The sequence below is a fragment of the Copadichromis virginalis genome, linkage group LG19, assembly GCF_057382275.1.
Source record: "Copadichromis virginalis isolate Kocher_CV1m ecotype Utaka linkage group LG19, C_Virginalis_male_GT1.1, whole genome shotgun sequence".
Lineage (NCBI taxonomy): Eukaryota > Metazoa > Chordata > Actinopteri > Cichliformes > Cichlidae > Copadichromis > Copadichromis virginalis.
Genome location: NC_140636.1, coordinates 21,699,945 through 22,794,207, shown reverse-complemented (window position 1 = coordinate 22,794,207; position 1,094,263 = coordinate 21,699,945). Strand labels below are relative to the sequence as shown.

General features: G+C 40.1%; 54 protein-coding genes and 4 long non-coding RNA genes across 112 annotated transcripts; 18 read left to right on the top strand and 40 right to left on the bottom strand.

The window, feature by feature from the left end:
• Positions 1–53,022: 53,022 nt before the first annotated feature.
• Positions 53,023–59,655, bottom strand: slc2a1c (solute carrier family 2 member 1c). The gene is made up of 10 exons (XM_085440889.1): positions 59,641–59,655; positions 59,095–59,193; positions 58,278–58,438; positions 57,949–58,189; positions 55,577–55,739; positions 55,151–55,335; positions 54,526–54,627; positions 54,175–54,276; positions 53,683–53,886; positions 53,023–53,202 (listed from the first exon to the last, which is right to left on the bottom strand). Exons 1-10 carry the CDS (start codon positions 59,653–59,655, stop codon positions 53,023–53,025), a joined length of 1,452 nt encoding a protein of 483 aa, XP_085297015.1.
• Positions 59,656–63,570: 3,915 nt separating this feature from the next.
• smoc1 (SPARC related modular calcium binding 1) lies at positions 63,571–125,981 on the bottom strand. Of its 9 annotated transcripts, none has more exons than XM_085440637.1 (15): positions 125,590–125,981; positions 103,594–103,756; positions 102,757–102,828; positions 100,750–100,868; positions 100,450–100,549; positions 97,545–97,595; positions 96,980–97,027; positions 94,138–94,230; positions 93,670–93,750; positions 80,595–80,787; positions 78,750–78,832; positions 76,151–76,256; positions 75,272–75,516; positions 74,503–74,556; positions 63,571–68,765 (listed from the first exon to the last, which is right to left on the bottom strand). In XM_085440637.1, exons 1-15 carry the CDS (start codon positions 125,689–125,691, stop codon positions 68,749–68,751), a joined length of 1,527 nt encoding a protein of 508 aa, XP_085296763.1. In that variant the 5' UTR covers positions 125,692–125,981; the 3' UTR covers positions 63,571–68,748. The 9 variants fall into 9 exon arrangements, with proteins under 9 accessions (XP_085296763.1, XP_085296767.1, XP_085296762.1 ...); XM_085440641.1 differs by having other exon boundaries at positions 63,571–68,762; XM_085440636.1 differs by having other exon boundaries at positions 74,523–74,556.
• Positions 125,982–133,692: 7,711 nt separating this feature from the next.
• ccdc177 (coiled-coil domain containing 177) lies at positions 133,693–141,195 on the top strand. Of its 2 annotated transcripts, none has more exons than XM_085440635.1 (3): positions 133,693–133,978; positions 135,198–138,576; positions 140,631–141,195. In XM_085440635.1, exon 2 carries the CDS (start codon positions 135,204–135,206, stop codon positions 137,748–137,750), a length of 2,547 nt encoding a protein of 848 aa, XP_085296761.1. In that variant the 5' UTR covers positions 133,693–133,978; positions 135,198–135,203; the 3' UTR covers positions 137,751–138,576; positions 140,631–141,195. The 2 variants fall into 2 exon arrangements, with proteins under 2 accessions (XP_085296761.1, XP_085296760.1); XM_085440634.1 differs by lacking the exon at positions 133,693–133,978 and adding an exon at positions 133,994–134,442.
• plekhd1 (pleckstrin homology and coiled-coil domain containing D1) lies at positions 140,791–152,408 on the bottom strand. Its single transcript, XM_085440646.1, has 13 exons — positions 151,971–152,408; positions 149,226–149,319; positions 148,994–149,083; positions 148,476–148,552; positions 148,218–148,309; positions 148,071–148,123; positions 147,809–147,903; positions 147,568–147,661; positions 146,741–146,931; positions 145,522–145,654; positions 144,146–144,290; positions 143,552–143,695; positions 140,791–143,122 (listed from the first exon to the last, which is right to left on the bottom strand). The coding sequence occupies exons 1-13, from the start codon at positions 152,123–152,125 to the stop codon at positions 142,968–142,970; spliced, it is 1,518 nt and encodes a 505-aa protein (XP_085296772.1). The 5' UTR covers positions 152,126–152,408; the 3' UTR covers positions 140,791–142,967.
• Positions 152,409–152,928: 520 nt separating this feature from the next.
• Positions 152,929–160,505, bottom strand: slc39a9 (solute carrier family 39 member 9). Of its 2 annotated transcripts, none has more exons than XM_085440632.1 (7): positions 159,910–160,505; positions 159,678–159,786; positions 158,088–158,294; positions 157,653–157,721; positions 157,173–157,258; positions 155,801–155,935; positions 152,929–155,558 (listed from the first exon to the last, which is right to left on the bottom strand). In XM_085440632.1, exons 1-7 carry the CDS (start codon positions 160,003–160,005, stop codon positions 155,325–155,327), a joined length of 936 nt encoding a protein of 311 aa, XP_085296758.1. In that variant the 5' UTR covers positions 160,006–160,505; the 3' UTR covers positions 152,929–155,324. The 2 variants fall into 2 exon arrangements, with proteins under 2 accessions (XP_085296758.1, XP_085296759.1); XM_085440633.1 differs by having other exon boundaries at positions 158,088–158,291.
• Positions 160,506–175,644: 15,139 nt separating this feature from the next.
• Positions 175,645–177,715, bottom strand: LOC146686060 (uncharacterized). Its single transcript, XM_085441778.1, has one exon. It carries the CDS (start codon positions 177,315–177,317, stop codon positions 175,923–175,925), a length of 1,395 nt encoding a protein of 464 aa, XP_085297904.1. The 5' UTR covers positions 177,318–177,715; the 3' UTR covers positions 175,645–175,922.
• A 3,568-nt stretch (positions 177,716–181,283) lies between these two features.
• Positions 181,284–183,358, bottom strand: LOC146686059 (uncharacterized). The gene has a single exon (XM_085441779.1). It carries the CDS (start codon positions 182,954–182,956, stop codon positions 181,562–181,564), a length of 1,395 nt encoding a protein of 464 aa, XP_085297905.1. The 5' UTR covers positions 182,957–183,358; the 3' UTR covers positions 181,284–181,561.
• A 3,571-nt stretch (positions 183,359–186,929) lies between these two features.
• Positions 186,930–189,267, bottom strand: LOC146686058 (uncharacterized). The gene has a single exon (XM_085441781.1). It carries the CDS (start codon positions 188,601–188,603, stop codon positions 187,209–187,211), a length of 1,395 nt encoding a protein of 464 aa, XP_085297907.1. The 5' UTR covers positions 188,604–189,267; the 3' UTR covers positions 186,930–187,208.
• Positions 189,268–192,578: 3,311 nt separating this feature from the next.
• LOC146686057 (uncharacterized) lies at positions 192,579–194,318 on the bottom strand. Its single transcript, XM_085441780.1, has one exon. The coding sequence runs from the start codon at positions 194,255–194,257 to the stop codon at positions 192,863–192,865; it is 1,395 nt and encodes a 464-aa protein (XP_085297906.1). The 5' UTR covers positions 194,258–194,318; the 3' UTR covers positions 192,579–192,862.
• Positions 194,319–197,418: 3,100 nt separating this feature from the next.
• Positions 197,419–207,539, bottom strand: rbm25a (RNA binding motif protein 25a). 2 transcript variants are annotated; one of them, XM_085441776.1, is made up of 18 exons: positions 207,347–207,539; positions 206,948–207,075; positions 206,474–206,523; positions 206,057–206,227; positions 205,589–205,646; positions 205,065–205,225; positions 204,614–204,808; positions 204,403–204,486; positions 201,037–201,299; positions 200,337–200,448; positions 200,122–200,211; positions 199,929–200,002; positions 199,680–199,830; positions 199,084–199,486; positions 198,673–198,977; positions 198,476–198,574; positions 198,326–198,373; positions 197,419–198,046 (listed from the first exon to the last, which is right to left on the bottom strand). In XM_085441776.1, the coding sequence occupies exons 2-18, from the start codon at positions 207,051–207,053 to the stop codon at positions 197,954–197,956; spliced, it is 2,463 nt and encodes an 820-aa protein (XP_085297902.1). In that variant the 5' UTR covers positions 207,054–207,075; positions 207,347–207,539; the 3' UTR covers positions 197,419–197,953. The 2 variants fall into 2 exon arrangements, with proteins under 2 accessions (XP_085297902.1, XP_085297903.1); XM_085441777.1 differs by having other exon boundaries at positions 204,403–204,483.
• A 6,551-nt stretch (positions 207,540–214,090) lies between these two features.
• Positions 214,091–219,465, top strand: arg2 (arginase 2). Its single transcript, XM_085441527.1, has 8 exons — positions 214,091–214,498; positions 214,598–214,670; positions 217,162–217,336; positions 217,461–217,620; positions 217,757–217,851; positions 217,944–218,048; positions 218,193–218,329; positions 218,441–219,465. The coding sequence occupies exons 1-8, from the start codon at positions 214,379–214,381 to the stop codon at positions 218,626–218,628; spliced, it is 1,053 nt and encodes a 350-aa protein (XP_085297653.1). The 5' UTR covers positions 214,091–214,378; the 3' UTR covers positions 218,629–219,465.
• Positions 219,466–221,699: 2,234 nt separating this feature from the next.
• Positions 221,700–225,371, bottom strand: vti1b (vesicle transport through interaction with t-SNAREs 1B). The gene is made up of 6 exons (XM_085441248.1): positions 225,122–225,371; positions 224,967–225,025; positions 223,920–224,114; positions 223,302–223,475; positions 222,658–222,719; positions 221,700–222,498 (listed from the first exon to the last, which is right to left on the bottom strand). The coding sequence occupies exons 1-6, from the start codon at positions 225,228–225,230 to the stop codon at positions 222,405–222,407; spliced, it is 693 nt and encodes a 230-aa protein (XP_085297374.1). The 5' UTR covers positions 225,231–225,371; the 3' UTR covers positions 221,700–222,404.
• Positions 225,372–227,614: 2,243 nt separating this feature from the next.
• On the top strand, positions 227,615–237,993 carry rdh12 (retinol dehydrogenase 12). Its single transcript, XM_085440936.1, has 7 exons — positions 227,615–227,784; positions 228,388–228,506; positions 229,582–229,737; positions 229,835–229,939; positions 230,064–230,273; positions 230,568–230,757; positions 236,974–237,993. Exons 1-7 carry the CDS (start codon positions 227,708–227,710, stop codon positions 237,074–237,076), a joined length of 960 nt encoding a protein of 319 aa, XP_085297062.1. The 5' UTR covers positions 227,615–227,707; the 3' UTR covers positions 237,077–237,993.
• A 1,533-nt stretch (positions 237,994–239,526) lies between these two features.
• Positions 239,527–261,933, bottom strand: zfyve26 (zinc finger, FYVE domain containing 26). 2 transcript variants are annotated; one of them, XM_085441014.1, is made up of 43 exons: positions 261,805–261,933; positions 260,225–260,511; positions 260,051–260,126; positions 259,741–259,827; positions 259,494–259,643; positions 259,055–259,376; positions 257,599–257,723; positions 257,240–257,404; positions 257,029–257,117; positions 256,780–256,931; positions 256,460–256,666; positions 255,528–256,124; positions 255,199–255,363; positions 254,894–255,045; positions 254,134–254,377; positions 253,672–253,935; positions 253,453–253,572; positions 253,205–253,375; positions 252,838–253,071; positions 252,551–252,656; positions 251,491–252,335; positions 251,011–251,210; positions 250,632–250,736; positions 250,361–250,483; positions 249,775–249,951; positions 248,750–248,999; positions 248,372–248,467; positions 248,096–248,283; positions 247,696–247,832; positions 247,552–247,580; positions 247,236–247,378; positions 246,772–246,992; positions 245,890–246,037; positions 245,573–245,782; positions 244,417–244,632; positions 243,730–243,927; positions 243,185–243,265; positions 242,948–243,075; positions 242,637–242,796; positions 242,287–242,346; positions 241,827–242,009; positions 241,659–241,709; positions 239,527–241,397 (listed from the first exon to the last, which is right to left on the bottom strand). In XM_085441014.1, exons 2-43 carry the CDS (start codon positions 260,413–260,415, stop codon positions 241,194–241,196), a joined length of 7,770 nt encoding a protein of 2,589 aa, XP_085297140.1. In that variant the 5' UTR covers positions 260,416–260,511; positions 261,805–261,933; the 3' UTR covers positions 239,527–241,193. The 2 variants fall into 2 exon arrangements, with proteins under 2 accessions (XP_085297140.1, XP_085297141.1); XM_085441015.1 differs by having other exon boundaries at positions 253,205–253,372.
• Positions 261,934–263,110: 1,177 nt separating this feature from the next.
• Positions 263,111–268,543, top strand: LOC146686051 (galectin-related protein B). The gene is made up of 4 exons (XM_085442106.1): positions 263,111–263,219; positions 263,580–263,665; positions 264,881–265,061; positions 267,618–268,543. The coding sequence occupies exons 1-4, from the start codon at positions 263,193–263,195 to the stop codon at positions 267,759–267,761; spliced, it is 438 nt and encodes a 145-aa protein (XP_085298232.1). The 5' UTR covers positions 263,111–263,192; the 3' UTR covers positions 267,762–268,543.
• A 2,012-nt stretch (positions 268,544–270,555) lies between these two features.
• plek2 (pleckstrin 2) lies at positions 270,556–273,816 on the bottom strand. The gene is made up of 9 exons (XM_085441157.1): positions 273,725–273,816; positions 273,478–273,642; positions 272,728–272,912; positions 272,544–272,635; positions 272,236–272,423; positions 271,986–272,087; positions 271,602–271,685; positions 271,299–271,377; positions 270,556–270,939 (listed from the first exon to the last, which is right to left on the bottom strand). The coding sequence occupies exons 1-9, from the start codon at positions 273,776–273,778 to the stop codon at positions 270,812–270,814; spliced, it is 1,077 nt and encodes a 358-aa protein (XP_085297283.1). The 5' UTR covers positions 273,779–273,816; the 3' UTR covers positions 270,556–270,811.
• Positions 273,817–275,853: 2,037 nt separating this feature from the next.
• On the top strand, positions 275,854–284,611 carry LOC146686049 (uncharacterized). The gene is made up of 2 exons (XM_085441154.1): positions 275,854–275,884; positions 281,446–284,611. Exons 1-2 carry the CDS (start codon positions 275,875–275,877, stop codon positions 282,909–282,911), a joined length of 1,476 nt encoding a protein of 491 aa, XP_085297280.1. The 5' UTR covers positions 275,854–275,874; the 3' UTR covers positions 282,912–284,611.
• A 3,460-nt stretch (positions 284,612–288,071) lies between these two features.
• On the top strand, positions 288,072–296,334 carry LOC146686048 (uncharacterized). Its single transcript, XM_085441156.1, has 2 exons — positions 288,072–288,135; positions 292,006–296,334. Exons 1-2 carry the CDS (start codon positions 288,126–288,128, stop codon positions 293,298–293,300), a joined length of 1,305 nt encoding a protein of 434 aa, XP_085297282.1. The 5' UTR covers positions 288,072–288,125; the 3' UTR covers positions 293,301–296,334.
• Positions 296,335–297,367: 1,033 nt separating this feature from the next.
• Positions 297,368–300,817, top strand: LOC146686047 (uncharacterized). Its single transcript, XM_085441155.1, has 2 exons — positions 297,368–297,428; positions 298,951–300,817. Exons 1-2 carry the CDS (start codon positions 297,419–297,421, stop codon positions 300,318–300,320), a joined length of 1,380 nt encoding a protein of 459 aa, XP_085297281.1. The 5' UTR covers positions 297,368–297,418; the 3' UTR covers positions 300,321–300,817.
• A 4,560-nt stretch (positions 300,818–305,377) lies between these two features.
• tc2n (tandem C2 domains, nuclear) lies at positions 305,378–317,315 on the bottom strand. Its single transcript, XM_085442087.1, has 12 exons — positions 317,073–317,315; positions 316,078–316,152; positions 315,829–315,990; positions 314,824–314,994; positions 314,341–314,420; positions 312,541–312,598; positions 311,881–311,981; positions 311,225–311,341; positions 310,937–311,128; positions 307,226–307,340; positions 306,924–307,120; positions 305,378–306,739 (listed from the first exon to the last, which is right to left on the bottom strand). The coding sequence occupies exons 2-12, from the start codon at positions 316,142–316,144 to the stop codon at positions 306,629–306,631; spliced, it is 1,371 nt and encodes a 456-aa protein (XP_085298213.1). The 5' UTR covers positions 316,145–316,152; positions 317,073–317,315; the 3' UTR covers positions 305,378–306,628.
• A 765-nt stretch (positions 317,316–318,080) lies between these two features.
• On the bottom strand, positions 318,081–329,732 carry fbln5 (fibulin 5). The gene is made up of 11 exons (XM_085442004.1): positions 329,285–329,732; positions 329,027–329,081; positions 328,761–328,809; positions 328,287–328,565; positions 323,001–323,123; positions 322,276–322,392; positions 322,057–322,173; positions 321,543–321,665; positions 321,197–321,323; positions 320,880–321,075; positions 318,081–318,876 (listed from the first exon to the last, which is right to left on the bottom strand). Exons 1-11 carry the CDS (start codon positions 329,326–329,328, stop codon positions 318,715–318,717), a joined length of 1,392 nt encoding a protein of 463 aa, XP_085298130.1. The 5' UTR covers positions 329,329–329,732; the 3' UTR covers positions 318,081–318,714.
• A 235-nt stretch (positions 329,733–329,967) lies between these two features.
• On the bottom strand, positions 329,968–351,919 carry trip11 (thyroid hormone receptor interactor 11). Its single transcript, XM_085441082.1, has 21 exons — positions 351,303–351,919; positions 348,199–348,275; positions 347,210–347,320; positions 346,593–346,895; positions 346,408–346,476; positions 346,159–346,324; positions 345,619–345,945; positions 345,389–345,426; positions 344,702–344,800; positions 344,261–344,461; positions 340,899–343,937; positions 340,610–340,750; positions 340,103–340,296; positions 339,522–339,685; positions 339,237–339,340; positions 337,158–337,257; positions 336,033–336,114; positions 335,336–335,450; positions 332,488–332,607; positions 331,533–331,677; positions 329,968–331,443 (listed from the first exon to the last, which is right to left on the bottom strand). The coding sequence occupies exons 1-21, from the start codon at positions 351,439–351,441 to the stop codon at positions 331,229–331,231; spliced, it is 5,949 nt and encodes a 1,982-aa protein (XP_085297208.1). The 5' UTR covers positions 351,442–351,919; the 3' UTR covers positions 329,968–331,228.
• Positions 351,920–354,351: 2,432 nt separating this feature from the next.
• Positions 354,352–361,713, bottom strand: golga5 (golgin A5). 2 transcript variants are annotated; one of them, XM_085441454.1, is made up of 13 exons: positions 361,542–361,713; positions 358,718–359,365; positions 357,137–357,334; positions 356,821–357,040; positions 356,601–356,724; positions 356,302–356,505; positions 356,007–356,177; positions 355,789–355,917; positions 355,597–355,695; positions 355,252–355,471; positions 355,028–355,127; positions 354,868–354,931; positions 354,352–354,750 (listed from the first exon to the last, which is right to left on the bottom strand). In XM_085441454.1, the coding sequence occupies exons 2-13, from the start codon at positions 359,355–359,357 to the stop codon at positions 354,673–354,675; spliced, it is 2,247 nt and encodes a 748-aa protein (XP_085297580.1). In that variant the 5' UTR covers positions 359,358–359,365; positions 361,542–361,713; the 3' UTR covers positions 354,352–354,672. The 2 variants fall into 2 exon arrangements, with proteins under 2 accessions (XP_085297580.1, XP_085297581.1); XM_085441455.1 differs by having other exon boundaries at positions 361,583–361,713.
• Positions 361,714–361,761: 48 nt separating this feature from the next.
• Positions 361,762–382,334, top strand: ndufaf1 (NADH:ubiquinone oxidoreductase complex assembly factor 1). 3 transcript variants are annotated; one of them, XM_085441460.1, is made up of 6 exons: positions 376,321–376,574; positions 378,185–378,331; positions 380,683–381,222; positions 381,419–381,604; positions 381,726–381,800; positions 381,912–382,334. In XM_085441460.1, the coding sequence occupies exons 3-6, from the start codon at positions 380,710–380,712 to the stop codon at positions 382,050–382,052; spliced, it is 915 nt and encodes a 304-aa protein (XP_085297586.1). In that variant the 5' UTR covers positions 376,321–376,574; positions 378,185–378,331; positions 380,683–380,709; the 3' UTR covers positions 382,053–382,334. The 3 variants fall into 3 exon arrangements, with proteins under 3 accessions (XP_085297587.1, XP_085297586.1, XP_085297585.1); XM_085441461.1 differs by lacking the exons at positions 376,321–376,574; positions 378,185–378,331 and adding an exon at positions 361,762–361,904; XM_085441459.1 differs by lacking the exons at positions 376,321–376,574; positions 378,185–378,331 and adding an exon at positions 379,833–379,897.
• On the bottom strand, positions 363,642–379,781 carry rtf1 (RTF1 homolog, Paf1/RNA polymerase II complex component). 2 transcript variants are annotated; one of them, XM_085441456.1, is made up of 18 exons: positions 379,697–379,781; positions 372,210–372,320; positions 371,933–372,083; positions 370,833–371,034; positions 370,495–370,612; positions 368,313–368,424; positions 368,090–368,228; positions 367,801–367,978; positions 367,599–367,681; positions 367,426–367,513; positions 367,225–367,332; positions 367,042–367,119; positions 366,710–366,831; positions 366,390–366,447; positions 365,742–365,819; positions 365,379–365,480; positions 364,897–365,011; positions 363,642–364,749 (listed from the first exon to the last, which is right to left on the bottom strand). In XM_085441456.1, the coding sequence occupies exons 1-18, from the start codon at positions 379,706–379,708 to the stop codon at positions 364,643–364,645; spliced, it is 1,962 nt and encodes a 653-aa protein (XP_085297582.1). In that variant the 5' UTR covers positions 379,709–379,781; the 3' UTR covers positions 363,642–364,642. The 2 variants fall into 2 exon arrangements, with proteins under 2 accessions (XP_085297582.1, XP_085297583.1); XM_085441457.1 differs by lacking the exon at positions 379,697–379,781 and adding an exon at positions 379,259–379,413.
• On the bottom strand, positions 382,258–394,329 carry nusap1 (nucleolar and spindle associated protein 1). Its single transcript, XM_085441458.1, has 12 exons — positions 394,163–394,329; positions 393,938–394,006; positions 393,662–393,853; positions 393,341–393,524; positions 393,153–393,248; positions 392,766–392,878; positions 392,622–392,672; positions 392,364–392,530; positions 383,128–383,291; positions 382,897–383,013; positions 382,706–382,808; positions 382,258–382,623 (listed from the first exon to the last, which is right to left on the bottom strand). The coding sequence occupies exons 1-12, from the start codon at positions 394,235–394,237 to the stop codon at positions 382,536–382,538; spliced, it is 1,419 nt and encodes a 472-aa protein (XP_085297584.1). The 5' UTR covers positions 394,238–394,329; the 3' UTR covers positions 382,258–382,535.
• Positions 394,330–394,429: 100 nt separating this feature from the next.
• oip5 (opa interacting protein 5) lies at positions 394,430–399,662 on the top strand. Its single transcript, XM_085441462.1, has 5 exons — positions 394,430–394,845; positions 396,813–396,879; positions 397,015–397,137; positions 397,440–397,521; positions 397,723–399,662. Exons 1-5 carry the CDS (start codon positions 394,671–394,673, stop codon positions 397,813–397,815), a joined length of 540 nt encoding a protein of 179 aa, XP_085297588.1. The 5' UTR covers positions 394,430–394,670; the 3' UTR covers positions 397,816–399,662.
• A 416-nt stretch (positions 399,663–400,078) lies between these two features.
• Positions 400,079–404,636, bottom strand: LOC146686038 (uncharacterized). Its single transcript, XR_014916727.1, has 2 exons — positions 404,237–404,636; positions 400,079–403,365 (listed from the first exon to the last, which is right to left on the bottom strand). It is a non-coding gene; the product is annotated as an uncharacterized LOC146686038 (long non-coding RNA).
• Positions 404,637–406,635: 1,999 nt separating this feature from the next.
• chp1 (calcineurin-like EF-hand protein 1) lies at positions 406,636–413,305 on the bottom strand. The gene is made up of 7 exons (XM_085441621.1): positions 412,945–413,305; positions 412,624–412,696; positions 411,542–411,622; positions 410,891–411,015; positions 410,752–410,813; positions 408,949–409,071; positions 406,636–408,195 (listed from the first exon to the last, which is right to left on the bottom strand). The coding sequence occupies exons 1-7, from the start codon at positions 413,009–413,011 to the stop codon at positions 408,142–408,144; spliced, it is 585 nt and encodes a 194-aa protein (XP_085297747.1). The 5' UTR covers positions 413,012–413,305; the 3' UTR covers positions 406,636–408,141.
• A 3,122-nt stretch (positions 413,306–416,427) lies between these two features.
• On the bottom strand, positions 416,428–426,105 carry lgmn (legumain). The gene is made up of 14 exons (XM_085441443.1): positions 425,990–426,105; positions 425,576–425,744; positions 425,275–425,372; positions 422,969–423,050; positions 422,766–422,848; positions 422,570–422,645; positions 422,051–422,113; positions 421,846–421,912; positions 421,138–421,256; positions 420,539–420,628; positions 420,133–420,336; positions 419,854–420,024; positions 417,966–418,033; positions 416,428–417,342 (listed from the first exon to the last, which is right to left on the bottom strand). The coding sequence occupies exons 2-14, from the start codon at positions 425,720–425,722 to the stop codon at positions 417,306–417,308; spliced, it is 1,305 nt and encodes a 434-aa protein (XP_085297569.1). The 5' UTR covers positions 425,723–425,744; positions 425,990–426,105; the 3' UTR covers positions 416,428–417,305.
• Positions 426,106–427,848: 1,743 nt separating this feature from the next.
• On the bottom strand, positions 427,849–465,206 carry pcnx1 (pecanex 1). Of its 8 annotated transcripts, none has more exons than XM_085442595.1 (37): positions 464,758–465,203; positions 463,183–463,397; positions 458,810–458,915; positions 455,925–455,961; positions 454,939–455,004; positions 453,148–454,860; positions 451,390–451,519; positions 449,432–449,625; positions 447,864–447,957; positions 447,080–447,170; positions 445,788–446,020; positions 441,045–441,198; positions 440,770–440,802; positions 439,634–439,805; positions 438,650–438,760; positions 438,346–438,437; positions 437,067–437,176; positions 436,597–436,702; positions 436,391–436,483; positions 436,070–436,220; positions 435,814–435,955; positions 435,513–435,690; positions 435,251–435,359; positions 434,940–435,069; positions 434,797–434,855; positions 434,405–434,620; positions 432,460–432,713; positions 432,142–432,372; positions 431,635–431,735; positions 431,225–431,375; positions 430,890–431,120; positions 430,518–430,792; positions 430,240–430,418; positions 429,728–430,158; positions 429,385–429,525; positions 428,971–429,105; positions 427,849–428,862 (listed from the first exon to the last, which is right to left on the bottom strand). In XM_085442595.1, exons 1-37 carry the CDS (start codon positions 464,908–464,910, stop codon positions 428,662–428,664), a joined length of 7,218 nt encoding a protein of 2,405 aa, XP_085298721.1. In that variant the 5' UTR covers positions 464,911–465,203; the 3' UTR covers positions 427,849–428,661. The 8 variants fall into 8 exon arrangements, with proteins under 8 accessions (XP_085298721.1, XP_085298722.1, XP_085298723.1 ...); XM_085442596.1 differs by having other exon boundaries at positions 437,067–437,173; XM_085442597.1 differs by having other exon boundaries at positions 445,788–446,005.
• A 1,401-nt stretch (positions 465,207–466,607) lies between these two features.
• Positions 466,608–469,875, bottom strand: med6 (mediator complex subunit 6). Its single transcript, XM_085442283.1, has 8 exons — positions 469,817–469,875; positions 468,650–468,809; positions 468,351–468,442; positions 468,176–468,258; positions 467,973–468,081; positions 467,693–467,808; positions 467,570–467,597; positions 466,608–467,266 (listed from the first exon to the last, which is right to left on the bottom strand). Exons 1-8 carry the CDS (start codon positions 469,836–469,838, stop codon positions 467,136–467,138), a joined length of 741 nt encoding a protein of 246 aa, XP_085298409.1. The 5' UTR covers positions 469,839–469,875; the 3' UTR covers positions 466,608–467,135.
• Positions 469,876–472,604: 2,729 nt separating this feature from the next.
• On the top strand, positions 472,605–476,302 carry ttc9 (tetratricopeptide repeat domain 9). Its single transcript, XM_085442217.1, has 3 exons — positions 472,605–473,333; positions 473,713–473,895; positions 475,285–476,302. Exons 1-3 carry the CDS (start codon positions 472,862–472,864, stop codon positions 475,365–475,367), a joined length of 738 nt encoding a protein of 245 aa, XP_085298343.1. The 5' UTR covers positions 472,605–472,861; the 3' UTR covers positions 475,368–476,302.
• Positions 476,303–478,059: 1,757 nt separating this feature from the next.
• map3k9 (mitogen-activated protein kinase kinase kinase 9) lies at positions 478,060–501,973 on the bottom strand. 2 transcript variants are annotated; one of them, XM_085441918.1, is made up of 11 exons: positions 496,402–501,973; positions 494,772–495,185; positions 489,132–489,312; positions 486,196–486,344; positions 485,705–485,880; positions 484,936–485,176; positions 482,961–483,083; positions 482,663–482,828; positions 482,419–482,531; positions 481,271–482,047; positions 478,060–480,317 (listed from the first exon to the last, which is right to left on the bottom strand). In XM_085441918.1, the coding sequence occupies exons 1-11, from the start codon at positions 496,787–496,789 to the stop codon at positions 479,863–479,865; spliced, it is 3,183 nt and encodes a 1,060-aa protein (XP_085298044.1). In that variant the 5' UTR covers positions 496,790–501,973; the 3' UTR covers positions 478,060–479,862. The 2 variants fall into 2 exon arrangements, with proteins under 2 accessions (XP_085298044.1, XP_085298045.1); XM_085441919.1 differs by having other exon boundaries at positions 482,663–482,804.
• On the bottom strand, positions 501,974–634,914 carry slc8a3 (solute carrier family 8 member 3). 3 transcript variants are annotated; one of them, XM_085441920.1, is made up of 8 exons: positions 634,135–634,914; positions 624,328–626,195; positions 543,806–543,912; positions 512,698–512,715; positions 509,348–509,472; positions 508,830–508,929; positions 506,880–507,152; positions 501,974–503,248 (listed from the first exon to the last, which is right to left on the bottom strand). In XM_085441920.1, exons 2-8 carry the CDS (start codon positions 626,106–626,108, stop codon positions 502,872–502,874), a joined length of 2,781 nt encoding a protein of 926 aa, XP_085298046.1. In that variant the 5' UTR covers positions 626,109–626,195; positions 634,135–634,914; the 3' UTR covers positions 501,974–502,871. The 3 variants fall into 3 exon arrangements, with proteins under 3 accessions (XP_085298046.1, XP_085298047.1, XP_085298048.1); XM_085441921.1 differs by having other exon boundaries at positions 506,880–507,149; XM_085441922.1 differs by lacking the exon at positions 512,698–512,715.
• Positions 634,915–635,002: 88 nt separating this feature from the next.
• On the top strand, positions 635,003–643,512 carry LOC146686030 (uncharacterized). Its single transcript, XR_014916782.1, has 2 exons — positions 635,003–635,086; positions 637,848–643,512. It is a non-coding gene; the product is annotated as an uncharacterized LOC146686030 (long non-coding RNA).
• A 981-nt stretch (positions 643,513–644,493) lies between these two features.
• cox16 (cytochrome c oxidase assembly factor COX16) lies at positions 644,494–649,368 on the bottom strand. The gene is made up of 4 exons (XM_085441923.1): positions 649,214–649,368; positions 647,921–647,998; positions 645,896–645,964; positions 644,494–645,326 (listed from the first exon to the last, which is right to left on the bottom strand). The coding sequence occupies exons 1-4, from the start codon at positions 649,271–649,273 to the stop codon at positions 645,213–645,215; spliced, it is 321 nt and encodes a 106-aa protein (XP_085298049.1). The 5' UTR covers positions 649,274–649,368; the 3' UTR covers positions 644,494–645,212.
• An 11,587-nt stretch (positions 649,369–660,955) lies between these two features.
• On the bottom strand, positions 660,956–718,038 carry actn1 (actinin, alpha 1). Of its 5 annotated transcripts, none has more exons than XM_085442571.1 (22): positions 717,625–718,038; positions 691,422–691,536; positions 690,896–691,015; positions 686,816–686,902; positions 686,159–686,246; positions 682,778–682,856; positions 682,403–682,484; positions 680,285–680,370; positions 676,851–676,943; positions 675,615–675,845; positions 674,641–674,788; positions 674,335–674,485; positions 673,936–674,044; positions 673,417–673,557; positions 668,123–668,305; positions 667,160–667,294; positions 666,454–666,633; positions 664,846–664,992; positions 662,673–662,753; positions 662,287–662,352; positions 661,831–661,989; positions 660,956–661,544 (listed from the first exon to the last, which is right to left on the bottom strand). In XM_085442571.1, exons 1-22 carry the CDS (start codon positions 717,730–717,732, stop codon positions 661,386–661,388), a joined length of 2,748 nt encoding a protein of 915 aa, XP_085298697.1. In that variant the 5' UTR covers positions 717,733–718,038; the 3' UTR covers positions 660,956–661,385. The 5 variants fall into 5 exon arrangements, with proteins under 5 accessions (XP_085298697.1, XP_085298696.1, XP_085298700.1 ...); XM_085442570.1 differs by lacking the exon at positions 680,285–680,370 and adding an exon at positions 681,573–681,658 and having other exon boundaries at positions 717,625–718,036; XM_085442574.1 differs by lacking the exon at positions 662,673–662,753 and having other exon boundaries at positions 717,625–718,037.
• Positions 718,039–729,418: 11,380 nt separating this feature from the next.
• Positions 729,419–745,860, bottom strand: dcaf5 (ddb1 and cul4 associated factor 5). The gene is made up of 9 exons (XM_085441153.1): positions 745,462–745,860; positions 744,315–744,458; positions 742,658–742,694; positions 742,399–742,538; positions 741,760–741,889; positions 738,456–738,669; positions 734,475–734,541; positions 733,604–733,731; positions 729,419–731,457 (listed from the first exon to the last, which is right to left on the bottom strand). Exons 1-9 carry the CDS (start codon positions 745,667–745,669, stop codon positions 730,120–730,122), a joined length of 2,406 nt encoding a protein of 801 aa, XP_085297279.1. The 5' UTR covers positions 745,670–745,860; the 3' UTR covers positions 729,419–730,119.
• A 2,198-nt stretch (positions 745,861–748,058) lies between these two features.
• Positions 748,059–811,534, bottom strand: pacs2 (phosphofurin acidic cluster sorting protein 2). 2 transcript variants are annotated; one of them, XM_085440679.1, is made up of 25 exons: positions 811,180–811,534; positions 772,320–772,407; positions 771,941–772,030; positions 771,014–771,139; positions 769,209–769,371; positions 768,845–768,918; positions 768,638–768,718; positions 767,815–767,874; positions 767,573–767,727; positions 766,084–766,174; positions 765,659–765,718; positions 765,283–765,407; positions 765,007–765,139; positions 764,435–764,539; positions 764,165–764,271; positions 763,919–764,073; positions 762,092–762,202; positions 761,127–761,235; positions 760,469–760,501; positions 757,202–757,244; positions 755,909–755,951; positions 755,287–755,422; positions 754,387–754,607; positions 753,416–753,529; positions 748,059–752,269 (listed from the first exon to the last, which is right to left on the bottom strand). In XM_085440679.1, exons 1-25 carry the CDS (start codon positions 811,296–811,298, stop codon positions 752,151–752,153), a joined length of 2,661 nt encoding a protein of 886 aa, XP_085296805.1. In that variant the 5' UTR covers positions 811,299–811,534; the 3' UTR covers positions 748,059–752,150. The 2 variants fall into 2 exon arrangements, with proteins under 2 accessions (XP_085296805.1, XP_085296806.1); XM_085440680.1 differs by lacking the exon at positions 760,469–760,501.
• Positions 756,215–757,801, top strand: LOC146686026 (uncharacterized). Its single transcript, XR_014916645.1, has 2 exons — positions 756,215–756,545; positions 757,520–757,801. It is a non-coding gene; the product is annotated as an uncharacterized LOC146686026 (long non-coding RNA).
• A 2,995-nt stretch (positions 811,535–814,529) lies between the features above and the next one.
• srsf5a (serine and arginine rich splicing factor 5a) lies at positions 814,530–820,275 on the bottom strand. Its single transcript, XM_085440886.1, has 8 exons — positions 820,133–820,275; positions 818,882–819,021; positions 818,721–818,791; positions 818,071–818,202; positions 817,458–817,527; positions 815,974–816,047; positions 815,789–815,893; positions 814,530–815,627 (listed from the first exon to the last, which is right to left on the bottom strand). The coding sequence occupies exons 2-8, from the start codon at positions 819,005–819,007 to the stop codon at positions 815,318–815,320; spliced, it is 888 nt and encodes a 295-aa protein (XP_085297012.1). The 5' UTR covers positions 819,008–819,021; positions 820,133–820,275; the 3' UTR covers positions 814,530–815,317.
• Positions 820,276–822,137: 1,862 nt separating this feature from the next.
• On the bottom strand, positions 822,138–831,911 carry LOC146686023 (deubiquitinase DESI2). Its single transcript, XM_085440887.1, has 5 exons — positions 831,811–831,911; positions 828,306–828,378; positions 827,427–827,520; positions 827,193–827,334; positions 822,138–824,564 (listed from the first exon to the last, which is right to left on the bottom strand). Exons 1-5 carry the CDS (start codon positions 831,847–831,849, stop codon positions 824,319–824,321), a joined length of 594 nt encoding a protein of 197 aa, XP_085297013.1. The 5' UTR covers positions 831,850–831,911; the 3' UTR covers positions 822,138–824,318.
• A 1,933-nt stretch (positions 831,912–833,844) lies between these two features.
• synj2bp (synaptojanin 2 binding protein) lies at positions 833,845–837,401 on the bottom strand. The gene is made up of 4 exons (XM_085442218.1): positions 837,222–837,401; positions 836,559–836,695; positions 836,287–836,382; positions 833,845–835,601 (listed from the first exon to the last, which is right to left on the bottom strand). Exons 1-4 carry the CDS (start codon positions 837,283–837,285, stop codon positions 835,470–835,472), a joined length of 429 nt encoding a protein of 142 aa, XP_085298344.1. The 5' UTR covers positions 837,286–837,401; the 3' UTR covers positions 833,845–835,469.
• A 1,243-nt stretch (positions 837,402–838,644) lies between these two features.
• Positions 838,645–843,462, bottom strand: lgals3a (lectin, galactoside binding soluble 3a). Its single transcript, XM_085440944.1, has 6 exons — positions 843,007–843,462; positions 842,626–842,643; positions 841,822–842,535; positions 840,755–840,843; positions 840,178–840,334; positions 838,645–839,746 (listed from the first exon to the last, which is right to left on the bottom strand). Exons 2-6 carry the CDS (start codon positions 842,638–842,640, stop codon positions 839,591–839,593), a joined length of 1,131 nt encoding a protein of 376 aa, XP_085297070.1. The 5' UTR covers positions 842,641–842,643; positions 843,007–843,462; the 3' UTR covers positions 838,645–839,590.
• Positions 843,463–843,497: 35 nt separating this feature from the next.
• gmfb (glia maturation factor, beta) lies at positions 843,498–857,246 on the top strand. The gene is given in 9 exon segments (XM_085440966.1): positions 843,498–843,516; positions 844,845–844,906; positions 844,908–844,934; positions 851,034–851,130; positions 851,740–851,789; positions 852,003–852,054; positions 852,216–852,296; positions 852,407–852,480; positions 853,948–857,246. Coding segments are annotated over 9 exon segments (534 nt in total). The 3' UTR covers positions 854,020–857,246.
• A 391-nt stretch (positions 857,247–857,637) lies between these two features.
• cnih1 (cornichon family member 1) lies at positions 857,638–862,102 on the top strand. Of its 2 annotated transcripts, XM_085441266.1 has the most exons (6): positions 857,638–857,827; positions 858,497–858,565; positions 858,818–858,865; positions 860,983–861,095; positions 861,211–861,354; positions 861,721–862,102. In XM_085441266.1, the coding sequence occupies exons 1-6, from the start codon at positions 857,747–857,749 to the stop codon at positions 861,746–861,748; spliced, it is 483 nt and encodes a 160-aa protein (XP_085297392.1). In that variant the 5' UTR covers positions 857,638–857,746; the 3' UTR covers positions 861,749–862,102. The 2 variants fall into 2 exon arrangements, with proteins under 2 accessions (XP_085297392.1, XP_085297393.1); XM_085441267.1 differs by lacking the exon at positions 858,818–858,865 and having other exon boundaries at positions 857,643–857,827.
• A 59-nt stretch (positions 862,103–862,161) lies between these two features.
• Positions 862,162–869,569, bottom strand: cdkn3 (cyclin dependent kinase inhibitor 3). The gene is made up of 8 exons (XM_085441264.1): positions 869,485–869,569; positions 868,448–868,547; positions 868,287–868,342; positions 868,135–868,179; positions 867,320–867,542; positions 866,158–866,189; positions 865,931–866,034; positions 862,162–864,301 (listed from the first exon to the last, which is right to left on the bottom strand). The coding sequence occupies exons 2-8, from the start codon at positions 868,522–868,524 to the stop codon at positions 864,212–864,214; spliced, it is 627 nt and encodes a 208-aa protein (XP_085297390.1). The 5' UTR covers positions 868,525–868,547; positions 869,485–869,569; the 3' UTR covers positions 862,162–864,211.
• Positions 869,570–870,207: 638 nt separating this feature from the next.
• LOC146686017 (uncharacterized) lies at positions 870,208–877,926 on the top strand. 7 transcript variants are annotated; one of them, XM_085441004.1, is made up of 15 exons: positions 870,208–870,406; positions 870,749–870,863; positions 871,073–871,117; positions 871,223–871,387; positions 871,495–871,649; positions 871,953–872,086; positions 872,178–872,298; positions 872,405–872,543; positions 872,644–872,748; positions 872,833–872,922; positions 873,037–873,182; positions 873,645–873,752; positions 876,290–876,956; positions 877,409–877,512; positions 877,666–877,926. In XM_085441004.1, exons 3-15 carry the CDS (start codon positions 871,076–871,078, stop codon positions 877,769–877,771), a joined length of 2,082 nt encoding a protein of 693 aa, XP_085297130.1. In that variant the 5' UTR covers positions 870,208–870,406; positions 870,749–870,863; positions 871,073–871,075; the 3' UTR covers positions 877,772–877,926. The 7 variants fall into 7 exon arrangements, with proteins under 7 accessions (XP_085297130.1, XP_085297127.1, XP_085297128.1 ...); XM_085441001.1 differs by having other exon boundaries at positions 871,950–872,086; XM_085441002.1 differs by having other exon boundaries at positions 870,746–870,863; positions 871,950–872,086.
• Positions 877,927–878,264: 338 nt separating this feature from the next.
• slc39a8 (solute carrier family 39 member 8) lies at positions 878,265–888,009 on the top strand. Its single transcript, XM_085441008.1, has 8 exons — positions 878,265–880,429; positions 880,973–881,135; positions 882,085–882,254; positions 882,401–882,523; positions 883,245–883,406; positions 884,904–885,111; positions 885,523–885,707; positions 887,609–888,009. Exons 1-8 carry the CDS (start codon positions 880,205–880,207, stop codon positions 887,753–887,755), a joined length of 1,383 nt encoding a protein of 460 aa, XP_085297134.1. The 5' UTR covers positions 878,265–880,204; the 3' UTR covers positions 887,756–888,009.
• Positions 888,010–889,131: 1,122 nt separating this feature from the next.
• nat8 (N-acetyltransferase 8) lies at positions 889,132–892,270 on the top strand. Its single transcript, XM_085441009.1, has 2 exons — positions 889,132–889,269; positions 890,437–892,270. The coding sequence occupies exon 2, from the start codon at positions 890,448–890,450 to the stop codon at positions 891,108–891,110; it is 663 nt and encodes a 220-aa protein (XP_085297135.1). The 5' UTR covers positions 889,132–889,269; positions 890,437–890,447; the 3' UTR covers positions 891,111–892,270.
• On the bottom strand, positions 890,782–894,549 carry LOC146686014 (uncharacterized). The gene is made up of 3 exons (XR_014916668.1): positions 894,138–894,549; positions 892,453–892,840; positions 890,782–892,343 (listed from the first exon to the last, which is right to left on the bottom strand). It is a non-coding gene; the product is annotated as an uncharacterized LOC146686014 (long non-coding RNA).
• LOC146686013 (dynactin subunit 1-like) lies at positions 892,825–925,745 on the top strand. Of its 9 annotated transcripts, none has more exons than XM_085440998.1 (32): positions 892,825–892,889; positions 900,853–901,104; positions 902,480–902,558; positions 904,871–904,902; positions 906,899–906,943; positions 910,797–910,814; positions 913,076–913,096; positions 914,337–914,507; positions 915,188–915,211; positions 915,691–915,888; positions 916,302–916,506; positions 916,709–916,787; positions 916,891–917,050; positions 917,172–917,276; positions 917,797–917,988; positions 918,095–918,211; positions 918,351–918,503; positions 918,591–918,751; positions 918,943–919,111; positions 919,366–919,434; positions 919,614–919,826; positions 919,977–920,138; positions 920,573–920,704; positions 920,808–920,936; positions 921,194–921,336; positions 921,406–921,572; positions 921,804–921,815; positions 922,448–922,575; positions 922,859–923,042; positions 923,426–923,499; positions 923,642–923,731; positions 923,879–925,745. In XM_085440998.1, exons 2-32 carry the CDS (start codon positions 900,877–900,879, stop codon positions 924,014–924,016), a joined length of 3,798 nt encoding a protein of 1,265 aa, XP_085297124.1. In that variant the 5' UTR covers positions 892,825–892,889; positions 900,853–900,876; the 3' UTR covers positions 924,017–925,745. The 9 variants fall into 9 exon arrangements, with proteins under 9 accessions (XP_085297124.1, XP_085297121.1, XP_085297118.1 ...); XM_085440995.1 differs by lacking the exon at positions 892,825–892,889 and adding an exon at positions 895,635–896,035 and having other exon boundaries at positions 906,899–906,919; XM_085440992.1 differs by lacking the exon at positions 892,825–892,889 and adding an exon at positions 895,635–896,035.
• A 74-nt stretch (positions 925,746–925,819) lies between these two features.
• Positions 925,820–938,850, bottom strand: alms1 (ALMS1 centrosome and basal body associated protein). 2 transcript variants are annotated; one of them, XM_085440991.1, is made up of 19 exons: positions 938,740–938,850; positions 937,576–937,708; positions 937,130–937,241; positions 935,167–937,024; positions 934,901–935,060; positions 933,562–934,731; positions 933,222–933,337; positions 932,163–932,814; positions 931,716–932,036; positions 931,499–931,618; positions 930,391–930,546; positions 929,198–930,159; positions 928,742–928,859; positions 928,266–928,445; positions 927,064–927,308; positions 926,721–926,886; positions 926,480–926,537; positions 926,272–926,371; positions 925,820–926,059 (listed from the first exon to the last, which is right to left on the bottom strand). In XM_085440991.1, exons 1-19 carry the CDS (start codon positions 938,752–938,754, stop codon positions 926,015–926,017), a joined length of 6,687 nt encoding a protein of 2,228 aa, XP_085297117.1. In that variant the 5' UTR covers positions 938,755–938,850; the 3' UTR covers positions 925,820–926,014. The 2 variants fall into 2 exon arrangements, with proteins under 2 accessions (XP_085297117.1, XP_085297115.1); XM_085440989.1 differs by having other exon boundaries at positions 931,716–932,814.
• A 9,049-nt stretch (positions 938,851–947,899) lies between these two features.
• LOC146686011 (potassium channel subfamily K member 5-like) lies at positions 947,900–965,609 on the bottom strand. The gene is made up of 5 exons (XM_085441714.1): positions 965,176–965,609; positions 952,444–952,555; positions 950,956–951,122; positions 950,659–950,827; positions 947,900–950,550 (listed from the first exon to the last, which is right to left on the bottom strand). The coding sequence occupies exons 1-5, from the start codon at positions 965,359–965,361 to the stop codon at positions 949,625–949,627; spliced, it is 1,560 nt and encodes a 519-aa protein (XP_085297840.1). The 5' UTR covers positions 965,362–965,609; the 3' UTR covers positions 947,900–949,624.
• Positions 965,610–996,884: 31,275 nt separating this feature from the next.
• On the bottom strand, positions 996,885–1,004,249 carry LOC146686010 (potassium channel subfamily K member 5-like). 2 transcript variants are annotated; one of them, XM_085442332.1, is made up of 6 exons: positions 1,004,184–1,004,249; positions 1,003,914–1,004,024; positions 1,002,331–1,002,445; positions 999,614–999,780; positions 999,348–999,516; positions 996,885–997,728 (listed from the first exon to the last, which is right to left on the bottom strand). In XM_085442332.1, the coding sequence occupies exons 2-6, from the start codon at positions 1,004,004–1,004,006 to the stop codon at positions 997,466–997,468; spliced, it is 807 nt and encodes a 268-aa protein (XP_085298458.1). In that variant the 5' UTR covers positions 1,004,007–1,004,024; positions 1,004,184–1,004,249; the 3' UTR covers positions 996,885–997,465. The 2 variants fall into 2 exon arrangements, with proteins under 2 accessions (XP_085298458.1, XP_085298457.1); XM_085442331.1 differs by lacking the exon at positions 1,004,184–1,004,249 and having other exon boundaries at positions 1,003,914–1,004,129.
• On the bottom strand, positions 1,004,200–1,015,779 carry LOC146686009 (potassium channel, subfamily K, member 16-like). The gene is made up of 6 exons (XM_085442333.1): positions 1,014,826–1,015,779; positions 1,013,030–1,013,144; positions 1,012,782–1,012,948; positions 1,011,779–1,011,947; positions 1,011,443–1,011,679; positions 1,004,200–1,004,257 (listed from the first exon to the last, which is right to left on the bottom strand). Exons 1-5 carry the CDS (start codon positions 1,015,036–1,015,038, stop codon positions 1,011,471–1,011,473), a joined length of 873 nt encoding a protein of 290 aa, XP_085298459.1. The 5' UTR covers positions 1,015,039–1,015,779; the 3' UTR covers positions 1,004,200–1,004,257; positions 1,011,443–1,011,470.
• A 1,050-nt stretch (positions 1,015,780–1,016,829) lies between these two features.
• kif6 (kinesin family member 6) lies at positions 1,016,830–1,093,727 on the bottom strand. Of its 7 annotated transcripts, XM_085442327.1 has the most exons (25): positions 1,093,545–1,093,607; positions 1,093,238–1,093,402; positions 1,091,401–1,091,447; positions 1,090,179–1,090,288; positions 1,087,762–1,087,836; positions 1,078,927–1,079,074; positions 1,078,669–1,078,778; positions 1,075,745–1,075,874; positions 1,072,242–1,072,448; positions 1,070,311–1,070,454; positions 1,069,952–1,070,038; positions 1,063,107–1,063,210; positions 1,060,145–1,060,250; positions 1,055,142–1,055,301; positions 1,048,369–1,048,557; positions 1,037,623–1,037,725; positions 1,033,921–1,033,976; positions 1,026,173–1,026,223; positions 1,025,456–1,025,543; positions 1,025,198–1,025,333; positions 1,023,396–1,023,484; positions 1,022,659–1,022,745; positions 1,022,432–1,022,536; positions 1,021,378–1,021,490; positions 1,019,055–1,020,603 (listed from the first exon to the last, which is right to left on the bottom strand). In XM_085442327.1, exons 3-25 carry the CDS (start codon positions 1,091,428–1,091,430, stop codon positions 1,020,587–1,020,589), a joined length of 2,445 nt encoding a protein of 814 aa, XP_085298453.1. In that variant the 5' UTR covers positions 1,091,431–1,091,447; positions 1,093,238–1,093,402; positions 1,093,545–1,093,607; the 3' UTR covers positions 1,019,055–1,020,586. The 7 variants fall into 7 exon arrangements, 5 of the variants coding, with proteins under 5 accessions (XP_085298453.1, XP_085298454.1, XP_085298456.1 ...); XR_014916914.1 differs by lacking the exons at positions 1,091,401–1,091,447; positions 1,093,238–1,093,402 and adding an exon at positions 1,016,830–1,019,000 and having other exon boundaries at positions 1,020,496–1,020,603; positions 1,093,545–1,093,727; XR_014916916.1 differs by lacking the exons at positions 1,091,401–1,091,447; positions 1,093,238–1,093,402 and adding an exon at positions 1,016,830–1,019,000 and having other exon boundaries at positions 1,020,502–1,020,603; positions 1,093,545–1,093,727.
• Between the last annotated feature and the right edge of the window lie 536 nt (positions 1,093,728–1,094,263).

Genomic DNA, 1,094,263 nt, shown 5'->3' with positions numbered 1-1,094,263 from the left:
TCTCCTACTTATCACATCACTGTGTTTGCTGACAGCACAGAAATACACACCACTGTCATTCTGCTGCAAATCATTCACAGTTAGAGCGCCGTTCTCAGCTTTTGCTTTTAGAGCTGAATATTTGTTTTTAGGCGCCCCACCATAGTCGGGCACCCCACCCAAAGCTGTGTAGACGATGAGTCTCATGGTCTCGCCCGGTCTTTGAATGTACCAGTACATCTGGCTATGAGATATATCTTTTTTGTGGCTGCAGTTCATCTCTGCAGCTTCGTTACATAACTCCATCTGTTTTCAGGTTGTTGAGTCACATCCTGGGAAAAACCTGAAAGAAGAAAATATAAATGAATATTAAAAATACTCTGAGCAAACGTGTTCAGGTCTTACATGAACAAAAATGATTAATGTTTATGTACCTTGAAGCCACAGAGATGAGAATATGAAAGCGATGACCGGTTGAGCAATCATAGTGTTATTGTGCAATGCGATGAGAGAGACTTTCATTATTTAAGTCTCCTGCTTTTTATAATGGTAGGTGGAGGTTAAAGGCTTTTCCTCACAGTAAGGACCTCCCATTCCCTTACTGGGTTATAATCACAAAACCAATGTTGGTTAGAATACAGGTGCAAGCAGCTATGAGCTGTAAGAAGACTAACAGTGAAGAAGTTTTTGTATTGAGTATTATTGTTATGTAGCACTGTGTAACTAGCAGCACAGAAGTACACTGCACTGCTGTTCAGGGTGAGATCTTTAATTGTCAGTGTGCAGGTCTGGTCTTTATTTGCATTCCCATGAATTGTCACAGTCACTCCAGGCTCTAGAAATGGGCTTGTTCCTACCATGTATCCCAGGAGCTGCAGTTGACTGTTTTCTGTTTGCTTGTACCACAAGATTCGATCATAGTTAGTTATCTTGTGTACACAGTTGATTTCAGCTCTTTGTCCTAAGGCTACGTTCACACTGCAGGCGGAAGCGCATCAAATCGGATTTTTTTTTGACCCTATGCGACCCATATCCGATCATGCTATGACAGTGTGAACGGCACAAATCCGATATTTTCAAATCCGATCTGGGTCACTTTCGTATGTGGTACTGAATCTGATACATATCCGATGTTTTAGAAAGCGACTGCTGTTTTAATGGTCATGTCGCATTAAATCCGTCTTTTACGTCACTGACACAAGACAGACAGCAATTATCAGCGCCCGATAAGACATCGCGAACGCTTCCTGGCCATCCAGTGTAGATGTCAGTGAAACTGTTGGGAAGACAACGTAAACATTTTATTTGTACTGTATAATCTGCAGATTCTGACAGAAATCTGCAACTATCCTTTGAAGCACCGCTCCTCTCTAAAACAGCAATAATTAGGATAATTATTAGTTATCTACATTATTATGTAAATAACAAAATAACTTAAAGCAAAAATTGGTAAACGTAAAGTCTGAAGTCTTTATATTAAGGGCCATCAGTCAAACAATATTGTTTGCTCTGGGTCTAAACAGAGCGCGTTGTGTGTGACATCTTCTTTTGCGCATGCGGGCCGCTTTGAGGGTTCACACTAGAGCGCGTTTGCTGTCGCATTTTATTTGTAGTGTGAATAAGCAGACAAAAAAATCGGATTTGATCAAAAAATCGGAATTGAGCATTAAGACCTGCAGTGTGAACGTAACAATAGTGAACGTAACTCTACAATGAGAAGCAGCTGACATTGTAAATATTAATGCCTGTTGTTAATTAAAACCTTTAACCTCCTATTATTATAAATAAATCTAAGGACCTCCCATTTTAGTACCGGATTATAATCACAAAACGAATGTTGGTTAGAATACAGGTGCAAGTGTCTGTAAGAGATAAAAACTGGCAATTGGAAGGTTTTTGTATTGTGGATCAGTGATATGTAGCACTGTGGTATCTAGCAGCACAGAAGTACACTGCACTGCTGTTCAGGGTGAGATCTTTTATTGTTAATGTGCAGGTCTGGTCTTTATCTGCACTCCCTTTGATTTCAACCATCCATCCAGGCTCTATTACGTCTCGGGTTTTTAACATGTATCCCAGGAGCTGTAGTTGACTGTTTTTTGTTTGCTTGTACCAGAGGATTACATCGTAGCTGTCTATACTGTGTGAACAGGTGATTTCTGCTGTTTGTCCTTGAATTTTATACATATCAGCTGGATCCTGGTGGACTCGGTCACTGAGTGAGGAACCTGTGTTTTAAAAAGCAAACAAAAAACATCAGAAACCTCATCAGAAATAAATTTCCAATATAACAGTAAATCCTGAAGACTTGAAAAGTTAAGAGTGCATTACCTGACACGAGGATAATGTTAAGGCTTATGCAGAAGAAAGTGATGATCATGTTGTGTTGCATAACTAAACTCAGGAACAGAGCTGTTATGTTGCCTGTGCTGTGTATTCAGTTCTGCTGATCGTTCATATCTCATTTCTCGTTAAACCCTCCCACCAGGAAAATGGGCAGTGATGCAGTGGATTCTGAACAGCCATTATACTACAGACATACTGCCACCTCATGAAAATAAATAGTGTTTCTGTATTTGAGTTCCACACTGTTATTTCTTTCTTTGTCTGTGAAAGCTTCGTTAACATAAGTCCAGTTCATTTCAGGTTGTTGAGTCACATCCTGGGAAAAACCTGAAAGAAGAAAATATAAATGAATATTAAAAATACTCTGAGCAAACGTGTTCAGGTCTTACACGAACAAAAATGATTAATGTTTATGTACCTTGAAGCCACAGAGATGAGAATATGAAAGCGATGACCGGTTGAGCAATCATAGTGTTATTGTACAATGCGATGAGAGAGACTTTCATTATTTAAGTCTCCTGCTTTTTATAATGGTAGGTGGAGGTTAAAGGCTTTTCCTCACAGTAAGGACCTCCCATTCCCTTACTGGGTTATAATCACAAAACCAATGTTGGTTAGAATACAGGTGCAAGCAGCTATGAGCTGTAAGAAGACTAACAGTGAAGAAGTTTTTGTATTGAGTATTATTGTTATGTAGCACTGTGTAACTAGCAGCACAGAAGTACACTGCACTGCTGTTCAGGGTGAGATCTTTTATTATTAATGTGCAGGTCTGGTCTTTATTTGCACTCCCTTTGATTTCAACCATCCATCCAGGCTCTAATACGTCTCGGGTTACTAGCATGTATCCCAGGAGCTGTAGTTGACTGTTTTCTGTTTGCTTGTACCACAAGATTCGATCATAGTTAGTTATCTTGTGTACACAGTTGATTTCAGCTCTTTGTCCTTGATTTTTATACATATCAGCTGGAGTCTGGAAGACTTGGTCACTGAGTGAGGAACCTGTGAAAAATGTCAACAAAAAATCTCACAACAATATAAAACAACAAATATGTGAGTAAAGGATAAAAAATTAAAAAGTAAAAAAGGTGCATTACCTGAAACCAGGATAATGTTTAAGATTATGCAGAAGAAAGTGATTATCATATTTTGTGGCATGATTATATTCAAGAAGTTGCATGTTAAGTCTTCCGTGCTTTCATAACTGTGTATTCAGCTACACTGATCATTCATTTGTCATTTCTGGTTAAACCCTCCCATCAAACAATGGGCAGTGATGCAGTGAATTCTGAGCAGCCTCTACGCCACAGACATACTGCCACGTTATGAAATGGCTTAAAGTGACAAAAACCTGTAACGGATTGTCCTTTTTCAGCACCTCACCATGTTATTCTATATCTCCTTGAACATCTTCATCATCTTTTCCTTCATCTATGCAGAACTATCTGCTATCTGCTCAGGAAACTGTGCATCCAGGCTTCAAGCAGCACCATTGGGTCAAAATTGATGGTGCATTAATATTCTCAGACCACACCAGTGAGTCCCAAAGTTGCTGACAGCTCAGAAGTTGCTTTTTATTTCCTTTTAAAATGATTGTTGTCATAGCTAACTCGATGCAGAAGATGTTTCCTGACCAACTGTTTCAGTAGTTTGACAGTAGATGTGGTGTAATAACTCAAAAGGCCTTCCAGAGGATATTAATAAAAAGAGAAGCATATTTTTATCTGAAATGGGAGCTCCTTTTTTTAAATCTCTTGCATGAATCATGTACCTGGAAGCCACAGAGATGAGACAACAAATGTGAAAAGCACTTGAGGAGTCTAAGGCTACGTTCACACTGCAGGCGGAAGCGCATCAAATCGGATTTTTTTTTGACCCTATGCGACCCATATCCGATCATGCTATGACAGTGTGAACGGCACAAATCCGATATTTTCAAATCCGATCTGGGTCACTTTCGTATGTGGTACTGAATCTGATACATATCCGATGTTTTAGAAAGCGACTGCTGTTTTAATGGTCATGTCGCATTAAATCCGTCTTTTACGTCACTGACACAAGACAGACAGCAATTATCAGCGCCCGATAAGACATCGCGAACGCTTCCTGGCCATCCAGTGTAGATGTCAGTGAAACTGTTGGGAAGACAACGTAAACATTTTATTTGTACTGTATAATCTGCAGATTCTGACAGAAATCTGCAACTATCCTTTGAAGCACCGCTCCTCTCTAAAACAGCAATAATTAGGATAATTATTAGTTATCTACATTATTATGTAAATAACAAAATAACTTAAAGCAAAAATTGGTAAACGTAAAGTCTGAAGTCTTTATATTAACAGCCATCAGTCAAACAATATTGTTTGCTCTGGGTCTAAACAGAGCGGGTTGTGTGTGACATCTTCTTTTGTGCATGCGGGCCGCTTTGAGGGTTCACACTAGAGCGCGTTTGCTGTCGCATTTTATTTGTAGTGTGAACGAGCAGACCAAAAAATCGGATTTGATCAAAAAATCGGAATTGAGCATTAAGACCTGCAGTGTGAACGTAACAATAGTGAACGTAACTCTACAATGAGAAGCAGCTGACATTGTAAATATTAATGGCTGTTGTTAATTAAAACCTTTAACCTCCTCCTATTATTATAAATAAATCTAAGGACCTCCCATTTTAGTACCGGATTATAATCACAAAACGAATGTTGGTTAGAATACAGGTGCAAGTGTCTGTAAGAGATAAAAACTGGCAATTGGAAGGTTTTTGTATTGTGGATCAGTGATATGTAGCACTGTGGTATCTAGCAGCACAGAACTACACTGCACTGCTGTTCATGAAGAGATCTTTAATTTTCAGTGTGCAGGTCTTGTCTTTATTTGCATTCCCAGCAATTGTCACAGTCACTCCAGGCTCTACAGATGGGTTTGTTGAATACACGTGTCCCAGGAGCTGCAGTTGGTTGTTTTCTGTTTGCTTATACCAGAGGATTACATTATAGCTGTCTATACTGTGTGAACAGGTGATTTCTGCTGTTTGTCCTTGAATTTCATACATATCAGCTGGATCCTGGTGGACTCGGTCACTGAATGAAGAACCTGTGTTTAAAACAAACAAACAAAAAACATCAGAAACCTCATCAGAAATAAATTTCCAATATAAGAGTAAATCCTGAAGACTTGAAAAGTTAAGAGTTCATTACCTGACACGAGGATAATGTTAAGGCTTATGCAGAAGTATGTGATGATCATGTTGTGTTGCATAACTAAACTCAGGAACAGAGCTGTTATGTTGGCTGTGCTTTCATAACTGTGTATTCAGTTCTGCTGATCGTTCATATCTCATTTCTCGTTAAACCCTCCCACCAGGAAAATGGGCAGTGATGCAGTGGATTCTGAAGAGCCATTATACTACAGACATACTGCCACCTCATGAAAATAAATAGTGTTTCTGTGTTTGAGTTCCACACTGTTATTTCTTTCTTTGTCTGTGAAAGCTTCGTTAACATAAGTCCAGTTCATTTCAGGGTATTGAGTCACATCCTGGGAAAAACCTGAAAGAAGAAAATATAAATGAATATTAAAAATACTCTGAGCAAACGTGTTCAGGTCTTACACGAACAAAAATGATTAATGTTTATGTACCTTGAAGCCACAGAGATGAGAATATGAAAGCGATGACCGGTTGAGCAATCATAGTGTTATTGTACAATGCGATGAGAGAGACTTTCATTATTTAAGTCTCCTGCTTTTTATAATGGTAGGTGGAGGTTAAAGGCTTTCCCTCACAGTAAGGACCTCCCATTCCCTTACTGGGTTATAATCACAAAACCAATGTTGGTTAGAATACAGGTGCAAGCAGCTATGAGCTGTAAGAAGACTAACAGTGAAGAAGTTTTTGTATTGAGTATTATTGTTATGTAGCACTGTGTAACTAGCAGCACAGAAGTACACTGCACTGCTGTTCAGGGTGAGATCTTTTATTATTAATGTGCAGGTCTGGTCTTTATTTGCACTCCCTTTGATTTCAACCATCCATCCAGGCTCTAATACGTCTCGGGTTACTAGCATGTATCCCAGGAGCTGTAGTTGACTGTTTTCTGTTTGCTTGTACCACAAGATTCGATCATAGTTAGTTATCTTGTGTACACAGTTGATTTCAGCTCTTTGTCCTTGATTTTTATACATATCAGCTGGAGTCTGGAAGACTTGGTCACTGAGTGAGGAACCTGTGAAAAATGTCAACAAAAAATCTCACAACAATATAAAACAACAAATATGTGAGTAAAGGATAAAAAATTAAAAAGTAAAAAAGGTGCATTACCTGAAACCAGGATAATGTTTAAGATTATGCAGAAGAAAGTGATTATCATATTTTGTGGCATGATTATATTCAAGAAGTTGCATGTTAAGTCTTCCGTGCTTTCATAACTGTGTATTCAGCTACACTGATCATTCATTTGTCATTTCTGGTTAAACCCTCCCATCAAACAATGGGCAGTGATGCAGTGAATTCTGAGCAGCCTCTACGCCACAGACATACTGCCACGTTATGAAATGGCTTAAAGTGACAAAAACCTGTAACGGATTGTCCTTTTTCAGCACCTCACCATGTTATTCTATATCTCCTTGAACATCTTCATCATCTTTTCCTTCATCTATGCAGAACTATCTGCTATCTGCTCAGGAAACTGTGCATCCAGGCTTCAAGCAGCACCATTGGGTTAAAATTGATGGTGCATTAATATGCTTGAATTTTCATTTCTATCACTGAATCCTATCCACTATATCCAGATTCATGAAAAAGCTACATTTTTCTCAGACCACACCAGTGACTGTGAGCTGTGTCAAAGGTGATTTTATTCAAAGGTTCAAAGTCCCAAAGTTACTGACAGCTCAGAAGTTGCTTTTTATTTCCTTTTAAAATGATTGTTGTCATAGCTAACTCGATGCAGAAGATGTTTCCTGACCAACTGTTTCAATAGTTTGACAGTAGATGTGGTGTAATAACTCAAAAGGCCTTCCAGAGGATATTAATAAAAAGAGAAGCATATTTTTATCTGATATGGGAGCTCCTGTTTAAAAAAAACAAAAAAACAAAAAAACTCTTGCATTAAACATGTACCTGGAAGCCACAGAGATGAAACGACTAATGTGAAAAGCACCTGTTGTTAATTAAAACCTTTAACCTCCACCTCTTATTATAAATAAATCTAAGGACCTCCCATTTTAGTACTGGATTATAATCACAAGATCAATGTTGGTTAGAATACAGGTGCAAGTGTCTGTGAGCTGTAAGAGATAAAAACTGGCAATTGGAAGGTTTTTGTATTGTGGATCAGTGATATGTAGCACTGTGGTATCTAGCAGCACAGAAGTACACTGCACTGCTGTTCATGAAGAGATCTTTAATTGTCAGTGTGCAGGTCTTGTCTTTATTTGCATTCCCAGCAATTGTCACAGTCACTCCAGGCTCTACAAATGGGTTTGTTATGTACATGTATCCCAGGAGCTGCAGTTGACTGTTTTCTGTTTGCTTGTACCAGAGGATTACATCGTAGCTGTCTATACTGTGTGAACAGGTGATTTCAGCTGCTCGTCCTTGATTTTTATACATATCAGCTGGATCCTGGTGGACTCGGTCACTGAGTGATGAACCTATGTTTAAAAAAACAAACAAAAAAACATCAGAAACCTCATCAGAAATAAATTTCCAATATAAGAGTAAATCCTGAAGACTTGAAAAGTTAAGCGTTCATTACCTGACACGAGGATAATGTTAAGGCTTATGCAGAAGAAAGTGATTATCATGTTGTGTTGCATAACTAAACTCAGGAACAGAGCTGTTATGTTGCCTGTGCTTTCATAACTGTGTATTCAGTTCTGCTGATCGTTCATATCTCATTTATCGTTAAACCCTCCCACCAGGAAAATGGGCAGTGATGCAGTGGATTCTGAACAGCCATTATACTACAGACATACTGCCACCTCATGAAAATAAATAGTGTTTCTGTGTTTGAGTTCCACACTGTTATTTCTTTCTTTGTCTGTGAAAGCTTCGTTAACATAACACCAGTTAATTGTACGGGATTGAAACACATCCTAGGAAAAAACTGAAAGAAGAAAATATATTTGAATACTAAAAATGCTCTGAGCAAACGTGTTCAGGTCTTAAACGAACAACAATAATTAATGTTTATGTACCTTGAAGCCACAGAGATGAGAATATGAAAGTGATGACTGGTTGAGCAATCATAGTGTTATTTTACAATGTGTTAAGAAAGATTTTTATTATTCCTATTATTTCCTATTCCTTTAAAACAAATGATTTTCTCATAGCTAAAGCTGTTTCCTGAGAAACCATTTCAGTAGTTTGACAGCAGATGTGGTGTAATAAATCAAAAGGCCTTCCAGAGGATATTTAAAAAAAAAAGAGAAGAATATTTTTATCTGAAAGGGGAGCTGCAGAAATGCATGTGGGTTTTTTATGTGTATGGTTTTGCCCTGACAATGATCTGACATTTCCATGTATAATTAGCAGACCGTGGCATGCAGTATTTAACTGTCACTGTCCAAATGCTTATGGTGGACCTGACTACACCTGCTATGAGCAGTGATGGACAAATTAAAGATAAAACGAGAAATGTAATAGTCAAGCAGCAATATAAGATGTGTTACTGTAAAATATTGGCTGTACTGCAGTATTTAAGTCAAGTTTAGTGTCTTCTGTAAGTGCCTTCTCACTCAGCATCATATCATTTAAGGAATAAACCAATGTGATATCAACAGAGCAGATATTACATAAGTAAAATGAAACTGCAGCTAAAAATATGTTTGCTTTTGATCCTTTACTGTTTAACTTGCAGAATATCAGACACTATGGAAAATGCTCATCACCATCTCCTAAAACCAGTGATTCAATGATTTGGATGTGAGTGAATACTTTTGGCAATATAGTGTATGTGTTGAGATGTAGGTCAGCCCCACCTGGTAGGAACAAAAGAGAATGCAAACATTTATACGGTCTGGAGGTCTGTCGTGTCTGCTTTTTCTACTTATGTGAATTAAAGCTGTACTTATTTTTTTCTATTTTTTTCTTTCTTCCTGGTTTTATAAACAATGCATACTCTAAATAACACGCTTAGATAAATGATAATAGAACAAGGGTATATTTAATACATTTTTACATGACTGGATTAGGCCACAAACCACTAAAGCAGGTGCTTAAGAGCTTGTCTTATCAAGACCACCAAATGTAAACAAAACAAAAAACTGTGCAGTTTTTGTAGTGTTCAGTGGGGCTTTTTGTCATTGTGCATACCTTGCTGCACAATAGTACACTGCACTGTGCTCTATTTGTGCAACTTTGATAATCACATTTGAAGAAACCACCTCCATGTCAAGATCAACTCATTTTAAGTAAAGAAGTTATTACCTCAACAGAAAAAGAGAAAATTAAACATGTTGACCTTCCTTTGATAACACGTTCTGACTTCAGATCAACTGTGTGACCTTACTGATCTATCTAAGACCTAAAAGAAAAGCGAACACTATGCTGGCTGGTATGTAAGAGGTCGGGGAACTATGATCAGTTCAAAACCATCCACTTTGATGGTTTTGAGTTTGTGTATTAAGGGGAGGGTTTTTCCTCTGTGTGCACAGTAGTACACTGCACTGTGCTCAAGTGACTTGAGGTCGACTATAGACAGAGAACCATTCTTTTCTTCCTCTCCACTCAAATCACCTTAAAATATTTTTTTTATTCTGACGTTTCGTTCCTGGGCCTACATCAAGTGTAACTGCTGCCCACATACTACTCCTATAGAGTCAACAGCACAGAAAAATCCAAGTTTATGAGCAGCAGTTTGTCACTTTGAAGATATGCAATCCAAAACAAATAAAAACATCTAATCATCTTTTTTCTTCCCTTACAAAATAATAAGCAAACTAAAGACTATTCTCTAACTCTCAAAAACCAAGAAACAAAAAATGAAGTATTTGAATAAAAAAGGGCCTCTCCCTCCTTATAAGGCAAGCTACAAAGTGCTCGTGAATACAAATTTAAAGTTTACTATTTACAAGGATTATTTACAAAATGCTTTCAGCTACTGTAACCACAAAGACTTCAGATTGTAATGCTGATCTCTCACAGACAGGCGAGAAAGCTGAACACACCCATTGTAATGGCAGAAAAAACATCACATCTTCATGGATCATGTCATTCTTTGCTGTTTTATTGCACATGTCCAGTGCACTTCATGGCTTGGGCTCCATGGGATTTCTGTCTTTCTGTGGTGAAGACCTGTTGGACTTTGTCTCCGGTTGTCTGATAAACATGATGAGCTCCTGTTTGAACCCTGAGTGACTCTTACACTTTGCCAGTTGCTGCAGGTTTTGATATCTGTATTTCTTGAGCTCCTGTGCCACCTACTGGGAGGACATGAAAGTCAAGTCATTTCCAATGTTAGATTAGTTGCCGAGCGGATGTTGTACAGCTTCTCCTGCTTATCATGTCACTGTTTGCTGATAGGACAAAAATACATGCCACTGTCATTCTGCTGCATATTATTGTAATGGAGACCAGGGGTTCCATTACCTTGTTGGCATTGTTAATGATAAATTGTTGGATTGGGAATTTAAAATAGGGTAATAAAGAAAACACATTAGTTCTTATGGAGTCTTTTATTAGGTTTATTTTGACATACGATTAAATTGACAGCTTGTGAAGGTGAAGAGACAGGGGGACTGACCATCCTACCTGTGTCAGAGAAGAGCCAAAGTTAAAACTGCTTGCAGTTAATCATTTGTCAATAACCTAAATATATGTGAAATGAGAACTTATAAAGGTACTCACCTGTCCTGGTTGCTTCTTGCAGGATGTGGATCAAAAGAGTGAAAGCAATCACCTGCTTAAGAGCTCTTGGAGCAGACCAGTGTGCCAGGTTAGGGAGTATGGTTAAAGAGGGTTTTAATTTAGATAGTAATGGGTAAAGCTTAGTCACCAGTGTGTGAATGGGTGGATGACAGGTTGTGTAAAGCGCTTTGGGGTCCTTAGGGACTAGAAAAGCGCTATACAAATACAGGCCATTTACCATTTATTGGTTTGTTTATAGTATGTGTTGGAAATATGTATATGTTTGTGATGTGCTTTAATGTTATTGTATGTTTGTTTGTGTGGAGGGTTATGTTTTCATTTTGATTAGTTAACCCCTATACTTGGGCTATTCCGGATGCTCACCTGAAAAGGTAGAGTATAAAAGGAAGCCATTTTGTTTAGTTGTAGTGAGTGTTTTGTGCTGTTATCATGCTCCTTCTTTAATAAAGTGTCAATCCATGGATGTGTTTTACTCCAGTCTCGCGTCATATTATTGGACAGAACCTATGACTGCCGGCCAAAACTGGCAAGTGGTGTCAGGAGTGCTGCCTCTAATGAATGAGGTAAATATGATGACGAGAAGTGGAAAGAAGAATAACTGTAATGACGTGGCAGAGGAAGGGGGGAAGGTGCTAGCTGATCCAGTGGCTAAAGCAGGAGCTAAACCTGGCGATAGACTGGATGAACTGACAGCTCTGGTGAAATCATTGATGCAGTCTCAAGCAACAAGAGACCAGAGAATGGACAGAGAATCAGCCCGACAAGAAAAAAGATGGAAAAGTATGCAACATCAGTTTCAGCAAATTCAAGTTCAAGTGAAAGAAATGACAGAACAGCAGCAGGAACAAGAGAACAACCAAATCGAGGAGGGAGGTGAACCTGATGAGGGGCCTAGTCTGACTGGTCAGCAGATGTGGTCTCTGCCAAGACAGGAACCATTTCACCAGAGAGATCCCAAGTTGTTGCCACTCACTCCAGATGATGATATTGAGCATTTTCTCACTACTTTTGAGAGAATGGCTCAAGTCTGCCGTTGGCCGAGAGAAGAATGGGCTGTTTGACTTGTACCTCTGCTCACAGGTAAAGCACGTAGTGCTTATGTGCATATGGACATTGCTGATTCGGAAGTCTATGATAAAGTAAAAGATGCCATTCTTGCTAAATACGAAATAACTGCCCGGCCAAAACTGACAATTATTCACATTAAGAGTTCTCAATGTCTTTTCTGCTGCCTGACTATTTGTTTTCATGTTTCCCACCAAAGAATGTGTAGATGATGAGGCCTCAGTCTCTCCTGGTCTTTGAATGTACCAGTACAAATGACTATGACTTTCAATTTCTTGCATCAATCATGTATCCTGAAGCCTCAGAGATGGTACAACAAATGTGAAAAGCACCTGAGGAATCATAGTGATACTCTGGATGATCTGATATCCTCGTGTTGGTGTTGTTCCCAGACCATTATGAAAATGTTGTTCCAGGTTCAACATTGCAAGTGACCAATCACATTGTTGTGACGTTATTATTTTGCGCGCCAAGCCATTCGTGCATTCATGAAATTCCAATGTTGCAAGGACAATATCAATTCTGCTTACTGTTTATTAAAGGGTTAGGGTCAGGGTCCGTTGATCGGCAGACAGAGGTGGTTTCACGCAGCTTAAGTACAGTTTTTTGTTTTACGCCGGTTTTTCCCGAAGTCGCAAAAGTATGACGTCACAACATTCTGATTGGTCACTTGCAATGTTGATCCTGGAACAACATTTAGTATGATGATCTGGGAACAACACCAACACGAGGATATCAGTTCAACCGTGATACTCTACAGTGTGATAGCTGGCATTGTACATATTAATGCCTGTCATTATTTATTATGGTGGGTGGAGGTTAAAGGTTTTAAATCTAAGGACCTCCCATTTTAGTACTGGATTATAATCACAAGATCAATGTTGGTTAGAATACAGGTGCAAGTGTCTGTGAGCTGTAAGAGATAAAAACTGGCAATTGGAAGGTTTTTGTATTGAGTATCAGTGATATGTAGCACTGTGGTATCTAGCAGCACAGAAGTACACTGCACTGCTGTTCATGAAGAGATCTTTAATTGTCAGTGTGCAGGTCTGGTCTTTATTTGCATTCCCAGCAATTGTCACAGTCACTCCAGGCTCTACAGATGGGTTTGTTGAATACACGTGTCCCAGGAGCTGCAGTTGGTTGTTTTCTGTTTGCTTATACCAGAGGATTACATTATAGCTGTCTATACTGTGCGAACAGGTGATTTCTGCTGTTTGTCCTTGAATTTCATACATATCAGCTGGATCCTGGTGGACTCGGTCACTGAATGAAGAACCTGTGTTTAAAACAAACAAACAAAAAACATCAGAAACCTCATCAGAAATAAATTTCCAATATAAGAGTAAATCCTGAAGACTTGAAAAGTTAAGAGTTCATTACCTGACACGAGGATAATGTTAAGGCTTATGCAGAAGTATGTGATGATCATGTTGTGTTGCATAACTAAACTCAGGAACAGAGCTGTTATGTTGCCTGTGCTGTGTATTCAGTTCTGCTGATCGTGCATATCTCATTTCTCGTTAAACCCTCCCACCAGGAAAATGGGCAGTGATGCAGTGGATTCTGAACAGCCATTATACTACAGACATACTGCCACCTCATGAAAATAAATAGTGTTTCTGTGTTTGTGGTACACACTGTTATTTCTTTCTTTATCTGTGAAAGCTTCATAAGCTCTGAAATTTGGCATGCTGTTTAGGGACAGAGTCCTTTTTTGCTCTATTCCCACCCAAATCTCCAGTGATATTGAAATGATCATGAATTGGTCTTCAAATGTGACAACTTTGAAGTTTAAAGAAAAGGTGTTTCATAGCTTTCTCTCCAGGCTGCTGCTGGTACCACAGCATCACTCTGTAGTCAGTCTTTTCATGGCCGCAGAACATCTGAACCAACATTTGTGATGAACTCAAAGGGAGACTGACGGACCTCAAGACTCTGACACCTGAATAGAAACGCTAAAAAAAACAATTTTGCTTAAATCATAACATTTACACTTTTAGATAATCTTATGTTACGCAAACAGCATATTATCTGTCAGACAGAGAAAGAGAATATGGATCATATTTTCCTCCAATTTATGTTTTTTAGGGAGCTAAATATTGGGCTTTGACTGATTGAGGTTGAGGAGAAAAGTGAAGTGAAACTTATACTGGCTGGGATCTAACCAAGATGTGGTGAGGAGTATGTTAGTTTAAAACCATCCACTTTAATGGTTTTGAGTTTTTGTATTACAGGGAGGGGTTTTCCTCTCAGTGTGCAAAGCTTGCTGCACAGTAATACACTGCACTGTGCTCAGGTGCCTTTAGGTCCACTATAAACAGAGAAGCATTCTTTGCGTCATCTCCACTCAAATCTCCACTAATATTAAAATGTGTCTTAAACGATTCCTCGTGCTCTTTGTTGTTGTAATATAAATGTCCAATGCGCTTCAGAGCCTGGTCTCCAGGGGATTTCTGGTACCACTGCATGAGCATGTAGTCGGTCTTTTCATGGCTGCAGACCAGCTGGACTTTTTCTCCAGGTCTTCTGAAAACTTCCAAAGGTGTTTGGGAAACTTTAACACCCAGACAAACACCTAGAAACAGAGAAAATGAATAATCAGCATATAAACGAAAGATAATATAAATTGGGATCCTTGAATGATAAATGTGATTACCAGTGAGCCAAAACAAACTGAATAATGTCAGCATGATGAGCTTCTGTCTGAAAACAGAACAGTGAGTGATATGAACATTTTCCCCATGCACACTTTTATTGACGCCCTCCTCTTGAAACCAGCTGCTAAAGGTTTTGATGTCAGTATTTCTTGAGCTTCATCGCCACCTACTGGAGGACATAAAAGTCAAGTCATCTCTAATATCAGATTAATTGTTGAGCAGTTTCTGTACAGCTTCTCCTACTTCTCACATCACTGTGTTTGCTGACAGCACAAAAATACACACCACTGTCATTCTGCTGCAAATCATTCACAGTTAGAGCCCCTTTCTTAATGTTTTTTTTGCTGGCTGATAGATAAAAATAGATAAAACTAGATCAAATTCTTCTTTACCTGAATAGTAATAACCTCAAACTGTTGGTATTTATACTGCACCACCTTTAAGGATCCTTAAGTACTTCATGGCATTAATGCATGTACATGTGTGCTGAGATGAAGAGGTCTTTTCAAATCTTAGCAGAAAATTTTCATGAGGCTTGTAGAGGCATGTCTGCTTTTACTACTTTTATGATTTAAAGTTGTACTTATTATTTGGACTTCATTCCTGGTTATATAAAGAGTACATATCTGAACAACATGCCTAGATAGATAAGAATAAAACATGAGTGTGTTAGCATGTTCTATGGATGGATTAAGCCACTAGACAACCACTAAAGCAGGTGCTTCAGAGCGTGTTTTATCAAAAGAGTTTTTGTACAGTTCAGAGGGACGTTTTATCATTGTGCTTTGCTAGCTGCACAGTAGTATGCTGCACTGTGCTCTTGTTGTGCGACTTGAACAATCAGATAACCTTTTTTTACTGTATTCACACTCAAATCTCCAGTGATATTAAAATGATCTTTATATTGTTCTTCATATTTGTCATCTTTGTAGTACAAATACCCAATGAGTTTCATAGCTGTCTCTCCGGGTGGCTGCTGGTACCAGAGCATCATCCTGTAGTCAGTCTTTTCATGACTGCAGAAAATCTCCACTTTGGATCCAACATTTGTGATGAACTCAGAGGGAGTCTGACGGACCTCAACACCTAGACAGACACCTGGATAAAAATATTTTAAAAAAAAAACACACATTCAGTTTAAACCAAAACATATGATGCATTTAAATAATTTGATCAGTTTCCATGTTTAGAAGATCTTATTCTAGGTAAACACGTTATTACCTGTTAGGCAGCAGAAAAAGAGAAAATTAATCATGTTGACCTTCCTTTGATAACATGTCAAACTGTGTGCCTAAGGCTTTAGGATTTAAATTACTGTGATCTGACTTCAGATTAACTGCGTGACCCTACTGAACGAAGATCTAAAAGGAAAGTGAAGTGAGCACTATGCTGGCTGGCATCTGTTTAAGAGATCACAATCCACTTTGATGTTTTTGAGTTTTTGTATTAATGGGAGGGGTTTTCCTTTCAGTGTGCACACTACTGCACTGCAGAGTGCTCAGATGCCTTTACCTGAACTATAAATAGAGAAGTATTCTTTGCTTACTCACCACTCATATTGGCAGTAATATAAAACACAAAGATTTCAGAATGCATTTTTCAGCTTTCACATTTCAATAATTTGCTTATACTCAGACTTCTCACACAAACACTCAATGCTACTAGCAGTCTAACTTCTGGCTCGTTATTTGCAGGGGAAGCAAACAGCGGGGTGAGGTGGCTGTCACCTGGAAATTAAGATGCTTCTCTCTATCCAAATATCCAATTTGTATGCAGTATTTTCTGCAAACCAGCTAACAAGGAATCTCCACCTGTCTCAGCAGAACACACAAACTCGTATGGTAGAAACAAACATCGCATAATCACCGATCATGTTGTAATACAAATGTCCAATGCACTTCATAGCTTGGGGATTTCTGTCTTCCTGTGCTTGTAGATGAGCTGCTTCCACAGGTGTTTGGTAAATTGCAACCCAGAAAAACACCTAGAAAGAAACAAATGGAATATAGATGATATGAAGGGGTCCTCCTGAATGATTAATGCAATTACTAATAAATCAAAATACATGGAAATTTGTCAGCATGACGAGCACCTGTCTGAAAACAGAACATTAAATGACTCTTACCAGCTAGCACGTTTTGATATCAGTATTTCTTGAGCTCTAGTGCCACCTACTGGAAGACAAAAGTCAAGTCTTTTCTTGTATCAGATTGGTTGTATCTGTTTGACAATCTTTAAAGTCGAGGTATCTCTTGCAGGCTTCATTTACCTTGGAGACAGCGAGACGAGACAACAAATTCTACGAGCACTCATAGTGATACTATACAATGAGATACGGCCGATATTGTAAGTATTACAGCCTGCTGCTATTTACAAAAGGCTTTAAGTCACTCTAAGAACCTCCCATTCCTGTACTGGATCATAATCACAAAACAGTGTTGGTTAGAATACAGGTGCAAGAAACTCTGTGCGATGAGATGACAAGACAGTGAGGAGGTTTTTGTATTGAGTGTCAGTGATATGTAGCACTGTGGTATCTAGCAGCACACAAGTACACTGCACTGCTGTTCATGAAGAGATCTTTAATTGTCAGTGTGCAGGTCTTGTCTTTATCTGCACTCCCATCCATTGTCACAGTCACTCCAGGCTCTGGAAATTTGGTTGTTCCCAACATGTATCCCAGGAACTGCAGTTGGCTGTTTGTTTGCTTGTACCAGAGGATTACATTATAGCTGTCTATACTGTGTGAACAGGTGATTTGTGCTGTTTGTCCTTGTTCTTTATACATATCAGCTGGATCCTGGTGGACTCGGTCACTGAGTGAGGAACCTGTAAAAATGAATAATCAGAAACCTCACATCAATATAAAATATAGAATGAGAGTAAATCTTGAAAAATAAAAAAAAGTTAACAAGAGTGCATTACCTGACACCAGGATAATGTTAAAGCTTATGCAGAAGAAAGATATTATCATGTTGTGTTGCATAACTAAACTCAAGAACAGAGCTGTTAAGTTGTCTATGCTTTCATAACTGTATATTCAGTTCTGCTGATTATTCATACACCATTTCTTGGTAAACCCCTCCCATGAGGAAATACAGTGGTGTTACTGTGTGTTCTGAGGAACCACTACCCTACAGACTTACTGCCAGATTATGAAAGGACTTGGTTCTAAATTGAAGTTTTCTTTATGACCTATATTTTCAAGTATAATCTCTGGGCATTTTATGTGATACTGCTGGATTCCTATGAACCCTATAATGTCATTTTCTAACCCACTAAGTTTTTCAGTTATATTCAATTTCTTGAAAATTTACATTTTTCTCAAACCACACTTAAGGTCATGAGCTGTGGGTAGTGACTGAACGGTATTTACCTTAAAGAAAACTTTTGCAATTTTGTTTTTCTGCATAATGCAGGTCACCAAGTAAACCTTTAATATTGTAATGCCAACAAAGTTCCAGCAACTGCCACATTTTTATTGGAAGATTTAAAAACATCCAAAGACCACAAAAGACCACCAAAGTTTGCACAAGATGCATCAACGTTTTTTGATTTTTAATTTTATTAGAAGTAAATCCATCAAAGCCAGTAAAATCAGTGGCAAAGCTGGCAAATATGAACCACTTTTTTTCTATAGTTTGTCAAAAATCTGTGTTGAGATGGGACCTGTTGAGAACCATCTGCAAGCAGTGCCTGTGCTGTTAATAAGAACGCCATGATCAGTGGTGTGTAGATAAATCGAGTTGAACTAAAATGGAATATTCACCCATATCTAAGCACATAAGAATATCATTAGTCAGTGCCACGGTTTTTTGGTAAATCATGCAACCTCTTTAATGAATATTTAATAGAAAATGCTAATCACCACTTTGTAAAGCCCGTAGGGATAAGACCATTTATTTTGATTAGTGAGATGCAAAGATTAATTTCCCTGTACCACTAAAAGAAACTTAAACTTGGGAGATTTCCTAGTTATTTCCTTTCTGCGTGATGTAATCCTTGTGTTTTAATTCCTGATATGCTCATATTTTCATCCGAATCACCGACAAAAGAGCTGTTGCTTTTAACTTTTATTGTATATTAAATGTGTTATTAGTGGGATATAATTAGAATGAACCAACAATAACATCACAGTTGAAAACAGAAACCACAAAAGCAGGTGTCTGAGATCAGTTTATTCCCTATACTTGTGTAAACCACTGATTCAAGGCTGCATAGTTTTTGTAGTGTTCAGAGGAGCTTTTTGTCACTGTGCTTTGCTAGCTGCACAGTAGTACACCGCACTGTGCTCTTTTTGTGCAACTTTGACTATCAGAGAGACGTTCTTTGCTGTATTCCCACTTAAATCTCCTGTGATATTGAAATGATCTTTATATTGTTCTTCATATTTGTCATCTTTGAAGTACAAATGCCCAATGAGTTTCATAGCTGTGTCTCCAGGCTGCTGCTGGTACCAGAGAATCACCCTGTAGTCAGTCTTTTCATGGCTACAGAAAATCTCCACTTTGGATCCAACTTTTGTGATGAACTCAGAGGGAAACTGACGGACCTCAATACCCAGACAGACACCTGAATAGAGAATGAAAACAAATTCAATTGAAATCATAACATAATGCCACATTTAATGAAACCGTCCATGTTCAGATAACCTTGTAGTAAGTAAAGAAGTTATTACCTGTTAGGCAACAGAAAAAGAGAAAATTAATCATGTTCACATTCCTTTGATAACGTCAAACTATATGAGCCTAAGAGTTGTAGGATTTTAAATTGCTGGGATATGACTTCAGATCAACTGTGTGACCACATTGAACTAAGACCTAAAAGGAAAGTGAAGCGAACACTATGCTGGCTGGTAGGAGGAGTATAAACAGTTCAAACCCATCAAAATAAATGTTTTGGGTTTTTTCAGTTTTTGTATTAAGGGGAGGGGTTTTCCTCTGTGTCCATAGTTTGCTGCACTGTAGTACAAGGCGGTGTGCTCAGGTGCCTGTAGGTCGGCTATAAACACAGAAGAATTCTTTGCTTTCCTCAAATCACCATTAATATTAAAATAAATCTTCATACTCATGTTAAACTCACACAGAGGAGAGAAAGCTTAACATACCCCCCACACTCTCTTATGGTAGAAGCAAACATCACATCATTGTTTATTATGAAAATCTTTGTTAAATAAATAAATTTTTTATTTATATAGCACCTTTCAAGACAGAATCACAAAGTGCTGCAAGTCATAAAAAGACTTAAAAAGAGAGAATAAAACAGGCAAAAAATTAACCAAAAGCAGTTTTAAAAAGGTGAGTTTTGAGTTGTTTTTTAAAAACTGCTACTGAGTCCGCAGTTCTTAATGCTTGGGGGAGAGAGTTCCACAGTCTAGGGGCCACAGTGGCAAAAGCTCTGTCACCCTTAGTCCTCCTCTTAGTATTTTTTATAGCAAGTAAGCCCTGATCAGATGACCTCAAAGACCTGCTAGGGACATAAGGCTGTAGCAGATCAAAGATGTAGGCAGGTGCCAGTCCGTGCACAGCTCTGTAGGTCAAGACCAGGATCTTAAAATCGACTCTAAATTTAACAGGAAGCCAGTGTAACTGAGATAATAACGGTGTCACATGTGAGTACTTGGAGGATTTTGTCAAAAGCCTAGCTGCAGCGTTTTGCACAAGCTGCAGACGATCCAGAGAACCTTTGCTTAGACACATAAACAGCGAATTACAATAATCCAAGCATGATGAAATAAATGCATGTATAGCAATCTCGAGTTCAGAGCGAGATAAAAGCCTAGCCACATTTCTTAAATGATAAAAACAAGACCGAACTAGAGATTTCACATGCCCGTCCAATGTGAGACTCGAGTCAAAGGTGACACCTAAATTCCTGATAGAGGATTTAACATAAAGTGTGAGAGGGCCAAGGGCTTTCACTATCTGCGATAGAAACCTATCAGGGGCGCATATGAGGACTTCGGTTTTCCTCTCGTTGCGTTGGTGTAATGCAAATGTCCAGTGCACTTAATAGCTTGGTCTCCAGGGAATTTCTGCCTTTCTGTAGTTGCAGATGAGCTGCACTGAACTTCCAGCTTCCAGTTTGAATTTAGGCGACAGACACTATCTCCACTTTTAAGATTTGGCTCAAAACTTTTCTTTTTCATAAAGCATATAGTTTGGAGGTTTGTCCTTACCATTGTCACCGAAGCGCTGTTGGGGTTTTTCTCAGTTTATGTTTTTGTTTTGTTTTTATTAGTCTTATTTTGTTATTTTGATTCTTATTTTTACAATATAAAACACCTCTGGGGAACTGTTGTTGTGATTTGGCGCTATATCAAATAATTGAATTAAATGAAACTGAATATTGTTGGCATGATGAGCTCCTGTCTGAACATCTCTGACATTTACCAACTACTGCAGGTGTTGATCGGTATTTCTTGAGCTCCAACGCCACCTACAGGAGGAGATGAAAGTAATTTCTAATATCAGATTAATTGTTGAGCAGTTTTTGTACAGCTTCTCCTACTTCTCACATCACTGTGTTTGCTGACAGCACAGAAATACACACCAGTGTCATTCTGCTGCAAATCATTCACAGTTAGAGCCCCATTCTCAATGGCTTCTTTGCTGGCTGAATATTTATTCTCAGGGGCTCCACCATAGTCCGGCTTCCCACCAAACACTGTGTAGACAATGAGCCTCATGGTCTCTCCTGGTCGTTGAATATACCAGTACATCTGGTTGTGGCCCTTATCTTTGTTGTGGCTGCAGTTCATGTGTGCAGCTTTGTTAACATAACTCCATCTGATTTCAGGTTGTTGAAACACATCCTGGGATTGACCTGTAAGAAAAAAATATAATTTAATTCAATAAACAAAATGTTTAGGCGTTAGATGGTGACAAGAAATCTTTAAAGTCCAGGTATCTCTTGAGCGGTCTATGTACCTTGGAGCCAGAGAGATGAGACAAAAAATACAATGAGGGCTTGAGCAATCATAGTGATGCTCTACAATGAGATGAAGCTGACACTGTAAATATTAAAGCCTGCTGTTATTTGTAATGGTAGGTGGAGGTTATAGGTTTTAATTCTCTCTAAGGACCTCCCATTCCACTACCGGATTATAATCACAAGACCTATGTTGGTTAGAATACAGGTGCAAGTGTCTGTGAGCTGTAAGAGATAAAAACTGGCAATTGGAAGGTTTTTGTATTGAGTATCAGTGATATGTAGCACTGTGGTATCTAGCAGCACAGAAGTACACTGCACTGCTGTTCATGAAGACATCTTTAATTTTCAGTGTGCAGGTCTTGTCTTTATTTGCATTCCCAGAAATTGTCACAGTCACTCCAGGCTCTACAGATGGGCTTGTTGCAAACATGTATCCCAGGAACTGCAGTTGGCCGGTTTTTGTTTGCTTGTACCAGAGGATTTGATTATAGGTGTCTATACTGTGTGAACAAGTGATCTCAGCTGTTTCTTCTAGATTTTTATACATATCAGCTGGATTCTGGTGGACTTGGTCACTGAGTGTGGAACCTGTAAAAATGAATAATCAGCAACCTCACATAAATATAAAATATAGAATCAGAGTAAATCCTGAAAAATTGAAAAGTTAACAAGAGTGCATTACCTGACACCAGGATAATGTTAAAGCTTATGCAGAAGAAAGTGATCATCATGTTGTGTTGCATAATTAAACTCAGGAACAGAGCTGGTATGTCTTCCTTGCTTTCATAACTGTATATTCAGTTCTGCTGATTATTCATACACCATTTCTTTAAAACCCTCCCACCAGGAAATTGGGTGGTGTTGCAGTGGATTCTGAAGAGCCACTACACTACAGGCATACTGTCAGCTTATCAAAGGACTTAAAATAGTATCTTTTACTTTGAGTTACACATTTTCAATCTTTGCCAGAACCTTTCTATGAGCTTTCAAGTAAACATACTGTATAGGGACAGTATAAGGTTTTGGCTAACTGTTTTGGCTATATTCACTTTTAATTTTTTCTCTAGCCACACTTATGGCCATGAGCTCTGGGAAGTGAGTGAAATTTATTTGTCTTAAAGAAAAAGATTCTTATGTTTTGCAATATGTTTTTTGCCTTCCTCACTTTCATCTGTATGTCATTCGTCCTCATATTGAAATGTTTAATTGAGAAGCTACCAAATACAAGTTCAACACTAAGTGTTAAACTCTTAACACTGCTTAATCTTTCATGGAATAATTAGGCAACAGGCTCACATGGTCATAAAAATGTTTGCTGGTCAATTGTTCAAATACTTTTTAACCTCTGAAAATTGGGAGCTTTTTATAAGTCTAAAAAGGTGAATGCAGTGTTACCCACTGAATCGGTCAGACATCTTGTTTGTATTAAAATCCACTGTGTTGGTTTACAGAGACACAATTACAAAAATCCAGTCATTGTCCAAATACGTATGGACATGTAGATTTCAGCTGCAACTAAAAAAATTTTTATATATAAATATTCAGTTTAGCTCTTTGTATACCATTATTCTTTACATGAATCATCCACACAATATCTTGTTTTTGACATATTATTATGTATTAAATATGTTATCAGTGTGGCATCATTAGAACAAAATTATATAAAAATCAAAAACCAAAACCACAAAAGCAGGTGTTCTAGATCAGTTTATTCCCTTTCTTATGTCAAACCACTGATGATTTCGGGCTGTGGAGTTTTTGTAGTGTTCAGAGGAGCTTTTTGTCACTGTGTTTCTCTAGCTGCACAGTAGTACACTGCACTGTGCTCTTTTTGTACAACTTTGACTGTCAGTGAGCCATTTTTTTGCTGTATTCCCACCCAGATCTCCTGTGATACTGAAATTATCGTTATTTTGGTCTTCAAATGTGACTGCTTTGAAGTTTAAAAACCCAATGAGTTTCATAGCTGTCTCTCCGGGTGGCTGCTGGTACCAGAGCATCACCCTGTAGTCAGTCTTTTCATGACTGCAAAAAATCTGCACTTTGGATCCGACATCAGTGATGACCCCAGAGGGAAACTGACGAACCTCAATACCCAGACAGACACCTGAATACAGGGAAAAAAAAAAAAAACATTTTGTTTAAATCATAAACATTGACACTTTTAGATAATTTTATGTTATGCAAACAAGTTATTACCTGTCAGACACCAGAAGACAAGAAAGGGAATCATCTTTCTATTCCTTTGATTTGTTTTAGAGTTTACTTTTTAATTACTGGGATTCGACTGACTGAGGTTTAAGAGGAAAGTGAAATGAAAATTATACTGGCAGCATTTAACAACAAGGTGGGGCGAGTGCATTCAGTTTAAAACCATTCGCTTTATTGGGTTTGAGTTTTGGTATTACAGGGAGGGGTTTTCCTCTCAGTGTGCAAAGCTTGCTGCACAGTAATACACTGCACTGTGCTCAGGAGACCTTTAGGTCCACTATAAACAGAGAAGCTTTCTTTGGTTTCTCTCCACTCAAATCTCCACTAATATTAAAATGTGTCTTAAACGATTCCTCGTGCTCTTTGTTGTTGTAATATAAATGTCCAATGCGTTTCAGAGCCTGGTCTCCAGGGGATTTCTGGTACCACTGCATGAGCATATAGTCGGTCTTTTCATGGCTGCAGACCAGCTGCACTTTTTCTCCAGGTCTTCTGAAAACTTCCAAAGGTGTTTGGGAAACTTCAGCACCCAGACAAACGCCTAGAAACAGAGAAAATGAATAATCTACATGGATACCATAAATAATATAAAGTGGGAATGGTGAATGTGATTACAAGTGAGCCAAAACAATCGGCATGATGAGCTTTTGTCACAGAGTGACTTGAACACTTTACCATGCACACTTTTACTGACGCCCTCCTCTTGAAACCAGCTGCTTAAGGTTTTGATGTCAGTATTTCTTGAGCTTCATCGCCACCTACTGGAGGACATGAATATCAAGTCATCTCTAATATCAGATTAATTGTCAGGCAGTTTCTGTACAGCTTCTTTTACTTCTCACATCACTGTGTTTGGTGACAGTGCAAAAATACACACCAGTGTCATTCTGCTGCAAATGATTCACAGTTAGAGCGCCGTTCTCAATGGTTTTTCTACTGGCTGAATATTTATTCTCAGGGGCTCCACCATAGTCCGGCTTCCCACCAAACACCGTGTAGACGATGAGCCTCATGGTCTCTCCTGGTCGTTGAATATACCAGTACATCTGGAGGTGGCCCTTATCTTTGTTGTGGCTGCAGTTCATGTGTGCAGCTTTGTTAACATAACTCCATCTGATTTCAGGTTGTTGAAACACATCTTGGGATTGACCTGTAAGAATAAAATACAATTTGATAATAATAATTTTCTGATTAAAAGAAAGAAGGCCCTCTTTTATCACATATCTTAAAATGTTCATGTACCTGAAGCCACAGGGATTAGACTAAAAATATGGTGACTACTATAGCAATCATTGTTATATTCTACAGTGAGATACAGGTAACACTGTCAGTAAGAAGCCTGTATAATGATAGGTAGCAATTAAAAGCTTTACTTCACATTAAGGACCTCCCATTTAAATGTTTCGTTCTAACCAGAAGACCAATGTTGGTTAGGATACAGGTGCAAGGGGCTGTGGGCTGTAAGGGAGAAACTGCCAATTGCAAGGTTTTTGTATTGTGACTCAGTGATATGTAGCACTGTGGTAACTAGCTGCACAGAAATACACTGCACTGCTATTGAAGTCGAGTCTTTTAATTGTTAATGTGCAGGTCTGGTCTTTATTTGCACTCCCATCTATTGACACGTTAAATCCGGTCTCTGGAAGTCCTCTGTTTGCTACCATGTACCCCAGGAGCTGCAGCTGGCTATTTGATTGCTTGTACCAGAGGATTCGGTTGTGGTTGTCGTCGATACTCTGCAAACATTGAATTTTGGCTATATCTTCAGATGTTTTGTACATGTCAGCTGGTTCCTGGTGGACGCGGTCGCTAGGAGAGAGACCTGTTAAAAAAAAATCGGAAAAGAAAATACACAAGACTTAATTCAATGCAATAAGTTAAAATACTGTGTTTTTAGCATGTTTAGAGAATTGCTTTATTAGTCAAAAATATTAATATATTTTATAAATTTCAAAAATGTCATTACCTGAAACCAGTATGGTGTTAAAAGTAGTGCTTAGCAATAAGAAAAACATTTTGTGTTTTCTAAATGTTAGTTGAAAAATAAGAGACTACAGTGTTGTTCTTATAGTCTTTTTATCCTTTAGTTCATAAACATTTATACTGGTAATTTCCAGCCTCCTTTCAAGTCAAGCTGCCTATCAGCACACAGACATGAACTCATGAAATGGGTGGGCCCGGATAAATCTCCTCTTAATGTTACAATCAAGTCAGCTACTGTGGGGCTGTACTGCCACCTTATGAAAGGAAACGATATAACTGGCTTTAAGCTTGCCTGTCATGGAGTTTCATGCAGACATGGAAACCACTATAAGGTTTTTGTATTGTGGATCAGTGATATGTAGCACTGTGGAATCTAGCAGCACAGAAGTACACAGCACCACTGTTCAGGGTGACATGTTTAACAGTTAATGTGCAGGTTTTGTCTTTATCTGCACTCCCAGTTATTGACACGTTCACTCCGGTCTCTACATTTGCCATGCTTGTGTACAAGCGTCCCAGGAACTGTAGCTGCTTGTTCTTTAACTGCTTGTACCAAAGGATTTGATCATAGCTGTCTATTCTGTGTGAACAGTAGATTTCGGCTGTATCTGTGGAATTTATATAAATATCAGCTGGTCTCTGGTGGACTTTGTCACTGAGAGAGGAGCCTGTGGGGAAAGAAACAAGAAAGAATTAGACCAAAAAAGGAGCATTGAGGCTGCCAAGATGCAAAGCCAAATTTAAAAAAACATTTTAAAAAATTGGATGAAGTAATACTTAAACTGCACATTTACAAGATTGTAGTAAACACTGTTTAATACCTGAAACCAGAAAACATTTTAAAATAATGGAAAGAAATAAGATGATCATTTTGACTCCTGGCTTGAATTAGAGGCAATCAGATACAGCAAATTGTAGCAGTTGCAATATTTATAACCTCCTGTCTGAGTAAGCATTCCCCAGCAATTTTGTGGGTGGTGTCAATATGCATCCTCCTCCACCTAAACATATGCTTTACATTCGCAATACAAATGAATATATTCCAGATATTGCAAAACAGGTGCATGGGCTTGTGAGCTGTGACATAGAGATCAAATAAAATATGATTGAGAGGTTTTTGTATTGTGGATCAGTGATATGTAGCACTGTGGAATCTAGCAGCACAGAAGTACACAGCACTGCTGTTCAGGGTGAGATCTTTAATAGTCAACGTGCAGGTCTGGTCTTTATTTGCATTTCCAATTATTGTCACATTTGCCCCAGTCTCTGGTCTTCCTAGGTTTCCTACTATGTACCCCAGGTACTGTAGATGGCCTTTTATTTTCTTGTACCAGAGGATTCGATCATAGTTGTCTATACTGTGTGAACAGGTGATGTCTGCTCTTTGTCCTTGTTCTTTATACATATCAGCTGGATTCTGGTAAACCTGGTCACTGAGTGAGGAACCTGTGAAACAAAAAATGTTAACAGAAAATGTAAAACATAGTAACATGAGAGAGAATCTTCAAAAAATGGAAAAGTAAAAAGAGCTCATTACCTGACACCAGGATCATTTTAAAGCTCATACAGAACAAAAAGATGATCATTTTTGGTTGCACACAGATTCATGGATTTATGTTGCCTGCGTTATTGCTTCTTTACTTTTGTAGCTGTAGCTTCTGTAACACTGATATCTCATATCTGAATTAACCCCTCCCTTTTGGAAATCAACTTCTTTTAGGTGGGCAATGTATTCTTAACAGCCACAACCTGTTGACATACTGCCACCTAATGACAGGACTCAAAATAACAACAACCCAGAAACACCTGGTGTAGTAGATTGCTATTTTTCAGCACCTGCTGGAAAGCTGATGGCAAAGATTTGTAAGCTCTCCAATAGTGTTTCTAAATTTTCTATTACAATTTTCTCTTCTTTCTTTGTCAGTGGAGGCCTGAACAGTAGAACGATATGGCAAAAGGTTCTGAAATTTGCGACAGTGTTTGACTCTTTTCACCAAGTTTCATGCATAAACCTCAAGTAACACCAGTGGGTCAAAGTTATACATCTTTGAGCCATATGCATACATTTTAAACATGCATCAAAGTAGTTGCCATATATCATTTTCCACCGTATTGCATTTTTCACCATATACAGTCTTGTTTTGAAAAGGTACTTTTTTTTTTTTTTTTAGTATCCACAAAGATTTGTGTCATTTTAATAACTGTGATGTACGGTATAAAAACACACCATATTAACTTTTGAAATGTTTGGCCTAAAGAAAAATCATTCTTGTACGGGTTAGTTCATTACGTGGTGCCATAATGCACTCTTCTCTTCCTGAACTGTCACTATACTAAAGTTCTGCTGCTACCTGTAGAAGTAGTCAAAGTACCGTAATACTTGACCTGAACTACACTCCAAAACCTTGGTTATCCAGTAGAATATTTATATTTTTCATCTATGTTCCTAAGCACTCTGATTAGCTGTTTAAATGAAGTTAGAAGGTCGGATAGAAAGTTAAGAGACGGGGTATCCAACATCTTGTTGTAGGATAAGTGGAAAAGAATGGGTGGGTGTGTGGATGCCAATCATTCTGTCTGGATTCAGAGAAATGCCCTGGACAGGTCACCAGTCTGTCACAGGACTAACACAGAGAAACAGATAACCGTTCATAGTCACATTCGCACCTATGGGCAATTTAGAACCCCGAGTTAACATAGCCCTGCTAATTGCATGTCTTTGGACTGTGGGAGAAAGCACGAGTACCTGGGGGGAATGTGGACTTTTCATGTTTTCCCCATGTGTTGGCATAAGTTAATTTAAGTGAGCAGAGTGACGAGTACAGATGACCATTTTAATGGACAGTACCTCTAATTAAGAACAGAGCTAAAGAGGGCTTGATCAGACCAATTGTGATCAATAATTGTGCTCTGACAAACCTAAATTTAAGAAACAAGTGTGTGTGTGTGTGTGTGTGTGTGTGTGTGTGTGTGTGTGTGTGTGTGTGTGTGTGTGTGTGTGTGTGTGTGTGTGTGTGTGTGTGTGTGTGTGTGTGTGTGTGTGTGTGTGTGTGTGTGAGAGCTGGTAGTTGAGAAGCTGAAGACCTTCATATGATCCTCTGATGTGTAGTTGTACTTGAGGTCCCCCTACAGTACAGGGAATAATTGCAACACTTGTGCCAACCATTCAGTGGGGTTTTTGTTCAGCTTTCACATGAGTCTGTATCACTGTGCTTACTGACGGCACAGAAATACCAGCCGCTGTCTTTTGGCTCCAGGTCCTTCACTGTAAATGTCCCATCATGAACCTCAGTCTTTGTGGCTGAGTATTTCTCTTTGCTGAATTTTCCAAAGTCGTGATCGTATTTTTTGGCTGTTGTTGTGAACACAATCAGTTCCATATTTTCTCCTGGCAGCTGTCTGTACCAGTACATCTGGATATAGTTAGCATCCTTGGTATGGCTGCAGTCCATTGTTGCATTATTACCCTGTTGTTCCCACAGCATGGGAGTTTGTTTGACATCCTTGGCATCAGTTAGACCTGTGTGTGTAGAACAATTCGGTTAATAATGAACATTTTTAAGTATAAAACTTTAAACCATAATCGCTTGTTTCTGCCATCTCTAAAATAAGAAACGCCATAAATGAGATTTTACTCAACTCACCTTTGATCCAAAGCAGAAATATCAAAAAAGTGAGGTGACCATATATGAAAATGTCCATGTTGTAGACGATAGGAACACATGAATAAATGACAGTTTGAATTTATGTTGATATCAAGAGTTTCAGGTGGGCGTGTCACTGCTTTGTGGGGAGCTCTGTGATCCTGTTATCTTCGGTTTCACCACTGACAGTTGTATTTGTGGTACTTGACATCCCCCTGCAGTCCATGATGTTTCTGTGTCTCTATGTTAGCCCTTCCAAAGCATAACAACCTGTCCAGTGTGTGCCCCACCTCTCATCCTGTGACCCAGAATAGGATAAGTACAAAACGGATTAATGGAAAAAGTTCATTGGGAAACACCTGATACACACAGCAAATGGATGAAACAATATGAGGAGGGATCGTTTAACCATTATGTCGATGCTGTTTCAGATGGTTTCATGAAGTACAACTGTTGATTACCACTTTTAATGATACTAGATAAAGGCTAAAGAAGACAGATTACAAGAGGCTTTGCATTTTTATGATCGTTGTTTCAACATTTATATGGCTGACTGTGAAAATCTTGACAGAAAAATGGGTACGGCTTGATTGCAGGAAGAAAAATTATGTGTCTGGCTTTATTCATAGATTAACATTAATGCTCTAATTCTTCCAGCGATTGAAGCAACTATTAATATTTGAAAAGAGCCACCAATGTGATTTCAAAGGGGATGAAAATTAGCTTCAAGCTTTCAGTATTTTTTTTCCAAGGCTAGATTTAGTTGCATACTGGCTGCAGGTGTTCAGATATTAATCTCTCTGCAGAGACATTAAGAGAGGTTTTTGTATTGCCTTTAGTGGAATCTGTAGTACCGTGCTGGCAGCACAGAAATACACAGCACTGTCAGTCACTGACACATTAGAAATGGTCAGGTTTGAATGTTTTCTGCCATCTCCATTAAAGCTGATTTTCCCTTTCACATCATCCTCGGGGATTGGGGAGTTTACATTTAGGTATCCGAGGAACTTTAGAGCTCTGTGTTTGTCTTGTTTATACCAGAGAATCCTATTAAAAGACGACACACTGTGTGAACAGTGGATCTCACTGGATACAGATTGACCAACTTTCTTAATGATGGAAGGAGGTGTTTGCTGGACCGTGTAGGTGCTAGAAACTCCTGTTGGGGGGGGGGAAGAAAAACATGTGATTTTTAAAAGGTGAAATTACCAGATGAGGGGAATTTTTCTCATGTTAGAATACTCACCATACTTCCCTATGAGCTGAAAGAAATAGATAAAGAAGACTGTGGACATCATGTTGAATATAGACCCTCCTTTGCTGTCCTGTGGAGTTCATCACAGTTAAAATATGACAGATGTGAAACCAAAGCTTTCACTTTATCAGTATGCTATGTAGATACTGTGGCATTTGGGCGTATGCAAAATGTTTGTTACATTAGTTTATTTGCTGACATTTGTCTCCCCCTGTGGGTGTGAAATATATCATCTTTGTCATCAGCAAATACAGACTTTTATGAAGTGGGACTCTCTTTGAGTGAAATATGTTTTGCTTGTTTTACTTTGCTTTTTTTAACATAATGGTTGGTAGTAATTTCAGTGTGTGTGTGTGTGTGTGTGTGTGTGTGTGTGTGTGTGTTTCTGTATGTCATATCAGTAACCAGCCATTTAAAACTAACTAAATCTATCTTTCTTTATTTCACTGATTCATTTTGTTTGTATCTACTGAATGACTTAATCACCCTTCGAATGTGAGTTTATAATCTTCTATGAATGGTTTTTCATGTGGTCATGTATGTGGAAGGTTCATATATGCAGCTTTATGATAAAAAAAAATAATGGTTTAGTCCATGGATTTGTTTTTTGATTTACAGAGATTTCTTTGAACATTATTGCAGTTAGTCATGGCACTGCAGCCCATGACGCACCGCAGAGAAATACAAGCCTGCTTTAAGAGACAGTCTTTTCAGTTACAGTTGCAACACTAGTAGTAGTCTATCTTAACAACTATACCGTAATAGTAAAGCTGAAAAGCAGCCACAGTCTCTAAGTGGCATTAAAAATAATGAGTCTAAAGTTCCCTGTGTGTGAGATTATCTTCTGCTTCCTGACACCAGCAGTGCAGGATTATTTCAAGTGTCTAAATCACTTGTTTGACTGTGTTGACTTACAGCACAGAAATGCACTGTTCTCTTCGTCCAGCACCTTCTCCACTGTCAGAGATCCAGTTTGAATGTCACTCTTTGTTGCTGAACATTTGTCCTCATGAGGCCTCCTTCATATTTTTGCAGGAGATTTAGAGACGTGAAAAGAACATACCTCATTCCCTCACATGGCAGTTTTTTAAATCTGAGCAGGTTAAAAACTATCAAGCTTCCTTTGAATGAAGATGGAATAATAAGCATGCATTCAGTAGTTTGACTGTAAGTGAGTAGTAAAGATCAAAACTTCCAGTGAAGAACATTTTTATTTTATTGTGTTCTGGGGATCTTAAACTTAAGAGACCAGAGTCTCTGTTAGTGTGTGTGAGATGGTAGTTGGGAAGTTGAAGACCTTCATATGATCCTCTGATCTGTAGTTGTACTTGAGGTCCCCCTACAGTACAGGGAATAATTGCAACACTTGTGCCAACCATTCAGTGAGGTTTTTGTTCAGCTTTCACATGAGTCTGTATCACTGTGCTTACTGACGGCACAGAAATACCAGCCGCTGTCCTTTGGCTCCAGGTCCTTCACTGTAAATGTCCCATCGCGAGCCTCAGTCTTTGTGGCTGAGTATTTCTCTTTGCTGAATTTTCCAAAGTCGTGATCGTATTTTTTGGCTGTTGTTGTGAACACAATCAGTTCCATATTTTCTCCTGGCAGCTGTCTGTACCAGTACATCTGGAAATGGTTAGCATCCTTGGTATGGCTGCAGTCCATTGTTGCATTATTACCCTGTTGTTCCCACAGCATGGGAGTTTGTTTGACATCCTTGGCATCAGTTAGACCTGTGTGTGTAGAACAATTCGGTTAATAATGAACATTTTTAAGTATAAAACTTTAAACCATAATCGCTTGTTTCTGCCATCTCTAAAATAAGAAACACCATAAATGAGATTTTACTCAACTCACCTTTGATCCAAAGCAGAAATATCAAAAAAGTGAGGTGACCATATATGAAAATGTCCATGTTGTAGACGATAGGAACACATGAATAAATGACAGTTTGAATTTATGTTGATATCAAGAGTTTCAGGTGGGCGTGTCACTGCTTTGTGGGGAGCTCTGTGATCCTGTTATCTTCGGTTTCACCACTGACAGTTGTATTTGTGGTACTTGACATCCCCCTGCAGTCCATGATGTTTCTGTGTCTCTATGTTAGCCCTTCCAAAGCATAACAACCTGTCCAGTGTGTGCCCCACCTCTCATCCTGTGACCCAGAATAGGATAAGTACAACAGAACGGATTAATGGAAGATGATGGTTGTTTCAACATGTTAGAAAAATGATTACGGCTTGATTTCAGGAAATAGAATTATGTGTTTGGCTTTAATCATAGATCAAAATTAATGCTCTAATTCTTCCAGTTATTCTTGCAACTAATATTTGAAATGAGCCACCAATGTGACTTCAAAGGGGATGAAAATTAGCTTGAAACCTTTAGTAACTTTTTTCCAAGGCTAGATTCAGTTGCATACTGGCTGCAGGTGTTCAGATATTAATCTCTCTGCAGAGACATTAAGAGAGGTTTTTGTATTGACTTTAGTGGAATCTGTAGTACCGTGCTGGCAGCACAGAAATACACAGCACTGTCAGTCACTGAAACATTAGAAATGGTCAGGTTTGAATGTTTTCTGGCATCTCCATTAAAGCTGATTTTCCCTTTCACATCATCCTCAGGGTTTGGGGAGTTTACATTTAGGTATCCGAGGAACTTTAGAGCTCTGTGTTTGTCTTGTTTATACCAGAGAATCTGATTAAAAGATGACCCATTGTGTGAACAGTGGATCTCACTGGAAACTGATTGACCAACTTTCTTAATGATGGAAGGTGTTTGCAGGACATTGTAGGTGCTAGAAACTCCTGTGGGGGAAAAAACAAAAACATGTGATTTTTTTTTTTTTCAAAAAGAAATTACCAGCTGTGTGGAAATTTCCTGAAGTTAGTATACTCACCATACTTCCCTATGAGCTGAAAGAAATGGATCAAGAAGACTGTGTACATCATGTTGAATATAGACCCTTCCTTTTCTGTTCTGTGGAGTTCATCACAGTTAAGAAACCAAAGCTTTCACTTTATCAGCATGCTATATAGATATTGTGGCATTTGGGCGTATGCAAAATGTTTGTGACATTATTCATTTGCTGACATTTGTCTCCCCCTGTTGGTGTGATATATATCATCTTTGTTATCAGCAAATACAGATTTTTACGAAGTTGGGCTCTCTTTGAGTAAAATATGTTTTGGGGTTTTTTTTTTGTTTGTTTTGTTTTTAACATAATGGTTGGTGGTAATTTCAGTGTGTGTACAGTTATGTGAGAAAATTAGGACACCCCATTAAATAATCAGCTCTTTATTATGAAGCAATCCTGATTTTAGGTATTACTGGAAAAGAAAGTGGCGTAATTGCAATTAAACAACAAAAATGAACATTTTGTGAAACATGAAAAAAAAAAAAGATATAATCAAAAATGTTTATTTCAATGGAGGAAAAAGTTAGAACACCCTACCCCCCTAATAACTAGTGTTGCTTCCTGTGGCTGACTTAACTTCAGCGAGACGCCTTTTGTATCCTTTTACAAGTCTCTGACATCGATCAGAAGAAGGATTGCCCCACTCCTCAATGCAGAATTCCTTCAGCTGTGAGATGTTTGAGGGTTTTCTGCCATGTACAGCCAGTTTCAAGTCACCCCACTGAATCTCAATGGGGTTACGATCAGGGCTTTGACTTGGCCATTCCAGGACTCTCCACTTCTTAGTTTTTAGCCAGTCCTTGGTGGATTTGCTGGAATGCTTTGGTTCATTGTCATGTTGCAGTGTCCAGTTCTGCTTCGGCTTTAATTTTTTAACAGATGGTTTCACATGTTCTTCAAGCACCCTCTGATACACAGCAGAATTCATGATGGATTCTATGATGGTGAGCTGGCCAGGTACTGCTGCAGCAAAGCATCCCCAAACTAGGATACTGTCACCTCCATGCTTCACAGTTGTTATGAGGTTCTTTTCTTGGAAGGCTGTATTTGGTTTACGCCAAACATGTCTACTGTTCTGGTGTCCAAATAATTCAATTTTAGACTCATCTGTCCAAAGAACATTATTCCAGAAGTCATGGTCTTTGTCTGTGTTCGCTCTGGCAAACTTCAGTCTGGCCTTAACCTTTGCTCTCTAAGAAAAATATTTCCTCCTTGCACACCTCCCGTGAAACTCAAACTTGTGTAGTCTCTTTATGATAGTAGAGTCATGCACTTTCACATCAATGGTAGCCAGAGCCTGCTGTAGTTCCCGTGATGACGTTTTAGGATTTTTGATGACTTCTTTGAGGATCTTGCCGTCTGCTCTGGGGGTGAATTTGCTTGGACGGCCAGACCTGGGCGTGGTAGCAGTTGTTTTGAATGTCCTCCACTTGTAAACAATTTTCCGGATGGATGGAATGGCTGATGTCAAATTCTTTTGAGATCTTCTTAAGTCCCTTACCAGACTCGCAAGCAGCCAGAATCTTCTTTCTGAGGGTATCACGCAGCTCTTTAGATCTCATCATGGCGCTCACTTCAACACTTCAACAGTCAGGAGCACATTAAACTAAATCTGAGGTTTAAATAAGGCAAGGCTCCTTTAAAATGCTGGTTAACGATGTACTGATCATATGCACCTGATGTGATACACCTGTGTGTGATTTTAGCCATTTTAAGCGGGATAATATGTGGGGGTGTCCTAATTTATTCCTCACCAAAAATTGCATTCTTTTTAAATTACATTTCACATGAAGTTTAAAAAGGCTTTTCTTATTTTTTTAATTGTTTAGTTATATTATTTGAATCCCTCAGTATCATTAAAATTGGTATTAAATATCCATATGGCCAAATATATTTTAAAATATACAGGCTTTCATAGGGTGTCCTAATTTTCTCACATGACTGTATATCGTTCTGTATGTCATATCATTAACCGGTCATTTAAACCTGTAACTAAATGTATCTTTCTTTATTTTATTGATTAATTATGTTTGTATCCACTGAATGAGTTAATCAGCCTGTGAATATGAGTTTATAATTTTCTGTGAATGGTTTTTCATGCGGTCATGTATGTGGAAGGCTCGTATATGCAGACAAAGCACTGAAAAGAGTTTGATCAGACCAGCTGCGATCATCATCCTGCTCAGAACCTAAACTTGAATGTGTGTGTGGTGGGAAGCTAAAGAGCTTCATACGATTTCCCGCTCTGTAGTTGTACTTGAGGTCCCCCTACAGTACAGGAAATAATTGCAACACTTGTGCCAACCATTCAGTGGGGTTTTTGTTCAGCTTTCACATGAGTCTGTATCACTGTGCTTACTGACAGCACAGAAATACCAGCCGCTGTCTTTTGGCTCCAGGTCCTTCACTGTAAATGTCCCATCGCGAGCCTCAGTCTTTGTGGCTGAGTATTTCTCTTTGCTGAATTTTCCAAAGTCGTGATCGTATTTTTTGGCTGTTGTCGTGAAAACAATCAGTTCCATATTTTCTCCTGGCAGCTGTCTGTACCAGTACATCTGGACATAGAAAGCACCCTTGGTATGGCTGCAGTCCATTGTTGCATTATTACCCTGTTGTTCCCACAGCATGGGAGTTTGTGTGACATCCTTGGCATCAGTTAGACCTGTGTGTTTATAAATGTTTGGTTAATAATGACATTTTTTAAAAGTACAATGTTAAACCATATACACCTTATGTGAATGAAATCTTAGTCTAATCCACCTTTCATCCAAAGAAGAAAAGTCAAACAGCTGAGCTGACCATGCTTGATGAGGTCCATGTTGTTGGAGATGCATGAATTAATGGCAGTATGCATTTACATTGACATATAGAGTTTCAGGTGGGCGTGTCGCTGCTTTGTGCCATGCTGTGTGATCCTGAATCAAAGAGAAGTTGTGAGCATTTGTGGTGCTTGACATCCCCCTACAGTTCACGAGCTTGTGTTTATATTCCTGACTGTTAAATTCTTCAGAGGACAAGACATCTAGCATAGTGGCAGGAAACACAATTATGTGTGTGACTTTAACAATTGATCAAAATTAATTCCCTGCTTCTTCCAACGATTATAACAACGCTTAAGGTTTAATCTAAGCCAGCAACATGTCTTCAAATGGGATCAAATCTGTCTTGAAACTCTCAAAACCTTAAGGCTAAATTTAGTTGCATACTGGCTGCAGGTGTTCAGATATTAATCTGCCTCAGAGACATTAGGTAAGGTTTTGTATTGACTTTAGTGGAGCTGTAATACTATACTGAGCCCAATGCACATGTTTCTGTCAGTCACTGAAACATTAGAAATGGTCAGGTTTGAATGTTGTTTGACATTTCCATCAGAGCTGATTTTCACTTTCACATTATCTGCGTGGTTTGGATATTCCACGTTTAGGTATCCCATGAACTTTTAGAGCTTTGTGTTCATCTTGTTTGTACCAGAGAATGCAATCAACAGTTGACACATCGTGTGAACAGTGGATCTCACTGGAAACTGATTGACCGACTTTCTTAATGATGGAAGGAGGTGTTTGCAGGACATGGTAGGTGCTAGAAACTCCTGTGGGGTGAGCAGAGTGAAAAGTACAGATCACTATCATAGTGGACAGTACCTCCAATGAAGCTAGAGCTGAAGAGAGTTTGATCAGACCAGCTGTGATCATCATCCTGTTCAGAGGAACCTAAACTGAAATGTGTGTGTGGTGGGAGGTTGAAAAGCTTCATACGATTCTGATGTGTAGTTGTACTTGAGGTCCCCCTACAGTACAGGGAATAATTGCAACACTTGTGCCAACCATTCAGTGGGGTTTTTGTTCAGCTTTCACATGAGTCTGTATCACTGTGCTTACTGACGGCACAGAAATACCAGCCGCTGTCCTTTGGCTCCAGGTCCTTCACTGTAAATGTCCCATCATGAACCTCAGTCTTTGTGGCTGAGTATTTCTCTTTGCTGAATTTTCCAAAGTCATGATCGTATTTTTTGGCTGTTGTTGTGAACACAATCAGTTCCATATTTTCTCCTGGCAGCTGTCTGTACCAGTACATCTGGACATAGAAAGAATCCTTGGTATGGCTGCAGTCCATTGTTGCATTATTACCCTGTTGTTCCCACAGCATGGGAGTTTGTGTGACATCCTTGGCATCAATTGAACCTGTGTGTGTAGAACAGTTCAATTAATAATGCAGATGTTTAAGTATAAAGCCTTTAATTATGATCACTTGTTTCTGCCATCCCTAAAATAAGTAACAGAATAAATGAGATCTCAGTACATCTCACCTTTGATCCAAAGCAGAAATATCAAAAAGGTGAGGTGACCATATATGAAAATGTCCATGTTGTAGAAGATGGGAGCACGTGAATAAACGACAGTTTGAATTTATGTTGATATAAAGAGTTGCAGGTGGGAGTGTCACTGCTTTGTGGGGAGCTCTTTGATCTGTGGTATCTCCATCGTCAGTTGTGAGTATTTGTGGTCCTTGACATCCCCCTACAGTTCATTATGTGAGATTTTTGTACAGGCGTTGAGTGTGGCTGTATCGCTGTGTTCACAGACAGCACTGAAATGCAAGCCTTGATCTCCTGGCACCAAATTCTTCACTATCAGTGTCCCACTGTGAGCATCACGCTTGATGGCTGAGAACCTTTTACTCATGAAGTCTGTTTCAAAGTCAGGTTAAGAGCTTGCAGTAGTAAACGCCTTTTGTTTCATTAGTTCTCCAGGCAGCTGTCAGTGACTTTTTTCTGAGGCTAGGTTTAGTTGCAGACTGGCAGCAGGTGTTTAGATATTAATCTGTGTCATAGACATTGGGAGAGGTTTTTGTATTGACTTCAGTTGGATCTGTAGTACTGTGCTGACTAGCAGCACAGAAATACACAGCACTGTCAGTCACTGAAACATTAGAAATGGTCAGGTTTGAATATTTTTTGCCGTTTCCGTTAAAGATGATTTTTCCTTTGACATCCTCCTCGGGGTAGGGAAAGTTCAGATTTAGGTATCCAAGGAACTGTGGAGCTCTGCGTTTGTCTTGTTTATACCAGAGAATCCTTTCAAAAATTGACACGTTGTGTGAACAGTGGATCTCACTGGAAACAGATTGACCAACTTTCTTAATGATGGAAGGAGGTGTTTGCAGGACATTGTAGGTGCTAGAAACTCCTGTTGGGAATAAAATAACACATGATTATTTTAGAAATGAAATTACCAGCTCTGTGATGATTTCCTGATCTTAGAATACTCACCGTTATCCCCCATCAGCTGAAAGAAAAAGAGAATGAAGACTGTGGAGATCATGTTGAACATTCCTCTCCTGTGAAGCACATCACAGTTAATGGATGACAGATATGAAACCAAAGCTTTGACTTTATCTGCAGGCTATGTGTAGATATTGTGGTTTTGGGCATGTGCAATATGTTTGCTACCTTATTTCATTTGCTGACATTTGTCTCCCCCTGGGGGTGTAAAAATCATTATCTTTCCCCTGTGTCCCCTTGGTTGGTAGTCACTTCAGCATCGATATTCCTTTTACTCATGTAAGATCAGAGCACAATCATTTAAATCTGTATCTAAAGTTATCTTTCTATATTTTACTGAATCATTTAGTTTTGTATCCACTGACTGACTTGCATTTATCAACTAGTAAAAATGAGTTTGTGTAAACTATTCTTGATGCACGATTCATACGTGCAGAGGGATCATAGATGCCACTTTGTGATGAAAATGAATGTCTGTCTTATACAGATGTTGCACATTGGTCCCTGAAACGCAGAACAGAAATACAAGCCTTTATCTTATGGCTCCAAATTCCTCAAGGTGAGCATCAGGCTTGGTGGCCTCAGTTCAAACCTTGGATATATCTGAAATTTAAGGTTATTACAAATGTAGCTGTTGTATGTTCAAAGTACATAGGTGCTTTTGGGTGTACAACAGAACGATTAATAGCCTGAGGAGCCTGTGTTTCATTTGAATGATAATCTCCATCTTCTGATTGTGAAGTACTACAAGTCACATGAAATGAAGAGTTCAGGTGGGAGTGTCGCTGCAGTATCAGCTGATAAGAGGTCCCACCACAGTGCATACAGAATTCCTCATGGACTACCAGTTCTCTAGATCAAGACAGATTTGATAACATTCAAAACGCGGATTACCTGACAGAAATGTTTCCAGCTTCAGAAAGGAAGTTTTTTTCAACTTGTTTGAAGTGCATAGAGAGCATTGCTAAAGCAAATTACTGTGTATTTAAAATATCATATTAATTGAACATGAATTTAACAAACTCAAACTTGAAAGCAAGGGTAGCTGCAGGTGCTCAGGAGCCCCAGCACTTTGTTGTTCTGTCAGGCAAATAAGGGAATAGGTTTTTGTACTGACTTTACAGTGAACTGCAGCACTGTGGCGTTTGGCAGCACAGAAATACACTGCACTGTCACTGAACTTTAGATTATAGATGGTGAGGGCTGACTTTTTACGGCCATCTCCGTCAAAGCTGATATTTCCACTCGGATTGCTTTCTTTATTCACGAACTGCAGGTTGACATATCCCAGGATCTCCAAAGTTTGGTGTTGGTCTTGCTTGTACCAAAGAATGACCTCATAATCTTTAATGCTGTGTGAACATTTGATTTCACTTTGAACAGATTCACCAATTCTCCTAATGATGGAAGGAGGTGTTTGGGAGAGACTTTTTGTGTCAGATGCACCTGTGGAAAAACAGTGTTTAAATACAGGAATCATTATGTTATAATCATTGTATTGTTATAATTATTGTTGTTTTCCCTACCTGTAATTTCTGGGAAGTGCAGAAAACAAAATATAGTGACCACAATGATCATTTTAAACGATTTATCTCTGCTTTCCTTTCAGTATAGTCGGTTCATCAGCTTTGGATGAGAATAGATCGCGGTTACCAGATGATGCACATGGGAGGTGTCAGCAGGTTTCTACTTCATTTCTTAAACTAGCAGTGGAAAACACTGTTGTCATTCGACAATCTGTGGGCGTGAAGATTTAATTTATTGAGGTCTGTCTCCACCTACTGGAGTGAGGGTACTGTAAATGGAGCACAAGCCATGTGGCGTTAGATTCTGGCCCTCAGCCTTCTATAGAAACTGACTTGGTGTGCCGCTGATTATTAATTCAACACATGTATTCCTTTTGTTTCTTTTCAGTGGGACTGTATCTAAAACGGTAAACATTATAACTGGTGAACACAATTAATTTTATAACGATGAATTGATGTGGTTTTAGCTGATCGTTGCATCTTTGCCCTGTGTTTTCCCCTAGATTATGGAGTCTCTGTGACAGACCTGTGAGTTTAACACAAACTTTTACTACATGCGATATATATTTGACACAGTTTTCCATTGAAACACTCTGAAAACCCCTGGAACTCTTACATTATTGGGAAAAATATGAATATGTTCATCAGATTATAAATGACCTGAAGTCCACTTGAAAATGAAGAATAATCAGAGGACTACCTGTTTGATGAAAACAGTATCCATGTCCTATTGGCTGCAGGTGAGACTGTCGCTATAGTTTAGAATTGATCCCACAAACACGTATTTTGTGTGCGTGTACAATGGGATGCAAAAGTTTGGGTAACCTTGTTAATAGTCATTATTTTCCTGTTTTGGTTGTTACAATAAAAAATGTCAGTTAAATATATCATATAGGAGACACACACAGTGATATTTGAGAAGTGAAATGAAGTTTATTGGATTTACAGAAAGTGTGCAATAATTGTTTAAACAAAATCAGGCAGGTGCATAAATTTGGGCACCACAAAAAAGAAATGAAATCAATATTTAGTAGATCCGCCTTTTGCAGAAATTACAGCCTCTAAATGCTTCCTGCAGGTTCCAATGAGAGTCTGGATTGTGAAATGATTGTCTGGTTGAAGGTATTTTGGACAATTCCTCTTTACAAAACATCTCTAGTTCATTCAGGTTTGATGGTTTCTGAGCATGGACAGCTCTCTTTAACTCACACCACAGGTTTTCAATAACATTCAGGTCTGGGGACTGAGATGGCCGTTCCAGAACGTTGTACTTGTTCCTCTGCATGAATGCCTTAGTGGATTTTGAGCAGTGTTTCAGGTCGTTGTCTTGTTGAAAGATCCAGCCCCGGCACAGCTTCAGCTTTGTCACTGATTCCTGGACATTGGTCTCCAGAATCTGCTGATACTGAGTGGAATCCATGTGTCCCTCAACTTTGACAAGATTCCCAGTCCCTGCACTGGCCACACAGCCCCACAGCATGATGGAACCACCACCATATTTTACTGTAGGTAGCAGGTGTTGTTCTTGGAATGCTGTGTTCTTTTTCCTCCATGCATAACACCCCTTGTTATGCCCAAATAACTCAATTTTAGTTTCATCAGTCCACAGCACCTTATTCCAGAATGAAGCTGGCTTGTCCAAATGTGCTTTAGCAAACCTAAAGCGGCTCTGTTTGTGCTGTGGGCGGAGAAAAGGCTTCCTCTGCATCACTCTCGCATACAGCATCTCCTTGTGTAAAGTGCGCTGAATGGTTGAACGATGCACAGTGACTCCATCTGCTGCAAGATGATGTTGTAGGTCTTTGGTGCTGGTCTGTGGGTTGACTCTGACTGTTCTCACCATTCGTCGCTTCTGTCTATCTGAGATTTTTCTTGGTCTGCCACTTCGAGCCTTAACTTGAACTGAGCCTGTGGTCTTCCATTTTCTCAGTATGTTCCTAACTGTGGAAACAGATGGCTTAAATCTTTGAGTCCATTTTCTGTATCCCCCCTCTAAACCATGATGGTGAACAATCTTTGTCTTCAGGTCATTTCAGAGTTGTTTTGAGACCCCCATGTTGCTACTCTTCAGAGAAAATTAAAAGAGGAGGGAAACTTACAATTGACCCCCCTAAATACTCTTTCTCATTATTGGATTCACCTGTGTATGTAGGTCAGGGGTCGCTGAGCTTACCAAGCCAATTTGAGTTCCAATAATTAGTTGTAAAGCTTTTGGAATCAATAAAATGACAACAGTGCCCAAATTTATGCACCTGCCTGATTTTGTTTAAACAATTTTTGCACGCTTTCTGTAAATCCAATCAACTTCATTTCACTTCTCAAATATCACTGTGTGTGTCTCCTATATGATATATTTAACTGACATTTTTTTATTGTAACAACCAACGAAAATAATGACTATTAACAAGGTTGCTCAAACTTTTGCATCCCACTGTATGTGCACATGTGTGTTTATATACATACTTTCTAATTGTAGATGGGATTGTAAATGTCATTTAGGATCCCCCTTAAGTCTGTAAATGGCTTAGCCAAGACTTCAACTGTTGCAGCTGGCACTGCAGATGTTCAAGGCCAAGTGTGAAACACCGGAAATGAGAATCAGCGCCTCCAAGTGCAAGACCTGCAAAATGGTGATGTACCCACAGAGGGTCAGAGTCACTACCCCAGGTGGAGAGTCTTGTTCACAAGTGAGCAACTGCGCCGACTGCAGTGATGTGGACACTGTACTGATCTGTTGTGGTGAAGAGAGAGCTCTGCGATCCTGTTGTCTGTGGTGTCACCATTCACACGATGAATCAACGTTCAGTTGTGAGTATTTGTGGTCCTTGACATCCCCCTACAGTTCATGATCTGGAGTTTTTGTAAAGGTGTTGAGTGTGGCTGTATCACTGTGCTCACTCACAGCACAGAAACATCATTTGTTTCATTAGTTCTCCAGGCAGCTGTCTGTACCAGTACATCTGGTAATAGCTACTGCCCTTGGTATGGCTGCGGTGTATAGTTGCATCTTCATTCTCTTTTTTCCATAACATGGAAATCTGGTTGGCATCACTTCCATAGGTTTGACCTATGTGTAACGATAAAAGTTATCATCTCAAATTTTGTTCATTTCTACTTGTACAGCATTAAAGATTTTTAATTTTTTAATTTTTTAATTTTAATTTTTTTTTCCAGAATTTCCTGGAACAAAATAACTGTAAGTTGAAATAAATTGTTTCAAAACATTAAGAAGTTTGAGTTGAATTGGTATGATGAATCCACGTTCAGTTGTGAGTATTTGTGGTTCTTGACATCCCCCTACAGTTCATGATCTGAGGTTTTTGTACGAGTGTTGAGTGTGGCTGTATCACTGTGCATACTAGCAGCACAGAAATACAAGCCTTGATCTCCTGGCACCAAATTCTTCACTATCAGTGTCCCACTGTGAGCGTCAGTCTTGGTGGCTGAGAATTTGTCATCCCTGAAGTCTGGTTCAAAGTCGGGTTGGGAGTTTTCAGTAGTAAACACCATTTGTTTCATTAGTTCTCCAGGCAGCTGTCTGTACCAGTACATATAGAAATAGCTACTGCCATAGGTATGACTGCATTCTATAGATACATTATCACCCTGGTTTTTCCAGAGTATGGAGGTCTGCTTGACTTCCCCCCCATCAGTTAGACCTGTGTGTAACAATAGAAGCGATCATGATCAGTTGTTCATTTCTACTAAGCATTACATATTTTTTGTTATCCTAAATCTCTTAAAACAAAATGACAGGCAATTAAAATAAATTTCTTAAAAACATGAAATGGTTTAAGTTGAATTTGTATTATAAAGTTTATTGGGAATTACCTGATACCCACAGCAATAAGAATAAAAATATGAGGCGACGTCGTTTGCTCATGATGAAGATGTCCACATTCTGTTTGGCATGACCTGTTTGAGACAGTTGTATGAAGAGTTGGAGGCGGGAGTGTTGCTCAATGAAATTGTCACTCCGGATGTAGATGCAAGCATACATCCGCTGCTGGTCTGCCTACAGGTCATGATTTCCATTAACAACAACATATGATGACCGAGGAAGCTGGATTTTAGAACATGTTGTATTTTTTTGATTGTTTTTTTGAAATTTTCTCTGGCTGACTGAAATTCTTGACAAGGAAACTGGTCCAGCTTTATTATAGGAATTGCATGTCAGTGTTCTGTCAGTGAACATAATTAATTTGTTGCTGCTTTCACCAATTAAAGGAAATCTTAAGGATTTAATTGAGCTTCAAATGTGACTTCAAAGGGGATCAAATTTCATCGGTTAGTCTGTCATTTTTTTTCAATGTCTGGATTTGGTTGCAGACTGGCAGCAGGTGTTCAGATATGAATCTGTCAGAGGCATTAGGAGAGGTTTTTGTACTGACTTCAGTGGAATCTGTAGTACTGTGCTGACTAGCAGCACAGAAATACACAGCACTGTCAGTCACTGAAACATTAGAAATGGCCAGGTTTGAATATTTTTGGCCATCTCCGTCAAAGCTGATTTTCCCTTTGACATCATCCTCAATGTTTGGAAATTCCAGATTTAGGTATCCCAGAAATTGTAGGACTCCTTTTTCATCTTGCTTGTACCAGAGAATGACCTGATAACCTGGTATGCTGTGTGAACATTTGATTTCACTTTCAACAGATTCACCAATTCTCTTAATGATGGATGGAGGTGTTTGGTTGGCACGTTTTGTGTCAGATGCCCCTGTGGAAAAGCAAAAAAAATGACATTAAATACAGAAATCTTTAACAATACATTATGTGTTTTATCATTAGTGTTGTTGTTTTCCCTACCTGTCATTTCTGGCAAGTGAAGAAAACAAAATATAGAGACCACAGCAATCATGTCAAACAATTTAAGCTAACTGTCCTTTTGCGTATTGTCAGTTCATCAGCTGTGGATGACAATAAATCGCTGGTAACAGATAACCTGAGGAGGTGTCTGCAGTTGTTTGTGTCATTGCACGTCATAGCTGAGCAGCAGAATCTTCATAAGACAGTCTGTGAAAGTGATGGTTTCATTTATTGAACTCTGTCTCCACCTAGTGGAGTAAATGGAGTTATGGCTATGTGGAGTTAGATGCTGTGGCTCAGACTTTATAGAGGAACAGCTCACAGTGTGGCTGATTATTAATTTAGCTAAATCGATTCCTTTTATTCAGTTTCAGTTAGCTGGATCTAAAACGGTAAACATGACTGGAAGTGAGCACTTTAATTATTACACGGTAGAACATTTACAGTAATTCTGAGTACTTCTTATTTTCTCTATCATACATTTCAGTCACAAATATCATGTGCTGCCAAGAATATTTTTGATCATCTCTATAAAGTCAGAATATAAAGAATAACTGTCACAGATAAAAAGCTGCAGGTGCATATATTGTGTGGTGGGTACCACAGTAGAGGAGATTAGTTGGTAAAACTTTGCACTGACAGTGTGCTGGGGTTTTTGTTCAGCTACTTGGTGCATCTGTATCACTGTGTTTGCTCACAGCACAGAAATACAAGCCTTTGTCTTTAGGCTCCAGATCCTTCACTGTGAACGTCCCAGTGTAAGCGTCAGGCTTGGTGGCTGCGAATTTCTCCCTGCTGAAATTTCCAAAATCATGATCAGGTTTTGCTGTACTTGTGAACACAACGAGTTTCATAGTTTCTCCAGGCAGCTGTCTGTACCAATACATCTGAGAATAAGTATAATCCTTTGTGTGGTTGCAGTTTATTGTTGCATACTCGTCCTGTTTTTTCCAAATCATGGAGTTTTGGGTGACATCACTCCCATCACCTGCGAGTTTAACAGAAGATATTACCGCACGCAACCTTTTATATGTAGCACAGTTTTACATTGAAACACTCTGAAAACACCTGAATAACTCTTGGTGATGGCTAAAACATGGAAATATTGCTAAACCTGTAAATCACCTGAAGTCCTCTTTAAGATGAAGCATAATCCGAAGACAAGCTGTTTAATAAAAACAATATCCATGTTCTACTTGAGAGAAGGTGTCAGCATGTGAAGAGCTGCAGGTGAGACTGTCACTACAGTGTGTGATGTGATCCCATGAGCTGCTCTATACATATCATCACTTTCAGTCTAGCTGCAGGTGGGAAACACGTGGCACTCGGTGTCCCCCTACAGTCCATCAGTGCCATGAGTTTTAGTTGTGATTTCAAACTTTAAGACTGATAAGATGTTTGTCAGCTTGTCGGTGCTGAATACAAGATGATAGCTGTCTCTGTATTCAGATAGGGGGAAAAAATGGTGTTTATTTTTTCTTCTGAACATACAAATTCTGGTTCCACACCCTGTGTGGTGTCCTCCAACATGTTGGACTTAATGTTCAGAGCTGTGGTTGCTTTTCAGACATCTTTCAAATTTAGAGTTGAGACATGTCTGAGATTTTACCCACTGAGTGGGAACTGTAAAGCTTCAGTAGAAGAAACTTGAACCTTCTTTGTCAGATGGCATAGATCAATTTATATTCACAGTAGGGCTGCCACAAACGATTATTTTGATAGTCGACTAGTCACCGATTATTTTTGCGATTAGTCGACTAATCAAATCCATTGGACGTAAAACGTACAGCTTATTGCACCAGCAGCATCTGCTCTTATATAACTATCATTAGCTTACAGCTTTAAGTGTTTAAGGTGCTAACTAAAAATAAAGACAAAATGAGAGTTTATTAAATTTTAATGAAATCTGCAGATTGTTTCGGTGAAGTTTAATAAACTCCTTGCTATCTAAAATATAACAAGACACCGGAGTAAATTCTCGAGCATCTCACACTTCTGATAATCAGCTGTCTGCTTGACGTTTATTCTGCTGTGTAAAAACTATAACTTTAATCTCAGCCAAACCGATTTACTCCGGAACAAATAAAATACTAAAAAAAGCCAAACAATAACATTTTTAAGTTATCTAAGTGACTTATATATGTTTAACCTGAGTAGCGAAAGACGGCGGTGGGTTTGAAAACGATTAGCCGGGAGTCCGGTGTTCTCACGGCGCTAGTGACCTTGCCCCCGGATAGCTATCGAGCTAGTGGGTAACAGACGTCTCCGAAAACGTCGGAGCACTTTTGAAAATATGTGGTGTCTTGATAAACTGAGCAGATATTTGAGGTTTACACAGCTACATTCTCGCCTGAAAATATGTTAAACGTTTATTTTGTGACCCAGAAAGAATAATAAGAGTAATATTAAAACTAACTAGCTGCCGCCATTGTTGGAAACTGAGCAGGGCCGCGCTATGAATTCTGGGACACAGCTTCTTCTTCTTCTTCTTCGGGGTTTAACGGCAGCTGGCATCCTTGTACATGCAGTGCTGCCATCTTCTGTTTCAGTCCGTTATTACACTCTTAAATCCTGCTACTTATTCCTGCGGCTTTTGTGATCTTACAAAGCTTCAAACGAAGCGTCGACTATTAAATTAGTCGTCGACGATTTTAATAGTCGACGTAATCGTGACTAGTCGACTAATCGTGGCAGCCCTAATTCACAGGTCTGCTTGATGTAAGGCATGAATGAGTAAATGAAACTATGAATTTATGTTGACATACAGAGTTGCAGGTGGGAGTGTCACTGCTCTGTGTGGAGCTCTGTCATCCTGTTATCTGTGGTGTCACTATTCACATGATGAATCCACGTTCAGTTGTGAGTATTTGTGGTCCTTGACATCCCCCTACAGTTCATGATCTGAGGTTTTTGTACGGGTGTTGAGTGTGACTGTATCACTGTGAATACTGACAGCACAGAAATACAAGCCTTGATCTCCTGGCACCAAATTCTTCACTGTCAGTGTCCCACTGCGAGCGTCAGGCTTTGTTACTGAGAATTTTTCATCCCTGAAGTCTGGCTCAAAGTCAGGTTCGGCGTTTGGGATAGTGTAAACCATTTGTTTCATTGGTTCTCCAGGCAGCTGTCTGTACCAGTACATCTGGTAAAACTCTATTGTCATGACATGGCTGCAGTTTAGAGTTGCATCTTCACCCTGGTTTTTCCAAAGCATGGAGGCCTGGTTGATGTAACTTCCATATGTTTGACCTGTAATGATGCACATTATTATAGGTTTTTTATTTTCCTTTCTACTATTTTTAGCATTAAAAAACTGTTTTGTTATCCAAAATTTCTTAGAACAAAATAACTGTCGATTTAAATAAGTTGTTTCAAAATGTGGGAGTGTTACTCAATAAAATTCAATCACATGGCAGAAGCTCAGTTGGATTAAGCATGTTGACCAGGTTGTGACAAACTGCTGAAGTTCAAATCAATCAGCATCAGAATGGGGAAGAAAAGTGACTTTGAACAGATGATCTTAAACTGGTTTCTTGAATATCACAAAGAGCTGACTGTACTAAAATGACCTCCACAGTCACCAGATTTCAGTCACATAGAGAACATTTGGGATGGAGTGGAAAAGGAAATTTGCATCTTGAATCTGCAGCTGAATGTTTTTGCAATTTCCATTAAAGCTGATTTTCCCTTTGCACATTGTCCTCAGTGTTTGAATAATCCAGACTGAAGGTATCCTAGATACTGTAGATCCTGAAAGAAGTTAGCTGTGAGGTGCTCAGGAGCCTTAAGGCTTTTTTTGGTGTGTTGGGCAGATAAGAGAAAGGGTTTTTGTACTGACTTTACAGTGAACTGCAGCACTGTGCTGACTGGCAGCACAGAAATACACTGCACTGTCATTTAACTTTACATTATAAATGGTGAGTGCTGACTTTTCACGGCCATCTCCATCAAAGCTGATATTTCCACTCAGATTGTTTTCTTTTTTTGCCACCTGGATGTTGAGATTTCCCAGAATCTCCAAAGTTTGATGTTGGTCTTGTTTGTACCAGAGAATGACCTGATAATTTGGTATGCTATGTCAACATTTGATTTCACTTTGAACAGATTCACCAATTCTCCTAATGATGGAAGGAGGTGTTTGGTAGACACTTTTTCGCATCACCTGTGTAAAAGTACACAAGAGTTTAAACACAGAAATCATTAAATTTGAATTGTATTGTTATCATTGTTATTTTCCTACCTGTAATTCCTGGAAAGTTAAGAAAACAAAGTATAGAAACCACAACGATCATCTTAAACAATTCAAGCTAGCGATCCTTTCAGTATAGTTGGTTCACCAGCTGTAGATGAGAATAGATCGCTGTTACCAGATGATGACCATAGGAGGTGTGAGGAGTTGTCTACGTCATTGCTTTCACTAGAAGAGAAAAGTGCTGTCATCATACGACAGTCTGTGCAAGTGATTATTTCATTTATTGAGGTCTGTCTCCACCTACTGTGGTAAGGGCACTGCAAATGAAGTAGATTCCTCTTTCTTTAGAAACTAACTCGCAGTGTGGCTGATTATTCAGCTCAGTGGATCTCCTTTTATTTTATTTTAGTTTGACTGGATCTGAAAAAAAAAGTTAACATGACCAGAAGTGGACACTTTAACTATCATATAGTAAAGCATTTACAATTTTAAACACTTGCTAATTATTTCTCTTTCATACATTTAAGGCACAAATATCATACATTTGTCTTTTTGCCTTGTACAATTAAAAGCTATAGAGACATGTTTTTGATTTATAAAGTCAGAATATAAAGAATAACTGTCACAGATAAAAAGCTGCAGGTGCATGTATTGTGTGGTGGGTACCACAGTAGAGGAGATTAGTAGGTAAGACTTTGACAGTGTGCTGGGGTTTTTGTTCAGCTACTTGGTGCATCTGTATCACTGTGTTTGCTCACAGCACAGAAATACAAGCCTTTATCTGTAGGCTCCAGATTCTTTATTGTGAATGTCCCAGTGTAAGCGTCAGGCTTGGTGGCTGCGAATTTCTCCCTGCTGAAATTTCCAAAATCATGATCAGGTTTTGCTGTACTTGTGAACACAACGAGTTTCATAGTTTCTCCAGGCAGCTGTCTGTACCAATACATCTGAGAATAGTCTACACTCTTGGTATGTCTGCAGTTTATGGTTCCATCTTCGCCCTGTTTTTTCCAAATCGTGGAGTTTTGGGTGACATCACTCCCATCACCTACGAGTTTAACAGAAGATGTTACCACACACAACCTTTTATATGTAGCATAGTGTTTCACTCAAACACTGTCAAAACAAAACAAAACATTCACAACAACTGCAAAAACATTAAAAATGTTGATCAGACTGCAGATTACCTGAATCCCACTTTAAAATGAAGAATAATCCGAGGATGACTTTGTTGAGAACTGTATTCATGTTCTGTTGGACAAAAGGTGTCAGCATCGTATATACTGTAGGTACAGAGATATGTAAAGCTGCTGGTGAGACTGTCCCTCTAGATTATATTGTCCCCAGATTCTGAGGAACTGCTCTATATGTAGCAAGACTTTCAGTCCAACTGCAGATGTAATATAATTGGTACTCTGGTTCCCCCTACAGTCCATCAAAGCCATTTTACTTATGTTATCATTCGAAATTCATAAAAAATAAACTAATATCTTGTAATTAAAAAATAAATAAATACTGTCTGCTGTTACTTTTATGTTGCTATGGGTTTTCTAGCTGTGAAATAAAAGTTTACACAGCAGTCCTTCTGTGTTTTACTCAAATCACAGTGACTAAATAGGATCAGTTGAAAGGGTGGTGAAGGTATTTTTAATAATATCCTCAAGCAAAACAAATGCATGGCTTCATGGATTCAATCTTCCTTTTTTGTTTTTGTCAGGATGGGTTATCAGAGAAAATTACTTGATATTGCAGTTTTTTTTAATACACTCATTTATTATAACAATACAGTATTGTTGTTGTTTTTTTATTTACAAAGGCTACACATAGCAGTGTGAAAACTGTTTCCTGTCTCCCTTTCACCGTGCTGTCCACTTGATCAGTTGTCTCCTCTTTGCTGCACCACTAACTAAAGCCACTTAAGTCATTTACCAACATATATCTGCATGTAGTTTATGGATTAATAACTAAAAGAGACGGTTTGGTCCAGTAGATGGCGCTGTTTACATATTTTTACACAAAGTGTTGGAAAATGGAATGAAATCCTGAATGTTGTTTTCTAAACACCCTGCTTGGTCGATCTGCCTTTTAAATCATAGTCTCTGTGGACTTTGCTTGTGTGTCTAAAAAGAAAAAACAAGCTGTCCATAGACAAATGAGAACATATCCTTTACAAGCTGACTGAGTTCTGGCTCTGTTTTTGAGATATTAGAAACTGACTTTGAATAGACAAGTACAGCATTATTCATTTCCATTTTATTCTGACCCCCTGCTGTTTTAAAAGCCAAACTTGTCCTCTAATCTCCTGGTCTCACTCCCTCTGCGGTTCCTGCGAGTCAAAGTGGATCGTGTTGGATCACATATTTATCCTCAGAGCTGTGGTTGGTTTTCAGGCATATTACAAATATACACAATTCAGAGACATGTGAGATTTTGCACACAAATAATGAATTGTAAGGCTGCACCGCTGAGAATCCAACTAAGAAAGGCTCCATAGGAGATCAGGTACAGATGGTGCCTTAAACTAGGCTGAACATTTAAAAGTACAATTTTTAGATAAGCAAAAACATCTAATTGGATCACTACAAAACCATTTTTAAGAATTACAATAATCTCATTTGCTACCTGATATTAAGTTAAGATATAACTAGCAGATTTATGGAAATAACAAGAGGGAAAGAAGTTACAGGAACTCTACTAAACATTTTGGACATGCTGGAAGTGTTCTAACTTTCTTGTTTGCCAGGCAGTGTGTCACGGTACACTTGTGTGTTAAAATTAAAAAAAGAGGCTTGGTTGATGGTGTGGAAATAAATCCAGCATTTTTACAAGCTATAAACTATGCAAAGAATGTGTTGCAAACTTTTTCCACTATTCCCACAATCTTCCCCCTAGTGCTTTTACAAAATAACAACACAATGACCACAAAATGCCTCATACATGCAGGATAAATATAAACTATAATCTACTTTTAATATCATTTTTTTAGTGTCATTTTGCTGGAGAGCCTAAAGAAGTAAGGTAAAAGTAAGAGTCAGAACCTGTACCTAATGGAGTTAAATTTTGGTGCTCTGAGTTTGAATAATTATCATTTTTGAGCTCTGAGTATTAAAATGTCTTTGCATAAATAATATCTGTGCGTGCTTTGAGTAACAGCAATTGCATTGATAAGATGGTTTGGCGTTTGTGGTTTTCTTGTTTTGTGTTAAAGATTTGTTATTTAAAAGTAAATTTTCAATGCTGTGAGCACCAGATTTATATTCAAAACAGTTTTGTAGCATATTTTTTGTTGCTTTAAATTGAATTGACTCGTTACACACTGATTATTGACCACCATCAATCAAAACTGACACGTTGCTCAGGTGAAAGTGTTGAATACAGTCTTATTGTGCAACGGGATGCCCTCTGCTCCTCTGAACTCCTCTGCGATGTCATCAAATGTACGACCCTTTGTTTCCGGGAGGCGAATCCAGGTGAAGGTGAAGGCGAGCAGAGCCACGATCATAAAAAGGAGGTAGACATAAGCACCACAGATTTTCTGTGTGAGACAGACAGACAAGAATCCTTTTTTTAATGTTTTTTATTTGACCTCTGCTTACCTAGGAATGGTCACTGGAGGTGGGAATCTCATACCACAAGAGCAAAACAATGTTAAAAAGAGAAGGAAAGAAAGCAAATACAAAAGGTATTGATTTGGTTCACTGGTCTTAATTTCATGTTGGCTGCCGTTTCTGCTGCACTATAGGGAACAGATGCTTCTTTTGTTAACTGTAATTTAATTACTTATTACATTATTTCAAGCTGGATTTAAAGGATTTAGCAATAGATTTATATGTTTTGCTATAGATACAGATGTGCAGTATAACAGATGGAGCAGATTTATGGCCTGTATTTAACAGCTATTTCTCTGAGGTGTAAGCAAACTCACAAAAGCAAACAAGAAATCCACCTTTAAAGTTTCCCCTGAAGTCTTGCTTGGTCATACAGCATGCAGGCCAATGGTATAAATGTTACGCACCAGTAATGGAGGAAAGAGAAGTGCCAGAACAAACTTCCCTCCCCAGTTGAGCAGGCTACTGAAGGCCATGGCTATAGGTCTGCCAGACTGGTCGAACAGCTCGGCAGCAATGAACCAGGAGATCGGACCTGGGCCCAGCTCATAGGCTGAAGTCAGGCAGAAAACCAGCAGCACTTGTAGGCTTCTGAGTTCTGGGACCAGATGCTACACAGTAAAATAATAAATTGGAAGGATGGTTGTAGGTTAGTCATGTAGACATGTAGAAAATTCTGTTAGGTTAACATGTAGATGGTGTCTTTCTCTCTATTGTTTAAACTTGAAGCTTCCTTTTCAAACATCCTCCAAGCTATGCCATGGTTTATTTTTCATATTATCCATTTAATCATGTCATAAGATCGGGTTCCACGGTTTGCAGAAGTTGGATATACATTCAAAACCAGCACATAACTTTTTTCTGCACAAATGGAAACAACCACACATAGATGATTTTACCAGGACAGAATCGACTACGGTCATGATTAAGTTGCACACTGCTATGGAGATGAAACCAGTCAGGAGCAACCGCCTCCTCCCTGCCCTCTCCATCAGGAAGAACTGGAGAGGAAAAAACAACACACTGGTATTAAAATGCAACACTATCCCTTTTGTGGTTCATGCTGTTAAACCATTCATGAAGAAATAATGACAAAACTTCATGCTTTCTGTGACAAAATCAACAAAATAGGGCACAGCTGATTTAATGATTATATTGAGCAACCTATTAAATATAATAAATAATATTGTTTCGCATTCAAAAACACACTGAACTGCAATATAAAGGATCAGCACTTGGTTTGTACTTACTGCTACCAAAGTGAACATCAGATTGACGGCCCCAACACCCAGTGTGAGATATTTGGCCTGGTCAAACTTGGCCTGAAACATTTTGGTGGAATAGTTGATTATCTGGAAGAAAAGCACAGGAATTTAGTTTAGTTTAGTGAGTAACTGAGAAATATTTCAATGGGGGTTTTTTTAGGGTTGAGATATTGCCTCAAGCTCTTCTCAGGGTTACAGCAAGTGTGCAAAACTGAAAAAGAAAAGAAGCCAATGTAGAAATGCCAAGTACTCCTTGAGGCACCCTCCAAAAGTGAGTAAGCCACCTTTCCATCCAGAGGAAAGAAGCTAAAAATCCCCACAAAAGGGATGGGTGTCTTCATGTAAGATGGAACTGGCCAGTCTCTGCAGCTGTCAGGTACAGAGAGACTGGTAAATAGCAGCTTAACCTGATCAGTTTGCCTGATCAGTTCATATTTTGCATCAGTTTGTTGGTGTCTTTCAGAGTTAGGTTACCATAGCATGACACCAAGGAAAAAGGTAAAGCTAAAGTTGAGGCCAGGAGCTTTTACTTCATCTATTTCAACACATAGAAAATGAGAAATATATGTCAGAGAAATATTTTTCAGATTAAGAGGATTTTATCACTAACCGCATTGAATCCAGAGAGCTGGCTTCCCAGGCTAACAATCAGGACAATAATGATCGGTTGCCTGTAGCTGCGTTTCTTGAAGAAATCCTGGATGGTGACACGACTCTGTGTGTGAGCAGCTTCCTCTTTCATTTCTTCCAGCTCAGCAAATACATTTTCTGCTCTGCCTCTCAGCCTCAGCAGGGCTGCAGGATTAAAGAAACAACTTTCAACATATTCTAAGGGGATGTTTAGGTGAAATCCACAAAGCTGGGATAGTAAACCGTAGTAAACCATTTCTGCATTTTAACTTCTGGAACCAACTTGAGAATGTCATACAAATGAATTCATCTCTTTTAATATATCATAATACAAAAGAGTAATCTCTTTAGAGAGAGGATGATTTATTAAACGATATGAACAGTAAGTCCAGTGAGTGGAACCTACCACTTTTGGCCTTGATTTCTTCTTGCCGGTTGATGAGCAGATAGCGGGGACTCTCAGGACAGAAGGGTAGGATCACATACTGTGTGAGGGCCGGGATGAGAGACAGGGACAGCATCATGGCCCAGTCATGCTCTGTGCCCAACACTATCTCGAGACCAGCCACCTGCAGCACACGAGCAGCTAGTTTCATGTCATATCCATGTATCGTATAAATCCTTATTTGTGTATTATGGGATTTTGATGAACTTAAATAAAAACAACAGATTTTGAATGAAAACAATGGAATTTGAATGAAATGAACATAATTTGAATAAAAGCAAAAGAATTTGAATGAAAACAACATTTGAATGAAAACAACAACATTTGAATGAAAACAACAACATTTGAATGAAAACAACAACATTTGAATGAAAACAACCGAATTAAAATGAAAAGAACAGAATTAGAATGAGAAGAATCGAATTTGAATGAAAACAACGGAATGTGAATGAAAAGGACAGATTTTGAATGAAAACAAAAGAATTAGAATCAAAATAATGGAATTTGAATGAAAAGAACGCAATTTGAATGAAAACAAAAGCATTAGAATGAAAGCACGGGAATTTGAATGAAAACAACCGAATTAAAATGAAAAGAAAAGAATTAGAATGAGAAGAACAGCATTGGAATAAAAACAAAAGAATTTGAATGAAAACAACGGAATTAGAATGAAAAGAAGAGAATTAGAATGAAAAGAACAGCATTTGAATGAAAAGAGTAGAATTAGAATGACAAGAACAGCATTTGAATAAAAACAACAGAATTAGAATGAAAACAACGGAATTTGAATGTAATCTGAATGAAAACAAAAAAAAATAGAATGAAAGCACCAGAATTTGAATGAAAACAACGGAATTAGAATGAAAAGAAGAGAATTAGAATGAAAACAACGGAATTAGAATGAAAACAACAGAATTAGAATGAAAACAACAGAATTTGAATGAAAACAACCGAATTAAAATGAAAAGAACAGAATTAGAATGAGAAGAATCGAATTTGAATGAAAACAACAGAATGTGAATGAAAAGGACAGATTTTGAATGAAAACAAAAGAATTAGAATCAAAATAATGGAATTTGAATGAAAAGAACGCAATTTGAATGAAAACAAAAGCATTAGAATGAAAGCACGGGAATTTGAATGAAAACAACCGAATTAAAATGAAAAGAAAAGAATTAGAATGAGAATAACAGCATTGGAATAAAAACAAAAGAATTTGAATGAAAACAACGGAATTAGAATGAAAAGAAGAGAACTTGAATGAAAAAAACGGAATTTGAATGAAAACAAAAGCATTAGAATGAAAGCACGGGAATTTGAATGAAAACAACAGAATTGAAATGAAAACAGCGGAATTTGAATGAAAAGAACAGAATTTGAATGAAAACAAAAGCATTAGAATGAAAGCACGGGAATTTGAATGAAAACAACAGAATTGAAATGAAAACAACGGAATTAGAATGAAAAGAAGAGAATTAGAATGAAAAGAACAGCATTTGAATGAAAAGAGTAGAATTAGAATGACAAGAACAGCATTTGAATAAAAACAACAGAATTAGAATGAAAACAACGGAATTTGAATGTAATCTGAATGAAAACAAAAAAAAATAGAATGAAAGCACCAGAATTTGAATGAAAACAACGGAATTTGAATGAAAGCAACATAATTTAAAGGAAAAGAATGGAATTTGAATGAAAAGAACAGAATTTGGATGAAAACAAAAGAATTAGAATCAAAAGAACGCAATTTGAATGAAAACGAAAGCATTAGAATGAAAGCACAGGAATTTCAATGAAAACAACGGAATTAAAATGAAAAGAAAAGAATTAAAATGAGAAGAATCGAATTTGAATGAAAACAACGGAATTTGAATGAAAAGAACATTCTTTTTCTCTCAACAGGTGATCCAGGAGATTCCCCCCCCCCCCCCCTTTCTCACTGTCCCTCTCCCCTTCTGTTTTTCTTTTCCTTCCTCTTTCTTTCTCCCTTTCCTATCCCTCACTCATGTCTGTCCCGTCTGTAACAACTGAAAATAAAATAAATAATAAAAACAAAGATCGATCAAATGGACCAATACGGCAATGCCACGATGATCCATTTGGCAAAATAAATCCATTGGGTATCCTTGTTGGTCTTCAGACAACAATTCTGACGGCTAAAGAACCAAATGGGACAGGCAAAAAAAAAAAAAAAAAAGAATGAAAAGAACAGAATTTGAGAACAAACAATAGAATTTGAATGAAAAGAACAGAATTTGAATGAAAAGAACAGAATTTAATGTGTCTCCTTACCAAGAGCAGTAAGAAGTAAGTTAAATGTAAGCTCAACTCACCACACCCACCAGGATGCCTGCAGCGAAAGACACCTGGTTCAGTGTAGCAAATGCTCCTCTGAGGTTGGTGGGGGAAACTTCCTGGATATAGAGGGGGTTAAGGCTCATCACCAGGCCACAGAACAGACCAAAAACCAGTCGCCCTAGGATGAGGACCTCAAATGACTCGCTGGCTTTGGAGGCAAACATCAAACATGCTCCGACCACAGACAAACCGTTAACTATCAGGATGGAGTTACGCCTGGAGGGGAACAAGCAAATTTATAAGGAGGGGTGGGGGGAAGCAAGCACTGTTGGAAACTTTACAAAAGTTAGCTTGGTTTTCTTACCTGCCGTAAGAATCTGCCAAATATTTGACTCCCAGCGAGCCCAGAAAGGCTCCAAAATCTTTAATGCTGACAGAGAGTGACCACAAGAAAGTAAGACTGTGATCTGAGATTGATCGGTTGTGTCTGGCTCTCCAGGTATTGTTGAAAAACTCTTCGATAATCTAAACAACAATGCCAAAGTGAATCAGTTTGCACTGGTAACTCAATTAGATGCAATGACATGTTTTTTCACTCACACACACACACACACACACACACACAAAAAGAGTTTACAAAGATGTTTTTATTCCTCTTTTTCCATAGATGACTAATACAGTGTTCAAAATCATTCATGTGTTGCTTCTTTTGTAACAGAAACACTTCCTCCACAAGAACTATTTCAGGAATTATTGTCTTGGGATTTTTGAGTGGGTAGAACAACTGCTTCATTTTGTAAAGTTAGAACAGTATACCTGTGAAAATGGAAAACCATTCCAAAAAAGGGAGCCAAATCCAAAGCTGAGACGGAGAGTTACCTTATTTAGTGCTTTATTGAGGCTCTGTAATATGTTTGACAGGCAGCATGCTTTCCAGCATTCCCCTCTGCATAACTGTTATATCTGGACAATGTAGGCCTTTTATGGAATATCAGCCAGACGAGAATGTCTACTTTTTGATGTCTGGAGTTATGTTTTGTTGCAGTTTTATACTTCCAAAAGTAATTCTATTGATCAATGCAGATTGCTTTGTATAGATTTTAATTTACACATCACACTTATAATACAATTTGAAACATAAATCTGTGTGCTGTCCCTCAGATGCTGCTAGCTCTGTTCACCTTGGCCGGAGCGTTGATGTTGCCAGTGTGGTAACCAATCTGCAGGGAGCCGATCACCGCTCCCAGGATGGACGTCACAAGCGTGGCTGTCAGATGGCTCTGCCGCAGAAACAGAATTGAGGTTAGCACCATTTCTTGTTTTATATCTTTTAATTCATAACTAATAAGAGAACGCTACCTCTTAATTAGGTCATTTTAACCCTTTACATTCTTGTTTTTTCTTTCTTATTTTGGATTGACTACAATCATCATAAAAATCCAAAGTAGTTATGGTTATGATTAAGCAGATAGAAGACAAATACTCAATCCATTACTGATTTCTAACCTTATGACCTCAGTTCATTGATTAACATTCCTGATCCCTCCCATGATTCCAGCAACCAGGCCAATCATATGAGTACTTGTAAAAGTCCAGCTTGGCAAGAACAACAAGGGTTTGGCGCACTGGCAACATGTCCAGAGTTTTAGTCGAGTAAGTGATACTGCCTCGCTATGTTCATTCTGCCTCATTCACTCGTTCACAGAAAAGCATTGATTCAAACAAACCTCCTGAGATGCCATTTGATTGTCTGAGATGGTGTATCACTCCCTCGGGATGTATGTGCATTTATTTTTCTCCTGGTTTTGTTATCTGTAAAAACCAGATAGTGGGGGGGGAGTCTAGCAGTTGTAGTTTAGGAAGCATTAGTGGTAGTATAGGAGTTTGCCGCAAAATGATAAGAAAAAGACTCGGCTAACAACCAGAGACACTGAGATTTTTTTCTGCAGTGCAAATTTCATATACATATATATATCAAATACAGTGTATATGACTAAATGTTTTTGAACCACAGTGCGGTTCCCCTACAGCATCACAAAACATGTTTCATCAAATAAAAATCAAGCAACTATATGAAACTATATACTTACTGCATACAAATATTTTTGCTTGTCTTTTTGCATGCTTACCTGTGTTACTGCATCAACCAGACTGCTTGATTTGTCCCGAAACAAAGTTGGAAGACCATATCATCTATATAAGATTGTCCTCACCACTGTTCCTGAGTGTCCTACGTTGATCGCTTCTTCATCCCTGAGTTTTAGATATGACTGTGTATCTAAACCAACTACCAGCTGAAACTTCACACACACACACACACATTGTACCAGTGACCACAGTGACGAAGTCACACCTAGCTGGTGAATTTGAGGTATATCTGATAAAATGGCAGCAGTGGGCCTCCTCTGGTTCTCGTGAATCAGCTGATCAACATCCTGAGTTCCCACTGACTCTGGGTCTGCAGCACTCAAACCTCAAATTGCTTTGAAAACCGCAAAACTGCCCCCAGTTAAGGTTTTAAGAGGAACCGTTTGGTGCTTTGAGTAGGCCACGGTTTATAATCGCATTTATCAAAGATGGAAAAAGTCAGGTACTTTTGTTATAGTGTGGCATGCTAAAGTTTATCAAAGCCTAAATGTCCGTGTTATCACGAGGTCGTACTGCATTCTTTGCAGGGTTTCCCATGCTTTGGCTGATATGGTCTTTGGGCACCTGGTAGCATTTTCTGTCTTGGAATCCCTCAAGTGACACACATCTGTGCATGGTAGTTTGTTTGTTTTTTCAGGCTGGAGTCTTTTGGAAGTATAAATCTGTATTCTTGTATGGTTTGCCCTTTTAAAACAAATTGCTTTAGAGAATTTAATTGAAACAACAAAGATTAACTACAATGGGAGGTTAACTAATTGGAAATTTAGGGTAAAGAACTGCTGCTGCAGAGGTGGCATGTGGATGGAAACGACAACACCCATCACACAATGCTGTCACAATTTAGGGCCTCAGGGCTTTTATTGATAATACTGTGATGAAGTATAAGCATGTATGTGTACTTTCACTCCTCTTCCTCCTGCTTCCATCAGAAGAATACTAGCACGGAAATGCAAGTTTAGTCTCAAAATGTCAGTATGTTTGCTGACGTGATAAACTCTTCCTGCGTTTTTTGTGTGTATTTACAAAGGAACTGCTCTAAAATGGTCCCTATTCATCTACTGCGCACATTACAGCGTTACCCAAAACTTTAATGATGGCAGTCAAATACAGAAACTATGCAAAGGGGGAACACGTAAAACAATAATACGTTTCTATCTGATTTTGGCATAATTGTGTCTCTCTGATTTCTAATAGTCATCCAAATAAACCTTATGATTGAGTGATTGTTATAGGTGATATGAACTCATCTCCAGTGTTCACCTTTGAAGATATACTATTCCGGAAAGCTTAATTTCATTATTCCATTGCTTTATTTTCAGTCAGTGAATTGCTCAATTCTTTTTGCTACATCCTGTTTCTTTACATGGCTCGTTAATGTTTAATCCAATCCAGTTTTATTGAATAATTATTGCACAATCGAGTATGTGCTTATATCTGTGCTCTGCGCTAGAATTCACTAAAGACAGATGTTTGAATATGCTATATGTTTGCTCAAAATGTGGGTTAAGTGTGTCTTTATGATGAAATCATGTAAGCTAAGCACACACCTGTCTCGTAAGAAATTCCACAAGCCCCCTAACTGTATTTCATTGCCGAGACTCATAAGCCAAATGAATATAAATGCTGTAAACATTTCCCACACTCAGTGCAAACCACATCATTTGAAAAAAAATTTTATCATTAATTTTAAGTTGAATACGTTCGCATAAATATTAAATGGCCCCTAGAGCGTAGAGGTGATGAAAAGCAGATCATCTCAGCTACACTGAGTCATATGTGAAATGCTTTATATTACAGACGGAGCACAATTAAACGTTATACACAAAAACAGATCTAGCTTTATATTTAAAAACTAGTTCTTGTAAGCCCTAAACTGCTGACTGACATCATAGCTTTGATGTTAACGTTTTTGATGTTAAATAACATGAGATTGCTCATTTCATACAACAAAATGACATATGTGCTTTCTTCAGCGTGAATAAGAAATATAATCCTTTCAAACTGAAACTTACAATAATTGGAACAGTTCCTTAAGGGTGCTCTATTTTTAAAGAAAGCCAATCACAATATCACAAGACTATATTTATCAGTGATACTTATATTTAGAAGTTTCTGAGCACAAACAAGAAAGAGAAGTGTTTTGGGGCATTTTAGAGAGGGGTCAAATGCATCATCCACCTGCAAGCTCTGTTCTGTTCTGTGCAGCTGAGTTCTTAATCAGCGTGTGGATACGCCCGTCTGGAATATGACCTTTGACCCCTGAGCCCTGGCCTCCTGACAGGCAACCCCTTGACCTTGCAGTCAAGCAGCTGGGCAGGTTCTGCACAGGCACACAAGGGCACAAATGGTGAGCGGTGTGCGCCGTCATCCCCCCACCGTTAATGTTTCGCTATCACCGAAGCTAATGGCTCGCTCTCTAAATTACCTGTAATGGTGGTTTTGGTCTGTTTCTAAGCGTTTCAGTGCGCACAAAGGAGGATAAAAATGCGCAAATTTACTCATCACTACTAAAACATGTGGGAAATATTAGACGGTGGCTAATTGTATTGGACAACTACTTCTTGGACTGATTTCTTCCACACATGATGCTTGTAAATAGACAGCGAGGAAAAAGGTTGAGTCATTAGATGATTACTGAAATTGTTTTAGAATGCATTCCTATCGACTGAATTATCAGCTTTGCTGTAAAACCATCACTTGAGAAATGTCGGTAATTCAAGTTGATGTCTTTAACTCCAAGTCCAGAATCAAAAGATTCTATCTATGCACTTTCTGAACTGCTTATCCTGAATTAGATAAGTGATTTAAAAAAAAAAAAAAAGATTGTCACTCAATTAGTGTTTAAAGAATTTAAAAAAATACTCACTCCTTTAAGAAAGTTAGATAACACAAAGTTGTAAAACTCCTAAACATTATTCCGCTCCTATTCTGCCCACGTCACTTTCAAAAATCCAAATTCCAGCTTTCACCTATGAAACCCCTCCGGCAACCTGCCTACCCTTCACCCCACTTTCAACAAAGGAGAAAGAACACACACACTAACACACACACGCACATACATCCCTAAGCAGCTGCGTCATTATAAAACTCTTTTGAACTTCACACTGGAAGTCAAATGCCACATGTGTCAGTACAAGACAGATGTACTGCAGCTGCCTCTTGGCTCCAATTTCATCTGTGATACCAGCCCTCTCCACCGCCTGTCTCCCCCTTACCCATTTCCAAACCACTACCACCCCTTCCTTCACCAGCAACCTCACCACAAGCCCTCTTCCTCCCATCATGCACTGATAAAATCACCAGCACCTTTGAAGTATCATCACTAAATCAGGGCAACTCACAGCGCACACAAATAATTGTGCATAATAGGTTTCCACATTCAAACATGGGGACAATTAATTATAGTCCTTTTTTAACATGGACAGGAAATTCCGCTACAAATTTCCCGTGGGATCTTTTATTTATTTCAACCATTAAAAACACAAAAACTACACAAGTCTGCAGAGAAATTCAGTAAAAACATTATCTTTATTAAAATATTTCAGTTCATGAAATTCAGTTGGCTTGCTTGATGCCGTATCATAAGTAAAAACTTGTTGTGCAGACACTGGATTCAATTTGTCAAACTCCAACCTGCAGTGAACAATCTTCACCATTTGGGGTCAATATTGAACTCCTTCGCCCTCCTTTCAGAAAATTTGTCTTCTGTTAACAGCTCTAAATGCTTTCAACTGCCCAGAAAAGTATAGTTTAAGGAGATGTAATATGGAGAGTTTCCATATTTCTTTAGAATCATTATCAAGCTTTTTAAAATACCACTGTTTATATTGTAGTAATATTAAAGTGAGTCTAATCAGTTGGATACTTAGAGTGTCACACAGTACCTCTACAGTTTCCTCAACATGATTCTGTAAGAGATATAACGTGGTTCAAGTTTTCAAGTGTCTTGTTGCTGAATTCAGTCCTCTCTGTCCATACAACAGTGAGATGTTAAATTCTTCCATATGTTGGGCAACTAGATAGCTGCTTTAAATTTATGACACACTTAAGGTAGGAAACAGCATGAAGTATCCCAAAGAGTGATACAACCCAGGTGGAAGCTACTACTGCGTTGTAGCTCATAAACTTTATGAACATTTTCTGAGCTTTGCACTTGACCGATTCATTTTGAGATTAAAAGAAAAAAGCCTTTAGCCTCTTTTGTTTTGCTTGTGTCTACTTTGACACAAGTTTGAAAATGTCAATGATTCTGAGCAGCACCCAAATCCACATGAATCATTTTTATTCAAAAATAACACATTTCAGTGTTTTCTTTTCCATGGATCTAATTTCCTTTGCTATGAATAAGAAACATTATCAAAACACATTTGAATGGTGAAGTGCAAAAACAAGTGAAACAAAAAAAAGCTGTCTTTTCTCTACCAAACTGACATGCTACAAGACTCCTTCACTACATTTTTCCCATCATGATTTGTAGTGATTACTAGCCTTTTGGGCTGTTTTAGATCTTGCATGTGATTTGCAGCTCTGCAGCGTCTGGAAGCACTTCAGCAGACACACATAAGCTCACTGTGTTCAAACCTGGATTGAAACAGGCACTCAGGAGAGACTGCACAGCCCTCAAAGAAAGGCTGGTTTCTTTTCTGGTTTCTTGGCATAACTATCCAATTCAAATTAGATGCAACTGGACTTGTGATTGTAGTATATTAAGCACCAGATACTGCATAAGTATGGTCCTGACTGTGCGTAGTGATGACGACGGGAATCTTAAAACACAAACTGAAATAGTAAACTAACCTCACCATAGTTAAAATAAACAGTCCTCAGAGCTGACAACGTGCAGTCTCGCCTAAGCATTTCCATGTTGTGAATTAGCTACTGTAACAGCCTAATGTTTGACATGATATAAACAGAGAGAAAAGTATATCTTTTTTTACAAGAAGCCAGAATGACAGTGAAGTAAGTGAACAATCATACACCCCCACAGTGACATTTAGTAAAACAAAGCTTATTGTACATATTTACAAAAGGAGCTTTTTTTTTGTCTCATAATTGTGAGCCATTGCAGGGACTATTGGGGAATACAACTCATACAAAGTATTTAAACCACAACAGCAAAGGCACGATTCTCCGATTGTTCCCAAATGTGAGGATCACATTTTTATTTTTTACACTGCAAAACTAAAAGGATTTTTTTCCCCCTTCACTGCTCATAAAATGTTAGCATTTATCAGACACCCGGGGCAGTATTTTTCAAAAGACTTACTTCAGTGTCTTACATAAAGTGGAAAAGCTCCACTATGAGTAGTTTTAAGTGTTTGAGACAACAAGACTGACATCAGCTGTTTGAGGTCAGACAGTAATTGTGTTTACATACACAATACATAGTCTGACATTACTGGGAAGGCTCCAGTATTTACTGTATGAACTGCCACGCCATATCTTGCGAGGTAAACGTGAATATGATCGATGAAATGGGCTGAGATTAACAAGATATTGAACCATGTGAACTTCTTACTCTATTTACTGGTTAGATTAGTCAACTGTGGAGTCATTTTTCTCTGATACTAATAATATTTAAAACATCTTTATTGGAATGTAATCTATTTAGAAAACTAAAATCTCCACAAGAGAGTCAAAGATTTGTTCAGTTTGGATCAGTAAACACTAGAAGGCAGAATTAAAGAAAGATCATTACATGATTGATTTTGTAAAGAACGGATACTAACATTATAATAGTGTAGTTTAACAAAACCTGCACAATTACTTTTAACACTATATAAACTTATACACAAAAGAATGGGATGCATGTATTATAAATGAGTGGCCTCCACTGTGGTAAGGACACATTTAAATTGAAGATGCATTAGTGAATGCGTCCCATTTGTTTATGTAAGCACCAATGCAATGGATTCTGATCACATAGTGTCAGACTTGGAACTTAAACAACAATTTGCCAGCTCCTCATTAGTGTAAACTTGAGATCTATGTTACTTTATACAAATCAGAGGTGCCTGGTGCAATAGCAACTCTGGAGGCTTGGGAAAATTTAACCAAATCGGTAACACATGAAGACAGATTTTGTTTCAGAGCTCAAACTTTGTGGCTCTTTTTGCAAACAGTGTGTTTGTTTTGGTATGAAATCATTTGTACAATTCTACTTGGTTTCAGAAGAGCATCTATCAAATTATCTGTCATTACAAGGTCTAGTAGCTCGCCCATCTAACATAAAGCTTCTCAATAACCCAGCTCTAAAAACACCTGTGTGGACATTTATGCTAAAATGCAACCCACAACTTTATACGGCTGTATTTTAGAGTTGTTTGTCTCTGTGTGGTTACATGCGTGTGGTTGCATTCCTGAATTCTTTCATTACTTCATATTTAATACTGTTTGTTCGTATTCCAACCTTTGTGTAAACATGTTGAAATGTCTTCCACTGGGTGCAACAGTGTAAAGTTCCATGAACATCCTGTGTGAAATCTTTTACTAGCAGCTGTTTTGCATGTTTAATTTGTCAGAATCTTTTACTATTTGTTCTATTATTATATTTGTTTTTTACAAACCCATTTCCAAAAAAAATTCAGAACACTGTGTAAAATGTAAATTTAAAAAAATGATTCCACTGATTTGCAAATATCATAAACCCATATTTTATTTAAAATAGAACACTGAAAACATATCACATGTTTAAACTGAGACATCTCATGAAAATATTCTTTCAAAAGTAAGTGGTACCAAAAAGCCAGCTTGTGGAAAATTTCACAACTAATCAGGTATTCTTGGAGTTTCTCAGAAGTAAAGATAGACAGAGATCCACCAACCTGCAAAAATGCGCATCTCCAAATTGTGGAACAATATTAGAATAATGTTCCTTTTAAAAGCGATTGAGTGTAAAGAGTTTAAATGTCATATCATCTACAGTAGATAATATGATCTTGTGATAATATCACAAGTTTCACAAAATCTGGAGAAATCTCTGTGTGCAAAGAATAAGACTGAAATCACTATTGTATGTCCGTGATAGCTGGGACCTCAACTGGCACTGCATTAAAAACAGGCATTATTTTCTTAAATGCATGTTAAAGCTCTATCATGCAAAGAAGTAGTTATATGTGAACATGATGCAGAAACACCATAATCTTCTCTGGGCCAAAGGTTATTTAAATTGGACTAAGGCAAAGTGGAAAGCTGTTCTATGGTCAGATGAGTCCAAATTTCAAATTCTGTTTGGAGAGCAAGCGCTTAACATTCTCCTAACTAAAGAGGGAAGAGAGCATCCGCCTTAATAGTGCTCAGTTCAAAAGCCTGCATCTCTGATGGTATAGGGGTACATTAGTACCCATGGAACTGGCAGCTTGCACCTCTGGAAAGGCATCATTAGTGTTCAAAGGTAGATGATATCTTGTTCAGGGAAAATCGTGCACATTTTGGCAAAACGATGCTTAACTGCATGATGAATCTTTTATAACAGCATGGCTTCATAGTATAAGAGTCTGGGTGCTGAACTGGCCTGCCTGCAGTCCAGACCTTCCACTAACTGAAAACATTTAGTTAATGGAACAGAATTCATCTCCCAAAAGTCAGACAACTGGATTGGAACAGAGGATTCTACACAGTGGTAAATATGGCTTTGTCTCAATTAATGTGAGATACGTTGCTACCAATAAATTTCAAATGAGCTTTTTCCCAGAAAATGGTACATTTTCATTTGTAAATAAAATATGGGATTATGAAATTTGCAAATCTTTGCATGCTGTTTGTATTTACATTTTACACAGCATCCCAACTTTTTGGGATTTGTTGTTGTAAATTCTCTTTTTTTGATACTACAGAATGTGAAAATAAATTATGAATAGTGAAGAAGAGTGTTTTTGCAATGTTTTGGGGTTGTAGAAAAAGTAATTGGGTAAAAAAAAAAGTGACATCCACTTAGCTACCACTGTCCGACACCGGTGCGTGCATGACACTTGACAAAAACCAGATATCCAAAATGTTAATGTATCGAGAAGGTTTTGTGCAGGATTCACGCAGCTAATTCTGTGCTGATGATCCATAGACTCAACTCACAGTTTAATTCCGATACATGCCACTCACATAATTGTTGCTTCTTCACATAGAACATTACACATTTGTTTTAGTTGTTCTAGACTGACTTGTAGAGTGCGTTTTAAATAAGCACCATTCTTTTTTTTGTATGTGACTCACAGCAAGATCCTCTTTTATAGGTTTCCACTGACCTGTGTGCTGCTTTTTGTAACAAAGGGCCTGTAATTTTAATTCACATGGCAAAAAAATGTGTATTAGTACCGCGTGAGGACACACAGAAGGAATCAAAACATCAGACTTAACACACAGAGAATTGTGGTAATATACACATACTTGCTCTTCCAGTGGTGAGCCTGTCATCTTTGCAAATATATTCTCATTCTTACCTAGATATTTTTCAGTCACTTCAAGACAGGAAAAAAACATAAAAACAAATAAAATGTCAAACATAGGGAGAAGAAAGTGCAAATATTTTGGTGCCACTTTGTTTTTCTTTTCCATTTTTTTTTCTGTTCATTTACAAAACTCAGGAACTTCTTAATTTTTCTGCTCCATCTGTCTCTGTCCTGTCAGCAAGCGCGCAGATGCCTTCCCTCTGTGCCCTCTGCTCTCATCTCAGCTTCTTGATCCTTCTCTTCTCACACCAGACGTCCTACTGGAAACATGTGCAGGAAGAAGAAGACAAAAGAAATCATTTAATAATGAAAGTGTAGGAAGTAGAGATTTGTTACTACTGATGTGGGCTGTGTTTCTGAGTACAATTAATGCAAACCCTTCAGTGCGCAAACACGTAACAATGCTCTTTGTGCTTTTTTTTGAACATGTGAAAGTCTCTGAATGACCATGTGGAAAGCAGATTTGTCCTCAGATTTTTCAAACAAAGCAGATTTTTAGTTTAATTTAATCTGTTACAGAATTCATTTTATTTTAATTTGTCAAACTTTAATTATATCTCTATATTACAGACATCACCAGCATACTGTCTGCTCTCCATCATTTTGTTTTTTAAGGTAATTAAACTACACGAGTAATATGTACTGACTCAAAATGTTATCTAGAACGGTAACATCAAATTTCCTGCAATTATGTTAAAGCCAAGCAAAATCTGTAAAGTTGTACTGTTTTGCAGTTGCATGGGACAGTGAACTGAACTGCGCATGCTGCTAACTCATCAATCAGATGTGTGGGTGTATATGTTCAGGGGCAAAAAGGGAGTAGAAGAGAAAGATAAAGAAGGAAAGAAAGAAGAACAGGCCTGGGAGAAAGCAGATGGGTCAAGAGCTTAGATTGCTTGCAGATGGCTGTCAGAATAGAGCCGAGGTCCTCCTGTTAGAGCTCAGGCTGTGTTTCAAGCCATGTGCCTGGGTGTTCACTTTTATATGCAAGCATTTCTATGCTGAGTTAAGTTTGGTTTAAATTTAGTGCATTAATAATGAAATTGTATTTCTGTATATAGGTAAATTCTTTCTTTCTGCATATTTTCTGTGCAGTGTTTGCTTGTATGTGTAGACTTTACTGGCCTGCATGAGGTGTTCAAAAGAGCAGCCTGGGGGTAGGGAGCTGCAGGTGCAATATCTGTCAATAAGCTGGATTTCATTTCTACGAAAAAGAAGCCCAGCTGATTTCACTCTAGAGGCTTCTGTAGTCTCAGATGATACATTTACAAGCAATAACTCAGTTCAGACTTTAATGCATCACAATCCTTCCACTGTCCTATAAATCAGCAGTTACATTCCACATGAGCGATCCAGCGGTGGATGTTTTCATCTATACTTTACTGTAACTGTACAAAATAAAATATTATAGCCAACTAATCTTTCCACGAGTCTGTTTAATCTAAGTGACTACCGTTTGCAGTTTTAGCTTTGACTCTTTTATGTAAATAAATATTGCTTTAGGTCCTGTATGTGACCAAAACAGAATGAATCATCTTACCCAGGTCGTAAAAAATAGTTTCTGTGCTTGAAACAGAAATACCAAAAATCTCTACTGCCTCTTTGCATGGAAGCAATGAGGTTAACGTGATCCCTTGTCATAAGATAATTTTGATTTCCATTTTTAGTATTTTATATTTGGCACCATGTCTCTGTTCTGGGACTCCCCCACCCTTCCATGTGCATACAGCCAGTTGGAGAGAACAGCAATACCCCAGCACAGAACAGGGCATATACCAGTGACAACAGATATGACTGATTAAGTCAGGCACACCATGTAAAAGAAGTGTTAGGGTATAGGGGGTTTCAAAGGTGCTTGCAGATGTGCAACAACTGTGGACAGTTGCATGTCCAGCTAAGAAATCAGCTATTGTTGGCTGGTAACAAGATCAGATGATCTTCTGGGATTGAAGTTCAGCTTGGCCTTTTTGCCAAGCCTTCAAGAGACTGAGTTCTTAATTAAAGGTTCTGGATATTGGTTTGGTTGACACATCTCAGCAACATCACCTGAAACTTGAGGACAATGCCTCTGGACTGGCAGACCAGAGTGGCGGTAACCCTTTTTAAGAGGGGGGACCAGAACATGTTCTCTAATTTCAGAGGGTTCCCACTTCTCACCCACCCCAGCAAGGTCTATGACAATGTTCTGGAGAGGAAAATCCATCTGTTAGTAAAAGCTCATATTCAGGAGGAAACATGGTGGTTTGCAATACTGGACCAGCTCTTTACTCTCTCAGAGAGAATGGAAGTTTGCCCAATGAGTCTGCATGTTGTTTGTGAACTTGGACAAGGCATTCGACTGCATCTGTTGGAACATCCTTTGGGTGGTGTTCCAGGAGTGCAGGTTGACTGGCCAGTAGCTGCAGTTCATTCAGTCCCTGTACAGTGGTAGCGAGAGCTTTATCACCGATTCCTTATAACTTTAATGGATGGAATTTGTAGGTGGAGCCAAGTGTTGGAGGATCTCTGCTCTGGTAGCCATCTGCAAACCACTTCTTTGCAGATGATGTGGTTCTCCTGGTCTCATCAACCAGCGACCTTCAACTTGCACTAGGGTGGTTTGCCGCTAATTATGTAGTGGTAGGATATGAATCAGGGTGTCAAAGTTTCAGAGTATTGTTCTTATTCAGAAAAGGGTGGAGTGTTAACTCCAGGTCATCGACAAGCTATTCCTTAAGTCGAGGAGTTTAAGTATCTTGGGGTCTTGAGTTCACGAGTGTGGGGAGAGTGAAGTGGGAGAATGATGGCAGATTGGTGTGGTATCTGTAGTGAGGCGGACACTATTGGCTTGAAGACGGAGCTGAGGGTGAAGCTGTCAGTTTACTGGTTAGTCTATGTTCCTACCTTTACGGCCATGGCCATGAGCTCTGGCTAGTAACCAAAAGAATGAGATTGCAGGTGCAAGCAACAACAATGAGCTTCCTCATGAGTTGTTGGTCTCTCCATAAGGGACCTCTGTGATTCAGGTTGGCTCACAGCGGTGCTGCTACATCTCCACATTGAAAAAGAAGCCAAGTAAAGCCTCCTGGATGTTTCCTGGATGTTGAGTAAGACAAGGTGGCCTGGGAGAGGGAGGTCTAGGTGTAACTATCGCCATGACCCAAACCTGGATAAGTGAGGATGGATGAATGAATGGATGGTTTTTCAGACATAAAATGAAGTATTTGGCTAAAGTTTGTCCTATGTCACATTAATGGATTTTTAAGTGGTAGTATTCGTTGTCATAAATCCTTTACCTTCGCAACACTAGTGGCATGTTCTACCTGTTGAGGCAGGTCCACAATATTTCCTAAGAGCTTTTTCCACTGAAGTCATGCTGTTCCTCTCTTTAGCTCAGATAAATGTCTCTGTTGTGAGAAGCTGAGCGACAGTTGTGCTGATGAATTGGCTTTGCAATTACGAGGCTCCAGAGGAGCGAATGGTCCTCTCCCTCCTCTCTTCCCAGTCACTAAGGACACTGTCTGTGCCATTAACAACACAAAGCTCTCCAGCCTCTCCCTGGACACCTTGGCCCCACTTCTGATAAAGAGCTGAAAGCAGATCCTGTCTAGCAGTGAATCGCCTGGCCTCACCTGGGACTGACCAATAAAGCCACTTGGCTCAAGAGCTGGGAATCATGGTATACCTGTGCATAATGGCAGCAGGGGGGAAATCACTTTGCTAAGACGAGAGATACACTGGCTTGAGTTTACTTTCAGTTAGGTAAAAACAGCCCATTGAATGACTTTTGTAGCAAATTCCTGAAGCTAATGATATAAAGAAGTAATGCTTTCCTGTCAGTATCCTCTCTGATGACCTCTTTCACATCAGCCCAGAATCCAGAAAGTCAAGCTGATGTCACTGTAATTAAAACACAAGTGGTGTTGGCTCTGAGGGGGCAGGAGTTCTCTAATGGCCCTGCATCCCCAGTGCCAAGGCTGCTCAATAATGCCCTCTTTTCATTCCTGCCAGACGTAGCCAGAACAAACAGGAGAAGAAGACAGGAAAGCACTAAGGGAGACAAGAGGAAGAGAGGAGTTTGACAGAAAACAGAAAAAGCATAATTCTGTGTGCTAGACTGTCTCATCTGTTTTTGTTACTCGTCTCGTCTACATAACAGCACTGAATTATTTATTTGCCTCTGCCAGGTGAAATAAGTTTATGAATACCTCCAGTGATGAGCTCATTAGTTTCCTTCCTAATCTCTGCTTAAAGACTAAAAAAAACATATTTATATGACCACAGACTTATTTTTAATTAAAGGATTATAATTAACGTAGATGGCATAAAAAAAGAAATCCTATTGGTTTTACTTCTGTAAACAAAATGAAAATAAATCCTTCAGGTTTTGAAACCACCTTCCATCACATTCCCATCATGTGATTCACACTGGAGTGACTTCAGTTTGCTGTCAATCTGACAATACATGACGTTCTGCATGATGTACAAACCATCACATTTAGAACTTGTTGATTAGCCTGTTTGTTTTAAGTGTTATAGCAAAAATGAGCAAATCCTCATTCACAAAGCTCGTGCTATTCTTGACAGCAGGTGATGCATACTGCAAACTAAGGCCTCTGTAGTCACTCTCACTAGATCCTCAACATCCTTTAACTGTGTATGACCCTGTGAGGTGTTTGTGAGCACTCATACATGCACAAGGCCATGTGTTTGCACTTACTGTAAAATGTGTTTACGTATTTCTAAATGGAATTAAGCCTTTCGGGGGGAAAAAATAACTTTGTTAACCTTGCTCAACTTGTTTAACAGTGAAACATTCTTGTGTTTTGTTCAGGAGTTATCTGAGCTTCCAGACCTGTGGCTTACCAGTTGACTGACTGTAAAAAGAGATTACAGAGAATACAATCATTGGCCTTGGCTTCATCTGTAATGACGTTTCCACTGTCTTCAGAGGATGGATGCCACTCTTTTCAGGAAATATCTCCCAAGGTATTTAGATATTTTTCCTTTGCTTTTGCCAACATGTCAGGAGGGAGAAACCTCATACAGATGAGCTCTACTCTTCCTCAAATGCTTGAAATCCTTCAGCAAAAAGCACACACTGTAAACGGTAAATATATCAAGCAAGAACCCGATGACGATCCGGAGGACAGTGCCTGATAAGATTTAAGGGCTGACAAAGGCAGCTTCACTTAAACCACTTAGGCCATTAAGGAACAGCTAGGCATACCTGAACACAATGGCTGTCTCTTAGTCAAGACAGTGAACAATGCCATATGTTCTTACAGGCTCTAGCTTCTTTCTGCAGGCTCTCTCCCTCTTCTTGTCTTTATTTCATACTTCACTTTCTCCACAATCATCAGCAGCTTATAGTGCCTGAGTGGCAGCATTAGGAGCCATATAAAGCTGTCAGGCCATTTACCTCCAGCTCTTAAGCATGAAGGTGATAGATTCAGTGACTGTAGTGAAACAGCTAGACGAGCCTCCTCTGCTCCAGCAGAGGAGGCTGTTTATCCTGGCAGCCATGCCCGGGGTCCAAGAACCCTGACGTTATGCCCGCTCAGAGCCACTGTTCTGCAGACACCGGAGGGCAGAGCCAGGGTAAACACATGACCTCAGTGTTATGTGGCGTTGAATAGGGCTGGCGGTTAGACTCAGCAGCACCAGTGGGATCAATCACCACTCACTGAGGGGAATCCCGTTAGAGTGATCAAGAGGAGAAGAAGACAGGAAGATGGAAAAGAGCAGCGGGACGGACTTAAAGGTCGATTGATGAGTTGGTCATAATTTATTTGTTGTTGCTGTGACTTACAAAAAAATGTAATTAACTAGTGGGCCAAAGTAATTTTGTGTTGATAACAAATCACACAGGGAATAGCATGCACTAGTACTAGTTTTAAATACGCCAGACTGTCACATTGCACATGTACGGATATGTGTTAATGGATTATACAACAAGCCAACTACAGCTCCTGAAGCAAGAAGCAGAGTTAGTGAAAGCGTATTAGTTTGCCTTACTGAACAAATTTGTCCCTTGCCTTGTCCCTTGGTTGCCACTTGTTGTTGAGCTACCTGCAAAAAAGAGAAACTGTGATTAAACCTAATGGGAGTGGATGTCTTCTTTTTGGGTTTGTTGGGTCTTTTTTTTGGTCACACAGCAAATGTTATATTTTAAGTGCTTAAGGTAATTTGGCTATTAATGGATATTAATGCTTAAAATATAATTTCTTAATATTCAGCACCAAGTAAAATTCTACTCTCCACAAATATTTGAACTGCAGCTGCTCTGAGAATCGTCGTTGTTGTTAGGCTTGTTTGACAAATGCTAATAGTCTCTATTAGAAGCAAACTTATTATTAGTACTTCAGTTTTCCTGCCCAGACTGTATGTGTCTAGGATTGGTTAATGCATCAGTCTTGTCTAAATATTCATTAGTGGGTGCTGAGTGCATTAGCCTTCTTTGGACTGCGAACTGATTCAACTGTTTGTCACTTGCAGTACAGTTACTTCATCTTTTACTTAAAATTACTGTCTTACTGTGACTGACTTCACATTTTTAAGCTATGAAACTATAATTATGTTTATTAAACTATGTAACAATAATGAAATATTAACAACAGACTAAAGCCATAAAAGAGTTGCAGATGAGCTCCTAATGCCAACTGGCATCTCTGTCCAGTTGCTGAAGGAGGCCAGCCATGGTCTTACTGCATGGTTGTGCTGGCACAGCACTCTCAGTCATTTTGATTTCCTAGTTTTCTCCTCAGCTTCCTTCTTCCTCTCTTACCCTCCTTGCTGACGCCCAGGCAGCCTTTCAGCTCCTGCAGGGAAATGGCTTTGTCCTTATTCAGATCACAGTAGTCGGTGAACTTTCGGGCACATTTCTTGGGTTTGGCTTTCTTCTTCAAGTACTTCTTGAAAGGCTTTAGTTCCTTCTTGTTGATGTCTTGACTACCATTGTTATCCAACTGGGCAAAGTACCAGTGCACCACCCTCTCTTCTAAAGTGTGACTGGGGTCAGGCTCCACAAACCTGAGTAGATACAACAGGCAACAGAAACTGAAAAAGAAAATCTGATGGAAACTCTTCAAAAAGTAATGTGAGGGCAGAATTACTTTTGGGACATTCACCACATCAATAGCCACAACTTGGTCAAATTTACTGTTAAATTACAGTAAAGTACTAGCAGAGAAGTTTCCAGGACTGGGCTCACATTTTGCAGTGTCTACAGTAATCCACAGCTTCTTACTATTAACAAAAAACTTTTTACTTCTCAAAAGTCCATTAAAAGAAATGCTTCTGTATTCAGCATTTTAACAACCACCCTGAAGATAAAAGCTGGCAGAAAAACACAGAACACTTATCACCAAAGAAAAATATAATGTGTTATGCCAGAAAAATGTAAAGTAGATTACAGTTGCTATTTCCTTAAAGGCATTTACAGTATTTAACTATATGGACACTGTTATTCCAAAATATCATTCAGCTCCATCATACACACATCTTTAGCACCAATGCATAGTAACTCCTGAAGTCTAGTGTCCAGATCTTCACATTGTGTGTCATAGAAATACTCTGTGTTTGCAATTCATTAAACCAAAAGGAAACAATGTTTTCCACGAACAATCAGCCAATATGTCAGTCTGTGGTATGTGACGCTACTTACCTCCCACCACCAGAGGGGGCTGGTGAGTTTATGGCTTGCACCATGTCTGTGGTGAGGGCATCTAACAAGCTTGTAATGAATTCCACTTTCTTGCCCTCAGGGCAGCCTGGTGCAAATAAAAGACAAAAATACACCAAAATTACCTACCACAACTAATTTGAGCCATTAGGCCGCAATGAAGAGCCTCTAAACCTTCAACACCAGTGAACCACTGTGACAGATGTCAAATAGAAAACGTCTGTTAGACCGTCAAAACCTTATATAGAGCTTAGTGACCAAGTAAATCTGTTAAAAGTGACCAGGTGAAAAACATGAACATATGAATGTATGCTTTAACAGAGGTGAAATACATTGTTTGGCTGTTTTGTTAGACTTCAAAAACACAGAGCTGAGGCACATGGGTGAGGTGGGGCAGAAGTGTGCTGTGATGAGAGAGCTTTCTTGAGCAGAGCAGACCTGTTAACTTTTATGGCACAATTTTGAACACCTTGGGTAGCTTTTTTTAATTGCCCAGATGTATTTTAAAAGCACACAAAACCAGTGCAAAATTTTCCCTCCTAATTGTGTCTCTTAAAGGGAAACTTCAAACGCAGCTGCACTGTAAACTAATCTTCCTATTCTGCCTTTTTTTTTCAGTCTCTTCTTTTTTCTCTCGAGCTCTCTCTGTAGATCCCCCTCCTCCCCCTTTCTCTGAGGATTTGTGGCCTCCTCATCCTCTGCACCATTCACGTCTTTTCTTTCCTTTTGTGTTAGCTCAGGACGGTCTGTGGGAGGCGGGTTGATGCCCCGCCAGGTGAATCCAATTAGCATTTCCTACAGCATGACAAGCTTGAAGAATCTCTACCTCGCTGTGCTTTAATCCAAGTGTTAAATTGGGGTGTTATGAAGCGCAAACTGTTATGTTGTATGTAGCTTATGAGGCAAGGTGGTTCAGGATGTCTGCCAGCATAAAAGAAGCTGCGGGCACATGAAAGCTGCTACAAACATGATTGTTGCAGGTATAAACATAAAGAAGGGTATTTACCCTTGAGAGACTCCAAATGAGACCCCCCCCCCCCCCCCCACTCCCCCCTCTCAACACCTAAAATGAAGTTAAATACTGGTGGGTGTTGAACAATATATGCAGCAATACTGGTATATCTGTGACAGGCCAGCTGATAAAGTCAGGCTTTACCTACAGAGCAGACACTGTAAATACTGCATTGGCGGCATATGTATGTGGATGTGTTCAACCTTTCAATTTGAAGGCATTTGCTGATTCATGAAAAGTGTAATTTTGCTTTACTGTTTGGTGGACTTTACCATTATCACATTACAAATTGCATTGTCCTAAACAATTCTATTCAAAGTATAGCCACAGGCAACTAAGGCTTTACTTTACTACAGTTGAACTTAATGGATCTCATCCTTTGGTCTCAGAGGACGAGCTGTTATATGCTCAAAAGGACAGAAGCAATATTGTCATTATGTGTAGTTGGTGAGGCTGAACCTGTAGCCAAATGCTGTTAAGCCTCACCTCTTAAACATTCTTTTTTCACCATTGCCTTGATGTGACAGCCATGAAATATCATGCTTTGTTGTGGCGGTTCAGAACATCCCTCTACAGTACATAAAAATATCTACACTCAGCTCCCTGCAGTATCCAACACCACCAGCAGCCCCCCCCCCACATGCCTTGCCACCACACCCCACAACACTAACACCTTCCATAAAACATACCACACATCTGCTGCACAGTCAGGAGTATGCTTGACTCTGTAAACTCACCAGATGGGGAATTAAACAAGAGTTACAATGCAGCCTTAAATGATGGGGAAACAGAGGGGCAACAAAAGTAAGTGAGCAGTAACAAGGGCAAAGGAGTATGAGCCTATGTTACGACCTCTGGCTCAGGGGGCAATCTGAGTCGTGCATACTTAAAACTTTCCAGGTTACATTCTTTAACATGGATTTAAAAGCAGAATTCATGTGGATTATTATGTAGGACCTGGGCTTTTTTTTTTTTTTTTTTTGCAATAGCCACAAACAGGTATACATTGACAAACCACATCTCTGTGTATATATACTATTTTTCAGTTATTTGCTTATATCATTCATCTTAAATAGCTATAAAGAATTTTTTTACATTATATTTTGGTATAGGTTTCTCTGTTTTGGCAGTATTGACTTTAAAAGTTCTCTTGAATATGATGCACCTTCCTTGTGGTGCTCAAAGTGCCAAAAAATAAATTTAAAAAAACTTAAGCAGCAATCTCTCTTTCCAGCAAAGAGACATTGTTGTGAACAGATTCATGTAAAAATCATTTTCTTTCTACCAAACCACACTTGCCAATCCCTTCATGCTACAGAAGCTTCCATTTACCCATGACAAGCAGCCAGTCCCGGTGAGAGGGAGTAAACATTGATGCTTTCCCCCTCAGCTAAGCTGTGTTGTTGGCTAGAAGCTACTGTTTTGATATTAAAGTCCACTGACAGTTATTATTTGGAAAGCAAGTTTAATCTCTAAAGCAGCTATAAAAATTCTACCAGATAATAAATGGAAAGTTTCTGTACTCCCACAACCAAATTGGATTGAACTGCAGTGAAAAAGTGAAGTGACCTTGCAGTTCTCTGCCTTGGAATGCTTCTTCTGTGTCCGAGACTCGAGATCGTGCAGCTCCATCGCACTCAGGCGTCTGGTACCTGTTACAAAGAGGCAAGCACATGGCTGCATGAGATAGAAGCCGAAGAGGAAAAGCGTAAATCTGTCTTAACAAAGTGTGAAAAATTGGAGACATCAAAGGAGTTGATTTCGAAAGATCTGAACAGCTAGAGAAGGAAAAAAAAAAATCATCACCTGAAACTAAAACCGAACCGAACTAAACAAAAAAACCACCACAATCCAATTAGTCTTCCATGATCTCATTTGCAACATGTAACAAATGATTCAAATTCTGACTTCTTCAAATTACAACCTCTTGCTCTCTTGTCTTTGATCTGTATGCTCTCCCTTCATCTCAGTTGACCGTGATTAACCTTTCTTTATAGCTTGATAAATAAATTGGATTTGAAGTGCACAGAGCTTTTTTTTTTTTTTTTTTTCTTTCAAAGCCATAACAAACTGTTCAGCATTACGCGTGGCATGACTCGTTTTCTCCTGGCTATTATATCAGTGGTTCGTGAATACGATGGAAAATGGAGCACATGTGTTTGATTTGTCTTTTTTTTTTTTTTTTTTTTTTTTTTTTTTTTTTTTAAGCAAAAGCAAGTTATCAACTCTATATTTTTTCACACAGTCTGCACAGCCACTGATCCAAGATGGGGATATCTGATGGATGACTCTGCACATTGCTGTTTGGAGAAGAGAAACTGGGATGTATGACATGAGTTCTAGTCCAAGTGTATTTTTATGTGAAGGAATAATCACCTCAGGGTTTTCATAAAAGAGCTCTGAAATGCAGATCAGAATTTGCTCTGTCTAAAGTTTCCTGTTGTGCAAGTGATTTATCCTAGGGTGTCAAAAAATAAATAAATATGCCTTCTGGTATCTTATTGATTTGAAACTAAACTTGAGCTATTGTCTATTCAAACAGAAGACCATATCTTCAAATTTGAAAAATGTCTTTACTTCAGCTTGTAAAGCATTAAGCCTTTTGGAGAGAGAGAATGACGATTCCTTTTCAGGAACAAAATCAGTTCATTTCTTCACCAGTGCATGCTTATAGTCCACGCTTTGTCTTTGTCTCGCCACTTGTTTGAAGTTGTAATATTCATCTTCTGATTACAAATCACGAAAACATTTTACAGAAACAAAACATGAGCAGTGAACACTCATTTTTTTCGAACGTGTTTTTAATTCAGAGATCCCCCAACATGAAGCTCGTGCACAAAAAATACTGTGCTTTCCTCAAAGCAATGTAAACAGTAGCAACTGCACTAAAAACAAAGTCATTCCAGAAACAGAGTGTTTATAGCTAGCTAACCGAAATTCACATAATCTTGGAACTAATTGCTTTGGCAAGTGAACTGGCAAGAGAGCTTGGATCCAAAACTTTCTGGATAATATAACTGACCAGTCTGTCAGTGGGTCCACCACTTTAGTCTGACTTACAGCAAAAAGGTGTGTTATTCTTGAGCTTCTCCTTTGTTGATCCAAGTGAATTATTTTGGGGGATTGATTGCCTCAAATTTTGGAACCAATATGTGCTTTTCAGGAATGGATTCCTAGATTGGTGATTATGACTCCATAATCATTCATTCTCAGATGCCCTCAAATTAACTACCGTAGAGCACTCTTGTTTAAAATTAGACAGATTGTTTTTAACACATTTCAGTAGTCCTGTTATTAGCATGTCAGTTATTCATATGATGGCAGACAGACATGCATATCAAATCAATTAAAAACATCTGTAACTACTATAATAAATGATATTGTTTCTTTACGTGATTTTTCTGATAATCTTACCTGGTAGAGGTTCCAGGAATGGGGCGTCCCGTGTCCACCAGAACACACCAACAGTAGCCTGTGGACTGGTGGCACTGGACGGCCTTGTAAAGGCCTCCAGGTCCACAGTCGGGGATGAAAATGGCCTCACGAGGATTCTGCAGAGCCTCTTCCAGAGCACTCTGTCTCTCCTGGTCACAAGAGGGAACTTTCTCTAAAAGTATTAGAAACACACTCAGTACAGGAAAATAACAGATTTGGGAAACCAAATACAGACAGCACATATACAAAAAATTACTACTACTAAATTAAAATGTGAAATATGTGGAACAGGGTTCTGGAAGTGTTCACTGCAAACCAGATGTTGGCCTCTGGTAACATTTTATGTGGCCTGTGAGCACAAAAAGGGAAAAAATCCATTAATGTGCATTTTATTCAGGACATAAATGACAATTAACAACATAAAGCCTTATGTCCTGACCAGGCAATTTATAAATACAAACCAAAAGTTTTAATATGGGCATTTTCCAGTGAGACTCAGTCATGTACTGACTGTACAAAGAATCAGTCACACAGGGCCTAGAGACCTGTAACCATCTCGTAACTACCGGTCATGAGGAAAATTTGTATTCTCCAACAGGTTGCAAGTGGTTGCTGAGAGTTACTATGAAATTGATTGCTGTTCTGTTAACTCAGGTCTAGAAACGAGTCGGTGATTCCCACGGTAATCATCAGTCACTAAGGAAAAGTGTGTACTCCATGAGCAGTTGGCAAGGGGTTGCTAGAGGCTGCTGGAGGTCACTAACAGGTTGCTGTGGTCATTTGTAGTTTGGATGGAAAATGCAAATATTCAACTTTTACTTTGAAGTGTGTTTCAGGTTTGCATTGCACTTTTTCCAAGTTTCACTACACCTTCAAGAATAAATGACATGTGTTTCAAGAGAAGTAAACATCGTCCATGCAAACTATAAGCAACCACAACAATTGTAAAGCCAGCAACCTCAAGCAATAACTTACCTACCAGTCGCAGACACACTTTTTTTCGCAACCTGTGGTTATCAGGGTGTCACTGACAGGTTCCCTCTGAGACTCAGACCTGAATTAATGCCATTTTCACATGTGTGGTGACATATGTTGGGTGAATGCGCCCTGCCCCTTTCTTGAATTCAGCTGCCATCCGGTTCTCCTGAGAATCAGCCACCTGACAGTATAAAAGCTAGGGAAGAGCTGCTTGGTCAATATGCGTTAGGACCAGCCTTGAGAGTATTGAGCTATAGTGGTGTCTTGTCTGAGCTGTGACTGAGAGTTTATCTGGGGGTCATAGCAGTAGATATTACCGGACAGAGGTTTATGTAAGAAAGTAAATGTTCCATTCAGTCATTTGTTCTCCCAGCACCTTTGTGCAAAGTCTGTGTGAGCCCATGTTAAAATACTGCACAGCAAGCATGTGGATGCCAGGCATACTCCCTCCAAGCATGTTCCAGGGAGGCAATTGTCACTGTTTAGTAACAACATTGGGTTACGGAGAGATAGTCACATTCTTAACTGCAGATTTTTTAAAAAAATCAAATAGGTCTTTTGTTAAATCACCAATTTTTGACCACCCCAAGAGTAATGCCATTAGCAGCAAAGTTAAATTATGGCTTTACCCACCGCAGTCTTACATGTTTCTGCTCAAAAACAGGCCTCAACCCTTGAGAGATGCTCCTGCAGCACCTTGTCTCAGTGGATGAAGAATGTATTTATATTCACATCCATTTAATCCATTGCTCACTCTTAAGCCATGTCCAACAGAGCTAACTGCTGAGATAGTTACCAAGGTGATTAAGTGTGCTTTGGTTGCTGCAAATCCATTCTTCATTTTACATTCAAGTACGCTATGATGAAGCCTTAAGCAACAATAACAGAGCCACAGTGACTTTTCTTCAAGGTGGTGACATGTGGTGGTGTTTTCACATTAAGGGGCTGACTAGTGCCAAGACAGTGCCTGCAGTCTCGGCTTTTGCTACCAAAGAATAACAGCTGTATCACACAGCCCTTGCCTATTTCAGATCAGCATCAGAGAAGTTGAGCAGTGAAAACAGAAATTAGATTTCTGGTCTTTACATAATTTAAGACCATCCAATAAAAAGCGGGTTGTATTCAACCCCTTTACGTTAGCAAGCACAATAGCAAATCAGTAGTTGTGAGCACTGCTCTGGGCATTTCAGAATCTGTTGCTGTTGATTTAAACATGTAGACATGGTGAAGTTGACCTGCTTAAGCCCAAACCAAGCATCAGAATAGAGAAGAAAGGTTATGTGAATGTAGCATGATTGTTGGTGCCAGACAGGCTGCTCTCAGCATTTCAGATCTACTGGGATTTTCCCACACAACCATCTCTAGGGTTTGGAGAGAATGGTGAGAAAAAGAGAAAATATCCAATGAGCTGCAGTCCGCTGGGAGAAAATGCTTTGTTAATATTAGAGGTTAAAGGAGAATGCCCAACCTGGTTCAAAATGATGGGACGGAAACAGTAACTCAAATAATGACTTCTCACAACAAAAGTATGGAGACGAACATCTCTGAACACGCAACACATTGAACCTTTTAGTAGACTGGATGCTACACAGGCTACCCAAAAAAAAAAAAAAAAGAAGATTGAAAGAAAATTGCCTGGTCTGATGAGTATTGCTTTCTGCTGACCGTCATCTAAAATCCACAGACTTCCTGATTATTGCAGTTAACCATGACCATACCTTTGTGAACACTCCAATCATTTCTTGGTTTCTTGTACCTAAATGGCCTCCACAGTCACCAGAGCTCATTCCAATAGAACAACCTTGGGGTTTTAGTGGATCAGGATGTGGTACGACTCATGCCAATATGGACCAGAATCTCTGAGTAACGTCCCCAGCAACATATACAATCAACATTAAAAACAATGAAAGCAGTACTGAAGGCTTTAAAAGGTCCAACCCATTACTAAGAAGTTGTACCTGACAGTAGCTTTGAAGTTTTTAAATTACACACATAATACCTTGTGTAACTCTTTTCTACATGGTTATAGACTCCCTCTCCTCTTTCCTACACCTGTATTTCAAAAGCAAATATAATGATACTATCATGGTCTTTTTACAAATTCACAATAACACAGAAAGCAGTGTTCTGGAACCTTAGCAGGAAATAATAATAAAAATCACAGTGCTGATTTAAAGGCTGACATTTAAATCATAATGCTGTGCTTAGAGTACAGAATATTATTGTCTGTTACAATGGCTGCCGTATCCATTTAGTCATAAAAACTTGTCTTTTTATGACTGAGACACATGACAGATCTACACTGGTCCCTGATCAATCACGGCTGCCATCTTTCACGAGATGCCTGATGTCACTGGATGGAAGTTCAGGAAAAGAGTGTAAACAGCCAATGGTAACCAGATAGTATTACGATACTGGCTGTCTTGTGTTTAATAGTTCCACCTAGCTACTCCAGCAACATTATTCATCTTTTGCCTTGCTTTGTTTCCAGTTTTGCAAAGCTGAGCAGGGGAAAAAGTCTAAACAGCTGGTGGAGCACTCTGTACTCACGTCAGTCAACTTTACAGAAGTGACAGAATTGTTTTGAGTCTTCCACAATTTTTCCAAGATGCAAGTCTTTCTGTGACACTGACTGACTGACTGCTGTACACGATCCTCGCTTTCATCCCCAGCTTAAACAAGTGCCCTGCTTTGTCCGCATCACGCAATAATCAAGCTGATATCATGAGCGCAAAACTTTATAGGTGGCGTTTTGAGAACACTGGGTCATGAAAAACCTAGCATGTCATTACTTCTGTTTCTTTTTGTTTTGGCAGTGACTGTGTGCAAAACAAAATACTCTCTTATCACGATCCATGGTGAAGTTAATAAAGGTGGAGATGACGGTGGTGGCAGGTTCAGCAGAAGGCCTGAGACCTAGCGGAGGAGAGTGGGAGGTGGGGAGGTCAGATTTCCTGAGCGTGGCTGCCAGCACAGAGCTAAACGTGTCCTTGCACTAAAGAACATTTTTTGTCCTGTAAGGACTCATACTCAAGTGTTCTTAGTGCTGTCCTCGCCAAGGTTCCTTCACATCCAAATTATTTGGCACTGTTTATTATACAGAGGTTATGCTGGCGCCAGGCACTAGGATTCCCAAAAGAAAATTGTTTTTGTACATATAAATGGAAAAAGGCTGGATGCTTGCAATGTAATCCTTTCAGTTTTGTGTGGACATGAAATTCAATCAACGTCATCCAGGCCTGCCTTGGATATCTGCATTTCTGCTCTATTTATTTTTTGTTTTTGTTTCTTTTTCAATTTTATTTCCCTTCCTTCGACAGGAACTGAAAGACAAGAAACACAAAACCCTCAGAAAACAAATATTGTAGTTTGGGGAAAAAAATGAAACCCACACAAGTGGAAGTCAGGAACAGTTGTAACAATGTGATCATTGTTGTTGTGATTTTCTTCAGGGCAAATTGATAATGAACAAAAGATGGCTGTCTGCAGTATCTTTGATAACACACTTGCCCCATTTTATACGTCTCACTTTGGCCATTGTTACTGAGGCTCCAGCCTTAGCAAAATAATTTTTAATCTCCTTTTTTTCTTTATTCCTATGCTTGTTGTGACCACTCTCACTTTCTCAGTCCTTTCCTCCACTCCTCTACATCTTTTTCTTTCTTTTTCTTTTACCCTGCTTCCCTCCGTCCTAATTCCTCTGTCTTTAAACCTGCTCTCCCCCCTCCGATTGCTCTCTTTTTCACTTCACTTCAATGGCTTTCAGCTGTTGGGTAATCACTGCAACATTGTCTGCCTTCTCTGCAGTTAAGATGGCAGAAATGTTAGTAATAGAGGAACTCTGTGAGGATGTATATAGGTGCATGTGTTTGTCTTTACAACACAACAAAAGCATTGAGATGATAGAGACTCATTAAAAAGATGGTGTAACTTTTGAACACATCAACCGAACAGCCGAAACCTGTTGCTGTGCACACTTATTGCCCTTTAAAGTTAAACAAGTGCATCCTGCCCTCTTGCATGACATGTAAATGGGATTACAAGAAACAAAAGTCTTTTTAAGACTGCAAATGTTTAAACAAAATCATGCGCATTAATGACATGATCGCATTATATCCCTTCAGCATTTTTGTTTTTCTTTTGTTTGCTTCACCACAAGAGAGGAGTGGTGGTTTTTAAGTTTCTGCTTCTCTGTACACTTTTAAAAATGAGCTGCATGACAGAGCGCTTCCCCCTGCTTGCAACATTTGATCAACAGCACGTCAAAGTCTGGCAACACAGCATCTGTTTGAAAAATGGACCTTGCTTTGCTTTGCCTAAGCAAACACATTTCACTAGCACAATCTCCACATCGCTCTAAATCAGAATTATTGAGTGTCCAGAGACAAAGCCTGTAAATGAATAACGCAGTTTATGTGCGTGCGGGATGTCTGCTCCATTAGGACTCAGGTTATTTCACTTTGTATTTAAAGACAGGAAGGTTTAAATAAGGACTGTTATGCCAAATCTTCTCTGCTTAGAAATGATTTTATCCAGAAGTTAATAAAGCAGTTTGTCAGTATAAGGAGCCCTGCCAGTCTCTGCCCTTGTTCTAGAGTCAAGTGGAGAAATTGCCTGGTGGGTAGAGAGATTTATTCGCTGTCTCTTCCCTTTCGCGTGCCGAATTGCCCGAGTGAGTGAGTGTATGTGTATGAATATAATACAACAATATATCACCTTGCTAGTACCCATTTGGACAGCTTTTGCCTTTAGAACTGCCTTGATTATTTTTAATTTATTTTTGATCTGTGCTGACTGGACAGCGTCACAAAGTTGCTCCAGATTTGTGACCTGCACATCCATGATGTGTATCTCCTGTTCCACCATATGGAGTTACTCTATTAGAATGACATCTGGTGACCGTGGAGGCCATTTTGAGTACAATGGACTCACTGTCATGTTCAAGAGACCAGTCTGAGATTATTTGATGTTTGTGACATGGTGTGTTATCCTGCTGGTGGAAGCTTTTGAAGATTAATAAACTGTGGTCATAAAGTTAGGCTGTGGCATTTAAATGATCAGCTTGTACTTTTTTCCTTGGTTAAATGATTATAAAAATTACAAAATTGCTAGAAAATTCTAAAGACAGAATGGATCCATGAATGAAGTATGAGAAAGGGCAGTTTTTGCAGTGAAGAAGAATGGGGTTTTAAATCTTTTTAGGGTTTTAATGTTTTCAAAACATGTTAAAAAGGAAGAAGGCAAAGCATTAAGGATATTAACAAAAGACAAACAATGGACTTTTTTTTTACTAACCAATCAGAAGACACACTGTAATTGTGTATGCTGGAGCTAACAAATTACAAATTAGTTATTTAATTTATTGATTTCCTTCTTGAGTTATCGCATTCACAAGATTTTCAGAAGACTTGACCTCTGACCTTAACCTTCAGGTTGATGCTACTGCAATTCAAATCCAGCTGAGATTTTTAGTAGATACACCTTTGGCATCAATTTGAAACTCTTATATCGCCTCGTTCTCCAGTTACAGCATTGACAAACATGGGCGTCAACGGCACCCACACCTCCAGCTAATGACAACGGTCCGAGAGCCTTTTACGGCTGATGGGTAAAAGTGATAGATGTGTTTTTGTTCCTTTGTTGCCACAAAGTCTTGTAGCTAAAAGAATTTGTGACTGATCTTTACTAGGGATGGGTACCGGTGTCCGGTGCCATGATGGCACCGGTTCTGACATAAACGGTAGTAACCAGACCGAAAAGCAGCGCACATTTCGGTGCTTTATTTCGGTGCTTTTTTTTTCCTGAGCTGTGATACACTTCTAGCCAATCATTTTACGTTTCCGAGGATAGTAGGCGGGGCCAGGTACGTACGTTCTGTTAGAGCAGAGCTACAGATTAAAAATGCCCAAGGCGAAGCGGTCAAAAGTCTGGCTGTACTTCACAGCAAAATATGCAAACTCAGCAGCCTGCAACAAGTGCTTTAAGGTGATACTGTGATACTGTCAAAGGAGGTAACACCAAGAATCCGATTAAACAGCTGGCAATGCATAGCGTTTTTTTTAAAAGCCGAAAAATGCGCTGTATTTGATAGTTTGCTGCTAGACCTCACACCGTGCACGTCGGGTGGGTTGCCAGTTATCGGACCCGGAGCAACATCCCCCAAAAACCCGAAGAATAGAGTCCTGGCCCCTAGCCCTGCCAGTGTAGCAGAAATGCAGTGGCGTGTCTAGAAAATTTTTGTTGGGGGGGCCAGGTAGGGGCACAGATTTGGAGAAGGGTGGCAGATTTAATTGGCAGATAATGTTTTAAAAAAAAATTCTACCAACCCTTAACCATAATTCAATAATCCTATAAACCTAATAACCAAATGCACTTTTAACTCTTATTAGAATGAGATTTTAACCACTACGGTGCAAAGTTTTTAGATACTGCGTTGATAAAGTACAAGAGATACAATCAGTGCTTTGTCAGTGTTTACTCAGCATTCAAGGACAGCAATATTTGCATAGTATTTTTACTGACATATACTGCACATGTGTTTTGGGCAAAAACATTTTTGAATATTAAAATATGAACATTTGTAGCAAACAATTGACAAATTAGCCAGTTCCAATGTAAAACTTTCTCTGCCTGTTAAAAAAAGAAGATAATCTTCTCACAAACTGGTGTTTGATTTTGAAACAGGAAAAAAGTGGAGAAACAACTGAAAAGACTAATATTTGAATAAAACCTGAAAGCAAGTAAATACTTTCTATGCTGCCTTATGGTAAACTTTGGTAATATTGATAAAGAACAACACTGGCTGATGATGAAATACATTCAGCTGGCATGGTGACACTGCCAGTATAACCTGCAGGGCTGGACTGGGACAGAAAATCGGGCATTTTGACTACAGACCGACCCACCAGGTATTAAAGCCATAAAGCCTTTGAATGAAAACAAACCCTGTTGTGACAGTGATGTACAGTCTTTTTGGTATATGTATGATTTCTATACATTTTACGTCAGATAAAAACTTTGGTTGTAAGATTTAGATAATTATTTAATAAAAGCTAGATATTTTAAATGAGAATAAGAAAGAAAAGTATTTCTTTGTGCCCCCTTTCCCTGTTAATGCCCTACCTGGCCCCCTGGCAAAACTTTGCTAGACCCGCCCCTGCACAGTTACCAGCTGTCAGCTACATAAAAAAGGATCCTGGTGGGTGGTCTTCACGTTTCCCTCTCACCAGATATCCAAACCGACATCATGACCAGCAGCTTTACAGCTGTGGCTCCAGCAAACATCAGCTGATACTAGAAATTAATATTAAATAAATTCTAACAACAGCCGATCAAGCTTAAACGTGCTGCTGTTGTTTAGCGTGACATCTGCTGGTTTCGTCTTTCTGGCGCAAAGTGGGCGATAAACAAACAAGAGAGAAAAGCCGATCAGCTGATCATCGATCAGTTTCATGATTGAAGTAGCAACAGGAGAGGCAGGATGAGAGAAGAGGCAGCTGTGCAGCGTAAAGACAGAATAAATCCAGCTTTGTGTCTTTTTCCATTCTAGCTGAAGTTCGGGACAAACTTCAGCTCTTCTCAGCTCAATACGAAACGTGTAATATTTTCTCTGATTGAGGGACCATTCCATTTTTTTAAGGAGCCGTTGGCAACTCTACTAACTAACCTTATGAATAAAATAAAGTTCACTATCAGTAACATCATAGCAACCGAACAGCTGTATAAAAACTCCAAGCTGGCTAGAACGCAGTATGAGTTATTGCAACTGACAGTAAAAAGTCAGCACAACGAAAATAAACTCCACCTAAACTTAGTTCATATCTGACCCAGATAGACTGCAGGTCATAACTTCTTACCTGAAGTTCAGTTCACCTGACACTCGGACTGGCGGCTGCCTCGGGGCTCTCCTCCTGCCTCCCCTTCCCTCATCCACCTGCTGCCTCTGTGGAAGCCCCGCCATAGCCACCACCAAACAACGGAGTTATTTCTACACATCGACCTGCATCTGGCCAATCCACCACCTCTCATTGTTCATGCCGTTACAAAAAAAATAAAAAAGTCAAATAAGCCCGATGGCCAGTCCAGCTATGTTAACCTGCAACCAAATCTGCAGCTCCATACAGCAATGTTACGACTTAGATTACATCTTATAACTCATAACTCTTATGTTAGCTCCCCTCTCTAGCATACTGTCTGAAATATTCCACGGCTGCAATAATTCTTTAAGTGTTATTTTTTCCTTGGTATTCTAATTTCGCCGAAGTTTACTAAACTCAACAAACTTAATATTACTTACCGGGACATTTATTCTGTCCTCATTTTCTTTCACCGAAAAATTGTTTCCTGCAGTGACGTCTTTCGTGCTTGGCTCTCCTACCTTTGCTAACGTGATGCACATAGCGCAGAAGCCGATGCTGCATTCACTTACACTCGGATATCTGAGCGTCACCGTGAAAACATAATCGGACATTTGATATTTGATTGAATTTTATTGTTTTGCCTTTGGGGTGGCACCTGGGGTGGCCAGTCTGGTTGGGGGGGGTGGCCTGTGCCCCCCCCCAGGCCACCCCGCTGGACACGCCATTGCAGAAATGATGAGGATGATGATGCAGCAGCAGCCGTTCTTCTCTGCGTGAGTAGCTTCATGTTGTTCGTGTGTAATTTACGTTGAGTAGGCTAACCACGTTATTACATTAATGCATGTAAGGTGAACTAGCAAACATCATCATAGCTACATGCGGCTGTCTTCTTGTTTGATGGCAGATACTCCCTTCACCCTGGCCAAAAAGGCTAAAATGACCAAAGAAAAAGTGGAAAACAGTTAAACATGAGAGGTTTTTGGACAAAGTTTGTGTTTTTTCCATTGATTAAGCACTTCTTCCAGCCAAGAGTGATACCATATATGCCACATAGCTGCAGAAAAGGCACACATTGTTATCTTTTTACAAAAAAAAACAGCTGAACATGAGAGGTTTTTGGACAAAGTTTGTGTTCTCCATTCTTTAAGCACCAGTTCGAGCACCGTTTAAGCACCGGCACAGTTTCAAAAGTACCGATTTGGCACCGGTATCGGATAAAACCTAAACGATACCCATCCCTAATCTTTACATTGTTGAGGTATTTTTTCCTGTTTTTTTTTTTTTTTTTGGCAGATAAAATGCACATGCAAAATGTGACCTCTGCCTTAAAAAGTACCAGCAAACAATGCTACAGCTGCCACTGTTAATGGAAGAGATGCTATCAGTACCAACCTGCTTTGCAATGAGGTAAAGTCACTACATTTAGAAGTCCTGCCCTCTCATGTTAAGTTTATTTCACCCCTAAACTGAGAGTAGCGTTTTCACTTATTGTAATATTACTAATACTTAAAGTAAAATATACTTATTTTACTTTATTGTATTTATTTCAGATTAGTTTTTACCTAATTAATTTTTCATACTGTATTATATGTAAGTTATATGCCCTTCTACATATTTCATATATGTTTGTTGTGAACTTTGAACTGCTATAACAAAGGAGTTTTCCCACCAAAACAAAATATATCTTACCTCTTCTTTTCTTTATCTGAAATGTACAGTAAGCTACATGGACAGTATAATCAACATGTGCAAAGAATTGTGAATGCTGGTATCTCAAAGTACAATAAAAAGTAATTTTTTTAAATAGGTAACATTGTAACATAAGAAATTATTTATATTGTGGATATTTTGTAACGTAACAAGTACTCTTAAAAGTAACATTACCCAGCACTGGTAACTAGCTCATTAAATTAAAGAATTACAAAAGAGCCAGTGCACTTAAGAATGTAAGCAGAAGAAGTGTTCTTGCTGATCTAGAGAAAGCATATGATGCCAAGAGAATGGCAGAGAGGGTGGTGCTGGATATGTATTGCTGGACAGTAAGACAGCGGTGAGGTGTGGGGTGGGAATGACAGATGGGTTCAGAGTGGGGATGGGATTACACTGGGGATGACACTGCCTGACAGATGAGGTCAGGCAGGAATTTCCTTGACTATGATGTTATGATCTGTGGTGAGAGTAGGGAGCAGATGGAAGAGAGCCTGGAGAGGTGGAGGTATTCTCTGGAGAGAAGAGGAATGAAAGAACGACAGGATACATGTGTGTGACTGAGAGGGAAACGGGTGAAAAAGTGAAGGAGACAATTTTAAATACCCGGGGTCAACCATCCAAAGCAACGGACACTGCACAAGAGAGGTGAAGAAGAGAGTGCAGGTGGGGTGGGTGGAGAAGAGTGGAGGGGGTGATTTGTGATAGAAGGATAGCATGAAGTGTAGAAGGGAAGGTTTACAAGATGGTAGTGAGACCTGTTATGATGTATTTTTTGGAGATGGCGGCACTGACAAAAAGACAGGCAGAGCTGGAGAGGGCAGCGCTAAATATACGGGATGGACAAGATTAGAGAAGACAGACAAACTTAGCGAGGAACGGTTGTGATTGTTTGGATATGTGCAGACAGGAGGGATGGTGGATATATTGGACAAAGGATGTTTAATATGGAACTGCCAGGCAGGAGGAAACCAGGAAGACCACAGAGAAGAGATTCATGGATGAAGTGAAGGAGGATATGAAAAGGGCTGGTGTGGCAGAGGAGGATGGTTGGGATAGAATGATATGGAATCAGACGATCAGCTGTGGTGACCCCTAAAGGGAGCAGCCAAAAGAAGAAGAGGTTTAAGTACACTTCCTCCAGTAACTGTTATTTGCTTTCCAACTTTAAATTAGGCACAGGCACACAATCTCCTTTGACAACACACACAAACACACATACGGTTTGCAATCACATGCAGATGTAGACACACACACACACACATCGCTCATGCCTCAAATGTGATGACATCTCCCCCTCACTCGGCCTTGTCGCTTGTCCTTTGAGGACACCGGATGCTAATTTGAAACGGGAAGCTGGTGTTTCCACAGAAGTTTCAAAGAGCTGTCACAGCAAATACCTCTTAGATAAAATACACCCCTCAATGCTGACCACAGTTTCCCCTGCCACATCACCATCATTCATAATCCCAGGAAACCCCAAGGTACAATCAAGTATTTGTATGCCTCATTGTTTGCAGCGTAGCATGTAAAATCAGATTTTGTGGTAAATGGCAGACAAAAAGGTTTAGGATGAAAGAAGAGTTGTGAGATTACATAGATGCCTCAACAATATTTAGATGCAAAATACTGAGGTGTGCAAGAAGACGGGCAGACAAACTACTGGTGAGATGTGGTGAATTTTTTTTCTTTTTTCCTTTCAGTATTTTAACGGCAAAAACTACGGGGCTTACAAGTCTGCAAGCTTCCACATCAGTTTTCATGGGTATTTGATTTCCTGAAAGTCTGATTAAATCATAAATGCTTTTTTAAACACTCGTGGAAACATTATAGCTCAACACCAACACAGTAAGTGCCTGATTTGCACTTTCCCCCCCCCCCCCATTTTTTCCATCTTTAGGAGATACAGTCTGAATGAAAGATTTATTATTGAAGAAAATAGACTGTTTTTAGACTTTTGAAGATTTACATCAACCCATATATATCAGCTAACCAATATATCCATCTACTCCTAATACACACATGCTCACACAGGCCACACTTCATTCACTCCTCGACTTGGTACAGCCATCAAACCGCCCAGAGTTTAGTGGACACGTCAAGGCGTAATTAAAAAGGAGACAGAGAAAGCTAAACAAATTACACCAAAGGAATGAAACCACAAAACATAACCCTGGCAGTGTAGGTCTGTCTTCAAGTTAAAACAGATTACATTTCATGGCAAGCTGGTGGTTTTGAAACTGGTTACACCGGAGCCACGTTTATATATACTTTGTTTAGGGTTCTAGCAACTTCTCTGATAGCTTTCATATCTTCCAAAGGTCAGTATGGCTAATTATTTAGCCTGAGTATGTAAAAAGTGTGGCAGAGAAGAGCTGAGTTTATCAGCATCCAACAATGCTATATTTTAAGGGCTTCACGCACACAAACTTGCAAATTAATGCATACCCCTAATGCCTTTATTTTAGAGAATATGTGTAGAATAAGCAGAAAATTTTTCTTTCACTCACCTGGTTTCCTGGAAGAGGAGCTGTTCTTTTTGTTCTCCTTGTAAACCAGCTGTTTTATCCATAGTGTTGGAGCAGTTATCTCTGCAGCGACAGAATGACAAGTTCTAGACAAATAGCTTTCACACATTTAGGTGATCTCGAGAAAATTTTACACACAGCCGTGCTTTATTTAACCTCACCAGTAGCTACTTATTTGAAAAGCAACATGCACAGCCAAGCTTTGCCCACAAAACCAAAGCTAAAATTGCATCCAAGATCCCAGTTTTTCCAAAAATATCAAATGTATCATTTGGTATTTTAACATCTGGCCTTTTCCATTTGATGTAATGGTGCATTCTTAAGACATGGGATGTAAGCACACAAAGGAGCAATGCTGTCAGCTGCCTTTAAACCTATGAGTCATTATAAATATACCATATGCACACTAATTATCTAAGCGACTGTGTAGGAGTTATTGAGGAGGCTTACCATCACCCTCAGGGGGGACATGAGTCTCCATGGTGGGTGTGGGCTTGGAGCCATCATCTGGGTTAAGGGTGAGAAAGAAACGGAAAGAGACTACTATTATTGAGGTTAATACAATCTACTCTCCAGAACTGTTGAATGGTTGGGATTTGCACATGGCCCGGCCAAGACAGACAGACAGACAGACAGACAGACTGAATAATATAGAAAGGAGAGAGAGAGAGACAAACACCCACATGTGGTCCTGCACACATGCATCAATAAATCATCCTCACACCAACATGATCAGCTGCACATTTAGCACACTCACTCACACTCGCAGTGTAAACCACACACCCAGACACTCACACGAGGAGGACACCGCTCCTCAGGACAAATGCAGTGCAGATGTAGCATCAGAAAGCTGCATCCACAGTTAATGCAAAGAGGTGAAACTGTCTGTGTCGTCATTCTTAATTGTCAAATTATGTTGTAATGTATCGCTAGGAAGTAGGTCAACTGGTTAGTCTGCCCAAAAATGTTTGTTTTTGGTGAGATCTCAAGTTCCTTGAATGCATTAAAATTTGGAAATAATATACTCATGGATGTCCAGGGAATTTACCAAAGTGAATTCGGTGATGGTCTCATCGTTAGTTTACAATCACGTCACGCTGGAAAATTACTCCTTCACACCTTGGTTAAGTAGAAGGATATATAACAAAACCAGTTTAAAATGGAATCACACGAGTTTTTACAAAAATAATACGAGGTCATTTATTCTCCCAAGCGGATACGCATCACTCAAGCATCATCCTCGGGGCAAAGTCTTCAAAACACATGAAGTACTAGATAATTAACTGTCTCGGACACTAAAATAAAAAACACTAATAAGCCACAGAAGAATCTAATTAAGCAATATTTTCCTCTTTTTTCCTTTCGTAAAATATACCAGTGTAGAAGGAGACTTAGAAGTTGTCGTGACTCCCTTGTTTTTGGCAGATGCAAATATGCAGCTCACTTTAACTACTAACCAAAACTACAAGTAATAAAATTGAAGATCACAGTATAAACGTTTATTCTTATTCATTACAGTTAAACACTGGTAAAATATTTGTGTCTCTGCTCCCACACTGAGGGCCAAATAAACGGCTGTCTTCAGTTTTCTTGGTAAATTATTAACTAAATATTTGACTTTCCTCCCTTAAACACATTAAATTCTGGCAATGCTAAAGTTCATATGGGTATAACAAAAATACAACAATTTAACTGTTAAGCAAAAACTAAAAACATTTCAAGTCCGTTTTTTTACATTTATAGATGTGATTATAAAGTTTTGCAACTCTGCCTATTAAAGATTCAAGAATGCTTTCTGGAAGTCGCCCTCTGTTATCACATGAAGACTTTTGAGTTTGCTATGTAGCCCACAATCGCACACTGTTTCAAAGTGGCAGGTGAGCAAAGCTTTTATTGGCGAGGTGAAAATACTCCTGCATTTCAATTCACTGTGACCATGTGCACAGTGCACACCTAATCTTTTCCCTCTGTGCAATATAGTAGACCTCCATGCTGTCAGTCAGATCCTATCAAGGCAAATTCAAACCCTGTGAATGATGAGCATGGTCGTGACTGTCATTTGCTGCCTTTGGATGGAAATTTCTGTCAAAAACTGCTGTTTGGTCTCAGGAGCCAGAGCCCCAGCTCTCATTCTCCACTATACTCTGCAGTGACGTAGAAGTTGATAGTTTGCTCCCTACAAAAGTCTAAAGTCCATGTTTATATACCCCTTGCAGTTAGAGTAGAACTGATTTCTAAAAACTGCAGCTGCATTGAAAGTAACCCAGGGGCACCAAAGAGGGTGACCTTGTAGGGAAAACTGGTAAAATTTAAAGTAGCTAAGCTTTTAGGTAGAGTTGCAAAACTTTAAAGGATCTCATGTAATGCTGTGAATTGAACTGCCTAGAATACTCACCCACATGCGGTATTGTAGCATCTGGAAAATTCCTTGGGAAATAATTCAATCAAAAGCAAACAACAGAGAAACTTTGATTGGAGATAAACACTAATGTTAAGTTCTTAAATCAGATGACATGTCAGTAATGTTAAAGAACCTGAGGTCAAACTGACCTATTCAGGTTGAACTGTAAATAAAATGCAGTAGTCACTGGGTCGGTCTTGGTGTAAACCCAGGTGAAACAAAGAATGAGCAGCAGCGTTTTTGTTTTGTTTATTAAATATCTCTCTTAATTTACCATACATGAGAAGTCTATGTGTAAACCCTGCTAGAGTGTGATAAGCATGTCAAAATAACCTGTAACTTACTGCAATTGTCAAGTGGTGTGAAACGGCATCGGCAGAGAAGCTTCGAGAGACTGCCCACTTTTTTTCAGTTTAAAGAAATTCCTTAAGATCTGTTTTCTGTGAGATTTCTGAAGCAAAGACCGATTTTTAGAGGCTCAGTAGAAAGTCTCCTCAGTGTTTCTTTAATTTCTTGAATTAATTCTATAATGTTCCATATTTTACCATTCCTGGAGGGTGGGGAAAAAAGCATAACTTGAGCAAAACCAGTCAAGATTTTGGACAGATTTGTTAAAACTGCTATGGTTAAAGATGAACTGTCACTTGAGGGATGCATTAGACAGTGGTGCATATATTTGAGATCTTTATAATAAATTCAGCATCATTTGCATCTTATAAAAGGGGGGGAAACATCTCTTGGTGTTGTTTTTAGATTCCCTTTAACAGTGAAGGCCAGTACGTGTAAGTTTGTGTTCTTCACAAATGTTGACTTTGCATGGATCACATGGAGTAAAATCAGGTCAAAACACTTTTAGGGTACATGCACACATAACAGCAGATCACAACTCACCTTTTCTATCTGTGTTTGGTGGCCCTGGTGGCTTATCAGTTACTGACCCTGGGAAGAGGAAGAAACAGTGTAAACCAAAGACTAGACAGTAACAGCCAGTAAAGTTAAATTTAAAGGATTTGTCTTCAAAACTGTTTTGTTTTTTTTGTTGTTTTTTGAGCTGGTAAAATAAATAAAAAAATTACCAACTTACAGCAAGTAAATATGTTTTTATTTCTTTTAAAACAGTCGACACAGGAAACATCAGAAAAACCAGCACTCCTACTGATTACCCAATCCACTGGTGTCTCTTCTTTTGGTTAGGTGGACGAGTACATATTGTTAGTACTATGCATAATTTTAATACAGACCAACGCAAAACTGAATGATCTGCTTCATCTGTGGAAATTAAACATGAAAGATTCCAAGTTCTAAATGTCATTCTTGTTTGGTGCATGCAGGTATTTGGTGTCATGCGTGGATGCACGGAGGGCAGGGCAAAATTAAATGGTGCAACCAATTACAATAGAAGAGAAAAATGGGAGATTCTATTTTAAGTTAAAGCAACTAGAAGGAAATTTACTACCTGACAATCCACTTGTCCCAGCATGAGTTCCCATAAATTCACGGAAGTTTCCTGCAAATGTATGCGAGATGATTGATTTGGGTCACAGTAGACAGGTGCATCTGAGCATGTCAAAGGTTATTCGATTGGGAAGGTATAGTAAGGGGCAGATGAGCTGGGCATGTACTGTTAAACTTTAGTATCCGGAGACACCAGTGGGTTTATTGTGCCCAGATTCAGGCACCAGTGTCATACATACCTTTGCAAGAAACAATGAAGATATCGGATCTTATCCGGGACAGAAAGGAGACAGGTAGAAATTGTGTTGTGCAATAAACTACATTTCAGGATTTTAAAAAGAGTGTATTTAAACACGATTACACGAGAATGCACTTTCCAACCTTTGCTAAGTGTAACTGCTTTTAATTAATCTGTTATCTAGACTCAAGTGTCAACTTTATTAGTGCAACTCGCTGGTATCTACAGACTGTGAAGCCATTTGAGTGCATTGTCATGTTCAAGAAACCAGTTCAAGATGATCTGAGCTCTGTGACATGGCACATTAATGCTTTGGAAGCAGCCATCAGGAGATGGTTAGACTGTGGCCATAAGGGGATTTATATGGTCAGCAAAAATAATTAAGAGAGGGTGTGGCATTTAAACTATGGTACCAAGTACCAGTTAGTACCAAGGGGCCTAAAGTGAGCCAACAAAATATCCCCAGCACTTACACAAATAGGGAAGAAGTACTCTTTTATGTTGTTTAGACCAAATTCTGACCCTATTATCTAAATGTCGAAGCAGAAATCAAGCAACACTTTTCCAATCTTCTGTATGAATTACAGTCTGTTTCCTATCTTTCCAGGCTGACAGGAATTGCACCGAGTGTGGGCTTCTGCTGCTGTGGCACATTTGCTTCAAGGTTAAAGGTGTTGTACATTCAGAGATGTTCTTCTGCATACCTTTGCTGTAACAGCAGGTTATCTGAATTACTGCTTTCTTATCAGCTTGAAGCGGTCTGGTCATTCTCTTCTGACCTCTGGCATCAACAAGGCCTAGAGAATTGCCACTAAGTGGATATTTGTTCTTTTTCAGACTATTACCTGTAAAGCCAAGAGATGGTTGTGCCAGAAGTTTCAGAAATCCTCAGACTAGCCCATCTGGCACAAACAAAATCACCTTTCTGCTTAATTCTGATGCTCCTTTTTAACATCAGCCAGTCATTTTGACCATGACTACACGCCTATATTCACTGAATTGCTACCATGTGAGTATACTGTATATCTAACAAAATGGCCAATCAGTGTATTTTGTATTTTTGGATTGTCAGAATGTCGTAGTTAAAGATATCATCCAAACTTACATCTTCACATTGCTTATTTTGTCAAACCAATCATCCAGAACAGATTTATGTCATATATGAACAGTAAAGCTCCAAATCCTGTAAGTTAAGGAACAGAACAAGCAAATATGATTTGGTGCAGCTTTGTTTTGGAGCAAATTCATTTTTTGCACCAAAATAAATTCATTTCAGTCTCTCCCTGAGTTGGCTTACAGGGGTGAAGTAAAAAATGTTTTGCAAACATTGCAAAGTGATGATGTTTGAGGAAACAGAGCCTCACGGAAAAAAGCACCAAGAATTTTCTGCAGCGTTAAACACAGAAAAGTCACAAAACTTTCAGGACCACATGTTTTGTGTGGCTGCACAAATTAATTTGCTGTCACTTTCTGTTGTGAAGGGTGAACTGAAAAATGAAGTATATGCGCCATTAAAAAACACATCTGGTGCAGAGAACAATAGAGCAAAAAAATTATAATTAGAGCTACTTTGTCATAGCATACCTTCATAAATTGGAAAATCAGTAAGGTGAGGTTTTATTGTTGTAACGGGTGGATGGAAGTATGATCAATTTGTGAAGTTTTCTTCAAAGCATCAAACAGAAAAATGTGGCACAAGTTAGAGAGACAGAAAAGAGAAAGCACAGCAGATTAGGCAGATAGAGATCGATCAAGGAACTGAAGAGAAAAAGAAAAGGGGAGGTTTGGTTGGGGGTGCTTTGTCTGCTGAGCAGTTTCAGAGGGGCATGCGACCACTTTCACCGCACTTTCCACACAAAATTTGCACCATATGCACTAGTGGCTTTGCAATCCAGCTCTGGCAAAGATCGCTGTGTATTATCTTTTGAGAGAAAATGATGGTGATTATCATAAAGTGTTCCCATCCAGGATGAGTGTGCAGAGCCCCGTTTGCTCTCTCTCCTCCAGCCTGCTGAGAGCACTTAGAGGTGGGGGGAGAGTTTGAGTGCCGAGAGGCCCCTGCATGTATGGCCATTAGCCTTCTCGTTGACCTTGCACCTGCTGTAAGCCACATGACATTTAATACACATGTGCCCATAGAATGGCTCGACATTTACAGACAGACCTTTTGTAACTGTCATCCAAATGCTGTGTTCACTCTTTATCCTCCATCAGGACTGGCAGGCTTCCTGAACATCATTTATAAGTTTAACTCTGTGTCCAGTAGTATCCTAAAATTATATAAAGCCTTTGAAAAAGAATTATTGCCAGATGTTTTTTGAATTATGAAAACTAGTTCACTTCCTAAAATGATTGACTGGCCCCAAAACCCAGTGACTTGGCTTCCAAGCACGCTTGCCTGCAAGATCCAGCAAACATAGCCACCACTATCATGTCTAAAAGCTTATTTTTCTGTTTTTCATACCGACAAGGAATTGTCAGGAAACATCCAACCAACTCGGATGCTTTGGTCATGCAGACTGTTAAAAATACTCCGAAGTAGAGCTGTTCAGGTAACACAAATAATTAACCATCACTCGTATGTGCGGTAATACAACAGATGTTTTAAGATGATTTGGAAAAGCTCCTCATCAACAGGTTACCAACTTGATTCCCCCCTATTTAGTACCTGAACACACTGGGGTCCTGTTGTGCACAGAGGAGCCACTCACTGGCTTGCCATCACTGGTAACACACCAGCAGTAACCGGTCAGAGTATGGCACTGGACCTGCAGAGGCAAGACACATGGAAGAGGTAAAACACATGAGAGTGTAAATAAAGAACAGGGGGTGGACTTTTCTGTCAGTGAAGAAAAAGCTCAATTTTGGGGTGATCTGAAGAGGGGGGATACACATGAGACTAATGGAAAGAGAAAGATGAAGCGTGAAAGATTTAAAAGGGAAGGAAAAAGGATGATTGGATACGGACCTGGGCAAATGTTCCATCTTCATTGCATTCTGGGATGAACATGGACTCTGAAGACTGAGGTCTTCTGGCTTGCTCCAGAGCCTGGTTCCTCTCAACACGACACTTGGACTGTCCTGCATCTGAAACGTATTGAAAGGACCTTCTGTTCTCAAACACTGCATACAAACCTCCAGCACTGTTTTTATGTAGTGAAGACACATGTTCTGTGCCAGTAACACTCTGCTCACACCTGTAAATACAGACACAGTTTACTGCTGTGCCTTGCTCAATGGCATGTTTTGACAGGATGGGAAAACAAACATAATTTTATTACTTTCTTCTCAGTTTTGATTTTTAATCTGACCCTTAAAACACTTAATCAAACTTTCAGCGTGTGGTTTTTCACAAATCTGAAAAAAAAAGCTCCAACCATAATAAACCTGCAGGTAGCTCAACTCTAGAGGAGGCAGAGACTTTTTAACAGTCTTCAAAAATACTAAAACAACACATTCCTCAACACTGACCACTGCTAGTGCCAGATGTAGGCTATGGATACTTCATTGTTAGTGCTGAGGAGTGCGTCATGTACTCTACATGGATATTTGGAAATGTCAGTGGAAACTGTTCGTGCAGCACCGATGAGCTTGTCCTGCTCTCGAGGCACAGAGGTGGAGGTGGCTTTAAAGGTCAGAGAATGAAGTGGGCTTCACACCAGCTGTTCACTGGTTCAAACTCCCGTCAGCGACTACTGTTTTTATTGCACTCAAAAATCCTGTGGACATGAGTTCATGTTCAACCGTTCATGTATACACAGTCACACCAGGGAGCTGACCAGTCGACCACGGTCCTCCACTTTTAACAAATATTTTTCCTGGATAAATAAAAGTTTGAAAAAGTCATCTCTGGACCTGAGTAGAGACAGACATGATGTCTCCTTTAAGCATAAAAGACTGACAGGGCCAAAATAGGGTGGTGATGTCACTGAGGAGGACAGCAATGCATGAATTTATAAATGAGACTTGTATTGTAGAGAAAATGCAGATAGAATATTGTAGTGAGACATAAAAGCAACCCCAAAATCCAACCTGAATACGTCTGATTTATGTAAATGTAAAAAGAAAGTCGAGCCCAGCAGTCGTTTGCAGGTTGTCGTCTCGTGCTTGTTAGCTGTAACAAAGCCGAAACACAGTGTATGGACACAGACAAATCTCCCTTTGAGAGACTTTGAATGATGCATAATGTGTTGATTTTAAAGCTAAATAATGAATAAGCAGGTCTGCCGGTTGAATCAGCCACAGCTTTGTGCTTGTTGTTGTTTGCGGTTGTTTGTTATACTTGTTAGCAATTTATAAGCCTCGTATTCAAATTAATCTGTGTTTAATCTGAATCTCACGCACATTTCAACGAGACTTTGCCTGGCTTTGTCGTTGTAAACAAGGATTGGTTCACAAACTGCCTGCCTAAATAAAGCAGCATTTTCATTACAACAGAACAGGCCTGCTGCATCTGCAAAGACTGCGTGAGCTTTGCCCAGCTTTCCTTCCCTTGGCACAACACTGGTATTATGAAACAAAGCCACATATTACCACACAAAGGGAGTCAGATTCACTCCAAAAATGGATTTAGTCGTACTGCTGTTTTTCTAATGGATAGAAGGGGGTCTGGAAAAAAGGGGGCTACGATGCCCGGTTCCAATCTTGACTTTAGACCTATCAATCTCTGCCGTTGCTGGGTGGCTGGCATCCAGAAACTGAGGAAGTGTGTGAGCCTGGTCTGTAAAAACTTACATAGCTACACAGAGGCAGAAAATTAAAGACATCTTCTCCATTTAGTTCCACTTTTCCCAGACTTTGAGTTGTGGCCACAGGCTGCAGTTACTTAAATATGCTATTTAAGATTCTAATCAATTAATTTTATTGCTTTTTTCATTTTTATTTTATTGCTTTTTCAGTGGCCATATTAGGTTATGATGAATTCTAAAACTGCATTTTAGGTTGTGTGCGGTGTTTAAGGTGTCACAGTTCTTACCTTTGAGCTCCACGTCTCTCCCTTCAGATATAGCAGTTGGTGTTAGAGCCACTGGCAACACCCAGTTTTTACCTGAATGACAAAAAGGTCACAGAGTCTGTGTGGTTTTGGCTGTTGATGCTCTTTTTTGTACTCTTTCAGGTACTATTTAGAGTCGAGTACAATACAAAATCTCTGTACACCTTAATGAGCAACAGGTGTGACAAGGAAAACTTAAATAAACTTAAACTAAATTAAAATCTATTAGAATATTTCAAAGTATCAAAAATCTAAAAGTACAAATCCAGCTGTATTGTTTTGACATTTCAGACCAATGCAAACTATCTACCATGGCAATGCTATAGTACACCATGTGTTTTTAGGGTGATTTTCTTTTTGATCCATTTCCTCTCCAGCCCTAGATACAGATTCAGAAAATGAGCAAAGCATCAGTATAGGTAGGCCAAGTTAACCTCAACTGCAATCCCACAGGTCAGCTAATCTTAGTACAGAGTCAGTTTTTTTATCCAACCTAAAGTTGCTATGCACCTGCAAGCTGCTTTGCAACCAACCTTCATCCCAACACCTCTCATTAGTGCTGTGTCTGACTTATTATTGTACCTGTTGTGTGCCCGTTGATGTATGTAAATGCATGTATGACTTTTACTGATAGCTGTGGACTGTTATGTGTGAGAAATGGATTGTGTAAACACAGACATCAGGAAAACATTCATGTAAACATCATCACTTTTTACATTTATAAAAAAAACAGATAAATCCTACATCTCAATTTTCTTGAATGCACCCTGAAAATAGCTCCGTGTATCTGCACAGAGTTGACCAGAGTTTAGCTCTCACCTCGACACCGGCCTCTGTGTGCTAATGTGAGTGTCTTATCTTTGCAGCGCGCCTTCTGCAATTCACAGTTGCTGTCATAGCTCCGCCCGTCTGAACCACACACCGGCTTCCCCGTCCGTGAGCAGGTGATCCCACAGTCCCTGTCTCTGTCTCCAATCAGCCACTGCAACAACAAATACAGCAACATGTTAACATAACACTGGTGCAATACACATTTAACTCACTTCAGATTTTATATAATGGGACAGACACATTTTGAGATTAGGGACTTTGGAACTTTTTTGTCATCCCTTGAAAAATTGGTTTGTTCTTACTTTTTGGCGTCTTCTCTTTCTAGCTCCCCTATGTCTGAACAAAGGCAGCATTCAGCTGAATCTGAGGTTATGCCAAACTAACGTACAAATTGGACTCACGGGTCACTTGCCTATTTTGCTCAAAACATTTCTGTTTTCTCAAACACTTGTCAGCTGCTGCCTTGCTTTTTTTTTTTTTTTTTTTTTTTTTTTTTTTTAAGCCGACGTGACAAGATTGTTTTGCACTGAAGCTTGACCTAGAGGCTAATTTATGTAATTGATCTTTGGCTGAAGACAGGTTCAACCTTGATTAAGTTTCAAAGTAGCCAAACCACACTCTCCAATAGGAATCTTTCTTCCCCTCTCCCAAGATCACTCATGATCTATTAGTGAGTCAATTATACTGTACTGTTGGAACACGGCCTTCTTTCTGACAGCAGTAATGGTCCTTGGCATTACAGCTGCCTCAGATATATTTAAGCTCTAAAGGATTTCAGGGAGTACAAACTTAGCCAGAAAGATGGAGTTTTGTGTTAGTGAGTGGAGAGAGTAGGTGTGTACTGAGCAGCAACAGAGTCCTCTGCTATGAGAAGTGTCCCAGTTGTGTACCTGAGCCAACTCTTGTTGAAATTATTTTCAGTATTCCAACATGAAAACACAAGAAGCAACTGTGTCATCTCGCTAGTGATGATTATGCTTTTTTTATTCTAAACATGTGTTTTATAAAAGGTAAAAAAAAAAAAAAAAAGAAAATAAAAATATCCTGCAGATTAAAACTTTTATCAAATGTGTTTCATACCCAAGGTCTCAAAAGTGACTAGAAGAGATCTAGTTGAATCCAACAGAGCATCAAGAGCAGGTACTTTACCAAAAAAAGGACACAGTTTTCCAACCTTCACTTGCCAACTCATATCAGACAATCTGAGGCCATTTGCAAAGTGATCTACATTGAGCTTTCATGCTTCTCTCATTGTAACCTCCCCCCCACCCCCTCCTGGCCCCAGCCTCCAACTTCAAAACGTTTTTTTTTTTTTTATTATTTTGAAAAACATTAAAAAATGTTGCTTGGAGACAGATTTTCTCTGAACGTCTAATCAGAAAGACATGAGCAAAGGGTACATTGTAACTAGGCCAAATTTCTGATGTCATGAATGAGCTGGTAGACAACTGGATCTCATATACACACCAGACGTTTTCATCAAACATACTCTAAACTCCTCTGTGGCTTTGAATTAGTGTTACTCTTGTTATCAAGGAGTGAGAACCCAACACAATCATCATCTCTGAAGTCTGTAACTTTCTGTTTATTCTGCCTTTAAAAAAAACAAGAAACTGCCAGTACAATCAGACTTGAAATATTTTCTATTGACAACAGCTTCCTAGGAATTTTGACTTATGTATACCTTAACCTTAATCTATTCTAGATGACCTGTATTTATATAGCGCTTTACTAGTCCCAAAGGACCCCAAAGCGTTTTACACAACCAGTCATCCACCCATTCACACACACATTCATACACTGGTGATGGCAAGCTACATTGTAGCCACAGCCACCCTGGGGCGCACTGACAGAGGCGAGGCTGCCGGACACTGGCGCCACCGTGCCCTCTGACCACCACCAGTAGGCAACGGGTGAAGTGTCTTGCCCACGGACACAACGACCGAGACTGTCCAAGCCGGGGCTCGAACCAAAAAATAGGCATCCCTTGACACATGCTGGTAAAACCTGAAGCATCACTTCAGCCACAGTGGCAAAATACTCTTGCTACTTGAATTTTATATTCTTTGTCATATTCTGGCTGATATTTCATTCTTTTTAGTGACCTGGAGAGAAAACGGGATTTTAACTTGTTATAACCTGCAGCACAAAGCCAAAACGCGGTGAGTAAAATGAGACGCAGGTCAGAAAATCATCCATTTGCAGTCTCTGTGGGTTTTTTACTTTACAAATACCAAACGATCGTTGCCAGCGCTGACAGCTGTGACAGTCAAAAACATTAATTTTTTAAATCTCAACATTTGAATCCAAAACTGAGTCCCAAATTCAAAAAGCAAATTATCTGCCAAGTGGTGATTTAATATCACCAGTATCCAATGCAAATGAACTAGTTTCAAGACTACATGGCTCTTTTTTTTATTTATAATAGTGACGACTATTGAGTTTTTCTGGCTTTTTTTTTCTTTTACAATCATTTTACTTCACTGCAAAATATGTAACGGTGCACAAAAAAATCACCTTTTATTACTAAATGTGACATTAATTAGATTGTTTGGACATTTTTTAGACTTACTATCATGGAAATAATCCTACATTTAGATACTTCATTATCTGCAAAGATAATTGGATTTTTCTTGAAATATAAAAAGATACTCGACATTATTAGCTAGATAAATCAGAAGCCAAAGTAAATGTCCTGAAACTGGAAGGTAACAGATTTAACCCCTCAAAAACATTGTCTTGTATTGAACGTCTGAACAAAGGCAGAAATGTTAAGTTTAATGTTGATTCTTCCCATATAGAAGAACCTTAATACAACAAGGTAAAGTAAAATTTAAACAAAGGGATTACTACTTCGGCGAGACACAAATACAGATTGCCATGCTGTAAAAATACCCCTAAAACAAGGCAGAGAGTTTAACCTGATTCCAGGCTTGGCACTGAACCGTCACAGAGAAGCTCTTGTCAGATAGTGCAGAGTGAAACTAAATCATGACGTACCTCTTTAGGAGAGCGTGCAGACAGGGAGAAAAACGTGGCACATCATTCCAAGTTTTAACTTGCGTGTCTTCCTCTTGGCTTTGGTCAAGGACAGCAATTATTCAGTAATTGGAAAAAAGCATGTATCTGCATTATATCACGTTTTATTTCCAGGCTAACCAGACATATGACTATTATTCATTATCCAGGTAGAGAGCGACCATGTCAACTTTCTTTTTAAGCATTAGCAGCGGAGAGAGCAGTTACTTGTTTCTTCCACAGGAGAAATGATTAAAAATAGTCAACTAGCCTGAGCCAAACGACTGTGGATGGAAAGCAGTTTGTCTGTGTGGTGAACTGTTAAACTGGTACATCACCATCCAAAACAAACCATTTTAAAAAAGTGATTTAGCTCTATCCGACTTCTTCTCCAGGTTATGAGCCAAAGAGTCCGGCCTCTGCCCACAGACTGACCTGTCCTCCCCTTCACTGACTCACAAACTTACTCTACCTCCACTGTCATAATAAAGCATTGGGACAGCATTGTCTGGTAGGTGGAAATAAACACTTCTACCATGTCTCCCACAGTTCTTACTCATACCGTCCCACCCAAACACTCGCCTCTGGTAAAGGTGAAACAGACACTCAAGGAGATCATGAAAAGTTTCCCAATTTATAGTTGAGAGTACTTTTAATAAATGGAAGATTTTTTTTAATAAAGTACTTTAAAAGGGTAGGAAAGCATTACTCAAGCAGTCACTGGAACATTTTACCCATTGTTTAGCTTTCAATGTGACAGCATATAAATTTATCAAGTGTGAGTTATTGTTCTGTATGTTTCAAGTAGTACTCTTGAAATTCTAAGATAAACTAAAAGCACATCACAGAGAGCAATGTTGTGATGTGTTCTTTCTCTCTTAGAGCTTTATCTGCATCACAGCGGTGTCTTCACAGTAACCTGTTAAGTAGTTTGTGAAATATATTCCTGGAAAGTTAACATAAGGTATGTAACAGCACCGATCAGGCCAAACATTTAAATAGCTGACAGGTAATGGTCCCGATGCAGTGTAAAGTCCTGCTCGGAAACCATTAGTCCAGACATTCACTAACTTTAAAAACTCCCCGCATACCGATCTGATCAAGCATCTACTGGATGCACCAGAACAGGCCTGCAAACACTGGGACTCAAAGGAAACATCATCAGTTAACTTGTCAGAGTGACTTGAAATGATTGATACCACTCTCTTGTCTCTGCGCCACGAAGCCTCAGCCAGCAGCTGACTCGTTACTGATGAAATCCTTTTGATAAGTAATTAATATTAATTACTGTTTCACAGAACCCTGAAACGCATAACTATATTTGGTAAAGAAATGTTCAAGAGGGCTGTGCAAAACAAAATCTTGACCCAACCCTTATTTTTATATATATATATATATATATATATATATATATATATATATATATATATATATATATATTTTTTTTTTTTTTTTTTTTTTTTTTTTTTTTTTTTTGCTAGGAAAATCAGAAATAGGTGCAAAGGTTTACTGAAACGTGCAAACTGTTTCAATAAATCTGTATAAAAACAGACATTGAACAACTCTAACAAGCCTCATTTCCTGTTACACAGTGTTCAGGAATAGTTCTTCAGGCTTTTTCAAGGACATTTCAAAACTCTTCTTTGAATGCTGGCTACCTTTTCTTACATTCTGTCAAGAAGTTGAGTTCTGGGCCCTGGAAAAGTCAATCCTTCACTTCAACTGTTCCAAGGTATACTTTTACTGCACTGTCAGTGTGTTTGGGATCATAGTCACGCTGACACTGGTTCACACCATAAAATCTGTGCCTTTTTTATGCTTGAATGATTCACAGGTCAGTTTGTAAGTGGCTTAACAAACTCAAAATACATTCCTCTGAAAATGGACTGGACTGGCTGAAAAAGCAGCCAATGTCCAAAAGTGTCTGGCTCCTTGGAAACAAAATATAAAGAAATGAGGTTCAGCTCATTTCTGCACTACTGCAAATTAAAACAACCACCTGAAAAATATCTAGCTTAACAGAGAATGATGAGTCAAACCCTTTGGAAAGAAGATCAAGTAGTCTGTAGCATGCTAAACTCTTTCCAATCTAATCTGAATACTCTGCTTTCTTTCACAGTAACATCTCAAACTGCGTCTTAAGGACACTCTGCAGCGGCTCTGATTTTGATTCCTCCACATTTGTCTCACTATAAACAATGTGAATGTGCTCCACATTTAAATACTGCGAAAAAAGCAGTTAATGTTACTTACTTCTTTACTTTAGCTCTAGACAAAATTTCTGCCTTCTTAATCTTTCCTTTACTCTCTGGCTTACTGACTATTATCTGAGCTGACCTGAAGTGATAAACCCCACCCATCACACAGCCTGAAGAAGTTAAAAAACAAACATTTAGAGTTATTTTCAGTCACTCCCTGACCCAGGACTATGTGACAGTGATCAGCTGATACAGTATAAACCAGGCTGACAGGACCTGGCATTATCTCCTGAGGAGAAACAGCCCCAACTGTTAGGCCCGTAATGGCTGACACTCCATAATCACAGCCAAACAAACACATCTACATTAAACAGGCTAACATATAACTGGAGCTGTTAAGGAACAAGCATAAGTCAAAGTAACATTAATTACATAAATCTTAATTACCTAAACATTATAGTGTAACAGGCAACACTAAAGGATTTATAGAGCCACATTCCCAAACAACATAATGGAGTGAAATAACGTAACTTTAACAACCACTCAGAGGCACTTTCTTTAATGTCCAAACAGTAGAACTAAAAGAAATGCATATTTTATAAATCTCGTTACACTATGAAGATGCGAGATCCTGCTTTTCCTGATGGACCACCAAAGAGATGAGGTGAAAGATTAGCTGGAGGTAAAACACCAGGGGAGTTACACGATGGTTTGGTACTGATATCTTGACCGGGAAACAATGAGCATTGACATTCTCACATTTAACAAGCCACATTCCGCCAACACACAGAAGTACACAAGCTCACACACGCATCGAAGTCAGAATAACACAGATCCCCGAGCGCTCTCTCCACCACTCGTAAAATAAGTGAAATGCAACCCCCATTGTGCAACCATTACAGCATTAGCAAAATGGTCTTTTTTACCATCACTGGCAGCTAGTCTGTTCCACTCCAACCCGCCGCAATGGAAAAAGAAGAAAAATATGATTAGAAAATGATCATTTTTATAAAGAGTAAAAAGTTGGCTATGTGAGACAGAACCAAGGTGGTAGTTAATATGCAGATCACATCTACAATAAGTGTTTTTAATTTAGTAGAACTAATTTCTTTGGACAGATTAGGAGTATTAAAAAAGCGTTAACACAACATAAACGGTTGATCCCGTTTTCACCTTTATCAGGTAATACTTTAATGGGGAACAGACTTGCTGAAGTTTTGTTGAAAAGCAACTTAGCTGATTTATTTCCCAGATTTATCAGAGCTGGGATGACGTAAATGAAGTAAAAGCTGCACAGCACAACATGAGCTGCGTGCTTACTGTATTTTATTTATAGCTTTTATTCTCAGTTATGGTATGTGCCTTAGTGAGTGCACCACCAAAATCTTTGGACTCAAAGTGAACAGTTTAAAAAACAAAAGATCTAAAAAGAAACAGAGATGTTGTCTTTTTAATTCCTTGGGTTTGTCTTCCTTGTCATAAACTGGCGCCTGCATTACCCAAATATAACCCAGCTTTCAACAGTTGCATCCAGAAATTTGTGGTGTTATGGCTGGAAGCAGCTGGACAGGAAGTTTCACAGATCTTAAACTTCACTTCTTTCTCTACATATTGTTTCTCGTATTGTTTCATCTTTTTGTAACTTATCAGACCAAGCTGCACTGATTAGTGACCTGAGGACAAGACTTTTTTGTTTTTGTTGTTTTTCACAGTACTATCTCCCAAGTATTGCAAACCCTCTCAGAGGAAAATATTAACTCATAGATAGCACCATGAAACTTCCCATCTAATTACTTACATTAAGAGAATTATTTCTTGCATGACAAAGTTGTTTTTAAATACACTATTTCCTAAATATGTGTTAATTTGCACAGATTTTCATTCATAAATACATGTTTATATGTCTTTATATATTTCCTGATATTAATTAGAGAGATTATTTTTCAGTCCAGTTTTTGGGATTTTATTCGGTGACAGAATAATTTATTTTTGCAGGGTCATTATCTTTCTAAATATGTGCTTATCATGTGGTTCCACTTCAGTAAAAGGAAAAAAAACAATAGACAACATCTAGTAAGATAAGATATGAAGGCAGTCAAAGCAGAATATGTTCACATTATTTAAAAAAAAAAAATTAAACTATTCAAGTTCAACAAACAACAACAAAAAGCTGAGTGCTTGTTTTTAAAGGAAAAGAGGTTAAAAATCTAAACGAAATAGTTTATCTTTGAAAACCGACTTCTGCATGATTTGAGGAGCTAATGTTTAACTAGCGAACTTACTGGTATGGCTGCTTGGTTCATCATTATCAGCTGTGGTATATTTTTAATACCTACTGAAACAATGACTTGTGGTGTTTATGTGGAAGATTGCATAAAAATTCAGCTTTTTTGTATTTGTTTAACACCCTTCATGAGCTGCCAAGAGAGATAAAGTTTCAAACCTGCAGCCAGGCGTTCCAGTAAGCAAGACGTTGTACTTGAGCCCAATGTTACACTTGGAAGTCACTGCCTGTAATGGTGTTACTGTTCAAACTGAGAAATATAGCATACCGGTCCATTGAAGACATTTAATACTCGTGCGTGCTTTGAAATTTTTACTGCCAACGGTCTGCAGAAAATTTGTAGTGCTGACATTTTTAAAGACATTTCACTGTGATTAGGCATCATTGACATCAGCTTTCTTATGTGTTTTCCAGAAAATTTCCTGATGTTAATTAGAGATGATATTTTCCAGAGCTGTTTTTGGAGAGCCATTTACTCCATCACAGAACAGAAGGTGATACGCTGGTTATGTCGCTGTCAAAGCTGCCTTGGTTATTAATACTTGCGAACATAAATATGTTGCAATCATGCACAGAAAGCATATTTTGGATGTTTGGCTGTTTAGTCTGTGTAGAACTTGAGCCAGCATAATACAAATACAGGCTCCAATATGGTTGCAATTATACAGCACAGTGGTCCAAATTTCGCCAGCTTCACTGATTCTTTTTCTCTGATTGAAACACACAGTAGTCAATAATCCAAACTCTTTACTTGGAAAAGCCCACGGCCTCTTTTTTTAAACAAGGGATGACCTCAGCTCTTACCCTGATAGCATAAGAGATGTTTAAATCAGATTAACTAACAGCACCATGCACCTTAACATGAATGACATCACTGCTTCTACAGAAAAGGCTTTTGCGTGCACAGATGGATTCATTACAGCCTGGTCCGCATCGGTGCACGTGTGTGAGCGCAAAACAGCGAGAGGGAGATCTGTGTGCCAGCTTCACGCTAACGTGTGATGGGCTCATTATAGCCTCCGGGCATAACAACAACAACAACAAACAATACAACACCAACGCATATATAAAGACATACATGCATGGCTATCTAATGCATCCCTGTGTCATTAATCATCAGGTGTTTTGGCATTCCCTCACTGGGAAATAAGTGGATTAGTCAAATGGAGGAAAAGGAGGATGAAAGTGAGCCAACCACAGAGGTAACAAGCCAATGAAAGTTGTCCACCAAAGACAGAGCTAATTGTGTACGGTTGTGGGCTTTTAACGGGCAGAGGTAATCACTTTTGTCCGATAATTAGCATTTAGTTTTCAGGAAATCTATAAAGTGAATGCCATCTGTCATGCTGTTTGAATTAACACACAGTGTTTAAAAAAAAGTGTAGAAAAAAAAAGGAATGTATTAAAAGCTACATCATTCTTTTTAACTTAACTCTGTATTGAGAAAGGAGAACCAGCTGACTAAATAAAAAGGCTCGAGACACAATTTTAGCATTTTAAATTTTCTTTCCCACTTTTTTGGTGTGGAAGCTTTTAAAGAAGGTGGACAATTTTCACACAGGAGGCATAAGGTTGTGAGCCATCCACAGCAGGAAGAAATGACTGGGCATGAACTATTATATGCCCTGTTATTGTAGTGGATCTTCATATTCAGCAAGGCCAGAGTTTCATACAATGGGGTCAGTAACGTTTCCTTGTGGTTAACCTCCTAAGACCCGAACTCTTTCATGGCATGCATTTTTAATTTCTCTTTGCTATTTTATTTGGTATTTACAATTGAGTAATGATGTACATAACTCTTTATTTGGTGTCTGAACACAGCAGCATTTTTCCTGGGTACAAAAACAAAATGAGAAACAACAATTGTGCCACTTTGATCAATATGGCTCATTTGAAAGCCATTTAAAAGAGCAAAATTTAGTATTGTGGTCTAGCCAACACAAAATGTGATGTCCCCATACGTGGACACCAGGTCCTAGGAGGTTAAAACACCTGAATTTATTTTTTCTGCTGATAAAACTGTATGATGTCAATAAGAGTGGACATAACCCACATACATCCAGAGTAGTCAATCTGAAGCAAGTTTCCTTAAAGGTAAAGCCACCCTTCACACAGGCCTACAGCGACAATCTGGCAACCACCTGTCACTAGTGAAAAATGTGTATTCCTTGACGAGCTGGCAACAGTTGCTAGAAGTTGCAAAGTGAACGTAGTAGCACAGAAAACCTCCTTATATTTGGTTGTTAGCAGACATTGATGACTGAAGGTGAACGTGCTCAGTTCCTGGTTTTCTATCACACTTAAGTTTGAGACACTTAACTTTAAGTTTTATTACTGCTTGACTATTCCTTTGCAAGTGTTTGCATACAGGTGGGCATCTTCCATTCAAATAAAAGGCTACTGTGGTGACCAAAGTAATCACAAAGTGGGTTTTGCACCTTCTTTGCGACCTTCAGCAACCACTCGCCAACCGGTTACCAGTGATGGGAATAATGGCGTTACAAGTAACGGCGTTACTTTTTTCAGTAGCAAGTAATCTAACTAATTACTATTTCTATCGTTACAATGCCATTACTGTTAGTGACAAGAAAATTCGGTGCAGTTGCTTTACTATTTTTCAACAAACAGATGGTTGAAGCTGTCTTTAGCTTACCACATCTTATATCAGTTGCATGGAAGTAGCTGTAAGTAATCTGGGCGCTACAGCTTTAAGCAGCTGCGCGCGCTCCCGCGGACAGCAATCACTTTCTGCCCGACGATCACTTTTTGGCACAACACCTGGAGCTAAGGGGGCAAAACAATCGCATGACTGCTGCTGTTTGACTGAGGAAGAATAAAGTAGTCGTGGTAAGCCAATGACATGACCACTTTAAGATGACAAAGCAACAAGGTGATATATACCAGTTTTTAAATTGTCCTGATATAGGCCATGTAAAACCAGAGTCATGATAAACAATATATATGCGGCGTTTTTCCTCAATAGTTTCGTCACGTTTACTGTCTAAGGACAGAGCTAGCAAGCACTCTCTGCTTATGACCAAAAAAACCCAAAAAACAAGAAACAGCCCTTTCGTGTTGGTGTAAAAGTGCACCATGTTGACCAATCAAAAATGATATGGCAATATGACTTTTGGCTGTTTAGGAAGAGGGGGAAGTTTGAGGAGTGACGGTGAGAGAAAGAGAGCAGAAAAAGAGAGAGAGGGAGTTTTGACATGTGAGAGATTTGTCACGTTTAGTGTGTTTGGAGTGTGTAGTTAATGTGTTGTCTTGTGTAATTATTGTGTAGTGTTGTGGATAGTTTTGTGTTGTGTGTCAGAACAATGATGTGACTGCTGTCTCCAGGCAGAAAAAGGAGTGATACACCTTTTCTGGAGTGGCACAAATAATTTGTGTGGCATCTTATTGAATGCAGAACAGCTGATTGTTCTGTAAATAGTTTGAAATGGTTAAAAAAAAAAGGGTAAAAGGTAAATGGCTGCAAATAACTTTGTTGTTTGCAAAACTTGTGCGTATGATTTTAAAATTGACAATTTTTATTTGCATTTAAAGTTATGAAATATGATTCAATAAACATGTTTGTGGTTGTTACAGTAAAAAATATAACTTTTTCTACTCGGATTTTATGTTTTTTGTCTGATTTTAGATCAATTGTGTTAATACAGTATGTCAAAATGAAAACATGACTGTAAATTCTGACACGTGAGGTTGTGCTGAAAAGGATGATACCAAACAAGGCAAATAAATAGTTTTTAAATGTGAAATGTAGAGGTCAAATAAATCAAAAGTAGTTAAAAATGGCCAATTATACCCTGGACCCCATGGTTAAACATTTTTTTTTAAAGTAACGCAATAGTTACTTTTCAAGTAATTACTTACTTTTAGAATCTTGTAACTCAGTTACTAACTCAGTTACTTTTTTGAAGAAGTAACTAGTAACTATAATTAATTACTTTTTCAAAGTAATTGCTGCTGGTTACATACACATAGTTGCCAAGAATCACCAACTGGTTTCCTAAATGAAACCCAACTGGAAAAGAACTAAAACAAAAGTTATTCTGGAGAGTCCAAGAATAAAAAAATATGGAGTTCAAATTAATCATAATTGTTCCCCTTTAAACTGTAGCACCTCCCCCTTTGTTTCCTTTAGTTTTGGAAATTTTTCTTGTAGAAAAGCTTCAGAGCAATGAGGTAAAGACTGAAAGCAACTTAAATACAAACACTGAATCCAATAACCTTTGCAGGCAGATGAAGTTTCTGCCTCCGCCTAAGAACCAAAACAAAGAAAACCTGCGACTTTACTGTTAACATGTGTTATAAATGGAAAAATAGTCCTGATTCATTCATCATGAGCAACTGCGTTCTGATTACTGTTGTTAATCTATTAATATGAAAATCTAGTTTATCCAGTAAATAAAGAGTTGACGACCATACCATCCTGAAATCAGATTTCCCCTTGATGATGGCCAGGACATAAACACGTGATTAATGAATGTTGAAAACATCCTTATTTTTTCTTTTGAAGTGGTATGAAGAAATCTAAATCAAAGTATAAGTAAGGAGGAGGAGGGGGAACATGTTCTTCCTTTTCGGAAATGGCTCTAAATCTGATTAACAACATTCCTTGTTTGTCACTAATGCTACATCCTGGCTAAAGAACAGTCAGCTGTCTCTGCTGTTCCCAGGAAGCGTGTGTATGTGTGTGTGTGCCCGTCACCCATTACAATAGGTTCCATGTCGCCATTGCACACTAACGCTGAGACCACACACTCACTTAAATCAAAGGAAACTTAAATATGAGGCAGAGCAGAAGCTAATCTGCTGAACCAGTTTGATAGGGAAGAGGAAGTGTTTCTGCCATCCTGATAATCAAAAGGATTACAGAGAGCCATAACTCTTTCAACAAGCAGTAGTCCTCTCAAACAAGAGTCTGTTTGTGTCACTATAAGGCCAAATTTACATAGAGTAAGTTCCCATAGTGGGATAGATTGCATAAATGCAAACCAAAATGATCACAAGGATCTGCAAAAGAAAAGCAAGGATGAATTAAGTAGCAGCGATCCGTGAGTGGAGCACACTGGCCTGATTCTTGGAACAGACTTAAGGCTGCTTTTCATTATACTGATTAGAACGCCATGAAATTGAGCATGAAATGTATCTGATGATCATGCAGGCATGAGAGGGAATTGACATATGAAAGCAATTTTATTGGTCACTTGTTGAGTCACTATTAAAGCAATCTGTTAGCGTCAGATGGAGCCTAGGTGTGCAGTCACATGAGATCTTGGCTTATGAGTGTCAGAATCAGAGGTTTCCATAAAAGTTTGTTAAACCATTTGTAATGGATCATTTTAATCATGTGGGATTCGTGAATGGTGTTACCCAAGGTCATTCTTATGTACGTATGTTTCTAACATAAATTAAATATATTTTTTTTGCTTAATCTTCAAGTGACTAGATAAGATCATTGATGTCACCAGAAAAATAATTATATTCTGCCGCAATATCCATCCATTCATTCTCTTCTGCTAAGACAGCCATCCCAGCTGTCTTTGGGCAAGAGGCAGGGTACACCCTGGACGGGTCGCCAATCTGTCGCAGAGCTAACACATAGAGAAGAACAGGTATTCACACTCACACCTATGGGCAATTTAGAATTACCAATTAACTCAATCCCACTAACTGTATGTCTTTGGACAGTGGGAGGAAGTCGGAGTACTGTGCAGACATGGTGAGATCATGCAAACTCCACACAGAAAAACCCTGAACTGATGGTGGAATTGAATGCAGGACCTTCTTGTTGTGAGGCTAACCACTGCACCACCGTTTCCCTGCTGTTTTATTTTTATTTTCCTGAAATATTTTTTTCATGACAGTTAGATAAGGCCATTTATTTATTTATTTTTTAATATTAGAGAAAATGATTCTACCATAATTTTCCACCTCTAATCGCTACATTGTAATGTTTTGCAGCGAACTATGGCTAAGTCATTCTTGCATAAAAATAATTGAACCTTAACTACAACAATATTTTAAAATATCTGTCATTAATAAAGTATGGTATACATATATACAGCAATTTGGAGTATTCATATATGTCTTTATGGTGTTGTTTGTTTGGCCCTACGACAGACTGGCGACCTGTCCAGGGTGTACCTGGCCCTATGACAGCTGGGATAGGCTCCAGCGCCCCCCGCGACCCTGAAAAGGATAAGCGGAAGTGAATGGATGGATGGATGGTGTTGTTTGTTGTTTCACTAAAATATCATATGTGAACAAAAGTACCTGGCCACCTACACCTTACACCAATAGGAGCTACTCAAGCCATGAACCTGCCAGCACACAGTCTGTGTGCTGATGTTAATTAATTAATTGAGGAGGTTTGGAGGTTGAGTCAGTAGAAGGCTGGCAACTTTTACTTGCTATGCACCTCAGCACTCGGTGACTGCCATCTGTAACTTCACATGATCTGACTCTTCATGACCAGAGATGGGCAGTAACGCGTTACTTGTAAGTTGTTTACTTGTACTGTAATCCGATTACTTTTTTCAAGTAACGAGTAAAGTAAGGGATTACAATTGCAAAAACGGTAATTAGATTACCGTTATTTTCCCGTAGAAACGCTGCGTTACTGCGTTACTAAAACCGTGATTTTTTTTTTTTGCGAGAATGTCTCATGACAGTGACGTAAGCGAGTGCGACGTTCGTGACAACAACTGTGTGCAGATCAACAATGGATAATATATCGAGTGGGGAGAGAGTATGAGCGTGCAGCGTTTAAAGCCTGGAAGTACTGACCTTTGAGTTTGATTCCATAAAAAGTGACAAAAACATTAGTGTCCGTTGTGTGTGGGAAGAAAACTAATTTTTACAGCAATAAAACCCCTAAACTTCCAAGCAAGTACCGAGTGCGCAATGACGTAATGGGAAATTCACAGAGAAGCTCGCGGATTCTTCAACTGACCGCTGCGGCACACCTGCAACAGGGAAAACCTCCGCCTACCCTCCTCCTGCTTTACAGGTGAAAATAGAGCAACAGGACCGCTGAGTCTTTGATTCCATTTATTTTCTACTGTGTTTTACTTGCATCTATTTGAAAGACTGAGTGTAAACACAAAAAATATTTTATTTTATGTGCTGGAATGTGCAGAAAATGTGCAGTCAGAGAATGTTGCATATAATAAAATTTTTGTTTGATGCATAAAGTTAAAAGATTAAAACTAATAAAACAAGTTTTATTTTATTTTTTTATTTTATATTTTTAAGACTTTTCCATTTGATTACATTTTGTATGATGGATTATGCAAGTAGAATTGGGCTGAAAGATCTATCGCTTTATCACATATTCAGGTTGTAAATCGTGTTTTTAAAAAGTAACTAAGTAGTTGGCCGTCCGACTGCGGTCTGGGGTGTGGGGCCTCCCTGCTGCTGCGGAGTCGGGGTGGTCTGCCTCTCCCCACCGCAGGGAAAAGGGTAACACCACCTGGGTCTGGGTGCAATTCCCCCCTCCAGGGGCAAGGGTACCTAGACCCGGTTTGTAGAGTACGCTTGGGGAGTGTGATTGTGTGTACAGCGTCTCTTTATGTCTGTCTCCACGTTGGTTGAGTGTGGAGTGAGTGCATATGAGAGCATGAGGGTGGGAATGGATGTTTGTGTCTGTGTGTGCCTGTATGTCTGTGTCTATATGTCAGGTTGGGTATCAGACGCCACCTCTCTGGGGACACCTCAGGCCCTCCAAGGTTTGGAGGCCTATCTCCACCCACCACCACTTCCCCTGCCGGTGGCGGACTCCCTCAGGTGTCGGTGTGTTGGTGGTTCTTTGTGTCTGGGGGTGGGCGTCCGGGTACACACCGGCTCACTCCTTGGCGGCCGCTTGTCGGGGCCTGGGGCCTGGGGCTCGCTCGGGCCCCTTTGGAGGTGGGGTGCCCCCGGCCTCTCGGCCTAGGGCTCGGTCACTCAGGCGCAGCTGGGGGCCGGCGGAGCTCACGGGCGCGTCACTGCAACTCCCCCTGACTTCTGCTCTGCGGCTGCTGAGTGAGCCCTCATCTGGGACTCTCCTCAGCTCTTACTGGGACAGTGGCGCGGCTGCCCCTCTGTTGGTCTTCCATGGTCTCTTGTGTTCTGGGGGCCTCTGGATGTCTGGAGTTTTGATCTCCTCCATACCCGCTTCACACCCTGGAGGACGGGGCTGTGGCCCCCCCACACTCCCTAGCAGATCATTACATGGAGAAACCTTTGGAATGCAAGCGCGCTGATCCACACAGGTATGCACACATGGGTATTCACAGACGCGGACTAAAGCTTTCTTGGCTGCTGCCTCAAAGCACACTGTGCGCTGTCTATCTTGCGTGCTGCACAATATCGTTTATTACTTAGTAAATACTGATATCTATGACTAGCTAGTTTATTGTGATGGTGCTTTGTTTTCTCTATTATTATGTTGCTCTTTGTTGTTTGCTGTCTCCTCTGTTTGTTTTTGTTTGTTTGTTTGTTTGTTTGTTTTTCTCCATACAGGTGACCCAGGAGTTTTGTTTTTTTTTTCTGTCTCTCTTCCCCCCCCTTCTCACCGTCTCTTCTCCCCTTTGGTTTTCTTTCTTTCTCTCCCCCTCTCTCTCTCATTCATTCCCCCTGTCCTATTTATTAAAAAAAAAAAAAAAATGACAAAGGATGAACTGAAGCTCTGCCATCACGTAATGTCGCATACTGCTGTTTCTGATGTCATTTAAAAAAAAAAAAAAAAAAAAAAAAAAAAAAAGTAACTAAGTAACTACGTGATTAATTACTTTTAATCAGTAAAGTAACAGGATTACTTTTGGGGGGAAGTAATCAGTAATTAATTACTGATTACTTTTTTCAAGTAACTTGACCAACACTGTTCATGACTGAGTTGCTGTGGTTAAGAGATATTTGTAAAAATATCACTTAAAGTTGGTTGAAAGTCATAAACTGATTTGTTAGAGATGGTTAGGTGCTTGATTTTATACTCCTGTGACAATGGGACTGAAAACTCCTGACTTTAAAGAATAAGAAATCTGTTCAAGTACTGTTGTCCTTGTAGTGTAGCATGGCTGCTGTGCAAGAATACTCAAGAGTTCAAACAACTACAGTTTACAGAAAAGGGACTGATTTGGCCTGGTGCAAGGTAGATTGACGTCTCCATACTCACTGGTAGGTTAGGTAAAGGGTAGCAGGCATCAATTTGAATTTAAGATGATGCTCTTAAGTATCATTTGCCAAATTCCACTTTTATTGCTCCAGGCTGGAGAGTAACTTTGATGGTATGATGCCCCTTGTAGCATTTGTTAATAGACTGCAGATTAAGTAAATCCACACAAGCCTTAAACCTCAGAGCCAACAAAGAATACGCAATCATTTATTTTAAGGTGAGTTATTTTTCTTCCACCACTAGGGTTCCCCCACCTCCTAGATCCCCTCTAACCCTTGATTAACACTAGCATAACCATGCAAATGTACTTTACGATACGACAAAAGAACCTCAAACCACAAGCTTCGTCATCAATGACTGTGTGCTGGGATTCTTCCTTTAGCTGCCTAATCAGAAACTGCTGTTGAACAGTCAGTACAAAGTTAATCTAAAAGGTTTGTACTTCATGACTTCTCCTCACAGACGACGGTGAAACCAAACTATGACCTTATCACTTTGCCAGGAATCTTTTTTTCCCCTCATAAAGACTAAATGAGGAAATGTGCACTGCACATCTGCATGATTATGGTCAACAGCTCTTCTTCATATGCATCTCAGTGGTTCATTATGGTTAAGGAACAGTCCTCACACTCTGGCCTTGATCTCTCTCGCTTCTCCATCTGCCACTCATAGCCTTTGTTATGCAGATGTTGTCTCTTCAGTTCTAATTATCACAATGTTTATTTACTATTGACAACTTCTTCAGGCAATTTTCTGTTATTCCCTTTGACATTTTGGGACAATTAAATTCAAATTTTCATTGTTACTATGCACAGATTTATTATACTCTAAGAGAATAAAAGCAGAACTAAATAAACTTCTTTTAATCCTGTAAATATTTAAGTTGTGTATATATTAAATTCAATGAATCCACAATTCTGTTTTCACTTTCACTTTGAGAATGGTGTGAATGCATTTTACTGATGAAAAGGCATAAAGATTACAAATGGGCCATAATACAGTTGGATAGTTAAGTTTGCTTTTTGACAACATTTCCCTCATTGCTTGACCCATAAAAGTACTTTCTTAATAAGGCTTACATGGTTTGTTTGCCTCGGGTCTTATCATATTGGCTATTCTGCATTCACCTCATTTTTACCTCTTTATCAGACCTGCCGGGTTTGATAAAGCGAGTGACTTCTCAGCTGTCCTGAATAATGACAGAATTGCATTTGTTGCCTTTCTTCATCTTTGTCTGATTCTGCTGGTATCAAACTTCTTGCTGACAACTTTGTCGTGTATATATAACAAAATATCTTGTTTGTTAAAGTAGTGAAACAAAAAATGGGCTCTCGACCAGTTTACTTGGTATGGGCTGCTCAGCCTAACCACAAAGTTCTTGTCTCGTTTTATCCCAGGGACTTCATCTGACTAAATATCTGGATTTGAACTACAAACTCAAAAATGCTGAAAACTAAGTGAATTTTCCCCAAGAAGGGAGAGTAATCATATTAGCAATTGCATTATAGGAAATATAGGATCCAATTTTGAATCTGTTTTTGTAAAATGGTCTCTTGTGAGCTTCACTTATTGTCTTAATGTGTTTAGATTTTTATTTCATTAGGTTGGTTCTTGTAGATGAAAAAAGGTCCAAATGCGTGACTATATTCTCTTTATGATTAAGATTATAAGATTTAATTTGGAATGGCAAAAGTCCACGAATTCGTAAAGATTTCATGCAGAGGACTAGGCCAATGGGTGGATTAGCCTTGCCAAACTTTCAGTCTTATTATTGGGCAGCAAATATTCGTAATATGCTGTACTGGATGAGTAATGTTACTACAGAGACTCCAGCTTGGCTCCAAATTGAGTCATCCAATTGTGGCAAAATTTGCCTATCAGCTTTGTTGAGTTCAGCTCTCCCATTAGAACTATACACCTATAAACGTAACCCTTTGTTGTATGACTCGCTCAGAATCTGGGTGCAATGTAGGAAAAGGTTGGGGTTACACTTAATGTCAATTAAAGCACCTATCTGCTCAAATCATATGTTCCCACCCTCCATGATGGACTCTGCCTTTAAAATATGGGAAAGTAATGGCCTTAGAAATATCAAAGACCTTTTTGTAGATGGGATTTTTGCCTCATTCACGCAGCTCCTGAAGCAGTTTAAGCTGACCCTCTGTGTAACAGATGTAAAGCAGAAACAGGTTCGCTCCTTCATACCTTTTGGACATGCCCCAATCTTCATACCTATTGGGTGTCTATATTTAACACTCTGTCAGAGATGTATAACGTTAAATATGATCCTTCTGCTCTAACGGCTATCTTTGGGGTGATACCTCAAGACACATTTATTTTTTGTTGTTTTGTAGGGGTTTCTTTGGTTTGTTTGTTTTTTCCTTCTCTATTTCTGTTATCTTTTGGGGTATTGTAAATACTGAACAGCAAACTACTGTATGTTCAATGTTTTGTTGTTAACATGCTGCTGTGACTGAAAATAAAATTTATAAAAAAAAAAGATTATAAGATTTAAAGCCAGATAGTTAAAGAAAAAGTTAAACTGCTGTTAACTGATAAAAACTTATATTTATAAATATGAACCATTCAGTAATAACGTCTCTCATGGACCAGCTTTTGCTAAATCTGCCTCAGATGGAGTTTCCAATCTCTTCAATTTCCCCATATTCTTTTTAATGTCCTCCAGATAACAGATGTGAACTTCATTTTTTTCCAAACTTAATTCAACTGAATTGGAAAAAAATTAAATATAGCATAAACACTGGCCAATTTTTAAGTAAATACTGCACTTAAGTATAGTCACTTCTATTTTCATGTTTAATTTTTCTTTCACTTAAAACAGGCCCGTTCTTGACCTCCATTCCTTTGTACACTGTAAGCATAATTAAGACTCCACGGCTCACCACACAGGCACCTGCACCCATACGCTGCACGCATCAGCACACTCACACCTGCATGTTTGCTGTGATCTACCTCACACTAATAAAAAGACTTTCCTGCTTTTGAACCAGAGCTCTGCTTTCCCAAGCTGAAGGTATGCAGCTTTGCTGCTTAGGCCTGTGTGTTTGTTTTAGTTTTAAGAGTCTTCACTGATGCTGTCACCGAATTATGCAAGCAGACTGCCCATAGCATCCCAACCCTATGGGCAATCTGAGACTAACAGGTTGATTTGATAAGATGGATTAAAGCTGCATAGCTAAGCTTCTATAAAAGCTAAGCATTTCCTCCCACTGGGAAAACTGATTTCTTAGTTTAAACGTTTTAGGAAATGATCCCTGCAGACCACGAGACTCATCATTCCTGGTTTTACGGTTTTAAAAAACATGAAATATCTTGTTGCACTCATAAAAAAGGCTAACTTATTATGAACCTTAATCCTGTCTCTCTATAAAGGCAGCATCGTTCATAAGAAGCTGTTTTTAAGTCCATTATCAGTTTTTTTTTCATCTAAATAATTCAGATAGTTTGTGCTTAAATTTGGTAGAATAAACAATGTTGCACTAATTAATTACAACTGATCATCACACATCCTTAGCATCCAACAGTTTATCCACCAACTCACTGTTAAACTATTGAAGGACTCATACAAGAATAAAGAAGCTGTTGGTCTTCCAAATTGCACAGACAGCAGGAACTGCAAAATTGAAAAAAGGCTTTTTAGTCTCTCAATTACTCGTGTTCCTCAGTCTTGAGGATTGTTGTGCTATTGCATCATGGAACCTCAAGAGAAATGAGAAAGGAGCAGGTCTATGCAGGGAAATTAGCTCAGCCGTTCACTCCTGATATCAACGTGGAAAGTGGGTGGTGTGAATTATGGTATTACAGCAGCTGTGAGAAATGTTAGAAGTAATCACTGTGGAGTGAGTGGGGGTTTCAGCAGGCTGACTGTTGCTCCTTGGGGCCTAATCCATGCCAGAAGGAGGATGAAGTGGGATGCAGAGGGAGTTTAATTTGATGGGATAAAGCTGATGGAGATGCTCAGATTTTCAGTGTTATCCCTGTTTTTATGAAAAGCTTTTGTCTCTAAAGAATCAAATTTCAGAGGACCAAGAAACCACATTTTCACACTGGCCACCCTGTATTTTGGAGTTTATTCAATGTGGTTTTGAAACTGTTTACCAAAGTTGAGACTGATAGACTTTCACAGCCTGGCAAGGTACACAAAATCTTTCAGCTAAAGTTACAATAGGAAGAACTTCACGATAAAAGGGCAGCTCAGAGTATCAGCCATCGTAATTTCAAAACTCATCTTTGTTTTGATTTTCTAAACACCCTAGCACGTGTAAGTGATGTAGCTATATAAGGAGGTGCCACCTGAATCAGGCCCCAAAATATGCAAAGTAACAAGTACTGCGTCCAGTTATACTGTAGGAAAGCCACACACTCCACCTTGATCCTCTCATTATTTGAACAGTAGGAAAACAGTTATAAAAGGAGCAACAAAGAAGTGATTAAGCAAAATTCACTGTGGCTCTTTCCAGAGAACAATCTTGACCACAGCACACTGTGTATGGAGGATGGGTGGGGTGGGTGGGGGGGTTCAAAGATATTGTGAAATAGTTCCAGTATGTGAGAGTATTACATATTCACCCCCTGTGAGTCAGCCCCTCGCCTCTGACCACAAATATTACAGTGCATCTGTGCACTGAAACAATGGTGTTCCCCTTCACTTCGCATCACTTATTTCCCCCTGTGCCTGGACAGGGCGAAATAAGAACCTTGAACAAGCAAAGCAGTGTGTGTGAGAGACTGAAGATAGAAAAAAAAAAAAAAGAGCGATGGAGAGACATGGCAGTGACAAAAATCTGTTCCTGCAAAAGGAGAGGTCCAGGAGCCGGGATGCTGTGCCCAAGGAAAAGTTGAGTAAGCTCAGTAAGTTATCATCGATTTCATGTTTTACAAGTTAGATTTGGCCAAACTCAAAGTGTAAAACCAGCAAATTGGTGGGATTAAGCTTTACAAGCCCAGATGGAGATTGGGTTTGGAGTGTTCTTCTCTAAACAGTGAATCAGATGAAACTTTAACACCAAAAGCCAAATTTCTCATTTGATTTAAAGTCATCTAATTTACCCACTCAGCATAAGTTTAAAAAAAAAAATCTTGAATCAACTGTTACATCTTATCTACTAAAGGCGCATTAAAGAAATATCTCGGCATATTTCAGGTTTACCAGCAGTCTGTAATTTATCCCATTCGTTCTATTTTAAGTAGAATCTAATCAGTTTGACACACTTTTACTTTCGTAATTAATGCAAGTATCGTGTTTCAAACTGCTACTTCCATGAAAGTGTGAGGCACCAGACCCACAGGGATGTACTCACCCGTGACCCAGGCTTCTGTGCCGACACTTGAGGCAGGTAACAGAGGAACAGAGGCGCCATAAAGTAGGAGACGGTAAAAATGAGGAAACTTGATAATAACATAATTGAGCGTCGGTGAGCGCAGAGCGAAGAGCGGCAGGTAGTCTGAGCGCACAGCGTGTCCGTCTGTAATACTGATGATCGACAGGTCCAAACCGAAAAAAATATATATTAGTACGCCCCAAAAAGACTCCTTAACCCTAATTTCCGGTTAATAATTCTCCTGTGTCTACTCCTCCAATAACTATTCACATAGTGCCACGCGTATGATCGGGAATCAGGACTTGGCCGTCACCATTGTGATTGGTTTTATCCACTGCGGGAGGATCAGCTGTTCATCGCGGCTTCCACAGGTTGAGTCGCGCCTGTATCCATTGCACCTTCATTTAAAAGCAAAGGAGGGAGCAGTCGTTTCTAGCTGGCACTCGGAGGACCCAATAGCAGCGGCCGGTGGCGGGAAAGCCACGCCCACCTCACCCCAAGATTAACTGTTCGCGGAGGAGAAAGACCTGCTCCGGTCAGTTAGGAGATAGGACCAGGAGAGGCAGCAGCTGCAGGAACACTCAGTGTATTATCATGAGTCTTTGAGAGCAGAGACAATGGCCGAGCAATTGTGAGGTCAAATTTTAGGTTCTCATCCCCATTCTGAGACATATAATGCTCTATAATAGCCTAGTATCCTGCTGCCGTGACATTTAGCCTGCGTACTTGGGTTACAATGGAAAACATCTATTGAGTAAAGTCAATAGCTGTCACAAGCACTGCAGGGGGGCTGTGTGTGTGTGTGTGTGTGTGTGTGTGTGTGTGTCGTTGTGGGTTTTAGTTGGCAGACGATTCGTTGTTTGATAGAGCAAAAAAACAACTGTTTGTGTCACTTTATCCCCAATTACATGGTCATAATGTAACACATTTCATAGAATAAATGGGGGTTTTTTCTGGTAGAGAACCTATTTGGTTTGGGGGATTTTTTTCAAAATAAACTGGCTGACCTTAGAGCCGTTCTGCATTGTTGCAACCCTTTTGTCACTTATATATACGTTTGGGTTTTTCACATTTAACACTTAAGTGGAAGGTTTAAGGTTGTTATGAAGCACTTTAATATCGCAGTATTGTTGCTTTGACAACCATAAATATTCTCAGTACTTTTCCACCAACCTGAGCAGGAAAGCACACTTAGTGCATTAACAAAACATGCTTCCACACTGTAATCGGCCTGCAACCTCTCAATTTCTGGCTCTCACATCTTCCTCGCCTCCGTGCTGTCCATTTCTCCATCTTTTCCTTTCAATAAATTGTGAGGCCCATTAAGAAGAGAGAAGCAGTGTTTAGTGCAGGTGTCCCGTCACCCTTTACTGGAACGGGTAACCCCACCCCCACCCCAAATCCCCTTCTCTCGCTCTTTGTCCCTATAGATATTTTTTAATTGTTGGTTTTGACAGTTCAGCGGCTTTTTGAGTGCCTCAGAGAAGAGCCTTGTAATTAGAGCTATTGAGCTTCTGGAATTGGCACAATTAGGGTCAGCATTAATTATTCCTCTGTGCTCTGGCCAGTTTCTGTAAAGCACTGTTTGCAGAAAAGATGCCAGAGGAGGGTCACTCCAAATGGGAGAGATAAAAATGGATGGGGCAGTTGTACAAAAGGGAGAAAAACCGAGGCCTAAGTGGTCTCAAGATAGTGAATTATCTGAATTCTTGCTTATCGGACCACCATAGAAACTCAGCAAAGCGTCCGTGTAGTATCATTATCAGAGCTGTGAGAGAAGGGATGCGCCTCATTCCAAGTTGTTTCCCACCACAGAGACTTAACCCAACTACCCCTCCCGCTCTGTGCCAGCTGGTCCACTCATGTCCTTGTGTGAGTGGAGTAATGCTGTGGGAGGTGAGGATGAGGAGCAGAGAGGGTCAACGGGAGTGTCTCTTGGAATGTTAACGAGATCAGTTTATATCTGCTCTTCCCTCTCACTTCAACCCGCCACCCTGAACAATGAAGACAAAGTTTTCAGGGCTGCAAAGCCATTGTAGTGAAAGCATGGCTTGACACTTTAATTCTGTTGTCATTTGGCCGAACATAAAAGAAAACCTCTGACAACAAAAACAAAAGCAGGAATGAATGGGCATGCTGAAAGAAAATGTACATCCCAATTACTGCAGTGGCCCTTCCAAAGACGCCCCAGCCGCCGGTCCCCCCACCGGCTTACACCAACTACATACGGCCGAAAATTAGCGGGTGTGTGCAGACACAGAAACAGACAGAGCAGCACTGAGGCCACCCAGAGATCTGACGGCCTCGGGAGAGGAGCAGGTTTAGCACAGATGTGCCGCAATGATGTCACGTTGCCTAAAAGTACAGTTTAGGTGCACATGCAGTTCAGATGTAGTATGATAAATGCTGAGAGGAAAACAAGTTGAAGAGAGGCAAAAACTGCTACTTGTCGTTCATTTTTCCAGTTTAATGCTAAATAACTACATTTTTGTCTAAATAAAATCAGCATTTGCATTTGTCGTGTGTTTCAGTAGATTCTCATTGTTCTTCTAATAACGAAATCCATGAAAACCTATTTGTGACTTTTATTCCAGTGTTTAAAAAGTTCCTCCCTTTGTTTATTGTAGCGATATTTCACCCTCACCTGTACAACAATAAAAAGCTGATTATTAGTTGATTTACCAGTAATTTAGGATAATCCGAAAAGGCCTACTGTAATTATCGACCAGTCACCCAACAATACAGCAACCATATACCGAATCTGTCTCTGGGTTTAGGATTTTTTTCATCCCTGAGGTTCTTCAAGTGCTGAACTTATTCAAATTATTAAAGTATTTGCAACTCCCATGTTGCTTCACTACTTGTTTGGCATTCATTTTTAGTATCTCCTACGTTCCTCTGTGAGGACATGGGGTCTCAGAAGGTTTGCTTCACTTCCCACACACCTCCATACCGATATAGTTGTTTTTTTTTACATTGGAGAATATTATTTGACTTTGTTTATTATTTGTACTATTAAAGCAATTGCTTTAATAGTACCTCCACTGCAATCAGCTTTAGAAAAGCTTTGCTTGTATTTCACTGTATCAGTAAAAATAAACCAGTTATTTCAGATTTATTAAAATGTTAAAAAAAGGAGGCATACTTCAAGATTAGTATTCTGTGCTTGCAGTTGTATTTCTGCTACTTTTACACCCACATGTAGTGTCTGAATACTTTTTCAGGCAGTGCATCTGTTTGATGAGTGTGTGATTGCACTTCAAAAGGCAGAATACAGTTGAAGCACTGAATGAAAGACAGAGAGGAGCGGGCGGCTTGTGTGCTGAAGGGGAAAATCGAAGGTCAGATACAAAGCCTTCTCTTTTTAAAGTGTCATCTGGATTTCATTTCATAAATTCCATATATTTTACATGTACTGGCCGCAATTTTCACTAGCTCCTGAAAACAAGGAGGAGGGTATAGCCCTTGGCTGGCCAGCATTTCTTATTACCCTCTTCAAGTACACACTTGCACACAAACATACACACACTGACAGTGATGTAGAAGCATGTCTGGTGATGGAAAAGCATAGCAACAAATAAATAAGCCCACAAAGCCAAATTATCTATGACATTAATCAGAGATGTGAGGGATTTTTACGCAGTGAGAGAGTGAAAGAGAAAGTGGCAACAGAGAGCCACGGGTGTGAAAAGGCCTATTGAGTCTGGAATGGGGTGTCCCGCACCTGCGCTGTCTATTCACCCCACTGTTTACACACTGTCATCCACAATTAATACCTCCTGGGGACTGGGCTGCTTGCCCTCTGCAGGGCCCCCGGACCCATCCAGGCCCTTATGGATGCCTAATTGAGCATACCACTCTCCTGATTGAATTAACAGCTATGTCTCTGGGACCTTTTCCCCTTCCACTAAGGAGGGGGACTGTTCCACACCCGCATGAGACCCCTGTACCATCCCACAGAATAGACAGCAGGGAGAGAGGGGGTTGGTGGCTGAATATAGCAAAGGGCTAGAAGCGGGAGTTGAAGCGGTCTAGAAAATGTGGCCCTTTCTGTTGGCAAACCAAGGCTGGAAATGTGAACTGGGGGCAATGAAAGGTCTCAATATTCGCAGGGCCAGTGAGTTCCAGCAGGCATGTAGTACTGTACACGCACGCACACATGCACGCACACATATTTGAGTGCTTGCGCAGCACTAAGTTTCCCAAAATCCAAGTAATCAATCTTGCATTTTATTTTGCTGTTATGATATTTCTTGTTCCTTGTATTTTCTTTGTTTGTCTGTCAGTGAGGCACAAAAATTTACAAGAGAAAGTTTCATGCAAGTTAGTGGAGAGGTAAAGCCCTCCAAAGGAAAATTGGAATTTAAATGCTGGTGCAAATGCTGCTCAGTCAGACAGGGTGCTGTGGTATTGTGTGGCCTTGGTTGATATGTTGAGCAGAGACGAGAAGGCAGAGGAATACTGAAAAAAAGCTATGCGATTGATGTATATGGTTTTGTTACTGATCTATTATTGCATAAGCAGCAACCTAATCTACTCTTTGATTGTGTTATTTAATAATGATCCTTTATAATCGTCTACTCAAAATTAACATAGTTCTCAAAATGAACATCAACACAGCAACCTGTAGTGTTTGATCACCGACTGCAACAGTCTGGTTGTAATCACTTTAAGAGGGATTTTTTATTTTTATCTTGTGCTTTTATTGATAGTGAAACAGCTCAGTCTGAACTGCTCTGCTGCAAAACTATGTGAAGTGATTTTTTTAAAGAAGAAGAAGAAAAGGAAAAAATATGTATAAGTGTTAGAATAAGTATATATTTATTCAATGATGTGATTCTGGCTTCATCAAGCTATGATCTCCAGCTTGGACTGGAGCTCTTTGCATCTATCAGAATTAGCGATTCCAAATCTGAGACCCTGTCTCTCTGTCTCTCAGTCAGTGCCCACTCTTGGTTGGGAATGAGCTCCTTCACGGCAGACTCTGAACACTCTGGAATGATTATGTCTCTTGGGAACACCTTGGTGAACCCCAGAGCTAGAGAAGGTTGCAGGAGAGAAGGAGGTCAGGGCATCTCTGCTTAGACTGCTGACCCAGAAAAGTAGAGGTGGTGTGGATGACCAGTATTGGCAGATGAATATATCAGTCATGCTCTAATATGAATCATTTCTAACTGGAAAACTATCTGGTGTTTTACAGGAAAACTGGAAAATAGGCAATCATGACAGAATAACCAGCATTCACTGTGCTTCATTATTGTGGTCGTCATTGTGACCCTTCCTGTTCATCTTCTGAAAACCTAATATGAGCTCCCATGCTGCTAGGTTGGAAACCACTACAGTAATCAGTGTAATAATATGTATCCTAAAAATTAAAAAATTATGTCCACATGTTACTTTGTTGGCATCAAGCAATAAAAAATGTTTCGTTTAGGATTTGAATTCTAAAATTCTCTAAAGCCTTTTAAATATTAGAGGAAGCTTATGCGTGAAGTAACAATTAAAAAATAAGATTTTTTTCCTAACGAGTTTAAGAAAAATACTGCAAGTTTGTCAGATCTAATATGTTTCTTATTAATTATGTTTGCTGTTTTTGAATAGGAAACATATTAAAATATAAAATGCATCCAAGAAAGCTTAAGTTTGGTTCACTGCACTTGTCTAGACAGCTGTACACACTCACTCCTTGTGTTCAACCCTTAGCAAACACGGGTACAGTAAGCTCCTGGCTCGATGCACTACAATAGTAGTAAAATATAATAATGTGGAAAATCAGAAGCTCTCTGGAGAGATGGAAATGTACCGAGGCCTTTTTATTTCCAGGTCGGTAAAAGAGTTTGCCATGTCTCTATCCATACTTGTCAAAGTTCTGCACACATGTCCAGCTGAAAATCTGATCTGCCTTTGAAGGGAAATGAAATGGGTGAATTCATTTCAGCTGAGGCTGCTGACTGTCAGAGTCATGTAGCCAAAAGTGCGTAATCTCTCAGTTCCTCTTTCGCTATAATTTCCTGGCTGGATTTATCTATTGGCTCTGTGTAAAAATAGCCTTCCTTAAGTGGCTTGAACGGGACGTAGATCCTCGTAACGGCACAGATACTGGCTCACCTGTGTTTTTATAACTGAGTTCCTAAATCGAACAGATGCTTTTGAGGATCTGTCTTTCAATAGATCCTCAAAAGCAGAAGAGCTGATACAGAATCACTTTCCCAATCAGGATATATTAAGGAAAATCTTTGAAATATTCAATATGTTGGTTGTTTCATAGTATTTATGGTATACCACATTAAAGATCTGGTGGTCTATAACTTTATTGGTTGCAAAATACTTAAAAATGTATCTAGAATAAGGATTTTGGCATCTCCAGGTCGGATCCTACATGATGTGGTGGAATGCTGGGTTCTCACCACTACATGGGCTGTGTACTGGTCTCCATGACTGCACCAAGCAGCTCACCTCTCGATGAACCCCCCAGTTCAGCTTTGGTGGTTGGGAGCATGCCCTACCAAAAACAAAAACACAAACACAAAATTTCTGCAGAGCATAACCCTGCACCAGTGAACTGTGCAGCAAGCACACCATGCACCGCTCTCCTTTGGCTCCCCTCGCAGACCCCATGCCCCCAGTTAACAAGCCAGCCAGCACGTTCCTTGTTGTCACTTGTTACCCGCTGTCCTCCCGATACAGCTTGCGGGTGGGGCCAATTAAACTCGCACTGTTCCCCACAATGGGTCAGGAGTTTAGTGGGTCATCATCAGAGCTTTTTTCACCCAGAGTTATCTAATCCTGAAGCTCTGGACCAAACCAGACCAGTCTATATGCAGAAGAGGGCTTTCAATTAATCAACTGCATTTATTAGTGGGGTTGCATGTGGTGATCAAATCCATCAGACTCACAGAGAGAAATACTAATCTTTTTCAACTTCGACTATTTGTACTAGATCTGTGAGAACAATAGTTGTGTTACTACTGATGCCAGTTGTAGTACAGTAAGAAATAATGTTAATGTTATATCATCAGTATTAGTATAAAAATGACTTTCATAGGAAGTGAAAGTAGTAGTACAAAAGGTACAAGCAATAGCAAAATGTAACTGTAGTGGTAGTGTCAAGCAGGGGGGGTTACCTGATGCATTAGTATCCTATTCAACTAAAAGCCTAAAAGAGTTCAGGCTGTGTTGAAGGCCGTGTGTTGACTTTCAAGCTCATTAGTTTGGCACAAATTCTGCTTTTGCCTTAAATGCAGTATTTTCAGCATTTTTGCACATGTTTCAATTAATCTTTGCACCCATTTCTCATTGTCCTAGAAAAACAAGAAGGCAATGAGGGGTGGCTCGAGAGCTGTATTTGTAAGAATTCCCCAACTCATTAATGTGAGTGCGAATGGGTGAATGTAAGTGAATGTGTATAAGTATCAGTCCTTTTACTTATGTAACAGAGTGTTAAAAGTCTATTTCTAAATGCTTAATTTAGGCCTGAATTAACTACATGTTGGGAATATTCTCAAAAAATGTTGTAAAACTTTTACTACACCTTATCACTGATATCATGGACACTTTAAGGTGTAAAATAGAAAAATGATTACATACATTTCAAGTACAGTAATGTTTATCCAACTGACATTAATGTCTGAGAGTAAACCTTTTCACATCAGACATGATGGCTTCTCTGATCAGAACATCAGTGATGGTTCTAAATAATTATCCTATGACACTGTGACACTGAACCAATTCAATCATACCTCTAGCTGGCACATTAGTTTCATGAGTCAGGTTTTATTTTCAGTTGTGCTTTTCCTATATGTCTTCTGTAAAAAGAAAAACAAAACATTCAGGCCTAAATTAACTGTGATCATGCTGTAAACTAGGGTGACTGTAATTTGATCCAGTGTGTCAGTTTTCAAGTGTAAATGGCCTAATGGGGTGTTTATTCTATCATACTAAAATAAAATCCTCGATAACTCAGTATTACGACTGCTTGAGGTCAGATGACCTCCCTGAGACACCCTTAGCATAGATCTGCAGTGCTCTTTCGCCCTCTGGTGTCAATTTCGAGTAATTACATGCATTTTGATTTCACGCCCAGGAGTGGTGGCAGATGTCAGCTTTAAGAGAAAGTGCTGTGACTGGTGATGAGCCAGCCACAGATTAACAAAGACCAATTTTAAAATTCCACGCCTTTTTTATTCCATCAGTATTTTGGAAACATCTCCTACAAAATCACTTCTGGAAATGGAAAATAGACACGTTTTGGAAACTGGCTAATATTCATCTTCAATGGATAAACTGCGTGCGTGGTACAAAAGCAGGCCTGCAGGAGGATCTTTGCTCGGGGGTAACATTCAGCACCATTACGCCAGTTTAAGAGCTTGTAAGTGGAGTGGACAGGCGCTCGGATAATTGCAGAGCGCACTCAGTATTTTTAGCATATTTGCCACAAGCGGGCGGAGCCAAGGAGGGTGAGATGGAGGGATGCTGAAAAGCAGGTGGCGACCGCTGATGTTTACAGGATGAACTTTAGGGAGGGAGGATGAGGAAGGGAGGAAGCTGGATAGGAGAGTCGTCGTAGTGAGCAGATTTCACCGCGAGGACGGTTTTTATCGGTGTTTGTGATCGCGGAGAGTGCACATTTTCCGCTCAGAGGCTGACCGGCTGGGAAAGGCTCCGTCTGTGTCTGTCGTGTCGCCGGAGATTGCAACGATGTGATGCACCCATCTTCGGGGCGACGGCCGAAGCCTTTTGCCTGAAACCTGATATTATGCAGGAGACGAGGCTTTCTGGACGGATTAAAGGGGAACAAAGCACCGGTTTAGAAAACGTTTTGCGACCTGGCAGGTCAGTGCATGCTTGCGCGACGCAATACCGCATTAAATTACAGCCAAATCCACCGGATTTAAGCAGCTGTAATGACTGTTGTTGTGCACCAAAGCAATCAGCAATATCTCTTTTGTCATTTTTGGAGTTTTAACCTTGAACCTGAGCTGTTGGTGTTGACAGTGCGGAGAGGGTTTTATGCCAGCATCCTGCTGATATGCAGGAGAAAGGTCTAGGCCTTCACTGTTTGTTACCAGGTGTGATGAGTCCATGTTAGTGAGCATAATAGTGTCCAGTGGTTGTTTACTACTTTCACACTCCATGATATCACATTCTTTTTCCAAGTAAGCTTTTAGGATCAGGTGCTTAATAATTCATACCCCAGACGTCTGTGCGTTAAGCATTTGTAGGTTGATTGTGTGATGTAGAGTGAAAAAATATTGCTATGAGTAATCAGATTCTCTCAGCCCAGTAACTCTGCCGAAAATAGATCCCCCCCCCCCTTAAAGGACTGTGGTGTTTTTCTGTGTTGTGTCTCTTCCCTGAAGGGGGAAAATGTCTCATCTGGTGTAAAATCAGTGAGTGCACGAATATGTGTTCATGCGTGCATGCATGCATCTCTGGACCTGTGTAATGACCCTCCCCCCACAGACTGCATCTCTTAAGCTCTTGTCTCAGTGCTATGATCCTCTAATTGAAACCTCTCCCCACTTTTTCATCTATTTTCTCTCCTGTTTTATTCTCCCCTGCTCACCCTGCCCTCTCTTTACCCGCAGCCAACTATGGTTGACCCCTCGGAGGCTGAGGAGCAGAATAAGTGTAAAGGCCCGCAATTCGACACACCAGCTGTGGCCACCGAAGACTCTCGACTGCCAGAAAACACAGATAGCACGACAACAGAGGAAGATGGGGATGCTGGTTTTGAGACGCCACCAACCGGCAGTTCAGAGCCAAGCCCCTGCCACACTGCATCTCCAGCGGCTCCAGAGGTCACCTCTCAGGACTCAGCACCTCAGCAACCACAGACTCAGACTGACAGCAATGTGTCTCCAAAGCTGCACCTGGATCTGTACAACTTTGACTCGCCGGCCGCAGAGGGCAGCCGATACGTTTTAACGAGTCCCCGCTCTCTGGAGGCGTGTGCTCGATGCGGGGTCAAGCCTGTGGAGCTGCTGCCTCGCCCGCTCTCTGACTTTGCCCGTGAGGCTCCTGGCCGCTCAATGCGTGTCGCCACAGGCTTGTTTGAAGTCTTTGAGAGGGACAGGCATGCCAAACTTAGGCAGTGCAGGGAAGAGAGGGAAAGGATTGTTAGGGAGGAAAAACGAAGGATTCTTCAGGCAACGGTCAATAGCAGCAATGCATCTTCTGTGGATAAAATGTCCTCTGGCCTCACCCAGTCTTCTAAGTCTGGGCCAGTGACCTCCAGCTCCACCCTCAACGCTGGAACATCTTCTAGAGCCACAGCATCAGGTCAAGCCTCCAAAACGGGTGCAGCTCTTTTATCCAAAGCACCTGCCTCCACTCTTAGTACCTCCCCTAAATCTTTTCATGCGGGACCAACCACATCCTCAAAATCTGGCTCTACACCCTCTACACCAGTTTCCAAGAGTGGATTTCTAGGATCTGGAAAACATCCTCTGTCCTCATCCCCTGAATTAGTAAAGCCCACACGACCACTTTCATCTGGCCCCCCACCAGTAGTTCGGAAGTCCTCTGGTGGTAAATCTTCAAACACTTTTCCTAGACCAACACCGAAACCCCCTTCCTTCCCCAGAGCCAACTCCACTTTGACTTCATCAGCGTCAAAACCTGCAGTTCAGAGCTCTGGGATACCTCTGAACGGTGTAACAGGAGGACCATTTACACAGCACAACGGACATCTTGGATTTCATTCCAAGGTACGAGGAAAAAGCCATTCACTGGAATCTTTACAGCGAAGGATGGATCCCGTCTGCTCTTCAACCTCCACTACTACGACTACGACTACATGCACCTCGTCAGAGTCGGGCGCTTCTTCTTCTTACAGTTGGGATGGTGCACGAGAACACTGGGCTAGAGTCTCCAGTCCTCGAGCTCGCACTCTGGCCACTTTCAACTCCCTAATGGGCCGCAGCCTCAGCCTCGGCGATCTGAGCCACTCTCCTCAGACGACACAGAAGGTGGAGCGCATAGTAAAGGAGGTGAAGCGCAGAGGGCTGAAAGCTGTGTCTGAGAGAGACCGCAAGATAGCAGCTTTGATGCTTGCCCGATATCAAGAGGAAGACATCATGAGCCAAACCCGCTATGTGGCTCACCTTCAGTGGGATAGTGAGCGCAGGATGGAGGAGCTGCGTCGCGAGCAGGAGGAGCGAGAGAAACAGCGTGCCGTGCTTCAGTGTCAGAGAGTGTGGCAGACACAGGTGTCGCTGCGTCAGCGAAGACTCAGCCAGCAAGAGCGACAATCAGCAGCAGCCAAAATGCGACAGGTCGAGGAGAGCGAGGAGCGATGGAGGGAGCTTGCAGAACAGCAGGAGCGTAACCGCCTGCTAAAGTTACAGCAGGCAGCGCGAGAGGAAAAGCACAAGAAGGCTCTTCAGGAGCAAAACCTGAAGAGCCTGGAGGAAGAGAGGGCTGCCATGCTGGAGCAAGAGAGGCTGCTGCTGAATGAGAAGCTCACCATGGCTGAGCTGAAGAGGCAAGAGAAAGAGCACCAGTCCCAGGAGGAGAGGCGAGGTCTGAACAAAGCAGAGAAGAGACGTCACATCGCCCTGATACAGGAAATCGCCCGTAGAGAGAAAGAGGAGAGGGATGAGGCCAGGAGGTCAGCAGAGGACAAGCTCAGCCGTTCCCTTGAAAACTACGAACAGATAGTCGAACGTCGAGGGAAGGAGCTGAAAGAGAAGGCCAAGCGCGAGGAGAAGCAGATCCAGAAAGCACGCAAGGCAGCAGAGAAGCGCGAGAGGCAACAGCAGCAGCTGCTGGAGGCTCGCGTAAAGGAAGCAGAGAAACGAGCCCAGCAGGCAGCTTTGGTGGCTGAGGAGAGGGCCAAAGAGAAAGCGCAGCGGGCAGTCCAGAGCCGACAGGAGAAGGAGAAACTGCAGAAGCTCAACAGGCAGCGCGTGGAGGAGGAGGAGAAGCAGAGGCGTCTGGAGCTGCTGCAGTCCATCGAGAGGAAGCTGGAGAAGAGTGAGCAGATCTTCAAGGAGAAGAAGGCAGTGTTAGAGAGCGCCCGATCTGTGGCTAGAGCCTCTTTTCACGTGCGAGACAAAGTGCGGGAGGAGACCAACATGCGTACCTTTGATAAAATGGCCTTGGAAGCTCAGCTCAAAGCCAGTCTCGATGAGAAATAATCATAGCTTTGTTGTGGACTCCTTACTTCTGGTCATGTGCTTGGGTCCTGCCTTCATTATGGCCTCAGTCACTCAACAGCTTTACCTTTCTACCCATAAGCACCTGCAATGTTATTTTTTCCCTCACATATCTTTACCCATCAGCTGATTTTACTACATTTTTCATAATTTTTATTATCAACACAAACAAAATAATTTTGTATCGTGGATGTAATGAGACTACAAACTAACAGCAACGCCTGTGAAACACATGCAGTGGACTTCATGATAGACATGAGAGTTTTAGGACAGCAGAAAACCCCTTCTCTTTGCCTTCTGCTCCATCGATCTCAGCTACTGGACTGAAAGCTCTGCTGGAATGAAAAGAGTCATTGTTTACCAGGAAGCACAACTCCATGACAACTGCATAGGCTTTTAAGGGAGCACTCATGGAAGAGAAGAATAAGCATAAGAAAAAGAAAAGGCAGATCGCAGATGATCCTGGACCCTCAGAGCAAATGAGAGATCCTTTTGTACATGCACTGTGACACAGCATGAAAATAAAGCCCTGGGCTGAACACTTAACCGCTGACAATGCAGCAGTGGAGGGTCATGTGCACGATACCCGTGCTGATGAAAGCATCGGAGGACACTGACTTCCGCAGCAGGGCCCGTTTCACCGCCCTCTCAAGGTAACAAGAGGGAGGAGAAGCAGTGTGCAGTGCATCAGTGTCAGGACTCTCCTGGTCATGCCGATTACAGTAAAATAGTGATGCACTCTGAAAATGCCCTATCTGGCCACTGATCTGCTCCCACAGCCACCTGGTGACCACGTCAAGGTCAACAGGTACGAGTTTTTATTGCTTCTGCAGCTTATATAATACCTTCTGTTTTGTTGCAAAAAAAAACAACAACACTTGGTCACACTGACACTGACTCAACAGCACAGAGGGAAAGAAAGACACACCGACTCGCATGCAAGCCAAGAGCAGGTTTTAAAGGCCTCTGGCTGCACTAATCCTACAATCTCAGATTAAAAAAAAGGAGGATGTGCATAGTCTTTGCCCTCAGATGTAGCTGTTGCCATAGTGACATAAGTCAGGATGAAGCAGCAGGAGGTGAATTACTGAGAAGGGAGAGTGCGTGGGGAATTTGAGGGGGCTGTCTGTGGGAAACTGGATCTTTTGGCAGCTCATTATTTGTGGGGTGTTACAGGAAAACTACTCAGTTCACTTTGTTATGTGTAAAATCTATGTGAGGCAGTGGGAAATTGCTGCAGCGTTCCCTCTCTTTACTTATTCAGAAGTCGACCTTCACCTGGAGAGTCAGCTGCTCTCCCTGCACGCAACTGCAGCCAGGAAGTAGACTGAACTGAGCAATTCGGGCAGTCACATGTTGGATATCTAAAGCCAGAATAAATATGGCCAGCAGAGGACTAACGGGCTTATGGCTGACTGATCCGCAGTGTTCCAAGCATATAATCATAGGGAGGTGATGTAAGGTCGGAGGATGAGACAGCATATCTGTATGTGCTCATGATGCGATCCAGAAGGTAAAGTCGGCAATCTAAAGTATAGTTACTGTCAAACACAGAGGGTGCTGCAAATCTAGTAATTATTAACAACAGAAATAAATAATAACTCGCCCTGGAAATATAGGAACTTGGTTTACATATTTGCCTAACAAGCCAAAGATCCCCAGTTTGATCCCATAAATCCCTTAGGGGTCGTGCCATGTGGTGCATCTGGTATAAAATGACATCTGCCAATTCAAACATGCAGCAGGCCCTGCTGTGATGACCCCTTTTGGCTAGAAGTAGCTGTTAAAGAGGATATTCATGTTATGGAGATGGTTCATTCCTGTAACACCATTTATCTGTCTGGATGGCGTTTATGTGCTATCATATTTTAAATGGTTTGCCCTTTTCTTGAATATAATGGAACCAGACGGCATTTGCCTTGTGCTGAAAGCACCATAAAAAGCCATTTGAATCAGTGTCTCTTTCCAAAATCACAATACAGTTATTCCGACATTTCCACAACCCTTGTTGTAACCAGTTTCAAGTAGGCACTATTTTATGTTTGCCGAACTACATTCACCAACCCTGTCATTACCCAAATTGTAGTTTGCCTCTAACAGCGAAGAGACGTTCACGCTAATGAGAGGTTCAAAGAATGCAAACATAGCTGACTCCCACCTCAGCTGATCAACTATATGCACACTTTTTTTAGTTAGTGCTGCAGAGCCAGTGCAGTTTTAAGTAGCTAATTGCTTTTTGTGTTGCTTTGAAGCAACACTTGAACATATATATATCAAATATATTTAATGTAACAAGTGAAGATACCATCTTTTTCTATAGACAATTAAATAATCAGTATCTGGTGTGCAAAAGATAAAAATACATGTTTTTTTGTTAAGGTAACACAATGAACTGTCTGAAATGCACATGCATGTTACCAACCAGATTTACTTCGTGATACTGAAAACGCAAACAAAATGTCTTTTAAAAAGGTATTTATTACTTGGACTTTGTAGTACAATGCTTGCGTAGACATTCTTGTTTTAGTACAAGTAATGAGCCTTCCTAAATAAAGCAGGAAATAGTATTTCACCATCAATTATATTCAAATAAAGTGCAATAACAACAGAAAAGGACAAATAATCAACCAGTTGCTTGTTGCTGAAGATGGTTCTTTATGGCTGTGTCTTTGAACTCATGTAAGTCTGCAAAGTGAATGCAGTCTGAACTAAAATGCCCAAATCTTTCATTGTACTCTGGCTTTAGATTTCTTCCTTATACTTATTTTTAACACTAGCCTTCATTAAACTTCTGTTTTACTGAAGACCAAACTGCACTGCCGATACCCACATTCATCGCCGTCTTATTTTTTTGTGTTTCAGGTCCTGGTGATGAGCGTGAGCTGGTGATGTAACCCACAAGCCTCCCGACAAAACTGTTCCTCCCACACTGAGCTTTATCAAAGTGTAAAAAAAGCCTCTCCTGGTGGAAATACAGTCTTATCAGATCTAATTTTTTAGGTTTTTATTCAGTTTGTACCCGTTAACAGTGCCAACTATTGTTCTGCAGAGAAGAAGAATCTTCCGCCTTTTACCTGCATCAGTGAAACAACGTGTGCAAGGTTCAAAAACAGCTTTATTAGCATCAAGTCGTGTTTAGTCCCGTATGTTTCCTTCTCATCTTCCCCTTACATGTGGGCTTTGTTTCTGTATCACTTCTGGTGTTGAGTTATTTAACATTTGTACATTATCATAAAATGCTTCCTTTGATGAATTACATTGAGTTACATTATCAAGAAAGGATTTTTTCAGATGTAGCAATAATGAAATGGTCGTGGATGATATCGAACGCATCTGTCAGTTCATCGTTTCCGTCAGTCCCCTAAACTGAAGGTCTGTGCATACAATCAAAAGTGGAAAAATAAAAACAAACATTTTTCAAGTTGGATTTGCATTGTCTGTGCCATCTGCTTCATTTAGTAAAGAGCTTTTTTCAGGAATACAAAATGGTAAAAGTACTAGCAGTTACACAGATACATCTTTAACACAGATATTCATTGGTAGAAGAATCAGAAAAATGTACTTCAAATATTAACAGTAAGTGTAATTTATATTTTGCATCATTTTTCTTGTCTTTTTATTTTTAAAAAACCTTTTTAATACGGTAAGGTTTTTTAATTACAGGTGGTTCCAAAACTAGTGGTCAGGTCCCTGCAGGGGTTGGAAAAAATCAATCTGACAGGTCCTGAGAAAACTAATGGCGTGGAAAGTCTAAGAAACAAGTTCCTACGTTTTTTGTTTTTTTTTCTAATTCTGAGCTTTGAACTTTCTCGGTTTAAGACTCAGTTGAAATCAGGTTAGGTCATTGTCCTACCTTTTTTTCCCCTCACATGTGCCATACAGACGAAGAACACGTGTGGATTAACAAGGATGCTACCTTACTATAGGGTGCAAGAAGCAGGACACAGGACAACAACACACTCCATGTGGATTCCCCCGAGTATCACCCACAGCTGCTCCCAGATTGGTGCAAACTGCCATGATCAGCAATGACCCAGACTTTATACTAAGGAGCTGGCGGGGTAAAGACCTTTTAATGTATGTTGTTCATTAAATGTCTTTGTTCTCACATCCACCTCTTAGGGGAAGTGACTGAAGAAAGATTCAGAGCTATAGTGCATTTGTGAAAATTTACCTATTTGACCTACAACTAAAATTAAACAACAGGTTTTCTATAAGAGGCCACAAACCAAAGACAGGGAACCACTGATTGGCAGTAAATCGTTTTAAAAACTCTTGTGTTGTTAGTTTTCAAGCATGAAAAGTAACTAGTTAATATATTGGTTTAAATTTAGCTTAAGGATACTCATATGTGGCTTTATCAGATCTGAAAGCTTCACGTGGTCATTTTCAGTCAAACGGTTCCAGAAACTGTTGACCATAAGGAACTAAAACTCAGCAGCTATTAGGATGTTTCCACTGCAAGAATTCAGAAAATATGGATATTCACACATTCTCTACGTACTGTTTAAAGAAACTAGTGACCATGAGTGACTATGACTCTTTTCTGACAGCACTATATAGTAAATAAACTGATACAATCAGCACCTATTAAATAGAAATTTCAGACAATAATTAAATAGGGTTATTACTAATGCTTTCTTGAAGGTTATGCTAAAAATAAATAACAGTAAACCCAAAAAGGAGTAGGTAACGTGGCATTCCTAGTTTAGCTTATGTGATTAGTTCCTTCTGGTCAACAAAAGACATAATTTATGTTAATGAAAAAATTTAAAGTTCTACTCTAAAATAAATCCCCACAGCTCTAAACAGCAAAACTCAAGAGCTGCTTTGGAGTCTTGTTTTTCACCTAGGCGCTTTAGGCTCCACAGTCGCTCTTATTTGCCTAATCTTCACAGTTTTCCCTGCTGTAGGAATTTAGTTCCCAATTTAACTCCACTAACATTCCTAGATCTGTTGAGTCTAAAAGACAACAAACCCATCAGACCATGAGAGAACAGAAAAAGTGGTCTTATATTTAATCTTTTAAATTTTGACTGATCAACTAAAACTTTGTCATGGTTTCAAATAACACAGCTTTCTGTGCACATTCATTTACAGCGTCTTAATGATGGGTTTGGTAACAGCATCTCTGGGTGACTCTGAGACTGAGGTGAAGCTAAGGACCGTTTCTCTTCTTTTACCTCGCTCTATCTCCTCTCAGACGTCTGTTATGTTTGTGGCGTCCTTGCGAGCCATGATCTTGTACACGCTCTCTCTGAAGCTGCTGTCCGAGGTCAGGCGTCGGGCGGTCTCCCTCAGCTCCTCGATGCTGCCGTCAGCGTTGGCTACAGCGAACGACTTGGAGTGTTTCACTGTAGCGAGACAATGAAATGTGGAGCTCAGTCAATGGAGTGCTCCATTTGGGACAACGACATTTCAGAAATGTATTGCTTTAATCATTTGTCACGAAGACAATGTGTTGCTTTTCTTGATTTTTTTAATAAATAGTATTAGGCAGAGATCTGGGGTTTTTGGACTGGTAACTGGGGCTCTGAAAAAAGATTAACTAAACAATTTCTCAGACTCTATGGCAAAACCTAAAATAATTACTATTATTTAACAGTCTGTAACCGTAATACAAGTAGAAACTCAATAAAATGGCATTGGATTTTTGAACACTTTAGAAAGAAAACTTAAACACTCCACAGAGAGAGCCAAATGTACCTGAGAGTAGGGACTTGAGAAGCATGATTCTTTGGTGCTTTATTATGCTATGATGATTATTTCATGATATTACTTACACCAGTGACGCTTCGAAGCTCGCCTCTGGATTCGGCAGCTCTTAATTCTGCGCGCAGCAGCTTTGTGAAGGTATACTGCATTCTTCATTATGGCTGGGAGCTTTGCCTCAATTTCTGCTGCACAGATACACTCCTCAAAGAACCCTGGATACACACAATCAGATGCATTCGTTATAAAGAGGATGCTCTGCCTTCAAACATGTACCCTCAGGCAGGGTCCTGATTTCATGCCTTAGTGGTAGCTTGGAAACTTACAATGACAGGTTAAAATATGGCATTGTGGTAAAAAAATTACAGAATCAGTTCTAGTACATTTATCTAGTAAATTTTTTGTCTACTGGAATATTTAATAAGAAATGATTGAGTCATATTTTCTAGTGAACATACAAAGTCACAGAGGTGTGAGAAGTGCCAAATTAAATCAGTTTCCATGGCAATAAAACGACTATCCCTTGTTCTGCGTGTGCATGATCCACCGCCACAGTCAGATTTCTCCAGCAACAGACTTAAGCTCTTTGAATTTTTCAGTGCACTTAATGCATCATATATTGACCAGATAACTACACCCAAACGGATAACAGTGCATGCACTCACTCCTCAGCTGCGTGACGTCGCCCTTCATCTTCTCATCTCTCTCTTTGCTACGCTCCAGTGAGTTCAGGCCTTTCTCCAAGTTCTGCAGAGCCTCTTCAGCCTCTTTTAGCCTCCTCTCCAGCTCCATCCGAGACTCTATCTCTGCCTGGGCAAAAGGGGGAATAGAAAGCCAAGTTTATTTAAGACCTATACTGTAGAGGATTTTTAGTCCATAGTATCCTGATCAGTTGCTGATGTGTTTTTGATGCGAGTTTGAAAATTGAACTTAAACAGAATAAATATTGATTGATGTTAGCTTTTGTCCAAAAACATCTCTGTAAAACTCAATTATGTAGACATCTATAGTGTTAGGCTATTCCACATGTAGGTATTCTGCATCTGAAACTGCTCATCTGCACTTTACAAATAATCAACTTAAGCTGAGGCCTGAGAAACAGGGATGCAGAAGGAGCCGTCTGAGCAGGTAGACTAAGGTGATTAAGCAAAGCAGGCAGAAAACAAATGTAATTTCAAACAGAGAAATTAGACAACAAATGAGAGTGAGAAACCCCGTCAATGCAATGCATACTTTAAAGTCAGGGAGATCAGACTGAGTGTGATGGGCGAGCCAGCTGATTATAGGCAGGATGCAATAGAAACAACTGACAGGATGTCATCATCACTCTTTCTAAGTCTTTAGTGGCGTTAAGGGTGTTTTTATGAGGATTTTACATTCAGAATGTTTTAATTGGCCAACATAAATAAAGGAATGTAATTATTAGAAGACTTTGAAATATTTTGAGATGTCATGACTGTTAAAAAAAAAATTATGATTTATTCCATTTAATTCCACAACACTAATACATGCTAGCTGTACCAGTGTAATTGACTTCCTGCTGTGATTTTGCTGCTATACAGCCACTCAGTAATGTATAATTTGTGAGACAGATGCCTTATATTGTGTCATTTCTTTTAGCAACAGTTATTGAAAAAGTTAGCTTATTTTTCTTATCTTTTTTTATGTGAATATAAATTTACATTTGCACTTTTGTCTTGCATTTGGATGCAATGTAAAAAAAAAAAAAGCATTTGAGTAACTTTTACAGAGTCTGTAGCAGTTGTGATGCAGTTGTTACGAGATGCTACACTGTTGTTATAGGTGTTAAAATATGATATTATGTTTCCAGCAAGCTATGCTGTAGGGTCTGAAGTGTCACACATCAATACATACACAGACTCATCTAAATATCTAAATTCTTTGGAAGTTGTGAGAGAAAAAAAAGTTCCACTCAAACTACATTTAAAGACTAAAGTCTGCTGGCGGATTAACGCAGTGATCTTTGAAAAGGTGTTTCATTAACATGCAGGCTGAGAGCTGCTGAGTCACACCGTGTTACCTTGAGCTCAGCCTCAGTCTGCTGCTTGTCCACACTGAGCTGAGAGAGCGAATGCTGCAGCGTCCGGGCCTGAGACGAGTAGTACTCCCTCTCCTGCTGCAGGACTACAGCCAGCTCCTCATTCTCCCTGATCCTGAATAAAAGAAACCACACTCAACATTAAAAAGGAAGCACACACAAAACCCGACCAACTTAAAGGAAGGGTTTGGTCTGTGGGTTTTTAAACAACACTGCCTGTATGGTGGATGCATCTGTCAGTTTTCTTACGGTCATGCTGCTCACTGAGCTCTACAGGAGACACATGAATGTACACCTCAGGTCATTTCTGGGAAGATCTGGATTTTTTGTTTAAAGATAATTTATCCATGAGTATTTAGTATCTGCTTAAAATGTATTTACTGAACTAGTTTTTGAGGTTTTGGATCCCAAAGGTTCAAAGTATTCCTTACAGAATAATTATGTTCCATGGTTTATTTCTGTTTTCTATCTGTGGAATTAAATGAATTCCTGAATGTCAAATAAAACTGAGAAAATATATACTTTCATCGTGATACGAGTATGAAAAGGGGCAAACACTGTATAAGTAGACGAGTATAAAAAAGCAAAAATGCATCTACAGTTAGTAGACATTGTTGTGAGATCCATTCATGAGCATGCAGGGTTTAAAATCTCATCAGCAGCATCCTTTATACTACATTTAATGTGATCCAACATATCTAGCGTGATACAACAAGCGAAGCAATGTATGAGAATGTTTTCAGTCTGATTATGTTACATAGTGTTCATGTGACAAAAATACTGCTGTCAGTCCAAATGTTACGTAGGAAAAATGGCTGAGTAAAGGTCAAGCATACGGAAAATGCAATGTTATAGGTTTTAGCATTTTGTAACTGAACATTAGTGCTACACAGTCAATAACAGCTGCCTGTAAAACTTCACTTACGGCCGCCAATCAATCTGCTGGTTCTTTTAGGATCAATACACATTTCCACTAAGAGTTACATCCTGTAATACATTATTATAGAAGTTCCCTGTCAGACTGTTTTTTGTGATATCCTGGTATGATGTATGATTCATCAGTCAAAGAATATCAAAACAGAACATGGTCTTATTTGATGTACCCTCTAAAAAGAATCAGAGAAATAAAAATCCTAAAATATTCCTTGCTGACTCCAACAATGCTCTGCCAGTAATCGTTTGCTCTTGAGGTTACACCCACTTATCCTCAGCCTGATCTTTCTCCTTCAGCAGGATCTTCATTTGCTCCTCAATGTGATGCAGGTCCTGCAGCAGGTCACCGTCCTCAGACTCCATGCAGCTTTTTTCTGAGCTCTCCACCTCCGCCTCCTTCTCCTCCTGCTCCTTTACTCCCAGCAGCTGCAGCGTTCGCTGTTTCTCCTGGGACAGCTCCTGATGAAAAATGAAAAACAGGAGAGATACAGATTTTGCTTACTTAAAAAAAAAAATAGTTGATTTGTCACATATACATTTTTTAAAATCCCCTATTTAATACTTCATATAAGCCAAGTGAGAATCTTTTCATTGAAATCAACTTTGTTTATTGTGTCCAACATACTGTTTTAAACCTGCCTGAAGTTATTTTAGCACTAAGTACAACAACAACAAAAACATAACAAGCAGCTGGATAGCGTGGTAGTGAGACTACACGCCTTTGGAGCGGTAGTCGCAAGTTCGAGTCCTGGCTGAGGATAACTGTATCCAGTTAGGGTCCATTCGGGAGAAGGGTCTCATGGCCTGCTCTCCCAGTTACATGAGGTACAACACACATGCTATGGCCAGGACATCAGGGGGGTATCATCATCATCCCCGCCTGACCAACACTTGAGGAGGTTGTGGTTTTAAAGTAGTTAGTTCAGTTCAGAGTAAAGTAGCTAGTAGTAGAGGTGATGTGTAGACCTCTGGAGCTGGGGAGTGGCCCCTGTGACCTGACCCCCGGATAAGCTAGAAGGTGGATTAGGTGGTCTGAAATCATGTAGTGTGTCGTCGATTCCTGTATGATACAGGAATAGGTTTTCAATTAAATACCTCGAGGGATTTTTGCAGTGTGACCGTCAAGCTGCTCAGCTCTTCTTTTTCACGCTCGACACCTTTCAGGGACTGAGCTGTGCCATCCAGGTCGCTGCAGTTCAGCACGAACAAACGTGGAAGTAAAACAAAACAGACAAAGAGATGGGGATAAAACCGTATTTAACCTGCGTTAAATCAGCACCACTACAATGATTGAGCATGGAGAATTAAGTTGAACGTATCAAGGCTGAGTGTGTACAGTTTGATCTGCTCCTGCTCCGCCTTTAGCTCCACGACCACTTCTTCAAACTTCTGTTTCTCCTCCTCCAGGATCTGGTTCAGACGCTCCAGCTCCTGCATGAACAAACAAACTGCATAACTATTAAAACATAACACATCAATGATCTCATGATGAAGGTGACTACTACATCTGCATCTTTCATTTTATCATCTCCATATAAAACTTAAATGATTTGTTTATTTACAAATCAATACTAATCTCTTAATCCTTGAAAGTTCACCTCTCTCTGAGCTCGTTGATGACTAAGCTCCTCAGTCTCTTCCATCAGTTTATCTGGAAGAAGAAATAAATATATTGCTAATACCCTGCCTTCACTTGTAAGACCTTTGAAAGGTAAATTTATTCAGATGACCTTTCTCCTGCTTACCCAGGTATTCTTGCTTCTCTTTGGCCAGCTGCAAGCCCTGAGCCTCCAGACTTTCAATCATCGCTTCCCCCAGCTGTGCATTTTTCCATGTGCTGTTGGGAAGATGCAGTGATTTGAGAAAATCAAAGCACTATTAGCAAAATTAAAACATTCAAATGCTTTTAAAAAGCTGCAGCAGACAAAGGAAGCATGTTTTTAACAGCAGAAGAAATGTGTCTCAAAAATAATCATTCTGAATGAAGTAAATGAATTACTCACACTTTCCCTGACTCATGGAGCATCTCCATCCACTGGACCTGCTCCTCCTGAGACTCAGCAGCCAGCACTATGGTGCCCTGGGGGCCAGACACACTGTGTTTTACATGTTAGCAGCTAATAAATGATCGTTTCATGCTGTAAAATGAATTTTGGCTGGGGCGGTGCTGGTAGTGTGTCTCTCTACAGCTCCAGTCAGTTAACTATGTGCAAGTTGTTTGACATGTTTATTTTTGTAGAAATTTGTTGTTGCGTGTTGTCTGTGTGCAGCTTTTTCTCCACACGCAGCTTCACAGATGACAAGTTTTAGACTTACGTGACATTAGTTTGTTAACCACTTGGGGGCAGTAGAAAAAAAAACTGTAACCACAACATTAATAATTAACATCTACCTTATTTTAGAGTACTTCATCCTGGCATACGGATTTCTAGCTTAGTTTTTGGTGTCCACCAGCTTATTTTAAATTTGATTTAAACTTGCAATCATTTATAATGTAATGGGAAAAGATTTTTGTTCTTACAGAGAAATCTTCAAGGTTGATGATGATGGCAAAGGGCATCCCCAAGTCTTCATTTGCTGACACCACACATCCTCCCAGAGGAATGACTCCCTAAGACAGGAAAAGGTTTTGTTTTTTTGGTCATTTGAGTTCATTTGATCTTTCAAAACTAAACTAAAATATCAGAAAACAAGCACATCTCTAACTTTTGCTCAATTTTGTTATTGTTACCAGAGATACTGCAGCTGCTCACCTTGGGGTGAATGTTGAAGTACCTGTTGGTCTCAAAGTTTCTCTTCTCACTTTCTGCATAGTAGAGCAAGAAGCTGTCTTTGATGATGAAGAATCTTTGTACCAAGGAAACAATGAAAGCAAGACTGAGTGAGTCCTGTGGGGCTAAAAGGAACCAACGTCTGGCATCGCTCTAAGTTTTAGTCACTCGATTGACTGAATATAAAAATGTTTTTGCTGATAACCCATTAACACTTTTCTCTGCTCATTTCTCTTTATGCAAGTTTTTCAGTCTTATTGCACACACGTCTTTTGTAATATCTTTACTTTCTCATTACTGAATCCATGCTATGTTAACACACTCAGCCTAGGGACTCAATTTTCTTTTACTGCTGCTGCACTAAATAATTTTGTGGTTTTGAAAAAGTTTCTGTTTAAACAACTGTTGAGTTGCTTTGGGTTAAATAGCAGTGACGAGTACAGTTATTTTGTGTATGAGCTGCTGTTTTCTGTCCATTTTATTTTTTGGAGCATTAAGAAGAATATTCATATTTTTCCTAAGTCCACCGGTCCAATCATCAGTCTGTTCATCACACCAATCATAACACAGAGAAATGTGTGGCAAGAGTGGAATCATTTTTTTTATGTATTAAAATGTAAAATTAAGTTTAGAGTGTTGTGAGAGCACATGTTTTATTATTACAGACATACTATAAGTATAATCTGGATGAATATAATATATAATAAACCATTTTAAACCAGTTTTTGTTATATAACATAATCCCATTTATCGATCTGTTAATCAGAGTACTGCAAACAGGTCTACACACTGGAATGATAAAGCCTTCTTAAAATAAGGATGTTTGTTTCAAAGAGTCATTACATTAAATTAAATCTGACACATATAAAAAGAGACACAAGAAAATTAGTTCATTTACAGTTCTGTGCAAAAGTCTTGAGCCTGCCTTTATATTTTGTTAGGAAAATGGGAAATAGGTACAATTATTTATTGAAAAATGTGCAAACACACATGTAAATAGAGTCTATAGAACAAAAACAGAGTTTGTGCAATTCTAACAAGTTTGAAATTAACATGAAAAATATTTGGTATGATTTATCACTCCAAAAGACCTGTTTCGACTTATTTTCAGTCTAGTTTTTATTTAATTTGGCACGCACCAGCATTTTCTCTTTGTTTTCCTTCCTTAAAAATGGCTTCTTGACAACCGCTCTACCACTGAGACCATTTCAGTAAACAGTAGATGGATCAACTGCACGGCTAGAAGCATCTCTCAGGTACCATGTCAGGTCTTTGCTGGATTTTCTTCCCTATTAAGGATGTGACTGTCAGACAGTACAGATAAAGCTTTAGGCCTACCACGTCCTCTTTTGTCCTCAATTTGTCCAGTTTCCTCACAGGACATGCTGCACACCATCTAAACAACTTTTCAGGTAGCGGCACTTTGTTGTTGTAAAAATAGTTCTTGTAAACTGTGTAAACTCAGCATTAGTTCATCATTCAATGTTTGAATGATTCATAGGTCAGTGTGAACACACAGCATTTCATCACAATACAGAAAAACACTGAAAGACCTTCAGAAAGCCTTGTAGTCTCATTCCTTGGAAACAAAATATAAAGAAATGAATAATAACTCAAGGCTTTTGCACAATACTGCACTAGTTTAGGGAGTGACTTTGTGAGTTTGGGTGGGACTCATAACGGAAATGACTGACTAAGAGATATATTTATTTTAGAAATTAATCAAAACTAGTGAATAAATTGTTAACATTTAGTTTCTAGTATGAATACATCCTACTTTTCCAACACTAGAAGATGTTCCTGTCTTTAGAAAAATCTCCTACAACACATCCAAATGTGTAATACTCGTCCTGACTTTCATTAAACTATTTAATTTTCACCCTAAAAGCAGCTGTGGAATATGCTGGACTATTAACACTTAAGGCTGATAAGTCTTTTACATACATTTCATCCCACTGGTTGGGAGATTTATATTAAACAGCTGGTAACGACAATAAAACCTACTAAACCAAATTTAGCACAGAAATCCAAAGAAGCACTTACTGAAAATTTTAGCGACCTTTATGACACAAGCAGCTGGGATAGGTTACAAATGGTGTGCTGCAAATGGACTCTCTGGATCCACCGTATATTGTCGTTTTAACTGTTATGTAAACTAAGAGCATTACCATGACTCAAGATATCAATCCAGGCATTTTGACCAAATTTAAACTGCTCTCAGGATATACTGAAAATGCGGGTGTGGATAAATATTTCCTGTTATTATATAAAGCAATCCTCTAATACAAAACATGTCAAAGTACAGTTTACAAAATCCTATTGCTCTCTTCTGGGATTAAAAATAAAGAAGTTTAATCAATAAGCATTCATAAAAGATAACAAATAAAACAATTATTGTCAATTTATAGGGAAAAATTACTCCAGATGTTTTACCTACAATTTGTAATGCAAATTAAAAGGTTTCATTTTCTCTCAGTATGCAAGAATTTTTATTTTGCAGCTGTAACAGCCAATAAATGAGTTCTAAATACAACACAGCTAATTCAAACTTTTAGTTCAGACTTTGATACAGGAGAGAAAATTCTAACCACTTCCTAAACATGATTGTTTTGTCGCTGTCAAGGGGCAGCCTGCAAACTAAAGAAAAAGCTGAGGCATCAAGAGAATTGATCACATTTAGCTGTAGGATCAAAACAAAACAACAACTTAGTCACACCTCACCCTTACCTGCGCGACCACTTGGCTGATGGCCGACCGAACGGCCTCTTCCAGAGCACGCCATGCAGCTGCACTTTGGTGCTGATGTCCAGCAATTCAGAGTCTGACTGCTCCATTGATGACCAGGGCGAAAACCGAGAGTTCCTGGATGAAGACGAGAACATCCTCTGTGGCTTCCCTCGCCCTGGGAGGTGGGACAAAAACGATCAATAAAATAAAAATAAATAAACAAAGCACAATGCAATCACTCAATAACAATTAGTCCAGCAACACCCGATAAACACACACATACACGCACGCATACACACATAGAGGTGCTGCAGGCACAGCTTCAATACAAAGCAGGAAAAGCAGAAAACAAATCCCAATAACTCAGCAGGGCGGAACGATGCAGCTGCCAATACGCTCATCAGCTGGAGGCAGACTGACTGCACAGCGATGATGAAAACAGGATGGGGGGGGGGGGGGGGGGGATACTGGAAGGCAATGGGGGAGGGAGAGAAGCTTTAGGAATGAGTTGCTAAATCTGAAGCCAGTCGATATATTCCAGCCAGTAAAAGCTGTTATTCAGATTACAGTATTTGCAGAGAGGAGCAGTTTCCAGTTATTGGCAGGTATGAACTCTCCAGTCTCTCCATCAGTCCATCCTGCACCCTAGCAGTGAGTTAGGAGGAAAGCCATGGTTCCACAACTTTCTATTAAAGAGGATGAAGAGTCAGAACAGTTGTTGTATAGCTTTAGTGTCACGGGTATCAGATTCATTTACAGAACATGTGTCCGAGTGGATGGACGGAAGATTATAAAGATACCGATAGTTCAGCCTTGAAATCCAGGACAGATAAATGCTGTGTAACTGTAAGGCAACAGTTGCAGTCTGAACCTCTGTGATTTTATTCAGACTCTAAAGTCAAAGTCAAAACATGTTACTGACCCATTATGTTTGTAAGTTAAATGATCAGACATCATCACCAATTAAAAAAACTTTAATTTAGTCATCATAAAACACGCTCCTTTACAACTGATTTTTACAATCAAAGTATGGAAATAAGGCAGACCCCTTTAGGAATGATAGGAAAAGAAGAGAAAACTGATTCACACCGACCTCCACCGAAATTAACTATACAACTATCAGCCTGATATCCCCACCCCCCTTGATTGAGATAATCAGCCCCAATATGAGCCTTTATCTTTAATCATGAAATGCATTTAGATCATTTTAAATCTGAAGGGGATGTGCCTTCAGCCAATTAAACCCCAGTATTTTGGCTGGAAAAGATGAAGCCTCGAGTTGAAATATTAATTTAAAAAAAATTTTTTTTAAATTTATACTTTTGAAACTGATGGGATCATGTGTGAACAAACTACATTCTGAATAAGAAGTTATAAAGAGATATCTTGCAGCCAACTCTAGTCTCCAAACTTTAAAGAGGCTATTTAACCATCATAAAGCTTTTTTCCCTGCAATGTTAATTAAATTTAATCAAGCCACAAACCAGACCCCACATTAAGTTTTAAGGTTTTCTGTAAGGGATGAAAAAAAGCTGTAGATTGCCGTAGTAACTCAAGTTACAGAGATATAATGGTACATAATGAGGCTGCCTACTAGTGTGCCAAGTTGTCAAGCATCACAGTGGAGGGGGACGGTTCCCAGTTCCCTTTAGTACGCACAAACAGTTTCTCAGAAAAAAAACAAAAGAGTCATGCAGCTTCTGGTCTGCATGCAATTTCACCCCACCTTCTGTCACAGTCACTCAAAAAACAAAACAAACAAAATAAAGCCTAAAACAACACGCCGTGCTTCTTCTCATACAAGTTAGAATTAATTCACAGGTCGTGTGTAAAAGCCTTAAATTTATACATAAATCAAAGACCCCTCAAGTCAGTCTGTAGCTTGTTGAGTTGGTACTGCGAAGACGAGTTCGTCGATGTCCAAAAGTTCAACATAGAAAAAAAAGAAACTGTAATTGAGAGTAAGCAGTTCTGTCTCACACAGGAAATCCCCATGATTGTGGAGGGAAGAAGTTGCTTTGTACAGTATACATACATATACAAACACGCGAGCTCTGCTGTGAGCAGGCACAGTGATACAGAGGATATCCAAAATCAGCCTACTTACATTTTAATGGTGCTGGAGCAGAGAAGTAACTGAGGCAGAGCAGCATTTGGGACCCTCTAACTTTCAGATCTTGGTGCGTGAATAACATAACGAGCACCTTTATGATCAAGACAAACCCTCTGTACACATTTCAGACTTGGTTGCACTGCTGGCAAAGAAGTGACCTGGCCTCAATTTCACCTTTTTGGTGATTATTGCTGTAAGTATAATTACTTAATAGAGAGTTAACCCAAATAAAATTCTCCTCAAACAATCTTTAACAGGTCTGTTCTCCTGTGCCCAAAAAAGTTTTACCCAATGAATGCCCTCGAGCAAGACAAATCCCTCCACCACCTGAAAACACTCTACAACACAGACTTATCCCAAGTTTAAATATAAACTAAAGACATTTTAAAGAAAAGTGACAGTTGATGTTCAGATGGGAGGCTAGTTGTGTTTGTCGTTATGCAGGATTTAAAGGAAACTGTGTCGCATAAACAAAGAGCTTGTTACAAATGATTTCTCTAGCGGTGCCGGACACTCCACTTGCTAGACAAACTCACTAGCCACGGAAAAACTGTTACAAGCATCTTGCTGGTTAATCTGTCTGACCTACTGTGAAAACATGACCTCTGGCAAGAAGAAAACATCTTGTACAAGCCAGTGTTGCTTGGGGGCCATCCTCTTCAGAGATCTGTTTCAGGCTTGCTAATATGGCACTTAATCAGATCCAATCCATCAGTATTGTTGCTAATTTATCTACACTCTATACAATTATTTTTAAAAAAGTGAGTTTCACTGCTTTTGAGATATCACAAGTTTAATCAAGACTAAATCTCACTGTGCAACTGCCATCTAGTAAAAGGTCTCTAATGAAATCAGGGCTATTTTTCGACTTGGACGAGCACTATAACGCAACACTGAAAAATCCACAGTGACCTAAATGAACTCATCTAAAAGATCCACCTCTGGCATCTTGGAAAAAAAATGATTTCTGGTGGAATTAATGCATACATACAGTAGATGCATTATACTTTGTTGTCAGTGTCATTAGATAAAATGTCATCATGTGCACTGGTTGTCACTGGAGCAACTCTGATTTTCACTCGTTCCCTGCTTCGAGTTCATTTTCAAGTCATAAGAAGTCCCTGCACAAGATCCATTAACAGACACCAAGCAATAAGACATCTGAATCCACCGTGATTGAAGTCTTTGTTTCAGCTTCTTCCTCCTGTACACCCATCTAAAATCCATCATGAGCTGTGGGTCTAATGATGGTGACCGATGGACAGCACCAGCGGAATGAGGCAGCCCAGCACCAGAGCTACCACCTCCACCTTGCTCAGTCCCTTCCCTCCGTTTCCTCCCGCAGGAGCGTGGCTGTGACCGCCGCCCCCCACCTCAGGCAGAACGTGGACCGTTGCCACGTAGAGGAATGTGCCAGCAGAGAAAAGCATGGCGACACCTGTGGCGTTGACGTCTGACAGTGCTTCTTTGCTGCTCTAAGAGGGGAAGAGACAAGAACAGTGTAAAGCTTAAAGTTCTCCTTTTCTAGTGACTCCAGTGTTGATGAAATAATGTCTTTGTAGTATTTGGGCAGTAGTGTAAAAATCACAATACAGACTAGTAAGATGACAGCTGGATATCTAGATCCTCAAAGTACTGTATTGTACCAAACAGTTAACACTGAAAACTAAACATCTAGCAAAATGAAAACAGATCAGTGCAAAAATATAATAATTACCTGACTGAGACCTAAAAATGTGAGCATGGCGAGGACTGGCGCTGCCAGGGCAAAGACCAAGAGATGTTTGCGGATACGATTTCTCTCGAGACCGGCATGCATTAGGAAGGATACAAGACCAAATGCTGCTGGCGCCTACAATCAACAAAACAGAAGAGTTTATATAGCAATTTACTGCAGCAAACAACAATCAATTCTTTTACCAGTTAATTTGTAAATTAATGCTGAAAAAAACCCTCTGTGTATTATAAACTCAGTAGCTGTACTTAAATTTAATTCATTTGCAGGCCTGCAAAAATTAAAGACACCCTTACTGCTTCCTTAGGATTTATGGAGGAGTAGTAATTGATCATCATTAAGTGTAAGCACCTCTATAAATGCAGCTGTTTTGTCAGTTTGCTCCTCTGCAGAGATCAGCAGCAGAAGCAACTGTTTGTCTAGGAAGGGTTGTAGGTCCAATTTTATACAACAACAAGCAAACATATCCATCATCCTTGAGTGACAATGATTATTCACAAGAGGAAAACATTCAAGATATCAGACAATCTTCCTAGACATAGACAACACAGCAAATTCATCTCAGGGTCAGACTGTACAGTGCCCAGATAGATTGCAAAAAACAAACAAACCAAGAGCTACATCTCAGACTCTACAGCCCTCAGTCACAATTTTAAATGTTAAACACAGAACCTATACTGAATGAGTATAGGTTCTGTGGAAGGGTTGCTAACAGAAGGAATCTTCTCTTTAAAAAGAACATGGCAGCCTTGCTTAAGTTACCAAAATTGGATCCGATCAACCCACAAGACTTCTGGAACAATGTCCTTTAGATAGACAAGACTAAAGTGGAGATGTCTGGCCATAATGCACAGCGCCACATTGTTTTGGAGAAAATCAAACACAGCATATCAAGAAAAAAACAGATCATACAAACAATGAAGAAGGGTGGTGGAGAAGTTATGATTTGGACTTGTTTTGGAGCCACAGGACCTGGACACCTTGCAGTCATTGGTAAACAAATCGAAGTATTCAAGAGTCAAATGTAAGGCCATCTGTCTGACAACTAAAGCTTGGAAGACACTGGAAAATGCAACAGAATGACTGAAAAAAAAGAATCAAAGTGTTGCAAAGTCCAGACCTCAACATGGAAAATATCCGGCAAATCTATGAGAGACTAATAAAGTCACACAGAAAATAATTACTGAAGTTATCACATCTAAAGATAGTTCTACAAGCTACTGAATCACTGGGCTTGTTAGTTTTTCACAGGCCTGATCAAACTTTATTTTTAAGATGCCAGTATACGTATACACACAAACAAAAAAAAAAAAAAAATCAACCACTGACTGCATTATATATGATGTATATTTACCTTATGCAGCATGATAGCTACAAAGACAATGAGCTGAACGCTGGTCTGAGAGGTTGAGGCAGCAGCACCCAATGCAACACCATCAGCTGCAGGCAAAAAAAAAAACAGAAAGGTACAGTAACTACTGGAACACTTAAAAGCAATGATTCGTCATTAAAACAGCAATAAAATCTGGATTAAACTACTGTAATAAAAAGAAACTAATACTGTTTGAACTGAAAAGTAACATTTGTGTATACATTTTCCAAATTAAAACAATTTAAAGCTTAATTAAATTCATAGTATTCTGAAGTAACACAAACTCAGGTACAGAATAAAATTACATCTTTTTCATGAGTTCCACCAAATGTAAATACATATTTAATATTTATGATTAAATATTAATATAATTAATTAATATAATATAATTTAATATTAAATATTATTTAATATTTATTTTGTGTACAGTAGCATTATCAGACGATATTAAATCAGACCTACCTGCAGCATGGACCACAAGCCCCAGGGTGGTGGTGATTTTGGAGGAAGCAACTCTTGCTGCCTCTGGATCTAAACCAACCAACCAAAAATAAATAAATAAATAAACAAACACACATACACAACTCAAACAGTTTGTGGCAAGGAAACAAATCAATAATCTTGATGGACCACTATGTCCACACCGAGTTAAACAGCACCACAACATTGGCAGACTTTGAAGAGTATTATCAGCTTAAATAAAGATCTCTAAAATTGTTCAGTGCAGAGTGTGGGTGCATCTGGGAAAACAGAATTAGCAGTTGAGCCATTTGGATGTGTTTTGGGTTTAATTCAATCTTATTTTTCGAGGAGAATAAGATGAGAAGAGACTAATGACGAAGCTGCTTTTGCTGCTTTTCCCTAACCAACTCTGGCTAAGGCTATTTGAATGCTTACCTTCAGTGTTGTGAACATGAGAACTACCTATCTGGTCCACCAGTAGCATAAAGACAAAGCCTAGAACCAGAGACACTCCAATGTAGGCATGGAGCTGCTCTTGATTGTGCTCATGCTTCCCACTAGCACTAAGAGCTGCCTCTGCTTCACCCTTTCCCTCGGAAGCTTCTGCAACTGCAGACTGGCCGTGACTGTGGTGTCCACCTGCTGAAAGAGAAAAATCAGCAGAAAAATGGTCTGATAAAGACACAAATACGTTAATGCATCAGAACCAAAGAAATGTAAAATTAAAATTCCATCACACAGCACAGAGACCATCATAAATACTGCTATAAATACTGATATGGAAATGACAATAAGTCAGAAATTGGCAGAAACTGATTTCATGATGTTGCACTTTACTTTCCTCTGTTTAAATAAAATTCATACTGTTACAATGTACACAAGCACATATCATTGGTCTACATGCTCTCTACTTAATTTTCCTCTGGTATATTTCAGTTTAAGCCTGTTGCAAGCATGAAGGAATCCAGCGCTGTCACAAACATCTAAAGACTATTTTAGATTTTGCATTATAAAGTGCATAAAATAAGAAGCAGACAGGAAATGAGGAAAGAACAGACACTCAGGAAAGATGCACCCCTGAAAGTTACAATTACTCAGTACTTTCAGTAGAATGACTAATCAATTGTGTAACATATAATTATCTGTAAAAAGGTTCAATCAACTGTTTAATCTACATTGCTGTTAAATGTACATAAAAGAAATTAACAAGTTGATTCAACATGATGGAAAACCTGAATATCTTTGGGTTTTGTATTGTCAGTCAAACAAAACAAACAGTACGAGTATGTCACCTTGTACAGTTTATTCAAGTAACAGATAAAATAAATAAATACATTTCATCAGCAACACAAAACAATTATTAGCTCAAGGTCTTCTAACAAGATTTTTTTTTTCTTAACTTACAGGAAGCAGCCAAAATTGTGTGTGGCGGGGGCAAAACAATTTGCTTCTCATTTGAAATTGTGATCACTTTTGGAAGTATTTAAACAACTTGTTTTGTCTGACTACCAACCCAAGAAAGATTACATTTACATTACACATCAAAGAGAAAAGCAGCAAAACAACACAAAGGGAAAACTTGGTGTCCTTTCTTGATAATTAACCGGCTAACTAATTTAATCTATCTACAATTAGGAGAGACGTTTATCACTTATTTATGTTTATTTGACTATTTCACCATGGCAGCCTCTGAAACACACTGTACATTAGAAATAAACCAATATGACAGTGGATGCCCTGAGCTTTGCAACTCATCCATGTATTTCTTAGCTTAAGGAACACGTATTTTTAAGAGCTGTAGCACATCCCGGCTGATTGTGAAAGGCATCATTACTAGTTTTCTGAGCCATAGACTAAAATAACCGAATGAGCTTATCTTCAAACGTGCACAATCCAAAGATATTGCAGTCCGTAAAAAATCACGACTATTACATTGTCTTACAGTTATTGATACAGTAGTTAATTCTTAATTGTCTGTCCATTCATGATCTGAGCAAACCTTCCATCTCCCCCAAGGAACCCTACCTTCAAGGATTTCTTCGTAAAGTGCATGGACCCCTTCTGGGATGATCACGGCAAGTGCAGTCCCACAGAGCAGCCCTGCTCCCAGCACAGTGATCAGCTTCAACTTCTCCTAAACAAAGTCAGAGACCCAGACCTTAAGCACAGTAGCTTCTTATTGTTTGAAAGTTCAGTCCATTTTATGATAGCTTGGTAGCTAAAGTTAGCTACATGCATATGTATGTCACAAACCTACCTCTGAGAAGTTAACCGCTAAAGGTATCGTCCCGGCCACATAACATCCCACCAGCATCGCAAGGGACAGCAGGCTGATCGAGCTAAAATCGTCCATGACTGCACTTTTCTCTTCGGCTAACCTACTGCTAAGCTATACCATCAAATCCAACCTCCACCTGCGCTTTTAGCACGGACCTTTGCTCGTGACGGTAAAGTTCAAGAACATTAGTTTTTTTGGTGGTTAATTCAATACACGTCACGACCCACTTTCGGTACCAACCCGGTCTGGTGCTAAACATCCACTTTATAACTGGTCAGTGTGTCGCTCACTGGCCTCGGTAACGCAGTCAAAGCTAAGCTAACTAGCGTCAGTATGTATATGCCTTTCGATATTAATGAAAAAGAAACCCGGAAACAGTAACCGTCCAGTGCAAACAACTGATACTTCGCATTTTTTCTGTCAAGTCCAGTTGTCAGAATAATATTGCAACTTCCCGATTCGGTTAGCGTCAACACACCGGCTAATTGAACATCTTCTTGTTTGGAGCTGATCAAAGTGCTTCCGGGTCAGAGTTTAGGCGACCTGCCACGTATCCGCGAGACTCGCTGGAAAAGATAAGGAAGTAATGTGACAATTTTAGCAACAAGTCATAAACATGGGGAAAAAACAAGAATAAACACCAACAGTAGATTCTGTAAGAGAATTTGCAGTTTTTATTTTTGTGCGGTTTTTAAAGTTTTATTTATTTGTTTGGCTATTTGTTTATTTAGTTATTTATTGCAAATAATAATACACTTAAACGTAAAATATGACTATAAATAAATAATACACTGGAGGAAAATTGTTAATACTTTTTTAGATTTTCAATGTAAAATTTCCAGATTGTTATATTTAATTTGCTTAATGTACATAATATTCACTTAATGTATATAATGTTGGTGGTCCCCATCTTTAAGAAGGGGGACCGGAGGGTGTGTTCCAACTACAGGGGGATCACACTCCTCAGCCTCCCGGGGAAAGTCTATGCCAGGGTGCTGGAAAGGAGAGTTCGTCCGCTAGTCGAACCTCGGATACAGGAGGAACAATGCGGTTTTCGTCCTGGTCGCGGAACACTGGACCAGCTCTTTATCCTCTCGAGGATACTTGAGGGTGCATGGGAGTTTGCCCAACCAGTCTACATGTGTTTTGTGGACTTGGAGAAGGCATTCGACCGTGTCCCTCGGGGTGTCCTGTGGGAGGTGTTGCGGGAGTATGGGGTGTCTGGCCCATTGCTACGGGCCATTCGATCCCTATACAACCGTTGCAAGAGCTTGGTTGACGGGGGTAACTACTTTGGCACAACACCGACAACATTTTGAGCATTTTCGACAGTTTGTGAAATGGTCGTCATTGGCATTACATGCCAGTAGTGTTCGCTAACTGACTTTACCGGTGATTATATTTATTATTGTTATTATTATTATAATTATTATGTATTATGATTAGTTTCCCCACCGGAAGAAGATAAGATAAGATAAGATAAGATAAGATAACCTTTATTAGTCCCACACGTGGGAATGCGACGTTCTTGCCAGAACATTCCCAAATAATTGACCACGTTTATTAACAGATCAATTTTCTCCACAGTTTTAGGGTGAGCTAGAATAGATATATGGTTTCAGTAATACGAATAAGAGCGCAACAACATAGAGACAATGACGATCACACTCATAATTTCATTACGTTAGTGCACCCATCGCTCCGCATCCTTAACGCTACATTGATGTCGAGAGTCTCTGACACAGCTGTGCTCTGCAGCACAGACACCCTGCTTATCTGTGATTCGGCCAGACTGGTGTTGAACTCCAAAGACATGCGCGGGGTTAAGTTAGTTGCTGTTGGTGTGAGTGGTTGTCTGAGTCTCTCTAATAACCCTCCAACAGACTGGCGACCTGTCCAGGGTGTACTTTTGCCCTATGACAGCTGGAATACAACCTGAATAAAATAAGTAGGAGAAAATGAATGATGTTTATGAACTGTAGTTAATGTAGTCAGACAATAAGTTACCGAGCAACAGGCCACAAGTCTTGGTGCAGAATCATACTAAGATTTAAAAAATAAAATGTTGGCACTGGTGTTTGAAACAGTATACTGTCAGTAAGACTGGAGCAACTGCACACATCTGGAAACTAATAACTAGAGTAGTTAAGTAACATTTTGTTACTGCATCCATTTAGCCAGGTATAATTAGCATGTCTACATACATGTCATTTCTAATGTGGTCCTATGTGGTATGTTGTAGGACAGTGAAGTGTCTGACACTGACCATGTACCAGTGCCTGAGAACACTGGTATGGAGGGGGAGAACGCACCTCTTTACTGTATTTGTCGGAAACCAGACATCAACTGCTTCATGATGTAAGTATATATCAGTTTTATATTTGCAGTACGTGCAGTAGGGGTGGGCGCTAGCTTCAGCAATGTTATCAGAGTTTGTTTTTTTTTAAATGAAGAGCTTCTATTTCGAGAAAACTACCAATAAGGATATATGCACGGATCTAGAAAACAATACTGTAACATTTTATTGATGCTTGCAGTTTGGAGGAAGCAGTATTTGCAAGTGTAACTAAATTCCAGGCATTTTCCATCCTTCTTTTCATATCAGCTTTTTTCTAATTGTCAGTGTGAACCAAGGTGTCAGCAGCAGCATTATAGTGCAAAAGTAGTGACCCAGCATAGATCAAATGTAAGCACAAAAGTAGCCAAGGTAGTGTTTTTCCTGGAAGTTTTAAGTGAAAGGATAAAGTATAAAGTAACTGCTTACCACTTTAGTTTAACAATGATTAATGAAATGTAACCGTGTAACTCATCAGCAGTCTGCACAGTATGGTCACATATTAAAACTGAAGAATATGTTGTACTTGTTGTAGTGTTTCATCATGGGTCCAGTTTTTACCCAGGTGCTTAAAGCCCTTCTTTACCCTCATGTAACACCAACAGTAATTTCCAACCACTATTTCCTGTTCCTGTCAGTCAAACAAACAGACGACAAACATCTTCTATAAACAGGAATAATGTCATTTTATCGGATTAGAAAACATCTAATCTAGCGTTGATATTACACTGCTGTTTAGTGTCTGGCTGATCTCAGTGTCACCAAAATATCTGCCCTACATGTCAAACAATGAGAGAACTTGAAACAGTAACATCACCTAGCAGCTTATTTTAATTAGTGCTAACGTTTTGTTTGCTGGCTAACATTGCTATTATTATAGTCACAGTTAATTGACTTTGAATAGCTTTATTTCAAAAGTAATTTTACAATTTCACAGCCATTTAGCTGTGTTAACTGTACATGCTGTAGGTCATAAGGCGTGCATGGATCATTTTTATAATCAGCCTCTTATCTTTTGTCCACCACAGACTTTGCCATGATAAATTGGTCAGTTGACAACCAGGAGCCGTACACCTTAACCTCAGAGGCCAGGACATCCAGGGGCAGTGTGAACACGCACTTGTTTAAGTGGGACGCAAGATGGACTATAGAGGGCCACCCCCTTGCCAGACAACCAAGTGCTGTCCCTGTCCACGGCCAGTGTGAGAAGGACTCTCACTAAAGTCAACCCACACAAAGCTGCTGGACCAGACAATATACCTGGACGCGTGCTCGGAGCCCGTGCTGACCAGCTGACTGATGTCCTAGCGGGCATCTTTAACATCTCCCTGAGTCAAGCTGTTGTGCCACAGTGCTTTAAAACCACCACCATCATACCTGTCCCCAGACCTTCCCAAAGCCTAATTACACAATGATTGCCTGAGCCTATTCTTGTTAAATGATGAAAAACTCAAAGGCACGTTTGGGCAGTGGATCTGTGTGAAATCAGCAGCTTGCAAAACTAAATCAAAATGTGTGCTATTGATTCTAAAAATAGAAATCACAATAAAGTTCAACATTTACTAAAACTGCCATTCAGTCATCTGAGAATCTTTACTCATGAAATTATAACGGTTAGATGAATGTATATGCAGTGATTTACTGATCAATGATAAAAGGGGAGATTTATGCAATAACGAAGACTGTCATGAAAAGTATTTGGCATCTGATCTCCTGTAACCTGCGGAGCTAAGCTGTTTTACCAGCTCTGCTCTCTGATTTTTCTTTTATGAAAAAACACAAGTTGTCAAAGTTATTTGTTTGCAAATGTATTTCAGAAATATCGACATACTTTTTTTTAATCAGCAGAAACTTTATGTCAGTAGTGCAAAAACCTGCACTGATCTGACCTCATTTCTTCCTCATCCTGATTCCTGACCTGGGAAGGGAGAGAAATATTTGTTTTTGTTTGTCTTCTTGTTTTATTTAATTCCTTGTGGGATTTGGATCCAACACGTAAAGTATGCATATTATGCACACACACAAACACACATGCAGCTATTACCCATTTCTTGTATTCTTGAATAAAGACATTGATTTGACACATTTAATTAGCAGCCAATTGTTTTTATTGTTCAATTATTAAGAAAAAAGAAAAGGTGGGGGTGGGTGGGATGTAAAGGGAGAGAGGAGAGAAAACCCCAACAATCCCCTCTGAGCAAGCACTAGGCGACAGTGGATAGGAAAAACTCCCTTTAAAATTAAAGGAAGAAACCTATGACAGAACCAGGCTCTAGAGGGGGCAGTCAACTGTCGGGACTGGTTGGGGGGTGACTGTGAAGAGAGGGGAGGGAGATGGGAGAGGTGTTAGTAGTTAAGGGGGGGGGGGGGGGGGGAATTAAGCTGGAATAGAGGTGGGGGAAGAAGAGGTGACATTGGCAGTAGTGAAAGAAGGAGTGTTCTTCCTCCAGAAGAAGCAGAAGCGTTTTTTCTGTTTCTTCAGCTGCTTTTCCACGAGCACCTTTTTCTCGAGGATGAGGATTTTCAGCTCCTCGATTGTTTCGGTGTTTTGCTTCTGCAGCTTGTTGCATTTTTTCTCCACTTCTTCTTTTTCAGCTTCCAACCTTTCTGTCAGCACTTTAGATGTTGCCTCCTGTTTTTGTAGTTTTTCATTTTCTCCTTCCAGCTCAGATACTTTGAACTTCATTTTGTTGTAAAGTTCTTGCAGGTTTTGGTTGTTCTTCTCAAACTCCTGGAGAAGTTTTTCTTCTCTCTGCTTACTGACCAGCTGTTCTCTTTCTTGAAGCAGGTCTTGATATTTGTGCAGTGTCTCATTGAACTTTACCTGCAGCATCCTGTTGTTTCCCTCCATGAGCTGGAGTTGGCACTCCATGTCTCCCTGCTTTCTGTCCAGCTGCTCTTTCTCTTGAAGGATTCCTTTATTTTGTCGCAGAGCTTCATCAAGCTTTCCTTGCAAGCTTTCATTTTGTTGCTTGATGCTCTGAAGATTGGAATCCATTTCTTTTTGTTTGATTCCTTGTTCCCTTTTCTCTTGGAGGAGCTTCTCATTTGCTTGCTCTGTGCGATCAAGCCTTTTTTTGTCAACATTGTATATTAGCTCCATGTCTCGGAGGTTGCTGTGCAGCCCTCTCTTCTTCATGCCATCTTCTTTCTTCTCTTGGAGGAGTTTTCTATTTTGTCGCAGAGCTTGATCAAGCTTTCCTTGCAAGCTTTCATTGTGTTGCTTGATGCTCTGAAGCTTGGAATGCATTTCTTTCTCTTTTAACTCCTGTTGCCTTTTCTCTTGGAGAAGCTTTTCATTTTCTAGCAGTGTGCGATCAAGCTTTTTTTTGTATACACTGTACATTAGCTCCATTTCTTGGAGATTGCTGTGCAGCCCTCTCTTCTTCGTGCCGTCTTGTTTCTTCTCTTGGACAAGTTTTTTATTTTGTTGCAGGGCTTCATCAAGCTTTCCTTGGAGCTCCTGGTTCTTTTTGTCCATGTCATGGAGATCTTGTTGTTTCTCCTCAATAATAGCTTCCTTTTCTTGAAGCTGGTATGACAACTTTTTTAGTTCAGCGCTCTTTCGCTCATTTTCCTCCATCAAGAACTTAATCTTCTCGGTGTTTCTGAGCGCTTCATCCTCCATTTCTTCCAAACGCTTTTCCTCTAGTTCCACTTGGTCACACCAAGGAAGAGAGGAAAGGGAAGAGTCTAGTGGCTCATCCCAGGGAAGAGTGTAGGGGTCAACTTCTTGTCCCTTTGGATTTGTTTGAGACATCTTGGGTCTGGATACAGTTAGAATTGCAAAGGATCCAAATATTTCAAAAGGCTTTTCTGGCGAACGGTTCAATGCTGCACACATCAAGGCTGCGAGAAACGGACTAAAAGTCGTTGCTCTTCACCCCTATTTATAGGTTTTAAGGGTCAACGGATCAAAGGAAAGAATGGTGGTAAGATTCTACGTGTGTGACGTCATAATTCTGTAAGGCAATGAGGTTGTCACGTGATATTTTTGGAGGAGGGCATTTTTCAACTTGGACAAATTATCAATAAAGTTTCAATCTCTGTTATTTTCCCCAAAAAACGTGTTGTCGCAATAATGTTTTCTACTGTAATATGTGCCAACAGATGGCGCAGTTTAAAGTTGGCTGTTACTCTGCCCAGTCTGCTACCATAGAAGAAGAATGTAGACCAATAGTACTTTGACGATGTCCGCTGATCGTTTCCGTGTAAATCTTAGCATTGCTTTAGCCGTCAAGCTAAAGGTTTAGCTTCATACTGCCATATTTGCAGAGTAACAAAATATTTAAACGGTCTCAGATCATGGTGAGTATTTGAAAAAATGTTTATTTAATGTGAAGCCTGTGATGTGGAAAGGTTAGCAAGCGTAATTTTGCCTATTGTGTTATACACGGGTGCTTACATCCGAGTAGTGTTGATCTTTTCTAAGGTCCATGGGTTTATCCAACGAGCAGCTAAGTCACCGTTATATCTGTAATTTTGTGTGCAACGTCTTAATGCAAAAAAAAAAAAAAAATCAAATCCCAAATCAACGCAACGAAGCAAAGACTAAACAAAAAAAACCCCACAATGCGTTTTTAAGCTCTCTCTGCGTTCACTGTCTCTGCAAGCGTCAAACTTCCTCGCTTTAGCTGATGCTAACCAACATTAGCGCTTACGGTTCGTATATAAACACAACTGTCAGCCCTTCACTTTTGGTGCCGACAACATTTTGAGCATTTTCTACAGTTTGTGAAATGGTCGCCATTGGCATTACATGCCAGTAGTGTTCGCTAATTGACTTTACCGGGGATTATATTTATTACAACGTTACTGCGCGGAAGTGATCATAGTGTATGCTTATGAACGTGAGTGGTAGGTGTTATTAGTGCGACTTTACTATTAATTAGTTTTCCCACCGGAAGTAGAGTTGTTTATGCGACGTGATGGCTAGAGCAGTCCCAAACAATCGATCGCGTTTATTAACAGACCAATTCTCTCCAAACTTTTAGGGTAAGCTAGACTAGAGATATGGTTGCAATAATACGAACAAGGGCGCAACAGCATATTGACAATGGCGAGAACTTTAATATTTACATTGTGTTAGTGCACCCATCGCTCCGCATCCTTAACGCTACATTGATGTCGAGAGTCTCTGACACAGCTGTGCTCTGCAGCACAGACACCCTGCTTATCTGTGATTCGGCCAGACTGGTGTTGAACTCCAAAGACATGCGCGGGGTTAGGTTAGTTGCTGTTGGTGTGAGTGGTTGTCTGAGTCTCTCTAATAACCCTCCAACAGACTGGCGACCTGTCCAGGGTGTACTTTTGCCCTATGACAGCTGGAATACAACCTGAATAAAATAAGTAGGAGAAAATGAATGATGTTTATGAACTGTAGTTAATGTAGTCAGACAATAAGTTACCGAGCAACAGGCCACAAGTCTTGGTGCAGAATCATACTAAGATTTAAAAAATAAAATGTTGGCACTGGTGTTTGAAACAGTATACTGTCAGTAAGACTGGAGCAACTGCACACATCTGGAAACTAATAACTAGAGTAGTTAAGTAACATTTTGTTACTGCATCCATTTAGCCAGGTATAATTAGCATGTCTACATACATGTCATTTCTAATGTGGTCCTATGTGGTATGTTGTAGGACAGTGAAGTGTCTGACACTGACCATGTATCAGTGCCTGAGAACACTGGTATGGAGGGGGAGAACGCACCTCTTTACTGTATTTGTCAGAAACCAAACATCAACTGCTTCATGATGTAAGTATATATCAGTTTTATATTTGCAGTACGCGCAGTAGGGGTGGGCGCTAGCTTCAGCAATGTTATCAGAGTTTGTTTTTGTTTTTTAATGAAGATCTTCTATTTCGAGAAAACTACCAATAAGGATATATGCACAGATATAGAAAACAATACTGTAACATTTTATTGATGCTTGCAGTTTGGAGGCAGCAGTATTTGCAAGTGTAACTAAATTCCAGGCATTTTCCATCCTTCTTTTCATATCAGCTTTTTTCTAATTGTCAGTGTGAACCAAGGTGTCAGCAGCACCATTATAGTGCAAAAGTAGTGACCCAGCATAGATCAAATGTAAGCACAAAAGTAGCCAAGGTAGTGTTTTTCCTGGAAGTTTTAAGTGAAAGGATAAAGTAACTGCTTACCACTTTAGTTTAACAATGATTAATGAAATGTAACCGTGTAACTCATCAGCAGTCTGCACAGTATGGTCACATATTAAAACTGAAGAATATGTTGTACTTGTTGTAGTGTTTCATCATGGGTCCAGTTTTTACCCAGGTGCTTAAAGCCCTTCTTTACCCTCATGTAACACCAACAGTAATTTCCAACCACTATTTCCTGTTCCTGTCAGTCAAACAAACAGACGACAAACATCTTCTATAAACAGGAATAATGTCATTTTATCGGATTAGAAAACATCTAATCTAGCGTTGATATTACACTGCTGTTTAGTGTCTGGCTGATCTCAGTGTCACCAAAATATCTGCCCTACATGTCAAACAATGAGAGAACTTGAAACAGTAACATCACCTAGCAGCTTATTTTAATTAGTGCTAACGTTTTGTTTGCTGGCTAACATTGCTATTATTATAGTCACAGTTAATTGACTTTGAATAGCTTTATTTCAAAAGTAATTTTACAATTTCACAGCCATTTAGCTGTGTTAACTGTACATGCTGTAGGTCATAAGGCGTGCATGGATCATTTTTATAATCAGCCTCTTATCTTTTGTCCACCACAGACTTTGCCATGATAAATTGGTCAGTTGACAACCAGGAGCCGTACACCTTAACCTCAGAGGCCAGGACATCCAGGGGCAGTGTGAACACGCACTTGTTTAAGTGGGACGCAAGATGGACTATAGAGGGCCACCCCCTTGCCAGACAACCAAGTGCTGTCCCTGTCCACGGCCAGTGTGAGAAGGACTCTCACTAAAGTCAACCCACACAAAGCTGCTGGACCAGACAATATACCTGGACGCGTGCTCGGAGCCCGTGCTGACCAGCTGACTGATGTCCTAGCGGGCATCTTTAACATCTCCCTGAGTCAAGCTGTTGTGCCACAGTGCTTTAAAACCACCACCATCATACCTGTCCCCAGACCTTCCCAAAGCCTAATTACACAATGATTGCCTGAGCCTATTCTTGTTAAATGATGAAAAACTCAAAGGCACGTTTGGGCAGTGGATCTGTGTGAAATCAGCAGCTTGCAAAACTAAATCAAAATGTGTGCTATTGATTCTAAAAATAGAAATCACAATAAAGTTCAACATTTACTAAAACCGCCATTCAGTCATCTGAGAGTCTTTACTCATGAAATTATAACGGTTAGATGAATGTATATGCAGTGATTTACTGATCAATGATAAAAGGGGAGATTTATGCAATAACGAAGACTGTCATGAAAAGTATTTGGCATCTGATCTCCTGTAACCTGCGGAGCTAAGCTGTTTTACCAGCTCTGCTCTCTGATTTTTCTTTTATGAAAAAACACAAGTTGTCAAAGTTATTTGTTTGCAAATGTATTTCAGAAATATCGACATACTTTTTTTTAATCAGCAGAAACTTTATGTCAGTAGTGCAAAAACCTGCACTGATCTGACCTCATTTCTTCCTCATCCTGATTCCTGACCTGGGAAGGGAGAGAAATATTTGTTTTTGTTTGTCTTCTTGTTTTATTTAATTCCTTGTGGGATTTGGATCCAACACGTAAAGTATGCATATTATGCACACACACAAACACACATGCAGCTATTACCCATTTCTTGTATTCTTGAATAAAGACATTGATTTGACACATTTAATTAGCAGCCAATTGTTTTTATTGTTCAATTATTAAGAAAAAAGAAAAGGTGGGGGTGGGATGGAAAGTAAAGGGAGAGAGGAGAGAAAACCCCAACAATCCCCTCTGAGCAAGCACTAGGCGACAGTGGATAGGAAAAACTCCCTTTAAAGGAAGAAACCTATGACAGAACCAGGCTCTAGAGGGGGCAGTCAACTGTCGGGACTGGTTGGGGGGTGACTGTGAAGAGAGGGGAGGGAGATGGGAGAGGTGTTAGTAGTTAAGGGGGGGGGGAATTAAGCTGGAATAGAGGTGGGGGAAGAAGAGGTGACATTGGCAGTAGTGAAAGAAGGAGTGTTCTTCCTCCAGAAGAAGCAGAAGCGTTTTTTCTGTTTCTTCAGCTGCTTTTCCACGAGCACCTTTTTCTCGAGGATGAGGATTTTCAGCTCCTCGATTGTTTCGGTGTTTTGCTTCTGCAGCTTGTTGCATTTTTTCTCCACTTCTTCTTTTTCAGCTTCCAACCTTTCTGTCAGCACTTTAGATGTTGCCTCCTGTTTTTGTAGTTTTTCATTTTCTCCTTCCAGCTCAGATACTTTGAACTTCATTTTGTTGTAAAGTTCTTGCAGGTTTTGGTTGTTCTTCTCAAACTCCTGGAGAAGAAGTTTTTCTTCTCTCTGCTTACTGACCAGCTGTTCTCTTTCTTGAAGGATTTCTTTATTCTGTCGCAGAGCTTCATCAAGCTTTCGTTGCAAGCTTTCATTTTGTTGCTTGATGCTCTGAAGATTGGAATCCATTTCTTTTTGTTTGATTCCTTGTTCCCTTTTCTCTTGGAGGAGCTTCTCATTTGCTTGCTCTGTGCGATCAAGCCTTTTTTTCTCAACATTGTATATTAGCTCCATGTCTCGGAGGTTGCTGTGCAGCCCTCTCTTCTTCATGCCATCTTCTTTCTTCTCTTGGAGGAGTTTTCTATTTTGTCGCAGAGCTTGATCAAGCTTTCCTTGCAAGCTTTCATTGTGTTGCTTGATGCTCTGAAGCTTGGAATGCATTTCTTTCTCTTTTAACTCCTGTTGCCTTTTCTCTTGGAGAAGCTTTTCATTTTCTAGCAGTGTGCGATCAAGCTTTTTTTTGTATACACTGTACATTAGCTCCATTTCTTGGAGATTGCTGTGCAGCCCTCTCTTCTTCGTGCCGTCTTGTTTCTTCTCTTGGACAAGTTTTTTATTTTGTTGCAGGGCTTCATCAAGCTTTCCTTGGAGCTCCTGGTTCTTTTTGTCCATGTCATGGAGATCTTGTTGTTTCTCCTCAATAATAGCTTCCTTTTCTTGAAGCTGGTATGACAACTTTTTTAGTTGAGCGCTCTTTCGCTCATTTTCCTCCATCAAGAACTTAATCTTCTCTGTGTTTCTGAGCGCTTCATCCTCCATTTCTTCCAAACGCTTTTCCTCTAGTTCCACTTGGTCACACCAAGGAAGAGAGGAAAGGGAAGAGTCTAGTGGCTCATCCCAGGGAAGAGCGTATGGGTCAACTTCTTGTCCCTTTGGATTTGTTTGAGACATGTTGGGTCTGGATACAGTTACAACTGCAAAGGATCCAAATATTTCAAAAGGCTTTTCTGGCGAACGGTTCAATGCTGCACACATCAAGGCTGCGAGAAACGGACTAAAAGTCGTTGCTCTTCACCCCTATTTATAGGTTTTAAGGGTCAACGGATCAAAGGAAAGAATGGTGGTAAGATTCTACGTGTGTGACGTCATAATTCTGTAAGGCAATGAGGTTGTCACGTGATATTTTTGGAGGAGGGCATTTTTCAACTTGGACAAATTATCAATAAAGTTTCAATCTCTGTTATTTTCCCCAAAAAACGTGTTGTCGCAATAATGTTTTCTACTGTAATATGTGCCAACAGATGGCGCAGTTTAAAGTTGGCTGTTACTCTGCCCAGTCTGCTACCATAGAAGAAGAATGTAGACCAATAGTACTTTGACGATGTCCGCTGATCGTTTCCGTGTAAATCTTAGCATTGCTTTAGCCGTCAAGCTAAAGGTTTAGCTTCATACTGCCATATTTGCAGAGTAACAAAATATTTAAACGGTCTCAGATCATGGTGAGTATTTGAAAAAATGTTTATTTAATGTGAAGCCTGTGATGTGGAAAGGTTAGCAAGCGTAATTTTGCCTATTGTGTTATACACGGGTGCTTACATCCGAGTAATTTTGATCTTTTCTAAGTCACCGTTATATCTGTAATTTTGTGTGCAACGTCTTAATGCAAAAAAAAAAAAAAAAAAAATCAAATCCCAAATCAACGCAACGAGGCAAAGACTAAACAAAAAAAAACCCACAATGCGTTTTTAAGCTCTCTCTGCGTTCACTGTCTCTGCAAGTGTCAAACTTCCTCGCTTTAGCTGATGCTAACCAACATTAGCGCTTACGGTTCGTATATAAACACAACTGTCAGCCCTTCACTTTTGGTGCCGACAACATTTTGAGCATTTTCGACAGTTTGTGAAATGGTCGTCATTGGCATTACATGCCAGTAGTGTTCGCTAACTGACTTTACCGGTGATTATATTTATTATTGTTATTATTATTATAATTATTATGTATTATGATTAGTTTCCCCACCAGAAGAAGATAAGATAAGATAAGATAACCTTTATTAGTCCCACACGTGGGAATGCGACATTCTTGCCAGAACATTCCCAAATAATTGACCACGTTTATTAACAGATCAATTTTCTCCACAGTTTTAGGGTGAGCTAGAATAGATATATGGTTTCAGTAATACGAATAAGAGCGCAACAACATAGAGACAATGACGATCACTCTCATAATTTCATTACGTTAGTGCACCCATCGCTCCGCATCCTTAACGCTACATTGATGTCGAGAGTCTCTGACACAGCTGTGCTCTGCAGCACAGACACCCTGCTTATCTGTGATTCGGCCAGACTGGTGTTGAACTCCAAAGACATGCGCGGGGTTAGGTTAGTTGGCTGTTGGTGTGAGTGGTTGTCTGAGTCTCTCTAATAACCCTCCAACAGACTGGCGACCTGTCCAGGGTGTACTTTTGCCCTATGACAGCTGGAATACAACCTGAATAAAATAAGTAGGAGAAAATGAATGATGTTTATGAACTGTAGTTAATGTAGTCAGACAATAAGTTACCGAGCAACAGGCCACAAGTCTTGGTGCAGAATCATACTAAGATTTAAAAAATAAAATGTTGGCACTGGTGTTTGAAACAGTATACTGTCAGTAAGACTGGAGCAACTGCACACATCTGGAAACTAATAACTAGAGTAGTTAAGTAACATTTTGTTACTGCATCCATTTAGCCAGGTATAATTAGCATGTCTACATACATGTCATTTCTAATGTGGTCCTATGTGGTATGTTGTAGGACAGTGAAGTGTCTGACACTGACCATGTATCAGTGCCTGAGAACACTGGTATGGAGGGGGAGAACGCACCTCTTTACTGTATTTGTCAGAAACCAAACATCAACTGCTTCATGATGTAAGTATATATCAGTTTTATATTTGCAGTACGCGCAGTAGGGGTGGGCGCTAGCTTCAGCAATGTTATCAGAGTTTGTTTTTGTTTTTTAATGAAGATCTTCTATTTCGAGAAAACTACCAATAAGGATATATGCACAGATATAGAAAACAATACTGTAACATTTTATTGATGCTTGCAGTTTGGAGGCAGCAGTATTTGCAAGTGTAACTAAATTCCAGGCATTTTCCATCCTTCTTTTCATATCAGCTTTTTTCTAATTGTCAGTGTGAACCAAGGTGTCAGCAGCACCATTATAGTGCAAAAGTAGTGACCCAGCATAGATCAAATGTAAGCACAAAAGTAGCCAAGGTAGTGTTTTTCCTGGAAGTTTTAAGTGAAAGGATAAAGTAACTGCTTACCACTTTAGTTTAACAATGATTAATGAAATGTAACCGTGTAACTCATCAGCAGTCTGCACAGTATGGTCACATATTAAAACTGAAGAATATGTTGTACTTGTTGTAGTGTTTCATCATGGGTCCAGTTTTTACCCAGGTGCTTAAAGCCCTTCTTTACCCTCATGTAACACCAACAGTAATTTCCAACCACTATTTCCTGTTCCTGTCAGTCAAACAAACAGACGACAAACATCTTCTATAAACAGGAATAATGTCATTTTATCGGATTAGAAAACATCTAATCTAGCGTTGATATTACACTGCTGTTTAGTGTCTGGCTGATCTCAGTGTCACCAAAATATCTGCCCTACATGTCAAACAATGAGAGAACTTGAAACAGTAACATCACCTAGCAGCTTATTTTAATTAGTGCTAACGTTTTGTTTGCTGGCTAACATTGCTATTATTATAGTCACAGTTAATTGACTTTGAATAGCTTTATTTCAAAAGTAATTTTACAATTTCACAGCCATTTAGCTGTGTTAACTGTACATGCTGTAGGTCATAAGGCGTGCATGGATCATTTTTATAATCAGCCTCTTATCTTTTGTCCACCACAGACTTTGCCATGATAAATTGGTCAGTTGACAACCAGGAGCCGTACACCTTAACCTCAGAGGCCAGGACATCCAGGGGCAGTGTGAACACGCACTTGCTTAAGTGGGACGCAAGATGGACTATAGAGGGCCACCCCCTTGCCAGACAACCAAGTGCTGTCCCTGTCCACGGCCAGTGTGAGAAGGACTCTCACTAAAGTCAACCCACACAAAGCTGCTGGACCAGACAATATACCTGGACGCGTGCTCGGAGCCCGTGCTGACCAGCTGACTGATGTCCTAGCGGGCATCTTTAACATCTCCCTGAGTCAAGCTGTTGTGCCACAGTGCTTTAAAACCACCACCATCATACCTGTCCCCAGACCTTCCCAAAGCCTAATTACACAATGATTGCCTGAGCCTATTCTTGTTAAATGATGAAAAACTCAAAGGCAAGTTTGGGCAGTGGATCTGTGTGAAATCAGCAGCTTGCAAAACTAAATCAAAATGTGTGCTATTGATTCTAAAAATAGAAATCACAATAAAGTTCAACATTTACTAAAACCGCCATTCAGTCATCTGAGAATCTTTACTCATGAAATTATAACGGTTAGATGAATGTATATGCAGTGATTTACTGATCAATGATAAAAGGGGAGATTTATGCAATAACGAAGACTGTCATGAAAAGTATTTGGCATCTGATCTCCTGTAACCTGCGGAGCTAAGCTGTTTTACCAGCTCTGCTCTCTGATTTTTCTTTTATGAAAAAACACAAGTTGTCAAAGTTATTTGTTTGCAAATGTATTTCAGAAATATCGACATACTTTTTTTTAATCAGCAGAAACTTTATGTCAGTAGTGCAAAAACCTGCACTGATCTGACCTCATTTCTTCCTCATCCTGATTCCTGACCTGGGAAGGGAGAGAAATATTTGTTTTTGTTTGTCTTCTTGTTTTATTTAATTCCTTGTGGGATTTGGATCCAACACGTAAAGTATGCATATTATGCACACACACAAACACACATGCAGCTATTACCCATTTCTTGTATTCTTGAATAAAGACATTGATTTGACACATTTAATTAGCAGCCAATTGTTTTTATTGTTCAATTATTAAGAAAAAAGAAAAGGTGGGGGTGGGTGGGATGGAAAGTAAAGGGAGAGAGGAGAGAAAACCCCAACAATCCCCTCTGAGCAAGCACTAGGCGACAGTGGATAGGAAAAACTCCCTTTAAAGGAAGAAACCTATGACAGAACCAGGCTCTAGAGGGGGCAGTCAACTGTCGGGACTGGTTGGGGGGTGACTGTGAAAAGAGGGGAGGGAGATGGGAGAGGTGTTAGTAGTTAAGGGGGGGGGGGATTAAGCTGGAGCAGAGGTGGGGGAAGAAGAGGTGACATTGGCAGTAGTGAAAGAAGGAGTGTTCTTCCTCCAGAAGAAGCAGAAGCGTTTTTTCTGTTTCTTCAGCTGCTTTTCCACGAGCACCTTTTTCTCGAGGATGAGGATTTTCAGCTCCTCGATTGTTTCGGTGTTTTGCTTCTGCAGCTTGTTGCATTTTTTCTCCACTTCTTCTATTTCAGCTTGTTTTTCTTCCAACTTTTCTTTCAGCACTTTAGATGTTGCCTCCTGTTTCTCAAACTCCTGGAGAAGAAGTTTTTCTTCTCTCTGCTTACTGACCAGCTGTTCTCTTTCTTGAAGCAGGTCTTGATATTTGTGCAGTGTCTCATTGAACTTTACCTGCAGCATCCTGTTGTTTCCCTCCATGAGCTGGAGTTGGCACTCCATGTCTCCCTGCTTTCTGTCCAGCTGGTCTTTCTCCTTAAGGATTTCTTTATTTTGTCGCAGAGCTTCATCAAGCTTTCCTTGCAAGCTTTCATTTTGTTGCTTGATGCTCTGAAGATTGGAATCCATTTCTTTTTGTTTGATTCCTTGTTCCCTTTTCTCTTGGAGGAGCTTCTCATTTGCTTGCTCTGTGCGATCAAGCCTTTTTTTCTCAACATTGTATATTAGCTCCATGTCTCGGAGGTTGCTGTGCAGCCCTCTCTTCTTCATGCCATCTTCTTTCTTCTCTTGGAGGAGTTTTCTATTTTGTCGAAGAGCTTCATCAAGCTTTCCTTGCAAGCTTTCATTGTGTTGCTTGATGCTCTGAAGCTTGGAATGCATTTCTTTCTCTTTTAACTCCTGTTGCCTTTTCTCTTGGAGAAGCTTTTCATTTTCTAGCAGTGTGCGATCAAGCTTTTTTTTGTATACACTGTACATTAGCTCCATTTCTTGGAGATTGCTGTGCAGCCCTCTCTTCTTCGTGCCATCTTGTTTCTTCTCTTGGACAAGTTTTTTATTTTGTTGCAGGGCTTCATCAAGCTTTCCTTGGAGCTCCTGGTTCTTTTTGTCCATGTCATGGAGATCTTGTTGTTTCTCCTCAATAATAGCTTCCTTTTCTTGAAGCTGGTATGACAACTTTTTTAGTTGAGCGCTCTTTTGCTCATTTTCCTCCATCAAGAACTTAATCTTCTCGGTGTTTCTGAGCGCTTCATCCTCCATTTCTTCCAAACGCTTTTCCTCTAGTTCCACTTGGTCACACCAAGGAAGAGAGGAAAGGGAAGAGTCTAGTGGCTCATCCCAGGGAAGAGTGTAGGGGTCAACTTCTTGTCCCTTTGGATTTGTTTGAGACATCTTGGGTCTGGATACAGTTAGAATTGCAAAGGATCCAAATATTTCAAAAGGCTTTTCTGGCGAACGGTTCAATGCTGCACACATCAAGGCTGCGAGAAACGGACTAAAAGTCGTTGCTCTTCACCCCTATTTATAGGTTTTAAGGGTCAACGGATCAAAGGAAAGAATGGTGGTAAGATTCTACGTGTGTGACGTCATAATTCTGTAAGGCAATGAGGTTGTCACGTGATATTTTTGGAGGAGGGCATTTTTCAACTTGGACAAATTATCAATAAAGTTTCAATCTCTGTTATTTTCCCCAAAAAACGTGTTGTCGCAATAATGTTTTCTACTGTAATATGTGCCAACAGATGGCGCAGTTTAAAGTTGGCTGTTACTCTGCCCAGTCTGCTACCATAGAAGAAGAATGTAGACCAATAGTACTTTGACGATGTCCGCTGATCGTTTCCGTGTAAATCTTAGCATTGCTTTAGCCGTCAAGCTAAAGGTTTAGCTTCATACTGCTATATTTGCAGAGTAACAAAATATTTAAACGGTCTCAGATCATGGTGAGTATTTGAAAAAATGTTTATTTAATGTGAAGCCTGTGATGTGGAAAGGTTAGCAAGCGTAATTTTGCCTATTGTGTTATACACGGGTGCTTACATCCGAGTAATTTTGATCTTTTCTAAGGTCCATGGGTTTATCCAACGAGCAGCTAAGTCACCGTTATATCTGTAATTTTGTGTGCAACGTCTTAATGCAAAAAAAAAAAAAAAAAAATCAAATCCCAAATCAACGCAACGAAGCAAAGACTAAACAAAAAAAAAAACCCACAATGCGTTTTTAAGCTCTCTCTGCGTTCACTGTCTCTGCAAGTGTCAAACTTCCTCGCTTTAGCTGATGCTAACCAACATTAGCGCTTACGGTTCGTATATAAACACAACTGTCAGCCCTTCACTTTTGGTGCCGACAACATTTTGAGCATTTTCGACAGTTTGTGAAATGGTCGTCATTGGCATTACATGCCAGTAGTGTTCGCTAACTGACTTTACCGGTGATTATATTTATTATTGTTATTATTATTATAATTATTATGTATTATGATTAGTTTCCCCACCGGAAGAAGATAAGATAAGATAACCTTTATTAGTCCCACACGTGGGAATGCGACATTCTTGCCAGAACATTCCCAAATAATTGACCACGTTTATTAACAGATCAATTTTCTCCACAGTTTTAGGGTGAGCTAGAATAGATATATGGTTTCAGTAATACGAATAAGAGCGCAACAACATAGAGACAATGACGATCACTCTCATAATTTCATTACGTTAGTGCACCCATCGCTCCGCATCCTTAACGCTACATTGATGTCGAGAGTCTCTGACACAGCTGTGCTCTGCAGCACAGACACCCTGCTTATCTGTGATTCGGCCAGACTGGTGTTGAACTCCAAAGACATGCGCGGGGTTAGGTTAGTTGGCTGTTGGTGTGAGTGGTTGTCTGAGTCTCTCTAATAACCCTCCAACAGACTGGCGACCTGTCCAGGGTGTACTTTTGCCCTATGACAGCTGGAATACAACCTGAATAAAATAAGTAGGAGAAAATGAATGATGTTTATGAACTGTAGTTAATGTAGTCAGACAATAAGTTACCGAGCAACAGGCCACAAGTCTTGGTGCAGAATCATACTAAGATTTAAAAAATAAAATGTTGGCACTGGTGTTTGAAACAGTATACTGTCAGTAAGACTGGAGCAACTGCACACATCTGGAAACTAATAACTAGAGTAGTTAAGTAACATTTTGTTACTGCATCCATTTAGCCAGGTATAATTAGCATGTCTACATACATGTCATTTCTAATGTGGTCCTATGTGGTATGTTGTAGGACAGTGAAGTGTCTGACACTGACCATGTACCAGTGCCTGAGAACACTGGTATGGAGGGGGAGAACGCACCTCTTTACTGTATTTGTCAGAAACCAGACATCAACTGCTTCATGATGTAAGTATATATCAGTTTTATATTTGCAGTACGCGCAGTAGGGGTGGGCGCTAGCTTCAGCAATGTTATCAGAGTTTGTTTTTGTTTTTTAATGAAGATCTTCTATTTCGAGAAAACTACCAATAAGGATATATGCACAGATATAGAAAACAATACTGTAACATTTTATTGATGCTTGCAGTTTGGAGGCAGCAGTATTTGCAAGTGTAACTAAATTCCAGGCATTTTCCATCCTTCTTTTCATATCAGCTTTTTTCTAATTGTCAGTGTGAACCAAGGTGTCAGCAGCACCATTATAGTGCAAAAGTAGTGACCCAGCATAGATCAAATGTAAGCACAAAAGTAGCCAAGGTAGTGTTTTTCCTGGAAGTTTTAAGTGAAAGGATAAAGTAACTGCTTACCACTTTAGTTTAACAATGATTAATGAAATGTAACCGTGTAACTCATCAGCAGTCTGCACAGTATGGTCACATATTAAAACTGAAGAATATGTTGTACTTGTTGTAGTGTTTCATCATGGGTCCAGTTTTTACCCAGGTGCTTAAAGCCCTTCTTTACCCTCATGTAACACCAACAGTAATTTCCAACCACTATTTCCTGTTCCTGTCAGTCAAACAAACAGACGACAAACATCTTCTATAAACAGGAATAATGTCATTTTATCGGATTAGAAAACATCTAATCTAGCGTTGATATTACACTGCTGTTTAGTGTCTGGCTGATCTCAGTGTCACCAAAATATCTGCCCTACATGTCAAACAATGAGAGAACTTGAAACAGTAACATCACCTAGCAGCTTATTTTAATTAGTGCTAACGTTTTGTTTGCTGGCTAACATTGCTATTATTATAGTCACAGTTAATTGACTTTGAATAGCTTTATTTCAAAAGTAATTTTACAATTTCACAGCCATTTAGCTGTGTTAACTGTACATGCTGTAGGTCATAAGGCGTGCATGGATCATTTTTATAATCAGCCTCTTATCTTTTGTCCACCACAGACTTTGCCATGATAAATTGGTCAGTTGACAACCAGGAGCCGTACACCTTAACCTCAGAGGCCAGGACATCCAGGGGCAGTGTGAACACGCACTTGCTTAAGTGGGACGCAAGATGGACTATAGAGGGCCACCCCCTTGCCAGACAACCAAGTGCTGTCCCTGTCCACGGCCAGTGTGAGAAGGACTCTCACTAAAGTCAACCCACACAAAGCTGCTGGACCAGACAATATACCTGGACGCGTGCTCGGAGCCCGTGCTGACCAGCTGACTGATGTCCTAGCGGGCATCTTTAACATCTCCCTGAGTCAAGCTGTTGTGCCACAGTGCTTTAAAACCACCACCATCATACCTGTCCCCAGACCTTCCCAAAGCCTAATTACACAATGATTGCCTGAGCCTATTCTTGTTAAATGATGAAAAACTCAAAGGCAAGTTTGGGCAGTGGATCTGTGTGAAATCAGCAGCTTGCAAAACTAAATCAAAATGTGTGCTATTGATTCTAAAAATAGAAATCACAATAAAGTTCAACATTTACTAAAACCGCCATTCAGTCATCTGAGAATCTTTACTCATGAAATTATAACGGTTAGATGAATGTATATGCAGTGATTTACTGATCAATGATAAAAGGGGAGATTTATGCAATAACGAAGACTGTCATGAAAAGTATTTGGCATCTGATCTCCTGTAACCTGCGGAGCTAAGCTGTTTTACCAGCTCTGCTCTCTGATTTTTCTTTTATGAAAAAACACAAGTTGTCAAAGTTATTTGTTTGCAAATGTATTTCAGAAATATCGACATACTTTTTTTTAATCAGCAGAAACTTTATGTCAGTAGTGCAAAAACCTGCACTGATCTGACCTCATTTCTTCCTCATCCTGATTCCTGACCTGGGAAGGGAGAGAAATATTTGTTTTTGTTTGTCTTCTTGTTTTATTTAATTCCTTGTGGGATTTGGATCCAACACGTAAAGTATGCATATTATGCACACACACAAACACACATGCAGCTATTACCCATTTCTTGTATTCTTGAATAAAGACATTGATTTGACACATTTAATTAGCAGCCAATTGTTTTTATTGTTCAATTATTAAGAAAAAAGAAAAGGTGGGGGTGGGTGGGATGGAAAGTAAAGGGAGAGAGGAGAGAAAACCCCAACAATCCCCTCTGAGCAAGCACTAGGCGACAGTGGATAGGAAAAACTCCCTTTAAAGGAAGAAACCTATGACAGAACCAGGCTCTAGAGGGGGCAGTCAACTGTCGGGACTGGTTGGGGGGTGACTGTGAAAAGAGGGGAGGGAGATGGGAGAGGTGTTAGTAGTTAAGGGGGGGGGGGATTAAGCTGGAGCAGAGGTGGGGGAAGAAGAGGTGACATTGGCAGTAGTGAAAGAAGGAGTGTTCTTCCTCCAGAAGAAGCAGAAGCGTTTTTTCTGTTTCTTCAGCTGCTTTTCCACGAGCACCTTTTTCTCGAGGATGAGGATTTTCAGCTCCTCGATTGTTTCGGTGTTTTGCTTCTGCAGCTTGTTGCATTTTTTCTCCACTTCTTCTATTTCAGCTTGTTTTTCTTCCAACTTTTCTTTCAGCACTTTAGATGTTGCCTCCTGTTTCTCAAACTCCTGGAGAAGAAGTTTTTCTTCTCTCTGCTTACTGACCAGCTGTTCTCTTTCTTGAAGCAGGTCTTGATATTTGTGCAGTGTCTCATTGAACTTTACCTGCAGCATCCTGTTGTTTCCCTCCATGAGCTGGAGTTGGCACTCCATGTCTCCCTGCTTTCTGTCCAGCTGGTCTTTCTCCTTAAGGATTTCTTTATTTTGTCGCAGAGCTTCATCAAGCTTTCCTTGCAAGCTTTCATTTTGTTGCTTGATGCTCTGAAGATTGGAATCCATTTCTTTTTGTTTGATTCCTTGTTCCCTTTTCTCTTGGAGGAGCTTCTCATTTGCTTGCTCTGTGCGATCAAGCCTTTTTTTCTCAACATTGTATATTAGCTCCATGTCTCGGAGGTTGCTGTGCAGCCCTCTCTTCTTCATGCCATCTTCTTTCTTCTCTTGGAGGAGTTTTCTATTTTGTCGAAGAGCTTCATCAAGCTTTCCTTGCAAGCTTTCATTGTGTTGCTTGATGCTCTGAAGCTTGGAATGCATTTCTTTCTCTTTTAACTCCTGTTGCCTTTTCTCTTGGAGAAGCTTTTCATTTTCTAGCAGTGTGCGATCAAGCTTTTTTTTGTATACACTGTACATTAGCTCCATTTCTTGGAGATTGCTGTGCAGCCCTCTCTTCTTCGTGCCATCTTGTTTCTTCTCTTGGACAAGTTTTTTATTTTGTTGCAGGGCTTCATCAAGCTTTCCTTGGAGCTCCTGGTTCTTTTTGTCCATGTCATGGAGATCTTGTTGTTTCTCCTCAATAATAGCTTCCTTTTCTTGAAGCTGGTATGACAACTTTTTTAGTTGAGCGCTCTTTTGCTCATTTTCCTCCATCAAGAACTTAATCTTCTCGGTGTTTCTGAGCGCTTCATCCTCCATTTCTTCCAAACGCTTTTCCTCTAGTTCCACTTGGTCACACCAAGGAAGAGAGGAAAGGGAAGAGTCTAGTGGCTCATCCCAGGGAAGAGTGTAGGGGTCAACTTCTTGTCCCTTTGGATTTGTTTGAGACATCTTGGGTCTGGATACAGTTAGAATTGCAAAGGATCCAAATATTTCAAAAGGCTTTTCTGGCGAACGGTTCAATGCTGCACACATCAAGGCTGCGAGAAACGGACTAAAAGTCGTTGCTCTTCACCCCTATTTATAGGTTTTAAGGGTCAACGGATCAAAGGAAAGAATGGTGGTAAGATTCTACGTGTGTGACGTCATAATTCTGTAAGGCAATGAGGTTGTCACGTGATATTTTTGGAGGAGGGCATTTTTCAACTTGGACAAATTATCAATAAAGTTTCAATCTCTGTTATTTTCCCCAAAAAACGTGTTGTCGCAATAATGTTTTCTACTGTAATATGTGCCAACAGATGGCGCAGTTTAAAGTTGGCTGTTACTCTGCCCAGTCTGCTACCATAGAAGAAGAATGTAGACCAATAGTACTTTGACGATGTCCGCTGATCGTTTCCGTGTAAATCTTAGCATTGCTTTAGCCGTCAAGCTAAAGGTTTAGCTTCATACTGCTATATTTGCAGAGTAACAAAATATTTAAACGGTCTCAGATCATGGTGAGTATTTGAAAAAATGTTTATTTAATGTGAAGCCTGTGATGTGGAAAGGTTAGCAAGCGTAATTTTGCCTATTGTGTTATACACGGGTGCTTACATCCGAGTAATTTTGATCTTTTCTAAGGTCCATGGGTTTATCCAACGAGCAGCTAAGTCACCGTTATATCTGTAATTTTGTGTGCAACGTCTTAATGCAAAAAAAAAAAAAAAAAAATCAAATCCCAAATCAACGCAACGAAGCAAAGACTAAACAAAAAAAAAAACCCACAATGCGTTTTTAAGCTCTCTCTGCGTTCACTGTCTCTGCAAGTGTCAAACTTCCTCGCTTTAGCTGATGCTAACCAACATTAGCGCTTACGGTTCGTATATAAACACAACTGTCAGCCCTTCACTTTTGGTGCCGACAACATTTTGAGCATTTTCGACAGTTTGTGAAATGGTCGTCATTGGCATTACATGCCAGTAGTGTTCGCTAACTGACTTTACCGGTGATTATATTTATTATTGTTATTATTATTATAATTATTATGTATTATGATTAGTTTCCCCACCGGAAGAAGATAAGATAAGATAACCTTTATTAGTCCCACACGTGGGAATGCGACATTCTTGCCAGAACATTCCCAAATAATTGACCACGTTTATTAACAGATCAATTTTCTCCACAGTTTTAGGGTGAGCTAGAATAGATATATGGTTTCAGTAATACGAATAAGAGCGCAACAACATAGAGACAATGACGATCACTCTCATAATTTCATTACGTTAGTGCACCCATCGCTCCGCATCCTTAACGCTACATTGATGTCGAGAGTCTCTGACACAGCTGTGCTCTGCAGCACAGACACCCTGCTTATCTGTGATTCGGCCAGACTGGTGTTGAACTCCAAAGACATGCGCGGGGTTAGGTTAGTTGGCTGTTGGTGTGAGTGGTTGTCTGAGTCTCTCTAATAACCCTCCAACAGACTGGCGACCTGTCCAGGGTGTACTTTTGCCCTATGACAGCTGGAATACAACCTGAATAAAATAAGTAGGAGAAAATGAATGATGTTTATGAACTGTAGTTAATGTAGTCAGACAATAAGTTACCGAGCAACAGGCCACAAGTCTTGGTGCAGAATCATACTAAGATTTAAAAAATAAAATGTTGGCACTGGTGTTTGAAACAGTATACTGTCAGTAAGACTGGAGCAACTGCACACATCTGGAAACTAATAACTAGAGTAGTTAAGTAACATTTTGTTACTGCATCCATTTAGCCAGGTATAATTAGCATGTCTACATACATGTCATTTCTAATGTGGTCCTATGTGGTATGTTGTAGGACAGTGAAGTGTCTGACACTGACCATGTACCAGTGCCTGAGAACACTGGTATGGAGGGGGAGAACGCACCTCTTTACTGTATTTGTCAGAAACCAGACATCAACTGCTTCATGATGTAAGTATATATCAGTTTTATATTTGCAGTACGCGCAGTAGGGGTGGGCGCTAGCTTCAGCAATGTTATCAGAGTTTGTTTTTGTTTTTTAATGAAGATCTTCTATTTCGAGAAAACTACCAATAAGGATATATGCACAGATATAGAAAACAATACTGTAACATTTTATTGATGCTTGCAGTTTGGAGGCAGCAGTATTTGCAAGTGTAACTAAATTCCAGGCATTTTCCATCCTTCTTTTCATATCAGCTTTTTTCTAATTGTCAGTGTGAACCAAGGTGTCAGCAGCACCATTATAGTGCAAAAGTAGTGACCCAGCATAGATCAAATGTAAGCACAAAAGTAGCCAAGGTAGTGTTTTTCCTGGAAGTTTTAAGTGAAAGGATAAAGTATAAAGTAACTGCTTACCACTTTAGTTTAACAATGATTAATGAAATGTAACCGTGTAACTCATCAGCAGTCTGCACAGTATGGTCACATATTAAAACTGAAGAATATGTTGTACTTGTTGTAGTGTTTCATCATGGGTCCAGTTTTTACCCAGGTGCTTAAAGCCCTTCTTTACCCTCATGTAACACCAACAGTAATTTCCAACCACTATTTCCTGTTCCTGTCAGTCAAACAAACAGACGACAAACATCTTCTATAAACAGGAATAATGTCATTTTATCGGATTAGAAAACATCTAATCTAGCGTTGATATTACACTGCTGTTTAGTGTCTGGCTGATCTCAGTGTCACCAAAATATCTGCCCTACATGTCAAACAATGAGAGAACTTGAAACAGTAACATCACCTAGCAGCTTATTTTAATTAGTGCTAACGTTTTGTTTGCTGGCTAACATTGCTATTATTATAGTCACAGTTAATTGACTTTGAATAGCTTTATTTCAAAAGTAATTTTACAATTTCACAGCCATTTAGCTGTGTTAACTGTACATGCTGTAGGTCATAAGGCGTGCATGGATCATTTTTATAATCAGCCTCTTATCTTTTGTCCACCACAGACTTTGCCATGATAAATTGGTCAGTTGACAACCAGGAGCCGTACACCTTAACCTCAGAGGCCAGGACATCCAGGGGCAGTGTGAACACGCACTTGTTTAAGTGGGACGCAAGATGGACTATAGAGGGCCACCCCCTTGCCAGACAACCAAGTGCTGTCCCTGTCCACGGCCAGTGTGAGAAGGACTCTCACTAAAGTCAACCCACACAAAGCTGCTGGACCAGACAATATACCTGGACGCGTGCTCGGAGCCCGTGCTGACCAGCTGACTGATGTCCTAGCGGGCATCTTTAACATCTCCCTGAGTCAAGCTGTTGTGCCACAGTGCTTTAAAACCACCACCATCATACCTGTCCCCAGACCTTCCCAAAGCCTAATTACACAATGATTGCCTGAGCCTATTCTTGTTAAATGATGAAAAACTCAAAGGCACGTTTGGGCAGTGGATCTGTGTGAAATCAGCAGCTTGCAAAACTAAATCAAAATGTGTGCTATTGATTCTAAAAATAGAAATCACAATAAAGTTCAACATTTACTAAAACCGCCATTCAGTCATCTGAGAATCTTTACTCATGAAATTATAACGGTTAGATGAATGTATATGCAGTGATTTACTGATCAATGATAAAAGGGGAGATTTATGCAATAACGAAGACTGTCATGAAAAGTATTTGGCATCTGATCTCCTGTAACCTGCGGAGCTAAGCTGTTTTACCAGCTCTGCTCTCTGATTTTTCTTTTATGAAAAAACACAAGTTGTCAAAGTTATTTGTTTGCAAATGTATTTCAGAAATATCGACATACTTTTTTTTAATCAGCAGAAACTTTATGTCAGTAGTGCAAAAACCTGCACTGATCTGACCTCATTTCTTCCTCATCCTGATTCCTGACCTGGGAAGGGAGAGAAATATTTGTTTTTGTTTGTCTTCTTGTTTTATTTAATTCCTTGTGGGATTTGGATCCAACACGTAAAGTATGCATATTATGCACACACACAAACACACATGCAGCTATTACCCATTTCTTGTATTCTTGAATAAAGACATTGATTTGACACATTTAATTAGCAGCCAATTGTTTTTATTGTTCAATTATTAAGAAAAAAGAAAAGGTGGGGGTGGGTGGGATGGAAAGTAAAGGGAGAGAGGAGAGAAAACCCCAACAATCCCCTCTGAGCAAGCACTAGGCGACAGTGGATAGGAAAAACTCCCTTTAAAGGAAGAAACCTATGACAGAACCAGGCTCTAGAGGGGGCAGTCAACTGTCGGGACTGGTTGGGGGGTGACTGTGAAAAGAGGGGAGGGAGATGGGAGAGGTGTTAGTAGTTAAGGGGGGGGGGGGATTAAGCTGGAGCAGAGGTGGGGGAAGAAGAGGTGACATTGGCAGTAGTGAAAGAAGGAGTGTTCTTCCTCCAGAAGAAGCAGAAGCGTTTTTTCTGTTTCTTCAGCTGCTTTTCCACGAGCACCTTTTTCTCGAGGATGAGGATTTTCAGCTCCTCGATTGTTTCGGTGTTTTGCTTCTGCAGCTTGTTGCATTTTTTCTCCACTTCTTCTATTTCAGCTTGTTTTTCTTCCAACTTTTCTTTCAGCACTTTAGATGTTGCCTCCTGTTTCTCAAACTCCTGGAGAAGAAGTTTTTCTTCTCTCTGCTTACTGACCAGCTGTTCTCTTTCTTGAAGCAGGTCTTGATATTTGTGCAGTGTCTCATTGAACTTTACCTGCAGCATCCTGTTGTTTCCCTCCATGAGCTGGAGTTGGCACTCCATGTCTCCCTGCTTTCTGTCCAGCTGGTCTTTCTCCTTAAGGATTTCTTTATTTTGTCGCAGAGCTTCATCAAGCTTTCCTTGCAAGCTTTCATTTTGTTGCTTGATGCTCTGAAGATTGGAATCCATTTCTTTTTGTTTGATTCCTTGTTCCCTTTTCTCTTGGAGGAGCTTCTCATTTGCTTGCTCTGTGCGATCAAGCCTTTTTTTCTCAACATTGTATATTAGCTCCATGTCTCGGAGGTTGCTGTGCAGCCCTCTCTTCTTCATGCCATCTTCTTTCTTCTCTTGGAGGAGTTTTCTATTTTGTCGCAGAGCTTGATCAAGCTTTCCTTGCAAGCTTTCATTGTGTTGCTTGATGCTCTGAAGCTTGGAATGCATTTCTTTCTCTTTTAACTCCTTTTGCCTTTTCTCTTGGAGAAGCTTTTCATTTTCTAGCAGTGTGCGATCAAGCTTTTTTTTGTATACACTGTACATTAGCTCCATTTCTTGGAGATTGCTGTGCAGCCCTCTCTTCTTCGTGCCATCTTGTTTCTTCTCTTGGACAAGTTTTTTATTTTGTTGCAGGGCTTCATCAAGCTTTCCTTGGAGCTCCTGGTTCTTTTTGTCCATGTCATGGAGATCTTGTTGTTTCTCCTCAATAATAGCTTCCTTTTCTTGAAGCTGGTATGACAACTTTTTTAGTTGAGCGCTCTTTTGCTCATTTTCCTCCATCAAGAACTTAATCTTCTCGGTGTTTCTGAGCGCTTCATCCTCCATTTCTTCCAAACGCTTTTCCTCTAGTTCCACTTGGTCACACCAAGGAAGAGAGGAAAGGGAAGAGTCTAGTGGCTCATCCCAGGGAAGAGTGTAGGGGTCAACTTCTTGTCCCTTTGGATTTGTTTGAGACATCTTGGGTCTGGATACAGTTAGAATTGCAAAGGATCCAAATATTTCAAAAGGCTTTTCTGGCGAACGGTTCAATGCTGCACACATCAAGGCTGCGAGAAACGGACTAAAAGTCGTTGCTCTTCACCCCTATTTATAGGTTTTAAGGGTCAACGGATCAAAGGAAAGAATGGTGGTAAGATTCTACGTGTGTGACGTCATAATTCTGTAAGGCAATGAGGTTGTCACGTGATATTTTTGGAGGAGGGCATTTTTCAACTTGGACAAATTATCAATAAAGTTTCAATCTCTGTTATTTTCCCCAAAAAACGTGTTGTCGCAATAATGTTTTCTACTGTAATATGTGCCAACAGATGGCGCAGTTTAAAGTTGGCTGTTACTCTGCCCAGTCTGCTACCATAGAAGAAGAATGTAGACCAATAGTACTTTGACGATGTCCGCTGATCGTTTCCGTGTAAATCTTAGCATTGCTTTAGCCGTCAAGCTAAAGGTTTAGCTTCATACTGCCATATTTGCAGAGTAACAAAATATTTAAACGGTCTCAGATCATGGTGAGTATTTGAAAAAATGTTTATTTAATGTGAAGCCTGTGATGTGGAAAGGTTAGCAAGCGTAATTTTGCCTATTGTGTTATACACGGGTGCTTACATCCGAGTAATTTTGATCTTTTCTAAGGTCCATGGGTTTATCCAACGAGCAGCTAAGTCACCGTTATATCTGTAATTTTGTGTGCAACGTCTTAATGCAAAAAAAAAAAAAAAATCAAATCCCAAATCAACGCAACGAAGCAAAGACTAAACAAAAAAAAAAACCCACAATGCGTTTTTAAGCTCTCTCTGCGTTCACTGTCTCTGCAAGTGTCAAACTTCCTCGCTTTAGCTGATGCTAACCAACATTAGCGCTTACGGTTCGTATATAAACACAACTGTCAGCCCTTCACTTTTGGTGCCGACAACATTTTGAGCATTTTCGACAGTTTGTGAAATGGTCGTCATTGGCATTACATGCCAGTAGTGTTCGCTAACTGACTTTACCGGTGATTATATTTATTATTGTTATTATTATTATAATTATTATGTATTATGATTAGTTTCCCCACCGGAAGAAGATAAGATAAGATAAGATAACCTTTATTAGTCCCACACGTGGGAATGCGACATTCTTGCCAGAACATTCCCAAATAATTGACCACGTTTATTAACAGATCAATTTTCTCCACAGTTTTAGGGTGAGCTAGAATAGATATATGGTTTCAGTAATACGAATAAGAGCGCAACAACATAGAGACAATGACGATCACTCTCATAATTTCATTACGTTAGTGCACCCATCGCTCCGCATCCTTAACGCTACATTGATGTCGAGAGTCTCTGACACAGCTGTGCTCTGCAGCACAGACACCCTGCTTATCTGTGATTCGGCCAGACTGGTGTTGAACTCCAAAGACATGCGCGGGGTTAGGTTAGTTGGCTGTTGGTGTGAGTGGTTGTCTGAGTCTCTCTAATAACCCTCCAACAGACTGGCGACCTGTCCAGGGTGTACTTTTGCCCTATGACAGCTGGAATACAACCTGAATAAAATAAGTAGGAGAAAATGAATGATGTTTATGAACTGTAGTTAATGTAGTCAGACAATAAGTTACCGAGCAACAGGCCACAAGTCTTGGTGCAGAATCATACTAAGATTTAAAAAATAAAATGTTGGCACTGGTGTTTGAAACAGTATACTGTCAGTAAGACTGGAGCAACTGCACACATCTGGAAACTAATAACTAGAGTAGTTAAGTAACATTTTGTTACTGCATCCATTTAGCCAGGTATAATTAGCATGTCTACATACATGTCATTTCTAATGTGGTCCTATGTGGTATGTTGTAGGACAGTGAAGTGTCTGACACTGACCATGTACCAGTGCCTGAGAACACTGGTATGGAGGGGGAGAACGCACCTCTTTACTGTATTTGTCAGAAACCAGACATCAACTGCTTCATGATGTAAGTATATATCAGTTTTATATTTGCAGTACGCGCAGTAGGGGTGGGCGCTAGCTTCAGCAATGTTATCAGAGTTTGTTTTTGTTTTTTAATGAAGATCTTCTATTTCGAGAAAACTACCAATAAGGATATATGCACAGATATAGAAAACAATACTGTAACATTTTATTGATGCTTGCAGTTTGGAGGCAGCAGTATTTGCAAGTGTAACTAAATTCCAGGCATTTTCCATCCTTCTTTTCATATCAGCTTTTTTCTAATTGTCAGTGTGAACCAAGGTGTCAGCAGCACCATTATAGTGCAAAAGTAGTGACCCAGCATAGATCAAATGTAAGCACAAAAGTAGCCAAGGTAGTGTTTTTCCTGGAAGTTTTAAGTGAAAGGATAAAGTATAAAGTAACTGCTTACCACTTTAGTTTAACAATGATTAATGAAATGTAACCGTGTAACTCATCAGCAGTCTGCACAGTATGGTCACATATTAAAACTGAAGAATATGTTGTACTTGTTGTAGTGTTTCATCATGGGTCCAGTTTTTACCCAGGTGCTTAAAGCCCTTCTTTACCCTCATGTAACACCAACAGTAATTTCCAACCACTATTTCCTGTTCCTGTCAGTCAAACAAACAGACGACAAACATCTTCTATAAACAGGAATAATGTCATTTTATCGGATTAGAAAACATCTAATCTAGCGTTGATATTACACTGCTGTTTAGTGTCTGGCTGATCTCAGTGTCACCAAAATATCTGCCCTACATGTCAAACAATGAGAGAACTTGAAACAGTAACATCACCTAGCAGCTTATTTTAATTAGTGCTAACGTTTTGTTTGCTGGCTAACATTGCTATTATTATAGTCACAGTTAATTGACTTTGAATAGCTTTATTTCAAAAGTAATTTTACAATTTCACAGCCATTTAGCTGTGTTAACTGTACATGCTGTAGGTCATAAGGCGTGCATGGATCATTTTTATAATCAGCCTCTTATCTTTTGTCCACCACAGACTTTGCCATGATAAATTGGTCAGTTGACAACCAGGAGCCGTACACCTTAACCTCAGAGGCCAGGACATCCAGGGGCAGTGTGAACACGCACTTGCTTAAGTGGGACGCAAGATGGACTATAGAGGGCCACCCCCTTGCCAGACAACCAAGTGCTGTCCCTGTCCACGGCCAGTGTGAGAAGGACTCTCACTAAAGTCAACCCACACAAAGCTGCTGGACCAGACAATATACCTGGACGCGTGCTCGGAGCCCGTGCTGACCAGCTGACTGATGTCCTAGCGGGCATCTTTAACATCTCCCTGAGTCAAGCTGTTGTGCCACAGTGCTTTAAAACCACCACCATCATACCTGTCCCCAGACCTTCCCAAAGCCTAATTACACAATGATTGCCTGAGCCTATTCTTGTTAAATGATGAAAAACTCAAAGGCAAGTTTGGGCAGTGGATCTGTGTGAAATCACCAGCTTGCAAAACTAAATCAAAATGTGTGCAATTGATTCTAAAAATAGAAATCACAATAAAGTTCAACATTTACTAAAACCGCCATTCAGTCATCTGAGAATCTTTACTCATGAAATTATAACGGTTAGATGAATGTATATGCAGTGATTTACTGATCAATGATAAAAGGGGAGATTTATGCAATAACGAAGACTGTCATGAAAAGTATTTGGCATCTGATCTCCTGTAACCTGCGGAGCTAAGCTGTTTTACCAGCTCTGCTCTCTGATTTTTCTTTTATGAAAAAACACAAGTTGTCAAAGTTATTTGTTTGCAAATGTATTTCAGAAATATCGACATACTTTTTTTTAATCAGCAGAAACTTTATGTCAGTAGTGCAAAAACCTGCACTGATCTGACCTCATTTCTTCCTCATCCTGATTCCTGACCTGGGAAGGGAGAGAAATATTTGTTTTTGTTTGTCTTCTTGTTTTATTTAATTCCTTGTGGGATTTGGATCCAACACGTAAAGTATGCATATTATGCACACACACAAACACACATGCAGCTATTACCCATTTCTTGTATTCTTGAATAAAGACATTGATTTGACACATTTAATTAGCAGCCAATTGTTTTTATTGTTCAATTATTAAGAAAAAAGAAAAGGTGGGGGTGGGTGGGATGGAAAGTAAAGGGAGAGAGGAGAGAAAACCCCAACAATCCCCTCTGAGCAAGCACTAGGCGACAGTGGATAGGAAAAACTCCCTTTAAAATTAAAGGAAGAAACCTATGACAGAACCAGGCTCTAGAGGGGGCAGTCAACTGTCGGGACTGGTTGGGGGGTGACTGTGAAAAGAGGGGAGGGAGATGGGAGAGGTGTTAGTAGTTAAGGGGGGGGGGGATTAAGCTGGAGCAGAGGTGGGGGAAGAAGAGGTGACATTGGCAGTAGTGAAAGAAGGAGTGTTCTTCCTCCAGAAGAAGCAGAAGCGTTTTTTCTGTTTCTTCAGCTGCTTTTCCACGAGCACCTTTTTCTCGAGGATGAGGATTTTCAGCTCCTCGATTGTTTCGGTGTTTTGCTTCTGCAGCTTGTTGCATTTTTTCTCCACTTCTTCTATTTCAGCTTGTTTTTCTTCCAACTTTTCTTTCAGCACTTTAGATGTTGCCTCCTGTTTCTCAAACTCCTGGAGAAGAAGTTTTTCTTCTCTCTGCTTACTGACCAGCTGTTCTCTTTCTTGAAGCAGGTCTTGATATTTGTGCAGTGTCTCATTGAACTTTACCTGCAGCATCCTGTTGTTTCCCTCCATGAGCTGGAGTTGGCACTCCATGTCTCCCTGCTTTCTGTCCAGCTGGTCTTTCTCCTTAAGGATTTCTTTATTTTGTCGCAGAGCTTCATCAAGCTTTCCTTGCAAGCTTTCATTTTGTTGCTTGATGCTCTGAAGATTGGAATCCATTTCTTTTTGTTTGATTCCTTGTTCCCTTTTCTCTTGGAGGAGCTTCTCATTTGCTTGCTCTGTGCGATCAAGCCTTTTTTTCTCAACATTGTATATTAGCTCCATGTCTCGGAGGTTGCTGTGCAGCCCTCTCTTCTTCATGCCATCTTCTTTCTTCTCTTGGAGGAGTTTTCTATTTTGTCGCAGAGCTTGATCAAGCTTTCCTTGCAAGCTTTCATTGTGTTGCTTGATGCTCTGAAGCTTGGAATGCATTTCTTTCTCTTTTAACTCCTGTTGCCTTTTCTCTTGGAGAAGCTTTTCATTTTCTAGCAGTGTGCGATCAAGCTTTTTTTTGTATACACTGTACATTAGCTCCATTTCTTGGAGATTGCTGTGCAGCCCTCTCTTCTTCGTGCCATCTTGTTTCTTCTCTTGGACAAGTTTTTTATTTTGTTGCAGGGCTTCATCAAGCTTTCCTTGGAGCTCCTGGTTCTTTTTGTCCATGTCATGGAGATCTTGTTGTTTCTCCTCAATAATAGCTTCCTTTTCTTGAAGCTGGTATGACAACTTTTTTAGTTGAGCGCTCTTTTGCTCATTTTCCTCCATCAAGAACTTAATCTTCTCGGTGTTTCTGAGCGCTTCATCCTCCATTTCTTCCAAACGCTTTTCCTCTAGTTCCACTTGGTCACACCAAGGAAGAGAGGAAAGGGAAGAGTCTAGTGGCTCATCCCAGGGAAGAGTGTAGGGGTCAACTTCTTGTCCCTTTGGATTTGTTTGAGACATCTTGGGTCTGGATACAGTTAGAATTGCAAAGGATCCAAATATTTCAAAAGGCTTTTCTGGCGAACGGTTCAATGCTGCACACATCAAGGCTGCGAGAAACGGACTAAAAGTCGTTGCTCTTCACCCCTATTTATAGGTTTTTGGATCAAAGGATCAAAGGATCAGAATGGTGGTAAGATTCTATATGTGTGTGACGTCATAATTCTGAAAGGCAATGAGGTTGTCACATGATATTTTTGGAGGAGGGCATTTTTCAATTTGGACAAATTATCAATAAAGTTTCAATCTCTGTTATTTTCCCCAAAAAACGTGTTGTCGTAATAATGTTTTCTACTGTAATTGGTGCCAACAGATGGCGCAGTTTAAAGTTGGCTGTTACTCTGCCCAGGCTGCTACCATAGAAGAAGAATGTAGACCAATAGTACTTTGACGATGTCCGCTGATCGTTTCCGTGTAAATCTTAGCACTGCTTTAGCCGTCAAGCTAAAGGTTTAGCTTCATACTGCCATATTTTCAGAGTAACAAAATATTTAAACGGTCTCAGATCATGGTGAGTATTTGAAAAAATGTTTATTTAATGTGAAACCTGTGATGTGGAAAGGTTAGCAAGCGTAATTTTGCCTATTGTGTTATACACGGGTGCTTACATCCGAGTAGTGTTGATCTTTTCTAAGGTCCATGGGTTTATCCAACGAGCAGCTAAGTCACCGTTATATCTGTAATTTTGTGGGCAACGTCTTAATGCAAAAAAAAAAAAATCCCGAAGCAACGAAGCAAAGACTAAAAAACCCCACAATGCGTTTTTAAGCTCTCTCTGCGTTCACTGCCTCTGCAAGTGTCAAACTTCCTCGCTTTAGCTGATGCTAACCAACATTAGCGCTTACGGTTCGTATATAAACACAACTGTCAGCCCTTCACTTTTGGTGCCGGTGTTGTGCCAAAGTAGTTACCCCCGTAATATGGATTACAGATAGGGGGGGGCACACATTTAGGCAGCCGATGCCACACAGCCTGATAAAATCTGTATCCCTCCATAACTTTTGCTGTGAATAAGACATGGTCTCCAAAGTTACTGTACTTATTGGTTATACTGAGATTGATTTTGCAAATAAACTCATTCGTGATAGCTTCGCTACAAAGTGTAAACCGAGTGTAAATTCACTGGAGAGCGACGTGTTTCCATGATCGCATCTGGTTTTACAGTATTATAGTATCAAAGTCTTTTTCTAGACAAAGTATTCCCAGCAGGTTATTTCAGTGTACAGTTTAAGGTAAACTGTCTTCCACACGGCACATTACAATGTCACGAAACTAATATTAAATTCATCAAGTCTGCTGTTTTCCAGCTTTTACTCTTTATCGCGTCGACTGCAGATCAGTGACAAGTAGCGTACAGAACGGAGCTGGGCAAGTGGCTCCTCCTACTTTGCGCGCTCCCGTGAATGGGGAAACAATTTTTGACGGGGGTAACTACTTTGGCACAACACCGGCAATAAGTCGGACTCGTTCCCGGTGGGTGATGGGCTCCGCCAGGGATGCCCTTTGTCTCCGGTTCTGTTCATAATTTTTATGGACAGGATTTCTAGGCGCAGCCAAGTGGCGGAGGGCTTTCGCTTTGGTAGCCTCAGAATCTCATCTCTGATTTTTGCGGATGATGTGGTTCTGTTGGCTTCATCGGGTGAGGGCCTCCAGCTCGCACTGGAACGGTTCACAGCCGAGTGTGAAGCAGCGGGAATGAGGATCAGCACCTCCAAATCTGAGGCCATGGTTCTCAGCCGGAAAAGGGTGGAGTGCCCACTCCGGGTCGGGGATGAGTTCCTGCCCCAAGTGGAGGAGTTCAAGTATCTCGGGGTCTTGTTCGCGAGTGATGGGAGAAGGGAGCCAGAGATCGACAGACGGATTGGGGCTGCAGCTGCAGTAATGCGGACGCTGCACCGGTCCGTCGTGGTGAAGAGGGAGCTGAGTGTAAAAGCGAAGCTCTCAATTTACCGGTCGATCTACGTCCCTACCCTCACCTATGGCCACGAGCTGTGGGTAGTGACCGAAAGAATGAGATCGCGGATACAAGCGGCAGAAATGAGCTTCCTCCGAAGGGTGGCTGGCCTCTCCCTTAGAGATAGGGTGAGAAGTTCGGCCATCCGGGAGGGGCTCAGAGTAGAGCAGTTGCTGCTCCACATCGAAAGGAGCCAGCTGAGGTGGTTCGGGCATCTGACAAGGATGCCCCCTGGGCGCCTCCTGGGTGAGGTGTTCCAGGCATGTCCCACCGGGAGGAGGCCCCGGGGCAGACCCAGGACACGCTGGAGAGATTATATCTCTCGGCTGGCCTGGGAACGCCTTGGTGTTCCCCCGGACAAGCTGGAGGAGGTGGCTGGGGAGAGGGAGGTCTGGGCCTCTTTGCTTAGGCTGCTGCCCCCGCGACCCGGCCTCGAATAAAGCGGATGAAGATGGATGGATGGATGTATATAATGTTCTCTTTTTGCAGTCGAGGAGCGTGTCAAGACAGATTTCACTGCGTGTTGTACTCCTATAACTATGCATGTGACAAATAAAGGTTCTTGAATCTTCTTCGGTCTACTGGCTCTAATGGTCTCACTTCATATTACCCTCTGCCTAGCATCCTCCTCTATCACATCACCCCGTCTGCATGTCTTTCTTCACTGCATCCTCGACTCCTCTGTGGTCTTGCTCTTCTCCTGCTAGGCTACTCCATATTCATCATCGTTTTTACAGTATACCTACTATCCCTTCTCTGTACATGTCCAACTAACTGACAGTCCCTTACTTCTATCATTGCTCTTCTCTTCAAAACTCGCTTCCACCTGCTTCCTACTTTACACTACAGAGTAGGGAGAATAGGGAACATAATCTGCGAACATCATAGTCCACAGACACTGCTGCTTGACCTTATTTTTCCACCTGCCTATCACTATTGCAAAAAGGACAGGTCTCAGTGCTGAACCCTGTGGCACCCCACTCACCCTTTCTCATACATGTCCTACACCACCATCAGGTACTTCGTCGCCACTCCAGTCTTCCACATGCAATATTACAGTTCCTCTCCAGGCATCCTAGCATATGCTTTGTCTAGATAATAAGATGATAATAAAAGATAACCTATTTGCATCGAAATAAAGTAAAAAAGGTGGTGACCAGAAAATATAAGTATGGCTTCATGCCAACAAAGAGCACTATAGACGTTTCCTTTGAGAGAGGTGATTGAGAAGAATAGGGGTCAGAAGGCGTAAACCAGGTACATACATTTACTGCAGTAATCACATCTGTATATGGAAGTGACCCCAATTAAGTTTTTGGTGTTTGAAAATAATGTCATAATTCAAAAACAGCTAATAATTATTAACAACACAATCAAAAAAAACACTGTTTTTTTGTTTTGTTTTGTTTTTTAAAAAAAAGCATGTTTATTAGTTCACACAATGGAGTAGTGCCTCCAAACAACACCACCAAATTAAAGCAGAATGTGTCCAACACATTGTAGAACAGATGGATGAAATTCCTCCTGAACGGCATTAACAAATAAAAGAATTACAACCAAAGTTTTTTTTTCCATGCAGCACATTAGTTTCCAAACCCTTTCAGTTCACAATTTTGACTTTCTCACGCACACTCTCTCACACACTCTCTCACACACACACACACACAAGGCAGCAGCTCTTTGCCGATGGAATGGAGCGCCGTGTGGGCATGTTCACAGTCTGCTGGACCAGAAAACTGCAGACAGTAGAACTGAAAGCTCAGGAAGTCAGTCAGAGTCGCGTTTACTTATTTGACCAGTCCAATCTTCTTTGCTTCTGTTTCATATATCAGTAACCTCCACATTTTTACTATGAAGACTTCTGCTTCTTCATCAAGAACCTAAAGACAAAAAGTTCAGTTAAACATACTATATATTACAAAGCTGAATGTATTCAATGAGTCAGCACATGTATACAATGTGACTGTCACCAACCATTTTAAGACAGACCAGTCTGGTTTTAAACTGACAGTTTTTCCTTTTTTTGGTTAGTCATCCACTTAATCGACAATGTGTGGTACAGACCATTCAAGGACCATTCAACTGGGTTTCAGTCCCAAAAGATGGATTACATATGTAAGATGTTTAAAGACTTAGGATCCAGGCAAAGTTCAACTTACCATAGCAACATCATCAAGAATACCCTGAGGAGTGCTATGTGCCATTACCTGATCAGAAAAGAAAAATATTAACTAGAGTGAGCAACAAGCCCAACAATTCAACACCACAAGCTTAAAGATACAGATAAACTTCAAAGGATAATAACTGACCTTGGAGCAGACAAAATCAACCAATGTAGCTTCCTCCTCTCCAATGTACTCTATAATCTTCTTATTAATCCACGGTCTAATGCGGCGATCCATCAGAGTCTATGGAAAGCAAATCAAAACAAAACATAACATAACTAATAACTAAAATATCAAGCTATGAAAATAAGTGCAATTTCAAAATATGCCAAGCCTTTTACCGAATCAACCATTGCCCAGTCCAAAGGATAGGAGAAGAGCTCTGGCCTGGCAGTGGGGATCTTCTCTATAAGGCTTTTTATGTGTTTCCGTTTCTCCTCTGTGTTAATGCTGCCTTTGGCCCCTGAAATTTCTGCTCCATCGAGCCCCAGACTCTTTTCATCATCACCATAGTCCAGTGGAACCAGTTTCCTTTTGCGAGGCTGCTCATCTGCCTCCTCTTCGTCAAACTTGTTGAAAACACTGTCCACAGTTGCTAATTTCTTTCGCTTTCCTGCGCTGAGCTGACTCGGACTGTTGGTGGCACCTGTAGGAGAAAAAAAAATCATCAGGAAATACTATTTACTCTGGGAAAAAGCAGTGCCATTAAACAACAGATCTGTATGTGTGTTTTGCTTCGTTGCTGTACTCACCCAGCTTGAGGCTGAGGCCAATCTTGGGCCGGTGTTCCTCTGGAGGTTGGACCTCTGGAGTGTTCTCGCCTGGAATTATGATGCCACAAAGAGACTCATTTCCGGGGGTGTTTGGAGTAACGTTTCCACTGGCAGAAGACACAGAAGGAGCAGTGGTGATTGGTCGCATGGCGGGTTTGAGTTGCGGCTTGGCTTCTTGTGAGTCCTCGCCGTCGCGGTAATCATCTTCATCTGCCTCTTCCACATCGTCATCTGAATGCTGCGGGGGAACTTGAGGCTCCGGCTCCACAGGCCTTCCGGACCCCCTCTTCTCCCGCTCCTTGTGAGTTTTCTCCTGGTTCACATCCTCCTCCGGTTCAAGTTTCAGAGGTGGCTGTCGTCTGCGCTCTGCTTCCTCCTCCATCTACACAAATATGTAACACATTAAGCAACCTCAGGATATTGTTGTTGACTGGTGGACTGGCATATTAATATTAAATGCACAAACATCATTACAGAACAAGCAAAAAAGCTGTAATTCTGCAAAACAAACTAAAGATCTCTGAGTCTATCAAATGTCTTTGTCAGAGGTTAGGGAAAGTTCCAGGTGGATTTACTCTCTGTAATTCAGCATCAGGATCAGGGTGACCCTCAGCGAGAAGTCTTTGTCTAATTTCCTCCAGCTCCTCCTTCTCCCTCTTCCGGTCACGTTCATCCAACTCGATCTCCTTTTCTCTGTCACGAAGACGCTTCTGCAATGCGCTGCCCCTAAAAAAAAAAAAAAAAAAAATTAGCATTAACGTAAAGTAATGACAAAAGGCATTAAAAGCATTAAAACATTTTAAAATGCAAATTAACATAATCACCTGTAATATTTCGGGTCATCCCTGTCATCATCATAGTCTTCAAGGAACTCTTTGAGCCTTTTGGCTTCTTTCATCTGATTTTATGCACAAAATGAAACAGTAAACAGTAAATCAAGCCTTCTGTTTCCACGTATCTGAAATAATAAATAGTCTAAAACTCGTATTATGCAGCGTGGCATGCATTCTTGTATACCATTTCACGACGCCTCTCTTCTTCTCGCTCAGCATCTTTGCTATAGTCACGGGCCTTCTTCCTCTCTCTGACCTCCCAATTTTTCAGGCGCTTTAAGAAGGCACAGAAAAGAAATTCCAATCAGTAATCTGTCAAACATTAACAGTAATTTGCTTATGTGCAGTTATTTAAATGAACATTTCATCAAATCAAAATGGGAGAGATGATAAACATACTTCTTGATAAGCTGCTTCCTTATCTCTAAGCCTCCTCTCAAGTCTCCGCCGCTCATACATGTCCTCCTCATCTTCTTCGCGGTCTCGTTTTTTATCGTCTCTAGACCTCTCTCTGTTAAAATAATAATGGGTTACTGATCTGTGAAGTTCATCTTTATATCAAATGAAGTTGAAACGCAATCATTTCAAGGGTATTTGCCCATAGCCAGTGCCAACTGCTGAATACATTTCACTACAGTGTTTTCATTAGTTATTTTGTGATATGGATAGTTTCTACAAATGATCAACTGAACACAACACTCCCCAAAAATAAAAAGTTCCTTAACAGCCTCCAACAAATCCTCATTGGTTTCATTTACAGCTACCAAATGAGTCTTTCATTGTAGCGTTAAAAAAAAAAAAAAAAAAAACTAAAAAACTTGCAAAGCCCTAAAGTGGGGAACAAGAATTCATATCTAGCATATCTTTAAATCACAGATAATGAATTATGTTACCAGTATTATGCCACATGCATTGATAAGTCATAACACATGTGGAGAAACTTATGAGTGGATCTTGAGGTCTGTTGTTAGAAACAGCTGGAGCCAACGACCTTTTGATTTCTCAAAGTCCAAACCGTTAGAATTAAGAGACGGCCCTTTAGATGAGTCACAACCGTTTGTGTGTGAGCCAGAACAAACCATCTTGCATTAGAACTGACCTCGATCTGCTGCGAGCTTCACTGACATCTCGACTCCTCTCCCTCTCCCGCTCCTTCGTCCTCTCGCGTTCACGATCCCTCTCTCGCTCACGGTCGCGGTCCCGGTCTCTTTCCCGCTCCTTGTCCCTCTCTCTCTCCCTTTCCTTCTCTTTCTCGCGATCGCGGCGCTCCCTCTCCCGCTCCCGCTCTTTGTCTCTCTCCCTCCTTTCTCTCTCCAGCTCCAGGCGTTCCTTTTCTTTTTTGCCTTTTTCCTCCTCCAATTTCTGCAGGAGCCCACATGGGAAAAGAAAATGAAACTGCATTAGAAGATGCAAAAGGTGAAAAAAAGATCATCATACTAAATTAAATAAACAAGTTATCGGCAAAAAATGGTTTACACTGCCGGTTTCAGAAATGCTCACGTTCTACCATGACTCATTGTTTGGGGGGAGGTTGGCTGCTCCAAGTCAGGAAGTGGTTTCCTCCAGGAAGAGTGGTCCGCAGCTTGAGCAGGTTTAATGTATATACTGCTCAATTTCAGGACACACTTATATAAAACCATAAATGACAGTATATTCTTGAAATACCTAACAAACTGGGGATGTCACAGCTCATATGAGGGGTTTCACCAAAGAAACATTTCCAGTGTTATTGTAAACACTTACAGTCTTCTTTTCCTGTGCAAAGAGATAATTTCTTGTTCTGGCTCCAGTATTTGACCTCCCTTCTTTATCAGATTTGTACAGAATAAATAACAGGCCAACTCAACCTCTGCTGTTACGATGGGCTCTATGGTGATCTGGGATTATTATCTGATATCAAAAGGCAAATAAGTACTGGTCAAACCAACATCTGAATGTTTTCCAATTCAAAGTGTACTCGTGACTGCGGATAAGGGACAGATTTGGCCTGAAATGCATATGCATAGGATTTTACTGGAAATGGGGTTTTTCATATGGCTTGTGGTAAGTAAAAAAAAAACAAAAACAACAAACTGAAGCCAGCTTTGAACCTTTTTTAACTTAAGGTCATGAAGATCTAACTATAAACTTGAGATCTCCACTATATAATGCACTGGTTGTACCTATAGGTGCCAAGTGGATTAAAACAAGCCTAAGCTTAACACGGCAAATGGCGTAACTAAGTAAATTACATAATCGGCCCCCACGTGTTTTCTACATGGTCATTTGAGAAGGAGGAAAGCAATGCCTGACTGCAGTGCAAGTGATCCCCTAGAGCAGTGTGGGACTTCAGTATGAAGCCAAACTACTAAATAATAATTTGAACACCATTTTATTTATCTGTAAAGGCAATCACAGCTCACTGGTTCTCACAGCCGTCCATTGACAATCTCAGTAAACAAAGTTTGACCCATTTTTCTACATTCTCACTAGATAACATTTAAATCATGTTCCACAGTCTGTTCTGGAGCTACTGGTGCAAAACTTACAGATGATGAACTAGGGTTTCAGCACTTCTCTGCCCCTACACATCCTACAGGCTACATGTAGAAGGAAAAGCAGGTCAAGAGCAAAGTCAATATAATCAGGAAAAAAAAAAGAAGTCCAAACGATTCCTGCGAAGCAGTTTCATCTTATTACAACTCATCCACATAAATAGCATCCACATCTGTTTGTTTTTAAAGTCAATGCAAATCAGATACTGCATTTCATTTTGCCACAAAGAAATTAGTGAAGCAGTCTTACCGCCAGGTTGTGGTGTCTGTCTGGTCTCACCAACCCAATTTAAAAATAAAAAATAAAAAAGGAAAAAAAAATAAACCCTTCAGAGTCAGACCCACAGTTCAAACAGACCTGTGGCTGATTTAAAAAAAAAATATATACCAGCTGGTAGCTTTGTGGATCTGGACTGGTTAACAACATAAACTACCACATGTTAAATGTGGGTCTGACAGCTATTAACTAAAAAAAAAGAAAAAAAAAAAAAAAAAAGGACCACAGAGGAGGAAACTACAAAACTGTAATTTAACTCAAGTCTGCTAAAGTCTGCACACCATTTTAGCATTTCTACCTTCGCTCCGAAGGGAGGGCTTTGACAGATACACATTATTTGTTTTGAAACAGTTTTTCCCTAACCTACCTACAACTTACCTCCTGTATTAAACTAGTTAGTAGTGAGTTTGAAACATACTAATTGGAAAACAATTTTAAAACATTGCCATGAGCAGGTTCCTAACATACTGTGTGTTTGATGTGGTGTGAGGCTTGTTCCCCTTTGTTGATGGAAGTTTTTTTTAGTATATAACATCAATTGTCCTCAGTTCCAGTACAAAGTCACAACGTTTTGGGTTTCGTTAGTAGCCCTATAACTTCTTTTAAAAATACTGATAAGAGAACCTTGTTTTAAAAAGCGACAAAGAAAACAGTTGAATGGTATTCATACTAAAATATCCCTGCAGCTTATTCCTCCTTATTTATGTTTGCATACTTTATTTATGCATTGTCTCATTGTGGTGTAAATTTCTAAGGGTTAACAAACAAACAAAAAAAACAAACAAACAAAAAAAAAACCAAAACAGAAACAGCAAAGCAATTACTTACCTTGCAAGTCTTCAGACCGCAGAGTGCTGTGAAGGGGCGCTCCCTGCTTCAGTAATACTACAGGCTGCAGTTCAAACTGCTGCAGTGGTTAGGCTCTTTCAGGCTCTGTGTGTTTTTCAAACACGCTATTTATCATATGAGGACATGCAGAGGTTCACTGAGCTGCCCGACCTTCTTAAACATGATTCACTGTAATCACAACCTGCTAGGAATTTGTCCAGCATCACTTTTTTTGACAACCTTAGTGCAAGTCGACTGAGAGCCAGCTGCCCCTCTGCAAACCCTCCAGAAGGGAGCGCCCAAAATGAGTAGAGAAGAAATAAAAGATCATACTTACATCCTATCCTCGCAACTTTTTCCCAAAGCTGAGATTCTGAGATTCATCTTGCTCTAGTCACCAAATGAACTCTACCATATTGGTGGGGTTTAATCAATAGATTAGCTTTGGTTGGAATTTCACATTGTGTCCATGCACTCTGTGTGATGAATTTAGCTTGTGAAGAGCGAAATATTTTAGTCTCAATCAGTACTGTGAACAGTGACAACTCGTGGCCAGTTTGGAAATACTGACATGTACTATAAAGTAATCAATCGGTGGCTGAAGTATTAATGGATCATAAATCAACATCAACTACGTTCTGTACCCTTTGAATTCCACTAGCTACTCTAAGAACTTACTGACTACCAAAAGACTTTGTTTGACAGAAACAGAATAGTCTTAAACTGCAGATCCATTTTGCGTTAGAGGAATTTCTACTAACAAATGTGGAGGATTTCTTCTTCAAAACCTAAATTACACAGTAACAAGAGCAGTCTGATACATTACCTTGTGTGTGTCCCGGAATTTACTGATCTCTCTGGAAATCAAGTCTCTCTTGTCATCCTCCATCTCCATGGCATTGATATCCTCCTTACACAAAGTGAAGAGAGAAAGGAAACAAACACACTAAGCACTCCAAAAAAAAAATTTAATACTACAACAGCCAGAGCCATGCTCCAGCCCCTTCTCCTCCCCGTGTGCATCATGCAAAGACTACCTCCTCTTTCTTCTCTTTCCGCTTCTTGATGCGAGGCTGACTGTCAGGATCCTGTGAGGGAGCATTAAGCTCACTTGCATACTCTCGGATGAGGACATCTATTGCCCCCTTCACAGCCTGGTCTCTACGCAGGGTTTCTTCATCAAGAACCTCCTCTTCGTCTTCATCCCCGTTTTTCCCGCTGCCACCGACTCCCTATTGATTAGATCGAGAAAGATTTGGAGACAAGAGAGGTAAGGCTGCCAGCTTGCTAAGTTGGAAGGAATAAAAGAGGAAGACCTCAGAAGAGGTTTGTGGATTTAATAAAAGAGGAAATGGAGTGGGTTGGTGTGAAAGAGGAGGACGCTAGGAATACGATGAGATGGAGGCAGATGAGCCACTGTGGTGACCTCTAAATGTAGCTTCCAAAAGAAAAGGAAGAGTCAAAATAAAAGACAGATGAGCAGCATACCCCATTTGCACTCCTCTTCTTGGCCTTCCACTCATCTAGCTGAGCCTTAGTCTTGGCATCGACCTTCACCAACAGCTTCTTATCACCCAAGAGCAACTCATGCAGGAGTCTGAGGGCTCGCAGTGTGGATTCAGGCTCCTTATACTCACAGAAACCAAAAGCTTGCAGGAGTTAAGACGAAAACAAAGTTAGTTCACAAGGTTTTCAAATTCAGCCCACGAAGATATTTGATAACTTTTTTTTGTTAGAAAAAATGGAGTAAACATATGGGGAAAAACAAGAATCTGACATTCAATTTCAAATGTCCTAATTCTCCAAATCACTGATTGACTGACTATACCAGAGAAATGACCAAAAACCACATACATAAAATTAACATGTGAAAATAGGTCTTTAAGCATGATAAATAAGAGGGTAAGTATGTTTAACAGGATATAAAATTCTAGGAGTGTCATCCCTGTGCACCATCCCATGCACAAACACCAAAAAAGGTTTAAAATGTGCTTTTGTTTTTGTGCTGTTACCTTGAAGTTTCCCAGAGGCACCCTGGACCCTTTTCCAGCTTAGAACAATACCACATTTCTATATTCAAAGAGAACAGAAAACAAGGATTTTTTGTGTTTAGTAGTCCAGATAATTACAATAATTAACAAGTAAATGATCACATATAAAACACTATTGTTGTATCCCTATAACAATACTTGTGATCAAATATGATGAAAACCTCACTCCTTTTTACTTTTATTATACGTTGGAGATTTGCATTTGACTAAAACAAGAATAAATGTCTGTCACCTGCAACTCCTGAACCACTGTCATCTTTTAAATATTATTATGACTGCAACCTCTAAATATTTAAAGTGCTCTCATAAAAAAAATAAAGATTTGTCTAGCTGCAGACAGATTTTATTCCAAATTGATAATTGTTTCACATGAAAAGATCACTAACGTACATTAACCGGATTATTCCAGTTGAGTAACAGTAAACTTACAGCCAGAAGCTGCCTGACCAACATGTCAGATGCCTTTTCAGAAATGTTGCCCACAAATACAGTGGTGGTGGGGCCGCCACCATCCTCCGTATCCTTGGCTCTGATCGTGCCAGGCTCTTTCTTCGGAGTCATCGGCTTCTGTGCTACAGCAACTGTGGCTGGAACGAGCACCTGCAAAATAAATTTGATGTATGCAAATGTCACTCTTATTCAGAGTAACACCAAAGCAAACCAAAAAAAATGCAAATACAACAAGCAACCGATGGCGAGCATAGGGGTTTTATTCTTTAACAATATAATATAATAATAATATTAATAATAATAAAAAAAGAATTCCACCAGGCATCATTGTTAATATGTGCAAGTATGTTTTTAATAGTAGGTAGGTTATTCAGAATGCTCCTGCTTCGAACTCACTGTGGGTGTGGGGGTCACTACACCCATATGAACCGGTATCATAGGAGTCCCTGAAAACAGAAACAAAATACAGCACTCAGTCAGGTGTTATGTATATTATAACAGATAATATACATAACTGCATGTAAAATTCCCAAAGCCAATAACAAAAAAAGTGATCTGCAATTTTAACATTTAATTTTCTGAATATTAAATGTTAAGGTAATTTTCCTGTAACATTCCTCAATCTCTCTCTCTCTCTCTGGGGTATTAAGTTGTGTCAGTTTATTGGGCCTTTAGGTATCTTACTTCTCAACAGTTATCTATGTGCACTCATTTTCAAAGAAATTCTACCGTCAACTGATGCTTCACCCACATTATGTGGTTGTAGATTTAGATCACCCTGCTGCTTTTCCTTGAATGTCACAGAGCTGCCACTTCACAGTGTGTTCCTTAAAAAGGCTACAGAGCAAGTTTAAAAAAACTTTTCAATACCTGGTGGGACTGCAGGAGCAAAGCCTGCATACTGTGGAGGGGGGATCCTAGGTGGTAACTGTGGGATACCAATCTGCTGGCGGTTTATCGGAGGAGGATACGACATCCTGAAGACTCCAGAAACCTACCTACAGAGGAGAAAAGATATTTAGCAAATTAGCAAAACATCAGAGGAACATTTCTTTATGTCCTCGGGCTTTTGTTAAGATCATGACAGTAGTATTTTTCACAAGGATAGACAAAATGATCGTTAGTATGACCAACTGAGCAGGTAGGATATCTGCTCACCCACGTAAAAGCAGCTACATTAACTAGCTAAATTAGCTGAGACTGGCTAACGCTACTCTGTGGCCTTGCTGCTAAATATTAGCTGCAGCGGTCAAGCACGGATTTACCTACCCGGTACACCAAGAGTAAAATAAAACTGGAGCCTAATTACGGAGTTAATTGTCCAAATAAAGCCCAGTTAAAGTCAACTGACAGAAAAGCCCAACGCTAATGATTAGCGTTGTAATTTTCATCGGTGAGCAACGAGAACCTCTACGGATACAAATAACTGGGACCGATTCTTTTCCGAAATGAATCATGGGAAAACATCGTCACACGTTTTCTTTGTTGCCCTGTTTTTAGTCTGGCAGGCAGGAAACACACCCGCGTGTCCTAAATAAAAAATAACGGGACTTTACAAATGTGCTAAATAAATAAAAAATAAAAAAACAGAACAGTTATCTGAACTTTGCTTTCAATGTGGAAAAAAATAGAGAGGGAAAAATATGACAAAGGATTCTAAAATATAAAAAGGGGTTGATCATAGAATTAGAGACATTAGCTTATAGAACAAATTAAATATACATATTTATTTGTGTAGTAAATGGTAAATGGCCTGTATTTGTATAGCACTTTACTTAGTCCCCAAGGACCCCAAAGCGCTTTACACTACATTCAGTCATCCACCTGTTCACACACTGGTGATGGCAAGCTACATTGTAGCCACAGCTACGCACTTTGTAAATGTTTTCTATGAGAAATGTGGATTACATTGTTAGTTAATGAAAATTAAGACTGATACAATCAGAATAACATTTATAATTTGTTGCAAATTACTATACACTATGTGTCTAGTTATATACAGTGCAAAAGCCTTGAGCCATCCTACATTCCTCTGTATTTTGCATCTAAGGAGGCAGATTTTATTGTAATTTTTAATAAAAAATAAAAGAAAGAAAAAAGAAAGAAAAAAATCCCAAAGATAACACAGTTTGACAAACTTAAACAGCAATGATTTACAAAAAGATATATATATTAGCTGAAAACTTGGCATATCTCTGCATGTTTTGCAGAAAATCTATCTAAAGCAAATGAACAGTATCTGAATATCATGTCCTTAAGAAACAGATAAATAATTCCAGCAAAGACCAGATACAGGACCTGAGAGACGCATCAAGCCCTTCAGTTGATCCAGCTGCTGTTCACTGAAGCCTCATCAGAAAATATCTCAGTGGAATGGAAGTGGAAGCCGTGTGGGATCATTTTGACAGAGAACAGAACAAAAGTAGCCGACATCTAAAGAAGAACTTTGAATGTCTTTCAAGAAACCTGGAGAACTATTCCTGAAGGCTACCTAAAGAAATTACAAGAAATCTTACCTGAGAATGTTCAGCCTGTGTTTAAGAATAAAGGTGGTCATACAACCCCACAAACATGTAAGCACATTAGAATTGTACAAGCATTTATTTTTTTTAAGTGGACACATCATGAATGTGTGCTTTTAGGATGCCCTGTCTGAGTTTCTGAGCTTTAGTTTTGTATACAAGCACAACAAGTGCAACAGATGAAGAGTACAGGAACTCACAAGTGCTGCTGAAAACAACAGGTTCCTGTACAGAAGACACAGAAGTAGAAAAAAGCCTGCCCATGAAAATAAATCGGCAAGGGCCCACCTAAAATTTGTTCCTAATGGTCTGTAACTAATGATACAGTCATTGCTGTACTTACTTCTCATTTTCCTAGTAAAATATGAAGAAATTAGACTTTTGCACAGTACTCAAAGTACAAAGAATTTTCAAGTCCCAGCTTGGGTTTGTCCCTAGTCTCCAATAATTGTCCAAATAGGACCCAGAACATCAGGATGAAATCCAATCCAATCCAAGGTTTTTCCTGGCAAGCCTTACTGAGGGCTAAAAAAAGAACAATATAACTTTTGTATCTCTACTTTTAGACGCTTGGTGGCGCTAAAGTCTTACTTTCGTAAATTTGTAACTACAGGACCCTGTTTTACAAGAACCAGTCGCTTACGGTCAGCCTTACCAGAACTAGGAAGATGATAAGATGAGTATCTCAGTGGCATGACTGACATGAAATAGCATGTCTTCATGTGATGTTACAATCGTACTTTCCCTTTCGTTTCCTTTATTTTCTTTCAAGAGCAAAATCGTGACCGTAGACTATTTGCTGAGAGAAAACAAACATGTTTCGGTGCCACCCAAGTGTTCATTTCGATCACGTGAAAGTTCCTTTTAATTTGTTTGTGAAACGACAGAGAGGCCTTGGACTTTTTTTATTTTCACTTCCAATTTTACATTTTACTGAGGATAAGAAAAATATTTAGGATTCATCTTTATTGCCATTACACATGTATAAATACAGTTTACATCTAATCGGACGTGCAAGAGCAGTAAGTGCAATAGAAGAAGATTATATAGTAATCAATCAGTAATCAGTAATCAATGTGACATAGACCGCAGCCTCCAGGCTGGGCACACAGCAGTAGGGAGGCAAAGAAGCCCCCCAGCCAGGCTTCACACCATAGACAATTGCCTTCAGATGACCCCAAAGATAAAAGTCTAAGGGGGTCAGATCAGGAGACATTGGGGGCCATTTAACTGGCCCACGACGACCAATCCACTTTCCAGGAAACTGTTCATCTAGGAATGCTCGGACCTGGCACCCATAATGTGGTGGTGCACCATCTTGCTGGAAAAACTCAGGGAATGTGCCAGCTTCAGTGCATAAAGAGGGAAACACATCATCATGTAGCAATTTCAAATATCCAGTGGCCTTGAGGTTTCCATTGATGAAGAATGGACCCACCATCGTTGTACCCCATATACCACACCAAACCATCACTTTTGTTGTTCCAACAGTCTTGGAGGGATCCATCCAATGTGGGTTAGTGTCAGGCCAATAGCGGTGGTTTTGTTTGTTAACTTCACCATTCATATAAAAGTTTGCCTCATCACTGAACAAAATCTTTTGCGTGAACTGAGGGTCCTGTTCCAATTTTTGTTTTGCCCATTCTACAAATTCTGTGCGCCGATCTGGGTCATCCTCGTTGAGATGCTGCAGTAGCTAGAGTTTGTGAGGGTGCCATTTGTGAGTAGCTAATATTCACCGAAAGGATGTTTGACTAATGCCACTTTCCAGTGACATGCGGCGAGTGCTACGCTGTGGGCTCTTGCTGAATGAAGCTAGGACAGCCACTGATGTTTCTTCATTAGTGACAGTTTTCTTGCGTCCACATTTTGGCAAATCCAACACTGAACCAGTTTCACGAAACTTAGCAAGCAGTTTGCTAACTGTAGCATGGGAGATGGGTGGTCTTGTAGGGTGTCTTGCATTGAAATCTGCTGCAATGACCCGGTTACTGCGTTCACCAGATATCAACCCAAGTTCGGTCCGCTCCTCACGTGTTAACCTCTTCGACATGTCAATGGCTGTGAACAAAGAGAAACTTGTAAATAACTCATGAAAGAATAAAGTTACTTTGAAACCAAGTACACCATTGTTTTTCTTGTGACATTACCAATAATTTTGATGTGTCACATGGCCCTCTTGTATCAAAGATGGCCGACTTCTAAATGGCCACCATGGTCACCACCCATCTTGAGGAGTTTGCCCCCTCACATATGCTAATGTGCCACAAACAGGACTTTAATATCACCAACCATTCCCATTTTATTACGGTGTATAAATGGCCCACCCTGTACTATCTGAATGCGGAGCTACCGTATTAATAAAATTAAGCTTGTTTAAAGCCCGTTAAGAAAGCTGTCCATCTATTCGAGTTAACAGACAGCGATATTACAACAAGAGAATCTAATGGTTCACAATCGAGTATTTTATTAAATGACAGTTTAGTTTATATTACCCCAGCTCTAGCCTGGGTGTCTGCGTCCAAATTTTATGTACCCTACGGTCTGCAAGTACAAATATATGCTTTAGGATCATAGGATCAAGTTATCTTGGACGCAAAAAAATTAGACGCTAGTGAAAATTTATTACTTTCCACACACATCTGTGTGTGGAAAGTAAAAGGGACCAAGAATGGTGAGGCAATTTTCTGCAAACTTGACTGGGAAGTAGGCAGGGATTTCATACTTGCTCATTAGTTACCATAGTGATATACCCTGTTAAGACGTGAACCTCCTTCATAGTACAGACACCACAGGGTTAATCGCAAAGTTACCTTAATATTAACCTCTGTTTCGTAGTACAGTATGTTCATTTTTGTTCACTGAGTCATGCCACAGTCATGCATCTGAGGTGGGCTAATGACGTCAGAAGAAAAACTTGCACTTGATTCGCCTAGAACCGCTCAGTGGGTTAAGGTGAGGATTAGGGTTAGGATTTGCAATTAGGCTTGAAGTTTAGAAATGCACTACTTTGCAGAGGTGGGACCAAGTCATTGTTTTGCAAGTCTCAAGTAAGTCTCAAGTCTTTATCCTCAAGTCTCAAGTCAAGTCTCAAGTAATGTCAGGCAAGTCAGAGTCGAGTCTCAAGTCACTGGTGTAAAAGTCCGAGTCAAGTCACAAGTCTGAAACTTTGAATTTCAAGTCCTTTCGAGTCTTTAAAAAAAAAACGAAAAAATAATGTTGCAGTTATGCTAAATGTAAATATTAGACCATGTAATTTTTTAATCTGTGTTTTTCTCAACACATGACAAAATAGTGAACTTAGAAAATATACACAAATTGTGAAATTGCACCTCTTTAAAATGCAGCTCAATTAAACCTAGCTCCAAGAATAATTTTCACCGACAGTTCTGAGATAAGCTGCATGTTATTCTTGGATGCGGTTGTAGGACCGGCTTTAAAATCGCATGACAAAAATATCATACATATTAAAAAAAACTGCATCACCAACGTAGCCTGGAAAACATTTGCTAGTTAGATGAAGTCAGCTATCTCATCTTAGCATATTTATATGCATATTTATAATCATACGGTTCTTGGAGTGAGTGCATACACTCATGAAGTTTAGTAACTTCCGGTCACTGCAACAAGCCCAGGTACAGTTTACCGACGGATGGGTACAGGACCTTGAAATGCACCGTGTAGAAAGTAAAGACCATCGTACATATCATAAGTTTACCAGTCTCACAAATCGTCGTCATAAATACACATTCGTTAACCGTTTATTAATAGGACCTTTGAGCTCAATGGTAATTAATTAGTAGTGGAAATAATTTCTGGTACCCATCACAGAAATGTAGCAGTGACAATAATACTGTATGCTGTAATCGTACTGGACAATTAGTGATACAAAAAACTGTTTTATCCTGTGAATAAAAGTATATGTTTTTGTCAATGTACCATAATAACAGAAGCGAAACGCAATATTGTGTCAGGACAATTCACTATTTATGCACAATAAATAAAGGAGCATAGCGCGACCATTTCTGTTCAGCGCCAGACTTGCTTGTAACCTATATCACCAATTATGTTATGAAAATGACGTATTAAGTACTAAAAGACACTGACCTTCGTGTAAATGCTTGGAGCAGACTAACCTGTGAGCTGGAGTGTTCTGGGACGTTATATTTGATCTTTGAATGGCTGCAATCCAGACCATCTGTCGCGTCTTTGTTACTTTGGAAACATGGCTCGAACAATTTCTCTTCAACGACGTAATCCGATAACAACCGATCTCTTTACTCGTCGGCTTCCCGTGGCTGTCATGCGACCGGCTATTGCAGTTAATAATACAACGGCTTCTTGACATTTTTGTGTTTCTTTTTATCGCTGTGTGACTGATTTCAATTGAAAGCCTGCGTGCGCTAGTACCGCTTGCCACGAGCTCCCAGAATCCTTTGCGGTTCTACCCGTGAATGACGTCACATTTTCAATCTCTATATAATATGCATGTTAAATTTTATATTTGGGGTAAAATATCAAGTCTTTTCAAGTAAACCGGTTCAAGTCCAATTCAAGTCCCAAGTCATTGGTGTAAAAGTCCAAGTCAAGTCACAAGTCTTACAACATTTTTTCAAGTCAAGTCTAAAGTCATAAAATTAATGACTCGAGTCTGACTCGAGTCCAAGTCATGTGACTCGAGTCCACACCTCTGCTACTTTGTACCCACAATAGCCCATGTTAATGATTCCGAGCTATCTTTGTGTTGCCTGTGATGTAAATAATTTCAGCTGAACGCCGTGCATCGTGCTTGGAAGAAAATCCGAGTACATAAAGATAAAATATAGTGGATTCATCATAGCTTGACAAGACTACAACAACGAATTAACAGTAATAAACCGCAGTTTCACGTTAACGACAGGAAACAGAGTAAGTCCGCGAAGCACTGTGTTCCTTTACTTGTAAAATAAAATTATAATTATAAACTAACTGCAATTCATCAAGTAAATACACATAAATAATAAAACAATCGCTCGTTATATTTATTAGAAATCTTTGCTGTTTAAGTCCATTTTACTTTCAGTTAATTGCCTATGATAACTTGCACTTGAGATTCTGTTATTGCTTTACAGTGTGAAATTTCTTGCGGTGGTGAAAGATAAACCCCGTAATAATACACTAACCCAGATAATAACATGTTTTTATGTTGGCCAGAAATCAAGTGGGATATGTTTTGGCAGGAGCTTTAGAACACGCGTGGACAAACACCTCGGTCAAGAGCGTTTAATGTAAACAAGCGGATCATTACACTACGCTGCGTCTGTGGAAATTTCCACTTTGATGACACTGCAGCAGTGCGTCCCAACATTTCACAAAATACCCTTGGCCCACATCAGTTTCCAGGACACGCCTAAAAGCGAACCCACTTCCTTCCATAGTTGCTATTGGCTACTACGAAGGTGTGTCATTCAACCTGACGTCAGACGCTGTATATATATCAAGACTTGCCTCGGTAATAAAAGCTCATAACACATTGCAAACGCTTAAAAGAAATTACGCTTTTTATGGTAGGTGGCAGAGTTTTTTTTTTTTTAATTTTATGACTGAATTAAGAGGAGATCTCTTCGTATTCGTTGTCGGAGTCACAGTCTCATAAATATTCAGTAGATTGACGAGTCAAAAAGACCGCCTCTCCTGCACCAACGACACATTCAGCATCCTCGGGCGCAACATCTCACTGAGCTTTCGTCAGACTCCGAGTCGGTTTCATTGTGACCGGGGCGACTTTTAATTTCCGAGAATGGCTTTGAGAGGAGCACTTTCCCGTCTTTCCCACTCTTCCCGTCATTTCAACCATACTTACCAGCAAAGCAGAGCTCATTCGGTGGCCGTGCTTGGCGCTCCGTTTTCAAAAGGACAAGTAAGATATTGAGTTTTTTTTTTTTTTAATATTATCATTACTTTTAAAGAGCCTATCATCTTTAACAGTTTAACAACTCCCATGTTTTCTTCCCTACAGAAAAAGAGAGGTGTGGAGCATGGCCCTAAAGTCATCAGGGATGCGGGGCTCATGGAGAGGCTTTCAAATTTTGGTAAGTGTCGTAATCTTGGAGCTGCCGGTGGTGCTGGGTTATGTAACTTGTGGGTGTAACCTGCAGCTTAACCCGGCAGACTTTTAGACAGACATATCTTCAGCGCTCGGTCGTCAGTCAGTCTGTTACATAATCGGGAGAAAGTAAATATAAACAAATGATATGTAACCAATGAGAGAGATTTGGTGCACATGTTTCGGAGAACAAAGTGATTTACGCGCGAGTCCAGTTTGAGGCTTTCGTCATTAGTTTTACAGGATAAAACGTCGTGTAATAAAATAGGATGTAAAACTAGACTTATTTATAGGCTCCCGAATGTATATTTGTGCATGCTTAATGCCATATTAAAGCCAGTCAAAGAGAGAAACCTCGAACATCCTCTCCGATGTTTGATGTTAATCCTCGTCGAAATGTTATTGTATAATGGCTACAAACTCATGCATAGGACGGAAAGACGAGACAATACAGGCGGACATTGTGATAACTGTCAACATGGCACGCCGGCGTCTCGCTCTTCTCATTCATTCTTCATTCTTGCCCCCAACCCCCCACCGCCGTTCTGGCACATGCTCGTAAGAGCCCAGAATGAAGATGACGGTGTTATTTCCATTATCTCGTCACTGCAGTGACAGACACTTTTACTTTTTATGTGGTCCAAATGAAAACTCCCACGCAGTCCGGTGTGAAAAGAAGTGGTACCTTTAACGTGAAAGGCACAGCAGGTGAAAAGAACCCCCTCTGTGCGCATGTCAGCGAAGTGCCATTGTTATTGAAATTCCACTAAGGATTCATGAATAAAGAGAGGAGGGCCTGCCAGTTCTTAACAGGCCATGATAAGGTCACAGCTATCCCAGGGTACTTAAATTCTATCTGTGATCCAGACATAGTTAATTACCTTTGGAGTGATCAGGTTAATGTAGATTAATATTGTGCATGGAACAAACACAATGTAAATCATGATGGCCTCCATTAATTATTGTAGTAAAGGTAGTTCAAATTAATCTGTTTTATGCTTAATAAATATACTCAAAATGTCCAAAGTAATGTCTTGAAATTTTGCCCAAAAAGTAACATGAAATGGAAATCTGCTGTCGTGATACTTCCTAGCTCACCAGAATCCCCATTTGCACCACAAACTGCTCCTGCCTCTATAAATATAACAGAAAAACCAATGAAGGTGTGTGACAATGGCAGCTTAATGCAGGCCTTTAGGTTGTAACTTCCTAACTTCCCTTACCTAACTACCCAGGTAATCCAGTTTGTTCTGTTCCACACATCAGCTCATGAGGTGTAAACATGTTGTGCAAAGGGAAGAGCGCTCCCTTTGTGTTACACATACATTATACAGTGCGTCACTGGCTTACTTTCAGTTTCTGTATGGCCACTAAGTGGATCTGCACAATATGACTATATTGTCCAAAATACCTTGAACTGTATCAAATGAGTGTATATATATACACACACTCATCAGTTTGTTCTTACGTTGCTGAATCTCAAAGATACTGTTGTAAGTTTTATAGTAACAACCTTGATGTTTATCACAAGGTGGTTTATAAAAAGTAAAATAAAACCTGAATATATGTAATCTAATGTAAAATGTTGGCCAGGAATCAATTCCCTGGTGGCCAAATTGGCAGCAATGAAATAAGATCTAGCTGCTATGTCACTAACAGAGGAGGACACATGAAACCAAACACTAAGAGAAGTAGCTGCCATGTACTCTTACATCTTCACACTCTCTAGGTTTCCTGTCAATTTGTACAAATTGTTTAAATTAAAAATATATAGATATAATCAAACCAATAATCACTGGCATTTATAAACATTTAACATGCCTTTACATATGAATAATAGCGCTTGTAATCTTGCATTTAAAATTTAAAAGCTCATCCCTTTGACAAACTTATGAATTGTCTTGCAAGAGATGCTCACTGTTGCATCAAACAAGGGCTATTCCTGTCCTGTCTACGAATGGTCATGAACCGCATTGGTCACCCTTGGATCAGCAGAGTAATACTACACTACCGTCAAGGCTCATATAGCTGGATGAACCCTAATATGGTGAAACACTTCACTTGTTTACTTCGCTGTCTATATCTAAACTTTTAAATCTTCTGCAACCACGTAGTATAAGGCAAACTACAGTCACTGAAACCTGACCCGATGTGGGAAACAAGACTAATGGAAAGTGCTCCGTCACTAGTTCCACTGGCATTGAATGACTCAAACCCATGAGAGTGCAAGGTCAGACAAACGCATGTTAAGTCACGGGAGCTACGGATTATGTAGGCTGCCTAACTGACACCTGCACATACCACGTCTGCTAATTACAAATCCTCAGGCTGTTTGAAGCCGTCAGGTTACCAGTTCCTTTGTTCAGATTTCCTGAGAAAATAGTGCACTCCCATTCAATGAGTCATTTTAAACTGCAGCAAATGTGACACAGCGCAAAGTAGTTTAAATGTATGGATGTTTGTTGTTGTGTTTTTAGACTTTTCTGTCCATGACTTTGGGGATCTGAACTTCCAACACCTGGAGGAGGATGAGCCCTACATGGATGTAAAGTTCCCGCGGACTGTGGGTGCAGCAAATAAAAAGCTGTCTGCAGCAGTGAGGAATGCTGTCAGTGCTGGCCACACTCTTCTTATGCTGGGAGGTGATCACAGGTAGGAACAGAAAATATTGGCAATACTACAAGATAGCCTACTCTGTACAACAAGTCCAGTGTTTGTATTAATATTATGAATCCATTGCACAGATATCTTTAAAGCTGCTCTACATCTGTTATAGCCTTGCTGTTGGATCAGTGAGCGGCCATGCCCAGCATAGTCCTGACCTGTGCCTTATCTGGGTTGATGCTCATGCAGATATCAATACCCCTATGACCTCCCCTTCAGGAAACCTCCATGGCCAACCTGTGGCATTCATGCTCAAAGAGCTGCAAGACAAGGTGAGGAAAAACATTCAGCTTCACTAAAGATATATTTAAAAACTACTTACAAAAGGGATTCTGTTAATTTAAAAAAGTATTATTGCTTTTTTAGTATCCTGTATGACATATTAAACAACCTCTTTTCACTCACCAGATGCCAGATATCCCTGGGTTCTCCTGGACTAAGCCATTTCTCAGCTCAAGAGACCTGGTGTACATTGGACTGCGGGATGTTGACCCTGGGGAGTAGTAAGTACTTAGATTTAAAACGTTTTAGTAAACGAAACTGGGGTGCACTCTGAAACATAGGTCTTGATGTGTTTTAAAATTGTGCATTGCAGCCAATTCCTCAAGAGCTTCGGTATCCAGTATTTCACCATGAGAGATATCGACAGACTAGGCATCCAAAGGGTCATGGAAGTCACTTTCGACCATCTTCTGGCAAGGTATTATTATTAATAGATTGTGATTATAATAGATTTTAAAATGATAACACTAAAAATGTTCTTAATTTTTCAATTTTTAATTTATACAAAAAACAGTTATAGATGTTTGAACTGAGATGTTGAATTTTATTACCATCCTGACAGAAAACAACGACCAATACACTTGAGCTTTGACATCGATGCATTCGACCCGTCTCTGGCTCCCGCCACAGGAACACCGGTAAATGGAGGTCTGACCTACAGAGAGGGAATCTACATCGCAGAGGAAATTCATAACACAGGTACAGATCACTACAGTTATGGCTTTCATTTCCTTTGGTCTTTTCTAGATTTCTTAAAGGTCTTTGACTGTCTGGCTTTTGAATCTAACTTGTCATCATCTTGGTGTGCAGGTCTGCTGTCAGTCATGGACATGGTAGAAGTAAATCCTGACCTTGGGGCAAGTCCTGAAGCTGTGGAGGCTACTGCCACGTTAGCAGTTGATGTCATTGCATCATCACTGGGACAGACGAGAGAAGGCGCTCACACATCCATGGACGAAATTCCCCCTGGGAAAAACGACACAGAGCTTCGCCTCTAAGGGCATGAAGCAAAGCTATGGACTTCAACACTGTCATCCCTGACCATTCCACAGATTTAAATACAATACTGCAAAGACTATATCTATTTGAAAGGTGACAGTTTAAAGCTTTTTTTTTTCCTATTTTTCTGCTGCTTGGTCTTTCACTTTGAAAGCTAAATTATGTCGGGATTCATGAAACTACGAAAGGGCTTTGCATAATCTTTCTTCATATTGATAATGCTGAGAAACGTCTTTGACAGAATTTAGACACCAATACAGCTATTGGGGATACAGCAATACTAACTTATTTTATTATTATTATTATTATTATGTGTAATAACTTGTCTGGCTATCTCTGATAGCACACTGCAAACCTCCAATAAGTGGCTAAGAAATGATGGGTGGGTGGTTAATCTTAGGTGTGCGTTGCCACAGCTGCCAAGTATCTATCATGTTTGGTTTATGAGAGAATTAGCGTGCATCAGCGGTACAAAAAGTATTGAGTATGGACGATTGAAGTTCACAGTCTACTTTAGACTGTTTTGTGGCTGTGCCAGTTAGTTAAAACTAGAAGTATGCTATCACTTCTGTGATAGTTGTAGTTACTGTATTTTCTTTAGAGTTTACTTTTGTATTTTTACTGTGAATCAATACATGGACTATAGTGATTTGTGCACCACTATTTCAGCATCCCTGGAAAAAGTATTAACTATTTGAATCATTATGCGTGAACTAAAGTATGGCTTGTTATCTATGTTTAGTTTAATTTGGCTACTGAATGACTATTGTCCTTGTAACAAAGAGCTTCTATTTTGGTCTTCCTTTAATATGATTAAAATTTTTTGTTTGTTTCTACGTGTGTCTTATCTCCTCATTATTTTGTGATCAAAGTAATATATTGCTTTAATTGATGAATGCAATAAATGAAGAACCAAAGAATCACCTTGAGGATGAACATGAATGCCTACCACATGTCACGTTAATTAACCTAAACCTGAACCTCATGGTTACTCTTCTATGGTGTACATTGGACTGGAAGAGTAGTCAACACGCCCCACTGTGAAATAGAATGATTAAATAGAAATCATTACATTTCCCCACCAAGCTGGGGATTTACCAAAGATATTAGTCAGAATCAGAATCAGAATGGGTTTATTGCCAGATGTTGAGGTTTACAACATTAGGAATTTGCTGCGGTGCTTCAGTGCAAACAATAAGAATTAAAGTGCTATGTAGAAAGAAAGATATGTGCATGAGATATACATGAGAATAAGAATTAAGAGTGCTACGTAGAAAGATATATACATGAGTGCAGGTGGTGATCAGTGCCAAACATGAAATGATGCAGTGACACAGCGTAGGGTCATATGTTAGTGGCGGGGACAGTCATGTGGTTATTGTTCATGTGTCCAACAGCAGAGGGGAAGAAACTGTTCTTGTGGCGAGAGGTTCTGGTGCGAATGGACCGGAGCCTCCTGCCTGAGGGGAGCAGGTCAAACAGACTGTGTCCAGGGTGAGAAGGGTCAGCTGAGATCCGGGCTGCACGCCGCAGTGTCCTGGAGGTGTACAGGTCCTGCAGAGATGGGAGTCTGCAGCCAATCACCTTCTCAGCAGAGCGCACAACACGCTGCAGTCTCTGTTTGTCCCTGATAGTGGCTCCAGCGTACCACACAGTGATGGAGGAGGTGAGGATGGACTCGATGATTGCAGTGTAGAATTGCATCATCGTCCGTGTTGGCAGGTTGAATTTCTTCAGCTGCCTCAGGAAGTACATCCTCTGCTGGGCTTTCTTGATGACGGAGGTGATGGTGGGCTCCCACTTCAGGTCCTGGGTGATGGTGGTACCCAGGAAGCGGAATGAGTCCACAGAGGTGATGGGGGTGTCAGTCAGGATGATGGGGGGGAGTGGGGCTGTGTGCTTCCTGAAGTCCACAATAATCTCCACTGTCTTCTGGGCATTCAGCACCAGGTTGTTGTGGCTGCACCAGGACACCAGACGTTCAACCTCCCTCCTGTAGGCAGACTCATCCCCGTCAGAGATGAGCCCAATGACGGTGGTGTCATCTGCGAACTTGATTAGCTTGACAGACTGGTGGGTGGAGGTGCAGCAGTTGGTGTACAGGGAGAAGAGCAGAGGAGAAAGAACACAGCCCTGAGGGGAGCCGGTGCTGATGGTCCGGGAGTCCGAGACATTCTTCCCCAGCCTCACGTGCTGCTTCCTGTCCGTCAGGAAGTCAGTGATCCACCGGCAGATGGGATCAGGCACATTCATCTGGGAAAGCTTGCCTCGGAGATGGTCTGGAAGGATGGTGTTGAAGGCAGAGCTGAAGTCCACAAACAGGATCCTGGCGTAGGTTCCTGGGGAGTCCAGATGCTGCAGGATGAATATTAATTCTTTAAAAAAAAATAGCACAGGAACATAGTATTTTTCGGGTAAGATCTTTCGTATTTCAGAAAGACCATACCCAAACACACCCTGTATGTATGACAGTAGCATATGTATCCGTACCTACTCGAAAGTGCTAAACCAGCCAGCCTGCAATCCAAACATGTCACACTGAAAATATTTGCCATATTTCGTTGTTGGACACATGTGAGCACGGAAAAAAATGGAAAAGTTATCTGAGTATTATTTTTTAACTAAATCACTGCATTCTGTTCGCATTTGTATTTTATACAGCATCCTGGCTTTTTATTGAAAGAGATTTATTTTAAATTAGGTTATAAAACCCTAGAATGTTCCCTTTGTGCTTAAGAAGATGGAAAGGATTTAAAGAAATTCGAAGGTAATATTTTAACACATTAAAATTATATTTCCTTCTTTCTACAATGTCCCTGTCATACATAACCAGGTCACCAAACTTGTTTGTATACTCTAGAACACACCAGGCGGGCATGATGGAATAGAAAAACATTGCAGCAGGTGTACCGTTTCCCTTAACACCACTGGAAATCACCATATGGTCAGTTATTTGAGAATCAACTCTATGGTAACAGGTGCTGTTTACCCTTTATTACCTGATCAGGGCTTCCACAGAGTATTTTTCTTAACTGTTTGGCTTCCTTCCTTAAAAATATCAGATGCAAACTGAGGTTAAAGATCAACTTTAATGTTGCAAAAGACATCAAATCGGAAACCAAAAACCTATTTATAACAGTGATTTTTGAATCGTACAGTAATTTTGCATGAACTGTATTAAGACATTGCATTAATTTATTTCACTGATATATCTCATTTAAAACTTAAGTCCTTTTTTTTAAGCACACAACCACTTAAACACAGAAAAGAAAGTATTTTGTTAGGTGCTTTTTCATCATATTGTAAAAGATATTCATACATCAGCAGTTGAATTTGAGCAGTTTTGTAACCTAATCTGAGACTCATAGCTTTCTAGAACTTTCAGTCACATTTCACAAGTGCTTTCACCCAGAGAGACATGTGGGCTCAATTAGCTTGTTTTCTGACTCAGCTAAGATGCTACAAAGAATCATCCATGGGATCTGTAACAGCCAGCAGACAAGTCCAGATCATCATCCTGCAGGACATCAATGGCATCAAGTGACAGTGCAAATCTAAGTTCAAAGAGCTTCTGTAGGTTTGGTCCATTAGCAAGTTGGCAAATTGCCATTCACATCAAATAATGGACAGAATGCCCTGTCAGAGTTCAGGCCTTCATTGCCATCACAGACACAGATAGCTGAAAACAGCAGGACAGTGTTATTATTGCTACTGGATAGTCAGTAGAGACAGAGTCTGAGTTTGCCCTGGATCCACAACTTAAACGTAAGTCTGCTCATTTTCGGAAAAACTTCAGGTAAATCACAGCACCCAGAATGGCCAGTTCCATTAAAATGATGATGCCCAGTAGCAACTTGTTTGTCACCAGCCTGTAAGACAGAAAAGAAGCAACAATAAGATGCTTACACTCAATGTGCTCAAATGTTCCAAGAACATTTAAAAGAGACCCCAATCATCAGGATCATGAGACGCACACAAAAAAATAAGGAACTGCTGTGGTGTAAGACGTCTTTGTAGGGTGCACTTACCGCCTTGACATGGCACGAAGAATTTTTCTACTACGACTCAGGTTCTCTCCAGTATTCGCAAGCTACAAAAACAACAAAACAGAAGAGTTTTAACAAACCTACTAATCTCAGGTCATCATACAGTCCTGTGCCAAAGTCTTGAGCCACTATTCGTTTCTTTATAGTTTTGTAGGAAGGAAAGAAATATATGCATCGATTTATTAAAACGTGCAAACATGCATGAAAATACAGCACATAAGGTAAAAACAGAGTTTTTAAAATGCTAATGAGCTTGGAAGTTAATATTTAAAGTTTTAGTTACATTAAAATTTTTAAGGACTGCACAGGATAGTGAGATATGTCAAGCTGACAGCTAGTAGCTCTTTGGAAATCACATTTTTAGTGCAAAAATACTATTTTATGCCTGTTGAACTGTGTTATATTTGGCATTTTTCCATATTTAACTAAAAAATTAGAAACTAATAATGTGTTTTTGTGATAAGTTGTCACGTGTAGACACATCAACACTGGTTCATCATTTGATTTAGGTGCCTTTTTAAGCTTAAACGATTCATAGGTCAGTGACAAATAGACATCACAGGTGGCTAAAGACTTTTGCACAGCACAGTACAAGAATACAAGCGTAATAATGATTCTCAGCTCACTCTGTTTCTGCTTCGATCCAGCTGTTCCCTTTGTTCTCCCAACTCCTCGATGATATCTGTGCCAATTTGCTCCGTCTCAGCAGCGATGCGCTGGCTGCGCTCAATACTCTGGCTGGCGTTATTTAGAGCATCCGTACCTTGAAGAAGCAATGCTCTCTGGGACTGCAGGTGTGTCTGCAAAGATGGGGAAAAGGGACAAATGAAACCAAGTTTAAGCAGATTTATTCTGGAAATACAGTTACATAGACATCCACAACGATCACTAGGAAACAGGGTTGACATTTTTCTCAGTCTAATACAGTCTGGATCTGTAAGTGCTGCTGAAAAATAAGCCTTAATAAGTTCAGAGGATTTGGTTTCAAATTGATGAAGATGTTTTCTTGATTTGTGTGTCTCCTATTTGCATTTTTTCTTATGTTACAGCGCACTGATATTCTTCAGCAAAAAGAGGAAGAAAAAAAAAAAAACACACACCCAGAAAAAATCTTACCCTAGAAATGCAGTTTGACATAACAGCAGCAACATAAAATAATGTTTTGTGCATCGAAACAGACGCGTGACGGGGCCTGTCACACGTCTGCAACAGCAAACCCAAGCACCCCAAAGCCCCTAACTCACACTGTGCTGATTTTGTGAAGAGTAGATGCCATGATTTCCTGGCACTGTGTTGTACGAGGAGCCAAAGCCAGGTGCTGAGTTTTTCATGTCCCTCTGAAGCTTGCCGAGGTCTCGCCGGTACATACGCAGTTTTGTGCTCATTGAATTTCGATAGGACGGAGGGGCAACGCGCAGCTCCTCTTCCATTCCTTGTAACTGGAGAAAGACAAGAAAATGTTATTGTTTGAGAAAAAGACAGAAAAGGATCTTACTCTATAGAAACAAGCATATATTATCAATTTATTTACTAGTTTAGGCTTAACCTTCGTAAGCCAGAACATTTGAGTGACATTTGAATTCATGCACAGTTAAAAATGGGGCATACTTAGAATACTAAATTTAATTAGAGGTTCTTCTATTTCGATTTTATTCTTATACACGTGATGGCCAACATATTAGAAACACCACTCAGATTTTAATAATATAGGTAACAAGGTCAGAATCTTGGAGGAAAAAAACAAAATATGTATAAGTAAATATCCAACGCTGGTGCTAGCACAAGACTCAATCATGAAACATCATCATTGCCATGTCACTCATTGTCCCGTCCTTTTCCAGGTTAAACAGGTATTGGTAATAGGTTTGCACATATGTTGTGGGACATAATTTGCAGTGCATAATTCTTAAATGACTACTTAAAATATGTTGATGTTAAAAGATGGAATAACAATTATAAAAGGTTTGTGTCAACAAAATGAAAAGAATAAAAGTTGGTTTTTTTAACTTCACTGTTTGACTTGAAATGCACTGTGGTTACCAGAAAGACTGGACAAGCGAAAAATTCCTTTTGGGGGGTAAAACGTACACTATGTTTCCATTTTGTATTGAACAAGTGTTATTTGCACAACAAACGCGTGTATTGTTTTGATAATTCACTATTTCCCTGGTGGAATTTTTCTTAAAAAGTTCATTTCAAGCTCAATTTAAGTGTATTCACATGAAAATGTCATAGCTAGTAGTCAAGTGAACTTTAGCTAGCTGTAATGGGGAAAAAGATAAACAGCTCACCACTTCTTCAGCCTCCCCATGTCTCTCATCGAAGGTCCTCACCAGCCTCTTCCTCTCCTCTGCAGGAGTGACAGTACAAGTGTTACTTAAAAAGCACATAACTTACATTCTAAGGCGTAGTTATTTTGATCTGGGCTTTATGAGCAAGCAATTACCTCCGTGAGATTTCTGAGCCTTATCTGGCATCAGCTTCAGCTCCTCGTACAACGATCGGTACATTTCGTGCAACTTCTCGAATTCCTCCGACGACATTTTGCGTGTCATTTAAATGTCCTTTCTTGTGAAATTATTTTTGTCTTTTATTGTAAAATACAACACTTTTTATGATCACAAGTTTAGGTATCTAGTTTTGCTATGACGATAATCAGATTCTCGGGATTCTTCTTCCGGATGGCTTTCGACTGACCGTCGTAACTCCGGAACAAAACGCAAACGTACTAAAATGTCATTATTTTTACTAGATATGAAATTGAAAAAATATTTTAAAAAACACAATTATGTAGGAATTTAAAACAAAATAGTGAAATGTTGTGAAAAGCGTGTTTTAAAATAACCTGGATAATTATTTAATGATTATTTCATTCCGGCGCTACAGAGACGACGTTAATAGGGCTTTCTGGGAAATGTAGTTTTTAAACCGAGCTACTTGGGAAATGTTTGTGTTTATTCTGTTAATGAAACTACATGGATTCAGAGTTCCCCTTCTTGAAGATGGAGAAATTTCCTCATAGTAAGCGTCTATAACAAATTTTAAAGTACAGATCTATTTTGAATGTATAAATAGCCTGTCTAGCTAAATAAATGGGTGATTAATCATTGATTAATGTTTCAGAGAGCAGGGGGAGTATTATTTCGGGTTTATTGTTTTGTTTTGTTCTTACCTAAGCCATCAAAACATCACTGTCAAAATAATTAAAATGTATCTTATTGAAAGTTAAAATGGCACATTATGAACCTCGGGATTTATTATATATATATTCGTGTATAACAAATACAACTGTTTAACACTGCCCTCACTACTATGTCATAAAAACATCCTCATAAAGGTTTACAAGATGGTAGAGGGGAATGGTTTGGAGACAGTCCTGCGAGGTCTGCGAGGCAGGAGGAAAAAAGAATGACCACAGAACAGGTGTTCCCCACATTTGCTGAAATGGCAGCCTAGGTGCCTTTACAGTCTTATGACCCCACCAACCCTTGTGTTGATTTGCGTTTTAATCTCAGTTAGGTAAGAATAACACTACACACTTCAAGTGGTATCTCACATAACCAGTTTAGAATCACTTGTTAACCTGAAACCAAATTCTTTAGGAGGAGGCCAGGATACCTTTAAAACACACAGTTTCAAGTTCCTAGGTGTGCACATAGACACAGACTCCCAATGAAGCTCAAAAACCTCGGCGGTTGAAAAGAAAGCCCAACCGTGTGTCCATTTTCTAAGAATCCTCAGAAAATTGGACCTGAAGGGGGAACTGCTGATTGTCTTCTACTGTTGCTACATTGAAAGTGTGCTGACATACTGTATCTCTGTGTGGTTCTCCAACTGCACCATGGCACACAAAAAGGCACTTCAGAGGTTCATTATATAAATAAACTTGACCTTGACCTGTGTTTTGTTGTGTTTAGTATCGAGGGGGGACCGTTTCCAAATTCCTTGTACTATTGCACTAGGACTGTGCAATGACAATAAAGAGTTATTTTATCTCTTATCCTAACTTATCTTATATTACCTTGGTGCATTCGCTTTGATCACTTTCACTTTTACTATTTAATTGTTTAAAAGACCAGCAGATCGCTGTCTCTGCAGAAAAATAGACAGTTCTTGTAACAATGTGCGAGAACTGTCCCCTTTGAAGTCCATCACCGCTTTCCCACAAAAAAAAATACACAAAGATGGCATCTACAGTTACATAAAACCGCAATTTTCCTTGATTTGACCAGAGTGGTGCATCTAAAACCAATTTGAATAGATGAGGGTCTAATCGGGCTACCGTGGCTCAGGGGATTGGCAACCGCATCTGTAACCGGAAGGTCGCTCCCCGGGCTTTCTGTCCTGGTCGTTGTGTCCTTGGGTAAGGTACTTTACCCTACCGCCTACTGGTGTTGGGCCGATGGCGCGATATGGCAGCCTCGCTTCTGTCAGTCTGCCCCAGTATCTGTGGCCTCCACCAGTGTGTGAATGTGAGAATGAATGGTATTGTAAAGCGCTTTGGGTGCCTTGAAAAGCGCTATATAAACCCAATCCATTATTATTAATTTGACCCACAGCAGCCTCGATTTTTCTTTATTTTAGCAAAATGGATTAAGTTTCTGGCTTAAAATGACATTTAGGGGATTTTTACTGCTATCAAATGGCTAAAAAAAAATCATTAAATTGACTTTCTGTGCGTGCTTAAGAGGGGGCAGATGAATTACATTTAACAAAAAAATTAGAAACATTTGAAACAAGTGACTCCGTCTTTGTCTTTTTGTTGTTAATAATTTATTAACTAAATGAGCTTAATTTACTTTTATGACATTTCACTTTAAAATCACTGCCCCTAGCTGCAAACTCAGTGGACCCTGTTAAGCAGTAGCCATCTTGTCACGCATCGAACTACAATCCCATGATCCTGCGCGTGGTTCAACCTTCACCCCATCCGTTTGCAACTCGCACCCCCATTCCTGCTTTGACATCAGCTGTTCCGCCTACACTTCGGTAGCATCCTGCTGGAAGAGGCAGAGGAGCGCAGATCCATAGCATGATGTTCCTTTTATTAATTATCGCGGGCCTCGGAGTGGTGACGCTGCTGGTGATTTTATTTGCGCCACAAATAAGGTAAGCGCCCACTTCACGCGCTCAGTCATTAGAATTTAAACGCAGAGTTTAACACTGGATGTCAGGGCAGGTTATTACTTGGTTAACAAGACATTTAGGTGGTGTGGTGTAGTTATTACGATGAGGATCAGTTTGATTAATGAAGCCACATGATCGTTAATTGTGAATGCTTTACGTTAACGGTGATTTCACACGAGGCTGCTGATCAATGAAATAGAAAAATTGAGCTGTGGGAGGGTGTTTTTTTTTTTCTTGCACAGATGAACCGGGTGTCTTCTGTCTGAGCTGCTCGGGCCTATCAGCAGCCGGAGCGTGGGAGGAGTTATATATGCATACAACACTCCGAGAGAGCTATTGGTTATGTGGCGGCCCTGCTCACTGGCGTGTGTTTCGCACCACTTGCACACTTCACTATGCAAGTTTTTGTGTGAATAATTAACCCGGTTTCACCACAATGCCAGCTTTAACGGGGGCATAGCATTTAGAGACTGCAGAAGGAGCTGCTAGTCATTTAAATGGAGCTGTCTGCTGCATTTGATGATGCAGAATTTGTGTGGTATAAATCAGCCTTGTGTGTGTGTGTGTGTGTGTGTGTGTGTGCAGAAAATATGCAGCAGGAAGAGTGTGCAAGTCCACAACTCGTCTTGATGGGAAGACGGTCCTCATCACTGGAGCCAACACAGGAATTGGGAAGGAGACTGCCCTGGATCTGGCAATTCGAGGTGCCTCTTTAAACCCATAACCTGCTGCTGAGAGAAATCAGCAGTCTCTTAAAGCAGTAAGACTGAAATCAGCGTCCTTGCCCCATTTAAAATATTCATAATAAAATGGACCATGGTGTGACACAATTAGCTGTTGTGGTCTCAAGGAAAACCTCGCTTTAAATGTAGTCACATAAATACTTGACTTGTTGTTTGATTATAATATGGTCAATATACCATCAGTCTGGGTTTGGAACAGGTATAAAGTTTTATTTTGGTTTAATTAAGAAAAACAAACAATTCAATCCTATGAGGTCATGACCTCCAAGCGTAGCTTGAACCCTAACTTCGTGTATTAGGTGCGAGTGAAAGCGATTGATGCATGTCAGTTAGAATGATTCATTTTTTCTCACCTCAGTCCAAATACTCAGGGGCGTTAACAAAATGTTAAAGAAATATGTAAAAAACACTTAAATATTCTGAAAGCACAGGATTAGCGACTGGGTTTGTCGCTGATGATGACTCACATGCCATTAAAATCTTAAGAATTTGAGATAGAAGGCAACTGGACTTCTTTAAAGTTTGTGAAGAGGCTTCTTTAGTTCTGAATTGAACAATTATTTTTTTCACTTCCAGCCAGGTCAGTTTAGATTGCTCCCCCCCCCCCCCCATTAATAAATTAAATAATCATTTAAAAGCTGTTTTGATTATATTTAAGCATGACAAATGTGCAGAAAAAATCTGAGGAATCAGGATGGGGAAAATGCTTTTTCCATGGCACTTTATACCTTACAGCATTAAGTCACTCTTTAATGCTTTTTAGTGGATGACATTGTAACAGATTAAATCTTTCAACAGTCTCAAATATTTCCTGCGTGTGGGACTTAGTAATTACTTGGCCTTTAAAAATAAATTGCATTCTCTAAAAAGTTCTCTGAGTCATCAGTGAAAATGCTTTTCTACATCACTGACTAACAGGTCAGCTACATAATTTCCCTAAGGATTAAATCTGATTCTTCCAAACCACACACCAAACCTCTATTTGGCTTCATCTCTTTGTTAATAGTTTAGTTGCTGCTTCTTTGTCACCTGGTAGGAGCTCGGGTGATCATGGCGTGTCGAGATGTGGAAAAGGGTGAGGAGGCTGCGGCCAGTATACGAGCCAGTTACCCCGAAGCACGAGTGGAGGTCCGGGAGCTCGATTTGGCAGATACGTGCTCTATACGAGCCTTCGCACAGAAATTCCTAAGAGGTGAGCACAGGTTAGCGTTTTAATACTCACATCTACAGAGCCCAAGTGTGTGGTTATTAAATAGGTTTTTTTTGTGTGATGCGCTCTTCTTGTTCAGAAGTCAACCAGCTACATATCCTTATAAACAACGCTGGGGTGATGATGTGCCCCTACACGAAAACTGTCGATGGCTTTGAGATGCATATCGGAGTCAATCATTTGGGTAGGGCTTTTATGGAACCTGTTGGAATCAGTGAATCGTTGCAATTAAATCAATTCGTCTCCAATGTGGGGAAGGTTATTTCCAAAATAAAATGCACTGAAAGGATGATTCTTACATGTTGCAGGCCACTTCCTGTTGACATCCCTTCTAATCGGGCTTTTAAAGCGCAGCGCTCCGGCTCGGATTGTGGTGGTCTCCTCTCTGGCACACAACTTTGGCTGGATCCGCTTCCATGACCTTCACAGCCAGGGCAGCTACAACAGCGGATTAGCATACTGCCAGAGCAAACTGGCAAACGTACTGTTCACCAGAGAGCTGGCTTCCAGACTCAAAGGTACACAAATACAAAACACTGTAACCAGCAACACAAAGTGTGGGAGAAACTATGTGATATTCATATCCGAGAAAGGAATGACGAGCATTTGTGCCAAGGGTGATCACGAGGTGTTCTGAGGCTTCTTAAATGGAAGACTCAACTCTTAAATGTGACAACACAGTCTTTCATAAACACGCTTTTGAAATGGAAGCATGTCGCTAAAGCCACCATGAAAATTTACAGAAGAAATGTTTTTACCTAAAATTTAAGCTGATAAAATTGTGACAAAAAGTTGGTGCATTTCTTTCACAGGAACTAATGTCACAGTGAACTCTGTTCATCCGGGGACGGTAAACTCTGACCTGACCAGACATTCAACTCTGATGACGATATTGTTCACAGTCTTCTCCGTGTTCCTGAAAACTCCACGGGAAGGAGCACAGACTAGCATCTACTGTGCCATTGCAGAGGAACTGCACTCTATCTCTGGGAAACACTTCAGGTAGGACCAAAGAAAGACAAAGGAAGTGAAAAATCTGTATAAGCACCAACCTATAATTTGTTCGTGCTACCAAACTTTCCATCCTGACCACAGAGCATTTGACACCTTAATCTACACGAGTGACTCCAACATGGTTTTGCCATTAAAGACTTTGTCATTGTTATTAATTTATCAGCCTGGTTTTACACTTAAAGGAAATTTATTTTTCACTGCTGGGACCTTTTAGATGAATATTATATCACAACTTTTGTCAAAGGACCTTAGAAAATCCTAAAACGTAGGCAGGAAGCTGGAAAAGGCTACAGTAGCATTTCTGGGTAACTAGTTTGTCCACACCATAATGACACACACTGTGTGTAAGAGTGAGATGTTTTTTATATTGTCATTTGTGCTTAGAAACATATAATCATTTGTATGCTGATAAAAATCATATCCTTATTGGGTCTGATAAGATTCTGTGTGCACTTGTGTACCATGAGATGATAGGAAGCAGTCTCGACATCATAAAAACCAGACTGTCCTGTTGTTTTCTTAAAAGTGCAAGAGCCACACCTTTAAATGTGCATTTGAGATATGGCCTTTTGCAAGTCCCTGTTTTTATAGTTTAGCAAGACGCTTACATCTGCTTTTCTGCACTCAGTTTAAGTTCATTGAAAGGCCGTATGTCTATGTATAGTATGGCTGGAAACACACACGCATGCACCTACACACACCCACACACACAGAATACAGACACTGATGTTGTTCAGATATGCCTGCTTAAGAACGCCACGTGTATTTGTAATTGCATGTCCATGAATGATTGCTTGCTGACAATAAAAAGGGCTGTAGCGAAGGAATCAGTTGGAGTTGCTTGGACAGGCGAGTCGCAGCACTGCTCTCCAACGCTCCCCTTGCAAGTAAAATGTACACTGGTGTCTGTGTGCTTTCAGTAACAGGTTCTGTTTACCAGCAGGGTTGACTTAAACCCAACACTGTGTACAAGTGGAGGATATTTAGAACCTTTGCTACTTATCCTTAGTGTGGTGCTCTGTATACACCAAGATGACAGTGTGTAATACCAGGTTGGAGCCCCTTTTGCCTTCAGAGCTGCCTTTATTTTTCATGGCATAGATTCAATAAGGTGCTGGAAACATTTGGTCCATATTCACGTGAGAGTGCAGTGAACATACCGTCAGTCATAAAGGGATGGACATGGTCCGCAGTACTCAGGTAGGCTTTGATATTTAAACTCTCAGCTGGTACTAAGAAGTCCAAAATCTGCCAAGAAAATATTCCCCACGCCACATTATTGGTTGGTATAAGGCAGAATGGAACCATAGTCTTATGTTGTTTATACCAGATATTGTCTCTAACTTTTGAATCTCACGTCAGAAATCAAGATTAGATTGGAACAATCTTCTATTGTCCAATTTTGGTCAGCCTGTGTAAACTGTAGTCTCAGTTTCCTGTTCTTAGCCGATAGCCGTGGTATCAGGTATGGTATTCTGCTGCTGTAGGTTCAGCATGTTCTGTGCTCAGAGGTGCTCTTCTGCATACCTTGGGTGTAACAAGTGTGATTTGAGTTACTGTTGTCTTCCTATCAGCTGGGAGCAATTTGGCAGTTCTCCTCTGAGCTTAGTTTGTGACACTTTCACTCGGTGAACTGCTTCTCACTGGATATTCTTTCGTTTTTGGACCATTTTCTTTAAACTACAGAGATAGAAAATCCCAGTAGACACCAGTGGTTTCTGAAATATCAACCAGAAACTTTCAGAGTGACTTAAATCACCTTTCTTCCTCATTCTGATGTTCAGTTTAAATTTTATTTCATGTCTGCATCCTTAAATGCATTGAGTTGCTGTTATGTGATTGGACAGCTGTACCTAACAAATTAGCTGATACTCAAGTTTGCATAAGTCCGCCCGGATATTCCACAACAGTTATAAATTGTTTTGTTGCCTTAGAAAAAATATGTAGAAATGCAAAAATGTTAAGTTCGGAGTAAAAAAAAGACAGCAACACCAGAACCTTGTCCGCGCTGTTAAACTGGTTAACACGGCAGAATGGTTTGAAACCTGTACGTCTTGCAACAATTTTTACAAAACTGTAACAAATTTTACAGGGTAGTCTATGATGGGAAGTTTAGAAGACGTTGTCTGATACACAAAACAAGCATGCAGATAAAAGAACAATACATGGACGCTAAAAAGGGAAGAAATGGTCAAGTCAAACCATGTACCTTAAACCAACAAGGGTGCTGTGGAATGAAATGAAGAAGAAAAACAGTGAACTGAAACAATTTTGCCAATGTAATATTCACAGTTTCACTTTTAGCAGCCACACAAAACATCTGATGGAAGGTGTTACCTCTATAAGAACATTCCAGAATTACTTGATTCGTCTGTTAGTTTTGCCAGCCTGCTTTGCAAGTTCACTGAACACGTGAGAAGTACAAATGCTTGTCTGCTATTAGTTTTGTCAGTTTGTTTTCGGCTATAATTGTAACATTGATGAGCAGCTGAATGTTTTTTATGTAAACTAATGCCAAAACTCTAGTGAACCTAAAGGTTTTCTTTTTTCCCTTTGCAGCTTGACTTTTTTTTTTTTTAACTTTTTGAATTTTGATCAAAAATAAGGACACATGTACCGATTGGATTTAATATTTGTTTTGTAGTAGAGACTTTGCAATCTTAACCACTAATGTCCACTACCTGATGACACCTGAAGAAAAAATAATACTTCAGAAGTCACACAGAATTTCAGCACATGGAGAAAGTAACCTGTCGAATCAAATCCAGAAAAAGTAGGAGAAGCACAGTTTCAGCTCTAGTCAAGTCAAGTCAAGTTTATTTATAGAGCACATTTAAAAACAACCAAGGCTGACCAAAGTGCTGTACAGTAAATACAGATAAAAATACAATAGAACACAATTTCGTAATAACACCTCGCTGATAAAAATAAAATAAAAATATATAAAACAAATAAATTAAACCTTTCTAAAAGCCAATGAAAAGAGGTGAGTTTTAAGAGCGGTTTTAAAAGTTTCTAGGCTTTTGGAGAGTCTGACGTGAGGAGGTAAACTGTTCCACAGTCTGGGTGCAGCCACAGCAAACGCCCTCTCTCCCTTTGTCTTTAATTTATACCTGGGAACATCTAAAAGCATCAGGTCGGCTGACCTCAAAGATCTCCTGGGGCGATAAGTACTAAGGAGTTCTGACAGGTAAGAAGGTGCAGTGCCATTTAAAACCTTAAAAGCCAGCAATAAGATTTTAAAATCAATCCTAAAGGCAACTGGGAGCCAGTGGAGAGAGCAGAGAACCGGAGTGATGTGGTCTCTTTTTTTTGAACCGGTCAACAGGCGAGCGGCAGCGTTCTGCACCAGTTGAAGGCGATGTAGACAGGAACGATCTAGGCCAGCATAGAGGGAATTGCAGTAGTCTAGCCGTGAAGTAATAAAAGCATGGACCACTCTTTCTAGATCGTTCCTGCAAAGGTAAGACTTGACTTTGGCTAAAATCCGCAAATGATAAAAAGATCCCTTAACTACAGAGCTAATTTGTTTATCAAGTTTAAAAGCATTGTCAAAAATAACACCAAGACTCTTAATGGAAGAAGTGCAATCGGAGGTTAGGGGTCCCAAAAAGTCAAGAGAGAAGTTGGGATCTTTAGGAAGCCCAAACACAATGACTTCAGTTTTGCTTTCATTAAGGTGTAAGAAGTTAAGAGTCATCCAAGTCTTAATGTCAGACAAGCAGGAGAGTAGCGGCTGCAAAGAAACATTGCAGTTCAACCTCAGAGGGAGGTAGATCTGAATATCATCGGCAAAGATGTGGAAGGACACATTATGTTTACGGAGCACATCGCCCAGAGGGAGCAAGTACAGAATAAACAACAGGGGGCCTAGTATGGACCCCTGAGGTACGCCACAGGTTAAAGGAGCTCTGGGAGATGACAGTTCACCAAGGTGAACAGAAAAACTCCTATTATTCAAATAGGACTGGAAAAACTTTAAGACAGTGCCCTTTAAACCGACACAATGTTGAAGGCGGGATAGCAGTATGTTGTGATCAACAGTGTCGAAGGCTGCTGTCAGGTCCAGGGTTACTAAGACAGCAGCACAACCAGAGTCAACAGTTAAAAGCAAATCATTAAAAACTCTCAGAAGGGCGGTTTCTGTGCTATGCCGAGCTCTAAAACCAGACTGGAACTTCTCATAGAGATTGTTATTGTCAAGAAATAGCTGGAGCTGCGTGAGGGCGGCTCGTTCCAGTACTTTAGACAGAAAAGGGAGGTTGGAAATGGGCCTATAGTTAGAGAGTAGGGATGGATCTAGATTAGGCTTTTTAAGGAGAGGTTGAACAACAGCGTGCTTGAAGGGTGTTGGAAAACAACCAGAACTGAGGCAGGCATTGATCAGGACCAGAAGGAAAGGTCCGACTGAGTCCAGAACCTGCTTCAGAAGCCGAGAGGGGATAGCATCGGTGGAACAGTTGGTAGTCTTAACCTTGCAGACTATTTCATGCAGCTGAGAGAGAGAGATTGGTTCGAACTGATTAAAGGCAGAATGGCACAAAGACAAAACACAGGGATTGGAAGGTGAAGATGGAATGACAGACTGCAGGGAGGAAATCTTGTTTACAAAGAACTTTAGAAAGTCATTACAGAGGGTGGCAGAAGGTGTGAGGCTGGTGGATGTGTAAGGATTTACAATGGAATTTAAAACACGAAACAGAGTCTGAGGTTTATGGACACTACTGCTAACCAGGTTTGATATGTAGGAGGACTTGGCCTCTTTAACGGCTTTCTGATAGGTTGAAAGAGAGTCTCTGAGGATATTAAAAGAAATGTGCAGCTTGTCCTTTTTCCATTTTCTCTCAGCACACCTACAGGTGCGCCTGAGAGCACGAACAGAGTCTGTAATCCAGGGTTCAGCGTGAGCTTTGGGACGGAGTGTTTTTAGGGGAGCGATGAGGTCCAAAATAGAAGTACATGTTGAGTTGAAAAGAGCAGTTAAATCTTCTGCACACAAGGAATCAATCCAGTCCACCGTGGAGAGCTCAGAGTTGCTAAAAGCAGCAGAAAACTGAGATGGTACATGGGTATTGATGATCCGGTGACGGCGTGAAGGAGGTTTAACTGCAGCATCAGAACAATGTGCAGTGGCAGAAAATAGAACAGGAAAATGATCGGAGATACACGCACTCTCACAAATTTCAGAGATGTGGATACCCAAGCCGTGAGACATGACAAGGTCCAAAGTGTGACCCTTCTCATGTGTGGAGCCAGACACACACTGAGTAAGGTTGAAGGAATCCAACAGTGAAACAAAGTCTCTAACCAGGGGTTTAGATGGACAGCACACATGAATATTCAGGTCACCAACAATAAGAAAATGATCGAAATCTACTGAAAGCCCTGAAAGGAATTCCCCAAACTCACTGATAAAGTCCTTGTTAAATTTGGGAGGACGATATACCACTGCAATCAGTAACGGAGTGGATGAGTTTAGTTTAAAAAGCTGTAGTTCAAAGCTGGAAAAAGAGGAAAAAGAAATCTGATGGCAGTCATAAACAGATTTAAAAACACAGGCGAGGCCTCCGCCTTTGCCAGAGGACCTGGGAGTGTTTAAAAAACAACAGCCTGGAGGAAGAAGCTCAGAGAAAGCCACAGTCTCACCAGCGCGTAACCAGGTCTCCGTGTAGTGGGTGTAGTTGTGTGTTTTTTTATTTCCATCTTTCCATTCCTCCTTTCTCTTGCACTTACCCATTTCAGGGTTGAGGGCCTATTCCGGCTGTCATAAGGCAAGAGTCGGGGTATACCCCTGCCAGGCTGTTGCAGGGCTAACACAGGAAGCCAGACAACCACTCACAGGCAATTTAGTGTCACCAATTAGCCTAACTGAACCCTGAAGGCCCCAGTCTGGTGGATTTGAACCCACTACCTTCTTGCTGTAAGGCACCATTGCGTTGGTTGTGCTTCTTTGCTTTTATTTTTACAACTTTGCACATAAAGATGTTCGGTGTCTTTGTAGGCAGACCGAGCACTGGATCCAATGTTTGGATCTTAGTAACTGATACTTCTTATGACTTAAAAAAAAAGCTTCTTGGGGAAAAAAAAAAGATAATGCTTATACGATTACACAAGCTAAAAGAGATCCTTGTATCCAGGGTGATGACTCACAGCATCATACAGTACGTTCTTATGTAATAACCACTCCTCCTCCTTTCATTTCAGTGACTGCACCCCTGCCTTTGTGGCCCCACAGGGAAGAAGTGCGGAGACCGCGAGGAGACTGTGGGATGTCAGCTGCGAGCTTCTTGGAATCGAGTGGGACTAATTAGGCTTTCGACCGCCATCTATCTCAGCTCTCGAAGGAGTCCTTAACATTAAAATTTTTCATTGATTTAATTAATTCCATTATTGTTTTGATGTTCTGTACTTTCCTACCTAATAAGCAGTCAGGTAATTTAAGTAAGAGGTACTACAATGTGAAGTTGCTTTTTTGTGTAATAATATATTAATTACATTATAATAACTTGAGTATTTTGGTGCTCTGCAACAGCTTCTCAAACCAAAACCACTCAACCATATTATCATGTAAACACAAATACCTTTTCGACTTTATATTTTTTGTGAGACAATGTGAATAGTGTAGGCAAAAAAGCAACTTGATGTGTTGTAATGCTGTAGGATACAGTAAGGAGTCAACACAGGGTAAAAGACCAGCATCTTTATCAAGTATTATGTTTTTTCCAAATGATTTTTGCTGAATTCGCAGTTAAATTGCTTGACTTTAGTGCCAGCATTTCTTAACAACTGCAGGGGTTCTTACAGCGTTTCCAGGTTGATTAAAATTTATTAAAGTATTAAACATGTGCGACAGTCTGAGCCAAAATCACTGCTTAAATAGCATAAATGTATTTTGTCATAACTCTAATAGTCGATGTACAAGATACGATTTTTTTTCTATTATAGACAACGAATAGTTGAGATTACATTCATATTTCCAAAGATTGTTTTTGTTTAGTTTGTTTTTTTACCCCCTACTCAGTGCGATCTGCACATTCCTGTAAGAACTAGTTTGAAATTTATAAGGATCTCTTTAATCATGTTTCCTTTGCAGCATTCACATGCAGGTTTGCCAGGAGTTTACATTCTGTGTTTTATACAAGTCAAAACATGCCTTTTACTACATTTACATTCATGTTACCAGTTGAATGTTTACATTTTATGTAAATAAAACTGAAATATTACTAAAAAGTTTGTCATCTTCTTTAGGCTGCTCCCTTTAGGGGTCACCTGCCTCCATCTCACCCTATCCCTAGCACTCATCTGTCGCACCATCCAGAAACCATCTCTGTGGTTTTCTTCCAAACTGGGAGGCCTGAGTTCAACATTTGTTGTCCAATCTCCACAGCCTTGCCTCTCCAACTTTGTCTTTCATTTTTAATCCTGCGTCTCCTGGTCACTCGCAATGAAAATCTTCAACTTTGCCACTTCCTTGAACTCTTTTAGATCCAAAATTGAGAGAATGAAATGCACGAGTACCTAAGATTAGGTGGACAAAGATGATTTACACAACACATGCGAGTCAGGTTTCATCACACTGTTACTGTTAATAAATAAACTAAAAGGGAAAATATTACAGGACTTAAAAAAAAAAAAAATGCTGCCACATTTTTGTTAACAAGGTAACTATCCGGGGGCCTCAAAGGTCAGAAATTTTGCTAAACTCCATTCCCCATGTCAGTACATTCAAATCATCAAAATCTTAAAGCTATTTAAAAATAACGGCAAACGCAACACATCCAGTTTTGAAACAGAAATGCTCGTTCTGTTTTTAAAATAGGCATGCTCATTTTTAATTTGATGTCAGAATAACATAAATAAAATAAAAAAATTAAAGAAAGTGGAAAAGTTGTGTAACGCTCAAACAAAAACACCATTTAAAAACCATCCCATAAGTGATTTGTTGCCTCATGTCATAACACGACTGTGTTTAGAGGATCTAAGAGCTTCAGACTTTTACCACAGTTTAACAAATTTAGAATAAAGTTTCTCAGTATTAAACTATGAATAAATAAACAGCAATTTTATCATATATTAGGCATAATATCACTAGAATTTAAACGAATTGTGACTTATCTCACAATTTTATTTAAGAAGTATGTTGTACAAACATGGGTAGGTTGCACATCTGTGGAGGCACTGTTAATTTTGCTATATGCACACACTCCACAGTTGGAGCAACAGTTGCTGGATGTTGTTTTAACGCAAAGTATTGCAAGATAATGCCAAATTACAAGTATAACGCTCTGGAGTGAGAGGGTCAGCGTGGGTGGCAAACTGGCATGCCTGCAGCCAAACCCTGTCAATAAACAAATACAAAGGAAGCACCAAACCATGGGACACTAAAAAAGCTACAGCATATGATCTCCTCCATTTTCTTACACAAGGCGCTAGTTTTTTGTATTTTGAGACAGAGTTGCTTTGTTTTTTTCTATATTTACATATCCTAATAATGGAAAACTTTTACATTTAAATTACTGAATGTTGTTCTAAATCATCTATTAAATATATTTGTTAAACGTTTGTTTTTACATGATTTTTAACAAATTTTGATGTTTGCCTCAGGAAACAGTGCATAATTCCAGGAAGGCTAAAACTAACAGTGGCTTTCATTATTTATTTATCTCACAATCTTCTTCTTTAATAATAGATTGATTGTTCAGTGAATAACCCAAACTCTAAAATGATGAAAATAGAAAAAGGCACAGCAGTACAGTGCAGTGTTACATATTTTATTTTATTTAATAAGGGATGGCAAAACAACTTACATTTTTGAACCATTAGTCCCTGCATCATTAAAGCAGTTACCATATTACATACCTTCAAATTTTTCAAAATATTTGATATTATTATTTATAAAGTGCGGCAGTGATGAGACAACAGTCAGAATTAGGGAGAATGAGAGTGGCTCTCAAGTCTAAATTGGCTTGACACACTCACAATAACAGGAAACTGGTTTTAGTCTTCTGACTAGTGCAGCAGAGCGAAGCAAGGCAAACAGACACCACAGTGTCAGATCTAAATGAAGACACACTTCACCACATCACCATGTAATCAGAACAGTTTCAAAGAACACATGAAAGGCAGCTTGAGCAATTTGGGTGATTGTCACATTATCCAACAAATTGCGTTTGTGGTGCTATAAGAACATCACAGTTGCTCTTTTTCTTTCTCCAGGTTGCAGATTTGTGAAATCAAAAGGGAAAAATGCATATCAAAAGAAATCTGGCAACAGTACAATCCCTTTTTCAAACATTGTTCAACTCATCTGTATATGTCAGTCTTTAGGAATTTAAATTGTTGAGACATCTGTCGTTCACATCTACCGTGAGAACGAAGCAAAAAGCATATTTTACAATCTGCCGCCCTCGGGATAATTATTACCAAAACACACATTAACAAACAAGAGACCTGAATTCTTGGAAACAAAGCAAACAAAATGCCCTCCAATATTTCAAAGTAATGTTATTATTATTATTTTTTTAATCAAAAAGAAACTTACACTAAAAGCTGGCCACAAAATGTGCTTCACATGTACAACACGTAAACATCTTCATTATGGTTACAAAAACAAGACAGTTTTGAAACATGTAACTTCTTGGCAGACGACACCTCATAAGTAAAAAGCTCACCTACACACAGATACCTACAGGTAATAAATTTGTCAGTGGCCTTCTAGTCAATATATTTCCCCTTTAGGCTGAGGTAGGAAACAAATATTAAACATATACAGATTTACTATGAATACGTTTATATATTTCAAGGGTGTAACTGTACCTATTAGCAACAGTTAGCAGTTCTGTTGTGTAATACCGGTTGAGCTCAAATGCAGTAACTTTTTCCCTCACAAATACTGTGCAGATGAACAAAAAAAGCCAGCAAAAATATTTCCAGAATGGAAATAAAGCACAGTGGTGATCCGTTTGTTTTGCAGTGGCATAAAGATCACTCAACCAAAGAGTGAAGCTGATATCAGGGTTTTAAAATAACCCAGTTCTTACACATTTTTCAGATCTGTTCCAGGTTTAACTTGCATTTCCTCCACATTGAGACTCCACTGTGCCATGCCAACTCAATAGCAACACACATTAGAGTGATAGTAAGGGTCTAGTACAATATTAATTAATTGATAATATAAATAATGTCCAACTAAATATGTAGTTTTAGTGTGAAGTACTGGTACATTTACACAAAATGCAATGCATCATCTAAAAGTGTATGCTGAAGTGTTAGCAGGGCAAATCTGGAGCCAAAAATCTAATAAGAGGATTCTTTAGTAAAATGGCAAATGTGATAAGCTCTGTAAGTTGAATGCTCTCATTTGTCCTTAATGGGGGCTTATCTGTGCGCTCTCTGTACAATCCCTTGTTATGTCCACTGTGCCTTTACCTGGTGCGCCCCTGACGCGGTTGAGATGACTTGTTGTGTTCAGCCAGCCACTGGCGGCAGATATTCTGCATTACTGAGTCCTGTGCTTCTTCAGCGGCCTGAAGGACATCCTGGACCAACGGGCCTGCCCGGCTTGTCTCCAGCTTCACTGCCAGCAGGTACGCCGGCCTTAGCTTACTGCACATCAGGAAGGCTTTGATCTGCAGAAAGACCAGCGATGAAATTAAAAGGGAGCTTCCCCAAAAATTATACTCACTTAGGTCCAAAGATGCTAATAAAGGTAAAAAAGCCAAATAACGACAAACTTCAGAGGAAAAAATAAAGCAATATCGACTGTAAGGAAATACAGAGGAATACAGTGAGGGTAGTTTTTTTTTTTTTTTTTTTAAAGCAGCCTCTGGCAAGAAAAGTAATTCCAGTGGAAGGCAAAGAAGGGTAAAACAAGGCAATTATTACTCTACCTTGCTTTCTGAGCTTTTTATCTCCAGAATGAGACTTTCCAGCTCCTTGGCCTAAACCATATCAAAGAGAATAGTCCTTAGGATGAGCGTTCAACACTGTGCCTGAAGTATAGTTAGTATAATGAATATCCCTATCACATGCATCCCCATAGCAATTCTGTCACTCACATCAGCTGGTCCCTTTTCTGCACAGGAGATGTAGTTGAGGATGAGGGCGTCACAGTCGTTTTTAGTGGCAGTGCCTGATTCGCCCACACATTTGAGCAGCTGCCGCACGGACGCGTACTGCTTGCGTCGGATGAGCCACTGTCCAGCTCGCACATAGACAGCCTGAGCCTCCAACTGGAAGTCCTGAAGGAGAGGGAGACAACATCTATATTTTCATCTTTTAACTGAGAAAAAGATCACATCAGTAACTTAATTCTTCATTTTGCTCAGTTTTTGCTCCTGCTGGCTGTCTACACCAAGATAATTAAATTAATTATTGTGCTATCTCAGCTCGACTGGTGCTTACTTCCAATACTTATGTTGGCAAAATATTTCAAAGACTTCTGCACACAAAAAAACTGCTGTGTTTGCAGTCTTGAATTTTGGCCAAAAGCAGTTCTGATCTCAGACATGAACATACCTGTATGACTCTGTAAGCAATGCCGAACCCTTCTTCTATGTTTTTTCCTCCAAGCATCACCTGCAAAAACACATAAAACACTGTCCTGATTTTATGTAACAACAATGTACAAATACATAACATACAAAACCAGTTCTAACAAAATATTTTGCATTATTTTTAGCTACATACATATTCATACACGCACATTAAGCGCCCTGTGGCAACTGTTGTACACATTTTTTTAAATTAAATATATAGTGCTTAATGAGTAACTTAAATATGCTAAATCGTGTTTTTTAGATTATCGATATCAGAAGATTATCACTTTATAAAATTCCAAAAAACCCCCAAAAAAACCGCAGCCTAACCTTGCAGGCAACTTCTACTTTCATAGGGCTTCCTCCAAAAAGCGTAGGCAATGAACTGGGTGAAGAGGGATTGGTCTGCGGGGCCTTGGAGGATGCCGCATTCTCACAGCGATGGAGAAAACGGGTTACCTCCAGCTGGAGCTCAATCGTATTCATGTGCCTAAAAGAAAAAAAAAAAAAAGAGACGAAGATCAAAAGCTTGAAGTAAACATAGTAATAATGAGGCATTTTAAATAAAGTTTTTTTTCCAAACCATTGGTAGTCAAAAGTAGATTTCTATTTCATTAATTGTCATAAAGCTCTTAAATAACCTGGACACATCACTGGATGACATCATCTTCCTGAAAGAATTGGGGTGTGACCGTCTCCTCCCAGAACCCCGACCTTGCTGCTCCTGCAAGTACGTCCTCAGGTGCTCTTTGGCTCTGACCAACCAACGCTGTGCAAAATAAAGTTCAAGTTCATCTTTCCCGTGTAAGAAGAGGAAATCAATTTAAAAAAAAAATATTTTCTTATTGCATAACTGTAGAGGAAAAAATAACAGATACCTGTTTTTCTCCCAGCTGTAGGTATGAACTGGCTCGATGTGTGAAGAATCGAATACAGGTCATGGCTGCACGCACGTGATCCTGTGCAGACAAACACAATTTTGAATCTTCCCCACCAAGAATCATGAGGACCTCAATTTGCAATCCTAAAGAATAAAATGCGTTTCGGCTTGTGGCCTTCATCAAGGTCACAAGCAGAAATAAAACTGTTCCTTTATTGACTGACCAACGCGTTTCGGCTTGTGACCTTCATCAGGGTCCTGATTAAGCCGAAAGAGAGATGGGCATGTAAACTGTTACTGGAATTGCAGGTCCATCAGTAAAAAACAGGAAACTTGACAATTATATAGTACTCAGCCTAATTACTAACCTGCTAGGATGACATTTTGAAACATTCACATTGAAATATAAAGGTTCCCCCCCCCCGCTTGGAATAATAAGTCAGTTAAGTCTCAGACCATCCACCTATCATTTCAGTCTAATTATTATTTTAGTAGTTTGTAAAAAATCCTAAAAATGAGCATGAAGAAAAAAAGTCCTCAAACCGTCATGAACTGCTGAAACTGGTAGAGAGAGTGATAGTATCCCCGTCGCTGAAGAAACTGGCAGGAAGCAATGAGGTACCGGCTGCATGTCTCCAGGCTGGGGTCCTGCTTTTCCAGTATTCCCTGGAGCTTGCTCAGATGGCCCCGTTCCAGACTGGGCTGCAACACACCCTCTAGAAATACTTCCTCTGGACACTCCTGATCCACAATACAGCAAAAAGAAAAAAGAAAAAAAAAAGACAAGCTTGGATAAAACTGATGCAATGACACATTCAGCAATAATTTCAGGCAAGTGAAGTCATGTACTACATGTGATGGTGCTTACTCAAGAAACAAAGTACTATTACTCAATGTACTTTGTTGACTGTAGACCAAATTGAAAACGAACCATTGCTAATAAATCAGTGTCACATAGACCTCATTGCCCACACATTATAGGTAACCTAACATCCTGCAGGATCTGAGATCTTGGCAACAGATGGGTATCAAAGAATACCCGAAGGAGAGTTAGATAATCTCCTGACCACACAAAAGCTGCATCACAAAAGAGGACTGAGATTTCTGTTTTTGGCTTGTACCTTGTGCTGTTCACTCCTTTGACTTCTCCAGTTAAATGAAAGTAACAATAGTTTAATATTGATCCAAACATGCAAAGGATATGGACACCTTTAATAATTTAGGCCTCACCCTTTTAAGAAGGTATGCCAGAGCCTCTGTTACATAATCATGACGCATATAGAAGCTGATCAGTCCCAGGTGAGTGCCGTATGTATTCAGGTAGTAGAGACATTCCTGGTGGAGAACACTGTTCTGCATCAGCCCCTCCGGTCGCTCCACAGGACTGACGTCACACAGAGAGTCCTCTAGCTCCCGCAGGGATGCCAACACGTCTTCACCATAAGACTGATATATAGAAGAATACAAACAACAACACAAAGGTTTATGCATTTATTGTGTATAAAAGCAGGTTAAAAAAAACCCAAAAAAACTTCTGTGTATTTGTAGTTTGTCCTGATTTAACAAAGATTTTTGTTGTGTTTTTGACTGAAAAGGAAAGGTGTTCCTGAACTGAGAAAACAGTTTCTTAGGATTACTCAACATTAACATAGGTCTGTCTTTACTTTCTTTTAGTCTGGATTCTAGATGCACTAGAATCCGACACGTGTAGTGCTTCACATGCCAGAACTTACTAGGTTCGTCTAGCATGCAAGAAATGTGCTAGATGCCTAAGGTGTTAGGTAGCACAGCTAGTCTAGTCTTTCTGTCTGAGGATAAACTCTGCCTGACACTGCTGTATGCTCTTAAAAATACATGTTGGTAAAATTATAGTTTATTGCATTATTTTAAAAAGTGAAAAAACTGGAAATTATCAGAAAATGTTTATGGCTATATTTTTTTAATGTTTTCAATTATTCTATTGCTACGTCAGACAGGCATTTGGTGTATCCTAATACATTTGTGCATGTGCTAGTGATCTTTTCAAATTCATTTAACAGGCAGGCACACATAGTAGTGTTTATCTTTGTGTGCAATACTGATTGCAAGAATGTAGCTGCTACTGTATACTTTCTTAACCATGACAGCTTCACAAAATGCCAGCACAAATTTTTTCTTGAACTTCAGCATTTGCATTCGTGTACAGTTTGACCTTTTAGATGCATGCAAAGCAATGCACTTATGTTAAAAATGTTAATATGGTTATATATCAAACTTTGAGAAGGAAGTGTTGTGCGATGACCTACTCTATTTGCAGACGGGAAGCATGTTACACATCTGCCCATTTCTTCCGTTTTTAATATGTTGTGGGCTGGAGGCTAGTGCCACCATGAAAGTAGCTACCTACCATAGCCAGAGAGGGCCGCACCATGGTTTCCAGGTGCTGGACAATCTCCTGTAATAATAAGGGACCCGAGTTGAGCTGGTTGCGGTCCACTGGAGGCTTCAGGCAGCGAGCAAATTTCTCCCGTGCCCCTGAAAGATTTCCTGCCTTCAGAGATGCCATTCCCCATGCCTGCCACACACCACCAGGGTCAAGACCACTCTTGGTTGACACCTAGCAACCAAACAAGAAGAGATGACAAATGCTTTGTGATTTAATTCTCTGCAATTTCTCTGTAATGTCTTTGAAATTAAACTTTAATTTGAAGAACAGCCTCTAACCTCCACAGCTAGCTGGTAGTGTTCTGCTTCTAGGAGCTGATTGCGGAGCCGTGTGACAGCGGAGGTCTCCAAAATGTCATCCAGAGAGGGAACATATTTGTAATTGGCTGTCACCAGAATTTTAAGCACAGCCACTTTACTGATGTAACTGTTGAAAAAGAGAATAAGAAGCACAGTCAGACACCTGCTTTCATAATATCTTGTATTAGTCTGGTGAAATAAAGGGCTATCCACTGAGTGCTGGTAACCGTAAACTACTTCAGCATACTTCCTGTGACCTCATCTGTCCTCATTTAATGACAGCGAATCATCTTAAATCCAAACAAATGTGCCTGTATTACTCAATATTTTCAGAGCAAACACAAGTCATTGGCCAGGTGTCTTTTATGATGCAAACAATAGCGCTATGGCAACTTATCTCACTGTTTTGAAATGGGTGATTAAAAGTATAAAAAGTATAAAAAAAAAGAAAAAAAGAAAAATGCACAGAGCACATGGACACATGTATACATATATAAATCACTTACTATGCTGTTATGTATCTGTGTGTTAATATGCTGTTCTGCATTAGCTGGTTGGTTTGTTAGCTGTATCAGCTCCATAGGTTTTATCATTTTCTCTGCATGTCTCTGGTTGAGCTGTGGTTATTCTGCCCACACACTCTCTAACCACTAGTCATGAGTTCTTTGTTTTCTGACTTTGCTGCATCTACTTTCGGTTCCTTATTAATGTGAAAGCTAACCTACATACATACATATACTCATCTACATTTTGCACAATATCTCACGCTCTTTCTCATCACCCTAATGATTGCACAGTGTACATAATAACATGCAATTCTCAACTGCTGGTTAATCTAACTTACACAGGGTTTCATCTTACCTGTCACATAAGGCGAGGTCATGGCTGCGGCCTACTTTAACAAACATCAACTTGGCACTGAACAACAGCCGCCGCATGATGTCAGTGAGCAGGCAGGCATCCACCTCTGGATTGGTCAGTTTACGAGACAAGGAGCGGCAGTGGCTGATGAGCTGATGACCACAGGCAGTTTGGTCACTATGTAGAGATAAAATGGCCACGCAGAGGTATGCACTGGGAGCCTACGTGTTTTAGGGAAAGAGCATTATTACTTTTAAAATACTGACTTGGTTAATTCCACTAACTGAAAGCTATTAAAGTAGGCAGAGACAGAAATCACACAAAATTGTCAGCTAAATTTAGGCACTAGTTCAATATAAAGCTTTTGCTCTTTAAAAACAAAGTTACCCTCAATAAGCTGCTAATGACTAACATGTAAAGGTAACCTGCGCACTGGGATGGATGGTGACTACACAAATCCAAACCTGTTCATAGTAGAACTCGTTCCGCAGATGCTGGTCCTGTGCAGGGTTTGTGCTGAGGAGAAACTGCCGATGGACCACTTCAGGCAGATGCAGCATCCCATCGAGGGGAAACTGCTCCGTGACCACAGGGCTACCATCCAATGCTAAAAAAGAAGAGAATACGTCATCATTATAGTCTACATTAATTGCGTATTTAAGAATGGCTGCATGTAAGTGGCTCTCCACCGTTTTAGCAAATTCAAAATGTTGTAAAACTCTAATATTGCAAAAACCCAAAAGAAAGCACCAAAACACAACATAAAATTATTTAATTTACCTTCAGCAGGTTCCCACTCATCATCAGTACTGCAAATAGAGACAAATTTATTTTTTAGTTATATTCAAACCCTTCTTTTCCCTTATTACTCGGTTTCCGTAATTCATATGCATTTGGAACTAGTAGCTCTGATAAATGTCTTACTCTGGGTGAAAGTAGGTGTAACACTGATCACAGACTCTGACTTCCTCTCCTGGACAACCGTCAACAGGCATCTTCTTTTCCGAACACGCATTACAAACAAGACGGCCACATCTCCGACAATGATGACGTCTGTTGAACTAAAACCAGAAAAGCAAAGGAAAAATCCCAGCTGAGCACACATGAAAACTGTATTTCTGTAATCTGTCGAGGAGATCCAACATTAACAGTCATGTTTTCTCCATAAAAATGTCATACAGAGGCCAATTATTCTTCACATCAAAGAAATGGAGAGTGAAATGGAAAAGGCAGGATGACCAAAAAAAAAAAAAAAAGAATAAATAAAATAATACACTTGAACTTGAGCAGGTAACTCTCTTTCATTGGTAACTACATCACTCACCATGGTGAATCTCTCACGCTTGCAAACCATGCACACATGCTGCTGGGTGTCTGGGACCCAATCTTTGCGGGCTGGGGGTTGATCTGGAGGCCTGAACTTTGCAGGTGAGTGACGTTTTTTCCCTGCTGAACCACGATCCTTCTCTCTGTCTGTGCTGCTTCCCGAGGCTGAGTGTGTAGGGGTACTGCCTGTAATTAAAAGAAACACTCACAATGATTAAAAAACAAAAAACTAAACTACAGCAATATCATCATTAAACATATCCAAATATCTCACATCTGGAGGGTGCTGGCGATTCAACTCGACTGGAAGAGAGCGAGCTGTCTTGAGCAGGACACTGTATTAGCGCTTCCTGAAGACTGATTACAGAATCTGGAACATAAAGTGTTATGTTTAGACACAACCTGTTGGTAAGGTGGATGGTTCTTTACCCATCTAACAAGTGAAATATTTATTACAGGAGTACATAACCAAGACAAGAATACATAAACTAGAACTGTATTTCTCCATCAATTCCACCGAGTCTCACAACAATTCAGTTTAGTTTTCAGCAGTTTATTAAACCTTTGCATTACAAACATTTAACTCAAGTGGCTGCCCATCTCTGATATGTTTGTCTACTTAGCAACCGTATGCTGTAAGATTAGCACTGACCAGATCGAGCCCTCTCTCTGGGGGCGCAGGAGAAGTCGAGAGCCTTGCCGGCGTAGTCTGCTAGAAGCGTATCAATGTCCTCAGCACTGAAGCCAGCCTCCTGGCCAACCAACAAGCTCCGCAGGGTCCGCACCGCCAGATCAGCCCAGTCTACCTTCAGATTCATCAACAGCTGCTCGAGCATGAGCAGTGGATCTGACAGCAAGGGGAAGTAGTCCTGCCTGGCAGCTGGAGGCAGAGTCAGCAACACCTGGAGGAGGATGTACATTTAATAAACCCAAAGATAGGAAGCAGCTCAATTGGAGAACAGTGCAGAACAACTTAAAAAGTGTAAAACTAAAATTTGGGGCCAGATTCATTCAAACCTGGCAATAGTAACATTACTGTGATTATTAATAAACAGGTTTAAAACATTTTCAGTGTTACGCAAAAAAAATTATTATTTATTTATTTAAAAAAAACACACACACACACACACACACACACACACACACACACCAATCACATGCAGACATCGACTGGTCATTTACAGAAAAAAATTCAGATTTGGAAAACAGGATCACGTTTTTAACTGGATTACTTTGTATTAGAGGAATATTCTCTACATATTAAGATATTTTTCTCATTAATTGAAAGAGCTTATGGTTTCCTGTGAATCTATTACAATTTTAGAAAAGTTGCAAAAGTATTTTCAACAAACGAAGGTTTACAGAAATACGCAGACTTGTGGAAGTCTCTATTGTAAGAAGGGAAATTTACAAACAGCTGAGGGGAAATTGCAATTGACACAAAGACAATGTTCAGTATTACAATCATTATTATTATTGTTTTCTGATTATGAATTACTTAAAAGATATTTTTGAAATTAAACAACACATCCAAAAGATGTTTTTTAGAAGATTTTACCCAAGTTATGATTGTTCAATGGTCATTATGCACCTCAAGTCTACTAATTACTAATCCTGTTTATCATTTATTTATCGTCTTTATGTTAACATACTAGTGCAAACTTCCCAATCACAAACCTTAGAGCCAAGATGAAGTGCGTGGATGTATCGGCGACGTGCAGGAGACACCTGCTTCTGGAAATGAAGGGTGAGGTAGTCTGCCAGGAAGTGGCATGCATCCAGTCCAGGGCGACGATCGAGGGCACGCTCACAAACATCTAGACCAGCTGCAAAATCTGAGAGCCCGTCGAGTAACTAAACAAACCAAGGGAGGGACAAAGGATATTAACACATAGTAATAGAGGAAAATGGTTTGAGAGGGTAAATGAGTTCTGAAAATGTTCTGAAATGTTAAAAAAAAAAAAAAAAAAAAAGTCTTCCAAGATCTTAGAAGACCTTAAAAAAAAAAAAAATCATATGCTTTCTCTACTTTATGTTACGTAGAAAAAAAAAATGCAAAGCTAATTAGTTGCAAAAGAAGAGACACAAGCATATGATGCTGATTTTAAGTTAGTATTACATAAAGAGTTTTCTGTGTTTGAACAGAGCTGAGTTATACCAGTTCAAGGATAGATTTAATGATACATGACCACACTCTAACAAATGTTTATACATCTCAAAATGGACTTCAATCTAAATTTCCAAGAAGTTGAACAATCTGGACCTGAAAAGCCTCATTTGTCTGTTCCTTTTCCAGTAGATGAAGCAAATGCTCAGTTTGCAGCTGCAGTCTCAGCTGATCTGATACAGGATACAGCTCTGTCCACTGTGCACAAAGATGAAATTCCTGCAAAACCATAAAAACCAATTATAATGATAAGAATATACATAAACAACTGCATACTATGGAGAATAAGGTCTGTGTTAAGTTTTGGTGATAGTAATTTCCTTTCTAATGTCCTGACAATAAATTGTTATAACTAAGCTGCACCTACCTTTGCCTCGAGTATCATAGATAACACCGACTCAGAGTTTGTCTTGGATTCATTTCTCAGCTCCTGCCAAGTGCCCCAGGGCAACGAAGGCTGTAGATTCAACATCTGTGACAAGGAAGAGGACCACAAACAGTTGGCAGGATAGAATGGAAAGTCAAATAAAGTGTCTGAGTGATATATTATATAATACATGTACACCATGCTGAACTCCATTAAGAATCGGAGTCACTAAACTACCAAATACTGATTTTCAAAGTTGCAGAAGCCTTCTATAAGAAAGTCTACAAGCACATGTCTAAACTGTATTTCTGCAACTACTTTGTTAGAATATAGATTTTTTTTCCCCAATAACAAAAAAAGTAACTAAATTCTGCACTACCTGGTGGTAAAGGTCCAGTTCTTTCTTCTTGAGCTCTAGATCTGTTTTCAATGAGGTCTCTGTGCTCGGGTCATTAAGGCAAAACTCGAGCAGCTCCAGGCAGGCAAACAGTGGCCACCGCTCCAGAGCCTGCAGGGCAACTCGGGCTCGCAGATTAGGATCCTGTACTCTGAACAGATGACCTATACCTTCATCTCCATCTGAGCAAAAACAACAAGCATTTTAGTTAAAGTTGAAACAAATGGTACATTAAATTAGTATATTTTTAATTTTAAGATTTTTATGCTACATGGTTGCGATTACTAAATTTGACCTCAAGTATTTAATAAAATGTTTTATTCTCTTCGTATTCTGTTGATGCATAAAAATCTAACTTTCCAAGAGGCATCACTGGTAACTTAAAATGTTTAGTTTTGTGTGAGCAATAGTCACAAACTTTCTCTACAAATATAATAAAAAATGAGAAAATTTGTTCCTTACCTTCTAAAGCAGCACATGCAAGCAAGCGGTCTCTTAGCGCCCCCTCCTGGCTGCAACTCTGCCCATAGAGCTCCAGCAGACTGAGGGCTCGGCTCAGGTCTCTGGAGGCAAGAGCCTTCTGGAAGGCGTCAGCAGCAACACCCTGAGCAGCAAGTTCTTGCGGCCCAGACAGCAGGAGACTGATGAGTGGTTTCCCGCAGACAACTGCCCCAAATCCAACGGAGCTTTCCTTATTCTCGCTTAATGACATGCCCAGCACTGGTTCAGCCATGGTGTGAAGGTAAGCCTGGAGAATAGGGAACTCCCTCAGGAGGTTATCAGCTTCACGAGAAATCTGCTCACCATCTAAGACAACTTCTTTACGTCCGCTGCGGAAATATCCAGACCATCCAGAAGATTGTGTCCTAGCAGTTTCTCCTTTACAGGCACTTAAACATGTCAGTGTGGCCAGTAAAGGGGAGCGAGACTTAAGGAAAGACAGAGCCGATTGTGTGAGGAGAAAAGAATTCAAGGAGGAAGAAGAAGAGGATGATGAAGACGAGGGTGGAGATGTGGAGAGGTGTGTGGGTGTAGAAGAATGATCCTCCACTGAGGCGTCAGACTCGGAGCTCACATCAGACTGAGACTCAGCAAGTCCCAGGATTGTCATGTGATCCTGAGCATGGCATTGGAGTAGGTTAGACAATGCAGCAACACCAAACACACCATCTTCTTTCTTGCCCTCATCTGACTCTTTTCCATCATCTGGACAGGAGATCCACAGAGGAAGAGCCTCACAGCATCGCTGAACAATCACTTTTTGGATGCTCAGTCGCAGCCCTTCCTGTTCCAGCAAGGACAGTACTCTGGAAACATAACAGGGTATAAAAGGTCAGCATGTTGCTCCTAATAAAAAAAAAAAAAAAAAAAAAAATCTATCTATCTATCTACATACATACACATATATACACACATATACATATATACACACACATACATATATACACACACACACACACACACACATACATACACACGTGTATGTGTGTATATAGTGATGGGGAATAACCACTATACATACTTGTCAGGAGAAACTTGTCGGTCAAAGAGCAGGTGAGAGAGAAGTTGAAATGGGGCTTGAAGCAACACTAGCAGTGGGTTCCCAAGCTTCACTTCAGTGTTCTGGTCTATTAGAAACAGCAAGAGATGCAAATCAGAGCAAGACCAGGGAGTTGAAGAGAAACACTCTACTTTCACAATTTAGACAGGACTTAAAAGCTGTAAACATCACTCTAAGAATCAGAGATAACAGGTGGTGGAAGTAGGTATCAAGTAGTTATGACTGAAATGTAAAAGTCTTCATTTTACCTTCTGAACTGAGGCTACGCACTAACACAGATGCTAGTGTGTTGATGTAGTCAAAGAAACTGCGCACATAATCTGGTCTGCTAAGGTCTCTATCTGGCTCAAAGGGACAGAGGCTGTCAAGAGAACGAAGTAGCTGCTTCATGCTGGAGCGCACCGGATGAACATCTAGTTCTGACTGCTTCAGACTGGCCTGCTCCACCAGAAGTGCCAGTAGAGCGCTCCCCACACTGCCCTCTATTATAAGTTAAAATGAGAAAACAAAAAACAGGAGAATACTCGTTTAGCTTTTTAAAAATAGAGGGGGTTTTAAGTTAAATATTTAAATTAAACTGTTTGATCAAATGTAGCATATGTTAACTGTGCCAACCTGTGCCATCTGTAGCAGCACTCAGATTGTGCAAAGTGTTTTCCAAATGCTGCACCAGACTAAGCCGAGCAGAAATAAATTCTTCACTCAGTGTTGGATAGCAACAGAGCAGTACTTCCTGGATGCAGCAACCAAATGGGCTGGCAAACACCTGGTCTTCCCCAACAGCTTCTACGAAGAAGAGTGAATCAGTAACAAAGACACTATTCTGCAAACTCAATTCATTCAGTTAACTCAAGTGTATTCACCTGTTTTTATAGAACTTTTACTGGTGGTTGAATGATTTAGGATTTTGTTGATCTGTTGTAATACCATGGGAAATCCACAGATCCCCTCAGAATGAGGCACTTTAAGGTCAACTATTACTCCTGGGAAAGCAGACAGGGATAAACACAAGACACCATTTGCTCTCGTTCCCATCACCATGTCAAAATTAATTCTTCCAGATAGAAATTTGGGCTTCATACCTCGACCCTCCAGGCTGCTGTTGAGTCTGCGTTCAGCTGTGTCCAGCAGCTGTCGAGACGTCTTCCAGAACTGACAGTGGCAACACGCCAGGTCAAAAGCAGCCATGGCTGCTGGACTGAGCTCCTCCAGCAATGTGTAAAGAAGGCCAGAGGCATCTGATGAGCACTGACTTAGCCAGTAGCCTTCCTCCAGTGAGGGCAGTTTGTGAGCATGGGTGCTGAGGAGACGGTCTGCTATGTCTGAGATGGAGTAGAAAGCCACTCCTGAAGAAAAACATATGCATGTGTCAGTTGTCATGGTGCACAGATGCCTGTAAGTCTTTGTTGTGCTTTGCTATACTAATCTCTTCTAAAACCAATATAAAAAGAGGCCAGACTACTGCAAACAGGTATACCAAGTTAAAATGCACACTCGAACTGAAAAGCAAAATGGGGAGAAAACTTTAGAACAAAAAGTCAAACCTGCAGCAGCAGCACTTCCAATGGCCTGCAGTGTCGATCGGCCACTACTGCCCAGCCGACTCCTCCCTGTCCCTGACCCAGCTGCTGTCCCCAAGCCCTCTGATGAGGATGAGGATGAAGACATGGATTGACTCTCCATCTTTTGCTCCACCTGTGCCAACTCCACCAGGACTTCTTTGTAGCGCTCCATGAACACCAGCTCGCCACAACAGGCAGACGCTTCCAGATCAAAAACCACAGACACCTGTCAAGAAGCAAATGTTGTTAACTGGATGGAAAAAACTCTGACAATACTTACAAACGTCGCCAGTGATCAAAAATCAGGTTAATCAAAAAAGTTATTAACTGTAGTTCTGGTAAAGTGTAAACATGGCTAATGACCAACACAAAAGTGAACTTCTAATGTGTTATAAATGATGCTTGTAATCATATAATTAGTATGAGTGAGGTTGGATTTAATAATAGTATAATGTCAATAATTTGAAGTGAGATAACTGCTCTAACAATAAAAAAAAATGGTAAATGGCCTGTATTTATATAGCGCCTTTTCTAGTCCCTAAGGACCCCAAAGCGCTTTACATATCCAGTCATCCACCCATTCACACACACATTCACACACTGGTGATGGCAAGCTACATTGTAGCCACAGCCACCCTGGGGCGCACTGACAGAGGTGCCCCAGGGTAAAGAGGAAAATGATTTTTTTTTAGCTTTGTTAAAACAAATAAGCAGACAGTTGCATTCAAATTTTATTAGAGACCTGATGAGCTTCCATGAAGTTTCCTCGTCGGATGCAGGACATCAGCAGAGACTCTGGAGGGGACAACATGGCAGGAACCAGCCAACTGTGGGGACCTCCACATGGACAAAACTCCAATTCCACAGAGCCTGTTGTCATTCCTCCTCCACCATCTCACAAAATATTAATAAATGATAATAAATCAACAACAACATAAAAATGACTTTGAAGACAAAGGCAGACAAACAAAAATACATTTCTCCTACAGCTTTAAGACTTTAAGGATTATTTACATATGTAAAGAAGAGCCAGATATTTTTCCTTACCTGATGTGCTTGTGCTGACCTCTCCATTGTGTTTTTCTGTGGAGGAGTGTCTCTCTATGGTATGCCTTCCTGGTTTCCTTCGCCTCCTCAGGCTCGAGCTCTTGCGGGGTCCCAGAGGAGTGACAGTGCAGCCTACTGTTGAAGTTGTAAGAGGACTTTCTGAACCTGCGGTTAAAACAATGTAACGTCAAAGCTCCAAGAATTTATGATGAATAATTACCTAAGTATTAACATAGTCATATGTACTGGGTACAGTACATATGTCAGTTCCCAGTCAAACATGTTATTTAAACATACAGAAGAATAAAGAAAATAAATTGCTAGCTCACCATTTCCAGTGCTCTGGTTGCTGGTAATAATCTGCAGCCTCCACTGAGCCTCTGCAGTGCGTTTGGTCAACCTTTGCAAGCGTGACCCAAATGACTCAGCAGTCACCGAGCAGCCCAAAGTTGCTGCTGCCTCTGCTTCTCGAGGCAATGCTCTTCCTTCCTCCTGTCCATCCTGCTGACCCACCACACACATTCCCTCCAGTCCTTCCTTCAACAGCTTTAAAAACCCCTCCATGCCAGTCACATCAACCAGAAACCCCTTGCAGCCCTGGATAAAGTGTCCGAGGTCCAGGTGACTAGAGTCTGCTGTTGGACTTGAACATAGCTTTTGATTCCCCTTTTTTCTCTCCTCAGTGTTATCCATCTGTCCTTTGTTTTCTGAATCTGTATTTTTGTTTCCTGTATTTGGAAAGCAAGTGTCATTCCCTACATTCTGATTTGAGTTTGCATCTTTTTGACTCTGCTGAACAAAGTCACTGGTGGACAGAAAGAGGAGAGAAAAGATATTTTCCAGGAGCTCCAAGCGGAACATCGCCGGCACTGCTTCCAGATAGAGCTGACACTCAGACAGGTAGTGTTGAAACACCAAATGGCAATCTGAAAAACAACACAACCAAAAAAAGTGAAAACATTAGTAAACGATAAACAACCTTGATGGCTTTAATACGTAGGAGTGGAAGTCCTTGTTCTGGGTCCCAGCTTGACCTTTAATGCAATTTCCTGGTCTTTCCCTGTGCTTCCTGTCTATATTTCTGTACTTCTAGAAGAAATTTGCCATTAAAACTTGGTTTGTAAACTGTAATGTGACTGATGCAGAAAAAATGTGTACGTTTTTGCCAAAAGACTGTAATGAGAAAACAAGAGAGAAGACTTTTCTATCATCTATTATCAAAGTAAAGCTTCACTTTATAAAAGAAAGACGGCCTTGTTACCTTCAGAGGAAGCTGAGGTTTTATTTTGGTCCTTTTCTGCATCAGAGGACTGGTACTGTTGCATGGGATCACACTTGGTGCAGTTTGAGTATTTATGTGCATTTACACAGAGTGCATAGATGGCATACTTCATGGCACAGAACCCCTGGAACAAAACTATGTTTCTTTGTACAACAGGGCTGAGAGTGCCAACTGCCCCAGCACCCTCTGCAAGAAACACACAAATAAAAGAACCACAGACACCTTTAAATGTAAATACTATGCAGCATCAAATTCATTATTTTTTACTCATTTGAACAAACAAAATGCATAACGCAAACCTGCTTCTGGTAAATTTGGCAGTTGCTGTAATAGATCTAATATCCTGCGTTCTTCAAACTGAGCCAAAGGAGTCAGAGAATGCAGGATATAGAGGGATGAGTGGTTGTCCAGAGTGTGAAGCTTTGCCAACAATGCCTCCATGGAAATCCCTCTAGAGACACAAAACACAAATATATTAAAAGCTAAAGAGTAACTAGTTAAAAATGAAATGACAGCAAGACTTCAATCTAGAGAAAGCCAGTGCTTACGGATTGTTATTTTTACACCATTCAAGTATTCCAAGCTGAGTTGACAAAAGATTAGAAAACTCTTGTAGAACTGAATCATTGGCTGCTGCCTGAAAAGGTGAAAACAGAGTATCAGTAAAGCACTACCGCCAAATATTAAAAAGATGGAAAATGTCTTTAGAGGTTGAGGTGCATGTAGATGTGTGGAGAGCTAAATGATTCTGGCTGTGACCTGTTCTTTGTGAAGGATGCTGAGCAGCTTTTGAGCCGAGCTCAGACTGCGACACTGTGTCCATCCCAGCAGCAGCAGCAGACGGGACAAGGGCTGGAACTCCAGCTGCAGCAAGTTTTTCAGCTGACTGAATTCCTCGTGTTTAATCAGGTCAAGTGCAGTAACCTACAGGAAGAACCCAGCTTTATTACATTACTCGATTTTATCTCATGCTGTTGGTTTACTAGACCATCAACATACAGTATGCATTATAAAAATAATACCACCGAAGCAACACTCTGTGCACTTTTTATTACATCTTGGAGGAATTTATATCTGGTTACTAAACTAGTATTACCAGTTTCCAGTTATTTACGTACCAAGACTTGCTCCAGGAAGTGCTTTCCACTACTAAGGCACTCAAAGTAGATGGTCTTCCAAATGGATGGACGATCTTTGTGGCAACATAAACTGATGGTAAGTTGCTCTGCTTCAGGCAGCTCAACTAACAGGGGAATATAAAAATAGCAATTGAATTCATAACAGAATGAAAATGAATTTTTTTAAAGCAAACCATAAAAAATAAAAATAAAAGAAATCCACACAACCCTGACTTTTACAGAATTTAGTAAAATGTTTTTGATTAGATTTAGTGGGTTAAAATACAGCTAATGCACAAGACAAAAACAATTAAAAACAAAACAACAACCCTATTTTAAGTAATAATAAAATCTAAATCACAATAGTCAAAACAGAAACCAACAAAAACAAAAGAAAAAGAAAAGAGGAAATCTTCTTCAGAGCCAGTTAAATCTGCCACAGCTTTACACCCACAGATGCAGAAGTGTAACTGAAAGAGGAAAGAGGTGATGCTAGCATTTCTCTTTGAGCACAATAAAGCAGAGGATGTCTGGTTTTTAAACTATAAATATATCATCAGTATCAAAACTATAAAAAAATTAAATAAATGTCAAAGTACCACAAAAACAGCTCATGGGGGAACTGACTTACAGGAACATGTGCTTGTACTTCAAAGCAATTTGTCAAACTAACCAACAAGGAAACTGCTTAAAGTAATCACATATTCTAGCTAAAACCAGTAGTTTTTTTTGGATTGCATTGGCCATCATACTGATCCTAAGGATCAAGCTAGAATACGTCTTAATGCATGCTCAATATAAACCCTTAGTGATCCTCTATGTATCAGGAGTATCGAAACAGTTGAGACGCATTTTTTCTAAACACTGTCTCCATGGCTTTTAAACCCCCAAAACACGCTGCGCCAAAAAAAAAAAAAAAAAAAAAAAAAAAAAAAGGTCCACCCCAAGGATCGGGTCCCCCAACACAGAGTAATACAGTGCCCGCTGTTAAGTGCCAGAAGGATTGCCATGATTTATACAGTGGGGAAACCAAACAACCTCTGGCGAAGCAGATGGCACAACACGGAAGAGCTAACTCATCAGGCCAGGACTCCACGGTCTATTTACACTTAGAGGCCAGTGGTTTCTTTTTCAATGATGAGGATGCTCACATCCTGGACAGGGAGGAACGCTGGTTAGAGCGGGGAGTCAAGGAGGCCATTTACAAGAAAAGGGAAAGGCCACCTCTGAATCGAGGAGGAAGCCTAAGGATACATATTTCGCCTTACATCAGTGGTTGTTGATTAATGGTCATGACAATTTGCATACTAATGATTAAGAAACTGACCTCACAGCCCATTGTTCTTTCAGTGGGCTAGTTTCAGTTATTGTGCAAATGTACTGTTTGTAAGATTGGGGAAAGCTGGAGGACATGGAATGGTTGGCAGAATAATGTAAATTTCCTTAAACGGACTACCTTGTGTGTGAGGTGAGCTCCTCAGCAGATGATCTCTCTGCAGCCTGAGAGCAGTAGAGCAGTATGTCGAGACAAGTGCGTCACATTGAGGGCGAAGCAAGGAGCTGAGGATCCTCTCCTCTTTCAGGGGGCCCACTCTGGCTGCCCACAGTGCTTCACAAAGTGCCTCCAACTGCCCATCGCTTCTACGGGAGCTCCATGGCATCACAGCCAACACAGCGTATATCTCCTCCACCCACTCCTCCACATTCTCTGGCCTTCTCAGTTTCCTTATCAAGTGCTGGATGAATGCATTCTGCAGAGTATGGTCCTCTGTGCATGCCTGGTCAATGGATGAAATTAGGAAAACCAAAATATTTTTTTTAAAGATATGATAATTGCACTGATACATTTTTCAGGTACTTTTACTCATACATGGTAACAATATATTTGACTTTACCTGTAAGAAATGTGCTAAAGATTGAGCGAGTCTTTGCTTTTTTTTTTCCAACAGAGTTAACAAACAAGACTCAACAGTAGCAGCAGTTGTTCTTGAACTCTCCACCACCTTTTGCTCAGACTGTTTATCCAAGAAAGCATGTTGCAATTCCTACAGAAAGATTGTGGTCATATAATTACAGAATAGCAAAAAGTCTTTATTGTCAAATGTAAGCTCGACTCTAGTTGGCAATAAAAAGCAAATTAACCTTGAGAACAGTCTCGGGTATGCCCTCTGACCCCAGTTCCTCCAGAAGTAACAAAAACTCCAGCTCTCTTCTGACATTAGGAGAAACCTAAAGTTAAAGAAAAAGTTTTATATAGGTGTTTTTTCTGCTCTCATACTGTTCAGCTGTGATGTTTTAAATGCCTTTTCACATTATTTACACAACAAAATATTATCTCTTTTTTTGCAAGAGCAAAAAATTTATTTTTTAATGTTCAATATTAGTTAAAATAAAATAATAACACAACAGAAATTTAATTTTTTTTCACTTTTATTATATCTGTGACAGTTACCTGTTCTTCTGTCCATTTCTCCAAGACCTGCAGCCAAAACCAAGCCAGTCTATGTGGACTCCCTACTGACTCCCATCTACAAAAAACATTATTGGCACTCAATCATTTAAAGAAGCTCAAATACAAAATGTCTTCATAGCCTTTATTTCTTATTATAGTTTACTTCTGACTCACTTTAAGCTGTAAGGATGGCTGACAATAGCCTTGATCATGTCCCGTAAATTTTCGGAAAGTCCTCCCTCAGAGTTAACCAGCTGTGGTACACATGCCCTTGCCAGCTCCCACTCTCCATGCTGCAGGCACCTCTTGAAGTACTCAAACAGATCCTGAAGCGATGTCTCGGCTTCACAGCCAAAGGGATGCATGGTCACTTTCCCAGTGACGCTTTCTGCTCAGCAGTCACACCTGAAGACCCAACCTCACTACCAGGTAGCCAAGGAGCACCCTTGAGCTTTCTTTACCTGAAACACACAATGATATTTATTTAGGTTTTTCATGAATATTAATAGTAACAGACTATTTGTTACATTAGTCCAAAAACCCACATCGACTGTTCTCTTTTAAAACAGCTGCAAAAGCATTGGGACAACACTTCTGTATTTCTTCATATTTTGCTCCCAAGGAGGCAGAATTTCTTGTCATTTTTAACGTGGTCTTGAGGAATAGTTCACCACATTTTTGAAGGTTTTCTTGTGTTTTTTTCTTTGGCTGCCTTTTCAGTCCAGTCTTTGTACCTGAATATTTTTACAAGAATGTTTCAGTGTTTGTTTGGTTATAAAGCCACTTCACAAAAGTGGCGGTCAAGAAGCCTTAAGGAAGTGAAACAGAGAGAAAAGGCTGAGGTATGCCAAATTACACATGGACTGGACTGAAAGTGAGTGGCATCAGGTCTGGTGGAGTGATGAATCCAAATGTGATATTTCTGTTTTAAAATGTGTAATACTACAGAAAAGGCCTGGGGGGAGTTACAAAAGTGAGTAGCTACAGCCATCTGTAAAACACGCTGCAGCTGCTAGAAAGCCAGTGGTTAATTCAGTTAATGCAAAGCCATTATTAATGCAGAAAAGTATCATTAGATTTTGAGCCACCATACCATCTGATAAGCAGCAGCTTCATTTTTCAGCATCACAATGATCCCAAACACACTGATAACGCACTCGAATGCAGAAAAAGCACACCAGAAAAAACAGACCTTGGAAGACCTGCCTTAAGCCCGGAATTTATACATTTTACATACATTTTAAACGGTATGAAAGAAGAAGTTAAAACTGTACCGACCCTTTTACATAGAAGATCATGAATGGCAGAACACAAGCAAGAGATAAAAAGAAAGTTTGTTGTGGGTCTCGAAATAAGTCTTAAACATTTATGGGGCGCTTACACGTTTAATTTCAATAGTAGTCTACTTATCACATTATTACCTAAAGTGAATTTATATGTTCTTCACTGACTCAACCCAAAAGCAGAATTTATACCAAATGTATGAAAAGCTACAAACTGTAATTAATTAAGCTGTACATCTTATTCGCTGTAGAGAGTGAAATGCTTCCCGTCCAAAGTGAAAACGATAACTTCGCTTTACAAAACGGTTTTCTTCTTTGACAGTTATCCCACTAGTTAGCATTAGCTTTTGTTAGAAATCAATGTGATTGGATGTAGCTTAAAAATGTCGGATAACTTCCGTAACAGTTGGCAGGGCCGTATCGTTGCACTCACATTAATTATTGAGAAATAAATTCAGAAAAGTTACTTACTCATTTCTTTGAGCCGTTTTTTGTTCAAACTGGGTGCAAGTTACTCCTACCTACGACTTTCTCTCGGCCTGTTATGCTAGCTGCATACAGGCTGCATAACGAGAGTCATGTGATCAAATCAGCTGACTCTCCTACTCCGGTTGGGCAAAGGTTGGTTCGAAGAGGGCGTTACGGATTGTTTTGGGGTTTTTTTTTAAATTGATGCCTTAAAATGCAGTCGGAAATACTGGCACTTAAAAAAAGGCTACTTAAAAAAGGGCGGGGGTTGTCATAGGGGAGGTATTTGACTTGGAATAATATTTCTAAACCAATCATGTTCTCAGCATTTAAGCTTTTTTTTTTTTTTTGTAATAATATGATGCTGTGATTTGGGCTACAAAACACTGCAGTCAAGAAAAAGCCTCAGTGACTGGAAAAACTTTGTGATTATTTCTTCTTTCAGTTAATCCCTTTAGGGGTCACCACAGCAGCTCATCTGCCTTCATCTCACTCTTATTCACAGCATCCTCCTTTGTCACACCAACCCCCTCCATGTCCTCCCACCCAAAATCCATGCTTTTTTTTCTCCATTTCTATTAATTAGCCTTCTAACGTTCAAATTTCACAATCAGGATGGTATGATTATTATTCTAAATGAAGTGCTTGATTATTGTATCCAATATAAATTTACTTATCAAAAAGACACAGCAGAGATGATGACAGAAACTTCCTCACACCCTGGACAAAACCTGTTTCAGTGCCTTCTCTCTGGTATCAACCACTGCAAATCAAAACATCTGCACAGGTTCTTCCCACAGACCGTCACTCTGATTGAAATTCACATAGTGTCTGTATCTAAACATCATACCTGCTGCTCATGTATATACTGTATATATAGTAACAGGCTATATGCTGTGATTGTCACTTTTGTCTGTTGTTTAGTCTGCTACTGACACTGAGAGGAAAGAAATAACCGGAGTCCAACTACATGTATGTGTACACATACTTGCTCAATAAAGCAGATTCTGATTCTAAGGTCTGTGGTAAACCATGGCCAGTAAACACATCGGCCTGAGGTTGATCAAGCTGAATACTTTGTCATTAAAAATGTTGATAGGGACCTCAGACATCAAAGAGGAAGAAAATTTGTGAGATAACAGTCAACAGATACAAGAAAAGCTGACTGACCTTTAACCAGATTCCTTCATTATTAAAAAGAATGAATGTATGAGTGTGCATTCGGCCGCCCCATCCCTTACTCTCTGTCTGCCTCTCCCACTATCATCACTGGGAGCCAGTCTCTATGACAACGTAGTGCAGGCGGGGTTTGCCAGCTGGAGGCAGAGTCAGTCCGTCCTCAGTGTGTATCGCCGCTCCAAACCTCCACACTGCATCACGCCCTGAGTGGAATGGAAGAAAAGGACAATAAAGAAAATGTACGTAGCTTTCGTTTTGCTTTCGGTTTTTTCCCCCGTTCTTTTAAGCAGCTCGTGCATTGTGACATATCTGCATGCAACAGTATTATTTGAATTAGGGCACGCGGTAGATATACAAATATAGTTTGTGCAGCTGAGTCACTGACTGTTTAAATCCGGGATCAATAAAGCTATTGTTCCGGCCGGTGCAACAGACTGCAACTGACCGCAGATTAAGACATCAGCACGGAGCAGGGATTAGGAGACAGCTTTTATACACATGTATCCTCCGAATAATAAACTCAAGGAGACTCAGGAGAAAAAAGAGCTGTCTTTTGTATCGCTATAGGCCTCATCTGGCTCATCTCTATTGTTTCACAGGGGGAGTATATCGGAGAGATAAAAGGTGGGCTGCGGCCTTCAATGAAACTGGTTGTGATGGGAATTGTTGACAAAAAAGCCAAGAGGTTAGTGCACACCTGTTTTCATTTTAAGCGTCTAAATGTAGGGGGGGAGTGATTACATTACTATTAAGCTACTGTTGCGCACATTTCAGAATTACCAATGAAATTTTAGAGGGAAAGATGCTCATTTAAAGCAGCTGATGTCTGCAAGTGCTTATGCCAGTCAGCTAGTTCCTGTTTTGGGAATGTCTTGGCAGTGCCAATGCATTTCCTAATTAGGGTTAGTCTGTGAAATGTGCGTGGGAGAGGAGCAAATCCCATGAAATCTAAAGAGTCACTGGAATTTCTTTTGGTTGATAACATCGGCTAGCTATTTTTCCTTAGTAATTTAATAGCCTGAGTGCAATAAGAATTAAAATAAATAGGACAGATTTTACAGTAAGATTAAGCACAAAATAAACTGTGACAGACTTTTTTAAATAAGATTTTTTTTAAAAGTTATTTTTGGTCGAAGTATCTTTAAAGAGCTTGAGGCCAAATGCTGTTAAGTTACATCTTTGTTGTCCATTTAAGGCTATAGATTTTCTAAGCTTCCCTTGTGGATTTATCCAAACAAAGTGCTAATACACTGCGTCCTGATAATAAATACTTCATCATCATCATCATAAAAAAAAATACTGATGCCACACACACACTTACTTTATTATGCTGGTTCCGAGAGAGTATGGAAATAGATTTAAAATGCTGAAGGCAAAATTTAAATTGTCACTGACGCAAAGTTTTGTTGTTTTTTCCACACGAAAAAACGGATTTGACTCAAATCTATAATTTAGAAAACATACAGTTTCCTGCAGGGATTAACTAGCATGCCTTTTGCCTGTTTTCTAGATAGTCACTATGTTCTGAAATGGTCTAACACTGATCAATACACTATGTAATTCAGGAGTGGGGACTTATTTTTCCCAATGGATCACATGAAATTGTGACTAGCTAATACTATTTTTTCTGTTTATGAGCTAGTGGTGCCAGTCTCTGCAACAATCTCAGTTTCTTATGTGGCCCCTTGGGAAAATGAATTGCCCACTCCAGATGTAATTTGCTATTCAGTTATCTCCTTCTTACCTTGTTGACTAATACAACTACTTGTAACAGAGACCAGAGGATGTCACTGTTCTGCTGATGACTGAACTACTTCCTTTAGAAGAAAAGATGACAGAAAATCTGTCACTCCTATCTTTAAACATTGTCTTTGTTTATGTCTGATTTGGCTTTCTGCAGCATTGAGGTGACTCTTTCCACTAAGCCACAGGAAGAGGAAACCGAGGGTGATGTGGGTCTACAGTTAAAAGTCAACTTTAGAGATAAGGCCGTCCAAAGAAATGCGCGCTTGGACGGAAAATGGGGCTCTTCTGAAAATACCCTCTCCTTCTTTCCCTTTGCACCTGGAGAATCCTTCAAGGTAAAGGTCAAAGAAAAGATTGTTGGGACAAAATTAAGGAAGGTGCTGGACAAGCACAATATTATTGATAACTTTCAATCTGATTTTAGAAAGTTAAACTCAATGGAAACAGCTTTCCTGAAAGTCTTTTGATGGCTACAGATGAAGTGATTGCTCAGTCGTTGTTTTGCTGGACTTTAGCTCAATTGCCATTGAAACAACTGATACTAATTCATCAGTTAAGCCACATGGTGGGGAACTCCAGCCCTGTCTTGGAGTGGCTCACATCACTTTGGGTCACAGCTGGAAATTTTGGTCTGATGTGGCTGCATTTTCATATGGCGTTCCACAAGGATCCTGTTTAAGTCCCTTGTTATTTTCAATTTTTATTAGTTCTTTTAACCCCATTTTTTTCATCATCTGTATGAAGATGACATTCAACTGTACCTCTCTTTTAAAGCTTGGATAAGCTATCCATTTTAACTGACCGACCTAATGCTATGAATAGTTTGATGGCAAGTAATCTTTAGCGAGTTAGCACAGGAAAGAGACAGAGTGTCTAATTCTTGCTTTGGAGAGCGTTTTCCCCAAATTAGAGAATGTCTGGGTTCTATCCACTGCAAAGCTAATCCACAAAATCTTGGGTTCATTTTTGAAAAATTGCTAAACTCAGGACCGTTGGCTAAAAATGTGAACTGGAAAATCTTGTTCATGAGCTCACCTCCTCCCACTTGGATTATTGTAATGCTCTATTTTCTTGTGTGTCTAAAGCATCTATTAATCACCTCCAATCTGTCCAAGATGCTGCCGCTCACACTCATAGATTCTCTAATATTTCCCTATTCCTAAGGTGTCTACAATGACTTCCGATTAGGTTTAGATATCAGTTTAAAATCTTGATTCTTACTATTCTGACTTTACAAAGTGAGACCCCCCACTCACATCAATCTACTCCATCCATATTCTCCAAACTGGAGACCCACAGATGAGGTCTTCCCGTCATCTGAAAACTAAGGGAGATTGTGCATTCCAAACCTTAGCACCAAAACTGTGGAAAAGCCTATCTTTCTCTGCCCCCGCTACCTTGTGGCACCTTTTTTTATAAAAAAAAAAAGAAAAAAGAAAAAGAAAAGAAAAGCTGAAAATACATCCATTCAGACAAGCAGAGTAATGTTTCTTTGTTTTGTATTGTTTCACTTGATTCAGGTGTCTTTATTTGACCTTGTTTTTGATACCCTTATAAAGTACTCCGTGGCAGCTTCTTGTCTTAAAAACTGCTATATAAATTAACTTTACTTACTAGGATTAAGGATTATCTCTGGATTAAGATTTCAAGAGTTCAATAAGCTTCAACGCTACAATGTTAAATGTTGTCTAAGTTTAGTCTGTAAAACAGCATCCATGTATTTCATACTGCTGCACCCAAAGGTGAGAGTGAAACATGGTTCATATGTTTACACAGTTTTATCTTTCTTTTTTTTTTAACTTGTTGCCATAACAACACTGAATCTTGTAGTAGTGTGTATGATCTGGCAGTTACTTTTACCTTCATTTTGCATAGTCAGCATTTAAAGCTGTATTATAGCTGTTTGTTTTGCTGCCTCAGTAACAAGTTACTGTTTGCCACTGTTTCCCCAGCATGAGAGAGTGCAAGAGGGGATATGACTGATAGAAAGAAATGCCAGTTATGCTTCTGCTCTGAATTTTCTGCATCATAAAACATTTACAAAAGATGTTTGTGCAAGACTTTGAGTCATAATGCATGGTTGTAAAAATGAATGGGAACTGGACGCTAAAGCCAAAAATGGCAACTGTTCACTTGAATAATAATAATAAAAAAAATTTCTAGCTTCCAGGTTTGCTCATGTTGGTGACTTATAAAAAAATACTCCGTGGGCCACAGGGCATTTTTCCATTGCGATATTGGATATAGGCTGAATAGGATGGATATTTTTAGAATAATTGGATTGTGGATGGCCTCTAAATTGGTCATGGAGAGGTGTTATATATTTGTAAAAAGCTATATATCTGTAAAAGCTTAAAAACCAAACACGTTAGCAGTTGAAGTTATTGTAACAACAGTTTTCCACACAGTGTCTAATGGGATTCCCCCCTGTAATATAATGAATGGCAGCTGGAAAAAAATGTCTACAACTGATCCAGCTTCCTAATCCATCAGTGGTTGTTACATCCAGGGGTCTTCCTCAGTCCTGCCTTTGCTTACTGTTTCTTGGCACATTACTGCTACCAGCTGTCAGTACAAAAAGAAGTAACCATCATGTGGCTGCATGCTTGTGCATACAAGATGTACAAGGCAAAATAGGCCCTACTAACAAAAAGAATTCTCTGCCTTGCAGATAAAGGCTGATAGCGCTAGTGAGTTTAAGTTATAATAAATAGATTTAAATGTATTAATCATCTTAGAGTCATATTAGCAGATGTCATTTTCTGTGAATGGTATTTTTCTTATTATCTTCTCTGATGCAGCATTAGTTTGTGGTTCAGGCTCTAGCAGTTTGTTTTTTCACATAAACCTACATGTAAAAACTAACTTTGACTGAATCTATATTTTCTTAGATGGAGATCGTATGTGAACACCAGCAGTTTCGTATTTTGGTGGATGGGCAGCCTCTGTGCGGCTTCACTCACCGCCTCTCCCAGCTCGCCTCCCTCACAGCCTTAAGAGTTTTTGGCGATCTACAGCTTACCAAGGTGGCCTAACTCCAGCGCCTCATATGCAGACACCTAACATGAGGATGCCCTGGGACAGTATACTATACAATAAATAAGATTAGAATAGACTACTACTTTCTGAGTGCATAAATTTCCCCATGAGGGGAATGTTGTGTTTCCAATTTCAGACAAAGTTACACCTGCCTCGTAATCACATGTTAAGACAAAGTGCCTTCACTAAGATTACCTGTTTGGAGACTTGAAGCTCTTGACTGAATGTACCAGTCATCGATCTCTCAAGTCAAATGAGGAATGTGATTTTAACTAAAGTGAATTAAGTTATAAAAAATGCGATCTGAGCTCTACTATTTTTCCTGAACGTACATTTGTACAAACATGATGTGTTACATCAAAAATGAAGTTTTTGTGATCTAAAAAAAAAGAGATTTCAGGCATTTTGTCTTTGATTTCTCTGTTGTTAACCTTTGAAAGCACTTATGTTTACGAGCGCCCACATCAAGGTGAATGTTTCTGAAACTGAATACCTAACAAAGATTGTCATTCTGTGCCAACGAAGTACTGTAACAGGAATAATAATGTAAAACAAAAAAAGTTACCCTCCATTACTGCATGCTAGTGTGACAGTGTGCTTGTGTCTTGATCAAACACAATGGTGGATGGATGTGAGTCTGTCAAACCTTCAGTTTTTACCAACTTTGGCTTTGAAATCACCCGACAGTTTGTGTGCTTCATTTACAACTAGCACTTTTTATGTGAATGTCTCATAATGACTTTAATTCATTGCAATAAATCAAATTTGTTGTTATGTTTTTGATGTCTGGATTTTTTCCAAAACACATCATCATCTATACAGCTTCATATTCCTGTAGAAACTGCATCATGATTGCTGTGAAAACAAGCATTAAAACACCGCCACCTCAGCTTGAGTCATTCAAATAAAGGCTCGAGTCAGCTTGCTGAGTGGGAGTGTCTGTCTATGATTCCTGGGAGTGTCTCATGCATGCACCTCTTGAGGCTTTTCTAGTCTGTACTTGTATTAAACTTCCCCTTGATGTCATACCCTTTACTTAAGAAAAAGCACCATTGAAAAACAGGCTCACTATTTAGGGATTGCCAGATTAGATTTATGACTTTTTAAGAAAATTTGGCACAACATAGAATGTAATTTAACGCCAATTACACGCTCATGTGGGCCTTCGCATGAAGCTATAGCTAAAACCAGTTATAATGATGTCCTCTATAACTGTTTCCGAGCAGTATGTTACTATTAAGTTGTGCACCTGGACAAACTGTAAGAATAAAGGACAGTGTTTCCAATGAAAAGGACTGATTAGTCACCTTTTTGATAAAATACACACCTTTGATACAATAAACCTCCACTACACCGGCAGTAACTGTGATTCATACAGGTCTTATGGTGCTGATAGAAAATGATTAAACAGGCTCTGTAAGCACCATGCACTTGCACGTGCTTTTAGTTTCTTGTATGTATATAACTCTCTCCAACAGTATGTGCTTTTTATATGTAGTTTATTTTATTTCATTAAACACTGTTTAATAATGTCTAAAGAATTTCTTGAAGGCATCAAAGTCCAAACTTCTTGTTCGGGCAAAAATATGTTTGTTTTTGACTGATATGTTATCATGTGATGCATGAATAGGTTGTTTTTCATTGTTACATCAGGTCTTTTGAAGCTATTCCAGGTGGAGTAAGCGTAATGATCTATTACACAGGTAGTTTAATCCAGTGATTCACAAAGTGTGGGGGTTAGGCCTTATTTACTTTAGTCACAAAGTAAAGCCGAGGCAAACTTGAAACTGTTCAAGCAGTTTGTTTTCCTCTTAAGGCCTTGGCTGTTATTCAAATTAAATAATCTGAGATGTTTGTGACAGCAAAATGTCTCTCAAAGACCTCTATCAACCTCAAAGTCGATCATGGCTTTCACTTTTGCAACTGATTAAATGTCAAAATGTTCAAAACCACTAATTTTTTTAATTTTAACTTTTATTTATATGTTTTTAAGAAATAATCTTCACTTGAAAACCAGTCAAATGTAAAAGGACAAAATACAACCCCAGTTTTTTAAAAAAAAAAAGTAGTGGCACTGTGTAAAATGTAAATAATAAACAAATGTAAAAATGAGCAAATCTCATAAACCCATTTTATTCACAATAGAACGGAGAAAACAAATCGAGTCGAATCAAATCAAAATGTACCAACTCAATAAAAATGTTGGCTTATTTTCAATTTCATTGCAGGAACAAGTCTCAAAAAACTTTGGACAAGGCCATGTTTACATCCGTGTAGTATCCCTTCTTCAGTTAACAACACTTCGTAAATGTCTGGTAACTGAGGAGACCAGTTGTTGTTTTCCAGTTTTTCCTCAGTCATTTTAAATGAGCTTTGGCAAGGAAAAGACGACGGGATTTCTGGATCATATTTACATACGGTTTCTTCTTTACTTGATTTTTGCTGATTAGTTGCCGCTTCTTTTTAGTACCACTTACTTTTCCAGCCTTTTGTCGCTCCTGTCCAAACTTTTTTGAGACACAAATGCTGCCATTTAACACAAAATAAGCTAATATTTGTCATGAAATTGTAGAATGCCTCAGTTTCAACATCTGATATGGTTTCATTTATTGTGAATAAAATGCGGTTTATTAGAAACACAATGCAAAATATTGCATTCTGATTTTATTTATGTGGCAGAAAATGGAACTGAGAAAAAAAGTAAAGGAAATGTACAGTAAAATTTTTTGTAAATGTACTTTTCACTACTATGTTGTATAAAATTCAGCAAGAGACACAATGTTCATATACTTATGTTTAATCATTTGCATTTTATTAACACGTAAAAAAAGGTTTAACTTAAACTGTTTACAAGATACACTGCTACAACTTTCAAAACATTCATATCCATTCGTATACTCACAAAGAAAACAATCAAACCAAAAATTGTATTATAGGCACAAATGTACAGAAATGTTATGGAACCAGTAGCTCTGACACTGCTACACATTCTCTGAATATTTAACTTGAATCGTCTTCACCTGCTGAAACATGTTTTTAACATGAATCAGCACTGTGATCTCATTGCATCTAACCAGTCCATTTTCTCCTGGTGAGTTGGCGCCTGGATGAAGTAATGTGTGTCTGTCTGAGTTATAATTTTAAACAAGTTGCCTTGAACGTTGCCTTTAACACCTGCATGGGAAGAGAAAATAAGGTTGGTGAAGTGCATCTGCATGGAAATATCAAACCTGATTTGGATGGAGAGACTGGCAAATAAAACAGACAAAAGCTTAAAATGCTTTTTTATTTCGCTGAGCTTTTTGATCTTAAATAATATAAAAGATAAGATAAATTTTATTAGGAGAACAGGTCTGTAATTGGATTACACAGAAACTTAGCATTGATACACAGGAGGAGTAGGAGCATGTTAGCACACTCACCAAAAATGACAAAAACTTAAACAGTCTTATTTAAACTGCATTTCTGATAGTTGTTGGTCCTATTTTGTAATTGTTTGACAAAATGAAACTAGATATTAGAGGGTAACTCACCTGAGGGAATGCCGTTATCCTCTAAAGATGACACAAGGCACCCTCGCAGTGAGAAACCACCAACAGGGCTGATGTCATCCTGCCAAATGACATAAGACAGGAAGTAGATCAGACTGAGTCACTCATGTAGAAGAATTATTGCTAATTATGAGTAGTTACATAGTTTCCAACACATGAAAACACAACAGTTTGGGCAGTTCGGTTTCTCTTATCAAACATATTAGAATTTTATGTCTTTCATTGTTTAGCTGATTTTAATTTTCTAACAGGTATTTTTCTCATTAGCATTGACTTTGCACTCACCTTGGTTGGATCATAATAGTGAAGGAAAGCAGGTTCTGATCGCAAAACAAACAGTCTCACTTTCCAGTTCTTTCTTCTGTGTCCCTGCGTTTAAAGATGAATAAAGTTTGACTAATTCATTCAAACACAGTGCAAACAAATGACCACCTTTAAGTCAAAGTACATGCACATGGTGCAATGCTAATTTTTGAGCTGCTACGACAGTGTTAATAATATTAGTGAATGGTTGATATATTTAGTTTCTTCAGCCTATTCTGTGCCCTCTTTCTTAGGAATTATTAAAAGGTCCAGTCACCCAGCGGTGTTTTCACAACCTGACAACTCAAAGTTCATAAATATTATTATTTATAGCATCTTAACACATCTTCAATACAGTAGTTTTACCTGTTTAAGCAGATATCCTCTTTTTATCACCTTCCCACTTAGCTCCACTGCAGACAACGATGTCTCTGCTTTCACACTGCCTCTCTTCTTTAAGCTGTCAGACTGTAATAAATCACAAAATATATTCTAAACCAAGAAAACGCCAAGTTTTCATTTACTCTCTCAGATCAATGTGATTAATTAATTAACACTAAAAAGCCACACTCAGTGTTTAGAGCCTGCTAGTTTGCCATTATCCAGTGCTACATACAAAGCTGTACAGAGCAGTGGAGTCATCCATGAATTGCGCGCTGAGGCCGGCAGTGCGAAGTGCCTCCACACTCTTCTGACCAACAGTTCGCAGGAAACCCTCCTCCAACAGGGCCGAGGCCAGCGTCACAGCCTCCACACGGGTAAGAACCAGCTGCATGAACACCAGCCAGTCCACCACTGCTGAACCTGTGGGAGGATCACACATGATAGCACATCCGTAGTATAAGATCAAAAGAGCTTTGCAATTAGTATGAGGCTGAAAAACATTGCAGAAGGTCAAAGGTGTGCCTTGTTTCAAATGCTCACCTGAGAAGCAGTTACTATAAGTGCTGCCCTGCTCCACATGGTTGCTCAGCTTGATGCCACTGTGCACGTCATACATTGAGTCCAACACCTTGCTTTTTGAAAGAAGACAAAACAAGATTGAGACATTTGGAACAAAATATACTAAATAAATTCAATCAGGAGACAGTGAAAACTTGTTTTTTACCTCAAGCTAATGTTGTTCAACTGGGATTCAGCCGGGTCTGGCTTGTCTGTCTTGGACTTGCCATTAGTTGTTTGCAGATTGTTGACTGCAGCATTGATATCAGCTGCCCACTCATCTCTCGCCTCCCTGGAACAAGCCTCCAAATAGTGATCCACCCCATGCTTTGTCTGGAGCTTCATCACCAACTATTACAACAACAAAAAGAGACAGATGTTTGCTTTAATTGGTGCCAAAAAAGAAACGAAAACAAACTGTTCTCAGCAGAGGATGGAAATCAAGTCCAGGCAAAAAAGAAACCTGGGGCAATAAATTATCTCTCTGAGTAGGGTATAAGCCTCACCTGGAGAAACACACCTTCAAAGTGGCTTCTAGCTATAAGGAAATGAACAAAGGACTGACTAGAAAATTAAAGAAACAGTACTGGGAACTATGATTTAAAAAGTACAATATTATATGAATGAACATTAAACTCTTTGTGCATATTAGTCCTCTATCTGCACTTAAAGCAGACTTAAATTTACTAGTTAACTCCTATGTTTTTAATAATTCTTATGGCAATTTTATTATTACGTTAAAGTTTGGAACTTTATTTGATCAATCCACACACATATTATGTCAGAGAACATATTTTTTCAATCTTTAAATGAAATGTTCCCTTAAAATCAATTTTTATTTTATCTATTTTGTAATCTTTTGAATTTTTTGCAACTCTCTCATTTTATTTGCAGAACGCAGTTTACAGTAACCTACCGGCCGATTTTCATACTCCAGGAAAGGACATGTAATCACACAGTCCTTCAGCAGGATTTTCCCTCGCTGGCATGAGTCCCTTTTACTTCCTTCATATTTGTAATACAACAACTTGTCTGGGGTCAGCACAAACCAGCGTGCCTTCCAGTTTTGTACAACATGACCCTGTGAAGAGATCCAAAGTTGGAGTTAAAGTTATTAATCATGTCTTATGTGCCAGAGAGCAACTCAATGAAATCTGTCTTACCCTTTTCACCAGAAATCCTTCTCGAAGAATATTGACTTGCTTGTCTGTATCCATGCTCCTCAGTGGGATCTCAACAACTGAGCTTGCCTGTACATGTAAGCTCAGGCTTTTAATGCAGACGGTAAATGTGTCACCCGGTCTACACCCACATTCACACCCACACACTGAGCTTGCTAAACAGTGTGAATAATCATATATTCTGCAATTTCTACGCATTACCACATGAGGGTACTCTGACTCACTTAGAAACTGAGAGACAATGTTTTCTAATGGTATCCACAGATTTAGTTTTCCATCAGTTATAGTATGTGAAAAATTCAGATTTAAGACATGTGACTGTAGGGAACATCCTCCTAACAGACCAGAAAATTTTATCCTATTATGATTTTAAAAACACCAGCTGGTGGTCCACCACAGCCCTTAGGAGCAGCTGTGCCCGATAGGAATAGAGTTTCATTCAAGTCTCCTACAGATGTTTATTACTGCACAGAGCACATCTGCCCAGTTAATGAGACTCCAAGAAACAAGCATTTTACTCAGACCCCTGCTTTCACAACCATCTGTGGCACTGTCTGCTTCATTTTCCTTTCCTGATTCCTGGTTGTAACAAAACTGATAACCTTTGTGGCGCTTTGGAATACATACATTAAAATGATAATATAGTTTGTGTTTATTTATTTAGACTTAGATGTATTATGGCTGTTGTAGTTCTCTAATGAATCAAAATGCTATATATACACACAATATAATAGGCATGAAATTCCAGAAAATTACTTTTCAAAAATGATTTATTTAATATTGTATTAATAAGTGAACAAAGGGCCCTTTTCACATTAAACTGGTGAAGATGTTTTAGGAAAGATTTAAGCTAAATATAGACCTGGGTTTTTTTTCATTGTGACTACTCAAGCTTGTTCTACACAAGTGGGGACTTTATGAACAGAAAATTTGGTTTTGAATTGTATTTGTTGTAATTTTGCATTTTGTATTAGATGCATTGATGTGCAATATTAAACATTTAGTTGAACTTCTGATCATTCTTTGAAAATGTTTTGTTATATTTTACTATTGAACTCAAGCAGTATGAAACCTGTAAAATGCAAATATTTATAACACTTACAGTATTTTAAAGGAATCAAAAGTTAAATAATCGCCATCCATTCACACCAATGGCCAATTTAGAATGGCCAATTAACCTGACCCCATGCCTTTGGACTGAGGGAGGAAGCCAGGGTACCTGGAGGGAAGATGCAAACTCCACACAGAAAGACCCTGGCGTAGTGGAATTGAGCTCAAACTTCTTCTTGCGAGCCAACAGTGCTAACTACCATGCCACCATGTCACCACATAAACTAAAAGGACTAATAGAAAACTGCCCTAGATCTCTTGTGGCTTGGATAAAGCTTTTTGTAACCCTTTCAGCTGCTCACTTTAGGGTTCATCATCATCTGCCTTCATCTTTTCCTATCCCTGCCATTCACCTCTGTCACGTTGACTCTCTGCATCTCGTCCTTCACCCCAATGAATCTTCTCTGTGCTTTTCCTTCTGCCTGGCAGCAACATAGTCAACATCTTTGTCCCATGTATTCACTACCCACTAACCATCTCAGCGTTGACTCGCTAACTTTGTTACCAAAATGCTCAACCTGAGCTGTCCCACTGATGATCTCGTGTCTAACCTTGTCCATTTCGTTTGTCCAATTTTCACATCTTCAACGCTACCTCCCTTCTTTTTGTCAGTGCAGCCATCTCCACCCACTCTGTCACGCTTTAACTATGTTCTGTACCTCTCTTATGCACTGTCTGTTGCTTTTGAAAGTTAGATCCGAGGTTTTAAGTCAACTTTCACTACCTTGTATCTTCCTAATATTTATTACAACGTTTTTGTAAAACTAATAAAAAACACCCAACGTAAATTACGTAATCTACTGTCTTTCTTGCTTAAATTGGTCAATAGAAGAAAACTTCAGATACCAGAAATCATGATCCTTGCCTACAGATTTTGCACATTCGTATCACATCCATAGTGCGTGTCCAGGGCTTTTATTATGAAAGGTAGGGGCAGGAAACATGTTCTCTTATCGACGGACCGTCATGTTTCCGGTATAGATGCAGGCTCTAGCCTCCAGATGTGTTGTTGACGCTGTGTGATGGCTCCAGGTGAGTCTTTTAAAGATGTTGAAATAGCTGACTATTAATTACCTAGTTGGTGCGTGTGTTGTTAATAAAAATCACAGCATACGCTTCGTAATAATTACGTCGGGCAGCATTGACCGGTTGTGCTATGCTAATATATAATCAGCTACACGAAATTGGCTGCAAAGGGAGGCGACTTTAGCAGAGATGCAGCTCGGAGAAGCACAACTTTGGTTGAAGCATAATTATTTTATTGTGAAAAAGATCAGGTTTCTACCTAGAACAAATTGAAAAAAACAACAAGGACGAATCCAAAGTTTAAGATAAGTGTGCATAGCATTTGGAATGACTTTCATATTTATCATAATGCTGATGAGTATTTTCAAATTTGGCTCTAACCCCAAAAACTCTAGTGCAGAAAGTGTTGCAGGGTTTTATATACAAAACTTGAAATTTCCCTCCAGTATAATTCTTGGAATTCACCATGAATCATTAATGGCTCTGCCACATTGCAGTAAGAATGGACAATGATGATTGCATTATTATTATTATTAAATTCCATTCATGGTGGTCGACCAATTTCGATTGGAAAGTGTTTGGCTTATTGTCTCAGACTTTTTGCAATTCCTCCCAGAGAGATTAATGAAGGTCTGCCCATGAATTGCCATCTAATCTGTAACCACAGAAACATTAGCAACATGTTGCAATCAGTTTGAGTCACTCTACAGTGAAGAGTACGACTCTGTGTGTGGAGGAATTTTATGAATTTCTGTGTCAGATCTATGATATCTAGCTTTACTCTGAATACAGATAGTTATCGTTAATTTCTGTGTATATAGACTGCTACAGATTTGCAATTTATGCTTATTTATCACAGCTAATTTTCATATTTTCACAAACAGACTGACCTCATTCGATAGTAAACTGAGTCCATCAAACTGTCTTTTTTATCAGGGCTGCAGTTATTGATTGTTTGAGTGATCAAGCAGATTATTGCATCAAATAAATGTGACATATTTAAATCAAAACAAGAAAACATTTTCTTAATTGCAAAAGTAAATAACTTATAATATCAGTTATAGTTATGTCAGTATATCAGAAATTTTAAAAACGTAAGACATACATACAGCCTAAATTAACTAATAAATTAAAGTAGTTTTTACTCTGTCTTGTTGGAAGGCTTTCTTATATTATTAGGGGGGGGAAACTTATAATATATGTTTTTCTGTTTAGATGTGCTAATAAATGAGCCTGTATGTGTCTGTAAACCTTTAAAGGGTCATGTAGTGGCTGCAGTAAAGAAAAGTGAGCATATTAACTTTCTCAGAACTGAGGTTTTCCCTGTGCAACGTTCTGATGGTGTACATGTTAATAATTAATATTAATAATAACTTAGAGTCCAGCATCACAGCCCCAGGTCAGTAGCTCACAGTTTTACTGCAGCAGAGATGTCCTATTTTGAAATAAAAATATGCTTTAATCAATATAATTTATTGATATTTTATTTTTATATTTTATATGTTCATATCATATCATATTATATTATATTTTGTTGGGCTGTCTTGGTTGACACGCCTCTACAATGTTGCGGTGCTATGGTCCTCAGCTGGAAAAAGGGTGGAGTGCCCACTCCGGGTCAGGGATGAGTTCTTGCCCCAAGTGGAAGCGTGACTGGAGAAGGGTGCGGGAGAACAACAGACGGATTGGTGCTGCGGCTGCAGTGATTCGGATGCTGTACTGGTCTGTTGTGGTGAAGAGAGAGTTGAGCGTGAAAGCGAAGCTCTCAATTTACCGGTTGATCTACGTCCCTACCCTCACCTATGGTCATGAGCTGCGGGTAGTGACCGAAAGAACGAGATCGCGGATAAAAGCGGCAGAAAAGGGCTTCCTCTGAAGGGTGGCTGGCCTCTCCCTTAGAGATAGGGTGATAAGTTCGGCCATTCGGGAGGGGCTCAGAGTCGCCAGTTTGGCATGTGACAAGGGAACGCCTTGGTGTTCCCCCGGATGAGCTGGAGGAGGTGGCTGGGAAGAGGGAGGTCTGGGCTTCTCTGCGTGGGCTGCTGTCCCCGTTACCCAGCCCCAGATAAGCGGAAGAAGATGGATGGATATTTTATATTAATCTTAATCTGCAAAATAATGTTATGAAAGCCTTAAAATAAATATGTTAGCAGAACGTGATGCCCCCACTTTAAACTCACCCCTGCTTGCTTCAGGTGTCACTGCGATAGAAAGTTAAATAAATCCTCTTTTTAAAAACACAACAATTTGCAAACTTTTTATTTACACTTCTGCAGCATTACTGTTGATTTCTGTCATGTAAAACAAACAGCAGCTGTTGTAGTTTGTTGAACAGGTGGTTTAAATTAAGGTTGCAAATTACAGCATCAAGTCCACCTGAGCTCAGAGTCTCGTTAAAGGCTCCTCTCTTTGCACTGCACCACATCGTTGTAGACGGTCTCTGGCTCCACGTTAAACTATGACAGGTTACTACTGCTATTGTGTTATACACACACACACACACACCTCGGTTTCTATAGCAGGTTGATATTTAGTTGTAAATGTGGGTGAAATACTTACATGGTGACAGCTGTGCGATGCAGAGTCGTGGATTTTAAAAAAAAGCATCGAAGCAAAGAATTTGCATTGAGGATTTTTTTGCAGTTTTTGAATGAGTCGAATGGTTACAGACTCGCATTTCATCGGCACTTTGCACCAAAGTCTCTGTGAACACAGCACCTGATTGTGAGTGGTCGTGGACCTGAAGCAACCATTTCAAAGACAACAAGATCACAAGTTCACTGCACACGCCACAATAATTTTGGTGTCTCCAACCTCTGCTTTCCCTAATCTGACTGTAGTGTAACCAAGCTACAGTCAGTGTTCATGAAAGTTTAACTGTGTCCACTAGAATGTTTATTAACTTCTTTAGCTCAGAACAGTATCTTCAACAGAAATCTGCATTGTTTGCTGTTAGTTCAGGTTACTTTTTGATCATTTAGCAAGAAGAAGAAGAGTGCATATATCGCTGAGTAAATTAAACATCAGGTACATCATAACATTTTATTTCATATTGGCTAGGGGTGAATTTTTATTTCTAGAGATCAATTCCAGCTGTATTTGTGCACTTTTCTTTAGTTGAGATGAAAATACAATTTTTTGAAATTAAATTGTTTAGTGATTTTGAACTAACAGGGCTCTAGACTAACTTTTTGCCATGGGCGTACCGGTACGCCTAACTTTAAAAAGTTAGGCGTACCGGCACAAAAGTTAGGCGCACACAAATTTTATAATAATTTATATAATATAATGTGTTTCAAAGCATTCAAAGATTGATGACACCGTGTCAGAGCACTGGCTATGAATTTCAGAAGGATCAGGCCTTAACTTAACAGAAAAGTTAGCAATAGTTCTTTTCCTATTACAGCTACATCCACTTTTGTCGTGCCTAGGCTGCTCACTAGGGCTGGGTATCATCACTGATTTCTATAATCCATTCGATTCCGGTTTTCAAAGTCCCGATTCGATTCAACTTAGCCTCAGACAGTCAGAAATATTATAATTCTGATCATTTATCAGTACTGACTTCATCAGAATTGTGAACATCACAGATGTTTACGTCTTTGTGTGGAATCCGTGTACCTGCTCTCATTTGCTGTTTGGTTGTTGTTGAAATGGTTTTGTGAGCTTTAACCCTTTAAGACCTATCATAGAACCAAGTCCGCCAGAGCTTATATTATATTTTTACATGCTGTGGAGCCATTTTTGGGAGCATTTCAAGTTGCTATACATCAATACAACCATTATAGCCCAAACTTTAATAATATGTCTGCATTAGGTGCATAGTAATTACATAAATTGCAAAAAAGTGCAATAAACTACAAAAAAATTGAAAATTGTTTTTGTTTTTTTAACATATATTTCTAGTTAGAGAAATTTAAGAGGCTCATCCCTCAAAACTGTAAATACAAAAAAGTTGCACAAACTAGTTTCCCACCACAGGAAATTTATTTTGAGTGTCTTCATAGTTTTATTTTTGAAATACACCAATTTTTATATACTGCAGGAAAAACGAAAATAAATATTATAGTGCAAATTTGCAAAATAACAGTATAAGCATCAAAATAAACTATTTCCAGCAGTGCAATATGAGTCCTAAGCATCCCAGAAACGACACAGAAAGGCATAAAGTCAAACATAACTTTTTAAAACACAAGTATAGGCTCATAAGGCCCCGATCGTAAAAAAAACTACATTTCCGCAAAATGACGTCACTTCCGGTTTTGGGCAGGTCATGTGATAGTTCGCGCTGATGGACATAGGAAGTGTTACAAACAGCTGATCGGATCGGCGAAGCGTGTTTCTGGAATATCATGTTTTTGTTGCTGCAAGTGATTTTTATGCAGTTTTTGCAAAGCTTTATGTGGAAGGAAACTGTGACCTAGGACAAGCTGATGGCATAAGATGTAAGTACAACTCCTCCGGTTTCATATGCAAAAAAAATTATTGCGCTAGCTTACGTGGTTGCAGTGCTACCGGGATTTAAGAATGGAGTGTGCCCGCTCCGATCGGCTGTAAAGGGTTAATCTTAGAATCTGACGTTTCTGGCAAAACACAGTTATATTTAAAAGTCGATTCAGGATTTAATGAATTGATATCGCTTTATTCAAGCTACTCACCTCCCACTTCCACCTACACTTTCAACTGGACTACGGCCAATCAGAGAGGTCCCGCCCCTTACTAGCTCTGATTGGTTTAGTCCACGATAGGGGCAAAATGTGTGTCTGTTGTTGACCACAGGGAAGGTTGCAGTTTGTTTTTTTTGTTTTTTTTTGCTACCCGAACATTTGGTCGCACAGGTGCAACCAAATATTTTATTTTAGTCGCACCACTGAAAAATTTGGTCGCATTTGCGACCAAATTGGTCGCACTCTAGAGCCCTGACTAAGGAAATATATAAAAGGCAGCCAGTACGGCCCAAATATTTTCTACTGTGGGTGAGAGTGTAGGCCAAAGGGAGCTAGATGGCATCAAATGAAAGGCAACAACTATGTTGTGTTCATTCTTAGGCTACCAAACAGCAAGTTAATTTTTAGCAATAATACTACTAATATTTTAGTTTGAATATTAGGGTAATCATATTATTAAGAAAGCTTCTGGCACCTCACAGAATTAACTGTAACACTTAATTTCCTCCTTCAGTCCAACACTAAATCCACCTTAATCCACCATGTAAGTGAGCAGGATTACTATTGCATAAAAACTCCATCAGTAGAGTAAAATTAACCTGTGTCACAACATTTATAAGGCCTGTGCTAATCTTATAATTCACTGGTGGAAAACCTTAAGTGGTCAAGTTGCCTTCAAATCATAGTTACTTAGGAAACATTGTTACGTTATTGGTGGATTTCATTTTGGCATTTTAATAGTTTTTGCTTTATTGGTTTCTACAAGCAGTTTTATTTAATTTGATCAAATTAAACAGTACTGTGTGTTTGCAGTAGTCATTGAACTCCATAACATAAGGTAATAATACCAGCATGATTACAAAGTTGCCATTGTTCATTATGAGTGTGTGTGTGTTTCAGTGTTTCCTGCAGATGTCCAGCAGCTGTTGGTGATAAAAGAAGAGATTCCCTATGAATGCAGCCCTAATCTGGACCATCATGACTCAGAGCTTCTTCACATAAAGGAGGAACAGGAGGAACTCTGGAAAAGTCAAGAGGGAGAACAGCTCAGTGGGCTGGAGGACAATATCTCTGGGTTCCCATTCACTGCTGTTCATGTGAAGAGTGAAGATGATGATGAGAAACCTCAGTTCTCAACGCTTCATCAAAGCCAAACTGAAAACAGCAGAGAGCCTCCAGCTAGCAGCTCAGCTGAACAGATAAAAACAGAAATCAATGAAGAAGACAGTGGACCACCAGAATCAGAACCACATGCAAACTGTCATTTACAATCTAATACTGATGGAGAGACTTCAGAGTCTTCTAAGACGGAAGTCAGTGAGGACGATGATTGGCAGGAACCTTTGTCAGATTTTGGACCAGAAACTGATGACAACGACAGCGGGTTAAACAACAGCAGAGGGTCAAGTGTAAATAAGGATGTGGGATTTAAGATTGCAAAACAGTCTTTAGGTTGCTCTGAGTGTGGTAAACAGTTTGTCTGCAAGCAGTCTCTTCGGAAGCATGTGACATGTCACTCAGAAAAAAGGTCTTCCAACAGTTTGGTTAATGAGAAACATTGTAGAGTGGATCAAAACTGTGATTCTCATATGACCGTCCACACAGGAGAGAAATCAGTTAGCTGTGACGATTGTGGTAAAAGATTTAATCAAATGAGAGATCTTAAAATACACACACGGGTCCACACAGGAGAAAGACCATTTGATTGCAGTGAGTGTGGCAAAAGATTTAGATATCAAGGAAGTTTGTATGTACACATGAGACTCCATGGTGGAGAGAAACCATTTTCTTGTAATAAATGCGGTAAAAGGTTTAACCTCAAGACAAATCTTAACAGACACTTAAGATCCCACACTGAAGAGAAACCGTTTAGCTGTCACATTTGTGGACAAAGATTTAACTATAAAAGAAATCTTAACATGCACATAAGAGTGCACACAGGAGAGAAACCTTTTAGTTGTGACGATTGTGGACAAAAATTTAACCAAAACAGAGATCTTAGGAGACACATGAGAGTTCACACAGAAGAGAAACCGTATGTCTGTGGCGATTGTGGTAAAAAATTTAGTTATCAGTGTAATCTGAAGAGACACATGGCACTTCACAAAGGAGAGAAACATTTTACTTGTGGGGTTTGTGGTAACAGCTTTAACAGAGAGGGGAATTTAAAGATACACATGAGAGTCCACACAGGAGAGAAACCATTTGGCTGTGACACTTGTGGTAAAAGGTTTAACCAAAAGATACATCTTGAGACGCACATCAGAGTTCACACAGGTGAGAAACCTTTTGACTGTGAGTTTTGTGGCAAAAGATTTAGACACCAGTGTAATCTAAAGATACACATGAAAGGTCACACAGAATAGTTTAGTAATAGATACAAATTGAATTTCAGCTGTTCCTTTATTCGCTAGGGGTTGCCACAGTTTTTACACATACCCTTGCTTACGCAGTTGTTCCACATTTTATTCATGTTACAGTTTTACTTCAAAATGTATTACATTTATTTTTCACCTCAAAATTCTACAAACAATAATTTAAAATCAAAAAGCAAAATATAAAATGTACAAAAATACTCACACCCTGTGCCGTGACAATCAAAAGGAAGCTCAGGCAGCTGAGAGATTATGGAAAAAAGGCTTTAGTCAGGGAGGTGACCAAGACCCCAATGGTCACTCTGAGAGAGCTCTAGTATCATTCTGTAGAGAGAGAAGAACCTTCCAGAAGGACAACCATTTCTGCAGTACTCCACCAATCAGGCCTTTATGGTATAGTGACCAGTCAGAAGCCACTCCTTAGTAAAAAGCAAGTGACTGTCCACCTGGAATTTGTCAAAAGGGACCTGAAGAACTCTCAGACCATGAGAAACAAAATTCTCCGGTCTGATGGAACAAAGATTGAACTCTTTAGCCTGAAGGTCATGTGTGGAGGAAACCAGCCACCAATCATCAACTGGCCCATACCATCCCTACATTAAAGCTGCTAGTGGGGGCAACATCATGATGTGGGGATGTTTTCAGCGGCAGGAACTGAAACTAGTCACGGTCAAGGGAAATATGAATGCAGCGGTGTTTAGAGATACCTTGAAATGAGGTGAAGATTGATCTTCCAACTGGACAGCAATCCAAAAAGACTTGAGGCTCTAATTGTTGCCAGAAGTGCTTCAAGGTATTGAAGAAAAAAATGTACATAAGTATTCACAGCCTATGTTTTTCATTTTTTATTTGCAAGAATTTTGAGCAAACATTTTTCACCTTGTCATTATGCGGCAGTGTTTGTCGAGTTAAGAGGTGAAAATGAATTTGTAACATAACAACAAGGAGCAAGAAAACCACTGTGAATGCTTTTCAGGTGCTCTGTGTGTCTCTTCCCAGGATCAAATCTGAAAACCACTACACTATGGAGACATTCATAAATTATATAGAGTAATATATATATGAAGCCATTTGGTTCTGTAGCATATTTTGAGAAACTCCTTCAACATTTTTAACCTTATGTTTTTATGAGTGTGTGACACCAGATTATTAAAGCAACTTCAGATGATAAAGTTCTCTCCAATCTGTATAGGATTGAGGGTCTAGAGAGTATCAATACTTTTTGTAACAGCCTTTTATCTTAATGGAATGATTTCAAGTATCTTTCAGTCATAATTTGTAGGTATTTTGTTGTTTGTAGCACATAAATAACTCATATGTTGTTCATATGTATATACAGCATGTCACTATTTTGTACATTTATGAGACATTTTGCTTGAATTGGGTTGTATTCATTTTACATGAAGTAAAGTTAAATGCTGATAATAAAAGGAGAGATGTGGTAGTAGGTGAAGTGTCAATAATGAGATCAGTGGCGATGTTACACTGAACAGTAAATAATGTGTTAGTTTCAAACCACAGTGTTGCCATTTTAATGTGTCCTGTGTAATATTTAGAGTATTTTTTTTACTGAATTTGAAATGTGTATTTTTAAAGTTAATATTTGTATATTATGTTTTGAGAGTCAACCTGGAAATTGCACACCAGCAAACTGCATGTGCATCACCTGGGAGACCTGGTCTTCTCTGATTGGTTATGTCCATAGCTCACTGTTTAAGATTAAGACAGAGGCAAATGAGGTGACGAGTGTAAAAAATAGTCAGTGCTCCAAATCCATTAAAATATTTATATTTCACTGTGAGATGTTGATACTTACAGATATTACTCACCAGATTTTGGAGTGAAATAATGCGCTCTTTACCTCACTACACTTACCCGACAGCTGGGATATTAGGAAAAAGTTATGGCACATTACTATTACTCATTTATTTCTCATACCTAACACCTGTTAATATTATTCGTATGAGGTATGAATGATTAAATAATATTTATTAATTATTCATATGGTAGAGTTATATGAATACATATGGTGTATGTTCTTTTTGTTTGCGTCAGCAATCTTTCTTTAGTGTTCTGTGGGTGTGCATTTGCACATGTGTTTTGTTAAATCTTTGATTAAAATGACAACATGTCTTTAATACATGTTGAGGAAATCTGCTCATTATAATTTCTCAGTTTAAATCATTTTAGGTGGGAAGTCATTAAATATAACTTAATATTTATTACAGTTTTCATAATAGAATTTTTTTCTTCATTTTTTTAACAAAACATAAATAAATGGCTCTGTTGTACCTCATGCTGGATGATGTTCACAACGTAAAAAAAATCTGTAGTTTTTTCACAGGAATATTTGTTATTATTTTTTAATCCCAGAAATATCTGTAAATTGCTTTAACAAACTTCTTCTTCATGAGAGTGTTGCTTTGGTAAACAATCAGTCTGGTACTCTATTACTTCTGCTTAAGTACAAACATGAAACTGCAGAGACAAAGCTTCAATCCTTTTGGTCTAGCCTGTATCTTCAGATAATGGATAATATATCCAGATTGTTTAAAATACAGATAATTTAATCCGGTTGTTCAGTTTGACGTCACTAGCCGTGTCTGGGTCTAAACTCCGCTGCAGGTCCATATATCAAACGATCACTGTGGCATTACTGAGAGTTGAAAAACTGTCTAAAGTCTTCATCTTTAATAAAATGATCAGCGTTCTGCTCTACCAGGTGTAACAATTGAGTTTAACATCCAGGCATCCATGAAAACGGAATTTATGACATTTAACGGAGTTAGAAGTTAGCAGGAAGTTATCAAATCAAATCACAAATCACTTTTTATTGTCACATCACATGTGCAGGCACACTGGCACAGCACATGCGAGTGAAATTCTTGTGTGCGAGCCCCACAAGCAACAGAGATGTGCAAACACAACAACACAAACGAGCAAAATACAAGAATGGCCAACCTGAAACTAATAAATATATGTACAATATATAATAGTGTATGCATTTCTGGATGTGTATACTAAATATTTTCCTACGTGTGTGTGTGTGTGTGTATACACATTTTTACAAATTAAATAGTAAAAAAATAAAATAAAATAATAATAATAATAATAATAAAATATATAAAATATACAGAGTTGAATATGTGCAAAACAAGTGGCATTTATATACAGTGTGGAGTGCAGTTAGCTCGCTAGCTTCTATCTAAATACAATATAGCATGTCCTGACTGCGGGGTTTTGGAAACAAATTAAAACGTACATCTCTGTTATCACTTCCAACATAAATGAAGACAGAAAACGAAACAGTAGTGACGTTTGTAGGGTTACTGAAGTTTGGCTAGCTGGTATATAATGATGTGCTACGTGACCACTAGCGACACAGCTATGTTAGCATAATATGAACAAACTAACTTTTTTTCCACTCGATAAAAGTTAACGTGAGTGTTGTCGGTGGTCAGGAACAAATGTAATCGCATGGCAGGATGCTGTAAAAGGACCAAACTTCAGCCAGGAGAACAACTGAAATAATCCATCCACAATACGAGGTTAGTCATTCATATACTGCTGTATGGGCTGGGCTGTAGTTACATCCTAAGGTTTTAAAAACTGAGCTTAAATAAATGATTAGTGGTAATAAAAGCCGAGGGAGGTCAACAGTGATCACTGACTGTTTTAGGAGCTTTTTGAGATCAAATAGAAGAAAATACATAGCATTAAATATGTTAACAACACAAAAGCCATATTAAACGCAGACTACTTTAGACCCGGAAGTAGGATTCGTCGCGTCATCACTGAACAACCGGATAGTCATCTATTTCAAGCTTGCATTTTGACCTAATTCATCTCCTTTGCTTCACACACACTTTTTTTTTTTTATGTATGTGTTACCGGCACCAGACCTAGGGGAATCTGGACCGGCAGCAAGCGGCACACAGGCTAGAGAGCACTGCGTAGCCAAATATGAGCAAACTGTGGATTAATAGAGAGGACACCGAAGTTAGCGTCTTGCTCAGGCCGGAGCTCATTTATTTCTACATATACACAATACAAATCACACTAGACCATGCATTCTTCCCATAAAATAACAGAGTTCATAAACATAAATAAAGTTACAAAAAGCATTCTCTCAAAAGCAAAATAAATACAAACTAATTCAAAATGACTTTACATACTCACAACTTAAACAAAACACTCGCGGTTAAAGCATAACATCATACCAAAATAACCCATCTCACATTCACACAACCTTTCCCCACATTCGCGCCATATACGCTATTACTTTTGAACATGGCGTCCCCTGAACGCAACACAACATGGCGGCAGACGACTGCAAACGTTGTTTCACCAACAAAAACCTTTCCCCTTAATACATGTACTCAGTACTGCTTGGCTAAAACTAAAACAAACACTAAAACACATTTTCGGAAGTCGCAGGTTGCCACTATCATAGCATATACTTATAGTGCTACGTAGCATTATAGCATTATGCCGATGATACACTAATACTCATTACAACAAAATACCACTCTCATCTCAAAATATAGCCGAACAGTTGTTACTCAACTTACATGACATTTATTACCAGTTCGGTAACATAAAAGTTTGTTTGTCAGTACCTGTGGATTAATAGAGAGGACACTGAAGTTAGCGTCTTGCTCAGGCCGGAGCTCATTTATTTCTGAGCTGCGCATGCGCAGAGCCTATAGCTAGAGTCTCTCTGGTAGTTTCACAGCAGTGCAAGAGCACCATCTACTGGCATAATGAAATATAACCATGGTCTGGCAACACATAACAATGTCAAAATAAGTCACAATAATAAACAAAAAATAAGGGGGTAATTGGTTTTCTTGCAAAAACAAACATGTAGCTTTTTCAACCTGCTACATATGCAGCAAAAACCTACTTAAACGTAACTGGTCGAGAAAATTACAAGCCAACTACAGGAAAGCTCATGGTACAAAAAGTGATGGTAGTTTCCCTTAGACAGAGTGTTTTCCTGCTCATTGTACAGAAGGCGATGGTCTTTGCCATACAGATTCACTAATACAGTTTAAGGATAGTAAAGAATGTATCTATGGCTTTTATTATGAAAAATAGACCGGAAGTATGTGCATTATTGCACAGGGGAAGAACAAGTTGTGTTTCCAGTGCGGGTGCGCATCATCAGGCAGGAGCATCCAGAGGTAGAGTAGAAGGTGTATAATGGCTGCGGGTGAGTGTTTTGAACTTGTTGAAAGAATTACCGGTGATCTGTGAGGTCAGCGGGTTTTTTGTGAATGAAAATCTCCGCATATGGCTCCAAACAGTGCGCAGCTTGCCACGTTTGCGTCAGTCTGAACAAGCGTCCCCCTAACATGTAGTCAGCTACATGAACTGATACCTTCCAATAGAAGGAGAGAAGGAGCTAAGGGAGGAAGCTAAGCGACACACGGACATTAAGCATGGTCGTATGGGAGCAGTGAAGGCAGATACTCGTCTGATAGATACAACCCCATTTCCAAACAAAGTTGTGTAAAATGTAAACAAAGACTGAATGCAGTGGTTTGCAAATCTCATAAACCCATATTTAATTAACAATAGAACACAGAAAGCATACCACATCTATAAACTGGAAAAATTAACCGTTTTAAGAAAAGAAATGAGATCATTTTGAATTTGATGGCAAGTTGGGACAGGGTCATGGGCACGAGAGCATAGGAACAAGAGCAACCAACTTTGACTGAGGGGCATTTGGCTCAAGTAAATTTACTATTCCATTAAAAAAAAAAAAAAAAATTAAAGGTGCTTGCTCTCACACACAGCCTGCATAACTGCAGCCATGCATGTACACTCAGAGAGCTGTAGCCACAGTTATAAAAGTGCATACATGTCTTTGATTGCAGAGGCAACAAACAACAGAGACATTATCTGTGCAAACAGCTGACTATGAGCTAAAAGTATCCTCAAAACATTAGCATTTGATTTGCAGAATTTTAGTAGACTGATACTTTAAAACTAACAGCACAAGCTGATGTGTGACCTCGTTTTAGAATCAAAGACAAGTCTTCCCAAAGTCTGACCTGCACCTGTCCATCAGCTCAGGGTCCCCCTCGGTCATGCTCGTTAGCACTATTGCTGTACAACCATTAAACCACTGTTAACCAGATAAATAATCTAAGCTCGCAAAACATTTAGCTGTGACATTTGACAGGTTGTCTGTGTTCTATTGTGAATTAAAAAAAATGTGGATTTATGAGACTTGCAAATCTGTTTTATTTACATTTTATGCAGTGTCACAACATTTTTACAATTGTGATGGCATATGCAATTCCTCTAATATTGGATCATTAGCATACAGATTACAGAAAAATTGTACACAAAAAACTTCATAAAATGCAGAAAGTTGAAGTATTAAAAACAAGAAATCCAGCTGTGCAAAGAAGTCAACGTCCATCATTAGCTTGTCCCAGAGGAATGAAAATACTCAGTGAATGTTACCTGCATTTAAAAATATGGAGAAAAGGACCACTTCAAATGATTGATTTTGTATTTCCTGGTCTAAAATGTTTGCCAGTGGATGATCGTTCTTTGTGTAATGGTTAAATGTTAGCTAATCAATCAAATGGTTCACCCTGACAGAGAGAAAAAAATACATTTATAAGTATTCCCTGTTAACTGAAACAGTTCAGTAAAAGGAAATCTATCCTGCTGATTTTTATGTTATAGGTTAGTAGTAGGTAGCAGTAGTGGGTGTAATATTCAGCAATAGGAAATGGTGGGGTGAGAATAAATTTGGAGTATTGTAAAGGTGTATGATACCAATAGCTGTACACAGAGGTGGGACCAAGTCATTGTTTTGCAAGTCTCAAGTAAGTCTCAAGTCTTTATCCTCAAGTCTCAAGTCAAGTCTCAAGTAATGTCAGGCAAGTCAGAGTCGAGTCTCAAGTCACTGGTGTAAAAGTCCGAGTCAAGTCACAAGTCTGAAACTTTGAATTTCAAGTCCTTTCAAGTCTTTAAAAAAAAAAAAAACGAAAAAATAATGTTGCAGTTATGCTAAATGTAAATATTAGACCATGTAATTTTAAAATCTGTGTTTTTCTCAACACATGACAAAATAGTGAACTTAGAAAATATACACAAATTGTGAAATTGCACCTCTTTAAAATGCAGCTCAATTAAACCTAGCTCCAAGAATAATTTTCACTGATAGTTCTGAGATAAGCTGCATGTTATTCTTGGATGCGGTTGTAGGACCGGCTTTAAAATCGCATGACAAAAATATCATACACATTAAAAAAACTGTATCACCAACGTAGCCTGGACAACATTTGCTAGTTAGATGAAGTCAGCTATCTCATCGTAGCATATTTATATGCATATTTATAATCATACGGTTCTTGGAGTGAGTGCATACACTCATGAAGTTTAGTAACTTCAGGTCACTGCAACAAGCCCAGGTACAGTTTACCGACGGATGGGTGCAGGACCTTGAAATGCACCGTGTAGAACGAAAGACCATCGTACGTATCATAAGTTTACCAGTCTCACAAATCGTCGTCATAAATACACATTCGTTAACCGTTTATTAATAGGACCTTTGAGCTCAACGGTAATTAATTAGTAGTGGAAATAATTTCTGGTACGCGTTACAGAAATGTAGCAGTGACAACAATATTGTATGCTGTAATCGTACTGGGCAATTAGTGATACAAAAAACCTGTTTTATCCTGTGAATAAAAGTATATGTTTTTGTCAATGTACCATAATAACATAAGCGAAACGCAATATTGTGTCAGGACAATTCACTATTTATGCACAATAAACAAAGGAGCATAGCGCGACCATTTCTGTTCAGCGCCAGACTTGCTTGTAACCTATATCACCAGTTATGTTATGAAAATGACGTATTAACTACTAAAAAACACTGACCTTCGTGTAAATGCTTGGAGCAGACTAACCTGTGAGCTGGAGTGTTCTGGGACGTTATATTTGATCTTTGAATGGCTGCAATCCAGGCCATCCGTCACGTCTTTGTTACTTCGGAAACATGGCTCGAACAATTTCTCTTCAACGACGTAATCCGATAACAACCGATCTCTTTACCCGTCGGCGTCCCGTGGCTGTCATGCGACCGGCTATTGCAGTTAATAATACAACAGCTTCTTGACATTTTTGTGTTTCTTTTTATCGCTGTGTGACTGATTTTAATTGAAAGCCTGCGTGCGCTACTACCGCTTGCCACGAGTTCCCAGAATCCTTTGCGGTTCTACCCGTGAATGACGTCACATTTTCAATCTCTATATAATATGCATGTTAAATTTTATATTTGGGGTAAAATATCAAGTCTTTTCAAGTAAACCGGTTCAAGTCCAATTCAAGTCCCAAGTCATTGGTATAAAAGTCCAAGTCAAGTCACAAGTCTTACAACATTTTTTCAAGTCAAGTCTAAAGTCATAAAATTAATGACTCGAGTCTGACTCGAGTCCAAGTCATGTGACTCGAGTCCACACCTCTGGCTGTACATATCAGAAGAGGAGCTGCATGGCTAGTGTTGAGTTGTGTATTTCTGGCACAAATGAAAACTGAATACTCAGTCGGACACTCAGAATTGAAATGATTTTTTGAACTGGGAGAATATACGGGCATTTGTGTACCCTTCAGCCGTAAAAGCCTGATAGGGTATTGTCGACACCCCACCTGATAGGTGGACGATGTGGACACCCAGGTTTGTGCATGTGATAAATCGTCATAGAGGTGATGTATTGTTTTTGAAATTCATAACGTCGGCACATCAACTGAAAGATTACACTAACTTCAAGGTCAAGATGAGAAGTCAACTTTTCTGAAAACTACCCATGATTTTCCAACTTATAACATAGGTTCATCTGCTAAGAGGCTGAGGGGCAGCACTGCTGGCTGGATGGTATTGGATGGCAATGTCATTTTCTATTAGGTGGTCACAGTTAAGATTAATTTAGATTATATTTAATAGCACTGTCTATCCACAGTCATCTCAGATCTCACTAACATGGAGTATTAGTACCAGTGATAAGTTATGTGATTATAGAGTTTTTGCTCTTAATTATGAGTGTGTGTGTTTCAGTCTTCCCTGTAGATGTCCAGCAGCTACTGGTGATAAAAGAAGAGGTTTCCCATGAATGTGAATGGAGCCCCAGTGTGAACCATCCTGACTCAGAGCTGTGGAAAAATCAAGAGCGAGTTCACTGTAATGGGCTGGAGGAGGATATCAAGAGGTTTCCATTTACTGTTGTTCATGTGAAGAGTGAAGATGAAGAAGAGAAGCCTCAGTCATTAAAGGTTCATCAAAACCAAAATAAAAACAAGATAGAGACTGAGACTCAAGCGAGCAACTCCTCTGAACAGAGGAAAATGGACCGAAGTACAAATAACAATATACAAACAAATACTGATGGCGAAGCACCGGAATCTTCTGAGACTGAAGTCAGTGAGGATGGCTGGCAGGAACCTTTGTCAGATTGTGGACCTGAAACTGACGACAGCGACAGCCAATTGAATGACGACAGAACACCTGAGTCAGGTGTAAATAATGCAAAAAGGTCTTCCAGTTGTTTGGTGAATGAGAGAAGTTCTAGAGTGGAGCAAAGTGTCGATTCTCAGATGAAGCGATTTGGATGTGATGATTGTGGTAAACGATTTAACCAAATGAAAGATCTTAGAGTACACATGAGAGTCCACACGGGAGAAAGACCATTCTGTTGTGCAGATTGTGGTAAAAGATTTAGATATCAAGGAAGTCTGAATGTACACATGAGGCTCCATGCTGGAGAGAAACCGTATGCTTGTGATAAATGCGGTAAAAGATTTAGCCTAAAGACAAACCTTACCAGACACATAAGAGTCCACACGGGGGAGAAACCATTTAGCTGTGACATTTGTGGACAAAGATTTAACTATCGAAGAAATCTTAACATGCACATAAGAGTGCACACAGGAGAGAAACCGTTTAGTTGCGACAATTGTGGGCAAAGATTTAACCAAAAGATTGAACTTAGGAGACACATGAGAGTTCACACAGAAGAGAAACCGTATACCTGTGGCGATTGTGGTAAAACGTTTAGTTACCAGTGTAATCTGAAGACACACATGGCACTCCACAAAGGAGAAAAACAGTTTGTTTGTGGTGTTTGTGGTAACATATTTAACCAAGAGGGGAATCTAAAGATACACATGAGAGTCCACACAGGAGAGAAACCATTTGGTTGCGATTTCTGTGGCAAAAGATTTAATCAAAAGATTCATCTTGAGACGCACATTAGAGTTCACACAGGGGAGAAACCTTATAACTGTGGATTTTGTGGCAAAAGATTTAGACACCAGTGTAATCTAAAGATACACACCAAACTCCACAAGGAATAAATAAGTATTGAGAGTCTCAACGGGATTTTTTCCCGTGACTGGGAGTAGCGATGCCCATCAAAATTATCTCTGCAAACACAATGATGTGCAAAACAGTGTTCTTATCAGTGCTGTTTTTATTTTTGACAAAGCTAGCCATAGGGCTGCTCGATTATGGCAAAAATGATAATCACGATTATTTTCACTGAAATTGAGATCTCGATTATTTGACGATATTTATTTAACAATAACAATGTATTGAATAATGACTTTAAAGATTGTCAAAAAATAATATAAAATAGTGTGCAAATACTGATAACAGTGCAAATGTTTGCAATATAAAAAATAAATGAAAAATGTAAACATCTATGTTTAGTGAACTTTGCAGCGTTGCTCTGTGGTGCAGCTACGACACTGTAGCAAAGTTTACACACTATGTCTACTTGATCCACGTCTGACTCCGCGAACCCATAATGTTTCCACACCACTGAAGTTTTTTTTTTTACCTCTCTTTTCAACCAATGGCAGTCACTCTCCTCTCCAAATAACTTCTGCTTAGCTTTCCGAGCTTCCCTCGGGTCCTCTTAATCAGTGGTCCCCAACCCCCAGGCCTCGGACCGGTACCGGTCCGTGAGTCGTTTGGTACCGGGCCGCGAGAGTTGAGGCTCAGGTGTGAAATGTATAGTTTTCAGGGTTTTTATCGGTTTTCAGCGTTATTTTGTTATCGTTTTTATCGTTTACTCGGTTTTCCTTGGTCTTTTCACGTGTGTTATGAATAAATCTTCTTTTTTTCGGTACCGGTACTAGTTTTATTTTGTTGTATTTATCCGCGACACCTTAAAGGCCGAGTGTTGTGCCAAGTGATTGCCTGCCAAAAACTGATTTCCAATGTTTCTGTTTATTTTTTTTACATGTAATATCTTTACGTATGTTGGTAAATAGACTTCGGTGAACAGGGTTTACGAAGGGGTTATATATAGAATTAAAAAATTATCTGTTTTTCAAGTATCTTTATAACTCTGTGTTATTGTACTTACATTATAACCAATCTGGTCCTTTATCCCCACTTAAAATATTTTTACAGAACTATTGTAATATTTGCTGCCATTTCTGCTGTCCTCTTGGCCAACTTACTCTTACAGAAGACATTTTTAATGTTAATGAGATTTTTGTAACTGCATAAGTAAAGGTTATATAAAAGTCACTGCCAAAAACTGATTGTGGCTTCTACCTTGTTACACGAATGTTGCTTGTGGCTCAAGATGACTTTATGTCATCCATGAGGGATGCATTTGACACGTGTTTCACATGTTATAGCCCAACAAGTTACTTTTAGCAGTTTAAATACGAGCAATCAGTTTTTGGCAAATACCGGAAATCAGTTTTTGGCAGACAATCACTTTTTGGCACAACACCGGTCCATGAAAATATTGTCGGGCATAAACCGGTCCGTGGCGCAAAAAAGGTTGGGGACCGCTGCTCTTAATTGTTGTGACACGTGTTCGAAATGCAGAGAGGTGCGCTCGATTTGCCACACGGAGCAGCGCGAGTAAAGCACGAGGGAGGGGCTAATAATCGGCTCAGTTATTTTTAATGATCGTTGAAAGCCCAGATCGTAATCGTGATTAAAATTCGATTAATTGAGCAGCCCTAGCTAGCCACAACTTCCAATTTTCAAAGGTGGAAAATGTTTGTCATTTTGTTGCCAAAATTCAAAAATGTGTTTGTTTGATTGTTTTTCCTTGACATAACTGTGCTTTTCTTACTCATTAATTTTACTGATCTACTGGTCCAATTCTCGTCTTTACGCAGCAACAAACTGTCCTTGAGAGTTCAGTCAGACTTGTGCCACATATCAAACACACGGTTACCACTATAAGAGATCCTTTTCATAATATATATTGTCTTCATCATTCTGGTAAGTGATAGCAGTCTGTCAGTCAGACGTGACAAACTTTAACACTAATACAGGCATCATTAATATAATTGCTGGTGTCAATAATTTCAGAGTCTCAGCTGAATGTTCACTGCTTAGAATAGTTTTCATTTGCTCATTTCTTAACTTACTTATTTGCTTTATCACACAAGATCACCAAAACCCAGATTTCCAAATGAACAAGGACCGGAAATCTTAACACCAGTTATCAGCCTTCACATGTATTTTGTAACATGATGGAAAATTCAGATGACGTCACATTGCAACTACTTTAAACCACTGAAGAATGGAAAGATAGCCTCTGGTATTTTTAAAACTGTTAAAATGATATTTTTGTGTAGTATATAAACATACTACATGATACTGCACAGTCCAAAAAGTACAGTGGCACTATTGTGTAGTGATTAAAGATTTGCCTAACACCTGAAAAGTCTGAGTCAAGCCTGGGAGGAGACGCAAATCCCAAAGAGGGTTGCATCATGCAGGACACCTGGTGTAAAAATTGTGTAAAATTCAGTATGAGTACAAAACTTCTTTATGATAAGCATATTGTGTATTTGTGGTAGAATATTCTTTTTATTGATTGATTTCTACTCATTTCCAATAGTATATTTAGCTCATTCAGCCAAAGGACCTGTGAACTTTTCGTTACTCATTAGTCCTCCTATAGAAATGTTCAAATTTACACATAATGGTCTTTGGGCTTTACCTTACAATATAAAGCGTCTCAAGATAGCATAAATTCCTTAGGGATTATTAAAGTATTCTGATTCTGATTGTGAAGATCAAGGTTACGTTTGTCACTTTACAGGCAATAATCTGAATTGTGAGAAAACTGAGCTGCTGGGTTATTGACATTATGCTCTAGTTTTTGGTACATTAAAAATATGTATATAGAGTATATTCCACTTTGACTTTTATTTAGTACGTTTATGAGATATTTTACTTGAATTAATCATCACTAATTTGCACAGAGATAACTACTTTGGCTTTTTTAAATTCATGTTCTTTTACTGTGCTGTAAATAATGTTTAAACCTGGATTATAACAGCACCATGAGGTATGAACAGTGAAATTTAATGGTGATGTTACATTAAACAGTGGTTTTTGTGTTGGTTATTTGTTAGGTGTTACCATTTTTATTATGTACAATAGTGACAAGGTTTTTGTTTTTGATTTGTTAATCAATCTAAAATTTAAAGTCAAGCCAAGTTTATTTATATCACTCATATCACAACAGACATCAACCGAAGTGCAGCACAACAATCGGTAAAACAATTTAAAAGACCGATTTACATAGCATTAGGAGGACATGCTAAAGAGAAATGGTGAGTCTTCAGTTGAGGTTTGTAAGCTGTTATTGAAGCAGGCAGTCTGACCTGGAAGGGGAGATTGTGCCAGAGTTTCAGAGTTACGTCTTTATACCCCAGTCTGATAGATACTGATACTTGTGTATGACCGATGCAAACATTTACAAGTGAACTAAGGAATTTTATAGTGAACTCTAAACTGCACAGGTGTAACGATGCCAAGGCTGGTGAAATGTGTTCATGTTTTTCTTTACCAGTCAGATAAGGCATCTGGTGTAAAAGATGTCCCAAATCAAACATGTGGAGCTACCCACTTTGGCAATAAGAGAACAGTCAAAAGTAGCTGCTTCAAATTTCAGACCACAAGTTTTTACCAGACAGATGTGGAGCACCGTCTAGAATTAATTCTTGGTGTCTAGCATTACAATTGCATTAAAATCCACTGATAAAATCCTATGATTTGTTCAGACAGACACTTCTAGTCTCTCTCACTCATACATTCTGAAACTGCACAAATATCAATATAATACATTTTTAGACCAGGACATTTCAGACTGTCTAACGTTTTGCATAAACATCGCTGTGGATTCAATTCTGGGACAGTTTGTGATGTAAGAAACCACAATATAAAGTTAGGCTAATACCCACTGCTCTATTGATTGTTAAAATCCAGATAAATTAACGTGAATGTTTCTCTAAAGAAAAAATTCCATTGAATTTTATTTTGATCTCAATAAAGACAGTTTTGCCGCTCATGATCCAGCAGTGCGTGTATCTATGACTTTTATTTTGACAAAACAGAGACCGGAAGTTGTTGAATTATTGCACAGGGGAAGGACGTGGCGTATTTCCGGTACTGGCGGCATATCCAGAGGTAGAGTTGAAGCTGTCTAATGGCTGCGGGTGAGTGTTTTGATCAAAAAATTTACACCGAACTGTGAAGCCAGCGGATTTTCTGTGAATGAAAGTCTCCATATGTGAATCCAGTGCGCAGCTTGTCACGTGTGCACATATCAGACATTACTGTCATATTATGCTGTGGCAATCTGCGCTAGCTTCCCCCCTAATATTTAACCAGCTACATGAGAAATGCTGCTTTCAAAAGGAGGAGAGAGCTGATGGAGGCAGCTAAGAAAGCGCTGCAGCAAGTTTTGATCTCTTGTAGTTTATTATTAAAACTGGGAGCTGGTTTGACAGAAGAGGGGCCTGAAAGCTGAAGGCTCTGCTTCTCATTCTGCTTTTAAAAACCCTGGGATCTACAAGTAAACCTGCCGTCCAGCGTTGCCAACTCCTCAGTAAGGAAAATCGCTATCGGCTGTCCTAAAAGTCGCTAGAAGTCGTCAAATGACGTCATCGCCTAATTTGCATAATTGGTCATGCTAATGTCATTGTAACCTACGCTGTTGGAGAGAGAAATAACATCGTAGAAGAGACATAAAGTGAGTAACAAACGTCCTAAATGCAGTTAGAATTTATTTAGAACTACAAATTAAATTTCTTTTAGCAATTATTGTTTTTTTAATGTCACAATTCCAACCCTGCTCCTGGACCGGCAAAAGTGACCTGAAATTGGCACTCTGGTGGAGTTACTTTGTGTGTGAGAGTGTGTGTTTATAAGTAGTTTTTAACCTTGTGATCCACAAAACAGCATAACAGTAAAAGAAGAACTGACTGCGTTACAGTCAGTGCGGGAGCAGCGGCTTCGCTCATGCGCGATTCATTTGCTGTTCGGACGCACAGGTGTGAACGTCTCCTGCTCTGATAGCAGCTGGGGAGGACTATCCTCTGCCTGTGAGCACTTTGGCACGGGTGAGGTGCCCAAGGCAGCACTGCTGCTTGTTGAGAGTAAGAGTGATACGCGTTTTCACGTCAAAAAGTCGTCATAAATAAGTCTCCAATAATACCAGAAAAAGTCGCCAGATTTGTCGCTAGTCGCTTTTTAGAAAAAAAAGTCGCTAAGGGGGTCTGAAAACTCGCTAAATATAGCGACAAAATCGCTAAGTTGGCAACACTGCTGCCGTCTGAGAGCAAAGAGCTCTATTGGGATGATACGGTATATGAGGTCATTAAGGTAAGATGGGCCTGATTATTTAAGACCTTGTATGTGAGAAGCAGGATTTTAAATTTGATTCTGAATTTAACAGGGAGCCAATAAAGAGAAGCCAGTATAGGAGAAATAAGCTCTCTCTTTCTAGTCCATGTCAGTACTCTCACTGCAGCATTGTGGATCAAATGCAGACTTTTCATGCAGTTTTTAGGACATCCTGATAATAATAAATTACAGTCACAATACATACATGAACTAGGTTTTCAGCATCACTCTAAAACAGGATGTTTCTAACTTTAGAGATATGGGACTAATGAAAAAAAAACTGTTTAACATTGAGCTAGCTGCCATTGTTCATTATAAGTGTGTGTGTTTCAGTGTTTCCAGCAGATGTCCAGCAGCTTTTGGTGATAAAAGAAGAGGTTCTCCATGAATGCAGTCTCAGTCTGGACCATCATGACTCAGAGTTTCTTCACATAAAGGAGGAACAGGAGGAATTCTGGAAAAGTCAAGAGGGAGAACAGCTCAGTGGGCTGGAGGACTATATCTCTGGGTTCCCATTCACTGCTGCTCATGTGAAGAGTGAAGATGATGATGAGAAACCTCAGTTCTCAACGCTTCATCAAAGCCAAACTGAAAACAGCAGAGAGACCGAGCCTCCAGCTAGCAGCTCAGCTGAACAGATAAAAATAGGAAACTATTCTTCACCAGATCCAGTCAGACACCCCCATCCAGATACTCCTTTACAATCAAGTACTGATGGAGAGGCCTCAGAGTTTGAAAAGACTGAAGTCAGTGAGGACGATGATTGGCAGGAACCTTTGTCAGATTGTGGACCTGAAGCTGATGAAAGCAACAGCTGGCTGAATGACAGCACATTAACTGAGTCAGGTGTAAAAAATGATGTGAGATGTAACGCTGCAAAAAAGTTTCTAAGCTGCTCTGAGAGTGGAGAACAGTTTGTCTGCAAGCAGTCTCTTCAGAAACACGTGACATGTCATTCAGAAAAAAGGTCTTCCAACTGTTTGGATAATAAGAAAATTTGTAGAGTGGAGCAAAGTGTTGATTCTCAGGTGAAACGATTTGGATGTGACGATTGTGGTAAACGATTTAACCAAAAGAAAGAGCTTAGAATACACATGAGAGTCCACACGGGAGAGAGACCATTTGGTTGTACTGAGTGTGGTAAAAGATTTAGATATCAAGGAAATCTGAAGATGCACACAAAAGTTCACGCAGATGAAAAACCATTCGGGTGTGATGATTGTGGACAAAGGTTTAGCCGAAAGACAAATCTTACCAGACACATGAGAGTCCACACGGGGGAGAAACCATTTGGCTGTGATGAATGTGGACAAAGATTTAACCATAAGGCAAACCTTAAACTACACATAAGAGTACACACAGGGGAGAAGCCCTTTAGTTGTGAAGACTGTGGACAGAGGTTTTACCACAAGACTGATCTTAAGAGACACATGAGAATTCACACAGAGGAGAAACCATTTGTCTGTGATCACTGTGGTAAACCGTTCAGATATCGATGTAATCTGAGGAGGCACATGTCAGTTCACTCAGGAGAGAAACGGTTTGTTTGCAGCGTTTGTGGTAACACGTTCAACCGGGAGGGAAATCTAAAGATACACATGAGAGTCCACACTGGAGAAAAACCATTTGACTGCGAATTTTGTGGTAAAAGTTACAGACATCAGTACAGTTTTAAAACACACATGAAAATCCACGTAGTGTAGAAACTGCACTGTTGCACTTCATTAAAACAACACATTTCCTAATATATTTAGTATATTCTATTTAAAATATTTTATTCTTTATTTAAAAAAGATAACATTTGATCAGTGTACGTTGATCTGTGTCACGAATACAACCCAGGAGTACGAATGCTGCATGTTAGTTAGCATGAAAGGTAGAGGCACTGACAGTCAAAGATGGTGTGGATTTAAAGAAGAAATGAGGTGTGTAACAGTCAACTGTTTTTAATGTGCTTTTTTACTGTTTTGTGTACAATGTGCATATTCAACACCTGCATTAATTTAAAATGTACAGTATTATACTGATGTCCAGAACTTCTTTACACTTCTACTTGTCTTAGGTATCCCAAAATAATTTCATAATGCATATTGAGATACACACTGCTGTGGTGTCCATAAACATGGAGTCTTTGTGTTTTATATGCGTTGCCAGCAACAAAAGAAAAAGAATGCTGGGACTTCTTCCCCTACTGTGTCGACTCTCTTTGTTATGCGCATTCTGTCTGTAAACATAGTAGCTCAAAAAGTTTTGGATGAATTCTGATAAAGACTTTGCAGGGGTGTGGAGTCATGTTAACAATCCATTAAAATTAGATTTACATCCATTGAGGTCTTAAAGGCCAACGTAATAATTTATTGCTTGAAAATTAGGGCTGTGCGATATGACCAAAATCTCATATCCCAATATAAACCATCTATCAGCCGATAACGATATAAATCACAAAAATTTAACATTTTCTGTAAATTCTGTGAATCTCAGGTTGCTGAACTGTTTCCAGCTGGGCGTCGTGTACATGGAGTTGAGTGTTTTAACCGATGCATGAAACTACACATTTTTAGACATATGTTGTATCGGCTGCTGTTTCCTTTGTGAGTATTTATTACACAGCGTGCTGCGGGGGAAAGCCTGTTCTAACGTTTGAGTCTAAGGTTTATTTTTTAGCACCACACCTCCTTTTTGCTTCTCATCTGTAAATGCTCTGCATACTTTTTCACGTGATTCCGTTTATTTTGAAAAGTCAACAGGATCTTGAGCTTTATTGTGAAAGGTTTATGTGGAAAATAAACAAGCGGACATGCGATGGTTTTACCGTTGTTGTTGCTAACGACAACGCATAAAAACAGCCGCTTGTCCGTCTGTAGTGTAGTTATATTAAATATAAGAGAAAGAGAGAACTTTAATAAATTAATATAACCACTACAGTGACCATCAAAACGATGAGAAAATATTGCCGTAAACAGTTTATTTTGTGACACCGCGAAACAAACGATAGCGTAAAATGAAACGATAGATGTTTTTATATCGTCATCTGATATATATCGTTATATCGAACAGCCCTATTGAAAATTAGTAAAAGTTTTAAAACTAAAGTATAAAAGTATAAATCTAAATCTAAAATATGTCACAATTGACCTCTGACCTCTCCTTCAAGGCCAAAAGATTGATATGAAGTTCAAAGTGATTAAAATGTTAAATAGGTTTTTACCCCACAGCCTTAAAACACTGATGGGAGATTTTTTACCTTGCAGGGCGGGCGCGCCGTGTGGACACCTAATTTTGTGAATGCGATAACTGGAGAACAAGGCGAGATTTTCAAATTAATTCAAATCTCAGCGACAGGTGCATGTACAAGAAAGCTTAGGGAAAATTCATCAGCCACCAGTATCTTTGTAAGACTTCTTTAAAAAAAAATGCCTTTAAAGCAGTTCTTAAAATTCTACTCCCTTTGTTTGTATTGGAAGCATTTAGGAAATGATATGGGGATTCTAAATATCACATTATAGTTTGCATCCCAATAGCATGTCATGTTTCACCGCTGATCTCAGTTTTACATTTCATGTCTGCCTTTCTGTCAGGTTTACTCCAGAATGTGTTATTTGTACAAACAAAATCTCCTTCCAGGAATTTGCTGACATCTGTTAATCTTTATAATCAGGCAAGAATTATTAATCTCTCACTGAGAAAAGTAAAATTAAAAAACTGTAAATGCAAGTGGGGAAGCTGAGGGCTGCATCAATGCAATGTGGAGTTGCATTCCCATGGAAGTGCACGTGAGGTTACTGCATAGATTACCTTGTAGGTTTTCAGAGCATTTGCGGTTAAAACATACCTATTGTCATGGTGAGCTGTGTGGTAGGCCATGGTTGGACTCAGGTGCAGGACTCAGAGACGAAATATTTAACTTAAAGGTGGCAGTTTTTATTCACTGGCAGAAAACAAACCTAGAAACACAATACATAGGCACTAGAAACAAAACCAAAATTCAAACTAGGAAGGATGATCTAAACTGGGAGTTCATTACGTGGCATGACATAACCTGACAAAACATGACAACTGAGGAACACACAACTAACGCAGAGGACGCAACAACAGGCAGGGAAAAACACAGGGCTTAAATACATACTGGCGTAATCAGTGAATGGGAGACAGGAGGGAAACAGCTGGGATAATGCACTCATGACGAGACACGAGGAGCAGAACTGAAATTATAAACATGGGACAAAGACTACCAAAGTAAAACAGGAAACTGAGACAAAGCACCAAGATGCAGACTTGACACTAAGACGCGGAAACATAGGAAGCTGAAGCACAGAGATGATACAAAACAGAAACCACAATCCAAGGACTAAAGATGTAAGCTAAGCAGAAAATCATAATAATAATCAGAACTATCAGTTCACCAATAAACACAAAGCACTGGGTCTGTGACCCAGTACCGTGACAACCATGGCAATATTAACACAGAAGTGTAAATCCAATGAGCGACTTTAATCAAAAGCCAGACTTCCCAGCATGGTGCAGGTGGTGCACGGATGTGATCGATTGCTCCAGCAGAAGATGAAGGCACCTGAAAAATGCTTTCAGTAAGAAATGCATCAAACAGCTGACACCAAGGTGGATTTCATTTATTATATTGTGTGTATCTGAGCTTATGTCTAGCAAATAAATCATTTTTACTGATGGCAGTAAACAAAAAAAGCTGCCCAAGAGAAAAACTAGAGAGCTCAGAGACTTGATTTTCAAATAGGACTGAATGTTAAGATTGTGTTGTAAAAATTCAGTGGACTGTTAACTCTTTAATTGTATATATAATATACATATATAATATATAATATCTTGCAAGATATTATATCACAGATCTACATTCGGTCAGTCAGCTTTTTCCATAAAGGCCTGCCATCTGTGGAACACACTTCCAACCGAAATCATATTGATTACAGACATCAGATCCTTTGCATTGAAGGTTAAAGGGAAATCAGAGATGTAGTCATTTTAACTAATGATTTTAATTTTATTTGAAATTATTATCTATTAACTGTAATTGTATTTATGATGTTATTTGGCTTTATGAAAATGTATGTTTTATTGTAAAATGTACCTATTTTGATTGTAAACCCAACAAGGGACAATTGTTGAAAATTAGCAATAGCTATAAACTTATGTGCGTTACATCAGTTTCATGTTTCGTACTTGGACTATGTTAAACCGCACTGTCCCTTTTAAATAAATAAATTCAAATTCAAATATTTTTGGGAAATAAACCTAAAAATTTAGACAGCAAAGTTCCTCCAGATTCCACTAAATATCCAGGTAGGGCATGCCCCTGGACCCCTATATGTCACCTTCTGGACCAACTGGTACAACTTTTACTGCCTTTTCAGGCTTTTTGGGGGAGGATCACTCTCTTATACATAACCTGCTATTCAGTGATAATTTAAAGACTAACAAAAGACCAGAATTAGAGCACAAATTTCTTGGACAGCCTGTACATCGAAGGAAATTCTCATATTCTCATAATTCAATTAACATGATCTAAAGAGCACAAACACAATGGAGAGCTTTAGTTTAATGACTCCCAGTTAGTGAAGTCTAGCAGACACCGATTGGCTACAGCTGCTGGAAAGCTTCATGAAAAGCACCAGGATTTTAGAGAGGCTCTGCTCTTTAATTCTATACGCCTATAACCTCTCTGCTGTCTCCCAGGTGAGAAAACCTGCACAGTTAAGCATGCATTCATGAGAAAATGGGAATGTGCTGTGGACTCGGGATGGCAAGCAGCCAAAGGAATCTGTTAAGCACACAGAAGACACAATAACAGCAAATCCTGCTTTTTCAGACACAAGCACCTTACTTAAGTCAGACTCAAACATACTTATCTAAGATAAAAGCCGAGCGTTAAGCCTTTTAACACATAAGAAATGTCCGTCTGAATTTCCTTCTGTGTAACATTAACCATAAATCAAACATTATTTTCCATAAAATGACAATGTGTTTTGGCACGCCAGGATGTGAGACGCTCTGACGCAGGTCAGCCCACGTGGTGCGCCCGGTTGTCCTGGTCACACACACTTAAGCACAAACACTCGCTGTTTTTTTGGTTCACAGACTCTTTGTTCGGTGGGTGTGTGTTTGCGTGACCACAGCTGGTTACACAGAACACATCGCTGGTCAAGCTCATGCTTTCTGAAACAGAGAAAGGAGTTCCCTTTGGGATGATAAATGGCACCAATTCACATGCCAAAAATGCTACTGATTATTTAATATGCAAATTAGCATTTCTTGCTATTAAATAATTCAAAGAAATTCACATACTTGTTTATTTTTCTTTCTTTTTGGGCACATTTGCTTGGAGTAAAATTTCAGTGCCACAGGAAATTGTTGTCCTTTTTCCACCAACGACAATTGTTCCTTTCTGTAGTCACTCTAGAGATAAGGATAAAATTGGCCATATACAGCAGTGGCATTAAATTACTTTCCAATAACAGTGAAATCGGGGGAAAAAAACAGGATGTCCCTGTCCGGGAGGACACTGTGGATAACTATCTTACTGTTTGCTTTGACAATCTCTCAATCATAGGCTTCTTCAATAAAAAGTGACAATAGTAGCACAGTGGTTTATGGTTGTTGACTTGTCTCATAAGTACTGCAGAGTGTGTGTAACGAGTGTAATGTGCAGTACATGCTGTAATCCAGTCTGTTTTTTTTTTATATGTGCCACTTGTATTTAAACCTGTTTTTTCAATCAACACACTTCACATTTTCAAACAATATGAACTTTTTATTACACTAAACTTTTACATTCAACACTTTTTATTTACATTCAATATATAAAAAAAATCAGAAGCACAGAGCTAATGTTTGACACAGAAGCCGCTGTTTTCTCCAGTAACATGACACCCTGTGAAGTTCAATTATGGTAAGGGAAAACCTTCTAGCTCACATTTAGGGAATTTTAAAGGAAGTACATTTTGTTTCTCCAAAAATATTTAGTAAAGTGCCGAGAGATACAACTTAAAATTGTTTTTTCTACAAAACACTTGTTCATTCCTCAAGTTAGGTGCCTGATTTATTCATATGTCATTGTTAGAGCCTAATAAAATAAAATAAAAGCTCCTCTGAAACTGGTCAGGTACAAGAACTTGACTAAAAATGAATAAAAAGCAGCCAGTGTCCAAAGAAAAGCTTTGAAAGGCTGTCTGAAAGCCTATTAAAATTACAAGTAAGTCCATGGAAGCAAAATATAAAGACATGATGAGTGGCTCAAAAGTTTTGCACAGGACCAGAAGAAAAATACTATTTTTGTAGGTTTTATAATTATTTTATATTTCATTTTATGCCTAAAACTATGAAATTTCATTCTGCTGTCGTCATGCTAGCCAGCTTGCTTTAAAAAATATAAATGACACTAAATATTTCTGGCTTTTTTAAAAGAATTTTAAAAGATCTTTAGTTAATAAGTGACTGAATAGCAGACTTTCTATGGTTTTAAAAATACAGAATACCACCAACCTTACACTATTAGATGAATCTTCTTTACAGTCTGAAACCACTAAAGTAAATATGGTTTTCCTATCACCTTTCTCCTGCTTGTAAACTTTCTTTGCAAAATGAAGCAGACTCATAAAGCATGATACTTCCACGTCATGCAACTTGCAGAAAACAGCTTATGTACAGTACAGCTAAATGCTAAGCAATTGAATTGTTAATTTAGGAAATGCTCTACTGTTTTTAAGAAATATCCTTCATTTAGTCTACAGTAAACACACACACAAAAAATAACCTTTCGACCATCTACATTTTGTTCGAAACCCTTATTTATAACTGATCACTGAATACGTGCACTGCCTCTGTGGAAATTTCCCAGAGAGCACGTTCAGCAGTTTACAGTCTGGTCAATCAGAGTTGACTATGTCAACGTACAGGACTGTGGCTGGCCAACTGGAAAAGTAAGCAGGCACAGCGAGATGTGCAGCACGAGAGCACTATGTCAGTAGCTGAGAGAAGAGGTTTAGGAAGAACTCAGCCTGTGCCACGCTGCCACCACTTTCTCTGGATGAGCCATTGTGTCCTTCCACTGCTCCACAGCCTCTGGAATAGGGCTATTGAGTCCCAGCTGAATCTGCCACAGACGCAGAGGAGGCAACTCCTCAGTTTGTTGCAAATAACTTAAAAACATTTTGATTTTCAGGCTAAAATAGATGAAATTGTATTCATTATATTAGAAGTAATGAAAGAATAGGCTAATAAAATACACCAAGGGACTCATAACTAAAAGTAAAATCTTTGGTGCTTGACAAACTCACCTGTCCGAGATATTGTTTCCTCCTGACTGAGCTGCGACTGTAGAGTTTCACTGAGAGTGAGTAGGCGTGGTCTAAGGTGGCCAGATGGAAGTGAAACGTCTCAGCCCACTGACACTGACCTCCAGAGGCCTTGAGCACTCGGGTCTTCTTCTTGGTCACCTCCTCTAACTGGGTCATCTCCACTTTGACAAAAAAAGCTTCAGAGGACAGGTGCAAGAGAAGACAAGTTACCATTAAAGCTACAAAGCTACTTATTTTAGGGGTTAAATATTGAAAAATACAGATGTGTATTTTACAGGTACCTTGAGTGAGCGGTGAGGAGGACACTGGGAGGTTTTGAGCAGCAAGGACCTGGACCTGGATGCGTCCATTCACCGGCTGAAAGCACGTAGTAAGATGCAGCTCAGAGTGGCACACCTGTAAGAGAATGGTGTCAATGAGCTTTTACATTTACTAACATTTAGAAAGAAATAATAAACCTCTTGCGAGCCACTGTCCTCAAATAAGAGCATCACATTTCTGCACCTTATAAGTTATAATTACGGTAAGTAAAAATCCATTAGCTGCTTTCTAGTAAATTAGACCCAAAGTAGCTCCAGTCTTGCGCATTTGGAGCTTTAACCACTGTTCTGCCTTTAAAGTAGTCAGTGCAGGTTGTCAGGGCATGTTTTAGTTGCACTCATAACATGAAAGCTTCAACAGATTGAGCTTTAATAATGGTAAAGTGGCTACAGTTACAGTATAGAGTATGCTTTTGGTCTTATCAACAAGGTTTTAGACTACAAGGTGCTTTTACTGCTTTTTCTTGTTACAGGACATATTTCAAAGAATTAAAACAATATAAAGGCTGTTTGTCAAAGGAGGCTATGTAGAGTCATTTAATAATCCAAAATAAATAAAACAAGTTAAACACTGTTGCTCATAAGGCATTTGGTTTGAAAGAACAGCTGTAAAACTGATGCAGTGACACCATACAGGTTCCTGTTGAACAGCTAAAAACAAAGAAGAGATTGACACGGTTACTTTTCTTTCATTACTCAGTGTTGTGGTTTTTCCCCTTCACTGCCGTCTCCACCATATTGTCAACACTGAGTGCCACACCAGCGCACTGAATCTCATCATGCTTCACAGGCATCTTTGCAGAGCAAGTCCAGCCTCAATGCCAGCCTGGAACAAAACTTACTTCATGGTCTGGAGTAGTACTGGAGTATGAACCCTAATGACCTGATTTCTTCTACATGAAGTGCAATTTTGCTTCATCTCCTACAAATATCCTGAAGTGACATCACATCAGCAGCAGCTGTACTTTGTGTTTGGTGCTACCGAAGTTGACTGAAGGGTAGTCTTCTAATAAGATGAAACTCATAGTCTATAGATGATGAGGTGGGAACATGTCAGCATGTTTACATTATCACCAACACTCTTAACAACTTTTAGACATTAATACAGTTTTGACAATGAGATATTTTGGGACAGTGAAGTATTTTTGGTCATTTGTTTTCTGTACAATAGTCAAGATGAAGTGCAGATTTTGGGCTTTGACTTTAGGGGTTCAACAAAACTATTTCAGTAACTAGTCTGTAATTACAGCCTTTTTATTTTACTTTTCACAGGCTCGAGAGTAACTGGACAAGCTGAATAATCTGAAATACAAGAGATGTTTTAAATACTTGGTTGAGAAGTCTTTGCAGAAACCACAGACCTAACCAGAGGCTGCATTTCCTCTTAAAGATGCTCCACCAAGCTTTTACTGGAGCCATCTTTAGCTGCTGATTATTTGTGGATCTTTCTGCCTTCAGTTTTGTCTTCAGTAACAGAAACACTGCTATGTTGGGCTGATGTCAGTGGACTGCTTAGGCCATTGAAGAACATCCCATTTCTTGGGGTGCTTTTACAGGATGTGTCAGGTCATTATCTGTTTGTACTATGAAGTGCTGTGCAATGAGTTTTGCAAAATTTGGTTGTATCAAAGAGCACAGCCATGTACACTTCACAGTTCATCCTAACCGTAACCATTCTGCCTCTATAAGCAGTCACGTCATCAATAAACTCTAGTAGCCCTGTTTCATACATCCATACATCACCATGCCATGTTGCCTCCACCATGTTTGGCAGATATTCTGGGCGGTAGGGGAGCTTTGGATCATGAAATGCTAAAGAAAAGTTAATCTTGGTAAGAAATTTCTTCTGTCCTAAGACTTTTCCCCAGATCTTTGCTGGCTCTATTAGGTGTTTTCTGACCTTCCTGTTCTTGAGTGTATCCAGTAGTTTGCAGCCTGCTATGAACACCCAACAATGATAAAACCTACTTCTTTGAGTGTGTTCTTAGCGTTGTTAGATGTTGTGAAGATGTGTTTTTCTTAAATAAAGATATGAGGTCAACCAGGCTTTCAGGCCCTTTGGTGTTATTTTGCTGGCCAGTTTATTTCTTCTTGTTGACTTGCCCACTCCACCGGGAGGAGGCCCCGGGGCAGACCCAGGACACGCTGGAGAGATTATATCTCTCGGCAGGCCTGGGAACGCCTTGGTGTTCCCCCGGATAAGCTAGAGGAGGTGGCTGGGGAGAGGGAGGTCTGGGCTTCTCTGCTTAGGCTGCTGCCCCCGCGACCCGGCCCCAGATAAAGCGGATGAAGATGGATGGATGGATGGATGGATGGATGGATGGATGGGTGACTTGCCCACTCTTAAAATCCTTGTTATCTCTCTGACAGGTTTTGGTTTGCAGAAAAATAAAGGGACAGACCTTACCTCACCAAGAAACTCCTTAATAGTCCATTTTTGATCAGTAGGCAGAAGGGGACTATATAAAAATTGCTGTAATTCCTAAACAGATGATGCAATTCTTTTACCAAACCCCTTGAACTGAAGCTAAAAATCTGCAGTTCAATCACATATTGATTGTTTAAGATCAAATCCACTGCAGTGGTGTACAGAGGCAAAACTACAAAGCACATTTCAGTGTCCAAAAACTTATGGGCCTAACTATGGGCTCTCAGAACTCCTAAACATGCTGCAAACCAGTTTTCCCACTTAATAAGTCTACTTTTTTTCTTCATTGGGTTCAGCTGTCTTCAGCCTTAAGAGCCCCCCCTCTGAATGACAGTGATTTGGACAATTTTGCTCTTTTGTGTCCAGCAGATGGGTAAAATAACCGAGTGAATCAATTTGTCCCTCTGAAATCTAATGATGAGTCACCCTCTGATTTTCCAACTATACAGACAGTTTGTATTTTACCATCACTGGCCAGACATAAATCCATTTATCAACAAAACCACTCTGCACTGGTAAAGTGGTTTAAGGTCTGACCTACTTTCCATGTCTCACATTTCCAGGACATGCTTTCTGCTTTTTACTCTCTTATTGTTAAAGCCTGTTTCCTTATTCCCTGAAAAATGAATTCCATTTCTGTTTTTCCTGTGATTATGCAACAAATTCAGCCACAGCATTAATATTTTTCTGTTCAGGCCAAGAGGATAGTGTGTGTCAGTGGACTACCATGCATCATGGGGACAGTTTTATGAGGCACCTATAGCACTATTTCCTTATTTTCTATACTTTTAAAAAGAAGTGACAAAGGAAAGCAGCCAACACAGGAAATGGTGAAGAATAGGTAGTAAAAATCCAGGGAATTCCCACACAGAGTTTTTGCTCTTGGCCAAAGGAGTTGGAAAGTTGTGGCCAGGTACAAATCACATACATGGTAGTTAACACTTTTCTTATTCTTTGCTTTCAAATAAGTTACAATCTTATCTAAAACTTAGAGCTAACATAAAAGTAAAAACAGCTGCAGAATTCATGCAAAGTACTGATGCAACATTGCCCTAAAACAGCAACAAGATTGGCAGAGATAGATACAGAATAACAACTTTCTCTCTCTGTATACGTCTTTCATTGTCCTGTATTACTATTTAACACATCAGTGATGGAAAGCATCATGGAAACAGCAAACAGACTCTGTAAACCAAGCTTCAGCGCTACAGGCCCACCTAATGAACAATGTAGTGAACTCCTACCGAAGATTTAGACGGAGGGTTGAGTTCAAGCCAGTGCTCCGTCTCCTGAGAACCGAGGTGTCGCAGGGAAAGGACACACTCTGCCACCGTACGTTTTTTGGGGTTGTGTGTCTGCAGTCGCAGCACCAGGGCACTGCAGCGCAACAGCTGGAGATGCAGCGCAAACACAAAGGTCTCCATGAAGGACACATCCTGAAAGCAAAGAAAGGTTAAAGTAGAGATTAGGCAGTTCTGCAATAGCGGTTTAAGGGCCTATAAAAACTTAATAAATATAAACAGCATCAATACCTGACAGTACTCTCTAACTGAGCTCTTGAACTGTATGGGTTTGGGGGTGGTAATGATTGATTTGAAACCAATCATTTGCTGCTCCCCTCCATCCGGATGAAGGTTGAGGTCTGAGCACTGTTAAAAAAAGAAGATGTGGTTCAGTCTGTGTGTAGAACAACAAAGGTTTTATCCACGGCGCTCTACTTGGAACAAAAGATGAAAAAAAAAAAAAAAACAGTTCAGGTTTTGTTCTAAGAAAGTCATCAGGCCAGACATTAGTGGCAAGATCAAGTGCCACTAATGTGACCTTAGGATAAAAAACAAACCCAAACCAACAACAAATCCCAAATCAAAGCTGGCAGAAGAGTACACCTTATGGAGTTAGAGTACATATCTGCAGTAGAAGTTTATTTAGTGTAGGGTTTTGATTTCTGAATAAACATACACTTCCTTAGACGATGTTGGAACTATTGTAACGTCAGTCAGGACAGTTCAGTTCCCTTAGAGGAACTTTTCCTTCTGAGTGTCTGAGCCGGAGTTAATAGAGCATTGAGAGGAGCTAAAGGAGAGCTGTATTCTGGACGCACAGAGGGTCCATTGAGAAATGCTACCAGTGACCACAATAGGGCTTTTTGTCCCTGAATCCCCCTCCTCCATACTGCATGTAACCTTACCTGAACCAGGGTGATCCACACCTGCTCCAGAGCCTCCTGATAGTTCAGCCGGACACACACCTTCCCCAACTCGCGCTCATCCCCAGACAAGGTGACAGACTCTGCAACATTTGGAAACAGACAGCAGGATGTGGCGTTAGCATTTAAATACGAGTTTATGTACTGTATAATATGATGTTTTAAAGATTTTAAAGATGATGCTTTTCAATTGTTAAACTCAAAACTCAAGGCAGAAAGATTTACAAACACACAGTAACTCAAGATTGCTGCACTAAAGGGTGAGAGGAGCATCTCAAGGGAGGAAACACAGAAATTGGTGATGTCCATGAGTTCTAAATTTCAAGCAATTATTTTAATTGTGATATTAAAAACAATCCTTATATTTGGGATTATAATTGTTTTTCCAGCTACTTTTGAACCTCTGAAAATTCCTAAACAGTAAATGCTACATTTTGATTAAACCCCTTAAAAGTCTCCACTTCAGTCACATCTTGATTGTTTAATTTCAAAAACTGTGCCTTTGTCCCAAAAATGATTTGCTTGGCTGTATGAAAAAGCCAGAAACATTATATATCAGGAACTAAGGTTGAAAGTCACTTTTTCTTTTTACATTGGGAAACTGCTAGAACAAAAAGGTTTGTTTGTTTGTATGATGTTTACCCAGGCTGCTTGTCATGGAGCTCATCTTGGAGGATGCACTGCTGAGGGACTCAAACCGCTGCAAGGAAAACAGAACAGACGACACGTGTGAGACCAGACTTTCTGCAGTTTCCCCCTTCTTGATCCCACACCCCCTTTTTTTCTTAGCAAATGTGTCACACTTATCATTAAAGAAATTTTAAGAATACAATTTCAGTTATTAGGGGTAAAAAGCTATCCAAACCTACCTGGCCCTGTGTGGAAATGTAATTGCTTCTAAAACAATAACTGGTTGTTCCACCCTTGCACCAAGAACTGCAACCAAGTGTTTGTCATAATTCAAAATGAGTCATTCGCATCATTGTGTAGGAATTTTGGCTCGTTCTGCTTTCCTGAATTGCTTTAAAGAGGCCAAAGTGGAGGAGTTTTTGAGTGTGAACGACCCATTTAAGGTCAGGCTAAAGCATCTCAATCTGATTTTAGTTGAGATTTTGACAAGGTCAGTCCTTTTTTTTTTTTTGCTTTTTTTGTGTGTGTTTTTTAACATTCGTAGGTGGACTTGCTGCACTTACTTTCAGATCATTGTGCTATTACATAACCCACATGAACTTTAGCAGGTCCTGAAGCAGCAAAGCATTACACTACCGCCACCATGTTTGACTTGTTTGATGTTCTTTTTATAAAATCCTGTGTTTGTTTTAAACCACACATAAAGGGGCTCAAACCTTCTAAAAAGTTCATATTTTGGCTCATCAGTTTAAGTTTTCTTTTACAAAGAATGTTGTTCATTTTATAAATTGTGGTGCCATTTAGAGTAAAATGGAGAAAAAACATAGTATGATGTGGTGTGTAGCTCCCCTGTGATTGCCCTGCAGTATCCTCTGGATTTTCTGCCTATAAAACTTTTGTTTGCTCATGATGGTGTCAAACTAAACAGCTATGCTAATTTAACTGCAGTTGTGCATGCAATGGATGCCGTAGTGAGCCATCAAGCCAAAAGAAATGCACAGAAATGTATCTGTGTTAGTTCCCAGGAAGAAACTGCTCTGACATTTTTCACACCGTGGGCTCTGAATGAGGTTTTGTAATGTTTATTTAGGTTTAGGGAGTGACTAGATTGATTGTAAGAGACAGTCAACTATTTATGTAAAGTAACAAGGAGCTGATGACAGGTGTGTCACACCACATCCTTTATTGAACAAAGAAATCCAACCCAACCTGGTCTTTTTTTAAATTGGCATTACTGATAAATGGCCACTTTATCATAGGCAATCAACAGGTATGTTCAATCAAAACAGCTGGAGCTGAATCACATGTGGAAGTAGATTTTATCATAGCTACTAAAGTGGAAGAATAAGCCCAAAAATGAATCACAACTTTCAAATTCATCGTCGTAATTTTAAAACAAAATTATAGGCTTATCTTAGCCATAGATTATTAGTTGAGACTGAAGGTAACTGAATGCTTTAAATGAGGTCTACTACCTAAATAAATTACACAGTTACATAACTAAACGCGACTGTAAACATCATCTAAAGAAGATTTCATCTTTATTTCATTGTCAGATCAGTTGATAACTACTACTTGGCTTAACTAATCTCAGAACACTTATTCTCACTTCTTTTTTCTACCAAGTGTTATGGGACAGGAGTCATACCAATCTCATGTCTGTATGGTAAATATAGAGGTAGCTGCATTACACAGTACACATTGCACTCTTTGCTGCTGAGGACAGTGGAAACTATAAAAACTATATTTAGTCTAGGTTGAGACAAGGTGAGAATTCTGTGTGAATACAGATTAGATAGAGGACGGTCTCACCTGCATGTGACCCTGGGGGTTGGACAAATCAAACATGGAGCTGCTCAGTCGCTCCTGGCCACCTAACTTCATATTCCAACCTGGGAAAAAAGATAAAAAGATGTTTTGAAGCTGTTTCAATCCTGAGATAATTCTGGTTTTCATGCTTCACTCTGCAGCAATCTGTTGATGAGTTCAAGTAGAGCTCAGTAAACTACTGAATAAACTGCTCAGTACTAAGATGAAACATGTGTCTATGTCCAATTTTGTCATTATTTAATATGTTTACCACAATTTTAGTTAAATCATGCCCAAATTCTTGTTTCATATTCCTTTCATCCATCCGTTTTCTTCCATTTATCCAATTTAGGATCATGTTGGAATTGGAGCCTGTCCCAGCTGCCATTAGGCGAGAGGTGGGTATGGGGTACACCTCGGACAGGTATTCAGTCTGTTGTGTTTCATATTAAACAACAAAATACCACTTTTTCTGGTATTTGGTACCTGGGCTTTGTGGACCAAAGCTTCTCTTCTTCATTGTGTCTCGGCGGCTCGAGCCGGGGGAGATGTGCTCTGCCATGTGACCCTGATGGAAGAAGGACTCAGGGTAGTAGATGAAGGGAGTGGTGCTGACCAGCTCTGCCTTCCTTGCTGCATATGTGCACCGGGCTGAACCTGCAAGCAAACAGCGCAGCTGGTTGTTATCATGCTTCAAGCACATTATTGTTCTCTGCATCTCTAACAAGTATGAATAGCTATTCATCAAGAAACAAAGTGCCTTCACTTCAGTGCATTGAAGAGAGCCGATAATATCTTAATAACCCCTGAGATAGATTTACTGCAGCTTAGATTCTGTTTGTTTGCCGTAGCCTTTGCGTCAAACTAACCCTGAGTTGAGGCATGTTATGTAACTTTCACTTATCTGTCTTGTGGGGCTTCTTGTTGAATTTAAGAGTGAATTAAAATTAAAAGTAAATGTTTCCACTTTTGGCAGTAGGATCCTGCACTAGTTGATCATACCCCAGGTGTAAACTTCCAAGTCAGCGTAGTCATACGTTTTGTTGTGATATTCCCTGGGATCTGAGTGTAGACGTGGGCTGAGTTGAGCAGAAATTCGGCTTCATTTAGAAGGAATTCAGCCCAAATGAGCCAGATTTGGCAAACAATCACCAGCAAAAGTCATTTTTGTTAACTCACATTCTAGTACAGCCAGTCAAATAAAACAGGTACAAACAGCAGTTTTTATTTTATAATTTGTCTGTTAATTTATATGTTTTGCTTTTAGGATAACTCTTAAGGCAGACTGCACATATTTAAATATTGATATGAAGCAGAACCGAAACCAACAGTTCAGTCTCATTACTGGAAGTATCATTATTTACCAGCCCATCCTATAAGTCATCACTATCCTCTCACACGCTATAACTAATTTGGATCACCACTGTTTGATTCTTTAAATCATATACACACCTTAAGACTTAAAATGTACTAACTGATACAAGTACGTACTCTGTGGCTCAGCCTGTAAATTAGGGTAGCTTGGTTGGACATAGGTCGGCACAACAAACGGAACCTCTCTGCCGTCTGGGGGCATCTTGGAAAGTAAGTAATCTTCAGATACATTTGGTCCTGGGACTGCTGCTGTGTTAGGGGGCATCTTCAGTGCAATCACTTTAAAACAGAAGATATTATTCAGTGAGACACAAGTAGGTCTGTTGAAACCTGTCTGATACACATCTGTGCAGGACGGCAGCTTACCTTGGGTCTCCCGCTCCTGCTCGTTCTTCTTCATGAAGTTCTTGCAGCAGTTTTTGATGCACTCCATGGCTGAATCTGGAAATATTTAAATGTTGAAATAGTAAGTGGAAGTTGCAGATTGCATGGTAAACAGTAACAAGGTGGATAACAATGAAAAGCCAAAAATTATTCATGGAACATGCCAAAATGACCTGGGTTTGCTACTTCTAATCTAACTGAACACTCAAAGCACTTTGATCTGTAAGCCTCAGTCACTGAGTTACTCTGACATTCATGCAAGCATGCAGACTCAAGGTACCCAGGATTAAACCAGTGACCTTCCAATAAGTGGATGACCTGCTCTGCTTCCTGAGCCGCAGTCACCACCTTTAAAACAAATAGTCCGCTTGCACAAGTCTAATACATTTTAGGAAAGTCCCCAAAACGTGCTGAACTTGTTTACCTGCTCTGCAGTTGCCACAGTGTGGTAGGCTATTTTATATCTGTTGAATTCCACTCTTTGATATGATCTGAGATCTCAAGGTCCCCTCATATCACCCCCAAATTTAATTTGGTAACATGTCATTTTTTGACAGTGCTTAAATGTGGTATAAGTACCTGTTGCTATGGTGTGACCACACTTTATAAATCGGATACATTAAAAAATATATGTTATCTGTTATATGCTCAAATTAGGAGCACATAAAAAAATCATAAGTCACATAAACATAAGAAAGTTCAGTCATTCCACACCACTTCTACAACTATTCTAGTCCCCAGAAACAAACAACTACATTCACTGCCATGACTTTCTTCAGGGGGCTTTGATTAACCGGGATTATTGATTAACTCACCGCTTAAAACTTAATAACTAGTTATTTAATAAACCAGTTGGGCTGCCAGTGGATGGAGGAATTTCCCTATGGCGCACGCTAAAAATAGCATATCATCAAACATCACTTTAACTTACCAAACAAAACACAGATACAAAAAAAGTTTATAAAAAATAAACTTACCGACGCCTTGTTTTCATTTAAAGAGGATCCGCTTCGACCACCCAGGCCTGAGGTTCACACTCACCGGCAGGCGGGAGAGAAATGCCACCGAGCTCAGGTTTAAGGCTGACTTTCGTTACAGGTCTGGATCCCTCCCTCTCTTACTCCCGCCCACGCTTCTCTCCTCTGTCATTCCCGGACTGACAGTGGCGCGCGCTTCCTTCCCCGAACAGCTGTGATCACAGCGCTTTCTATTATTACCTTTTTGTTTTTCACTTATCGCTGTGTGCTCACTGTCATTTGTTTCTTTTCATCCTCGGTCGATATGTTTGCATTGTGTGCATCATCCCAGCAGGAACTTGGCCATCTCCCGGGATCGGCGCTTACTGACAGATTTACGGCTCCTTGCTGAGATAACAATGACGCAAATAAGAAATTGAAAGAAAACACGTCATAACTTTCTCAAGCTACTGTTTTCCTTCTAAGTCGCCTATACTTGACATATTACCCACCGATTAATTAATGTAGACTGAATTCGCTGATTGCAAAACATTTGCTGATATGTAAATATATACATTTTTTTCTTTATATACCTAAAAACCGTCATGTGTGCCCAAATCACGCAAATTTTCTCAGTCACCCCTCAAATCTATTAACAGTTTAGACCCTGAAAAAATTTACAAGAGGTGTTAAAAATGTGGTTCCCCATATTCAAATCAAGTGTTGCTATAACATCCATATTAAGTAACCCTCACATGGTATAGCACCCAATGGTTTATTATATGCCCTTTTCACAAATTCTGATACCCAAATAAGTGCTGCTATCAACCCATACTTATCCCAAACTGACACTTTTGTATATATGTGTAAATGCAGTAATTCAAAATGTATCACAGTCCCACATTATAATCCATAAATTAGCTGTTGTTTCAGGAGTTTTTGCTAAAGTGACCCCTAAAATGCATTGATATAATCCCACATTTTGTTATAGTGCCAAAAAAAATCCCCATCCCAAATTCCCCAGAGTATCCACAAAACCAGGTGATGCATTAGTCTGGGAGCCGCCTCATGCCAGGGACAGCTGTTTGTGTGGTGAAGAAGTTTATTGGTCAAAAAGAAACTGTGATCAATAATTCAATTAATGACTTGTTGTTACATCATTTTAAATACTGCCTCTGTAAAATGCACATTTACACTTCTGCTTCGGATAACTGGCTCTCCTCTTGTCAGCTAAGATCAGATGCCACTTGAGAGGAAATGACAACATAAAACTCACAGCTTATGTGAAGGGATGAAGGTTCACAGACAAATGGACGAGCTCGTGTGTATATACACCGATTCTCCGTGATGTTGCTGTTGTCAGGTCGTCCTCTGAAATTGTACACCATAAATATCCCTGCATGTCTGTGTGTGCGTGGGTTTGTGTGTTGAAAGTCAATATCGTAGTCGTAAAAGCTCAGTGTCTATTAAACAAGGGTGGAGATTCCAGCACGGGAAAGTCTTCCCGTCAGCTGTTCTCAGCGGAGTCCTGTTGTGTCTCTACCGAAGGTGACATAATGAGGGGGGAAGGGGGGCAACAAGCAAACTATTACATCAGCTGCAGGTGAAAACAGCTGCTTCATGCTTGACTTTCTTTTGTGGCAATGAAGTTCATTTGGGACCCTCAAAACGGATGCTCTGATACAAATATTGTCAGACGGATGATGGAGCTGCCTCTGAAGTTGATGACATTGTTGACCGTGACCATCTCCAGGTCCAGCACCACCTTCTTCGGCCCCTTGATTGGCCGCGATAAGACGAGCGTGGCGCTCACATTACTGGTTTGCTTTAAGAGAAAGAGGACAGAGACAAAAGGGGAATGTGAGGAATGAATTACAGGAAACACTACTGCACACAGCGGAAGAAACACGTGGCTCAGTGCCTGGTTATACAACTTCCAGTAAATAAAACAAGAGCACACTTGTTTAGAAAGCCAACTTAGCAGTTTCTGATCAAACTCAGCTTCTCAGATACATTACACCATCTGCTGGGTGCACTCTGCATTGTCAGGTTCTTACAACTCATTAAACCTGTGGTACACACATATATATATTTATAATTTATTCAAAATAAACGGTATTCCGTAGCCAATCTTATCTAAACACCTGATATTTCTTTGAAGTGTATCTAGAATTTGATCATAATCACAGCTACAAAAAAAAAGATCTAACCCTAACTTTAGCCCAGGATCAAAACTACCATCTTTTTCTTTCCGTCTCTGAGCACAAACTCGAGTCCTTATTTTAAAACGTCAAATCAGTCCTGTGCAAACTGTAAATAAAAACAGAATGCAATGATTCGAGAATCTCATAAACCCACATTTTACTCATAAAACTACATAGAAACCATGTCAAATGCTTAAACTGAGAAAATGTATCACTTATGAGCTCATTTTAAATTTGATGACACCAACACATCTCAGAAAAGGACAGTGCTATGTTTACCACTGTGTAGCAGCCCCCCTTCTTTTATCAACAGTCTGTAAACATCTGGGAACCGAGAAGACCAGCTGTTGGACTTTTGAGAGGAATGTTGTCCCATTCTTGTCTCATGGAGGATGTTGGACTGCTCAGAAGTCCTCGTATTTTTGGTTTCACGATACTCTAGTGTTTTCAGCCAGTAAGTCACATGTACTTTTTTACAGATTGGTCAACCTCTGTCCATTTACTTCTGGGTATAAAAAGAACATCAGCTGACTTGTTCCTAATTAACCTCATTAGTCGCGAATTGTTCCTCGAGCTGTTTCTTTTTAGCACCACTTCCTTTTACAGCCTTTTGTTACCCCCATTCCAACTTTTTGAGACATGTTACTGCCACCACAGTCAAAATGAACTCTTTTTTTTTTTTCGAAATAGCAAAAGGTCTAAATTTAAAATGTCATGTTTTCAATGTTCTATTATGACTAAAATATGGGCTTATTGGATTTTCAGATCATTGCATTCTGTTTTAATTTACATTTTACGCAATGTCCCAATTTTGGGAGAGAATATGGTTTGTATTAGAATGAAGATCAAAAACTTTGTGTAATTATTTGTTGTATTTTCGGTTACATGTCACTCCGTGCTGTGGGTGAACAAATCCCGATCATCTCACTGTGTAATGATACGAGGAAGTGCTGATACTATTCACTTAGATAAGTGCCAATACTAGATGGAAATAATAAAGCATTACAAGGAAAGGTGCTCCAGGTGGTCTTACTTAAATCTCAGATCAAACGCCTATTTTGTTACATTATATCATATTACTGAATCAATAAGATGGATTACATTAAATGTATCTTTTAGACAAAAGTTTTTGTAATGCACTTACATAATTCTTTCAGTTGTTTTCAGTATTTCATTATGAATAAATTTGTATTCATTCATCTTTTTAGATAAATGTCAAGCATTGCATTACTTAACCTTTAAGATAAATGCAATACAATAAAAAGGAGATTTTCTTGCGTCGCATGGTATCTTCTTTGCAGTGATTCTAATATGTTTTTCTCACTATTAAGCTGGTGAATTATCATCATCTAGGACAAGTCCAAGACTGATTTTGGAAACATCTTTGGTAACTAAACAGTCACAGCTGTGGAGTTTCTGGACTGCATTCTTTAACAACCAAACACTACTGTCATTTCCTTTCCTGCCTAGTTCTGCAGTTTCCTTGAATTTCCCCATCTATAGAGTTTGAGTTTCTGTAGGAGTGGGGGCCCACTTTCATTTATTGTGTTACTTTGCATTAATATAGTGCACTAAAGTCTTCCATCTGCCATATCTTCTGTTGATGGGTCTCTGAAAAACGTACCCTCATGTAAAACTCTCGCCCATCGTTGCCCGACTTTATCTGGAAGATGTAGAAGGCGCCGGGATAGCGCGTGGTGGCCTGCATCTGGAAGATATCTGCAGGCACACTGCGCCCCGACGACATGTCCATGTGTCGGTACAAAATGGTGAAGGGCTTATCCCTGCAGGCAGGGTTCTCAGCTGAACACATACACTGACTGCCAAGGAGGAGACACGGTCACTTTAAGCTTTAGAGGATATTTTAAACAAATAAGCAGTGAAACAGTTTAGAATTTGGTGTTAAAAGGCGTCTAGAGAAAGCGAAGAAGTAAGACTCACTTGTCACTAACTTCGATGTAAGGAAGGTTGCACTGTAAAGGATTCAGGCATGTATAGCTTCCCTGGAAATTGAAACACACTTGTGCTGTTGTACAGGTGTTGTTACCAGTGTCACATTCATTGACATCTTTAAGAATCAAACACACAACAATCAAAGTCAGTTTAAACATAATCATCACGAGAGAAGAAGAAGAAGCTTCAACAATGTTGATATTAAAGAAAAATAGATGCATGTGTCCTGAGTCAAGAGAAGTATTTAACTGATAACAATAATAACTTTATCACATAAACTAATGCATTCAGTTAGGAAATGATGTATCTGTGTGAGAGTTCCTCATCTTCTTACCCTCACAGCTCCTGCCGTCCTCATATATATAATATCCAGGTGGACAGATGCAGGAGTAAGAACCGGGGATGTTGACACATCTGTACTGACACAGAAACTCAGAGAAACTGCACTCATCCAAGTCTGCACGAAGCAAGAAACAGAATTAACACCTATCAGAAAAGGACATCAGCACCAACAGTGTTCAGTGTTCAAGCTCAACCAAGCCCGCCTCAATATGTCTGAGTGAAGTCTGCATGTTTTGCACGGTGTCAGTCATGCAGCTTGCTCTTTCTAAACTGTGTCGACCTAGCCTGTGATAAACTGGAACTAGTCTCATACAGCACACCTGCTCTCTGTGATCCTGCTGCCAAAGCAAACATTTTTATTCTGTTCAATTCACCTCTGTCATACGACTTTTTGCTCCTTTTTACAAAAATGCATCTCAGTTTCTGGTTCTTTACCGACTCAATTATTCACACTGCTTCAAAGATAGATTAATATTGATATATCAAAAGAATAAAATCTTCCTCACCGATGCAAGTAGTACCATCAGATGCCAGCTCAAATCCTTCGTCACAGTTGCACATGTAGGACCCGTAGGTATTCAAGCAGCCATGACTACAAGGTTCATCTGCACACTCATCCACATCTGGAACAACAGAAGCTGGAAGCTGACAACACTGGTACACGATATACAGGTGTTTCTTTTCCTGTTGTAAAGCCGTGGCCCGGTGCTTGTGAATGTGTTTACCTTGACAGGTCCGGCTGTCTGGATTGAGGATGAAGCCAGGATTACAGGAACAAGAATATGAGCCGGGCACGTTGGCACACAGCTGCTGGCAGTAACCATAGCGACATTCATCAATATCTGGTACCAAAAAAGAAAAAAAAAGAAGAAAATTTAAGTAGAAGGTAGTCACTGACCATAATACATATTGTGCTGTAGGCAAGTTTACTGTAAGTAAATATACGATTAGTGTTTTGATTTGAACAGACTCTGCTGAGCTGCATTGCACCACAAAGCATGAGGAGGGCGCTGTTCTTCTTTTCTAAATGAGGACAAGTACATGCAGGGACTTTTCTGCATTATCCGACAGTGATCATAAAAATTGACATGACCTCTGATCTATGCTTTTTACAGTGTTAGTACTAAGATATAATAGATTGCTGGTTTTGCATGTCCAAGACTACATTTGCATTTATTAGTGCTTGAAGAAGAAAATCAAAGCTTTTCCATCACTTGGTAATTCCAGAAAATATTGAATTAAAATGCTCAGTGCTTGTTTTCCTAGCTTCCCTTCATTTGATAATTTGCACAAAGTAATGGCAAAATTGAGCGATGGCTGAACAATAATAAACTGACTCTGAGTTCACTTTGTAGAGTATTTGCAGTGATGCAATGTGAATCCCATTGGGTAAAGTGTATTGTTAATATATGCTAATGTTTAAAGAAGTTTCAGGGAAAAACTGGCTCACCCTGACACTGTCCACCAAGGAGCCAGTAACCTTCAGTGCAGGAGCATGTGTAGCCACCTGCTGTGTTGATACAGACCTGGGTGGGGTTACAGTGGTGAGAGTTTGTCTCGCATTCATCAATGTCTGCAATTAAAAAAAAGAAAAAAAAAAAGAGGAGAAAAAATTAACAAAATTCAACAAAATTAAAAAGGACGCTCAAAGAGGCAGAAGCGACATAAAACAAAAAAAAGTTCAGCACATTAACACAAAAAACATGTTTTTCTGTTACATTTGGCAGCCAGCCCTTCAAATCTACACAAAAGTAACACCCAGAGAGACACTTTCAAAGTTTATTGAGAGTTAGGAGAAGAGTATCACGTATCATCTAAAGTATTTCATAAAGTGAGGCATGGATATTTTTAAAATGACATCAAAGTAAACAGATGAGATAAAAGCACACTGATAATACTGATTTCCATGTGGGAGTTATGCTTTTTGCACTTCTCGGACGTCAGTAGATTTGATTCCAAACATTTAGGTTTAGCCTTCACCTCACCTTTTATTGACTAACTCCAATGCAGGATTTGATGCTCATGTGCCTTGCTCGAAAGCACATCAGCTAGGGAACTTTTTCCTGCTGGCTTGAAGATTGCACCAGCAATCTTCTGTTTGAAAATCAGTTTATCCAACACTCAGAGTTTCATCGCCCTGTGCTTAAAAAAACCCCAAACTCTTAACCAAACAGTTATCATTTCAGCGCTTATGATCGTTTCTACACAGATTTGCAGATTTCTCAGATTACAATCTGAATTCCATCAACGCCCCTGGAGCAGCTCACAGACTAAATCATAATGCCCTTATGAGGATACGACAAATCGCAAATTCCAACTTCTGTTTATGGTTCTCAGACAATGAAGTCACCGATCTCTAGAAAACCGGTGGGGGGAAGTGGGTGGGAGCCTGGTTTTTTGTTTGAACAGGCAGCTATGATAAGCGATAACGTCTGTCTGTGGGACCGTTGCCCTTTATGCCAGCTGGGACCACTGGCCCTTCACGAGGGTGGAGGAGACCCAGTGCATTAGGCCACCGGCCAAAAGCTACACAGCCACGGCACCTGCTTACAGTTTCCAGTGAAAATCTCCCTGAATGCCCCTCATCTGCACCCCATGTGTAGACCTTACTGCAGATCTCCAACATATACACACACAAGCCGCAGGAGCGTTTCAGTTCACCTCCTTATATAGGCTGTTTTATGAGCTGCCCACAAGTTTTTGGAGTTGCTGACAGCCCTGATCAGCTTCAGAGAAGACATGACAGGGTCAGATGTAGATGCAAAAAAAAAACCAAACTCCTGTGCAGAAAGATCTTGACCACATATGGCTGCACAAACTGATTCAAAATAACAGTAAGTGACACAAAACCAGCTTGCTTTTCTTTATCAAGATTCCAATGAAAATATTATAAAGGATAAGAGTTTATAGCTTCACTACCAGAAAAATGCTCTGTTAAAAGATGAGCTGTTGTGCATTTTTGAGTTGACCCACTGGTTTCGAAAGTGCATAAGGCTGGATACTTTTCTCCAGGCACAACGGAGCATGTAAATCCCTGGACTCCAGTAAAAACCTGAAAATCCCTAAAACTGAGTTATGAGCTGTAATGAATATTACAGTCTCTAGTGGGATGAAAAGCACAGCATCTGAACGTTAATGGTTTCTTTTCTTTTTTTACTTGGTAGAGAATAAAAAGTGTGCTTAAGCAGTGACAGTTTTGTACAGATTTTCAGCAGGTGTCATTTTTATAATGTTAATTTGATCTATCCTCATCTATCCTAATTATTGTGTGTTTGTCTAGAAAGTAAACTGTAAGCACTTTTATTATGGTCCATTTATTAGAGATAGTGTGGTTAAATAGAGTGAAAGCTCAACCGTATTCAACACCTTCAGGATGAAGCTTATCATTTCTATTGTTCCCCCAGACTGGTTCCATTTGAAACACTGACATACCATTAACTCAGAAACAAAACCACAATTGTTGCAGGTTCAGACGGGAAGTCGCAGTCTGTGTATTTTCTGCCCCACAGCAGCATCAATCAGCAACTAATTACATCACTGCACACACAGTGTGCCAGCCTTCAGGGGTGTGCTGAGTCGCTGCCTCCACAGAGGCATGCCTGTTCTCTTGCCCTGGCCTGGGCACAAATTTGGCAGCATATGACCTCATTTTTGGCACTCACATAGTGTAGTTTACCCAAACAATGTTGCGAGCTGATTCCCTCACAGACCTTCTCCCCTACAAAGAGGGGAAAAAAGTCCATATTTGTCCATGAGCGAACTTCTAGAGCTCTCTTTGGAGGGGGAAAACTGTACCACATATGTACATTTTCCTCCTCCCAGCACAGTCATGGCTAATTTATCCAAAATGACAGGAAAACACCCCAAATGGACCTTAAGGAACCCATTTTTTAACAGCTTGTCCCTGCTAGACCCGCCAAGGAAAGTTTGTGAAGTGTTTATCTAACAGCTGGGAACTCTTGAAGTTGTGAAATTGAAACAGCTCAATTAAAAAAGATGACATTTATTCGCTTTGAAACGTTAAATGGGCCTCTGGGTCGGTGGGGTGACAGCAGACAGGCTGCGGCACAAAACACTAAAAAACATCTGTCCCTGTGATGCGATGGATTCATGTATTTCTCTGGATTTTAACCACACTGAATTCCTATTCTTTATCTTTTCCCACTGATGTTACCTCGTTCATAGCTTGACTCTAATATCTGATAAACAGCAGCAGGTGGCAGATGTCAAGACTGTATTCTGCAAAACATTCAAATTTTTCAGCCACTGCTGAAATCCAGTTAAGAGCCTCAAGACCAGAAACAGCTGCAGCCGCGGATAGACACCTTCCACCCTTATATCTCCTGCAAGCAGTGAGACAGTATAAAAATGAGCTTTGGCAGAGATGGGTTGCAAAGCAACTTGCAGATGTGCAGTAACTTCACACCCTATGATGAAATTTGCCAGGTGATTTCTGATCAGCTAATCCACAGGGATCCTGGTTGAAATTTGACTTCATAACTTGCCTGAAGTAACTTTAAAGATGCATTAGAGTGGCAGCAAAGGGAAAAGCTGCGATTGTGTTAAGAAAAATACTCCAGAAAATCAAATATGACATTCTTATGTCAGTTAGGGGGTTAGAATCCTCTTAAAGGGTAAGGTAATTAACAAGAGAGGTTACAAGATGACCACACATTTTAATGGAAATTTATGAATAATTATGTCTTCAGTCCCCAAATAGAGTTGTTGAATTTCAGTGTTTTTCTTTGTTTGTTTGTGCGTTTGTTTTTAATAGAAAGGCTGGGATCTAAACCCTGCTTGTGGTTACATTCCCTCACTGTGATGAATGGGTGCAAATGTTGACCCACCGTGAACAATCAAACAAGCGCTTTGTCAGACTGATGTAAGCAAACGACTGAAAACAATAAGCAACTTTGAACTTTCGGGGACTTCTGATGAACACGAACAAAAGACTTGGCTCGAACAATGTTTACTTCATTTTTGAAATTGGCTTGAACGGAAGAATTGTGAAGTTTTCAGCAGAATTTTTTATGAGTCAGTCTCGTATGACTGAACCGAAGCTACGGGAGTTCTCCTGAGCCCAGAGTTAATACTTTCTGCATGCGCAAATATGCAAGCATCCAAGTGACATCAATTTCTAATGGATGCTAATTTTGTCATCAGAGGTTTTACATGATGATTTGCGCAGACAACCACATACCCTATGATTATCAGGATTTAACCCATTAGCAATTACCAGATCATTTCTAAATAGAGTAGTGACTGCACTGGCTTCCTCCAAATGGACAAAAAAGGTTGTATAATAAGAAAAACTGTAAGTATAATCCTGGCTTCAAGCAGGTGACCAGCCCCGTATAGAACAACTGGGGAATGAAATCAGACTGAAAAACCTGCAGTACAATGTTGAGTTACAATACTTTGCAAAAGTCTTGAGCTGGCTCTCACTCCCTTATATTTTGCTTCCAACGGGCCAGACTTTCTTGCCTTTTTTTAAGGGTTCTTGAGCAACAGTTCTCCATCTTTCAGAAGGTCATTGTCTGCTTTTTCACATGAACATTTTCAGAGGAATGTTTTTTGTGTTTGTTTGTTAGGCAACATGGACCTGTGTAATTATGTAAACAATTATTCAAACATAAAAAAGGCACCTAACTCAAGGGATAAACCAGTGTTTTGTCTACAGATCATAGACAACTGAGCAGGCACTTTGTTAACAGCAGCCTGTCTCACAAAAACACATAATTTGTTCAAACTTCTTTAGTTGAATTCTAGAAATTCCAAAGATAAGGCAGTTTGACAGACATAAAGAAGCACTTTTGCACTATTAACTACTAGCAGCTATTAGTTGAAAACTTGTCACACCTCAGCATGGTGTGCAGTCTTTCCTTTAAAGAAGGGAAGCAGGGAGAAAAGATGGAGGCATGTCAAATTACATAGGAACTGGACTGAAAATCAATGGGAACAGGTCTTATGGAGTGATGAATCCAATTCCCCCCCTAAAACTGACAACAATTTGAGGGAAAAATTTGAGGGAGTTGGGGAGAAAGGTACAACAGTAACCTGTGAGCCATCTGTAAAACACGGTGGAGGCTCTGTCATGGTTCGGGGCTTTGTTTCAACCAGTGGTGTTGGAGATCTCATCAAAGTTGATGGAATTATGAAAACTGAAAAGCACCATCAGAATTAAATCCAACATGAAATACCATCTGGAAAGCTTCTGGTTGACAATAAATTCATTTTTCAGCATGACAATGATCCCAAACACACTGCCAATGCAGGAAAGGCATATCTGGACAGACGAACACACAATACTATCAGTCATAAATTGGCCTCCCTAGAGTCCAGACCTCAAAGTTACTGAAGCAGTGTGGGATCATCTGGACTGAGAACAGAACAAAAGGCAGCCAACATCCAAAGAAGAGCTTTGAATGTCCTTCAAGAAGCCTGGAGAACTATTCCTGAAGAGTACTTACAGAAATAACAAGAAATCTGGCCTAAGAGACTTCACACTGTGTAAAGAATAAAGGTTTTCATTTTAAATATTGACTTTCAAGCTTATTCAAATTGTACAAACTGTATTTGTGCCTTTATTTCTGTTTTAAGAAATTATTGCAATTATTTCTCATTTGCTTCTCAAAATATAAAGAAATCAGGGGTAGCTCAAAAACACATTACTATATTCTACTTGTGGTAGTAAATATCTTAGACCAGTGAGAACAAACTGCAGAATCCTACTAACCGTTACAGGTGCCATCCTCTGCAAGAGTATATCCCAGGATACATTGCGCAGTGCTGATCACTCTTGGGTAGCTGGGCTCCACAGATCTTGGGGGAGATGGGAGGAAAGAGTTTGGAAATCCAGCTGAAGGGTCCGGGTAAACCGGCTCAGGCACTATGGGATCCGGTCTGTAAGGCTGGTTGTACAAGTTCCTTGGGATGCATAGGTAACCTCCGTTCTGGTTCACACAGCGCATGTCTCCTCGGCAAGCATCTGGCATGGTACGGCACTCATCCACATCTGGAATACAGAGCCGTGCACTGATAAGGACATTCTTGCATCCGGAGCATGTGTGAATCTGTGCTACAACCCATCCCGGTGCTTTGGGATTTGATTTTCTTGCGCACACTGTGTTTGAATTCCAGACACGTCTCTTTGTTCTATAAATGTAACTTTTCGATGCAAAAAAAAAAAAACAGAAGTGATGCCACTCACCTATACACTGTCTTGTTCTGGGTTCATATGCGAAACCTTCTGTGCAGGTCTGAAGAGAAGTGATCAAAATGCGGTTTGAGCATGTTTTTTAACGCATTCATTTGCTGAGATGTCAAACTAGTATGAGAAGAATATATGTTATAATGCATAAATATATTAGCTTGCATCAAAGACGCATTTGCATCTTTATTGGCTTTGGTAAGTTTCAGAGCAACTTTTTAGTTAAGTGATCACAGCCTTAGACTAAATGGATGAAGGTGTCTTACCTGTCCGCGCCCAGGCTGGACACAAAGCAGAATAAATACCAGAGCTGTCAGCATCCTGCAAAGAGGAAATTTTACGTTTTTAGGCCCTTCTCGGAAGGAGTTCGCAGAAGAAAACAGGAACTTGATACAGGCATTTGTCACATATTCATTCAAACATGCAACGTAAGTTTAAAAAAAAAAAAAAGAAAAGAAAAAAGAAAAAAAAAAGTCCGTTACGCAAAAGATGCCTGCGGAGAAAATAAAGTGGAGACTACTGACCTTGAAGGAGAGCAAAACCTGAAGCCACGTCCCTCTAAATGCATGGTTTACGACTCCAACTGAGTTCTCTCAAAGGAAAGATTTGAAACAACCCGTAAATTTGAATCCCCTCGCCACTACTCAGCAGGACTCTCACCACCACCCCCAACTATGCGCCTTTACGCGAAAGCCGACACCAGGTTTTCATTAACCGCTGCCTGGTCGAGCTGAAGCTCCAGTACATTGACCAAGTGTTGGAAGAATGCTTTTTCAAAATGGACTGTTCTGCTTCTTCCCCGCTCTGTCGGCGCTACAGATTATTTAGCAATGCAAATTAACGGGCCCCCTCCGAGCACTTTCCCAACAGCTGGATTCAATCAGGAGAGCCAGCCCCCTCCAGTCAGAGCGCACGGAGACGGCGGCCCCACAGCGGCGCGCTCACTCCGACAAGCGGCTTCTCCTGGGCGGTTAGGAGGCAGAAAAGCATAAAGCTTACACACACAGTGTCTGTTTTCCAAAGATATAAACAGCCCACCCCCTCACCCCCTTCCCCGGGTTGAATGACACTGCACATCTGGCGCAGGAAACGTACGCTGTCCGCGCTGTAGTAGCCACATGTGGTTCAGATGCCTAAAATCTGGCGTTAAAATAAATTTAAAAAAACAAAGCAAAAAACGGTAAAAATGACAAGATGCACACAAACATGGGGTCAGCAGTGGTACCTTTATTTGATGATAAAATTCCAATTAATTCACGGGTACTAAACTTAAGTAAAGCTCATCAAAGTCCGAGGCAACCCGACTCCTTTTAGACGCCCAAGTGTTTCAGATTTTACATCTACAAAAATTATTTTCAAGGAGGATTTACAGTTTGTACATTTAATCATTACACCTGGAGAAGCCCTGTAACATTCCTTCTGCAGCAGCTGATTGATGTCTATACAAAAATGTAGAGCAGCTTCCGCTACTGTGGTCCTTCTAAATGTGCAATTTTGTAAATATATATTTTTTTATATTATTTTTTACAATCCTGATTATACAACTATGAAATTAGGAAAAAAGACAGGCACTTTTTACTTCCACAACATCCTCAGTGCCTATAAATAGAAAACAAAATAACACCACCCATTTTTACACATATATATAACTATATAATAGTACTGTACTTAAACATAAGAGCAGTCTCAAGCTTCCGATCAACCACAGTCAGCAGTTATAGCCATAATTACAACGCTTATTGCATATCACAGTCTAGCCGTCTGGAAAAGACAAGATTTCTGCAGAAATGTCTTTATGGTTTTAACAGATGTACTGAACCACATAAATCTCTATGCAGGCTGCTGCTGCCAGAGTGTTTCAGGCGAGTCCTGGATAAGAAACAGCTCACTGCATTGTTGAAAAGAAAAATAAAAGTATTCAACAAATAAAAAGTTGTCCTGTGAAGGACGTGTTTCCTCTTGCTAACAGAGGTGATGACTAGATTCAGCCCACTTGTATTGTACTGCGCAGACGGAGCTGAAAAAGGTCACTTGTGTTCAGATGTGGTGCGATAAATAAAAATCATAATGTAACTCAGATGACCAGATCTTTGAAAATTCTCACTCTGAATGACTCAAAACTTTAAAATGCTCCGATCCTGCATCGTTTTTGAAGGTAGTCTCATCATTGATCACTTATCAATAATTCTGAGTGGGAAACACTTTCACTGGTGTGTAAAGGGAGAGTCTGTTGCATAGAACAGTAATTGCAAGTGAAACAGAATCTAAAAAAACCAAAGAACTTCCGTTTTAATCATCTCCCCGAAATAGTGACATTAAGCCTTTGTGAACGCTCTGCTCATTTATTTTTGCAGAAAGTAAAGAAAGCAGCAAAAAGAAGCAGATCTGCTCCAAAATCTCAGTCTTTGTAGTGTAAAACTTGTGTTGGCTAAATTAAGACATCTGTGTTGCACTCCTCACAGGGCCGATCACTGCTTTAACAAGTCTTTGAGCACGGCTCCACCGCTGGCCTCAGCTGAGACCGGCACAGGAGTGAAGGTGGGCAGGGTGTCAGAGATGGGCTTCATCAGCAGGTGGCCTCCTGGGCCCCCAGAGCCGGAACCAGCCAGCAGAGGCACCGCTGCAGAGCGAGGGGCCAGGAAAGGATTGGAATCACCGGCTCGCTTCTGGGAAACTGGAGCCCCTGAGAAGAAAGAGGCTTAAATTTAAATAAAGCTGGATGCATGAAAGGAAATAAGAAGCAAGTGTTTTTCTTTTAAGTGGGCCATTTACCTGCGGCCATGCTGGAAGTGCCGCTGCTGGTTCTTCCCGCGGGTGGGGCGCTCAGAGGCTTGATGTCATGAACCGGAAGCTTTGGTGCAGGCAGAGAAGGAGTCGACTCCATCTCCAGAAATTTCACAAACATCTCTGAGAAGGACTGCAACAACAAGGAACATGACAGCGAGTGAATGAGATATTTTACTGAGCCAAATGGGGAAATTCTTCCTGAAAACCAAAGTAAAGAGCTAGCATCACAGTAGCATCCTGGTAAAAAATAAGATGAAATTTTCAAAAAGAAACTTGTTTTCTTATTCTTTAAATGTGGATTCTTCACAAGCACTAATATTAAAAAAGCATTTATTTTGCTAAAAAGCAGTTTTGTGTTGTAAAGGGTTTTATTTATAATTGTTGCTATCATCTCAGCCTTTTGCACATTTCTATATCATTCTGTTCTGTCTGGTGTTGCACTGTCTTTGTTTTTTTTGCAATTTTTGCACATTGCACTTCATGTAGTCCTGTGTTGATTGTGTGTTATATGTCATATGTGGCACCATGGTCGTGGAGGAACGTTGTCTCGTTTGTGTACTCTACCACTGCACGTTCTATACATTTTGAGGACATTTTAGAAGTTAAGACCCTGGATCAAGTCTGCGGACTGTTTTCTGTTTAAAACAACTAAAAAGTCATGTAAAAATAAAAAATAAAAAAAAAATAGTAGGACTGGGGGTTTGTGGGTCCATGTGTGGTCTTCTGCCAGAATCATGACTTTTCGTTATTTATTGATTTTGTTTGAGACTAATTGTAATTGTGGCTATTAAGTACAGAACACTTGTCAGTATTTCTCTTTAATGAATCCTGTGTCAGTGCTACACTGCATGGTGATGAAAGACAGTTTAAGGAACTGTTGGGCTGGGTTCTATTCTTCAGGGCAAAATATATACAGTGAGAACTGTGAATCATGTCTTACAGAGTTGAGCCCTTGTCCACTGGTGGGTCTCTGTGGAGTGTTTGGGACACTTTGTGCTCCTCTGCCTCCCAACCAGTTCGATACCCATCCAGTAACACCGTGGCCCCTGTCCTCCAGCATCTGCAGGTAGGAGAAGTGCAGATAAATATTTGGGATATTTAGAAGAAATACACCGATTTGCTATGATCAAATACACAAAATAGACTTAATTCTTATTTAAACAAGCACAAGGATGAACAGTGCTGGCAAAGAAAAGGTGACACTGATGATTCAGGCTACTTTTTGGGATTTTCTTTTGTCACAAAGTTTTTTTCCCCCTTACAGCGCTTGCCAAAACTTTCTGGAAAGTTACCCCCTGTCACTCACTCCAAGTCCACAGTTTGTAGAAGAAGCTTTACTCACTGTCACACAGTCCTACCTAATCAGAATCATCAGTTCTCTGGCAGGATTTAACTGGACAGAACCCATATAGACTTTATGGATGACAGCATAAGACTTAAAAAGGGGACAAGAAAGGGGGTTAGCTTCTCTACAGAGACAGATTCTGAAAACTTGCCTGGTTTTGTGGGACACTTGGCTCCCATAAACACGAGTTGAGTGGAAAATTTAAATAGCATTAACAGGAAATGAAGAAGGGATGAGGAAAAAAAAAGCAGAATGATTTCCAACACAATAAAATGGCTTTTCTGAGGAGTTTTAATCGCATTGCCCCTCACTCTGTATCTGTTTTCTTTTAGGAAGGTTGGATAATATACTTGGAGTACTCTGGCGGGAGCCCTGTGGGAATCGCGCCAGAGTACTTCAAGATCTGGACAAGAAAATGTTTTTTTTTTTCCAGGGCTGAGCTCCGAGAGGATTTTCAGGGACTGCTGGAGTCAAAAGAAACTGTTGGACAACTTTGTAGTTGACTGAACGATATCTGAAGGACATCATTACCCAATTCATCCTGTCAAAAATGTAAAAAAGGCCTGTTGACAGAGTGTCAGTGTGACCTGTGACGGAGAACGCAAATAACGGAATCAGCCACTGAACTAAACTAATATTGATCAGCCTGACATAAATGTAACATTTTGTGAAGCTGACATAAGTAAATGTTTTTGCCAAGTGTGCCAACGCAGCGTTAACGGTGCAACATTTAAAAATACTACACAGGTGCAATTTTGCTGCAATTAATATTTGACTCATTTTAAACTGAACTTGCTGGAGTTTCTTCTACAGAAAAAGGTGTCGCTGGAGAATCTTTTTAAAATACTGATGGAAGAGGGAGTACAGAAGGCTCTTTTTTTTCCCCCCCTACGGCTTCTGCAGAAATTCTCCTTTTATTTTTCCTACTGCTACATTCGTCTCCCTCTGTAAGTGCTGTCTGGGAGTCCCATCATCCCACGTGGAAGGAGATGCTCACAAACTCAAGCCTGCTGGACTTTGCATATGCAACTTTCCTGTTATCATTATTTCATCAATTGTGACAAGATCCCCGACAGCACTGCCTGAAACGCAGCCCCAAACCATGACAGAGCCTCCACTGTGTTTCACAGATGGCTGTGGACACTCACTGTTGTTCCGCTCTTCTGACCTTCTCTGTACTTATTGTTGATGACTGAGCCAAAAAAAATCAAATTTCATCACTCCATAAGACCTGTTGTTACTGATTTTCAGTCCAATTCTTGTGTAATTTGGCAAACCTCATCCTTTTCTCCCCCTTTCCCTTCCTTAAAAAATGAATTCTTGACATTCACATTTCCACTGAGACTGTGGTGGCGGGTGTGGTTTTGGCTCGGCTACAGGAGGAGATGTGGAGAGGAAGGTTCAGAGGTTCAGTGTTAAGGAAAAGCTGAGTGGCACAGCTGTCGCCGATCTTTTAATCAACCTCATCTATTTATGCAGTAGCATGTTAGGCATGGACACTCATGGAAGTACCGACAGCAGCTAGCTGATGAGTCTATGAATGCACATAAGAGTGAAACACACCTCGCTGGAGTATAAAGTGTAAATATAATAATAATAGTGAAAAGATGAGTTCATGTGTGAGTGTTTGGGAACCCACAGTAGACAAGAGGCCAATCTGATGAGGCTTCAGTGAACAGTAGATGGATCAACAAAAGAGCCATGTGTCATGTGTCAGGCCTTTGCTCGATTTCTTTTCCCATTTCTTAAAGACATGACTTTCAAATACTGCTAGTAACAAAATGTCTAAAGACACTGCTTTGTTGAATTGCCTGTAATGTGTAGACAAAACTAGTTCATCCCTTGAATTAGGTACCTTATAATGCTATAATGGTTCATAGGTCAGTGTGAAGTGGCTAAACAAACATATACACACAAATACATTCCTCTGAAAATGTTCAGATACAAGGACTGAAAATGATTGAAGAAAAAAAAAAAAAAAAAGGCAGCTGATGTCCAAAGAAAAACTTTGAAAGGCCTTTAGATTACTGGAGAATTATTGCCCAAGAGCATTTTAAAATAATTACAAACTGACTCCTTGGAAGGAAAATATGAAATGATGAAGGGTGGGTCGAGAATTTTGCACGTATAAATCTTTAAACACTTAATTAATTTGGCAAATAACCAATATTCAAGACCTTTTAGTGATTACTGCAGGAAGCATAAGGATGTTAAAGAGTCAGTTTTATTTTTAATTAAACAGACTTTCATTTTTTGGTTTTCTACTAATTCAGAGTTTTAAGAGAAGCAAACCAGCTGCTACCAGACAGACGCTGTCGCATTGGTGTCTTTTCTTTATCAACAATGCTTACCAACCTTTTAGGTAATTGGACGTTTTGCAAAAAAAAAAAAAAAAAAAAATCAATGAAACAAAATGATTATTGTCAGTCCAGAAATCTCTCACCTTTTCAACATCTTCTCGGTTTAGACCCAAGACACTTCCCATGAGCTTCAGCACATCGGCACGCTTGGTTTTGGGTGTGTGGAAGTATCCTAAGAACAAGTTACGCATCAGGACCCTGCAGAAAGAACAACATGGGCAACAATGCTGACTGATGATGTAATTTCAAGGTTTTAAAAACAACAACAAAAAAAACCCAAAGATGTGGCTATGATCCATTTTTATGCAGCTGCATGAACAATACCTAAATTCAAAATGCATCAATCTTCATCAAAGCTTATTTATAGCACTAAACACTAGAGTGGCTAGAAGGGTACATTTCTTTTCCATAATTGCTGCAATCCTTTAAGACCACGTATCTCTAAAATAATCCAGTTTCTGTGAACTTAGTACAATTTGGAGGGATTTATGTTGCTAAAGATGGAAAGTATTTTTTTCAAGCTAGAAAAAAAAAAAGGATTCAATCACTTCAGTTTAACAGAAAAGGTTTAGTTTGATTCACCTGGTTTTCCCTAAATGGGAACAAACTGCTTCAATCATAAGCTTGATCTTCTCAATTTCACAGTTAAAAAAATGAGAACTTGAAAGTGGGAAATCTACCTGAGGATTTTATAATAATCCATTAAAAACAATGGAAAAATGTGATCATAATCTAAATAGACTGGAACTAATATTTAACAGAAATGCACTTGAAACTTACTTGTCTATTTTACCCTCTGTGCTGTTCAAAAGGTTCATGAGTTTCCTCTGTGCCTCTTCCAGCATCTCCTGCCTCACATCCACTGCAGCATGGACACAAACAGAGCGACAACTTTAACAGTAATGTTCAGGCCTCTATTGCACATGGGCCACTTTGTGCCTCTTGTGTTTCAACATCTGCAGTGAAACCACAGTGACACAAGTTACAGACTCCTCTAATCCTTCTTGATTAAAAATATAACAACGACTGCACAAATACAACATTTTTCTCTCCCGTTTATCAACAGATGTAACAACAAATGGCAAATGACAAGGAATAAATTGTACTATTTTGTAGGAAATTAGGATAACACAACAACAACAAAAAATAAAAATGTGTATGTTTTCTGGCTAAGGTGGAAAATACAGTGCAAAAAAATGTTTGGCAAAGTCTTAAATGAGTCAGAAAAACTTTCAACAAGCTGTTAGTGTTGCAAAAAGATCTGGATTTACAAAGATTTCAGGCTATTTACTTTTCTGAATCTCAGATATGTTAATCTGTGGTTCAAATGACAGAGCAATGCTCCACAGACATACCAAAGCTCAACTGTTCAGTGCGTTCTCAAAGTTAATCAACTATTTTTAGACACAATGTAAATTTTCATATAGGTGACTGATTTGTAAAGAAAATATAGCGCCTCGTATCAGGTCTGGACAAAGTCTGAACAGCCAGAGAGCAGTAAGGAAAAAAACAACAGTCTGAGAATTTGCTGTGATGTAATGGTCATATCTGATAGGAATGAAATCTGCTGCAGAGTGTGAAACAACGAATGGCTTCCCACTTCAGAGAATTACAGTTTCACTCATTTGGTCCTTTTCTTGGCCTATGCAAGCGAAGTAAGTGTTTCTTCAAAGGCTGGCAGGTAGATGCCTTCCACACGATATTTACAAAGTGCTGTGATCTTTAAACCGACAGCAGTTTTACTGCAACCTCACATTTTTCAGTAAAACTGGAAAGCTGTGTTTTATACAGTCTGATAAAGACACCATTAACACAACATTTATAGTTGAGATTTTTAAAAAAAATAAAAAAATAAAATAAAGACATGTTTAAGTCAGTAGGTGAAAGTGCTTGGCTGAAGCTCACCTTGTTTTTTCAGCTCCTCAATTTGTTCCTCCTTCAGATCGAGCTGATCCGTGAGACGAGATGCTGAATCTAGAGCAGCGTTGGCTTCATCCAGGTTTATCTGACAGAGAAAGTTACAGCGTTACATAACGTTTGTCTTACTGATTTTTATTAAAGTGTGACATCCACCGTCTTCAAAAGATTACCGTATTTTCACGACCATAAGGCGCACTTAAAAGTCTTAGATTTTCTTCAAAAAGTGCGGCGCGCCCTATAGCGCGGTGCGCCCTATGTGTTGTAAGGAGGACGTAGTAGAGAACACCATGAGAACGTTAAAGGGTGAAGTGTGGGCGTTGATCGTATATACCGGGACAATCGCACATACCTGTATAAAAGAACAGGTATGTGCATTATGCAGGACATCGTTGTTTTAACAACCCTGAAAATGGCAAAGAGACACGCTTACGAAGCACAGTTTAAACTGAAGGCCATCAGCTACGCGGAGGAACATGGAAATCGAGCAGCGGCGAGAGAATTTAAGATTAACGAATCGATGGTTCGCAAATGGAGGAAGCTGGAAAACAAGCTCCGGCAGGTCAAGAAAACGCAGCTGAGTTTCCGCGGACATAAGGCGAGGTGGCTCGAGTTGGAGGAAAGACTCGAGCGGTGGATCATCGAGCAAAGCGCGAGCGGGAGAAGCGTTTCGACGGTCACCATTCGGCTAAAAGCAGTTTCACTAGCTGAAGAGATGAACATTGAACATTTCCAAGGAGGTCCGTCTTGGTGCTTTCGTTTTATGAAACGGTGCCATTTTTCCATCCGGACCAGGACTACGGTAGCGCAGCAACTTCCAGCGGATTATAAGGAAAAGCTGGCCATCTTCCGCTCCTACTGCAGCAAACACATCGGCGACAAAAACATCCAGCCCAGCCACATCACTAACATGGACGAGGTCCCGCTCACTTTTGACATCCCGGTGAGTCACACTGTGGAGAAGCAGGGGACCAGCACGGTAGCGATACGCACAACGGGGTATGAAAAGTCTTCTTTTACTGTTGTGCTTGGCTGCCATGCTAATGGACAGAAACTCAAACTATGGTGATTTTTAAGCGAAAGACTTTGCCTAAAGAGAAGTTTCCAGCAGAAATCATCATTAAGGCAAATGAAAAGGGCTGGATGGATGAGGAAATGATGAAAGAGTGGCTGAGGGAGGTGTATGTAAGGAGACCAGGTGGTTTTTTCCACGCATCACCATCGCTGTTGATCTGTGACTCTATGCGTGCCCATCTCACAGCCGATGTGAAAAAACTAGTGAAACAAATGAACGGTGAGCTTGCTGTCATTCCGGGAGGCCTGACAAAGGAACTCCAACCGCTGGACATCGGTGTGAACCGCCCGTTCAAAGTAAGGCTGCGAGCGGCCTGGGAGCGATGGATGACCGGTGGAGACCACAGTTTCACTAAGAGTGGAAGGCAGCGCCGGGCGAGTTACGCCACAATTTGCCAATGGATTGTAGATGCTTGGGCTAACATGTCTGCTGGCACTGTTGTTCGAGCTTTCGCAAAAGCCGGCATCGTTTCCGAGGAGCTGCACGGCACGGAAAGTGACTCTGACGGTGAAGACAGTGAACCTGGCATGTTTGATGGAGATTTAGCGCAGCTGTTCAATTCAGACACAGAGGATGAGGACTTCGATGGGTTTGATTGATGATAAAAATGTGAGTACCAAACTTTGTTTTGCTCCTGCTTTATTTTTAAAAACGCACACTTGTATGCTTGTGTGTTGTTGATGATGACGATTACCGGCAATAGAAATGTGAGTAAGGTACCGAATTCAGGGTTGCTCCCGCTTTATTTTTAAATACGCATACGGTACTTGTATGCGCCCTATGGTCCAGTGCGCCTTATGTGTGTGTTAAATACAGTAAGGGCACACATAACTGAGACTGCGCCTTTTAGCACAGTGCGCCTTATGGTCGTGAAAATACGGTAATATGAAATTCTGATATCTAGCAACTTAAAAAAAGAAGAAGAAAAAAATAGCGCTACTGATGCTAATCACAGAAATGATTCTCTGACAGGTGATTGGTTGCTGGTTTACCTGGAGAGCAGAAGCTTGGTCCTCCAGTTTCAGAGCTTTTCTTTTCCACTCCTCTTTCTCCTTCTTGTGCTTCTCAAGTTCTGCCGAGTACATGGCTTTCTCTTCTGTCGGAGAAATGCAGATAAAAGTATTACTAAAAGTAATCAAAAAAGGCATTGCCGGGTACACCAACTGTAAAGTGCTATGAGGAAAACACAGTTTTAAATATTCCAGGATAACAGACACACTTATCCTGCTCGAGTCTGGTCTAAACAGCAAAGATCTCTTTGAAGCCCTCAAACTTGCCTTGTTGGAATTGCTCTAGCACCATCTGCAGGTTGGAGAGTGATACTGCATACTGGTTGACTTGTTCCTGAGAGGTTCTGAGTTGGACCATTGCATCGTCTCTCTGCTTCACCACCCCAATTAACTGCTCCTGCAGAGACTCTACCTGCATGCTGGCCTGTTGGCTGGAAGAGAGAGGACGGGTAAGTAGAAACACAAAAAGAATGACACAAATAATTTTAAAACATTTTCATGCAAAATTATTTTAAGGTAAACAGCAATGTTGGATCCAAGTGAAAGTAACACAGTTTTATAATCAGTAAATAATTAGCTGTCAACTAGTGGTACAAACAACATTTTAGTTTGACAAAAAATATTTGATCCTACCAGGTTTAAACATGTTATGTAAAAAGGTCAAGGGTGAGGAAAGCCTACTGTAGATGTGTTATTTCTATGCATTTCCGCTTCCTTGTCAATGAGAACAAAGTGCAATATACATAAAGAAAATACCTGAACTAATTACAGTAAATAACGAAGAGTTCCTGGTGATTTTATCAGTCTTTAATCAAACATTTTAAAACACACATTAGTTTTATGCTAACCTGGCACTCTCCACAGCACTTGAGGATGTCGCCAGTCTCTCATCCAGCAGAGCCACCTTCCTGCGCAGCTCTGTCTCTCTGTCCTCTGCAGCGAGGGCTTCTCTCGTGTATGAATCTTCAATCTCCAACAGGTGATTACGCAACCGCTCTAGCTCCAAGTTTAGGCGGTGCTCTTTGTCTCTCACATGTTGGAGCTGTAAACAATCAAACAAACAAAAACAAAAAAGATAGCTTCAGCAGAGTGCCATTTAATTTGAAGCAGCCATGTGTTATTATCAACAGACTAAGTATTTACTTGACTATACAGTTATAGGGTATATATACACAATGGTTGAGCGACATGATGAAGCAGAGATTCTATACTGCAATAGTCTGAGTATTTAATGAATGAAAACAGAGCATGTATAATGATGCCTGATAATTAAACTTGGTAACCTGGAGGGTTCCATATGAAGTTACAATACCACAAGTAAAATTAAGGGCCATGGGTGAATATCGTTCTTTTACCTCAGACTGTAATGCCGCAGTCTCCATTTGCTTCTGCTTGAGTGCCATCATCACCTGATCCCTCTCCTGCTGAAATGCCACAGCTTTGTCCTGCATGGACTTCACTTCGTTCAGGAGCTGATTCAGCTCACCAGATCTACCCTACAAGAGAGCAATAAACAGTAAATCATAAACAAATTTTGAAAGAATAAATGACAAAGTTTCCTGTCTAAAATGACGCTGATGGATACATTTCATTACTAAAATGCGTCAGTATAAATTCAACTACCAAAAAAAAAAAGTTACTGACCTGCTCTTTGTCTTTGAGCAGTTTCTCCACAGTGGCAGCCTTCTCGCTCATCGCACTCAGTTCAAACTCCTTCTCTCGTAGCAGGAGGGAAACCTGCATGTTAGTTTCCTGCAGAGCTCTAAACTCTGACTCTTTCTCTCGAGAGCGTGCAGCAACCAGCTCATTCTCTTCCTTTAGCTTCTTCACGTCCATCTCAAGAATGAGCGCACGCTCTTTGAGGTTGGTCACCGCCTGCTTCAGAACCTCGTTGTCATTCTCACGGTTACGCAGTGCTTCACTTACTTGAACTAGTTGGTCTCCTTTGCTTTTGATGAGCAAGTCTTTCTCCCTCACAGACCTCTGCAAGGCCTCCAGTCTCTCTCTGACCTGTCGAGCCTCCTCTGCCTGACTTCGCTGCTCGCTTTCTGAGGCAGACGCGGAGTTGGAGAGTCTGTGGTTGTTTTCTTGAAGAGTCCTGATCGTGTTTTCTTTCTCAGTCAACTGTGCTTTTAGTTGAACAACTTCTTGCTGCATCTTCTCATCTTTTACAGCAGAATCTGGCTGATGGCTTGGAGCATCAGTACTGAGAGAAGAGCCACTACACTGAGTGGCTGTGACTTCAGGTGTCTGTGTGACGCTGTCCAGTTTCCCTAACAGGACATCCTTTGTGCTGCTGAGCTGGGTAATAGTTTGTTGAACCTGTGCGAGCTCCAGACTCAGACTTCCCAATCTCCTTTCCTTCTGCTCGTAATTCTGGACCAGTCGAGCGTAGTCCACTGAGAGCTTTGAGCTACAGTCACTGTCGGCAGAAACCTGACTCTGCAGTTTGATCAGCTCCTCGTGCAGCTGAGCCGACTCGTGCTGCATGTTCTTGACTGTTGTGATGACCTGCTGCTTCCACTCCTCCATCTTCTTCACCTGCTGCTTCAGTGTGTCCCGCTCCTGCAGTAGCTCCTCAAACTGGTTGCTGCTGACCCCTCCAGAGCCAGCACCGGGCTCTCCTCCTGAGGACTGCAGTACGGTCACCAGCGTTTGGCACTTCTGGGTCAAGGCATCGATCTCTATGTCCTTCTCCCTAATAATTCGAGACAGATTCTGGATGGTCTCCTTGAACATCTCCTGGCTTCCCGAGGGATCGCTCATGTTAGAGAGGCGCTGATTTTCCTGCTGAAGCTTCAACAGGGCTGCTTCCTTTCCTGCCATGATATCCATGAGGCGGTGATAGTCGGACCGAAGCTGGCTGTTCTCTCTGGTCTTCTCGTTAAGCACGGCAATCACTTGCTCTCTCTCCACAGCGTATGCCTGTAGCTGCTGCTGTAAGAACATGACATCCTGGCTGTGTCCGCCTCCCATGGAAACTCTGGCATGAAGTGCCTGAATTTCCAGGTCCTTCTGCATGATCATCTGTGAGAGTTTTCCCACTTCATCACGAGAAACCACCAGCTGATCCAGCTGCCTGGTCAGTGAGAGGTTCTTCTCATTAAGCTGGGTGATCTCAGTCTCTTTCTCCTTGATGCCCCTCACCAGTCTTTCTATATCTACCTTAGACAGGTCGTGTTTCTCATTGCCATTCTCCTGATTTAGGGTCTGAGTCTTTTCCTCCTGCAAGATGACCTCTCCCTGCACAGACGGAGAGTTGGCTCTGCTCTGACTCTCACTAAGCTGCTCTACATTTTGCTGGAGGCGGGTTATCTCTTCGTCTCTGGCCTGGATGAGTCTGTCATAGTTTAGCGTTGTCTGCTGATGGTGAGCACGGGCCTGTTCAATCTCGCTCTGCTGAGCCTGCAGAGACTGTTGAGAGAGAAGTAGAGAAGCTTGCTGTTCCTCAGTGGTTCTCCTCAGAGTCTGGACCTCCTCTTCCAGGGCATTACGGGAGGATTTGAGTTGGGTGATCTCCGTCTCCAGCTCTGTGATGATGTCCAGAGTCCTGGGCTCAGCCAGAGGTTGAGGTCTGCTCTGTTGATCCCTGAGGCGGTCAATCTCCTCTTTCAGATGGCTGTTCTCCTCCTTCATACCTCCCAGCTGCTTATCCTTTTCATCTAGCGACTGTTTGAGCGTTTCAACTTCCTTGGTGAAAACTGAAACCTTATTATCCAGCTCTGTCTGTAAATCTGCAGCATTTTGTTTTAAAGTGTCCATAAAGACATCTTTCTCTTGCAGCAAATCCGTCAGCTGCTGCTGCCCTGCAACTGTGATCGATAGCATCTCATTGGTGTCTCTGTGGTCAGCTGCCACCTGCTCCACATCTCTTTTCAGCTGAGCAATCTCCATGTCTTTCTCCTGGTTTAGTTTGATGGCACGTTCATGCTCAGTCTGCAAAGCAGAGGCGTCCATAGATCGAGCTCGAGTTAACTCCTCGATGGTCTGCTGGTACTGTTTTACCTGTTCTTTTAGTTTGTTCTCAGCCTGCGTCAATTCACCTTCGAGCTGGTATTTCTCCAGTTTTAAAGCTTCAATACGAGTATCCTTCTCCCTCACAACCCTGTTCAGAACACCCTGGCTTTCCTTCAGCTGCTTGGTTAGTTCTTCCACTTTACCCAAGGTCTGCTCATTGTCCGCCTTGAACCTCCTGTTCTCCACCTTCAACTCATAGTCTTCAGACATCACCTTCTCGTGGGAGCACCTCATCTCATCCAATTCTCTCCTGAGGTCTGACAACTCTCTCTCCTTCTCTGCTAGCGCCTCATTAGCACCCTGTGCCTCACTTGCTCTCTCCCCTCCTTCATAAAGTTTTGCTTTAGCAGCAGATAACAGCTCCTCTTTCTCCTGCAGGGTCTTCTTTAGCTCGGTGACCTCTCTGCGTGCATCCCGGCTCTGCTCCTGTGAGTGTCCCAGTTTGTCTTTTAGCTCTTTCACTGTCCGTTCCAACTGTTGTTTTCCCATATGCAGCTCGTTAAGGGTAAAAGCACTCTGGCTCATTTTCTCTTTTTGGGTCTCCAGCTCTTGCTCAAGTGCCCTTTTCTGGTCACTGGATGTGTTGAGCTCTGCAGTCATTCTTTTCAGCTCTGTCTCAGCCTCTTTCAGCTGTCCAGAGAGCTGCTCTTTCACTGAGATCATATGCTAAAGTAGAAAAACAAAAGTGTTAATGTTGTCTCTACTGTTGGGCTTTGTTGTGTCAAGTTGGACTGTATTTTAGTTTTTGTTTTGTTTTTTCAAAACGATGTTTTTTCAGGGTAAACCATACAGACTTCATATAACTGCTGAGGAAAAGGCTGAGTTGTTTATTGTGCATTTTTCTAATCAAGTAAAAAATTTTAAAAGTCCAAAATGTGTCAAGAAATGACAATCTGAGATGCTAAAATGTGACACTTGATATCAATATCTCTAAATAAGTTGCTGAAATACAAATAAACAAAGAGATAAAGCACCAAAGTCATGCAGACCTGTGTAGCTTCCTGGTTTTGTTGGTCTAGTTCCTCCAGTTCAGACATCAGCGTGTCCCGCTCCTCCTCAGTAGCTCTCAGGATCTTTTCTCTCCTCCCCAGTTCTGCCTTCAAATCATCCAATGACTCCAAATCAGACTCGGCTTCATTTCTGCTGACTAGTTGTTCTTCTGCCACTTTAAGTCTTTCTTGCAGATTAAGCTGTGGACAGAAAATCTGAAACTTACTTACAGAGGCTGAGTACCTTCCGCAACCCATTATTGGCAGGAACCAATCAACAAAACCACCTTTTGGTTTTCTTTGGTGACACTGTGTTGTCTAACTGAATACTGTTTTTCTTCTTACCACTAACTGACACAATTACACAGAAAAAATTCAAATAAATTAATGCGACAAGTTCACGGGTGACTAAAATAATATTTATGTACAATATAAACAAACCTTTTCTTGTTCTAAGTCTTCCTTTTCTTGTCTCAGTGCTCCAATAATGGTGTTCAGTTCTAAGATGTCTGCATGCTCGACTTCTTCCTTTGGTTCTGCCTAAAGTTAAAATAAGTCATTAAATTAATTGGAGAAGCCTATGAAGGTGACTCCAGCCATTAAAAGCAAAAACTGCACACCATTTAAATGTATCTGTTGTCCCCATTTAGGTCTTCGTCTTGTGCAACTCTTTTGAAGGTCGCCTTTCTTTGGTGTCACATTTGACATGCACTAGATCTCCTCTTTCTTTTTTAAAGGAATGGTACACAACCTCCTTAAATTTGGCAAGCCTGATCCTGTTTGCACTCCTGACCTGATGTGTTGATTTTGTGCTTAGACAATGCAAGCTTTCCACTTGAGACTGCTGTTTGATCTGAGTCACAGCTGGAAACGCAAATCTTATCATCGGTGATGATCTTCAACAAGAAAGCTGAATCAATGTGACTGAAGTCCATCACAAAGTGTTCAGGATTGAAAATCCAGTGTAAACAAAAAGCAGCATAAGCACATGAAACAGTGCAGCACATCACTAGATGACAAGATTAAAAGAGAGGTAGCCAAACTTGCACACAGATACAGTTTTTGCTTTTATAGCCAGAGTCACTCAGTTTATGCAAACATGTGCACATTGCTGATCTTCATGCTTACCTCCAGGTTTTTCAGTCTCTCTATTTCCTTTTCTGCAGCTAGAAAGTGGACATTTGAGTTAATATACAGATAAGCAATGGCTTAAAATGTGACGCCTATGACAATTTTCTGCATCTACATGTTCCTACAATAAAAAATAGAATTAGCAATAGCTGCAACATCAATAAAGAATGTTAATTAAGCAGATAACACATCCATATGAATAAGCCATAATTTAACACAATGAATACCTTCCAAGCTATTTCTTAACATTTGGATCTCATGGTCTAGCTGGGCTTTTTGCAAAGCCTTCCCCTCCTGCTCTTGTACTCGTGTCTGGAGCTCGGCCACGGAAGCCTGCAGCCGCGTGTAGTTCTGCAGGAGCCCGGTATTCTCTTGCTGAGCATCATCCTTCTCAAGCTGTAGTGAGGCTTGTATCTTCTGTGCCTCCTCCAAATTGGCAGACAGTTCGGCCAGCTGCTTCTCATGCTGCTCCGCTGCTTCTTGCAGGGACTGTATGGTTTGATGGAGTTCATGCAGCTTGGAGGTGTCTGACACAGAGGTGGGCTGACCGCCACCTGGAGAAAATTATTAAGAGGACCAATTTAATTTGTGTGCGACACCAGAGTTGTGCGACTGAGATACAACTATTTTACATCAGATGCATTTACATATGTGCCTTGCTCTAACACACTGTAAGAATTTAGGTCATAGCAGATCATTGTTGCAATAAACTCTCAAAACTCTCTAATGGCCCAAGCTTCCCACAGTTATTCCAAAAATGAGCTGACCACTCTGAATCTGTTCCTCCAGCTCCTCTATCCTCTCCTCGTACTCTGCCAGCTCCTGCCTGTGTCGCCGGGTGACATCTGCCAGCTTCTGTCGCTGGGCATCTTGCAGAGCTGCAAGTTCATGCTGGTGTTCATCCACCTCACGACTCATCTCATCTCGAAGCTCCTGAAATGAAAATCCCACAGCAGCAAAGTTAGAAAAATGCAATATCATTTGTACAGACAACAATAACAGACCATAACATTTACCTTAATAGTCCTTTGAAGCTTGAGAATCTCACTGTGGTTGCCATTACCAGCTCCTGTTGCTGTTGATGCCTGTTACAAAAAACAAACAAACAAAAAAAAGTGTGTTCATGTGGTTATTTTTAAAAAAAATATTCAAAAGGTAAAACCATCTGTTCCATAGTCATTTAATTATTCTGTAGTCTTACCTGAGACATTCGTCGCCAGTGTGCTACCTCCGACTCCAGACGCATGACTTCTGTCGACAGCCTGTTGATCTCTTGCTGCGACCAGATCACGTCGCTGAGGTCCATTTCTTCACCATGGAAGCCATGGTGAGATCCTGGGTGACGTGACAGGAAAGAGGAAGCAGAAGAGGAGGTAGTGGACGATGACGTAGTGGTTACGGGCAACATCGCAGGGCCAGCTGAAGCAGACTGGGCTGATTGCTGCAGCTTCTGGACTTCTTCTTGAAGCCCACTCTGCCGAGCTTTCAGGTGACTGATCTCCACCTGAAGGGACAAAAATGACAAGACTTTCCCTAAAAGACTTCCAAATGAAACTGGGTTTGTCTTAGTCTAACAAAGCACAAATGCCAAGTTTGATTTAGGCTAGACATACATGTCTATTTAGAGCTAAAATTCCTTTCATAAGTAGCTTTCCATTGCAGATAAATTCCCAGTGTTATTGCCACATCTGCAAACAAGGTTCACATGTTGGTGCATACAAAACCTTTTAATAAATCTAAAACTGAAATAATGTGTCTTAACCACTTTTCAATCTTTTCTCACTTAAAGCCAACACTGTTAAATTCACATGTACATACATCTTTCTGCTGCAGGAGGGTCCTGTATTCTGCAGACTGACGCTTGATTTGGATCTCCGCTGCCTCCAGCTTCTCCTCAAGCTCTGCATGAAGCTTTCGCAATCTCTCATGCTGCAACAAAGACATATCAAGGAGTAAAGACTGAAATACAGAAACATTCAGAAAATTAGAATGTATTTACAACTTTTACAGGGATCACAGTCAACTACAAGGCAGACATATTGGATCTCAGAGACACTAAAATACTGCATTTTCGCCAAAACTAAACCAACAATATTAACCCATTTCTGTCTACTTTTTTCAGTCGCACTGAGCTCCAAGCTTATTTAATCCTTCCAGAGACTTAAATCTGTTTGTGACCATAAAAAGCACATCACAGAGTACATGGCCTTATGCTTTTATAGGGTTAAATACTGGCCACAAAACAGATGGGAACAGCTGTAGCTTTGAGCAACTGTTACTCAAAAAGGAAGATCTAATGTAGCACATTTGCCCAGGGCTATATTTAGCCACAGATTACAATGCATTTGGAAGAGTAGTGAAAGCAGCAGGATAGTGTGTGAGGGACTCAAAGTCAACTATAGCTTGAGTCATGGTAAGACAGAAGCATACAAACAATGTTTTTCACTAATGTGTTTTTAATAGTTTTGTGGGAGCTCAATGTCACAGAGGAAAAGCAATATGAAGCCTAGAGACAGTGCATGCTACTAGGTCAAATTCACTGTTGGCTTATTTATCTTAATTGGCAGGAAGACAAAATACAGAATGCTGCTACTTTTATTCATTAAGGAAGGACCTATTGCCATCTTTAAAACATAGTTCGATAGTACTGATAAAGTTCAACTATGATTATGGAAGTTTGATGACTTGGGGTATGAGCAAAACAGACAAACCAAACAACAAACCCACAGTTAATAATATTAGTTTCACATTTCCTGTTATGAAAGTGGCCAGAAAGGTTTAAAGTATTGCAGACTAAAAAGACTAACCTCAGATTTCTGAACACCAAAAGCAGACTCGACTTCAGCCAACTTGGAATTGGAAACCTGCAGTTCCGTGGCAGCATCTGTAGTTGCATGTGGGGGAAAAAAACATTTTAAAAAAGTAGCAGTTCCAAAATTATTCATGACTCAATGTAAAAATCACGCAGCACATGATTTAAATCTGTTGCATCATTTTAATGATACAACTACAATAAACACAGTAAAAACACACTTGTGCATTACTTTTCTTTGTATTGAGAGGGGCTTTTCTGCTTTATTCATCATGGTATATGTAGCACATTTAAGTGATTCTAACTGGAGCCTAACCTTGCTCACATGATAAACAAACACGCTTGGCTGAGCAGGCTGAACATTCCTCGCCATCTTGTCTGAGTTATGTGATCTAACAGCTGAAGGAATCTCAGCCAACACATAACATTCACACCAAGCCTCAGTTAAAGATCCAGCAATAAAAGTTTACTTAAAAGTCCCTCCTGCAGTGATAACAATTCACACTTCTTGTTTCTGTCTGGAGCTGTGAGTTGGATATCTGTGGCCAAAGTTCTCTTTCTGTCAGTGTTTTATCATTCATCACTGTTTGCTTTAGTAAGATGACACTTCAGGGTTTAAGTGGGTAAGGTTGATGGGGCTCTTCTAATCCAATCTCTACAATAACTGCATTTTAGTACTATGCCCAAAATTGGCGAATCAGCAATCAGTATTTTCATATTATGCAGTAGTGTAAAAAAATATATTAAAAAAAAATCAGACTCTTTGCTCCCTTTTTCATATCTAGCAACTGATGAGTTCAAAACAACACTGACAGGAAAATTGTTAAACACCGACTACAGTTTAACTCTTGGTGTAAACAACAAAGCAATTTAGTGAATGATGATGAGTTCAAAAACTAGATATGAACACCCAAATATGAGCAATTCCGGAAATCAAACAACGCCTCTCTATCAGTGTTGACGATATGCTGCTAAACCTCAGCTGACAATGAAAAACAGGGCCCATGTTTGCTTAAGTTTGCACCTAAATGAACTCAGAGTTGGAGCTTTTACTTCGCAGATAGCCTCAGAGGTGAATCGAGTCGCATATTTGGTAACATGCATTTGTAAAAAAATTAATAAATAAAAAAATTCCAGTTGATAAAATCAAAGGCTGATGGGGAATTAATGTGTTTCAACATACAAGAATGTGTCTACATGGAATATAAATAACCAGTGGTAAAGCTGAATAATCCAGTAGTGTAACAGGAAAATAACATAATGCATAAGAGGGAAAAATCCACTTTAGGATTCTAAAACAAAGAGCTGAATCTACTTTACAGTTAGTTCTTGAATACTGAAGATAGTCTGACCATGTTCTGATAGCAGATTATGCTGCACAATAGCCATCAGTCTAATCAGGCAACAGTCAGTTTGAAACGAGACACCTTTGTAACTGCACCACACCAAAATCACTGGTACAGACTTTTGTGTTACAACAAGTAAACTGCTGTGTTTCTCCGACCCATGTGTCCATATTCAGCTGCTCTCACCTGGAATTTATCTGTCGGTTTACAACTGAATTATTATTTTTAAATTCAGATATTACTGACTTTAATGTACCATTGAGAAAATTTTGAGTGTAATAAACACAAAAGGAAATTTTTATTTTTTCAGGAACTAGGAGTTCTTTCAGTCAACACATGTCTGTCAGAAGCTCAACCTTAAATATAGTGCTGTGGTGGTGTGGGAATGCAAGTATGCAAGTATGCTCTAAAACCTACACTGTAAGTCACAGCGGCTGTTTCAGCCCTTCAACAATTTGGAAACTTTTGGAACTTTTAGTTCACTGCTAATGGATATAAAACTCAAACACTGTTATCATACTAGCTGTCCCACTCATTCAGTGCCAAACAGAGGAGCTCCTTTTAAGATCAAAAAAGTTGTTTAACTTTTATAGACTAATAGCACATAACTATAATTATATACAGCACAGCATGGATTGTTTTGGGGGGGGGGGGTTGTTGGGATTTTTTACATCTAATGAGGACTCACAGTCACGGGTGTCTAATTAGATACGTAGATATTTTACTGTAAATACACAAGAATACAGGAATGCTTGCAACTTATTTGAACTTCTAAAGACTTGTATGACAGGCCTTTTTAAATTTTTAGTTTTGAATTGCATTGTATATTGTGCTTGATACTGAATTCAAATTTTTCAGAACTCTTAATAAACTTTCAGAAGTTTTAATAAACCAATTTGTTTATATTTTATCCTGCATTTTGAATCAATCACCATTTTGAAAGGTATGCATCCCCGTTTAATACATAGCTAGGTATTTCACTGTCTATATTATGTGCTGCTGTAGAGCACTAATGTTATTATTTATTGGAAATGGCCTATATCTCATTTGAGATTAATTCCAAGCACCTAACAAAGTAAACTACATTTACACACTGATTTGACAATTTATAGCAAAACTAAGCTGAAAATGACAGACTTTAACACAACAGCGCTACTGTAATCGTGATGTCAGTTAAGTTTAAATCTTTATACAAAGAAGATGATTCAACTTCAAGTTGAAGTTTGTGATGGTGTTAGAGTGAGCTGTGCGGCAGTGCAACTCGTTTCTGATCCTGATATAAATGTTTGTATAAGCACGGTGCAGTACTATATTATTTTCTCAATTTCTTTCAACAAAAGTGAGTTGTGTCTGTTATCCGTTGTGTCATATCCAAAATGCTCAGTGAAAGTATAATTCAGAGCTGAGAGGCCACCAAAAAGTTCAGATTTTCTTTGTGATGATGTCTATTTCGGCAAGTATTATCTTGTGTGGGTCAGGCAAAACAAGCAATTTATGCATTTCTGCTCTTTCTGTCACATCTGAAAATTAGAAAATGCACTGCAATATAACCAGTTACTTCAAGTCAAAACTTTTGAGGGATTACTTTTGGACGTTTATGAGCTTTAGTAGCAGTTTATTAGAGTGAGGTTATAGGACATATACCAAAACTGAAAATCATGTCCCTACACGTGTAGAAAAAGCCTCACTCAGGTGTGCTCTAAAGGTGATGTGGACATCGCACGGATCAAACCAGGAACACAAACAAACTTACCTCCTACTTCTTCTACACCCTCCAGCAGCATGTCTTTGGTAAAGTTCGATATCTGCCCGGTGAAAGATGACAGACTCCCGCTAACCTGGCCCAGAGACTGGCCGAGGCCGGAGCCGATTCCCCCCAACCACGATGACATCTTCGGAGGAGACAAAAACCAAACAAAAACAAAGCAGGGCCGAGGAGAACAGGGGAGCTAGCCTAGCGTAGACTCGAAAGATAATACAGCTAGCTCGCTCATCAAGCTCAGCTGGAGACTCTCAGCCACGGGGGACCCGTAAATTCTAAAATCCAATTTCTTTCCTGCGTGACAAAGTCGCTTTCCAAACCGACAGAAGCTCATTTAGCAAGCCCACAACCCGGCTAATGACAGCTGGTCGTCCACACGAAGTAGTTCCTGAAGACCGGCGGACATAATATCGAAGTCTGACAGCTAATACCTGAGATGACGACTTTATGTTGGAGTCTGTGTCGTCTGCGGTCAGCCTGAGAGGAATATTCAGCGGTTTTTTTGGCAAGTCTAAACACCACAGCGACCCAAAAGTGCCACCTCGACTGCAGCCATTATCGACTCGACCGTAGCGAAGGGTGTCAAGTTTGACGTGGACACCGCACACGACAGCGGTGCATTGTGGGATACTGGAGGACCAACACACTGAAGGTGCGTTCAAGTCCCGAAGAACACCAAGCGTTGCAGTTCCATTTAAATAGTTTATTATAAATGGTGTAAATTCCACAAAATACACTATACTACTACCAGTGTTGGGCAAGTTACTTTGAAAAAGTAATTAATTATAGTAACTAGTTACTTCTTCAAAAAAGTAACTGAGTTAGTAACTGAGTTACAAGTTTCTAAAAGTAATTAATTACTTAAAAAGTAACTATTGCGTTACTTTAAGAAAATGTTTAATTGGCCATTTTTAACTACTTTTGATGTTTCCTCTACATTTCACCTTTAAAAACTATTTACTTTGCCTTGTTTGGTATCATCCTTTTCAGCACAACCTCACGTGTCTGGATTTACAGTTATGTTTTCATTTTGGCATACTGTATTAACACAATTGATCTAAAATCAGATAAAAAACATTTAACGTTGATTGAATAATATTTCATAACTTTAAATGTAAATATAAATTGTAAATTTTAAAATCATATACACAAGTTTTGCAAAACAAACAAAGTTATTTGCAGCCATTTACCTTTTACCCTTTTTTTTTAACCATTTCAAACTATTTACATAACAATCAGGTGTTCTGCATTCAATAAGATGCCGCACAAATTATTTGTGCCACTCCAAATATTTCTGTCCACTATAAAGGAGAACATCACAGCCTGATACCTGCAGGTCTGACAGCAGCAGGTGTATCACTCCTGTTTCTACCTGGAGACAGCAGTCACCTCATTGTTCTAACACACAACACAAAACTATCCACAACACTACACACTAACTACACAAGACAACACATTAACTACACACTATAAACAAGCTAAACGTCACAAATCTCTCTTCCTAAATAACCAAATGTCGTATTGCCATATCATTTTTGATTGGTCGCGCGCAGCTGCTTAAAGGTGTAGCCCCAGATTACTTACAGCTACTTCCGTACAACTGATGCGGTAAGATGCGGTAAGCTGAGCACAGCTTCAACCGTCTGTTTGTTGAAAAATAGTAACGCGACCGCACCGAATTTTCTTGTTAGTAACGGTAACGGCGTTGTAACGATAGAAATAGTAATTAGTTAGATTACTCATTACTGAAAAAAGTAACGCCATTATTCCCATCACTGACTACTACTATATCTTCTTTTCATAAAATGGAAAATATTATTAAGATAGTTGATTAATTATTGTCAAATAAGCAATAAGTTAGTTTATTACAGTGCTTATATCTTCCACTCAGTATTTTGAGAAAGAGCTTTATTGAAATGCATGCAAACATATCGAAAAACAATTTATAAGGGATAAGCAGAGCTTGAAACTCAGTATTTGGTCTGATCACCTTTATTCTTCAAAACAGCCTGAAGTGTCTTAGGCAAGCTTTATTATAATTTCTTCAGACAGTCTTCAGTTCTCCAGACTTCTTGAAGGACAGTCAAAACCCTTTTTTGGATGTGGACAGCCTTTTGCTCCATTCTGTTTAAAGATGATCCCACACTGCTTCAATAATGTTGATGCCCAGGCTGTGGGAAAGCCAGTCTATGTCTGATAGGGTTCCACTATGTGTTTTCCTATCCAGGTATGCTCTTACACTGGCAGTGTGTTTGGGATCATTGTCATGCTGAAATATGAAGTCGCTGCTTATCAGATGCTTTCCAGATGGTGGCATGGTGGTTCAAAATGTGACTGTACTTTTCTGTATTCAAAATTCCATCAACTGTAACAAGATCCTCAACACCACTGAATGAAGTGGAGCTCCAAACCACAACACTCTGTGTGAGCCTCCACTCTGTTTATGGGCACTGTTGTACCTCACTCTTTGCTTGTGGTGCACAACAATGATGATTTCGACCAAAAACTTCACTTCTGGATTCATCACTCTATTAGACCTGTTGCCACAAATTTTCAGTCCAGTTCTTCCTTAATTTGGCGTATCTCAGACTTTCTCCTTGTTTACCCTTCTCCAAATGATTTCTTGACACCCACCCTTCCACTGCAACCATTTGTCTGGTCTTGTGCCAGGTCTTTGCCATCTTTCCTGTTTCTGAAGGACATGACCTTCAGATACCGTTTGTCTGCAGTTTTGTCAAACTTTTTAAGGATACATTGCTCACCAAGTCAGGATATGCTGAGTTTTCAGCTAACAACTCTTTGGAAACCATCTTTTTGGTGTGAAAATACTTGTTTGTCAAACCGTGTTATCACATCATCCTTCTGTTCATCCATTGTGTTCTTCATAGCCCGCAGAATTTTGATTCTGTTCATCTGAACGTATCGTATTCAATCCTCAAATACTTTTAAACTGAGTGTTGTGCAGAAGATCTGTGAAGGTTCCATTTCTGTTGCTTTGTGGCTCAAACAATGTGACAGAGAAGAGCCAGTCTCTGTTTTTCCTTCTAATTCATTTATTAAAAGATTATTTTTTGTACATAGTGTTAAATACAATCTCTCAGAATTCTGAAACCAACACAGTTTTTGATTCATGTCCATTTAAAAGACCACCGAGACAATATCACTCTGTAATTACTTTAAAACTCAATGCTAACCATCTTGATTTGGAAACAATATAGAAGAAATTAGAGGAAATGTCTTTTAATTCATAGCATATTTGTGCAAAACAGGGAGAGGTCCCAGAGCCCATATTCCAGCAGCTTCCTTACATTAAAGGCCAATGAAAACATCTTTAAATACCCAACCATAAAACTCAGGCCTTCTATCTTCCATCAGGACGACCATGCATTTCTGGTGTGTAGGTCAGAAGAACAATCATGACCCACAGGTGCAGTACCGCCTGCAAAGAAAGAAAAAAGATCATGAATAAACTATAGATGTTACAGACCACTTTACCAGCTACTGAGCACTCTCTCATTGAACAAAGGGTTCATATCATTTCAATACTAACACTGACCATGTACAGGATGACAAAAACTCTGGCCATTGGGTAGCGCCTCAGAAAGATTCCCAGTCTTATGCTGTTAGAAATAAAAGTATTGGTCACAGTGAACAGTTTTTCACTTGTAAAACAATGGAACTGTTGCACAGTAAAACGGTGAACAGTGAAAGCTTACCTGAAGCGGTCAATTGTGCTGGCTGCCTTACGTACTTTTCCATACACTCCTGGACTGTCCTGGTCACTGAAGAGCACAGGTGTGTTTCTTTGTCTTGCCCCTGACAGTCCAAAACAGAGAAATGTAAATGCATATATTATATATTAGGGTTTTTTTTAAATAAAACAACTGTTCAAAACAGGTCTCATTTACCAAAACAAAAAGAAAATGACAGCTTCTCCTACCTGCTCCCTCTAAACCGCTCATGTTGATTGCCGGCCCTCCACTTTGTCCTCCCTGAGTATTCTTCAGCTGCTGCTCCAAGCGCTCCAGCTGAAAGACGAGGGAGTTTTTTTCCGTGCCAAGAGCTTCCACCATTGTCTGCTTCTGGATCAGTGTCTCCGTCAGCTGGTGGAGCCGGTTCTCCAGCTCTGTTTGGCTGTTGCTGAGTGTCTTGTTGGTCAACTGCAAAAGGAAATTCATCAGACATTATTATTCAGTGGTTTTAATAGACACAAAGCAAATGTTCCCTAAGTTCTGATCTGGGAAGGAGACTCCTCAATTTTTTTGTATAACTTTAAGGTACTGACCTGGTTCCTGAGTTTTTGGATTTCATCTTCTCTGTCTTTGATTCGACTCTGCAGAGTGGTTTTGGCTCGATGGTGCTCTTCCTCAAGGTACTGAAGCTCCTATAGGCACAAAGATTAAGTTAGTCAAAACAACAGCTTGTGCACAGCTTTTATCATTTTTAGCCTATTATTATTATTGTAACTCTCTTTTACCTGTTTGTAGCGCTCCACCTCAGCCTCTACCTCCTGCTTTGCTCTGTTCTGTAAGGTCTGCTGCTCCTGTAACTGCGCCTGCTGCTCCCTCCACGTCTCTGCCTCTGCCAGCGCCTGATTCTCCAAATCCTGTAAGCAAAAATTCAACCTCCACTGAATTACTGGCCTCTCTCGCTAGTAAGTAATTTTGCTTTTTCCTACTGCATATAGTATCTCACCTGTATTTCAGTCCTCAGAGTGAGAACTTGCCCCTGCAGTTTTTGGATCTCCTCCCTCTGCAGGTCCTTTTCATGACGTAGCTCCTCAAGCTCCAGAGCCATGGTCCCACTGCCGTCCAGGGTGTCTAGACCAGATCCCTCCTTCAGACTGCTGATCAACTTCTCTTTGGACTAAACAAACATTTAAAAGTATTAAATAAAAGTTCAAACATATAATAATGAGATTTACTCCACTTTACTCCAGGGTAAAGCTTTCAATGAAATCATTTTTCGGGAGAGCCTCCACAAGCCTTACTTGTAGGATGCGTGAAGCTTTTTGCTTATAGTCTTGTAACTCTTGCTTGGCAGACTCAGCTGCAGCTTTGGCACTTTTTAATTGGTGTTGGAAGTCGTCGACCTTGAACTTCTCCTCTGCTGCTCGCCGCTCAGCTGCAGTCACTGTTTCTGCAAGGGTTTGCCTCTCGGCCTCCAATTTAGAGAGCCGGCCAGCATATTCAGTCTACACAAGAACAGAGAGTTAAGTCTCATCATTTCCATATGACCAGTCTATATTTAACCGTTGTAAATACAGAAAATGAATGGCATCATGTGCACCTGCATCTGCCGGTAGCTGTCCTGTTCTCTTCTGAGCGCCAGTTCAGCCTCTCGCAGCCTCTCCTGTAAGGTTTCCAGAGCTTGGGACTGCATGCTGTTCCCTTCTGTGTGGTCTTGCATAATTCTAAAAAAATCAAACAAGACAAGAAAATGCTATCTAAATCAGTTCTTTATAAGTTTAGTGTAATTTCTATTTAAGACTTTGGCTCCAAAAGCATACTTTGACTTTTCCTTCTGTGCCTCCTCTAATGCAGCACTGCGGGATTTTAGAAGCTGATCGGCTTCATCGAGTCTGATTTTTAGGACTGCAAGCTGACCGTCTTTGGCTGAGAGAGCTTCTGTTAGGTCATCGACTTGTGACCGAAGTTCTCGTAACGTTCGGTCAGTCTGGGACTGCTCCGAGTTCCATTTGTCTGCACGTAGACGGGCCTGGTTTAGCTCTAAGAGAGAAAAAAACAAATTAAATCATAGGAAGAGGTGTAGCCAGGTGAATGTGTGCCATTTTCGGGTTTCAGTATTGGCTTTTTTTTGCTAACCATCTTGTAAGTCTTTTGCTCTCTGGATAACTGAAGCCATCTCTTGATTCAGGGAGGCCACCTCACTGCGCAGCAACTGGTTCTCTAGACGCAGGCTGGACAGGATCTGGTTCTGTGGTTCTTCTGTTGGTGGAGGAGGCTCTTGCCTGCTGGACTCCAGAGGGACAGCCAAGCTTGAGTCTGAACTCTCAGGTGTATCTGTGGTGGCCAGGCAAAATGGTAAATGGTAAATGGCCTGTATTTATATAGCGCTTTACTAGTCCCTAAGGACCCCAAAGCGCTTTACATATCCAGTCATCCACCCATTCACACACACATTCACACACTGGTGATGGCAAGCTACATTGTAGTCACAGCCACCCTGGGGCGCACTGACAGAGGCGAGGCTGCCGGACACTGGCGCCACCGGGCCCTCTGACCACCACCAGTAGGCAACGGGTGAAGTGTCTTGCCCAAGGACACAACGACCGAGACTGTCCAAGCCGGGGCTCGAACTGGCTTGGACAGTTACAAGAGTAAAGAGAAAACAGCATTTACAGATATAAGTGTGGTAGCTCTTATGTTATACTTCTAAACAGCAACAAACTGGCATAATAAAGCATTAATATAAAATTATCTTATTTCATACCATTGTACTTTAAGGTTCCCTGTCAAGTTTTGGACACCAAGTGGGTTAATTCTTTAGTGGGGCGTGGTAAATTTACCATTTTAAAAAGGAGTCCCACAAGGTTCAGTATTAGGTCCCATGTGGTTCATATTAACAATATTGCACCTTCTCTCTATAAGAAAATATACCATCCATCTTTATTCAGATGCTACAGTTCTGTACTGTATTAATAATATTCTTTACTCAGCCACTGAAATCCAACAGCAAGTCTTTCTAAATTGCAAGAACCACATAACTTGAAATTAGCTTTGAAAGCAAACAAGTTATCAAGAGCTTATGAGAGATTATGGAGACTATCTGTAAGTACACCTCTGACTCCATTCTTAAACCCCCTTAATTAATTTCAGCTCTTCAACCAAAGATTTACTAATAAAAACATTGATTCTTGTTTTTACTGGGTTTCATATAGAAAAAGCTGAGTTATGACTGTGGCACAGTAGTCACTGGTTTTCATTCACTTTCTTTAAAGACCTTTATTTTGTTGTAAAATATTTTTATCCCTTCAAGCAATTGACTATTTCAATATGCAATTACAAACCAGAATGTTCTTGAAGGTAACTTTTATCTTACCAAGTGACTAATTATTAGTTCCTTTTCATGTGTTTATTCACTCCATTTTCACTGTACTCTTTAAATCTTTGCAAATTAGAGCATGCTATCACTGATTTATTTAAACAAAGGCTGCTTTCATGTGCACCTGCACATAATTTTTCTCTCATAGTCATGAGAGCCTATCAGTAGAAGTAATGTGACAAAAATGCACTGATGCGCCAATAAAGGTGAAGAAGAAGTTAAAAAAAAAGTGTCTTAACTGTAAGCTGAAATTTTCTTCTCCTGTGAATAAAGTTTATTGTTTATAAAATGTTTGAGTGTTGTTAATTAGTCAGACAGTGCGCTGTTGGCTTTGCTCATACCTTGGCCTTGCTCTTTAGCAGAGTTCTCCTCTGTTTTGATGCTGTGAGCAGATAATGAGCTCATGCTTGAAGCTCTTGATACACCCCGGGTGGAAGGGGGTGTGGAGGGGACTGATGGGGTTGTATGAGAAGTGGTGGAAGCGGGAAATGTTGGGTTTTGGGCCTCTACCACTTTTACAAGGTCCTTTCTTGAATCTCTCCGATTGCTGACTTGAGGCTCAGAGCTATTCAGAAAATCAAAGAGCATGTCATCGTCCACATTCTGCTCACTCTTTTTGGGCCTCACAAACCCAGATGAAGTCTTGCCAGTGTTGGGGGCGCTGCTACCAGAGCCCAAGGGTGTACTGGTCACGTTGGCAGACCCAGCCAGCATGGTTGCATTAGATTTCTTGATGTTGCCAGCTGCAGCAGAGATGTAGCCCTGGGCATCATGAGAGGATGCATAGGTATGATGTGTCACAGCTGGGTTGGTCTTGTAACCTGCAGAGTTGTAGTCCGTTTTAGCAGTGGATTCTTCTCCATAGGCTATTGAGAAGGAGGAGGATTTTTCCTGGCCTTTACTCAGGGCAGTAGCAGCTCCCTGGTCCACTTTATTAAGGAAGTCTTCAGCTTTCCCAGCCAAGTCAGTAAACCAAGACATTTTGCAACCTAGCGATAGAGACAAACAGCAACATGTAAAGATTTATTTGACGGATAATATATTTATTTACTTTCCAAGTTCTTGGATTTCTATTTAACAACATAAGGAAGGTCAGTGGTGGAGTAACGGTCACTATGTCAATGACAGACGCTAAATCTAGACACGCAGTTTAACTGTAAATAGCATTTCACCTCCCCTCATCATTATCACCACTGAGATACCATCCAGTGAGGCCTTCAGTTTCGAAAGCTCAGGATACACTGCCTAACTGTACCTGTGCATGACAGAGCTACTTCTGGTGTGGCTACTATCAGCCCAGGTAACCATAGCAGATCTTCTGCCTTCATCCCCCTCTTTCTCTAAGGCTACGTTCACACTGCAAGTCTTAATGCCCAATTCCGATTTTTTGATCAAATCCGATTTTTTTGGTCTGCTTGTTCACACTACAAATAAAATGTGACAGCAAACACGCTCTAGTGTGAACCCTCAAAGCGGCCCGCATGGGCAAAAGAAGATGTCACACACAACGCGCTCTGTTTAGACCCAGACCAAACAGTATTGTTTGACTGATGGACCTTAATATAAAGACTTGTTTTGGACTTTACATTTCCCAATTTTGCTTTAAGTTATAAAGTTATTTTATTATTTACATATGGCCTAATAATTATCCTTATTGCTGTTTTAGAGAGGAGCGGTGCTTCAAAGGATAGTTGCAGATTTCTGTCAGAATCTGCAGATTATACAGTACAAATAAAATGTTCACATTTCTCCAACGTTGTCTTCCCAACAGTTTCACTAACATCTACACTGGATGGCCAGGAAGCGTTCACATTGTCTTCTCGGGCGCTGATAATTGGCGTCTGTCTTGTTCAGTGACGTAAAAGACAGATTTAATGTCTGCCGGTCTGATTTTTAGGACTGCAAGCTGACCGTCTTTGGCTGAGAGAGCTTCTGTTAGGTCATCGACTTGTGACCGAAGTTCTCGTAACGTTCGGTCAGTCTGGGACTGCTCCGACATGACCATTAAAACAGCAGTCGCTTTCTAAAACATCAGATATGTATCGGATTCAGTATCACATGCGAAAGTGACCCAGGTCGGATTTGTGCTGTTCACACTGTCATACCATGATCGCATATGGGTCGCATAGGGTCAAAAAAGTCGGATTTGATGCGCTTCCGCCTGCAGTATGAACGTAGCCTAACAGTCTCCTCTGTTACATCACACCACTGTATGCCCTCCTTCATTAGATCTATAATTCTACTCTGATGTCTTCCTGTAGACTACAGGAAGAGCAGAGCAAACCCCCTCCCCCTGGCTGTCAACAAAGGCTGTGTAGAGAGGGTTTCTCAGAACCTTTATTGCTGACAACCTCACCTGGTCTGCTAACACAACAGCTGCAGGTAAGACAGCTCAGTGGCGCATTCGCTTAATAAGGTTCCTGAAGAATAACTGTCACGGATGAGAAACTACTTTTGGTAACACTGCAATATGCCAACTGCTTTGCAGCAGCTATACATGTTATCCACAGGGTTATAAAGACAACAGAAAAGATCAATGCCTGTGCTCTTCCCTTTCTCAAAGCAACTGCAAAAGCAAGAATCCACTCAAGAGGGTCAAAACAGCTCTCACCCTGGGCACTTGCTGTTTGACCTGTTGCCCTCTAGTAGGCACTACTGATCCAACAAAGCAAATGCAGGCAGTTTTGGGTTTTGTTTTTTTTAATCCAAGTGCATATTGTCCAAAATAAATGTGGCAATAAATGCATTCTGAGGATAGCATTGAAACTAGACAGGACCGAGCTAGATGGGAAGAAAAACTGCGAATTGATCCATATTAAATAAACAGGATCGCAGCAACAAATTGTAGACAGTTAAAGTTGGGACTCTTCCAGCTTTGTGAGCAGCCTCTCAAGTTCGACTCAGGACTAAAACGGTCCCTGCGACAAATGCTGCACAGCTAGCATGCTATAACAAAAAACTAAGCAGCGAAATTTAATCAGCTATAATTTTTAACGACACCACGCTTTTTTTTTGTAAAACGTAAATGAACAAATGGGGGGTTATTGGTTGTGTTTTAACTCTAACGTTATCGTAAAACGATGTAAACACAGTTGTTCAGGATCAACTCCATCAGTGCTGCGGCTAACAGGCTAGCTGGCTGTTAAAGGAAACATTTAAAGGTACCGTTTGACAAGAGGTATCAGTCTCAGGGTGTCTCCAGTCACCTGGCTGCCGCCGAGGTTAAACAGATCAGAGTGAAAGAATAAAACTGCTTGGAAAACGAAGTCAAATATCATCATCTGTCAAGGAGGATGTTGGTGATCCTCTCAATACGTGGACCAGGAAGCGCTGCAAATAAGGACCCGACAACAGAGCGCCCTGAGAAAAGCCTGATCGAAAATTAACCAACGGTGTTTCCAAAGCGCAGAACTCACCTCTGTTAAGGACTTTACTTTACTGTAAATAAAAATAAATTAATGGAGAACAACAACAACAGCAACAATAATACTAAGAAGAAGGAGGCGGAGGAGAAGACCTGACCAACTGGTAAGTTGTTTACTGTATTTTTTAAAGAAAATTAAACATAGTTTTTAAGTTTAAATATGATCCTATTTTAATTAATATTCGGATAAACACGTATAAAGTACTCATCTTTGGATAAAAGCTTGCCGTTTGAAACAAATGAAGCTAAACACTGGGAAAACTACTATAAAATAAAAAATAAGAAATAAATTACAGACTATGGCCAGAGTACTTTATTTTGTTAAGACAATCGAGATATTATTGAAGTGCAGACTTTCAGTTTTATTTCAAGGGGTTTACCAAAAGTTTTATCAATTTTGTAGATTGTACCTCATTTTCAGAAGACCAAAAGTATTTAAGATATTAAAAAATAATTGCTTGTTTGTTTGTTTGCTTTAGTCCACTAACCTTAATTATGGAACACATGGACGTTGCCAAGTAGATGTTCTGCTAACCCTTTACTACTGTCACCTTCCAGTCCTTGTGACACTTTCCGTATTCAGTTTTTAATTTTTTTTGCTGTATGCAGCTGTATGGGTTGCCTGTGAAGGTTCTCAGTCATCCAGGTCATAGTAGTCTAAGGAGCTTGGAAAGAAAAGCCTCTGGACTTCTTTATGTTTCTTCAAGACGTTTCACCTCTCAACTGAGAAGCTTCTTCAGTTCTAAGACCAATTGGTGGAGAGTCCCTTTGAGCTATTATCCATTTGCACTATGAAGCACTGTTCAATGAGTTTGGGAGTATTTGGCTGAATCTGAGCAGAGAATATAGGTCTGTAGACTGTACATTTCATCCTGCTACTTCTATCAGCAGTCACATCATCAGTAACAACTAGTGACCCGGTTCCACTGACAGCCACACAGGCATATGCTGTAATATTATTTCCATTACATTGGATGCGGTATGGTTCAGCTGTTTCTGTGCTTCTTCGTACTTTTCTCTCCCATCATTCAAGTGCAAGTTCTTCTTGGTTTCATCTGTTCAAAGATTTTTTTCTCAGAACTGCACATTTGAGGGTTTTCTGGCAAACTAATCTGTCCTTCTTGTTCCTGAGTGTAATCAGTGTTATTGTAAACCTTCTCTATACATCTCCTAAATGTAGATCTTGACAATGATATGCCTACCTGCTTGAGTGTTCTCAACTTGGTTAGATGTTAAGTTTTTCATCTTAACCATGGATATAATTCTTTTACCGTGCCCTTTAGCGGTCTTGTTTTTTTTGGGCCATTTAATGTTGCTGAGCTGCCCAGTGCATTCATACCTTTTAAGAATTTACCAGAATGTTGTTATGCAGTTCCTGTGACATTCAGCCTAAGGATGACCTCCTTTGCTTGCATCTGCATGTCTTTGGACTTCCTACTTAAGAGTTGTCAAATACAAATTCAACATTTGGAATCAGCTCCAGCCTTTTTATTGGCTTCATTTGTCAACAAATGGTGAACACTTGTCAGTTAATTGCCTTCTTACTTTTGAGTGGGGCACTAGCATACAATCGAATGCGACTGTCTTCTTTGAGGGCACAATTCATTTGCTCATGTCTTGGCAGCTGTATCCAGACAAAACTGTCACTAGTTTTCTTTCCAGTCTTTGAAATCTCTCTCTTCTTACCTCTGCTGAGCTTGTTCTGTACTTGAAGGCTCTCTTTAAATTTCTTGATTACTTCTAACTCCAGTTCCTGAAACTTGGAAACATTGTTCTAACTTTGTATATTCACTTGTCCTCATCTGTAGTCCATGCAGAAGACAGACAAAATGACACAGAAGTTATGAAACAGTGCCCCTTTATTTTTTTCCGCACTCACTCAAAAATGCATATTTACATGGCATGCCACATCAAAACAGGAACTGACTATGGACACAATCAATAACACATAGAATCTGCTCTGGGAGTTGAGGGCATGGGAGTTATCCCATGAACAACCAACCGAGGGAAACCAAAAATGAAGCAACACTTAGAATAAGGTCGGCCATACAAAAGAGTTCCTCTTTATTTAGGTTGATTAAAAAGTGACAGATGTCCAGCTGACCTGTACTGAACGTTTTACATTTTTCATGAAGGGCCAACACTGTGGTTAAGTCAGAGATGATGATAGTGTGAACTCTGCAAATAACCACAATGCTGTTGAAATTTAGGATGGAATGCAAGTACAGATGTTCATACATACAGAGGGGGAAAATGTACTATTTTAATTTATTACTGATGAGAACAAGCTGGTCAAATCTGAAGATGTCCATAGACTTTAAAATGCCTAAACAACCTAAATTTTCTAAGATAGGTTCCTTGTTCAAGGTAATAATCCACAAGCGTCATGTTGTCTTTGTCCTCTTGGAGAAAAATTTAAAAAAAAAAATTAAAAAAGGGAGTTGACTCCAGAAGATCCAGAAGAGTAGGAGAGAAGTTAAATACATTAAAAAAAACAAACAAACACACAAACAAACTCCGTATACAAGTTTGTCTGTGAATGCAAAAAGAACAAAAAAAAAACAAAAAAAAAACAAAAACCCAAAAAACAAACATAACTGGACAAGGTTTTCTTTTTTCTTTTTCCCGAGAAAGATCCTTTGAGAAAAATGTTGTCTCCGTTTAATCAGTATTTCCTTTGTGTTGGATGAACAGTCTATTTTATCATCATTCAAACACACATCCTTCAGGACATTCTCGCTCTTGCTCATACATACAAACACCCAGTCTCTCACTTTCACTCACACACACACAAACTCTTGCTTACACATGCAATGTGGGTTCTCGATGAGGTTCTGCCACATCAAATCAGCCCCCTCCTCTTCTTGTAGTCTTCCAGGTTGAGGGACCTGCGGGGAGCGCCGTCCTTCACTGGCAACGCGTTAGAGCTCACAGACAGAGACTTCGCCTCTGCAGACGAAGAGCAAAATTACACAACTTCACTATATCACTGTGATACACACTGGCATTCACCTTGTGCTCCAAGCAAGCAGAACATCTAGGTCGTATAGCTTCAACAGTACCACAAAACACACAAGGTTAAAACGAGGGTCTCACCTGCATTGGGAACCTGTAGGTCAATCTTTACATCAAAGTCGTGAACTTTAAACAAGTCTTCCGAGAGGTCAGTGGTTGGCTTCGGGACATCTTTGTCTTTCGGGTTTGTTTGACCCTAAAACAAACAAAGTAAAGATTTCTTCAGGATAAAGAGCTACAGTTCAGGTTAGTACTCATTTCCAGTCCAATCTCTTTTAACAAGACCTCAAAGAAAAATACATTATTTTCTGCTATAGTTTTGCCATATTCTAAAATAATAGTTTTGTTTTCATTCTTTTAAATATGACAGCTTATAATTCATGAATTCACCAAAAAACAAAAAAAACAAAACAAAAAAACAAAACAAAACACTACAGTGCTGAACTCAGTTTAGTCTTTCAAAAAGTTGAGTTTATCTCAAAATGTCTTTCCTTGGATAAAGCCAAACTTCAACACCAGTTTTGGCATAATTTTTATGAACTATCAGAGAGGGTCCTGCTTACCAGTTTGTTCTTCTCTGGACTTGAATTGTCTGGTGTTGAACCAGAGCCATATTTCTGGTTTAGGTGAGCAAGAATAGCTGCATGGACTGACGGATCTCTGGCCTGCCAAATTAAAAGAATCACAGTGACAGATCAGATCAACGGAAGTAGAAGTAGTGGTAGTTTAGGGACATTTCAGACTGCTGTTATGCTGCGTGCACATAATTAAGCATGTCTTCAGTCTTATTTATAACAATTCAGTCATTTAAACTGTCACCTTCATGATTCAGGTATAAGTGTTTGTGAAAATGAGGCACGTGTTATTTCAGTGTGTTTAAACAAGCACAATTATCCAATCTGATAAATTTATTATAGAATACTTACATTAGACACCATGGTGGGTTTGCACTGTCTTCGTGTGAAAGGATCCATTTGTTGGTTTTTGGCATTTTGTCCTTCAGCCTGTTGGAAAATAATTAATAATATAAAAATGAATAAACTAAAAATTAGTATATAGAACCCCGCACTATCAAGGTGATGTATAATCATGAAAGCTGCATTAAAATTCATAGGTATGTTATTTTTACTACACATGCAATAGGACGTGACGGTTTTAAGCCTCTGCAGGTTGTCTTGGACATACAGGTGCTATAGTATAAAACTCTTAGGCTGGCAGATGCCTGAAGTGAACCACAGTGATACTGAACACGGTCACAGTAAAGCAGCACCAGATTAAGAAAACACCTGACATGAGGAAGCACTTTGAGGAAGATTATGAATGTACCTTTTTTATAAAATGCTGCAAAAACAGACTCCAAGTGTAAGAAAACAGACTTTATAGCCTGATGCTTGAGTCATTTATGGTTTTCCTATCCATAGATGTATTAATATGGTGTTATGCTGTCAATATTTTAGCATAAAGTTATGAATAATGAGTAATTGCATTATGTAATATAGCTTTTTTTTTTTTTTTTAGCTCATCTAAGGTTGTGATGACTGTCTATGGTGCTGTTTAAGAAGGTGAACACTTACCACAAGAGCTTTCTCAGATTCAACAATGTTCCAGCTTCTGTTCCTCTGATTAATGTAGCTGGGTGGCAAAAGAACAGTTTAAGGTCATTACAGAGTAATGATAAAGGACTGTATTTACATATCACAAAAAGTTTTTTTAAACATAATACCTGGCACTACCAACAAAACACAATTTAGCTGTTTTTCTGTAGTTTCCAATAACTTTATTTAACATTAGGTTTACTAAAACCAGTGTTTTAAACTATGTATTTTAATTCAGGAACTTTGGATAAGCAGTTTTATTAAACACAGTAAAACGTTTATAAGTGTAGATTGTGTACCTAATAGCAGAGATGTTCTTGGTCCTTTGTCTGTCGAGGGCTTCTGCCCTTTCCTCAAGCTCATTCAGTTCATCCTGGATCACTTTCACTCGTTCACCATCTCCACTTTCCTCTGCCATGGCCTTCAAACCAAAAGAGAAAAAGAAATGAAAAGGTAAGCCTGATTAGCCTTTGTCTCTCATCAAAGTTCAGTTCAATGACATTTGCTGTCAGTGTCCATGTTTTGTTGGTACAGATTTACAGGTTATCAGGGTGACATTTAAAGGGCTACGATAATTCCACCTTAACTTGGAGTTTAAAAAAAAAATAAAAAAATTCTGGTTTTCTTTTACCTTATCTTTGAGTAACTGCGTTTTCTTCATGGCATAATTTGGTGGTGCTTTCCGGAATCTGTCCTTTTCTTTTACAATCTGCAGAGAGTTTAGACAAAAATTTTTATGATCGCTCATAATTAATGACGTCAGAAAAAAGAATGAAGACCTAGTAAAAAAAACAACAACAAAAAAACGACTTACATCCTCAATGTCTTTATCATTGAACTTGTAGTTGAGAGCTTCTTTGATGGATTGCTCCTTCTTGGTGATTTCATCCAGAGTTGGTACTTGCATTCCAGCAGCAATCATCTGAGAAAAATCGATGAAACACATTTCAGCATCACTTTATCGATTATATATTTAGGACTGTTTAAACATTCTTCTTTTTTAAAAATCACCTACCGCCTCTTTCCACTTCATGAATTCACTTTCTGTGAACTCTTGATTTGATACAAACTCAAGCCTGAAAACCCGTGTGTCACCACCATGCCTGTAGATGATTTACAACATTAAGAGTTGTGTTTTTGGAAACCAGGACAACTAAATGATCCATGTATCCATGACAGTATGCCTACCTTAACTGTAATCCCTTGTTTGTTCGTGTTGATCCAAGCTGGTAAACCTTCGCCGTCTCTACTACATCAACAATTTCAGCAACCTTTCAACAACAAGGGAACAAGAAACTCAAACATAAGTAAAAATACTTCCAAAATAAATAAATAAACCTTACAATAATATATTGGTGGTAGAGGAGATGTAACGAGAATATAAGCTCACCCTATAAACTGGTTTACTGCTGCTGTTCCCGATTCCTATCCTTACAAAGCAGCCAGTCACAGTCTTAGCAAAGAAGGGCATGTGGCACCAGCGCTCCAGCTTGTGTCTGGACAGGCGGATCCTGTTGAGTTCATCTGGCAGGGAAACGGGCTGTGACTTTGGTGGAGTCTCCTCTTTTCTGGTAGCAGAACACAGTTTAAAAAGTTACTCAGAATCAAGAGAAAAGCATCAAACTTGACCATTGCTCTTGTGATGGCACTGTGGTGAATGCACTGGTTGATACACTTACTCGTCTTCATCGTAAGATGATGAACGGGAGCTGCGATCGCTTTTGACAGATGACTTGTCATCATCCTCCTCCTCTTCTTCCTCATCGTCAGAGTAAACCTCACTCGTCTTCAGCGGCTGACGCTTAGCCAGCAACTCCGCTGTTAAGAGACGACACGTCAGCGTTTGAAAGACAATCAGATTGGCACAACAACCTGTCACAAAGGAGTACAAGGCATGCCAACCTGTTTTATTTTTCTTCTTCTCTCGTTCAGCCTTTAGTTCTTCCATAGCCTGGGATTTTTTGTCAAGTTTTTCATCACGCTTGGATCGTCTTTCCTTGTTGTGGGACATGACCTGTAGACATGAGCACTTAGAGGTTAGAATTAGAAATATGATAAAGACAACGTGTAATGCCACTCCTTCTCATACCAGGCAGAAATGAGAAGCAAAAGAGGAATCTGATTTCACTTAAATTACTGAGTGAAATTAAAACTTCAGTTCAAGCTCCTATTTAGGCAAGACTATCAATTATTGATAGAGGCTTCATTAATCCTACACTGGGGAAAATCAGTTGAATTAGACACCCTAAAGTATTATAGAAGTGTAATTTGTACTATATACAGATTACTACTATATACAGTAAAAGGCACTAAAAGACGTCACAGAGATTTTTTTGTTGTTGTATATATTATAAAGTGCAGTGGGAGTACTAATATACTCCCACTGCACTAAAAACATATTGCTAAAACAATATGTTTTAGCAGGTACTGATACACACTGTTGTATAGTATGTAGAGCAGGGCGATATGGCCAAAAATATTTCGCACGATTGAGTGGAAAAGTGTTAGCATTCATCCTGCAGCTTCACTGTGTTTATGTTATGCTAACATAGCTGTGTCGCTAGCGATCACGTAGCACATCATTATATACCAGCTAGCTCACCTTCAGTAACCCTACAAACGTCACTGCTGTTTAGTTTTGTCTTTATTTATGTTGGAAGTGATAGCAGAGCTGTACGTTTGAATTTTTTCAGAAATCTCTCAGTCAGAACATGCTATGTCATAGGGCTGTGCAATATGACCAAAATCTCATATGCCGATATAAGAATTCTATCGTCCGATAACGATATAAATCACAAAAATTTAACATTTTCTGTAAATTCTGTGAATCTCGGGCAGCTCGACTTGCGTGAAGTGTTTCCAGCTGCGCGTCCTTCAACCGGAGTCGAGTGTTTTAACCAATGCATGAAACTATACATTTTTAGACATAAGTTGTAACGGCCGCCGTTTTCTTTGTATTTATTACACGGCGTGCTGCGGGTTGCCTGTTCTAACGTTTGAGTCTAAGGTTTATTTTTTAGCACCTGGCGGCTCTTTTTTAATTCTCATCCATAAATAATCTGCTCTTTCACGTGATTCAATTTATTTTGAAAAGTCTCAACAGGATCTTGAGCTTTATTGTGAAAGGTTTATGTGGAACATAAACAAGCGGAGACGCGAAGGTGTTACTGTCATTGTTGCTAACGACAACGCATAAAAACAGGCGCTTGTCCGTCCGTAGTGTGGTTATATTACATATAAGAGAAAGAGAGAACTTAAGAAATTAATATAACCACTACAGTGACCATCAGAACGATGAAAAAATATTGCCGTAAATCGGTTTATTTTGCGACACCACGAAACAAACGATAGCATAAAATGAAACGATTGACGTTTTTATATTGTCATCCGATATATATCGTTATATGAACAGCCCGACTATGTCATGCTTAGGTAACTAGTGAAACTAGCGAGCTGACCTCCGCTAACTTCCTGCTAACGTCTAACTCTCTTAAATGTAATAAATTCTGTTTTCATGGATGCCTGGATGTTAAACTTAATTGTTACACCTGGTAAAGCAGCAGTGCTGATCATTTTATTAAGATGAAAGAATTTAGACAGTTTTTAACTCTCAGTGATGCTGCAGTGTTCGTTTGACTTTGGGACCTGAAGAGGACGGAGTTTTGGTCCCAGATTACTCCCAGATTTACGAGCACCTTAGTCCGACAAATACAGCAATAACAACAGCCCGCTTGCATGTTGTACAAAACAATGTGCTTTGGTGGGTATCTGACAGACAAACACTAAACCAGTTCCACATCACTGAAGTTGCAACATTTTTACAAACCAATTCTGTTTCATCCGTTTCACTCAACGATCCGCTTTCCCCCCCCCTTCTCATTCTCAGTTGCCGCCATGCTTTTTCGGCCATGTGCGTATGAAAACAAAGGCACTGTTCATGCGCGTTTTACCCATTTTCTATCACGATATTTTATTTTCTTATCGTTGCCCAACATTGTACCGGTATTACCGTGAACAGTATAATATGGCCCAGCCCTAATAGTGTGTCTAATATTGTTTTAGATGTGTGTGAAACTAGACTCACCACTTGTGTATCTTGAACCTGAGATTGCTTCCTTTTTTCTTGCTCTTCTTCCTGCTTTTTCTTCTTCTCCTCCTTCTCCTTCTTCTTTGCTGTCTTTAGTTTCTTCTTGATTTCAAACCTTTGAAAACAAGCAGAATCCTGAGTGAATAAACTGTGAGCTCACGTCATAACTTAAAAATGCCACGTTTTTGCATTTTTTGGCAAATTTGTTGAAGTAAAATAGGAGTGCTCTAGTGTATTTTAACAAATAACTATCTTGTAGGATTTTTTTTAACAACTAAGAAAAAGTTATTTATGCCAAGTACAACTTTTTTTAACGATTTTTATTCCCCACTCACCGTCTCTTTAGCACCTCTCTTTTCTCAATTCTGTTGAACAGCTCTTGTTCTCTCTCCTTTTCTGTCATCTGCTCAAGTCGAGCTCTGTCCTCAGCATCACCCATCAAGTCATCATCATAACCATCCCTGAACACCTCGTCCTCAGAGGAATCCGAGTCAGAGCTGGAGGACGAACTGTTGCTCTCTGAATCAGACACCTCGCCTAAAAAAAAATTTCAAGGAACCAGAGACAGGGAACACAAAAAAAGCTGTTTTCAAATCAATTACAAAACAAAAAGGTAGACACGTCATCAGAGAGATTTTAATTCTCTGGGAAATTCGACTTTTTTTTTGGAAGTCGAATTTCCCAGAGGAACCCACCCGAGGGATTAATAAAGTTCTATCTTATCTTATATCTGACTTTTGTCTACGAAATGTGTCATAAACAGCTTTTATAAGCAGAATTTGGAAGGGAAGCTTTTAACCATGAAGCAGTTCTAAATCCTTTTAACATTGGCAATGTAATTAGGTCCCAAAAAAAGTAAATAAATAAGTGTAAATGGCTTAGTGAAGTTGTACTGTAGGCTTTTCCTCACTCAATGTAGACCGTTTCATGTTAGTGGATTACCAAAACTGAATTGGATTTGTGAACAACCACAAATTCCCAGGATAATTTTTTTCCAGGTTTTTCTTAATGCTGTCAGCCAGTTCACACCAGGACAATGTGACAAAAATAAACAACAGCTTAGATGCTTTGCTGTGAGACACCTGAGATAAACAGGATGAGTGAGTGAGTCATGTAATCCTAACCTCTTGAAAAACCTGTGGATGCAGCACTCTAGTGATGTATAATCTACAGTTCGTAATATGTCTGGATGTCCCGCTCTACACTTCATGGAACATGTTTTGAACATGTTTTGAACATGAGAACGCGTGCAAGTCTGTTTTGCTCACCAGTTTAGTAGCATTTCAAGGATACTAAACTTATGAATAGATGTGTGACTTAATAATAACTTAATCTTAATAATAGATTTAAAAAAAAAAAAAAAAGGCTGCAAAGAAGCCTTATTTGAGAGCAGGGAAAATCTTTTTCAATGTGAACACTGAATTAAGAAACCCACCTTCCTCCGGTGCAGAGCTTTCAGCTGAGCTGTCCCCATCTGAGCTACCAGACGCTGTCGCTTTATTAACCTTCTTCTTTGTAGCGTTCTTCTTTTCAGACCCTTTGCCCTGCTTAACCTTCTTTTTGCCTTTGGTGCCACCGACCGTCCACTACACAAAAGGAATGAAAATGTAACTTTTGATTATATAATTGACAGAGAATTGAGGTTTAGTCTCCTGTGCCTCACATGTCCAAAACTGTAAGGTCTTTTAGAGTAAATACTAATAGTGCTATACCTCGTCATCACTGTCAGATGTCTCAGAGTCTGTGGAAGCTGCTGCTTTGCCAACAGGTTCTTCTTGCTCACCCGAATCAACCCTTTTCCTCTTTGCCAAAGACAGCAGCTCCTGAAAGTGACAAAACAGCGATGTGGTTCACCTACAGTGAGGGAAATAATTATTTGATGCCCTACTGAATTTGTAAGTTTGCTCACTTACAAAGAACTGAACAGTCTTTAATTTTGTTCCACTTTAATGAAGAGACAGAATATCAATCAAAACATCCAGAAACAACACATTACATAAAAGTTATAAATTGATTTGCATGTCACTGAGTGAAATTAGTACTTGTTTGATTGACTAAAGCCCAGCCAGAATTAAGGCTCCACAGGTTAGTACTCCTGCCTACAGAATCAATTTCTTCCATTCTGATCTCATGACCACCATAGGTAAGACCAAAGAGCTGTCAAAGGATGTCAGATATAAGATTGTACACCTGCACAAGGCTTGAATGGACTACAAGACCACCAGCAAGAAGCTTAGTGAGAAGGTGACAACTGTTGGTGCAATTATTTTGATCTGAAGACAGTTGGGACCACAGTCAGTAAAACACCATTCGTAACACATTACACATAATGAACTGAAACCTTTCAGTGTCCACAAGGTCCCCCTGCTCAAGAAGGCACATGTACAGGCCTGTCTTACGTTTGCCATTGAACATCTAAATCACACGTGTCAAAGTCAAGGCCCATCAAGTATGGATGTACTATTATTGTTATTCATGGCCCGGCGATATGAGGCGCTAATAATATACAAACTACATATCCCATAATGCAGCGCTGCAGCCTCCTTGCTGAACGCTAGGCTAACTGGGAACATTCCAGCGTCAATCAAGTCAAACTTCTGTTATTGCGAAGCTAGCCGCTCACAATGGTGGAGAGAAAAGTTGATTCTGAAAGCAGAGCCTTTCAGCGCCAGTGGGTGACTGAATATATGTTTACAGACATTGCTGGTAAACCCGTGTGTCTTATTACTGGAGCTAATGTGGCTGTAATTAAGGAATTTAATTTAAGATGGCACTACGAGACAAAACGTCAGGATAAGTTGAAAAACCTAAATGCAGAGCAGAAACTACAGAAAGTAGAAGAGCTAAAGAAGAATCTGACATTTCAGCAGACGTTTTTCACCAGAGCAAAATCAAAGTGAAGCTGTTGTGAAAGCAAGTTTTATTGTAGCAGAGGAGATAGCCAAATCAGCCCGGTACCACTCTGAAAAGCTGCATGATGAAGGTGTGCAGCGTCTTGTGTCCAGACAAAACGCAGATTTTGGCAAATGTGAGCCTGAGGAGAAATACGATTGCTGATCGGGTTTGGCCACTGATTTAAGAACACAGTTAGAAGCAAAAACTTTATTGCATACTCTCCTGCTGTAGATGAAAGTACAGACATGATGGACATTGCACAGCTGGTCATCTTCATCCGTGGAGAGGAAATATTGAACATTAAATCGATGCACGGGACGACGACAGAAAAAGACATTTTTTAAAAGGTATGTCAAAGTGTAACCGACATGAAACTGCCCTGGGACAAACTTGATGGACTTACAACAGATGGAGCGCCGGTGTTGTGCGGTGAAAAAAGCGGACTAGTCAGCAGGATGTGAGTAAAGATGCAGGAGGAGAACTGTACCGGTGAGTTATCAGCATATCACTGCATCGTACACCAGGAAAGGCTGTGTGGTAAAGTCCTAAAAATGGAGCATGTAATGATCACTGTAACGCAAACCGTAAATTTCATCTGAGCAAAAAGTTTAAATCACCGTCAATTTCAGTCTTTATGTGGGAAATAGATTCAGAGTTTGCCGACATTCCTTATCACACAGAGGTCCGTTGGCTGAGTTGGGATAAAAATGCTCAATAGAGTTTTTGAGCTCAGCAAGGAAATCTGTCAGTTCATGGACATGGCATGTATGATGCGGTGAAGGCATTTCAAGTGAAGCTGCCACAAATGCACCAGTGCAACCTGCCTCACTTTCCCTGTTGCCAAGTAATGTTGAACCAAGTCAGCGGACTTTGCTGAACTGCACCTGTGCAGATTCAGATGGAGCTGCAGTGTAATGATACACTCAAGGCAAAGGACGACACTGAATGGCCCACACAGTTTATTAGTTCCATTCCTGAAGCAATGCCCAGCTCCGTCTATATGCGTCTCGAACCTTGCGTATGCTTTCATTTATTTTTTCGGGGGGTTTTGGCAGCATGTTCATATTTCTAACTTGCATAATTTTGACAGGATATATTTTTATTTTATTTAAAGTTAAAGTTTATTTTTTTTAAGTTTATTTAATCTGGAATAATATTCCTGTCTGTTTTTATTCATATTTATGTTTAAAAAAACATTGTTTTAGTGTGTTCAATAAATGTTTATCTTGTTTGGCCTGCGACCTAAAGTGTGCCTTGAGTTTTGGCCCCTGTGCAATTGAGTTTGACACCCCTGATCTAAATGATTCACAGGTTTGGTGAGAAAGTGCTGTAGTCAGACAAAACCAAAAATCAAGTTCTTTGTCATCAACTCAACCTGGCGTGGTTAGAGTAAGACAAATGCCAAGTATGATCCAAAAAACACCTTGCCCACAGCCAAGCACAGAGGTAGAAACATTACGCTTTGGGGCTGTTTTTCTACTAAGGGTAAAGAACATCACTACATTGAAGAGTCAAGTACCAGAAGATTTTCTGGTATGTGAAGAGTTTTAGATAAGAGACCCTTTCCGTCAGGCAGAACACTCCGGAGAGGTCGTGGATGGGTCTTCCAGCATGACAATGGACAAAAGCATACCACCAAGGGATCAGGAGTGGCTAAAGAAGCAGCAGATTAAGATAATGCAGTGACCTAGCCAGTCTGAAAAGTGTGAAGGGAGCTGAAGCTTTGAGTTGCCAAGCAGCAGCCAAGAAAATTAAAGAACTTCTTTATAAATGAGCAAACATAAAAATTCAGCAACGGGGTCAAAAAAAAATTATTTACCCATACTGCAGTACAAATGGACAGAACTTCTCAAGCCACTTGAACTGAAATTCATATAGTGGGACAAAGTCAGCAGAAGTAGAACACTTTAAATTTAATGATCAAACCCATGGAAAGCTTCTCTTTCTTATTATTTAGCAGCAATCTGTTTCCCAGAAGTAAAATTACATGTGCCTTGTATTTCTCAAAACACCTTCTGATACTAGTTTGATGATTAACTTGCCTCATTAATGCGGTTATTCAAGACAACTACTCAAACAGACCTGATAACACACAAAAAGAAAGTGAACCTGCATACTCCACTACTATAAAATGTAGAAAAAGAAAAACAAAACTATGCTCTCTCTCTCTCTCTCACTTGAGAGCTTTCATTAAATATAATTTCTTTCCCTGTGACATAATATAATGCAGGGAGGATCAAGTCGGGACACTGGTCAAAGATGGTTTCTCTCGTGAAGTTCACAATAGCAGCTTGCTTGTTTAACAAAGACTCCATTTGGTTTATTCAAGGTTACCGATTGTATAGAGCAGCAAAGAATGTAAAGCCTGACAAAACTGCTATATTCTCACATGGATGAAGCAAGACATGTGGTATTTGTACTAAAGAGCAAGCAGCGTGGAGAACATTCGCAATTCAGCTTAGAAAAACAACCGCATTTTCATATACAGCTCCTGCAGTTAATGTTAAGATTCACAGCCACATGCCTGTGAAAACAACCTGTTATACTATAGCTCCTCCAAAACACTGAGGGCATCTCTTTAGCTTTACATGCATTTATTAACCATTGCTCCATATCATTAACAAGTCCTCTCAGTCTTGCAGTTTCTACTTTTTACCTGTACCCAAAGAAAGCCATGTACGTCTGCAGTTATTGTCCTCAATAATTTGGCCAAACACATATCCATTAACTCTGAGTCTGCTTCTATTGGAGGTCTCTTCTTGTTACAAAGGAGCTTTCCTCACCGCTGTCTTGAAATGTTTGCTTTGGGGCTAATTTGAGGGTTCATCTCTATGTTAAAAAGATCTAGAAATTCAATTTGTAAAAAAAAAATCAAAAACCTTAACTTAAATTTAGCTAATTTAAATTTTCCAATGACCTGACTTATTTGGGTTCGGAAACTGCTGGCTCTTCCAATGAAAACTCAAATTCAATCTTTGGGAGACTCAAACCAAGTTTCTTCAGCAGCGATTATACTCATTGTGAATTTTGCTTGAGTGTTTAAGGTCCATGGCGAAACTTTTAATATCCACACTGAAGTGCTCAGAAAAGGAGTTCCAGGAACCAATCTCAAAATAGCATTGCAGGAAGAACCAGCGCAGAGACTGGACATGAGAAGAACGGCGCCTTGGCTACAAAATAAGGTTGGTGAATTAGAGGCTTATTAAAATGCCTTCTCCTACATGCATGTTCTGGCTGTCATCTTTGACACATTGTGCCACGGATTCACAGACGTCTTACACATCCATTTTCTAGTGCAATTACAAAACAAATTTGGTTATTCAGACCATGAGGGTACTATTGAGAAATACCAACAACACTATCATGCTGTAAACATGAATTGATGCATGTTGCTCAGATTAATGTCAGGCTTAAACAGCAGCAGCGTTGTCGTCTTTCTCACAAACTGTGTAAACAGGCATGCATGACAATGAATAACTATGGTTACAGTGTGACGCTGTGAAGCTCATGATTGCCAAGAAAAGATCTTAAATTATTATGCATACGCAAAATCAAGTATGAACCTCAGTGCTTACGTTTAAGTAATATGGATATATACTCTGTGGGTGGCTGTAGCTCAGGAGGTAATCACAGGGTTGGTAGTTCAATCCCTAGCTGTTCCAGTCTGCATGATAATATCATTAGGCAAGATACTAACCCCGGCTTGCTCTCAGATATATCCATCGGAGTGTGAACGCTAGATAGGAAGCACTTAACCATAGAAAAGGTCCTTTTATGAATAGGTCAATGAGACAAGATGTATAAAGCGCTTTGAGTCCTCAGAATAAAATAGTGCTATACAAAAAACAGTCAATTTACTATGTAGCATAGATTACCTTTTCAAACATAATATTATTGACACAAAACTATATACTGTGTGAATAATCATATTTTAGAAGGAAACAATTAACCATCTGTGTGCATTTTATGTAACTTACCCTATAAACATTTGTTGTGCTATTCAGAGCTATGCATGTCTATTTATTCAAAGTGTGCCATAATAAGAAGAATATTTGAGTCTGATTAGTGCATACTGATTCTTTTTATATCCTGGACAGGAGGAGAACTGATTGCGTACTTAAAAAAGAAAGGCAGGCTAACACACTTGATTGCAACTGTTACAGAGTATGATATTTTACTATAATGTCTAATTAACAACTTTAAAAAGTTGCTGTTATCAAGTGAAAATCCAAAATATTTCTGGGTCCTTTTAATCACCCAAAGTTTCAAGACCCGAGCAATGCCTCTGGTAACATTCGACACCTCATTCCTCAAATTTAAGGCTCACCACAGTGGATCATCTGCCTTGAGCTCACACCATCCCTAGAATACCTGCATGTACTCCTTTACTACATCCATGAACTACATCTGTGGCTTCTATTTTTCTCCTGCCTCACAGATCCATATTCAACACCTTTTTTTCCAATATATCCACTATCCCTCATCTGCATATTTCCAAACCATCTCTAACCGTCTCCAAACTGCTCAATCTGAATTGTCCCTTTGATGTACCCCCCCTTAAATCTTGGCATTTTCTGATCACTCCCACTGATCAGTGATCATCTCTACCTACTCTACCCTGTCTGCACTCTCTTTTTCACCTCTCTTGTCTGTTGCTTTGGATGGTTAACATCAGGTATTTAAATGCATGTATCTTCACTACCTCCTTGCAGCTTTAGTTACACCTGTTTCCCTCTCGTTCACATACGTTTTCTGTTTTGGTTCTACTGACTTTTATTCCTCATCTCTCCAGATTTACTTCCATCTGCTCCCAGCTCTCAATACAGATCACTATGTCATCTGCAAACATCTTAGTCCATGGAGACTCCTGCCTGATCTCACCTGTCAACCTGTCCATCAACACTGAGAAGAAGAAGGGGCTCAGAGCAGATCTTTCAATGTAATCCCATCCCCACCTTAAACCCTTTCTCTTACCACACACCTCACTACTGTCTGTGTCCTTATACATTATCCTGCACCAGCCTCACCTGACTTCCTCATGCAGCACCACAGATCCTCTCATGGCACCCTATCACACGCTTTCTCGAAATCCACAAAGACCGTGCAACTACTGAAGATAACTATATTAATCCGCACTTGGTCAAAAAACACGCACGATCAAACCTACTGACGGTTTGAGCAACCAAAGAAGCTCGTCTTACTGACCCAGTCTGATCTTCTGTGGTCACAGTTTCTGTTTTCTCGGGGGGAACAAACGGGTCAAATACACGTGAGTTTACAGGTGATGTAAACAGCGTTGGCAGCTCTTCAGACTGACATGTTTCTCTGCCAGCTCCAGTTTGACAACAACACCACCGAAATAGAACTTCGTCTCATGACGTCATGCAGGAGATAATGTTCTGACTAAAGCAAACGCGACTCCAGAACGATTTCACTTTATCAAAAAACAAACAAACAAACAACACACTCCATTCCAGTTTAGTCTGAACGCTAACGCACCAATTATTCAACAGAGCACGGCTGCAGTCACGCAGCTTACGGCTCGAAACCAGTCAAAGGCCCACGGCGCGGCATTTTCATGGCTACTTAATACTGCATGATTGCAAGCGTTGGGTACCTTTCATAACTTAACGAGCTGGCTCTGTTCAAACTCAAACACTTTCCATTTTATCCAGTACCAACCCGTAAACGCTTAGTAGAAACCTAGCTCCGTGTTAAGATTTGAGTGTTTTATCACAAAGGAAACAGCGGTTGTAAATAAAATAGGCCCACTCAACGCAATCAGCTAGCACACATTAGCGTCAGCCTGAAACTGTTGTCAACTTCAGAATCCACCGGTGGGGAAAAGGGTAAAAATAACACCTACCTGATCTAAATTATCGTCACTAGCGCTGTCTTCGGAGTCAGAGTCAATAACGACTCGACCTTTCCGCTTCTTTACATTCACCATGATTAGCTGCAGAGCTAACCCACTAGCTACCACTGTGTCGTCTAATGTAATGTTCTCTACGATAGCTGTCGCTGCTACCTGGCTAACTCCGGAGTCGATCACACAAAGGCGGCACTGCGCATGCGCGCCTGTATTACCAGCTTGATTAACGAAAACATGTTTAAGTGAGATATAACAAAAATTTCTGTTCTTGGTCCCTGTGTATTAAATACGAAGATTCAACCAAAGAACATACCGCAGAAACGGAACCGCTGGATATAAGAGCATATACAGTTAGCAGAGAGAGGAACCATATATGAGTACAGGAGTCAGGACAGTAATCTTTGATGCACGGAAGCTGTGTTGAGTGATTACCTTGTGGCTCATTCAGTGACATTTCTGGTCGAAGGTTTGCTGAAGGAATTTCAGTCGTGTTGGTTTACCTATTTTTACTAGGACAGCGTACACCGGCAGTCTATATATTCTTTTGTACCTCATAGCATAGTGTATGATGAAACCTAACCCAAACAAGCCCTGATGTATCTACGAGACATTTGCTTCTACATCGTGGTCAAGGTAAATGTAAACAGTTTACACTGTGTTAAGTTATTAACTGTAGTTTACGTCATGTAATTCTTTCCACGAAGTAAACAGTTTCAATCATTCCAGTATGGTTAAGCTTTTGATTAATTTGTGTGTTTAGACAAATATAATTCGAAATGTATCTGACAGTCATTCTAAACGAATAGCACGCAATCAATTTTAATTCTAAGGACTTAGAGGTAACAGTCTTTATTCACCAACTGTGTAGACAGAAAAAAGTAAGTAAACCTCCTCATGACCTCTCCCGAAACAACCTGGAGTCAGGTGATCGAATTAAGAAGTGAGAGTGTGATTATAGAAATGCCCCTCCCTATTCTAGTAAGTGTCTTGGGTTGAATTTCTCTGTCTTTAATGTTTTCCCTGTTGTGAATAATTTTTCGCGTTGTAAAACCCTTCCAGAAACCTCTTTATGATCTTTGCTAATGTCATTTTTCATCAGCATTGTGTTTACACACATGTGAATGCTCCAGACCAGCAAACTGCCAAAACTTCTGCTCACACTTGCCGATATGTGAGCAAGTGTGAAAATGGGATTATACGTAAAGAAAACCCATGAACACATAATTCAAACAAGAAACCTTTCATTTTTCTACATAAATATAGTTGTTTGAAGTGGGACATTTTAAATGCCCTCTATTGGATAATTATACAAAACGATATAAATATTGTTTTAAGTGTGTCAGGCCATTATTTTGTTTTTGAGAAACATATTCTTATTTATATTCATTTTGACTCTGTTACTCTGTTTTGTATCTCAGCAGTGAAACCTGCAGATCAGCGTTGAAATGTCCCTGCCGAGGATCACACACCTCCCTTCTGGGAGGCTGCTGAGCACCATCCTCCACCACCAGCCGCTTCTCCCCTCCATCATTCCTCTCACTGTGCCCAAAAGAGCTGTGATCCAGGGTGAATACAGACGACCTGGCCAGCCCAAAAAGACCAAGTTTGCCTGGCAAAAGATTAACTTTAATTTCTCAAAAGGTTTGGAGGGGATAAAGAAACATTTCACACTCCTAAAAAAGGAGTTTACCGACCGCTGGGTTGGCCCTGAGGGTAAACCGATTGTTGAGCACATGCTGGAGCAGAACAGAGTTGTATGGGAGTTCAGAGGTCCAGAGAGCCTGAGGGAGTGGACGGTGTCCTCTGATCGTGAGATTGGAGGCCATAGTGAAGCTTACCTGAAGCTGGGAAGGAACAATAATACCTGTTTTCTGTACGGGACACTGAGCTCTACTCCCCCACGAGATGGAGAAACACGCTACAGTGGATACTGCACTATGCGCTCAAAGCAGCCTCTGGTTAGTGTTAACTGCTGGATACCATGTTTTTGTTGAATTCAGTAGCGCAGAGAGAGATTAGTCTCCCTCCCGTGATTACTTTTCATTTAGAACATAATATAGGATGGATGCAGAGGGGAGGAGGGGGTTCCCCCATTGCAGTTTATCAATGAAAGTTTATGTAAATGCCAATTTCCAAGTCTTTTGTGTCTTCTAGGCTTCCTTTGACAGAAAAAAACACCATGATTGGAGCAGTTTTAACACTCTGCAATTACGTGTACGTGGTGATGGTCGCCCATGGATGATTAACGTCTCAGCAGAAACATACTTCTCTCACCAGAAGGATGACATATACTGTTATTTCCTATATACCAGAGGAGGGCCCTACTGGCAGGATGTTAAGGTGAAGTTTGTTTGTTTGTTTTTTTAAAGTAAAATTATTTAATAAATCTATATAGGTCTGTTTAAGAGGCATGATAGTATCAAATACGTTGATCAGCCTGACTTCAAATGCTCTTCTGCAGATACCTTTCTCCAAGTTCTTCCTTACACATCGAGGGAGGGTACAAGATGACCAGCATCCTGTCTGGCTGGACAAGGTAGTGCAAAGAAAAATTCCCTCACAAAGTGATGATAAAACTGATGTATCATTACCCTAATCCCTTTTTAGCTTGTGGCCTTCACATTGTTTTTCATATTTGTATTTACAGGTTAACACCATTGGGTTTACTTTGGGAGACAAAGCTGATGGCCCATTCCAGCTTGAAATTGATTTCATTGGTGTTTGCAAAGATTATGCACACACAGAGGAGTTTGCCTATGAAGCATACAAGAGGAACCCAGAAGTCTAAGAACGGTTAATGCTGCAGTCAGACTGTTGGGAAAAATTTGAACTTATATTGACACCATTTCTGTAATGTCATTATAGATTTCAAACTATTAATATTAATGACTTGTGCAGACCGTTTATTATTAAATTATGTATTAAATACCACAATAGAACAAATATAAAAAGACAAGATCTTGGGTCTTATGAGTGCCTCAATTCTAGCAAAGTAATAAAGCAAATGAAATTTTTAATTAGTAGTTTCAAAATGCAGCAAAACAGGACAGACTTATATCACATCAAAATATCCTTTTAAAAAAGGTATTAGCGTTTGAGCTAAAAGTATTTAAAAGAAATGCAGGATTTGAACCTCAAAGACGCTGGACAGTATATGTAAGCTTCTACTACTTTTCTATAGGGGCTACAAAATGCTGAAACTGAAGCTGCAGACAATGAAATATTTACACTTCAACAGGGTTTACAAACGGCCCCAAGCAGGCACAATATTTTATGCCATGACAAGGCCTCTTCTTGCCCCAAGCATACTTTCTTTCTTCTGCTTCCGATCTTGTATCTGCTTTGCTCTCCTGCCCTGCCTAAAATAAGAATAAAGATATTCAGAGATGTGGCATGAGCCAACTGCAATGGGAGAATTTTCAGCATCAATTAAAAACCTACCTTGACTGGACTTTGTGCTGTTTGTAAGCTTCCTGGTGCGGATTTGAGACAGACTTGTTCATGGCCGTGTTTTCTTTGACATCTTCAAATGGCTTCAGTTTACCTATGTATAAAATAAATAACTCAATGCTACATCTTGTCCAATCAAATGGTGTTTCACACGAACAGGGAAAATGAGAACATTTTTATACCTTTATGAGGCTTGTAGGTGAGGGGACGTGACAGACTCGCCTTCAGATCAAAGCTGGGTTTCTTGTTTGTGCCAGGCGTTGTTGAAGTGCTTGTGTTGCCAGTGAAAACAAATGGTCCTTTCAGAGGGGGGGAAAAAACAAACAAAAAAAACAAACAAACAAAACATAATCATCTACTTTTTAGAAACATACTTCAAATATATCATTCCAAGGGTTGAAAGGCCAAAGTACCTGGAGTTTTTGTTGCAGAGAACGATGCAGTTTTGACACTGCTGGGCTTTAATCCATTGGCAGTCGGTTTCTGCGGGGTGCTGGAAGCCACGCAGGGTGACATGCGTGCAGGTGTCTTCACCAGTGACCTTTTATATTCATTGTCATGAGTAGCTTCTGAGAACCTGTATGTAGACAGTTCTCATTAAAACCCCTTAGCAGTCCTACAAATTTTGCCTAAAATTTGTGAAAAAGGCATATCCAAAATAAATTGCATGCTGCTCTTGAACCATTTGGAGTATATGCATGGTTTTGGTCTCTTTTGAAAGGAGACAATCTGTAGTTTGTTCCTGAGGTGTCAGAATCACTTTATGTCATACTGCTATTGAGTAATAGAACTTTGAACACACTAAAAAAGAGAGAAAAAAAAATCCGCCCAAGTTTTTTTTTGTAAGGAATGCATGCAGATGCCTACCTTGTGAGGTATTAGCTGGAAAACACAACAGGATCAAAGCATGAAGCCTTACCAAGCCACAATTCAAATTTGATAACAATATCTTAGAAAATGAGTGTTCTATGCAAGTTTATTTAGGTCTATGTATAGGCGCTACCCAAAAAAGGCCACTTGGAGACTCCAAATGGCCCTTTGTAACAATCAACACATAAAAGGCTGTAATTCTTGAATGCTTTTATGTACAGTCCTAATTTTGGTCTCTAATTAAAGGTTACACTCAGAGCTATTCTTACACTCAGAGCTATTCTTACATCCAGATTTATTGTCAATACTTTACAAAATTACAGGAGCATAAACATTATACAGTGTTTTTTTTTCAATTTCAAAACAAATGTAAAGGGAAAAAAAAGTATTATGGCATTAAAACTCACTATATATACACATTATGTATATGCATCTGTGGGTGTATAAATATATATATAGTTTTTCACACAAATGTATTTTTACAATTATATTTTTTAGAGATCATTGGCATCATGCCAGTCTTTATAACAATCTCGACTTGGCAAAAAGCACAAAGGCACATCACAGGAGGAGCACTTTACTGGTGTCTTTGCCTGGCAGTGTCTGCACCTCAGACGACCTGTGGTGCTGTGTCCACTGATATGCACAGGCTTGTGATGTGCTCTGTTTGGAGAGGGTGATGGTGCGGGCGATGGAGCAAGGCTGCCAGCTGCCGCTGCCAGCTCCTCAATAAGTGTCTCCCGAAAAGCCTTTTGGTGCATGGGTACCTCTCCTTTACCCTTTGTGATGCTCTTGTGAAGCAGGAAGGCATTCACAACAGCAATGTCCAGAAAATGATAAAAAAATGTCTTATACCACCTCTGAGTCTTGTGGATGACTTTATAGTAGTTTATCAAGGCATCGGAGTGGTCCACCCCACCCATGCACCTGCATTGACAGAAAAAACAAGAACAAACAGAATTGAATAACAAGAACAAACAAAATTGGATTTCCAAAAAACAAAATAAATAACATAATAGTTATATAGATTGTTGAATATAAAATACATACCGATTATACTCCTTCACTGCTGGTGGAACAGAGATGTCTTTCAGCACCCAGTGTCCATCTGCATCTCTAACTCTCCTTTGAACAGTGTCCCCAGCATGGGCTGTGTGGAGGGTTGAGCACAGGAACACATCCCTTGTGTCTCGCCACTGAACGAAGAGAAGGGAGTCCTTTCGGATCCATCTTATGCTGCCACGGGGAGATTTAGAGTCCAGGCAATTTTTTTTGGTTTTTGGAAATCCAATTGTATTTGTTCGTATTGTTCCACATGCCCAGATCCTCTTCTGAAGGAGGTCACAGAAAAGGGAGGGACTACTATAAAAATTATCTACAAAAAGTTTGTATCCTGTGCCAAGCAACCGTGTATCGATAAGCTCCATCACGGATTCATAACCTAGTCCCTTGCCACTGTTTCCCTGCAGCTTCCCTTCATACACGAAAAAGTCCCATGTATATCCGTTGCTCGAATCTGCCAAAACAAAAAGTTTGTATCCCCAGCGAACAGGCTTATTTTTCATGTATTGCTTTATTCCAATACGTGCTTTGGAGGCAACCATTCGCTCGTCAATGGAAATTTCTTGGCCAGGGTTATAGTTTATTTTACAGACCTCCCTCATCTCCGTGTATAATGGTTTTATTTTGCAGAGACGGTCAAAATCTGCCGTACCTCTTCTCTGCTCATTAGCAGCATTGTCCTCCAAACTGCTTAGGTGAAGGGAGCGGCAGATCCTTTGAAACTTCTTACCAGACATTATTTTTTTAGGGAATGGAAGGCTGTACAGTTTACTACCTCGCCAGTAATCAGTGATTGCAGGGAGTTTGACCAGACCCATATAAATCACCATGGCCATAAAAGCATACATGTCCTGTAAAGTCAAGTCAATCCATGGGTTAGAGGGCTTGTGGCATGTTGATCCAAAGTCATTTGTGTTTTTAATTATTGTCAGCAACATGGAGTTTGTGAAATAAAGTTGAAAAAGCTGTAAAAGTGTGTATGAAGCTGTAGGTATGATCTGAGGTCCTGGTGATTTGATGGGCCTGAAGGTGGGCTGTGGTGGTATTATGTCTGGAGCATCTGTATCATTCCATCCCTCTTCAGATGTACTGGCTGGCATCTCAGCTTGACTGCTGCCAGTTCTCCCTCTTCCTCTTCCCCTCCCTCTTGGCCTTCTGCTTCCAGAAACTCTTTGGAAAGTGGAAGGATGTGGCTCCTCTTCTGACGAAATGCTGTCATCGTGTTCCTCTGTACTTGTCTTTTTACTGGCTGGCTCCCATAGTTCATCTGATTCTGATGATTGTCTGTGATATACAAAAAAAACAACAACGATATAAGTTAGCAGGAACACCTCAAAACACACACAAAAAATATATATATATATATATATATATATATATATATATATATATATATATATATATATATATATATACACACATACATACATACATTATATAAAGACACACGACGTGAGTTAGTAAGAACACAATCAAAACACAAAGATGCACACACACAAACAAACAATATAAACACAGCAGGAGTTAGTAAAAACGCATCAAACACACAGAGGAGCAGGCGCGCACACACACAAAGGCGCACACACACACAAAGGCACACATACAAACAGTAATATCATTGTATGATATAATAAACACTTACATGTCGAGAGTAGCGTCTCCTCCATCCAAAAAAATATCCTCTGCTACCGAGTCAACAAAGGAAACATCACTGTCTTCTTCGGAAATATCTTCCTCCGACTGATCACTGTCACGCCGAGTGCATTGTTCGAGGACTTCTTCCAGTGAGAAGTAAGTTTTCCTCTTTGCCATTTTGTACTTACAAAGCTCCTTTGGTCGCAAGTTCTCTCAAAATGCTGTATGAACACAGACGCTGTCGTCGCTATGAAAGTTTACGCAAAAGCGCACGAGTGACAAAAACCTTTTGCGCATGCAAATAAAAGGGGAAAAACAAGTGTCCTCCCCCTTAAGCTGCATATCAATCTTCTTTAAAGATCATTGGCTATCTGATACGCCAATCATTTTGACACTCTGCCACAATTGGAAGAAGTTACTGCCCATCAAAGGGGGGCTGGCCAGACCGCTGACCACCAGCTGTGTTTGGCTATCGCTGCTTGTTCACTATGGAACGCCAGGACTGCCATAATGAATTAATTAAATACACCATTAAATAATTAATTAAATGTGGCAATAATTAATTAAAATTGGAATTAATTAATTAAATAAATAGTTATGACACATGTAATTAATTAATTATTGACACATTTAAATTATTTATGTATTTCACATTTAAATTATTTATGTATTTCACATTTAAATTATTTATGTATTTCACATTTTAATTAATTATTGACACATTTTAATTAATTATTGACACATTTTAATTAATTATTGACACATTTAATTAATTATTGACACATTTAATTAATTATTGACACATTTAATTAATTATTTAATGATATATTTATTTATTTCATTTTGGCAGTCCTGACGCCTGGCTCTCGTCATGAAATAATTTTATCTGTCAGCCTCACCCATCAAACTCAGGGGGCGGGGTTAACGCTGCCCATGCAGCTTCTCTAACATTTGATTGGTTGCCGTGCAAAGTAAGTCAAAACAGGTCGATCCTAGATAATCGATTGCTTGTGTAGACTTGGGGCAGCCAGGTATCCCAGAATGCAGATCAAATCACAGGCCGTTTTTCTGTCACCAGCTACACTTTTAACAGTGTTTTAGCCGCGAATGTCGCGCCGTATGTCTGGTCAGGTTGTCAACATAGAACATGTTTGCAAAAGTGCTCAGATGTTTTCAGAGATTTCACTAGCTCTGCTAACAGTTAGCATGCAGAGTGCACCGAGGGGGTACATTAACCGGTTTGTTTACATATTCCACTCTCCGTGTTCCACATGTTGCATTCGCAGATTCTCATTTTCACCGAACGATCGTCTCTTTCCGCCTGGTCTTGTGTCTCTGTGCTTCTGTAACATAAAGAACGAGCTGACATTTTTCTCACGAAACCAGCGATCAGCTCAGCAGACCCTCAGTTTACCTGCATGCATCTGTCAGCTGTTTAACACCTGCTGCTAATTCAAGAAACACGCCTAGTTACCTGGTGATAGTCACAGTTTAACTGCACAAGATAAGTAAATATAGTATTTTCCCCGAGCGCAGAGCTGCTGGAGCTTGTTTCCTTACAGAGCACTTTATAGGCGAACAGCTTCATCAGCGGCTGATGTCCAATCACCAGCACACAGCTTTCAAACCTCAGCTGAGTTTTAGCTCTCAGTGGTTAAACGCTGGACTTCATTCACTCAGGTTCTGTCTGTCGGGTCACGTTTACTTCGCTGTTTTATTTACAACTGAGCAAATCGGTTTGGCTGAGGTTAAAGTTACGTTTCATAACTGCATAGTTTCACAGACGTTTAATGAACCACTGGCACATGTGTTAGACTGAACTATCATCTAAATATCATCTGTTTTTTAATAGTTATTCAACTGTATTCTAAGCACCAGCTGTCTGTTAGAATGTGATTTTTTTTTTCTCTCTCTGTTGGCAGAGGTATAAAAATGCGCAGGAAAATCTGACGTGCATGGCAAACTTCACCGACGATATTTAGGGAGGAATAAACACACATCAAACATAAATGAACCATTTGCCTGTCTCCATAATTGAGAGAATTTTCTCTTCTTATGTCAACACTCTTTTTTTTTTTTTTTTTTTTGCTTTTTCGGTCATGTTATGTTTACCTGTCAAAGGCTTGTTACAAACTATGAAACACATGGTGCAGACTTCTGGATGTTAGAAGAAAACGAATACTGCTCATGAATGAGACTAAAGGCAGGAAGGTGTCCTTTAAAACTAAACATGTTAATAGGACCTCCCTGTTTATATCATAGTTTATGATATAGCACGTGTATTTCAGTAATAGCCTGCTGAGGCCACTATACGTGCTGGCCTCATATCAAATGTGAAGGCAGACTGAGTCTATGTTTGACGTTTGTTTATATCTAATCTTCCTTTTCAAACATTTAAACAGCAGCGAGTCTGCAGCTGAGGGAATACAAATTCAAATTGTCGGAACAGGTTTGCTCGTTTCTTGGATTCATTTGGTGATTTATTAAATGTATAACTGTGTGGTGGGGCGTGGTCTGCGGTGCCGTGCAGGGAGGGCGGACGCACCTGCACGGCATCCTTAATCACGCCCGCCTAGTTAAAAACACGGGGACTGAGGGGTTTGGGGGTGTTGTGGTGTGGTGAGATGTAAATAAAGATGACTCTGAACGTTGCTCCGTGGTCCCGCCGTGTCTTATTCACGCCACATTGGTGCCGAAACCCAGGAGGCAGCACGGCGGGTCCATATCGGAGCCAGGGAATGGAGGAGCTGGCCCAGAGGGTGGCCGAAATGGCGGCCGCCCAGCGGGAGCAGGCGGCGGAGGTGCGTCGCCAGCAGGAAGAGCTGCAGGACCAGTCCGAGCGGCACCTGGAAAGGATTGGGGAGCTGGCGGCGCTGCTCTGGGCCTGGGCGCCACCCCCACAGGTGTGTCCCGAGGACAGTGAAGCGGTGGAGGAGCCGCGTGAGGCACCTCAGCAGCCGGAGGTGGCAGACGAGGCGCGCGGGGATCTGCGCCTGCCGGAGGAGGGGGAACAGCCAGGTGAAGGGCTGCTCCTGCCGGGAGTGGTGGATGAGCCGCTCCAACTGGAGGCGGCAGACGAGGTGCGCGAGGGTCTGCGCCGGTTGGAGAAAGAGGAGCTGCACGAGGGGCTGCTCGAGCCGGGAGTGGCGGCGGAGGGAGCAGTAGTGACGGAGGAGTCGCGCTATGGGCTGCTCCAGCAGGGAGCGACAGCGGTGACGGAGGGGCCGCGCAAGGAGCTGGAGGTCCCAGTGCCAGGGGAGCTTGCTCGAGTGGAACTGGCGAGCGAGGTGGGCGCCACGCTTGAGATCGCCGTGCTCGCCAGACCGGCCTCACCACCACCAGAGGCCTGTACACGCCACACCTCTGCCCAGCCACCTGTGAGCTGGGGCTCACGCTTGTGCCGGCCGCACCGGGTGCACCTGTCACGTGTCCGACTTCCGAACCAGCTTTGCCTGCGCCGCTGGATTCGCGGGCGGCCGCCTGAACTCGCACCTCCCCGTCGCTTGGCCGGGGCCTGGGGGTGCCAGCTGTCCGGGCTGATTCCCTCTCCCACTGGCGGTGGGGGAGTAGGTTCGGCCGGATGGCTCCCCGGCCTCAATCGGGCGATGGGGGTATGTGGTGGGGCGTGGTCTGCGGTGCCGTGCAGGGAGGGCGGACACACCTGCACGGCATCCTTAATCACGCCCGCCTAGTTAAAAACACGGGGACTGAGGGGTTTGGGGGTGTTGTGGTGTGGTGAGATGTAAATAAAGATGACTCTGAACGTTGCTCCGTGGTCCCGCCGTGTCTTATTCACGCCACAAACTGTTATTCTAATCTGCTGCTGAGTCTCTTACACTTTTCTTTATGCTGTATATTTTCACGTCTCTGGAATAGTTGGCAGTTAGTCAGCTGGGAAACTTTGTGTTAACTCATGGAGCTGAGGATATCGTGGATATGCTGACCTCGCTGCGTGGTGTACAGAACGAGGTCAGCATGATTAATATTCACAATAAAAATATTAGCCGAACATCATGAAGTCTGTATGTGTTTCATAGTGTCGAACAACCTTTGTACAGTTAAAGCCAGCAGTTACTACATGACGGAAACACCAACGTTATCTCTTTTATGTGTTTATACACAGGTCACGCTGATTACTGAACAAAAACCCAAAGATCAGATGTTAAACAGATTTATTTGCTCTCTCTCCTCCTTAAACATGTTTTTAATGTTAGTTATAATTCAGAATTGGCGACTGAAACACGTAGGACACATAAGAACATCAGGAAATAAAACACTGATAAATATAACCTCAGTAAAAGAAGTCAGCGGGGGTTACTACAGCTGTGTACCGGGGCCTGCGCTTTGTCGGTGGGATTGCTTGCGAGGCGAGCGGGTCTATCCCACGCTTTGCCGTGAGACTGGGCAGACATCTCCGAAATCATCGAAACACTTTTGCAAAGAGGCTGTATCTTGACAAACCGACCAGACACATGAAGATTAAACCACTACATTCTCGGCTAAAAAAAATATTAAAACGGTATTTGGTAACACACAAACAGGGTTTTTCAAAGCTCAGTTCTGTTAGCTTCCACATGCCGGTTGTTGTGTGCTAGAAACAATGGCCACCAGGCCAAAGCAATGGTTTTGACTCGATCAGCGTTAACCCCGCCCCCTGAGTTTGATGGGTGAGGCTGACAGATAAAATTATTTCATGATGAGAGCCAGGCGTCAGGACTGCCAAAATGAAATAAATATATCATTAAATAATTAATTAAATGTGTCAATAATTAATTAAATGTGTCAATAATTAATTAAAATGTGAAATACATAAATAATTAATTAAATATGTCAATAATTAATTAATTAAATATGTCAATAATTAATTAAAATGTGAAATACATAAATAATTAATTAAATGTGTCAATAATTAATTAAAATGTGAAATACATAAATAATTAATTAAATGTGTCAATAATTAATTAATTAAATGTGTCAATAATTAATTAATTAAATGTGTCAATAATTAATTAATTAAATGTGTCAATAATTAATTAAAACGTGAAATACATAAATAATTAATTAAATGTGTCAATAATTAATTAATTACATATATCATAACTATTTATTTAATTAATTAATTCCAATTTTAATTAATTATTGCCACATTTAATTAATTATTTAATGGTGTATTTAATTAATTCATTATGGCAGTCCTGGCGTTCCATAGTTCACACCTGTGTGAAGCACCCATTGGTTCAAATGAGGTGTCAATCGAAAGTGCAGAGGTCAGCGGCCATTTTGAGATCAAAATACCCGGAATATTTACATGTCAAGAGCTGCTAATGCTTCAGGAAGCACCGAAAATAGGATTATTCGCCGGCTACTTTGAAACAATACTATTACATTCAGTGGATGTTTATCAACATATAAATGTCTCAGAGACTAAATATTGGACTGATTTGGATTGCCTGGACTCTTGGCAGTCTAACTACACCGTTTTTGTTGGAATATTATGAACCAGTGGACTAACAGGTGCTTTATATGTGAGTACAGACCTTATTGTTATTGTTTTTTTTCGATGTTGGCAGCCTGACATAAACACTAATTGTACCTGCTATGTTGATTCTATCTTGAAATGCTTTACATCGTTCGAATCACGAGAATCTCAGCTTTCCAAATATATATAACATGTTTAGCTTCTTTTTTGATAAGTTTTTGTACGTAACCAATTAGTCCCCTAAACCATCCAATGTACCGTGGGCGGTACGTCCGACTGCTAACAGGTTAAAGCATTAGATTTAATACAAAACTTAAATTTGAATGTTTCCACTTTGCAATACCACTTAAAGTTTATTTTGGAATATCCACTCTTGAATTCAGGTTTATCCTTTAGAATGAACCATTATTTAACAAGTGTTTGCAAACAGAGACTGCATCGCTAAGTCATAAGTTTTATACACCTGTGCGAAAGTGATTGATAACTAATGAGAAGATTAAAAGACTGTGGCTCAGTACTTTTGTCCATTTAAAAGACACAGATCCCGAAGAAATTCATTAGATTTGTTGTATCAAAAGGCCAGAGGATAAAACGGTGACTCACCGAACATTGATCCTGCGAGTAGAAAGAACAGACGGCCTGAAGGAGGTGACCTCCTTTGAAAGAGGTTTTTTGGTGGCTGAAAGCACAGTGTGCCTGCGGTTTTTGCCACCTGGTGTCTTGTTCACTGGGGCAGGGCTGAACATGGAAGCACGAGTTGGATTTGCCCTCTGTGGGATTATATACATGTGTCATTAGTGTGCTTCAGAAGTAATCAATATATACATCAAATGTGGGTGACCAGTAGATGGTGGTGCTTACCACTTGATCTTTGCCATCAACTTGCAGCAGTTTAGTTTTGTCTGACAGACTCTACAGGTAAAAAAAAATAAAAATAAGACAAAGTTCAAGTAAAAGTTACCTTTAATTTTTCCTGAATAAAACTAAGCCAAGATAATTTGGCACCTTTAATTCCTTCACTGAATTTCTGTACGTCTCCATCTGTTTCGTCTTCCGCTGAACATAGGAATCAATGGACTCCATCTTGTTGAAATGAGCCTCGTGAAGTTTTTTGAAATCTGGATAAACAAATAAAATGTATAACATATTCAAAGATTTATTTATGCATTTTTTTTTGGGGGGGGGGGGGGGGGGGGTTTCTTTTTAATCGATTAAGGCTTTATTTACTCAAGCAAAATAGTTGTGCATCTATAGAAAACAGGAAAATGTACACATTTCTCTGAAATAAAGTAGGACAGGCTCTGCTGTACATAGCAGAGACTCCAAAAAAGCTTTTGCTGAATCAAGCACAAAAAGAACCATATCATTGAAAGAGGAACAAACAAAACTTACTGGGGGTAACAGGCTTCAACAAAGGCTTACTCTTCTGCTGGAGACGAGGAATTCTACCAGCTTTTGCCCCTTTTGGTGCCTTTTCTGGACACAGACCTTTAAAGGTAAAATTTGTGCAAAAGTACATGATCGTAAAGTCCAAGGAAGAAAACATAAGTGTGTATCAGCTTTTATCAACTATTGCTAACCTGTTTCAGCAGTCACTGGTGCTTCATCCTTAATGGCAGGCTGTAGCTGCTGCTCCTCACGGTCAGCAGTCTGGATCTTTTTAGGAGGCTCATTTTTTTCTTTATCGTTTGTAGAGGACACCTTTCTCTTCTTACCACCCCTGGCATTGCAAGGTGCAGTAAGTGCATCAGCTTCAGTGTCATCCTTAAAAAGAAAAATAAGCATAAAGGTTTTAAACCTCCAGAATGCAAAGAACTTAAACAGCTGCAAAGCAACCCTATGCACAGGGATATAGAGTGCTTCAGATGTATTTATGTTGAATGCAGTGTAATGTATAATACCTTTGCAGCAACTGGAGGCATCTTGGCATCGCTTTTAGTCGGTGTCGCAGTATCAGAGATTTTTCTCTTGTTACCCTTTCCTTTACCTCGACGTGTGTTCACAAACCCAGTAGTGCTGGAAACTTCTTCCTTGCAAGCTGAATCCAGGACAACCTCAGATTTCTCCTGAGGTTCCTCATTAATATCTTGCCCCTGGAACAGTCATAAACGCATTAGCGCTGTGCACATGAGATGCTGACAACAAAGCCAATACATTACAAAACAGCAGTAAGTTACCTGCTCCTTCGCCTCTTTGTTCTTTTCTTCTTGATAATGCTGCTTTATGGCCTTCAGAAGTTTGTCGGCCTAATGTTGCCGAAAAAAAACGGGAAAAAATGCATTTGAGTGTAGTCTGCCCAACACACGTTGACGTTAGAGAACAGCCAGCTACCGTTAGCGAATACAAGGTAAGTCTACCATAACCCCGCTAGAAGCAAATTTTTAAAAGTACCGCTTCATTACCTTCATGTTCGCCTTGAGTCCCAGCTCCTTAGCGAGACTTCGCAATTCTGCATATTTCATAGAGTCCAAATCCATGCCGGTATGACAGTTTATTTCGCTTTTTTTAAGAAAAAAAATCCGCGCACACGTCGGTGTTTCTCCTCACCACAAACGGCGTCGGTTAAAACTACCCTCCGATTCAAAACACAGAAGCGCGACACATTTGATTGGCTCTTCACTCTAACCGGATATGCCTCTCAGCCAATCAGAACAACCGTGCATTTTCGGGATTTTGTTTTTATCCCCGATGCTTATTTTTTCTTTCTAAAATCTTATTTTTTTATTAGACATTTTATACATTTAAAATATTAAAATTTAATCAGTCACAATTTTTTTGTTAAACTTGTAGAAAAGTGTTATTTGGTATCTTGCACATTTCTTTGTAAGGGCGTGGTTACGCTGAGGGCGTGCTTTCCTCTGTTGTTCAAATTCGCGAGGAGGCCAAGTTGCTGGCTAGGCACCGTGAAGCATGGAATTTAACGACAGCTTTTTAATTAAACACACCGATGACTTAAAGCTGCCGGTCACAGGAACAGTGCACAGACAGCAGATGACTTTCCACTGTCAGCAGTGCAACGCCGTCCTGGCGGACTCCACAGGCGTCTGTGGAGAGATGAAAAGCATGGACTCGCTTATGTGCTTAAGTAAGTACACTTCATTTCTAAAAGCTTGTTCGCTGAGGCATTGGGCTTGTGTTAAATGCAGTATCAGTTTACAGTGCTAACTAAACTCATAGTAGATGGATTTTGACTTGTTTTTATGGCGACTGTTTACATCATATGACCTAATATGTTCGAGTAAGATAATCAATGAGATGATAAATACATTATTCAATAGCAATATGGTAGTATGCCTGGTGATAGATGCCTTTCCTGTAGCTGCAAAGCTGAATCAGTCTTTTAGAGAGACTGCCTATTCAGCACAGTGGTGGATTATCAATGATGGATAAGTTTCATCACAATATCCTCAAAGTTTCCAATTTACAGCCAGTTACAGAGTCAGCCTTTATTCAGTCTTCTCCCCCAGCAGAGTTCAGCCTATTGTTGATGCGGACACCCAGGTACCTGTACTCCTCCACCACCTCAAAAGGAACCTTCTGAACTAGATCACATTCCCTCTGGTCTTATTCATATTCAGAAGCAGATGAATCCTCCCAGGCCATGACACAAAATCATCCACTAGTGCTCTCTACTCTCCATCCTGCCTCTAAAATCAAACCGTTGCATACTCATTAGAGTATTTCTGTAGGTGCCACAACCCAGAGCTAAACTCCTCAGTGTCTTAGGTGTGCAAGGTGAACAACAATGGAGATTGCAGAGTCCCCTGCAGAGCTCCTGAACTGAACATCACCAAACACACGGAGTACTTCCCCAGTCTCATGTGCTGTGACCTGTCTGTCAGTGGATGTGTTTCCTGACATTTCCTGTAGATTCTCTCTCAGTAGCAGCAGATGAAATTGTGTTAAATGCACTTGCGAAATCAAAGAAGGTAATCCTCACTGTGCAGCCATTACTGTCTAGATGGCAGTAAGCTCCCTGCAGGATGTAGTGCAAACTGCTGAGGGTCAAGAGATGATTTCGCCTGTGGTCTCAGCTGGGCCAAGATTAGTGTCTACAGTACCTTTGTCACATGCCGTGAGGGCAGCTGTTTGATAATCGTTAAGCTTTGGCGATGTTGACTTCTTTGGTACTACTTGGGCCAGCGCACTTGCTCTAGTGTAGTTTCTTCTGCTGTCTGTTTGGGAGTGGAGGGGATGGAATAGTATCTCGGGGTCTTGTTCGCGAGTGATGGGAGAAGGGAGCCGGAGATCGACAGACGGATTGGGGCTCCAGCTGCAGTAATGCGGACGCTGCACCGGTCCGTCGTGGTGAAGAGGGAGCTGAGTATAAAAGCGAAGCTCTCAATTTACCGGTCGATCTACGTCCCTACCCTCACCTATGGCCACGAGCTGTGGGTAGTGACCGAAAGAACGAGATCGCGGATACAAGCGGCAGAAATGAGCTTCCTCCGAAGGGTGGCTGGCCTCTCCCTTAGAGATAGGGTGAGAAGTTCGGCCATCCGGGAGGGGCTCAGAGTAGAGCAGCTGCTGCTCCACATCGAAAGGAGCCAGCTGAGGTGGTTCGGGCATCTGACAAGGATGCCCCCTGGGCGCCTCCTGGGTGAGGTGTTCCAGGCATGTCCCACCGGGAGGAGGCCCCGGGGCAGACCCAGGACACGCTGGAGAGATTATATCTCTCGGCTGGCCTGGGAACGCCTTGGTATTCCCCCGGACAAGCTGGAGGAGGTGGCTGGGGAGAGGGAGGTCTGGGCCTCTTTGCTTAGGCTGCTGCCCCTGCGACCCGGCCCCGGACAAAGCGGATGAAGATGGATGGATGGATGGGGATGGAATAGCCTGCCTGTAGTCCTGTCCTCAACACCATTGAACACTTGTGGGATCAACTGGGACGTGCTGTTCGTGCCAGAGTGACAAAAACAACCACATTTGCTCCCTAATGCTCTTTTAATGTCTGTTTTTTCAGGGGTACTATACTTAAACTCCACTGATGATTTTCAAAAGTTTTATGCCAATATGATATTTCTACCTAATGTCTTTCTACCTAATTTTCTTTAGGAGTAACCAACGATGTAGTCATTAGTGACAAGATGGAGTCAGAACATAAAGGGGAAATGACTAATTGGTGAGTAGGGTTAAGCTGCAGCGTTTATTGACCTTGTAGAGGAAATTTGTTTTGTACCACAAAGCATTGTCATGAGCACAGCTTAGACTTTAGTAGTATAGACAGGTTGATAATGAATGTCTTGATCACTCCCAGCATCTACAGCTCTTTAAAATGCCGTGGCTGCCGCTGTGCTCTGGGGAAAGTCATTCACTCAGCACCCTCACGTTTGGCTCTGATTCGGTCCATCTTTCTCCTCTACAAAGCAAACATCAACTGGTAAGCCCTCCGGTTTCTACTAACCACACGACCATATTGACTACTTGTGTACATGTTTGTCTGGGGAGGGTAGAATAAACATGTGGCTTATGAGCTTTCTTTGTTCACTTCATATTGTGAGCTCAGGTCAGAGATGAAACAAACCCTGTATATGTTGTACACTTGATGAGTAGGTTTAACTATTCACTTTATAAATAAGTGTGTGTGGTAATTATATTTTTCATTCTTTAATGGAAACCATTTCATTGAAGTTATTTTTTGCATCCCTCGATCTTCAAGAACTTGCTTAATTCTCTCTGCAGTTACATCCTCAACAGCAGCTCCTTGGTGAAGGCATCCACACTCACATTTGATCAGAAGCCGCTCAGACAAAGCATGAATGAGGTGGGACACTGAAATAATAATATCATGTCGGAGCAAGAGAACCAATTTTACTTTTTTCATTGGGTTTTATTGTGGTTCATCAGTGCACACACTCACTTCACAATAGAAGAGATTAGTGCATAAAGCAATCCAGTTAGGAATGAAATAAATTATAATTGCCTCTGCTGAGCAAATAAATGTGTTACTTGCTTTCCGTTGCAGGTGAGACAACAGTTTGAAGCACAGCTGGAACAGATGTCACGCATTAAGAACAGACTGGTAGACAGAAGTGTTACCAGTAATATGGTCAACTAGTGTACACAGGACACCCAGCTCAACCTGGGATTAGGGAAAATATGTTCTTCAGTCTGCTGCGTACTGTAGATGGTTTTTGGTGATGGTGGCATTTATGCGCCTCCATATGCTTGTAAAGAAAATTATATCACTAATAATGGATTAGAGCTGAAATGTGTTTGTTCCATCGGAAAATAAAGGGAAGATCAGTGAACACTAATATGTCAGATTGTATGTAAACAATGGATGCAGCTCCAGCATTCAAGAGTGTGAATACTTAAACCGGACACAGACCTGCATTCTTTAGAAGAACCAGCAGAGGGCGCCTCCTCATTAAAAAATCAATTCTTAAGGTAAAGATGGAAAAACCCTCCCGCTTCTTTGATCTGCCGCTTTCCTGTTGAGTTTATGGCCTCCGTCACTATTTTTATGTCTTACTGAATACAGCATGATTGTTTTATTTTGTAAATTATGGCCCCGCTTAGGCTATAAGGATACAAAACAAAATGGTATGCTTTATGATAGGCTAGTTGCTACTGTGTGACCATGAAGTGTCCTTGGTTAATCTGTCAGATTCACCCCTCCCTTCGGATGTGTTGCTTGCTGACCAGAATGCTTCAGAACTGGACCTCACTGTGCCAACATCCATCTTTTATATACAGTCTATGTTGACAGCTACTAAGTGAAATTACTTTTTATTATTCATTTTCTTAATTGTTGTAGGTTAAATCAGGGCATTGTTGTGAAATATAAACGTCATTCCACCTGTATTGTTACTTTGGTTCAAAACATTGTTGCTGGTACCCTCACAAGGTATTTGTCTAAAATGGCAGAATGCAGATATTAACAATTGTTACAGATGATAGCAACAGTTGTTGACACAGCTTCTCAGATCCCTTCTCTGCTGCTGATAATGACTTCTTGCCAACGTTTGAGATATATGGTCAATGTTCAGTCACGCTCAGTTCAGTTCAATTAAAATGTCAAAGTAATCTTGATTTACTGTAGTTTGTTTGTAATGGACAGCATACACTCAGTGGCCACTTTATTAAGTACATCTTGCCAGTACTGTTTTTGCCTTCTGATCTACTCTAATTCTTCATGGCACAGATTCAACAAGATGTTTGAAACATTTCTCAGGGATATTGGTCCATTTAGAGATGATAGCATCACACAGTTACTGCACATCCATGTTGTGGATGACCTGTTTCACCACATTCTAAAGGGATTATTGGACTGGATTGAGATCTGGTGACTGTGCAGGCCACCACTACCAGTCTGAACCTTTAATTATGAAAGTGAGATCGATCCATACTTGCATATTGTTTATGCCAAATTCTGACCCTACCATCCTCTTGTTCTCGTAACTTTCTGTTGTTCAGTTTTTGTAGCCTGAGTTTCCCATTCTTAGCTTTGCCTTAATTTTCTTATGCTTGCATAATGACAATAAGACAATCCCCTCTTACTGAGAGGAGTGGCACCTGCTGCGATCATCTCTATCTGCTTCAAGGCTGGACATATTATGTTTTAAGACATGTTTTTTTTTTTTGCATAGCCTGAATGGGTGCATAACTGCTAATCTAAATTATTATTGTTGACAGCAGTTTCTGCCATACTCATTCAAACAACCATGTCACATTCAGTGTCAGTAAATTACTTTTTCTCCCCGCTCTGACGCTCGGTTTAAACGTCAGTAGATCATCTCAACAACAAACACAGCCCTCAATGCTTTGAATTGCTGCCATGTGATCGACTGCTTAGATAATTCTATTATAAAGCAGTTGAACCTAATAAAGTGGCCAGTGAGTGTATATCTCATGTATTTGCTGTAAATGCTATTTTGTTAATAAAGTTAATTGTTCCCACGATTTTAGGATCAACAGTTCAGTGAGAGCAAAGGTGGTTTTGTTCCTGCTTACAATCTTCAAACCAAGCTAGAATTAGGTTCAAATCTTCCTTTAGTAATCATTTTCTGGTGTGTAACCAGCCTCAGAGTGGTATTAAGGACAACAAACTTTTGGTTTGTTGGTTTGTGTTATATGGCATTCAAACTGTAGTCGACACCCAAAAATTTAATTGGCACCATGCTGCGTTTTATTGCTTAACTTCTGATACAGATTCTTTTTTCTTTTTAAAGTTAATACAAAACCAGACAAGAGGCTCACACATAACAAGCATGCCCATTTCCTCCCTCTGGAGTGCATAGTTTCTACACAGTCCACGTCCTCTGTGGGAAAAGTTGATCAACAAAGTGATGTCGTTAATCTTACCTAAGCTCTTGATATTTATTTATTTTTTTTCCTTAATGGGAACAAAGGTTGATTTGTTTTTCAGCTGCACTGTGGCTACACTGTCAGGTCATATTTGACACAATGGAGAACTACTCTGTTCTTTACTGTATCAAACTAGCAGGTAGTCTGTAAAGCCGTTGTGTCAAACAAGTCCTGACAGAACATCCAAAATGAACATTTCAGTTTCCTAATTACACTCATTCACATTACAAAGTTGGATTATTGCATGCAATACAAATCATTCATTATTCTGCTAAGACATGCATATTTTTCAAACCCATATATTAATGTTGCTAGATGTCTACTTGCTTATAAATTTTTGATTACAAATTCCAAGAAAGAGCATTACAGGGTTGTTAGAACAAAGTATCCAAGACAGGGTGGAGATGATGACGGTGCAAGTCAGTACATAGAGAGAGAAAGTGCTTTTCAAACAAGTGTCAAGTTCGCTCAGTGAGGCCTTTACAGTTACAGAATTACTTCAATATTTATTTCTAAATAAGAAGTGGGCTTTGAATGGATGTAAAAATGCTACGATTGAAGTTTAAAGCATCTCTCGTGTACTGATGTAATAACATGACGCTACAGCTGTTCTAGAATACACTTTGTTCTGCAGAAAATATCCTAAGCTTTCAGTGATAAATCCATAACTCCCCAATGAAAGAAGTGTAATCGACTGCATGAGCAAAAAATAAATAAAATAAAAACGGGTGAATATAACCCTTTCCATGTGATGCTACAGAAACCTTTAAAACACTTTCACCCGGGCACTAAACTCATGCATTATTGTAGGTTATTGCTTCTAAAACTCTAATCAAATACAATTTTATGGAATTAAATATAACGCTCTGAATCCCAAAACTATGAGGTAATATGTACAATGTGATGTCATTGAGAGATCATTATTCTAGGACTAAAAGTCAATTTCAGATCCTTACCAATCAGATCCAAATCTAGGATTAAATTTAATCTCATTCCCAATAGAACATTTCTTCGTCACCATCACACGTGAGACTTGAGAGATTTTTGGCTTTTGCATATTAACTAATTCTTTTAATGCTTTATAGTGCATAAATAAAAGAAGTTACTTATTTTAAGCATATATGCTATAGTAAATGACTTGTTTAAATACTTAACTTACCCTGATTGTGCCTTACATTAGTTGTATTTCGATTGCACAAACTAGCCATGTGATGAAAATGAGATTTTGCAGTAGAGTTTAGAGTAAAGCTGTGTCTCTATGCAGTGTATTTAAATGTACCTAAGTCTACCACCCTTTAACTTCGCTGAAATAGTTTCCAAAGTTTGGCGCTCCAGCTTAGCCTAGAAATCGATTTCACTATTCCTCATGAAGCAAGCATCACTACTGGTCATGCACGGCTACTATAATGTTGGCACCACAGTCCCGCTAAATAAGCTAATGCACATGAGTCTATACATATCTTAATGGAAGACATTGGTGATTTTGTTGCTTTCAAACAACTTGTCACTTGTTTATACAATATACAGTTTGGTCAACAACATGACAGTTAGGATAAAATATTGCACAAATCCCGGTAAAATGTGATTTTTTTTCCTTTGAAAAATCACAAACGTGAACAAAAGAAAGAAAATGCACAGAAGCAGCATGCATTCACTTGAGGAACAATTATGCATTTCATTAGATTACGTTACCATTATCATGAGAAGCTCTGACCAGCCTACTCTTTGCCACTTGTTTATGCTTTCAAATAACATACCTGAATGCAGTTTAGATGCATGAACATCAACTGAGCTGCGAAGAATTTTTTTGTTCGGCTGATCCTAAAGAAACACCATAATGTCCGACAGACCAAGATGAGCTATCTACCTAAAGAAAAAGCTACACTAGATTAAAATAAACAAGCAGGACTTTGTTTGATTCCATTGGGTGGATCTCTAAATTAAATGTAAAGCTTCTTCTAGGAGTAATTTCACTAATCTCTGAAATCTGAGATAATTACCTGGGTAATTCAGTGGGAAACTGTCATTTTCTTCCTCAAGTGACTGCATTTTACTTCTGTTAAAATAAAAAAAGAAAAAGAAAAATGAGACCAGGTTTTTGGATGAGATAAAGCATGTTTGATAAAGAAAATCTGATTGCATCTTCTCACAATTCCTTAAAAGAAATCAAAACTGAAAATCTATCTCAACCTGAATGTCCCATTATACACGCCCTACATGCAGGAGGGGGGGAAAAAACCTCCCAGCAATTTACATGGGAAAAAACTAAATAAAAACATGTTAAATTGAAAATTTAAATTGAAAGAGACCAGATGAAGGAAAACTGAATCAGAATGCTTCAGGAGACAAATCTGAAATAATACAAGTTGCCAGATTTCTACGTAAAGGACTCAACATTAAAAGGAAAACTTCCCAATTTTATCTCTATGTGCTATTTGTAAAGAAACACCTGCCGACCTGACAAAGGAGAGCACAATACAATGCAAAACAGATGCATAGGAGACCACAGTTTGAGTGGTTCAGTGGTTTTTTGTTTTTGTTTTACCCAAAATGAGTGAAAGTGTGCATCGTGTGCTTGTGTGCTGCTCAGTCTTCTCCCATTTACAACCTCACTTTTTGACCCCCAGAAACAAAACTAATCATCCAACATTATACAACTTTCTGTGGCACTTGACAGCCTTTTAGCTAATTCACCACTCTCCTCGTCCATGCTGTTGGACTTCCCATGGCAATGAGGTAGAGCAAAAAACAAAACATTAACACACCCAATGAGTCTAATGAAAATCACAGGCCTTGATCTTTGCTACAGTATCTTGTGTCTTTTGCTATGTTTCCCAGAAAATTGGGAGCAGTTACTTTGTTCTTTATCAAACTGTTTTTTGTAACTGTGGTGAAGTAATTTTTTCCTTTCTTACTATTTGGGAAGTAGAGACTATGTTTACATGCAGCCTGACGAGAATGTCACGCGTATTTCTAAAGGACTTTCAGGCAGACAAAATAATACTAGGCTACATGTAGGCATAAGCAGTGTGCATCATGCAAGTCCGACCGCCCAAAATTTCAACAGATGGTGTTCACTGATGATCCGTGGGATGCTGTGGAGGAGAAGTGGTTAATGTCCCAGCAGGAAGGAGAGCACCAGTGTCCCAGAAGCCCAAATGAGGTCATCTTGATAGTGTCCGTTTACCTCCAAATGTCTTGGTGGTGGCGGATGTTACATGTTGGTGTTGCTGGGGTAAATTTGCAAAGCAATATCACTTGCAGAGGATTCATGACTCCATTAAATGACGGTTTATTCCTAAAATAACAATTCACATGTTACCTTCATAGAAGAAATATGACCATTATTCATAATTATACTCAGCACATTCTCTCATTGCATTTGGAACAATTAGATATGCAGTGATGTACAAAAATCTTAAGCCATTCTTGATTTCTTTATATTTTATCTCAGCAAATGGTAAATATTCAATATTGAAGTAAATTCAAAACTCTTCTTTGGATGTTCACTGCCTTTGTTTTGTTCTGTCCCAAAAATCTGTTTTATTTTCTCTAAGCTGTCTGTTATGTGTAAACAGAAGAACACAGGTCATCCCTTGAGCTAAGTGCCTTTTTTGTGCTTCAATGACGAGGTGATTATTAAATGGCTTAAACACTTAAACAAATAAATGAAATATCATGACTGGATTGAAAATGAGTGAAAAAGCAGCCAATGTCAACCCCCCCCCCCCCCCAAAAGAAACATCAAACAAGGGAAACAAGGAGGGAGAGAAAGCCTGAAGCCACTTTGAAAAATAATAATAATTTAGGTTGACTCCGTGGAAAAAAAATTCATAGAAATGAAGGGTGGCTCAAGAGTTTTACACAGTACTGCATAATGAATGCATTATATAATGCTGCAATCGATTCTGCTCCTTAAGTTAATTTATTCGATTACGAATCATTTCAGCTTTAAACAGAGATTACAGTAGAATCTTATGGTGCTTAATGGACACAGTGTCATTTAATGCAGACAAACAATTTTCGATGGTGTGACTTTCGGTTAATGTACAGACGACTCCTTAAAATAACTCAAATAACACAACGTAGAAGTCCGCTGGCATGCAATTGTCATCAGTTTTCAAAAAGTGAAGACAGAGGTTTAAGTAAAAGCTGACCGAAGCACTGACCTTGATGCGAGTTAGACCGAAAGGATGCAGAGATATTTCCTCTGTGGTCTGAGCTGCAGTTGCACACAATGGTAAACAAAAGCCGTGGGGAGGAGAGGGGGTTTCTTCCGCTACCAGGACACATTTAGGACTCCCAAACGAACGACTGTCTGATTTATCTTACTAAGAGAAACCGCAGCGGCGAAGAAATAAAGTTCTGGACCCTCTTCTTTCCCCGGTTACCACAAACGAGGAGAGAAGAAGGTCCTGTCGTCCTGTTCTCCTGAACACCTCCGCTCTACGCCATTTTCGCTCCGCTACTACGAGCTAACGGGAAAAGGATTGCGCTGGATGGCTGTCAATCAACATTAAACCCGCCCCGGAAGTTGTTCTTCTTGTGTCCTGAACATGGAACGCTTCACTGCCGCTAACTGGGTCACCCAAAAAACTTGAAAATAATCCATACAAACAATAATAATAAAAAAATATGTTGGTTGTGTGAATTACATTTGCCCCAAAGACAAAATACTAAAATTCAAACCTATTTAATATAACAAATAATTAACACAGAAAAAGGGATATGCGGTTAATCTTCGGAAAGTACCAAACTCACAAATTTATTTACTCTAGTTTTTCACAACGTTTAAAAAGGAAACTGCGTATTACATTAAAACCACATCTGAATTCAAAAATAATAAATCTCAGTATATTTCTTATTTATTTTATTGCTATCGCCGTTGACTCCGTTAATGACTACCAGTGTTTATTGTATTTGCCAATATTTACGATTTTTTAAACTCCTTGAATGCCACATGTCATATCTAACATCTAAAATAGTTACAAATCCACGGTTCATTTTGTTTATACATGTTTCTTGTTGTTGTTTTTTACGATTGTTAAACCACTTTTACTAGAACAGTAATCATGCACTGCTTGTGGTGTTCCTTCTGACTAGAGTGTCACGCTAACCAATGCGACAATATTACCCATAATTCCAAAATAAGACAAGGTAAAGTTTCCTTCCTTTATTTACATAAATACACTTGTCCTTGACTCCCACAGTGCATTACACTCCACAACTTGCTTCTGTTTTTGAGAAAACACCAATATTAGCACTTATTGCAACCTTGTTACCGTGCATACTGAAATCAACTTTATAAAAACACGTTAAAAACATATAAAATACTGTTAAGTAAAATTTCTTAAAATGTAACCATGTCACCATATCATTTTCAATAAAAGTAAGCAAAAATATTTTTATTAGCTCACAAAAGGGTTTAATCTGTTGCCTTTATGATAAATGTATTCATTATATTGATAGTGTATTTAAGCATATATTTGAAAATAAATACAGAAATTACTGAGGGAAAACATGTGACTATTAAAAACTTGGGCAAGGATGTCAAAAGTTGCTTGAATGAGTGAAAATTCTCTATTAAGGTGATTTTTCAGGTTCTAGGGCATTGGTAACAGGGTTGAGTGTTGTTTAAACCATAGCTGCTTCCCACCAGCCAGACAAGAGAAATGGCGGCCTTGTGCTAAATGTAAAGGTACAGTGCTTTTACAAATTACAATTTTCAAAGACCACCATCCAGAGCTTTATTATTAGCAGAAAACAATAATAAAGCGTGTTATTATGTTTTGATTGAGATGATTCAAATTTCCACATAATCACTGTCTCTCCTATTCAGGGCCTTAGTGCACTATAGCAAGTCTAAAACTCAGCAGGTGATTATTATTTATGAATATCTGCTGTGTGCCTGCATCAGTGTAACATGATGATCTGTTTCCTGTGTCAACTGTTGATTAGCTTTGTGGGGGCAGTGATCTGATAAATGTCACCTTTAACATTTCCAGAATCCTCCCATAGATTTTTATGGAAGATTTTTGATATTTCTGGGCCATCCACTTATAACTGGCTGCTTTAACTCCTCTCCCTTTGAGGTTCCACAGATAATACAATTTTCTTCTAAATGGGAGATCTGTGCCCACGGTTGCTGAGATGACCGTATTAAGAATACCAAGCGTAAGCAGTCCAAAGTCTAAGAGTTTGTTAACATGGGATCACTTTGTACACACTGACCTCATCATGTGGAAATCTGGATATGGTTAGTATCCACAGTTCTAACAGTATGTCACACAGAAAAAGAAGGAAAACCATGATAGGTCCACTTTATATCCCTATAAATATAGTAAGTATATCTACAGTATATTATTTGTCACTGTTGTCATTGTTATCAGCCAAATATTTAATCCAAGAAATCAACATTAACATATGAAGTTGTAGTCTGTTATATTCTAATTTTATCACACTCTACAATTTTTTAATTCCTAAAGAATAAATAAATAAAATTGCCAAGCTGGATGTAAACTGTGGCACAAAAAAGTGTCATAAGAACATCCCAATAAATGAGACAAAGAAGCATGGCACTTATTTTTATTCAAATCAAATTCCTGAATCACTTTGATAATACCTCGACCAACATCACATAACGTGATTCACATCTGACTGATGATCACAGAATGATTGATAAAATGGTTGAGCTGTGTTTCCTGCACTGGAGGGTGCTCTAGTAATGACTTCACAGACTCACATTAAAGATTTAAAAGGGGTCATGCACAGTGACATGTCCCAAAAAAAATAATAAGCCCAATGCATCAGGCGCTGGTCAGTGAGGAAAGACATTCTAAGAAATACAGAGCAGAGGAGAAATCAGCATTTTTCCTTAGCTGCAGGGAAACTGATCAAATGAGTAAAAGCACAGTATGTTATCTTTGCCTGCTCTAAGTCTACAGACTAGCTGATCCCACAGCCCAATTTCCAAAACAGTACTTATAGCAAGGCCTTCTTTAAGTCTTAAAGCCTTTGAGGGCTGGTCCAGGTGGCAGATACTTTTTGAGGATATCAAAAAAAACTGCTGTGAAAGTCTCACATACTGATGAGACACCAGCATTTTTGAAATCTCCATGCCACCGTTCTCACCTCTAATTGAGTGAGGCACTCCAGTGGCTCCAACAGGCCCATAATTTGAGTCTACAGGTAGCAGTTGATCCACGGTGTAGTGGTTTGCACATTCATCTAACAAATGAGATTCCAGGGTTTGAGCCCAGTCGTGAAGGGCATCCGGCTTAAAAACTGCCAACATCAAACATGTGGTCCTACCCACTGTAAATACGGGAGCAGCTAAAAGTAGCTTTAGATTCTACTGGCAGCAGCTCTGTTAATTATATGAAACCGTACACACACATGGCCATGGGTTACTGTTTAGCTAATAACTTACAAAGGGGAACCAGACACTTCAGTGAATTACACAAGAACCTGAGGAACAGGTCAGTCCGATTTTGCTTCAAGAGACAAACTCGGATTGGCTGGTCTGGCTCGCTCAAAGGAAACAATTCATAACAGATGGCATTAAAACACTGACATTTTGAAGTGGAATCACACAATTTTGAATCTTTGCATATTTATATGGACAAAGATGCAGCATGGGCTAAATATCAGTGGAGCAGCATAAATAAACTTATAAACTTACCTACTGCGATAGCAAAAAGTTAATCTGCCACGCTATAAATATTTAAATGTTCATGTGAAAAATGAACAGAAGTGGTAATAACTACGATCCTCTAAAAAGTTTCCTAATAAAGAATGTATCATTACTGGGGAAAAAAATACATAGTGACATTGCATAAAACAACCCAAGGCACGCAACGTTTCCCTTTGTTTACAGAGCAGTGCAAAGGCCGAAACTCAAGATTTATTATGGTATCCACCCAATGCTTGGCCTGAAGGACTGAACCCATAGCGTGGGCCACAGCAGCTCGTTGAGCAGCCGGATGAGATTGTGTCTTGAAATCAACGGACATGTTCAAGCGCTACTCTAAATAGAATTACAAAAAAAAAAAAAAATGATAACAATAATGAAACTTTAGTGCAGGAACCGGATGCTCATCTTCTGTTCCACATCCACCTTTTCCAAGACCTGCGAATAAACAAACAAAAACAAGAAAAGTTTATACTACAGAAAAATGTGCTGCTCTAAAGTTTACATTTGCGGCTGGGCCTTAAAAGAACATCTGTTTTAAATCAATCCCAAAAACAAGTCAAAGCTCTCCTGCCATTTCAGTTAACCATCACCCCTGTCCTGGGTGCTGGTTCACCCATTACACCACTACGACTTCAGTCCCACACAAACTATTTAAATCTCAATGTTACACAGTGTGACATTTTTGTCCAGCTACCCCATAAAACACCTTTAACTGTCACTATAAGCTGAAAATAGCACATTATATATTAACTAAAACAAGTCTTTAGAAGAGTTAGAGGTTGAGACAGTTTAACTTACTTGTAAATGTCCACACAAATCAAACTGTGAAAACCAAGGCCTGAATTAACTGGGATTATTTCATCCTCATCCTCTCTTAATAACTAACATAGATACACAATCAAATTTTTGTCCTCTGGAAAACCATGCTCTGCTATGCAAAATGCATGCTTGATAGATATATATATTTCCTTCTTTTCGGTGGTTAGTCTTGGGTTCTAGTTTGTGTACCACTGAGGCCTCAGATGCTAAAAATATACCTGCACATGGTAGTGGTCAGTTTTTAATTAAAAAGAATCCTTCAAACAGCATCTGTTATGTCATTTTAAGTTTAGCAGCAATGCTTCAGTGGTTAACTTAAAAAGGAAACCACATAACAGTACAAATATGTATGTTGACCACAAAGCTTGCCTTAATAAACTCATTGAAGGAAATGCAGCTATCTCCGTTTGTGTCAGCCTCCTGGATGGTCCTATCAGCAATGCTGCCGAGTTGTTCATCTGAAATGTTAACTCCAACCATCATCCGCAAGACCTGGAACAAACCAGCAAAATCTATTTTTAAGAGTCACCAAATAACAAGGTGACGTATATTTTTGCAAGATCACACAAGATCATTTGTAGCTATTTTGGTTCATTGGCAAAGCCACACTTGACTAGGAAATACATGATAATAACTGATGGTGCACGCATAATGAGTGAAAAACGAGTGCACAAATAGTACATTTAGCCCTACAGGTTCATGCATTACACAAAGCAGGTGACACAGTGAAATGTTTTGCGCAAAACAAGAGGTGTGGCTGAGTCATTAACCCTGAGCTTATAGCAATTACAGGTCAGAGAATGTCACTGAGCTTGACCCGCTTTAAAGCGGGACGACAAATAACACAGAGGGAGTGCAAAGGAAGCCAAAATACAGGATATTAGACTGTCTGGGAAGGATCAGCCTGTAGTTAAGGTGAGATATCACATCATTATCAGCACAAGGGCAAAGTCTTCTTTGATGGTGAAATCCTCCTCTCTGTAAAACACTTTAAAACAAATGTGGTGCAATAGCACTTGTTCATTTGTCAAACATACAGTCTGTAGATATAAATTTACAGAAATAATAACTGATATTCACCGAAAGAAAAAGTAGCAACTGAAAAGGTCTTACATTCTGTAATGTACAAGCAAGAAGGTAGGTATGAAATCATATCCAGACTTTATGAGGGCTTCCAAGAGGCCTCGGATGCAAACAGCCACCATATTAAAGACATATGAGAATTTGAAGTCAAAATAGTTCTATCTACAGGGGACTGGGATTAAAATGACACAAATCTCAACCCAAATACTGTTTCACGTACTTGGAGTGGATCCGATTAGAAAAATGTTGACTTTTATTTTATTACTCCTACCATAAAAGACACCAAAGAGTAGGAACAAAGTGCTGGAGGTTATACGGACTAACAGTAGCTAATCATTACCATTAATTGCGTTCTGAGTATCTATCTGGGAACATTTGAGCACAGAACATTCAAGCTAAAGAAGACAAATACAAATAAAAATACATGGAAAGCAAAAGCGAAATAAAGATGTGGTTACACGCTGAAGGCTGGCTCAAAATCATTTATGAAATCTACGTAAAGGAAGGAGTCATTTGCTCACATTTACAGCAGGATGAATTTATGGAATTGTGGTTAAAATTGATTGCATTCATCACCTCATTTAGATCAGATTTAGCCTAAGTGGAAGTCACAAATTATCTTTCACCGAGAGAAAAACAAAAAAAATCAACTTAAAACTTGTGTGTGAACTGCAACAAGAATAGAGAAGAGAGGGAAGTTTGACATCCTTCTGTTCTGATGTATTCTAGTGAAATTATACAGAAAAGTAAGTTAATATGACATAGAGGTTTCTTATAAATGTTACAGTTTTTGCTATATTAACAGACGACAATCCCATGCATGTAAAATTTAACCTGTATGCTGATGTTTTTATTTGGGAAATTACAATTTGACCTCGGAAAAATGATACATGACGTCTCAACTAAAGAATGACATCACAGGGCTGACTGAACTTCTGATAAATGGGTGTAGAATTAGAGATATTAATTTTTCTTGTAAGCCCCACAGTTGCCAAAAGACTCTGTAATGTTTAAACACACTAATTATTCACTGTGTGACATACTGTGTGAACCACAAACTACATGATGACTCCAAGTCAATCCACTCACCTGCAGGAGCTCATCTCGGGAGATCTTGTCATCTCTGTCCAGGTCATACAGACGGAAAGCAACTGAATAGAAAGAAACAGGTAAGTCACATACTCTTAAACCGACGCCAAGATGATACCAGTTACACCCCAACACTCACAAAGCAGCTTGTTTGTCCTGCTGTTCAGGGGCTCTGTAGCTGGGTTCTTGTTCTTCTCATTGTCTTCGATTGGTCTGAAGTGAGCCAGGGTCCGCATGAAACCCCGGAAATTTACCTGGTCCTCTCTAAAAATCACAAGCACGAAATATCTACTATAACTCTCTGGAAAGTTCAGTCAGATTACCTTTGTGCTCAAATGCGTATTGTGGACACCACAATGAGCTAGTAACCTAACACCAACATGCAGATTGGAATGGTTTCTACATAAAGTTGTTTAAAACAAACAGGCCAAAACCAGAGAAGCCAGAATCCGTCTGAAACCATTAAAACACAGAGCTGCAATTACAACGCCTACACATGTGACCTTTTAGAATTTTAATGATATATCTAAAGACATCTGTTTGGGTTTTTTTTCCCCTCCCACAGTGATGAAAACATCCAAATAACTGTCAAGTATACAACTCAAAACCCCATTTGATTTACTTCCACGCAGACTTGGCAGTAAGGACTGAGCTTCTCCAGCCTGCAGTCAGGAAACCACAACTGAAAGCCTGGTCCAGCTTTGTGGCGATGGTGCTGGTGACTCAATTTTATAGTAGTGCAAAAACAAGCTATCCAAACTACTGCAGAGCAATAACACAGACTACTCACCCCTCAGGAAAGAATGCATTGATGATTCTATCTCCCAGAGGGTTGATGGCCAACTCGGGGATTCTCTGGAAATCTTCTCGACTGTAAAAATAAGGAGACGTGATCAAAGTTAAATTCTAAACTCAGTATGTTTTAACTGTTCATTTTTACCTAACAATTCACCAGTCTTATACTGAGAGTTGATGAGCTTTACTAAGACATGACACATAGCAAAACTTATGAGGTCATGTGATGAGTGATATATGACATAAATCATCATTTGTTTATTAGAACAAAAAAAAAAATTTGTTAAAATCATTGTTCAGATTTGTTACACACTGAAAAATTTTCTTACTCCAGTTGGTTGGACTAGAAACAAATCTGTGAAATCTCACTGTTGTGAAAACTAATGAAACGATAAGGAAGTCACACTGAACAAACGTGACTTCTACTGTGACTGGAAGCACTTGAGCAAGGAAAAAAAAAAAAAAGTATAGCCAGGAACTTATTATCTGTAAACACAACATCTTTCATATATCCAAGTTGAATGAAACCAAACAGAGTTGTGTGTGTGTGTGTATGGGGGAGGAGGGGGGGGGGGGGTTCCGTCTGCCCTTGAGAAACTGACTGTCCTTTCCCCTTCAAGGAATCATTTTCAAATAACCAAAGGGCCATCAAATTTAAATTTTAGCTGCTTAATGATTACCAGTCTCTTCACCTATCAGTTAAGACAGAATCTGAACCAGATGAATAGTCAGTGACAGGAGAAAGATTCATTACATGATTTCATCACTGAAATGAGACAGATCTCACATTGCCCACCTTTATCTCAGCACAACACTTTGTCTTAGACCTAATTTATTAATATAAATACCACATTCAGAGAGGCAAATTTGGTAAAACAAAAAAAAAATATATATATATATATACACACTGTAAGATTTTCTCAATTTAAATACCCTTGGAGGTGTGTTCATTCTCAAGTCAACCAGAAAACTTAACTGCTTAGGTGACCTCTATAACGGTGTCCTTGTAGTGTGGGCTGGTAAAGGAACAAAACAAATGAGGTGCAGCTTGTGGCTCCTGTTTATGTTTTTGCTCACCTGAGGGTGCCGTTTTCCCCTTTATCCAGGCTGGTGAAACGGCTGTACAGGCGAGTGATCTGACTGTGGGAAACTGCGGCGACAAAGATTTTGACTATCAGATGAGCCAAAGATAGCTGATACACAACTGAATCCACAATAACCCCTCACCGATATAATGCAACAGATTAAACTAGCAAAATATAGAGAGTTAATGAGTACAGCCTCAATCAGAAAAAGCATTCAGCCAAAGGCATCTCAATATGAGAGTACAGCAATCAACTAGCTAATGTCCAAGAGGTTTTGTCTTCACACAAGGACTAAACTCTGAGCTCAACTTACAGCCAGTTTCCTTCTTAATTTCTTCAATTTCCTCTTCTCTGAGTAATCTGGACGCTCTGGATCCCATGGTGAGATGTTAACGGAGGTCGAGATGATTCTTGCGCAAGCTCTCCAAGAGTCTCTATTAAAGTTAGCAAACAAGCTAACTAACCGAGCTAAAAAGCTGCTATGTTCGGTTAAAAGGAACGCAGCTGGTGTTGAATCTAGAAATCTGCTGTTTATCTTCCTGCCGATGTAACGCAGCTGTAAGTCTGTCTGCTGCTACTGCTTTTCTCCGGCACACAGCGACGTTTTGACGTTACCAAGACGGGTTTCGGTGAGGTTATCTTCCTGGTTTATGGAGGAGGCGGGGTTAGGGAGGCCGCCTCCCCGTTGGGCCGTTCTCACCGGGGTTAGGTGGCAGACTTGATGCCTGCCTAAAAATGTCAAAAACGGCGATGTGTTTATACACAGCGGTGTATAAACAATAATTACAGTTTTAAAGCTTAACAATTATAATTAAAACTAATAATGGACAGGACAGAGCTGGATATATAAATGCTTTTAAAAATTGTATAATTTGTGGAAAATGTCGACAGGTTTATTTTCTGGCTGAAGTAAGAACTAGTAAATAAATAGATAAAAATAAAAATAGTTTCAACTTTTAACAGTTCCAGATAAACACACGCAAAGTGGATATCACTTCCATTATACATTATACTATACCATTTTTAAACAAAGTTCACTATGGCTCATAAAATTAAAACAAACAAATAATAATGATACTACTACTACTACTACTACTAATAATAATACTAATAATAATACGAAGAAGAAGAAGAAGAAGAAAATAATTTCAAGTTACGTTTCTCAAAATTTGAACTTTTCAACATACTTCCACATACTTTTTTGTATGATGAAATTTTGAATACCTTACTTTAAATTTAAAGCTATCAAATCAAAAATTTAAGAGGCCTGAAAAGAAGAAGTCCGATTTTTCAGGTCAGTACCCACAAACCTGGGCATTCTTCATAAATCAAATTGGGGTTTTTTTATATCTCCCACAAATAACAAATAAATAAATAGACATGTACATACATACTGATGATAATTCCAATGCAGAGCTTATACAGAGACATACACTGCTGTTCAAAATGAAGGACTCAACCACCATTTCTTTCAGTTTTGCTACCAAGGATCCAGATGTTCTTCTAAGTTTTGTGTTACGCACATAACATCGACCTGGGAATCATTCAAGCATAAAAAGAAGAAATGAACCAGTGTTATGTCTACACATAACAGACAACAGAAACTGTTTTAATTTTTTCTTTTGCCACTTTGTAATCATCAGCCTGTCACAAAAACACATAATTTGTTCCTGCTCCTTAGCTGAATGAAAAATCCTGAATTAACCAACTGTAAGGGGGAGGGGGGAGAGAGAGAAAAAGGTTTGCACCAACAAGGCGATTCTAAAAACTTAGCAAATCTCAAGAAATTGGACAACTGGAGGATAAATAAAGAGTGATTGCGTGTGTGTGGATTATGTGCAAGTGTTGTCTGTTATGGTTGTATTGAGAGTGTGCATATGAGAAAGGATGACTCACGACTACAGATCTACCTTTGAGTAAGTAAGGTGAACCTGAAGATTTGTCTGCCCTAAAAAAAAAAAAACTATCTCCAGCACATGTCTGGAATGCATTTCATCCAGCGGTCATGAAGATCTTATCAAAATGGGTGGAATCATCATCTTGACGCAGAATAGAGAACAAAAGCAGAGGTTTGGGTGTCCTTCAAGAGGCCTGGAGAACTATTCATCCTGAAGACTACTTAAAGAAATTACAAAAAGCTTGCCTAAGACGGTTCAGGCTGTTATGAAGAATAAAGGTGGTCATACCGAATATTGAAGTTTAATCTCGTTAAAACTCTGCCTGATTTACTGTATTTCCACGAATGTTTGCACATATTTAAATAAACTGCTGCCCCTTATTTTTCAAATTTCCACGCAAAAGAAAGCCGTAAGTGACACAAGGGTTTCACACAAGCATGTCAATAACAACAAATACGGGGGCTGAGAAATATAGTCAGTCAAAAATTAAAGAACCCAAACCGAGTATAATTTTAATTTTAACATGTAAGTAAAGATTTCACCACTAGATGGAGCAATTTTATAGTTTTTCCGTCACACTAGTTCATGCAGTTTTAAGGGTTTCGTGTTATGTTCAAAACTCAAAGTATACTTAGAATGACATTATCTTTGATGTGTTATAAATAATATCAATAAATAACAATAAACAGCACTTCCGGAGGAGCTAACTGGAAGGTAATTAGCTCTTCCTAATTTGAGGTAATCAGCTCTCTTCTTCCTGGAATCCATCTCTTTCGTTTTCTAAATTATAATTTTTAAATTATCACAGTTTAAACATATGTTTAAATATATATACATAGGTTCAAAAATTCTTCTCAAAATGAGAACTTGTCAACTAGACTTAAAAAGCACTGATATTTATAACAACAGTCTCCACTGAACTCTGGAGAGACAAAAAATAGTAAAGGAAATGTGACTTCATTAGGTTCAAGTGTTCGACTGTTTGTTTTTTAGGCAAAATCACTAATCAGCCAATCTCATGGCCTCAACTCAGTGCTTGTAGGCATATATGGCCAAGATGACCTGCTCAAACTGTTCAAACTGAGCTTCAAAATGGGAAAGAAGGTAAATTAGGTGAATTTGAAAGTGGTATGGTTGGTACCAGATGGGCTGGTTTGAGTATTTCAGAAACTGCTGATCGGCTGGGATTTTCTCACACAACCATGTCTGAAGTTTACAGAGAAAAGTCCAAATAACAGAAAATATCCATTGACTGTCAGCTGTGCATGTGAAAACTCCTTGTAGATGTCAGAAGTTAAAGGAGAATGGCCACAAGTCTACTACTAGAATGGAAAACTGAAAGTCCCACAGGCTCACCAAAACTGGACAGCAAAAGATTGGAGAAACATTGTCTTGTCTAATGAGAGCGACATTCAGATGGCAAGGTCAGAATTTGGCGTGAACATGAAAGCTGATCCATTCTGCCTTGAACTGACAGTTTAGCCTTCTGGTCGTGGTGTGAGGGAGTTTTTCTCAGCAATCTTTGGCCCTCTTAGTACCAGTTCAGCACAGTGTTTACCCATCTTGTGATAGCTGCTTCCAGCAGGGTAACATGTCATAAACCAGTTTCATCTGAAACTGGTTCCTTGAAAACAGTTTACTCAAATGGCGTCCACAGTCACTATATCTCAATCCAACAGAGAATCTTTGGGACATTTTAGAACAACAGATTTGCATTACAGGTGTGCAGCCGACATCTGCAGCAACTATGTGATTTTATCATGACAATATGGACCAAAGTCTCTGAAGTTTGCTTCCACTACCTTAATAAATCTGTGCCATGAAGAATTAAAACAGCTCTGAAGGCAAAAAAAAAGAAAAAAAAAAAAAAAAAAAAAAAAAAAGAGTCAAAGCCAGTATTAGCAATGCTTAGTGAGTGCATTTTTACTTTATTTAGATTTCTTTCTGCAGTGGAAAATGAGGAAATTCCTTTAAAATGTTTTTAAAGGAATTTACATAAATCAATGACACTAATAGCCCCAATGCTGTAGTATAAACAAGTTTGTTTTTAATTGATCAATCTCAAGCCCTTCACCTGATCTCTGATGACCCCACAGTCCCTGTTCTGTTTCTGTAAATATAGACCTGCTCTCGGGCTCATTGGTATCCTGTAATAAACTATCAGCTTTTAAAAATCAAGATCACAGGGAGTCCAAAATCCTGTTAAAGCTCACAGCAGTTCACAGCCAGAGGATATGGGTGCATTTATGTATCTATCACACAGTGGTGTGCAAACTTAAAGGTTTCTGATCATAGGAAATGCAGAATTATCTGGAAAAGAAATCCTTCTGAGGTTAGCTGCTGAAACAGTAAACAGCAGCTATTAGAAATATCATCCAGAAAGCATGTCACCTTGGCTCCATCGGATTTTATTCCCAGCAGTGTCACAAAAAAAGTCTCTTGAGGCTTAACATTCATTGTTTAGTGGTCTGCCCTTGGCAATACCACAAATAAAGCTTAGCAAACAATTTTATTTGCAGTCCATATTATAATTGTGTATTTTGTTCTAAAAACAAAACGGGTAGCAATAAAAAGTCTCGCACGCTCTTCACTGTGAAGTCATCATAAAAGAAAAATCAGTAAAATCAAAAACGACTTTAAAATTTATAGTGTGCTCATAAGACAATAAGGTCAGCTCCACATCCGACTGATTCCCAAGTGGTGCAAAGAGAAGCTCAGTTTTCGCAGCTTCTCAAGCGGAAGAACCAGAGGCTTTGATGGTTTCACAGAAATCCTTTTAGTGGCCACACACGGTGTCCATGGCCTGCTGGATGCTGCGGAGAGACAACAAAACAAGATTACCTTAGTATTAGATCACAAAAAAAAAAAAAAAAAAAAAAAAAAAAAAAAAAAAAATTATAATAATAATAAATACATACATACATACATACATACATACATACATACATATATATATCCACAAGAAAAAAAAAAAAGAGTGTCTTTATCACTTTTCAGTAAGAAATATGACTGATTATCAGCTATTGATTATCTGTCAAAAATGTTATTTTTAAGGACTGATGTGAAAAATTCACTTCATATGTTCCTAGAGACCAAGATGATTTATTCAAACAGCTTTCCCCTTGACAAAAACACAGCAAAACCCACTGTTAACAGACAGGACAGTCATAAACAAACAAACAAAAAGCCACATTTAAATGGTGCAAAGGTTTTGTACTAGTGTATAGCTACTTCTATTTACAAGAAACAAATCGACTAAAATCTGAGTTAAGATCAGCTTGAATCCACATACTGTGTGTGCACACACACACACACACACACACACACACACACACACACCTAATCAGATGACTGACACTGAATTACAGAGAAAAAAAACCCCAAAGACAACAGAAACTCAGGTAACTCGTTACATTAAATGAGAAGTGGTCTATACCTCTCTGCAGGATATCCTCCCTCACAAAGGTTCACCAGCGCATACAGATGTCTGAGTGCGTATTCGTACTGCAAAGAAATCAAATCGTCACACGTCAGAAACGTCACCACAAGCTGTGTTTTACACGAATCTTCAAATGTTCACCAGCTTCCTCTTTTTTTCTTTTTTTATCTGATGCCCTTAAACGTCAGAAACTGTCCAGAGAAAACAAAAGAAGATTTTCAGAATAAAAGCACACAGCTGCATGAAAGCACCTGGGAAAATACTGAGTTTAAATCATGTGATTAAGGGCTTTCCCAGTCACTGAGATGACAATTAGTGTTACGGAAGTTACCGATACATAAATTAAACTGAATTGAAGTATTTCTGATCATTCACTGCCAGATGGTGTGACAACCACGATGAACAGAGAAACAATTTCAATTCAACAAGTTCAATTCTGTTTTAAAAATCCAATTAATACTAATTTTTTTTTTTACATGTAATTAACATATTTCTCAGTATTATTCTTTCTTTCATTATTTATTACTTTATCGAGTGATATTACTTTTAATTTACCTTATTATTTATATATTTTTTCCTCCATTTACCCTTATCCTGAACCTAAATAATCAGAGATCACAGTGGGCAATATGCTTACTGTGTGAAGCTTTTAACATGGCTTTCATAGAACTGTGAGTGGGAGTTCAAGCTTATTCTCAGAGTGTCTGGATTAGAGTCAGCTGAATGCAAAAGAGCAGATGAATGCGAGTACGATACCTGCTGATGAATAGCATGTGAAACTGGTCTGGCACTTCCCCTTTACAAGGAGAACCAGAGTCCAGGCATGAGAACGAAATTCTACTATAAGCTTGAAATGTGGCCACAATGGTGACTCATTTATTAATGGCTTTATATGAATCACAGACACTCTGTAAACTGCAATGGGATGTCCCGGGTCTGTTAAAAAGGAGCTGAAAGACTCATAGTGTGTGGCTCTACGTCAGAAACATCAGAAACTGTCCAGAGAAAACAAAAGAAGATTTTCAGAATAAAAGCACACAGCTGCATGAAAGCACCTGGGGAAAATACTGAGTTTAAATCATGTGATTAAGGGCTTTCCCAGTCACTGAGATGACAATTAGTGTTACGGAAGTTACTGATTGTAACTTTGTATTCTGGTGACGTCTTTCCCTTATAATAAGCGCCTTGAGGCAAATGCTGTTGGGATTTGGCAATACATAAATTAAACTGAATTGAATTGAAGTATTTCTGATCATTCACTGCCAGATGGTGTGACAACCACGATGAACAGAGAAACAACATTTACTGCTCAATTCTGTTTTAAAAATCCAACTAATACTGATTTTTTTACACGTAATTAACATATTTCTCAGTATTATTCAGCAAGTCAATCCAATATCTTAGTCATGTGATTTTCTTTCATCATTTATTACTTTATTGAGTGATATTACTTTTAATTTACCTTATTATTTATATATTTTTTCCTCCATTTTCCTTTATCCTGAACCTAAATAATCAAAGATCACAGTGGGCAATATGCTTACTGTGTGATGCTTTTAATATGGCTTTCATAGAACTGTGAGTGGGAGTTCAAGCTTATTCTCAGAGTGTCTGGATTAGAGTCAGCTGAATGCAAAAGAGCTGATGAATGCGAGTACGATACCTGCTGATGAATAGCATGTGAAACTGATTTGGCACTTCCCCTTTACAAGGAGAACCAGAGTCCAGGCATGAGAGCGAAATTCTACTGTAAGCTTGAAATGTGGCCACAATGGTGACTCATTTATTAATGGCTTTATATGAATCACAGACACTCTGTAAACTGCAATGGGATGTCTCGGGTCTGTTAAAAAGGAGCTGAAAGACTCATAGTGTGTGGCTCTACCTCAGGTTTGCTCCAGTTGAAGCAGTTGTGTTTGAAGTGCTTCACTGCCGCCTTGTAGCACTGATGCTGGGAGAGGTCAGCTCTGCTGTTTACCATGTCATTGGCTTTGAACGTATTGCCGACGACTCTCTCGACCACTTTGCGCATAGTGTCGGCCATAATGTCCCTGAGCTACACAGACAAAGGTTCACACACTCTTTAATGGTAAATTGTCATCAAATGGATTTTCAGTGTACTGGCACACTGCCACAAACATTAGAAAGCTTTGTCAGTCTTTACCTTGAGGTGGGCACTGATCTCCATGAGCAAGCCCCGTGCCACACTGATGTCATTGGAGGCCATCATCTTCCTCTTCAGGATGGCCAGAGGAACATCAGGGCTCGGGGTCAGATCCAGGTTTGTAATTGGTGGCAGGTTCATCGGAGCTGGACTGTCTGCTTTGTGATTACCCTGAAACTGTATAACTTTCATGTGGGCCAAAGTCTGTAGAGAAAGATGTACAAGCGTTAAAATAGAAGGAGGAAACAAACTTTGTTTTTTTTTCACTCACATACATGAACACATTCTGCAAGTCATTCCAACTTTAAACGAAACACTACTTCCCCCTCAAATTTCTTTAGTCTAGAACTGACAAGTGCTCATTGAAGCATTTCGTTCACAGTTTGCACAGCCTTCTTGCTCTAACCTTGTTTCCGTACTGCTGGACGTGGCTCGTGTCTGTGTGGTTCTTCACAATCTTAAACTGCTGTAGCAATGTTTCTTTTCTCAGATCCTCCTGGATGCACAAAGACAGAAAAAAAAAGTGAATGTGATAAAATGCTTCCAAAATAACAGTCACATGAAGAGTCAGTGAATTCGTTCCGTAAAATAATGTGTGGCAGTTTGACTGTCTCATGGTCAGGTTTCTGTTCTACTGTTACACACTTATGCAAAGTACTCGGGGCTGGTTAAAGACAAAAGTTCTGCTGCTACGTTTGGAGACGTTTATCACTTCCTTTTCCTGCCAATCTTAGACGTTAACCGTTTCTTCCTTTTTCATTCTCTCAGTGGATTCATGTTTCTGGATTAAATCTACATCTACACCATAATCCGATGTGCACCTCTCCCTGCAGCCTGAAGTCTAAACATTATAAGATGTGTTAAAGCCACCACACAAGATACTCTGAAGTTCAGAGTCACAATATAACAGACAACAATTACATTTTTCTTTTTAAAATATTTTTCAAAAATGAATAAATATTAGAAGCTGTGATTTGGACACAAATGAGGAAGATAATCACACACCACATCAGAGTCCTCCATCCAATTCACGCTGTACCAGTCACCCAGGTAGGTGTCCCGTTTCTCATCATAGTAGCAGGCATAAGAGGACTCCTCAGCGTTGGCTGCTGTGGTGGCATACACTGAAGAATACACAGAGATTCTCATGTTAGGAGACTTTAGTTTTACACTAGGCAGATCTAAAGGTCGCTCGCTAATCTGTTCAACAGCCTCAGAAAAATTTGAAGGTTGTAACTGAAGATCTAAACACAAATTTCAGTAACTGCTTTACACTTGGACACATCAAAAACAGACATTAATTGAAAACAATCAAAGAAGAATCTTGATCAATGTCATGTGCAGGTCCGGTTCTGTTTATCACTTGATGTCCGACACAGTAACTGTGCTTAAAGATGACCACAAGCTGGGCAGCTGACCTCAGCATTTAATGGATTCTTACAAAAGACTAAAAGTCAAAAGCAGAAGTCCTCAAACCACGGACCTGACATCTGTCTAGTCAACATAACACGTAGCGTAACGCAGGGCTGATTTAAAAAAAAAAAAAAAAAAAAAAAAAAAAAATTAAAACATGAAAAATAAAAATCACATGATCCTAGTCTGATCCCATCAAAAGCATAGACCAGCATCAGTTTCGCTCTCATCACTTGATGCTGGTTCATCATTTTTTTTTTTTTTACAGGAAAGTAATTCTGCTGATAAAGTTCAACTCACCATCAACGTCAGTAGGCAGGTGGTTCATCATTGACCCTGACTCACATGCTTCAATGTAGAACACCATCTATGTGTGTGTGTGTGTGTGTGGACCAAACACAAATGTTATGACCTTACACATCAGCACAGCTACATCAACACTTTATCAACTGAATTTTAGACTGCGGGACGTGCCCACACTTGTACGGTACATATCAAACATCACCTTTTTGTATTTCTTGTTGTCGTGCATGTATGTAATGGCTGCTTGAAGGTCTTCAACATGGAGCTGCAGACAGAGAGGTGACAAATTTGCATTAACCACAATTATACACTAGTGTTTCTTAGAGCACCGTGATGGCATGCACTGCAAACATAAAAACTGATTTATCAGCAAATTAGGAGATATGCAAGGTCCCAAAACACGGTTAGTTTACTTGGTGAGGATGTCTTCCTGGTTTGACAAGTTAAACACTAACAATGCTGATTGCAATGATAATGTTAATGTTCAAATTGTGTTAACCATTTGTGTTTGACCTCAATGCGGCGACTGCTATCTTTTCATAATATTCCATCTAATAATTAGATATTTCACCAAATTGCAAAAAACAAAAAAAACAAAAAAAAACCCAACCCAGACATATCAAAGTGATTGTGAAGCAATAAGGCTCTTTGTGAATCTGGTGTAACCTGTCTGTGGTTGTTGCAGTGCCAGGAAGTTAAAAAAAACAAAAAAGGTACTCACCTCATCGGCGGGAAATGCCAGAATACCAGGTGCTCCGTGATCGGTGAAGTAAACAAACACATGATCATTGGGTCCACTGCCAGGAAAATGAGAACAAAGTTAACAGGGACAAAAAAAAAAAAAAAAAAGTATATAAACCAGATTTATTGTTGTTTGGCCACGCGCTCGTTACTTCCTGTCTTTTTTAACCACTTACCTCTTCAGCACTTTTCCAGAGCCACCTTTGACTTTTGAGGCATCACCCTTCAACACTGCCAGGAAGTTTTCTGGGGTAACATCCTGCAATAACAGACACATCAACCCACAAAGTTTGCTTTCAGCAGAGAAGCCTCTTCAAACAATCGTCTGGAAAATATTGAAATCAGTTGATCTTTTATAGAAATGCACTGAAGCACTCACTTCCCCGATGTAGTCTTTAGGAACTCCCTTGTACACATCACTGCCATTTGGTCTATTGATCAGTATCCCAGGGGTAGGATTCCTGGAAGAAAAACATGATTCAGACACACAGAAGGAAGTGCAAATAGCTGATAAAACACTTTGTGAGATAAAAGGGAAACAGATGGATAACAATGATTCACTCATCTGGTGACAGAGCCACAAAACAATATGACACCACAGATGTTAAAATAAATCAATGAATAACATTTATAGTGAAATGTTATGGTATACATATCTGCGCACAGATACGTACAGTTTGTCTTTCTTTTTTACAATTCTGTAGCTAGATATTTATTAACCAGATGCTCAGTCTGTGATTACAATGGCAGTGATACAAGCGCGTGACACGGATATTAAAAATTTTTTTTTTTTTTTTTTTAAATCCCATATTGCATAATGTCTCTCAAACTCTCAAAAAACAAAGCAGACTGACATTCATGGAACATTTTAAGGTGTGGGAACAGTTAACAATGACAGCATTACTCAGCGTGCATCGTGCCTGTCAACTTGAATAAACATGTCTACACATGGGTTATGATCCAAAATAACCAAAAAAATAAGGAACATATGTCTCCCATTTTATCAGAAAGTTCTATCAAAAACTTTACTAAATGTCTGAAATGAACCTGAAAGAATGACTCGATTGACTGCCCGGTAAACTTCAAGCAAAACACAGTGAAAAGTCTTTGTTGTAAACAGCTGCTAATATATTAAAGTATCTCTAATTAAAGTAACAGCTAACTGAAATTTAAGTAGCACAGGCCAACTCTATCAAATCACTGCTAAAGCTGGGTTTTACATCGCGTCCCACTATGTAACTGCCATTGTGATTCCCGCAACCAACACATCTCCTTACATTACCCCTCCTCTGCCAGTAACATAACTCCGAGACTATTTCTATGGAAGCACCTTCCTCGTGACTCCTCTCAGCACGACTCATTCACTCAACATGTTTTTCTGAGCGATGCAGGGCCCTGCAACACAGTGACAGGAGGAATGCCAATGCAGCTTTTTGATCTGATTGGGAAATTCCTGCGAAAACCCTGAAACCCACCACTATCTCCAAAGATGATGCCAGCAGACTGTTAGTTTTCCATGAGATAGACTAAAGATGTTCCATCAGAATCAAAAAAGACAAAGACAAAAAAGTAATGACTGACAATACAACTATTTTTATTTTTTGAAAAAGTAGATCCAAGAGTAATTTAATCTTCTGAGCATTTTTAAACATCAAGAATTCATTCATTAAAAAACAAATCCTGTTGTTCAGTGTCTACAATGGTTGCTCTGATTTGTTTGTTTATGTCAGTCAGTCACCAAAGCTGAAGGCCATTTAAGGTAATTTAGCAAACAACTGGATTGTCAGCAGTTACTTTTTGTCTTTTGTGATCCTGATGAAACAGTGTTAGTCGGTCTTTACAGGGAGGAGATTCACAGTTTGACACCATAGAGAGCTGGGGAAAGTCTCCAGCTTTAGGTTCCTAGGAGTCACCATCACAGAGTGCCTTTCCTAAGCCAGACTCCTCCAAAAACCTGCTTAACAACTTCTATAGATGCATCCTCACAATCTCCGGCTCATCTTTAGCCTACTCACTGTGCAAAGAGTGAAGGGGAAATCCACAAAGACTCTGAAGGTGCTTCAAAGCTATCCTCACACAGAGACTTGAAGATTATTTCAGGCTTCTTGCTGAACATAGCTGTCAAATGACTTTATAACCCTACTGTGATATATTCTCCTGCTCAATTCCACATGTTTATGCTCCTCAGGAATATATGGATACATTTATACGTTATATATTTAGTAACTCATGTAAAGTGCATTATCCTATTTTTTCAAATCCACCCTAAGATATATACATTACACATATTTATATACAAGTAGTTTATAATATCTCATATTCAGTGCTAACGTACAATATTCTTGTGTATACATGTATTTGTATATATATATATACACAAACACAGCAGATACACGTGTCAGTATATTTATCTGTTATGTAAATGTAATGCAGCATGTGAGATAGTAAAGCTAGACTTTTGTTATGGATGCATAATGACAGCAGAGACTCTTGAATTTGAGTCAGATGTAACAGGGCCTACAAACAGCCTTTTCTGGCTTAAGATTGAGTTTTTGTGTGCTATATCTTACTAATAGTTAATAGCCTACTAAGGTCAACAGCTACTAAAATTAGGATGAGTTTGTGTCAAACATTTTAAGGAAAGAAGAAGTATGAACAAGCAGAGAAACAAAAGTGCCAACTCACTGTTCATTTTCAGCCAAATCATCGTACATCATGACCACAATCTGCTCGTCGGGGATGCCATTCCTGTGGACAATCTGGTAGGCATGGCAAGCATCGGCCTGAGCGAGCAGGAGAGCAAAAGATTCGGAGGTCAGCTCCACATTATCACAGTATGCAGCCTTTTAAGCAGCGGGAGGAGCACTTGGAAAACATGCATTAGGGAGGGGAAGTTAGCTTATCAGAGCTTAAAGCGGTGCTTATCAAAAACCATGAGAGAAAACTATCGAGTCATGCACAGCTCGCACGGTGGTCGCAGTTTCACCTGGTGCCTGTAGTTGTACCAGCCGTTGGAGCCAGCCACAATAAGCACCCAGTGTTTTCCGCCACTGTTTTCCTCTTCCTGGGTGGGAAACCCAATAACGAGTCCGGCTGTCAGACCAAGCAGGGCGAATAGGACGGACCGACACATCTCCTCGCTTTCTGTGGGATTCCTGGATGGATGACAGTAGGGAAAAATATTCAGATCCTCTTCTAGATTTCAGCTATGTTTACCGAGGTGGCAACAAACACGTAAACGTCTCACCTGATAATTCTGGGAAGCTAACTAGCCATCAGTAGCACAACAAGCTTCGCAAAACATGGACTTTTAAAAAAACACTCGGAGTGAGTTAAAGCTATTAAGACACACCGCTCAGTCCTAGAAGTTTTAAAGGAAGACAAAAACATATTTTATTACCTTTTCTTTGCGTTGTTAGACGAGGAAGGGGGCAACAACCGACTACACTCAAATCCTCAGCGGCACTCCAGTTATATTTAATGTCGGGGGGCAAAACAGTTGGCATCGTCTTCTACGGGAGCCAATCAGAGTGCTCTGGGGCGGGGCTAATCATGTGAGTAAGGTAACAGCTCTCCGTCATGTGACACTATTATGTTATAAGGCTATAACACAAGTATAAATACATTTATGTTTTGGATGTAATTTCAAAACACCATAATCTCCTTGGACATCGGTTTTTGTTATTATTTTTTATTATATTTTAATTTGGTTTTGAGGTAATTTTGTGTTTCCTTTTGAATGATCACCTCTACTTCTTTGTCGTATTTTCTCTCTGTGGTTACTATCTCTTTCACTTCATTTTAATCACCCTTTTATATACTACAGCAAAACCATAAATATAAAATTCAATCCACGTGCTGATCACAAGTTTGATTTTATGCTTACTGACACAATTATGACTGCTCAGCTTCTGCTTAAAAGTGGGAATTTTACCCCATATTTTCCATATATGGGGTATAATGTTAGACTCAGGCTTGTTGCAGCCCGTCATTAAGGTTGGAAGAGCAGGTAGGTGGGCTTGTTTTCACAGTTAAAGCGGTGCCCTTAACATTATCAAATTAGTGAAATCACCGCTCTTTAACATCAGAGATCCAAATGAAGAAGAAAAAAAAACTTTCTGAAAGAATGATTTTAACCCATACAATTCTATCAAGCTTCAAATATTTCCTATGACCACCTTTGTTCTTCAACAACCAGAGCTCTCTTATTGTAATTTCTTATAAGTAGTATTCAGGAATAGTTATCCAGGCAACTTGAATATGGAACGCCAGGACTGATATAATGAATTAATTCAAAGCTCTTCTTTTGATGTTGCTGCCTAGATGATACCACACTGCTCCAGTAATGTTGAGGTTTGGACTCTAAGGATGTCAGTGTATGACATCGCTCCACAGCACCTGTTCCCACTGATTTTCAGTTTAGTTCTTGTTTAATTTGGCATACCACAGCCTTTTCTGCCTGTGCCTTAAGAATGGCTCCTTGACAGCCATCCTTCTATTGATGAGGCTTCAGTGAACTGAATAAACAGAAGAGCTCTCCCTCAGGGCCTGTGTTAGATCTTTGCTGGATAACCCCCCCCCATTTATTAAAGACATCACTTTCTGACACTGTTCATCTGCTGCAAATATATTTTTTAAGACTGTAGGTAAAGGAAGAGCTGGCAATTTTGTTTGATTTTTTTAAAATGAACTGCACACCATAAAATATGCTAATTGTAAGCAAACAGGTTTTTGGAAATCACCTTGTTGGTGCAAAAACACTATTTTATCTTTGTCCAACTGCATTTCCTTTGGCAATTTTCATAGATTCAGGTAAAGAAATGGGAACAAAATCTGCTTTTGTGACAGGCTGACAGTCTCAAAGCGTACAAAGACAGAATTTAAAATTGGTTCTTTGTCAAGATGTCCGTTATTTGTAAACAAGACTAGTTTCAGCCTTTAAATTAGGTGCCATTTTTATGCTTGAATGATTTATGTAAAATACTGATCTGAAAATGGTCAAGAACAAGGATTGGACTGAAAATAATGAGTGAGTTTCACAGAGTGAAAAAGCAGCCAATGTCCAAATGAAAAACTTGAAAATGAAAAAAGAAAGTCTGTCTCCTTGGAAACAAAATATAAAAGATATGATTGGTGGGTTGAAACTTTTGCATGGCACAGAACAATTAGCAAAGCAGAAGAGAGCTACTTTAATGATAAAGTTGTTTAGGTTGTTCTTTTGAAAATAAACTCATGAATAAAATCATTCAGAGTATCAAAGACAGCAATAAATCAAACTTTTATTTCTCCATATAGAAAAGAATTAAGTTAAATAGAGAAACAGTCCACTGAAATTGCGGCATCTCATTTTCAACCAATGGTCCTTTGTACATTAATCTTTGTCCCAAAATGAAAAAAAAAAAAGATGTAACAAAGTGTAAATACCGTATTCACAGTAATAAATATTGAAAACAAAATCTTTTATACATTGACATTATATATATATATTTGTGTAAATATATATAGATATAGATATAATCATATACAGTAAAAAGTTATTTTCAAGTTTATCAAACATAAAATATTAAAATAAAAATGGCCAAAAACAGAATAATGATTGCATTTTTCTTTCCATTCCCAAGGCATCTGTAACCATGGCCATTCAGAATCTGTAATAAATAAAATGTGAATTTATCTAAAGATTGTAGTCCATCACTGTAAATTAAAAAAAATATATATAGTGCAAGTTCTTTTTTTCTTAGGCGTAAATTAATCTTGCAAATTTCAAACTAATCCAAACGGAATGACAACAATGAAACAGAGGGTGTTGAGGACAACATCGAGTCTCTGACTTCTGTCAGTTCTGCACCACAACTTTCTTTGTAGTCTTGGCAGCAAAAAACAAAAAATAAAAAACATAAGGATTTCACATGTATGAATCCATAGCAGATATTCAATAAACTTATTTGGCAAATAGAGGACAAACAAGAAAGAAGAAAGAGCTCCACGAGCTCCTTACACTCAGCTCTGTCAGGATTTCCAAAAGAAAAAAAGAAAAGGAAATGCATAGAAATTAATTACCAGTAGCAAGAACTAACTTAAGAGTTGTTTACTGTCATGCAGCATTTCTGAGACGCAAAGCAAGGCAGATAGTGTGGATGTGAGTGTCGATGAAAGCATTGGATAAATGTATACTCTGCCTGTGCTTGCACATTTCCCTGGCTTCCTTTCCCCCTCAGCAGTAAGGAACGGGGGAGGGGGGAGAGCTCCCATTTCCTGTTTGTCTCCAGCCTCCTGTTAAAAGCCAGAAGAAGGTCTGACTTCATCTCCACGCAAGCGCGCAGGGGTATATGTGTGCGTGCAAGTGTCTGTTTGTGTTTGTGTGCTTGCTTATCCTCAAACCTCTGCACCCAACTCAATGACCCCAGTCTCAATAATGGGCACTAGCTTATCTTCCACCTGTACCAGCAGGATGGTTTTGTCTATATGGGAGCGATTGGCTGGGTCTCGGCTACAAGGCACCCACCGGTGAATCACCTGCAGGGGGCAATAGAAGAAACATCCAATAAAATTTATGAAGCATTTATGACAGAACAAGTAGGTCAGAAAGGGTGTTACAGGGCAAAAAAATAGGTCATGTGCAAGCATGATAATAACTGCTAAATCACATTTATAGCACCAGAGGTGAGTGGGTGTGTAAAATGAGTGTATGAGGCAAACTATAGCCACATATTTACATGACCTAGAGTTTACTTCATCTGTGTGTGAAAATAAGTAAAGGTGCTGATTTGGTAACATCTGTGAGAACACACTTACATGCCCTTCCATGCCCTCTAAAGGGCTCCAGTCTCTCCAGCAGGTCCTTCCTGCTCTCAGTCTCATGGTTTCGTCTGGCCACTGCAGCTCTTTCCGCTTCGATAAGTTAATGTTCTCCAGCACCAGACTCACGTCCACAATCTGAGGTGAAGACACGGACCGACAGTGTGTAAAAACTTATGCAACCACAAAGGAACTGAGGGCTTTTACTAGAAAGAAATCACTGACACTGCACGCACAAACAAACACACAAAGGATAAAGTGGAGAACAATAAAAAATAAAAATAGTTATATCAGGACTTTTTTTGCTGTTGTGGATACACAGAACAGAGTATTTACAAACCTGCACTCTGTAGGAGATGTCATCTCTCCGTACTGTGGAGACAGTGGGGTTGTGTTGCTGTAGGTGTTGATGATGGTGATGGTGCTGGCTGAGGGGGTCTGTCACAGTGTTGCAGAGGCCATCATTGCCCAGTAGGCCAACCAGTGTGTGGCGTTTGCAGGGAGGTATGCTGTGGCTGGAGAGGGAGGCCGAAGGGCCAGCGGGATCAGAGGTGGAGCCCAGCCGGAGCTGCAGAGATGTAGGGAGCGTGCGTAGAGACAGCTGGCTGGTAGAGGAACGTCGACAGGGCTCCAGGCCGGTGGTGGAGGTGCGAAGCGAGGAGTGGCGGCTGCTGCCATAGCGGTATGATGACGAATGGCTCGCCACGGAGGCCCGGGCGGGAGAGTGCCGCACCAAACCCGACTGAACCGACTGGGAACTTTGACTGGTGCCTGGACACAAAGGGGAGAATTGGTTAGTTTTCATACTATGCTGTTAAAGGCAAAATGTGACAGAGGAGCAGTAGTTCTCACCCAGAGTATGTGGCTGGTATGAGTGAGGAGGGGGAGGTCCTGAGGTGCCCCCCTGAGATATTGAGCTCTGCTGAGAGTCGCCACCTGTCCCATTCCCACTGCCGCAGGACAAACCCCCTGCATCTGAATCCTCGATATTTCCGCCACTATTACAGCCTGCACCACAACCTTTCCGTAATCTGACAAGAGAAATCTTCACATTAATCTCAACGCAGATCCAAAATATACAGAAGAAATACTCAACAGAGAAGAACAACACAATAGGAAATCCAGCAAACCTGTGCCAGGTGCTGACAATAAAGTTGCGGATGTTTCCGATGCTGATGGGACCTCCCAGGATGTGTCCGAGCTGCGGGTGTGAGTTGCAGTAGGAGGTTGTCAGCGGGGATACGTAGATTGGATATCCAATAGGCTGGTCGCAAGAAGAGTTGATCATGTTACGCAGAGCCTGCTTGGCGTTCTGGATGCTCCCACGCTCTGGATTTCTATTTCTCAGGAACACTAACTCCTGCTGCTGCCCTGCCCAAAGTCCTCGGACACATTCTTTATTTACCTGCAGCAAAATTCACAAGTTTGCATTAAATAACCCGGCTTAGAGTGAGTATCATTAAACCGTTCTGTGCAGTCTGTTGACTCTGTTGCAGACCCACCTTGATAACCCGGAAGCTGAGGTATCGCCTATTGAGCATTATAATTTTATACTCGTTGGTTCCTTCGTCCAGGACGTGGCGCAGAGCTAGGAGCGACGGGGCGTTTGACAGAACGGCACTCCTCCAGGCAGGGTCCCCTTCGTGAGCGATGACCAGGTTCTGCTGGTGAGAGGAGATGGCCTCGAAAAGAACTGCTGGCTCATCGTACTCGTCGGGGGACGTGAAGTGGTCCTGAGAGGGAAAAAAAAAAAGTTGAGAAGATAAAGTTGAGTATAGGGTTTAGGACAGTTTTTGTCTCAGTAGGGGGCTCAGTGGGGCCACATTCAGGGTCTCACCTGGTGTAGTTTGAGAGAGATTCGGATACCAGGCACCACAACTTTCCTGAGCAGTTCCATGTCTGCAAAGATCCACTCATCTCGCACTGAAGAGATGCGAAAATCTCCTTTAAAAAGAGCATGAAGTCCATAAAGGAAAGACTCCAGATTGCTGTGATGAAAAGAAGAAGAAGAAGAAGAAGGAAAAAAAAAAGATTAGTCGGTACTCTTTATCTGGCTCACACAGACAGAGAGAAAATAGGAAAAGACAATGAGTGCATTTATGCTTAGAAAGATGTGCTTTTGAAAGCTAAACAGGAAAACTACAGGAACAATTGTCACAACAAGTCAACCTCCTGTTACTGTTTACTCTCAGTTCATGACACATTTGAACTCCTTCACTCACAATACAATAACAATTACTAAATAACCTGGACATATGATGGGCTGCAGTTCCCAGAGCTCTCCTTCCCAGCACGCACAGTCCAAAGCAGAGCAGCACCAGAGGTGAGTCTTTCTCACTGTCCAGTGGCTACAATCCAAGCAAAACATGAAAGATTTTAGAGGGCAGCTTTTATCTCCAAATACAGATATTTTCAACATGTCTCTGTGATCCCCCACATAGTTTTTTATTTAAAAAAAAAAAAAACAACCCCCCATATCATCTGACAACAACTGACGCAAATACAGGACCCCTTTGGGCAGTAACAAGATGCAATGACTTTTTAAAGAGTGATTAAAATCAAACTGCTCAAGGGATTTAAAGTCTTTGAAGATCTTAAGTTGCCACTGTCATGCTATTAGAATATTTTTTTATTTATTGTGACAATGCAATGAAATATGCTTTGCTTGTACAGCTGGGGGGAAAAAAGACCAATAGCCTGCTGCAATTTGGGGGACAATAACTGTTCCACAAGCAGAATTGAAGGCCTTATTACCTTGGCCCTTCGGGAGTTGCAGTACTGGATCCAGCCCAGATAGACACCACAGAAACTGTCCCTGGAGATGCCCGCAAGCCGGTGGTCATAGTCCTCATCAATGTTGGGATTGAAAGTGGGATCCAGATCGACATAGTTCCTCTCTCCACATCCCCGCAGGCCATCTTTCATGGTCTCATTGGCCAGCCATTCCTCCAGTTTAGGAGAAGCAACTACATAGTAGATGATACCCTGAGCACAGAAAGGGATGATGCATTTAGAACTTTTAGAAATCCCACACTGCACTAAAACATTCTTCTCTCGTGTCATCCCACAAACCTTGACATAGTAGGTGGTGAGGATGCGGCGTAGATCGAACACCTGCAGCATGGAGGCAGCGCTGTTATCAGTGATGCTGTAGCCCTCCAGAACATATTTGGTGACCAGCACCTCCCACGCCAGCCAGCGCTGCCCAAAGGCAGCATTAAAGGATAGGATGTGAGGGAGATGGCCTGGCTCGCAGCAGCAGCAGCCCTCATCTTCCTCCACCCCTTCAGTGATGGCTTCGACTTCCCTCTGTTGGCAGTAAGTTCCTGTGGAGGAAAAGTCAGCATGTTATTGATGCTGTGTGGGACACAGGTCCGTTCCAGTTCAGTCCGGTAAAGTGCAACGAGTGAGAGAATCGTGATTATCATTAATAGTTCAACCTATAATTTTCTGTTAACTAACTCGTTGATTAATCACTTTATCATTGGAGCATTAATCCAATAAACCGGCAGAAGGAAGATGCTCTGTAATAAACACAAAGCTGCTGACAGAAACTGGTGATGAGTGTCATGCTTTGGGGTGTGCCTCCAATTCTATAAAACGTTTACTCCGTCACATGTTCTCAGCTAATGTTTCAGCAGGTTTATTTGCAGCACAAAGCTTCAGGCTGAATAAAACAAAGTCACGCTGATGATAAAGCACGACCAGGTGTGTTTGGGAAGGAGATAAGAATGACTAAACAAATACAGTGGAATGCCACTGATGAAATATCTCAAGTAGTACTTGTAAATAATTCTCAGGGTTTAGTTTGACCTCCTTAAAAAAAAGAAACAAAAAACAAAACAAGTGCACAAATATGAATGGAGATTGAAACTGCAGATCTATGAAATGCCAAACACACTTGAAAGCCAATACGTGTCACATTTATTTTGCTCTATGGCAGATCTACGATGGGAACTGGCTTCACAATTTTAAAGTTAACTTTGTGCTGCTACACTACATGGACAAACATACTGGGCCACCTACACATTACTCCTACAGGAAGTGTTTGGCCTTGGAAACTCATGTCATGAAGCTCCTTGTCCACAGTTTTCATGCTGATCGTAATGGAAGAGGAGGTTTGGAGCTCTGCAGTTACTGAGTCAGCACAGCGTTTGCAACTTTTACACATTACATGCCTCAGCGACCCCACCCTGTAACTTCATGTCATCAATTCATGGTTGAGTTGCTGTGGTTCTTGCACGGTTCCCCTTTGCAATAATACACTTACAGTTGATTGTAGAAAATCCAGGAGGGAAGAACTTTCACAAAAAGATTTGCTGCAGCAGTGACGTCCTTCTACAGTACCATACTTGAAACCAGTGAGTTCTTTAGAATGACCCACAAACGTTTGTTAAGACAGATGGCTAGGTGCTTAATATTATACACTTATGGCCATGGGACTGAAAAGGCCTGAATTATAAGATTAAGAGGTGTGGGACAATACTTTTGTTCATGTGGAAATATAAAAATCTTGTAAATAACAGAGGTCAGACCAGACAAAATAATAATTACACAAAGAATATAAAGAATATGTTGACACAGCTGTCCAAGCTCTAAAACTAACTGAACGATACATACAGCCTGTTTAGTGTGAAGAGTAAAAGGAGAGATGTGATATGGGCCACAGGTCTGACCTGACACTTGAAAATAATGTTTAATGAGGTACACTAAAAAGTCATAAAATACATTTTTACAAACACTTACAAAACGTTAGACCACATGATCTTGGTTAGGTTGACAAGACCCAAATAAGGTTACGTTTGAAGATTGTTTATAATATTTTAGTCACTTGGGATTCTACTTGGAAACAAATAAGACTGATCATATTAGCTGTAGTGAAACACCTGTTTTCTGAATTTCTTTTAACCTTCAGTTCTTGCACTACAACGCATTTGTTAATAATTAATTGTCATTAATTAGTGACTGAATTCCTGCAACAGCTGGTTCAACACTTTTTACAAATGGATCTCCTCACCTCTGAACTCCAGCCCTCGAAGCTGAAAGGTAACAAGGCCGTTACCAATTTCTATGAGGTGCACCAACGCGTTCAGGTAGTCAGAAGCCAAAATGAAACAGTCCCCGGTGCTGAAGTTTCCCCAGCGGCCCAAGAGGAGGTCTCCACAGAGGCTGTGCTGCAGGGAGCGGGTCAGGTGCTCATAGAAGATGGAGTTCAAATTGTTGTCGTCAGAGCCTGAGGACAGATGAAGGAAGGAGTAAAGTACATTAATAAATCACACGTCACTGCTTTATTGTGTAACCAGTGTGATCACTAGGACACAATGAGGATTTAAGTCTGCCCCAATTAAATATCAACATTTAAGCAAGCAATTCTCTGGTTACAGTTTTAACCAAAAGACATGTCGTCACCTGGATTTCTGTCCAACTGAGAGGCCAGTCGAGTGTTTGAGTGATCCACTCTTTTAGTGCTGCAAGAAAACGGAAAAGAGCAACACATTTTAGAAGTGCAAGAAAGTGTCAGAAAAATGTTTAAAAACAAAAAAACTCTTCACTTGTAGTCTCTCTCCCAGAACTTGACAGGACGGACATAAGAAGTGATGAAAATGGCGCTGCCCAGAAAGGGATTGAGGGGGGTGGAGAAGATTGCTGACACTACAGCCTGGACAAACAGCATGGCAGAGTCTGATGAGGCCTCAGGTCAAGGTCATTTGACAACTTGCTACAAGAAAAACTACAGCCTCAAAAAACAAAACACTTAACATGTTATAACAGGAAGAATTTACTGCAGTGCTGCAGACCAACATAAGAAACTGCTGACTCAGTCTATAGTATGCTGTGATAAGAGACAGCAGTGAAAGGATACGAGGCACGGCAAAGGGCTGAGCAAAGGCGTGGAAGGCTGAACCCCACGTGATCTGCCAGGGGGCGATGTAGGTGTAAACAAAGTGCAGCTTATAGAACAGCTCCCACATCTTAAAAAAACAAAACAAAACAAACCCCCCCCCCAGAAAGAAACAGTCAAGAAACCAGTAATATGAATCATCCACCTGTGATATGATATGTATGCATGTGTCTTGCAGTTAATCAGAATATTCACTCAAATAATTTAAATACATTTCTCTCACCTTGCTGAAAATGATAGACATCAGGAAGAGGTCAAGCAACAGCGTCTCTGACAGTTGACGGTAGTCAAAGGTGAAGAAGAGGACAGTGAAGAGGATCGTCACATACTGGTAGGTAGGACTGCTGTAGCAGGAGCGAAGCAGTTTCAGGCCTGCCACTGTGATCATCAGTGCGCCGATTCTGGAGCAACAGCAAAGAACATTTTTTGTTTTGTTTAAGTACCACGCATTCAAACTTGCATCACTCTAAAAAGCTGATAGAAATCAGAGAAAGAGTCACAAAGAGAAACAACGGAGTCCTCACTCGGTGTCGAGTCTTTTCGGGCTGGCCAGCTCTCTGGCGCTGCCGCTGAGCTCGTTGAGAATAACGAGTGGATAGAGAACGTTCTTTTCCACAAACAGCAGCCACACGTGCAGCTTTTCAAACCACATTACATGTGCTGCATCTGACAAAAGAGAGGAAGAGCATTTGAGATGATGAAGAAAATGAAGAAAGAAAAAGACTAAATAAAAATTATTTTTCTGATTTCCCCCATGTGACTCAAATTCACTGTACTTACCCCTGACTTCAAACTGGTAGTACTCCTTGTTTTTTAAAAGAGGGTGAGAGAAGCAGTACCAGGGTAGCTGCTTGCGAACTTGAGGCAGCAGGTAGTGGGTGAGCAACCCCACCGTCCCCAGCAGAGCATACAGGACATAACTGAGGAAAGGCTGCGGAAACACAGAGATGCAATAATGCTTACAGTTTGTGTTTGCTGGTTTTAAGAACAAGAAAAAATAACTGCATGGATCATCATGAGTGTTAAAAGAATATATAATGTAACAATACAGCACACATTACATTTGATTTTCTGTATTCAAAACCAAAGAAATGACTGTACCTGCAGCGCTATGAATACTGTGCTGACGTGGATGGCGAAGTAAAGGACAGCAATGACCACACAGACGATCAGGTCGGACTGCAAACGCTCATTCTAAAACATTTGAAAAGAAACACTTAAGGGATCAAAGAAACAAAAAAAACTATTTTAGACTGAAAATTAGAACTGTGCAACAATTTTAACAACTAAAATTGATGTATACTCACCACTGAAGACCTAAGTTTCTCTGGCAGAGGGTCCTGGACCTCTGACAGGGGGTCTTCTGGATTTTTGTCTCTTAAATTGGGTAAAATCTTGGACTGTACCAGTGAGCTGTAAATCAAAGAGATGAAAATATTACCGGTTTGAAGGCCATCAACCTCCTGTGAGGGATTATACAATCAGAAGGATCGCAGAGTCAACATCTGTTAACACAACTATTTGGTGAAGCAGTGTTAAGCTATTTGAACTGATTTCAGGAAATCCATATCTAAGATAATCCACAGAATATGTTTGAGTAGAAAGTTCACACTTAACTCTTAACGGATGAAGCAGTTAATGGAAAATCCTTATTTGAACCAGATAAGGCATTTTCACCCATCCAACCATTAGGACCAGTTTTGGTTTTAAAAATCATGTAATATGTGAATTTTGCTTTAATACAAATCAAAGCTGTGGTGCATGTCTGTAAACTTACAGGAGGACAGAGGGGTCACTGCTCTGCCGGCTCAGGTGGTAAGACACTGCCACCAAGAGGCCACAGAATACAGAAAATAGCACAGGGATGTGATGAGGCTCCCAGGTCTCCTGAAACACAGTATCAAGGATTTAACACACTTCTGGGTGTCTGACCTTATGTTGCTGGTATATTTACACATACAGTTTGTTCATGTAGATGCCTGATGTTTCCAAAACTACTGGATGGACTACCATGAAACAGTCCAAGACGAATCCTGACAATAGCTTCTTTTCAATATGCTAAATTATGGTTCTGTGTATCCTCTATCCTGCCATGACCCACAAATCTCTTCCTCCAACATTATGACAGATCTTTTAGCAGATTAAAAAGAACATAGAGAAGAGGCTTCTGGAGAAGCTAGGAGTGAGCAAGAACAAATGTAGCCTATATGTGGCATAGACTACATCTGCATAATTTTAAATGTTGCTCTTCCACATGTGATGCAGCTTATTCCCACGAGGCTTACTTTGTAGTGCTATGGATAAAGACCAGCAGCCAGTATAACAGAACATAGCGACATAGGGAGAGTCTCTATACCTTCTTGTTTCATGTGTTAAATCTAACACGTTTGCAATGTGGTTTGGCATCACGGAAAGCAACAGTTAGTCTTATTTTTTATTTTTATATTTAACACCCACACCTTTATGTAGTTAGGTATACTGTACAGTAATACTTTACTTATATATGTGAATAAAAAATACGTTTTATGGACATTTGTACTTAACCGTTTTAAAGGTAATTCAGATGTGCAAAACATCAATACAACGATTAAAACTGATGCTATACGAGTAAGAACTCGTATAGCTCATAACAACTCAACTATGGATGTGTCTCTTCATCACATCTCTCTCCCATCCTCACCGGGAGGACGAGAAGCAAGTGAGGGAAGCGAGGAGACATGGAGAATTAAAGGATAATGAATTAGGACAATAAATATCAAGTAGTGTATCCTGGTGATTCCACAATAAATTCTCTACTGCAAACTGAGCATCACAGTTTTTAGTGTCGAGTGATGTTGACAACAACTAGTTGGACTGAAATTCGACACAATCATTCATGTTTTCCTCAAACGCCAAGAACAAGAATCAGGTACTTCTTATTTTTTCCATTTATTGTCACCACCTCAACAAAATACATTTTTTTTTGTATTTTTAACATTATAGATCAAGAATACACTCCTCCTTGAGCGTCACTTGCACTTTGTGTTTAGTCGTTATTAGGCATTGTTTGCGTTCACCTTCAGAGCTCCGTAGCAGAAGCCGTAAAGCAGAGCGACAGTGACGATGCTGCGCAGGATGCTGTACAGTGCTGACAGAAGGCTTGTAGAGGCTGCAAAGGGAACAGGGAGGATGCCAGCAATGAGAGCACTCAAACTGACAGCAACAAGGGCAGGCAGAATTGAAATCAGCACAGTGGCCTCTTATGATGCCTGGTATATCATAATGTATAAGGTAAAGCAACGTGGATAAGTGGCTGACGTCTCATCCTGTAGAGGTCAAAGTCACCCCTGCAGAAAAGTTGTGTATCTAAAAGTTACTCACCATTGCCCCCGAACACATGGATGTCCAGCTGCTCGAAGAGATACATGACGAACGTGTTGACTTGTGGCAGCAGCCCCACAAAGAAGATGATGGGAAAACACAGAGTAAAGACTGCAGGGAGAAGCAAGCAAAGCAAAATTAAACACATTTATCATCCTATAATTCTGTAATTTGCAGGAATCACCTTTCACACACAGGAAACAATACCCTGAGGCTCACTTCAAATATTACTGGTTCCTAATAGTGTACAGCAACGTCTCCAAAGACAATGCAGCAATAATTATTGATTATGGGTTGATGAAAGGAGCATTTAATATCTATATAAACCAAAAGAAAAATTTTGTTTTTAGTAGAGATTTGTTGCTCACACACAGTCTGCACTTTATGACTGTTGCAAAATCAATGGATCAGATCCCAGAAACCTATTTCATACATCTTATTAATGGTGGCAAACGTTAGAACCATTTGGATTACTTTAGAGATTTCTGAACTCGGGCTATTTTGTCAGTGCTTCCATAGTTTAAAACACTTTCAACATTTCATGATAGCTGCTGGGTTGTTTGGTTATTACTGCTCACACCAGGAATTCTACATCAGATGAGTCCTGAAATTTAACTCTTAATATTCTCAATAAATTTTTCCAAAAATGCTTTTGTCAGCCTTGAAAGTTCCTTATTTAGTCATTAATATTTTATCAGATAAAGTGCTTATGGCCACTTGCAGGATAAGCAAACTTTTTAGGGCCCTTAATATGTTTACTTATAACTTTTAAAGCATTTCCTGGCCTGGATTCAGCCTCCAGCTTTCGCACACATACACACCCAAACTGTGCTGCTCAAAGTTGTCTTGCTACGTCACCCCCTTTCATTAAATCACTTCTAAAACATCCAGGATTTAGCATTTTGGCATGTTTCTCTTTGACTTTCCTTTAAACACTGATTGTTATTCACAGAGTACAAAGAAGTAACAAGGTAGTGTACTCACCTATGACGAGGTCCCTGGCAGAGGTGAGCACCAGGGAGCTGGTGAGTGCGACTCCATACAGGGTGAAGCGAGAGGAAGTGGTCCGCAGGCTGCTGTAGTGGAGAAGCCAAATGAGGCCACAGCACAGGCAGAAATAGACAGGCCGGCTGTATGCTATGATACGATTATGGCCCTGCAGGGACAAGGGTATGAGGATACAAATGGATCATTAAAGAAACATTTTTTTTGTGGTTCAATATAGCTCAGTAAGACATACCCTGTGTATTAAAATAAGAAAAAAAGGAGAGAAATCCTAATGTTTTACATTTTTCTTTCTAAATAACAATTGTCTGTTGTCATAGTATTTATTAAGCAAGATAAAAAGCCATAATGCTAGCGTGCGCACTTGTTTTAAACCTTGGATAACAGCAAAAAACAGTAACTGCCAAGTGTAATACAACAATCATTCTAACAATCGTTCTTTAAAGGCATCAGTGTTATATCAGCCCCATGGAGAGTGACACAGGTATAAACAGAAATAGTATCAAGTGTAAGGTTTCACAGGAGAAGGAGGATGCATATCTGCAGCGTGCAGGTTGCAACCCAAGAGGCTATAAGATGTCCTGCTTTTCTACTCTGGGAGGCAGCGACAGCTCACGCACCACCAATCAGATTAAAAAGACTTTTTTTTTTATCTCCCCACCCCGAAATGTCGAGAAATGGGAAGGAATAAAGTCCTTGAGGTGAGATGAGAGGACACCCAGGGGGAAAGAGAGAGAGAGAGAGAGAGAGACAGAGACAAAGAGTAAGAGAGTGAGCTGTGGTCTAAACTCTGACCAGCTATTTAAAGCTTGTGCCTGCAGCTGAGTATGAGCTGCATTAATAAACGACACCGTTTCAGAGCAGGCCACTGACACAAGGGAGGGAGGAACACCCAGGCTCATAAGGAAGGGGTGGGGGGGTGGGGGTGGAGCAGCATCATCTTTCAGGACCACAACAAAGCAACAAAAAGCTGCTGAATAATAACTACAGAGCTTCAAAGTACTACTGACTTTCTACTTTTTCTACTTCTTATATAAAATCCATTTAATATCTTGTTTTGATGTCATTTCTCAATAAGTCTCCCTGTTCTAATGATTTGCAAATGACATACTTACATGACGAGGGGAAGAGGAGTCTGGTTGAACACTCTGTCGATAAAGAAAGGCACAATTAAAATGATAATGTTGACATACCTCGTACGAACATGTTATTACAAACTCTCCTAAGTAAAGAAATAAATCATTTTTATTTTTGCACCAGCTATTCCCTTAAAGGCATAACAAACCTCTGCAGGCATGCCTAACACATTTTGCAGCTTTTAAACTGCTTCTTTGCAGCAGTGCTCCTCTGTTGCACTTTAAGGTTGAGTCCTGTACACCCAGCTACTCACCTTTAGTAAGGAATACTGGCAGCTTGCAATGACGAGGCAGAACTGAAAGACCCAGATATCAGTGAAGAAGCCGTGAACCAGCAGCACGGAACCCAGAAAGGCCACAAGGACAGCCAGCACCACTGCCAACACATTCTCTAAAACCTCACGGTTCCTGTAACAATTGGGAAAAAGTCAATTCAAAAATTATTTGGAAGATTTAACAGAGAAGAAAAAAAACTGTTCCAAAGACTGGGATCAACAAATAAATAATGTCAACAGCTCTCCATTTAAACTGGCAGCATGTGGTGATGGGTCAGCAAACTGGAGCGACTTAGGAGGATAATATTGACTGCAGAGATCCACGTGGTGCTTTAAAAAACAACAAATCATAAATCAATTCTTTCACTGCCAACTGTGGTTATTCTTCTTGCTGCTGTTGAGAAGCTTACAGCTAGACAAGTCTGACTGAGTAACTCCCACATAGAGATAATTACAGGCAAGTGATAGAAAGCAGAGACTCCAAATCCCCAAGCAAGATGAATGATTTTATTTTCAAAGACTTAACAATGTGGCTGATGTTCTTGCTGGATCCAGAAACAGAAACAGAATTGACAACAGTGCTGTGCAAAAGTCCTGAGCTATCCTGTTTTTGAAGAAGAAAGAAAAAGAACAAAAACTCTCTTAGGCATGCATTCTTAAGGTCTGGGTTCTGGGGAAGCCAGTCCATGACCAAAGGTGTTGCATTGTGTGTTTTTCCATCCAGGTATGCTTTTAGTGCCCTGGCAGTATGTTTGGGATAATTGTCATGATGAAAAATGAAGCTGCTGCCAAAAGCTAATCAAGGTTAACCCTTTCTTCTCTTTTCTGATCAGAGCCATTTCTGTCTGGCCTCCTTCCAGAACATAATCAATGGGTTACTGAGGGTGATCTCTGCCTGTACAGCTTACTACAGCTACACTTGGGAAAAACTTCAAACATAGTCTTCATTGATAGATATTGAGGTGTCATAACTTGTCATTAGGGAATGGGGTTGTCGTCAAATATCATCTTTATCGCAGGAAGGCCTCTTATGTTCTCTGTTATGTAAACACACACAATGCTTGAATGATTCAGAGGTCAATGTTAATTGGCTTTAAAAAATAAAAATAAAAACGTGAAGTGAAAAGGATCCCATGTCCAAAGAAAAACTTTGAACGACCTTCAGAAAGCCTGGAGAACTATTCCTCAATTCAACTTTGGAAACAAAATATAAAGAAATAAGGTGTGGCTCAGGACTTTGGCTCAGGACTTTAGCACAGTACTGTCGATTACCATAACAGCTTTTGAGTTTACTATTTGAAGACAAGACTTTTGCAGGAAACTGCTAAACAAAAATGCTTACGACAGAAACTTAATATCTAACATCCTAAAATGTTCACAACAAAAGCTGACAGCAGTATAAAGCCAATGTAATCAACACAAATTAAAAATTACGGCAAACAAAACAAACAAAGCGATCCCACCAAGCTGTTGCTACAAAATGTTTCACAACAAAAGCACTGTTAATAAGCAGGGATTGAACGATCTGATATACAGTATTGGCCCAGTAATGACCTAATTTACTGGATCGGATATCGGGGAGAAATAAAAAATAAATAAATAACCCAATCCATTAAATATCACAAAAGCGCCTCACAAAACTTGCGACATGGTATAACCCAGGTCATGACCTTAGCACGACGGAGGAGTGTGCGTCACGTGATTGCGTGGCTAGCGTGTGCGAGATCAACTTAAAAAAAAAGTTAATCTCTGAATGTTTGGAAAGCATTCCCATGTTAAGCTTAACAACCAATATCTGGAGCTCGGACGTCTGTCCGATGTCATTGCTAAGTCTGACTGTACAAAGGTACTGTACAATAACAAATGTGTTATTACAAGAATGTTTTTTAGTTGTTTTTTTAGGGTTTGGGCAGCTACTGCCTTTGTCTGCTAATAGTGCACTTCATTTGTTTTTCAGAACCAAAAGGGTTTTTGAAATTTGCACTTTTAATTTCTTGAATATTACTTTATATACTTAGATTTAAAGTTCTGCATAAAGCTGCCCACTTTCAGGATGGATGTTTGGATGCCGGTCACAGATAAATGGTGCTAAAGTTTAAATAAAAAGATCAGTATTGCTGGACTGAGATATATTTTGGGTGCAGTGTATTTCTTGCATTCAAGTATAATAGCTTTAGCTAGAATAGCTTTACTGCTTTGTCCTCTTAAATTTGTATATGAACTAATACAAAATGCAGCAACACATAAAAACAAACAAACAGTTAAAAAATAGACTATAACAGATTCATATCAGTATCAGGAGATATCCAAATTTATGATATTGGTATCTTGCCATCTCTATTATTAAGTAAAAACTCTGATCTAAAATTGTTACATGAGGTGTAGCAGCCTGAGAGGTCATGTCGGTGAGGATCTGGGTGTGCTTTAGCAAAGCTTATGCTATGACCATAATGATTCACTCCAAGCTTGTTCAGACATTTTTACAGTTTGTTTGCACATGCTGTGTTTCATTTACCTTTGCATTAAATTAGCAAAGGTCATCCCTGTCTTAGTGGAAACAGGTGTGGTAGGTGCAATACTCTGCTTAACCGTAAAACACAAGCTAACCTGTTGATCTCTTTGAGTAGTGAATGTAATGCTGTAATTCTGACTGGACAATGGAGAGCAGATTGTAGTTTTGTTTGTTTGTTTCAATTAAAGGCTTCTTGTGTGATTTAAATAAAGGCCTGTTTTTTTGTATTTTGGACTAGTAAACCTCAGCTAATAATGCACAGATAGATGTTTTTGCAAGCTGAGACAATTTCAGGTATACACTTATAAAGCAAAGTAACATCAAAAATTATTTCTATTGAATTTCACTTTATTCTTCAAAAGCAGGCACAAAATATCCTGCAATGGGTGACATTTAAGGAAAATTTATACATGTATGTGCTAGAGATGGACCGATCCGATATTAGTATCGGTATCGGTCCGATACTGACCTAAATTACTGGATCGGATATCGGAGAAAAATAAAAAATGTAATCCGATCCATTAAATATCACGAAAGCACCTCACAAAACTTGCAACACGCCGTAACTCACCTCAGAACGTTAGCACGTCGGAGCAGTATGCATCACGTGATAGAGCGGCTGTGGCATGCGGGACCTGTGGTCTGGATAGCATTTGGAGCTTCGCTAGCAACCTGGCATTTCATCTCCGACAAAGTTATCCCCGAGAGAAGTAAAGCAAGTGTGTAAGTCCATCTCTGAATGTTTGTAAAGCATTCCCACGTTAAGCTTAACGAGCGACTGCCTCTCGCTCTCCGGCTGCTACTTCAATCGTGAAACTGCTTAAATGATCAGCTGATCGGCTTTTCTGTCGCGAGTCCGTCTTTGTTTTTGGCCCACTTTGCACCAGAAAGAGGAAACCAGCGGCTGAACAACAGCAGCACGTTTAAGCTTGATAAGCTGTTGTTAGAATTTATTTAATATTACTTTCTACACCAGGATCGTTTTCTACGTAGCTGACGCTGGTAACTGTGCAGGGGCGGATCTAGCAAAGTTTAGCCAGGGGGGCCGATAGGGCATTAACTGGGAAAAGGGGGCACAAAGACATACTTTTCTTTCTTATTCTCATTTAAAATGTCTAGCTTTTAATAAATAATTATCTGACACACAAAGTTTTAATTTGATGTAAAATGAATAGAAGTCAATTACTGTATATAGTGACTATTAAGTCTAATATATATACCCTAGTAAGCTATAGTACTTTTTCCTTTGGGAAGGTACCATCTGTGCAGTCTGCAATTTTGTTGAAGAAAGATGTTGAATCTATTTAATATTTCTTGAAAAATAATTGATTTCTGTGCATTTTTTTTCACACTGCATCAAATTAAGGTTGATTACGTCGATTAAGCATCATGAGGTGGCGCGTGAGGGGTGGTTCCCTATTTTTTATTTATTTATTTTTGTTGTTGCTGGGAGTTGGAACCCTATTAGTTAGGTTGCTTAATATTTATGCTAAGTACTCTTTAAAATACCAGAATAGGGAGGATGGTGTAGGTTTAAGTTTATTAGATTGATCAGTATTGCTGAACTATGAAATATTTTTTTTGTATACAGGTATAACAAAATAGCTTTAGTGTAGTTGTTGTTTTAAACTTGAGTATGAACTTGCAGACTTGCAAAATGCAGCAAGATATTTTAAAAAACAGTTTTGTTGATTAAAAAACACTATATCGGATTCATATCGGTATCGGCAGATATCCAAATTTATGATATCGGTATCGGTATCGGACATAAAAAAGTGGTATCGTGCCATCTCTAGTATGTGCTTGAAATACAGTTAGGTAGTTCTTAAGGAGCCGAATGCTCTAGGAGAAATGTCAGTCTCAAACTAGGGGATCTCTTTTCGTTCATTAGTCAGACACTGCTGCAACCCACTTGGCCTGCTTTTTAATTTAATTGGAACTGATTAAATAAATGGCTCATGCTGTGATAGGCAGACATTTCATAAAAAGAAATATCAATTTTCTAAATAATCTAATTTATCTAAAAAACAAACCGGTTTTCTAGTAGAAAAGTTCTAGACAAGTCCAACATTCAGTATTTTTGAGTCCGACTAAATTGTGATGAAGTATGCACGTGACACACCGAATTTAAAATTTGCATTGAGGTCACCAATGGTGCTTTGTAAAAATAAAGCTGAAGCAGATGGAAATGACCTGATGTGAAGCCCTACCTGTCGAACAGCGCCAGCAGGGTAAGTCGGTCAAAGTGCAGGCCGACCCACAGGTAGGGGAGAAGCCACAGACGGTAGTACTGCTTCGCTTTCCCAGCTGCAGCAGAGCCCGCAGGATCCTCTTGTCCCAGTGGTGCATCCTGAAGCTCCGGACTCAGATCTCCGTCCTGCTGTTCCAGCAGCTCTGGGTCCATAGTCAGCAGACGGTTCAAACGGATCTGAGGGAGGGAGATCTATCCCACAATCAGACAAATGTCCAAAAGACATGATTTGGAATAAAGAAGAAATTGATTACATTACAACAAGATAAAGAGATCATATAGGAGTAATAATAAAGCTTTAACAGCATTAAACATTTTCTTTTAGTACAATTAAATATTTGATTTTGACACAGGTCAAAGCTTGCACCATCACATCCCGTTCACTCTTCAAACCCTATGAGCCCTTGTTGCATACTTGGTTAGACAACACCACTGAAGACATCTTTGTTGCATATTGGCAAAAGAAGCAGAGCACATACAGTACTTTGCAAAAGTCTGTAGCCACCCTTCTCCTGTGTCTTTATGTTTGGCTCTCAAAGAGCCAGACCTTTTAAGTCTTCTTTAGCAATAACTTTTAGGCTTACATAAAAAGGCACCAATCTCAAAGGTTAAAGCAGTGTTGTGTCTACACATAACAAACAACTTAGCAAAGAGCCAATTTTAAAGTGTACCTTGAGACACCTGCCTGTTGCAAAATATACAGTTTGTTCCGGTTTCTTTAGTTAAATAGTTTAACAGACAGAAAATACTTTTTTGCAACAACAGGGTGAGTCCTAAAGAGCTATTTGCTGAAAATCTGGTAAGTGTCCTAAAAAAAATTTTTTTAATAATGAAAACTGCAAAGGGAATGACAAAGAAAAGAAGTGGCAGGGTTAAAAACAACTAACAGCAGATGAACAATCTCAAAGTCTTTAGGAAATAAGAAAAACTCCAGCTGAGACCTGAGAAAAGATTTAACAGATGTATCTGTCCTTTCATTCATGGACTGTTTGGTGAAACCTTCTCAGATACATACTTGCCTAAGGGTTGTTAGAATTACGTAAACAGTTTTTTTTTCTTCTTATGTACTGAATTTGCACACATGTATCAAATTGTAAATTGCTTCACCTATTCCCCATTTCCTGAGCAAAACAAAGAAACGATAGGTGGCTTGAGAGTTTTGCACAGTACTGTATAACCACGTAAAACCATTTTAAACTGGTCAAGTAGACATTTGAGATGTGAAAGTCTCCTTTTTTTTCACAAACATACATGCCAAAAGGAGCTCACTGGTTGGGTACACACCAGGTCATGAGGGTAAAAGCGAACTGAGGTAGAACTGGAGAGGTGGGAGTCCGTATCCCTGCGGGGTATAAAGAAAATGAGAACACTGATGAAGGAAAAGCATCTGCTGCAATTACTGTATTAAACCATGATTCATTTCCTGATGACCTCAAACTAAATAGCCAATAGGCAATTTGCTGTGTTTTTGTACTGTACAGTCATGTTTTCCTTTTAAGCTAGGGTTCCATTAAAAATAACCGTTGGAGACATGAGGAACTCACTGCAGCGACTAGCAAAACACTACAATCAAGAAAAGGTCAGCAAGCTAACTTGACAAAGTTAGTAATGTATTTATTTCAATTTAAATCAAGGTAAGTGATCCGATTTCAAAACTCAAAAAATGCTGACCAAGCAAAAATCATCAGGGCATGTGTTATGGTGTTTAAATCCTTCAAAGCTTAATGAGAAGATTAAGACTTCTTCTCTTTCAGTGGCATTTTGTTAAATGTGAAGCTACTGCCATCAGAAAGTTCTTGTATTTTATAACAATGGAAACCAGGGAAAAAGGTCTAGCATGGTACAGAAGAAAAGGTAACAGAATCCACCCACGAGAAACCTTAGAGGTACTGGTAGATGCTTTCGTTTAACCAATCATTTCGCAGCTCTTTAGAGAAAACTGCTACCTCCTGATTAAAAACACAAAAAGCTCAGGGTTTGTATCCCGTCGTCTAAAAACCCACTACACAAATCAGGTGATCATTCTGATACTAACCATATGTTATTGGAGGCTCGTCTGGTTGCAGGTTCAAAATTGACCAGCGACATATCACATCCGCCAGCCTCATATAAAGAGGGAGTGAGCTTTCCTGGAGGCACACAACAAAAAGAAAGAGACGCAGAGTCAGTCCATGGAAATCACAAGCACAGAGTGGCGTCGTCTGTGGGAGTAATTTCATTAAATTACATGTTTATATGTGGAGAATTAGATGGATTTGACAATATTGCTGTATTCATCTGAGCTAATGTGATTATGCAGTGAAAGTGCCTCCTCCCAGTGGCTGTAGGCAAGTCACTCATTTCCTGCTCAGTCTTGACAAGTGGTCAGATTTTTCCTAATACATGTCTGTTGCTTCAGAGTAGTTTTACTGCACTTTTTTGTGATGAGGTACAAAACACCACCCAAAAATTACAGATGTACTAAGCCTTTCTATCAAATCCAAACCCTCCAGTATGAATCCACTGAATGTAATGGGTATTAAAAGTGTGGGGAAAACGCAATTAAAAAAAAAAAAAAAAAAAAAAGCCTCGCTAGACATTTAAAATATTTTACGTACATTTTCTGACTCTCAGTGATAGAAATTAGGATTCCAGCAAGACAAAAAAAAAAAAAAAAAAAAAATCACTTTCAGGAATTTGTTACAACCCATTTCTATTGAAGTCCTTTCTGTTAAGGACCTGACCGTTTGTGCAACGCATATCCTCCTGAGAACCAAGTTAAAGAAAAATCTCTCAGTTTAACTTTTTTTTTTAGTCCACTACAGAGAACATAACGAATAGGCGGGATCTCAGGAGGACATGGCATGATGAAATTTTCTGAAAAATTTCGAAAGATAATATACTTCATCTAGTTGTTCACAGATGTTCCAAAAACCACATCTTCACTTGAGTATTCTTTGAATCACCTTCACATCTAGAGTACATAAAAACCTGCATCAGACCACTCTCAGTCTGTCCTATACAGACAAGACAACGGGACAAGTGTACACACACACACACACACACACACACACAAACCATGCAGCATGTCACAAAAGTAATCTGCTTCTAGTTCAATTATGAGCAGGAGTAATAATCCATTCATCACTGGTTCTGGTGAAGAGTGCATGGCAGCCCCTACACAACCCCTTCTTTTCCTTGATGTAAGTGTTTAAATAGACATGCTTACGTATAGACATCTATACCAATCTGTTACAGTGCTGTCAGCATTGGGGTATGTGCTATGATGTGACCATAAGGTAACATTAATATCCAAGTAAGGTCAAGTATTAGCTACAGACCACAATATCACAGAGATAAATGGAGCATGGATAATGGTGCCAGGCTTTGACTGATTACAACAGTCCACCGACTGTGGAAAATAGTGCACTGCTATGACTGATGGCCATGGTCATATCTGCGACAACTCTTTGAGCAAATCCAAAATATCAAGCAGCAGCTTTCTAATCAAGCATGAGGAAAATACCACAAAATATAGGTCTTATGACAAAAATGACCAGATCTGTCACCTCTCCCCAAAGAAATTCTTTCCTAACTGCTCAGCTCTGTTCATGAACTCCCTACCGAAGTCCTCCTGCAAGCTGGTGGCACCAACAGTTGAGGCCTTGTCCTGAGAACCCTCCAGGTGTGCGCTTCCATTCCTGGCCAGCAGGGACGCGCTAGCGCTCAGCACTGTAACCTGGGACGAGGTTCTGGATGGCTGACTTTTCACCTGGGAAGTAGAAGGCTGGGAGGCCTGGTTGAGAGCCTCCTGAAGACTGTTGGGAGGAGAAGGGAAGAAGGGGAGGAAATGAGTGGTGGAGTCCAAGGGGTTGGTATTGCTGGCACATAACGTCAAAAGGTGAGCAGGATATGACGTGTAGTTTTGAAATGGTGGGATTTGATGCGGAGGCTACAGACTAATTTTTGCTCCTCACACAATAATCGTTTTTTGTGATGGTGTCAGACATGGTTTAGACTTGTGAATGAAGAAGTTATTTCTTATTGTTTCTCAAGTTACAATCATTTATAAAGCTGTGTACCTAACTCCATTCTTTTAATTCTTCTTAGGAAAAAAAATCTACTAAGACGTGAATGTCCTGTCAAACTTTAGATGGAGATTATCCTTAATGAAGCTGATAAATTCAGGCCTCTGATTACAACAACAGAAATCAGACTAATGAATGCAGACAATTCAGAGGATTTTCATCAAAATAATAAACTCAATTGCTTTCCCTTATAATGTTGGATTAAGAAAACTACCTGAGAAGGCAAAGGTGTCTAGTGGAGCATAAGTACATAAAGTAAAAATGTGCTGGGAGTGAAGGGACAGTGAAGGGTGGAGGAATCAGTGAAAGAGGGAATGATTTTGCAAGTTTATTGACCCCTGGCAGGCTGCACGCTTGCTTTTGTTGCTTAAGGCTCAGCATTTAGCAACGTGACCTTGTAAGATAGATTAAAGAAAACAGAGCTTTGCCTAGAGCACAAGTAAATGGGAGGGGGTTTAAAGAGACCTCGGAGGAACCTGATGTGCATCCACAGAAATATATCAGTGGAAGATTAACATATTTTTTCTTTGAGCATCGACACAACTGCTACTTTACATCTCTGAGTGGTTTTCTTCCTTTTAATCATTCTACAAACCGAGGAGTAACGGTTCATTTGTAGTATTCTGCAGGGAAGCATGGAGCACAGAAAAGATTAATACACTCCAGACAGTACTCTGATCTAATATAAAGGGTGCTAGAGACCTGCTGAGTTTGACACTTACTAAACTTGTGTAAAGATGTGATTTGCCCATGTAATAAAATGAATAAAATGTTGCATCAGGGATGTGATCGGGACAAGCCACAACATTGGAATTAAATTACATAAAGGCATTTTTTTTTTTTTTTTTTAAAAGAGCTTGAATTTAAAAGAAAAAGGTGGGGACATTAAAACATCTTTGTCCAGTGTGCTGAAAAACTGTCAAAACTGGGCTCTTAAAATCTAGAGAAGAGCAACTGGGAGTATCACAGATAATAAACAAACAAAATAAAAACATTCTATCGTCACATATTATTATTTTATCATGTCAGGAAAGACTGCAGACCTAACCTGTGACTTTTTAATGATCAGTATAATCAGTCTCTCTCTGCACAGAAAGTTCTTTCTGAAGGGCAGAGCAATGTGATACAGCGGGGCGCCTGTATTGCTTAACAAATCATGCGCACATCTGAGAGGAGACGGCGTGTCAGCCAAGTAGATTAGTCAGATCTTGTGGCCTTGTGCCTTTGAATTTGTAAGGACTCCAAGTGGAATTTAAAAGATTGGATGGGATGACAACAGGAGGAAGAGAGAAGTCTTGAGAAAAGGAGGACCAAAGAAACCACATGCAGAGTGGAGAAACCAGTCCAGTCATAAATGATGTCCCGTTTGATGTCATGCACAGCAGAAGACCGAAATTGGTGGTGATGTGGCACAGGAAAGAGCGCCACCTGGTAACATGCTCATACCAGGCAACACAACAATAGAAACGACCCCCTGCTCCATTCACGGCGTACCTGAGAGGAGATCCAATGATGGAGGTGGGTGGGGTGGGGTTACTCCCTGCGTTGTGTCGCCGCCGCACAGCCTGCCGACGAAATGTGCTACGTTCGCGGCGAAATATGACCGTCTCCTCACTTCCTGGGGCTGTCGTGATGAGAGACATCATTGGCCAGTTAGAATGGATAAGTTTCCTCTCTTTATGAGAGCTTTATGTGGACACGAGGACATGATTTTTCCGTGTGTTATGGCTGCTTTCAGGTACATTTTAAAACGGTTACAGAGCAACACCGAAACACAAATTAATGACATAGTCACTGAAAAATGAACCTGGTATGCATATCCTGCATCTTACTCTCTAAAGAAATTGTCTTCCTACACCTTTATTGTCACAATAAAAGGTACAAGAAAATATTCCCCAATATATACCAAAATGTGAAATATTTTAAAGATGGAGGTGCAGTATTTAAACCATATCTGATGAATTCTGCTGACAAGCACATGCTCTGGTCATGTGGAACTGGAGGCAGGATGATGGCAGAAACAATGAATTTTGCTTTTACGGCGCTACTTGATCTGTTATGACCAGCAGCTCCTTTTAGCTAAAGTTAGCACATCCGCTAAGTAGGCACAGCCTGTTTACGTCTTATGCTCCATCAGATAAAACACTCCAAGGGTCGATGGGTGAAAGACTAAAAAAGTATGCCAAACAGATAAGGGCAATAAAAGCAACAAAATGACACAGCAGCTCCTAGCTAAACTTAAGTATCTCCTACTAAATTTAGTTAGCATTGGGTGCAAGTCAACAAGGAGTGCTGCAGCAGCAAAACCACCCAGTGTATCAAGATGAGCCAATGTGGCCTTTTGTTTGCATGATAAATAATGCACAACTTATTCACTGAAAAAGTACTTAAGCTTGTCACAGAGGTAGGGTTTGAATTCATCGGCTTCTTCCAAATCGGCCAAATCTCCACTAAAAACCACCACTGATAACTTCAAGTGCAGTCACGGACTTATATTATAACACCAATAAATATCCCTCGACTGACTGTGATATAACAGTGTATAGTGAAGTTATGACATGTTTCTAGCCAACCAGTCATATGCCCTGGCATATCCTGCCTCCAATACTGTATCCAATCCCACGAGGTGTACACTCCAGAAGCCAAAAAATAAGAACCCAGACAGAGCAAATGTGAGATCAGGTTGCAAATTTGAAGAATGTGGAGTATGGAATGTCTATTATACTATCTGAGCTTTACACTAATAAGAGAGCTGCTGCTTGTCTAACCTCAATACAAAGCACACACTGTGCCATCATGCTAACTGATCTACACAGGGAACACTATGCTTGCCACTCCATGGTAACTTACCATGGCTACACTGAACGAACAAGAGAGACAGCATCTTGTCTGCAGTCTTGTCTCACGCACTCACTCCCACACAAACACACACACAATTTTGAGGCAGCTGGACGACTACACCTAAACAGATTAAAGTTGATCAACTTTACCAGTGTGCTCCTGTTTCATGTGCCAGAAACCATGAATATGACTAAAGGTTTCCAGCGAAGCAATGTTCACTGTGTTCAATACATATCCAAACCATCACCAGCGATTATGTAAACAATTTGCAAGGCAGGTAAAAACAAAACCAGACTAATAACCCTTAATTCTGTCTGCCAGCATAAAAAGTAGACTAGTCATGCATCACTAATGCAAACCACACAGAATGCAATGTGTACAGTACATTGGAGCTCAGTGTGTGGTACATACCCCGTAGGGAAGCAGCATTAGCATCCTGAGGCTCAGCGAAAGCTGCCTGGTTGGGCAGACTGTTTCTGGAGCGAGTCACTGATTCCAGCTGGGAGGCCCGACCCAGCAGGGATGCCGCATCCAGGACTTCCCCTTCTTTGGCTTCCAAATCTGACTTGGAGGTGGTAAGAGGTCGAGGTCCTGCTGGAGCTCCTAGGTGGGTGGGATCATTAAGGCATGCAGCCGTACCGCTGTCTAAGCTCAACACTCTGGCATGTGTTTTGGCACTGCCTGTGCTTGGAGTACGGCGGGAGGTACGCCGCTTCCCTCCGTTTCGAACTCCTGTCTCAGGTTTTACTGTGGTGGAAGAAGAGGAGGAGGCGTTGGCTGAAATGTGCTTGGCTTTCAGGGCCCTGTAGTGGCTCTCTGGTGAGTGGCAGGAGCGGGAGGTGGTGCTAGATGAGCTGTCTGTGCTTAGGTGCTTGGTGGAGCGGAGACTGGAGGCACAGCTGAGTTCACTCTGATCACTGGAGTCATCCTCTCCACCACCAGTGAATACAGCACTACAGGGCTTGGCCATAGCACGCGTAGAGATGTAATCCCGGTGATGGCTGGCATCAAAGCTGCTTGCTCTTTTCTTTCCAGTCCGCCGGCGTCCACTGCGACCCGCTGATAGAGAAGAAGTCCTCTGAACAATGTTAGCTGAGTTTGGTTGAACGTTGTCTTTCACCTGCTCCTGCTCTGTGACAGCTACACCTGTTGAGCCATCAGCACTGGTCCTGATGCCAGGCTCTTCGGCACACTTGACAGGTTCCACCAGTTCTTGGGTTGCAGGTGACTGAGTGTCCGCAGTTTGTTTAGCAGTCAGCTCATTGGCATGTGGGTTTTTATTGGCTTCCCTGGAGGGAAGATTACCGAGACTTCGAGGTCTAATACTAGAAGTCCTGTCGTCTGCAGGAGCAGATACTGTCTCTCCCGTTTCCCGTGCACGTTCATCCCCTGAAAGTGACAGCAGGCTCTCCACATGTGTAGAGCTGGTCTGTTCACTGTGGAAGCTGCTGACAGTGCTGTTGGTGTCTCTGTCTGTGCCACTGCAGTAACTCTCAGTGGAACCACTACTGCGAGTACTCAGACTCCTCAGGCTATCGGCACTTCGCTCCCCTCCTTGGGACTTTGCTCCTCCACCAGAGGCTTTTCCACCACCACTTCCTTCCACCTGGTAAAGTCCTGAGCTACTCTCCCCTGCTTCCTTAGAGGCTGAGCGAGCAACCCTGCGTTGCTCTTTGTGTCTGTAGCACTCTACTCCAGAAGTTGAGGGCACAGCTTGGTCCTGCTGGTGCAGGGGGTCTGCCCCATCTCTGTCACACAGCCCTGGCCTGTGTGGTCTGGCAGTCTCCAGCTCACGCACAGGGTCAAGGCCACCTCTTCTGGGTGGAGGATACAGAGCAAAGTCTGGCAGACTCGGGTCAGGGAAAGCGGAACCTGCCGAGCTAGAGGTCCGTGGCAGACCTCGAGAACGGAGCTCCTTCCTGAAGGTCTGAGATTGCATGGATGAATGAGAGGTTACCTCCGTGTCACAGGAGGAGTGTGACAGGCTGAAGTGATAAGCAGCAGAGTTACAGAGATCAGCAGGCTCCCTGGACAGCTCTGAAGGACACAAGGAGGTTGACGGCTGCAAGGAGGCGAAGGAATCATTGGGAACGAGGCAGTACATCTTTGTGTCTGAGAGCAGATCTAAATGGATACAAAGAAAATATACATTGAGGAAAATACTGAGAATAATTGTAATAGCATATGTGACTGTGTGTTTACCATGATCATGACTACAGCTCTCAACAAGAGTCAAACTAATGTCATCTGAGGTCCTTCCACAATCTCCTGAAAATATAGGAAAAACAGTTTTTAAGAAAACCATCATCTTTGAAAACCTACACGTAACTGGGAACTACAGACTACATAACAGAACATTATGAATACAAACTGTTGCCTTGCACTAAGAAATGCTTTTTCTGGGAGGTTTCCCTAATTGTTTATGGGGAAAGGCCACACTTAATGGAGGTATGAGCTAGTCTGAATAGATTCTTTGAATGCTCTGATGACAGCACAAGATAACAATTGAACAAAGATGTAACTGTTAGGATTTGTCTTGGAAATGTTAAGGTTTTTTTTAAGGAGTTGCCATGACTTCCTGGAAGTCTGTGGCAAACTGTCTAAGTGTACAGTAAAGGGGAGGGGAGATTAAAAAACTAAATCCCTGCAGAGCCCTTGTCCCACTTCAGACCATTTAGTCTCATCACAAACTGCCAGCTAATTAGAATGGCATCGAACAGACTCACTGAATTATTCAGGCAACGCAGGCGCCTAACTCAAACACTCAGTACAATGGCCCCCTAGCACAGCTACAAGTTCAGTTGTTGTCTTCATCTCTGTGTTTCAATAATGTGCTCTCAGAGAATGACTCCCATGCTGGGTCTTACAATGTATAACCCCCCTTCCCATTTTTTTCAAAGCCAGCAGTGCCTGTCGAAAGCTGCCTCATCATGGTGTGACTGTTGAGGTCACAGCAATGCTGAGTCAGGCTGCATCTCCTGAGCAGCTTGGGGGTGTGTGTGTGTGTGGGGGGGGGGGGGGGGGGGGGGGAATCATGGTTACGGATGTGGTTCTTTCACAGTCAGAACATGCATTAGTGTTACATACAAAGGATTTTTTAAACCAACCCTACTTGTAACACGTCACTTCTTTCTCTTTTGCTCTTTTTAAGTTGAATAGGCACAGAAGAAAGCTGTGTGGCATATTACCTTTGGCAACTGTTGCTCTTCGATGTGAAGATGCTATCTGAAATTTGAATGAAAAGATAAGTTAAGCTATTTGTCTTTCAAAAGGAAAGGTGGTCAGGATATCAGAGGCTTATTTCTGCAACAACATTTTCATCAAGAAAACTGACAAGGTGTGATCTTTACAGAATATCTCTAAGAAGAAGACATCTCTAAGAAGACACCGTTTGTGTATTACAAATAGCTAATTGCTGTGTACTGTCAAAAGAAAAAAAGTTTTGGGTTGTCTTCCAACTTGCCACACAGCAACTGAGCAGAATGTGTAGGCTGATTAGAGACTCAAGGACATACAGTACAAAGACACAGAACACAGCACCCATGGGGATTCAGAGGTTAAATATATCTCACAGAATAAGGGAGCTAAAGAACTTTGAATATTAAAGGAGATATCAGCCTGACAGCAATATGTAAAAAAAATAAATAAAGAAATAAATCATTCCTAAGGAAAACACTCTAGTGCATATGCACACACACACACACACACACACACACACACACACACACACACACACACACACACACACACACACACACACACACACACACACACACCAACAGTTGCTTCCTCTAGTCCAGCAACAACAAAAGTAAAATAACTTAGCATGCTCAGAAGACCCATATGAGGAAAACATCGAGGGAACAGTTTACCCTGCCCGGGATAGGGTTACCGGGGGCCCGCCCTGGAGCCAGGATCGGGGAGGGTGCCCGAGGGCAAGCGTCTGGTGGCTGGGCCTTAGTCCATGAAGCCTGGCCGGGTACAACCCGAAAAGGGGACATGGGCCCACCCTCCTGCGGGCCCACCACCCGCAGGATGCGCCCTAGGGGTTGGGTGCATTGTGTGCCGGGCGGCGGCCAGGAGCGGAGGCCCTGGCGGACTGATCCCCAGCTACTGGCAATTGGAACATGGAATGTCACCTCTCTGGTGGGGAAGGAGCCTGAGTTAGTGTGTGAGGTTGAGAGGTACCGGCTAGACATAGTCGGGCTTACCTCTACGCATGGCTTGGGCTCTGGAACCAGTCTCCTGGAGAGGGGCTGGACTCTGTCTCAGTCTGAAGTTGCCCCTGGTGAGAGGCCGCGGGCTGGGGTGGGTATTCTAATATCCCCTCGGCTTGCTGCCTGTATGTTGGGGTTCTTCCCGGTGGATGAGAGGGTTTGTTCCCTGCGCCCCAGGGTCCTGACTGTCATTGGGTCCTGACTGTCATCTGCGCTTATGCGCCGAGTGACAGTTCAGAGTACCCAGCCTTCTTAGAGGGCTTTCACTTCGGTGGCCTCAGAATCTCATCTCTGCTTTTCGCAGATGATGTGGTTCTGTTGGCTTCATCGGGTGATGGCCTCCAGCTCGCACTGGAACGGTTCGCAGCTGAGTGTGAAGCAGCGAGAATGAGGATCAGCACCTCCAAATTTGAGGCCATGGTCCTCAGCCACAAAAGGGTGGAGTGCCCACTCCAGGTCGGGGATGAGTTCCTGCCCCAAGTGGAGGAGTTCAAGTATCTCGGGGTCTTGTTCGCGAGTGATGGGAGAAGGGAGCCGGAGATCAACAGACGGATTGGTGCTGTGGCTGCAGTGATGCGGACGCTGTACCGGTCTGTTGTGGTGAAGAGAGAGTTGAGTGTAAAAGCGAAGCTCTCAATTTACCGGTCGATCTACGTCCCTACCCTCACCCTATGGCCACGAGCTGTGGGTAGTGACCGAAAGAACGAGATTGCGGATACAAGCGGCAGAAATGAGCTTCCTCCGAAGGATGGCTGGCCTCTCCCTTAGAGATAGGGTGAGAAGTTTGGCCATCCGGGAGGGGCTCAGAGTAGAGCAGCTGCTGCTCCACATCGAAAGGAGCCAGCTGAGGTGGTTCGGGCATCTGACAAGGATGCCTCATGGGCGCCTCCTGGGTGAGGTGTTCCGGGCATGTCCCACCGGGAGGAGGCCCCGGGGCAGACCCAGGACACGCTGGAGAGATTATATCTCTCGGCTGGCCTGGGAACGCCTTGGTGTTCCCCCGGATAAGCTGGAGGAGGTGGCTGGGGAGAGGGAGGTCTGGGCTTCTCCGCTTAGGCTGCTGCCCCCGCGACCCAGCCTCGGATAAAGCGGAAGAAGATGGATGGATGGATGGATGGATGGATGGATGGATGGATCTTAGCATGCCCTGCTAAATAGCTCTGCTTACTAGAAGCACAATACAGATAACAATAAGACAATCTGTAGAAAAAGTATGTACATGCAATATCAGAAACAGGCATGTTCTGAAAACCCTTGTTCAAAATTCACTATTGGGACCGTTAGGAAAGTAGTGCTTCTGCTGCTTCTGTGGTTATTTCTTTTATCATTCAATGAAATGTAAACAAGCTCAGCTGCGATGCGGTGCACTTATACTGGTGCATAAACACATTGCTTTCCCCATGCTGTAAATAGGAAATAAACTCCCTGCTGTCTCCCTTCTCTTGAATATAACGCCACACAATTAGTGATTTGCTTTATAGCAGTAGACAGTATTACATGAGTTGAGTGCAACATTGCACTGTATTCCCACTTGGCAGCAACACTTTCTGCAGCCATCATATGTAACAACTTTCCTGTGGAAACCTGGAATTGTTAATTGTTTAGATTGAAAAATGTCCAAAATATGCTGTACAAGCTAGAATCTAAAAGGTTATCATAATAAGCCGCAACATGTATTAACTTGGATTTGAATAAACAGCTGGTAGGAACATTGAAGATCAGCAAGCTATTAAATATAAATCTAATGAAAGGTCTGCAGAAAGTAATACAGGGGGCAAAGGGACTTGACAATCAGGATCCTTTTATTTTCAGCTAGTTATGGAACACAGTGTACAGCAGGCCAGTGCTCTGCTTACCTGCTGGTTAGACTCCATCCCAATATAGGAGTTCCTGGAACTGCAGTCCACTGGTGGAGTCTCTTGTCGGATGAAGTCTGCCATCTCAATACCCCCTCCAGGGTCCCTTTGCAGACACACAAACACATGCACATCGATGGAAACTACTGAGTTCACCAAGATTGTTCAGCCCTGTTACATGCCATTTATCTCCTTCAGTCAAACAGAAAGAAGATGGCAGCAGCTTCAATTTAGGGAAAACACACCAAGTGAACTTCTTAAACAGGCCTTTATTTTAAATATTTTGCACAGGCTTTGAAATTCCACAGAGAGAAAACAGATGAAAGCATCCATGATTTTTTTCTGGGTCTATATTTAGCCCAGACGTGCTTATTTAACCAGATGGTATGTAGAAACAAACAACTTGCCAGGGATATAAATCATTTCCATATGCCAAAACTGCATCATAGCAGGTCAGACCACAAAACAACACTTAAAGAAATCAACCACAACATGTAGCACCAAAAAAAAAAATACTGGAAAAAATGGAGCAGGAAGTGGGGAAATTGAGTTGGTGGTGGAAGAGGAAATAAAGAAGAAGAAGGAGAAGAAAAAACACCTTAATGAATGTCATCTGAGCTTGTCGGCTTCACTGCAAACTCAAACAACCTGGAATGCTGTTCCAGATGTGTGGGCAAAGCTATGACTGGTTGAGAGGTCTCATTCTCTTTTTTTTTTTTGCCTCTCCCCTGTCCCAGCATCCTGCTAAGCACTGCTTCTGGAATGTGAGTATGAGTCACTTCTTCAAGTCATTTGCAGTAAAAGGCTGAAACCTCAGTGGCTTTTGTTCACTGTGAATGAGAGCTAAACCTAATGTCAGAAACCTGGCATGCGGCAGCTAAATAATGCTCAACTGGTACTAAGGAGCCCGAAAAATATCCCCCACACCATTACACCATCACCACAAGCCAAAAACCACTTATACAAGTTAGGATGTATCAGTGGTTTTTACACCAAATTCTGACCCCATCTGCTGAATCTCACAGGAGAAATTGAGACTAATCAGACTAGGTTAAGTTTTTCAATCATCTGTTCTCCAATTTTGGTGGGCTTGTGTAAATTCTAGCCTCAGTTTCCTGTTCACAGCCAACCAGATTGGGCCTTGGTGTGGTCTTCTGCTGCTGTAGCCCATCAGTTTCAAGGCTCAAAGTGTTGTGTGTACAGAGATGCTCTTCTGCATACCTTGGTCAATTAGTGGTTATGTTAGTAGTTCATGTTGATTTTTCTTTATCTCCTCTTAACTCTGCCACCAACAAGGCATTTTTAACTAGTAACAAAGTGGTCAGTAAGTGTACTCCTACAATGTACTACTGTTTCTTAGTATTAACACTGATGAAACGTATCCCCACAAAAGGTGGGGATTAATTGAAAGCACATATACACCTGTACTGTTAAAGATAAGTGTAGATTTATGTGGCCAATGAGAAATAATCTTAACATCTTTTTAGTTTATGTCACTGTGAACACTGAAATTACATTTAAATAAGATAATGCTTCAAAATAACTAACCAAATAAGTGCCTGAAAGCATTTCAAGATGGCTGCTGAATAATGACGCTTGCTTCAAGAGCTTTGCCAATATGACAGATCCAATAAATTGGGAGGAAAAGAAGTAATAAAACCCAGTGCATGCTGTGTAAAGCACATGGCAATAACTGTAAAACCTCTATTTTTTGTCAACTGGTAGCCTTCTGGAGGTTTTTCTTTTTCCCTTTAAGGAGTACTCCCTCGTTTGGTTTGTACTTTAAAGCAAACATGTGGGAGACATGATGAATCTTCCTGCCAACACTTTCACGCCACTTCACTGGCCTACAAGTGCTGGTAGTGTGCCAAAACAAAACCAACACACAAATGAACCAGAAAATGGAGGGGATGAAACAGACTGCTAATGTAAGTAACACTAGTTTTACAGACAGAATTAAAAATAAATAAATAAATAAAAAATCAGCTTCATAGAAATTTATGGCCCAGAAAATGCATCCAACACATTTGTTAAACTTTAAAGAAAAACACAATAGTTCTGGATGAATCTAAACTTAAGTGTTGACAATATTATTGAGACGGACAGAAAACTCTGCAATGGTTTTTAGAACAGCGCCACATAACAGATGTTTTAGCTGAGGAGAAATTAAAAGTCACTAAACAGTTTGTTTAAAAGTAACTTCCTGAAGTGGTGTCAGCATGTATGGTTTAATAATTTGAAGTCACCCTAAAGCAGCTACCCAGCTAACCTTTGAGTAACTTGTGTGTTTTCCAGAGTCATCACTACTCTAGACCTCCTTCCTCAGCTCCATTAGACAATGACAGATCACATGAAGTGACTGATCACTTAAAGTCAGTCACACTTTCTGATCACTCATCTTCAGTGTTGGGTAAGTTACTTTAAATTAGTAACTTAGTTACATTACTAGTTACTTGTATCAAAAGTAACTCAGTTACTTCAAGTTACTCATTACTTTCAAAGTAACTAGTTACTAGGGAAAGTAACTTTGGTTTTACTCAGAATTCTCTTGTTAATGTGTTGCTTCCATAACTTTGCCAGTCTTCTAGCTTGCTTACTTGCCACAAGTGCACTGTGCCACCTACCAATAGAAAGAAAAAAATAATGTGAATATTTCCACGAGAGAAATCCCACGCCTGGACAGTCATTGACTGCTGCCATGATTCTAGCGTACGTCACAGCGTCATGTGCGCTTTTTACATCCAACACAAAATCTGCAGTTGTGGTGCTTTCGATTGTACTCAGAACTCGGAAATTCTGCCTTCTGAATAGGAAGATGTAGGCAACACCAGACTGCAGATGAGCTGCATACATGGCTGGACTGGGACTGAAAATTGGCCCGGGCATTTTGACTAGAGACCAGCCCGCCATTATAGGAAAAATCATAAAGCCTTTGAATGAAAACAAACGCTGTTGTGACAGTGATGTACACTGTTCTGATGGTATATATGTATCAATCTATCAATCGTTTGTTGTAAGACTCAGATAATTATTTTTTAAAAGCTAGACATTTTAAATGAGAATAAGAAAGAAAAGTACTTCTTTGTGCCCCCCTCTCCCTGTTAATGCCCTACCTGGTCCCCCTGGCAAAACTTTGCTAGATCCGCCCCTGCACAGTTACCAGCTGTCAGCTACCTAAAAAAGGATCCTGGTGTTATTTGTCTCTCAGAAACAGTTCATAACTTCCCTTCAACTCATTCATGTCACCTAAAAGGTCAACCTGTTTCTCCATCACAGCTCTGATGATTCAGTAAGGACATCTCCTGGTTTCATCTTCATGTTTCCCTCTCACCAGATGACCAAACCGATAACATGACCAGCAGCTTTTACAGCTGTGGCTCCAGCAAACATCAGCTGATACTAGAAATTAATATTGAATAAATTCTAACAACAGCTGATCAAGCTTGTGCTTGATCAGCTGTTGTCGTGCTGCTGTTGTTTAACGCGACCTCCGCTGGTTTCCTCTTTCTGGCGCAAAGTGGGTGATAAACAAACAAGAGAGAAAAGCCGATCAGCTGATCATTGATCAGTTTTCATGATTGAAGTAGAAACAGGAGAAGGAGGGTGAGCGGATGAGAGAAGAAGAGGCAGCTGTACAGCTCCAGCTTTGTGTCTTTTTCATTGTAGCTGAAGTACGGGACAAACTGTGTTCCTTTTCACCTCAATACGAAACGCGCGATATTTTCTCTGAATATGAGACGATTCTGTTTTTTACGGGACGGTTGGCAACTCTAATAATTAACCTTGTGAACAAAATAAAGTTCAACATCAGTAACATCATAGCACCCACCCAGCTGTATAGAAACTCCGTCATGCTAGCTAGTACCCAGTACGGAAAAAGTCAGAATAACGAAAATAAACTCCACCTAAACTTGGTTTATATCTGACCCAGAGAGACTGCAGGTCATAACTTCTTACCTGAAGTTCAGTTCACACTCGGACCGGCGGCCGCCTCGGGTCTCTCCTCTTGCCTCCACTTTCTCTCATCCACCTGCTGGCCTCCACCACTTGCTAATGTTACTGAATATGTGGAAGCTCTGCGATAGCCACCACACGAAGTAACGAGTAACGACCCTATCTAAATCCCAGTAACGACTAATGCGTTCCTGATTTTGGCATAATAACTAGTTACCGTGCTCGTTACCACAATAATAACGTAGTTACTGTAACGCATTACTTAATAACGCGGTAGTCCCAACACTGCTTATCTTACAATGCGATTTATTTCTGCTTAATGATCTTGCACATCCTCTACAGAATATTTTATCAGTTGTGCACTACAGTGCTCCATCTCCAGATAGTAAATCCGCCAACAGACTATAACGTGAACTTACCCTGGGCCATTGCTGTCCTCCCTTCGGGTCACGCCTCCATCAATAGCCCCCTCTGTGCCACCTCTGCTCCCCTGATTCTCCTTAGCCTGATGCTCCACCACCTCCCCCTCATCCAAGGCATAGTGGAGGCGGTAATTCACCGTCTTCAGCAGCAGGAACATGGCAGCAATCACACCACAGTAGATTCCCACTATCACCATGGTTGGCGGTAGGGCCTGGAAGTAGAGGAAGAAGTAGGGAAAAAGGTTACATAGACAACCCTCTAACGGTTTCATTTTTACCCATGTTACAGCATTTTATATCCATTTTCTTTCCTGTGTTTATCTCAGCAGCCCAGGAGTGATGTTGATTAAATTTGGACATTCAGACATGACACATCATTTATAAACCCGTGAACTGGAACCAAGCACTGCCACAGAGAAAATGAGCTCTGCTAAATGCAGCTAAAAAAGATAATTACATTATTGCACCTATTGTCCCAATTATTTATGACACATCTGCAGTGTCTTAAGATTTGATTATGAATTTTATGTCTGCTTAGTGCAGCTGACAAGGAGGCTATTACAAAAAGAGGTGACTAGATGGGCTCTAGGCTCTCTCTTGTCCTTGAGATATCCTCCTGCATCTGCTTGTAGCTCTCACAAACAGCAGCAGCGCAACTCAAACTTGCGGCTCAATATAAACCACAGAGCTGACCAAAGCATTTCCACTCCAGGAATAGAAAGGAAACCACAAACCTATTTCAAACACCCCAGTTTCTTTATATAGAAGTGAGCACACAGACATTCATAATCACGTCAGCAGTTATAAATGTGCATTTTATGTGTGCAGGACATAAAGTTTGGCAAGCAACCTTTTATTGACGTGCCACAGAAAAGAGCACCTTAAGAAAGTAAAGCCGTTTAGGAAACCCGCAAACAAAGACATTTTGAGATGAAAAAACTGAACAAGCAGCTCTCAGCTATATGATTTTGATTCCTGGGCTTTTACACGGGGAAGATCACTGCTAACATCCTTGTGAACTGTGCCCCTACAGTCACAGCTGGTAGCTTCTGAAAACTGGTGATACCGAAAATCACTGCCGACCGGAGGACAACAAATAGATAAAGATGGGGGAAGGGAAAATAAATTCACTGATTACAGCCTCACACAGTGTAAATATCCAAGTGGACCTTAACCGAAACACAGAATATGAACAAAAGAGCGTTTAGGTACGATCTAGTTGATGGACAGTAGACTGAAACCTGAAGGAGTTAAAGGCTCTTTTGTTAACGTCTCCACCAGAATAAGGTTTATTTGCTAAGAAATGCTTTTGCTTAATGGATAATTTGGATAATTCAACTATACTTCAAATATTCCACTCCGTTTTCTTAGTTTAATATTAGTGTACGTTGTCTTCGCTCCAGATAATAGACCGAGACCGACCGTTAGTGAGCTGTGGCTGCTAACCTAACGGACAGTTGGTTTGGTTAACTTAAGCTGTCAACAGTCATGACAAATACATAAAGAAATACCAGTCTATGAGGTAAAAATAAATAAAATAAAATAAAATAAAAAGGAGACAAAGCGGCTCACCATGTACAGCGTGAAGGGGAAACATAGCAGAAAGAGCCAGATGTATAGATGTAAAGCGTTGACGAACGTATTCTGATCGGGGTCGTAGTACCATCCGCCTGTGATTGAAGCCCAGACCCCCTGCCTCAGGATCTGCAAAGTCTGCGACCCCATGTTGTTTTATCCCCTCCGACGAATCCAGGCGGAACCGACCGACACAACAACCGGGGTGACACGCTGGGGCTAGTCGTCGTTCAACATGACAAACGGCGCTCTGTTTTCAGACACTGGCCTGAAAATCCCCTCTGCAGCCATCTTCTCTCTGCAGCTAGCCAGCCAGCTGGGGCACTGTTCAGTCCTCCACTGAGGAAGACTGCTATCCCACCACGCCCTGCGAGGAAGTTCTTCTTCGTGGCATCGGTACTGTTTACACTAAATATAAGACCATACGTATAAGCTTTGTGCCTTCACCCTTCTGGTTTTCACTCGCTCTCCTTATTGGAAAATTATATTTTTCAGTGAGTAGGCACGTTTATTTGATTGTGACTCAACAGGGTGATGGCAGAGAGCATAAACGTATGAAATAAAATTTTAAAAATCAGCCACATATATGGAGCTTTATACTAAATATGACTAAATGGCGACACCTGTCGGTTAAAAAAATACCTGCTACATTAAGGATGCAAAATGGTACGCGAATCCTCTCCCATTAACAAAAATCCTGGTCCCACATGGTGAAATATGGCATGTCTGTTTTTCTGTGGTAACTAGTCAAGGTGGGGTGACCTCCAACCACTTTTAATATATATGGTGTTGTAAAAAAGTAAGAAGCCTTTTGTTAAATCATGAATTAACTGCACATTTTTTTGTTCAATTTCACTACTTATACCCAGGTCTGATTACAGCCAGACCTGACGAATTTAGAAATCACCAAAATAAAACATATTTGACAAACTGAAGTAGGTTAAAAGATCTTAAAAAGCAACATATCATGTCATGATCTAAAGGAACAACTGAGAAACAAAGTCACAGATATCTGTCAGCCTGGAAAGGATTACAAAGATATTTCAAAGGCTTAGAAACTCCAGCCAACCACAGTGAGAGCCATCATTCACAAATGGAAAAAACTTGGAACATTGGTGGACCTTCCCAGGAGTGGCTGAGGTACCAAAATTACTTTAAGGGTTTGATGACTCATCCAGGTCACAAAAGAATGCAGCATATCTAAAGAACGGCTTCCTGTAATGATCGAACCATGAACTCCGCGCTATACCAGAAAATCCTGAAGGAGAATGTCCAGTCAGTTTGTGCACCAAAGCTCAAGCGTACTTGACTAATACAGTAAGACAATGACCTGAAACACACCAGCAAGTTGAGCTCTGATTGTGTTGTGGTGAAGAGTGGTTCAAAAATCCTCCACAGAAATGTGAAGGACTCGTTGCCAGTTATCACAAATCCTTCAAAATTAGTGTAATCAGGTACAAAATGGGACGAATGAATAAACCTACAACCACCCATGAACTCAGATCATGAGATTAATAAGAATCAGGCACAGATACAGTAATGTGCAAAATTCCACCCCTCATTTCTTTACATTTTGCTTCCAATAAGTAAAAGTGTAAAGTGTCACACAAAACACACAACAAAATCCCCAGAAACCAGATGACGCAGTGTGAGATCATCTTGACAGGGAGCAGAACAAAAGGCAGCCATCATCCAAAGTAGCATGATATAAAGAATTCAGGGTTGACGCAAGACAGGAAAAACGCTACAGTGCAGCAAATCTTAATCACAGGTTGAAATAAAACAGAAGAAAAACGGATCAAATAAATGTGAAGCCTGTTAAATGTTAAGAATTAAACAGATCAGAACACATTAATCAATACCATTTAATGTATATTAAAAAAAACATACAAAAGCAGGACATTTCTTCCGAAGGAGATGAAAGTGTCTGAAACGAACAAGCCATGTTCGGGTCAAGAGGCCATTTGCTTGGCAGATGAGATGACACATCTTGTTTGTAAAGCAGACAGCGAATTAAATGATCCTCTGAAGTCACTACAACAGAACCATTAGCATGATGTTGACAGTAAGCTGACACCGATGCTGATGTCAGCTTATCATCATCAAAAAAAAAAAAATCCTCCCCCACTTCAAATTGCTTGTTTGTGCTACAGCTGCTTGAAGCCTATCAAGGGCACAGGACTAATGCTGCAGCGTAAAAGGAGTCTCAGCACTTACATAAACAACTGACTCCTTTTATTTTCAGTATTCTAAAAATCGATCAAATAAGCAGAGAGTTGGGGAGGTAACACAAATGTCTCAAGTCATTTTCCCAGTGAGTGATGTAGGACTGCAGAGCTGTGCGCAACCTTCCCAGTGTCTGACAAATATGGCTGTCACTGCAGTCTTGCCCTTTTCTCAGGAGGTGGTTTGTTAGGTGGAGCTGGGGCAGAGGACTTGGTTGCCTGCTCCCTCTCCTCTTGCTTCACTGTTTCTGTGGGAGGTTCAGGTTCCTTTTTCACCTCAACTGCAAAACAAAAGCCTGTAGTTAAAAGTAAACTCAAGAATTTGGCCTTGAAGGACAGACATTAAAAACGAAACTTAACTGATTTTAAAATTGAAATATTCAGCAGAAAAACTAATTGATTTTCTTTTAGTTTAATCAAACAACATGAATTCAATTCTGAAAGTAAAAGCAATGCTTCACATATGAAAATAAATTAACATATTAGTAATCTGCAGAGTGTTAAGCACTTCCAGACAGACCCTGATAGACTCTTATTATATATCATAATGATCTATAAACAAAAAACAGTTTTAAATATCATACCTGGAATGGGCTTCTCACCAGGCTTAGGCTAAAAGTTCAGAGAAAAGCAAAACAAAATCAATACGATTGACTCCTCTTAGACTCAAAATTCAAATGAACAAACTGGACAATAGCTGACAGTACCTGATAGAAAGTTGGTGGAAATTTTGACCTCAGGTCCAAAAGGAGTGTGTCAACGCGATGCCTCTGAAACAGAGAGCTAGGCTCCTCTTTCTTCTTAGTCTTTGGTTTGGCTTTTTCTGTATAAGAGATTCATGTTAATCACTTTCTGTCAAAGTCATTATTTTAAATAAACAAGGAAAACAGGTTCTGGCTCCTCCTTTGTTGCTAGTGTTTGTGATCACATCACATAACTGATAATCAGAACTTTAACATCTAAATTGTAAACTGCCAAACTGCTTACCTCTCTCCTCATGGTCCTTGAAGTGCCACCAGTATCCCTTGGATGGGTGATAGCGACAATAGGACATGGCCTCATCAAAAGCAGACTGGATTCCATGTACAGCGGAAAGCTAAAAACAGATATGATTAATATAAATAACACTGATTTTTTTAATCAATGTTACACAAACCTATCTTTTACAGAATTACAATGAATATTTTTACCACTCTAGAGCTGATAACTGTTCCCAGGTCTGGAGCCTGATACACGACTCCAGCTATGATGTAGTAATCAGCCAAGGGAACCACTGTAGTATGAACAGAGAAGCAGAAATTCAACTGATGTGAAATGAAGACTTTACAAATCTAACAAATAACGGCTTGAGTGTTTGGAACTCACCTTGAGTCGGTGACTGCCTCTGTTGTTTACGGATTATATAAAGAATTGGCTCCTGAGCATGAAGAAGGATGTATTCAACTCCCACCATCTGACTGTAAATGAGACAGAAGCAATGTTTTCACAAATCGGCAGATGTGGCAATATTATAATAGTATTACTTGTCTGTGTGTGTATGCGTTTGGGCTCTACTTGACAATATGATTTTGATCAGAATGTCTCCCTTCATAATACTTAATGTAATATGTTTAAAAACCTTTTCACTGCTCTGTATCAAATTTCCATCTATAAAACAAACTTACTTCAGATGATCCACGGTAAGCCGCTGCATCTTCACTACCTCATTATTGCAGGTACGGTCATAGAAAGGGTTGCTTCTGTCAGAAAAGTACTCCAGCACATTTCCAGGATTAAGACCTGGTACCCAATTGCTGTCCACCCAGGATATCCCGAGAAGGTTATCTGGAAATTAAACAAGCATTCAATTTATGAAATTATATTATTAACTGATGCTGCCTGAGAAATAACTGTGAGTGCATTTATATGTTAGGGATGAAATCACATCTCAGCTTGACATGGATATTGTCAATACTGATAGCATTTTATTGATGAAAATGTCTTGTTAAACAACTATAGAGATGCCTTCTTTTTGTGTGCATGTGTGTGTTTCTGTGTGTGTGTGTGTGTGTGTGTTGGGGGGGGGGGGGGGGGTATGAATATAATTGAGGAACTGAGTCAGTATTAACACAACCTGATAATGAAAATGGGTCAAATGTTTATGAAGGAAACATGACGGTAATTCTGGTTTCCTGATTAACATGATTAGGCTTTTGATAATAAAAGGTTCTATTTCAGGTAATAACAAGACACTCTATTAACAGATGACTTATCTCACTGTGAAACCCGCCTTTTGTGAGAGCCGAGTTCCTCAACAGATCCGAAATAATGCTCAAACAGAGCAGCTATTTGTATTTCTTGATTTTATATCAAATAAAATCAAACTACATAATATAGCTTAATCTTTTATATGCTTCTCTATTGCCAGTATATCTATCAGATGTTAGGATACATGAATAGAGATAATGAATAAATATAACTCGGAACAGCTAAACGGACCAGTGAGCAGCGTCCATATTACCAATAATGCAGACATCACTTTACCAAGGATGAATAACCCACTATACTGGAAAAACTGAAGGCTACAATGACTTGAAGTTGTTTTCTGTTGTAACCACCACCAAAAGTCATTCTAAGGCTCTGGCAGACAGCATAAGCTATGCTAGCCGATATGCTAATAAAAAGCGAAGGAGACGCTACTCGTTAACAGATTTTCTTGCAGCACAGACGAATAAGCTTGAAGCTGCAGAAAAAAAACAATCAAGGCGCTGTTTCGAAGTTATAAATAACATGAGATTTTTATACTAATTAAACTGCACATCTAAAAAAAAGAATATAATGGATTTAGCTACCTCTGAAATCCACCGACGCCATGATATAAACAAATGGTCTCCTAAAGATTACGTCTCTGGTCTTTAGGTCGTACTTTGATTACGTCATTGTACTTTTCGGCTGAGAATGTGATTAAGAGATGAGAAATGCTTTTGCTACAGCAGCTGAAATGGTGGTGAAATATTTCTGTTACTACTACTACTACTAATAATAATAATAATAATAGTAATACGAATAACAATACTAATAATACTAATAATAATGATATGACAGATATATATGACAGATATATAATGTTAAAGAGGGTGATGGCATGTGGTATGAAAGACTTTCTCTGTTTTTGTGGCAGCAGAGCTGAATCAGTCTGTCAGAAGAGATGCCTTTTAAATAATTTATTTACAATTTAATCAGTAACCTTCTCTTCACCACAGCTTTACTAGTCTCCAGTTTACAGCCAGTCACAGAGCTAGCCTTTATCATCAGTTTATTCAGTCTGTGGGTGTGACCAGCTCGATCTCAGCTTTTTTGGAAAATAGTTTAGCTTGTGGATATAGACACCTAGGTATTTCCTGTCCCAGGATAGACATAGTTCATTTGGTATTCCTCTTCCTTCTGAAGCCTATCTCCACCTCTAGTCTTATTATTCACAAGCAGAACTCCTCCCAGACCACTCATCAAAAAAGATCCAGTGGTGCTCAGTAGTCCTCCTCCTGCCCATCACTAATACATTCTGTAATTGGCACAGCCCAGAGGTGTACTGAAATTCTTAAGTGTAAAGCATGAGCAGGACTGGAGGCAGCACAGTCTCAGTGGAACTCCTTTGCTGCTCATCACCAGATCAGTCAAAAGCACTGCCCAGTCTCACATGTTTTGGTCCGTACTCAGTAATCCATGAGATCAATCAATCAATCAATCAATCAATCAATCAATCAATCAATCAATCAATCAATCAATCAATCAATCAATCAATCAATCAATCAATCAATTCACTTTAGAATAAATATGATCCTCCCAACCTACCAGTCATTACTATCTAGAGTGAAATAAGCTGTATACAGTATGCAGATGATTGCACCGTCCACTCCCAGATTTTGTGTTTATGCAGACTGCAGAGGGTTAAGAGATGTATTTCACCTGAGTGTTCAGAAATAATGCAGAATAATGAATGTTTATTCATTATGTATTTAAAAAGTGCATGCATGAAGTGGAGTGTAGGACAGAAAATTGTGCAAAAGTGTTTTATTATTATTTTTGATCACAGATAGAAAATATGCTATGATTCTAGGATAAAATAATAATAATACCAAGATAATGTTACCCAGAATCTACACAGTCAATGTAAGAGTCCAAATGTTAACGTATAATTCTTGTGATGGGCAGACCGTATTTTCCATTAGGTTCCCATTGTATAGACTTTATAGACTTTATAAAAAAGTTCATACAAAAACTTATTATAAGATTTTTTTTAACTAAAATTATGCTTTATGGAATATCTTATTGTAAATGTACGTTTTGTAATTACCCCATGCTAATTTTAACTAAAGCGTTCGCCACCAGAGGTCAACATTTTGCCAGTAGATGTATTGAAATGTTTTTTGATGCCTGCCATTTTTCTTATAACTTTTCTTTTCTTTTTAGGCCTAATTCAATTTCCTTATACCCTCAGTTATACTCCATTGTGGACGTGTGCACAGACTTCTGGAGGTATAATAATAAGGCAATCTGTTTAGTTATTTGGTAAGATTGTCAGCTAGTTTTTAATATATATATATATATATATATATATATATATATATATATATATATATATATATATATATATATATATATAAAAATAAAGATCTTAATCTTAATATATATATATATTAAGATCTTAATCTTAATATATATATATATTAAGATCTTTCAGTTATTACAAACATGCAATAACGTCGCATATTTTCGGAGTGTAGATTTAACTGATCTCATTTAGTATTTAGTATTGACTTAAAACCTTAAATTCTACCCTCACTTTCAGTGCATACAAACTCTTGTAGTAAGGCTAAGAACTGCAGAGACATTTTTACACGTGTTCGCACTTGTTGACAGCAGCATGCTGTAGATCCCAGGCGCGTGATAACGATTTCATGGGTTACATGGTCTTTATTTCTGATCAGCAGCATTTGTTCAACGCTGAAATTCCAGAGACACACCCAGACAGACAGCTGACTTCATTGCCCCAGTGACAGTCACAGGACAGACACGGTGAACAAACAACCTGACACAATGGCCAGTCAAAATGAAACCGTATGCCCGAAAATGCTCCTACACATGCCCTTCCGTCTTCATAACAGAGACTAATAACACTATCATCCTGCAAAAACCCCATCCGAATGACATCATAGTTTGTAATTAGGAGTCTGTAGTCTGTCAAGAGTAGCTGCTCTGGCAAAGCTGCTCTGTAGAGATAAAATGAGCTGGATGAGCTTTATCTGATTCATCTGAGTAGAGATGACTACATTCCTCCACTTTAAGACAAGCGTGACACCAACCCCCCCCCCCCCCCAAAAAAAAAATAAATTATATTCACTCCGATCAAGTCTTTCCATGGGGTATATGGCTTAGGAAGGATGAAATACGGCAATTTATTACACGGTCATTTGGCCTTATTTAGAAATACAAGAAATCCCCGATTGGGCCACAAATTACCACTGGCGTCTGAAGGGGAAATAGAATAACTTCTTCTTTAAAAAAAATGTTAATTCAAATACAGGACTGTAACTTCCCTCTCATTTCTCACAGGTTGCAGATAAATTGATAATGATATTAAACCTCTTCTTCCTGGTGTGGGACCCCCATGGGACCACTGGCTCTGTGTGTATCGACCAATCGGCGCGTTTGAAGAGAAACATACGAGAGCAGGCTACAACAGAGGAGCGCGCATCGCGTAGGGGTGCGCACACAGACGTAGTTGCGACACTGGCGAGGCGAAGGCGCGATACAGCCGAGAGGATGCAGTGAAAAGCCTCAATTTCCCAGCTAATTTACAGCCGGGCAGGGCAGCTATAATAGAAATAACGTTGAAGATGAGTGTGATCCAGGCTGCGCACGACGGCAGGGTGGATAGTGGCAAAGGCAGCCACACTGACAACGCCTGCGGATCCCCACGGCTTCAGCAGTGCGCTCACCCCCCTAACAGCAGCAGCCGGACCAAAGATGCCAGATATCAGCAGCAGCTCCAGCAGCAGAAGCATCATGGTGGGTCGATGCTGAAACAACCATCCTACAACGAACCAGCGGACGTCGTGAGACGGGCGCTGGACTTTAAGAGCCAAGGCACCCAGTGCTACAAGGATAAGAAGTACCGAGAGGCAATCGGCAAGTATCACCGGGCTCTGCTCGAGATTAAAGGGCTGTGCAGGGTTCTGGGGGATCCGGACACAAGCTCCAAGTCACCCTCCTCCCTGCTGCCGACCATCAGCAAGTCCACCACGCTGACGGATGAGCAGAAGGGGGCAATGGAGAACGCAGAGCTGGAGTGTTACAACAGTCTGGCCGGTAAGAGACATTTCTCGCATACATTTCCCACAGATGGACACAGATTCCACTTATCAGCTGTCTTTTCAGCAGAGGGAAATTCTGGGAATACTCCAGAGCTCATGAATGATTCACTGCCAGTATGAGTCATTCTCAGGCTTACCCCACAATCCGCCTCACTTTCTTTTTAATTATCACTTTGCATAAATGGTATATTTATTCACCCCTTGGCAAACGTATAATATTTGCTATATGTTTAAGATTTAACCAAAGAATCAGCTGTGTTTTAGTCCCTGACAGGACATATTAGTAGTTCAGTAAAATAATGCAAGTCTAACATTGGGTCTTGCAGTGTGATCAGGAGTTTCGCCCTCTCTCCCCTCTTTTAATCTCTTTCTAGCTTGTCTTTTGCAAATGGAGCTGGTGAACTATGAACGAGTAAAGGAATATTGCCTGAAAGTGCTTAACAAGGAAGGAAAAAACTTCAAAGCTTTGTACCGATCTGGAGTGGCCTATTACCACCTAGGAGACTTCCAGAAAGCCCTGTACTACCTGAAGGAGTCAAACAAGCAGGAACCTTCAGGTAAGGATTGCTGGTTCATGGCAAGGAACATTACACTAATATCTGAAATACACAATACATTATTTATGCAGCTTGCTGACTGTGAAAAACATTTAAGGGTGATGAGATGACTAGTAGAGAAAATAAAATAAAAACAAGTAGGAGTCATCCTTCATCATGCTTCATTGCAATTCAAAATGTGGGTGAGATTCAGTATTTCAGTCTGGACCAAATAGAAGATATCTAATTTAGTTGCTTTGAGCATTTAAAGAAACGGAGTTCTGGGACAAGGTAAAAAGACGGCATTAGTGTTGTAGTGGCTCATTAGTGTAGTGGTTTATACATTTGCCCAAAAAACAAAAGATCCCTGGAGGAGACATAAATCCCTTTGGGGTTGTATCAGGAAGGGCATCTGGTGTAAAAAAACAAAAACAAAAAACATGCGGAGCTACCTGCTGTGGTGACCCCTGTGAACAAGGGTGTAGCTGACAGTAGCTTGTGTATCATGTAAAAGTGTTTCACATGAACATGAACAGGTGCACTGCAGAGATATTTGTGGACTTCAATAAATAAATAAAATAAAACAGGTGACTGTTGTGGTATAGAAATGGAATAGCAGGCTGTTGACTGGCACTAAACTGACTTCATGCAAAAATATCAAGTGCATTGCAGATATGACAGTGAAACCACTGAGTGACATGTTTAACATAGTACAGAGTGCTTGAGACAGAGGTAGCTGGACTTCTATTGAGTTCCTGAAGATGTTTCACATCTAAAAGCTAACAGGGGGAACCAGGTATTTGATTAATAATATGAAATTTACAAGATTAAGAGTAAAATTATCACTGTGGGCTTTTGGCCTATTTGTGATTCTGTTCCTAGATGTTATTTAAATAATTGGGCAGAAATCTGGTGCCTAAGATACGTACAGTGAATCAGATTTTCTAGCACAACCTTGGCCTTTTCAATGTGGGTGCTTCATTCATGTCACCCAACATTAATCAGAGCTACAGAAAATAACACAGGAAAACTAGTCAAGTTAGGTAATATGACAACTTTAGAGGTGTATTTGTTGCTTGAATGGCAGGTGGGAAAACTGTAGATGAAGAGGAGTCTGCAAACAGCCTCCTTCACGTGGTTAATATCTATTTGTTATGTGTATGTTTGTTTATTTATGTACTAAGCTAGTAAGATCATTTACAAAAAAAAAACCTGCAGATACACAAGATCTTCATATGGAGCTTGTTTTGTTTTTGCACTGCCAAAAAGCTGTGGTATAAATGACTTCTAGCTGCTTTAATTCCATGTACTACAGAGTTGTGTTTAAATGGAAGATTTACGACCTTATTGATGCACCGTTTCCTGTCTGAGCAGGAAATAAATCAGCCTTTTCCTGCCTTTGTTTTCCAGACACCAATGTCATCCGCTATATTCAGCTGACAGAGATGAAGATTCGGAGAAATGCCCAAAGGGAGAAGAAAGAGGCCACATAAGCATTCGCTGTCCGATGACTTCTCTCTCGTCATAAATTTCAGCCCTACTGTGTGCCACCCAGACCTTAAACACCACGGCTTGGAGGTTTTGGTGTAAAATGATGTTTGCTCGCTTTTGCCTTGCACAGCATCTGGTTGCCAGTTACGTGATTGAATTTCACTGTTGTGTGCTTGAAATGTTTATTTTTATTTTTTTTAATTGTACAAGGTATTGTGTTTCAAACTTCCAATCATATCTAGTATGAATTTATCCTGAGTATGTTTTACCCATTCCAATCTGATGCACTGCCAGTCCAAACATCGCACATACAGGCCATAACTTGTGATGGAGACAGGAGCAATAAAGGTGAATCCAGCATGTCTGCAGGCGAGTATAACTGTAAATTAGCACCTGCCCTCGCACAAGATGTCTTTTAAATGCCTTGGAGTAAATGAGTAACAACCACCTACACTTCTGTCACCATACTTTGATTTTGAAAGCACTACAAAACTCACCTTTTTATACTCCCAATTATACCTGAAGTAAAGGTGCTAGTCGTAAGTAGGTTTAAAACTCAAAATGCTTGGACAAGGACATCAAGAGCACATGGTTGCTAACTGCGGTATGAGACATATGAGACATATCACAAAATGTAAATAGGCTACTTTATAAAATCACAAGAAGATATCCTGTAGAGGTGAGCTTTTTGTGTTTATTAATGCCAAAATGAAGCACTTCACTCACAGCATTTACTGTATCTTAAAATACTGTGTTTACTGTAAAGGTATGGTTGTAATGTGTGTCTATTGATTGCATTATGTTTTGTGGTGCTGCAGCATTGGATTTCTCTTTAGTTTTCCTTTTTTATTTTCCTAATGAGCTTAACTAAATGAATAGAGAAAACATGATGAAAGCACACGTGTAAATAAATAAATGAAACAATGCTGGGTGGAAAGAGTTAACGTTTTTGTCTCGGTAGTTGACATTGTAAAGCATAATGTTAATTTTCTAGAGGGATGGTATCAGGATGCAGAAATCCTGACACTGGCAGTTATTTAAGAGTTAATCAATGCTTTTCATTTCCACCATTTTAGTTGATATGGCTAATTTCTTAGCCCCAGCTTTTAAATCTTTATATATTAAGAGTATTATCATTGACAATACAATAAAGTATAAAACTAACATTTACTCTCTTTTATGGAAAATAAAATTCATGTGCTAGCTAGCTACCAACTTATTCTATCTTATCTTAAATGCTGGATTTCGGTCTTGTGCCTGTATCAACATTAGTTACATGTGAATCAAACCATTATCTGTTTAATGTTTGGCAAAGGGATAGCAGCAATAGCCCATCCTGTAGCATTAGCTGCAACAAGGGACAATGATAGCTTTCCTGTTTTAAAAAAAGGGTTTGCAAAACTACAGAAACTGTACTGAAAATGTTTGCATAATCACTTAGGAGAAATATTCAGTCCAACACTCCACATACAAAGATTCTTTAGATACATCATTTCAAGTTGGTGGCTAATTGGTTGCTTGCTAGCAGATGGGTAACAAAGAGTTGAAAACTCGATTTTCTTTCTTCTTTTTCAAAGTTTTAAATTGAGGATTTATAGATATTTTTGGTCAATTTAGACCCTTAGCGGATTGCAGAATCATGTTTCAAACATTATTGGATATTAAGTTACATTTTTCTTAAGTTGCAATTTGATGCTAATGCTAATATACATAAAACAAACTGCTACTCAGTAATTTTTCAGCAGCTTGTATATAATTTTGTCTATTGCTTGCATCTGAGAAGAATTATGGTTTATAGTATATCTTTTTTAATAGTTTCCACTGTTTTCTTACATTTTTAGAACAGTAAAGTTACTGGTAGAGAATAATAAGTTTAAGCTGACATGAAGCTGAGGAGACCCAAAAACTTTGGCTGCCAGGTTTGTGGGACAAAAGCACCAGTGGCCACATGGTTGGGGATTATCAGAGTGCATTGGTTTTCATCTGCAATCTGAACATATGCATGAAAGCTTAAATGGTGATTCTAAATTGTCTGTAGGTGTACTTGCAACAAACAAAAAAAATGTCTCTCTCTCTGTTTGCCCTGTGATTAACTGATGATCTGTTCAGGGTGTATCCTGCATATCCCGTAAAAAGCTCCAGCCCTACCAAGAACCTATATCAGAGGTGGGCAATTAATTTTTCCCAATGGGCCAAATGAGAAACTAGGACAGTTGTAGAGGGTAACACCAATAAGCCGAACTCAATCCTACTCAGTATTATTTTTATCTTATCGGCGCAGCCCCCCACAACAGTCCCAGTTTCTCATGTGGCCCCTTGGGAAAATTAATCACCCATTCCTGCCCTAGAGGGAAAAGTGATTAAGAAACTGGATGAACATTGTGAGGCATGCACAAAGGAGGCTGCAGAGAGTATTACAGCACATCGGGTGTGTCATCATGAGTAGCATCAGCGTGTATGTGCTGCTCTGTTGTTGGTTTGGTATGTTTTGGGTATAAATTGAACATTTCACATAAAATCTACATATTTTTTTACATGCAAAATAGTTCACTGGGATAAGCAACACAATTTACTCTTGAGCTACTCAAACCCTACTGACTGGCCTAGTGAATACACGCTTGTGTTATCATCATCATGGCCCATAGTCACATAAACAATTGTAGAGCCTTAACAAAGAAATACTGATCCAGTTAAATAGTTTACTATGATTTTACTCAAGTGTGTTCCAGTGCAATACAAATCAGTCATTAACAGTATTGTTCCCAGCATGAGCAACAGTTCAGCTTATTCGTGGTAACGTTTCAGACATGACACCTTAAGTTTGTTTCAACTACTGCCCATAGTTGAAATACCGTGTTTCTACATTGAGCATGAGCACATTCTGAAAAAGCATTCACATACACAAGTACATCGGGTCACACTTAGAATAAAGAGAGCTGAAATATAAGAGGCCACTTAACATTTGGAAATAAAATGAGAGAATCAGGCATTGAGACTGAAGTCAGAGAATATTTCTGTTCATTTTTTTTTCACATAAGTGTTGCTCTATTTTAATGTGGTAGATTTACAGTCAATTAACAGGATTAACCTCTGGCAGAAGCACAGTAAATCATTCCTAAATATATTTTATTTTGTTATAAACTGCCCTGTCCAGGAAATTAAAACAAGTAGAATCTGTGAGGAAAATCCCAGTTTAAATGCATTTAGCACCTATTTATTTCAAAGCTGCTACCTTGTTATTTTTTATTTAATAAAATGACTAAAAATTGTCATGAAATTAATTTTGATATGTAGCTGTGGTCATGAAATCTGTTGAATAGTGCAACATCAGATCAGACCGAGTGTTTATTTGCACAGATACTGAAAACCCTAAAAACATTTATGGAAATCATTAATAAGTGTCAGAAGGCAAATAAAACAAATTATATAAAAATAAAACATCAGATAAATTAATTAATAAATGCAATGAAATAAACGCAAATATAAAAATAACCGAGGCTAAACTTCCACATGCCACCAGGGCCTGATTGAAAGTGAAGTCTTTCATCACTGAGGCTCACATAACCTAAAAGCCACTTTGTATCCCTTATTACATCATCTTCCTAATCAACAATTTATGAGGCAGACAATTTACATAGTTACAAACACAAAGTTCCCTTTTTAGTTTGGAGAAATGTTTCTCTTCTGGCTGCTCTTGCAGGGTTACACCAAATAGTAGACAGGAGAGCGAATGGTCTCTATTTTGAACCCAAGCGGTAGTGACATTCTTCTTTATGGTCACCATACAGAGCTTGAGACGACGTCAGACATTAGTTAACGGAGACCGTTTCTAGACTGTAGGTTGCTAATACAAAGAAGTGCACATATTATACTAGAACATCCCCCATCACTGGGATAGTGGAAGTGACTGGTGACAACAGGTGGTCAGTACAAAACAGGAATCCATCTGCCATGAGAACAGGAGTGGGTGATATACATGAACAGAGGATTTCACATAACACAATGCTTTTACAGACAAGCAGAGCCAGAGGTTTTTGACAGTGGGAAAACCTGATGCTTTACATTCATGATGCTTTTCAAAAGTGCACTTTATTAAATGCACAATCTTTAACTCAATCTTAAAATCAACACAAGTATGCAAAGCTTTATGTAGGTGAAAGCCATTACTGACTTTAGTCTGAAAGAAAAAAATAAATGACACATGAAATCTCTTTCCTCTAATGAACAATCGAGCAGGCTTGGGTCGGATTATATTTTCAAATTCTTTTATTTTTTTGTTTGAGCAGTTTTGGATGCAAGATTTAAAGATTTACTGCAGCAAATGCCAGAAAGGGAGTGTTTTCACAGTAAATATCTTCCTAGCATTTACGACCACTGTGTAGATGGAGAAAGGTGAAGAAATTCCAGATTGCCAACTGACCCAGATTTGTGGTCATCCAAAAGCTAACAGCAGGTAGAGTCTCCATGTTGTGTTGGACCAGTGAGGGTCAGGCTGGGTTATGACCAGAATCCTGGTTTGTAGCGGTGAGGTGAGTTTTTAGGAAGACTCGTCTCCGGTCTGCAGAGTGGGATTGTTCCATCCCGATACTGTCCCTCATCCAGCTGATCCAACAAATTTTCATTCCGGCGTGGGGAGTACGGTGTTGGGGCCTCCATGGGTGTGGGTAGCACTGTTGAGTCTCTCCCGAACTCTACAGTGGGTGGAGTCTCTGTGCTTGAGGTGTGGGCAGGGGAGTCGCCGTTACCTAGGGTCTGTCCGTTTCCCCTGGGCCTAGCTTCTGCCCAAAACACATCGGAGCGCGCTCGTGGTGAAGGCCGAGGTCGTGCCACAAAGTCCAAGGTTTTGGGGCGTTCAGGAGGACAGCGACGGCGGGGTGTTGGTGGGAAGACAACATTTGGATTGGGCAGCCGAGGGACCTCTGAACAGTCTTCTTTTAACACTCTGAAGCCACCTGTTGTAGCAGAATAAAAGTTGGCTAATTGTTTGGCAAAAAATTAGGATATTATTATTAAATATCAGCTAGTGGGAAATGATTCTAAACAACATCATCCGATTAAGGATGCTTTACCTACAGACTGTATATAAACGATGGACATAGTAGAAATGCTGTGACTCACTCATTAACTTTGCTTGAACAAGACATTATGAGGTCCGACTGGGAATTCACTTAATCACAGGAAAGGTTTTTACTGAGGTAATAGAGCAATGGCGCAGGTTTTTAGACTTTGCAACAGAAAATCTTTTAGCAGCTACACATTTTTCAGAATGGAGGCAGTATATAGCTGCAATCTAGCATCTCTTTGCAGATTTGTAAGCCACATCCACATTTGTCTTTGGTTTTACCTACTGAGAAAACATTTAATTAAAATAAATATGATTGTTTAAATGTTGTCTTTTCCACACAGTTTGTTTTTTTTCAGCTAATGGCTAATGCAATGATCACAACATAATAATAGCAACATGCTGGTGGTGATGCTTAATTAACACTGTTAATCCTGATTCCCAGGCTTCTGTCTTCCATAGATTTATGTTAGACATCATGGGAACCAGAAAAACAAATCCAATTAGTCCACAAAACATCATCCATCCATTTTCTTCTATCTATGTAGTTCAGACTTGGGGGAGACTTGGAACTTAACCCAGTTGCCATAGGGCGAAAGGTGGGTTACACCCTGGACAGGTCGCCAGTCTGACACAGGGTTAACATAAAGAGACAGGCAACCATTCATGCTTCATAACTGAAGAAGTTTCTCAGATGAGAGGTGAAACGTCTTCAAGAATCTTAAAGAAGTCCAGTTGCTTTTCTTTCCAAGCTCCTTAGATTACTAAGACCTAGATGACTGAGAACCTGCACAGACCATTCATACTCATAGTCACAACATGGCAACACAGTCAACACTTTACCTGCGTTTTCTAATGTTGTTTTTTCCGGTAATGGCTCCAGATTATTAGGTGGGCAGCTCTTCTTGATGGCTCCGTCTGATGGCGTTCGACGGAGGCTGCGTGAGGAACTTGTGGTGCAGGGAACATGTGTGGGTGTGAGCGACTGGCGTGGGTTGCGCTTGAAGCTCTCAAGGTGTGTGTTGACCAGTGGGTTGATTGGAGTTTGGATGGCCTGATGCTGTGAGACATGAGAGGGAAGAGGAGGCTGTGTGGGCGGTGAGGCAGGGCGGCAGACCAACAGCTCCTCGCTGTCAGAGCGCAACAGCGAGCGAGTGGAGTTGCAGTCAGACACTGATGATAAAGACAGCAGTGTGTATGAGGAGGGTAAGCCTCGTTCAGGTAGTGAAGGTGCCGACGGTTTGAGCGGGCTTTCCCGCCGGAATAGTCTGCGCGTCGGGGGGCTTGTGCTTCGCCTCTGGCTCCCCGTTCTGTGGAAAAAGCCCTCCCAGCGGGGTTTGATATGCTCTTCCGGTTGGGCCAACGTTAGCAAGTTGTAGCCCAGCCCGACGGCTGCAAGCAGAGCCCCACAGCCCAGCAAAACCAGTTCAGAGCGTCTGCTTCCACCTGGGCTCTTCCTGCATGGTGGTGTTCCTGGCACCTGACTGCTGAGGCAGTATTCATCTCCATCACCATCAGCAGTGGCAGCAGCAGTGTGGGTCTCCTTATGGAAGGGAATGCAGAGGTAGGACTGACCAGGAGCTGCTCCTGGTTCAGTAGTGAAGCAGCAGTCTTCATTTTCTGAAAAAAAAAAGTACCATGTTTGAACTATAAAACTTATTTAATTGGTTAAACAACATAAACATAAAACTAGTTTCTTTCTTGATATATTGACAGAAACAATAGTGTATGTTTAATAGTGGAAATGACCTGAAGTCTATTAGTATTTCAACTCCATCTTTCTAAATTCAGTTTGCTGAAAGTACATAATCTTCATACAGCTGCAAACATGCACATCTGTGAGTCTGCCAGGCCAACCACTAAGAACTGTGTGGGAGTGAAATAGCTCACTTCCAGCCAGCCTGCCACCTTTAAGCTACAGCTCCCTCTAATATAATGTGGAGTGTGCATATGTCAGACAAAAACAGATCTACTACGCTCTTCCTGCTCACCCATCTCCACAAGGCTTGGCACTCCAGGCACTGCTGGGCTGTGTCTAGGGGATCTGCGGAGGTTTGGGGCACTGCAGGACCGTTGTCGGCTGCCCTCATGGGGAGGCTTCACACTGTGAGCAAGAAAGGGTTTTGTATTCCAAATCATGCCTTTTAACTCTGGAAGCAATTCCAATATTGGAATGCAACAAAAAAAGTATAAGCCTTACTCCACAAAACCTCAACAAAACTACAGTCTCCTCACCTTGCATCAGCGCTATGCTCCCTGTAGGGGCCACATCCACGAGTTCTGCCCTTCTTTCTTGACCCCTTCCTCTCACTTTCCTCCTCATCAGGTTGAAAACAAGTGTTGCGACCCCAACCTGTACAACCTTCCCCCGGCGTGACTGCAAAATGACATATTGCTAAATCTTTAGAAAGAAAATGCAAAATGGGTTTTAAAGAATAGTAACAAATAAAAAAGGAAACTACACGAGCCAATAACAAGTTTGATGGAAAGTTAAGTTATGGAATTTAATAATAAAAAACTGTATTATGCTTACGCTGGATGGCTCTCAGGCGAGGCAACATCGGTGGACTAGTGGGAGGGCTGGAACCACTGCTAAGCAAACTCCTCCGTCGATCATGGGAAGGAGATGCCTGCACAGTGATTTTGTGCTGAAAATCTAAAATATTTAATCAGACTTGCATTAGTTTTTCTAATTGTGTATGCGGTACCTTAGTAAATGCAAATCCAAGACAAAAAAAGTAATATGAATTATAATACATGAATAGCTGGCAGCAGTAATGGAGAACAATTTTGATTAATCTTTATTTCTACAATGTCTGGACTGATAATTGAGTGCGTATGTTATTAAAATCATTGAAAATTGTCAGAGTTGTACAGCATTATGCACAGATACTGTATAAAAGATGGACATCACACATTCATTTTACACATTCACTGATTTGAGTGATTTTTAGAGGTCCCGATTGTCTGATTACAAGCCAGTCCGTTTCATGCATGTGCACATTCACTCTCTAACAACATGTTAGCGTGTGGCTATGACCATTAGCGAGTTCTTCATTGTGAGTGAAGAAGACACAGTTCGTTAAAATAGGGCTGTAGGGCGGGTTGTTAAATATGAGTCCACTTTTAAAACATGTTTTAAAACCCATTTTTATTCTTTGGCCTTTGACCTCAGTGAGATTTAGTTTCTCTTGTAATGAAATTAGTTATTAACTAACTAATTAAATATTTTTCTTTTATTGTACTTATTGTAATTTTGTTATTTAGTTAGCTGTGGTTATTTTTTTAAATGCTGCTGCTGCTGCAGAATTGACCTATCAAAGACTCCAATCCGGCACACTGGATGCCATTTGAAATTATGAAGGCGTACACAGATTTACAGTTTTATAGATTTTCTATTAATAAATACACCCTCCCCCCCAATTTGCCATCCATACTGCAATCAAGTAGTTTCACTGGTCCATCCCACTAATGATCAAAGTCAGTAGTATGTGGCCCACAATATAAAATGCATTTCACATCCCTGTTGTAGGGGGACCACCACGAAAATATTCATACCAACAAACCTAAATCACCCCCAGCCAGCTGAGCATAAACATTTCAGAGACACTAACAAAGGAAAAGTGGCTAAATTTCAAGCTATCCAGAGCTCAGAGCCAGCCACACGCCAGTAGCCTTGGTATGAGCCTCGGTATGAGCAATGAAAAGACAAGTAAAGAAGTGAAAAAGATTGATGTCCTGCTGTTTGGTGAAATTAAAAACATACAAGAAAGTGAACAAAGACCCTGTCATTTATTTTTTTTATACAAATCTGTCAGAACTGCTTTTGTTTTCAAGATAATATATGTCAAGTAAAGGTAGGTATACCCCAACCCATTTTCTTTTAATTATTTGCAGCATGTTTTCATTTTCAGTTGTTTCAGTGAGACAAGTTCCTGCAACTTACTCCATTTCAGGGAAAAATGTAAGAATTTCTGTTATCATAAAGAAAGGGACTTACTGGGACATACTGCCTTCACTTGTAGGGCTTGGAAGTGACACCTATCTTTTATATATAGTCTGTGATTACCCATGAGGAAACTATTGCTATTATCTGTCATCTGAGTGTGACGCTACACCCCAGCTATGTTGACTCAAGTGACAAAGTTGAAGACAGCTCGAAGCAATGTCTCAGTGTCATCACAAGGCCATATAAAAAGCTTTTTATGAGAAAAATTCCAACTAAGAGCAATAAAAGCAGCAAAAACCACACATTTGTTAAAGATCTTGTCAGTATGATTTACTTTATTGATCATGTGACACTGTGCTTGTCATGCTGATGGGAATGAGTCTTTATGAACAAACAAAAATATAATTGGTAATAATTACAACTATTTGCATAAACAATGGGGCAAAACATACAGGCGGAGTCTATAAATTCATTTCAGCTCGCTATAATCAATCAAGGGTGAAATATTGTATAGTGCAACTATGATTTTTGTTTAAGTACCATATTTTGTTTTCATTACCTGAAGGCAAGCTGATCCTGTTTCCATCCTTAAGTTTAAGACGGTTGCGGCGGAACTTGCCCTGCCTGCTCTCCACATGAGGCTTTTCCTGGTAGAGCTGGTGAATGATGATATTGAGCTCTCGCTCCAGGATGTGGATCTCACGTTCAGCTAGTTCCTGCTCCCGCCTCCTCAACGCCTCCTCCTGATACTTCTGCTGCAGTGCCGCTCGGGTCAGCTCCTCCTCCCACGATCTCAGCTCCTGGGAAATCCAAATACAAGAGGTGAATTTAAAACACCAACACTAAAACGTACAGCAAAAACAAAGCTGTATTTACAGTGAATGGGAAAAAGAAAAGCTCAGGACATCCCAAAACTGGGGTTGTTTTTCAGGAGTTTGGCTCGGCCCCTTGGTGCCAATGAAAGGAACTCTTAATGCATCAGCATAACAAAACATTTTGGACAATTTCATTCTTCCAACTTTGTGGCAACAGTTTGGAGATGGCCCATCCCTGTTCAAACATGACTGTGCATAACTGCACAGAGCAAAGTCCTCGAAGACATGAATGAGTAAGTTTGGTGTGGAAGAACTTGACTGGCCTCCACAGAATCCTGACCTCAACCCGACAGAACACTTTTGGATGAATTAGAGGGGAGACTGTGAGCCAGGCCTTCTCACCCAACACCAGTGTCTGACCTTACAAATGCACTCCCCCCCCCCCCTCAAATGACTGTAAATCCTAACCAGCAATTTTCCAAACTACCTGCATCAAAGACCTCTCATCTTTACCTTTTCCTTGGTCCTCAGCTGATCAAACATGTCCTGGATCTCCAGTTTCCAGTCATCTTGGAGAGAGTGGAAGGATTCTGCTGGCATTTCAAAAAAGCCTGACTCCTCAATGGCCGTCAGCTGGTCTAGGATAGCTGTGAACTGTGGCCGAGAGTGAGGGTCTGGGCTCCAGCAGTCTGTGGCACCAGATGAAACACAATCCAAGCAAATTTGCTCTTTAACTGTTTCCAGAAAGTAATAAAATATTCTGTGCAAGTTTGATGCTTGTAAGTTATGGTTCACAGAATCTGAACACACAGGAATCTTGTAGTTAACCATCTCATTTTTAATAAAATAAAAAAAATAGAAAGAAAATCTGTGGTATGTTTGGGAAAACAAACTACCATCTGGTTAACATATTTGCTTCTGAATCTCAAATATATATGTGATTCCTTTCATCTAAGCTGAAGGGCGACACTTCACATGAACATTAAATTATGTTCTTTTCTTACCCTCCATAAGACGTGCAAATGGCTCAGGACAGGTAGACGGGATTGGCAAGGCCATTTTGTTCATCGCCACTCCATAAGCTACTGCCAGACCATCGATACCACGAAATGGGACTTCTCCAGTCAGCAGCTCCCACAACAGCACACCATAACTTTTAGATTTTTTAAAAAGGAAAAGATAAAAAACAGTTGCTGAAAAAAAACCCAGAAACTGAAAGATTCACGAATTCAATTTGGATATATAACTGAAAAAAACAACAACAACAACAAAAAAAACATCAACAGGTTCTCTGGTGTGCTCTCAGGAGAAAGGAGCTTAATGTACATGCAGAAGTACTTGCACAATATCTGTCAGTGTGCCTCTAAAGCTAAAAGTGTGTATGAATATATGAATGTTAAGTACGATGCTTGCTGAAAGAGACTGTGAGTGTTCACCAAATCCATTTTATTTGAATAAATGTCAAAAAAGATTAGTGTGGCACTGCATTTGTGCACCACTCATGTAAATACCAAGGTGAGATATAAAAAGGTCAAAATGAGAAAATGTCAACAGGACAGAAAAGAAGCTCACAGATCCATGTGACTAATGCTGGAGCTAAATAACCAAGAAATCAAATAAATCAGGAATGCGTGAAGATCAGTGTATGACAGGTTAGTCTTCACAGATTTAAATCAGAAGGACTTGGAAGTAATGACACAAACTATGACCTGACTGTCTACACAGTTTGTTCACCTATATAGCAATTAAACAGGTCAAAACAGACCTCTGTTCTTAGGAATTACTGTATTTGATCTGTGTTTATGCTACATCAGGGTGGAACATTGATTAGGAAGAAGAAATAATTCCCCTTTCTTGTCTGCACTCTTGAGAAAAGAGTTACTTTTATAATGCATACTTCTTGGTCTTGGCTCCCACAATTCTCACACTATATGTGATAACGTGAACAAGTTATTAATCCAATAACGTCAGGGAACTTTGAAAATTAGCCATTTTTAAAGTCTATTCATTCATTCATTCATTCATTCATTCCTTTAACTGGCTTTCCAACCAGGGTGACAGAAGGGTTGAGTCTATCCCAGTTTTCATTAGGCGAGAGGTAGGGCTGCACGATTAATCGTTAGAAAATCGCGATCTCGATTCATACTTATGTGCGATCTCATTTCCAAATGACAACGATTTAAAAAAAAAGAAAAAAAGAAAAAAAAAAAAAAAGAAGGACGACGACGACGACGATTGTACCGCATTTTGATCCGGGACGTACTCTGCATGAAAACAAGTGCTCACTCTTCCTGCTCAACAAATGACAAGGGCGGAGCCTTATACCACGTGATACAGAACATTTGTTGTTTTTATGTTTATTTATTGTTTTTATGTTCAGTCTCAACTGTTACGAAGTTGATGTGCAGTTAATAAGTGCAATAAATATTTATACTGGAAAAGAAAATCGTGAGAGAATCGTGATCTCAATTCTAAGTCAAAAAATCGTGATTCTCATTTTATGCAAAATCGTGCAGCCCTAGCGAGAGGTGGGAGACAGCCTGGACAGTACATCACAGGGCTAACACAGACAGACAGTCAGCTGTTTACACTTCACCCCTACACATAATTTAAAAATAACTTTTTATCCTGACATGTTTGTGTGGGAGAAAGCCGGAACACCCAGAGAAAACGCGTGCATCCATAAGGAGATCAAGCAAAATCAACACAGAAACGCCCCAGGTGACCAGCAGGCTCAAAGCTGACGGTGCTAAACCCACCACCAATATGCTTCCCACACTGAAATGACATACCCAAATTAGACATTCAAAGTGGAACAATTGTCATCTCATTTACATACACTGATGCTTGAGTTGGTGTGACTTGGCTTCAGACTGCTCTTGGCTCTGTATGATATCTCAGAGTGGGGATATCCTCTTTGCTGTCACTTCAGGAGTACAGCTCTGGCTGAGAGCACAGACTACCCACCCACCCACTGTGTAACCCTTCTGTTAATGAAGGGCAGCCAATCAGAAGAAAGCTGGGTTAAAGGGTTTGTGAAGGAAGCTAAAAAGGCCTATTTCAGATGCATGAACTGAGAGGATTCACCAAAGGACAGCACAAAAGATAAATTTAAATTATTTTGACCTGTAAATCATGCAGTTACTCGAGCACAGTTTAAGAATAAAAGCATGGAGATGGAAATGAGGATATAAGGCTAAATCATGATATCTAAATCCTCCAAATAAACAGGGCATTGTTATGTATTTTATTAAATATTCTGCTGATTATTTCCAGACAAATATTCCTTCCAGTTGATCAGAACATCCACTGACATCTTCAGATTGCTAATTTAGTATGACCAATGATCCAGACACCCAGTGATACACCACTGGAGACAAATATTCATATATTAGAAGCTAAAACCACCACATGCTTGATAGTCTTGCTTAAAACATGACTGCAAAGTACTGTAAATCAATCAACTAGATGACCGGCCTTTTCAACTTTTAGCATAACAAATAACACTGAAATGAATGTATGGGACCTCTGCTCTCACATTAAATATGGAAATGAAAACACATGAGCTAAGTATGTGCAGTATATCTTAGCAGTTATGGGTGTGAGGGTTGCAGGTGTTTCTCTGTACACATTTCTGTAAATCAGATATGTGATTGCAAAAATATTTAAAATATTGATCTTTTTTGCTTCCTCATTATCCGTTGGCATAAAACATCACAGTGCATAAAGCTACGGTTACATGCACTGCATTTGTATACCCTTCTCATAAAACTCAACATAATGTTCTTGTTCCCATGTGTCAGTCTGTGCTTTGTCACTATGGCAACTGCTGCCCGGGCTGAACTTTTTTCTAGTGCGTGGTGTTTTAACCGTTTCAGACCAGTTCCACAACATGATGCTTTTGGTTTTTTTCCCTGCAAAAACACCCTCCCCTGCCCACCTCCAAACGTCGCTACCCTTGGAGAATGTAGATGAGCGGATGACTTCAGGAGCCATCCAGGCGTAGGTGCCGGCAGCGCTCATCTTGGTTGTGCGGTGCCACTCTCGAGCCAGTCCAAAGTCTGTGATCTTCAGAGTCTTGTTGCTGAGATCTTCCATCTCAACCCTCTCAAGGATAAGGACTGGACAGGGTGGCAATGTAGGAGGGGGAAGTGATGAGGGAATTTTATTGCATGATGGGGAAGAGGTTGGAGGATGTGGGAAGGGGAGGTATACGTGCAGATTGGTGGGAGGATTGACGTAAAAATAAAAGGTTTCAGTAATCGCCATCAGAAATGTTTAAATGTTGGGGAAGGCAGCAGCAGGAGTACCATGATAAAACACAATGCATGTGGAAACGCAAAAAATTGGACATGTAATGATTGAACAAAACAGGGTGCGGTTGGTGGGAGGCCATGATGAAAGGATTGGAAGGATAAAAGTGGAGAAGAGAAAAGGAGAGAACAAACAGAGAAACCAAGAAATGGTGAGCTACTCCAGTAAAGCAGAGATGAAAACCACCACCCTTGATCAGTGACAATCCTCTCATTATGTATTTTAACAACACAAACCTCAAATAAACACTGATAATATGCTTAAACTACACAAATACCCTGCTGTGACACACCCATTTTCACCATTAGGCATTAAAAAAAAAAAGAAAAAGAAAAAAGAACCCAATCCCAACATGCGCAAGCCAAACAGGACTCCTCCTAACCACATGCTCCTTCTCCCCCATTCAGCTCTGCACTGCCAGACCATCTGCTGTGGCCGTGCCCAGTGGAGGGTGTGTCTGCAGGCTGTGGTGCACATCAAGAACCCCCTTCATCTGGTGCTCATGTGGCTCTAATGCTAGACGGGCAGTTTTCAAAGAAACTGAAACCAAACACATGGCTAAAGTAACTCCTGATAGGGAACTACAACATGAAACAAACACAGCTGATTCCCCTTGAGGCCAAAAATGCTCCTCTCACTGTAATGCACAGTGCTTTAGATAAGAGCATCTACCAAATGGCTATGAAGGAGAGGCCAGAGAGGCAGTGGAAAGTGTTCAGATATAAAAATGGCATACTGCCTAGTGGGATAGAATGAAAAGCAAAGCTATGTGTCATTAAAGCAAGAGTTGCAGTTAAGCTGGTTTTCAGGTCAGCAAACGATGGAATATAAGGTTAAAATAGGATGTGGTGGATTAATAAAACTGTTTTTTAAAATATGGGCCAAGTTTTGACCATGTTTTGTAAAAACAGTCATACCAAGTACACTTCACGCTAGAAGAGAAGCTTGAGGATGGCCAAAAACACAAAGTCTCTGGAGACCAAGAATGTGCAATAGTTCAAGGAACTCCCAACTTTCTTTGTAAAAAGAGTTATGCAGCTCTAGACCAGACAGTTATCTGGCCAACACTTCAAGTAAGACTGAAAATGAGACTTCCACATAGATCAGTTCCTGTGTTACAAAAAGAAATCTTAACTTTTCTGCCTTTTTGGGGGATTAGTTGCATGATGCTGCCTTCAAACCCTTCATTACCACAGCAGCGTGTGACTAGGCAGTGTCTCACTTCTCTAATCACTATAATTCATTTGTCTGGATGTTAAAGAGACCTACTTTATAGAATAAAATGGGGAATTTTTCATTGGGGAATTTCTTAAACTAAACTCAGATACATGTACCTAAATATGCCCTAATTTCTGTTTAATTTACTATGCATAAAAAAGTTCTACAGACAACATATCTAATGTTGAAACGGAGAATAACTGTCTTCATTTTAAGTAAGTGTTCATTTTGAATCTAATAGAAATAAAGTTGACGATGAGTATCTTTACTGTTGAATTGTATCATATTTAATCCTGAAGAAACTGAAGAACCTGACAAGACCAGTTGGTGTAGTTTGGAAAATGAAATGTTCTCCCATGCTCGAAAAAGGATTTCAGTTGCTCAACTGCAGTTTAAAGCTGCAGTTACATGATATGTACTGAGAGTTCTTGTGTCGTCAAACCCAACTTAACACCAGAGCCGAATTTATATTTAAAACGGTCAGGGTTGATTTAAATGAGTGAAACAAATGTTTGCATATGAACCAGAAAGCATTTTTTTTTATTTCAACAGCTTAGAAGCCCCTTTGTTGTATTTTTTGTTTAATAATGTGTCCCTTTTCTTTTCAGTGATGCACAGGTGTGGGCTGTAAACCAGTTAGCCTTGCACCTGTAGCCATGATCTCCCAAAATGTGCAGAATATGTTTTTGCATTGTCTTCCTGGAATAAGCAAAGGCCTCGCCTGGAGATGTCATCTTGATGGCAGCATACAGTCATTGCATAAAGAAAATACACCTACATTAACTTCTACAGTTACACATATTTATTTACCGCTTATTATTTTTGAATGTTACATAGTGGTTTTTCAAAATATATATAAATATAAATATTTGGTTCTTAGCAGCTTTACTAAGCCAAAATGCAGAATGTGAAAAACTCAGTACACCCTTACTGCTTCCAGTAAGTAGCAGCCAGTTATGCTAATCAAATACACGACTTGATTAATTGATCATTAGCATGTGTGATCTCCCCTATAAAAGCAGAAGTTTTGGCAGCATTCAAGTATATGTCAATGCAATTCCAAGGAGGAGAGATACTCGGAATGACCTTAAAGAAGCAATTGTTGCTGCCCATTAGTTTGTGAAGGCTAATAAGACCATTTGCAAACAATTTGAGATTCATCGTTCTGCAGTGAGAAAGATTCACAACTGAAAAACATTCAAGAGATTTGCCAGTCTTCTCAGGAATGTATGTCCCAGGACATTCAGCTCAAGGTCAGACAGTGCCATGCTCAGAGAATCCAGTGTCAGACTCTAGCATTTAACATGCTAACCAAGCTTGTAAAGTTCATGGTAAGGCAAACAGAAAAAGAATGAAAGAAGTTCGGCTTTAAGTTTTTCCAGCAGAAAGCTCTTGTCTCTAAAATGAATGTGGCTATCATTAGCATTGTATCATAGCTACAGTAAGCTGTGCTGCAATGGAATAATGTCCTTTGGACAAACGAGACCAAAGTGGAGATGTTTGGCCATCATGTATAGCGCCAGTTTGGGAAAAACCAGGCACAGCATTGGCACAAGCACCTCATACCAACTGCAGAGCACTGTGACAGGTTGTTTTTTCCTGCCACAGGACCTGAGCACCTTGAAGTCATTGAGTCGGCCATGAACACCTCTGTTTACCGAAGTATTTGAAAGTCAAATGTGAGGCTGAAGCTTGGCTGAAAGTGGGTCATGTAACCTGACAAGCACAGGAGCAAATTTACAACAGAATGGCTGAAAAAGACAAAAATCAAGGTGTCACAGTGGTCGGTTCAGAGTCCAGACCTCAACCGGACTAAAATGCTGTGCTAGGACCATCAGAGTGCTGTGCATAAATGAAGGCTTGCAAACCTCAATAAACTGAAGCATTGTTCTGAAAACACGAGTAGACCAAAATTTCTCCCCAAAAATGTGAGATAATGATAAAGTCAAATGGAGAGTGATTACTTTATGCTAATATTACTGAAGGTGTTTCTACAAGCTTTTGACTCATGGAGCATACTTAGTTTAAAAACACTGCATCTGCATTTCTGGCTTAGTTTTTGTTAAATAAATAATGTAATATGTTGACATATATCATGTGCATCTGAAGTTATATTTACTTCAGTTTAAGACCTGCTAAAGACCAGATATTTTTGTTTTTTCCCGATATGTGAAAGCTTGGAAATGCCAGAGGGTGTACTTTATTTTTAAATGACTGTAGGTTTCTGACAGTAAGCTCAAATTTTGATTTGTTAGACAAAAGGACAATTTTCCATTCAGCTCAGTACATCTTAAATGAGCTCAGGCCCAAAGCAGCTGTTTGTGTAGAAACAGTGTAGAATACATACAAAATATAACTGAGCATTACAGTATAGGCCTTTAGGCATTCACTCAGAAACCACAGCACTGAAAGGCGAACAGTTTGATTGTTAAGAATCAAATTAAGAATTAAAGAATCAGATTAAGGAATCGCCAAGGTTTTTACAATTCATGCCAACAGTGATATGAGTCAGCAGTGAATTAATTACAGAATTTTTACCTGGGAGCCAGAAGACTGCTGCCAATCAATTATTTTTCAGAGTTCTCCTGTGCATCTAGAGAGTTCTTCAAATTCTGAAGTCCTCCATGTTCTATAGACAATGAACTCCCCTGAATCTTTTTTTTTTTTTTTTTTTTTTTTACAAAATAAATATTATTCTTTCACTGTCAAACTATATGACCATTCTGTCTTTTGCAGACTGATGGACCCCCCCCCCCCCTATTACTAATAAAAAATGTAGAATCTGTGGGATGTTGGTTTGGTGCTTAAATTCAGTCCTGTAGCAGTCCTAGTATCAAGGTCAATGACTTCATGTGTTGTTTTTGTAGTAGTTTAAACTTAAATATAGGGCTTGAAATTGTTTTATTTACATTTTAGATAGTATCTTAACTTTTTGGAAGGATTTTGCAGTCTCTAAAGAAAAACAGATAGATATTCTTTCATGTTATGTATGTCTTTGCTAGGTAAACTAAATTTTGAGTCACAAGAAACAACGGAGGGGGGAAAAATAATCACTGGCATAACTCTGAAATAGCTAAATGACAACTGCGGTGTCCTGCAGCGCTCCTGTACCGTGATGAGGACATGGGTTTTCCCCTAATTTCCCAGGATGGTAACCAGTTAGACTGACTTTAACGCTTTAAAGCACCCTATTGAAGTGCGGCGTCTGAGCTGATCACTGCAGAACAAGCCAATGGCAGGGAAGAGGCTTGGGCTATGTATTGTCAGAGCCTCCAATAGGCAGTCTGGGACAGAGCATTGGGCAAATCCTCACTAATAGGCTTGGGATTTAGGTGATTCAGTTGAGTAAAATGCAAGATTACAACTGCTCCATAAACACACACGAAAACTCCTTTTCCTCTCTACTCTCATTCCTGAAGTGAATACAAACAGTGCAGGTCACAGAATGAGCATTACTTTCAAAATTCATTTCATGTGGTACTTGAATAGTGCATCAGCAGAGCTATTATTGTCCCAGAAAGACTGTAATATGATATATCTTTGGGTGAGGGCTGTTTGGAGGTGTTAAGCACCAGTGATTAGTATCAGTGACAAAGTCATGTCAGTCTTTGCAATCGTGGCATTGCTGGGTGTAGATAATAACTTCTTGGCCTCTCTTTTGTTTGGCAATTACATTCCTTATCGTATCTAAATACTGAAAACTAATGCTGTCGACTTAAATAAAAGTCCATTTCAGCATATTTCACGTTTTGCCCACACATATGGCAAGACTTATGATGTATCACAGACCTTTATTGCTTTGAATGCTATAACTTATGCATGAAAGTTGTTCAATTAATTGAATATTTCACAATAAAATAGTAAGCCATGTCTCTAAGAACAAAGCCAGATACTCTTTTCTTTCTTTCTTTCTTTTTTTTTAAACATGTTCTCTTCAGGAAACCTGTTTTTCAGATCAGACACACAATATGAAAATGGGCCTTTTTCACCATTTTTCAGCATTGGTTCTTAAACTTGGTAATAAAAAGCAAAGTGAGATGACTCTTACTGTTGCTGGACTTGAGATCCCGGTGAATAATGGGGACAATAGCCTGGCAGTGGAGGTAGTGCATGCCTCGGGCAATCTGCACAGCCCAGTCAACCAGAGTACATGGAGGGATGCGTTTCCCAGCTAGAGCCCGGTTGAGAGGGCCTCCTCGGGCATACTCCATTATCAGGCACAGGTTAGGCTCCTGCAGACACACTCCCAGCAAACCCATAATGTTGAGATGGCTGAGCATGGCAAAGAGCTTGGCCTCCTGGCGAACGCTCTCCATTGTCTGCTCCAAATCTTCATCGGGGTCCCGTCGTGCTGCCTTCACCGCCACCTCTGCACCCCGCCACATTGCACGGTAGACTTTTCCAAAACCACCAACCCCGATAATTTCTTCCAAGGTGAGCTCTGAGAAATCAATCTCAAGAACTGAGAAACAAAGAAGACACATATGAGACAAACATAAACATCAGCTAAGTGTATTTGTACTTACAGCCATCCAGTGACATTAGAAGTCAGGGTCAACCTGTCTGCAGCCTTTAGGATTTCCCCATTTTGCTTTTCAACAAGGTACATGCTTGCTAGCAAGGATCATAAAAACAGGTCATTGAGTTGAAGGAGGCCTTCTTAGAGCTCTAAGCCACCCTGCTGCCCCAAATTCAGAAACTATCCCTCTTGCTGTTACACAAGGATACGCATCTGTCCTAAAATCTGGCTAGAATGTCTGGAGAAGGAATAAATGCAGGTTATATAGAAAAGAAGGTCTATGTGCTGATGTGAACAGACTAAGTGTTTGAGGCTGTATGTGCTCATGTTGTAGAGTCCTAACAGTAAGCAGACTGACCTTGATGAATATTTCAGGTGTGTGAAAGTAGGCCAGCTGCCTCAGTATGAAGACATGAAAGCCAACAAGACTCAGACAGCTGCTAACAAAGACAGCTGAGGTGGTTTGGTCTGCCCAAATAGCATGTGATAGTTTGTGTTTTATTACCTTAAAACACCTGCATATGCTCACATGCAGATTTGTAGTTATCAGTCAAAAAACAGTGGCTTTGTACCGGTGTTTGGAGCATCTTTATTGCTTAAAGGCCAATAAGAAGGAAGAGTATTTTCATTTAGGGCTTCACAGTTTAGTACACATAGCTACTTGTAATTATGCTCAGTGTATCTTTCTGAGGCATTGGCCCTACATTTCCCTCCAGAAGTTACTTTTTATTTTTCCCTAAGAGAAGAATTTTACATTTCTTTCTCTCTTGCACCTGGACACTGGACAAAAAATCCTTTCTGAAGCACATAACATCATTCAAATTTCATCTAAGAATATCTACAGGATTCCAGTTCTGTGACAGGCTTCCTGCCTTGTATCCTGCACACTTTGTGCGTTGTAATTTGAGAACTGAGGTGGGGTGCATCACTGTTTGTTTGAAAGGCCGTGTGATGAATAGCGGTCCTGAAGCTGTAAGGATGCTTGGGGCATCCTGTTTCTAGGCCAACAGGAATGCACTGCGCCTACCATGACACAGCACTCTACGTGGTTTTCCCCCTCTGACAAAAGATAGGAGAAAAGACTGCAGCCCTGTGCTCCTTTTCAGTGATAGCACATTTATTTCATTAGCAGAAGTATGAAGCACAGTGGGATACTCACGGTGCAAAGGAGGCACGGGGTACTGCTGTTCTGAAGTGGCCCGTATTTCCTCCGGAATGCCGGTGCCTTTGCTGACATAATTAGACGGGAAGATGCCTACCCGGTCTGCTATCATACCGGTCCACCATCCCTCATCTCCTGACACCAGGGAGTCCTTGGACAGGACTTCCACCAGATCCCCCTTTCGAAGGCTGAGCTCGTCGTCCGCAGTCGCTTCATAGTCGAACACGGCCGTCCAGAAGCCCGGTGCGGCTGGTCCCGTATCCGGCGCGGCGCTGATGCCATTTGCCGGTGTGGGCCAGCGAAAGACATCTTCCTCTGCTTCTTCCGTTGAAGAAACGCACGCCTTAGGACTACTACTGTCCAAAGCGGGTTTGAAGACATCCATGGACGCGATCCATAGGGACTACCTGGATCACTGCAGGCGCATCCACCTGGCGCGGCTGGCTGGAGGCTCGGTGCGCCCTGCTTCTACAACACACACACACGGAGCTAAGTAGCGGCTAATCCGGCACACAAACACTGCAGGAAACCACCATCCTGCTGCATCGCACGCCCCTCAGTCTCAGCTGGCTGCTATCAAACATGCAGCGCCTGGTTATTTTCAATGCACAATCCTACACCCAATCATCGCTGCAACTTCTCGGACGCAGTGGTCTTTATTCTAAGCCAATTGTGCCAGCGTGGGAATCATCCCCGGCGTCCTATTGGTGCACAGACACGTCAACAACACTTTATTTCCCACCCTTGTCCCAAGACAGTGTCCTTTTATTTAGTCGTTTGCCTTCAGAAAACCAAACAAACCAGAACAAAAATACTCAAGTTAGGGTTAAATTCCATGCGCAATTTCCTGAAATACAAAACAAACAACCCCAAAACAAAACAAAAACAAAAAGAAAACAGACAACATAACAACCCTCACTATTTTAGTAATGTGATTAAAGAATTAGTGTATATAGATAGCTGAAATCCAATCAGCTGGCATTCTGCAACCCACTTTTATATTGATTTAATTAATTCCAGCCTATTTGCAAAAACTATAACTATCCTTAAATGTTATATTTTAGAAAGTCTCCATAGTGGAAATGCAATAAAAGTGATCTACTTGTTTTCTCAGCCTGAATGGAAACCACAAGTGAACAAAAGAAAACAAGTGTGAACAAGAGTCCTCTGCTTCAGTCCACTTCCTGACACGTTTTATAAGAAGCTGCTTGCAGTTTTAATTTGCACCCTGTATTTGCACGGATGCAACATGGATGTAAATAAATAATGTGAAAACACGATGACTGACATGATGGAAACCCAACACCCAAACATAAGAAAAGACATGGAAAATATAAACAGCATTATTCAGTTTCGATATTTTTTTTACTTAACATGTCAAAAGCAGTTTAAAATTAACCTGTAAGAATGATAAAGTCAAAAGCACGAGGCTAAAACTTAAAATCTGACCTCACTAAATAAACAATATGAAGTAATAGCTGGAAAGATTAAAGAATAAAAAATTATGGCCTAAATATTGTTAAAAAATCATCTGCATCCTTTTTTCCTCCTTTGGCACAAAAGAGCTTCCATATTTTGATATAGTTGAAAAAAATATTATGCAAGCTTATTAGACAATTGCTCTTTCTAACAGGCTTATTTTTATGAAGCAGCAAACAAAGACTTCATTTATTTTGTGAGTGGGAAAGAAAATGATGGATTTATTGAACTAAGAATGATACAAAGAAAAGAAAACAAAAGAAAAGGGAAAAAAGAGTTTTAGATTCTCAAGGAGGCTTTGATTTAATGTTTTCCAAAAAGAGTAATATACAGACATTGACAATAATCCTTGTTAGAAGTTGCTTCTTATCTGCTTATGGTTGTGTTTCCTCAGTGCTGACTTTAAGAAGTGTCAAATATAAATTTGGAAGATTCTGAGGTTTAGAAAAATGCTAACAAAGCAGTTCCTCTACTGCCGGCTCTTGGTTTCTTTAACAGCATCAGGATAAACATTAAACCATAAACAGCAGGCAATTTGAGGTGTGGCTAAACAACCTAATACTCGAAATATGCTTTAAAGCTGCAGTTACATGATATGTACTGAGATTTCTTGTGTTGTCAAACTCAACTTAACACAAGAGCCTTGAAATCTTATCAGAATTCTAATGAAATCATTGGTTTGTTGCTGGATTCCTGGTGATTTAAATGAGTGAAACCAATGTTTGCATATGAACCAGAAAACATTTTTTTTATTTCACAGAAAAAAAGAACAAAACTGTTTAATCTCAAAACACTTTGGAAATTTGCTTTTTTATTTTTGACATCTCATTGCAGGCCAGGAAAACATACCCATCCATTAAAACGTGCCCCTTTTCTGTTACACAAAAACAAAGTTAAAAGAACAGTATTCACCTCATCATTGAAACCTTCCACAGTGTCTTACAACATCATCAACCACTAGTCCAGTTACTGCACGGTGATATTTCAATGCCATCCTATAGACAGAGAAGAAGAAAAAAAGACTGGTGCCTTCAGAAGTGATTTGTATGATTATGTTTTTAAAAAAAAAATAATTTTTTTTTTACAGACTTAAGACATGTATTAATACGACAAAATGACAGAACCAATTTTGAGTTGCGTCCCCGTGACGACAACAGCATCATCATCGGCGTGCACATCATCTGTGCACACGGGTGTGAAGAGGATGCGCAGCCTGGCTTCGGCACGGCAACATGCACAGCACACAAACACACACTGGCCAACGTTTCAACTCAATAAGTCCTGGCAGATAAAACCAAAAACACAACCAAATGAACAATATAAACAGCCACTAACGGCAGGGATAAAAGGAAGAACACTGGCACTTCCTTTTGTTCATGAATACCTGTTCAACTGAGGACCAAAATATTTCCTGTTGCAGGATTTTTACAAAGGGACAGATAACAAAGTGACCCCCTGTGACTTGCAAAAAAAAGAAGAAGAAAGAAATAAAAACTTCACACTTCCACTGGCTCAGACGAAGCGACTGCAGATAACCTGTAGATGAGATGTGAGAGTTGTATTGTCATGCTTTTTACCCCCCAGGACACCCAAACTGTGTCTATGTAAACATACACTGAAAGTTATGTACATTATCTGTTTTGTGTTGCATCTGAATTGGGACAGCAAGCCCCTCCAACTGTCCTCCCTATTGTGCAGCAGTGGACCCATCGCTCTTCATTGAATATATGCGTATGTGTGTTTATATGTAAGAGAGAAATAGTGTGAGAGAAAGAGAGATAGCGTGAGGTGAGCATGTGTGGTCCAGGGCCAGGAAAAGAGCATCCGATTCAGCCACGAGACGTATTTACAACACTGCTCACCACAAAGGAAGAACACTGAGGAAGAGGAGGAGAGTGCTGAGAAATTAGAGAAGGAACAACCACAGGGACTGGAGATTGACATCCCCCTTGTGGAAATACAGTGTTACTGCCATTTACTGTCGCCTACTCTAAAAAAACGTTTTTTCTTTCCAATATATTTTTTCTTTATATACTTTAAAACAGATGTTGCATCCCACCTCCTCTTTGGTAATCTCTTGGGTGATTTTAAAATTAGCCAAGAATCAATTCCCACATACACTTTCAAATTATTCAATAAACATGTTTTCTGACACTTTGGGAGTTTCTGTAGTTTTTTAAACTCTTGTTTTAAAAACAAAGCACCAGTCATGTGTTAAACGTAGTTCATTATTAATATCGGGCTACTTTCAAATCCAACCTGGAGCTACCTGCTGCTCTCACGCCCACACCAACAGCTCTCGATGCTGAGCAGTTTCACCCCAAACGGAGAACCGCTGACACTTGCTCTTTACATAGTGACTACAGCAAAAGGAGGCCAAAATTATGCAACACATACAAAACTAATACAGTAATAATAATTCTAAGGAAGGATACATTTGTAGACTTTGGCAAAGAAACATTTAATTACTTCAAAGCTGCACTAATGACCATTTCTTAACTATGAAATAAATTTATGGAAAGTGTATTGAAATGAAGTATTTTAGCAGTTTTAGTAACTGAACATTTGTGCTAAATGCCTGCAATTAATCGGAAATGAAGCTAGCCTTCTGCACACGTCAGGTAAACAAATTTTTCCTTTAAATATTCAGTGATAATTCAAAGAAAGTGAAAACTCTAAAGCTATTACATACTTTATTATTTCAGCCTTCAAGCTCAAGTAGATTATAAAAGATGGTCAAGTCCATGCATGAACTGACCAGCAGGGGGTGACTTTTGTGGATGTATAATGAGCAAGAAGAAAAAATAACCCTGAAATCCTCACTCTGTAACCCCAGTGAACACTTAATGATGAATTCATGGGCTGATTGCTAGTTTCAGGTAATACTAAATAAAACATGAAGTTTATTCTCTGAGTTATCGATGGGGGATTATCCAGGATATCAGGAGTTTGCTGTCAGATGTTTGCTCATCATCTCCTGGTTTGAAACACAGAGAAGACAACAGCAATAATGCCCAGCTCATGTCATCATAACGAGACCAACCAATGGATGATGTGAGGATGGATATGCCCATCATTAACAGTCGACGATGGGCGACATTGCACTCACAACCTGGTGGCTGGTTGCAGATTAGGTACCTAAATGTTCCACTCTAAATATTAGACTTTGTTTTTTATTGGTTAAAGTAATTTCAAGGGTGTCTGTAGACCTCTGTAAATATATGTAGTTTGAATGCTTGAAGGACCTAAAGCAGGGATGTCAAACCCATTTTACATCATAGGCCAAACATAGCCCATTCTGACCTCCAGGCTTTAGTTTGACACCTCTGCTCTAAATGACACGGTTGACATGGATGGATTATAACTCTAATAATAGTCTTTTCTAAACTTAAACTTGTCTGCTTTAACCAAAGTGTCACAGAAAAAAAAAATCAGTGAAACCCCACAAAACCTATTACCTTTGAAGGACCTTTTCTAATGTAACCATGTGATGGTGAATGAAGGGCATCTGGTATAGCTAAAAAGCTAAGCGCACAACCAATCCATAGGAGAAAGCTTTTTGTGATTGTACAGATACCTGAAAGAGAGATCTTAGCCAAATTCAGTGGGTATGTGCTCCTGGAAAGCCCTTAATTCCATGATTCCAATCAATTAATGAAGCTTAAAAAAATAGATAGATAAATAAAAGCTCATGCACCATATAAGAAGGAAACGCTCACGTTCTTCAGCAGAGCAAAGAGCTGGTGGTTGTGGGCAGCTGCAGCAAACGCCTTTCCCTCCACAGGCACTCTGTTCAGTCCATAACGACACCTTTTTATTGGCCTTTTGCACATGTACAAGTAGAATTCTCCAGAAGTCGAACTATACAGCAAAGTGCATGGAAGGAAAAGTACAAAAATACCTCTGAATTTATCTCTGCAGCAACACGTTTTTTTGTTTTTTTTCCTATTTTCAGATTTCTGATTGAAAAGGTGAAAACTTGAGTGAGACCAAGATATCAGTAAATAAATAAAATACAATGTCATACTTTTACCTAGGCAAGATACATAACTCTTAGAAATGTGAAGACATCGTTCCATTATATAGTTTATCCCCCACCCTCCCCTCCCACTTAGCCACAGCCTCTGTTGTTAGAGCAGAAGGTGACCACATTTAAACAAATATTCAAAATATACAGAAAATATGGAAATATATTATATATAGATACGTTTAGAGTACGGAAGTAATGTTCAGGGCAGTTTGACCATGTTCACGGTGTCCACCTCTTCCCCTCCTGTTTGAATGGTGACTCGTCTGCCAGTATGAACGGACGCTGTCGCTGCTGATTTTCCTCTTCGTGTAATTTCTGACAACTCTGCCGTGCTCCTTAGGAAACTATGCAAATAAAAATAAATACTATGAATCCATCCCACTGTCACTCAACAACATATTCCCATTTTCACTATAATCATTTGTTACTCCATAGATCTGAAAATAGTTCTTTGATTCCTCTTTGTGTCCTTGTGTGTTCGTTTTTTGTTTCTTTTATTTTTTGCATTTTTATCCCCAAAATACTTTTTTGTTTTTTAAAAAAAGTCATTCTCGTCAGATGTTGAGAAAAATATAGACCTCTGATTAACTCAACCCTCTCCGGATATAAGACTGCAGTCTCTTCCAGTGGAATGCAGGACCACCTATTGGCATCGCCATCTTCTGTACTCGGTGGTATCCCAATCCCAACTGTAAGCACACTCACACAGGCTCAGGGTCGCTCTTTATCAGCCAGGCCTGTCGGCACTAGAGGGCAGGATACACACCTCCAAGCATCCTTACAGAAGGGGTTGAGAGAGGAAGAGGAGTAGGGAGGTGTAAAGGAAAACCCTCTCCTGTCCTTTCCATACAAGATTGACCTAAATTCCACAGTGAGAATTCACTCTTTTACCTCTAAAGTTGTACTTTAAACCCCTGTATGTTTGTATTGTGTCACACTGGAGTCTTTTTTTGTTTGTTTAGAAGCCCTCTATATGACAGTAGGCCTCCAGACTGGAGAAGAGAATGTAAAGAAACCAGAGGCTGAAAAGGAAGGCTGATGTGGCCAGTCTGTGTCCCCGGGGCCCGCCCAGTTCTCCTCCGATGTGGGCCCGGCGCCGGTAAAGCAGCACCGAGATGGCCAGGAAGGCGAAGATGGTGAAGAGAGTGACAGAAAAGGCCAGCGAGCCGGCCTCCACCACAAACGGCTTCCCTTTCATGTGCCAGTAAATGGCCGCCACTGACCAGGCCATGCCGATTCCCAGGAAGACATTGACTGCGTTGCTGCCAGTCACATTCCCAATGGAGGCGTCTGCGTAGGTGTCCTGGACTGCTGCTACTTTACTGGCAAAGGTGTCTGTAGAGAGAAACCATCTGTCATGAATATTTTAATTTGATGTAATTATTTTAAATGTTGTGGATAAATCACAAAAGCTGTGATGGTGAAAGCAGCTGAATTTAAACACGAACTAATTGTGCTGGTGGGCAGCAGATTAGTGACGTAAAGAGGAAGGTAAGTACACTGTAGACCAAGTTATTTCTGCTCCATATGATACCAATCAGTGCAATATCCCCACAGCTCTGGCTATGAGTCATCCACATGTTGTTTAGTCTTTTCAGAGGTTTTGGAGGGGCAGCCAATCAGAAGAAGGCTGCCTTAATGGGAAGGAGAAGGGAGCTAAAACTGCTTATTCTAGACAGAAGTTGAACTGAGGGGCTGCACTAAGGCTCAGTGTAAGATAAATAAAGAAATGAGAATGAGCACAGGACAATGAATAGGCTTTAGAGTTAATGCTCTCTCCTCATTCATTTATGGTAATGGGAAGGCATTTTCATAGCCCTTTTCTAATCTTACAAACCTTTTGAAGCGCAATACAAAGCTCTACAAATTTGATCCTTTTCACATATAAATTCATACAGCACATTTTCTATGCACTTAAGAATTTTATCTATTTGCATTTTGAATTACTAATTAACCTGAGATGCACGCTCTTTATTTTGGACTGTGGGAGGAAACTGTGGCAAATCCACACAATAACAAGGAGAACACGCAAACTCCACAGTGTGAGGCTACAGTGTTGATCACAGCAACAGCTTCAAATAAGCGCAGAAAAAATAAAAACATTTTATGGCATTTCATTTATACGTTTTCTAGAGCAGTACATATATGTGGATAAAAGAGTTAAAAGAGTCTTAACAAAGCTAATCTTAATTGCTTTGACTCAGTACTGGTAACATTAGATTTTGATTGAAATGCTGCTAAATCAGGTTTGATGGGCAGAACTACATGAAGTCAGCTTTTTAAGCAAATCCAAGCATAAACCGAAGGCCCAAAAATAATGACAACAACAGCAAAACACAGAAAAGAAACACCCTCTCAAAGCTGCTGGGATTTCCTGATTATACATAAGGTGTCCGCTGGAGTAAATTTCCTGACGCTGTGGGTAATGACACAGTCGGTAAGTGTTACTTTTCAGTTTGCAGAGTTAAGGCTGCAAAAGAGTGTATTTAAACCCAAACCATGATCTTTTCCTAAACCTTCAGTCCTGTCTGACAAACATCTGACTTACTCCACCGCAACCCTTTCAACTTCTTAAAGCAGACTTTGTAACTCTGCAAAAAAGGCAAAAAAGGACAAAGTAAACCTTGTTAATAACTTCATGTAACAAATCAAAGCATCTGATTTTGATGAAGATTTCTGAGCCGTGTTTAACTGTCATCTAGATTCTTGTAGAATAGCAGTTGATATTTTTAAAAATGGAAACTACGTTTCCCACAAATTGTGAAAGGCTCTTCTGTGAGCCAGGCTTGGTTGTTTTAAAAAAATTTATATCTATCTATCTCTATCTCTCTCTATATCTCTCTCTCTATCTCTCTCTCTCTCTATATATATATATATATATATATATATATATATATATTAGGGGTGCAACGATACACAAAATTCACGGTTCGGTTCGATACTTTGGTGTCACGGTTCGATATTTTTTCGATACAAAAAAAATGTTCATGCATTTTTAATTTGTCATTTATTAAAATTATAAATATATATTTTAACTCAAAAGTACAGTTTTTAAATTTAACCCTAACCCTTGTGCGTGTTTTTTATTTTGACAGCGAATGCGCACCTGCGGACCACTTATGTGCAGCCCTGGTTATTTAGCTCGTCATATTGCAGCCACAGAAATTCTTTTGTCCATGAAACCATAAAGCTGCACTTTCTTTTTGCCTTATAGTCTGATTTGTCATAACTTCTCCGTTTTGTGGTAAGCTTTTCTTTGGCTGTCACTTCTTCACCCTGACCTGTCTTATTTGGCTCAGCAGAACTGAAATATATATCCTGCTGCTTTTACACAGGCACTCACATAAGCTCAGCGATTCTCTGCGCGATCAACCTCTCACATGTTTAAGCTTGCTGCGGGAGATTTCACTTGTCATGTTTGCATAGTAAGCTAACGATTAATAAGACGATGTCAGAGGAATTGGTGCACAAATTATCATCACTCACAGATCAGTGCTGTTGCTCTCTATACACAGTTCGCACGATTGCAAAGTGAAAGCAAAAAAACAAGCGCAAATTCAAACGCGATTTCAATATGTCACATATTGACAGTGGCTCACCGATGCCAATGACATAATTACCCAGCTACATTTCCGAAAGAATGCAAAAGCATTGACATATATTTTTCCTTCCTACAATAGCCCGACGGGCAGGGAAGAGATAGATTTTGGTAGCCCGACTGAAAAAATCGCTATCCCCAGGACGTCGGGCTAGCGATATTGCAAGCCCTGTATCTGATTGAGGAATCACTCATCTTTGGAAAAGAGAGTTTATTACAGAGAAATGTCTCTTTCCAAAATAAAAGCTATACTATCCGCTTCTTCTGGGCTATATTCTCAGCAGCATAAGGAGAATCATGTGCTAACAGCTGTCTAAATGACTCGGCTAAAGTTAGTAGCATGCTTGTTGTTTTTGTCTTTGCACTAGGATGATGTCGGCGTAAATGTGCAGTCATATTCGTTGTGTTCCCACTAGTGCTTTCAGGTTAATCTCGTTGAAATGACCTTAACGCCACAACACGGCAAATCTCCGTTAAAGAGCTACCGCCCATCGCCCCGTGCATGGGGCTAGACTGCGCTAACACACTAGTTCCCACCCATGTAATTGAGCATTGCACGGCACATCCAACATACTGTTTTACTTTAGTCCATGACTCGCTTACCTTCAGGGTCATACGTCACATGAAAACCAAAATAATTCCAAACGCCAGATCTGAATGAGGGTGGGGGAGGTCCATGTTACAAGGAGAGCTTAACTTCTGTCTCGCTAGCTTGCCCTGCGCTCTTCCTTCTGACTATGCTGTCTGTGTGGAGCGCTCAGTGGATCTGCGCTCGACAGTGCAGCCTAGGCGGAGTAGTCGAACGCAGATTCACTGAGCGCTCCACACAGACAGCATCGTCAGAAGGAAAGTTGATAAAATAAATTACAAATTTTGTATTGTTCGATACATATGCGTACCGAACCGAAAGTACTGTATCGAACGGTTCAATATCGATACGAATATCGTTGCACCCCTTATATATATATATATATATATATATATATATATATATATATAAGGGGTGCAACGATATTCGTATATATATATATCATATATATATATATCATATTAGTGCCACATATAGGACCTTTAATAGCAGAAAATGCTGATGCAGTGAGAGTTTTTGGTGACATATTGTTCCTGTCAGGGTGGAAAATGTCATTTTGGAGTAAATAAGATCAGCAATCTTGATGACAAAGCATGTTTACTGTTGGAGCCCATGAAGTCACAATTTTCATAACAAAAATATGAACCACATATCCATCAAGCGACATAACAAATAATGAACACAATTTCAGAGCCCAGATTTGTATGTAATAAAAATTTGTGTATTGAAAATGACACGTGCTTTTCAAAAACAGTTCCTTCTGCTACTCTTGAACTCACCTGGGACTGAGGTGCCGAGTGCCACAAAAACCACAGCAGTGACTGAGTCCTTTAGGCCAATAGTGCAGCCGAAGTGAGATGCCAGGTCGCCGATGACGGCTGTGAGCAGGCCGATTATAATGATAGAGATGGTGAAACACGCCCAGCCATTCATGTAGTCCGTGGGAGGAACACAAGCAAACAGGACCTTCCAGAAGACGGTCAGGAAGTGCATGACGTAGTCAAAACAGGAAGGAAGCCTTTCTTCCCCTGTGTCATCCTCGTCCTCATCTCCTGGGCAGAAGTGGGGCCGAGCAGGGGGAGACAGAGGGGGAAAATAGGATGACAGGAAGGAGCGGAGGGAAAAATAGCAGCATATGGACAAGGATAAAGAGACAGCCGTGAAGCAGGAGAGGTAAATATTAAGTGAGGAGACAGGGAGCAATGAAGAAGAGAGAGACAGAAGATGAAGAAGCAAAGGGGAGTATGACACAGAAAGAAGGATGACAGATGATGAAGCAGAAAGTTGAGAGAGCGAAGAGGATAAAGAACCAAGAGTTGGAAAAAAGGGGTGAGATAAAGGATCCATAAAGTAAGCAGATAAGGGATGACAGAGGGGAAAGAAGAGAACAACATTTACTTAAATGACATCTCAACTTATTTCTCAGTGTGAGACAGAGAGAACCATCTATCTGTTTGTCTGTCTGTCTGCACAGTTGTTTACATAACTAATCACATGGAAGAAACTTAATACATTTGGACACTTAGACATAAAGACAACCTGCTGAAGCTGAAAAGGACGAAAGGACAACAGGAGCAAATACAAATCCAAATTTTAATATTCCAGAGTGATAACGGAGGTCAAGCAAATGCAGACTACTAACACAGGTAGTGCAGAAAACTGGTGGGAAGGGAACAAATTTCAGAAGGATGGATGAGAACTGATGATTACAGATTAAAACAAAAACCTATTGCAACAATAACGTTAAAAAAATTTCAAAACTACATTAGATATTAGAAAACTCTCATGAACTCTCCCTAAACCAAACTACGAAGTAATTCTGGGCAGGTTTTAACAAGGTTTCAGATTTACACTCGAAATGTAATTACGTTCTGGTTTGAATGACATGTTTCAATCACACTGTGTTTTGGTCAATTAGATTTGATGTTTTCTCTTGTTTAGTGAGCGTGTCAGAAGTGTTACCCAGTTAACAGTGACATGGATGTAAACTCTAGCATATTAAAAAAGCAGTGCACATAGTACTATAAATCAGCTGCCCTTGCAGAAACTCTGGGGTAACATAAGAGGGATTTTCAAGGGATGAACGCAGCCCTTTTGATTTGCAGGATGGCCAAGTGGCCAGAGAATGCTCCTTACGAGCGCATTCGGATAAAAGTTTCATCTCAGCAGCTGAAAATGTCCGTGGATACCCTCCTCAGGTGAAGGAACAGGGTACTCTCTGTGTCCCAGCGCCTCAAAGGCAACTTAGCAGAAAGGCAGGGACACTGTCAGGACTCAAAGTGTCAGACTACGTGAACTGCATGCATTTTTCAGCCAGTGGTGGATCATGAAAAAATAAAGAGCATTGCAGGATTTAATATTTCAGCAGCAAAGTGACAAACCAAGGCCTTCATGGCGCTCACTGTTGTGGCTTGACGTGATAGATGAGGTATGTGTTATGTACAAGACATTATTCAAGAGCTTTGCTTTCACCGATATGAGTTTTTGCAAACGAATAGTGGCGTCTATATTTTTAGACTGAAGACTGCGGCAAAGCAAACAGTGCTGCCAGAGTCTTCGCCTGATTAGACTCTTTCTTTATGTTAAATAATTACACAGAAAAACGCATAAAAGATAAATGGCTTGGCTTTGTATACCTTTTGCCTTTATTGTCATACATAGTCACATATAACATCTCATACTGAAGTAAAGTTTGGGTTTTACAGCCCACTAAGAGCGGATTACATTACCTGCACTGACTGTAATGGCCTCCATGAACTGCTCTCTCCAGGAGTTTGTTCCCACCACCAGAGCCAGGTTGGTCTTCTTGATAAGCTTATCCACTGTGCTCTGCATGACACGACACCAAAACACAAATCAAATCCATCCGTTATTTAGCCCCAGAGTTTTTACTCTGCATCCATGGAGCCTCCTGAAGAAAAATACTCGAGCTTCACCACAGGATGGCAGTGCTTTCCAATCCCTGATGACAAAAACCCGTTTAAAGCATGATAAAAACACACACACACACACCAGAAACAAACATGGAGGGTATATTTGGAGGGCAGAGGATGCATTAAAACCAAATCACCTCCAGAAATAAATCTATGTGGGATGGGAAGCCTCGGAAGAGAAGCTGAAATTAGAAATATGTAGCTGTTCTTTTATGCAAGGTCGCAGCTATATTAGTTATTATGATCTCTGTCTTACTACAACAACCATGTATGCGAAGCTATCTTCACCTTGGTTGAAGAGTAACCTTTCCCACCTTAAATTCATACGATTCCTCAATAATGACTTCTAGCTTGGAGTGCTCTCCCAGCACCGGCTTCCCCATCTCCGCGATGCGCTTGGCTTCCTCCTCGTCAGAAGTCAGCTTCCTGTCTGGTACATCTGAGCAGACGGTGCAGGAGGGAGCAAAAGACAAAGGAATCAAAGTGAGAAAGATGACAATCAGAACAAGCAGACGCACAGCTGAGCATCGTGTGGTGTTGCACTTTGGAGCGCACAAACAAAAGATCAGAAGGTTGCTTTATTTAGAACTTTCATATTATGCTCAGAAAACACTTTTTATGTGCGGTGTTCAAGTTACTTCTGTGTCAAACTAAAACAGTCATTGTGGCAAAGCATTAAAAGTCTCTCTGCACTGCATTTGGTGGTGAGCCAACTTAGTTGTTTAAAGGTTAGACAAACGCATTCTTTATCGATCACAGCAAAAACTCAACCCAGGCAAATATTGGGTGTAAACATTTTCCATTTTGCTTTCAATGATTCTGTTTTTATCCACATGTGCTGGACTTTACAGCAAATTTCATACTATAAGTCAGCACTTCATCAGGAAATCTGTCATGCTTTCTTATTAGTCTTATAGGTATTTACTGTAAATTCCTCCATCTCCAAAAACATTGTAGCTTTTGGTGAGCTTTCAGTCTCACTTAAGCTGACTGCTTTATAATCAGAATCAGAATCAGAAAGGGTTTTATTGCCAAATGTTGAGCCGTATTTGACGTATAGACGTATTTGGTGTATTCCAGGCTTTAGCACTCAGTATTTCTTGTATTTCAGAGACACAAGTCTCAAAAGCTCAGCATAATAAACCTAATACAGTATAACTCTGCATGTAGCTACATGATATGAGAGGTGAGAAAGGGCATTCCCTGCTCAGTGTCCACATACTGGCTTTAAATGATATTACATGATCTTTACATGGCAGAGTAGAGCTTGTTCAGTTGTCAGTGAGATGGATGTTGTTGGTCTGCAAATTCAGTGGCTGATATGATTTTTACAGTTGGGAAAAGGTCAGCAGATTCATCTCAATGACAACAGAGTAGATCCATACACCGACGAAGACAGCTTGATATCGAAGAAAGTTCACGAAAATGAGTGAGTCTTAAGTTAGAATTATTTTATCAACCTTAGGAGGAATAATGAACTTTTAAGGATTTGACAGCTCAAGCTACAGCGCTCTAACAACAAAGTCCAGTAGGACGCTTTTAGAAGTATCTATTCTTATTCCTTGCTGTATTTTCTGTTATCCACACACTGTTCCACTGGTGGATGCTACAAACATGGCTGAAATTCCACAGAAGTGCAAGTAATTGAGAGATAAAAGCTAAAAACTAAACTTTATCTGACACATTGTTTTTCTACTCCTGTCTCTGTGTGATGACAGTGATAGTGGATATGCTTAATACAGTAGAATACAGATTCTACAAGTCTCACTTAGTTCATGAAACTACAATCAGAAAAAGGCTGAACAAGTATGGCTTATTTGGAAGGAGGACACCTCCAAAGAAGACCATGGCAGGACAGCTTAGGATTGCAAAGCTGCGTATGACAAAACCAATGTGGAGATATTTGGATGATGAAAACCAAACACAGCTTATCAGCACAAACACCTCCTACTAAGGCATGGTGGTGGTTGGGTGAGTGTTTGGGCTTGCCTTTCAGCCGCAGCTCCTGAACACCTTACAGTCACTGAATCAACCTGAATCAACCATGAACTCCTCTGTATACTGAGGTATTCCAGAGTCAGATATGAGGCAGTCTGTCTGACAGCTAAAGCTGGGCTGAAAGTAGGTCATGCAACAGGACAAAGATCCCAAGCACAAACAGAATGGCTCAAAAAGAAATGAATCAAGATGCTGCAAGGGCCCAGTCCAGACCTAAATCTGGCTGAAGTGCTGTAGTGAGACCTTAATAGAGCTGCACCTAAATGAATGCTGGGAAACCTCAATGAACTGAAGGAATCTTGTAAAGAAGAATGGGTCAAAATTCCTTCACAACATGAGCGACTCATAAAGTTATGCCAGAAACCATTACTTGCAGTTACTGATGCTAAAGGTGGTTCTGAGTTATAATCAATCATGGGGATGTACTTAATTGTTTTTCACAGGAGTGCGTGGAGTTTTTTTGAAAACCTTCACATGACTTCACTTTCCAGTTTTTGAGGGACAGTTGGTTTAAAGAATCAGCAGCTAAGAGAGCTTGACTGAAGCAGAGGATAAACTGAGGGGCTCCACCAGGTCCCAGTATAACATAAATGAAAAGTTTTGCAAGTAAAGCTGAAAGAGCAATAAACATGGAGATGGAAATGAGCATGACAGGTCCCCTTCAACTGTAATGTGGAAGCTCTGATGAATTTGCTTCCAGTCCGTGTGTGCCTGCGTGCCTTTGCTTTGCAAAGAAGCAGCAATGCTTTACTGAGCTCCTAAGTACATTCCATCAAGCCCCATAACATCAGTCCTGTGCTGTTCAGCTCTATCAGGAAGGAGCCCTTGTGCATCCAGAGGCCTCTCATCCTACTCTGCGTATGACACCCCCACTGAGCCACCTGGTGCAGAGACCCTGTCATCTTTTATACGACTTCAGAGTTAGCCCTGCTGCTCTTTGCTGACAACATGCTTACCATTAAATATTAACATTACCATTAACGATCACAGGCAAGTCCCCTTGATAGGAGGGCGCGTTTGCAAGTGCACACACGCGGGCATGCATAATATACCAGTGCATGAGTGCCTGCCTGCACACACACACACACACACACACACACACACACACACACACACACACACACACACACACACTTTTAAGCTAAATCAATTACACATCCAAGACAGTGTGTACCCTCAACTCCTGACAGCATTCCTTTTGCACAGTGCTGCACCTCTACATGACACAATTTGCTTGACAAGGATGGGAAATATAATAATAACAGAACCACAAAGAGGTAATTAAATTTCTAATTTCAGGACTGTAGGTTTTTATCTTGATTGTTATCAACTGTTTGTACCTTGCTCTTGACTAGAGAACATAATTTATGGATTTGTGATTAATAATCCTCTGATTAGCATGCAAAACCATCATTAAGTGAAGAAGAGCGCTTCAAAGGAGCCATGTATTGTTTGTAACAATGACAAGAGAAGAGGACACGAGCGTGGGCATGCAGTTTATTTATACCAAACCTCTCAAGTATCAGTTCAGACTCAACATCTTTGATGGTGACAAAAAATTGTTGTGATTTGGATTTCAGATCATTAAGGCCTCATGTTAAGACCACAGCACGCACAAGAGGTGATGTTAGTGGAGATTCTTATAGAGAAGGAATGGACAACTTACCATCCGCTAACAACAGGGCTGTTGATGGAGAGGAGAGAGGGAGGAAGAGGAGGAAGAGGGGAGGGAGGAAGGCATGGAGAAAACAGAAAATGCAATGAGCAATGGAAATGCAACAAAGAAACAAACAAGAAAGAAAAATGGTTAATAAGAAGGAGAGAAATGTGATGGCCTCGGAGAATTACTTTGTACTGACCCCGAGGTGCAACCGAACGTTCGATTGGCTGATGAGGAGGAAGGATTACGGCACTTTGTAGCTTTTTACAAGCATTTATTATGTTCATTAGGGAGGAAACTGTTAGAAATCAACAAAGCTGTTGAAAGTTTTCCTTCCCCGCCTTTTTTTCATGTTTTTTACTCTCAGCTTTGGTCAGATAACTGAGAGTAAAGAGATGACAGTTTCACATGAACACATATTTAACAAGAACGCTCATCTCCTAAACTACTAATGACCTCTCCTCCTCTACAAGCCCTTTAATAAACAGAAATAGTACGGTAAATACTAACCCCTGAAACAAATTAATATATGCATCAATTGCAAAAGTGCATTTGCTGTGGGCATCTGCAACTCGTGAAATGTAACACTTCTATAAATACTGTATTATGTAAAAGCTAGATTCACTACTGTCAATATGGTGGAGGGGAGGATGACAAGAATTTATTTGGCAGCTTCGGTTAGGGGGTGTGGGCCGTGAAACAACAACAACAAAACCTGCATCAACCTGTCGTGAATAGCTGCCAGCCAGCCTAAAAACCCAATGAGTGTTTTAAGGAGTGTGTCACGAAAGCCTGCACGCTGCTTTTAAATTCTGCAGAGATTCAAAACTAAACACTAGCAGTTCATGAAAATTCCCTGAATTTAAAGATTTTAGTCATTTTAGTCATTTTCAGTTTAAACCTGCATTAATTGGTGCTTGGCCCCTCAGCAATGATAAATAATTGTCTTGTAATACACATGTGTGCATCAGTATCAGCAATCATTAATTTCTACCTAGTTGTTTGTGGTCACCACGCACTGCTGAGAACACTAGGTGGTTTTTCAGCTGCTAAACTTTCACCTTTGTGAACAAGCTAATCATAATCCAAAACATGGAGCCCATTATACTCAACTGCCCACATTGTTATTGAGTATTTTCGTAATAACATACTTGAAACTATGAGCAAATATCTGTATTTAAATCTCTTTTTGGGCCGATCAAAAAATGTCACAGGACGAGGAGGCTGTGATAAAAAAAAAAAAAAAAAATACACTTCTGCAGTATATGTTCACCTAGAATAAGCAAGCAGGCACTTGTGCACTTGCTGAAATATTCTTAGTCAGATGTGGTATTCTGTAACACGATGATGAAAATGTCTCTCACAGCTGCTCCAAAACATCACTCCCCTTTCCCCACGTTTTGATTTGACTTTGCCTGGTTGTTTATCTGCATGCCGTAGCTGCGGATCACTGACACACTCAGATGCCCTCGGGAAAGTTTAAACCATAACAAAGATGAAATCATAAAGAAAAAAACTGGGGGTTTGTAAAGTAATTTGGCAAGAAAGATAATTGCATGACAAATTTTGCCATTAGTGAATGAAAAGCGAGGAGAAAAGCGTCCCTATGGCTTTCAGCCTCTAGAGGTTCACAGTGACAGCTCTACCTTTTGACATCTTCACGGTCAAATTCTCCTTAAATTTACAAACCAAAGATTTCACATGACTTTAAAAAAGGAATAGGACGACAAGCAGGAAGAAACTAAGCTGTCTACATCCAACATGAATGGACCGGCTGCTTACTGAAACCTTTTTCACTGAGACATGATACTAATTGACCTGTTTGTGTTCAGAGGCACCTTATCAACTCCCGAAATCAAATACAGTCCACAGTTAATCATGATTAGAAGCTAAGTGCATTAATTGCTATGGGTGACTTGCTTCATTATCATTAGTGGTCGCCGAGCTGTGTTGATCTTAAGCCAAATGTGGTGGAGTGTCCACACCACACTAAGTAATAATAGGATGACATTTAAAAAAAACTGAGAAGGGAGCGTCTAGCATTCACACATTCAGGTGCAGAAAATACACTAGAACAACTACACATTGTTAAAGTGGGTTTCTTAAAATCTCTAGCATGTATTAATTCATCAATAACTGTTCTGAACACCAGAATGATATCTATAAAGTACAAATGTTGTCTTTGGTGAACAAAAATTCAATTCAATTTACTTCTAATTTATTTATATAGCGCTGCCAAATGACAACAATAGATGCCTCAAGGTGTTTTATATTGTAAGGTAAAGACTCCATAATAAATAAATAAATATTTCCAGGTAGGAAAGAAGTGTTTTTGCTCATTATTTTGTTCATAATGATGTTGATAATGTGGAATGGTACGAGGAAGTTAGCTGCATCTAAATGTTCCAATTTTCATGACATAAATTTACGTTTTATTAATCCAGAACAGCCATGTTTTGATTGCAAGGGCCACTGCTCATTTTTGTCTAACATGCACACAGAGATCATTGCTAGTTGGTCTCTTTTTATTAGTTGTTTATAAAAATATATAAAATGAACTATGTGCATGTAGTCATAACTAGGGCCTCCAGTGAATGAAAGGCTATAGTGACATGCATGTTCTTAGGCCATGAAGCCCTCATGAAGTAACAGCTCGGGGGGTTTAGACAGATTGACAAAATACTGGACTCTGATGCAAAAAAAAAAAAAAAAATGCTGTTTATTTGTGCAAATGCTCAATTACTTTAAGAACAAAAATGCCCAGAATGTCAACATGTGTAGGAAGCCTCTATCCTGTATCATTTTTCACTTTTGGTGGATAATTTCTGAGGCATTTTCAGCGCAACCATCAGCGTGTGCACCCACAGTCATGCCAAAAAGGGAGCAAACAAGCTCACAAATCTATTATCAGACACATAAACAGGAGTGTTTTAAAGGCAGTGGGCTGGCAGTACTGACTGCACTCACAGGCCAGAGTGCTGTCATTTTGCCAGGAATACAACTGCGATAGGGAAGATTAACCTAAGAGATGTAATTGTAGAGGTGGAGGAGTGTGCTTGTGTGTGTAGACAGTGAATGTGTAAGTGGAGGGCTAGGATATCTGTGTCTCTGTTTAATTGCCATCATCAGCATGCTCTTTTGTGTGCTCTGCCTCATCAGATCTGTCCGGCTACAAAACAGTGAGTCCTCCTCTTGATGTTGCACACATCTGGACTCTGAGACCGGCATCAATACAACACTAATGGGGCGCCTTTTCTCTCTTTAGCTCATTACGGAAGAATCATCATTTGACTTACTGGGGCTACTCTGGTTGCCAAGGACAAAGTGGCTGTGCTGGGAGTGTTGTATGTGAATACATGAAGGAGTGGATGTACGTACGTATGGATTGGGGAAAGCAAAGTATGGGAGATGGGTAAATAGATTTATGAGGCAATAACAAAAGAATAGAAATGAGCGATTGGTGGAAAAAGGAGAGTAGCAGTGGAAGCAAGGATGGAGAAAGAAATTGAGGAAGCAAGGGGTATTAAAGGATAGAATCTGAAGAGATGGATGGATGAACACTGGCAGGAACTGCTACATGCGGATAGACAGATGAAGGGAGTAGTAGATATGATAATAAAAAAAAAGAAAGAGGGATTATTGAGTGGAATGAAAGGAGTGGGTGGTTGGAAAAAAAGATGGGATCAAAGATGAACAATCTGTTGGATGCAAGGAAGAATAATAATTTAGTGAGTAGTTTAATGGAGGGATTGGCAGAAATGGGAGGGCAAGAATTTACAGAGCAACCAAAGATGTGAGGTTGAAAAAAGGAGGAGGAGTGGAGGAAAGAATACATAGGCCACAGCCAAAACAAGGACAACTAATCTAAGGAATATGAAAGAAAAAATGGGAATCTCAGCAAATGAACTAATGGACAGGAGGACAGATGGATGTTTGCGGGGATTGAAAGGATGGATAAAGGTACTAACAGAGCTAGGATGAGTGATGCATGAGTTCTCTGATGGATAGAAGAGGTACAGAATGAGCACCATTGATCTATATACAGAAAGATGGATGGAAATGGAGAAAGAGACTGCAAGAACAGGCTATGGAGCAAAGAAGGGATTGCAGATTCTTGATAAGAAAGAGATCACAGCTTAAAGGAAAGGCTGGAGCATACAGTTGGATGTGATGTTAACTTGTCTGCATTTCGCATGTGTGACAGTCATGGTTCAAGTGAATAAGGTCCCATTCACACAGGTTAACAAACAACATGGCAACCACCAGTCATGAGGGGAAAAATGTGTTTCATAGCAGTTGCTGGAAAATCAATTGCTAAAGCCCCAAACACACAGCGACCACCTGGCAACCACTGGTTGCCATGGAAAAATGTGTATTCCCAAACTGTGAGGCACAAAACCTGCTTAAGATTGCTGTGGTCACCTGTAGCTTGCATGACTCATGACGACTTGTCTACAAATACTCGCCAGCTGCTCTCTGAGTGGTAGCGAAACTGGGAAAAGTGCGACAAACCAGAAACAAAGGCCGCTTGTTCCTAATGCAAAAAGTTGCATCTTTTAAAATGTGTCGGCCGACTTTTACTTTGAAGGTAGGCAATCTCAGTCTCCAGTTTGCGTTGCACTTTTTCAAGTTTTTTCTACGACTTTGCTTGGAATTCATGGGTATTTTCAGATTCAGAGCTCCTTTAGAGAACTAAGCTATTACAAGTCATCTTAAGGAGGATATCTGCAATCCATGTTATTGTTATTGCAAAAACTTCACCAATTTTTTCAGTCTCATGGTGCCACTGGAGATCAGGAAAATTATTAGGTCTCATCAACCACACTGTTCAAACAGATAAATAAAGACAATCTGCAGGATGTAAGCTAGAGACCATACAGCGACATGCTCAGGCAATAAAACCTCAGACTACACCTGCCGTTGAAAATATCAGAAACGGGTACAGATACCTCATATAGAGGGCTAGAAAGAATATGAGTCAAGGGTGTAAAGTGGCCAATCACCTTCAAACTTAACTTTTATGTGATTTAATGTGAAACTTTTGCGACTGTATGCGACTATGACAGAGATGTGATATCCCTGTATTGGCAAAATCAGTTCAACACACACACATACACAGAAATGCGATCAGATAGGACAAAAAGGATAAGTGGAAGGCTGAAGATGTGGACATAGAGGGAAGAAAGGAGGGTTGAGTGATGTTCATCTGTTTCCTGCAATCGTCCAATCATGAAGAGACATTATCTACTGTACTGAGCACAAGTCATCAGTCTTCATAAGGCACACATTTGCATTTGTGAAGATATCGACACCCGTACTGCACATCATTTACACACACACACACACACACACACACACACACACACACACACACACACACACACACACACACACACACACACACACACACACACACACAAAGCGACTGTGAGAGAAAACGTGGTGCACAGGAATCTCAGCAGACAATCTGAGTGTTTCCTGCAGCTCAGAGTGATTCGTTAAATAATAATGGTTCAGGATTGCAGCTGAGTGGCCACCGTCTCTGGTCTGCACCGCTACTCAGCTTGCACCAAACACACGCACACAATTGTCAGCCTGTGAGAGAAACAAGATGACAAAGACGGATGCTTCAGCTGCCTTTATTATGTTTCAATATGCAGGCTGTGTAACGCGTCCATCATCTTGTTATGCTGTATCCATGTTTCTGACGGTGTGGAATCGGAGGGAGTCAAAATGCTGAGCACACACCATGCTTCATCTTCTCAGGCAACGCTGCTAGACTGAATGAACTGATAATTTAACTGAATGCTGGATGATTTCACTTGAGCATCCTGATAGAGGTCTTTCATGGATGAAAAGTCATGTTTTTAATCTTGCTGCGCTAATTAATGCCGCTATGAGTAACATTTTGACATAAACAAATCGTCGGCACATTAATTTTGAAATATTATAGTGATTACTGTAAACAAATACAATCATTGGCAAGAAGATTGGCACACCCTACCACACACAACACTGTGCTTAAATAACATGCAGCAGGCAGCTGATGGTGGTCTGGTTTACGACAAATGAGGAAGAGTTTTGTGTTCTCCCATCTTCCTATTTATTGCGTGTAATCCATCTTATATCATATCACAGCATATAATATGTTGATTAGAGATGCTGGTAGGTGAGTTCTGTTAACCGTGAATACAACAAAGCCAGCTTCTCCTCTCTGATCCCACTCTTTCTGCTAATATAGGTACAGTAATGATTAAAGTGGTACTCACTTGGTAGAAAACACTAATTATGGGGATTTCCCCAAAAAGCCTAACTGTTTCTTTAAACATTTGTAGGAGGAACTGATCAGTTGCTAGGTTCCATATTTGGTTTAATCTGCATCTCTAGATAACGGCTGCTTGGTAAAGCCCACAAAGCCCCAGACAGTCTGCCTCGGTTCACACCAGAGATGCTCCTAATCGGCACATATGGCGCATTTCGCTTGGGACGTTTTTTTATATTAACAAGAGTCTTGTTCCTCTCACTATTACTGCCTTATCATCTCTTTGTGGCCTTTCCCTGTCTGTCTCTGGATCTTTGCCTTCAATCCTTCGAATGTTTTCTTTAACATCTTCTTTCTGTGCCTCATGTGCACATCTACCTCTGTCTTTATTTTCTTGTTTTCTTTAGCTATAATAACTTGGTAGGTGTGAGGTTTAAAAGGTAGTGATTTTAACTGATTTTCACTGTCATTTTTTATCTATCATTTATATTTTTATAAGGGTAAAACTAATTGAAAAATTAGGGTCACCGGGCTTTACAGTCTTTCTGTCTTTTTCACTTCCTTTTAAATTAAAACTAGACTACGTAAAACTCAATGCAGGTTGGATCTTCCTGTTGTAAGTAAAAAAGAAATTTCATGATTTTACATAAGCTACATTCAGCTCTTCCCTTATTCAAAGGGGGTCACCATAGCAGGTAGCTCTGCGTGTTTTGCACAACCCCTTCCCGACGCAACCTCAAAGGGATATACGTCTCCTCCCGGGATTGAAATGAATCTTTCATTTGTTAGGCAAATGTTTGAACTAGTACACTAATTTCCTGCTTTTATGTATGAAAACAATTTCTAAGACTTATTAGAAAGATGTTCTGGTTCTGGATCAGCTACTGGCCAGCTTTACTGATATTTGGCATCAAAGATATCTCACAGAGTCCTGGATCACTAATATAATTTTGACTGCTTCGGTTTTCATGACTCTTGAGCATTCTTAAAATAGTTTTTAATATCATGCGGCGGCTAACATTTTGACAGGAAATATCAGAGTAGCAGTTTCTGCCTCTGTAAAGGCACCATTCTGAGCTTCTGTGGATTGATCGATGTGTGGAGGTCTCTACCTACGCGCGACGTGTGACTTGCTGTGCTGCAGTGGTTTCACATGATCCCTCTGACTGATTGCGCTAAACAAGCAGGAGAGGATGTAATTAATGTGGGTTTAAAAATCAACTTTGAAAAGATGTTCTGGTGAAGCAAATGAAATGAACACAGAGGAAACACGTTCGTTAAACCTCAACGATGCACAGTGCATTTCCATGTGGAACACTAACACACTAAGCAAACTTTATTTGCTTGCAAGGAGAAAAAAAACTATTATCTCAATCGACACCTTTCAGCTGATTTTGTATTCTGCAGCTGACTCTAGAACGTTGCTACTACTGTACACATTCTTGGCCTCCAATTTTACTCTGTGTTCTGTATTTGTTTACACGTTATTTGATTCTTTGATCTGGCTTTGAGGACTAGCTGCCCATTGCTTGTAGAGATAGCATAATTCACTATTTTTAAAAAACAGGCCATATTCTGCCAAATAATGCCACTGTTACAACAGCACCACCTCTTGTCTATGTTCATTCCCTACACATCCTCCTGGCCTTTCTCCATCCTGCCTCCATATTTTATGCATCTCTTATTCCTCGCCTCTGTTTTTCTCTCTCCCCGATTTGTCCGGTCCAAATTTCACGCTGAGCTGCGCGGATCAAGTGGAGACGAGCTCCCTCTACTTGTTAACACTCTGTTTATTCTGCAGCCATATCAGCCTCTCTACCGTGTCAGCAGCAGGCAATTACAGAGCAGATTACCAGCTCTGATAATGTCATCAGACCAAGGCTTCGACACAAACACGCGCAGTGAATACACACATATGCATGCAAACAACTAAACACTGAAGTTCACCAACATGTAGAGGATAAGCAAACTTACACCTGCAAGTAAACAAGCATTCCGCAAGTGTGGAAAGAAAGTTTATCCCGCTACATTGTAACTGACAGCTGTATGTGATCATTTATAATAAATTGAGTAATTACATAGAGTAACACAGTAGTTTAAAACTAACAGTTCACAGGTTCCTGGTTCAATCCTGCCACCTGGCTGGGTATTTTCCTGGGTCTACTGCAGCTTTCTACCAAAGCCCAAGGACATGCAAGTTAGTTCATTATTTTAAATTGGTGGTAGCTGTTGATGTGAGAGTGTGTGCTTGTCTGTCTCTCATTGTTAGCCCTGCGACTGGTGATCTGTCGAGGGTGCACCCTCGCCCAAGCAACCCTGGATGGATATCGTTTCTTTATAGCCAGTGTTGCAATGGACGTATGCTGAAGTACAATCCAAAAATTATTTTATGCTTCTTTCTACTTTAACTTCACTATAGTTTGGGGGAAATGTCCATTACTCTGTCTATCTGAGAGCAGTAGTTACGTTACAGCTAAAATATATTATTAATGGTATACAAGAGGAATCATTTATCATACAGTCAAACAGGATAGTGAATAATAGAACACTGACAAAGTCCTTTTCTGTAATAGTTTTATACTCTATGTTTGCTGATAACAGTTTTACTTCAGGTTTAGCAGCATTTTTACTTTAAACAGAGTTATTTAAAATTGTAGTTTTGCTACTGGTTTGAGAATGTCTTCCACCATTGCACCAAAGCAATACTGTGTAGTTAAGATAAGATCAGGTGACTTGGTGTTCAAACTGTGTTGCTGTCACACTCCGATGACTAAGTCACAGAGACAGAGAAGTTTTGTTAAACTGAGATGCAACTGCTATGTTGCAGAGAAGCTTGTAATCATGAATCATGTTTAGCGATATCACTGGATTTTAACCTTTTGCAGTCTGGCAAAAACATCTGCATTGTGTTCTTATCTGTTTAGCGAGGACTATGCATTGGTCTGCAATCCACCAGAGGGTTCTCTCTCTGGAGACTGTGTGTTGGAGATGTGCTGAGTTCATCGGGAATCGAGGGGTCTCTCAGCTACTCGATTTAATCTATTGTGGCCACTGTGCTTACTGATGTTACCCTGAGAGCTGATTAACTGCCTTGCTTGGCCTTTGCAACCGCACAGGCAAAGCTGCAGCCGCCACTAAGTCGTCTCATCGGCTTTTTAAAGCCCAAGGGGTCCTTCTAAAGCCCTCAATATCCACTTATCATATACAACATTATTATCTGCACCATTATTATGCCTTTTCTACTAAGCACTAAACTGGAAGTAACTTTTTTTTGGTTGTTTTACCCTCTGGATATAAGACAGCCTGCATATGAATATTTCAACATGTGTATTTTGTCCCTAAATGAGACATCTTTCAGAATAGCTGGCACCACACAATTAAAACAAATGATTCAGCAATGTTACTCATTTGTTGACACAAAAAAGAACAATTTCTTAGACTAAGCCAACTGAGATTCAATCTAGAAATACTGAATTTTTACAGGCAAGTAATCTTGTCAAGAGAAAAAACCTAATTTCTGCATCATTTTATGTATTTATGGTACACTGCAAAAACTCAAAATCTTACCAAGTATATTAGTCTTATTTCTAGTCAAAATTAATCTCATTACACTTAAAATAAGACACAATCAGCTACAGGGTAACATTAGAGACTAGAGATTTTTTCCCCTTTTCCACTGGCAGATTTTTTTTCACTTATTTCAAGCTAAAATATCTTGTATTAAGTGAAAAAAATCTGCCAGTGGAACAAGTGAAAAATCTCTAGATGACACGGATGACACGCTCCTCTTCTTTAACTTCCTGTGCCTGATTGCTACAGTGGATCATTTGCTTTCATCCTCTTCTGTCACACCAACAACCTGCATGTCCTCCTTCAAACATAAACCTCCTCTGTGGTCTTACTTTTCTCCTCCCAGATAGTAACTTCATCTTCAACATCTATCCACGGTCTCTCCTCTTCACATGTCCGAACCATCTCGACCTTGACTTTATAACCTGATGTCCATCCTGGTCACTCCCAATGAAAAGCTTCACATGTTCAACTTCGCCACCTCCAGCTCTGTGTCCTGTGTTTTTGTCAGTGCCACCATCTTCAAACCACACATCACAGCAGCTCTCGCTGCCTATTAAATAACTATTAAATGGTAATCTAAGTCACCTGTAAAGATTTCAAATAGTTAGCCTAACAGCTTCTGCATACATGTAGACCTACATTTCACTCACTTTACTCACTTTTAGACCAATAGGGATCCAATTTTCTATTGTGTACATTCCTGTAAATTTATGGCTGGTTTGATGATACAATTTTGTAACAGTATTTGGGTTGAAATGAAAATGAAAGCTACAATGTAGCTGCAACAGTGAAATCTGGTTTAAGCGCTTTCTTCAGCTGAATTTGGTCAAGGAAAAAGAAATCATTCTTTCTTTCTTTTTCTTTTTTAGGGAGGGTACTATACATAGGAGCATGGACACACAACCACACACGTGCTCCTCACACGTCCGAGGTGACTGCTGACATGCCCCAAAATAAACTGGCTTAGTCAAAACAAATCAAATCAGAAGTCAAGTGACTACTGGGAGCCATCTAGCATTAAAGGGAGGGACCTTCCCTAATGCAAGAAAAAGCACCTGAGCTGCTCCTCCTGTTAGGTGTGTCAGTGAGGGGTGAGCTTGGTTTTCGGGAGGGTAGGGGCAACACAAGGTCATCAGCGACACAGACTTTAATGAGGGCCCACACAGAAGCCGGTGCCCTTGCCGGTCCCCCCGTGTGTTAAGACAGGCCTGACACTGTAGTGTGCCACTGGCATGGCAGGTAGCAGTGCAGCTCATCCATATCTCTGTGCTGAGAACAGCCCCTCCACACACCTCTCAGGAACAATTACTGCTCTTCCAGCTCCTCATCACAGATGGCGAGGGCTTTCAGAGCGACCCCCGCCCCTCACCGCCTTTCCTCCGCGTCTCATTGTATCTTCGGTTGACTGTGTCTGTCTCTCTCCACCTCTCTGTCTTTTTTTATTTATGCTTGGACTATTTCTGTCTGCTTCCTCCTCCCTCTGCTTCTATCCCCCTCCTCCTCCGCCTTACCCCTTTGCCTCTCCCAGCTCCAAACTCAACAGTTCAATTTAAATCCATTACACCCAAGCCCCTGACAGAGTGTGGCATCCATGGTAGCCATTACTAGACAACATTCTCGCTGTGACTCTGCAGCAAGGCCACCGCTGGCAGGGAGATGCACTGAAGGCATGTGGGGCCTTTTGACGTAAATGCCTGTGTCATTTGCTAAGTGACAGGTCCCGTCCCTCAACCGCAACCCCAATGTGGAAGGGGAAAAGATCACACCATAAATCATATTGTGCTGACGGAATGAAACATATTTGTTTAAAAGCATGACAATTCAAAGCAGAAGGATGAATCTAATTTGATAGCAATATGGCATCCTTCTATTGTCATTCCCTGTGCATGGCTGCCCCTGTAGCCCTCCTATCTGCTGAGCATGATGCTGAGTAAACATGGGTAGGAATTTAGCAGCAGTGATGGCTGAGGTAAACCTGCTCCAAGCCTCCGTCCTTGAAGAAAGAGTAAAGACACGCTAAATCACCAACACAGCATCTCACATCCTACACTAACTATTGTACAAAACCACAGTAATCATAGCAGAGAAACTCAGCTCTGACCTTTCCACTTGGAAGGCGGTGCTGTAAGCATACACTGCACTTCCACTATTGTCTTGATCCATGCAAAGTTGGGCAAACAATGTACATAAAGATAAAGATTCACAGTGAAAATATGCAAGGTTATAATCACAATCAGAGATAATTAAAGGGACTGCTCATGCAGTGCTTCCCACAATAACACTGCATCAATGAATTACCATTTAATTGCATGTTGATACAATCAATGCTGCTGTGACAGTTAGCTTGGCGCTAGCAGAAGGGGAAAATTATCATGCATTTCTTCACTATAATGGAAGGAAACTGTAAAAGAAGACATCTGCCTTTTAAAATAAGTGGCAACTGTTCTTGGAAAATGATTGCTGCCATCATGCCATTACAGCTGTCTGAAAAACTTTTTGTGGACTTGATGCAAATTCTGACACTGTTTTGAAATCTTTATTCTCTGCAATAGTCATTCCGTCATTCTGTAATACCTCCTCTGCTGTTACTGGTAGATTTAGCTGTTACTGTGCTAGATTTAGAATAAACAGGCCTCAAATCCAAACACAGAAAACGAAGAGGTGGGACTCTGGTGTGGTGGTTATCAGTGTCACCGCAGAGCATAAATGTTCTGGGTTGGTACCTGCGAGTCTGCTGGGGCCTCTGAATCTGCATTTTTTGCAGGTGCTCTGGTCCAAAGACAAAGAGCACAAAGGTTTGACAAAAGCGGCGTACGCTAAAGGTTTAGCTTGCTATTGTGCCCTTTTTAAAAAACATATTTTAATAGGTGGCCTTTTCACCACTTTTCTAGCAACGGTGAGCTGCAAGGTGGTCGTTGTCCTCCAGAAGCTTCCTTCTTATTCTTCTCACTAAGCTCCAACATGTACCAGCTCAATTTAAGTTACGGTATTTTGGATGCTGAAATTCTTGCTTTTTTTCTTTATTTTTGGCATTAGCAGCCAGTTTCTCTCTTAACAACTTCACGGCTGTCTTCATGGCACTATGCAAATTGTAGATAGCAATCAAAGACCTGTCAGTTTGGAATGGAGGTCAGAACAAACCAAGCTGGTGGACACGTACATACATTTTATGGTAATGATGATTTTTTGGGCATTTTATGCACACATTAGGAAACAAGGCACCTTGTGAAGCATCTGAAGAGCCATAGGTGACAAACTCAAGTTAACTGCTTATTATTAACTTTCTTTACAAAACTTGAGTTTGCTTGGCTGCACTATAAACAGATGAACCAACTAAATATCTGTTTACGTCTGCCAAAGCAGATGTGGTTTTTTTTATGAATCTTTATTGATCAAAACTTCGATAGCTCCAGTTTTCAGCTTTTAATTGACAATTTTCTGTGTCGAAGGTATCCCAGTTATATAGACAGTACATTAACTCTACATAACCTTCATTATCATGTCACACCCTTCCTCTGACAATCTTCTCAATGACCCGAGAAAGAAGTGGAGCTTTAATGAAGTCAGGGTCTGCGAATGCATGAATAGCACTGGACTCCCATTTGAATTAAATCTATTCATCCATGCCAGTGTGATTTCTCTGTGGTACTGAGGAAACCGAAGGCCCTCTGAGTCGTGACATTTGTGCCATGGCTGGTGGAGCAGGCTGGGAGGTGAACACCCATCTGCCTATATCCCTGACCACAAATTCCAAACCCATTGCAATACACAGACTTTGCCTGGAATGAGAAAGATAAGGGGAAAGGAAATCACAGTGTAATAGGTTTGTGACCAGGTGTTTTAGCAGACATGTATACATGTGTCTATTTGAAAGAAAAGCAAAAACACATTTCTTACAAGCAAACACTGTTATTCTTCCACATACACCAACAAAGGAGCATCCAGATTCACTTCCTGCAGTGCACCTGTGACACACAGTCTCTGGGGCGTATTTTATGATTACATAATAATCTTTACTTAAATCCATTTCTTGCATGGGAATTAGTATCAGTGTCACACGATTCTAATTTCAGAAGTCTCTCGACATACTAAAGTAATCCCTCCCAGATTTCAATATTAATTTGTCATGTGTATTCAAAGAGAGCCTTGCACGCTTTGAAAATGAGCTGAGAACAAACCAAGAGACTTTGCTGACAACAGAGAAGGGATTTAAATGATTTTAGACAGGGGGAGGTCAAACTGTGAAACCCCCACCAGGACTGACGCAAGTTCATAAGACAGATGTGCAATGTGCAAAGCAGATCTCCAGCAATTAAGACAAGAGAAAATAGCACATCAGAGATATAAGAGATGTTCTCGAGGCTGATTTCATTGCTCAAATGTCAAGGTACTGATTATGAGAAAGAACTGCAGCACAATGCTGAAAACACAGTTTTATACACTGTAGTCCATGCGCTATTAGTATTATTAATAAAGTGGACCTATCCTACTTTTTTCCTATTTTCTGTCATAACTATGAGCTAAAACTCAAGAGCAAAAATTTATTATAAAACTAGCTTAAAGGGAGAGGTTAAACTCAGCAGCTTCACCAAGTCCCATTGTCAGATAAATACAGACTAGTTATTATAGAATCTGCACAATTACTCTAGCAAAGAATAAAAATAGGGAGCTGGGAACGAGCTTGATATGCACCTTTTACACTCTTATTAAACATCATTCACACCACAAATCACCAGACTACACAAAGCATCAAGTCCAAATTGCAGCTCATTATCATTTTGTTGAAGGACTGCTGTGTTAACTCGTATAGTAAATCTGAAATCTGACAGTTTAAGCCAAGATAATGATCAATAGTCAAAGCCTACTGCTGTGCTCCCATACTATTTAATTAATCACTGTGCAATGTTTCAATGGAGATTGTCTTTATTTTTAATTCAGGGCACAAAAGAGTTATTTAGTAGCTCCATTTAAAAAAAAAAAACTGGTCAAATCTATTGTCTCGCTTTGTTTTTGTGCATTGTTTATTGTGTCAGTGGTCTCTGTGGTAATGCCATTTCTGCAAAGCTGTCGAATACATTGTAACTTAAAGCGAAACACTGATCAACACAGTCTTATTTGATAAATATAAAGTCACTTTCACTGGCTGATTAGCTTAGCACAGATGAAAAAAGCGACTATGTTGCAGAAAGCCCTGCTCCCAGTCTAAAAAAAGAATCTAAAGAGTCCATAAAAAAATAACAAATTATTTTTCATGCACTATAGCTATCACACAGATGAGGTATAAATTGTTATTTTTGTAAGTTGCAGTACTTGTTTCCTTAGTCTTTGTGTAAACCCACAACTCATTTCTTTATATTTTTCCAGTAAATCTGGAAATAGGTGCAGCTATTTATCAAAATGTATGCAAAAATAAGGAGCATATGAGGGAAAAACAGAGTATGTAGAATCTAAAAAACTTGAAGGTGAATGTTTGGTATGATGACCTTTATTCTTCAACACAGCCTGAACTCCCTTAGGAAAGAGTTCTGTCATTTCTTTAAGTAGCTTTCAGGAATAGCTTTCCAAGCTTCTTGAAGGACATTCAAAGCTCTTCTTTAGATGTTGGCTACCTTTTCTTTTGTTTTCTTCTTCTAACGTAGTTTTCAGACAGTACTTCATGGCGAATCAAAATTTGATGGTACATTTCTGCGTACATTTTCCAAGTCCACAACACCACTGGCTGAAATGCTGCCTCCACCACATTTACACCTGGCTGAGTCTAACCTCAGCCTTTTCTCCCTGTTATTCATTAAGTATGGCTTCTGGACAGTCCCCCTTCCACTTACAGCATTTCTGGTGAGGCTCCAGTGAACAGGAGGTGGATCAACAGAAGGTCCAGATGTATCTCTCAGGTCTTGTGCCAGGCAAATTTGTTCCTATTTCTTCAGGACATAAGTTTCACATATTGTTTATCAGCTTCAGATTTTTAGGCCTGCAAGTTCTTTTTTTCTCTTTTGTCCAGTTTATTCGGTTTTGTTTTTCGAGATATGCCTTATGCATTTTCAAACTTTATGTACAGGAACTAAGCTGATCTTTTAAATTAAATTCTCAGTGGGAAAGCAAACAGAAGGTGTTGAGGATTGTGTAGTGAGGCAAAACTCACCTTAAATACTTCAATTTGAAGCCTGAACATTGCTTGATGTTACAGATCTTACTGTAATTGTCAGCGTTCATCCATCTCTGCCATCACTCCACCCACTTTTCTTTTTTTCCTAAACTGAGCTTCATTAAGAAAACAGACTGAGGTCCTAGGGTCACATCCCTGAATTGTTTGCCAACAGGTGGTGAGGTTGCTGCTCCTGCAGGGAGCGGCAGCTGTTCCCCATCGCTCACTCACCAAGGTCTTGCTGTTTCTGCCATCATTCGTGGAAACAAGGGCAGAGCTTGATGAGCCTCTGGAAAACTGATGGCAAACGCACCGGGAGACAGCTAAAATGGCAGGTATTAGTAGATTAGTGGCTCTTGTGTGTCATTAGCTAAGGTAATAATGGAAGGCTTTGTGGGAGGTTATGTTGTGTAATGATGCATATGATAGCATAAGCCCTTATTAAACTACATTTCAGGCCTATACTGACCCACATAAAATGTGTCATTTGATCAGTAAATGGCATCTAATCCATGGATTTTCTGATTACCACTTCCTGTGCGTTCTTGTGCGGACTGCAGCCGTCGGTTCTCTGCACACCTGTTAAATTGTAGGAATATTTAATCCACCTTTCTCAGAGGATACCATGAAGGGAATGTGTCCTTACATGCTCGTGGTTCCGTGGGAGGTTCCACTGCACAGTCACATAAATGGTTGTTCAGTGTAATCCAGCTCACGCACCTATGCAAACCTAACCATGCTGCAGTATAAGTCTCCCGTTTTGTTTTTTTTTATCTTAAAGAGCTTAACACAAAAACACAAAAGAGAAAGGAACAGGAAGGTATTTTATGGAAATACCCGCCACAGGCCACCTGTCATCCAGACAAATTGAACTGACGTAAAATATAAATAATTTACGCTGAACAACATAATCCAGAATCTGTTATGCTGTGCTACTTTACTTCCTCAAAACTTGAAATTAATAAAAGACATATTAATTCATAATAAGTTCATAATAAGTAGTCATACAATGTATAGTTGTGGTGTGCGTACAGTACACATCCTTTTCCTCAGATTTCCTGGATTACTATGAGATTGCCAAAAAACATGAACAGCTTCATTCTGACATACTGGCACATCCATTGGGAGATCCCCAGTGCCATCTGTAATGGCTGGTGGGGCTGGTGATAAGGAAAGTGAGTCTTTATCTCAGCCCAATTAGGCAGCTAATTGATTCAATACCAGTCATTTAGACCTCCTCCAGGCTCAGGATTGAGCACTTCAAGCCTTTGAAAAGACATCAGGTCCCCGCAGGGGAGCAACCAGGGAAAGATTGTGTTTGACCCTGCAAAGGAGGTAGATTATAATCTAGATTTAAATCCTCTAACTAGGAAGAAATGGGTAAATCTGACAAGAGATTCAACCCTTAATATTAACTGTCACTTTAATCTCTGACTAGTTTCATTGATTATAAGACAAAACTGTTTCATTTTAACTTCGCAGTGATCAATTAGCATTTTTTTTAAAAGATATTAGAGTATTTTTATGGGTGTTTATTGGAATTATTGACCAATAGAATGTTAATAGTAATATAAAACATGATATGCTTCAAAATGTGTCTATTTTTGTGTGGGCTATTGGTTCCCAGCCAAGTGTAAAGTGGATGGAATGAGAGTTAGCGCCTCCAAGTCTGAGTCCATCGTTCTCAGCTGTAAAACGGTGGAGTGCCCCACTCCGGGTCAGGAACAAATTGCTCCCCTAAATGGAGGAGTTTGAGTATCTGCAGTGATGCGGTTGCTGTACTGGCCTGTTGAGGTACAGAGCGAGCAAAGTGTGAAAGCACTGTCAATTTACTGGTGAATCTACATTCCTACCTTTAACTATTACCATGAGCTGTGGGCAGAGATCATGATTACAAGCAGCAGAAACAAGCTTCCTCTGCAGGGTGGCTCAGCTCTGCGAGATAGGATGAAGGAGTCTGGTCATTCATCTTATCTCCTCCACATTGAACGAACCAGTTGGGTTGGTTCAGGTATCTGATCAGGATGCCTCTTGGGCGCCTCCTAAGTGAATGGGGAGGAGGCCCCAGGGGAGAATAACTCTTGGGAATTTCTTGGGGTCCCCCCTGGATGAGCTGGGAAAAGTGGCCCGGGAGAGGGAGGTCTGGGCTTCTTTGGCCTTATGACTCAAACATAGATAAATGGAGTGGAGACCAGAAAACACGGGAATGCATAGATTTTGAAAAATGCAAGACAATAGGGACAAAATTGCATACACAGCAATTTTGTCCCTATTGTCAACGTCTGTAACAAGTACCACCTATCATACATGCTTATTACAAACTGCACAATTACTATAAAACTATTTATAAAAGAGCACTGCAGATTAACACTTTCTCAAATCGAAATATTTAAACAAATTTTTATCCATTCTATTTTCTATAACACCTGGATTTTCCATGTAATCTATCTACATATTTCCATAATTCTATTGATGTGCGATCAGATTAGGTGCAGATCAGGATCAAACTGCAAAGTGGGACACTGCCCTTGATTGAGAATATGCTCTCTTAGTGTCCTTCTGAAAAAAGGATGAGCCTACTGAGCCTATACTTGCAACATAAGAACAGTGCTATTTACAGAGATGGAGGTGGCCTTTCATTTCCCACGGTGCTAATCCAGCACTGCCTCTGGCTTTCCATTTCACTTTTCTGAGGAGGCAAATAACTCTTTTTCTTGACATACTGAAAGCAGGCGATTCATTTGAGGTCAAATACAGGTTGGCTGCTAACAAAGGGATGATAAGCTTGACTTTTAATGCAAGACAAAGAGCAGGTACATGAAATTCATTGAGTCATAGAGATTTATGCAGCCCGTGACCTCAGCAAAGGGAACGTAATGAGCGTCAAGTTCATAAGTGGTATGCTCTTGGTTCTATCACGTAGGACAAAGCAGATATTATTCATAGGATGATGACATGGAGGAGACTGTGTGGAGCATCACGTGGTCTCTAGTGGTTAGTCTAGTGGTTATGGAAATAAAGCAAATCTCAAAGAGATGCCATTTTAAACAATTTAGTCTGGGTATAATATTACAGTATTGTGGTCACATGTAAAGGCCTCATCCACACATACACTTAGTCTTGCTTCTTTAATGAAGACAACTTTTTCCCTTTACACACAAAGCTCGTGAGTAAAACATTTTAGATGCAGGTATCTTCAGAAACACAGAGAAGTGCAGGAAAATGTCGATGGCTGGAAAGCTGGTCACAACTGAAATAATCTGAAATGGTTCCCAAACGTTTTGAATTAGTTTCTAATCAAATGGTGTCTAGCTGTAACTCACCTCTTAAGTTAGATGTCTTTAGCTATTTCTGGGTGCAAACTCAAACAAAGACTGTGGCATCACTGAGAGTTCAAAACGGCCCCAATGCTTCCATCTCCAATAAAATGTTCAGTGTGGCTGTTGTCCCGCATGTTAGTTTAACTGAAAAAGAGGATTTATACAGTTTAACAGAGTAAGAACTTAGCAGGAGGTTAGCTTGTTGGATTTTTTGACAATATTAAATTACCTCTACAACTTTTGCATATTCACTGTTAACTACCGTGCCACTCACAGCTAAAACTGCTACCAAAGCCTACAACCATGGCCAATGCTAATGGTACTTTTTTCTTCTTTCTACACACACTATTCCTACCGCTAGTTAGTCTCCCAAAGGCGAACTGTGTTTGCAAGACATTAATTTAGAAAACACACAGCAGATGTTTCAGATTTGGTTGAGCATCACATTTAATTTCTGGCTCAGGCTGATGTCAGTTTAATTTTGTGCAACACATAAGTGTCTCATACCACATCAAACACCTCCTATATATGTATTTGTATTCAACATGATAATGTTCTACAGCACAAATGTCTTTATATTCTCAGAGGGCACTTGCAGCAACATTTTAAATTGTCTATTTGAACTTCACGTGTCCTAGCGTTGGTGATCTGGCCTGAGCATCCCGCCACAATATAACTCACCCCTCATTCGGAGGTAATGAATGTGTGTGCGTGTGTCTGTGTGAGATGGAGAGAGAAATCTGGAAGAAGGACCCGGCCAAGCTCAAAGAACAGCATGTGAAGTGCCCTTAGATGCCACAAGAGCTCACTCTGAGCGAGGCGCCTGACGGGTGGCACATTTCCCAACGATGGGCATGATTTGAATGAAAAGTGGCAGGGTTGGAGATGGATTACCACAGGGAGGAGAAGGGAATTAATCCTCTAGCCACGCACGCACAAACGCATTAACACATGCAACAAATGTAGGGGATAATAATATACTTTCATCACAAACACGCTAAAGCCAGGAATACTTTCTCCCTGATTCTGTTTTAAACAAATGCAAGAAACACACTCAAGTGTTTGCTCCTACACAACACACCACAGTACATGAATGATGACACTGCCAGCCAGTGCTTTGTAGCACACTTTTTGCAGTGTCATTTGAAGGTCCCACACTTTCAAGTCTACCCAGGATGCTCCACCCCTCCTCCATCCCCTTTGCTCATATACTGATGTTTTTCCTGAAACATTAAAGTAGCTTATTGTTTCCTCTGTCCTTCCTTTCTTCCTAAACATATCAATTATTATCACGTCTTGACTCCAACTGGCCAAGTTTATAATGGCTTTAGATGTCAGGAAGCAGACTGTTTGGGTATGATTATTAATTTGCATCTACTTACCGTAGAAAGCTAGATTAATTAGTTTGGCCAATTTTATTTGCAACTAGTGCTCAAAAGACTTGTTAATTAGTCTTTTAAAAGCAAAAATACATATAATGTGAAGATGTGACCTTTTTTGTTGTAAATATATATCTTTGTATTTTTGGACTGTCAGAATGAACAAACTTGACATTTACATTTGACATTTTTGAAACATGCTATGAGTCTGATTGCATAGAAGTCTATGAGAAATTACTCTACAGCCACTTTGATGTAATGCAAGAGTAAAACCTTCCCAGCTGGTCGCAGTTGGTACTTTCTAGTCAAATTTTAGTACAGCAGGATATTCGTTTTGCAGATTAAGCTTCCATTTTGTGCAAAATAGACTATTAATCAGGGTATGAGTTAGTGCATGGGTACCCTGAGATTGACAAGTCACTAGTACAGGTAATCAGTATCCATTACGTTTTTTCCTAAATCTGTAAAACAGTGGTTATTAGATAATCAAACCAGAGGCTAAAGGTGAAAATTAGCCTTTGTTGTCTCAGCAGTGTAAAAGTCACACTCTATGCTGTCCTGTGAAAACTAAGTGCACCCCAGCTGCTTAAACAGGAATTAAGAGGGTAAGTAGCCAAGTGCTTCTTCATTAATTGATTATCAGCTAGTCTCACCATCTCTATAAAAGCAGAGGTGCTAGAATCTTCTCAGGAATGGATGTGCCAGGAAATTCACCCTGAAGTCAGACTGTGCAAAAAAACCCCAAGACCTACATTGCACAGTCTACAGGCCTCGGTTAGCATGTTCAGTGTTAAAGTTGATGACAATGCAATTACAAAAAAGTCTGAACAGGTATGGCTTGTTTTCAAGTATTGCCAAGAAAAAACTCTTCCCTCTAAAACATCTGGCTGCAGGGTTTTGGTTTGCATAGCTGCATCTGAACAAACACAAAGACCTCTGGAAAAGATGAGACCAAGGTGAAAATGCCACATTTAATAAAACCAAACACAGAATATCAGCACTAACACCTCATACCAACAGTCAGCACTTTGGTGAAAGGGCTGATCATTTGGCTTGTTTTGCATCCATAGGACCTGGGCGCTCAGTTATTGAGTCGACCACAAATTCCTCTGTATACTAAAAAATTCTGGAGTCAAATGTGATGCCATCAGTCCAACACCTAGAATTTGGAGAAAACTGGGTTATGCAACTGGACAATGAACCCAAGCACGACAGCAAAATTACAACAGAGTGGGTGAAAAATAAAAGAATCTAGGTGTGTAATGGCACAGTCACAAGTCCAGATCCCCAAAGACTGGAATACTGTGGTGATGATGTGAGATACTGATAAGCCAAGTTACTGTAAAGCTGATTTTAAGTGAATGCTGCTAAAGATGGTTCTGTAAGTTCTTGAATTCTTGAGGTGTACTCAGTTTTTCACAAGACTGCATAAAATCTACCTTTCTGTTCTTTCTACCTTGCTGCTAAAGCTTTCATTCCTGTGAAGAAAACTTGAAAAACATCTGATTATAAGCAGCACTCCACAACAGAAACCGCGCCAGGTTCAATAGTGATGTCTCCAAACGCGACTTACTGCTTTCTATCAGATGTATTTTACTGCTTTGGCCTGGATTGCTGCTAATTTAATTAACGTCAACAATCCAAAGATTTGTTACTTTATATAATTTTAAATAAGATTCCATCATTTTTGAATGTTACAAGGGACATTCAAGTGAGTTTCACTTGAGTTTAATAGTTTAATGCTGCATATTTATCTGGTTTACGCACATAAAAAATGGCAGAATTAACAATTAATACTACTTAAATCAAATGTAACATATGCCAAAAAAAGGCAAACATTTGTGCCAAATCAACGACAACAACATAGCTTTGTTGCATATTACAATATGTGTGTTTTAGGTGAACATCCATTCTTTATTATTCTACAGAAGCCCTGGCCTAACGTCTCCACACATGTCTGACATGAATATCGACATGCCTGAAATAAAACTCAGTGGACTGGGAAGTGACAAGTCCTAATTCTGCAGCTTGTGTTGTAGCCGCGTAAGTGGACTGGCTGGACTGGCCACCTCACCAAAGGTGCTAATGGTATTGACCACTTCATTGTGAGTTAGGGAAGGGCATTGCTAGAGCTGGCAGTAAACAACTCCAGACTGACAGGTCAGGGTGACTGTTGGCTTGATTGCTTTCATTACTCAAACACTGTCCAAAGTCTGACCCAGCATCAGCGCCCAGCTTCAGCACCCCCAAAAATGAATCAAAGCACCCCCAAAGATTTCTTACTTTTTTGACAATATTTGCTGTTTGTGTGACACACTGCTAAAAATATAAAAAAGCATACAGTACTTTGTTGAGACATAACATTTTAGTATAGATACACCCCCCCCCCCCCCCAAAGCTGCATTTAACCTTCAGTTACTCTTTATATAGTTAGGTAGGAGTCAGACCATGTTTCTTTTTAGCTGAAAAACATTACACCAGGTAACCTGGGTGTAAAAAAAACAAAACAAAAAAAACCTTTTCCGGCGATGTTTGCTACCCTACAATCTGTCCTACACTGTAGTAAAATCAGCGACATTTGACCATCCTGTTGCTCCCATTGAAATGTATACAGCCTATTTAAAACCTAAAACTTAAAATTGTCCGTAGCCTACTGTTGTTACCACTGTCCTGTTTTAAGGACAGTGGTAACTAACTAGCTAACTAACTAGCTAACTGACCGAATGCCCATTAACCTTAGAACTCCTGTTGTGTGTGTGTTTTGGGGACACCCTGGGGCGCACACATGTCAGTGCGCCCCAGGGTGGCTGTGGCTACAATGTAGCTTGCCATCACCAGTGTGTGAATGTGTGTGTGAATGGGTGAATGACTGGATGTGTAAAGCTCTTTGGGGTCCTTAGGGACTAGTAAAGCACTATACAAATACAGGCCATTTACCATTTTTTTTTGTACAGAGAGACAGCCAGTTCTGTTGGCTTCATCGGGTGATGGCCTCCAGCTCGCACTGGAACGGTTCACAGCTGAGTGTGAAGCAGCGGGAATGAGGATCAGCACCTCCAAATCTGAGGCCATGGTTCTCAGCCGGAAAAGGGTGGAGTGCCCACTCCGGGTCGGGGATGAGTTCCTGCCCCAAGTGGAGGAGTTCAAGTATCTCGGGGTCTTGTTCGCGAGTGATGGGAGAAGGGAGCCGGAGATCGACAGACAGATTGGGGCTGCAGCTGCAGTGATGCAGACGCTGCACCGGTCCGTCGTGGTGAAGAGGGAGCTGAGTGTAAAAGCGAAGCTCTCAATTTACCGGTCGATCTACGTCCCTACCCTCACCTATGGCGACGAGCTGTGGGTAGTGACCGAAAGAACGAGATCGCGGATACAAGCGGCAGAAATGAGCTTCCTCCGAAGGGTGGCTGGCCTCTCCCTTAGAGATAGGGTGAGAAGTTCGGCCATCCGGGAGGGGCCGAACGAAAGGAGCCAGCTGAGGTGGTTCGGGCATCTGACAAGGATGCCCCCTGGGCGCCTCCTGGGTGAGGTGTTCCAGGCATATCCCACAGGACCCGGGGGCAGACCCAGGACACACTGGAGAGATTATATCTCTCGGCTGGCCTGGGAACGCCTTGGTGTTCCCCCGGATAAGCTGGAGGAGGTGGCTGGGGAGAGGGAGGTCTGGGCCTCTTTGCTTAGGCTGCTGCCCCCGCGACCCGGCCTCGGATAAAGCGGATGAAGATGGATGGATGGAGACAGCCAGGTTCATAATGGATATAAGGGAGTTTTTGGGTTTTTTTTTAAAAAAAGGAGCCACATTCAGGTAAAAGTGTAAAATCAAATGATCCGTCAATCAAGAATAATGTTGGATCAGTGTTTCAATATTTTTTTGTATTGAATTTATATTGAATATTTTATATTTCTTTATACTTTTATTAGATGTTCATGTGGTTTGGTTATTTTCCTTTTGGTTGAAAGTAAACTGAGAGAGGACTTTTTGTTAGTGATCTTAATAGTATTTTTTTCATATTAATGTAATTTTTCATCTAATTGAATACAATCTATTTGTGTATGATTGTCAGTCCAAAGAGGAAGAGGAGAAAGAGGTGAATGTGAGGAGAAAGTACAAGGTCAGGAAGAACCAGGTAAGAAAACAGACAGGGAACAGTGACAGGCAAAACAGAAACTATTAAACTGACAAAGAGAAAAAACCTTATTTTACTCATACAGTCTGGAAGTTGTGTTCTCCCTATATTAAAGCTGCTATACAGAATCTGCAAAACAAACTGGTTTGAAACATTTTTGACCCTCTTTAACAACATTCCAACATAACATTATAATTGATCACGGAGATTAAAATTAATAATATATTTATATGTGGTTCAGCCACAACTCTACTAAAACCTCAGCCAGTAATAGGTAGGCCAACTTTTGAACCATCCAGTTGTCTGTATGACTGCCGCTGTCACGGTCCTGGGTCGGATTGACCCAGCATTTTGAGTTTTTTTATGTCTTGGTTTATTTTTGAATTATGGATTGTTCTTTATGTTTCTCTGGTGCTTTGTTGGGTTTTATGACGAATCTGTGTTTCAGTTATTTTGGTGTGTTTTTGCATTATGGATTGTTTTCTTATTCTCTTGTAGGGCTTGTGGTGGTGATGATGATTATTAGTTTCATGTTTCTGTTTATCCGTGTTTAAGGATTTGTTGTTGCATGTATTGTTTGAGTTGCATGTGTTATATTCTGTCTGCGTCTTTGTTTAGTGGTTTCTTATTTTCTGTTTTATTGTGAAGGTCTGTCTCATGTGAGTGTGTTCAGTTCTACTGCTCCCCCTGTCTCGTTAGTCCAATTTCTCCCAGCTGTGTCTCCCTCCTGTTGCCCATTCCCTGATTACCACCCTGTGTATATTAGCCCTGTGTTTTCCTGCGCTCAGTGTCGCGTCGTACCCTCAGATCCTGCCTGTGTGTTCCAGTTAGTGGGTTCATGTTTGGTTTCTGTTCTGTTTTGTTTGGTGCCAGCAATAAAGCTGAGGTTTTCAGTTACATTTCCATCTCTGAGTCCTGCACTTGGATCCACACCTCCACCTGCCCGCACACAGAGCCCTGACAGCCGCAGTACGTGCGCCACATTTGCGCGCTATCAGAAAGTGCCAAACGGTGCCCTGGTGGAGTGAGGAGCTGTAAGGAGAAGTAGAGTGCTCTGTTTATATTCTAAAAATGTTTTAAGCTAGCTTGTTTCAGAGATTCTGTACAGCAGAATGTGCACACATACTTTTTACAGTGTGTACCACCTGATAAAAATGTCAAGCTCTCCTAAGTACCACTATGAAAGAATGAAACCCATAAATCTTACAGCACAAAATTAGTATTATTAAATTAGTAAAATTAGTGTCTGCAGTAAATATTTTTATTTGTAATAATTTATTCTGTTTTGGGAGTGTTTTTTATGTATCTGTATTATATTATAAATAAACATTAAAAGAGAATCTCTGTCCAAAAAATGCACTCAGTTTACTTTTTACTCACTATGAGCATCATTCACTATTCTCCCCCAGTAATTAAGGTTAGGATATGTATTTTTTCTTTTTATTCCAATCCATTCTTCTTTGGCAGCATTTAAATAACCTTTATCAGATTTGATGGTTTTGTTACAAACTTTTCAAAAAAGTGTTTTGCTTTTCTTTCACAAATGTGGGGATTAAATTGTGTTAAAATGTACAAAACAGTGATGTCATGTTTTGAGACAAGGACCCAAGGACAGAGAGACTTGATGAATTTAAGAATCCTATGATTTATCTTGCCTGGCTGGGCAGCTCTCTGGGTGCGCAGCACCCCCAAAGCTCTAATCCTAGAATCGCCCCTGGCTGCAACAATGAGTGATGTCACTGTGAAGATCAAAAATCTAACAGTTGTTTTTTTGTGCTCCTAGTTTGATCATCATGGGAAGGAAAGAATAAAGAACTAAGAGCTAAGTTTGTTGTTTGATGCAAAGGCTGCGAGGAAAATGGAGCAAGGCTGTTGCATATGAAAAAAAGGGCAACAAAACAAAGACTCTCATAGAATATTCATCAATTCTGCTCCTACACTACAGCTTTAATAAGGAGAAAAACAAACCCAATCAGCCCCACATCAGCGGTTATGAACAACAATATAATCGCTACATTATATATGAAAACGGAGAAATTATCATATCATCCATATCACTGTGATCCAGCAGCACCTACTATGGCAGCAGGAGAATAGTGTATATGTAACCTCTAAAACACTGGTGTGTGCTTTCTCTAATATCAAATCAAACAGATTTCATCAGCACGGGCACATTCATAAAAGATAATCGTGCACGGGAAATAAATAGAGAAAAGCTTTTTCATTACCTCCTCATCACATATAGATCAAACATTTATTACCCTTGATCAAACATTCATTACCCCGTGCATTTAAAAAAGTAAGTAGACAGAGCTCACATTACTCACTGTCAACACGGTCTGCACTTTCATTGTGTTTTTATCTTTCTAGTATCAGAATTAGTAACACTTTAATCAGTCTGGCAATAAGTATACACGAGTATGTTTAACAGAAAGAAATTGAAAGAAAAACATGCATTGAATATTTTATAATCTGCATACAGAAACCACTCAAAAGGTTTCACTTTCTTTCCCTTCAGCCTATGGCCCAACAAAGCAGCTGTTCTGATTTCTTTAGACTGAACCTGGCCATTGGCATGTGTCCTCCTCAGCTCCAGCCGTCATTATCCATCTTCATCTCTCCCTCCATCTGAGCAGATAGCTCGCTCTTCCTCCACTTCCTCTTCACCTATTCTGTCTGTAACAATCCTCACTTGTGTTCACTGCAGTGAACCCAGTAGTCCTGCAGTAGACCTCGACCGTTGGAAGCAATAAAAAACAAACGCACAAGTGATTAAAATTTTTTTTTTTTTTTTGCATTAAAGCACCAGGAGGCACCTACTGCAAGGTCTAATCATATTTACAGCAATCTATCAAAATATATTTATTTTACCTGTCGATACAAATGCTTCCAAACGTCTTTACCTCCTTTTAAGCACCTGTCTCTTTAAAGTTTTTGGCTTTTTGTTTAATTTTACTCATGTTGGAAGAAATATTATACACTACTAAATATATTTTTGTGTTGTTTTATATACTAAATGCTAATTTGTGTGACTAATTAGTGAAATCTTGTTCAGATTTGATTTGATACTAATGAATGTATGTGTCACAGGTTTTATTGACAGCTTACGTGTGCATGTTGAAGCTTATTTTATTAAGAGAATATTCAAAAACTAAGAGTGGACGTAAAGGAAACGTTATACAGTAGATGCTTCACCAAAATTTTGCACTAACTGTTTGGGAATTACACATTGTTTTATACAGAGTCTCTATTTTCAGAGTCTTAAAATGAACTTGACAAGCTAACATAATTTTACATATAAGAACTCTTTTTAATCATCTTTGCATTCAGTGACTGTCTGACATCTGTGATGCTCTGCCAGGCTTTTACTGCAGCCACTTTCAGCTCCTGTTTGTTTGTGGGTCTCTGTGCCTTCATTTTGTCTTCAGCATGACCTTTCCGTTTTTTGCCTTGAGAAACTCTTGGGTTACTATTACAGTATACTTTGGGCCATTATCCATTTGTACTGTGAAGCCCAATTAGTTTTGCAGCATTTAGCTGAATCTGAGCAGAGATTATATCCCTGTACACTTCAAAATTCACCCTACTGCTTCTATCAGTAGTCACATCATCGATGAACATTAGTGGCAGCCATACATGACAATGCCACAACACTGCTTCCACCATGTTTGAATAATCTTCACCTCATGAGCTGTTCCTTCCTGTTCTCTATGCTTTGGTTTTCCCATCATTTTGATACTGGTTACTCTTGGTTTCATCTTGACAAAGATTTATTTATTTATTTTCATAACTGTGCAGACTCTTTTCGATGCTTTCTGGCAACGTTTAATCTGGCCTTCTTGTTCTTGAGTGTAACCAGTGGTTTGGACCATGTAAACAGACACCCTGTTGTGTGTTTACAAGGCCAAAGATCATCTACCAATTGGCAAGTCCGTGGTTGGCTCCCTTCCTGCATGTGAGTTTGTGAATATTACATTAAAAGTGCTTATGCACAGAGAAAAGCACATAAGCGATTGAAGATTGTGGTAAAAAGTGCTTTGGTTGATCAAATAGAGCAGAAAGACATAATTAGGGATGGGTATCGTTTAGGTTTTATCCGATACCGGTGCCAAATCGGTACTTTTGAAATGGTGCCGGTGCTCAAACGGTGCTCAAACCGGTGCTTAAAGAATGGAGAACACAAAATTGGTCCAAAAACCTCTCATGTTCAGCTGTTTTTTGTAAAAAGATAACAATGTTAGCCTTTTCTGCAGCTATGGGGCATATATGGTATCACTCTTGGCTGGAAGCAGTGCCTAAACAATGGAAAAAAACACAAACTTTGTCCAAAAACCTCTCATGTTTAACTGTTTTCCACTTTTTCTTTGGTCATTTTAGCCTTTTTGGCCAGGGTGAAGGGAATATCTGCCATCAAACAAGAAGACAGCTGCATGTAGCTACGAAGGTGTTTGCTAGTTCACCTTACATGCATTAATGTAATAACGTGGTTAGCCTACTCAACGTAAATTACACACGAACAACATTTAGCTACTCACGCAGAAAAGAACGGCTGCTGCTGCATCATCATCCGTCATTTCTGCTACACTGGCAGGGCTAGGGGCCAGGACTCTCCTCTTCGTGTTTTTGGGGGATGTTGCATAACAGGCAACCCACCCGCAGTAGATGCGCTCGGTGTGAGGTCTCGCAGCAAGCTATCAAATACGGCGCATTTCTGGGCTTTTAAAAAAAACGCTATGCGTCGCCAGCTGTTTCATCGGATTCTTGGTGTTACCTCCTTTGACAGTATCACAGTATCAGCTTAAAGCACTTGTTGCTGCTGAGTTTGCATATTTTGCTGTGAAGTACAGCCAGACTTTTGACCGCTTCGCCTTGGACATTTTTAATCTGTAGCTCTGCTCTAAAAGAGCGTACGTACCTGGACCCGCCTACTATCCTCGGAAATGTAAAATGATTGGCTAGAAGTGTATCACAGCTCAGGAAAAAAAAAGCACCGAAATAAAGCACCGAAATGTGCGCTGCTTTTCGGTCTGGTTACTACCGTTTATGTCAGAACCGGTGCCATCATGGCACCGGACACCGGTACCCATCCCTACATATAATTATAGTTTATTTTTACTATTACATTCACAATTGGGATAAGCTTAAAGGCAATCTTACAAATTTAAAACAAGATGCTTGACAGACAGCTTGCATGTGTGCGTATGGGGAAAAAACCCCTGCAACAACACAGAAATGGAATTTAAAAACAAGAAGCATCACAGAGCAGCGGCACAGTGACGCGGCTGTCACTCATGGAGACCTGCGTAGTAGCTGCTCTTCATCATGACTCTGAGAACATGGGAAGCTGGCGCACAGACAGTGCTGCCAGACCCAATAACGTAAACATAATGAGCTGTAGTGTTTGGAGGGAACAGCCAAGTGTTAGTTTCTGCACCCTCCGCACCAGCTTGTGAGCTTCTCCCGTTGCCTGGCCTTGAGCATGGTTAGATAACACTGCATTAGATAACGGTGCACAAAACTTGAGAAAATGCCTGTTGGCTTCTTTCAGCACACATTATCAACAACAAAAGGCAACAAACAAAACTTATGACGAAAACTTGCTCTGATTTGGATTCTTTTATCTTACTTTTATTCTCTTATTCACCTTGTTGCAAAAAAAAAAAAGTTATGCTTGTTATACAGGAGAAGAAATATAAGAAGCTAAGAGATGCACATGTCCTCATTATGAGATGCTATGATAAAAAACAATGTTTAAAGCTCACATAGTTTCAGGTAAACTATGAAATTCAAAGATTCCTGTGAGTTATTCTGTCTCACAGCAAAACAAAAACCGGCAACGTAATTTCACCAACAACGGCATGCTTGCATTTTTCACTCAAGCAAGAATATGGTTAAAAATAGCTACTAGTAAAACGTGTCTTTGCATAATAATGGCTACTTGCTCCTTTGAGAAGGTAAATGAAAGCAGCTCCTAGACTCCCTGTTCTCTTTTTATGCAGATGATGATGCTGTCTGGGGAGACTGTCATTACAATAGCGATGGTGTGATTTTGCAGCTGTTTTTATTTATTTATTTTTTTGAAAGAATAGCTGAGAATGGGCGTAAAATAAAAGGAGGGTGTCGTGAGGTGAATAGGGCGCCAATGTCGTAGAGTAGTGTAATGAAAGAGTAGGTGAAGCAAGAGGACAGATAAGCAGGGAGGCTATAAACAGTGAGATATAATACAATGACAATGTAAGAAGATAGCAAGAAGAAACTGAGGGAAAGAAGGGAAGTGGTTAAAAAATAAATAAATAGAGACAGTACTGCACCTTTTTGCAGACTCATGTCTACCATGCGAGGTTCGGCCAGCTCCAGGAAGAAGTTCTTGTTTTTCTCATACTCCTCATCATCAATTATTTTCACGTGAACAAATTTGCTGCAAGAGGGAGGAGGGGAGGAGGAAGGGGGGGGGGGGGGCGTGAGAGAAAAAAGGACAGAAAAGGAGAGAGAGGGGAAAGAGAAGAAGAAAAAGGTTAATTTGTGATGGAGGGACACAGGAAGTGTGCTGTAAGTAGGATTAATAATCAGCATGGAAGAAAGGTTAGGAGGTGGAAGGTCAGCTTGCTTTGGACCAGCCTGTCTGTCAGCAGCTGGACATGACACACACACTGGTTTCAGTGAGCTCATTGGCTACAACGGGTGTCATGACAACCACATTTATCACGTCGCCAGACACAAGTGGAACGAGTACGAGGGAGGTGGGGGACGTTGAGAAGCACTCCACGGCAGGGCAGATAAAAAGAGCACAATGAACTGAAAACAGCAGCGTGTAATCACTCGGGTTGTAAAATGTGTAAACGAACATTTCGCAAGGGCAAGAAGGTGAATGAAGGATAAATGAAAAAAACTGCCACTACTACCTAAATTGATTTTTGCGGCTCAGTGTTTCAGTCAGAACCCCTTTAAACGAGATGGCCGGCTGGACACAGCGAGAGCTCGGCCACCTCTCGAGGCACAGACGTGGCAGAGGAAAGAGAGAAGCAGCTCGTTGCTGAGTTCACTGCTCCGGTTTGGGGAGAACACCCCTTTAATGAAGTGGAATGTCTGGAGGGCTCAGGCTCCTTCTCTGGAAAAGGACTGCTTGTGACTTCATCACACAGAAAAAGCTCAATATGGCACCTCAGCCCCAGCAGCGTTCTCACCACTGATCGCCCTAATTGATCTTTATAAAGAGTTATCGACAAGCGCAGGCAATTAAGTGGTCAGTAGGTACCCAGATGCCTCAGTGACTTGCCATATCGCAGCACGAAGCTCCTCGAGGAAAAGCTCTGTTGGATTCAACGGGATTCACGAAAACAGCTCATCGCACATTGTCTGGTGCTGGAAAATATAAGCAAATTCAAGTCTTGCTGCATTCACTACATCAAGGCCTTGAAAGCATTCCCTGCAAGCACAGACAGGTCAACAATACTCAACGGCGACGCTGCCGCCCCTCAGATAGGGATGACACACTTCATTATGCGTCTGACATCTTCACAGGAAGACGCTTTTCGTCTTGATCGGCCAAAAAACACAATTTTCCGCATGTTATTTAGGGAAAGTACTTGGAGAGCAGGGGTTCAGCTAGTAAGATAAGTAGCAGGGAAGCATTCATTATGGATAGCTGCTCATGTATCAAGTCAAAAAGCAGCTCCCTCTCCCAAAATCCCGCTGATGTACTTCCAGCACCATGACATGTAGCGCCGCTTGTGTCAGTCAAAGCACTGACACGCACAGAAGTCTGCCGCACAAACCAGCATGCTGCACACATGCCACGCATATAAAACTCCTAATCCGAGCATCTCGAGAGGAATGAAAATGCATAAGTAACCTTGCTGTAATGTATAGCCAAATTCCTGTCTCTGCCCGGGGTATTTTCTAGATCTGAATTTGAATTGCTGCGGGGTGTGAGCCTACAGTTTCAACCTGTTAGCACAAAGAAGATCCATGTTTGTCTTTCCCCCTCTCCTTTCACATTAGATCAGCAGGTGAGACGTCTCCAGTGCTGTGAAAAGCGCCTCAGTTGTCATCAGGACTGAAAGAAGAAAGACCTGGAGTCTGATGAGCAAGTGGAACACGGCAAACACACACACACACACACACACGGCCTGGCTGCTGTAGGCAACGGTAATCTGGCCTGACATTCACAGCGAAGCTACAAATGCAGCGTCTCGATTAATCTAATCCCACATGCAAAAACCCCAAAACAGCTACATAGTTAATGACGCTGAGTAAAAATGATCTACAGGACCCAGATTCCCAACTTTCTCTACGCACTTACTACAGTTTTCAAGCCAAGATGCTATCCTTGCTCTTAGATCCTTAGGTTAATTTAGAAATAGGCAACAAGTAATTAGACAAGTGAATTTTTTTATGCCTTAAACCTAAAAGAGTCACATTAGACACAATAATCTTAAAGTTATTGGATTTCTGCACTGCTTAAACCTAATATAGTAGAAAATCATCTGGAAAAAAAAATCATATTTAATTTTCCATGAGTTTGACCAACCTGACAAGGGACTGATGCCAATGAAAATGATCTTCTAATAATAAATGACCATATTAGTGTTATTGAATAACTTCTCAAAGAATGAGTCACATTTAGCAGGCAAATGAGTAAATGAGATCACAAAATTAATTTCTTTTTGTTTGTGTTGATAACAGAGTAAGCATCATGCTTTTGGAGCCTCTTCAACTGAAGTCAATAATAACCTTTCTGCATATTGGATACTACACTCCTGCAAACCCAATAGGCTCTGGTTTTAGGCTTTTAAAAATCTAGGCCAGGGGTCTCTAACTCCAGGCCTCGAAGGGCCAGTGTCCTGCAGTTTTTAGATGTGTCCTTGATCCAACACAGCTGATTCAAATGGCTAAATTCAAATGGCCTCAACATGTCTTGAAGTTCTCCAGAGGCCTGGTAATGAACTAATCATTTGATTCAGGTGTGGAGACCCAAAACCTGCAGGACACCGGCACTTGAGGCCTGGAGTTGGAGACCCCTGATCTAGGCAATGAAAGGAGATTTTATCCAATCACAAGCCTGTTTAGACAAGATCAGTACAAACCATAATATATCCTTCAGCATAAATTAGTACAAAGAGGAAAGAACATGAAGAAAGAAAGACTTTGTAGTGCGGTGGGTTAAGTAGCGGACTTTCACCTGGAAGAATGGGGTTCATTTCAGAACATGTGTTCATATGCCCAGGCTCGTCTGGTGGGAGTGTTTTATCTATGTTTTGGCCTATAGGATTGCTGCAACTTTTAAATGGCAAATGTTGAGGCTCATTGGTTGAGGCTCAAGAAGTAGCGCCCCCTGTATTAGAGTTTGCAGGGATGGTAATAGCATAGGACGAAGGTAAAGGGGCAGCTATGGACTATGGTTCACTCCTCTGCGAAGTTATACACTTTTCTCACCTGCTGGTTTAAAAAACTAAAAACGATTTGTTTTTTATTGTAAAAGACTGTGGTTTGGTTTTAAACACACACCTTCACATCAGTAATGCTTTATGTTGACAAGTTAGAAGTGACAGCCCTGTCTCACTAATGCCACAACCTAGTGTGTCACGCACCACCACCAAAGGACACCTTGTGCGTAAGCGAGACACAGTGAGCAAGTGAGAAAAAGAAGAGGAAGGGTGAGAAGATAAGAGATAATAGAAAAGGAGTCCATACAATAAGTCCTTATTATAAGTTTGTATATGACTGGTGGCAAAAAAAAGGAAAAGAAAATATCTGTGTCCTGCAGTGTTCCCTTTTTCTAATTTAGAGTAATATTCACACCCATGGCACACACTTCACAAAGCATCGCAATCATAACTGCCGACAGGCTAAATATATTCACGCACAAACCTATACAGTGCTTAACAAATTTATGTAAACATCTGTCGTTAAAACAAGACAACAAATGTTTTGGAAATCTGTCAAAAACTCAGTCATGTCCAGAGGGCCGGCTCAAAATTTGGTTATAACAACATTAATTCGGTTTTGTTATTTGCAAAATAAATACCATTATTTTTAGTTCTGAACAAGTCAGAAATGAATCATACATAACATTCAGCCACTAAAATGACTCACACAAACAATTAATTTTGGTAAGTAATTTGGCATTATAATAAAAAATAATAATAACACACTCGACTATTTTTATATGCATTTTTTGCAAAATGGTAAATTTGAAAATTCATGGATAGCATTAAAAATGTCATTCAGATTAAAAGACTAGCACACACTAGTAGGTTAAACATTATTTTGGTAATTACCAATACTGTAGGACAGCTGTGGCATAAACCTTAAACTGGGTGGGGTTTAATAAATTTGTTAGACACTGTGCATGACATGAGATTTGTCTGTGAAAATTGTCAATAATTCGTTCATTCAGGCAGGTTGATACAGTTTGTGTGAGTGCATTGTCAAACATCTGCTGTGCACACTGACGCAAACCAGAGTGTTTAAAGAGAAGTTTTAATATCGCCTTTATCTACAGGGAGTGGTGTAACAGCAAAGCTTTGGATTGATGTGTTGACATAAAAGACACAGAGGGTTTGATAAAGTGATACAGTATACACAGACACACAAAGTACTGTAAGCTTCTGCTGCTCTGGTTTTATTTATAGTTTTTTGATACATTTTTTGAGTATGAGCTGCTGTGATATTAGTTTTTCGGAGGTGTAACAGGTATTTTCATGAACCAGTTGAGATGTGATTATCTAAACACTTATCTTTAGTCAATCTTTATGCAGTTAGCTTGACATGCACATTACAAAGGAGAAAAAAAGCAGCAGAAGTACAAAGACAAATGCATAGTGTTGATATGCAATTTCATATTAGTAATTTACTATATTTACTGACATGTAACAGAGAAATATGTGTGCAAAATACCAAGAAACAACAATTCCATCTATTAAATATAATAAATGACATGAGAAAATGGTACATGGCTTCAAATGAAGCTGCATGACATGGAAGTAAATAGTGGATGTTATTCTACCTTTAGTTATAAAAACAGGCTAATAGTGATAACACAGGGACAAAGGTGGCAGATGGTGGCTTTACACATTAGCACAGGATGCTATAGCTTAATATACAGTAGTGTGCAGCAGTCTTGAGCCACCCCTCATTTCTTTCTATTTTGCTGCTAAGGAGCCGGACTTTTTTAACCTCCTAGGACCTGGCGTCCACATGTGTGGACATCACATTTTGGGTTGTCTAGACCAAAATACTAAATTTTGCTCTACAAGTGCCTGATTATACGAGGACATTATACTGTCACTGTTCTATCGAAATTTAAAGCAAATGTCCTCATGTGGATCTCATTGTTCTCAGAAAATACAAAATCAGGTTAAAAATAATTAAATTAATCTTTGTTTTTACATTCATCAGGTCCCAATCAGTCCAAAGAGCAAAGAGACATTAAAAATGCATGCCATGAAAGAGCTCAGGTTTTAGGAGGTTGTGATCTTGAGCGGTAGTTCTTCAGGCTTTTTGAAGCATTTTTTCTTTGGACATTGTCGGCCTTTTCACTCATTTTCATTCCAGTCCTTGTACATGATCATTTTCAGAGGAATGTTTTTTTGTTAAGCCACTCAATACTGACCTATGAATCATTCAAGCATAAAAAAGGCACCTAACTCAAGTGATGCACCAGTATTGTGCCTGTATATTACAGTCAAAGAAACAATTTTAAATGTTATCTTTTGGCACTTTGTTACCAGCAGCCTGCTGCAAAAATGTATAATTTGGTCCCTTTTGTTTAACTGAATCAACGAAAAATGACAAAGGTAACACAGCTTGACAAGCATAAACAAATATTTTTGCCCCAACAAGGTGATTCTTAAAGAGATAACAGCCAGTATATCTCAGTATACAGTATATCTCTGCATGGTGTGTAGTGTGTGCTTCAAAAATATTATGAAACTGGTCAAGTGGAGGACAAAAAACAGTGGCAGTCCTGAAAAAAAAAAAAAAAAAACTATCTAGAGTAGATGAGTTTCAGAACAGTATCTGAAAGGTATGTCCTCGATGGGGAAAAAATCCAGCAAAGACCTGACACAGGACCTGACAGTTGCATCTGGCCCTTTAGTTGATCCATATACTGTTCACTGAAATGGTCTCAGTGGAAGCATGGCTGTCAAGAAGCCTTTTTTAAGGAAGGAGAAAAGGGAGAAAAGGCTGAGGAGTGCCAAATTACACAAGAACTGGGCTGAAATTCACAGGTAACAGGACTTATGGAGTGATGAATAATTTGAAATCCAAATTGTCAATATGCAGGAGAGAGATACAACTGTGTACAGCCATCTCTAAAACACGGTGGAGGTTCTGTCATAATTCTTGGCTGCTTTTTAGCGAGCGCTGAAGAGATCATATGAACACAGAAACATACAATCAGATATATTAATCCACCATCTAGAAAGCATCCGATTGGCATTTTCATACTGGCAGAGCACTTAAATATTATAGAGAAGGCAAATTTACTGATGAGCAGGATCTGAAGGTTTATGTATATGGTGGGGGAAAAAATTAAGTAAATATTAATAAGCAGTTTAATGTCAGTCAGAAAGGCTCTACTTTTGGTACATGACTGCGAGCTGCGAGGCTAGAGCAGGATAGAACTTATGACTCAGGAAACAAAGTTTCTGTACTTCCTGTAACTCTCAACAGATTGTGGTTCTGCACTGTACTTACAGTAGAAAGGCAAGTAAGCAAGACAGTCATTAAGTATATTACCTATGATGCCAAACTAATCCTTCAATGATGCTATCTGTAGCAAGTGGCTTTGATCCTTGTACCCCCTTACTGCATCCCTTTACTGTTCTACTTCTATGGAAATTGTGTTTGCTCTAAAATGTGGAAAAAATAATAAGTCATAAAGCTCAAGTATGAAATTCAGCAAAAATAACATAAAGTTGAATCTGCTCAGTTCTGTGTCATTGAATATGCATTCTTTGTTATGAAATAAGAAACACATCATGCAGGAAAGTACAGCAGAGTAAAAATGATGTCAGTCTTCGCACCAGTGTCCTCATTTGTTAAAGTGAATTACCCTAATGTGTCAGAATTAATGTGATAATGATTTATTGATGCTAACATACTAGACATGACGCCCTTAAGTTGAGTATTAGTGTGGGAAGTGCCAGTGGGTAATGACAGACGATTAGAGGGTTCACACCTCCGCTGCACTGGGCTGCCGGGCGGCCAGCAGTCTCTGTGTTCCCCAAGTCCAAAGCAGATGGAGAAGAGGAAAAAAAGAGGGATGGAGGGGGGGGAGGAGAAAAAAGTAAAGGGAATGAGACATGAAAGTGGAGGTGGTGCAGGGAGCCAAAGAGAGAGAGGGAGAAGAGATGGAGAGGCTGATACAGAGTGCCTCTTTCTCCCTCTGTTCTGTGGCCAAAATCCACACTGCGGCTGAAATTTGCTTTAGCTGCCACCTCCTCTCCATTTTCAGATGCCTCTTCTTCGACAGCAGATTTACTGTTTTGGTCTCCTCGCTGGCTTCGGTTCCACAAACACTAAATAATACAACCGCTCAGAGTGTGAAGCCACTGTGGTGGAGTAACACATCAGAGGAGGTGATATGTGAGATGTGTGATATCCAATCTCCAGTTTGACTTTTTGCTTGTCTGTTGGTGCAGACTGACCCTCAGATTATTGCTCAGCTTTTCAGCAAAGTTCTCTCTTTTTGAGAAAATCTTTGGAAAGACTCGGGTACTCAGGCAGCTGAAAGCATTGCAATTAAATGTGACCCTTTTTTTTTCCAGGGTCGTCCTTCTCTATAAAACACCTGCTAACACCAACCTGCTGTCTTTCTGGTTTAAACTAAAGACAGTGTGTCCAAAATGTCTTTCCTCTGTTTCCATCGACTGAGTTGCTTTTTCACCCTCACGCAAGGCTGCTTTTACACAGCATGCACGAAGGGACTCGAGCAGGGTTTTTAAACAGAACCCATTACTTCTACTTCAGTGGAGCAGCCCTTGTTGGTTGTAGGATTGTGAGAAGTTCACTTCCTAAAAAGTTTTTGTAGTAAACATCATTTGAATATTGCTAGAGGTAAAAGCAAACATGTCATAAAAGATCAGTAAAAACCAAATATTCCAAAACCAATCTCTTTTCCTTCGACAGATCTTGGAGACATCTCCGCACAAAATACCAAATAAAGCGAAGCCTATAAAGTCAGGGCGAGGACAAGGGGGGTGAAAAAAAGGCCCGGTGCCCTGTGGGAAATCAGTGCCTTAATTAAGCAGGCCTGGTTTCTGTCACCAAGCACAGGGATTATGGGCCTTACTCATTATAGTCCTGATTATTGCTTTTCCCCAGCAATCACAGAAAAAAAGCCAGTAAACACATTTGTCAATGATTTCTTGCCAATCTGACAAGCTCACATCAGATTTAATACTCCACACCCAGCAGGCCTACATGACTGGTCTTCCTCTTACCCTCATCTTACTTTCATTCTTTTCATCCCTAAAAAGAGATCAAACTATACTTGACCTACTAGTAATCATCCCAAAGAGCAAAAGCCTTGATAAACAAAGAAATTGTGACTGACCTGCTTGAGTCAGACATCAATCTTATACAAAATCAAACAAAACTGAAAGTCTCTAATTGGCCGCTTGCAAATTTGCTGGACAAACTTTAGCCAGATGAGCTTTGAGTGGGAGTTGTTTAAGGGAAAACGCATCAGAGTTCGTGCAGTGGTGCCAGATGTTGTTTGAATAATACATGCGTCAAAGTGACTCCCAGTTTAAACAGTGCACAGTCGATTCAGGAGGAGGGAGAAAGCAATTTGGCCAAATTTACCAATACTGAAGATGTGATGTACTCCCTGTTATGTTCACTCAGTGTGAGGGGAAGGGTTGGCCTTGTATGTGAGAGACAGTCATTCATCCTGAGAACCCAAAGTCAAGCCCCCGCTCTGGCAAACACCCTCCCTTCTTAAGTGTCCTTGAGCAGTTCATGAAGGGTGTGATCACACTAGAGGCAGCGGTTGTTTGTAGAGAGAAATTGATTTCAGTGTTTATACAACTAATGTTTTAAAAGGGGCATAACATTCACACACAAATATGCACTCTGTATCTACAGTACTGCCAAGGGACTTGCGTGGTGATTTAGAAATAATACAATAATCTTTAATGAAAAAAAGAAAATGTTTTTGAGTTTCTAGTTTAATAATGCATTGTAGATTTAGTTCAGTCATTTGGACCTCTGGTGGAACTTAGCCCTGTAAAGCCAGTTCAGGTCATTCTATTTTAAATCAGTTCAATTCAGTTCCCATTCTATTTAAGTCCAATGTATTTATAAAGCACCAAGTCACCAACAAGAGTTGATGTACTATAAGGTAAAGAGCAGACCCCAGCAATTAGAGGACCCCCTATGAGCAAGCACTTGGTGACAGTGGGAAGGAAAAACTCTCTTATAACAGGAAGAAAAAAAGGGGCAGCCAAGAGCAGTTGGGGGTGAGGGGTAGAAAAAAGGACAACAGAATGGATGAACATCCTTACTAAGAAAAAAAACATCAATTTGCATATATGAGTTTAAATTTGTATATAATTTTTTAAACTGTTTTTTCATCCTAAACAACAACAACAACAACAACAACAACAACAACAACAACAGCAAAACATCAGAGAGTTCGAGTTAAAAAAATCCCACTGATGATGTCGAGATCTCAAAAACTCATGTATCAAATATAACACACTTGGTGCTACAGGTTTAAATTGATCAGAAACAAATATATCAGCGCAAATGATTTGAAAAAATCCTGAACTTTGTTTTAATCACTGCTTTTAAAACTCATCAGTTTCGCTCAGTGGGAATCCCGGGTGACTCACCTCTGTTACATTTTTTCCTTAAGTATAACAAAAACACTTTATATCCAAATTATGAGATGTTAAGCTTGAACCTAAGAACATCCTGGTGTGCAATAATGTGTAGAAAGAGATTTTGCATCATATCCACACATCTAAAGTAAGTACAGAATGGGAACATCACCAAACTGCCCCAAAAGTAAATCTCATGCACACCATCTGGTTGCAAGATCTGTGGGAATGAAAGAATCTGCTTGGGAAGATTCCCCTGATCCAGTCTCCTTCTATTTCCACATGGAAATTTCCGATCTCAGAGTGTGTGAATATGGAAAACTTGGACACTATTATTCTTTTTCAGCAGAAATGGGGAAGACAACTGGAACTTCTAGGGTTTTGACCTCTGCCTTATGTTTGTAGTAGTTTTTCTTGTGTATCTCATATTTCTGTTCCAGGATATTGTGTAGATTCACTCACTTCCCATGATTTCGATTATGGACTACACACTTTACACCTTGAGAAAAAAACTTAATAATAACTTCATAACACACATCGTCTTCATTGTCTGAATCACTTTTATAAAATAATCTGTAAAATTTCTTCCAAGATAAGACAAATTTATATTTGCAGATAGCACCATTGCTTCTACAACACTGTATCCTAAAAAGAAAAAGCATTTTTGCTAATAACGTATTTGGCATATAACAAACACGTTGTTTACTGTTTCCTTCCCTGGAGAACTTTGATTATTTTGTCTTGTACAATATTCAGTTGTATGGTTACACAACACTTATTTACATAAAATTGAAATCCTTCTCCAAGCTTAGCCAAAGATTGTAGTTTGAATGGAACACCAGTCTCTGATGTATTAAAGTTGTGCTTATCATTGACCCCAACGCCCTCCTGCGGATGCAGGTCATAAATATGGAGCTTCATTTATTGCAGGTGAAATCCATCCATCCATCTTCCACTTATTCAGGGCCTGCAGCCTACATGGAAAATCCCAGACTTCCCTCTCCCCAGCCACCTCCTCCATCATATCCAGGGGAACACAGAGGCATTCCCAGGTCAGTCAAGAGATGTAATCTCTCCAGCGTGTCCTGGGTCTGCCCCGGGGCCTCCTTCCAGTGGGACATGCAATAGAGGGGTAGTAGCTCTACTCTCTCAAATGACTGAACTCCTTTCTACATTCTTTAAAGGAAACTAATTTCTGCCGCTTGTATCCACAATCTCTTACTTTCGGTCTCTACCCAGAGCTCGTGACCATAGATGAGAAAGTGAAAAAAATCCAGCCAGTGATTACGATGCCACAAAAACTGTGTCTAAGAAAATAATTTAGTTATCTAGGAATGTAATTTCTCTGTGACAGGGCTGCTCAATAACACCACAATTCTTTACATAAGGTGTAAGAGGTAACCTTGGGTTCTGTAGTCCCTCAGATTGGTATTTTGGACAACTATCTGATACCTTGACTAATAAATGGAATATTAAATCATTCCAAGCCCCCAAACTAAGCTCTACTTTGGTTTACTCACTCCGCTTTTCTTCTGATGCCTTTAAAACGACCACTTAGAAACCAGCGGTAGATGTCACTTTCACCTCGTCCACTATTATTTATTGTCAGTGGCTTCAAAAAAAGAAATGCAGTGTGCCCAGCCTTCACCCTGAGCAATCACGGCAAGCTCAGGGGACACAGCTGCAGTTAACTCTGGGGGAAGTGTCATGGGTCATGGCAACAGACTGATCAATAAAGTATTACATGACTTCACAATATCAGGTAGAGGACGTAGGGGAGGGAACGTTTTATCAGTTGCAGGCGCATATGCAAACACGCACGTATACAGAAGCAGATGGAAAGGTGACGCCTCGCAGTGAGGTACACGTTCCTGCAACTCACTGGGGTGTAACTCATGTCGAGAGCTTGCAGTGAGAACGCAGCCAGGTTTATTAATACTGCTGCAAAGAGGAATCATGGGTAGTCACGATGCTGGACTAGGTGTCAGATTTTATGGATTCCATGGCAGGACTGCAGCTGTCCCTTCTCAGCCCTCTCGCTTTCTTCAGCATAGCCTCACACACCTGCATCCATCTTTGTGGGAACATTATATCTCTCATTTATCTTGCCTGGTGGGCAGCTGATCAGGTTAGAGTGTGTGTTACATTTAAGAGAGGGGTGATCGTATATGCCCTCACAGACAAGACACGTATGAAATTCTCCAGCCTCGGATAGAAATGTGTAATGTAAAGAACCCGCTCCCATTTGCTGCTCTTGCTTTTCCTTGTTGTCATGGATACAAAACCCCTTCACCAGCCCGACTCTTCTTTAAATGCGATGCGTGACACACGAGCACTTTCTGCAAAACTTTTCCATTCATTTTCTTTTCATGTGAAGGCATCGAGCTAAGCAACACAATGAACCTGTCCCTGGAGGGAATAAAGACCCCTAACAGGTTTACCTCTGTCTGCTGACACACACTCCATTACTTCATCTCCGACCTGCACACACATTAACCTCAGCAGCTGTTGCAGGTGGCAGGAGGAAGGACCAGGAGTTCACACAGTGGCAGCTTGCTTCCTGTGCCCTATTGGATAGTTACTCCAGCACTTAAACCTATTGTCCACATTAGTAACAGCTGAGATTTCATAGTTCTCTTGGCCCTGCAGAGGGCACAAACAGCACGTACCCTACTCTTGACATGCTCCTTAAACATTACGTTCAGAACGTAAACTGAATCTAACAGTCAGGGCCCATGGTTCTGAGAAAATGGGATGAGCTTTTTACTATTTCATGTCTTTTTATATCACATATCTGATCAACAGATGGTGGTAGCACGGCGTTTGGCAGCAAAGATGATGACTGAGAGTGAGTAAGCATTAATGTAAACAATGCAGGCTTTCAAATTCAAAAATGAGGAAGGAAATCCGCTTTTCAAAAATTACAAGAGGAAGGATAAAGTATCCATTGTCTGTCTTTAATCTACATGTCTGCATTATCAATTTAAAACAAATGTGTGAAAAATAAATACAATCCTTCAGTACTTTTGGCAATTGGGTTTTAACTACTTTTTTCCCCCTTTATTTGCTTTGGAAGTTTAAATTGTGAGCAGATTATACAAGTATGTTTTGGCTACAATGATCATGATCACTCTAGTTTATTATTAGAAAATAGAATTGCTTCATTATTAATGTCTGAATAAACATTTTACCTTTTTTTACCATAGACCTTGATTTATTGGAAAGCTATGAAACTGGGTAACAATCATTAACTGGACCTCAATCAAATTTTTAATCTTAACTCTTAACGCTTTGCGCAAAAAAATAGCTCTCATTATGCATTCGCTAGCTTAAGTCATAGGAAAGGGAAGATTTTTCCTAATAAGATTCGAAGAGAAAGGCCAGGGTACGGATTTTGGACAGAAAGCGGGGAAACAGAGAGCTCTGATAAACCAGGAATACTAAAGACATGAGGGACATGGCTGAGAATGAAATGTACTTTCTGGAGAGGCAAGAGACTGTCACTGATCTAAAGAGAGAGGCCTGGATTGGGAGGAGGAGGAAGAGTGGAGCTGGTCGGCTTCACTTGTCATGCACCCTTGCAACACTGTCTCCATAAAAACATGATGACTGCCAGCACTGAAGGAGAAAAAGACAAAAGAAGAAGATTAAAAAAGGGAGAGGACACTCAAAGGTGAGCGAAAGAACGGGGGAGCAAGTGAAAAAGCAGACAGCCATGCTCCATATTTTCTGAGCAGAGAGCAAGGCGAGCATCGGGTGTGGGATTTGGGGGGGTGCACGCTCTATATTTTTAATTTTTTTGTGGGGGGAGGAATGTCTGGAGCAGGCCCAAAGGTCCTCCTCAACAAGGACACAACGCAATAAAACACTCAGAGATGAAGTGTCTGATAGGGGGCGACAAGGGAAGGAGAGGAGAAAGAGTAAGTAATAGAGGATGGAGTCAAGCCTCCACAAAGAAAGAAAGAGCACCAGCCTGGTGGGGATGAAGGAGATGGTCGAGCTGAGGGCAAGAAATGCACGAGTGTTATTCTGGGTGTCTGGTGTGGGTCCGTGACAGCCCAGAGAGCCGAAGCAGGCTAAGTTAAACTGCCGGCAGCCAAATGACAAACACCATCATATATGAGTGACTTGGGAGAATGAAAAGCTCCCATTGCATCAGGGACGAGTAAATCTTAGAAATGCAGTGCACATAATAAAGCATAACCTTTCTTGTCAGAAACAAGGCAAATTGTTACAGTTTCGGAAAAAGAAAGCTGGTCTCCGCTGTTGCTCTACTTGCTCATCCGTGGGCCTGGGTCAAGACTCTAAAGCCATTAGATTCTTTGACTGTATATAAACAGTCAAAATATGTAGGTTTGCAAATAACTGTAAATTGCCTGTTATTTTCTCTGTTACTTATTTGATGACTTTAAAAATTATTAAATTTGCTTAACATACACAGTATAGTAGACTAAGTTACTCCATTCAAGAAGTGCATGGTGAGAATACTGGTGAAATACGTCTGCCGAGGAGAAGAGCCAACATCTAGCTTCAAAGCAAGAATCTGATGATGGTGCATTAGTAACACAGGATTGGTAACTTCCTAGTGCTAATCGACGTACAAAGGTACTGGAGCAATAGAGCATGATGCCATCCAGATAATATCATTTTCAGCAAAGGCTTGCTTGCTTATTTTCAGCAAGACCGCAATGTGCATGATTCTGTAGAAAGAGTTCAGGTGCTAAATTTGCAAGTGAAAATAGATTTTTTTCAAAATATGTAAGTAATAGTATCCTGTTGCTCTACTGATTAAAGTGTACACGCTGTATTTTTTCCTTAACTTTATTTCTTCTTAATTTCTATCAGAAAAAGGAAAAAAAATTGTGGCTTCGAGTCTTTCTCCACTTCTTGTCACACTGTCCCACATCACTATCTGAACAGTAATAACCTTAACATATTCTTATTATTCATTAGCCCAACAGCCTTATCAGTTGGTTTTTCGAATTTAATTTAGACTTGGGATACGAGGCTATTGAGCCTCACTTCCAGATGACTGAGAATAATTTCCCCACACTGTCGCGGCCAGTGTCAAAGTTGTCAGCAAAGATAAAAGGTAACTTAGCCTACTGTCTAATTTATTTCTGCCTGCCGGTTTTTCTTTCAGCATGACCACAGTCGTTCGCAGAACATGACTGTTCCAAGATATCTGACTCCCACTGAACAAAAAATAATTTAGCTAGAAAGCAAACATAAAAGTCATGTTAATGTCCACAGGGACTAAATGTCATACATCATTGATGGCTGTACAGAAATTCTCTACTCCCCTGCTCTCAAGGAGGACACAGCACAGAGGACCTATTTTAGAAGAAAATGTGCAGTTGTTTAAATATTTTCCCTCACACTCTCTGCAAACATAAAAAGTACAGTGATCCTGCTCATGAAGAAATACGAAGAAGAAATCTTAAACAAATGGTTATAGTTGATTTATATCATACCGTATATACATATCATTATTCATCTAGCAAAACTAATGAGTCCAAGTCCACGAACGCTGTCAGAACTTGGGCCTCAGTCACAAAAGCCTAAAGACCAGTCGGTGACCACCTAGCATCGCGTAATTCTGCAGTAGTCACCAAAAAAGAGGGTGCAAGGAGATCTGAAAGTATGAAACAAAGAACTCTTTGGCCTGAATGCCAAGTGTCATATCTGGAGGAAACCAGGCACTGCTCATCACCTGGCCAATACTATCCCCACAGCGAAGCAGCATCATGCTCTGGGATGTTTTTCGGTTTTATCTTCTAATAGGACAACGACCCTAAGCACACTGCCAAGATAACAACGGAGTGGCTTTGGGACCACTCTGTGAATGTCCTTGAGTGGCCAGAGCCAGAGCTGTGCTCCATCCAAACTGATGGAGCTTGAGAGGTTCTGCAAAGAAGAAGAACGGGAGAAACTGCCCAAAAATAAGTGCATCAAGCTTGTAGCGTCATGCTCAAAAAGGCTTGTGGCTGTAATTGCTGTCAAAGGTTCTTGAACAAAGGTTGTGAATACCTATGTGCATGTTATCCTTTTTTATTTTTAATACTTTTGCAAGACTTTAAAGCAAACGTTTTTCACTTTGTCATTATGGGGTATTGTGTGTAGAATTTTAAATTGAAAATATGAATTTAATCCACTTTGGAATAAGGCTGTAACATGACCAAGTACAAATGGGGATAAGTCTTTCTGGGTGCTCTGTATATAGCATTATTATCACTTTAACCTTCAAATCAATCATTGTCCTTCAAGGAGAGGTCAGAGGTCAAATGTGACATAATATTTTAAATCTTTATAAGGTACTTTCTATGCTCTGACAATACAAACCACACTTGCAAGAATCACACACTTAGCTTATAACTTGTAGTTATAAGGCTTTTTGTCTTTTTTTTTTTACCAATAAATCCTTAAGCTGGCCTTGAAGACCTCGGTGGATGTAACAGAAATCCACTCTACGCTCCTACAAAGTTTTATCAGAATTCCTTCAAACGTTTTCGAGCATTCACATTTACAAATACATGCGAATGCTACCAAAAACACGGCCTCTTTGGCAGAGCTAATGTAGCACAAATTAACAGTTATAGTACTGTGCAACAATAACACAAGTGATCATTGTCAGTATAACAGTTAAGACAAACAGGCCTGTACATTATAAATAAAGCCTAAAATAAAATCTAGTGTGCCCTCTTTGTTATGCACAGTATGTACCAAATAGAGGTATCATCACGTATCGAATGGTGGTTTTCGAGCAGTAATTTAGACACCTACTAAATGATGATCCCTAAAGTTGGGTCATCATAATGAAATCCTTCTCTGTAATTACTAGGGCACGCTGTCACTACCTGTAATGTCTGAATTAGAGCTCCAACCACACCTGTCTGTCATGTTGGCTTTTCTGTGTGTTACACTCTAGAGGAGCTGGGCAGCAGACCAACCCCAGCACAGGTTTCACACATAAGGCATCCCTTCCTCTGCTCCCGTTCTGCACATTAGTGTTATGTTCTGCTTCTTTTATTTTTTCCTGCACCAGGAACAGAGGAGACCAATAAAAGAAAATAAGAAATAAGACACCTCAGCAAATCTCTAATCAAGCAAAAGAAAGCACATTTATGAGTGTGAATATGTCAGTTGGCGCAAATGTTCCTGAGCATTATGTCAATTTGCGCATTCTGTGGATGTCACCATTTTTACAGCTACAGTGGAAAGAACAGATGTGGCAGAGGGATTGAAGTTTTTTGCATATGTCCAAATGTTGCTTTTCTTAGCAGGATAAATGGTGTTTTAAATATTGAGAATGAGGACGAATGTAAGACGAGGGCATTTTTTAGGGAGTGAACCGTCTGAAGAATAAATCAGTATTTCAAAATGTCAACAGCTTAGTTATTCTTGTGACTACAAAACCGATTTGAAAACAACTTGCTGCAAACCTACAGTATATTTGGCTGCCACAGTGTTACACTGCTAACACATTTCACTGCGTGTTATGCTTGTATAACTATGCATGTGATGAATAAAGAATCTTGAATCTCATAACCATTATTGTATGAGTGCAACATGAGGTAAGGGTGCTGTTGTGATATTTATTCTACTCGTCCACTGTAACCTCCAAATTTATTTAATTCGAGGGAACATCAGTGGTCCTGACAGATGAACTCCTCCAGAAAAAAAAGTTGAACCTGGCTCAAAACTTGGCTCAGTTGCACTGCGTTAGCCAATGAAATACGGGTGCCACTGAGTGTCATTCTGCTGCTTACAATTGGTAAGACAGAAAAGAAAGGAACTGCAGCAGTGATGATAAAATCCTGTGTCTTTTGAAGGCGGGCCCTCATGGCTAGGGGTTATGGCCACAACCATGAATGTCACCCTGCATCTCTCTCATATTATTTCTTATTTGCTGAGATTTGGAAGCATCACACGATCAGACAGGAGCTGAAGCGGTCAGAAGATCATAGAGAGCACACAGTTTCAGCTGTGTTTTTCAGTCACCCAGCTACTACATTAACCAATCCCAGCTGTTCAGGTGCACATTATGGGTTGCCTTTTTTGTGACCTGAAGTTTTTTGGGGGGGATTTCACCTTTTGAGTACATAATTTGGGATATGGCCACTGTGAATTGGGCTTTGAGTGCTCCCAAAATGCAGATGACCTACAGATCAATATTGTTTTCAAATTCCCACTGTTTGGACATACACTGGTGCTAATGTGCTGCTCACATTATGTAGACACAGAGTAAACAAACCGTTTACTCAGTTTACCGAAAGAGAGACAGAGGTGTGAATGGTAAAATTTTCAGCTATCTCTTGTAAACAGCCATTACTGCTGACTTCCTGCTTTTATTAGAGTAGCATGCAGACAATTCTTGTGTGCAATGATGGGTTGTTAGTAATGTTTGGGCAGCCTCGCTCACAGAATTATCTCTAAATGGAGATGTTAAGAACAGTGCTCTCCTGCCTCGAGGTTAAGATGATCACATTTCTAAAATCCTATTTTTTTCTTGCTAAATACAAAGACTTTCGGTATACCCCCTATGTGCCATAAAGTAAAACAGGCTGAAAAGACAAAAATCATGTTTTGATTGTACAAAAAATAGACCACTCTTTAAGTAGATGTGACGTGTCTTTGATTTCATTTAAAGCAAAAACAGGGTGAATGAGAGTCCTAACAAGAACTACAGACGTGTGTGTGTGTGTGTGTGTGTGTGTGTGTGTGTGTGTGTGTGTGTGTGTGTGTGGGGTTTGGTTTCAGTGGGGGGGCTCATTTGATTCGATGCAGACATTGAAAGACATCACTGATTGGGAAGCGGATCGCACAGGGAAGATGCACACATTTCTAAAAATAGTCAGGGACATGGATTCTTTCTGGCAGGGTGTGTGTGTGTGTGTGTGTGTGTGTGTGTGTGTGTGTGTGTGTGTGTGTGTGTGTGTCAGTCAAATACCTCTGTGTCTCTGACATTTAATGACTACAAGCATACACCCTATAATACAGCAACGCACTTTAACTCACATGAACACAAACTCTTGAAAACACCATGAAATTGTGATCACTATTCAGAGCCTGGGGTCCTGCACACACAATGCTGCCATACAAACTCCACATACGCATACATAACATGCTCATAGCTAGGTTTAACTCTGCAATTCTCTACAGTACATCACAGCTTTCTAACCTTAGGGCTGGCAACCAATGCAGTGTCTTCTGATGTTGAAATGGGTCCCTTGATAAATTCCTAATTATACAGAAATGACTGTGGAATGTCTTCAAATGGCCTTTGGGCTGCATAGAACAAGTATAAAACGTCACACAGCTTGCCAATGAATTTCCATTGACCGGCTTATGAGAGCAGCTTTATTTCTGCCCTCTGGAGCGTTAAAACACTCCTCTACTGTATGTAGTCTACAGCCTCAACCTAAACATTTCCTTCAGTAGTTACTGGGGTCAATGTGTATTTTGGTCTCAACACAGGGCTGAATAGCAAAAACTAAGATTCTGAACCTTACATAAATTCATGCCCCTGCTGTTCACGTCTTCAAATGTAGTGCTGTGAGGCGAGCAGGTGCAAGGTTTCTTCAGCTGGCATGAGGGTTTGGGTGGAGGAATAGGTTGTTAACAGCAAGGTTAACCTCTAAATCAATCCGGCCCTATTATAATATACAGTATCTATCCTTGTCTTCTAGGTGCTGAGCGATAAACCCACAAGAAAAAAAATGAAGTCAGCTTTGGAAACTGAGCACAAAGGGTAGAGAAGACTGCTGGCTTTGTCCCTGAGAGAGGATGTACTGCATTATGCATTGTATGTTAGTGAGTTTAAGAGGTTAAACTCACTATCTGCCCATAAATGTGCTTGGAAGTCTGTTTTTCCAGCTCCAGTTTATGCAACAAATCCAAGCATTTTTATTTTTTCATAAGTCACCATTAAATGAAACTGATATTAGAATATTGTTCAGATGTTCATTAAACATTTGCACAATTTAAAATAAAGTTTGTTAGCTTCCATATGTGAGTTAAGAAAGGTGAAACTTTAGCAGGAACTGCAAAGATATTAGTAATATGCTAGTGCTTTTACTGCCAGTTTAACTGTGTATTAAATTCAATCTTATATAGTGTCACTTCCCAGAAGTTATCTTATATTAAAGGCAATCCAATCACAGAACTCAACCTCTTAGCCACCTTTGTGTTGTTGGAGCCTCTTGGAATATTTTTAAAGGGCTTTATCACACAGATACTATGGCCTGTTGGAAGATAAAGCTGTACTCCAGTTTTGATGAATGGAATTCACATATTATTGTATTAGTCTCTAGAACTAATGCATGACTACCAGTCCAGGCTTCAATCCAAAGCGCAGTATTGTGTGTATGTTACTGACAGTCTCTGGCTGGGCACCCTACTGTCCATACAATATAAGTAGACTTTAGGGAGATTTCTTTGACAGTAAAACAGTACAACAAATGATAAAATAACTTAAACTTTACTGCCTGTGCTTAGAGCGGTGGTGAAGACTTGCACATCTCCCATTAAGAAAGAGAAGTTAAGGGATTTCATGTAGCATAAGAATCATAATCTGACACTATATACTGTGCATATACACTCACTAGCGTCTTCATGAGTTGCACCATGCTAGTACTGGGTTGAACTGTCTTAATTCTTCATGGCATGGATTCAACAAAGTGCTGGAAACACTCCTCCCAGAGATCCGTGAGATTTTGGTCCATGATGAAATGATAGCATCACACAGCTCCTGCTGATATTTGTCTTCTACATATCCTGGTTCTAACAAGTGATTATTTGAGTTATTGGTGCCTTCCTATCAGCCTGAAACAGTCTGGCCATTCTCCTCCGACCTCCGACATCAACAGCGTGTTGTCTTCCAGAGAACTTCTGCTTATTAGATATTTTCTGTTTTTATACCATTCTTTCTAAACCCTACAGGGTGGGGAAATCTCAGTAGATGAGCGTGGCTGGCACCAACAACCACATTCAAAGTCACTTAAATCACCTTTTCTTTTCCCATTCTGATGCTTAGTTTGAAGTTCAGCAGGTCGTTTTCACCATGTCTACATGCCTAAACGCATTGAGACACGACCATGTGTTTGGCTGATTTGAGAATTTGCGTTAATGAGCTGTTGAACAGGTATAACAAATGAACTGGATAAAGCATTACCAACTTCCAACAGGTATCACAGTGTTGTGATTAAAACTAATGTTAGAAAAGCCTAACTAGATTACTTACTCTTAAGCGTTAAAGTGGTAAAAAAAAAATCTGTTTGTCATATTGTGTGTTTTGGACAATAAAAGACTTGATTATAGTGAACAGAATTTCTTCGAAGTCTGTCAGGGTTAATGTGCACTCTGTATTCAAAGACCTGTAAATGCATAATTTCACAGTATTAGGGGTATTAGTGTTATTTTAAATATGCATAGAAATCTGAAAACAAATGTGCAGAAAGGCAGTACGATCACTGTGTGTTTAACAGTTACTGAGAAGATGTTTGTCCTGCCAGCGTGCTGTTTTCTGTCTTCACTTCAAAGCACAGCTGACAGTTTGTTACAAAAAAAAATTAAAAATCTTGAATTTCCTTCACATGTACTCTGTACGACTGATAGTTCCCTTGCCACATTACACCTTTCTATAATGCAGACAAGGATGCTTGCATACACACACATACACACACACACACACACAGAAGATGAATGGCTGCATGGCGTATTCCCATCTCGCGCACACACATAGCAACAGGGAAAATAGGGGTGGAGGAGTAACAGGAGAGGAAAGAATTGAGATGAGCCAGGAGAGGAGGATGATTCAACATGTAAGGGAGGAACTCGCCTCCGTCGCACTGTATGTCCTCTGGTGTCTGATGAGATTATTGGGTGGCTCCTCCCTCCCTCCTGGCCCTCAGCTGTGTTGTCTTAAAAAGATTAACCACACCATTGTCTCTGCCAATAATGACGGGATAACAGGGCCTCTGCCTCACAGGGAAAGTTGAAATGCTCTGCGCTAATTCCATCCCATGGAGCGTGTTGCCATCATCCGTCCTCATGAATCCTGATTACCATTAGCTAACAGCGCAAGAGATCGGATTGGGTGCCCGAGTCGCGCAATCTGTCCCACTAAGCACAGCCCAGTGCTGGGGAGGTATTCTACCTGTTTGGAAAAGACTGAGGCCTCTTTCCCCAAATTTACTGGCAGCAGCAAACAGTTAACAGGCCGACAGACCACACTGTTACCCGTGAAGCCAGCAGATTATAAATAACGAGCTGTGTGGGCTGATGAGCTGCTGATATGAACCTTCTCACATCTTATCATAACGCCACGTCAAATCATTATCATTTCACAACTGAGATCCAACAGCCTCTGGGCAAAACTAATTACGTCTACCTGAGTTGGAACACTGAGTACAGCATCATCTTAAAAACAGCAATCACATATTCAGAAATGACTCCTTTATGATATTTTATACTCCACAGAGGTATAATTATAATTATCCATTTTCACTAATTTACACACTATTTCATTTATAATAAAGCATAAAATATGTAAACGCTTAATGTATTTGTATTTTTCATGACCTGAGAGATGTTGACTTTCCGATCATAATTCTCTAATGTCTCTGGACTGAGGTATGCGTCTAGTACACCCTGGTCATGCAGTTTTAAAATTAACTGAGAGTTTAATCATGTTTTTAAAGTAACGTTATTACCCATAAAGTCTGCAGATCCAACAAATTCAGGGGCGCAAATCAAGTTAAACCCAAATCCTGGCTTACCTTTGCGGTCGGAAGCTACCTATAGATCCTTCCATAATCTGGGAATGCAACAGACCTTCAAGTTTTCTGTCTGTCCTTTGGATAAATTTAAAACAAGGCTTTTGAAGCCTTGCCATGAACATCAGATCTCTGACCTTGAGTGCTTGTTATTAACTTTAATTGTTTTGTGGTGCATAACAAAGAAAAATAGTGGCACCAGCTACACAGTCATCCACTTTGTAGGAACCTTCAACATACTTCGGATGTCCATCTACACTATCACTCGTAAGATTAGATCCAGCATCCTTTGCTGCATTTATGATGATGATGACCTTGTGAGCAGCAGGATATCAGCCAGGTAGAAGGAACATGCAAATGGCAAGAACCAACAGTAGAGGAAGTGGGGGGGTGGTGAAGTGCTGGTGCGCTGTATGCCTCGGGGAAGAGGGGAAATGAAGAGCATGTAGCCAGTCAGCCAGTCAGTGGAAGCATTTAGGTTCGCTGAGGCAGAGATGGGAATGCACAAATAGCAGGAGAAGTGGGGGCAAGGGAAGAACCAGCAGGAACTAAACGATCGATACCGTCCTCCGTCACTCACCTCATTCACTATGACATTTGTTGAAAACCTCTCGAGGACAAGCTCTACAGCTGTACATGCCTATTCGATTAAGATGCCTGCCTGATGTTTTGCTCGCATTCCCCTCTGTGCCTCCTTTGGCATGCCCTATCTTCATCTCTGTTTCCCCACATTATCCCTGTTTATCTCTCTTGGCTCTTATGTTTTTCACCAAAGTTAGTTCAGGGACTAAACTCGCGAACTTAAAGCTTCTTTTATGTATTCTGTGTATTCAACTAAACATGCCACACAATCCCTGAAGTCTTTGTGACGTTGCACACAAGTTATTATCTCACAAGCACAAATCATTTATTATTTGAGCAGTGTTAGATGTACAAATGCATACACAGAAAGCTAGGCCTTCTGTGTATGCATTTCTAGTTTTAAGCTCAGCACTTTGCTGTAGCTTTGTATTCCCAAAAAAGTCGAGTCCATTCTTTTAAAGATCAGTTGCATCTCCAGTTCCTTCTGTTGGCAACACATTAAAGACATTTCATGTTTGCTTACAGTGTGAATGATTGTTGATTTGTGTTTGAACACTAAGCAGCGTGCAGTGCTGCTAACTTGGCCTGCATTCCAGGGCCCACCGGGAGAAAACGCCCACTAAGCTGCTCGTTTTCGGGGGTTTAGAAGTTAAATTTAAGAACCTATCTCAGGTGAAATGCAGACATAGTCCCTAAGTTCATAAAAAAGGTTGTGTTCTGGAAAACTTCTGGGGTTGAAAAGAGTGTTTTGTCGCCTGTCACGACAGAACATTCTGTTGAAATTTATTTAAATCTTCACTGTACTCGAGCAGCCTCCATCAATCATGTCAAAGCAAACACTAAGAAGTTATTGCAAATACCATCTGACCCTGGTATGACTCTGTTTCATATTAAACCCCCTTCCCGTACTATGTGAGCTAATCCCTCTTTACAGTATGTGTCTTCTTTCTTTCTCTCTTGTTCGTCGACTTTCTCCTTTGCCCACCCTGCGTGACCATGTAATTCAGCCTGAACAATACAGCAATGCCTCCTGCAGCCACTGTTCCTTAGGAGCTCTGGTTTTTTTCTCGTGTCCCCCCCTGCTGTGTTTGTCAGGAACACAGTGTGTCAGCACCTAAGGAAACACCTTAACAAGGTGTTTCCTTAGGTGGAATCATGGAGATATGGTTTGCCCCATTCAGCCACCTTTTCCTTTTTCCATCCTCATCGTCTCTCTCATTTTTCCCCACTGTCTTCTCCTCCCCTATACGCTCCTTCTTTCACTCTATGTATATCTTCTACCTACCTTCTCTCCGGGCCACCCTTGCGCTCATCATATCCTCCACTTCAGCAAATGCTTCTGCTTTCATTTACTTTATTTTCCTGTCCACCCCCAGTCGGTGACAACATTATTTTTAGACACTCTTGGCAGTGTGTAGCAATGTTTGTGTGTGCAAGTTTAGGAAGCTGACCCGATTTCCTAGTCATCTCAATGCCAACTTCATTCCTAACATCTCCTTCAAGTGTGGCCCCCGACAGGGAAATAACACCTGTTCACGGCACCGTAGGTGTGCCAGCTGGGCCAAATACAGAAGAGAAGCAGGGAGGAGGTGAAATACAGGGATCGAAGGAAGGAATGAGATATTTGGGAGGGGAAGTGAATGTCCAGCAGCTGCCCAGACCCCAAGGGAGCATACTTGGGGTATTGACCTCCATCAAAAACAGCTCAGAGTCCCTGAAACACTGTGACAAGCTGGGATTAAAAGCGTGGATTTGGTAATAGTTATGACTGATAACCACTGAAATAGACTTAACTTTAAGATCTAACATTGATGCTCACTGCATGTCATCAGTGTCCGGATCTGAAGAAGTTCTGCCTTTTGCCCTGGCTCTCTTTTTTCATTTATAAGACTTTGTTTGTGCTAATGTTTAATATGTACAGCTGCACTCAATACTGGCAGTGCTAGGGTCAAAACATGTGTGCTGTTATTGCAGTTTCTAAACAATATCCCATCTCAAGCCACCATCTATGACAGCCACCTCTTTACTTTCCAGCATACACGTGTTGGCATTTGCTGTGAAGAACATTCGACTTCTAAGGTGGTCGTAGAACAACTGTCCAACTCACGATGAATATTAGAGGTTTCAGAGGAAGTCACGGAAACATGCAATGTGATCCACAGGTGAACAACATCTGAATGACTATTTAAAGTATTGGAATGAACCTTTTCTAACCTTTTAAATCCATTCAATTTGCATCTAGAACAAAAAATGTAATTTGTCCAGCGTAGCCTGGTGTTTGAGTCATGACTAAATACCTCATATAGCTTTTATTAATGCCTTCATAATAAATAAATTATTGTAGTAGTCAAACAATATCATAGTCATGGTTGAGGTATGCTGAAGGTCAGAGCTAGCCTGTTAGATGTGAAAAAAATCAGAGTTGTAACAAGTGCAATTCATTAATTGTCTCTGTATGCTTGATCCTTTTCAGTCTTAAAAGATTTTGGGAATCTTGGGCTGGGATTACCAGTCCACTGCAGAAATAACACAGACAGGAATTTGCAATTTAAAATCTCAATCCTTTCTGACCTGCACGTCTGTCTTCAGAGTCTGTAATGAAATCCGTCTTGAAGAAGCCCAAACGGCACAGGAATAATGCAGGCCTGCATTAAACCCAATTAAATTATCCATTTATTTTTTTATTTGCTTCAACTGGTATCCTTAAAATGCATTGAAGCTGGAAAGTAACAGTAAAGCTGAAGACAAAGGAAACACAAAATGACCAGCCTAATCCACAAGGACCTCTCAGCTGTATCTGGCGACCTTGTGGAGGGAAGTAATGACTATTTGATCATTAGAAGATTAAAACAATACAACACCACAATAAACTTAGATTCACATCCATGAGAGAATAGGTCAGGATCATTCAAGTCTTGCATTAACCCATAGTCTGCTGTGTCCTTGATCTCACATCCTCTGTTTTCTACACTGCTTCCTTCCCATCATCCCAAACTCATCTCTGTTCAGTCACCAGCTGTTCACACATCCAAACCTACGCCTCTTTCGCTTCAAGTCTGCTGGGGAGGTGCACAGATCGTCTGCCTGCTATGTCCTTCTGGCATGCAGCAACCACTTGGATTCTCTGCTTCTTGCTTGCACACAGCCCTCATTCATTCAATTTGAGTCCACTCCACAGCCAGGCATCATTAGTTGGTAACCATTAGATTTATCTGTCTGTCTGTGTGCAGGAAGGCCGCAAGACATAGACTGATGTAAATCAATGCAAACAGGGATGACATATGACAAGGTAAGGAAAAAAAATGACATAGGAACATGGTAGACAAAGCGTGGCCCACAGGGAAGAGCTGGCTGACATGCTTTAAATGAGTGTCATCTGATCAGGGCAGAGAGTTTGTCCTTCAACACGCTTTCCCCTTTGGACACAACAGCACTATGGATAGTGAGCAAACATGTTTAGGCTACTGAGTAAACAGTTCTTCCAAGTATTCCACTTCTTAGCCAGCACTGCTGGGAATCGGAGTTTTGAAACTGGCATTTTAGGACATACAGTAAAAGACACGTAAATTATATAAGAAAAGAAAACACTATTTTATTATATTACAAATGTGCAACTGAATTACGTCTTAAATCTTAATTTATATAAATATCCATTTAAAGTCATAGACTGCTCCACAGCATTTTTTCTCCCTCCCACAGGAACTGAAGTCAGCTGAGTATGCAAAAAACTAAAAGACATGATGGATGTTTTTTTTCTGCCTATCGTCCAGGTGATTAAGGAAAAAAAATGTAAAAGCATAGTTGTTTAATTTGAATTTAGCACAACAAAGATGTAAAGAAAAATGTATTTAAAGTAATGTGCTACTGTGGGATGTGTTACACCCAACCAATTTAGACCAACAGTTTGAATACACGACTATCTGCAGCCCTGTGAAAAACTACGATTTAGTAACTTGGAGAAGCACATTTAGCAGCAACAGCAGCTTCATTAGTCTCTCACATAGTTGTGGAGGTGTTTTGTCCCACTCTTTTCATTGAGGTTTGCAGAGATTCATTCGTGCACAGCTCTCTGAAGGTCCCGCCACAGCATTCAGTCCAGCTGAGGTCTGAACTTTGGCTGGACAATTGCATCATCTTGATTCTTTTATTTTTCAGTCATTCTGTTGTAGATTTGCTGCTGTGCTTGGGATCATCATCCTGTTGCATGACCCAGTTTTGGCCAAGGTGTTGGATAAATGGCCGTACATTTGACTCCAGAATACTTTGGTATACAGAGGATTTCACGGTCGACTTAACGACCAAAAGATGCCCAGGTTCTGTGGCTGCAAAACAAGCCCAGAACAGCAACCCTCCACCGCCATGCTTGACAGTTGGTATAATGTGTTTGTGCTGATAAGCTCTGTTTGATTTTGTGCATTATGGCCAAACATCTCCACTTTGGTCTTGCCTGTCCAAAGGACATTGTTCCAGAAGGCTTCGCAAGCCATTTTCTTGGCAACCCTTCAACAAGTCACACATTCTCAGTCTTTTTCTAATTGTACTGTTGTGAACTTTGATATTTAACATGCTAACATACACAGCTAATCTGAGGCTACAACTCAAGAGCTGTAGCTCTTAAGTTTCGTGCAATCTCTCTAAACATTGCAAAGTTGAAAGATGTCCACTCTGGAAAAGATTGTGGATTTGCATTAACACACACCTGAATGGTCCAATCTAGCAACATTTCTGCTTTTATAGAAGTGCTCACATGATCAGTTAATCAAGTATATTAAATTAGCAGCAAGTGGCTGCTACTTACCCTTTTAATTCCTATGGAAGCTGCAAGGGTGTACGCAGGTTTCACGGAACTGCATAGAGTCCTGTGGAAACTTTCTTTTTCACATGACTGCAGGTCAATTTTATATTACTCGTGACTTCATAAATAAAATATTCGTATTATTTAACGCAAAAAGATTCAGTTCAGCCTTGTAATGTGTTAAAGAGACACCTAAATGAAATAGTAAGATCACATTCAAGTTTTACAACAAGACAAGAGAGCTCATACAGAGAAAAAGTCAACACTTTCAGATGCTGTAAGATTGTTAGAAGTGCAGCCTTAAAGGGGCTTAAGGAGTTCAGAATTTCCTACACAGTTATATGCTACTATAATAAGTCATTTCTGGTTTGTTTAAAAACTGAATCATGCATACATGCTTTTAACATGTTGTCCAGGGCTCATGTTGTCCATTAAGAACTCTCCCAAGTTATATAAGGTATGCAATCAGGTATCTTTTGTTTACACCTCATGATTCACCTTTTACCACACAAGCATGCAACACACCACATCTCTTTCTTTATAAAAACAATTAAGAAAAGTTCATTTAATTTGCATAGAAGATTGATGAGTCATCCAGAGCACCCCTATGTTTAGTTGTCAGTTGTGGGAGGCGTTCACTAAGTTTGACTGTGCCTTGCCTCTCTTCTCACCAGTGAACACTCAAAACTGCAGATCAACACACGTTTCAAAAGGACACGCCTTTTCATTCATGTCAACCTTTTTCATCCTGAGAAATCGAGAAAAAAAAAACCCCCACTCTGGCATGAATAATTTATCTTACCAAACAGATATGAATGAACTTTGACTGGGAGCCTCTGTCTCACAGCTGAACAAACAACGCTGCTCACGTGACCAAAACCTGAGCAAACCACCATAGCCACATGGACTCTATCTCTCTTAACTCTGCCCTCAGTGAAAGTACTGTAGCAACAGAGCAGCACACGGCGAACCATCAACATGCAGAAGCACTTTAATGAAAATTGGATGAAAACTGGGTTTAAATGTGGGTAAAAAGCAAATAAATTCTGACGGTTCTTTCAGTGCCAGATGCACGGTCATTGTGAATGCGAAATGTAAACTGTGTGCCAACACTACATCTTATATTGCTCTTAACATTTCTCACCAAAACTACTTAATTTTGAGGCTAAGCAAGTGCATCCATTCTAATAGAGAGCTTTGAGAGCAGCCTTATTTTTAGTGAGGTGAAACGGCCAGTTCACCTCACTTTCCTCCTAATCACTGCTAACTCTTTCTGGCCTGAGGAGGTTGAGGAGATCCGTGCCTATCACTTGCACCAGCTGCTTCTTTTCACGCAACAATGAGATGCTTTCACCGCTGGGAAATGACTGGCTGCACGTGGTCATGCTATCCTACCATCCCAACCAACCTAGGTAAGTAAATGTTGAACCAACATGGCATCAGGAAATGTGGATAATACACTCTGAAATACTAAACCTCTGTCTTTGTTGTTTTGCTTGCTCCTCTTCTCTGAATACGTGGACACACACTGATATAATGAATGAAAACTTATGACTATTGTATAAAAAGATAATACAATAACAAGCTAATAAAAGTAAATGGAAAGTTATAGATATAGAAAATCTTTTAAGGAAAATTACAGAAGGTCATTCAGCAGAATATAAAAAAAACATCACTAACTGAAGCAAGTCACAGCCATTAACCATGTTCCACAGTGGGAAATGATCACTTTTTGATGTGTGCTGAATAATTTCCAAGTAAGTGGACTTTGAGAACAATAATCTTTTTTTTCTGTCTCTGACCAGTGACAAATCTGGCTCTGGACTACACATCCTGACTCAGAGAGTGACACAACGTCATGTGACCAAAATGGTAAAGAAGAGGAGGGAGAGAGAGGAAGAGAGGATGAGGAGGTGGATGATGTCACCCTTAGTGACTTTTCTATTAACAAACATGAGTAATAGACTACATATCTGATCATCAGAAGTGCGGCCATTCCTAAAAAAACAAAGTTAGAAAGAAGCTGAGGAGGAGGTGGTAGGGGGGCGGACAGTTGTTTCTTTTGACCAAAGTCTGTGCAGCCATGCATAAGGTGTGCATGCATGATTATATAAGAACATCTGCTAAACCTTTTGCACATGGATGTATGCAGGTACACAGACATGCATGCACGCACACACCTAGACCTTGTTTTATGTTTGTGCGCATACTTAAGATACATTTGGTGAGCTCAGAGAGGAAGAGTAGCAGCATTAGAAGGCTCATTAGCATAATGCAGGATGCAGGGAGAGATGCCATGTACTTAATTTGCTTTTGCCTGATCCTGTCTGATGGTATGTGTCACATACACCCTGAGCAACTCCCCAAGCTCCACCGCCACACATACACATCTACCCAGTCTGTCCTCCCTACAGTCCCATCTCTCCCTCTCCTCTTTTCATTTCTCATCTGTCTTACTATCCAATAACACCATCCTCCTTCCTCATTCTCCTCTTTCTCTCTCTGCTATCCTCCCATCACTTCTTACCTCATGACTCTTCTCTTATTCACTTCCTCCTTTCTCTTATTTGGTCCTTTGTTCTGCTTCCAACACTGGACTTCAGATTTTGGACAGTCTGATAAAAATGCACATATTCTGACACATTTTATTTAGATTACATTATATTAAAAAGTGCTAATTGGAGGTTTATAACAGGTTGTTGACTTTTGTTGCATGCCACTTCCCTCTGTCTGCACTTATTAGCAGCAAAATGCAAAGTTTTAAAATAAGAGCAGACAATCAGAAGTCTTTTAGTGTTATATTAAAGAATAAAATGAGTTTTTATACAATGCTTTATCAGCCTTTAATATTATGTTACTGTTAAGGCATAAATGTTTTACATATTCATGGTTAGACTCAACTAAGGTTGAGCAAAAGTATTTCTCTTTTAAATGTAGAGTTTAAGTACTATAAAATGGAAATGATTAAGTAAACTACTACAAATACCTCAAAATTTTAGTGCACAGGCTTAAATGTACTTAATCACAGAATGTAGCAGATAAATCTAATCATCTAAATAATCTGTAGCGTTATATCAGCTTTAATGTTCCCTCCTCATGCTCTTCATACATCAAACTTCTCTTCTTTACCTCCTGCCTTATCCAGGGACTCCTCCCCCCATTTAATTTCCAGGCTTCCTCCACCGCCTGTCATGGCTCATCTTTGTCATTAAAAATTAAAATGTTGTCTGCCTTTTTGCTCTCATTAGAGATCACACAGTCTGGGGTAAAAAAAAAAAAAAAAAAAAAGACAAAAGGAACGTGAGCGATGCAGGATGACAAACCTACATGAGCCTGATTTAAACCTGCAACACTACAAATTCATGGCACACCCCTCACTCGGGTGAACTATGAAGACACCCCGTCTAATTTCTATGGCTTCCTCCGTTGCCTCTCGTGGCCCCTCTTCGTTATTAATCTGACACTTTCCTTCCCCCTGAGTCAACACTTTCCCGGCTCGATATTGCCTTGCCTCGCAGCCAGATAAGGGGAGGGGGAAAAAAAAAAAAAAACGCAAACATGCGCTTTGAATTTTGACAAAGAATGGCATCCCAGACTAATCATGTCCAGAATATTAGGTCAGTCTCGCTTGAATGGAGGGATGAAATTTTTTTAGAAAAGATACTAAAAGCCTTGGCATGACAGGAAAGAGATGTGGTAAACAGCATCTTCCACACCTGTCATCGACTTTGGTTTGCAGTATTTTAAATCAACATCACTCTGCATGGTCCTGACAGTACAACCAGCCGCTTCATAACACAGATGAGCGCAAAGCATTGAAAAGGAGAAAAACAGCAAATAAAGCTCTGTCTTAAGGGAACTAAATCCTCCTACCAGCACTTCTAAATCCCTAAATCTCAATAATAACTAAGGTACAGTGGGGCAAAAAAGTATTTAGTCAGCCACCGATTGTGCAAGTTCCCCCATTTAAAATGATGACAGAGGTCAGTAATTTGCACCAGAGGTACACTTCAACTGTGAGAGACAGAATGTGAAAAAAAATTCCATGAATTCAACTGGTAGGATTTGTAAAGAATTTATTCGTAAATCAGGGTGGAAAATAAGTATTTGGTCACCTCAAACAAGGAAAATCTCTGGCTCTCACAGACCTGTAACGTCTTCTGTAAGATGCTTTTCTGTCCCCCACTCGTTACCTGTATGAATGGCACCTGTTTGAACTCATCATCTGTATAAAAGACACCTGTCCACAGCCTCAAACAGTCAGACTCCAAACTCCGCCATGGCCAAGACCAAAGAGCTTTCGAAGGACACCAGGAAAAGTATTGTAGACCTGCACCAGACTGGGAAGAGTGAATCTACAATAGGCAAGCAGCTTGGTGTGAAAAAATCAACTGTGGGAGCAATCATCAGAAAATGGAAGACATACAAGACCACTGATAATCTCCCTCCATCTGGGGCTCCACGCAAGATCTCATCCCGTGGGGTCAAAATGATCATGAGAACGGTGAGCAAAGATCCCAGAACCACACGGGGGGACCTGGTGAATGACCTGCAGAGAGCTGGGACCAAAGTAACAAAGGTCACCATCAGTAACACACTACAATGGCAGGGAATCAAATCCCGCAGTGCCAGACGTGTTCCGCTGCTGAAGCCAGTGCATGTCCAGGCCCGTCTGAAGTTTGCCAGAGAGCACATGGATGATACAGCAGAGGATTGGGAGAATGTCATGTGGTCAGATGAAACCAAAGTAGAACTTTTTGGTATAAACTCAACTCGTCGTGTTTGGAGGAAGAAGAATACTGAGTTGCATCCCAAGAACACCATACCTACTGTGAAGCATGGGGGTGGAAACATCATGCTATGGGGCTGTTTTTCTGCCAAGGGGACAGGACGACTGATCCGTGTTAAGGACAGAATGAATGGGGCCATGTATCGTGAGATTTTGAGCCAAAACCTCCTTCCATCAGTGAGAACTTTGAAGATGAAACGAGGCTGGGTCTTCCAACATGACAATGATCCAAAACACACCGCCCGGGCAACAAAGGAGTGGCTCCGTAAGAAGCATTTGAAAGTCCTGGAGTGGCCTAGCCAGTCCCCAGACCTCAACCCCATAGAAAATCTGTGGCGGGAGTTGAAAGTCCGTGTTGCTCGGCGACAGCCCCAAAACATCACTGCTCTCGAGAAGATCTGCATGGAGGAATGGGCCAAAATACCAGCTACTGTGTGTGCAAACCTGGTAAAGACCTATAGTAAACGTTTGACCTCTGTTATTGCCAACAAAGGTTATGTTACAAAGTACTGAGTTGTATTTTTGTTGTTGACCAAATACTTATTTTCCACCCTGATTTACGAATAAATTCTTTACAAATCCTACCATGTGGATTCATGGATTTTTTTTTTCACATTCTGTCTCTCACAGTTGAAGTGTACCTCTGGTGCAAATTACTGACCTCTGTCATCATTTTAGGTGGGGGAACTTGCACAATCGGTGGCTGACTAAATACTTTTTTGCCCCACTGTATATCGATGTATACCTGTACAAAGAATTTTCTTTAGCATTTTCTATTTCTGTTGTGTGAGTGAAAGATGCAGTGCTTTGTAAGGAGATTGACCATCTTTCCATACTTTTTAACTGTGTATCCCACAAAGGTTGCAGAGGCTATCAAAATATATCCTTATATGTACAGCTATGTATCCATGCAGCTGTGTTTGTATAGTAGTGTGAAGTGAATATAAATGTATAAAAGGTCAGATTCAGTCACCAGAAAATTCACAGTGAATCAAACTGCTCGCTGGAAAACCCAACGAATGGATTCCAGAGGAGATGTGAACCCAGAAAGTTAATGAAAGAGTAGACAGTACAAACACGACAGGCATACAATCCTAAACATGCATCCACATATAGAGAAGAACATAGGTGCAGGGAACTCAAAAGCAGCATAAAAGGTCACTGTTGCTCGCACTGCCTTGAGCAAGATGTAATGATGTGTCACTGAGCTGTCAGGCAGAAAACTACAGCCAGTGGAAAACCCTCTCTGCGGCTGCCTGTCAGTCCCCCCAAAAAGCCACGTCTGAGCTGCACAACACCTGCACACACAGACGTAAACGCTCCTGCATTTCACATATGGGGTTTTCGAAACGTAAACCTGGCTAGCTCATGCATATTGCCTCAAAATCCTTTTCATACATACAAACGCAACCCCCATCTGCAGCAGACTGTGACCAAACATCACTGTAGAGCAGCAGAGCAGTCCCTCCGTGATGCTCACGGCTGTTTCTCTCGACTCAGCTGCAGCAGTGAACATCAGACCCAGCTTCGTACAATGACTGAGCAGGATGAAATGACTGTGAGTGCAACAGAAGCCAGCGCGGGACTGTCGTTACCAAAAAGCTGTATCAACAACAGTGTGATAGGTCATCGCTTTGCTGCCTCGCTCTGTAATCCAAGATCAACAATAATATTACACTGCTTTGTCCACGTCTGCCATCATAATGCCTGGACGGGCGCCAGATGTAATTTCCTGATTGACCCGAGAAGGTTTTTTCATATTATCAGATTTGAGAGCTCGGGGTGAGCATCCAAGGTTTTTACACGGGATAAGGTCAAGATAACAATGTGGAAAGGGGCAGGTTTCCTAGCAAGCAGTGCACACATTTGGCAAAAACATAGTCACTACTAGCTGAATTTACTCACGACAGGAAAAACAGGAAAAGTTGAATCATTCAAAGAATTTCACATGTTGTCAATGACTGTCACGGTCCGCTGTGACGGACCGAGTGGAGACCCAGGTGCGTACACAAGTGAACAGACGGGAGTGAGCTTTAACAGAAGGCGAGCCTTTAATATGGCTGAAAACAAGGTGTGCAAATACAGCAGGGATGGCGTGGCTAAACAAAAACCTAAACTGGAAACAAACTATGGTGAGGCTATGGCTTGGAAGACAACAGACCAGGCATGGAAACACGGAGGGTGGGAACACAGACGACGCGACACAGACTGTAAGAAACACAGAGACTAAATACACATGAGGGATGATCAGGGGAAGTGGCCACACATGGGAACGCAGCTGACACACATGAACTTAACGACAGGACAGGAGGAGTGAGCCGAATACACAGACAGTGAATGCAGGCCTTCAAAGTAAAACAGGAAACATGAGACATGAACCGGGGAGACGTAGTACAGGGGGAGGTGACATAACTGACAGCATGAACTTGACAGTACAAGACACACAGACATAAACACACGAAGGGCAAGGGAGACGTAATGCAAGGGTAACATAATTACAAAAAGGACTGGACTACCTTAAAGAACCTAAGCAAACAATAAACATCAAAATAGGTTAAGCATAACACACTGGGTCACACGACCCAGGACCATGACAATGACCTTCTTTGAAGAACCAATTTACGACCCTACGTCACCAGGACTGTGAACTTGCATTTGGTGAGTTGCATCTTATGTTGTTTTTTTACATTATGAGTAAAAAAAAAAAAAAAAAAAAAAAAAAGTTAAGGGGAGTTAAGGGGAAGCAGTTATCCCCCCATCAAACTCCAGAAAATTATATCTAAATTATATAAATGTAGTACTAAATTATACTAGCATACATTTAAAAGAGGAAGTGTTATTTCCACAGAAGAACTACAAATGCACTAAGTTAAATATGATATTATGACATGTCATTTGGGACAAAACAACAGTTATACTGCGTTGAATGTATATTATTATTTTTTTCTAGTTTGTGGCAATTTTTTTACTGAACATGTTCAAATGTTAAGATGCAGGTAATTGTTCTCTATTACTCTTTTCTATTATATAGCCCAGTATAAGCCAACACTACAGTAATGACTGGCTCTTTGTGCTGTGGGCAAATAAAATTGCGGTAAATGCAATATATGTGATAAAAGTGGGTCATTTTAGCTGGTTGCTAGGTGGTTACTAGGCATGTATAATTCAGTGTGGATACAAATGATGTTATTGTAATGCAATTAAAATGAAAGCATGCTTTCATAAGGTTCTGTAGGTGCATAAAGGGCTAAAAACAGATCATTATAGCCCCTTGTTAAGTGGTTGCCAGGCAGCATAATGGCGTCATAATATATCACGAATAACTCGGTTTTTGTAGATACAAATGAAATGATATTGTTGTGAAATTAAAATGATAAGATGGTTTCTTGAGGTGCTGTAGGTGGATAAATGCTAAAAACAAGCCATTTTAGCCTGTTGTATGGCGGGAGTGAGGCAACATGGTAACATCATAATCTCTGAAGTACATGTACACATGTGGCTGCCCAATTCCTGATGGTCTAGCAGAAGCTTGAGGCCGACGAAACAGACACAGGTTTTGCATATTATAAGATGAAGGAATTCTGTGAGTTTTTATCTCTTTTTACAAAATGTAAACAAAACTGCATCATTTAATTAAATATTTAATCACAGAGTATATTTAATAAAGTATCTACTTTAAAAATCAAAACTATTATGTTACAATGGATGTGAATAAAAGTAACTCTGTTACAAAGTATAACAATGCATGTTACTGCAGAATACATACAAGCATATCTATACCCGTAAATTACTACAAGTTCGATAGTTTCCACTTAAAGTAAAGTGAAACAGTGTATATTAAGAATTAAGTGGGTGGTTTAGCTAACATAATAAACACAAATGACTTTTGACCAGTGACTAGATTTAAATCTTGTCTTGTCACATCGAGCTTAACTGACCTGGTTGAGTTAAAATATTTACAAGTGACTAACATTGATTTTAGATCGATTTTAATGCCTCTTCTAACTCTGGTTGGGGGTGAAATGCCTGACTGTCTGTGTTGGATCCAAAAGTGTTTCCGGCTGAGGTCCAGCAGATAAACCATATGGTTGTGTGTACAGTAGTCCATTAAAACTCCTTGGTTAGGGTGAGGGTTAGGAAAAGGTGGAGTGAAAAGGAAAAGGTCAGTAACTCCTGAAATCAGAGACAAATCAGACCTCGACCAAGAAGCGGTGCAATCCTCAGTTTATGCCCCCAATCATAGCTGCTTACAGTGCCTCCCTAACTACAGTACAGTTACTGCTTGAGATGCTGACACGACCAAGTGTCAAGCAAAAGTAATTAGAGATGATAGTGTAAGCATTTTTCCACAGCTGTACAGAAGTGGGATGCTGTGCATACATGCAGTAGCTACTGTTACTTTTTGATGACTCCTCGGATGTGGCATTGATCCACTCGTTCGCATCAAATACACCTCGCCGTACAGCAAAGACCAGCAAACATGTAAATCCACAGAGAGGTCATATACGGGTAAAGCTGTGATTTGCTGAATATTACGGGAGTAAGGCAGAATGGGTTATTCCCACCAGCTTGGCTGCTGGCCTTCATGAGCCCACTCTGCCTCTGATCCCACTAACTAATCCTGAAATGTCATCTATTTTCAAATTACCTTAAGGAATGAGCTCACGCAGACGGGGAGGAGGGGAAAAAAGGGCTAAACAAGAGTGTGGATCACAGCCCACTTGGGATATGAGTCTTTAAAAGCAGCAAGCAAGACTGTCAGAGAGGATCTCTGGTCTTTGAGAAGTCTTTGTGCACTCTGCACCACCTTCTTCTAATTCTGTAGTGTTACAATCTGTTTACTCACCCATTTCTCTCTGTGTTCTCATCGTGTCTCTATCTCTTTTGCCTTACCATTTTTTCTCTAATTCTTTCTCCTGCTACATTGCTCTTTTGCACCCCCCGTTAACAAGACTATAGAGTGCCATAGCAAAGGTAGAGATGTCTGTGTGGCGAGGATAAAGAAAGAAAAGAGAGGAGAGGCGAACAGATACAGATGACAGTTGTGGGAAAGACAGAAATGCACGAGGAGAGGAAAAAAAAAAGGAGAAGATGTTGAGTCAAATATATAATGAGGCAGGGAGCATGGGGGGACTAGAGACTGAGGCCGGAGAGATGGAAAGAGGAGTGGAGAAACAAGAAAATACCAGGAAAGAAAAAAAAAAAAAAAAAAAAAAAAGCAAGAGAGGGAACACGTAGGAGGAAAAGCAGAGCAAATTTGGCAGATAGGGGCTAAAGGAAATACAGGAGATGTTTTCCCCTTCCTTTTATTTCCCCCTAGTGTCACCCTGATTATATAAGCACCACGTGCTAAAAATAAAGCCTGCAGTACAAACTGTGAATGTGAGGCTCTGTGTGTGCGCGTACCAGTGTGTATCTCCCTCTTGTGCACACATGCCTGCACTTGATGCTCACAGAAAAACACACACACACACACACACACACCAACCGAACGGCAGTTACACTTCAGACGGAGGCACACATGCAGCGGCGATGAGCCGATGTGTTTGCGCACCACACATTCATGCATGCGCACGTACAGCCCAGCCCGGTGAGCCGGGAAACGGGTGCAGATTCTCGCTCGTTGCCATGGCGACGTAGCCTCCTTCAAATGGAGAGGAGAAGTGCTATGACTTCCTGGAGGGACAGAGCAGAGCAGAGCAGAGGCGCTCCCACAACCAGCATGCATCACATCATCCTCCTTGGCCTTCTCCCTTTCCTTTCGCTTCTGCGCCTCTCCTCTCTTTCTCTCCTCTCTTTGTCTAATTTCCTCCTCTCAAGTCCTCGCTAGTGTTTCATTTGTCTTATTTTCCTCTGTGTGTTTACTTGACCCCTCCAGCCAACCCCAGCGTATTCATAAATCCCATCATCAGCACTCCAGAGAGCCCTCACTGACTTGGGGCCAGGAGCCAGAGGGCTGGGGCTGCTGTGCCTCTGGAGAGTCAAGGATGAGTCTGCCACTCATCCCCTTCACACCTTCATCAGTAATCTCCTCATGTGCTGCTTGTGATGCGCTCCCCTCCATCCATCTCTATCAGCGCCTGGCAGGGGTGAGACAAGGGCCTCTTAGAGCCGCTTTCATCTGTTTTAGCAGCTCCACTCCTGCAGCCGGGGACCACATCACATCAGCTTCCATCAGGAGGACGCCCGGGGAAAACGAGGGTGTCCAGAGATAGAGTGGGAAGGGTACAGTTACTGGAAACATGTGATCCATCCAGCTGACACTTATAACTGTGGCAAAAGAGCAGCGACCCAAACACTATCTGGGGCTCGAGAGATTTTTTTCCCCCTCACATTGAGAGCACGTGCATTCACACGAATAGCAACACTCCAGTCAGTAAAGCACTAGCGGTGCATTCCCCAAAATAATGATGACACAGGTACAATCTACACACACACTAGTGATGTGCGGATCGATCCTGAAATATCGATTCCTCCGATACCAGTCATTTATGTTCTAGAATCGATTCTCCCATTAAAATATCGATATTTTAGTAATTTAGGGTAAATATCTAGTTTATCATCAACAGGAACACAGTGGATAGAAACTATAACATTCGGATTATCTACATTTGAAGGAACTACTTCCTCTTCCGCCTTTCTTAGTCATGTGCGAAATACGGCTGTATAAATGTCTCGCAGCCCCTTGGCGTGCGCACTTGCGCACTCAAAACAATGGCCGAACGCAAGCGAAGTCATGTGTGGACATATTTTACCTCCACAAACAGCCAAGACGCGGTTTGTGATGTATGTGGCAAGACAGTGAGGTGTTGTGGCAACACCACTAACCTCGTAAAACACCTCAGAATTAATCATAACACAGAATATGATCAGGTCATGTTGAGGCGAACCGAAGAGGAGGAGAGGAGAGGGACAGGTGCTGCTAGGGCGAGACAGACGTCTCTCGCAGAGTCCTTTAGTGCTGCAGGCAGGCACTATCCAGGTACAGAGGAGGAAAATGCTGGGTACACAGGCTAGGTCGCATTAAAATATAAAGAGTACTTGCAGTAAAACAGGCATTGTAATCTTTAAAACATAAAAATTCAGTTGAAGATTATTTCATAGATAAGAGAAACGTTTTATAGATACTATTATTATCTATTAGCTTTATTATTATTTTCACTCAGTTTAATTTTTTTGGCTGAGTTATTTGAATATTTTAAAATGCAGGTATTGACAAACTTATTTATTCCTTTAATTATGTATTATACTGACAATTTCATTCACACAGCATTCTATGTAAAACAGCAAGTATATGTAAACTATCAATTCCTTTCCCCTTAGGCTATTTTAACAGACTGCATACATGACTCTAAAAAGATTAAACATTCAGTGCAGTATACCCCATCTTTTGTTTTGCCCTTTGTATTTTCTTTTCTTTGTAGATGATTCCCCAAGAGCAGCAACACTCACAAGATGCCTTGTAGAGATGATTGTGAAGGACCTCCAGCCTCTGTCCATAGTGGAGGACCAGGGTTTCCAGGGATTTGTGAGCGCTCTTGACTCAAAATATAAACTCCCAGGAAGAAAATCACTGACTGAGACTCATCTTGTAAATTTGTTTGATGAATGTAAAGACAAAGTAAGAGCATCTTTGCAAAATGCTTCCAGTGTTGTTCTCACCACTGATATGTGGACCTCAGTGTCCACAGAGGCATATTTGACTGTAACATGCCATCTCATTGAAAACTGGCAAATGAGAGAATTTGTCCTGGAAACCCACTCTTTCCATGGGCAGCATACAGCAGATAATATCAGCTCAGCACTTAAGCAAATCACAGAAGAATGGGGCATAACTGAGAAGGTGGTTGCAGTTGTCACAGACAATGGTGCAAATATGGTTGCTGCAGTGCACAAAGCTGGATGGAGGCATTTTCCATGTTTTGCGCACACACTGAATTTAGTTGTAAAGGACAGTGTAAAAGCTGTCCCAGAAGTGGTGCAGGTGCTGGAAAAATGCCGTGCGATTGTGTCCTTTTTTCACCACAGCACAAAGGCTACTGAGAAGCTTAAGGATATTCAGCAACAGTTGAAAGTGGCAGAGCACAAGCTAATTCAGTCAGTAGATACCCGCTGGAACTCTGTCTTTTACATGTTGGAGCGGCTCTGTGAGCAAAATGAAGCCGTGACCACAGCCCTCTGCCTTTTAGGGAAGAATCAACTATGCTTAAATGCGGGAGAATTATCCCTGATCAAGGAAACAGTTGTTGTACTACGGCCGTTTGAAGAAGTAACACAGGAAGTTTCATCTGAAAAACATGTTTCAGTCTCCAAAGTGATTCCACTTGTGTCACTCATTCACAGGGCTGTAGCAGCCTGTGAACATCAGGGCAGCTCCCTTGCCACACAGCTGGCACAGCAATGCCAGCGCAGATTCAGGGGTATTGAGAGCATTCACTGTCTAGCTGCAAGTACATTTCTGGATGTTAGGTTTAAACACCTTGGTTTTCGTGACAAAGACAATGTTGAAGTATTAAAGAAACGTCTCCACACTGAAATGCAAGAAGTCTATCAGACAGGACAGTCTGCTCCCACTCTAACTGTAAGCTCAACGCCTATTGTTAGCTCTGCCTCAGGGCCTTCTACTTCAGGGTCTATCCCGAGTCCTCCACCCGCAGGTCCAGCTGCAACAAAAGGAGGGATATGGACAGATTTTGACATGCAGGTTGTGTCAAGCCAACATCACCGGTCAGCTTCCAGTGATGTACTCATTGAAATACGCCGGTACTCAGAGGAAAAATTGATTCCCCGAGATAAGAATCCATTGGTTTGGTGGCAAGAACATGAACAAACCTTCCCATCCCTAAGCAGACTTGTAGTGAGATACCTAGGAATTGTTGCTTCTTCTGTACCTGCAGAGAGAATCTTTTCAAAAGCAGGAGAGGTTGTGAGCAAAAAACGGAGCAGACTTAGAGGGAAAACTGTAAATATGCTGTTGTTCCTAAACAAAAACCTGTGAATAAGGGAAAGTGTTACTGTCAAATGTTTTTGATGACATGTCCAGACAAGTTAAACGTTAAATGACATGTTAAATTATGTTGAATGTTTTTGTTGACATGTCCAGACAAGATAAACGTTAAATGACATGTTAAATTATGTTGAATGTCTTTATTGACATGTCCAGACAAGATAAACGTTAAATGACATGTTAAATTGTGTTGAATATTTTTGTTGACATGTCCAGACAAGATAAACGTTAAATGACATGTTAAATTATGTTGAACGTCTTTATTGACATGTCCAGACAAGATAAACGTTAAATGACATGTTAAATTGTGTTGAATATTTTTGTTGACATGTCCAGACAAGATAAACGTTAAATGACATGTTAAATTGTGTTGAATATTTTTGTTGACATGTCCAGACAAGATAAACGTTAAATGACATGTTAAATTATGTTGAATGTCTTTATTGACATGTCCAGACAAGATAAACGTTAAATGACATGTTAAATTATGTTGAATGTTTTTGTTGACATGTCCAGACAAGATAAACGTTAAATGACATGTTAAATTATGTGTTCAAATAGCACACAACTTCAGGTTTTTTTATATGTATATAATAATTCTGCATTATTAAACAGTAAAAAAAAAAAGTAGTCTGATGTTCTGTAATCAATTTGAAGCTAAAATTTGAAATACAATGTAGAAAAACTTAATGTTAAAAAGTATCGGTATCGGATCGGTATCGCCAATACCACCCTGAATTTTACTTGGTATCGGATCGAAAAGGAAATCACTGGTATCGCACATCACTAACACACACACAGTCACACACACACATGCACTTTGTAGAGATTTTGCAGTTTCAACATAGATTCCCTAGCAACAACGGCTGGGCTGCTGCCATCACGGAGTACCATGAGAGAATTGGCTGTGCTCAAAAGAACATCTAAATGTAACAAACGTGAAACCTGTAAAATACTTTTGTGCTGTCAGCTCCATGTTTCCACTTTAACACCTGCCAGGTAGAATCTATTTGGCAGGGAAATCACATCCCAATATTTCAATCCACTGATATTTTTTTTTAATTCATTACTGATATCTACAATGTAGTGGTTTACACATTTGGCTAACAACAGAAGATCCCTGCTTGAACTCGAAAGCAGACACAGATCCCTTTGGACTTGCATCAGGAAGGGCATGCGCCCTGAAAGATCTGCCAAATCAAGCATGCAAAGCTACTCCTTGTGAATAAGGGAAAAGCCAAAAGTAGCTATCGAAACATCTGAACCCTCCCTTAATTACCCTGCAACAGGTCCAGGCTGCTCAGGGCTTCACATGAATTTGGTGTTGTGTGTGAATACAAGAACTTAAATATAGTCGGTTACTCCTCTGTACCATAGAACTCAAACAATAAATGCCAAACATGTTCTTTATCACAATGAGCACAGGCGTCACAGTTTATTTTGAGCCAATCTCCCATAGATTATAATCACCAGTACATCAGAATTGGTCCATCAAGAACATCATGCTTGTCCATAAACATGTCATTTGCAATAAAAAATATTAAGAGAATACCCCCCATCCTACAAAACTCTATCTTTGATATCTTAGATAATCATCCTTTAAATGTTCAGCATGTAAAATAATTAACTTTTTAAGCTCTTTAAGGCAGAGTTGCTGTTTTTTAATATCCTGGCTTAAATTTCTGTGGATCATTGAGCAACGACTGTTAGTTTCTACCATCACCAGTGTGCCCTGAGGGCAGACTGAATGTAACACAGATTCAGTTTCTCACTGTGAGATACAAAGTTGCATTACATGAGGATACAAGCGAGTGCAGGCTGGTTAGCGTGCTAAATTCAGCAGAGATTTCTGCAACACAGTACATACATATGAAAGTCAGCATTTGAAATGACTGCCGTTATTCATCAAAACAACCTGAATTATATCTGAAAAACTTTCTTTTTACTTGTATTTGATCATTATGAAAATGTTGAGAAGGATTGCACAGAAAATGAGTGAAAAAGCAGCCAATATCCAAAGAAAAGTGTTGACAGACCTATCAAAGTATTGCCAGATACCTCTTTAAAAAGATTTAGACTTTCAAGACGTTTGCACAACCCAGTACTCTTAATAATTTTAGGTAATTTTGAAGGTTATAAACTATTTTTGAACTAAATGTCTAACATATTGGATCTTTAAGTGCTCGCAAATTACGTGTAGTCATCTTGCACTGGTCCTGGTTTTACACATCTACTTCTCTTATTTTGACCTGCACATTCAGTCCATTCAAAGAAAAGTCTTGCTTCTTAGTTTTGAGGAGGTATGCGACACACTGAGCGCTAAGCTCGGCTGCAGAGAAAGTAGCTTTAATGACTGAAAAGCAGATTATAGAGCAGCCTACAAACTCTAAGAGCCACATTTCAGAGCTATTCCCACTCCAAAAACAATTTCTTTAAACTTTTGGGGTTCCTGTGTTTGGCACAGGAATGAGGATATTTCTATATAAACTTTTTTTAGTTAACCAGTTAGTTAGAAAAATTTGCTAACATGCTACGATGATCAAATCAAAGCTGATAAGATGTGTCAGAAGCAAAGTGATCAGCTCCCAGCTAAATCAGTGCAGAAATTAGCCATGTCAAACACAATTTTCACTCCAGACAGCCACGACTTTCATGTCTTCACTTGAGAAACCCAGTGTGACATTCACAGTCATTGTTGCCCATGACCTCAGGACCTCTGTCACGACTCCCAGAAGGGACATTACATCATCTGAAAGCTTCCTACAAGCATGTGTACTTATGTACAACTCACAGAAACAAGCTAGTGTGATATAGTCTTTGTGGCGGAGTGTGGTTTGTGGCTCAGCTACAGGGGAGGGGTGGAGCGGTGGGTTTGGGGGACAGTGCCAGAGAGGATGGGCCGGCACAGCTGAGGTACATCACGTTAACCACGCTTTCCCTATTTCAGTAGCTGCCAAGGCCCGGAAGAGGTGTGTGAGGTTTGGAGAGGAGAGCAGTGGACTGGAGCACGCTGGAAAGCGTACAGCTGCACAGGTGGATACCTGTGACAGCAAAATAAAAATGAGTTTGCTAAAACAACCTGCAGAATCTTTGGGTCCTTGTGTCACAGTCTTACTTACAGTTTAAGCTTTTTTTTTTAAAAGCATCATTCCTCACTGCTCTCTCACTGCTAATCTCCTCATTGCATACCACATGTATAATGTATCCTTGGGTGATATGATCAAGGCTTGGTATAAATTCAGACAGAAAACTAATCCACATTTGGTCTCAGGGTAACTTTAGATGGATTGTAATCCTATAGCCTCCAACGAGGCCCCTGAAATTCATGGACATTAGAGGAATGTGCTGGGTCTCTTTGGCAGATAGACATATACAAATAGCGTATTGACACAAACACATTTGGAGCCATTCACACACGTATCAACTTCTTACAAGGTTGCACCAGCTAACTAACCATCTAGCTCATCTTGCAAAAATCCCCTTCATCTCTTGCCACAAATAAAAACCTGGAGGGCATCCCAAAGGCCTTGTCACATGGGCAGCCATCTACACGTTTTATTGCTCATCCCAAAGTGCCTTCTACAGCCCGTAAAACGTGGTCACGCTATCAGGCAAAGACACGTACTCACGGGCCACATTGGTACGTGTAGGATACAGCAACTGATCTCTTTCTGTGTTGTTCTGTTAGTATTACTAAGATATTCATTCAGAGTGTTTCACAGCATGTGAACAATGCAGACAGCCTGTTATGCTTAAGCTGACATTGCTTGGCTGACATTATGACAGTCTGACAAAAATAAAGAAAATAGATGCTTAGATTAGACGGTCTAAAAATACCTGATTTAGCATGGAAACTTCAAGCTGAGGGGGAAACTTGTACCCCACCGGCAGGTCTTATTTTTCCTATTTCCATGTCTCAGCGTGCAGCTTTCACATCACAGATTTGCTTTCTCTTTCTCTCTGCCTGGGTTTCTCAGTCAGTCACAAGCCTGTCTCCAAACCAAATCAAGAGAATGGAGAGTCCCACTAGCTCTCCCTTGTCGTCCCGTTGCTTTTGTCAGGCTCTCCAATTATTGCTGCGTTCAAAGAACAGACTCTCACCCAAAGAGCACAGTTCCATTTTCCATTCGTTTTCATTCAAAGCCACTTTAAGGCCTATGAGAATTCACTGAGAGACCCACGTAGTTGTTGTGCTCCCTTTTTTTCCTTTTTTTTTGTTTGCATATTTGTCACACTTACATGTTTCAGATCATCTAATAAATTTTAATAATAGAATTGCTCTAAATGGTCGTCCAAATTTTTGTAATATAAGTGTAGACGCCGTCACTGTTCCGGGATATTTATCCTTTTGTAGTAAAGCCATACCTCTAAAGTATGGAATATTTTACAATAAATGTTTACAGTTTTCTGTCCAAGATTATAAGGAGACAAAAATTTGATTTGATTGTCATTGTGAAAAACGTCCAAGCTGTACCTGAACTCACGACCTTCAACATACAAGTGAGAGGTAAGAGAGAGGACTGGCTCTTCCCTCAAAGTTGATGGGACTTCATCTCCAGAAAAAGTAAAATATTTCAGAAACAGTATGAAATTTAGAAAATCAAAGCCCGCAGTGCAATGGTCATTTTCTGGTATGAATGATGTGATTATAAAAAAAAAGAGAAAACATGGCTGATGACAATAATATTAACAGTATTAGTATACTGATTGTTTTCCTAAAGTAATGATTTGTATGTGAAACGTTCTTATACACAATTTGCGTGCAGATGTGTGCATATACACTGTTAGTGAATGAGTGCTATTGAATGGATAACAATATAATAAATATCAGTGATATGGTATCATCCTGTATACCAGTGGTTCAGCCACTTTTAGGAGCAGACAACAAAAGGTCATGTGCAGTAACAATAACCTATGCACGCTACACCGGTCACCAAGTGTTGTCTTTTTGTATCATTAGTCTCCTGTATACAGGAAATGACCACAGCATCTGCATTTATTTTTGCTAGTGCCAGTCTGTTGTTGCTTAGTAACTTTAACCATTATATAAAAGTGAAGACAGCAGGTGTTAATTTACCCTTATTACACAAACTTACATTGCCCTTAGTCCACAAACTGAAACCACAAGAAAATCTCACCATCTTTTCTTGTCTTTGCCTCCCACAGCCCGACACTACTGTACATGGGCGCTGCAGGTAAACTGAATATATTTAGCAGCACATTTCTTCTGAAATGGACCACAAACATTATGCATTCGGTGTTTTTTGAGTTATCTGTGACTATCAGCACAGATATTGCATCAGAAGAACTAACAATGTAGTTTTAAGCTTTAAGCGTTTATACATATGAAAGAAAAATGACTTTTCAGTTCAAAATGAATCAGTGGTAATCAATTACTTATTGTTTTTATTATTAAGCAAATATGTAAAATATTGAGAATTGAGAGTAGCAAAGCATAAAGAAGCTGTCTGTGCAGGCTTTTGGACTGTAATGCCTATTCATTTCTATTTCTTTTTTTAACATTTTTGAACTAACAATGAATCAGCTGAGCAACAAATTATTCGTAAGACTAATCAGCAATGAGAAAAATCATTAGTTGCAGCCTTGGAAACAGCAGACCAAAGGACAATGTAAATCATGAGCCAAGCACATGAGTCAAACTCAGATGAACACTTGGGCTAATTCTTATGCATCTACTGCCGGAGAGGAATCGTTGACACTTCAAAAATAACTTGTGTTTTCAGTTCACAGTGGAGATTAAACCACACCATCACTTTCAGCGCTGACAATGAGATTCATCAGCCTGAGTATTCTTGGGGTGGCAAACACCTGCACTAATCCGAGCCTGAATGATGTCCTCCATCCATTATACGATGATTAAATCATTACCACCCCCCTTTCCCCCAGTCACATCACTGTTATGAACCAGACATTCATCAAGGTCCTGTCTCGGCTTTTTTGGCAAGAAGGTGAGCACTGGGAGACTGAGGATGTAGAGGAGCATCTCTGCTACGCAGCCAAGCAACTCCCAGAAAATGAGGCATGATGGGTAAAGACCCAGTGACCCGTTAGGCCTGCGGTCACGCACACTGGCACTGATGCTGAAAAGCCAAAATGAGATTTAAACAAAGCAAGCGTACTACTGCTTCAGATATCACAGCTTCAGATTAGAGGATGCTGTGAGTATTTCAAAACGTAGGTCAGCCAAATAAACACAAAGTCATACGATGACCATCTTTTTCTAGAAATACATGAAAATAGCTGCAGATTTTAGGATGTTCAGCTTGCTTAGCTTCCTCCGTAGAGTCTTAATTTTACATATCATTACTTCCAAAGCCAAGGGAATGTTTTTCCTACATACTACACAGTAAGATTAATGGTTACGGAAGTACTGAGGATAAAGTTATTTAATGCCATGAAGTTGGCTGGATCATCATGGTAAGTTATGGCGCACACCTAACCTGCTCCAGAGGAGGTTATATTCAGTTTCTGTTTACAATCGGCTTGTAGGGTCATATTTTTTAGGTTCCATTTAAGATTCTCTCAGAGTGAAAATAGATTCTCAGCTGAGATGTGAAAAATAAAATTAGTAATGGCACCAAATTAAACTATATTTACTAGGGGTGCAACGATACACAAAATTCACGGTTCGGTTCGGTTCGATACTTTGGTGTCACGGTTCGATATTTTTTCGATACAAAAAAATGTTCATGCCATTTTAATTTGTCATTTATTAAAATTATAAATATATATTTTAACTCAAAAATACAGTTTTTAAATTTAATGTTGCTGAAACAAAAGTAATTAAAAAAATAAATATATCTGATTGAGGAATCACTCATCTTTGGAAAAGAGAGTTTATTACAGAGAAATGTCTCTTTCCAAAATAAAAGCTATACTATCCGCTTCTTCTGGGCTATATTCTCAGCAGCATATTTTAGCGGGTCAGGGCTGTTCGGGGTTCTGTTTGTACAGTTATGTTTTGTTTATGTTGCCATAGTGACGGGTGACGCCCTCTCGCTGCGACGGTGTGTCCTTCCGGGGTCAGAGGGCGCCTTGTGTGTTGTTGTTGTTGCTGTGCGGTTGCCGCGCTGAGCAGTTAGCTAGCGGCAGTGTTCTTCTGCAGATGTCAATAAACGGCTGTGCTCCCTGGCTAGCTCACGGGAAGCAAGACCAAACGACACATCCGTCTCCTCGTTGTCTGAGCTCGCCACATTGGTGTCAGAAGTGGGATGATGGTGGCACCCCATGTTCTGACCCGAGTGCGCCAAAAGAAGGCACTTGGACATTTGCAAAGTGAAAGCAAAAAACAAGCGCAAATTCAAACGCGATTTCAATATGTCACATATTGACAGTGGCTCACCGATGCCAATGACATAATTACCCAGCTACATTTCCGAAAGAATGCAAAAGCATTGACATATATTTTTCCTTCCTACAATAGCCCGACGGGCAGGGCAGAGATAGATTTTGGTAGTACGGCTGGAAAAATCGCTAGCCCCGGGACGTCGGGCTAGCGATTTTGCAAGCCCTGTGTTACAGGCATGGCCCTTTAAGGATGAAGCCTGATGGGAAATGTATTCGGGATGTGTGTAGCGGGACTGCCTGGTGTGTGTGTGAAGAGAGAGAGCGGAGCAGGGGAAAAGTAACGGTTAGCTACAGAAGAGACGAAAAGAAAATAAATAAAAGGAATATAATAACTCCCTCGACAGCCAGAGTTGTGTCGGCGATGCTCGCTGTGAGTAAACTGTTTCAGCCCACTGTACGTGGTGTTCGTGCCTTAGAGAAGAAATAAAGTTCGGTGAAGCAGTTTCCTAAGCCTCCTTCGATCTTTTTGCTAGCGGAGTTGACCTGTATAGTAAGCTGTTGCCGGCTACGAGTCAGTTACGGAACCTTCAAGTAACTGCCAGAGGTTTCCTTACTACGGTTCGGGGCCGCGGATCTGGCGCGGTAACACCTGTATCTGATTGAGGAATCACTCATCTTTGGAAAAGAGAGTTTATTACAGAGAAATGTCTCTTTCCAAAATAAAAGCTATACTATACGCTTCTTCTGGGCTATATTCTCAGCAGCATATTGTAGCGGGTCCGGGCTGTTCGGGGTTCTGTTTGTACAGTTATATTTTGTTTATGTTGCCATAGTGACGGGTGACGCCCTCTCGCTGCGACGGTGTGTCCTTCCGGGGTCAGAGGGCGCTCTGTGTGTTGTTGTTGCTGTGCGGTTGCCGCGCTGAGCAGTTAGCTAGCAGCAGTGTTCTTCTGCAGATGTCAATAAACGGCTGTGCTCCCTGGCTAGCTCACGGGAAGCAAGACCAAACGATACCTCCGTCTCCTCCTTGTCTGAGCTCGCCACAATATTAAACATATCAGGTCCCCATAAGGAGAATCATGTGCTAACGGCTGTCTAAATGACTCGGATAAAGTTTGTAGCATGCATGCTTGTTGTTTTTGTCTGCTTCCACTTGTCTTTGCACTAGGATGATGTCGGTGTAAATGTGCAGTCATATTCGTTGTGTTCCCACTAGTGCTGTCAGCGTTAATCTCGTTGAAATGACGTTAACGCCACAACACGGCAAATCTCCGTTAACGAGCTACCCCTGCATGGGGCTAGACGGCCAACACGTTAACGAGCTAACTGCGCTAACACACTAGTTCCCACCCATGTAATTGAGCATTGCGTGGCACATCCAACATACTGTTTTACTTTAGTCCATGACTCGCTTACCTTCAGGGTCATACGTCACATGAAAACCAAAATAATTCCAAACGCCAGATCTGAATGAGGTTGGGGGAGGTTCAATTTGCCATGTTGCAAGGAGAGCTTAACTTCTGTCTCGCTAGCTTGCCCTGCGCTCTTCCTTCTGTCTGTGTTGAACGCTCAGTGGATCTGCGCTCGACAGTGCAGCCTAGGCGGAGTAGTCGAACGCAGATTCACTGAGCGCTCAACACAGACAGCATCGTCAGAAGGAAAGTTGATAAAATAAATTACAAATTTTGTATTGTTCGATACATATGCGTACCGAACCGAAAGCACTGTATCGAACGGTTCAATATCGATACGAGTATCGTTGCACCCCTAATATTTACAGGAGTGTGCTGTGATAACTGCATGTTGCAATGGAAATTGAAATTGACACATTAATTTTAGCTCTGGAACCATTGTAAAAAGCAAAACAAACAAACAAACAAAATAAACAAACAAACGAAAGAAAACAGAAATTTGTAGAGTAGATCATTTAACTGTTTATCTGTTACTTAATAACTTTGGCCATGGGGGAGGTCTTTATCAGCAGGAAAAGCTGTAAAACTTAAAAAGAACAAAAAACAAACTGTTAAAAGTCCAAAGTTTAAGCCATATTTTCCAAAGCCCTCTAGTGGGCCAAATTGAAGTCTTTTTCTAGCCAATTCTGACCCCTGAGCCTTATATTTGACACCCCTAGTATAAGACCTGATTATAATACTTGGTTATGGTATAAAACTGTATAAATAAACAGCAGGAGGTGTCAAAAGAGCTCTCAGTGGTAAAATAAATATATTTAATCACATATATACAAGATTACAGTTTTTCTATTGCCTTATTTGTGTTGCACTTTTCAACAATATTTTTTTTTATATATTTCCGTGACTCAGGGGACAAGACTTCAACTCAAAAACAGCTTTAAAGTAAAAAAAACAAAACAAAACAAAAAAAACGAACAAAATAATGGCCACGGTGGAGCCAGGAATTCAAACACTAAGAATCCAGGGGAAACCACAGAACAAGGGAGCACACAACCAAGAGGGAGGATATGACAAAGGGCAAGAAGAGAACTGAGGTATAAATTCACACAAGATAATGAGGCAGAGGGCAAACCGGTGGGAGACACAGTGGGAACAAATCACAGATAACAAGACACAAGAGGAAAACCAAATGCAAAGCACAAAAGACACAGGACTATCAAAATAAAACAGGAAGTAACTACACACAGAGACAAGACTAATATAGAAGTTGACACAGAAGGACTCCAGGGAAAGGTTAGGAAAATATCAAGGCTATACCTGATGAGCCCAAAGCAGAATACTAATGAAAATAGCCATTTACATAAAACAAAGAGCTGAGATTTAGGAACTACTAATTAATCATGACTGAACTAAGAACCAGAAAAGGCCTGGTTATGTTGAACTTGCTATTGACATAACACGCTACTATAAACTTCATTAGCTAATCAGCTAGCTTGGATGCTGACATATAAGCAAGAAACGTCTTATAAAATATCAGATATTTACACTTTAAGTTATATTTAAAATGCCTTTTACACTGGGTGTAACAGACTTATAGAGCACATAACTAATTGGCAAGCTAAAAAAGAAACAGTATTGTAATCTATACACATAATATTCTTTGAAATGTTACTTCTGTGCTGCTAGGTTTCAGGTGAACTTTTTTTTCACAAAACAGCTTTGCCGTGTTTTGAAATGAAACCTTTCAACTGTTCTATCTTCCTGCCACTCCCATCTTGCCTCTGACAGCAATTAAAGCAACCGAGTCTCCTGTTCAATACTGGCTCTTCCACAAGGCACTCCTTTGAAACTGTCACTTTTCTGTGCGCACGTCTCTCTGTCTGCATGTAACTGACAAAGACTGGGACACACCAAAAAGAAGAAGAAAAAAAAAAGATCCAGGAAAAGACATAAAGGCGGGCAGAGTGAGACGTAAAGAGGAGATGAAGGGGAGGAAGAGAGTCTAGCCAAAAAAGAGAAGAGAGAAAGATCTCAGACAGGTTGTGTTTGTTTGCGAAAGGCGAATCCCTATTTATGGGCTACAATTACCATCACATAAGACCTCAATTATTCAGCTGCAGTTCTTTTAAGCTTTCATCTGTTACACATAGGCAAAAAAAGTTCCAATCAACTCTCAAACTCACAACAAGTAAATGTCTGAGTTTCCACTCTGGCCAAACACGATCGTCATTGTAGCTCAATGATGAACAGTGTGTGTGTGGGTGGGGGGGGGTTGTATTGCTGCTTTTGTGACACAACTCTGTTTCATACCTGCAGCTCGAGGGAGAAAATCTACAGCTTCTCGTGAAATCTCATTCCCAGCGAACAATCCCTCATCAATCTATATCTCCCCCAAGTCGGAGTCGGCCTTCCCTCCCCTTTGGGTGCCACATTTGTTCTGTTCTCCTTTTGCTTGCATTCATCAGTAGGCAACAGAAATTCTATGCTACTCTTTTTTCCCCTTATTGACATTCTGATGAAATGGCCTGGCCAAAGATGACATGCAACAGATTCCCATTAGCCAGGGCTGCCACGCAGCGCGCTGCCTTCCGAAGACACGATGTCCCATGTTTAACCACGACCCATCAACAGAGGAACACCTCCACCTCAGCTGTCTCCTGCACTCTTTTTCTCTCTCTCACACACACACACTTCCTATCCACAGACTTTTTACTCCATCTTTAATCTAGGCTGACTCAGAAACAGGCCAAACTTCAAACAATCAAAGATTAAAAGTGTCTGCTACTGCCTTTATCTTGACGCCAAATTACCTTGTCAGAGTTGGCTGGGTTGTTCCTGCAAACGAGCTAGTGGATCACTTTAAACTTAGGGTGTTTAAAAAAAAACCAGCATAGCATTACAACTGGTAATTTTGACAGATCGACACTGCAGTAATTGCTCAATTAACAGTTTCATAAATTGTGGCAAAAGGAATTAAAGCAATTTTGAGGATGTCAAAACATCAAAGGATGGATTTCCAAAAGAGAACACATGGAAAACAACAGAGGCTTCAGAATGAGCCGTTTTAAATATCTCAGAGGATTGATGCCTGCGACGTGAAAGCAGGAGGGAACAAGAAGACCAGAGATGACCCTTCCCGACACGTTAGGAATGAGAGATGCATTTCTGCCCACTTCCATGTTGACGTCTGTCAAGCTAAGTCAAACAGAAAGTGCACTTTGAAACAGCTATTAGCGTTTCTGTAATTTAATTCTTAAATAATAGCCATGTGATTTTTTTGGCTAATATGTTTAATATATTTTTCAAGCCTATTATGTAAAGTTTGGAGTCTAATTACCAAAGGAGTTTAGAGAGTCCGATATGCATGGGAGAAAGGATTAGCATCATTACTACAGTGTAAAGCAGGGTTGGGTTCAGTTCACTTTGCAGTTTAGGGAGTAAATTATAATCTACTCTGAAATCCCTAATGTTTTTGCAAAGTTTTAATTATTATAATTAATCTAGGAAGAAATTACTGAAAATGAAGGCATTATTTAAAACCTAGAACTCTGTGTTTTTATTGCAAAACCTATAGAAAAACTAATTTATATCATAAAAACTCCAAACGCTCTTATTTGCTTTCAGACAAGAAGATAGATGATGGAATTAAGAGATTAATACCATCTCATGTTTATGAACTACCTGCAAATTTACAGCCCAGCCTGTCTAGCCCAGTGAAAAGACTTGAAACCTTCAAAATGGCCTTCAAAGTTAGATTGTAATTTACTCTACCTTAACTGACAGCCAGTATTAGTTTTACTCGCCTGAAAAGCTGAGTTAATTTCAGACTAAAGTAGCATCAGCACAGCAGAGAACAAACTAACCAAACAAAACCCTGGATACGGATGCTTGCTGCACAGAGGCCTTGTGTATGGAGAATTCAATTTGAAGAGCAAAACATACACTCATTGTTAGGTACACCCATTCAGCTGCTCATTAATGCAGATATTTAATTAGCCAATCACATGGCAGCAACTCAATACATTTAGGCACGTGAACAAGGCAAACTGCTTAAGTTCAAACTGAGCATCCGAATGGGGAAGAAAGGTGATTTAAGTGCCTGATAGGCTGGTCTGAATACTTCAGAAACTGCTGATCTACTAGGATCTTCACACAAAACCGTCTGTAGGGTTTATAGAGAATGGTCTGAAAAAGAGAAAATATACAATGAGCGGCAGTCGTTTGGGTGAAAATGCCGTGTTAATTCTGGTGGTTTAGAGGAGGATGGCCAGACTGTTAATAGGAAAAGTAAAAGTAACTCGAATAACGACTCATTACAGCAAAGTTATACAGTGGACCATCTTTGAACGTACAACACTTTGAACCTTAAAGTAAATGGGCTAAGGCAGCAGAAGACCACACCGTGTACCAACCCTGTCAACCAAGAACAGAAAACTTAGGCTACAAATGACACAAGATCACCTAAATTGGACAACAGAAGATTGGAAAACATTGCTAGTCTATGAGTTTTAAGTTCTGCCTTACAATTTAAGGTCAGAATTTTGCGTAAACAACATGATCCATCTCCATTTTATGGATCCATTCTGGTTCAAATCAACTGTTCAGGCTGGTGGTCATGATGCAATGATGTGGGGGATATTTTCTTGGCAAACTTTAGTACAATCTGAGCATCTCAGCCTACATGAGTATTGTTGCTCACCGTGTCAAACCCTTGACCACAGTGTACTCGTCTGTTCCCTGGTTTCTGAGTCACTGCACTCAAATGGCCCACACAGTCACCAGATTATATTCGAATAAAGCAACTCTGTTATATGGTGGAATGGGGGATACACATCATGGATGTGCAGCTGACAAATCTGCAGCAACTGTGTGACGCTATCATGTCAATATGGACAATATGTTTCTAGGACCTTGTTGAATCTGTGCCATGAAGAGTTACAGCAGCTCTGAAGGCAAAAGTGGCTTTTTAAGCTGTTTATTTCTCACTTGCTAGCTATTAATAGGTTATAAGTACTACTGATTCAGCCAAACCCAAACATAATAATCAAAGCTTAGCCCTACCCACATTCTGCTGGCTGACTTAGAAACAGTTAGCTTGGCTCATTCCAAGCTAAGCTAAGCAGCTGCTGGGGTAAACCTCATATTAAACAGGTACATATAAAATTGGTACCAATCTTCTCATCTGACCCTCTGCCAGAGAGCAAACTTCAAAGCATTTCTTAACTTATGCGAAGAGATTCAAAGTATCCCTGGGGACTTTCTTAAACTCGCAGTACATTTTGATCCAGTTCTGCTACAATGCACTTGCAAAATACTACAAAATGTCTCATCTGAATGCACACATATGTACATCATATATACCTGTACTTGGAAACCTGCTTCTGTGATTAACTCAGAGAACTAAAACATCAAGAGAGTTATCAATTGCCCACGAAAAACAGCAAAGTGACCATTATTCTGATGAAAATAACAATAGAGGAACAATAAAGAGACTCAAACAAGAGGAGATGGTGGGTTATAGGACAGAAGTACAGAGGGGAACTGCGACATTGAAGCCCATCCACTGGGACTCTATAGAGAGATCAAAGAGAATTCATAGCATTGGAAGTTTTAATTAGGCTTGTCTAAAGCCTCGCTGCCTTTCTCTTTATGAGGCCTCTGACAATGAGAAGAAGAAATACGTGCTTCCTGTCTATTTCTGGTTTCAAAGACCTGGCTCTTTGCTGACACCCACTTTGCTACAGTTTTGTGTAGTTCAATTGCAAGCGTATAGTATTCATTTCCCACTGGAGCCACTTGTTGTACAAATTAATACACTCATAGTACAACAAGCTGCAGTGTCAACCTAATAACATCTGTTATAGGTGTCACAGCTATATGATCTGCCAGAATTCCACCACCTGACTGTTTGATACAAAAAGTTTGTACATCTACATACAGCCAACTAGCAGCACTAAGAGCAGTCACCTAGCCTTCCCTTATCAGTACAGATGTTTTTACACATGAATGTCTGGAGAGACAAAGCCCCAAGGTTTTAATGAACTAAAAATATCTTGGTGGATATGATTTTATGACTGACATACCAAAAAAAAAAAACAGTCCTATGTTCTGTTACACCCCCCAGGTGGATGCTGTTTTCTCTCTTGCTAAATAATCCCTCATGTTCTGTCTAGGCTCCGCCGCCTCTGTCCTGATTGGATGCTGCTCAGAGAATCCGCCTAATTGCCAATCAGCAGAGCACTATATAATCCATGGGTAGCTGTGTTTCTGGGCCCTCTGGCCATTCTGACTGCCATACTTGTGCAGGCTTGCATGCCTTTTGACGTGTATGTGCATTTTGTGTTTCCATATTCAGATTGCTTGTAGGGGAGAGCTGCCTTTTGTTTTGATCGCCTGTTGTCTCCTGTTTATGTGTTGTTAGGTAGGTTATGGTTATAGGTTGTATATTTTGTTTCCTTTGGAGTTAGGCAAGTTTCTTTTATTTTCGTATCAGCGATGTTTTGTTTGTTATGTTGGCCTTGGCTCTCCCTGAAGTTAATCCTCAGTCTGAACCAGAACTTTAATGCTAGCAGAAAATAAACATTTTAAAACTACCATCTTGACTCCTCCTTCACTATTTTACCTTTATGTTAGTCTCTTCTAACCCCTAGACTAGCCTGGGGATGTAAAAGTTCTAAAAAGGTAACAGATCCTCAACAAAATCAAGCTATGCTAAAAAAAAAAACAGTTTCATTCCCTGGCCTGTCACATATCTGTTGTTTGGCACAAAAGTGTAATGGATGACGAATGCAAGGTAAATATTTTTCCTACAGACAGTTACGCATGCTTCTGACATTCATTTGCTCTGAAAATCCACAATAAAAAGTGCCAGTTTGATCAAATGCCACTAACTTTTAACAATAGCTAAATAGCTATAAATTCAAAGTCCTCTTGCTCAGACGTTCTAATTTTAGTTATCAGGGTTTTTTTTCACCAGTTTGAAATGGCGCTGAAAAGAACAACAAAGAGAGCATTGATGTGCTGAGCAGGAAATTGTGTTGTGGTTTTTTTCAGTTTGTGATTGGCTCAACCAAATAATCTCGCTCAGATTATCTCGCTGATCTCACTCAGAGATCTGGCTGGACTTCTCTCCTTTGTCTCCTAACGATGGAAGATTTTCAAAGTGTCCGGTTCAATAATCAGTATTGATTGTGAGGAAATTCAATCCCCTCCGTTGTGACCAAAACACTGCTTTCCTCCTCGTCCTGTTTCCTCAGGCCTGGTCAGAGAACATCTGTGGGTTCCTCTCTCTTCGCTTCTGTCTAGTATTTCACTCTCCTTCTCAAACAAGCTCCACTTTTGTCTCTGCCCCTCATTCTTTCTTCTTCTCTCTCCATCCCTCCTTTTTTGTCTCCATTTCTTCTGGCTGCCTGCATGTTTCATTTCACCGTCACAACCTCCTCCACCCCGCTGTCCTCTTGTTGCTGCAGTTGGTGGCATGTTAAAGAGCGCTGCTAGACCAAGTTGGATGAAATCCAACATGACAGTTGCCTTGACTATTGCAGGAAGGCAATGTATTTTTTTGGAGTTTACATCCAGAAATGACAGCCTCTCATTTCCTTTGACACTGGTCTGAATGTTTTAAAGGCTTCATTTCCTATAAATAACCACTGTGTACATAGGCTGGGAACACCCTGAACTAGATTCTAGTACATCACAAGTTAACAGCAATATTTTCTGAGACTGCAATACACTTACTCTTCCAAAAAAAAAAAAAAGCCAAAGCTGATACATCATTTTAAATGTAAAAAAAAAACAGCATTAAAAGAGTTTCACAACAGCTAAACATTAGAATTAACAAAAAATAATAAAACTACAAGACATCAAACGATGAAAGTGAAACGTTTGAATCTGATGTTGAAAAAGTGTCAGCGGCATGTTTACTCCTGCATTGCATCACCTCTTCTTTTAATAACACTCTGTAAGCTTTTGGAAACTGAAGGAACCCACTGTTATAGACTTGAAAGAAAAATGTTTTTCCATTGTTGCTCGATAAAAGATTCCAACTAGGAGAGAGATCCGAACAGAGCCGGAGGCCAGTTTAGCACCCATATTCTTTTTTAAAGAGCAGTGCTGCTGTAACATATACAGCAAGTGGTTAGACATTGTTTTGCTGAAATAAGCAATTATTTTACTATATATGTAGCTTTACCCATGCCATGTGCACTACTATACCTCACATCTAATGAAAGCCAGTATTAAATTTAAAAACTGAAATAAATAAAATGAATGAAATGTATCTGTTTGTCCATTTCATAGAGTCCTTAAATAGGACTTTATTTGCTGATGACACCAATTTTTTGGTATAGAGGAAAATTTCAAGCATCTTTTGGATACTGTGGGAAGTGAAATACTAATTGCAAAAATGTGTTGACTCTAAATCTAATTCAAGTTATCTTCACCTTTGATAAACAAAATGTATAACATTTGGAAATCTTACATTATATACCCAAAGAAATGTTCAAATGAATGAAATTGGCAGGTTTATGTTTATGTTGATAATAAATTAAATTGGAAATTGTGAATAAACTTGTGCAAAGCAAAATGTTTAAATCTGTGGTAATATTGTACAGTGTATTTTAGATTATTAACTTATTGTTAGATATATCACTTACTATGTAAATCTGTGGAGAAACAAAGATAAAAATAAAAATCATAATAATCAACTCAAATGTTAGTCAAAAGAATTTAAATGCATCATAACACACAAACAGCGCCTATGGGTGTCACGGAAATTCAACAATTTTGCAAATTATAAGATATTTCATTCTTATAATGGCTCTCTTTCACAGCATGTTTCTATCCTGTCTTCATTCGCCCTCCCTGAGCCTGGTTGTGTTGGAGGGTTCTTCCTGTTAAAAGGGAGTTTTTCCTTCATATGATTGTTGGGGTTTTCTCTGTTTTTTTGCTGATGTATTATTGTAGGGTGTGTTATTGTGATTTTTTTAGCTAAATAATTAATGTAATAACTCAAGAAAGGGGGGGAAGAAAATGATTTATCAGTTGCAGCTTAACATCATGGTCTTTACATCCAGTGGGAGAATGTACTAATTCACACATCTCAGTTCACCAGAAATGATCTATTCTATTAAACTGTGCGTGACCAGTTTGCCCACAAGTTTAACACCTCAGCCCTGATGCTGTGACACTCTAAGGGACATTGGTGTGAGCAGCTCTCAGTCCAAAGCACAATTACAGGTTGAGACAGAAGTAGGCCAACATCTATAAAGAGGAAACGGCACATACGGAGGCACTGCTGAGGGCTTAAATAATAAATATGAGCAGTGGGAGGGTGAGAAGAAATAAGATGGAATTAGAACGACTCAAATGAAAAGAAATTAAGGCGATATAAAGAGGAGGAGGATGGAGAGAAAATAGAAACCTGGGTAAAAATGTGAGAAAGGTTGTTTGAAAATAGGCTTGCGGGGATAAAACAGAGAGCAGCATACAAGGGAGGGGGTGTTGGGGAGGGGGCATAAGTGAGCCAGGAACAAGGATCCCCAACACGATAAGGGACAGAGGAACTTGAGGAGAAGAAAAGGAGAGGGTAATGAAAGGGGCGATAGTGAAGGAGATTAGGCTGAGTGTTGTAAAGGGAAAGAAGTCCTGCAGGCTTTGGCAGAGCTGTGATCCAAACAGCGTAACCTCTTCATCTTTCGCCAGCTCCCTCAACATGACAGCTCTTCCCGTCTTTGGACCCCAGAGGGGCAGCGCAGGCACGTTTGTTTGCCAAACTGACCCTCCTACCGACCATGCAGTCCCATTACTAAGCCTCTGGCAGGTCTGGCCTTTGACATACAAGTGGCCAAAATGTAAGCATCTCAGTTTAAAATTATTGCACAGACACTATGCATTACAGGCATCTGAATTTGTCATTCGTTACCAAACTTTGTTTGCAAACCTGTAAAACAATGCCAGTGAAATTCCATCACCTTATTAAGCTGCTGTGAAGAATGTGTAAGCAAATAGCAGCAACAGCAGCATTTATTTGGAGTAATTTCTGGCCAGCTCATGAATGTAAAGCTGCATCCAGGAACGACTCGCTGGTCGCTAACGGATGTTGCAGTCTTCGGTTGCCTAGGTAACCCTCTAATGTATTTGCTACCCTGTCATATTACAGTATCCTGCACTCTCACTGGCTTCAACCGCTTGCATCGAAATTGACAGAAGTTTCTCTCGGGATCCGCCTACTTTGCATCACCATCCATAGTCATTGGCTTTCTGTGGTCTCTGGTTGCCATGTCGCTCCAAGGCGCTTAAAACCTTTTTTTTGTCTTTGGCAGCTGTAAAATGCTGCACTTTCTAATAATCCCACTGTACAGACATAGGCAGCTATTTATACAGCGTTGTTGCATGTGCATTATCGTTTTATGTTTTCTAATTAGTTTTTATTTTTACTTCATTTTGGATTTTTGTTTTTAATTCGGTTTAGTTTCAGTTTAGTGGATTTTCGTTTTAGTTTAGCTTGTATTAATTTTAAAAACACTCTTTTATTATACAATAAAGTCGTCCCGCCCCCAAAACGATGTCATATTGTTAAAGCACACTGGTTGGTCAATTAGGCATTCACAACAGGACGTACTCACTAAGGTTCAAACCTTTAAAAGCATAGTTAAATTGCATACAGGTGGTCGATGGTGACAGTTATCAGCTGGCAGCGGCTAGAAATTCTCTGCTGGCGCTTTAATTCTTATCCTTAGCTTATGGAAATGTATTTTACAATCTAAAGAAATAAAAAAGCAAACTAAACCTTATATCTGGCTACTGCTATAATGAAAATTTACAGAAGCGTTCCACAGGGCCTCAGTTATTCCAGACCATCCAGTGGGAGTTCTTTGTAGTTATCCACAGTTAAGTCAGATCAAACAAACAGAAATCAGTGAATTTCAGAAAGAAACCTTAAATAAGTTTTTCCTAAAAGTTCAGCAAACAAGTAAACAAGTGGTTTTTTTCCCCCTTTTTAAAAAAAAGGCTCTACAAGTGAATTGTGATTTCTTTTTTTTCGGGGCGGGGGGGGTAAATGTAGACCCTATACGTGGGAGGCAGCTTGTAATGCTGGTGTTTTGACGTTATGTTAAAAATAAAACACAAGCGAGGAAAAGAAATTCAAACTCCAAAGGTAAACAAAACTGACAGAGTACAAACAAGCAAGAAAAGAGTGAAAAACAGCACCCCACAAACACACAGACTAAAAAAAGAGATGGCAAGCAAGTGACAAAAACATCAGAAGTGAAGAAGCACAACAGACAGGGAAACAAACACAGAGTTTATCTCTATAGACAAAACTCAAGTTCTGTTGAATGTGGACCTGAAGATGTCTGCATTCACCAAAGCACATAAAAATGTGATGTCTGATTCCTGGGGCGGGCAAAGCAGACACAACTTCTTAGAACTAAGAATGTGCAGGCTTTTTAGAATGAAGGCTAAAAACACATAAAACAAAAGAGGAATATAAATATAACTCCACAGGTAGAGCCAAAAAACCCAATGGGAATTACAAAAAGGAGCTCACCCAGAAAGGAGACAAAACAGAAATGCTGAAAAAAAACAACAAGACAGAAACAGACGCCAGAGAAATGTACTGATAAAAGATAAGGGACTGAAACAAAAGACTAGACCAGAGGTTTCCTGGATTCGGGATATCTTTCTGCTGTTCAGCAAAGTTCATCGGATCACCCGCAACCTTAGCCGACCCGAGGCTTATGCTTCCTGTTCCCTGTCGTGATTCATATTGTGCTATCCAATAAATCCTTGAGGAATATAGTTATCAGGCAACTTTCCCCCTGTTGTGAGCCTAAGTGGGAGGGATTGCTGCGCTATTACCACATTCAATTCTCAACCTCTTAAGGGATGTGGCACACTGCATAGAGGATGCTTTATTTTGCACCTACTGTTGTGGGTTTGAAGCACGTGGAAAGCCCTGAGAGCAAACCTTCCCTTGGTGCAAAGCGTACGTTGTCTAATAAGTCTGCCACTCGAGTATCAACAGGGAGGATTAGGAGGAACACAAGATCTATTTCCTCTCCCTCTCTCCCACCGGCACAGACGCATCAGGGAGAAATTTCACGCATACAAACACACACACTCAGTCTCACAAACGCACCCCGACAAGCATTCAATATGTGTCGAGCATGCAGTCTGTCTTCAGCTCTGTCCTCGAGGCACCAGGGAGAGTGTTTGGCTAGCTTTTGCCTCAGGGACCGGATTGTTTTTTTCCTCAAGGGGGAAGAAGGAAAGTTGAGACAGACGGGGGGGGAAAGGGAATTGGACAGAGAAGAGATGCATAAAAAGAGAAAGAAAAAATATTTTCCACTGATTACAAGTCTGTCTGAGCTCAGATTTATCTGTCACAAACGAGCACTAAGACACACTGCCTCTCATCAAAGTGATTCCAATCAAAAGCTGGCATTTTCTTCCTGTCTTTTTACACACAGTGTTGCTCACCAAACACAATGAATCTATGATAGGACTGTCTGAACCACACTGCCAATGTTTTTTCACCAACTTGGAAAAATAAAAGCACTCATTATGCAGCGGGATAGTCACAGGCTGTCGGTATACATATTTGTGGAGCATAATTATGGCTGGGCGATATATCGGTCTATATTTTGGGAATATCTACACCTGAGATTTAGCTGCACTGTTTTAACTAAAGTATCCTAGCACAACTTTAGCATGGCTTCTCCACTGAAATCCAAAATTAGACTATTTCTTATTATGGTGAGGTAAGTTGAACATTCATCTGTGTTATTCATTGAATTAACTGGATTAACTGACTTTCTGATGTAACAGTTTTATCTGCAGATGGTTTCCTAATTTAAACTCAGATGAATGATTTACTCTACTGCGATACATCATAGTACAAGTATTGAGCTACCCCTCATTTCTTTATATTTTTGTGAGGACAATCAGAAATCAGAAATAAGAAAAATGGAAATTTAATATAAAAGACAAGAACAGAGTTTGTAAAATTCTAATAAGCTTGAAAGCTAATATTTGGTATTGGCCAAAGACTGCAACACCACTGACTAAATTGTGGCTTGAGCCTCCACCTTGTTTTCTCCTTGTTTCCCTTCCTAAATGGCTTCTTGACAGCCACCCTTCCACTGAGACAAAGCATCTCTCAGGTCCTTTGTCATCCTTGCTGAATTTTCCCTCCTGTTTTGTAAGGACATAACTTTCACATACTGTTCATCTGCTGTAGTTTTTATTTTATTTAATTTTTTTAAACCTGTCACTTCTTTTTTCTCCACTTGTCCAGTTTCCTCAGATTTTTTTAACGCCACACTACACGCCATGCTGTCTGTTAAACTGCCTTTTCTTTTCTATTTTTGATAGACTGAGCTAAAGAAATGGGAACAAATTATGTATTTTTGCAAAAGGCTGTTAAAAAGTGGCTAAACATACAATTTAAAATTGATTTTTTATCAAATGATCTGTTATGTGTAGCCATAACACTGGTTCATCCCTTAAGCTAGGTTCTTTTTTTTATACTTGAAGGTACAAAGACTTGAGTAATAATGAGTGAAAAAGCAGCCAATGTCCAAAGAGGAACTTTAAACGACTTTCAGGAAGCAAAAATATATATTATTGAAGACCACGTTTTAAAAAAATAAATCGAGAAAGCAAAAGTAAAATATAAATAAAAAGTAGCTCAAAACTTTGCAGGAAACTGTATAGAACAACTATATAAATTGATTTGATCCCTGTGACCCTCATATACTGATGGATAAAAGTGTAATATAAACAGGTGAAATGATTTTATTATGTGGAATATTGTAAAATAACCAGAATTGATCATATATATGTTAAATGACTGTCTGCAAAGTAAGGAGGAACTATTGCAGTCATTTAAATTAAATGCAAAGTTTCCTCCTGAAAGGCAGTGCAGATAAAGTACTGTAAAATGATAATGTCTAAGTAAAGCACATGTGCTTAAGTGCAGAAGCTGAGTAAATGCACTCTCTGATTCTCCACCTCTGCTGTTTGTAAAAATGATCTGACAAATACAGCTGCATAAGTAAGATGAAAACAAGAAAAGGCAGACGAAATGCTAAATAATACAAAGCATGTAGATAATAAAAGTGGATGGATTCATGATAACAAAGTGCATTTATGACACAACATTCACTTTTTCTTGTTCTGCATTCTCACTGAGATGTTGTCCAGCTATGCAGTTCCTCACAGACACCAAAAAATATTTAAGAATCAATGTCTCCAGTCTTTTAAGTTAAATATAGAAAAGTCCTGCTGGCTCTGCAAAGCAAGATTCACTGCCTACCCTAATTTAGCTTCGAAACACAAATTAAGCAATTCTTTTAAAACAGCTGATACGTGAATGTTGAGGTCATGCCTGCTTTTGCACCAAAGAGCTGCTGCCCCAACAGGAAAAGGATGAAAAAGGAAACAGGAGAAATGGGAGGCAGCATAGGAAAGAGATGAAGGGTGAGGGTTGACATGCAGGAACAGGAAGAGGAGCGAGGAACTACTGATGCATTCTGGCGTATTTTCTGCTGCAGCATCCAGGGAATATTACGGAGAAATGAGTTCCCCCCCCAAAGAAGGTCCCCTGAGCTGCTCACAGAGCATGCTGGTCCAGCCTGAGAGGAGAGGAGAGGAGAGGAGAGGAGAGGAGAGGAGAGGAGAGGAGAGGAGAGCTAGGGGACTGTGGACAGTCTACATGGTAAAACTGGAAAGAGATCACAACAAAAATCTGTTCGGGGTGTTTCAAGAGAACGAAAAACCCACTGCAGGGACGGTGGACTTTGGCAAGAGAAGACTGCTACAAGTTGGATAATCAAAGATGAAAGAAAGAAACACACACACACAGCTGAATGTGAGCTTCCTTGAATGCTCTGCATGGATCGCTACATTATGGCACGACAGTTGTCTGAGTTCGGGGAGTGAATAATGGACCTGAGGCTGATGCATTTCACTCACTGACCTGACCAGAAGATAACAGAGATCGACTGGACAGATTAGCAGAAAGAGAGCTACCAAAGTCAGTTACTTGTAATACAATTACATTTTAATATTTTAGCACCAACGTGCAGTTCCTCTACTGGCCACTTGAGGTCGGCTTCAAAAGTAAGCACACAGGGGTGATTTTATTTATAACTCACAGTTCAAATTTTTATAAGCCTTAAGTTTATGTAATATTGTGGAAGCTTTGAGTGACATGTCAGCTAGGCCACTAGCTCATCCATCCATACACTTCCATACAGCTCCAAAATGTTAGATGATGGACCAAGATGACAGTCAGATTGCTAAATTTGAGGTTTCCTACCAGATGTTGACAAACCATCGGGTGAAGTTACAGTGATCTAAAAATGGTAATTTACAAATTCCCATTCAAAAAGTAATCATGCCTCAGTTACACAGGCCTAGAAAGATCAGCACTCCCCCTGCTGACCTCGAGTCAGGGGAATAACCGTGTATGGTTGCTGAAGGTTGCGCTGGTCGCAAGACACACACTTGTCTGCAAATATTTGCCGTTTAATCTCAGAGCTGTACTGAAATTTGAAAAAGTGCAATACAAACTAAAGTGAAATAAAGCTGTGTCTGCAGAGCTGCAGGAACGTGTTTCAAAAGGCACAACTTTTATTTTGAAGGTCAGTGTTTTCTGTTTCCAGTTCTCGTTGCACTTTTCACAGTTTTGCTACTGCTTGACCAGTAGTTTGTGATAGTTTGCAGACAAGTGGGCATCTTCCATTCAAACTACAGATCACCACAACCACTTGCTAGCGAACAGAGCAATAGCAGGGAGGTTACTGAAGCAGCATATGGCTATTTTCAACCAATTCCATGCCAGCAACCAATCAATAACCACTCTACAAGCTGTTGCAGAATACAATATTGGACTATAAATTACCAGTTAACTGACATATAAATTCAGCACTTAATAGAAAAGGAAGGAAACACAAGTAATAACTTAAAAACAGAAAAATGGAAGCTGTCAAATTATTCTGCAGGACTGACAGGTGATCTCTGGGAAATGAAGTACTAAAAACTCACAGCAATTAACAGTCAACACCAAAGACACCTCCGCAATAAGTAAAAAGGATGATGCAAATTCCCTGCTTCTTTTCTTTTTGCAGAAGGAAGGGAAATAAAGGTGAGAAATGTTTACAAAAAAGACCTAATTCAGATTCATTCATTCAGCTTTACTGATTCTCATCTGCCTCCGGGGTTGCTCAGTGAAGCACTTTGTATATTGGTCAGACATCAAATGCCAGTAGCCAAATTCACATATTCACCGTAGTACATTTGAACATTTGCAAACACATCCCATTCTCTCATATCCTTTTCTATTGTTCTTTAAGGTACTACAAAAATAAGACAAGAGCAGGGGAGGAAAAAAAGCTGACATCTTCTCTCATCTCCTTCAGCCTTTTGCAACCTTAGCTCCTCTCTCTGTGAGCCGTATCGATTTCTAGTCCTAATGCTGCTGCGCTGTGCATGGAGGAAGATGCTGTGAAGCGAGACTGACCTTTATCAAAGTATGCAGATGCTGGATGTAGGTGCAGGGGCAGCAAGGGCACCTCCACTGGCACCACAGACCGCCGCCCTGGCAGGTAGGGACCAAAATGGGAGCAGTGACCTGTATTGACCAACACTACTCTCCGTCCCCTTTTTTCAAGTTCAAATCTACATCCAGACTTACACACAAAAAAAAGACATCAACAGCAGTGTAAAACTAAAGAGGGGATAAACACAGTCACATTTAGAGATGAAGTGACGGGCAGAAAAATGAATTAGTATTACTAAAAAAAGAAAACTATATAGTCTCTTAAAAAGCTTTTTTCCAAGACCATTGAATGAGAAGATTGCTCCTTATGAGGTCCAATATGAAGTATTAACCTGATTAAATGCAAACTGGCATTTCTGATAATGTCACTGCAATTGATTATTAGGAGAATAATTCATTAGGTGCAGTCGTATAGCCCTTTCTTATCTTAAAGATCTTAAAACTTTTGCCTGTATGCAAGTTTGTTGTATTTGTTTATTCTTCCAGTATTTAAAGTGTGAGAACACATGGCTCTGTCTTTGTCAACATTTTTGAAAAGTGCTCTATAAATAACTAAAAGCTAAGAGCTAGCACAGCCTCCACAAGTCAAAATTGAAGCAGTAACGGTCAAAGCGTCCTGACTTTTATAGTCCCTGTGGGTAAAGTATCATCCATTGTGCTTAATGGTAAACAGCCTTCGACCTCCAGTTTACCACTTCCACACTTTCAATAAAAATGTGCAGCTTCCAAATCGAAGCATAAAACAACCTGGAAACTTTTTATTTTTTTTATTTATTTATTTATTTTTTTACAGACTTTAGAAAAGTAATACTTCTCTAAAAACTTTACTAGATCATCATGGACATGTTTTTAATATTCACTCTTTTTTGTCTTGCCATTTCTGCTGACATACTTCCACATGTTTTTATGTCAAGCTGTAGATATCACAGCCAATGAAGAATTCCCACATATCCTACTTGTCACCTCTAGGAGGCCAACATCAAATGTTTTTCCCAGCAGGCAGTTCCTATTTACAGCACATGTTATATGACTGAAGGCAGCCTCAGAGTGCTTGAATAGTCGACTCACAAACAAGCTCGCACTAATTAAAAACACATATCTAATACCGCAGCACGCTCAGGTTTCAGGCTGCATATGATCATAACATCAGCTATGATGTTGCTGTGCTGAACAGGATGCGTTTAAGGAGGATCTGCGTTATATATACTACAAAATCATTAGTATTTTGTAGTATTTGGTAAGAAATAAATGTACTGGACACTTTTTCACTTAGTAAGTCCTGGGATTATCTGTTATTAAAACCTAACCTGCCATCAAGAGTTTTTGGATATCTCTATAGATAAAGGGACATCAGTATGACTACACTGCAAAAACTCATTTCAAGCTAAAATATCTTGTATTAAGTGAAAAAAAAACTGCCAGTGGAACAAGTGAAAAATTCTTCTGGCAGTGTACAGTGGGGCAAAAAAGTATTTAGTCAGCCACCGATTGTGCAAGTTCCCCCACCTAAAATGATGACAGAGGTCAGTAATTTGCACCAGAGGTACACTTCAACTGTGAGAGACAGAATGTGAAAAAAAAATCCATGAATCCACATGGTAGGATTTGTAAAGAATTTATACGTAAATTAGGGTGGAAAATAAGTATTTGGTCACCTCAAACAAGGAAAATCTCTGGCTCTCACAGACCTGTAATGTCTTCTGTAAGAAGCTTTTCTGTCCCCCACTCGTTACCTGTATGAATGGCACCTGTTTGAACTCATCATCTGTATAAAAGACACCTGTCCACAGCCTCAAACAGTCAGACTCCAAACGCCGCCATGGCCAAGACCAAAGAGCTTTCGAAGGACACCAGGAAAAGTATTGTAGACCTGCACCAGACTGGGAAGAGTGAATCTACAATAGGCAAGCAGCTTGGTGTGAAAAAATCAACTGTGGGAGCAATCATCAGGAAATGGAAGACATACAAGACCACTGATAATCTCTCTCGATCTGGGGCTCCACGCAAGATCTCATCCCGTGGGGTCAAAATGATCATGAGAACGGTGAGCAAAGATCCCAGAACCACACGGGGGGACCTGGTGAATGACCTGCAGAGAGCTGGGACCAAAGTAACAAAGGTCACCATCAGTAACACACTACAACGGCAGGGAATCAAATCCCGCAGTGCCAGACGTGTTCCGCTGCTGAAGCCAGTGCATGTCCAGGCCCGTCTGAAGTTTGCCAGAGAGCACATGGATGATACAGCAGAGGATTGGGAGAATGTCATGTGGTCAGATGAAACCAAAGTAGAACTTTTTGGTATAAACTCAACTCGTCGTGTTTGGAGGAAGAAGAATACTGAGTTGCATCCCAAGAACACCATACCTACTGTGAAGCATGGGGGTGGAAACATCATGCTATGGGGCTGTTTTTCTGCCAAGGGGACAGGACGACTGATCCGTGTTAAGGACAGAATGAATGGGGCCATGTATCGTGAGATTTTGAGCCAAAACCTCCTTCCATCAGTGAGAACTTTGAAGATGAAACGAGGCTGTGTCTTCCAACATGACAATGATCCAAAACACACCGCCCGGGCAACAAAGGAGTGGCTCCGTAAGAAGCATTTGAAAGTCCTGGAGTGGCCTAGCCAGTCTCCAGACCTCAACCCCATAGAAAATCTGTGGCGGGAGTTGAAAGTCCGTGTTGCTCGGCGACAGCCCCAAAACATCACTGCTCTCGAGAAGATCTGCATGGAGGAATGGGCCAAAATACCAGCTACTGTGTGTGCAAACCTGGTAAAGACCTATAGTAAACGTTTGACCTCTGTTATTGCCAACAAAGGTTATGTTACAAAGTATTGAGTTGTATTTTTGTTATTGACCAAATACTTATTTTCCACCCTGATTTACGAATAAATTCTTTACAAATCCTACCATGTGGATTCATGGATTTTTTTTTTTTTTCACATTCTGTCTCTCACAGTTGAAGTGTACCTCTGGTGCAAATTACTGACCTCTGTCATCATTTTAGGTGGGGGAACTTGCAAAATCGGTGGCTGACTAAATACTTTTTTGCCCCACTGTATGTGAAAATCTTCATTCAGCAAATTTTTGAGCTTCCAATGGGTCCTGGAACCTGGGCTAAACAAGTGATTTGATTTAGTGAAGTGATTCACGACCTTACAGGTTGTGCACTTTAAGCATTTCATAGCATGGTTACCCAAAGCACCGTGACTATACTTGCAATCATTGGTTGTTGGACTCACAATGTCCAGTTGGAGATTATTAACATATTGGCAAACCCATTACAGCAATTTAATTAGTCATGGGGGTAAACACAGATCTCTGTCTGAACTTAATTTCATAAAAATCAGCTTCTTCAGTATTTTATGGTGTCTTTAGAGGAGATGATCATCAATCTGGACCAATGAACCTAAAGACTGATACTGTCATGAATCGCTGTGCGGCAGGCAGGAGTTGGACCCAAAATGCAGGACTCACAGACTCAGGGGATGAACTCAAAACACAGCTTTATTTGCTGGCAGGGAAAAAACATACAAACTAATCTAAACTGGGAAACCACAAACTAAGAACTCACAGAGAGACACAGGGAGATCCACACAGCATGAGGGACGACGCGACACTGACTCAGAGAAACACAGGGTTTAAATACACTGGGAAGTAACGAGGGGAATGAGACACAGAAGGAGGGCACAGCTGGGAGAAATCAGGACTGACGAGACAAGCAAAGCAGGACACATTCATATAAGACACGGAACTTCAAAGTAAAACAGGAAGGATCACACAGAGACGCGAACTTGACACAGTGGAGACAGCAACTAAGAAACACAGAGACATAAACCATAAGGCAGAGGACTCTAAGAATCGAGAGACACAGAGGGGAACTCAAACATGCAGACACAGACTACACAGAACAGAGGGGACACAGAGAAACATGAAGGGCAAGGGATCGAAACTAGAAACCATAAAATAACTCACACAAGTACAATATTACAAACATCACAAGGAACTAAAAACGCTGGATCAGGGGACCCAGGACCATGACAGATACTGCACTCCACAGCAGCCATTTTCAGTCCTATAATTCTCAGAAATTAACCCTTTTTTAATGAGCATTTTACTGTAGTATGCATAATAGAAAATGTTCACATGGCTACACAACAATAGCGTTTATCTTTTTTTTTCCTTTCCTTTTTTTTTTTTAACTGCTCGCTTATTAGTGCAATCTGTTAATTTTAGCCTCTAACATTAGCTGATGAGAGTCATTTTCAAGTGTGTGACACCTTAGAGTAAACACATTCTTGGGGTTAATTAAAGGAGGCATTTTTCTGAATTATTTAAATTTTATTATTGCTTTGAATACCTGCAGATTTAAGGTGAAATAGCCCTACAATGCATTGCTGATTCTGGTCTCTGAAAGAATTACTGTTCTGTTGAATGAGCACTTAAAATTACAAAGTTGCACTATTAAATCACCACGTATGAATAGATCTCTATAGCTATGAATAGTCATCTGTTATAGAATGAAAGCAAATTGTAAATTAGTGCAGGGTGCCTTTGTTAAAACATCTGCAGCTCTGACAGTCAAATGGGTCAAACTGATGCACTTACTTCCATCCTAACTCCATTAGGCTGGAGAAGCTGTCAAAAGTTTGGGGAGCCTGAATATACAATCCCAGTCAGATTTACACACTCTGGGGGTGGAGGATGGTTGGGGGGGGGGGGCTCAGAGCTGGTGACACGCCCTGCACTGAACTGTGTTATAAATAAGCTTTAACTTAATTGCATTTCCCCAACTGAGAGAAACAAACGCACAGGCAGCATATTTATTACCACTAAACCTGTACGTGATTAAATGTGTTGGTGTGTGTTTGTATGTGCGTGTTCCTCTACGGTATTTGTAAGTAAGACCAAAGTGCAAAAGGTACACTAAGTTGGCAGAGGAAATGTTTTCATGAATCTTTTGCTACTGTACGTCTGCGGTTGTGGTTAGAGCCTGTGTGAAACATTTGTTTGGCCTTCGTTTCACTATTTTATACTTTTTTGTAATGTTATCCAATCGTTCTGATTATTTTTTCTTTAATAATAATAATAATTTTTTTTTTTTTTTTCTTTACAGCTCAGACTCTCATCTGTCCTCCAGTAGGCTGTTTCCAGAAACTATTTATATCATATTTTTATTATTTATGACCTTTCATGACTGTGACTGGATGGAGGTGTAGCCCTGTATTTACCTCCAGCCAACTGGAATACACCTTAATGAATAATGCAAAACCTATGTAAAGCGCGCTCCTTTCAACTTAAGCTAATACAGCTTCTATGAAGCGAAGACTGACCCTTGATGGTAAAAGGAAACATCTAACTGCACCAATTACCACTCAAAAAGACAAATTTTCTGCATTGCAGCCACAGGTAGGTTAGCTTTAGCATAAGTTTTGCTGCGCAACACAACCACTTGGAAGGAACTGAAGGAAAAACTGCCTCCAAAAATTAATTTCAGCCATTCCAGATGTAATTTTTCATCCTCATGAAAGCTCTTTACAGACTATTTAGCTGCTGACAAACAGGCAGAAATACCCTTCAATGCATCACTTGTCATCTTAGCACACTGCAAAGCAAACTCTAGTTATAGAAGTTATGTGCATACTCACTGTGGCACTGGTCACAACAGTCCACTTCAAAATTGCTTCATCTTTCTAGGAAGATGGATGTTTAACAATTTGTCATCATAATCTAACCCAAAGCGTCTTGCTCTTCTACAAAGAACTGCTACAAGCACTGGGGGCTGAAGCACAGCAATTCGTGTCGTGTTGTGTGATTCCCAGATTATTTCCCTAGTGTCACAATTAGGTAAAAAATCTTTGTCTCCTGCAGAAGTTTCTTGGCTGGATTGGCATGAAACTTACAACAAACACTTGTGATTTGCAGAGGACGCTTCACTGACTTAATTCTTCAGGTGAATATTCATTTAATGAGAGAAATATTTCTTTATCTGCAAAAAAAAAGAAAAAAAAGAAAACATGGAATGGAAACACCCATCGTCCCCAAGAGGATGAACTCTAATAGTATTGGTGACCTGTGACCTTTTCAAAGGCCCGCCCATAACTACTGATTTATTGGTGACATGCAGGTCAAGACTTAGATACACAGGCTAAAATTGGACTCAATTCGGGAGCAAAGATGGCTGATGTAAGCGCCTTGAGGCGACTTTTGTTGTGATTTGGTGCTATATAAATAAAATTGAATTGAATTGATGTATTATCAACATTGAAATTTCTATATTTAGAGCAGGGGTCCCCAATCCCAGTCCACGAGGACCGGTGTCCCGGCAGGTTTTAGATGTGTCCTTGATCCATCACAGCTGATTTAAATGGATAAAATACCTTCTCAACATGTCTTGAAGCTCTTCAGAGGCCTGGTAATGAACTAATCATGTGATTCAGGTGTGTTGACCCAGGGCGAGATCTAAAACCTGATTTAGAGCAAGCTTCACTATGAAATACAGCTATAATATAAATACCTTTTAAAAAATATCACCTTTCGAACCAAAAACGGACTGATGTTAACCTACACGTGAGGAGAATTTTTCCCCCAAGGAGGAGGTAAAGCTGAGTGGTCAGCAGGATGAGGATCAGTGTGGACATGTGTTCTGTCAGTCATGGCACCCAGAGGGGGTTACAGCTACACAGTCCTTAGATATTAAGGAAAAATGTTGCATGAGGGGATTTAGGGGAGGTGGGCATTCATCTCCTTATGAGCACAATGCAACCCCCAATGCAATGTTTTTCATACAAAAATATAAGGCGAGTTTACAAGCACAGAGGCGTGCTCACAGAGGCGTAACTACAGTGGCAATTACTGTAGGTGATTCAGGTCTGTCTGCTGCACACCACTCATTTGTTTATTAATCTTTCAGTGCCTGGTTAAACAGCCGTCTCTCCGGGGGATGGAGCATCTCCACTTCACAGCTGTGTTATCTTTAATGGGTCAAAGGAAACAGAGGCCTACATTTATTATTCTCAGCAGCTTAATACCAATGGCTCCTGAGCTAAAGATAAGAACAGCCACCCCTCAAAGACACAAATGAGGGGTCACAAAGGTTTACTACCAATTAATATTTCAGTAATTTTCTTGATTATTCATTTGTCAAAACAAAAATTCAGTCGAAGACAGAGAAGTCTGAGGTGTCTTCTTTAACACACATGGATATTCAGGTCAGGGAAGCAGCCAATAGTCATTTTTCTTTAGTAATTATTCAAACTCAAGGACTTGCTTTGAGGATAGCTGCTGAATCAGGAGATGATCAACCAATGTGAGGTTTTGCAAATACGTGAGCATAAGATAGTAACTTGTCCATCGTTTTGGACTGTGACAGTTACGCTGACAGTCTAGGATCAAGTCCATAAGGTCTCATGTATATAGGACTAGAGACTGGACTGTGACCATCAGTATTCCCCAACCGGTTGTGAGTGATTGGTGGAGGTTGGTGACTGCTGAATGGTAGCGATTGCTGGAACCACAGTAATGCAGGTTTACAGACTGATCAGAGAACCATTTGTCGCTAAAGTAAATTTTTTATTTTCCAACGAGTTGCCAAAAAACTCCTTTTGATTGCTTGGTTTGCTTGCATATGGCTGCAGTCATAGTTTGAATTGAAGTGACTTATTTCTCTCCAAACATTGCCCAGCTGCTCTCTGAGCTGTGGTGAGACTGTGTGACATAAATTGGAAATGGAAACCATGTGCCTTAAAAGCAAAAGTTGTGACTTTTGAAACATGTTAGCTGCACCTCTGAGGCATAACTTTTACTTTAACAAGGAACTTTCTTTATTTCTGGTTATATTGCACTTTTTCAAGTTTTACTATAAATGCCGGCAATCACTGGTTTTGTGCCACATTAGGGCTCCCAAATTTCTTATTATGTTCATCCTAATCAATTAATTAATGAATACAACTGCAGCATTCACTGATCATTGCTTAATAATTATTGATAAATAATCATATTTCTAACATATATAATTAAACTTAATATAATCAAATAATATAATTGATTAAATTAAATAATTATTAATTTAAATGAAATTAATAATTTAATAAATAAATTGTTGTAACATTGTAAATCAAATACATTTGGATTGTATTTGGGGTCTGAGTGTTGATTAGGAAAGATTCTTGACTGTTTTTATTGGAATTTTTTAATCAATTAATTCATTAGGAAAAAAACTAAAAGTGATACAAATCAATTTATGGTAATGGTTAGCTGCAATTATAAATGAGAGATGTAGCTACCCACTGGTCTGTGAATTCCTTTTATGAATTTCTGAAATGTGCACCAGTTAAATTAGCCAAAATTAATAATTTATTAGGAAGCAATCTTGGAGTCAGAAGTTACTGAGCAGTTTTGACCACCAATTTAAGAGGTATAATATAAGACGCTTATGTTATCTTGATGAGATTCATACCAGTTGGCTTGGCCCATAATTACTGGCACCAATAACTGAACTATGACAGCTATTGTCCAGCTAAGAAGTGAAGTGATGTATTCCAGAGTTCCAGATTAGGACTCTAATACATTTCCAGTCTGGTTGTTAACAATGGGACCAAAGTATGTCAAAAGAAATTGAAAGTCAATGCCTCATAAAACATGAGGAGAACAAAAGGAAGAGTGAAAGAGTGGAAGCACTATGTGGTCTCATTGCCCTATAGTGCCCTGCTCTTTAGACTCTGCCCTCACTCTGCTCGGCTGCCACAGTTACCAATGAATTAGCGTCAGGAGCGTTTTTATATGCATGCCAAACAGGGAATCCTCCTGCAAAATGGAAATAAACAGAAGATTCCCATTTTTAAATATAAATGTGAACGCAAAGGAGGGAAATAAATTCAGTATTTTTTCATGTAAAGAGCATGAAAATGACCCTGGGGAGAGCTTTCAAGGCAGTAGAAGAAACATTGTTGTAATTATGCCTTTAGTGAATATTCTACACATTCATCCCTTTTGTTTTGTACATGGAAATGTTCTCATGAATCTTCTGGTATGCTTCTGGATGAAGCTGTCACTTCCACTGTCTTTTTCTGTCTCTCTGTCTTTTTTATGGATACACACCGAATCTAATTCATCACTACCCAAGTGTAATTATGGAAATTTCTGGAGATTTGTTGGAAGTTCTGAAACAGCAGTCTGCCATTCTACAAAAGATCTAATAGTCTCTGCAGAGAGGAGCAAAAATTTTCATATTTGTTGATGCTTTTGACAATTTTCAATATTTTAACTGCTTAACTGAAAATTCATTCAACATCTGTCATTACTGCATACAAGTACATTCATCAACACTGACAGTGTTCAATACCTACGATGTTTCAGGATGTGCTTTCGCAACAAAAGTCTTATTTTGTAGCCTTCACTTCGGTACAGACTGACACACGTTATGTCTATATAACTGCAGGAAAACTGACTTTTTATTTGCGTACCATATAATTCCTTCCTTAAAGTGCACAGCCTCTTCTTTCCACTGCCAGTGAAAACCTCAGAGTTGATATTTATCACTGATTTAAAAGCCAGACTATGATTTTAGAGCTCGCTAAAAGAATCAAGGGTTGACTTTTTTCACTGTCCTTAACCTTTGCCTCATAATTCACTGCAAAATGTTGACACAAATTTTCACATCCTGGGTGCATGTATAATAGAGTAAGGCTATGTTTCAGAAGGTGTTTTGGTAATTTATTTAGCTCTTTCTTAGTTTAAAATTAGTTTGAAAGAGAGGGTGCCAAACATAAGGCCCATGGGCCAAACGCAGCATGCCAAAAAGGTCCTGTTCTGTCAAACTGAGGGGCTTTGCAAAGTAAAAGAAATAAAAAAGAAAATGTACTGAGATTTCTGATGTGGTAACAATAAAGCACAGGAATGGAAATGCATGGACAGGCGGACGCGTTTCTAGATCACAACAAGTTGCTTGAATCATAGAGACGTAAAGTACAAGTGCTGATGAGTAACAAAGTGCTGATCTGATATCTGGATCAGATATCGGACCGATACTGACCCAAAAAGCTGGATTGGCTATCGGTGACAATGAGCCGATCTATTCAGTTCAGTTTTATGCTGTTCCGAGTTTACTTCATCACTGGACGGCGGGAGCTATCGGCAGAGTTAATGTAGCATGGAGGAAGCTAACAGCAGAGGGACAGCAGTTTGGAGGTATTTCACGCTGCTACACCAACAGCTTCTATCTGTATGTTTGCAAAGATTTTTCACTTCACTGCAAACTGTGGTCAAAGTGAGCTGACAAGAATGAAAAGCTCCAACAACGGGATGCTGTCTCTCTCTCTCTCTCTCTCTCTGTCTCTCGTCAGTCTCTCCCTCGCTTGTTTATTTTACTACTTACATTCAGTCAGAGAAGAGAGTTGGGTGAGTGCAATACTTGTTGTTGAGCTATTTATGGTGTTGTCAACAGTATTAAATATTATTTCACTTCAGTTGTCTCCTGAGGAGAAAGTGCACTGGTGTCACTTCAAATGACAGCAGTTTGAAATGACACCAGTGCACAATAATGCAAATAAATTACTGTATTTATCCTGGGCCTGTTTTCATTTATTATTTCATCAATAAATACAAAAGAAAAAAGCTCTAAATTTATATTCTTGGATATATTTATATTTGTGACTTCCAAGCTGTTTAAGAATGGTTCCTAATCTCTTCCTGACAGCCAGATTATTAATATGATATAATAATTAATACTGACACTCGGTAGACAGTATTGGTATCAGATCAGATACCAATTTTAGAGTGAGAGTGTTCTGTGAACTGCATTGCAGATATAATACCAGGAGAGTAATAATTAAGTGACATAATAAGACCTAATGGTTAATTATTGATAAATGATTTTTTAAAGGCCATTTTTTGTTAAATATACAAGTTATTACATATTGGTTTTAACTGCCAAGCCAACTTGACCTTAAATTGGTCTGCATGTGACATAAGAACTAAAATTACTTTAAGTTAACAAAGCGTTAAAAGTGTTTCCATTTTGCAAATAAAGCCTTTCATTCTGTTACACGGGACTTTTAAAACTGATAATTTATAATTTAGCTACAACTAAAACACAAAGAAAGAAACAGTTAAAAATCCACCATCATGTAAACCCAGATTGTTCACCCCATGCGAAGACAGATGCTATAAAGAGTATTAGTGAGCTTTACAAATGCTTGTTAGGAGGATTTAGTTAACATTATCCGGTTGTTCAGTCTGACGTCACTAGCCGTGTCTGGGTCTAAACTCCGCTGCAGGTCCATATATCAAACGATCACTATGGCATTACTGAGAGTTGAAAAACTGTCTAAAGTCTTTCATCTTTAATAAAATGATCAGCGTTCTGCTCTACCAGGTGTAAAAATTGAGTTTAACATCCAGGCATCCATGAAAATGGAATTTATGACATTTAACGGAGTTAGAAGTTAGCAGGAAGTTAGCTCGCTAGCTTCTATCTAAATACAATATAGCATGTCCTGACTGCGGGGTTTTGGAAACAAATTAAAACGTACAGCTCTGTTATCACTTCCAAGACAGAAAACTAAACAGCAGTGATGTTTGCAGGGTTACTGAAGTTTGGCTAGCTGGTATATAATGATGTGCTACGTGACCGCTAGCGACACAGCTATGTTAGCATAATATAAACAAGCTAACTTTTTTTCCACTCGATAAAAGTTACCGTGAGTGTTGTCGGTGGTCAGGAACAAATGTAATCGCATGGCAGGATGCTGTAAAAGGACCAAACTTCAGCCAGGAGAACAACTGAGATAATCCATCCACAATACGAGGTTAGTCATTCATATACTGCTGCATGGGCTGGGCTGTAGCTACATCCTAAGGTTTTAAAAACTGAGCTTAAATAAATGATTAGTGGTAATAAAAGCCGAGGGAGGTCAACAGGGATCACTGACTGTTTTAGGAGCTTTTTGAGAAGAAAATACATAACATTAAACATGTTAACAGCACAAAAGCTATATTAAACGCAGACTACTTTAGACCCGGAAGTAGGATTCGTCGCGTCATCACTGAACAACCGGATAGAGAGCCTGGCTCGCTTATCAGCCCCTTTTCCAGTGTTTATGCAAAGCTAGGCTTGCAGGCTGTGGCTTTAAGCTACATGTTTCGATTAAGGGTAAACATTAAAAATTATAAAAAGCATTCGTTTAATTATTTCAACATGGATTCTCATTTTTATACCTGGCTTGTTTATATTGTGAGATTGAACGCATCCAATATACAATAACGAAAATAGTTTGGACCATTTTAAAGAAACGTTTGCTAATTCTGCTTCTAACACATGACTGGTCTTTATCAATTTACAGTGTTGTGCACTCATACTGAAGCTGTGCCGCACTGTAAGAAGCTCGCAGCATGATGCTCAACACAATGAGCAGATCGATACGCTAACATTCCCTCACAATGCCGACAGCATCACAGCAGTCTCTCTCCGCATTTCTCCCTTCTAACTCCCTCAGCAGCCCAGCTCCAAAAAAGCATCTCTCACATAAATCAAGCAAAAGCCTGAGAGCTCAACGGGCCCCGAGAGCATGGTGATCACCCCGACACCCCTCCCCCCGGTCCCCTGGGCTGCCTCAGCCCTCAGGAACCCACAGCCTGGAGCACAGTCCCTGCCAGTCCGCCACGGCACATTGAGTGGGTCCTGATTGGTGGCGGAAGGGAATGTCACAGATGCATGTCACTTTGATTCAGTGCCTGCAGACCAATATGTGAGAGGCAAACGGATGCAAGCTGTGAAATAAGCAAATCAATATTTTTTAAGAGCCACTGTTTTGTGTACAATCCAGTATCCTAGAGAAGTGCTTTGTATACATCTTTTTTTTTTTTTTTTTATGCAGCAGTGTCATACAATATATGGCCCTGATAGAATTTCTGCTACAGTATGGTATGTTGGTGTTATTGCAAAAACCGCCAAAAATGCCCACTCATTTGTAAGGCTATGTGTTTTTGGGGGTTTTTCCGTTGTTGTTGTTTTTGGGCAATATTGTACACAGATGGTACAGCTGACAAGGCTACACAACACACACAATTTACGTAATTGTACTATCTAAAATAAATTCAGGGGTTTTTTGTTTTGTTTTTTTAAATCGGGGCTGCCTCATGGAGGAATCACACCTACATGTCTCATCAAATCCCAGAGTTTGACAAAACAAAAACAGCAAGGATTAGAGACGAATTCGTGTGACGAATCCAAAAGTTGAATCCCTTTTGCATGCGACACACACGCAGGATTGCTACCAAAGCACTGTGATGACAGCAAAATCTCCTGACGGGAAAACAAGGGGATATAGAGTGCACGCTCAGATGAGAGGATACATCACCCAACCATGTAAAGAAAAAAAGGCATTTAAAGGTCACAGCTTGATGAGTGCAAGCTACACATGAACAGGTTATCAAAGTATGCTCCAAACTAAATGATGTCAACAGGCAAAGAAGACAATATCTCTTTTCAAAGCAAATGCGACGAGCTTCTCACAGCCTTCTCGCAGACTGCTGAATATCTTTGAAGCTATCAAATAGTATATTATTTCTAGAAAGGTACACCGGCATCAAACTGAATTTCAAAAGCAAAACATAAATCAGTGAGTTTAAACTAACCCAAAATTATCAATGACTCCTGGGTGCATTTCATTTTGAATAAGCTTGCTAACTAAAAATACCAAAAACACAATAAGAAAAAGCAACTCCTCTCCAACCACACAAAGAAAATGTTGGTGCCTTACCAGGTTTCATCATTTTTGAACTCAAGCTCTCCGTACGTATCTTCAAAGTCCTCTCCTCCTCCTTTAGCAAGTCCCTCCACAGTGCGATAAGGCACGATGACCGTCCCCCTTGCCCCAGAAGTCCTCAACACTTTGACTTCCATGATACCGATGCTCTCACTGACATGGGCTGAGTTACTCTCAAAGGTGAAGATGCCTGAATGATCATCGTCCAGAATGGTCACAGTAGCCACAGTGGGGAACCCCAACACCGCCTTTGGATATGGGAGACTGTTGGCAGACAACACCTCATCCTCAGTTTCCAAGACGCGCAGATTACTGAGACGTACAAAGAAGTGCTCGTCCTCTTCGAAGATGTCATCATCTATGATGCCAATGCTTATTTCCTTGATCATCTCTCCAGGTTTGAATACTACCATACCCTCTGTGAACTCATAGTCTGCCCCGGCATTAGCCGAGCCATCCTCCGTCTTATAATCCACGTAGATAGTCTTATTGATGTCGCCTCCTTTTCTGGTGATGGTCAGAATAACGGCCCCGCAGTTCTCGAGGCACTGGTAAACAGCAGGCTCAAAAGCGATCCGGGAAACATACTCTTCTGGTTCCTCCACGTGCACCTCCTGCACGCTGGCGCTCTTTTTCGCCTGTTCTGCTACGTGTTTTTTCAGGATATTTCCAGCTCCGGTCATCATGCGCGTAGCTTGAATGCGGTAAAAGGCACGGCTCTTTTGCTGGTGCGAGAGAGCGTAATAGTTGGCCATCTCAACAAGCTGATCCAACTCTTTCTCCGGGTGCTTCTGCTTCAGGTCTTTCAAGATGCGAATCATATCGCGTCGGGACTCATCTACCTCTTTGCTCTCAATCAGACCAATCAGATTGCTGGTTGCACCTCCATCCATGAAGTGAGAGTTAACCATCTTGCCGTCCATTTCAATCCCCTTGGAGCGTTCGGTCTCGGTCTCAATGATGACACCCCTATGTTTTTCAGTGCGGTACTTCTTGTGCATGAACTTATAGAAGAGCAGTCGTCTGTCTGCCACCCATGCGAGGAGTACACATATGGGGAAGAAGGCCAGCGTGACTAGACCCTCCCAGACTTGGACTTCATTGGGAGAAAAAACAGCCAGGATCATGTAGAGCCAGATGTAGGCAAAGATACTCCAGCCTGCAGTGACAAAGAACACTCTGAGGTGCTTGACCTTTCGTACCTCGCCTTGGGGGATGACAGACACGCAGAGGCCAATGATGACAAACATATTGAAAGCTGCACTGCCAACGATTGTGGAGGGCCCAAGCTCACCAGATTTGAATTCATGTCCACAAACTTCGATTACAGAAAGCATGACCTCAGGAGCCGACGAGCCCAAGGCCATGAGGGTAAGGTTGGAGACCGTTTCATTCCACACACGGATCGTGGTGGTGGTTGTTTCCCCATTGGGCCTTTTGATAACAATTTCTCTCTCTTGGGAGGTGATGACCTCAATGGCGGCCATAAAACGGTCAGCAATGATGGATACTCCGAGGAACATGTAGATCAGTGCCACGAAATAGACAATGACCCGTGCAATCTTGTCTCCCATGGAAGGATCCTCGGGATACCAGATGGGCAGGATAATCCCTGTATGACACTTTGTGTTCCCTTTGCAGGTGCCATTGCTGGGGCTGAGCAGAGGGCTCGGAGTGGTCCGGGCCTCTGTACAAAGGAAGGCTACAGCCACAGAGACCAGCCCCAACCAGAGGCAGGCTGAAGACCCTGGTTTTACAGGCTTTGAGCTCTCCATGCACCCTCCTTCGTCTCAAGGGTCCTTACCACACTGAGAGTCGCTCTGGGATCCAGCACTGGGCTGTGTCTTTCCTCCGCCCACCACCTAAACACACCAGACAGAAACAACAGATATTATACAGTTTATTACAAGAATGAAAGACTTTATTTTCAGCCTTACAAAGCAACTGTCTCACATTGCTTTGTAAGCTTTTTTTTTTTTTGCCTTGAATATTTTTAGTACCAAATAAATATTATTGTACTAGAGTACAGTGCATTCTCAATAGTTGCGTAATAATTTAATATTTAATGTAATGACATAATGGAAGGAGTATCCAACCTCAGGGTATTTTCACATCGTTTTAAACTTCAAGTGGTACAAGTCTGCAAGACTGTGTTTGCATTTCACAGGGAGAAACAAACACGAACTGAAGCAAGAAAAGAATTTCTTAATTTTAAATGAGCGCAAGAATTCAAATTATCCAACCATCCTTCTGTGCGGCTTAATTGGGTTTCTCCTTTCTACTTCAAACACCATTTTCATGAGATCTTTATGTTATCTCCGAAAATGCTCAGCGATTCAGGTCGGTAAATGAATATGTGAGCAATGCAGACAACATTCGTTTAATAAAATTACAGCCTGCGGGCTCATTTCCAATCATAAACTTTATTTTGATTTGAGATGTGGATACATGCAACAAATAATGTGGATTTGAGCATGATTGTCTGAAATCTCTCGGGTAATACACAGCTCTGAACCGAACAGCTCGCTCAGCAGGCATGCAATGTTGCCAAACTAAGCACTGTCCAAAATGTCGCATTGGCAAAAAAAACAGCAGCAGGGAGGCAGGAGATTGTCAAGAGGCAAAGTGAAACAAAGGCTACAGATGTCCCATCCAAATTCATTATACACTGAGCCCTAAACACGCACTTACCACTTCTGCAAGAGAGAGCAGCATTACAATAGCAATGCAGACACTGTCCAAATTCATAAAAGCCCTAGCTAAGCATTTTACGCACCTCTTCAGCTCTTATGAGATACAACTCGACCATCCTTCTGATGCCAACAGCTGGGGCCTAAGGCAGCAGGAGCATAATGAACAGTTGACCACCCCAAAACTTAGATGATATAACACAGGGGGGAATTATTATAAAGGCTCTCCCCTTGGTGTTACCCGATTGTTTAACAGTTCAGTGAGTTGGATGGGACCCTCTATGCAGCCTCCACAACACCTCCGGACCTCCTGAGGCTCACAGGCAGTTTAGTCTGAATTAAAATGATCTCTTAAGAGAGATACATGCAGGGTAAGTTAATAACGCTACCCAAAATTCACCAGAGGATTACATTTTTGTATTACTGTCACACTTCCCTTTGCTTTTTTCGAACTAAATCTAGTTCAAGTCATTTTTCAATTTGTACACAAAAAAGTGCATTCTTAGGTTCTGATTCCTGCTTAAAGGGTTGATTACCTCTGGGGCCACCCTGCACTAAAAGGTGTACAATACAAACCCATGGCACTTTAAAGCACTCTCGGGAAAAAAAAAAAGAGATCCATTAAAGGACATATTTTATGCAATGTAATGCACCTTTCTTATTTGATTTAGCTCATTCAATCTGAAAGGCTCTTACAATAACACCAACTACTTGAACTCCCAGGTGATGTTTTTGGATATGATATCATCCGGGTGGACCGCTGGCTAATTTGGAAAGCTGAAAAAACTTTTATTGGAGGTGTGCATAGCAAACAGTTGGTGGCATATTTTAAAAAGTACACCAATTCAAAAGCCAAATATTGGATAGGACAATGATAACCCACACCTTCTGTGAAATCTGCAAGAAACTGGGAAAATCTCTGTCAAGGTCTTGTGTGCAAGCGTTGATAAGATCAATTCATCTATTCTGGAATAAATTATCCTTAATATCTCTAATTTAATGGTTCACAGGCATAAATAATTGCATCACTTGCAAGACTATAATGTCTTTTTGAGAGATCATAACCTCAATAACATCCACAGAGATGAGTCTTTTTAGAGGTGATACAGAGGCGATCTCAGCTCGATATAACAATCCTCTGATGTTAATGTTAAAAAAAAAAGACGTTGATTGCAGCACAGCACACTGATCTGGAGGACAGAAAATGGGATGACAGCAAACGGCAGCAGAAGCTGGAGACAAGGAACTTAAATTTAACTGAATCAGCAGCGCCATTTATATGGATTGGAGCCAGCTATGCAATCCCTGTGAGAACCAACAGCGCCGAGCACAAACAAAACCAACAGGAGAATAATTGAGTGACAAAGTTATAACTTAGCGAGAGAAAATTTGAATTTAAAAACTCAGGTTTTTGCCTTTGTTTGGACCTGGACACTGATGAGAGTAAACTTGGGGGGCAATTAAATAAAATATGTGTGCATTCCCCTTGTTAGTGCTATAAATCTCTAATAACACGTACTAACCATTTAATTTAAAAATGTGAAAATGGTCAAACTGACAAGCAGGTATTAAAGAGCTGCTGAAGCCACTGAGAAAGGCTTAAGGAGATGCTTCTTCCTGTTTTAAAATCAAGAGCAGTACTGCTGAGCTGCTAGCTTCTCCTTGTCTTTTTATTGCATGGTGACAAGCTGAGGTGGAGGGGTAAAAACTGCAATGAAGCACACAGGATTTAAGATTGCAGGGTCAGCCTCTCTGCATGATACATGTTGGGAATGGCAATAATTAATTCACACTGCTGTTTCCATAAAGAAATAAAAGCTGATTTGAATGAACAGTTATACCAAAAAAAATTTAAAAGTTTTAAGTTTTATTCATTATGTCGCATTACCTCTACTTTTAATAACACTGTGCATGCTTTAGGAACAGGCACAGACAGGCCAGGTGAGTTTCACACCTGGCCTCTTGCAGTGGGGCCATGCTGTTGTAATGCATGCACGGTGTGCTTTTGCGCTGCTAAAGTAGTCAAAGCTTCCCCTGATAAAGATGTCAAATTCAAAATCTCTCTGATCAGACCATATTTAACCTTTTATTTAACCTGCCACCATAAATGAGACACAGCGGAAGCATTTTTGGAAAATGTTTATGCATGTTTTTCTCTTTCAGTGAAAGAGTTTTAACTTGTATTTGTGATGCAGTGATGAACTGTGTTCATTGGCGCTGCTTTTTGGTGATTTCCACAACAGAACGTTGGCTGTTTTTAAAGACGCGCCATCTGAAATCCCAAAAATCAAGTCCACTTTGTTTTGCAATAGAAATTTTTAAGGATTCTGTGAGTTTTGTTAAATTAAATGATTCTGTACTTGTTAAACTGTCATTCTTTGTCAAATACCACACAGCCTGGCTGCTGCTATACCCTGCCCTGCTATTAGACCCCTTTGCAAATGTAAATTCAAACCTTACAAAGACAACTTGTTTCAGATTCCCAAAACAGTTTTTAGCCTTTTAGATGTCACCAGATTTCCTGTTTTATTTTAATGATTTTATATACTTTAACCCTTTAAGACCTACCATAGAACCAAGTCCGCCAGAGCTTATATTATATTTTTACATGTTGTGGAGCCATTTTTGGGAGCATTTCAAGTTGCTATACATCAATACAACCATTACAGCCTAAATTTTAATAATATGCATGCATTAAGTGCATAGTAATTACATAAATTGCAAAAAAGTGCAATAAACTATAAAAAAATTGAAAATCGTTTTTGTTTTTTTAACATATATTTCTAGTTAGAGAAATTTAAGAGGCTCATCCCTCAAAACTGTAAATACAAAAAAGTTGCACAAACTAGTTTCCCACCACAGGAAATTTATTTTGAGTGTCTTTATAGTTTTATTTTTGAAATACACCAATTTCTATACACTGCAGGAAAAACGAAAATAAATATTATACTGCAAATTTGCAAAAAAGCAGCATATGCATCAAAATAAACTATTTCCAGCAGTGCAATATGAGTCCTAAGCATCCCAGAAACGACACAGAAAGTCATAAAGTCAAACATAACTTTTAAAAACACCAGGCCTTGATGGCCTTGATGGGAAAAAACGACATTTCCACGAAAATGACGTCACTTCCGGTTTCGGGCAGGTCATGGCGGACATGCGATAGTTCGTGCTGATGGACGTAGGAAGTGTTATGAACAGCTGATCGGATCGGCAAAGCCTGTTTCTGGAATATTATGTTTTTGTTGCTGCAAGTGCTTTTTATGCAGTTTTTGCAAAACTATATGTGGAAGGAAACTGTGACCTAGGACAAGCTGATGGCATAAGATGTAAGTACAACTCCTCCGGTTTCATATGCAAAAAAAATTATTGCGCTAGCTCATGTGGTTGCAGTGCTACCAGGATTTAAAAATAGTTACGCAAAACGGAGCATGTCCGCTCTGGCCGGTTTTAAAGGGTTAATTAAATCCCCGAAAACTCCTTTCCATTTGGCTATGCAGTCTTTCACAGAGAGATGAAGCCCACTCATCTTTACCTCTTAAACGCTCAGGCTCTCTGGGATGATTTTTATACCTTGTCTTGTTACCTATTAACCTGCTTTGTTGTGAAATGTTCCACCAGGTCTGACAGTCTTTTGTTGCACTTCTGCAATCTATTTTTTTAAAATGTGCTGCTTGCTCAAATTTGCCCTAAGCACATATTTTTTTTAAAAGAAATAACGATAGCGTTTCAGCATTTGATACTCCGTCTTTGTGTTATTTTCAGTTAACAGACTTTAAATAATTTGAAATCCGCACACTGTTTTTGCTGTGTATCATCTTCTATTGTGTCAACTCAAAACAGGTCATGAATTTAAAAAGTACATTGCCTGTCCAACTTATTACTATAATAACTCCTGTGGGAAATATATTATCTGCTAAATGCTGCATTATATATCATCGCTGTTTATCTCCAGTGTTGTGCTGAACAGGTAGAGCGCAGCTGGTTCTCTGAGCTTTTTCACTCAAATCAGCTGAAAATTACACTGCAAGAGCTGTGCAGATTACACCGCTCTTATGGGGTAATTTTCAACACTTTCAAAACGATAAAACCAGATCACGACCAACAAAAAAGGGGTAAAACGCTGGTGTGATGATTAGCACTGTCGCCTCACAGCAAGAAGGTCCTTGCCTTTCTGTGTGGAGTTTGAATGTTCTGGCCAGGCCTGTCTGGGTTCTCACTGGGTACTCTGGCTTCTTTGCAAGGCCAGAGGTTAACTGGTGATTCTAAATTGGCCGTGGTTATGAGTGTGAATGGTTGTTGGCCCCACGACAAATTGGCGACCTGTCCAGGGTGTACCCGACCTCTCAGCTTGTGACAGCTGGTGTGAGTCTCCAGCCCCACTATGACCTTGAATTGGATAAGCAGAAGAAGACAGATGGATGGACCAAAGCAAGAACAGACGGGCCCTGCAACTGATAATTTGCTGTTGATTTATTGCTACAAATGACGCCTTTCATTCATTGCAGTTAATATAAAATTATTGATTCTAGCTGCTTCCAATGAGCTGTGATCCCCTATGATTTTAACACTTTGCTGTCATTTCCTGCAGCTTTAATTGAGGCAGCGGCACTCTTGTGCCTCCAAGTGTAATGTGTGTGGAAGGGGAGTGATGAAAAACGCTCAAATGTGTTCAGTCACTCTGCCTTGGATAAACAGAGGTAAAACAAAATGGCAAACAAGCCAAATACCCACGAATCCAAGAGCAAACTACCAGGCTGACAGAGAGGGTTTAAAGATATAATGCCATACAGTGACACTGGACACAGAGAGTCAATTGCTTGGTAACTGCCTCCTGTCTTATCCCATTAGACTTATAAATTTCACAAGCTGAATAAAATCATGCTCGGAAGAAATACTTCAGCTGTAAACCATAGTCGTGCTCATTTTCATGCCTCCCAAAAGACAAATAATAAACACTTGTACTTTTCTAAGCTGTAGATTTTGCCGTTTTAAGGGCACAGTCATTCCTTATGCATGTAAAAATTCCTTCCTCGCATTTGCAGCCCTAAAAGCGAGGAGCTGATTGATTGACTCACTGACTGACTAACCGAAGACACAAAAGTACATAATCTTAAGGAATAAAGTAAAGTTCATTACAGTAATTACATTAAGCACTCAGAGAGACTGTTCAGGTGTATGACCCCGCGAGGATTTTGTTTTTGAAATATTGATTTTCTATCTTCACACAAATTGCATTCGGGGGCTGTTAAGCAGTGGAGATTTAACCATCCCATTACTCTACGTGCATCACCATTAGAACCGTGACCCCTAAATTAGGAGCTACACAGAACAATTTGCATACTAATTACTGTTTTAAGGATTGTATTTTGCATTGTGAATGCAGGGGCATTTAATCGAGGCCGTTCAGCAACTCCCGGAAATGTGCTAAAAATGAACAGATAAGACCAAGTTATTAACATATGCTGGACATTAGCATAGGAACCACATCACAAGTGACATTTCTAAATTAAGGCTAAAGATCAGATTTGACGTTTTCCAATTAAATCCAACAGTGACCTCTTCAACCACAAACAGTTAAGAGTGAAAACATTTCAACTCCATTCACACAACTTTGAAACACTTTTTACTTCAAGAAAATGAAGTTCAAGTGATATTCTGAATATGCAGAGTTCTTTGTGTATGTATATAATTGAACTTGATGGTGAAAAATCCAAACGTCTGATCTACATATGCCAAACACATTTAATAGACGAGGCACTAATCTAGATAATTAACAACAAATATTGAGTCATACTATTGTTGCTACTGCAGATTAAATGCAAACAGATTGTTGGCTTCATTTTGAGGAGATTTTAAGCTGAAACCTACAGGCCTGAAAACCAGGACAACAACAGCATAGCATAAAACTGATTTCATTTTGCTAAGATTAGGCAGTCCTGTCAACTTTTAGCAACAACCTTTAGCAAAAGTTGTCTAAAACATGAACTGAAAGTGTTACAGATATTTATTATCTGTAATGGGGAGCCTCCAGTTAATCAGCACACAGGCCAGTGTTGCACAAAATCATCATTTCAGTGTTTTTTGTTCTTCTTGTTAAAGCTTCTAAAAATGTCAGTTTGTTGTTTTCCTTAAATTGAACAGAATATATTTGTTAGTTTTATTTTGAGCTTTTTCTTAGATGTCAAATCCGTTTTTTAGTAAACAATTTGTGGATTATAAAACAGTTTTTAAAAAGTATCCAAGTATACCATGCGGGGTTTAACAGAGAAATGCACATTTTCTTATCATGTGCATCATATAGTAATCACTGTGCACCCCCTTCTATATGTCCTGACAGATGCAGATAGCATTATGGACGAGACAGTTGCTCTTTCTCTATTTTGGGAAGAGGGGTCTTGTTTAAGGAGGCTATCTGAGATCCGTGAAACATGGACTCAGCAGACAGGGAGCCGCAGCTGTTGCTGATTAATCATCAGAAGGCCGTTTCGCTCTCCGTACCAGTGTCAGTACTACCTGAGGGGGGAATCCCTGCTGGAGAGACTATAGGCCCGCAGTTTAACTTATAGTGTGCATGCAGGCCTGGGCTGCACATGTCTAGGAGACACTCGTCTTCAGATATTAACTCCCAATTGAGACACAGCGTACAGGAGAATCCGGGATATAAACGTAAACATAAAAGCACATACGTGAAACTGGAAGTCCAGGTGTTCCGCCAATCACCAGCAATGATGAGCTCGGCAAGCTGTAACAACCGGTATCCTTCAGTTGCGTTGCCAGACGCCAATTATTTTAATGGCACACCCATTAGAGCGTATCACGAATCCATTTCAGTCCGTTGCAATGGATCATATCTGCACAATCACGAGGAGCAGTGTGAGCGGACAGACAGGTTAAAGCCTGGGCAGAATGAAGCGCTCCGGAGTGACAGACCGCATCCAGCTATCGCCTGTTTTTGCATCTTAAAACGCATGTAATGTGATTCGTGTTCAGCAGCATATTATATTTAAAATTCTGTCTTCTGCATACCAAGTTGCCCTCCATGTCACGAAGACTAGGTTCTATAGACATACCTGCGAGTTTGAATCATGCCTTATTCATTGTAACCTACCTGGATTTGTATTCCGGGGAGTTTAGCGACTGCGAAATAGCTCCTGTCCGCCCCCTTTATTATTGTTTTACCGCGCAGATCAGCCTGCCAACAGTCTCAAAATAACCTCGCTGTTTGGATCTCTTTAGTCTAACGTGCTCCTCGGACCAAAATCCCCCAGTGATGCCGCTGTCTCGGTCTCCAGCCTGCTCGAGATTGGCGATTGGATCAAACTGGTCAGAGGTGATCGCCTTTGGTCTTCTTCTGCCTTGGCGCCCTCCTGCCCAGATCCTCCCCGTCTGACGGATTGACCGGGTCGCAAAGCTGTCAGTGACAAGGGAGGAGGAGGAGGGGGGTGGTCAGTATTTTAAGGTTGCAGCCTTGGTGGAGATGGATCCTCTTAGCCTGTCCGCACGGCTCTCCCTCCTCCTGCAAGCCGTGAATCAGCGCTCTCCTCCTCCTCTCTCGGCTGCGGTAGCGCAAGAAATCTGTGATGTAGCTGTTAGAGACACTGGCGTAAAGCTCCCCGCCTGCTGTCTTCGCTACAGATGTGACATCGTGTGTTCATGGAAAGCTCAGCTGTGCATCCAGCTCTCTGAGTTGCCAGGGCTCTCTGCTGGACTTGGCGCACCATCGGAATGACCGCGGTGTGTCTCCTGTGCGCTCCCCTCAAAGTCAGTTTCTGCAGCTTGCAGTAAAAGCTGGAGACGAGCGTGCCGTCCTCGCGTGAGTAATATTTAAAAAATTTGTATAGTTGTCAATATTAGAACCACTCTCACGCGACGATGGTGTGAAATGGTTGCGCCCTACAGCCCTCCGCCCCCCATTTCTAAAAGTCACACAGACAGACTCGGTTAGGCGCGCAACTACGTCACCATCAGCTGAGAGAAGAAACCTGCAACACAAACCGTGAATCTCTTCCAGACCCACAGTCCGCTGCTGCTAAGAATGAGAGGAAGGGGATAATCGAGAGGTAGGAAATCACAAAGGTTTTGACACAAAAACTGATTGCTGTTTTTTCCTGTTTGTTTTTCTTTTTATTAGTTCTTTAGACCATTTGTTAACTCTAGCAAATACAATATGCCACAGAAGCGAGATGAAAATTACTCTGGCTGGCTACATCCCACAGATACTAATTATTATTATTATTATTATTATTATTATTATTTGGTATTCCTACAGAAATAACGCGCGGATACGCTGGATACGTGTATATGATACGATGGTCTAATCTTAACAATTTCTTTCCATCTTATGAGCATTATTATATAACCTACAATGGCTGTAGGCATGCACTTAAAGAGCCAACTTAAAATACCAGCAAACATTAAAGGCCCAACACATCAGCACACGTGTTTTACTCACACAAACTCTTAACTTACTTTGTTATGTCATGATGGCTGATCTCAAAGACGAAGTTATCAGCCAATGCTTCCCAGCTTGGTTAGTAGAAGCTACAGCTGAATCCAAGCAGGGCAAGTGACAAAAATGGCAGTTCCCCTAGGTGCCACTAGAGGCTGCCTGCAAAAGGGAGTCAATCCTCCTGGATTATCATGTTAAAAATGGCTACCTCTACATCATTCAGAAAAGTTGTGGGGGGAGGGGAATTAGTTTTATAACTCTTCCACCAGAAGGACTGAGTCAGTCAGATATCTGTGTTGAGTGACAGGTGTCCTTACCAGGCAGTTAGAACCATTCGTTAGAGCCATGGCAGCAAGACGGCAATCAAGTGTTTTCTGTAACTGACACAGACTCTTTCATACTGCTGTGGAGGAATTTTGGCCCACTATTATTATTATTATTATTATTATTATTATTATTATTATTATTACTATTAAATAACAATTATTCCATAATTGTTTTAAATCAGCCACACTGGAGGGCCTCTCTAGTATTACAGGCTTTCTAAGGTCATTCCAAAGCATCTCAATATGATATATTCCAGACTTTGACCAGGCCACTTCAAAACCTTCATTCTGTTGTTTTGGAGTCACTCAGAGGTGGACTTGGAGTGGTGGACATCAATCCATCTTCTACCAACTATCTAAGTCCGGGTCGTGGAGGCAGCAGTTTACGCAGAGATGTCAAGACCTCCTTCTTCCTGACCACCTCCTCGAGCTCCCTTAGTACAGTTAATTATGATTTGTGAAATAATGACATTAAAATTTGCTCCAAAAGTAACCAACAACTTAATCTCTGTCAAGAGGTCCAATTCAGTGACTCAGTTTAGCAGCCATCTGTTGCCTAAAGACACCTGTGTTCGAAGTGGCAAATATTCATTAACACAAATAAAACGTGTGAGATTTAAAATACAATACTTTTTTGAAGCTGTCTGCTGTCTTCTTAATTCTTGTTGGCGTTTTAGCATGGGTATCTATAAAAAACAAGCCTCAAGTGGCCATTGGATGAACTGCATGTTCAGTGACGACATGGTGCTTCTTGTTGTTATTTATTATGTTTCATATCAGGCGACAGAAGCTTTTTCATAAGAGTCTTTGCTGGACGTTTATAATACAGAAGTCCCTGAAAAATAAGCAATAAATTGATGGCGCCACAATCTGTCGTTCCATTTACCACCCTAATTAGTATCAGCATTAGGGATAAAGGCTGCCTTTAGAGGTGTAACATTAGAATAGGATATATTCTATTAATGATCTTGAGAAAATCAGATGGAGTACATGAAAACATACTGAATGTGTCAGGGCACAAAAGGTGTAATTTAACTATAAGTAACAAAACAACAGGGCAAAAAAAGCTTTTATATCATGTTTGTACTTATATTGGATGCATGTGTTTATAAATGTATCAAATCACCAAGGAATTAGAAATATTAAAACATATAACATCAAAAATGAGTACTAATACGTATAATTCTTTCATAAAAGGAAACTCATTCAAGTTATTTGAATATGGTTACCATCGACAAGGGATCACTTGGTGGTCCTGCTGAACACATTCTCAATGATCTCTCATCAGCTCTTCTGTGTTGTTGTGCCCATTGTTTAGTTGCATTGCACAACCCGATGATCTCTATCTCCAGTTATATGCATTACTAGTCAATAAGAGCTTCGCTGGGCACACAGTCCTTGATGCAGCACAATCACCCTGCTGACGAGACAGACGAAGCCCCAGAGACGGGAGCAAAGCAGGAGGATGTTGACACCACCACCACCTCTAATTATAGCATCATACAGGCCTGAGGCACTGTGAGGGAGGGGGAAAAATCCTTAAACTCCCAGAGCAAACCAAACTGTATGTAAAATTAATTCCGGTATTTAAGTCTTTTAAAATAATTAGCAGTTAATCAATAATGAATAATTATTCCCCTGTCTAGAAACAACACGGATAGACTCTTACTGCAGCATGCAGAGTCCCTCTCTGTTGGGACGGAGCCTGTATGCAAAGCAGGAAAAATCAATTGGATCCGATTTTAATTACATAGTCCGGCACTGTGGTACAGAATCTCATTAGCCTCTTCAGATTTCCATGCTTGTTGAATTCAAGTCTGAGATTCAAAAACAATCACTCCCCAAATGGACAGACTGTGTTTTTGTGTGCGTGCGTCTGTGTGTGAGGAGTGCGGAGGTAAAGAGGGGGAGGGGTGCTATGATGAGCCAATCTGTCCAGGTAGTCCAAACCACTAGCACTCCCCCATCCTCCACTCCTCTACATGCAATGCTGTAATTAGTATGGAGACTACAGTTGGATTTTTAATGAAGTTTTCTTATCTGCAGGAAAAAGGGTGGAGGCTGAGAATACACTGGACATACTGGTGGTGCTTAAGTGTACCTGCACCCAGCATGCATCACATGATTGGAATTCAATGCCTGCTCTTGCCCCTCTCATCAAAGTCCTCAATGCATTTAGTGATGATTAATGGATTATACACCAGGCCTGCTTGTGCTACCCACTGAGAGGAGCAGCACTTACAAGGGGGAGGGTGGCTTGATGGTCTTAGCTCTGAAAACTGACTGCTGACATTGATTCTCAGAATAAGGCAACTTTTCTCCAGCTCCTCCTTGCTAATTTCTCTCTTCACTGTTTTACCACAAGAAGCTTGACAACGGCATGCCACACCACGCAGGAGCACCAGCAGCAGTGGGGAATAAAACAGCATAGCAGGAGAGAATAGTGCTGCACTTGCATTTTCTGATTCGTAATTTCACTCTCTCTCTCTGTGCTGCACTCGGCACTTGCTGATAATTTGTAGGATTGAGATGCAACAACTTTGCCCACCCAGGCAAAGGCACTGTGGGAGCGGCCAGAGAGAGAAACAGGAGGGAGCGGTCATCAGGAAAGTTAACATCAACATCACCCCCTAGGCGACGTCCACTTACAATAGGTGGTAATGAACGGTGAACCTGTGAAACAAGAAAGGTAGAGAGTCACCTTGCATCAGGATCGCAGGGATGGCAGTCACTCTGAAGACTTAAAAGATGCATGGAGCGTGATTTAAATCAAAATATGGCTAGGCTGAAGGGTCATTTGGTTTTCACTGCTTAGCTAAATGGCTGTCTGGCATTATACATTAGTTTTAGTGTTATCTACCATGTAGACATTTGATTGTAGCATTTGTAATGTCATGAGAAACCTGTGACCACATCTGGTAGCCCCTTCTATCCTTGAGATGAGCTGACACACACTACCACCACCCAGGATGTATCAGAAGAAGATCTATCATCTAATTCTGAAGAAGTCCAATCAAGGACTGGTCGTCTTCTACCGTGAGTTTTTTCTATCCAGGCATGCTTTTACTGCGTTGGCAGTTTGTTTGGGATCATTCCCCATGAAAAAATTAGGTCAGTTGACAGTTAGTTCATTTCAGATAGTATTGCATGGTGGATTAAAATCTGATTGTACTATTCTGTGTTCATAATTCCATCAATTTTGACCTCCTTCGTGCATGACGATGACTTGAACAAAAAATTTAGAATTTGGATTCATCACTCCATAAGACCTGCTGTCTGAGATTTTCAGTCAAGTTCTTGTGTAATTTGGCACACCTCAGCTTTTTCTCCACACTTGGTTTCTTGAGAGCTACCACCATCCACTGAGACCTCTGAGGTCCAGGATTCAGATGAGGCTTCGGTGAACAGTAGATGGATCAACCAATGGGGAAGCTCAACCTCTCCTATGTCCTTTGTCAGTTTTGTTTGATTGTTTTGTTTTTCTTAAGGACGTGACTTTAAGACATAGTTCATCTGCTGTAGATAATTTTTAGGCCTGGCACTTTTTCTTTGTCCTTCTAGTTCCCTGGACCCTGCTGAGATATGCCGAGTTTTCAGCTAATGGCTGTCTGGGACAAAACAAAAATCTATTTTATGCCCAGCAAAGTGTTATCTTTGGCATTTCTCATATATTCAGCTCAAGAAATGGGAACAAATCACACCATAGGGCGACCAGCATTTTTATTCCGCATCTATGCTTACAAATAACAGTAGATTGCTGTACAAAATGTGCTGCAAGAATTTGCTCAAATGTTTGAATATGTTTGCCATATAAATATACTCACAATGTTGTAGTCCCAGAAGGAAAAATCCTAATATAGTAGAACAGCTCACACCTCCACTGCACTAGAAATATTTTCTTCTTTTTGTGGCATCTAGCCAAACACCATCACCTTTATCCCATCATCCAGACATACATGCTTTGGCTTGATTAGGTGGGGATGCACATAATCAAATTGAGAGGACGAGCTGGTTATTTTTTCTATAATGCAATAAAAGCTTTACCACTGTGCACCAATAAATCCTCTCAAATAAAAACCTGACAGTCCATAAATTTGTACTGAGTGCAGATAGAGAGGAACCACTAAGCTTTCCCAAATATATGATAAATGCACTTTTACTTCAGTATTTGCTCACATAGTGTAGCCTGTCTATGAAGAGTGCCACCTCCGCAGCTGCAGCTATTGGAGCTGAGCATTCAGTGGTTCACTGGTCCGGAATATATTTGCAGGGGAAGATGGGTGAGTGAGGGATACCCGCACCGAATCCATTACATCAGAGGGACGGTGCACAGAAGACGAGTGTAGGACACTGGACTCCACATTCATCTACTCGTCTCCCTTGTGCCTTATGGTGCTGAATGAAAGACAGAAGGACAGGATGGAGGGTGGAGCATCAAAAGTACGGGATGGCGATATGAAGGAAGACCGGATGAGACACAGATCAAGGCGGAGAGGTCAGTTCGACTGAGGGACTTAGCGTCACATCGCCCGGGCCCCTGTGCCCCACAGCCACATCTCCATGGCAACTTGTGGCCCCTGCCTCGGTCGCGGGGAGAGTGGAAGTGACGGCGGCGATCTGTGCGTGTTCCGTCTGGCTCATTATGTGGCGAATGAAGTGAAACAGCCAGGGGGTGCATTTGTTCTGCGTGGACTACCCCCTCAGCTGCCAAGCGTCTGTCTATTTATAGAAATGAAAGAAAAAGAGAGAAAGCGGGCCTAAATAAAATAAGCACAAGGGCCATTTCTCGACTCACTTTTCCTCCTCTCTTCCCCCTCCTCCAGGTAGTAAAAGTCTCTATTTTCTGCATCTCTCTGAGACTCAGAAGGGTGATGAAGGCTCTCCCTAACTAAAGACCATTTTCATATTTGATAAAACTCTGTTATTTTCCTTTAATGTATAAAATTTCACAGATAAAACATAGAAAATCCTGAAACTACAAACTGATACTGACTGGAGTCTAATACCAGGCATCATCATGAAACAAAGTTTAAGTTTAATAATTGAGTTATTAACATTTTAACTGATAGATGACTGAATTTAGACAGAAAAATCAATGTTTCTTTAAAATATATAACTCTATATTGATATATTACAGTGAAAGCCTTGTATCTGTGATGATATGCACAAGTTATTCTTCCATGATGTTAATTATTTTGCCCCCAGCCAGGAAGAATATTCAAATCCTCAGTCAATTATAATACAGAGGACAATAGACAGTTAGCGAGTGACTACCCTACTAAAAAGGACATAGGCATGCAGGAGGGGTTTCCACAAGTACTAACTAAACTGGCCTTTTTGAACTTATTGCAGAGAAAATGGTGCCGAAATCAAATGAGTGCAATACAGATGTGTGCAGTTCTTTGTTTGTTTTGCATGAACAAATTTCTGCAAATCTCAATGAATTGAAATAACAAGAGCAAAGCAAAATTCCTCCACATTGATGTGAGAGTGATAAAATCAAACAGAAAGTTATTACTGCAAGTTATTGCTGCTAAAAGTGGATCATGGTGTGTACTTGGCTTTTTTTTAACTAAATAACAACACTCTGTAATATGTGTTGTTGTTGTTTATAATATTGAGATATTAACACCTGGTGAGAACTAGATATTATTTTATTATGTCCAGATATGTCAAATCTGGACATAGTGGGCATACATTCTTTTTTTTTTTTCTTTTTTTTTTTAAACCATGCCTGTACATCAAGTTCTCTAAAAAGCAAATTCATCAAAAATCCGAACATCAGTCTCTGTGACTTAAAGATTTCAAACTTTCTGCTTATTGCAGCTTTAAAACAACAGCATTGATGCTAACGTCAAAGATCACATTAAATACAGTTCCTGGAAAGAATCAATTCTCCAGTGTTTACTTTGTGTCATCAAAGTGACACAGTATTTCTTTTAAATTTTCTGGTGATGATTTTTAATCAAACTACCATTCCCTATATAAGTGACAGTCTGCTGGTTAAGCTGTCACTGATTAGCATTAAGTAACAAATATCAAAACGTTGTGATTTCAGTCTGGTGTGAGAATTCACCCGATGATGACAAATGAGATATTATATTCTGCATTTCTCTCACTGAAGTGAATAGTCATGTCTGCAATCCTTGTGAAAAATGTCTTCTCATGAGATAATACCAGTGGTAATTAATCATCATCTGGGGAATGTGTGAGTGAATCTGCGGAGAGGGAATTTTTCATTCATCAAGGGCCAAAAGGACTGTGAGCAGAACGCTTTTTCTGCAGAGTTTCCACATCAGAGTTGTGATGATTTGGCAGATTAAAAACCAGACTTGCAGGGCTGCTAATTAAAGGGGGAATCGACTGATGGAGGGGCCCCAGAGCTGAATAGGGCCACTGGAAGATGCTCAAGATTATTTTGAGAGCCCCAGTTGTCACATTGCCCAGAATCTCAACCGACTCCACAATTCTTGTTTCTCAAACTTCATTAGTTCTCATCAAACAACACGGTAAATATTGAATTTCATTTCCCCCTTGTTTAGCCTTGTCCACTTAATATTTAATTGCATTTAATTGCATTTTCTTGCATTCTCTAATAAAAAATTGATGTGCATGTGAATGGGCGTATGTTTTTCAAATATGGGCTCCATCTCATAACACATCTTGGCAGCTCACTTACGATAGCAAGCCCTTCCAGGCTGACCTATTTTGGCCTCTGATGACTACACCCCCGCTATATCTCCTCATCGTAGAACTGTAGAGCTGTAACATGTCTTTTGCTTCAGCGCTCTTAAGTCTTCTTCACGTGACTCACTTGAAGTAGGCTCTGTGGAAAAGCTGCGAGGCTGTAGAGCCGTACACAATTAACAAGGTTACACGGTTCACCAAACACTGAGCTAAATAACTTCCATATAATGTACAGTGAAGTAGGACAGTGTGGAGGAAATAAAGAAACGGCTAAATGAGTGGGATGTTTAGCTGAAAGCAAAGCCACCTCACCTAATTTCACACATCATTTTGTCTTCTAGAGATTTCCTTGCTAGCAAGAGAAGGGCCCACTTTCCTAGACATGTGTTACACTTCGTCCAAGAATCTTGTTTCTTTTTGTTTTTTTTTTTTGTTTTGTTTTTTTTCCAGGACACGGTGCAATCTGTGTTTAGGAGACCGACGCCAAAAGTCTGCAGTGATGAAAGGACATCTGTGAGGAAGCTAACTGCTAATACTATCATGCTGTGATCCATTTGTTACCATGTTAATATCAACCACGTTCATGCTGACAAATATTTATCATGTCCACGGAAAAATCTTGAGCTACCCCCATTTCTTTATATCTTTGCTTTCTAGGAGCCAGATTTTTAATTTTATATTTCGTTATTTTTGGAAAAAATGATCATGAGTAATAGTTTTCTAGGTTCTCTTAACGTCTTTCAAAGTTTTTCTTTGGACACTGGCTGCTTTTTCATGAATGTTTTAGGGTTTTTGGCTGCATTTCATCCAGTGATGTTGATGATCTTGTCAAAATTGATGGAATACTTTTCCGCATCACGAAAAAACACACTGCCAGTTCCCTTTCTACCACAACTGTTTGATTTGTTTGTTAGTCTGATTGTAGTGCTTCTTTTACTTAGACTTTGAATGTGTCACTTTTTATTGTATCACATTTTCAAATGTTCCTGTTATTTAATAAAGAAAATAATATTTTTTTCCACCACCACAGCTAACCCCTCAGTATATTGAGGCCAAGCTTAATGAGCATCATCAAACTCAATATCTTTTCTGTCCCAAAGAAACAGCAGCATCCTCGCTGTAGTTCTTATTTCTAGACAGTATTCATCTAATCAAAAACAGCCCTGGAGCCACCCAGTGGAGCATCCAGCACGAGTGTGTGATTCACCTCTAAGATTACAAATGCACCAACATGTGGCTATTCTAATTTTAGAAGCCTCTTCGCAAAACACCAGACATTTTTATCAACCCTCCGCCTGACGCAAGAGCTTTGATGTGATCCACTAATCCTGTTATAAACACTTGATTACTCCGCTTTGTTATTCAGAGGTGTTTGGCGGATAAGAGGCGATTGCTACTTCATGGCGCTTTGCCACACATTCAAACAGCCTATGACAAAACAGCACTCTGAGCAAGATGTATTTTTGTACAACCTGTGCATGGGAAAAATAACCCTCACATATGATCGGCTGTTTGTTTCTTGAGCCCAAGAACACTCTGTATTAAAACAGCTCAAAAGTCAGGAACGTAAAAAAGGGATTGCGGAAAATGTATCCCAAGACATTTTCATGCACCTGAAGAATATTCATTACATCTCATTTCACAGCTGAATGAGATGAGGCAGCACATGCATTATCTGTCACTCACCCACACATTACCTAAACGTACGAATCTAGGGCCATTGTTGCATACAGAAACTATCATGTTCTTTTGTTTTTAGGACCAAAAAAGCAAAAAGGTAATACTATTTCTATTATAAGCACAATAAATCCACTGCAGTGCAAAGTAATAACTGTCAGAAAAACAGATTACTGTCGAGAAGTATAAAGCCTGAGGAAAGGCTGGACTGTTCTCTTATTTATTCCTTTATGCTTCCAACTGGTAAATCAATGCAATACCATTGTAAACAAAGACCCACCACATCCACCAGCTTTTGTCAAAAACAAAATGAAAGTGAAGGCAACACTGTGGATAAACAACAATAATTTATTGAGTCATGTAAATCATACATGGATATATAATCCTTTCTTTGTGGAAGATGCAGCAGGACACAGATGGGCCACCTGCTGGCTGAGACAGGTGACACCTGATTTATATTTGTGCATTAAATTATAAGTATCAACTTTTTTTTTTATTATAACACCAGTTTTGCTTCTATGGCATAATAATAGTAGTAATGGACAGCTTGAGCCAATCACAATGCTGGTATTTTGGGTGTAAAAAAATGATGATAAAGTCATTGTCTATCAACTTCCCAGCAAATCAGAAAACACCGCTTGACTCTGCACCACCACGTATTCAGGTGTGAAGCCTACTCTGCTCCACGTGCTGAAAACAATGGAGACAGCATGTGTTTTATGACTGCATTATATCTATATAAATATATATTAATAATAATATTACTTAATATTGGACACCACATGAATCTGTGAACGCAGAAATGGTCCTGATGATACATCAGTCTGACTAATAGCTGTGAACATGTTACAACCAGAAGAAACCATTATCGCCTATTAATGTATATTCCCCAAGTCTGAATTCCTGCACAAGCAAAGACAAAAGAGTCCAGGCCCTGAAGCTGCAGAGACTACCATAACTGAATCTCAGGTCTCTCCACAGTTCATTCTTGTAATGTTCCCGGTGTGTATTTGTGTGTGTGCCTGCTCAGCCTGATGTCCTCCAGTCTCAGTCTTTATTGCTCAGCTTCCTGCGCTGCTGCTCCTGGTACTCCCTGGAGTCCTCCCAGGGACGAGGGCCACGGATGTTCTTCCATTCGTCCAAATTCATCTCCTTTAGCTTCTGCAAAGCAAAAAACCCACAAGAGGCAGAGTTAAACTCCAAGATGCCTTGAATGAAAAAACAAACAAAAAAATATAAAAGAGGATCATCTGCCCCCATCTCATCCTATGCTAACATCCTCCTCTGTCACACAAACTCTCCTCTTGCCTTATTGAGCTCCATATTTAACATTTTTGTCTAATACATCCACCATCCTCAAACCATCTCAGCGTTGTCTCCAAGCCACTCAATCTGTGCTGTCCCTCCGATGTACTAATTTTCAATCTTGTCCACATCCAAATCTTCACTTTCTGCATCTCTTCCTCTGCCACACCTCCAGCTCCTGTCTTTTTTGTCTGTGCCACTTTCTCCGAACCATACATCACAGCAGGTTTCACTATCTTGTCAATCTTTCCTGTAAATTAACCTGGTACTTAAAATTTTTAACAATGCACCAAAAATTCTGTCAGTGAGGCATTTTGACACTTAAAAGCATGATTTTTGCTCTCCCAGCTTTCTTGCAGACACACTACACAAGTCAGAGTCTTTGATCTATTCCACTGCTAGTCTCACAGCCTTGTTCCCCTTACCTCGTACTCTTCTTCCAGTATGACCGGCTGCCTCTGGATGTTCACTTTAGCCTCCAGTGAAGGATCCAACTGCAGGATGGGGGAAAAAAGAGGGGAAACAAAATGTTTACTTAGCTGTCACAGCGTCACAGAATTAAATTCCAACAGTAAGAAATAAAGAGATTATGCAAAGGCTCCCCTTGCTTGAATGACTGATTTGTAGATAGTTTGTTAAGAGGAAATTAAAAGTACTAAAATGAGGTAAGAGAAGGTTTGTATAGTTGCAACTTGCAAATGAGGTCACCATTTCATTTCCCACAATGTTATTAAATATTATGTATTATGCTATTTAAAAGATGACATATGCAGAAGAGGTGAACTACTTTCCTTGTGACTATAAATAGAAGTAAGAAACACTCTACACTTTGTCTCACCGGTGTAGAACTCTCTAAACCCAGAGGGAGGATCCAATTTACCCTGTTTTACTGTACAAATTGTTCTCCTTGAATTGCCATCAACATTACCCAGTTCAGTTACATATACACACACACACACACACACACACACACACACACACAAGAAGGTTATCGGAGAGAGAGTTGAGTCCAGTCGAGTTATGAGGACTTTGCAATTCAAATTGATTTTGCCTGAGAATAGGGCTGAAATGAATCCCATTCCGAATCATTACTTTTAATGAGTTCTAATATTTCACAGCAATAATGCTGCAGTTACACAGCTGACTGATGAATTTCATAACACCATGATTGATTTACAATTAGACCTACATTACTACAGCCTATTAATAATATATAGAATATTCTAGAGCATTGACACCAGGGAATTAATTGCCTAAGTTAGTCAGGTACCTGCTGTGGAGGTGTTAGCAGCTGAAACTGGGTACAAACTGGGTATGCCAGAAATAAAGAAAGTTCACAAAAATCTGAACAGGGAATTAAAAAAAAGGCATTCAGGTTCATCTCTGCCAACAGGCTAAATCAAATCATTGAAGGGAAGATGCAAATTGGATCACACAGTGACTTACTCTGAGTGGCTTCACTGACTTAAGTGAGCACTTATCTGCGAGAACAAAAGAATGAAACTGGCCAATAACAGGCAAGCTAAAAACAGTAAGAGTGGTTTTAATCATGAGCATACAACTTTTTAGATATGCCATGCATTAAATTATACATGCAAACACACACACAGCAGAGTTCAACATTTACTCCACAGTGTCAGAGAGAGAGGAACAAGATTCTCTTTGCTGCAGGCCCAATCAGAAGAGAGTGATACGTGTGGGGGCTGCTGCACAGGCACAGTGCCAGGGGCCCAATGCCCTCCTCCTCCTCCACCATGATGATGATGATGATGATGATGATGATGATCATCATCATCAGTCTAGTGCTGCTTCACATGGACAGTAATAAGAAAAGAAGCCCCTGCTATCTGGCTCCCACCCAGGTATCACGCATCAACGTATGTCGAAATAAAATAACACAAAACTTGTGCTATTACTTCCCCTCACAGCCAGCTTATCAGACTGTAATGCCTTCTAATAAATGCCCAACCTTTTATCATTTTAATGAATTGGTTGTCATTTAATGTATTATTAGAACTTGTTCTCCCAGCTTGCTCTTCTACCGACTCTACCGCTTGCCTGAAAAGATGGGTAGACTAAGTATTCAATTCAGATGTCTTAAAACTTGACCACACTGTACTAATCTGTAACAATCCAGGAGTCTTAACAATGAGACAAAGTGTGTTTTGTTTTGACACCTTACACTTGGGAGGAAATCTGCTGCAATTACAGTTCCAACCACTGGGTGGAGAACTTGCACACTGTCTACTGTATTGTACAGAGAGAAATTATTTTACCCGCTAACTGTACACTTAATTACATTGTATAGGAAGGGGTCTTCCCACTTAACAGTTTATGTAACCATAAAGATCTGGGAGTTTAAATGTAACTGACAATTAACTGACTTTGAATAAACCTCGACCAAATCCTTTTTCTTCTTCTTAAAATACAAAAGGAATCAAACTACAAACCCTTTTTCTGATCTTCTGGGAATCATACCGGATTTGTGTGAACTCCCGCAAGCCAAAGGAACCACCAACTACCAGCAACTGAAATAAGAAATATAAGAGAATGGAACCATAAGCATTGTGGTTATCTACAGCACCGTGCAAAAGTCTGGAAGCACTCCACACTTTGTAATATTTTGCTAGGTAAATCAGTAAATAGCAGCAATCAATTTATTGAAATAAACACACATGTAAATACAGTATATAAAGCAGAAAAAATGAAGCTGTTGCCGATCACGTGCTTTCTCATGGTGGATCAAATCTGATGGTAACTTTCTGTGTTCATAATTCCATCATTTTTGAGAAGATCTCCAAACCATGACAGACCTCTACAATGTTTAACGGATTGTTGTACCTGTCTCCTGAGGTCCTCTGCACATATTGGTGACAGTTTGAACCAATAATTTGATAAGATTTCTATTCATTACTGCAACAGACCTGTTGTCACTGATTTTCAGGATGACTCCTGTTTCCCTTCCTTAAGAGTGGCTTCCTGACAGCCAGTGACACCATTTATGATGAGGTGAACAGTAGATGGATCTGAAGGGTGAAATGCACCTGTGAGGTCATCTGTCATGTCCTTGACCGATTATTTCCCTTATTTCGTAAGGATGTGACTTACGAGGAAGGATAGGCAAAATATAAAGAATCCAGGAATGGTTCGAGACCTTTGCACAGTACTTTATGGTATAACTTAGGTATTTCTCGTTAAAGTGGATATAAATAAATAAGAAAATAAATGCTGCGGTCACTGTAGCTTTCAAGACTTTCAAAACAGAACAAGAATTGCTAACTATCTAAAACCTTAATGATTTAGTCCACTGTATGGGCCTGTATGCCTACCAGACGAACAAATACAGCTTCCTTCCTAAAACTGTCAACAAAACCAAGCACTACAACCTTTAAGATGCTTCGACTCACATTTGTATACCTAACTATAGAAGCCTGGGATTCGGTTTGAAATACTGTTAAACAGTCACGATTAAAGATAAATGTCGTTACAGCAAAGAAAGGAAATGCCCAAAATGGGCTTTAACACCCAATTTAACTATAACTAAGACAAAACGAAAAAACAACTAATACTATTATGAAGTTCCAGATACAAGATCTTACTTCAATATTAGGAGTGAACTGGTTAAAGAAGTCATTTACACGCACCACGGTGGGGTCATGTATTCATAAAACAGCTAAGCTGCTAGCAAATATTAGCTCAAACTGCTTAGTCTCCGTAAATATCGTCGCATAAAAGTTACTTACAAGCATAGGGATTCCATATTTCACCGTTTTGTTTTTCTGCAGCAACTTTAAATTAAACATAACTCTCCTTCAGACTACAAGCCCATGTTACAGGTTCAAACAACAAACAGGTGACATCTGAGATGCATTTCCTGGAAAGGTCCCACACTCAAACTGGTCCGTATAGTTTTGAGGGCACGCTGAATTGTTCCGTTGACTGTTCGTATAAGGGAAATGAGTTTGTCACATTTTTTCTCGTTGGTTTAGATAAAAAGTAAAATATCAGATCTTTACTCATGTCGCTCAACCAGGGGCTCTATAAATGTTCCCAGCAGGATATTTTGAGCACCAATCATTTTATATCCTGTGAATTTGTAGCATGAAACTTTTGTTGAAATATCTTTATAAAAATAAAAATAGATATCTTTCTCTATTATGCACCCTCTAATTTCTAACTAGGCAACCAGCCAAATTCTTTAAACAGATCAGCTGCAACAAATTTGAGACTGATGATGTTGACGATTAGTACAGATGATCCAAATTCAATTAAATAATATAAAATGATTCACAGAAAGCTTTGGAGAGTAGTGGAAAGGGCTGCTGTCAGGTGTAACAAAACTGAGTTCTATCCAAAATATCCAAAGGTGATCTGAAGTAGTTTATATCCCACAAAACCAGATGAAAATTATTTTTTTTAAAGATACACCAACTGAAGTTTATTCTGCACTGAAATAGTTTCGATTAAGCAATTTACTGATAAAACGTTTTTTGTTTGATGATTGCTTACACAATAATGAAAAAACATCTCTGAGAATTTCACAAAGTGACCTTCAAATGTTTTCAGTTCAAATGTATTCAAATAATGGCAAATTACAGCTCCGTCACTGATGAAGTAAATGCAATTCAGTAATTAAAGGTGAGTGGCTATAATTGACTATGTGTGTATACTGTATCATAAGTGGACAGACATGGATGTAAACCACACCTTAACTGTTTGGCTGAGGCAAAACAACCACAAGGCAGTGATTCTAACTTAAAGGTACTCTGGTACTCTGTAAATGTGAACATATCGTTAAAAATGACATTTATTGTTTGTTGGGTGTCCTGTTTGAAGAAAACACTTGGGAGCCACTTGAATGAATGTATATAAACACATTTACATGAGAGGAACCTGATTTCAAGGAAATGAAAATGCTCAAATTTGAAAGTTTCTGAGTTATTTTGTTCATGTCCTCGTGTATTAGCTGTTTAGTTGTTTTATGATGAGATGGACGCTGTCATTATATTTTAGTATAGTGTTTGAGTTGAGGAGAATAAAAGAATATTTAACATTAATTGTTGTGTACTAAGCACAGATTAATTTGATAAGTTATAATTTACGCATTTTTGAGCAAATGGTGTATTAGGTTGTAATTGTATGTTTAAGGATATAAAGAAGTACATTCACACAAAACACAGCAGCAAACAATATAAACAATATCTTATATGTAAAACAAATGAGTCATAATAAGTGAAAAGAAGTGCTTGGAAATGGTAATATAAACAGAACTTTCAATTTTTCTATTACCAGAAAATATCAGTTAATAAGATAAGATAAGATAAGATAAGATAAGATAAGATAAGATAAGATAAGATAAGATAGAACTTTATTAATCCCTCGGGTGGGTTCCTCTGGGAAATTCGACTTCCAAAAAAAGCACAGCAACGACCGAAGTTACAGTTACAGAACTGTTATATATATATATACACACACACACACACACACACACACACACACACACACACACACACACACACACACACACACACACACACACACACATATATAAATACAGAGACAAATATAAATAAAATATACAAAGGGGATAAATAGAATAAATAGGAATAAAAAATAAAAATACAAGTGAATTGCACATTTCAAGTATTGAGTCTATTGCACCGTTGACTATTTACAAAAAGTATTGCACAAGGTATTGTACAGTGAGGTGCAGAGGCACTGCAGCTTAGTTGTTCCCCCCTCCTTTGTCCTCCTGTTTCCCCTCCCTCTCCCCTCCAGAGAGGAGTTAAACAGTCTGATGGCGTGTGGGACAAAGGAGTTTTTAAGTCTGTTAGTTCTTGTCTTGGGGAGAAGCAACCTGTCACTGAACAGACTCTTCTGGTTGTTTATGGCCGTGTGCAGAGGATGCCCAGCATTGTCCATAATGTCCATCAGTTTCTTTAATGTCCTTTTCTCTGCCACTGTCACCAGAGTGTCCAGCTTCATGCCGACCACAGAGCTAGCCCTCCTGATCAGTTTCTCCAGCCTGGATGAGTCCCTCTTTGCTGTGCTGCTCCCCCAGCACACCACAGCATAGAAAAGTACTCCAGCAACCACTGACTGGTAAAACATCCTCAGGAGCTTCCTGCAGATGTTAAAAGACCTCAGCCTCCTGAGGAAGTACAGTCGGCTTTGGGCTTTTTTATACAGGTGCTCTGTGTTGCATGACCAGTCCAGTTTATTGTCCACCCACAGCCCGAGGTACTTGTACTTGTTGACCACCTCCACCTCCTCCCCCTCTATCTGAACTGGCAGTGGACCTTCTCTGGACCTCCCGAAGTCCACAACCAGTTCCTTAGTCTTTGAGGTGTTGAGTTGCAGGTGGTTTGTGTGACTCCATGCGACAAAGTTCCTCACCAGACTTCTGTACTCCTCTTCCTGATCATCCTGATAATGACACAAAACATTTATTCAAAGAGTTTTTGAGTTCATGTGTGAAGCGCTTGTGCACAACAACTGCTGTTTTCTTATTGTCAGGGACCTGGTCTGTGTTGGCATCAGTCCAACACTTTGCAGGTCCGTTAGTGTAAAGCTGCTGTGCAATGGCTATGTGTTTGAGAATTATACCAGGGAGTCAAGTACTTCTGATTTGATGCTCTATTTTTCCCTGGTGCTATATATATATATAGCACCAGGGTACACATATACCACAAGATCTAGAGTGTGATTAAAGTGGTGGGTGGGTTCTTTTACATTTTGAGAGAAGCCAATTGAGTCTAATAACAGATTAAATGCTGTGTCGAGGGCGTCATTTTTAGCACCTACATGAATGTTAAAATTAGCCACAATAATTATTTTATCTGAGCTGAACACTAAATCAGATAAAATGTCTGTTTTACTCTTTGGTGCAGATGTGGATATTGTTCTTTCTTTGTGATTTTTTATGTTTAAGTTGTTTTTTTGGTGGTTTTTAGTTTATTTTTTGCCTGTTTGCGAGCTGCTAAAGGGATGGAATTTTTAGGGGGATAACAGGAGGAGAGAAGCTGCAGAGAGGTGTTTAAGACTGCAACTTTGCTTCCTGGTCCTAACTTTGGATAGTCACATGTTGGGGGATTTAATCAATTTGGCCAGATTTGTAGAAATGAGAGCTGCTCCATCCAACGTGGGATAGATGCCATAACTCCTAACAAGACCAGGTTTCCTCCAGAAAGTTTCCCAATTATTTATTTATTTATTTATTTGCCTGTCCCCTTGGATCTTTAGCCATCAGAATTGTTGTCTGAAGGCCAAGAAAGATGCCAAGCAGATTTACTTTACCAATTGGATGTCTGTGAAGGTTCTCAGTCATCCAGGTCATCGTAGTCAAAGGAGCTTGCAAAGAAAAGCGTCTGGACTTCTTTAAGTTACTTGAAGACGTTTCACCTCTCATCCGAGAAGCTTCTTCAGTTCTGAGGTCAAATGGTGGAGAGTCCCAGATATAAACCTAGTGGGAGTATCCCCCCACAGAGGGACAAAAGGACCCCCTGATGATCCTCTAATCGCCTGAGCCAAGGTGTGAAACTGGGTGTGGGTCCCAATCAGCCAGAGTTTCGGGTGAGTTCATTGTGAAACCTGGCCCCACCTTATCATGCGAATTCCTGAGATCAGATGGCCCAGGATGTGAGTGGGCATTAAGGCGTCTGGGAAGGGATTCCCAATTATTGATAAAACCCACATTGTTTTTTGCTCTTCATAGACTACAGCTCTGCATTTAACACCATAATTCCCTCCACACTCACCACCAAGCTGGAGCATCTGGGACTCAGCTCATCTATGTGTCAGTGGATCTCCAACTTCCTAACTGGCAGACCACAGGCAGTAAGGATGGGCGGACATGTCTCAACCTCCACCACTCTCAGCACTGGAGCCCCCCAGGGGTGTGTTCTGAGCCCCCTGCTGTACTCTTTGTACACATATGACTGTGTGGCCACTACCAGCTCCACCACCATCATCAAGTTTGCTGACGACACCGTCGTGGTGGGCCTGATCTCTGATAACAACGAGACGGCCTACCTGAAGGAGATTAGGAATCTGGAGAACTGGTGCCAGAGGAACAACCTCCTTCTAAACGTCAGTAAGACAAAGGAGCTGATAGTGGACTTCAGCACTAAGCAGGAGAGGAACTACCAGACCCCTGTCATCAACGAGTGCCCAGTGGAGAGAGTGGACAGCTTCAAATACCTCGGAGTTCACATCACGCAGGACCTGTCATGGTCCTGTCACATCAACACCGTGGTGAAAAAGGCCCGTCAGCGTCTCTACCACCTCAGACGCTTGAGAGACTTCCAACTGCCCTCCAAGGTGCTCAGGAACTTTTACTCGTGCACCATAGAGAGCATCCTGGCGGGAAACATTCTAACCTGGTTCGGGAACAGCACCATGCAGGACAGACGAGCTCTACAGAGGGTTGTGCGGTCAGCTGAGCGCACCATCCGCTCCGAGCTCCCTGACCTGCACTCAATCTACAGCAGGCGGTGCTGGACCAAGGCCAGGAAGATCGTGAAGGACCTCAGCCATCCCAACAACAGACTGTTCTCTCTGCTGAGGTCAGGAAAGCGATTCCGCTCCCTGAAGACCAACACAGAGAGACTGAGGAGGAGCTTCTTCCCGCAGGCGATACGGTCTCTCAATCACACCACCACACAGTACTGACCCACACATATGGTTCTTACACACACACTGGACATTCTGGACATTGTTTTCACTTCATCACTTAAATCACTTTAAGCATATTTGCACTGCACAAGACATAATGTGGATTGCACAACACTGGTCACTACATTCTTCATTTCCGGTTAATACTTGTACAGCTGCTGTTATTGTGTATATATTTATTTATATTTCTTCATACATTCTTATATAGTTCTATATTGTGTATTTTGTTGTACAGTTATTTTATTTTCAACTTTAATTTATATATTTTATCTTATTCTTTCCCAGTTAAATTTACCCTTCATTCTAATTTGTGTTGTACAGTTATTTCATTTTTAACCTTAATTTATATTTTATTCCTTCCTAGTTAAATTTACCCTTTTTAATTTTTCATATTTATTTCCTATCTTATTCATAGCCTTTCCTTTTTTTGTTTTCTTTAGGTCACGAGCAGTTGTCCAAGCATTTCACTACATATTGTACTGTGTATGACTGTGTACGTGACAAATAAAATTTGAATTTGAATTTGAATTTGAATTTGAATTTGGACTCCACTCAGACAGACAGAAATATAAGGAGAACATGTGGCTAAACATGTGACTCCTGGTCCAATTGGGGAGGGGACCAGAGAAAACTACAGAGCCCGATATTGTTCTGGTAAAGTTACACACCAATTCAATATTGATTTTCATGACCTCCGATTGACGTAACCGGGTGTCATTACTGCCTTTTTCATTTTACTGAATTTACATTTACCCTCAGCCAGCAGTTTTAAATTTCCCTCACTGTCACCTGCTCTGGCTCCTGGAAGACAACTGACTATGGTTACTGGTGTCTCTAGCTTCACATGTCTCAGAACAAAAAAAGAAAACAAAAATAAATAAAAACAATTCTTCCCTCTGAGGGAGCTGCTGGGTCCTATTTGATTACTGGAATGAACTTCAGGGTTCCTGATGTTTCTGACATAATGTCTGCCTCATCTGGCACAGGACAGCTGTGATGAAAGAAATGGAGTACGTTTCTACAAAACACTAGACCAATCAGTCCAGACCCAGCTAGACCCTGTTTCCTTTGCTTGATTTCCCCAGGGCAACTGTAGCTGTTGCATTGTAAAATCTAATTAGTTCGTAGAACTTAAAAAAAAAAAAAACTATGCAAAATTGTTGCCTCAAAAATGATTGCTGAATGTTAAGTTAAAAATGTTGAATAAGCTGATATTCACACAGAAGTTTGAAAGTTGAAAAGTAGCTCTTTTGAGTAATGACAAAAGAAAAAAAAAATAGAGTCAGAAAACATCTGAACATCTCAGTGTCCTTTTCTCCCTGCTTTTAAATCAGATGTCACTCTGAACATAAACACAAGCTACATGTGATGTCTCTGATTGGTACCTTTTTCTGCCTGTGCTCATGCTGGCATGATTAAAGCTAGCCAAGCAGCAGTAAATATGTGAAGCATGGCAGAAGGATATACTCATAAAATGAACAGAGTCATAAGAATATAAGACTATGAGCACTGCAAATGTAACAAATATATGTTGACATCAAATGGTAGGTTATTTGAAATTTATATATGAAACAATGAGACATGTATTTTTTTCCAATATTCTTTTTTCATTTGTTTTAATTAATTTTATTCATTATTATAAGGAGAACTAACGCAAATGTGTTGTAAACTTCCATCTGCAGCTGTTACGCTCTGTTATCAGATGAGGAATGACGCCAAAAGAATGGCACAGATAAATACAGCAGCAGCAATTAGGAATTTGAAGGCATCATCACGCCAAAAACCCCTTGGCCTCCTTGCAATCTGCTCGAGGATTTCGTTCATACAGAACTGAAAAACCTTCACAATTATTCTGTCCACAGCAGGATCTGGTGTGGTAATTGTGTTTTTCAGTTTCTCAGCAGTTAGTACCTTTTGAAGGTCACTGAGGACAGCCCTGCTGATCCGTTTGACGACATTTTTTGACATGTCTATGCTCTTTGGGAAGCTGAGGCCCTCCATTATCTGGTCTAGCAGCACTTTAGTGTGGGTGGCATGCTCGTCTTTAGTGCAGCTTTGGAGAGCATTACATTTACTCAGGACTCTGACCAATACAATGCAAGCAAACAGCCGGTGCTGCTCTTCCTTGGCTGTTGTTTCAGGACCTGGCTGTGATCGGTCAAATATATCTCTTGCCAATGGTTCCATAATGTAAAGGGTTTCTTGTTTTTGTTGTCTTCCAACTAATCTCAAAACTCGCCAAAAGTTCACTGACAATTTTGGTGAGTTTAAGGTCCCTTTATGTGCCCTCGCGAATTCTCATATTTGTGACGCATCAAAGGTTTACATTCGCACATGCGCACACCCGCACACTTATAAATCATAGTTTTTTTGTTTGTATTTCCAGGTGAATTGATCGAAATGGTTTTATTTACATATGTAAATGCAGTGTCCCAAACGTGTGTGTGGAAAACAGATTCTTAAAGTTTAAGGAATGCCTGCAGTGTCGCATTCAGTCCAGAAATGCGATAATGCAGAAATGCTTAATGAAACGAGGGAACAACGGTTGAGTTGCCAGGATCATATGGTGATGATCGGTAAATAATGTGTTAGTATCACATCCGATAGGTCATTTCTAAGTAAGGAATACACTGGATCTTTAAGCATTTTTTTTTTACAGTGTTTTAATTGTTTTTGTCTAGAAATTGTTCATACAATAACATATCCAAAATGTTTTCTTCACCACAATAAAACTAAAATCGGCTGCATTCACGCAGTCATTAAATAATGCTGCCATTAATGTACTTTTATCATTAATATTGTACTGTAAGAACAATAATCCGGACTCTTCTTCAGCTCCGTTGCGGAGCTTATTTCCTGTAAACACTGGTATGCTTCCGTCTCTCTCATTAACTCAGTAACCCTCATTAACTGCAAATTTAACGCTGTATTGTGAAAATGTTTTCACAGTATTTGTGGCTGAAACAAACTGTTTATAGAATCGGTTTCATTTTATAGCAGGTATCTCAGTTGGTTGATGGCATAGCTGATGTCCATAAAATAAAAGAAACCTGCTAAATTTAAAAACCAACAACAATAAAAATAGTAAAGTAATATTTATGTGTTGAAACCAAATGATGACATTTTAGCTTATTAAGTCAAAGTTGTTGTTTTTTTCAGGAGACTCTTTTTTGGGGGTTCTTTGGGGTTTGTTTGTTTTTTCCATATATCAATACTAAAAATCTGTCTGCATCGTTCTTTTATAACTATAACTTACAATTGTTCCAGGTCCTGCACAGCTCCTCCTCACCAAGAAATGTGTTCGTATGTGTAGAGAAAAGAATTGTTATTGGGAGCAAATAAGGTCTACAATTAAGGAGAACTAACGCAAATGTAAATGTGGTGCAAAGAAGTGGTCAAGATGTGATTACTCACACCAGTTCCGCTTCTTCTTTTTCTGTGGTTTTACTTCTGGTGGGCTCTTAACCTCTGGTGTCCTTTTCTCCCGCAGGCTCCTGAAGAGACATGAGGTCTGTGTCCTCTTTTTCTTCCTGTTCTTGTTCTCCGGTCTCTTTTTCTTCCAGAGGTTCCTGAAGAATGGTCTTGTTGGAGCAGAGCTGGGCTTTCAGGTGTCTGATTTCCATTTTGAGTGTCTCCTGGTCCTGGCTATGTTTAACTACCTGTTCTTGGAGTTGATTTTGACATGCTAGGAGCTGTTTCTGGAGCATCTCTATCTGATCATTTTGGTTCCTACACTGGTCCTCCAATTCAGCCTCCAAAGCAAACTATAAGTTTTAATAAATGTTTGTTAAAAAAAAAAACCTAACCAATGTAGAAGACGACTGTTTAGTGGAAAAGTATTTGACATTTGAGAGATTCTCACACATAATAACTTATTTTAATCACGCAAACTAGGACATTTAGAAAACTTTCATGTTTAGGGAAAGATATTTATTAACACTATGCAATGACTATTACTGAATGTCTGTTGGCAGTGGGATCTTGGTGGTTGCCAACGCAACAGAATGTCAACTAAGTTTTCTTTTAAATTCAGTTTCATTGCTGAAACTTTCATTGCTTCATTGCTTTTTTGACACATCTATGCTCTTTGGAACGCTGAGGCCCTCCGTTGTCTGGTCTAGCAGCACTTTAGTGTGGGTGGCATGCTCGTCTTTAGTGCAGCTTTGGAGAGCATTACACTTCCTCAGGACTGAGCTATACGATACAAGCAAACAGCCGGTGCTGCTCTTCCTTGGCTGTTGTTTCAGCATCTGGCTGTGATTGGTCAAATATATCTCTTGCCAATGGTTCCATAATGTAAAGGGTTTCTTGTTTTTGTTGTCTTCCAACTAATCTCAAAAGTCGCCTGACTTTCACTCACAATTCTGCTGAGAGTTACTTTATTGACAGCTCTAAAAAACATAGATCTACGTCCTTGTTGCTTAAACTGGGCTCAACCTTAAACATTCCATAAAATTTAAGCAATTTCTGGAGGATCACAGTTTTGTAAGTATGCGCATTTACATGTAATAATGGGTTTTTCATCACACCCAGTAGGTCAGCTGTTATACAGTGGCTTGCAAAAGTATTCAGCCTACTTGAACTTTCCCACATTTTGTCACATTACAGCCACAAACATGAATCAATCACGTGAAAGACCAATACAAAGTGGTGTGCACGTGAGAAGTGGAACGAAAATCATACATGATTCCAAACATTTTTTACAAATAAATAACTGCAAAGTGGGGTGTGCATAATTATTCAGCCCCCTTTGGGCTGAGTGCAGTCAGTTGCCCATAGACATTGCCTGATGAGTGCTAATGACTAAACAGAGTGCACCTGTGTGTATTCTAATGTCAGTACAAATACAGCTGCTCTGTGACGGCCTCAGAGGTTGTCTAAGAGAATATTGAGAGCAACAACACCATGAAGTCCAAAGAACACAGCAGACAGGTCAGGGATAAAGTTATTGAGACATTTAAAACAGGCTTTGGCTACAAAAAGATTTCCCAAGCCTTGAACATCCCACGGAGCGCTGTTCAAGCGATCATTCAGAAATGGAAGGAGTACGGCACAACTGTAAACCTACCAAGACAAGGCCGTCCACCTAAACTCACAGGCCGAACAAGGAGAGCGCTGATCAGAAATGCAGCCAAGAGGCCCATGGTGACTCTGGACGAGCTGCAGAGATCTACAGCTCAGGTGGGGGAATCTGTCCATAGGACAACTATTAGTCGTGCACTGCACAAAGTTGGCCTTTATGGAAGAGTGGCAAGAAGAAAGCCATTGTTAACAGAAAACCATAAGAAGTCCTGTTTGCAGTTTGCCACAAGCCATGTAGGGGACACAGCAAACATGTGGAAGAAGGTGCTCTGGTCAGATGAGACCAAAGTGGAACTTTTGCCAAAATGCAAAACGCTATGTGTGGCAGAAAACTAACACTGCACATCACTCTGAACACATCATCCCCACTGTCAAATATGGTGGTGGCAGCATCATGCTCTGGGGTGCTTCTCTTCAGCAGGGACAGGGAGGCTGGTCAGAGTTGATGGGAAGATGGATGGAGCCAAATACAGGGCAATCTTGGAAGAAAACCTCTTGGAGTCTGCAAAAGACTTGAGACTGGGGCGGAGGTTCACCTTCCAGCAGGACAACGACCCCAAACATAAAGCCAGGGCAACAATGGACTGGTTTAAAACAAACACATCCATGTGTTAGAATGGCCCAGTCAAAGTCCAGATCTAAATCCAATCGAGAATCTGTGGCAAGATCTGAAAACTGCTGTTCACAAACGCTGTCCATCTAATCTGACCGAGCTGGAGCTGTTTTGCAAAGAAGAATGGACAAAGATTTCAGTCTCTAGATGTGCAAAGCTGGTAGAGACAGACCCTGAAAGACTGGCAGCTGGAATTGCAGCAAAAGGTGGTTCTAGTATTGACTCAGGGGGCTGAATAATTACGCACACCCGACTTTGCAGTTATTGATTTGTAAAAAATGTTTGGAATCATGTATGATTTTCGTTCCACTTCTCACGTGTACACCACTTTGTATTGGTCTTTCACGTGATTGATTCATGTTTGTGGCTGTAATGTGACAAAATGTGGGAAAGTTCAAGGGGGCCAAATACTTTTGCAAGCCACTGTATATGTCTGAGTTTCTATGTTTTTAACAGGAATATTCTCTGTGGCTTATTGTGGCACTCTATGTCAACTTTATCATAGAACCATCTCACTCACCTCTAGGCCATGACAAATAACGCAAGGATAATTATTAATAAGCGAAAGCTGCCTCTGGCTCTTTTCCGGTGTGCCCTCTTTTTTCCCTACTTTTTTTCTCCATTATTTTTCTAATTTGTGACATCGAGAATAATTTTAATCATTTTATGTACATCTACGGTAACTAAACTGGCTGCTATATGGGGCTTTTCTACTCTACTTGAGCAATCAAAGCTCTGTGTAAAAAATCTCATTCACCCATTCATTCGAGCACCATTTCTAGTTTCTGTGTAACATTCACATACATTCATAATCTGATGGATGCATCAGAGAGCAACCTGGTGTTCAGTGTCTTTCTCAAGGGTACATTGGCATGCAGACTGGAGCAGCCAGGAATACACCAACCTTCCGATGAGTAGATGGCCTAAAAATGTCTATATATATATATACGCATATACACATACTGGCTACCAGCTTTTCTTTGGATTTTAGGAGTCATACAGGTAGTTTAAAGATGTAAGAAAATATACTACAGGCACAAACTCCCCACTTAACCCTCTTTGGGGAAAAAAATGCCACTGATGATTCCTGGAGCAAACAAAATTAGAAGAGAAAGTATAGCATTTTTTTCTTTATTACAATTGTTGTCTCTTATTTTCAATCAGGTGAAGAAAAATACCTTTTTTGTTCAGTATAATAAAATATGTTAACTTTATTCATTTCATGAAGAAAAACAATGACAACAAGAAAATAAAAACAGAAAAAATATTTTTTGTCTCTCCCTCTTTGTAAACCTGGAGAGCTGCTGCATTGCGTGGGAAGCAAATACAACGGAAACAGAGTGTGAGGGAGCGGTGGAGAGGCTGGACAGGTGGAGGGGGAGAAAAGCAGGAGGAGACATAGGATAATGACAAAAAGATAAGGCCAGAGACATACCAAAAAAAAAAAAAAAAAAAAATGAACAGGAGGGTGGTGACTGGGCATTTTGGAGGACGTGGCGGTTGATTAGAGTAGGCTGGTGGTCCCGCGCCAGGACGACTGACAGTGTTCAGAGGTCACTCTCTCCATACAGGGCGGTGGAGAACGACATGTAGTCGAGGGCTCCGGGGACACCGTCGGGGCCAGTGTACGGGGCCATGCGAGCGATGCAGTACTCGGCCTGGTCTGGGGGCAGCTCCCTGCGGAGCTCATCAGCTAGGATGTAATTCTAACAGGCATGACAAAAACAAACAAGAGATGTTACAAAATTAGACAAACATAAGATAATAGAAAAGCCAGGAAAACAAACGATGATGGTCAAAAGCTCTGCAGAGCTGAGATGTATTGCAGATAATCTCCTGTGTACTTATGGTAGTCATGCCATTCATTGTTAGCGCTCAGTTATTAACTATGACCACTTTAAGTGCAATTCTAAAGGATTAAGCTTCAGAATTATCTATGTTTAATTTTTACCAATATATATAGGCTGTGTATTGTTTAATATAATACTTTACCTTATCCCCTGCCAGAACTTTGAAGGAGGCCATGACTTGGTCGGCGGTGTCTGTGTCGGCTGTTTCGCGGGACATAAAGTCGATGAATGCCTGGAAGGTGACGAGGCCCATTCTGTTGGGGTCCACTATGCTCATGATGCGGGAGAACTCGTTTTCACCCTGTGGTAACAGAGAGGATGTATGAGAGACGATGCACAAAGCACAGCAAATGACTAACACCCTGCATGCAGTGATATATTTGTCCTACTGTTAATGTGCAAGTATGTAATAAACAAGCAAATTTTAAGCAGTTCAGAATAAATTGAATTGCACTTAAAAAAAATTAGACAAGTCCAAAATAACATCAACAGCACAGTATTTGATCATATTTAAGGTTAAAAAAAAAAATCTCATTACCGCTTCTTGTTACTAACACATAAACAAATGGTCATACTTGAAAACTGCACATGGCTTTACCAGGTTGTAACCCATGGAGATAAGGCAGGTTTTGAAGTCTTCAGGGTCCATGATTCCTGTTCTCTTCTACAAGATGTCAGCGAGGGAAAAACAAAACCAGGCGGAAAAGAGAGAAACAGAGAAGGAGGGGCAGGGATAGCCATGTGAAGCATTAAAGGTTAAAAAAAAAAAAAAAGAGTAGAATTAAGGAAGAAATCCACACAATTCGCGATGTGGATGTTGCAAGGTGAGGGGGAAACCACAGAGGGACATGTAGAGAGGAGGAAGAAAAGCAAGAATAGAATCGAAGGGGAGGGATTGAAGTATAAGGGGGAAAAAGCCAAAGAAAAACAAAAAAAGAAACCAGTTAAACCTCTCACCGTAAGGGCGTGGTTACAATTAAGTACCTGTGCATCGTTGGCGATATCGAAGCCCAGGCTGATCAGGCAGGCCTTGAACTCCTCCGCGCCCAGAGTGCCCGAGTGGTCCTGGGGTGTGGGAGGCCAGTGCCAGGCGAGGCGTCGGGGCCACAGGCCATGCAGCAACACATACAGGGGTGTCAGTGGTGGTGAGGTGAGGGAGTGGTGGTGGAAGGGGGCAGGACAGGTGAGGTGGTGTTGGTGGGGAAGGAGTAGAAGTGGGTGGGGGGAGGGCGTAGTGCACCATGCACGGTGGGGGCAAAAAGAGGTGAGGGGGTGAAGAGGGCCATGCACAAGAGATAGAAAACAGAGAACACAGTGCATATTCATTAGGATCTGGCAGGTGAACACACGGTGGCAGCAGTGCTGCCATGCTTGGCGAGGCATTCAGAGGCGTTAATGTGCAGTGTGGCAGGCAGACTACAGGACCTTGTGGAGAGGTTATCGATATCATTGATGGCACATGTACTTAGCAACACAATGGTTATCCTTCTTAGAAGCAGAACTTTCTTTTTACAGCAAAACACTGGAGTGAGCACGTCATAAAACAGTTACAATCATAAGTCTTTTTTTTTTTTTTAAATCACAAAATCAGATGGTTTAAGAGCGTCAGTTTGGGTTTCGAAAACAAACATTTTCAGTTTAATATGAGAGAAGATGAAGTAAACCTCAACTATTCCCATTTGAGAAGCTGTAACCACCATCATTATTCAGTTATTTTTTTCAGTATTGGCTAATCTGGCTTAATATCTGGCTAATCAAGCAATGTCAGAAAAGCTGTTCATTAAACATGAACAAAGAAAATCTTCAGAGAAAGATGTGAATCCTGAGACAACCAGGAAATACTTTTTGCTTTTATCCTCAGTAGAATTTAAAAAGCAGATAATTGCAGCACTTTAGGTCCCCATCACATCTACCAACTCGTGTTTAGCTGAGCTTTCAGCTAAACATGTGTAAACCAAAGCAGGACGAGGTCTACATTTGTGCTCCTGTGGACTCTGATTGTTGAGCTCGGGTATTGATTAACAATAGGATGGCTCCGGATGAAGGCATGAACTTATGGTAATGTGCGGGGGTGGGATGGTGGAGATAAATAAAATCTCATCCATAATTGATGCTGCTCCTGACATGTCTGCGCCAGTGTAAACACTAAGCTCTGGAGGTAGGAGAAGGAGCTTTACAGAGGCAGCTATGCAAGGAAAGCCTGTAATGTGAACTTTAATATTCCTCTTCTGTTCCATCTTAATTTCACGTATCACAAAAGCATCCAGCTGAGCCTTGAGGCTCATTCTGCCAGACTACCACTTTTCCAAAAATGTCTGAAAGCTTTTAAAGATGAATGTTGCGTCACTGAACTGTAAGTCTCTTTTCAAGCCAGCCATAACACTTGGGTGCACCCTTACGCGTTCCACAAACAACTCTACTCTACACACTCATTTTCTTCAAGTTTCTGGTTAAAGGATTGCTGTTAGCCACACGTCGGGCAGCATGACAGGATAAAAAAAAATGATCTCAAACCGGTTAGGTTATACAGCCTCACCTCATCTTCTTTGCTTTGCTGGTGATGTCTGAATATACAGAAAAATGAGTGACTCCACATGCCACAGTGTTACTTAAATCTGCAGAAGAATAGTTTGACATTTCGGAAAAATGCATTGTCTAATAGTAGAGACAGTACATGGTTAGCCTAGAGCTCATAAAGCTCACAAAAGGGCACCTCAGAAGTTCAGAGTTTTTCCTGCATAGAGGAATTTTTGGCACTTCCCAAAGAGGTTTGAGGTTGTTGCTATTGGTGCGTGTATGTGTAGAAACCCCAAAGACCTGGCCAGGAAACAGTCTGAGTTAATACCCTTGTCAAACTGTGCAACTTGCACTTTGAAACCTTTTCATCTCATTTGCTGAATGCAAATGAGGTACAGCATGCTAATTAACCAGCTAGTGTCTGATGTCGGTTGCTTGAACATGCAAAACCGTTTTTCTTCTTCTGTGTTTAGCTGGTTTAGTCTCACATTTATCAGACAAACATGAGAGGTGCATCAAATTTGTTAGTGAAGGAACCTAAAAGCATATTTCCCAAATGTCAAAAAAAGTTTAAAACAAACTAAAGCTGTCTGCAAATGTCCGGACCTCTCCAGTGTGCCTGCACAGTGCGAGTACTGACCCTGTCGAAGTGGTTGAAGGAAGCCCGGAACTCGTTAAGCTGCTCCTGGCTGATGCCCTTGGCGTCTCGTGTCAAGATCTGGTTCTCGATTTCGTTGATGGTACGAGCGATGGTGGTGAGCAGCTGCTCCCAGCCCACACGGATGTGCTGGAGGGGAGAGAAAGATGAAGACGAAGGAAGTGTTAAGGTGGGCTAAAGAAGAGTTTCAGAGGGACTGGTTTTAGCTGAGCTTTAGCCGAGGTGGTTTGTAGATTGTTTTATGCCCTGTGTAAAGAGAAGAGGAAAATTGCAGCTCAGTACAAGGCAGATGTGTCAGATATAGACTGTAAATTGAACTTTTGAAGAATAAAATGTTAGAACTATCTGAATGCTGATAATGCACATTCTATTATTTGTCTGCCCTTTTGCTCTAACAGGTACAAAGATTACAGTGAAAAATGATGGCTGTCTATCAACCGCACTCCAGACTGAGTACAATTCACTCAGCTGTGTATAAAACAGCATCCTCCAAACTATGTTCATGTCAACAAAGCCCATAAAAACAGCAAAACCATGTTTATACCATCTCTCAGCACTGATTTTACAGCGTGTGGTACTCAGGGTTCAAATCCATTAGATTCTGCTCAAATATGTGCAGCTAGAAAATGGTCAAAACACAAACAAATATGCAAAATAGTTTACTAAACCAGCCGAGCATGGCAAACATTGCAACAGGAGCCAATATTCTACTTGCTGGGGACTAGTTTCAACTGCAGATCAGTGCGTGTAAGGCAGGGGTGTCAAACTCCCGTCCTCGAGGGCCAGCATCCTGCTTGTTTTTGAGATATCCTTGCCCTACCTGCAGCTGATTACCTGGATCAGGTGTGCTTTGCCAATAAGAAGCTACAAGGGCAGGTTAGTTGGAAAACAAGCAGGAGAGCGGTCCTCGAGGCCTGGAGTTCGACACCTGTGGTGTATGGAGAGGACTGTATATACGGGACTGACCCTTAAACAAAGGGCGACATCACGGCTAACAGATGTGTTTCTTCTCTAATTTTTGGACAACAGTAGAGCTCGCTGGCACAGAAATACACCAATGAGCTTTTAGTGAATTTATTGCTGGTTTTAATATTTTCATGTAATTTGTTGTGTGAGACAACAAGAAAGTAGATTAAGAAGAGATCTACTCTCATAAGAAAAAAAGAATGTCCTTCATTTACTAAAAAACAGTAGACGAGGTGCTTTTGTTGCTTCCCAGTAGCTGATTCTGGACAGATGCCTACATAAAAGTTTGGAAAATATGTCTGTAATTATGCAGACAAAATACAAATTAGTTTGGCTTGTAAAAGCTATTCTTGGCGGGGATAGTTCCCCAAAACTTGGCTCATGAGCCAGAAAGTTGATACTGTACACTGAAGACCAGATGGTAAACCGCCAAAAATTCCATATTCTTAAAGGCTTTCTTGTGGGCATGTAAACATACCGCCATCTATTGTTCTGTAGTGTTTGGAAACCAAGAAAACCAAAGTATTCACAGGACACAGACAAGTCAGACAGACGAGTCAAAAAGCCGGAGTGAAATTAGGAACAGTAATGTGAATATTTGTTGGCGCCAGAAGAAATGTTTACCTCCATGGTGTAGTTAGTGTGCTTGTTGTCAAAGATGAGAGCTTCCTGAATGAGCTGGTGGTCTCCCTCCAGCTGGTCGATCTTTGGCTTGTAGTTGACGATGCTTTTCTCGTACTGGCGGAGGTGCGTCAGCTGGTCCTCCAGGGTGCCGTGCATCTCGATTGAGATGCGGCCAATTTCCTGTGTAAGCACACAGAGAAGGTTATGACACCTTTTAATGAGAACAATGAGTCACAGCGGAGAGGAGGACATGCACACATGAATCCATTCAAGAATAGTCAAAAATCAAATACCACAGCCTGGCTTTGAAGCTTTTCGTTCATCAATTTATTTTATTTTTATTTTTTTAAAAGGACAGCATCTCTGCTATTTTACTGAATATAACATATGTCACCATTATGTAAGTACCGCCTGGATCAAGCTTTCAAGAACACGAAAATGTCTCCTTTATATAAGGCTACAGTAGCTCCCACATTTCAAAGTGTTATCAAATAATATTTTAACACCAAATAAGAGCAACTATCAAAAAGCCAAAACTAAAGTCTTATATATTTTATCATTATTTAATATGAAATTGAATATGAAATTCTGTGACAGGAAAAAAAACTAATAACCTCTAGTTCAGACCTAAAGACCAAACCATCACTCTGGCCTCATTCTCAACTTATAACGTGCTCCTCCGACTGCGGTTTCTGCTCACACTGACCTCCATCTTGGTTTGGATCCAAGGCCCGATGACATTGGCCTGGTTGGCAAACTGTCTGCGCAGACGCTCGTTGTTCTGCTGCCGGGCGTGCTCTTCAATCAAAGCCTGGTCGCGCTGCGGCACCAGCTGCCTGACCTACAGCAGCCGGGAGATTGATGGAAACACCCAAGTGCGTTAATACTGAGTCGTGTGGCTATAATAAAGATGGGAACAACGCAACCTGTAATGAATGGAGAAACTCTTTTTCCCCCCCCATTTTTTTTTTTTTTTTAAAAGATCTTCTCTCAGCGCTTCACTCTTTTCATAACACAAGTTCTTATTCCCTTACTGAATATAAAAATAAATCTCTTATGCCACTAAAGCTTACCAAAGCATGAATTTGCTTTGACTGGAGCTGCCATACTCATTTTACGTTACTTTAAAGAGCTCACATTTTCTTTGTTGTCTCTTTTGTTGCCTGCCTTTTTCTCCCAGTCTTTTGTTCTAAATTTAATTATCTCTGAATTATTACGGTATGCAGAATTGTAGGCAATAAAATGTGGGTTTGTATTCTGACTGATTAAATATTAAAAAGTAATAAAAACCAACATGACACAAAACAAGCTTTTCTTTCCCTGATGTTTTTCTCTTTACCAATTGTTCTCCCAAGACCTCTATTATTTACTATGTTATGCCTCATCCAAAGTTTTTGTCGTGTACATTTTTGCTTTTATTTCCTTCACAGGCTTTCTTTCTTTCTTTCTTTCTTGTTTGGATGTATGGACAGTCCAGATCACTTAAAAATCTGGATTAAGAAGGGAATGGATAACTGAAAGGGGAAAAAAAAAATGCACTAGACCCCAAATTTTCACTCATCATGCACAAAAAAAAAAAAAAAAAAAAGGGGGGAAAAACCCACACATGAAAACACCAACAAATGAAAACAAAAAACATAACATTTTACATGTTTATTGATTATATTACCTTGTCCCATTTGGCATTAATCTCCTGTGGGTTGATGGTAGTATAGGGGTTGGTGCCGGCAATATTCACGTGATAGGTCTGCACAATTTTGGCAATCTCATTGTGAATTCCCAGGATGGCCAAGCGCTCTTTGTCAGCCTCTGGTAGCGTGGCTTTGAACTGCTCGTGGGCTGTGCTTAATCCCTGAGACACAAAATGTAGACAAACAATTAGGACGACTTCTTTGAACATCAGGACTTGGAAATGTTCACAGACAGTGTTCTCTGCTATATAAAACACTGCATAGACACTGTTACAGCAGTCAAATGGATCTGGGCTTATCCCAACCAAAAGCCCTGGATGACCCGGGAGGTCAGGCAGCTGCTGAAGGAGAGGAACATTGCGTTCAGGTCTGGCAACAGGGATTACTACACCACAGCCCAATCCAACCTGAAGAGAGGCATCAGAGAGGCGAAGGGGGACTATAGGAGGAGGATTGAGGACCATCTGAAGAGTAATGCCAGCCGGCAGGTGTGGCAAGGCATCCAGCACCTAACCAACTATAAGATCAATCTCGGAGCTGCGGACAGTGACCTGGAGCTGGCAGAGGAGCTGAATATCTTCTTCGCCCGCTTTGAGACCAGGGTACCGGAGGTATTGGAGCCACAGCAGCAACACGCCACCCATAGCAGCACCACCCTCACCCTGGAAGAGCACGAGGTGAGGCGCATGCTGCAGGCTGTTAACCCGAGGAAGGCGGCGGGTCCTGATGGTGTGCCAGGTTGAATATTGAGGGATTGTGCAGAACAGCTGGCTGGGATCTTCACCAGGATCTTCAACAAATCCCTCGCACAGGCGACTGTCCCACTCTGCCTCAAGTCCTCCACCATAGTCCCCTTGCCTAAGAAGCCCCACATCACCGGCCTGAATGACTACAGACCGGTGGCACTCACCCCAGTGGTAATGAAATGCTTTGAGAAGCTGGTCCGCAGACACATCACAGCAGCCCTGCCCCGCAGCCTGGATCCACACCAGTTTGCCTACAGAGCAAACAGGTCCACGGAAGATGCTGTAGCCACAGCACTCCATGCTGCATTAACACACCTGGAAGAGCATGGTAGCTATGTGCGGATGCTCTTCGTGGATTACTGCTCAGCTTTTAACACCATCCTTCCACACAAACTGGTGGCCAAGCTACAAGACCTGGGGCTTCCATACAGCACCTGCATGTGGATCAACAGCTTCCTCTCGGGCCGTAGACAGAGAGTCAGAGTTGGCCATCACACATCCTCAGCCCTGAGTCTCAGCACTGGCTCACCCCAGGGCTGTGTGCTCAGTCCACTGCTCTACTCTCTCTACACACATGACTGCACTCCTCGCCACCACAGCAACATCTTTGTGAAATTTGCAGACGACACCACAGTGGTGGGGCTCATTTCCAAGGGAGACGAGTCTACGTACAGAGACGAGGTGGAGCAGCTGACGTCATGGTGTAAGGCCAATAACCTCCTCCTCAACACTTCAAAAACCAAAGAACTCATAATAGACTTCAGAAGGAAAAAGGCAGAGATCCAACCACTATTCATAAATGGGGACTGTGTAGAAAGGGTGGCAAGCTTCCGCTTCCTGGGAGTCAATATAGAGGAGAACCTTTCCTGGAGTGTGAACACCTCCGAGCTGCTGAAAAAGGCCCAACAGAGACTGTACTTCCTGAGAATTCTCAGGAGGAATAACATCACACAGAGATTGCTGGTGTCCTTCTACAGAGCCACCATTGAGAGTGTTCTAACTTACTGCATATGTATTTGGTACACTAGCTGCACAGGGGCTCAGAGGAAAGCACTCCAAGGGATCATTAACACCGCCCAAAAGATCACTGGCTGCCCTCTCCCCACACTGGAAGTTCTACACAACGCCCACTGTTTTAAAAAGGCCCAAAACATCATAAAAGACACCTCACATCCTGGCCACTCCCTGTTCGAACTGTTGCCCTCAGGCAGACGGTACAGGGCAATCAGAGCAAGGACTAATAGACTCAAACACAATTGTTATCCAACTGCAATAACACATCTGAATACTACAAAAAAAAAATGTCCATCACGCCACTCTGAAACATGTGTGGGAATGTATGTGAATGTTTCACTGTTACATCTTATTAGTATTTTAAGTATTCTATTTTATTTATTGAATTTTATTGGTTTATTTATATTTTGATATTGCTAGGGATGATGCAATGATCGGGGACCATTCTTAATTTCGTTGTTCTCGTGACAATGACAATAAAGTTTCTGATTCTGACTAGCCTTTTTTGTGAATTATGAAATATAAAAAAATTTGAGTTTGAATTTTTTTTGCTTAAAAACTGTAGTGATATGGAACTTATATAACACTGTGCAGAGATATTAAGAAAGATTTATTTTAAAAAGAAGCAGCCAAAACCAAACATGTAATATAAGCTTCCTCAGTCTGATGAAGTGTTGATTCAAACAACTGCATTTTCATTTTTGTTCTCTTGATTGATTCATTAGTTAAGACAAACTTGCTTAGGTCTGCTTGCATCTGCTTTTATGGTTTTATACCAGAATCTGACAAAGTCAAACTCTGATATTGTGTTTAATTGCATTCCTGCTGTGAGTGAGATGAGAAGATCCATGTCTGTGTGTCTGTGTCAAATCTGTTTGATAAATGTTAGATTTAAGTCTAAAGCCCATCAGAAGAGAACAACATCCACCTGCTGAGAGTTTTTAATTTAAAAAAAATTCAGTTTTAAAGAGGCCCCAGACAGTGCTTTATTTTATGAAAGCTTTCTGTTACAGCCATCCTATCACTGGGCTGGAATTCTCCTCTGTTAGATCAAATATGATTTGTGGCAAAGAGGAAGTACCTCACACAATAGTGCAAACAAACCTGGAAGTGCTTAACTGTTAACAATAGGCTCCCTAATGCAATTTCAGTGCTAAGCAGCTATAGAGAGAAATTCAAAACAAACAGTCAGCTCATGTTATCGCGGTTTAATCATTAAGTAGCAAAAACACCCTGCTTGTTGTCCAGTTCATAATTTTCATATGATCTTAGAATACTCCAGGGGTCCGTTCTTCGTACCTCGCTAAGTAAGTTAGCTGGATTTGATTGTTGACGATTTCGCGTGATCCTGGATCGTTCGGTTCTCCGAAGCTCATCCGGGACTTGCTGTCATAGCAACAGATCCGTAAGCGTAAACCTGCTTGGGAGCAGGTTTACTTTATGTAAACAAGATTAGATCGCGGCCACTCAGGTATGTCCGCTTCATTTATACGAAAGCAACAGCGATATTTTACCACTGTTTTACCATAAATAAATATTATCAATGTAACTAAAGATAATGCAGTACTTGATCCTTTCATTGATTTCATACAGATACATACAGGTCATTTCCTAAAAAAAGGGAAATGTACTATTAATCATTCTATTTCATGTATTTGATTATTACAGATGTAATTCATATTTCAGAGTAGTAATTGTAAATTACTTCGTGTAATCAAGATGAGAGACCACGGCTATAAAAGCGAAAGTGGATTTGGGAAGTCTGTCGCAGCCATGTCCTGTCCGTATACGCGAGCCACCCATTGCGGAAGGTGCAAGATTGATAAGGAGAGTCCTCAGAATTCAGCGTATATTGCGGGACAGACAGGATCCTTTAGCTCAGCGCGACAGTGTGCTCATAGAGAGATATCGATTTTCCCGTGAGGGTATTATTTACTTAACCAACTTGTTGACGAGGGGGTGCAGGACCACCACCTGTCTTTTTTTGCTCTGCCCTTTTCTTGGTTGCTGTTATAAACAAACAAACAGATTATTCCAGGGTCTCTTTCCAAGAGACGACAAGCAATATAAGTGATAAATATTACCATTCTGTAGAATATTCTTATATTTCACTTTTACTTGTTCCCATGTTCTAGTGGGTCCTGTCGTGGCTCTAATGTGAAAGAGGATATAATGTAATATAATATAATATGATATAATGTAATATAATATAATAAATTACTTACAAGTTTAATTTGTCAGAAACTTTCTGCCAGCCCTCTCTCCTTGCTTTTGCAGCCTTTGCAGTGTTCTCTTGCGTTTTAATTAAACTCTGAAACTCCTGAAATCCCTCAATCAAGAGTTCTTGCTCTGCTGCCAAAAAATACTGAGCGCGCTCCTTCGACATTTTCGCCGACCAATCAAAGGGTTGCCGATCAATGTTTCTACTATCGATGCATAGCCCCTTTTAAGCCACCCAGTGATCTCACATTACTTCATCCAGCTGTACTAATCGTCAACAACAGGTGTGTTCGGAGAACCGGAATAGCGAGCTCAAAGTTGGCACGATGATTTGATCTTGGATGTAGTAAGCGAGGCACGAAGAACGGACCCCTGGAGTCATTTGACCTTGAAATTCAATTCAATTCAGTTTTATTTATATTGTGCCAAATGACAACAGCAGTCACCTCAGGACCCTGAAATATTACAGAGAAAACTCCAATAATCAGATCAAGTACTTGGTGACAGCGGGAAGGAAAAATTCCCTTTTTAACGAGAAGAACCCTCTGGCAGATCCAGGCTTAGGAAGGGCAGCAATCTGCTGCAGCTGGTTGGGGGTGAGGACAAAAGAGAGCCCATTCCTGTTGAACTCTGCTGTTGCTTCCTTCCCTGTTCTAGCCCACAGATCAAAGGCTCTGAATACTGAATGGAACTGAAATTAATGGAATTTGTTTTTTGTGTGACAAGTCGTTAAATATTTAGATAATGGTAAATCGTACACCAAAACTTTACAGAAGCACACTTTGCACAATTGAGCCGGTCATTTTAGAGTTTGATTGATCTTTCTAAAACAGACGGTGTTGGACTAGCTAGGAGCAAAAGTTTTGGAGAATTTGTTTCCATATAATAATGTAGTCATGAAATAAAACCATAAATCTTAGCATATTTATGATTTTAGTAGTCTCACATCATAAGAAGTACTCAGCGAAATGTAAAGTAACAACCATTATGACTTATCCAAAGCATCTATTTAGTTTGCTGAAGATATATCAACTTGGTCATATGTTCATTTATTACCATTATGTACCACTAGAAGGTGCAATATGCTGTTATGGTAGCAGGCAATATGTTGCTTCTTCACATTAACTTGACATAGATGATAGCTGCTTAGCCAACGCTCATCAAGAAAGTAAAGAAGCACCAAACGAACAAATACCTGCGTTAACTTCGCAGCTACATAACCCCTGCTGTGTGTTTAAAGGCTGACAATTCTATTTATTCCCTAAAGTCGCATGTATTTTTCCCCATCTCACCTGGATCTCTTCAATGGTGTGGACAATAAATGTATCCTGCAGGTCCTCCATTGCACCCTCCATCCAGTTGTTGAACGGAGCCGCTCTTTTGGCAAACTCAAGGTACAGCTGGTCGATGGTTTCAAGGAGCTTCTCTGTTCTCTGTTGAGCATTAAAAATGTGATAAACATAAATTTACAGGGTTTTTATTGACCTTCAAAGTCTATTTGGGTGAAATTTAAGAATTCGTGGAGGCTTTTTTTTTTTTGCATGAGCATTCACAGAGCTCAGAGGGATTTGGGGGGTTATATCTTCACAAATAAAGTCTCTAAACTTGAAAGGCTTTTCAAGGCCAGCAGAAACTCTGAAATTGTCGTCACAGTTTCTCACTGTGAGGAAAAACTCTTTCATCTCTAAATTTTTGCCCTCACCGGCATAAAGAAGGACAGGGGGAATTTAAAACACTTTAAAGCGAGTCAGAAATGTGACTCTTTGCTAGGTTGTTTACTTTCGATTCCCTTTGGGCTTGTCCCATGTTACCTGCAGAGCCTCGCTGCGTTTCTGGGTCAGACCTCCCAGAGCGTCCCATTGGTCGCAGATCCGCTGGCAGCGAGCGTTAACACTGGGGGAGTCATAGTAGTCCAGCTCACTGGAGCACAAAAGAGACAGGAACACAAGTGGTTCGTTATCTGCAGCAGAGCAGCTTTAACTCACATTAATCATCTTTCATAGATAAGAATTTTGTTCCTGTTTGTCTGTCATCTTGATTGGTTGATTTTGTGTTTTATGTGGCGTGAAATAAGAATGAGCAGAATGTCCTAGTTGTAGGCTCAGCTCTTACTGTGCAAACAGGCAAGCTGTAAATGCACAGGAGCCCTCAAATTATCCAACTCTACTTCATCCTTTTATTGATCCACAGAAGGTGTTCACTTCTCTTACTTTAACTCCTGTGCAATGGCTGCAATCTGCTCCACGCGGTCCTGGTGTGCCGCCAGGTCACTCTCAAAGGCCTCGTGTTTTTTCAGCAAAGCCTTAATCTCTGACAGAGAGGCCGTCTCATAGTCCCGCTTCTGCAGCATGTCCTCTTTACCTTCAGGGGGAGACACAGAAAGTATATCATTAAAGCTAAAATATCTCCCACCTATACTTCTGCATTTTTACTTTACCTCAGCCACACAGCACTAAACACAGGAGCGCTCTGGTTCGTTATGTTCATATGTGCACTTTTTTCAAAACAGCAGATACCTTCAGTCCAGGCTTCGTGGATGGCTGCTTTCTGCCTGAACTTCTCTGCCAGGTGGTCGAGTCTCTCCAGCCTGCGGATCTCGTTGAGGAGCCATTCTTCGTAGCCTTTCTCTGCTCCCTCTAGATTTCCCCATGCATTGTTAATGTCCTGCATGAGGCAAAGGAGAAACAGTCTAAAACAGGCTGTGACTTCAACGGATGAAAATCTGAGCTATAAATCCAAGTAAACAAAACAGCTTTCATGTTCTGCGACTACATATATTATTTTACAAATACACACATCCACAACATAACATTACTTTACTTAAACCTCACATTTACTTTTATGGCTCACTGTCTTAAGTCTGTACTTAGCAACTGTATATATTCTACTTAAGGAGTGACGACTTATTCTGTTTAGATCAGTCCTCAACGTGGAGCTGAGACTGCTAAACCTTGAGTGTAAAATGTTAAGGTACTATTTGTTGCACTGTTTGAAAATGCTAAATGTTTTACATGCATTCAAATTGCTTGGAATTTGCATGTGCAAATGTTGAGCACCTTAATTACACAAAAATGGTTTTAGAAACTTGGTTTGAGCCATTTAGAAGTTCAAAAGCAGTTGTTACTTTTGTCTGGCTGTATTTGAGCTTTGATAAATGCTTTGCAGATGAGGCTTTATTGCCTTTTTCAGTTAATAATGAAAGCTTTAAGACTGAACCAAAAGGGAATTGAAAACAGTGAAGTTACAGTTGGTGGAATCTTATTCGATTTGTTCGTATACTATTTATTTCACAGTTATAATGGGAAAAATGCCTCCTGATGTTTTGAGACTTTACAAATTGTAAAATGTTTATGTAATTGTTGTCACGGCGTAATTATTCATATTATGTAATAGTAGAAAATGCAAAATTGTTAGAGTAAAAAAAGTTACAATGTTTTCTGACATCTCAAACTTTTTCAAGTTTGTTCTTTCAGAAACTGCCCTGACTTACCGAGACCATCTTTCCCTCAGAGGGCATGAACGCAGGCCTGTTGCTGAGCCTCAGCTTGGTCTGCAGGGTGTTGAAATTGATCTCCAACTGGCACTTTTCCTGCACTTTGGGCGGCTTGTGGAGGCGGCGATAATCTCTGAAGTCCTCCAGCTTCTGCTGCATGGCCTGCATGGTGTTCTCCGGCATTCGGTTCTCCAGCCAGGGGATGGTGCGACGGATCCACTCCAACAACTGGGGTGTTGTGTAATGTGTGGAAAAGTGTATGTATGTATGTGTGTGTGGTAAAGGATGAGATTATGAGGAGGCAGATGGAGGGAAAATGAGTTCATGGAGATGAATGGGGAAGAAGAACCATGCAAATCACAGAAAATGGAGCGTAATGATCGTCAGAGAGGAAGAAGATGAGATGTGTTGGATGTGATTGACATGTGAAGAAAGAATATAAGGTGAGATAATTAGTTGACTAGTTACGTTTTACTAACTGATTGCAACGAAATGTATGTTTTGTGTCTTTTTGTTTTCTCTCATTTTCTTTACCATTATCTATAACACAGCATCAGATATACACAAATATTTTTGTATTGAAAGTTCACTTATTTTAACCTGACTTTACAACAAGAATGCACCAAAAATAAGTCTTTTTAAAATAGTTTTTAATAAACAGTTAACTTTTAAAAATCCACTGATTTTTTCAAGGAATTGTTCATCATTTGGGGAAATAGACATACTTTCTCTTGTCATGAGAGATAAAAGTCTCAGCTTCAGTGGCATAAAGTGCTAGCCTGAACCTGCCCACTGGTACTGTGGTAGGTAAATACGTAAGGATAGAATGAAATAAACACGTTAAGTTCATATCTGTTTGTTTAATCTGTGACAATTTACATAACTGTAAGGTAACTCTATAATGTTATCATGCAGCATGTACTTTACCAATCTGGTCTAATTCTCTGCTACATCAAAAAACCTCATTTATAAGCAAATGGTATAAAATGAGAGAGAAAACAGACCGACTACCAAAAAATCTGATTTTATCTGGTGCACTTCTATGCCTAAAACCTGTTTGTCTGGCCGCTGGTTATCTTGATCTGCCATGTTTATACCTGTTTAGAGCACAAAAACCCCCAGGGGTAGGAGGTGAAGGAGTGGTGCAGTAAGGGTGGGGAAAACAGAAAGGGGGGGGGGGGGGAGTAGAGAAGTTGCAGGGCAATTAAAGGATAAAAACTGGGGTGTGCTCACATCACTGGCCAGCTTCTCATAGTCCTCCATCAGCTGCTCATTCTCTTGGTTGACAGCCAGCACCTTGCAGATCCTGTTGGCCGCTGTCTCTGCCTAAATGGCGGGAGCGAGGGGGGGGAAACAGAGTGAGACCCACAGCTGAGAGAGACAGAGCAAATTTTGAGCCTTGGTGTTATGCAGCTATCTCTAATGTTCCTTGCATATCTAACTGGTGAGTGTGCCACAGGTGATATATTTGATCTGACTGCATCCATCCATCCATCCATCCATACTGCCTACACAGAAGCACTCCAAGATTTCCCAAATGAGTCATTTTTAGGGAATGAAGCAATACATCAGCAACAGCTCTGCAGGGAAGTAAAATCAGGACAGTCACTGCATGTTACCATACCTATAATGTATAATGATGCCTGGACGTGTGTGCTGTACTGAGAATGTCAATGAAATGCCCCAAGATTAAATAGAGTCCAGCCTGTTTCCAGCAGGCACGACTCTAGAGAACAACGGTGACAACTCAGAGAGCTGTAACAATGATGCATTAAACTGTACCTGCCATCAGGTGTAGGGGCAGCGTTCTCTCTGCAACACTATCTTTTTATAGCATAGCAGCAGCAAATAGTGTTATTTTAGCCTCTCAACCTACATAAAGAGAGCTCTGACTGGAGAAATGTAGAGTGAAGCCCAGTGGGGGAACAGAGGGGCTCATCTCTGACATAACACCTCTCTCAGTCTTTAATACTGAATGCACAATGTATGAATAAGTCACTGTGACGATATGTAGTCAGGTAACCTGTTGTGTGTAAGATGAAAATGCTGTAAAGAGAAAAGAATTCTGAAAGAAAATACAAGCAGAAACTGAAGTGACATGCATAAAGTCTGGAAAATATGCAGCAGATTTTAGCTGAGAAATGCAGCACACCCAGACACAGTTTTTAGAATAAAACAAGAAACTCCATCTGCGACTGCAGCAAATCAAAACCATTGGCAATATACCTCTGAAGTGCTTGACAAGTAAATGTATTGATTGAAAAGGCAGCACAGCCTTGCAGCAGTGTCCTTTTAGAGGGTGCACAGTCTCAGTAAGCTAAACCCGAGTCTCCCTCCTGCCCCATTTCATAGTTCACAGCCTGGCATCCCACACTGAGGACTGTTACCAGCCTCTTTTGTTAAGAGATCACAGGGGAAACTTGGCTCGGTCAGAGACATGCTCCGGGGGTTCCACCAGGAGTTGCCTTAAAAGGAGAGCCATGATGTGCAGGTCGTGCTTCTGTGAGCAAATGTTTGCATGCTGGGCCTGTTTAATGAAAGGCTCGACAGCCAGGACCTCTTTCATGAATTACTTTGTTGTGAGATCACAGCGACCAGAGGGAAGGATTATTAAGGTGAAAACCATCTTCCCATTTATCTGCGGTGCCACTGTGGACACTGCCCTATTTTGTGTCTCTTCTGTATGATCAGCAGAAGCCCCACAGACCTGCTGCTCAAACCTTCAGGTCAGAAGAAAGTCAACTCGAAGAGATGGTTTGTTTCAGACAGTGGAAAAACTAAGGGGGCGCACCAAGACTTGATATAACAAATATTTTTAATGGAACAATTAAAGGAAATTTTATCATAATAGGTCCCGCATTAAAACCTAGAGATCATAGTTCTTTGATTCTTTTGACATTCCTTTTTTGATTCAAGCCCTTAAACTTGCAATTACTAATTTTTAGCCCCTTTGGGATAGCAGAAACACTCATTAAACACCACAAATTTCTACCAAATAACAGATTTTGAGCATGATTGCAATTTTCCCTCCCGTTCCCTCCTGTCTCTTTAGCAGCTATAAATGAGTTCTTTTGTCTAGTGTGAAGTTTAACTGAGCTTTTCACTTTAAACATTTGACAACACTGACTGAGAAACAAAAGAAATAAACTGGCATGTCTGACAGCAAAACTAAGAGCTGAAAGAAGCTAAAACAAAGCACAGAAGAGCGACAAACTGTGATAAAATTCTGGGCACTCTCCTCGCCACACAGACTATGCACTAATAAAAATGGACCATGTGATCCAATGTTAATAATGGGGCCGTAACTTAAAATTGGACCTTAAAGAAGATGGAATATGTGTGTAACTACAAACTCCATCAAAGCTCAATGAAACCTCCACAATGAGAGAAATAACTAATAGTTTTTTATATTCATGTTCCATTGTCATGTAGCAAACAGGTGATACACATGTGTCTCCTTGCTGCCACCTTTTTTGAACAAGGGAGAAAAAGGAATAACAACATAATCATGTAGCACAGAATCCATTTTTGGATCAGAGACTGAATTGTAGCCTGATTATCAGGAATTACACTTCCTTAAAAAACAATACTGTTATTTAACTTTGTGGAGTTAATGTGAGGATTTCCACGTGCAGAGCGTTCCAACATAGGAATGTCTAACTCATAGTGTTTATTGCTAAATATCTGCCCTAAAGGGTGAAATCGGAGGTGTTAAAGAGAGGAGGAGTAACTGTTCCTCCACCCATTGTTTCTGAAATCTACGCCAGAGCTGTAGACTGTGTGCCAGCCAGCAGCAGTTTCCGGACTCCTGCTTCTCAGGAGAGCTCCATTAAGAAGTGGATCCTAATAAAGATTTTAAGTACAGGAGACTTAGCGGATATCCTGCATGTGTGATAAGTCTCTATTACTCGCTGCGGAGATCTTTAGCGGATTTGGCATGTCTTTGGAATAATATATTCCACTGAGAGTGCAGGGACTAGTTGCAGGGGTGTACATTGTATCAGGGATCAATATACTGCTGAAAGAGAGGAGATAAGGAGGCTCTGAATAAGCCAAGTCTCCCAGTGGAGCCACCCACAATAAAAATGCATCAAGCGATAGCACTTCGAGGCACATAAACTCAATTTTCAGATAGCAATGATGTCAGCAATGCAAATATGTGTGTGTTTCTTGGATTGCTTAATGTTTTAATATGAAGTCAGAGCAACCAGATATCCTACTCCCACCTAGTCTATAATCAGGGTTTGCTGTGCAGAGAGGAAGAACTCTGGGTGCCCTGCCTTTACTGCAGGACAAGAGAAAATGCTCTTTAGAAACTTATGTTATTGTAGTAGGAAACGTGACACTTTACATACGAATTCAAAACATAGACCCTGCTTTTAGCTCTATTTTTCATCTCCACAGACTTCCTGTTAGCTACTGAATGCTCCATTATGTTAAATACGTAAACTCTTATTGTTTCTGTCTGCTGTCTGAAGCTGGACCAATGATGCATTGCTATGAGGGAGGTGTAAGTGAATGGAAACATGGAACTGTATAACCCAAACAATGAGCTAAAAAAAAATGCTAAAAAGCTTCAGAGAACTAAGACAAAAAAAATACTGCCAACCAGTACAGCAGGTATTTTGTGATTTTTTTTAAACTTTTTATTATGTTTTATTTCTCACCTTCTGTTTGCCTGAGAATGCGTGGTAATAACACGACACATAAGTCATGACGGCCTTCTCATCTGGCCTCAAGGTGCTAATGATATCTGCCAAGGGAACAGAGGAAAAGGAGAGAGGACAGGGAAGAGAAAAAGGCACCAGTGTAAAAGTGTGCAGAGACAAAAAAAGGCCAGCAGGGGGTGCAGTGACAAGTTATCTCCAGTTTACCTGCAGTTGGTCTTCAAGTTAGCTTGTTATTAGCGATTCTTAATTTTTCTCGTGAAAAGTGAGATGCTTGCCTTGATTCAAAGTGGGAGGTGGAAGCATGAAGTGAAAACACATTCATTTTATAAGGAGTAATGGTTTCTTGAGTGTTTTAACTTTTCATTTTGTTGCATTGAGAGCCAGCTGTATGTCATCCCACACCTCCTTATCTATGATGCAATCCAGAGTCCAGCTGTAGTTTAACTTCTCTCAATGAGGCACACCACTCTCTCCACTTATAAACACAGACGTTTTTAGTGCACGTTGCTTAAACACAGCTGTGGTGAAGTGCTCTCTCTACTGCTGGGCCTCTTAGATGAACCTGGCTCTTATATAACTTGTGCCTCATGATGCTGCAGAGGTGCAGCACAGTCTCACATTTCCTGTTGTATTTCTATGTACGCTGTTGTCAAACTAACAGACAGGAATTCGTTATCCCACTGAGAAACTCCAAAGTAGCACTTCTTTCCTGTAAAGAAACAGGGAAATGGACTCCTGTGTGTAACCAGCTGCCACATATCCAGCCTCCTGCTTGACTACGAAGCACCAGTTTTAATTGTATTCATTCCTTCACTCTCAATTTAAGCTGTCACTCCGAGGGCTGAACATAATCGTCCAATTAAACAGTCACATATCCCCTTCTGTAATACACTTCAGGCTAATTTGTGTCAAGCCATTGCTGTTATCACAGCCAATCACCATCACTCCGATCAGATAAACGTCGCCACACTTCCCACTCTGCTTTTGCTCAGCACCATGAAACCCTAATGAGGGGTGGCTCCGCTAGCCTGCAGTGCCATTACAACAAGGTAGACGGGAGACACACTTGCACTCGCTGCCTTTAAGAACAGCGTGTTTTTGTCCCATCATGCATTTGGTAGTGTGAACCATGCGGAAAGTAAAGAAGACGACCCCTGCAGGGGGCGTTGTGCACTGCAGAGAGAAGGATACTGTTAGGAGAAACACGTGGAGGTGGAAAAAAGGGAAAGAGGGGAGTGAGGCGAAGAGGAGAAGGAGGAGGAAGGAGACGCTGCATCCAGGATACCTTCTGAGCGCCTGAGAAGGCGTGGTAGAAGCTAGAGACGTAGGTCATGATTGCCTTCTCGTCCGGACGGGCAGTGCCCACAATGTCTGTGGGGAAGAGAGGACGTCAGGGAGGGGATGGAGGTTAGGGTTGAGTGGGAGGAGGTGGAGGTTGTTAAACACAGAACAGTTAAATGAAGAAACAGGAAACAAAACTCATCACATAAATAATATTTAGAACGAAAACAAAATCAGTGGTATGGACCAGATGCGCTTATGGGCTTTAGCTACATCTCTTAACAGAAAACCTCCAGTTTTCAAATCTAAAAACTACTTGGTGAGCAAACCATACTTGAAGATACAGGATGACGTCAGTAAGGCTTAATTTATTTGTAGAGAAAGAACTGAATATTTACATTTAGTAGAAAATAGTCTCCCATTGTTTGCACAGCTGCACAAGTGAATGCTAAGGCCAAAATATACCCTCTCAGGAATCAGGATAACGCGCACTTGTTGAAAAGTTGGTCATTTAAAGTCAAAGCAGAATGTCATTACCAAAAAAAAATTCAACAAATAGACAGAAAAAGTGGTATTTTTTGCATTCCTCCACTCTTTCTGAAGGCACAGTAACTCTCACAGCTGTAAACACTAAAGCAGTTAGAGTGGTTGAAACTTGAAATAAAGTGATGCAATAATACAAAGATCGAGTTAAGGTGACACCGAGGTCTTCAAAGAGCTTTCAGATTTCTGAAGAGGAAATCTAAGAGAGCAGATTTTTGCTTTTAAACAAAGAGAGGCAAGAAATCTGCTCTTCGTGACGTGATTTTACAGTTTGACTCCCTGCCTGCTCACCTTCTGCGTCCAGCATCTTGGGGATGTCCAGGTACTTCTCTGCCACGTCGAAGGCTGTGTTCAGGTTGGTCATGGGGTCGTCCTGGCAACAGGAACAACCAGCAGATCATCAAGACTTTTACATTGCTTTTAACTGCACCATAGAAATAGTTAACATCATCATTGGAGATATAAGCATGGTAATTAAAGTTAGCTACAGGGGCTGGCAACCACTACAGAAGAAGGTACAGCTAGAGTTTCTCGTTAATTGGTCAGAAGACAATCATGTTACTTCCTTGTCTTATTTTCAGAGTTTATTTGAGGCATCTGAAACGCAGTGACTCCTGTCTACAGCTCCAGTTCGGGGTTTCCATTGCCTTTGAGCAGCACACTCACCTTGCGCAATTTTCCATAGTCAATGAGCTCTGGACGGTGTCGATGAATGAGCGCGCAGAACCCCAAACCATCTTTCCAGCTGAGAGAACGAGGCAGAGAAAGAGTGATCAGGAAAAATGGCAGGAATTTAACTTTAATCAAGACCATCCCCATCAGTCTGTCCTCCTTAATCAGCTCTGTGTCAACCCCGAATCATTCCAACACCACGTGCCATTTTACTGTCATCTTCTGCACCAAACGTGCTCAAACAATAGCTCTTAAGAAATTCAATGTTTTTTATCCTTTGCCATGAAATTTTCCTTTGTGCTTTTGTTGCAGAATAAGAAATAAGACATACTAAGACGAGACAGATGTTCAACGTGTGTTCGGGACCCAAGGTGGGGCTTTTGGTGCTTTTCAAAAGAGAAACTGTTTAAAACTCGGATATCTGTTGGAATTTGAGCGCCAGAGCCTGGAACACATTCAAAGAAAAAGATATTCCTGCTCAGACACTTTTGTACACTCAACAGACATGATATCTTGGTACTGGTTTTCTTTCATTTTCCAGAGCAATTGTCTTGGCAAGCGATCTCACTGCGACTCACTAACAGATGTTACGTGGTTCGCTTTTTATTGTATGCAGAAACCAACTGGCTCTCTTCTGCACAAATACAATAGAATGCCAGGTTTTAGTGACTCATATAAAGTTATTTATAATTCATCTTCAGCATTTACTGCATTTTGTCATATTTAAACGATGCAGCACAACAATCTTCATGCAGATATTCTCTGCCTATGCTTTCCCTTTTGATGAGACTGGCAATAATGCTAACATTTGGCCATTTGATGATCAACATGTTATATGCACTAATATACTCCCATATCATCCAGATGCTGGTAATGTAACCATGTGTTCATAAGACACCAGATGGCCAGATCCTCTTTTACCCAGAACATGGGGTGTCTATGATTTTCAAAAGGAATTTCAAACTTTGATCACACATGCTTACACTCCACAGGTGTTTTTTTGTGTTGTTTTATTTGGTTTTCTTTTGTTTTATTATATTTTGCCGTTTTCACTGCCTTAAGGCACCGTTAACCTAAACAGGACTTTAATCCTCTGTGTTCAGCACATCAGGATTGTGTGTAATAAAATGTGCTTTATAAAGGAAACCGTCATTGCCTTCAACCTAAGTAAGCCTAAGCACAAAGAAGGCCTTTGTATACAAATAATTCTCAATCATTTAAAACTATCATGCACTGTGATGTAATCTGAGAAATAATTCCGTATCATATTACTGAGCTATTGTCAATTGTTTTGTTTTGCTCTTATTTATATTTCACTACTTTCCAGCCTTTCGTATCTCCAATATGTGGAGAAAAGCCGACCATGTGGATATTTTGCGATTTTAAGATTAGATATTAGACTTGAAATTATTTCCAAGTCATTGCATCCTATTATTTTTGGATCCCAGGTTGTAAAATCCATACAAGGCATAGCAGCTAAATCTGATTTTGATCGTGATTTTGTTTCTCTGAAATATATTTCTAGCTTGGCCTTCTGTGGCTCATTGATTGGTGCCCTTGGTGCTGAAACCAGTCGGTCTAAATGCAGCACAATATCATCAATCTGGGGAAGCTGGAGAAGGTTTATTAGTGCTTTCTGGCTCCAAACAACAAATTAGTGAGATGGGATGCTTAATGTATTATTCGCCATAAAAAAGTGCCTGCAACGCACAACAGGAGTTTTTACAAGGGTGCTCATTGCTTCTTATACCTGAAGCAGCAGTATGTGAGCGTTCAGAGAGAAAAAGCAAACTCTGTACTCTTCCCTCCTCTTCCATCTCAAAAGCCCTGCTATCATCTCTCACAGTGAGACCACATCAAAGATCGGGACTCTGCTCTGGCAATCCCATTCTCCTGAAATGACCTCATCTCCACCTTCTCATCTCAGCTTTCATCCACATCTGAGGATCACAGAGGTCTTCTTTCAATAATTCAACATACATGGAGGCATTCTGTGTCATGGATCCAGGCCCAGCCAGGCCTGAAATAGGGATGCCTGGGTAGCATCCTCACTTGTATTTTCACATTCAGAACTTACAGCTGTAATTTGATTAATTATTTGCATGCAACATGTCTATGGATAATTACTTCCACTTCCTGCGTTTCACAGTATACTTTACGAGGATGTCTACTGTCTGTTCCTGGTTAAGGGTGTGCACTCTGCTATTTCAAGTCTGATCTGTTACCTATCAACGCTGTCTGAGGCAACAGCTCTCATCTGCATCGAGTCTGAGCTATTTATGAAATTATGTGTTTGTGTAATTCGGGTGTTTTAAAAAATGAACTCCACATAAAGACCTCACTGAAACAGCCAAGCTGAAAACCACATTTTAACTGAAGCAGTGCCCTTTGCCGATATTTGGAGAAGGATTCATGCATAAAAAGCTTACCAGTAGGAAAGTATCATGTGTCAGTAAGGGGACTTCCAAAATTTAAAAACACTTCACTGAAAGAGGCTTATGCTTTAATTTTTTTGGCATAGGTGGCAACAAATGGTTGCAACAGGATACCTGAAAGTGCAAGTCCTCGAACACGAACAAAGACTAAACCCAAATACAGAATTTAAACACATGATGAAGCATCCTGTCAGAGATTTTAAAAAAAAAAAAAATCTCTAACAGGTTGTCTCACAGCTGGGACGCAACCTAAGAATCTGTGTTGCATTAAGGTTATTCATAGTTCATAGTGTTAGAAGAGATCTAGATCACAAGGTGACACAAATACACTTCTGTTTATGTGTGTGTGCACCTGCCAGTCGAGCAACAACATGCCTCAGGTGCTTAAGCGTTTCATCGTCCGCCCATGATGAGATTTGTGCGTTTGCAAAGATTTGTTTTTCCCAGAGTTTCCAAAACAAAGACGAACAACAAAGACAAAGGTAACATAAGCCAGAGTGGACGGGACGATATTTAACCATCCTCCTGTAATCCAGCTCTGAACTTTTGCTCAGGTAATATCTGCTTACTGTATCTCCTGATTGTCAGAAATATTTCCAACACTAAGCAACAAACTGGGCTGTTTTCCTTTTTCCCCTCATCTTATTTTAAGGTTTGCTTATAAATGAGCATTAGAACAACGAAGAGCCAAAAGCAAAAATGCACAAAAGGTAAATTTTTCCACTGAGGTTAAGCTAAAACTGTTTTTAGCTGAGGTGAAGGCACCCCTGCTCGTACACATTCTTTAGTCTAATTTTCCCTGTTTGACATCAAATTTTGAGCCTCCGATAGTTATGTTTATGGTTCCACAATCTCATGTGATTAACTGCAACTGCAGCTTAGCATGTGAGTAAAACAACCATCTGTGTGGCTTAATTTGTGCTCCTCTCCAGCCTCGTACCTGATGTGAAAGTTTTGGATGTTAACATTCTTGTATGGCGCAGTCTTCCTCTGGCACCACAGCAGGAGGCCCTCTTTGGCAGATGTCTCTGTGGTTGGAGAGAAGGGATCATTGTGAAGTTGGAGGAACTCTCGGGCTTTTACTTTGACCGACTCTCCACTAATCCCTGTTTAGTGCTGGATTAAGTGGAGGTGAAGAGAATGGAAAGCATGTGTGACTGCTTGGAGGTTTCATGCTTTCCTATTTCCAGTCAATACCAAATGGTGTCAAACATCCTCTTTTAGCAAACCAGTAAAGCAAAGTTCACTAATAAACACAGTGTGGAAATGCCGCACAAAGCAAACTTTACAAACGTCTGGCGTTTAAATTGGATTATCCTGTAAATGCATTATATACGTTAACCATGGGCAGGACCACATCGCAAACGTTTCCACCTTGAAAAGAAAAAAAAAGAAGCTTTTTTAAGCTCAGTGCAAAGGTCTTAACACTGAGACACTGTGTCAATGAAAAGTGTTTTCAATTGCAAATGAAGACAGTGAGCTAGGCTTCTTTTCAATAAACCAAATGAATAAGACGCGTGTGGAAATGTTCCCACAAACACAACCACACACACACACACACACACACACACACACACACACACACACACAATGCTACCTTCCACAGAAATGTCTTGAATGGCAAAGCGGAGGATAATGGTCCAGATCATTCCCAGGGTCATCTTGGCGTTGCCATCTACGATCTCTGTAAGAGGGAAAACCAGTAACATTTCAGGACTGATGCATTCAGCAGGCACTTATAGTATAATATATTTTTCTCACATCTGGCTTGTTTGGTGGTTTTCAAGCAAAGAAAAACTAAATTTTTAGGTTTAAAAGCTGACAATTTTGTCCATGGCTCTAAGGAGAAGGCAAAGCCCTTTGGTTTCATCTATTTAATGGATTGCCATAAACTTTGAAACTTTGCCACATCAGGCTTTACAGACTGCACCTATTCTTAGTCCCTTGATGTGGATTAAAAACACTCAATAAAACTCCTTCAACAGGGGGGAAAAAAAAATAGCAGAAGAAACTCTCAGGAACGCAGACACGTTTAAAAACAAACAAACAAAAAAAACCCATCATATTGCTCTGTGAGACTTGTACAGTAATATTAGATGTTAAGATTACTTATAATAGCTTTTAAAAGACTATATTGCTATTCTGTGTTGTATAGATACAGGCATTTACTGTAAATGTTATTGCAACAAAACTTATATGTATTTTGGGTGTTTGGAAAACATTTCCATTAAAATTATCATATTTTAAAGATGCTAAAAATACAGCACAACAATTGGATGTCATCCTAAGGCACCAACATCCCAACTATGAGTAGTTTCTTATACTTAAACTACTGAGTGAATGCTTGTGAGGCCAGCAGTTTAACAGACTCACATAACCTAACATGCACTTGCACACAAACCAGCTACCAAAACAGAGAGTGGAGACGCTCAGGTTACAGCTCACGCGCAGGGAGGCTGATCTCATTTGCTGCTAAGAACTCCACTATATTTTGATCCCTATTTAGTAAAACAGCTACTTGCTGAGATATCAGTGTTCAAAATCTTTTAATCTCGATGCTTAGATTAGACAACAAGATAACCAAGAGGTCAACTAAACACTCAACTCCACTTTAATGATTTCCCTTATGTGTGCAGCAAAGCCTTTATGAATGAAACATGTGATGATTCAGTGATTTGAGCCAAGACCTGTTAAGCTGTCAATCAGCTGTGTGCCGGCAGCTGAAGGCTGTGAACGAACTGCCTGTGTCCAGCCCTCTCTGTGTTGTCGATAATGAAAATCCCCTCCAACAGGTCACCCTGTTTGCCCGCCTTCAATAATTATTTGTTTCTGCCTCTAATCCAATAAGGCTTGGAGCACGGCCGCTCGACTGTGACAAACTCAGACTGCGAGATGCCAGTCAGATGTCTCTGCGTGTAACGCGGTGCGAAAGACGCCCGCGATTGAATTAGGAGGCAGAAAAAAGTCAAGCTCGGTGCTTCAGGCTGACACATGCAGATACATGTTGAGATTAGCTCTAATGAACATGACTGATCCACCAGGGGAAGAACAAAAATCCTTCTAATTCCATTTGAAACTGCATCCCCCCGTCTTTTATCCCTCACCCACAACAAACCCCCTGAGGAGTCGCAAAGACCTGAGCCTTCGACTAGTCACTTCCCACCAACACAGCTAGCAGAGCGGCAGGACCAGGAGGGGATTCCAGGCGGATAATCTGTCTGGAATGTTGGTCTGGCTTAGGAGTTTTTATACTATTACTCTGGGCAGAAAAAAAATCTCTAGTTAATTTCAAGTTATTTCAATTAATTTAAATTTAAAATGCACCTGCCCTGTCTCAGTTGTGATTATTCGCTGGTGTTCTTTGTTTGTAATCAAATATTTTTGACTTTCCTACTGCTGGTCTCATTGAACACATAACTGATATCTCTCAAGCTAAGGAAAAATGACACAACCAGTTTTTTTTTTTATAGTTTAGACATTGCAGATCAGGTCTGTCAAACTCATCTACCCCACAAGTTTGAGCTCATGTGGGGTGGACCAGAGTAACTAATTATTCCCCCTAATTGCAAAAATCACCTAAAATCTTATTCAGTTGCTATATTTTAAAATAAAATAATACTATAAGCCACTTAAAAAGTTGACATTTATACAGCTTGTGAATTAAAAATATGTTAAATCAATTTTTCATTCAATCCATGTTTACGCAGATGAAGCACAATTGTGACTTTGTCAGATTTTGCGTTGCAGCTCAGCTTTTGTCATTAAAACCTTCTCAAGCTAAGGAGTTCTTTGCAAGATTTGTGCACGACGCTGACAGAGACCGGCTTATGATGGAAAGACAAGAGATTCTGAACAGCAGGCGTTAAGACTGGTCAGAGGTTAACCTTATTAAGGAAGGGAGGCATTGGGGAGGGACAGTAATGCCCGTCTTAGCCACCGTCCAAGGGATCATATTCATTAAAGGGACACTTCACAAAAACATTAAAACATATAATACATATTTAGTCAATACAGTTATAAATTGAAGGAGAATCTATCAACCTTAAATTCTAAGGCTTTAGTTTTGTTTATTTTCAGTAGAACAGACTCTGCTAGAGTGCTTTTTACAGTTAAAATTATTCCTTATTCCTGTATTTACCTTCAATTGTTCCTTAATGAAGAAATTTTCACTTGTCTCACTTTAAGATTAACCTCACTTTGCACATGCAGGTTTGTGGGACTTCTGTTATCATAGGCAGAGCTGTGTGGCTGAGTTGACTGCATTAGGCCTCAGTCACACAGCCCTAAAGACCAGTCAGCAACCATATGGCAACCAGAAAAAAATCCCACTAATAGGTGAGTGGCTGCTGGAGGTTGCTACAGGACCCAAAGAGATATATGGTGCTGCACTCCTCCTTGGGATTTCTTTGTTGCTAGCAGGTCGTCACCAGTAGTTTACCGCAGAAACAGAGAACATACACCTTCAAAGTAAAAGTTTCCCCTTTTGAAACCTGTTGATTGCAACAGTAAGGCAAACCTTTTACTATGAAGTTGAATTTTCCAATTTCCTTTTCTCTGTCCCATTTTTTCACGTTTCCAGGAAAAAAGGAGATTTTTGGGTGAAGCTGATCTTACCCAGCAACCACTTGCCAAAAGGCTGGGGGATACACATTTATAGCCACTGACTATATCAGGGGTAGGGGACTCCAGGCCTTAATGGCCGGTGTCCTGCAGGTTTTGGATGTGTCCTTGATCCATCACAGCTGATTTAAATAGCTAAATTACCTCCTCAACATGTCTTGAAGTTCTCCAGAGGCCTGGTAATGATCTAATCATTTGATTCAGGTGTATTGACCCAGGGTGAGATCTAAAACCAACCCTTGAGGTCTGTATTTCCCCCCACCCTTGGACGATATATAGAAATACCTGTTTCCAACTCAAGAACCGAAAACTTCATTTGTAAGCAGATTTCATAGGGATTGCAGTATGTGTTCAGGAACATAAATGTTAAACTGTTAACAGCAAAATCAGCACACCATCTTTAGTAATTCTGGGTAGTTTTTAAAGCCATCTTTCAGCGTTTTGAGGAGCTCTGCAAAATATCTGTTTACTTTCACTCTAAACTAAACAGTAAGCCAAAAAATATCTGACAGTATATGATTTTTTTCAGATTATCTACAGCCATTGACAGACTTCCTGTTTGTTGCAACACATGTATGCAAACTATGCATATGGCCAAGACTGGGCAGACAGTCAGAGAGAGTGAGAGAGACAGAAAGTGAAAGTCGAGTGTTTACTCTGCTAAAGACTTGTTTACTCTCAGATGGGAAGAGGGTGGACATCCCCAAGTTATTTGTGCTGAACAATGAGCAGCCTCAGCCCCAGAGGGGATTGCTGATCCTAAGATCTACTCTCAGAAAATGCACTGCAAAGCACAAGCTCTGCCCGAGCACTCGGCAATAAGGATCTCATTAAACCGCACAGCAGCCTGTGCCACTGCCATGGTAACGGGTGAGAAAGCGAGAGGGAGGGCCGGAGGCCACATTATACATAACTATTTACAACAGAACAGTAGCTATTGATTTGGCTGATGACCTAATTAAAATCAACAGGTGACAAATGCAAACTAACTACAGAGAAGGTCATTCTGGGTTTTGTGGAAACTGTCTGACCTTTGCTTTGATGTGACATCACTCACCTTCAGCTCCAATAGAAACCAGCTTCACTCCTTTGCTGGCGATAAAGTCGAGGGCTTTGTTAACATTGGAAATCTTGTGGACTCTCATTTTGCCTCTCTCTGGTTTGGCCAAGCGTTCGCCTGGACAAGAAACACATTTTCAATTACAGAAAAATGTTTTTTGATTAGCAAAAATACATGACATCTTACAAAAACAATGTAATGTTATTTTAATACTTCATTCTGAACTCCACCTTCAAATTGACCTACAGCTCTGGTTTCCATCTGCATAATCAAATATGAAGGCCTTAATTTAAATTCCTCTCATAACCAGACACATTATAGAAGATAAAGCTGTTAAAATTGTGTTTCTTTAGTTCAAACAAACACGAGAGTGTTATCTACACTATGATTTAGCTGTCAGAAATACATTTTATACAAGCATACTGTTGGACTAGTCCTGTAAGGGGAATTCTGGTAGCTAAAAATCAACAAGTGCTGTTTTCATTCAGGTAATCTTGTTAAGCAAGGAGCTTTTTTCCCTCACCTGAGATGACCTCCAGCAGCAGCATGAGTTTCAGTCCATCCCGGAAGTCCTCTTCGATGTTCTCAATCTGCGTGCCTGCTTTCCTCAGGTGAGAGTTACACCAAGCTGTAAACGTCTATATGATGGGGAAAGAAATCAGATAAAAACACCGTCACATGTGTGTATTTAATGTGCTGCAAAATATACACCAAACATGAGCCAACCAGGTTCTTAAAGGGGCAAGTTTACTTATCAAGCAACTAGAGTTTCTTTGTTTGCATTGTATTGTATTGCAGGCTTATTCAGTTTTACAATCTGATGATATTGGCACTAGTTCAAAAAAATCAAGCAAGCAACGGTGACAATATCATCAGCAGGAGATTATTTGGATTAGCAGATTTATTTAATTAAGTGGGTTTTTTTGCATTTTCTCAGCCTTCCAGATCACACACCACTTCCTCCTCCTTTCAGACCTCATCTGCCCTTTCAAAGTACACACTGTTGTTGTGTCTTGAACTGTAACCTTTTTGCTGTAAGAGTAACGGGCACAGTGGATGGTGAATGCCATAAATCCTGCATTTTTGGCTCATTGCACTTGGCATAAATAATGGGACTAAATCTTTCTCTGACATATTAAATAACACCAATGTGGGTACAGTAGCGCACCAGAATTATCAGCTGTAAAACAAAGAACAGCTCACAGGAATGCTGTTAGCTTTAGGGCACAAATTTGGTAAAAAATAAGAGAATCAACATAGTTCATCTTTTGGGAACTACGAATGTTTGTACAAAATTTGTGCATTTTCTGAGAATTTGAAGTAGATGCTGACATTTTTCAGTCTAGCCCAACATTGCTATCCACAGGGAAAAGCTGCCAGGAAATCATGTCTGGTTAGGATATCTGTGAACAAAATACTGAAACACTGCCAGCTCCGTTTACAGTTTATGAGGGATAAGGAAGTTCTCCTACAAGGACTAATAAACCACAACATCGGGACCTTTAAAAGTTACATATCAATGGAAATCTGTTGATGGACAGATGCAATCCCTGCTCCCACACTTTCACCTTTTCCTGTGGTGCCGACAAACTTGACTTCTGGATTTTCTTCACTCAACACACACACTGGACCATTGTATACATACAGTAGGTGTAGCAAGCCTTGGATTGTCTGGCATTGCTGGCATGCAAACATGCTAATGGAAACCATCTGGAGCAGGACCTCAACCGCCCAACAGGAGCTGGCATGAGGACTGGGCCCGTTATGCACCCTGTTGCAAAACGCCTTTTTATGAGTTCCCGGGTTAATTGCATCCACTGTGCGCAGATCAGACACTGTGTTTCCTCCAGAGAGCTGAAGGAGGACCTGCAGGAGCAGAGCCAGGCGTTTATGAAAGCCAACACTGTCTTTCACTGGCTTGCTTTCTACTGCTGGGGAACAAAAGCCACTTAAAAGTCATTGGCGATCTGGTTCGAAGCACTTGTGGAACTTCCGTGATGAGATCACGCTTAAAAATGGAGTCGCGTGAGGTTTACACGGCTATCAATAAACTACAGTGTGGAAGAGCTGGGTTTAAGATGTGTGCGAGGTTGATGGCGTGTGGTGGAGTAAGAAAAAAAACTGGAGGAAACTCTGTAGATACTGTAGAAGATGTGAAGGGAAACAGACAGATTATATGGTGTTTCATCCCTAAGGGCAGGACTGACGGAAAAAGACCAGCACTGAAGATTTATGTGCAAACAGCAGGCACACGCCCTGAACCCAGAAGATACTACTTTCCAGCAATACTACTCATGATTTAAGTCAAGCTCCAACAGGCACTAAGATATTTGAAATAATTCTAATCAATAGTCCCTTTAGGGGCTTTCCAAATGTTTTAAACAGTCGAGGCAGAGCTGTGCTGTCAGCAGCTTGTGTGAATACTGTGCAATTTAATCAAAGAGTGTTTGCTGGCTCTGCAGGTTCAGATTCTTACAATGTTCTGTCTCTTTTTTGTCTAAGATGTCATTCTTGACAAGTGCCAGCTCTTTTGTTCCCTCCTCTTTGTGAAACACCTTCAAAATAACAGAAAGACGATCTAAATTATATCAGGAAATTTTGCTAACCACCTGCAAACAGCTTCATGTTAAAGGAGAGCAAAAAAGACAGGAAATGGTGTGAAGTACAAAGTGGAGTGTTTTGTATGCTCTGAGCAGAATAAAATGAGTTTTTACCTAAAACTCGTGATTAGTGCAGGTTTATGAAGACCAGAGTGTTGAAAACACTCAGAGTGAAGCTGCAAAGAGCACAGTTGTGAAAACGACTAAAAGTTCCCAGAAGGAATGTTAGCTTGTTAAATGTCTTGGAAGGAGGGCAAGTTTGGCTGCTTCGGGTTGGACGACAGGCCTCCTCCTGACAGGAATTAGCCGGCCCTCCTGCAGTTTCTCTAAGTCTCTGGGTCACTGTGGAGTTTGGCAACAGCACACAGTCCAGGCTGGCAGCCACCTGCACCCTCACATGACCCCCCTCTGGCTGCGCTGTGGACTACACTCCCAGACACCTTCAGGTGTTCTGAGGCTCTTGGCAGGGCAGGGCTCAGAGTTGCTGCTCCACTGATCACAGAGAGACAGATTACTGCACGAGCAGACAGCCAAGCATGGCTTTGACCTGAAAAGCTCTAGTCAGTCTAATCTTACAAAAAAGAAAGTTAATAAAAGAAATGTGCACATTTTGTTGACCCAAGATCCACTTGAGGTCACCGCATCTGTGAGACTTGCCAGCGACATTACCCAGCACAGTTCAGTCCTCAACCTAAAAGTCTTTCTATTGTAATGTTAAAAATGAAGATATACTATCTGATCTGTTTCAAATTTTCCATCAATAAATTGTTAGGATGATAATTTATTTTCCTGGAATAAAACACTTTATCCTGGAAGACCAGATTTAAGATCCACTTTGAAGGATTCTTGGTTATAGTTGCTTGTCCAGCACCGACTGCTACAGAGTGGAAAGGTCACGTTTTCCCCATTGCTCCTCCTTGGGATTGAATGTGACAACTGTGCAATGAGTTTCCATATGACTCAAGCTCGTCTTTGCAGAAGATTGCCAACCCAACTTAATTAATAGCCGTGGTGGACTCCCTAAAGAGCTAAGAGAGAAAAACCTCTGAGAGTTACCTAAGAGTGAGGCTGAAGGGCTTTCCCTGTGCTTAGCACATATATATTTATAGCCTGAGGAGGACGCAGGTTGAGTAGCATCGTCAAAAAAAAAAACCTTACACAGTATCATCAGGCACAATATGATGTGACATCAATATAATATACTTAAAACTTCAAGACTTACATTTATTTAAAAAAAAACAATATTAAAGAAAGCCCATGTTTACCCATCATCTCAACTCTGTAGCTCACTGAGACTGTGTCTCTACTACCGTCAACTTCTCTCTGTGTGATTGTTGAAAAGCAGGGACTGATTTAAAAAGAAAACAAAAAAAAAACTGTGTCATTGTTTTTGGATCTGCAACAAAAGGACAGAGTTGCCCACATCAATACAGCAAACTGACCAAAAACTCATGCAGCTGTGAAGCACCTAAAGCAATTAAAAACTGCTCATTATATGAATCCACGGTGTGGCGTGTCTCGTACTATTCCTCTGCACTCCATGTGCAACTGTTTGGTCCTTGTACAGTTTGTGTCAGTACAGTATGTGCTGTGAATCTCTGTAAGCTGTTGACATGTCTGCTCCAGAGTCCTGCCAGTGCAAAATCGTTCTCATTACTGCCGTTTAACGCAGTCTGTTTCAGCTTCAGCATCATAACGTGTAACAGAGCAAAGTGAAAGCATGACTGAAGGGCTGAATGTGTCTGTGGGAGGAACTGGAGGGTCGTAAAAATTGGAGGCCTCCCCCATTCTCTGCTCTCTCTCTTTCTCTGTCTGGTCTCAGCCTCCCAGAACTGAGGCAGGCTGTAAAAACAACAGGGGTCAAGAGTGGGAGAAATCTGCTCCACATCAACTTCGGGGAAGTCTGCCAGTGAGCATCATTGCATGCAATGTTTGTCCCATGGCAACCACCGAATCCACAGTTCAGGACCCTTGAATACCACAGGATACTCAACCTGGATAACCTGTACTCAGTGGTTATAAACACTCTATAATAATTTATGTCACTGGGTATTTTGTTAACCACCAGCACCAATGAAAGAAATCTGACTCAGGTTTTAGTAAAATACAGCTAGAGATCAGTGAGCAACCATCTAGCAACCACTGGTTGCAAGGGAAAAATCTGTATGCAGTAGCTGTAATTACTATTCATGCAGCCCTAAAGGCCGGTCGGTAACCTCGTGGTAACTCCTGGTCACTAGGGAAAGGTGGTTGCTAGTAGTTACTACTATGAAATTGGTTGCAAAGAGTGCTATACTGAAAACTTTCTTGTGATGGCTTGCAGGTTGCATGTAGTTTGCATGGCAGATGTCGGTTTGGCAGATGCTAACGAAGCAGAAACAGAGAAAATTCACCTTTAAATTAAATGTAACCAACACATTTAAAAAGGTGCAACTTTTACTTTGAAGGCAGACATTCTTAATATCTGGTTTGAGTTGTACTTCCTTAAGCTCAAGTCTTTTCCCTTGTGACCATTTGCCAGATGGTTGCTAACCAGTCTCTAGACCTGTTACATAGAAGTTCACAGACATGTACTGCATGAAATTTTTATTTGTGATTGTCAAAGCCAACTGCTTACCCACAGATACTCTTGCTAAAGTTATTCTGCTAATATACTGGTAAAACTTTGTTTTGTTACCGTTTGCATTTGCTTGGTGACTGTTATGCATAAAGAGGATATGAAACAGCTCACTGCAACCAAAATAAAATGGACTATTAAAGTCAATAAACATGCATATTTCTGTGGGTTTGGACATTTCTGGGAACATCTGGGGCAATGTTAATACATACAGATGAATAAATAAAAGAATAAAACTGACCAAGTTTAACTGCAGGGAGTGGGGCAAAAAGAAAAATGTATTATATAAATAAATAAGCAAATAAATAAAAGAATTCTGTAAACTTAAGAGCTTTTTCTTTTGTTTCAACCATACTGCCATTCTTTAAAGTGCTTTTTACAAAGCTGTTTGGATTTAATAGGTTCACTTATATGTAAACCTCAACCTGTCAAACTACCAGGAATAAATGATAATACTGATCATATATTGCAAAATGGGAGAAAAATCCCTAACAGACTTACAAGAAAAAAATCTACCAATATAATTTGACTTGATTTGGGAATTTTAAATATCTAATGAAGGTCAGCTCGACTGAAGCTTGATTATAGATGACACAGATTAACTTGTTTTAGCAGACTCATCCTGACATATGACATTACTCAATTAAAAGGTGACTGTGAGTAAGCCACTGTTGTTTTTATTTGAAAAAGCACTAAAGAATTAATCAGGTTTTGAAGCAGTGACTATGATTAATACACTATGATTAGTAACTACAATCATTTCTCACTGTATAAAACTCTCACATATTTCCCTCTTCTTTAAAAACCCACCACCTCCCCTCACTCCTCTTCCTCTACTCCCATCCTCCCCCTTTTTGCCCACTCTCTCCTCTCTCCCACTTCATTAATCACCCTCACTTAGAAAAAAGATTTCCTGCCTCTCTGCCAGTTCCATATTAGTACAATCCTTTTAGTGAAACAAGCCAGCTCATGAGTGCGAGCCCCTGCCATATCCAAACACACAGGCAGGGTGAGTTTAGGCGAAAGAGGAAAGGCAGACTGTGCTGGCAGAGCCTTTGACACAGGAAGGCGGTTTTCAACACTGCGACCGGTTTCTCAAGCCTCAGCCTCCAGCTCAGGGCCTCTCGTGTCCCCACGAAACCCCAGAAACAGGCAGATAAACTGCAATGAAAAAAATAGAGTCTAGGAAAATATCTTTCCAGCATCTCCTCCAAAATGTTTAACAAAGATGGTTAAAAAAGAAGTAGTTTTTCTGTTTTATAATCAAATCCACAACATGAAAAATTGTACTGCTGCTTGCAGCTCCTGCAGTAATGAGAATAAATACTGTCTGGATGAGCTGACATGGAAATGGGCCTCTGTAGATCCTAGGCAGGTAAAAACTGTCATCTCTATCCTAAGTATTTCTCCTACCTTCACTTCACACTGGCTCGTGGGGCAGGAAAGTGCTGATGGAGAGAGTTTTTTTGTTCCAGGAAAACTGAGCTGCTAACAGTCATACAGCACTTTCCTCCTCCTCAGACCCCCAGATGATTTCCTGATGTGTGATGGATTAGGACATTGCATTTAACCAGACATGCTCACAGAGAGCACATTCTGATTTAAAATGGCACCCCGGAGGAACAGCTGTGCAGGAGAGGAGTGCCTTGCTCAAGAATACGTGAGCAGTAAATGATAAAAGGCTGAGTTGTTCCTCATTTTCCCGTTCATGGGAAACAGGAAAAAAGCTTAATCGTAGCTGTGTTTGTAATTTTATTTCCAATAAATTACAGAAATGTGTAGATTCAGACATGCAAAGCATATCAGTACAAATAATTCACGCTTAATTAAAATTTGGTGAACTCTGACAATGCCGTTGAGGAAACTGAGGTCCAAGGAGACAAAAACACAGGGCCTTGTGGTATAAACTGAGCCCAAAGCACATCCAAGAGAAGCCTCTATGTGGCCAAAAAGCCACAAAACGCGAATGAAAACCAAGCTAAAGTTAAACCACAGCTGATGCTTCCCTGTGCATTTCTGACAATGCCATAATCTGATATTGGCTTCATTTATTTGTTACATCCTTCCATCCAAAACCCAGAACTGAGAATAAAGGTCTGGCAGAGCAGATCGGATAAGATTCGTGTTACTGCCGTCTTCAGTTTGGAGGCATAGCGGGAAAAAGAGCCTTGCAGGACGAGCCAAACTGCTGTCTGGATGCTCTGCAGACTGCTGCGCTGTGGCTCCATGCATCTGGCATGCAAGAAGGCTTAAAACCCATCTCAGAAGTTGAGGGGGAGACAAAAAAGAAACTGATGGTACAGAGAGGAATAACTATGTTATATGTTCACAGACAGAGACGATGAAGAACAGCCAGCAAGAGTTACTATCTCTAAGCCTTTCAAACCATGCCCAGCTGGTGGGGGGGGGGACCCCAGGTAGACCCATAACTCACTGGAGAGATTTTAGATCTTGCCTGGCCTAGGAGTGTCTCAGGACTCCCCAGAAGGATCTGGAAAATGTTGCTGGGGCTTAGACAACTGCCATTGCAGTCCTACTTCGGAAAAGCAGATGAAAACTGTTGGATGGTTGGAGATTGTAGGCATTCACCACCAGCCAAGTTGCAGTTGTATGAGGTTTACATGGATGTAGGGCTGTGCGATATGACCAAAATCTCATATCCCGATATAAGACATCTATCGTCCTGATAACGATATAAATCACAAAAATGTAACATTTTCTGTAAATTCTGTGAATCTCGGGCAGCTCGACTTGTGTGAAGTGTTTCCAGCTGGGCTTCGTGTAGGTGAAGTCGAGTGTTTTAACAGATGCATGAAACTATACATTTTTAGACATAAGTTGTAACGGCCGCCGTTTTCTTTGTATTTATTACACAGCGTGCTGCGGGGAAAAGCCTGTTCTAACGTTTGAGTCAAAGGTTTATTTTTTAGCACCTGACGGCTCTTTTTTGCTTCTCATCCGTAAATACTCTGCATACTCTTTCACGTGATTCAGTTTATTTTGAAAAGTCTCAACAGGATCTTGAGCTTTATTGTGAAAGGTTTATGTGGAAAATAAACAAGCGGACACGCGATGGTTTTACCGTCGTTGTTGCTAACGACAACCCATAAAAACAGGCGCTTGTCCGTACGTAGTGTGGTTATATTAAATATAAGAGAAAGAGAGAACTTTAAGAAATGAATATAGCCACTACAGTGACCATCAAAACGGTGAAAAAATATTGCCGTAAACGTTTATTTTGCGACACCACGAAACAAACGATAGCGTAAAATGAAATGATAGACGTTTTTATATCGTCATCCGATATATATCGTTATATCGAACAGCCCTACATGGATGTATATTTTCAAAATTCAGAGTAATAATTTAAAAAGGAATTCAATAGGTGAGCACCACATATAAAACATAGCTGCAACCCCTCCACCCTTCAGTTCCTGAGTTATAGCATTGCGCAATGACCAAAAACAGTGTGATGTCACAGTCAAGCTGACCTTTGGGATATAAAATGCTTCATCATTTCATTAATCATTTTACCAACTAAAAAAGCCATTTATAAAATTCTAGCAGTCTTTTAGAATGATTCAATGGATTTGCAATCAGTCTTGACATTGCTGACCTTTTAGGGAACACAGAGTAAACTGAGGAAACCACGCACTAAAATTAAAGTCTCACCAAAGCATGCATTTTAAAGAATGAAGCAGGGGTTTCAGTCATTTGTCAGGAAGTAGCTGATTGACTGAACTCACTGTGTAAGCCAAACAGAGCTACTACAACATCTTTCATAGCAGAAATGAGTTCAGTGTTGTCACTTTCTGGGCTCAACTCCTGGATCTGGGAACATGTTTTTGTTTTTTAAAGTCTGGCCCAGAGTCTAGTCTTACTGTCTATCAACATCTGATCACTGAGCTGTTATCTCTTCTGCCCTAATGCAGTTTGTTGTACTAAAATCCACCAAAAGCAATGAATACGGTGACCAGAACTCCCAACAGTAACATGAAGCTGTTACTATCTATTTATGTCACACGTGTACTTAGGAACATTGATGCTACCGGTCAGTCAGACAGGTAAACAAACACACCCAAACAGAGGCTCCTAACATCCCTGCACGGGTGTGTAATAAAAGCCGCTGCTCCATCCATCCTGCTCAGAGTGAGTCATGCACATGAACAATATGACCTTTCTGACTCCTGAACCCGGAGGAGAGATGAAGGGAAGGCATCTGCTTTACTCTCTCTCTCTCCCCTCTCTCTCTCTCTCTCTGTTAGTAGTCACAGTGCTCTCTCTCCCTAACAGAGGAAGGGCAGGAGTGCCAACGAGCAAAGGGAGTGTTCTGAGAGGGTCAAAGGTCATCATTCATCCCCCTCTGTCTCCTTCCTTCAAAGCGCACTAGAGGATGCAGCCTGACTACCCACACTGATATTTAAGCACTCACTTCTCTGGCAGTGAAAACTGTGAACCAGGCCAAGGCTGAGGCTGCAGGGCACATGTGAGCCGCTGGTCCAGTTGGCTGAACCAAAACTTACCAGTATAATCTAGCGGAGTGGGAGGAAATATCAATACAGCATGCTATCGCAATAATTTGCATGGCAATATTGTATTGATACAGGACACCAATATTTTATTGAATAAAAAAAATTAATAATCTGGGAATGCTGTGAAGAAGAGGGCTCAGCTCTTGCACTACCATCCTAAAATAACATTAGCCGAGCAAAAAACACCTAATGCTGGACATGACAAAGCTACCTCCTTGTTCACAGCAAGCTAATGGCTCAGTCACACACACACAAAAAAAATAATAATAATAATAGAGCAACCTCCTTACATCTATGAACAAATAAATAAATAAAGATAGTGGCTTTCTGGTGATTTTAACCACTCTTAGAGAGATTGCTGAAGGTCTGCAAAAGGTCTTGCTGTCTAATTTATAGATGCAGACATGGCAGCATGTTGCAATCAGTCTGAATGACTGCCAGCTAGTTGTATTCTGTTTATTTTTCTATAGAACAGGAAGGTTGCAGAGAACAATTTTAACAGTTAACTCTGAATTTGTGTCTATGTAGACCGCAACAGATACGTGATTCTTGATGGTTTATGAGTTAATTGCTGTATCATTAGAAATCGATTGCATGTAATTGCCAACTTGGCCCCAATTAATCACAGACTGATAGCAGACTTCCATTTTACGGCAGATTTTACGGTTGATGTGCTTAATAATCTCATTTGACAGTAAAAAAAGAAAAATAACTGAAGTGAGATAACTTTATCTTATCGTATATCAACAAAGATTAACTTTGAGGACATAATCTCAATCTTAATTTACATCTCAACATGTTAGTGCAACACTCAGCATCCCACAAAATGCTAAAAATCACAATAATATCATATAGTGCTTGTAATATCGTGATAGTATAATCTCTGGTATAATCCCAGCACTGTTGTTTCCCTAGTATGTCCCCCTAAGAGCTGCATGACTAAACCACTCACTCTCACTTTCTTGTTCTCTCAGTTACTTCCTGTATTACAGCTCTCTACAGTTTCTGGATGACAAACACAACAAAGCCAGACTGAAAATTAAGCGAATATCACAAAACTTCTGGACAAATATTCAAATAAAACTGAAACTCCCTCACCTTCAATTAACTGCCCAGTTGTTATGCCTATAAAATGTTGATTAACAGCTGAAAAGAGCGGTTATTGTCTACGGACGGTGTCCTAAAATCTCCAACTAAAAACTGGAAAATATTCCCCTGACAAAAAGCATCATAATGAAGTTTTACTTGAAAATGATCTCAGAATTGTTGCCAGCGTTTCTGTACTCAATCTGCTAAGCTTTGCAGTCCAGTTAGGCGGTACTCAAATATGTGCACGAGATACCACGAAATATGTGCACGATGTGTGCATAAAACTACAGACTAAAGATCTAAAAAATGTCAAATATAATGCATGACACTGAAGTATCTGCAAAAACATGTACTGTAGATTAACACAGCTCATTTCAGTCCAGCCGTGCGATGGCGTGTGAAAGTCTAGTCTCTCAGGTGCAGCATCCATCCAACCAGGCACTCAAACAGGCTGTTACTACAAACTGCCAACTCAGCAAAGTCATCCCATTACATTTAACTATTGCCTTGGCTGCTGCTTCAGCATGCACACATGCAAGGAGGCAAGTGTGCCTCAGAAAGAGAGTGCAAAAAAAACCAGCATGCGACACAGGAACACATATAGCCAGTGTGCAGCTGGTGCAGAGAGATACTGTATGCTGTGCAGGCAGAGGCACTTTGCACACATGCATGTACACGCTCCTCACTGTTCCCGCGCGTGCTGACCAAGCTGTGGACGAGCCAAAAAGCGCCAACTGACAAAGAATAGCAGCCATTGTGACCGGTCGACTGATATTTACTCTCTCGTGGCCCAGAGCTGCCCTGCTGCATATTCATGTGTGTGTGCGTGTCACAATAGAAAGTCAAAGCGTGGCGATAGCTCTTTCCTCCGGCGTGTTCATTTAACAAAGACCGGCTCGTCTGTGAAAATGTTGCAGAGTGCCCGACACTGGGCGGTTGCTATGACAACCATAAAAGCCTGGAGACCCGCAAACAAACAGCTCGGCTGCTCAGAGGCTCTTAAAAAACAGAGTCCACACACACACTCTCCCCACGCAACACAAGTTTATGACCACAAAAGCATCTGTGTTCAGTGCGTGGCTTCCTCCCTGGATGTCAGCAACGTTTTAGAGATGATCTGTTGCACTCCTGAAGTTCATGTAATCTCGCTCAGGTCATAATAACACAGATGCTGCATCAATTTCCCATCAGATTTAGATTTCTAAAGGATGCAACAGTGATGTTATTTAATAAAAATATGTTTTAGATGCAGACAGTTTATGCAGCAGATACACTTACCTTGTAGATTCAAAGATTTTCACCAGAACATTTAGTCAGTTAAAAGTATATCCTCACAAAATGAATTCAAAGGAACATCCATCCATTTTCTTCTGCTTATCCGGTTCAGGGTCATGGTTGAGCTGAAACCCATCTCAGCTTTCACAGCGCAAAAGGCGAGATATACCATGGTGACATCGCCAGTTTATCAAGAGACACAAACCACCATGCACGCTCACATTCACACCTACAGCCAGTTTAGAATGACCAACTAACCAAACCCCATGCATGCCGTTGAACGGTGGGGGGGATAACCAGAGTACCTGGTTAGAGCAACACACAGGAAGGCCTCAGCCAGCTGGTTAGGTTCGAACTCAGGACTTTGTTGATGTGAGGTGACGGTGCCAACCATTCCACCACCGTGCCTCCAAAATTAAAGGAACATGTTTTTCCATTAAGGCATCTCGATTGTTTTTTGGTGGGAGTTACCCAGTATTTGAGATATCGGCTCATTTTTCATATATAATGGAACTCAGTGGCACTCCCTCTGTAGTGTCCAAAGCACCAAAAACTTACCAGCAAGGTCACATTGCAGAAATCTACGAAAGCTTTTTAGCCACTGAAATGTTTTTCCCCCTATCGAAGCCACATTTTGACTTACTAACTCAACCATCTGAGATAATAACCTGAAATTTTGACTTACGAATGACAAAAAAAAAAAAAAAAGATTTTCTTTCAGCTTCCATAGAAATCAGCTGAGTTCTTTCCAAAACTCTTATTTCTACCAAATTACACGAGGATTTGTCATGATGCTCAAACTTCAAACTCCATACGACACCCAGGAATAGACACTGCTTTCAATACCGTGGGCAGAAACTGAGGAAATTAAGGCAGATTTTGGTTAGCAATGATTGGAACTACAGTGGCTCTTGCAGCAGCAGTTCTGTTTATTTTCTGTGCTTCTGGCACCATATTGTCATTGCTGATGACAATATGGTGACAAACTTTTCTCTGCTTCAAACTGGGACTTTAAGAGAAACATAACACTTCTTAGACACAAATAATTGTGTTATCCTATTAATGTAGCACCATCTTGTAACATCACAGACACAAAGGACTGACAACACTTGTTGAAACGAGAGCTTTAGTGAGGTCTCGAAATTCTCCATAAAAAGCGTGAGGTCAACTTTAAGGTACTTCACAGAGTTTTTGGTGCTCATGTTCATGTTTGTGCTGCCATTCTGCAACAATGCTGTCAAACCTGCTGCAACTCCAATTTTAATCTTTACTATCAATTAGTGTCCAAGTATCAATTTCTCTGACAACCCTACTCGCTACCTATAGCATTGAAAGAAGTCCCACAGCACTTTCAAAATTTTGGTATGGAAAGTTACCATAAGTAGAGGCTCTGGCGACATCCCTAATTACAACTGTCAACCACATCACTGCACAGAAGGAAGCATCTATCTGTGACGGCGTGTTGGGAGGTAAATCAAATGGCATTCAACCTCAGTTAAGCTAATCTTTAGCCAGATGTATTATGACAGAAAGAAAATGGTTTCTAAATAATCCAACAGTTTCTCTCTGTGCCATCTCCTCACTAAAGACAATCAGGCCTTTGATGTCATTGCATCTGGGCGGCCTTCCCTCATAAAAAAAAACCTCTTCAAGAATTGTTGAAATCAGCTGTACCTAGTCTCAGTTGCTTTAAGTCACCTCTGAGGTCCCTCACGGTTTGGTCACTGTAAATATGATCTATTCCTCTTTTATTTACCACAGTTGGAATTTAACATTTTTATTCTGACATTCTGACTAATTTTCAAGTTATTATCTTTACTATATTGTCTGTGTGTGCATGTTCGGTGTTGTGGGTTCTTGGAGACGTGGATTGCGAATGAAGGTATCCGTTCAATTCAGTTTTATTTATATAGCACCAAATCACAACAACAGTCAAACGCCCCAAGATGCTTTATATTATATTTAGGTACACCCTACAATACATACAGAGAAAAACCCAACAATCATATGTCGACAGTGGGGAGGAAAAACTCCCTTTTAACAGGAAGAAACCTCTGGCAGAACCAGGCTCAGGGAGGGGCGGCCATCTGCTGCGACTGGTTGGGGTGAGAGAAGGAAGACAGGATAAAGACATGCTGTGGAAGAGAGCCTGTTAAGCACTTCGGGTTGGCTAAAATATGCTATATAAAACTGACTTGACTTGAAGCTGTACTCAGCAATTTTGTTTGAAATTTTCGCACTTTGAGCACCACTTTTCCTGAAAGATGCATCACCATCTAACCCTTTTGCAGCTTTTGAATGCACTAGAAATAAATAACTAAAAACATCTTACAATATGTAGTTTTATTTCTTCTTCCTCAAATGTACAAAGTGCAAACTTTGAAGATATCCATAAAACAGCAAATACCTTCTATCTACTTCCTGAATTTTACATATTTGATGAGACTAAGAACAAGCAGGTTTATATCCAGACAAATGTCTGAGTATGACGCAAGCTGATAAGAAGACGCAGCACTTCTGATGATCTCACAGCACACAAATTGGATGCAAATCTATGTGCAGATGCTATTCAAATAGACTCTGGGCATCAAAGAGGCCTTGCTGAGCAGCGAGTCATTGAAAAGCCCAGCGTGAACATGTATCTCCCCACTTCGCTGGCTCAAAGCAGGAGTCTCCCACCGCACAAAGGCCACTCTGTGACGGATCCCATTTCACTGCAGCATATGTGTCCAAAATGAAAGTACAGCTTATGTTCCTAGTACTTAAACAAACATTAAGGTCTGTGTTTTTGCAGGAGGCTGAGTTTACAGCATGTGCATACACTTGTAGTTTGAATGTTTCTTTTATATGCTTGCGTCAATTAAATTATATTGTTTGTTTGCAGTGTTAGTATCAATACAATTTTGTTTTTAAAAAAAAAATACAAATTTACGAAGATGCTGACACTGTAAAGAGAACTTATTATCACAGCTTCGAGTCCTGAGTCATGCCTGAGCTGTCTCTGACAACAGTTGGACAGCAATGTAAACAGATATGATGAAGCACAGTGGCCGGGTTCAGAGTAATCGTGAGTCAGCTCGAGCTCGGTTTGCCAGCAGCCGTCGTGTGATGGTAGGTAGCCAGTCGTGGTGCTGCTTTGTGCCGAAGCAGCGATTTTCACTGCTGACCATCACCTGACTCAGAGAAATGCTGAGCTGGGGAGGAGCTACACTGCACTCAAACAAAAGACACTTTCAACTCATCCACCCATCAGCTATACTGCACATGTCCTGTTAAGGCCAATGCACTTCTGCAGTAATTTTCTGTGCACCAAACTAGAAGCTTCCAGGAAAACAGACATTTCTCTCCAAGTTCGCAAACAAAATATGCTTTCCCGATTTATAATTACTTGAATTAACATATTTAATTCTGCAGGTAGCCAGAGCAATGAGTCAGTGTGTCTTTCACATGTCCAAAAAAAAAAAAACCCTCATATCTGTAGTTTTTCGCTTCCTCTTTCTACCTTTGTAATTGTTTCACTGTGGCAGACAGCACAATTCACACAGGAATAGATTTGTTTTTGGTGTTTGTTGATGATCTGTTTCCAAAGTTGTCCTCAAAAATGCTGATTTGTTCAGTGTTTTAATGTTAATGGGAGAGTCTCGAGGGACGCTATGTGACGTGGGCCACATGAGGGTGTTTCAAGCCTTTAATAGGTTCTTTGCTTGTTTTTCTGTGGCTAAAAATGTTATCAGTGAAGCTCCCCACGTCAAAAAGGGAAAATGCTGAGACCTGTTCATCCAATTTCTTATATTAATGTAGCATTAAATACGGCATTACATGGGAAAAAAAAAAGAAAGAAACTTGCATGCACACATCAATTTATTGTGTATAATTCGGTTGAGTTTCAGCACTGAGCCATAAAAACAATGCAGTCTGATGCTGTTGATAGCCAGACATACAAAATTAAACTTCGTGTTCATCAGTTCCACCTGCGAGTCAAACACAGAAGTGGTAACACTCTCAGTTCAGAAAAAAAACCTGAACTGAAAATTTTCTTCAACAGAAACGAGCACTGCCAAAGGTCCAAGTAATACATGCACCCAAACCTTGGTTACAGCGTCCTTGACCTATACAGCTCAGCTCCAGGGGCCACTGACCTGCTCTAACATGAAACAGCCCCTTAAAGTGGTGCCAACCTGCTGCTGACCCCAAAGAACATCAGAGTTTAGCTTAAATATCAGTTTTTCAGAATAAACGTGGCAGAAAAGCTCCAATCAAACGCTTCCATCTAAATATGTGCACCACATATTTTCTGTGGCAGTTACATTTGTAATTGTACACATAATCCTGTATGAAGTTTATGAAACCCTTTTTAAGACTTATGATGGATGATTTGCTCATTGCTCGTTTAGAGAAACAGCAAATAGCAAAAAGTCACATGGTATGGGGACTATAAAAATAATTTAAATGTGGGCTCATATTCCCACATCTGGAAGAATGACCAAAAATGGCTACACAAGCCTAGATTAGACTGATGCTGCAAGCTGAGATAAATGTCCTGGAGAAAGTGCAGAGAGCTATGATGGAGGCACACCGGCCCCACATGAAACACTTTAATGAAAGTATTGAAACGAGCAGTGGCCTTTCTTCTTTCTTCCTTTGGAGTCTCATCTAGTAAATGCTCGGCTGAGATGACCTTCAGCTGGATCAGTGATTGATTCATAAATCAAAGCCATCAAACGCACCAAGAAATGGATAACTTGACTTATTAGAAAGGATGAATGTACCCCATTTTACCCAGTTTAAGTTCTTTTATTCCTATTTTTGTTTTGCTCCTGAGAGAAACTCTGTGCTCAGGGCAACACAGCTGAACCACAATTTATCATCAACAGAAAGGAGAGAAAACTTCATACAAATAAAACCATCCAACACCAGTGGATAAAGTGATATGTGATATACGTTTCTCCTCTGGCTGTTCTGAGCTGTATTGGTTTTTGGTCATAGAGATTATCCTTCAAAAAAACTGAGAAAAACAAAGTGTGGGAAGACTTTTATGGGCGTTCAGGAGGACACACGCGCACACACATCTGCCAAGACTACAACTCAACTCCACAGTTAGCTACTGTGACGGTTGTACCACCCTCCCTCCTAAAGTCCATCCACCAGCACCAGCACCTGCCAGCACTTCATGCAGCTTAAACCACTCTGCTGCCCCACCGCTCTGCCGAGGGCTCTCCACTACACACCAACAAGCAGCAGGCTGGCTTTCCTCCTGCTTTGGGTTGCTGGGGTGGGGCCATCAAGGGGAGGTGTCTGTTACAACTTGTAATGAGATCTGCTGCGAGCACTTCACAGAAGCTGCTGCTGCTTACCGTCATAAATGAAGTGACGTCAGGAGGTTGCAGGCTAATCCTGCAGGAAACTGACAAAAGAGAGCAGGGCAGGGAGCCGAGGTGTCGCTCAGCCCTCGCTGCTACTGTGCAATTTAAACGCGTATCACAAACAGCTCAGAGTCGTCAGACCACAATGTGACGTGCCTGCAGGGAGTCCGCTCTAGCTGACCATGAGTGCCGGTGGAGCACAGGATCAATAGCAGCCACTGATTGAAATTCAGACGTTCAATACTTGTCCCACTTTAGAAGAGTGTAGGAGTACAACAGAACAAATAGCCCCCGGCCTCAATTTTACCCAGTGACACTCCCCACGCCAAGAACTCACTTATTATCACTCACAGGATCATTTTCATCTTCATATTTACTTCCTCTCATCTCTTTCTGGCCACCTAGGAAGGCTTAGTCACTGCAGTGAATTTGACTCCTTCTGAATTAGACTTAATTGCCCACAGTGTAAATAAAACACTAAGAAACATCCCGCCTGTATTGTTCAAATGCTCCAATTGCCCATTTACTACACACAGTGCAAACAGTGATGCACCACCCTGTGCGCAGTGGCTTCCTGATAAAGCTGGAGGGAGATTTCAACATGCCCAGACTAAAACAAGCACGGAGGAAAAAAACAAAACAAGTTTTCCTTAAATCCATTGCCACCCACTCAGCCACACAAAGGGGGATAGATAGTGGAGAGAAAGTAAATAACGGGAAGCGAGGGAGAGAAACGGATGAAAGGAATGAAAAAGAAAATATAATATGATGGATAAGATGTTTCAAGCTGATGTTATGGAATGATGTTTGTAGTGATTGTTTTTAACCCTATATCTGATGAGTTTTTCACATCCACTTTGTCAGTGAGCTTCCAAAATCAGTTAAGCCATCCAAGAAACAATTTTACATCATGTGGGAAGTGATCAGCAAAAGCAGATTTTTGATAAAGAAAAAAAAAATTTTTTTCTGTAAAAAGGGTGGCAAACTGCTTCCTGGAAATCCATTTAATTTGACCATGTTCTTAGCTAGTTTGCTAATTAGGAATGTCCTTCCTGTTTTTTCCCCTCAGTCTGGAAACTTTGCAGCTGGTCATTAAGTGCTATGAGTCCTGTTTTACCATTTCTTTCAATGTTAAATGAAGAACTCAAAAGCAAATTCTAGAAAACAAGGTTACCTGCTATCTGGTATAGATGTAATGAGGAGGTTTATATGCCTTACATGTCTGTCTATTAAATGTAAAAAATAAAAATAAAAAAATAAAAAAGTAGCTTGGTTAGCTTAGCTAGAGATTGCTTGGCAACCACATTTCTCTCAGGAAAAACATGTATTTCCCAACCAGTTGTCAAGCAGTTGCTGGACATCGCTGGGCAAAATCTTTCACAATGAGGGTGTGACACTTTTTGCAGTTGCTCTAGGACTGGATGAATGAAGCTTTCCACAGCGACTGTCGGCAACCAGTTGGGGAATACTAATTTTTGCCCTCATAACTGGTGGTTAGCAGGTGGTCACTGACCAGTCTCTGGACCCATGTGACTGTACCATACCATCTTTTTTTTCCTTCTACAAAAACTGAGGAATAGAAACAAATCTTCTCTTTTATTAATCGGTGTAGGTTAGCCGTCTCCCCAGTTTCCAGTGTTTATGGTAAGCTAAAGCACCTGAAGAGGGAAGTCATTTGATAGCTCAAACTCTAACCTTGCTGATGATGATGAATTATTGAATCCAGGTTGACAATGTGACAATAGACGGCCTCTTGAACACACTCTCTTTGTCCCGAGCCCTGAAAGCTCCTCTGTCCGAGTCTCTTCTTCCACTCACTGCCTCCTCCCCCCCATGCTCTCCTTTCTCTGCCCCTGAGCTACACCCACACAGATGAATGAATGGAAAGGTGTGCCTGCGCCCTGTTTTTACCATGGTGTCTGTTTACTCAAAGCTTTTTTTCCCCCTTTTTTTTCTGTATAGGAAACGCACTACAGCTGCTCCCATGAGGAGGCTTAAAGCTAATACACTAGCATGTGCACAGACCTTCTGAGTACAGTACAAACCCCCTCCTGGCTTCAAAGCAGTCAGCACATGCACTTGAGAATGCATGTGGTGTGATTAATAGCATTAGCGGAAGAAAGACTCGACTACATCCTTCCCATGTGGTGCATGAAAAAAATTCTTGGAAACATGCAGACAGATCACCTATAAACGCCCCTCTGGGTCGTACGGTATTGAAAACATGTGATCATAAGTGTGCAGTGGATCCACACATGGTTGCATATTGGGTATTGAGCAGATTTATTTTTTTGGGATCGGCAGTGTCGTCTCCACAGGAAAGCACCTTGACCCCAAAGCTCAGAGTTAATGCAGAATCTAAAAAGTCTGGGGTCTCAAAGAGGCTACAATAACGTACACATAACAACAAACTGCAGTCTATGCAGCATTAATTGTCATTCATGAAACTTCAAATGAAGCAAAGCAGTCAAACGTATCCAAACCCGTGAAACTAAGTAATTAAAATTCACTGAACAATGGGTCTTGAAACTGTTTTAATGACCGATGGCTTGGGGTTGACTTCTATATACGACGTTTCTAAATTTGGAGCTAGAGAAAAGTCAAGAATTTGCATCAGGGCCTGGGCCTTTGGGAGCTGCTCAGATAAGAGCCTGGTAATTGCTCACATTTGACTTTTCAAACAGTGGATTCTTACAAACTAAGATGTACTGTTCAGCTGGATGAGGATAGATTAGCATGCACCTTCCTGAAACAAATAAAGGAGAAACTGTTCAGCGATGAGAATTTCACCGACAGCATGGAAATGTTTTTGCAGGCCAAGAACGGACGAGAAGTTGTGCAGCGGTCTGACCTTCTTTCTTCAGACAGCTGGAAACAACTCTCTCAGTCGCTGGCTCTCACTGCATGGTAACACACACACAGAGGAGATACATCCACAGTGCTGCACATGGCTATTCAGATATTCAAGTTTAAACTAATTCTTCCAGCAGCATCTGATCAGGAAAATCTGTATCCAAGGAAAAATTCAGGTGAAAAAAAACTAAACACTAAGCAATGCTCCAAATGCAGGGACCTAAAGCACACTCATGCCAGAAAAAAGATCCCACCACAATGCCAGTGAGTTCTGAGAAAATACTCCTGCACTTCATAAGGAAACTAGACATAAAGTGGGAACTGACATTTGCCCCTCTGATTCCAGCACTCTTTACTTTGAACTAACAAAGTTTCATGCCTTTACCTTGCACAGTTGCAGTGTTATTTCCTTGACAAATCCAGTCAATATAAACTCAAAAAAGCCTGTGCGGTTGAAGAAAGAAGGTGTCGTCAGGTCTCAACTTTCCCCTGAAGACAAACACACACAGACTCACAAGATACAGACAATACCTACTTCATAGCATAGCTGGGAATCATGAAAACTCATTGAGTTACATCTGAGAACCATTAATGTCCAACTGTGTGCCAGTGCATCCAGTAGTTCTTCCAAAAATTATGAACTCAGTAAGGGAACATCACATAAGAAGCAATTAAAGTAAAAACAGCTCCTTCAATTTGACATTTCCTGGGCAAACAGTGACACCAGTCCTCCAACTAAAGCCCCAGCAGAATAAAACACCTTCTTGAGACGCAGAGTGGGGTTATGTAAGAGTCATTAGACACAGGTCAGTCTTCTGACACACCGTACATCCACCAAAAGCTTCAGGCCATAAAGAGGAGAGGGTTTCCTCCAGACTGAAAGCTTCTCATTAGCAGCAGATAACAAGATGTTTCAGCTAATTATGAAACAGACTCCATCAAACCCACATTGCGTTCACGCCGGATCAGTTTACAGGAAGATTTTACAAAAGAAGAAAGGAAGCAGTTTCATGGCAGGAATCTTGTTTTTGGTTTGAATCCCAAATGAGAAAACTGGAAGAAACATGGAAGACATTCAGTTTTTCATGGGAACGTGCATATGGCATTCAACAGGTTGACAGTAAATGCTTCTTTCATGAATAAAAATCTATTTCAGTCAAAATTATAAACACGTCTGTGTCATTAAACCACTGCATTTCAATTCAAGATAAAACATCTGCTCTTTAATATCTGGAATATAAAATTTGCACAACTCCTCTGAGCACACCCCTCCAGCTGAGCTAGGAGCACGCACATAAAACTTCCTATGATGGGGAGAGTGGATGATCCTGTGCGCTCTCAGCCTGGGTGTCAGCATGTGACCCCATCAATACAGAAAACGAGACAGAGCCCTGAGAGCCGTGACCGGGGTATCATGACTGCTTCTCCTGGGAGCCCCTGTTGGGATTTATAGTCTGGCGGCAGTAACCACAACAGTTGGATCCACCTGGGAGTTCCTGAGTCTTCTAATAAGATATCTTTCACTCACATATTGAATTTTGAGACTTTTTAGTGCTTCACAGGGAGCTGCAGCCACCCTGACAGATGACTAAGTGACTGAGAAAAGGATGCTGAACCGCCTCCTGCTGACAAACAGACAAAAGGTTGCTCACTTCCCTGAAGCATCTCTGAATCAGATAAAGGCCGCATTGGAGAAACGACCGGGACTTCACAGTCTCGCAATAGTTTTTTTTTTTTGTTTTTTTTTTTTTTTAAAAGTCCTCTAAATATAAAGATACATCACAGAAATGGGAGAGTGGCTAACACATCCCAGCAACATGTCACATCTCGTCTTCTTAACCTTGGCAATAGCTCTCCAGGCTTTCTGAAGGTCTTTGGCTGCTTTTTCCACTGACGTCCAGTCTCGTAATCAGAATCATCAAGGGAAGAAAACTTTCCTAAGAAAGTTCAGGCTGCGTGAAGAATAAAGATCGCCATACCAAATACTGACTTTCAAGCTCATTAGCGCTTAAAACTCTGTTTTTACCTTATATTCTGTATTTAAATCCATGTTTACATACATATTAATAAATGTTTCCCATTTTCCTAGGAAGATATAAAGAACATTAACACAAATTCATCTTCCAAACTTGGAAACGGTTTAGGATAAACCAAGAAAATGTCTTTGCTTGTATTTTTTTGTAGCCTGTCTCACCCCGAGGAAGCGGATAACCTGAATTTGTTCACATGTTAAACCATGACTGTGGACATATTTTAACACTATAACTTTGACTATTGCACATTGTGCAAAGCACATGCTGGGAATGTTTTACCTCAAAGCTGGCTGAGCAACAACTCTTCCCATTGACTGTGTGTGTTTGTTTCTGTGTTTGTAGACCGGAAATAGTGCAAATATTATCCATATTATTAGATTGTATTGTATATTTAAACAAACTAAATTCACATGTGTAAATTTGTTCCTAAACTGACCCTCACAAGTTTAAAAAAAAAAAAAAAAAAAAAAAGCATTTTCTCTTTTGTTGTTCATATTTTCTGCATATCTCAGTCCTATCGTGTGTTTCATTTAACTGCTATTATAAGACTTATAACTGTTTCTCTCATAAGGTCACTGACAAAATGACATTTTACTGGCTCAAAATATCATTCAAGCGCTATGTACACAAACGATGATAAGCACATGTGAGTTTAATCATATGATTGAGTGCAGTCCTTGGTGGCAGTGGTCATCAGGGCTCAATGACAGGCCGCAGCAAGGAAAACATGACACAGACGGGCAGTTTACTGAAAATGGAAAATAAATGTGACACACTCTTCAGCCTGCTCATGTTTTATGTAGTGAAGAGGAGCAACATTTCAGCACTTGACGCCTTGATCAGTGTGGAGAGCAGAGCTGCCTGGGAGACAGAGACAGAGAGGAAGGTGGGTGGCTGGAGGGTTTTTTTACTCTTTTGACATCCACCGCTTTGTCACCAACGATCTGACACTCTTCTCCTTTTGTTTAAAAAAAAAAAAAAAAAAAAAAGGGTTTGGAAAGGTGCATCATGGGAACAGAGGAATTTGATGACAGGAAGCATTTTGAGAGGTGGCCAGAGCTGACATTACACATCCTATTATGCAATGTAGCAAACAGCTGCCAGTGTGGAACAAAACACTCATCTCTTAAAGGTTTTCTTACTAGAAGTAAAACGTCACACCGTCATTCATGTGTTGAGTCAGTTTCCTGAGTGATGAAACTTGATGTTTTTTAGGACACGAGCAGCCAACAGACTTGCTTATTTACAGAACTAAAATATCCATGTATGGTGAAGGAAATCACTCATGGCCACATGGGAAAATCTTTGAAATTTTTACTTCAGTTATTGAAATTATTGCTTATCAAATTAATCGTGCTACTTCTTCCAGAAGAGGTTGAGTGACTGTACGTGGATGTTGGTCAGGGTGCCGAATTGGGAAGTCTGCTGCCTGTGACAGCCACGCCCAGTGCTGATTGATCACAGTGGTGACTGATTCGCTTTACAGACACTTCCCACATATGCATCACACAGACAGGCAAGCCTCTGCAAAGCCTTCCTGGCCACATAGCACATGAACTCTCTGACATCACAATTCAGAGAAATCTATTGATCAGCACGCTGATTCTGCTGCCGGCAGTCATCACAAATTAAAGAGACACACCACTTTTCTGCTCTTTGCCTCAGAGAACAGGTATGCTCTGCGTCTGTCTCCACTTTATTGGCGAAGGTGAACAAATCGTGAGATCAGAGACTCTGATCTGTGACCTGGCTTGTAGAGTCTGGCCAGGGGAATGTGGGTGTGGGTTGGGAACACAGAGTTTAGGGGTGTGTGAGATGGGAAGTAGGAGGCGGGAGGTTTACAGGCAGATCTGGTGGAACGTGCTGCAGCTCATACCCTTATAAGGACAAACCTGGACAAATTAGCTAGAGCAGTTAACACCTGAACTCCACCTTCCAGCTACAGAAAAACAAAATGACCAAAAATTAAAGGAGCGCGACGATAAAGTTCACTCAGAGTGATCACTAAGGAATGTATCATGTGATAAAGGTGACAATATGTGAGCTTCATGTAACCTTTGGCAGAGGGCAGCAGACACCTGGGTATGCAAAGACATTAGGATTTCAAGATTAGAAGATATCTTTGTGCGTGTGGGAGTCAGGTTAAGACTTGTATCGGACTCCAAATATTTTAAGCACTCTCAGACACGCCAGGCTTTTGTGTGTGTGTGTGTGTGTGTGTGTGTGTGTGTGTGTGTGTGTGTGTGTGAGAGAATTGCAAAAGAGCCTGGAAAAAAAGCCCTCACCTGTGTAATGTGCTCTTTTTTTGTACTTTTGCACTGTTAAAAAGTTTAAAAGACACTTGAACAGTAAAGAGACACCCAGCATGGACACATATGGCCACTTGGACCCAAAGAGAATTAATTTGGTTGTAAATTTTTTATCCACCTAATTATCACATCTTGGTGGTCTGTATCAGTATCCAAACAACAGTGAGTTTAGATAACTCCAGTTATATTCTACAACAGCAAAAACCTTCAAATAATCAGCTATCGTTTCATTTTATGTTTAAGTACAGTGACCAACATCTTAGATGTTGAAGCACTTAAACACTAAGATCAGAATAAAGAAAGTTATGAGGGAGAGACTGAAAGGCTTCCTGGTTATCTGTACATCAGCAGTAGAGCTGATTGCTGAAGCTTGGGAGGAATTTTTCAGTGCTGCGTGCACACATGCACACGGAGAAGTGTGCACGCGTGTGACAGTTATCCATGCCCTCCTTGGGGCAAAGGACAGAGGTGCAGGCCTGCAGAGGAAGGTGGGGGCTGCTGTGATCCCTCTCAGTCTGCAATTGTGTCTGGTCAGACCTCAACATAACCCATCATCAGTGCTCTGTCAGACAAGGGGAAGTTTACATGAATAAATATCCTTGCTCTCTGCTGGATGATTAGATCAATGAGGGCCATGCAGGCACAGGAATGTGCAGGTTATCACAGGCAAGTGTTTCACCACAAATTCTGACTTGTTTGCGATATGGGCAGAACAAAACAGCCAGGTGAAACTTGCCCGTTTGTTGCATGATGACCTTTATATACCAAAAGCCCCTAAAGGAGCACCAGCAGGAGACAATTACCTACTGATGTCCGAAGCACTTCGGTCTACTGTTCACACCTGACATCAACCCCGCATACCTTTCCTTTACTTCCCCTTTATCTGCTCTCGACCGGTAGCAGCCTGCCGATGACATAATCCAGGAAACCAGAAGCCGAGAGCTTCGTAGAGCAAGAAAGAAACTCGGGGAGAAGTTTTCCAACAGCAGCGAGAGGGGCCGATTATTACCATTTTTGGGCACGCTTGCTCCCATCCAAGCCCAGCCCAAACCAAACCACAGCTTACTCAGATTCCACAGCGTTTTTCTTCCCCCTTTTTCAAAGCAGAGGACAAGTATGGGGAACAGGGAGGGGAAAAGTAGCACCCATTCTCGAAACAGACCATTCATATTCCATTTGGAAAACGAGCAGCAGCTGGGAGACGCGTGTAGAAGATCCGGACTTGTTAAGACGTCTTAAAGCTCTTTATTGAAAATATAAACCGTGTGTAGTTCGGGTTACAGCGCTCATAATCACTCAAAGGGGAAGAAAAGTAGTGTCAGAAGTCAAATGGCTAACTTTCTATCACTGGTAATAACACCGCAAACAACTTCCTAACTAGAAACAAGTACTCCTTTGTTAGTGGCGCTAGAAAATACGTAGAATCCGCGCGTAAAATGGCTAAATAAAGGGGAGTCGGAGGGAATTATGGTGAGTTTACCCCCCTTCTCACACAAATACACTCCATCCCCGGGTTGTTAATCATGGCCTAATCCACGTCGCATCATAAGCCAGATGACAGGAGGGGCCAGGTACACACCATATGCAGTCAAGCGCATGGCTGACATCTGTTGCGCTGAAAAAGTGGCCGTCCCGTCCGCCTTCTAATTGTCCCTCCTCATACGCTTTCCCTCCTGCTTCACGTAAAGTGCTGTTCCTACACACGGTCGCTATACGTCTACAGCTCTGCGGGATATCCGCAAGTCTCTCCGAGATCTGTAGACGAGAAAAGTTTTGGAGCCGTATTTAAAAGTACCCAAAGAAGCCGTACAGGTGATTTTGGCCGCGATAATGAGCCTGATAATTAAAGCAAGCCACTGCCAGCTGGTTTTTGGGGCTGCCGTTGGTTGTCTGCTGGCTCCACTAACGGATCGATCTGGAGCCAAAGTCGCCAAGTGCACATCCAAGCGGATGTGTGGCGATCATATTAATGAGCTGTGTTATTAGAGCCTAATTATTATCACAGGCAACAATCCCACTTCCGCACGGGAGACAGAAGGAAGTCAAAGCCCTTACCTTTCTCTGCTGCTTCTCCCATGCAGGATCCAAGAGGAGATCCCGATCCCAGTCATCTTCTTGTTGCATATAGTAATTTTCTTCATCATAGTGTTCCATATTATACATGTATATATAAAGCTTTATATATAGACGCTCTCTGCTTGTCTCGTAAGTCCTCCGGTCCTCGGCGAGGTGATGTTTTTTTACAGCAGCTCAGTCTACTCTCCTCCACGCATTCAAGACGGTGTGTGGATGAAATTAACGGTCCACCCCCGGCTTCCCTCTCTCGCTCTCTTTTTCTCTCTCTCCCTCCAACTCTGCCTCTTTTCTTCTTCTTCTATCTGCTCTATTTTTTTCCCCAAGCAGGAGCATTCAGCCCTCAGTAGGCAGGTCTAGTATCGAGGAGCGACGGACGCAAAAACTTTGCCTCAGACAAATTGGAATCGATAGCAGACCCAGGAATCCGATTGGACGCCTCTGGGACTCAGAAACCGCCTCCCCGAAGCAGACTGGCTGCTTGGGCTGTCAGTGGTGAGGCTTTATAACCAAGGTTGACTGCCTGGGTCGAGCCAAATATCTTTCGGCCTGTAATCTGACTAAAACAAGTGTACTTTTTTTTTTATTTCAATTGTTTTATTTAAATAATTAGAGGTAATAATCTTTCCGCAAGTCAAAGTATCAAAAAGTAAAATTAAAAGCTGTGCATTCAAAGTGAAGTAGAGGAAAGTAACCTAGAAACAGGGGCGTTTCTAGATATTTTTCTTTTTCAGCGGTGGGGGCTCCCCAGAAAATATTGAAAACAGAAATAAAATTATGGTAGAAAACAGGCATAGTAAACATGATTTTCGTGCTCATGTGCAGCCCTGTTTCCTGTTTCAGACTTCTTATGTGAAGAGTGGAGCTTCACAAGAAGGCATGTTGGATAATTGTTCTGCTAGGGAGAATTTAATGCATTTAAACTTTAAATGCATTAATGCAAGTAAAACCTATAATCCTACTTCAGTAGCTTAATAATGCACAGGTTGTATAATCCAAATATATTCCCAATATTTAATGCATGTATTATGTCCAGTAACACTTTTCAAAATGATATTATTGGATTATGATAACAGATTCATTGATGCATGTATCTCTTTAATGTTCCAGCTGTTGATGATTTTAATCACTTATTTATTGTTCTGTAGCTTGATCTACAATAAGGCAATTAATCTGCAAAAACACTAACTAACAAGACCTTTAAAATAATGCAATGCGGTAAAAGCAGAAAGTAGCATAATATGGAAAAACCACGTGTCTAAGTAACAGTACTCCAGTCCAGTAGCTTTGGTGGATGGGGCACCAGGGGACCAGTCATATTTTGGTAGGTTGTTTTGCAGAGTGCATTGCAGTTATACCAAATGCCACACTTTGAATTTAAAAGGCTATATAGGTATTAAAAGTAAAGTAGTCCCCTCATTATGCAGAATATCATGTACTGGTACTGCTTTAAATGTTTTCATTATTGTTCAGGCAGTAACACATAAGCAGGATATCTTTAAAAATATTTACTACATTTATATTTTAAGCAAACTGGAATTATTTGTGTGACTGTAAAGCAAACATAAAGGAGTGGTTTCAAAGAGGGCTGCATTCATGTTGTGGTGTTGTGTTAAAAATTTCGGTCACTATTGAGATGCTTTCCAACAGTTTTGATATTATCCAGCAGGAACGAAGCTCCTCTTTCAATCTGTTTAGTCATAAGTTGGGATCCAATGACATGAACCAACTCCAACTAAAGTTTGGAGAAAATATTTGACATCCAAGAGGAGGTCATAAGATCGTACAGTCGCTTAAAAATGAAAAGAAGCACAATCCAAGAGAGATCATGCATAAATAATAAAATCATTGCCAAAACTGATGCCTGTTCACACATCACACTTGGCAAATGCAAAGAATGATGCAAAGTGTGGATGAATGAAACCAGTCTGACACTCCATGCAAACGTGTTGTAAATTAGTGAGTGTGGACAAAGAAAAAAATGGTCCTACTAAACAGGGACAATTCTGTGGCTCAGAAACACTTCAGAAATTAGCATCTGTGACACAGTTCACTTAGCCATCCACAACTGAGAGTTAAAGTTAAAGAAAGTTGATTTTAGTGACTTTGAATCTGGTATGGTTATTGGACCGAGCTGAGCTCACTGCATTCAAATGGCCTTCACAGTCACCAGATCTCAATCCAACAGATCACCTTTGGGAAGTGGCGGAACAGAAACTTCTCATCATGGATGTGCAGCTTACAAATCTGGAGCAACTGTGTGATGCTATCATGTTAACCAAAATTAGAAAGGTGCAGAATGTTTTCTGCACCTTTGTAATTCTATGCCACAAAGAATTAAGTCCATTCTTAAGTCCAACCTGGTATGAGCAAGGTTGGATAACAATGAGATGTAAAAACAACAAAATTAAATCCAACATCATGCTATAAAAATAATAGATTATTGGACAAGGTGGGTAAGGGGGTTCCTTTTGTCTGAGCCCCAGTGCTGCTAATCTCATAATCCATCCATTTACTACAGTATGAGAGCTGTGAGTAGAAAGATGAGTCACCACAAAGCTCCTGCAAACATGTGAAGAGATGGCCAAGTCTGTCTGCCTTGTAAGGTAAAACCGGCTATATCTTTCTCTGTCTCTCTCACACACACACACACACACACACACACACACACACACACACAATGCAGGAAAGCGGGATAGACCTGACAGTCTGGAGAAAGTGGAGCTCTTCCATATATGGACAACCTTCCAGTGGTAAGTGTTTGGAAAAGTGATGTCACAGTCAGAGAGCAGGCTGCCAGCTCACTGCCTGCAGTCCCCAGCCAAAAGGAAGCTGCCTGCCACTGCTCTGCACCTACAAAGGAGCAGAAAGAGGCATGCAGCAGCAGCTCTGTGGCTCAAAGATGGAGGCAGTTGGCTGCAGCTTTTACTAAAGAGTTTGGACTCATACACACTCCCATTAGCTAATTAGCCTACAGCCATTTGAAGAGCAAAGCAATTCATTACATTTACTTTTAATATAATTCCAGAAACAGCTGGCTAAAAGGTGAAACAGTGGTTATTATCTATGTGAACTAACTCTGTTTGATAAGTCATTTGCAGACTAATGATTTAATTAAGAAAGCAGAGCCTGCAGCCACACCGTTTGCATCTTCAGGTCTTGAAGCTAACAGTTATATGCTATCCAATGTTAGTAAGCTGATACTTTATATTTAGCATGCCTGTGTAGGTTCTCAAAGTCAGGGCTAAAATTCAAAGCAACTGGACTTCTTCCCCCACTCCTAAATTTTGGATCACATGAGCCAAGATCTAAATCTTGGGGCATTCAATTTGAATTTAGAAATCCGAAATACCAAGTTCCCAATCAGAATTTTCAACTGGAAACCCCTCCCACTTGAGTTGGAGTTCCAACTCCAAAAGTCAGAGTAATGCTACCCCACCCCAGACTCCACAACCCAAGATGACAGCAGTGCACATAAACAGCAGTAAAATTCTACAAAGTCTGTACTGCTACTGTTGTATATTACTCACAACACAGACCAGCTGCTATCCATGAGTGTGCTGAAGCACAAACAAGTGTTACACCATATTGTTAGTGAGCATGGCTCTAGTGGTGCAGTGGTTAACATGTTCATTTAGCAATCAAAAAGGCATCTACTTCAGTTTCACCCAGAGATGAAAATTCTCTTTAGGGTTGTGTCTGGAAGGGCATCTGGTGTAAAAAGCTACCTTTGTGGAAAGGCAGGAGCTGAAAGTAGCCATCAAGCTGTATTGCTAGTAATGCATAACTGGCTCTGCTTTGCTAAGGAGTAGTCAACGTGCGAATGATGGGGAAAGAGATTTCAAGAGTGCATTATAGGTGGCTGATATTTTGTGTCCTATAGGGCACCACCTCTTTTCAGCGATGGTGTCCTTTCTCCTTTAGGTGCAGATTTAAAGCTCAGTCTTGCTTTGAGGAGCTGTTTCTATGTAAAGGCCCAAACTCTCTTGCACAGCATATGTTTTATTGTTTAGCTTGTTTGTGTATTTTGTCCTTGGGATGAACCAGATTTTGTCCGAGGCTGTTGCTGGGTCTGAAGCACGCCGAATGTGATGTTTGGACAAAATTTTGAGTTTTTCCGACAAACCTGCCACATAAAGAACGCCAGTGTTGTTCCTCCTGCTGTTCTGCTTCTCCCTGGTTAATATCTTTTCCAAGGCCAAGTTTAATAACCACATATTTTAAGTGCTCTCTTAATGTGCTGTGTGTCCCTTTTCTGTCCCTCGTGCCTAAGAGGAAACACTCTCTGCTCAGCAGTGCGAGGTCATGATAACCAAGTTTTTGTTCCAGTGGGCGGTGGGAGTCCGAGAGTTTTTATATCTGAAGAAGTCTCTCAGATAAGACGTGAACTAAAAAAAGGAACTCTGGTTGCTTTCAATTAAAGGACCAGAACACACAATGCAGCCAAAATGATGGGAAAGTATATTTTGACCCTGAAGGGAAGTTGAGATTACTTATGACAAGCTTCTCAGTCTCTTTCCAGTTTTATGATGTCCTCCTCTTGTAACATGAACAAGCTTTCCAAACTTTGAGAATGATAGTGAAATCAGCTAAAGTGTGAAAAAAATCCTACCTGGAAAAAAAAAAAAAAAGAGCATTTAAGAGGACATTTGTTATTAATGGATGCTGCTGCTATCAAATTCATGGAAAAAAGAAAGTAGACATTCTTTAAATTCTATGATTTCACATTTCTCAACGTAATAAAACAAATCATCTTGTCCTTAGCAGGTTTTATAATAGATAAATACAGCCTCGCTGTGTCAATCAAATAAACTTCCTCAGAGAGTGTGAGCTCCTCTATAAAACACAGATGTTTTGGCAGCTTTCTAGTCTGGAGCATCCAGATATGTGTTGTTCTCAAGGTCTTTCCAAACAACTTGAAGTCCACCATTCCACAGCGAAAAAGAATATAAACAAGTGGAAAACATTCAAGACGGTTACCAGTCTTCACAGGAGTAGATGTCCCAATTTCACCCCAAGGTCAGACTATGCAACACTGCAAAAAAAACAAACAAACAAAAACAAAAAAAAATCCAATCCAAGAGCTACATCTCAGACTCCCCAGGCCTAAGTCAGCATGTTAAATGCTAAACTCCACAAAAGCACAATTAGAAAAAGACTGAACAAGTATGGCTTGTTTGGACAGGATTACCAAGAGAAAGTGTCATCTGTCTAAAAAGAACTGCTTAGATTTGCAAAGCTGTAAGGGATGAAACCACAATACCTCTGCAACAAAATTTTAGACAGATGTGACTGATTTCTGTCCATAATGCACATCACCATGTTTAGTGAAAACCAAAAACATAGCATATTAGCACAAACACCTCAAACCAACTGTCAGCACGGCAGTGGTGGTGTGACGATTTGGGCTTTTTTTGCAGTCACATGACCCGGGCACCTTGAAGTCATCGACTTGACCATGAACTCCGCTATAGAGGAGAGAGTTTGTCTGGCAGCTATAGCTTGGCTGAAATTGGGTCATGCAACACGACAATGATCTCAAGTACAGCACTAAAGAAAAAAATGAAGGCGCTGCAATGGCCAGTCAAAGTCCAAACCTCAACATGATTAAAATGCTGTCGTGGGACCTTAAAAGTGCTGTGTATAAACAGATGCCTGCAAACCTCAATGAACTGAATCCCATTGAAAAGAAGCCAAAATTCCTTGAGGGTGACGTGAGAGACTGACAAAGTCTGCTGAAGGTGGTTTTACCAGCTGTGGCATTATGGGGTGTACTTTTCACACTCTGTTGCAGTATTTTGACTTAATTTTTCTTTGATAAATAATAACATCCAATATGCCGTATAGTGTTGTCCATCTAAAGTTGGATTTAAATCATTTTAGAATCTGGTAAGGACGAGACAATTTTTATTATGACCTGAAACCTTAGACTTGAAAGAGGGAGTATTTTATTTTATTCTCCAAAAATCAGGACACTTTAAGTTGTTGAGCCATTTCAAACTAGTGAACTGACCAACATTGTGATCTCTACAGCTATACTGCTAGCAGGGCTAATAAGGTTTCTATTTTTATGCTTTAAAATACAGCCAAAACTAATAGAAGTCCACCCCAGAGAGCAGCAACAGGAGCTCTAATTGGCCGTCTGACAAAAGAGGCTCGTCCTCTCAGTGCTGCAAATGATGGCTTATTAAACGCATCAGTTAACCCATTTTAATTAACCGCTGAAATATGTATAATTACTCTGGTGGCACACTCCACGCCACACAGTTTGGGTGGGCAGACAAGGGGAATTTCTGTGCGGTCCGACTGCTTGACGTCAACATTCAGCAGAATCCCAGAATATCTTCTGAAGAGTTAGTGGTGCAAAGACGCTCGGGCCTGCTTTCTGAGGCACACGGGTCATGTGAAGAGCTGGTGCGTTTGGCTCAGTCTGGTCTCTGGCAAGTTCCCAAGGTATTCCAGTCATGTCGGGAGGGGAATTCTTAAATAGCTGTCCTTGCTGTTAAAGCTGAGCCATGTATGGGATACTGCAGCACAACCATGATAATCCTATTGAGTTGTACATGTGTTTGGGTTTGTGGTCAAACATCAGGAGCCAAAACACCATCTGGGATCAAAAGAAACATACTGCAGGAACAGGATAGAGAACAGCACGACTCGGTCCAAAACAAAAGGTTGGTGCTTTTAGCGTACAGATTTGCAGCAACTTGCAGGAGCTGATTTTAACTGAGAGCTCAGGATCAAAAAAACGACATTGGACAAAGCTCCTAAAAACATGGTTTAAAATCTGTACCTCTTAAACAAAGCAGGACCAGTGTCCTTGGATAATTATGCCTGCAATAGGCCAAGTTTTTAGGCAACTTATCTGAATAAATCTAAAAAGGCTTAGCAGCTCAATTAGATTGATGTTATGAATTAGAAAGTTGCCACCTTGAACAGTGGCTAATGCAGTTTGCAGATTTAAACCAGGGGAAAAAGTGTTTATTGCCTGTAATGTCAGACCTACAGAAATCTCATATTTCAAGCATTCAACAGCCTGATTATGCCATTGAGACTGAATTTAGTTGGTTTTAATTGGACTGAGTTTCCAATAAATATATATATGGAGATATTGCTAAATCCTTACTTGATGATGAGAAAGACAAAATATGCAAGATGCATTGAATATTTCTTTTTCAGTCACCTTTCTAAATCAACATGTGTTAATAAACCTCTCTGCATTGAATCACACTTGTTAATCTCTGTTTCTATTCCAAGGCATGTCTTTTATCCTGTTTTCCTTCTCTCACCCCAACTGGTTGCAGCAGATGGCCCCGCCCCTCCCTTAGCTGGGAGGTTTCTTCCTGTTAAAAGGGAGTTTTTCCTTCCCACTATCGCCAAAGTGCTTGCTCATACCGGGTCATATGATTTCTGTATTTTTTCTTTGTATATATTATTGTAGAGTCTACCTTACAATATAAAGCACCTTGAGGCAACTGTTGCTGTGATTTGGTGCAATATAAATAAAATTGAATTGAAAATATAGAAATCCCTCATCAGAAACGACCAAAACTGTCAGAAAAAGATGTTTTGTGTAAGAGCATAACACTCCACAAGGAGGCTAATGGGAAAATTAGATTTTCAAGACTTTTATGTAACTTAAACTGACACGGTGTCTCCTCCCAGGCCAGTACAATACATGTGATTAAACCCATTCCTGCTCCAGTGGAAGTCCTCAAAGGCTTTGGCTCGAGTGGCCCTCTATGAGGGAAGGAAAGGGAACAGAGAGCCAGTTAACCTTCCCTGAACAAATACAGATAAAGAGTTCACAAACAAGTGCAGTTCTCCTCCTAATGTGACCACCCAAGGACACTTGAGTTTTCTGTGACGTGTGTGACCTTTTTCGGGTTTCTTAACTGTCCACATAATTTAGATTGACATCAATGTGTGAAACAGTACAATTAGCTCATAAAACAGGGAAAGCCCCCGTGTGTGCCTGTAGTCTGTAATTAATCATTAAGCAACATGCACCCAGCAGGCGCACGCCTAGCAAAACAGAAACAGCTCCAAAGCATATAATATTGCAACTTGAATACTTGTACGAGGAGAAGCATGGGTTAAACGAGGGTGTCTACTTCCTGCAGATAAGTGACAGCCAGTAGTAAGAAGAAAAGGAAATTATTTTGACAAGAAAGCTGTGCAGGCAGCTCGATAAGCCTGCCCTCAGATTACCACTTCACCACCAGCCCGAGACTGTGATGCCTTGTGTTGTGCTTTCTTTTGTAATCTTTCTCGACAGCTGCCGGTGAGCCCTCTGTTAGTCTGCTTTCGCCTGGCAGAAGAGTCTCATCGTTCAAGCGGAGACAGGATGCCAGTTTCCTCAGAAAATAATGACGTTGCATGCTTCATGGACAATCGCTACACTGTTAGAAGAGCTGAGTGGTAGTCAGAGGGGGCGTGGTGTGGCTATCTGCTGAAAATATTTGGGCATATGCTAAAATAGACTCTCCTTTTTGTCTATTTCTGGCAAAAAAAGCTCTAAAATCTACCTTAAAGTTCCTGCTCAGCACCAAACATCTGACTAACACAGCTGGGAGCTGCTTTAGACACAGTGAACCAACCAAGTCCATTTTTGGAGATGGTAGAGACCAAAAACAGAGCTACAGGAGTGTGACGAGACCATTTATATGAATGATAATGTTGTTCTGCAATGCTGGATATACAGAACTTTCTCATATCGGGTTAAAAATGTCATGCTTTACCTCCTGGGCTGCTGATTGATGTCTACATTACAGTTTAAAGAACACAAATATAATTTATTGTATGCGAAAAAATCTTGGTGTTTGAAAAACGGACAGTTTCTGTGTATAAAGAATGTGATTGTGGGGACACTGTGTTTAGGGAAAGATTCATTAAGTGGAGCTTAATACAAACAAGAAAATCTCAGGATCTGAGTCCATCTCTTGTCTACCTCATTTTGGTGGCATGTTGCTTGGCACTAAAGGGTACAAGCCAGATGGGTGACAGCTGTGGCAGAAACCACGACCTGTATCAGAAAGACAATCTAATTGTTTCTAAATGTGAATCCTCACAGTAGCCTGAAAGGCAGAAAACCGCATTACTCATCTTCTTCCGAGCATAAAAACATATTGTGGTAATTATCCAAGTCCATACAAAACTTCCAAAGCCATAATGAGTACCCCACATGGCTGTTTTAAACTTTCTAATGCTGGTTTCCCGGCTGGTATCTAAGCAGCACGAGGCTTAATGAGCCTACTGCTGTGAAACGATTTCAAAACTATTTCAAAAGACGATACAGGAACAAAAACAAATTGCCTATTAATTGCAGTACAGCTTTTTCAAAGTATCTTGATCATGTCCATGACTGAGCTGGCATTTTAGGTCTTGTAAATAATAAAAAAGGTCTAATTACTCAAATTATATATACCTGATATGGCTGTTTATATATAGCCAGATCCCTAGAAATCTGCATTTCTGATGTTTTGGGGGGGGGTGGGGGGGGGGGATTATGCTCCAATGGAAGCTATTGATGTAAAACTTACCATTTATGAAACACTACTGCCTTTAATGACTACTTTTATTACTTTTCCCCAAATCTTTCTGTTAGCACAGAGTTTGTCAAAATGTTGACCAGCTGGGAAAGCAACCTTTTAAATATACTCAAAGGTAGACATGGCCAAAGTACAATAAATTGTCAATGATCAGTCATACAATAAAGTGTAAAGGTAAGCAACAAACAAGCTATTCTGAAGCTTTTGATTGGTCAATGTGTTGTACGCGGATAATGGGAACAGCAGAGAAGATCATCGGGGTCTCTCTCCCCTCTATTGAGGACATCTACACCACATGATGCATTCGCAAAGCCACCAGCATTGTGGCTGATCGGACACACCCCTCTCACACACTCTTCACACTCCTGCCATCTGGAAAAAGGTACCGAAGCATTCGGGCACACACATCCAGACTGTGCAACAGCTTTTTTCCCACAAGCCATCCTTCTCCTCAGCAAAAAGGGACTGACTGATAAACACGCACACATACACACATACACACACAAACATTATCACTCAGCTTAACTCAACTACCTCAAAACATTGAGACTGGACTGACTAATCAACACAAGCGCAAACATACTGACCTACACCACCAAACCATCGTACACACCAACCTGTAAATGCTCTTTTGCACAATATTATTACTGGACTTTCTGCACTAACTTCTGCACTTCCTAATTTTTGCTGCTACACTAAGGAATGTTTACTGTTCCTCCACTACCTCAATTCATCATCACAAAACCTTATTATTATGTTACGTTGTGTTTTTTTGGGTTTTTTTGTCACACTGTCACTTGCTGCTCTTGTTTGCACATTTGCACGTGCACTTTGTTGTCTGCTGTCTGATAACAAAAAAAAAGTCTTCCTTAGATAGTTAGATAGTTTTTTGTTAATTTATGTTGTAATTTATGTTAGGTCAGTCTGTCTTGTCTCTGCTAGCCAGCTAACTAGGCCTCTTAGTTAGCTAGTTTAGAGTTTTCTGTTAATTTATGTTGTAAATTTATGTTGCATGTAGCACCTTGGTTCCTGGAGGAACGTTGTTTCGCCTCACTGTGTACTGTTAAACTGTATATGGTTGAAGTGACAATAAAGCCAACTTGACTTGTCTTGACTTGGCTCTCTAATATCGCTTATATTAAAATTGATAACATTTTTAAGTCAAGGTGGATGAAAAGCCATTAAAACATTCAGAATACCGGAACGTATCCATGTGCCAAGTGGGTAACACATCATGTGACGTGAAATAAGAAACATGGAGCTTGTGGTGAATTTGTGTTGTTAGCTGTGTTAAATGCAGCTTTAATGCAGTTGTTTTAGGGGTGGTTTTGGCTCAGGTGGTTGAGTGGGTTGTCCACTAATTGCAGTATTTGCAATTGCCCCCCCCCCCCCAGTGGAAGTCCTGGCTTTTTTTTTTTTTTTTTTATCCCTCCCAGAATTTAAGTCAGACTTGCTGCAAATCTATTTTGAAGACAAATCAGAATTCTGAGAATAGTGTTTTGTGATAAAGTTGGACTTCTGTGGAAAAAAATTGTAAATAAAGTCAGAATTCTAAGAAAAAAGTCAAGTCTGTGAAACAAAGTCATATAATAAACTGTCTTCTGTGACTAAATTAGACTTCCACAGGAAAATATATAGATATTTAGAATTTGGCTAATAAATTCAGACTTGCGTGGAACAGAGTCAGACTTTCATGTGGGAAAAATTCTGGCTTTTTTTGTAGTTCTGTGAATTAAGAAGAAAAAAAAAGACTTTCTTCTGGCATTTTTCCTCTAAATTCTGGAAATTCGTGGACTGAAAATATAGTTTGTTTGTTTTTTATCCTTGATCCCAATCTAGTTCCTTAAGAGTGAAATCCAAGACTTCGGTCCTGTCCCACTCCAGTGTTTTTCAGAAATTAATCACTTGTGTTGACATGTAAATCTGCAGTATTAGCAGACTGATCATAATTGACTGAACTCACTCTCCTAAATAAATGCAGCTTTTTGGTTAAGTCAATAAAAGATTCTACTCGGACTGATACGGTTTGCACAGGGTCACGTTTCTTTCACGGGAGAGTTGAGGTTGCGTTGCCATGGCAACTCCGTAAGCTCACAGCAGTAGAGTAGCCGATATCTACAATAAAATGACTCGTTTTCCATTACCTCAGACAGACATGTGTCAGAAAGAGTAAATGTTTCACCCATCGGCGAGTCAGCCTTAGGAAGACGCTGTTGCTTTGTCACTAGAGAACAAATTATTCTTTAATTGCAAGAAAACAAAAGCGAGCTGGCTTGTAATGGTACCCATGGGCTGGATAATGAGACCAAGAACAGCTGGTTGAGACAATGAAAGCATCATTTCAATACACAGCTTATACAAACGGTGCTCCTCAGGATTTCTATGGAGGCAGTCAATTCTTCAGGCCCCCCTGAAGCAGTCTGAGCCGAGAATCACTTAAAAATGAGAATAAGCCTAACCAGATTTACACTCAGTGTGAAATCACAGAAATTAAAATTCCGCCAAGCTTCTTTCCTACAAAAGACTGTTTTGTTGTTATGGTTGGAAGAGCTCCAAATCCAGGGTGGAGTTTTGTGCAACAACCAGAGCTTGAGAAAGAAACACTGATGATGCATGAAAATAAATGCGTCTCACTTAAACACGTCTCACTGTTATCAACAATATTAAGCTTATGTTATACATCTCTTAATGTCATCTGTGGTTCGACCTGAAGAATGACGACAACGTCTGACTGATTTGTTCTCAAACAAAAAACGAATTACTGTCATTTTTTTTTAGCTTCCTAGCGCCTTCTGCTCGTAAGCAGTTAGTGTGTGTCACATGACAAAAAAAACAGAGGAGAAAAGCCGAGTTGTAAAAACGCATAGAAAACCCACTTCCCAAATGAAGTCTCTTAACAGTTTCTTTCCAGGGCGAGAAAGCATCACTATGTTTTTAGCTTCTTTTCTGAGGGCGAGGAGGCCGACTCTGCTTCGTCTGATCCCACGTGAGTCCGCTTTAGAGCACTCAGTGCAGGGACTTTTTCTCTCTGTGGCCACTTGTCTTCAGGTGGAACGCCAGTCTCTTCCTCTGGATCTGAGGCAACATGTGGGCCCTCAGTCGTGTACTCTCCCATTGGTGCCACAGTCCGGTGCTGCCCGTTCACTCCGAGGGTGCATCGGCTCTGGGAGGTGCGGTCTACAGCCGGTGAGCTGCCACACGCTTCTCCGCTATCAGAGCTGTCTAAAACTGGCTCTGTAGCAGCCCTCCCTTCAGTCCTGCATCCATCCAGTGACTGAGGAGATGCAGCTGGATGTCTTTCCAGCTCAGTCCTGTCACTCCCTTCCTCATTCTCTTGGCTCTCAGGAGACATTACTGGGCTCAGACACACAAAGTCCGAAGGGCTCAGACATTTTTCCTCCTCTGTGGCGCCGCCGGTTCGGGGCTTGATTTCGAGGGCGTTTTGTTCCTCGCCTGACGAGGAGGAAGACAGGTCATCGATGGAGATTGATGGGTAACTGCAAGAGTCGATGGCGGAAAAGAGAGCTTGCACGGACTCGGGACGATCCCCAGCTCTGGAGACAACATGCATGCGTCTGCGCCTCATGACGTTACGCCGCCTCACGGCGCTACGGCGCTCCTCGTCGTCGCTGCTGGAACTGGAAGTGGATGTGGAGGAGCTAGAGGCTCCAGCGGGAAGCGAAGGAGAGGAGGTGGGACTGGAAATTGTGGAGTTGTCCCTGGGGCTTGGGGATCGAGGCCGGGGCATTGGGTCGAGCCAAAATTCGCTGGAGTCTGAGTCCTCATTCACCAGGAAGCCAGATTGATGGCGCTGATGTCTGCTTCGTCTCCTGGGTCGTTCCTCCCCCTCGTCTCCGGCTTGCTCTTCCGCTCCTGAAGCATCAGGTCCAGCCAGGGAGGAGGAGGAGGAGGAGTTATCAGAGTTGCTGTGGTGACCCGCAGCAGAGGCAGCAGTAGGAGCGGTTGGTGTGGTTCGTGTGGAGCGGCGTCCCCGGGCGTGGAGCTGCATGATGGCCTCCTCACTTAGGTCAGTGTCAGAGTCTGAGCTCCAGCCCTCAATCTCCCGACGCACCAATGAGTCGAAGAAAGCCATCATGCGGGGGTCCTCCTGGATAGACTGGCTGACATAATCGTGGGACAGACCACTGCCGCTGTTGAGAACCAGGGTGATGTACTCCTCGTGAGTGTAGAGGCTGCGGGATTTGTCCTCCACACGACCCTCCAGATCTCCCAGACTGTCAGGCTGCTGGTAGGGACTCCACACCTAAGATGGGCAGAAACATAAAAGGGTAAAGGTGGGTGAGTGGAGGGTGAAGTAGAAGGAAGGAAAAAGGAAAGATGCAGTTAAAAAACACACAAAAACATATGAGATGACAGAGAGAAAGTGAGGAGTAGGAAGAGTGAGCCAGGATCAGGTTATAACACCTGTACCTGTATCGACTTCCACTCAGAGCAGTGACGTACAAGTTTGTGTAACCAAAATAACAAAAAAAGAGAAGCTGGCTTTTGTCACCATCAATGACAGAATTTCTTAAACCGAAGAAGCCATTTTTAATTTTTATATAATATATAAACTAATACAAAAAGTTTAGAGCTCAGCTAGGCTATGTTGTATGCTAGCAGTCTGCTTATTATCATGCACAGGTATAACTGTACTGTGCAAAAGTCTTGAGCCACTCCTCATTTCTTTATATTTTGCTTCAAAGCAGCCAAACGTTCCTGAATCATTCAAAGTGGTGCTGAGCAACAGTTTTCCAGGATATTGGAAGGCCTTACAAGGTTATGCCTGCTTTTTCACTGCAGCTCCGATACCCAACTATTTTGAGAGGATTTTTTTTGTTTGTTTGTTTTTGTCAAGCTACTTAACACTGACCTCTGAATCATTCATGCAGAAATATTGCACAGAGCTCAAGAGATGACTCAGTATTGGGTCTGCACATAACAGACAACTTAGCGAGACGTCTGTTTTAAATTGAAATAATTGTATGTGCATTTGTATTGTTTGGGGTTACAGTGGTGTTGGGAGGTAGTGTCAAAAATAATGTAAAACATTTTACATCCAAAGAAGAGCGCTGAATGTCTTTCAAGAAGCCTGGAGAACTATTCCTGAAGATTCTTAAATTACAAGAAAGCTGCCAAAGAGAGTTCACACTGTGCTGAAGAATAAAAGGTTTCACTTTCTAATTTGCCTGATATGTTTGTTTCCATGAATGTTTGCACATGTTTAAATAAGATGATGCAACCATTTTCAAAACAAATTATAAAGAAATAAGGCGTAGCTCAAGATTATTGCAGAGTACTGCATGTTTACAACCCCACCTCCTCTACTTTCAGGATTTTTTTGAGAAACACACATCCAAGGATGTGGACCACTTACACACACAAGCAAAGAGGATAAAACAACCGCTTCTATGGGGAGAAGCAAACTGATGATGCAAAGCTGTGTTATTAACTTTGAGACATGAAGCAAACTTCAAATACTGCTTGCCTGGTTTACTGAGAACATGAGCAGCATATTTTCTCATAAGATAATACAGAAACGCAGCTCTAATTCTAATATTATAAAATCATGCTGTACCAAATGATTCACTATCTGCAGACAACCAGATTCGATGTGATACACAGATGAAAACAAATGGCTTCAGCAGACTGAGAGAACTTAATGAGAAGCCTCAGTTTTTATTTTATTTTAACTACAATATTTAACTGATACTGCAGCTTAATCAAGCTTGAGCTCAAGTGAAGAGTTTAACAATAATACGTGTTTATTTCAACGCTTACACAACCTTTAGCTGCCTTAAACTGCAAAGATTTTAGAAAGCCTTGTTGTATTTCATAATATAGTCTAGCTCTGGTTTCAGAAATACTGTATGTGTAGAACCTCTCACATCTTTCATGACCCACTTTATGAACACCGCCCAACATCATCTGCTTCAGTCGACAATAGTGATCGGGGAAATCCATCCGTTTTCAATCCCCACTGCACAAGCGGGACGTTAGAGCTCAGTCAGTTACTCAGTGGTGTCATTGGAGACCAATGTCTCACTTAAGGGCACGTTTGCTGTCCAAGCAACAGATGATGCTGAGACTCGGATGTTGGGACAGTCCACTAACAGGATCATTTCTCTAACCGCTCGTCACCCTGAAGCTGCAGAAAATGGAAGAGACACATCTGTGCACCAACACGAAGCCCGAAAGAAGAGCTGACGCCAAAAACTGCAGTTCCTCAAACGTCCATTTGAGGTGGGCTCAAAGAGCGAGTCAATCCCAGGAGATTCCCTGTTAAACTGCCTGTTTTATTTTATATTTACAGCCTGGTCAGAATGTTTTAGTGTCTGCAGCAAACATTTCTTATATGCAGTTAGTAAAATCAGAAAAACAAATCACAGTATAAAGGTTCCTTTACTTACCTTGATGACTTTCTCCACACCGGAGGAGCAGATCATGTATGTGTGAGGGTTGAAGCGGACCTGGTTGACTATGGAGCGGTGACCCTTCAGGACCATGAAAGCTCCGTTAACAACACGACCAGGGCCTCCTTAAAAGAAAAGCTTTGTTAACATGTTACCGGCACACAAAACACATCGTTCAGAGCCACAGAAATGAAAGACTACAACAGGGACTCATTAAAGAAGAAAAACATTCGGTTATACAGCAATTCAGCCTGATTCTTGATCTCCTGAGACAGAAAATGCAGACTGTGAAATATAGCAGTTCTAATCTTTATAATATACCATTAGCCTGACAAACAAAAAGGCTCTGTGTGCATATTTCAAATGTGAGTAACTCCTTGAAAAGTCATAAATATGGCAGGTGGTGTTACAGAGCTACAAATACCACATTCTTGGATTGCTGCATTTCTGGGGATTTTCCTCCTGGAGTAATTATATCTGAGGCATTTTCACTGTAAGAATATATCGAGCAGTAATTTCTAAATTGTTTTTAGTTCGTGTGAGCAGGTGGAAACATTCAACGTTAATTTGACATTGCATTGAAGCTTAGCTACAGGTTATTCTGTAGTTACTCGTGCCTGGAAAGTCTATTATAACCAAATGAGCTGAGGGTAAACCACAGTCTGCCCTGATGATGTCTCCAAATGCAAAACGTTGTCAGGCTTAATGTGCTGACTAGACAGAAGACAATCTCACACTGGGATATAGATTATCAAATCATTTCACTTCTTTTGTTGCACCAAAATGTCAAAAATGCAATAAATCCTGCTCAACATAACAGCGCAAAGACATAAATATGCCATCGGTGCAGTTAGATCCAATAACTCACCTGCTTCTGGATCCTTTGGGATTTTCCACATGTAGAGGTTGAAGTCGTCTGACCCAGACAAGATGTACTGAAGGAGAAAGGGGAAAACAAAAGGATGTTTAGATTGCAATCTGCCCCAGTTTGTATGACGTAAACTTTCCATTTCAGCTATAAAGAGAAAATTGCTGACATGCGTATGTATGCTGGGAGTAATGAACCATGGGGAATTTGGGTGGTTGGGCAATACGTAGCACAAAAACAACCGATCTTATCGCGACACCGTGTCTCATAATGTGCGATCAAATGCCGCCTTCACACGACACGGCAGTCTGACCCCAACAGAGCTCCTGCTGCCCGTCTTGACTGTTGTTGGATTTTGGGAACAGATGGTTCCACTTGAACCTGTCGCTTAAGGTAGGCTTTGACAGAGTCGGGGTGGGGGTGCTCTATGTTCTTATACGTATGACTTAAAACAGCATGAAGAAGGAAAGACTAGAATGAAGAATTACTTTATGGTTAAAACCCATTTACAGCTAGCATATCCACTGCATTACATGTCCTGGTGATGTTAACCAGACTTTAGAGTTTTAGAAAAAAGAAAGGGATTTGTGTAGAGTAAGCTCTTTCTAATGTTCAAAAAACCTGTTTCAGATGATTTCAGCTATGTGACAAGTCACATTATCCTGCTGGAAAAAGCCTTCATAGAGGAATGGCTGTGATCCACAACAGTGCTCAGGTAGGATGTGGCATTTAATCATCCTCACAACCAGCCTAAACCGATGATTCAAGGCAGGAGGGAAAGATGTTTTCATGTTGTTTATGCCAAATTCTGACCCTAACCTGTGAACAACGCAGCAGAAATTGAGCCTCAGACCAGGCAACATTGCTCCAATCTTCTCTTGTCCAATTGTGTTGAGTCAGTATGACTTAAATCCTCAGTTTCCTGTGCTGAGCTGAGAGGAGTGAAAACCAGTGCGGTCTTCTGCTGATGTAAGCCGTCTGCTTCAAGGTTTTATGGGATGTTGATTCAGAGATGCTCTTCTGCATATCTTGGTTGTAATTACTGGTTATTTGAATTACTGTTGCCTTCAGCAGTTTGGCCATTCTCCTCTGACCTAAGGCATCAACAATGCGCTTTCATCCAGAGAACAGACGCTCACTGGATATTTCCTCTTTTTCAGAACGTTCTCTATAAATCCTGAAAATGGGTGTGTGGGAAAATCCCAGTACATCAGCAGTTTCTGAAGTATTCACACCAGTCTGGCACCAACAACTGCACCAAGTTCAGAGTTACTTAAATAACCTTTCTTCCCCATTTTGATGCTCAGTTTAAACTTCAGCGGGTCATCTTGACCATGGTTACAAGCCTAAATGCATTAACTTGCAGACATTAGATTTGGCTCATTTTTGCATGAACAAACAGCTTATAAAGCAGCCAGTGAATGCATATTTTGCATATGTTACCCTATTCAGGTAACCAGCAGCAGTGTTCAAAGAATCAAAAAAAAACAAAATCTACATCTTTGCATTTCTCTTTAGCAGATTTTTATTTAATGGGAATGGCTTTCAAGCCCCATTTTACAAGTGGAGGCAAATTCTTTTGTGATAAAATAATTCACATTCGCTTTAAGGCATCGTCATCTGCTCCTTACAGTCTGTCAAACTGTGGAATATTTTTGTGGTGTTTCATCAGCAAATTACTTTAAATGAATGTCTTCAATTTCCTTCTGTAAACATTCTGCCAGTCTGCGCCGGTGCATTTTTCTTCACAGGGTTTTACTGTCCACTGTTTTTACAGTTCTTTTCCAACATTATATGCATGCTTTCAGAAAACCCATGTCTTCATCTAAGAGAAGTCCTACATAAAATGATCAACAGGGATGAAAAGTAATCATGCCTGAGGCTGAGACGGTGAGATTAGTTTAGCTGCTGGGCATGGACACATTTTTAGCTCAACACCTGTGTGCTTTGCCTCCCGTTCCCAGAGGACACATCAGGAAAGGAATTTTGTGCCCAAAACTAACTCCCCTCTTTCCTTTCTATCAGCTTCATGCAGCAAGTCACCACTCAGCTCTTCTGCTCTCACACCATTCTGAGAAAATCCTCTACTACAAGCAGAGCCTGCATGAAAAAAAGAGCTACTCGGTTACAGCTGCTACATTTGGTCAAACCTCCATCACATCCTGTCAGTTGCTTGGTTTCTTATACCACTTCTTCTCATTATCCTCCAACATCCATTGTGTAATTAGTACACCTAGTACAAGAAGCTGAGAGTATTCTACTTGGCTTAGGAAATTCTCAAACTGCACTCACACACCTGTAGCTCAGGTGGCAGAGCAGGTCAGCCACTAATCTGAAGGTCGGTAGTTCGATCCCAGGCTACCTCCTGGCTGCATGCCAAATATCCTTGGGCAAGATACTAACCCCATGTTTGCCTACTGGTGGTGGTCAGAGGGCCCGGTGGCGCCAGTGTCCGGCAGCCTCGCCTCTGTCAGTGCGCCCCAGGGCAGCTGTGGCTACAATGTAGCTTGCCATCGCCAGTGTATGAATGTGTGTGTGAATGGGTGAATGACTGAATGTAGTGTGAAGCACTTTGGGGTCCTTAGGGACTAGAAAAGCGCTATACAAATGCAGGCCATTTACCATTTACTCAGAGGCTCAGTAAACTCAGTTTTAAAATATCAATGTAATTATGATGCAGTGCTTTTCCTGGAAAAAAAAAAGATAAACTGATTATGGCAAAAAATAGCTACACAGATGGCTCACTGTGTATATAATAACCCTTTGCAAGATGCCTTCTGCTTTGTTTATGTCAAACAAGTCAGCAAGTAAGTTTTCATGAAAACCTGCTAAATATTAAACACAGGGAAATGATTTGTGATTAAACAGGCCCAGAACAGCTGCTGCACAAACAGGTTAGTACAGCTCAGGTCATGATTATGTGAATGTACACCTGACAATTTGAAAGTCGTTACATCCCTGATTACAAATTAAACATAGTTGGAACCTAATGCATGTTATTACTGCATATGTAATTGTTTTCCAATAAAGTGAAAGGTTGATTTTATCAGTAAATTTTGAGAATAGTTCAATAAAAATGAATCATCTTAAAATATTATCTGGAACTCTGCAAATTCTAGATTAATGAGTCCACTAATGAACTCTGGAAAATATCAGAAAGAGGCAGGAAGACTGTTCAAAGTCTGTTTTTCTTCTTGAATTTTGACACAGAGCAGGAAACGGTTCCTGTCAGATGCATTCTCGCTGGTCAAAAATCAAGCAATTTAGGCAACAGTGTTTTCTGAGTGGAGGGGGTTGAAGCAGGACACAAGAAATACACTTACAAGCTGTGATTTCATTGGACAACTACCTGCACTGATCTCACATCTGTGCAAATCAGAATTTACAGTCTTTGTATTAAGGAGCTAGCAGGTCAAAGACTTAGATATCGGACTTGGCTGGGTTGGAAATTTGCCTCCTCACATGTGCCTTCATCAATTAATGTCTAGAAAAGTTCGCGACTGCTGTGTAGGTATTAAAGAAATTCCATTCCATCAGCAGCTGAGGAAATTCAAACCTTATTGTGCTGTCCTGACCCGATTCTGCACTCTTTGAACTACCTTCAGATCTTTTTTAAGCCTTTCTGAGCCTAACTGACACCAAAGGCAAATGTTAACGTAATAAACATGACTAGAGGCTGATGTCATGTCTGAAGAGGACCAACAGGAGGATCAGTGACTGAGGCCAGGGGCTTCTGGTGCTCCTCCAGCACTCAAAAGTCCCAGTTTCACAGAAGGAACTAATATATTCTATTTTCATTGTGTCTCCAAATACCCTCCTTAAATTTCATTTGAGGTATCCACAAAGTCAGTTAAAACAATCACTGTTCTATGTTTCGTACGTGCTTATTGTTTTAGGAGCTAAATCCCACTCGAGAAAATCAGCTGTCCCGTGTATCATTTAAAACACGGGTCGGTAAACACATATGATCTGTTTACCGACCTGATCCTTGTCCCCGGCGAAGCAGCAGCTCTTCATGGTGCAGGAGTTGAAGTAGCCCTGGTTATCGAACTGGAAGCTGGGAAGCCGGGAGTGCAGCTCGTAGAGGACCGGCGGCAGGCGGCGCCGCAGAGCCAGCAGCTGGGTGCCGGTGCTGTTGAAGCGAACACTCATGGCGCTCTGCAGGGACATACTGCCTCCATAACGGAGCAGCGAGCTGAGAGGGCGAGAGGAGAGAAATGATAATACCCGTCTCATTGTTCACAGTACTACAATCACAGAAGACAGCAAGAATATGTAGGTAACCGCTTTTTTAAACAACCAGATGAGGATAAAACAAGGTGATTTTCACTACATAAGTAATCCCAAAATAAATATCTTGTAGTTCCAATAATGAGAGCCAAAATATTTAAGTATTTATTTAAGAGAAACAACAGTGCTGATGAGTCATTATTCAGACAGATGAATAGCACAACTTTTTCTTGTGGTTTAACTTTAACATGCTGTGAAAGTTTACTAAAACAGCATTACACAATTTCTAAGTACTGATCTTCATACTTTTCCACATACTTTGGCACCTTTGAAAGAACTCCCCACGAGAAAACAGCGAGAGAAAGATACAATTCTGTGCAAGACTTGAGTAAATTCTTTATACTTTGCTAAGAAAATGGGAAATGGGTGCAGTGACTTACCCAAACATTTGCAAATATACATGAAAATACAGTATATAAATCAAAAACTGCATTTGTACAATTCTAATGAGCTTGAAAGTCCATATTTGGGATAAACACCTTTATTCAATACACCCTGAACTCTCATAGTCAAGCTTTCTTGTAATTCTTTATAGCCTTCGGGAAAAGCTCTCAAAGCTAGTCTGTGGATGTTTGGATGCCTTTAGATGATCCAAAACTTCAATAATGTTGAGGTTCAGTCTCTGGAAAGGCCACTGACTGATAATGTTCCACAGTGTGTTTTTGTATAAAAGAAAAAGTTAAACTTGGATCCCTCACTCCATAAGAACTGTTGCCACTGATTTTCAATCCAGTTCTTGTGTAATTTAGCAGATCTTAGCCTTTTGTCCTCATTTCCCTTCATTAAGAACGGCTTCTTGCCATCCATCCTTTCACTCACTCCATGTCTACTGGGGCTTTAAGCAAAAAGATCAATCAACTGAAGGGTCAGATACATGTCTCAGGTCTGGAGTCGTTCCTGAAAAGTTTCCTTTTTGTTAAGGACATAACATCCATATGTTATTCATCTGCTGTGGGTTTTTTTTCTTAAGGGCTACCACTGGACATACTGGACACAATGAAGACAAATTGAAAGTTTTCAGCTAGTAGCTCTTTGGAAATCACCTAGTTGGTGCAAACATACTTTTTTATGTCTCTCAAACTTTGTTATCTTTGGCAAATGGGAGCAACTGCTGTGTTTTTATGACAGGCTGCTAGTTAAAGATACAATTGAAAATTGGCTCATTGCTAAGTTGTCTGTGTACACAAAAAAAGATTCATCCCTGGAGTTAGGTGCTTTTTTAGATGGGTGAAAACATTATTCTGAAAATGGTCACATACAATGACTGGACTGAAAATGAGTGAAAAAGCAGCCAAAAAGAAAAACTTTGAAAAACTTCAGAAAGTCTGGAGATTACAGCTAAAAACCACTTTAGAAATTATAAGAAAGTCTAGCTGCAAAATAAAAAGAATGAGGGTGGCTCAGGACTTTTGCACATTACTGTACATCATAATCTCGATGAAAATGACATCATTAGAAAGCATGTCTGCACTTTAGCCAAGGGGAGACTGTTAAATTACTCTGGCTAAGGAGCGTCTCTAAACATCCCCCTCGCTGCAGAGAAGCAGAGCCAACACCGGTGGGGGAGAAATGACTCAGTGTTTACTTTTACTGGCCATCATCTCTGCGCTAAAATCCCAAGTATGTCTAAACTCACACTCAGCGCCATTCAGTTCAGTGTTTTCACAGACACATTTTTATTGGTGCAAACATTTGTTTTTGTTTTGCAGTGGGAGGAGAGTCCTACGGTGGCCCTGAGAGGCCAAACGAACTGCAACTTGAAAACAAACAAACAAAAAAACACCAGCAAATAGAAAAATGCTGTAAAAGCACAATTTTATGGATAATTAATGCCAGTTAATCCACAAACAGAAGGTGCTGAAAAATGCAGACAGGTTGTGAATGCTAGCATTACTCGCTATATAAAACTCCTGTTCCTTTCAAATCTTTGTTATCCTCAGAGTCATTCTTTTATCTGGTGTCTGGCGAGCAATGAGCCCTGTGCTGTAGCTACATCCTAAGGTTTTAAAAACTGAGCTTTAAAACGTGCTGCAAATGAACAGCGGTAATAAAAACCCAGTGAGACCGACAGTGATCACTGACTTCACTTTTCGGTGCTTGTTCATATTAAACAGAATAAGATACAAAGCATTAAAACAAGTTAAAACAACAACATCCTTAATGACCACAGTGTAGTTTGGACCCATACCTAAAAATAAATGTCACTATTTCTTTTTCTTCAGTTATATGAATATGCCTGGATATGGATTAATAGTATAGCTGTTTGTTGCATGTTATTGCTGCAGATCTTAATATGCTTTATATATTTTGAGGCAAGTTTATCTATAGTGTTACACCATATATTGTAAGGATGTTATGTGTTTGTATCAACTGCCTTCTAAGCCCCATTTAGCAAAAATTAGCTTCTTTGAGCCTCTGATATCCATTCTATATGAATTAAGACACTTATGTTTACTGGTAGCTTTTCACTTCCAGATCTGATTCATCAACTCATTTTGTTTCCACAAACACTTCAGTTTTTGTCGCTTATTTTTTTATAACCTTTTGTTTTATATTTTTGCAGCATTTTTTTTTTTTTAATTTGCTGGTGTTTTCTTAAGTTTGAGTCCGTTTGGCCTCTCAGGGCCACCATACAGTTGTGCTATTGGAAGAGGAAAAGCAGGCGTTCGTTTAATGGTGATGTTACAGTGCCATCTGGTGGAGATTGTCAGGTAAATCTGTTACTTAATAATTTTCTGGCTTAGACTGCTTTATGTGAAACCACAAAGATTTTTTTTTTTTTTTTTTTTTTAAAGCTAGATTCAGGTTTTTTCCATTTCAGTAAAAAAAGTTTTACTGCATGAAAGGCTCTTACTACAATGGACAAAATACAAGCAGACGCCATCTTATTTTTATGCTTCAACATCATAATAATTTCCACTGCTGAGTCAATTTATTCTTCGAGAAGAACAAATGTTAATCTCTTAAAGACAAAGAAAAGAGAAGCATGTCTGACCTGCGCGGCTTGCGGATGTCCCACAATCCAACACCCTCCTTGGAATTGGCCGTGGCGAGCAATCTGGGCTCCACGGGGTTAAACATTACACTGTGGAAGGCTGAGGGGTAGCTGGCCAAGCAGAAGGGCTCTACAGGGAGAGAAGATTTTCATATTCACAGCAGTTTTTAATAAAGGAATGTTACATTTCAAACAATCACACTCAATCATTCAAATAGCAGCACAGGGCTTTCTGCATACAGTGGAAATTATGATTGGATCCATCATGAGAGGAACGCAAAAACATTTTTTTGGACTACAGCAGGTGAAAAAAAAGCCTGCAGGCAGAAAAGGAAGCCCAATGTTGCTAAATGTATTATCAGGCCAACTTGGTCACAAGGAAGGCTTCTAAAATAGCAGGATGGAGACGTCATGCAAGATGATCCACTGCATTTGTAAAAATATCAACAAGTCTCACCAAGACCCATCACACACACGCACTTAAAATACACCGTGTGACTGGATATTAGCAGCTTTATCAATTACAACCATGACAGCAAACATAAGAGATCGGTGTCTGAAACGTCCAATGTGCGAAATGCATGGGATTTCGAACTGATCTATACAAACTTATTCATCATCTAATCCAACTGCTCTTACCTCCATGAGGCGGTTCGCGAGTGTCCCAAATAAGCACCCGTCCGTCATCGGATGAGCTGGCAAACACATTGTCATTGACCGGGCTGACGGACAAGCTGTACACAGCATCGATATGCAGGAACACGTTCAGAGTTTCCCTCCTGCAGGAAGTCAAGCGTTAATCATTTTGTTAGCGCGGTTAAATCGCTGACCTTTTCATGATGGCTATGAGCTCATCAAAACATTTTGATACTACAGTAACAAGGGTCATTTTACCCACCTCTCCACATCGTGAAGAATCACCTGTTCATCATTTCCTGTTCAACAACAAATACATAAAGCAGGTTACAAGGTGAAGGAAAAGAATACATTTTAAACTTCAAGCTACAGCTGTAGTCAGAAGTTAACATACAGTCACATGCATGAATGTCGTAGTAATTTTGAGCTTTAAGTCGTTTCTTTGAGCTGTTCTTTTTCCCAGGGTGGAATGATTGTATAGCAAATTTGAAAGTGATTTGAATGTTCTCCAGTCCACACAGGGTCAGAGTATACATACAGACTCAAATATGTACAAACACTGCTAAAAAATATTTGGTAAATGTTCGAGTTGCACCTCAACCACATGCTTTCTAAAGCCATGAAAAAGCTTTTGGTAGAATTCTGGCTGGATATTTAACCACTCTCCTTGGTAGAATTGGTAGAGTTCATTTTAACTGGTTGGATTCCTGGCACAGACACCTTGGAATGGTTATTCCAGAAGTTTAATGTTAGCATGTTTAATTTACTCCATAACCAGTTTTGATGCATGTTTAGGGATCATTATCCTGTTGGAACAACCAATTGTGCACAGATTTCAACCAACTAGCTGTTGATCTGAAGTGAAGTTGAAGGATTTGGAGGTGGCCCTCCTTCATTATTCAATCCACTTTGGCAATTTACTACCAGTAGGAGCAAAACAACCTCAGAGAATAATGCTACCACCATCATGCTTTAGAGCTGGTGTACTTTACACAGGTTTCAAAGCCTTACTTTTAATTATCCAAAAATAACTAGCTATTATTCTGTAGAAGGCATCTGGCTTGTCCATGTGGGCAGCTGGAAAGTTCACTCAAGCGTGAATAAGTCCATTTTGGAGTAGGGCCTTCTTTCTTAGTCGACACCCACCCATGACGATGTAAAACTCAGTTTTTGAACTGATGATTAGAGTCTTCAGTTGTTTAGAAATGACTGGAAGAGACCTTACCAATGTATAAATCTGCAGTTCTCCTTCTTAGATCAGCACAGAGTTCCTTGGACTTTAACATTGCTCTGAGTATTGGTCAGTCCAGTGAGTGCTGTGAAATAATTCCTTTTTTATGCTGCAAAGACAAACTACTAGTTGTAATCAATCTTGATCAGTGATTGTAGAACCTTCAGCACCACTTATTAAAAGATTTAAGTAAGTGTAAGATGTATGCTGTACAATCATTTCACTGAGGTAAAGAACAGTTCAAAGAAACCATTAAAAGCTCAAAATTACCATGAAGTTCATGCCCATAATGACTGGATGTAAACTTCTGACCACAACTGTAGTTTTCTTTTAAAGGGTGTGTTAGATACTATAGTTATTTTATTCTCAAATAATAGCTCAGTAAAGCCTGACAGAACTTTAGAGTCTCTGGACTCTTTTGCATAGCAGCCAGACTGAAATCAGCAACTCCTGCAGCTAATTTAATTTTTTCCCCCCATCTATTATTTATACTCAACATCGTTCATGTGCAGTGAATCAAGCTCAGCCTTTTCCACAGTGCACATCAAAGTCTCTATTAAACATTTTATCTGTCTGAATACTTTTTAAATTCTGTTTGCTGTACACGTCCCACAAACACTTCCAGCTCAAAGGTTAAAAAGAGTAGTTACGTCCAGCAGGGATCAGATAGTACTTGTCTTTTTCTTACCACCAGAGAAGACTTTTTTGTTGGTGCTGTCAAAGGCCAGACAGAAGATGTTAGAGAGGTGCTCCCCCTTCAGCTTCACAGGCTTGGAGCGGCCGTGGATGGCTTTCTCCATGTGCCACAGAAGCACCCGACGGTCATCTCCACCTGCAAGTAAAGATGGAGCATTACGACCAAACTTTTAAAAAACAACGCTTTCTCACGGGTTCCAGATAAATGAGCTTTCAGGAAAGAAACTCTTCGTGAAATCAGTGCAACAAGTAACAGAATAGTGACAGAACTTTGAGCAAAAATACTAGATAAAATAAAAATATTTTCTATATGTTGTTTAGCAGACCAAACAAAGTGCTTAGACATACATGGCAGTATTGTATGAATGTATTGAGACTTGCAACAGAAAGTGTTTGGGGTACTAAACTAAGTAGACATGAACTACATATTTACCCTTAACACTAATCACATTTTGCCCATGCGACCCCAACAACATGACTGGACCTTGCTTGTCCTGGAACCACTGTTTCCCTGTTACAATATTTTCCTTATCCAAATTCACAGGATTGCAATGAGATACATTTGTCTCCCAACTCCCTTCAAGTCTCTATATCACCGCCTGCATACCAGCAAGACTAAAACACCAGTGATTTGCATTTCATGCAAGAACCTTACATACTAATTAACTCTAGCCAAGTTTGTGTTGTATGCATCTTTTACTTTTTATTGTGGCAGATAAACAGATGCGTGTCATAAGGCAGACTCATGCTAACATGCTGGAATCCCACGGTGCAATGTAAACTGTAGACTCAAAATGGCAAGCCACAGGCTGTCACGCTAGGCCAGATGATTGTTTTTAATCCTCTCAGGACACTAACAGCTTCCATGAGGTCGCCATGATTTGACTCATGAGAGGGAAAAATGTCCACTTCAGAGCCCACATGGGTCGTCTTCTGCACTGACAGAAGATGGGACCGGTCCGAGGTAGCTGCTGCTGCTGCCCCCTCTGACTGTTTGACTCCCACTAGCCATCAAGAAAAGCTAGGCTAACTTAGCATCGGCTACGGTTACAGCTGACTGCCTGGCTAGCTAGCGTTAGCATGCTAACAAATTAAAACAGTGCAAGCTAGAGGAAGAAGAGGAGGGTTTGACAACTTACCAGACACCAGCCATTCCCCGCCGTTGTTGGAGAACTCAATGGCGTTGACACAGCCGAAATGTCCGAGCATATCCTTCTTGTAGAGGCTGGTGCAGCCTGCCAGCCTGCGCCTCTGGAATTCCTCCTTCAGGAGCGGCTGCCCAGTCAGCTCTCTGCGGGACAGAAAGCCCAGTGAGGAGCGCATAGCGCAGCCCTTCAGCTCCTTCATTTTCACCGTGCACGAATACGGCCCGCTCTGCTTTTGTTTTCACTACTGCACCCGGGACATCTGCTCACACTGTGGGGAAGATGTGGCGCACTGTTGGGTCTACATTATGGTGGATACCCCGCTGCCTGCTGATGTCGACGTTATTTCGCACCTCCTCTGTCTTCTCGCCAGTCCCAGCAGCAGCTTCCTGCTCCGGTGGAGGAGGACCTCTCTCTCCCCCTGGCTGTCACTCGGCACCACCAGCCAGCACTCCAGTCCCTTTAATTCACACCATTCAGCTCACATTTTACCATTGAACTACCCTCTGTCAAGTTTGTACCATTTTAATATTTTAGTTTGCTATCCATGTGACGCACAAATGCCGCTAATTATTCTTATTATTCTTATTACAGGTTAATAATTAATGCAAATGTTACACAAGAGAGTGGCAATTAATTAATTGAGATCTTTGTATTTACTTTTTAGTGCTTCTTATTCTGGTACTTACACTATAATGGTTTATCTATTCCCGTATAGGTATGAAGTATATTACTTTCTTCTTATTGCCAAATTGATCAGTATATTTATGTATCTATTTATTATGCAATACCTTGTTATAGATCAAAACTGTGTAGTTTTCTGTAGTTATATTCCAGATAGACAAGCAGCTGCCGGCCAACCAGCAAGACGCAGTGGTGCTTGACAAGGAGCAGAAGACGTAACAATCCCAGCATACAGAAAGGAGGAGTAAATAGAGGGTTATAAAGAGAAGTACAGGAAACGGAACAACTGGCGTATGTGGAAGGTGAAGTCCAAAGTGATCTCAGTGGTAATAGGAGTGTTTGAAGCTGTAAACCCCAAGTTGGACAAATAGATCCAGCAGATTCCAGGTCTCTGTAAAGAACAGTACAGTCCTAGGGAAGGACTCCCAGGAGCTGAGCTTTAGAAACACATGCATATATCATTGGCATACCCCAGCTTTTCCTCCCTATTTTCCTTCCTTATGAATGGCTTCTTGACAGCCACCCTTCCACCCAGATCGTTTCTCATTTCCGATGAAGCTTCAGTGAACAGTAGATGGATCAACTAAAGGGTCAGATGTGCCAGGTCTTTCCTGGATTTGTTCCCAATTCTTATGCACACACTCCCTGTAGTTCTTTGTATTTGTATCACTTTGCACTTTTTCCACCACTGCTACTAACAGACTGGTGCAATAAAGATCACCAAATTTTTTCTTGCACTTTCATTCACATGGTCCTCACCAGATATGTAGATCTTCACATTTTTGAGAAGTATAATGAATTCTTGGTTTTGAGTTTATTATAGATGTTGAAAACAGCCCCTCAGTTTATTTGGTAGTTGGTCTGTTAATAAAAATTATCAGGTTTGATTAACAGGTAGATGCCTTTAAATAGTTGTTTTTATTAAATAAACAGTGACAAAAGTGTCATCTTTCCCACCTTAGATTTTGAAACACATTAGTAATATAGCTCTTTCTGCATTATTTCCACCTACGCAGGATTTGTTAGCTGTGCCCATTCTTTATAGCTAACAGTTGTGCTATTCTTGTACATGCTCTGGTTGCATCTCGTATTGATTATTATAATTCTGTCCTCTCCATCTAACCTTACCATACAAACTTCTTCATAGACTTCTTCTGCTCGTGGCATTACCAGAATCCCTTCCTTCCTTATTACTCCTGTCCTCCTCCTGTTCCTGTGTAATATCGCATTAATCTTAAGATTCCGCTCCTTGCTTTCAAGTCTCTCCACAATCTCACACCTATACATCTCTATGATCTTCTACACATCACCGTCCCTGGCTGTACTCTCAGATCCACCTCCTCTACCCTCATTGTAGTATCTCCCCACCTGACCACCATGGGTTTAAGAGCTTTCAGCTGAGTGGCCCCCTATGCACCACATACAAAACGTAGATCGCCTCGCAAGGCCAACCTTAAAACACAAGGTTTTCCTTTTCTGTCTAATTTTATTTTTATCTTCCATAGACTGGTTTCTATACCATGATTTTGTTTTTTAATGGCTTGTAAGGCATCCTTGAGTGTCATGAACAGCACCTAGAAATCAAATGTATTATGATTAGCTAGTTATTGTGAATGCAATGCTAAATCTGAAAAAAAAAAACCCTGCGTATTGTGTTGAAGATATCGAGGAAAGTTGAACTAGGGGTGGACGGTACTTTTGTTTAAAACCAGTTTGTACCACAAGATGGTGCAAAAAGTCCACGTAAGCTTTATCACATGGACATTTATATATACAGTCGCAGCCTTTTATAGGTCCTATTAAGAAGTAGGGCGAACGAGATATATAAAGTTTGTAATCACATATTCTTATTTTAAATGTATCAGTTCTGGAGCACCAACCAAGTCAAGTAACCCACACATGAAAACTACATTTTAGTGTGTATAGTAGTTTTATTACTCCCAGTTGTTGGGATTACAGTGGTAGTCTTTAGGGAACTTTCAACAAGCCTTTTCTGAGACAACATGGAAAAAAAACATCTAAAATATTCTCTAAACAGAGAAACAACAAATGTATGCTCGCCATGAATGGACCGTAGTGTTCTTTAAACTACTGATAATCAGCTGGTCAAGCGTGACTTTACTTCCCACCGATGCACACCGCACGTGTTTGTGTTGCGAAATCAATGTGCTGTACTGAGATATTTTGTTGTTGTCCGGGCTCGAATCAGCACCATTTCAGCGAGGGATATTTACTTCAGTTGATTTGTCAAAATTAAGCAATTTAGGCACTTATCAAGAAACTGGTAAAGGTTATGATAACACTGCTACTGAAAGAAATTTAAGCAAAATACTACTCAGTCTTAAAAGTGAATTAAAGATGGAGCAAAATCTACAGACGTAATCCACATACACTTTCTAGGCTTACCTCACAGAACATGTAACTAAAATCTAAAATAGTTTGACGAGGCCTCAAGCCGAGCATGAACTTTGCTTTTACAGCACTGAGGAGACACGGATGCTTGTTTTACTTTGCTCAGACATAACGGCAGACAGCCAACAGTACCTGCAGGTTCCCAGGGTGTAACATACTAATCTATACTGGACAAACATTTAAAAGTGCTTTACATTAAGGTACCGTCAATACATTCACCTCTACATTATGAAGTCATCTATAATACCACACAAGTAATGAGTGAGCTGCAGTTCTTGAGTGTTTCCTTTGGCAAAAGTAACATTTGCTTTTAGCGGAACATATGGAGTGTATGGAGGAGTGTGGGGCTCAAGGAGGAAGAATTCATGAATGTAATGTAATACACTCTCCGCTTTTGTTTCACCTTGTATGCTGATCTTAAAGGACAGTTTGGCATTTCGAGAGATATGCTGTTTTGCTTTCTTTGCCGAGTTAAATGAGAAGATCAGTACCACTGCCACAGCACCACACATTTTGAGATGAGGTGACATTAGTCTGCACCATGCCTAAATATGATTAATCATGAGCGTTGTGCACTGGTATTTGACCTGCCTGCAGATTATGGCTGCTGCATACACACCAAAGAACTGTGATGACTTCTGTTTAATTTAAGTAGGATTCTTGTGTCATACATGGCTTCATTAAGAGTCACATTTAAAAGAGTGATACTGGTTTCATTAAGGAGTCGTGTGTGAAAACATTTTTGCAAGACTGGATTTAATCATTTTTACACTGTTTTCTTAATGACTACTATAGAGTTTATTGACTTTTTCAGGGTTCATTCACAACCAAAATCTACCCTTAGGGTAGGGGTGTCGAACATGAGGCCCGGGGGCCAGAATCAGCCCAGCGAAGGCTCTAATTCGGGCCACTGGATGGCTCTGGAATGAGTGAAGAAGGGTATAAATGTAAAGGGCATATATGTATTTTTGTCCTGATAATGACCTCTCCCATGGCTTCAATAGATTATTTATTGATTTTATTATAGTAAAAAAAAAAAAAAAAAAAAAACTAAAACAAAACAGGAAGTGGTCAATTTTTTTCCAATAATCAGTGGGGCATTTCCTAATTTTGGCTGAGCTGATGTGTGCCACACTTGTGCAGAGTCTGATTCATTCAGATAACTCTTAGGAAACACAGTGGACATTGGGCTCCAACTTTCTCAAGTACAGTACTGTGCAAAAGTCTTGAACTACCCCTCGTGTCTTTATATTTTGCTTCCAAGGAGACAGATTTTCTTGGAATGTTTTTTAAGTGGTATTGAGAAATAGTTCTCCAGAATTTCTGAAGGGTTTTCAAAGTTTTTCTTTGGACATTGGGTGGTTTGTAACTCCTGTTCAGTTCAGCCCTTGCGCTTGATTATTTTCAGAGGAACGTTTTTTTGTGGTATCAAAAACTGAACTATGAATCATTCAAGCATGAAAAAAAATAAAATCAAAATTTAAGGGATGAACCAGTGTTGTGTCAGAACATAAAAACAAGAAGTTTTAAATTTTTTGAGGCCCTGTGTTACTGTCAGCCTGTCATAAACACATATTTTTTTTCGAATTTTCTTTAGCTGAATCTATAAAAAGTGAGTTTATCCATCTGCTGTTTGCTTATCATCAGAAATGTTGGAACGGTGGTTGTCACGAAGTGATTTATAAAGAAGGGAAACAGGGAGAAAAGGCTGAAGTAAGTCAAATTACACAAGAACTACACAAAAAATCTGTGGCAACAGGTCATATGGAGTAATAAATACTCTCAAATATGTACAAAGAGAGAGCAAAGAGGTACAACTGTGAGTGTCTACAGCCATCTGTAAAACATAGTGGAGGCTCTGTCATGGTTTGGGGCTGCATTTCAGCCAGTTGTTGATGGAAAAATGGAGGGAATTATGAACACAGAAAAAGTACAGTCAGATTTTAATCCACCGTGCAATATCATCTGGAAAGCAATGTCTACATCTAGAGAAGAGCTATGAATGTCGTGGAGAACTATTCCTGAAAACTACTTAAATAAATGACAAGAAATCTTGCCTAACAGAGTTCAGGATGTGTTGAAGAACAAAGATAGTCATACCAAATATTGACTTTCAAGCTCATTAGAATGATGCATATTCTGTTTTGTGCTTCGTTTTTCAATAACTCACTGCACATATTTCTAATTTTCCTGCAAAGTATAAAGAAATGAGAGGTGTCTCAAAACCTTTGCACAGTACTGTAGTTGATACCAGATGTGTAAGCAGCCAATTAGCGTAGCTCAGCGCTGCAAACAGAGCAATAGCTACCCTGTCTCATTTTCTATGTGGATGTTTGATAGACGGTGAGATCTGGAGATGCTGGTAAGAAGATTTTGTTCCGTTTGTTTAGAGCCGGGTCAGTCATTAACCATTAGCTTAGCTTTATATAGAATGTATAAAACCTGATTTATTTATTTTGTGTGTGTTGGAGGGAGGGTGCATTATGTGCCAGCCATAAAACCACAATGCCCCATTCTTACTCTACTAAACATAGAAACGGTTAGGTTGGCTCAGTTTCTATAGGGGTTAAACATACAAGATATAAGGTTTTAATTAAGTGAGGTTCAGAAGTGCTGGTAAGTAGTTATTCTTTTACCTTTCAAAAGAACAAGGGTACCTATTTACTCTACTGTAAACAACTATAGCTTCAAATTTACCATAAAAAATAAGAGAGGTATTAATCTTCTCATTCAATTCTCAACAAGATAGCATTTCCCGAAGTTTTTCCTGTAAGTTTGTGGTTAACTGCGCTCGTAATTCTAATATAAAAAGCTTCTCTTCAAACCTTGAACTAGTTTATCAGGAGGGTAAAGTAAAGAAGAGAAGGGATGCAAAGAGTGAAAATCACCACTAAGAGCAGTGTGAAATCTTCTAGCAGAATCGCATTCACACAATATTTCGTCTATTGCACATTACACTTCTTCACGGAGGCCGTTTATCCTTTCTCCCTCTGGCTTAAGACAATGAACTGCCAACAGTCTCTGTGGCTGCAAATCCAAAATTTCTTCTCTGTAATTAGAAAATATGACCTTTATTATGAGGCAGATGGCTCTATTTTATAATATAGCTGTGATTAATTGTGCTGGCCAAGTGTTTAAAACCATCCTCATCGAATTTGAAAAGGAAAAAAACAACAACGAAAAAACTGATGGCCAAGTGAAACCAGGGCACTCATTATGTTAAAGGTTAGAAGTCATTTCTAGTTGTTATTCAATTAATGTTTTTTCCTCAAAAGTCTATAAAACGTCAGCAGGATTTTTGTTTTAAAAAGCCAAGTAAAGAAATATTCTCATAGCAGCTCTGCCTTGAGATGTGTTTACATAAATAGAAAATTAAAAAACAAAACAAAACAAAACAAAAAACACGCAAAAGATTAAATAACGGGGACAATGCAAGTGTGGAAAGCAGGAGTTTAAATTAAGACAGCAGAATAGGAGGAACTGTGCAGGCGAAGGTAGGAGGAAGGGGGTTAAGAGCTCTTGGCACGAGGGAGGGAGGCAGGGAGGGTGGGTTTGCTGTCCTCCATGTTTCAGTCTCTTAGGTGCTGCTAATAAGGGCCTTTCGTGTGTCCAAAGATCCCAATGGGGAAATGTTTGACGTGTGAGGACCACTGAGCAGCCAGCTGGAAAAACTTGACATCGTTCCACTCGACGCCGTCGATCAGCACTGCGGAGGAAGAGACAAACGGTTACACGCCGAAGTATTTCTACCTGCAAATCTAGCAAGAGGTGACACACTTCACCCATTCATGGCACTTTAGGGTTTTGAGTTAGCAGCTGAGTGAATGTGTAAAAGCACATGGTCGTGGTCTTCTTTGGAGTTCATTATGAAATGGCTTTTTTTAAACTCTTAACGAGGGTCCTTGAATAACAAATACTCCTTCTAGCTATGTGCAAGGCATGCATTATTTTGCATTATCCAGTACTACTCTTCAAATAGCTCACAATTTTTATGGATTCATTTCCTGTTGATATGAGTGACGCTAAAGTTTGGGAATAAATGCTGAACAAGTATTCCTCTTGTCTTAAGATCTGAATCACCAGATATGAACGCCCCCTCCCATAAAAATAAACATTGCTTTTCGCTGAAATTCACACGGTCCTCTTCATGATGTAACAGGTGTTACTGCTTTCAAATGTACATATTAACTGCCAAACTGCCACACCGCAGTACACGGAACAAAAAGTGCTCTCAGTATGAAAGTGGTTATTGGTCTCAGTTCCACGGCTCATGCAAATTTTAAACTTTAAACTTTGCAAAGTTGCTTATTGGAGCTACAACAGAAGTTAATAAAGTAGTTCCACAATAGACCAGATAGATTTTTGCATTGATTAGGTTCCCAGAGTTGGGGACACCCCCCCCGCACACAAACATCCTCCAGCCACACACACCCATATTTTGTTGTAAAACTCCATTGCGGTTTATTTCACACCTCAAAAATTCAATCAGGTAGTAATACACTACTAACTCTTTTACGCTAAGTCCACACCTACACGGGCATCTTTGAAAACGCAGCTGTTTCTATGCGGATCAGTAGATCGGCAGCTTGTGGAATACTCAGACCAGCTTGTCCAGCACCGACAACCATGCCATCTTGTCATCTTGAACATGTCTACATGCCTAAATGCCACCATGTGATTGACTGATTAGATATTGATTAGTACGAAGTGGTCGGCGAGGAACAACTCCTGATCTGATCTTTTTAAAATGTGAGTAATCAGTCAAAATAGAAGCAGCTGTGGTCTGTCTGAGGATGTCTGGGCCGCTGAGCAAGAAGAGTAAACCGAGCAGGAGGTCTGTGCAGAAAATTACCTCTCAGCATGGTCTGCTGGTGCTTGGCAGTGCAGATGAGGCGGCTGATGCCCTCAATCACTTGACTCTTTGACTCCACCTCCTTGTCTTTGCTCTTTTTTGGCAGGAACATGACTGGTAGAAGGGAACAACAGAGATGCACACTGTGATCTCAGAATCTTTCTGGTCTCTCAGGAGTCGTATGTGAAAACATTTTTGCAAGACTGGATTTAATCATTTTACACTGTTTTCTTAATGACTACTATAGAGTTTATTGACTTTTTCAGGGTTCATTCACAACCAAAGTCTACCCTTAGGGTAGGGGTGTCAAACATGAGGCCCGGGGGCCAGAATTGGCCCAGTGAAGCCTCTAATTCGGGCCACTAGATGGCTCTGGAATGAGTGAAGAAGGGCATACATTTTGGACTTTTAAATGTATTTTCAACCTGATTAAGACCTCTCCCATGGCTTTTCATATTACACCAAAGTAATTAATCAATAGATAAACAATTAAATTATAGTAAAAAACAAAACAAAAAATGTGTTCTATCAACTACAGAAATTCATTTTCATACAAAGGGACTACAAAAAAGAATATGACTATGATTTTCTGTGAATTAACAAAATATTTCTGTTTTATAGTTACAAGGCGGTCTGAACAACGAGCTACTATTTTCTGTGATTTTGCACATTTATTTCTCAGTTTAAGCCCGAGGAGTCATGCTCACAGATCTCTTTCTTTGCCACAGCAGCTTTTTCATGTAGAAAACCCGAGATTTATGTTTGAAATTGTGCTTTTTTTATACTAAGATATTATGTAGTTAAACTTCTTTATACTGACAGAAAGGCGGAGTTTCACAGGACCGGCCCCCTTACTGTAAGATCAAAGTGGGCTGTTTGCAGCCCACGATGCAAAATTAGTTTGACACCCCTACCTTTGGGCTTCCCACGACTGCCTCAGCGCACCGTGACAACACAGTCATACAACATACCCTTCTTATTCTTCTCCTTGGTCACCACAGTCATAGACATGGTGGGCTGGGAGCTTGGCTCTGCGCCCCCCAGTGGCAGCCGGCTGACCTGCAGCGAGCGGAAATTGCACTTGAGAGTGTTTTTGGAGGAGGAGTCTCGCTTCTCCACATCTTTCTTCCTTTCTGTCGGAGCCACCCAGTAGTCCACCTGAAGCCCCATGAGCTCCACCTGACCACCAGAGCTGCAGGAAAACAGCAATGTTGATACTGTGAAAAGGCTTTAATTTTAAACTTTATTGCATAAATTACATAAAAACAATATGAGATAATATAGAGAATTGAGCAGTATCGTATAGAAGGAATTCACGCAGTCATTGTCTTTAGGAAAATGTACATAAATACAGCACTATATAAGTACACGAACATGGTATTCATTTTTAAAATAATTAATCTCTCTAGTTTATTCACACTGCTTCTCTCTTTTGATTCTTTGTTAAATAAACAATGACACACTCAAATATTTCTACATTTTAGAAGCTGCAAAAAACCAGATTTTTATATCCTGATATGTGAAACTTCAGACTTTAAAGGAAAGATGTGCTTAAATGAAACAAATGAAAGACAAATATACAGCTGTGGAATACACGTACAAGTCGTAAAACGTTACAGATTTTTGTAAAGAATTTGCATCAGTAGCTTTGAATCTGAAAGCTGGGACCCCTCAAAGAGACTGCGTTGCATAAAGCTTCTTGCAATGTGCCAGTTTTGCTCTTAGACTTTGTATAGAGTCTCAGAAGATGAAATATCTTCTGGCTCAAACATTTAATTTTAAACTTTGTGCAGAGACGTTGCTTTGATTTACCAGGACATTAGTAAAAAAGAACTTGATGTAATTTCCCTCCAGCAGGCAGCACATCTTACCTGTAAGCACAAAAGCTGGTGTTGACAGAGGGAGACGAGGGCGGCGTGGGCGATGCCTCTTTGAAAGCGGGTGATACCTGTGGAGGGGTGGAGGAGAGCAGCGAGGAGCCCAGAGGCGCTGCATCATCAGAGTCTCCTGAGAAAGGAAAAAGCAAAAAAGAGCTGTGAAAGGAGGCAAGCAGCATCAGGAATAACAATTTCTTGCAATTTCTTTTGAAATATTGTTAGATTGCATCATACCTACAATCAGTAAACTAGCCATCTCTCCATTTAAATGACTTTAAACACAAAAATGTCTTCTTGTTGACTTGCAACACTAACATGAAGCTTTTTATTTATTCAAAGTCTCAGCATAACAAAGATGATATAACATCAGGCTCACAGGATTAATTGCTACAGTATAAATCAACAAGTCCTTCTGGAATTGATTATTAATGCCTTGAGAATATATTTACATCTAATAAGCTCATAAGGATCAACAGGAATGTAGATATGGCAATGCTGCTCACTTCATTCAGTAAAGCTGTCTAATGAAGTCTTATATAAAGGTTTAACATGCAGCCTATGACAAAACATCTCTTTTAATATTCAACAACCACAAAGTGGCCAAACAGTGGTGTACCTGATGTTGCAGCTGTTTGCTCCACAATGCCAACTTTCACCATCTGAAGAACAGAATGGAAAAGCAAAGGTTTATCACTTTAAGCACCACTTCAAAGTGCCACAAAAACCCACAGATAAACTGAAAAGTGCAGCATTTGCATCAATCAGACATAACACTGTGACTGCCTGGTTAAAATTGTGCTGGTCACTCATTTACTGCTACAACAGCCCTGAGTACTCGAGGCATGGACTCCAGTAGACCCCTGGAGGCATGCTGTGGTATCTGTCACCTAGATGTTAGCAACAGATCCCTCACACCTACACTTATTTGTCCTGCACATCACACAGATGCTCACTTGGATTGACATCTGGGGAATCTGGACGTCAAGTCAACACCTTAAACTCGCTTCTGTGCTCCTCAAATCATCCCTGATCAAATTTTTTCTCTGTGGCAGGGCACATTATCCTGCTGAAAGAGGATGGGAATGCAATTTCCATGAAAGAGAGTGCATCCTCTGCAGCAATGCTAGGTGTGGTACCTGTCCAAGTAACATGCACATGAATGAGAGAAGCCAAGGTTTCCCAGCAAAACATTGCCCAAAGCATTGCATTGCCTTCGCCTGGTTACCTTCTATTCACAGAAAGATGTTCCCCAGGTAAGCGATGCATACACACCCGGTGATGCAAGAGAAACTGTGATTCATTAGACCAGACCTTCCTCCATTGCTCCGTGATCATCTTTTGTTATTCACTTGGCCATTGTTGGTGCTTTCACCGGTAGACGGGGTCAGCAAGGACACCCTGACTGGTCAGAAGCTATGCAGCCTCACGCATAACAAAAATACGATGCACTGTGTAATCTTTGACACCTTTCAATCAGAACCAGCATCAAGTTTTTCCACAACAGTAGCTCATTTGCGGTCTGTTGGACCACACGGGCCAGCCTTCACTCCCCATGTGCATCAGTGAGCCTTGGCCACCCATGACCCTGTTGCTGGTTCACCACTGTTCCTTCTTTGGATTGCTTTTGATAGACACTGACCACTGCAGACCAAGAAAACCCCACAAGAGCTGTAGTTTTGGAGACCCAGTCGTCTAAGCTTTCACAATTTGACCTTTTGTCAAACTCGCACAAATCCTCAAGCCCTTTCCTGCTTCTAACACATCAACTTTTAGGACAACATGTTCACACGCTCCCTGATATATCCCACTGACTAACGTGTGTCACGATAAAGAGGTAAACGTCACCTGTCAGTGGTCATAATGCTATGCCTGATCAGTGTATTTAGGCAGAGAGAGAGATAATACTTACCCCGATAAAAGGAATGAATTTCTGACATGAATCCTCATCTGGGCTGTAACGAGTGCAGGTAACAAGAAGGCACAAGGAGAGAAATTAGAGTTTGATCGAAATAAAGTAGCCAGCTCTAAAGGGAATACATGCTACAAGCATTTCCTAAACTTGGCTACAAAGAGTACTAAAAGAAATTAAGATTATAATTTGAAGAAATGTAAATCTAAAGTTAGTAACATTGAAATCTAGTCATTAGTAGCTTGTGCATAATGACTTTGGGTGATGCTGATTTCCATTGTTTTACATCTGGAAATAACTGAGTCCTCTCTTGCATAGGGGACTATGCAAAGCTCAGCTGCACATGCTGCTTGGATTTAACCTCCACTAAAACGGGTTCACTTCCTGACGGCAGGCCTCTGATTGGAGTTGGAGAAGCAGAGAGCAAAACATGCAAGCTTTTGGCCGATTTGGGGCCTCGAGCAAAGCCATCAAATCACTGCAGCACCAGACTGGATCGACCCAAACAGAGTCATGAGGGCGTTCAGCAAGGCAGCAAGTCCATCAGGGGAACAAGTCAACTAGAGTCATAAAGGAGTCGATGAAAAGGAAGAGCACCAACCTAAGTCCAAAACCTTTTGGCTCCATGCACTACCTGTCAGAGGTAGTGCATTACAACATTTAACAAGCCTTCTACTGTGTGAACTATTTTCCCGGAAATACCCAGAAAAATAGCCGGAATAAAGTTCTACTGTTCTGTAGGTCTACGTGTTCTGAATGTAAAGATGTTCAGCGACACGAAAGGTCGTTGCTCTTGCCTTGAAGAAACCTGCCATCGCCCCCCCAGGGAAGAAACAGAGAGACTAAAGAGGAGGGGGAGAGAGAGAGAGACAGCCTACAGTAGGTAACAGTTTGTTTTTCCAACACAAACACATCTCTGCTGTAATCACTTCAAAGCAGCCGGAGAGAGAGAGAGCCTGATGTCTGCCTGGTATGGACCACGACAGAGTACGTGAGTATTGTTTGAGCCACTTCATCCATTCATTAAATTTAATGTTTGATATCTGAAAGATGCACATGCACATCAACCCATGTAAACAGTTGAAGACAGCTGAATTATGAACATGCACTTTATAGAAGCATTTATACTCCTCTAATTAAAATAAGCTTTTTCCACGTCCAAGAGTGGCACTTCTCAATGATCTCAATAATCTCCAAATATTTTCTTAATAATTCTCACTGAAACAAATTTGCACAATTTCCAGTAAGTTATTAAAATTATTTATTGAACATCCAGCAGGATCGTCTAAAGATTTACCTCAAATTTGTGCATGGATATTTACCTACAGACAAGCGCATAGAAAGAGTGATGCTCTCCAAAATAAATGGATATATAGTTGTGCTTATTGAGCTATTCCATTAAATAAAATAAAAATAATCAAATCACCTGAGCCTCTCCAAGACACAGCCTATTAAAATAATTTAGAAATAAATAATATTCATACAATAAAATGCCTGTTTAGCTATTAAAGCCCTACAGACTTGTATGTGTAATTTGTGTGTACATGTATAAATATGTTTGTCCGATATTAAACTGGATTCAACCAAACAATGTTGTTGGTGGTTGCAGCTCATAATTAAATAAAAGAAGAGTGCATCAACATAACACCCTATTTTTACTGACAGTATCCACATCTCATACATCTTAGTAGATAAATAACAGACAGACATGATTGGCCGGGAAGCATGAAACAGCAGGGAGGGAGAAACAAAAGAGGCTGATTGTAAATGTTCACCTGCCACTTTAACAGCACAATTGTTCCTTGAAAATTACGGCGGCTCAGCGCTGAGAATGAATTGTTCTGTTTCAGCAAACGCCTGCATACATGCAGCACTAAAAGCTCTTCAGTGGATGCTGATAAAATTTAATTATTAAAACATTGGTCCAATCAAAAGGAACCGAATCTACTTCCTGCACATTAAAAGTTCACTAATTAAAATATTAAATCATGGTTATTAAATCCATACCAAACCATGCCAATTCCTGGTTTGACAGAGATTTATGTGCAGGGTTATTACTGCTGTAACATCCATTTAAAACAGTTTTCGTTAGCTTTTAGCACATTTAGCACAGAGATGCGCTCAGCTCAGTTTACTAATCACCCAATAGTTGTTTCTTTATGAGCAGATAGAAATGATATATAAATCGTCCCCTCTCTATTACTACAAAATGACTTTTGACTGTTGTGTTAAACACTGCACTACGAAGCTATTACTCTCTCTACCACAACAGCCTTGTTTGCAAAAACAGTGGGCAACTAAAGAATGAGAAAGTAAACAGCTATTCCAACATCTACCACTAAAGTTGGTCAATTAATTAAAGAATTTAGGGTTTTTAAACATCTGATTCCAAGAATCAGGGGAAATATCAAGATGCAAGGCTAAAAAAATTATCTTCAGATGGCACTGCATTAAAAACAAACATGCACAGCAGTGGAAATAACCACATGGTGTGAAAAGCAGTTCTGAAGAACCGTTAAACCTCTACATGTTAATAAAATACATGAGGCAGTGCTCATTTGATATATGTACCAGAAAGTCTTTTGGCCTGACCAATCAAAACTTGAATTCCTTTTTTTAAATTGACGTCCTCTGGACCAAACAAGAGGGGGACCCATCTGGCTTTGTACGAGTTCAGAGCTCAAACGAGAGCATGCATATTAGTAGAGATGCTATCACATTAGTGCACCAGACATAGGGAAATATGCACATGTGTGGAAGCTCCAATGCTGAATGAGATACACATGTTTTTGAACAACCTATGCTGCCAGAAGGGAGAATTGCAACAAAGGAGGATCTGAACTGAGAAATGGGGAAACATTTAACTTTGAAACTTATAGAAAACACACACAGTGGTCACCGTGCTCCTGTTACATATATATTTTACACAACATCCTAACTAATGTGGTTATTTTATTTATTTTTAAATATCTTTATATGCTGAGAAATGTAATCAGTGTATAAAGCTCCTTTGCATCCCACTGGCTGATTTCATAAAAACGTCAAAATCAAAACTTCATCTGGTGCAGCTTCAAACATCTCATACTGCTTCTGTGTCGTTGCAGCTTTACTCTGGAAAGCTTACATTGAAACTTTTGATAATTTAGCCAGCTGTTAAAGCGACAAGATCCAAAAAACAATGAGAGGGTTCAAGGAGAAATGCGTGAACCACAGAGAAAGCGCATGAATCACCAGGCTACATGAGAAACAGACTATCGTTCACAATACCTTACTGCAAAATCAAAATGAAAGCTCTTTTTCCTTCAAAGAAAGAAAACATACAACACAAAGATAAATCATGTTATTCACTCACACAGTGATGGAAACACAGTGATGCTTAGAAGACACACTACCCACCCCCACACAAACAGACAAACCCTGCAACATTAGTGAAACTATTCACTCAGTATTTCTTTCAAAAAGGGGCTGAATGGAAACCAGAAGGTGCACCTCATTTCTGTGGCCTTTAATCTTCGCCTGAGCTAAGCTGGCTGTTTACTACTAGCAAATGTCTAATAATCTACTCTCCGTAGTTAATGTTTGCTTTAAAACCTTCTTGTGCGTGTGAGTAACTTGCACCACAGAAGCATACTTACAGCATATACGTAATAATATATGCAGTGCAGGTATTTTTAATTCAATTTGTAATGTTCAGGGAGATTCTAGTAACTTATCACTGTGGATTTCTCTTTAAATAAACATTTGAAACCCCGTTTAAAAATACTGAAAGCTCTGCATTAGAAGCATATGTTAGAGCAAACATAGACTCCGATTTTTTGACTGTAACGCCTAAAACAAAGGCTTCCATGCATCTCTGATAACAACTAGATTGTAACTTTATTTTGTCATTAAATGAGGGTGAAATCCTGAGAAAAAAAGCACGTACCTCTTCTGCTTGTAGGTGAGCATGGCCTCTGCGATAGGGAGCTGGTGAGCTCCGTTAGCTCCCACCATATACTGTGTTACCCTGGAAACTACATCTGGGTTCTCCTGGACTGTAAAGGAGACGGTGATTAGTACCTGATTACAGAGTCAGCAACATACAGTATTCATTCACCAGCCATTTTATTAGGTATACTTTACTGGTACCGGTATGGGTCAACTGTTGCCTTCAGAATTACCATAATACTTGTTATAGATTCGACAAGGTGCTGGAGATTTTGATATGTGGGCTACACACCCCTGATGAGAAAGTCCAGTTCCCCCACATCTCACAGGTGCTTCACTGGACTATGATCCAGTGACTGTGGAAGCCATTTGACTATAGAAAACTTTCTGTCATGTTCAATAAACTCCTTTGAGATGATCTGAGCGAACGTAGGAGCTTAAATTGAGACCACCAGACACGCAGCATTCGTCTGTTGTCCAACTTTGGTGCAAACTGTAGCCTCGGTTTAATGTTCTGAGTTGACAGGAGAAGCATCTGGTGTGCTCTTCTTCAGTGTCTGGCGTGTTGTGCATTTAGAGATGCTCTTCAGTGTTACTGTCCAGGCAGCTCAAAGAAAATCTGCCACTCACTGGATGTTGTTTTTTCTTTTCCCTGACCATTCTCTGTAAAACCCTAGAGATGGTTGCATGGGAAGTAGATGGCATCATCGACCATGACACATTCAAAGTCCCTTAAATCCCCTTTCTCCCTCATTTTGAGTTTAAATTTTGAGCTTCAGCAGGTTAATGCCTTATTAGATATTTGTGTTAACAAGCAAATAGGTGTACCTAATAAAGTGGCTAGTGAGCATGTAACATCATAATTATGTTTCTGGTTAAAATAATTTCAGTGGCTCTTTAAGAGCTCTTTAAACTTTGAACAAATGAGTGTTATGTTGTTCAAAGAAAAGCGTGACAGCCCACCAACAACTGGAGCCTCTGATTTGTGAAACAGGTCCCTCCAGGCAGCATCTTGGAACAAACTGTTGTATCGATAGTCAATAGTGCCGAGATACTTGGAGACTGGATGTGCACCTAAAGCCAATGGAAAAGAGAGAGAGTCATGATTTAAAAAAAACAGTGCAGAGCTGCTGCAGTTTGACATCAATATCACCACCGCGTTTCCACTACAACAAGGTTAAAACTAATATTAACAAGCAGCACTGCAATTTACACAAATACAGCACTTTTAAATATTGAAAAATTAGTAGAGCACAAGACCTCTGAAAAAGCTGCTGGTCTGCTTTTCACAAATGTGCGAATATGAAAAAAAACAAACAGAAAATTTGAAATATCCAGACGGCTCATGAAAGTTTTTAGCTTTAGTGGTCAAATCCCACAAAGTTGCTTTTGCTTCCTTACAGTGAGGCCCTGAGTGCACGTCGCTTTCTCATTTCTGTCATTTGTGCCTCCTTGTCTCCTCTGTCCTCAGTCCTCCTGCCTGTGCCTCTGTATGCCATGCTAAGAGACGTTACTGGATCCCAACATCTATCTGGAGGTCAGAGGTCGGAGGACAGAGGAGGCTTGCCTGAGGAGATATAATTGAGGATGCACACTTACATCCTCTGCAGAAGTATTTTTGCAGCGTATAACAGAGTTGCACACAGCTGGGATATATAAACCAGGGAAGGAGCAGAATAATTTATGTCTATTCATAAAGTGTTTGAGTTATTTATAAATTGGTCAACTATTTGATTTTTATTAGAAGTAGCCTTAAAAATAAAAAAGTCACAAACACAGTTATATCAGGGATACAGCAGACTTTGAAGCAAGGATGTCTAAGGATTTTGATAAATGTGTGTCGCCTCAGCTCCTCTCTCCTTCTTTCTTCCCTGGTTGAAGGGACTAAGATGTGAGGAAAGGAATCGAGAAGGCACAAACTGAGAACTGAGAAAGGAGCCTTGTATGACTTCCTGTTTAGCAGCTTCACAGCTGATTCTGACTGACTGACAGAAAATGGGTCTGGAAAGCAAAACCCAATAAAATAACTTATGTGAGAAATCATATAAAGTAATTTTTTCCAAGTAAGTAGCAGTAGTTTCAGTTTGCAGTCACAAATGAATATATCTTTAAAAAGTGTTTACAGCTTATAGAAGGCAAAGATTTCAGCCGATTCTGCTCCAATCATATGGATATGAAGATAATAAATTACATCATTTTAGTATGTAATGCTTCTAGCACATAGGTCAGCATGTTGTTATAAAAACATAAAACATCAACGTTTTAGTATAGCCCTTCGAGGGAAGCTGCGCCTCCTCTTGAAGAAAAGTGGAAGCATTTAGGAACCACAGCAGCTCAGCTCAACTGCAGAGTGCTGAGGTGTAGAGTGTGTAAACGTCGCCCAAGCTCTGCTGAATCTCTAACTGCAGAGCTCTAAAGCAGCTCTGGCATTAACATCAGCACAAAAACTGTGTGCCGGGAGCTTCACAGTATAGCCTCGCAGTTCCTGTCGGTGTAATGTGTAGGTGGCCCAACGCTTCTGTCCATATAGCGTACGTGATGGTTACATGGATAATCTTGCTTAACAGTCTAGCTCCACCTCTAGCCCCCAGTCCTCCACCCATGCTAACCATTTGCTTCTGCTGTAAGTGCCACCTGAAGTTTAATGGGCCTCCGTTTGTCCGTGCTCGACCTCTGTACCAACTTTAAAGAAAATCATCAAAGTAGTTTTTGCCTAATCCCACTAAACAAAAACATGACCTCACTGGTGCACCTAACAACAGAAGAGACGAGAGCTACGCCGTCACAAACCTAGAGGGATGATGAGGAACCTCATGTAGCCGAGCCAGTCAGGAGTTTTGTGGGACAGGTGGTCCACAAAAAGCCTCAGAACTGCACTGAGGTAGTGCTGCGCTCCGGCCACCGCTATCTTTATAGGAACAGGCGTCTGGGAGTTACAGTTGCAGCTAGGGAGAAAAACGAGCAGCGCAGCTCTGCATTACTGCAACATTAATCCAGAGTGTGCATGCTTTCATAAAGCATGGGAGGCAGACTTACAATCTCTGTATGCGGGAGACGATGGTGTTGAACGCAGCTTGGATGTCAGCCGTGGTGCAGGTGCAGACCACTGGCAGATGGTGGTTTTGCAGCATGTCTGAAAGATACTGAGAGAGGAGGGACTCCATTATAAACCAATAATTAATGCTCTGTAAATCTTTAAACACTTAAAAACTACTGGTCAAAGAAAATTTAATTAATTAAATGACCTAAATGAAAATTGTATACAAGTAAGTAAGACCTTTATCTTTGAAAAGGCCTGCTGCTTACCTGGCCCTGCCAGTCAGACGTGTTGATGAGGATGATACTATCAGGGAGGTGGTTATCAGATACCAGGATGTGGTTAAGTTGGTCATACACTGTCTTTCTGGGAATCTAGGGAAGTAAAATAGGTAAACCTTAATGTTAGGTTCATGTTAATGTAAGATCTCATACTTTTCTTTTCCGGCACAATCTATTAGACATGTCTATGAATACATTAACACACGGACGGTCATTACAATAAGCACCTCTGTCCTATACATATATGCTGCCAAAACAGTGACTCTCTTGCCTGAATTGAGAATTATCTTCATATTAACTGTTTTAACATTCCTGTGCACTGGCTTATGCTTTCTGGCTGAAATTAGGCGGCCTGGTTTTGAGTTCACCCTGCTACCCTTTGTTATGTGTCTTCCCTCGACACGTTTTCCCTCCTTTCTTGTCTATTTTTCCCCGCTGTCAAATAAAGGCTAAATGCCAAAATCTTTAATATTCAGAAAATCTTTCCCACGCCTGTGAATACAAGAAAACTCATAGTTTTTGGTTTGTTTTTGGTTTCCCCTGCACTTCTACCCTCCTACCTGTAGGTGGCATCTGGTATCCAGAGACCGCTCATTGTCCAGGCTGTTGGCCCTCTCATTCTGGGGCCTGCTGGGTTGGCGCTCCTTCAGCGATGTGCTCCTGCCTCGCCTCCCTGCCAACTTTGGTTCCTGCCTAAAAGCAAAAAAAGCAAAGGAAGAGAGAGACAAGTTAAACAATTCTTTGCATTCAGACATGAAGAATCATGCGTGCGCATTTACAGCGTTGCCTTTACAGGCTTGAAATAAGTGTGTTATCATTAAATTATGTATATTTACCTGTTGGATGAAATGATAAGAGACTCTGTTTTGGTCATTTTGCCACTCGGTGGGAGTCTCTCTAAAAACGTGTCCATGTTGTCCATCTCCAGCTCTGTGGTTGGGGTCACCGCCTCTGGCTGCTCCTGAGGGGAAACAGAAGCAGAGAAAAACTGGAACAGTGTTTATGAGCTAAGAGCTGGCAGATGTGTTTCTGCATTCTTGCTCTTCAACACTTTTTCACATCTTAAATGCCTTAAGGATCGTCTTTGGATTACAGGTTTTATTGACAGTCTTACAGAGAACACAGGAGATCTTCTTTAGCCTTTCTTACATATAATAAAAATACAATATTGAGTCAGTGCATCAATCTGAAAAAGCTTAGATTCACACTCACAAAAGGGATGTTATCAGACACGCCGTCATCCCCGGTGCACTTGGTTTTATCTGGGTCAACCTGGAGTGAGGTTGTGGGAAGAATAATAAACATCACCTGGATTTGATGGACTCTGGGAAACTTTAATTTCAGAGAAAGTAAAGCATTGTCTGACTCGACATATCATCATGAATTGTTAGTTCAACTGAAGCCCTACAGTTTCGCAAACAGGCAACCAGAGGGATAAACCTGAAGGCTGAAGGAAAAACCTGAGCCGGAGAAGCCATCAGAGCAGCTCACCTGCCTCCAGCTGTTCACTCACATGTTACTTAACTCATTTGTTTAAGTGAAGGAGGAGATTTGAAATCAATTAATGTGGAAGATAAGCAGAAACTACTGGAGGCCATTTGGTGTTTCACAATGTGCTCGTGTGTCGGGGGTCTCACCGGGCTGGGAGGCTCCCTGTGGCTCCGAGTGCTGTGGATGCTGCCAATCTCAGTCTGAGAGCTCGAGAGGGAGAGACCCTCGAAATATGGCCTGAAACAGAAGAAAAATACATTTGTTTCACATCATGTAAATATACCTGCTGAGGTTTATTGACTTGGCAGTCTCCTCTGAGTGAGGGGGTAAGTACACGGCCAGAAATGAGTTCAGTCTGTCAAGCATCCATTCCTAAGAAAGAGAAACAGGGCGAAACGGCTGATCTATGCCAAATTACACAAGAACTGGACTGAAAATCAGTTTTATGGAGTGAGGAATCCAAATCTGAACGTTTGAGTTGTGCAAACTCTGTTTTGACTTGCATATTATATTTCCAAGTAAGTTTGCACATGTCCCAATAAACTCTGCACCTGTTTCCCACACATAAACACATGAGTCTTTTGGACCGTTTTATAAATTGTTTTTAAACATTTTCACTATTCAGAATATTTTTGGAAAAATATGGACCAACTGTAACAAATTAAAAAGAATTTCTGCCAACGTTACATTAGAGCAGGTAAAATAGACGCAGCTGCTGTGAACTGGTTTGCTGACTTACACAGAGAAGCCAGATTTGACTGATACACCAAGTAAATCGCAGATTCACACCTTGTCAGTCACAAAGAGGCCACATCCTAAAGCGCGCCCCTCCTTTGTTGTCTATTTTAAGGAATATTTGAGGGAATATCTTGTAAACGGGAAAACTATTTACAAAATAAACATTGTGCTGTATTAACAAAGAGCTGAAACTTGTAAAGGTACGGTGGCTCTGAGAGGCCGAACAGACTGCAACTTAAGAAAACTCCAGGGAAGTGTTTCTGGGGAGACAATAACCCGACGGACCAGTTGCAGGAACCCAAAACATAGTAGGTGTGTTTTATCACGATTCATATAATACTGATGACGGATTTTTAGGCTAATAGTTAGGCTAACACTAACTTACCTCTCATCTTTTCTTTCCTCACAAAACCAATAGATCCTCCACTTCTTTTAAGTGTCTCCCAGCGCAATTATTAGCATATTTTGGTTCCTGCAACCGGTCCGTCGGGTTATTGTCTCCCCAGAAACACTTCCCTTGTGCTTTTGGAAATCTGTTTTTTCCTATTTCTGTTTTGTTTTTTCCTATTTCCGTTGTCGTTTTTCCCATTTGCGTTGTGTTTTGTGTGCTTTTGCAGCATTTTTCTTATTGCTGGAGTTTTCTTAAGTTGCAGTCCTTTTGGCCTCTCAGGGCCACCGTACAAAGGAGAACATAAACTCAATTGAGGTCACAGATTAAAGTGAGCAAAAGGTGCTTTTCTTACAGATTTATATACAATAAAAGATATGTCTGCAACAAGAGGACTGCCCCCTGCTGGCGATTAGAAAGACCAGAAGCTACATACAGAAGCTATATACAGTCCATGTAGTCTAACCAGCAGGAAATCCATGAACACCATGGATAAGTATGTCACTCACTTGAGTTTAGGTTTCGGCGTGCTGAGGACGCTGTCGTCATCATCCATGTCTGGGCCGCTGTCGCTGGGGTTCTCAAACTCCACGCTGTCCAGGTCCACATCCTCCTCCTCCACATCGGGAGGTGGCTCTGCAGGATCTTGCTCCGAGTCCAACACCTTCACAAATACAAAAACATCACATATCCGATGGCTCTGCAGCTCCACAGTCAGACGACCAGACCAACGCAAGACAGTGACACTCACCTCATCTGAAACTCTGAACCTCTTCAGAAGAGCCACCACACGCTGCTTAAAGTTCTGCTGCTAAAACACAGGAGAACAAACGCAGAACCGCAAGTCAGATTGTGACCTAGTTCTGAATTACTTCGGCCAGTACAAAAAACAGCTGCAGCCACTGCTGAGCCCAACTTAGTAATTTTACCAGCAGTAGATACATTTGCAGTGTTGGCCGGGTATCGATTTTGCAGTGTGTGCTCATGTAAATCAATAATCAAGCAACATCATCCTCCATCTGCTTCCTGAGGCTTTCATCTGCTGCTCTGGCTTGCTGAGCCTTATAACATCCATCATCTGCTGTTTAGGTTTGTTGAAAAGCAGCTAATTATAGGTGTGGCGCTTTTTTTATAGCAGTTTTCTGCATCCAGAACCTTCTTGCACTATGTAGTAGTTTTACCTCAGGTATAAACAAATGAAAAGTAAAACCCACGAGTCAACTGGACTCCCAGGCCCAGTGCAGCAACAGAGCTTCAACAGAATCTGGAATAATTTTTTTGCGGTTCAGGACACGTGCCAAGATAAAGAAAGAAACTAAATTATCTTTACAAGAGAAGCCAATTAACCTTGGTTAAGCTGTTAGAGTGCAGAAAGGTGAAAATGGCGACAAAATTAATCTAAAGCTCTCTAATTAACACGGCTTTCTTCATCAGGCCAAACTCTTAAAATTTAAGTTGTCACGCTGTGGTTGGATGGAGAATTAACCACACATTCACTGTCACAGAGAAAGCTTTGTTTCCCTGCAGGCAGGATGTTCAGAGTAGATCTGCAGTTGCTGTTTCACATCTCTTACTCTGGTGATGGAGGGAGTCCTTACAATCGACCTCCTTTGCTTCTTTGGTTTTCTCACGTCATACTCGTCATCCTCGAGATCCTGAAAACATGAAGGACACATGTTTAAACCAATACAGAGAGAATACAGACTGACCTGAATAATGTAAAACATGTTATCCCCCCAAACTGCAAAAGCCTTTAAAAATAAACAAATAAATAAAATCACCTGTGGCTGCACGGCGTCATCGCTGGCCTCCTGCTCTGAGGAGAAGCTCTCGTACTCTTCTTCTGAGTAGTTATCTGGAGACAGCAGGCAGATTAAAGACTGAGTGTAGAAGATGCTTCATACATTTTTCGATGACCCCTTTAAAATTTGACAACCAGCCAGTTTCTAAATATATGCATGATGTTGCATGCTACCTGGATTTTATTGCTTTCATGGTGATTAGAGAAAGAGAAGTGGGGGAAAAAAACACTCTAAACCCTGTGAAACGCCACTCTGTTTAACTCATCAAGCATATTAGGTGATTGTGATGGCGTCACGCTGTTTTTGCCTCAGAGCATCAGGGGTAATGAGAAGCAAAGCATACCAGAGCATTTGATCTTCTGTCCCCCCTGCAGGGCTGCCTCCTCATGGTCTATTGGCTGACTGGACAGGGAAAAGATCCAGATCTCTGCCACTTTTCCAAGCATGTCTTTCTGGTTGCTGCAGAGAGGCAGAACCTGGCCTCCCTCTGTCGGGTGCTGCATCACCTGCGAGAGGCCAAACATCATGAGCGAGAGAGGAAATGCCCAGTTCAGTCACCTCCTGCAGGTACTACACTACCTAAGAGGCTTCACACGAACAGCTGAAGGTCAAATGCCTTCTTCCACAGCACCTAAGCAGAGAACAAACCCAGGTCACTTAAGGACAATACTGCTGAAAATCAGACCGATCCTTTCTGTTCCAACAGTCTCACGAGACTGCATACATCCCCTTGCAGCAGCTTACACTGTATCCTATGTGGTAGGTTTTGTTCACAGATTTAAATCCTTTAGCTGAAACTGTAGGGACTGTTTCTTTCTTTCGAGTCAGTACAGCTCTGTGCTTCTTCTTTCCCCCCCCAATCTCAGCTGCATTAATGCTTTTTTTATCCTTCTCTCAGCTGCCGAGATGTGACCTTAATAAGCTCCGCTGAGCTTTGTCAGCCAAATGGGAACTGCTTGGTGGATCAGCATCATGTGCAGTGAAATCAAGCCATTCATTTGTGTCTTCAAGGTTTTCTTAAAACACAAAAAGCCTGTTTCTATTTTTTCCTCCATTTTTAGCGTCTTTCTGATGCCGCTGTACATATGTTTGATGATTTTACAAATGCTTAATATCTTATGCAAAGATCATGGAACTGCACCTAAAACATAAAAGATTCATCTACTAAAAGTATAAGAGAATAAATGCATTAAACCTGTGTTATTGCTATTAAACTGTCAATTTTCTTCATGGTGGTTACAGAAAATTTTCAAAGAGAAGTTACCTTCTTTTTATTTGGATTTTGAAAAGATGGGGGGAAAAAAACAGGCCTGCTGGACAACATTCAGTACAGAGTCTGTGAAGCAGCTGTTCACTACCACAACGAGGTACAAGGCATGACAAAGATATGATATATTACTGTACTCAGCCTCAGCATAATTCAAAGCAGCAGCAAAGAAACTCAAAATTATTTAAAAAAAACTGCTAAGAAATCCAAAACTGACTATAAATTCTCACCATAAACACAAAAAGAAACTAAAAAATGCCTACAAACAACAACACAATGCACAAAATGACTTGCAAACAACAAAGACACAAAATTTATTAAAGTAAAAGCCAAACCACTGCAAAGAGAATGACCACAGACAACCAACGCAACAACAACACCAACAGCTTGACTTGTGGTTTGAGATTTGAGGTCGCTGTGTGTTTCTTTAAGTTTGAGAGTCTATATAGGACAGGATCTTTTACAAGTCTGTGCCAAGGGCTCATAATCAGTCACTTGGTTTTTGGATGAGCACAAAAAGCTGCCCAACATCTCTTTGGGTTATGAGCCCTAATTCAGAAGATACTTTTATTAGAACTTATAAGCCTCTAATTTGAACAACAATAAAATGTGTATTTATTTAATAAAAATCATAATCTGGGTTGAAACGGGGGAAAAAAAGAACTGTATCCACACAGAGGGACATGTTAAGGATAATTTAAGGCTTTCAATTATTACTTATTTTTAAGTGTTTTAAGTGTTTTGGCACGATGGTAGAAAAATGACCGGCACTTTTCTGCTATTAAAGAGAGTCTTCAGAACACAAGTGCAGCAGAGCTCCTGAACCCACTGTTAACACTTGAGGCGAAGAACATGAGCATATATGCAGGGCAAGACTGTACCTCTGACATATCGATAGATCCAATCGCGAGAGTCTTGTAGCCTAAAATGGTTCGGTTCTTGTATCTTTTCCGCCGCTGGAGCATGATCTGCAGCTTGTTTCCTTCCCGCTTTAAGAAGTGTGGGTACTGAGTGTGAGAGAAACAGGAAAACAAGGAGGAAAAAGTGTAAGTTACTCATTCATACTTGGACCCACAGCTTGGAGTATAGATTTGAGCAAAGGTCTGTTGATATTCTATATTTCACTCAAAGTCCATAAAAAGACAAAAAAACAAAAACAAATACATAGAAAAAGCCAGCACTGGTGTTCGAAACCATCAGCGAGGCAAACTGGAGCACTGCGGGACAGTTCCTTCATTAGAGAGGTGCTGTAGTTTTCCTTCGAGTCAGCTGCACATAATCATAAACTGATGAACTGTTCACTTAAAATGACAAATGCTAATTACTGCATTACGAGCAATTCAAACATCCTCAATTAAAAGTCGCCTAATCTGCCTCTTCATCACCCTGTGGGTTTGTTTTTGAAACCGAGCTGACTGAAAATAGTCCAGAGACACGCCATTAAAGTTTGCCTCAGCCTCCAGCTTGTAGTGAACGCGTGTGCGTGCACAAATTGATGCAGATTTTGTTGTTGCCAGGCTTAATATCTGTGCACGCTCAAAGACTAATACATGCTTTCAGCACTGCGGAAAATACATTTCTTCATTTCTTACAATACTCAAAATGATCTATAATGGAACTGTGTTACCATGGCAACTATGGCAATAAACCTCATCCCACGCATAGTTAACAATGTCAGATGTTACCTCGGAGAAGAAGAACAAATGCAGAGTTAAGACCTGTTCCCATATGGTTTATTTGGGAACATATGTTTGAGTTTTCTCATTGTTGTTTTTTTTAAGGTGATGATTTTTTTTTTTCTCCTTTACCTGCAGCGAGAAGGTGAGAGCCAGATCAGTCTCCACAGACCCACTGGGTGGCAGCACAATCTCATGGGACCTTAAAATCCGTTTGGAGCCCTGCAAAAACACACATGAATATTTAAATAATTTAAAAAATACTAACCCTTTGGTGTTTCATTTAATGAGCACTATATGCTGAAAGTATGCACTCTCTCTGAAAGCTGCTACTTACTTTGCAACACTTTATAGAGTGTGCATATGAAGGACCTAAAATGATGCGTACTACCATTTAAAACAAAACATTTCTTTAAATGACCAAAATGAGATCAATCAACATGACTACCTCAACCAGGACACACAAACCACATTCTGTTGTGTTGTGTTTATAACTGTATGTAGAGCGTACCTGGATTTTTACTGCTATGACCACAGAAATCAGCTCTTTATCAAGTTCCCTCATGACGACCAGCTTCTTCAGGGTCAGACTGCACAATCTAAACACAGACACGCAGAAAGAGATGAAGGCAGGAAAACATGTTTAGTTTAGTACTGCTGGGGTGTTTTTAATAAGCACAAACACATGAGTCATTCACAACAACCCAGATGGTGAGTTTACTAAACACGCTCAGGAAAAGAGATGACGGCCAACAATTGCACAGAACACGTACAGAACTGCGCAAAGGTCTCGAGCCACCCTTTACTTCTTCAGGTTTCCATCCATGGAGTCAGATTTTCTTGTAATTTATAGTTCCCCAGGCTTTCTGATGGTCTATCAAAGTTTTTCTTTGAACACCGGCTGCTTTTTATCTTATTTTCAGATCAGTCGTATAACCTGTGACTCATTCAAGCATAAAAACTGCACCTAACTATTAAAAAAAATGCAACACATAACACAGTTTGACAGGCATAAAAATAAGATTTTTGCACTAAGATGATTCCCAAAGAGCTATCTCCAGCAAATGAACAGTATCTAATATTCATGTCATTAAAGGAATAGGAAAAAATCCAGTAAAGACTTAACACAAGACGTGCAAGATTCATCCCGCCCTTCAGTTGATCCAGCTAGTGTTCAATAAAGCCTCATCAGAAATTGTCTCAGTGGCTTTCAAGTAGCTATTTTTATGGCTGACGTATGCCAGATTACACAAGAAGTGGACTCCAATGATGGAAACAGGTCTTTTGAATCCAAATTTTAACTCTCCTGACCTATTAATTGTTATCAATATGTGTGTGGAGGAGGTCAGGAGAGACCGTGAATGTCTGGTCGAAGCTCTGTCATTGTTTGGGGCTACATTGGACCCAGTGGTGTTGGGGATCGTGCCAAAACTAATAGGTTTATGAACACAGAAAAATAATGTCACACTGTTTTTCCATGTTTGTTTGAACACGTTTCAAAAATTTCCCATTTTCGAAACAGAAAGGATCCTCTGTATTTTGCCCAAAGATGCTGCCGGCGTGATCGAGCCACCGACCCACTCTACCTCCTGAGACTCTGTAGAAACGTTTGTGGGTTGTAGCATTGACACATTTAGTAGAAGAGAAGAAGAAAAAAAAACTGCCTTTAGGCCATGTTGCCAGAAAGACTTTCATTTAAACTTCTGTTGACATTTTTCTTTTAGAACTCTTTAACTTTGACTTTAATGGACATCTCCTGCATAATAGGCACTCCTGCAAATATTAATAAGTCTTCTTAGAGCTGTAGCTTTCTAGAGTGGGGGATTAGCTGCCATTATATACAGTGTACATTAGACACAAGTGTATGATCATGTTGATTTTTACCACAGATTTAATGACATATCAGTACAGAAACTCGGGGATTCACAGATTATGCAGAGGGAGGTGTTGCAAAAGTATGTCTTTGCTTTGGGTTTTCACTTCCAGTGCTGATGTGTAAAATTTGTCTGAAATCGAGACGTGCACGACCGGCAGACACGGCGGCTTATAACAGCTAATGTGATATTATTTTGATGTAAGCCGGATAGCGGGTATTATGAGCCCCTTACTCTTCTATTTGATCCAAGTGTCAACCAAATATTCACATTTAGGAACTTTGGCTTTTTAATTAATTTCGAGGTTGCAATCAAACATGTGACCAGAAGTGGCCCGTGAGCACCTAAAAGTGATCTCCGTTCAGAATAACGACAAAAGAAAATCCCATCTAACTGAAAGTGAAGTTCACACGAACATTTTCCTACACTTCTTAGTCTAACTTGAAGGGAACCAAGGGTTTTGCAGCAGGCTGAGCTAAATCCTCTTAGTCGTCATCAACCAGTAGAGCAGAAGAGCAACAGTGAAGGAGAACAGTGGCGGGGTAGCATTGTTAGGGTGGTGTGTGTTGAGGAGGGGGGGCTGCTTTAACAAGCCTGTCACGACTTTTTTCAGGCACTTCCTCAGAAAACGTAAGAAGAAGAAAAGTTTTGTGTGTGTGTGTCTGTGTTTTTTCCCCCTAAAGGAGCCATTCTTTCGAGGCACTTTGGCTGCTTTGACTAAATCATTCAGAGCAGGCTCAGTCTGGAGGTCAACCATTTATCATCTGGCTCTCCTTTTTACGGCAAAATTAAACAGTGTGTTCACAGTGCTGCTACTTCGAATGACATCACTCCTAAATTATTCGGGTGCATTCAGGAGTAAAAGTAGCTATTCACCAAGTTTTGTTGGTTAAAACAGCCATGGGAGGCACGGAAGAGAGAAATGTCTGAGTGAAAGTCCAAGGCGACTGCATTATTAAACCATCAACCATATTCAGTATCGTTTAGCAAGACAGCCTCATTGACCTTGTAAGTAATCTCAATCCTCTCTGACTTTCCTATTTTGAGAACAGGAAACGAAGAGGTGAGGCGGCACCGGTATCAGTCAGAAGCTTCCAAACCGCACAGTCTGCTGAGCGACAATTATAAAGTCGTGTCTCTGCAGCGGAGAGGTATCAATCATCCTCGAGGGAAAGGAAAACACTGCGACAGAGAGACGAGATGCCACGACAATGGCAGGTCTGAAGAAGCCCTAGCAGGCTGAATGAAGACTTTTCTGTTCTTCAGCTGAGACAGGACCCAAGAAATCCCAGGCACAATGGAAGCAAACCAAATGAAGGCTCGCATTGTGTGCGAGCTGCCTCACACACAGACAATATGCAGCATTCTTGTACTCCTGTTTTGTATTCTACCCTGTTCCCATTGGTCCCAAGCCAACAACAGCATCTGTCTGAGCTATGCTATAGGTGTCTAGATGTTGATTTGAGTAGGCACTAACAGCTGAATGATACCTGCTGCACAGACTGCACATTTGGCTTTTTTGTCCTATTTTGCAGCATTGGGGTCAAATCTACTTAATGGAACTAAAGTCAACCACTGATATCACACGACTGGTCAAACAACCCTCTGACGTTTGTTTGACTTTCTTCGCTGAGTAACAGTGGTCACATTTTTGGCCCTTTCACTAAGCAGTGGAGTGAAAATGTATAAGCTTTGCAAATGTAGAATCTATTGCACAGCTGTTGCATTGGATTGCATCGAATCTGAAAAAAGTGTACCAAATATACCCATCTATATACAGTACTATGCAAATACTTGGACAACCCCCATTTCTTTATATTTTGGGATAAAAACGGGAAATAGGTGCAATATGTATTAAAATGTGCTAACACATGTGGAAATACAGTATATAAGGCAAAAACTGTTCTGTTATAATTTGGCATTAATCGACCGTTCCCCCCCTTTCCCTACCTTAAGAATGGCTTCTTGTTGACAGCATCCCTTTTGAGTCCTGTGGTTTTTATTTTCTGTTTCTTAAGGACATGACTTTTAGATACCGTTCACCTGCTGCAGATAGTTTTTTTGTTTGTCTGCCACTTCTTTTTTCCTCCACTTGTCCAGTTTCATTAAAAATTTAAAGTCACCCTGCACACTCTACAAACATATGCCAAGCTTTTGACTAATACTTCTTTTGGAATCACCGTGCTTTTGAAATAATAATATTTTCTGTCTGTCAAGCTGTTATCTTTGATAGTTTTCAGAGATTCAATCAAAGAAATGATAAAAATGAGGGGTGGTTAATGACTTTTGCTCTATACGTTAGATACTATATGACAACATTGTGTTGTTCCTAAGAAAATGTATTGTATTTATTTTCGCATAATTCCCATCTCTGCCTGAGCAAACTCCATGTAGCCTGGTACGAGACATCTGTGGTACCGCCTACATATGTCTGATGTTCTGCTCATCCATGTTTTCCCCCCATCGCAGAACAAAACTAAACAAAAAGACAGAAAAGAAAGACTGGAGCGGGCATCTTCTTAGGCCTGAAACTGCAAACCTATTACTACAAAGCCAACAAAAATGCAGCACTTAAGATGTCAAGCAGTAAATCTAAATGCAGACGTAAACGTTACCATTCACTTTGTCCACTTTAGTGTTAATTGGGCCATTTTTACATTATGCAATCCCATTACCGCTCTGTGCTATAACACTGTGACGTATGGGCAGGAGAAACTGTCGTCAGCTCAGCCTTGAATGTTAAGTGCATAATTTCATTCAGTTGAGTATGAAGCCAGGACTAAAAAGGTTAATAGCTCTGTTTCTGTGCAGTGCACAGACTCTCAGGAAGCCTTTAACAGTGAAGCACTGTAACATATTGTAAATCATGATCTGATAATTGCCCTTTCAGAGGGAAGCTTCCAAGTGAAAAGTTACTGGTCATTGATGCTAACAAGGAAAAACGATAGACGTCATTTTTATAATTTCTGAATGTCATATGTTGTAAAGACATAAAGAAAATCGACAATTGCACCGGACTTAATAATGTTAATTGATAATTAATATTAATACAGTGGTTTTACCAATAACATAACTCCAGGAAGCTTCCATTAGTTTGCTTGAAGGCTGTAAAAGTTGGTGAGGCCGTGAGGAGTATCCGACTCAGCCTGAACAGCTTCACTGTTCCAAAGAACAATATATGACAACAATGCACAGTGCTGGCGTTTCACTCAGCAGCTGCTGCCTTTTTCACTCTGCATTGAACTCGAAGGCGTTCCCACCACTTCGCCATCTCCCGCAAGTGAGTGCACACATCGACACTCGTGCTCACACACAGCCGTGCTGCTGGCGCTGGAGCAAAGAAACCTGTTCCCTGTTCTGTCCCCTCTCTGTCACCCCAGGGGAGACTCCGGCCTTAAGAAACACACGGCCTGCTGCCTCGAGCGTTGCCTGCCAAATCCCGATCCAGTGGCCAAGCTCGGCACAGATGCTCTGGCAGAGGGAATTAGCATCGGGCCCAGTGTGGTGCTGTGATAGCACCATCACATTTGCTTCTTCTGCCAACAGCAACACTCCGACAGGAATTTGTTTTGGTGTCACTGAAAATAAACACCATTCACTGGTGAAACAGGACAGAATCATATTGATACCACACACTACAAGAAATGTCCTGAAATGTGTCTATTATGAATCATGAACTTTTTCATTTGGATCACTGAACCTACCCTGTTAAAAAAAGAATAAAGGAGCAAAATAACAGGATAAAGACCCTGATACTGCATAGTGGACAGAAAATCACATTTTCAGATGGAAAGATGTTAAAACCACTTAGTGTAATACCATCGTTTTAGCTACATTGCTCAGTTTGCATCTATTGTTGCCATGACAATGTCTTATTCAAGATATGTGCAGTATCTATCTCAGTACTCTATAACTGCTCTGTTTGTATAGTTGTAAATCTTGTCCTTGAAGAAGGTTCTGGCTGATACGTATCTATGAACTTTATAACATTTAATTGAAAATTATTAAATATCCTGGAGGATCTTTCTGACTTCTGTGTGTGGATAGTACAGATGGATTTTACCACCCACTCCTCTAAGCATTAACATGCCATCCTAAAACAGAGTACCTATTTCCAGGTGCTGATCTTATACCCAATTTGCACACAGAATTAAAGTGTAGTCTATTTGATATTTATCTTTTATTGCTCTCAGGGCTGCAATCAAAAGAATAAAAACTAAAACTGTCCTTTAGACATTAGTTTAATGAAATCCTCAATTTATAATCCATCAGATTCTCCTGTCATTTAAAGATAAGGCTGTGATCTTGATAAGTCTGTTAACTTAGGCAGTTGGCATCTCTTCTCCAGTCTCACTGACCAAAGCACTTAAATTGCTCACTCATTCATTCAGCACTCTTAATGTCAAACTACTGCACACTCTTCCTCTCACCCCAGCTCTTCTTCATTGTCTGCAGCAGCTGTGTCGCTTTCACTCTGTATTATGTGTTTAATCTCTTCGTATAGTTTTTTTTACTTCATTTGTAACATCAGCTGCTCTTCTGCCAGTGAACTTACACATAACTGTGATTGATCAGATGCTGCCAGCATGACTCCTTTCATGTGTACGCTCTGGGGAAATGCTCAGTTAATTTATGGAGGTGATTGCTAGTTTTCTGTGACTGCCACTCTGTGGTGGAATGAGTTTTGGCTGAACATCCTCCAGGAACTGGTCAGCACTTTATGGAAAGGGTGTGAAGGATTGTCCAATACTGTCTGTAATTTGCACAGCATGCTCCTTTCTGACTCTGCCATCACAGTCAAGCTCCACACACACAACATTACTGGCACTGAGGATCAGTCTGCTGGTGTGTGCTGCTCTGACTGCTGGCCCAGCACTCCACAGCATAGAGGATCTCCACAGACTAATAAAACATCCAGAAAATCGCCCAGCAGATATTAAAAGACCTCAGTCATCTGAGAAAGGAATGACTTCAACCCTTCTCGCAGAGGGCTTCTACTTTTTCCAAATACTGGGGTATTTGTAATCCTTCATCTCACACAGACCCCTTGGATGGAAACAGGGGGTCACTGCTGTTCTGGTGCTCATCAACCAGCTTCTTCTCCTTAATCGAGACTATAAATAACTTAACAACAAGCCAGCAAACACTGAGGTTACTCAGAATTTTTACAAAATTCTCAAGCACAACTCTAACAAATACTATACAACTGAATATACAGCACTTTGCAACTTTCAAAAAGGAGCTAGGTTGCATTTTATTAATAGACGCAGCTGCATATTGGCATCTTTACACGGGAAAGCATTTAAATTTTACTGGAATTTAAATGAAAGCTGATGTTTTGTTTCTTTAGTCGAGCACAGCATTAGCTTAAACAGGCAAAAGACAAGTTAAGTACAAACGTGGCAGATCAGCTCAGAGAAGTATCTCTCCCTCTTTTTTTAAAGGCTCTGCAAGCCACTTTGCAAGCCGTCCTAACCCCAGCTGCTCCTTTCATAATGTATCTGACTTTTTCTGTGTCATTGCTTTCACCGAGTCCCGCTCTATTATGTGTTCAGAACCGCATCTCAAGATAGAAATAATTGTGTTATGGATTCAGTGAAATAAAATCTATAATTTCTTTTAAGGAATCATTTTAAAACTAAATTCTTTTAAAAAAAAGCACACTCACGGAGGCAAGGGAAGAGCACAACAGCAGAGACTTGAGGTTCAGTTTCAACTCCTGGATTTTCACCTTCTGTTAATAGTGTGAATTGAGCAACTGGACACTGGGAGCTCTGCAGCATTGAGCAGCAAACTGCATCGATAATGAGATTTCCTATTTCACACTGTGACTTCCTGCCCTTTTGCCCCACATTCCACCCACACACCAAGGCACTTAAAATAGATGGTAGAGCATGATATAGGAATTAGGTAACAATATCAGATTTCTGATTTCATGAGTGAAACAATCTCAGGGGTCTGGTGGGTTCTACAAGACAGTGGGTACTCTGCCTTCGTGTAAGCTAATACAACGTGTAAGCTAATACAATACAATCCAGCTTCAACAATAATGTACCACATGCTGCTTTTGTAGAAACTGAGTCTTAGACCATGAAGCAAATGACAAAGTAAAGGGTTTACCATATAGCAGTATGCTTTTTTATTAAAAGCTTGGAGAGAACTCAATATTTTTCTTAGAGGAGCGGTGGAGAATCATTTTTCCCCATCAGTGCAGAAATTTTTTATGGTGAAACACAAATTCACTCTTAAATAACAAGCCAGTCAATCTCATCACACGACACAGGCCATGTCATGCTTTCTGCATCTTTCAATCACTAAGAGAAAATCCAATTTCTGAATGTGTCGAACTGATAATGGACTTGAGCCAGCCTTGTAATGTTCACACTTCAGGGCTGAGCAGAAAGAAGGATTTCAAAGCTGCACAAAGCACTATAGCTGCAGCTCTTCTACACCTTCAGCACTCCAACCTCAGGCTGGCTGAGCCAGCGAAGCAGACTGCACCAAATTGTACCACAAAACCTTTCCTTTCCAGTTCACAACGCAGTCTTTTCCTCAGAAACTGAAATCTGATCTGGGGTTATTCTCCAGGGTAGTATTTATTAATAAAAAATAATCTCATTACACTCTAATTCCATTAATTGTTCAGGTTTTATCATATTTGAGAATCTACAGGCGGCGGTGGAAAGAAGAAGCCACACTTGTCAGCTGTCTTTACTCAGCGTGTGGATTTGATCCGTGTTTGGGATTCTTTCCTCACTAATAAAATGAGTATTTAACTCACAGCTGGGAGCCAAAGGGAACGACTTGCCTCTGCAGCATAAAGCAGCATTTTTTTATTAGCAACACTTAAAAGCATTTCACCTGCAGTTTGGCTGTTGTTCAATGTACTACTGAGCTCTCAAGACACAGAGGAAGCATGCTGTATCCGTTTGCTTGTATACAGGAGGGTAATTAATGATCTTTAGATGGAGATAAAGTGCATGGGTCTTAAATTTTCTGCCTGCAAAGTTGGTGCATTAGCCCGCTCCATGCAGGCAGACCGAGCCAAACATGCGACAGCTGCGCAAGCATGAACCCAGGACTGATGGGAAACAAACTGATGGCAGTGGCAGTTGGACAGTCTCTGATAATCCTTTTTAATTCAGACACTTTAGTTTGCAGCATGAATTTTCCGGCCTGCCAGGGAATTGTTTTGTTTCTCTGCGTCTAATGTAGGTTAACAGGCAGCCATCAGTTATGAATAAAGTAGAGTGCAGACCATGCGAGCGTGTGCGTAAGCAATGATTTTGAGTGCTCGCTGCTTTGCAGGCTGGAATGCATTAAGAGCCAGTTTGATGTGCGTCATACTGATGCACTTCTCCTGGTCTGACATTTCTATGAGTACAGCCAGCACTGTGAAAGGCTTAAGCGAACAGCTGATATCATATATTTCACTACAGCATTTATGTGTCCTATGTTGCATGTTTATCAAAGTAAATCTGTTTGGAAACTGACACATCCTGAAAGTACCAGTATCTACAAAAAACTTGGAAAAAACTAATATTGGACAAAGTGTGACCAGATGCTACACTGAGGTTTATCCTGTCTTGGTGCAGAATGTTATCCAAACATGTAACTCCCAACTATTTTTGTTAGATATGCTCCCACGGGCCTGTCTGATAAGCTCCAACACCCATCATGCTTCAAATGTATCCATCTGATTTCATATTAAACCAATGCTACCACAACTGAATCAGCTGAAAAGTCAAAGTTTGGATTTTTATTGCTGCAGTTTGGAGGGAGAACAGTACATTATATTTACAGAGTAATTCATGTAACTTTATGTACTGTTCAATAGGTTTTTGACTGTTTCAACCATTTATCTATTTATAGATAATTGGTATCCATTTATTTAATTTTTTAAGCACTTGCAGTTCTGTGCACAAATCCTTATATTTCACTTCCAGGGAGTCAGACTTTCTCATATTATACTAAAGTGGTCTTGATCAATAGTTCTCCAGGCTTCATGAAGGTCTTTCGAAGGTTTTCAGTCCTTGTGCCTGACGTTTTCAAAGGTCAAACGAAATCATTTAACCCTGACATGTGACTCATTAAAGCATAAAGACTACACCTAACTTGTGTTGTGTCAACACAAAATATTTTAAACTGCATGTTTAGATGTTAAATGTTTAGACACTTTGTTATTAGCACCACTTGTTTTCATTTTTTAGTATGAATATGTGTGAAGAAAATGCAAAATGTAACAGTTTGACAGGCATAAAAATTATATTTTTGCAGGAAAAAGATTCCCACAGAGCTTTTAGCTGAAGACACAATGTGCAGTATGAGGACAGTGTTCAAAACACAGAGGATATTATTCAATTCAATTTTTATCACAACAACAGACGCCTCAAGACACTTAATATTGCAAGATAAAGAGCCTACAATAATACAGACGACACCTATGAGCAACCACTTGGTGACAGTGGGAAGGAACCAGGCTCAGGGAGGGGCGCATAGACCTCACTGTTACACCTGCTAGTAAGAGAAAGTTTGCACACAAATAATTTTCTAGCAGCTTTTCCAAAATGATTCAGACATCACAGGCAATCAGATAAAAATAAAATAGAATTTAAATGTGTGAAATGATTAAAAAAAAAACTAAAAATGTTTATTTAAAGAAAAATGTGATCTATATTTCAGGCGTTGTAAAAAACGTTCTGACCTGACCTCCATTCTACGTGCAAATAACATCCGTCTGTCTATGGTTCAGTTTTTGCTGTCGTATAATGACTTTTTTGACCGAGGAGATGATATCAGGGTTTCAGCCTTGTTTGTTTGCAATGGGCTAATGTGTCTAAGCCAGCTGGAGAAGTTTTAGGTGGTTATTAACCATGAACAGGAAAGGTTTCTACCCGCTGCGGTGGAACCCTGTTGTAAATTATAACTGTTCTGCGATGTGAGCTCAGCTGCATTGTGTTAATGTCTCACTCGTTTCACTGCCGCAGTGACTTTCCATGTTCAAACTTGCTGTATGTGTGTAGCAACAGTTTAAAAAAAAACAACATTTTTTCTTATTTTTTTCCTCTTTTTCCCCTTTTTGGGTGTTTCATCCATGGTACCACCCTGGCTATGGATTTATGTATTATTTTCTGGTAATTACACAGCTTTCGAGAGAATACAAGAAGCAAGACAACGTGTAGGCCTACCGTAGTTTTCAGGTCACAAGCCGCTACTTTTCCCCACACTGTGAACACTGCGGCTTATACTGACGTGCGGCTAATGCATTTTTTTTTCATGCGGCCAAAAACATTTTGCCTGGTAACGACCAAGAAAATTGATAAGTAGTATATATACGGTATATATTTTTACCGGTTGTTAAGAGACGTAATGTTTGTGCACTGTTCCGTAAAAAACCATAAGCTACGTAATTGTGTGTTACTGATACGTACGTATACTTAAAGGTAGCCGTGTTACAGGCGCTGTTCGAGGATTTGCAGTATGTATTTTTGTATGTTACCATAACGTTTATGTTACCATGTTTATGTTACCTTACGGATTAAATTAAACGTTAAAAATCCTCACGTGTAACATTTCTGTGTAAATATCTCATATTACGAGTGAAACGCATACAGCTTAAAATCCGGTGCAAGTACAAAATTGATTTTCTTTCTAAAATTAGAGCATGCGGCTTTTAATCAGGTGCGCTCTGTAGTCCGATTACAGTAATTCTCCTGTTAATTCTCCAACCTACCAACCGGCCCTGGAGTGAGAGGGTCCCATGATCTCCGACTCATGTTTGCTGAAAGGGATGAAATGCGAGTTTATTTAGGAATATGAGCTATAACTAATATTTTTATTGGTATTAAAATCTGGTTTTAATGTGGAAGCCCTCCAAAGATTTGATTCTGAAGTAGGGAGAAATGTCGCTCCCCTGTCCTTTCACTCGTTTGCCATCTACCTCTGCACAGTCCTTTCTGACCAAAGGTCCTGAACACTGTTTCAATGGCAGTTGTTTGGGGTTTTTTGCAGTCGGTACATTTTTCTTTGTGATTAGGAACAAATGGAAATCTGACTGTTTTCGATATTCTCCGGTCTGGCATAAATACGACCGTATGTGCTAGAGAACATCACGGCCAGGTCCCTGCCTGTCCCAGCCTCTCGTGCAGTGTTGATTTTCCTCCCTGTGTACAAATGCTGCATGTCACAGGGCTAGATTGACCTACATTCTCACGTCTCCCGGGATTCTGGAAAATCCACGTCCTCTTGTGTCAGCCCATCCTTCTTTCATTAAGGTAATCATGCTCTCCCTCTCTCGTTCAGTTAGTCACACTCAACCCATCTCCAGCTTTATGACTCATTGAGAAAGAAGTCTGCAATCACCAACACAACTCCTCAGCTGGAGAATGCTGTGTGCAGTTTAAGAAAGGCAACTGTCGGATGCACCAACCGCACACCTTTCACCTGTCAGAGACCAAAAATGTCACATGGGAGGGACCCACGGTTTACGCTTCATTTTTTTTAAGGGTACTGCCTCGTGTGGCTCTGTTGTTTTCTTCCCATTGTTAGTGTCTGATTAAGTTCACCTGTGGAACATTAAACCTCCCTGTGGCCCAATTCCAATCCGGCCCCTGGAGCCTCTCCCTCCACACACTCACTCTGTGCTTTGAGTGGAGGATCCACCAAATTAAGTGCTCTTTAAAACCAAGTAGTTCTGTGGAAGTGTTACTTAACCATCAAACAGCGAGTCTGCACCGACACAGGCTTAACAAGGCTTACCAACCACAGTCTGGGAAGGTGCAGCATCTGTTTTGTGTGTCTAATAATGCAGGAAACTACACACTACACACAGAAAGAAATGCCTCATTAATTATTAAAAATTAAACAGGTTTTGAGAAATGTTCTACACGTGTCCATATGTCGTTTTTTTTAAGGTGCCAACAAATTAAATATATTATTATTATCATTATTATTAGAATTATTATTACTGGAAGTTCCTGCTCAGTGCAAGAGACTCACAGCTTGGTCATGACTATCTTCCAAGACAACTAACTGATTTTTATTGTTTACCATTTATTTTATTCAGTTTTTGTTTTGTTGCTTTCTTATCATTTCCACAAGGAAGACACTGACACCATTACTGTTGTCCAATCACCTTCTTGCCTTCCTTCTTAGAGCCAATCAGCCACCACTCTGTGTCGTTTAAATCTGTGCTCTTGGTCATTCTCCCTTTCAAACTCTCATCTCCACCTCACTTCTTTAAAGTGAACTCTCCTTATTTAACCGTTATTGTTTGAGAGCTACACTTGAATTTCCCTGACGGAATTATCTGGATCTATGGATGTTGTTCCATCTCATTTAACTCTACTTGAGTTGGTGTTAAATGAAGGTAAATCATGTTTTTCTCAAATGGCAAAGAGAGCCAAACCATTCAAGGGCTTGATCACTGCAGGCTTTTATTTTTACCATTATTTTTTTATTAAGAATTTATCAATCACCTCACCAGTCCCTAGAGAGTTTGGATGCTGCCCACAAAAAAAACCCTGCTTTTAAATACGTGGACCCAATTTCTTGGAATAATCTACAGAAAGAGCTGAAATTGTCAGAACCAAAGGCACAGACTGGTTACATTCTCGAATGTAACCAGTCTGTGCCTTTGGGTCGGTTTGACTACTTTTAATGTCTGGTTAATGCTCTTGTAATGATCTGTTACTGCACATGATTTGCATGTTTGCGGTCACTTGTCTGAACTGACTATCGGTTCAGGTGCTTTTCTTTTTTTGTTATGTTCTTATGTCCAAGGCCCTCTTGAAAGAGAGATTGTAATCTCAGCGAGACTCAAGGATAACGACCTATATATCTAGTCTTTGTGTTAGGGCAGTGATGGGGGCAAAAACTAAAAAAAAAAAAATCATAGCTCATAGGTCAAATCCAACCCTACATCAAAAAAAGATGTGTTTTATTATTAATTTTTTTATTTGATATTCCAGAAAAATACTTTTTCCGACAGTGCAAATACATAACATTTCGATCCTAATAAATACAACCTCTTAAAGCATAATGACAGTCAATTCCTGACACACAAATACAGGGCAGCGTAATAAAAACAGTCTGCTGAAAATGCATTTTTTTAACGTTAGTAACAACATTAAGAGCAGCACTTTCCATCAACGATGAAAGAAAATGGTTGAAGATCGCTCCAATTCGCTTTTCTTTCTCTGACACATAAGTACCACCTGTGCGATCGTATTAAAACTAAAATAATTTCGGAAGAAAAAAAAACATCCACTCAAACCACTCAACAAGTCAATCTGCAGTCTAACAGGTAACAAAAGGAGCTTGTTTGGACTGAATAATCATGTTTAAGTGTATAAGAACCTCAGCAATGGACAGCTGTATGTTATTTGCAGGGAAAAAATGTAAACGGTGAACAAATCTGTGCAAAGAGTATTAATAAAGTAAAAACTTATGGGAAAAAAAACTATTTTTATGTTTTATTTTCTTTGAGTAGGTCGCAGATACTGTTCAGAACTTTTATCGACAGACTTTCGAGGTGCAGCTGTGGGGTGGAGGGCTTCAGATTTGGTGGTCTCAGCACCTCGTCTCTACTTTTTCGCTTAATCGAGTCATGGCCTCCAGCTCACACTGGAGCTCCGAGTCTGTGGTTGTGATTCTCAGCTGGGAAAAAAGTGGAGTGTCCACTCTGGGTCAGGATTCCCACGCTTGCTCATGAGTTGAGCGTGAGACTGAGGAATGAACTGGTCCACCGTTGGCAGTGTTGCGCACGCTCTAACAATCTTTTGTGATAAAGAGCTGAACGTGAAAGGTGGCGATTTGCCGGCCAATTTACATCCCTACCTTCACCTGGTCATGAACTCTGGATAATGACCAAAAGAGTGAGATCACAGATACAAACAAACAGATACAAGCTTCCTTTAAATGGGGTCTGGGTTCCCCCTTAGCGACAAGGAGAAGAGCTCCACTCTCCCCTGGTTCGGAAATCTGACAAGGAATGCCTCCTGTTTGTTTCAGCCATGTCCTACCGGGAAGAGGTCCTGGGGAAGACCCAGAAATTGCTGGAGTGATTACATCTCTCGTACTTAGCTGGAGGAGGTGACCCAGGAGAGGTAAGTCTGGGCCTTTCTGCTTAAACCTCTTGCCTCTGTGACCCAGATCTGGATGAGCAGCAGCAAATGGATTGAAGATGGATTCTCTGAATCCCTCGTCCGTATATTTTTTGATTTTTAACACATTTTGAGTCATTTTAAACTTTTATATGAAGTGGGTTAGAGATTTGAGTTGCTGACAAGTCGAACCTAAACCTTCATTAAAGTTATAGTTACAGTCTTTAATCTTAAGTGGTCCCACCTGCTTACAAAGTTGTTGTGAATGAGCTAATGTTTCTTCCAGCATCTTACAGAAAGAAAATCAATCCTTTATTATTAGCCACACATCTGTGAGAAAATGGCAGACTTCATAAGATGCAATCCTTTTTTAAATGCCTGTGTGCCTGAAATAAACATTTAGGGTGCGATTGTAATTGCTGCTTGTTCATCTCCCCAACAGCACGACTGGTCTGTTCACACATCTGCGTCTCCTCTCCGATGAGGCGAGGCGGCCACTTCATCACATCCTTTCAAAAGTTAAGCGTTAGATTTGACGAGGATGCGTCTCGCACCTGTCACACTCTGAAGTCAGACATGCAGCGGCTGATTGGTGGGTTACTGTCACTGAGGGCACTGGGATTATACATACTGCAGCATATGGTACATGCACAATACAGTGTAAATACTGAAAGCAGATCTGTTAGCGTGCTGTGAAATCAAAGAGAGAAGAAGCAGCAGCGGTCACAGGGGACACAGTGTCCTGCCTGTCTGCCAGGCTCACAACGAAATCTGAGACACATACGTCGCAGAGGAATACTGCATTCCAGCTATTTAGATTCCCTCTGTACACACACACACAGTTGGGTTTGGTGTCATCCTACTGTAAACATGCCACGCACAAGCTTCTGTAACACCACAGGCATCACCCCCCCCCCCCCCCCCCCCCCCCCCACACTCCCAACCCCCGCATGCCTCACCCGCCTCTGTAGTCAGAAGCTGAAGCTGGTAAACAAGACTGGATGATTTGGATTTTCTAGACATTTCTGGTTGGTGAGCATTACAGACAGGAAAGATGAGTGAGAGTGGTGGATTTATGACAGGAATGATCGACCACGCTTGAAGTTGTTGTGTGTATTCCCCCCCCCAAAGAAAAACCCCCCACAAAATATCAAAAACTTTTGTTTATTCTCATCTAAACAGTGTTACGTGCAAAGACTCAGATTATTGACTTAACAACTGACTTAGCAAAAATATAATTTCAAAAAAGATGCTTTCGGTTTAAAGTACAATATTTGGAATATTTCTGCCTACCTCAGGTTTAAGTCAATGCTAAGAACTGAAAGTTCAATATCCATCCTTCATTCAAAAAAAAGAACAAACCTCCCTCCAACCATTTCTCATCACTACCAGCGAAGCTCTTATTGTGAAGTCATTTTAATTATAAATTAGTTGCAGCAGGTAGGTTCAGCTTTTCTGGCGTTTACATGTTGTAGCTGTTTACTGCCACCAGGGGGCAGTGTCACAGACAACTGGACTGTGGGCTACTCTTGCTTCCCTGTTGTTGGTCTATCAGCCAACCACAAAGAAGAGCTAAATTATTATGTACAAAGAGCTGAAGTGAAACAGAGAATTGAAAACAATCTCCAAAGCGGTGTCATCTGAGCTTCTCGTGTATTCTTTATGATTTTCATATAAATCTCCATACGATCAGACTCAGTTGGCCAGTTCACTGACCAGTCTATGAGTAAGGCTTTAGCAATAAATTTCACAGCAAGTACCCTCAATTCCCAGCAACCATTCACAACCAGTCGGGGAATACTGATTCTTCCCTCCACGACCACCAGTTGCCAAATGGTTGCAGACTGGTCTTTACCCCTGTGTAACTGGGACCTTATTCACTTGATCTTCTTCTTCAGATTTGACAGTTTCTTTCTCTATAATAAAGTTCACCACTATGGAAGCATGACATGAGTCATGTTTCAGGTTATGGACGACTGTATGTAAACTCTGACCTTTGTTAATTGCCATGTTAGTGTCTGTCTGCTGTTTCCCCTCAAAGATGAATCAGCTCCAGTTTTTAAATCACCCAAAGCAGCTGTGAGACCGAATGCTTAATTTGTAAAAGCTATAAACCAATTCAAGTCCAGAAAGAGAGTGGTTCAGACTGATGATCAGGCAATTTCTTCTTGTTTTTCTTCTCTCCTGTTGGATAGTATTATCCTGATAGAGTGAGGCACATGGTGAGACGCCAGGAAGCCTTAGGATGGAGGGAGGGAGTCCTCAGCTGGATCAGTGCCCAGGCTGCCCCCTAAAACACTGCTTTTACATCTCTGAGCTTTACAAATGTGCATGAGGCTGCAATTTTGGGAGAGAGGCAGGATGAATTTATACTCAGCGAGACCAGAGAAAGGAGAGAGAGAGAGGGAGAAGGGGGGGGGAGAGTAAAGCTAGAAAAGAAAAGCTTTATAATGAGAGTGAAAGCACACCAAAGACAGAAAGAGAAGGAGGGCAGTGCTTGCACAGATGCAACAACTTATTTTAGATGGTGCAAAAACAGATTTGACAGCCAGATGCTCTTTCTCAGGGTTTTGGTTTCAAGCACTGACATCTGCCAGCCTATAACTCTCAATTACTGCACCTTCTTGAGGAAACTTAAAGCAGCAAGTCAAAAATAAAACTTTGCCAAGAAAAGGTTATTTTTCGCTCAGTCTGGGACTACTCTGGGATTTACTGCTAGGATAGCTTCTGTGGCACATGAGGCAGCGACAGGCGGTGAACTAAAGGCTGACCGCAGAACATAAAATACTATAAAGTTCGAAAACCTCCACTGACTCCTGTCCGTTATTAGCCTTGTTGAGTCCTTCTTCTTCTTTCAGCTGCTCCCTTTGGAGGTCACCATGCGGATCATCTTCCTCCACCTCACCCTATCCCTAGCATCCTCCTCCATCACGCCAACCCCCTGCACGTCCTTGTTGCATCCTTCAGTCAAACTATTTGTTCAGTAATTGTGAAAACAATGCATATATTCTAGGAAGTTACACTAAAAATCGAATATACACAAAACTAGATGTGCATACATGAAAACCTTGCACACTTTTGCATAAGTATTATCCAATGAAGAAGAGTGTGTTGCCCTGCAAGTGTGTGAGTTCATGGTTTCACTACCATTTGGTGATTAGTTTGGAAATAAGAGGCATCTTGGATGGGTGACAATGGCAGCCTGGTAGCGATCAAGATAGCCCAGCTTGTGTGACTGAGGTCTAAGGGAGATGAAGTGATCCACCATCCCAGAGAAGAGAGCCATGTAGTGGCTGATAAAGACTGTCAGATGGAGCTGAAGCTAAAGAGACAGAAGATCTAACGAACTATTCAAAGTCAGTGATTGTGTGTAGTCGACGACTATGTAAATTTTCTACCACAGGTCCAGTGGTTACCTAACTTCAGAAATAAAGCGCATACCAGCTTAAAATGAAATAAGTAAGTTATTATGTATTAAAAACTGCAAGTCCCTTTTAAAGTGTGTATTTGCTTTTAATGAGTGCACAAACAAGTTCTCACACAAACTGACATACAGCAAAGTTTCTGGCACATTGAGAAGCATCTGGCAGGTTGTTGGAGACACTAAAGCGAGTCTCACTGGACATGACAACCTTTTGGGTGCTTCAGGAATGAACTGGCAGTGACTAAACCCACAACATCATTAGTTCAGACATCAACCATCAACTGTACAAGCTTACAGCTGTCTCCGTTGACTACACATTCACTCAGAGAGTGTAACGTTAATCCCGGATGTCAGAATCAGAGCAGAGAGCAAACCCTGTGGGCTCCCACTCGGGCTCATAATAACATTTAGTCACGCTTAAATGTATACAGTAAAGCATGAAAACATCAGTGCAGTGATTTAAGAAAGTCACTAGTTTTCATGCAATGACAAATGGTTAGGAAAGAAAACATCCTCCATCCCCGCATGAAGATTGACAGCCGCAGTCGGAGAGATAAGAGGGTAATGGATGTTGTCAAAACTTATTAGTAGGATTGAGGAAACCCCCAGCTTGTGCTGTACTAGCATGCTGCAAAGATGCAGCCTGTCACTTGTGCTGTGGAACGACTTGTAAAAAGAAAGTTTCTTTCCAATGTTTGCATGCCTTCCCACCAAAGAAATATGGATTTCTTGTTTTACCCACAGAGTGCAAAGTGTCTTATTTTATTTGGTATTTAATTGACCACAGATACAATTTTCATGCACCATTGAGTCCTTTGCTTCTGTCATGACATCTAAGAAATGCCTGGGAACATCATGGCGCTGCGTCAGCACATTTTCAGTTTGTTAGCCTGTTGGGGAATTTGTCCTTTCGACTTCTCTGAACTGTTAATTAGCAGCAGGCAAACACTGTGCAGAGCCCGCTTCAAGTCTGAGGCCAGCATCTTGGGCGTGGAAAAAGGTTAGAATATTACGAGTAGCCAATCAGGTTGGAGATGTTCATGTTATTCATCATGTTATTTTCTAAATGGAGAGCATACACACAAATGTACAGGATATAATACAAATACTGCTAGCTGCCCATGGACTGGCTTCCAGAAATTGACAAGACACATAATACAGAAGCTGTGTAAAGCTTAGGCCTCAGTTACTCAAAAACAGGTTCGCAATGCCCTGGTAACCTTTAGTTGCTAGGGAAAGATGAGCATTCCTCAACTGTAAGGTGAGATTGTTGCAAGTTTCTGACTGTTGCCGGGTTAAATCAGGTGCAAAGTCAGCAATCACTGAAAAGCGAAACAATCCCATTGCTTCGCTTTTCAGTGACTGCTGACTTTGCTTATGGTTTGCATCTAAGACGCTCAGCTGTTTGCAAACACTTGCCTTTTTGCTCCATTTAGCTGTAGTAAAACTTGAAAAAGTGTGATGCAAACCCGAACGGAGTTTAGACTTCGCCTCAGTCGTCTGTTTATTATTCATGAGCAGCTTCAAATGCCTTTGAAGTAAAGTTTACACCAACACATTTCAAAAGGCCAGCTTTTACCCTGATGGCAAACGTTACTGGTTTCCAGTTTGTGTCCAAATTTCAGTGTTTGACTACTATTTCAATACCAGTCTGGACCAATGGTTACCACATGACAGAGCTCTTGGCCTGTGTGACTGAGGCCTAATCCAGTGAAGTCCCACAATAAATTCATATAGTGTATAAAGATAAAAATGAGTGCAGCAACAACTGAAATGATCAAAGTATCTGCCGACCAAGTAGGAGCTGAATCTTATCCACTGCAATGTTAGAGTACCTGATCAGGAGATACTAACACCCTCATTACAGAGTGTCACAGATACATATATGGAAGTTGTAAGTTTCTATACACAATAAAGGTCCAGAGTTTTGCCATGGTAGGCAGACCAAGCAGTCACACCACGCACGCTATAATCAATCTGCTGCGGTTCTTTGCCATTATTCAGGCGTGTGCCGGAGGCCCTCGAGCGCTCAGCTGCTCATGCAATATTCAGCTGCGGGGTTTACTGGCTGGCTAAGGAGAAGATGCAGTGAAGTGACAGAGCAAAGCCTAGTAGGTGTGTGGGTGTGTGCGCGTCTGTGTGTAAGTGTGTGTGTTGGTCATGAAGCTCAGGACAAACAGAGCTTAAAATAGATTTGACTTCAACCCTTCTGACAAGAGAAGACAGCTTTGACAACAAGAGTACAAGTCTGTGAATGAATGAGCGCTGAAGTGCACACGCACGCACACAAACACGCCAAGTTAAACATGTTGGCGATGAGTTAGTACAGAAGATGAACATCATCCTCATCTCTATCTGTTAAACATAAAACTAGCAGAGCCGGTCTAAGATCAGCCATGTTTTTAAGTATTCAGTAGTGACAGATGTGCAGGACACAAATGGAAACTGTGATCAGATCATTCCTCATACAAGCTGAACCCATACAGTCCACAACAAAAGCACACACGCATGTACTCATACACTCATACACATTCATCCCTTGTTTGAAGTCGCTCATGAATAATAAACAGACGACTGAGGCAAAGTCTAAACTCCATCCTGAACCTCCGCGCCCTCCCTCCATATAAATCACGCTCGTATTTGCTCAGTGAATCTGTGTCAGTAGATCATTAAGCTTTGAAGGCCAGCGCATTCAGCTCTGCTCTGGCTTCTTCACACCTCCACTTCTGTCTGCACAACAGCATGCTTTTATCATGAAAGGTGGTGAGGAGGAAATGCTGGCTGAGGCTCTCCTCAACACTGCCAAACACAGGAATGCCATTACTTATTAGGTCGAGGAAAAAATAGCGAGAAAGAGCACTTCAGATTTTTATCTTTACATGGCAGTGGGGAAAAAACTGTATGCTAGGATTGTAGCTTGGTATTTCCTAATTGGCTCAAAGGGAGGACACGGCATAAAGGGAAGCCAGTAGGAGTGAATGGGTGCACATGAAAGATAAAGTAGAAAGAAAAACGAAAGCACGAAAACATAATTAAAGTAGTATTTCTGCATCTGGTTTGGACTAAATAAACTGGAGTTGTGTTAGTGATTGTGTGAGAGAGAATTTAAATTTTTAATTGCACAGCAGGGTAATAATGAGCACAAAAAGTAATTGCGCAAGCTTCAAAAGCGTAACTCCCTGCCGTGTAAACCGTAAAATTCATGTGAAAAATGGAACTGAAAGAGAAAAACAACAGTTAAGTCACAGCACTCACAGCTAAACCGAATTAGACTGAAATGAAAGCAAAACTACTTTAAAAACAAACCAAAGCAGCAGCAGCAGTCGCAAACAGTTTAAATGCAGTTTCATTCATTTTATACATGAAATATGAAGAGAAGAGGAAGAAGGCGGATTTAATTTGGGGACTAGTTTATGCAGAAAAAGGGGGAAAAATGTAAAAGAGGAAGGAGAAAGAAGGCAACAGAGTGCTAAAGGTGACAGTCTCTGAGGATAGACACTCCCTTTTCTACTTAAAACTCTGGCTCTTCGCCTCCCCTTAGCCCTCCAGCTCGTGTCGTCCCAAAAGTCATTTTGACAGCTCAATAATTGACTGCTTATCTTTTATTAATAGAGAGATCCATTAGGCCACGAGGCCACGTCGGCGCTTCACTGTGTGTGTGCTCCGAGACAAAGCACCGCCGGCCTTCACACGAGACACCTCTTTCTTATTGTCTCATATTCTGGCATCTGCTCAACGCTTCACTGTAACACGGCCTCTTAATTAGCCTCACGCACAACAGAGGAGTCTTCACCGTCACTGTGGTGGTACATGTTAGACAGTGCAGAAGCAAGGCTATCATCACAGAAGCAGGAGGGAATGAATGGGTTCATTTCATTTCCTGAAACGTCTCTTTTGAGGTTAAAAAAAAAAAAGAGCTGTAATCATATTTTGCAAAGGCTGCAGAGACTGAGGCAGGTTTGTGTATTCTTCAAAGGGGCTGTAGATATCAAACATATTCCTTCAGCAAAGTAAAGCCTGTGCCTCATTATCTCGAGATAACAAATTCGAGGTTTGCCAACACTCACGCTTGATTGCTTCACTGACGTTGTCCCAGTTCAAGCTGAAAGAAGGAGCAGAGACAAAGGGAGAGACGGCCATCGATCAAAGAGCAAACTCAATCACTCGTGAAGGCTGAAAGTCGACATTTAAGGAGGTGTGATGGGGGACAAAAGAAACAAAGATGTGCTTTTATTACATTTTATGTGTATATTGAGACAATTAAATGGGAATGACTGCGTCAATGACACAGTTATGCCTGCAATCATGCACAAACAATTCTTGCACTGTCCAAAGCAATACTAGCATCAGTGTGAGCACTGTATTAATAAACTCTTGAGACATTCTATATTTGTTTGGATTTAACAAGTCTAAGCTGAAATCACCTCAAACAAGCATGACCGTTTGGTTTGATTTAGGTTTTAAATCATTTTAAATCAAACATCAGTGAGAAACCCCGGGGTGTGATCATTGAACATGTTAGGGGTCATCCTCTGGAGAACACGAATATCTTGAAAAAGCTTCACAGAAATCCTTCCACTGGTTTTTGAGATTTTTCATCCTGGATTGACAGACGCTGCCACCCTGACATACACACCATTTCTAAAACAGAACAGCAAAAATGGATCCTTACTAGGTGTAACCTCAAACGCATGATGCTATGAAACACTAAATGAGACTGACATGGAAGTTCAAAGTTGTAGTAACAGCCTCCTCGAATAAATAATGCATTACTTTCTATCAAAAAAGGCTTTGGATGCACATTAACTAGCTTCCCAACTGACCAGCAACAGCCAATAGTTGCACTGTAAATTTGTGAACTTAGAAGACAGTATTGAGCAGGCTAACCTTCCCTGCACCCTGAAGTAAAAAAGCCCCACAAAGTAATCAACAGCAGTCTCCCTCCCAATCTCCCAGTCTGTGTACACTGGACGTCAGGCTGATGGTGGTTTATGGCTTTTAGTACCTGCAGACACCAGAGCTGTTGAATGAAATCACAGTAAACCAGCGGGGAGAGGTTCATGCTCCCATAAAAGCATGGGAGAAAAGGTGCACTGAAACAAGAGCACACATTTAGCCATCAAGCTGGCCAGAAGACGTTTTTGGACAAAAGGAGGATCAGATATAGTGCGCAATAAATAGCTTTAATATAAATTTCAATATATCGCTCTTGAAAAACAGCCGCTGTGTAATACTCACTGTTGACTGCTCTTTTGTTATATATCATCAGACTTTCATTATGACAACGCAAGCAGCGGGCTCCAGAGAAGTCTGACGGAGAGTGAAAATCCCCGGAAACTCCAAAGTCAGACGATGTTTCGTAATTAATTTGCTCGACTCTTCTTTACAATGTTATTTCAGTTCATTGAGGTTTGCAGGCATCTATTTGTGCACAGCTGTCTCTACAGCATTTCAGTCAGATTGAAGTCTGGACTCAAAACACCTTGATTTTTTTTAAAATTTTCAGTCATTCTGTTGTAGATTTGCACTTGGGATCATTGTCCTGTTGCATGACCCAGTTTTGGCCAAGCTGTAGCTGTCGGACAGATGGCCTCACATTACACTCTAGAACACGTTGGTATACAGAAGAGTTCATCGTCGACTCAATGACTGCGAGGTTCCCAGATTCTCTGGCTGCAAAACAAGCCCAAATCATCAACCCTCCACCACTGTGTTTGACAGCTGGTATGAGGTGTTAGTGCTGCATTGGTTTTCTCAAAACATGTTGTGTGTTAGGGCCAAACATTACTTTGGTCTAGTCTGTCCAAGAGGACTTTGTTCCAGGTGTCATGTGGTTTGTTCAGAAGCAACTTTCCAAACCTAAGCTGTGCTGCCATGTTTTTCTTGTTGGTGTGTTTTTGTTTTTTTGTTTTTTTTAAAGAGGCGATCCTTCAACACAATACACACTTCTTTAGTCTTTTTCTAATTATACTGTCATTAACTTTAACATTCAATATGCTAACTGAAGCCTGTAGAGTCTGAGATCCTGTTTTTATTGCAGTTTCTCTAAGCATCACACAGAAATAGCACACTATAACAGTGTGTTGCCTAATGAAGGGCCAGACAGACAGAAACGGCCCAATAATCAAATTTTCTCACATCTGCTATCTACCCCACGATATCCTCTACCATGAAATTTGATGGTCGAGTGAGAAAACACTGACCTATTAGAGCTATATTCACAATGTTAAAAAAAAAAATCTATAATAAATGTGCTCCATTAAATATGCAGGACAGGAAGATTTGAATTCTATGTTTTACATCAGCTCAGAGTCTGAATGACCTAGAAACAATTAAAAGCACGATGGATACGAAAACCGATTTATCTCCAGGGAGATGTGTCTGCTTTGTAAGGAAGAGTGTCTGGGGGAAAAAATGTGTATGTATAAAAGGATAAAGTATATAGGTTCTGAGTTGGCTTTGAGGTACAGAACAGCAGACAAACATGAAGCAGGCAGCCCAAAGCAAAGTCTTTGTTTCATGTTTTGCAGCCAAAGTGCAGAGAAACTGATGCACTAAAGAATAAAATGATCTGTGGCCTCTGGGAGCAGGAAAAAAAAAGATTTGTATGCAGCAACGTGCTGCACACACTCCTCTTATGATGCCAGCTTTCTGGACACCCACTTTAATCATCTCTAGGCTGTCAAATCCTGGTATTTACAGCATGTCTGAGACCAGTGTCCATATCCAGGACTTTTCAAAACAAGATGATCTCGTGAAGTCATTTTAATCCACACGAAACTTTCAGCTGCCACACTACCGCAAAACATTTGCATATGCTGTGTGAGTCTGGCCTGTGGGCTTATCTCTGATATGAAAATTTCGATTTTGGTACACTGAGACAACATATATTGCACAAGATTGTTGTCAGAGTCTCTGCTAGTCCAGAAGGACGAAGAAAAAGCAACTTTAAAAACAATCTGGCTGCTCACATTCAGCCACAGGAGCATTAGTGAGATCCATCACTGATGTCTGGCAGCAATGCCTGGCTCCCACTTGTCCAATTCCTCCCAAAGGTGTTGGATGTGTCTGAGGTCTGGAATCTGTACAGGCTAGTTAACGTCTTGCACAACAGGAAAAAGATCTCTTTAAGTACTTGGCTTTGCACAAACAGGAATGGCAATGCAGGAAAGGGGAAAAAAATCACAAATTTTTAGTTTTTGCAAAATATGACTGAGAATGATTCACTCAATCCTTTTTAAAAAGCCTCAGATCTTGCCAGAACTTTCATTTCACCATGCTGGGGTTAAAAATCCAATCTAAAGATGCATTAAACAAACAGCAGACACTTCAGATTCCACTGCAGCCAGTCTGAAGTGTCCAACATAATGATTTTCATACCAGTCGAGAATTTGGGAGCTCTTTCGCCTGTGTAATTATGGAGCAAATTAACTGCGCAGTCACAACAGAGAAGGCACATTTGCTGTATTCACCATGTTCTTCAGCTGAAGGGCGCTTTCGTGCAGATCTCATATTGTTGCTCTGACAGGTTTCTGCATTATAGGGGAGCTGAAAATGGACGAGCAGGGCGCTCTGTGCAATTATATGAATGTTTTTTGACTGAAGTGGCTGAAAGGGTCACACTGTGGCCACCTGGACCTCTGACTGTTTTAGTCAAATGGCCCGTGAGAGTGTATGAACTGCACGCGAGTGTGCGTTTTGTGGCTAAAGTGGATGTTGAACGTAACGCAGTATGTTCAGAACGCCATTTGAAAATGGATACTCCAAATAAAATAACTTCTGGATATAAATGAGAACGAAAGACTGCTTCATTTACAGAAAAAAAATCCAGCAAACATCAAAAAGAATTCATCTTATTAAAGCACAGAATGCACAAATTTAGTAATGATAAGAAATAGAAGTCTTCCTTTAGGGAAGCTCCTCCCTGCAGTAGCTGATAATAGCAGATGCACAACAGATCTCATGAATTCAGATGGCCAAATGTTCCAGTCAACATTTTAAAAGCATGCTTCACCCTTCTTCTCACCCTCTCATAAAGTCCTGTATTTTTTGAAGAAGAATCAAAAGCTGCAGAGTATTTTGTAGTAAACTAAAAATAGATATTTCAGAGTTGGCCGATAGTAAAAAAAAAAAAAAAAAAAAGTACTTTAAAATCACACACAAGGAATAAAAGTATAACATATAACAACTTAAACAAAAGACTATCTGTATACAAATGTTTCAGCTGCTTTTTAACAGACTCAGTGGAGTCTGTACAACATAAAGGCTGTCTGAAAAGCCCGATCCTCGCCAGGAAAGCAGCAACCTTTGAGCCAATGACGCAAGAGCTCAGGAAGAAGAACGAGGCTTCAGCAGGTCAGAAACATACTGGGAGGCTCGACCACGTAGGGCTCTAAAAGTTAAAACTAACATTTTAAAATGAATTCTAATAATTAACTGTCAACAAACGAAGAATAGCCAAAATATGTGAAGTAAAAAGCCCGTTAAAGGAGTTTGAATGAGAAAAGGTAAAAGCATGAGCAAGTTCATTTTCAAAGCTAGGAAACCTCTGGAATCCGTGCTAAGTGCTATTAACTCAAGCTCAGTGCAACTGTAGTTTTCTGTAACGCTTAAGACAGCTTGTGTTGCATCTAAATGTAGAGAAATTTTAAATGATAGAGGAAAATGGCAACTGAAGCCCACTGGGATCCAGTACTTTTATCTGGATATAAGTAGTCATCAAAATAAACAACCAGTGGTGCAAACTGTGCAGTGGATCACTGGAGAAGGTTAGCATCAAAATCTGCGAATCATTTAAAAAATTACCTTAAAATCTGACTTTATATTATTTGACAGCAGTTCTCATTCCTGCAGCCAATTATTTAGCAAGTTTTAAAACTTTTTTGCAATATAGTCACTTTTTTCTTCAATTTTCTGATTTTCCAAGACAGGAAAGCTATGAGTAAGACCTGCATTAAATGGCCTCGGGGTGGATTTGAACCTTATGGCATATGTGTCATCTGGTGTACCCGGTGAGCTAAACAGTCATCTCCGTTTCATTTTTATAGGTCACCCTCTGCACCATTTTTTTGGACAATCGGCTCTACATTTGTGACTTGCTTCAGCTTCACGGAGGCTCAGCTGCCTTTTGTCAGAGCACAATATTTCCTTTATGGGGTCACACATCACACGGTAACCCATTTCAAAGAACGAGCCTGTCTGAGCTGTAAGAGAAGCTTTTAATGTCGTCTGTCTGCTCAAACAAAAATGGATTAAAGAGGTGAAGCGCTATTTAACAGTCAGGTCAGAGACTAAAAATCCTCTCCTTCTGGACAAAACAAAGCTTTTTTTTAAAAAAAATATCATAGCAGACTTGATGAATAATTTGAATCACTGATCTCCGTTGTTAAAATCCCCACAACTTTATTGACCATCCGTACTGGAGCAGATTAACAGGGCTGCGCTGTCGAAGCTTGCTCAGCGTCCAGGAGGTCAAAAAGGTTATGTTCACAGGCTTGTCAAGCTACGCTTTACTTTTGACTGGCAGTGATAATGAACGTTCATTTCTACAGTTATCCAGGGACACATGAGAGGTTTTAGCTGCTAGTGCCAACCTCAGGATTTTCACCGTGTCCATCTGTCCAGCCATCAGGGAGGAGCTCGGTGGAAACACGAACGAGGTCATATGACTCAACCACCCAGGAGTGCGATGCCAGATGTGGCATAGCAGCTTTCCTAATTACTACAATATGTAAAACCTTCTAAGCTGTCCTCACGGCTGCAAGTTTTCCAGAGAAACCTGACCTACATTTCTCCTGCATGCTCTGAATTCAGAAAAAAAAGTTCTTTAAGTCTCTGTGAAGGGAGAACCGAAATAGCAACTGCTTCTCACGCCAGGTGCTGCAGGAGCCACGCTCACAATACAGCCTACAGGGTCCTCCTGCAAAACCGCAAGAATGAAAGGGCGCGCTCATGAGAGACCGCGCAAAAATGCAGGGAAGGAAGGCACGAGGCACATATGACATTAATGATCAACAAACAACGTCAGATTTACCTGCTGCCAAAAGGAAACGCGACACAAACACTGCTGCTAAGGAAATCAGTGATTAATGTATTACGAGGATTTCCCTGGAAGCCACTGTTTGGACACACAAATCAAAAACCACACAGCTACACTGGAAATAAGGTCGTAGTAAGAAACAATAAGTCCGTTCAGCACAGAAATTCACTTTTCTGCAGGATAAAAAAAAACCGAAAACAAAAAACACTAGCATGAAAACGAGGGAACAAATCAAGTAAATCAAAGCTAGGTGCTCGATGAATACTAATGCCGCAAAGAAGCCAAAGTGTAAATATAAAACTTCTTCAGACAGACACTAGCGAGGCAGAAAATTTACTTTAAGCCTGAGACATCGATTCTTGTTGTTAATTTTCTGTACATTTTTGTGACAGTAATGATTAAATCTGCATTTCTGTTGTCTCGTTAACCAAACTTTATCACCCTGATTAGAGGAAATAGACTAATCAATATTTTTCCTCTGGGCTACAAAGACATCTTGAATCAGAGCGGGACGAGCTGAAATCTCATCTACATCTAGCACAAATTTTTGACATGTCTCTCGCTCTATTTTCAGCCTGTTAACCTCTTTTTTTATTCCTGCATTACACATAAAAAAATAATACTGGAACATGGGATAAAGTAAACAGGCCCCATGGTGGCCTGTGTAATCACGGAGCTATTTCAATAATTTGAGCCACATTTGGAAATAAGGTCACCTCCAGCAATCACAGAAAATCCAGTTTTACACAGTGATGTTCTTTAGAAATGGAACTCATCTATTAGCAGAATTGTGGATTTGGGTGCAGAAACGAAGCGGGCATTGTTGTAACAGAATGGAGCATTATCACACTTACATAACAGGGTATGAAAGTAATGAGCGCTGCGTAACAATGTTACCTTTTCAACAGAATTAATCAACTCAAGGCCCGGAAACAAGCGTCTTATAGGCTTAAAAACTATGCAAAGGCTAATGAAGACAAGGAGAAACTCTGCAAAAGCAAATGAAGCTACAGGAAACTGTTAGTTTAACCAAAGTACAAGAGCTTTAGTATTGTGAGCCACCCCAATTCTATACATTTTGTTGGGAAAATGGGAAATGGGTGCAGGAACAGATCTTCAGGCTTCCCGAGCCCTTTAAAATCTCTTCTTTGGAAGTCGCTGTCTTTTGTTCTATTCACTGTCAAGATGATCCCACACTGACTCAGTAATGTTGAAGTTCGGACTCTTTCACTCTTGTGATAATTATCAAGCTGAAAAATGAAGCTGTTGCCAATCAGGCACTTCTCAGATGGTATTGCACGGTGGATCAAAATCTATTGGGATCTTTCTGCATTTATAATTTCATGAATTTTGACACAACTGGCTGAAATGTAGCCCGAAACTATGAGATAGCATCCACTGTATTTTGCAGATTACTGATGTTGAGTCCAGTTCTTGCGTAATTTGGCATACTTCAGCCTTTCTCCTCGTTTCCCTTCAGAAACTGCTCATATGTTGTAAACAACTTTTTTTTTAGGCCTGTCACTTCTTCTTTTATTCTCCACTGGTCCAGTTTCCTTAAATATTTTAGGACAAACAATGAAGAAAGATTTCAAGTATTCCTCTATTAACTCTTTGAGAATAATTTTTTTGGTGCAAAAATACTTTCTGTGATATGTTTCATAGATTCAGTAACAAAGCGCCAGAAGATATGTTTAAAACTGCTAACTTTGTCTGTTATGTGTAAAAACAACACTGGTTCATCTGTTGAGTCAGATGCATTTTTTAAGCTTGACTCATAGGCCAGTGTTAAGTGGTTCAACAGCAAACAAAAACATTCCTCTGAAAATGGTCAGGTACAATGATCGGACTGAAAATGGGTGAAAAAGCAGCCAGACTCTGAAAGACCTTCAGAAAACCTGCAGAACTATTGCTCAAGACCACCTTAAAAATGACAAGAAAGTCTGGCTCCTTGCAAGAAAATATAAAGTACTGTAAAAGTTCAAGAAGTTTAAAAAAATGTATTTACACCTTCAAGAAATATGAAAAAAGTCATTTATGGCTGTTCTCAATATAAAATCCACAAAGTCCACACTTACAGGAGAAAAGCCTCGTGTTACTAAAGATCAAGCACACACAACTTCAACCACAACACACTAGTTCCCAAAGGGGATATTGAACACACAGTTCACTACTTTAACAAACACTACTTCTAATCGCTTCTCACTTCCTTTCACAACATTAACCACATGTTGCAGGGCAATATTTCCCACCAGCAACAAGCTCCTCCTCCATCCTATCTAGGTTATCACTGCGGTGGGTGTTGCTGACACCATCATAGGATTTCAGAAATGAATGATGAGGGCGCTCACCTCACCGTCACCTACTCTGAAAAGAAAACTTTTGCGAAAGTTGCAAAAGATCAGTCTTTCAAATGATAAAAATGCCACATTCAGATACATTTATCAGTCTGTGTGGAAATCAGTAGTAGACGTAACATTTCCTGTGCCAGTTTTGCTGATATTGTCTTATTAAGACATTTTTATTATGTGTTGGGTTCAGCAGGACACCGTTTAGTCTTTAGACATCTTATTTAGACTAAAAGACCCGCTAAAGACAACGCTGTGTCCCTGGACTGAAGATTTCAAGAACATAGATGGCGGCGATGGTTGGTTTACATTTGTTTCATTGGGGCTCGCATTTTCTTGCAAGAAGAGCCCAAGAATTGTAGAAGAAATGTAATTTTCCATGTTCTGTTTCCCGGTTAGCATGAAATTCATTTGTGGCGCATATGTTAATGCGACATCAGTGCTGCGGGTGCATGCAGCATATTATAGCAGTTTTTTTCTCCTAAGCTGTCTTTCATTTTTGAGCTACCCTACCAACCTGGGTTACATTGGGCCATTTACAGTAATTTGATGTTTATGTCTGCACTTTATCATCTTTCTTCTGCAGGCCTTGACATTTAACTTGTTCTTTAACACAGGCTTGTTCTTCCACCATCTAGATTCAATGTAAGCAATCCCATATTGTGCAAACAGAACCTATACAGGCTGCCATGCAGCATTTTTTTTCATGCTCGTAATCTCATTCTGCAGGAAAGCAAAACAGATATTATCAACGCAGGTTCATAGAAATCTAATATTGTCTGGGGAAATAAAAGAGGAGCACAAAAAGCAGGCAGTCAAGCATGGAGCTGGGCGCTGAGGCATGAGTGAAGTCAGCTGTAGGCAAAATTGATCGGCCTGCAGAGTCACAAAGCATCTCAAATGTGTGTTTGGAGGGTGTGTGTGTGTGTTGCAGTGAGGAGACAACTGCCCTTTCCTGTCCTGCCCTGTCTGTCCTACAGGATGCTCTGCATCAGCAAGATTCAGGGGGGATCTCTTACATAAGACCTTCTAAGTTAACATTCAAAGAGCATGGTAGGAGAATGACTCTACAAAGGTGTCTGTTTAAAGTGTGGAAATCATCAGAGCATTTGGGGCTCTGTGTATGGCAGTGTCAGTCCACTGGCGCTCCACATCTTTGCTTTTAAGATCCTTTAGCAGTAGAATCTGCTGCACATCAGTATTGCTGCACTTCTGTCTTCTTTGTTCCCTCAGGGCAGCTTCTCAGGCCTCAAACACAGCTCCTCTCTTTAATCCAGCCAACCAGTGCTACCAGCACAAGCTTTCCCAAACCTGCTCCCCAGCTTCCCATAACACTGCAATAAATACAGTTTCTAATTCCTGCCTCCTTTTCTGTGCCTGTGCGCCTGGCATAAACATAATCAACCAACTGCCAAGAAATTTAGTTCATGGTTTGCACAGGTCTGCCTGGCACCCATCCGCAGCTACAGGAAGATTGTGTATTCCCCAAACAGTTTGGCAAATGTCTGCAGGAGGCTGCCTGCTGATGCTAGGTGAAACTAGATGTAAAGAGGTATGCGATGCTGCGCTGAGCAGCACCTGGTGATTGCTTTCGTCACTAATAGACATTTTAAAAGTTGTAAGGTTTAAAATGTTGATTTCTACAGTGAGGTACAGTAAGACCTTTATTTTGAAGGTGAACTTATGTCAAGTCTGTCAATTGTGTTGTTTAACTGCCGTTCTGTGGTTCAGTTAGCAAATATTTGCAAGCAAGTCGACATCTCCTGTGCAAACTATGGGTGACAGCAGCAATCTGCAAGTGACCATCGCAACCCAGAGATGATTCGTAGTGTAAAACCCTTTATGTGACTAATTTGTATCCAGTGACATCCAGTGATCTCCATACTTTCCCTAGCAACGAGTCTCTGGGGCTGCGTGACTGAGACCTAATCTACAACCACCACTGGGGTGAGATTTTGCTATTTTTTCTTTTAATGAAATGTCTCAATGACTGTTCACACTTTTGCCATGAAATTGGTTCATTCATGGTCCCAAGAGGATATATGAATTATATACATTTTCTGAACATCTGGCATTTTATATATCACCACAAGAAACTTAAACCCTCTGACTTAACCAATAAAAAATGGCAACACTTGCAGGAAAGAAGGGACAAATGTGCTCCCAGATGATGAAACCTACTTTTTGTTGAAATGTTTTGAAGTTGTTATAATAAGAAAAAAATTCCAGTTGTTACCCTCAGAATAAAAACCATTTGCTAACCTCTGCTATTGATTTTATCACTCTTGCATGCAAAGCTAGGATGGTAAACACTATACTTGCTGGAGATCCGCACGCAAGCATTGTTATTCTAGGCACGTTATCATTTAGCTCAAAAAACTTCCTAAGCACAGCTTCACAGGGCTTCTGGCATAGTTGCAGCCTCTTAGCCTTGTTAAAACTCACAAACATTGGTACAGAACAAGCACCGAGTGCAGGACAACAAGAACAACAAAGGGAACAAAAAACAATGAGAGGCTTTAACTACCCCTCATTCATCCTACTCTAAATTCCCGCAGTGTGACCATCCCAGGCAGCCAGGGGACAAAAGAGCAAGTGTCTCGCTGCTGCTCAAAGCGACATCTCAGCAGTCTCGCCTCCAACAGGCCCAAATATGACTGCCTACTGGCTCCAGCTGCCATTCGAGGGCCCGTTCAATCCCTGCTCTGTCTCTGAGATTGGCCCCGTCTCTTGTAGCACTTAGCCACACGCCTGTGGGCTGATGTGCAGAAATGCAGCTGATGCCCACTTCAAAAATACCAAAATGAAACACAGCTCCTTGCCCTTGGCTCTTAAGAGCAGATGTAGCATCAGCAGCTGATTGATTTTACATGCATGATAGGGGTCTTAAGAGGCTCTTAGAAGACACAAGCATCTTTAGGAACAAGTGTGCAATTATAGCACAGCGTTCAGATGCCCTGAGCAATGAAACAGTGCATTTGGTGCTCATTCAAATGCCTCTCACGATGAGGTGACAGGACTTACCACTACATTTCACATTCAGAGTTGGGATCACTTAAGGAGGATGCTGAGAATATAAGAGGAGCCTTCATTGTACCTATCATGTTCTTTGCTTCCTTTCTTAGCATTATTAGTAAGCACGGATCAGAGCCTCATAACCACTTAGTGCTACCTCATAAAAACTGCGGCCACTTTTAGATCTCACATCTGGATTTTCACAACCCACCAACCTCTACGTTATGTGTTTAAGGCCCCCTACCTCTCCTGAGGTAGGTGATTATGAAGTATCTCAGCGTGGAGAGGCACGTGTCCTGAAGTGACTCTAGGAAACGTGAGATCAGTGCCGAGGCAGCACTTCTATAAGCCTCCCAGGCTAATAGCCTTTGGGCTTCAGAGACCTCCGAGCCACTGCGAGCAGTATTTGTGGAAGGATGAGGAAGGTACAGGATAAAATGATAAAAATCAGGAGAAGAGCACATATGCTAGTTCAAATTAAAAATGCTGCTTGGTCCCATGTTACAAACAGTAGCTTGGCTGATTTTTAGAAATGTAATGAACCCATGTGAGGTAAAGGGATGCCAGGATCTGATTAGCACTGTATACAAGTTTACTAATTTAAATCCTCATTCTGGCAACAGAACAGTATAATGAGTACAGCTCTGTGGAACCATGTTACCGACTCTCTTCACACCAAACCTGATTTCCCCATAAAAAATTAAACTCTGGCTCCTGAGGACTAAAAAGGAGATGTGTTTACAATTTTAAAAAATCACTTTTCATGCTAAGTACTCTTCCCTTCATACTACCTCTGTCTCGCATAGAGAATCCACTAACTTGTCATGGTCGCTGCTGACAAGAACTGCACTGTTTTTCTTATTACAATGCATAAGCTGAAGGCTTGCTTGTACAACTGCAAAAATTAGGATGACAGATGGCAGTTAATAAAACTTAACATGCATTCAGTTTTTATTGAGAGCTCACATTTTTGAGAAAGGAAGCAAATATGATAACAATTAGATTTCAGTCGTTTACCATAGACTGTATGTAAAAGATGTACACAGCTACCATCATCCACTAGTTTGCAGAGTTGCTCTTAACATTTTAGCTATCGACAAAAATATTTCTCAATTTTTGTCACGAACCGGCAGATACTAAGGTAAAGACCCTACAGCATTAGAGAAAAAAAAACCCTCTAAATTTGATGATTCTCTAATAAGAGCTCTTTGAGAAGGTGGGAAGGAAAAACTCCCTTCTAAACAGGAATAGACCTCCGGGAGGGCTCGGGGAGGGGCAGTCACCTGGTTGGGAGTGGAAAATAGAAGATACAATGCTTGTAAGGGAATTTTTTAGAACAACCTGATAATAATGAATTAAATAGCCACACTAGAAGCAATTAATACATTAGCTAGAATCAAATAAAAGCAAGCAATCTTAAATAGTTGTTTAATGTGCATGGTGAAGGATATATCCTGATTAGAAATGACTGAAAGTTTCCTCACAGCGCTGCTGGAAGCCAAGGCCTATCTACAGTAAGTATCTGGTTAGACATAATGTTGCAAAGATTTTTAGTTGTGTCTATAGTAGGAAATTGGCAGTCATCAGAGGCTTTATAGCTTTAACTGAGCTAATTTATTTTGGTCTTTCAACCTCATAGATAAATATAAATGGGTATCATCTGCATAGCAGTGAATGATGAACTCTAGACCCTGACTGATTTGTCAAACATAAAGTGCCCATGCCCTAAAGCATACAATTTACAAAATGAGCATTAACACATTTCATGATCTGAAGCTACCGCTGAAGATTATTACATTTAATGCGAATGTATTTACTGGTCTTTTCTCAATCAGACTTCTTTTTGTAAGTGGAAAAAAAAAAAAGACCTCCTGCTGACCATTAGGGGAAAGAAACGCAGGTTTAAAGGTCTTCTGCATTTCCCGATCCATCTTTTATATACAGTCTATGTTTTGGAATAAAAGAAACAACCAAGTTCATTTTTCACACTATTTATCCAAAGCTAAATTTTTAATTATCATAACCATGAATTATACTACATGAAAAGAAAACTGAAAGAAGAGCCTCTCCATTGTTTCAGCAAAAAACAACTAAATACTAAAAGAAGTAGATAGTAGTGCAGGCAGTGAGGCGTTCAGTTTATTTAGTTCCCGTGTGAGACTGACAGAGGAAGACAGTTGATTTGACACCTGGTTAACAAGCTGAGTTCCTCCTGTCTAAACTCTGACAGACAGCAGTCAATAGAGAGCTACAGCCTTTAAAGGTCTTGAATTCACTTCACACTAGCAGGCGAGTTGCTGCAGTGTCTGAGCCCACGAACACATTAAGCGAAGTAAATCCACTCTGTAAAGCAGCTTCATACGCCAGCCCACGCTGCTCTTGTTGCTGACAGACGTGCAGGGTCGGTGCAGATTGAACCCGGGACTTTTTAGTTACAGGAACCTTTTTATCCACTTGTCCACTCAGCTGAATAACATCTCGACTATGCTATTCCTGGAAATGAATTAGTTTTATTTCAGCTAAAAGCCATGCAATTTAATGCCCACTGAAGGTATTAACTTAAGAGGATAGATCGAGGCTGAAGAGAGAGAGTTTTAAAAAAAGTAAATAAACACACAAACATACTCCTCCATATTCTGTATCAGTTGCAGCGTTTTCCCTCTTCTCTGCAGCCTGACAGATGCTGACCGAAGTCTGACAGCCGGATTTTGTCTGTGTTGCATCCAAGTGCTGAATAGTTACCGTATTTTAATCTGATATACGACCATTAAAAAAAAAGATTTATTTTCTGACCTCCTCTAATGAGGTTTTGGCTCTGATTTTATGGGGGGAAAAATACAACTTTATTTGATTATATGCCTGTAAACATAGATTTATTTACAGTTATACTCGTACTGAAATGCCTCATATCTGTTTTTAATTCAAAAAAATATCTAACCACATTACATGCTTGTGCTGATAGTTACAACATTAAATATCGGAAGAGATCAGGTTTAAAGGATAGTTTGTAGAACTGCTGACCAAGGTTTTATACCAAGGCTGTGGTTTAATTCAATGCCACTTCATAATCAGACCGACTATTTTGTGCGATAACCCAGCGTTTGAGCTCAAGGTCTGACACTCAGAATTATTATTCTCAAACTGAACATTTGCATTAGGCTTTCAAACACAGAGTTATAGCAAAACGAAAGTAAACCCTCTTTCAATTATAAGGTTTTATGCATAACGCCACAGTGAACAATCAACTGCTCCTTAGCTGGTCTTAAAATTAGGTAACTACAAGCCAAGATGAATGACAACACATGACATATTACACTGTGTCTATTGAAACAGCATCTGAAAAACTAACAAAACTAAGTACACCCCATGATTCAGTAGCTTGTTGACTCACTTTTAGCAGCAGCAACTTCAAGTAATCAGTTTCCTGTCTGACTTTATCAATTTCTCTAATCATTGTGGGGGATTTTTGCCCACTATTTTTATGTCATTTCAGTTCATTGAGGTTTGTGGGCATTTGTTTATGAACAGCTTTTGTAACGGCCCATCAAAACAATTCAGTCATTCTGTTGCAGATTTGCTGCTGTGCTTGGGATCGTTGTCCTGTTGCATGAAGTTTTGCCCAAGCTGTAGCTGTTGGATAGATGGACTCACATTTGACTCCAGTATACTTTAATATACATCTGAGTTCATGGTTGATTCAGTGACTGTAAGGTCCCAAAGTCCTCTGGGAGCAAAACAAGCCCAAATCATCAACCCTCCACCACCGTGCTTGGTGTGATGTGCTTCTGCTGATGTTTCCCTTCTCTTTTCACTATAACCAGTCATAACTACTTTGGCCTAATTTGTCTTTTGGACGCTGCTGCCAAAGTCTTGTGGTTTGTTCTTTTTAGAAATGCTTTCTCCTGGAAATTTGTACCGTTAATAAGTTTAACATTTAACATAGTAACTAACTTCTTTTTTGTTGGGGTGAATTTGCTGGGATGCCCGTCCAAACGTCTTGTTTTCCACTTGTGAATAATCTTTCTCATTGTAGAATGATGGACTTCAAATCGTTTGGAAATGGCCTTTTAAACAACTTCCTGTCCATCAATCTGTCCACCCAGATTGATGAACAGGAAAGATTGGTTCAGTGGTGATGTAAATTCTCTTTTAAACCACACCTGAATGCTCCAGACCACCAAAACTTTAGCTTTTATAAAGGAGCTCACGTTTACTGATGATCAGTTACTCAAGTGCATGAGTCAAGCTGATAAATAAAAGCATGATAGGTCATGCGTTTCTGTTCACCTGAAGTTGTATTTACCAAATATTAAGACCTGTTAAGGGCCAGGATATTTTTGTTATGTCCTGATATGTTAGACATTAAAACTGTACTTTCTTTTTACCATGACTATATATGGAAAAGCCTAACAGACAAATATATTCAGAGGAGGAGGAAATCTCATATATTCCTGTATTTACTATAGCCTTAATTATATACCCATGTTCATTTGAATAATGAATGAACCGTTTACGCTACTGTAATTAACTCCAGCATCAGAAAAGTGAAAATTTGCTGGTTTTTTTCTCCCTTTTGAATCACCGTATAATTAGACATTGTTGGGTTTTAGGAGCGCAGTCCAGTAAAACCACAGTGACACTCCAGCTGAGAACAACTACACAAACACTGCTCTGTTCTGTTTGCAACCTGAGGGCAAGGCATAAGTTTAAAAGAACCAAACACACCTACACAGAGCTTTTTTTGTTTTGAGTATTGAAAAACAAATAGGCAACAAAGGAAAATTAAAATTGCTTGTTGCTTTTTCAGCAGCTGCACACACAAATTTAAAGAGAAGTTACAGAAATGACATTTTGAAGTTTCTTGGCTGTTTTTTGTTTTTTACAGTATGTTTACATAGTGGGACATATGAGGCAGTAAACTAAAAACAATGCCAAAGCCTCCAGAGACTTTGAGATATTATTGTCTGTGAAGGTATTAAACTATACTTTCTGGCAGAAGACAATCAATAGTGAAAATTGTTGTGAGCTGCTCTCCTATCATGGGTGAAATGTTACCAGTGCTGAGATGAGGAACACTAGAAATCATAGAAATGCACCCAAATCGGGGCAACCTTGGAATGCACACTGCATTTAAGTCTCCTCGAGGGTGGAGGGTGGAGGATGGGGGGGGGCTCACAAGAACCCAATGAACCCACTGGGTCTCCATGATGCATGAAGCGGGGCACAGTGATCTGGCACGGGGCTGGTTACCTTTCATTCTTCTGCAGAACACACACCTTCACGGTGGGATGTAACCTTGCACTGAACGTGTTTGTTTTTGTAGCCTACCAACAAGGCACAGTTTACCCTCCCTTTGCAATATTTACATTCAAACAGTGCTGCAGATGGATGGAGGATCCCGGTGCAGGGCCTGCCTGCATGGGCATCCACTTGGCATGATGATACAGCTAGCTGGTGCAAGCGTAACGTTAGCCAACTGACAACTGACAGCTTGCGCGTATGGCACGGTGCAAGCGTCGCATTTAAAGTTTAAAAGGACACCGAGATACGGCGCCAGCCGCGTTTTACCTCGGGATGCAGTTCGGGGACGATCCGTCTATCTCCCACGTTGCAAACAGGTTCATGGGAACCGGTCTGTTGAGAGCCCCGCTCCCGGGGAAACTCAGCCGGCCGCTTCTTTCCGCCATGGTCCGAGCTGCCGGTGGGACTATCCGACACCAAGCTGGGGGGGTTGGAAACAGCAGACCGGTGCAGGTCCTCTGTATACGCGTGTGTTTCCGTGAAAAAGAGCCGTTACGCACTCACGTTAATGCAGTGCAGACGGCGGAGGACGAGCTCATTTCTCCGGTGTGGTCCTCTGTGCCAGGGAGGGACTGCAGCGGAGCCACCGCTGAGCTTGTTGTGCCTACCACGCTGCTCTGAGTGTATGGAGGGCGATTCGTGCCGCCCTGTTGCGGGAGGGAGGGGAACGTTTTACCCACTCACACACTTATTCACAGCATTCATTGCATTGTTTTTGTTTTTGCACCAGATAATAAAATGTGTCTTGTAAAGGAAAAGCATGTATGATATGACATATGATGCCAGCTATATGATAAAACTGTGGTAAGAGAGCATGCACTTGTATAACTGCATGTTAATGTAAATATTTAATCAACCAATCAGATGGGAGTAACTCAGTGCTTTTACCAGGGGGCCCTAGTTGCTGAGGTGGGGTGGAGTGAGTGGGAGAGACTACCTAAGGACAGACAGTGGCAGGAGTCCTCCAAAGCCTGTTTTGTTTGCAGTTTTGCATTTCCATATTTAGAGATACAGATTTGAAATCCACCAGCCTGCTGGGCCTTTTCTCTGTGGAGTTGTATGTTAGGTTAACTAGATAAGTGGAAAAGGATGGATGGAAACAGATGGTAAAATGGTTTAGTCCACCCCACAGTTGGACTCATCTTTGCAGTACAGTAAATTTATTTTATCAAGCCGAGTCCTGCAAATATGCACCACGAGTCGTGTCTTTCTCCAAAAAAGCAAAATCAGTGTATCCATAAACAAAAGGAAATTAAATCTATCAGCAGCTGTTAAACCCAGTACACCAACTTCAGATAGAACACTATAACTATCACAACCTTACATCACGAAACCCTCCAACTGATGTGAAACCATAAAAGCTCAAATAGTGGCGTAGTGGCAGTTATTCCAGATAATCATTTCTACCGATTGCAGTTCAGCTAAAATCTTAGCAACACTGACATCAAATAGCGTTAAGTTTTATTGTATGTTGGATCAGTGTCGCTGTGAGATAAACGAGGCATTTTGAGGAAGTTGGTGCGTTTCAGACTGATGAAACAGCATTTTGTAATACCACAGTGGCACTGTTTATTTAAAAAGGAAAGTGTTAGGATGTTACTTATACAGCAAGAGATGTGTGTTATTTAGTTTTTTTCAGTTCTAATGACACATTTGGATGGTAGGGCCAGAATTAGACATAAACAAGATGAATACCTAATAAAGTAAGTGTTTATTACCATATAACAAAGACCATTTCCTTGAAGGCAAAACGAGTGTCTGAGTATCATACTTCCTCCACTGAGAGACTCAAGGAGCTTTATTACTGCAAAGATACTGCAGTGGTAAGAAAGCATACAGCTTTTAGTATCTCACTAAGATTAAGTCATTATATGCAAAACCTTTGTTTTTGTTTTTGTTTTTAAAATATGGCATTAATTTCCTTCTATAAGTCTGGCACTTAAATTTGACTGCCTTTGCATTCATTGCGCTTCAACAGGGCATTAATTATCCCTCATATATTTCTCTCCAGAACAAAACGTCACCGCAGGACTTCCTTCCCTGCAGTGGCAGGTAGAGTGATACCTGAGTGATACAACAATAACAACAACAAAGCTTTGCTGTGAGAGCAGCTGGGGGTGGAGCAACATTGAACTACAGATAGATAATCATAGATAGATAGATAGATATGCAAAAACTCCATGTTAAATTCCATTTCAACGGCTCGAGTTGCGTGATTACATCTTTCACTCTTAAAATCACAGCAGTTTACCTGCGTAAATTATTTCCATTCATTCACCTGGAAAATCATGTCCTGATTATTGTCATCCCTAATGGTGGATCACTCATGTACAGCCATGCAGCGACTTTGCAATGCGAGTAGACACTGCCACCATGTGGTGACCACGATGAATGGGATTAAAGCCAAAGTAATAAAAACTGCTTGCATTTAACCAAGACCGCAACAAACATGTTTTACTCTTTAACGGTGAGTAACGTAAAGAGAAACCACTCATCTTTAAAGCACGTGGCCACTTTAAGGATTAGCATGAGCTCCTGGATAAGCTGTTACTATATTAATCCTCAGAAAGCTTGTCTATAATCATATTTGCTCAGTAATCGCCCCTCTGTCCCCTTGAACAAGCGAAAAAATGAACTTTAATTAATTTTTTACTGTTCAAAATCAGGTTTTTCTCAGTATAAAGGCCGTCAGAGCCAAAGACTGTACAAAAAAGTGGATGTAGTCACCACTGGAGCCAGAAGTGATCATATGTGGATGAAAGGGAGGAGCAATAAGTTATAAACTGCAAAATGCACCAACAGCCCAAACATAGCAGAGAGGTCCAGTTAGCACACACCAGGTACAGATGTCTTTGTTGGAACACCTGTTAGTCAAATGTGTGCCCAGTATTCAGATGTATTCCAAATACATTTGGCCCCATGATGTCGTTATAGTTAGCTTTTATAATCCTGTAAAGTTGGGCCCTTTAACATGGAAGTCTATGGGGAGTGACTCGCTTTTGGGACCAGCCCCAAAAGTCAAAAACAAGTGCTCCTTAAAAAATAAGAGTTGGGTGCACAAGTTTGCATTTATTTAGGATTTGGCACTGCATAAAGCAGGTGGTATAATGTACACAGAAACTTCACCTCAAATCAAAAGCTAGATGGTTGAAACTTCGACACAATCTGGGGTTCCAAAAAAACAATGATCCCAAAGATACATTCAAAGATACTGGTTGTGTAAATGCCTATGTGTGTATGTAAACTTCGAACACAACTGCAGTTTTATTACACCTAAGAGCCATTGACTTTCACCCTGTGTGCCTCTTCATTGTACAATACATAGAATATCTAAACAAAAAGCCTTGAATTGTATCAGAGGACTTGAAATAAAGTCAAAATCTTAATACAACCCATAAATGTTTGCACTTTGCTATATCAGCTTCATTACAGCAAGGTTTGAGCCACACGTGTTCAAACAGGATCTTGTGGTAGTTATGAGCTTGGCTTAATCTTCACTCTCAAGCTTATCCACTACTGTATGTGCACACAAGAAAGCTGCAGCACCTGCACTGCAAACCCTCCAATTTTAATTAATGTTGCTCAATACTGACTTGAGAAACGACAAACGAACAGAATTAACAGTTGTGAAGCTTTATTGAGTTCAATCGCAGAAATTTTAATGCGTATGTGAATCTCTTGAACCACATTCACAAAGTATTTTAAAAAACTGACATAAAAAAAGGAAAGGAAATGCAGTGGGCATTTTATTAGTATCAAATTATAAACTTATTTAGAGACAAACGTGTTCAGGCCCTCAACACCCAATAGGGTGGAGATTAAGAAAACTCAGCAGGTGGAATAAGGCCATGATTTAAAAACAAATCTAAATCCATTACAAAAATGAAAGAAAAAAAATCCAGACAAATAACTAGCTGAAGTCTTTGCAGATTCACATATCAGGGCAGTGAATGAAACGTGTACAAATACGTCATCACAAGCGTAATCACAGCAACAACCGGGAGCTCGCATTACCAAAACATACTCGTCAACATTTTGGAGAATCAATGACGTGACCAAAAGCCACAGAGTGCTGGATGGAATCAAAACATGGCAGACAGCTTAGACTGTAACGGGCATCATCACCAACTGAGTATTTCGTATATATGAAATGCCTGTACAAAGATGGGATACATAAATCTCACAAAAACAAAACTTCCTTCTACGGAGACGCATCCAAAATTAAGATTTACAAATAATAAACACGAAAGTGTCATTAATGACAGTCTTTATTTCAAAAGAAGCCATATAAAAAGGCAATGCATCCCCTTCACTAAAACAAAGAAGGAAAAAAAAGAAAGGAAAAAGACTTAGACCCACACCGAGCAACTACAAGTCTATGTTACAACATACAGGTGTACCCATCTCAGTGTTTGCTGTCTGCTGAGGCGGAGCGGGAACGAGAGCGGGACTGGGAGCGAGAGCGAGAGCGGGAACGAGAGCGGGGAGACTGTTTGTCCTGAGCCGGTGCAGGTGAACGCGAGCGAGATCTGGAGCGCGACTTGGAGCGAGACTTGGAGCGGGACGGGGATCTGGCTGAGGCCTTGCCCCCTCCTGACGTCTTCTTCTCGGGAGTCCGGCTGGCGGATCTGGATCGGCTCCTGGAGCGGTTGCGGCTCCTGGAGCGACTCTTTGAGCGGGAGTAGCTGCGGGAGCGAGAGCGGCTCTTGCTGTGACTGCGGGGAGAGAGAGAGAGAGAGCGCGCAATTACAACACAATGTTTCGGCTTTTCAAAATAAAATATTAAATCTCTTAACAGTTTGTCAAACTGACTTGAAACCTCGCAAATTCCTGAACAATTTATGGATACAACCTAAAATAAATTAAAAAACCTTACTTTCTGCTGTCCTCAAACATCTTCAGCTTGCGACCATTCAGTTCTGTCCCATCAAGCTTGGATATGGCATTCTTCATGTCACTGCGGGATGCAAACTCAACCACCCTGCATGAAAAGAGAAATTAGTGGACAAACAGTTCACATTAGGAATACAGAAAGGCTCAACTCAAAAAACAGCAACTCACCCTTCGTTTTTGGTGGGTCTGTGAGCGTCCACAAAGGTAACTTCCCCTGCTTTCCTCATCAGGTCCTTCAGGTCCTATTTTTAAAAGCATAAAGGCGGGTTAGCAACGGGGAATGAAACCTGAGGTGTCAGTGAGAGCCTTCTCAGACCTGGAGGGAGAGAAATGAACAGGCAGCAAGAAACCACTGAAACTTGGGTCATCTAGTCCTGACGTTTGTCACTTAGTGATAAGCTTCCATTTCAGTGGAGGCCACGTAAACAAAAGAGCCACACAAATTGCATTTTGAGAGTGGACAAGTGTTGCTTTTTCATTTATTTATTCTTTTAAATTCCTTTTGTACCCTTAAATTATATTTTTAAGCACATCAAACAAAACCAGATTGAATTGTATTATAAAACGCCTGAAGGGTAACATAGAACTGTGTTTGGTTTTTTTGGGTGAACGGATGAATTTCTGTATGCCAACTATTTATACGATTGAGATAATGCTATGTACTTACAGGCAAAACTATGGGTAGGTGGAAAAAAACCCTAATGTGGACTTCCTTTTTGTTGATGTATTAGTTCTAAAGAGATTTGGCTCAACAGAGATACACTGTTTACGTGAGTCCCCTTTAGGACTGTAACTCTACACCCCGTTACCACCCGACCCTAAACAAACCCAATCACATGAGTTTTATGCTACTTACCGCTCCATACCCAGGAAGATATTAGCATAGAGCCACTTGTCCAAATAGCAAATGGGAACCAATGCAGTGTTAAGCCCTTGAGAAACGCCCTCGGCCTTGACTCAGCATCCGGCCTCCACAAGTAAGGAACCACCAGAGATCAAGGAGGAGGGGTGTGCGCCCGACCCAACACCCCCCACAGCTCCATCAGCAACAGAAAAAGACCCAAATGGGAGAGTGTAGGGACCGTGGATTTGAGGGGGGTTACATCAGTCGGGAGTGCCAGCCCACAGAACCTCCAGACTGTGGCTACGGACCTCCTAAGGCTACCGTATCCTGCGCTAGACCACTCTCACCCGTTACTGGGCCCAGCCAAGACTTTACATCAGCGGCAACTGCGTGTAAGGAAAGGCACCAAATGGACACTATTCAGAAAAACAACCAGCAGAGGGCGCTACACACTTGTGACACCCAGTGGAGGGTGTGCATTTACCTCTGATACAAAGGAAACCATATCAGAGCAGCTGTTTGAAAAAATAAATAAAAACAGTTAAATGTTTTTGTTAGAATGCCTGGCATCAGTAATAACATGTGCTTTTGTGTGGAGAGAAAAAAAAAAAAAAAAAAAAAGAGTGTTTAAAAGGAAAAAGTATTTATAAACACTAGGGGGCTTCCTATAGTAAATAGAAAATTGCCTGGTATGTGTTGTTTTCTGTACCTTGTGTGTTTAAAGAAACTGACCCGGCCAATAAAATTAATTTTGCTCCTTTACAAAACTAGGTCATTTTTAAAAAGCTTGTGTCCTGTTGTCTCTTACCTGCCAGCTCGTCCGCGAAGACAAGTTCTCCACAACGAGTCTGTGGTCAGTCCGCACTGGAGGGCCATATCTGCAGAGGCAACAAACACCAGCACAGCTTTGATTACATTTTCTGTAAGGAGCACAGATCCGGTGAATGCATCCACATCCGGATCTGCCTTTGTGCCTGAAAACACGGCTGGTGTCTCGTCACGTTCACCGTCTACCTTAGGGTTCTGTAAATATTTGAGTTTGCTTCAGAGGTGAAACTCAACACTGGCCAATCCTATTTTAGTGTAGTCCATTAGAGACTCTCAATCCTACTTTCCTGCCACATGTATGCAAATTTGTATGTGTATCTTTCCAGCTTGTATAATATTGGTTGAGCTGTCACAGGACTGTATTTGACTTTGGACCAGATAAACTATTGTCACACCCAGTTTCCACGTAACAGGATCTGTTATCACGTGTCAGAGGTTTACAACCTAATATCAATATTTAATCTGCATCTGTCCATTTATTAGAATTTTATTTATTTAACATCATTATTTCTTTTTACATGAATATTATCTTTAAGTGCTTTTTATAAAATTATTACTTTGTTTTAAAGGAAGCTACTGAAAATGTGCTGTACCTGGATCCACTGCTGCGAGACTGACGATAGCCGCCGCCACCACCACCACCACCACCGCCGCCGCCTCCGAAACGTCCCATTCCAGGGCCGCCACCTCTTCCTCTTCTGGAGCGAGCATGCTCAATAGTGACCCTGATGGGCAAAAAAAGAGGTTCAATCAGTGTTATCAGATTATATACAAAGTAATTATATCTGATTAAATGTGTGTGCTCCATGTGACTCAGGCATGCGACAGCTCCACCACAGGGAGCCTGACGTCATTATTTTGCGATAAGCAAGACTGAGGAAAAAGAAGTTATCAGCTCAGAGAAATTATTCTTAATAACTAGGAACTAGTTCTCCTTTCCAGCCACTGTCTGAATGTTTACTTCTTGTTTTGAAGGGCCTCCTGAGTTGTGTCAAACACTCACAAATGAGCCTTTAAAAGGTCTGTGGCAGTCTAACAGCACAGAAAGAGGAACCGGGACCAGCCAAGGAAATTTACTTATAAAATGAAGAAGCTGCTCGGTCATAGAGTATAAACAGCTTGTAAGGTTCTCAAAAAATAAACTTAATAAGCTGCGATAAAGTAGCAATTATATCTTGCTGGAAAAAAGTCAAATGTAACCGACCCACACCCACCAAATAAGACATAAAGACAACATCATTACCGTTCACTACACAGTTCTTTGCCATTTAGCTCATACACAGCATCATCTGCATCTCTGTGGTCATCAAATTCCTGAAAGGAAGAGGAAAATGTGATTATGTATAAGCAAAAACACTTTGAAAACTCTCACTTTGCACAAAAAAAAAAAATGCTCAAACTCACCACAAAGCCAAAACCATTCTTCAAGTTGATCTCACGGATGCGACCATAGCCCTTGAAAAACTTCTCCACATCTCTCTCTCTGGCGTGAGGACTCAAGCGTCCAATGAAGACACGGCAGCCACTCATGATGATTTTATCAGCTGAGATGAAAGAGTAATTAGTTAACAGCATCTAGCTCAGCGCTTTTACCGCACAAAGTGTTTACTCGTTGCTTTTTATTTATGTGCTAGTCATGTGCTGCCTTTTATGGCCAAGATAAGCAGGCCACACCCCTTGAAACAAAGGTCACATCCGCTGCAAAAATACAAGTTAATCAACCAATATCTAAATTAAATATTAACCACAAAAAGAAAAAAAAAGCAGATAGTTTAAACTACATGTATTTTATGAAACTTTAGCTAAATTAATTATGTTAATCCGTTTTAGATTTGCATGACAAATAACGTAAAGAGACTTGCAATACACTCAAGCTAGGGTGAAAAACAGGCCCCTGGCAAACTGAACAAAGCTCAACAGGATCGGAACACGCACCATGATCCCTCTCCGGTTTAAACGAGTGTAGTTTAGCTTGTAAGCAAAAAAAAAAACTGGGCTTAGCGTACCCCGACGGTTCGCAGGCTATTTGCATCATCGAGCTCAAAATGGAAAACGGTTTTGTATGGAGCTATTGACTGAAACCGTACAATCATTCTCACGGCTAAATTGTAATTTAAAGCGCGTTTATCAATATTTACAGGTATTTCCACACATTTTCTTCTTATGCGATATGAAATGTGCAGACAGCACAACAACGGCGATCAAGGGGCCCGTTAAAACAGCTCAATGGATCTGCATCAAAGGAGAAAAAAAAGAGTCCGATTGCATTGCAGGTAATCAGTAATGATTAAATAATCGATTCTCTCCGATTATGAGACACCAGAAAAATGACTTGGGGCCTTGCCAATCGGCCTCAGATAAACCATCGGCGTCGATTATTATTGCAATCCTACCTTAAATTAGAGGATCGCTGGTAAGGGGATGTAAAAGACTGCGGATCTGACAAATAATGTGCTATATTAGCTGGGTAACAGTAAGCACAAGCAGGCCTCATCACAATTTCGCTCTTGACGCTCGCCTCGAGGTCATCCCCAGCTAGCCGAAGCTAGCCTGTGACCTAACTTCGGTTTCAGCGCGAAGAACGCGCCAATTTAACGTTTGACAAAAATCGCAAAATCCTTGAAATAACACAAATACGCTTTAATAACCGCTCACCTGTTTCTTTGTTCCTAATAGAGCTGCTTGGGCCTTGTTGCTTTCGCTGCTGGCTCGCTCCTGCTCAAAGTAGGTCACCGACTGTGCTGAATCAAAATGGCGAGTGAGCATAAAAAGAGCAGAGACCGCAAAATGCGTTGCTGCCCTCACAGTGTCACGTGATTGCAGCAGGTAACGCTTAACTAGGTTTACGCTGTTAGAGCCATGGGCTTTACCCCCAGTAATATTTACAGCTAAAATAATAAACCATCCACATAAAATAACAAAGAATGTGTGCAAACGACAAACGAGTACATGCATTAAGGTTAGCGTCTTCGAATACTTGAAAGGAGGATAAGACACAGATTTGGCAACTCATATCAGCCTATTCTTGGGTACGCAGCGTTCTGCATGCCTTAATCTTAAGTAATTTTCATACTAGTTGCAATGATTTTACTCCTTTATGATATTATTTCCTTAAGGATTATTAAAATTTGTACATAATATATCACAAGTAGGGTTAGTTTTCAAGAAAATTAAAACATTTTTTCACATCCTGTATCGCAAGCCCTACAGGCCTCATTTCCTAACCGTGCTGAAGCACAAACCTAAGCGTAAACTTGCCACTCACAAAACTCTTACTCTGTTTATCAATATTGAATTTGTTCTTTATAAACCAATTTATAAGTACCTCTTACCATGGCATGAACAAATGAAAGCCTGGCTGTGTTAGGAAGTTAAAACGCAAGTCTTTAAAATAATTACTACTACTAATAATAATAATAATGTCAAACACGTTTTTCCAAAATACCAAAAGGCAATGCATACAATTGCAGTTAAAATAAAATAATAAGAGTAAAAAATAGAATTGCATGTAAAAATACAAAATACTGCATGTAAAGGCGTAGACTTTGACCTTTTAATTTAAATCTTTTTCTTGTATTCCTTATTTCATATCAAATCTTAAACTAGCACACCTTTCATTGAAAATGACTTTTTATTGCAATCCACGTTCTTTTTTTTCTTTAACTTTATCTGGCTTCCTGTTTATTACTTCCACGTTCGATATTATTTGCATGAGTGCCTGTCATTCTGTCTGTAAACAAGACAGTTTGAAAAGTTTTGAATTAATTCTGATAAAACTTTGTAGGGGTGTAGAGTGAGTTCATGTTAATGATCCATTAAAATCTGTCTCACATCCACTGATGTCTTCAAGGTGAACTTAATGATTTATTGGTCAACAGCTGACAAAAAGTCTTGTAACCTGTTTCGTGTGTATTGTCGACATATAAAAAAAATACCTTAAAAGATTTGAAATATTATGTCACAATTGACCTCTGACCTCTTCTTCAAGGTCAAATATGGCCAGACTTACAAAAAATGACTTTTATCTTTAACACTATGCTTAAAATCCCACAGCCTTTCTTTGTATTGGCAACATTTAGGAAACAATACTGGTAAACTGGGATTCTAAGTATCACATGGATTGTCCCAATTGACCTCTGATCTCTCTTTTATTTTCACATATGCATTTCTTTCAAGTTGACCAAAAATGTGTTATTCTTACTGCACTGCAAACATTTTTAAATTATTTTTCTTTAACTATTAACACTCCCGTGGAAACATTTTGGAAAGCTGTGCCTTTTTTCTAACTTTCTCTTTGTTTGTTTCAGTTTCTTCAGTCAGACCTTCCTTCCTGTCTTTTCTTAATGGCTTCTTTCTTGCAACATTGTCATCAATTTCTCTGCTTCAACAAACTCATTAAAACTGTACAAACCCTGTTCTTGTATTTCCATGTATCTTTGCACATTTAAATAAATTGCTGCACCTCTTTCACCTTTTCCTATTAAAATATAAAGAAATGAGGGGTGGTTCATGATTCTTTCACAGTACTGAACATCCAAAAGATAAAAGAATAAGTATTTTATACTAAAAATGTGAATGATAATTTGAAATATACAAATATATGTGTTATGGTCCTCCAGTGCCCATATTTTGGACTATAACAGAAGAAGCCAGGCATCACTTAGGATTCCATCTCTTTTATTCTAGCACTATCATCATTGTTAAAATTGTCCTGGGTTAGGAAAAACAAATACAAGGTTTAGGTTGACACAGTACAACAGAAAAAAAAAAAACCTGTCTGGTTTGCTTTGTAGAAAGTGTTGAAGACTTTTGAGCATGTAGTACTGATCACTGTACACTCCCTCTCCCTATCAACTCAAAATGAACCAAAAAGTTGATCACAGCACACTTCAAAAAAACTAAGAATATGCCAACATATAGGGAGATACGGTAGCTTATTTATGAACAAGAAGAAAATAAAATGAAAAAGTTAATTTGCACTTTTGAGCCCATTTATGAACGGGATGACTGTCACTACTACAAGTATGTGATTTCCTTCCTGAGAAAAGAAAGCTGTCCTTCAACGCACCACAGCAGGAGAGGTGGGGAACAAAGATTCAAACACGTGGCCTCGTCTTCTTCAAGCAAGGAGCAGGTCTTCATCGTTGTAACAGTTTCTTAATCAGGGTCCAAAGTCATTGATGTCGTCTTTTACTGACATGTATGCTAAACCTGCAGTGACTGGAACTAATTTTACGACATCACAATTCCCCCCCTCTGAGAACGTGAGCTTCTCTCTCTCTATCTCCTCATAATGACTCATTATTTTAAAAGGCTCAAATACTTTCTGTAAAAACATCACTGGGGAAATCAATCAATATAATATGTACTTAGTTAACAGTTTTATATTAGGAAAAATGCTCTTTTATACTGTTGCGATATTATCACCAGTCTAATGTTCATAGGATTCATATCTAAGAAACTGTCTACCTCAGTTTAGCATGACAGGAACTAGTTACAAGGACTAGCATGGTTCTGTAAAAAGGTCACATAATCCTCCGCTAACACCTCTAACATGTTGTATATGGCTTGTTTAATACTCACAAACACTGTGTGTCTCTCTGTGACTGGTCCCAGTCAAGAAAAAGACCCACAGGTCTTTTTTTCCAGTCCTACGCCTTAGTCTGATTAAACAAACACAATATAACTGTGAGCTTCAGTGATGTTTACCTGCTGGCTGTAACTCAATATTAACTGTAGAGGCATAACATGGACTTTATGTTGTATTTTAAATCTAGGCAAGAGAGCCAACGGGGGTATTTAAAAAGAACATTATCTTTAATGACTTCTGCAATTTAGAGGAAACACTGAATGTCTGTCGTTCTTTCTCGTGGCAGCTCGGTCTCAAAGGTGAAAAAGATGTCATCCAGGGGAAATCTGTCTGTAAATGTCTATTTTCCCTTTCTGTAAGTTAACGCACCTTTATAATATAAAGATCACTTGGATATAAAAGTATAGACAAAATGTGTTCTGGGTCACAAAGTCAATATTTGTCAGAGTAGCAGCTTGACTTTCTTTGTGTTTGTGTCTCTGAGATGTTCACAGGTCGTGACTGGGCTGTCCGAGGCTGTGTGCACAGCGGCACTGTTTGCCCTTGATTGTTTCAAACCGTCTATGTTTAAAACAAGCTTGAACGAAGGTAATCGCTTTAAAAAATAGAAGAAGGAGCTTCTATCTGAAGTAAGTTAAGTGGGATCTTTTGTTAATTTCTTTCCACATGCAGGACTTTTACTCACTCAGATTGAACTCAGGGAACAATCAAATCTTTTTCCTTTTTTTTTTTACCCGTTAACCCTCTAAAATGGCCAAAGAAAAGTTCCAAACAAAGAAAGCCGAATCAACAACATCAGGCAAAGGCCACATAGAGGTTATCGAACGAGAACTTGTTGGAGTCGAGCAGATTCCTGCTGACGTAACCATCCAGTGTCTATGTGGTCATTCTACAAAAGCAGCTCTGAAGGCAGGGCAGGGAACAAGGCTGACAAAGATTTCAAAGTTTGTGGAAAAGACTAATAATAACATACTACAAACTTCAGATCTACAAGTAGTCACTGTCAAAATCAGACACGCACTTCAGGGCTCAGGGAAAAGCACGCCCTCGTCATGCTGTCGTCTGCTGAAAGGACAAACGGCTTCTCTGTAAGTCTGTAGGCCTGAAGTCTCTGGCAGCAGCTCTCTTTTCAAAAAGGAAACTCTTCTTTTCCTGCCTCTTTTACGCAGAGGACAAACAGTATGAGGTCAGGTGGTTGTTCAAGCCTACAAATGCCATCAGAAGCAGTGGTGAGAAGGTCCAGAGGTCACGTCACACTCTGGTGTGACGACAGCTGTGGGAGGAGCCCGAGCCAGCGGCTGTGGCTCCAGACGGCGACGAAGGGTCCTCGTCGCTCGACTCGTTATGCTCCTCTTTGTGAAGGCCGAGGCTGATGTGGCTCTGCAGGGCGGCCGGGGTTAACCACTCCTTGGGTAGGCAGCTCTGCAGGAAAGGGATGCAGGAGCTGAAGTACGCCAGTCTGTTGACCCAGCGGGGGATTTCCCGTCCACACAGCAACTGAAAAAAGTTTGAATAAGTGATGATAAGAGCTGTATCCCACATACTGTCTTTGTTTTAGCTGTTTTAGAGCATAAGGCATTTAAACATTAGAAGAAAATGTGGTTATAGACGGTTATGTGGATGTGTTCCTTATTTCTCTTTATGTATAATGAAGTTAAAGTCTAGCGGCTGACTAGCAGACCTCAGTAAATGGACCATGGCCCAAGACCTCAGTATGGCCTAATAATTATCCTTATTGCTGTTTTAGAGAGGAGCGGTGCTTCAAAGGATAGTTGCAGATTTCTGTCAGAATCTGCAGATTATACAGTACAAATAAAATGTTCACGTTTCTCCAACGTTGTCTTCCAAACAGTTTCACTATCTACACTGGATGGCCAGGAAGCGTTCACGTTGTCTTCTCCGGCACTGATAATTGGCGTCTGTCTTGTGTCAGTGACGTAAAAGACGGATTTAATGCGACATGACCGTTCAAACAACAGTCGCTTTCTAAAACATCAGATATGTATCGGATTCAGGACCACATGCGAAAGTGACCCAGGTCGGATTTGGACATATCAGATTTGTGCTGTTCACACTGACATACCATGATCGGATATGGGTCGCATAGGGACAAAAAAGTTGGATTTAATGTGCTTTCGCCTGCAGTTAGTATCCTACATTTTGTTTTGATGCACGCTCAATCATCCAGGTAAGGAAATCCCAATTTTTTTTTGAGATTTCCTTACAGCTTTTTGGGGTACATCCTACATTTCCCAAGATGCAGCTTGACCAAGTAATGCAATGCTACTGCAGGATGTTTTTTCTTTAATTGGGTTTTTATTGGTAAGCCACCAATAAAGAGGCAGAAAAAACGACTAAGATTAGTGCCCTTAGCGATGCTCACATTCATACAGGGATTTCTTTATTTTGTCCACTTTAAGCACTTTATCTACTTCATACCTCGAAGCCAAAGGAGCTTGCAAAGAAAAGCGTCTGGACTTCTTTAAGTTACTTCAAGACGTTTCACTTCTCATCCAAGAAGCTTCTTCAGTTCTAAGGTCAAATGGTGGGGAGTCCCAGATTTAAACCTAGTGGGAGTATCCCCCCACAGAGGGACAAAAGGACCCCCTGATGATCCTCTAATCGCCCGTGCCAAGGTGTGAAAATGGGTGTGGGTCCCAATCAGCCAGAGTTTCGGGTGAGTTCATTGTGAAACCTAGCCCCACCTTATCATGCGAATTCCTGAGATCAGATGGCCCAGGATGTGAGTGGGCGTTAAGGGGTCTGGGAAGGGATCTCAAAACTGGATTATAGATGGCAGAGAGTTGGTGTCGTAAACCACCGCCTCTGTTCAAAGATGGTCGCTCACAGTGGAGATAGATGGCTTCTTTCACTCCTCTTTCAAACCATCTGTCCTCTCTGTCCAAAATGTGAACATTGGCATCCTCGAAAGAGTGTCCTTTGTCCCTAAGATGCAGATGGACTGCTGAGTCTTGTCCTGTGGAGGTGGCTCTTCTGTGTTGTGCCATGCGCTTGTGAAGTGGCTGTTTGGTCTCTCCAATGTAGAGGTCTGGGCATTCCTCGCTGCACTGTGCAGCATACACCACATTGCTAAGTCTGTGTTTTGGCGTTTTGTCTTTCGGGTGAACCAGTTTTTGTCTGAGCGTGTTGCTGGGTCGCTTTTCTTTGCAAGCTCCTTTGACTACGATGACCTGGATGACTGAGAACCTTCACAGACATATTTCATACCTCGTAGTTAACTTTGCAGGCACGTGTTTGAAAAGAACATTTGCATAATACTACACGAACCCCAAAACCCCAAATTGCTGACCTCATAATGGTGCCGGAGGAAAAGGACAGCAAGGGTTGTCTTCAAAAAGTTCCTACCTCAACAAATACCATTTCATTCATGACTGAAATTCCTAGTGTGGATTTTGGTGGTATGACTGCTTGACACGATGCTTACAAAGCATTACTAAAAAATTACAAACAGGCAATGTGTTGTTAAACAAAACATATTAAGTTATCTTAGCAAAGGTGATAACCTTCTATCTGTCATAATCCTAGGGTCTTTGCTATTTTTCGATTATTGTGACTCGGGACTTCTTGCATAGCTTTAATTTTGAGTGTCTGTTTTTCTTCCTTTATAGAATGCTTCTGTTTTTTAAATTATTCTTTTACAGACAGTGTTATAGTCTAGTTTCCATGGAATTACAGTTTCTACTTTGAGTTTATTGTTCTTCATGTGTTTACTTCCCTCAGGGTTTCCCTAATTTTTCCTTCCTCTGCCTCATCCTTCTCTTTTGTCTTTGACCTGCAGGCCTTCTTTGTCTGTGTCTTCGTGTTAACGTCTGAATATCTTTATCTAGATATAAAACCCCAAAGCTGGATGCTTTACAACTACTAAACTGTTTGTCCTTTTATTGTTCTTCTCCTGTGGTAGTTTGATGCTGAATGAACCTCCTGAACCACAGAAGGCACTTTTACAACTTTCACTAAGACTGCTTGTAATGACTTAACTGACCTTCGATGTGTAGCTCTAAATGTATTCCTGTGCACAAATTTTCGCTTGAAAAGGAAGATTTCTTTTGTCTTTTTTACAGGTTTTTACTTAGACCTAGAGGAACATAGTTGTATGAGACTGACCTCAGACAGCGAGGAGGAGAAGTGGTTGCAGTTTTTGTGCATTAGATGGTAGGCGTTCCCTTTGAACTCTTTACCGAGCTCCTCCATGATTTTATCTATGTCCTCCTCTGTGAAGTCAGTGGTGCCCAAAACAATGGCCTCCCTGTTTAAAAGCAGAAAGAGTTACGTGAGCACACTCACCTCCACCATTAACAGCATCACAGTGCACTGTATGCTAAAATGGAGCACGCTCACTTGAATTTGAATGTCTCTCCCAGTTCGGCAGCATTGCCGGGGTTGATTTCAAAGATGCCACTGAAAGGGTATGGATGGCCTCCATATGCAAATTCTGTGTGGCAGAGGACAAAGAGGCAAAACACAGGTTAGCGCTTTGAATGAAAGCACTGAGCAACTGTAATTACACAGAAGCACACAATTAATCACAGACACACTGTTCTTAAATTATTAGGCCTGTTTAATTGCAGGTCTCTCAGCCCTTTGTTTACAGCCTTCTTAGGAAAAACTGTGATCAACAAAGTATTGCATAGAGATGCTTAAACATGTAGCTAAATGCAAGTTAGTAAATACTAAGTTAACTAAACTACACCAATAAAACCTCCACCTGATTTTGTCCAAAAGATGGACTAAATGCAACCAAGTCTACGCGTTTTATACTTTATTATTAGGTCCAAAGTAGCGTTAGATCAGTGGCAGTATATTTAATTCATGGGTCATTAATTCAAACTCAGGTTATTATGAGTAAATTCCATTAATGGAGTCATTTCCTCTCCTAGTAAAGCCCATATTTTCGCTATCATCATATTTCTCTGTGCAGAGAGCCAATATTTCCAGTTGCAAGGATGTAATGGATTCCCAGTGATCTGGTTTCATGCTGGTTTCTGCCTCTATTTTAAAACCAAACACACACACACACACACACACACACACACAGTGAGTCAGTGATGACTCAACCCAGGGAAATGGGGTCATGATATTAGGAACATAACCCGTTATTCCATTTTTAAAACCAGACTTCATCTGTGCAGTGATGCACCGCTCCGAGTTTCCACTCGTAGTGTTATTCTGATGCCACTAACTTGGATTTCAGAGACATACAGGAAGCTCCGTTCTTACCTCTCCCATAAATCTCAATGCCTGAGTGGAAGACACCAATGCCCAGATTGGACGTGTATTCGTTTATCCAATACTGCAGAGAAACACAGAGAGAAGGAAAGAGTCAGGAAGGAGAAACCATGCGGCTGCCCTGCAGAATCACACTGCGATCTATAATAGCACTGTCTTATACTTTATTACCAAATAAGAAGTGAACGGCTTTGACTGCACATGCATGTTTTAGTGCATTTTGGACATTTTTCAACTTTCTTGGCATTTTTAGAATACACTTACTCTCTGTACTGTTTGTATAGGCCTGTGCAGTAAAGCTATACCAGAAGCTTGCTCTGTACAAAGGTGACGAAGCCTTCCCGCCAGCGGCTCTAAAGTTCACTTTTTTATAATGTTCGATTAAACCAACAAATGTGCAGATTTAATTTGCGTGTCAGTGATGTGAGGATTCCTATTAGCACATGTCTATGTGCTTTATTTCTCCATGTTGTGTGCAGGTCATCTGACTGTTGCAAGGTTTTTAGTTTAGCATAAAATGCCTGTCCTGTAGCAGAATACTCCTCCTACTGTTGGTAGAAAGTATTTAATTTAATTTACCTACACTTTAGAGCACGAATCAGTGCATTTGTTGGCTTTACCTACACATTTATATTCAGATTGCAAAAGCATTGGCATACCAGCATCCACTGAGAATGCCCAGTGATGGATAGATTGGCCACAGAACAGCATTGCGATCAATCACAGACTGGACTACGGGAGGAAATTTTACCCATCATCCTTTGATGGTGGTGTTGTGAGCCAACCTGCTTGCCCTTCACTGCAGACAGTTATGAGATAATTCACTGAAGGTCCAAAGCTCCCTCACCCAACACCCACCGACACTCCCCTATCCTCAGACACCCCAGGGAAAACATGCTAAGAGCCATCTTTGCTACCCCAGCTGTCCCTTATTAATAATAAATCATGTTTCCGGACGTAGAATAATACAATAAAAGCATTTCCACCGCACTGCTTCGTGTCAGCAGGCTCTCCTCATGTTTTTGCAGTGACCTCCTGCCTTTTAGCTCTCACATGAGGGATGGAAGAATAATACAACCAGAAGGAAACAGTCTACAAGGACAAACATGTCCAATGACTTGACTTCCCCGAGAGTGCACAAACAACTGAGTCCCATTAGCGGAGCTTTCTTTTATTTCCTGCCTTTGCAGATAAAGCATGCATCGCTGCACACATCTACAAATCGCTTAGATTTCATTTCAGAGATGATTGATTCATCATCCTCGTCGATTTACTCTCATCCTGCTGCTTCCTCTTCTTGTCGTGCTGAATTCCCCACAAATTATTTAAGGCTGACTTTGGCTGTCACCGCCCTCGTGATCACTTTCTCCCAGTTTAACAACAACAACATGACCTGTTAAGTCCCAGCACAGTGGAGCCACCACCCTGGAATTTAATCAGCTGTTTAAGCAGCTGTTACTTCTGCTGTCACAATGAGATCCTCATCTGTGAGATAGTTTGAAGTTATCAGGAGGAAGCTGCCAGGTCCAAAGCTGCACCTGGCTTCGTTTGTGGTTGTACGCAAGTGCGTGCCAGTATACACTCTCAGTTCTGGTGTGAATCATGACTGTATTCCTTCTCCAAACAGTCTTAAAGCTTGGAGATGAAAGCACTTGTTGAAATATTTAACTTCACTAAGAATAGAAAAATGTGGGATTCAAATACCTAGTGGGGAAATTTCTTGCTTTAAATATAAGCTCTACAGTTTTATTTTACAAGTGAGAACCTTCTCTTTAAGAAATCTTCAGGAACAGTTCTCCAGGCTTTGTGGAGACCAGTCTATGACTCTTGCATGTTTTTTCTATCCAGGTTTTTACTGCATATACAGTGGGATTACTGTCATGCTGAAAAATGAAGGTGCTGTCAGATGCTTTCCACGTGGTATTACATGGTGTCTCACAATATGATGGTACTTTTCTCTGACCTGTGTCAGGTCTTTGTTGGATTCCCCCTAATTCTTAATAACTTTCACATACTTTTAATCTGCTGTAGATAGTTTTTAAGGCTGACACTTCTTTTGTCCTCCACTTGTCCATTTATCTTATTTTTTAAAGAACACATTGTACAGCATCCTGAGATATGACAAGGTTTTGACTGATAGCTGTTTTGGTGCCTTATTAGTACAAAAAATGTTATGCCTGTCAAATTGTTTTATATTTGCCATTTTTCATAGAGTCAACAAAAGAACAATTTTTTTCATGACAGGCTGTTAGTAACAAAAGTGCCCAAAGATACAGTTTAAAATGGGTTCTTTGCTAAGCTGTCCGTCTGGTTCATCCCTTGAGTTAAATGCTTTTTTTATGCTTGAATGATTCATAGGTCTGTGGTAAGTGGATTAAAAAAAACAAAAAACACTTCTGAAAACAGTCGTGTATAAAAAGTGGCCTGAAAATGAGTGAAAACGCACCAAATGTCTACAGAAAAACTCTGAAGGACCTTCAGAAAGCTTGGAGAACTATTGCTGATGACCACTTTAAAGTTTACAAGAAAGTCGGGATCCTCAAAATATAAAGAAATGACACATGCCTCAAGATTTCTGCAAATTACTTAATTACTCATGAATGTTTTTTTATATATATTTTTAAAATTCTCTTCTGTCCTGGCTTTGAGATGTAGCTAAAGTCCACCATTTTGCTTTATTATCAAACTTTGTCTTGGATACTGAGTGAAATCCCTGAATTTACAACACATTCTGTGTTTGTTGTTGCACAGAATCGTATTTTATTTGTCTGCATGCTGCTAAATGATAACATTGTTTCAATCTAAATGGAGGAATTCTGCATAAGATTCACACAGGACACTGCTCAGCAGTACAGTATGCGAAAACAGCCACTGGGTCCAAGTCTGAATGAGGACCCTTGTCCTTTGCTGGTGTGTTTGTGTATACATATGATGTGAATCCCAGGCACAGAGACAGAGGTCAGAAGATTGAGGGAGTCTCTTGTTTCACAGGTCTGTGGTTGCCTAGTGGCCTATAAAACAAAATTTTCCTATCATTCTTCTTTTCTTTCTTACTTTCTTCACTTTAAATGTCAGAGATAAATGACTCCACCTGCCAAATGGGGCTCACAGTTAAATAATGCCTAGAATAAAACAATGTAGTCACGTCTGCAGCAGACCAACCTACATGCTGAGCGGCTACGAAACCACCCAGGCTCTTCTTCACTTGGCGTTGCAGTAAATCTTTGAAGGTGGGTGTAACAGCAAAAAATTATACAAAAAAATGCTTTGTTTTAGTGTGACACTACAAGAATGTGAAGTGGAAACCTCAGCTTTAAAAGTGATACTGTAAGAGTGGACTTTGCTGCAGGTACCCCACTCCCTGGTTTTCAAAGCATGAGCACATGTGGATTCCTTCACTCCCCAAGCCATTGTTCTGAGTGTAAATACCAAACAGAGGACAGTGACTAAAAAGAAAACAGAAAGTGAGTGCACTTTGGTTCAGGTGGATCCTTACCATATCATACACGTTAAGGATGACGGGTTCATTAGCCATGGTTTTAACCTGAGCTGGAAAGGCAAACCTTAGTCCGCGTTTTAAGGTTGTCAGCACCTCCTCACCCGGTGGAGTCACAGGGCCACACGGTGGAAGGCAGGAGCTGCAACGGGCAGACCTCTGCAGGAGGGACGGCCGATGCTCATTCCCCCACAAGGCAACAAAACTGCATGGACGCAGCTCCGCGCGTAAAAGTCTAAAGAAAGTGGGCAGCTGAGGGCTGAGATAGATGTCACAGAGCCATTACGGCAAGTACGGTCAGGAACTCAGATCCGAGCAGGGCAAAGCGAGGTGCAGCAATGAAAGAGGCCCATCTCCGAGCCCCGAAATATAATCAGCTGTTAAGGGAAATCGATGGTGGCAGCAGGCGCCTTTGCGTAATAACAGCAACCACGGCACTCAGCTCACAGCATCAGATCAGGGGTGATGATGTGATCCATAGTCGACACGAAGGCCCTGCATGCGCTGAAATCCGAGGCGGGTGCCCTCCTGTCATCATGAGCGAAAAGGCGACAGCTAGAGCAGATGGAAGTCGAGGATGGAGGCGGAGTGCGGGCCATTTTCACGCGGAGGATGATGGAGCAACTGCGGGAGGGAAAGACTCCTGGGCCATGGCGGTTAATTACAGCTGATAGGGGAGTCAAGTTCAGCAGGAGCATCCCCAGCCGGTGCTGCTGCTACTGCTGGTCAGCATCAAACATCCTCTTCGTAGAGAAGGGAGGACAGCAGACTCAAACCTCCGCGATACGACCCCCAAAACATCGCCGATCCTCTCCCCGAGACCGCTCCACGAAGGCTTCCAAATCGGTTTCACCAAGTCCCGAAGCGGCCGAGATGCATCCGTATTGTGCGGCTATTATCCAGCTCTGGCTCTGCCTCCCCGGTTGATTACATCATATGTGCCTGCAAGGCATCCTCCAACAGCTGATGGGAGACAGAGCCGCTGGTGGGAGTACAGGAGCACATTTTGTTACAAAAGACACCTCTTTACTATTTCTGTCAGCCCGCTCGACAGACTGAAATGCTCTTAATGTTCCACCTCCAACTTAAACCGATTTAGGGAACACTCGGTTTAAAGTGAGAGAAACAATTTCAGCGTTTTGTGTACTTAAAAAAAACTCAACTGGTGCTACACTTTGACACAAAAAGGAAAAAAATACTCTTAATATTCGCAAATCCACTTTTACTTTGAAAAACAAACAGACCACATCCGGTGTTGGTCAACGTCCAAAATTCCAACCAAAAAAAGAAATAAAAAGGAAAAAAGAGATAATTTATAATTTCTCTTTAATGTCAAATAATGAAATTATTTGTTTTCGTGTTTCGGAAATCTCAGTTTTAAAAAAACGAAACTCACTAACCAATAACTTTAAATAAAAAAAACATGAAAAAAAAACTACTTAGACTACATTAAAAACTTAAGATGTGCACGCATTCCTAATTTACTATCATTTTAGAAACTTAGAAGTAAATTTGGATGAATAAATTAATCCGCTTATGATAAAGTATAATGGCTGGATGGGCACTTTGTTTGGAACAAATAAATACAATTACAGATCAAACTATTTTCAATCTACAGAGAGGATTACATGAAATAGGATAGCACAATTAATACACATGCAGATGATGATGAAACATATACTAACTTGCTATATTTGCTTTAAACGTATATATTTATATATATATATATATTAAAACTCAACCTCCCCCTTGAATTAGTAATTCACCTGCTTAAAGTCACCTCAGGTTTGACCCTCAAAGCTAAACACAACATTGTAGTTTATAATTAAATGGCTCACAATTCTAAACATCCTGAATTTGCAGTTCTCTCTGACGTTCCTTATTGAGTACTTTTTATTTTGTGCAATCTTCCACTAGCGTCTTGTTTTTATTCACTTAAGTAAAACATTACTTGCCTTAAAGATCGACCTCCACCCCCCAAATAACCCCAAACTAAAAATCACAACCCCCCCCCCCCACACACACACACACCAGTTAATTCTTCATGAATTTTAATAGTTGCCTGCTGGATGACAAACACACAGTATTTGCATATTTTATTACACTTTTCACATCTCTTTCTCTGAGATACTTTACATCCTACCGTCTCACTCAGCAGAGCAACATGAAATGTATTTACAGACCACACACCACCACAGTGGACACGATTCACTTCTTCTTTACTTGCACTATGGTCCTTAATGGAGGAGTTGCATGATTGTGGCTAGTGCAAGAAGAAACGTAAAAACATCTACAGAGGCTGACAGCAAATCGTTTCTTAGCTGCGTTTCAGTGTCGAGCTGCTGTTTGGTCCGTCAGACAAATACAAACAATTTCTTTCGCATGTTCATCTATGTTCAAGCTCAGCAGGAGGTTTAGTGTCTTTATACACACTGGCCTCAAATCGCAATAAGACGAGTGTTTCAGCCTGAAGAAATGAGCCTGATTTCAGATCAGCGGTTCACCCTGAGTGGCCTGACCAAGAGTTTTTTTCTAAGGTACCAAATTCATACTACTGAGTTCATATTACCAAACTGTGGACAAGTGTCACAGACTAATAACCAAATATTAGGTGATTTCACTAACCCATCTTCTCATAGGTTAGCTGTCTGAGCCACAGGGCTCTACGCTGTCATCCAGCTGCTCTGTTGCACCAAGTAATGTTAATCCCACACACAACTTCCTGTACTTGGAATGCTCATTAGAACACTGAATGTGTATTCATCTGCAGCTGAAAACAGTCCCCAATAAATACACCATTTCCTCCTGCTTGAGTAAGGTTTTCAATAAATTTCAGTCACCAGAAGTCTTTAAATAAAATATTTTTTTTTATGTAATAATATATCTGATGTCTATTTTTAAACATTTAAGAGAGACGACTGGCTCATTATAGGTTCTGGTCTTTTAACAGGCTACAGTGAGGGCGGATGGGTCTGATTTTCATTTTGAGAGCAAAATGAAGCAACGCAATCTCCTCCGTTTCTTTGCAAACAGGAAAAAGGCACACAAAAAAAAAGTCCATTATGAGCTTTTATCACAGCAACTGCTTTCATCAGTTGCCACAGCTCCTGATAAACACCACATTAGGGTGCTGCTCCTCCCACAATTCTGTGCAACACTTCAAAATGAAAATCAAACCTATGTGTGTGAAGCATGAAGGTAGAGTTCAGAGAGATCCCCCATTCAATGATGGAGGCTTAGATGCCTACAAGTGACTGAACCTAAACACTCTTTCAGTTTATAATGATCAGGTTCAAGCAGTCAGACTCTATCCAAAGATTAAATAGTTTTGCATATACAAGCAGCCATTTTTTTCTGCCTGAGAAACTCAGTCCAGCAGCAGGAATGTATACACCCTTCTTTTACTTACCATCGTAAAGCTACCTAATAAAAGTTATCTCATCTCTGTGGTAAGACTTTTTGCATAGGAGGGGTATCAAAAAGCTATCATTAATCACAAAATATGCACGTATGTGTGTGGGGGGGGACCTCATCAGTGACACCAGCACCTGCTAATCGCAAAAACAAGATCTACTTTTCACATTTTGTTCCCTCTCTCATGTAGTTGGCATTTAGCAATGGTTTTTGATCCTAAAAATTATGTACAGACATTGCGCTTTCTAAGCGCGCCGCCTGTAAATGTAAAAGAGGATTGCGGCAGCTCCCGTTAACACTGCCAGTAATCCCAGAATAGACGCAGGAGACTGGTGTTCGGACTCAGAGCCTGTGGAGCCGTTCATGTGGTGGGATTCCTGCAAGACATAAAAAGGAGCAAAGATTAAAGTTGCACTGAGGGGATACTGACACAAATGTTTGTGGTGGACAGAGAAAACTTATCTTCTGTGGTTGTTTATACATGCGTGCACATACGCACACTTATTTTAAGCTCAACAACCGACGGAAAGTAAAACTCTCACGCGCAGTTTAAAGATGCTTATCTCTACAGGTATGTTCATGACATCACTGATTTGCATAACCGTCAGGAAACAGTTTTAACAGAAAGGATCTGATACGCTTGGAGGCGCACTGTACTGCACTAACTGGTAGCAGTTCTTCTTTATGTTTTGGTGTTTTTTGTTTGTATTGGCATTGCCAGACTTATTTTTTGCTTATTTCTCACTTTGAATTCAAGAAACATTAAAAGATGCTAAAGGGCAATCAGCAATTTAAATTCCTCCAGCAGAGCTATAAACTTTTACAGACTTGTTTTGCATGATGCACCTCTCCGTCCTCCTTAGCTTGCAGCAGTGAGACTGTTTATAAAAACCTGCTGACACTCGCACATCACCACTACTCTTGTTACCAGTGAAATTCAGAATTAATTTTAAAATTGTCTTAATAACATAAAGCTTGAAACAATAATGCTCTAGAGCTACTGAGACCACATAACAAGCAGTCAGTCTCTCTGATCTGAGAGTGTAGCTCCTGACTCCTGACCTTTTTCTGTATAAGGAGCTCCACTTCCTCCCCAGCTGTCCGAAACAGCTCCACCACGGCTTTGTGTGTCCGGCCTTCTAGCACAGCTCCGTTTATCTAGAAATATTAAAGTTAATAAATAAATAAAAGCTCACTTCCAACCCGTTCTGCAGCATATATTTGGTTTCATTTTCTATTAGTGAGCTGTTAAGAGAAAAGGCCATGGTGAATGCATGACATCTCTTCAAATGTGTCTTTTTCAGTCCAAAGCAAAAACATGACGCTTTTATTACCGAGAGGATCTTGTCGCCCTCCTGTAGTCTTCCGTCCTGGCCTGCAGCTCCATCTTCTTTGATTTTAGACACGTATACACCACTGTCATTGTACACATACTGCTGGTCCACGCCCCCAACTATATTGAAACCCAAGCCTCAAAAGAAAACACATTAGTGTAATCAGTATATAATCAGGTTCACCAGACCAGCAGCTGCTGACCCAATCAATAATATTTATCCAAGTAGATCAAAGTTCAAGAGGAAATCTTCCAAAGCTGCACTGCTACTTAGACGAGCAGATTAAAAGCAAGACCAACCTGACAAAATGTTACATAACCGAGTGTAAGCGAGTCTGTAAAATAAATAAACCACTGGTGTCTATGAACGAGCTGTCCATCAGCGTGATAGGGCCGATAACTTTTAAAGATTTTAACACTGGGTCAAAGTGCATAAATCAGCTTTTCCTTTGCAAATAAGGCAGCTGCTAATACTCAGTTGGCCTCGATAATCTACTTCCTCCATTTACGCCACAACGACGCGGAGGTTTGGTCGCTTTTATTTGCAAATTAGCCTTTAGCTTCAGGACACTGAGCACAGCCTGACAGCGATGATTTTTGCTAGCTTTCGCAGCTAGCTAGTGGTGCTATCCACTGGTAACAGTCCCACTAATTATCTCCTTACCAGCCGGTCCTCGCTTCAGCCTTATGGTTTCCACTTTGGAAGAAGTGTCCAGAGAGCCGTTCATTGTGTCCAAACGTCAACCTGGTAAAATAAATCTTTAGAGAAGAGGGACAAACTATGTATCTGAAGGTGAACTCATTGAGGAGTTTCGATTTGCTTTTTGGCCACCACCGGCGCAGACAGAGCTGTAACAGTGCCCCCTGACGGCAAGAGGCTGAACTCCAGGCTGATTTTCGAATTACAGGGCAGGGAGGCAAATCAGAGACAAGTTATTAAAAAATACTCAATATCAGAGTTAATGAGTGAAGGGAATGGGCTGAGGAGGTGCAAGGAGTGCTTTGAGGAGTTGATGAATAAAAGACATAAAAGAGAAAGGAGGGCAGATGGAGGTCAGTTAGTGAATCAGGGAGTGAAGAGAATTAGTAAGGAGGAAGTGAGAACAGATGTAAAGAGTGGAAAGGGTGTTGGTGACATACCTGTATAGATAGCTAGGCAGTGGAAAATGTACTGGTACAGATTTCCACGAATAAAAGTGATGTGCAAAGCAGTGTTGATGGACAGGTTGACAAATGAAGTCCAGTAGCAGGCTCTGTGAACGATGAGATTGTGAGCCCTACTGAGAGTAGGAGGCCAGTGGAAGAGAGTCTGGAGAGGTGGATGTATGCTCTGGTGTGATAAGAAATTAAAGTGAGTAGAAGCAAGGCAGAATACATGTGTGTGAACGAGAAGGAGACAGGTGTAACAGTGAAGCTGCAAGGGATAGAGGTAGTGAAGTTGGATGAGTTAAATACCTACAGCCAACCATCCAAAGCAATGGACGGTGCACAAGAGAGCTTAAGAACAAAATGCAGGCAGGGAGAAGTGGGTGGAGAAGAGAAGGGATCGTGGACACATTGGACAAAGGACATGGAATATGGCAGAAAACCCAAATAGAGAAGGTTCATGAATGTAGTAAAGGAAGATATGTAGAGGGTTAAGATGATCTCTGTGGTGACCCCTAAAGTAACAGTTCTGCTCTCTACCAGGAAATCCTGAAGGAGAACGTCTGGCTATCAGTTTGTGCCCTGAAACTTAAGCTCACTCGGGTTATGTAGCAGCACTGAAAATACCAGAAAACTGTTAACCTGGATGGTCTTTCTGCCCACGGCATGAGGCACCCTGTCATTAAGGTTCAATCAGGTTCAACACAAATGGCGGTTACTGCTGTGAAAAACATCAAATTTGATTTTGAGTTTTTCATCTCAGAAATTAGGTAAAAAATCATCTTGAATGGTGGATGTTTCTGGTCTAAATCCTGTTATAGATACAGTAGCAACCAAAACATGATCTGCAATGTGTGGCCCAAAGACAGCCATGAAGACACAAGAAATACATGCAACACATACAAGAGTCCCTCGTGAGTTGCATAAGTAAGCAAAGTGTCCAAGGTTGAAATGTTTTTATTTTGTACTGAGTGGCATAACTGTAGTCAAATCTATTAACATCAGAATCTGGCACTTGCACCACAGGGGGCACGATATATAAATTCAGTCAAACACACAAACTTACACCATCAGTAACACAGGAACTGATTCCCTGGCTTTAGATTCAGAAACACTACATGGGGTAACCTGTATTTATTATAAGTGCACGTCAGAAGCTCAGGGGAAGTAAACAATCTTCTTCCATCAGTCATTTTTCTTGTTTGTTGCTCCTTTCAATTTATAACCTCAACAGTGTCAGTGCTGGCAACAAACAGAGACCCCATCCCTCCACATTTTTCTTTAATACCAGCCTTTAATATGTCTTTTTACCATCAGGGTTTTGACTTCAACATGAAATCATAATTCTTTAAATCTTTTCTTGACCCTCCAGCCTGAGTACACATTCTCTTTATATTACTCTGTGCATTTTAAGAAACCTCATCATTGTTCCACTGTACAGCACGTCTGCAGGCCAGCAGATAAAAAAGAAATGATTTTCAGCATCACACTCTCATGCAATTACAGAGACTTAGAATGATTACATGTAAACGGAAAAACAAGATACCAGTGGAAAATATTTGAAATGTTTGGGACTTGTCATGCCTTTCTTCTTAGCCTACAATCTTTTCATTAAGTATAAATTAATTTTTCTCCCAAAAATACCTATTTTAAATGCTTTTAAACTCTTTTACCACTAAAAATTCTCATATGTGACCAAATTAATTGGATTGGAGCAACTATTAAAAAAAAGAGAAAAGGATTATGGCGTACAGCTGTTCTGTGACAAATGTGCCAGGTAGGCAACGATTGCGCTTTGCAATGCGACCAAGTATTTAAAAAGGATTTCAAATACAGTGGTAAAGTTTGACTCAGGTCGCCTGTACAGCATGTGCTTCAGCCGTGGGTTCAGATCATGCTCGGGGCAGCGCTGTAGAGGACGAGGTCTCCGCACACTCGCACGAGGTTCACTTCCTCCAGGCCACCGACTCTGTGCTCGTACTCCAACAGGTGTGTGCCGTCCACCGCCACTTTGAACATGTCTTCTTCCACGAGGATCTTCAGCTGTAGGGGACACCAGTTGCTAATTAATTGGTTGGTAGACTGACAGAACGTAGCTAGTATGTGGCTAGAGTCCAGCAACGTGCATAGTATGCTTTATCTCCCCATTTAACATTTGTACTTGTATCTTTTCATCATCATATTTTCATCAACTCCTTCTCCTTATGTCTCTGTCCTCCATTATTTCTACACCACCCACTTCTTCCTCACCTAAAGCCTCACTTTCTGCACTGAAGTCAGAGCTCTACCACATAAAAATGTGCATAAACATGCTCATTTATGCCCATATCACACTGACATGAAGGAAAAATTATACTGGTGTAAGCTGAACAAAATCCTTGGTTAAATTCAAGGGCTCTGTTAAATGTCATCTCCCTAATCTAATCAGCTAATTTTAAAAAGAAAGAAAAGAAAAAGATTTTATACTAACTTACCTCAAAACGTCGTCCCTGAACAAATGGAAACCCTCCTTCCCGCTCTTCAGGTCCCCAGTATCCGCCTAAGTTGGAGTTTCTAACAACTGTTTGCTCGTTAAAACGAGGGTTGAAGTGAAAGACTACGTCTGGACCTTTGATAAAGTCAACATTGAACCTGCAAAAAAAACCCATATAAGCAAAGCATTAGCAGAAAGACATGCTGCTGCTAATCAGTTTAACATAATATGGTGGTAAACATTTTAAAGAGTATTCCCACAGTGCAAATCATAGATGTGTTTTAAAGGAGACCTATTACACTTCACTTCATATAACATGGTCATATAAAGGTACCTGCTGTTCAAACAGGGGTAGCCAATCAGAAGCTTAAGGTGTTAAAATAGATTTATCCTATACCAAGGCTCAGTACATGACAAATAAGGATTGTTTTGAACTATTCTACTCTAGAAGCGTCCAAGAATAAACATTTGGAGCTGAAAATAAGTATACTAGGTCCCCTTTATTATGTAAGTATGAGTTGAAGGAATCAGGTTTCGGATTGCTATTAGCAGGCACAGATGTTGGATGATTACTGTACCTGTCTGCACAGGGAAGAGGCTCCCCTATTATTGTGATTAAAAGTCGCGGCATTATTCCAGCATGAAGAGGGAGATCGTAGGGCACCATCTGCAAGAAATACTTCCATTTTAAACCGTGACAATATATGTACTGTTCTCAGTGTAGATATTAAGTTTATGTGTCACAATGCAATTCTATGATTTCCAAGAAAAATATGCACATATAAAACATTTGATCACTGAGTCTTAAATTGGCAATTCACAGCAGCATGCCGAATGACGTATAATAGAGAATTTTATTTAAGCACTGTTCAAAACTTTGACCCTGCCCACATTCCTACAGCAACACCCAAGTGAGTCATTATATCCTTCGGTTATTCCAGCACTATTACACAAGTAGCAGTGACGGGTCATGGCAATGACAGAAAAGTACATTCACTATATTTTTACAACAGCTGAGCAAAGTAAAAGAAAACAAAAAAACCCCATTTATTATTATCATGGAAACAACTTACAAGTGTGTTTTGATCAATTCATAATTTTATTAGAGATCATAAAAGGCGTCATGATGCCGTAAACACGGGTCAAGTAAAAGTGTAAATTATATCATATTGCACTTAATTAAGACAATACATTGAGCAATTTAGTTGAATATTATGTATATATTGAGTCTTTGGCACTAATCAAACCATATGTTGATTCTGGAAGTGATGTCCTTGTCCAACTGAAAAGCTGAGTTCATTGCTCATTGCTTAATACGGTGGCCTATATCTGGGCTGAAAGACAAGAATACATTTTTCAGAACTGCTTCTGAATACTGTATTATTCTGTTTTATATTTGTTTAGCACCCCAGCAGAGCCAAAGAGACAGAAATAATCATCCCAATTCCGCCGTTATTGAAAAACATAAATAAATACATTAACCCTCCTTCAGCAGCAAAGAAATAAGACTAACTTCCTTTATCCACCACTTACAGGATTATGTTACTCTAAAAGAATTTCACACCAGATGCTCCACTGCACACCAGAGAAGCACACAAGCAGGAAAATGCAGCAAGCAATATTGCATTAAAGTACCAGTACTCACCAGTGTCCCTCCTGGGGCAGCAGGCCCACCATATGGACCCATAGGCCCCGGACCAGGGCCAAAGGGACCAGGGGCAGCTGGGAAGCCTCCACCTGCTGGTGGTCCCCAAGAACCGGGTGGTATCGGGGGAAAGCCTCCGCTGGGGAATGCAGGGAAAGCACCAGGTCCAGCTGCAGGTGGGAATGCACCTGGACCACCTGGCCCATACATGCCATTGCCTCCTGGCTGGCCACCTGGGAAAGGCACACTTGGATAAGGGCCAGGGGGAGCTCCGGGGCCCGAAGGAAATGGTCCCATTGGGTAAGGAGCAGCGCCTCCAGGTATCTGTCCTGGAGCTCCTTCTGGTGGATACTGCCCAGGGTACTGCCCAGGAGCTCCAGGGCCAGAAGGAAACTGACCTGGAGCTCCTGGTGCAGGTGGATATTGTCCAGGTATCCCAGGACCAGGGGGGAACCCACCAGGTGCTGAAGGAGGTCCAGGGTATTGCCCTGGTGCTCCAGGACCTGAAGGGAAGGGAAACTGCCCTGGTGCCCCTGGGCCAGATGATCCACCGTGGTAGTCGAGTGGAGCAGAGGGCTGGGTGGGGGCTCCAGGAGCTGAACTAGGCCATCCTGGGTTTGAAGGAGGTGCAGGATTGCTAGTGGGGGCAGATGGGTTGTTGTTGCCTATTTTCTTAGCCTGGCTTGTAGTATCATCTCCTAAGGCATCTGCTAGCTATAAAAGAGTAAAAGGAAGTGACTTGTACAATAAACTGTAAGCTAATTGAACATAATAAAAATAAAATGTGTATTTGTTTGAACTCACCGAGAAATCATCCATGATCTACAACAAAACAAGAGACAAGCTTTATTAGGTAGTTATAACAACTGACAATAACAAGTTGTCAAACAGTGGTGGCACACAAAGGCTCTGAGTAACAACACACTCAATATTTCCATCCTCAAAAACCTTTCTGACAAAACTCCAGCTCAATGAAAGATTACTAAGGCAAGACATACAGATGTTACACTGAGTCCAGGCTACAAATCAGGGCAGAGAGTCACAAAAACTGTCATAAATTAAATTAGAGTTGGCTAGCGAGCTAGCTGGCAGCAGCTAACTGTTAGTTAACGCTGGCTCGTTTGTTTATTTTTAGCTTCATGGTGCCTGAGGAAAAAACTGCTGAAAGCTAGATTTTGATGCTACCTCGCTAGAAGATGGACTCCTCTCCAAAGAAAGACGGCGGGTAGCAGCGAGGATTTCTTCAGCTGTGGGAACCAGTTAGCTCGCTAACTTAGCCTGCCGAGGTACACAAGTAGAAGCTAACGATTTATCTGCTTTCACAACTACAACTCTTGAAAAGGAGGCACGCACACGCGCTTCACTGATGACGTATTGTGAAGGGTGGGCGCGTTCAGGCTGGAAAACACACAGACAGCCGGTCGCCTTCTATCTTTGTAAGAGCTCTCGCTGGTACAGTTTACTCCCTAACCCCTCAACATCACGACCACACATACCTAAAACAAACCAATAAACTAACCCTAACTAAACACGATTGCAGACATAACTTTAAAACTCCGTGTCAGCCTGTTAAGGTGTGTCAGGTTTGCCTTCTAAAGCTGGGGACGACACAGTGAGAGCCAGAGGAAAACTAGTCTAAAGGTTAGGGGACAAATGTCGTCAGTTGTGTTATGTGTATGTATTCTAGGAATTACGGTAAGAAATGGTGGCTTTCGAGCACAAACCAGCACACAAATTGGTTTGCGTTGTGTGTATATACTAAGTTCTACGGCAAGAGAAACTGACACCCGATTTCAAAACAAAAGCAATCTTAAGGCGAACGTGAGTTTAACATTAACCAACACGTTATCAATCATATAAAAAAACATAACATTACAGAAATGCAAATATTACAAAATATCAATTTTACTGTCAATCAAAATTACTGTTTTCTGTTTCCACAGAAGACGTCAGTCTGGTTTTTAATTTTAAAATTAGTCTGTTGGACAGTGGTTTTACTTGTAATTGCCGTACACATCTCATTAAATGTTATTTTTTAAATGTGATTATAGTTACTATGTGTAATATTCAAATATTTCTGTTATTTGTAATATCACCTTTTTTAAAATAATTTTTATTTCTCTATTGTTATTTATTTCATGATTATAGGATTCATATTGGACTCATGTAAATGTGCTGGTTAACCTAGAGATCACTTTTATTTTGAAATCGGGTCTCAATTGCTCTACCGGGATCTCTAGTATATGTGCGCACAAAGCAAAACAACTCAATGTTAGCATTAAAAAATTGATGTTATGCTTTAGCGGAAACTGTGTGGAATCTGGTACTCAGCTTTGATTAAAAATAATTAAAATATTCCACATAACATTAAAATATAATAAATTAATAAGTTTATTATTATACTTTGATTAATAATATTACACTCTGAAGAGACTGAGCCTGTAGACATAAAAGGAAATAGTTTTTATATAATGAATATTGTTCTGAAGTGTGGCCACAGACTTGCTGAGCTAATATAAAGGAAATATTTCCTACCACCCTCTATAAAACTACAGAACACTTCTCCTTTTAGTTACAGTTTGAAAGCCTCACTTTTATTCATCCAAACACTGTTTGTCATGTCTTAACATAATTTTTAAGAATAAGTAATCTCACTTTGTTTAAAATAATTACCAAATTAATTTAGTGAAATACTCTGAAGGTTCTAATCATGCATTCCAAGTAAAAGCATAAGTAATCATTTCTCAGTTGAGGTCATATTGAATTAACTACACTGAAACATTATTGATGTCCCAGCAGGAAATACAGCCTAGGTGGAAATCAATAAGCAGAAGTATCAACTGTTATTAAATAGTAACGAGTATGAGTCGTTTAAAAATGACTTAGCAGTGTTTTTAACGTAAGACGCTGGATTTCAAACTCAAATTTAACTCTAAATTAGACTGAGCACAGATTTACAGGAAACTTTTGAAGGAGGGGGCGCCTGTATGGGATTGGTCAAACCAGTCACAAGATGATGTGAGGTGGAAAAAAACGAAAAAACACTGAAAGCGTCCCTACCATTCAGAACAGCCGCTGCAGCTCCGGGGGAATTTATTAACTCCACAACAATGGTAAGTTACTCGGTTTTCTTTGCAAGTGAGCTGCTGCGAGCTTCGTCGTTGCGTTTTAATCGTGTGCTGTTGGCAGATGCGGAGTTTATTGAGGAAAAAGTAAGGTCGCAGATTGGCTAGCTTTAGCCTGCTAGCATGGCATTAGTTCCACCCTGTCAAGTCAGCCGTAGCATAAGTGACGCGTTTCCTGCCATGAATTTCAAAATAAAAAACCCAGAACGCTGTGCCGTAAAATAAATTGAAAAATATATTTTAATTTGGGTCATTATTAGCATTTCTTAATCTAAACGAATAAATAAATGGCACAAATGGCCGAAAAGGTGAAAGATGAACCTTTATGTACTGCATATTCTAAATCTCGACACTTTTTAAAACTAGATTTTGACACTAAGTATTAAGAATAAAAAATAAACTAGGACAAAACTAAATATTACTTCTCTTTTACCTTTAAAAAAATATAATTACGTTGTAAATAATACAATACTAGGTCCTTATTCCAGTTACTCTACACGCTTACCCCTCTAACAGATATACATCTTTTGTTTTTAAAATATTTTTATTATTTATTTTTTTCCTTTTTTCAGGTGACCTTTCCCTCTGAATTCACACGTTGTCTTTCTATTTTCACACAACATCTGAATCCAGTTTGGATCAAGATTATTTTGTGCTTTGTACGTTTTCACTGTGGTGCTTATCTCCACTAAATTATGAATTTGTAAGACACATAGTCTTAATTTTAGCACTCAATGATTAAAATTTAACTTTCTTGAATATACCACTTATTAAATACAATAACAGTTACAAAAATTAGTCCAAGGGACTTTATATTTTAGTGACTTTTCAATATTAGAAAGAAACCTCAACACTTGGTGACCGTGAGAAAGAAAAGCTCCCTTTTAACAATAAGAAACCTCCAGTTAAACCAAGTTAAAGGAGGGCCAGCCGATCTGACATGATCATTTGGGAGGAGGGGAAGGAGACAGGGCAAAAGACAAGCTGTGGAAGAGAGCCAGAGATTAATAATAACTAATGATTAAATGCAAAGTGGTGGATAAACAGAGAGAGTGAATAGAGGTGAATGAATAAGAAATACTCAGTGCATCCCTCAGCAGACTAACTAAACCAGGACTCAGGGTCACCTGATACAGCCCTACATATATGCTTTATAAAAAAAAAGGAAAGTTTAGAGTCTAATCTTAAAAATGGACGGGATGTCTGTCTCCTGATTCCAAACAGGTAGCTGGTTCCAAAGAAGAGGGACCTGAAAGCCGAAGGCTTTGCCTCCCATTCTACTTTAAGAAACTTTGGGAACCACAAGTAAATAAGTCGTTTGAGAGTGAATTCTGGATTTAACAGGGAGCCAATCAAGGGAAGCCAGTATGGGAGAAATATTGTCTCTCTCTCGCTCTCTCCCTCGTCTCAGTTAACTTATTCAACTGAAACCTTTCCAAGGACATTTTAGAGCAGCCTGATTATAATTCAGGAGAACATTGCAATATATTTAATAATAACAATAGAAAAGGCACAAAAAAAAGAGTAGTTTAAGTTCATGAGGTGTAGAAGTGACGTTTCTTTGGTTTTTGTTTTTAATTGTCAACTAAACATTTGTAGTTTAGGTGTTTAAATGAAGAAAACAAGACATTATTTAGTATGAGGTTAGAGCAAGTTTGTGCATGTTTATATTTTGAAGGCGAAGCTGTTGCACTTCCTGCAGCTGGGCGCGGGTGGCTTGATGCAGCAGTCTGCATTGATGTGCTTCAACACGTCTGGGTTTTGGGAGCTGCCTTAACGTTAGCTCGGCTGTTTGTCCAGATGAATCTCGTTTCCCTCTGGGTCTTTCGCTGCGTGTCATGGCAGTTCAGCTATCTTCATTAGAGCAGTGTTACTGATTTACTGCATAAACACACCGGGTCCATTATTAACTGGTGGTTTAAGTTAACTGGCTCTCATTTCCTGGTTGAATTGGCAGCCAAACTCATGAGCTAGCTGTCATTGACTGGAGGAATTTGAACCAGAAGTAACCCTTTGGCCATCCCCAGCTTTCATTGTCCTGGCTGTCCCTAATCCCTTCCCCATGCATCCTGTTTTTAAAGAGTCCCAGCAGCGACAGACACTCCAGCCTCCTCTTAATCTATGAAGATCTTTCCTTGAGCTCAGTGAAATCCCGACTCCCACCAGCCATCTGTTCTCCAAGGTGTAATTATAGATTTCAGAGAGTCTGAAGAGACTCGTGGAGAGTTTATGTCTTTATGATGGTGTTATGTAATGTTGTGTGTGGACGTGACAAAGGTTCAGAGAAATGAAATCCTGTTCAGGCTGGTGCATTGATTTTTCATTTAATTTAATCGATTTATTTGTTTTTTGGATGAAATCCTGTGCATCATATTGGACTTTTGCAGGAAGAGACATGCTGATTATTCGGTGTTCTTAAAAAGCCTCTGTTTTATAATTTTTTCCTTTCTTTCTCTATTACACTACTATACACAAACACAGGATAACATATCTCACAAAGACACAGCAAAGTTAAGCAGAGGTCAAGAAGACGTGAAGCTCCTCACGAAAGTACAAATCTTTTAAATCCAAAACATGGAGTTTCCGTTTTGAGGTTGGAACTGTAAACATGACAGAAATATTTACACAAAACAAAAAATTGCACCAGCATTGGTGGGTTTTTTTGTTCTTTTTTTTTTTTTTTTTTACCCTGGCTCACTAATTCAGGATATAGCTGCTATGACAAAGTAGTAAATTGCATGAAAACCACTTAAAGCCACAATCTGTGACTCTGCAGCTGTCTTTCTTACCGATAAGCTGTCTTCAAATATTAATTAAAATTAACACATACAGCAGTAGATTAGGATGAATGTAAAATTTCTGCTGATTTCATTTTCTGCTTGAATGTCACAGTGTGTAAGATGCTCTTTATATGTACTACTGCAACTGTGTTTTGTTACTAATATCACATCAATGCAGTAATAGCGGTGTTTTCTGTTTTCCACTTCATTATTCAATTCAATTCAGTTTTATTTATACAGCACCAAATCACAACAACAGTTGCCTCAAGGCGCTTTATATTGTAAGATAGACCCTACAATAATACAACAGGTAAAATCATATGAGCACCTATAAGAAGCGCTTTGGCGACAGTGGGAAGGAAAAACTCCCTTTAACAGGAAGAAACCTCCAGCAGACCCATGCATCATGGGAATCCCCCGGCAGTCTGGAACTATTAAACCACAGTATCATTGACTATATAAAATCATCTACCTCACATCAGGAAAAAGTCAATCATATATGAATGTTCTGACTTCATCATGGCGCTGCTAGAATATTTGCTTTACAGTACTTTAGGCTGCCCCCCTCATGTCTTTATGTTTTGTGAAACGTGAAATGTGTGTGGCAGTTTATTGAAATGTGCAAACATGCATGGAATTACAGTATGTAAGGCAAAAACAGAGTTTGTACAATTCTAATGAACTTAATTATGTGAATACTTAATACTGCCTTTATTCTTCAGTCTGAACTCTTTTAGCCAAGCTTTCTTGTGATTTCTTTTAGTACTGTTGTGGAAATTTTAATTACCAAAGCCTGCAGACACGATGAGTTGTAACAACACCTTTATTTCAGCTATCTCATGCCTAAGGAGGGAAGTCAGTCAGGGGGCACTGAAAGTCGTCTCTGACAATGAACAGTTCAGGTCCTTTTACAGTCACAGAACAAAAGGCTTTTACAGTTGCAGTTCACACCTTGGCTCTAAACAGACAGACTCTCTATCACCTGTGTGAATCTCCCCCACTCTGGGGTCAAGCCTTCCTGTGTGAGCTTCCGCATCCTGGGAGACATTCACCAGTTTCTCACCGTCTGTTTCCCAGCGTGAATGAGGTGTGAACCAGACATACTAACTAGAGATGGACCGATCCGATATTACGTATCGGTATCGGTCCGATACTGACCTAAATTACTGGATCGGATATCGGAGAAAAATAAAAAATGTAATCCGATCCATTAAATAAGCACCTCACAAAACTTGCAACACGCCGTAACTCACCTCAGAACGTTAGCATGTCGGAGCAGTATGCATCACGTGATAGAGCGGCTGTGGCATGCAGGACCTGTCGGTGGTCTGGATAGCATGTGGAGCTTCGCTAGCAACCCGGCATTTCATCTCCGACAAAGTTATCCCCGAGAGAAGTAAAGCAAGTGTGTAAGTCCATCTCTGAATGTTTGTAAAGCATTCCTGCGTTAAGCTTAACAAACGATATATGGAGCGACTGCCTCTTCTTGCTGCTACTTCAATCATGAAACTGCTTAACGATCAGCTGATCGGCTTTTCTGTCGCCAGTCGTGTCTCTAGTTTGCTTTTGGCCCACTTTGCACCAGAAAGAGGAAACCAGCGGCTGAACAACAGCAGCACGTTTAAGCTTGATCAGCTGTTGTTAGAATGTATTTAATATTACTTTCTACTCCAGGATATTTTTCTACGTAGCTGACGCTGGTAACTGTGCAGGGGCGGATCTAGCAAAGTTTAGCCAGGGGGGCCGATAGGGCATTAACAGGGAAAAGGGGGCACAAAGACATACTTTTCTTTCTTATTCTCATTTAAAATGTCTAGCTTTTAATAAATAATTATCTGACACCCAAAGTTTTAATTTGATGTAAAATGAATAGAAGTCAATTACTGTATATAGTAACTATTAAGTCTAATATACCCTAGTAAGCTATAGTACTTTTTCCTTTGGGAAGGTACCATCTGTGCAGTCTGCAATTTTGTTGAAGAAAGATGTTGAATCTATTTAATATTTCTTGAAAAATAATTGATTTCTGTGCATTTTTTTTCACACTGCATCAAATTAAGGTTGATTACGTCGATTAAGCATCATGAAGTGGCGCGTGAGGGGTGGTTCCCTATTTTTTATTTATTTATTTTTGTTGTTGCTGGGAGTTGGAGCCCTATTAGTTAGGTTGCTTAATATTTATGCTAAGTACTCTTTAAAATACCAGAATAGGGAGGATGGTGTAGGTTTAAGTTTATTAGATTGATCAGTATTGCTGAACTATGAAATATTTTTTTTTTGCATACAGGTATAACAGAATAGCTTTAGTGTAGTTGTTGTTTTAAACTTGAGTATGAACTTATACAAAATGCAGCAAGATATTTAAAAAACAGTTTTGTTGATTAAAAAACACTATATCGGATTCATATCGGTATCGGCAGATATTCCAATTTATGATATCGGTATCGGTATCGGACATAAAAAAGTGGTATCGTGCCATCTCTAATACTAACTAAGTAACATGAAGGCATTTCATCAAGACAATACATTAAAGAGAGATCCCACAACCCATACTAAACTAAGTAACATGAAAGCAAGACAATACATTACAGGACAATACACTAAAGAGAAATCCCACAACAGTAATTTTCGGAATAGTTCTCCAGGGTTATTGAAAGTTATTCAAAGCTCTTCTTTGAAATCTGCCTGCCTTTTCTTCTGTTCTCTGCCATGATGATCCCACACTGCTTCAGTAATGTTGACAGTTCCTTTGGGATCATTGTCATATAAAAAAATCAGCTGTTGCATATCAGTTGATTTCTAGATGGTAGGATCAAAATCTGACACTAACACTTTTGACAACATCACCAACACCGTAGCTCCACCGTAGCTGTTTTTGTTAGAAATGGTTTCTTGACAGTTGCCCTTCCACTGAGGCCATTGCTGATCAGGATTGAGTGAAAAGTATGAGGATTCAGGTGAAGGGCCAGATGCATATCTCTGGTCTTGAGTTACAGGTCTTTGGTGGATTCTTTTCCTGTTTCTTTAAAATACCATTCATCAGCTGTAGATATATGATAGTTCTTTGCTAAGTTGACTGTAATTCCTTCATAGGTGCCCTTTTAAATGCTTGAATGATTAATATGTCAACTGCTTATCACACAAAATAAAAAATAAAGATAATAAACTTTTGTTTAACTTTGCATCAACCCCCAAAGAAGTAATATACAGTTTAATTTGTGTGTCGAGTGACTTGTATATTAAATTGTTAATGTATTTGAAATTCATTTATTTGTTTCCATTGCCTTGTTTTCCCACACCGGATCAGAGTGAATCACTGGTAGTGTGTGAAGTGGATGAAGATCTGGTTAAAAAGCTGAAGGAGTTTCGTTTCCGGAAGGAGACCAACAATGCAGCGATCATCAGTAAGTCACAGACTCTGAGCAGTGTCTCTCCTGAATTTTTAATCTGAGTCATAAAAATCGGAGTAACTTGAAATTCGTTTTTTGTTTTCCACTAGGGAGCTTTTAATACTCGTAGAGCTTCTAGATTGCTAACTTGTGTGACTCTTGAGATTCAAAAAAGAGTGTCCTCGCCAAGATGGGCAGCAGTTCAATCAGCAGTGGTTACAACGTAATTGTGAGCATTCTGTGGTTTGACATGGATTGTACAATTCTCTGTGGTTTGTTGCAGTTAAAGTCAAATGTTATAAATATAGCACAAAAGAAAATGTTCCTGGTATTAGATACAACTTTAAGGTAGCTGCTGTTCTGTATGCAGGAAAGAATGAGTTGCCTCCGAATGCAGCAGGCTGTGTGTATCAAACCTGATCCATCTCTGGATCAAAATGTCAAATGGGATTAGCCGTTTGTTTGCACGACATGGACTCAGACTCACGGTCACGTTTTAGAGCTTTGCAGCCCAAAATATTGATTTTTCCCCCCTTGATCATCATCATTTTTGAAGCACTAAACAACTGCTTGTAAAATGTGACTGTTTTAATGCAGCTTTTATATTCTTGTTGTACCATTCAGTGAAGATTGATAAAGACAAGCAGCTGGTTATTCTGGAGGAAGAGCATAAGGTGAGCTTTATATTACTCTATCTTTCAAATACATTCAACAATATTTAAAAATCAGGTTTAAAATTTAAATGTTTAATTAGATAGCAGTGTATGGTTTGAAAGAAGTGACGGTGAACTCATTAAGCTCTGACCTGACAGCCTGCCAGGTGCTGGATGTTAGTAGATGATTGCTTTTCTTGATAATGTCAACTGAACTCTTTCTGTTTGTTTTAGGATATTTCTCCTGATGATCTAAAGGACGAGCTGCCAGAGAGACAGCCAAGATATCCTTTGAATAGATCTTATTTTAACAATATTTTATCAGCATAAAATGAATTATAATCGTTGTAAGCAGCCTATATGTCACATGGAACGGTTAGGCGGTGGGTTTGTCTTACATGTGATCTATCTATGTTGGTTAGTTTCAGTCCTTAGCACCAGGAACATTTATCGTCTACAGTTATAAGTACGAACATGACGACGGGCGTGTGTCTTATCCCCTCTGCTTCATCTTCTCCAGCCCCGTGGGTATGAACCTCTCTGAGATTACTTTTTAAATATACGTACACTTAGAGCAAAACTTAGGTAACTACTGTTTGCTAAACTTTTGTCAAAGTTGCTGATTTTGTGTTTGGCAGGTTGCAGACCAGAGCAGCAGATGATGTACGCAGGAAGCAAAAACAAGCTGGTGCAGACTGTCGAGCTGACCAAGGTTAGTAAAGGTTTTAAATAAGACTGAGTTTTGATATTTTTCTTTTGTTTCTGTGTTATTTGTTTTCTATTTTTCTGTATTTTTCCTTTTCTGATTTATTCAATTTAGTTGTATAGCACTTAGGTCAATCCCTGTTGTTTCTAAATGTGCTTATATATAAATTGACTTGACTTTTATGATACACCAGTTTAATGTCACTTTGCTGACATCAAACTGGTGAAATGATATAGCCCACTCTAAATGTAATGTGGCTATTTCCTCTACCTATGAAATTATGAGGGCTCAAAAAGAAATAACACAAATTAAAATGTATAAAAATCCATGTGACTTTGAGACCTTGTAAATTTTTAGAAATGCTTAAAACACTGTATTTAAAAAAATCAACTTAAAGGAGGAGGTAGTTGAGAATATTTTTTGTCCATATTTGGGATATGTTTTTTCATGAAATGAGCCAGTGTCATGGGTGTATTTGGTGCAGCTCTTATATTCTTGTATTTGCCACATTAATGTTTAAAATTAAATAAACTGGTAGTATACATTTGAATTACTTCTATCAGTTGTGTTAACTGCATAGATCTATCGACGCGCAGTGCAGCCCACCACTGTGGTCCAAACTGAAATATGTCAAGAACTGCTGTGTAGATTGCCATGTGCCATGTAATGTAGTCATATGAAAAAGAAAGTTTCACAGGGTCTGTGTAGCCTTGTGAAAAACTAAGTACTCCCCTACACACAGAGTAAGTGGGGAGTGCTGCTAATCACTTGATCAACTGATAGCAGCAAATCTGATCAGAGCATGCGATGCTAAGAAAAATTGCAAATAAATTAAGAGCTACATCTCAGTCCATAGAGGCCTCACTATGCATTTCAAATGTTCATCAGAGAAAACTGAAAAAGTATGGCTTGTTTTGAAGGGCTACCAGGAGAAAGCATCTTGTCTCTAAAAAGAACATGGCAGCACAACTTATGTCTGCAAAGCAGAATCTAAAGAAATCACAAGACGTCTGGAACAATATCCTTTAGGCAGAAAGACACACAAACACCTTGTACCAGCTGTTAGCACGGCGGTGGAGGGGTGATGATTTGGGCACCTTTCAGTCAGTGGGTCTGCACGGTGAACTCCTCTGTATGCCAAAGTATTCTAGAGTCGAATGTGAGGCCATCTGTTCAACGGCTAAAGCTTAACCCAAACTGGGTCATGCAACAGGACAGTGATCCCAACATCAGCAGCAAATCTACAACAGAATGGCTGAAAAAGAAAAGAATCAAGGCGTTGCAATGACCCAGTCAAAGATCAGACCTTAACTAGATTGAAATGCAGGGAAATGTGGGGTGGGAGTTTAAGAGAGCTGTGCATAAACTCATACCTGCAAACTCAATAAACTGAAGCAATGTTGTAAAGAAAAATGGGTGAAAACTCCCCCACAGCCGTGTGAGAAAGTGATAGTCCTTCCTTTTCTTTTCAAGGTGTTTGAGATCAGAAACACAGAGGACCTCACAGAGGAATGGCTTAGAGAGAAACTTGGATTCTTTCGCTAAACCCATCACCTCCTCCAGGGGTCTGGGATACGAGGAGAATCCTGATTGCACAACTCGTGACATCTCTTGGAGACAACACACCACAGTTAACCTTTCCCTCCTCCCTGCATCAGACCTGATTTAAATAGTGTTTGCAGTCGTCTGTTTTAGGCCTGCTCGGTGGCGTTTAACGCTCAGTACAACTCATAAGATGCCAGAAGGTGCACACAATTACAAGAGTTTGAATGCTTCTCTGTGACTGCCAACATTTCTGGCACTTATTAAACCTCACCGATCTGGCAGCCTAAAACTGACCATACTGTTTGAAGCAGGTCTGTTATTGTCTCCATACAATCTCTCCATATTTCTCTTACGTGTCTGTTTTGAATTAACGAGGGCTGCCCCCATTAGTCAACCAAAGACTCAAGTCATGATTAATTGACACTGACACTCAGTTATTTGTGCCAGATACTATTGTTTACACAGCTACTCCCTGAGCTCTTTGGCTGATAGTTGCATATTATGAACAGGAAATCTAAAGGGTGGGATTACTTTGAGATAATAGGATAAGTGTTATTACTGTGCTATCACTTTTCTTTCTCAGCCCTCCCTCCTAAAATACACATTTAAATACTTAAATTAATATGAGAAACATATAATTGCAACTTCTACTCGACTAAGAAAGTCTTTGTTTGGGGGGGCAGCCCTAGAATTAATGTTCTCATTGCTCTTCAAGTGCAGAAATTGACCATTTCTACAATTCAAAAGAATTCGAACACTTTTTAACAACACTTTCTGTTTCTTCTAGATGTTTACACTCAGAACCTCCTAAGTTTTACCGTTTTATGTTCATTAGATTTTAATAATCTGAGAGTCTTTTTTTAATATTTAGTTATTTCTGGTGTCTCTAGGGTTAGCTAAGTATATACTTTATATTCATTTCATTTCTTTTATTGTGAAAGACAAACTTCCTGCCAGAACCTCGGAACAATCATAGCTACAATTCTGTTTTGTTTTACTCCGTCTCTCCTTTAGTCAAGGGCATTTCAGTTATAATTTACAGTAACACTAATACATCTATCTATATGATATGCGTTGCACCTTCTCCTGTGCACAAGAACACAAGCTGGCAGAAGCCCTTGAGTGGTGCTTATTTAGCTGCAGATGTAACCCTGTTAGTCTGTCATCAGGTTTTTGTTTTTTTAATCTCTGTTTAGAGGAGAGAAAAAAACAGTGTGAATTGTGGGTAATGCGTTCGACCTGCATGTTTATTACAAGAATCCAACACTCCAGGAAAACGATATTTTTCCACTGAAACATTCCAGATGTGAACAGTTACACACAAAAACCTCTGTCTAGCGACCATGACAGTGATGATTACACTGCATTACACAGGGCGGTAGTTCCCGCCCTCATTTTAATCTACTGGGCGACTCTGTTTAAATGGGTTACTGTGTCTTTAGGGTGATTGTTAGCTCCTATCGTGCATTATAGCTCTTACTGTTATTGGTGTTTATGAATGTCGTACTTAAATCCGTATGTAAAGCCACGTGAATTGCTTCATGGTTGTCGCAGCCTTGAGAATGACGGCTGCGATTTCTCCAAACGCCAGATGTGCCAGAATTGGCAGGTAAATGACAGCATCTGGCCGATTTACATTCTCCATGCAGACGCGGGATTTGACCGGTGTAGCTTTTTCTTTGAAAGGCTGATATTTATGTATTGAATGTGCCAGCAGCTCATTTTTGTGCCAATGTCTAATATCCTCAGCTCAGTCTGTAGTTTTTGTTTACCCAATTTTTCTTAGCTTTGAGCATTTTTAAAATACATTGTGCTGGAGCACACAGCTCAAACACTTTACAAACGGATGTATTTGGCTTTTCATGCCCCAAAGGGACAGCATTTTTTCCTGGCTTTTGGTTCCCTGCTGAATATTGTCAGTATTTAAGCCAGTGCAGCACACTACCCAAAGGATTAGTAGCAGCATGACCAGCCCCAGATAGTTAAAGCTGTATAAGAATGTACTATGCATGTATTGCAGATAATACAGACTGGTTTTATTGTGATAAAACAGGAGTAACCTCAGTAGTAAGTGACCCGAGTAGCAGACTTCTTTTTTTTATTTATAATACTACAAATGTCCACTTTTACCCTGAATTATATTGCTGAATTAAAGCCCAGAAATTCTCCAGATAGTGCATGATATTATATTGCAAAGGCTACCATACCAAGGCCATGCTGCAAGGCCAAAACCTGTTTTTCTCTGATGGCGTCTATGCCCTCATAAACAACAGAAACTCTCCCAGAGATCTGGCTCAAAGATGTTTTCATACAATCAAACTGCTCCACGTGCATCATTCGTAAGGGCAGGGTTTTATCCAACAGGAGCAAAGGGGACATAAGTGTAATCACTTGTTTTAATGTCTACTAATAGCAGAAAAACACAAATCCACTAGATTAAATGACCTTTATATGACCTGAAAAACCCTTCAGAAAGTCTGTAAATTCAGGAATATGCACAGCTTGAAATGAACACTGTTTATTCAATGCAATTGAAATGTGCAATGTACTGGGTTAGATGTGAATATATTTATCTTTCTAAATTCTAAAGACCTCTAAAATGTGGAGAGCTACTGTAGAAGAAGTGTATGCTTTAAAGTAAGTAAGCCTTACAGAAGGCTTTACCGATGCTTTCTGAACAGCTACACAAAGTCTCTGACATCGTTTATTTGCACATGAACGCTATAAAAGGTTCGCATCACAGTCGTCAGGTGTGATATCTGAAGTGTGCCCAAACTGACATTAATTTCTCTAAAAGAAAGCCTCTGCTGTTGCTATTTTAAATGGGATGTATAAGAAACTGTCCATTCATCGTGTATCAAACTCAGTCTCCCTAATGTAAGGTCCAGTTAACTAAGAGCCCCCTTTGGTTATGAGCCATGTATCTGGTTATGTCCTGTGGATCTCTAACAGCTTTTTATCTTTATGTGGTGAACGCATATAGTTTTTGGCCTCTAGTGGTTTTTTTTGTTTTTTTTACTTTAACCTGCAATTGTGTTGTCAGCGCTCGGTGTCCTCTGATTAAATGCCTATTCTATTTTCTTTCCTTTTTACTAAAAAAAACCACCTGAAACATCTGTCATAACCAGCTGCCTCGTGGCATCAGTGAAACTTGAGATATTTGTATTTTCCCATACTTTATAAAAGTGTCTTGTCCTGTTGTCCAAATAAAATGACAGTGATGTTTACCCATGTGTTTCCAGAGACTGCTGTTTTCAAACTGAAATGGTCATATGAGCTTCATCAGAGATGGTCTTGGTGTCTGAACACAGAAAAGTACCATCAGAATTTGATCCATCATGTAATACCATCTGGACAACATCTGATTGGCCCTGACTTCATTTTTAGGCACAACAATGATCATAAACACACTACCAATGCAGTAAAAGCATACCTGGATAGAAAACCACACAATGGACACTATTCCTGAAACTGTGGGACTCCAGGAGATAAAGAAAACACCGAAGTTCAGAAAGAAATTCCAGGAGATGGCGCTAATGCATGTTAAAAGTGATTTCAGATAAGTAAATGGTCCAGTAGGTGGCGGTAACGCACCCTGCTGTAAGATGGTTGACTTGCAGCCACTAACACTCAAAGAAGAAGGGGAAGAAGCAGCAGTAATCGGTTGGGAACCTGCCTGCATCATCTGCCGATCGAGCCAGGAACCGACCAGCAGAACCGGAGAAAAATGGCGTTCACATTCGCGGCCTTTTGCTACATGCTCGCACTGCTGCTAACGGCCGCGCTTATCTTCTTCGCTATCTGGCATGTAAGTACACATTTCTAGGTCGCCTGCCAAACGGTGCGGACGTAAAAGTAGAAAGAATGAGAAAGACGGGCTAACAGTGAGCTAACGAAGCCTGGGAATGAATGGCACACACCCTGTCCGGTCGGCTAGGACAACAAGTTAGCAGTTTTAACACCAAGACGTGTTTTTAATAAACTATTTCCCATCATCCATATAGAGCGCAACACCACTTTTACATGTTTTATACCCCTTTATTTTGTTTGTATCGCTTGCCAGCTCAGAGTGCAGTGTTGGCTAGTTAGCATGCTAAGCTAACGTTTGGCTGTCATGTGTTTATCGACATGTCACATCTCTGCATTGTGTAATACCGCCAGGTTTTGCAGTCACAACCCCAACGTAAGCATGGGGAGTTTGGAGCACATTAAACTAGCTGTAAATAATTAACTAGCTGTTCAGTCATTTACTAGATTGAGGTAATCAGTGACGTGGCTTGGGATAAATAATAAATAAATAGATAAATAAACTTTCCAGTTTGGATATCTTCAGTTTTCTGCTTCTGCTTCTGCAAATTTTATTGTGAAGGTATATAAGAGCAGTATGGGTAGTGTAACCTGGTAAAATATTATTGCACCTGCTGTCCTCTGAGTCTCTGTTTTTAACATTTTACCATTGATCACCTTGGTCCTTCAGATAATCGCTTTCGATGAGCTGAAGACTGACTACAAGAATCCTATAGATCAATGTAACACTTTAAATCCGGTAAGTGATCTCACCTCTTCAGCTATCATACCTTCCTTGCATGCAGATATGCTCTGATGAAAGATGTTCTCTTTATTTTAGTACAACTTTATCCACCTATCTGTCTTTTTCTCTCATTTCTCTGCACTGTTATGCTAAATAACCTGCCTGTTATAACTTCAGTGATCTTGTCAGCTGTCAAACTCTAACAGCCTTTTTGTTTTTCCTTATCTGCTTTTTTTTTTTTTTTAAACCACTTTTAACGACAAAAAGACAGTTGAAAAGGTCAAAAAGATTAAAAGAGTCAAAATTGCATTAAAGGTTTGTACCAATCTTTAAAATGCCCGCTCAAGTCCAACTCAGTCTGCAGTCTTGTCATTTTGCACGGGGAAGTGTTTGCAAACGTCTTTTCAGTTAACTAATCTTTAGGTCAGGGTTCAGCTCGGGATTAGACAACATGCCACCTGTGCCTCACCTGTATCCTTTTTATTTCCTCCCCCCACCTACACGGTCGTTATAGTTTTATTTTTGGCTTTTCAATCTCTTCTTTGTATTTCTCTCCTGTACGCCTCAAAGTTCAGCTTCAGACTGATTGCACTGGCTAACAGGCATGTTTTCAGCTTTCTTTAACTACCTTTTTTTGGCCGTAGAAGCAAATGGATATCTAACAGTGGGTAAGCACTATACTCTTGGACGAACAGTCCTCCTTATTGATTATGAATTAAGAATAGCTGTTAACTGAAAAGACTTGCAAATGCTCAAAACATGCATGATCTTTACTACAACCTACCCTTTGTTTGCATATAGTTACAAGTATAGAGTATTCCCAGGAAACTCTGAGAGATGGGTATCTTGTTTTCCATTTGAAACAGCAGTTCTGGCAGAGCTTGCACATAACTGTTAGGATGGTATAGAATCACAGCAGCCCGAACACTAGTCTTTTGATTTTGTAAAACCCCCCCCTTTTTTTTTTTTTTTTTAATACTTTGCGTGTTTGATTTTTCCAAGACAGCTTGTTTTATTCTTCAATCATCGGTTTTCTTAAATGCATGTCACAACTTGTTTTTCTGCAAGGTGAATGCTACAATTTGAGTCAGCAATTAGCAGACCTAGGCCACTGTTTATGATCTCAGTGTTGGCTCTAACCCGCATCACCTGCGGTTCAGAACAGATGGCTGCAGAATCCAAACACTCTCCAGCTCAGCAATATTTAGAGCTCCTGATTGGTCAGTGATTCGTAGCTGAAAAGTGAAGGTTCCTCTACGTTTAAGCCTTGACATGCTCCACAGTCCGATTTGCAGTTTTGGCCTCTTTTTTTCTCAGCTCAGTTGGCACAATAAATTTATTTATTTTTTTGTGCAGTTGTTTTGTATTTGGCAGCACAGTGCAGGATTTCAGCACATTTAAAGTCCGTCCCGTCCTTCCTGCAACTTCCTCTTTCCCACATACCCCTCACCCTTCCATCTGTGGGCTGTTGGTTGCCCCCTCCTCTCCGCCCTCTGCTCTTATTTTTAATGCATGGCTTCCATGTGGCGCCTCCATCTGCCCCCCTGAACCCCGCAACCAGCTCGAACTCTGTCAACCTGAGGCAGACTGCTGCATCGACAATGCTAAGCGTGCTCACAGCATGGTCCTTCTCTGGTGTGTTGTCCAGTGCGCTTGTCAGGAAGTGGAATGATCTGTAGGTTCACCCTCACTGCAGAAAATGTCGATGTTGGGATGCGCAGATATTCTTCAGAGCAATTTGTCCCCCTTTAATTGTGGTCACACTTGATAATGCATGACATAACCAGGGTGGGAAATTAACCATGTTCTCTATCCATTTGCAACAGTTTATTAAAAAAAAAATTATGCAAGCACCACATGTTTCTTCAGTGACTAAAAGAGGCGATTATACAAATTAATTTTCTCAATGCGTAGCCACATATGGCTTCACTGTGGCACCTTTTGTAAGCATTAAACAAGTGAGGAATGGCTTAAAATCTGCATATGGATGATTTTAATTTTTCACCCTGTTTCATGTGTTAAAATAAGGCAGTGTTTATGTGTTTTACATAATATAAGATGAAGCTGGACCTCACTAAAGGCCTGTATAGCACATGTAAAGCACAAAATTATAGCTTAACCAGAGTTCATTTGTGATTCAGTCCTTCTCTTGTATTCTTTCAGCTACTGCAATTTTTAGACGTCTGCTTCTTTAAATAGCGCCGCTTTCTCCTTGTAAAAAGGACTCATTACCTTTGAGGATTCGTTACATCACATTGTGTTGTCCTCTGATCAGTGTGCTTCAATTTCTAAGTCTCTGCATTTATTCCACACATTGAGTGGATTGATTAACTTTGTTTAGACAGTACATTACTAAGTCAGAATTAGAACAAGAGAATTGAAATATCAGCTGTATGTGAATATTGACATGTCTTCTTCCTTGGCTCCTTTAGCTGGTGCTCCCAGAGTATCTTATCCACTTCTTCTTCTGCGTGATGTTCTTCTGTGCGGCCGAGTGGCTCACCCTCTGTCTCAACTTACCACTGCTGGCTTATCATGTCTGGAGGTACGTATTCGAAAACACTGATCCTAGAGTCAACACCTGGTTTTACTTAACTAAACCTTTGTAAACAAGTCACATCTGCGTGTAACTCGCTGCTTTCATGTTTGCCTTTCTGCAGGTATATGAGCAGACCTGTGATGAGCTGTCCAGGACTTTACGACCCAACAACCATCATGAACGCTGACATCCTGGCGTACTGTCAAAAAGAAGGCTGGTGCAAACTGGCTTTCTACCTCCTGTCATTCTTCTACTATCTCTACGGGTATGTTTTTCACTTGTATTTTTCTGCTCTTTACTTTACTTTTCATTTGTATCTGCTGAGAGAAGAATCTTTGAGACTTAGACTTCATTACGGCGGCTATTGTTTGCAGTGCAAAAAATGTGTGGATATGAAGATATGTTGATCCTGGGGTAGTTTTGTCAGAGAGGCGGACACCACTTTATTTGTTCGTTGAAAGGTAGAGGCAGTCAGTAGTGACAGGAGAGCAACACAGCATGGCTCTGTCTAAAATCTGCCTACCAGCAGCTTTTAAAAAGGCGCTCAGTCTTCCTTTGTCAAACAACAATTTTTGGATTTATGTACCAGTCTTGATGCTTATTTAGATATTCCTCTTGTTCTCTCCAACAGGATGATCTACGTTCTGGTGAGCTCTTAAATGGTGCGATGAAGCAAAAGGACCTGCATGTACAGTAAACGACCAGACACTATGATCTTAGTGCTGGAGCACTGGACCTGCTGGAGACCACCTTTCAGCAACACAAGACGCCATTTCCAAGTGGACAAACCTGTCATTTCAGAAACATTTAGCCAGTTTTAAGAGAATCCTGGTTGCAGTGTTCCTCTCATAGCACTATAGTTACAAAGCTTTTATGGAAAATACGGACAGACCTGAATGGACACATCTTTCTCTCTCTTCTTTTTTCCCTGTTTTTTTAATAGTGTTTTTTTTTTTGTTTTTTGTTTTTTGTTTTTTTATGCTTGGGATTGAAAATAAAGTTTGCTTTTTTTTTCATCACGTTTCCCAACTGTTGAGTGTTTACAGACTAGGTAGACATTTTCAGGTGTGCATTTATCTGTGAGAATCTAAGCTGTGTGCTGAACTGCATTAGCTTTTTCTGTGAATAAGATCCCGGGCTTTAAAAGCCAATTTACACCTGCCACGTGACTCATTACCATGACTAAAATGAACAGCGGAGTGTAAAACAGACTTTTGTTCTTGCCCGCAGATGCAGAAGGTCTTATAACGTGACACTTTGAGGGCTGAAGTGCATGTTAACGAAACGTGTCGCACAAGGACGGTAGTAGTCTGGTTGTCGGTTATCACCTTTCAAGCTATCTGATGTATTGTTTCCATGCATCCCTGTCAAACTATTGCTGATATGTTTTCTTAAGTGTGGACCGCCATGTGTGTGATCTGTAGACCCGTCCTTGCAGGTATCTGTAAATAAAAGGTAGACTCAACAGTACTATAATGCAGCGGTTCCCACGGACTGGTTTGAGCCCGACAATATTTTCACGGACCGGCCTTTAAGGTGTCGCGGATAAATACAACAAAAAACTAGTACCGGTACTGAAAACAGATTTATTCATAACACACGTGAAAAGACCCAGGAAAACAGTTAACAAAAAAAATGATAACAAAATAACGCTAAAAACCCTGAAAACCATACATTTCACACCAGAGTCTCAACTCTCTCGGGCCACGGACCGGTACCGGCCCGGGGGTTGGGGACCGCTGCTTTAATGTATTCACCGTTAGGAAGGAACACTATCCTCCTCTTTCCTTTCGGCATTCAAGTTTTGATCGACATCAGCTGATGTGCCATACTGTTGAATGTACCTTTGAATTTCTTTTTGTCGTTGTGCGTTTTAATTTCAACGCCAAATATTCCACATTGTTAGAAGATCCAACGTTTTATTTTTCATGTTTTCAATTTGACCTTTTTTCTTGTTTTTAGTAATTCTTCAGAATATCAAGCACTCCTTGCAGTATCGCTCATCTCCAGAATCAGAATCTAGACTGATGTTTTAGGCCACTGCAAAAAAATTTTCATTCATGTTAGAGTATTTATTGTCATGTTTAACATGTAAATTTATCAGGGAAAAGGATTATCATTTGTCACATTCAAATAAAGAAGTTTTTATGTGTTCGATCACATCAAATTACATCTAGGAAATTGTTTATTTAAATCTAAATAAACTATCCTGCTCTGTTAATGTGGACTGGAGTGTTATTTCTATGCAAATGTCAACAAAAAACCTTAAGACAGCCCTCATGTCTTTATATTTTGCCTCTAAGGAGCGAGACTTGTAATTATTCAAAGTGGGAAGCGTATCTGTAACCGGAAGGTCACCAGTTTGATCCCCGGGCACTCTGTCCTGGTCGTTGTGTCCTTGGGCAAGACACTTCACCTACCGCCTACTGGTGTTGGCCAGAGGGGACGATGGCGCAATATGGCAGCCTTGCTTCTGTCAGTCTGCCCCAGGGCAGCTGTGGCTACAACTGTAGCTTGCCTCCACCGAATGTGAGAGTGAATGAATAGTGGCATTGTAAAGCGCTTTGGGTGCCTTGAAAAGCGCTATATAAATTCAATCCATTATTATTATTATTATAAGTATAAAAAGGCAGCAAGTGTTGTCCACAAACAAGCCTAATTTTATCATTAGATTTAGTTCACAAAGACCCCATTTGAGTAATTTCTGGTTTCAATGAAGAAAGTAACTTAGAAATTTTAGAAATAACTGATAAGCTTCACATTTAGAGACAGACTTGATGTCTGAAAAGCTGTTGTGCAGTTTTATTCCCCTTAAATAAAAAGACCATTGGAAAGTACACACATATATTGCCCAGCTGACATAGCACTTCTAACACACACCATTATTTTATTTGCAATATAAATGAAACAACATTTTCCATCTAATAACATAAAGCAGTATCTCCTCATCAAGTCTTTAATTAATTATAATGAGGATGATAAAAAGCAATATATTACAGTGTTCATTCTAAAGTGCATTTCTCAATATAATCATACCACCACACAATCAGGAAAGCATCACTGGCAAACAAGCAAGCTTGAGGAACTCGAGACTTTTCCAGCTCTGTAGAAAGGAGCAGTAATCACCGAGACACCGAGCGCTCCGAGCGAGCTTCACTTTCACTTTGGTAGGCTGTGTACTTTTCCCGAAACTCGTGAAGGAAGTTGTATTGCTACAAAAAAGTAAAAAGATGCTGGTAAATGGAAAATTAGGGATCACACAACAGAAAGACTAAAGTTTTAATAAATCAGAGACTATATAATGCTGTGATGATACTTTCTTCATGAATTCAGAGGCTTTATTTATAATTTATGGTGTTTTGATTGACTGGCAGTTGACACAGCCATCTCTGGGGTTTACAGAGAATAGACTGAAAACAAAAACAAATCAAATAACCACATCCAAGGAATGTAGAAAAGCATCTCTGACAGTGTACATCAGCAGAAGACCACACTTGTCACTTCTCTTTATGTCACTTCTCTCAGCAGGACAGGAAGTGAAACTACAATTCACACATGCTCACACATCGAGAGGACTGTAAAAATGTTGCCTGGTCTCATGAATCTCAATTTCTGCTGCAAGATTCCTGGGGTAGGGTCAGAATTTGGGGTAAACAGCATGAAAGAATGGCTCTAGTCTGCCTTGTATTAGTGGTACAGGCTCCTGGCGGTGGAATAATGGTGAACGGGACGCTTTCTTGGCACAATTTGAGTCCCTTCATACCTGAATTATTACTGACCATGTTCATCCCTATATGACCAGTGTACCCATCTTCCAATGAGTGTTTCCAGGATGACACCATGTCACAAAGTGTCTTATAAAGGTTTCTTGAACATATCATTGAGTTCACTGTATTCAAATGGCCTCCATAGTCACAAGATGTCAATCTAATCTCCAGGAACTGTGTCAATGTGGACTAAAATCTCTGAGAAGTGTTTCCAGCACCTTGTTGAATCTGATGAATGAAGAACTAAGACAGGTATGAAGGCAAAGGGGTCCGTTGCAAGTACCCAATATCAGGTACTAACAAGCTGTACCTAATAAAGTGACAGTTGGGTGTAAATTGATTATTTTACATAAGCAACATTTTTTCTTTTTTTTTTCCATTTATAAATTAGATCCCCAAGACTCTTCTAGCAGCAAGTTACCTGAAAATCATGAGGTTCTGGTTTTAATCACTAGTTACAGATCTTATTGCAATCTGTTTAGAGTAACAGTGACATAGCAGTGAATGATCAGACTTAGAATAAGGTGAATAGCAAACTGCTTTCATATAGGTATGTAACAGTATTTACAGTTTCTCATCAGATCCACCGCTTGCTTGCGACATCTGCCAAAGCTGAGGCTGAGGTTGGAGGCTCAGTAGCTACATCCATTTTTTACATGCAGTTCTTCCACGTTTATGCTTTTCTTTTCTCGAGCAGATTCAATTGAGCGTTTTGATGTTAGAGGTAATTTTTAATTACAATTTTGTTGTGCCTGTACAATGACAATAAATTCTATCCATCCATTCTCTTTTCGCTTATCCTTGTCAGGGTCGCAGGGGGGCTGGAGCCTATCCCAGCTGTCTGTATAGCCCGCTTAGGGGGAGAGGCAGGATACACCCTGGACAGGTCGCCAGGCTGTCGCAGGGCTAAAAAATTCTATTCTAATCTAATTTATTAATCGCAGCAATTTTAGACCATCAAATGTCTCTGCAAGGTACAAACCAACAAAAACACGAGTTTATAATAAACTAACAAAAGCAGCAAAATGACCCCTTAAAAACTACAGATGAAGAGGAAGAAAAGCAGCGACTCACCCTCACTGTTTGTATTGCTCCTCCTCCTCTGTGGTGCCTGAGGATTTCGATGGCTTTGTTTGGCGTCATTGTGGAAGAGAGCTGAAGCAGCAGGCAGGCAGCGACTGCAGGGCAAACAACAGCCATGTGATGGGAGCAGTGACATTAAATTAGGTTACATGACATTTCTAATGTTGGACAGAGAATGTTCGATAGAAAACTTCAAAATAAAAGAATAATAATCTTACTTAATGCTGAGCGTCCCAGGCCCCCGTAGCAGCTGAGGAGATAGGGAAAAGGAAAATGACAAAATCCAATGAAATTGACAGCTAAAGAAAAAAAAAACTGTTGTATTGTATAATGAAAGGTGTCCCGAGGAGCTAAAAACAGATGTATTTGTGGTGATATGATGCCATTTGGCACTTCAAAGTTTTATGATACCAAGGTGTCCTTTATTGGACAGGGAATACTGTGGTAGCGATACCTCTCAGCATTAAAATTAAAACCCACTCATATCATACAAGTTCAGGACAACCAGTTTCCTCCTGTTGCCTAGCGAGCAGCTTTATAAGCTCTCTGGGAGAGTGGAGAGCTTCTCAGGGGCCTTTTAGTAACAACAGTAAAAGCTCTGCTCACTTCAGATCTCCTGGTTTTATAGAGCGACACAAAAACCTCTCTTTACTATCCAATCTGATCTGCTTTTGTAGGTAACTCTGTTTAACCCTGGTCATGTGTAAAAAGTGCTTCTTTTTCACTCGTTTTGAATCCAGTCCTTGTACCTGAACATTTTCAGAAGGTTTTCTTTCATCATATCTACAGAAAATGCCAAATATAACATAATTGCACCAACAAGGTGAGTCCGAAACAGCTATTAAACGTTACACAAGGCAATGATCCAAAATACACATCCATAGCAAGAAAAGTATTCTTGGATAGAAAAGCACACAGTGGAACACCATCGGTCATGGATTGGCCTCCACAGAGCCTGGAGCTCAACATTTTTAAAGCAGGGTGGGATCATCTTGACACAATGGAACCAAAGGCAGCCAACATCGAAAGAAGAGCTTTGAATGTTGTACAAGAAGCCTGGAGAACTCTTCATGAAACTACAAACAAGATATTTTCCTCAAGTTAGCTCAGGATGTGTTGAAGAACGAAGGTGGTCACGCCAAATACTGACTTTCGAGCTTGTTCAAATTGTACAAACTCTGTTTTCTTCCTCTTCTGTTGTGTTTACATGTTTCACATTTTAATACATCCCCCATTTTACTAGCAAAAGATTTTAAAAAAAATCTTAAGATTTTTGCACAGTACTACATGCTAACTCTCCTCTCTGCTTTGTCTGTATTAATTAGCAGGTAGACATCACGCACTGTGTGGAACATTAAACTGAACTCAGTTTTGACTTACTGGATCACCGTCCTCCTGTCATTCTTGAGGCTGATCTGCAGCTCATCAAGGATCTGGCAGCACTGGTTCAGCTCAGGTGCGTCTCCATCTAGAAAAGGCATGTGGTGAACCCTGAAGCCCCGCTGCTGGTAGACCTCCAGCAGTGAGGGAACCCTGTATTTGCTAAGCTCTCCTCTTGTGCAGAAAACAAACACATCCTGCACCCCCTGGTTCTGGAGCTCCTCTGTAAACAAGAAGAGAAGTTTCTCTTGTAAAACGGGAAAACCCCAGGTTATCCACATTTTTTCCACCACTTAAGGCTAATTTCTGCATAAACATACTATTTATAAAATACTGTGAAAAAATGAAATCATAAATCAGATAGCTAAGCGAATAAAATGTTTTGCATAAAGTTAAAAAAGCATCCACTATCAAGTTTGTGCTTGACTTCTGGTGAGTTCAGTTCTAGTATTTTATAAAAATTTTAATGTGCGCTAATTAGAAGGTATCTATACAGTTAATTACTGTAGGCTGTATAAGATGACAACACTTACTGACTGACTTTGACTCAAAAAAAAAACATACTCAACATGCTCTAAATTGACAGATTTTTGCACAGACAGGGTTGCATTCAATACTATTGTACATGTGCAATGACAACAAGGATTGTTAATTATTATTACAAAGTCAAGGTTTTCTACATCTTACAGTAAAGACTATTTTTCAACATTTAAAATATATGTTGAAATCTTGCTTCTTAATTAAGTGGTTAGATTCAAACATCTGCTTGTGAATGCTAATTACATCTGGTAAAATCAGGATCAGCACCAACTTACCAATATCTCTTTGCAGACATCTGCGGATTTCTTTGTATTTGCAACCTTTAGTCAACAAAAACAAAACAAAAAAGAGCAAAAACAAAAAAAAGTCAGAAAAAAACCAAAATTCAATATACGATGCAGTAAATACAGTAGACAAATTGTTTCACCTGGTAGTGCACATATTCCAAGAAACTGCGGGCACCCTACTATGGATAGCGGCAACCTTAAAACCAATGAAAACCAATATTAGCAGGGTGATATTTGTTTGTGTCCATGTCAGCAAGAACACGTAGACATCCACACAGCTTTTAAATTGATCAAAACTTACCAGGAGATGTGCAGTGGAGTCAGCTCCTCTTCTCCGACCTCATCTTCAGATGAAGAGTCAAACTCGCTTGTCCTCATTTCTTCAGCCCCCCCCTAAACAGCTGAGAAGCGACACACTAAAGTTTACTTACGTTTGGCAACTGACACTTTACCGGTCCTGATAATATTCAACAATATATCATGAATTATACCGTCTTGAATAATCGCCACATAAATTCACATCACTGTAATGTCAGACATGCAGAGATTACTAAAAATTTCCATTGCAATACCAAAATGTAATATATTTACTGCCATAACAAGCTTGCTGTAGTAGGTTTTTTTGTTTTCAAAAAGGCTAGGCTCCCTGCTTTTAGTTGAAGAGTTTTCCAGTGTCACAATGGATTTTTTTTCAGGTGGTGACTAACTGTGTTGAGCATTATCAAAACCCACAGTAAAGGTAATAAATGTGTGTAATCATTTAGCAGAACTCTATGCATGATCATGTTTTTTCTGACCATTTTATTAACAAAAAATATATCTCCACGTCAAGTCATACTGCCAATGATGATGTAAAGTAAATGATATTCAAACACAATGCAACTGCCCTGATATTAGGCCTGCCATTATTAAGGCATTTAAGAGGTTTATGTAGAAGTCAGGTTAATGTGTGGATATAATTTCCTTAGGGATTAATAAAGTATTCTTATTCTGATATATGATTCTCTAAGGAGGCTTCAAACCAATCCTTCAGCCTCAAGGTAAACAAAATATCTACACACTTGATTCTCCAATATTTTGCAGGTATAAAATTTCCGATAAATATTGGAGTTTGATTTATTATGAACATTATTATCAGAACTGACGGTTTATTTCACATCGAACCCAGCTAACGCTAGCTGTGCAGCTCATATCAGAACACGATAACAACAAGACCAAAATTAAATAAAACCACCATCTTACTGTCGCCCAAAATAAACAGAAAGCTCCGTAGCTTTAAGGAAATACATGTCTGTGAGTAAGTATTCAGAATATCGGAGTAGTGTCGTGATTTCTCACCAGTCACGCGATCTTCCTCGCGACTGTTTTGACAGCCCTGTAAGTCTGTCGGCAGCTGCAACAATTTAAAAACTCCATGAAGCACGCAGCCAATCAGATTCGAGCAATGACCCTTGGCCACACCCCAGTGCAAAACAAAACAGGGGCTTGTGCGTTCGATTTAACTAGAGGAGTCATCGAGGCGGGCGGAATAAACATACGACTAGAAATGACACAAAATCGGATATTCTTAGAATTAAACAGACTGGGTCTTACAGGGTGGGGTGTACAGTATATACACATATAATATTCCCATACTAATGTTCATATTTCAGTTAAGCGTATTTTCGTAATGTATTGTACACACAATGGGGTAGGTAAAAGAAATTGTGGCCATTTTCTGCATTGTGGTGAATTCTTGTGCGCCAATTTCTGCATCAATTTAACGAGGAAATGTTGTTATTTACTTACTGTAAAACACACACAACAGGCACCAGGTGGCAGCCAGGTGCGCGAAACACATTTTCGTGCTCTTTGCTATGTCAAACTTTATTGTCCCTTTTAAATGAACAAACAGATAAAAATTTGTAATTTTTCCATTTACATATTGAAAACCCTTGGACGTATATTTAAGTGTCATGCCAATAAAATATAGGCATTACAACAATTTAAATATGTTTAATAAATTGAAAAACAGAGCACATTTGCACAACAGCACCAAACGGGCAATCCACTATGAAGCAACACTTGCTTCATAGTTCACTGAGCGTCACGCAGGACATCTGCTGTCTGCACAGAGCAGCACACAGAGCCTCACGACCCTTCACGCTGCAAACCAGTTCTGACGTTAGAACAGCAGAAAAGCGGAGACCTGGAGGTTTTTAGGATTTACTGGACCTCTTTCGGATGTCTGAAGAAACACTGTTGAGGAGCTCTGACTAAGGTGAGCTGCTTTAGCCTTCTTTTACATTGTTTGCTTCAATAATCAGCTTTTCTCTCATGTATTGTGAGTGGTTTGATTGATGTTTGGACATCCCTAACATGTATATGTGTTCATAATTTTTTTTAAATTTTTTTTTGTTTCTGTAAATCACAGTCTGGCATCCTGGAATAAAAAACCCATGATGTGCATTATTTCAAAGAATTAGAAATAATTATAAGGCTATAATGAATCTCTATAATAAAGTGATCGTATCTGGTTTATTTGATATTTAAAAAATGAATCCAATGCATGTTTAATTTGTCTTTTTTTTTTGATGATCCCTGCCTCTCCTTCTGTCAGCAGACTTATAAGGAGGGATCTTGGCTCCTGCAGCCATTTCCCCTGCAGGGCTGAGCTCTTTGGCTGGCTTGCCACTTCCTTAGCAGAGGGACTGCTGGCAGGGGCAACATCTGAGCAGGTACCACAAACAAACAAGACGCAGAAGTTATTAAATCAGGTTCTTTGAATAATAAGAAAAATAGGTTTAGTTTGCTGAAAGAGAGATAGATTGACTTGCGTGCTTGGTCTCCATCTGAGTTTTTTTGGATTATGTAAATCAGAAAGATGACTGTGAGTGTCAGCAAACACACTGATTATTAATGTGTTTGTGTTTGTCTCCCTGCACAGGTCATGAAGCCTCAGGAGGCAGAGCTTGTTACTGAAATCTCCAAGGTACGCTGAACCTTCCCTCATCAGCCAGCCTGGATTTGTGAGACATATTAGTTGAACTTTGATGACCAAAATAGCGTTTAGACGATACTATGTCATCCCCTCCAGTTACAATGCATGGTCTCGGAGCTGAAGTCGGGGTTCACCAGCGCTCTGCTGGAGCTCAGTCAGATCCAACATGGAGACACATACCTGAGAGAGGAGCTGGAGGAGAACAGGAGGAGCTGTCAGAAAAAAGCTTTAAGGCTGGAGGCTCTAGTCGACTCACTGAGGGTAAGACTTAAAAATTAACCCGAAGGGTTTCTCATATTTCTCCACAAGTGATGATGCTCAGCTACTTCTAGATCGAAAGCTCAGCGTCAGTGCTTTGTCAACTACAGGAGGAACTCAGTGTGATGAGGTGTCAGATCGTGCAGCTGTACAGCAACAGACACAGACCTCAGCAGGATGGAAAAAGCTCCACATCCAAGCAAAGAGAAAGGTACACATGTACCACGACCCTGGAAGAATGCATTGCTATTGCTGACATACCTCGGTAAAAAATTCAGCATGGTATCATTAAAGCACAGCTCAGATGATTTTTAGCCTCGAACAGTCCATCATTAACCTCATCCTTACATCTCATCTTTGCCTCATGAGTCGTTTGGACCTTTATTAGTCAATGCAAGCTCATTTCTCCAACATTTTATCCATAGGAGTAACACCTTTTTCCAGTTTTGCAAACCTTGAGTTATAAAGCAATTAGATTCATGATGTGAATGCACAGTAGAGACTGTAAACATTTTTAGGTAAGATTATAAGTAGTAAATGCTGTCATTTGTTCATTGCTGTGCAGCAGCGATCCAGCTGAGCCGCAGCGTGTACAGCGTCAGTGTGATTGTTCATCTGCTCCACCTGCCTGTCTGTCCAGAGGAAAACTGCTTCTTCACTGTTTCCTGCAGGGCCTCAAAGCTGGTCTCAGTGAAGGCACAGGTGAGCTCACACGTCACTTGTATAGATGCAGAGTATTTTCTTCTGATTTTGCAGATTCATCATCCTTTTCTTTTTTCTTTGGGTTTTACAGATGCACGCCATCAGGTCACGATGCAGCTCCTGCACTCTGAGTGGGAATATGTGTCAACCTTAAACCAGCTGTATGACAAATACAAGACCCCACCGGCTCACCACATGACTGCAGAACCATAGTAAGTGCTGGAGAGGATTTGTGACCCTTTTTTCCACTGCGAGTTACAGAAGTTTCCATTTGTGGTAAAAGATTCTGTGTATGCGTGTGTGTTTTCTGTGATCCAGTCAGACCTATTTGAAGTTTGTGGAGCAGCTGTTACAGCGCCATCTGCTCTTCAGAAATACACTGCAGGAGCGGTTATCAGCTGAACACTGGAAATCTCTGATTGGAGACATCCTGGTGCAGCTTATTGGCCACAACGATGTAAGCCTATGTTCTGTTGTGACGTTTTTATGATTTAAGTCTATCTTTCATTTCCACTGATACACAGGTTTTCATATTCTTCCTCATTTGTGTTGTCCAGACAGCTTTTTCAGACATGTACCTCGGATACACAACGACCCTGGCGTCATTCCTCTCACTTGAGTTCAAGAGACTCAATCATCCTGACAAGAGTCAAATTTTGCAGGTATTTCAAGAGATTTACCATTAACATTGTTCAGCTAAAATCCACCAAGGACACCAGAAAGACGCTTTGTGTCTTGTTTTACAGGGCAGCCAGATGGAGAGAGAGGAAATGAAACTGCTCTCCTTGCTTTTGGCACCTGTCGCGCGCATACACAGCTACCTGAGTCACATTCAGGTGAGTCAGCAGCCAGAGCAAATCCAGTTTTGAAGATCTACAGATACTTTCAGTGTATTAATTTAAGTTAATTTAGTAAGGATTTGACTTGACAGCTTACTCTTCCTTCTCCAGAACCTCTTGCAGTGGACTGGTAAAGAGCATCCTGACTGCAGCCTGTTGTTGGGAACTGAGCGAGCTCTGAGGAGCATTTTATCCCGCTGTCATGTAATTCTCGAGGAAGACGTCCGGTGGGAAGAAGGAGAAGTAGCTGGACAAAGGTAAGAGCATTATCAAAGATGTCAGATTATTTGTTTCAGATTTGGGTTGCTGATGTGGAAGTCTCACAGAGGACCTATTTGCTAGTTTTCATCTCCATGTTTTTATTTTTGGACTTTATTAGACTAGTTTTGCATGAATCATAGTTCAAAATATTATTGGCTGCCCGCTGTAAACAGGTGGTTGTGGTTATGTGCCCGAGATGATCGTAGTAAGGATATCCACTGTCATTCACACGATAAAGCTCCATGAGTAGAAAAACTGTCTAGAAACAAGCATTTGGTGCAGTGCTTTGAGCTTTTCACTCACAGGGATTCCACATATGCTGACCTCATTATCTGAAACTTTTTCCATCATAACACAGTACATTATATGTGTGAGAAAATACAGAAGAGCACAATAGCTCCACCTGCATTTGTCTGCATTTAGAGTTTTGCAAGTAAACTTGTTCTTTGCATAAAAAGCACCTCTGATGCTGGGGCTGGCGTTTCTGCTGCAAACTGTTGCACGAGGAGCCAGCACACCAGAGAATCTCAGCAGGCCAGGGAAGAGTCAAACGCTGCTGCTCAGAGGTCAGTGACACCCGCATCGGACGTCAGACAATACAGCATGCACGAGAACAGCTGTGGCACAAAGTGTTGCTCAAAATCAAGCAACAGCCTATTTCAGTGGCATTTATCTGCAAAAATGTTTTGCATGTTTTTACTTTAAACTGTACAGGTTCACATTGCTGTGAAAAGGCATTCGAACCTTTCCTCATTTCCTTTTTTTGTTTGTTTTTTAGATATTTGTCACACTTACATGTTTCAGATCATCAAACAATCACATTTTAACACTAGACAAAGATAACCCAAATAACCACAAAAATTAGCTTTTAAATGATGTTTTCATTTATTAAAACAAACCCCCCCCCCCCAAAAAAACCCAAAAAACCCCCAAAAAAAAACAACACAAACAAACAAACAAACAAACCAAAAAAACCCCACCCCATCTTGATCATCCCTTAGACTTCTGGGAAAATGTCCTATGGACTGATGAAGCAAAAGTTTAACTTTTCGGAACATCTGAGTCCTGTTACATATGGTGTAAAACTAACACAGCATTTCATAATAAGAACATCATCCAGCCAGTCAAATGTGATGGTGGTAGTATGACAGTCTATAGCTGCTTTGCTGTTTTAGGACCTGGAAGACTTACAGTGGGGCAAAAAAGTATTTAGTCAGCCACCGATTGTGCAAGTTCCCCCATTTAAAATGATGACAGAGGTCAGTAATTTGCACCAGAGGTACACTTCAACTGTGAGAGACAGAATGTGAAGAAAAAATAAATAAATCCATGAATCCACATGGTAGGATTTGTAAAGAATTTATTCGTAAATCAGGGTGGAAAATAAGTATTTGGTCAATAACAAAAATACAACCCAATACTTTGTAACATAACCTTTGTTGGCAATAACAGAGGTCAAACGTTTACTATAGGTCTTTACCAGGTTTGCACACACAGTAGCTGGTATTTTGGCCCATTCCTCCATGCAGATCTTCTCGAGAGCAGTGATGTTTTGGGGCTGTCGCCGAGCAACACGGACTTTCAACTCCCGCCACAGATTTTCTATGGGGTTGAGGTCTGGAGACTGGCTAGGCCACTCCAGGACTTTCAAATGCTTCTTACGGAGCCACTCCTTTGTTGCCCAGGCGGTGTGTTTTGGATCATTGTCATGTTGGAAGACCCAGCCTCGTTTCGTCTTCAAAGTTCTCACTGATGGAAGGAGGTTTTGGCTCAAAATCTCATGATACATGGCCCCATTCATTCTGTCCTTAACACGGATCAGTCGTCCTGTCCCCTTGGCAGAAAAACAGCCCCATAGCATGATGTTTCCACCCCCATGCTTCACAGTAGGTATGGTGTTCTTGGGATGCAACTCAGTATTCTTCTTCCTCCAAACACGACGAGTTGAGTTTATACCAAAAAGTTCTACTTTGGTTTCAAAGATCGAGGGAGATTATCAGTGGTCTTGTATGTCTTCCATTTTCTGATGATTGCTCCCACAGTTGATTTTTTCACACCAAGCTGCTTGCCTATTGTAGATTCACTCTTCCCAGTCTGGTGCAGGTCTACAATACTTTTCCTGGTGTCCTTCGAAAGCTCTTTGGTCTTGGCCATGGCGGAGTTTGGAGTCTGACTGTTTGAGGCTGTGGACAGGTGTCTTTTATACAGATGATGAGTTCAAACAGGTGCCATTCATACAGGTAACGAGTGGGGGACAGAAAAGCTTCTTACAGAAGACGTTACAGGTCTGTGAGAGCCAGAGATTTTCCTTGTTTGAGGTGACCAAATACTTATTTTCCACCCTGATTTACGAATAAATTCTTTACAAATCCTACCATGTGAATTCATGGATTTTTTTTTCACATTCTGTCTCTCACAGTTGAAGTGTACCTCTGGTGCAAATTACTGACCTCTGTCATCATTTTAAGTGGGGGAACTTGCACAATCGGTGGCTGACTAAATACTTTTTTGCCCCACTGTAATATCAGCTGATGGAACCATGAAATCTGCAGCAGGTCAACTGTGAATGGCTAAAAAAACAAAACCAACAACAACAAAAACAGCATGAAACATTTGTAGTGCCCTAGTCAAAGTTCAGACTTCAACCCAGTGGACATGGCTTGATGTAAACAAGCTATTCATGTTTGAAACCCACCAGTGTGGCTTTATTAACACAATTCTGTATCAGAGTGGGCCAAAATTCTTCCACAGTCGTGTGACACTCTTATTACCAGTTATCACAAATGCTTGATCGAAGTCCTTGTTGCCAAGGGTAGAACAACCAGTTATTAGGTTTAGGGTGAAATAATCTTTTCACATAGGGTCAGGTAGATTTGCATAGCTTTTTTTCTCTTAATTTTTCTTTAAAAAAATAGCATTTTGTCATTTGTCTAGGTCATATTTGTCTAATGTCTAATCTGTTTGATAATTTGAAACATTTCATTGTGGGAAATACACAAAGGAAAAAAAATCTTGTTAGAGCACTCTACATGAGTACCACGCAGAGTGCTTTCTTCCAGTGGATGTAGATGTCATGGTGGGGTCATCTTATTACTTTTGCCAGCAGAGAAGAGCAGATAGCTGTCGGCCTCAGCAATGGCGTGAATGGCTGCCAGTCAATGCGTGTGGAGTGTTGGTCCTGCAGCCCTGTGAGAAGAGACCGAGCCCTCCTGAACCAGCCGGCCCATGACTGTGGACATGCCTACTGCTCCCTCCTCACTCCAGACACAGCAGGATGGGGAGACAACAGCGACTCAGGCCAGGGCACCTTCAGCCAGCCCACGGGGAAAGGCACCAACGAGCTAGAGGCACCTCGCACGAACCACAGCCTGGAAGACTGTGAGACAGACCCCGATGACACCTCTGCCTTTGACTATTCCTCAGTCACCTCATGTAGCCCTGATGGCACTCTGCGCAGAGAAATGACCGGTAGCAACAGCGGGGAGGATGAAGAGGAAGACAGCCAGGTGCCAGTGCTGTTAAAGCCCTCATACAGTCAGCAGCAGCAGGTCAAAGAGACACCAAGAGAGAGGACTGTGTGTCTGAGGTGGCAGATTCCAAGACTGACCCCTCACCCTCCTCTGAGGAACCCATCAGGACCCCACATGGACGGGCCAACGCCGTGTCTCGTCAGCTCCTACGGGAAGAGGTTAGTCAGCGTTAGAAAGGGATCGCCTCCTCTTCACCCGAAAAGTGCCTTCAGGCCAATCTGGGATGATCCGTCAAAGCAGGTATTCACTTTTAATTTAATACACCTTTCAGTGCTGTTTTTTTGCAGAGTTTGTCCCTTCCAGGCGGTATAGTGCTGCAACAGCTCCCACTGAGATCATCTTATTCTTTATTTATGTGGAAAATGCTATCAAAACAACCTTTGATATTCTGCACATAGTGACCTCGATCAAATAGGGGATGAGAAAATTCTCTATAATGTCTTAACGATTTTGCCATTTAGAAAATCTGTTGGAGAATATATCAATATCAATAGTCAGACCATCGATCAAATCATTCAGAACTGTCAATTTGTTTGGGTGTCTTACCTAAACAGATGTTAAAGACAGTCATCTGAGGCATCATCGTGAAATGGTGGAGAATTGTTTTAATTTGAAGTATCTCCACATGACTGATTCTCCAGCCTGTTAATGCTTTAATATATACCTGCACTTCACGTGTCTACATGACGCAGGCTGATTCAGCCCCAGAGAAAGACAACAGGCAAGGTTTCATTCCGATTCAGGCTCCAGCGAGGCAAAACTTTCAGAATTTCAACCCGAGCAGAGAAAATTTGAGGTAAGAGTATGAAATATGTGATACCAGTGAACCTTTCTCCAAGGCAAGTTGATCAAACATGCTCGGGGAAATTGCACTGCGATTATTTGCGATTGAATGAATCTAAATATGATCACTAAGCTGACTTTCCTAACACATTTCCCATCTCTTCAGGACAGGGCTGGCTCAGCAGCGAGTGAACCATGCAGCAGCAGCCACGAGCAGTGGAGGATTGTGGGATGACAGTGAGGACAGCGAGGGACCCTGCAGCACTGTTTGATAACTGCCATTTAAAAAAATCCAAAACCTGAGCACAAGCGTTTTTCCACAAGGCCTCTAAAGTTGTGAAGTGCATGAATGAGCAATGAGCAACTAACAATCAGGGACTGTTTTTGGATTTGATGTTAAATTAAAGCTTGATTGAGCTCTGCAGAACTCTTTGTTCTTTATGTCTTGTCTTTTCAGGATTACACTTTTTTATGTGGGCAGGATCACGCTTAAGCCCAGGTTCAACTCACTGTGGAAGAGAAAGAAAAAACAAAAAGCAGCAATAATCAGATGTTTCATCAGGATTTCATGCTTGAAAGACTTTAATGGTCCCAATGAGACAATTTAAACAGGTTGCATAGCTTAAAAAATGATTTACTTTAATATTTACCTAAAGTCCTTTACTACATAAAAGAAAACAACTCTCACTGACCTGCTAATATCTGTGGTCTTTTACTCAAGTCTTGTACAGCGCTGTAAACCCTTGGCCTTCTCTTAATGAGCTTCATGTGCTATTTGAAAACTGTTAGAATTCATATTATGGCAAGAACCAATCAGCTACTTAAAGAGAAACGACAGTCCATTGTTACTTTAAGAACTAAAGATCATTCAGTCCGTAAAACTGCAAAAACTTTGAATGTGTCCCCAAATGCAGTTGCAAAAACCATCGAGCGCTACGATGAAACTGTCTCGCATGAGGATGGCCCCAGGAAAGGAAGACCAAGAGTCACCTCTGCTGCTGAGGATAAATTAATCTGAGTCACCAGCCTCAGAAATCGCAAGTTAACAGCACCTCAGATTAGAGCCCAGAGAAATGCCTCAGAGTTCCAGTATGAGAGGAATCTCTACAGCAACTGATCAGAGGAGACTGGGGGAATCAGGCCCTTATGGTCAAATAGCTGTTAAGAAACCACTACTAAGGAGAAGCAAAGAGCAGAAGAGATTTGTCTGGGCTAAGAAACACAAGGAATGGACATTAGACCAGTGGAAATCTGAGCTTTGGTCTGATGAGTCCAAATTTGAGATCTTTGCTTCCAGTGGTACTGGTACATTGCACAAGGTGAAGGGAATAACGACTAAGAAGAACTACCTCCAAAGCATTAAATTTTTACTTAGATCAGTGGCTAGATGTTTAAAACTTGGACAAAAATGACAGTCATGACTAAACCCATCAAAAGTGGTTTTGAAATGGATCAAGCAGGCTAACACTAAGCTTCTAGAATGGCCTTCCCAAAAGGTACATGCCAGGAACCCAACCAATTTAAATAAATGATCTCAATTCCTTCAAGAAGGATGATCAAATATCCAAACAATTATGTCAGAAGCTTGTTGATGGCTACAAAAAGCATCTGATGAAGGTGCAACTTGTTATAGGACATTTCACCAAATATTAGTGGGCGGAGTTATGAGTGTATTTGAGTTCAAATACATAAAAATCTCAACTTCTGCACCTAATTCTTGTTTTTTTAACAACTGTACCCATTATTTAGTTACTGTATAGTAAAAAAAAATCCAGGATGAATGAGAAACCATGTCGTAACAAATTATATTGGTAAGTTCTCCCAGTTTGAAGATGTGGTAGAGGATAGAGAGGCAGACACAACTAACAACAAATTATCATTTATTGAAATTGTAGGTGGAAAATTCAGATAAATAAACTGCACCACAAGTTAAAAGTCCAGCTGTCTTTCTCCAGATCTCCACAACACAAATGTTTTTTCTGTACCACTAAAGCAGTGTTAAAGTGAGGTGGCTCACGCAGTATTCTATCACTCGTAATTTTTTACATATTACAAACTTACTGCCTGTATCCTGCGTTGTTCATCAGATGCCACCGGAGGGCGACAGAAATACCTAAAAAAACAAAAACAAATCATATGTTTATGTTTACCTCCAGCTGTTTCACCATTGATCAAAAGGACGGGGCCACAGCTGTGAGCTGAGCAACTCTGAGTAAGATATCCCGCATGCGCTTTCTAACAATTCACTGTTACCTCACACAGATAGTCACCGAGACAGAAACACACTATTTTTCCCCTCTTGCGTGTGTGTTTGTGTGGCTCTGTGGGGAGAAAGTCAGTCACAAAAGAAAGTACTCAAACAGTGAGCGCACGCTGTCGACCTCCACCTCCGTTTTTTCCTTTCATGGCTGATCTTTGAACCTCGTTAACTCCACACAGATTACTCAGAGCACCGCAGCGGAAATTGTACCTCTATAATAATTTAGGCAACTGGATAAAACCCCGATATCTCCGACCCTGGAATGGATCTGCCTCTGCGCTGCGTGCGGTTTCCACGGACAGCCTAATTCTTATTTCCTGGAGGATCGGTGAAATGCTTTGAGTAAAGCAGAAGTAAAAAAAGAAAAAAAAAGAAAAAAGATTTATGTCCACTAGAAGAAACTACATCGCGTAAAAGTAGAAACTACATCGCTTAAAAGTAGACAATGTTGAACCTCATATGTTTTCTAACGTGCGTCTTGGCTTTTATCACAACTTCCCAGAGTGTGCGTGGGAATGTCACTGATGGAGACGCGTTTTTGGAGAATATTATCCACTACTATAGTGAAAATAATTCCATTACAACAACGAATCTTGAAGATTTACTGCTGTTGATCTCAGCCAGACGATCTGACTTAATAAGTAAGGAAAATCCACTGGAAGAGCAAGAGGTACAAACGTATTCTATTTCCTATATACTGCAGTTTTTATTATTTAAAGTTATTGATCATTAAAGTTGCTTACGACCAAGAATGTTTCTCTGGGGCTTACAACCACACACTATTTGACCTTGCATGTAATCCTTGAAATATTGTGTAGCAATGATATATGAGTAGTCTTGTAGTGTAATTACTCATTTCTTACCCCCATATATGCAATTATAGAACATTTTAACCTTTATTTTATTACTTTTTATTATCATTATTTTTTTTATTTTTTTTACATTTTTACTCAAGTCCTCAAAGTTTCTCCATGTGCCATATGGTATCATTTCTGCCTTTAAAAAGACTCTAAATGACCTTAAACTTTCATTACTGAGCAGAATTGTCTTCAAATATTTCTTTACTGCATGTCTCTTCTGCCACTTATAATGAAAGTTTTAATTACACAGCATATCCAAGTACATGCATCACAAAGGGCTTCAGAAAAGAAGCCGGTACATTTATATTTAAATGCATGAAAATTATGTCTAATAACAACTTTCTGTCCCTCAGTGTCTCTCTGCAAAGCAGATCTTATCCCAGTTTGGCTACAATAATGTCAGTCAGCTGACTGTGGAACATCTGGAGAAGATCTGCCCTGCTGTGTTGACCCAGGTGCTGCTGCCTTCCTGCCCTTACATTGCCCCCGAGGAACTGCTTCATGTGGACTACTCTGGTGAGCCAAATCATCCCAACGTGTCTATTTGTCAAGACCTCTGTAAATTAAATAATTTGCCAGGGTTTGCTTGTTTACTTGAATTGGGTCAAGAAAATTTTTGTGGACAGTCCCATTTATGGCGAATGATTTTTAAAGCTGCTGTTGATAGGTTTTTTTTCTTATACTGACCCTGATAAAGAAAATGTGGGACATTCTTGATTCTGATTGCTTAGAGATGGTTTGAGAATGGTAATAATAATTTATTCCTGCTGGACAGTGCAGAAGAAGAATGTTGTAGTTGTGAAGCTATAACGCGCCACATTGTCGGACTCACGGAGCCACTGACCTCGCAGATATCGGCCATATCAACAGTCCTGCTCAGTGCTGTTGACACAGTTATAGCCAACTGTGACTGTTGTTCAGCATATTGTTCCCGAATCATGCTGTTTCCTCTGCTGGCCTGAGAAGAATTTCTCTCAGGCAAATAAATAGTAATAGTATGTTTTAAAATCTCGAAATAAAAGAGGCCTGGCACTGAAAATAAGAAAATCTATTCACCATTAGATTATATTTAAGAAAAGTAATTTGTGCCCACATTAAAATAATAACTTATATCGTCATATTTCACTAAATAGCATTATTGCTGGTCTAATAACAATGTCTGGCACATTTATTGAAGTTCTTTTAAAAAAAACTGGCAATTTTTCAAAAACAATAAAACACACACATTTGCAGATGGTGTTACAAATGCATTTAAGAAGGTATATTTATTTCTGCAGGTGAGTTTGGTTAGCTAGGGTTTAATACTGCAGTGTTTCACAGGTTGCACATTCCAGGTTCTTGTCACATTGCCAGGCCCCATTTTAGTAGGTATGTTGGAGGTATCGAGGCTGCATTTAAGAGTCCAGAAAGAAGTAAAAACCTTGAATTCTCGAGAACCTTTTCTTTTCGTTTTGTGCCGTGACAGTGTGGGGTTATGGGTTTCTGGCCGTTACTGTGATCAACCTGGCATCCCTGCTTGGTCTCCTGCTCATCCCGTTCATCAAGAAGCCTTATTTCCCCAAAGTGCTGACCTACTTCATTGGTCTGGCCATCGGGACGCTTTTCTCTAATGCTGTTCTTCAGCTCATACCAGAGGTTTGTAAATGGATGAGTGAGTAAAATTAAGCTTGTCACTGGTTTTTTGAGAGATGTTTAATTGTTTCATAGAATAATACCTATGAATGCACACACACACTCTAGAAGTCTTCTCTGCACCACTGACATTCTCGTTTTTTCCATAGGCCCTGGGGTTTGATCCTAAAGTGGATCACTATGCGACAAATGCAGCTGCAATATTTGGAGGGTTTTACCTCCTGTTCTTTGTGGAAAAGATACTGAAATTATGCCTCCGGATGGACCACGAGGTAAGATAACAGTGCAGGAAGTTTCTCAGGTTCAAAGAACTATAATGTTCTCATTCCCGCCTGTTTTACATCTGACATTGAGTATGTCTGTTTTATTGGATAATTTGATCACTCTAATAACACTTCAAGGTAGTCATGTGTACATAAATAATTTCTTATCAGAAATGACACGCGAGATATTGAAGTTCACAGCAATTAGGTGCATTTACAGTTTGGACAGTGACACAGTTTCTGCAGTATGTGCACATTACAGTGACTAGACTGACTGTTTTAAAATACACTATGATGATGTAGTGAGGCAAATCTGCAAAATAAAAAATGTGTCATTGTCTCATTATTCATGGATCTAACTGCATGCTGACCTTATTATTTGAAACCCAGCCCATGTTTAGCACGAGTAATCGTATATTTAGGGCACATTTAGGGCAAAAGTCCAACACTGAAATCTTTATCTTTTGGGTCATCCACACATGATCACTCAAAGAGTGTTCAAAGAGCAGTCCAAAAGTTGTACAAAAGGAGAAAAGATGTGGAAAATAACAAAGCGGTAGTATGCAAAATCGAAACTAGAAGAAAAAGAAAACATGAGGAAACCCACCAAAACCATAAATCATGACACAGATAACAAGTAAACACCTAAAATAGCCTAAATGTAATGTGTTTTTAAGTTCCTGAAGTGGAAAAGGCTTCTTTAACCTGAATTTGATGTCTGTCTTTTTAGCACGGCCACAGCCACTTCACACTTTCAGAGACATCTCAGGAAAACTCTATCCACAACGGAGACGTGGTGGCAACAAAGGACTCCATCATTTTAACTGCCATCACCACCGTCGCTACAGACAAGAGCAGCCCAATCCTAGATACAAACATGGAAACTTCTCAGGTAACATTTGACACATGATTGCTCTTTAACAGCAGAATAAACTGCGCAGGTTTGGAAGCCAACAGGTATCAGCTCTAGGTCACATCAACCTTTGGAACAATCAATTTTATAATCAAAGACATTTTATCTAGAGTAGCTCAAATGTTTTGTTTTTATCAGCTTATGATAAGCTTGTCAATCTACTGAACCTCCGTTGAAATTATATCTACAGCATGTGTTTGATTGATAGAGACTTGCTGTCCAGCAAATTTTGCTATAAAAGACACACCTCACAGGAAGCAATCATGATATGCTGTTAGGATGTGTGATATGCATAAATAAATTGAAAAGGTAGGCAATATTTAAAAATATTTAATAAGTAAACAGCGATAGTTTTTTTCCTGGAGCCGTTTATTGAGCTGTTTTCAGGCTGATTGGCGTGTCTGTTAATATTTAACAACATTTCTTGTGCCATATGGAGGCCAAGCAAACAGACTTGCTGATGACAAGAAGGGACCGAGCAGCGAAACCAAGCTTCAGGTCTTTCCCCTCGGTCTAAACGCTGGAATTGTCAAAGGAGCACAAAGACTCCTTGTGTGCCCACTGCTAGTAAAAGGGGTTTATTGTTACTGCAGAATGTCTTTAATCAAATCCCAAAGGCGCTGTTTGTGTCCGCATGTTCTCAGGTTTCCTATTAACAGCACGCGTGCCATTATATGTGTAAGCGAGGAGTTGTGTGAGTAATGCAGTGCATCCACTTAGAGAAAATATTTCCTGTTTTCAATTAATCAGTATTATTCTGTGGGTTAAAGATGAAGACTCTTTCATGATTAAAGCCTTTAGTACCATCTTTATTTTTGGACTTTCTAGCTGCGTTACTCTTTCTATGACTGTGTAACTATCGCTCAACCTTGAGATCCAACTATTAATAGGACTGCTGATAAATTTCTTAGAAACACACATTCATTTAGCATCATGTCCATGTTCTGTGGTAAATGTCGTAAGAACTGGATGCAATCGTTTAATATCAAGATTTGTGTGTATCCTTTACAGTGGATTGCAACAACATTGGCATTAGCATCATAATTCAGTCAGAATTTAACATTCCAAACTAAGATGTCAAACTATATTAACGCTTAGTTTACTTTTTATAATTATCCGAAACATTCACCAACAGGGGGCAGCATTTTCCTGGTGGGTGTGTTTAGTCTTTGATATGACTTTATAGCTATCCTCATTTCCTCAAAAGACTATGGCAGGTTTGTAAATAATAATAATAAGTTCTGTTGTTGTTGTGTTCTTATTCATGTGAGGTTCTATTTATCTGATCCTGTTAGAACAAGATCATTTTTATTGTGTCATGATAATATAAAACCTTAGAATTGAAAGAGGATGTGCTTTCCTCTCACTGTGAAAGTATGTGATGTAGCTACATGTTGTCTTTCACACTCACTATCAAAACACAATCTGGCATTAGTCGTAGCCGTGTATGTGTAACTTCTCCTGCCACTCTTCCAGGATGCCGAGGTGCCTGATGTCATGTGCCGCTGGTTGCGGGGCCAGCGCATCCGCAGCATCAAGACTGTGGCGTGGATGATAACTCTAAGTGACGCACTCCATAACTTCATAGATGGTCTGGCTATCGGCGCTTCCTTCACAGTGTCTGTCTTGACAGGGTTCAGTACATCCACTGCCATCGTGTGTGAGGAGTTTCCCCATGAGCTGGGTGAGTGATATGTAGCGGAAAATCAGTTTCAGCCTCCTCATGAGTCATTCCAAACTCTGCTGTGCAGCCAAACTTTGCATTGAATGTGCCTGTACATCCTGTATCTATGGGCATGTAGAGACAAGCTGCAGAAGTGCCCCAAGAATACATGTTCTTAGAAATAATGGAAAATATGACTTGCAACTAAAAAACTTCAGAAAAGACATGAGTGGAAGGAACATGTATATATTTACAGTTAGAGTTCAAACTTGCTTTCTGGGTATAAAAATGAAAATAAATCTTTTCATGAAATATACTGTAGCTCGCTTTAAAGGGGGAAATGTGACTAACAGACAAGACAGAAAGAAAAAATGTTGCTTTAAGTATAATGTTCAATCTGCTTGTGTAAAAGAGCTATTTTGTCCTCTCAAGGTGACTTCGTCATCCTGCTGAATGCTGGAATGAGCATCCCGCAAGCCATTTTCTTCAACCTGTTGTCAGCCGTGTCGTGTTACATCGGCCTTGTGTTTGGCATCCTGCTCGGCAGCAACTTTGCCCCCAATGCGATCTTTGCCATTGCAGGAGGAATGTTTCTGTATATCGCTCTGGCGGACATGGTGAGTTGAGTTCTCTTGATGGCAGATACAAAAAAAAGCAGAACCAACATTTATTTAGTCAGTCACTGGACTTCCCCAACATGTTCGAGGCTTCCACTCTATTAAATTACTGATGGGTTTCATGGTTGTCTGCATGTAGTTTTTTATGATCATTCAGCTCCATTGTCTTTGTTTTACAATGCACAACTTTTCAGCTTAAAATCGCTCGTGTTGAGTTTATCAGTGTTATTCCTAGAAAAAGTTGTGTGCTATCTGTGTGAAGCCTCTGATACCTGTAAACTCTGTGTACACTCCTCCTGTTCAAACACGCTGTGACCAAAATGGTGCATTAAGACAAACATTTCATGTGAATTAAAAGTAGAGAACATATTGGACCTATCTTTAGCAGATACTGGAGAGACTGTCAGCTGTGGATGGTTTGATAAAAAATTCAGTATGCCAGCTTATATAATATGATAATATATGTCAGTTACACTCTGTGACCACTATGTTAGGTACAGCTATTCAGCTGCTCGTTAACCTTGATTCATTTAGGATCAAAAAAGAACTGCTGAAGTTTAAACCCAGCATCTGAATGGTGATTTAAATTACTTTCAATGGTATGAGTTTTGCAGAAGGTGCTGATTTACTGGGATTTTCCTCCACAACCATCTCTAACATTTAAAATAAAATACCTTGTTGATATCAGAAATCAGAGGAGAATGCTAAGAGTTCTTCAAGTTGATAGTAAGGTGGCAGTAATTCAAAACCAAGGTATGCAGAAGAGCATCTCTGATAGTCTTTAGAAACAAAAGGCAAAATGAAAGAACAGGAAACTGAGCCTGCATTTTGTGTGGGCTCACCAATATTGGACAATAGAAAGGAAAATCTGGTTGGAAGAGCATGTCAACAACTTGAAACAACTATTAACAACTTGAAAACAGTGAGTTTGTGCACATATACAACTTGAAAACATGGGAAGGTGAGGGAGAACATTTCTTGACTCCTTAGTACCAAGTGAGCATTGTTTAAACATGGCAGACTACTATTGCCAACCATCTCCACCCCTTTATGACCACAGTGTGTCCATTCTGATGATGGCTTCTTTCAGCAGGTTAATGCACCATGTCCCAAAGCTCAGATCTTCTGAAACTAGTTTCTTGATCAAAACAGTGAGTTCTCGGTACTCAAATGTGCTCCACAGTCAGAGCTCAATGTAACAGAACACTTTTAGGATGCGGTGGAATGGGAGATTCATATTATTGATGTACAGCTGTACAGCTACAACTGTGTGATACTGTTATGTCAATATGCACCATAATTTATGAGGAATGTTTCCAGCAACTTGTTGAATCTATGCCAGTTTTTCTGAAGGAAAAAGACGCTGAACTGGTACTAACACCTAATACCTAATAAAGTGGCCAGCAAATATAGCAGTATCCTGGTAATATTCAAGTGTAGGTTTAAAATTAAGTCAAAAATACATATTTAATTAAAAGGTTCAGAAATGTGTATGGCACCAAATAACCTTATATTTTCCTGTATTTCTGTAAGCTGTCAGTGCCTTTTCTACCTTTTAAGTTTGGTTAATTAAGGCCAGTGAAATAAAAATATTCACTGCAGTATTTGGTAATATAAGTACAATGTGTTGTGTGAAGAACTTTGTTTTTGTTCCTGTTTTGTTAATCAACTCAAACCTTCAGCTGTTTCATGTAAAGGAACGTATTTAAGAAGGGCAATTTATTTAGTTTTGGTTTTCATGGAATTTGTTAACAATGAGAAAACTTCCCTCGTTTCATATGAACCACATGAGAACAATATAACTGTAGCCATACAAACCTGAATATTTACACTTCTTCTTTTTATATTGTTGCTTCCCAAATCTAAACCTCAACCTTGCTAATTGCTATTCCTCATTTCAGTTCCCAGAGATGGACAGCATAGCACGGGAACAAAAAAAAACTTCTACGAAGATTGTTTTCTTCCTGATCCAAAATGCAGGGCTGCTAACCGGGTTTACCATCATACTTCTGATCACCATGTTCGCAGGAGAGATCAACCTGGGCTAGAGGACACAGAGACACAAGCTGGAAATAAAAATAGATTCGAGCTGCTTCTGTTTCTGCTCACAGCTCACAGAGCTGGACTGCAAAGTAAATTTAAAGTGAAATCCTGATGTTAAAAGTTAAAACAATACTTTTCTACCTTTGTACAATCAATATAGTGGAAGTGTTTACTCCATAAAAAGGGAATACCTTTACATCGTCATGTATGAAATCTAGATGTATTTTAAGGAGACAATAAATTATTTTTTCAGCCTTCATGTATTGTGAACTATTTTATTTTTTAACCTTTTCAGTGCTACACTGTAAACCAAATTTTTTGTTTCCCTTTGTGGCAGGAAAATGAAAATGTTTGACCTCTCTGACCTTTTCCAGGTTGTGTTGCTGCGGCTGTATTTCAAACGTGCAGATTTCTTTTCGCTGCCCTTTCTCGTTTAGGGATTTAACTGAATGATAATTACACCAAGACTGAACTGTGATTGATATAGCAACTCTTTTAATACAGCAATTAATGTAGCACAATATAACCTAGTTATTATGCTCCACTGGACAAAGACATATAACAAAAAAGCTTATCAGAATATGTTTTCTTACTTTTTTATGAGCTCTCTTCATTATCCTCAGGGTGACCTGACAATGGAGTGATTAGGACACATAAGACATGGGAGAAAATGCCTTCAGTGGTGGTTCCTGTTTAGCTGGGCTGTCTGCTCCCCTATCCATCCTCTAAATACCCTCATTTCCCATCTCTCTTCACTGTCTTTGTTAAGTTAAAGCATTCAAATATTTTCAGAAATGAAATAAAAAGTGATTATCGTAATATGTGTGACACTTTAAAAAATAAATTACTTTGCAATGAAAAATTTTAAAAACGGTTTCTATATACAGACTATGAAATCATGAAATGTACAAAAAAATGCTGATTACATAAGTATATGTGTATCTGAGGATATAAACAGTGATTGAGCAGAAGAATACTGCATATTAGGGCTATACATAGTTGATGTGTGAGGACATCTTAATTTTTTAACTCATGAAGGTGAGTCTTCAAAACAATACTCTTAAGCAGTAACATGTATATGCAGTGTACTTCTGAATCTGCAATACAACTTACACATCACAGAGAAGGCTAGGGATACTATTTATCCTTGTAATGTAGTGAAGTTGTTTGGAAACGTAGCAGGAAACCTGGCAGTGCACCACTGCAAAACTGTGATATTACAATGATATTGCAAGTAAAGATTTAAACTTTACCCAACATTATCTCCATATCTGGAACAATATCTCCAAAAAGGCTGTAGCAACAGCCTAAAACAGTAACAGTAAAAATACATTAATACATTAAATGCATTAATATCAACCCTAAAACACTTTCACGCCAGCTTTCAAAGTTCTTCCGACGATCCCTGAATGTAGCACGGTAGACATGAGGAAGTAGTTTAGGAGCCAAGCGAAATGAAGGGCTTTTGACTTGGGTAAACTGAATTTACACTCCACTTTCAAGGACTGGCATAAAACAGGTAAGTCGCATTTATTTTGTGGTTTTTGTGAGTCATAAAATATCAGAGCAAACTGCAGTCCAATCCTCAGCGCCTTTGTGAAGTTAGCACTGATGCTAGCTTCTGTTGGCTAATCTGGATTGTTTATTCACCTTTTCTGAAAGGACACGACGAGTTTAATATGTGAACGTGTCCCGTCTAATATCTGGTCAAATAGCGGACAGTTAGCATTACTAAAGCTTATTTCGGTTTTGGGCTAACTCATGTGATGTGCCTTCAGGTGTGTTTAACGGACATTTCGATCAGAGATGAAACTGTTTAATTTTTAAAATAGCTTCCAACTCCAGCCACACCGTGTTTGTTTATTTATGTTTACACTGTTTATTCTGGTGCATACTTTACGAGTCATTTAAGCCAGCAGGGTTTTCTTAATCTTTGTGATGGTCGACATTTTCGCTTATATTTGGAAATAGACTACAGTCAACAGGATTTATAAAGGGGTTGCATATGAAATAAAGAAGAAACCTGTTCTGCAAGTGTCTTAATGACTCTGTTATTGTACTCACATTACAATAAATCAAGCCATCCGATGGAGGATTTCATTATTATTAACATTTATTTCGAGAATAAAGTCAAAATGTGGAGATTGCATTTGTTGTTTCAAGTGCCACGGCTGTTTTACCCTGTACAATATGCCTTGTGCAGAAGAGTTGGTGAAACAACGTGATCAGCTGTGTCTTAAAAAAGAGGTAACGGAACAGGGCATTTGCATCACGGGTGTGCGACCGATAAATCTGCAACAGCTGTGTGATGCTGTCGTGTCAACATGGACCAAAGAAGAAGAATTAAGGGAATTCTAAAGGCAAATCGGTGTCTAACCCGATACCAGAAAGGTGTACCTAATAAAGCAGATGTTGAGTGTATTATCTCACTGAAATATATTGGTGTCTGTATTTTTAGGTTATAATTTCTGCAAAGACAAAATATATTTTTCTGGAAATTGAATTGCATTCAAGTGTTGATGATTAGATGTCTTTACTACCACTAATTACTACAGAAAATGATTGTTTTCGCCTGAGATAAAGAAAGCTTTTGTCAGAGTGAAAAAAGTGATTTTGTATTGCAGATTTGTTTGATCCCTGCTTGTATTTTGACATCTCTCATGTCTTTACCTCTGTGATTGAAAAGCTGAACGAGCCATGGACAACATTCAGATCCGGAAGTTTAATGATGAAGATGCTGATGTTGTGAAGGAGCTCTTCACCTTGGGGATGAGTGAGCACGTGCCTTCATCCTTTGTGCACGTTCTGAAGCAGCCGCTGACCCAGATGGTCCTCATGTGCATGTTCTGCGCTCTCCTGACCAGCTCTAAGTCCTTCTTGCTTCCCGTCTTGGCCGTCACCTTCTGCCTGGCTGGAGCCCGGCAGATGGTCGTCTACATGTTCAACAAATACATCGAATCCACGCTCAGAAAGGACCTCAACAACATCAGTGAGACCTACCTGAAAGGGAAAGACTCATGCTTTTGGGTGGCTGATAGCGATGGCCGGGTAGTGGGTTCGGTGGCTTGTCTTCCTGCTGAGGATGCTCCTGGTTGCTTGAAGCTGAAACGCATGTCGGTCCGCCGCAGTCACCGCGGGATGGGCATCGCAAAGGCTCTGTGTCGTACAGTGGCTGAATTTACTCGCGACAGGGGTTACGGAGCTGTAATACTGCAGACTTCTGTGGTGCAGACAGATGCTCAGAAGCTGTACGAGCACATGGGCTACAAAAAGATAAGAGAGTTTGTCGTTCCAGAGTTTCTTGCCAAAATCCTAAACTTCACCCTGCTTGAGTACAGACTTGATTTACAGCAGGACTGAAGAATGGACTGAATCAGATATAAACACTGACAACCATTTCAGGGCAGCAGTACAACACATTTATCTAGTTCCTCCACTCTGTGTTTTCCCAGCATGTATTTGATTGAGGCAGAAACACTCTGGACAGGTCGGGCATGGGGGGTTGAGATGGGGGCGTGTTTACTCAACACTTGTAGAGCTGGTCCAGTTGTGTTTTCTCCTGTTTCAAACACACACAAGATCGTTACTGTTTTATTTGTGTGTAAAATAGTTGGTTCCACAAAATGTTAAAGTAGAAAAACTCAGCTTTTGTTAAGGGTTTTGTGTTGATTTGTCATTTTATTTAACTTCTACATGATTTTAACAATAAATGTATACATCTGAACACAAAAGCTGCGATCACTTTTGCAGTGTTATTTCAAATCTGTTGTTTTTGCTCAGTTTGTGATGCATTGATCCAATACAGGAGATCACTAGAGGCCCTTTTAGTAACTTAGCCACAACAATCTCTGGTGTCATTAAAATATTCATAATAGTTTGGTTATAAATTTCTCTCACTGTACTTTTCTGTGTTCATAATTCTATTAATTTGGACAAGATCTTTAACATCACCAGATGTTAGCTAGGTCCAAACAATGAGAGAGCCTCCACTGTTTTTAACAGATGGCTCTACACTCTCACTGTTGCATGTCTCTCCTTACCTCCTCCATATATGTATTGAAACATTTTCTAATTTGGAATAATCTCTCCATCATCTCCTTCGACCTGTTACCACTGATTTTCAGTCCAGTTCTTATATCATTTGCCATACCTTATCCTTGACAGCCACTTTTCCACTGGTCAGGTACAAAGACTGGACTGAAAATACATGACAAAGCAGTCAATGCCGACAGAAAACTTTAAAAGAACTTTAGAAACCTTGAAGAAGTATTCCTCAAGGCCCTCTTAAAAATGTTAAGATAGTCTGGCTGCTTGGAGTAAAATATAGATAAGTGAGGGGTAGCTTAGGACTTTTGCACAGTGGTGTGTAATGTTACAGTGCATGCACTACTTCTGTTTTATCCAGAAATACACTCATATATGTACAAATCACTTAATACCTCTATGCATGGAAAACTACCTGAAGTCATCTTTATTTCTATGGTCCTCTGAGCAGAGTGTTGAGACTATAGATTGTACTGCTGGAGGCCCAAAAAGGAAGCTGACAGCTGTTCAGCCCAACAGTGTCTACTGTGGGCCAGGGGGAGGTTGTGGCTGCAGGGTGAAGAACCCAAACAGATATTTTGGGTCACTGCTTTGGTTTGAGTTTATTTTACATGCTATATGCCTCGCTGTAAATGACTACCACCTCAATGATGCTCACCTGTGTCAGGTTGTTGTTTTATTCCTTAAAAAAATAATTAAAGCTGTGAAGAGTATTTTTGTTTCATTTAAAATTTATACTTAAATTGTGATATAAGGTACTTTTGTACTTGCCTGTAATCAGGAAATAAGTACAAAATAATGCCACGATAAATAGCACAAAAATGACAGAAAAAAGCAAAATTTAAATTAAAAAGTTATTTCATTTTTTATTGATATAGCCTCAGTCTGTATGTGTTTAAACCGTGTCATCTTTGTGCTGCTGAGCTCGTTTAAATACTTGAGTTTTCATCGGGCCCCTGAGTTTGTGTCAGGCGGGCTGAGTCAGGCAGCAGCTCGGCCACCTCGAAGCGGATGTGTCCGGCCAGACCTCCATGGATGGATGTAGCCTGTCAGGGACGAAGCGGAGCAGTTAGCCGGATATTTTGACGTAAGCAGGTAGGTATTAGTGCATATTTATCATCTGACCGTCGGGGTTTTAACTCAGAATACACACACACACACCTGTCTTAAACTATAAGCTTGTGGGGTTTCTTAATATTATCTCTTGGATATTATTATTTTTATTCATTTATTGAAATTGCCAAACGAAGCTAACGAACGTTGCTGCTAGCAGCTGATCAGGGAGTGTCTGCCTGACAGCTGACAGCACCAAATGTGAGCGTTAAAATTAAGGTTTAGTATTAGTTACAGCTGTTAAAATTAAATGTTCTCACATTAAAACGACTAATAATGAAGAACATGGCAAGTGTAATGAGCCTTGCTTGCTATTAAGGCGGCTGTGTCGATATCCAATCCTAAAGGGATGATTATTCTCGGTTAAATTAAATAATCTTCTAATCCAGATTGTTTTTCTTAATTTGTCATCCAGTTTGGTTAATCTGTCGGGAGAAAATGTCCTGTAGGGCTTCAGCCACACCCATGCTGTGATTTATTGTGATTACCAGCAGAAGCAATACGCAGAAATGTATATAGTTATTATTTTAATGTGTAGTAGTATCTTAATTCTTTCCCAGTAATACATGTATAAATAAGATATCATTGTATGTCCCGATTATTGCAGCAGAATTTCAGCCTTCAGTAGATTTTATACACACTAGATGGCACCAGATTACATATGTAAACATATGGTACAGACTATAGACATGCACACTATAAATACTTTATACCAGTTTATACTAAGGGTGCTTTGTGTTTTATGCACTCAAATCCTAATTGAATGCATACAGGGTTGAAGTGCTGGCTTTACACAACTATTCAACTGATGACCTACTTTTCTTTTATGCATTGCTCAGTGATGAGACCATCCTGAATATCATTGACATGCAAGCATTACAGGCTGTAATTCCCCCAGTATTCTCCAGCAATTAGACACATTTAAAAACATTGTTTGAAAAAAGGTTTGCATGGTCACATCTGCTGTTTTAATCTCACTTCAAATAAACTTGAGTGACACTGCTCAACTACACTGATTACAATTTAAATGTATAATTCAGTGACTCAAGTAAGTCCATTAATTATGTTTGTTATTCACATAAAGATTAATAAACCAAGCTAAAAATAATCACAGTAACCTCAATATTTCCTGACCTAAAATGAACAAATTATTTATTCAATTTATTTCAGTTAGTTTCTTTTCTTTAACGTAGTGTCTCCTTTTAAAAATGGTCACCTCTAAAACTCTACCTGGATGATGCTGCAGTTTCTTTTTCAGTCGACCGTCAGCTGCTGTGTCCATATTGGCAAAATTTGTGTCATATAAGCCAAGCTTGTGCTAAATAAAAGCTGCCTTGGAGCAATAGTTATGCTCGTTTTTACCTTGTTGAGTGATATTGATTTGTTCCTCCCGGACAGACAGACAGAGGTGCAGTGTGGCTGTAATTTTCCTGCTTAAAATCCCAGAGTGTCACCTCTGTTCCTGCGTCCTTCCCGTTCGCTGGTCTGAGTGGGCTCAAAGCAGCAGCACCGCCTCTTTCTCAGTTTCTCTTCCATCATCTTCTATAAGGAGGACGAGCTTTGAATTAGACTGTCTGCTAGTCTTTAGAGAGATAAGAGGCTCCCCTTCTCTATTTCTTCCCACAAATGCCCAACACCCCCGTTTTTTGGTTCTGCCTCCATCATTTGCATAAAAGGGTGCAAAGACACTGCAGAGGTTTGTTTTGTCCCTAAACATCCCCAGCTATCCCCCAGCTGAAATATTAGTCTGTGGATTGCATATATGGCTGGTTTTTGTTGTTATCCTGGCCCATGTTTGTTGCTGAAGCTTAATATGTCCTGCATCATTTTGAAAGGAAAAATATTCTCCTCTTGAAGGCTTGGGTGCCAGCGTTTCTCATCAGCCTCTAAGCTGAAAGCTTTTACACAGAAACCCTGCAGCGCTTGCTTCCATTGCAAAGAGATGACAGCAGAGAAACAGAGATGACTGGGAGTTGAAAAGCTCCAGCCATGCAGTTAGCAGATAAAAGAACTAATCCTTGCTCTGTGATGGGCCACAGTTTTAGGCTGGACCCTAATGCAACCTCTGCTGCTTTTTGCTTACAATGTGCTGTGTTATGGAGCATCACCTGGACCTTTTGTGTTCAACCACAATGAAACAGCAGTTGATTAACTTGAACTGGTTCACCTCCCACTGGATGAAAAATGCTTAGCACCTGTTTTTTTCTTGACTTTCCCCCCCTCCCAGTTCTCACTCTAGCAGATGAAAGAAAGTGGAATGCTTTGTAATAAAAAAAAACACACAAAAAAAACCCTGGAAATCCATTATAGGCTGCAGTGCAGCGAGAAATTAGGTTTAGTGTAATTTCAGCCTTTTCTTTTGATGTATTTACGACCCCGTATGTTTTTTCTTTTTCCATTCCCTGACTGATTAATCATAACTTGAGTCAATATTATTAATTTTTACCTTAAAAGTCTGTGTTGCCGAGGCTGAAAGTAGCCTTTGATCAGTGCACTCATGATAAGAAGTAAAAAACAAGCCTGAACCTCTGCATCATCCTAAACAATGAGGGCATGCACGGGAATAATAGCTGTCTATTTTGAGAAGCATGTCTGCAGGCTTTAGGACCCAGCAGCACTGTCTGGGCCTAAACCACCCTCCCTCCTGCAGAAGCCAGCTTAGACACAGCACAGTGCAGTGCTGCCCCTCAGCTGATGCGCTCACAGCAGACCCAGCTTGGCTTTATTTTTTTCCCCCGTCTTCATATCGCTGCTGTTCGCCTTTGGCACCTTTAATCAGAGGGCTGGATTGGCAGCATCCTCCCCAGCAGAGACTTCCTGATATGGTGAAAAAAGCTCCCGCAGACTTTGGCTTGTGGGCAGCAGAGAGGCGGGACGGTGGAGTTTTGGGAGCTCGGGCTGTACTGTGAGCAATAGGAGAGGGATGGTGTGATTCTGCAAGGAGACAGAGAGGAAGAGGGAGACGCTCCGGCAGCATCACTGAACCCCACTCCCCTCTCCTCGACCCCCTTCTGTCTGGCTGACGCTCTCCCCAATAACACGCTCTTTCAGTCAAGACTGGCAGTTTTGAGTGGGGGGCTCAGCAACCAGAAATCATGTCACACACTAGGAGGAATACGTACACCCGGGTGAGTGGATATATATATACGCTCAAGGTAGTTGAATGAACGGTCTGAGTGGCGTTTAAGTTTGTCCTGCTCAGCGGGCCATTGTTTCTGTAAGGTTTCTTTGATTTGTTTCACTCTGTCATCCCCTCCTTGTCAATTCCTGCCTTCAATAGGAGGGTTTCTAATCCATTTCACTGCTGCATTCCTCTGTCTGAATTGTCGCCTCTTTGTTCGGCTCAAATGCCCCTCTGGGGCAATATCAACATTGCTGCTGCGATGTTGAGAGCTCATACCTTTGCTATGACTTGACTCTGACGACCTGTGAACTAGTAGGTAGGTAGTTGGCTCGCTTTTTGTTATCAGCTAAACACACAATCCATGAGCCCAGAAGACTTCCTGTTTGTCATCCGTGTCTGAGTCAGGCGACTTTGCTGTCAATGGGAGGGATGACATCAGTGTGTGATCTTACATGTCAGCTTACTAAGCAAAAATAGCTCCTAGACTGTATGGATTTTAACTTATATGGAGGCGGTCTGTGGCAAGCACGCATATGACAGCTTTTCTTGCTTAAATACAACATCGTGCTGACAATCAGAAAGCTACATGCGTGTTTTTCATCTTATTTCAGCTTTAAAGTCAGTGCGAGCCTTGCGTGTGTTGTAAGAGTAGAGTGGCACTAAATAATTCAGCACGCCCTCCTTGGGTCTTCTGCCTCCAGCACATGGCAAACGGTTCTAAGCAATGACTGAACATCGGTGAATACATCATTACAGACTCGTTAGCTTTCAAGTTTTCATTATGACTTCAAGTATAATCCCCTGATGGATGTGTGATTGCAGATTGTTGAGCTGTGTTGCCCTGTGAAGCCATGTAGACTGAAGTGATTTGACGTTTTAAGTAAAAGCTTCAAGGACTCAGCTGTGACGTAGAAACTGTGGAAGCATCATTTATTGCTCATGACTAGTTAAAATGTCTCGCTCCATGTTGGTCATGAATTATAAGAGGAGTTAATTCGACTTTAAACAATTAAGGGGATCCAGGCTTTGAATAAAAGCTGCCACTTAAGTGAATATCAGCAGTGACTGTCTGACTTTATGTGTGAGGAGCTATGGTTGTTTATAATAAAGATACATGTATGTAACTTTCATTCAGTGTGAGGTGAGTGCCTTTAAATCATTGAAACACCAACTTTATACTTAAATATGTTTTTCAAGCCAGGATTTTATGACCATTAAAATTCTTGGAGTGATTGTGCAAAGCGCTCCTTACTTTACAGCATTCCAATGTATACTTTGCAAAGTTTCAGTGACCTTACATTAGGGTACTGATTGTCTAAGACCTTTAGGCATGTGGTTTAACCAGATTTTATGTTTTAATGTTTTCATGAATACTGAAACTCAAGAATAATGCACAATGTAGTGGAAGCTTCATGCTTTATGTGGAGCAGATGATCAGATTAGATTTTGAAGACCTAAAAGCTAACAAGTTCAAACTTATACCAAATATGTAGTACGGTAAGCCACATGTTTGAATAAAGGGGTTTCCTTGAACGCATGAAATTATAATCCAGTTAACAAAATGTGTGTCTTGGTCCATAAATCACATCAACTGTTTTTGAAGCTTTTGCTATCTGAAGAACAAATGGCAGTCCAGTGTACTTGTGTTGATTTCTTTTGAAGAGAGTAGACACCTGTTCATAATACGTTTTGCCTTTATTGAGGACCTTCACTGTAGACTTAGACGCCACTTTAATCACCATGCAGGCCAGAGAGGACATTAACTGAGGCTCACTAAAACAGGACTGGAAAACTTGTTCAGCTGGTGTTAACTGTTTGGACATTTTTGGAGCGAGTGTGTCACAGAAAACAAGAAGTAAAGTCAAATGTTTGAGGTTTATGTTTAGAACTAGAATGACCATAATGTACATTTGTGTTCAGAAATTTACATCGACTCATTGTGGACATACATGTCACAGGGCTTTGAATTATTTCTTTAAATTGTTCTTTTTGCAGAGTGGAATAATTGTACAGCATACATCTTCATTGACTTTAAAAGCAAGAACTGGGAACACAAGTTTAAATTTATTTTGGACTTTCTCTATTCCACACAGGGCAAAAAAAGTTACAACCACCTCCAGTTTGGTTAAATGTCCCTTAGCAGGTTGCACCTTGACCAGGTGCTTTGGCTGAATATTTGACAACATTTCTTGGAAAAATTGGTAGAGTTCATTTACATTTTAAACTGGTTTATTGCCTTCCTTTTGGGAAAGCTGTTCCAGAAACTTAATGTCAGCCTGCTTTTTTTAAATTCCAAACCAGTTTTGATGTGTGTTTGAGATGATTGTCCTGTTAGAATACTGTGTTCAAGTTTCAACCGTAGCTGTTGATTTGAGGTGAAGTTGAAGGATTTGGAGGTAGTCCTCTTCCTTCATTGTTCCATTCACTTTTTTCAGTGTACCAGTACCACTGTCAGCAGAACAGCCCCAGAGCATGATGCTACAGTTGGTACAGTGTACTTAGGTTTGAAAACCTCACCTTTACTCTTTCAAACATACCTTTTGTCGTGACCAAATAGTGCTGTCTTTGTTCTGTCTGACCAAAAAACCTTTCTCCAGAATTAGTTTGATTTATTAATGTGGGCAGCTACAAATTTAAATCAAGCTTAAAGGTGTTGATTTTACACAGGCCCAATGTGTAGTGGATTTGAAGCAGAGGTTTCTTTCTTGGGTGGCACAAAAGATGGCTCTTAGTCCATTGCAACGTGAAACTGGCAGACTCAGAGACCCGATACTGACACGGTACAGAGGGAACTTAGACAGGAGATGTGGGACCAGGGCAGGCACCGAGACACAGACTAGACACTAAACAGAGGGAGCACAGAAATCAAACCTAGGAACTAGCAAATCTTAATAAGAATTAATCAGAAACATAAGCAACTCTTAATCAAAACAAAAACACTGAGTCAGCAGTCCCAGGACCATGACAGATGCTGGTGTTCCTGTAGTTTTCAGCTCATGGCAGGCTTGAGCCTTGGTGGTTCCTGGGTTGATCCTAACCAATTTTCCCACAACTGATGATAACAGTTTAGGTCTTTTTCCAGACAAAGGCAGAGTGGTGACTCATCCAAATAACATCGGGATCATCAGGTCAAGCAATTGTACTCATTCTTCGATCTTCACTGAGTTTGTTCGACTTTAATACTGTGCCTATATGACTATTGGGCAGTCCAGTGAGATGCAGACAAAGCAAAACTATCAGTTCCTGTCAGTCATGATCGCTAACGACAAGTTAATAGGGCTTGGCATTATCAAGTTAAAAGACACAGACCTCTTTTTAGAACCTTCATCACCACTTGTTACCAGATTTGAGCGAGTTTATGTATATATTTAAGGCTGTATACTTTTCAACATGCGTAGATTACAGTTATTCCAAAATAAACTAGATAAAAAACTTGTGCACGCAACTCTTGTTTGTTAAAGTCAGTAAAGATGTACGATGTACTATCATTCCACTCTGAAAATGAACACTTCTAAGAAATCATTAAAAGCCCCAAATTAACATAACAGCACAGCTTCTTGCAGCAGTAGTGACAGCAGAGGATACAGTGTCTGTCGAAGAGTCTTCATGCTATAGGTGTTTTTCTGTTTTTGGTTAAACTTTCACAAAGGTTTTTGTGTAGTTTAACCTTTAAGTTAAACAGCAACACATAGACAGTGTGTGTTTAGCTGAAGCAGAGAATGATATCTGCTCCTCTCTGCACTGTTCTGCTGAGTCACCATCAATTCTAGGACATTGCTCTGTAAATTGGGTTATGCAGTATTATTTGATTACAAAATATTGTAGCTGAAGCCAATTTGAAAACGTTCTTGTGTGCATTTTGTTCTTCACACATCCAAATTGCATTGTGACGTCTCAGGTGTTTGTTGCCATGGAATTACCATAAAGTTTGCCTCCTCAGCTAGAAAGAAAGAGCAGTGCTGTTCAAGCGTGCACTGACATTTAGAGAGAGCAGCATCAGGATGAGGCCTGGTCCTCTGTCCCTCAAAGGTGAGCCACTGTGTCTCATAAAAGCACCCGCTGTTGTATCACCCAACCAACCCTAATCCCTGAGCTAATCGGTCTTTGCTACAGTCACACAGTGATTGAAAACAGCAACTTGACCAAAAATTACTATTAACATGTGCAATCATCTTGCAATATTGTTGCCTGTTAAGGTCGGCAACCACGCCTGTGACCACTCGCGGTCAGTTACTCTCTTCTAAGGGTCTTAGGTGCATCAGGAGTGCAAGAAAATAACAATAAGACTGAGTCAGTTTGCTGTCAGTCTGCTATCAGATTAAATTGGGTTAAGTTGGTAGTTACATGCAGTTGTTTGTTATAATGTGATGATTAACTGTGATAAATTGGGGAAAATCACAATTTCAAATTCATTTGAACTTTTTATTTTATTTTTATTTTTTAAAGAAATTCAGACGTTCCCTCACAAATTGTGACAGAGTTTCTGCATGACTATGATTTAACTGCAAAAGGACACAAGTGTTTGGCGACCTTACTTTTATATAGAAATATAACCAGAACACAACCAGTTCAGTCATCTTGACAATCTATTGAATGTGAAACATCAATTTTTTGCAAACCTTTGCCAACACAATGTGGAAAATGGTTCTTTCAAAGTAAACTAAACAGTAGCATTTAACATAAATACATTAACCTAAATCTAATGCTAAACATTAAATACCTCTTAATACCACTCAAACTAAATCACCTGTGATGTTGAGCTGATTATAAATGCCTGTTTTAACAGCCCAGGTCTGTGTTTTCTTTCCTCATCCCACCCAGACCACCAGCAGTGGCAGCAGCAGGATGAGCTCAGACGGGGGCGGGCGGCCCGTCAAAGTGGGCTCCCTGGTGGAGGTGATTGGGAAGGGGCAGCGTGGCACAGTGGCCTACATCGGGACCACCCTCTTTGCCTCTGGAAAATGGGTGGGGGTCATCCTGGATGAAGCCAAGGGCAAAAATGACGGCACCGTACAGGGAAAGCGTTACTTCACCTGTGAAGAGAATCATGGGATTTTTGTGAGACAGTCACAGGTAAATACAGGTGTATTAAGTAAATGTCTTTACCCCAGTTATTTTTTTTAACACATAAGAGATTTTGTTTTCCTTTTATGTGGCACAGTGTGCTGTGTGTGTGGGCTGATATTTTCCTTTATTGTCTTCTGTGGTGCTTTTGGTTTTTGTTGCTTCGGGGTCTTTGGTTATTCTTTTTGATCTGCAACAGCTCCGAGTTTCTCTCCCTCAAAATTCTGCATAATGTGACCATAATTCAACTATAAATCAGAACTCTCACAATGTATTCAGGCATCCCTTTATGACTCAGCTCAGCAAAATAACTCTGTTTTACACAATCAAAGGTTTGCAGGCATAGAAATAAAACAAATACAAACTGATGACTTCTTTTCTTGTGTTTGTTTATAATTTCCTTCAAAATATACATACACAGACCAGTTCCATGTTTGGGTTTAAATTTAAAAAATGTATTTATCCTGCAAAAGTCTTTCTGAAATATTATACTGGCTAAGGTTATGGACCTGTGATTATTACGATGGCTTACTTTACCTGTTTTATCCTTCATAAGTAGCGCTAAGAGAATAGGCCACACTGAGTCTGGCAATAAATAAATAAATCTGTTTGGGAGGAGCAAGTTTACAGTGAGGTTTATGTTAATCATATGACTGTAATCTACATCTCTAGGGTTGCCAACCTAATGTGGAACTGGACTGTTACTACTAAAAAGAAAAAGTCAAAAGATTGGAAGAAATGGTACCTGCAGGATATCTCTTATGTGCGGGCTCACAATAATAAACAGTCAGTGTAATGTAACTTGCAGTATTGTCATATCGGTCTTTGTGACTGTCAGTTTAATTCTATTTGTTTTAGTGCTGGGACAAGCACCATTTTACGGTAGCTTATTATGATCAAATTACACAAAGTTGTTGCAGTCATCAAATCAGAACGAGATGTCTACATTGCTGAATCCAAACACATCAATCACTCTTTGGCTGCTCGTCAAATCCATCCACTTCAGGGCTAAAAAATCATTACCAATTAATGTGATGGTGGTTGTACTTAAATGTTAGCAGAGAACAGTTTATACTTTGTGTGTTCTGTTACAGTTACCAGTAACTGTTAAAGCTTTTTACCTTTTGACTGTGCTGAAAAAAAGTGATACGAATTTAATGCTAAAAAGAAACATCAAACCTATGTAGAATTACACGTTTATGCATAAGATTCAGCTTTACTGTAGATTAGCAGTTGTGTCACTAATCCTCTTCAGCGTGTCTCCTGCTTGGCTTAAAAGGCTCGCTTGTGCCTCTTCTTCTCTGTCACCTCTTTCATTTAACAGCAGCACTCACAGTTGTGTTTTTGGAAGACATGACTAAACGTCTCTCTCCCGCTGTCTCAGATCCAGCTGGTAGATGATGGGGCAGACACAACGTCTCCTGAGACACCTGAGCCCGGCACTGGCAAGGTTCCCAAACGAGGTGAGAACGCACACACACATCCAGATGGTCATATTTGCAGGTCGTCTTTAGTATTCTGCTGGTACTGCTTTATCAGTAAAATTAAAAAAAATGCCCAAACACAGTAAAATCCAGTCTATCCTGTCCTTATAGAGCCTGATAGTAAGTGTGCATGCCATATTTGAAACCAATAAGCAGGGTTTATTCTCACCTGCTCTCCTGCTGTAGTTTAGATAGACAGCTGAAGATCTAAGATATAAAAGCACTTTGGTACATTTAGTATCTTATTACAGGGATGCTGCCTGGTTTTACTTATGTGATGAGTGAATAACAAGTAAAAATTGTGGATTTGAATCCCACGTACGGTAAGTTAGCCACCACCAGATGTCAAAATCTTTATCGGTGGTTGTTTTAAAGTGCTTTATAGATAAAGGTGATGATCATGCCACAGTTTAAACAATAGCTGTGTCTTTATTTAAGAGTACTTTGCTATATCTTGAGCCACCCCTCATATCTTTGTATTTGTCTTCTAAGGAGCCCGACTTTTTTGCAAATCTTTTGAGCAGTAGTTCTCCAAACGTCATTTCTCTGGCTGTTTTCAGAGGAATGTTTTTATATATTTATTTTTTTAAAGTCACGTAACACTGACCCGTAAATCGCTCAAGCATAAAAAAGGCACTTAACTTGTGTCTATGTCTCTACGCATTACAGATAACTTGGCACAGAACAAACTTTAAATTCCCATTTTATGCATGTTGTTACTAACAGCCTGTCACAAGAACATGTAATGTGCTCCACTTCTTGAATCTATATAAAATGTTAAAGATAACATAGTTTAACAGGCATAAAATTGATTTTTTTTGCACAAATAAGGTGATTTCGAAAGACTTATTAGCTGAAAACTTGGTGTGTAGCATGTCCTTAGAAAAATTAGGAAACTGGATAAATGAAGGACAAAAGAAGTGGCAGGTCTAAAAAACATAAAACGATCTACAGCAGATTAACATTACGAGGAAATATGTTATCATGTCATGTCTTATCAAGTGAGGGAATTATGAATGTGGATCCCAATGTGGATTTGAGATCTTAACACACACATATGTGGATAACACATTATTTTCTCCCCACTAAACTCGTGATGTTTCAGTGGTAAACACTTTTTTTGTGAGATTTTTGATGGACATCTGGGCCATGAAAAGGCAGATTAAATGAGACTGGACAGTTGATTCAGATGTAACCTGGCAACAAGACACTTTTTCATTTAAAGCAGTGACGCGAAGAAAAGGCCTTGAAACGCTGAGTGCTTCTGTAAATGCTGCTATGCACCAAAATGCAAAGGGAAAGATGAGCAGTAAGTGTAGCTGACAGGTATAAGTAATAACATTCAAAAGGCTCCAGTCTATTTAGGTGAGCTACTTTTTTTTTACACCCCATAAATATATTTAAAAAATGTCTGTCTCTTGTTCTGGTACCTTTTTCAGTGAGTTTTATATCCACTCTGGCTTTACCGTTATCCATTCAATGTTATTGAATTCTTATAACATGCCTTCCCAAGTCTTCCCATATTACATCTTCATATCTTCAAATATATTCAGCCACTGTGGGTCTCAACTTTACAGTTTTCTCTTGTTTTGCCTGTTGTTGCTAATTTGCGGCAAGGCACATTGTACACATTGTAATTTTACCTCTGCCTTATTGCCAATATTTTCTTATTTTTAAACATGAAGGGCCTCCAAGACACAAATGAAATCAATCAGCCAACTGAAAACAAGAAAATATCGGCATTGGAACATCCGGTTCTGTCGCCCTTTCATAATAATCTCTGACACGCAAGTTTGTAAACCACAATCACATTTCTATTAGTTTTATTTTGTGTGAGTGGAAGAAAGAGACATTATTCAGATTATTACTATTACACAAATCTTCCAGGATGCAGATTTTTGTCTCTCTTACCTGCTGCTGCAGCCATTATGTGAGTTAGGGCCTTTAATTTGGAACTCTGCCAGCCTGAAAGCCAGAAAGAAAAGTTATTGTCTTACGATCTGGCTTTTGTCTGAAAGTAAATGGGGCTCTGAAAGTGACGGTGAGATCACCAGCATGCAAATAACACTTTCCCTCAATAACTTGAGTAGGGAAAAAAGGGCATGGAGAAGTGAATTTTAAATAAGGGTGCATACAGGTTTCAACAGCTGCCAGTCAGGTTTGACCATCTGGTGAATGAACAATAAATTATGTTGACTCTGTTTGCGCCATAGCCTGCTGTGGGACTTTTATAACTCTTAAAGATTTTTATCTTAATGTTCTGGGAATGTGTTTCTTCTTTATCTCGTCAGAAATCCTGGAGTCAGCCAAGTCTGCTAAACTGGTGAGTCAGATAACGCTGCACTGTGACGCAAAGTTTGCAGGAAAGCCGAGGCAAACGTGCCGCCTGACACCTGAATACACACACACCCACACTGCACGTACACACATTCATGCATACAGACTTCCACCTGCACACACACACACACACACTCACACATAGACGTACTAAAGTAAGTGCTATGTGTTGGTGTTTATTGTTTGGCGATTTGCACTCTGCAGGGAGATTCATATGTGAGATATTTAATTTATTTCTGACGGCTGCTGTTTTGTTAGGTTTTGTTAGGATCAGGTGTTTGGGGAAAGTGCCTGCAGTAGATTAACATTTAATTTGGCTTCATCATAGCATGGCTGGGAATTTAAAAGGTGATTCCTACATGAAACTAGTGTAACATAACACTGTGATGTGGTAATTAGTTTTAATTTACAATAAAAAAAATAAAGTAATGGGATTATTAAACAATATGCAATATTATATGAGGCTCTTGCATATTTACATCTGTAAATATTTCCATTTAATTCATCTTAATGCAATTACAGTTTAATCTGAGTTTACCAAATTCAGAAATGTGCTAAACCAAATTGTAGCTCTAGAGCTGAATGAGTTATCTCTGTCCAGTAGAGGGCGCCGTTTACTCACGTAAGTCCAGTGTTACTCTGCATGTTTGGTAGACACTAAGAAAAATGTAGAAAGAATCCAGCACATCAGAGCCATGACTCAGGAGTAAAAAAGCACTGATCTAACTAATAATTTATTTAGTGTGCTTGACTTTTGCCTTCACGTCAAACTGACACTTAAATCCATTGCAGTAATTTTTCATAGGAATTGTTATATGTTTTAATAGAAATCTGGTGCTGAAGAGAAGTATACTGGTTAAATTTACCTTAAACCTGCAGTCTGTTAATATGGTGTGAGTTCACTTTTGATGAAAAGAGCAAAAGCAAACATGGTTTATGGATGTGACTATAGTGATGTATGGATATCTGGATTTAAAGGAATTTTGAGAAGTTTTGGGTTTGAATTAAACTTTAAAGTTGTACACATCAAGGAAAAAAAAATCTCTTTGCTGTTAAAGGTTAATCCACTGACAGTCCTGGATTCAAATGTCAGCATTTTGAGAGAATCTTTGCACAGGGAATAACCTGTAATGATAAGTTCACTCTGTCAAGTGGAAACCAGAACGGAGGCATTTGATTTAAAAAGTATATTCCAAATTAGTCACATTTAAATGACTTTTTTCTATGACCAGATATGTTGTTTTATTTATGCAAATTGTACGGTCATTGTAAAAAGAAAGTTAACTGTAAGGTTTCATGTATGAGGACATAATGAAAATAATCTGGTCCTTAGTAAGTGATAAAGTGAAAACAGTCACTTCAGGTTTTTGTTGCTGTTGGTGGATTTACAAGGTACTGAATCATGGGGTGTGCTTCTGTTTTTCACAGGCTGCTTCTGATTTTTCACTCAGTTTTTGTTAAATATATTACAATTTGTACTGTGTCCTGTTTATTGTTCATCTCAGGTTGTGTTGATCTAATTTTAATACCTGGTAATGACCAGATAATCTTTTATGTCCTAATATGTAAAACCTTACCCTTGAAAGAAGTAGTACTTCATGTTTACATATACTGTATTTGTAGGATCTCATTGTTTCCATTTTTATTGCTTGTGTCATAGAAAATGGAAGAATAATTTTTTTTGTTGACCAGCCATGGGAGAATGGCTCAAATTATTTTAATAATAGGCAATGAAAATATTTTTACACGAAAGTGTAGTTTAATGTGTTTTTAATGTGGAGAAAATGAACAAAATGAGAATGAAGAAGTGAGTATGAAGAGATTTGTGTTTGTGAAAGTTATTGAGGTCCAACACACAGGTCCAAACCACCACAGTTCCCATCACCTCTGGCATGCTGCTGACAAACTCCTGATCTTTAACCTTCACCCTCCCTCCCTCCTCCTTCCTTTCCTCGTCTCCTTACCTCCTTTGACCGACGCAGCGAGGAGTGAAACCCAAAAAGGTGCTGCATGTTTCTCTAACCTCGGTACAGTGGTAATGTTATGATGATGACCGTAGTAACCGTGGTAACCGTGGCTCTGAATGGCCTCGCTGCTGCATGGCAACAGAGCCTCACCCCTCATTTTACCCATGACTCCTCGCAGCCATCTCTGGTCTCTGTACTGAAGCGCTCTGTGTTTGTATGAATGAAAGCTGTGTCCCATCACCTCACCGCCCTCTCTGCTCTCTGTTCGGTGCAGCTCTGTCCAACATTGTCTGCTTGGTCTTCTGCTTTCTGTGCACATTCAAACATGCTAAGTTTGCTAAGTGTCCAAAGGTTTTTCAGAGGCTCTGTGAACGTGCAGTGGTTCCTGCATGGAACCATTGTTTTTTAACAATAATGGTTACCACTTACCACCTACTTCCTCTGCAAGGTTGCATCTATAAAAGTAAAATGACACACACGAGCTAACAAAAAGGACAAAAAGCAGTCCATCATTATCATGTAACTATCTTAGGCTTCTGACCAGGGATGTCAAACAGATTTTACATTATGCACCACATACAGCACTTTTTGGATGGGCCACAGTGGTGAAAATCCTCTTTGTGTCGATGTAAAGAAGTTTAACTGCACATTTAATCTCCGCAATATCAAATTAAGAAAAAGAAGTATGATTTTAACAGTATGTCTCAGGTTTTCTACATGATAAAGAAATCTGTCAACACAACTGTTACGATCTCCCCCCACCCGTTAAAGCCATGGTCTGCTGTTTGGTTTGTATGGGAGGGGAGGGTCACCTGTGTCTTACAGGCTGTAAAAGGTGTAGAAGTTGTGGCAGCATGTTACCCACACTGTCCTGTAATTGTAAAGCACAATGTTTTTGTTAATTCACAGACACACTTTAAAAAAAAAAAGTATAGTAGACAATGAAAAAACAGGAAATTGTCTTACTTAACTGTTTTTCTATTGGTTAATTACTTTGGTGTTGAATGAATGGCCATGGGGAGGTCTTTGTTTAGTAGGAAATGTTGTAAAAAATACTTTCAAAAATGTATATCCTCCGTCACATTCTCCAAAGACCGGCCAGATTTGAGTCTTTGCCAGGCCGTTTCTGGATCTTATGTTCTACACCTTAGCTTTGGACTTTTTGGTTGGCAATAGATATTTTTTGCAGCAGATTAATTGCATGAAATAAAAATAACTGTAAAGATCAGGACATGTTTTGGGGTTCATGGGTTTTGGTCCTGCCCTCTCATTCACTCCTCTGTCACTTTTGGGATATTTCTGCTCAGTCTAGATACTAAGTTGTATATTCACGCATTTTTGATAACATTAACATATCTTGCAACCTATTATGGAAGTTAACACTTTTATATTAAACCCTGAAGTCTCTGTTTTTGTGAATGAGATGGATTAGTTCGGTTGTTGTTGAAAAGTCCAGTGATTCAGCCTTTGATTCTTGAATGAAAGCCTTACTAAATCACTTTAATTTATTACTAACTAAAGCATTAGTATTAAGAGAACAAACTAAATTAAACCAGTCTTTGGTGTGACCGTCACCAAGTTTCCAAGGTTGTTTTAAGCATCTTAGAGAACTGCAGTTCTTCTGTCTTTTCATGTAATCCTACACTGACTGCATGATGCTGACTTCACTGCTCTGTGAGGGCTGGACCATCTGTTGCACCACTCCCTATTACTCTTGTTAATAAAGGTCTTTATTAAAGACAGGGTGGTGTGTACATTATCCTGTTACACAATAATTTTGAGACCAGCCACAAAGTTAGAAAATATAATTTCCTTATAATATTGTATTTGTTCCCACACGTCTATCATGAGATCCAAGCTGGCTGTCCGCTGCTCTTTGTCATTCCTGGCTGACTCATACATGCAGGCGTTCCTTGAAAATGTCAGAATGCGACTGAGGTGAAATGAGCTGCCCTCCTGCCTGCAGTAACCTGCAGAGTATAGATTTCCCGTCAGCTCGGTTCTTCTTTATCGTCTCCTGGTCTGCATCTCCTCCTTGGCAAGCTGACTTTGAACATCAGGAGGGAACTTTAAAGCAGGAGGATCAAATGTTCAGTCACAGAGCCGGTGAAACTGAGGAAGAGTAGGAAATGTTAGACAAGACCAAAATGGAAACTCAGCGAAGGAAAAGCAAAGTAAAATGCTTTTGTACTGCTGTTCTGAAGCTCGACCCATAAGCCATTATTTTTCTCAGCTAAGGTTTTGGGCTTATTTATGCTTTCTGGACAGTAATTTTATCTCCTTTCGTTTCGTTGAAGCTGCATTGCAGTGACCTCGGAGGCAGCGATCCTCCCTCTGTGTGCTGGGAAAGCAGGAACCTGATACATCTCCACCCATCTCCGCATCCACTCTGTCTGTCGGCCGCTCTCACTCCATCGCTCTCAGAGTAGCACTTAGTCTGTGTGCTGGAGAGAATTTGAGTGGATTATGAAAAGATATGTTTAATATTTGAACAGGACAGTTTTCTCTAAGCTGCTCTGTAATAGATACGCATAAGCTGTTTTTCTTTCTGCCTCTGCTGCCTGACGTCCTGTTGCTTGTTTTGTTTTTTTCTCTCCACAATCAGATTCCTAATACTCTTAAACATCGCCCGTTTACTAAAACCTCATTGGACATTTTCTCCCCATGTTATTTTTGCCCATGACGTGAAAGTATTCGAGGTTTAAAGCTCACAACTAATCAGAGTATCTTATACTTTGTGGATTAATCCTCTTAGATATCCCTCTCTCTTCCTGCTGAGCTGTTGGTGCAGAGCAACAGATTAGTGAGGAAGGTATCACGATTGCTTCCTTAGACGGCTCTTTAGGAGACTGTCGAACTATTAAATCTCCCTTTTAAATAAAAAAAAAAATCCTTTTGCTACAGTTAATGTTACTTTTAAAGTTCGGATCTTATCTCTGGCTGTCATGATGTTTGCATTTCTGAGTTTTTATGTGAGGCTTTCTTAACCTCTGTACTCTGGGTATGTGTCTATGTAAAGCACGGTTAGGCGCAGTTCAAAAATAGCAAGACTCACTAAGAAAGGTAGACCTCATAAAGCCGCTCAGGTGTCGCCCCCCCCCCCCCCCCCCCCACCCCTTTTGTTTTCATCAGCCTCATTTTAATGAACCTTTTTGAGGATCTGCCAGCGTTGCTAGGAGATAAGAGAGGCTTGCATCAGCATGGCTGCTCATTTTCCCCTCTCACCTCCATTTACAGTCCCGCCCTCCTCTCCCTCACATCATCCCTTTCCTCCCCTGTCTGTCCCCAATCACCACTTTACACCCATCCCTCCCTCCCCCTCTCCCTCCCTCCCCCCTGTCTGTCTGTGTTAGAGGTGGTGATGAGTGGGTGAGCAGCAGGGAGGGAGGAGGGCACACAGTGATGTAATGCAGGAGCAGCTGACAAATCCCAACAAGCGAGAGAGAGAAGAGGGGGGGAAATGAGACAGAGGGTTGGAGAGAGAGGTTAGGGGAGGAGAGGCGTCTCCGGTGTAGCAGGAAACGGCAGCAGGCTGGAGGCTCGTGGCAGAGGGATGTTCGAGTCCTAATCAGAGGCGAGAGCAGAAGAGAGGTGCTGACAGAGGGCGCCGGCAAATGGATTATGAGAGAAAGAGGACATAAAGGAGGACGATAGCAGGAGGAAGGGACGAACAGAAGGAGGGAGGGGGAGCCTGGGAATAAATCGCCGCGGCCATTTGCACCACTGCAGCTCCCCGGCCTGAGCCGCTGCCTGTCTGACTGTTCAGCTTCAGCTTTCCGCCTGTCTGTTCTGAACCCGCTGTCTGTGGATCTTTGCCTGTTTTATCAGCTTCCTGTTTGTGTGTGTGTGTTTGTATGTTTCTGGGTGACCGTGTGTGTGTATGTCTTCTTCCCTTGCAAAAATGATGAGACAGACTCCTGCACCCCGGAAGGTACAGAACTCCATGTGATGCTCTTTTTCTGTTGGGTTTCTTGTGTTGATGTTATCATCCTTTTCGTTTTGTTGGCAGAGCTGTTGTAAAGGTCATGTGTCCTCATTTTGTTTAAGGTGGAATTGCCTTTTTTCCCATTTTTTTTCCCCAGACCATTGATATTTAATATTCCCAGCATAAAAGTAAAAGTGTTTGCAGCTCAGCTGTGCTCTTTCTTTGACTTCTAAGTTTATTTTGCCCATGCTGTCGGTAGCTGTCCATGCTTCTACATGTGTTTGCAGTTGTTGAGTTGCCTTGTATCATATTTATTGTTTTATTTAGCCTCATCATACAGAAGCTATGTCTTACTCAAGACTATACGTTGATTTCCATCACTGTTTGCAGATGTGGCAGGCAGGCAGATGTGGTTTGAGTACAGTTTGTTCTGGCAACTATAGCACAACATGGTGGTTTAAGAGGACTGACAGATCTTAGGTGGTACAGCTATAAGCTTGGGCAAGTTTCTGTTGGATGGTAGTGCTTTAATCCAATAAAGAACAATAACAAGCCAAAGCCCAGATGGAGATGGATATTGATTGAGTGTACTGAGGGCAGATAGTGGAAGATAATTGGATGCAACAGATCATTTTACATGAATATGGTAGAAAGTATACAAGTGTCTGGTCAGGCTTGGGTTAAGTTTAAATCATCATCATAGACGTACTTTAATATGAAGTGATAGTCACAAGAAAAGATTAATATTGTTAACTGTAGATTTATTGTAGCAGTGCCTGAATGCTTCAGAATTTTCTGGTATCGTCAAAGATTGTTTCCTCTGTAATTTAACACTAATTACAGGTAACAGAGACAATGGTTAATTGGTACATTTGTAATATATTAGAAATCTTTTCCATGTGCAAATCTAGACTTACTAGTCGCAAGACTTACTTCCAGGATCTTTAAAGAAAATAATTTGAACTTTAGTATGTTGTAGAAAAACAGACTATGATTTTAATCTGCTGAATAGCGACTCAGTTTCTCAGTTTCATGTCGCTGGAAAATAATTAGGTCATGTAACCTGGGCCTAGAGATCAGTCTATGAAGCCCTGATAACCTTTGGTTAGTTGGGGAAAAATGTATTTCTACCAGTCGAATGTTGGAGGTTTTTTGCTGTTAGTAGGTGAAGTTGGGTTACAGTGCTGTACCGAGCACCTCCTTGCAGACTTATGAAAGATGCCAGCTTGTCTGCATATACTCCCCAAATACTTGCTAAGCAGTCGTAAAACTACAGAGTGTAACACAAACCATAAATGGAGACCACCAAAGTAAAAGTTTTAAAATGTATTGCTTTCAATCTCTTATTTTGGAGGCATTCCCAGTTTGCATAAGTTTTACTACTGGTAGTGGTTAGATGGCAAGTGTTTGCAGACAAGTTGGTATCTTCCATGAAAACTGTAGTCGGCCGTGGTAGTCTGCTACCAAAACCAATCACAAGGGCATTTGTGTTGCAGCAACTTTGCAACTGGTTTCAAAAACCACTCTCCAACCCACTGAGGAATACACATTCCTCACAGGGGATTGTTGGCTAGTCTATAGGCCTGGGTGACTGAAGACTTGTGGACAAGTTACCAGGGAATCTATAGTTTAACTGCATTTGTCATTGTCATCCTCGAGGTAGGAAATCAAAAATAGTGTAACCCATGTGTGTTATACAGTGCAAAGTGTTTCTTTACAAGCTCAACTGCAAATCTTGTCATCCACCCTGCGGTGTAGCATGTCTGAAACACATGTTGTACCTGAATGCTGCTGTTACCTCAGCAGTATGAGTGTAGTTCGACATAGATGAAGCTAACTGAGATACAATGCGGTCATTGAGGTCACAGCGGCAGTACCAGTCAGTGTCTCTGTTGTTGCCAAGACTGTGGTCATATGGGTGGATGAGATGAGGCCCAGAGATGAGTTAAGACAATAAAGATCATTAGAGAAACAGAGCAGAGATCTGTGTAGATGTTATTATGATAGATGATAGTAATATAAGTAGGGGCGTCTTGTCAAGAAGAATACATTAACAGGGTTTCAACTGTGAGTGAAGCAGCAAATATTCAACAATGGCCTAAAGTCATATCAGCTTCATCCACTCATTCTTACTTTTTATTTTTTTGGAATCTTTCTTTACTATGACTTTGCCTTGAATTACTAACCCTGGTTGTTTGTTTCCTTCCCTTCCCTCCTCTCCTCCTGCTGCCCTTTGACCTTTACCTGCTTCCTCTCCTCTTCTTCAGACCACGGCCAGAAGGCCAAAGGTGAGCCCAGTCTTCAACATCATCAGGGTTTCCACCTTTTGTCAGCCTGCGTTATTTGAACATGCGATTATTATTTTCACTTCACGAGGCAGATCAGATTTATGCACATAACTCATAACACGAATCATATTTTTGTTCAAAAGCATAAAAGATGGTCCACTTTAATCTTACAGATTTTACACTTTTTAAAACATCTTATGTTTATGTCAACACTACATTTATTCATCTAAAGTTTGCTTTATTTCTTATTGCTTTCCGTCTGCTGCACACCTTTTTTCATATATTTTTAGCACTTCTCATTTAGTATTACATCGGTATTTGTTTTCTCTATTTTAAGGTCTTAATTGTGTCTGAGGTCACTATTGAGTTCTACTGAAGAAGGGCCCATTTGTATATTTCTTTGGGAAATTTACAACAACTCAGTCAATTTTTAGATAAACTGAAATTCTCTTTTTAAGGTCTGAAGCTAACAAAACAATGAGCATGAATAATCAAATATCTGTTAATATACTGTATAGACATTTAATATTATACAGATGTTCAGGTCTCAGCTAGTAGAATAAAAAAATGTAATGATAAATAATTTAACAATTATTTTGATGTAGGTGATTTTATAGAGAAGCTAAATCCAGCCCCAAAGTTGAGTTAAATTAAGAGCACAGTGCAAAAGTGGTGAACTTTACCCAATGTCTTTACATTTCGCTTGGAAAGAGAAAGAGGTGCAGTGATTAATTAAATCATGCACAAACATGAAAGAAAATGCAGCATCTATGGCAGAGTTCGTACAATTTTAAAGACCGTGTTGTTATGACCATGTTTTATTCCTCAACATATTTATTTTATTGAGCTATACATTTTTTTTGCAGTCTGTTAGTAACAATGTGCTTAATGGTACAGTTTAAAAGTTGTCCTGTTTAATCGGGATCCTTGGAAAGAAAATATAAAGAAATGAGGGAAGACTTTTCCACAGCACTGTAACTCAGTCAGATGCAGCTATTAACATTTCTCATGGTGCTTCTTCTCATGTTGCTTGTAGACACCACATCCTGAATCACAGCTGTCAAGCCAAAAAAAACCCAACTACAATAATTAAATGCAGTCAGCTTGCAGAGGGACACCTTTTTTGGCCTCATCCACACAAATGATTTACTCTTAGCTGCTTTTTGCAAAGTGTTTCTCTCTTTTAAAAAAAAAAATGTAATTCTTGTTGTTGATTGGACTTTTTTCTTGATTCCTTCAGCAGCCCAGCCGACCTGCAGGAGGGAAGGGGGCCGCGTCTGGCTCGGCTTCAGCCTCTGCTGGGGAGATGAGCAGCAGCGAGCCCAGCACGCCGGCACAGACCCCCCTGGCTGCTCCGGTCATCCCCACCCTCCACTCCCCTGGAAACCCTCCAGCTCCCATCCCCAGCAAGGTCAGTGTGTGTCTGGATCAGAAGTTCTATTCACCCTGCGTTGGACAGATCTGATGTGTTTTACTGTTTATCTATACATTTTTCTTTTCTTTGAATGCTTATTGACCCATTATGAAGGAAGCTTCTGTGGCAGCACTTAGTCCACAACAAGTATTTATGCGAATGAGCAAAGCCTGCTTAAAAAGGCACTACCCATAGTCACATTAATTCATTCATACATTTTGTTTAGCAGGATTTAATGTACCACCACAGTCAGTGGACTCTGAGTATAACCCACACAAGCCCAGCGAAGGAGTAAAATCAGATGTGACAACGTTGTCAGTATCTCTCCTCTAAATTTAAGTGTATTTTTTGACCCAGCTGTCACTTTGTGTTGACATCATCCAGCAGAGTCAGAACGAGAGCCGAAGGCCTGAAACGCTTTTTAGGCAACGTGACAGAATTTACCTTTGTTTTTGTGAATTATCTGCCTGTTAATGTGCTGATAACAAATCAACACCAAGATTTTATCTGTGTCTCTCGTTTTCTTTTGCATATTAAGTTGTATTTAAACATCAGAGATTATCACATCAACCTTTTGTAAAAATCGCCTTCTGAGTGTGTTGTTTTTTTTTTTTGTTTTTTTTTAATGAAATGTTAAAGTCGGAATAATCAGTCTAATTGGTATTTTGTCCCCTCAGGAAGATGTCACTATGGAAACACAGGTGCAGCGAGGTGGTGTGATGTGATGTTTCTGCACTTGAAGTATTGAAGTGTTGTTCTGCTCTCACTAACGTTTTAATCAGCTGAGGCGTGGCTCCTTTTTTAACCTGTGTGTGTGCAGTGATTGTCTCTGCTGCACGTTTATCACAGGATTCAGAGAGTGTTTAGAGGAGTGTGATTATCTGTGTGTGCACACTGGATGTGTAATACAGCATGTGTGTGTGTGCGTGTGTTTTCTCTCCACAGGTGAATTTTCTGCAGGTTTAATATTTAATGCGCAAGTGCTTCTAACACAAGACTTTAAACCTGATTCACTGCTTTCGGTCTTCACTCTGAAGAATCATTAAAGAGAAATGATTCATAAAAAGAAAAGAAAATGGAAGTTTGAATCCTCCTTTTGTGTTTTAGAGAGTTTCCTCTAATATGTGTTTATTTAAATCTCACTTTTCCCCTTCATCTTGTCCATATAACTGTTACCCAGGAAGAGGAGGCGCTGCGTAATCAAGTGAAGGATCTGGAGGAGAAGCTGGAGACCCTGAAGATGAAGCGCACGGAGGACAAAGCAAAACTGAAGGAGCTGGAGAAGCACAAGATCCAGCTGGAGCAGCTGCAGGAGTGGAAGACCAAGATGCAAGAGCAGCAGGCCGAACTGCAGAAGCAGCTCAAGGAGGCCAAGAGGGTAAGGAGCCACAGATGGAGGAGGGAGGGGAGTGTAGATGCTCAGGCTCAGCTGAAAAAGTGTTAAAAAGCAGCAGTTGACTGCTAACAAAAACTATCCAGCAATTGCATTCCTTCCTTAGCTTCCAATGAACTACAAATTTAAAAATCTTATTAATTACTCTTAATTTAAGTCTGTAGGTTTTGAGATTATTGGGCCTAAACTCATCTCAACCTTTATTGCAGATTATTTATTTATTTTGGTGAAGTGTTCACAGTGTGTTTGATTAACAGCACCTGGCTGCCACATACCTTCTTACTTTCTGTAAAATTATTATTAAAGGGGAATAAGGGGAAAAGTATACGATTTGCATGCAGTTTAAATAACATGCAGTTATGTAATACTTTGTTGAAACTAAGCTTTTCTGTGTGTAGGAGGCTAAAGAAGCTCTGGAGGCAAAGGAGCGTTATATGGAGGAAATGTCGGACACAGCGGACGCCATCGAGATGGCGACGCTGGATAAGGAGATGGCTGAGGAGAGAGCAGAGTCTCTGCAGCTGGAGGTGGATTCCCTCAAGGAGAAAGTGGATGAGCTCACCATGGACCTGGAGATCCTCAAGCATGAGATTGAGGAGAAAGGTACTGAAGAGCTGATTTTATCATTGCAGATGTTGTATCCAGGCCTCATTTCTGTTAAATCAGGACATGAACAATCAATACAAATACTGAAGTTTGAGTCTGGGTTTTAAAGTATGTAAAATGAACATCAATTTAGAGTGAAAAGTTTGCAAGCTTTAATGACGAGCTTTTCTTTTTTGTATTGTTTTTGGGTTTCTGTCAGGCTCAGATGGTGCCGCCTCCAGTTACCATGTGAAACAGCTGGAGGAGCAGAACAGCAGGTTGAAGGAAGCTCTGGTCAGGTAGGTCCGCTGATGTCTTCATGAAAGCCACAATTATACTGAACTGAACTTTAATTCAGAACTTTACAAGCTCCAAAACACTGATGCGTGTTTTTGTGTCCAGGATGCGTGACCTGTCTGCGTCAGAGAAGCAGGAACACGTGAAGTTGCAGAAGCAGATGGAGAAGAAGAACGTGGAACTTGACTGTTTGAGAAGCCAGAAGGAGAAACTGCAGGAAGAGATGAAAGCGGCAGAAAAGACCATCGATGAGCTGAAAGAGCAGGTCAGTGGACCTTATGACTCAGCTGTATGTAGAGGAAGTGAAAGGTAGCTCCCCCCAGGCCTGTGATCTTTTAATTCGTGGGATGGATAACAGCAGAAAAACAACATGTGCTCTGTTTCAGGTGGATGCAGCCTTAGGCGCAGAGGAGATGGTGGAGACTCTGACAGAGAGGAACTTGGACCTGGAGGAGAAAGTCAGAGAGCTGAGAGAGACAGTCACAGATCTGGTGAGTGACAATCGCCCAGAACAAACATGGCTAAAAAAAAAATCCCAAAGTGATTTTCAGTCCATAAACACTCTGATTTATTTCTCACTATCTCGTTTTACTGCTCAGACTGGCCTACCTGCATACATTCATAGTAATAAGGTCTGAAAAAATTGAAGTATTGCTGTTTGCTGACTCATTTCATTAATAATATGGGGCCGGGGTCATTAATATGCATTTGGAGCCATCTGGTGTTTGTCATCACTGCAGCTTTTGTTGGATTAAAGTGCTCCTTTGGTGTGCACTGACCTAGAACAATGATCATATGATCCTACACAAGAAACTCGTCTGTCTTGTGCCTGTCATTAAAGAACGTTGTTTTTTCCAAGAATAAACAAAACATGAGTTTATACAAGCTGCAAAATCTCATTATTATCCCACAAGAATTAATTGATCTAGAAAAACAGAGACAGATTTCAAAAATCAAATTCAAAAAAAGGAGGTGGCCCTGATTGTTTGTGTGCACATCTCCTTTGTGCAGGAAGCTATAAATGAGATGAACGACGAGCTGCAGGAGAACGCCAGAGAGACGGAGCTGGAGCTGAGGGAGATGCTGGATCTGGGAGCAGCGAGAGTCCGAGAGGCAGAGAAACGAGTTGAAGCCGCACAGGAGACCGTAGCCGATTACCAGCAGACCATCAAGAAGTACCGCGAGCTCACAGCTCACCTACAGGTAAACATGTAGAGGAAATATGTAAAATGTGTTTTCACATCTAACCTGTTAATCACGTGTTGGTGTCCTACAGTCAGTCACGATTGTTCTCATGTGTTTGCTGCAGGAGGTGAACAGAGAGCTGACCAGCCAGCAGGAAGCCTCAGCAGAGCTGCAGCAGCAGCCGCCAGCAGAGATGTTTGATTTCAAGATTAAATTTGCAGAGACGAAGGCCTACGCCAAGGTCAGAAACAATCACAGGGTTTTGGTCTGAATAATAAGTAGCTCTCATCCTCTTTTCACGTGTTTACAGGTTTTAAATCAAAACTTCTGATTTTAACTTTGGAGCTAAACAAAACTTCTAATGTCTGTGTATGCTTTAGGCTATTGAGATGGAGCTGAGGAAGATGGAGGTGGGTCAGGCCAACAGACACGTTTCTCTTCTGACCTCCTTCATGCCAGAGTCCTTCCTCCGTCACGGTGGAGACCACGACTGCATCCTGGTGTTGTTGCTCATCCCCAGACTCATCTGCAAGGTAAAAGCCACTGCATCTTTTAGAAACTGGAGACTTGCTCTTCGTGAGGTTTAAATATGTTTTTGTAACTGTTTACATGTCTTTTAGGCCGAGCTGATCAGCAAACAGGCACAGGAGAAATTTGACCTGAATGAAAACTGTGTGGAGCGAGCCGGCTTGAAGGGAGCTTTGGGTGAGCAGCTGAGCTTCGCGGGTGGTCTCGTCTACTCGCTCAGTCTGCTGCAGGCCACGCTGCACAAATATGAGCAGTAAGTTTCACCACAGACTCTAAACTAAAGATTAACAACTATTCTATCAGTTTTTTAAGTTGTAACTGTATTTTCAGTGTTAATGTCCTGGCTGTGCCGGACGCTGTTTCACTGCTTCCAAATAAAGAATTTTTTCAGGGGTTGCTTATCATTAGAGTAACTCCTCCATACACTCTTCTTGTGCTTGTCAGAGCTCTGTCTCAGTGCAGCGTGGAGGTCTATAAGAAGATCGGCTCTCTGTACCCAGAGATGAGCGTCCATGAGCGATCTCTGGACTTCCTTATTGACCTGCTGCACAAAGACCAGCTGGATGAGACGGTCAATGTGGAGCCGCTCACCAAGGCCATTAAATATTATCAGGTACACACAAACAAACGTAATGCGTGATTACTGCAGTTTAATATAACTGTGTTTTATTAAAACATAAAGTATTTAATGTCTAATATTCTGCCTTATTTTCATTATATTTATATTATTTATTTTTATACTATAATACATTTTCAATATATTATGGTATATTTTTCTATATTGTATTACAAAATTCATTTGCATTATGATGAAAACATGCAATTTATACTCCTACTGCTTGTTTAATGATATTTGTCCTTTTTCAGCACCTGTACAGCATCCACCTGGCAGATCAGAATGAGGACTGCACCATGCAGCTCGCTGATCACATCAGAGTGAGTATCGACATCACCTGCAGTCTCCGAGGAATCTGTAGGAGGTTTATAAACCCCATCGGCCCTCAATCCAGCTTTGTTTCAATCTTTTTTCATGTATTTTTATTAAGATGCTTCTGTTTCTGCTGCCTAAAGAAAATAGACTTCACTGGTTACTCGTGGCTTATGTTCATGTGCAGTTTACCCAGAGTGCCTTGGACTGCATGGCTGTGGAGGTGGGTCGTCTGCGGGCATTCCTGCACGCGGGTCAGGAAAAAGCCGATCTCGCCGTGCTGCTGAAGGATCTGGAGACATCCTGTAGTGACATCAGGCAGTTCTGCAAGAAGATCCGTCGCAGAATGCCTGGAACTGACGCGCCCGGCATCCCAGCGGCACTTAGCTTCGGACAGCAGGTAACCATAGTGACCAAACCATCAAGTTAAAAAAAAAAACCCCAAAACAACAAGAACCCCAGATCTATGGTGAAAGTCACAGTAAAAAAAAGAATTTTTTTTAAAATCTTTTTTTCATTTCATGTTCGTTTTTACCTTTTTACCCAACAGGTGTCAGACACCCTTTCAGACTGCAGGAAACACCTGACCTGGGTGGTGGCAGTCCTGCAAGAAGTGGCAGCAGCCGGAGCTCAGATGATGTCACCTCTCGGTGAACAGGAGGGGCTGTCGGCCGTCAAACTGGAGGACGTGGCGTTCAAAGCTGGAGAACAAGTACATTACATTACATTAGTACTTAATTAATAAAGGCCAAGTGACCTGACTGAGACGTATGTCCAGGACACTGCTTAGAGTCATTTGTAATTCAGAATTGTGGCTGACAACAAAAAGTAATATTGATTTAGGTGCAAAAATTCTTTTATAGCAGAATATTTCAATTAAATGAATTAAAAACAATGCAGTGACACAGTGACAACAGTTTCCATTAGAAGTCATCTTGCAGCAGGAATTATTGGAAATTTTGCAAGCCAGCAATTTTTTGAATGAACTCAATGTGAGCTGAGAAAGTGTTTATGTAACGGAAACTATTATAAAAGTCTCACCTGCTAATCGAGGAGTTCATGCACTTTGACTTTTGTTGTGTGTCTGAGCATGTTTATGGACAACTGTTTTGACAGCCTCCTGGACAATCATACTTTCGTTTTCAGATCTATGGATCCCAGGGTGCCAACCCCTACGAGTATCTGCGACAGTCCTGTAGCATCGTCATAGCAACCATGAACAAGATGGCGACTGCTATGCAGGAGGGAGAGTATGACTCAGAGAAGCCTCAAAACAAGGTAATTAGCTCAGTCTGGGGCCACTGTGAAGGTGTGTCGGTATTTTAGTTCTGGCTTTGTGAACCCAGAATATTATTTTCATATTACTCCGTTTTTCTTCCAGAACCCTCCGCCAGTAGATGTGCGAGCGGCAGCTCTTCGAGCAGAAATCACAGATGCAGAAGGACTCGGCTTGAAGCTGGAGGACAGAGAGACGGTCATCAAGGAGCTGAAGAAGTCTCTCAAGATCAAGGTAGAGAGAAGCAGCAAATTCACTGTGAATAAAAACATTAAAAACACAGAACTGCCGAATCTTTTGTCAGGTTAGAGCTCATGCAGCTGAAATGATAGGTATGTATCTGGAGTTTATTGTGTAATCGTGTTTTCTGAACTGGTCAACGTTCACATCTGTACACACTGAGGGAATCTGCTCCAAAATATCTGAAGAAAAGTCACAAATTCTGCAGAGACACAGTGTTTTGATTTAGGGGGGTATGTGTGCTTTTTCAGGGAGAAGAGCTGAGCGAGGCGAACGTGCGTCTCAGTCTGCTAGAAAAGAAGCTGGACAGTTCATCCAAAGATGCAGACGAACGTGTTGAGAAGATCCAGACTCGACTGGATGAAGCCCAGACTCTGCTGAAGAAGAAGGAGAAGTAAGAATAAGAACACGTCTGTAGATTACTGAGATCTACAATTGTGTGATGTTGTCCTCTCCTCTGCAGAGAGTTCGAGGAGACGATGGACGCTCTGCAGGCCGACATCGATCAGCTTGAGGCAGAGAAGGCTGAACTGAAGCAGAGAATCAACAGCCAATCAAAGATGACCATCGATGGGCTGAGAGGAACCGGGCCGTCAGGAATCGCTTCCATTGTCACAGGAATGGCCGGAGGTGAGTGAAGCAGCTGCATAACATGCTCTTAGTTTGGTGGTTCTCTGGTAATAGATAAATTCCCACTTTAACTAACCTACCTGATAATCACACTGCAGGATTGATACTGAATTTTGTGGTTATATATCATTATTTTAACTCCAGTTTAATACCTTTCCTCAACAACCAATGATTCTTCTCTCCGTATAACTCTGCTTTAATTCCTCTTATTTTCACCTACTCATTCTTCAGAGGAACAAAAAGGTATCTACTTGCTTCTATTGGCATCTGATGTGATGATGCATGCTTATTTATTTTATTTTTTTACCTTTAGTGGTTCACTCGCATGATATGAGAGGAGTTAAACATGACATGCATGTGTCACTACAAATAATAATACCACTAAACCAGGACGTTGTAGCACAAGAAAGAGCTTTGAATTAAATTGAAATAAATAATCTGACGGTGGATCAAACAGCATCATATTGTTTGTGTTGTACTCAGTATCTAAAAGTCTTAGTAAACCTTGTAGGAACTCATTTTTGTGTATATGCATTGTTTTGGCATGCACACCATATCCCTCCCATGTCTTTAAGGACATCTGCTTATTATTTATGCATATGTTTGTATGCAAGTCAGTCAGAATGCACAGGAATGGCATCTGCCAAGTAAATGCAGTGGAATAAAAAGTCAAATGTATTTTTGCTTCCACCGCCGTGCACCTCTAGCATGCAAGAGGATTATTTACTTTTTCATCAGAACTCAATGTTAAAGACGAGAGTGCAAAGCTGTGGTCAGAGGGTCAAACGAATGTGAAAATACTGCCAACATTCAGGTTTAAATAAAGCTTTGGCTGCACTCAAATACTCATAAGGCGTTCCTGTTATCGTTCACAGCAAACATGGTGTCAGGTGTCGGCTCTGGATCGGGCGTTCAAGTGATCGACTCACCTCTGCTGACTCAGCAGATCGAAGCTCAGAGGCTCTGCATCAAACACCTGAAGAACGAGAACAACAGGCTGAAGGTAACGAATGCCTCTCCACCACCTCAGCATGCGACGGATGCAACAGTGAAGTCACACTTTAGAGGTCAAAGAACCTGCAGAGGCTACACAAATAACTGAAGAGTGAAATTATTCCTTCATTAAACACAACAAATATGGTTAAAAAAAACCCCAAACTTGTAGATTTTCAAAGCTGAGATTTTACTTCGACTTCCACATGGTTTGAGGCTTTTTGAGTTAAGATCACCACACCTAAAATTAGATGGATTATTTTTATTCACCATCAACATGTGTTCTCCAACAGGCGGAGAAGATGCGTGCTCAGCTCGCCTCTCTGCCTCCTCTCAATGTGACCAAGCTTCCCTCCAAAGACGGACGTCCTGAAGTGCTCTCCAGCGCCCTCTACCGTAAGACCGATCAGCTCCTTGAGACACTGCTGCAAATGAGTGCCAATGTCAAGGTGGTGGACATCACTGGAAAATCTCCTGGTATGTGACATTTCTTCCTCGAGGAAAGGAATTCATAAATATTTGACACGACAGTGTCAAAAGCAGCACAGTTAGACTGAATAACTTTTAGCTGAGTGAAGAATTAATGTGCAAAGAAAACTAAAATGTTCTCCTACCTGATATCTCACCACCAAGAGTAATTATTTTGATTAAACTGGCATTTTCCCATTTCTGTAGGCTAAAGCAGGTTAGGTAACAGGAAGTCTTCATAATATTTGCCTTGTATTGTTTGTGTTGTCTGCTAAATCTATAGAATCCTGGATGATCTTAACTTAATTACACCAGAAATCATGTGCAAATATTTAGAACTGATTGTTGGGCACTGATTTCAGAGATTTTCTCATTTTGTTTTTGCCCTGCAGTGACCCCTGGTGCTCAGCTTCTGGAACAGACAGCTAGACTGCAGTCCCTGAATGACACTCTGGACAGACTGAAGGTGCAAATAAAACACAAAGCTGTGAAGCACAGAGAGAATAAGCTGATAAAAATGCACAAAAGTTACATTAAAACATTACTGTTCAAGCTGATGCTGAACTTGAAGTACTCACCTTAGTCTTCACCTCTTCTGCTTCTGTCAGGACGAGGTAGCAGAACATGTCGTCAACCTGCAGCCCGGAGCCCGAGTCTCATCTGATTTCGCCACGTTCCCTTCGACCTCATTTGTTAAGGTAAGTCTGCTGGTCCATGCACTCTGGTAAAGCTCTGTTTTGACTTGGAGGTGGATGAATGAAAGCTTTTGGCGGTCTCACAGTAGCAACAGGGTACAAATACTTGTGAATTTAAAGTTCTAAAGCCGACTGCTTTTCTGTGTTTAGGTGAAGGAGGAGAAGAAGGGTGACACTGTGCTGGTGGGAAGGGTCATGGTGCCGTGTCCCCGCGGTCAGGAGCAGGTCCACCGCCTCGTCCTGTCACAGTCGGAGCTTTGGCGAGTTCACAGTCTGCTGCGGACCTAAACATCACATGCCCCGCCTTCCCACCAGCCGCACCAAAACACTCCACCACCATCAGCTTTTTCTCCAGGGCCAAACAAGTCAAACCAGGAGGCTTTTTAGGTTATTAGCTATGAGATTACAACCTGCAGCTCTGGCATCAAAGTGCACAGGTGAAGGCTAAAACGTAGAAATATAGAAGTCTGAATTTGTTAGTCGACTGACAAGCAGCTTATTGGCAACTGTGTTAGTCATTGTCACATTAAGTTTTGAAGACTGAGAAGTCTTCCTCAGATTTTTAGCGTTTTTAAATGTCGAGGGTTTTCATGTGTTATTTGAATATCAGTGGAATCTACACTGATGGCTTGAAAAACATTTATTGTAATTATTCCTATTTTAAGACATTTTAAAAGAACTGAGAAAATAACTGGGGAGATTAACTACTAGTGATTACTTTCAGTCCAGGTCAGAGGCTAAAGAGAAGGACTGTTCTGTTTTTTCACACAGCCAAAATCAGACTGCACATCTTTGCACATGTGACTTGTTTCAGGCAACTCTGCATTTGACTGAGGCCTTGCTGGCTGTAAATTGGAACCTGGATGATGAGATTGTGATGCCATCCTTGTAATTTACGTCTAGATTTTGTTTTATGGCCAGAAAAACAGAGATACAAGCGACAATGCTCTTGCATGCTGCCCAGATTCACCAAATCTATGTAGTAGAAAATGAGCCAGCCTCCTCCTGCACCCTGGTGTGGTTTATATTTGGCCAGAACATTGGATGTTGTTTCATATTTCCCGTTTGCAGTTATTGCCTAACGAGATGTGAAGAATCATGAGCCTGTGCTGTAAACTTTCATGAGGTGTCACAGTGACGTTCTCCGTTTTAAGAACATTGCTGTAAAAGGAAAGGAGCACTGAAATGATGGATTTGCCAGTTTAAGTGAGCGGGCATTGACACGGTTTTTTTGGGGGTTTTTTGCACATTTAATTTAAATACTGAGCCTTCTGAAGTTAAATACAAACTGAGGGTTTTAGTGTTTACCTCTGTGGCTTTGCTGGCTGCACAGAACAGAAAAATAAAACAAAAACATTAAGCTCAGTGGTTTTCCTGAAATTCTTCTGCAGATTTACACACAATCTGGCTGCACTTTAGCCAGAGCATTACATGGTTTAAATGATTTCACATATACTACACTTTTGGTGTAACCTGTAACTGTGTACTTTATTGGCTTGGTATAAATGACACACTGGTCGCACTGGTGATATTCGACTGCATTGCTTGTGTTCTGCCGAGCTTCCCGTTGCTGTAGATTTTGTAAACTTTGTCCGAGCCTTAAACCTGCAGAGAGCCTTTTGGTAAAGATCGGTCACCTGCCTTATTTTCAATTTGTTTCAACCAAACATTGTTTAAGCAAAGCAACATCTTTGCCAAAGAGTCTTTGTTTTTCTTCTCTTCACATCTGCCATGTTTGATTTTCAAGGAGCTTTTAATTTATTATTAATTTGTCTAATAGACTGTTTTGTTTACACAGTGCTGTCATAACTTGAAGTTTTATTTATTAATGGGAATCTAAGTAACTGTAGTTAAAGAGGGAAATGCAGACATCTCTTATTTATTGGTTGTAATATTTATCTGTGCTCTCAGTGAGCAGCTGATGTACTGAAACTGCAGCTTGTCTTACCTTTTTCCTTGTGTGGCTTCTTGCTCATGCACAACCAATAACTGATCAATAAAGACATTAAAACAAGCATTTCACCGTCTTGAATCTACTGTGGGTTAAGCAAAAACAATAATTTACATCTAAAACATGTAAATTTGTTCAAATTTTGTTTATTTTAACATAAAAACATTTTCTAGTTGCGAATTTGACCTTAAAAACAAACAAACAAAAACATCAGAGATGTTTCCATTTAAATGTAATTCTAATTTCAACATAATCTTTAAATTAAAAATATGTACATTAAAAGTGTAAAAAATAGTTTCACGTCGTTGATTTCAATATCCAGTCTCTTGTTCTGATTATTGCCACGCTGATCTTCTGCCCAGGAGTCTGTTTGTGATTCTCTAAAAGAGACACAAAACACAGTCATTGATTCGATTCACACAACGTTACAGTTTGACACAGCAAGCAGTCTTAAAGACATCTGTGGTTTCAATCATACAAACTGCTTTAACACACAACTTTCTTCTAATTTGAGCGCGTGAGGCTTATTTATAGGAACATGTAATTGGAGTGCTCGAAGCACGGACACATGAATGACAAAAGGTGTTTGTACCTTGTTGAAAAGTTGTGCATTCAGTCGGTAAGTGTGATACTCTGCTTTCCTTCGTTCCTCCTCTCTCCTCCTCTGCACCTCTGGCAGATTCTCGTATATCCTGACGGAGAGACAGTGTTCAGTAGAAGATAGACTGACACTGATACTGTGTGAGGTACAGTTATGGTTCTGATGTCGTCACATAAAATGAATCATAACAGCAGCTTACTGTTTGGACCTCTGGATCATCTCCTTCCTGGGAACGGCCCTCTGGAGCAGAGCAGCGCCTTCAGAGAGAGAAACAAACCATAATTAAAAACTAACTGAATAACTCTCTAAGCTAAATCAAAAAAGACCTTATAGTCCCTCAGGTAACATTTACTGGATATAAGAAGGACAAGTGGACAGATTATCAGCTCAGTAAACTAAAAGTTCTTTGAGCAGCATCCATCCCCTCCGCTGTTTGGTACCTGCAGGCCTTGGCAGCCTCCCAGCTCCTCCTGGGTGGTTAAATAGATCCCCCCTCTCTTGGATTAAAGCAGCTTGTAGCTTCCTCTCCTCCACCTGCAGAAACAGACGATTCACCCTCTGCATGGACCGGGAAATAAACTCTGGACGATGCATCTCCAAGGCCTCCTGCAAAGTAACAGGAAACCGACAGTGTTACCTTTTTAATTGGTATTATGATGGTAAAGTTTATCTTGCTGACACCCATGATAGAAGCCTTTAAGTAGGTAAGTTACACGTCTGAAATTCAAATCTTTTCATACAATTCCTACGACTATAATTCTCTAAAGAGGAATATAAGCTAACCTGAAGTGACATGTATGCTGGACCAGAAGACATCATGTGTTTAGGATCAGGCTCCGGCTCCAGTTCAGGCTCAGAGTGATGTTTGTTTGTGTCCTCATGCACTTGTCTCTGTCTGAGCGGCTGTCTCCATGGGTTGATTCTGCTGTACGGTTCAAACCAGGCGATGTTTGGTCTCTCTTCCTCCGGCTGGTTCTCCTTCCTTGCCTCTGACAGCAGGCCGTCAGCAGAGATGAACCATGAAACGGCTGAAAAAGCCCACAGAAAAAATTTAACCAAGAATAAAACAGGGATTTAATTTAGAAAATGAAAATTTACAGTTAGCTACAAACAGGGATGGGCACCGGTTCTAACATAAACGGTAGTAACCAGACCGAAAAGCAGCGCACATTTCCTGAGATTTTTTTCCCTGAGATGCCGTACACTTTTAATTCTAGCCAATCATTTTACCCTTGCAAGCGTAGTAGGCGGGCCCAGGTACATACGTTCTTTTAGAGCAGAGCTACAGATTAAAAATGTCCAAGGCGAAGCGGTCAAAGTCTGGCTGTACTTCACAGCAAAAGATGCAAACTCAGCAGCCTGCAACAAGTGCTTTAAGGTGATACTGTGCAAAGGAGGTAACACCTCGAATCTGATGAAACACCTGGCGAAGCATAGCGTTATTTTTAAAAGCCGAAAAATGCACCGTATTTGATAACTTGCTGCAAGACCTCACACCGAGTGCAGGTGTGGGGTGTGCACCTGTTATCGGACCCGGAGTTAGCAACATCCCCCAAGAACCCGAAGACGAGAGTCCTGGTCCCTAGCCCTGCCAGTGTAGCAGAAATGATGATGGATGATGATGGCAGCAGCAGCAGCCGTTCTTCTCTGCGTGAGTAGCTTAATGTTGTTCGTGTGTATTTTACGTTGAGTAGGCTAACCACGTTATTACATTAATGCACGTAAGGTGAACTAGCAAACACCGTCGTAGTTACATGCGGCTGTCTTCTTGTTTGATGGCAGATACTCTCTTCACCCTGGCCAAAAAGGCTAAAATGACCAAAGAAAAAGTAGAAAACAGCTAAACATGAGAGGTTTTTGGACAAAGTTTGTGTTCTCCATTCTTTAAGCACCGGCACCGTTTCAAAAGTACTGGTTTGACACCGGTATCGATAAAACCTAAACGATACCCACCCCTAGCTACAAATCGTTGCTAGTTTACAAACCTTTAGGGTAAGGCTTTGGTGGGGTTCTCTTGCTCCTCCTCCGCCCTCCTCTTTCTCTCACTACGCTGGACGAAGACAACGAGATCTGCTTGAAAGCTCTAGCTCCTCCCGGGGAAGGGAACGTGGTTCCAACATCTCTGGTGTGTCGTCGAGTCCCGTTATGAACAATCTCCAGGTCACCTGTGTGAATTTGGACTGAATGTATATTAACTCCATCACATGTGCTTCACTCGTGTTAAAACACACTCCTGCCTTATTTTCAGGAGAAAGCCTTAAAAGCGTGACAAACACAAATGAATACATTTTATGCCAAGGAATTTTAACAGAAATGTAATCTTAGCACAGACGATTTCACAAAGATTTTACAGCACCAGCAGCTGGTGCCAATAAACCTTTACAAAAAGGACCAGAATGTTCTTGTATATCACAATTTTAACTAAATCTGATGAATCAGTGGGACATGCGTCTTCTCTGACCTGCCTGGATTCTTTTGTTCACCAGTTTAATGGCCTTCCTACCCGGCAGACTCCGGGAAGGCCCGTGGTGTGAAGGGACGCTGTAAGTGCTGGTCGACGATACAGAGTCAGCAGCAACCTGAAGACGAATACAGTAACATCAAATGTTATAAAAAGTTATAATTTTTCACTCACCTGCCACTTTGTTAGGTAATGTTCAACTACTCATTATTGTAAATATCTAATTAGTCAATTATATGGCAACAACTTTGTGCTTTTAGGCATGTGGAGATGGTCAAAATGACTCGCTGAAATTCAAACTTGTTGGTACCAGACGGGCTAGTCAAAGTATTTCAGAACTTGCTGATCTACTGAAACACAACCATCTCTAGTGTTTACTTTTGCTTTACAGATTAGTGAACATTCCTTAAGATCGGTTTAATAATCTCTTACTCAGCAGCACGCAGATATACATACCGACTGATCAGTGCTGGTTGTCACTGACAGTGCAGAGGCGTGAGGAGGCTTTCTGTTTCTTCCTCCACTGTCCTTCCTCTCTTCTTTTTGCTTGTTGATGGTGTTGTACAGTTTACTGAGGCTTGGGGCGCTTTTCAGGTGCTGTACTTTGTGGGGGCCAAAGACTCGGATCAGTCGGGCTGTGTCCACAGTGGACATGGAGCCAGACGTGGTAGACAGGGTCTCCAACACATGTCTGTCTCTGGGAGAGGCGTACTGGCTCGGGGAGGAGCTGTGGGAGAAGCTGGAGGTGAGGGAGGCATGGCTGCCATCCTCTGTAGACCGGCAGGTTTCATCAACACGAAAGCTCAGTTGAATGGGAGATTCAGTTTTTCTCTGTCCTCTTAATTTACTCCCATCTTCTCTGACTTCACCTCCTACACTCCTCTTAATCTCCCCCAAAGTCTGCTTTATTTCTTTCTTCCTCTTTGACACATCCTCTCTCCTCCTCTCCTGTTCTGGATGATAACCAGTCACCTTCTGTGCATCACACACATTAAATCCCCTTGCACTTTGAATAAGGCGAGAAAGGTGCTCTAAACGCTCCAGAAGTGATGCTTCTCTGTCACTGCTGGGATGCAACTCCTCCGTGGTCCACTGATCGCAGAACTTTTGCCACAACTGGTCCAGAGGGTGCTCAGAACCCCTCTGCTGCTCGCTTCCTGTCTGAGGCTCAGAGGTTTGGACCCAGTGATTGTTTCCTTTACCGTAGTCCATTTCAGAAATAAACGGCTGAAACCTCTCAGGGTGAGACTCGCTTTGATGGTGTTGGGTGAACTGGATTGGGCTGGTCCCCTGGTCTCTCTTGAAGGTTTCTTGATTCCTCAGTAACGATTCCTCGATAAAAGTGACAGAAACCTGAGAAGAAGGCTTTAGTCTTTGGCTCACAGTCTGCAAGCTTTTATTCGATGTTGTAGAGGCATCTGTCAGGAGACACACACACAGAAAAATTACACACAGTAACAGGACACCAAGAACCAGCTAGTTTTCAGACACAAAACTGTCCAACTTAACATTTACAGCAACTTCAAAAAAATTAATGAACTCACATGATTACCTTTTTTCCACATACTAGTAACATAATGTTTCAGAATCAAACCAAAGAAATAAAGGAGGTATCCAGTGTGAATATGCATGCGTCGTGTTCAGGTTACCTCTCTTCCTATTTTCTTGCATGGTCAAGTTGGCAGTTTTCAGCCTCTTGCTGTAGATGCCCTCTGTGTGTCTGATGGTCACTCCGCGGTCCAACCCTGGGTCATTGTTCCCGAGGACGTCACTGCTAAAGTGAGGAGGCACGGCGTCGTCTGAGCCTAGTTAGAATTCAATACTCTCTGTTATCTCATGAGGAGTGGCATTCAGAGCAAAACACGACTATTCTTCTTGTAAAAGCAAAACAACAACAAAAAAAAACAGTTAAAAAAAGTAAGCGAAATATTTTGGGTAAATATTTTGAAAAGATGTTCAGGGACAGCCTGCGCTTGTCGTCTCAGGGTCTCAGCCCTGCCTTTGTTTCACCCAACCCCTGAACATGAATAATTAATGTGCTGCTTGGTGTACATTACAAAGAACCAGCTGCTACCCATTCAAGCACAGGAGAAATGAGAGCTCACAATTCAATTCCCAGCATGCCTCTGAATTCTTATTTCTAATCCTTTGAACATGTTTTACAGCTTGCAGTGTGATTTACGAAAGCATTAAAGATGCAAAAATGGCCCCAAAAATTCACGTTATAGACATAAATAATATATTTTATTAATAATATATATTAACAGACCTCTCTGCATTGAATCATATCTGTTATTAACCTCTGTCTCTCTTCCACAGCGTGTCTTTTATCCTGTCTTCCTTCTCTCACCCCAACCGGTCGCAGCAGATGGCCGCCCCTCCCTGAGCCTGGTTCTGCTGGAGGTTTCTTCCTGTTAAAAGGGAGTTTTTCCTCCCCACTGTTGCCAAAGTGCTTGCTCATAGGGGGTCATATGATTGTTGGGTTTTTCTCTGTATCTATGAAGCGCCTTGAGGCGACTTATGTTGTGATTTGGCGCTATATAAATAAAATTGAATTGAATTGAATTTTGTTCAAAGAAAAGAAAAAAACCACCCTAAACTCACCAGGTATGAAACTGTGGTTTAAGATCTAACAGTGTGAACAGACTACAAGCTGCGAGCTGAACTGCAGATGTTAAAATCCTCATCTTGTGACACTTCAGCACAGCAATATGGGAACAAGGCTGAAAAAGAAAAAAAAATCTGTGATAAATGTACCTGTGTGGGTGCTCTCCATGGTGGTGTCAGATGCCTCTGTGGAGGAGAGATCAGCCTCTATGTGAGGGACATAGAAGACCTCCTCACTGCCATGAGGTTTATAAGGCAGCAGGACAGGCACTGAAGTAGGAGGGAGATGCAGTTGGAATCAGTTGGTATTATGACTGATGTATTGCTGAAATTACAGACAATTAAAAAAGGGAAAAAAAAAAACTACCTGGGGTTTCGGTGTTAAAGGGTCTTGTTGAAATTTCAGATCTTTCACGTGGTGTAAAGGCCTGTGCAGACGTGGTGGTCATCCTCTCCTGAGGCACAACAGTTTTAAAAACAGTAGAGCTGTTGGATCTTTCAGGCAGCCGCTGTCGTGATGGCTCTCTGGTGTCGCACCACTCAGGTGGACTGGACAAACCGACACCTTCATCCGGACTGCTGGCGGCTGATAAAGAATTTGTCCCCCTGAGACATTCATTAGGTGGCAGCCTTGAGATTACATCAGCCTGACTGGAGTAGACTATAGAGGTGAAGCTGGGATCTGTAGCTTTGGGGGGCAGAGTGAGATCGACATGTGAGCTGTGACCTGTATGGGCGGAGGTTTCAACTACAGATGAGCCTGTGGCCTGATCTAAAGCATGACTAACACCCATACCAGAAGCAGATAACTTACTATCTGGCCTGAATGACTGTGTGCTGTTGTATCTGACAGTCACATCTACTTTATCTAAACCCTGTGAGGGAGGAAGCGGCTCTTCAAACTGGCCTCCCTCAGTGTCTTGCCTCTTCTGATTGGCTGGTGCAGACTGAGTCACATTTTGATTCGTGCTGTGCAAACTGTTACTAGGTCCATGCACTGATGATTGTTCCCTGGTTGTTGTTTGTAGTAAATCAACCCCATGCTCTTCAGTCAGTTGCCTGTCTGTTGTTGTGGTTCTGACGGCTCCTGATGAGAGCTCGGTCAGGCGGAGGGGCTCTGGGGCTGGGCTGATGGGAGGTGGGGAAGTGGAATTTGAGGGGGAGGTGGAGCTTCTGTGGGTGGCGATAGTGATGGATGTGAAGACCTGAGGTTTTTTAGTAGGAAGCGTCACTCCTTCTCTGGCAGCAATTTCACACACTCGAGCTTCTAGGTCTGACTGAAGAGCAGTTTGTAGCAGTGTCCTGGAGTCGCGGGTGGTCCTACTCAGGCTGTGCAGCAGCTGGATTGGCTCATTTATAGCATCCCTAGGAACAGCAAACGTCTCCGCAGATTGAGATGGATCAAGCTCCCTCGAGATTTTAACACTGGATGCTACACTGCTCTCTGTATCTGTGCTGAACTGGCTCTGAAAGAGGCAAAAAACAAGTCTGTGTCAAATAGGGAGACCAGGAAAGGACATTGTTGGTGTTATACGTGTTCTTCATTCACCACACATCAAATATTTTTGCACTGCAAACCTGCATGTGAACCATAACTGGTGACAGTTTTATTATTATTATAATTTGTCTACAACAAATTAACATTTGCCCACAGCAGTCCTGCAACACACCAGTTACCTTGAGTATGAGAGCTGTCCAGACACGTTTAGCAGATGATAAATAAACGTTTACACAAATTTAGTTTAAAATGCATACAAACGTACGTATTTACATTTTATAATTCACTATATTTAAGTACATTGCTACAAATTACATACGGCGGTTGCCTACTTTGTAAAGTGCAGTAATTAAGAGTCGTTCTTATAATAATTACCTTTATGGGATTTTTTAACAGCAGTTCTCGCTTGATCTCTTCTATCCGCCTTCTATCTTCTTCGTCCAGCTGCAGAGGCTCACACTGCTGTCCTGATAGCTTCAGCTTAATCCATTCTGCAACATTAAGACACGCTTTTTCATCTGACAAAGACGTCTTTGATGTCTTAAGCTACAATTTAAATAGGATCACAATTTAAACTAGATCAAATCTAAACAAATTTGAAGGGTCAAGTTGTGCAGCTAGTGGTCAGTGCGGCAGGTGAATTTTTGAAATTATCTAAAATGTTAAAACCTTAGATGTAAGAAACTCATTCATGAGTGTATGTTAATTGTTTTACCTCTAGCTTTGCTCTCCTCTTGGTCTGAAATGCTCGGTGTACTGGAGACCATGGTGGATGGAGATTCACTCTGCAGCAACTTGGCCACTCTGGCTGTCAGTGAGCTTTCACAGCTCCCATCACTCATCACTCCTTGATCAGCATCCTTGAGGATGGGTGAGGAGGACCTGCTCTGTGAAGCACCTTCAGAGGGAGTGTTTTCCTCCTCCTCCTCTGGGACATCAACTGAATCTGTAGGCGTAGAAGTGAGCTCTTGTGTACTCACAGCTGGTGGAGGTTTGATGGCCACCGGCTGTGTGGGGGCTTTGTCAGGAGGTGCAGCACTGCAGCCCTCAGGCTCTGTCCGGAAGGCTGATTTGGAGAGGACAAGTGACATCCCTGCACCATTAACATTGCTATCTTGTGGTGTTTTGTATGCCACTTTGGTTGGTGCAGTAAAAACAGCTTGTGTGGATAAATAATCAGATTGCAACAATCGATTTACACCTTTCTGACCAAAAGAGCTTTTCCTCATCTTCTCTGAGGTCAGCATGGAGTCAGAGGAGGATCTGGTCCAAAGCAGTGAGGAACATGTTCTTTGGTCTCCAGTTGTAGAGGACGAGGACAAATCCTCAAGTCTGCTGGTTTTCTTCTTCAGTAATGGGGATATGTCCTGATCGGGGAGAAGACGGGGGCTAATGGGGGAGGTTGAGGAAGCCGCAGAAGACCCAGTGGACATTATGGTCTCTGTATGAGAGACCAGTTTACGGATTTCCAACAAGGCCTTGGAGCTAACGAAAGAATCTTCTGCACTTTGATCTGCACTACGACTCGTTTGTAAAAGCAACTCCAAGCTTCTTTCTCTGTGCCTCTCCTTGACAGCTGGTGGCATGTCAGGGTTAAATTTGTCTTCTACCTGGCTGATTCCCCCACTGCTGCTTAAACTGCTGTCCTTCTGCTGTTGGCAAGGCTGCGGTATGGAAGAACGAGTGTTTTCATTGGGTGAGGTGTAAGGTGCCAGTTTGTGTTTACTCTGTCTAGCTTCTGTATGTGATGTAGGAGAAGTCCACCTGGCCTGCTCTGGGATAGTTGCCGCTGGACAGAGACTGTCCAGGCTGAACGGTATGGATATGCTGGAGTCTACTGACAGAATGCTGGACTGGGAAAACTCCTCTTTGTGGGGACTGCCACCTGAAAACACAATACCATATTTCAAACTGTAAAACCCCTCAAATTTGGGTACTTAAATGGGTGTGTGAACAGGATATATGACCATATTTTCATTGCCTGAGGAATTTTTAAAATCTCAACAGCTTTTCATAAAAGTAAACTTGTAATAGTAATTGTTGAGGTTAGATACCCTCGGAGGGTTGAGTGCTTTTAGTTGGGGTTCCAGTAGATCCTTTAATTGTGCAGAACTCAGTGGGAGAGAATTCAGGCTCTCTGATTGGTCCCCTGGGCACAAACGGAGTCAGGATTGTAGATGGAGACTGGTCTATACCCAAGTTACGAAGATACAACTGGAAAAAAAAAAAAAAAAAACAGAGAGAAGACCAGATAATAAAGTGTAAGTCTAAACATAGAGTATTTTTCCCAGGTTGTTTTTTTTTTTTTTTTTAAATTTACCGGAATTCGTTCATCAATGTTGAGCTCTCGAGGCTTGGGGAGAGGTGGTGTTGACAGTTTTGAAGTCCACGAGGGTACGTAGTTATCAATTTCTAGGCTGACAACAGATGACGTCCCAATGGAAGTTCCTAACTTTACTCCGCTGCAACTATCTTGAGAACTCGAAAGTGTCAAGTCTCGATCAAGTGACACATCACTGAAGTGACCGAGGCTTGTGAGATGTGAGGTTTGAATTGTATTGGTTTGATCATGATGATGAGCATCATCATCCTGGTTTTGACTCTTGTCTCTTTCTGAAGGGCTGTCGATCTGCTGATCTTTTTGAACTGACATCACAACTGTGCTAAGAGAAGAGTGAGACTGTGACCTGCCTAGGGGTGAGGCAGAGGGTGGTACTGCAGACCCCGTGTTCTCCTCATCAGCAAGAGCACTGCCCACTGCCTCCGTTCTTCTTGGAGAAGAATAGCCAGAAGGTGCTGTTGAGGAGGTCTGTGTGGCAGCACCTGAAACAAGAGGCTGCTGTAAACTCCTAATCTTCTGACTAACCAGTTCATTCAGGCTGCCAGATACTGCGTCATAACCTTTCTGTTTAGAGGGGATGCTAGAAAATCCCTGCAGTGACAGTCTATCAAACAAAGACACCTTGCCTGAACTCTGATTTGCCCTCCACGCATCTACTTTCTGCATATAGTTTAGACTTGGGAGGGACTGGACTTTTGCAGAGGCAGCATCCTCTTGGCACTGAGTGGCTGTGTTTGTGTTATGGGTGCAAACTACAGGAAAAGCTGGTTGTTGAGAAATTTTTGTGACTGACTGATAAGAGTTCTCTTTACTAGATTCAATGGAGGAAAGGTGCCCCAATTTATCCTTAACACTGGATTTGGTTGGGGCATTAAAAATCCCTGGAGTGGACTGAGACTGTGGAAGAAAACCCAGGTAGGAGCCATCCAACCCTGTATGGTTTCCTGAGGACCAGAGGTCTTGCTCTCTGCAAACCCGTTCAACACCTGTTGAAAATGGCCCTGTCCATTGCATACCAACCACATTTGTTCTACTCGCACTTGGCTTCCCCTCAGACATCTGTTTGAGATTAGGTGTGAGAGATGGACCAGGTGGCGTAGGACGTTTTTGCTGTTTGTTTTTGGATTCAGCTTCAATCCTGCTGCGTTTCTCTACTTCAGAGAGCAGCTCTCTATGTAACATTTCACTACTCTCATCAGGCTGAGTACTGCGGGAACCCACAGTGATGTTAGACACTTCAGATAACACTGTTTGTGGTTGGTCAGGATCTGAAACTTTGTGCTGCTGTTGTGTCTGCTGCTGGGGAAAAGAGACTTCACCTGGAGGGTGTTCTCTTACATCAGTAGTTTGCTGAGTGGTCAGTTCACAAACCTCAGTACTTTTAGACTCTTCTGTAGAAGGCTCTGTTCTCTTCACAGAGGTTTCAGAGGCAGAGGAAGTAGCACTGCTATTGCTGCTAAGCATCCCAACATCTTTCTGCAGGAGCTTCAGAAGATGCTGAGCAGGTATATTCTTACTCAGAAAGAAAGTCTCATCTTCAACAGGTTCTCCTTCTAGCTTTGCTCCAGGTTTAATCAAGGTCTCTAGGTCCTTCTCTCTGCTACTCATATCAATGACAATCACTGGGGGATGAACCCTTTCCTCTCGTTTACTTTGCTCCCCTGGTGATAGACTGTGCTGAGAGAGGGAGCAGCAGCTGCTTTCTCCTTCTTCAGAAAGGATGCTTGCCTGGGCCAATGGGTGCTGGGATAATGAGCCACGCTCAGAGGTACAAGTGGTGTGATCCTGGGATAAAAACTGAAACCGCTCTGAAGCCATGGAAACATCAGGGTATGCCCTTAAAACGTAAATAATAATTATCCATCTACATGTTATACATTCACACAATATGTAGAAAACTATGCACACAGAGCAAGCGATTAAGATGACTTTTTTTTCTTACCTTAGAGGGGCAAATTCTGTCTCACTTTGTTGTAATAAAGAAAACTCAGTGAGGTTGTGATCAACTCCAGGTAATAGGGAAAGGGCTGGAGACATGTTACTGTCCTGAAAATCTAACAGAAAGTGCAGAATGAACACACACAAATAAAAAAAGCAGCAATCTAACATAAAACTATGGTAAGACCCATCAGTGTTGGCAGCCTCCTGTTGTCATGAATAAATCATACATCAAACAAAATCTGTTTGATGACAAAGTCAGAGTTAAGTGGGCTGAGACACTTGCAAAAGATGAAGAGATTAAAGCTCTGCTGACACTCCAGTAGTATACAATCTGCAAACTCTACTTTGTCTATACCAAATCTACCAAATGTATCATGCAGAGGAAATAGGGGTTTAATATACTGATAGCATTGCAATCTACAATCATTACTGTGTTAATATCCATACCTAACTGTAGAGCAGGTGTTCTTGGCTGCTGAAGTTCAGAATGTCTTTGTGTTCCTAGTTGGCTTATGTGTGTTTGTCCAGCAGAACGGCTCACATCTTCATCTGCTGTCAACTCAGGAGATGCTGCCCTCCTCTGTGAAAAGAATCACACTTTAATTCTGGCAGCATTTCATTACATTACACCAGTATTACACTGTTGTCAGTCAGAAGTCAGAGGAAAATTCCCAGACTGATTTGAGCTGATAGGAAGGCAACAGCAACTCAAACAAGTGTTTGTTACAACCAAAGTATGCAGAAGATGTACAATACATGAAACCTTTAACAAATAAGCTACGGTAGGACCAGCAAGACCAGACCACGTGCCTTTGGTATCACAGGAAAGCAAGAAACTGAAACCAAAGTCTGCAACGGGCTCACCCAAACGGGACAAAATAAGACGAGAAAAACGTTGTTTGGTTTGGTTTCAGGTGGGTCCTTTCTTACCAAATGAGCATCATTTAAACACCGCAGTTTACCTGAGTATTGTTGCTGATCATCTCAGTACATAATACAATTATCGACACTCTTCTATTTTGGATAAAGAAGACGCTCTTCTCCTCGTTTCTTCATTCGTAAAATTTTTGGAGTTCTTCCTTTTAGAAATGATGGTGGATAGCTACAGACTGTAATGATCCTCATAGCAAGTCTGTGTTTTTTTGGGGTTTTTTTAAACTATATAAACAAAGCATTATTGTAATCTAACATCTCTATCTCAGTTAATTTTATAAACAAATCTGCGGTTTTTCGAGTCGGCACATTAGCAGCATTTAGTCATCAAAGTGATTTATTTATAACTAACAGACTAAATGGACTGACAAACTAGAAGCAACAGGTTACATTTAACCTGGTGTAACTCAAGAGACTAACCATTGACTAATGTGCATATTCTTTACGTTTGTTGCAACTGGACATGGAACAAGGAACATTATACTGGAGAGACTTGGGTAACGTTAAATGCTAGTTAGCAAAGCGGTTAGCATTTAGCTAGCTAGCCAGCTAGCTACTAATATCGCCAACACTGTGATTATATTCACATTTCCCGCCTTGAGAATTACTTTAAAGGCTCCCGAACCACGAGTTCCAATATTATCACACCAGAAGACAAGCTGCAATCGTGCAAATTACCTCTGGAGGTTCCATGCTGTCGTTTTTGTTGTTGTTGTTGTTGTTACTGCTGACAGTCCGCCACAACGAGCGCGCCTCCACCTTTTCCTAGCAACAAGGGGCGTTGCTAGGAAATACAAGCTCCTCAGCAAGGGACGTTCTTCTTCTTCTGTGGTGTTGGCACTTGGCACTTTACATCTCCTTATGTTATCTTACTGCCTCCTTTTGATTCTTTCAGTCGTAATTTATATTCGTGAAAAAGTCCCATTCCCTCCACTGATCCATAGACAGACGAGCTCACTTTTAGATTGATGTCCAGTATCTCCGAACTTTGTATAGTTGGGTCTTGTTTTACAGCACTCAGGAATGAAGACATGCTCCTGATACATGTTATAATAGTCATAAATGATTTTTTATTATTATTTTTTTGTGCATACTTGTCCCACTTACATTATTCAGATAATCAAATAAATGTTTAATATTAGACAAAGATCTATCTCTTTATCTGGTAGTTAATTAGTTTGAGCAGCAGGTGGCGGTGCTGCATAAAATAAATGAATTCACCTAAGACTCAAACATATTTCAGCTCCTATCCTTAATAACTGGTCCCAAATCAATTACAAGTCATGAATTAGCCCGCTTAAATGATGAGACCAGCTAATTTATCAACACTAACACAGCATTGTAAATCTGAATATTTCTATTTTAAAATCTACAACATTATGAGTAACTAAAACTTTAATAAGTTTACTCAGAAACTTTTCCTTTTGGCTTGTCAGAGTAAAAGTTTGATGTACCAGATGTAACATCTGCTACATCTTTTTCCAAAACAGCAGCCAAGGGCTGTGAGTGAGCTAAGGGGTAAATTGAGTTAGCAGTTCACCTTATCCCACCATAAGCCACTGAAATTGAATTAAATCTCAGAAATATAAACTGGTATTTTAATGTAATATCACATAATTGGCTTGGTTTTAGTAATTTATTTTAGTTTACTGGGTTTATTTGATTGGGACAGAGCACACATACACCAAACTCCTCCTGTCATGAGAAGCAGAAGATGCTTTGAACCAGATTATAATCATAAATACATTTCCACCTGTAGTCCTTAATAGCCTGACAAGTTAGATATGACAGAAAAGCTATTGTGTTAAGAAACTAAACAATAAAAGACTGGGGTTCATTGTCCCTTTATACAGTCATTGGTTTGAATCTTTGTCTACTAAAGCTGTGTGACTAAGAATCAGCTGCTTTTTTTTTTTTTTTTGCAGGTTGTAGGCCCTTGTCTGTATTTTTTCCAGCCCTTGTAAGTTTATAAATCTAAGTGATAGACACACTAAAGTCTCAGGGTAATACAGTGCAATACACCAGTGATCAGCTATAATCCTTAACTTTACTAAAGGATTTATGCAGCACATTAGGTTCTTTCAGCGTGTTTCCTTTTCTGCTTTTTTAACTTTACTGAAGACATAGAGCATAATTTCAGTGAGGATCTTGTCAGGTCAAAGGTCAAAGCTGCCACTTCCCTTCCTGGAAGCTTGTGGTCAACATAAGCAGCTGTTACCGGCAGTGTTGAAAGCTGCTCCATTTCTTTCTTTCCCATCCCTTTCTTTAAAAAGCACTGGGCAACGTGCCAGTGTACTTTTTGCGTCTTCATTTGCACTCTCTCACATCCACAGCACGCTCGCACACTAACGCCCGGTGGAGTGCATGAACACATGAGTACACACATGCAAAGCAAGCCCCCGAGGGGTGCCCAAAAGTTTCCGGTCCGGAAGGCCGGACACAGAAACTCAGGAAACAATTGGGTGTCAGAGAGGTCCATGGAGTATTCGCTCCCTCCTGAAGTGTCGTTGCTGTTTTCCAGGCAGCAGAAACAACTCTCCATCTGGTTCCCCGTCTTCCTTTGTTGACAGGAGAGCGTGCTGGCATCATTCTGTCTCAGGATGAATGTGCTGCTGATACACAATGGAAGATGGCATTTATGTATTTATACATGCTATTAGCCACCGCTTTGAGCTTTTGGCTTTTGTTTTGCAGGTTCTAGACAAACATGTGTAACGTCATAGGTGCCATTCAGACTTTTGTTGTGTTATTAAAATAAAACAAAATAACTAATTTTTTTTAATGGCATGTTAAGTTGTAATCTACCACATTTTGGGTTGGAACAATGTGTAAAAAGTAAATAGAGGTAAAAAAACAAACAAACAAAGTTTTTTTTTATCACTTTGTCATTAAAATTCCACATTTGATTTAAAACAGTAAAAAGAGAATGTGTAAAAATCTGAAACTGACAGAGCTATAGTTTTATTAAATAATGTACACTCTTTGTTCTAGGTTTACTTGCTCATATGCTCATTGTTCTAAATGCAGTATGTAATTGCATGGCAGCAGCTCAGTGCATTCAGGCATTTAGACATGATTAGTCACATCTTCCTTCCTCATCTGCTTGACCTCCAGTTTCCTTCATGTTAGTTTTGTTATGCCTATTTCCCATGCTTTTTTTCAACTCAGTATTTTTGGTGTAATTACTTTTGGTCTTTTTTGTATTTGGCATCCTAGTCTGCCATATGATGGCCCAATTTAAACTACATCTTAACAGGAAGACGTCTAAAAACCATTGTCAGTGAGCATAGTCCAAAATTTAGATTCAAACTTTAGCGTGCAAAGGGAAAACAAAGACTAAAAAGAACATGAAATGCTATCAGCCACCTTCTCTGGAAACACGTCCCATGGATGCTGCAGAAAAGGGACCAGCTAGCTTGTTATCAGCATTGGTGAAGGTGTGGCGGGTGGTCATTAGTACACTTTTCATAGATAACTTGTACATCTGCGAAGGCACCATTAATGCTAACTGATGTGTACAGGTTTGTGGGGAGCATATGCTACAGATGTGTTTCAGCAAGACAATAATAAACTTAATAATAAAGGTTTTCATGCATTCTGCACAGTAAAAGACTCCAGGCCCATAAGAAACATTATACAAAGTAAGTAAGGACAAGGGAGGCACCAAACTGTCAAGCACCTGATATATCAAACAAGGTAAAAGTACAATACCAAGCCCCCACTTAAACAACTTGTTTTTTTTTCTATTTACCCCCCCCCACACACACACACACACACTATTCTGCTTAACTCCAAACCCGTTTTGTAACGAGGTTACCAAAGGTTTCAGTTTTCTGACAGAAAGAGCTTGCTAAGCAGTCTTTGACATTTCACAATCGTTTCACATGAAATCTGCAATGTTGAACAAAAACCTTTTAAGGAAACTCTGCAGGGTGCAGGTCCTTGCATAACCATATCACAACCATATAATTATATAAAGTAAAAAAGCTGTGCAGCTTTTAGGTGTTCTTGAGTCTCTTCATTTGAGTATTTAACCTGATCTTTTCTTTGTTTTCTGGTCTTTTGAAACAGCTTCAAATAACTGTCGCAGCAGTGCAAGGAAGGAAGCGCTTTTGAAATGAATAATAACATTTCAGCTTCAGTCTATGATATGCTGTCATTATATCTTAAATCACTCTATCTCGCTTGAATCTGCATTTTACAAAGCGGGTAAACTTTGTAAAAGGTGATAGGCTTCAGTGTGATTCTAAATGTTTTCCCAGAAGTCTTGCAGCTGCTGTCTTACTGTAATCTATTACACAAGCTAATAAGGAAGCTGTGCCAGAAGGTGCTTTGCTGATGGGATAGACAGAGGAGGCTTTGAAGCGTGGTTTAGGTCATTCTTGCATTATCGTACTCCCTAAACGAACAGCACAGAGCACACCCATGAAGAATGGAAAACATGCAGGTCATTTGATGTGCTAAACAAGGATAAAGTTCAAGTTTTACTGTAATATAGATATAATTATTTGAGTATTAGCAGTTAAACTTTATCTCATCATTGCTACTTTGTGGCTATCCATGGAGGACCGATACAGGTTTGATTTTCCACCACGCCCTCTACACCTAGAGAAAGGTGTTTGTGTTTTTAAATTCTCTTATAGTCTTGATTTGTTCCACTGTTTCATGTAGAAAGTAATTTTATGACATTATATAGAGATATTAACTTCAAATTGATACACATGATTTCTTTTTTCCATGATGTGATCAGAATATCTAAAATACCCGCTGAATATTTGATCCTGTTTTGTGCGTCTTTGTTCTTTATGAGCTTATAAAAAGCTGCAGGAATGTAGATTCAAAGGTCAGACTCTTTTATGACAGGTGAACTCTGAACTTTACAAGTTGAGATTCTAGGTGACAAGTGCCAATGTGCAACCCTTTTGCTTTATATTACTTCTAATTATAACATAAACTTTATAAACTTTGGACCATAAACCTTAGGGTATTTAGTGTGGCTCAGATTCAAGTTTCCAGATAGAGCCAGCACACTTGATGGAGGCATGTTCTATCTAAAGTGCAAACAAACCTCTCACCCTGATCTAATCTGACTCCAAAAATCCCCTAACCATATAAAATCTTCATGGCTGACATTGTGATAAAATGTGTGAAGCGTAAGCACCATGAAACCAAAGACACGAGACCCTCTGATCCTCCTTCACCTGTCCTTTTTCTAACCCGGTCACTTTTTGTTACTCCCCCCTCACCGCCTAGACCCCTCAGGGGAACGTAACAGTTATCGCCCCATGAGCATGACGGCACACACAGCCACCAAACAAGCTGCTCCCTTTTGAGCCGAGTGCCAGACAACACTGACTCTTTGAGTCCGATCACAAAGACCAACTGAGACTTGTCTCAGACCAAATGCCAAGTATCTCGAAGGCATCTTGCACATTGCAGTTACTCTTATGATGAAGAGAAAAGCCTTGAATACACTCTTTGCACACATTTGTACTGTGATGTTCAACACGTGCTGCCTCTCCACAACTGCCTGGTATTCCTGGCTCTAATAATAAAACCATGAAATAATTGCTCACGTACATGCAGTACGATTGAGGCTCTTTTAGCTGCACATTCAGATGGTAAATAGACAGTATTTCAGACTATATTTTTTTCAGACTTGCAGACAAAGTGCTGTTTTTCTGATCGTAGCTTTTAAAAACCTTCCAATTCAATTTTGTTTTTGTAGCAATAATTCATAAGAGTTGCTTTCAGGTAAGAGGATCAGATCAGTCAATCAATCCACTTTGAACAGCAGTTGGTGACAGTGGGATGAAGAACTCCCATTTAACAGAAAGAGATCTCCAGCAGAGGCAGACTTGTGAAGGGCCAGCCATCTATAACAACTGATTGGAGGGTGAGGGCAAAGAAAAGAGAACAAATGGATCATTGAATAAATGACATTAATTGATTTTCTTAATGAATATGTCTAAACACAGGAGGAGTGATGATGTTTCTCCATTTCACAGCTTTATTTGCAAGTGTTAAACGATGCCTATTTTAGAATGGAATCACAACTGGAGGATAGCCGGGTAACAAACTGTAGGTAAAAATGAGGCCTTTCATATGATAGAACCTGTTTTAACCAGCAGCCCATCTCATATGGTGATGTGACCCTTGAAATGCACTTTTTGAATCTTCCTTCAGTGCATATCAGAAACTGGATCGAACATCCAGAGCACCAAAGCTTGTTTCTGTTACTCCATCTCACAGCCATTATACATCATTGCTGTTTAATGTTTATGTTATAGCCCATTATTTTGATGCTTCGATTTATGGTGACGATTGGAGTGAGTGTAAGACTTTTTTTCTCCCTGATTTTTAAAGCGATTGAAATCTTTTTTTTCTGTCCTGACCTTTTTCATATGGATAAATCATGTACTTATTAACTTATAAAGGACTAGATCTCTAGAAGTGGTAAACTTTTACCTACTCTTGTTTGGGTATAGTAGCTATATAATATGTAAAAGTTTAGATTTGAGATATTTAATAGTTTGTTACATATGGCACAGGGAGTGTAAGCATTTACGCAGATGGTACTTATATTCCCCTTTGTTTTAATTTGACTTTGAATTTGTTTTCTTGATATGAAAGTATCCACAGAATAAACCAAGATAAAACAAGAATCTAAGGCTCAAAAATACTCAAAGTTTGAATGAAAAAGTGGAACATTTCAAGCCACCCCCGTATACTTCTGTGAGTTAGATATGCAAGAGTTATTGCATAGAAAATGTGCTTATTTAGAGGTGGCAACATTTGTTTTAAGACTTTGTTGATTTTAATTGAACTGACCACTTAAGAAATTGATTCAAAAAACTCAGACTGAGTCGTTTTGACGAAGTTGCAGAGTGATGATTTAAGTTTTGCTTCAACCGCACTGTAATAGGAGACGTTTGTGTTTCTGCCACGCTCAGCACGTTTTCATGCTGAGCTCTCCTTTTAGTTCGGTTCAGTGAGAATCATCAGTGCTCAGCATCGGCTCATATTCAAAGTGTGAGCACTTTCGGATCTTTAAATTGTGTTTCGGCTCCGCTACCCAAACGACAGATACGGGAAATCTGTCACAGCTCATGCAGTAACTCTACAGTGTAGCAGATATGTATGAATAATAATCTGTTCTCACGTTAATAGTTTATCTAAGTGTTTGAACGATGAGTATTATTTCAGTGATTTCATTAACTATGTAATTACACTTGGTGCCACTTGCAACATTTTCTCCCATCAAGTGAGAAAGACAGGTGTTACGACCCCTCCCTTGTCTGTGAAGTATAGGGGGCACACTGGCTGGCCACAAAACAGGAGAAACAAACTACGTCCCACAAATTTGCCACCTTAATCTTCAATAACAACTGAAGCTAGACAGGACTAACGCAACACTTCCCAGCACTTAATGGTTAAAAGAGAGGGCGAAGCACTTGTTGCTAGAGCTATATGTACTTTTCCACAAATGATCTTGATGCTGCTCTGCTGTGGCAAACGGGTGTGGTAACCTGGAACAGAGAGGGAGGGAGGGAGGGAGAGCAGCTCTCTTCTAAGAAGAGGCTAAAAGGTCAGTGGACATAACAACAGTTAAGAAACTCATTATTCTCACTTCTGAGTAAAACCCCCTGTTATAACCTCTGAGATGGTGGATTTGAACCCATGACCTTGTTAATATGATGCAACAGTTCTAACCACTGCTCCACTATTGCTCAGTGTCAGTGTGCTGTTTTATTAATTTCCCCCAACTACATGATGTTCATCTTACACCATTTTCACACACCTTCAAACGGAGACGCAACAAAAGAAAAAGAAAAAAAGTTTTAAATAGAGATTAAAAATATCAGCCGCTGTCCGTTTTAAGCCTTTTCTACAACTTTTTGGAGGCTCTCTGAGCAGATTTCTTGTAAGTGGAAGACGATCATAGTTTCTGTGGGCGACTGTGCCAACAAAAACTGGTTGTCAAGCAAACATTAACCTTATGTTCTTTTAGCAGATCAGGAGATGTCAGCAGCCTGGCTCCACCCTTATGAATAAATTGAGTGTCATTATCATAGCTGCTTTTATTGCTTTTAGCTGCTGTGTCTGTGTTTACTTGTTGTCTGCCAGCATGACCATGACCCTGTACAGACTGAATTAGTGTTTCCAAAAAAAGGGGGGAAATAACACAATTACAGTATTTTTAATACTGTAAATGTAACTTGAAGCGTTACGTTCTTATAATAAAGGACAGACTGTAGAAGATGAAATGAAAGTATCATTAAACCTTTGAAGGATACTTAAGATGCATTCCAATATGGATTCAGTTTAAAAGGAAGTCATTCTGCTCATTTCCAGAGTAGCTTTGCAAGATTCACAACTCAAAGTAAATTATCAATTTAGTATTATTTATCTCATAATTTTATTGAATCCTTAGTTTAGTATTTTAAGCCAACTTTCTTCTGATCGACTGGCTCTCACTATCATAAGATAGAACAGAAAATGGTTGGAACTAGTGAGTGTCCTTGACTCACTCCATAAATTAGGTGTTGAGAAGGAAAAACAAATTATGCCCACTTTAATGGATAGTCTATGTGTGCTACACAACTTCTGGGGCTGCATAGCAAAGATGGTGTTAAAAACATGTTTGCAATCCATTTTTTTGCTCCTAGCATAGATAAATAACAGAAGAAGAAGAAAGCTATAATGGGTGCACAATGCCAAAAGCTGGACTTTTCCCTCTAACGGCCACTTGAGGCTGGCTCCAAAAGTGAGTCAATGCCCAGACTTGCGTGTTTAAATGTCCAAATTTTGCAGCATGCAACACCAAATGCTTTAGATCTCTGACCAGCTTATATTTAGGCTTGAGCTACAACTGGTATGAAATTGTTACAAAATGGGAAATGGCAGATTACACGGTCACTCATCATTGAAATGATGCCATCCCTGGAATTTATTGTCTGCAAACATGGAAGCATTCAATTCATTGAGGATTCACCATCCAGTTTAATTTTGTCATTCATGGAAGTGGGAATACTGTGGAACTCATCTGGCAATTAGCATGGCTTGCTGAAGTATAAAAGAACATTAATCCAAAATTTCAACTTCTCTCATAAATACATAGGGGTAATTATTATTTTTTTTAAGTAACTTGCCCTCTGAAGTACATTTAGTCGAGCAAGTGTTACCAAGAACAAAGCACTTTTATTTTTAGCTATACAACCATAACCTGCATGTTATGGTTGCCAAAATTTTACAACAGCACAGTTTTTAAAACACCGTTCGTCTATTGTGGCATGACTCAAGAGCTGAGACATGAAGACGTGAGGAAACCATCTGAGATCATTTCATGATATGAGCAGGAAACCCCCCCCCCAAAAAAAAACACACACACACAGTGGGGTGACCAGGATAGATTTGTGGTCATTTTTGGGCAGCATACACAAAAAATACAGGACTATTTAATCCCCTAAACCACCCATGACTACAACATTTGGAATGCAGCTAGTGATGGAAAGGATATTTGGTGTATCCAACTGTTTTTCCTTATTTGTGAAAATAGGGTTTACAAATGTAGCATAATTTGAACTGTGTATTACTACCTGCGCAGAGGAAATGCCCTTCAAAACAAAGGGCAGTACAAAGTTACATTCAAAAACTTAGAATATCTGCACCAAAATGCCCCCCCCCCTCCCTCTTTCAGTTATATGATGCATGGCCACAGCCAACCATGAACTAAGAGCTACCTCATACCTCCACCACTGGAAAAGACATCAATGCATTACCAGTCCAATAAATGGAGGGGGAAAAAAACAAAAAAAACAAAAAACAAACAAACCTCAAGATTTCATTCAGTGTTTATTTTTAACGAAATATACAGTTTTGTTCAGAACTCATATACAAAATTTACACAAAAACATGAATAACTTAATCATAACAAAAAGAAACTTACAGACGAGTATAATGGAGTTTTATTACACCATGGAGCAACATTAGGAAGGAAACAATGAACAATGGCCCTAAATCTACCTAACTTGTTCTTAAGTAATCATTTTTTGCTAGAAATTCAGTCCACACACACACACACCAATGCTGCACTAACACATCTCAGAAAATGTGAAAAGAAAGAAAAATAAAAAGTGGCTCTGATGAAACACGAGAGGAAGCAGAACTTATTTCCTCATCTTCTTTCACCCAGTGTGAAAGAACTTTTCAGTGAGTCACATTCAACAGATGTTACAGTGATGTTCATCTACTGCTTCACAGTGGATTTAAAGCCATTTCAGGTGATGGCGGTCACCTGCAAGGCAGTTTTCATGTTTACATGAGGAAAACAAAACAAAACAAAACGTTTTAATGTGTATTTTATGAGTTTTTAATGAACTTTACTAAATTTAGTTGGCTTTAGATTTAAAGTAGCCCTTTGTGGCACTGGATCTCTGCCATTTTACCATTCGGAGTAATACTGTTTCAAGTTTGTGTGCCAGTTCACGTGCAAAAAAGGCAGAAATAATTAAGGCTGAGACGCATCAGACATCAACAACTGACAGGCCTGTGCAGGCACGGCTGAAACATGCGTCAAAGAGGATCGATCTGCTCCGAGTTAACCTTGGCTCCCTTTCACAAGTGGCACTTCAATCATTGACGGCAGTGCGAGCCCCCCGAAGGCAAACATGAGTAGCAAGGCCGCGTCCCAAGCCCGAGCCATGTTTGAGGCTACTGACGGGCCTTCAGCCAATATTTACATGGCAAATAAAAATCGTGTAAGAGTGGTAAGGAGGAATGTTTTTACTGTTAAAGGCTTGTTCCAGTCAGGCAGCGCCATCCCAAGTCAAAATACCAACTTTAGGAAGCAAATGCCTAAGGAGGCATCGAACAGATGTGCACAAAACCACAACACCGCCCCACAACTTCACAAGTTTGGAGTCTGTTCACAAAGACGTTTGTTCTAGGACGCATGTGTAGCAGAGTACAGTCATATCTGTTTCTTACAGTCAAAATAAATTGAAATCTCAGACACAGCAATAAGATTTGGCCCTTCATTTTTTTTAAGACATGCTTGGCTCAGATTATATAAAGAACAATGTGCACTGGGATGAACTTTGGTCTATCCTCACTTGGTGGAATTGTGCAACGGGAAACAAACCCACGTAGCCACTGAATAAAAGCTACCCTTTCCTTCATTTGAATAAATATATTAAAAACCAAAACAAAACACCAATATGGTGATTATAAATACATGAAAATACAGGAAATCAGAAGAAATCCCATGTGAAAGTAGAAAAAAACAAAACAAAGAAATACTTGCTTCTTTGGACATGACAAAATGTTGCTTATAGTTTTTCCAAACTGTATAAAACAAAGAAACAGATCAGTCGTTAAATACTCCTGGGGTTATGTGTCACGTACTTTGCAGTTCAGATTCAGCAAGACAAAGAACACATGCTCAAGAGTTTGATTTGAAATTTGATCTTGACTTCTCATGATCAGACCCCTTCAAAGTGCAATGCAACTTTCCTCTCAAACACTTCACATTACAATGCTTCGCGTGTGTTGCCTTCACGTGTCAGGAGTCTGTGTTTTCCTCCTTTGCATATTCCTCTACCAGTTTCTCGTACGAGTGGCTGTGTTCTGAACCGTCATTCGTGAAGACAGATCCTTCGGACTCGGAGCTTTGCTCCTCCTTGGAGTTCGTCTCAATGTTTTCGTCGCACGTGGTGATGGAGAGTTTTGCTTTAGAATCGTCATCGTCGTCCTCGAGCTCCTCAGAGTTATTGCTGAGGAAGTTCTCCTCGTCGATAAAGGTGATGTTGGCATTTTGGAACATTAGAGAATGGTACTCCTTGGAGTCCCACGCCCTGTGACCGACTGATACACATTCTCTCTCTCCTCCATTCTCCAGATTCACATCCTTGTCAAGCTGGTTCTCAAACATTTGATCATGGTTTAGTTCTAGGTCACCCTCCACCTGATCTTCCTTTAGCAGTAAACCATTGTCTGAGCCCAGGAGGTAGTTCTTAGACTTAGAAAATGCAACAGTGACGCAGTCACTAAAGCTATAGCGCCTCTTTTGACGTGGCGAGCGGTCCAGGCTGAGGATGGTATGGCCGTTAAACATAGGAGCATCGGTGCAACTCTTCAAGCGACCGATCTCTTTAGAGTTACAGACCGTTTTGCTGCCATCTTTTTTGCTGCCAATCTGTTTAATCAGGTCATTGTAGCCTTCCTTCTTCTTGGACAAGAAGCTGAAAATGTTGACATCATTCAGAGTGGGAGGCGAAGTAGGGGAAACTTTGTTAGACTCTTTGTAGTGGCGGAGCTCTTCGAGAGATAGCTTGCGCAGCTTGCGGCGTTTCTTCAGGGCTTTGTGGGCTTCAATCACCATCCGAACTTTCCAGTTAAAGAACAAAGAAAGCCAGGCCAAGCCTAGATAAATCCAAACCTCCACAAAGTAACGATACAGAGGTGGATATTGTTTGTTTGGATCCACACCTGCATGGACAAAGAACAGTGTGAGTGATTTGCATTGAAGTTCAAGGTCATCAAGAGGCACCTTTTACTATACTAACTTAACTGTCTAAATTTTAGAAGCCAGCTTACCTGCCACCATGTCTCCAAATCCAATTGTGGTCAAGGTAACAAATGAGAAGTACAAGCCATCAATGTAACTCCAACCCTCCTGAGACATGAAGACTAAAGGCGGGAGGACTAAATGGATCAGGACACCCCAAAGAAGAAAGATAGCCGTGCAGGTAAACTGAGATTTCCTCTGGAGGGAAGAAAAAAAAAAGTTACTTCAGCTGAACAACAGATTAAAGTACTTTTCAAAGAAATTAAAGAAGGGAGTGAGGGGGAAAAAAAAAAAAAAAAAAAAAAAAAAAAGGAGTATCAGCATACCAGTGATAGGCCTTTTTTGGTTAAAAATAGGCCCAGGTGCTTGGCTCTACCGCCAAAAAACTTCCCCAGTTCACTGATCCAGGTAAGACACAAAGGCACACCAAACAGGCCATAGAAGATGCAAAACACACGTCCTGCTGATGTTTTCGGAGAAATGTTCCCATAGCCTTAAGAGGGAGAGAGAGAGAGAGAGAGAGGGGGGTAAAAAACAAACAAACAAAAAAAAACCCCAAAACAACCTCCATTGTATTATACAAATAAGTGGCTCATGATCAAATCTGCAAAACTATGCGGACTGACTACCGTCAGAGTTACAACATCTGATACTCCTGTTGGCTAATTTGTAAATAATTTGTTTTTCTGATTTATCTTTGAATTTACTTTTATTATCATTCCTAACAGCATGCTTACATTTGGACAACCTATTGGTTCCTGACTACTCCCTGAAATGTCCTGCGTTGTATAATCAGAAAACAAGAGGCCATTTAATGCAACATGCAAAGATAATTTAAGAGGATTTGAGAGTCCTACATTAGAGGTAAGCAAGTTATAAAAGACTCCAAGACGCCACTTGAGCATCTCTTACAATTTGAAGATAAGCACACTGTTGAAACGTTTAAAAATGCATGATGTAATGTTACTTTCAAGCAATAAACAATTTTACTGTTCACATCTGAATGGATTGTAAGTTGCTCTGTTGCCTCCAAGAGCTTTTGGACTAAATTCTGTGTAATGGAATCCAAAGGATGTGAAGCTTTTAGGTTTGTTCCCAAGTGTCTCTTCCACTTACAGCTTCAACAGTGAGCAACACTTCACTAATCACAAATGCGAACAAACATTCAGCTCCCGGGACAACACGAAGTCCTTAAAAGGACAACACTAAAAACATAGATTTTGCTAAAATGTTAGCTAGCATCTGCCCTACCAACTCAGCTGCCCATTTTCCAGTCACCAAAAGCTTGCTGGCTCACGATATCACCAGCAAAAGAAAAAGCATATCCGAGTGGAAACACTAGTTGACTAGTTTGCCAAATTACTTCAATATTTAACTCTACAGTACTGATTTTAGAAATCACGTAATGGCACAAAACAAAGAAAAGCAACTAAAACTGGCTTTCTACAGCAAACTGTTACCCATCAATCTGTTACTTGGCTACATAATCACAAAACCATCTGAGATCAGTAGCTTCACAATGTCCAAGTAAACTCTGCCGTCAATATGCTGATACTCGGCTCAGTCTCTAAGTGGTTGCATGACATACACTACAAACAGGACAGACTGTATATCTCATCGCTTTGACTGATACAAACGAGCACGATCTGGTGTCATTAATAACTGTCCTCTAAGTTTACACGGTGCTCCTTTAAGATTAAATTTGAGTGTAAATATAAAGACATTTAAAATATAAAAACCACCAAGAGCCCAGCTCTAAAGTGATCCTGCATCCGTTTTATAAATCCAGCTGTCAAACATCCAGAAGAACTTACCGATGGTGGTAATAACTGTAGCGGCAAAGATAACGGCATTTGGCCAGTTCCAGTTATTGAAAGTCTTATTGCCTGTTATTGTGACCCCTTGGCCTGCAGCATCTGACACCACCTGGGGACAATAAACATAGACTGTGCATGAGAAAAGGCTGGACTTTGTCTTAGAGAGAATTAAAGATAGAACAACAGATGGGTGCTATCAACTAGCATTTAGAAAACAGTCCACCGAGCTCAGTACAAGAACGCAGGAAGTGCATCCTGTGCAACCTGCGTTTCTTCTAGCACATCCTTCCTGTGATATGCTGACAGTATCTAGAGTACTACTGATGAGCTGAAACGTCACTCTGGCACCCTTGAGACTCATCTTTAACCTGAGGGCTTCTAAGTCTAAGCCTTTGCTTACTTTGGTAGAGAAACAGGAAGGCAAGCACTGCAAACCTAAACACCCATTTCATAATCGCATGATTATGCAGCATTAAAAAGATCAGGTAGTTTGAAAGCAGTTCTTTTGTTGGACTGTTTTTCCTTTTCCCAAGACCCAAAAACCCGGTTTAACCAAGTTATGTGTGGAATATGTCAGCCAACTCTTTCAATGACATTTTGAAATCCAGATGATGAGGCAAAAGGCGCTTAATCAATCATCCCCAACCATACGTGTCCATCCGCAACCACAACAAAAACTGAATTTTTCCTCCTGGGAATTAGCAACACCCAACCATGTGTGCCGGGACAATGCACTACCCCACGCTTTCTCTCCCCGAGGGCTGAAAAGGGGGGAAATGTGCAGGCGTTGGCAAAATTCACATAAGCCCTCAAGTCCTGAAAGATGCTTGGTTCTCTAATAATAACAGGCCTGTTACAGTTCTCCTCTGTAATTACCAGAACAAGGGGAGGCCAGTCTTTTGTCTTCTGAAACAACACAGTTGGACTGTTGGGCTTTAGGATGACAGCGGTGATGACCAAGTTTGTTTTCAATCCATGACTAGAAATTAAAGAGGAAAAACCTCAGTCGTTTGCTGTTCGCTTACGCACTTTTGCCAATCCTCCCAGCAACCCAGCACATCTAATGACTGCTTACATTTATATGCATGAGGTAAACTACTTATTGGCCATGTTGAGGCTTAAATTTTGCTTGCATAAAACTGATTACAGGAACTGCAACTGCATGTACCAGATGATCAGAGCAAGCATCTAACTTAGAGAATAATCTACCTGCATAAAAGAAAGAAAATGTAGTATTGTATCTAGGGATGGGTACCGGTGTCATGATGGCACCGGTTCTGACATAAACGGTAGTAACCAGACCGAAAAGCAGCGCACATTTCGGTGCTTTATTTCGGTGCTTTTTTTTCCTGAGCTGTGATACACTTCTAGCCAATCATTTTACGTTTCCCAGGATAGTAGGCGGGTCCAGGTACGTACGTTCAGTTAGAGCAGAGCTACAGATTAAAAATGTCCAAGGCGAAGCGGTCAAAAGTCTGGTTGTACTTCACAGCAAAAGATGCAAACTCAGCAGCAACAAGTGCTTTAAGCTGATACTGTGATACTGTCAAAGGAGGTAACACCTCGAAACTGATGAAACACCTGGCGACGCATAGCGGTTTTTTTTTTAAAAGCCGAGAAATGCGCCGTATTTGATAGCTTGCTGCGAGACCTCACACTGTGCACGTTGGGTGGGTTGCCAGTTATCGGACCCGGAGCAACATCCCCCAAAAACCCGAAGAATAGAGTCCTGGCCCCTAGCCCTGCCAGTGTAGCAGAAATGATGAGGATGATGATGCAGCAGCAGCCGTTCTTCTCTGCGTGAGTAGCTAAATGTTGTTCGTGTGTAATTTACGTTGAGTAGGCTAACCACGTTATTAAATTAATGCATGTAAGGTGAACTAGCAAACATCATCATAGCTACATGCGGCTGTCCTCTTGTTTGATGGCAGATACTCCCTTCACCCTGGACAAAAAGGCTAAAATGACCAAAGAAAAAGTGGGAAACAGCTAAACATGAGAGGTTTTTGGACAAAGTTTGTGTTTTTTTTCCCCATTGTTTAAGCACTGCTTCCAGCCAAGAGTGATACCATATATGCCCCATAGCTGCAGAAAAGGCTAACATTGTTATCTTTTTACAAAAACAAAACAAAACAGCTGAACATGAGAGGTTTTTGGACAAAGTTTGTGTTCTCCATTCTTTAAGCACCGGTTCGAGCACCGTTTAAGCACCGGCACAGTTTCAAAAGTACCGATTTGGCACCGGTATCGGATAAAACCTAAACGATACCCATCCCTAATTGTATCAGACTCCTCTTGGTTAGAGGTAGGAAAAAGAGTTTAGGATCTAAGAGGATTTTTAGAATATGTGTCACAGATAAACAGGCTAATTGGCTGGATATAAACAATGTTTGGTCAAGTCTACGGTCAGCCTTTTTTTGGGCACGTATAAAAATATGCTAATTCCATCATCCTTTTTATTTTGCTGACCTTGAGTGGAGAGCTGTACACCTACACTCGCGTGCGACTACAGTGCGATCCATTTTTCTTTCACTTTTGTCCACTTTTTCCCCCACAATCAAAAGGATCCCTAAAAGTTTGAGGATTTTGAATTCTTGCATGCATTGCACATCCATGCTTGTGCAACATATCCCCAATCGCTGCACTGTCGGCAAAAAAAACTAGAAAGTTTTAACACATGTTAAAAAGCTATTACGCAAGCTGCCAGGGTGGAGAGATCTATGTACAGATCTCCTCTCTCGATGAACAAAACAGGTGGCACCGAAACCAGCAAGCTGAGGAACCTGAATAAGATGAAGGATGCTTTGCAGCCTCTAAATGAACAGATGGGAAAAACACATGGTATTAGCTAGCTTACCAGGCATGTGAATCATGTTAGAAAGTGTAACAGAGACTCCCACATAGGTGCTTTGTTCCACAGTACTACTCACTAATCTTTTCAAAGGCTGTGTCATAGAGTGTATTAAAAAAAATGCACCTATTCAGCTGATCAACAAAGGTCTCTTTAACCTTATAAATTCTAGACACAGATATAACGTGTCATCTTCTAGATGATGACGACGACTCTCCAAGAATCTAATATGCGCAACAAACACAGCTCTAATCTGAGCAATGCACTTTTTAGACCTGAAAAACCTGTCTGGTTTTTGTTCTTTGTCAGACTTTGATAGCTTGGGCTGCTTTAATGCAGAGTGATGGCATTTCTAATAACACAGCTAACTTTCTGGAAATCATGGTGGATATTTAATCTCAAGATGAAGCAATAAATAATAAGCGATTCGTTCATTACTCTGAAACTGATGTGAACTCTTCACCTCATTCTCGCATTATACAGAAGATCTGAGGATGTTCATAGTCTGTCTGGCAGATATACATGGCTCAAGTTTAGCACATATAAAGCTACTGATTCACCTGAATGGAATGAGCACAGCAAAGGCTGACGCATGGAAGCAAGTACCACATACCTCCGGTGTATGTCAGTCAAATAGAAAATGTGATGACATCTAAAATTAAAGCAGACTGAAAATGCAAGTCTTCAAATTTCTTGTGTTTCCACAACTAAACTTTCTCTCGAACAAGCTCTGCAGAGCTAAAAGTCCGTGAAAGGTTAAAAGGTCAGCCAGAGGCCACCTCAGGTCACTAATGAGCATGAGGAATGAGCAAAAAGCACAAAAGTGTGTTTGTGTCAAAACGGGACCAAACAAGCTCAGGAGGAAGCTGTTAAACTGGCTTCATCACATGTCTGCCACTGTCCAAATAGTAGCTAAACCACACAGATTAAACTCCCACGGGGCAGCTTATTTTGCAAATAAAGTGATCACAGAATGTAAAGTTTATTTATAAAACGTTTATCTCTAAATGCACAAATTTAAAAAAAAAAAAAAAAAAAGAAAAAAAAAGGGTAAAATAAAAAGAAATTTGGCAAATCTTGTTAAGCAAACTACATTTTCCCCAATTTGCACACAGAGCACATGACAAATTAAATGAGGGAAAATGAATAAAATGCTGCTTTCAATAAAATGAACCACACAAAGACTTCATTTCATTACTGGACTATAACATTAATGACAGCAAGATGCTTGTAACTTTAAGCAGGTTTAACATGCTTTAACGCCTCTCTATCATGATAAAGTTTTATGTGAGGAATTCTGAATGGCACACTTTTAGTTAGGTCGGAATCAAAGACTGCTTATTAATTAGAGAAAGAACAAACAAATTTAACTACTGTGGAGTTGGGCAATATCTTCAAATCTTCCAAATGGAGATCTGTGTGCGACCGCTCTCCCCACTGCCTCATTCACAAAATGAGAGAGAGAGGAAAATAAATAAAAAAAAAATCAAAAAAAAAAAAAAATCCACCCCTTGCCAGAACCGTTTTCACATAACAAACAAACAAACAAAAACCCATGGCCCAGAATCAGCCCATGGACCATCCTAATCCAGCCCCCTGAACACCCAAAAGAAGGAGTGAAACACCTCAATAAAAGAAAAGAAAAAGAAATGCAGCTTTATGTTAATGCATCTTGAGCTGATGGATGTAATAAGTCTGTATTCAACTCCATTTCAACTGAAAGTAGCCCAGTTATATGCAAACAAGCGCTTTCTGTAATGAGCAACCACACCTTGACTTTAATGACAGAACTATTGAAAGCATTAGAGTGCATCGTTTTACGTCACAATATACAAATAACTAACATTACCATTTGTGTCTCTCACGTAAAGTTCCCGGACCAATTATCTGTTTCACCAAAATTAGAGAAGAGCATAATTCTGTGTCTCACGTTTTCAGTGTGCCATTTTTTTTGTTTGTAATTCAGAGCTACAATCTTGTCCACTGAAAAGACAGAGATGAAATCTTTAAATATTTCAAATTACACCACTGTGTCACAAAAAAAAAAAAAAAGTAAAAACAAACAACCCAGCCCAACACTAACACTCATCACACACACATCGCATGACAGAACACAGTTCACTCCTCTACTAAAAGCTCCTTTCATTTCTGTATAACTAACTGAAGGTTTACCACTCTGCTGCAGGACACAGATAACAAAAATAACAGTTAAGAAAAAAAAAAAAAAAAAAAAAACCCTCCACAATGACAAACTGTTATCAGGACAGCGGCAGCTCAACATGCCACTCCAGCTCTTCTGTGTTTTTCCACTTTCAGTACAACAGAAGCAAACAGCAGTGTACAAAAGCCCTTTCTGAGCTGCAATTAATGAAGAAACTGAAGCTCTTCTGTCTCATTATGTATTTATTCCTGAGGAAGAGGCAGATAAGCTGCAAACAATGCATCTGAGTAACAGTACTGACATCTGACTGCATGTACGGTACTGCAACCAAAGATCCAAGCATGAGGAAAAACAACAACAACATCTTCAAACTTTTTTAGGATAAATGAAGTAACAGTAAAGGAAAAAAAGGACTATCCATCTTTTTCATGGATTTAATGAATGTATAAAAAGGGGAATAAAATTGTAAGCCAGTAAAAGTGAAAAGATTTTTATATCCAAGATGGTGAAATCAAGATTTGTGAGTGGTTGCTTTGAATTAGGTTGTTACCATCACATGAAGCAGGCTTGCTTTACTGACACCACAGTGCGTTCTTTATTATCCAATTTATTGAGTTTATTAGTATTTAAGTAAATTAAACCAGGCTCACTGAAGGTTCAGAGGAAACAGGCCTTATCTGGAGAGAGGCTGCACTGACCTAAATGCTGAATCAGCATGTACAGACACTGTATAGTATGTGCCGTTATCTGGATAAACGCTACAGATTATTTAATCCTTGCTTCAGCAGGGTTTCCCCATGCTATTACTGCACAACACAACCCTCAAACCTTAATGTACAAATTTCTGTTGAACTACTCTGCTTGCCCACATTTTCTTTCAGATATCCTGGTGAAACGGCAGGTTTTCATATTAAACATGGCCAAAGTTTAAAAAAAAAAAAAAAAAAAAAAAAAAAAAAAAAAAAAAAAAAAAAAAATTTGGTCCCACTGGCACCTCTGTCCATGTACACAAACAAACAGATCCCATTTCCACGAGATGTTATGATGCTGTGCTTCATTAGAGAATGAATACTGTATTTGTTAGAGCACTAGATAATCACATGTTTTGATTTTGTTTTTGAATGAGTCAATGACTCCATATTTTTGGCCCTAATGTTAGTCAGCGCAAACAACTACCAACTTTATGTCACACTTGAAAATGTACAAATATTTAAGACTCAAGGCTCCTTTAGATCAGTGTCTACAACTAATCATGTGCTCACCCATGATGGAGAACAATCCTGGCTTTAATTGGGACTCAGCTCAGTTTAACCTCCTGGAGACTAATGTATGAGTTTTGAAGAGCACCTAAAGGGAGTCACCGACACCCTACAGAAACTTACAGGGCCGCACCCTGTGATTTCTTCACTTTCCAAAATGAGGAACCAAGTCTTGGTTATCACAAGTCAGTGACCGGTGGACAACATTTCCAGGCACATGACAAAATAAGCTGTCCCCAAAAACAGAGAGCCACTTCTCTTTTCTGCTTCTTTTGAATTTCTTGCCAAACGCGTGAAAGCAGGACTGGGCGATATATCGAGTTTTTAAATATATCTTTATATTTTTATTTGAGATATAACAATATAGTTTAAATCGATAGTCTATGTTACGTCATAATTATACTTGTGGAGACGCAAGTTTGCTTCTCTTTCGTCTACTTTTGTCTCTCCCACACACGGGGGCTGCAAGGCCTAAAATCCTTTCATTTTCTCAAAAATCGACAGCGAGCCTTATGTATGAATTCTGGTTGTGCTTACTGACCTCGAACCGATTTTATGTGGTGCTCAGCAATCTGTCAAAAAATGTTTTAGTACGACTTTGGTAAGCTGCGAAGTCGCACCACTTGATGGATTGTCGGAGCATTACGGCTATCGTAGTCAGGAGCCTCGCGGAGTGATACGTACTGTGCTTCAACGTAATATTACTGTATTGTGTGCATATACGGACCACAAATGGCACCTGTAAGAGACATGGTTGCAAAGAGGATTTCAAACTCAAGGCTGTCAGTCACACAGTAAAACTTGGGAACAGAGCAGCTGCGAAATCGGTCTTTGTTATTATGCTCAGCGTCTTTTAGTTTAGATTTAACTGCACAGTTCTGAGTTTTTTGTTATGCACAAAAACATTATTTTATTTATGGAGCATTATTATTTAATAAATGCTGATAATTTATTTCTGAGTAATTTTTTTCATGTACATCTACACTGTATGTTAATAAAAGTGCCTGTGTGAGATCTGGGACACAGCTTTGACTAAGAACTCTTTTTGTTCTTACTTTATGGCTTTAAAAAATAAATATCAAGACAACGTATATCGTCCTACGTAAAAGCGCTAAAAACGTCTTGTTCAGACTCAAATTTCTTTCTTTAAAAGTTAAAAAAAAAAAAAAGACACCCCCCCCCCAAACTAAAAATACCAATTTTCTTAGCAAGAAAAAGAGAAAAACAAAACAAAAACAAAAACAAAAACTTTCCATCAGAGACTCAAAAATACTTAAATCTTAAAATATATGTTAGTGAATTTGCTAGTGTGGATGGCTGTGTGCCTGCCAGTTTCTTTTAAAACTCGGACTCATCCATGGAGAGACTGCACTTTAAAGCACCAACTACACATGCATTCTTCAAGTGGACTTCAAAGAGTGACCACTGGTCTGGTTATCTGCAGTTTTCCATGTTTACAACAGAGCATAATCCCACCTTAGACTGAAGGTTAACCTGGCAACGCAGCAGATAATCAGAGGATACAAGCACTACAATTTGTATGTTTGTCTGGAGCCAGTCATTTGAAACAAACAAAAATCCTGTAATTCACTTGCATTTTCAGGAAGTGGACACCTTTTTCCAAGATCATTTAAAGTCATTTTACTGCAGAATTCTAACCACACAGAGTTTGAGTGGAGTGTTTTTTTTTCCCCTTCTTTTTTTTGGGGGGGGGGGATTGTGGGGAGTCAGATTTATAGCGTCAGTTTATTTTACTCATGCCAATGGGAGTAACAACTGAGCTGTACCTCTTACCAAACTATTTAGGGGCTTCTGAGTAATGAAAGACTTCTAAAAACATGACTTAACACCAAAGCCGTTCCAGTCTGGATGATTTCATCTCAAGATAAATTTTCTTCCAAGAGATGTCACATACCTTAAAAATGGCTGACTTCTTGATTTTTTTTTCAGAAGGCTAAAAAGAAAAGGCCTAAAATTGTTACCTGTTGTGCTACATAGTACAGTTTGAAGTAGAGATGGACCGATCCGATATTACGTATCGGTCCGATACTGACCTAAATTACTGGATCGGATATCGGAGAAAAATAAAAAATGTAATCCGATCCATTAAATATCACGAAAGTACCTCACAAAACTTGCAACACGCCGTAACTCACCTCAGAAAGTTAGCACGTCGGAGCAGTAGGCATCACGTGATAGAGCGGCTGTGGCATGCGGGACCTGTCGGTGGTCTGGATAGCATTTGGAGCTTCGCTAGCAACCTGGCATTTCATCTCCGACAAAGTTATCCCCGAGAGAAGTAAAGCAAGTGTGTAAGTCCATCTCTGAATGTTTGTAAAGCATTCCTGCGTTAAGCTTAACAAGCGACTGCCTCTTCTTGCTGCTACTTCAATCATGAAACTGCTTAATGATCAGCTGATCGGCTTTTCTGTCGCGAGTCCATCTCTCTGGTTTGTTTTTGGCCCACTTTGCACCAGAAAGAGGAAACCAGCGGCTGAACAACAGCAGCACGTTTAAGCTTGATCAGCTGTTGTTAGAATTTATTTATTATTACTTTCTACTCGAGGATCTTTTTCTACGTAGCTGACGGCTGGTAACTGTGCAGGGGCGGATCTAGCAAAGTTTAGCCAGGGGGGCCGATAGGGCATTAACAGGGAAAAGGGGGCACAAAGACATACTTTTCTTTCTTATTCTCATTTAAAATGTCTAGCTTTTAATAAATAATTATCCGAATCTTACACCGAAAGTTTTAATTTGATGTAAAATGAATAGAAGTCAATTACTGTATATAGTGACTATTAAGTCTAATATATATACCCTAGTAAGCTATAGTACTTTTTCCTTTGGGAAGGTACCATCTGTACAGTCTGCAATTTTGTTGAAGAAAGATGTTGAATCTATTTAATATTTCTTGAAAAATAATTGATTTCTGTGCATTTTTTTTTTTTTTCACACTGCATCAAATTAAGGTTGATTACGTTGATTAAGCATCATGAGGTGGAGCGTGAGGGGTGGTTCCCTATTTTTTATTTATTTATTTTTGTTGTTGCTGGGAGTTGGAACCCTATTAGTTAGGTTGCTTAATATTTACGCTAAGTACTCTTTAAAATACCAGAATAGGGAGGATGGTGTAGGTTTAAGTTTATTAGATTGATCAGTATTGCTGAACTATAAATATTTTTTTTTTTGCATATAGGTATAACAGAATAGCTTTAGTGTAGTTGTTGTTTTAAACTTGAGTATGAACTTATACAAAATGCAGCAAGATATTTTTAAAAAAAACAGTTTTATTGATTAAAACACACTATATCGGATTCATATCGGTATCGGCAGATATCCAAATTTATGATATCGGTATCGGTATCGGACATAAAAAAGTGGTATCGTGCCATCTCTAGTTTGAAGTGATCGAGAAGCCATCTCAGTGTATATGATAGGCAGGATAATGATGACGTAACTGGTTAAAATCTGCAGACTGTACATAAAAGATGGATATAGCCACTGAGATGTAACCGACTGGTTTGAGAAGGCAGGTTTTGAAACATCGAGCTGAGGGTGACAAGTAAGGTGTGAACCTGCCTGGCAAACTAAAAGATATTCATATGGTAGCAAACTGTCAATCTCAAGTTAGCACTGTCATAAATCACATCCTCTTGACGATAATGTGATCTAAAATTAATATCACATCGTATTGCATAAGACTTCAAACTTGCAAGCCTGTAGATTCATTTAGCTAATTTTCTCAGACTTTTGTACAATATGATTTTTGTTTACACCCGTACGTTACCCCCTGGGTGGCCATTAAGAAGAATGCTGATTGACCACATTACGGCACTGGATTCATTTTGCAGACCAAGAATATGCATCACACTTTTTTAAAACTTTAACACTTATTTAATATTGTGTACACAGGCCTCAGGGCTACACATGGAAATTGTACATCTTTTTTCTTACTAGATTAGTGTATAGTGGTGATGAAGAATACAACAAAATGTGCTTCTATTTGTGCCATAATTGCTTAAAGATAAAAACCAAACCCGAGCAAATAAAACACCACTTGCTGCAAATGCAGCTCAGAACACTTTTTACCTGCATGTGTAAATTTCAGCTCCTCCTCCTCTTGTTTATTCTGGGCTGTAACAGAAAGCACACTGCTTCCACTTCTCTTATAACAGCTACTGCTTTCAGGAAACTTCAGTCGTTTTTGTGGGAGAGATAATGTTCACCCCCCCCCCCCCCGCTGAACTTTTAGCAGCCTCTCAAGAGCCAACTTTGATGGGCCATAAAATCCAATCTGCAAACTGTGACCACTTCAAGGCTCCTGCAGTTAATAGTAAAACTCCTTGTTAATAAAACAGAACTTTTACAATAGTGTTACAGTCTCTCGTTAAGCTTGCTTACATTTGATTTAATCGTTAACGAGCTGGGCAGAGTTTCCACAGTGGAAATCTAATAGAATCTGCTTCTTAAAAAAAATCTTGTTATTAAAATGACTGTAATGCTTTTGCAGCAGGTGTTTCAGCAAACAGCAACAGAGAAAACATAATACCACAAGAGGAGAACAACTGTCTGCGCAGCTGGGGGAACATGTCAATGTGACCCCCCACCCACACACACCATGTTGCCTAAGACTTCAGAGAGAAAACAGAAGCAGGAGTCATTTCTGCTGCAGCTGAGCAGCTACTAACACCAAATAAACTTCTCACTCTCAGCTGATTTATAGCAGCAGCTGCTGCTGAAAGGGAAACTGCCAAAATCTCTCAGCCATATTATTCTCAACTACATTCATATGCAGATTTGGCCGCTTCAGGGGTTTTGGCTGTTTGAGACTCTTTCAACTGCCCACAAAGAAGCAGAAGGAGGAGAGGGGGGGGAGAATCCCCCCAATACTGGAAGGGGGGGGGGGTAGAAACAGGTTGAGACATGTTCCAAGTGCAAAATGTGAGAAACAGGACCCAGATACCATCTAAATTTGCACCTCTGGCAGATGGTGAGGCTTCTCTCCTTTCTCTGATGCGTCCCAGAAAACAATGAATGCCTGGCCCAAATATGGGAGTATTCTGTGGCCTTTATTGATGCTCCCAACTCTGAAATAATCTGAGAGATTATATCGGCCACTTGTTGGGTGTGTTGGCACTCAGGATGCGTCAGGCCCTTCCACCCCTTTCCTGCACTGAAACAGAGCTGAAAGTGCCACAAGTAGCCTGAATATGTCCCAAATATGACTGCTATGGATTGTGATAAAGCATGTAATGATGATAAAACATACTTTGAGCATTCATTTTCACACAGCACAAATTCATTCACAGTTTAGCTCATCTAAAGTGTCAAGATGACAAAAGGAGAAGCTTTGGTCTTCAAGATCCTTCTAGAAGAAGTGTGTTTCTGCAGGTGATCCTTTGGAAGGACTTCTAACGCTGGGAGCATTGCATGCCAAGAAAAGGTGTCAGTTGGTGGCTTCAGCTCACCATCAACCCCTGCCCAGCTGCCTTGCTGTTCTCATGAGGAGCACGAGTTCAGTCTTATAACCCATGCTGAGCCAGCATGGGTTATTCCCAGTTTTGGGGGGCCCAAATGCAATTAATGAAAAATCCATTTTAATCGATGAAGTTGGATCTTTGACTGATTCAAGGAAGCTAGAAAACTGCAAATACGGGCCAAACAGTTTGTTTCAGCACTCTTCTTCTCCAGTGTAGGACTTCCCTCCAAGTTCAGATTCAACAAATGGAAACCAAAAGGTCATAAAGCTCTGACAGTCAAAGTAAATGAACAAACAGCATTGCGTGGGGCAAACAAACAAAAAAATTACATGATTGTTGACATATTGTGGTCATTCCATGCTGACGGGGGAAACCACAGAGGTCAGTGGCCCCGGTTTTTTGGTAAAGAAACTGCCACCGTGACAAGAAAGTAAATGGAACAACAAGTACTGCAGATTTTAAGATCTGAGGTCACAGATTAGGACATCCACACCCACATAATCACTGCTTTAGATACACTGTCACGTTTACAAGTAATAAAATAATTATCCTAATCATTAGGCATGGACAACAGGACGCCAGCAAAGATAATAAGACGGTTTGATGATAATTATTACATGAGTTCTGGTCCTGTAAATTTTAAGATTGGGGGGATGTAAACAGTTAAAGCTAAGTTATCTCTCCTGCTAAGCTTTTTCCCTGCATCAATTTCTCGTGGAAATTTGTTGCTTTATGATTTATAAAGGACTAAAAATAGGCACCGTTTAGTAGTGAATTTATATATTAGTGAAACTGCGCGAGCCAGTCTGACAGCAGCTGGTTAATCAGGCCAGGAGGTTTGTGTCGTAAAAGCTTACAAACCAGCTGGGGCTCAATAAACACTCAAGTGTCCAGTGCCTTCCAGTAAAACTAAACAGGAAGTTATCTTCATGCAGCTGTGAAACACAGAATGAAACGTTTGAATGAAGATGTCCATACCTCCAATATTCTGTCCAAATCCCCCCCGGACAAGCACGGATATTTCTCCAATATTTTGTCCTTCTGGGCATTGTACTGCTTTACAGCCTGGTTCCAGTTGGGCTCCTCTAGCACCTGAAAAATGGCTGCCCCGATGGACAGGTAAAAAATGATGGCAGAGGTCAACAAGGGACCTTTATCTACCATACTTCTGCACAAAGGCTCGGAGAGCGCGCGGGACGGGGGAAAAAGACAGAGGGAGGGGGGGCAGATAAGAGCAGGAACCGAAACTATGCAGAGCTCATACTCTGCAAGTTTACCAAAAGTTTCCCAGAAAGACCAGCTGACAGCATCGGGCTCCGGACAGGGAAAGCTTTAAAAAAGCGCTTCAAAAAGCTCGTTGAGCGTGCGCGCGCGTGGAGCTGCAGGAGTAGTAATGTGTCCACGTGCGCAACCAGTGGTAAACTGAGCACTGAGAGCAGCAGACTGCAAATGAAGAACAACGGGACCGAGCACCGCCCACGAGTGAACCACTCTGAAATCCGCTTCCTTCTTTCCCTGTTTTCTTTTCCTACAGGTGCACTCCTGAACACCGTTTACACATCCAAACCTCTTTAAATCGCAGAAGCTTCAGTCAAAAAGAATGAAAATTTTTAAGAGATCACCAGAGCAGGGGCGTTTCCACGTTTTTTTTCGTCTTTTTTTGTAACAGGGTGGCCAAGAGCAAGGGAGGAAGGGGCCCCACAGGAAATTAGTGTGGAAAATTGGTGTAGAAAAAGTCTGGCTACGATTTTCAGGGTCGCCTGCAGGCCCAGGTCCTCACACAGATGGTTTTATTCAGTGTCAGGTTATTATGTATTTTATTTTATGTATTTAATGTCAATTTCATTGGCATTTCCTGTTTTCATTGTCCTACTTGTGGCAATGCCAATAGATACCTCATACATTGTATTGTGGTAAGCACCAAAACACCTAGAAGATTCAAACCCAGGGCCTTTCTGTTCCGGTTGCTTTGGACTCTGAATGTGGTACAATTCACAGTCGTGAAGTCAGCTTGTTCCGACAGTTATTATAGTAAACTAAGTAAAAGAAAATTTATTCAATTCAATTCAAAATTATGCTAAAAAATAACAATTAACCATTAATTAAAACCACACCGTGCACTTGCAAAACAAGCTAAATAAAATAGAAATAAACAGTTAATGTCTTAGTTTTAGAATTTCTGAATGGGATCAGATTCTTCAGGTTTTACTACATCCATCTACATATGACAGATGCACGCACTTTGCCTTCAAAATAAAAGTCCTCAATTGGTTTCAGCGTTAACATTGAAAAAGAGCCAGAATTCTAAATAATAATGTGTATAAGTAATAAGAAGAAGAAGTAAAAGAAAATAGCTCTTTAAACACAGTTAATGTGGCCTTTGTTATAACATTGTTTGGCTCACTATCTATGCCTACATTCCATCCAGTTAAAGATTACTTATTTAATCCATTTATACAGACAGTTTGGTAGGAATTTACATGGATAGAGTGATGTAATTGTCATGACAAGTTCAAGTTAAATAAGCTTTCTGTCACAATACCATAGACTTAAATATACATCCCAAACCTTTATAAAATACAGAAACTGATGAATGATCTCCCCCACAGGCTATCAATTTTGCAAAAGGGCAGTGTTTGAAATAGCTGATTTGTATTCCAGAACATGAATTTCCCATCCTTATTTTTATGCCATCTCCATGTGCACAAAATTTATTTTCCATTTTTTAAGCATTAAAAAAAGTCCGCATTTGGAGAGTGGTTGGGCTAGTGTTGGAGTGAGTTATTTAGCAACCGCAGACCCAACTTTTACACTTCATTTGAATTTTTTTAATCTGTCATTCATTAAAATATGTGACTCCGTTGCTTCATTTTTCAGCTCTGGAGATGCATGCTTGGCTCTAAAATCGAAGCCACAACCCCTAATGTGGGGTTTCTTCTTTCTAGTGTTGGTTATTCAATGTTATTTCTTTGCACCAGGGGCAAGAAAAGCATGAAATTTGTAGACGTCTTAAATGTGGTGTGCTATGGTTTAAAAGTGAGCTTCTCTCCTGCCTCGCTGTAAAACCAGAAGACTCTGGTTTTGGGAGGTTTTTTTTTTACTGCTGCTACAAAATTATCTTAAATCTGATGCACATTTTTACACCATGACTATGCCTATGTAGGCCTGTTTTGACACGTTTCAAATGTGCAGTCAGTTCTGGTTGAAATAAACTTTCTCAACTACTGAAAACAAAATGGGTCTGAATGCATCTTTGGCATACTGATGGTCTTTATTTGCAATTTTTCCAGGAGGTAACAGGACAGTCACCTCTAGGAAAAAGCGCCAGCACAGCGTAAAGACATAAAACGAGGACTCTGTCTTGCAACATGGAAAATTACTGTTTTGGAGTGAACCTAAATATTTTAAAGAAGGACGCTCTTGTGTATAATTATTTTAAGTGTGTGTTAATGTAAAATGTCAGTGACATTCTTTGACATGATGAAGGTGTTTTTTTCTGCTACTTATTACTATATTTTATTTCTTCGGTATAGAAATCAAACAGGTTAACACTTGCACTGCCAGCCTGCACAAAGCTGTGTAGCCAGCCAGATATTTCCCACACTTTCAAGTGTTATGCCATGAGAAAATGAGCTATGGATAGGTTTGCCAATCGTTTGGTGCAGCTCTGAGTACAACTGTTATGTTAGGAAACTTAATATGTCTCTAAAAATCTTTTTACTTTTTACTGCAGAAAGCAGAGCTCTAAAAACGTGTGTGTGAGTCAAGCAACCTAAAAATAAACTGAGTTTATACCTAACTTGTACTTGCTCGAGCATAAAACCAAACACACTCAAGGAAAAAAAAGCCTAAGGCTAGCAGTACATGACTGATCCTGATGCAATACCTGAAATTCATTCAAGCTGAACTCATATACTCAGTATAAGTTACAAACTTGTAGTGTTTTTACCACAAGCTCGGTAAGATCTGACCATCCCACAAACAGTGTTGATCTTGATTAAGAATTTCAGAGCTGCAGGTCATCCTAGTACGTTTTGAGCCTTCATTACTTAATCACAGTAAGAAACGAGTGCAGGAACTAACCACGTGAAATGTTCAGGGATCAAGGCGACATTTAGTTAGCCATCTCTTTTCAGTGACTTTGAAAAATGTCTTCAGAACTTGATTGATATGATGCAGTCACGTGAAAAACAAAGGACACCCCATGTTTCAAAAGCTTGTAGAACCACCTTTCATAGGAATAAACTGAAATAATCAATTTCTGTTTGGCTTTATAAGTCGCTCCCATCAGTTGGGGGGAATTTTGGCCTACTCTTCTTCTTGCATCAGTTTAATGTGGGCATTTGTTTTTTCACAGCTCTCTTAAGGTCACAACACTTCAGTTGGGTTCAGATCTGGACTATGGGCCATTTCAACACCTTAATTTATTTCTTTGTCAGCCATTCTGTTGTGGATTTGCTGTTGTGCTTGGTGTCATTGGCCCTCTATATACTTTGATATACAGCAGCGTTCGTGGTTGAATTGATCGACCGAACATGCTCAGGTCAAACAAGCCCAGATCATCACCCTTCCACCATTGTGCTTGCTGACAGTTGGTATAATTTGTTTGTGCTGATATGCTGTGTTTGGTTTTTACCAGACATCTCCACTTTGGTCTTGTTTGTCCAAAGGAGATTTTTCCAGCAGTGTTGTGGTTTGTTTAGATATAACTTAAGCTATGCTGCCATGTTTTTGTGAAGAAAAGAGGCTTGCTCTTGCAAACCTTCCAAACAACTCATACTTGTTCGGTCTGTTTCTAATTGTACTGTCATAAAGTTTAACATTAACATGCTAACTGAGACCTGCAGTCTGAGATGTATTCTTGGGCTGTTTGCAGTTTCTCTGAGTATTGCATGGCTCGACATTATGAATTTGCACATCCTCTTCTGTGGCATTGTGCTAAGATACACCTGAATACGCCAGACCAGAAATCTGCTGATTACTAATTAAGTATATCTGATTGGCAACACCTGGCTGCTGCTCTCTTAGTTCCCCATGCAAGCAGAAAGGGTTTACTTTTTTTTTCCACAACTTTGTGCAGATATATGAAAATGTTCTTTTTTTTACAGGGTTACATGTCATAAAAAATGTGAACACCAATTTTGTTTCTCAGCTTCACAGCTGCAAGCTGCATTTCTGAATGTTATAATGCATAAAATATTCTTTTTGGATCAGAAAACATACAAAACATCCAGGGTACCTTAACACCATTAAACTGATGCAGGCATACTACTGCAGCTCTGACATATTCCATGATATTGAACTTTAATTAGAAAAAGTCATAAAATTTTCATGTGACTATCTCCTGTGTTTCTGAAGTTATAAAGGCTCTATACTGTTAAAAAAATACTACAAACACCCATATTTCAGTGGCCTTAATATAATGAAGGTAAAAGCTACTTTACCACAACACCCCAGCTAATTCTAAGGATCTCTCGCAGGAGCTTTATTCATATTTTGTTAATTTTACACGAAATAGCCCAGCAGTGATTTTGAAAAGTCTAATTGGTGTAATTTTTTCATCTTTCAACCTTTAAAACAAACTTCAGACTCACATATAATGATAATAAACCCTCCTATCTCTGTCTGATCGCCTGAAACAGAACAGACATACAGATAAGGGTTCCTTTGTTTGATCTTTGCTCCTCTCAGTATCAACAAAGAAAACAGAGAGCATCACTTGAGCAAACATTTAAGAAGTTCATATCTGGACACTGACACATGTTACCTTTAGCCTTCCAGTGACTGAGTGCGGTCATTAAGTCATTTTTTTCAGCAGTTTCTTTTTCACCTTCACTTCTTTATTTGCATGTCTGCCACATATTGTCCTGATTAACAGTATCTTTCCAAACACCCTGAGGACATACAGTATACAGGCCACACCTGTCAAACAGGTTCAGGTACTCAGTGGCTCATCTTCAGAGACACTTATACTACATAACTGTTTGTGTCTCTAGTGGATTTTTTAAAAAAAAATTTTTTATTTTTGAAGTGGTAAAATCTAAAAACCCAAATAAATGAAATGTCTTTATACCTTTGAATGACATGATGGGAAACCTGCATGTTCTCTATAGAGAGGCAGAGGCAGCACGTTTTCTCATGTACAGTGGGATGCAAAAGTTTGGGCAACCTTGTTAATAGTCATTATTTTCCTGTATAAATCGTTGGTTGTTACAATAAAAAATGTCAGTTAAATATATCATATAGGAGACACACACAGTGATATTTGAGAAGTGAAATGAAGTTTATTGGATTTACAGAAAGCGTGCAATAATTGTTTAAACAAAACCAGGCAGGTGCATAAATTTGGGCACTGTTGTCATTTTATTGATTCCAAAAGCTTTACAACTAATTATTGGAACTCAAGTTGGCTTGGTAAGCTCAGCGACCCCTGACCTACATACACAGGTGAATCCAATAATGAGAAAGAGTATTTAGGGGGGTCAATTGTAAGTTTCCCTCCTCTTTTAATTTTCTCTGAAGAGTAGCAACACGGGGGTCTCAAAACAACTCTGAAATGACCTGAAGACAAAGATTGTTCACCATCATGGTTTAGAGGGATACAGAAAATGGACTCAAAGATTTAAGCCGTCTGTTTCCACAGTTAGGAACATATTGAGAAAATTGAAGACCACAGGCTCAGTTCAAGTTAAGGCTCGAAGTGGCAGACCAAGAAAAATCTCAGATAGACAGAAGCGACGAATGGTGAGAACAGTCAGAGTCAACCCACAGACCAGCACCAAAGACCTACAACATCATCTTGCAGCAGATGGAGTCACTGTGCATCAACCATTCGGCGCACTTTACACAAGGAGATGCTGTATGCGAGAGTGATGCAGAGGAAGCCTTTTCTCCGCCCACAGCACAAACAGAGCCGCTTGAGGTTTGCTAAAGCACATTTGGACAAGCCAGCTTCATTCTGGAATAAGGTGCTGTGGACTGATGAAACTAAAATTGAGTTATTTGGGCATAACAAGGGGCGTTATGCATGGAGGAAAAAGAACACAGCATTCCAAGAACAACACCTGCTACCTACAGTAAAATATGGTGGTGGTTCCATCATGCTGTGGGGCTGTGTGGCCAGTGCAGGGACTGGGAATCTTGTCAAAGTTGAGGGACACATGGATTCCACTCAGTATCAGCAGATTCTGGAGACCAATGTCCAGGAATCAGTGACAAAGCTGAAGCTGCGCTGGATCTTTCAACAAGACAACGACCAGAAACACTGCTCAAAATCCACTAAGGCATTCATGCAGAGGAACAAGTACAATGTTCTGGAACGGCCATCTCAGTCCCCAGACCTGAATGTTATTGAAAACCTGTGGTGTGAGTTAAAGAGAGCTGTCCATGCTCAGAAGCCATCAAACCTGAATGAACTAGAGATGTTTTGTAAAGAGGAATTGTCCAAAATACAGGAAGGGTTTAGAGGCTGTAATTTCTGCAAAAGGCGGATCTACTAAATATTGATTTCATTTCTTTTTTTGTGGTGCCCAAATTTATGCACCTGCCTGATTTTGTTTAAACAATTATTGCACACTTTCTGTAAATCCAATAAACTTCATTTCACTTCTCAAATATCACTGTGTGTGTCTCCTATATGATATATTTAACTGACATTTTTTATTGTGACAACCAAAACAGGAAAATAATGACTATTAACAAGGTTGCCCAAACTTTTGCATCCCACTGTATTTATGTTTACCCACTCCAGTTAATATTGCAACCTTATAATGGTAGTAATGTTTGTGTATTCCAGTGATCCCAGAAGCTATGCTGTCAAATTGCTATGCTGGCAATTTTCATTTGGGTAGGGTCTCCCATGGCAAATAAATCCTGGGTGAGGGACCAGACCTGTGATGACCAGAAGACCAAGAGACCAGTTCACCTCTCCTGAGACGGGGTTACTGGAGTCCTACCCTGGCATCAGGCCTGGAGTAGGGACTTATCATTTGATCGCTGGGACTTAGCCCATGGCCCCCAGCTAGGCTTAGCCAGAAGGAGCTACACAGTGTGGGTGCTCCAGCTACAGGAACTCTAGTGTCAGCAAATCATCACCTGGTGGTGAGTTGGATCAGGTAGCAGGGGTGCAGGTGATTCTGATTCTGATTCCCTGAGAAAAGCTGGGGACATTGAGTCTGAATGGACCATATTCCACACCTCCCATGCTAAGCCTGCTGCACAAAACTGCGGTTACAAAGTTACTGGTGCTTGTTCTGGTGCTAAACCCAGGAGTTGGAATTGATGCTCTCGTGACACAGCAGGAATAGAGTGCTGCTGCGGCTGCTGAGAATATAGTCTATATAGTAGTCAACATATATAATATAGTCTCACTGAGAGGAGTCTGTTGAGGTGGCTGGGAATCACCAGTAAACCTAAGCCTAGTAATTGCTTGTTTGGAAGCTGGAGTACCTGGAGACAACCCACACAGACACAGGGAGAACATGAAAACTCCATACAGAATGGATAGATGGAGGATTCAAACCCAGGATTTCCGTGCTGTGAGGCAACCGCGCTAAACAACGTGCTACTCTGACTCATTAACTCACCTGTTTAAATTGTTTTAAGGCTTAAATTTTAAATCTTTGATGGAAACAGGCATCGTAGCTGCTAGCTGTTTGCCAGTCACTGGCAGTTAATTGGAAAATTAAACTGGACCTGTGCACTGTAATTTTTTTTTTTTTACTGTTGGTCTCTTATTTTACATTCCTGTGCTTTTCACATGGTTGGATTTTCCAGTTTTCCAGTTACTGAGATAAGCTAGCTAGCTTTCCAAGCTAGAGCCCAGCTGTCACAGGATGAAAGACAAGTTAAACCCTGGACAGGTCGCACGAGGTCACAGGAGAACCTCATTTAACACGCTGAACTGTGTCATGTGATCTGTGCGCCTGACAGAGCATCTGCAGATTCAGCTTTTTTTTTTTTTTTTTTTTTTAAACGTAATGCTTTTGCACAACTTTCCTGCATACATGGTTGAAACAGTTTCAGTTCAATTCAGTGCAGTTTTATTTATATAGCACTAAATCGCAAAAACACTCAGCTCAAGGTGCTTCAAAGTAGGGAACCTACAACTGACTGCTGCAAAAAACAAACAAAAATTAGAAAAGAGGTTAATGTTGTTTGCACAAATAAAGAAGGTCCAGTCAGGCCGCATTTAATAATTATATAACAATCGTTTCTTTTATTTTTTAAAAATATACACACTTTTATGTTATTTATGTATATCTGGAATAAATTAAGTCTCATTGTGTGTTTCACTGCCTGACTAGTGTTTTCATCAGCAAGTGGCAAGTTTGAGTCTTCCTTGGGTGATTTAGCTTTTGCAAGTTTCTGTCATTGTCCCAGGTTGTTTGTTGTCTTTTTGATGAGTGCATTGAATTTTTTGTTCTGGCTTTGTAATGAATTAGATTGGACATACAAACAGAAATGAACTTCCTCTTTAGGGTGTCTTGACTCTCCCTTAGAAATGTGTTGAGGAGCTTAATCATTCAGGAGAGGCTCAGCGAAGAGCCACGACTCCTCCACACTGAAAGTAGACAGCTGAGAAAATTTAGGCAACTGACCAGGATATCTCCTGAATGTCTCCTAGATGAGGTGTTACAGGATAAGGCTCACAGGAAGATACTTACATCCTGAAAGAGAGATTGTGTTTTTTGGGCTACTGTGTGTCACGGTTCTGAGTCATTTTGACCCAGCATTTTGAGTTTCTTATGTTTTGGTTTATTTTTGAATGATGGATTGTTTTCTGTTTCTCTGGTGCTTTGTTGAGTATTATAATAAATCTATGTTTTAGTTATTCTGATATATTTCTGTATTATGATTAATGTTCTGGTTGTATTTTGTTATTATTGCAGGTTTAGTTCAGTGTCTAGTCTGTCTCACCCTGTCTAGTCCATGTCTTAGTTAAGTGTGTCTTGTTTCCTGTTTTACTTTGAAGGTTCCTGTTCATGTCTGATGTCAGTGTTTCTAGCTTTGTTCCCCCTGTCTCGTTAGGTCTCATTCCTTCCAGCTGTGTTCCCCTTCTGTCTGTAATTCCTTGATGACTTCCTCAGTGTATTTAGTGTTTCTTTGTATTAGTGTCACGTTGTACCCTCAGAATTGTGTGTGTGTGTGTGTTCTTGTTTCATGCCAGCAATAAAGCTGAGGTTTTCAGTTACAATTCTGTCTCAGAGTCCTGCATTTGGATCCTCATCTCTGCCTGCCCGCACAAAGAGCCCTGTCACTGTGACCCTTTTGGAAGAACTTTCCAAAGCAGTGATTTTGTAAAAAAACAAAACAAAGCATCAACAACATTTAATCATGATTAGAAACAAAAATATAATCTTATCAGTCTTATCACACAAATTGTGTTTTGGAATTTTGGCCATGTGAATGAAACACATCACATATCCATTTGTTAAGGAGTAAACACTGAGTATTTTCACATGCCGTGAGAAAAATAGGGAGAAACAAAGTCCTCTGATATTGACGTCAATACTTATCTCATAAATTAAATCTGATAAATCTTTTGTAAATGTTGCTCGATTGGTCCCTTTTGGCTGCAGTTGTATGAAAGCCAAACATGAACAGATGCTGAAGGCCATCTTGTTGGTTTGTGGTGAAAAGAGCTTTGGGATATGGGGGACTTCCAGATTTTCCGTCAACCCAGATAAGACAAGCAGAAGCGCCACATCAGATAAAACAACATCCACTGTGGGTGAATTAAAACAATGTTTCATTTGGAGGAGACAATCTTTGTAGAGATCTGTTTTGACATTTAAAAAATAAAAATGGTTTCTGTATTTACTGAGAAATGTTAGTTTTAAAGTGCACAATAACAGCTAAAGTACGCCATTCAGCTGTTATTTCTTTTCTCTGATCTCTCAAGCTATCGCACAAATAGTCTGTCAGATTTGCAAATAGAAAGTGAAAGAACCTTCTTTGTGGAAGCAAAAATGAAACTTTGAGTTCAAAGTTGGATTAGCTGGCACTGTGTGTACTTCTTCCTCATTGCAAAAATATCCTTTAGGCACAAAGCTCACCCTCCTGTGTAATCAATTCACAGTCAACGGTTATTTCCTTTAAATAGAAGAAAATGAAATACTTTATTCCTAAAGTTGGGATCTTATAGAAGAAGCGATTCAAAAAAACTCAAGTTACTCAATAAGGATCCTAAAAATCATCGTAGGTAAGATGAGAAAATGTTAGAGAGAATATTTAGCTGCACAGTAACCAGTACAGAGGGTGGTTAGCATCTCTTGATTATCCACAGCAGTTACAGTTATTTGGAAGTGCTTTTTGTCACCTGATGGAGGAATCCAAACAGCGTCGATTCAAACAGCAACAACAGTGAATGACGTGGATGCATACCCAAATTTAGTGGCTCAATATTCAGGACATAGAACCTACCTCTTGACAGAATGTCATCTGGGGTCACATCAGTTTTCCACATTTCTTCCTATTGTCCAGGTTAACATCTCTGTCAATGTTCTAAAGCCAGGTACTGTCAGAGGATTGGGAAGTGTGACTGTGTCACATTGCAACGTTACATCGAGGGCATCAAGCGCCACTCATCCTAATCAGCTCACCGAGTTTATTGATATTATTTTTGAAACATCCGCTATGATGATTACTTGAACAGCTCCAGTGCAATGAAACCCTGTCATTTCCTCTTTAGGTCCTCCAGGATTACAGCCCTCACTCAGGAGGCAAAACAGTGAGCACGATCAGCTGGTGTTGCCAACAATGTAATATGACGAAAAAGCACCGGTACACTTGTAAAAATAAACAAAATCGCAACAAGCAAGAAAAACCAGCCTTTTCCAGCAATAAAGTCAAAATTTTAAACTAAACAAGTAGATAACTACAAAAAGAGCTGCTTTAACAGACTGCCACTCAGCATGACACCAAAAAAATGGACTGTGATATTGTTTTATGCTTTTATAAACAGTAGTGACTGAAGGAATGAAATCACAGATACAAGGGAGGTTATTTGAGGTGGTTCAGGCATCTGACTAGAATGGAGGAGGCCCTGTAGCAGACCCAAGACATGCTGGAGAGATTATATCTCTCAGCTGACCTATGAAGACCTTGGTGTCCCTCGGGATGAGCTGGAGGAGGTATCTGGAGGAGGAAGGTTTTCTGCTTAAACTGCTGCCCCCATGAAACCGGGCCTCCGGATAAGCTCCCAGGGTAACTATTGGTGCATGCGTGGATGGATGGAAAATGTCCAGTCCTCCATTCCTTTGGCGTAGTCGCAGTGAGATTCTAGATTTATAAGCTAGTAGTTTAGTGCCAAAACCCCACAGAATAGTTTCTAGTTGTAATAGTTTACTGTGTAAACCTTTAGTCATTTTACTTAACAAAGTAATTTTTAGTGGATAAACCTAAACAAGATGTTGCTTCATTATATTGGCAGCATTTTTGAGCAGTGTAATATCATCTTTTACAGACTGTAACAAATGTAAGAAGATGCATGAGACATATCTGTCAGTGTTCTTCAGGTGCAATAAATGGCATGTCATTAAAATCTTTACTACAAAAGGATGAGAAAAAAGAAATGATATCATCCAAAAACTACCAGTATGGTGTCGGTACCCGTGACTGGGGACAACCACCAAACACAGGAGGAGAGGACAGGGTCAAAATAAAAGCCTACAGTGAGCACAACTACTAACACGACTCAAAACAATCCAACTACACTGACCATCCTAAAATTAACAGCAGTCATTGCTTTCCCTGTAAACAAACAGAGAATTAGTAAGTAAATATAACGTACAAATACAGAAATAAAAACATTACAATAAATAAAACATGAACTTATTAAAGTATCTTTGGGTCCAAACCATATAGCGAACCCAGCACAGTCGAGGAACGTGCACGATCTGATATCCTCGTGTTGGTGTTGTTCCCAGATCATCATACTAAATGTTGTTCCAGGATCAACATTGCAAGTGACCAATCAGAATGTTGTGACGTCATACCTTTGCGACTTTGGGAAAAACCGGCGTAAAACAAAAAACTGTACTTAAGCTGCGAGAAACCGCCTCTGTCCGCCGATCAACGGACCCTAACCCTAACTGTAACCCTTTAATAAACAGTAAGCAGAATTGATATTGTCCTTGTAACATTGGAATTTCATAAATGCACGAATGGCTTGGCGCGCAAAAGAATAACGTCACAACAATGTGATTGGTCACTTGCAATGTTGAACCTGGAACAACATTTTCATGATGGTCTGGGAACAACACCAGCACGAGAATATCAGATCATCCCGAGGAGCACATAGCTGAGAGCGCCTATCACCTATTTAACACTTTGTGCCTCACCTCTGATTGGCTAGTCTCCCACTTAACATCCCTGTGCAACAACACTATAACTCATATTCAACAGGCTAACAAGCATCTGCCCTGTTAAACAGTCATTATGCAAGAAGAGCACACTGCTCTGTATCTGTCAGTGACCTGTGATTTTAGAACAGTGAGCAGGAGCAGTTTCTCAGTACCATTAACTTTACTACACACTCAAAAAAATAATTCATTGGATGAACGTAATTTTATCTTGCCACTTATATTCCATCTAAACAAATCGTGTTATATTAATCCATCTTGATTGTGTTGTGTCAACACGATATATGTGTGTAGGTTTAACATAATATTAACATTAACATTCAATTAATTTGACTTTTGTTCAATCAACATGTTTGCACCACGTTAGTCTAATTAAATCTATTTAAATCCATCTTATATTGTTTAAACACTTTAGCACATCAAAAATCAGTCTTGTTACATGAACTAGTAAAATAGTTGTTTGTTACACCAATGATAATCTTGTTGAATGACTGAAATGTAACTTATGTCTGTAGTACATGTTGTATTCATATTAAGTAATGTTCAACCAAAAAAAATCAATGGATTTACAGCAACTTCCAATCCACCCATCTTCTTAGCTTTATCTGGGCTGCGGAAGTGATAGGGCAAGAGGGACAGGGTACATCCTGGACAGGTCGCCAGTCAATCATACAGAGACAAACAATCATTTGCACTTCAACACCTTTGGGCAATTTAGAATAACCAGTTACCCTTACAACTGCATGACTTTTAACTGTGGAGGAAACCAGAGTACGCAGAGAGAACCCACTGCAAACTTCGCCACATTGTGGATTTGAACCCAGGATCTCCTTGCTCTGAGGCAACAGCACGAACCACCATGGCATTAATCTGTCAATACAGACTTAACAAAAGTAGGAAAGCTATGCTTGATGATGCTTTATGTTGTTGTTCTTGACAAGTTAAACCATAAGAAATAGTAACAGCATACACGTGGTGTGGTTGTCTTCCTCTTGTAACCCCACTGATTTTCCTGTGGTTTGACATCTAATGTGATCTTGTGAATTTCGTGAGTCGACCCCCAAAATGAAATTGGGTGGTTGTTGCATGCATAAGATCCAAACTTGTAATTTGAACTAAATAATTCCATGTTTTTATGGTGACCGTAATTAAATCATGTAGGCTCTGCATGAAATTCAGCAACTTAATTTGTTCTTGTTGAGATGACATCATACAATCTAGTAAGAGCGGTTAGTTGCCTGGATCCAGGCACTCTTACTAGTTCAAATTACAAGTTTGGATCTTATGCATGTAACAACCACCCAATTTCATTTTTTTGAGTGCAACAAATAATTAAATTTGCAGCTGAAGTATTTTTGTGAGGACATTAAAACAAAATTTAGTTTCCTCTCAATCACTGAAATGTCTGTTTATGGCAGGTTCTTCCTGTTTGTTAATTAATATTGTACGCCAGCCCTTTGTAAAGTGATATTTTTAGCACGTCCGGGTGTATAGAGTGATTTTACCATGTGTAAAGAGTGAGAAACTGCTTCCTACTTTCCCATTGTTTGATGTTTGTCTTGTGTGTTTTCCAAGCTTCTTGATAGGAAGGAAAGCGGCACAATCAGCAAGCTAATTTACCTGGGGTTTGTATGAGTTTCTGTGAATGCACATCGTTACTGTATGTGTTTCCAAACATGAAATAGAGGACAAATGGACAGAAGCTCCCAGGTTTTTCACATAATACTTCTTTAATTAAGTCTTAAACTTTGGGGCTACTAATTTAGCTTATGCTATCACGCTTTCTATATTCAACTGTAAAACAGATGAGTAAAAACTCGTTTTACCAGCTAAGTAGACAGATTTTTAAAAAAGTAACTACTTTAAGACTATTATAAACTACGGCCTTGACTCAGGGCAAGTTGTTACACTCTGTTTACTCCTGCGGTTTCTCTGACTTGTTGCATAACAAGTTAGTTCATCATGCAATTCTGAAGATTCCTCTTCTCGAAGATTCTGGTCCTTTGTAGCAGGACATAGCAGGAGTAGTGCAGTCTAAGTGTTACTATTGCTCCTGCAGATTTTTCTGCAACGTGTTTGCTTGGAAGAAACTCCAATTTGATTTTATTTAAAAGCTATCATAGTTAAATGCGCTCTGTACAAGTTAGCTTTTCATACTAAACATTTTCCAAGCATATGCACTAAATGCACAGAAGCTAAAAGAACACTTTTTATTGTGTTTGTCTGAGAGATTCAAACATTTTGGGAAAAGACCTGAAGCTATGTCTGCTTGGTTTGATTCTATAGAAAAAAATAATACTCACAAATATATTAAATGCCCAAAACACTAAAAGCGTTGTTATAAAACAACAATGTTGCACACTGTGCATGGCATACAGCATTATGAAATAACAGTGCAGAGCAGTCTGTGCATGTCTCATCCCTGTTTGGGCTGATGGTAGTGTGGAGAGGGCATTCACATATGTAAGAGAACGCGAACTGCAGTTCACTGCGGGTGTCATTAATAACAACGGTATGTCGAAGTTACACAAAGCTAATTTAAAAATGTGGCAAGAGTGTTTAAATGTTCTCAATGTGAAGGGATATTCATGGGACAAACAGACTGCTTCAGTCGGACTGAAAAATGTGAAGTCCTGCTCATCTAGTTTAACATGGGGTGTTTGATTCTGGACCACACAGTGGGAACATAAGCAGCTGGTAATGAAGTACGCATAGTTTCATAGAGAGAGTTAATGGGAACTTGAGGCCTACAGACACACATTCATTGTTCCTTATGAACATGTAAAGTGTTGCATAACTGTAATTATCATGGCATATGAGAATGCACCGAGCAACAGGTTGGCACAGGCTACTAAATGTCTATAAATAACACACTGAGAATCTCAGCACTTTAGTGGCCTTCATTGCAAAGTGTCACATACAAAAAGGTTAGTTTATATCGAGATGTTTGGTGTCAGTAGGACGGGCGTTAGCTTCCTGTTTATTACTGGGAGGCTTCAGACTGAGATAAAATTAAAGAACAAGCTGTCTCAGTGACGCAAACAACTTCTGAGAGCACCTAGCTGCTGTTTGTACCAAGCAATATCCTGGATCAAAGTGAATCTTATTCTGCCATTTCCTTACTTTTGGTCGTATATACACTGTCGCAGCAGTGGGTGAGCATCTTGCACAAGGTCAAAGTTTCAGATATTTAGCTCATCACTGGTCTGAGGGCTAAACCCACAGAACATGTAATATTTATGTAAATATTGTGACTTCCAGAGGCACACAGATGTCAGAGTGATTTGAATAATTTTAAAAGGCTGTAATGTAATTTAAAAAGGAAGGCAGTAAACAAAAGTAAATGATTTAAAGAAATATTCTAACACTGCCACTGCACAAATGAAAAGGTTTACTTATTCGGCATTTCGTGTCTTTGAAGTTCAAAGGTTGGATTTTCATATTAGACATAAACAAAAACTAAAATGTGTATATATAATATTCATACAGAGAGAGAGAGTGACACTTTAAGAGGGGCAGCGAATCAGACGATAGTTGTCTTTAAGTGAGCCTGACCTTATAAGGGGAGGAGCTAATAGCTTGTTTTGACAGAGGGGCTAAAGACATTAGAATGAAGTCATTCTGTCTGTTCCTCCATTTACACTTTTGTGGTTGTCTCGTTTTGATAAAGCCCATTGTTTTATTGTTTCATTCTCTATAAGTAGAAGTGATGCAGAGGTGCAAAAGGAGATAGGCTTGACTTCTATTTATTATTATTTGTTTGTCACAGGTCTCTAAATTTATTCCCTTTGTCCTTTAATTTCCTGTCAAATGAAGGACAAGAGTTGTGATTACGTATCAGACCACTGAAGGTCAGTGTAGTAAGTATTTACCAGGCTACACTGCAACGAGAAAAGTATATCAAATCACAAATACACTCCATATGAAAACCAGATATAGATAAGGTTCCTGAGAATGCTTTTCAAACACTAGTACTGGGAAAATGTATTTACTGCCCAAAGTTGTAAGCAATCTCCCAAGAGGCTTTAAAAAAGCCAAGCAGAGGTGCTGACTAAACACCACAGGTTGTTTATGTTGCTGTTCACCTCTCATGCACAGGCTTGTCCACGCTGAAGAGAGGAAATGCTCTGGGATGAGTGAAGGCATGCCATTGGCTTGAAGTATAATCTCTAAATTCACCTTTATGAGATTCCTGAAAAAAGGCATGACAGAGATTATGGTTTCCCGTGTATTAGAAGTGCTTAATTCCTGGAAACCAAAACTCAGCTTCCTTTATCGGAGTTCAAAGTTTACTTATATTATCACACAGCTTCATTATGTGTGTTATTTAATAGCCAGATTACATTAGGGTCACCTCTCACCTGCCCCTCCGTAAATCACAACCTTATCATTGTGGAGGGGTTTGTGTAGTCTAGTGATCCCAGGAGCTGTGTTGTTGAGGGCAGTCTGTCCCTGATAAGGTTTCACAAAGGAAATGGTCGCAAGTGGGGTCAAAAGTTTATCATGCACCTTCTGTGCTCTGTGCCCACCACCTGCAGGAACCACCATAGGGATTTCATGTAATTAAATGGCATCACCTCTCACGGGGAATGAGTCTAAACTAATGCATCGGGTTTAGAGGTGATTAGATATAGTCTGAGCCCAAGAGACGGCCACACTCAATGTTTAAACTCTGTCAAAAACTTTGACCAAATCCATTTTACATCCACTGCACCCAAGTGTCTTTTCTTTTTGAATTAATATCATATCAGAAATGGTTCATTTAAATTATTTTGACCCATAAGGAATCACAGCTACAAGAGTAGGCAGCCATTGAAATGTAGGCAATCCAGAGACCCCTCATGTGGGCTTCATTTTGACTAGTTGCCTGTCAAACATTTTGATATAAGTCTTCAAATTTTTGTGGAAAGCATTTTTAAAAACATATCATCCAATGAGTTACCAGAACAGATGACACATCCAGGAGGTCAATGGCTGCTTTTGTTTCTCTACTCCATAGACGTCAAATTGGTGCAGTTTTGCTATTGCAACTATAAAATACTATGTTAATACAAAAATATCATTATAGAAATTTTTACAAGGCTTCAGTTAATATGCCTAAGACCATTTAAGATTTTAGACCCCCTGGACTTTAAATATTAAAACATTATGAAAAAAAAAGAAGAAAAATACAGTTTTAAGAGTTGCTTTTTAAAGGTCACTGGTACAAAGCTTTCATTCAGCTGTAACAGCCAGTAATAAAGACAGCAAGAGTTTTATTACAGGCTCATATGACAGCAGTCACAAAACAGTTAGTGAATGTCAGTAGAGGCGCCTTTATAAATCTCTGCCCTTTACTGTGAACATGTGAGCAGCAGCCGGAGGAACGCACCCTGTAAGGATGCATTAATGTCTTAAAAATATTTTATTCACACAGGTCTTATTGAGAGTTATGTGGCATGAGTTCAGTAAGCGACGAGGAGGAATGTGCAGTGGTTTGAGTTAGTAAGCTCATCGGAAAACTTGTGTAAACTTGTGGATGATTCAGTTTGCTTTACCAGAAGCCTTTGCAATGCAGCTTGCACAAATTGTGACATTTTGTGTTAGAAAGGAAGCGGACTCTGTGTCTGCAGACTGGGTGTTCCTTTGAAAGATGTTGCACTGTTGCATTTTAGCATTGTGTCTGAACAAGTTAAAGTTCCAGCAAAATTCATAGTATGATACCCAGTTTTAGCATGTTTCACCACATGGGCTTCATCAGGGTCTAAGACAGGTTATCCAATGGGTATTCTAGGCACTTGCTCAGGGTCCAATCCAGAAAGAAGGAAAAAAACTAAAACTAAACTAAACACACTTTTATTCTCTTAAACTTTAGTTCTTGTAGCCAGATTATTTATTTATTTATTGTTAAAAACATGTTTGTACTTCACCTGCCCCTCTATCCCCACCCCTACTGAGACTAACACTCTCTCCAAACTCAGCTATCTATTACACAATGTTGACAAAATGAATGACACTAACAGAAGAGTGCTCACATGACAGAAGAAAATATACAAAACAATGGGGATGCATAACCTTTATGAAAATTGCCATTTTTTTGTTTAGCCAATTCAGAATGAAAACACAGCAGTTGATGTTATAATTGTTGAAACATTATTCGGCAAAATGACACTCAAACTCAGACAGGGAGGAGACAACAACAGGTGTGTGCATGTTATTGGTCATCTTGTTCATGACCCTGAAGTACACACGAGGCTGGATTTAAAAATGAATGTCCACAAACATGAACAAATAGATTACTCCTTTGTAATTATCTTTTGATAGGAGAGTGGACTGTACACGTCTAAATGTTAGCATTCTTTTTTTTAAATGTAAAACAACTGTAGGAGACCAGAGGACATTACTATGCTTTCACATTGACCTCATTGAAGATGGCCTGAGACCTCGTGGAAAAAGTTCCTGTGGTCTCACCAATCAGAAAAATCATGGACGCTGCATCCTATGGGCTAAAGAGAAGAGGGATTATCAGCTTGTTATCAGCACACGACTCATAGCCAGCATCTGTGATGGTATGCGGGGCCGTAAAGCACATGACAGGGATAGCTTTCACATATGTAAGGGCCCATTAATAGTGAACAATATATAAAGACTTTGGAGTGACGTATGCTGCCAACCAGAGGATTTCTTTATCAGTGAATAACGTGCATTTAATAAAAACTGTGTCATTGTAATTATTTGATGTTTTATGTTAGAAATGAGAGGCTCTGAAGACAGTAGAAGAGGAAAAAAGAAATTCATCCAGTGGTTGAAGTTTTGTGGTAAAACAGTTGTTTCTTAGGCTGAGAAATGTTGGGGTCTTTAAAAAAACACCCACACACACAGGGGCCTAATAGTATGTTTTTAAAATGACTCTTGAGAGACAAACACACATATTGTCACTTTTGAGAGATTGCTGTGGTTATCTTCTCCGCTATTACTATGGATTGCACATCCGGATTTCTCTGATACGCAATTTCTTCCGCAGTCTGTGGTGAGTCAATTACGCACACATAAACACGTCTCTGCTGACAAACACACAGTCTCAGACAAAAGTCGTGTTTTTGTGCGCACGCCGTGTAGTAAGTATGTTGTGTGGGTTATCAGCGAGTGTGTAAACAGATCACTGTTTCAGCTCAGTTAACCCAGAAAAATGTTGACATTTAGGATTGAAGGTCAACACAAGGTCAGCTTTTAAGGAAGACTTTGGGTGCGTGCCAAAGACATTTTTCTGTTTAGTGGTGATACTGGTGTTTAAGGTGACATAAAATGAGCAGACCCAGAAAATAGAGACGTCTTTCTTTCTGGTGCAAACCCAAGATAACAGACTAAAAAAATGTCACTTTTTTCTTTTCTTTTTTTTTTCAGACATATTAACTTTATGATCTCATGACTTTTCCTATTTTTGGCATCATCAAATTACAGTTTTAATTGGCAGATTCTATATTGGGCACAGTGACCTTATATAACTGCTATTAGTGTCATTATTTGTTATTTTCTGGCAAGTTACTTCATTTATTCCAAAGTGCTACATAAATACGCTCAGTTCTAAGTCAAATATGTTCTAGTTTTGGAAATAGAAAGGCTGTGTGTAGAGTGCCTTATCTTGTTATATTAAAGAAAGTTATCGTCACCAAGTTTCAAACCAGGTTTACGCTCCAATGTTTGTGAAAAGCATTGTCAGATGGGCAATAAAGCACATTATGGCTTTTAAGCCATCATCATGTTAAGCCTGCCTTGATAATTAAGCTGAGTGAGCTTTGCAAGCATATACAGTGTTGTAAATAATTATTCTATCCCATGCTGTATTTGTAAGTTGGCTCATGTACAAATGAACAGTGTAGTTTCATTTTAATGGAGAGAGAGAAAATGTCATCCATGAATCCAGAAAAAAAAAGATCTCCAAGTAATGCTTCATCCCTTTTTTCACACCTTGGGTCATGTGATGATGCACATGATTAATAGTGGGTCAACAAACACCTTTAGAAGGTGGTATACCTGAGACTCTCCACTCTTTGATAAGAGGTGATCATCTTCAAAAAACAAAAACAAGTCCAATCACCTTCTTTTAAGCTCTTAACAATAAAAGGAAGTTCAAAATAATCTCCTTTAACAAAAGGATTAAATCAATAAGATTTGGACCAGTTTGTAGCTTAGCCAGGCGTTATAAATTATACAAATGTTCACCCTCAGTCTCATTCAGTTGGATGAATTTTGTGGCTTGTTTAACTAAGCTTGCTCTGTTTACATGTTGTCTTTTTGGAGCCCGAAGGGTTTATACTAAGACAAGAGACCAGAGTGCAAAGGAAAAGTTGATATCCCAAGAAAGGTAATTGTGGATGAAGACTCACACAGGAAGAATACAAATGATCCTACAAAGACTCAGAAAAAGAAATACAAAGATGTACAAGCATTATAAAGTGTATATACAAAGAATATAGAGAAGACACAGGTGGAAGTAAAGCATAGATGGAAACAATCGACCAAAACATGACATATAAACTATCAAATTAAAACACGGAATATTTCGGATTTTCACTTGTGCATGTATATGTTGTATGTTTACCTTAGTCAGGATGGCTCATTTTAAAGCAGACTATTGATTTTCAATCCAGTTCTTGTGCAATAGAAGCCTTTGATCTCTGTTCTCTTTCCTTAAGAATGGCTTCTTGACAGCCACCCTCCCACTGAGACCATTTCTGATGAGAACAGTAGATGGATCAACTCAAGAGCCAGATGCATCTCTCAGTTCCTGTGTCAGATCTTTGCTGGATTTTTTCCTATTTCTTAAGGTCATGACCTTCAGATACTACTCATCTGGACACACTGAACACGATACCAAGATATGCCAAGTTGGTGTAAAAGTATAAACTGGAATTGTGTTGCCATTCACTGTAGATTAAACTAAGGAAATGTGAATGAATCTGTGTTTTTGCAACAGGCTGGTATTAACAAAAAGCCTAAGCAAAGAAATTTAAAATGAGTTCTTTGATAAGTTTTCTGTCATGTGTAGACACAGCACTGGTTCTGTCTTGAGTTAGGTACTGTTTTCTTGAGTCAGTGAGTCATGGTTAAGTGGCTTACCAAACAAACAAAACGAAAAAAAACATGCCTCAGAAAATGGCCAGGTACAATGACTGGAGTGGAAACCTGGAGAACAATTGATCAAGACCACAAAACTTCAAGAATGTCTGGCTCCTTGGAAGTAAAACATAAAGAATTAAATAGTAAAGGCTTTTACACAGCACAGTGGTGCCAAAAGGTTCACACACAGTAAACTACAGTACAGTAAACACATTTCCTGCTGAGGTAAACAGTTGGAAGTGGACAGACGTGTAGCTTTGGCTCAGTGTGTATGCAGACAGACATGTTTTGACACATGTGCTGTGAACAGGGGAGAAACGGAATACATGTACCAGCGTTACATATTTAAAATACGTAAGGTGAGGTGAACTCTCATGTTTTGGGCAGGTCAACTTGTCCTGGGAACTTTATCTGTCGACTCTGCTCAGATAGTTTCAGTGTGACCTTGCTCAGAGCTCAGTGTTTGTTGGGCCGTCAAAACGCCCGTTTTAATGCCAAACATCCTGCTTTCACACGTTCTCTTTCGCACGTTTTGTGTATAGCAGGCGCTCTGATATCAGGGTAAAAGCAAAAACACAGATGTGTAGAGGGCTGGCATACACCCAATACAAAAGCCACACTGCAAAATTCAGCCATCAACATGGAAAAAATTATAAAGATGGGAAATATTTCTTAAAATAAAGGAACTCCTCGAAAAACAGAACAGAAAATCTTTTAAATCAAAACCATTTCTCAAAGAAACCTCAGATTAAAAGTATCATGGGGATACAGAAAACAAGATCAATTGATTGGATATAGAAAATTGTTATAAATTATTAGAATTATTTACAGTTGTCTTAAAAATGAGTTCAAAGGTATATCATTGAATATATTTTTGATAACACCCTTTAACTTTTACAATAGCAAAGCACCAACACAGCAATCCAAGTATCAACCTCTGGAGTCTGCAGTTCCTCTAATGGCCACTTGAGGCTGGCTACAAAAATTATTAAATCCTTATAAACTTTCATGTTAACATTTTAGACGTTTGCAGTCAGATTTGGTAGCTTTTCCCCTTTAGATCTATAGATTTTCCACTTATAACAGTTGTTTTTAATCAATTTTATTAAACCTCAAAAGTCAGCATTACTGGTGTGGTGTTTTCAAGTTATGGATGGATGCAAGCACAAGTGGATATAGCACCTACCTATCTGCTTTGATGCTACTGAAGTAGTCTGAGTCCTTAAACCGGACCAGTTGATGCCTCTTGGAGTAAATTGAATGCAGTTATCCGATACAAAAATAAGGTTTACTGTACAGTTAACTATACTATTTTTTTTATTTTATTTTTTTTTGTGTGTCCCGTTTGGATCTTTAGCCATCAGAATTGTTGTCTTAAGGCCAAGAAAGATGCCAAGCGGATTTATTTTACCAAGTGGATCATCATGGCCTTGCCATATTGGTCCATTTGATTGACCTTTATTATAATTATGAATTTATTTTATTTTCAGTTGCTACAAACGGGACAGACATGACTGGGAGATAGGACAGGGAGAAAGAATGAAAGAAAGAGAGGGAGAGAAAGAAAACCAAAGGGGAGAAAAGACGGTGAGAAGGGGGGGAAGAAAGAAAAAAAACAAAAAAAACAAAAAAAAAAAACACCTGGGTCACCTGTATGGAGAAAAAAAACAGAAGAGAAAGCAAACAACAAAGAGCAACATAATAAAAAAAACAGCACCATCACAATAAACTAGCTAGCAGTAGATATCAGTAGATACTAAATAATAAACGATATTGTGCAGCACGCAAGATAGACAGCGCACAATGTGCTTTGAGGCAGCAGCCAAGAAAGCTGTAGTCCGCGTCTGTGAATACCCATGTGTGCATACCTGTGTGCATACCTGTGTGGATCAGCATGCTTGCATTCCAAAGGTTTCTCCATGTAACGATCTGCTAGGGAGTGTGGGGGGGCCACAGCCCCGTCCTCCAGGGCATGAAGCAGGTATGGAGGAGATCAAAACTCCAGACATCCAGAGGCCCCCAGAACACAAGAGACCAAGGAAGACCAACAGAGGGGCAGCTGCGCCACTGTTCCAGTAAGAGCTGAGGAGAGTCCCAGATGAGGGGTCACTCAGCAGCCGCGGAGCAGAAGCCAGGGGGAGTTGCAGTGACGCGCCCGTGAGCTCTGCCGGCAGCCAGCTGTGCCTGAGTGACCGAACCCCAGGCCGAGAGGCCGGGGGCACCCCACCTCCGAAGTGGCCCGAGCGAGCCCCAGGCTCCAGGCCCCGATAAGCAGCCGCCAAGGAGTGAGCCGGTGTGTACCCAGACGCCCACCCCCAGACACAAAGAACCACCAACGCACCGACACCTGAGGGAGTCCGCCACTGGCAGGGGAAGTGGTGGTGGGTGGAGATAGGCCTCCAAACCTTGGAGGGCCTGAGGTGTCCCCAGAGAGGTGGCGTCTGATACCCAACCTGACATATAGACACAGACATACAGGCACACACAGATACAAACATCCATTCCCACCCTCATGCTCTCATATGCACTTACTCCACACTCAACCAACGTGGAGACAGACATAAAGAGACGCTGTACACACGATCACACTCCCCAAGCGTACTCTACAAACCGGGTCTAGGTACCCTTGTCCCTGGAGGGGGGAACTGCACCCAGACCCAGGTGGTGTTACCCTTTTCCCTGCGGTGGGGAGAGGCAGACCGCCCCGACGCCGCAGCAGCAGGGAGGCCCCACACTCCAGACCGCAGTCGGACGGCCAACTCCTCCTCCTAGCCCCCCCGCTCCAGCAGGTCGCAGAGAATGGGGGTGAGAGAAGACTCCAAACCGCCCTCCACCCGCTCATTGTAGTGTTGATGCATGTGTGTTGTAAGGTGCATTTAAAACCCAGGAGGGCATGGAGCTACCTGCCAGAGAGCAGCAGGTAAGCGCATGGTCCCTCCTGCTAGCCCTCCATGTCTACGTGTATTCAGTTAACTATACTAACATACCACAAACGAGTCAGTGCTCCAGTTGTGGCAAATTAAATCCTAGCATTTTATTACAATTATAAAAAGACTGAACAAGTATGGCTTGTTTGGAGGGGCTACCAGAAGACAACATCTCCTCGCTAGAAAGAACGTGGCAGCATAGCTTAGGTTTGAAAATTTGCAACTGAACAAACTACAAGACTTGTCGAACAGTGTCCTTTGGACAAACCAGACCAAAGTGGAGATGTTAAGTCATCATGGCACAGCACTACATTTTGGCAAAACTCAAACACAAAACACCACAAAAACACCTCAAACCAATTATCAAACACGGTGGAGGAGGGGTGATGATTTAGGCTTGTTTTGCAGCCACATGGGGGAGTCACTCAATTGACCAAAGTATTCTAGACTTAAATGTCCAATATCTAAAGCTTGGCCTAAACTGGGTCATGGAAAGAGCATTGATCCTAAGCTAACCAGAACCTCTACAACAGAGTGGCTGGAAAAAAAACCCCAAGAGGTTGCAATGGTCCAGCCAAAGTCCAGACCTCAAGCTGATTAAAGATGTTAGAACCTCAATAAAAGGAGACAGAGCTAAATTATTAAAAAAACAAAAACAAAAAAACCCCAACAACTATTCGGTCATATAGTGTAAATTCAGAATTAATTTCTCTGACTTGTTCAGTTTACCAGAGGCTATCCTGGTTTGGCTTTATCTTTGCGCTGCAGTTTTTTAGCAGCAGCGCACACTGTTGTTAGCTCCGTTCACCTGATTACAGTAATTGTTAGGATTTGTGTGAAGTGCAGCTTGAGCCGCGTAAGTAAACAAGTAGGCCGGTCGATCAGACAGGTTCAGAAATGCACACAAACAGAGGTTAGGTATTACGTCATAGGTGAGAGGTTAAAGGAGGGTAAGTGTGTCACAGCAAGGCAGATCTGGCAGAGGAGGAGGGGAAGGTAAGGGAAAATAATGCACTTTAGAGGTCGAATATGCATTTTGTCTTCTCATTGGCTCAAAACAGTAAGCTGAGGTCCAATGAGTAGGATGGAGAGAGGGATACGCCTAAGGCAAACATATCAGTTGACTAATATGAGAGCCAGCTTAGGTAGATAAATACTGATCATTGATCATACCTTCAATAAATATCCTCAAACACTTCTGAGTTTATCTTTTATCTGTCACAGTTTTGGAGTTTTACTGCAGCGTTTGCCCTTTGCAGCAGTAAAAGATTTATCTTTATTACCCAGAGTTATCTGCATCGAGTTCTTTCTCTTTTATCACCATGATTAGAGCAAATGTTCTGCTGGTCAGTGACTCATAACCACAGAAAAGTTTAGGCTGGCTGTGGAAGTAGAGCAGATTGTCTACTAATCAGAAAGTTGGTGGTTTGATCCCTAACTGCTCCAGTGTGTGTGCCAAAGTATTCTTGGGCAAGATACTGAACTGATACATGGAAGTGTAATGGCGAATTACATGAGGATAGCCTTGTCCAGCTCTTCTTATGTAATTCGCCATTACATGAGGAGAGCTGGATAAGACCATAGAAGGACATCAACCCACCAGCAGGACGAGCATCTTTTCCTGTGTGTTAAGAGGAATGACCCACAGATTACTCACATGTATATTTCAGACCAAACTGTTAGAAACAGACTCTATGGATATAGCATGAGGGTCTAGCAAGCTTTAGTGTAGTCTTTCTTCACAGCCCAGCCACTGTGCAGCCTGATTTGCATGTACCTGAGAACACCAGAACCTGTAGGTCTGCTGTTGATGCCCTGTTCTTTTATCCATATACATTTTTTCTTTGGTTTAGGTTAAGCTACCAAAACTGCTCTGTTAAGTTCAGGAAGAGGCCATGATTAAGGGTTGAATTAGATGTTTTCACAATGATTATTAGCCAACATGGCCAGTCTGCAAGTTAACGTTTCCTTGGGCAAGGTACTGAATACCGAGTTGGCACACTGAGCGTTTGTGAAAGTGCTCAGAAATAGATAAAAGTGTTGCATGAATGTGTGTGGGAGACTGGGTGAAAGAGACTTGTAGTAAGAAAGCACTTTGAGTGCTCAAATGAGTAGCAAGGTGTTGTATGGGTACCAATCCAATTCTGCTGAAAAGTTGGATGTGTTAACATGGGAGTCTATGGAAACTGACTCACTTTTGGAGCCAGCCTTAAGTGGATATTAAAACGTCTGCAGGTTTGTGACATTCCTCTGCACGTTTAATAAAGAAGTCAAAACTTAGCAGCAGTGTATCCCATTGAGAAATATTCAGGTTCACATTGCTGTCGGTTATAATAACAGTGTCACCTGGTTTTTGCAGCCTGCAGCCTTGTTTGTGCTGTAGGAAGCAATATAAGCAAATGATTTATAAGCTTTAATCACTTACTGTATTATGTGCTTGAGTGTATTTACATAACAGTAAACCCCAAGTTTGCCGTCACATTTACTGTTTAAACAAAGCAGAGGGTCTGAGTGGGGAAAAATGTCTCATGTCTTATATCTGTTCTTTTTAAAATTGGGTTTGGGGTTTTTCAAAACAACATTTCTCAATGAGGTGCCAGAAAAGGCCAAAGAGAACATCAAGCAGGTCACACACAGGAGCACTGAGAGCAAATCTGCATGATGAATAACCCTGGTCTCATGGAAAATCACAAAATAGTCCCGAAATGTGATCTGTTTGTTCATGCACACAAATTTTCCCTTTCTTTGACCAAACCACAACTAACCTCCAATGACCTACCACCTAAAGAGAAGTACTGGGCAGCAGACAGTACTGTGGAAAAAATACCCGTTCTGTTATGGAAGGCTGAAAGTGTCGAAATCAGAACTAATAAAGAAATGAAAACTATTAACTCCACTGCAAATTATGCTAAAATAATTGTGGGCATTCATTAAGTTTACTGAATGGCCATCTTTGAATGACATTCCTCTTATTTACATAGTTAATTAAGAATCAAATGTAGAAAGAAATAAAGAAATAAACAGGTTAACTGCATGTATATGTATGTATAAATAAATAAATAAATAAATAAATAAATAAATAAATAAATAAATAAATAAATAAGAGAAATAAACTGGGGGAAAGAAGCAAATAAGAAGCATTTAAGTGATTTTGATCAAGATGACCAAATGTCATATTTCAGAAATGATTAAATATCTAAAAAAAAAAGTCAATTTATTTTTTATGTACATTTATTTGGCATATTTATTTGTGTCAGGGAAATTTTTATCCGTTATATGATTTTGGCTGTTTTGGTCCTCCATACATATATATTATGACGTCAACTGGAACCTGAAAACTAACATGGCATTAAGCAAGCTGAAGTAGCACTCCTGCATAAAAATAAAAGTAGCACGTAGGGTCTGGGCGACACAGATGGGCTGTTACAAATGAAAAATAAAAGGTGAAATGTCTTTTTTTTCTTCTCCAGGCTTTTATCACTTCATTTAGCCTAATTATAACCATGAATTCCTGTGTTTCTGTTATAAGTGTAACAACATAGACAGCTATGTCACAAAAAGCTGTTTAGTAAAGTTGTCTTTAGCATCTGTTTTTGCTACAGGGAGAAAGAATAACTGATAACATCAGGAGATAGGTCAATAATCCCGTCATCTTTGGTCACATGCAGACATGTGGTCCACACAACACAACAAAGGTAAATGATACTGCAGCCAGCTACTATAACTAACACTAAGTATCAGCTATTAATAATTACCACACTTTTAGTGTTCTACAAAAGATTCAGGGCACAGAATACTTTATCTGTGAATGACTCAACAAAATATGACTACCCATAGTCATATAGACAACAAGCCCTAAAGTGATTCTCATTGCAGTTATATTCACCTTAATTTCTCAGGTTTTCTCCCACTGCTAGCTGGATCGTCTGATAGAAAATCAGGAAGTGCTTCCCATCTGAGCCAATCAGAATAAGCAGATTGTCTTTTTGGAATTTCACTGTATAAACTGTATTTCGTTACCCTATATTCATACATGTGTAATGACAATAAAGTTGAATCCTAATCCTAGTCAATGAGGCCATGGCTATTAGGTAAAATTTGACACTTTTTATTGCCGTATTTCTCCAGCTGCTATGTAGATGTTGCCTGAAATTTTTAGGGCCAAAAACGATATTTAAGCTCTGTTAAAAAATTCCACCAAAAGCGCCACTCGCATAGCTCATTGCAATCTAAATCCAAAATCAAATCTTGTCATTGATATAATGAGATTACAATAATTTCAAAAGCAAAACTGAATCAGCTTAATGTTTATGATGTACAGTAATAAAAACAAGCAGCTTTAAGGGTGCAGGGATTGGCCCACTGACCTTCAGGCTGTTAGACGTGGATACCTCCTGAGCTACAGCTGCCCATGTATGCATCCACCCCTCAGCCTGCTTTCGTGTCAAGAAATTATTTATTCTATTCAAAAGAAATTTAACATAAAAAATAAAACTAAGACATAAACTAGTAAACAAAACTGAAATTGGATAGTTTCAAACAATAAAAGGTAAATGGAAACTAAATAGAGCCAACTTTAACTTCCACTAGTGGGATTGATTGTTTTTCAGGATCATAGCCTGAGCGTGTGTGAAAGTGCTTAGAAATAGATAAAAGTGTTGCATGAATGTGTGTGGGAGACTGGGTGAAAGAGACTTGTAGTAAGAAAGCACTTTGAGTGCTCAAATGAGTAGCAAGGTGTTGTATGGGTACCAATCCAATTCTGCTGAAAGTTGGATGTGTTAACATGGGAGTCTATGGAAACTGACTCACTTTTGGAGCCAGCCTTAAGTGGATATTAAAACGTCTGCAGGTTTGTGACATTCCTCTGCACGTTTAATAAAGAAGTCAAACCTTAGCAGCAGTGTATCCCATTGAGAAATATTCAGGTTCACATTGCTGTCGGTTATAATAACAGTGTCACCTGGTTTTTGCAGCCTGCAGCCTTGTTTGTGCTGTAGGAAGCAATATAAGCAAATGATTTATAAGATTTAATCACTTACACTGAAGCACATAATACAGTATTTACATAACAGTAAAATCTCAGTCATATATAAAATCTGCACAAACCCGAAGTTTGATGTCACATTTACTGTTTAACCAAAGCAGAGGGTTTGTGTCAGGGAAAAATAGGTCTCATATTTTGTTTGTTTGTCTCATATGTTGGCTACACATATAGCCAACATTCTGGCCAGTGTTAGCTGACCCTAGCTGACAGATGAATTGCAAGCTGTTAGTCTGTAAATCAAGTAGTTTGTGGGCATCTGATTTTGTTCTTATTCTGCTAGTAACATCACTGAGATGTGTATAATTCCTAAAAAAAAATAATCCCAAAAACACTGTTTGAAATTTTCACTACAGTGACCAGGTGACACACGAACGTGAACCACACCAAGATAACAGGAAGAAGAGTTGATCGTGTCTTCATCTGTGTAACTAGGCAACACAGAACCCCTGAGACTTTTCTCCATTTTATCTGAGCTCATGCTGGATTTTGTGTTTTTCCTTACATGAATAAATGCAATTACAACATAAACCTGACCATAAAGTGATACCATCTGATAATAACATTACATAACAACTGGTTCTCAGATGCGAACATATGTGGGCTGAATTTCAAAAGGCACCAGGACCAGCAATGGAAAGAAAGAAGTAGGACTGGGGACAAAAACTCACTCTGGAAATGAACTTAAACTAATCTCAACTGTATGATAAACACTAAAAATAAAAACTGATGATCTAACATGAAGCTGTCATAACTCTGGCTCCAAGTTTGGGGCCCAACTATTTTTGATTTTTCCTTGCAGAAAAAAAAACCATCACTGCCTCCTCTCCCTCTGGGGGTTTTCTCACTTTCCCTCAGATATTTATCCTTTTTCCATCACCTCCATCCTTCACCTTTAATGCCAACACTTTTCCACGCATTCAGTTTTCCTCTCCACCATCTGTCTTTCTCATTGTCTCCTCCTCAGTGCTGACTTTGTATGTGAACATTAGGATACTGACCGATACTGTATGCTGTGCTATGGCAGCATAGAAAGCATGAAAGGAAGTGAGGAAACCAATGTGTTTTGGTTTGTTTGCCTTTAATTTGACAGTAATTTCCCTCCGCACTTTGTATTTGTTGCTTTGCTTCTGTTTTTAACAGCCAGTTTGTACACTATTGGTACAGCGGCGCCACCTAGTGGACATAGACATAGATGTGACTTGCACCCATACTCATGTTTCGTCTTTCTAATCACTTTTATTTCCATTTAAAATGAAGTGAAGACAAGATGTGAAGGAGAATTTATGAAGAAGTTCAGAGAATCTGACAGTACTTTCAGAAATTTCCTAAATTATACTGACATATGTCCGCTGTGGTGAAGCTACAATACCCTGAAGATAGACTAAAAAACCTTACCGTGCTGTTTCATGCAGGTCCTACAAACATTTCATAATTAAGGTTGCAACTTTACAGAAAAAGGAATAATTTTTCTGAATAGCTGCTCATGTTGTCCATTCATGTTCCTAATGGAAAGGTTATCCAAAGCAACTCCTGCTTTCACAAAGGACTCCTGTTAGTGAAGTCTAAAGTTACTCATGTCTGTAACTAATGCAAACTAAATCATGGTGACCCTTAATTTTACTCTGATTAGCAATCTTAATTTACAGAATTGAATAAAGTAAATCAGTTTTATTCACCTATGGAATGGATTAATCTGTCCAGCTTTAATTATCCCTACTGATATTTCAGGGTAAATTAAACTCAGTGAGGAAACTTCCTAAGACTGACTATCTGAACCTTGCCCAGATCCCAAGAGGTAGACTGAAATGTGACATATCTAAAACTAAATTCATGCAATGAACCATGCCCGTTGCAGGTTTTGCATTTAACAGTAAGGAAGATTATATTTTATTTAAATGCAACTTTCCCATCTCTCTCCCTCAGTAAATAAACACATTAAGGATCTAAAGAAGCTAAAGCTTTTTGTTACATTGTTCTGTTTGTATTTTTATATTGCCTTTGACCATCCAGGCAGCTGTTAAAACCGATGGTAACTCTTACTTCCTCTTAATTCCACAGTATAGAAATTGACTGCAGCTGCAAAAAACTAACAAACAAACAAAAAGGATTTTATTGTAATTAACAGCATCGATCACTTGTCTGAATGCATTATGAGGCGGTTGTTGGAGGGACTTCTGTTCTAAGAGTAGAATAACTGTGAACCTCAGCAGTTAGAGCAGTCTGGCAGACAATAAGGAAAAGCAGAGCAGGTCCCTTTTAATAAATATTTTTAATTTGGTTTGGAAGTGTTAAAACAATACTTAAGACAAAAACTTTTTACACCTTGACAAATGAAATAAATTTTCCTTCTCTTGCTCTTCTGTAAGGCCAGTTAATTTACTTCACTGTATTTTATAACCTAGGAAATTCCACCACCTCTTAAAATATGCTGAATAATAATAATCCCCAGGCCTCTGTGGGCCACGGAGTCCCTATACCATACAAAGTAGATCATTTTAAAAGACTGTGGCTTTGACTACAGCCAAGCTGGTGCCACGGAGTCGGTAAATGACTTGTGGTCAACTAATTAAGTATAGGAAACAGGCTGACTGTCCTGTCTACTAGACCACAGACGGACAGAAGTGCTGAGTCCTTCTCTAAACTTTAATCTAAAGGGTTTTAGATTAACAAGAGGCACTTAAACAGTGCGTGAATGCTGCTGTCACATAAACCTGACTCATCAAAAATGAGCCAATAGTTTAGTGGCAGTTACGGAGAAAATGTCTAAAACTGACAAACAATAACTCAGGCACGTATCAAATCACCACAAACAGATGTAGGTAACTCTATAACTAGGTGGACTCAGTAACTGGAGGCTGGGTGATCTCGTCTTCCTCCTCCATCTGTGTCTCTGGGTTTTTATCAGCTGTACCGTCTGCCTCATCCCCCTGTTGATTATCATTCTTTTTGAACTGCTTTTTAAAGTAGTTGTTGAGCCGCTCCAGGATTTCGATTGAGTGGTTGATAACCAGCGCCAGCCAGGCCATGCCAAAGAAGATCCACGAGGCTATGAGGAAGTTGTACCAATTTGGGTGATTTTTGTCTGGATTGCTATCTGGAAAGAAGAAAGGATTTGGGGATTTTACAAGATAAAATTCAGTTTGAGTCGAGTATACAAAACAGATGTGATCAGAATGCGATCATTTCTAAAACGTGGCTTATACTTTTTCAAGGTTTTCTCACTGTGCACCACTGAACCACTTTTCCTAAATCACTTCTTAGAAGTCCTCTTCTAACTTCCTCCTAAACGATGTCCCTGGATTCCAGAGAAGAGAATCAACTTGCATAGATGCAAATTTGATAAGCAGGGTGAAAGGTGAGCAAAGCGTGCTCAAGTTTCTAAACGTAAAATGGGACCCAGAGCTTTCACCTATCAGACTCTTCTCCTGTGTATTAAGTTTGGATCCAGAAACTCTACTCAGCTTTAATATTAAACTCAGATTTTTTTTTCAATAAACCTTACAGTTAGAGCCCTAAACCATCCGTCAACTATTCTTTTATAGGCTCAGACTGATGCATGACTTAATGTGATTCACAGAGTTCTTCTTCTCTCACTTGTTTTCATTTCCAATGTGTTTATACACTACTAGGGCATGCCAGTACATTTCTGTTGTTTCTCTTCCCGTTAAAAGGGAAAATTTAGAGTATTCAAGTTGGCTTTATAGTGATAGTTTTTAAAAGCATTAGCTAACTCCTTAGCAAATGATAGTTGAAGTGGTCAGTTGCAATATTTATCCTGGCCCATAATTATTATGTTGATATAGGAACAACACCAACACTGGGATGTTGATGTGTCTCATATCCCCGTGTTGATGTTGTCCCACATCATCCTAATAGTATTTGGGTTACAGTTCACTATTAATACATATACTATATGTATTATCTGTCATCCACTTTGTATTGGTAATTTCTTAGAGTGACTGATTTAGCCAATGAATGAGTTCGAGACTTCCTGTTCTGGACAGCGAATGCAGATGACATTTTTTTAGAACTGGAAAGTATAAAGATACTTTACTGGTTATCCATTCCATTTTTATCTGTGCACAAACAAAGCCTGCTCAAACAGGCTCAAACAGATTAGTCAGTAAAACACGGACTGCAAACAGGAACCCAGAAGCTCCAAGTACCAAAGATCTGGTTCCTTGCCAACAAGAATTCTGAATATACAAGTACAGAATTAATGAAATGATATCTGTGAATGTTGATAAAAATTATGGAGTAACAGTTTTGTTAAAATTATAGGCGGATGTTAGAGACCCAGTGTTGATCAGCAGTGCTGAATGATTTTAAAGTCAGGCCACTCTGACTCTAAAGTTAATATTTACCCTCTGCACACGTTTGCCTATGATTTTACCATCAATGTCAATGTGTTAAAATAGGACCGGAAGAGGCCAAGAGGTGCATACAAATTTCACACTAAATATGAGACCTTAAATTGCGAAATCAGGTATGACTTTCCATTTTTACAGGCAATTCTATCTTGCAGAAACCGAGCAAATGCTGACAAGTCTTACGTAGGACTGCTATTTAAGCTCCCTTAGTCTGCCTGGAGCTGCTGCTCAAGTGCAAGCTGTTTTAGTACTCATCTACACCACAGCACTTCTTTTTTCATGCTGTTTCTTGACTCGATTGGTGTCACATCTGTTCTAAACAAAAAACACAATTCTGCTTTACCTGCCACAAAATCTCCAAAGCCGATGGTGCTGAGGCTGATGAAGCAGTAGTAGATGGCCTCTGCATGTGTCCAGTCCTCTTGCTGCTTGAACACAATCATGGGCATGATGAAGAAAAGAACCACTCCGCAGATGTAACATACAAAGTGGATGAAAAAGCGGGTACATGTCTGCAGCAAGACATGGGAAAGAGAAGCAGTGTTAGTCATCCTCTACAGAATAATCGCTCCTTTTCAAAAGGTTTATCTAAAATCAGGACATCCTTACTTTTCGACTAGTCTTTTTCTCGAAGAAGTCTGAGATGTTCCTCTCTATGGCTAGGATGTACTTGCCCACTCTGTTGAGAACCACAATGTTGAGTGGTATACCGAAGAGCGCAAAGAACACGCAGAAGATCTGGCCACCTGTAGTGCTGGGACATATGTTCCCATAACCTGAAAAACTTTAAACTGTTACTGTGGTGGAAGGAGAATGGTACTATGGAGGGGTGTACTGCATTGTTTAAAGCAAACCTTTAAAGTTATAGTGTTCAAAATATCACAATTAGATGTCTGTAGATCGCAGTCATATCGCAAGTGCAGGGGGCTACTGTACCTCATAAAGGCATGTTTCTACTGCTATCTTTGTTAAAAAAAAAAAACAACAACATTTTTTGTGCACACTATATTTGAACATATTTAAATAACACTTACACAAACTAATACAGTCAAATATTTTAAATATTTTTTTGGTATTTTAGGTTTCATTGGTAGTGAGTGCACTCAGATAACAAAGTGACTCTAGACCAGATCTGCCCGGGAGTTTTCTCTAAGTTGTCGGGCCACTTTTTACCTCAGCTGTCAATGCCGGGTGAGATGCTCAACTAGTTACACGATAAGAGGCTATAAAACTTTGCAAAAGGAGTCCAAAATGAGTCAGTAAAGTTAACGTCTGCCCAATGAAAGCGATACTAAAATGGTAAATAAATGGCCTGTATTTGTATAGCGCTTTACTAGTCCCAAAGGACCCCAAAGCGTTTTACACAACCAGTCATCCACACATTCACACACTGGTGATGGCAAGCTACATTGTAGCCACAGCCGCCTTGGGGCGCACTGACAGAGGTGAGGCTGCCGGACACTGGCGCCACCGCGCCCTCTGACCACCACCAGTAGGCAACGGGTGAAGTGTCTTGCCCAAGGACACAACGACCGAGACTGTCTGAGCCGGGGTTCGAACCAGCAACCTTCCGATTACAAGACAAGCTGCCAACTCTCCACGATCGACAACTTTTCTGTTGTTAAGTACAGCTGTTAGCTGCAGTGAAGCCGTCTTTGACATAGATCTTACATTGTTGTACTCTGACACTTCATGAATAAACTCTCATACAATGTGACAATGTAATCGATCTGTTTCTCAGAGAGAAAGTGCCTATAATATTAGCAGGAATAACATTAGCTTGCAACCAGTTGTTGTTATTGTTTAGTGGGCTTCTTGTCAGCTGTCTGGAAATCGGACAGTCACATGCTAAATCTGCTGACAATAAGTAACAGCGAGAATTTCAAGAATGAATGCGCACATGTAAGCAGGCTGTCATGTATTAGAGCCCTGGCTTTAGTTCAGGAGATCAGGCTTGAGGTGAGGAGGTAGAGGATGACATTTTACCAAGATATTGGTAGCACTGTCCCTTTCCTTCACATTTTTGCTTCTTTGGTGAAGAGGACCCCTTCACTTTTCTTTATTTTTACTACTTTCTACACTGTAGATACATACTGAAGACATCAACTATATGAAGCAAGATGGAATTATGTATTATGAAAAAAGTGATAAAAACTGATAGAAAGATTATATAAAAACTCATATGGCAGGAACCAATAAGCTAAGTAAAGAGGAACCACCGTCCATTATTACTTTAAGAACTGCAGTTGCAAAAACCATAAGCGCTACGATGAAACTGGCTCACATGAGGTTAGCCCCAGGAAAGGAAGACCAAGAGCCACTTCTGAGGATAAATTCATCTGAGTCACCAGCCTCAGAAATCACAAGTTAACAGCACCTCAGATCAGAGCCCAGATAAATGCCACATAGAGTTCCAGTAGCAGACACATCTCTACATCAACTGTTCAGAGACTGTGCAAAACAGGCCTGTATGGTCAAATAGCTGCAAACAAACCACTATTAAGGAAAAGTAAAGAGCAGAAGAGATTTGTCTGGGCCAAGAAACACAAGGAACGGACATAGACCAGTGGACATCTGTGCTTTGGTCTGATGAGTCCAAATTTGAGATATTTGGTTCCACCCGCCGTGTCTTTGTGCGACACAGAAAAGGTGAAGCATGGAGGAGGAGGGGGTGATGGTGTGGGGGTGGTTTGCTGGTAACACTGTTGGGGATTTATTCAAAATAAAAGGCACACTGAACCAGCATGGCTACCACAGCATCCTGGAGCAACATGCCATCCGATATGGTTTGCGTTTAGTTGGACCATCACTCATATTTAAACAGGACAATGACCCCAAAACATCTCTGGGCTGTTTAAGGGCTATTTGACTAAGAAGGAGAGAGATGGAGTGCTGCACCAGATGGCCTGGCTTCCACAGTCACCTGACCTAAACCCAATTGAGATGGTTTGGGATGACATTAACTGCAGAGTGAAGGCAAAAGGGCCAAGAAGTTCTCAGCATCTCTGGAAACTCTTTCAAGGCTGTTGGAAAAGCATTTAAGGTGACTACCTCATGAAACTCATTGAGAGAATGCCAAGAGTGAGCAAAGCAGTAACCAAAGTAAACGGCAACCATTTTGAAGAATCTAAAATATCAAACATGTTTTGAATCTTTTCATACTTTTTTGTTTACTATATAATTCCATATGTGTTCATTCATAGTTTTTAGCCTTCAGTGAGAATCTACAATGGAGATAGTCATGAAAATAAAGGAAAAACATTTAACATTTAAATGAGAATGGGAAGAAAATATATATATGGTTGTTCCCTTCCCTCATAGCTGACCTATAGTTGTGACCACAGTGGCAGCAAACACAGCTGAGCTGGTGAATTTCCAGAAGCCGTCTGCCGTGTAGTTTCTTTTCAAACTCAGGCCCACCTTTGATGCGTCTTTAACAACCTGAAAAACAAATTAACAATAATAGAAGTAATAACTATAATAAAAATAATAATGCCCACATTTTTATCTTGGTTTTCACTAGTTCTTGACCTGACAGGAACATTTCCCATAAGATCTTATGAGTCACAATTACGTAACTGCTTTGCATACTGGTCCACCTTGTTAAAGAGGTATTGAAACACAATGACCTTGCTATCAGACAGAAAGCAGCAGAAGGTAAATCAATAAGAATATAAGTTAAAATTAAGATAAAGTAAAAAAAAAAAAAGATATGAAATGCAATATATATATGTATATATGGCAAGAATGGAATAAAAACATTAGCAACTAAAAACAATCAACAAACCAACTTTACAAGCTGTCTGCATTTGCTTTGACACAATGCAAATCAAAGCAGCTTACATCAACAGGCAGAAGGTTTCAGCCATTTATTACATTGTGATTACCATTTCTACTCTTACATGCAGTATAATATTCATTTTTGAGGACAACTTTCTACCTTTAAATTAAGTTTATGAGTTTCATGGGGAATTGAGTATAGAATGTAAAGCTTCATAAATGAAGTCTGGTCAAATTCACAGGCAAAGCAAGTGCAGCTGGGAATGTCTGAAGGAGCTGCTATTTGCATGTAAGCTTGTTTTCCTTGTCACATGAAAACATGTTTATAACTCAGGCTCATTTTCACCTGTTTTGACCCATTACTGTTGCCAGTCACTTAAATAATTTACTGAAGGTATAAAAGACTGAGCACATAAACATCCTGCACATCTATTTTGAATGTACTTTTTCGAATTACCCTCTTCAAAATGTAGGTAATTCAACTTTCACCACCAGGGGGCAGCGTTTTACCAATGTGTGCTCAGTTTGATGGTACAAACGTTTTAATAGCTCTAACAATATTTTATCATACCTATACAATTTTCCTTACCCATGACAGCAATTGTAAAACATTGCAATTAACTATAGATAACAATGACTTTTATCCATACAGGAGTAAAATAAAAATCAAACAAACAAGCAAACATGAACAAAATATAATTATTACGTATAGTTACAGTGTATTGATTAGTGTAAAATTACCACAAATTACCATCAAATTATTGTAACAAAAAACATAAAAATGTGTTGAAGTAAATTAACAAATTTATGGTAGGAAACATTTTCAAAGTTCACAAACAACATATATCAATATATACTAAGCCAGTTTAAGCATATATTTAGATCTAATCACTGAATAGTTCCAAAAAGCAAACTGTAATAAATTAGTTCCTTCTGTCAATGTATTCAATGTTCCACAATGGTGGACTGTCGCCATAAAGGAATATAAAAATGCAAAATCATTATGGCTGTGGTTAAGATGTAAATACAGTGGTAGAGAAAGCTGCAGAAAAGGTCTATCAAAACGCGCAATCATAAATTGCAGATATGTATAAAAAGTTTGTTTCATTTCCACATTTTTGTTTCTCACCTGAGCTACGGCCTCCAGGCCAGCTTGGTTGAGACATGGGTATGTGCTAAGGAGCCTTTCTTTGTTTTCACGCAAGTAGCTGACGTCCTTCATTCCGAGGTCTCCCTCCAACTTCCAGAAAACCACCCCACCGATTAGCACATATGCCACATAAACAAAGCCGAGCACAAGAATGGAGGGGATCTGCATCACACTTAACTTTTCCTTTACTCCCATCTTGGCAAATGTCTCAACCTATGCAGCCGGGGACAGACACTGCTCAGGCTTTACCTGCTTTTGGCTTCTCGTGCTGCATTGCAGGCAAATGAACCTCCACCTGTGCTACTGTTTCAATCACACCAGGCCTGCCATGCAAATCCAGAAGGACAAAATAAGAAAAGGCACATGACAAAATCTTAATCTTAGCATTTCAGACCAAGTATGTAGAATTTGCTGATTCATTCTTTTTACCTTAATATTACAGAGAATGGCACAAATGGTAAATGGCCTGCATTTGTATAGCGCTTTACTCAGTCTCTAAGGACCCCAAAGCGCTTTACACTACATTCAGTCATTCACAAATATGATAGTTCAAGGTTGTGTGCTTGTATGGCTGTATTTCAACATGTATTTAATAAAACTACGGCAATTTTACGATTGGGGGGATTTCAACACCATGCTTTTATTAGAATACATCAAATTTAGCAAAGATACAATAATGGATTTATTTAAATCTACTTAAGCTCTCACAGTGCATTAAAAATACTTTAAAAATTGGACATTGAATTCTGCTTTTCCCCCTGAAAAGTGAAGACGTCATAAAACTGACAAAACTGCAGTTCCTTTAATGGCCTCTTGAAGCTGTCTTCAATCCCCATAGACTCCCATGCTAAATTCTCAGTTCACTTCAATTCAGTTTTATTTATACAGTGCCGCATCACAACAACAAACACCTCAAGGCACTTCAGATTGTAAGGTAGACCCTACAATACAGAGAAAACCCCAACAATCATTTGGCCCCCTATGAGCAAGCACATTGGCAAATGTGGGGAGGAAAATCTCCCTTTTTAACAGGAAGAAACCTCAGTCAGAACCAGACTCAGGGAGGGGCGGCCATTGGCCGCGACTGGTTGGCGTGAGAGTAGGAAGACTGGATAAAAGACATGCTGTGGAAGAGAGCCAGAGATTAATAACAAGTATAATTCAAGGCAGGCAGGTCTGTTAACACATAGTGAGAAAAGTGGCTAAAGAAGAAATACTCAATGCATCATGGAAACCCCCCAGCAGCCTACGCCTATTGCAGCATAACCAAGGGAGGATTCAGGGTCAGCACCTAACTATATGCTTTAGCAAAAAGGAAAGTTTAAACTTTAAGTAACTTTAACTAAAAGTAGAGATAGTGTCTGTCTCCTGAATCCAAACTGGAAGCTGGTTCCATAGAAGAGGGGCCTGAAAACTGAAGGCTCTGCCTCCCATTCTACTTTTTATTACTCTAGGAACAACAGGTAAGCCTGCAGTACAAGAGCTAAATGCTCTAGTGGGGTGATATACTATAAGGTAATTAAGTTAAGATGGGGCCTCTATGTTTAAGACCTTTATGTGAGGAGCAGGACTTTGGATTCAGTCCTACTTATTTCTTTAATATGTGCATTGAAGGACATATCCTGGTCAAAAATGACTCAAAGGTTCCTCACAGTGATACTGGAGGCCAAGGTAATGCCATCCAGTGTAAGCATCTGGTTAGATACCATATTTCTAAGATTTTCAGGGCCAACTAGTTTAACTAATTGGTGTGTGCTCTCTGGCTTCATGGATAGATAAAGTTGGATGTCATCTGCAAAGCAGTGAAAACGAGAGTTTGATCCCCGGCACGTGTGGTGCGGAGTGAAAAACCCGGTTAGACACACAGACACCAACAGGTTGGTGGTGTACCAGGGGTTTCTGTTTAAGACTACGCTTCCTCCTTGCCGTCAGTCAGCCATCCTGCTTCCCCGGCTGCTCGGACAGTCTGTCGGGGGTCAGCTAGCGGGGCCTACGCTACCTCCTGCCTTAACGGCTACAGGGGCCTGGCTAGCTACGAGTTTTTCAACGGTGCGAAGCCGAGTCTCCAATTCAGTGAACCTGGCCTCCAGAGCTGCAGATAGGCTACATTTATTACAAGTATCGAGGCCGATGATTAACTAAACATCTGACACAATGAGCAGAAGAACAGACAGGTGAAGAGGCCATGCCGCTAACGAGTCGGCTACGAGCTAAGGTAAGCTAGCGAAACCCTAAAGACCAGTGAGTGAATATTGTCAACATTATTTTGCGAGTGAATACACAGAGTGTGCTGCTAATTAAGCACGTGGAAATTACACCGTGAAATAAGAAGTTATCTGTTATCTGTAAGTTTTTTAATTAAATTGCTACACAAAAATACAACTATGTGCTGAAACAGGAAGTGATACTCTACCGTAGAGAGTGACCAAGTGACAGTGCCACCGTGCGTGGAGGGGTGATCATAGCTTATTTCTACGATCGATTCGATTCAGATTCACAAGGTCCCGGTTCAATTCCATTTGAATCGGGGAAATTTTGCCCCAGACAGTCAGAAATATTATAATTCTGATCATTTATCAGGACATATCCATATTTTTATATCTATAAAAAGAAAGCTGACGCTTGCGAGACTTTATCAAAGGTGAATGCATCACATCAGATGTCTTTGTGTCAAAGTAACTGAGCATAAAACACAGAAAAACATGGAGATTTTCCTGGCCTGGCTTTTTTATAGCAGATAACCACCTTAAAATTTTCTGCAGTAACATTACCTGATGCTGCTGAAGTGAAGCAGAGCAAAGTTACAGAGGTTTAATTAGAGACACAACTAATCATTTTGCAATTTCATGTAATTTTAAAAAGTTTGCATTTCTTCAGTATTAAACAGCAGAAATGAGACTTTTTTTTTGTCGGAAGTGAGTTAAAAAAAAGCGTCCGACAGCGCTGTACATAGACTGGTGGGTAATAAGCAAGCGAATAATGCAGAAAACAGAGATTTGACATGGGAAACTGTTCTTGAAGTACACTGAGAGGGAGAGAGAGAGCTGTGCATGAAGTGTGATTTTTATTTATTTATTTATTTTTATCGTGGTGGAAGCAAAACATCAAAAGTAAGAGGGAATTCACGACGATGTTTACAGTGGGATGCAAAAGTTTGGGCAACCTTGTTAATAGTCATTATTTTTCCTGTATAAATAGTTGGTTGTTACAATAAAAAATGTCAGTTAAATATGTCATATAGGAGACACACACAGTGATATTTGAGAAGTGAAATGAAGTTGATTGGATTTACAGAAAGTGTGCAATAATTGTTTAAACAAAATCAGGCAGGTGCATAAATTTGGAAAATAATGACTATTAACAAGGTTGCCCAAACTTATGCATCCCACTGTATGTGAAGCGAAATGTGAAGAGTAGTTTGGATCTTCTTTTGCTGCTGGTTCAATAAATTTTGGCTGGAGAGAGACAAAACCTACAGCTTCAGAATCTAGCGCAAAAAAAGCCAACCTTCTCAAAAAAAGACGTAAACACAAACATATATATATATATATATATATATATATATATATATATATATATATATATATATATATATATATTTTATTTTATTTTTTTTTTTTTTTCAGTGTTGAATGGATTTATTTTTTTTCTTTTTTCTAATAACCATGTTTTCAACCTGGTACAAAAACCTGTTTGGACATCTATACATATACAAATATATGGGGGTAGTTTATTCTATTATTAGTTTTTTAAATTACAGACTGTTGAATTACAGGTGGCTGAGGGCTCCAGCTGTGTGCTAGTGTTTACGTCAGCTATCTGAAACCAACCTTGTTTTCATTTTACTTCCTTTTGAAGCTTTTTTTTTTTTTTTTTTTTTTTTTTTTTTTTTAAATTGAAAGTTTTGTAATTATGACAGTCATCTACATGAAGAAAACAAAAACAGCAAAAACAAACAAACAAACAAAAAAACAAACAACAAAAAAACCCAGAAAAACAACCAAACAAACAAACATAATACGCACTGACAATAACATAATGGCACAGTGAAACTCTCAGATCTGCCCGGTCTGGGGGAGCTCCCCTCCACCTCTTTACAGGTCCCATGTCGTCAGGTTTTTGCTACTGTCCACGCAGCACTTTACAGTCCATCCCTGATGATATTCGGAAGGGTATTTCCAGTCTCTTTTATGAGCTACCTTATAAAAAAACGTGACCACGTCCTTAGCAGACCTTCCTTCTTTCAGTAGTTGCGTGAAAATACTTAGTTAAGCTCTTGTTATATAACCCACCACCCCTCATCCCACATTACCACCTTCAACAAATCTCTCCCACTTCCTCCAGTTTTTATGAAATTGGTCCATTTTGAGGTTAAAAAAAAAGTAAGTTTTTCCATTCTATATATTTCCTCCATTATTCCTATCCAATCTTTCTTTGTTGGGGGCTCTTTCTCCAGCCACCTTCTGGTAAGCGCTTTTTTGCCCGCTCCCAACAGGATGTTTATCAAATATTTGTCCTTTAAGGAGGCTGCTGATGGGATATCGCCCAAATACACAGTACAGAAATCCAAGTTTAATTTGAGACCAGTCACCAAGTAAATTGATTCAACCACTTCACTCCAGTATGGTTGGATTATTGGGCATTTCCAAAATATATGAAAATGATCTGCCATGTTTTCCCCACAGTTTCTCCAGCATTGTCCATCTGTCAGTTGACCTTTTTGTTTGTATTTTATTTTGGGTGTTATAAAAAACCTAATAAAATTTTTCCACGTGAATTCCCTCCAGTAACCCAAACTAGTAGTTTCCATCTGTGTCCTGCATATATTTAACAAACTGTCCTCTGATATGTTGATTTTAGCCTCCGTCTCCCATTTAATTTTGATATAATTGGTTGATTGATCCTTAAGTGATTGTAAGTTCTGATAAAGTTTAGCAATCAATTTATTTTTAATCTGACCTTTATAAGCTTCTTTTATAACGGGGACTAGGCCTTCACTATGTTCTTCTGTAGTTTTTATATTACTATTGAAATAGGACCTGACTTGGAGATATCTGAAAAAATCTTGGTTTTCCAAACCGTAGGTGTCTCTTAATTTTTCAAAACTTTGTAATCCTTCTTTTCCTAACAATGAGCAAAATGGTCCGATCCCCCTTGTTAACCAAGTTGTATAACGTCTATCTATTTGTGCAGGGATAAATTCCTTATCATGTGTGACCCATCTGAGTTGTTTGAGACCAGCTCCTGATTTAAGACTTTCACATTCATCAAACCATATCTTTAAAGGAGTTTTAGTCCATTCGTTTAAATTATTTTTCTGTTCCAAATATAATTTTTTATCTCCTAGTATTGTCTGTAGTGGTAATTTTAATTTTGTCACATCTAAATATTTTCATTTTGCTTCGTACGACGGATCACACCAATAAATTAAATATCTTAATTGTGCTGCTTTAAAATAACTTTCTAAGTTTGGGAGGGAAAGTCCACCTCTTTCCTTAGGTAGTTGCAATGTTATATACCTAACTCTGGGTTTACGGCCCTTCCATATAAATCCGAAATCATTCTGTTCCATAACGCAAATTGTTTGGCTGGTATGTGTACTGGTATAGATTGAAAAAGGAAAAGCAGTAGCGGAAGTATATTCATTTTGATCAGGTCAATCCTATTATACAGATCAAGTGGCAGTAGGCTCCACCTTTGAATGTTTTCTTTCAATTCCCTTGTAATTGGTGAGTAGTTTAATTCACAGATTTCTGTCAGTGTTTTGGGAATCTTAATACCTAAATATTTAATTATTTTATTTGTATGAATTTAGACAGATTTTTGATCTTTGTTGTGGGTACATAATTGTATGTGATCACCTGTGTTTATTTGAATGTTTATTTTATATCCGGAAAGTTCTCCAAACATTTCCATCTTTGACCATAACTTAGGTAAGCTTCTTTCTGGGTCTGTGAGGGTCAGCAAAACATCATCTGCAAATAAACCCATTTTATATTCCGTATTCCGTATCCATATCCCTTTAATTTGTTCATCCTCCCTAATAGCTTGCGCCAGCGGTTCAATAAATAAAGCAAACAAGGCTGGGCTAAGCGGACATGCCTGCCGACATCCTCTCTGCAAGTCCACTACTCCAGTTAAGCTCCCATTTATTTTTATTCTTGCTGAAGGTAAATAATATAAATTTTTAATCAGTTGAATAAAAGGGTCTCTGAAACCAAACCGCTCCATAACCAAAAATAAGTAAGTGTTGAATGGATTTAAAACAAACTAAAAAGTGGGACAGGTAAAAGCCATCCTTTTTTTTTTTTTTTTACAGCTCACTTCACCATTTTGATTAATGTGTTTGTCTAAGATAGCCCTCTGCATTCAATTCACCTGAATTTTCCATCACTACACAAATGCAGACATGCTCTCAGAGAAACGCACACACACAAGAGTTAATAAAAAACACAAACGTGTAGCAGAAAACATGATTTCCGCCTGAGTAAACACATTCTCTACTAGATCATCTAAGAATATGTTGAAATAATGTTTACAAAACAAGAAAGGCTCTAATGCTGAGAGTCAGCTCATTATGGCGGCGCCTTTAATTGTTTTATGACTAACACTGAAAAAGTTGATCTTCTTAACTTGTGTTTCTGAAGAATGGCTACTTTTTATTTTGCAAGTCACATACTTACATTTGTTTTGTTTTTTTTTAATGGCAGTCAGTTCTTGGAGAACCATTACCAACCAATCACACTGGTGGTACTCCTGAAGATTTCAGAGCTGAAGCTAAGTAGAGCGCTAATAGGAGGGATGTTAACCTATACTGATACCAACACATGGAATAACATGGGCAAAAATGTGAGCTGACCCAGTAGGGACTTGGGAGCTACCATGAGTGCAGTATGAAATATCATGGCATTGTTACCACATTCACACTGCCTCTAGTGTTTTACAGCATGAATGTTCCCTTCAGGTTGGACCCATCAGTGCAGAGTTCTGGAAGAACATCCCAATTATTGTGAGGGAGGAAATGTGACAAAAACATGAACTGTGTGCAAGAACACCTGCACAATCTTAAGATGCCAACTGACTCACTTGTCAGATTTTCCATTAAGTTTTGATTTTGACAAACTGGAGGAGATCACAAAATAAAGGGGGGAAAGGGAAATGAGAAGACTTCTGCAATGAGATCTAAAATCTGTCCAGAGGTGCATGAGAAAATAGTGCTGAATGGGAGATTGGCCACATTTAAATGAAGTCAGGCTTTTGATTTTTTCCCCCTTCTGTCAACCTGTTCTCATAACTTTCTGAGCACACTTTGTATATAATATGTAAAACATTTTGCTCTCAGTGAGAATAATTAGAATTAATTAGAACAGTGTTATTTGTGTGAACTGTTTGCATTTTATGACAGTTCAACGCAAATATTTAAAGCACCGATTGTGTGGCCTGAATGAGGTAGAAGTCATCCTGCTTTGTCTATTTTAGCACAGTCTCGCTAAATATATTTTACGCACTATATATGGTGCTATCTGCAGTCCATTTTCAGATCTTTGATGTGGCTTCTATTTCACTGGATGGCATGTTCTCTGCCTCCCTTTGTTTCCTGAGGCTCGGGTAAGTCTGGTCCAGCACATGCTCCATTATACTAGCTGCCATGTTGAAGATGAGAGCGAGCCAAGCGAGGCCAAAGATGATCCAAATGCCTGCAACACTGCGGTACAGATAGATGTAGGTCTTTCCAGGGTTGGTACCTGCAAAGACATTACGTCCAAATGCCTTTTACAGTCCACTGGATAGAATCACAAAGGTTAGGTTGACTTCTGTGCTGTTTGTTTGCTCTCTCTACTCACCCACCACATAATCTCCAAAGCCAATGGTGCTCAGGGTAATGAAGGCGAAGTAGAAGCCCTCGCCATATGTCCAGCCTTCCACGTAACTGAACAGCAGAGGGGGGATGACCAGAAACAGGAAAGTGCCAGCGATAAAGAACAAACTCGCTGCAACAGCCTCAAATGCTTGCTGCAAAGGACAAAAGGTTTGATATTATACACAGAGATAAAGGCTATCAGCATGCTGTGGCCTACACATCCAATCAATGCAACAAATGTTGATGTCTTTTTGGCAGCACTTTAGTATTTGATAAACAAATGAACAGAGTAGTTAGAGTATTTCTGTAATCTTTTGTTTAAGCCAGTATTTGCTTTCAGTATCTGAAGCAGGTCCAGAAATGTGATGCTTGGCTTGTAATATCTGCCAATTCACATGGGAGCTGTGTAAGATTAGGTTTTGTCAAAGCTGTTAAAAAAGGTATAGTTTCAGAAGCTAAAAGAAACATTTTGGTGTTAGAGGTTTTAGCCAGGAGTTTGTTTGTTTTTTTTAAAGCTTTTCCACTTCGGTGTTCCAAAAGGCGCAAAATCTATAAAAAGATGTGATTGTTTACCAAATTTTAACCCTGTTCCTAGATTGGCCAGCAGTTACCTGGTGAAGGTTAGGAAAATAAGTGGTATGTGAAAGTGTGAGGGCACTTATCACCTGTATTGCTTGTTTACATGGGCTCCCAGCTAGTTTACCAAAGAAACAAAAATGCTGGAAAGTTGGTGACGTTTCTTTCTATACATGTCATTTTTATGTCGTGGTGACCACTGATGGTGCTGATAAGGTTCTTCACATCAGAATCTCATCAACACTGGACATTTTAACACCTCATTTTTATTCTTTGGCTTTTTCACTAGACTGTACTAGATAATAGGCCAACCTATGTTAGCTTTAAATGTGCTTATAAACAATTTTGATTTGATGTGATCCCTAAAAAAATTTAACTCCATGCTGTAGCTAATGGACATGAAGCGGTACCTTGTGAGGAACAACTGAGACCAGTCCCTTCTCCAGCCTCCCCAGGTGGATAGTGAAACACTTCCCCAGCTGTTTGAAGAAGGCCAGGTTCAGGGGAATCCCACAGAAAGCATAAAACACACAAAACACCTGGCCAGACACAGTGCTTGGGGAGAGGTTTCCATAGCCTGTGAACCAGATAAGGAGCCGTTATTAAGCGGGGCAGGCATTTCCCACAAATGGGAAAACTGAAATGTGAAAGTGCTCACCGATAGTTGTGATGACTGTGCTTGCAAAGAAGAAGGAGCTGCTGAAGTCCCAGTTACTGGGGTTTGTGGAGTTTCCTGAAGGATTTACTCCATTTTTCTTGGCATATAAAATGACCTGTGTGTACACACACACACACACACACACACACACACACACACACACACACACACACACACACACACACACACACACACACAAATGCAAGCACAGAGATAGTAAAATCAGGATTAAATGTGCCTGAACATTTAATGACTCATGACACTAAAGGGAGCCAGTAATCTCACTGGCAAATATTTTAGATTAGAACACACTAAATGACGCATTAGGTTAGGTTACAGTCAGCTATTATTACCATGTATTTAACATAATGGTGGGGCCAGCAGCTATAATCCTGTATTCACTGTGTCCTGTATCTGACAACAGCAGAATCTATTTTTACATAATTTAACTGATTAATGTCCGTTGAGATGCATTTAAGGCTGCATCTTCTAAAAGCGTTATTGTCATGATGTTAAAAAAGCTTGTAGTGTAATAATTGATTCTCGTGTAACATCACTAGATATGTAGTTCATTGCATTATTAACATTTATGGTGTTGATAGACATTTATCATGGCACTAGATCTGATGCTGAACACATTTTGGTAGAGTCTGATAATGTAAAGATGCAGCACAAACTTAAAATTGGTAGAAAAACTACTCACATATATTAACTCATTCACTGCCATTGACGTCTATAGCCGTCAATTGCAGTGAATGAGTCAATGGGTTTAACTCATTCACTGCCAATGGCTGGCAGTGAATGAGTTAATTAGCCAGGCAAGGAGGCCTGAATTTTTTAAAAACTGCTGACAATCAGTGATCCACTCTCCAGGATCACTGATTGGAGAGTGGTGAGAAAGCATTTGTTATAACCAAGGTTCACTCTCCTCAAATGACCTCACCAGATCTCAATCCAATAAAACGTCTTTGGGATATAGTGGGCTGGAATCTGCATCAACTGTGTGATGCTATCATGTCAATATGCACCAAAATCTCTCGTGACTGTTTCCAGCAACTTGTTGAGTCTATATCACAAAGAAAAAGGGCAAAAGTGGGTCCAACCAGGTGTATGTAATCTAATCTAAAGTCTCCTGCATGCATGTGTACGGCTCAAGAGCTTGGTCTTATTAGCTACATTGTGGATGTGAGGGGTATGGGTGTAGCAAGAAACTGCGTCCATAATCATACAATTGTTCATTCACTTTCTGTTTTTGGAAGCACTACTGACCTCCCAGTACATTCTTAACCATCCAGACCCATCAGGTTGTCTGTGACAGTCTCCTAGGATAAGTAGCCAGGCAAGTAAATTACAGTTTTCTAATCAAAATGAGCACTCAAAGCTACTTACTGTCAAGCCTTCAACTCACATACACACACTTTATTCTATACTCAAGTGCCTTATCTAATGATTTATTATTGCACTGGAAGGAACTCAGGGTTAAGTATCTTGATGACTTCCTGAGCCACAGCCACATCATTTTTAAAACTATGATTTAAAACTATGGAGAAGAAGCATTCATTTTTGGCTTTTTCTATTTGCTTTTCATTTCAGATTATTTTATGTTAAATTACATATATTTCAGTCTATTTTCTATCTAGAAGGTCTTACATTTTTGTAATGTTGCTCATTTTACATGAGTACCTTTTATCTTTTAATGTAAAGCACTTTGAATTGCCTTGCTGTTGCCTTGCCATCACTGTGTTGGTAAAGTTGGGACTATCAAACACATGCTGACAGTGTAATAAATGCCAGACCTTAACAAAGTACTCCAAGGCGTCTCCATCCAAGCAGGTGTAATTTGCTAAGAAATTCAACTTCTCCATCAGAAAATGGTTTCGATTGTAGTTTTCGGCCTCTCGCTCCAGTATTCGGAAGATGGTGGCTCCAGCCAGCAGGTAGATGAAATGGGACAGAGCCAAAAGAGCCGTCCAGCTCGCTCTGACCCGCACCACGTGAAAGCTCGCCATTGACCTCCCGCCACCAACAGAAAGGATACGATACCAATCAACAAACTTGTTGGAGGAGTTGGTTGTTTTTTTTCTTAGTTCAGAAAGAATTGAAAGACAAACCCTCGTTCAGCGTGAGATTCTTTTTGAAAACAGGCAACGAAAGCGGTTTGCTTAAGGAGAAAGCATTTCTACATCACAGCAGGATGAGGGCAGGCTAATGTTTGGTGAAGCTCTGAGTCGATAGGTTATCAGGTCTCATTCTGCTTGGTCAGAGTCCTGTAAATTTATGGGTTATCTGGGTAATGGCCAAACTTACTTCACCTCCATTAGTGACATCTGGGCACACACATACACTTCCAACTGTTTCCACTAATAAGGGAGCAACATCTTGTCAGCATAACAGAAGTTAATGTTTGACCAGCGGCAGCACAGGCCATCTGATCCCAGCCTGTACACAAGCCCAGACTCACCTACCTCTATAACTTTGGGTTTCCCCACATGCCTATTCCAAGTTTCGGCTCTGACTGTGCTCATTATGATTATTAAGGAGAAACTTAAACAGGATTTAGTTTTTCAGTCACGTAGGTTACAATAATTAAAAAAAATGTCAACACATCAAGAAAACAGCATCAACCATTAGGCATATATGGCTTACACACCCAAAGGTTACCAATTATTTAGAGGCATCTGGAAAAAATTAATCAAACAGATGTCAAATATTTGCTCTGTTTTGGTTTCTGTCATATAAAAAACGGACTGGATGTTTTGTGATTTCCTGTTTTAAAGCCAAGAGTTCAACATTTTTGTCGTCTTGAATTTTGAACTGATATTACATGGTTATGAAGGAGCACCACCCTTTTATCCTCTTTATACTTTACATAACAGTACCATCATTTACAAACTGAACATCATGTTGTATTTCATTGGAATAACACTAGTGACTAAGACCATAATCTCACTAGGAAAGTATACTGATCTTACTCCAAAAATCAAAGCAGGAAAAAATGATGCTTCAGACCATTTTTCTGAGATTTCACTCCAGCAAGTTAAAGGGACTCAGTGGTTTGTACAGTCCTCATGTTCTTATATGCATGCTTGACAACATCAGGGCATGCTCATAATTAAATAGTATTCTGGGGGATCTCCTCCAAGATCTGGACCAGGGCATCTTTGAGCTCCTGGACAGTCTGTGGAGCAACTGGGCTCCACAGTGCAGGGAGCACAGGGCCCTTTAAAGGATATTGTGTCATCAGGCCACCTCATGAAGTCTGTTTTTGATTGTCTGGCCTGCTGGAGTTTATTTTGTAGGGTTCTGGCCTGTTCTTCCTTGCACAAAGGAGCAGATACCAGTCCCGCTGATAGGTTCAGGACCTTCCATACCCCCATCCAGCTCTCCAAGACTAACCTCCCGTCTACTGGAATCTCCTCCTTGTTTTGTGGGTTGTCTCATACAGTGCACCTGTTCTTAATTTAGTTAAAACCAGACACTGAACAGATCAGTATCCCAAAGTTTTAACTGACTTGATGCTATACTAAAATTTAAAAGTTGTCCTTTTTTATGAGCAGTGTACGCAAAGTAAAACAGCTTCTAAGGAACTAGTGCATTCTGGGAAGTGCAGCAATCCTAGCACATCCCTTAAAGTGTTCGGTGGGGGGTGTAAAAGAAGAAGAAAAAATGCATGTCATTGTTGGTCAGAAGATTTTTTTTCCATGACCAACTTTAGATCAATCTTTAGATTATTGTATTCTCTGCAGATTTACACAGTTTTCACATTTTATTTTTATTAAAAAAAAAAAAAAAAACATGCTTCAGCTCTAATTAGGCAGTTTTTCTTCCTGGGAACACCCTCTCTATTACAATTACCAGTGAACCCAGTGATCGGAAGTGATGTTCCCGAGGGAAATAACAGGTGTAATGACGTGACCGAAAAAGGACCTTGCTCCAAAGCCACTCAGCCTCGATGCAAAGCGTGCATGTGTCAAACAAATTGATGCAAAACCATGTAAACCTGTTGACAGGTCGTCTCTGTTTGGACAACTGGCTTTGAGGTAGCTAGGTAGGCAGACACAGCTTATTAGCTGATGCTGATGGAGATATTGATTTTTTTTTTTTTTCAAAACTGACAATCTCCCTGAGATAGCAGTAAACAAGCCTCAAGTTAAAACTTATATTATCGTTGCTTACTGTGGAAATAGGTGCAGTGATTTACTAACGTGTAGAAACATGCATGTAATGACAGTATATAAGACAAAAACTGTCTAATGAGTCGGTATTTAGTAAGAAAACCTTAATTATTGAACACAGCCTGAACTCTCTATTTTAAACTTCCTTGTCAATTTTTTATGGAGTCTTCAGAAATAGTTCTACGGGTTACTTGAAAGACATCCAATGCTCTTTTTTGGATGGTGGTTGCTTTTTTTGTTCTCTGGCAGATGTAGATGATCCCACACTGTTTCAACAATGATGAGGTCTGGGTCACAGCAGGCTAATACATGACTGACTGTGTTTCACTCTATATTTTTACATGCATACTTTCACATTAGCATTTGAAATTTGGGATCAGTGTCATGTTGAAAGAGGAAGCTGCTACCAATCAGCTCTGGATTTTTCTTTTCAAAGGACACGACTTTCAGATAGTGTTCACCTGCTATAGGTTTTAGGCCTGGCACTACTTCTTTTGTCCTTCGCTTGTCTAGTTTCCTCAAAATCTTTAAGGACACACTGCACACCATGCAAAGACATGGCAAACTTTTACCTAACTAGGAATTACTGGAGTGAAAAAATAGCCAATGGCCACAAAAAAACTTCAGAAAGAACTTCAGAAAGACTGGACAACAATTTCTCAATTCCTCCTTGAAAGTATAATATAAAGAAATGAAGGGTGTGTCAAGAGCTTTCGCTGTTCTGTGTCTAATAATAACTATTTAGTTCAGAATCCAACAAGAAGAGTTTGTAACACAATCTGAATAGAGCTTTTTACCGACTGGACACTTCTCCATGGGTGTTTCTTTACCTTTGGCACAGTGCATGCTGGCATCATTTCCCTGAACAGCAGCTCAGATCAGCTGCAGTTCCTGTAGCGTCCACTTGGTGCTGGCTCCAAAAGTAACTCCTATGTTAATGTCAAACTTCATAGCAGAAATAGATATGTTTACAGCCTGTTAACATGTTAAGGCCTAAAGTTTACATTAATTAGAGGTGTGGCTTCCTTAGTGACAGGTGAATACAGACACAGGTGGCTTTAGGTGCAAAGGGAAGGAGGGGCTCAGGAGTCAACCCATGTAGACAGCAGCCCAGTCCTGCTGCCAGTCTTCCAGTGCTGGACAGATCTGCCTGCCTAATTTGGATGGGAGTAAAGGTTCGGAGGCATTGGGAGGGGGGTGAGTGTGTGTCTGTGTACATGAGAGATTTGAGTGTGTGTGTGTGTGTGTGTGTAACCAGTGTTCAACTTGAAAGAGTGTCCTTTCACCCGGTTAAGCAAAAGTCAACAGTCCTCCAGGTGATGCAGGTGACCTTGAAGTATAGGAGCAGATAGTCAAAACACAGTCCTGTTATCAGGGAAATTTGTTGTTTTGGGCAGTCTTGGCCTTGACAGTCTTGAGTAGCTGCATGAAGGAGATGGTTATTTGGGTTCAAATTAACAACTGCATTCCAATTTCGCATTTAGTCTAAATGTCCATCACTGGTCATCAGGTCTCTCAATTCCCGATGCAGAGCCGTGAGCTTCTCCAAGATCTTATCAATATTGCGTTCAGTAAACACAGTCTGAGTACTCACGGCTTGACCATGGTCAATCGTGTTGGCCAACCTTGTGGGGTTTTGAACAGCTGTAACCGCTTTTTTTGTTCTTCGATAAGCCAGGTCCGCTCCAGCTCCAATCAGCCAGAATACTGTTATCATGGTCCAGAACAGGTAGATCTCGTTCAATGCTGTCCAACGAGAGTGTCGCCAGGAAATGACGCAACAGCAGCAAACATCTCTGCAGGAGAATCGGGCTCTCATAAGTCTTTAAGTTTTAGAGAACAAGACTGAGAGACTATCTGAGGGTCCGAGTGAATGCCTGATGTAATTTTAAATCTGCTGCACAAAAACTGTTTTTGCTTATATGATCTCATACAGATCATCTTCAAATTTCAGGGAGACCTAAGAGATACTCTAATTTTTTCAGTACAGCTGTTAGAACTATAGTTGACAGTGGTTTTCCACTTTTCCAGTTAAATTCCAAAGTGAAAAAAAGCCACTGTTACACCTATTACATATTATCAAAGAGAAATAAGGAAGCACTCATGAAAAAAGATTTATTACTAATATAAATGGCAAAAGAAAATGAGCTTTGTGCATCAACAGCTATGATCTGTGGATTTTAAATCACAAGGCAGGCAGAGTGGAGAGTTTAAAACTAATACACAAAACAAGAAACTCAGAAGTAAGAACAGCAGTAGTGTGTGTCATAGCATCGCACAATTCTGCTTCATTTTTTTTGTACATTTTAAATAGGAAATGTCCTGATATTATACACTTTTACACCCCTTTTGAATAAAGTAAAATTAGATGGAAATATGAAAGTTATTTGTTTCTGCATCATTTACATAGTTATGATTCATTACTTCCACAAACTGGAGGAGCCGGCTTCCGACTGGCCGCTCCTTCTTCTGATATCTTGAGACAAAATTTGTCAAACAGTCGGAGCAGGCTGTGATTTCCACTCATGACCATTATATCACGTCATTACCAGGAAGAAGCCAGTAACTGAGTGTGCACATTTGACAGCAGGCATAATGTGTGCGCGTGTGTGTGCGTGTGTGTGTTGTATTTCTTGGAGAAGCCTAGTACCCATGTACCGGGTCATGAGTAATTATTTCAACTGGTAGACGTGGTGTCACGGTTCTGGGTCAGTTTCCACCCAGTATTTTGAGTTTATTATATTTTGGTTTAATTTTGCATCAGGGATTGTTTTCTTGTTCTCTTGTTGTGTTAATGATGATGATTATGATGTTTATTATTAGAGTTTCATGTTTCTGTTTGTGTTTAGGATTTGTTCTTCGGTTGTGTCTGCTTAGTATATGTCTAGTTCCATGTGTCATTTTCTGTCTGTCTCTCAATGTCGAGTCTGCGTCTTAGTGTGATGGTTTCTTGTTCCTGTTTTATTGTGAAGGTCTGCGTCTCATGTGAGTGTGTTCAGTTTTACCTCTCGTCTCGTTAATGACTCCGAGCTGTGTCTCCCACCTGTGTGTAATCTCCCTGTGATTCTTTGAGTGTATTTAAGTCGTGTCTTCTGTGTTTGTAGTTGCTGGTTTGTCTGTGTATCCACCCTGCTTCATCTGTGTGTTTCCCTGCTGTCAATCGGTTTCTGCTCGCTCTCGTTCATGTTCAGGTTCGTGTTCTGTACTCAGTTTGTTCCCAGTATAGTTTAGTCTTTGTTCGGTTCGCCTTTTGTCCATTTTTATTTTGTGTTTAATAAACCACCATCACACCTTTACCAAGTGCCTGCGTTTGGATCCTCCTTTATTTTCCACACGGCTCATCTCACTCGCCGTGACACGTGGAGGTCAAACTTGAAACACATCACTGCTGATGTTTGCCTGAAATTCAGAAAACAAAGAAAAAGTTAGAATAAGCTATTGTGTGTCGATGTTCAAATGCCTTTGCTAGTGTTACTACACTTCCCAGAACGCACTAGTGTCTTGGAAGGTGTTTTGGGAAGACGTATACATAAATATAGAAAGAGTAAAAATTGACACTGGTAGTGCCCAAATAAAGTTGAGGAAAGAACTTAGTAAACATTTAGTGGCGAAAGCTATAATGATGGAAGAAAAGACGAAGAAAAACAGTTTAATAAACTAATAAAGCAAGAAAACAAGCAAGAAGAAAGTCAGCAGTTATTTTCCTGATAACTCCTGAGATTAAAAATCTTTTTGCAACAGTGTCGTGACCAAGAGAGATAGCATTCAAGTAACACACATGAATCCATACAGCAAAAATACTGTATTCAATATTAATGTTCAAGCAATTATTGAATTAATTCAACCTCAAATTCGCTCAGTAAGACTAGCTCCCTAAGTTGTAGTGAATGTAAGCTGGTAAGTAAGGTTTGTAATAAACCTCAGGGCTTTGTGAAAGGAGTGTCCACCATATATGTATGCTGTCTGTGACCATAATGCAACACTGTGACAGAGAAGTGGAAGCAACAAGTCTCTTTATTCCCTCAGTGGACAGAAAACGAGGATAAAGAAAGCTACGAAAAGTCCTGAAAGAAGCTAAACTTTATTGTCAGGCCAGCAGAGGGCGGTGTTGAATGCATAATGCATACTGTGCTTAAGGTGCGTTTTTTGCATGTGTGTATCTGCGTGTGTCACCTGCCCTGCTGACGAGATTCTGCCTAGCCCTGATAAAAGCCAGGATGTCAGCATCAGTTTGCTGGTCTCCAGTCAGCGGAATAGAGGATGAGACTGTGGCAGAGGTGAGGGTCCTGAAATGTATGAATAGTTACTGTGACAGGCAGCCATCATCATTCATTGCTTTAACAACCCAGCAGTCCTGTTATTCTTGACTATTCGTAATCCAGAGGTTTATAAGAAACAGGTAACAATGCAGTCTCTGCTGGTGGAACAAAAGCACGAGTGTTTAACTGTGATCGTAAAAAGGTAGCTCAGGCAGCAGTGAGGCCTGTTTGATTTGTTAGCACAGTTTGTAGACATTACTTCACAAAGATATAAAAAATCATAGCCGTGCTCATGACTGAAAAAAAACAAAAACACTGCAAATCTATAAAATCTACACGTCTATATACAGATTTAAGTGCTTCAAAATGTCGACAATAAATCCAAAGAACTTTCAGTTTGTTTTAAAAATGTAAAAAATAAACAATAGACAATACAAGGACTGTGATGTCTCTTATTTCTAAAGAGATATGAGTGAAGTCAATAGTTCCTCTGAACATGTTAAATGGCAGAACTCTGAGAATATACTGGAAATAAAGCTCTGTCACTTTATTCTTTACAAGTGAAACAATAAAATACATGCACCCCCATAATTATGTTCATTAATCTGTATTAAATCTCACAGGATCTCCTGTGAGATTTAAGAAATGTAAGCATTTTATTTGTAAGTATTAGTTCAACGATGTCATCAAAACTAAAAACATAATAAAGATTGAAGTTAATAATAAAGATTCAAAGTTAAAGGGCACACGATAATGATCATAAAAACCCCCACGTAGCTACATGTGACAAAAGAAAAAATATTTTTTAGTAACATGTATACAAAGTTATACTTAACAAGGCTGTGTCACTGACACTGTAGGGCCTAAACATGTTGTTCCAAAGGATTATTTTGGCCAGAAATAGTTTAAAACTCCTCTTTTGATTGTAATATTTGTCAACCTTTGTTCCAGGCCACTGATTCACATACTTCCACTCAGAAGAAGGGGTGAAGTCTGTCACCTTCCTGTTCACAGGGTTATTCTGCCACGCTGGCACAGCTGGTCCTGGAGGTTTGCTTTCAAGGGTAAAACTTCTGAAATTCAAAGAATCAGTGTATGTGTATATATATAGTGTTACATATCGTATGGCTACATGCAGTATAACCCATCAGTACCCAGAGCAAATAAATGAGAGGATCAGTGAAGCGTAGCTGACCTGAGCTCCTGAGCAGAGATAGAAGGATCTGGATTCAGGTGTCGGCCTGCTGGCGAGTCTCTCACAGTACTGCTGAGAGCAGGAGCCCTAATTAAAATTAGAAGAGTATTTCATGAAGACTGACAACAAAATACCACAGAACATTATATCATCTGTAGGAAATGTATGCATGTACATGAGCCAACCACCAGAGGGCGCTACAACACAAAAATAGTTTGTAGCAACATTTTGTTAATGGAGTTTCTGCAAAGTTCACTGAGTTAAAACTAAAGCTGCCATATTCTCAGCTCCATTTTTCTAGTTCTTGTACTATATTCCTTATAAAAAATGGTGGTTAATAATTTCTTTAATCATTTTCAACATTTGTGATGAAGTTTAGGTCTTTTAGTATTGTTTGTATCTTTCACATAAAAACATTGTTTTATTGATTTAACATTGTTCCAGCAATTGTTTGCTATTTATTAAAGTAAAAAAAGGTTTTATAGAAACAAGCTGCAGGTTGCTGGCTAAAAATCAAGTGTTCAGGCACGGAAATGAAAAGGAAACTATAATATTATTAATAAATCAGTAAAAAGAGAGTGGTTCTCATTATAACTTCGCTAGTTTTTATACGTGTATGAGCTGAATAGAAGCTAAAAATGTCTATTTAATACACAGTTAATATTAAGAGTGCATACCAGCCAACTGGTCAGACCTTTATTACATCTTTTGCAAGGCTGGGCAAAAAGCAATCTCACCCAAATCCCGGAGCTCGAGGTGTAGATGGCTGTATGGTCCTGTTCAGTGTCCCAGTGTGACTTTGGGCTGCAGCCTCTGACTCAGACTCCTGGTTACAAATAATGAAAAGTTAATTTACTGAAATATTTCTGTACCACTTCTCTACAAACAACATCATGCCAGCCTGGTAACAGTTAAATGCAATGTGGCCATAGTTCTCTTTAAAAGGACCAGACAACCTTAGGTATTTTGTGTCTTCTGGCTTTGTCATAACACAAAGTTTAAGCGATCACATGTGTGCAGAACAATAAACGTGTGAACAAAGCTGATGAATATATACAGGCACGAAAAAGGACGTCCTGCTTTGTGGACTCAAACTGCATGTGTAAGGCCCGTCTGTTGGATTTCCTCTGCTTCCCATTCGTCACTCAGTGACACATTTCCAAACTTTTCTCAGATGTGAATGAGATATTCTTCTCCATTCATAAGATCAAAACCAAAGAGCGGCAGCCAGCGACGTCTGCTCATCACATGTTGGTGCCTAACATCTTCTATGCAGTTGGTTTCCGAAACCAACCACATGACAGCCATCAAGGCTGAGGAAAGCGTGCAAGTGGAGAGACAAGTCTAACTTGGTTTTAGACATGAAATTTTATCAGCTTTTCTCTCTTTAAACTTTTGCACAAGACTTATCTCTTATTACCCACAGACAGATATAGCCATGTAGATACTGGTAAAGTACTTACACATCATACGGTAAAAGCTCAAAAGTTGGTTAAAGGTACAACTGAATGAACTATATTTGAATTTTTTCTAGTATCTATACTGTGAACTTTTTCACTGTGACTTTGACTGGACCATCGCAACACCGCGATGCTTTTTCTTTTTCAGCCGTTCTGTTGCAGATTTGCTGCTGTGCTTGGGATCGTTGTCCTGTTCTGTGACCCAGTTTGAACCAAGCTTTAGCTGTGAGACAGATGGTCTCACATTTGACTGAGATGTAGCTCTTGGGTGTTTTTACAGTTTTGCTGAGCGCTGAGTGCTCCGGACCTGGGGTGAATTTCCTGGGATGTCCACTTCTGCGAACACTGTGGCATTGTCCCGACACACATCTGAATGCTCCAGACGGCAAAATGCCAAGGCTCCTGCTTTTATAAACCTGCTCACACATCCTGATAATTAATTAGTGAATTGGATTATCAGCTATTTAGCCTCTGAATTCCTATGGAAGCAGTACATAGCTGTATGGAAACTTTATTCTTCACATGTCTGTTAAAGACTGTTAGCCAACAATTTCAATAGCTAAATCTTTAGCTACTAAGATTTATGCAATATTTATAGCGTTATGGCAACTGTTCTCCACTATGTTTAGCTGGCTGCCTCCACTGTGTGACATTTTGTTCCTGTTAATGCTATCTGCTGGGACTGTCCATCATCTGTTGCTGTTCCTCTAAGCTGCTTTCCAGGCTCTTGTTTGGGTCACAAAGAGTTCCATGAAAATGTCTTTGTGTGTATTTGCCTCCTACATATCTTCCCCCCAGGACCGACTGAGCATGATGTTGAACAGAGGCTGCAAGGGTCACACTGGTGCCATAAAGGCCCCACAAGTCAAAGACAGATGCATATCAACTTACACGACCACAGAGCCCTGCATTCAGAAAACAAACGAAAGAAGACATCCATAAACAGAAAGACAAAAAGCCAGAGACAAGGCTAATGTCAAACACGTCTTTAACACTCTTCCCTGGACTTTACATCAGGCTCCCAGATGCTTTATGTGGTGTTGTCACATGGATAGGTAGAGGAAGGTAAGCTCAGCCACCTGCAGACTGGAAGCTTCCTGGCTCCACCACTTATGGAAGTCCTTCTGGAGCTTGACCTTTGACCTCTCCAACAACAGCTGCAGATGCTCAATCTCGGTCCTCAGCGCTTTTAGACGGCCAACGATGCTCTTGTAACTGACAGGAGAAATTAACGGTACTGAATTCAACTTTTATCCACGTTACGAAGGATCTGCTGTATCCAGTCAATGCAAGCAGGGTCTGCCATAGTAATTCATTAAAAAGCACTACAAATTCACCCTTTTTTTTCTTCCTCAATGTGCTTGCAGAGGTTTTCTTCAGCTGGGTCAAACTCCTCCTCAGACCCTGTGTGACTTTCCATGACACCTGTGGTGTAGAATTGATAGGTTGCAGAGAGGACAAAGGAGTTAAAAACAAAAAAGAAACATGGTCATGTTTTATATAAAATGACAAGTGCAAGATTAGAAGCTGAGAATTTGTGTGTGTCATGAGTCCATTGGCTTCAAAGAAAGCATTTAAACTTTTGGCCTCGGATAATGGAAACCAGGCTGCTGTGAAGAGCTCTCTGATGCGGATCTCCAAATAACAAGAAAAGCCTTTGGGTGGGAGGTGTTTGCATGCTTTAGAACCAGGTTTCCCCATCAAAGGTTTTATCTCACTGATCAAAACAGTCAGAATGGAGCAAATGAAGGCGTCTTAGAGCCTGAGCCGCCCAGTCTTTGGCCAGTAAGCTTTCATTCACTGAGGCTTGCTGCAAAAGCTTTGAAGTGGCCACCAGTAACAGTTGAAAAGGGGCCACAATGTGCTCAGCGTTTATCATCCTGTTTTGAGAAGAGTTCAATATCAAAAAGATGATAATAAAAAGACCTGATACTTCCTCAAGCTGCAATCCCAATGCAAAGGCAAGAAATGTGCAGAAATGTGGTGAATTTTAATTGCTTCACATGTTTGTTGTTTAGATGTTGGTGTGGGCAGAAGTTATAAATAATTTTTACCATAAGCGGCTCTCTGTCTCCTCCGCACATCCAGCTGCTTCTTCAGTTCAGCTGAGAGAAGGAGAACGACAACAAAACTTTTTAATTTCCATCAAGAGACTCAAAGCACATCAATCTCCAAGGCCACTGGGCTTCATAACTTAAAAAGAGTCGCCTGGTTCCACATGATTTCATAAAAGTCAAGCAAGTAAATGCATGACATTGTTTATGAAGAAACATTTTGGATTGTCATTCACCTACTTAAAACCCCTGCAATGCAAAACGGTTAAAACCCATGTGCTGCCTAATACAGGGAGTCCTCATTATAACCCAGAAGAAAAAACATTATTTCAAACATTACTCTTGATGATCGGCATGTTTGATTTGGTAAGACATTCCGAAAGCTCTCTCCCAATTTACCTAGGATTGAGAGTGGCACCAGCTAAACTTCTATCCATAACAGTTCTTTCAAATCTCACACTTCGTTTTTGTAATTCAACTGTAATCAACAATCTCACGCAAATCCTAAAGCTCCCTCTGGAGTTGGCCTGTCAAACTCTATTCTTCTTAGACATTTGAACCTATGATTTATTTCCAGATGATTAACCTTTTCTGCACATTTCTAACTTCTTATTTTTACTCTTGAACTCTACTAGACTGGCTTTGCATGACTTACAATTCAGAATAATTCATATTTACCTTATTTATCTTATAAAGTGCGTGAGTACAGCCCCTCAGTTCATCCTCTGCCTAATATCTATATGATCATCATCATCATCATATCGAGCCAAGAATAGAAAAAAAAAACTGTGAAACAGTGTTTGGAGGAGTATGAGGCCTCACAGGGATTACTTCTATATACAATGACCTCATAAGTTGAAAAATTTCCCAAGTTTATTATGATTATCTACTATACAGTACTGCAGGAAATAAATCAAAACAGAACAATAGTCAAGATGGTGCTGATTTATAAACTTCCATAGTCCTCTAAATGAAGTCTTCAGTAAGCAAAGAAGCAACAAGAAGGAGGCATTCGGGTGAATGTTGATTCTCGTGGCTATAGTGCAGTCTTTACATATGGGCAAGTCATTTACTGTTGCTGAACTGAAGTGTTTAATTACATTGTTGGAGAAATTGCTAATAAACCGCTTCGGTAGTAGAAGACAGTTGTAAGTAAAGGGACAAAAAATGTCCAGGGATGCTTTTGCCATAAGACGAACACAGGATACAATTTCATGTTTATTTCATGTTTAGATCAGAGCCAGGCTACGAGATAAAAGCAGTGTTGAATGGCAGTATCTTCTGTGGTGTTTCCATTAAAGTCCCACAGGTGTCATTCACTTATAGACGCTGCTGTGCTGCAGCTCTTTGTATAATACAACCCTATCTCAAGTGGAAATCAGAAAATGGGAAATCCAGATGAAGTATGTGGGGGGGAGGAGGGGGGTGGGTTTCTGTAACACCTCACATGACGCCACAAAATGGTTGGATTAGAGCTCTTGCTCGGCTTTCTCCTGTGGAATACTTTAAATCTGTTTGCAAAGTGCCCGTGTAACCAGCTCGTCTTCCAGGACCACTTTTCTGAGGGTTTCAGTAGACAGCAGAGACATGAATGGATGATGTGAAACATTACAAATGAGCAGCCCTGACACAGTGTGCCCATGATGACAGTGTTTTTCCAAATGCCTATGGAGTATGAAGCTGGGTTGTGTGTGGATAGCTGAAAATGTAGTTGTACTGAGACGCCCTGTGGCTTCGCGTTGTGGTGAGGTGGGCAGCCTGAAACTTCACTAACAGACACAGCTCTCTCAAACATGACCCACAACCCCTTTCATAATAACATAAAAGGATTAAAAAATATTTATGCCATGACCACGCTATGATGACAGGGTACAAAAAAGGGGCAGGGAGCACGTGAAGGCAACATAAAAAGCACTTTTTTTTTTTTTGGTTGGCTTTTGTGTTCACTCTGATCCGTACATGGTCATGGCCAAAGTATTCTTTAACAGATCTGTTATATTCGCCCGAAGCCCCTGCATGGCCCCACCCTTTTATTTAGCCATAAATTTTCCAAATATCTTCTGTGTAAACTCGTCACACATCTCTCTTAAAGGCTCATGGACTGCACCCAAGCAACGATCTCTTTAAAATGGGTTTGAAAAATAAACTACAAAAACTGCAGTACTTCTAATGTCCACTTGAGGTGGGCTACAAAAGTGAGTACTGTATTGACTCCTATGGTACAAATCAAACTTTAAAGCTGAACTAACCATCTTTGCAGCCTAGAACAAACTTTTTAAAAAAAAACTTACTTGTTTAAATTCTTTTAAGGAATAAAGTTTGTATTATTAGGGACGTAGATTCTAACGCAGCCAGTGTTTTTGACACCTTTCTGAATACTTTTAATGCAGCTGTCGGACAAAAATATGGCTCATTTACAGACAATCCAAGAAATATGTTAAGTATGCTCCAGTTTTAGTTGGTAAAGTTACTGTCTATAGATCCATGTCTTTGTCTCCTGCCTTCCTCCGCTCACCCGGTCACGGCAGATGGCCGTCCCTCCCTGAGCCTGGTTCTGCCGGAGGCGTCTTCCATTAAAAGGGAGTTTTTCCTTCCCTTTGTCGCCAAAGCTCTTGCTCATTGGGTGTCATATGATTATTTGGGTTTTGACTGTTTTCTCTGTATTATTATAGGGTCTTACCTTACTACATAAAACACCTTGAGGTGACTGTTGTTGTGATCTGGCGCTATATAAATAGAATTGAATGGAATTGAATTAAACTGAACTGCATGTAGCCATCCAAGCTAACCAGTGTCCCATTCAAACATGGTCACTTCTGGCTCAAACACAAAAAACAAAAACAATCAAAAAACAAGAAAGCAACAGGTAAAAAGCTCCAAAACAACACAATAGGTGACAGCACCACTGCTACATCTAACTTTTATGTACAGTCTGTGCCTGAATCAGACAATCTGATTCAATGATTTTGACCAGGATTAGACAAATAACCTAAACAACTACCGGTAAATACCATACCACACCTACCATAAATGCAGCCAAAGTTTGAGATAGAAAATGTTCAATAGTGACTGTGTGAACTGTGTTTACAGTAAAAGACTGAATACTGGCCAAGGGACAAATATCTCTTATTTCTTCAGGATCTGCAGGGTATCAGTGGGAGGGAGGAGACACCATATACCCAATATGACTCTGGTTTCAAAAGGTTTAATGTACAACAGATTTACTTTTTTACCTGTCCCAGCAATGATCAGAGAAATAAAAAAGAATCAAAACTTTTTGGTCACAAAAGCCAGTTCAAGTCCCAAAACAGACCAAAAAAACAACAACAAAAATCCAGGATATTTGTCAAGTAAAGGTGGGGTGCAGACTTCAGTGCTTCTATTCTCCATCCAGGACAAGATTGTGAGCTCAACACCAAAAACTCTTCCAAACCACACAGGGTTTCCCCCCCACACCACCGTCAGTAGACGTGCTGTCGACTTTAAAGGCTGGTTTCAAGCTACAAGCCTCAATAAATATTTGGTGATTTTTGTGGCCGGGAGGTTGAATGTGATATGCCACATAAATACCAAAGTGAGGTGAGATTTGAGCACCATACTTGCAGCCCAGCTTTCCAGCATCTGACCTATGTGTAGATGAAGAATAATATCCACAAGTAATCTGGTAAATGTTTAAAATTCACAAGACAAATAAAGAACCGCAAGAACACAGGAAGCAAGATTTGTTTCTATTAAACAGAGAGCTGCACTAAACATTCTCCATTTTTGTAGGACAGCTGGGTTCATGCTGCTGTTGACTGAGGCTTTGACCTAAACTATGGACTTTTTATAAACCACTTTAATATACGGCTAATAGCACAGGAATTAATCACAGAAACAGTCAGCGCAGTAAAATGCAGCTCATGTTAACAAAGACTACAATATTTCTCTTCTGGTATTTGTTCTAAAAAGTGTGGCACATCTCCGGCTCCATACTCATTTTTCCTGCATCTGTGGGTCACTTCAGCGAAGGTGAAATCAAAGTGATACCAAAGACGGTGTCACATGCTTGGCCCAAATTCCTCAACAAAGTAAGAAGCAACAGAACTGCCCCACCAAAACTGGTGTAAAAACAGGTGTGTGTTTCTAGGAACATTATATAAGAAATCTGGAATTTAGAAATTTTTCTCAGGAATAAATATATAACCAAACCACTTGAATATTCAGAAAGCGCTATTGATTTTGATTTAGGACAACCTCCTGCCTCCACAAACATGCATTTGGAACTGTAGCTGCCTTGTAAAAATACGGCAAAGTATTACTGTGCTGCAGAAAACAGAAACACAAAACTGAGACATAAAACAAAACACAGGAAAACTGAAAGGCATCACCAGAATAACTATGAAGTAAAACAAAGAATGAAAAGACTCAAAGATGTCACAGAAAAGCTTGCAATCTGGTAGAATAAAAGAAATCAATACAGTAATCCAAGAAAAATCCAACAAAAACCAAAACCAACACTCCCGGACTATGACAGCTGGGGTTCTTCTACAGTAAATTCAAATAAATAAGAATGTTCAGAATCTACGTTCTTATACAGTGGTTTTACTGATCTAGGTCAAATCTGCACATACAGTATCTATAGCAGCGTAGCATTGGGAACAGACTAAACAGGATATTCCAGACGTCCATCTCCCTAACAAAATGTTCTGGTTCCTCCAAGAATTTCCCAATCCAGATAACATATATAATTTCTCCCTTTCCAAATTGGGAATGCTCAGAAAACCTCCAAAGAAACAGAAGAGCAATAGCTTTATTCTGAGCTCCATCCTGATGTCCAAACTGTTCACCCTATGTGTAAACCTGCATTCATGAGCTCACTTTCCTGACTACTGCTCAGATCTCAAGTACCGATGATGACTGAAACATAGATTGACAGGTGTATCAAAAGCTTAGCCTTCTGGAGCCATGAAACCACGGTCTCAGACTTTGAGGTACTGATTCTCATTCTCGCCACTTCACACAAATTGCTTTAGTGGGAGCTCAGAATCACATCAGTCTCATACTCCTGCTACAGAAGATGTGCATCTGTGACTTTCTAAATAGAAATCTCTTCTTTCGACCTATGGTTTCAGAATGCGTCTCTGCAGTAGGACTGATCTCTAGAGTCATAGTGAGGCCAAGAAATACAGCATAAACTAGAGACTGATGCTTCCTCTAACCCTCAAGTTGGGTCCTTTAGAAAAAAGCACCTCATATTATCCTAAAAGTTTCCATGTTCTCCTTTAACCATGAGACACAGGTGGTGTAAAGTTTCCGAGCAAACCCTCCAAGATGGCATTAAAACACAGCGAGCCACTCTCCAGCCACTAAAAACACCATCTCTCATCCAGGAAGAATGCAGCTCTGTGCACCTAAAAATGTAATAAGCTTTGACAGCATTGAGATGTTTGACTAAGATGAGGAATGTGGATAAATTAGTAAAAATCCAGTTTTTCCTCGCTTCAGCCTCACTGTGTGGTCTGCAGAACACATTTAAAGAGTTAATAATCTGCATGCTGTCAGGGTTGATTTCTGCATGACATGTGACAGATTCGTCTGTGTCAGCACCTCATGCAGTGAAGGCTAAAGACAAAAAAAATGAATTCAGAGGGTGATAAGTGTACACTGGCATGTGTGGTGCTAACGGGCAAATGCTACTAAACCACTGAGCGTGCTCGGAGGCAGCGCTGATGCCAGGCGTTGGTGTAAACCTATCCATTTCAACGGCATGTGAAATGAGCCACAGACAGAGCAGGGAAATTTATAAATGTAGCTTGCAGTAGTAAACGCAAACCAGATAAAAACACATTTTAACTGCTCTGAGTTTACTGGAAAGTTCAACCAAACATTAATATCATTTAAACTCACTGCCAGCGGCGACAGGACTCGGCTTTTAGTGTTTCTGTAAACAGCAGCAGGTTATGACACAATACTGAGCTTCTAACAAGGCATCTTTTATGATTTCTATATTAAAGTGCACCTTCTCTGCTTTTCCTTTTTTTTCTGTATGGAACAGCTCTAGGAGTTTTTAAAATGAAGGGTTTTTTTTACCTGCACAAAACTGAAATGGAAAAAAAAAGCAAAAAATAAAGAAACGCAAAAGTAACAAAAGAAAAAAACAAGAGAGATCAGTAATAACTAATAGTTAAATGCAGAGAGGTGTATAAACACATAGTGAGTGAAGAAGAAGAAGACGAAGAAGAAGAAGACAAAGAAGACGAAGAAGAAGACTCAGTGCATCTAGCCAACATCAAGAAAGTTATCACTGGAATGTTTTCAGATGTCTGTTGCTATTTAACGTAATTCTTTTAGCTCAGTTCCTCAAAAGGCTCTGCATTCTCAGAGCGTTGTTCTTAATGGAAGCCTCATCTTGTGTCATAGAATGTCGTGTTACATGGAAGTATGACAGACTCCTAGTTCAGCTTGTTTCAGGCAGAGAATGAACTCATAAACCAAGTTTACAATACATAAGAATTATTTTGAATTATGACTCAATTAGAATCCAGAAATAAAAATATTTACTTGGAAATAAGAAACAAAGTGCAAATGAGACAGTCTCTGTCTAATCTTCACTTTGGGTCACTTGTGGGCATTTAGAAGACACACATTGTGTAGTGAATATAGTCCCAGACTAACAACATAAGGCTTAGAACCACTAAGCTTTGGCCTAAGCCAATGCCAAGTTTACCCGTTATGGATATCACACAGAACAGCACAAGAGTGACAGCCAAGTAAAAAGCACAGGTTGGAATCTTCAGTAACCGGAAATCCAAATGTGGAAATCTTCAGGCTGTTTCAAATGTATTAATATGGAACTTGTTAAAATAACTGACCAAAATAACTAAATTGGGAAATATTCAAAAGTAAAGACACAAGACAAATCCAAGAAAAATAAAACTGCATTATTGTCGCCTATTGTCAGAAAGAAACAGGTGAAGTAAAATATGAAACTAGTTAAATATTAAATATCAATCAAGCTGAGGACGTTATGTTGCCATAGTAACAACAGAAGCTTCCCAACATCAAATCAACGCCCTTTCAGCTTCTTCCTATACAGTGGTATAAAAAGTCTTTGTCCCCTTCCTTATTTCCTATTTTTTTTTATATTTGTCACACTTAAATGTTTCAGATCATGAAACTAATTTTACTATTAGACAAAGATAACTTGAGTAAACACAAAATGCAGTTTCTAAATAAAGGTGTTTCTTATTAAGGGGGAAAAATCCAAACCTACATGTGAGGAGCAGGGGCAAGCACTGTTTTTACACCACTGTATCTCCGAACACACAGAAAAAGAAAAACCTTTTGAAACATATAGCGAAAGGCTGTTGCTATCGCAGCATGAACCTCCAAACTGCTCGCTCTTTGGTCTTAGCTTGCTTCATGCTATGTTAGCTCTTCTGCTGCTGATGTGTGGTAAAGTAAACACAGAAGAACACACCACAGAACTCAATGGAGCGTCTTATCAACTGTATCTCAGTTTCCATTAGGATGATCAAGTCCTTTTGCACTGCTTCCCAGCAATTTGCTCTCCGATGTGTGCCTTTCTCTTGTTTTGTATATATCCCTCTCTTCTGTTTGCTATTAATTCCTGATGATGTCTTTACTATTTATATCTTTCTTTTGAATAGAGGGCTCTATTCTATTCTATGACAGAAGACTGCGCACCTGAACATTACGCAGCTCTTGAGTGCAATGTGTTTTTCAAAAAGAATGAGAAAACTTACTGATTCTGTTTCTGGCTTCATTCAGTTCCTCTCCAAGTTTCCGGGCCTCTGCTGATCTGTTCAAAAGAATCAAAGAATTAAAAGCAAAGTTCACCCCCAAAATCACATTTACATATGCTTCCTCTGGCCTGTTGTGCTGTTTATACATCTGGATTGTGGAAATGTCTGGCATCTCTTAAGGATAGAAAATCCACTGAAAAACAATACAACAATAATGTGTCTTTACTAGAGATGGACCGATCCGATATTACGTATCGGTCCGATACTGACGTAAATTACTGGATCGGATATCGGAGAGAAATAAAAAATGTAACCCGATCCATTAAATATCAATAAAGCACCTCACAAAACTTGCGACACAGCGTAACTCGGCCCATAACCATAGCATGTCGGAGCAGTGTGCTCATGTGATAGAGCGGTTGTGTGTATTTGGAGCCTCCTACCAAACCGGCATTTCATCTCCGAGGAAGTGATCCCAGAGAGAAGTAAAGCAAGTGTGTAAGTTAATATCTGAATGTTTGTAAAGCATTCCCACGTTAAGCTTAACAACCAATATATGGAGCGACTGCCTCTTCTCTCTCCCTCCCTCTCCTGTTGCTACTTCAGTCATGAAACTGATTAATGATCAGCTGATCGGCTTTTCTGTCCAAGTCCGTCTCTCTTCTTTGTTTTTGGCCCACTTTGCGCCAGAAAGAGGAAACCAGTGGCTGAACATCAGCAGAATGTTTAACCTTGATAAGCTGTTGTTAGAATTTATTTAATATTACTTTCTGGACCAGGATCTTTTTCTACGCAGCTGACGGCTGGTAACTGTGCAGGGGCGGATCTAGCAAAGTTTAGCCAGGGGGGCCGATAGGGCAGGGAAATGGGGGGCACAAAGACATACTTTTCTTTCTTATTCTCATTTAAAATGTCTAGCTTTTAATAAATAATTATCTGAATCTTACACCCAAAGTTTTAATCTGATGTAAAATGTATAGAAGTCCATTACTGTATATACAGGGAGTGCAGAATTATTAGGCAAATGAGTATTTTGTCCACATCATCCTCTTCATGCATGTTGTCTTACTCCAAGCTGTATAGGCTCGAAAGCCTACTACCAATTAAGCATATTAGGTGATGTGCATCTCTGTAATGAGAAGGGGTGTGGTCTAATGACATCAACACCCTATATCAGGTGTGCATAATTATTAGGCAACGTCCTTTCCTTTGGCAAAATGGGTCAAAAGAAGGACTTGACAGGCTCAGAAAAGTCAAAAATAGTGAGATATCTTGCAGAGGGATGCAGCAGTCTCAAAATTGCAAAGCTTCTGAAGCGTGATCATCGAACAATCAAGCGTTTCATTCAAAATAGTCAACAGGGTCTCAAGAAGCGTGTGGAAAAACCAAGGCGCAAAATAACTGCCCATGAGCTGAGAAAAGTCAAGCATGCAGCTGCCAAGATGCCACTTGCCACCAGTTTGGCCATATTTCAGAGCTGCAACATCACTGGAGAGCCCAAAAGCACAAGGTGTGCAATACTCAGAGACATGGCCAAGGTAAGAAAGGCTGAAAGACGACCACCACTGAACAAGACACACAAGCTGAAACGTCAAGACTGGGCCAAGAAATATCTCAAGACTGATTTTTCTAAGGTTTTATGGACTGATGAAATGAGAGTGAGTCTTGATGGGCCATATGGATGGGCCCGTGGCTGGATTGGTAAAGGGCAGAGAGCTCCAGTCCGACTCAGACGCCAGCAAGATGGAGGTGGAGTACTGGTTTGGGCTGGTATCATCAAAGATGAGCTTGTGGGGCCTTTTCGGGTTGAGGATGGAGTCAAGCTCAACTCCCAGTCCTACTGCCAGTTTCTGGAAGACACCTTCTTCAAGCAGTGGTACAGGAAGAAGCCTGCATCCTTCAAGAAAAACATGATTTCCATGCAGGACAATGCTCCATCACACGCGTCCAAGTACTCCACAGCGTGGCTGGCAAGAAAGGGTATAAAAGAAGAAAAACTAATGACATGGCCTCCTTGTTCACCTGATCTGAACCCCATTGAGAACCTGTGGTCCATCATCAAATGTGAGATTTACAAGGAGGGAAAACAGTACACCTCTCTGAACAGTGTCTGGGAGGCTGTGGTTGCTGCTGCACGCAATGTTGATGGTGAACAGATCAAAACACTGACAGAATCCATGGATGGCAGGCTTTTGAGTGTCCTTGCAAAGAAAGGTGGCTATATTGGTCGCTGATTTGGTTTTGTTTTGGAATGTCAGAAATGTATATTTGTGAATGTGGAGATGTAATATTGGTTTCACTGGTAAAAATAAATAATTGAAATGGGTATATATTTGTTTTTTGTTAAGTTGCCTAATAATTCTGCACAGTAATAGTCACCTGCACACACAGATATCCCCCTAAAATAGCTAAAACTAAAAACAAACTAAAAACTACTTCCAAAAACATTCAGCTTTGATATTAATGAGTTTTTTGGGTTCATTGAGAACATGGTTGTTGTTCAATAATAAAATTATTCCTCAAAAATACAACTTGCCTAATAATTCTGCACTCCCTGTTAGGGATGGGTATCGTTTAGGTTTTATCTGATACCGGTGCCAAATCGGTACTTTTGAAACGGTGCCGGTGCTCAAACGGTGCTCAAACCGGTGCTTAAAGAATGGAGAACACAAAATTGGTCCAAAAACCTCTCATATTCAGCTGGTTTTTTGTAAAAAGATAACAATGTTAGCCTTTTCTGCAGCTATGGGGCATATATGGTATCACTCTTGGCTGGAAGCAGTGCTTAAACAATGTAAAAAACACAAACTTTGTCCAAAAACCTCTCATGTTTAGCTGTTTCCCTCTTTTTCTTTGGTCATTTTAGCCTTTTTGGCCAGGGTGAAGGGAGTATCTGCCATCAAACAAGAAGACAGCCGCATGTAGCTATGATGATGTTTGCTAGTTCACCTTACATGCATTAATGTAATAACGTGGTTAGCCTACTCAACGTAAATTACACACGAACAACATTAAGCTACTCACGCAGAGAAGAACGGCTGCTGCTGCCATCAAATACGGCGCATTTCTGGGCTTTTAAAAAAAACGCTATGCGTCGCCAGGTGTTTCATCGGATTCGAGGTGTTACCTCCTTTGACAGTATCACAGTATCAGCTTAAAGCACTTGTTGCAGGCTGCTGAGTTTGCATATTTTGCTGTGAAGTACAGCCAGACTTTTGACCGCTTCGCCTTTGGACATTTTTAATCTGTAGCTCTGCATAAAAGAACGTACGTACCTGGCCCCGCCTACTATCCTCGGAAACGTAAAATGATTGGCTAGAAGTGTATCACAGCTCAGGGAAAAAAAGCACCGAAATGTGCGCTGCTTTTCGGTCTGGTTACTACCGTTTATGTCAGAACCGGTGCCATCATGGCACCGGACACCGGTACCCATCCCTACTCCCTGTATATGTAATTTGAATTTTACTCAAAACTATTGCTCCGTGTTTATGAGGGCAAAGAATCATTTTCCTGAGTGAACGTGACTTTGTTAACCACATTCATGTGACCACTCAGACTGATTCCTGGTGTTAGAGAAAGAGGTGCCCGAGAAGAAAACGATATCCTTGAAATGCTGAACTTTGTGGTACTGCTTATACGTTGAAGTAGTCTGCCTTAATTTGGGCATTATCAGGATAATATTTTGTTCTACTAGTCATTAACCTCTGTTTCAGCAGACTCTTGTTGTCTTCAATGGTTAGGTGGTCTTCATGGTCTCTTATGAAGATCTCAAAGGCCTCTTGTTTTCCCATTGACAGCTTGGGGCCTGAAAGAGAGAGAATAAAAATCAGCACTGAGATGCACAGTGTGCTTTATTTTATGAATCAGAAACACTGTGTATATCAGCAGCTCCACGGTAAAAAACATCATCTAACTTGAGCACTCATGCCAGGTCCTGCTGTGCAAATAATAATGGATAATAATGGATTGTATTTATATAGCGCTTTTGAAGGCACCCAAAGCGCTTTACAATACCACTATTCATTCACTCTCTCATTCACACAAATGTGAACATGTTCCCACATTCACCGGTACTCTACTCCAGTCTGGGAGCCAGATGTGCGCTACAGAGCTCTACTGATATGGCTGATTATCGCGGCATTTGATGATTAGCGAGAACATAAACACAAATATAAACAGCAGTTGTGAACATGTCAAGATTACATAGAGGATATACCCCACCCCTCGCTGCTCAACCTCAGCAGTGCATCGCACATCAGGAAACATGATGTTGAACTTCCTGCTCACTGCTCAAGTTTTTATTAAAGCTGTACACATCTGCTTTAAATACTGCACTTCCACCAAGGGGATAAAACACAACACAGCAGAGAGCGTTGATTTGGTCTCCTTCTGAAAATGCAATTGAATTAGAAAGGCTGGATTGTAAATTTTATTCTCAGGAAGGTTCCTAAAGGAGTGAAATGACCCAGAAGCATCTGTGTGGTAACCATTATGCACCATCTCTGTGTCCAAATGCACCTGGAGTCTAACTACAAAGCTATGGTTAGACTAATATAAACACATTAGCAAAGGAAGGATGTTTATTTGTAGGTTAAATAGTTCTGAATAAAAGTTCTTGTTGAGATTCCTGATGGGCAGAGGCAATTGTCATCATATGGCAGAAAGAAGACACCAAAATCGGACCAAACTCGACCTAAGAAAATCCTTGAGAAGAGCCCATCCACAAGATAACGTTAATATGTCACTGCATGGTTTGGATTACTTGGGGAAAGGGGAAAGGATCAGTTGACAAAGAGCGAGCGAGTGAATTCGACAAAGTCGAAAGCTGACGGCAGCTCGCGGCCCTTGCTGTCGAGGTAGGGCTTCATGTGTGACAGACAGTAGTCTGCCTGCTCTTTAGTCAGGTTCTGGTAGAGCTCCTCTTTAGTGACGTTCACATCCTGACCTTAAATACTGACACTGCAATCTTAGTCAGTCAACTGTGATTTTTTTCTGTTGCCTCCTTAAATAACACAATGAGATCAGTACAGATTATATTGGTATTAGAGAAAAATCTTACAATTAGCGCACTGTTATTTTTCATGCTATTACATGATAATAAATCTGTTGTAAAAACTTTATTTCTCTTAGTTTAACACAAAAAGCTAAACTTGTATGTAGACATTAAATGACTGGGAGCTATTTATTATTTATAAGTGCTGCATGTATCATGGTGACTGGAATTCACTCTATTTTTTTCCTGTTTTATTAAGAAGGCGAAAAACAAGTTGTTGTTTTCCTCTCTGTTACCAACTGTTTTCCAACTGTTCCTTGGAAAATCCAAAATGCCACCATGATTTCCAATAATCCCTGCACCCCCCGTTAAATCTGTGGACTTATCCGTTCTAACCAAAGACATTCGTACACAGGACACTAACTCATGTGAGATTAATCGTGGGACAGTTAGGAATGCTGTTTCTTTATTTTTGGAAAGTCCTGATTAAAACCAACTTAGACGTGCGCTACAAGAGCCAAACTCTACAAATCAACATGAGGGGATCTTGAGGGGAAATGCACTCCGGTCGACTCTTGTAAAAAAGCAGCATTCCAGGAATATCTAAGGGTGATATAACATCATATTATGTTGTGCTCACAGAATTTGTGGGGTAATGAGATCACACGGTCCTCAGGCCAACTTTCCTCATTTTTCTTTTCCGTGCTCCAAGTGCAGACAAACCACAGAGGTTTGAATGTGTTGTGACTGTTGTTGCTGCTTCAACAAATTTTAGAGGTGAAATGCCAGCAAAGAGAAGAAGCTAGGAGCTTTCACAATTATTTTTGGGTGAATTTTATGTTCCTACTGCACTTTCTCACTCACTGAGGTGTCTCCATTTGGTCCAGATCACAGAAACGTGTGGACGGCCTGCTAGAATCATCAGCGTCTCATCACAAGCTAGCCGGATTTACGTTAAGATCTAACTCTCACTTAAGACTCGTCTCATTTCTGGTTAATTCAATTCTTTAACAGTCTGAGCCACAACAGGAACACCTTGTCTTTCTATCAGCGCTCTATGAAAAGAACAGGAAGGAGACACTGTACATCTGTACCTTCATAAGACTCTAAACACTCCTATTAGTCCTGTTTTCATTGTACAGCAAACGCAGCAGAAATCCAGCTCTATGACGTAATGTGCGCAGAGTGCTTCTACAGAGACAGTGGTAATCAGAAAACCCTTCCTAATGTCCAGGTTCTATTATGTGTTGGCTGAGCTAGGAGGCCAAGAACAGAAGGAAAAAACAGAGTCTGACAGTATGGCTTTCAATCATCACAAATGGTTTCCATGGAAAGTTCATCATCATTATATTTACAGTGCATCTTCAGGGGACAGTGATTTTTATCCAGCGACTGCAGCAGCAGGACCCAAAGATTAGACCTAATTGAAATGTACATAAACAGTCAGCGACCCTCTGAGCATGCGGACATGATAAGTGTAGCGCATTTGTTTTAAATTAAGACAGAATAAAGAACAATGATCTAATGTGCATATAGTTTGAGTCTCCAAGTGGGTCATGGAAACCAGCCTCTGCAGATGAGAAACATATGATATCTGCTCTATTGTTAAAGAACTGCGTCAACTGTGTGTCCCTCTGGTATTCTGCTCATTCTGTGTATTTCATAAAAAATGTATTTAGAGCACACATAAGAAGACGCACAAGGACAGCTGTATTTTTCTTATCCTTTTTTCTCAATGCGTTACTTTTAAATCTATGGGTCTAAAAATTCAATAGTTAGGTACTGATTTACTACTGTGGCATATTAAATAAAGGTAACAGAAATAGTAAGGTTATTGGAAAGAGTGCTAAAGTGCTTTGCAAAGAATAAGAACATATATAATAAATAAATACAAAGGAAAAAAAACAGATACTATAAATAAATAAAGCTATACAAAAAGTTAACTGTCAGCTAATAATAAAATTCAAAAATCCTAAAATATTCTAAAGATGGAAAATAAATAAATAAATAAATAAACAAACTGGGAAAAGGAGGTTTCTAAAAGATATATATTTAAAGGCACAGGCAAAAGTAGGAATAAATCCGACATTTTCTGATATGAAAATTGTAACTATTAGGAAGAAAACCTGTGAAATGAATAATAATAATAATGATAATAAAAAATACACAGATGAAGGGAGGCAACATTCTGAAAAACAAAAGGATGAGATATGTAAGATTAGACTTCAATTTACATGAAAAAATTGGACATTTAGAAAAATGAAAGCCAAAATAAATAAAGATAAAAAGCTGAAATTCTAATCCACCAGCCTCTGTAAAACTGCTGTTTTACTGCATGAAACTGCAGAAACAACAGATGTTGCACAAAGCTCGTCTAATTCAGTGTGTAATTATGTTCTGAATCCACCCATTTTATGACAGTGTCTCTTTAAAGCTTGAAATTCGAGTTAGAGCTACAGTTATCAGGATTCCCTTAGTGAATTTGACTGCAAAGTGTAATCTTTTTTTGTATATTTTTTTCTAGATAATCTACAAAATATTGTGCATTTTCCCTCAAAAATCTAATCTCAGAGTTTGAGAGTTTTTCTCAGAAATGGTCTCTTTTTAAACAGAGAATAAAGAATGGACCTCATAAATCTTTGTAGAAATGCAGCATGAACACCAAAGTCTAAAAAAACCAAATAAATAAATATTGACCCCACCTGTGCTCCACATAAAAAGCATTACAACTGTAGGAAATGTCTTCTCTGATTCTCCTGTAAGTACTCAGTGTGGTCTTGTGCTTCCCAAAGTTACAGAGTCTCCCTGGACAGCATCAGGCTGAAAGAGTCAGGAATTTCTCATGAAGTGTGAGAAAATTGGTTGAACATTCCTGAGTGGACGTGTAACTACTGCAGGATCTGGAGATTTCTGGGGGTGTGCAACTTTCCCCACAACAGAGTGGACAGTACTAATACTGTTGGCAAAATTAAAAAATGTAGTCATTATATAGTCTGGTTTAAGAATGAAGTCATCTACAAACACCATCTCAGTCTGTGACTCCACAGCAATGCTAAATCAGTCTTGGTCAGCATGCCGTCCACCATTGTTATAATCCTCCAGCCTGGAAAAGGGCACACATTTTATTTTCTTGAGGCAAGAATGCTGCAGCCTCCTTATTTCTGATGTAAACCAGAAGTGCCTCTTTCTTCTACAAAGAGTACAAAATGCTACAAAGTTGCTTAGGTCGTCACCGATGATGACTCAGACGTATGTAGCACCATACCTCTGAGTCTTTATGTAGCACCAAATCACAACAACAGTTGCCTCAAGGCACTTTATATAGTAACGTAAAGACCCGACAATAATACAAAGAAAACAGAGAAAACCCCAACAATCACATGCCCCCCTATGAGCAGGCGCTTTGATGACAGTGGGAAGGAAAAACCTTCCTTTAAACAGGAAGAAACCTCCTGCAAAACCAAGCTCAGGCAGGGGCGGCCATGGGCTGCGACCGATTGGGGATGAGTGGATGAAGACAAGACAAAGACATGCTGTGGCAAAGAGCCAGAAATTATTAAAAACTGCAACAACATAATAACTAATAATTAAATGAAGAGTGGTGTATAAACACATAGTGACTGAAAAAGGTGACTGTAGAAAAAATACTCCATGCATTTACAAGGGGTCAACCACAGTGGTTAAATTTTCATATTTAACTTGCCACAGATTTTTACACCAGATGCCCTTACTGGCACAAGCATCCCTCCAACGTTGCTTTGTGGAGAAAAGAAGATACTTCGAGAAGGAAAGCCATTTCTGCAGCACTCCACCAATCAGGCTTGGATGGTAGAGTGGCCAGATGGAAGCCACCCCCCACTAAAACTTTGTCAAACTGTGACAACCGACATGTAGTTTGCCAAAAGGCACCCTAAAGACTCTCAGACCATAAGAAACCACATTGTCTGACCTTATGAAACAAAGACTGAACACTTGGGGCTGAATACAAAGCGTCATATCTGGAGGAAACCAGGCACCACTCATCACCTGGCCAATACTATCCCTACACTGAACATGGTGGTGGCACCATCAAGCTGTGGGGATGTTTTGTTTTTGTTTTTTTTTTCGAGGGAAAGATGAATACAGCAATGTACAGACATCCCTAGCACACAGTCAAGATAACAAAGGAGTGACTTTGGGACCCGTCTGTGAATGTTCTTGAGTGGCTCAGCCAGAGACCAGACTGAACAGCTCTGGAGAGATCAGAAAATATCTGAGCACCGATGGAGCCTGAGAGTTCCCAAAAACAGGTGTGCCAAGCTTGTAGCATCATACTCAAAAAGACTTGAGGTTGTAATTGTTGCCAAAACTGCTTGAACAAAGTGTTGAGCAAAGGCTGTGAATACTTATGCACAATAAGTATGCGAACCTCAAGAAAACACTTTGTCACTGTGGGTATTGTTTGCAGAATTCTGATGTGAAAATTTGAATAGAACTGATTTTGGAGGCTTTAACATGACAGCTGTGGATCAGCTGTAGTTGCAATGATCTATGTTCATTAAATTTATTTTCACAGCTGTTAATATACCTGGATGGACTGCCCAAGTAAAACTAAGAGGAACCAGAATCCATGGAAGTTCATGTCTCACAAGAGAGAAAGAAAGAAATAAAATGGCCTTTTGAGGCCGAATGAAAACAAATCTTCTGCTGTGACAGCCCATATAATAATGTTAACTGCATATCAGATAATCTAATACATATGGAACATCATTTATCAGTGATTTTAAAAACCCCTGTTCATGGTCTTTGTTCCTTCTATAGTCCTTTATGGACAGACTTGAAGTGTGTATTTTGTTTTCAAACAGGCTCTTCTGGTCTTATTACTGCACTGGGCACCATGACACAAAAATGTCAGAGAGGATGAGAGAGCTGTGGTTAGCAGAGACAAGAGCGCAGGCTTGGTTTGATGAGTTTCTGGCTCATACCGAGCCTGATGGCTATGACCAAGCTTGTTACAAAGGCTCAAGTTCATCATCACTCGAGGCTCCACTTAACCAAAATTAAGCAGGAAAAGCCAAATAAATGCCGCCTTTGGCTGGAGAGCTCATCCAAAAGCTTAACTTGCTTAACCTCAGCATTCCCCTTACATTTAAACCAAGTTTATGTCTAAAGAAGTTCAGCTGCAGCTGCAGTTTCTACTTCTAAAGCTGCCACCTTTGGGTCATTGTTATCATGTATCTTTAAACTTTTAGTTCATAAAGGCTGTCAACCACGCTTAGGCTGCCAGTTAAGTAAAACAGTATGGTTCTTTATTATGTACACATTTGCCAAAACGAAAGAGTAAATATCCTCTGGCATATTTACTTATGTATTTATGCATACATTTTTGGATTTGAATTGAGAACTACAAACAAATTACGTATTTGGCATTCATAGACAGGATCTCAGGGCACACTCAGAGTAAGGAGGGTGTTGGTTTTAAGAATCTAATGCAGTCCTTTTGCCTTTCTGAATATGACTGTTAGAACGCACAGTTACAGTGGGGCAAAAAAGTATTTAGTCAGCCACCGATTGTGCAAGTTCCCCCACTTAAAATGATGACAGAGGTCAGTAATTTGCACCAGAGGTACACTTCAACTGTGAGAGACAGAATGTGAAAAAAAAATCCATGAATTCACATGGTAGGATTTGTAAAGAATTTATTCGTAAATCAGGGTGGAAAATAAGTATTTGGTCACCTCAAACATGGAAAATCTCTGGCTCTCACAGACCTGTAACGTCTTCTGTAAGACGCTTTTCTGTCCCCCACTCGTTACCTGTATGAATGGCACCTGTTTGAACTCATCATCTGTATAAAAGACACCTATCCACAGCCTCAAACAGTCAGACTCCAAACTCCGCCATGGCCAAGACCAAAGAGCTTTCGAAGGACACCAGGAAAAGTATTGTAGACCTGCACCAGACTGGGAAGAGTGAATCTACAATAGGCAAGCAGCTTGGTGTGAAAAAATCAACTGTGGGAGCAATCATCAGAAAATGGAAGACATACAACACCACTGATAATCTCCCACGATCTGGGGCTCCACGCAAGATCTCATCCCGTGGGGTCAAAATGATCATGAGAACGGTGAGCAAAGATCCCAGAACCACACGGGGGGACCTGGTGAATGACCTGCAGAGAGCTGGGACCAAAGTAACAAAGGTCACCATCAGTAACACACTACAACGGCAGGGAATCAAATCCCGCAGTGCCAGACGTGTTCCGCTGCTGAAGCCAGTGCATGTCCAGGCCCGTCTGAAGTTTGCCAGAGAGCACATGGATGATACAGCAGAGGATTGGGAGAATGTCATGTGGTCAGATGAAACCAAAGTAGAACTTTTTGGTATAAACTCAACTCGTCGTGTTTGGAGGACGAAGAATACTGAGTTGCATCCCAAGAACACCATACCTACTGTGAAGCATGGGGGTGGAAACATCATGCTATGGGGCTGTTTTTCTGCCAAGGGGACAGGACGACTGACCCGTGTTAAGGACAGAATGAATGGGGCCATGTATCGTGAGATTTTGAGCCAAAACCTCCTTCCATCAGTGAGAACTTTGAAGATGAAACGAGGCTGGGTCTTCCAACATGACAATGATCCAAAACACACCGCCCGGGCAACAAAGGAGTGGCTCCGTAAGAAGCATTTGAAAGTCCTGGAGTGGCCTAGCCAGTCTCCAGACCTCAACCCCATAGAAAATCTGTGGCGGGAGTTGAAAGTCCGTGTTGCTCGGCGACAGCCCCAAAACATCACTGCTCTCGAGAAGATCTGCATGGAGGAATGGGCCAAAATACCAGCTACTGTGTGTGCAAACCTGGTAAAGACCTATAGTAAACGTTTGACCTCTGTTATTGCCAACAAAGGTTATGTTACAAAGTATTGGGTTGTATTTTTGTTATTGACCAAATACTTATTTTCCACCCTGATTTACAAATAAATTCTTTACAAATCCTACCATGTGGATTCATGGATTTTTTTTTCACATTCTGTCTCTCACAGTTGAAGTGTACCTCTGGTGCAAATTACTGACCTCTGTCATCATTTTAGGTGGGGGAACTTGCACAATCGGTGGCTGACTAAATACTTTTTTGCCCCACTGTAAAGCTGACAATGAGGTGACAGAACATAGTTAGCACCATCAATGGGAGACCATGATTCTCATCCAAAAACAGGAATGGACAGCTGCCTCTGCACTAGAGGAGAGTTGTTGCCAAAGAACTTGAGTATCGTGAGATAATTACTGATACATACACGTTCATCTTATCAGGATATCTCCTAGTCGTCTAACTTTGGATGGTCAGTTGGGAGGAGACCCAGACTAAAGAGATTATACAAGATGTGATCAAAAAATTCTTGGATAGATCTATTTAAAAAAAAAATCTAGATTTCAAGATCATCTCTTTGTTCAATTCTGGACAGTATGGCTGCTCACTCTGCAAATGTTCACTCATACTTGTGCCTGTGCAGTGTGTGCTGGATCTCTTCTGGATCTACACAGAAGTATAGAAAGTTGTAGGGAGGCAAATTTGGCAAGTGGTTCAGGGGTGCCTGTGAAGATTGTGTTAGTGTAGTTAAAAAAAGCCTTTCTCAATGTGTTTTGTACAAGCATTTGATGGCAAGCACCACTCTTCGATGTCGGTTGACAACCTCACCCTGAAAGACAGTTTTATAGTGCACAACACGCATGCTTCTTTTCTCGCTGCTCAGCTGAGTCACTGGTTTCAGAATTGTAAACGGCTTGTTTGTAGCAAGAGCTCCTATCACCGTCATCCGTGGGTGTTGTTTGTTAATGTGCGTACCATGCTTGACTTTGAGAACCGTGGGCGCAGAATACAAATATTCAAATCGGGACTTCCTGGATGAGATCTGGGCAAGCAAGAGACAGCGATCTTGAAAAGGAGATTAAACATATTTTAATCAGGTAATCATGAAGCTCATCTGGCTTGGCAGCTTCTCGTGATACTGAGGATGAACTGGATGTAGAAAACTGCGAGCAGGACTTCTGGAATAACCCTTTTTGGCCTGCTTCACAAAGGCACAGACATTCTGTCTCTAAATTAAGTGGATGCTTTCTCAAAAGTTGTCAGTCTAGGTTTAGTGTCCTGGTCACATCTGCATAGCGTCTCTTGTATTTACATTGCAGAAGTCTTGGCTCACGGCCTCGGCTTCACGTTCCAGTCAGTATTACAGGTTTTAAACCCATTAGCTTTTCACCAGCAACAAATTACAGGTTTAAAATACCATACTGTCCTTTTAATACATATAATCCTACTCATGGCATTGTGTAGAAATAAAGAAAAGGGTTCTGGTATGTCAGACCCTTACCATGCAGTAAAATCCACAAATCAGGAATTTGTTATGGCCCAGAGACACACAAAAGGCACAGTGAAAATCTAAGACCACAAAAAACAGCCTACATTCCAACCGAGAGAGATCACCTGTCTGTAGGCTTAGCACCTAATTTTTCAAAGCTTAAAAAGAGCGAGTGTGACGCTTAATGGAGTCAACATCTGTGAAAATTTGATTTAATTCATACAGTGCTTTATTAGTCCATGTGGGACAGGACCTGTTCTGATTATTTTGGTAAGCGTGAACAGCATTAGTACTAGGTCAGCTCTATTTCTGAGGAATATTACCCAGCCAGTTTTCAGTTCTTACTTTTAGTCTTGAGCACTGATAGCTCACATATATCAAATACCACACCAAATGCAAAAATGACATTGGTTTCACTCTCAACATGTGGACAAGTGGACACTTGTCTTTAGAAACACTGAAATGCTTTGGAAATGCATAATACTTTAACACACACACATGATTAAACTCTTTTCATGTATTAAATGCTTTTTAAAGATATTGTAACATAATGTAAAACAATGAAACTGTCTCTAACAGGCCTCTAACAGCCTGGACTAAAAACATTCCATTCTACAAACAGTTACATTACTAGTTAGTTGATGGATGTTTTTCCTTTTAATTTGGGTTTTTTTAAATAGTAGAAATACTATTAAAAAAAAGACATTTTCTATTGAAAGTAGAAAAATCTAGAGAACATTAGACAAGAAAGGAATTACATCAGAGAATGTTTGCCTATGTTATTTTTTCCTTGAAAGTACAGACAGCTTTTATTGAGATAAGTCCCTCTTAAATACCACTAGTTGTACTACCTGTTCTTTTTTTTTTTTTTTTTTGATAATTTGGCTCAATGAACTCCTTTTGAGTTGGTTGAACCAAGCTATATGGCCTCATTTTAAGGCCAGAAAATGCTATGTTTAGGAAAAAACATCTGAAAGAAGCTGGACCTGATTCACACTTTGACTCTATATCACAACATATCAGCAGTCTTTCAAACACGATTTTGCATATGTAACAAGTAACATGCCAAATCTTTCAATATTGCCTTTTAAGAAAAGGGGAACACCTTGAGGTTGACGTACCTCTTTTCATGTACTGTATAGCTCGTCCTCTGTGGTCTGCTGAGATGGTCTCCATACTTCCTTCTTGTGACAGCTCCACCGTGGACACACTCGATGTACTCTGACTCTGGCTGTTGGTGATGTTTGCAAGCTGAGCAGCAGCATCCTGGGCTCTTTTTTTCTCCTTCTTCAACATCTTAACTAGGATGCCTGTCGCAAGGAATTAAAGAATGCACTTGTCTTTGTTTTGGAGGTAAGATACTGCAAGAAAATCTCCCTCAATTCAATTGGACAGATCACAAATCAAAGAACTTATGTCAAGCATATATGAGGACAGTTAGGTAGCTGCTCTAGAGTTAATTTTTGACAAAATTGTTATAAAAGTATTCCCAAATGTTTCAATATTTGATAAAGGCTGTGCTATTTGATAAAGGCTGTGCTTCTGTAGAGATTTCCTAAATGACATCCGACCTTAGAGAAACGGGAAGGTGCAATGTCTGGCATGAGTCAGTGGAGAGGAGCCAAAAGCCTGCAGAGATGACACTGCCAAGAATTTCTTGGGAGTCTTTTCCCACTGATGTGGTTGTCTGCTCAAGAGTATAACTGAGAATAACTGAGTGACTGTACTGACTCTTCTTAGATCTTGTCCCAGGGCTGGTTCGAGCTGACTACTCTTAGGTCCAAAAGTATTTGGACAAGGCCTCTGGCCTATAATTTAGGAATTATAGCAGTTTTTATAATGCGTCCCTTTTAATGGGCTCAAAACTAACTGGACACATTAGTTTCATGGCCTGCTTTATTTTTGGCAATGCAAAGGTTAACAAAAAGAAAAGCTTATGTTAAACTAGGAATTAACTCTGAGGGGGAAACAGCACAACACAGAGCTAAGAAACACACTACCATGTGAGGTGAGGACATGACAAGGGACAAGGGAAGGCTGAGACAATAAATACACAGCAAGTAATTAGGAAGACTGAAAACACCAGGGAAGACAGCTGCAGCATATCAGGGGAAGTAAAATTCAATATGAAGCACACAAGATATAAGACTATCAGATTAAAACAGTAATTAGACGCACGCACACACACACGCACATACAGACTGAGACCCACACTAAGACGTGAATCTGACAAAAGATAAAAACAGAGATAAGATGGGAACACAATGAGAATACACAAGGGGAAACGGGAATGGAAAGACCTGAGAAGAGGAAGGCCAGTTTAGAGTTTAGCAGAAAACAAAGAAAAGAGTCTGCACAGTTTTACAAAAAAGGACAAATGAAACCAAGATTTACTTGTATAATGGGAAGAAAACAAGTATGGAGAAAGACAGAAAGAGCTCGCGATCTTAGGCATACTACATTATCAATCAAACATGGTGGAAGCAACATTACAGTATGGGCATGTATGACTGCCAGTGGAAATGGGCCACTGTTTATTGACGATGTGACTGCTGATTCAAGCAGCAACACGGACTCTTAAGCGCACAGGCCTATAGCCTTTGCTCAGATTCAACCAAATGCTGCCAAAACTGATTAGACAACGCTTTACAGTGCAAATAAATAATGACCCAAAGCATACTGCAAAAGCAACCAAAGAGTTTTCAATGCAAAGAAATTAGATATTATACACTGGCCAAGTCAGTCATCTGATTTCAACCATAAAGAGCATTTTTTTAAAAAAGTTATTTACTTTAATACTCAAAGACTCACAAGAAGGAAACAATCAAAGGTTGCTACAGTGAAGGCCTGGCAGAACATTTCAAGGGGGAAAACAGCATTAGTTGATGTGCATGGGTTCTAGACTTCCTGCAGTCACTGACTACATAAGAAAAGTGTAGAAAGTTATCCTTATAGTTAAAATTGTTTTAAAGGGATTTTATTTTATATTAGTAATATTTTCATTTCAACGTGTAACCATATTTTGATTTATTTATCCTGTGAATGGCCCTTCCCCTAATTTATTAGTCAGCATGAAATAAGAGTTGCCTACCCCTAATTTTGAGTCACACAACTAACAATGAGATCTGCAGACATCTCACTATAGTCAGACTATAACCGCGGGGGGATTTTTAAAGACAAAATCGGCATAACTTAACTTTTATTCCCTTCAGCCATGACAAAAGGGGATGTCAGTGGAAACAATAATATGAAGAAGTAGTCTCTAATTACAATTTCCATTGAAATAAAACATACAGTGTTCTCAAAACTGCCAAAATCTAAACCTAACACACTTCCAAATGACCTACTGTAGCCAACATTTACAGAAAAAGAGCCTGTTTCTGTGGGTCCTGTGTCATTGATTCAAACAAGTCATTACTTCAAACCGCTGTTCATCAGGTTTTTCCATTATTGGCATCTGATATCTTCATTTATGCACAAAACTACCACAGAAGTCTAGTGGAGATAAAAACTTCTATAGGAGCAAGAACGTGAGATCTGTGGGCTGTTTCGCATGCCATGTGGTGAAAATGCTGCGGTTAGATTCAGCTCATGATGTTCTTCTCCTCCTCGGCTTTTTAGTCATTCTCTAATATAATTTCCAACAAGCCAGACATTACAGGAAATACACAAAATGCCTTTAAAATTGCCACACATGGCAGATGTTTGATTTCATTCTCAATGGTGCCACAAACTACTCCAGTTTCAATGTACCACACAATGTATGCAATAAAAATTATAAGGAACAATTTGTTTCCCTACTCTTTACGTTTACGAATACAATGACAGTATTCAAGGAAAGGAAATTAGTGCAAGCAAGTGGAACTCGTATCTTTTGGCCAGCTTTGCCCCCAAACGGGTCAAATATTTCTGTTTCTTGCCAAAATGAAGTGTTAGTTTCTTTAAAGCTCGGTCATGACCATTCTGTAAAATATTTGGAGCCATGATATTTTCCTGACCAAGCAACCGAGTCCTCTCTGGGCTCAAAACCAACCAAGCTTTAATGGCCCTAGCCCAAAGATATTTTTCACATTTTCACCTAAGTAAAAGGAGACCCAAACAACTCCAATTACAACATCTTGGATGAATTGAACAGCGTAAAACTAATCCAAGTACAATAAATGATCAAAAGCTGATGTTCTCCACCGAATGTGTAATAAGTGACACCCTATGGTACTGCTTTAACAAAGACAGGGCATCAGCACAGGCCTGTCAATTTTAAGTTGTTATCACAGATACAAAGTGAGAGACTATAGTTACTATCAGGAATGAAATTAATGCACAATACTAACATGAGGTTTTTTTTGGTTGTTTCCACGTAGTAATACATGATGCTTTGAGGGCTTAGTATTTACACCAGTGAAGCCATGTTGCTTCTGGGTAGATAAGTCATGAGATCTCAACACGATACACCACCCAGGTCTAACTAATCTATGTTCAGTGGTAGCTGAGTATAGCTTTACACAAGTTTTGAACACCTTTGATATATATCATCACCCACCACAGTATTTGAGTCACAAATGAGACTGTCAGTGATGTTGTCGCTCATACAGCTCACAATTCATCACAGTTCACAGGTTATTTTTTACACTGCAGCCATGAAGTGCACAAAATTACAGGTGGGTCTAAGTATTTTTGAGCTGGATGCTGCAATTTGGGAGGTCAAGGACACAAAATTTCTTATTACCAAAGAAAAGGTGAGAGTTAATTGGCTAAAGCCACCCAATTGTCACTTTGATTATTGTAGAACATGTATTGGATAGGTCATGGGGCTTAAATCCAGACTTTCTGATGTCAGTTTAGATGACCGACCACCGAGAAGCTGCTGTAGAGATGGAAAAACTGGCACAATGCATGACAGAGAAGTGTGTCAGCATGCATTGATATAAACTACAATATATACACTTTGAGTTTAACTAGCATAAACTTTGCTTTAAAAAAAGTGTATAAATAAATAAATTAATAACACTTTCCTGTTAGGAAAACTCGGGATATTCAAGCCCCACAGAAATCAGGTCAATATTTTCTCTATAGGATCATTAGCATGAAGTTTGAATTCTATTGTTTTATATCTCATAAATTCAGATTTCTCTGAAATTTGCCGATCCTTTTTAGTCATCGTTTTTAAGGTGCAATGTGACCACATGAGCTGTCCTCAGAAAACCTTGTCATTTTGACATCGGCTTGTTTTATTTGTCACCCTAACCACTGTGCTTTCTTCGTTTGTTTAAAATCTGCTATGTTTGTTGCTTCTCTGTCATCATGTTACTGGTGGATATCTATTCACTCTTGCAGAGTCAACTAAGCAAAACCAGGTGCCCTAACTCTTGCAGATAGGATGCCCCCCCTTTGTTTTACTGGGAACTTTCCCATAATAAACCCTGTGAGGACTCCTCAGTGTCGCTGTAGAGCCAAGGGCGTAGGACATTCATACAGACATGGGCAGCACAGTAATTAGCTAGCGGATACAGGTTTGAAATCTAGATAGTTATTAGTGATCTGTTTGGAAATAATGTCACTCTTACAGACTATAATGTTACAAAGTGCAGACAGACCACCCTGACTGAAGGATTGACAGTTTAGGCTACTGCAACCTTATATACAAACTTCACAATGAAAGAAGGCAACATGGTCAGGAGAGCATGTACATTAGTGACTGTAATATGCGCCTTTAGACACGTACAGGGGCACTTTTGGCAATTACACGTGCATCATGTGAAAACCAGTATGTGACAATTTGAGGGGGAAAAAATCAAAGAAGAAAGGAATTTACATTCCAAAAAACAGGTCCAAGAAATACTACGGTAAAATATCTGTATGATAATATTCGATTTGTTTAGGAGACCTGCGAATTTTCTGGCTAAATAATCAAGCAGACGTCTCAATTTTCCAGCTAATGTGCAGTGATCTAACGGCAAGCCACAGCAAAAGGGGCTGAGGGTGGAATAATCCCATAAAGCCATTAAAAATATCGTATTCACACACCAATACCATTATTATGATTAATAGTAATTATGATTAACAGCAGTCATTAGAATCTGTGTTTTTGTGGTGTGCTAGTGATGAATGTTAACCTACTTATATTTCACAGAAGTGCAGTAACCCAACCGTGCAATAACACAGACACATTTCCTATAAAGACCTTTTTCCTAATGAAGGCTTTACTATCAGCAGTAAGTGTGATTAAATGCTGAGGTGGGATGCAGAAAGACTAATTTAAATTGAAATCCACTCTGCTCAATTTATTTTCCACCCATTATCACCCAATTTAAAAAAGCCATTTCCTTAAACACTGTAACTCTTGTTTCAGCTAAGCGTGAACAGTGGAAGCTGTATATTAGAGGAATGAGATGCTGTACATCTGGATCTGAATCTCTGTGGTTTGAAATTGCACCAAATGTGCACGCAGTCCTATCAGGTCAATACAGCTCACCAGTCAAGGTGATTTTTGCCTCATTTCCCTACTGATGCATTAAATAAATATCATTACATGTAGCATCTTGACATATAACTGTCACTTCCAAAACAGATGAGTCTGGGCATATGTGGGTGTGCTAACATGAGTTATCTCCTGAATGAGTTAGTAAAACTGTAAGGTAAAGAAGTAAGAAGCCAGCAAATGTTATGACTTAATATTGTTTTAGATGTTCAGCATCTTCTACCAGTTAGAAGGTTGACAGTTTGCTCCCTGGCTCCTCAAGTTTGCATGCCAAAGTATCCTTGGGCAAAATACTGAACCCACAGTTAATGCCAATGCATCCATCGGAGTGAGCGTGTGTCTGACTGTTAGACAAAGTATAGCAAAAAAGAGCTTGTATGAATCTGTGTTTGATTGGATGAATGAGGCTTATGGTGTTCGAGTATAAAAGTGCTATATAGGTACCAGTGCATTTACTGTATTTAATGAAGCCATGCAAACTTTTACCTTTCTAAGTTACAGGTCTTCAAAGTAATTAAAAATGGGTCAAAGTTTCAGTTTTTAAGTTGTTTTAATGGTACTTTTTCCAGCATTTTTGATTCTCATAATAGATGAAAGAGTTCAATTAAAAACTGAAACCAAATCAATTTTAGACATGCTCCAAGTCTCACAGCCTAAAGCCAAAATCTTGATTTTATTCAGCTTGATTTCTCCTATAACAACTTGGAACTTCAGTATCATGGGATACATCATAGCTTCAACATCAAAACTGCACCAATTTAATGTCCAAGACGCAGAGTAGCAGAAACAAGCAATGGTACCCTGGATGATTGTTCTCTTTCCTGATAATTCACAGGAGAGATCTTTGAAAAGTACATTTTGGGTAAAAACAGTCATTTCACCATATGGGATAGGTAGTTAGTCAAAATAAGTTAAAACACATAAGAGGTTTGATGTTTCATACCAAGGTCCCTAATTATTTTTCCTTTGTTTGTAAAACAATTTTTTAGTACAATCAGATTTTTATTGCTTCTTATTGACGCTCAGTCCAGGAACCTGGCAACTATTCTAATGACTAAGCTTGTGGATGCAAAAGCCAATTTTGCCAAGTTTTCTTGTGCAGCCAGAATATCAAAATAACGGAGAACAGAAATGTAGGCCAAGACGTTGTGTTCTGTGTGCCTCGCTGATTGTTAAAAAAAAAAAAAAGTCAGACGGTAGCTGATGGTTTTGAAATTGCACTTCAGAACATTCAATCCCTTATTGCCTCTCCACACAGGCTTTGATCTATGTGCAACCAATGCCCAAACATGATGGATCAATAAAACACAGACTAGAAACAGAAAGAAAAAAGTCTTCCGGTATGAAATATCAGATATTTCTTTATAGAGATTAACTGGAGCTGAAGTAAGCTAGCTGCAGCAAGCCAAAGGATACTAATCTCGTTATCACGTTGCCCGAGCATCTCTTTTAATTTGGCCACCTCTCCTGCACTTTGGTGGCTGTGTTGAATTTCTTCTTCCCTCCCTGTTGCTGCTGGTGTTGCTTTGTCATCACTGGATCTGTTTTTTCCTCCCTTTTTGTCCCAAATAATTACCTGTACACACACACACACACACACACACACACAGACACACACACACACAAAGACAGTTACAATAAAGATTTCGTGATTTATTTATTTTTTACCACAGGTGCTCAGACAGGGTCTTTAAATCTGAAACATATTAGGGGAAATGTAATTTTTGCAAATGCAGAAGGCACAAAAGAGGAGTGAAGCTTGACCCTGAACATTTTGCGCTAGGATGATGCTCCCCAGGCTTGTAAAATAACTTTTCAGTTTCATGTCATCACTGTGGCACAGAAACACAAAAGATAAACTGTTGAACAAAAGCCTGAAATGGTGACAATCAGCGCTGGGAACAAATGAAATGAAATGAAATTCAAACCGGACGAACTCTTACAGGTTCACTGGAGTGCGACTCGGGTGATGCTCAGAGGAATGTAAACTGAACGGGAGATAGAGTTTGCGGATCATAACAAACTGAAGGAGAGATAAACAGACATTCAAGTGGGGTCTGGAACAGCTTCTGGTGGCTGCTCAAACTTCAACCAAACCAAAGCCCAGGGACGACGTGAGTACTGCAGCATTTTCCCATTGCTCAGCAGCAGCAGCAGCAGCAGCAGCAGCACGTCATTGCCTAAGACTTTCTCCATAAATGAGAACTTTTCTACAAACATTTTATGCACAACATACAAGGGCAAACTGAGTAGATAGCCAAAGCAAAAAGAACTGTAAAAACACAAATTTTCTAACAACAACTCATCCAAGTGTTTAGTTCAGTCTGAGCACCAGCTGCCAGATATTAAATACAACAATACTTCTCTGCACAAGTCCAAACCATCTCCGCCTTGCCTCTCTAACTTTGTCTCCAAGTAACTCAACCTGTGCTGTCCCTTTGATATACTTATTTCAACAAACATCTCAGGAACCCCTCCCTTTAAAGATACTTTCTGGGATTGAAGGATCAATCTAAAATCTTCACCACCTGGCAGCACCAACCACCTTCACTATTGTGTATGTTTTTGGTATTTCTTTTTAGCTACCGGCATTTCAGCAAAAGGCTTTTTTTGCCTGTTTTCACTGAAAATCAATGTTTCTAACGGTTGAATAAATGTTGTATTAACACAGTGTAGCATCTTGTAATACAAATTGGTATTGCACTTAAGTACAACCCAACCCTATTTAAACTTCAGTTGATATCGCTTCAACACCATATATAAATGTTTTGGACATAAGGTCATGACAGGTGTTCCTTCAAAAGTTTTAAATCATTTTTAAACACATGAATTTATACTTTTTAGAACATTTAAGTCACCTTTTTTAAAAGGTTTGAAAAGCAATCGGAGTTCACAGCCAGAGATATGTGACTCTGTAGGGTACAACATAACCAGTGCCAGGCTGATAGCCACCTTACTGACACAGCAGGAAGTCAACACTGATTGTAGATGAATGCCGACTATCAAGTATATTTAGCACATGTATGATTAAAAAGGCTTAAAGGAAGCAGCCCAGTGAGCATCTACAGGGAAAACCACCAGCAGTTAAAAGTACATTGTCATAGTTGGAGCTGCAGGTTCTCCTCTATGAAATACCACAAGCATCAAACAGGTGGCGGTGCTACAGCAACGGCGAAAGAGATTATTTTTTCTAGAGTTGACAGCAACAGTGTCATTACTATAATCACAATCAAAACCTCCACAGGTAAAGAGCCCTTTATCAGATCACTTCAACTAACATGGCACTCTTCAAGCTTCATGTTCAACAAGCTTGAACATGAATAGATGCAATCTTTTCAGCTACTCCCACTATTTTAAAATAATGACAGACAATCTGAATTAAGAACAAGTTAAAACCAGAAGCTTTCTCTATGGAAACTACTTGCTTATTTGACACAATCTCTGACCAACAAGATTGCCTCTCTCTCTTTCTATCTGAGATACCTGTAGCATGCAGGATGTCCAGTATTTACTACATTTATTTTAAAGCTTACGTTAACAATTATTTTGCAGATTAAGACTGTAAATATAAAGGGCTACCGAAAACTCATTGTTACAGGTTAGTTCTTCTTTAATTAACCCCTTGTTTCACACCAAATGTTTGTAGGTAAGCGTAAATGCATGTGGGAACACATCCTCGACTGTATGCTTAAATGTATTGTATAGTTGTTATGTACGCTTCTCAAATGTATGGTTTTAATCCAAACTATAAAGCACTCTGTAACTGTGTGTTTTAAACAGTTTTGTTTAAAGTTATAATTATTATCCTTATCCTCATAAATTTCTATTGCAAATCTACTGCTAATATAAATTGAATACATTTTGCAGTATTATTATTGATTAACTTCCATAGAAAACAATGAAGATGACCTTTTTTACAGGACAGTAAATATACAAAAGTAGCCAGGATGTAATCTGCTCTTAATGTTATGTTGGTCACTGCTGTACGGTGGCCCTGAGAGGCCAAACGGACTGCAACTTAAGAAAACACCAGCAATAAGAAAAACGCTGTAAAAGAACACAAAACATAACAGAAATAGGAAAAACAAAAACAAAAATAGAACAAACAAAAACGGAAATAGGAAAAAACAGATTTTTCAAAAGCACAAGGGAAGTATTTCTGGAGAGAAAAACAGCGTTTTTCTTATTGCTGGTGCTTTCTTAAGTGGCAGTCCGTTTGGCCTCTCAGGGCCACCGTACTGCTGTGATATTTCCACTCTGTGACACAATACGTAGCCAAGAATTTAAAAAAACAAAACAAAACAAAAAAATAACGGTGTAAAACTGAGCATTTAGAGCAGTTACTATGTGAAACTTTGACCATGTTGGAAAAGAGCATCTACTATTGGAACAGGATTATCAAGGGAAATAAAGAAAAAGCCGAAGAGATCAACTTTAATATTTCATGTAAATATGTTTGATCTCAGTTAACTGTTTCCTTAACTGCTTATCTAATTCACTGTTGAAAGTAATCAAGACCTCCTGAAAAGTCTCCCAGGTTGTCACAGGGCCATCACTTTCATGTAGCTAGAAAATTTCATTAAACTGTGAAAAATACACAACACATCTTCAAATGGCAGTGCCGCTGCCTTCTAGTGACTCGGGTTAGGTGAGTGGGAAAGAAAATGGCATGGATGAGTTTTCAGATGGGTTGATTGCTACGATCAGGTGGAAATTCTTGGAAAGTTTTAACTTAAAGACGTGCATTAAGGGCGGCGTGTCAACATTACACCTAGGATCTAATTAAATGGCAAATAACTGCAAAACTCTGTCTTCAGACTTTAGCCAGGCTATGGGAAAATCAGCCTTCAGCCATCAAAATCAACAACTCTGAGTAAAATCTGACATCACTAAGAAGTAAAACATTTTCAGAGTGAGATTTAGCAGCCACACACAATACCAAAAAGATATTTCCCGTGACTGCGTACAATACAATACATACAATACATTCCTAGTTAATGATTTTAATGTTGGCTATTTCAGTGAAATTACAGTGATAAAATTCTGATTAGTAACCTTCCACAGAGCCTTTAATTGCTTGAAAGCAGGAAATTAATTTAAATAAGTTTCAACCATAACTCAGGGGGTGACAGCTGGGCGAGCAGTTCAGAAGATGTGGGTCACCTGGTCAAAGCTGAGGTGATGAATGGTGGGAAATAAAAATTTTGGTGGTTTCATTAATTCAGTAACTGAAATGTGTGATCAAATTAGTAAAATAATTGCATATTTTAACAAACATGACAAAAAATAAATGATTAAATTTATGATGAATTCACTGAAAATCTGTTGCTCAAATCAAAAGAACCTAATTTTAAAAAAGACATTAACACCAGATTATAGGGCTGGTCGATATAACGATATATATTGGATGACGATATAAAAACGTCTATTGTTTCATTTCACGCTATCATTTGTTTCGCGGTGTCGCAAAATAAACTGTTTACGGCAATATTTTTTCATCGTTTTGATGGTCACTGTAGTGGCTATATTCATTTCTTAAAGTTCTCTCTTTCTTTTATATTTAATATAACCACACTACAGACAGACAAGCGCCTGTTTTTATGTGTTGTCGTTAGCAACAACAACGGTAAAACCATTGCATGTCCCCTTGTTCATATTCCACATAAACCTTTCACAATAAAGCTCAAGATCCTGTTGAGACTTTTCAAAATAAACTGAATCGCGTGACAGAGTATGCAGAGTATTTATGGATGAGAAGCAAAATAAACCTTAGACTCAGACGTTAGAACAGGCTTTTCCCTGCAGCACGCTGTGTAATAAATACTCACAAAGAAAACGGCGGCCGTTACAACTTGTCTAAAAATGTATAGTTTCATGCATCGGTTAAAACACTCGACTCCAGCTACACGACGCACAGGTGGAAACACACAAATCGAGCTGCCCGAGATTCACAGAATTTACAGAAAATGTAAAATTTTTGTGATTTATATCGTTATCGGGACAATAGATGTCTTAAATCGAGATATGAGATTTCGGTCATATCGCACAGCCCTACCCAATTAATGAAAATTGAAAAAAACTGTGTCTAACTGTCCCGTTCACCAGCTGAGGCGACTTAGCAGGACTGTGCAGATTCTCAGTCCTCCAAGTAATGGTAGTCTCACAGTGATTTTACCGAATAATACGGGTAATGACCGATGCCTTGTTTCACACCTTGGGTCATGTGACAAGGCACATGATCAATAATGGGTCAACAACACTCTTAAGGGACAATCCCCAGTTTAAAACTCTCCACCATTTGGTTTTAAAACTGAAGAAGACTCTTGGATGAGAGGTGAGTGTCTTCACAAAACTTAAGTCCAGTCACTTTCTTTCCAAGCTCCTTAGACTGTACACATAGGTTACTGTGAATACATTACCTTTAGCAGGGAGAAGCAGTGCTGGATCTTTCTCATGTCTGGTCCCAGTGACAGTGTCACATCTGGATCGGGATCATCCAGATAAGCCTTAACGAGCTCCTCCAATCTAAACACGTGCACATAAACACACAGAGACCATCTAAGCAGTGCCACACTCCCTCTTATATTCTTCCTCACTCAGCACTTAAACAGTTAAGATATACATTTGAGTAGTTTAAAATGTGGGTCTGGTCAAAGAAAACTATTTACTTAAACTTGTGTTTCAGCTCCACTGGGCCGGACTGTTGATAAACTATCATTAAACGATAGTCCAAACATTAGTTCTTCAAGATCTGGAAGCGGCCACAGGAAAAGAGCAGGAGGTAAGTGCCCAAACCCATCCAATGTAGACACGACAGTGTGTGGTTTTTATTTTTTGTTCAACACAAGAACATGCAAGGTTTACATGATGAAGGACTTAAAACAAACGCAGCGGTCCTGTTTCAGGGTTCTGCAAGACATCAGTGGTTTCATGAACCTTAAGAATGCCCTTGGATGCAATGTTCCATACTTTGCAAGAGGAAAGAAATACACACTGGAATCGGAAACTTTCCAAGAAGTGGCTCAACTGTGTGTGATGTGAGCCGTTATCAAGCAAGTGTAGCAAACTAACACTGCTTGTTAAAACATTTACTTTGACTTTAGCTTGTATAGAAGTGGACTGACACAGAAGTGTCTTTTGGAAACACAAAAGCCCAGCAGTCCCGAGGATGTGTGTGCGTTTGGAACTGTGACAGTAAATAACCCAGGATATGTGCAATCGATCAGCGCAGGAAATGAGTGGGGACATCAAATAGAGAGGAAACAACAACAAAAAAACTCCAGCAAATGTGGTCATAATAGATACTATTAAAGATTCCCAGTGTGAGTTTAGCACAAACAGAGGCAAATCAAGGATAATCACCTGGGTAGAGAGGAAATAATAAAACGGGTGAACTGTGGGGGCGAAGGCATGGGAAATGCATCAGCATTTGAGGAGCAATCTGCCAAATCCTCCATGAAACCTCTGGTCTGAACCCTGGCCCTGCCCGACTGCCTGGGTCAGTCTGCCACTTGAGTACAGCAGCAGAAATAAAGCAGCGCTGGGAAACGCCATGAGATCTGGTTAAGCCGCACTGAGCAAGACTTCAATTCAGCACCAATGTGAAGCCAGCACCATAAGTTATATACGCACATTAGGCAGTCCCCAAATACTTATAAATCACCAGACATTTTTCCTTAAGAATCTGTGGGTTTGAGCTTTGCAAATACAAATTACAGTTCATAAAGTATACTCTGCACTTTTCTGTGTGTCTGAGGATCAACACAGCACTCTCTAGGCCTGAAAATGAAGGAAACGCTTCAGTGAAATGCAAAACGACTATCCCAACAGACCTCAATGTTAAATATTCAGCTTTACATCAGAAATAGACATGTTCACAGTTAACTACAGAAAATAGTTTGGTCTCCACTCCAATGATCAAATTAATAATTATAATAATAATTTGATTATAATATTAGGGGCTGATGAAACAATGAAATTGTTTGTTACTTAGCATTAATTAGCAGGTACCTGTACTTCTGTGTAGCACCTATACATACATGCCAACCCACCTGATTTTTCCGTGAGAATCCCGAATTTCAGTGCCCCTCCCGAAAATCTCCCAGCACCACGATTCTCCCAAATTTCTCCCGATTTTCTCCCGATTTTCCACTCGGACAACAAAATTGAAAAACTATATCCCAGATTGGCCCAGCCAATTCCAGTTTCCAACAATGGCTACTACTACTGCAGCTACTTAGCTCAATATTACTCTTTACTCTTTTACTTTTAGCGTATTTTCAGGCGAGAATGTAGCTGTGCAAACTTCAAATATCTGAGCCGACGAGAACAGCAAACTCCCAGCACATTGTTTTCAAATTCGGTCTTTCGCTACTCAGGTTAAACATGATATATAAGTCACTTAAATAACTTAAACATGTTATTGTTTGGCCTTTTTCAGTGTTTTATTTGTTTATGAGTAAATCGATTTGGCTGAGATTAAAGTTATTAGATTAGATTAGATAAAATAAAACTTTATTAATCCCTCAGGTGGGTTCCTCCGGGGTTTTCACACAGCTGAATAAACGTCAAACAGAAAACTGATTAAACAGAAGTGTGAGATGGTCGAAAATCTACGCCAGCGTGTGGTTATATTTTAGATAGTAAGGAGCAGACGGCAGAGTTTCACTTCACCGAAAGATCTCGTGATGTAATTCTGAAGGCTAGACCATCCAATTTCACCGTCACTCATTTCCAGTCTACCCAGCTTTCGGAGGACCTGGCCCACTTAGAGCGCGAAGGCCGGGTCCGGTCAGGTGGACGCAGCCTCTGAATTTGGACACCCCCGCTGTTTCCGGCCGGACAATGATAATGGTGTCATTTAACTTATTTTATCCGATAAATAAACATTGTAAAATTCAAGTGTTTTGTATATATATGTATATGTATACCACCCCCCCAACAGCCCTTTTGAATGTCTCCCTAATTCTGAGGTCTCAAGGTTGGTAAGAATGCAGCTATACAGTTTGTTGATGCAGCTTGCAAACAAAACCGCTTAGTGTTTGCGCTTAACCTTCCACCCTCTAATCCAAATATGGTCATATCTGACTCAGTGAAACTAAATGGCACGAAGATTTTAACTAAGCACTAATTAGCAATATCTGTGTCTGTGTGATCTTCATCTGATCATCTTCTGGCACAGAAAACAACATGATGATGGTGATAACACTAATGCAGAACCCACATATGTGACGTCACACCGGCTACTTCCATCTTTTACATACAGTCTGTGGAGCTTGGATACACGTTTGAGCTGCTCTACATTCTTAGTTAACTCGAGAACAACATCTGACGATGCAACGATTAAAAGTACGAGGACTTTAAAAAGTAGAGGTGACGTACTTCTGGATCTCCTCTGGAGTTAGTCGGTCGTCTCTCTGCTCTCCAGTCACCATGGCCAGCTCCTCCTTAAGAGACAGGATCTCTCTTTTCAAACTTGCTATCAGCTGAAATACACACCATATACACAGAAAGTGGGGATTAATGCACACATTTGCAAGTACAGTACTCCACACAGACAGACGCTCATACACAAGCACGTGCAGACAGAAACTATCCAGCTGCTGCCAACTGATGAGACAATCCTGCTGAAAATAATCTTGCGGCTTATGTTGCTGATGCTTTCTGAGGTCAAACTTAAGTGATTCCAGACAAGTGGATACTCGAAGAAGAAAAATGCAGAAAGCAAAACACAAAATAGCATTAAACCTCAACGGTGGCTGTCTCTCCACACGTGTTTGGTAAGGACTCAGCAAGCCAACAGGCTGCTGGCTGTCCGGGTCTGGTTACTCTATATATACGTATAAAAAGAAAAGTATGACACCAAGCCCAGACACGGATTCTTAAATAAGTACTTAGATAGCCAGGTTTGGGAAAAAAATAGTTACAAGAAGAATTTATATTAATGTTTAAAAAATCATAAGCCTGAGAAACACTACTGATCAAAAAAGGTGTTTTTATTTAGAGCAAGAAGCCTCGTTCGAGTGATTTACACTGACAGCAGTATGCTTGTTTATCACTGAGAACCAAGGCTCCTAGAGAGATTTTTTTGATTAAAGAGGCTCAATAACAAAAGATAAAAGTGAATTCACCACCACAACCTTTACTCTCTGGAGATAAGTCTGCCTCTTTTGAAAGGCTCTATGCCTAAAGAGGTCAGTCTAAGCAGCCTCGTGTCAGTCTAGCAGAGGATTAACTGCCATCTGGCTACCTAACACGTAAAGGATTAGTCAGTCAGTGATCACAGATTTGGACACTGCTCATCTCATGGGACAGTGTCAGTTCAGCTTGGTTTCATGAATGTGTTAATGCTCTATTAACTCTGATTAATTCACTAAAACGCGAGATACCAGTGACTCTGGTGATACTGGGGATAATGGTATGATGAGACATGATTTGGTTAATCGTTTAAGGTCCTCTGAACTAATACTGCCAATCACCCACAAAAACATTTTAAACAGGAAATGTGCTTCTTATCCTTAAAGTGTCAGACTGATCAGGGAATTGGCTCCACACGAGGAAAAGATTTGTGTGCAGAAAGAGAACAAATTGTTACAACTTACAAAAGATTTTACTGCATGCTTGCATCATCTTAACACCAAAAGATAGATAAACATTTGACTCTGTGCTACTTTGATCAGCAGCAAATTCATTTTTTATCCATTATGACCGTGTTTCTCTATAAAAGTAAAAAAAGAACCTCTACTTTGCAGATGTGTAATAATGCAATGACATGGGACCAATTCACCACAACAGTTACATTGTGCATAGGCAGTACAATATTAAACAGAGAGAAGAACACTAATCAGGTGATTTCCTATGAGCAGCACTTGGGGACAGTGGGAAGGAAAAACTCCTTTTAACAGGAAGAGCTCTCCAAAATAACCAGGTTGAAGGATGATGAGCAAGAGGTCAGAGGTGAGTCCAATTCTCATGTGCCACGACCTAACGTAAAGTGCTATGGTAAACTGAAAATGTAGATCCGGACAGCAAAAACATTGTGAATGACTGGCTCAATAACTTGGTATTTACACACTGGAAATCTGTTCAAAAAGAGGAAACAGTCCCAAAAGAGAAAAACAGAGACATGCAATTACATGTTAATGGTGGGGAAAATAGTCAGTCAATGGATCATGAAATTACTGAAATGAAGCCAAACCCACTGTAATAAAAATTTTACATAAATCCCCAAATGAAACAACACACTAAACCCTCTAAAAACACAAGTGGCCATTGTTCTTTTTGCTAAAACCCCCTTACTTAAGGGTAAATCCTACTTAAATATCTCAACAGCAAAGAGCAAAGGGAATAGAAATTAGCGACTGTGTGCAAGTGTTAGTCAGTGCCACTCCTGACACAGAACTGCTAAAGAGTTAAAGGTCAGTGAGAATTAAATCAAGGACAAAGGTCAGACTGAGTGTCAACCTCAAACTGAAAAGCCAAAGCAGCCAGACACTCGAACACAACTTGAGACGCTTCTGAAAAGAAACAGATCTGTTGTGTGTTTTTGGAAAGGCGTGACTTTGCTGTTTCAACCTCGATCACCCCACATCATCCCATCCCTGTATTTATTGTATGCTTTAACACCAAACACCACATCTGACCACTCTTCACCAGAGCCGCTCCCTGTATCTCCTTTTTGGAGCTCGTGGTCTGATGTAATTCTTCCAGCTGCATCCCCAAAAGCTGCCCACCAGTTGTTGGTCAGCAGAATTGCGCAGTCTATTTCAGAGCGCCAAGCCCACACTGGCACCACAGTTTCAGGGCAGGCTCTGAATAAAAACGGACTCAAACCATGTGACTGATGATGTCAGCAAACCCTATGGAAACCCAACAACACAAATCTGATGATAGAAGAAACATCTAGATGTTCATTTTCCCTCTTTCTCTCTACCTTTATGTCTGTCACAGTCTATGTACTGACAAACACAATTAACTTTGAAACATTAAACAGGCCTAACTTTAAATTATACCTCCTCTTCTTGAAAACATACCCTCTATCCTGTGCACATAACCACCCACACTAAAGTGTAAGCACTGCAGTATAACCCGCAATATAACCACAGGTTACACCTTAAAAATGTATATGTGCAGCGTTACGCAGTATGCCACTCACAAACATGCTGCTATTATGGGGCCTCTTTTATAAAGGAAGATTAGGCAAAATTTCCCATTACAACTAACTGTGTGCTAGGTTTTCATCCTCCACAACAAAATGCGAACACATGGGCTGAATTTCTTGTGTCATATGGCACTACTTTGGTATTACAGACTAAAACAAGAAGCACTGCACTGAACCAGTGATTCCCAAGCAGGAGTACGAGTAACCCAAGGGGTATACTACTAAAGCACCAACTTGGGGTACAGCTAATCAGAGCTGTCTTTTAAAGCTGGATGTTGTTTGCGTTTTTGTGAATACTGGCTTTAAGTTTAAGAGGGCCCCTAAGTTAACCTCTGCACAAATGCATAACCTCAAGCCAACATTTTTAACCCTTTTAAGAATTAAAGAAATATAAATAATGGGAGCATTAACACATAAATGCATCAGTGCAATGTGACTGTTACAATAGCTGCTGACAATCTCCACTGATGAATGCAGATTGGGATCAGCCGGGTCTAAATGAAGGATTAACGCCAACATCAGTGCTCTTAGAGGAACTAACCGATGCAGCCTTATATGGTGCGGCCACTGTGGCTGACTTAATCATCATCACAGGTCACTTTCAACACCTCATTCTTTGCCTGTCAGTGAGAGACGTGTTCAGTGTTTTGTCTGGTCTGGCTGGTTTCCTGCTCCTCAGGATTTGAAGCCTGCAGGCTACAGTATAGGACCAGGACCAGACAAATCATTGTGAAAAGCAAACTTCAGGTTTTAAATCACCAAAGCCAGCGACTCCAAGACACAGTGCGCCTTCAGACGGGGCAGGCCAAAAATTGGAGTCAGTGTGTCCCCCCCAAACCACAATAAATGACATCACTCTATTCTGCATGCTGCGCTGCTGCTTGCTTTGCATTTTCCTCAGTAAACTGGGCCGAGAGATAGATGAGACAGAAGCAATGAACATAAAATGAGAAATACACTAAAAATCCATAAACAGAGACAAGAGGTTTGCCCATGGAGGTTGGGTTTGCCTGGAGCTGTAACTGTGCCGGACCCGACTGGGAGCAGCCAGACACTGTCACAATTACTGAGCCGGCCGCAGACTCTCTTAAAAATACCTCTGTGGGGTTTGCAAGTGGCCAGCCAACTCTTAGCAGCAGCAGTAATACAGTAGCTGTCGATAGGTTGGGAGCAGAGGAAGTATATACAGGAGTGATGACTCGCTACCATATATCTGCCCATTAGGCCTTTTTAACAACTACCAGGTTTGCAAACTGCAACAGTGGAAGGTGTGACAGGTATTCCAAAGTATCTAGTATAACTAGAATTACTATTTTGTTACTGTTTTTGAGAATTTAAATAAATTATTTCTGTGAGGCAAAGAGTAGCTTTGTTAAGAACAGTGTTATATAGTTTACCACAAATAGTGAAGGAGGGGCATCGTGCCAGAGGTTAACCTGGCTGTGATTATGTGATTTCCTATTATTAGTGAATGAAATAACAACAAAAAAGCCCCCAAGAGCTCAAAGCAGTCTCTAGGCTGCATTACCTTTTAAGCTAATAGTTGTTATGATCCTGGGTCGGTGATCCAGCATTTTGGTTTTTTGTGTTATCATTGAGCTTTGTTTTCTTCTAGGTTTTGACTGATAGGTTGATGGTTTGTTTTGTATTTCTAGTTCTCAGGTCCCTGTTTTCTGTCCCCTCTGTGTAGTTTCAAGTCTGTGCCCTTGAGCCAGGTGTATTTCTTGTTTTATTGTGAAGGTCCGTGTCTTATGTCAGTGTGTTGACTTTGCGTTTCCTCGTGTCTCCTTAGGTCTAATTTCTTCCGGCTGTGTTCCCACCTGTTCCTCGTACCCTCATGTTCTTGCCTGTGTATTTATAGCAGGTGTCCCCAATCCCAGTCCACGAGGGACAGTGTCCCTGCAGGTTTTACATTTCACCCTGGGTCAACACACCTGAATCATATGATTAGTTCATTACCAGGCCTCTGGAGAATTACAAGACATGTTGAGAAGGTAATTTATCCATTTAAATCAGCTGTGATGGATCAAGGACACATCTAAAACCTGCAGGGACACCGGCCCTCGTGGACTGGGATTGGGGACCCCTGATTTATAGTGTTTCTCCTCATGTGCTCGTTGCTGATTTGTCAGTGTTTTTTCCTGCATCATTCTGTGTCATCTCCCCGCGTCTCCCTGCATTTCCGTTCAGGTTTCAGTTCTGCGTTTTGTTAGTTTTTTCCAGTTTAGGTTTTGCTTAGTTTCCACACCTTCGCTGTTTCTGTTTGTATCACCACCTTATGAATAAACTCACTTGCATCTCAGCTGCCTGCATCTTGGGTCCTAATTCTCCACCTCCACACGTCTGCCACTGCGGACGTGACAGTAGTATTGTATTTTCTATATATTCATGTTGTTTTCATTGCTTTTTTTAAACACACGTTTGTACTGATAATGACATGACTATTAACCGCACTGTTAACTGCAAGCTTTTTATACAATATTATGCGACAATGTATTTCTAACTAAGTAGATAGCTCAATTGTTTTCACTTGACTTCTTTCTTCAAAGGTATTTTGGGATCAATTTAAAAGAAAGGCACATGTGAAATGTGATAGTTTGATGCAAATTATAACGTGATAAATAGAATCCCCATCTGCCAGCACCATCTCCTACAAAAACAAAGGCAGTAGAATTTTAAGCAAAGCTTTAAAGATAAAATACATTTTAAGAAAGTTTGACCTTATTTGACCTTGAAGAGGTCAGTGATCCAAAGTAATGTGATATTTTGAATTGTCATATATCTTTGTCTTTACCTTTCCATATGTTGTCAATACAAAAAATGACAGTAAGAAAATAGCTCTATACAGCATTGTCATCATTTTGACCTTGGGATCATCTAGTGACCTTGAAAGAGAGGTCAGGGGTCAAATATGAAATGAATATGAATATTACTTGTAAGAATCATAGTTTCTAGCTTATTATGCTTTTTGTCAGTTTTAAACCAATAAATCATTAAGTTGACCTTGAAGACCTCAGTGGATGAAAGGCAAATTTCAATGGATTGTTAACATGACCCCACTCTCAACACGTTCTCACTCCCAAAGCGTAACATTTTACGCTAGGTGACAACTCGTCAATATATTACGCTTCCGGGCACCCAACACGTCCCTACATTACGAGATCGGAAAAATGAGGAAACATGAGAACCGTTTGGAATGAATCTACGCATGTACGTTCATTTTACTTAAATCGCTTTGGAAAACACTATGAACGCGGACGGTCACCTTTCACGTTCCTCAGGAACGCCGCGGGACTTGACAAATCGTCAGTATATAATGCCTCGGGAGTGAGAACGGGCTGCCACTCTACACCCCTACAAGTTTTAATCAGAATTTATTCAAAACTTCCTGAGGTATTGCTTATTCCTTGCTAAATTAATAATTACCAGTACCACCCCTGAAAAAGTATTATTAGTTAATCCCAAATATATAGATACCAAATAAAAATAATGATGTTCAGCTGACTACCCACTCTTGGTTTAAAAAAAAAAGTCTCCTCATAACTACATCTGGGGAAACACTACTCAGTGAGGAGTGCAATGTGTAATTTCTGCTTCCTTGCATGACTGTGTGAAGGACATATGTATACACCAGCTGAATATTTTCTCAAGAGGCTGGGAATTATTGGGAGAGAATATGCCATAACAGAATTGGAGGCATGTAAACAAGACAGAGAGAGATTGCAAACAGGACGTGTGAGCAGTCTAAATATCACAAGATGGACGGGCGTCCACATGTTGAGGGTGGAAAACGGCTTCTTTCAGACTGACTGTGTCACAATGGAAAAACTAACTTGGTGCTGGAAACCCAAAGAGGACACTTAAGCACATGGTGGGTTACACTTAGTTTAGAAACTGGATTCTCACTGCTGTTCATTTGCCGATCAATTTAAGGTCTGGAAGCTTAAGGGAGGGTCTGGCCAAAATAAAACGGCACATTAAGTCATGGATCTGTGGTATGATTGTGCAGCTCAGCGTCAGAATTCCGAGGGCCTGGCGAAGCAGCGCGAGCGTCTGATTGTCTCACCAGCGCAGGATCCAGTTCTTCGTTCAGTATCGCCTCGTTCTTGATGACAGCCACACGTTGTGCGAAGCGACACGTCGAGATGGACTCCTGAGGAAAATAGTTTGAAAAATCTGTCAGTGATCTGATCTGTCAATAGGAGGGGGAAAAATGAATACCCCTGATTACACCATAATTTAGTAATCATGTGATACTGTACATTTCCTCAAAGGAATGCATGCAGAGACTCAACAAAGGTAACAACAGTTTCTCTACGAAGCCCACCGACAAAAGTAGTGTCCTAAAACTACAATAAAGTATTGTTTTTTGAGGGAATCTAAGAGACTTGTGTCTGAACATGTCCTCATTGTAACCATGCTTACCTCGAGGTTCCTTCTCTCAACTGCCATAGTGGCAATCATGGTGGTCATGCAGTTGCCCCCAAGACTGTCCCTCAGAACAGACGTTAACATGGAGTTTCTGTAGGGAATATGGGAACGATTCTTCTCTGACAGTGCTATGATGACCTGAGGAAGAGAAAAGTGCTGACATGACTGAGAAATACCACGCAAACCAGGGAAAAGTTGGCACACGGCTCATGATTCAAAAGGCTGCCATTATTTTTGCATTATTTCTACAGTGTTAATCACATCTTCACTACATGAGACCTTTCTATCTGTACGCTGCTTACAGAATTCTACTGGCCAATCAGATATACATCTGTATGAAGAGCCGACGAGGGACGAACTGCAAAACAAAAAGCTTGAAAACAAAAATCGGGCATTCTCAGCCAACAGTTTAGCTTTTTAATATGTAGACTGGAAATGTCCACGCCCAAATCCTACAAATATGGGCCAGAGACTAAAAGACTACATACACAGAAAAAGGGTAAGAGTCATGTGTTGAGTAGCATTGTTGGGTTTATTACCAATGGGCTTAAAAAGCTTAAAAATTAAGCCACTGATGAAGTGGCAAAAATTGCAGTTTTTCTAATGGCCACTTGAAGCTGGCTCCAAAATCCCTTTAGACTTTCATGTTAAGATTTCCAACTTTACAGCATTAAAGAGCCTATTTAAAGCCTGGCCTCTTTTTTGACCTCTATGGATACGTTTTAACATTTGCAAGTGAATATTATTTATAACTGCTTAACATGGATAACTGAGATAGGTGTGCTGACACAGTCTGCCACCCTTCATCCATTAGTTTGGCCATTAAACTACATCTTTACACAGTGTTTGTGTGTGTGTGTGTGTGTGTGTGTGTGTGTGTGTGTTTGTGTGTGTGTGCGTGTGTGTGCAGTTGATGCCATTTGGAGCATTTTCAATGGCTTATCTGTGGTATATAGCAGCGGTCTCCAACCTTTTTTGCGCCACGGACCGGTTTATGCCCGACAATATTTTCATGGACCGGCCTTTAAGGTGTTGCGGATAAATACAACAAAATAAAACTAGTACCGGTACTGAAAAAAAGAAAATTTATTCATAACACACGTGAAAAGACCCAGGAAAACCGAGTAAACAATAAAAACAATAACAAAATAACGCTGAAAACCGATAAAAACCCTGAAAACTATACATTTCACACCTGAGCCTCAACTCTCGCTGCCCGGTACCAAACGACTCACGGACCGGTACCGGTCCGAGGCCCGGGGGTTGGGGACCGCTGGTATAGCGCATCCAAGCAGTCTATGCTTCAGTTTAGTGAGTAAAATTCAACCATTTTATTAGTCCTTTATTTGTTACCTGTTACTCAATATGTGTGTCTGCGCATTGCATCTGTTCAGTTTATGAATGCAGTTTGCTAACCAAACTGCCTCCATTCTCAACAATGTAATGAATTGTACATCAATTGTTACTCTTTAAAAAAGCAATATTCTACACTACTTATTTACTCGATGTAGAAAGTAATTTATTTCTCTACTAGTTTTGCAGTACTCTGCAAAATCTCCAGGGATAAACTGTCAACCTGGCGGAGTGTGCACGATATCATAGGAAACACACTGCAGCCACTCTCAGTATATGAGTGCACAGTGTCTTTGAGTCAGCCCAGGGCTTCAAAACGGGCCTTCACAAATCAGTGGGAGATTTCACAGTGGCTATTTCCATCTTTTTTTATCCAGTCAATGTTATTAACTCACAGGGAGTAGTACAAATGAAGCAACTGAAGTCCTTGGGGAAAGAGCTAAATTTCTGTTTGGTATCAGTAACAAGAAAACAAACATTAAACCAACTGATAGATTATATCTTTACACTAAACATGTTTTTTTTTTATTCTAATCTGTATTAATATATAACAAAGAAAAAAAAGAGCCTACCTGTTCCAGGTAATGGAGAGAGAGGTTGATATACTTTGCATCGGTGAGCAGCTGCCCATTTAAACCAGTCTTGCTAACTCGGTCCGATCCTGCCAGATCCACCAGGTGGAGCTTGGATCGCCGCAGGGTGGCTGAACCAGGTTCACGCCTGCATAGGTGCACAGTGAATATACAGTGGGAACGAGTGGACGCCTGGTTCATGGGAGTCTGAGGATGACAAAAGTGGTCAAGTGACAAGAACAGATTTTAAAATAATGTTGCAGTTGCAGGTTTGTGAGAGAGTAATAATCCTGAATCCTGATAAACTGGCACACGTGGTGAAACCAGAAAAACAAAGGGGGGAATTAATTCTTCATTTCTGGTATTTTCCAATTCAAACAACAACAAAAAAACACGTTCCCTTTGATTCTTTTTTTTTTCTTGTTCCCACTCATTTATAGATCAAAGTCACAGCATGTGCAACCAATGCGCGGTGAACACATGGTAGCGGCTTGACAAAAGCTGAGGCTGATTTTCAGAAGGCCACTGGAACAGCAGAAAGCAGGTTGAGACCAGAAGGAAACAGAAATAGAGCATGAGTCACTCTGCACAAACAAGTTTTATTAACTAGAGGAGGATGAGGGCATTGCTGACAGAATAAACGGAGGAAATGGACATTCACTGACATAGCGCTGAGCATGCACTTCTTGCAGTTTGAACACATGATGCAGGTTTTATTAAGCAGCTTTTAATTAGAAAGGAGGTATGACACCTCCTTTCTAATCTCATCTTGTAACTCTCAGTCATCTAAGATATTGACATGAGCCACTTTTTCTCACTGCTAAAAAAGATCACCATAGACAGTCTAAAAAAGCTGCTCTGACTCTGACTTACTCTCGGCATAAAAGTGCCAACACCTGACTGTTAGGGTCATGACAGCTAGTGACAGATCTTTCACTATCTTAACCCTCTGCTGTCATCCCTTTCCTCAGTGCAAATTCCCTTCACTCTACACATGTCTATCTTTTCTCCATATTGTATCCCCAAAGTAACGTGAGGCAGCTCTTATATGTTGAGCTGGGATCGCATTTCTAATAGTTTTGCATAATGGGTCAAGGTTGGGGATAGTGTGTCCATGCTAAATTAGAGAATTTACTTCAGGAACCCTTTTCCATCTGTAGTCTTGTGGATATGGATATATGTTGTGGGACCTACCATGTAGACAGATGGAAAACTTGAGGTGGAAAACAGAGCAGTGATGTAAATGATAAGTAAGGATGATTATTAAATCAGAAAAAGCAAGACAGGGAGAAGCTGGCACAAGGGAGGCTTGCAGAAGCACAGCAAGCTAAAGATGTTTAAATATAGAAAGCATAAATGCTCAGGTTATATCCTGTCTTTTGCCCTGTGGCATTTGGAATGGGCTTCAGCCCCCCTTCCCGACAGGAGGGAAATGGATTGATGATAGGATGGATGAATGAACAGATGGATCATAGTTCCAGAAGTCATAGAGTAACTTAGCATATAAGCATGCAGGCACACTGGGGACACAATGGATATTAATAGTTATAAACAATGTGTCCACAGGGGAAAGTATCCCTATTCAAAACATATAAACTATGGAGTAACATCAGTAAAGTACAAGTTGTCCTCAATGGAGTCATGTCCTTTATTCTCACACATGCAGACCTTATGATAACCTCACACTAACCACACACAGTGTCGCAGGGGATCAACAGAAAGTGGTGCTACAAACTGCTAAATATATAGAGTTTGCTGATCCAAAATACTGAGAGGGAAGCTGAAATTTGGCTATTTGTGTACAAACATGTAAGTAATTTTGATTCTGATTGGATTCTATTCTGGTTCTATGCACCCAGCTCACCCCCATAAGTTGGAGGGGAAATCTGAGAGAAGAGGAGAGGTCTAAGTCCGACATCGATGTGAAGCCGAAACAGAAAAGAGCAAATGAGAGGAAACCTTTCCTTGTGAAGCTAAGGTGTGTTTTTTTTTTTTAAGTCCTGTTCAATAAAGTTGTGGAGGGGATTGTAAAGTCTCAAACCGAGTGAGCTCACTGCCTGCGGAGTGCGATGTGATCCGATGTGTCATCTATTAGCCACATGGCTGGGAGTAACAGAAGAAAGAAAGCATTGCTTTATTGGAGGGTCTGCATGGAGCAAGGACTTGATTCTGGCAGAGACCATTTGACCATGTGGAGGGTTCTTTGTTTGCTTCAGGCTCAAGAGAAACCTTCCTGTGATGAAGTCCCAAAGAGGACGAGTCAACAAAAGTCTGAATGTGGGTGGACAGCGGTGGGGTCTCCCCTGCTGCACATCGCAACCCTTTAAAAGTTTTATAATGAGACTTCTGAGAATGTGTTTGCACTGAAATATCCCTGAAGGTTTCACAGCAATTGACATAGGAAGCGTGTCAACCAAACAGATGCAAAACAAATGTAATATTGTTCAGGGTCCGGGCTCTGACACTGAGGGGGTCGCGGAAAGATCACATACAGAGTTATTTTCCACTCTTTGTGATTGTCCCACCGCCATTAATATAACCTCTTCTGAATTAGTCTCACCTGTGATCAAATATTCTGTCCATCTCATTACTAGACTCTTATGTTTAACCTCGTCTGTTGCCAAACAGACTTGTTCTTGTCATAGTCGAGCAGGTGCTGTATTGAATTGTATTTTTATTGTTTCTAGTTTTTTTTCTTCCCTCGTATTTTTAATTCCGCTGAATCCTTAATGTCCTTATTGCAGAACCTTTTGCTTGTTTCGTGGTTTTTAAATGCCTTTGGTGCTGCTCTCTCTGTCTCACATGTTTGTGTTACAATTCCTGTCTAGATGAGGCTCAGTGGAATAACTGCATTATTTGATGTTCATATTTTCCCTCATTTTGTGATACTCGTATGAAACACTACCTACTAAACATATTAAAAAGTTCCAGAAACTCAATCTTAGATCCTGAAACATCTACTATATTTTTTTTACTTTGGTTTTGTTTCATGATAGCATCACAGCCGCACACTTCAACATTCTCATTAAGACTAAAGAGCCTTTTGGAACCTGATTATCCTGTTCACTTTTACTGTCTGCTATTTACTTACAAACTACCGAAACGAGCAAACGAGGTGAGATCAGCCTTTTGCTCCAAAGCTCAGGTTGCAAAGCAAAAGCTGACCCACCGCATGTCTCATCAGCGTGGGGAGTCTGGGCGTCTGAGTGTGGAAAAAAAACAACACCACAACATAAACATAAATTATAGAGAGAATGCTTGGTTTTACTGGGGAAAAAAACGGTAAAAAGGACCACATGGGACCAAAATAATATTTTAGATGGGTCTTAAGGTACCTTTTAGAACGCATATTGCATTTGTGGACAAAAAATGCCTTTTATGCTGCTTACCCCGGTAGTGGTTAGCGATATTTTTGTATGCTGCCTACAATCCTAATTCTTAACACTGCTTTCATAGCATGTAAATTAAAAAGCAGAAGCCTTTATTTCCCTTTTTGCTCTTACTTCAGCGATCATACGATTGGTGTCACCAAGGAAGAGTAGATTTAGAGCCTCCTCCTCATTCACTGACTGCTGCAGGGACAGGTTCCTCAGATGGATGTTTTGGTCTTGATCCTCCATAATCATTACTTTTCTGAAAAAACAGAAAAAGAATCTTTAATGGGGAGAATTATCAAAGACAAATGACCAGAAATCAGACAAAACCCCCAATCATTCCAAGCAAAGCAATTACAAAAAAAGAATTATCTGAGTTATGTCATCCATTTCCCTCTCTTCACCAGGCGTCGCTCAGCTCTGAATCCAAACAAACCACACATGCATGTCAGTGTGGGCTGCGACCCACTTTGTGCTTTATCTATCTGGGAGTTCATGATTTGATAACAGACAGGGCTTGCTTTTAAAAACAAACAGGTGATTGGTTCTTGCCCACATCAGGCACCCTTTGAAATACGGTGCACTTAAGGAACCCCTGTGATCTCACCACATTATTTCCATCCCGCCACAGGGGCTGTGACACGATGGCTACTAGACTGACATGTCAAAGAGGGTGGAATGATACGCGAACACATGCAGACAATTATACTAACATGTGTAGGCAATTGAGGTGGTTTGATAAAACAGAATTAATCTTAATGTGATTAAAAGCTGTGGCCTGGCAGGGTTGTTTTCCTAAACAGCCACGCCAACCCGAAATATAAATGTTTATTGTATTTTTACAAAAACTGAGAATGGATTAAGGTAATTTGCAGACTTCTGGCATCGAGAGGGCGGAAAACTGAGTATGCGATGGAAATAATAAATAAAGAAGAGAATGGGGTACTGTAGGCAGTGAAAGAGAGACATCAGTCAGTGCCACAGCTTCTCCTTGAATCAGCAAGTGTGGCCAGAGCACAGTTAACGACGGGCACTGTCTATTTCCAGAAGACTGTGATTTGTGGGTATCTAAACCTTGAGCTGGATTCTCTGTGAATGGAGAGGAGAAACCTAAATCGAGCAAGTACATGAAAATACTGGATAACACTCTCAGAAACAGAGGTGACAGTAAAAGTCTATTTTTGCCTCTACATGGGTATAACCTAATTACTTAACTTTTCTGAGAAAAAAGGAACATGCAGGAACACATTTGCCTTGATTCTTCTAGATTTTAAGTTGCAAAAGCACAAGACCGACTGTTTTCAGTCTAAGGTAGCAAAAAATAATAGTTTTGCCGTAAGTTGCATGAAATGTAATTTAAAGTAAAATGTAAGTTACATACATAAACCCTGTGAAATCAGCTGCTCTGCTGAACCATTACTGCAGCCATCCTCAGTTACCTGTTGTATGTGGATCTTTCTGCATTCGGTTTTTAAACTGAAAAGCATGCTCTACTGGGTTAACATCAGGTGATTGTCTTGGCCTTTGAGTAGCATCACATTTCTTTGCCTTGAGAAACTCTTGGGTAGCTTCTCTACTTTGCTTTGGACCATTATCTATTTGCACTGTCCAATCAGATTGCAGCATTTGGCTGAATCTGAGAAGAGCATAGACCTGTACACTTCAGAATCCATCCTGCTACTTCTATCAGCAGTCACATCATCAATAAACACTCCGCTGCATTGGCATGCCAGTGCCATAATATTGCCTCCACCATGTGTGATAGATGATATGGAATGCTTTGGATCACGAGTTGTTTCTTTCCGTCTCCGTACTTTTATTGTACCATCATTCCCATTTAAATTCCTATTTAAATTCTTCAGTAAAAACATAGAAAGCACCCAAGGTACCAATGCCCGCTTTTGTAACTGTCATGGACACTTAATTGGTACAATTTTCTACTGAATCTAGGATATATCCCATCATACCAAATGTCATAGAAAGACTGTTATAAACAGCTATGACAACGAGAACATGAAACTGAATAGGAACATGTGAAACATGGACGTGAAGTAAACTAAACCTGACATGAACATGAAAAGTAGAAAGCAAGACTCTGTAAACTGACAAGAATTGACATGAAGTAAACAGATGACCCAACAATGAACAGAGGAAGACAGAGGACTTAGATACACAGAAGGATAATGAGGGAAGTGGACACACCTGGGGAGACAACTCTGACACAAATGAACAAGATGCCACAGGGGAAGCAAAACTAAACACACTGAACATGGAAACAGAAGACTTTCAAAATAAAAGAGGAAACATGGAGAGACATGAACTGGGACGTGCAAGCTTGACACAAGAGACAGAGAGAGGGAGCGAGAGAGGGACACAGAGGAGAGAAAATACAAACAATAGAGAGAATACTGGGTCGCAGACCTAGTCCCCTGACTATGTGCTTCAATTTACATGGAATGAGCCAGGTACAATATTGTCACAACTACTGATAAGTCCTATCATGGGTTCAATGGCAATACCTCAGAAGGTCCCACTAAAGGTAAAATAAAGTGAATGAATATAAATATTGTGTGTGACACAAACACAATAGGCAAAAAATTTAATGCACAGACCAGCGTCTAGACAGATGGAAATTAGGATTGCAAAGAAAGATGGAGGCAAAGTAAAAAAGAGGATCACGACGGAAAGGAACAAACAAACAAGAAAAAGGTTCTGAGTAAAGCAACAAAAGAGCCCATGAAATCCTGCAAACAAATGGCAGATGGACAAAAAAAGACCGGCTGCAATGACCAGCTTTGAAAAACTATTTATCCACATGACTCTTTTGCTCTCCTGCAGTCTGCCACCAGGTTGACCACATCCATTGCGGTCCCACAGCCTCATTATGTCAGCTGGCAGTTCATAGTGGGCTGCTAAACACTAGAGTCTCCATATTTCACCACACAATAACTGTGAGCCAGGCTGAGGTGGCTAAATTAAAGTTAAAATATACACCATATGACCCTAGTTGTTGACATGTGCAACCGCTTAAAAATAAGAAAATGGGCACTGACGGTAGGTCTTCCAGTCGAGATGCTTCATGTCGGGAATCCAGAAGGTCGTATCCCATCTCATTGTAGATCTCCAGATAAGAGATATGTGTGGTATAAACCATGCTGCTGTCCTGTGGAGCACCAATAAATCACATAAAAGACTTACATATTTTTGACATTTTTCTGAAGCTAATAATAATAATAATGGGTAAAAAGACGATTGTTATGTTCTGCACATAATCAACTGAAAAACAGGCAAATGAACAACAGTTTGCTGACCTGGCTGAACCGTTCATATAGGTAGGAAAGGGTGCGAGGAATAATCCCACGATCGCTGTACCGCTCAGCCCCTCCTGTGATGGTAAAGGTCTTCCCGCTTCCTGTCTGGCCGTATGCAAATATGGTGCCATTATAGCCAGCCAACACACTGCAAAGACACCCACATTATTAGCAAAGTTTTCGCGAATAATTCAAGCTAAAGTCAAAAAATAAAAGTACTACCATGTAAATGAGCCATTAAATATCTATCACTAATGCCATGTTTATACTTTTCAAGTTGTGCTTGACTCCTTTCTCTAAAAGTTGAAGGCACACAAATACATAAACACAGGTGACAAATTAAAGTAAAAGAAAGCTCCTTGGCATTAAATATATTCTTTCAAAACACATGATAGTGGTGGACAGTGCACTAATATCTCCCAATAGTTTCTTCATCTGATCAATATGAAGGCCATCATTCACATAAAGCTAAAACAGCTTTATCGAGTGAACTGAAGGGCCAAGTATAAGTTAAATGACAGCTGTCTCTTGAACTGTAAATCATGCAGAGTTGCTCTAGTAGAGTCTAGCCATAAAAATATATTTCTGAATGACCAGAATAGGTCCACTTTGAAGTCTGGAAACAAGTGGCACAAACCTGTGAACAATACTTTTTCATTTTTAAAGAAAACTGTAACTTAGCCCACCCTGTCCTGTCCCACTGACGTACTCTCACTTTTCCTTTATAAAGACCTCTGGAAGGAACAAGATCACACTTGGGGCTTGGTACCCAGTGCAGAACAGCAAAGTGAACTGGACTCAAATTTCTTGTCTTGGCCAAATGTGGATGTTTCTAATTCTGATGGCCTTAAATTTTTCAAATTTTAGTAAACTGAGGTTATTGTGTTCACTTCCAGATGTGGTTGTGTCGCGCCTCTCTTGGACCTGGGCCCTTTGCAGCTGTATATAATATCAGCAGTAACGAACCTCAGTAATGCTCACAGTTATGCTCATCTTTTAACGGGTACACACAAACATGAGCACATTTACTCCATCGTGGCTTCCTGCCACTGGTTTCCCATTAATTTTAGGGCCCATTTTAAGTTTTATTATTTGTTTTTATAACTTTTAATAGATCAGCACCAACTTACATATGTAAGCTGCTGACTGCAAGAGTCCCATTGAGGTCGGTGAGGTCAGTGGACCAGCTGCTCCTTGCAGTCCCTGAAGCTTGACTCAAAACAAAAGGTAACTGAGTTTTTTCAGCCACAGAAGATCCCCTCATTTTTTGCTCCTTGCCTTTTAACTCAGAATGAGAGTGGTGTCTTCTTGCCTTTTGTTTCTTGTCATTTTCATTGCTTTGCTTTGCTGTTTTGGTCCTATAAATAAAACTGGATTTGGTTGGACTTCCCTAAATGTCACCAGTTCTTGCTCATACGCCTCCAATGACATCAGCATTTTAAATCTGAAAAAGACCATTGACTGTACTCTTCAGCAGACACCAGAGGCCTTTGTTAATTGAATGTGACACTTCAAATCCACAGGAACGGATGGCGACGGCGAGCAGAGAACTGCAATGGCGACAGATATCTGCCGGTGAAGGAGGAATGTGGTGGAGTGACAGAAAGAGCCCAAAACCACTCAGCTGTAGCAGGTCCGGTAAATTTTGGTTTGGCACAGAAATGTCCTTCTGCACGTGCTCAGGGCCATGGAAACCAATGGTATTCAGATCTGTCTGAATGAAATGAACATCTAAAAATGATAGAGCTCACATGAGACAAAATTTATAGGCAAAACAAATTTTGTGTCTTCTTGGAAATAAACCAGCTAGTAATGGTAAAATGACAGAGGGGCCTCTGACACGCGAGCTTGGATCAAAGGTGTGGGTATCCTGTGTGCTCCTGACTCTGCCAATAGCAAGGAAAAAGGATATCTTTACACTATATTTTTCGAGATGAATTATAAACGAACTTAAGCCTCGCACTTATTCTAATGGTGTAGGCGAGCCAAGGTTTGAGCAACGTGTGGGTTTCCTTCCCTGTGTTCCACACCCTGTATGAAAAGGGCGAGGGAAAAAACTGCATCTCAGTTAAAATAGAACACTGGGTCCACTTATGAGAACGGCGGTTGGTTGGTCAGCCAACGGGCGTCCATTTAATCTACTGTGAGTCATGGAAGTGATTGGCAGGCGTGGGGAAAAGACACTGGCTCAGTGTTTAGCTTAATGTCAGTACTAATGATGCGGCCTGGGCCCTGCCACTGAGGCTTGGGTGTTTCCCAATGCTTGTTCCTGTTTACACCTCAACTTTCCTGGAGATTGGAGAGTGATCGCTCAAAAGATCCTTGTTCTTTCTGTTGTTTAAATGCGAAGCTGTGTGTCCAACCTCTTCAGGTGCAAAGATAAAACTGAACAGACCCTAACTGAACTTCAGCAGCAGGTTTCACAGCCTTGTGAAATAGATTACTGTCCTGATAGAGGGTTTGACGTGTCAGCCCGACATCATTTCACTGGCTCGTCCCCTTGTGGAGCTATTAATGCTGGTTTGTTTTTAAGCTACTGTGCTGGAGTTGAAATAACTGGTTCCAGTTACACCACAGCACAGACACAGACTTTAGTGCAAGTAAACGAGTTAGAGCTTTTGGCTAAACTTGAAGTGTGCCAAGTATGACAGAGCACCAACCAAAACAGCAACCTGACAGTTACTGCTAGCCGAGATGATAGGCAGCCGAGTTTTAGTGCAACAACAGCGAAACTGCTGCAAATTCCTGAATGAAACAGAATAACAACGATCACCGTTTCTTAAATACCATTCATCGTTTTAACCATGACTGTCAGCTTAATACCTTCATGTAGGTTAACTTCCTTTTCACTAGCATTTCGCCTGTTTATCTCTTATATTTAGCTAAATATTTTGTTTGTGTCAAGGTCTGTGCTCTGTCAAGACCATGTGAAGGTTGAAGTGTGGACCCAAAAGCAGACACGCGAAAACAAAACTTGATTTCCACAAAGAGTGAGCTGTTTATTAGAAACTGGGAAGCAAAAAACAAACAAAAACAAAAAACGAAAGGCAGGAGAAAACAAACACAAAACTAACATGGGGGGACTTGAGCTTGACACATGACAAACAGACGACCAAACAAAGGGAAACTAACACAATATATACACAGAAGGTAATGAGGGAATGTGCAACAGGAGGGAAACACAGCTGGAACTAATCTGACGTAAGGAGACAGGGAGGAAGCAAAACTAAATACCCTAAACGCAGAACATGGGACTATCAAAATAAAACATCAACCACAACAAATATGGAGACGAGGACTTAACACTTAGGCCGGGGGAGAAACAGCCATGGGGACACAACTGACTGGGGACACAGAGAGGGAACAGTTACTACTACAGTCACTAGAGCAGGGCGATATGACCAAAAATATTTATCACGATATACATTTGAAAATTTGCGATAACGATATAACTGACGATATAATTGACACTAGACAAACTAGTTTACAACTCCACAACTTTATTAGTGCAAAAAAAAAATCAATGCATTTTCACTTAAACAAGCAGCTGTTTTTATGTGCATTAAAGTTATATAAAAATGTAACAGTGCAAATGCAAATTCATATTGGGCGTACGTATCCTCAGCATAACCATGTATAATATCCACAAAACTTAAAGAGGTTATACACACACAATACTGTAATATTATGTTGAAGCACAGTACGTGTCACTCCGCGAGGCTCCTGCCTACGATAGCCGTAATGCTCCGACAATCCATCAAGCGGTGCGAGTTCGTAGCTTAGCAAAGTCGTACTAAAACATTTGACAGATTTTCGAGCGCCGTGTACGACATAAAATCGTTTCGAGGTCAGTAAACACAACCAGAATTCATACATAAGGCACACAGGATTATAAGGGGCACTCTTGATTTTCAGAAAAATCAAAGGATTGATTTTAAGTGTATTTTCCAAAAAACACGGTAATAACGATCGCCCGCTAGCACGCTCTACCAAAAATAGTGCTTTGTTGTGTATCTGATGGATGAAAGCCAAACCAGTTCCACACCACTGAAGTTGCAGCATTTTTACAACCAATTCTGGTTCATCTATTTCATTCAACGATCTGCTTTCACCCTTCTAATTCTCCGCCATGCTTTTTCCGCCATGTGCGTACGAAAACAAAGGCACTGCGCATGCGCTTTTTACCCATACTCTATCGCGATATTTCATTTTCTTATTGTTGCCCAACATTATACCGGTATTACTGTGAATGGTATGATATGGCCCAGTCCTAACAGTCACAGTAAAAATAAAAAAAAGTACCCTTTTCAATTCTAAGATATTTTCAGGTCTGTTCAGATGGAACTTTGCGAACCTAAACCTGCCATGTTCTTTTTAGAGAAAAGATGCTTTCTCCCTTCCAAACAACACATGCTTGTTCAGTGTTGTTCAGTGTGCTTCCATGAACTTTAACATTCAACTAACTGATACCTGTACAGTCTGAGTCAGCTTTGTGCGGTTTGTCTAAGCAAAACAAGAAGCTGAGCCTGGGGTTGTCCAGTGTCTTGAATGTTTTCCACTTGTGAATAATCTTTCTCACTGTAGAATGATAGACTTTAGAAATGGCATTATAACCTTTCCGAGACTGATGTGCAGCAGCATTTTTCTGAAGCCTGCATTACTCATTATGTTTACTGGACACCTGTTTTTACTCACATGCAATGTGTTTGTAATGTGCTTGTGCACTAGATGCTCACATGCTGCTCAGACATACTTTTATGTACGTCTGAGTTGATGTTAGATGATTCATATTAGCAACCATTGCTCGGCCTTCATGCATTCATTATGCTGCTGTTTATGTTGTGTTTTCAAGAAGTTGAAGTTAGTTGTGTTCCTTTGGAAATCAGACAGAACTTTACAGCACTCAGCCTATGTTGTGTTCTTGATTTCCAATTAACAGACCTTGATGTGTTTTCAGGGACAACCTCATCGCCTGCTGGCTTGCTAGACATTTGACTTTTCTTTTGATGGTCTGATATCTGTTGTATTAAGCATAGTGTTACTCTTCCAGATCCAGAAAATGTCAAGCTTCACAAGAGCTGTGACTGAGATAGACAGGCACGTTGTCAGGCGGTAATTGGGGGAGCACTTAATTTGTTTTTGGTTTGAATTTTATTGGTGAGACACACATTTTGAGTATTTTTTAATAATTTAATTGTGGTAGATTAAAATTGTAATTGAGTTTTAATAATTGTGCAAACTTATTTTGCACTGTTGTCTGGACTGATTAATGACATTGACTTTACTTTCTCTGGTCGTTGGTTTCCACATCATTGCTAGCTTCCTGGGTAGATGGCCTTTGTCTATTAACATTACCATTTAGCTCAGTGGGTGAGCAGACGACCACATGCTGAATGGCTAAAAAGCAGCCGCCTGGGTTCAAGTCTGACAGCTAAGCAATAACTAGTTGGAATAAAGCCATGTCTTCACATTAAGTTACTAATGTAAAGATACTGCATTTCCCTGATAGTTTTTAAACAAAGCCCTTACTGTCTTGCTTTTTTAATAAACATCTGTATGTTTACATATATGGAAAGAATACTGACTGATAGACTGAGATGAGTCTTTGTGTTTTTTTGCATACTTGTAAAAGCCAGCAAGTCACATTAGCTGGGAAAAAAGTTTTTAAATCTCTTTTTGATGTTATTGATACAATTGTATGTCTCAGCAATCACTTAAATTGCCAACTGGTTCTCCACCTGGAGGGTCAACTTAACCCAAAATAACTGCCGAGGGGTGTTGCCAACATGAAGACACTTACAAATGGACTTCCTTGATATCAGATTAAAGACTAAACAACTAAAAGATGCTAACTTGAAACTGATACAGCAACACAAAGCCGGGCTGTGACTGCAACTTTTTAACTAGATTTTTACCATATGCAAGAACACAGAGGAAACTGTCGAAAGGTTGCGTGGGGAGAGCAACCTAATAACCTGCGTGAGTCAGGTCAAATGCATCCATATCCTTAGTCAACCAATCCAGACATCTGACTGTGCTGTTTATATGTCTGCTAATGGCAAAGATAATTCAAAGCACTTGTGGGAGTCCATAAATAGCTTCTATTGTGATTAAGACCAGTGATGGTAGGAACGAAACTGAGACAGGACAGGGTTCGACAAGGAGAGGAAGAATCTTGTTCACATAACAATAACAACAGCATGACTTGCATTTGATGACAGGAAATTCCAAGTAAATTCCATCTTGTGTGCTGTTTTTCTGTGTTGAATGTCAGAGCGGGCAGGGGGTAAAGCTCTGTAAGACACAGTGTGTATTTAGAGGAGTCTTAAAGAAGCAAGAAACTGCAGTTTATCACTGAGGTACCATTCTGCACTGTGGGAGATGACAAAATGGTCTATAAAGTCAACAAATAGGGTTATTTCATGAATGCATGATCATTTTTTAAATTAAAGCCCGATATGAGATAATCCTATTTTTTCCAGTTATTTCATTTTCATTGACTTCTATTCTATTTAGCTGTTTTTCTTCTTTTTTTATCGTAGTTACTTTATCTAAGCCTTAATACTTACTACTACTATCCATTAAAAAATGGTATCAAAGTACGTTTTTAAATACATGTTTTATTTTTTTTACAAAAATACTCAATAACATTCATGTAGTAAGTGTCTCTTACTGTACACGTACATTGTCTGTGTACTACATAGTTTCACTATGTAGTACACAAATAACAACACATAAAAAATATTCAAATCAGACATGGGTTTATGTGTGTGTCTGAAAAAGGAATTCAGCTGATACTGTGTATCAGTCTTAAAAATCCTACACTGGCTGGGCTCTACTCTGTTCTGCTACTTCAGCTTTATTTTTAAGAAGTTATTGGAATGTATATTAGCTTACTGGATTAGCATTTGACCTCCACTTAAGGTAACCTTACTCTAGGTTGTTACAGGCTACACGATTTGAGTTTCCTTGGCTTCTAAAGTACCTGAGCCGGAAAAGGTAATTGCTAATTAATCCAAGGGAACTGAATAGTGCAGGTAAAATAATTAGCTCTGCTGATAAATGCCTTGTTCTATGAATGCTGTCTTCAATATTGGAGTCAAAATAAAAATGAATCAGCTACAGTTTACAGTGAAGCTCTGTACTGTGGCTTGAAAATGCTCTCACATTCATGATGGCACAGTGTGCCATCTTGCCTGCCAGTTCCATCCACTTAGTGGTTTAAGTATGCAAAGCATGCCAAAAATCACAGACACCCTTCATTTACATCTTAAGCCCTACTCACTTCCTGTCAACAAGGCCCTCTGAAAGCATGTGTGGTCTCAGTGTGCAGAGAGGAACACTGCACAGGACAGGTGGACAGCGATGGCTGCGGTTTCGAAGTTAGCTGTATGCTATATACTGCATACTTGTACATCAGCGCAATGGTAAAACGACAACAAAGTTTACTTGGACACGATGAAGTTATGAATACCAGATAGATGCCAAGTTACAACTATCCAACTGCCCCCTTGTTGACCGCCATTGCAATATAAATGCTATATAGCTTTGCTTTGTACCATTAAGTGATTAACACCTAGTTCATACTCGCTACTGTCACTTTCACAAACAGCAGCATGCACCAAATGTGACATCAAACGAAGAATAAGGGTCAGTGTGAAAGAGAATGTGTTGGCTGATACTCTGTCTAGAGCACTTTCTCCTTGAATTAAACATTTTGGGGGTAATGTTAATTCTTGGGAAAGGGGGTGTTATGACTGTGATCGTAATCATATGTAAATTTGAGTGTGCAGGTGCTCCTCCGTGATTGGTGCATCCAGGGTGGATGACTCGCACCGATTGGCTGAGGACCGGGAGGCAGCGGATAAGAAGAGACTGCCAGGGACTGCCAGGTCATTCATCCTCGGCCCAACCCAACCGGCAGACCGTTCACTGTGTCACTATGTTGGTTAATGTAAGAGCATGTAGGGGTGGACCGCCTTTTTGTTCGATCAGTTTTCTCCTGTTTTTGTTAGGCAGGGAGGAAAGTGATTGTCGTTTGGTTTAGTTCTTTTGAGTAGGTAAGTTGTGTTTATTCCTGAGAGAGGCTACCTTTTGTTTGTTGTTTTGGCATTGGGTTCACCCTGAAGTTATGATATGCTGCCTTCCTTTGTTTAACTGCACTCATTGTAAATAAATCACTGTCACAAAATATTAAGTGTGTGACGTGCTGCTTGGGGTTGGACGGGGATGGATCACCCTTTATGTTGTGGTCTGGCCGTGCCTAAACGGGCCATAACAGTCAGTTTTTTACCAGCGTTACAATGATTTCTCAGCACAGAGACACAGAAATTCTTGAGTAGAGTGACAGTGGCGCTACAACAGCTTGAAAAGATGACAATTAAAAAACTGATCCTTGCTGGCAATCAGCATTTTCATATGATTTTATAGCAATAGATAAGCAAGTTGTTGTAACGTAGCGACACTACATTAACCTGATGGTTTAGTTATTTCACAATATTAGCAGATAAAATCATTTGAAAATGGTCAATTCAGCCAACTTTATCCATTCAAGGAAGGGTTTTGCTTTGTGAGATAACTTGAAATTTGTGTGTGTTAGCAGGCGATCTACTGTTGGTTAAGATTTGGTAAAAGAAAAACAGTGTGGGATTGGATTTGTTCCAAAAAAACAAACAATCCCTCCATGAAGTGAATATCCTGCTGATGTCTTCTCACTTACAGTGCCATTTTTTATTTTACAATCTGTAAATAACATAGCAAAATTATACATTAAAATAATTACCTAATGGACACTTAACAACTTTCTTTAGAGTGCCACGTCCACTTAAAGTTTACCTGTCTGCAACTGGTTTGGCGATGTTTTCAAATATCTCTTCTTGTTTGGCGACCTGATCGAACACTTTCTGGAACCTGGAAAAAGGTGAGAGGTAAAAAAGGTGGTACGGCCATGATAAACTTGGCATAACAGGTATTTAACCCCGGGGTATTTAACCCCAGGTGTTTAACCCCGAGTCTAATATAGGCAGAGTTGTGAAAAAACTATTTGTCTTCCTGAGTTCTAAGTAAGGGGTAGACAATTATCCAAACCTTTGTTAGATCATAAATTAACTCTGATTAATCACAGTTTTTGGGAAAGTTGAATTCAATTTCATTAACCACTCACAGGCCTGATTACTGCCCGACTTGTTGAATTAAGAAATCACTTTAATAGAAGTTGTCTGACAGTGAAGTAGGCTATCTATAAGTTGGAAGAAAACTTAAAACAGAGATGAACCTTCCCAGGATTGGCCCTCCTACCAAAATTACTCAAAATCGATGACTCACCCAGGTGGTCACAAAAGAACCCAGATCATTAATATAAGAACTGCAGGCCTCACTTGTCTGAGTTAAGGTCATGATTCAACAATAAGAAAGAGACTGTGCAAAAATGGCCTCCATGAAAAACTACTGCTGACCACAAAGGACACAAAGACTCGTCTCACATTTGCCAAAGCACATCCTGATGATCCCCGAGACTTTTGGAAAAACATTTTGTGGACTGACGAGACAAATGCCAAACCTTTTGTGCTGTTACTTCTGATGTAAAACGAACACACAATTTTATAAAAAGAACTGCTGCTTTGTTGCTTCTCGACGACTTGCCATAATTGGTGAAACCTTGAATTCCGTGCCCTGAAGCAAACAGGCACAGGTACATTCGGAGAGCTTTTTCTCTCTTAATAAATGAAACCAGCATTTTGTATATATACTGTTGACTAATATATATATATAAAAAAATCTAAAATATGTAAATGTGACAACAGGAAAACAAACACAAGAAAGCAGGAACTTGTGCTGTATATGTTGCTGGTATATCTGGGGTCATGTACCCACAGCAGAACTGAATAAGCACAAAAAGCAGCAAGAATTTAGTTTCCTGAGTGGAAGAGGAGGAGTTTGGTCATTCTGTTTTCTAAAGTAGTCACAGCCCGTCATGTTTTATCCCACAGTAAGATGAGAGAGATGAAGCGAGGAATCCGCCCAGGAAGGTTGTTAAATGTGGAAATTTTATTTCTATAAGGGCACAAGGGAACCTCCACAGGTTATTATAAGACTGTGTGGTTTTCAAGGCTTCTGAGTGTCCAGTGCTGTCTGACTCCCCAACTGTGAATTTAGGGCTTGGAAGCGTGGCATGAGCCCTGCCCAGAGGGTATATAAGGCTGCAGCTTTCACTACCAGCATTAAACAGATGTTCTGGCTCTTCACTGACAGGACTGGGGGATGAATTATTCACGGGAAAGTTCTTGTGCAACATTAAGAGCTTGAATTCTGTGTGTTGTCTTTATTCACACGATCTATTTCAATTTTTTTTTTCTTGGACATTTTTAATGTCATGCCCTTATTTCAGACTGTAGCTAATTTGACTTTTATTACAGACACAACCAAGCAGTAACGTCCACGTTTAAAAATGAAGCCACTGTGGAAATGACAAACTCTCCAGGTCTTCTAATATCCCCTTGAGGCTGAACCCCATAGACTCCAGTGTTAAATTGCCAGCGTTATAGCAGCAATAAACTCTCTTTGTCATAGCTTTAATGTTTTTTTTTTTAGAAGTAGATATGTACTTTTGCCCCTACTGTTTCCATTGGGCTGCCTCTACCGATGGATCTGCATATTTGATTTGGTACAGATTTTATGGTATTGAAAACGGGGGTCTTTACGGTAATGGGTTAACCACTGTAACATGCAACCACTAGTTCTTTTAAAAAAAAATTATATAACTCTTAAAGCCCAAATTTGCAGTATTAGGAGCTAAAAGGTCAATATGACCATAGACTGCATATGAAAGAGTCATGTATGACTGACAAGTCGCTATTCTATGAGCACAAAGTGCGCCTATTTTTGCAAAGGGTGAGCAGATTCGCCCCTCCTTTGTCACATCCAGTTTCAAAGCACAAAGATAGGTGATGTCAGGGTGGCTACATTCATTTTTTTTTTTTAGCTCGCTAAGCTTCAGTGAACTGACCTCTCAATTTGTGCTATTTGTGCTGGTTGTACCTTTTAATCCAATTACATGACAAATAACATGGGTTGCATTTGTTACTCAGGGCACACTTGGATTTTACTTATCACTAAGTAGCAGGATTCTGTGTCTATAAATGCAGCTTGCTAAACAAGCTATCTAGCTTTTGTTTGATAACTTAGCACTTCACCGATTCTTGTTCAAAGAAAGACCCTACAACAATACCATTTGATCTCTGGCTGTCACATACCTGAAGTTGTAGCACTCTCTCTTGTTGTTAACAAAGCCATCAGCCAGGTCCTTGGGCACAAAAAACTCCAGAGAGGAACCTGTCTGGTTCTCATTGTCCACAGAGTACACCTGAGGGAGCCAAAGACAACAGCAGAGTCAGTTTTATATAGCAGAGGAAGGCCTAAAGACTTCTATATCATACCACAGGACTATGCAGACGGATTATAAGCACAGGCAGTTATGTTCCAGCTCAGTAGCCACACAGGAATTCGTAGTCTTCTATATGTTTCAGTGTGCATGCTGTTACGGTATGTGGAGCCATACATGCGGCCCAAGTTAAACACAAAGACAATATATCATGTTAGGTCTAAAATATACGTTTAGACGTTTTGTGGCTTGGGTACTGCGAGCCCTGAAAATAAAAGGGTGGAGTTTATGGCGCTCATATCCTGTGGAAACAAATAGAACTGAACAAGCAATCACGATCAGCGTATAGTGTTGGCAAGCCCTGCAAAATCACCTCTACTAACCGAAGCTGAAGCCAAAGCGAGGAGGCGAGGAAAAACGGCATAACATTAAACCAATATAGAGTATTGAAAGTGAGGTCAGTCAGGTCAGCCTAAACACTCCTACCATTCGCTTTTCAGCTTCAAGCTTCAACATATGTTCTGGCATATGTTTCCAATGGACACTGATGCAATTACAAGTCCCTGAGGTTGCAGGAATAAAAGATAAGACCTAAATAACTGGATTGTTTTTCACTGTCACTCCGCCTGCAGTACTGCCTCTTCCATGTGCCAAACCTCAAAAAGCCCCCAGGAGGTAGCTGTTCTCATTTCACTGTGGGTGCCACAGAAAACCTTAAAGAAATAGGCTTATTTGTTTCCACCAGCTGCTGTGCTCACACAATAAAACAAGGAGAAGAAAATGATTTTCCCAGGAGTGCAATGACTATCATTTCCTATTTTTTTAATTAGTTAAACATTTTCTGTTAATTTTTCTCTCTCGCGCGCGCGCGCGCTCTCTATCTATCTATCTATCTATCTATCTATCTATCTATCTATCTATCTATCTATCTATCTATCTATCTATCTATCTATCTATCTATCTATCTATCTATCTATCTATCTATCTATCTATCTATCTATCTATCTATCTATCTATCTATCTGTGTGGCATTCATCTCACAGCAGGTGTGTACTTTATTGCAAAATAATTCCAAGTGAGTTGGCTGATTATACCTTTTGGCTCATAATTTCATGTTTCATCATGCTGAGTCTGAAGCTCTCTGCAAAAAGATTATAAAGATATTACATCATTACTTAGAATGATTGTAATAATTAGTTTTTATACCCATACCAACTAGTGTGTTTTGTGGACTTGGAGAGGGCTTTCGAGGGTATCGTGCAGAGGGTATCAGTCTCTGTAATCTCAGGATCAACGACCTCCAGTTTGCACTGGGGCAGTTTGTTGTTTCAGTTATTTCTGTGCATTATGTTCACATCCATATTGTTATATAGCGCTGAACTAATCTAAACCACAAACTTTAGACATACTGTTTCATTAGTTCCAAATATTAAACATACAATATTTGGATATTCTGTTTCACCGCTAGAACTCCAATCACTGAATCCTCTTCTATTTGTTGTTTTTATTTAGTTGTTTATGCTGCAAGTCTAGTGTACGTGTTGTAGACTTTTATTGTGAAAGGCAAGACCAGGAAGAAGCCCTCTTGCACATGTATAGAACAAATAGGATTTCCGGTAGGAATAGGGCTGCAACAGGCCCACAAGCTTCAGGTGTTTCTGCAACCTTTGCTATGAGGCCTCATATGCTCAGGGACTTCCATCAGGGCACCACCTGGTACTGTTCACCACCTGATAAAGGGTTGCTGAGGCCCTAGAGAGGCTGGTGTGGATGGCACAGCACAGCAGTGAGCGCACGCTGCCTGACCTGCACCCAGCTGTGCCTCAGGAAGTCACTGAGAGGCACAAAGGACTCAACTCATCCAAACAGCAGCCTGTTGTCCTCCCAGTGCCCTCCGGCAGGGGATTCAAGATCCATAAATCACGTGGGAACAGAGTGATGATCGGTTTTATCCCCACCCCACAAGACTAGTCAATAAAAGACAAACACAAACATACACACAGACAAGTGCAACCTAACTTCTGGGTACTAATTCCTTTTATAAAACATAATCATTATTATATATTCATCTATTTTGTGAGAAAATCAAAAAAAAAACTTGTGTTTTCTTTATTAAATTTGACTAGTGAGTCCATGCAATTCAAGGTTATTATGGTGAACTAAAACTAAAAAGAAGTGTAAAAAACTTTCTGGTTCACTGCACCAGGAATACAAAAGTATTATCTTGAATAATTCATGATTTCACTGCTACTTTTACACTTCCAGAGCCATCCAGAGAGCCGAACTGGACCCTTTGGGCCTATTGCGGTGCCAGCTAGAAAGTTAAAACCAGCTCTAGTATTAAACAAGTTGTTTGAAACATAAAGATGTAAAAATCGTATTACTGTTGAAGTTTAGTGTCTTTCCTGCTGCGTTATCTGAATTGTAATGTGCATCTAATGTCAGCAGACTTAATGAATTCAAGAAACTGAAATATACTCTTGAAATTTAATCCACTGTTTTAAAAAGGGTTTTTGTGTGACTACACGTGGAAGCTTGATCAGTCTCTATACAGTAACAAAATCTTGTTTATGTTTTTTAAACATTTTTAAAAAATAATAAATAAGGCCTTTTCCAGATTTCATTATACATAACAAATCAACCACATACATGTGGTTGATTTGTCCACGGTGCACAGTCTCATGTCTATAACAGTTTTTCTACTATCTTGCATCCAAAATTTTGAATTTCTTAACACTCAGCAGCTTCATAGATCTATATGTATGTAATTACACACACACAGTCCTTTTGCCTTACATAGAGAAGATTAGACCTAAAGATAAAATACTATCTATTTTTACACCTGACAGAGGTGAACTGTTACACAGAGCATTTGAGTCATATCACTGGATTAAGGATTAAACTACTGCCCAAATATGTTACTAAACTTACCCAGCGAGTTTTTTCTTCTTTCTTTGTATCTATCCACCTTAGTGGCGTCTCTGATTTCCTTTAGTTTGCCTGCTGTGTGCAGTAACAACACTGTTGCTCAGTTGTTCTCCAGGTCTCTCAGACTGTTTTGTTTCTTTTCTGGTTCATTTATTGGACTCTACTCCACTAATATAAAAGTAATATATAGATTTAGGTTAGTGCAAAACAAGTGTAGTAGATAAGACTTGATGATCTAATGTAAGGCCTTGTTTAAGCAAAAGAATCTAGCACAGTAGTGTTGGACTAAATGTTACTGTGAGGCACTTACCGCCACATTTTTCTTGGTGGGTTTAATGCGAGCGAATATCTGAATCGTCTCTTTCACCATTTTCCCCCCGGTAAAATGAAACTAAACCGGTTTGTTTTCCTCACAGCCAGATAGCTATCTGGCTAACGTTAGCATCACGGTCCTGCTGGCAGGAGTTTGTTGTATCTGGTTGCTAGGCAACTGTGTTCCGCCAACAAAGATCATTTGTTGATGTCAAGATGCCCCCTTGAAGTAAATTTCGCAGACTGGCAGTTTTAATTAATTTCACTTTGAAACAGTTTACATTTTTGAATCAGTAACACAATATGTAATTCTTGGTCTTTTCAGATAGTTATACAGGAAGTGCAACCACAAAACAAAGAGTCAGGCGGCTAAGAATAGGTGTTATTGTAGCGCACAGTGTGGTGGATTAATATATTAGGTGGCACAGTCACAGGTAAAAACAAACAGGGATTCACAGCTGTGCCATTTTGCTCTGATGCTTCTTATTCTCCTCTAAGAATGCATTTTGTATATACAAGACAAAAGGTCGGCGCAGGTTCAATGACTCATTCAGTGGGCATACTGACAGAATTGTATTCAGCACTGTTGGCACTCCCCACACATAAGGCCGACGGCTCTTAGTCACAATGCAAATAGGTGTGACCACAGTTGCCCAGTCTGGCAGTTATAGATTTATAAAGAGGAAATAGGAAGTAATCATAAAGCTGCATTGCAGT

Bases quoted from the DNA above. Each gene is read 5' to 3' on its own strand.
- slc2a1c (XM_085440889.1), bottom strand. The intron at 58,439-59,094 runs GTGAACAGAGCT...ATTGTTGTTTAG, and splicing joins ACATCAACGCTCCGGCCAAG to ATTATCGAAGAGTTTTTCAA. The intron at 53,887-54,174 runs GTAAAATCATCT...TTTACTGTGTAG, and splicing joins CCGTAGTCGATTCTGTCCTG to CATCTGGTCCCAGAACTCAG.
- smoc1 (XM_085440636.1), bottom strand. From the start codon at position 125,691: ATGTTATTATCAAGTTTCCTCATTTTTACCGTCTCCTACTTTATGGCG. The intron at 80,788-93,669 runs GTGAGTGAAAGA...TAATACTTTTAG, and splicing joins CTCCTCTTCCAGGAAACCAG to AGAAAGTTCCCTCTTGTGAC. The intron at 76,257-78,749 runs GTCACTTCACTT...TATTTGCACCAG, and splicing joins CCAAGGCAGAGAACTGCAAG to GCTGCCCTGAGGGCAAGAAA.
- ccdc177 (XM_085440635.1), top strand. From the start codon at position 135,204: ATGGTTGACCCCTCGGAGGCTGAGGAGCAGAATAAGTGTAAAGGCCCG.
- plekhd1 (XM_085440646.1), bottom strand. From the start codon at position 152,125: ATGTTCTCGTCTTCATCCAGGAACTCTCGGTTTTCGCCCTGGTCATCA. The intron at 147,904-148,070 runs GTGAACTTTCAA...TTGTTCATGCAG, and splicing joins ATCAACGAGCTCAGAGAGAG to GAGCTGGAGCGTCTGAACCA. The intron at 145,655-146,740 runs GTGGGTGTAACC...TCTTTTATTCAG, and splicing joins AAAGATCAGGCTGAGGATAA to GATCAGGGAGAATGAGGAGC.
- slc39a9 (XM_085440632.1), bottom strand. From the start codon at position 160,005: ATGGACGATTTTAGCTCGATCAGCCTGCTGTCCCTTGCGATGCTGGTG. The intron at 158,295-159,677 runs GTAGGGTTCCTT...TTTCTCTTTCAG, and splicing joins TTACGAAGAAATCCTTGAAG to CAGGTGGACACCACAGTCAC. The intron at 157,722-158,087 runs GTAAGCATTCAA...TGGTTGGTTTAG, and splicing joins TCATGTTCACAACACTGAAG to ATCCAGAGGCAGCAAGAGTT.
- LOC146686060 (XM_085441778.1), bottom strand. From the start codon at position 177,317: ATGTGTGCAGCATTGAACCGTTCGCCAGAAAAGCCTTTTGAAATATTT.
- LOC146686059 (XM_085441779.1), bottom strand. From the start codon at position 182,956: ATGTGTGCAGCATTGAACCGTTCGCCAGAAAAGCCTTTTGAAATATTT.
- LOC146686058 (XM_085441781.1), bottom strand. From the start codon at position 188,603: ATGTGTGCAGCATTGAACCGTTCGCCAGAAAAGCCTTTTGAAATATTT.
- LOC146686057 (XM_085441780.1), bottom strand. From the start codon at position 194,257: ATGTGTGCAGCATTGAACCGTTCGCCAGAAAAGCCTTTTGAAATATTT.
- rbm25a (XM_085441776.1), bottom strand. From the start codon at position 207,053: ATGTCGTATCCTCCTCCGATAAACCGCCAGCAGATTGGTATCCCACAG. The intron at 205,226-205,588 runs GTAACAGCACAA...AACTCCTGCAAG, and splicing joins TGCCTCTGGGAAACTTCAAG to CTTTTGGTTTCTGTGAGTAT. The intron at 199,831-199,928 runs GTGATTATGTTA...TTTTTTTTTTAG, and splicing joins GATGACCCGAAATATTACAG to GGGCAGCGCATTGCAGAAGC.
- arg2 (XM_085441527.1), top strand. From the start codon at position 214,379: ATGGCTTTGAGAGGAGCACTTTCCCGTCTTTCCCACTCTTCCCGTCAT. The intron at 217,621-217,756 runs GTGAGGAAAAAC...TTCACTCACCAG, and splicing joins TCAAAGAGCTGCAAGACAAG to ATGCCAGATATCCCTGGGTT. The intron at 218,049-218,192 runs GTATTATTATTA...CCATCCTGACAG, and splicing joins TTCGACCATCTTCTGGCAAG to AAAACAACGACCAATACACT.
- vti1b (XM_085441248.1), bottom strand. From the start codon at position 225,230: ATGACACGCAAAATGTCGTCGGAGGAATTCGAGAAGTTGCACGAAATG. The intron at 223,476-223,919 runs GTGAGTTAGGGG...CCATCTTTGCAG, and splicing joins CTTCACAAAATCAGCACAGT to ACACACCTGCAGTCCCAGAG. The intron at 222,499-222,657 runs GTAAGTGCACCC...TCTGTCTTACAG, and splicing joins CTTCGTGCCATGTCAAGGCG to GCTGGTGACAAACAAGTTGC.
- rdh12 (XM_085440936.1), top strand. From the start codon at position 227,708: ATGATGTTCCTTTTATTAATTATCGCGGGCCTCGGAGTGGTGACGCTG. The intron at 228,507-229,581 runs GTGCCTCTTTAA...GTCACCTGGTAG, and splicing joins CCTGGATCTGGCAATTCGAG to GAGCTCGGGTGATCATGGCG. The intron at 230,274-230,567 runs GTACACAAATAC...TTTCTTTCACAG, and splicing joins GCTGGCTTCCAGACTCAAAG to GAACTAATGTCACAGTGAAC.
- zfyve26 (XM_085441014.1), bottom strand. From the start codon at position 260,415: ATGCATCCCTTTGGCTGTGAAGCCGAGACATCGCTTCAGGATCTGTTT. The intron at 250,484-250,631 runs GTAGGTGCAGCT...ATGGTTTTGCAG, and splicing joins CTATGATACTCGAGGCAAAG to GAATTTCATCTTTGTGCACA. The intron at 249,952-250,360 runs GTCCAGATTGTT...TGGTTTGTTTAG, and splicing joins AGACAAATGAGGCTTTTCAG to TTACTCGACGGGCTCTCAGA.
- LOC146686051 (XM_085442106.1), top strand. From the start codon at position 263,193: ATGGAAGAAAAGGACAATAAAGAAAAT. The intron at 263,220-263,579 runs GTACGTAGCTTT...ATTGTTTCACAG, and splicing joins AAAAGGACAATAAAGAAAAT to GGGGAGTATATCGGAGAGAT. The intron at 265,062-267,617 runs GTAAAGGTCAAA...ATATTTTCTTAG, and splicing joins CACCTGGAGAATCCTTCAAG to ATGGAGATCGTATGTGAACA.
- plek2 (XM_085441157.1), bottom strand. From the start codon at position 273,778: ATGGATACAGACAAGCAAGTCAATATTCTTCGAGAAGGATTTCTGGTG. The intron at 273,643-273,724 runs GTAAGACAGATT...ATCTCTTCACAG, and splicing joins AAGGATTTCTGGTGAAAAGG to GGTCATGTTGTACAAAACTG. The intron at 271,378-271,601 runs GTGAGTGCAAAG...GTCATTTGGCAG, and splicing joins ACTATTATGATCCAACCAAG to GATGACATCAGCCCTGTTGG.
- tc2n (XM_085442087.1), bottom strand. From the start codon at position 316,144: ATGGAGTGCATCAAAAACTGCTGCAAGAACTTCATGAAGAAGAACGAG. The intron at 311,342-311,880 runs GTAAGGTTACAT...TTTTTTTAACAG, and splicing joins TGTGGATCACCCTGGTTCAG to TGCTCAGACCTCAACCTTCA. The intron at 307,121-307,225 runs GTACCTGTAAAA...TGTCCTCTGAAG, and splicing joins CTCCTCACCGCTCACTCAAG to CTTTTTTTGTCAAAGTGGAG.
- fbln5 (XM_085442004.1), bottom strand. From the start codon at position 329,328: ATGCATTTAGAGGGACGTGGCTTCAGGTTTTGCTCTCCTTCAAG. The intron at 323,124-328,286 runs GTTAGTAGGATT...TTTTAATTGCAG, and splicing joins AGAGGATGGCACCTGTAACG to ACATTGATGAATGCGAGACA. The intron at 321,666-322,056 runs GTGAGGAAGATT...TGCTTCGTGCAG, and splicing joins TGATGGTACTACTTGCATCG to ACTTGGATGAGTGCAGTTTC.
- trip11 (XM_085441082.1), bottom strand. From the start codon at position 351,441: ATGTCATCGTGGTTGGGGGGAATCGGCTCCGGCCTCGGCCAGTCTCTG. The intron at 347,321-348,198 runs GTTAGTCTTTTT...TCTTTGTTGCAG, and splicing joins TTGGTGTTCAGAAATCTGAG to CATGAGAGATTGCGAAAGCT. The intron at 345,946-346,158 runs GTCAGCTCATTT...AATTTTCTCCAG, and splicing joins GGAGGAACAGATTCAGAGTG to GTGGCGGTCAGCCCACCTCT.
- golga5 (XM_085441454.1), bottom strand. From the start codon at position 359,357: ATGTCTTGGTTTACTGACTTGGCTGGGAAAGCTGAAGACTTCCTTAAT. The intron at 355,472-355,596 runs GTCAGTACCTTA...TTCCTTTTGCAG, and splicing joins TCCAAAAACTCAGGAACCAG to TTGACCAACAAGACACTCAG. The intron at 354,932-355,027 runs GTAAGCTTTCAC...TATTTCTAACAG, and splicing joins AGCACAATTGACCGCTTCAG to CATAAGACTGGGAATCTTTC.
- rtf1 (XM_085441457.1), bottom strand. From the start codon at position 379,342: ATGGTGAATGTAAAGAAGCGGAAAGGTCGAGTCGTTATTGACTCTGAC. The intron at 367,979-368,089 runs GTAAGTGTATCA...TTCTGCTACCAG, and splicing joins TCATCTTACGATGAAGACGA to AAAAGAGGAGACTCCACCAA. The intron at 367,333-367,425 runs GTAGGTGATTTT...GATTTTTCTCAG, and splicing joins TCATGAAGTGGAAAGAGGCG to ATGATTGCTGCTGGAATGCA.
- ndufaf1 (XM_085441461.1), top strand. From the start codon at position 380,710: ATGTCCCTGCCGAGGATCACACACCTCCCTTCTGGGAGGCTGCTGAGC. The intron at 381,605-381,725 runs GTGAAGTTTGTT...GCTCTTCTGCAG, and splicing joins CCTACTGGCAGGATGTTAAG to ATACCTTTCTCCAAGTTCTT. The intron at 381,801-381,911 runs GTAGTGCAAAGA...TTGTATTTACAG, and splicing joins ATCCTGTCTGGCTGGACAAG to GTTAACACCATTGGGTTTAC.
- nusap1 (XM_085441458.1), bottom strand. From the start codon at position 394,237: ATGGATTTGGACTCTATGAAATATGCAGAATTGCGAAGTCTCGCTAAG. The intron at 393,525-393,661 runs GTATTATACATT...TTTCTTTTTAAG, and splicing joins TGCCTCCAGTTGCTGCAAAG to GATGACACTGAAGCTGATGC. The intron at 382,624-382,705 runs GTAGGTTTTTAA...TTCTTATTTTAG, and splicing joins CAGCACAAAGTCCAGTCAAG to GCAGGGCAGGAGAGCAAAGC.
- oip5 (XM_085441462.1), top strand. From the start codon at position 394,671: ATGGAATTTAACGACAGCTTTTTAATTAAACACACCGATGACTTAAAG. The intron at 396,880-397,014 runs GTGAGTAGGGTT...GATCACTCCCAG, and splicing joins AAAGGGGAAATGACTAATTG to CATCTACAGCTCTTTAAAAT. The intron at 397,138-397,439 runs GTAAGCCCTCCG...TTCTCTCTGCAG, and splicing joins TACAAAGCAAACATCAACTG to TTACATCCTCAACAGCAGCT.
- chp1 (XM_085441621.1), bottom strand. From the start codon at position 413,011: ATGGGATCCAGAGCGTCCAGATTACTCAGAGAAGAGGAAATTGAAGAA. The intron at 412,697-412,944 runs GTAAGTTGAGCT...TTGTCGCCGCAG, and splicing joins AATTAAGAAGGAAACTGGCT to TTTCCCACAGTCAGATCACT. The intron at 410,814-410,890 runs GTGAGTGTTGGG...CTTTCTATTCAG, and splicing joins CAGGACAAACAAGCTGCTTT to TTGCTTTCCGTCTGTATGAC.
- lgmn (XM_085441443.1), bottom strand. From the start codon at position 425,722: ATGTGTCGGTCCGTCCTATTCGCCCTGCTTGGTCTGACAGCCGGACTC. The intron at 421,913-422,050 runs GTGATGTTTGAT...ACACACACATAG, and splicing joins ACAACAAGAAATACAAAAAG to ATGGTGTTCTACATTGAAGC. The intron at 421,257-421,845 runs GTGAGTTGAACT...TGTATTCTTCAG, and splicing joins CCTGCCTACTGACGTTGATG to TGTATGCCACCACAGCAGCC.
- pcnx1 (XM_085442595.1), bottom strand. From the start codon at position 464,910: ATGGGGTCGCAGACTTTGCAGATCCTGAGGCAGGGGGTCTGGGCTTCA. The intron at 447,171-447,863 runs GTTAGTATCAGA...TATACCCCGCAG, and splicing joins CGAGCCTCCAATAACATATG to GGATACGGACTCCCACCTCT. The intron at 434,856-434,939 runs GTGAAGAGTTTT...GTTTTCTTGCAG, and splicing joins TTCTGGGAGAGAGACTACAA to CACTAAAAGAGTGGATCACT.
- med6 (XM_085442283.1), bottom strand. From the start codon at position 469,838: ATGGCGTCGGTGGATTTCAGAG. The intron at 468,259-468,350 runs GTGAGTTCCAAA...TTCATACTACAG, and splicing joins GAGGCAGTCACCGACTCAAG to TGGTTCCCTTGGCTGATTAC. The intron at 468,082-468,175 runs GTAAAAATATTC...ATCTGTTTTTAG, and splicing joins CAGTTATCAGCTCTAGAGTG to CTTTCCGCTGTACATGGAAT.
- ttc9 (XM_085442217.1), top strand. From the start codon at position 472,862: ATGAGTGTGATCCAGGCTGCGCACGACGGCAGGGTGGATAGTGGCAAA. The intron at 473,334-473,712 runs GTAAGAGACATT...ATCTCTTTCTAG, and splicing joins GTGTTACAACAGTCTGGCCG to CTTGTCTTTTGCAAATGGAG. The intron at 473,896-475,284 runs GTAAGGATTGCT...TTTGTTTTCCAG, and splicing joins AAACAAGCAGGAACCTTCAG to ACACCAATGTCATCCGCTAT.
- map3k9 (XM_085441918.1), bottom strand. From the start codon at position 496,789: ATGGATGTCTTCAAACCCGCTTTGGACAGTAGTAGTCCTAAGGCGTGC. The intron at 483,084-484,935 runs GTAATGAAAACA...TAAATATTTTAG, and splicing joins CAGGATCAGCTTGCCTTCAG to ATTTTCAGCACAAAATCACT. The intron at 482,829-482,960 runs GTAAGCATAATA...TTCTTTCTAAAG, and splicing joins TCGCCTGAGAGCCATCCAGC to ATTTAGCAATATGTCATTTT.
- slc8a3 (XM_085441920.1), bottom strand. From the start codon at position 626,108: ATGGAGAGCTCAAAGCCTGTAAAACCAGGGTCTTCAGCCTGCCTCTGG. The intron at 508,930-509,347 runs GTGGGAAAGGTT...CGTGTCATGCAG, and splicing joins AGGAATCGTATGAATTTAAG to AGCACAGTGGATAAGCTTAT. The intron at 503,249-506,879 runs GTGAGTTCAAGA...TTCTCTCTACAG, and splicing joins ACTCGGCACCTCAGTCCCAG to ACACCTTTGCCAGTAAAGTA.
- cox16 (XM_085441923.1), bottom strand. From the start codon at position 649,273: ATGTTTAATTTAAAGTTGCTGCAGAAAAACAAAACGGTGAAATATGGA. The intron at 647,999-649,213 runs GTAAGTAACTTT...TTCTTATTTCAG, and splicing joins AATATGGAATCCCTATGCTT to TTGCTGGTAGTTGGTGGTTC. The intron at 645,327-645,895 runs GTAAGGGGAACA...TTTGCTTTGCAG, and splicing joins TACTGGAAGAAGAGTACGAG to AAGCTAAAGGAGATGAATTT.
- actn1 (XM_085442571.1), bottom strand. From the start codon at position 717,732: ATGTATAATATGGAACACTATGATGAAGAAAATTACTATATGCAACAA. The intron at 691,537-717,624 runs GTAAGGGCTTTG...CCCATCATATAG, and splicing joins GGGAGAAGCAGCAGAGAAAG to ACGTTTACAGCTTGGTGTAA. The intron at 662,754-664,845 runs GTCAGTACTCGC...CCCACACCCCAG, and splicing joins CCTTCAACCACTTCGACAGG to GACCACTCGGGCACTCTGGG.
- dcaf5 (XM_085441153.1), bottom strand. From the start codon at position 745,669: ATGAAGGAGCTGAAGGGCTGCGCTATGCGCTCCTCACTGGGCTTTCTG. The intron at 741,890-742,398 runs GTAAGAGCAGTT...CTCTCCCTGTAG, and splicing joins TCGCGAACCGCCTCATGGAG to AGCCCTTCTGCTTGGCCAGC. The intron at 731,458-733,603 runs GTAAGTAAAGGA...TGCCCATCTTAG, and splicing joins GTGTGGAGAAAGTCATCAAG to GTGTGGAGTCCCTACCAGCA.
- pacs2 (XM_085440679.1), bottom strand. From the start codon at position 811,298: ATGGCGGAAAGAAGCGGCCGGCTGAGTTTCCCCGGGAGCGGGGCTCTC. The intron at 769,372-771,013 runs GTACAGTCTTGC...GGCCTCTCGCAG, and splicing joins GATCTATCGATATGTCAGAG to GTGATGCAGCACCCGACAGA. The intron at 755,423-755,908 runs GTACACCACTGT...TTCCTTTCTCAG, and splicing joins GCAAACAGCTGCAACATCAG to GAGACTCTGATGATGCAGCG.
- srsf5a (XM_085440886.1), bottom strand. From the start codon at position 819,007: ATGAGTGGCTGCCGTGTCTTCATTGGACGCTTGAGTCCTCACGCCAGA. The intron at 815,894-815,973 runs GTGAGTTGCTGT...CTTTTCATGCAG, and splicing joins AGACCCACCAAAAACGAAGG to GGTGGTTGAGTTTGCATCCC. The intron at 815,628-815,788 runs GTAAGGTTTTTT...CTCTCCCCGCAG, and splicing joins ATGTTTGAGGACAGCAGAAA to TCACAGCAAGAGCCGCTCTC.
- LOC146686023 (XM_085440887.1), bottom strand. From the start codon at position 831,849: ATGGCTAATGAACCCGTCATCCTTAACGTGTATGATATG. The intron at 827,335-827,426 runs GTGAGCGTGCTC...GCTTTTAAACAG, and splicing joins GGAGAGACATTCAAATTCAA to GGAGGCCATTGTTTTGGGCA. The intron at 824,565-827,192 runs GTCAGTCTCATA...AACTTTTTTCAG, and splicing joins TCTCCTCCTCGCTGTCTGAG to TTGCTGTGTGGACGGGAAAT.
- synj2bp (XM_085442218.1), bottom strand. From the start codon at position 837,285: ATGAACGGCTCTCTGGACACTTCTTCCAAAGTGGAAACCATAAGGCTG. The intron at 836,383-836,558 runs GTAATAAAAGCG...TAATATTTCTAG, and splicing joins AGGGCGACAAGATCCTCTCG to ATAAACGGAGCTGTGCTAGA. The intron at 835,602-836,286 runs GTCAGGAGTCAG...TATGTCTTGCAG, and splicing joins AGCTCCTTATACAGAAAAAG to GAATCCCACCACATGAACGG.
- lgals3a (XM_085440944.1), bottom strand. The intron at 840,335-840,754 runs GTACAGTAATCA...TTTTTTTTGCAG, and splicing joins CCTCTTCCCTGTGCAGACAG to GTTCAATGTTGACTTTATCA. The intron at 839,747-840,177 runs GTAAGTTAGTAT...TGTCCCCTACAG, and splicing joins TTCAGGGACGACGTTTTGAG to CTGAAGATCCTCGTGGAAGA.
- cnih1 (XM_085441266.1), top strand. From the start codon at position 857,747: ATGGCGTTCACATTCGCGGCCTTTTGCTACATGCTCGCACTGCTGCTA. The intron at 858,566-858,817 runs GTAAGTGATCTC...AACGACAAAAAG, and splicing joins AATGTAACACTTTAAATCCG to ACAGTTGAAAAGGTCAAAAA. The intron at 861,096-861,210 runs GTACGTATTCGA...GCCTTTCTGCAG, and splicing joins CTGGCTTATCATGTCTGGAG to GTATATGAGCAGACCTGTGA.
- cdkn3 (XM_085441264.1), bottom strand. From the start codon at position 868,524: ATGAGGACAAGCGAGTTTGACTCTTCATCTGAAGATGAGGTCGGAGAA. The intron at 867,543-868,134 runs GTAAGTTGGTGC...TCTTGTTTACAG, and splicing joins ATGTCTGCAAAGAGATATTG to AGGAGCTCCAGAACCAGGGG. The intron at 866,035-866,157 runs GTAAGATTATTA...TTTGCCCTGCAG, and splicing joins CCTGGGACGCTCAGCATTAA to TCGCTGCCTGCCTGCTGCTT.
- LOC146686017 (XM_085441001.1), top strand. From the start codon at position 871,076: ATGAAGCCTCAGGAGGCAGAGCTTGTTACTGAAATCTCCAAG. The intron at 871,388-871,494 runs GTAAGACTTAAA...TGTCAACTACAG, and splicing joins CTCTAGTCGACTCACTGAGG to GAGGAACTCAGTGTGATGAG. The intron at 872,087-872,177 runs GTGAGCTCACAC...TGGGTTTTACAG, and splicing joins TGGTCTCAGTGAAGGCACAG to ATGCACGCCATCAGGTCACG.
- slc39a8 (XM_085441008.1), top strand. From the start codon at position 880,205: ATGTTGAACCTCATATGTTTTCTAACGTGCGTCTTGGCTTTTATCACA. The intron at 880,430-880,972 runs GTACAAACGTAT...TCTGTCCCTCAG, and splicing joins ATCCACTGGAAGAGCAAGAG to TGTCTCTCTGCAAAGCAGAT. The intron at 882,255-882,400 runs GTTTGTAAATGG...TTTTTTCCATAG, and splicing joins TTCTTCAGCTCATACCAGAG to GCCCTGGGGTTTGATCCTAA.
- nat8 (XM_085441009.1), top strand. From the start codon at position 890,448: ATGGACAACATTCAGATCCGGAAGTTTAATGATGAAGATGCTGATGTT.
- LOC146686013 (XM_085440992.1), top strand. From the start codon at position 896,003: ATGTCACACACTAGGAGGAATACGTACACCCGG. The intron at 920,705-920,807 runs GTAATTAGCTCA...TTTTTCTTCCAG, and splicing joins CAGAGAAGCCTCAAAACAAG to AACCCTCCGCCAGTAGATGT. The intron at 923,043-923,425 runs GTATGTGACATT...TTTGCCCTGCAG, and splicing joins CATCACTGGAAAATCTCCTG to TGACCCCTGGTGCTCAGCTT.
- alms1 (XM_085440989.1), bottom strand. The intron at 937,025-937,129 runs GTAAGAAAAAAA...TTACGTTTTAAG, and splicing joins ACAGAATTTGCCCCTCTAAG to GGCATACCCTGATGTTTCCA. The intron at 932,815-933,221 runs GTAATTATTATA...TGCCTCTTTCAG, and splicing joins TGTTAAAAAATCCCATAAAG to AGCCAGTTCAGCACAGATAC.
- LOC146686011 (XM_085441714.1), bottom strand. From the start codon at position 965,361: ATGGTAGATAAAGGTCCCTTGTTGACCTCTGCCATCATTTTTTACCTG. The intron at 952,556-965,175 runs GTATGGACATCT...TATTGTCCCCAG, and splicing joins ATTTGGACAGAATATTGGAG to GTGGTGTCAGATGCTGCAGG. The intron at 951,123-952,443 runs GTAAGTTCTTCT...CTCCCTCTTAAG, and splicing joins TACAGTTATTACCACCATCG to GCTATGGGAACATTTCTCCG.
- LOC146686010 (XM_085442331.1), bottom strand. From the start codon at position 1,004,129: ATGGGAGTAAAGGAAAAGTTAAGTGTGATGCAGATCCCCTCCATTCTT. The intron at 999,517-999,613 runs GTAAGGATGTCC...GTCTTGCTGCAG, and splicing joins AGAAAAAGACTAGTCGAAAA to ACATGTACCCGCTTTTTCAT. The intron at 997,729-999,347 runs GTAAAGCAGAAT...TCTTCTTTCCAG, and splicing joins CTTTGGAGATTTTGTGGCAG to ATAGCAATCCAGACAAAAAT.
- LOC146686009 (XM_085442333.1), bottom strand. From the start codon at position 1,015,038: ATGGCGAGCTTTCACGTGGTGCGGGTCAGAGCGAGCTGGACGGCTCTT. The intron at 1,013,145-1,014,825 runs GTCTGGCATTTA...GTGTACACACAG, and splicing joins CCTTGGAGTACTTTGTTAAG to GTCATTTTATATGCCAAGAA. The intron at 1,011,680-1,011,778 runs GTGAGTAGAGAG...ATGTCTTTGCAG, and splicing joins CTTTGGAGATTATGTGGTGG to GTACCAACCCTGGAAAGACC.
- kif6 (XM_085442326.1), bottom strand. From the start codon at position 1,093,604: ATGGTGAAAGAGACGATTCAGATATTCGCTCGCATTAAACCCACCAAG. The intron at 1,087,837-1,090,178 runs GTATGTGACAGC...ACCTTTTTCCAG, and splicing joins AGAGAGTGCTACAACTTCAG to GTTCCAGAAAGTGTTCGATC. The intron at 1,055,302-1,060,144 runs GTAATGTATTCA...GTGTGTGTACAG, and splicing joins ACTGCTTCTCCCTGCTAAAG to GTAATTATTTGGGACAAAAA.